The 1,005,569-nt window shown below is 46.2% G+C and overlaps 1 protein-coding gene and 1 long non-coding RNA gene across 3 annotated transcripts; one reads left to right on the forward strand and one right to left on the reverse strand.

The window, feature by feature from the left end:
• Positions 1-117,342: 117,342 nt before the first annotated feature.
• Positions 117,343-973,332, forward strand: ARHGAP39 (Rho GTPase activating protein 39). 2 transcript variants are annotated; one of them, XM_085604662.1, is made up of 10 exons: positions 117,343-117,776; positions 415,792-416,226; positions 592,554-593,946; positions 653,425-653,980; positions 681,621-681,713; positions 806,911-806,984; positions 883,540-883,739; positions 898,629-898,720; positions 948,618-948,787; positions 957,258-973,332. In XM_085604662.1, the coding sequence occupies exons 1-10, from the start codon at positions 117,766-117,768 to the stop codon at positions 957,450-957,452; spliced, it is 3,219 nt and encodes a 1,072-aa protein (XP_085460788.1). In that variant the 5' UTR covers positions 117,343-117,765; the 3' UTR covers positions 957,453-973,332. The 2 variants fall into 2 exon arrangements, with proteins under 2 accessions (XP_085460788.1, XP_085460789.1); XM_085604663.1 differs by lacking the exon at positions 681,621-681,713.
• LOC146830431 (uncharacterized) lies at positions 419,176-421,554 on the reverse strand. Its single transcript, XR_014961425.1, has 3 exons — positions 421,388-421,554; positions 419,902-419,996; positions 419,176-419,501 (listed from the first exon to the last, which is right to left on the reverse strand). It is a non-coding gene; the product is annotated as an uncharacterized LOC146830431 (long non-coding RNA).
• Positions 973,333-1,005,569: the final 32,237 nt, after the last annotated feature.

Here is a 1,005,569-nt window from a genome sequence, read left to right on the forward strand (position 1 = left end):
GTACTGACTTACTTATAAGTCCCTAGTATATGGTACCCAAGGTACCCAGGGCATGTAAGGCAAGGCGTTCACTCAGGTCTGCAGCACTGTTTGTGCCACCCTGAATATGACCAACGACTAAGTGGACCTCAGCATGCCACTGCAGACTGATAGGGCAGTGTTTACACTGGTAGTTCGACGTTTCCATTACAACTAATGGCAAAGTCCCCACTTCCCATAATGATATACGTAAGTCTCCCCTAAGAAAGACCTATGGAGCCCTATGGCAGGGAGCTATATATTATTAGGTAGAACATACAATTTTCATATGTCTTAACAGCAACACTTTCAGATTGTTGCTTTGCTGTGAATAGGTTGGTAGGCTCATTGGCTAACACAGGGTTACCAGCTGGCACCCTATGCCTGGCTAATCTCTGAATGGGACTACCTCACTGGGTCATGTAAGGTATCAAATTAATCATGGCATTAAACCCGACCTGATGCCAAGGTTAAATTTAATGTCTATATTAAAGTAAGCATGTTTTAGGAAGTTGCACTCCAGCTTGTCCAGCAACCCCACAAAGGCCTTGGCACACAGACAGCTTTGTGCCCACCTGGGAAGACTTGTGAATGACTCCCAGGTCCAGGAACAAAGGAAGCAGCCACAGAGAGCGGTGTAACCTGCTCTCCCAGGATGGCCACTTGGGGTGTTAGCCCAAAAGGTGAGCTTCAAGGGGGAAGTCGCCTTTGAAGAGCCATCTGCAACAATACCCCTGAGCAGAGTGCTTTTTGTTCCTGCAGGCAAATAAGAGAAAGATCCAGAGATGGAAAACCCATCCCCAAACCGTTTTTCTTTTGGCTGTGTGGCCCACTGGTAGCCACACCTCTAGGGTCAGTAGCCCATTAGCTGTTGACCTTGTGGTCCCTTCGCGGCTCCTTTCTGGGATAATGTGGCAGCCCTGCCACCCTGCCCTTCAGATTGTGCTTAAATCAGTGAGAGGGCCGAAAAAGTACTGCCCTGCTACCCTTGAAACTGCACGGAGGCTGCACCTTAGGAAGGACTGCATCTGCTGCACTATGGGCTAGCAAAGTTTGAACTGTGCCTGCGGCTCCTGGCTCAGGGAAAGTTGATTCCTACTCCCAACCTACTGCAGTGACTCCAAGGATTAGTTGGCGATCCCCTGGATTTAGTTCCAGGGACACAAGAGCTGAAGAAGCCCAAACCATCAAGTTGGTAGCCATTGCAGATTTTTTGCCGGTACCAGTAGCCGGGTGCACAAAAGGACAAATCCGAGATAGTACCACCCCATAGACACCCCTGTTGACCGCACCTCAACCACAGCATCCTTTGCCTTTATCCTCAGTACAAAGACCATTCTATTGATGTCTATGGCGGTCATCCTGTAAAGTTTGGAACTTTCCTTAAAAATGCTCTGGGGCCAGGTAACTATCCAAAGTATCCTCTCTGGTGCCCTAGACCTTTTCCCTGTCAGATTTGGTCACCCAACCTGGGCCACAGTACTTGCAATAACTCTTTCAAACTTGAGACAAGTTTACAAACTTTCTGTTGACCAATGCTGGTTTGCGGTTGCATTTAAATGTGATAAAAACGTCTAAAACCTGTATCTCCGGAACCCTCTGGTGGATTTTGATTATCAAGGTCTCTAAAAATACACTCTAATTTTATAAATTTGTGTCCTATTTCTTTCTTGTGGTGAGACTTTCTTATTTTGTTGTTTGGTGCTGTGAAATTCTTTATACTAGCTGGCACATGCATCAAGCTATTTTGCGATTGCAAACTTTGCGAATCGCAAAGAAATGCAGTTTGCGATTGCAAAATAGGCCATTGCAATGCACCAAGCCAGAATTGCGAAATCCCATGGAATTCGCAAAAATAAGCAATCGCAAAATTGTGAGACATGGAAATAGCAAATCCTTATTAGCGAATCGCAAATAAATATTTGCAAAGCTATGCATAAAAAATCGCAAATAGCGATTTCAATCAAAATCACAATTTAGCAATTGCAATTTACCGAATTTTACAGGCAAGTGGTAAACAGCTGAAAACAATCCCTACAGGTGCTGCACATCAGCAAAGTATTTAAACAGGCCCAGGGGGACTCGGAATGTTTCACTATGGCAGCGCTCTACGTCATGGCGAGGAGGATGAGGCTACAAGCAGCAGCACAGAGAAGAAGGAGAATACAGAAGCGCATTTTCAGAGTGCGCATCACATTGTTGGGGCAGACTGAAGAGGAGATCTATGACAAGTACAAGCTAAATGCTGCCATGATCCGTGATCTGATTGCAGAATTGGATCCCCTAATGCAGCGCCAGACTCACAGGACACATGCCATTCCCACCCATGTACAGGTCCTATGTTCCCTGCACCTACTAGCGTCAGGCAGCTTCCAGTGTGTTGTAGCTGTAGCTGGAGGGGTGTCACAAAGTTCCCTGTCACGTTTCTTTAATGCATTCCTGCAGGCCATGTTGACAAGGATATACCACCACATAAGCTTCCACACAACCCCACAAGATTTGCTTAGGAATAAACTTTACTTCTATAAGGTAGCCCGGTCTCCCCATGTAATAGGTTGCATAGATGGAACTCATGTTGCAATTTGTCCACCAGCAGTGAATGAGTACATCTTCAGGAACCGCAAATCATATAATTCACTCAATATCCAAGTATGTCTGAAATGCAAAAAATATCATCACTGACATTGTTTCACAATACCCTGGCAGCACACATGACTCCTACATATTTAGACACAGTGGCATACACACTCGTCTCCTTGGGGGGTGAATTTGGAGAAGGAAATCTGCTTGGTAAACATGTTACATTCTCTCTGAAACAATGGCTTAATGGAAATGCATATCTGTTACTAACCGTTTGTTACTATCCTGTAGGTGACAGCGCATACGCTGTGCGCAACTACACCCTGACACCATACCTCAACCCAACTACCCCAAGTGAGCAGCTTTACAATGCAGCGCACATTGCAACCCGAAACGTAGTAGAGCGCTCTTTGGGCAGCTGAAAAGTAGGTTTTGCTGCCTCCACAAGACTGGCGGGACATTGCAGTACCGACCAGAGACCTGCTGCCGAATTGTGGCCACATGTGCCATGTTGCACAACATCGCTACCAGAAGAGGCATACCCCTTGAACTGTCAGACAGCGAGCCTGAGGAGAACCACCAGCCAGGGCAACAACTACGGGCAGCATCTGGGGCAAGCTTAGCAGAAGGGAGAAGGAGACTTGCCGAAATTACACAACATTATTTCTGAGGTGGGTAATGATGAGACACAAAACAGCATGTTTGTACTGTACTGCATGTATTTTCATTTAACAATGTGGTTGTGTTAAAGCACACATACCAGGTGCTAATTTGCACAGTGAGTGTTCACAACATAAATCAAGAAGACATTATCATCAGACTTGTATGTCAGTCACTACGTCAGCATTGTTAATGGTTACATCGCCATCTGTGAGTCACTCTGCCAACGCAACACTAGTTCTTTCATCCACGCACTCCCAAACCCATTTTGGTGGCCTCATTCACCTCCCTTATTGATGCTTCTGAAGGTGTGGTACTCAGAGTGATGTGCCTCCTGCATCTTGTCACTGGCACCAAAAGACTACTGAGGCTGGACGCCTCCTCACTACCCCCTCACCCCGTTGCATTGCTGCCCCCAGCAGTAGCAGTCTGTATTTGCTCCACAGCATTTGTCACCTGGACCAGTGCCCTGTCCGCATCCCCACAACAATGGCTCATTTCGACCTGCATGGCCACAGCAGAGCTGTGTTGTTGCTTAGGCGGTTGTTGGACCTCGTATAGACATCTAGGCACACTAATAGTTAGTGATGTCTTTGCCTTTTTCTTTGGGACACCTGGTCCTCCTGCATCACCCTGCATAGCTCCTGAATGGCCTCATTGGACTGCCTATTGCCTTCCACCACTGCTGTTGTCAGCTCCTTCACACAGTCTCTCATTTCTGCCATATTGTTTGCCATTTTGCTGAGTTGTGCCTGCATTGATCTCATATGTTTTTCCTGCAGGCGCTGAACCCTCAGCACCTGGCTCTCCAGCCCATCCCAGACACTCGGACTTTTGTCCTCTTGTGATGACATCTGTGCCCATGACCTGCGCCTCTTGTTCTGGTTTGTGCTGCGCCGGACCTATGACTGGGGTCTCGTGGTGGCTGTAACTCCAGGCTGGTTGTCTGGGGATCTGGCTCGCTCTCTTCTTCAAGTTCCATGACCGGAAGTGGTGGGGCTGGAGACCTGCGTCTAGTGAGTGCAGGGTCTGTGGTTTGTGGGGCCACAATTATTTCCACATCTGCCTCAGCCGGAGTCTGCTGTGTGTCTCCGCATTCACTCTCCTCCGACTGTGATGTGAAACAGTGCAATTTGTATTTAATTCCAAATGTATGTAGTGTCACAGTCAGCATTATTTTTGTTACATTAAATGACTATCTGACACACAGTGTTCACGTGTTTTACTCTCTTGTTGTGATTGCCTACCAACTTGCCTTCCCTGCATGTTACTCCCATAATGCATTTGGGTGTTGCAAGTAAAATGTGGAATGGAGTTTGTTTCTGAACTCTAGGGCTGAACTGATGTGATGTTTCTAAATTACAATTCTGCTTTAAATGGACATTTGCATGCATCTTTCCTTGTGAACTACTGGCCCCTGCTGACCTGTCCAACTGCGTCACTCCCACAACAGCTTCAGACTGGAGTGTGGACTCGACTAGGTCCTCCAGGGGTGTATTCCCAGGCAGTGTTGCAGGTCCCCCTCCATTCATCTTTGACTCCTTGAGCCTGCCCGCAATCCTCTCCTTGGCACGACTGTGCAGGTCATACCACCTTTTTTTCAAGTCATCAATTTGGTGGTGGGTGACCCCCACTGCGTTAACTTTTGCCTGTATCCTGAGCCAGATTGTCGTGGCTCCTCACTACCTCCTCAATGAGGATTTCTATCTCCTTTTCACTAAATTTTTGTTTTCTTTTTCTGGTGGCTGCTTTCTTTCCTGCTGCTCCTGATTCCATCTTTTTTTTACAGGACAGTATTTCCAAGCCAAGATGTGCAAACTTCTGCTGTGCTCCTGCACTCACCTCCTCCTCTGACTCCATCAGTGCACTGGAATCAGCATGGCATGCATCACTGCCTGATGGTGATGTCATCAACCTGCTCCAAAAGCGACTTGCAATTTGTGATTTCGCTATTTTCGAAATCGCTATTAGCAAGGTCGCAGATTGCGATTTCTTTATTTGCGAGTCGGTAATATGTAATCGCTATTTGCGATTGCGAATATTACCGATTCGCACATTTTTTGCTATTTTCTTAGTGCATTGGATTTTGCGATTCTTTAATAGCGATTCCTTAAAAATCGCTATTAAGGAATCGCAAAAACTGACATTGATGAATGTGCACCTAGGTTCTTTCGCCAAGCCTTACTGGTCACAGCCACATCTACCAGGGGTTGTGCTAAGGTAAAGTAAAAGAACCTGACTGGACTCAAGATGGTATTTGCGAGGTTACTCCACGATAAGGCCCCACAGTCGTATCATATAGTACAACCAAAGACTCTCAGTGCTGTTTGTCATACACAATAAACCTACCCCAGGATATCTTTATTTATCTGGTGCAATGAAAAGCACCAGATTCTGATGATCTCGACATTAGGACCTTAGTAGGAAAGATGGTGGAGAAATCATTCCAGCAGACAGAGGCAGTTCCGACAAGTGCAAGAAGAACTGACCCTATTTGTTTTTAATAACTAAGTATAAATACGTATTGGCAAACTCAATAGGTCTGTTCTTGGCAAGCGGTTGTGATTGTTCCTTTTTAGGTCTCGCCTATGCAGCCATGCGCTGCATAGGAGATCTTTCGCAGTCGTTCAGCTCTTTTTCGAGGCACATACTCATGCTTGTGGCGGCATACACCTTGCGGGAGCGCGCAGGGGCGTGCCACAAGCACGAGTATGTGCTTTGAAAAAGAGCAGAGTGCGCACGCACGCACACACGCACCACTCGCGGCCTCACCTCCTGCTCCCCCTCTCTCTCACAATTAACTTTCGCGGCTGCGGGCCGCGCTTGTAGTTTAGCGCTTGTTTTCAATGCATTAACCTAGAACCTGTAGCTCCGCTGTCCAGTTTCTCAGGTAGAGAGGTGTCCAGGAACATCTAGACCGGTTTGGGTATGCTAGACCAGAGAGCGGTACAATAAGTAGTACATGCGTGAACCTGCTGCGCTGTTTAAGATTTTGAATGTGTGCATTCATGCGTGGGAATAAGGTGCACAATTCAAGTAGTAATGTACAATTTAGGGGTGGTTCTCTGAAACTTGGCGAATGTTGCTTTACAGTACTGAAAACTTAAGGCTCTTTAACTCATTAACCTCGACTGTAACTAGGAGGCGCAGTACATTGATATAATTTCAGTAGACTACTCTTTTACTTAAGCTATATTGCACGGATAGGAAGCGAGTCACCCAACAAAACAAAATGGCACCCTCCTGCAGAGCCCTGTGCCGGCTGACTCTGCTAGCTGATGAATAATCCGAAAACCTTAAAGACGTCCTTGCTGGGTCGTGCTGGAAGATCTGCGGATCAGAGGAGATATCTTCGGTAAATAGACCAATCGATGATGTGACCTGTGATGTGGACTGCAGAACCAAAAATAAATCTGTGGTAAGATTATTCTGGCGTAATACCTGGCTGATCCTCTCATAGTCATGCAACACCCAATAAAGAGCCCTCAACCGATACAAAGCCCTTTACTCTAATTAACGTGGGGTAAACCTAACAGAGACCCGGGGTAGTTCACTGCACTGCATACCGCGCACACAGACTGACTGCTGCTAAAATCACTGCCTGCTCTACCTTCATTGCCCACTGTTGCCGAACGTGCAGTGGGCCCTGGACAAGGCTGCTTTCTGCCCGTTGTGCATGCCAATATGAGCTCTGTTACGGCTATTGCAGCCCCTACCATTTCCAATGACAGGAACTTTGAGCCGACATACAGCACTCAGGGCCTCATGTAGGTAGCGAAATACCGGTCGGTAACGGCCCAATTTCGGTAAATATTCCGTTACCGACCGGTATTCAGACAAGTGAGATGTAGGAGACCAAAAACCACTTTTCGGTAAATATGAGGCGGTAAATACCGATTCATATTTACCGAATACATAATTAACGAATCGGTAAATATGAAGTGGTAAATATGAAGTGGTAAAAAGTTAAAATGACATGTAGGAGCACTCGGTAATTAAGAAATCCAAGAAAATCGGTAAATAAGAGTCGGTAATTAACACGGATTGAAAGCAGGTGGTAACCAACAACAGTGCAGCTAAGCAATCCCAAAATGCAACAGCGTGGACACCCTGGCAGCTATGTACGTCATTGCAATGCGCCTACGTCTAGAGGCAGCAGGACTGAGGGTTTGGCGACGGAAGGAACGCATCCACAGACAGCGCATCACACTATTCCAGCTGACTGATGCAGAGATACATGAGAGGTACAGGCTACACCCTGAAACCATCATGGACTCAATCAGGGACCCGCACCCACTCCTGGACCAGCCAATGAGAAGGGCGCACGCCATACCCCCACATGTGCAGGTGCTCTGCAGCCCACATCTGCTGGCATCCGGCATTTCTCAGGTGGTGACAGCTGCGGTGGGTGGTGTATCCCAGAGTTGCCTGTCCCGTTCCTTCAGGAATTACTTCCCCCATTATATTGGCTGCATTGATGGGACACACATCCCACTCTGTCCACCAGCTGACACAGAGCACATCTACAGGATCAGGAAGTCCACCCACTCCATCAATGTGCATACCGAATGGAATGATATTGTGAATGGTCCCGTGGGTGGCAGAACCAAAAGGTGCGCGTATGCTATTTACAACGAGGTCTGCAAGTTGCCGCACAGTGATGCGGCTTCCAGACTGAGAGCTATTGACCAAGCAAACATGGAGAAGGCCTAAGCCGTTATAGATATTAGCTCTAGCACTCTCACTTCTAGGATTCATACATGAGACAATAGGCACATGCAAGTACACGGCGCATGCAATGTACAAGCCCCGATTTTGGCGTGCGTCCTACGAGGTATCCCAGTGCCTGTGATTACACCTTCTTTCACTGTGCTTGCAAACGGTATTCATTTAATAATGATTAATGAAGTTTGCTGCGGGATGTGAGTGGTAATCCCGTACATGACTGTCTCGCATGAAGTTGTCTGCTGCAATACTGTTCTTTTTCCACCCCCGCATGGGCGGCGGGATGTTTCCATCTGGCCTTCGATTCCAACCTTGAAAGCAGAGTCCAACAAGTTGAGCAGAATAGAGCGCCATTGTCCCACAAAGAGGTGCCTTTGACTTCCTCTCGTTAAAATATTTGTCCTTCACGTTGCTACTACGCGCACTGAGGAACAGGCGCCTCTGAATACTGACCTCCCCCTGCATTTCGGCTCTTTGATCCAAAGTATTATCAATGCCTCGTCCACGACCGGCCTGGCTCAATTTTTTCTAACATGTGGGGCTCGGGTCTCGTGACCTCTTTCCAAACAATTTGTGGTGTAATTCCGGCATTTGTTCATTCACTGTTCTCGAGCATCTTTGGAGGTGTTCCGCTGCTTCTGGCGCTGGTGGCAGGTGTGCTGCTTTTACTTTTCATACTACGGAATGGCTGCTCCTTCTGTGCCACACGAGCACCTGTCCCGTCTGCATCTTCTTCGTGATAGGATGCTTGACTTCTATGGTACTTTGCCATTGGCGACTTTGAGCCTGGCTTATGGATTATCCTTCAGGTATTCCTACTTCACCTGCGTACAACCTGTATTACACTGCCTGGATTGTCCCTTTGAATGGCCTCTGGATTTGTGCTTGACCAACATGGTGTCTCCGGTGCCGGATTTCGATCGACTGATGAGGCCCTTAGTGTCTCACGAGTTGTCCTGTTCTGGTGTCCGGATCATGGCGTGTGGAGCGGCGCATGGGATCCTGGGTAATTGGGACATCTCAGCGGCAGCCTACGACTTCTTGTCCATGAGCTATTTGGAGGAACATTCCGGGTGCCCTCTGATTGTGCTAGAGGCTCCGTTGGTTGGAGAACACGTATGTTCCTTTTCTTTACTCAATTGGATGGCTGAGACTTTTAGTGGCCCTGAAAACGATTGCTTGTTGGAAGCCGTGGCCACATATGCTGCCTATACATTCATGGATTAACTGGATTGTCGTCCATTGCGCCTGTGCTACTGGACAGCACCCTGGCGCAACATTTATTTCTTTTAGTTCTCGTTTTTCTCTTCCTGATGGTCTGCTTGAGTTTTTTACTATACTTGCATTGTGTTTTTGGAATTGTATGCTGCAATTAATTGGACTGTAGGACTTTGGCGCTGCATTGGTTACGCCCTGTTCTGCTCTGACGAAACTGAACTCTGCGTTCTCTCTTTTCGTGCCTATTACATATTGCTTCGCTCAAGGGGGCGTGTAGTGAGTTCTCCCTGAATACGTACATGCATTGTTCAGTTGGCATTACCACGTTGAATGTTATGTAGCCATATTTGTGTCTTTGCACACGACACTGCGTTTACATGTTCTTTCTTGAATAAACTGCTGACTCGAGACTTCCTTCAGACGAGTGCATTCTGTTGTTCCCATCCCAAGCTCTGCGCAGCGACCTTGGTCTGTACATGCTGTGACACACAGTCTGGAATTTTACACAATGCTTGTTTTCCACTCTAGGTTGTTCGACCCACGATTTAGCCATGGCACACGCGCAGCTGCACATACCTGACAGTTGGTGCTTTTCATATCTCAGACGTCATGTTTATTATTCAGACCGAAGACGAGCCTTCCTGCGAGGAGACTCCTGATGCTCCTGTGATGTGATTTCACTAAGCTGATCTTTGAGGTATGGGGTCCCCTATTCAAGCCTGAGAGACCTTCTATAATGACATGATTGTGATATTGGCTACTTAGTTAAGGGAAGGTGGTAGTGTCCTCGGTATTTTCCGATTCGCTAAATACCACCTCGGTATTTACCGATTCGGTGGATACCACCTCGGTATTTACCGATTCGGTGGATACCACCTCGGTATTTACCGATTCGGTGACTTCCGATTCGTATTTACCGAATGTTACCGAATCGGTAACTGTTACCGAATTTTTACCTACATATAACTTACCGGTTCTAATTTACCGATTCGGTACGGCTCGGTATTTATGAACCGGTAAAATTTATTTACCTACATGAGGCCCTCAGTGCGGTATCTCTGACCCAGCGCTCTCACTACAGAGATCAGACCTTTTCAAGCTTGAGTGCCCAACCCTGCACCCAACTGCCTGCACAAAGCTTACTAAGCTAACAGATCACATCCCACAGCTAAATAAATCACGTAAAGCAAGCAGGCCATATCACTGCAAAGACCAACAAGCATTGGAAATGCAATAGGTCTCGCCTTTGATTAAGTTAAAGCCATTTGCTTTGCTAATGGTATTGTATAGCAAAGCAAATGGCTTTAACTTAATTAAAGACGAGACCTGTTGCATTTCAATGCTTGTTTAAAATTGTTTATGGTAACCATATCCTACTAAAATAAAAAGAAGAAAAAACGATATTGCCGCTTAGACATGGGGGCCATATGCTTTCAATAAAAAAATTACATTAAAAAAAGAACTATCCAATACCATTTTAATAGAATGTATTGCTTCCTTGCAAGCAGGTGTACTTAGAGAAGATATAGAAGCCTTTTTTAGTTGTAATGCACATTATAAGAAAATAAAATTCCTGTTGACAGGTTGAATTACTGTAACAAGAAAACATTGAAACACACAAGGAAGACTAAAACAAAATTAAAAAGGATGAAAAGGGAAAAGAAAGAAAGCATTAGCTTAGTAAATTATCGACCCACCAGCCCTGGCACAGACGTGCACTACTTTTTAGGTGGATGTGCACACGTGATCAAATGAAGTACCATCACTGGCACTGAGCGAAGCAAAGAAGAAGGAAATGAGCTAAACCTGTTGATCCATGGCGTACGATCTGACAGGTCGAAACAAAATGTACATGACAGTTGAATAGACCAATGGATGACGATGGCTAATCCATTAACCCATGTTTGTATAAATTCTGGTGTTTTTTATTTATTCAGTTATTTTACTACGTGAGGCTGGCCAGGCAGCTAAAGTTGTCCTTAGGCCAGATTTTGTGATGACTAGGGAGGTGCGAAGGATCATCTGGCCCAGATAGTTAAATCATGTGGCTTTGATGTCATCTCATATGCAGACGATACCCAGCTGGCTAATTTGTCTGGACAAGATTATGACGGAGCTAAGCTCAGTTTTCTGGACTGTATGAGAAAGATTGTGGCCTTGAGTACAGCAAATTGTCTGCAATTGAATAGTAATAAAACAGAAATATTGCTGTTTGGCAAAACCCAAGACTTTTGGTTCCCTGATTGGTGGCCTCCTGAACTTGGGACAGCCCCTGCTCCCAAGCTGACCTTGAAAAATTTAGGAGTCAAATTAGATCAAGCATTGTCCATGAAAGATCACGTCTCTGCAATTTGCGGCACCTGCTTGTCTATCATGTGGCTAATGTGAAAAGTTTTCCCCAGGCCACCATCAGTCGCAAGGAAAACCTTGGTTCAGGCTCTGGTTATAAGCTGACTTGACAATGGCTTATGACATCTTATTGGCCAAAATCCAGGTTGTGCAGAATACAGCCGCTTGCCTGGCCTGCAATTGCTGGCAGGCTCCCTATCGGCGCCTGGTTTGATATCTTTACACTGGCTTACGGGCAGGAAGTGCATTATCTTCAAGATCTGCTGCCTTACTCATAAGGTTCTGATGGGGGGGTGCCCCGTCCTATCTCAAGGACAAAGTGAGTTACTACCATTCTGCAAGAATGCTCAGATCAAGTGAGTGATGAGGTACTCTTGACTGTTCCCCGCTTCCGTGCCGCCAGACTGGGCGGTAGAACTTTCTCCTATCTTGCGCTTTCGGCCTGGAAACAACTTCCTTTCCATCTACGTTGTTGTTCGGACTTTACCAAGTTTAAAAAATCTTTGAAGACCTGGCTGTTCTAGCTGTTGTGGTGTTTCTGTGCTGGCTTGGCGTCGAGATATACCTTTGGGTATGATTTGTTGCGCTATACCAAGTTGAAATTACATAACATCTGTATCAAAAATGTGGTCAGATTCTGCAGATCCTAAAAATACTATACAGTGTTTTTTTTTAAAGTATTAACATTAATTTCTGGTATAAGCACAAATAATATATGAAGATAATAGTTGGGTATTTGGTGACATATCTAGAGCCCCTAATACTACTGCAGAGAACCTCAACACCCCTAGCATTAGCGGTGAGCACTGTATGCGGTGTATAGTCATTGATTGTGGATGAAGAGATTGGAGACTCAACCACCCTCATTCTTCTAATGAATGAAGAAAACAGTACCTAAGCATGCAGAGAAGTCCAACGGTTATGATGTATGGCCAGTTGGCACAGATTCGGAATTAAACACGCTGGGTAACTTGCACGCTTATCAAGGCCTTGCCTGTACATTCTTCTTTCAATTCACTTTAAGTGCTGTGCCAGTTTTTGGCAAGACTGCTCTCCCACAGCCTTCTGGATGGCCCTTCATGTTTGTTTCCTCGCATGCTTGTACACATATCCCATCCTTGCTAGATACTTGCTCCATTACCAGACAGCTCTTGACGACTACCAGCATTACTTGGTGCATTTACTGCCTTGAAGAAAGGACGCAATATTGTGAGGGAGTAGCTTGCTGTAATACAGTTCAGAACATTGGCACTTTGCATTCAATTCAGTCCTGAAAAAGTCTCTGTGACGAAACACGTGTCAGCTGCCTGTCTGTATTGGATATTACGTCTTTGACGCAAGGAATGGGAATAGCATAGGGAAGAATGAAAACGACCAACAAATCTTTGAACTTTGTATTACTTTATTACTGGCCATACTTCGTAGCCATTGGGCTTCTCTGTGTGCTTCGGTACTCTTTTCTATATTTGTTTGCTGATCTGGAGGCCTTTCCAGTTCTGACTATCTCACCCTAGGTGGCGGGGTGTTTGTCCAATGAGAGCACCAATCTCATTCATTTGTGGTGGTTCTATGTAACTATTTCCCTAATTGTCGTACGGCTTGGGATGTGCGAATATTGTGGCATAGCCACCACTGTTTTGTGTACTCCTTCTTATGTGCAGGAGACTCCCCCTCCAAAGACGAGTGGTTATGACTAGATCATAGAGCCGGGGATGAGCTGGCCCAATGACTACTGGATTAGAATCTCAATGGCGGGCCTCTTAAATACTTCTTCGTGTCAAATCACTTCTGTAGGAAAAGGTGTGATTCTAGTGCCCGCAGACAATGCACCCCTCTAACCACAGACTGCTGGCCATGTGTGCATGTCTGCAAAGAACGTAAGCGGGCCTCTCGTGGAGTGGTCCGGGGAAGGCAGCGTACCTCCAAAGACGCAAAAGAAGAGCGCCATGTAGGGATGTCTACTGTGCAGAATGCTGTGGGTCTAGTAAGGTGACCCATGCAGGCCATGAAACCAGATGGGATACCAACCACTGTATTGTGCTTTGAGAACCTCCGCATTGTACCTGACCAGGCTGATCATGCCAAGCTTCGAGAGATTGCGAATCGTTGGAGGCCTCCTGGTCGGCGAGTGAATCTTCCTAGAGAGTCGCGCAGAGATGGCGTGTCATGAGCCAGGTTTCCAGGTGAGACCAGTAGATCTGCAGCAAGTGTGGTGTCTGCCAGGGTACTCTGCCCCCCCTCACCCCGCTCCTTAACATCTGGATTAGTGACCTGGGACAGACTGTCATCAGAGCTGGACTATTCCCTCCCAAGATGGGGGGCGTCCTCGCATCAAGACTGCTCTTTGCAGATGATCTTACCTTCCTGAATGACACCCGAGTGGAAGTACAGAGGAGGACCAGTGTCCTCAACACGGGGGGCTTTGGCGAACAATCTTCAAGTGAACTAGAACAACACTTGGGTTATGACTTTCAGACATCCTGCTCTCAAGAGAGGTTGGTTTGTGGGCCCTGATAACGCCAAAGCGGTCTCTGTATATGGCTTTTAAAGTGTTCAGAGTATGAAGAAGGCAGAAAACACCTCAAATTGTGGGGCGTATAAGGCCCCTTTCGATTATTGGCTGCACAGTGAATTACTCTTTATGTTTTACATAAATTCTTTATCTTCAAGTGCACAGAGGTTGACGTTGAATGGGAGATACTGTCGCTGTCACTCTTTTTACCCCACGCTCCGCATTTCACCCTGGGCTTTCACTGAACTGGAGAAGATCATGGCTTTTCATTCATCCAGGACAAACATAGTGGGGTCACAGAAACCCCGACGTGACCTTTGATGACCCCATTGCTATAAATCATTAGTGTGAACTCACTTTAAACTGCAGAGCCTTGAGAAAGCCCCGTGCGTGCAATCAAGCTCCCAGCCCCTGGAAACCAAAGGCTTGTCATGTAGGCGCTTTGATCCTTATCCATATGCAAGCTTTACGGTTATGCACGCTGATGTCTTTCATAGTATTGTAGATTAACAGGCCTAGGTTTAATATGTAAATAGTGCCGCATGGACTAGCAATAATGCATAGTGTGTATAAATAGTGTCAAAGCCCCGTGTAGTTCTTCGGAGGCCACTTCGGGCGATGCCAGGCAGGGCCACACCGTACCCGATGCATAATAAAACTGAATTAAGATTACAAGTTGTTTCCGAAGCACAAACATACATCATCCAGCTCGCCGTCTAGGCAGCAGCTGCAAGGGCCAAGGGCAATTCTGAATAATTTCATTGAAAATTTCCACTATTTATTTTCCTGCTAACATTTAAGTGGCTTATTGACTTTCCTTCCTGCTTAGTAAACACTTACTGAAAAACATTACTGTGTAGGGGTGCGTGCAGAAAATGCAGATCTGAAGATTCTTTCTTGTTTTCAGAATCCACATGTATAGATGTGCTGCCCTCAGACAGTGTGTAGATGAGCTGCTACTGACGAAGAGCACACGTCAGATGGCATGACGTTATGAATATGTTAAAAACTCTGTGAAGTTCACAAAATGTGTATATTGACATAGGAACCACAAGATGGCTCATAGCTGAACTATTTCTACACTTTAGCGTCTAACAGGAGACATTGGGGCCGATTCACACAAGCATTATTGAGTTCCGGAAGTAGTGCTACACTACCCACTTTAGGGCCTGTTCACAAAGGCATTTCGGAGTAGTAAAGTCAGATGTTTTAAGGCATGGGAAAAGTGGGCCACTGCCCAGGGTCCCCAAGTTCCAATAGGCCCCCTGGTAAAGTGAGTGTGGAAAGTCTGTCCATGTACATTTCCACCCCTGCACGCTGTGTCGCCCTGTGCACGATTGAGAGCTCAAAGGCTTAATTTGGGCACTTATATTAAAAGGGCCACTTTTCAAAGTCAGGAAAATTCTGAATGCAGAAGAGTTCTGTTTTTAGAAAATTGCAACAGTGCTAGATCTAAAAATACTATCTGCAGTTGCAAAAGGAAATGGATTAATCTCTGACCATTCATGCTTTCTGCCCATTCATACTTTCTGCCCATTCATGCTTTCTTCTGGTTCTATCTGAAACGCTGGCAACAGGGAGTTGGAGTTTTCCGTCATTTCTGAATGTTTAATTTAATTTAATGAATGTGGTTTGGCATCACTGCAGCTTGAATTAGCAAAACATGAGCAATACATTTAAATGTGTTCCAATCGGGGCCCCCAAATACATGTTGCCTAGGGCCCCCCAAATTCTTAAGATGTCTCTGTGTAAAGCAGAACTGAAGTGGCACTTAGGGAAGGCTCCTTTGCCATGGTGGCGGAGCGTTGCCCCACTGCCCACAGAGGCAAACAAAAAATAAAATTATCTTAATGCAGATCATTTTATTTTTCATCCTGCGGCTGAGTCTTGAGGGGCGGGGCCAACGCACTGCAGCAGGGGAGGAGGAGGAGTGGTAAGCATTGCTGTCAGTGCACATGTGGGTTTGGCCGGCCATCTCAGGCCGACCAAACAGTCATGCGCACTGACATCTCTCCAACCCAGCTGTATTGCTGGCTGGAGAGATCAGCAAGCACGGGCTTGAAGCTCCTGATGCAGCACAAAACCAGTGCGCTCCGCCGAATCCCTATGCTGCTCTCATGGTGAGAGCAGCGTCGGGATTGGCTGCTGGGAGCTTCAGCCTCTGCCAAGAGTCGAAGCCCGGGGAGCAACGCGGTGAGCAGAAGACCAGCAGGTAAGTTTTCTTTAAAAAAAAAATATTTTAGCCCCCTTGCGCTGACCCTTAACCCCAACCCCAGTGCTGCCCACCCTGCCACACCACATTTATCTTGCATCACCTGCTACTGGTAGCACTCTTATGCATACTCTTACATGCCTTGGTGAATTAGCCCCCGAAACATCTAAAATGGAAATAAACTGAGGATTTTCATTGAACATTCATATACAAATTAGTACAAATGGAAAGGACTTGAATGTTTCGGCGTGGATTCACAAAGACATGTAAGAGTATGGAAGCGAGTACTCCTATAGAACTAGTTCCTGTACAAAGAAATGCTTTTCTGAATCAACTGCATTGTCTTTGTGATTACAAAAGAAGGGCCTGGTGATCCACTTGGTTACTGCAAATGTCTTCAATGTTACTTCATGACTCGGATATGGTCTGGCATCGTTCACCTGGTGGTGGTAACAGTGGTCTACCTCCTGAAGAAGAGCTGTGATCTCGGAGATACTTCTAGGGCATTCAAAGGCCCCAGGCTCACGCCACGTATCATGCTCTGGTCAATCCCACCAGCTCCATCAGCAGAGTTCCACCTTTGTTGGCTTATTTTTAAGTTCTAATGGAGCACCCATCTGTCAGGGCTCCAATCATCATGCGGATCGTCCTCACTGCCGCTTGCATCTGTTCTGCTATCCATGTAGTGCTTGTGTGTCATTCCTTCATGCATTCGTTCTTCAGCTAATAAGGCTTCATCAGGGTTTAAGGTTTTCCAGGCCCAAGTGCAAGTAGCTCATCCAGTCCAGGTTTTTACTTTGCATGCTGGGACTTGTATTCCTGATATTATACTTGAATTAATGTATGTGGGGTATGCAGTTCCTAAAGAAGAATGAGTGTCGCTGTGGGTCAGTGACTATTCTGTAGGGTATGCAGTTGGGGTGACCCTGCAATAATCAAATGCCCTCACACACCTGGATAGGTGTCCTGCTTCATCATAGGGCATTTGCTCCTCGTCGGGTCGGCGCTGCAATGCCCGACAGGCACCCTCAATGGGGGCTCTTTGCCGGAGCTCTTATTGTCCACTGTTTGGTGAAGTGCGGGATAGGGGCTTAAGGAGTAGATTGGTGTTGAGGTGTGAAAGTATGAGGTTAAAAATAAGGAAAGAGGTACTTCTCAGGAAAAACATTAATGAACAAGTTCTCTAAGCTACATTAAAAATGTGTGGTGCTATCTATTAGACTTTAGTTATCTTAGATAGCTATCGGTCAACATGTTTCTAGCTTCCGTGTAGTCATAACAATGATCTAGTAGCTATTCATCAGGACAAATATCACCTGAATCTATTTGGTGATTGGAGTTTTAATGTATGGGTTCATTGATTTTCTCTCAATCACACATACCTTGGTTTCGGTATTGATTTGTGATTTGTTTAGCGATGACCCAAATTGGGTAAAAATTTGTGCCTCCTCAATTACGTGCACAATAGCACGTAATTTGCGTGAGTTTGGTCAGGACCGGCTCTCTGGACGAACCCAAGACAGAAGAAGAGAAAATAACATCAAAAACAAAGGAACCGAGGGAGGAGCCTAGCGCGGGACCAAGATGGCCGCGTGAGCACGGAGCTCCCGTGACCCTCGTTCCCTCCGGCAATTATCCTGGAAAAATCCTGTGTCAAATATCCGGAATATTGGACATGAACTACTGCTGAGGCGAGCGTCGTTGTCCGGACTGAAATCATACACCGGAGACCGAATTTGTGACAGGCTGAAGTTTGCGGCCTATCCCCCGGGAGGTGTCCGGGTCTCGCATTGGCATGGGCCCGGACACTAACTGAACAACAGCGGCCGTGTGCGGCGCGGATCATCGGAGGGGGGCTGCTTCCACTTTCACTTTCGCTTTCTCTCACAATTACGTGCCTCGGCCCGCGAGTGTCTTGGACAACAGTTACCTGTAGCTCGGCCTGCACATGCATGGGATTGCATCGGAGTCCCAGATCCAGCGGACCTCGTGCCAATTGCGTGGCTGAGCGGCCTGTTTTTGACGCTGACTGTTTCGGGGTTGAGGATGTCGACCATATCGGAGGCCGACAAACAGAAGCCCAAGAATACCAGGCGGGGGGGCTACACCCAAACCAACAATATGGATCGCTATGCCCAGCAAAAGGGATCGCCAAACGGACCGGGGAAGCCGCAGGAAGCATCGGGAGACGGCTCGGTCCCCGCACCGGAATTGACACTGCAAGACATTATGGGCGCCATTGAAGAGATGAAGTCCTCTATTGGGCAACAGTTTGAGACCCTGGCACACAAAGTGGACACCATCTCAGTCGACGTTAACTTGCTCCGCGCTGACCTGGGGAAAACTAATGAGAGAGTAAAATCATTGGACCAAAAAACCACTAGCTTCACGGGGGACGTCTCTGATCTGCAAATAGAGGTCCGCACGCTGAGGACTATCAACGACCTCATTGCCCGCAAGATGGAGGATTTTGAAGGCCGGGCGAGGCGCAATAACGTGCGCATTGTTGGTGTTCCGGAGAAATCGGAGGAGCAATCGGCGGACTTGTTTGTCGAGGACTTGGTGCTTAACCATCTGGCACCTAAGGGCCTCAGCAAGTTCTTTGCGGTCGAGTGGGCCCACCGAGTCCCAGGCGGAAGGCCCAAGGTGGGAGCCCCCCCGAGACCGATCATCGCCAGGATCTTCAACTTCAGGGACCGCGATGCCATTCTGCAGGCGTCAAGGGGGTCCGGACCGGTCACTTTCCAGAACACTGCAGTGAGTTTTTATCCTGACTTCACCCAGGCGGTGCAGAAGCAACGGCAGAGTTTCCTGGGGGTTAAGAGGAGGCTACGTGAGAGGGGTCTGAAGTATGCCATGCTCTTCCCAGCCAAGTTGCACGTCGAGTACGAAGAACGAACCTTTTTCTTTGACTTGCCAGACGAGGTTGGGGAATGGCTGGACATATTGCCTCAGCGGCGGACTAGCGGGGATCATGCTGTCGGAGCGGAAGGAGGCCATGTCGCAAAAGAGTGAGGACTCTGGTGATCGACCATTCTGGCCAAGCTCGGGACAGTGGTTCACTGATTTGTTTTTATTGCTAGCTATTGTCCGGGGGTGGCGAGGGCACAATGGGATCTCTTTCCTCCTACGGGGTTTCTTCTTGTAGATTAGCTTTTGCTAGGGCGACAGGCCCACTGCAAGTTGGGGGGGCTTTTAGGCTTATGCAGGGGTGCAGGGTGGGGGGTGGTTTGGGTTTGTTGGAGTGTTTGTTGTTGTTTTTCATTTTGCAAGGTATCGCAATGCAAGTCTTGTGTGCTGCTCTCGGGGATGGGCGGGGGTCTCTTGCCATTTTGTGATGGGGGTAGGGGTTTGAATATACTTAGTTGGAATGTTGGGATCGTATTAAGCGGGGGATTGTTCTGCAATTTCTGAAGAGGTGCTCTCCTGACATAGTTTTGCTGCAGGAGACGCACCTGATAGGCAACACGTGTCATGCCCTTAATAGAAAGGGGTATAAATTTATTGCCCACTCTGGGTTTTCCTCGGGATCTCGGGGGGCTGGAATACTTGTTAGGACCTCGCTGCCGTTGGAGATTGACTCTACTACTGTTGATGAGAGGGGGCGCTTTGCGGCGGCTGCGGGGAGATGGGAGGGCAGAACACTGGTTTTGGTTTCTGTTTATGTCCCCCCTGGCCTGCAGGCCGTCACATTTGCCGACTTGGGGAGGGCCATGTTGGATCTCCCCGAGGGAGTGTTGGTAATGGGTGGTGACTTTAATGCAGTTGGTTCCGGATTACTAGACAGACATCCGCCAAGGGACCCCGGGGGGGCGCAGAGATGGCTCCCAGACTTTACTGATACACTAGGTTTGGTTGACTGCTGGAGGCTGCTGCACCCCGCTCAGCGGCAGTACACTTTTCACTCTGGGGCGCACGGCAGTCTCTCTAGAATAGATTATGTTCTCACCTTGGCTGCCCACGCTTCCTTGGTGTCCGAGGCTAGGCACATGGCCAGGGGCATCTCCGATCACTCGCCGGTGTGGATTAGTATGGATTTTGGCCGTGGTGCGGCAGGTAGGGTTGCCCCTATTAACCCCTGGTATTTCCGTGACCCTAAGACTCGTGGTGCGTTGTTGAAAGCGGTTGATCTTTACTTTTCGGAGAACCTTGGCTCGGTTACCTCCGCGGTGTCTTTGTGGGAAGCGTTTAAAACAGTACTGAGAGGGGAGGCCCTCTCCTTGATAGCAGATGTCAAACGTCGGAGAGATGCGGAGGTGGCGCAGATCGAGGCTGAGATAGTGGCATTAGAGTCGGTCCTGGAAGACGAGGTCACGGCGGAAACACTGCATAAGTTGAGATTAAAACAATCTGAATATAAAGCACAGGTAACAAACGCGGCTAAGGTTCTTAGCAGGGACCAACAAGGGCGACTGTATGATGTGGGCGACAAGGCTGGGAAATTAATAGCGTGGTTAGACAGGAAAGAACGAGTGAATAGAGTTGTGCCAGAAATACTGACGGATGACGGGGATATTGTCACAGAACCCGATGGGATAGTCCAGTGTTTCGCGGACCACTTCCGCAGGGTCTATACGTCTGTGTCGGACAAGCCGGAGGAAGACTCGCATGAACTGCTGCGAGACATTGCCCTGCCTTGTCTATCCGACGTCAACAGGGAGGACCTTGATGGTGACATCACCGCTGACGAGGTTGCAGTTGCTATCCGCTCGCTACGCCCGGGCAAGGCCTCGGGCCCGAATGGCTTGCCGGTCGAGTTGTATAAACTCAGACCGGACAAGATTGCTCCGTATTTGCGAGATATGTTTGTGGAGGCGCGGGAGCAAGGGTGTCTTCCATTCGACCAACGTCTGGCGACAATAGTGGTTATACATAAAGATGGCAAGCCCTGAAACAGATGCGGATCGTATAGGCCGATCTCCCTACTCAACGCTGAGCCCAAAATCCTCGCCAAACTGCTGGCTAACCGTCTGATCAGGGTCATTGGGGACTTGATCCACCCGGACCAATCCAGTTTTATCCCACACCGCAACACTGCGTTGAACCTCAGGCGACTTCATGGCGCGCTCGCGAGGGTTGAGACGCTGCGGGAGTCGGCCATTTTGGTGTCACTCGACGCCACGATGGCTTTCGATACTGTGGAATGGCCGTATCTGTGGGCAGCGCTCACAAAATTCGGCTTCGGACCCGGTTTTATAGGCTGGATTAGGCTACTTTATGAGGAACCTTTGGCTAAAATCGCGGTGAACGGTAGGGCGTCATCTCCGTTCGGGCTCGGGAGGGGCACTCGGCAGGGTTGTCCTTTGTCGCCACTACTGTTCGCTCTCGCCCTTGAGCCGCTGGCGGCATGGATTAGATGGCAGCCAGACATAAGAGGGATCCGATGATCGCCAGACCACGAGGACCGCATTTCATTGTATGCAGACGACATTTTGTTATACTTGACCTCGCCTCGGAAATCCCTCATAGTGGTCTGCGACGTTTTGAAGTCCTTTGGTAGTAACTCGAGTCTCGCCATTAATTGGGGAAAGTCGCACCTATATGTTCTCAGTGGGGACACCCCTGCCGTCCCGCGGGATTGCTCCATCCAGATCGCCCAGCGGGGCTTTCTGTACTTGGGGATATATATTTCCACAGACCCCTCTGTCCGATACGAGAAGAACCTCCTCCCTCCGCTGTCACGCTTGAGACGGCATGTCGCTGGTTGGAGGCGGCTACCGCTCTCCCTCCTAGGCCGCACCGCATTGTTTAAAATGATGTCTCTTCCCCGGTTTCTCTACGCCTTACAGAACACCCTAGAGTTAGTTCCTGCCTGTTATTTTCGTGAGGTGGAGAGCCTCCAGCGTTCGCTGTTATGGGACGGTCGACCGCGTATAGCTATAGCAAAGTTGACCTTTCCATGGTATGACGGGGGGATAGCACTCCCTGACATCAGAAGATATTATTGGGCTACCCAATTGGGAGCGATTAACCATGGGGTTTACGGTCCGGCGTTGAACCCTGGGTTTGCTATGGATCGGTGGCTGTTGCGCGGGGGCAATTACCTTAGGGCGCTGTATTCCAAATCATTGGACGGGTCCCTCACGGGACCGACCAAGACGGCAGTGCATGTGTGGAAGGCGGTTACAAACTCGTTGGGCTGGAAGGACAGACTTACCCGGGCTACTCCGCTTTTTGAATCCGATATACTAGGGAAATTATGGCACACGAAAGGGTTTGAGAAGTGGGACCTAATTGGGATTTCTAGAGTTGGGGATCTGCCGACTAAGGGTAAGGTGAAATCGTTTGAGATGCTGCAGACGGAGTACGAATTAGGGGGTACCGAATACTTTCGATATGCCCAGGTGCGTCACGCTCTGCTCTCCGTTCGTGCCGAGGGGGCGGCCGTGCCTGAGTCTTCTCCTTTGGAGGATCGGATTCTGGATGGTCATATGCCGGAGAGTACAATCTCCTTGATTTACAAGAAGCTTGTCAATGTCCGGACCGACCTCCTCCTTGATGTGCGAGAACAATGGACTAGGGATGGTCTCGAACTGGACGATGAGGACTGGCAATATGCCGTCTCCTCTCCGAAGGAGGTTGCGATCCCGGCTAGACTGCGGCTGGTGCAGCTTAAGATACTTCACAGGGTTTACGTCACGGAGCCCCGCCTAATCCGTATGGGTTTCTCTGACGATGGCTTATGCAAGAGAGGCTGTGGGATGTTGGGCACCTTTCTACACATTATTTGGGAGTGTGGGGAGATCGTAGAGTTCTGGAAACAAATTCATGACGTGATGGAAGAGGTCACGGGTATCGCACTCTTCCCGGAGGCAAGACGATGCCTGTTGAATGTCTGGGGCCCCACCGACTACGATGCTGCTCAGACCCAATGGGTGACTCTGGGGAATATGGTGGCGAAGCGAGATATTGCGCAGCTGTGGGGATCCCCGAGACCTCCCACCTTGGCAGCATGGATGGAAAATATGGACTGGGGCATGTTCCGGGAGAAAACGGTGTACAGTGCCCGGGGGCGCCCTAAGAAGTGGCATAAGATATGGGGGCAATGGAACCATTATAGGGGAGATATTTGTGTGCCCCCGGTTGCTGAGATGCTCGATCTGCAACTTTCCCCCTAGCTCTACTTCCAACTATATACGTAAACTGTTCATAACCTAGAGTCTGTACCCCTGCTTTCCCCTCGCTTCTTTGGCGTGGAGTACCGCTCCGCTGACGGGAGTGGGACCTCGCCCCAGCTGAGAACTAGCGCATGCTTATTATATGCTTGGCCTTGCTCGTGTGTTTTTATTTTTTGGTTTACATTAAAACTAAACCTTTGTTACTCCTGATGTACGGACATGGACCTTCCTACGTATTGTTCCTATCGTGCTGCCGAACCTCCGGGATGTCGGCTGAATAGCTGTGTACCATGTTGACGTAAATAAAGGTTTAAAAAAAAAAAAAAAAAAAAAGGAACCAGAGAACCCCTGTTCCCTTAAAGTAGAAAAATCTAAGCAGAGTCATGCAAAGGAAAACACGCCCTAGAGCATCCTATCATATTAGGTATCTGGAAATAATTTGAACAATAATAAATAGACAACAACAGCAGCAAGAACGTTTTCCCAGTGGTGATATATGACAGAACCGCTACATATACATTTAATAAACTGAAGTATATTTTTGGGTGGGATAATCCTCGCCTTCATGTCCTTAATAGAACTGAAAATTCTTGTTCATGTATGCTGATAATTATTTGATCCTATGACAAGATGCTTCAGATTATGTAGGCTTATAGCTGATCAATACTCACAGAAAAATAATTACTTAGTGGGTTGTAATAGAATTCCTGAAGCATAGTATACAATACCAATCTGCCATGCACTGCACTAACATTAAAGGATTTGGAGGCTACCGCACCTCTAGCTGAGTGAGCCCCACTAATAGAGGTATCAATACCTGCTTCTGATAGAATCTATCTGATCCATCGAGCCAAAGTGGGACAGGAGACCGGGTCGTAGAGGGGGACAAGGGAAATAAGTAATTGACCTCTAGGAGATGATCTGAGTTCTGCAGTGACATTCTTGTGGGTCCTTAACCTCTTCCATGCCCATGACGAGATAGTCTCGTCATGGAGCACGGTTGCGCTGTGCCCATGACGAGACTATCTCGTCATGGACCCCGCCCACTAATGAAAGGCCCGGCACAGGAGGGGAAAAGGGCGGGGCACTGAAGGGGCTATGCATTGGTACCACACAATTTTTTGTCTCCTGGGAAGACATGAAATAAAACCTATAAGAGAAGCAAATTTAGTCCCTCTAAAATATGAGAAAAGTAACTCCATCAGGAAAAAAGTACCTCCCTGCAAGATCTAGTGCTTAGACATCTGACAGTCTTTTACATAAGGTAACCCAAAGAAAGATGACTAGTTTAGCAGACAATAATTTTGTTGATAAATATTTATTAACAGGCTGAGGGAATGGTAGAACAGAAGAGACATTCCATAAGAATATTTAGGACAGCAAGGGAAGATAATCTAATGCTCTACAACAATTTTGAACCCAAAGGATGTTTGCCAGTGGCGTGATCTGCTTCTGGCATATGACTTGCAGAAATTGCTGGGTGATAGCAGTTTACCGTTCTATTGGAGGGACCTTCAACTGTCATAGATGCTAAAAACTTTACTTAAAAAATTAGATCTGTTGCCACAGAATACAAATTCTTTTCTACTCACCAACGAGACAATCAGTTCCAGGGTGATCGGTATGTTTTGTGAATAGATTCGGAGCAGATCTTGTTGATATGTTTGAGAGCTAGCTCCAAAAGTCCTGGGACTTGCCAGCACTTAAGGGAAGTCTCTACGCCACTAATCAAGGTTGATGTTGAGAAACTAATGGATGAGAATGACTTACTGAATCCAGGAGCAGAGTAGGGAAGAGTAGAAGAATCCAGGCTTGCTGCTAAGATAACTCCAGAAGAACTGGAAACCATCTCTGAGTCCTCGATGAAGGATTGTTTTAAATCACCTCTGCATTTTGTCTTCTGAAATGAAGTGCTACTCTCAAAAGCCTACAGAAATGAGTGAAGACATATATTAAACCCTTCCAGTCCCGTAGAAAGACATCTGTTACCAGAGGTAATAGTTTTGGAATGTCAGGCGAGTAGCAAAACCATCCATTTGGCATAGGTCCCACTTCTGCATTGTCCTGGCAAAGATGCATTCAATTTCAATTTGCTGGAACCACTGAGATGTCGGGGTTGAAGTCTGCTACCAGTCTGCTACCCTGTTATCCTTTCCTGGGAGATACACTTTTAGTATATTGTAGGTCGGGCAATAATGCCAAAACTCTTTAGCAATCTCTGCTAACAAGCAAGACCTTGTTCCTCCATGTGGTTGAAGTACTGTACTAATGAAACATTGTTCATATTCAAAGGGATACAACGGTGGAACTTCTAGGAGGAGAAGGAACGGATTGGAAATGGTCTGGCCAGAAGGTCTAAGCAGTTTATGTGGGTAGATAGTTCTACCTGAGACCATTTGCCTCCCGCCATCTAAAACTCCAGGCAAAACAGATGGCATCCTATTCGATCACTATATCTAGAACAAGATTGAAAATGAACCTCCAATTCGATGCCTCCATATGATTGATCCACCACTGCTATTGCTGCTGTACCTCTATAGATAACTGAATTTGATGTGAGACTGAGATACCTTTCCTGAAGTGAAGTATCTTTAATCTTTAGATGGCACAACCGCATAAGGGACCTGTGAAAATAGCTTGAATGGCAGAGGCTAGGAGGCCCACTAAAGTATGATAATGTTGCTTGTCAGAACCTTGTAAGTTTTCTTTTTGATTGGGCAAATCTTTCAAACTGGTAAAGATAGGGAAGTTGAAATGGAATCGAAGGTGATACAAGAAGAACATCTGATTTGAAAGATAAAGGGACGCATGCAATAAACCCTGAGTGATTCCTGTCACGAGGAAATCGGGGGCGTGTCATCAAGTGAGAGGACTCCGGGCGGCTGCTCGTTCTTAGGACACCGGATAGCGGCGCACGTGTACCGCAACTACATTGTCTGTTTCCTCGGAAGAGCTTTCGTGAGGTTCCTACTTCGGAGGCCATCTGGGTCGCTATTTTGGCCATATCCGCGCGTAGGAGCGCTATTCACTTTGTTCCCCCCACATTGGAGAGCCGGCGAGAGGTGAGAGGCTCAGTCACTGACGCTACTTGGGCGGTTGGTTACGTCTGCCGTAGCTACTTCTGGCCTCTGTTCTCTGGTGCCTTTGAATCCTCATTTCATTCTGTTTGAAGTTGCTCCGGACTTTGTACTACGTACCACGGGGGAGTGTTGGGACGGGACTGCGAGGACCAGCAGCCCTGTAATTTTGTAACTTTGTGCAGCTGTGTATCTCTTCCCGCCCTCTGCCCGTACGTACCCGATTGTGAAGGCCCACCGCTGTGCGGCCCGGGTCGCCCCGGGTCTCTTGTAGCCCATTTGAGCCCGGAGGAGATTGGACCGGGCCCCATCTCTTTCGCCATCTTGGAAAATTGATCCTTCTCCAAAAACGTCCTGTAAGTACTGTGTCGTTACCGATTCAGAACTCTTTTTAGAAATTCTTTTTTTTTGTGTGTGTTTGTTTTTCGAATCATGGCTGGGAAGGAGTGCAGGAACAAAGCTCCTAATGGTAATCTAACGGGCACCCTGGACAATTTCATACTGAGAGCTAACTCCGTGATTGACCAGGGCATTGTTTTGATGGAGCGTAGAGTTTCACAGGATCTTGCTATGGCCAAAAGGTCTTCAATGGGCCATTATGCAAATGCTTGCACACCAAAGGCCACTAAGGACTTGAACACTGATAACCCTGAAATGTCTGTGTATAACCAATCCTTAGCACAGCATTTGGATGAGTCTTCCCCTCATGGTCATTTGAGTCACTTGAGTCAGCAGGGGTCCCCCGTGACCTTGGGTGATTTTGCGCCGTCCAAGACTACGGAGAGACCTAATACTCACCAGCTCCGGGGAAAAGGCACGGGTGTGATATCGAAAAAGAAGTACCCCACTGCAGAAGCCAGAAAAGCTAAACCATCTAAACCACCTAAACCACCTAAACCATCTAAACCATCTAAATGCCGCAGTAACAGCGCACAGTTAACTGGCTCCAAGCATGATGAGGGATCCGGGGCATATGCCTTGCCAGGTGCCATGCCTGATTTACCCCTACAACGAGAAAGTCTTGGGGCAGGCATTGCGCAGGGTCCGGCTGCAACTACGGATGTATAATCACCAGGGGAGGATTCTTTATGTTTGAACATTTCTGCACTTCTGTGTGTTTCACTTCGTCCGCTGGAAGAGAGACTTGCTCGCATTGAGAGTCAACTCTCCAAGTTGGAGCATGGTACATTGGGTATCTTAAATATTATCGAGGTTTAATTAGTGTAACTGAAGGGGATGAGATGCATGACAGACCAGATATTTCTGCAACTTATCTAATAGATGGTAAATGTGTTGTATCACGGGGGGGTGCTGTCGCAGCCCCAAATCTACTGCAAATCAAACCGGGAGTGGGACCCAGGGCAGATCAGCATTTAGTCTCCAATAGTGCAGGAGTGGTCTATACTGGTATGGCTAAACACGATGGGCAGGTACCGATGGATGGGGGCATGATAGAGGAACTTAGAAATAGGCCTAGAATTGATCTACCACCAGAGGTGAGCCCATACTTGGCTATTCTAACTGGGGTCCCTGAATTAAGTGCTTCGAATGTAGAGACATACAGTTCCTTGAAAAATAAAACCACCCACTGGCTCAATATGTATAGGCCACTCCCCCCATACATTACAAGTGAAATATCAATGGTTCGAAGGGTGGGATGGGTGGGTCGTACCCCAAAAAATTAAACTGGCGATTGTATATTGGTCAATTTCAGGGACCCACAGACTGCAGATTACATCTGCAACTGGAGTGTATCCAGCCCAGGTACAAAAATCGTAGCTCGCCCCCTTTCGTTTTTTTACCCCAGCGAACACTTGAGAAATCTGGATGATGGCTGGTCTTTTGTATCATACCAGCGAGGGAAGGGGCGGGAAGGATAGGTATGGCCATAATCTGTCAGCCCAGAGCCTTATCCCTTGTTATAATAGGTTTAGCGGCCTGGATCAGGTTGATTGACTGAACTCAACCGGGCTGGAATCTTCAGGTAAAACCTTAAGCCAGGAGGATAATACTGAGGCCATTAAGGTTTCAACGGGAAGCCACTCAGCGTTAGCATTACTAAGAGCTCATCGTCCGCCACAGGGGAGCAGTATGAGTAGTGATATGCTCGATACAGGGTGGACACCCCAGGTTCAGAAATCATCATTATCACTAGAAATCACCGGTGCCGTAAACCCCTTGGGGAGTGATAACATTCCTGTAGTCACGGTACGTCATAATCCTGATAATATGAAGCATATGCTTATTATGTCATGGAACGTGGTGGGTCTCCCAAATAAATTAGCCTGTCCGGAGTGGGGCTCTTTTGTGGATAGGAATGATATATGCTTATTTCAGGAGACTTGGGCTAGGGAGGACCAATGCAGAGTAGGCTTTGCGGCCTTTAATATTGCAGCCCGCTGGGGAGGGAAGGGGCGTCCATCTGGGGGCCTTACAATCTGGGTTGGGCTACATTTAGGCTTTAATGGTGTGTCTATCCCGACCAACTCTGTTGACATCCAGTGTGTCCTCCTGACATGGCCAACCTCTTATAAATTTGCAATCGTGAATGTTTACTCCCGCCCGACAAGTGTGGCCAAAGAGTCTAGTACCATTGGGGAGCTGTTAATTTTTCTTGACTCCCTCAGTAATGATACACACTACATGGTAGCTGGTGACTTAAACTGTCACTTTGAGCCCTTGCGAGGGCTGAACGAGGGAGCGCTAACGGGGGGAGGATGAATATTGGGGAATCCCGCCATGCCAGTCTCCCTATGTAAGGACCTGGTCCCCACTGGCCATGCAGATCACGACCCTTACACTAAACAACTCAATTAGGGCCTGTAATGGTCGGATGCCCTCCGATATCCCCTCAAAGTGCACCTTTAATAAGAGAGATCAAGAATCACGATTGGATTATATTATGCTGGAGACACGCCTATGGTCGATGGTTGTTCACTTTGAGGACAGACAGCGACCATAACGCATTGAGTCTGAGGATGGACTTCCCATGCCCAGGGGCTAATGACTATGAAGCTGCCCCAGATATGGTAGATGGGTTGATAGCCACCAATAATAGACGTAGGGTCAAGTGGGGGAAATTGGTGGCTTCTCAAGTTGCACTACCTAAACTATATAGTGCAATTTTACCTTTCCTCACGGAGGCCAGTGACATAATGTTTCAGCCATTGGCACCAGATTTGCATGGAAACATGCTGACAGTGCATCAGGATTTGGTAGACTGTCTATTGGAATTTTTTAACCCGCCCAGCCCTTGCAGGAAGAGTAGGGTGCCTGTATCCTCCTGGTATAATATTTCTTGCAGGAAGGTAAAAACGGAGCTCATGGGGGCTGTAAAAGATGGGAGTGATAAACCAAAAATCCGCTCTTTAAGATTATTATATAAAGAAACAATGAATCATGCTAAGAAAGAATGGGACTTGAAAAGATGGCTTAATCTTTCCTCCTCCCTAGACATGAAAGATGCGCGTAGATTCTGGGCAATAGTCAGTACGGGGTCAGGCGAGCCCAGATCCGTGATTGAACCCAATATTGAGGCAGGGGTCTGGGAACTCCATTTTAAGACCTTATATGCAGCAGCTCCTGTCCTAGACAGCATACAGTTACACACGCTGCCAGTTGCTGAGAATGATGAACTGGAATTTACATCCGAGGAGGTTTACATTGCCATAGGGAAATTGGCTACGGGAAAAGCTCCCGACTTAGATAAACTCCCCGGCGACCGTTTTAGGGATCAGCCAAGGATATGGGCTCCTTACCTCTGTACCCTATACAATGCAATCTTGGGAGGCATGGAGGTGCCGGGTACCTGGCTGCGAGCAGAGATTATCCCAATTTTCAAGAAGGGCTCTCCGCTGCTCCCAGCCAACTACAGGCCCATCAGCCTCATCGACGTCCCCCAAAAAATCTTCTCACGACTAATTCTAGATCATTTGCAGGAGTGGATGGACAAGCACGATATTCTTAGCCCATTTCAGGCCGGATTTAGGAGGAACACATCCACCATGGACCAGATCGTCCGTTTAATTCTGCTATACTGGAGGACGGTCACAGTAGAGGGTGGCAGACTCTACATGGTGTTTGTGGACTTCCTGTCCGCGTTTGATATGGTTCCTAGGGGGAAACTGTGGGCAGTGCTTTTGGACATGCTTTTGGACATGGGAGTCCCACATGCAATATTGGGGGTATTGATGAGGTTTCATGCACAGAACTTTGCACAGGTTAGATGCGGGAGAAATCGGGCGTTGTCCTCCAGGTTTCCAGTTTGCAGGGGGGTCAGACAGGGCTGTGTTTTGGCACCAACCCTGTTCTGCCTCTATATGAACGATGTAATATCGCACCTGGACGCGGTTCCCAATAACGACGCACCCAGATTGGCAGGCAGGAGGGTGCCGGCGATAATGTTTGCCGATGACACCCTCCTGCTTTCCAAGTCCCCTATGGGGATACAACGCGTATTGAACAGGTTTATGGATTTTTGTCGCTCCCGTGGTCTAGAAATCAACGTAGAAAAAAACAAATTTATGATCTTTAATCCCCCGGCATCCACCCGCCTAACACCTATCCTGGGCTCGGTTAGACTGGAGAGGGTACAGACCTTTCAATACCTAGGGGTCACGATAAATGAAAATCTCTCGTGGGGCCCCCAACAGGTCAAGTCCCAACTCAAATTGTCTCAATTATCGGGGGCATCCTTAAGATGTCAAATGCATCAACATTTAAGCCAGTGAGTTCTGCACTTGAGATTTATAAAGTCAAAGTAAGGGCAGTGGCTCTCTATGGGGGGGAACTCTGGGGGCCCTCCTGCAGGCTTGAAATCCCAAATGTGGAGAATAATTTTATGCGACAGTTATTGGCGCTTCCCCAGAGTACACCCCTCCTACCACTAAGGCTAGATCTAGGATTAAGTCCCATTCAGGATGAGCTAGCCCTAAAACCTCTCAGGTTCTGGCGGAGGCTCTGGATAACTCCTGAACTCCTAAATTACAGGCTTGAATTGAAGGACGTATTGAGCCATAGTAAAGCAGCAAATATACCTTGGCTTGCATTTGTGAAACACGAACTGGAGAAAATGGGTTTACCTGCTCTGTGGTATGAACCAGAACAGGCGTGTAGGGAGGTTTCAGGTAAATCCCTTACTAAGTCTTTCAGGGTTTACAAATGCAACATATGGCTGCACGATTCACGAGTTGGCATTATGACAAAATTATTTTTAAATAATAAGACTGCTTATGTGTTTGAGGACTTCCTGAATGTTATCTATCCAGTAGCAGCAAAGAAGCTCTCTATTCAATGGAGGTATGTACACTACCACTAAGGGCCTTTACAAGTAAATGGCCCTCCTCCGTGAATAAAACTTGCCCAGGTTGTGGTGCCGTCCACGAGGATGAACTCCATATACTCTTTTTTTGTCCTGCTTATAGTAAAGCAAGGAAGTTCTGGTTAGTACCTTTATGCAAGAGCCTTGGCTTTGACAAATGCTCGGTTGCTTTGAGAATTCTCAAGACCGATACTTCAGGGCATATTGTCTTTGCACTAGCCATGTGATCCAAGAGATGTTTTATAATGGTGAATAGTAGCCAGGGGTGATTGCTTATTCTTGTTTTTATGGAATTTTATTGTATAATATGAATTGACAATTTTATACTATGTGCTGAAATGGCTGTTTTTACTTGTAATCTTTTATGGCTGAAATAATGTCGAAATAAAGATTAAATGAAATGAAAAAAGATAAAGACCTGATTTGACTTGGTTTATGACAAACCCAGGTTCTGAAGATGAAGGACTGTCATTTTCAGATGGCATTGAAGGATAAGGGGATCATGACACCTAATAAGAATATCCTCGAAATATATAATCAGATGAATTCCATAAGCACTCAAAAACTAAACAACCAGTCTCAGTAACTTGGTGAAGCACCTAGGAGCTGAAGAAAGTCTGAATGGGAGAGCCATAAACTTGTAGGTCTCGTCTTTCCATTGAAATTGAAGGAAACATCGATGAGGAGAGAAGACTGGAACCACTAAACAGGCACCTTTTAGATCCAAGCACACCATGAAGTCCCCTTTTCTTAAAAGGTCTCTCAGAAGATGTATTTCTTCCATTTTGAAGTGTCTATAAAGGATCCAAGAGATTCATTCTTTGAGATGTATTACCATGCAAAAATCTCCTCACTTTTGTCTACAACAAAATATTACTGAGGAAAACATTGGGATGAAGAGCACAAGTTTGAAGGTTTGCTTTTGAATCAGAGAAGAGATCTTTTGGTTTATAGAGATCAGTTTCTGTGTTGAGAAAAGGCTCTGTTTTGGAGGTTTAGATGGGAGTGGTGTAGAATTTGAGATTAAAATCCCAAAACCATTTGAAGAACCCATGCATGTTGTGTGATTTTGACCTAATCGTGAAAATGATGATGCATTTTTCTCCAGAAGGGAAAAAGATTATATAGTCAGCTTTAAAGGTAGAAATTGTTGAAGGAGAGGCACATTATATGGAGGATGCAAACTGGTGGGGGAGAGATGAGAGGAATGAGATGGGGGCACTCTGGAATAAAATGCAACCTGCGCCCACCGAAACAAAATGATGGCAAGGCATTGGAATGCAGAAAGAGAAGGCAAGGTGGATATAACAGGGTGGTGAGCTCGGGATGGGACTTGAGGTACAGAAGGGGACATCCTACTGAAAACAACATCCCGAGGCCACTGACTCAACATGATTTTCTTAGCATGCAGAAGTGGGTAGGTGAAAAACATATGGTTGGTATGGGGTGCAGGAGAAGAGTTGAAGTGAAGTGGGAGAATGTAGTCACTCTACCCCACACAAAAGATAAAACAAAGGATGGTCACACAACATAGTAGCCTTAGGAATGACTAAGGAGTAGTGCACAAAAAGGATGTAAGGTAAAATAGGTAAAAGCAAAAGAAAAGGATATGGTCCGTGGGCTGAATCTGCAGAGTCAGGATATGTTGGCTGCCAGACTGGTGGGAAAAACATAAGATGCAAAGCTGTCAGAGAGTTGCCAATGTATAATAAGTGGGTAAGCAGGGTATACTTAGAGCTGACACACTTCCATTTGAATGTTTTCATCTCTCAACTCGATACATTTTGGCTAAAACATCCAGAGCCTCCCCTTTAAAGAGCGAGAGCTGGCATTGACTGTATGCTGCACCTCAAAGCTAAATTGTAGGCAGATAGATTCGATTCCCTCCTAAAAAAGGGTTGGTACTATTCAAAAGTACCAAGAAAACACTGAAGACATCTATCAAACCAATAACCACTAAATCTTCCAATGCTGTTTTTTTCTAGAAGAAAAGGATTTTAGAAAAGTGGAAAGAATACAGAGAGCTGACAATACTCCACAACCCCATGCTTCCTTAAGGCTCCAAGGAAAGAATACCAAGTTGACCCCTTACCTCGAGAGCCCTCTTCATCAAAGGAGGAACCTACACCTCTATAAATGATCTGAAAGAGCAATTCTAATTTGTGAATCTCTACTTGACATCATTGGCAAACATTTTCTAAGCCAAATCAAGGCCAAAAATGAAGAATTCCAAGAATACTTCCTCAATAAAATTAACATATTCCTCAATAAAACCAAGTCTCCAAGAGCATAAATGCCATCTACATAGAACAATTGTTCAACCAATCTGAACCACTCTCCTGAGATAATTTGCTTGAAATCAGCAAAGGAATAAAGCAAACCTATCAACATGTTTACATAATTCCAGCAAAAATCATGACCAAGAATGTTAATCTCTGCAACTAGTGCTGTTGTCAGCTAATGAACCCCTATTTGATTACAGGCACCTTGACAGATATCCTAAAATAGAGAGTATCACCCGCTCCACAAAAACTAGAATGCAAACCCTAAGATACTGTTCACTTACAGACCTATTACCAAACTTTTGTGGCTTGGAAAGTCGTCGGAAAATGGCACACATCACCAACAACGATCTCCTAGCCCCCTATCAATTTAGTTTTTGCAAAAGCTGCAGCACAAAACCTCTCAGCCTGAAAATACTCAATTAGATCCACGCCTTTCTCGACAGAGGAAGCTCATGTCTCCAATCACCATAGGCTTATCAAGATCCTCGAGATCCCACGTGCATCATTGATAAAGTTCTCAACTGGATCAGCTCTTTCCTCACCAATTGAAAGCAGCTTCATCAATAATAATAGTTTTTTTAACCTAATCTAAAGGATTTTCGCATGTATCTTGCAATCAATATCAATTTTGGGTTGAGTGAGTTCTTTCCCCTCCTTTGGAATGACTGCTATTGCTGCTTCTGCTGGGATTCCACTTATCACACAAGTGTCTGCAAACTGGTGAACGAGTGAAAGTAAAGGAGCTTGTAAGCTGGGCCAGAAAGATCTATAGAATTTGGCTGCATTGCCATTTAGTCCCAGCTTAATTTTTTCAAGATAAAAGTCTAGTTCCCAAAAGGATGTGTTTTGGGCTTCAAAGGAGATTGATGGAAAGTGATATTATCAGCGCCTCTGGTGAAACAAAATCCAGATATTCTTTCCACTTCTGTACTAATACGTTTGAAAAATTCTACCAATTACATAAACTAACCTTACAGGCTAATGTAAATAAACAAATTTAAGAGATTGGCATAATCTTTGTCAACAATATTGGGAATTGGAGGGCCAGTCAGTAGGCAGTAAAAGAAGCAGTGGGAGGGTGTGATTTGTAAGACCTCCCCTATAAAATGAAAAAGCTCAGCCCATGAATCCTTGTAAATTAGGACAATGGAATAATATGTGAGCCAGATCACCCATTAAGGTATCACAATTCCAAGATAATGAGTTATTTCGTAGATTAAGTTTGTGCAGCCTTTGTGGGAACCAAAATGTCCTGTGATATTTTTAAATTTGTCATGAGCTGATTATGATTCTCATTTAGATTGAAACAGACTAGTCAACTTTGTAGACCTTTGGAGAAACATGGGGTATGTTCTGGAGACAACACGACCAAGTTTACTTAATTAGTAGCTAATTCAATATTAAATTGATCCGAATTAAATTTCTTTAGTTTGGCTAATGAGATGTTGATTGTTAAAGAATGATAAAATTCCATATTATTCAATTTGGAAATACCTTGCAAATGAGTAACTGATAATTATTTTTATTTAGTGCCCAACTTCTTAACTGTAAAATTACCTCTAGAGGACCACTCGTCCCAATTAACGCCCTTCCCATCAACTTTAAAACTATTTTAATGACAAAGGAACCACAAATTATAATTCTTAAGTTGGGTTTCCATCTTGGAATCGATACGTAAAATAGCCTTCTTAGTACCACTGAGAAAAGTGCTGGAAGGGAGACACTTAGCTTTAAGAGATGTCACATATAAGAGGAGTATAGAATTTAATAGTATTGAATTTTCCAAATCTAGCCACACTGGTTGATATGAGTCAGTTTCAATTAGCCCCCTCATGCCTTGTTTAAAGAGAAAATCTGCTTGATAGTGCTTATAATTTGCCCATTTTAGCCCAGCCTGTTTTTTGGAAAATATAAGCTTCTATGAGGATATCCTAGGATGATTACCATTCCTGAGAAAGCAGTTTAAAATATCTAGTTTGGCATACAAATCATCTGACAGAATTGCAGAGACCTTAGTTTACCTTTGGGGTGATCATCATTTTAATAATCTCACTCCTACCACATTGCCTTAAAAATATTGCAGACCAGCTCTCTACGAGATCTTGAAACCTTTTTAAAATAATATTTTCGTACTGTTTAATCGCCTCTGTGAGATCATCGTTAAATTCAGCATTTGGATTGCAAGCAAACACTGAGATGCCCAGGAGTTCTTTCCCTCCCAATTTATTTAAAACCATTGACCTTAGATTTGTCTCAATTCGTGAAATAGCTAGAATAGCAAGCATAAGTTTCTATAGTTTGAGATAAGGCTGTAATAGATTGAGCATTACTAGATTTTCGGTAAATACTAAGATGTTACCGCATAAGCTTCTGCTTTTACTATGATATTTTTTAAATGAATAAATGTGACACCCATATTTGTCCTAATCATGTGGAGCAGGGGTTCAATATTTAACAGAAACAATGCTGGTGATAATAGGCAATCCTGCCTTGTACCTTGCTTTAGATCAAAAGCACTTGAAAGAGTATAATTTAGTCTCACTCTTGATTTTGGTTTTGCATATAGAGCCACCAACAATTTTTTAAATCATCATTGAGTTGAAATTTATGCAAAACCACACTTAAGAAAGGCCAGGTAATTTTGTCAAAAGCCTTTTTGGCATCACGAGCTATTGCTACAGATAGTGTGCTTGCTAAATTATCTTTTTTGATAACGTGGAAGAATATCCCGGTATTGTCGCTAAAGACACTATTCTTGACTAAGCCCACTTGACATTGGCTAATAGTTTTTCTAGTCTAATCTCTAAGATTTTTGCAGCTATATAAAACTCTGTTAAAAAAAAGTATCATGCAATCAATATTAATCAGTGAGATTGGTGGGCTTTATTCAGTTTGAAATTATTAATACAGTTAGTAGCTTCGTCAACAGCTATAGGTGAATACAAGTTTATCCTTTACTACTTGGAAAGGAGGTCTAGCCCTTCCACAATTTGGAGCAAACGTGAGAGTCAACTTTAGAAGAGTTATCATACAGTCATTTGAAATTCACTAACAATTTTCACAATTTGATCAGATTTTAAATGTGTCTGTTCTTTCTCATTTTTGATTGAGGGGTACATTTTTATGCTGTTTAAATGTGCTGGCAGTATTAGCCTCACAGGGTCTGAGACTTTTCTGCCTGTTAATCCACGTACCTGCTCTTGTATTCAGAATTGCATTACATTTTTACTTTTTTTACTATTCAGATCGTTTTGAATATGTGAATCTTTTGATTGCCTGTGTTTGATTTCTAATAATGTTATTTATTTTTCTAACGTAAATAAGAAATTATTCACTTCCATATTCATTTTTGATCTTATATTGATTAGAGATCCTCAGAGTGTAGCTTTTACAGCTTTCCAACAAATGAGAGGGGAAGTATCCTCCTCAGAATTTTCTATAAGGAAGTTATCAATATCATAATGTATTTTGGTCAGGTAAACCAGGTTAGGCAATATCTCAATTGTTAAGGTTCAGTAGAGTCTATGCTTTATAAAAGGGAGCCCCATGAAAGTGATGGTGTAATACAAGTGGCCTGAAATGTGCCTCGGTTCTATGGAGGTTTCTTTCAATGGTTGTAGCGGATTACCATAAATCAAAATATAGTCCATTCTGGAGCATGTTGTACGTGGTGGGAGAAAAATTGTAGTCTAAAGTGTCCGGCTGTTGCAGTCTCCAAGTGCCCATTAGTTTATATCTCTGACACAGATTACTCATATTTTTATGGAATGCAGGTGGTCTATATTTACAAGCAGAGGATCTATTCAAAGTATACAATCCATAGGTAAATTGAAATCGCCACCATGTAAGATCAATGCATTATCCTGTAAGGAGCCCATATTTTGGGTGAGATTAAACCAAACTTCCAGTTTGTCCGCGTCTGGGGCATATATGTTGATCTCTTAAAAGTCTGTGCCCTCCTTATTCACCTTTAAAGTTATCCAAGTTCCTTCAGTATCGGTAGAAGTATAGAAATATTACCTTTTTTGGCTATCATCGTTACTACCCTGTTTTGCAGGGGAAGAGACTACATCACCAACGCATTCGGGATGCAAAGAGAGCGCCTCCTTTTGTCCAACTTTGCATTCTTCTAAAAGTATTATATCACCTTTTAGTTTACACGTATATTCTTCACCGGGTTATTTAAGCCCTTTGTGTTAAAAGATATCATTTTTAGACAATTTCAGGTGAGAACCATTTGAGACATAGAAAATCATCTAACATTATACATACGAAACAACTACATAATTTCTTTGGATTGTACATCATATAATTGCAGAAATAAAAGTTGGAAGCAATCATACCCATCTTAAAACCATATTAGCGTTCGTAAACTTTCGAATGATCCAAAAAACAGAGAAGCAGTGACAGATATGAAAATGAAAATAAAAATTGAAAGTGAAAAAAGGAAATGATAAGAGGAAGCGACATCATAAGAAAGCCCTGAATGGTCTAAATATGCAAAATAAAGAACAACAGCTAAGAAAGTAAAAAAAAAAACAGATCAACCCCATCACTCCCCCGCACCCACTTTTTCTATGCATTGGTGAGGTGGAGAAATGAATGACATGTGACACTGTTGTTTACTGATGAGCTCAATTACTGCCACAGAGAAGCATGTTTCAAAGGCATGTAGGTTCTATATGAGGAACACAAATATGTACGTCACGATGCATTGAATACTACCCTGAACAAGGAATACACACAGTATGGGGATATAAATTACTTCTGAATTATCTCAAATCAGAGAACAGCATAACAAATTCCACCATTATGAAATATGACAAGGTTTTTAAATGAATGATAACCTCCTGCCTATCTAGTAATGATGTTAGCTGAGCAATATTAAGTTAAGGTTGCAGAAAACCACAATAGGAGTTATGAGATTGGGGTTACCACAGGGCCTACTAAGTATATTTGAGGATTAATAAAATAATGTACGAGGGGTAGGACGACACTAATGTAGATATTAACTAAATAAACATAGATTGCAGCATTTAAGTACATTTGAGCATACAAGCATTACAACCACATCTTTAAGGCTTAGGTTCTGCACTGTATTGTTTGGGTGGGGAAAAAGTTACTTTGGAGATGGTATCCATTTCTACACCATCTATTTCATCTAGAAACCTTTTGCGTTCAGTCTCAAATTGAAAGATGCTAGCAGTTCCATTCAGTAGAACCCTGAATCATGATGGGCCTGCAAAGGAAAATTCAAGGTCTCTAGCTCTCAGTCTGGGTCTCATGGCCAAGACTCCTTTTTCAGATTGACAGTGGGTTTGGAGTAGTCCTGTGATAGAAATATCTTTTTACATTCCCATAAAATGTGATTGGTTTTTCTCATGGAGTGAAAAATAGATTCTGTGTGTTGGAATCTGAGTGTTTACACACTATTGCCGAGGAGACTTCCAATGAGACAGTGATTTGGACAGAACCCAATCTGCCCTTTGGTAGCCAGGTTTCCAAAAAACATATACAGGCATTATGATTTTTACCTTCCGAACATTCAGGGATTCCAAAGATCCTTAGATTTCCTCTTCTGTTGTGATCCTTTAAATTTGAAACTTCTTTATGAAGACATAGCATTTTAGTCATAACTGAAGAGAGTTATTTAACGTGGGAAGGTTCTCAGTCCTCAAGGTTACTGATTCTATCTTAGGTTTCAGAAACTTTCCTATTAATGTGTTGCACCTCATTCCTTATCTAACTTATTTCAGATTGCATAACAGAAGTGTTAAGCTTAGTTGATTTAGCAGGGTCGTGGACTTCCTCCAGGTTTTTAAGAATTGTTTCCATGGACACTGAAGAATGAGATTTATTTTTGATGGAGAGACTACGGCAACGATGATTCTACCCTTGGCGCATTTCTTCCCTTTTCCGACATAATCTTGCTGTGTGAAGAGCAGCTATCAAATGTTGAGTTTATGGGCAAGAGATTTCAGTAATGCGCAGCCGCAGAAATCAAGAATTATCTTAACTGTCATTGTACCTATTCAGATGTTCCAACAGTATTCCAACAACTTCGCTCGAAACAGGGTCTTTGGACAGTGGATTCACCACTAAGTGATATCTCCAGAACTCCAAGGAAATGTATAGGCCAAATGAAGGCACACCTTTCTTATTAACTCTTATCCATTTGGCAATTGAAATCACCCATGCTCCCAACTGTAAGATAATAATGAACCAAACCGCTCAGAAATCCAAATAATCTTCAGAAGGCCAAATAATACTCAGAAGAGTGTCTAGCAGGATTTGTACCAAAATCATGGCCCAATTAAAAAAAGCTCTTCTTCATCATTCTACAAACTCAATTAGATTATATTATTGCACAAATAAATTACCTCTTAGCATGCTAACAAAGCAGCTGAGCACATTGTGCAAGCCGCCATGTTGTTGATGAAGCTCATGCTCCCAATCCTCTTTGTCTGGAAACCACTGAGATAAGTGTGGCAGGAACAGCGCCAGACACTAAGGGCATCACATCTGGTCTCCATATGTACGAGGCCATCTGCTGAGCTGCATGCATCAGTGGTTTTGATTTCAGTGACATAGAGTTGCTGGCTTAAGCGGCCATCTTCCTTAGCGTCAAAACCACACCCTGCTTACATTAATTGTGAATTTCAAAAGAAAAAAGTATTTTAAATTGAATAATATTTACAATTTTTCTAAATATTTGTTAACATTAAATGATTAATTTTTTTTTTTTAACTATTTTAAAGCGTAACTCAATTTAATATTATTTCTAATGAGTTTTTATTTTAATTCCCTACCTTCCATATTTTCTATCGGAGAGTGTTGCAGTACCAATGATTGGCCATGTATGGTGCTGGACTTATTACTGTTATTATGTCTCGCCTAGTGATGCAGCGCATGCGCGCTGCCCGCCTTGGCGAGACCTATTGTTGTCGGTTTAGTGTGTGAAAAGAGACAAACCATGTGCGCGCACGGACAGGCGATGTGCACGTGCATGGCGTCCCCTCTCTAGCGATGTAAGCTTTCACCCGCTCCCACCTTGATTTAGGTTTCAGTTTCACTGCGCGATGAAACTATACATGGCAGACACATACATTTCAGCGCTTCAGCATATCAAGAACTTTGTGCCGCATGGTATTTACTTTGCTTTTTTCGCTTTTGTTGCCTCAACACACAACAGTATTATTCTTGCCTCACCGTGCTTTTTATCTGACCCGCACTCTATCCTGCCACTTATCCTCAGGTTTTTAACTTGCGTGCGAACCAGGTCAGCAGAGCTGCCCTAGAGGCAGAGAACCAGGTCAGCAGAGCTGCTGTAGAGCCAGAGAACCAGGTCAGCAAGGCTGCTTTAGAGCCATAGAACCAGGTCAGCAGAGCTGCTTTAGAGCCAGAGAACCAGGTCAGCAGAGCTGCTCTAGAACCTAAGAACCAGGTCAGCAGAGCTGCTCTAGAGCTAGAGAACTAGGTAAGCAGACCTGCTCTGGAGGCAGAGAACCAGGTCAGCAGAGCTGCTTTAGAGCCAGAGAACCAGGTCAGCAGAGCCGTTGTAGAGCCAGAGAACGAGGTCAGAAGAGCTGCTCTAAATCCAGAGAAACAGGTCAGCAGAGCTGCACTATAGCCTAATAACCAAGTCAGAAGAGCTGCTCTAGAGCCAGAGAACCAGGCCAGCAGAGCTGCTTTAGAGCCATAGAACCTGGTCAGCAGAGCTGCTTTAGAGGGAGAGAACCAGGTCAGCAGAGCCGCTATAGAGCCAGAGAACCATGTCAGCAGAGCTGCTTTAAAGCCAGAAAACCATGTCAGCAGAGCTGCTATAGAGCCAGAGAACCAGGTCAGCATAGCTGCTCTAGAGCCTAAGAAGCAGGTCAGCAGAGCAGCTCTAGAGCCAGAGAACCAGGTCAGCAGAGGTGTTTTAGAGCCAGAAAACCAGGTCAGCAGAGCTGCTCCAGAGCCTAAGAAGCAGGTCAGCAGATCTGCTCTAGCGTCAGAGAACCAGGTCAGCAGAGGTGTTTTAGAGCCAGAGAACCAGGTCAGCAGAACTGCTTTAGAGCCAGAGAACCAGGTCAGCAGACCTGCTGTAGAGCCAGAGAACCAGGTCAGCAGAGCTGCTCTAGAGCCAAAGAACCAGGTCAGCAGAACTGCTCTAGAGCCAGAGAACCAGGTCAGCAGAGCTGCATTAGAGCCAGAGAACCAAGTCAGCAGAGCTGCATTAGAGAGAGAAACCAGGTCAGCAGAGCTGCTTTGGAGAGAAAGAACCAGGTCAGCAGAGCCGCTTTAGGGCCAGAGAACCAGGTCATAGAGCAGCTTTACAGCCAGCGAACCAGGTCAGCAGAGCTGCTTTATAGCCAGAGAACCAGGTCAGCAGAGCTGCTTTAGAGCCAGAGAACCAGGTCAGCAGTGCTACTTTAGAACCAGAGAACCAGGTCAGCAGAGCTGCTCTAGAGGCAGAGAACCAGGTCAGCAAACCTGCTGTAGAGCCAGAGAACTAGGTCAGCAGAGCTGCTTTAGAACCAGAGAACCAGGTCAGCAGAGCTGTTGTAGAGCCAGAGAACCAGGTCAGCAGAGCTGCTCTAGAGTCAAAGAACCAGGTCAGCAGAACTGCTCTAGAGCCAGAGAACCAGGTCAGCAGAGCTCCTTTAGAGCCAGAGAATCAGGTCAGCAGAGCTGCTCTAGAGCCTAAGAACCAGGTCAGCAGAGCTGCTCCAGAGCCAGAGAACCAGATCAGTAGAGCTGTTTTAGAGCCAGAGAACCAGGTCAGCAGAGCTGCTCTAGAGCCAAAAAACAGGTCAGCAGAACTGCTCTAGAGCCAGAGAACCAGGTCAGAAAAGCTCCTTTAGAGCCAGAGAACCAGGTCAGCAGAGCTGTTGTAGAGCCAGAGAACCAGGTCAGCAGAGCTGCTTTAGAGCCAGAGAACCAGGTCAGCAGAGCTGCTTTAGAGCCAGAGAACCAGGTCAGCAGTGCTGCTTTAGAACCAGAGAAACAGGTCAGCAGAGCTGCTCTAGAGGCAGAGAACCAGGTCAGCAGACCTGCTGTAGAGCCAGAGAACTAGGTCAGCAGAGCTGCTTTAGAACCTGAGAACCAGGTCAGCAGAGTCGTTGTAGAGCCAGAGAACCAGGTCAGCAGAGCTGCTCTAGAGCCAAAGAACCAGGTCAGCAGAACTGCTCTAGAGCCAGAGAACCAAGTCAGCAGAGCCGCATTAGAGCCAGAGAACCAGGTCAGCAGAGCTGCATTAGAGAGAGAAACCAGGTCAGCAGAGCTGCTTTGGAGAGAAAGAACCAGGTCAGCAGAGCCGCTTTAGGGCCAGAGAACCAGGTCATAGAGCAGCTTTACAGCCAGCGAACCAGGTCAGCAGAGCTGCTTTAGAGCCAGAGAACCAGGTCAGCAGAGCTGCTTTAGAGCCAGAGAAACAGGTCAGCAGTGCTGCTTTAGAACCAGAGAACCAGGTCAGCAGAGCTGCTCTAGAGGCAGAGAACCAGGTCAGCAGACCTGCTGTAGAGCCAGAGAACTAGGTCAGCAGAGCTGCTTTGGAACCAGAGAACCAGGTCAGCAGAGCCGTTGTAGAGCCAGAGAACCAGGTCAGCAGAGCTGCTCTAGAGTCAAAGAACCAGGTCAGCAGGACTGCTCTAGAGCCAGAGAACCAGGTCAGCAGAGCTCCTTTAGAGCCAGAGAACCAGGTCAGCAGAGCTGCTCTAGAGCCTAAGAACCAGGCAGCAGAGCTGCTCCAGAGCCAGAGAACCAGATCAGCAGAGATGTTTTAGAGCCAGAGAACCAGGTCAGCAGAGCTGCTCTAGAGCCAAAAAACAGGTCAGCAGAACTGCTCTAGAGCCAGAGAACCAGGTCATAAGAGCTCCTTTAGAGCCAGAGAACCAGGTCAGCAGAGCTGTTGTAGAGCCAGAGAACCAGGTCAGCAGAGCTGCTTTAGAGGGAGAGAGCCAGGTCAGCAGAGCTGCTTTAGAGCCAGAAAACCAGGTCAGCAGAGCTGCTTTAGAGGGACAGAACCAGGTCAGCAGAGCTGCTCTAGAGCCAGAGAACCAGGTCAGCAGAGCTGCTTCAAAGCCAGAGAACCAGGTCAGCAGAGCTGCTTTAGAGCCATAGAACCAGGTCAGCAGAGCTGCTTTAGAGCCAGAGAATCAAGTCAGCAGAGCTGCTTCAAAGCCAGAGAACCAGGTCAGCAGAGCCGTTGTACAGCCAGAGAACCAGGTCAGCAGAGCTCCTTTAGAGCCAGAGAACCAGGTTAGCAGAGCTGCTCTACAGCCAGAGAACCAGGTCAGCCGAGCTGCTTTAGAGGGAGAGAACCAGGTCAGCAGAGCTGCTTTAGAGCCAGAGAACCAGGTCAGCAGAGCTGCTTTAGAGCCAGAGAACCAGGTCAGCAGAGCTGCTTTAGAGCCAGAGAATCAGGTCAGCAGAGCTGCTCTACAGTCAGAGAACCAGGTCAGCAGAGCTGCTCCAGAGCCAGAGAACCAGATCAGTAGAGCTGTTTTAGAGCCAGAGAACCAGGTCAGCAGAGCTGTTGTAGAGCCAGAGAACCAGGTCAGCAGAGCTGCTCTAGAGTCAAAGAACCAGGTCAGCAGAACTGCTCTAGAGCCAGAGAACCAGGTCAGCAGAGCTCCTTTAGAGCCAGAGAATCAGGTCAGCAGAGCTGCTCTAGAGCCTAAGAACCAGGTCAGCAGAGCTGCTCCAGAGCCAGAGAACCAGATCAGTAGAGCTGTTTTAGAGCCAGAGAACCAGGTCAGCAGAGCTGCTCTAGAGCCAAAAAACAGGTCAGCAGAACTGCTCTAGAGCCAGAGAACCAGGTCAGAAGAGCTCCTTTAGAGCCAGAGAACCAGGTCAGCAGAGCTGTTGTAGAGCCAGAGAACCAGGTCAGCAGAGCTGCTTTAGAGCCAGAGAACCAGGTCAGCAGAGCTGCTTTAGAGCCAGAGAACCAGGTCAGCAGTGCTGCTTTAGAACCAGAGAACCAGGTCAGCAGAGCTGCTCTAGAGGCAGAGAACCAGGTCAGCAGACCTGCTGTAGAGCCAGAGAACTAGGTCAGCAGAGCTGCTTTAGAACCTGAGAACCAGGTCAGCAGAGTCGTTGTAGAGCCAGAGAACCAGGTCAGCAGAGCTGCTCTAGAGCCAAAGAACCAGGTCAGCAGAACTGCTCTAGAGCCAGAGAACCAGGTCAGAAGAGCTCCTTTAGAGCCAGAGAACCAGGTCAGCAGAGCTGTTGTAGAGCCAGAGAACCAGGTCAGCAGAGCTGCTCTAGAGTCAAAGAACCAGGTCAGCAGAACTGCTCTAGAGCCAGAGAACCAGGTCAGCAGAGCTCCTTTAGAGCCAGAGAATCAGGTCAGCAGAGCTGCTCTAGAGCCTAAGAACCAGGTCAGCAGAGCTGCTCCAGAGCCAGAGAACCAGATCAGTAGAGCTGTTTTAGAGCCAGAGAACCAGGTCAGCAGAGCTGCTCTAGAGCCAAAAAACAGGTCAGCAGAACTGCTCTAGAGCCAGAGAACCAGGTCAGAAGAGCTCCTTTAGAGCCAGAGAACCAGGTCAGCAGAGCTGTTGTAGAGCCAGAGAACCAGGTCAGCAGAGCTGCTTTAGAGCCAGAGAACCAGGTCAGCAGAGCTGCTTTAGAGCCAGAGAACCAGGTCAGCAGTGCTGCTTTAGAACCAGAGAACCAGGTCAGCAGAGCTGCTCTAGAGGCAGAGAACAAGGTCAGCAGACCTGCTGTAGAGCCAGAGAACTAGTTCAGCAGAGCTGCTTTAGAACCTGAGAACCAGGTCAGCAGAGTCGTTGTAGAGCCAGAGAACCAGATCAGCAGAGCTGCTCTAGAGCCAAAGAACCAGGTCAGCAGAACTGCTCTAGAGCCAGAGAACCAGGTCAGCAGAGCTGCATTAGAGCCAGACAACCAGGTCAGCAGAGCTCATTAGAGAGAGAAACCAGGTCAGCAGAGCTGCTTTGGAGAGAAAGAACCAGGTCAGCAGAGCCGCTTTAGGGCCAGAGAACCAGGTCATAGAGCAGCTTTACAGCCAGCGAACCAGGTCAGCAGAGCTGCTTTAGAGCCAGAGAACCAGGTCAGCAGAGCTGCTTTAGAGCCAGAGAACCAGGTCAGCAGTGCTGCTTTAGAACCAGAGAACCAGGTCAGCAGAGCTGCTCTAGAGGCAGAGAACCAGGTCAGCAGACCTGCTGTAGAGCCAGAGAACTAGGTCAACAGAGCTGCTTTAGAACCAGAGAACCAGGTCAGCAGAGCCGTTGTAGAGCCAGAGAACCAGGTCAGCAGAGCTGCTCTAGAGTCAAAGAACCAGGTCAGCAGAACTGCTCTAGAGCCAGAGAACCAGGTCAGCAGAGCTCCTTTAGAGCCAGAGAACCAGGTCAGCAGAGCTGCTCTAGAGCCTAAGAACCAGGCAGCAGAGCTACTCCAAGCCAGAGAACCAGATCAGCAGAGATGTTTTAGAGCCAGAGAACCAGGTCAGCAGAGCTGCTCTAGAGCCAAAAAACAGGTCAGCAGAACTGCTCTAGAGCCAGAGAACCAGGTCATAAGAGCTCCTTTAGAGCCAGAGAACCAGGTCAGCAGAGCTGTTGTAGAGCCAGAGAACCAGGTCAGCAGAGCTGCTTTAGAGGGAGAGAGCCAGGTCAGCAGAGCTGCTTTAGAGCCAGAAAACCAGGTCAGCAGAGCTGCTTTAGAGGGACAGAACCAGGTCAGCAGAGCTGCTCTAGAGCCAGAGAGCCAGGTCATAAGAGCTCCTTTAGAGCCAGAGAACCAGGTCAGCAGAGCTGTTGTAGAGCCAGAGAACCAGGTCAGCAGAGCTGCTTTAGAGCCATAGAACCAGGTCAGCAGAGCTGCTTTAGAGCCAGAGAATCAAGTCAGCAGAGCTGCTTCAAAGCCAGAGAACCAGGTCAGCAGAGCCGTTGTACAGCTAGAGAACCAGGTCAGCAGAGCTCCTTTAGAGCCAGAGAACCAGGTTTGCAGAGCTGCTCTACAGCCAGAGAACCAGGTCAGCCGAGCTGCTTTAGAGGGAGAGAACCAGGTCAGCCGAGCTGCTTTAGAGCCAGAGAACCAGGTCAGCAGAGCTGCTTTAGAGCCAGAGAACCAGGTCAGCAGAGCTGCTTTAGAGCCAGAGAATCAGGTCAGCAGAGCTGCTCTACAGCCAGAGAACCAGGTCAGCCGAGCTGCTTAAGAGCCATAGAACCAGGTCAGTAGCTGCTTTAGAGCCAAAGAACCTGGTCAGCAGAGCTGCTTCAAAGCCAGAGAACCAGGTCAGCAGAGCTAATTTAGAGCCATAGAACCAGGTCAGCAGAGCTGCTCTAGAGCCTAAGAACCAGGTCAGCAGAGCTGCTGTACAGCTAGAGAAACCAGGTCAGCAGAGCTGCTTTAGAGGGAAAGAAACAGGTCAGCAGAACTGCTTTAGAGGCAGAGAACCAGGTCAGCAGAGCCGTTGTAGTGCCAGAGAACCAGGTCAGCAGAGCCGCTCTAGAGGCTAAGAACCGGGTCAGCAGAGCTGCTCTAGAACCAGATCAGCAGAGCTGCTTTAGAGCCAGAGAACCAGGTCAACAGAGCCGTTGTAGAGCCAGAGAACCAGGTCAGCAGAGCTGCTCTAGAGCCCAAGAATATGGTCAGCAGAGCTGTTCTAGAGCTAGAGAACCAGGTCAGCAGAGCTGCTTTAGAAGAGCCATAGAACCAGGTCAGCAGAGCTGCTTTAGAGCCAGAGAACCAGGTCAGCAGAGCCGTTGTAGAGCCAGAGAACCACGTCAACAGAGCTGCTTTACAGCCAGAGAACCAGGTCAGCAGAGCTGCTTTAGAGCCAGAGAACTACGTCAGCAGAGCTGCTCTAGAGCCTAAGAACCAGGTCAGCAGAGCTGCTCTAGAGCCAGAGAACCAGGTCAGCAGAGCTGCATTAGAGCCAGAGAACCAGGTCAGCAGAGCTGCATTAGAGAGAGAGAACCAGGTCAGCAGAGCTGCTTTAGAGAGAGAGAACCAGGTCAGCAGAGCCGCTTTAGGGCCAGAGAACCAGGTCGCAGAGCAGCTTTACAGCCAGCGAACCAGATCAGCAGAGCTGCTTTAGAGCCAGAGAACCAGGTCAGCAGAGCTGCTTTAGAGCCAGAGAACCAGGTCAGCAGAGCTGCTCTAGAGGCAGAGAACCAGGTCAGCAGACCTGCTGTAGAGCCAGAGAACTAGGTCAGCAGAGCTGCTTTAGAACCAGAGAACCAGGACAGCAGAGCCGTTGTAGAGCCAGAGAACCAGGTCAGCAGAGCTGCTCTAGAGCCAAAGAACCAGGTCAGCAGAACTGCTCTAGAGCCAGAGAACCAGGTCAGCAGAGCTCCTTTAGAGCCAGAGAACCAGGTCAGCAGAGCGGTTGTAGAGCCAGAGAACCAGGTCAGCAGAGCTGCTCTAGAGCAAGAGAACCAGGTCATCAAGAACCAGGTCAGCAGAGCTGCTTTAGATCCAGAGAACCATGTCAGCAGAGCTGCTTTAAAGCCAGAAAACCATGTCAGCAGAGCTGCTATAGAGCCAGAGAACCAGGTCAGCATAGCTGCTCTAGAGCCTAAGAAGCAGGTCAGCAGAGCAGCTCTAGAGCCAGAGAACCAGGTCAGCAGAGGTGTTTTAGAGCCAGAAAACCAGGTCAGCAGAGCTGCTCCAGAGCCTAAGAAGCAGGTCAGCAGATCTGCTCTAGCGTCAGAGAACCAGGTCAGCAGAGGTGTTTTAGAGCCAGAGAACCAGGTCAGCAGAACTGCTTTAGAGCCAGAGAACCAGGTCAGCAGACCTGCTGTAGAGCCAGAGAACCAGGTCAGCAGAGCTGCTCTAGAGCCAAAGAACCAGGTCAGCAGAACTGCTCTAGAGCCAGAGAACCAGGTCAGCAGAGCTGCATTAGAGCCAGAGAACCAAGTCAGCAGAGCTGCATTAGAGAGAGAAACCAGGTCAGCAGAGCTGCTTTGGAGAGAAAGAACCAGGTCAGCAGAGCCGCTTTAGGGCCAGAGAACCAGGTCATAGAGCAGCTTTACAGCCAGCGAACCAGGTCAGCAGAGCTGCTTTATAGCCAGAGAACCAGGTCAGCAGAGCTGCTTTAGAGCCAGAGAACCAGGTCAGCAGTGCTACTTTAGAACCAGAGAACCAGGTCAGCAGAGCTGCTCTAGAGGCAGAGAACCAGGTCAGCAAACCTGCTGTAGAGCCAGAGAACTAGGTCAGCAGAGCTGCTTTAGAACCAGAGAACCAGGTCAGCAGAGCTGTTGTAGAGCCAGAGAACCAGGTCAGCAGAGCTGCTCTAGAGTCAAAGAACCAGGTCAGCAGAACTGCTCTAGAGCCAGAGAACCAGGTCAGCAGAGCTCCTTTAGAGCCAGAGAATCAGGTCAGCAGAGCTGCTCTAGAGCCTAAGAACCAGGTCAGCAGAGCTGCTCCAGAGCCAGAGAACCAGATCAGTAGAGCTGTTTTAGAGCCAGAGAACCAGGTCAGCAGAGCTGCTCTAGAGCCAAAAAACAGGTCAGCAGAACTGCTCTAGAGCCAGAGAACCAGGTCAGAAAAGCTCCTTTAGAGCCAGAGAACCAGGTCAGCAGAGCTGTTGTAGAGCCAGAGAACCAGGTCAGCAGAGCTGCTTTAGAGCCAGAGAACCAGGTCAGCAGAGCTGCTTTAGAGCCAGAGAACCAGGTCAGCAGTGCTGCTTTAGAACCAGAGAAACAGGTCAGCAGAGCTGCTCTAGAGGCAGAGAACCAGGTCAGCAGACCTGCTGTAGAGCCAGAGAACTAGGTCAGCAGAGCTGCTTTAGAACCTGAGAACCAGGTCAGCAGAGTCGTTGTAGAGCCAGAGAACCAGGTCAGCAGAGCTGCTCTAGAGCCAAAGAACCAGGTCAGCAGAACTGCTCTAGAGCCAGAGAACCAAGTCAGCAGAGCCGCATTAGAGCCAGAGAACCAGGTCAGCAGAGCTGCATTAGAGAGAGAAACCAGGTCAGCAGAGCTGCTTTGGAGAGAAAGAACCAGGTCAGCAGAGCCGCTTTAGGGCCAGAGAACCAGGTCATAGAGCAGCTTTACAGCCAGCGAACCAGGTCAGCAGAGCTGCTTTAGAGCCAGAGAACCAGGTCAGCAGAGCTGCTTTAGAGCCAGAGAAACAGGTCAGCAGTGCTGCTTTAGAACCAGAGAACCAGGTCAGCAGAGCTGCTCTAGAGGCAGAGAACCAGGTCAGCAGACCTGCTGTAGAGCCAGAGAACTAGGTCAGCAGAGCTGCTTTGGAACCAGAGAACCAGGTCAGCAGAGCCGTTGTAGAGCCAGAGAACCAGGTCAGCAGAGCTGCTCTAGAGTCAAAGAACCAGGTCAGCAGGACTGCTCTAGAGCCAGAGAACCAGGTCAGCAGAGCTCTTTTAGAGCCAGAGAACCAGGTCAGCAGAGCTGCTCTAGAGCCTAAGAACCAGGCAGCAGAGCTGCTCCAGAGCCAGAGAACCAGATCAGCAGAGATGTTTTAGAGCCAGAGAACCAGGTCAGCAGAGCTGCTCTAGAGCCAAAAAACAGGTCAGCAGAACTGCTCTAGAGCCAGAGAACCAGGTCATAAGAGCTCCTTTAGAGCCAGAGAACCAGGTCAGCAGAGCTGTTGTAGAGCCAGAGAACCAGGTCAGCAGAGCTGCTTTAGAGGGAGAGAGCCAGGTCAGCAGAGCTGCTTTAGAGCCAGAAAACCAGGTCAGCAGAGCTGCTTTAGAGGGACAGAACCAGGTCAGCAGAGCTGCTCTAGAGCCAGAGAACCAGGTCAGCAGAGCTGCTTCAAAGCCAGAGAACCAGGTCAGCAGAGCTGCTTTAGAGCCATAGAACCAGGTCAGCAGAGCTGCTTTAGAGCCAGAGAATCAAGTCAGCAGAGCTGCTTCAAAGCCAGAGAACCAGGTCAGCAGAGCCGTTGTACAGCCAGAGAACCAGGTCAGCAGAGCTCCTTTAGAGCCAGAGAACCAGGTTAGCAGAGCTGCTCTACAGCCAGAGAACCAGGTCAGCCGAGCTGCTTTAGAGGGAGAGAACCAGGTCAGCAGAGCTGCTTTAGAGCCAGAGAACCAGGTCAGCAGAGCTGCTTTAGAGCCAGAGAACCAGGTCAGCAGAGCTGCTTTAGAGCCAGAGAATCAGGTCAGCAGAGCTGCTCTACAGTCAGAGAACCAGGTCAGCAGAGCTGCTCCAGAGCCAGAGAACCAGATCAGTAGAGCTGTTTTAGAGCCAGAGAACCAGGTCAGCAGAGCTGTTGTAGAGCCAGAGAACCAGGTCAGCAGAGCTGCTCTATAGTCAAAGAACCAGGTCAGCAGAACTGCTCTAGAGCCAGAGAACCAGGTCAGCAGAGCTCCTTTAGAGCCAGAGAATCAGGTCAGCAGAGCTGCTCTAGAGCCTAAGAACCAGGTCAGCAGAGCTGCTCCAGAGCTAGAGAACCAGATCAGTAGAGCTGTTTTAGAGCCAGAGAACCAGGTCAGCAGAGCTGCTCTAGAGCCAAAAAACAGGTCAGCAGAACTGCTCTAGAGCCAGAGAACCAGGTCAGAAGAGCTCCTTTAGAGCCAGAGAACCAGGTCAGCAGAGCTGTTGTAGAGCCAGAGAACCAGGTCAGCAGAGCTGCTTTAGAGCCAGAGAACCAGGTCAGCAGAGCTGCTTTAGAGCCAGAGAACCAGGTCAGCAGTGCTGCTTTAGAACCAGAGAACCAGGTCAGCAGAGCTGCTCTAGAGGCAGAGAACCAGGTCAGCAGACCTGCTGTAGAGCCAGAGAACTAGGTCAGCAGAGCTGCTTTAGAACCTGAGAACCAGGTCAGCAGAGTCGTTGTAGAGCCAGAGAACCAGGTCAGCAGAGCTGCTCTAGAGCCAAAGAACCAGGTCAGCAGAACTGCTCTAGAGCCAGAGAACCAGGTCAGAAGAGCTCCTTTAGAGCCAGAGAACCAGGTCAGCAGAGCTGTTGTAGAGCCAGAGAACCAGGTCAGCAGAGCTGCTCTAGAGTCAAAGAACCAGGTCAGCAGAACTGCTCTAGAGCCAGAGAACCAGGTCAGCAGAGCTCCTTTAGAGCCAGAGAATCAGGTCAGCAGAGCTGCTCTAGAGCCTAAGAACCAGGTCAGCAGAGCTGCTCCAGAGCCAGAGAACCAGATCAGTAGAGCTGTTTTAGAGCCAGAGAACCAGGTCAGCAGAGCTGCTCTAGAGCCAAAAAACAGGTCAGCAGAACTGCTCTAGAGCCAGAGAACCAGGTCAGAAGAGCTCCTTTAGAGCCAGAGAACCAGGTCAGCAGAGCTGTTGTAGAGCCAGAGAACCAGGTCAGCAGAGCTGCTTTAGAGCCAGAGAACCAGGTCAGCAGAGCTGCTTTAGAGCCAGAGAACCAGGTCAGCAGTGCTGCTTTAGAACCAGAGAACCAGGTCAGCAGAGCTGCTCTAGAGGCAGAGAACAAGGTCAGCAGACCTGCTGTAGAGCCAGAGAACTAGTTCAGCAGAGCTGCTTTAGAACCTGAGAACCAGGTCAGCAGAGTCGTTGTAGAGCCAGAGAACCAGGTCAGCAGAGCTGCTCTAGAGCCAAAGAACCAGGTCAGCAGAACTGCTCTAGAGCCAGAGAACCAGGTCAGCAGAGCTGCATTAGAGCCAGAGAACCAGGTCAGCAGAGCTCATTAGAGAGAGAAACCAGGTCAGCAGAGCTGCTTTGGAGAGAAAGAACCAGGTCAGCAGAGCCGCTTTAGGGCCAGAGAACCAGGTCATAGAGCAGCTTTACAGCCAGCGAACCAGGTCAGCAGAGCTGCTTCAGAGCCAGAGAACCAGGTCAGCAGAGCTGCTTTAGAGCCAGAGAACCAGGTCAGCAGTGCTGCTTTAGAACCAGAGAACCAGGTCAGCAGAGCTGCTCTAGAGGCAGAGAACCAGGTCAGCAGACCTGCTGTAGAGCCAGAGAACTAGGTCAACAGAGCTGCTTTAGAACCAGAGAACCAGGTCAGCAGAGCCGTTGTAGAGCCAGAGAACCAGGTCAGCAGAGCTGCTCTAGAGTCAAAGAACCAGGTCAGCAGAACTGCTCTAGAGCCAGAGAACCAGGTCAGCAGAGCTCCTTTAGAGCCAGAGAACCAGGTCAGCAGAGCTGCTCTAGAGCCTAAGAACCAGGCAGCAGAGCTACTCCAAGCCAGAGAACCAGATCAGCAGAGATGTTTTAGAGCCAGAGAACCAGGTCAGCAGAGCTGCTCTAGAGCCAAAAAACAGGTCAGCAGAACTGCTCTAGAGCCAGAGAACCAGGTCATAAGAGCTCCTTTAGAGCCAGAGAACCAGGTCAGCAGAGCTGTTGTAGAGCCAGAGAACCAGGTCAGCAGAGCTGCTTTAGAGGGAGAGAGCCAGGTCAGCAGAGCTGCTTTAGAGCCAGAAAACCAGGTCAGCAGAGCTGCTTTAGAGGGACAGAACCAGGTCAGCAGAGCTGCTCTAGAGCCAGAGAGCCAGGTCATAAGAGCTCCTTTAGAGCCAGAGAACCAGGTCAGCAGAGCTGTTGTAGAGCCAGAGAACCAGGTCAGCAGAGCTGCTTTAGAGCCATAGAACCAGGTCAGCAGAGCTGCTTTAGAGCCAGAGAATCAAGTCAGCAGAGCTGCTTCAAAGCCAGAGAACCAGGTCAGCAGAGCCGTTGTACAGCTAGAGAACCAGGTCAGCAGAGCTCCTTTAGAGCCAGAGAACCAGGTTAGCAGAGCTGCTCTACAGCCAGAGAACCAGGTCAGCCGAGCTGCTTTAGAGGGAGAGAACCAGGTCAGCCGAGCTGCTTTAGAGCCAGAGAACCAGGTCAGCAGAGCTGCTTTAGAGCCAGAGAACCAGGTCAGCAGAGCTGCTTTAGAGCCAGAGAATCAGGTCAGCAGAGCTGCTCTACAGCCAGAGAACCAGGTCAGCCGAGCTGCTTAAGAGCCATAGAACCAGGTCAGTAGCTGCTTTAGAGCCAAAGAACCTGGTCAGCAGAGCTGCTTCAAAGCCAGAGAACCAGGTCAGCAGAGCTAATTTAGAGCCATAGAACCAGGTCAGCAGAGCTGCTCTAGAGCCTAAGAACCAGGTCAGCAGAGCTGCTGTACAGCTAGAGAAACCAGGTCAGCAGAGCTGCTTTAGAGGGAAAGAAACAGGTCAGCAGAACTGCTTTAGAGGCAGAGAACCAGGTCAGCAGAGCCGTTGTAGTGCCAGACAACCAGGTCAGCAGAGCCGCTCTAGAGGCTAAGAACCGGGTCAGCAGAGCTGCTCTAGAACCAGATCAGCAGAGCTGCTTTAGAGCCAGAGAACCAGGTCAACAGAGCCGTTGTAGAGCCAGAGAACCAGGTCAGCAGAGCTGCTCTAGAGCCCAAGAATATGGTCAGCAGAGCTGTTCTAGAGCTAGAGAACCAGGTCAGCAGAGCTGCTTTAGAAGAGCCATAGAACCAGGTCAGCAGAGCTGCTTTAGAGCCAGAGAACCAGGTCAGCAGAGCCGTTGTAGAGCCAGAGAACCACGTCAACAGAGCTGCTTTACAGCCAGAGAACCAGGTCAGCAGAGCTGCTTTAGAGCCAGAGAACTACGTCAGCAGAGCTGCTCTAGAGCCTAAGAACCAGGTCAGCAGAGCTGCTCTAGAGCCAGAGAACCAGGTCAGCAGAGCTGCATTAGAGCCAGAGAACCAGGTCAGCAGAGCTGCATTAGAGAGAGAGAACCAGGTCAGCAGAGCTGCTTTAGAGAGAGAGAACCAGGTCAGCAGAGCCGCTTTAGGGCCAGAGAACCAGGTCGCAGAGCAGCTTTACAGCCAGCGAACCAGATCAGCAGAGCTGCTTTAGAGCCAGAGAACCAGGTCAGCAGAGCTGCTTTAGAGCCAGAGAACCAGGTCAGCAGAGCTGCTCTAGAGGCAGAGAACCAGGTCAGCAGACCTGCTGTAGAGCCAGAGAACTAGGTCAGCAGAGCTGCTTTAGAACCAGAGAACCAGGACAGCGAGCCGTTGTAGAGCCAGAGAACCAGGTCAGCAGAGCTGCTCTAGAGCCAAAGAACCAGGTCAGCAGAACTGCTCTAGAGCCAGAGAACCAGGTCAGCAGAGCTCCTTTAGAGCCAGAGAACCAGGTCAGCAGAGCGGTTGTAGAGCCAGAGAACCAGGTCAGCAGAGCTGCTCTAGAGCAAGAGAACCAGGTCATCAAGAACCTGGTCAGTAGAGCTGCTTTAGATCCAGAGAACCAGGTCAGCAGAGCTGCTGCTTTAGAGCCAGAAAACCAGGTCAGCAGAGCTGTTGTAGAGCCAGAGAACCAGGTCAGCAGAGCTGCTTTAGAGGGAGAGAACCAGGTCAGCAGAGCTGCTTTAGAGCCAGAGAACCAGGTCAGCAGAGCTGCTTTAGAGGGACAGAACCAGGTCAGCAGAGCTGCTCTAGAGCCAGAGAACCAGGTCAGCAGAGCTGCTTCAAAGCCAGAGAACCAGGTCAGCAGAGCTGCTTTAGAGCCATAGAACCAGGTCAGCAGAGCTGCTTTGGAGGCAGAGAATCAAGTCAGCAGAGCTGCTTCAAAGCCAGAGAACCAGGTCAGCAGAGCCGTTGTACAGCCAGAGAACCAGGTCAGCAGAGCTCCTTTAGAGCCAGAGAACCAGGTTAGCAGAGCTGCTCTACAGCCAGAGAACCAGGTCAGCCGAGCTGCTTTAGAGGGAGAGAACCAGGTCAGCAGAGCTGCTTTAGAGCCATAGAACCAGGTCAGCAGAGCTGCTTTAGAGCCAGAGAATCAGGTCAGCAGAGCTGCTCTACAGCCAGAGAACCAGGTCAGCCGAGCTGCTTAAGAGCCATAGAACCAGGTCAGTAGCTGCTTTAGAGCCAGAGAACCTGGTCAGCAGAGCTGCTTCAAAGCCAGAGAACCAGGTCAGCAGAGCTAATTTAGAGCCATAGAACCAGGTCAGCAGAGCTGCTCTAGAGCCTAAGAACCAGGTCAGCAGAGCTGCTCTTGAGCCAGAGAACCAGGTCAGCAGAGCTGCTGTACAGCTAGAGAAACCAGGTCAGCAGAGCTGCTTTAGCGGGAAAGAAACAGGTCAGCAGAACTGCTTTAGAGGCAGAGAACCATGTCAGCATTGCTGCTTTAGAGCCTGAGAACCAGGTCAGCAGAGCTGGTTTAGAGCCATAGAACCAGGCCAGCAGAGCTGCTTTAGAGCCAGAGAACCAGGTCAGCAGAGCCGTTGTAGAGCCAGAGAACCAGGTCAGCAGAGCCGCTCTAGAGCCTAAGAACCGGGTCAGCAGAGCTGCTCTAGAACCAGATCAGCAGAGCTGCTTTAGAGCCAGAGAACCAGGTCAACAGAGCCGTTGTAGTGCCAGAGAACCAGGTCAGCAGAGCTGCTCTAGAGCCCAAGAATCAGGTCAGCATAGCTGTTCTAGAGCTAGAGAACCAGGTCAGCAGAGCTGCTTTAGAAGAGCCATAGAACCAGGTCAGCAGAGCTGCTTTAGAGCCAGAGAACCAGGTCAGCAGAGCCGTTGTAGAGCCGGAGAACCACGTCAGCAGAGCTGCTTTACAGCCAGAGAACCAGGTCAGCAGAGCTGCTTTAGAGCCAGAGAACCACGTCAGCAGAGCTGCTCTAGAGCCTAAGAACCAGGTCAGCAGAGCTGCTCTAGAGCCAGAGAACCAGGTCAGCAGAGCTGCATTAGAGCCAGAGAACCATGTCAGCAGAGCTGCTTTAGAGAGAGAGAACCAGGTCAGCAGAGCCGCTTTAGGGCCAGAGAACCAGGTCGCAGAGCAGCTTTACAGCCAGCGAACCAGATCAGCAGAGCTGCTTTAGAGCCAGAGAACCAGGTCAGCAGAGCTGCTTTAGAGCCAGAGAACCAGGTCAGCAGAGCTGCTCTAGAGGCAGAGAACCAGGTCAGCAGACCTGCTGTAGAGCCAGAGAACTAGGTCAGCAGAGCTGCTTTAGAACCAGAGAACCAGGTCAGCAGAGCTCCTTTAGAGCCAGAGAACCAGGTCAGCAGAGCGGTTGTAGAGCCAGAGAACCAGGTCAGCAGAGCTGCTCTAGAGCCTAAGAAGCAGGTCAGCAGAGCTGCTCTAGAGCCAGAGAACCAGATCAGCAGAGCTGTTTTAGAGCCAGAGAACCAGGTCAGCAGAGGTGCTCTAGAGCAAGAGAACCAGGTCATCAAGGACCAGGTCAGCAGAGCTGCTTTAGAGCCAGAGAACCAGGTCAGCAGAGCTGCTGCTTTAGAGCCAGAAAACCAGGTCAGCAGAGCTGTTGTAGAGCCAGAGAACCAGGTCAGCAGAGCTGCTTCAGAGGGAGAGAACCAGGTCAGCAGAGCCGTTGTAGAGCCAGAGAACCAGGTCAGCAGAGCTGCTCTAGAGCCAAAGAACCAGGTCAGCAGAACTGCTCTAGAGCCAGAGAACCAGGTCAGCAGAGCTCCTTTAGAGCCAGAGAACCAGGTCAGCAGAGAGGTTGTAGAGCCAGAGAACCAGGTCAGCAGAGATGCTCTAGAGCCTAAGAAGCAGGTCAGCAGAGCTGCTCTAGAGCCAGAGAACCAGATCAGCAGAGCTGTTTTAGAGCCAGAGAACCAGGTCAGCAGAGCTGCTCTAGAGCAAGAGAACCAGGTCATCAAGAACCAGGTCAGCAGAGCTGCTTTAGAGCCAGAGAACCAGGTCAGCAGAGCTGCTGCTTTAGAGCCAGAAAACCAGGTCAGCAGAGCTGTTGTAGAGCCAGAGAACCAGGTCAGCAGAGCTGCTTTAGAGGGAGAGAACCAGGTCAGCAGAGCTGCTTTAGAGCCAGAGAACCAGGTCAGCAGAGCTGCTTTAGAGGGACAGAACCAGGTCAGCAGAGATGCTCTAGAGCCAGAGAACCAGGTCAGCAGAGCTGCTTCAAAGCCAGAGAACCAGGTCAGCAGAGCTGCTTTAGAGACATAGAACCAGGTCAGCAGAGCTGCTTTAGAGCCAGAGAATCAAGTCAGCAGAGCTGCTTCAAAGCCAGAGAACCAGGTCAGCAGAGCCGTTGTACAGCCAGAGAACCAGGTCAGCAGAGCTGCTTTAGAGCCTAAGAACCAGGTCAACAGAGCTGCTGTAGAGCCAGAGAAACCAGGCCAGCAGAGCTGCTGTAGAGCCAGAGAAACCAGGTCAGCAGAGCTGCTTTAGAGCCAGAGAACCAGGTCAGCAGAGCTGCTTTAGAGCCAGAGAACCAGGTCAGAGAGCTGCTTTAGAGCCAGAGAACCAGGTCAGCAGAGTTGCTTTAGAGCCAGAGAATCAGGTCAGCAGAGCTGCTCTACAGCCAGAGAACCAGGTCAGCAGAGCTGCTTTAGAGCCATAGAACCAGGTCAGCAGAGCTGCTTTAGAGCCATAGAACTAGGTCAGCAGAGCTGCTCTAGAGCCTAAGAACCAGGTCAGCAGAGCTGCTCTTGAGCCAGAAAACCAGGTCAGCAGAGCTGCTGTACAGCCAGAGAAACCAGGTCAGCAGAGCTGCTTTAGAGCCAGAGAACCAGGTCAGCATTGCTGCTTTGGAGCCAGAGAACCAGGTCAGCAGAGCTGCTTTAGAGCCATAGAACCAGGTCAGCAGAGCCGTTGTAGAGCCAGAGAACCAGGTCAGCAGAGCTGCTTTAGAGCCATAGAACCAGGTCAGCAGAGCTGCTTTAGAGCCAGAGAACCAGGTCAGCAGAGCCGTTGTAGAGCCAGAGAACCAGGTCAGCAGAGCCGCTCTAGAACCTAAGAACCGGGTCAGCAGAGCTGCTCTAGAACCAGGTCAGCAGAGCTGCTTTAGAGCCAGAGAACCAGGTCAGCAGAGCCGTTGTAGAGCCAGAGAACCAGGTCAGCAGACCTGCTCTAGAGCCTAAGAATCAGGTCAGCAGAGCTGTTCTAGAGCCAGAGAAACGGGTCAGCAGTGCTGCTTTAGAGCCAGAGAACCAGGCCAGCAGAGCTGCTTTAGAGCCATAGAACCAGGTCAGCAGAGCCGTTGTAGAGCCAGAGAACCAGGTCAGCAGAGCTGCTTTAGAGCCATAGAACCAGGTCAGCAGAGCTGCTTTAGAGCCAGAGAACCAGGTCAGCAGAGCCGTTGTAGAGCCAGAGAACCAGGTCAGCAGAGCCGCTCTAGAACCTAAGAACCGGGTCAGCAGAGCTGCTCTAGAACCAGGTCAGCAGAGCTGCTTTAGAGCCAGAGAACCTGTCAACAGAGCTGCTTTAGAAGAGCCATAGAACAAGGTCAGCAGAGCTGCAGTAGAGTCAGAGAACCAGGTCAGCAGAGCTGCTTTAGAGCCATAGAACCAGGTCAGCAGAGCTGCTTTAGAGCCAAAGAACCAGGACAGCAAAGCCGTTGTAGAGCCAGAGAACCAGGTCAGAAGAGCTGCTTTACAGCCAGAGAACCACGTTAGCAGAGCTGCTCTAGAGCCTAAGAACCAGGTCAGCAGAGCCGCTCTAGAGCCTAAGAACCGGGTCAGCAGAGCTGCGTTAGAACCAGGTCAGCAGGGCTGCTTTAGAGGCAGAGAACCAGGTCAGCGGAGCCGTTGTAGAGCCAGAGAACTAGGTCAGCAGAGCTGCTCTAGAGCCTAAGAACCAGGTCAGCAGAGCTGTTCTAGAGCTAGAAACCCAGGTCAGCAGAGATGCTTTAGAGCCAGAGAACCAGGTCAGCAGAGCTGCTTTAGAGCCAGAGAACCAGGTCAGCAGAGCTGCTTTAGAGCCAGAGAACCAGGTCAGCAGAGCTGCTGTAGAGTCAGAGAACCAGGTCAGCAGAGCTCCTTTAGAGCCACAGAACCAGGTCAGCAGAGCTGCTTTAGAGCCAGAGAATCAGGTCAACAGAGCCGCTGTAGAGCCAGAGAACCAGTTCAGCAGAGCTGCTTTAGAGCCTAAGAACCAGGCCAACAGAGCTGCTGTAGAGCCAGAGAACCAGGTCAGCCGAGCTGCTTTAGAGGGAGAGAACGAGGTCAGCAGAGCTGCTTTAGAGCCAGAGAACCAGGTCAGCAGAGTTGCGTTAGAGCCATAGAACCAGGTCAGCAGAGCTGCTTTAGAGCCAGAGAACCAGGTCAGCAGAGCTGCTCTACAGCCAGAGAACCAGGTTAGCCGAGCTGCTTTAGAGCCATAGAACCAGGTCAGCAGATCTGCTTTAGAGCCAGAGAACCTGGTCAGCAGAGCTGCTTCAAAGCCAGAGAACCAGGTCAGCAGAGCTAATTTAGAGCCATAGAACCAGATCAGCAGAGCTGCTCTAGAGCCTAAGAACCAGGTCAGCAGAGCTGCTCTTGAGCCAGAGAACCAGGTCAGCAGAGCTGCTGTACAGCCAGAGAAACCAGGTCAGCAGAGCTGCTTTAGAGGGAAAGAAACAGGTCAGCAGAGCTGCTTTAGAGGCAGAGAACCAGGTCAGCAGAGCTGCTTTAGAGCCATAGAACCAGGCCAGCAGAGCTGCTTTAGAGCCAGAGAACCAGGTCAGCAGAGCCGTTGGAGAGCCAGAGAACCAGGTCAGCAGAGCTGCATTAGAGAGAGAGAACCAGGTCAGCAGAGCTGCTTTAGAGAGAGAGAACCAGGTCAGCAGAGCCGCTTTAGGGCCAGAGAACCAGGTCGCAGAGCAGCTTTACAGCCAGCGAACCAGATCAGCAGAGCTGCTTTAGAGCCAGAGAACCAGGTCAGCAGAGCTGCTTTAGAGCCAGAGAACCAGGTCAGCAGAGCTGCTCTAGAGGCAGAGAACCAGGTCAGCAGACCTGCTGTAGAGCCAGAGAACTAGGTCAGCAGAGCTGCTTTAGAACCAGAGAACCAGGTCAGCAGAGCCGTTGTAGAGCCAGAGAACCAGGTCAGCAGAGCTGCTCTAGAGCCAAAGAACCAGGTCAGCAGAACTGCTCTAGAGCCAGAGAACCAGGTCAGCAGAGCTCCTTTAGAGCCAGAGAACCAGGTCAGCAGAGCGGTTGTAGAGCCAGAGAACCAGGTCAGCAGAGCTGCTCTAGAGCCTAAGAAGCAGGTCAGCAGAGCTGCTCTGGAGCCAGAGAACCAGATCAGCAGAGCTGTTTTAGAGCCAGAGAACCAGGTCAGCAGAGCTGCTCTAGAGCAAGAGAACCAGGTCATCAAGAACTAGGTCAGCAGAGCTGCTTTAGAGCCAGAGAACCAGGTCAGCAGAGCTGCTGCTTTAGAGCCAGAAAACTAGGTCAGCAGAGCTGTTGTAGAGCCAGAGAACCAGGTCAGCAGAGCTGCTTTAGAGGGAGAGAACCAGGTCAGCAGAGCTGCTTTAGAGCCAGAGAACCAGGTCAGCAGAGCTGCTTTAGAGGGACAGAACCAGGTCAGCAGAGCTGCTCTAGAGCCAGAGAACCAGGTCAGCAGAGCTGCTTCAAAGCCAGAGAACCAGGTCAGCAGAGCTGCTTTAGAGCCATAGAACCAGGTCAGCAGAGCTGCTTTAGAGCCAGAGAATCAAGTCAGCAGAGCTGCTTCAAAGCCAGAGAACCAGGTCAGCAGAGCCGTTGTACAGCCAGAGAACCAGGTCAGCAGAGCTGCTTTAGAGCCTAAGAACCAGGTCAACAGAGCTGCTGTAGAGCCAGAGAAACCAGGTCAGCAGAGCTGCTGTAGAGCCAGAGAAACCAGGTCAGCAGAGCTGCTTTAGAGCCAGAGAACCAGGTCAGCAGAGCTGCTTTAGAGCCAGAGAACCAGGTCAGAGAGCTGCTTTAGAGCCAGAGAACCAGGTCAGCTGAGTTGCTTTAGATCCAGAGAACCAGGTCAGCAGAGCTGCTCTACAGCCAGAGAACCAGGTCAGCAGAGCTGCTTTAGAGCCATAGAACCAGGTCAGCAGAGCTGCTTTAGAGCCATAGAACTAGGTCAGCAGAGCTGCTCTAGAGCCTAAGAACCAGGTCAGCAGAGCTGCTCTTGATCCAGAGAACCAGGTCAGCAGAGCTGCTGTACAGCCAGAGAAACCAGGTCAGCAGAGCTGCTTTAGAGCCAGAGAACCAGGTCAGCATTGCTGCTTTGGAGACAGAGAACCAGGTCAGCAGAGCTGCTTTAGAGCCATAGAACCAGGTCAGCAGAGCTGCTTTAGAGCCAGAGAACCAGGTCAGCAGAGCCGTTGTAGAGCCAGAGACCCAGGTCAGCAGAGCCGCTCTAGAACCTAAGAACCGGGTCAGAAGAGCTGCTCTAGAACCAGGTCAGCAGAGCTGCTTTAGAGCCAGAGAACCAGGTCATCAGAGCCGTTGTAGAGCCAGAGAACCAGGTCAGCAGACCTGCTCTAGAGCCTAAGAATCAGGTCAGCAGAGCTGTTCTAGAGCCAGAGAACCGGGTCAGCAGAGCTGCTTTAGAGCCAGAGAACCAGGACAGCAGAGCTGCTTTAGAGCCAGAGAACCTGTCAGCAGAGCTGCTTTAGAAGACCCATAGAACAAGGTCAGCAGAGCTGCAGTAGAGTCAGAGAACCAGGTCAGCAGAGCTGCTTTAGAGCCATAGAACCAGGTCAGCAGAGCTGCTTTAGAGCCAAAGAACCAGGACAGCAAAGCCGTTGTAGAGCCAGAGAACCAGGTCAGAAGAGCTGCTTTACAGCCAGAGAACCAGGTCAGCAGAGCTGCTTTAGAGCCAGAGAACCACGTTAGCAGAGCTGCTCTAGAGCCTAAGAACCAGGTCAGCAGAGCCGCTCTAGAGCCTAAGAACCGGGTCAGCAGAGCTGCGTTAGAACCAGGTCAGCAGGGCTGCTTTAGAGGCAGAGAACCAGGTCAGCGGAGCCGTTGTAGAGCCAGAGAACTAGGTCAGCAGAGCTGCTCTAGAGCCTAAGAACCAGGTCAGCAGAGCTGTTCTAGAGCTAGAGAACCAGGTCAGCAGAGATGCTTTAGAGCCAGAGAACCAGGTCAGCCGAGCTGCTTTAGAGCCAGAGAACCAGGTCAGCAGAGCTGCTTTAGAGCCAGAGAACCAGGTCAGCAGAGCTGCTGTAGAGTCAGAGAACCAGGTCAGCAGAGCTCCTTTAGAGCCACAGAACCAGGTCAGCAGAGCTGCTTTAGAGCCAGAGAATCAGGTGAACAGAGCCGCTGTAGAGCCAGAGAACCAGTTCAGCAGAGCTGCTTTAGAGCCTAAGAACCAGGTCAACAGAGCTGCTGTAGAGCCAGAGAACCAGGTCAGCCGAGCTGCTTTAGAGGGAGAGAACCAGGTTAGCAGAGCTGCTTTAGAGCCAGAGAACCAGGTCAGCAGAGTTGCGTTAGAGCCAGAGAACCAGGTCAGCAGAGCTGCTTTAGAGCCAGAGAACCAGGTCAGCAGAGCTGCTCTACAGCCAGAGAACCAGGTTAGCCGAGCTGCTTTAGAGCCATAGAACCAGGTCAGCAGATCTGCTTTAGAGCCAGAGAACCTGGTCAGCAGAGCTGCTTCAAAGCCAGAGAACCAGGTCAGCAGAGCCAATTTAGAGCCATAGAACCAGATCAGCAGAGCTGCTCTAGAGCCTAAGAACCAGGTCAGCAGAGCTGCTCTTGCGCCAGAGAACCAGGTCAGCAGAGCTGCTGTACAGCCAGAGAAACCAGGTCAGCAGAGCTGCTTTAGAGGGAAAGAAACAGGTCAGCAGAGCTGCTTTAGAGGCAGAGAACCAGGTCAGCAGAGCTGCTTTAGAGCCATAGAACCAGGCCAGCAGAGCTGCTTTAGAGCCAGAGAACCAGGTCAGCAGAGCCGTTGGAGAGCCAGAGAACCAGATCAGCAGAGCCGCTCAGAGCCTAAGAACCGGGTCAGCAGAGCTGCTCTAGAACCAGGTCAGCAGAGCTGCTTTAGAGCCAGAGAACCAGGACAGCAGAGCCGTTGTACAGCCAGAGAACCAGGTCAGCAGAGCTGCTTTAGAGCCAGAGAACCACGTTAGCAGAGCTGCTCTAGAGCCTAAGAACCAGGTCAGCAGAGCCGCTCTAGAGCCTAAGAACCGGGTCAGCAGAGCTGCGTTAGAACCAGGTCAGCAGGGCTGCTTTAGAGGCAGAGAACCAGGTCAGCGGAGCCGTTGTAGAGCCAGAGAACTAGGTCAGCAGAGCTGCTCTAGAGCCTAAGAACCAGGTCAGCAGAACTGCTCTAGAGCCAGAGAACCAGGTCAGCAGAGCTCCTTTAGAGCCAGAGAACCAGGTCAGCAGAGCGGTTGTAGAGCCAGAGAACCAGGTCAGCAGAGCTGCTCTAGAGCCTAAGAATCAGATCAGCAGAGCTGTTCTAGAGCTAGAGAACCAGGTCAGCAGAGCTGCTTTAGAGCCAGAGAACCAGGTCAGCAGAGCTGCTTTAGAGCCAGAGAACCAGGTCAGCAGAGCTGCTTTAGAGCCAGAGAACCAGGTCAACAGAGCCGCTGTAGAACCAGAGAACCAGGTGGTCAGCAGAGCTGCTTTAGAGCCAGAGAACTAGGACAGCAGAGCCGCTCTAGAGCCTAAGAACCAGGGCAGCAGAGCTGCTCTACAACATGGTCAGCAGAGCTGCTTTAGAGCCATAGAACCAGGTCAGCAGAGCTGCATTAGAGAGAGCGAACCAGGTCAGCAGAGCCGCTTTAGGGCCAGATAACCAGGTCGCAGAGCAGCTTTACAGCCAGCGAACCAGGTCAGCAGAGCTGCTCTAGAGCAAGAGAACCAGGTCAGCAAGAACCAGGTCAGCAGAGCTGCTTTAGAGCCAGAGAACCAGGTCAGCAGAGCTGTTGTAGAGCCAGAGAACCAGGTCAGCAGCGCTGCTTTAGAGGGAGAGAACCGGGTCAGCAGAGCTGCTTTAGAGCCATAGAACCAGGTCAGCAGAGCTGCTCTAGAGCCTAAGAACCAGGTCAGCAGAGCTAATTTAGAGCCATAGAACCAGGTCAGCAGAGCTAGTCTAGAGCCTAAGAACCAGGTCAGCAGAGCTGCTCTTGAGCCAGAGAACCAGGTCAGCAGAGCTGCTGTGCAGCCAGAGAAACCAGGTCAGCAGAGCTGCTTTAGAGGGAAAGAAACAGGTCAGCAGAGCTGCTTTAGAGGCAGAGAACCAGGTCAGCATTGCTGCTTTAGAGCCAGAGAACCAGGTCAGCAGAGCCGTTGTAGAGCCAGAGAACCACGTCAGCCGAGCTGCTTTACAGCCAGAGAACCAGGTCAGCAGAGCTGCTTTAGAGCCAGAGAACCACGTCAGCAGAGCCGCTCTAGAGCCTAAGAACCAGGTCAGCAGAGCTGCTCTAGAGCCAGAGAACCAGGTCAGCAGAGCTGCATTAGAGCCAGAGAACCAGGTCAGCAGAGCTGCATTAGAGAGAGAGAACCAGGTCAGCAGAGCTGCTTTAGAGAGAGAGAACCAGGTCAGCAAAGCCGCTTTAGGGCCAGAGAACCAGGTCGCAGAGCAGCTTTACAGCCAGCGAACCAGATCAGCAGAGCTGCTTTAGAGCCAGAGAACCAGGTCAGCAGAGCTGCTTTAGAGCCAGAGAACCAGGTCAGCAGAGCTGCTCTAGAGGCAGAGAACCAGGTCAGCAGACCTGCTGTAGAGCCAGAGAACTAGGTCAGCAGAGCTGCTTTAGAACCAGAGAACCAGGTCAGCAGAGCCGTTGTAGAGCCAGAGAACCAGGTCAGCAGAGCTGCTCTAGAGCCAACGAACCAGGTCAGCAGAACTGCTCTAGAGCCAGAGAACCAGGTCAGCAGAGCTCCTTTAGAGCCAGAGAACCAGGTCAGCAGAGCGGTTGTAGAGCCAGAGAACCAGGTCAGCAGAGCTGCTCTAGAGCCTAAGAAGCAGGTCAGCAGAGCTGCTCTAGAGCCAGAGAACCAGATCAGCAGAGCTGTTTTAGAGCCAGAGAACCAGGTCAGCAGAGCTGCTCTAGAGCAAGAGAACCAGGTCATCAAGAACCAGGTCAGCAGAGCTGCTTTAGAGACAGAGAACCAGGTCAGCATAGCTGCTGCTTTAGAGCCAGAAAACCAGGTCAGCAGAGCTGTTGTAGAGCCAGAGAACCAGGTCAGCAGAGCTGCTTTAGAGGGAGAGAACCAGGTCAGCAGAGCTGCTTTAGAGCCAGAGAACCAGGTCAGCAGAGCTGCTTTAGAGCCAGAGAACCAGGTCAGCAGAGCTGCTTCAAAGCCAGAGAACCAGGTCAGCAGAGCTGCTTTAGAGCCATAGAACCAGGTCAGCAGAGCTGCTTTAGAGCCAGAGAATCAAGTCAGCAGAGCTGCTTCAAAGCCAGAGAACCAGGTCAGCAGAGCCGTTGTACAGCCAGAGAACCAGGTCAGCAGAGCTGCTTTAGAGCCTAAGAACCAGGTCAACAGAGCTGCTGTAGAGCCAGAGAAACCAGGTCAGCAGAGCTGCTGTAGAGCCAGAGAAACCAGGTCAGCAGAGCTGCTTTAGAGCCAGAGAACCAGGTCAGCAGAGCTGCTTTAGAGCCAGAGAACCAGGTCAGAGAGCTGCTTTAGAGCCAGAGAACCAGGTCAGCAGAGTTGCTTTAGAGCCAGAGAACCAGGTCAGCAGAGCTGCTCTACAGCCAGAGAACCAGGTCAGCAGAGCTGCTTTAGAGCCATAGAACCAGGTCAGCAGAGCTGCTTTAGAGCCATAGAACTAGGTCAGCAGAGCTGCTCTAGAGCCTAAGAACCAGGTCAGCAGAGCTGCTCTTGAGCCAGAGAACCAGGTCAGCAGAGCTGCTGTACAGCCAGAGAAAGCAGGTCAGCAGAGCTGCTTTAGAGCCAGAGAACCAGGTCAGCATTGCTGCTTTGGAGCCAGAGAACCAGGTCAGCAGAGCTGCTTTAGAGCCATAGAACCAGGTCAGCAGAGCTGCTTTAGAGCCAGAGAACCAGGTCAGCAGAGCCGTTGTAGAGCCAGAGAACCAGGTCAGCAGAGCCGCTCTAGAACCTAAGAACCGGGTCAGCAGAGCTGCTCTAGAACCAGGTCAGCAGAGCTGCTTTAGAGCCAGAGAACCAGGTCAGCAGAGCCGTTGTAGAGCCAGAGAACCAGGTCAGCAGACCTGCTCTATAGCCTAAGAATCAGGTCAGCAGAGCTGTTCTAGAGCCAGAGAACCGGGTCAGCAGAGCTGCTTTAGAGCCAGAGAACCAGGCCAGCAGAGCTGCTTTAGAGCCAGAGAACCTGTCAGCAGAGCTGCTTTAGAAGAGCCATAGAACAAGGTCAGCAGAGCTGCAGTAGAGTCAGAGAACCAGGTCAGCAGAGCTGCTTTAGAGCCATAGAACCAGGTCAGCAGAGCTGCTTTAGAGCCAAAGAACCAGCACAGCAAAGCCGTTGTAGAGCCAGAGAACCAGGTCAGAAGAGCTGCTTTACAGCCAGAGAACCAGGTCAGCAGAGCTGCTTTAGAGCTATAGAACCGGGTCAGCAGAGCCGTTGTAGAGCCAGAGAACCAGGTCAGCAGAGCCGTTGTAGAGCCAGAGAACCAGGTCAGCAGACCTGCTCTAGAGCCTAAGAATCAGGTCAGCAGAGCTGCTTTAGAGCCAGAGAACCAGGCCAGCAGAGCTGCTTTAGAGCCAGAGAACCTGTCAGCAGAGCTGCTTTAGAAGAGCCATAGAACAAGATCAGCAGAGCTGCAGTAGAGTCAGAGAACCAGGTCAGCAGAGCTGCTTTAGAGCCATAGAACTAGGTCAGCAGAGCTGCTTTAGAGCCAAAGAACCAGGACAGCAAAGCCGTTGTAGAGCCAGAGAACCAGGTCAGAAGAGCTGCTTTACAGCCAGAGAACCAGGTCAGCAGAGCTGCTTTAGAGCCAGAGAACCACGTTAGCAGAGCTGCTCTAGAGCCTAAGAACCAGGTCAGCAGAGCCGCTCTAGAGCCTAAGAACCGGGTCAGCAGAGCTGCGTTAGAACCAGGTCAGCAGGGCTGCTTTAGAGGCAGAGAACCAGGTCAGGGGAGCCGTTGTAGAGCCAGAGAACTAGGTCAGCAGAGCTGCTCTAGAGCCTACGAACCAGGTCAGCAGAGCTGTTCTAGAGCTAGAGAACCAGGTCAGCAGAGATGCTTTAGAGCCAGAGAACCAGGTCAGCAGAGCTGCTTTAGAGCCAGAGAACCAGGTCAGCAGAGCTGCTTTAGAGCCAGAGAACCAGGTCAGTAGAGCTGCTGTAGAGTCAGAGAACCAGGTCAGCAGAGCTCCTTTAGAGCCACAGAACCAGGTCAGCAGAGCTGCTTTAGAGCCAGAGAATCAGGTGAACAGAGCCGCTGTAGAGCCAGAGAACCAGTTCAGCAGAGCTGCTTTAGAGCCTAAGAACCAGGTCAACAGAGCTGCTGTAGAGCCAGAGAACCAGGTCAGCCGAGCTGCTTTAGAGGGAGAGAACCAGGTCAGCAGAGCTGCTTTAGAGCCAGAGAACCAGGTCAGCAGAGTTGCGTTAGAGCCAGAGAACCAGGTCAGCAGAGCTGCTTTAGAGCCAGAGAACCAGGTCAGTAGAGCTGCTCTACAGCCAGAGAACCAGGTTAGCCGAGCTGCTTTAGAGCCATAGAACCAGGTCAGCAGATCTGCTTTAGAGCCAGAGAACCTGGTCAGCAGAGCTGCTTCAAAGCCAGAGAACCAGGTCAGCAGAGCTAATTTAGAGCCATAGAACCAGATCAGCAGAGCTGCTCTAGAGCCTAAGACCCAGGTCAGCAGAGCTGCTCTTGAGCCAGAGAACCAGGTCAGCAGAGCTGCTGTACAGCCAGAGAAACCAGGTCAGCAGAGCTGCTTTAGAGGGAAAGAAACAGGTCAGCAGAGCTGCTTTAGAGGCAGAGAACCAAGTCAGCAGAGCTGCTTTAGAGCCATAGAACCAGGCCAGCAGAGCTGCTTTAGAGCCAGAGAACCAGGTCAGCAGAGCCGTTGGAGAGCCAGAGAACCAGATCAGCAGAGCCGCTCAGAGCCTAAGAACCGGGTCAGCAGAGCTGCTCTAGAACCAGGTCAGCAGAGCTGCTTTAGAGCCAGAGAACCAGGACAGCAGAGCCGTTGTAGAGCCAGAGAACCAGGTCAGCAGAGCTGCTCTAGAGCCTAAGAATTAGATCAGCAGAGCTGTTCTAGAGCTAGAGAACCAGGTCAGCAGAGCTGCTTTAGAGCCAGAGAACCAGGTCAGCAGAGCTGCTTTAGAGCCAGAGAACCAGGTCAGCAGAGCTGCTTTAGAGCCAGAGAACCAGGTCAACAGAGCCGCTGTAGAACCAGAGAACCAGGTGGTCAGCAAAGCTGCTTTAGAGCCAGAGAACTAGGACAGCAGAGCCGCTCTAGAGCCTAAGAACCAGGGCAGCAGAGCTGCTCTACAACATGGTCAGCAGAGCTGCTTTAGAGCCATAGAACCAGGTCAGCAGAGCTGCATTAGAGAGAGCGAACCAGGTCAGCAGAGCCGCTTTAGGGCCAGATAACCAGGTCGCAGAGCAGCTTTACAGCCAGCGAACCAGGTCAGCAGAGCTGCTCTAGAGCAAGAGAACCAGGTCAGCAAGAACCAGGTCAGCAGAGCTGCTTTAGAGCCAGAGAACCAGGTCAGCAGAGCTGCTGCTTTAGAGCCAGAGAACCAGGTCAGCAGAGCTGTTGTAGAGCCAGAGAACCAGGTCAGCAGCGCTGCTTTAGAGGGAGAGAACCGGGTCAGCAGAGCTGCTTTAGAGCCATAGAACCAGGTCAGCAGAGCTGCTCTAGAGCCTAAGAACCAGGTCAGCAGAGCTAATTTAGAGCCATAGAACCAGGTCAGCAGAGCTAGTCTAGAGCCTAAGAACCAGGTCAGCAGAGCTGCTCTTGAGCCAGAGAACCAGGTCAGCAGAGCTGCTGTGCAGCCAGAGAAACCAGGTCAGCAGAGCTGCTTTAGAGGGAAAGAAACAGGTCAGCAGAACTGCTCTAGAGCCAGAGAACCAGGTCAGCAGAGCTCCTTTAGAGCCAGAGAACCAGGTCAGCAGAGCAGTTGTAGAGCCAGAGAACCAGGTCAGCAGAGCTGCTCTAGAGCCTAAGAACCAGGTCAGCAGAGCTGCTCTAGAGCCAGAGAACCAGATCAGCAGAGCTGTTTTAGAGCCAGAGAACCAGGTCAGCAGAGCTGCTCTAGAGCAAGAGAACCAGGTCAGCAAGAACCAGGTCAGCAGAGCTGCTTTAGAGCCAGAGACCCAGGTCAGCAGAGCTGCTGCTTTAGAGCCAGAGAACCAGGTCAGCAGAGCTGTTGTAGAGCCAGAGAACCAGGTCAGCAGAGCTGCTTTAGAGGGAGAGAACCGGGTCAGCAGAGCTGCTATAGAGCTAGAGAACCAGGTCAGCAGAGCTGCTTTAGAGGGACAGGTCCAGGTCAGCAGAGCTGCTCTAGAGCCAGAGAACCAGGTCAGCAGATCTGCTTCAAAGCCAGAGAGCCAGGTCAGCAGAGCTGCTTTAGAGCCATAGAACCAGGTCAGCAGAGCTGCTTTAGAGCCAGAGAATCAAGTCAGCAGAGCTGCTTCAAAGCCAGTGAACCAGGTCAGCAGAGCCGTTGTACAGCCAGAGAACCAGGTCAGCAGAGCTGCTTTAGAGCCTAAGAACCAGGTCAACAGAGCTGCTGTAGAGCCAGAGAAACCAGCTCAGCAGAGCTGCTTTAGAGGGAGAGAACCAGGTCAGCAGAGCTGCTTTAGAGCCAGAGAACCAGGTCAGCAGAGCTGCTTTAGAGCCAGAGAACCAGGTCAGCAGAGCTGCTTTAGAGCCAGAGAACCAGGTCAGCAGAGCTGCTCTACAGCCAGAAAACCAGGTCAGCCGAGCTGCTTTAGAGCCATAGAACCAGGTCAGCAGAGCTGCTTTAGAGCCAGAGAACCTGGTCAGCAGAGCTGCTTCAAAGCCAGAGAACCAGGTCAGCAGAGCTGCTTTAGAGCCATAGAACCAGGTCAGCAGAGCTGCTCTAGAGCCTAAGAACCAGGTCAGCAGAGCTGCTCTTGAGCCAGAGAACCAGGTCAGCAGAGCTGCTGTACAGCCAGAGAAACCGGGTCAGCAGAGCTGCTTTAGAGGCAGAGAACCAGGTCAGCATTGCTGCTTTAGAGCCAGAGAACCAGGTCAGCAGAGCTGCTTTAGAGCCATAGAACCAGGTCAGCAGAGCTGCTTTAGAGCCAGAGAACCAGGTCAGCAGAGCCGCTCTAGAGCCTAAGAACCGGGTCAGCAGAGCTGCTCTAGAACCCGGTCACCAGAACTGCTTTAGAGCCAGAGAACAGGTCAGCAGAGCCGTTGTAGAGCCAGAGAACCAGGTCAGCAGAGCTGCTCTAGAGCCTAAGAATCAGGTCAGCAGAGCTGTTCTAGAGCTAGAGAACCAGGTCAACAGAGCTGCTTTAGAGCCAGAGAACCAGGTCAGCAGAGCTGCTTTAGAGCCAGAGAACCAGGTCAGCAGAGCTGCTCTAGAGCCTAAGAACCAGGTCGCAGAGCCGCTCTAGAGCCTAAGAACCGGGTCAGCAGAGCTGCTCTAGAACCAGGTCAGCAGAGCTGCTTAAGAGCCAGAGAATCAGGTCAGCAGAGCCGTTGTAGAGCCAGAGAACTAGGTCAGCAGAGCTGCCCTAGAGCCTAAGAACCAGGTCAGCAGAGCTGCTCTAGAGCCAGAGAACCAGATCAGCAGAGCTGCTTTAGAGCCACAGAACCAGGTCAGCAGAGCTGCTTTAGAGCCGGAGAACCAGATCAGCAGAGCTGATTTAAAGCCAGAGAACCAGATCAGCAGAGCTGCTTTAGAGCCAGAGAACCAGGTCAGCAGAGCTGCTTTAGAGCCAGAGAAACCAGGTCAGCAGAGCTGCTTCTGGGGGAAAGAACCAGGTCAGCAGAGCTGCTGTAGAGCCATAGAACCTGGTCAGCAGAGCTGCTGTAGAGCCAGAGAACCAGGTCAGCAGTGTTGTTGTAGAGCCAGAGAACCAGGTCAGCAGAGCTGCTTTAGAGGGAGAGAACCATTTCAGCAGAGCCGCTTTAGAGCCAGTGAACCAGGTCAGCAGAGCTGCTTTAGAGCCAGAGAACCAGGACAGCAGAGCTGCTGTAGAGCCAGAGAAACCAGGTCAGCCGAGCTGCTCTACAGCCAGAGAACCAGGTCAGCCGAGCTGCTTCAAAGCCAGAGAACCAGGTCAGCAGAGCCGCTTTAGAGCCATAGAACCAGCTCAGCAGAGCTGCTTTAGGGCCAGAGAACCAGGTCAGCAGAGCGGCTTTGTAGCCATAGAACTAGGTCAGCTAAGCTGCTTTAGAGCCAGAGAACCAGGTCAGCAGAGCTGCTTTAGAGCCAGAGAAACAGGTCAGCAGCGCTGCTGTAGAGGGAGAGAACCAGGTCAGCAGAGCTGCTTTAGAGGGAGAGAACCAGGTCAGCAGAGCTGCTCTAGAGCCTAAGAACCAGGGGCCCGATTCACAGAACTAACTTAAGACAAAATCCTAAACTTACTACCATTTTGGTATTCACAGAAGGCACTTACTCATTTTGGCATTCACAGAAGGCACTTACTCATTTCGGTATTCACAGAAGTTAGGAGTCCTTACTTTAGGACTCCTAAATGCCTTCTGTGAATACCGAAAGTCTTAAAATTTGGATTTTTCTCAGTTTAGTAGTAGTATAGTTAGGACTCCTAACTTTAGGACTCCTAAATGCCTTCAGTGAATACCGAAAGTCTTAAAATTAGGATTTTTCTCAATTTAGTAGTAGTAAAGTTAGGACTCCTAACTTTAGGACTCCTAAATGCCTTCCGTGAATACCGAAAGCCTTAAAATTGGGATTTTTCTCAGTTTAGTAGTAGTAAAGTTAGGAGTCCTAACTTAAGGACTCCTAAACTGAGAAAAATCCTAATTTTAAGACTTTCGGTATTCACAGAAGGCATTTAGGAGTCCTAAAGTTAGGACTCCTAACTTCTGTGAATACCGAAGTGAGTAAGTGTCTTCTGTGAATACCAAAATGAGTAAACGCCTTCTGTGAATACGAAAATGGTAGTAAGTTTAGGATTTTGTCTTAAGTTAGTTCTGTGAATCGGGCCCCCTGTCAGCAGAGCTTGTGTGCTGATTTCACTATGATGTGTCCGTGTTCCTGCATATGCTAACCCTTCCTTGGTGTGATCCTGTTCTCCCATATGTCATTCGCAATAGGTCAGCTGTTCCTAAATGTCCATTTCTCCATCTACCAATCAGCCTGAACTGCCCTGCTCACCATAACTTCAATGCATTATGTGTGTTCTTCCTCCATATGCATGCAAATCTCGCCAGGCCAGGGGACCTGTTTTTTTGTTTCTTACCATCTTTCTTAGCATTTTTCATTTATATTATACAACTATTGCGCCAGCTCGTGCCAGCTGGATATATTTCTCAATATGAATACAATTTGTTAGTAGAGTCTCTGCTATCACAGTGCTTCATGTCTGCATCTACTGGAGTTACGGGCTCTTGCGATAATAAAGAATAAAGACCACTAAACTGAAAACAACAAGCCAAGCCCACAGTCGTCTTGCCCAAAGAGTCCCATGGTGGCGGAAGTAGCACAACCATCCTATGAGGTTTAAGCCCCGTACTCGCATTCCCGTGATGTGTTGACAGCTATCGCCTTCGTGGGATATCTCCTACAGCTCAGTTTTACGCCATGGTCCCCCCACCCCTCTATGTGCATTATTGACCTTAAGGTATTTGAATACTCCTCAGCCCTCCATGGCTGTCTGCAGGTCATCCAATAGCCCTTCCCACTCCGCTGCTATAGGTTTCTTTCGCAGGCCATACGCTTCCTCTCACGTCAATGCCATCACCTCCATTCTACCCCATTTAAGCTTCTACGCGCTCCAGCGCTCTACCCTGGCCTTCCAGCGCATAGTTATCAATCTGCAGGTTAGTAGCATAGACAGATTCCGCCTCATTCTGTATCATCCAAGCATGTAACCTGCCATAGTGGGATGGTCAGTCCGACCCGTGAGGTCAGTGAGTTTGGTCGGTAACCGCCAGTCACAGATCGTTAACCATGGGGAAGTTCCAAAACATGTTTGCTATATCTGCCCCGGGTTCCATACACCGTGGGCAATTCAGAGAAATAAGCTGTGGAGTCTTGCCGGAGTAAGATAAGCTCTGTGCAAAATATTATGTTGAATATATTGGAATCTGGCGTTACGACAGACCTTCGGTGGGGGGAGATGCATCCTACGCCATTCCTGCTGCGTCATGTCCCGGCCTATGACCTTAGCAAAGATTCTACGAAGTGGGAGCAGGGTAGGCCAGAGGACCTGTTAACACTCAGTCACATGCATGTACACATACAAGCACGCATACCGCCTACTGTCCATGACGTTTTCTGTTGGAACTATAATAATTTCTATGACACTGAATGGACGGATCTCTCATACCAACATACATATGTGCAAACATGCATACACACATGTGCATACAGTTACGTAAATACATTATCATACATACAAACACATACTTAATTAGTGCTGCCTATTTGCCCCCCTCCTTGCCTGCTCACACATGTCCTCTGGAAAAGCTCTCTTCTCCAAAGCAGGCCAGTGTCACAGGAATTACTTGTCAATGCATGTAAAATTCTTCATATGATGCCAACCTAGCAATGGAGCGCTGGAAGACAAGAGGAGAAGTCTGGAGAATATGGGAACTCAGAGGACAGCTCTCCTCCCATTTGAGGTTCTTTGTGAGTATTTAAAACAGCAAGAAGTGCCTATGCCAACACCAGGTTTGAAATAGGGGAGAAGCAGTTGCAGGTGAGTTTCATGCATGGGGGAAGACTCCAAGCCTTTTATTGGCTTAGGGTGATGTAAAACAGCTGCAGCCAAAAACGTAAGGAGGCAGAGACCTAGCCCCCACCGCCTTCCGTTATAGGCTGATGTCGCAATGAGTTTATCAACCAATCATGAAGTGAGACCAGCGGCGTAGCTAGGGGGGGCGGTGGGGGCGGTCCGCCCCAGGCGGCACTGTTTTTAGGGCGGCGGCGGCCGCGCGGCACTGGCCCGTTGCGGCTGCCGTTATAATTTATTTGGGGACACTGAAAGTCAGTGTACCCAAATAAATTATAAAGGCCGCCGCAACGGGCCAGTGTCGCGCGGCCGCCGTTTGAAGTACAAGCACAGCTCACGTGCTTGCAAAAAAGCAACAAATGGCCGCCAGCAGCACACGCACCACGTTGGGCGCGCGGTGGAACAAGCTCCAGCGCGTGCACCGTGACGTCGAGCAGCCCACTACTTCCGGTGCAGCCGTGCAGCCAGGGAGAGTGCGTGCAGGGGTTGGGATGGATTCCTGCACCCCACCACCATTCCCCGATGACGTGGATGAATCAGCTATGGTGCCTGACACCCCTGGATGGGACCCGTTTATGAATATAAAGTGTACGTTAAAGGTAGGAGAGCACAGTGGGTCTGAATGGGCAGTTTTTCAAACCGGAGTGTAGTGCAAGCCCGGTTCTAGGGGGTGGGCCGGGTGGGCCTTGGCAATGAATCTGCAACCGATGCACAACAATAATACAAAATGTTCAGATAACTGGTGATTTATGATCTTGCTGGAGAGCAATCATTTGTCTGTTGCTAGTTTTTAAATGCAGATAAACTTTATTTTATGGGGGTAGCTCGGTGGGTTACTGCCTTTGTCACAGAGATCCTTGTGTTACTTGCCGTTCAGAAGTTACAATCCTAAAATAGGACAGTGACCTCAGAACTGTCATCAAAGAGCTGCATACAAATTTCACCTTTTTTTGTGTTGTGATATAGTTAGAACTTCTCCAGTCTTTCATTATTCTGATGTCGCTAAAAAGAGTTTGTTTGGGAAGTCATACATTTTTATCAGTAAAGCCAACCTCTGGAGTACTCTTTAAATCCTGAGTTTGTGCTTCTCCAGACCAAAGCCTTGTAAAATATATTGCTCACCAGTATGAATGACATGTGACTCCTACACGTGTAATCCTCATTGGCCTATGTGACATTCCCCGTAGACTGATTTATTGTCTCTGTGTAATGTGTGCGTTATGTAAAGTACTGTGACACCCTACACTGATATGAGTAGCGCAATACAACAAATGGAATGCATATGAGAGAGGGGCAACAGAGATGAGGGGCCCTGGTTTAAGGTGGCAGTGAGGGAATACGAGGAGCTGGTCATGGGGTGGGGCAACTACCGAGAGATGAGGGGTACTAGTGGAGGGTGGCAGTGAGGGAAGCCAAGGAGGAGGTCATGTGGTGGGGGTGGGGGGGAACTACAGAGAGATGAGCGGCACTAGTGTAGGGTGGCAGTGAGGTAAGCGAGGAGGAGGTCATGGGGTAGGGGGGCTATGGAGCGATGAGGGGCACTGGTGGAGGGTGGCAGTGATGGAGTCTGAGGAGGAGGTCATGAGGGGGAGGGGCTGCAGAGAGATGAAGGAAAATGTTGGAGGGTGGTAGTAAAGGTATCTACAGAGAAAGAGGTCATTGTTAGGGCCCCAAAAAAAGACTTTTGCACCAGCACTAAATCCAACCCTGTCATGGCCTTTCTGTTTTCTTATATTTAATTAACAGTCGGGTGATTAGGAAAACTGTGAAGCATACTTTAAAGTGCATGCTAATTACATTTACTGCTATATTCAATGCTTCAAGTTTGAAGGTGATTTTACTAATGTTTTTTTACCAGGAATAATGAAAATGCAACTGGATGGTGGCTCATATGGGGCTGGGGCCCAAGGTCAGCTGTGAGATAAGATGCACTGAAGAGGGGTGGTAGAAAAGTGAATAATCAAGCCTGTAAGGGAGCACGCTGCATAGTCTGGGGTCAGGTGGAGGTAGTAATGAAGAGGGATTCTTCCTGAAGGCTCGCACGGAGGGAGCCTGAGTAGTGTCACTTGCCTGATACTCCCACCTTAGAAATCTCCTCTTCCCATCAAAGGGACATTACATGGAGAAAAAAACACTTTTTGAGAGTAATAACATTTAGAAAGAGATTTGGAAAAGAGTGGGTTTTACTGAACCTTGGTAGACTAAGAAGAGATAAAGGAGGGCTGGAAGCAGGCCTGGCTAGACATATAAGCGACAAATCGGGCCTGTAGTGGCCCACCCGAATGCACCCTTGGCCCACCCAAATAAAAGTTCCTGGAGCCGGGCCTGGTGTAGTGTGTGAGTTTTGGTGATATAATGTGAGGGTAGAAGGAGTAATTTAAAAGGTTGGATAGTTTAAATATAGGATGGGTTAATATAAGGCAGAGGTAGTAGGAGTATGAAGTAGTTTGGGTGTTGAAGGGGTAATTATGTTTGTGTGCATTTACTGATCTAGCACGTTCTAAATTCAGTACACTTGTGAGCAGATTTACCAAGATTCACACTATGCAACTATGTGCAATAGTCTCCCTTGCACAACCAAAATTAGCATTGCATTGTATTTACTGCGCATTGTGCCACAATGATGGCATCAGCCACACACATACAAATAACTCTGTTATTTGTGACAAATATGATTTTTAATGTATGCAAAGATAGAGAAACAATACTTTGTATGAGTTTTGTGTTTTGAATAAAACCCTCGAATGCTATTCTTTTGTGCAGACAGCCTCCTAAGGGTAAATTGGGCACTGTGTGTAACTTTAGCAAATATTACATCTAATATGCTTTGAAATATTTTGGCATTTCCCATTGTCTGTTGTTTGTACTGGACTACGCTAGTTTGTATGGCTTTAGTTTAGTTGATATGGATTTGCTTGGCGTTCTAGGCCTGTTGGTGTGGTTCCTACCCCATTACACCTACTTTGCAAGAATTCTAAGGGGTTTTGTGCTACGCGACTAGAATTAGATTACTCAACATTATGTTGTTACATATATATTATAATTTATGGAATAATAAAATGTAAGAGGAGAGAGGGTGAATTTCAGTATCAGTAAATAAGACCAGTTCTAGAAATCCTTGGTATAGTGAAAGTGAAGGGGCATGGGGTATTGAGGCTGACATTGTGACATCGAAGATTTGCTCAGGTAAAATAGGTCATGCTGAGTGCGCAGGGTAAGTTGATACTGAGAGACTGAGTATAGGAGTAGTAGGTAGGAAGTGGGGACAGTTTGAAAGTTGGAAGTATTTAGAGGTCAGGAGGGATGTGACAAAATATAGGGTATCTTAGGTGCTGGGGAGGAAGTTGGAAGGGAATAGTTTACAACTGGAGGTAGTTTCAGCATTGGAGGGGTAGTTTGAAGGTGGAGTTCGCATGAAAGTAGGGGTAGTTTGTTTGAAGGGGTGACTTTGTTCTAGAAGGTAGTAAGTGGAGATACTCTGACTGTAGACAGAGTTCTTTGACAATAGGAAGTAGTTTGAGTGGAGAGGTAGTCTAAAAGTATGGGGTAGCGAGAAGATGGGGTCGTTATGGTGTTGGAGAGGTTGTTTCGGTGCAGTTTGGGTGAAGGGGGTTAGGTTGAAAGGGGGGGATCATTTGAGCATAGAAGTGCTAGATTGAAGGTAGAAGGGGACAGTGTGAGGGAAGATTGGGATATCTGATGGTTGGGATAGTTTAAGGGGCAGTATCGGGTAAAAGTGCATTAGCCCTGGCTGTGTATTAGTGCCACTTAAAATTAGTTTTAGCCACACTGCAAAGCATCTGCACGGCTGTACAGCATGGCTACAAAGCATTGCCAAAGCAATAGCTCTCATAAGCAAGACCTTTTGGCTTTGCCAGTGCTTGTTTTTGATTACAGCGTCAGCTCAGCAAAGTAAGTCTGTGCTGAAGTGGACATTTACAGCTGAAGAGTGAATGTGGCAAGCAACACCTGTGTGTTCTTAGTAACACACACAAAAAGTGCGCGGGCGATATGAAAGTGCAGAGACCTTGGCATTACTCACGTGCTAACCAGAGATGTTTGTGAGGACAGGCACATACCATGATATCAGGACTCACATTCAATTACTTTGCTTTCTAAACTTTCAGGAATATTGAAACGAGGCACCTTGGGTGCAATTCATTTTAATATTACATTGGGGAACTAAACTGTTATTAGTATATATTGCCACGGTTCCTTCTGCAGATTCCGTGGGTTGTCCCCTCCTAGTATACCCTTTCCCCCCATGAAAATATTTCTATAGATTTTTACATCTTTTTGCGGGCATGGGGCTGTCTGTAGTGACAGGTGCAGGGTCAAGGCTGTCTCTACGCTGGGCCACGGGTCAGATCCCCCTTCTGGCCTGGTAAAAACTGAATTTTTCACATTCTACTGCATTCTCTGGCCTGACACTCCAGCTTATTGAAATGCTTTCGGAGCACTGACAGTCTTTAAAAACTCACATTACTATACTGTACTGACCGTAGGCGACACTGAGTTGGTGTTGAATGCTCTCTGTTTGGCGGGAGGGAGGAGTAGAATGGTTCTGCTCTCTCCTGGGATGGGTGGGGTCAGGGCATGTAGTTCTTCTGCGGCTGGGACAGTGGATGGCTCCACTGCTCTCTCCTGGGAGGGGCACGTGAGATGGCGTCTACTGAGCTCTCATGGGGGGCTTGGGTGGAGTGAGAAGGCTTCCACTGCAGAGCTGGTACTGCCCCAACTGCAGAACTCAAGTTAGTCTAGTGATCAGTTGCATTGGACTCACCTGTAGTATCTTGAAGGTCCTGCCAGGGGAATCGTGGTCAAACCCAGTTTGGTGGACTGGTCTGCAGACATTGCTGAGGTCACGGACGGGGTAGACAAGGACAAGGGTCCTGCACAAGCTGTGATGTTATGAGTGAGATGTCACAAGCAGAGTAGGTAGAACTGATGTAAGTTTTGGGTTTCCTTCCGCTTTTCCTTCAGCGGCGTAGCTAGGTGGGGGCCGTCCGTCTCAGGCGGCAATATTTTGGGGACAGGGGCTGTCTAGCCCTGGACCGTGTCATGTATGTGCATGTAACTTTCATGATCGAGGTAACTATTAGCGGCGATACTATGTGTGTCTCGGACCTCTTTCAGGTGCTCGCCGTCCTTTTTCTCCGGCACCCCCCCAGGGGGGGCGGCAATCTGAAGGATAGCCCCGGGCGCCACAAGCTCTAGCTACGCCTCTGAGTGAGACCGTACCAAGGCATGACTGCACGTGAAGTAAATCTGCTGCGACCTCCATTCTTATAAGCACAGTAGTTATGCAAGATGTGGTAATGAAAGAGGTGGCCTGGCCAAGGCCACGGCCAGCGATCTTCGACTGCTGCTTACTGAAAAGATGTGTTTCCGAGGCCCCCACAGCGTGAACACAAAGTAATTTTAAAAATGAATCTCAGTTTTAAAACATAATAGGAATATCTCATTTCTGGGGTGGGGTGAGGTGGAGCGGGAGATCTCTGTGTGCTGGACCGCCATTTTGATCTGGGTCAATGGATGGCCCTACTGGGCCACCTGGAGGAAGCTGGAGGACTGAGTCCAAAAGGGCTCTCATAGGTGTGGCCTCCTTCGTGGCCAAACATGACATTGCCCGTGCCTGGAAGCTGCCAGAACCCCCCTCATTGGCATTATGGATGAAGGGAGTAGACTAGTGTGCGCACCAGGAGAAGCCGATTAATGAAGTGAGGGCTGCCCCCAAAAACACTACAAGATATGGTATGGGTGGCGGACCTCACACTACAAAGTTACACCCTGTACATTCCTGAAGGTGGGCGCTCCCGAAGGTAATAAATAAAGGGGTGCATGACTGCTCGAGGTCTTAGCCCGCAACTGAGTGACGGAGTGTGTGTCTATTTATTGTGTTCACGTGCTAACGCTGGGCCCTGCAGCGTGTCGGTACGGAGCCCCCCACTCTTGTGACGGCCAGGCATTACACTGGCGACGAGGCGGTACCTACACGCGCCTCACCAGTGGTCTCCTGCTCATCCGCTTGTCGCCCCCGGCTTCGATTGGTAACGGCCACCGGTGCGCTCAAGCACAGCACTCCAGGGTGCTGAAGAGGACGTGCCTGCATGTCCGGTAGGCCGCCCGTATGCTCGTGGGAAGACGCCTGCTCTGCAAGACTGCTGCCACACCCGCAGATCACCTGCTCTCGGCAACAGAGCACCATCGTCCTGCACCATACTGGAGGCGTCGCCGCTCCACATCGGCAAGCGGTGAGTGTGCTCGGAAGGGCAACAGAGGGCACGCGCGCATGCCCGATCGCTCCAGCACAGGAGCAACCCCCAAACACCTGCTCCATGATGCGGGAAGGGAGGGTCTCCCCTAGGCCTCCTGCTGCCTCTACACAGCCCACGAGAGACCCGTCCTCCCCCCCCCCCCCCGAGGACTCTGAAAATAAAAAATAAAAAAGAGACAATAATCATGCACCTATGCTGGAAGAGGACAAAAGAATAAAAATAAAACAATAAATACGACTCAACCAAGCCTTCTAGCAAGGCAAGGCTGCCAGAAGTAAAAAAGACAAAAACAAAAAAAAAGCACAAGAAGAGCAACAAAGAATAAACAAGACAACCACAAACGTCATTCAAGGGAGGAAGACAGTGCACACAGACCAGTCACGCACTGCAGGAGGAACAGACCCAGCGCACCCAAGCAGAAGGACACTTGCGTCAGAGGTCACCGACATGAGCAACCCAGCCCAGGCGGACGCTGCCGGCCCACACGCTGGCGCTCCACCCCCACCACCTCAACACCACAGTCACTCGGCCACGTGGTCACTCCCACCGGTCAGCGATCTTGTTGACCCCGCAACGGCAGCCCCTTGCTGGAAGCCGTGGATTGGCCGTCTTGAGCACTACTTCAAAGGTACACAAGAGACCGACAGTACAGTCAAGAGGTTGCTGCTCATGTGCTACGGAGGGGAGGGGAGCCGTACCACCTATTCGAGACACTCCCCGACACAGGGGACAGCGATGATTATGACGCGGCGGTGGCTGCATTAAATCGACACTTCGACCTTCAAGACAACCCTGACTTCGAGAAATTCAAGATGCGGCAAGCAAAACAAGAAGACAGGGACTCAGTAGACGTCTTCTATGCCCGACTGAGGAAGCTTGCAAGCTTCTGTACGTTCCACAATCAACGTGAAGAAATCCGGGTACGGCTGATCCAAGGGTGCTGGTCGGTTCTGCTGATAGTCCGTCAGTCACGGATGTCACTTTACAACATACTCATCCTGGTGAGATCCCACAAACTGATGAACGCCAGGGCCGACGAGATGGAAGCAGCACTGAACAGACACCCAGCCACGCCTGGGGTGCTGGCGCATGGGACTGTCAAGGAAGAGGGGGTGGATGCCATCCAGAGATGCAGTAGCGCAACGCGTATGGGCCAGAAGGTGCCAACAAGTGGACCCTGTGAAAACTGCAGTGCGGAACACGCACCCGCCGCTCCCTGCTTCGCAAGAGGGAAGACCTGCTTGTGGTGTGGCAAGCAAAATCCTTTTGCGAAGGTCTGCAGAAGCAGGAAATCTCAAGCCTACACCACTAGGCCGCGAGGAGTATCCGCTGCGATTAAGCAACTGACCCTTGATGATCCGGCTGAACAAGCAGACGCCACCCATCCTGGCCCAGTTTTCACCATGGAAGAAGACGATGATGATGTCTTTTGTGGTTTCCTTCGTCAGTCGTGCTGATCGACACCGCCAACTGACCCCTATGTGCTCAATCCTGGTGGCAGGCTCCGAGGTAGAGGCACTCACCAACACCGGAGCGTCTGTCAATGTCATGGATCTAGAACAGTACGAGCGTCTCTTGCCTCTCCCCCACCAAAGCAAAATCTACAAAAGCGGTGGGACGGAGCCGCTGCCCCTGCTTGGGGTGATCAAAGTGGAAGTGGCCAGCAATAGGCACTGCATTCCAGTGAAGTTCCATGTGACGGAAGGGGAGAAATGTACGCTCCTCAGCTGCCACACGGCGGAAGACCTGGAATTGGTCTTTTTCGCCAACCAAGTCCATAACTCCCACGCAGATGCCATCTTGCGTGAATTCCTGATGCTGTTCAAGGGCCTCAACTGTCTCAAAGGCACGTAGTTCAAACTGCACATAGACTCATCGGTCAAGCCAACAGCATTACGACACTGCAGGGTACCGTACCACCTGCACCCGCAAGTTGAAGAAGAGGTTGGAAAAATGGAAAAACTGGGAGTCATTGAAGAGGACACCAGCCCAATCCCGTGGGTGTCACCCTTAGTCGTCGCCCCCAAACCCAAACAACTGGGGGCCATCAGGCTGTGCGTTGACATGCGCCTCCCCAACCGGGCCGTGAAGAAGGAGCGCCATCTGATACCCACAATGGACAACAGTGTGGGGACCTCAACGGAGCTAAATGGTTCTCCTAGCTCGACCTGAATGCAGGATATCATCATCTCGAGCTTTCCTCAGAGAGTAGGTATATCATCACCTTCTCCACCCACGTGGGGCTGAGGAGATACAAGTTGTTGAGATTCGGGGTGTCATTAGCAGCTGAGGTCTTCCAAAACGCCATTCATGAGACTCTCTCCGGCCTGCAAGGGGTCATCAATCTCAGCGATAACATCTTCATCTTTTCAGGGACCTTGGAAGAACACCACATGCACTTACGGAAGGCACTCCAATGCCTCGCCGACAATGGCCTCACCCTCAACAAGGCCAAGTGCTCCTTTTACCGGGAGTCCGTTGAATTCTTCGGTTACATCTTCTCGTGGGAAGGGCTGCAAGTCGACCTGAAGAAGGCGATCTCCATCCGCGCAGCACAAGTGCCCACTTCATTGACGGAGGTTCACAGCTTTCTGGGGATGGTCACTTACTGTGGCCACTTCATCCCGAATCTCGCTTCCTTGGTGGAACCACTAAGGGCCCTCATGAAGAATGGGACACCGTGGAACTGGACCGCGGAAGCCAATACATCTTTCCAGGCCATCAAAGAAGCACTGATGGACAAAACCATAATGGCGTACTTTCACCCAGGACGGTCCACCGAAGTGGTCGTTGATGCAAGCCCAGTCGGGCTAGGGGTGGTCCTCCTCCAAAAGAATGCCAAAGTACCCATAGCATATGCCAGCAGGGTGCTCTTGGGGACCGAGGCGTGCTACGTGCAGATCGAGAGAGAGAGGCCCACACCATCAAGTGCCGCCACTTCCATCTCTATCTCTATGGACACGACTTCCAAGTGGTGATTGACCACAAAACACTGGCCCCTCCCAGGATCGAGAGATGGGCAGTACAGCTCCAGGCGTATTGCTTCACTGTAGTATTTCGACCAGGGACCAACAACCCAGCCGACTTCCTGTTGTGTCAACCTATTGTGGCGGAATCACCAGTAGCAGCAGTGGACGAAGAGAGCACCGAGGAGCTAGTGCAGATGATCACTCCAAAGGCCTGCCCAAAGGCACTGACGCTGAAGAACATAGGTGCCGCGACTACCCAGGACCAGAATTTGGAGAAGGTGAAGGAGTAGCTGACTCACCAGAAGTGGCAGCATTTCCCTTTACGGGGCTTGTGCGTTGAACGAGGAAGACCACACCACAAGACAACAGCTTTTGAGAGCGCACAGTGAAATTAGCGATGGCCCCCAAGGGATAGTATGTAGAGGTCAGGCCATCATAATCCCAAGCAGACTGCAACAGCGAGTGGTTAACCTTGCACATGCAAGACACCAGGGGTTAGCCAAGACAAAAGCCTGACTCCGCAGTAAAGTGTGGTTTCCCAGAATGGACACAATGGTTGAGGAAAAGATCCGAGGATGTAACTTATGTACAATCATAGGAGGCGACCCAGCCCCAGCTCCCATCATCACGGAGGAAACATGCCACGAGCCGTGGTCGTAAGTCAGCATCGACTTTGGATGCTTCCCCGATGGCCATAGCACCGTCGTCCTGCTAGACCATCATTCTAAATTCCCAATTGTGGAGTTTGTCTCATCCACGTCATTTCCACAGGTCAAGGCTGTCCTGGATCGGACCTTCGCTATGATGGGTCTGCCTGATGAGATAAGATCTGACAACCAACGGGCCCCCGTTCCAAGGGCGAGAATTTCAGAAGTATTTTGTGGCTCATGCCATCTCACACCGCAAGATAACACTGCAGTGGCCGCAGGCCAATGGAGAGGTCGTGCGCTTTATGCGGACCCTAAACTGGGCTCTGCGAATCAGAGTGGAGAGAAGCAAGGATGCAGAGAAGTGCCTCCACCAATTCCTGAATGCGTACCACCAGACCCCACATAGCACCACCCGCTGTGCTCTGGCACACGTGCTGTTCCGGCGTGACCCACGAGACAGCATTCTGACGGACCCTGCCTGGTAGCCGAGTGGCATGGACGGCGAGGATGCCCAAACTAGGAGGCATGCCACTGATGGAGCAGGTAAAGCAAAATGTTGTATACCTCCTCTATTTTGCATGAAAATACTAATTATATAACCTACTTATATTATAATTTGACTAACGGTTTGATGTGTTATATTAATCAACCATTTGCATTTTTATTAGACACCAATTACACGCGGGACTTATTGCTATTTGCATGGCAAAATAACTCTAATAACTAAATTATGTACGCATATTAATAGTAGTACATGTGGTAATAGGATATCACATGATTTATGTTGCTTTTGTGATGTTTGCGTTCCCGTTTTGGACCGTAAGGGTGAGTTTTATTGCTTTAAATGTCGCTAAAAGCTAGGAAAATACTAAAACATAAAGGGATTAGTGAAGGTTTAACATTAGAATCTTCGTTTCTTTGTATTAATTATTCTTTTGTGTTTGTTTCGCTTAAGTTGGCATTTGGGCCTACCAAAATATGGCGTCCAAAATGGAGTTCAGAAGTGGCCACCGTCTTGTGAGCGCGATGTCTACTGCACAGACTCGGATGGCTCCGTAGACCTCCAGGCGACCCCAAGGCACAGTGTTCATGGTCAAGGATAGGAACTTGGTGGACTGCCAAACTTCCGTCAGTAAAATCTGGTCTAAATGAACAATTGGGACATACAAGCAAAACTTTTACTTTGTTGCACAAGGGCAACATGGACAGAGGAAGTGAACCAGCAAAATCCATGAGAACCTCACGCAATATAAAATCGGACGTTTCCAACTACCCAATCACCGGCCTTCTTAGCCTAAGAATGTTTCATGTTATCCCGAATTTTATTATAAAAAGGGTAGTAGAATAGGGAGGGGTTAGATGATGCTGATGCTGCCTTCTTACTCGATGACCGCAAAACCCTATTGACCCCACAGGCGATGACAGATGCTTGCACGATTTCTGGCCCTTTGGAGATCTGTGGGACTTGAACGTGCTGAGTAAAGAACTTTCAGACTTTGAGCTTTGGCCTGCTTTATTTGGACAATTTAACGGCTAAAATTTGGTTATGCAGAGCCAAATGATTTAGGAAAAATCCAGATAGCAAGAATAGGTAAATATAAATGTCATGCGATTTGTGCTGATTGAACAAAATTCTAAACTTTGATTGACCAAAATGCTAATATTAATTGCAAACAATATTTAGATAAACAAATATTTGATTAACAGAAATTACGAGTTTGTGGTTTTTCAATGAAGAGAGTAGAGGATTCAGAGTCTTAAATGTCTTAGCAGGTTCTAAATCATCATCAACCAGTCCAACTAATTGGTCCGTCGACCAAGTGGTGGAGTGCCTTGATGTTTAAGGTTAGGATCATATAGGGGGTGATGCTAATGTATATTCTGTAAATTGACCTTTCTTTCCTATAGGTAATAAGGTACTCCCCCACATGTCCAGCGCTTGATTTCATCATCCCTCCTGTGTGCAGACTTGTGAGAGAAAAACGTATGAGTGTTGGTCTTATGGGCCCCACCAATGACTGCGTGTGTGAATGAGCTAGTGTGACGTCGGGTCTGCGACACAGGAAGGATAGTTGTAAATTTGCCCTCTTTTCCCCGATTCTCGCGCTGGATCAGTTTTTTATGGTAGGAGAATGATGGTTTTATTGCATTGGTTTGGTGATTATTGCTTATTGATTTCCGATTTTTGAATATTGATTATTGATTGCGGATGTTTGGGATGAGTATTGATTTATGTACTAACATTCTATGATGAGTCGCGTTGCGTTCTATGTTGTTTTTGAAGACTTCTGGGATGAAGGAAGTCGGATGGCCTGTGGCAAGTGAAGTCACATGGTGAATTGTTTGTTGCCGTGTAGGTACACGGGGTGTTGCAGGGATTCTGCTGATACACAGAACTATGCGAAGAACCCCAGGACCTCAGTGAATTGTGGTGTACCAGAAACTCACCTCAGAACCCAGAACCCAGTATCCGGCTAGCATAAGTGTCCCATTCGTTATCCGAGATTTAGCTCGGCGGTCCCAATGTGTAGACAACCCAGAACAAGCGACTCAGTACATACTCAGGAATGGTGGGAATCGGAAATACCTGTTCGTATATTATTCTCACATCAGTCCACAACAATAATCAACAGAGACACGTTGTAAATAAAAAGGGGTTTATTTTTATAGACCACGTGTCCTAAGATGCAGTACTTTGGCTAATACAAGCAGACAAATGATTAATATCAAAACCAGCAACATAGTTACAATACCATAGAATATAAAAGGGGTGATCATATTATAATGACAGTGGATACTACCACCTTCCCTTTACTAAGAAGCTAATATTATTATTATGCTAATAGAAGGTCTCTTAGGCTTGAATAGGGGACCCCATACCTCAAAGATCAGCTTAGTGAAATCACATCACAGGAGCATCAGGAGTCTTCTCGCAGGAAGGCTCGTCTTCGGTCTGAATAATAAACATGATGTCTGTGATACTAAAAGCACTAATTTTCAGGCATTTGCAGCTGCGCGTGTGTTATGGCTAAATAGTGGGCCGATCAACCTAGAGTGAAAAACATGCATTGTGTAATAACCCAGACTGTTTGTCACACCATGTACAGACCAAGGTCGCTGCGCAGAGCTTGGGATAGTAACAACAGATCGCGCTTGTGTGAAGCAAGTCTCGAGTCAGCAGTTTGTTTTAAGAAATAACATGTAAACGCAGTGCCGTGTGCAAAAGCAAAAAGATGGCTTTCTAACATCTAACGTGGTTATGCTAACTTAACAATGCCTGTACGTATTCAGAGAGAACTCACTACACGCCCCCTTGATCGAAGCACTATTTAGTAGGCAAGAAAAGAGAGAACGCAGAGTTCAGTTTCGTCAGAGCAGAACAAGGCATAACCAATCCAAAGGTTCAGAATGAGTTAAAGTCCAAAACGAAAAAATTGAAAAGCAAAAAGGGGTAACTGAGGTGTCCGGAAAAAAAATATAATCAATAAAAAAAAAAAAAAAAAACTCAAAACAACCATCAGGGAGAGAGCAAAAAGAAAAATGTAAATGCCTCGGCCGGGCGCTGTCCAGGAGCGACAGGCGCCAAGGACGATAGTGCAGTCAATCCATGAATGTATAGGCAGCATATGTGGCAACCGCTTCCAACAAAAAATCATTCGCAGGGCCAGCGAAAGTCTCAGCCATCCAATCCATCAACGAGAAGGAACACACGTGTTCGTCAAACAGCGGAGCTTCCAGCACGACCAGAGGGCATCCGGAATGTTCCTCCAAATAGCTCATAGCCAAGAAGTTGTAGGCAGCTGTAGAGATGTCCCAATTACCCAGGATCCCATGTGCCGCTCCGCAAGCCATTATCCGGACACCAGAACAGGTCAACTCGTGAGACACTAAGGGCCTCATTAGTCGATCGAAATCCGGCACCGGAGACACCAGGCTGGTCAAGCACAAATCCAAAGGCCATTCAAAGGGACAATCCAGGCAGTGAAGCACAGGCTGCACGCAGGTGAAGTAGGAATACCTGAAGGATAATCCATATGCCAGGCTTAAAGTCGCCAACGGCAGAGTTCCATAAAAGTCAAGCATCCTATCCCGAAGAAGATGCAGGCGGGACAGGTGCACGTGTGGCACAGAAGGAGCAGCCATTCCGTAGTATGAAAAGGAAAAGCAGCACACCCGCCACTAGTGCCAGAAGCAGCGGAACACCTCCAAAGATGCTCGAGAAAAGTGAATGAAAAAAGCCCGGAACCACACCAAAAATAGTTTGGAAAGAGGTCACGAGACCCGAGCCCACAAGTTTAAAAAAATGAGCCAGGCCGGTCGTGGACGAGGCATTGAAAATAGTTTGGATCAAAGAGCCGAAATGCAGGGGGAGGTCAGTATTCAGAAGCGCCTGTACCTCAGTGCGCGTATTAGCAACGTGAAGGTCGAATGTTTCACGTGATGAAGTCAAAGACACCTCTTTTTGGGACAATAGGGCTCTTATTCTGCTCAACTTGTTGAACTCTGCTTTCAAGGTTGGAATCGAAGGCCAGATGGAAGCATCCAGCCGCCCATGCGGGGGTGGAAAGAGAACATTATTGCAGCAGACCACTTTCTGCGAGACAGTTACAATATACGGGATTCCCACTAACATCCCACAGCAAGCTTCACTATTCAAAATCAAATAACTACCGTTAGCAAGCAGTGTGAAAGAAGGCGTAATCACAGGCACTGGGACACCCCGTAAGATGCATGCTAAGTTCGGTGCTTGTACATTGCATGCGCCGTGTAATTGAATGTGCCTACATACCAAGGAATGGTCAGGTGACGTGGTACATTCCTCGCCCTTCAAATAAACCTCAGTCCCGTCCCTAGTACATCTATACGTAAAGGGGAGGGACCAAACCTCATGTATGAAAGCGGTGCCCAGCGGTTCATATCTACCCAAAGCATAATGTTTCATACAAGACGTAAACTTAAAAAGTGCAAACGGGAGAGTTATCAATCCGTGGATTAACCACGTAGCTGAATTGATCTCCGCTACAGAAAAAGGCAATGGTTCTAATTTTTCAATATGTAACAATGAAAATGTAGCATCCTTCATGGACATAAATCGCTGCTTGTCAGTAAGGTTAAAGGGAAGGAATAACGATGTAGTGTTAAGATAGTCCCAAGGGACTCTCCCTGCCTTTAAAGTCTGCAATGTCCATGCAAACTGCATAACAGAACGCAACTGGTTTTGACCATGATATAACACAGACATATCATCATGCACAATATCAACAACTGATGAAACAATATTATCTAATGTATAAATCCTAGAAGAGAGAGTGCTAATGCTATTATCTATAACGGCCAAAACCTTCTCCATGTTTGCTTGGTCAATAGCTCGCAATCTGGAAGCCGCTTCAATCTGTGACAACTTCCAGACTTCGTTGTAAATAGCATACGCCCACCTCTTGGTTCTGCCACCCACAGGACCCTTAACAAAATCATTCAAATCTATTTTGTCATGTAACTGTGATAAATGAACTTTGACAGACGCCAAAGTGGAATGTCGCAGCCAAGATTGACATAACTTGCCCACAGAGTATGTAGTGACTGTATGTGACGACTCAAACCGAGGGTCTACGCGTTCTTGAGTATACCCCGGTTTCAGTCCCAGAAAACGTCGTTGACAGATATCTGAACTGCTTTGCCAAATTAACCAACCCTCACTATTAACTTTCGAAATATTGAAAGATGTATTTGAAACTAAGGATTGCAAAGCAGCAAGGGACAGATCTGTGTGGTTATCCCAATTGGGATAAGCGCCCAGATCTGGCACAGAAGGTGACTTTAATTGTTTAGAAGCAGCCAATCCAAAACAGGTGGTTTGGAAGATGGATGAATTTAAAAATAAAATATGATTTGGTATAAGACAGGCACGATGTAAAGCCTCTGTACCCTGTACCTGCCACGGCTTGGAACCCCAAACCGACTTTAGATCAATAGTAGCCTTCCATACATCATAACCTTTGATTGACAACTCGTCCATAAAGGACTTAGAATAAAGTAGCTTCGTGTGTGTCAGTCTAACCTTTGCGGCAGACTCAGGCAGCACCTTAAAATAAAACGCTGCCGGGTTGGAAACACTGAAATCGGTAAAATATGAATACTTGTTAATTAGTGTTTGTGAACTTCCGAATTCGGGAGTAGGACAGTGTTCCCATTGGGTATAATTTACAAAATTTCTAAATGTATTAGCTTTATGCAGGAAATGATTGCCATAATGTTGAAAACAATACTGTTCCGCATAATTAGCCGCATTTTCGTATAAATCTTCAGCATCAAAAAGCGGCATAATATTTCAAATCAGAAAACAGTGATTCAATGGCGTGTACATCCCAATCATCAGAACGTATGTTCTGCCTAACCACATCACCCATAGAAACACGAAATACATTAGGTACATTAATGACCTCTGTAGGCCCATGAATTTGGAATTTAACAGCATCCCATGCGATTCCATCCAAGACGGGCCAGGCAGTAATATTCACAAAAGTCTGGTCTCTCTTCATGATGTGGGACGAGGAGTGGGGGGCCAAAGTTCCATTGATAAGTCTAATTGTCGATCTCTCACTCAGATAGTGGCCATCCACAAGACGGAAAAAAACTATCACAAATCCAATGGACATAAATAAAAAAACACTGAAAAGCAACAGCCAAATGTATGTCCAAGGGGCAATCAAAAAATGTCTCTTAAACCAGCTGAAAAAAACTGCAATGTTCGATGGGGGGCTTGAGGGCAATGAGTTAGTGTCAAAGGAGAAACGGGACTGGCCAAGTGCCGTAGATTGTAAAACAGGCGAGGGACCACGTGTAGGATAAGCATACTCAGTTTCTTCGGGCAAACCACCTGCCGATGGCATCAACAAGGGATCAGTAACCGTTTGCATCTCGATGGCAACATCAGGCAAGGTGTTAGAAGCAAGAGTCAACATTGAATTTCTTTGCATCGTCTGGCATGAAACTGCTGGAGTCATGCTAAGAAGAATCGGCCACTCGCTGAAGTTTGACATTGTCAATAGAGATGTACCTGTTTTCTTTGCGACCAGGAAGTGGAGGTAAAATGACTGTTCTTGTACCCTGCACTCCAAGCACTGGAACTGGTGCACGATAAGAGGGGCCGAACTCCTTCTTGTTCTCCACCTTCTCACGGACCAGATCTCCAACTCGGGGTAGCCAGCCGACTACCGGAACCTGAACTTCAACTTCAGATGTGGAGGACAAGTGTTCCTTCGATAGAGTGTCTCTGGCTTCTTGTAGAGTCTGTAAAACAGCACAGTGATCATCTACGTCAAAGGGTGCGGTCGACGCCGCCATGTCTAGACCATCAAGGTCTGGTACAAACATTCTGATTCCGAAGAGCATCATGTACGGGGTCCGCCCACCCAGAGACCTTCTAGGGAGATTATTAAGTGCACGTTGGACGTTATACAAATGGGCTAGCCAGTTTCGGCCTGTGCCTAAAACACGGGCTGTCAATGATTGCTTTAAGTCACGGTTCATTCGCTCCACCACACTATTACCCTCAGGTCGGTAGGGGGACGAAAATTTGACTAGGACCCCCAAATTTCTCATAGCCTCCTTGTAAGCCTTAGAGGCAAACGCAGGGCCCTGATCAGAATGGAAGGTACCACACGCAAAAGTTCCCACAAAGACACGCAAATCTCTGATGACAGTCCGCGAGTCGGCACTCCTTTGTGGCCATACCCACAGAAAACGTGTGCACGAATCCACTGCAACCAAGATGTACTTGTACGCAGTATCAGAAGAAAAAGGACCGCAGTGATCCAAATAAACACGCCCAAATGGTTTATTGGATATGTACAACTGTGTTTGTGATGGGCGCGCAACAGTAGAAGGTTTAATCTGTTGGCAAATGTCACAATCGAGAACATAAGCGCGCGCTTGTTTATATAAACCGAACCACCAGTAACGTTGTTGTAGCAGAGATATAGTGGCTGACACTCCGGCGTGGGCTGACGCCAACCCCTCATGAGCAGCCAGAATCAGTGCGGGTCTGCAGTCCGCGTTGGGAATAATTCTGTCACCAACGTCGTTAATCCTCACTAATGGGACATTATCAGGACTTAAATGGTAAATGTAACGAGAAGGAAAACCCTTCGGGTAATCGCCTCCCTTTTCTGTAGCAGCAATAGCTGCCAAGATGTCATCATCAATCTTACTCTTTGATCTGGTTACTGCTGCCACTAAGTATGTAGCCACTGCTGTTTTTGCTGCCTCGTCAGCCAAGCCGTTGCCGACAGCATGGACACCAAGTCGTTGGTGACCAAGAGTGTGAATTACATTCACGAGTGGGAGACGTTCTTTAAAGTCCGCCACTCGAACCCAAAGCGTTTTATGCTTAATTGTGCCACCTTTTGTGTCTCGATAATCATTCTGAGACCAGAAGTGTAAATTGTCATTATAAGATTGGACACAGTAAAAAGAATCACTCACTATTTGAGTAGTGACTCGGGGATCAGCAAACTCCAGTGCAAGCACTAGAGCCCGAAGCTCCGCCAATTGCGCGGTACAATCGCCCAATGACTGCGTATGCACCGCATCAGACTGGAATTCACCATTTACGAAAGTACCTACGACAATTGCGCAAGCCGCTGAGTAGGCGTGCTTTGATCCAATTGCGGGCTGCGCAGACCCGTCAGTGTATATGACACAATGGTATTCTTCGAGCGGGCGCAAAGACAGAGGAGCCGGATGAACGAATTCATACTGCAAGAACTCTTGAGTCTGTAATGAGGCATCAAAGATGTAGGTGACGTCTGGCGACGTCAGTGTTGTGGCCCATTGTATCCACCGGGGATGCAAAGCTTTAGAATTTGGTACACTTGCCTTTGTCACCGCTTCTAAGGCGGGATAGGGTGTTACAACCAGAATCTGTTTCCCATGTGACAGTGCGCGTTCTTTAAGGATCGCCATCTGTACAGCAGTCAGAACTTTTTCGACCGCGGAAAAACGTAATTCAGCAGAGGTGTACAAGTGGGATTTGTACGCAATGGGGACTGTATCGCCCTCATTAAACGTCAAATACGTGAAACCCACGGCGCCTGGCACTATTCTTATTACCAGGTTGGTGCGGTTATCATGTGTCAGCAAATATTGTGAAGCAAGAAGGTCAGCCTGTAAAGACTGTAAAATTTTAGAATGTTCCAGCTGCCAGCTAGACTTCGAAAATGTGGGTTGTACCAAGGCGTAAAGCGGCTTGATACGCTGGGCATAATCAGGAATGTAGGTACGGCCGAAATTCAGAAAGCCCAGCAGAGATTGTAATTTCTTTAGTGTCGTTGGCGCACTCAAGCATGCGCACTTCTCCAGAAAGTGGGGAGCTAACCCCTTTCCTTCATTATTGAGCTCGTAGCCCAAAAACAACACTGTATATTCCGCGATGTGAGACTTCGCAAAATTGAATTTGTAGCCATAGTCAGCAAAACTCACTACAATATTGTCGACTCGAGACAGATGCGGCAACAGCTCGTCATCCGTAAGGTAGATATCGTCAACATAGGAGTATGCCTCGGGGTCTATTCTTTCTAAGAGAGAAACCACGCGAGCGGAAAAGACGCCAGGGCTATTTTTGTAGCCCATGGCTAATCTCGTAAACTGTTTTTGTTTACCGCCCGAAGTAAACGCTGTCCACTGGCTACTCAGTGTGGACAGGTTATGGCTAAAAAAGCCATTGGAAATGTCAAGTGTCGTTTTAAACCGTTTACGCACGAGACTGTCGACTAGAGCCGAGCTATGTGTATTTTGTACCGCGCAGGTCCGGCAATGAGAGTTTAGGTGCCGGTAATCCAAAACTAAACGGTACGAGCCGTCAGGCTTCGTTACAGTGAATAAAGGGTTATTCATAGGGGACACACATGTTTCAATTACACCCTGATATTCCAATTGTTCAAGGATCGCCGCGACGTGAGGTCTAGCTTCACGACGCATGGGATATTGGGGCTGTGGCTGGGGCATAGACCGCAATGGAATCTCATGGCAGGGGGACAACCGGTCCCAACCCACCTGAGTACGATACACCGCTGGCGCAAGTGCCAGCGCCCACTCACCAGCGTACATTTCAGCTTGGTCCTTAGGCACCGTGTGCGCAAAGGACGGGAGGATTTTCTCCTCCCCTCTAGGAGCTTCCAAAATGAAGGCCGGGGGCCAATCTGCCTCCGCTAGGAGGATATCATAGGTGGTGGTCAGATTATCCCAAAAAATCCCTTTTATAGTACGTTGTATGTCACCCTCTATTAATAAGACTATTTCAAAAAGTCTATCAGGGGGAGCCACTCTGGTGTCAGCTGTTTCAACAGTAACCAATACATCAGTTGCTGTCGCCGCCAGAAATGGACGCAGAGCTTGACGGACTATGGTAATTTCCGCCGCGCTGTCTAGTAGCGTCAGCGCCCATGTCCGGTTCTGAAGCTGTGTCCGCACTATCTGAGGCATATTTTGCCGTCAGAGCCGCCACTTTTTTCTTCTGAAACGGGGGTCTTTGTCGAGCAAACTCGTCCTGCTTGCCTTTACCCTCAGTCTGTCGGGGTTGGTCACGCTGTTGTGGAGCACCCCGACCTTTGCCACCGCCTCCGCCACCAGACTGTGTAGCCGATGTTTCCTGTGAAGAACGAGGAGAACGCGGTTCAGAAACCTGAAATCTATCAGGAGACTTAATAGTAGCACGATCTCGCAGATCATAAGTGCGTTCACTACTTGACTGTGCGGGAGAGGCAGGCTGAGAGCCCTGTTTCTGCTGCTGCTTGCCCTGTTGTTTAAACGGCCACTTTTGTTTTGGAAAAATGGGTCGTTCATCCTTACCAGAAGTTCCTTCCTTACCCTGCTGCTTAGAATCGGGATTCTTGATCACAGGCTTAACTCCTAAAGAGCTACGACCCAAATCACGATATGCTTCTGCAATTATTTTAGCAAATTCCTGCGGCTTGTCCTCTTCAGCAACTTTCTTCAGTTCATTACGAACCTGAAAGTGCAACGCATCACCCTTAAGGTTTCCCATTATCATGGTAGCCACCAGGCCAAAATCTCCGAGGAGCCGCATCCCCAATTCTATCGCAGACTCTGCTCCATGGTCCTCTTGAACCTGTTTAATGATGGAGGGCAGCTGTAACATAGACGGAGTGCCGAAGCACTGCGCGTACGTCGCAGCAAAAATCTTACCCCAGGATACACAGTCATCTATATGGGGAACTAAGTCTTTAGGCAAACTAATGGTGAGGATCCTGTGTTTTTCCACAGGAGTTGTATGCGGATAAACCGCCTCTATTTGGTCAAATTTTTCAGCAAGCCAAAAAGGATAATCATCCCTTGTGAGGGGGCGCTTGCCCACAACAGAATTGACCATAACAGGACTAATGACCACCGCGTGACGATCACTAGGTTGTCCCGCACTAACAGGCGCCCCCGCCTGTACAGTGCGCGACACATACTGCACTAACGCCCTATATACCGTTATAAGGGCAGTGTGTAGTACACGCAATTCATCCACCGTCACCGTGAGGTAACGGGGATGAGGCGTAAATCCGGCTAGTACCGGCCAAGTGGCCCCCGCAATTGATAAAGGGCCCATTCTCGGCGGTATAACCACATGGGGGAGGGCGCCATTAAACCAAATCTGATGTTGCCAAGCAGATATTGGTATCTCCTGTGTCCTATAAGGCGCATAGGCGGCAGGCACGGCAGTGGCAGTGTAAGAATGAAATGTATTATCATTACCACTGACTGCCGGAATCGTCACCCAAGAGTAGAATAACTCAAAGGGGTGAGCCGCATCGGCTCCCACCACAAAGATGACGTCCATGCCCGCGTCCGGCACCCCATACTGCGTCAAGTGACGTTTCAGGGCCGCACGGCTATGCGCCGCAATATTAATTGCCATAAGGACAAGCTACACTTCAAGTATTCAGTAGCACAAGGGTTCAATAACCTTTTTAATAATCAAGCTTGAAGGAACCTATATCAATAGAACTAGGTAGGTTTAAAATCCGTCAGACTTGTTATCCGGAAACAAGAATGAGGGTGCTGTGGACTAAATGTAAGCACTACTAAGGCGTTTCAACTCATAGACCAAACGTTAGGTGCGCCATGTTGCAGGGATTCTGCTGATACACAGAACTATGCGAAGAACCCCAGGACCTCAGTGAATTGTGGTGTACCAGAAACTCACCTCAGAACCCAGAACCCAGTATCCGGCTAGCATAAGTGTCCCATTCGTTATCCGAGATTTAGCTCGGCGGTCCCAATGTGTAGACAACCCAGAACAAGCGACTCAGTACATACTCAGGAATGGTGGGAATCGGAAATACCTGTTCGTATATTATTCTCACATCAGTCCACAACAATAATCAACAGAGACACGTTGTAAATAAAAAGGGGTTTATTTTTATAGACCACGTGTCCTAAGATGCAGTACTTTGGCTAATACAAGCAGACAAATGATTAATATCAAAACCAGCAACATAGTTACAATACCATAGAATATAAAAGGGGTGATCATATTATAATGACAGTGGATACTACCACCTTCCCTTTACTAAGAAGCTAATATTATTATTATGCTAATAGAAGGTCTCTTAGGCTTGAATAGGGGACCCCATACCTCAAAGATCAGCTTAGTGAAATCACATCACAGGAGCATCAGGAGTCTTCTCGCAGGAAGGCTCGTCTTCGGTCTGAATAATAAACATGATGTCTGTGATACTAAAAGCACTAATTTTCAGGCATTTGCAGCTGCGCGTGTGTTATGGCTAAATAGTGGGCCGATCAACCTAGAGTGAAAAACATGCATTGTGTAATAACCCAGACTGTTTGTCACACCATGTACAGACCAAGGTCGCTGCGCAGAGCTTGGGATAGTAACAACAGATCGCGCTTGTGTGAAGCAAGTCTCGAGTCAGCAGTTTGTTTTAAGAAATAACATGTAAACGCAGTGCCGTGTGCAAAAGCAAAAAGATGGCTTTCTAACATCTAACGTGGTTATGCTAACTTAACAATGCCTGTACGTATTCAGAGAGAACTCACTACAGGGGAAAACGTGTGACGATTGAAGTTGCACAACGCATTGTCTGGGTTCAATTTGGTAACATCGCTGTGTGTTACCATTAAGGAAATCTCTGTATGAAAGTGGTGTATGGGTAGCGAAGGCCACCTGTGAAATTCTGGTCTTAAGTAACAGGAGTCCACATGAACTCTGATTACGCTTATCACTGGAAAGGGAATAGGTGTTCCCTAAGCTTGAAAGAAGGGTAAAGTAGATTATTAACAAATGTAATAATTCTGTAGTAGGGCAGATTGCCGCGCTGCTCTCGGGAAAGACAGGATTCTGTGTGAATGAACTACATTTTCCGTATGAATGTGTGCAAATGAAATAGCATTTGACTTAATTGTGAAACTCTGGTCTTATTTCTCAGGAGCAGTGCGTCTCCAACAGGTGTCTTAATTCCAGAGAAACGGTTAGTTAATGCTTGCTAGAAGGGTAAGGTAGAGGGAAGTGCTACTTTATCGGCGAGTGTAATGATTCTGTAGTAGGGCAGAGGTAAGCGCTGCTCTCGGGAAAGACGGAATTCTTGTGAAAAAGGTCAAAACTATCTCTTTTGTCAGCGAAACAGATAATGCTGGCGTTTTTTATGTCGTTACTAACAGATTTTCAGTAAAAGAGAACGTAAGAAAAGTTTGCCGATAAATTTTGTAAAGGAAGGGTCAGCAAAAGCAGGTGTAGCGAGAAAAGCTGACTTCAGAAAAGACCGCGCTGGGATTGGGCAGTTAGTAAGAGACGTAAATGCTCCTGATTGATGCGTTAGTGTACGCCGCGCTAGGAGTGGAGAATTACAGGGTGACGTAGACGCTCCGGATTGGTGCGTTGGTGTGAGTCGCGCTGGGACTGGAGAATTGCAAAAGTGACATAGACGCTCCGGATTGGTGTGTTAATGTAAGTCGTGCTACGATTGGATAAGACAACAGAATAGGCGTAGGAGAAATCTAGTGATATTAAGAAAAGAAAATGATGTACTACGATCCACCAGAGAAAGAGAAAAAGTCCTGGTTCGGAAAAATCAAGAACTTATTTAAAAAGGACAAACCAATTGTGACTAGAGAGGGACAGTTGCTTCCTCCACCGAAATCACCTGCATCCTTTATGGTTGCGAAATATGGATATCATACACGTATTTGGCTAGATAATTGGGCAAAGTATACAAAAGATGATGGAGTTTTAGCATTTCCAGAACATGGTTCATTCAATTTAGCGGTATTGAGGAATTTAAGAGAAAAAATTATGAGATTAGAACCGAGACCTAGACCTACTCAGTTTGAAGCATTGACAGAATGGGAAGATGAGATGTATGACAGAGAACGACAGAGGAGTGGTGGAAGGTACAAATACATGTTTGGTAGACCATGTGGACAAGAGAATCATGATGATAGAATGAGGAGATGGCGAAGTGCAAATATGGCAGATGGTATGTTCCCTATGAGAAGTGCTGAAGAGACTACTAGTAGAAAATGTACAGAGAAGAGAAATAATACAGGATCAGAAGGTTACAAGCATGGTGTGCATGAGTCGGAGGATGATGTACTTGAGGACATGTTTTAGAAAAATCCACCCCCATATCAACCAAATTCCACATTGTTGACACCAAGTGCCCCAGTAAAAGAATCACCACAGAATATAAAATTTGAATCAATACCACATGAGGTAGAAAGAAATAATCCGTTTAGAGAAATAGAAGATACACAACCTGGTAAAATGACAAATGCAAATTCAGTTGAATTAGCCAGAACTACTTTAGAGTTAACCAAAAAGATTAGGGAATTGACTAAAAACATGGAAGCTGTAACTGTTCCTGTAACAATAGGACCCGTAATGCCTATTTTTGAAAAGCAAAAGGTTAGTGAGCATTGTCTGACGATTCCTTATAACAGTAATAAACAAACCGAAATGCAAAGAAGAGGTTCAAGAGAGAACCCATGGGGACAGGTGATAGAAACTAGTGGACTAAGTACTCCTAAAAATTTGACTGTAAATCAGAGTAGCGAATAGAGCAATAATGACGACAGAATCAGTACCAGGGTCACCAAAAGGTTTAGAACAAACATGAAATGAAAAAATTCCTGTAGGTCCTACTTCTGATGAATTAACTGAATGGTTAAAGAGTTTACAGCAAAAAGATGCTGAACCTCGACCTTTAGATGTGTCTAAATTAAAAATAGTTTTAGAAGAATTAATAGTAGGAACTATTCCCACAGAAAAGTTAAAAGCCTATCAGGATGAAGAACTAATGTTTCTATGTAAAAGTATAACGTGGAGAGCAAGAAATTTACATGAAAGATTGGAAGAAGTAGCAAGTGAAATGGGTATCGACTTTGAAAAAGTAAAGTCATTACAGAAACCATGCAGAGTAGACTTTTCTGAAAAAGACATTGAAAATGTGAATACTGCAGGAAGAATAACTCAGAATAAAGATTTAATTATTTTACTGAGAAAATGGGGCGATGTAGACAAATGGAAAAGTAGGTGGTTTCGAAAACGAGACGATGCAACAGACAAAATGTTTGCAGCTTTCCCAGTAAGAGAAAAAGAAAAAGTGATAACTGAATGTCCCATGAGGGAGATTCTAGGTGGAGGCTATGTGCATGTACCCTGGACCAGACAAGACATTTTATCATTCACCAATGACTTTCCTCGTTTGCGCGAGAAGCCGGTTGAATGGTACAGGCAGGTAGACAGGTTTGTAAAATTATCAAAAGTACTATGGATTGATTTGAACAGTTTATTTGACATAATTGTGCCAGCAGACCTATGGGCAGAATGTAAAATTACAATAGGTTGGCCTACTCAAGAATATCCTAGAGATCCAAAAACAGGTGCTCCTGATCCAGAAGTAATGAGAAAATATGAACAAGTAGTTACCTTTCTGAAAAATAAAGTACCTCCTAAAGAAACTGATTGGGTAAAAATTGATAGAACTCATCAAGAAGTGAAAGAATCTGTACATGCCTACTATGAGAGATTGTTGTTAGCTTTTAAACAATTCAGTGGTGATGAAAATTTGAGTGAGAAGGATTTGAGTCATTTTGTATATTGATTTGTGTATGGGTTACGTCCTGAGGTAAGCGAAATGATTAAACAGCATACAGTGGATTGGCAAAATAAAAAGATAGATGAAGTATTGAGACATGCAAAATATTTTAGTGATGAGATTGAAGCAAAGCAGCGTAAATTAAAAGAAAAAGCCATGTGGGCTCAAGTAAAAGTGGCAGAAAGACAGGAAGCCCAATTTATTGAACAAGCAAATGGTACGAGCATGAGACAAAAACCGAACATTGGGAAAGGGAAAGGACAGGTTAGTCTAGAAGAAGCCAAAAAGAAGTGGCCATGTCATAATTGCGGAAGAATAGGGCATTGGAGAACCGAGTGTAAATTTCCCCTGAGTGCTAATGGCGATAATGCATCATTGAATCCAAGGGTGCAGAATGAGGTGAGTTGTCATCCACAGCGACAGCAGCAGGTTGTTGCCCAACAGTGTCAGGTGCCAAAACCGCCTTTTCCACGGAGCGTAAATCCTCAGAAATACAGTAATGAGACAGGATTCTACAACTAAGAACAGGTAACTAAGTTGCCGCGTGCTAGTGCTGTTTCGCAGTATTGGCTACAACGCGATGAGAGTGAGTCAGAAGAAAGTTATTGACGGTGCCGAGGGGAGGAAGAAGAGTGCGTACTTGGCACAACTCTAGAAGTAGACCAGACAGGCCCTTTTGTGGATGGAAAGGTAAATGATGAAAACATTACTTTCCTAGTAGATACTGGTGCTACTCGTTCAACTGTTAGGTCAGCTGATGTCAAAAATCTTCCTTTCTCGGATGAAACGATCCAAGTAGTTGGAGTATCCAACAGACAGATAAAAACGTATCTCACTGATCCAGTTAAAGTTAAAATAGGGAAATTTTCTGAAATGCACCGTTTTGTCGTGTGCGGTTCAAGCCCTGTAAATTTTTTAGGGAGAGACTTGTTGTGCAAAATGAACTGCACAATATTCTGTACTCCTGATGGAATAGCTTTTGAGACTCTTGATGAGGATGTACTGTACAAGATGACTATAGCTAATATGGAGCCTGAAATCACTGAGGCATTTGCTGTATTTGACCCCGAGGAATTGCCTCAAGAATTGAAGAAAACAGTAAAAACGGAGGTATGGGATTTCACAGGATAAGATGTGGGATTAATGAAAAATGTAGATCCCGTAAAAATTTCTGTAAAGGAAGGAGTAAGTTATCCAAATATTCCACAGTACAAATTGACACCCGAGATAATTGCAGGAGTTACTCCTATAATAGACAAAATGATCGAACAAGGTATTTTGAGGGAAATAATGAGCAATCCATGTAATTCACCAATTATGGGTCTGAAAAAGCCTAATGGAACTTTCAGAATAGTGCAAGACCTGGCAAAAATAAATAAAATTGTTGTATCATGTTGTCCCATTGTACCAAATCCATCTATGATTTTATTTCAGATTCCTTATGATGCAGAATGGTATACAGTGATTGATTTGTGTCATGCTTTGTTTTCCATTCCATTGCACCCTGACAGCCAACAGATGTTTGCGTTCCGGTTTGGTGAACGTACTTTGGCATGGTGCCGAATCCCACAGGGGTATACAGAGAGTCCCATGATATTCAATCAGATTCTGAAAAAGTCCCTGGAGATTTAAAAATGCCTGAAAGTTCGGTATTGGTCCAATATATCGATGACTTACTTGTGGCATCGAGAACTCGAGAAGCTTGTGAAGTAGATACCATTGCATTGTTAAATCATTTGGCAGATGGAGGACCTAAAGTATCCCCATCAAAATTGCAATTCTGTCAGAAAGAAGTACAATATTTGGGCCATAAAATTGAAAAAGGACTAAGAGAAGTAACTGCAGATAGAATCAGAATAATAAAAGGAATGAGAGCCCCAATGACTCAGAGAGAAGTGAGAATGTTTCTTGGAATGGTTGGATATTGCCGTCAATGGATTAGTAATTTTTCGTTGATTGCAAAACCTCTGGTACGCTTGACAAGAAGTGATGTAAAAGATCCCATTGAATCAAATAAAGAAGAGTTGAAGGCTTTTAAACAATTGAGAGATGGTTTGTGTGAAGCCCCAGCACTTGGTATACCTGACTATGAGAAAGAATTTGAACTCTATTGCAGCGAAAGAAATGGATGTGCACTTTCTGTATTAATACAGAAACATGGAAAGTTGAGGAGACCAATTGCATATTTTTCAGCTATGCTAGATCCTGTAGCTGTGCAATTGCCTGGTTGTTTGAAAGCTGTAGCAGCTACTTGTAAGAGTCTGGAACATAGTGAAGGAATTGTGATGGGATATCCTGTGAGAGTGTTTGTACCTCATGATGTGGCAATCCTTTTAACAAGGAGCCGCACTCAGTTCATGACGCATAGTCGTCTGACTAAATATGAGACGGTCATCTTAGGTGCAACGAATGTGAGCCTTGTGAGATGTCTGAATGTAAACCCTTCAACACTGTTACCTGATGCTGAGAATGTGGAAGCCAGAGATGATGTAGATCATGACTGTTTGGAAGTGCTTGATTTTTGTACCAAACCACTTCCTGATATAAAAGATGTACCTTTGACAGAAAGTGACTATGTGATGTTCGTGGATGGATCATGCTTGAGAACGGATGAGGGAATTTTGAGTGCAGCATATGCAGTATGTACGGTAGCAGCTGTATTGGAAGCATCTTGCCTGAAAGGAGTAAAATCAGCCCAGGTTGCTGAACTTTTTGCATTAACAAGAGCATGCAAGTTGGGGAAGAATGTGAGAGTGACTGTGATAACCGATAGTCAGTACGACTTTGGTGTGGTGCATGATTTTGGCCAGATCTGGTCCCAGAGAGGGTTTTTGACATTGAGTGGAACTCCTATAAGGAATGCTGAAGTGGTTGGAAAATTGCTTGAGGCGATACAGCTGCCTAAACAGTTAGCAGTGGTGAAGTGTGCTGCACATTCCAAGTCTGCTGATTATATTTCAGCTGGGAATCAGTTTGCCAACGACATGGCTCAGTATTGTGCACGAAATCAGAACTCTGTGAATCGGGGAAGAGAAAAAGAAATTAATTCATGTCCCTTGCTGTTTACTAACACTGTGAATACATGGGAAGAAGTGAGGCAGTTACAGGAAGAAGCAGGAGATGAGGAAAGGAGACAGTGGGTAAAAGCAGGATGTGCACCACGGGAGACAGATCATGTGTGGGTTTATCGGGATGGAAGACCAGTCATGCCTGATAGCATGGTTTCTACCATGGCAAGGATGTATCATGGACAAGCACATGTAGGAAGGGATGCTATGATCAGACTTTTCAAACAGACATGGTATAACGCAAAATTCAGACTTGTAGCTGAAAGCCTTTGTCAAAGATGCCTTATATGTCAGCAATACAATCCTGGATGAAAAACAGTGGTAAGTCTGGGAACAATAGGACGAGAAGGAGGGCCTTTCACAAGAATGCAGATTGACTTTATTGTAATGCCCCCCTGCAACAGGTTGAGGTATGTTCTAGTGATAGTTTGCTGTTCTCTCGATGGGTGGAAGCATACCCAACTAGAAGGAGGGATGGAATTACAGTGGCAAAGCTACTATTGAGAGAGTTCATTCCCAGATTTGGTTTTCCAGTCACGATCGAGTCAGACAAAGGAAAACGTTTCCATAATGAAATCATGAAATTAATTTGTGAAGCATTGAATGTACAACAGAAACTACATTGTGCCTATCGCCCAGAGGCTTCTGGTGTGGTGGAACAAGTAAATGGCACCATTAAAAATAGACTGGGAAAAATGTGTTTAGCCACAGGTTTGAAATGGCCTGATGTCTTGCCTCTGGTACTCATGACTATTAGATCTATTCCAGATAGGAATACCGGCTTGAGTCCTCATGAAATTGTGATGGGGAGAGCAATGAGACATGTTTTCATACCTGTCAACAAGCTATTGCCTATATATGATGACTTGGTGTTGGATTATTGCAAGGGGTTGGCTGATTCTGTTCATTCTGTGTTTCATCAGGTTGGATCGGATGCAACCACTCTTGAAAAGAAGCAGCTCATGTTCTGAGCCCAGGTGACTGGGTGAGAATAAAAGTGCATAGAAGAAGAAATTGTTTGGTCCCAAGGTGGGGTAAACCACGTCAGGTGATTCTGACCACGATGACAGCTGTAAAATGTGAAGGAGTGAAGAACTGGATTCATGCTAGTCATACCTTGCGAGTTCCAAATCCAGTGGATAACAGAGAAGAAGAATATTTTGAAGAATCTGAAACAAGTTCCGAATCAGATACAGAAGAAATAAGAGCAAGTCCAACTCCTGAAAGGGGGAGTCAGAACCAAATTCAGCTATGCCGCCAGAGAATCTACCATTAAGAAGAAAATTGCAAATTTCTGACACCAGCTCAGAATCAGACACTGAACCAGAACAAGTACACAAGAGTGTAAACAAAAACAGTGAAGAGACTGTCAAAGAAATTCTTGAAAAAGAAGTTCCATATGAAAAGTCAAGAGAAATTCCATCTGAAATAACAGAAATAGATGGTAAGGTACCAGATACAGAGAGAGAGGGAAAGATTGTTGCGGAAGACCCCCGAGGAGATGTGGGGAAACCATACATCCAGGTAGAAGAAGGGACAGTTAGTCAGCAGGAAGATTGTGTGGAAGAACCACGAGGAGGGACAGAAGTAGATAAGAAAAAGGAAGTGGTGGAAAGATGGACTACTGAAAGTAAGAGTCAAGTTGGAACTGAATCTGAGGACAGTGACGAAGAAGTACCAGAAGGTCGGGTCCTGAGAAAAAGAGCGTGGAGAACTGAGAGAAATGAAAAGGGAAGTAAGTTAAAAAAGCCAGCAAAGGATGAAATTTGGCCAAATAAGATAAAGAGATTGAGATACAGATTGACACGAGTAAAATCATCCAGAGCTGAACAAGTGAATGAGGTGTCTAGCCAAGAGAAATCAAAAGACGTTGAACAGACACCATCAGAAGAAAGCAAGCGAACGAGAAAACCTAACCAGAAGTATAAGTCACCAGAATGGGCGCATGTGGCACTTCCTGAAGTACAAGAAGAGGCAGACCGCCAAGGAGATCTAGAGGTGACTATACCAGAAGTGGTTGAGGACGACGAAGAATCGGAAATCCTGAGAGTTATCTTGTCCGACATCGGGGAAGAGACGGATGTTCAGGAAATTCTGAATCAAGGTTGTGAAAGAAAAGTGAAAGACGATCAAATGCCAAACTGAAGAGGCAAAAAGTGCTCTTAAAGGAGAATTTTGAAAATTACTAAATAAAAGACATAACAGAAAAGAACCAAGGAGGTGCTTAGAGCCTTGGGTTTAGACAAAACTAGTTGTGAAGTAGACGAGGCTAAGTCAAAAGACACTGATCATTTTCCGAAATGGCAAACACAGAAAGTAGAAAATCTACATGTGTGTTCCTACGAAGATGGTGCAAAATGTGTTGTTGTTGTTGTACAGGATTACTAATGCTTTTGTGGAGTGTGTTAGCTTTAATGGTCTCATTTAAGGTCACATTAGAAACTATAGAAGGTCAAATGAGAATTAAACTGATGTGGAAAAGATTCAGAAGATTTATCCGACTAAAATAGATAGAAATTATTTACATAAAGATAGGTCCATAACTGATTTTTCTAACAATGTTTTCTCAAAATTATTATATGAACACGTAAAAACAATGGATGTGAGAGACTGCTATGTATGCATGCAGTTGCCTGCATCAGTGTCTGAGGGAGTGACGTACCATCACCTTCCAGTGACATATGGAATAACATGTAGCGTATTAGCAAGTTTGTTTTACAAAATAGGGAAAATAGAATATTATTATTTTTCTGATGTAGATAACATATTTTCACAAGTACCTGTAGTCCATAAACTAAATAAAGGGGGTCTGACAATTACCTGTCCTGCTGGAGGAGACCTGTGTATGCTCCCTAGTTCGAGCGGACTCTGTTGTGGGCTTGCCTCCGTTGCGTCCCCCTCCCGCCGCCGCGTCTGACTCTCCTGCGGCCGCGGTTGGAAGGGGACTACATTTCCCGGCATCCTCGGCTTCCTGGGGAGGAAGTCCCGCCTACCACCCGCCAACAGCACCTGGAGGCGCCATAAATTCAAGCCTACCCTCGGTGGAGCGGGGGTCTGACAATTACCTGTCCTGCTGGAGGAGACCTGTGTATGCTCCCTAGTTCGAGCGGACTCTGTTGTGGGCTTGCCTCCGTTGCGTCCCCCTCCCGCCGCCGCGTCTGACTCTCCTGCGGCCGCGGTTGGAAGGGGACTACATTTCCCGGCATCCTCGGCTTCCTGGGGAGGAAGTCCCGCCTACCACCCGCCAACAGCACCTGGAGGCGCCATAAATTCAAGCCTACCCTCGGTGGAGCGGGGGTCTGACAATTACCTGTCCTGCTGGAGGAGACCTGTGTATGCTCCCTAGTTCGAGCGGACTCTGTTGTGGGCTTGCCTCCGTTGCGTCCCCCTCCCGCCGCCGCGTCTGACTCTCCTGCGGCCGCGGTTGGAAGGGGACTACATTTCCCGGCATCCTCGGCTTCCTGGGGAGGAAGTCCCGCCTACCACCCGCCAACAGCACCTGGAGGCGCCATAAATTCAAGCCTACCCTCGGTGGAGCGGGGGTCTGACAATTACCTGTCCTGCTGGAGGAGACCTGTGTATGCTCCCTAGTTCGAGCGGACTCTGTTGTGGGCTTGCCTCCGTTGCGTCCCCCTCCCGCCGCCGCGTCTGACTCTCCTGCGGCCGCGGTTGGAAGGGGACTACATTTCCCGGCATCCTCGGCTTCCTGGGGAGGAAGTCCCGCCTACCACCCGCCAACAGCACCTGGAGGCGCCATAAATTCAAGCCTACCCTCCGCGTCGCGGGATCGCGCGCGGGTCGGCGCCGGGCTAAGCCCGGGCAAAGGGCGGGCCGTTGTGAGGCCGTTAGGAGGTCGTAGGCGGTCGGGTTGGGCCACCCCCCTTGACAACGTTGTGGACACGCTTTTTGCAAGTATTTCTTTTAATAGACTCAGTCAGTCATGAGCATTTCCTGATCGTTAGTGTTGTGTATTTTTTTGGTCATATATTTAAGTGTATTATTATTTGTTGCTGTCCTGTTTTCTAAAAAGTCCTACCTTGCTGGTATAAAAGTTGGACTTCTTGTTATAGTGTACTAGTATTAATCCTGCTCTTGGGATTATTTACGATACCAACCACACTGTAATTGTTTATGATTTAATAAGTGCTTGAGATGGCAAAAGCTAAAGTAACGATGGACAATTACTTAGTTAAAAGGGTCAGCATGATAAATAATGAAAGACGGAAGTCCCTTGGGAAGGCGACTCTGGAAGATAATCCTGAGCTTTGTATAGATGATGGTGCTCATGGGTTAACTATAGGGAACTCTTTAACTGAAGCAATCCTAGTGGGGAACCAATCTGATTGCATTGTGGACAACGAGGTCATTACTGCAAGTCAAGAAATATTAGAGTCCCAGAGCGAGCTTGAAGCCCCTCCTTCTCCTCCGAAAAGAGCAGTTAGGAAATGTAGAAAGTCTCAATTTAAGAAGGGTAGTGTGTACCATAAATCATTGTTAGATCAACCTCGGAAGCCCGCTGTGGCTCATGTTAAAACACAGACCCGTAATGAAGCTGAGAGTTTTACTCTCGCCGAGACGATAGCTAAAATTGTGGAGGAAAAACTGGTGCTTATGATTAAACCTTTTGCAGACAAAATTGAAACCCTGGCATTAGAGGTATCAAGGTTGGGCTGTCTTGTGGAGGGATTGAAACAGCATATTACACCGCTTAGTATACCGCCTAAGGTACCACTACAACCTGTTCATACTGCCCAGGTTCCCGCCCTAGAGGAGGGAAATTTAATCTTAACTGGCTGCATGACAACATTACAACCAGCTGGTGGTGGTATTCGAACTAATACAGACCCATCTAGTAACAAGGGTCCTATAGCTATAGCCCAAAAACCAATTTGTGCCAACCTTCCACCAGCTTGTGAACCATATGTGGTTATTTTGTCTAATGTTCCCCCAGTCGTTCCTGGTTCCCTTAAAGCCTCGGATGAATCTCATGATTCACTCAAGAGAAAATCAGTGGCTTGGCTAAACAAAAACTGTGGTTTCCCCACGAACCTCTCAAACCAAATATTGTCCACTAGAAGAGTTGCCTGGCTAGGTAATTCGAGGAAAACATGCAAGGGGGATTGTGTTATAATAAACTTCAGACATCCCCAGCATGTGGCAACTACACTCCTAAGGGCAGCTTCCCTTGCATCAGAAGGAAATGGCATACGTGTACACCCCTTGGGTTACTTTTACAGACACCCAGATAGAGCATTCCAAAGAACAATCGAGGTTAGCCCTATTTGCATAGTTAATAAACCATTACAATTTGAAATCCCTATGGCAAATAGATATGCAGTATTGAGGGACCTAGATGAGAATGATTGACTCTCAGAGGCCGATATAAACAAGAGCCTAGCCTCATCGCTGGTTACTCACCCTATAGAGATTTTTAATGGTTGTGGAACCCCTGGTTTTAAAAGTACGGTGGCATTGGGGTTTCCTTCTAACCCATTAGATGAGCAGTCAAAGACAAATGGGTCCCTTGGAAGTAAGCAGGGAATACAAGTAGAAGCTGGGCTTGATGTTGCTCCAAAGATAACTATAGCACAGGAAAAGACATTAGGCAATGAATTAGTCATTGACAAATATACAATGGTATTAGATAACTCGCCAGCATCTAATAATACTAGTGACGATATTGGATTAAGGGGAACATCTCCAAAGATAGTTGAGGAACTTAAAACCAGCCTATTGTCTTGGAACATTGCTGGCCTCTCTAGGAACCTGGTGGATGTGGGAGTATGCTCTTTCTTTGAGAAACATGACATAATTGCCCTTCAGGAAACCTGGATGGTAGAACCCCCCCATAGAGTAGGATATAAAACCTTTTGCTCTAAAGCGATGCCATCCAATAGGGGAAGGGCATCCGGGGGGCTGGTTATCTGGGTCAAAGTCTCCCTAGAAATAGAGGTTAGTCAGCTGTCCACTCCCGGCCCGGACTTGCTAGGACTAAAAATTGTGACTAGTAACAAAAGTGTTATTTACTTATTAAATATATATAATAGACCTTATCCATCAAATAGAGAATCTAGGTTGATAGATACCCTGGACTCCACCCTAGAAGGATTGGGAGTTAATGCCCGTGTTTTAATCTGTGGAGATTTTAATTGTAAATACGAACCAATACAGGTTCTTGATAGTTTGTTTGTCGAACAAGATACTGCTAGTGGTATCATGCCCCTGGAGGCCATAAGTTATGCCAAAAGCACAATAGCCGCCACACAGATTCTACAGATGACTGTTTCGCACGATCTAAGATCATGTAATGGTCGGTTTTCATCAGACACTCCGTCAGCTCCCACTTATTTTAAGGGAAGTATCAGATCACATATTGACTTCGTAATGGCCTCTCGAAAATTATGGAGTTCATTAATTGATTTTAAGGTTGACTCCAGAATAGAGAGTGATCATTTTCCCCTCCAATTATGGTTAGACCCTGCCCTTTTCCTTCAAAGATTACCTGCAGAAGGGCCGTTGAATCTCCAAATTGGAGATATACAGATTTCTAATAATAGACGAGCCATAAAATGGTCGTATATTGCGGGTAACAAAGAAGCGCTGGCCAACATTTATAACAAATTCTGTGAAATTATAGGGTCTCCCCAAATGCCATCTTTAGGCACCCAGGGAGTTCTCGACTTACATTTGAAGTTGGTCGACGCATTATCACCCCTTCTGAGTAAGGTTTATAAAAAAGAAGGGAATAAAACTATGGATCAGGTCGAACCTGGAAAACAATGGTATAACCATGATTGTAGGGCTGCTAAATCACAACTGATTCACGTAGTAAAAAATGGGAGCCAATGTGATATAAAAAATGCTAGACTGATCTATAAAAAAACCCTGAGTCAAGCTAAAAACACATGGGATGCTAATTTTTGGGATGACTTACTGAGTGCAGCTAAACTACATGATCAAAGTACGTTCTGGAATCTAATCGCTAAGGGAAACAAAAAGGGTAGATCACCCAAGGATATTTTTCTGGATGAACAGACCTGGTGTGATCACTTTTCTAAACTTTACACGATTAGTAAGGATGATTTGTCCCTAGTGAATGTAGACGTTATTCCAGTTAGTAGTACTGTACCATTACATTTTACCTTAGAAGAAACAGTCCAGGCATTATCAGCTATAAAAACTGGCAAGGCCCCTGGCCCTGACAAAATTCCTGGTGATTTGTTGAAACACGATGTCAATGTGTGGGGGCCGTATATTAACTTTTTAAGTAACTCAATTGTGGCCGGTTTACCTATTCCAGAATCATGGAAAGGGGCAGAAATTATAACAATTTTTAAAAAAGGTGATCGCCATGATCCTAGCAATTACCGCCCTATTAGTTTAATTGATGTTTTACTAAAGATTTTTGCCAGACATATTTTAAATAGGATTTTAATTTGGATTGAGGAGACGAAACTACTGTCAAAATTCCAAGCTGGCTTTAGATCTAAAGTAAGTACTGTCGACCAGGTATTCAGATTTATGTGTATCTGTTGGAAATACATAAAGATCAGACAGGGTAGTCTTTATGTTGCATTTATAGATTTAAGGGCTGCTTTTGATCTTGTCCCCCGGAAGTTGCTGTGGTCTACACTAAAGAAGTTAGACATCCCTGGTGAGTTACTTAATGAACTCATCAAACTCCATACAGGGAACTATGCAAAAATTAGATGGGGAAAAGCAGGAGAACTATCTAAAGCGATTCCTGTAGATAGAGGGGTGCGTCAAGGATGCGTATTAGCACCCACATTGTTCTCACTGTACGTTAATGATATTCCAACATACCTGAGGAATTGTGCTCATGACTCCCCAAAATTAGTCGGTGAACCAATTACTTCCTTACTTTTTGCCGACGATACTATCCTTATTTCTCAGACCCCGAGAGGCTTGCAAAATCTGGTTAATACTTTTTATAATTATTGCGTGGGAAAGGGGCTAGAAATTAACCCAATGAAAACAAAGTACATGGCCATAAACCCAACTAAAACGTTTAGGAAAAACTTGCTCTTAGAGAACCGCACACTGGAAAAGGTAGAAAGTTTCAATTATTTGGGCTTGATATTAGATAATAAGCTGTCCTGGCAAGGCCAGCTAAACAAAAGCTCACTGTCTCTTAAGCAGAACTCTTTCCCTATCCTTAAGGTGCATGGAGCAAGTAGCTCTAAAGCCATTACTCCAGCACTGGAGGTCTTTAAAGCCAAGGCTCAATCAGCAGCTCTTTATGGTGCCGAGATATGGGGATATAGTAATTCCTCTAAATTTGGGGTGATAGAAAATACATTTGTGCGTAGTCTACTCAAAATACCGACTCGTACCCCAGTTGTGCCCCTGTTTTTAGACATCAATCTCAAAAGAACAGAGCACTTGGCTTTATTAAGACCATTATTGTACTGGGTCAGGATATGGTCAACCCCTGAGCTGATAGATTATAAGGATGGGTTGATCGAATTAATTAAATTGGACGTGTTTCTGAAAACCCCATGGCTGAAATATATTCGTACATCGTTTAAGAGATTGGGGCTTTTTACCTTTTGGGAGGAGCCCCATAATTTGACTCAGCTTTCCAAAAAACTCCTCAAGGTAACCTTTTGGTCCCACGTTAAAAGTGAACTAACGCTGGGTTCTTGTATTGGTACTTTAACCCAGAATTTTTTAAATGCAAAAGATTCACCAAACTTTGAGGAATTTATGGATGAGATTGCTCCCCCCTTAGCAAAATCTCTCTATCTGCAATTTAGGTATGGGGTTCTATTGTTAAACTCCTATACATGTAGGTGGGCTGGAGAAAATGGATTGGATTTGTGTACTATGTGTCCCCTTGGGGCTAGGGAAGACAACCCCCACATTCTCTTTGTTTGTCCGGCCTACAAGAAACCAAGGTCCTCTTGGATTAAACCCCTCTGTAGGAATATGGGGACTGAGTCATATAAAGTAGCTGAGCGCATACTAAAATTTAATTCCTCCCAAGCAATGGTATATGGTATAAGTCGATATTTATTTAATGTATACCTTATTAGGAAACGCCGTGGTCAAAAACTGTAATCATAGGAAGAGGAACCTTGGATTACTTTAGATATCAGATTATCCTCAAGTCTACCTCATTTAATATTTTTATTGTAAGATTTCTGGCTTTTAGCTAATTTAATGTGTTATTTATATTTTATCTGGTATTGCTTAATCATGGATAAATACTCACCATTATAAATTGTATGTATTCTGTTCATCGTGGACTTATGTATTGTGTATTTCTACCATGGATTTATGTATTGTGTTATATGTGTTGACTTTTATGGCTATTGTTAGCCGAAATAAAGTATTGACTGACAAATAAAGTAAAACCTGGTAAAGTGTTAGGTGAATTTTTCTTAGAAACTAGAGAATTAACATTAGAGTCAGTATTCAAAAATAATCTCACTTGTAGTCTGAAAAGAGAAGAGAAGACGTTTCTAGATATGGTAGAAGAAAGGAGAATAAAAATCAAAAGAAGGTACCTGAGGGAAAAGAAGAAAAGACTGTTTGGGATGTTGAAAGAGAAAAACATTTGAAAGGAGAAGCTAGTCCAGCAATGGCTTTAGATTGGCCTCAGAAAGGGAAATTGTGTATTAGAAGAAATCAAACTGCGTATGATAATTACTTCATAGGTGCAAGTGATTGCCATGATACTTACAGAATCATGGGTGGATGGGGATTTCAAGGAGGAAATGATCCGGTTTTTCCTGGATTATATTTTATCTGCTGGAACAAAGCTTATTATCGATTACCCGACCATTGGTATGGCCATGTTATCTAGGCCTGGTTTTCCCAAAGATATTTCATGTAGGAAGAGGAAAAGATGGTGCACACGAGATAGGTAGACAACTAACACGTATAAGAAGAGAATCTTGGTCAGAAATTGTAGGAGACATTTTTGGATCGTTGATACCAGCAGTTGGAATATCTCTGAATGCACATAAAATTATCAACAGTAGTGGATCGCTTGTCAACAAGCACTGCTGGAGGATTTTTATTGGTAAATACCGAAATGGTTGCCATGAGAGCCATGGTGATGCAAAATCGACTTGCCCTTGATATCATTTTGGCAAAAGAGGGTGGAGTCTGTGGAATGCTGAAGGTTCAACATTGTTGTACTTATATTCCTGACGAAAGACAAGATTTAAAGATGTACATAAAGAATATAACTGATTTGCATGAGGAGATTGTTCCACTGGAGGTTGAAGGAATTTGGGAAAAGATTGGGAAAAAGTTTTCTACTATTAAAGACTTTTTACTAAAATTAGGTAGTACCTTTATTGGTAAGATTGTATTTCCAGTAACGTGTGATTATTCTAGTATTAATTCTGAGATTAGGATGTTTATGTACCAAAAGAAGGAAAATACGAAATAACATAAAAAGAGAAACTGTAAAGAAAAGAGAGAAAGAAAGAAAAGAAAGAGAATTTGAAGAGGTAGAATTAGAAGAATGGAAAGAGAATATGTATAAAAAGACAAGAGAAGAAGAGACAGGGGAAACAACCATGTGATCTAACAAAATATTGAGAGAACTGAATTCATTTCTAGTCACAAATTTTATCAAAATTTAAGGGATTGTGGTGATATTAAAAATCACCAAAGGGGGGATTGATGGAACAGGTAAAGCAATATTTTGTATACCTCCTCTATTTTGCATGAAAATACTAATTATATAACCTACTTATATTATAATTTGACTAACGGTTTGATGTGTGATATTAATCAACCATTTGCATTTTTATTAGACACCAATTACATGTAGGACTTATTGCTATTTGCATGGCAAAATAACTCTAATAACTAAATTATGTACGCATATTAATATTAGTACATGTGGTAATAGGATATCGCATGATTTATGCTGCTTTTGTGATGTTTGCGCTCCCATTTTGGACCGTAAGGGTGAGTTTTATTGCTTTAAATGTCAATAAAAGCTAGGAAAATACTAAAACATAAAGGGATTAGTGAGGGTTTAACATTAGAACATTCATTTCTTTGTATTAATTATTCTTTTGTGTTTGTTTTGCTTAAGTTGGCATTTGGGCCTACCAAAATATGGCGTCCAAAATGGAGATCAGAAGTGGCCACCGTCTTGTGAGCGCGATGCCTACTGCTAAGACTCTGATGGCTCCATAGACCTCCAGGCGACCCCAAGGCACAGTGTTCCTGGTCAAGGATAGGAACATGGAGGACTGCCAAACTTATGTCAGTAAAATCTGGTCTAAATGAACAATTGGGACATACAAGCAAAACTTTTACTTTGTTGCATAAGGGCAACATGGACAGTGGAAGTGAACCAGCAAAATCCATGAGAACCTCACGCAATATAAAATCGGACGTTTCCAACTAGCCAATCATCGGCCTTCTTAGCCTAAGAATGTTTCATGTTATCCCGAATTTTATTATAAAAAAGGGTAGTAGAATAGGGAGGGGTTAGATGAAGCTGATGCTGCCTTCTTACTCGATGACCGCAAAACCCTATCGACCCCTCAGGCGATGACAGATGCTTGCACGATTTCTGGTCCTTTGGAGATCTTTGGGACTGTAACGTGCTGAGTAAAGAACTTTCAGACTTTGAGCTTTGGCCTGCTTTATTTGGACAATTTAACGGCTAAAATTTGGTTATGCAGAGCCAAATGATTTAGGAAAAATCCAGATAGCAAGAATAGGTAAATATAAATGTCATGCGATTTGTGCTGATTGAACAAAAGTCTAAACTTTGATTGACCAAAATGCTAATATTAATTGCAAACAATATTTAGATAAACAAATATTTGATTAACAGAGTTTGTAGTTTTTCAATGAAGAGAGTAGAGGATTCAGAGTCTTAAATGTGTTTTAGCTGGTTCTAAATCACCATCAACCAGTCCAACTAATTGGTCCGTCAACCAAGTGGTGGAGTGCCTTGATGTTTAAGGTTAGGATCCGATAGGAGGTGATGCTAATGTATATTCTGTAAATTGACCTTTCTTTCCTGTAGGTAATAAGGTACTCCCCCAAATGTCCAGCGCTTGATTTCATCATCCCTCCTGTGTGCAGACTCATGAGAGAAAAACGTAGGAGTGTTGGTGTAATGGGCCCCACCAATGACTGCGTGTGTGAATGAGCTAGTGTGACGTCGGGTCTTCGACACAGGAAGAATAGTTGTAAATTTGCCCTCTTTTCCCCGATTCTCACGCTGGATCACCTAAAACCAAAAGGCGAGTGTGTTGCGGAGGACCCGACCATCCTTGGTGTGTGTAGGTGACCACGTTGTCGTCAAAGACTGGCACCCGGGTGGAAGTTTCGGACACCCTACGAACCCGAGGTCTGGGAAGTCGTCGACATGTGGGAAAACCATGGTTTCCGCCCGAAGGGGCGCGCGCTCAATAACCAGGAATGTCTCTTGGTTCAAGAAGGTCGAGGGGCCGCTGCCAGACTGGAGAATAAATACCGGCCAATGCACGGAAGAAGAGGAGGCTGCAAGCCCCTCGCAAGGCCCCGAGGACGGTAGGTACCACCGCGTGACTGAGGACGGAGGAAGACGCCTCGGCAGAGGAGCTGCCTCATTTCACCTAAGGAGACACATCCCTCACATGTAGTCCCACCCGGGCAGGGCCAAGTACCAACTCCTGGAGCCAGACGAATGGACTTTGGCCAAACCCTGACCCCAGCCAAAGACTCAGTGACTTTGTGTGCTGCCTGCCAGGAGAGAGTCTTAGAGCAAAGAGACAGTAAGCGGCTATTGAAAAGGAGGGATGTAGTGAGGGAGCCACCCGACCCTCACAGTACAAAGTTGCACCCTGTACATGCCTGAGGGCGGGCGCGCGCAAAGGTAATAAAGGGGCGCGTGACTGCTCGAGGTCTTGGCCCGCACTGAGTGACGGAGTGTGTGTCTATTTACTGTGTTTGCGTGCTAACGCTGGGCTCTGCCGCATGTCGGTATGGAGCCCCCCACTCCTGTGATGGCCAGGCATTACAGACATATCATGACCTGCTGATGTGATGCAGTTGTTGCTTACAGCTGTTGATACTCTGTTCCATGACGCAACGCGAGATATGATGATGTGTCTTTATTATTGGTGGATGCTGATGTTAACTGTTCAAACTAATAAAATGTGGTTATTAAAAAACATAATGGGAATGTTCAAAATAAAAGTAGTGCACCGTTTAATACAAGCCACGTGTAAAACCGGGTCTGATATTGTTTTACCCTTTTATTCGCTATATAACCAAGTTATCCTATGCTGGTGAGTACATGTTGTATCTGAATTTGTTGTTATATTTTCATACATGTGGATACCTTTTCTATCAACGTGTTTTAAATATGAAAAGGTATTCAAAATGTAATTGCGAAATATGTTATATAATGGGCTAATTGCATACTATGCTAAATACATAATGTCTGTTTCTGCATGATTTGTCTTTAATTTGCTGCCTATTCTAGTCACGCCAGATGTAATCCTAGTTCCTTGCCGAAAAAAAATCAAGCAGCCTTGCCTGTATATGCCTTGATACGTACCCGTTTTATTCGTCTGTGATTTTTTTGTAATCATTGATTTATGTTGTTTAATCTATGTATAGTGTCTCGTGTTTATTATACAGCCACTGAAGTGCTGCCATTTCTCAGCGCCCCTTTGCTGAGAGCCTTGGCTCAGGTTTTGAATGACTTTTAAATACAGCCAGGGTCTAGGCCCCGGCGTGTTCTGGGTATTTGCGCGGTTATCCTGGAGGATAAACGCTGTTTAATGATCGGTGTCAGTCACACGGGCCCTCTCCTGGTCCAGGCAGGGCCTGGCGGTGCAGCAGGGGTTGCTATGGAGACCCGAAGGCCTCCTCCCCTCGGCGCCTCTCGCGCGCCCCCTCGCGGCCTGCACCTGGCCGGGCCCGTGACGTCAGGTTGTCGAGGGTGACTGGGACGCGGCGGCGGCAGCAGCATCAGCACCAGGAGGGACCTGCCTTGCCGCGCGGCTGCAGCCGGGGCGCGAGGGAGGCGGCGAGAGCGGGACGCGCGCGCGCCGCTGCCACTGCACCCTTCGGACAGGCAGGGGCTGCTCGCAGGGAGGCGGGCTCGCGCTGCCGCCCCCCACACCACAACCGCCGCCACGGCGTCCTCCGCAGCCTCCGGATCATGGCAGCGCTGCCCGGGATTAGCGGGAGTGTCGCCGCCGCCGCCGGTGCCTGCCGCGCAGGAGCACCAGGAGCAGGAGGACCGGGTGGCCGCTGCTGATACCGGCAGCCGGAGAGGGAAGATGGCGGAGAGGTGAGTGCGGTGCACCCGCCGATAGTTGACTGCTGCAAAGCATGCGGCATCCCCCGCTGTTGCTGCTGCTGCAGGTGCGCGCGCCGCCTCCCAGGACCCCCCCTACGCGGCCACCAATGAGCGCGCTCCGCCTGCCAGCGCGCGCCGCCCGGGGACCCGCGGCTGACCCCGGGCACCGCTGCCAATCTCATCTGCGGAGGGCAGTGCGCGTCCCGGAACCACAGCTGGTGCTGTGTGCAGCCCTCGAGAGGGGGACAGCACTCGAACCCCAACCCCAGTGGAGCTCAGTGGTGGCCGGTAGCAACCGAAATAGTAGAAATTATGTCTCAGCAGCGAGCACCCGAATGCCACCTGCTGAGATCTGGCAGCGATCAATAGCTGTCAACATTGCATACTCAGGGGACAGGAAAACGTCACTGTCAACATCAGGACATGGCACCACACGGCCCAATACCGGGCCGAGGAGGGGGCAGCATCCAGCCACTCAATATTACACTTCACTGTCAACATTACATACTCAGGTGGCGGAGGGTACGTACCTCACTTTCTACATTACTCACGGAAGGAGCGCCTCACGGCCGAAAACCACCTGCTAAACGGCGGAGAGGGAGAGGGGTGGGTGTTTAAACCACTGTCAATATAACATGGGGGTGGGTTGGGGGGACCGGGAGTGAGAATGCAAAAGCACCTTACAGCTGCATATAGCACCTGCGGGGATAGAGCACTGATCATTTACATGCTCGGGAGAACACCTCTTAGTCAACATCACTCACTCCGCCAAGACCATCTCACGGCTGTATACCACTTGCCAAGGGAGAGCAGCCTCATCCACCGCTAATACCACATGCTCTTGGGATGGGAGTGCACCTCACAGCTGAACAATACCTCATGAGGGGAGAACAGCTTAAAGAACTGCCAATACCGCATAGAAGAGCACTTCACAGCTGCATAACACCTGCTGAGAGCATCTTTCAGTCACTGTTAGTGTTACATGCAAAGGGTGTAGATGAGCACCTCACAGCTGAACAACCACATGCCGAGAGGAGAGCAGCTTTCAACCACTGCCAACACCACATGCTCCGGGGGTGGGAGAGAACGCCCCAGCTGTGTTCCACCTGCTGGGTGGGTAATGGCTACCACTACTGTCAATACTCCTGCTCGGGGGATGGGAGAGTACCACACCTCTTAACACCACGTGCTAAGGGGAGAGCAGGTTCAATCACTGTCAACGCACGTGCTCAGGTGGTTGGATGGCACGTCACAGCTGTACTCCACCTCCTGACAGCAGAGCAGCTCAACCACTGCCAATACCACCTGTGCGTGGGGTGGAAGGCCCCGCCGCAGAATAATACCACCGTCTGAAGGGGTAGCAGCTCAACCAATGCCATTCCACATGCTCTGGGGAGAGGGCACCTCGCAGCAAGGAGGGGTGGCAGTTGAGGCCCATTTTCAGCACTAAATGTTTAGTGACAGTCAAGAGAAAAGTCGAACAAACGTCACTAATAGAGGGTAGTGTGCCAGAGCCCCAAGCCAGCAATACCTTTGCAGGGCAGAGTAACTCCACCTTCCTGCCACAGAAGCCCATCTTTCAGAGGAGAGTCCAATATTAGTTACTGATGGGGGAGAGCACCTCACACCCATTCTCAACACCTCACAGTGGTAGAGGAATAATCCACTGCCGAGTGGAGGAAAACACCCTGGAAGCCAGCATCAGGTAAAGAGGGGATGCTAACGCACTGCCAAGATCAGCCCCCAAAGGGGAGACAGTCTCGCACCAATTCTCTGTGGGCCATCACATGTAGAGGTGGTCACGGTACAGCCCACATCATTGTATCAGGGAAGGGTAACCCACCAACATGTAACACCCACACAACCACCATCATCTGCGGAAAGAGAGCGAACCACCACACAGCATACATCACCCGGTGAAGAGGCCTCGTTTCCTGCTCCCTCACAATCACAGTCGCCGACTTGCTAAAGAGTGGTGGCTCCCCGACCCTCATTGCTACTGAAGTCGGGGTGTATATGAGATACAGTCCCCGGTTTCACATGTAGATCAGCACATTGGTTTTATATGCTCATACACGCTCGGGAGCTTCAGGCACACTCTGAGCCTTGGCTTTTGATGTCTGGCTCAACAGTGCAGCTACGATTACAATTTATTTAAAATGCATACAAAAGTGGGCTCAGGCTCCCCACAGAGCACTATAAACTCTCACCTAATCTTATTGGCTGTTTGGGAGTGCTTCCATCTAAATTAATCAAGGGACTATTTTACACCTGGAAAGTGCACACAATAATCGCACTGGTTATCACAGTCAGTTCTTTATTTTCAGTACCCACTCAACACAGAAGGCAATCCTTTTCAGATACCCCCTTCCCTCCCCCAGCATTGACAAAGCCACCAGGGTTGGCTGTATTTCAATGACAAGCTTTTTGTGCGCGAAACGCATGTAAACAGCATTTGTGCACGCCTGTGTTTACATGCATTTGCATATTAAAGCTAGACCTTTTGGTTTTGCCAATGCTTGCCACATTTGCAAATCAAGCATATTAAAGTCTTTAGCCAAGCGACACCCCACATCCACACACCACTGAGGATGTCACCGCCCCCTCTGTTACACCCCATCCACCACCTGTGTTTTGTTTCTTTTTCATGGTCTGCCTATATGACAAACCTGCGCAGGGGGTCACCAATTACTCCTCGCCACTGCGCTTCTGAGCAATTCAGCTCCACCTCATCTAGACGCCTCATTTGCTGTTACACATTTCTTTCGCTTTTGAAGGACTGAGTGCACCAGCAGACCGCGCAACCTCACGCTAATTCTGCTAGTAAGAGTGGGCGGCTCTCGTGAGAGGCAACTGGTAATCAACTCGTGAGCCCCATCACTGACAGGCCACGTTCAAAGGGGCTCGTGCTCCGTTTAGTTGCACACGTCACATTTAGTTATGAATGCAAACCTGTATTTTTAATATTTGTGTGGTTCTCGTGTGCAGAACTTTTGGTACTGTTACTTTAGTTAATATGTTTCCTGCACCAATAACCCCCCCCCGCCCCCACCTTGCATCTGAGTCTGACAGATGGGACGGAAGACCCAGGGGACAGACCAATGCACTTAAAGGATTGTCTGTCGATTTTGATGGCTATTGGAAACGGGATTAGGCGGCCTCCTTTCCGTGTCTGTGATGGACAGGCCTGCATATCTAAGGTACGAATGTGGGCATCCTGTCTGCACGGCTCTGGAAGGAAATGACTGGAGTACAGCAAATGTCAAGGGTGCTTCTGACACATCACTGCTCAGCCTCACCGGTTCCACAAGGTTTGCTTTTGAAAAGCGGTAATACTACAATCTCTCTCCTGCCTTCCTTCTCCGATCACAACATGCTCCTCTCACCTCCAGACATTATTTGACTTAATATGGATCCACCTTTTACTTTATCTGCCAGTGCTATCAACGCAGCTGGTGGTTTCTCATCCGATTGCGCCGATATGTGATGGTGGTGGACCACTGTCCAGGATATTTCAATACGTTAACATACCTTAAGCAAATGGAAGCACAGCGATGATGGCTGATATGTGTCATGGTTCACTCTGTCCCGGGCCTTGCATTCACATGGTACTAACTCTAATTCTTTTACATATTAATAACACAGGTGTTGAATTATGTTTGCATAGTTTGGTAATATGTGTTGACATGGAATCACCATGGTCTTGGATCGTGTTTACAATGAATTACCTGGGTTTTGCATTGTCTTACCCTCATAATTAACCTAGTCTTGGATTGTGTTTACATGGAATAACCATGGTCTTGGACCGTGTTTACATGGAATGACCTGGGTTTTGCATTGTCTTTACCTCATAATGAACCTAGTCTTGGATTGTGTTTACATGGAATAACCATGGTCTTGGACCGTGTTTACATGGAATGACCTGGGTTTTGCATTGTCTTTACCTCATAATGAACCTAGTCTTGGATTGTGTTTACATGGAATGACCATGGTCTTGGATCGTGTTTACATGGAATGACCTGGGTTTTGCATTGTCTTTACCTCATAATGAACCTAGTCTTGGATTGTGTTTACATGGAATGACCATGGTCTTGGACCGTGTTTACATGGAATGACCTGGGTTTTGCATTGTCTTACTCTTATAATGAACCTAGTCTTGGATTGTGTTGACATGGAATGACCAGGGTTTCGGACCGTGTACATGGAATGACCTGGGTTTTGCATTGTCTTTACCTCCTAATGAACCTAGTCTTGGATTGTGTTTACATGGAATGACCATGGTCTTGAACCGTGTTTACATGGAATGACCTGGGTTTTGCATTGTCTTTACCTCATAATGAACCTAGTCTTGGATTGTGTTTACATGGAATAACCATGGTCTTGGACCGTGTTTACATGGAATGACCCGGGTTTTGCATTGTCTTTACCTCATAATGAACCTAGTCTTGGATTGTGTTTACATGGAATGACCATGGTCTTGGACCGTGTTTACATGGAATGACCCGGGTTTTGCATTGTCTTTACCTCATAATGAACCTAGTCTTGGATTGTGTTTACATGGAATGACCATGGTCTTGGATCGTGTTTACATGGAATGACCCGGGTTTTGCATTGTCTTTACCTCATAATGAACCTAGTCTTGGATTGTGTTTACATGGAATGACCATGGTCTTGGATCGTGTTTACATGGAATGACCTGGGTTTTGCATTGTCTTTACCTCATAATGAACCTAGTCTTGGATTGTGTTTACATGGAATGACCATGGTCTTGGACCGTGTTTACATGGAATGACCTGGGTTTTGCATTGTCTTACTCTTATAATGAACCCAGTCTTGGATTGTGTTTACATGGAATGACCATGGTCTTGGACCGTGTTTACATGGAATGACCTGGGTTTTGCATTGTCTTACTCTTATAATGAACCTAGTCTTGGATTGTGTTGACATGGAATGACCATGGTTTCGGACCGTGTACATGGAATGACCTGGGTTTTGCATTGTCTTTACCTCCTAATGAACCTAGTCTTGGATTGTGTTTACTTGGAATGACCATGGTCTTGAACCGTGTTTACATGGAATGACCTGGGTTTTGCATTGTCTTTACCTCATAATGAACCTAGTCTTGGATTGTGTTTACATGGAATAACCATGGTCTTGGACCGTGTTTACATGGAATGACCCGGGTTTTGCATTGTCTTTACCTCATAATGAACCTAGTCTTGGATTGTGTTTACATGGAATGACCATGGTCTTGGACCGTGTTTACATGGAATGACCTGGGTTTTACATTGTCTTTACCTCATAATGAACCTAGTCTTGGATTGTGTTTACATGCAATGACCATGGTCTTGGACCATGTTTACATGGAATGACCCGGGTTTTGCATTGATTTACCCTCATAATGAACCTAGTCTTGGATTGTGTTTACATGGAATGACCATGGTCTTGGACCATGTTTACATGGAATGACCCGGGTTTTGCATTGTCTTTACCTCATAATGAAACTAGTCTTGGATTGTGTTTACAGGGAATTACCATGGTGTTGGACCGTGTTTACAAGGAATGACCTGGGGTTTGCATTGTCTTTACCTTGCAATGACCATGGCCCTGGATTGTGTTTACATGGAATGACCTGGGTTTTGCATTGTCTTACCCTCGTAATGAACCTAGTCTTGGATTGTGTTTACATGGAATGACCATGGTCTTGGACCGTGTTTACATGGAATGACCTGGATTTTGCATTGTCTTTACCTTGCAATGAGCATGGCCCTGAATTGTGTTTACATGGAATGACCTGGGTTTTACATTGTCTTACCCTCATAATGATCCTGGTCTTGGATTGTGTTTACATGGAATGACCATGGTCTTGGATCGTGTTTACATGGAATGACCTGGGTTTTGAATTGTCTTACCCTCATAATGAACCTAGTCTTGGATTGTGTTTACATGGAATGACCATGGTCTTGGACCGTGTTTACATGGAATGACCTGGGTTTTGCATTGTCTTTACCTTACAATGACCATGGCCCTGGATTGTGTTTACAAGGTGGTGATCCAGATCTTGAATCGTGTTCACATGGGAATGACCAATTACTCTGTCTTTTCAGAGTAATGACCCAGGTCTCGAGTCGTGCTTTTCATGGCATACAAGACCCAAGGACACAAGTCTTTTGTGGTTATTTTGGTGCAACTCATTTGCATTCCTATGGCAGCAATGAGGGCCTTCTTTTACCTTCCTGCGGTCATGGCCCAGTCTTTGCACAGTAATGACCCAAGACTCGCTCTCTGTTTACATACAAATATTGAGATTGTGACTTGTGGTTATGTAGTGATGACACACACGTTTTGAATGATGGTTTACATAGTAATGACACAGGTGTTTTTATTTGCACAGTAGAGATCCATGACTTCCGCGCATGGGCACGTGAAACCCCAAGGTCTTGTGGTTACATTCTAATGAGTCCAGTCCTGGGAAGTGTTATCCTGCGAGTTACATGGCTTGTGAACTATTCTTTTCATAGTTATGGCTCATGATTTGTCCTTGACCACAACATCCCACCCTGATGATGTGAAAGCGCCCTTTAATATGACAAGTCAGTGTGAAGACGAGCCTGGGGCAAGCCCTCAGAGATGAGTTCGATTTTGCTTGAACTCATGATATGCTAATAGTTCTCAGTCTGACAGAGGGTAAAAAAAGGGAGTTTAAGAGGATTTCAGACTCGATGGAAATAGGGCATCGACTGCAGGAATTAGCAATGAAAACTAGATTGTACTTCAAAAGATGCACACAGTGGTGTCATCATGAAACCAGTTGCATCGGGAGGGAGCTGCAAATTCTAGTATGCTTTATGAATGATGCAGAGGTCTCACAAGAGATGCTTTTATGCGTGGGAATCCAGCTGGTGCCTGCAGTGTCAAAGAGAAGTGGCCATGTGTGTCGGTGTAAGTGAGGAGGTTAGCAGCCATCTTTAGATCTGGCAAAGCAAGAAGGAGAGTGCGGTAAAGGCAGTTGCAGTAGTCTAGGCATTTGTAGTATGTGGCGCTGGCAATGTCTTAATTGTGGGGGGAAACTAAAAAGGGGTATTTTCCAGTGCAGTATAATTTGTTAGTAACAGTTGTGTGAATCAAAGTTGACCCTGGGAACAAAAGAGATTGTGGTTGAGCAGGAAAATGAAGCCTCATTCATACAAGGGGAACAACCCTGTAGGGTTGGTGTGCAGCTTTAGATTCCAGTGATGGGATTGGTTACTGATGGCAGTGTTTTCAGTCTTGGATGTGTTCTTTTCCTGCCTGGTTTGCTTGATCCAGACTTTTACTAACAAACAGAAAAGATACACGGAGGCAGCAAAGAGAGAGGGGCATGGCATGTTCCAGCCTTAGCATGTAGTCATCATACATGTAGACGGGTAAGCCAAACCATCTGATGACATCTGGTCCATAGATTAAGGTTGAAACTTGTCTTGGTAAAAGTAGTGAGACTGAGGGGCACCACATGGGCCAAGCCTGCAGCAGAGAGGGTAAAGGAGAAATATTTTAGTCGTAGTTGGTCTTGAAGAACATTTTGACCTGTTGGAGGTACTGTGGACCTGTTGCAAAGTCATCCTGTGCCCTGGGCATCCCCCAACTTTTTGCTGACTGGAACTGGTGGTAACTGACTCTGACTTACCCTGGGCTCTGCCTAACCAGGCCCAGGGCCAGTGCCAAGCTGAAAGGAACACATTAGAATACAGTTAAACACCCAACATACACTAGGGTACACTATGGTATGGTGGGGTACCCCTGTAATTGGCATGACCTATCCCATAAGCCTCTAGTATATATTATGGCAGGGGATTGAAACTACCTAGAAGTCCCCAGTACCCTGGGGTATGGCAGTTTAGAGGCCAGCAGCTTTTTCTGCACTAGCATGTGTGCAGTGCTGAAGCCTGAGGTCAGTTTAAAAGCAGCACTGGGTGCCAGGACTGCTTTGAAACAGTAAATTGCTGGTCAAATTCGACTTTGATGCTAGGAATACAGTAAAAGGAGAATCTGCAATATTTCTACAGATTCAGAACCCCTAAAGTCTCCCCTAGTTGCACAGGGGGTGGGAGGTCCTGTAGAAATTAGGGAAATACTTATAAAATATGTTTTTATAAGCCCTGGTGCTAGAAGACTGGCCCAAGTAATTTTCCCCATTGCAAACCCCATGGCACATAGGTTAACATGGTAGGAAGTTAATGATTAATAAATATTGACAGGAGAGGACTAGCTGGACCATTCAAAGACTTCCCAGAATGGTAGTAGTAAATCCAACAACATTATATTGTTGAATTTCTCCTAAAGTGTACATACAAGAAGTTATAATACTTTCTTGCTTGTAAGTCCAAATTCAGCCTTCCAGTGGTCTGCCCTGATTGGTCAGAGTTAAGTGGATTAGCCAGGCTGCTTTGAAGAGGTGATAAAGGACCACTCTGCTGGGAGGGCAGTGTGCTGGTCTATAGGTATGCCAGGCCAGGAGGTGGAGTCGTAAACTATGCTCTTCAAAGGCAGAGGGGAGGCCTGGGTTTCAGTTTCACTCTGACACTCTTGACCAGGAGTCAGGGCTAGGCTTAAGGAAGGTATGTGCAGATGGTAGGGGGAGAGTCCATGGACATAAGCCATCCCAGGGGGTATGTTTAGCCAGCTCTTACCTCCTTGCTGGAAAATCAGCCATTATGGATTTGGAAGAATGATGCACTCTGGGACAACAAAATGCCACACTCTGCAGGATGTGGTCATCACTATGTGGAGTTACCCTGCTTTCATTGGTCAGAGGTGACCTGTGGCTTGATCCAGAGAATTTTGAATAAGTATCTGAGAGGGGCAGAGCCCTCCAGATCTGCTGCTTGAAATTTACTGAAGCAAGACGTGCCCTGTTGCGAAGTTCTGCTGTGCAAAGACTTCTAAAGCCTGACCTCTGAAAACTGCACCATCTGAAAACTGCAGCCCTGTGGATTACCTTGCTACAAAAGGACTAAGAAATAAACTCCCTGCAAGCTACAGGTTAACAGAGCTCACCTGGACATCCCCACAAAGAATCCCCAGCCTGGAGTACCGGTGGATTTGAAAGGGTTTTGTTCAAGTGGATTGCGGAATTGAAGTTTCACACTTTCAAGGACCCTCTTGGAGATTCCAGACCCTTGGACTGTGTGTTGGATACGTTGGGACCCGCAAGCAGAACTTCAGGAAGGATTTCTAACTGGACCCAGCCTGCTGGAGAAGGCTACACAGTGGTGAGATATTCTCCAGAACAGCTTCTAAAGGTGTGTCCCTGTCAGAGAAAACGAAATGACTAAAAGGGGCACTGTTGGTTTCTAAGCGCTACAAAGTGACTAATCTTTAAAAATTCATATCTCTGGTTCCCTACAGTGGATTTTTTTCGTTTTGGTGTCATTTAAAAGATAGAAATATTACCTGTTTTTATAAATTGGTGTTGGATTTTTATTGTGTGTTGTGTCTTAATTATTTACTGAAATGGTGTTTTTGAATGCTTTACAAACCTGTCTTTGAAGTTAAGCCTGTCTGCTCACAAGGGTTGAGCATAGGAATAATTTTCTAAGACCTATGCTGGGTCCTATCATGTGTTAGTGGCCTTATTGCCAGTGGCAGACCTACATTTGCCCCTACCAATAACCCACTTTCCAACAGGACCTTATAGAGGCCGCACCCTATAGGAAGTATCCCTGAGCATCTGCGAATGGAGTCATCTAGATGTGAGTGGTTGGAAGCCGAGAGAATAAGGTGTGGAAGGCCATGATGGAAAACAGATGTGAATGATTTTGAGGAAGTTGAAGAACATCCCTACTTGCTGGGAAGAGGACCACTGCCATTTCCAATCGCCATGCCTTCAAAGGGCCAGTTAGACGCAGAGCGGCTGTGTGTGCAGAATGTCTGAATCGAATGAAGCAGCGAGGGAGAGTATTGAGGGCCTGTAAGGTGTATGTTTGGCTCTCGGTAGGCTTTGATAGTGCTGTTGTGAAGCCTCCGGGTTTGATTGGTCTGACGGTTCTCATCATTGCAACCTAAGGGCTGGTTTGTATAATTGAAAGTAATCAAAAACAAAAGTACTCCAGTCATAGAAGATTCATTGGTGTTAGGGCCCTACCTAATCTTCATTGGGGACAAAATTGTTTTACAGAGAGTGGTGTCCATGTTTCTTGATGCGATACGGTGGGGGTTGGGAAAAATGTCTGCACGTTAATGTCCTAAGTCTAGGAATGCTGGCATCCTAATAACAAGGGTCCCACACTCCCACTGTTTTAGAAGCAAATACTTATTAAAATAGTTTGCAACCGATTTATTTACTTTATTAATTAATCCCGGAACCATTGTTGAGCGCCCTCTGAGTTCCTCCCAAGAAACAGTTAAAAGGGCAGGGCAACTTCGGTTTATGAGCCTTTTCTTTGATCTATTTTGAGACTGCTAGGGAAGGCTGCACGGCACATAATTGCTAAGAAGTGTTTAAATAAACATTCCCTTCTAGAGCAATATGAACTGTCTGCCTGTTATATTTTCAGTGGATTTCAGGTAATCAGGAGAGGGCTTCTTGAAGGTCTCTTAGTAAGGAACATTTTAACAGTCTTAAAACATTAAGAAAATTATGTACTCTGTGCCACTGAAGTCTATTTTAAAATATAGCAAATTATGTTCATTGAGTGTGTCCGGCTTTCATGCAGTGATTTAATGATTGTGTCACTTGGGACTGGAGACTTTTTTTCCCAGCATCCTGAAGTTTTTGAGGCAGAGGTAAGGCGGGTGAGACTTGAGCAGGGTCAGGCGAGCATGTATCTCTGGCAGTGACATTAGGCTGTTGGGAATGTTTTGTGTTTACCTACTGGCTTCACCGAATATGTAAACGTGTGTTTACCCAATAAAATATATGTGAATGCAAAATTGTCTAATGCAAAGCTATCATTGTTCCCTGCATCGGTCAACAGGAGAGAGCAAAACACTGAATACATGTGATAACTCTTAGCAGGCCTGAAGACCAGAAAGAGAAGCAGTTTCTTGTTGCAGTGAATGACAAGTTAATAACTCCCATTTTTGTGCTTCGAGCTAAATTGGTTTGGGGCAGAGGGGAAAACATGTCAAATGCAGAAAAGTGCCAAGTTTGAGAAGGTAATGATCATTGATTGAAAATCGCAAATTCTAATTTGTTATGTTGCTTTGTAGAAACAGTGACAGTGCAGATGGGGTGTGAGGGCATGGTTAGATTGGAGTGAGGGTGTCAATGGGGTGTTTTGAGTGTGGGAGAGGGTTAATGAATTACATTGGTGAGATCTGCTCTGCTGTGTGAATGGTTGGAGCGGGTAAGAGCAGGCTGAAAAGGACAGCTGGTCAGCATTCGAAATATGGCTGATATCCTATCGAGTGATTAGCCGCACTTTATAAATCCTGGTTGATCAGATTGCAAGAGAATTCAACAAAACAAGTTGAAATAAATCGCTTGTTGTAAAGTGTAGAAATACTTTTGCTTTTATTTGTGTAGTTATTTTCTTACATCTACTCGCACGAAATCGTGTTTACCCAAGAAATTCAATTAAACTGTCCATTTTTTGGCTTGTGTGCGAGATTGCACTGAATTTAAAGGGAGGGCAGATCTGCGGATACCATTATGAAGGTCTGTGGAAAAGATGCATTATTTCTGCAGGAATAAAAGGTAAAGTCTGAGGAACAGAATGAGATGGGCTAAATTCATATTAGCGTTTGATAAACTAATGCTAAAAACAATCAGAGAAGTACACAAACTGCATTCACTGTTCTTATTTTCAGCATTCCTGATGTGTAGGCAAATGAGCTCATTGATTTATGAAGGGTTTTTGTCCCCCTTGCACAGCTGTCTCTTCCAATACAGTTTGAGTCCTGATGTCAGGGACTCTTCAGGGGCGGCTCCTTCTTAATGGCGTAGTCACCCCACTGGTCAGTCATTCACAGGAAAATAAAATGTCTGTGAGGGGCTCTGGCTACAGATGCGTGCGTGGAAATAAAGGTATATTATATGAACCCCTAATAACATATTTCAGTTCATGCCCACCCATATACTTTGATTTATGATTAACATTTAAAAAGAATATAAAGATAAAAGTGACTTTAAATATACGTTGTTGAGAAAATGAGTGTGGGATTAACTAAAAAATGTTTATTTAGATTACCGGCAAAAATCCTGATATCACTGTGCACGTGCACAAAGATCAATTCCAAGACATACACATGGCTTTACTGTCATCACCGGAGTGCTGTGTATTTACTAAAGTGAGGCACATATAACTCGGATTTTGCAATTAATACATTTAAAACTGTCTCTGGTTAAATCTTGTATTCCCCAATAACAGCCTTGAGAAAGCACCAGGCCTGCTTGCACGCCACGAAGAGACCAAACACGTGTTGGCTGCATCAGGTTAAAAAAATTGTAATATCTAGGACAAACCAGCAAAATTGTGGCCACAAGTGTACAAAATCAAGATATACCATAAGAGATGCAACTGACATTGTATTATGTATATCTGAGAATCACTGGATAATCCTATCAAGCCCCATTAAGGCATCTATAATATTGACAATGACCAACAAATGTTTGTTTAATACATTACCGTATGAATAATCTTCCTAACTTGTATCATACGTTAATACTGGTTCATGGAAATGCACGTTCTATACAATAACAGTTTGAATACAGAGAGGTGTCATTGACCTTGTCCACAACCAGTGTAAAATTCCCTCATAATTGATAATACGTTAAGACATATTAAGGGCGTTGATGCGGAGGCCTAGAGTGGGTATGGCCAGAAAAAGGCTTCCTCAATTTTGAGGATAACTAATGGCTGTGTCAAGGATTCCTATTAAAGTTGCTTATAAATCAAAAATTCATATTGTGGATATCCTGAAATTGGGCATAATGCTGGCCCTTGTGGCTTAATGTTGGACACCTCTAAAGGGAAGAATAAAACCTACCAATGAACATAATGACTGGTAACTGCGTTCAATTGCCTTCTGGCTGCCCTGTTGACAACCTGGGTTATCTTCTTGACTGTGAGCAAAATTCTGAAAGAAACGTTTTTGGGACTGTGACAGATGGTGGTGGTCTTGTTGTAAAAACAAGTGAGTGCCTGCTGCTGGTGTAGATGGATGAGGGTTTTACAATCCTCTCATTAGTTCAGTGGTGTTTGTTTAAAGCTCGGGACATAACTTCACATTTTATCTCCCCCATTGTCCGTCTTCGTTTTAGACAATTCACTGTTGTGCCTGCACCCAATGCAAATATTAACAAACATTGAAAAAGCCAATAGGTCTGGCTTGAATTTTGTGTGGTGTCTAAAACTTTAAAAATTACTACTGTATGAAATGCATGAAAAAGATTTTCTGTACAGAAAGCAACTCTGATAATCTAATGTATGATAATTCAGAGTATTCGTGAGATGTAAAATAACCCATCATGCATTGCATTGGAAGCACACCTTAGGAGGTGGAATGATACACCAAACAGCCAATATCATGAAACTAGAGAGAAATACTCTGGCTGGTGTCAAAGATTAAACAATTGATAATAATAGGTTCTGCATACAGAAGTATTGTTAAACCAGACTTAAAAAGAAAGTAACAGTATAACCGTATTTTTTAATCCTCATCTTTCATATAATGTTCTTGTTGCACTCTGTGTTCCTTCTCAGTTATGGTGGATAAAATAGTGTCTAAGGAATATGGGTCAGAGAGTAATTTTTGTTAGGACGGCAGGAAATTATTTCGAATAGTGTTCAATCTGCTCTTGAGGTCTGGTGTTGTATGTGGGATAATCATCTCCTCACTCTGGCACACAACGCGTCCTGTTCTCCCACCAGTTTGTACTTTGCAAAGATGATATTTCATCTTTCCATTTGTCATCTCAACTCTTGCCCTCTCTCCACCACAAAAGAGCGGCCTACTTTGAACCATAATAGCAAACCATAGTTGGACATCGCCTTGTAGTAGTGAGTCAATTTCCCTCTCTCTGTAGTAAGGAATATCCAGCCACTTGGTAAATCCAGAGTATTCTTTATTCGTGGCAAAAATGAACATGAACAGCCAACACGTGTTTCGCCCCTTTGGCACGATTTATGCATAGGCATTGTAACGATCGTAAGCCTGGGTCCCCTGCATGTTTCGTAACCCTCTCCATGGGCTTACGCCATGTCATCTAAACGAGTTTGTTTACTCTCCATAACTGGAGAATAAATACAAAAATCCTTATCTCCCAAATCGTTTGTTGTTAGGCTCTCTGGATTGAACTATTGGAATAACCTTAAGAGATGTGACTAATAACGCAATTACGATCATTACAATGCCTATGCATAGCCTAATATCTGACCACCAAACACCGGGCGGTTCTTGTACTGATTGGTTCTTTCATAAAAATGTTTTCCCCTTCCTCCTTTTCTACTATGTTCCCCTGTTCTTATCCTGCTACTACATATATATATATATTATTTTGTGCAGAGGCTGGTTTACCTGTATTGTACAGTAACCTTTGAAAAAGTGAAAAAATGAAAAAATGAGATGAAGCATACGGGAAACTGTTCTGAGCTAAATTCTAAGCCTTGAGAAAGCCCTGGCCAAAATCGTGCCAAAGGGGCGAAACACGTGTTGGCTGTTCATGTTCATTTTTGCCACGAATAAAGAATACTCTGGATTTACCAAGTGGCTAGATATTCCTTACTACAGAGAGAGGGAAATTGACTCACTACTACAAGGATTCATGTTTTTTTAAGGCCATAGAGGTCCAGTGCCTTGAGTCTCTTCCCCCGAGAACACAACAACGATTTCATCCAAATTCAGCAATACTCTCCAGGACCTGGGATCCCTGGGCCTCAGAACTCTAAATCATAGTTGGACATCGCATATCCTCCCATATGACCACCCTCTCTAGATCTTCGTACATGTCCAATAGAGCTGTCACAGGGGTGGGGGAAGATGAGGTGATTGCCCAGGCCACGCCCTTCCCAAGGCCGCGCACTCATTCAGTAACATTTATTGGTTGAGTTTTCTTTATTGTAAGCAAGCCTGCCACCCTCATTAATAAGGAGGGAGTTTATATCTCCATACCAGTTGATGACACCAGATGACTTGTTTTCTTTTTATGAATCCTTGGAAACGGGTACCGATGGCGCCTGCCAAAACTGCGGAAGTGTCTGAAGGGCCCGCATTGCTTTGGCCTCAGGCCTGCAAAAACATTTGACAAGGATAATGTCTCCTTGGACCTTTCTGTACTCGACAGAGGGACTTCTGCTGCCTCCTCCTCTGTCAGTGCAGCCTTCTCTGGGATGAAGCAGGCCCGGTTCTTGCGGGTGGGCCGGGTGGGCCAGGCCTACCCAAACATGAGCCTGGCCCACCCAAACATGACTTTGGCCCTCGCAGAGAAGTCAAGAAGGCCAACAGAATTTAAATCATTCCTCTGAACTTAATTTTTCTTCTTCTATGAGTTGCGTGATTGGGCCTGGGCTCTCTCTCACAGGTACCCCTGTCACACATCTCCTTTTAGAAAGGTGGGCTGTGATCCTGCCCACTCGTGCAGGTAGAATAGGGGCATGGAAAGGGACAAATGCTTTCTTTGGCACTAGGAGACCTTTGCATGCTTCGTGGATATTTCCTTCTTGTGAGGGCCCAGCAAGACACATACTTTGTGTATGCCATGTATATTTGATTTAAATCGTTTGTATCATTTTCATGACTGGCTGTGCCACAAATGCACGACAACAGTAAAAATGTCCAGATGACTCTGGCGATTAATGATCCTGCTGGAGAGCAATAATAATAATAATCTGGCATCTGTAAAGCGGGCAGCTACCTACCAACTGAGGTGTCCCGGCGCTGAACTTATACCGCAGAGGAACCCATCCTGGCTTTCCCTGTGAAGTGTCCACTCCTGGGCACCCCCAAGGTGCAGCCAGGCATCCCCTGCGCTGTTGGGGCAGTTGTGGAGATTAAGCAAGCTATTGCCCAGAGTTGCAGAGTGGGACCCATGATTAGAATAGGCACTGAGGCGATAAATATCAGGTCCGAGGAAATTAAGCCCAAGACCCGCCGAAGCGGGAATTGAACCCTGGTCTCGGGCCGGACCTCTGCATCAGGGTCTGCCGCTCTAACCATTGAGCCACACTTCTCCAGCAATCTTTTCTGTTTGTAGTTTTGACATGCAGATAAACTATAATTTATGTGGATAGCTCAGTGGGTTCTGCCTTTGTGACAGAGATCCTTGTGTTACTTGCAGTTCAGAAGTTACAGTCCTAACATAGGACAGTGACCTATGAACTGTCATCCAAGAGCTGCATACAAACCTGAATGGTATAATTAGAACTTTTTTGTATGTGTTGCGAAATAGTTAGAATTTCCCCAGTCTTTCATTATTCTAATGTTGCTATAAAGAGTTTGTTTGGGCAGAGATACATTTTAATCAGTAAAGCCAACCCCCCGACCACTGGGGTATGCTTTAAATTGTGTGTTTGTGCTTCTCCAGACCTAACCCTCATAAAACATACTGCCCACCAATATGGATGGCGTGATTCCTACACCTGGTAATCCTCATTGGCTAATGTGACATTCCCTATAGACTGATTTACATACTTGTATGATTCATTGTCTCTGAATAATGTGTGCGTGATATAAAGCACTGTGAAATCCTACACTACGAGTAGCGCTATACAACATATGAAATACATATGAGAGAGGGGCTACTTAGAGATGATGGACACTGTTTGAGAGTGGCAATGAGGGCATCCGAGGAGGTGAATCGGGGGTGCGTCTATAGAGAGATGAGGAGCACTGTTGGAGGGTGGCAGTGAGGTAATCTGAGGAGGAGGTCATGGGGGGGCTACGCAGAGATGAGGGGCACTGGTGGAGGGTGGTAGTGAGGGAGACTGAGGAGGAGGTCATGAGGGGGAGAGGCTATGGAGAGATGAAGGGCACTGTTGGAAGGTGGCAGTGAGGGCATCCAAGGAGGAGGTCAAGAGAGGGAGGGTCTATGGAGTGATGAGGGGCACTGGTGGAGGGTGGTAATGAGAGAATCCGAGAAGGACGTCATTGGGTGGAGAGGCTACGGAAAGATGAAGGGCACTGTTGGAGTGTGTTAGTAAAGCTATTGAGAAAGAGGTGAGTGATGGGCACCAATAAAGACTTTCACACCAGCGATAAAGCCAGCCCTGTCATGGCCTTTCTGTTTTTGTTTATTTAATTAGCAGTCTGGTCATTAGGGCCACTGTGTAATATAGTTTAGAGTGTGTGCTAATTATATTTGCTGTTATATTTAATGTTTTAAGTTTGAGGGGGATTTTACTAATGTTTTTACCTGGAATAATGAAAAAGGAGCTGGATGGGGCTGGGGCCTAAGGTCAGCCGTGACATAAGGTGCACAAGAGAGGGATGGTAGAAAATGGATAATCAGGCCTGGAAGGGAGTGTGTTGCAGAGACCGGGGTCAAGGGGGGGGGGGGGTAGTAATGAAGAGAGATTCCCTCTGAAGGCTGGCAATGAGGGAGGCTGAGTAGTGTTACTTGCCTGATACTCCCACCTCTGAAACCTCCTCTTCCCATCAAAGGGACCTTACATGGGGTGCATTTCAAAAAGAGAAATGAAACATCTGTTTCATTTTTAGGTCTCGCCTACGCAGTGCGCATGCACTGCATAGGAGACCTTTAGCTGTTGTGCAGCTCTTTTTCCAAGCACATACTCGTGGCGGCATACAGCTTGCGGGAGTGCGCAACAAGCACGAGTGTTGTGCTTTTAAAAAGAGCTCACTCCAAACCGCGCGCACCACTCGCGGGTGCACCCCTGCGCCTCTCTCTCCCTCTGCAGCGCGAGGCGTGCGCAATTGTTCTTCTACTTCTCGTTCCTATGCTTTCCTGGTAATGGTTTGAAGCATGAGAGCATCTTTGTCAGAAGCGTTTGTAGGGCTAAAGCCACAAACGCTAACGTCTTTCGAGGCCATTCTCTGGTTTATGGTGCCACCTAGTGGCAACTAAGATGCATTGTGTTGTATATACTATCATTTACATCCCTGTCAGTGTTTCCCCTATTATCTTGCGAAGAAGCATTGCTCTTGCCCAGTTACTTGTCTATTGAGGTCATTTATTAAGACCTCCCAGCGCCCACCTACCTTCTGTTGCAGCCGTCCAGATCCTGAGAAATCACGAGCATTTTTGCGCACAGCCACCAGCTTGTTCCTCAAGCGCTGCGAAGATTATGCTTTTAATTTTTCACACTATGTCTATAGCCTCACGTAATTCTGTAGTTGAATTGCCCAAAGTAGTCTGTTCTTGGTAGCCGCCGACATTTTTCTTTTTCTTTGACAGGACATGATGATGAGGCCCCGCTTCTCTTCTCACTCCTTTTATGAAGTTCGGCTGCTCCCTCCGCCCAGTGACCGCAATGGTAAAGTTTGGTGCCATCGACTATGCTCAATGCGAGCTGGAATTGGGAGTCGAAGCTTGAAACGTCATTCTTACTTTTCCGGTAGACCAGACTGGGCCAGTTTTGTACCCTCTTTTCATTGCTAAACTGAGACCCCTCCCCCCACCTTCGCTGTAACCAGTTTTGCAGCAGGCTCTGATGAAGCTAGCCGTGGTTTGCTGTAGAAAACAAGCATTGGCATACCCAATAGATCTCGACTTTGGGACCTTATAAGTGTTTAGCCATGCAACACTTAATGTTGTTGCACCAAGGATATTGTGCTGGATAACTAAACACTTATAAGGTCCCAAAGGCGAGACCTATTGGCTATGCCAATGCTTGTTTTTTAAGAGCAGGCAGTGGTCCTAAAAAATATTTTCACATCCTTTCACAAAGGGGAAGGGGTCCCCTGGTGACCCCGTCCTCTTTCCGAGTGGCTTTCCACCTACTTTAAGTAGGTGGTAAACTGAGAGTGTTTTGCGACTTTAATTGTGGTCGCAAAACAATGGTACATACAAATGTGGCTCGCTATTAGGAAGGGACGCCCCTTCCTAATACCGTCTTGCACAATAGTTTTTGTACATGCGAGCAGGGGAGGAGTGGTGTGCCTACTCCTGAGTGCGCAAAGACTGTTGGGCCACATAAGCCCTTGGCTGTGCGGCGTCCTGACCAATCACAGCGCTGCTTGCAGCATTGTGATTGTCTTAGGGGAGGGAGAATGGCTGCCTGCTTCCTGTTCCTTTTTTAAAAATGAATATCATTAAATTAAACCTCCCCGTTCAGCCCACCACTCCTCTCCCTCCCGCGAGTCACGACTGCGGCAGTGACCCACCCGAATGCACCCTTGCCCCCCCCATATAAAAATTCCTGGATCCGGGCCTGGGATGAAGGCTGTCCCTGCTCCTGCGGCAGGTCGGGATGTTGCACAAGGTGGAAGCCAGGTCTGAGCTCGTGCGCTGTGCTGCTCGCTGGTATGAGGATGCTGGTGTAATGCGAGGTGATAGCAATGGGACAGAGGCAGCAGTTCATTCATGCATTTAGTAACTAATGTTTTGATATCTGTTGCAGCTCCCCAGAACCAGAGGACTGTATGTGAGGGAGCAAAATCATACATGCGGGTATCTTTTCCCTCTGTTTCCAAGAGCGTGGCAAACGGGAGCAGGCGGAGGACAGGCAGCGACAGAAAAAAAATAACAGTTTGGTCTTTGTTTTTCGGTCTGGAAAAGGGATTTTTTTTTCCGTTGTGGTTGAAAATCCCATGCTGGTTAGTGCAGAAGGAATCCCAGAATAGCAAACAGCCGCCCTCCGTGATAATTCTGTTTCCCAGGCAGCCCCGCGGTCCTCGGTGGCAGCGAATCTCAGAGTGATTTTTTTAAAACTGTTTTTCTATCGCTGGGAAATTTCAGCTCAGACCAGCGGGGGAGGACGCGGCTCTCCTCTCCGTGGCTGTGGGTGAAAGGCAGAGCCGAGCGGCGGCTGATGGACAAGTCTGCACTGCAGAAAGAGCGTCAGCCGCGGGGCCTTCAATGGAATGTTCAGGGCTCGGGGGCTCCCAGGGTGTGTCAGGATGGGCCGTCAAGCACCAAACGAGAGTGCAGGCCCAAGTGCGCAAGGGTGCCCTCAGCAGACCTCCGTTTCCATTCCACTGAACTGAAGGTTCAGTTACCGGTATTTGCTTTGCTGCTGTCCCACCCGGATTCCATTACTGGTTTCTCCAACACCCTGACCTCCCACCCCAGCCAACCATTTGTCTGGAGTTATCAGAAGTGCACAGGGACCTTTTTTCACCAATATATTCTCTTTGGCAGGGTTCATTGCATTTTATTGGTCTTTTTGCACCGCGCCCTGCCCGTAGTGCAAATTATTTCCATCAAGACTACTAGGCTTTGTGGAATTCAGTGCTTGGAATGTAAAAAACATAATAATGATGAAAAAAATACAAATAACTTCAGGCTGCAATATGGTGCCTGTCGCCGGTGCTGTTGGATGTCCTGGTTTGGGTATTTCAAGCTTACCTGGTCTTGATCCCTCCTCGTGCCTCTTGCTTCATGCACCCAACACCCCCTGTCTCTTTATCTAACTCTCGCAGCATCTTTAACTTCTCTTCTTTCCTCCTGCTCATTCTTTTCCTGTATTTTTCTTCCTCATCCTCTCCTTTTCTTGCTTTTCTCTTTCTTGGTCTAAAAACTCTAAAACGAAGTCTGATGAAGAGAAACGAGTTTTGGTCTCAAAAATGAATGCCTGAGTCCGCTCCTGCCCAAATGAGTACCCTCTCCTTAAATATTAATAATATCTATCCTAATTGAACCTCCCCAAAAGAGAATTGCCCCCTCGGGTTGGAATATCCTCTTGTTCTTCTCACCCAGCAGTCTTTAGAGAGGTGGACTGTGGCAGTGCCACCCCTTGTGTTCTCCACGCTGCAAGGGGCGGATGGGAAAGGCCGTGTGGGTTATGGGAAGAGGGACATTAGAATAATTGTATTATCCATTGAGATGCTAGTCGGCAGAGCACAGCTGACAACCGTGCCTGCAATGGAAATATAGAAGTGCTGGTTCTCAGTATCGTAGAGCGCATCCGTGCTACTGAGAAGTGCCACTAAAAATATTGCATCCCTGCTGAGAAGTGCCGGTACTCTCCCATCTAAAGTGTTGGATCCCTGCTGAGAAGTGCCGGTACTCTCCCATCTAAAGTGTTGGATCCCTGCTGAGAAGTGCCGGTACTCTCCCATCTAAAGTGTTGGATCCCAGCTGAGAAGTGACGATACGCTCACCAAACTCATCAGTCTCCTGCTGAGAAGTGCAAGTACTCTCCCAATAAAAGTATTTTACCTCAGCGCTAGTTTTCCTTTCAAATTAAGGAAGGGCACTCAACACCTTACTGTATCTGCCCATGAAAGCATTGGCTATACAGGAAGAATTGTTCCCCAGGTTGCTATTTTAAACCTCCCCGAGAACCGTCTCTTCCACGAAATTCCTATACATTTAAGAAATGACTTGGACATAAAAAACCAAAATATATTGCGCACATCTTCGGAACAAACAAAGTATGTTTAAGTCCGAGTATGGTGCTACCAGAGAATTAACACCAGGAGAGTGTCTCGTACACAACAAGGATTGCACTGTGAATAAGAATGCATAATTGTTACTTCAGATAAATGGATTCTGCTAAGAAATAATAAAAAGAGTTGTTAAAAAGAATACACCGTCCTATGACTGCTTTGTTAATGGATAACATTTATGATGCATAGATGAGCTCACACTGAATGGTCCCTTGGCTGTCTGCAGTGAGGAGTGTGGGCTTCTTCCTATTTGCTTTAAAGGCGCTCTCCTTCAAATCAATCAATCAATAGATTTGTAGAGCACAGCTTGTCACCCGGGAGGGTATCCTTGCGCTGCCAGGTTCCAGTTGATTAGCCGAATAGTTAGGTCTTCAAGGATTTTCTGAACTCTGGAAGAGATGAGGTGGTCCAGAGATGAAAGGACGGCTCATTCCATGTCCTCGTTGGTAGGTAGGAGAAGGAGCAACCACTGCATCCGCTACGTCAGATGCTGGTGGTGAGGGTTCGAGAAAAGAACGCGGAGCAGAGGTGTCTGGTGAGCTGATGGAAGTTTAGGCGGTGGTTCAAGTAGGGTGGTCCGCAGTTGTGCAGGGCCTTGTATGCGTGGGTCAGGAGCTTGAACTGGCATCTTTTCTGTTTCGAGAGTCAGCTGAGTTTCTTGATGTGTGTGGGGGAGGGGGGTGACGTGCTTCCACGGGGTGATTCTTCCCAGCGGCAACACTTGCCCCTCCTTGCGAGTATCACTAAGCGAGAACAGCACCAATAATGAGGCAGCCTTGCGGCATGATTGGTCCATGACTCCATCATACCAGCATCCTTCTCTATAACTTAGGAGACTCCTAAGTTTGACCCCACAGGCGTAGTTAATGTGGAGACAATCTGTCCACTGTAACATCTGTAACATACTGTCATGTGAAATCAAAAACTAGAGTACCCATCACTATAAACATGTTTTGATCATGACCATCTTTGCTCCTTTTGCCTGTGCAGTTATAAAGCTATTGGTTAAGCACCTTATAGACACTCCTGTCCTGTCATCGATTAAAGACTTCAGCCTTTACACTTTAGGGTCTCCAACTGGCTCATTTGACGTGATGTACTCCTGAAAAGAATGTTATTCAATCAACTATTCAACTAATCTGTGTGCGCTATTTACACCTTCGTTTAAGCCTGCTTACTCTCCAACGCCTTAAAACCACTTGGGGCAAAATAATGTGTGGTGTTCGCACCTATGCTACACATCTTTGCCTCTGCTCTGTCTTGCGACTGGGAGGATTGGCAGCTGCAAGACTTGATTTTATAGGCAATATTTGCATAGTTCTGTAAAACTTTGAGCTGTTTTTCCCTTATGCTACAACCGTGTAAAAATGTAACTTTTGCAACAATTCTTTACACATCGCACTAATTACCCAAAACAAAATAGTTCTGCATATGTTATGCTGCAGAGAAAACAGTGCCCTTCACCAGTAGAATATCTGGTTGTGTAGAAAAGGTGCACAAAGTATAACATTGCAGAGAACTCTGTATACATTTGCCATCGCGCATAGAAAGCTCTGCAGGAGGTACCTTGGAGAGGAGAAACTGCCTTCTCTGTCTATCTCGGATGGGGTCTATTATAGTGAAAATATCTCTTTATGAAGTAAATATTGTCTTGCATTAGAAAGGACATCCTTGCTTGGGGAAGGGTTATTAGCAAGGAAACAACTTTGCAAAGGTTGAAAATAAGGAACATCTCACAGGCTATAAAGTATGTTTAAAGTGCATCCTTAGTTTGAGTTCACATTGGGAAAACAGCAGCAAAGTACGCACGAATCACCATTTACAATTTAAGGAGCACTACAGTTCAACAACCAAAGACTGCAGCGTAATCTTCGACCACTCCAGGTGTGTAAGAAGTACACTATTATTGGCTAAATGGGAGTTTCACAGTGAGCATGGTGCAGTAACACTGCACCCAGAATTACCATACCACGAGATACAGTAATGACTGCATTGTTATTGTTATGGGCTTTGGTCCATTGAATGAGACATTCCAAGTTTGTACACCAATTTCTGCAGATTTTCTTGTGTTTAGAGGCACTTTCCCCCAAATTAATTCCAAATGATTTTAGAAAAGTGTCTCAGTGGAAAATCCTAAAGTTGCTGTTTTTAACTCGTATGTGGAAATCCCGAATATAGAATATTCAAAATATAGGTAATGAAAATCTTAGTCAGACTCGTTAGCATTCTTCTTGAGAGATTAGATCCAGTGACAGTGGCCTCATACGGATTCCACGTAATAAAGGAATATTTGTTCTACTTTAATAAAAAAGTTAAGAAAAAATGGAAAGCTGTTATCCACAGGATATGTGTAAAGCTGTTAAAGCATACCTCTGCTATATATATGTTATCCTTAAACTTTCTTTAGAGGTTGAATGCACTTTTTTTAAGTGCATGATTAATAGCATATTGATAACAGAGAAAATATCAATGTGTGTGTATATGTGTTTGTGTGTATATATATATATGTGTATATGTATAGATGTAGGTGTGTGTATATATGTGTGTGTGTGTGTGTGTGTATGTATATGTATATATGTATAATCAAGGGCCCGGCTGAGCCCGAAACGCGTCACTAAGTGAAGGAGCAGAATAAAAATCTTCCTGCTAGTAATCGTGGTCCGTTTTCCTGTGTTCGCTGCTGCTGCTGCTGTTTTGCAGCGGAGGTTCGAGAAGTTCGAGTAGTTGCATATATATATATATGTATATATATGTATATATATATATATATATATATATATATATATACATACACGTGTGTGTGTATAGGCAGGGCCTTTTTTATGGTTTAGGTGAGTGTTTTGGATGGCAAGGGTATTTTTTTTTTTGGAATATTTTTATTGAGTTTTTGCAAACAAAAAGCAACACATCTTGGTATCAGGCTTAGCAGGGAATCAGCCCAGAGGTAGTGCAACAATTCAGTACGGGCACAGTTAATATACAAGGACGCTCCATATGCATCATACATTCGTATCCATCCCACACTATGGCAAACGATAGGTTGGCTATTCTTGGTCACTGAGTTCAGAGTCTGAGGCATCGTGCGGGGGTTCACATATATTTCCTCTATAAATATTCCACCCACCCCACCCCTGGGACCACTTTTTGGGGCAACCTCTATGCACATATACAGTTTTTTCAACCACCATTACAGAGTCCATGTCCTGGATCCATTGAGCCAGGGTAGGCGACTGCCCCGATCCCCATCGCTGGGCTATATTGCGTTTTGCCAGCATGAGCCCCAGCGTCACCCAGAGCTGTGTCACTCTCTTGTGGTCTGTCTGTTCCCAGATATTGAGGAGACACCTCCGAGGCTCCGGGAGCGTCAGGACTTTGGTCACCCGGGAGAGCGTGTGCAATACCCCCTTCCAGTAAAGCGCTATGACTGGGCACTCCCAGAGGGTGTGAAAGAAAGTTCCCTCCTGCCCACACTACCTAAGACATTGTGGGGAGTCCGCCCGCTGCAATTTGAATAAGAGTGTACGGGTGTAATATGTGCGGTGCAGAATTTTAAGTTGGACCAGCCTTAGTTTGGACGATATGCCCACCTCTTTAGGGGAGGAGAGCGCAGACTGCCACTCCGCTTCATCCAAGTCTCCCAGTTCTGCCTCCCATTTACTCTTAAGGGTCAAAAAAGGGTCAGGTCGATTGTTTATTATTTTCCGGTAGGTTAGGGACGTCACTCTTTGAGTTAGGTGTTCCATGAGGAGCCGGTCTTCTAGTGGCGATGACTCCGGGAGCCGGGTCCCGGGTGGAATCACCGCCTGAAGTGCGTGGCGGATTTGCAAGTACCGGAAACGTTCGGTGTCTGCCAAGTCGTAGTCTGCCTGTAGTTGGGTGAAAGTGACCACCTCTCCCTTCTTCCAGAGGTCACCGACCCTGGAGATGCCAATTAGATCCCACTGGTGGAACCCCTTGGTGGTGCGTAGCACCCCAAGCTGTTTGGTCTCCCACAGAGGCGTAGCCTGGGTAATCCTCCCCGCCCATCCCATAGTCCGCTGTGCCGCAAACCATATCCCGAGGGTATGCGCTGCGGGCCCTGCCGGAACGCGACCTCTCTTGGGGTTGTAAAGCGCTCCCACGACCCCCTCGGCCCCCAGCAGCTGCCTATCCATACGATACGCCGGGTCGTCTCCAGGCATATGAAGCCATTGATTTATAACCCTAAGTTGCGACGCCCAGTAATACGTTCTGATGTCTGGGAGGGCTATACCGCCATCGTACCACCCACTGGTGAGCTTGTGGAGTGCTATCCGAGGCGCCTTCTCCTCCCACAAGAGGCCGGTGACCTCCGCGTTGACGGCCGCGAAATACGTAGGCGCAACCGGGAAAGGGGTATTTTGTAGTACGTATAGGAATCTAGGGAGGGCCAACATTTTGAAAAGAGAGGCCCTCCCCAGCAGTGTCAGGGGCAAGGAGCGCCAGTGCTTGACGTCCGTACGAAGCCTTTGTAGGGGCTTCATTAGATTTTCAGCCACAAACTTGTCGTTATCCGCAGTTACATAGATGCCGAGGTATTTGAATCCTTCCTTGACCACTCGAATATCGCAGCCCCTCGGGAGCCGAGGCGGGGAGCCTCGGAGCATATAGACGATGGATTTCTCCCAGTTGATCTCATAGCCGGACCTCTTCCCGTATGACGAACAAATGTCCAGGAGGCAGGCGATGGAGCGCGCCGGCGAGGCCAGGTACAGCAGGACGTAGTCCGCATATAGGGAAATACGATCTTCCCATCCCATCGTCCATTTGAGGCCCCGGATCACCGGGTCCTGTCGCACCCACGCCGCCAAAGGCTCCAGAGCCAGAGCAAAAAGGAGCGGGGAAAGGGGGCAGCCCTGTCGCGTCCCTCGTCCCAACGGAAAGGTGTCTGAGACGTGCCCGTTTACTACCACTTGTGCAAGTGGCTGGGTGTACAGAAGCCGGATCCATGCGCAAATCTTGGGGCCAAGTCCCAAGTGGCGGAGAACGGCAAAGAGGAATGGCCATTCCACCCGATCGAACGCCATCCGTGCATCCAATGATAGGATGGCCGCATCCTCCTCTATCGAGGAGCGGCACGCGAGAATCCCGTAGAGACCCCGTATATTCAGAGCTGTGTTTTGGTGAGGCATAAATCCCGACTGGTCCGGGTGTACCAGGTTCGAGTGGTATGGCTGTAGTCTTGTCGCCAGCACCTTGGCTAGAATCTTCGCCTCTGCGTTCAACAACGAAATCGGGCGATAAGATGCGCACTCGTGCGCAGGTTTGTTAGGTTTCGGGATCGTCACTATCGTAGCCACCCTCTGATCGCGGGGCAGGATCCCGGTCGATAGACTGTCCCTATACATGGCAAGTAAGTGCGGGACTATGAGGGAGGCGCTCTGCTTATAGAATTCAACCGGAATTCTGTTTGGCCCCATCGCCTTCTCGGCGCGAAGGGCCAGAATCTCCAGTGTGAGCTCCTCAGCCGTCAGGTCTGCCTCCAGGGCCTCGGCCCCAGATGGGGTCAGCCGTGGCATTGCAATGTCCCGAAGGAAGGCCTCATTATCTGCATCGGTAGAGGAGGCCTCAGGCGTATATATATCGTTCTGTAATTGGCCGCCAAGGCCCCCGCTATTTGCCTTGGCTCTGACGTATATTTCCCGGAGTCTAGCCGAATCCGAGCCACCCACCGCGCCACGCGGTCCCCTTTCTCAAGCCAGGCCAGCAGTTTGCCTGCTTTGTCCCCCAGTTCATAAATCATATGCTGAGTCGCCACCTGTTTAGCTCGTGCTCCCTCCCAAAGATGGGACCTATATTCCTGCTGCGCCATGCGAACTTTATGTGCCGAATCGTCATCTGCTTGTGCTGCATGGATTGCCTCAGCCTCACTCACCCCCTGCTCGAGCTCCAGCACCGCCCGCCGCTGGGTTTTCTTGTGATCGGCAATTATGGAGATTGCCTGTCCGCGAAGGACTGTTTTAAAAGCCTTCCAGAGTGTCGTCGGGCTCCTCACAGAATCTTTATTTTCAGTGAAATATTGTTTGGTCGTCGCTTTAAGGGCCTTGCTGATTTTAGGGATTTTGAGATAGCCGGGGTACACTGGGAACACAGTGCGTTTACGCGGGTCAAAGGTCGCAAACGTAATGACCACCGGTGAGTGGTCCGAAATACCCCTGGGTAGGTGCGACACTTCAGTCATTCCCTTGAACCCCGCGGGTGATGTGAAAATGTAGTCTATGCGGGAAAGGGTGTTGTGGGCCCCAGAATGAAATGTGTACTGCCTCTCCTCCTGCCTATACGTTCTCCAGGTGTCTACGAGGCCCAGTGCCTCCGTGAATTCTCGCAGAATGGGGGTGGCGCTGCCATGTTCCCTGTATGAAGACCTATCCAGTGTCGGGTTCATGGTTGCATTAAAGTCCCCGCCCATGATAAGCTCCCCTTGTGGTAGCGCCAGCAGGAACTCACCCAATGCCCTAAAGGAGGCCTGGTGTAGTGTCGGGGGGGATGTATACGGTCACCAAATTGTACAACTTCCCTTCCCATTGGCAGGTCAGTGCCGCAAAGCGGCCATGCTCCTCCCTACGAGAGTCAACCAGAATCAGGGGAGAACATTTGTTGACTAATATGCCCACCCCTCTGGACCCCGTCGTGAACTCCGAATGTATCGCCATCTTGAACCCCCATCTGTCTAGTGCTTTTGTGGTTGTGCCCACTAAATGCGTTTCTTGCAGGAGTGCCACCGCCGGTCCTCTACGCTTGAGATACTGCAACACTAGCCCCCGTTTGATCTTGTCCCCAAATCCATTTACGTTCCAGGACAGAACACTGAAAGAAGGACAGTGCTGCTGTGTCTGTCCGTCTCATAATCTATCGGTGGTCCCCTGGGTTACGCTGTGTGGTGCCGTCGTCATGGATGGATGTGGAAAGTGTGTACTGTCGTGTACCCCTCTTGTGGTCCCATACATGCCTAGCCTGCCCAATACACCAATGAGTAGTTGCTGAACCTGAAACAAAACACAAACCAACGTTACCAAAATGCCCCTGTCCCCCTACCCCCCTCCCTGCCTCCCTGCCCAGCGGATTTAGAACTACCCGCCACCCCAACTTAGCAGAGTGCTTAGTTCCCATAACTTGCTACTTGCGTATGGGGGGGAAGCCGCTCACAGTCCCGCCGCCGATCCCCACACCATGTGTTTGTCCCTTCAAGTAACCGACTGTCTGGAGATAAAAGGTCCAGAGTCAACAATTCCCCTGCCGTTTCCGACCCCCACCGGGCCGCTCGGTGCACTCCGGCACTGGGCCCCTCACCGTCGTCAAATTCGGTTGTTCCTTCGCAGCCTCAGCTTCGCGGCGCGCCACCCTCCGCTCTTGACTCCTCGACATCCAGGTTCTCGGGGGAGGCGGAATGGCTGCGAGGGGGCCGCTCCGCTCGGCCCTTCGTTCTCGCCGGACGCCACCCCTCCAGCCACTCTGTGGCCTCTGCCGGCGATGCAAAGAACCAAGTGCGCCCCTCCGCCTCCACTCGTAGCTTCGCCGGATATAGCATCGCATATTTAAGTTCTTGAGTGCGGAGTTCCGCCATGAAGTCTCTTCGTTGCTGCATCACTGTCGCGGTGTAGTCCGGATAGAGGGTGACTGTGCTGTTGTCCACCCGCAGTGGGGGGGAGGTACGCGCCGCCTGAAGGATTGGGTCCCGGTCGCGGAAGTTGAAAATTCGGGCCAGGATCGGGCGCGGGGGGGGCCCCAGGCCGAGGCCTCCCACCAGGTACCCGGTGTGCCCTCTCTACTGAGAAAAATTTTGAGAGCCCACGTGGCTGCAACTGGTCAGTGATTAGTTTTTCCACAAAGAGGTCCAACGCCGGGCCGCGTTCACTCTCCAGCACCCCAACGACACGCACGTTGTTCATCCTTGACCTGCCTTCCTGGTCATCCAGCTTGACCAGCAGCTGTTTTTGCACCCGTTCCAGAGTTTGTAGCCGCTTATGATGCTCGGCCGTGTCGTGGGTGAGGGTTGCCGTGGTAGCCTCGACCTCAGTCAGTCTAGAATTAATTTTTGCGACGTCTGCTCTAAGAAGCGTAACGTCAGTGGAGATCGTGCCGATTGAGGCCTGCATCTGGGTCAACGTGGCCATGACATCCGCCAGGGTAAACTCTTAAGTCTTGTCGGGGGGGGAGGGAGGGGGGATGCAGTCCGATCCTTGAAGAATGCAAACTTTTCAAGCTTCGCCTGTGCTCCCCCGCGGTGGCCTTTTCCCCCCATGTTGTCTGGCGCACGCTGTGTCAGTACCCCGTCTGCTCAGGCCCAGGGCGATCTGAGGATTGTCCGATACGTGAGCGGGGGGGTCAGGAGATGTCGCCGTATGCCCCGGGGGCTCCGATTTGCCACCTATCCGCCGCTCCCCGGGTCTCTCCGCCACCACTCTTTAGTCCCCACACCACTCGGGCCTCAGGCCGTGTACCAGCTCCTTACCGGGTCACTCGTTGCTCCTGCCACGCTGGCTCCCACCGCGCCCTGTCTTCGGCCTTCTCACATCGCCGCCGCGAGGCCCCACGGGGCCATGGGGGAGGTCCAGACACCCAGGCCACCCGTTTTTGCCTTGAGAGAGGCTCCGTCGTGTCTCCGTCCTCACCGCCAGATGCTTCAAGCGTGGAGAGAGGCAGGGGGACGTCTCACCCCCGGGCCCGCTGCTTTGCTTGCTCCTTCGTTTCAGGGCCTCCAGCCTCGGTGCTCCGATGCTGACGCCTCGAGGCCCAGGCCACGCCCCCCCCCCCCCCCCCCCGACTGCTCCCGATCGGCGCAGCCACCACTCGAGGCCCCGGCTCCGCCGATGCTCCCAGGCCGCTCGTCCGCTGCAGGAAGCCCCAAATCGCACCTCGCAAGGGGCCCCCGCCGCCCCCACAGCGTCCCGGGTGTGCAGAGGGTGAGTCGCTAGCTTTTTTGCCGGTATGGGGCAGGATTAATACAGGATCGGTGCGGGTTCGGGCGCCGGGCTCCGGAGCCGCGCTAGAGTGCGGCCATCTTCATCGGCTGCAGGCCACGCCCCCGGCAAGGGTATTTTTAGGGTTTAGGATGGGAAAGGGTATTTTGGTGGCAAGGGTATTTTTAGGATCTAGGGTGGGCATGAGTATTTGGGTAGAAAGGGTGTTTTTAGGGTGTGGGGAAAGGGTATTTGGGTAGCAAGGGGATTTTTAGGATTTAGGTGTTGGTAGGCAGTCCCAGATTACCAAGTAGGCAAAGGAGAAACCGACCTATGGGCGCCACTCCTTTTAGGAGCCCCGTGACAACAGATCAAAATAATATTGTTTTGATCTTGAAAGAAAATTACAATCAAGCTTTAATAAATTATTCCCAATTAATTTTGGTTTAATAACATTAATATTTGTTACCGGCCTCCCAAGGGTTTCATCTGGTACTGTGGATGAGGGGTATCTGGGTGGCAAGGGAGTTGTTCGTGTTTAGGGTATTTGGGTCACAAGGGTGTTTTTAGGGTTCAAGGTGAGTAAGGTTATTCGGGTGGCAAGGGGATTTTTAGGGGTTGGGTTTGATAAGGGAAAAAAATACATATATGTATTTTTACAAATGTATATTTGTATGTACACACATATATATATATATATATATATATATATACACATACGTATGTATGCTTGTGGATAAAATATATATATAATCCACAACGATTTGCCAAATTAAAGAAAATACCAGGACTCCCTGGGATGCTTCGTTAATTTATTCGCACAAAATGCGTCTGCACCAACGCGTTTTGCCTTTCGCCGTTGGTGTAGAGGCATTTTGTGCGAATAAATTAACAAAGCATTCCTGTTGGTATTGCACTAACTTCGCAAATTCAATGATTTTCCAATACCATCTAACTCTAGCTCCCCCGCCTCCTTAAGGGTTCGGGTTCTGCCCCTTCTATTCTTCGCATGCAGAAGGCTGAACCAGTGGAAGCCCCTCTTGTACTGCAGTTGTGCATAACACTCTTGGCAACTCATAACATACTAAACCAACATACATCATCGCCCCACAGCTAGACTTGTTTGAAGGGATAACGTGTGCCCCTTAAATGAGCCTACACTCTCAATGATCTCAGAGGCTTAGTTCAAGCCAGCGAATCCTCGCATATGGCCCTTCCTCAATTGTCAGATATCTCCTCGTACACTATAGCGTTGCAACCGAATGCCGAGCACAATAACAACCTCTAAAGAGAGTGGGGGCCATTAACGACTGGTAGTGCCTGAGGCAGAAGGTCTATAATGTTATTGGAACATTCAATCCACTGAAGCTAGAAGGTACTAAACTAAAGAGGGAGAAACAGAAACACGAGCTCAGTATGTCGATGCAGATGGTTCTTTGGCCCTCTGCCACCCATTGTTTCCAGTGATGCTCCCAACATTTCACTGGTCGAATGCTCATTTTAACACGCGTACCGTGAAACATTTACACAGACGCATATTACCCACGCCCCCAGGCTGCATGATCCCACTCAAACAACCAGACCTCGAACTCTGCCCTAGGAGTGAATCCTTGATAATAATGAGTCAGGGTGCACAAACTGCGACACATCCCAGCCACATAACACGTATGTAAAATAGTTCTACTATGTGAAGTGCAAGTAGAACATTTTTCGCATGTTCCCTCAAGCCTTTTTGTCTCTAATTTCCTAAACAAAACAAAAAAAACCCACAAACCCGAAACTAATTTCTCTGCGTGCTGCACACCGTAAGGTGGTTTCAAAGTCTTGTCCATTGATTTTTCAATTTTCTCATTACTGTCTCACTTTATGTAAACTTAATTTACACGTCCATCCTTAAAAGCAATAGTGGAAACCTATTTTAATTACACGAGGGAAAAGGAAATCAATGCATACATTACATTTTTGTTGTTGTAATATCTGTGACAAAACTAAAGGGAAAGGAAGCATTTCAGCAAAAGTGAAGGATGTGGCATGAAATCAATTTTCGCCGGGGCTGCAGCAGTTCTGGGATCTGCAGCTGGCATTGGCTGTGCCCGGCCCCTGAAGCAGGGTTTATAATCTGTACCAGGGTCTCGGACACCTTGGCACTCTCAAAGGCCAACCTCGCCTTCTACTGTACAAATCTGTGCCTGGAAGGGTTGATTCCTCAGTGAGTTAATCTGGCTGCGATTTATGCACGGACATATTGAGTTTATGCAGCACTTCTGTTTGTCTCGTTGTAGCTGTTGCTACAAAAAGCTGGTATGGTAGGGTGGAAAAAATCAACAGAGGACCCTTATTGTTGTGAGGTTGGATGTTTGTGGTGTTGGTCTCTCGGGAGGTCAGGGGCATCTACTTCTACGACGGTCTCAGAAGAGAGTGGAATGTCCTAGTTGAATCTTCAGTCTTGCTTCTTCGCATCTTCTGAACTTTATTGTTGTAGAGGCAAGTTTAGACACCACGGTCGCAGTTCCTGTGAATCAAGCTTTTTATGCTCTGCAGGTCCTGGCCAATGAAAAGTCGGTGACCTCCAATTTCTGATGTGGAAGCGGGGTCCTTCCCTTACTGACTTGAAAAGGGGAGGCGAACAGGTGTTCCCTGGAGGCAGGCCTCAAAGGTGTGTTTTCGACCAGATGTCACTTACGTTGCCAAAAACCAATTGAAAATGAATCTATGATGGCAAAAAAGTAAGGCATGGTGTTGTATGGCTGTTTACTGCTAAGACTTCTTGGAGAGCATTTAGGGAACTAGTATGTCCTTTATCAAGGTGCCCAATGGCCATTCCTTTTCTTACAGACCATGGGAGGGTGCTTCAGTGAAGCCGAACATCTTTGAACATCTGTGAGCTTCATCTTCTGGTGTCTAGGATCTAGAGACCTGCTGTACTGGTCCTGACAGACTTCTGGGTGCTTTGACACATGTATAATGGAATAAGTTCTGTCTGCACTTCACAGGGAATTTAATCACCCTAGCTATGACTAAAGGCACTTTCTCCTTATATTTCCCATGTTCTTAAGTTGGGTTATTCTCTGAGCCACCTTGCGGAGCCTCAAGCTGTGTGCAGTCTTCTAAGCTTCTACAGTTCCTGATTTGTGGAGGGCGTAAAGAAGAAATTCCGTACAGTTCTGAAACTGTACGTTAATGTAGCCCTGGTGAGGTGAATGGTGGCTTCATTCAATCCCACGGCCCTAGTTGTTTTTCATAGTGATGATGTAAGTTTAAATCTGTGTTTCCGGCACTTGTTTTCCAGTCTAGGTACATTGTCTATGTTCAGACGCAGATCTGCCCATTTTCCTCTTTTCTGAATGACGTGCTTCATTCTTAATACTTGGGATTCGGACTTTGGGAAGCTAACAACAAAACTAGGGCCTAAGTCGAAGGCGTGGCTACTGGTGAAGTTCAGTGACTAAGGGACTGATCTAGATCTCAGCAGATGGGTTACTCCATCACATCAGTGACTGATATCCCGTCCGTCAAAATATAAATCCTACTATAGCCTATGGGATTTATATTTAGAAAACGTTTGCCACACTTTTCCCAATAGAGTGGTTTCAGCATGAGATTATTTCAAGAAATGGGATTTTGGAGTAAAACAAATGTTTTAGGCGTTTTGGGAAAGGACATTAATATTGCAGATATTGCCTCTTCTTAGTAGATGGACTAATATTGCAGCTTATCTTCAATTCTATAAATTAGGTGAGAAAACCATGGACCAGTGTAGACCACTTTCTGATGCTAAGTGACTTGTGCAGCTGTTGTCCACAGAGCCACACACAGTGACAAAGCATGTTTCATGTGTGTGTTTTGCATCTCACTGCACACGTAGAGTGCAGACAGGTGTGGATTTCTTGCAAAGCCAGGGAAGGATTCCTGTTAGCAAACTCTTGTACTGACTACCTGCAACCCGCTAAAGTATTCTTTTTACAGTATCGTAAGGGGTGCTCTCAAAGGGAATGTAACACGTAACATATATTAACACATTTATTTAAGCAAGCTAAAAGCAGAAAAAAGTGCAGCCTTAAAGAGCTGAAAAGTTGGCATTAATACCTCCGAAAGCCTTCTGGACCGTGACTGTATTTTCCCCAAAAGAAAATATGGCAAGTGGTGGTGATTAGTGTACACGTAGTCTTTCTGTGCCTCCCAATGTTAAAGGGTTTGGAGTGCCCCTGTGTCATATGCTTTACTTCTGTCTAGCTCATGCTCTGTGAAGACTCCATAACCCAAGTATTTGTAAAGCACACGTTCACCCAGAAGGGTATCTTGGCACTGAGTAACAGATGTTTATTGTTACCCAATTCAATGGTACTAATTTTATCGACCTCAGAAGGATGAAACCGGCTGGGATTTGAACCTGTCACCATGAGGTCCAATACAGTTACCTACATTGGACGCATTAATCCACTAAGCCACCAGACCTGGCATTCATCAATATGTTTATGAAACACCAGTGCTTTTCTGTGCCTTCTATTGCCTCGTCATTCAAAACATCTGATTTGTGCTTGAAAGTTTGCAACGCCAGGCACAGTTTACTACAATTTCATCTACTCTTTTCTCTGTTAATCGCACACACTACTTTTTATAACTTATTAACTATGTATACCCAGATCTCTTGGTCCATCAAGATTATTTTTAAAGTATTATAGACATTTCTGGGTACTAACCCTAACACAAGCTATAAAGGACAAGGTGGTGCTCTGAATGACATACAAAAAATACAAAATAATTCCCTTTAAGAGTTAGCATGAGTCCATGGAGAATTTTTAAAATACTTTCTAGAAGATAAGTGTCAGTATATAACAATAAGCTTATGTAATGTGCTGCTAGTTATCTCCATAAAACTATATAATCACTCATTCAGAGCAGGAGTAGTAGTTAGCAGTAGTTGGTATGTTTTCAATTGCGCAAAGAATTACACCTCCGAACTGCTAAATGACTATATTCTTGGCAGAATGAACATGTGGGTAGACTCTGATGCTTGGTGTGAGTAACATGCAGATGCGATGTGTGACTTTTGGAAGAACTGTAGAATTTTCTGTAAGTGTGATATTTTATGACTTGAAAGGAAAAAATAACGAGGTCAATTTAATGAAAGGACCTGGTGAGAAGGAGTTGGCATGCAGGGCGCGTCCTTCCGGCAAATTTTGTTAATAGTTCACTGAATATAAAGGAATTGGGTTGGGTTGATGCAAAAGGAACATGAGATGCTAAGACCAATTATACATCAAGAAAAATAAATTAGTGATTGGCAGTGTGAAAATGATATTTTATGGAAATGTTGTGTTAGGTTTTAACCGGATTTTGATGAAAGAATGGAATTGCATGGCTCGGTGTTAACTGGGTTCATAGGCTACCCTGACAACCAGTCAATAAATAAAGACGCACCACTTAAATCAACTATTTCCATTCCTGCCCATTTGGTATCCTTTTACTCATTTGACAGCACCTCTGTCAGTGCATGCTACACATGGTTTACTGGGCTTTCTCTGATTACCCCCCACCGTTTTGGTGTATGGGCACACAGCATCCTACTGCCCCTGTGGCTAAGATGGTTAGTTCTGATTGTACCTTGTGTGTGCATCTCGCCCATCACACCAGTGGGTGCTGCATAGTATACTAATCCGACTGTATACTGATCCGACTGCAGACTGCCAAATTTTCGCTGCGCTGCAAAACTTAACAGAATAAACTTCTTTAATTGAGAAGTTGCTAGGGACTGGAAATGTAATTACACTGTCCAAAAAGCACCAGAGTTCACTTACCTGTATCTTTTGACGATTATTCACCTTAAACAAAAGCTACAGAACGACGATCGATTTGACATACTCGTATCAATTCTATTCTATAATTCTTGAATCTTTGGAAACACCATTCAGGCGTCAACTGTTAAATTTATGATAGTCCTGAAGATGGTCTCATGAACAAATGCATAGAGACTGAAAGTCGACATTCACACACTCTTTTGGAAAATAATGTACAATGAGAAGAAGTGTTTACAATAGTGACATTGAAGGATTATACAATTGTATTTATTTTCCTCTTGTTACATTGTTTGTATAACTGTGTAGTACCCTTGATAAATTTCAAAAGATAAAACCTTTTTCTATATATACCCGTGTTTTTAATATTTATTGTTTTGTGATTGGTTCATTGGTTCTTATGTCCTCACAAGGAACAAAAATATTTCTTAGTTAAAATACATTTGAATAATATCTCTCTGGCGAGTTTATCAATAATTCTTGCAGTTAAAAATATATATCAAAAGCAATAGAACAGAGTATTCCAAATAAATCCCTTGAAGGCACCTTTTACCCGTTCATTTGATTTGCCCGAGCCCTCAAGGGTAGATTGGGTTTCCCATTATATTCAATTGGCAATGCTGAAGAAGCATTCAATGCGTAAAATCTAAATAACCTTTTTCTATTCTATCCTCTCCTAGACAAGGAGTATCACAAAGCTGAAAATGACACACGGCTCCATATGAAAATCTCCTGCCATGTGGTACTGCATCCTTGTCCCGGACCCTTGATAAAATAGAGGTTGCATGACACAATAAAACCACAAAATAAAATGTGCAAACTGAATTCCTGCTTCTATCCTGTCCCATGTGCTCCATCCTGATTGATTTGTGGCTAGGCACATTAAATTGAAAAAAAACAGCACCGGCGGTCAATGTAAAAGAGCCTGGCCATCATCAACTGTGCCAAGACACTGGGGTAGGTGTTAGGCAAGAACCTCAACCTTCAAGCCCACAAAGTCCTTAGCAAAGGGGTGCAGTTCCAAATGAGACTTTTATGAGGAATCAAACACTTCCTATCTATTGAAAACTTAAGGATGACAACCTCACGTTTTTCAAGTTTAGGCTAAGGCAATGCTTTGCTCAGAGGAGTCCCCAAAACAGCTCCTCTTAAGGCACCTCTGCACACAGGGCCAGATTGCACACTCGATTGAGGAAGTTCACCGTCATTTCCCCAATCGTGATCTCCTTGCAGTGACTCCCTATTGACGTCATTAGCGTATTATGGCTTACACATATCATTCGCAGAAAGCTCCACTTGGGAACACTGAACTACCTAGCGTAGAAACTGACCCTCTCTGGAGGACACAACTGCTGTGCAGCTTGCACACGCCACTGCTTGAAATACCAAAGTGTGGAAAGAAGAGAACGAAGTTCCCCTGAGTAGGCCTTGGACTGCTGTACCTTGTTTCCCTGAGAGAGTCAAGTGCTACAAAAGGGTACTTGGGCCCAATTGACGGAATGTTGCAATGCTTATTACTTCAGAAGGACCCCACACCCTTACCAACTAATAACTAACTTTCTTACAGTAGTGGGGGTTGGGTGTAGGGCCTGGTGACAGACCTGGAATTACACCCTCCTGCCTATTAAATAAGGTCTCGCATGCAGACCTTTCAAAAGAGAAATAGTCTTGTCTGCCCCAATGTAGCTTCACGTCACTTCACCAGAGACCGAGAATAAGTGATACACCTGAATACACTGGCAATTCTGACGACTGCGTTACTCCTCCCCAACCCTTAACCGTACTAACCAAAGAAAACTACAATGCAAAACCTACAAAAGTTCATTTCTATATTATGAGCTTTGTTAGTATTTTTAAGTCGGCTTGAACCACTCACATCTTTAGTAACCTTTGATCCTCCTATGATATATATTCATCAATTCCACTTTTCAATATCCCATGTAAATTGAAACTGTTGTGATGTGACCCCTAATATGTTCCTGTACTCTTTTGTTGGAGCAAATTTTCCTCTTTTACCCTCACGGGCCTAGTCCATGCTGTCTACAGCTATATATGCACTGGAACAGCCGTAGGTTAAAGTGACGGTAAAAAACTACAAAAAAGCAATAAAACACTGAAATTCACCAGTTACGGTTTACTGAGCTAACCATAACTTGTGCCCAGCCATACACTGATTATGACTTCGCGTAATGCATCACTCAAGACATGTTAAGTGACATCCGGCCAGGCCCGGTGCCCACAATGATGCTTTGAATGGCCAACTCCACTCTGTGCACCGTGTTTGGCATAAGGGCCTTATATTCATCATATCCTCCTGTCTGCAACTCAAAGAACAGGTACCAACACACTAGAGCCCATTACTGTCAATATTTAATTAGTCTGCAGTAACGTGTTTCAGCCGTGTTCTGCGGCCTTTTTCAGTGTGAACTTGAGTTGCGATAGTAGGATACATTATATTTACAGAGTGGGCTTAATCCGTTCAACCAACATCCCTCTTTGTTTTGCAGCATGGCAGCCAGGGGCATAGTTTGGTTAGTGAAATTCGGGGGGCGACGGGGGTGTGAATTACAAATTTCCTAACTCAAAAACAGTAATATTGTGACTTGATTTGTCACTATAAATCCTCTCCTTAGTTACCATTCCCCTGCTGCTCAGCCAGTGTGAGTGTGATACGACGGAATGCCTTGTGGTGTATTGGAATGCTGGAGGGCCTGGTGATGGAATTCTGGCGGGCCTGGTGATGGAATTCTGGAGGGCCTGGTGATGGAATTCTGGAGGGCCTGGTGATGGAATTCTGGAGGGCCTGGTGATGGAATTCTGGAGGGCCTGATGATGGAATGCTGGAGGGCCTGGTGATGTGATGGAATGCTGGAGGGCCGGGTGATGTGATGGAATGCTGGAGGGCCTGGTGATGTGATGAAGTGCCTGGTGATGTGATGGAGTGCTGGAGGGCCTGGTGATGTGATGGAGTGCTGGAGTGCCTGGTGATGTGTTGGAATACTGGAGGGCCTGGTGATGTGATGGAGTGCTGAAGTGCCTGGTGATGTGATGGAATGCTGGAGGGCCTGGTGATGTGATGGAATGCTGGAGGGCATGGTGATGTGTTGGAATGCTGAAGTGCCTGGTGATGGAATGCTGGTGATGGGATGAAGGGCCTGGTGTGGATAAGTGTCAGTTGGGGAGTATGTGGGCTGAGCAGCAAGGATGCTGCTTTGTTTCCGCTTACAATGGCAAAAAATAATATATGCACTCGCTGGATGCGGTACATGGAAGGGCGGAGGTATTTCAATTTCCTGAGTGCATACAGTGCTGTGAATCTGGGCCGCTGCCATCCAGAGATCCTGAATGCGCTGAAATCTCAAGCTGAGATGCTGACACGCTCGTCACGCCCATTTTACAATGACAAAGCAGCACAATGGGGGACTTCCAAGCTGAGGCTGGAGCCGTATTTAGTGATGTAGCACTTTATTGTGCTTAGCTGATCAACTGCAGTCGCTCCACTCCAGATCCTCTCAAGTCCTTGGGATGGGAGACGAGAAGAACGCCGCATCTGAGGAACAGTGAAGTTTTCCAATTACCAGAGGGTTGAGAAGAAACTCTGGCGAGGTGTCGCTCACCAGGGTTGAGGTTTTGGTGTTACCTGTCTGTAACATTTTTAACACTGTTTTTGCTTTGATGTTTAATGCTGATTTCTTTAGTGATGCTGTCAAAAGTGGTATTGAATATTAGGTATATTGTTAATTTTCCACACTGCCATGATGTTTGTTATTTACCGAAATCTTTGTGTGTGCATAATTTGCTGAGATTGTATGCTGTAGCTGTGACATGCAGTTGTGACATGTTAGTATTACCATCCTTCTTAAGGGGTATTACATATGCCCAATGTAGGGGCATTGTGTTAGAGACCTTTGGTCCTGTCAGGTGTGTTGATTGTGTGATGCGTTGTAAGGGTACGTTTTGTACCCTAGGGTTGTGTACCCCAGTGTTGTGTTGTAGGGTTGTGTACCTTAGTGTGGTGTTACCTGAGACCCTGGTCTTGTCAGATATGCTAAATGTGTGATGCATTGAAGGGTCGTCTACCCTAATGTAAAGGTGAAGTGCGTGGATGAGGGGGACTCCAGGGATGAGTGTTGAAGTATGGTGAGGAAACTCACCATAGATGAACTAGAATATGTTGCACAAGATTTTGTTTCTTAGAACTCTTTATTTTGAACATTAATGACGACATTGTCTGTGATGACAAAAAACCCTTGTGCTCCATGTGCATTGGAGGGGTTAAAATACAGATGTATGCGGACGCTGGCTCTCCGTACACTATTGTCAATGAGAATGTGTGATTGCCTAAATTTTTCAAGCATGTTGGCCGTAATGTGACAATTTTGAACATAACCTAATTTTAAAACCTGAATCATGCCCTAATACGCATAGGGTAGGAATGTCCCTATCCTAGTAAGAGAAGAAGTGGAAAAGGAGTTTAAAAAAACGTGTGGATGCTGACATTATTGAACCCATTGAGTCCGCTGTTGTAATAGTTGCACATGCCTAGAATTGTTATTGCTGAAGTTCTGCTCGCTCCAACATTCCAGTCTCCATAGAGATGCCTGTGTGTAGGCAGTTAGAGACTGAAGACTGGATGAGCTGGAAGCATCTGTTGGTGGTGCTATCTTGAAATAAACAAGTCTACAAACTTCAGTGTTTGTCTAATTTAACACTGGTGACGAGGAAAAGCTTGAAGGGGCAAGCCTACGCACCACCAATTCCCTGTGAACCCATGGAATTTATATTTTTGCCATTACCAGCGTTGAGTGTGGAGCAACATCTTAATTCACTGCTAATTGTATCGTTAAATTGAACAGTAGCTATGCGGTGATTTGCTCACACTGAGTGACAAGCGACTTTGCCTTAAAACAGTTAAGCAGACTTTGTCTCTTCGCAACAGTGAGTAATGTTGTGTAATGTGACTATGGCATGCTCTTTCAAAGAAACTGTAACCTGTTGACTGCGTGAAGAAGATGGCTTCGTTCATTTCTACGAATAATACTGCCGTTTAAAGTAAAACGCTGTGTGTGTGAGACTCAGAATTGCGCACGAGTCTTACTATTTGGCTACAGCGGTTAACTTTTTACTTTGTTTACCGTTAAATCTTGCCAGCTCGCGAGTGACCGGCGCCTGTTCTTCACTCGCTCTCACTCTGCTCGAGCCTCAGCCTTCTTGAACCAAGCGTCTTTCGTCATCACGTGTTTGACGTCATCTCACGCATCAACGTGCGGCCATTTTGTTTTATTGATGTTTCCATAACAACACCTTAAACTTGCATAGACGGAGATTTTCAGCTGTTTTCGACGGGGATTTTTCAGCTATTTACACGCAACCTTTCCCAATTAAGTTTTGCATACAACAGACTGCTTTTTAATATTAGACATACATAATTCAAACCAATCTTTATTTTTGTTCGGCTATTTTTTTTGTTTGTTTAATCATTTCACGATATGTGCTGCATTTCTTTAAGAATGTCTTCAACTTCAATGGGTCAACCTCCTGCGTTTCTCTGCGAAAAAGGTGAGCCTTTGCTTCCATGGAAGCGATGGAAAAATCTTTGTGATTCTTATTTAGTAGCAATTGGAGGAGAAAGGTTCTCAGCTATTAGGAAACAAGCAATACTTCTCCATAATTTAGGTGTTGAGGGTCGCAATATATATGATACCATTGTTGAAGTACCTATTGGTGAAGGATCTGGTGAACCTTCTGATGTCTTTGAGATGTCTATGAAAATGTTAGAAAATTAGTTTGGTCCACGCATAAATGTTGTTCCTGAACGACACAAATTTTTCATGAGGATTCAAGAACCAAATGAAAAAATTGGAAATTATGTGGCATCTTTAAAGACACTAGCTCGAACTTGTGAATTTGGCAAATTAACTGAATCATTAATTCGTGATTAATTAGTAAGATGTACAAATAGTCGTAGAGTACAAGAGAAGCTTTTGTCAAAAAATCCCTCCCTGAAGGAAGCGATTTCAATTGTAGAAGGTGTGGAGAACACGTCAGGATGGGTGAAGGAAATAAAAGAACATAAGACTTCCACAGACAGTGCTCCTACTCCTAGTAATATTCACGAAGTTTCTAATCTCGATGTCCAACAAATTTCTGGAGGAGACAATATCTGTAAAGTTATTCAAACGCCTAAGCCGAAAATCCACATTGAACGCGGAAAAATCAAGTGTTATCGAGGTGGAAGTGTTAATCGCTCTTCTAACTTTCCTAATTGTTATGCAAAATCTGCTACGTGTCTCAAATGTGGTATAAAAGGTCATTATGCTAGAGTCTGTAGGTCTTCTGGGAAAGTTCACTGTCTTGAAAGTGTTGAAACTATATCTGTCAATCCAAGAATGATCGTATCTAATGTAAGAAGTGATGGAGTAGTTGATGCTGATCCTATATTCATGCCCGAATGTGATATTGAAATTGGGGGAATTTTTTTTGTTGTATTGGCGGATTCAGATTCTCCCTTCACAATGATGGCAACGAAATGTGGAACAAAACTTTTCCAGATATTCAGTTGCTTGCGCCAGATATTAACCCTGTCAGTTATGGGGGAACACGTATTCATGTTTCTGGTTACACTGTTATGAGAATACATTTCAAAGGAAGAGAAACCATTGGTAAGACATATGTGGCACATCGGAGCGACAATCTTTTGGGATGGAGGCACCAAAGGGACTTGGGTATAATCCTTAATCCCAATGCTTTTAAGCCTTCTGACCAAGTCATGCTAATTGATCATAATTCTAGCTCCAACCTATTCTTTGATGAATTTCCTCAAGTTTTTACGGATAAGCTGGGGCTGTTGAAGGACTTTGAGCATCGCATTGTCCTTAAGCAAAATGCGGTGCCATGTGTACATAAGGTTAGGAAAGTTCCAAATATGATGATGACTCCCCTGAAAGCTGAGCTTGACAAATTGATGGTTTTAAATGTAATTGAAGAAATTGAGTCATCTGAATGGTTGGCCCCGGTGGTTTTTGCCCCTAATGATGGTAGAAAGAGTATTCGCATGTGTGTGGACCTCCGAGGTTTAAATAAATGGATATGGGTGGATCGTCAACCTCTCCCCAAGATTGCTGAATCAATCACCATGCTCAATGGAGCTAAGGTTTTCTCTGTACTCAACTTGTCTTCGGCGTATCATCAAGTGCCACTTCATCAAGACTCAAAACATCTGACGTCTTTTGTAATGCAGTTAGGGGCGTTCCGTTTTGTCAGAATGCCGTTCGGTTTGGCGTCAGCCGCAGCATGTTTTCAACGGATTATGAAGATGGTCATAGGTGATATGTCGAATATCATTTTTTTTCAAGATGATATTCTTGTTTATGGTATAGATAACAGTGAGCTTGACACCATATTGAGGATGGTTCTGGGGAGATTATCTGACAAGGGTCTCACTGTTAACAAACAGAAATGCAAAGTTGGGGTATCCTCTGTTACATACCTTGGCCATGTAATTTCAGGAGAGGGCATTCAACCAAAACGTGAACTGGTGAAAAGTATTGTTGATGCACCTACTCCCTGTGACAAGGAACAAGTTAGATCCTTCCTTGGATTAGCTGAATTTTACGCAAAATTCATCAAGGGCTTTGGATCTGTTGTAGAACCAATTAGGAGTCTATTAAAGAAGGGAAACCGATTTGAATGGAATAAGGATTGTAGTGATGCTTTTTCTTCTGTCAAAAAGGCAATCAGCCAATTACCAAGCCTTGGCCATTTTGATGCTAAAAAAAAACTCTGCTCACCACTGATGCTAGTCTATCTGGTCTGGGTGCTGTACTCACACAAGTTGATGCTGGTGAGGAGAAGGTAGTTGCATTTGCATCAAGAGCATTAAAAAAAGGCTGAGCAGCAGTATTCATGCATAGAATGAGAGGCACTTGCAATTGTGTGGGCTATTAGACACTTTAAATTTTACCTTTGGGGAATCCCTTTTATTGTAAGATCTGATCATCGCCCTCTTGCGCAGGTGTTCTCCTGTATGGAGAGTGAAAGATTAACCCCAAGATTAAAACGATGGAGTGAAGGTCTGGAGGAATTCAATTTTCAGGTACAATATCTTCCTGGTTCCTCTAACAAAACTGCTGATTGCCTTTCCAGATTACCCTTACAAGTTCAGGAGGATTATGCTGATGTTGAGTTCATCAGTGTCTGTTGGGTTAGAGAACCAGCCATCACTCAAGAAGAATGGGTAGAAGCCAAATCTCATGATTATCTGTTTCCGCTTGTTAAAGGATTTGTAATAAAAGGCTGGCCTACGCACAGTAAAGGTATTGATTCTGAACGTATGCCTTTTTGGTCAGTTAAAGAGGAGTTAACTCTATTACACAATGATCTGAGGCATGGGGAAAGGTTAATACCTCCTTTAAATCTGAGATATAAATTAATTAATCTTGCTCACGAGGGACACCTAGGAAGGAGTCTTACTAAGACACGGCTACGTGAGAGGTATTGGTGGCCATGTAAGGATCATCAGGTTGAGGAGGTAGTCCAGGATTGTCACCAATGTTCTTCCAATGACAAATCTAAAGTTGTTAGTACTGCTCCTTTATCACCTGTTGAGGTTCCTAGTCAACCATGGACAAAATTGTGTTTAGATCTCATGGGCCCTTTTGACTTGTTAACACCATCAGAAAGAGTTGTGATTCTCTTAGTAGATTACACCTCCAAATGGGTTTCTACTAAGTGTGTGAGTAGAGTTAACACAAAAGTTATCCTTGACTTTCTAAAAGATGAGTTTGCTTGTGAAGGCATTCCCAAATGTCTTATCACAGACAATGGAGTACAATTTGTTTCCAGTGATATGAGGAATTTTCTGGATGATTTTGGAATTATGCATCTCAAAACAGCTCTTTATTCTCCACAGTCTTGCTGAATGTATGAATCGTGTTGTTAAAAGTTGTGTACAAAGAGCTTTAGATACTAAGACTCCTCTCAAAGATGTATTGCGTGATACTTGGTGGGCTCATCGTACTACTGTCAACCATATCATGCAAAATTCTACTTCCCAAGTGTTGCTAGAGAAACGATCTCACTCTAAATTGAATCCGGGATGGTTACCTCCCCAAAATGTTATTACCTTGGATAAAAAGGAGGTGGATTCCAGAATTCAATCTTATCAAAGGAAATACAAGGAACGGTATGATTAAAAGAATTCTGCAAAAATCAAAATCTGGAATATTGGTGAGTGGGTCTTAGTCAAGAAACCTAGGTTGCACAAAAAAGGTGTTACTGAATTTATGGGTCCATTCATGATTACTTCCATTTATAAAAATGTTGTAACCATGCAGAATGGTTGTAAGTGGAATATGTCTAGGCTCGTAAAATTCAGTGGTGTTAGGTCTTCACCTTCTCCACGTTTTGATTGTTCTTCACCTGCTTCTGGTTTACCCAATTCTGGTGTGGTTCAATCTAGAAGATTTCCTCAAACATCACATAGTGTTCCTGCACGTTTGAAAGATTTTGATATGAACGTATCTTAATCGTTTTTATCCCTCTTATCTTATTAAGTCTTTCTTTTTCTTATTTGCTTTTGTTTCTTTTCATATTAGTATAGGGGATGTATTGTAATAGTTGCACATGCCTAGAATTGTTATTGCTGAAGTTCTGCTCGCTCCAACATTCCAGTCTCCATAGAGATGCCTGTGTGTAGGGAGTTAGAGACTGAAGACTGGATGAGCTGGAAGCATCTGTTGGTGGTGCTATCTTGAAATAAACAAGTCTACAAACTTCACAGTGTTAGTCTAATTTAACATCCGCACAATGGATTTCTCCAATTATTGTCACGAGACGGAGTAATGGAAAAATATGGCACTGTATAGATATGAGACAGCTTAATAATAATATAGTGGCGGGGAGGAGCCAAGATGGCCGACGGGACGGACGCTTGAGCTCCCGGCTCCGTGGACCGTCTGGCTTCCTTTGTTAATCCTGATCAATTCTCCTGACCTGCGCCGCTCTACCGCCGCGGATTACCGGCACTGAAGAGACTGGCGTTCTCCTGACACCTTTGTCGGCGGGTTTGGCAGCAGACTCGGTGTTTGCTTCGACCTCCGGCGCTCCCCCTGGTCCCCGCGTAGATGGCCGCCGCTGGACGCCGAGGGATGTGGACGGGGTGCTGAGCTGGAATACTGCGGGTGGTCGCGGGGGTGACAGCGCTGGCTGTGCGACTGGAGTCGGACCCTTACGTCCGGGTCGGACTCCCCCTCGCGCTGGCAGTGGTGTGGACGACGTTGGAGCCCCCTAATACTAGCTCTCCTCCGCCACCCCGAAGAAAAGCGAGCGGACTCCATTTTGAAGTGTCTTCCTGCGGCGAACGGCCGGTCCTCACGGCAACCGTGGGGCGCTCTCGCCCTGTGCAGTTCCCGAGTGGAGCACGAAGTTTTTCCGGTGTCTACATCCTCGGATCTCCGGTATACATAGTCACTTTTGTCCCGCCACTAAGTGCCTGCAGTGGAGATGACAATGGCGCCTGTTCTTCTTGCTGAGACGCTGGCTGACCCTGGACTCGCAGGGTCTGCGCGCCCATGTGCCCCGGAGCTGACTGCCGCATCGGAGGAGCAGCGGGATAGGGCGGACCGATGCTTGGTACAGAGAGACCCGACCTGTGGGGATGTATTGGCCGCCCTCGTGGCGTTAAAGGTGGCAATGCAGAGTACTTGCTGGGCGCTGACCCGGAGAATCGATGAGGCACTGTTTGCAACGGGACGTTCCCGGCTGGAGGATCCCCCGCCGCCCATGTTTTCTCCTGGAGGTGAAACAATGTTGCAGAGCGGAGGGGCGGTGGCGCGGAGTCCTCCTGGCTACAATGTAACGCGTCAACCCATCGACACGGATACAGTTGCAGGGACACCCTCCACTTTGAACGCTGTGACTCTGCCTACAAACTACCTGTTGAGACCTAGCCTTTCACTTCCCTTGCCAGATGTTACCCTGAAGGCACCTATCGCTGGAGCTTCTGTGGCACGTTACTGCTGCGTTTGGGACCCTGTGGTACGGTACGGCTTCATTGTCCCCTTTCCTCGAGAGCGGCCATCTTGTCTCTTTGTCCTGGCTGAAGGTGACTCGCAGCAATGGACGGGCCGGAACCACATCTGCCGGTCCGGACAGGGGTGATGGCATGCTCGTTGTCGCTTTGGTTGGATCGGCAGACGGGGACCTGGACTGATACACGTTTTGCTATATTGGCTGAGTAGTTTTTAATGACCTGTTTTTTGCTACATGTCGCTGTGATTTCGCCCCCTGTTTCCTTCTTCTGCCGGGGGGAAGACTTGTGAAGTACTGAAGTGCTGGGTGGTATTGATTCGGGACCACCGGGTTTACATGGGTCTTTTGATACTGTGCTGTACATGGCGCAGGAGGTATGGGCGGCGCGGGAGTCCGGGAGTTCGGCAGTGGGGTGGGCTCCTCCCCGCTTTTCCTTTCCCTGGGAGTAATAGGGTAGTGCACTCTTCTTTTTCTATGGTCCTTTTTCCTTTCTTCTTTTCATAATTCTACATTTCGGGTTCCTATGGGGCGACAGACACGTAGCTAGGGGGGGGGTAGGCCATAGCCTCGGCATGCGTGTAGGGTGGGGGGTCTTCTTCGGCACGTTTTTTATTTCTATGGGCCTTCTTTTTCTTTTTTCCGTCCTTTTCTTACGTCTTTTTCTAGGGTCGGTGGGGGGGACTGCTGTTAGGAGGGTAGCGGCTGGGAGGCACACTTCGCTGCGTATCTATATCCTGGTATTACAGTTTCGTGCCCCATTTTAGATGTGTTCACTGTTAGTTGACTCTCCTGTTGGCTGTTACCCATTTATCATATGATCGTCTGTTCTGTACACTGATCCGTTCTAGCTTCTGTATCCCCTTACACACAAAAAATTTTTAAAATTAACCTTGCTGTCTCCTGCCACTCGGTGCACGTGGATTTATTGTAACATAGGTCGTATGTTTTTTTGTGCTGCCGGGCCACCGAGTGGACGTATACTTTGCTATCAAGCTTCAGAAGTGTCGAGGCCGGCCGGATGGTTGTAGGCCCGTATTTGTCTTGTACACAATGCTCAATAAAGGTTTATTTAAAAAAAAAAAAATAAAAAATAATAATATAGTAATTGATACATTTCCTCTGCTGAATTTCAGAGATGCAAGCTTTAGTTAAAGATGCCAAAATATATCTCTACCCTTGACCTTTCAGCTGCATACCACCAGATCCCTCTGAGTGATGAAAGCAAGCCATTAATGGCATTCATCACTACGTTTGGATGTTTTCAATACTGTAGAAGACCTTTTGGGCTGGCATCAGCTGCAGCAGTCTTTCAGAGGCCTGTGCATCAACTAATATGGGATTTAGCAAATGTGAAATGTTTTCAAGATGACATTTGATCTATGGTAAAAGTAAGCAGGAACATGACGGTATCTTAGCAAATGTGTTAAATATTCTACAACAGAAGGGCTTTACTGTCGAGCACTCCAAGTGCAAATTTGCGGTACAATTAGTTACATTTTTGGGACATGTCTTGTGTGTTCAGGGAGTTTGCACTAAACCAACTATCTTGAAGCTATACAAAATGCTCCACCTACCACAAACAAAGATGATGTAAGATCATTTATTGAGTTACTTGAATTCTATTCCAAATTCGTTTAAGGGTTTTCTAACAGAGTATATAAGACAATTACTCAAGAATAAAATGAGATTCCTTTAGGACATTTTCGGACATCAAGAAAGCAATTGTTGAAGCTCTTGTACTTTGAGGTTTTGATCCGGATTGTGAAAACGTTCTCACAGTGGATGCTAGTAACAAAGGCATTGGTGGTTGAAATTAAATCCCGATGGTAAGTAGTCCATAGTTGTTTATGCTTCTCGAGTCCTACCCCTCACAGAGGAATTATTCTCAGTCATTTAGATAGAAACAGTAGCTTGTATTTGGGCCCTGGAGCATTGTAGACCTTTTATCTGGGGTAAACAATGTAAGGTACGTAGTAATCATAACCCTTTGGTAAAGCTGTTATTCACTGAAGGTATGTACAATGCTTGGGCAAGAATTGCCAGGATGCCAATGAGGTTGCAAGATTTTGGTTACAAAATTGAATATGTGCCAGGCAAAAAGAATGTTGTTGCTCATTACTTATCTAGAATGCCTAGTGACATTATGGAATGTTGTGAGAATGATTGGGATGACTTTCAAGTAGCATCTTTGCATGGCGATGAGGTGATAAATTTAAAGGAAGAAAAGTGAAAATCTCAATACTCTCAGGATACTTGTTTACAGCTGCTCATTGTGTTTGTGGAGCTTGGATGGCCAGGTAAAGGTTTGATTAATAAGATTTAAAACCATTTTGTGAAATCAGAAATGAACTAACTGTAGTTCAAGGATCTGTTCACCGGGGTGATAGGATTATTCCCCCAAATTCTATGAGGATACGCATTGTAAATTTGTGTCATGATTGTCATAGTGGCATTGTCAAAACTAAACAAAGGGTTAAAAATTGGTACTGGTGGCCAGGCATGGATATACTCATTGAAAGACTTGTTAGAAATTGTGTTTGGTGTACCAATTCAAATAATGCTTTAAAGACATTGGGATTTAACATGTGCGAGCCCATATACCTAATAAATCTTGGCACACTCTAGCAATATACATAGTGGGAGCTATTGGCACACATGCTAAGTACATTATTTCTCTTATTGATGTTTTCTCAAGATGGCCTGTGATCAAGGTTGTAGAGAAAGTGGATTCTAAGAACGTTTTGCGATTTATGGACATTGTTTTTGTAAATGAGGGATTATCTCCACAGATTATTAGTGACAACGGTGTTCAATATTTATCCAATTCGGCTATGGAATATTTTGGGAAATAGGTGTTGTGCATAGGACTACGTCTCTGTACAATCCCAGTGGGAACGGAATTATTGAGAGATTTAATAGTCTTAAAGGACACTATTCAGTCGGCTACTAAAAACGGGGCAGACTTGGAAAACCACGTTTTTAAAGCGGTGTGGATGTAAAAGACTACCCTGCATGAGGCCTTAGAAGTAACTCCTTTTGAGATTATGAGAGGCAGACGAGCAAGAACCATATCTAATCCAGAGTGGATGTTAGAAACCCCTCTCAACTACTGTTCCTTTTTTTTTAGGTTGTTAGGGACAGAATCATCCGGACGCATTTAAAGTATAAGGAAAAATGTGATTGTGACAGAGGTTCTGGCAGTCCTGAAATTAAAGTTGGCATGTGGGTGAAGGTCAAAAAACCTTAGAAGGTTAGGAAGGGTCAAAGCCAATTTACGGAACCTTTAAAAGTATATCCAAAGTTTTGTGCAATGCTGTGTAACTCGGTGATGGTAAGGTATGGAATCTTAGGAGAATTGCTGTGTTAAAGGCTAATAAGGATTCATATGAAAAGTTTCACAAAGAAGAGAAGTCATTGCAGGTTGGGAATAGCAATCTTGAAGTGAGAAACCAGTATGGTACAATTGTTTTTTTCTCTCAAGATTTTGATATTGTTGATGTAATTCTCAGGGATGGAGAAGGTGTGGAAAGAAGTTTTGAGAAATGAGGCTGTGGAAAAGGAGATAGATGGCAATAAGAGTGTATATTTTTCTGAAGCAGTGGAAGGAGGTGTTTAAGGATGTGAAGAACAAGCGATTGAAGAAAATGGATATGTAGAGGTTTCTAAAGCAGAGGCTCATGGTAGTGGGGCAAATGGGTTTTGAAGTGATTGTGAAGTTCAAGGTATGAGTGGGAAGGAAGAAAACAAAAGATTGCGCAATAGACCTAAATGGCTTTCTGATTTTGTGTGTGACAGTATAGAAGACAGTGGTTGAAATGGTTTTATTCTGTTACATTTTTTAGTATTTTTGATTTTATTAAGAGGGGAAGATGTGTTGTGTAGGGTACATTTCCTTTAAATGTGATGTAACATTCAGTATTTGCATATGCATCTGTTGTAATGTGTTCTTCAGCATGCTGTCTTGTGTTCCAGATCCCTTTTACTGGAATCTCAGGACAGTTGCGGAGAAGACAGGAGCAAGGAAGGTTTCTGCCTTCTCTCTTGTGTCGGTGCTTCAACTACAACAAATCCTATTTGAATATTTTGTCTGAACCTTGGATTTATCATTACAGTTGTGTACCCCAGTGTTGTGTTGTAGGGTCGTGTACCTAGTGTGATGTTACCCAAGACCCCGGTCTTGTCAGATATGCTGAATGTGTGATTAATTATAGGGTTGTCTACCCTAGTGTTGTGTTACCAGAAACATTTGGTCCTGTCAGGTGTGCGGAGTGTGTGATGCGTTGTAGAGTTGTGTACCCTAGTGTTGCATTGGAAGGTCGTGTACCCCAGTGTTGTGCTGTAGGGTCGTGAACCCTCGTCTGGTGTTACCTGAGACCCCTGTCCAGTAAGATGTGAAGAGTTTGTGATGCGTTGTAGGGTCGTGTACTCTAGTTAGTGCGTATGTTGCACTTTAATGTCCTTGTGTGTGCCGAAGGGGTGAGTGAGGATGTTACACCTCATTGGTTTTATTAGACCCCAGGTCCTGCACTGGCTTATATTGTTGTGATTTTTAATGTTTCTATTATCATAGGACTGTTTAATCTGTTTTTCTATCTTTATTCCATTTAACTAGTAATTTGTTTGTTTGAATATTTTCTTCTATCTGTTGTGCATATATTATTGGATGATGTGTTTTTCCATTGTACGTTGTTTAATGTTGTCTATTGTTTCCTTAAGGAGAGGAGATGTGTTGTGACTTGAATTGTTGCTATGCATCCTCTCCATAGTTACCATTCCCCTGCTGCTCAGCCTGTGTGAATGTGATGCGATGGTGTGGCTGGTGATGCGATGGAGTGCTGGAGCACCTGCTGATGCGATGGAATGCTGGAGCCCCTGATGATGCGATGGAATGCTGGAGCCCCTGATGATGCGATGGAATGCTGGAGCCCCTGCAGATGCGATGGAATGCTGGAGCACCTGCTGATGCAATGGAATACTGGAGCCCCTGGTGATGCGGTGGAATGCTGGAGCCCCTGCTGATGCGGTGGAATGCTGGAGCACCTGCTGATGCAATGGAATACTGGAGCCCCTGGTGATGCGATGGAATGCTGGAGCCCCTGCAGATGCGATGGAATGCTGGAGCACCTGCTGATGCAATGGAATACTGCAGCCCCTGGTGATGCGGTGGAATGCTGGAGCCCCTGCTGATGCGGTGGAATGCTGGAGCCCCTGCTGATGCGATGGAATACTGGAGCCCCTGGTGATGCGATTGAATGCTGGAGCCCCTGGTGATGCGGTGGAATGCTGGAGCCCCTGGTGATGCGGTGGAATGCTGGAGCCCCTGGTGATGCGGTGGAATGCTGGAGCGCCTGGTGATGCGATGGAGTGCCTGGCGTGGATGAGTGTCAGTTGGAGTGTGCGGGTTGCTGCCTGCTTCTGGTGGGGCTTCTTCTACTACTTACCATCTTACTTATTTTACATGTAACTAAGTCTTAATAAATCTTCCTCTTGTAACTTACACTACTGGCTGCTGGAGTACTTTTTTACAAGCCCCCAGATTCCATTACAACAAGTATGCGGACGAGGGGAGAGATGACCAAGGTCTGAGATATACTGTACCCATGAGGAGTAGGTTCAACACTTATTTGCATTAGGTGGGCCTCCGTCGAAGATGTGGTCAAATGAGGAAAAACCAACAAAAGCATAGAAGACCCTACACCGGGTCCCCAGACCCAAAGCTCAAGCCAAGAGTGCATTTATTTGGGAGTGGGGGGGGAGTTAACCCCAAACACTCCCCCTGGAAGCTACGCCTCTGGTGGCAGCGGTACAGCCCTAACATGGAGACGGGAATCTAGATATATAATTTCATATTTTACTTTTTAAGTAAGAGTTCGAAGTCACCAACGCAGTGGGCTTTGCACCAGTGTATTGAGAAGTAGATGTACCATCTCACAAAAATATAAGAAATAAACTATATAAAAAAAGAGTGAAAACAGTTGGTGTGTAAAGCGATTGAAATGTAATGTGGTCGCCTTTTTTCAAAACTACTATTTAATTAAAAAGAAAAAGAATCCACTTCTTTTTTTTTTTTTGGTCTTCTTCCAAATGGCATGCTGCCACCGTGTGTAACAACCCATAATGCCCAAATTAATGTTGTGAGCTCTATAATGTCTCTGCCTCGTGCCCAGCCTCTGAGAGATTCAACAGCTGTGAATGGCTGCGCCTCTGCTCGGCAGGCGGGGCGTCGTATAACTAGCGTCGGTGCTTCATTGTCTCTTTAATAGCTTGAAGCCAGACTGCATTATTGCTCTGCGGAAGAGCTGACATTTTACAAATGCGCGTACCAGCCAGGACAAATACTTTATAGTAAAATAAGATTTTGATTTACAATGTAATATTTATGACATTTCTGGAGATGGGCCCTCGTTGGAGCATTGAATTGTCCTTTATTTACTAAGTGTGCGTGTTGATTTATGTAACTCGCGTCTAACTTCAAAGCAATGGAGCGCTGTTACTTTTTTTTGACAGTTCATAGAGCACAGCCTCTGCCCACGGGCATTGCAGCGCTTTACACGAGCACCTATTACATTACACAAGGTGAGATAATTTTTTTTTTTCAGTCCGGGGAGATTAAGTGGAATCATAGGATGTTTGAGGGGGTCGTTTACATATAGGAAAGTACCACCCGTCTGGAGTGTGCAGACGGGTGGTAAAAAGGGCTCGTCCACATTGTGAAGCATTGTAGAGTTAGCATCGGCCTTCCCATGCCCGGAAGGTGCCCTGGGTGCACATGTAGTATTGGGAATGTATTGGAATGTTCGTTCAGTGTTGTGATTCAGTTGTATACCTGCGCATGGAGCGAACGCTGGAGGAAAGGTACGAATGGCAAGGGCAGTTGCGGTTCGACCTTCACTCCAGAGAGTCGTTCCATGTCGTGGGTGAAGCCTATTCGGAATAAAACACATTTGAAGCAGATTACGGTGTGAGCCTACACTTACTGCATTTGGTGATGATTTGGGAATTTACTTCACCCACCGGCGGATCTCACACTGATCGGACAGCGTGACAATTGGAGTTCCTGGTGAGTTGCGGCCTGGCACAGGAGGGCAAGGGTAAACGGCCCTTACAACGACTCCTTCACTCTCCATGCAATTACAACGCGGTCGTTACAAAGACCATGTTGTAACCACGCATACCATTACCCCGCAAGTAATAATATAATTGCATGCGGGGTGAAGGCATGAGTTATAAGTAGGCATATTCGAGGGCAAGTGCTGCTACGCATCAAGAATCAATGGGATACGGGAGAAATCCCCCTCAATCTTGCTTTTGGTGAGGGGCACAGCTTCCGTAGTTACCGCATTTACAGCCTGAATGCGCCGCTCGTGCTTCAGCTCGAGCACCGGCATGTGGAGAAGCCCAGCTGAGGGGTGACGTATCTGTGGCTCCGACGCTACTGTTGTCGAACGTCAGTTTGTTGGCAGGGAGGAAAACAGACACTTTTAACGAGTCAGAGATAGCAATAAAATATCTCGTTAGTCACTTCCAGGAAGGTCGTAAGAGGTGTCTGATGGGTCAATTACCTACGGAAGCAACACAGAAGGAAGGGTGGGTGCTTCAGTGGTGTGGAGGAATCGGCACAAGTGAGGCTTCTGGTTTAATTTTCGTGTGGCGCTGAGGAGCTATTTTATTACCATTATTTCGTTTTCCCATTGCTGGTTATACATAAGTGGTATAAGAGATGGCAACTCTGCATGAGATCACGCATCCTCCTCCATTTCTTAGTACACCCGGGAAACAAACTATGGTGTGGTCTGAATGGTTCAGATTATTCGAGAACCTTTTGGTGGCTATTGACGCTAAGGAATATGCTTGAGCGCCTACATTTTTGCCTTATTGTTCGAAAGCCTTGGCCAAGCATCACAACTCATTTTTGACAGTTTGCCTCCTATACCTCCTCCTCAGGGACAGTCTGGGGACAGGCAGTGGAATGTATATTTGGAAGCAATAGCCAGACTTAAGAAACAGTTTTCAGATACCCCTAATATTATGCTGCAACGGCATAACTTTTACAAGCGCAAGCAAATGGAAGACGTGAAGGTGGAGAAATAGATATCAGCATTGAGAGTTTGACGATCTCTTGTGGATTTAGCCCTTTGTCGGATGAGTACATTAGGGACCAATTTGTGTTTAACTGCGGTTCGCACAAGATCAAAGAGTTTACTGAGTTGTAACTGAAGTCATTGACTTGGCTTTGAGCATAGAAAGATCAGAAATTTCAACAAAGACAATGCAGTTGGAGACAGTTTTAGGGTTATTATGGTTTCTTCTCAGAATGAGACCAATGAGGATGAGCTATACACGGTGGCCACGAAGGATAAATCTCAAAACTTTACGCGGAAAAGAGGTTCAGGTTTTTGCTACAGAGCGGTTCGAAATCTCATTTAAGCAATTTTGCTAGATGCCCGGCCTTAGGCAAACGCTGTTTGAATTGTAAGATAGTATGCCATTTTCCGAAGGTTTGGTTCTCCTTGATTGATCTAAGGTCCGCAATCAGGTCAGGTGCCATTATCAAGGGACTCTCAGGAGATGACCACTTTCGTTCCCCCTCTTGGGGCGTATAAGTTCCTGAGGCTTCCGCATGGACTGGCTTCAGCAGCCAGTGTGTTCCAGAGGCTGATGGACACCCTGTTTCGAGACGCAAAGGGGCTGCAAGCATATTTGGATCATGATTTGATGTTTGCACAGAGTTTGGAAGAACAGAACAGGTTATTGAAGAAGGCGTTGCCTATTCTGTGCGTACAGGGTATGACGGTAAGAGCTGACAAATGCGAATTTGCAGTGAGAGAATTGGAGTATTTGGGACACACGGTGTCAGAAGTGGGCATTAGACACCAAAGTTCTCGGTGATTAGAGCGATAAAGGATGCAGAAGCACCCAGATATAGAGATACTCTCTGCTGATTTTTGGGATTGACAAAGTATTATGCGAGATTTGTAGTTAATTATGCTCAGACGGTAGAGCCATTACTCTCTTTCCTAAAGAAAGAACAACAATTTGAATGGTCTGAGGAGCTTGAGGTGGTGTTTGAGAAGGTGAAGGAGTTGATTATATCTGCTCAAGCCATACATGCTTTTCGGGGGAATGCACATCAGTTATAACAGTGGATGCAAGGTTTGGGGGCGGTTCTCAGCCAGAGGTTGGAAGGTATAGAGCAGACAGTAGCATTTGCATCGAGATCCCTAAAGCAATTTGAATGTCAGTACAGTACAATCGAGCGCGAAGCACTGGCTTGTGTATGGGCAGCACAAAAATTAAAAATGTATATTTGGGGTCGCAAGTTCTAAATTTATACAGATCATAAAACATTAACTTTTTTCTTTAGTAAGGTAAACAGCAATAACCTATCAGCCAGACTTAACAGACTGCTGTGAAAGCTTCAAGAGTTTAATTTTGAGATGAGGCACATTGCAGGCGAAAAAACTTTTGAGCTGATTGCTTACCCAGAATGCTGATGGAGAAGGGCGATGAGGAGGACCTCATTGAGGATGATGTGGAATGTGTGGCAGTGGTAGATGCAATAGCGGAATGTGGTTCTGTTCTGTTGGAACGCGACTGAGGAGATGCAAGCAGAAAAGATGCTACACTGACCAAGGTAATAGAGTATACTACACATAAGTGGCCCAAAGTAAGATGTTTGAATGGAAACTTGAGGAATTTTGCACAAATTGCGGATGATTTATTGGTAAAAGATGACATGGTAATGAGAGGTGATCGGTTCATTCCTCCTTCAGGTTTGCGTAAGTCTATTATAAGGGTAGCACACATGGGTACATGGGGGTACTAAGACAAGTATGAAAGTGAAACATCACTATTGGTGGCCTGTCGTGGATACTCTGGTTAGGAGGATGATTAATAATTGTGCGGAGTCGGATAAACACTGGAAGACAGTACGGACACGTTGCATCTGACTAAATTTCCAGAGGCAGACTGGGAAAAAATTGGGTTTGATTTCTCGGGGCCATATAATGTTTAACCAACTGAAATGAAGTATTTAATTTTGGCTATGGATTATTATTCACAGTGGCTGTGTTTCAAATTTGTGGAATCACTGGAGAGGGACAATACTATTGAATTCTTAAAGAGGATATTTTTGTGGGAGTGGGCACCTAAAGCTTTAGTCACTGACAACGGGACACACTTTGTCTCCGAACAAATGTGCAGGTTCATGAATGTGCGAAACATAAAACACCTCAAAGTAGCGTTCCATTTGCCCAGTTCAAATGGCTTGGTAGAGCAAGGTAATAAAGTGTTGAAGGAAGGGATACAAACAGCAATTGCATCTGGTCTGGATGTGAGGAAATTCCTGGAGTAGAAAGTGTGGAGTTATAACACTGTACCACAGGGACTATTCCATTCATGCTGTTAAGGGGCAGAAAGGCACACACAGCTTTGTTTCCGTTGTGATTGGGGGAAATGAAGACAGGGAAAGCAGGTGTAAGTTTAAGTGAAGGAGATGTGGCAGCTATGGTGAGGGCAAAGCAGTTATTGATGAAAGAAAATTTAGACAAAAAAAGTTATCCGACTGACCGGGACGTGTCAGCAGGAGATTGGGTGATAATTAAAAAACCTCTCAAGGTAAGGAAAGGGGACTGTATTTTTTAGTCCATCGCTGGTTAGCAAGGTCAGTAAAGGAGCAGCTTTCGTGGTAGGTAAAGGTTGGTGGAACAGGAGGCAGCTAGTGAAAGTGACACATGATCAGGACACGGAGGAAGCGATGAAGGATCACAAATTGACTTATTGGCTACAATCTAAGACGGGGAGCAGGACGGTGATTGATAGTGGCTTGTAAGTGGTTCCTCAGAGGACAGATCCAAACGTTAGTGGGTCTGATGTGGGGGCTACTGCCTAGAGGGAAGAGTATAGTCGCCGGATCAGAAGAGCGCCTATTAGATTTAATAATTTTGTAAGATATTAGCTTTTCTCTGTCAGATGTTGGGGGGAAGGCCATTCAAGGTAATTGTTATTGGTTTAGGAGTTAATTGCTTGATTATCTGTATTTGGAATTTTATTTATTTATTGGTGTTTTTTTTCTTTTATTTATTTATGGAAGGTGGAGGTGATGTAGTATTGGGAATGTATTGGAATGTTCATTCAGTGTTGTGATTCGCCTGCATACCCGCGCATGGAGTGAACGCTGGTAGGAAGGTTCGATTGGTAAGGGCAGTTGCGGTTCGACCTTCAGGCCAGAGAGTCGTTCCACGTCGCGGGTGAAGCCTATGAAGAATAAAGCTACACTTACAACAGCACACCTTGACGAGCTGTTACCTGAAAAGCAGGATTTGGAGGAAGAATCTGTGAGATAGAGAAATGTTGACCTGTCAAACTAATTTTTGGTTTAAAAAACACAGGTAATTTGATACAAATCTATATCTCAGGACAGGATTTGGTTATGTTCTAATTTCTGACTAAAATCCACTGTAATTTTAGGAAAATTGGGAGTACGGTATAGTTGGTTTACTGGTCAGAAACCCCAGCCTGTTTATTCATTCTCTCTGGTAGCTTGTGGTGGAAAAAAAACTGTGTACGTTAAGCTGCTTGTCTGCGTGGAGCAGCATTTTTGACAGAGTTTTTGACTCACTGTTTTTTGTCAGAATGGAGCAGCACGCTTGAGATACGCAGAGCAGCACTTTTGGCCTGTGTATTTTATTACTTATTTTGTTAGCACATAACAGCACTTTTGATGCACTTGATTCATGATGCTCTAATTTTATCAGTTGGAGCAGCACGTCTGACTTACTGATTTTATCACCATGGATCAGCACTTTTGAGGCACTGATTTTGTCAGCACAGAGCAGCACGTTTGAGGCACTGATTTTTGTCAGCATGGAGCAGTACTTTTGAGGCACTGATTTTTGTCAGCATGGAGCAGCACTTTTGACGGACTCATTTTCTCATCACGGAGCAGCACTTTTGATGCACTGATTTTTGTCAGCATATAGCAGCACTTTTGATGCACTGATTTTTGTCAGCATATAGCAGCACTTTGGCACAATAATTTCTTCGCGTATTTTGCACTTGAGAGCCAATTCAAAGACCTTGGCCCTAGTCCAGCAAATTCCATTTGACTAAGGCGGCAAGTGGTTTCCTTCCAGTGTGTGTTAAGCAGCACCACATGAGGATCACACAACCATCCTGTGCTATTTCATGGCGGCAGCTAAATGAGCCTCTGTGACCAGTGTTAGACATGGCTAAAAGTGTAGCTTGTAGTAGCCCCCACGGCGTGCTGAGGTCGTTCAGAACTCCCAGCGGCTCCTCGGTGTTTAAACAAAGCTAGTATGTAGGTGGGTTCTTCAGCTAAACAAAGCTAGTATGTAGGTGGGTTCTTCAGCGTGAGGATTAAGAACATCCTAGGAAGCTAGTAGCTAGTGTCTGTGCACTCCCAGAGGCTGTCTCCATTGATGGCACAGATCTGCATTCGGGGGCTCTTACCGCGACATGTGTGCCTCGAGGTATACTTGATACATCTTTTGATAATATGCATGTACACATACATTTATATGCCTATAAGTCAGTCATGGGGTTCATCCAAGCATGTTGCCAAGCGACAGTGGATTACAGGCCTTGCATCTGCATTGCAGAGTGAGAAATGCACAGTAGTGCACACTACAATGTAGTAGTTTCTTCCCATTACCGCCCATTCTACAATTGGGCGCTGGTATTTTGGTTTGACTGCCCTGAAGCTTATGTTTAATGTCTTCGTGTTTTACATTTTTACCACTCATGATGTGGCAGTAGTTGTATTTATTTCAGATAGCTGCCTGCGTTGCCTGCAGCTTATTCAATGCCTTACCTTCTCCACTGTTAGACCTTAGCTTGTGCCTGCTTTGTCTAGCTCCTCTGGTGCTCTTGCACAGTGGTTGTTCTCTTGTGCCTGTTAAAGATGTTTAAACATTAAGGTAAAAGTGCACCTTGTGTCTCTCCTGCAGTTCCAATGCAAATCATAAAATTTGCAAGAGAATCAGCAGAGATTGTGTGGAAGATACAGGGAAATGCAGTAGGCGTGGGTGGGGTGTCTACATACCTAGAAACGCTGGCACCCTTTGTTAATAACAAAAACAAGGCAATGGGAGGCACCCTTGAGCTAGTCACTTCTATATAGTTTAAATGATAGCTGCTTTTCTTTCGAAGATACAGATGAATTTTATTGAACAAATAATGCATCTCTTGTTATGATTGGTTTTCCGGTTTGATTCCCTTTATGAGTCCTCCTTTTGTACTCGGCGTGATCCCTTTCCACGGTACCTTGGGCTGCCCAAGGTGTAATTAAACCCTTTTCGTCATTCTGATGCCACCCGAAAGCTATTTGGGTTTTCGAGACTTCTATATAGAAGAATAGGCGTTGCTGAAATCCAAGGAGAACTTGGCCATCAACCATGGTTGCTCCAAAATGGATAGGAATGTGCCATATTTCAGCGCCCAAAAAATACAGACTGCTGAGGCCTGCTTTTTTCAGTCAGAAGAAAAACCAGGGTGCTTGTTGGAGGAATAACTCTTTCTACAACACTGATGCTCCACGCGCTCAATTGCAGCAATATTTCTCCCATTACTGGTGCCATTTTTCCAAAGGAAGGCTCTGCAGCCGGGTCCACGTGTGCCACACCCGCCATTTTATTCAAGACACCTCTTGGCTAAAATGTTTCCTTCTTGTGCCATCAAGCCTATATCACCACACTGTAGAGACAGAGTGTGGTCTCAAGAGGGCACACTTTCCTGTCTCACTCCTCTGCATCAAGTACCACCGCCCAGAGATCAGCAGATACAACACTGGTGGTGGACGTCTATTTGGTGATATGTTGTTTTTTTAATGGTTCCTTAATGTTTTCCCTTTCCCAATCCCTCTTGTCACCGGTGCCTCTTGAACCTACTGCATTTGATATCCACATTTCGCATAGACTAAGCACGTGCAGGATGGCAGCTGGGAGCATGTGGTAGTGTCCTGGGGCCATATATGAAACTTTGGTTTTGCGATTCTCAAATAGCGATTTTTAGAGAATCGCTATTTGAGAATCGCAAAATGCTATGTATGTAGGATTTGCAAATAATTTTGCGAATCCTACATATTCCTTAATTGCGAATTGCAAATTGCAATTCGCAATTAAGGAGTACCTCCCCATTCATTCCTATGGGCCTAGAGGCCCATAGGAATGAATGGGAAGACTTTCTTAATTTGTGATTCTCAATTAGAGAATCGCAAATTGAAAATGCAATTTCAAGGGTGCCAGGGTGTCAAAAGGACACCCTGTTGCACCCCTGAACTGAGCATGGGTGCACATGTGGCGCACATACATGCCCTAAGGGCATGTGTGTGCGCCACATGCCACTTTGTAAAATGCAAAAATATGCATTTTTCAAAGTAATCGCAAATTACCACCAACCTGTAGTTGATGGTAATTTGCGATTCCTTAAGGCCAAATTGCACTTTTTTGGTGCTTCTTACCTTGCATTTAAGGAATCTCAAAATTTGAGATTCCTTAAATGCAATTGCAAAATAAGGAATCACAAATTTTGCGATTCCTTATTTTGCACGCAGATTTGCCTTCATACATACCACTTAGCAAAATTGCGATCGCAAACGCCGAAATTCGGCGAATTTCGGCGTTTGCGATCGCAATTTTGCTTGATACATATGGCCCCTGGTCCTGTATTTGTGGAAAGATGCTGAGAAAACTCTTGTCAAAACTTCAGCTGGTGCTTTGGCCTCAGTTACTACTACCGGAGTGTTATTAAGGAATCCATGTTGCTGTAGATCAGGGGTGTCCAACATATGTCCATGAATTGTCTGTCTATCCTCTTAAGGTAACATTGCATGCAATGAATCTGAATGGCCCTTCTCAGTAGTTTTCCTGAAAACCTGGCATGGATCTGATCTTGCTGGATCTCCAGGAGACCTCTCTATTATTGACGCTGCGCTGAATTGTCCTTTGTTATGATGTGCACAAAACTTTTCTTGAGGCTTTCCGGGTGCTTTCGACAAAGTATAAGGAGCCGGGTTCCATGTTCTAGACTTACTTTCGAACCACTGCTTGATTGCTCTTTGTTTCCTGCTTAAAAGTGTAGAGGGGAGACAAATCATACGGCAATCCTATATCACAATTCCAAAGAACCATGACTCTGTAGAATCACTGTGGGAACGTGTAATATTTTACGTTAGCATAAGCGACATACGTTAGCATAAGCGACAGCCATTTTGGCTGTGGTGTCCACTTCGTTTTCTTCGTAATTTTTTCGTCCTCTGCTGTTTGCCTTTTCACCCTGCTTGGGTCATCAACTTTAGTTGAGCTATTTTGACATGGCTAAGCAATGTACGTGCTGGGGTATTTGTAGCTGCCAGTCCACCTGGTCCTAGAGGTTATCTATTGACCGTTTTCTGCTGTCATAAACATTCCTACTCCCCCTCCTTATTTGCTGACCAAGTGGTCATCCATCTGCCCTTGTTTCCCAATAGTTATTTCTGTGTCTAAACTTGTTCTTTCCATTGATGTCCATATGATTGCATTGCAACAAAATTGTATATAAGGACGATGGTTTGTGAATCCAATGTACCTCCTCCTACAATACTTGATAGTGTTGTGTGGACGTGGTCCCGTTCACGAGTGATTAATAAACTTGTTGTTTTACTTCAGCTCCAGTGCCGATCTCTTTTTGTTAGTCTTTGGACCCGTGGACATGAGGGTGACCCTGCACCAGTGTGCTCACTTTTGGGTACATTTCCACATCACAGACTCCTAATTCAAAGTTTAGTTAGTTTATTCCAAAGCCAAAAACAACTGGACATACAGGCACCTTAAAATGAGGGTGTAGAAATACATTGTAACTAATACAAAGCAAATCTACGGGTGTAGTTGAGTCAATGCAAAATACAAAGAATGACTAGTCCTAGAATCAGGACAGAGAATATAACTGCGCCAACATCGAGAGTCTTCTTCATTGGAGGTTCGTACGTAAAAAGGACTAGTCTGTCCCTACACTACCGCTAACGTGACATCCCTACGTAGCATTTCCCAGGCAAGTTCAAGAAGTGCACTCACGTTGAATGTGTCAAGTAGCATAAAGCTACAGGGCTTGTTCTAAGATGCTCCTTTCTCTCTGTAGATCTGGCTGAAGTCCCCCCATCCCGCCCCCCCCGTACTCTGTCCCTAACCCCAACACCGGAATCAAAGGACACACCCATCGTCACATCATGCGATCGTCCCATCCAGCTGGACACCTCCTTGTAGGTAACTTTCCATCAGGTTTTGATGCTCACGGGCTCTGGCTCGATGACCTTGATTCCCAGGCCTTCTCCAGTGAGAAACAACACCGTCCCACATTATCAGAACCGCTTGTTCAAATGTATCCTCTCCTCCCTAAGCCTAGCTCCTAAAACAAAAGCCTTATTCTAACTAAGAAAGATGAATCTCTCCACCTGCAACAGAAATGTGAGAAAGAACAGATTCTACATACACCTGAATCTTACGAGCAATCCATCTAGAGAGCCAGGGAAAATACACATGAGGCCTATAAATTCGGCTAACATAAGAATCGTTATAAAACTGCATTAATCATGCGTATATTTGAACATTATAACTGTGCACGTCTAAATCAAGGCGTTACATAACCAGTAATTAGTCTATCAATAGTCACTTGTGAAATCCAAAAGTTAAGGCTTCATCATGTAGAGCACGATTACAGTGTTAATCCAGTGTAGAGAATAAAATGCGTTCCCGTTGCGTAGCTCCACCTCTCTACCAATCACAATGTGTTCTAGAATGTTCGTTTGTTTTATGACTGCTGGTGTTTTTGAGTCCTCCTGTGACATCATTCCCCTACTTGTCCCGGTCAAGGGGTGAAAGGCGTAGTTGAACGATCGAAACTAAATGGTTCTGGTTGTCAGGGTGATATCACCATGTTCCTTGCTAGGCAGCTAGATATTGGTAGCTCTTGATGTCGTCTAACAGATTTAGGAGAACCTAAAAAGCTACAGACCTCGAGGATTCAGCTCTGCCGCAGCTTTCTTTTTTTTTTTTGCCGGAAAGAGCACACGATGTCTTGGACAGGAGCAGTTTGTCTAACACAATGGGTTTAATTAGCCAGTTTATCACTCAGCTGTATTTTTAGCATTCTGCGGTTGCTGCGGGCTGATTAAAGCTGGCACAAAAAATAGATTTTTCCAAAAAAGGGCTGTTTCCTTAGTGTGAAGTGTTTATTACACTTCGCAGCTCAGTTCCTTTCTGTGGGCAGTCCCCACCTGCCTGTGTTATTGCGTTGCTTTCTGTGACTAAGCGCATCCTTTTTGTAGGAAGCTTTCACTTTCAAATTCAGTGACGCAGTGGAATGGGTATTTAGTGCTATTTCCTTAGTGCAAAATGAACCTTCACGTCCAAAAATGGCAGTGGCAGCTGCTACTTAACGTTTGTGAGGGAGTAGGTCGCGGGGGGGGGGGGGGATTTTTTTTTTAAATCACTTACCTGCCTTCAAGTCGTCGCCTCTCAGTCCTCTTCTCCGGCGTCCATGACTCCAGGAGCATTGTTGTGTTCTTATTCCTTTAAATGCACGTGCATAGAATATGGAGTGTTGTAATGATAAGTTCCATGTGGAACATTGATGTTACGGAGCTGTTGGAGAAGGACGTCGCTTCCCTGGCTCTCACCTGTTATTACTTGTCTTAAATTTATTATATTATATTCCACATCATTATGCCTCTACCATCACTTCAATTGGCGACGAGGGAAACTGGCGTTTATCCTTACTGACTATCTCTTGGATGTGTATAAGAAGAACCTCCATCTTTTAAAAGAAGAAGAGAAGAAGGGAAGCGCACGAAAACAAAAACTTTGTGAGTTATAATTTTTTTTTTTGTCTTCTCTTCTTCTCCCTTCGCATGGGAATCGCTGCCTACGACTGCGCTTTACTTAGTTAACTTTTGGCAACATGCTCTATGCTTAGCGACATTAACGGAGCAACCGTTAATCGTTATCGCCTACCTGCATTCTTTCAAGTGCGCTCGCCATTCCACTGCGTGCGCTGGCTGCCAAGGGGACTGCGCGCGTCACTGTCAGCGCGTCTTCCACAATCCCCTCATTTATTGATGTCAGACGCAGGTCACGCAGCGTGACCCTAACGTGGCGGCCATCTTGTATTCCGTGTTTACATCGATCGGAAGGAGTTACATCGATCGAAAAAGAAAAAAATTACAAGATCGAGCCTTCTCTGGAATAAACGTCAAAGGCTGTGTGGCGCAAGGCGATATCTACATCTCTAAGGTACACATTCCGTACAGCACAGTAGGTGTAATGGAAATTTAAAAAGAAAAAATAATTGTTTTTTTGTGGTGTGTGGAACATTATAACAGGTGAGGAAGTCGGGAGAAGGTTGTTACTAATTGAATTGTACTTCACAGTGCATGGAAGAAGGAGATTCCAGTGTAAGTACTGTAGTTAGAGACAGAGACATGGCACAACAGAATTTTTCTATTAGTCCTCCTGAACCATTTTGGGTTAAAGGTATCCAACCCAATATAAAGTGGATAGAATGGAAGGAATACTTCATTAATTATTTGGAAGCTGTTGATGAAACCAAAAAAATGAAAGCTGAGCAAAAGAAGAGACTTTTGTTACATTCTCTTGGTCCCATAGGATTAAAGACATTTTCAAGGATGAGTAAGTCCGATAACTCCAATCTAGATGAATTCGAAAATGCGATAAAAAATATGGATAAATACTTTGCACCTAAGGTGTGCATTGGGGTCATAAGACACAAGTTCTTTCAGAGAAAACAAACCAAAGAGGAAACTGTAGATGAATGGATGGATGACCTCAAAAAACTAGCCATAGATTGTAAATTTGACAATTTACATGACGATCTCATACGCGATCAATTGGTAATGCACAATAACAACTCTGCCTTGCAAGATCGTCTTTGGGTCAACGGTGACGCACCTCTTGATGACGTTGTTGCCATCATGAGAAAGTCAGAAATGTCTGGGAGGTGTGCAACGGTGGTGAAAGAGACAGAGAAAGATGTTTCCAAAACCTCGGGAACTGTGTGTAAGATTCAAGCTTCAAATAGAAACTTTCGTCAACAGCAACAACAAGGGAGATGGACTGGTCAACCTGCAAGGGTCCAGAACAAGAATATGGAGGATAGGAGGTGTTACAGATGTGACAGTAAAGAACATCTGGCATTTAGTAGACTATGTCCTGCGTTAAAAAAGAAATGTGGTATTTGTGGACTGTTAGGTCACTTTAGCAAGATGTGTCGTAGACGCACAAACGTAAAATGTGTGTATGAAGATGAAAGTGAGAGTGTGGATGAGTTAGAAACTGAAGAAGAATGTTGCATAAAAAGTGTTAGAGGGAACTACGTGATCAACATTTCAGATGACTCACTTAAAGGGAAACCAATTTGTGATATATCCCTAGGTGGGGTAACCATAAGTGTGTATGCGGATTCTGGTTCCCCATACACGATCATAAATGAGGAGGTTTGGCAAAGGAAGTTTGTAAATAAGATTGGTGAGCAATTATACCCATCAGATGTGTGCCCAATCAGTTTTACAGGTAACAGGATAGGTATGATTGGTTTTAGATGGCTTACCTTTGTATTTAAAGGCAGGTCCACAAGAGCAAAGTTGTATGTGGCAAAGGTTGGGCCATCTGTATTAGGATGGTTCGATCAGAAGAAATTACACATCATCCTGGATCCTAATTCTAAGGACAAAGTTTTGATTTTGGATGACTGTAGTAGAATGGAGGAAACACTATCTGAAAGTTTTCCCAAGGTATTTAATAAAGAGTTGGGTGTTCTGAAGGGGTTTGAACATAAGATAATTTTAAAGGCTGATGCACAACCCAAGGTTCATAAGGTGAGGCCAATACCTATTCTTATAAGGGAGGAAGTGAAAAAGGAAGTCCAGGGTCTGCTTGCCAAAGGCATTATTGAAGAAGTGGAAACATCTGAGTGGATTTCTCCGATTGTGGTGGCCCGGAAACCCAACGGAAAAATCCGTCTATGCATCGATTTGCGCCACTTGAACAATAACATCGTGGTTGAAAAGTTTCCCCTTCCGAGAATAAATGAAATGGTATCTTCCTTGAAAGGTGCTACATGGTTTTCCACGGTGGATCTTTCTGCCGCCTACCACCAGGTGATGTTGGATCCGAACTCTAAGAACCTCACGGCGTTTATAACACCGTTTGGTTGTTATCAATTCAGGCGTATGCCCTTTGGGTTGGCCTCAGCCGCTGCTGTTTTTCAGCGGTTGATGCATAGATTGTTTGGAGATATGGAGTATGTTTCATTTTTTCAGGATGATATTCTTGTTGCAGCTAAAGATAAAGAAAGTCATGATTCCAAATTGAAACAAGTTTTGGGAACCTTGCAGTCAGCTGGTCTGACTGTAGAGTTATCCAAATGCAAATTCAGCCAAAGAAGTGTTTCATATTTGGGGCATGTCATAAGCGAAAAAGGTGTTGAACCCAAGCCTACCTTAGTGGAGAATATTGTTAAGTTCTCTGCACCTGTTTCAAAAGATGAGGTGAGAGCATTCCTCGGCATGGCTGAGTACTGTGCCAAGTTCATAAAAAATTTCGCAGCAAAAGTTTACAATATGCGTGCACTATTGAAGAAGAACTCTAAGTTCATTTGGAGTGAATTGTGCGAGGAAGAGTTTAATTTAATCAAGAAGGAGTTACAAAAAGTAAATGCTCTTGCCAGTTTTGACCCCAATGTGGACTGTTTGCTCACAACTGACGCAAGTGACAAGGGTTTGGGCGCTGTGTTGTCACAGTACGATGGGCACGGTAAGGAAAAGGTAATTTTATTTGCATCTAGGGCTCTTTCCCCTGCTGAAAGTAGGTACCCTATCATCGAGAGGGAAGCCTTAGCGTGTGCATGGGCGCTAGAGCATTTCCGAGCATTCGTTTGGGGCAAACCTGTGACCATTCGTACAGACCATAAACCATTGATCCGCATTTTATCATGTGATGGTATCTCAAGTGCATCCGCAAGGTTAGCTAGATTATCTATGCGGATGAAGGAATATATCTATAAAATGGTTTATCTGCCGGGTAGGGACAACCGCATTGCTGATTGTCTGTCGAGACTTCCACCTCCCTTGGAGGAGTGTGAAGATGATCCTTGGAGCGAATACTGTGTGGCTTTGGTACATGATTGTGGTGAGCCTGCGATAAGTAAAACGGAGTGGTTGACTGAACAGGGGAAAGATCCTGTTTTGAAAAATGTTTTAGAGCATATTTGTAAGGGCTGGCCCAAAGTGAAGAATATCCCTGGTTTGGATGCTTTTTGGCAAATCCGTATGGAGTTGTCCTCTGAAAACGATTTGTTGTTTAGAGGGGATAGAATCGTTCCACCTATGTCTTTAAGAAAGAAAATTCTGCAATTGTGCCATGAGGGGCATTTTGGGATTATGAGAACCAAGTCTATTGTCAAAGGTATGTTCTGGTGGCCTGGAGTTGACGGGGAGGTGGAGGAGTTTGTCAAAAAGTGTACAGTTTGCATGTCTGCTGACAAAACTTTTAGGACTTTAAAGCCCAAGATGAGTGATGGTTTAATTCCCAACTTTCCTTGGAACACCATCGCGGTGGATATTTTCGGACCTGTTGGAGACGCTAGAGAATATGGTTTGGTGGCAATTGACCTTTTTTCCAAATGGCCTATTGTCAAGTTTGTGGAAAGGGTTGACACTCAGACAGTACTTAAATTTTTAGATAAAATATTCATGTTGGAGGGTTTGCCGGCTTGTGTGCTATCGGACAATGGTGTCCAATTTACTTCTAGACTAGCTAAAGAGTATTTCGACAGATGTGGTGTCAAACACAAGACTACGGCGTTATATAACCCTAGTGGTAACGGCACTGTTGAAAGATTTAACAGGGTGATCAAGGGTATCATTCAGGCCTCTGTGCACAGTGGACTTGATTGGAAGGTACAGGTACAGAAGGCGGTTTGGTCATATAGAGTTACTGTGCAGAACAGCACTGGCATGTCCCCGTTCACCATGATGAGGGGCAGAACAGCTAGATGTAAGTTTAACCCTGGATGGCTGTTTGATGGAAAAATTGCATGTTGGTCTCCTGTAGATGTCAAGAATAGATTAACGTCCAGTCACGAGAAGAGCAGAGAATTCTATGACTCTTACCATAATACTAAAGATGTTTCTATCAAGGTTGGAGACTGGGTGAGGGTGAAGAAACCTTTTAAGGTTCCTAAGGGTATGAGCCGTTTTGAACCACCTTGTAAAGTTGCTGAAGTTTTAAGGAATTCTGTAAGACTGGAGGATGGTAGAGTATGGAATCTTAAAAATATTGCTTTTAACCCTGATCAAAATTGTGTAGAAGTTTTTCCTGATTCATGTATCAACAATTTTGATTGGGTAGAAGATCATTTTGAGAATAGCCAGATTCAGTCTCAACTTGGTAAGGAGTTGACGACTATTTCTGGTGAACCCAGGCAATCCTACCCTCCTTTGTGTATTGAGGGGGGAGTGGGTGAAGGTTGTAGTCATGAGTGTGAAGTTCAAACTAATCTCAATGCTTCTACAAGTTTGGACGCAAGTGTTACACAGAATAAGACTAATGTGTTACTTGATAAGAGAACAAGAGTTGTGCCCAGATGGCTGAAAGACTATGCTTTGTAATATTGTATTTCTTGTTTATATTCATCTTGTTTTTCCTTACCACCCTTCCTCTTTTATTTTACCTTTCCCTGTTTTTCCTTTTATGTATGGGGGGGGGATGTGTTGTGTTCTTATTCCTTTAAATGCACGTGCATAGAATATGGAGTGTTGTAATGATAAGTTCCATGTGGAACATTGATGTTACAGAGCTGTTGGAGAAGGACGTCGCTTCCCTGGCTCTCACCTGTTATTACTTGTCTTAAATAGATATATTATATTCCACATCATTATGCCTCTACCATCACTTCAAGCATGCACAGGAAACTCCCAGGCTTTCAGATTCCCTAGCCAATTACGACGCTGCTGATAGCAGCATTGTGATTGGTCTAAGCGCCGTGGGTCAGCGTTCAGAGAGGGACTGGGAGGTTGGGCATGTTCTCCCCCCAGGCTGTGCAATACAGCCTGGTGGAGTACATGCAAAGTGCACATGACTGTATGGCTGGCCCAAGACGGCTGGTGAAACTGTCACGCGCACTTGAGAGAGTGCTCACCACTCCTCCCCTGCTCCTCTGTGACAGCCAGCACCGCCCGCCCCTAACCTGCTGAGCAATAATGCAAAAATAAAATGATAATAACAATGCGTTATCATTTTCTTTTTCTCCTTTTTGACCTGCTTATAGAGCAATGGGGCGACGTTCCTCCACCTTAGCCTAGGTTCATAAAGGCCATGAGTGGCACAGTAGATTCCCCTGTAGAACAGACTAAAGTTTTCTCACTACCAGTCAATAAAGGCGATGACTCTTTTCCTGAAATATGTTATCAATACAAATTATATATTCATGATAATGTTATTTTTAGGGGTGGGAGGAACTCGCGGAATTTCGTTCTTTGGAATTCAAAGGAGTTGCATGAAAACTGAGATTCCGCAGAGTTCTGCAAACAGGCGCTGCATGCGCTGACTTTTAGCAGCAGGAGCTTGTTCCGCGTTGCAAAATCAGCGCGAACAGAACCATGCAGCGTGAAAGAGAGCGCTGCTTCTTTGCTGCTGCTTGAATAGACTTTCTCCTCGAGCAGCAGCTTTCTCACCGCAAACGCTCGTGACTGCCCGTGACCACCCGTGATGAGAATATCTCGCCGGGAACCCCTCTAGCACCTGAACATCACGATCGGGTACGCCAATTCCCGCTTGTGCTCACCAACTTACTGTTGGCGAGCTGTGTGTGAGAAAATAATTTCACCACATTGCAGTTGGCTGGAACGCCACATTACAAGCGTAACGCGGAGTGGCTGAAACTCCACTAGCGGAGCTGAATTTATTGCCCACCTCTAGTTATTTGAGCAAACCTCTTCGCTTTAGGACGGAAATGATAATATGATGAAAATTTGGAATGCAGTGTACGTCAGTGCGAAGGGGGGTGGGTGGGGGGAGTTGCAGTTTTTGAGTTAATACTTCATCTGTATTGCTTTTCATTCTCTCCTGAATATGCATGAAAATGGTCATATTCAATTGATGTACATTGATGCTGGAGGGGTTTCTGGGACACAGAGCTCTGCATCAAATGTGATACTTTGACGAATAAAATCTGTTATAAAAAAATGCAGGTGGAACTGACATATACTGTTTTATTAGACTGTGTTTGGGATATCTTCCTATATGAACATTTCTAATTAATTTTTGTTTAGTTTTTCTCTGATTTATTAATTGGTACCCACTTAAGCCACTGTTATGGGCTTTGGGGCAGGGGCATGGACATTTTTCTGTATTTGTTGAAATGTTCTAGTGGGTTCAGTGTTGTCACTGGTGAGGCTCTGGAAGTGTTCTAGATTGACAGTTGCTGCTGTGTGGTCCTGGATCAATCACAGGGAGACGCCGGGGCTGACTTCTTTGGCAGAGAATAAACATCACCAAATTCATCACAACTTAGCCTCCTATCATCTCTGAACCCGTCTTCACATATTTGGTGTTGAGATTTGGAATCAGCACCTTGTGAATCCATCGACATGCCTCATGCTTATTCGGACCCGTTGAGTCTCCTGCCTGCTCTGATTTCAGCCACAACATTGCCAGTCGTGTTATTAGGGGTAAGGTCTGCTCCCCTTTTAACCCCTTCGCTGCGGCACGAATTTTGCCGCGGCGCTGGGGGGGGTTTGGGGGCAGCGCGTTGCCCCCATGCTCGTGACGGAACCACTCCGTCACGAGCCACGGGTGAGCTGTGCTCATGACGGAGTGTTTCCGTCACGTCTCCGCCCACTGCGCTAATCGCCCGCACAGGCGGGGAATTAGTGCCGCGTGGGCGGAGCGGCCGCCAACGGCCGCAGCATGACGGAACCACTCCGTCATGAGCACACGGCGCCCGTGGCTCATGACGGAGTGGTTCCGTCATGAGCAGGGAAGGGGTTAAGGACGTGACCTAAGGAAATTTTTTATAGTCCAAGCAAGTACTTGATGTTTTGTATTCTGAGGATGGGCGCTGCCTCGCACAGTTCTTCGAGCGCTGCCTCAAGTGTTGCCTTGCACACTGCTTGCTTGCGCTGCTTTGCTCTCGGTTTATACTGGTTGACAAGCACAACTGTGGCGTTGCCCTTTATGATGCGTGCAGTAATGGGCATCGAATCTCATACTCGACAGGCAACTTTGCTACCACAAAGTAGCATCAGAAAAGCGAATGAAAGATCTGCACATGTCCTCTACCGCACGGTACGAGTTGTGCAACTCTTTCCTACGGCTCCCGGAAGTCATGCATTGGGTGATTTCTTCCCAGAGTGATTGGCTGATGAGCAAGCACCTCCTTGTTATTGGCTAGTGAGGAGTTTGCCACTGGTGATTCCTGGAAATCATTCTTATCTGCAGTCTCTGGTGGGACCGCATTGGGTGATTTCTTACCAGCATGATTGGCTGGCGAGTTCCTCCGTGTCATTGGCTAGAGGGGAGTTTGTCAACAGAGTTTTGACATAATTTCTTTGTAGCTGATTAGTTCCATTGAGTCTAACTTACGTGAATCTCAAGAAAATTTTTACATGTAAACGGTTCCAGCATGAGACAATTGACAATGTTTTTGCAGAATTAAGAGTACTTGCTTCTACGTGTGAGTTTATAGGTGCACTTGACCAATATTTAAGGAACCAACTTGAGGTCAATTGCTTTGACTGTAGGATGCAAGAAAGAATTTTATGTTGTAGGAATCAGACTTTGGACGAGACTATTGAAATTGCTTGGGGTATCAAAAGATCAGTTTTCGCTCTTAAGGAGCTAGGTATATCTGACTGAAATGCTGCATCTTGTAAATCCAAAATGCCATCAAATATTTTAAATGAGTGTAGGAAATCAAAAAAAGGGGTCACACAAGGGGCCTGCTTTAGGTGTGGCTCTAAAGCTCTCTGTCTATTCCACTATTTGTCCGGCAGTGGGTAAGACTTGTCTAAAGTGCAGAAAAACAGGTCCCTTTTCACATGTGTGCACAAATTTCCAAAAGGTTGTGTTTTTGGATGGACATATTGACTCGCTTTCAGTCAAAAGTCTGGATGACTCGCTTTCAGTCAAAAGTCTGGATGACTAGCTTTCAGTCAAAAGTCTGGATGCAATGGATTTAGAGAAAAGATTTGTTTTGTTGGTTAATATATTATCATCAGTTGACATATCCTCATCTTGTGATAAGAATAGGAAAAAAGAAAATCCTATTTGTGAAGTAAAAATTGGGGAGGTGGATATGTTTCATTTCACTGTGGACTCTGGCTTACCCAACACTGTGGTGTCTGACAAACTTTTACTAAAGAGTGGGCACTTGTCAGGTTGTTACCACTTGATATTCTTTGCTGCGTGGCAAGAGATTGAAATGTTAGGTTGAATACATTAAATACAAACACAGAGTGATCAATACCAAGGTATATGTTGCAGAAATGGATTACAATATTTTGGAATGGTGGGATCAGGGTACATTTGGTATGGCTCTTAGACCAAGAAGAGCGCATCCCATTTCTCTTGTTGAGAAAATAGAAGTGGAGGTGAATTCATTGTCTGATGTTTAGAAGATGCATAAGTCTATTTTTGGGGACAGATTGGGGGTTGTGAGAGGGTACGAGTGTAAAATCATTCTTAATCTGGATGCCATCTTGGTGGTTTATCTTGTTTTGCAATGTTTTCTTGAGGATGAGAAGTAGGTTGACAGAGCATTTACACAAATTTTATGAGGAAGGCGTTTTTGAGCCTGTGGATTCCTCACAATGGAGACTTTGAAGAAGACGGATGACCTCAGGTTTTGTGTTGACTTGAGGTCCTTGAATAATGCATCCAGGTAGATTGTTTCCCTTTATAGAGGACTCAGGATATGTTGGCACAGTTGGGGGAGCTAGGTGGGGGGATGAGAATTTGTTTCACTAAGGATCTTAGAGCTGCTTATCACCAGGTTGAACTGAGCAAGGATTCTCATTCACTAAAAGCCTTTAACCAGCCTTTTGGTGCTTTCCGTTTTCTCCAGCTACCCTTTTGCCTAACCTCAGCGGCTTCTGTGTTCCAGAAGCTCATGTATAAATTGCTGGGGAGAGACAGTGGAGTATCCGGATATGTTCTGACTCTACCCACTCACATTTATCCAAGATTGATAGTACTTTGAGCATTGACGAATGCCCCTGCCCAGCTGATAGGGACCAACTAACATCTTTTCTTGGTCTGTGTGAATACTTTTTGCGTTTTGTACTGAATTTTGCATTGCAGACGGAACCTTTGACAAGCGTCTGAGGAAGGGAGCAAAATTTGTTGGGGAACAGGAACAAGTTGAGGCAATGTACTGAAATCCTTTATCATCAGGGCACCTGCCTTGCAACCTTTTCGTGATGATGCACCTTCCATTGTGACTGTGAATGCCAGTGGGTTAGGCACTGGAGTGGTACTAAGTGAGATGGTTAATGGAGAGGAAAATACTATTGCCTTTGCGTCCTGATGGCTGTCCCCTACTGAAAAGAATTACAGTACCATTGAGAGGGAGGCTTTATCTTGTGTCTGGGGTGCTCCGAATTTTTCTAAGTTTCCATGTATTTGTGGGGTAGAAAATGTGTCCTTGTTAGAGATCACAAGCCTTTTGCGTATCACTAGAATGAGAAAGAGTTTGGCAGTGCCAGTTCAAGATTCATTTGATTGCTCTCTAAAATGTATGTGTTAAATTTTAAGGTGAAACACATTTCTGGTGGGAAAAATTGCAGAGCTGATATTTTTTATCCAGATGTCGTTCAGCATGTTCTTAGTATAGTGTGGTGTGTGAGGAAGAAGTGGTCATGGGCATTATAGATGGCCCGATGGCATCTGAGCAGGCCATTACGCATCAAAACTGGGTTGACTATGTAAATAAAAACTGGGTTGAATATGTAAATAAAGATAATTGTCAGAAGATGCTCAAGAGGTATGTAGGTCAGGGTTGGCCTATGTTATGTAGACCCTCTGCAGGATTTTAAGATGCATCAAGTGGAAACGCGCCCGAATGGTCACCTTCTGAGGGTGCATCAGCGCTACCTCCCAAACCACATCCTACATCTCCGCCATGTCTCTCCCCCAGCATCGCCGTAGGCCTCCAAGGCCATTGGAGCTACTGGTGATGATTACACTGTATGCAGACAATATTGGCCTTTTCCCTAAGGGGCCAGTCAAAAGGTGGGTCTCCAGATGGGACGGGTATGGCAAGGAAGCCATGTCCACCATCTTTGTAAGGAGAGCATGCCAGAGCTGGGTGTATTAGTAGTTCTGCATGTGTGACAGACCATACTCCTCTTGTAAACAGCCAAATGATTGGGGTCTGGAGTTTTCAGACTGCTCATGGCCCTCTGTGCCTCTGAAAGCTCCCCAAGTATGAGTTTCATTTCCAGTAATTCCACCTCGCACCTTTCCAGCTGCTGGAGTCCCAGCGTTCTGAGGAAATCCTTTATCTCTACCGCCTATGTGGCCGAGGTGCATAGAGAGCCTGATAATACTGGGCAAACTCCTGAAAAATCCCCTCTGTCTGGGTAATTATGTACCCCCTACTAGCAATTATTTCTCCCACCCATCTAGCTTCTTCCTCACTGCGGCTCAGCTGTACCAACTTTGTCCCCGACCTCATGGATCCTGTGCTGCCCAGAGAGGTATGGGCGGCAGGTCTTCTCCTCTGCTGTACTGCGGTACTCTGTCCTAGTTGCCTCCAGGAGTTTACACGTCCATTCCTCTGGGCACCGCGCCATTTGGCGCTCCAAGAGCTGCACTTGCTCAAATATTTTATCAAGTCTGTCCTGTTTCTTACGTGCGATCATCGTCTGCAAGAGGTCTCTCAAGACTGCTTTGTACGCTTCCCATACCACCCTGGTCGAGTCCACCGAGTCTTTATTTTCCTCAAAATGCACTGTTGTGTCTGCCCGAATCTGCGTCACCATGGCTGGGTCTTGCAGCTCCCAGGCATTAAGGAACCAGCTAGGGCTGGCCGGTTGCTTACTGCCCTCCAGCGGAATTAGTAGTGTTGAGTGGTCAGAGATTCCCCTCACCAGGTAATCTGCCCCCTCGATTAGTGACATCATCCCATCGGGGGGAACAGGGAGTCCAGCCTTGAGAATGTCCCATGAGCCCTGGAATGGAAAGAACAGGCCACATCTGTGGGGTGTGGCAACCTCCAAACGTCCGAGAGCCCTGGTTAATTTCACTAAGCGCTCGTGGGGGGCCATTCCTCCATGTACTGGTAGCGACCTGTCCGTGGGCAATCTGTTTCCTACCAGAGGGATGGTATTGCCAGCTTCTAATAGTATGGGGCCTACCATATGCGGGGCCTACCATATCCAGTGCCGCCTGCTGGAGCCAAGGTGGGGCATGGACGTTTATGAGCATATAACCTTCAGTGCCTCTGGTCCCCTGAATCCCAAGTACCATACTGTCTGGGTCCACTCATTATCTTGTAACCTGGAAGGGGGAGTCTTCTCTGCCAGAATTGCGACCCCTGTGAGCCCCTCACTAATCCTGCATGGCCCAACCATACACAGCAGCCTCATCGTCGTAATTTGCAGCCATTACCTAGGAGGTGCGTCTCTTGTAAAAAGACCACATCAGTGGCCACGCGTTTTATGTGCTGAGCTACCACCCCTCTCTTACCAATCCTGTCCCCTAGGCCATTCAAATACCAGGAAAGGATTTTAAGTCTGTTAGGGTTACCATCCATGAGGTCCTGGCTCATGTGTTTACGCCACTTCACCTCCCCTCCTATCATTGGCCGTCATCCGTATTAAATTAAATAATTTAATCTAGCAGTCCCCAAACTACTAAAAAGGGTGGTAATTCCCCAGTTGTGCTGGATCTGCATTGTTTTTTTAGTAGGGGTTTAATTAGGGCATGCTTCCACATAGCGGGGACTCTGCCAGTCTCCGGGGACTGGTTCATGCCCTTGGTTAGCGAGGGAAGGCTGACCGATTTAACTGTTTTAAGAACTTATGGTGGAGCTGTCTTCATCACCAGCTCTAAAAGCGCTGTATATGCTTGTAATTTTAGACAGGAAGAATTTGGCTAAATGATTACACCGCTCTTCTGACGCCTCTGTGGGGGGCGTTTCCTGGACTCCGGAGTTTAGATCCTTGACTACCGCAAATAGTTCTTTAGAGGAGTTCTGGGCCAGTTTAATTTTCTCCTCAAAGAACTTCGCCTGTGCTTCCTTGGTACTATTGTGGCAGCTTTTAATGGCTGATTTATAGTCTGCTTCCAGTTGTGGGTCATAATTTTTCCTCCAGTTCCTTTCCCTTTTTTTTACAGTTTTTCGTGAGTGCTAGCAATTGAGGATTAAACCATCCCTCCACCCTGGCTCTAGTTTTAGCTGTGTGGTGGGCTTTAGGGGCTACTTTGTCTGAGGATTGAGTGATCCAAGTTTCCCAGGTTGCATAAGTTTCCTCCACTGTTCCTGGCCAATTAGTGTTGAAGGCATTTGTTTCCTCTAGGGTATTCCCCCACTCCTCGGTGTTGAGCTTAGCCCAGCACCTTTTCCTTCCTTCTGCATCATCTGAACAAAGGCTGTGGCTGGACCAATCTGAGCTGAATATACAAAACTCAGGAACAGGCCCAACACACTTGCAAAGAGAGTATCCAGAAATAATAATCTGTGTCTTCAACAGACATTCAGAAGAGCCTCCTCAAATTTGGAAAAACACAATGATTCGCTGATCAGAGAATAAATACTGGGCCGATGCTCTACCCCGGGTGCCAGTTATTTTCTGGACCAGGGGCAGTAGATACACCTCAGTGACATACTGAGCTCCAGGGCTCGGATATTTGATAGCCAACTACCCTCTAAGGGGGGATTAGGAGTGGGGTCCTGAAACCTGCTGGAAGTGGTGGCTTTTAGGAAGAAGCCAACGTGCCGTGGAAGGAGATCATAGAAGTGCATCGCTGGGAAAGAAAACTATCCGCAAGAGGAAACCACAGCCGAACGGCCTGCGAACGACGAAGCTGAGCAGAAGGGACATCCGAATCAATTCTCATCAATGCTCTGTCTGTCCCAGAGGGAGAGTGAACCGAGCAAGGAACTCTCTGGTGATGCCCCTTCTGTGGCTGAACCCCCTGTTGTCCTTAGTGGCCCCTAAAAGGATCTCAGGGTTTCTTGGTCCTGTATCCTGGCCTGGATCCGAGGGAACGCCAGATGATATTGTAGACTTAACCGCAGGTGGCTCTCCATCGCACTCACTGTTATCTTCGGTCAGTTCTGTAGAATGGCCTGTGGGCTTTCACCTGATGTATTGTATTGTAATTGCATTTATATAGCGCTTACTACCCCTGACTAGGCGTCGAAGCTCTTTTTCGGCGTGTAGCACGCTACTCCGGGACCCATAAAGAATTAGTGTTGAGTTAGCATAGTGAAATATGAAAGTACTTTGAGTGGTGGATAGGTTAGTCAGTTGTTTGGATTCAGAAGGATAGCGGAGGGATAGAAGAGGGAAAATGGTTTGCATTTATATAGCGCTTGTTACCCCTGATTGGGTGTTAAAACGCTTTTTTTGGCGAGTAGCTCGCTACTCCAGAACCCATAAAGGATTAGTGGTGAATTAGTATAGTGAAATATTTTAAGTAGTTTGAGTGGTGGATATTAGTCAGTTATTTGTAGCAAGAACTCTGCTGCAGACCTCTCTCCCGCTCCTTTGCCCTGGGACTCTTTCCAGCTGCTCCTCCAGAGGGGCCTACAGTCTCACCTGAGTGACCTTGCGGCGCTCGACTCTGCTTGTTTGCCCTTGAACAGTCTCTGCCTGCTGCCAAGGCAGTGACCGCTCTTGTTGCTGAAGCCACAGAGGAGCCCTGTTTTTGGGACACTTTTTGCATTAATCTACCTAGGCATTGCTGTTAGTCCCGATGCGGTGGGACTCCGTGCCCCTTTCTCCAGATCTGACACCATGGCCAGGAGGCTCCCACCTTGACCAATGAGTTATGCTCTGAATCCATCGGGTGCTGGCACCTGCGGAATGAGTGTTTTTCTGGCAGGAGCCAAGGCTGTAATGTTTCACTGCACAGGGTGGGGGCCGTCACTCCACCTGAAGGCACATTCATCAAACGTCACAGTGCAAACATTAAAGAAAGCCTCCAGGCCCTGGTTCGTGCCAGGGCTGCAGTGACTCGCAGTGCAACATCCATCAGCTGTTCCTCTACGCGGACTGTGTGGGCACCTTTGATTCTGCCCTCGAGTGGGCACTGCGTCACCCTCTGGGAGGGCGGAAAGCGAGCACAGGCCAGCAGTAGGCATTGGCAAGTCGAGAATCTGCCTGCCCTGTTCCCTACCAGTCGATCAAAAATTCGCCCATCAATTAGGCGGCAGAAGATGTCACCTTGTAACGACCCCTGCCTCTTCTCAGAGGAGGGCCTCTCCTGCCCAGGCTGCTGTAATTCCGTGAGATGGGGTTACGCTTTGATATGAAGCAGCTGGAAGGATTTAGGCGTGAGTGCTGCTGCTGGTACGCTGTGTGCTGTCTTGCACCCCGAGGCAGGGATTAGTTGGTACTGTCACTCTCTGCAGCAGCGTTTACAAGCCCGCTTAATGCACCGCGTTGGCACTCTCTTGACCGTAACTTTCCCCATACCTTTGTTCTTTTGATTACGATATTTGTTGCAGGTACTTTGTGTGTGTGATGTCACGGTGCTCGTCTCTTGCGAACACAAACAGCAGCGTTCTCTTTTCACAGCGAGGTCAGAGCTCTCTAGCTCTCCTTGCATTTGAATGAAAATGTGTTTAGCAAATGTGATCATGTGACGTTCTATAGAGCCTTTGCTTTCTTTACCTTTTTTGCAGATGAAATTTTAACCACCCCTTCTGTATTCTGAATTGCTCGACAGCTGAGGCATGACTAGATTTAAAAATATATATATTTACATTGGTTAAAAAAACTTTACAAATGTAAATCTGAATGCCATCTCAATAACAGGATGTGAATTCTGCACTGAAAACGTCCCCTAAGTAACATGTTAAGACATAAGTCGTCTTAACTGTTATATAGTGTATGAAACCGAGAAGTAGAGATAGCCAGGAATGCTGAGTAGGCAGATGACATTGAAAAGGAAGTTTCATTTGCTCTACATCCACTGTAGCCCTGAGCTGCACCACCGATCGTCCAGGTTGTGATAACTGTCAGGCTGGTCTGTGTGCAGCGCTGCAGCTGACACCGCCATCTAAACTCCCTAGCATGTCCACCTAGAGCTAATTTGCCATCTTTGTCCATCTCACCTTCAGGAAGACTCGCCTTTAGACTGTTCCTTTTGCCATTTGGCAGCCAAAACCAGGACCTCGCTTCCACTTCTCGTGATTAATAATCTCATCTTTTGTTTAGGAAAGACCCCAAATGTACCTTTTTGCACATTCCGTCTAATCTATGATGATGTCCTAGTCGCGTATCACAAACCTCTAGCGCCAGGATATCCTGCTGGGTGACAGTTTGCGCACTACAAATACAATATTATCATCATAGTCGTCGTCATCATCCAAACGATATAACAGATTTTGTGGGTAGATCCTTTCATGTTCAATGCTCCCCCCCTCGCCCCCCCTGACATCTGAGGCGAGAAGGACTCTATCGAAATGTGAGCAGAAGGCCCATATCATGCCGCAGATGAGCCTTCTGTGTGCTTTGGCCTCTCTTATTCTCCATGTATCAAAGCATAGCAGGTCAGTGAGACGCCGAAGACTGAAACTTGACGTCCACCAACCATACTGCTATTGTACAAATGCTTTCACAAAACCTTTGGAAGTCCGTCTACCAACCCTACTGGGCCAAGTAGAGGAAAATACAGCTCTTGGTACCCAGACCTGCATCACCAACAATCACCAGCAGTAGGCGTTCCAGAGTGTTGCTTTGTTTGATGCATCGCCAGCAATCACCAGCAGTAGGCGTTCCAGAGTGTTGCTTTGTTTGATGCATCACCAACAATCACCAGCAGTAGGCGTTCTAGAGTGTTGCTTTGTTTGATGATGTCACCTGGGGTTTGAGATGTATTGTGACCTCATTCACCAATGCCTCTTTACACCCCTTTAGCTGCTGCTCGCAATCCCAATCATGATCGGAAGGATCAACATCTGTCAGGCCTGTGTGATCTATCTGTCAGGCCTGTGTGATCTATCTGCCCAAATTCATATGCACCCTCCTCAAGCAACTATCAGCACGCTGCATTTTTTCAAAAACCTAACACTACATTATTAGTCAACTTTATATACTTTTGTTTCACAAAACACTATATTTTTTTAATTTTAGCTGCAGGTCCTCTTTCACAGAGAGGTTGCTTTTTACATCAGTTGTAGCCTCCAAAATCAGCTTCACGTGCATCTGTACTGACCGCAAAATTCCACCAGATGTGGCTTTACACATTGACGCTGCTAATATTTGGATTTCTCTTCCCACTAGAGCGTTGCACCGGACCAGATGGGGGTGCTTGAAAGGGAGAGGCCTCCGCAGAGCACAGGGTTCAGGGATACACAGTGACCAGAGTGTAGTTTACTTTGTGTAAGGCAATCCTAGTGCTCACCAGGAGTGAGATGGAGGCCCCAGAATAAACCCCCCATAAGCACCTACCACCTGTGATGCACACAGTTGACCTACACTTTTAGCTGACGCCCTCCTCCTGTCTTCCACCAGTGACTGATATTGGTTGGACATATTGAGAAAAAAACGGATTGGGACATGAAGGTCACGGGAAATTATGCAGACTTCAATTCTATTAGGCGACAGACCTCCATCTTCATCGGTTCGACTTCATTTTCTGCTCCAGCGATCTGTGTCGGTGCTATAGGATCATAACAGCCGGCCCGGACACCAGCTCAGCTCCAAAATACATTTGCTTAGCACACTAAAGCGTACTCTTTCACTCTTCACCGTCCAAATACTGTTGTTTGTATGAATAATGCACCGATACCAGTGTGGTAGCAACGGGGCCGTGAGCCCAAATGGAAAGGAGGTGGGTGCCCTCCACAGGAGGAGGGGGCCCTCCCCCCACTGTTGTTTGATAGGGAAAAAATCCATAATTCGGGTGCAGTGGACCGCTCATGAACCTGGCGTTGCTGCGTCTGCTGCAGTTTTGAGAGCAGCTTTACTAAGGAATCAGGAAGGAAGCACTCCTGTTGATCTGATCATTAGAGCTGATGCATACATTTGTACTCAGTGTATTCCATCTAGCCGAGGAGTAACTGAAGGAATGAGGTGTTTTCAGCTCTGCATCATGCACTCCTGCCCAGGCACAATTTGGAAGGGCATGATGCTCTTCTGATTGGATGTGACATTGGTTAGAGGCCTGCTGTGGTAACAGATCGATGCATGCCAGTTCTGCTCCGTACACTCCATCACTCTGCTTGCGGCCAGGCGTGTCGGAAGTTGTTGGAGGGCTCAGGAAAAAAAAGGTCATGACGTGCCAATGGTACGGAGGCGCATCCGACTCTGACCGCCCACTATGTAGGCCCGGGCTTCTTTTCCAGATTAGCGAGAGAGGACTGTTGGTGAACCTATGAACACCATGACCTCATTGGAAAAGATCCGAGCTCTAGGAAGAGGTCAGGAGATTTTCCACCATTTTATATTACGCCAGTCGGGAGGAGGTCCCAGACTGATGACTTCAGATCTTGGGCGCCGGATGACCCCTACTCTACTATAGAGACAATTAATTCGCTGCTGCATGGCTCCGATCGTCAGCTACTTCAATGGACCGTTTTGCCTCCCTGAGTACTCTGAATTAAACATTCGGGTGGGTCAGGGTATATTCTGCTACCTGTTGTGGAGTGAGCTCACCAGTGTGACAGAGGTGCATTGCACAGGGGAGAAAAAAGCCCGTGTGGCCCAGCACTGGGTTTAAAAGAGGTGTCTCCAACCAGTCCATCGTGAGCCACCAGTAGCTCTCAGACCCCTTCACAGGAGCTTACAGCCTTGAGTTCATCTTTCAATCCCTACAGGGTCATATTTTCCTTTTAAAGTTAAGGGACAGCTGTGTTTATTTTACATTATCATCTTCGGGATGCAGATAGCAGTGATGGATAGTTAGCAGTGCTGGAGTCCGATTTATGACTCCGACTGGGGCTGGGGCACAAAGGGGAAGAACTGAATTACTGAGGTATTTAAATCTTAAATAAAGGTCCTTGTCAGCTCAATATTGGAGCATGAGAACAAAATGTTTCTGAAGGCTTTTAAATTGGAGAAAATTAAAATAAAGCGGTAACTTAATAATTAAGTAAACTTTTTATTTTAATTTTATCCCATTTCAAAGTGTTGAATTTACAAACAGCAGGCCTGTTTCTCCCAGTGTAAACAGCAGGCCTGTTTCTCCCAGTGTTCAGCAGACATTTTGCTATATTTATAACTGAAAAATACTGTAATTTTTGTCAAATGAGAGAAATTTAAAGTGGATAAAAATCTTTCTATGAAACATTGAGATGTTGGGGGGAGGTCAGCATTGAACATGAAAGGATCTACCCCCAAAATTATGTGTACAAATGATGTGTAGTAATGGAGGCTGGTGATGCAGAGCATATCTCAAACGTTATTCCTATTTCCTAATATAAAAGTCCACAATACTGTAGTTCTCAATTTATAGCCGTCCATTGTTTTTATTTGGAGTTTTTTAATGCGCTGCATTACACATGGCGGTAGCATAAGGGGGCTTTGGATAGGGATACATGAATAAATGCACTGTTGCCATGGAGACGGAAGAAGATGTCAGTCAGCCTGTTGAAGCGCTGCCATCAGTTGGCCAGAGCTCACATTAGCTGATGCTAAGGTGAAAATGTTAAAGCTTTGGAGGAGAAACAGGCGTCTGGTCATGCTGGCTGAAGATTGTGATTAGAATAGGTTAACCATGAACCTGCTTTCAGCATGAGAAGCATTGGCAAAGCCAAGAAGTCTGGCTTTGGCTGCCAGCCTTTTGGCTTTGTCAGTGCTTGTTTTGTCATCATTTTTTTTTTCAAAAAGCTTCCATGACTGGGAAGCTGCTGCGCCCTCATCAATCTAAAAACAGAGCTTTGGCTAAACTCTAAAATATTTTTGGGGTCGCAAAAAGACTTGGTGCCATAGTAGTGCTTGGCACTGAAGAGAACTATTTTGTGTGTTGATGCGCTGCTTGTGAAAGCAAGGGTGTAACACAGGCCCCCCGCGTCCCCCACAGTGCGGGGGGGGGGGGCCCAAGCTCCAGGGGGCCCCCTCAGCACTGCACTTCGGCCGGGGAGCTCCTGAAAGAGTCCGGAGGGGCCCCCTCCAGTACCTTGCAGGGGGGCCCCCTCAATTATCGTTACGCCACTGTGTGAAAGGGCAGAATGGGATCGCTCACGGTGAAGTTAGACAATGGTTTAAGTGAGCTGACGCAATGCCACATGCTGCGCAATCTGAAGAAAAATGTGACGAACACAAGAACAGACCAATGAATGAAGAGGGTTTGCTGAATGCCCTTGTTAGTAAGAATATTACACGTACACATTTTTTAAAAATGTAACGGTTTTGGCTAACACCAGTCCAGACCTAAAAAAGCAATCCTTGCCAGGATTCTAACCTTCCACCTGCAGTTTACACGCACTATTGATAGAAATGTAATCGCTGAAATAAACATCGAAAAAAACTCAAATGTAATTTAATTGCACAAAGGTTTGAGGCCTATGATTTTTCAAACAAAAATGAGCCACTTGGTATGTTAAGGGCATAAGAACATTTCTTTTTTTATAAAGAATTTTATTGATTATACATGATAATCTACACAGCGGACAATTCATCGCGTGCACGCATTTTGGAAATGGAAGAAAAAAATGAAAATAGAGACATATAGCGCTCTAAACCCGTAGGCATCAAGGCGCTGCTTTTAAACCATTTCTTTGCTAAGTTGATTTCCTTTGGACTTTGAGACCGCAAAGGCTCACCTAGATAAATATTCTTGCAACGAGAAGGCACGTAATATGTTTCATCGTTCTAACGACCTCTCCCTCACCAATTGTAGTGCCTCTCATCCACGACCCCCATTGAGTTGGAACTGTCATGTCATGTCAGATGTGTGCATGCCCTAGAAAGAGAATAAGGCTATTTTGTATTACTAGGCTTAAAAACGAAATCGCTGCTTGTACTCCCCCACCCAGTTATGTAAAGCGCTGCTTCAGTTTCTTTTACAAACACCCTGGTAGCTTTGATTTGCATAAACATAAATATCTTGCCTCTCAGCTGGGCCCAAAATAAAACATTTAAATGCATGAATCCAAAATGGCATTTGTCATGCTAAACTTAGGCAATTGTACAGGGCACTGGCAAATGGTACCAGAAGCGTTCAAACCTCTCCTGTACACCTACTAAATCTAAATAAAATAAAAAGAAGAGGTTAGAAAAGAATGCACAAAAAAAAAAAAAAGAGCAGACAGAGGATGCAAAAAAAATGCCATTAAACTATAAATCCTATTTTTTCGTAAACCATGTTTTATGTAAATAATTGCTCTGACAAAATGAACATTCTTTTGATATAGAGGCTCACACACGAACACGATGTTGTTAAGATTCAATTCGACATTCATTGACTTATAAAGTAGGAAGCAAGGCATGTTGCCTTTTCGTCGCTTCAGAGCGCTATGGCAGCACCACGTATAGCGCGATGTTTGCACGTGGGGACTAGAGTCCACTTGGTACAGGGAAGACCCTATTCACACATTCCTCAGCTCCACCACCCCCTGTGAACAGATATCGGCTCTAGCCAAGCCCGAACAATTCAGTTTGAGACTTTTCCTGAACTGGCCGCTGTTTGGTTCTATCTTCAGACGTGTACTATACATTAAAGTTACTTCTATGTTACGAATCGTATGGCCAGACCACCTTAAATCTTCTCATCAAACTGAGGAAATGTCATCAGTAGTGCAGATTGGTGACCATCCTCCACCATGATGCTTGTTGTAACACCAATTCTTCTAGTTATGGTAAAGTATGCACAGTGCCGTCCTTCGTGATGTCCTTCAAATCTGCTTGACAAAATTCAATCAAGCAGTATCTGTATAGCACTTGACACCCTGGGTGGTATCCAGGCGCGAGGCCCTGTGGGCCTTAGTCGAAGAGCCAGGTCTTGAGTCCCTTCCTGCAGTCTGCGAGTGAAGGTGAGGTTCGAAGTTGGAGTTGGAAGGTCATTCCAGGACTTGGCAGCAAGGTAGGAGAAAGAACGAACTCTTACTGTGGCTCTGCGGGATATGTGCGAGGGAGGCGGAGAGGAGTTGTCAGGAAGGTTGGTGAAAGGTCAGGTGTGGTTGATGTAAGAAGGTTCGGTGTTGTGGAGGACTTTGTAGGTGTGGGTCAGCAGCTTGAACTGGAATCTCTTCTGGACGGGGAGCCAGTGGAGGCTTCTGAGGTGGGGTGATGCTGGTCCATTTGGGGAGGTTGAGGATGTGTCTGTCTGCAGTGTTCTGTATGGTCTGGAGTCGTTTGAGGAGTTGGGTGGTGGTTCCGGCGTAAAGTGTGTTTCCGTATTATGATCATCTATCAGAAGGACACTGCCTGTATGAGGACTTTGGGTAGTGTTGTAATGTGAGGTGTGGTGTGGGCAGAAGGAAGATCAGTGATCTAGAATGACCACCTGTCTGTAGAAGCAGGGCTGGTTACTGTCCTAAGAGTAAAGGTAATTGGAAGTCAGAACAGGGCGCAGCGAATGCTGTACCTTTCCAACTCAAAACAAGCACTGTCAAAAGCAATAGTTCTGGCCTTGACAAGCATGCAGTGGTTAATTCTGTTTTTTGACATTTTATTGCAAGCATAAGCCACAACAAAAACAAATCTAAACTTGACTGACACATGCTTGCATGAAATATTTTCATTTAAAAATCTTTCACTCATGTGGCCATTTCACTAGTGAAGTTTTACAAATAAATCTTTCAGGTGTACCGTGCATTTTATTATAATTATTTGTACAGGAGACTAGATTTAATCACTACGTAAGAAACCACTGAAGTAACTGGTAGCTACAAAATTAATAACTTTGAAAAGGAGACCGAAAATAAATCACCGAGTACCCCAAAGTGCAGGCAGAATAAGTAGTTGGTATTTAAACTTAATAGACAATATGGATAAAACGAAATAGCACACTTCAAAGCAGCTTTGTCACTGAAGAGACAGGAACTCTTTTTCGGCGAATGCGAACTATGTGCAAAGGCTGTCGCTCAAAATGAAGGGAGCCAATGGGTAAAGCGATGACGACCCACTGCCCACGCAGTGTGCAATATTGGACCAAAGCAAAGTGTGAATGACAATTTAACAGATTTAATGGATGAAGCCCTCTTCCCAAAAGCGTGCCTAAGTATGTATAATATTTATGATTTTTTAGAACACTGAGTCCTGCACAACGCCGTACATGTGTGAACACATCATACGCAAGACATCTCACCACAGGGTGACTGAGTCTCTGGTATTTAATGTAGACCTCTGAGTATTGTCGGTCTCACCCCCGGACAGCCAACCGTGTTGCAAGGTCAAGCATGACCATTGTGTGTGAAAAACACCTTCACACCCTGTTACAAGGAAATGAAAGATACGAAGCCCAGAGATGTATATTAGGATCACAGCTTTATTCTTCAGATAGGATCCAAGTTATGTCTCATGCTAGGCCTTAAACAAATGCCCCACCAGGAGCAGCCTCCTCGCCGCCCAGCCCTTCCACACCGACTGATCTCCTCCTCCACTCAAACACTCTGAACATTCTGATGACATCACATAGACTGAGCTGCAAGGCAAAGGGCAGCAACAGAGAGGATGCATTAATCACTTATTAGATTATAACACAACCCACACATCATGGATGCTAAGGGGAAGTGAGTTATCCACCAGCAAAAAGCATATCGCACATTGGTGCATTTAGCTCCGGCGCAGAATTCACCAGTTTGAAGGTAAGAGTGGCCACAAAAAATTCACTTTTCATAGCTATACTTGCATTTGCACAATTAATTTCGAATCCTGCAAACGTAATGTAAATGTAATACCTTCGAAGGAACTACTTTATTGTTGAATTGTGAGAGCAAGGTTTGCGGGGGGGGGGGGGGATTGGGCAAAAGGGAGCTTGAGAGTAGATTTATCAGATAGTGTTAGAAGAAAGAACATTTATGCGTCGTCAGCAGAGATGGTAAAATACGCTGCAAAAAGGGATGATAGAAGTGAGAATGACGCCATTGACCGATGGGAGGGATTATTTGACAGGATCGGACTTTCGCTTCGTCAGGTTGGCAACAGGAGGCTGTTTATTTCCTGATCTTCTTACCACGGATAAGACTGTATGCTTTTTGAGAGTTATGCAAGGCCTAAAAGTCCGCGAACTCAGCCTGTCCTCCTTTCCTTTTGCCTGGCCTTACATATTGGACCCGGCCCTAAACCACAGAGTTCCGCAAAAAGTTTACCATCATTTCTGGCACCCTGTTATCTGGAATTGTGCACTGCTGTAATCCGATTTCAAGCATTTACATTGTTAGCCAATCCCATCACCGCATGCCTCAAAGCAGCAGCAAGACACCTCCTCATTGGAAGACAGGTGTGGTGCAGGCCGGATCACTGAAGCTCATGGTACCTCAGCCAATAACATCACCCCATGCCTCAAAGCCACAGCAAGACACCTCCTCATTGGAAGACTGGTGTGATGCAGGCTGGATCACTGAAGTTCATGGTACCTCAGCCAATAACATCACCCCATGCCTCAAAGCCACAGCAAGACACCTCCTCATTGGAAGACTGGTGTGATGCAGGCTGGATCACCGAAGTTCATGGTGCCCCCGTTTCAGCCGCCCCCTCATTCACCAGACCACAACAGATGCAACACTGCTCAGGCTACTTCTCAGGTCGAAAGGGTCACCTGGTGAATGACGTCCCACCAAGAAAACATGAAACCTTCTATTGTTTATGAATAGTCTGGAGCGCTCTTTGCTATTGTTAGGGAAGTGGGCCTGGGTAAAGGGCACTGGTCTTGTCACTTCATTGGATGGCGCCTTGACCGTGCAGTACGCTGGATGCCAGTAAAGGCAAGGATCCCATTCAGAGCCCACAGCCGTCCACGAGCTGCTTGACGTACGGAGCACGAACATCACCAAACCTTCAGCACAGTGTGAAATTCCATAAAATAAGATGACTCTATTGTATCTGTATCCAAGTTCCAGGTTTATTCTTGAGTAGATGTTACAGGAGTTGAAGTAGGATAAACAGCATATTAATCTAAATAAATATGTACAGGGTAGTAAGCCCCACCGGGAGCAGCAACCCTGCTGCTCAGCCTACATAGATAAACTGACAGATACACTTGAACATACACAGAGGCAACATTCCATGACATCACAGAGACTGGCTGAGCAGCAAAGTACAGGACAGCATGGAAAAGAGAGCAAGATTGTAAAGACCACAACACCAAGATGAGGTAAGCGAAGTAGTCTTTATTCAAAGTGATGTCTTGTCATAACAGCAGTAAACCTCCAACTGCCCCTTAACTGCCACCCTCGCCCGGGGTTCTATTATGGAACAGAAGAACGCCATAGTATAGTGGGCGAGGGCGCGCGACAAGGGGACGGCGCGAGACAAATCGCGAGGATAAGAACAGTGGTAAACACAACACATCTCCTCATTTCAGAAATGTTTAAAATATGCAGTAGGAAGAGGAAGGAAGGGGAAAAGGGGAAGAGAGGAGCGAGGAGAAAACAAGTTAATCACTTACATAATCTATAACTGTATTGAAAGAATAATTCGCTGCCAAGTATGCTAGTGGAGAAAACAAGTTAATCACATACAAAATCTTGTAACTTTTTTGGTAGAATTATTTCTCTGCCATGTCTACTAGTGGTAGGTTCCTTGATCATGGTTCCGCCAGCATGGGAACCATGAGGAGGTGAACAACCTTGTGTCACGTCAGAAGTTCCAGCCTGAGGAGTGTCATCAGCACTGCAAGTGATAGTCGCGTGGAGTGCTAACGATAGTTTCCCCAGCGGGAGTGTCAGAAGTGAGGTCATCCTTGGGAAACTGTCCCCTAACTGCCACCCTCACCCAGGGTTCTATTATGGAACAGAAGAACGTCATAGTACAGTGGGCGAGGGCGCGCGGTAAGGGGACGGCGTGAGACAGGTCGCGAGGATAAGAACACTGGTAAACACAACAAAGATACTACACGTCTCCCTCCTTAACGGAGACACTAAATAGTAAGGAAGCGGGTGGAAAGAAAGAGCACAGTAATTGGAGGTTGAAATGTAATGCCCCAACAATGGTTAAGGAAAGACAGTAACACATCCCAAAAACCATCAACTAATTACCAGAAAGGCTTGGACACAAATAGTATGGCAAAAAGCGAAGTAGGAGGAAGATGACTCTGGCTTCAGGACCGTAAACTTCTGAATGCCCTCTTAGGGGGTCTGACCAAAGAGCAAGTTTACCTTTTTGTCCAGATAGGTGGTAAGACCTCACGGTTTCTATGAAGCAATCCAGCAAAGTAAGCGATTTGTCAACCTCCCGCTTCATTGCGTGGTTGCCTAGCGCTGTGAGTCCCTCCAGTGCTGCAGGCAGTGCTATAAAAGCAGCGTACTCATGAGCACAATATAGATATTAATGATAGAAAAATATGCCATTAATATCTATGTTAACAGAAAGGTATGAAAAGTTATCCACATGTGCTCGTCACCTATGGCAAACGATCTCCTAGACGTGTATGCCAAAGAATTTGTAGCCCAATGTATAGCATCTCTCTGCATCTCAGAATTCTGTTAGGTCCTTCTCAATAGACTCGTAGTGCACGTCCAACCAGAGGCAAGGCCGCACCGCGTCCTAAAGAGCTACCTATACAAGCGGGGCACGCAGCACTCTGAAACCCTCGCCAGGAGTTACCTTCAGGATACAGACCAGGGATCCTTCCATTCCTCTTCATATTATACTACAACCCAACGGTGTCCAGGCTCGAGGAGAGGAGCGCAGCAACATACAAACCACTCGCTGGAGTTGCAACATATATACACGTTCAGTATTTTCTTGAAGCTGAATAAACGTGGTTTTGCTCCTCAGTCAATGAAGAGTGCAAAGTGTTCACCAGAAAACTCTCCATCTTAGAAAAATCTCCCTTTGCTCCAAACAGGCCATGAGGTGGAGCTCAGGACAGCCTTGGCCCAGGCGTGCCTCAATTATTGCATTGCTTTGTACCCAGCGGTTCCACAGCATCTCTTGGATACACTACACAGGCTGCAGAATCAGTCAGTGGGGTGGTCCTGGACCATAGCATAGCGGCATCATAAACCCAATCCAGACGGCTCCCTTGTTACCCAGTGGATGCAAGCATTAATGTCAAGGTCTTTTGCATAGTTAACACCACTTACAAGGGGAATGGCTCAATGTAACCATGCTCCCTTGCCCCCAAATATGGACCACCCAAAACTTTGTTGGCTACCGCACACCCCATTTTCCAAGGTGCCTTCAAATGGCTGAAGCACGGCAGACGAGCCTGAGAGTTCAACATCTTAAATTTTGGAAAGATTTGAAATCAAGCCTATGAGCCAATCACAAGCACATGCAATTCTGAAAACTAACAAAATTTACTTTTTTTTGTTGCTCAATAAATGTTATTGGTTTTTATAAGGAAAAGCAAAATTGAGGAAATGAGGTAGAATAAGAAGATTCACCCTCAACTACACAAGACTGGGGGTCGTGATTAAGAACATGAAACAAGGATCCTCCCCTCTCCGATCGGAATTTACTCTCTCTCAATCGGAGGCTGTAGACTCCTATAAGATGCTCAGCACTCTGAAGTAACCAGCATGACTCTTGTAGCAGCTTAAGAAACTTTGAAATAAATAAATGAGTGTCTCCATGTTGCTGAGGGCCCACATATCAAATTATTTGGCTGATGTGCAGGAATTGTCAGCTTCAATGACATCTGCATGTTTCTGTGTTGGGTAAATAGACCTTTGCTGAGCCTAGTCTAACGGTCATGCCCTGGCTCTCCATCAATATTGAATATATATATTAGTGACTACAAAGCAAGATTTCTTTGCCATCTCTGGCACGCCAGCCTCAGCCTTAGGCCTTTTCAAAAGAGTAAGGCCTTCCTTGGCTTTGAGAGTGGGTGATGCAACCAGCAAGGCTGCTGCGCTGCCTTGTTTCTGAGAGTGCAAGAGCTCCTTCACCCTCCTGGCCAAAATGGCAGTGGCTTTACTGTTCCCACTACTGTGAACAGACTGTCCTTTGAAACATGCTCACATGAAGTTTGACCCAGGCTTCCTTGCAAGATCTCATCTTAAGGGACCGAGTCATGTATTCCCATAAGTTGGAAGAGGATGTGGTGTTACCATGACTTCAGTGAAAACGCTGGTACTCTTAAACTCTCTCACAATACCATCAGCCATTCTTGGTCGCCTCTCCGCATACGGCAGATGAAGGGAGGCTATTCAGAGAACTGCGAAGAACTGTTCTCCTCACCAAGTCCTGCATCACTATCATTCTTATTCTAAGTTCTATTGTTTGTTGAAGTTGCTGCTGTGAGCTGGCAATAAAGAGGATCTACATAATATTGCCTTGCCACAAAATTCAGATTTTCCACAGCTAGGATGGGTATAAAATCCTGATTTTATTAAATAAGCAGGATCAAAAATTCGAACTTATCTCAGCTGTGAGCAGCAACAAAGAAGGAAGATGGTTACCACACACAGGATTAAAAAGACATTGTTAAAGTTGACTATTCTAAGTTCTTTTCATTGTTTTGTAGTTGCTGCTGTGAGTTGGCAATTAAAGAGATGTGCATAATATTGGCCTCCGTGCCTTGCCGTAAAATCATCAGCAGTAGACATTCTAGACTGCTGCAGTGTTTGTTGTCCGGTTGGGCTTTGAGACCTACTGTGACACCGTTCACTGGTTGGCCCCTTTAAGGTTTTCTTCTGCTGCCGATTATGCTGATAAAAATAGATGCACAGAGGATGCCCTGAGGATTTTTTTTAAACCACTCTTTTCGTTTTGATTCTGCACTCCCACATAAATTGTTTTCTCTCCCTCATGTGGCTAGTGAAATGTTCAACTTGTTGGTCACGAAACTGAGACTCACTGATTGCACGAAGGCTTGATAAATTGACACTATACTTGGTCTGAGATGAGTCCACAATCAATCCCGTTGAAGGTGTCCCTACAGCAGCCCGAGAAAAGTCCTACAGTAGCGGCAGTCTTTGGGCCAGCAACACCGCACTGAAGGTGTCAAAAGAATTGACCTCCGCAGGACAGAGCCTTATTCTAACACGTCTCATCCCAGGGAGGAGGTTTGTTGACGTCATCGCGTGTGAATATCTTAATCCAGCGTCAGTGTAGCAGATGAATACCGAATTCACCAAGGCTTCTTCCATAGTAGGTGAGACTTTCTCCAGGAGTCTGTTGTTAGCAGGTCAGGAGTAAGTAACAGTCGCAGAAAACTATTTAGCAATCGGGCCAACTGCCCCTTATTGAAGGGTCATGGCTTTGGACTCAGAATTTTAGCAAATCCTAAAAAACAGCGCTTTGTCCATCCAGTGACAAGCATGTTTCCATGTAGAGCATGGAAGCCTCTCTGAGGAGTAGCATTCTGAGCTCCGGTCTCATCCTCTTACCACTGGAGTACTGAGAAGTCTGTTCGGATCTCTTCTGGGTGCATACCCAAAGGCGAGGGACTCATTCACCCATTCATTCGAGTCACTAGGAATCAAGGCGCAGATGGTGGACCGCAGAGCCTGGCTGGTTGCGGAGAGCCTGGCTGGCTTTGCTGGGGTGGTTGGCTCGGTCATCTGAAATCCAGAGGCGTGCGCGGAATGCACCATCACGCTAATGGCCAATCGCAACATTCGCCATTACGCATCCCTCTAATGATGATGAACCAGAATCCATCATTGCTAGGAAGGGACGCTCTGCAAACTGCAGCCGTTTTACGAGATTCTTCAAATAGAGTTATGCTAATTTTTACTGCTACATGTTTCAGGCCAGAGACAGACTGCGCGCTTCATCTTTCAGATGCCTGATTGGTCGTCGAATCGTAACTCTCTTAATACCGCAAAATAGTTTTTTTTTTCAAAGGAAGGGGTTCGTCTGTTTCATGTGCCTAATTGGTAGTCAAGCCATAACTCGTTTTAATATTGTAGATTCATTATTTTTTATTTTCTGTGCAATCCCAGACATATGCGAGGAGGCAGTGATGGGGAGGTGTGCACAGCGCACTTAAAGAGAATAACCATCCCACCTCCTTCCCCTGCCCATCTTGGTAAGCCACTCTTGACATCCGAGCTGCAGGGTGGCTTTGGGGGAGATTCATAGCACAGGTGCCGGGAACAGAAATGTCACATCCATTCATTATGAGCGCGGGCTCTGCTTTTCAACTTCGGAACCCGTCATCAGCCAGGGATCATTTTTTAATCTTACAAATTTTACTTTGGCGGAGCTGTAAATCTGTCTTCAGGAGAAAAAAAACCCGACGCTTCCAATATTTTATCCCTGTATGTGAACCGCACAGAGGCTGGTAGATTTTGGACTTGCTACAACAATTTCCAGTTTTGCTAGTCCATCAGATGTGTGATGTCGGGTTTTTAGGTCTGGGAGGAGAGCTTTAGCGCTGTCATGATGAAGAACTTGTGATTATTAATGTAATATTAACTTGAAGTTTATATAGCGCTTCATATAGTAATTAAGTGCCATCAATTACTGGTAAATGTCAATGTATCAGTACTTCATTTTTCAAAGGCAAAGAGGAAAGTTGACTCGGCTGGGTTGAACTTGTGACCTATAGGTCGCACCAGATGTTAGCAGCCAGCACTTATTTTGTGAAGCCATCTTGACAGTCAGAAGAAGGTTCTGTTTCATGCGCCTTCTGTCTGCTTTGTCTGTCCCTACAACCTGTTACTCCTCGGTCTGTGGTCTGTTGCCCGTCTCTCTTTTGTCCATCCTGCAAGCCGAGACTGCGCCTACAAGAGTAGAGAAGCGCATGGTTTGAGTGATTCATTCATTAACAAATTGTACATTTTATTTACATTTTTTTAAAATATTTGAGTCATTACTATACACAGAAATTAAAACAAGATGGATACCTATTTGGTCTCAGAAATATTCTTACAACATAGTTGTTTGCCACAATTTTCGTACTGTACGCCTGGTCACTTTGGAGCAGGGGGCAGTAGCATCTCTCGACTATATCCCAACGCACAGGAACATGTGTGTGTGTGTGTGTATATATTATATATATATATATATGTATGTGTCTATATATATTCACTGAAAAACCATAGGTTTCAGGGGCGTTACAGTTAGCTGGACATTTCCCTCGTACAAAACCCTAGAAATCCCCCTGTTATAGTTAGTTCAGCTAACTATAACTCGCGCCCCCGCAATGCAATGCTGATGACGTTACATATTACATCACTCATGACGTGGTCAGTGACATCACTGATGACATCACTGATAACATCTGAAATGACATCACTGATGACATCACCGATGACGTCATCCATGTGATAAATTAGTGCATATTCTCACACCCTTTGATATACTCAATCAAAATTGCAGGTTGGTGTTTGACCATGGTCTGCAAGGGTCTTCCTGACTGGAAGGTGCAGAGACTTCAAAGCCATCTGCAGAAGAGCTGTGAGGCGGGCCTGGCTTGAGAGGCTTTTCAAAATGATCGCTGGATAATGACCCTCACCGCATTGGTCATCTGGACCAATGTGAACACTCCTTCCAAGAAACATAAATTTTTCACTTTATGAGAAAAATGAGCATTCTAGGTTAAAAGTATCGACCTGGGTGCCCATCACGCTGCTGGAAAGTAGGGCCCATAGCTCTAAGCAGCGGTGCACCCCCATGCAGAACACATGTCCTTATTCTCAAAATCTGTCCTGTTTACACCAAAGCCAGCCCATTCCATTCAGCTAGGTCAGAGCAATCACACATTGCTGTCCCTTCCGGAATACTGTGCTGTTGGGTGGATTACCCACACATTTTTTTCAATCAGGGCCGAGATTAAAACATTTAGAAATTGCCTTTCGACAAAGCATCTGTTTTGTTTCAGTAGTGTGCACTGGGGCGCAGAATGGTTCAATCACGACTCAGACTCGGACAGGAGCAATAGCCCAGAGTTTTTTTTTAAGCATGGACAAAGTGGCAAATGCCCACGGCCCTCCCCTTCCAGGGGGCCCCATGGGAAAGTAAACATTATCTCTCTAGCTTACCAGCGGCTGCTTCTTCATTAGGGAGGGAGTGGGGTGTTGGTGTTGCCCCCTATCCACTGTTCTATTTTTCACAATGGAGTACCGCAGACCCAGCCTGCCCGAGTCAGGAAAATGGGGGCGTGTCCTCTGCTGCCTGGGGCAGTGACAGATTGGGCGCTCCAAAGTGCGCATGTCAGTTCGGCCGACTGTCTTAGGCCGGCTGAACTAACATGCACACTTTTATTTCTCCAACCCAGCTGTGTTGCACAGCCTTGTTGGAGAAAAGCTACAGGCTCCCTGTGCCTAATCAAGCGTCGGGGCCAGCCCACTCAGGCCAATCCAGGCACTTTTCTCATGCTATCATGAGAGCAAAGTTTGGATTGGGTGGGGGGGTTGGGGGCGGAGTCTGTGCGGAAGTCCCTGCCGGTAGGTCGGAGGCGAGCTGGAGAGGAGGGACGAGGCAGCATTAGGGCAAGTAGGTGTGTTTTTTATATTGACTTGTATTCCTCTAACCCCCTCTTGACCATCGTCCAGTTCCCCCCCCTGCTGCCCATTCACTTTAGATTGGTAGCGGCCACACCTGTAGCTTACCTCTGTCTATATCTATATCTGACCCCTCTTCTCTCTGCCTCCCTCTGCCTCCGTCTTTGTCCTGTGTCATTTTAAGTATCTTTGGTGTCCAGAGAAAGACATATTTCAACTGTGTGAGAAACCTAATTCCGAAAATTTTGACATAACGCGGGCTACAAATAGCACAAAAGTGGGTAGTAACATTCAAAGTTGTTTCGAACAAGGGGCCCCAAAATACGTCTTATCCGGGGGCCCAAGTATCTAAGAGGCTCCTTTAGCTGTGCCCGCTGGTGAGATGTAAGAGTTCGTGTGATCTAATTTTATTTAAAAAAAAAAAAAACATACTTCCAGCAAAACACAAGAACAGTGTCGCAGTAGATCAATGAGCCAGGTGTGAATTTGAGACAATGAGATACAGTCATCATTGTCTTGTACGTTAATATAGGAGGATGCCATTATTGCACCATACTTGTCTGATTCACTCCCTCAGTTGCAAACACAATACAAGGTCTCTGTGTTCAAGGCGCCCATCCATCGAAGCTAATAGTTCCTTAGTATTTTTTCCTACGTGTGATCTGAGTTCTGATCCGGCCTCTCACTCTTCCAAGTTTTAAGATTCTCGGAAATAAATGTTTTTATTGTACCTTAGTTCTTATATTTTGAAATATTCGGTGCACCTAGAAAAGGTATTCCTGTCAATATGTTTACATTTCTTAGCTTCCAGTTGCAACAATGAAATGTTGGCTTTAGTTCATGCCGCAGTGAATGCCCAGCCGTCCCTCCTCTTAGTAAACACAATACACACCGGGGACGTGGCTGTTCTGCTACACCGCTTCGGTGCATCTGAAATAAATGATTGTCATAAACCATTAGGAACCATGTCCTGGTTTTGAGACGCTCTGCCTTGCTCTGGTATTTCAGCTGTGATAGAAGTGCAAGCGGGTGATGCATGCAGCGGGAAGTTTTTGAATGTTTATTTTTTTTTTACGGGGGAGTGAAACAGAGAGGGGATATTTATTTAAATTTTTCCATTGATGTCTTGGGCATTAATGCGGCACACCCGGGCAGCTTGAAAGTGGCAAAAGAAACTTCTGAGTGACAGTTTTTATAAAATGTATTATACACAACCTATGAAGGGACTGGTATTGTGATACTTCAAAAGTACATGTGATTCTGCTGGGAAATAGAATATCACATTACTGTTCCTCATTCATTTGACTCTCAGTTGTAGGTTATGAAAATAAACCCATCTAGTGTTATTTCGATTTTTTTTGATAACTTGTTTTAGATGAAGTGAATCATTAGTTTTAGCAAATTGTCAGAATTACTACATTTATAGCGTTTTATTTTCTGACATCATTGCTCCGATCATAAAAGTAGCGTAAAACTGCAGTCCGATGGGTGTCTAAATACAGATGTGAGTCTTCTAAGTTCTGTACTAAATGGAGCCTTCACAGTTTACATCCAAACTGTGTTCCATGAGAGTGGATGCCCCGGATCACACAACACAACTCACCAGATGTCCACCTTCAACCCAAAATGCCGGTTAGACCGTGTGCACCTAGCCATCTGAGCTGAAGATGCTTCGGCTGGCCCCTCATCTTTAATACTCCGTCACCCTGTGAACACATAACCATAATCCCATTGGTTAGGTCGGCCGGCTCGATGGATGCTTTGTGATGGTATTCGGGTTGCACAGTAGCACATCCGAGGTCCCCATGCTTAGAACTATATAACTAAGGCCCAGGTAGGTGATGAGATTGATGCGAAGGATGTCAGTGATGTGCTGAGCGTTGAAGTCCTGTTCCGCACCTCTTGCCCTGATGTGTGAATGTGTCCAGGGACAGTGGCTGAAGGACCCTTTTCTGTGTCCTGGAAGCTCATCAAGTGAGCGAAGTCTTTGTCCCCTTAGGTCACATCGCATCACTCGCACCTTTTATGGGCACAGTGAGTCAAGCATCTGTCTTTGCAGAACACATCAGACCTCTAAAAGCAGAGCCAGACAAGTCTCTGTCCCTACAGATCACATCTGGTTCCTCTATAGACAGAGGTAGACAACCCTTGGTCCCTACGGATCATATCACCATCTTCTACAGAGTAAGAAAAACCTCGGTGCCGGGAGATCACATCACCTCTTCCTTCTATAGACCGAGCGAGGCAAACTTCTGTCCCTGTGGATCACATCTCTGTCTTTTATACACAGAGATCACATCACCTACTTCTTTAGACAGAGTGAGAAAAATCTCAGTGTCGTAATATCACATCAGTCAATCAATCTGGATTTGTAGAGCAGGGATAATCACCTGTGAAGATATCGAGGCGGCTTTGTTCCACTTGCGGAGGAAGGAGCTTAGGGTCTTGTTGATGGTGCTCCTGCAATGGTAAAGTGGACAATGGCATGGTCGGTCCAGGCGCGCTTGAGGACATGGCTGTTTTTGACTGTCGCTGGCCGTGAAGATTGGGTCAAGCATGTGTCTGGCGTTGTGTATGGGGTCGGTGACCAGTTAGGTGAGTCCAATATTGCTTATGTTTTCCAGGAGGTTTATGGTGTTAGTGTCTTCAGGGTTGTCGATATAGCAGTTGAGGTCTCCAAAGAAATTGTAGCTGTTGGAGTCGATGGCGAGTGGGGTGATAAATTCGGGAAAAGTGTAGCAGAAACATGGGTGTGGGCCTGGATGTCTGTATGCGAGGGTGCCTTTGAATGTCGTTCTGCCGTCGGTGTGGAGTTGGAAGTTGAGTTGCTCCGGTTTCTGTATTGAAGACAACATTGGGGATGATGATGGCGTAGGAGGCAGTGGAGTGGATCCGTGGTGGTCGCACGGTGCAGGGTGTGATAAAGAGTGAGCGCGGCTGGTGCTGGGTTGCAGGTGAAGAGACAGCGGCGGCAGGTCAAAGGCCCTACTGTTGATCAAGGAGATGTGAGGCAACAGTTGTTGTAGCGGTGTCCAGGGTCCAAGGCTTGGAGTTCTGAGGGGTGTCTGCCGCTGTCTGGAAGGCCAGGGTTCCAGGCGTTGGGAGCGGTCCAGGCACAGACTGGTGCAGATGGGCTTGCCTTTGGCACGACCACGCTGCGGCCTCCATTAAATAGGTCCTGGGGTGCCAGATGGAGGAAGAAGGACCGGCGAAAAGGCGGGGAAAAACAGCATGGTGTACAGCAGTAAAAACAGCAAACAGTAAGTGAACAGCAAGGCTAAAATACAGTGAGGCTAAATGAACTTAATGCAAAACTGTTACAGGCAGCAACGAAGCTGAACCGGCAAGGTCTTGGGCCCTAGGCCCACATGCTGGCCAAATAACCACACTGACACACAGGAGTAGGGTACTGGAACTGGCCCAGGGCACGCGCGCCCGCTCCCTTTTATTTGCAGGGTCACCTGACTGGTGACGCCTGTGGTGGGTTGGTGCTCAGAGTGGGTACAGCAGAAAGCTGAACACTACAACGTGTCCAGTAGGACATCACAGGACTGAGCGCGAGGCATGCAAAACGGCGGCAGAGTCCAGGAGGCCTGCTGTGAGGGGAGCGGAGCGGCACCTCCTCCTTCTATAGACCGAGCGGGACAAACCTCTCTCCCTATAGATCGCATCAGCGTTCTCTTGTGTGGTCAAGAGTGAGAGAAACCTATTTGCAGTTCTCTCTGTGAAAATCATTTGTAATTCCTTCTTCCCCCAGGAAGTGCTGTAAATCATCTAGAAAGCAGGCGGAGGTGGTAAAAGCTTTCCTGACCTGCTGTCTCTAAGATGATGCAATATAGAGATGTCTAAGACCCCAGTGTACGTCACATGCTGGTGGTGCACGTGCCGTACTGTGCCGAGCCGTCACCAGTATTCTGCTCTTGTTTCTCGGAACGTCTGTTTATTCCCGATTTGATGGCTGTGGGTGGAAATAGCTCCTTTTCTCAAAGACTCGTTGCGTCTCATAGAGCGCTGGACCGCGGGAGATGTATTCCAGGGATGAATGTCCGCCCAGGGCAGTGAAAACCCGTTGCAGGAAGCTTCAGCAGTGACATAGATTACTGGCCCGGCTATCATGACATATCTGCAGATAGAGTGACAGCGCCTTTAAGACCGGAAATGAGCTACAATTTGAACTTCTTGCTCTGGTGAGCGGATCAAAGGAAATATCACTTCACAAAAAGCAGTTCTGTCTGCACTGGTACAGAGGTAGATTCTGCCACCCAGCCTTGGTGGTAGGGAAAGCACATTTCATTCTTTCAGATTTCTGTTACAGATTACACGAGCCTATGTGAACAAACTCAATTTAGTTTTGACACAAGATGCCGCTTTCAGAACAGAAAATACAATTTATTTTTTCTAAAAGGAAACCACAATATTTCACGGATTTTCTCAAGTAATGCACTGGGGACTACTGCCGCCTGATCCCACTGTGTCGGATTCCTACCTAAGCACGCTTGTACCCTACTCTCGGTGTTCCAATGTCTCCTGCTTGAGTGTTAACAAGAATTCCTTTTTACCTGTAACAAAATCCACCTGACACCTAAGGTTAACTTTTGTCGGGGTTTTGTCAAGTGTGATGGAATCTACAGAACATCCAAGATCATTTCATTATTGGGTATCTTGTTTTATGTTGTAGGGCCAGATGTACGACCCTAAATTGCGGTTGCAAACGGGCAAGCGCCTCATTTGCGACCGCAATTTAGGGCATGGCCATGTACAAACCTCATTTTTGAATCTGTAAATTTTACTGATTTGCAAAATGAGGTTTGCAATTTGCTATTAGGAAGGGGTGTGCCAAGGGCATCCTTTCATAATAGCGACTCGCATTTGTATGTATGAATGTTTTGCGACCGCAATTGCGGTTGCAAAGCACTCGCAATTTACCACCTACTTCAAGTAGGTGGTAAACCATTCCTTAACGGGAAGGGTTCCCTAGGGGACCCCTTCCTCTTTGTTAATGGGTCAAAAATATTTTTTAAGGGCAGGCAGTGGTCCCACGGACCACTGCCTGCCCGTAAAAAATGAAACTGAAATGTTTCTTTTTTTTTTTTAAATGCATCCCGTTTTCCTTTAAAAGCAGTCACAGACATGGTAGTCTGCTGACCCCAGCAGGCCACCATCCCTGGGAGTGCTAGCCATTCCTTATGGGGTCGCAAATTGCGCCTGCCTCATTATTATTAATGAGGCAGGCAATTTGCGACCCCATTAGGAATCGCAAACCGTGTCTGAGACACTGTTGTACGTTTCAATTCGATGCTATTTGCGAGTCACATATTGGTGGGTTGTACATCTGGCCCATAGTAACTAAAAATTGTTTTCTTAACTGTTCAGTTTTTTTTCTTAGTTATCACAGTTCACTCTACAGACTTCACTTCAAAATCCTTACTCATTACTGACGCGCCTAAATAGGTTTTTGCCTCAAAGGGTCACAAACTGAAGTTTCTTCTCTGTTGCTTTCCTTATCACGTCCCCTGCTCTTCTGCTTTTATACATATTCTTTTTTTTGCTTGCTTGCTGCTGTGACACGTTTGTTTGCATAAATCCTTTAATCCTTACCCTTTCTATCACATTGAGTGGCTGTCTTCGCTACCCTCTTACTTCAACTGCTTTGCAACCATGAACGTCTGAACCCTGGCCAGATGCTCCCTTTTGTTTTGAGGCTAGCCTTCTACCTCAATGAAAATCTCCCCTGCAAGGGCCTCAACACAAATACAACTTTCCCAAATGTACTGTCCAGAAGTCCTGGGCCTTTATTTTACTATGCACTAAACTGGGTTATTTTCTTACACCGAACACCGTTTGTGATGGCTATATCTCTAAAAGAGTTTCCAATCTTACAATATCGAGCGTTCTCTCAAACATGTGTCACTATTGGATTATTGGATATATTTGAAGTAGGTTCTGCTCCTAAGGGTCCGGCGAGTACCCCTGGTGGAAGTCACATATGTCCTTCTAATGTATGTGGGATCAGGTTTGGTGCTCTGTTCACTATCTGACATATTGACGTCCCCATGAGTGGTAGCGCTCTTTCTCCTGATGGTACAAATGGCTTCCACTAACTCTACACCAGGCTCCTGGAATTATTTGATTCTGCAGTAGCTCTATTTTTCCCACAGAATCATGGATCATTAGCTATATAATCCACTATCTACTGCATAAAGTGCAGATTTAAATCAAAAATATTTCTGGTTAAGACGGTTCGAAAGCTAGGAATGAAATCCTCACACGTGGTGCTGGGGAGACGCAGATTCCATGTCAAGTTTGACTGGTGATCTCTAAGCTTCTGGTTTCTTTTTCAAGGTATTAAACTGGTACGAATAATCTGGTCTTCTGTTTTCACAAAATTGCAGTCTCCCCGGTATATCTCAATTGGTTCCTTCTGTGAAGGTCGCCTTTGTACCACACCAAAGCCAACCATATACCTGTTATTGATCTTTCACCAATTTATACCACAAAGACCGTGCATCTTGGTTCAATCCTGTATCGAAATCCAGACCATTGGCGCCCGTGAAGCAATAACCACTCTGTTGCACAACTGTTGGTGACCTTGCTTCTGTTAGTTGGGTTGCATAGAAAATGTCCTCGCTGATAATTTGTAGATCCACATCTTCTGTTTGTGTCATACTTCTGGGGTGAAATCGAGCAAGAAGAAGCTCGTGCGGTGCTTATATGAACACAAAGAATCTATTTTTACTCCAGAGCCATGCATTAGAACAAAAGTATGGAGTGCAGTGTGTTAGATCTGGTGGGCAGTGTAATCCAGGGCTTTACATTCATGTTTTCATTTAAAATGTAATTGAACACTAGGTCATTGCAAGAATGTGCACTCAGAAACATTTCCTAGATTGTTTATTTATTAGATGCAATGCAGTTCTTAACTTTTTTACTTCCTGGGACCCCGACTGAATCACTACAGGGATCCCGGGACCCCCCACTGGGTCATTATCAGACGCTTAGGAACCCCTGGCCTCCCCAGTTTGAACTTTAGAAGAATACACAAAAATACAAAAACAAAACCAAACAAATGCCAAAGTATTGAACTATTTTGTTTCATTCCCAATTCAATATTGATAAAGTTTTCACTTTTTCAACGTTGCTTCTTTATTTGTTTATACTATTCATTTTAATGTATTTGTTTTAATATTATTTCATTTGGTAACACAGTCGCGAACCCCGTGAGTAGGACTCATGGACCCCAGGGGTCCTTGGACCACAGGTTAAGAATCACTGTCTAGCGTCATTCTTGGTGCCTTGAGCTCAGTTTGTGCTGGATCGAAAGAGCTATTTTTTGATAGTGCACAGCTTTCCAAACAAGTTACCTATCTTTGCAGTTAACAACAAAGGCTTTTTTCATTAAATTAGCTTCAGGAAGAGAATAGTGTAGATGAATTCTGTTGGGTCAGATGCGTGTAATGTGTCTTGGGAGGCTGTACCACAGCATGTTTTGAATACGCATGGCTCACCAGAATTTACGAAGAGGTTGACGATGACCCTGATATGTAAAGTTTACTTTCTAATAAGACGAGATCAATGCAAAATACGTTTTTTTTATATCATTTTTTTTAATGAATCGGACAGCGCCTGGGTAAAGAATCATTTTGACACAATCAAAATCTTCAAATGCCTCTAACTACTAAAGTCATGAAAGGGGTACACGCTCAATTCCTTCTACCAAAAAATGTAAAGGAATATTGACTTCTGTTCAGCCCCCCAGGCAGGGATTTGACCCAAGGACCTTAGCCAAACAAAGTCTCTTTAGTACTGACTTGCCCGGTGCGGATTATAGAGAGCCATCTCCATGCCAGATAATCGTGACAAGCACTGACCATGCAATTGACTCCCATTTAGCTCTTTTAGTAGAAATGTATCTTATATGGAAATCCTGCCAACCTGCTGGATTTCTCACAGTTGTAAGAGTTACCTCTTCTGCAGGTGCGGAGTCTGAAAATCAGGCGATGTTTCTGATGCGCCTGACGTTACCTCCAATTCGAAAAAGCGCTCTAGTCCGGGGCCATAGGATATGCTAGCCGTTTGATGACATCTAAAGAAAACACCCCTGTCCTTTGCACAAAGTTAAATTGCGTTTTATTTATGATCCAAATTCTGATCAAGAGACTCCAAGTAGCGTGTTGAATAACCTTTATTCGCTGATTCTAACGCGCCGACGCGTTTCGGCATGAGCCTTTCTCAGAGTGCAATGCTCTTTCTTTATATCAAAGATGTTTATTTCTCTTCATAAATATGATTGACCTGAAATACGTAAAACACGCAAATAATAAGGGATTCTCTACCCTCTACGCCGTATTGCATATAACAGAACTATAAGAACAAGGCAGAGACGGGACTTAGAATGGACAGCGGTGCTTCTTTGCGTCACACATGCGGATATAAAGTCGAATAACCGAGCAGCCTCCTGTCTGAAGACCATGAGGAGCTCTTTCTCATTTCGAAGAATGAAAACTAATCTCCCTGCACGTCCCTCTTGGTGCCTGGAAGGCCTCGGGGTGCGGCGCTATCTGTGTCAGCATCCGCCATTGTTGTCAGGGCCTCTAATTACACCCTTTTCACGCCTTTCTCCGCAGCCCAGGCTGCTTCTGCCTCTAGATGCGGCTCTCCCCGCGCCTCGCAGCCGGGGGGGACATGCTTTGGACATCTCCGTCACCAGAGCTGGAACCGCACTGCTCGCTTGGGTTTGGGAAAGGCAGCCTCCTGCCCCAGGGCGCTCTCAATATCTGTGGCGCTCAGACGGCACTCCCACGCACAGGTTCACGTTTTAATGACCTGGAAATGTGTGGGGGTCGGTAACCTGGGGCTGCTGATCACCGCCTGTCTCTCCCTAAGATGGGCTCTACAAATGTCTATTCATAAATGTGTTCACTGCATCTCCGCTAGATAATGTTCACCTCCCACGTGCATCCTCTTTCGTTGTAAGTCATGGTGAATCATTGCAAACCATCGTGAATCGTAACTCGGGGCTCCTCCATCCTGGGGCACCGCCCTGGTGCTCTCTAGATAGGCTCACACAGTACACATTTCTGTATGCACCGATCTGTATACATACTGTACTGACACAGGGAACACGATGGTGTATCTGGACCGTCTTGGGAACTGCGAATCTGTGGCTTAACGAAAGTTGAAGGGGCCCCCCTGCAAGGTACACAGAGGGGACCCCTCCGGATTTAATCCGGAGCTGTCAGGCCTGAGTACAGTGCTGAGGGGCCCCCTGTAGCTCGGGGGTCGCACCGCAGAGGCTGCGGGGGCCTGTGTTACGCCCCTGCTGCGAATAGTATGCCTATGTAGGTATTTTTAAATAGGAACAGTGGTTCCCTCACAGCATAAATTAGAAGAAGTAATAAACACAAAAATACAATGATTTTATGTTCTAGCCATCCCAATCGATAATTGTGATTTATTTACATAAAAAAATAAGGAAACTGTAAAAAGTGGGACAGTATCCAGGGAAAAGGTATTTTTTTTTTTAGAACTATGGCCGGGAAACAATCAACATTTAGGCCATAAACATATGAGTCGCACCATTGCACGTATTCACAATAAAGGTGTGAACAATTTAGTGTCAAGGTGCTAAAGTCAACGGCGTTTCGGTCTCTATCATAGTAATGGGATCATCATCAGGACCCAACTAATAATGCCCGAGATAAATGCCTGCTGGAGAAAGGAAGAGAAAAAAGAAATAAGGAAAGGTATTTGCAATTAGAATTGTTCTAGCTGCTAAAAGCACCATGCAGACGATCAAAAATGGAGCTGGCATGCTAGTACGTGCCAATGGTGGTTTAAAAATAATGACTGGGCTCCATGCCAGTGAGGCCAGCAAGAAAGGTTGGCCTGGTCGATAATTAAAGTCACAGTGAGTGAGAGGTTACAAAGTGAGGGCTAAATCGGGGGAACCAGCCTGGGCTGTTACATAGGTGGCGAGAAAGTGATAAGTGCAATGGTGCGACTCGTATGTTTATGGCCTAAATGTTGATTGTTTCCCGGCCATATGTTATTATGCCTGAGTTCCAACCCCCCCCCCCTTCCGTTTGTCTTAATACTGTCCCACTTTTTACGGTTTCCTTATTTTTTTATGTAAATAAATCACAATTCCCAATAAGGACGCCGAGAAAATAAAATTATTGTATTTTTGTGTTTATTACGGCTTCTAATTTATGCTGCTATGTTATGTTATGTTATGTTATGTTAGAATACTTGTAAAGCGCACAGCTGCCCCAGCAACAGGGGCGTCCTAGCGCTAAATCTAGCAGAGTGGGTGGCAGGAGACTTAGTGGCTGGAGAATAGCCACGGCTTGACCATTTTTCTAAAGATCCAGTGGTCGGGCGTACTGCGGGCAGCTGTGAGGGTCCACTGTTCCTATATAAAAATATTTGTACGCTAGATCCCTGCTAGACTATTTTGGTTCCCTTGTCCTTTCAAAATATGTATGCAGGTATGCAGAAGTTTAAGAAACCACGTCAGCTGGAAAGATCCCGGTCCTGATCAGAAAGACCTGTCCTTCTGAAACCTGACTGGAGACCTGCCGGACTGCCTTGACCGTGTTGCGAAAGGCCACGCTTTTGGTTCATGCCTTTTCCAAGTCGAGCAGACATCTTTGGCGCAATCGCCTGTTGCAACACTTCTAGATGCAATGTTTGACAGCAGACCCTAATTCCTGTGGTTTGTATTCTGACAAGGTTGTCCATATTCTAGCATATGGCCAGATGTATTTAATAGTGGTCTAAAAAATGGTCCGAATTTAGGGAAAGTTATGCATTTTACGTACTGACCTATGTATTAATTGGTCGGTTCATAAAAGTTGGAATCGTTGTGGGACGTAATACGACCATTGTCATAAGTATTATTGCGGTAGGTTGCTTATTGTGTCTCACTCCAATATGTACAAAAAAGGGGGGATTCCCTAAAGGGATACATTTAAACACATTTATTTCAGTCCTCGGTAATGCATACACCATTATTGAGCACTGCAATTATTATAAGTTTTGTAATTTAAAACCATTATCTGACCAAGGTGTGGTGAAATTATATGACAGTCATTTCATATTGAGGCCAAAGATGTAAACAATTACTGTGAATTTGTAGGTATTTTATACTAAAGTGAAATCAGTTTATTCTGAAAAGACATTCATGTGTTCAACAATGTGCACTGAAAAATCTTAGGGCATTGACACATGATTGTAGTCCTCATTTTAACACCCTGAGGTAGTTCATAAAGATGAGGCTTGGAAATGCTGCCCACGCTCACTTAGATTGTTGCTTTATGTATTTATGGCACCAAGCATCTTGTGACGTATCCAATATTATGCAAGCACATCTGATTGTATCGACGACAATATGCAGTAAGTTAATGACTAACAGTTTATGACCCTAGACAGCAGCATGCTGTTTATCATTGTCCAATCATTGTTTATCCAACAGTGTTTCTAATTCATTTGGATTTGAAAAACATGTATAATTATGAGTCCCACATCTGGATTACCTGCCCGCCTCTCCCCCAGTTCCTAATGACTCTAGGTTAGACGTCCTCCTTGCATTTACTGTGTGAGCTGAAATCTCTGCACATCTAACCAGATGTAGTTGAGAAGAGGCTGGCTTTTATTGCTGTACAAGTTCTAGATTTACTCACTCTGGGAATTCAGAGAGGTGTCCCAGGCCACGCCTGGAAATCTGCGATAGCTGTATGTGTTCAGACGCATTTCAAGAACGCTATTGTGAATTGGAATCCCAGCGGCGCAGTGGTTTTTATGCATCTCTCGTTGCTGTGCACAGTGCACAATTGCACAAAGGGAAACTCAGTTGTATTTTTACAATGGCATTTGTCTTTATAGGCAAAACAATTTTCCAGAGGGAGAAACGCCTTCCTTACAATATGACCCATTTTGGGGTTGTAAGTTTCCCTACCCTGGAAAAAGATTGACTCCTGTAATCAGCATTTCGAGTGTGGGTGGTTTGAGAAAAGTTTGAGAATACACAGAGATGTGAAAGTTTTTGGTGGCCTCAATATTCCAGCAGGGTATGTTTATTCCCCACACACTTCCTACCCCTGAGACCAGATTTGCTCTCAAGAAATATTGATGTTAGCGGATGCTTTTACAAGTGTTAAACGAATATTAGCAAAAATGATTTAATGCTCATAAAAATCTGTTTGCATGTGTAAACAAAATTTGCATCCACGCGTAGCTTTATGAATGAGTTCCAACGAGTTTGCATGCTAATCGCTGGTGCCCAGATACTATTACCACAGCCCTAAACTTGATAAGCATTAGTGCCACTAGGGGTAGAACTGGTGAACTGGAAAACCCATAAACTAGAGCGTGGATGGTTTGATCTCTGTTTTAAATTTATTAATTGAACTTTTTTTGTCAAAAGAGTACAGTCATAGTTTCAATGGCTGGTTTGATCTCCGCTTTAACCAGACACTGAAGAAGAGGAATAAGTGTGACCAGTGGCCGGCTCATGCTTAGCAATACACAGCCAGACCCAGCGTTCCGCCCGTGGAGTATGGGGGTGAAGTGAAGGACGGCAGGTCTGTGCAAAGGGGATGCATCTTCGAGGAGAAGGGACAGGGAGGGGCAGTGCTTGGAGAGGACAGTGGTGAAGTTGGTTGAATCTTGAGTCAGGCAGGTTTCTGCACTCTCCACTCAACGCAAACAGCGCGTTCACTCGTAACTGATGTCATCACCTCTGCCCATCGTAGTCCTCGCTCTCTACCGTTCTCATACTTCTGGCGCTCTTTGAAGTCCAGCTCTACGCCTACTCTCAACTCATTAGACACAAAAGGTCTGCCTCGCAGATGGCCAACATCCAAGGCATCAACACCCATCCCACTTCCTGTGAGGGTACCACTCGACTCTATCCTAGACTCTCCCTTGGGGATCTCATCTCTTTGTTGATGTTCTTGTATCACCTTTATTCTGACGGTACCCACATCTTTCTCTCTTTAACCTTTACATCCCATATTCTATCGCGCATCTAAGGCTATCTCCCTGCCATCCGGCTGCATGGCTCTACGCTCACTCGTTTATCTCCTTCCAAACTGAGATACTGTACTTTCCTGCCTCATCAGTGACCATTTTACTAGCTGTCCCAGTCAACCGTCTCATCCCCGCCCTCGGACACTGTTAATAACCCTCCAATTGCCAGAAAATGTTGGCAAACTTTTCAAGGCATCAATGAAAGCTGGATCCTATGCAACTAACGCAGTAACAGTATCCTAATACTAATTGTTAAAGATACACAAGTACCACTCCTTCATCCCACCTACACCGCAAACACCAGCATCACCAAGCTGGCTGTCTCACCCCCCTAATCTAGGTAATGTACAAGCTACCAACTCATGCATTGAAGACAGTAAAAGGCATCGGCCGAACTACCTCTCATACATACTATCTCGATAAACGCCCACCTGCCCGGAAGCTCCCACCGATGAACCACCACCACCTTCTTGACCGACCCATACCTCCCTCTGCTGACTCCAAGTTCCAGTCCTTCTACCTACTAGACTCCACTACTCTAGGCCTCAGCTCTGCGGTGAATATGACAACTACCTCTTTCCTGGACATGAAATGCTCTATTGCCATCTTCTGCAACCTGATGGAGACACGTTAGCACTGCCCTCCCCTCCCCGTAATAGTATGTACATTTCACACCTGTACTCTGAGGTGAATTCGAAATGTAACTATGGTAGATTGAGGTCTGTCGCCGCCAGTAACCACCCCATAACAGCAGCAGTCACTCACGGCGCTACCGCCGCTTTACAGAGCTGATGCAACCACCCACACTGCTCCCTTGAACGCCAGCGCTGCCCTCGTAAAACTTCTCTAATAAAATTGTTATTGATGCCACTAAATACAAATAAAAATAAATGTCATTCCAGGCAAAATAAAAGGGTGCTGTTTTGAATGCGCCATATCCCTTAATCCATATGGTCCAATATAGCCATCGGGGGCGGAGGGATGGGGGTTCTGGTGCCCTCATAAAGCATGATGAGTTCAAAGGCCAAACAGCTTGTAGATGTCACCAGAACCCAGAGATAGCAATTTAGAAGCATATTATACATGATAACCGTTATGTTTTGTAATGTCTTTTTTTTTTAAATATTGCCTGTTTATCTTGGAGCAGTATCCTGGTTCTTCAATGTGCAGGGATGGGCACTGATTACAATTCGACTCTTTCGCTTTCCTGAATAAATTGTTAATAAAATAACAGGCTATGATGAGGGTCAGTAGATTTAGGCAAGTCTGTGGCTGCAGCATTTACGGCATAGTATTGGATTTACCGATGGCACTAAAAATGAAGTTTCTTTATGAAATGGATACAAAAAATACTATCCGAGAATGTGCAGCATAATTTGCATTTTTACTGTATTATTTAGATAACCGTACCACCTAATTTGCTCCTGTGCCGTATAATCCTGACAATGTTAAATCTCTGCAGAGTGGTTTGGCATTTGTTATTATGATGGTGAAATCCGTACGCCACAGACAACCACTGAATATTGTATGTGCCTCTTAGGTTGTGTGGGTGTCTCCAGGTGGTTACCTCTGATTTTCCTTTCAGTTACTTTCTCTATTTGCTGTTGCATGTTTCCCTGGAAAGGGTTCAGGTGGAAGTTGTTTGCCCCTTTTAATTAGACAGTAGGTCAATGTTGTCCTGTATGTAGTAGCGTGGTGGTTTGTATATAGTCTGTAAGGAGCCGAGCATGCCCTTGTAATCTTCAGGACTGGTGTTCTTCGGATCTTAGATGGTTCTAAAGGGTTTTCTTCTGTGTGGAGGTGAAATGGGAGGGTGTAAGTGATCCGACCTCTTCTGGGAGAGGGTCTAGAGTTTGTGGGATCCTTGGCCTGTTGATGATTTTGTAAATAATGGAGCCTTTATTGTGTGTGTGAGAATCCAGAAAGGTTGTCAGTCGACAAGTGGTTTGGTTTCTGTCTTTGGGCCAGTGCATGTTTGTCATTGATGAATACGTTGTCTTGAGGAGGTAGGAGTGTGTCGGCCATCAATATGATGAGATCGTCAGGGAAAGCATTATGATCATTGGCGGGTGGTAGACGGTGCCTTTTCTGTTCCTTTTATCCTGGTTGATGGGAACCTTTGTATTATGGCTCTTATATGTGTTGGGTTGTTCTGATGCTGCGGGTTAGGTGCTCTTTATAAACGAGGCCCGCTTCCCCTCCTGCCTTTACAGCTCTGTTTTACAAAGATTTGCCGTGCCCTTTTGGTGGCTGTGTGTTGGTTACGACTTTAGATACTGGGTTGAACCAAGTCCCAGAGTTGGAGCAATAAGGGCAGGCAAGGCCCCCGCCCTGCGGCAGAGCACAGACCGCAGCAGTGTTGGGGACGACAGATCCTCGGGTTATTGGGACCCATTTAAATTTAGCATTTAAGGGCTAATTAAGCAGATCATTGGCCACTTTATTAACCATGAAATTACTGTACGCGGATGTGACTGGTGAGAGCGAGCGGGAGGGGGAAACGGGCTCGCACTCGTCTCTTGAAAAGACATAGGGATCGGGTTGGGTGGATGCCGTTGGTGCCCACCTCACTTAGCTGCAGGGGTGGAATTGGTTACGATAGACCCCCCTTGTTCTCCACGCGCGCCACTCTTCCAGGCGCTATGATATAAGAGTGAGGAGGGAAGTCTCAGGTTACGAAAATGTATGTCGGACCCCCTCTCCTGATAGGGACCCGCTTCCCGCAACCCACCTCTGGATAACATTGTACTCGTCAATATGTGAAAACGCTGCTAAGTTGTCTCTTGTGTTCTTCAAATGTAAAACGGAATAAACATATTTGGAGAAAAAAATACATGAGATTACTGTGCCAGATTCCTCTCAGAGTGACTTTGCGTCGCCTGTTTGTGAGTTTGGTGTGTTTGTCACTGATGCCAGTGGTGTAATCCAGGCCTTTATATTGTCTCCTAATGTATAGCTAGCTGGGGTATGCTCAGGGGGTTGTTCCCAGTGTTTACTGCAGCTCACAGTGGTTATGTTTGCTTATTAGAGAGTTGATATTGGATTTAAAGATCTGCCCGTCTGTAGGATCGTGTTGTTGACATTGCATGATTCCTGAAGCCATGAAGGTGGGTATTGGGCAGTTTGTAGTTATTTTTCTTGGGTTCCTTATTGTCTGTTTTTGGTGTCTGGGGACGAGTTCTTCAGACGGCCAGTGGTGGTAAAGCAGCTTGTGCTTCATCCTGGTGGTTGGTGGGGGAGCTCGGTGTATTCTGCATGTACCTACCTGTATGTCAGTTGTTTATTCCTAATGCCCAGGTTAATGGGGCAGATAATGCGCTGTTCTGCTCAGTTCGGCTCTGTTGTAGGTTATATTGAAACGTAAATCACACAAAGGCAAGCTACACTGGTACATATGCTGGCCCTTCTCTTGGCTGCACAGTCAGCAGCCCTTACAATGGCACCTTGGTGACCTAAGCGTCTTAGGCCCCTCGTAGATGGGATATTGTGATACATTGGTGTTCAAACTCACTGTTCTTCATCCCACTTACATCAGCCATTGCTAAAAAACCCTCGCACTCCTACCAGCCCCGAGCCCCACCTGGAAGACAACCTTTTGCCCACCTGGAAACATATTGGAATTGGCCATTTCATGATATGTACAGCACTTTGGTGCCTACCCCGCCGGGATAGCGCTTTGAATTTTTTAATACATACATACAGTGCTCAAAATGTGTTGTATTTATTATAGTTTATACCTTTGTGCAGCCCAGTATAAAAAAGGGGGGGGGGACACCAAACACAACTTCCAAGATGTGCGGAGTTGTGATTGGATGGGGGCAATGGGTGTTACTAAATGTGGGAAGGCGGGAGCCTGCCTGACAGAGCAATGGCGCCGAGGCATGAGGTGGGCAGGGAAATGATAAAACACACACCGAGAAGAAGGAAGGGACCGAGGAAGAACATAGAGCGAGACCAGTGCTTTAAATGGGCCGGTACTCACCGGTACTGAGTACCGGCACTTCCCAGCACTTCTCCGCTGCTAAGGAGAGTACCGGTACTCATTGAAGGTAAGCCAATCAGACATGCCAACCCTCCCGATTCAGGCGGGAGACTACCGATTTCAAGGCTAGTCTCCCGCCTCCCGATTCAAGCATCCAGAAACCCAATTCCTCGAGGTTTCAGCTGACAGGGCTTGGTAGTGTGTAACGTGCTAATTCTTCCAGCAATAGTCAGAGTGGCGATGCGGGGGCTCTAGAAGGGGTGAAAAACCAACAAAGCCTCGTTAACAAGCAAATGGTCTTTAAAAGACCTGTGAAGTACCCGGGGGTGCTGTGTGAGTGTCCTGGAAGCTGTTTCAGCCCGGGCTGCCACACAGGGGGGGGGGGGGGGGGGAGAGGGGGTTGGTGTATGCACTGCCAGCAACCTGCCATGCCAGTGCACAACACTTGCATCACCCTCTCTCTCTGCCTGCCATTGCACTCCATGAAGAAACAAACGTTCATTTGCGTTTCAAATGTCCGATCCTGCAGCAGCACCCTTCCAAAGCCCATACATAACAGTAACCCGATTCAAGGCCCCATTCTCCCGATTTTTTTCTAAAAAGTCTCCCACTTTGCTCTTCTGAAATGTTGGCATGTATGTAATTGGTGCCAGTGCTGCGGAGCTCGAGGCAGTCAGAGTGCAGCAGACCTGTACGGCACTCTGACAGCCAAAGCGCCTCTCTAGCTCATGTGCGTTATACAAGGGGTGTCCCTGTTTGGAATTTTCAGGCCGTGCTGTGTTTGATAAAGAAGGGCCCATTAAGGCCGTTCTCTGTCAAGCACATTCACACTGTGCTTGGTTTAACAATTCGAAGTGAACCTTTTTGGGAGAGGGAGGGAGAGGGAGAGAGAGAGGGAGTGTGAGCGCGCGCATTTGCCTGCTTCTGTGTATGTTTTAGTGTGAGAGAGAAAGCAAGCTCAGAAAGGAAGAGAATCTGGACACTCTCAGGAGGTAGTTTTAAAGAAATGCGTGAAATGCTTTTGTGTGTGCATTGTCTGCTTGTTTCTGTGTGTATTAGAAGTTTTGTGCCAAAAGCTACCAAGTAGATCTCATATGTGAGATAGTCATCGGGAAAGCTGGTTGTTTCAAAAGCATGCTGGAAGTACAGCATGACAGTCGTCTGTCTCACAGGTGTGATGGTTATTGGTAGTGTGCTGAATGTCTCACAAGGGTGCAGCAAGTCCTTGGGAGAAAGCCGGCTGTTTCATATCTGTAATAGTGTTTGGAAGAGAGCTGGCTGTCTCGTATGGGTGATAGTCTTTGGAAGAGAACTGACTAGCTCATAAGAGACAGCTGCTTCACAGGTGTGGTAGTCATTGGAAAACAGCTGGCTAACAGGTGTGATAGAATCTATAAAAGAGAGTGGACTGTCTCCTATGAATATTCCAGTCATGGTTACAAACAGCAGACCTATTCCGTGCTTCTCTGATGAATCCCTGGACAGGCTGCCTGTTTGCCCGATTATTACCCTGTCTGTTCGGTCTGCCTGCAAATATTACAAAACAAGGAAATCTTAACATATCCTATTAGGAATTTATTTTGTGTAATGAGTTAACACGTTTTGTTTATATTGATACTTTTCTCAAATGTTTTGGTATGTCCTAGAACTGGCGGAGTACTCATGATCAATGCTGCCATTCCAAACTCTCTCTTGACCTGAGGCGCGCTGATCATGAGCCGGAATAGTGCTGTTGGTGGCTTGACTGCATCCATTTAAAGCTCCTTCTATTGTGATTTAGGGCCTGCTCCCAGCAGGTATTCACACCACTCTTTATTATCATATGCAGCTGTTAATCCGCATATATGGGAAGCTTGAAACTACAACCAGAGGAAATGCACGGGCAAAATGAATACTCAATAGAAACTTCTTAGTATCATCATGTCTCGCTCCGCCTCTAACCCCGCCCACTAGCCACGCCCCTAGCTCAATTTAATGAGTACCTACACTTATTTTTTCCCATTTAAAGCACTGAGCGAGACCAATGAACATAAGGGGCCCCTGAGGGACTCTATTACACAGGCGGTGAGAAGAATACTGGTGAACCCGTCTGCTTTTTATAAGCGGTGTTTGTGCAGCAGGATTACTTTATTACACACCTGCCATAACTAGTACGCAATAAATGTATATATGTGTGTGACAATGGCTTCCCAATCCATTTCTCTTTTCCTTACGATGCCAGCGTGTTTGTTTCATCTGGGCTGAAAGAAGCCTCGTTCCGTGTTGCAGAGGAAGCGCGCGCCCCGTTACTGTGCCGCGGCGTGGAGTCTGTCATCCGGCCCCCGGCGGCCCCCCTTCTACCTGAGATGTGCTTTGAGGGTGGCTGTTGTCCTCCCTAGCGCTAATCTGAAGGGATGCTCCGCGTCGTGTCTCGCATCCGAGATGCTGGCCTGGGGAATGCTCATCCTAATGGAACGCTCTGTCAGCCATTACTGCAAAGGTCAGCAGCCACGCGGCTTCCTTTTGTTACATGCATGGATGCGGCCGGGACATTTATGCTAATCAAAGTCACCGTGTTATTAAAAGAATGACTCAGACCTTCCAGCTTGGAATCATTTTGCCTTCTGATACAAGGTGGGTTCTCCAAGGGGGCGGGACCTTAAGATGGGGAGGAGTGGGGGAGGGCGTAAGCCATCAAAGCCTGATGTACCTTAGAGGAACACTGGAGGGGCTGGCCCCTTCCCCCAGGGCCAAAGCATACAAAGGGCTTCTGAGGTCACTTTCCATGTGTGTCCTGTGGAGGTGGTGGAATCACATAAGGAGAGGATGTGGCCTAGAAGCTAGGGCGGGCGGGCTTCCTCAAAGCTGGGGAACCAGGTTCAAGATTCCACAGGGAATCTCAACATCCTCTGGTTCTGGGCAAATCACTTAATCTCCTCACACCTACCAACAAAATGAATGTGTCCTTGTGTAACGTAACTGGTGCTCTTGAAAAGCGCTTTGATACCTTTGGGTCTAGTTCTAAAACTCCCCCCCCCAAAAAAATCTGTAATGAGCATCCTTAGCGCAGAGGCTCTCCAGATGAGCGGGAAACCCACTCTGTGAGAGGTTTCCAGCTCCCCTGATGCGCCCTGTGTAATAGGGGCGCTTTGCATGTTGACCACATGTGCTGATATGGTGTGTCATTTCCGATATGAGACCTGCTTTCCTACAAAAATGCTCCGAGCCATGCGTTTGCTCAACTTAGTGTCTTTTGGGGCACTCTGGTTACCCTACACTGCAAAGGTTCCCTTTCCAGCCGCCTTCCTTCCCCTTTATTATGTACAGATCAGAACTGTGCAGTACAAACCTCAGTTCATTTGTACTCCACGTCCTTGGTGGGCGCAATCGAACCATGCCCTGGAAAAAGTCTAGTATTAACAAAATGCCCACAGTATTTGCCAGGATTCCCTTTACTGCATATTTGTCAAACGCACCTCGATGCGGGGTCGCTGCATTATGTGAAAATGGAAGATCAAAAATGCAGCCTGGTTGCCTGAATTAACGAGCTTATTATGTAATCAAAGACCAATTAGAACATTGGAATGTTGGGATCTCCATTGAAGACAATAAAGTGGCGCAGGGTCCATAATGGCCGGAATTAGCCTTCTCCACCAACATTCCATTGTTTGTCTTTCTGTTTCTCTTTTTAATTTAGAACATTCTACCCTCAGTGGGTGGAGTGCTTGAATAGCTCCATAGCCTTTCTGCGGAGGGCTATACCGGTTCTTAAAGGCCCTCTCCCTCGTTATGGGCCGTGGCTTGCCAGTCGGGTCTAAAGCTCAGGTCCGGGCCTTTACAAACTGGCTTAGCCCTCGGCAGTGGGCTAGAAGACTATATTGTGTGGCGCATTCATTGGAATTATCTCATTAGTTTGGCGCTTTAACAAATGTAACTGGTCCGGCGCTACAGCACAGTTTTTAAAGCAAAAAGAGCTATACGGAGCCAGGGCATCTTATCCAGAGTGTCATTCACCAACAATAATTGCTTTGAATAGAAACAAGAAACACTGTTTGATTAACAATTTACTTATTTACAGCGCAGAATAATATTAGGTTACATAAAGCGTATTACTTGTACTTGGAAAACAAACCTACAGAGGCACAATACATGGATCCAAGGGCGCGAGTCTTTTGTGCTGGCGGCTCCAGCTATGTTGTAAAACGTGTTCTCTGGACCTCAGTTTCAGGCTAACCCTTTGTTCCCACCATTGGCTGCGAGGAACACCCCTCTCCAGCAGGCAACACACCCAAGAAGCAATATTGTGTACTACAAAGTCATTTTAGAAGTGCCCAACTTGAAGCAGCTTCAGATTCAAAAGGGCCAACATTAAAAACAGATTGACAATCTGTATGATTCTCCTCGCCTGCTCTCTCTGGCAGTACCTTTGGCATTAGCCTGCGTATGCATGGATAACCGTGCGCGGTTTCATGGCGCATACGTCATTCTTTTCACCCAGTTTGAATAGTCATTCAGTATGACAAAGTCCTTTCCACCCATGGCGATCAGGTGTCCCGGATTTGTGGCTAAGTTCTACTTTTTCACCATCTATTCGGAGTTATTTTCAGACATGACATGGCCGACTGAACACAGAGGGAGCAAGATTTCATCTGGTCTAGAGCAGCATTAGTAGCAGAAAGCAGGTTTTATTTTTTGGTGCGTTCACCCAGTTAGTAATTATGCATCCCACGGTCCATTCAAAAATTGTAGTCCTCCTTCTGTATTTTTGGTGGGTTCCAGTTTTTGGAGTCCCCAAATTTGCTCACCCCACTTCTCAGTCAATACATTGCACATATTAATAACATCTGGGCAAAATTCACCCTTTCGTAAGGCATGAACTCACCAATCAAGAACCCAACTGTGACCAGTTAACTTGTGTGACGCATCTATAGATGCGCTGCACGCGCTAAGGGGCGTTAGAGGGACTTCTGATTCCTTTGACATAGAAACTATTTTATATGGTTGAAGTCTGCAAATGAATTATGGAATTATGCAGCAGAGAGCAGTGTGTGTGACAAGAGCGGCAAATTCAAATAGGAAAGCGCAGAGGCTGCAAAAAGCCATAATTCCATCAAACTTTCCTCCAGGTAACTCTGTAGCCGGTGGTGTACCTTGCGGAAGGACACCTGCTCTTTGTCCTAGTGTCACACTGTGTTGGACAGGCCTTTCTGGCACTGCCAGGTGGACCAGCGTGAAAGGACCAGCGTGTAGACTCTTTTTTTTGGTCCCATCACTGCCTCCTGGAGCAAAAAATACTGTCCCTTTTCAGCGGTGCCACCTGCAGGGCCAGACTGCCTGAAAGGCTAGTCCAGCATTGGTCACATGTCTTGTGTGTCACTTTCAGCCAGCCCTGACTTTTTTTTTAAAAGAGTGCCTTCCATTCTGTGACTTCCAGTCTTGCTGATCCCATGGTAAGTATGCGTCCACATGTCCCAGCATGCAAAGTGTCTGCAAAAATCAAGGCCGGCTCCAGGTGTCGCCTGGTCTTCTTCGTTACCAGGTCCACCCCTCCCTGCTCCGGCGTGAGTGCAGCTTTTATGTTCTATACATTTCTAGAGTCGTTTATTGCTGTTGTTATTTTAGTACCTCAAAAAGAGCTAATCTGTACCCGGGAGGGTCTTGGATACATTTGCTGGTGCGCCAAGAGGCTTTGTCTCTAGGAGCTACCAGTAAAGCCCAGAGTAGAAGGCTGGTGCCCATTTCCATGTCCTACTCTGCGCCCGGGGTTTGGATCAGGAGAGCTGGGGGCGGTTTCTAAAGGTTACATTCTAGGATTAGAGTCATTGACATGGGGTGAAAGCGAGGCGCCCCTCCTTGACATGGGTTGAAAGCGAGGCGCCCCTCCTTGACATGGGGTGAAAGCGAGGCGCCCCTCCGCGCACTGTGCGATTGTGAGCACTGCATTGGCGTTCTCTGGGCATCAGCTTATCACGGTTCAGATGGAAACACATTGGACCTTATTACTAGTAGTGCAGCACAGAGGGGCTGAAATAACCAAAATTATGGGGAATAACAAGGGAGAACTGGATTTGTCAGGGCTGTTGTTCCCGATTTTGTGTTCTTGCACATATATACCAGAGGAGGAATCTGTGTGCATTAGCAACAAGAACAGGTGCAGATTTGCAAGGGTCGCAACTCAAAATTGAGCAGAGCTGTGTCTCCCTGGGGATTCCATTCTACTAACTGAGAATTGGCTCCTTAGATGCAACAAGCAGCTCCACCCCAAAAGACCAGCCTTGCACCCCATCCACTTCAGTAGGAAGGCCAAATGGATCAGGCACCAGCTGCAAAGATCCGGGCCTAACATTTTGGTCGCAGGTTTGACGCGTAATAGCGGGTGTATCGAGGATTTCATCTTTTAACAATCATAAGTTTTGTGGACCTCACCTGACGGGGGCCTTAAACCAGGAACTGTGTCAGAGAGAAGCCACGAAGCAAATCCTCAAACTTTGGATCAAGGAAAGAGCTATTTTATGCGATTCTGTGGACTGTGGCGGCCACGCACATTTCTCTCACACCCTGGACTGTATGGGGAGCAGTGGGAACAGGTGAAGGGCAGCAATACCCAAAAGATACCAAGGCTATGGGTAGTAGACGTTGAGTGCTGTAGTAAAGACCGGGTCACGTGCCGCAATTCATTGACTTGAAAATGTCGAAAACTGGACTTATAAACTTATTAGAAAACTCTTAAAATGCCCATTCCGTACAATTGACCCGTGGGCACGAAGGCACCTTTTAGTTTTTTGCTCATTTTTATAGAAGAAATAAGAGTCCTTATATTACCAGTTTTTTAGAACTTTGGAAAACAGGACGATTGTGATTTTGCTGCGTGTTGTTATGAAATGCGAAAATATAACCCTGAGCTTTTGACTAGGTCGATGCTTCGACAGAATTACTTAAGACCAATGTAACTGGCTACAGAGGGAGGTCGTAAGCTGAGACTATATTATGCACCTTATGTGATCGATCTTGGAGTTCTGCAGATACGATCATGCTTGTATTTTAAATCATAATTTAGTTGCTTGTAAGGATTTTAGAATAATTGTGGAATGTGATAATGTGTTTGGCGCAGGTCAACCTTCCGATATAAATTAGTGTTGGATGGACATAAAGTCAGGGGCAGGCCTCAAGATAAGTCTCTCACATGTATGTTAGACAACATACGCACTTTGGTCCTGGCGCTACCCCCTACATGATTTTATGTATGCATTTACAAAAACTGTCTCTGGCTGCTGCATTCTAAACGCACTATAATTTTTTGCTGCGTCTGGTTTAGCTAGTCAATATGTAGTTGAGATATGCTGGTTAAATTTAGAAATTTTAGCCCGAGTGAAAAATATATATGTATTTAGGAGAGTGGCACGCTTGGGTTGGATGGAGTTATCAAAGTTTATTATTGTCGTTAGAGTATTGAAATCTTTTTTAGTCTTTATGATTTGTATACATTTCTCTTGTTCACTTGTGCTAAAATGTATATATTTATAAAAAAAGAACTGTATAGACACGATGATTTCATAAGTTTGTTTTAACACGTCGGCATGATATCATAAACTAAATTGAAACTAAAGATCAATGAAACGTGTTCCGTCCAGTTGGGTGATGTAACTGGTCAATATCCACACTTCTTGCATCAATTGCTGCCTAACGCCGGATGGAAGAGGTCTCCAACCATGCAAAATAATTCAAATATTCCATTAAATATAACTTCCCAACCTGTCCCTCCAGATCTAAGCAAACCCCATCCCATGAATACATTTTCCAAGGATCCTTTGTGGATGCTGAAAGAGTCTGGAATTTGACTCTGGCTTCTCCTGGTAACTCGTGGAGGGCGCTCTGGTAACTCATGGAGGGCGCTCTGGTAACTCATGGAGGGCGCTCTGGTAACTTGTGGAGGGCGCTCTGGTAACTCGTGGAGGGCGCTCTGGTAACTCGTGGAGGGCGCTCTGGTAACTCGTGGAGGGCGCTCTGGTAACTCGTGGAGGGCGCTCTGGTAACTCGTGGAGGGCGCTCTGGTAACTCGTGGAGGGCGCTCTGGTAACTCGTGGAGGGCGCTCTGGTAACTCGTGGAGGGCGCTCTGGTAACTCGTGGAGGGTGCTCAGGTAACTCGTGGAGGGTGCTCAGGTAACTCGTGGAGGGTGCTCAGGTAACTCGTGGAGGGCCCTCTGGTAACTCGTGGAGGGAGCTCTGGTAACTCGTGGAGGGCGCTCTGGTAACTCGTGGAGGGCGCTCTGGTAACTCGTGGAGGGCGCTCTGGTAACTCGTGGAGGGCGCGGAGGGCGCTCATAGCAGGCAGGATGTTGTCCAGTTGACGGGTTTAAGGCTTATTCTTGTGGCCTGGGTGTGTAACGTTTGTAGGCTGGCGGTGAGCGTGTTAGACATGCCAGTGTAGAGGACGTTGCAGTGTACCCATGTTCAGCGCGTTTGGGGTGGCTTGAGGAGGGCTCAAGATCTGGAGGGGGGCAGTCGAAAGCTAGCGTGGTGGTCTCACTTCTTCCCATTCTGATGGCCTCATTCTTCCTTCTTTTCATCTGAGGAAGCTCTCCTCCATTCAGTGGCAGACATGATCCAAGCACAGTCTGGTGGTGGTGGTGGGCTCTAGGTTGTTTTCTAGCTGGAAATGGTATTCCTTGTTATGCACTCTTAAAGAAGCTGTCCTGGGGCATACAGAGATGTTGACCATGGATGATCCTCCTAGGACAGCGGGCGTGTGGACAGTCCATCTGTTTTGTTCCTGATTCTTATGACGTAGGAAAGATTGGATGCAGGTTAGAGCAGGTGTGCTATTCCCCCAGTGTTTCCAGCCTGTCCATAGTAACGCGTGGTCAGCTGTGTCATAGGCGGCAGATTGACCGAGCGGCATGACTGCTCTTCCTTGATGTTCATATGACAGCTCTGGATGTTTATGCGCCTCCTGTGAGTCTAAATCAAGACTCGTGCTCACGGAGAAGATGGCTTCCTTCCACCTACTCTTGGTCAACTGAATACCATTTTGTCACCCCTTAGGAGGTCCAATGCATTGGAAGGTTAATAGTTAACACAGCATCGTAGCGCGGATAATCGTAATACTATTCAGGAGGAATTATACATGTATGTCACACTATGTGAAGATCAGAAAGTCATGGGCCAGTCATGTTTCCTAAAATCGCCGGAGTCCTAGGAGAGTGAGTGTGAGAGAGGCAAGTCACTGAGCGTGTGAGAGGAGTGTGTGAGAGTGGGGGAGTGAGCATATGAGAGCAACTAAGCCAGACTGGGAAAATCGTCATGGTCATGCAAAACATGGAAAGATTGTTATTAGGACCGTCTGTCAGCACAACAGAGAGAATCTTCTTTATCCTGTAATGTGGATGCTGTAAAAGAAATATTCTTGTTGCGATGGCGCTCCAGTGACGTCAGTATCCATCGTAAGCATTGAATGCATCTATGTGGGGAACAGACACTGAAACACCAATTTAGAAAATGTAGAAGCACTACTGATATCACGAACATAGGCAATAAGATCAGGCAGCCATTATACGCTGGTAAGCACCATGTGCAGGGCACCATGTGTATTCTCTGCTTCATAGCGAGCATACTCTTGCACCAAGTACACTTCCAGTTCACCCTCACCCAGCAGGCTGTAAGCGCAAGGCACGGTGTGAAATGGCGGTGGTGCAAGGATCACGCTACAGAAGGCTACTGACTTGAGAAATTGAATGAACGGATTGTGGGAAAAGATACCCAGGTGCCTGCCTTGAAGTTCTCCATTACACTCTACTCCTTCAAGCGGAAATTTAAGATGGCTCTTGCTTTGTGTGGGTGAAATGAAGCTTGTTCGGGGTTTTGCGGGCCTTCCTGGGCACACGTGATGCATGCCTTGGCCTCAGGTCTGCAATGAATCGATTGAGGACTGTGTGGTGATCCTCAGAGCCGTATTGTTTTGGTAGATTGGACTTGTTTGGCAGGAAGCTGCTGCGGAGTCGAGAGGAGTGCTTGGTTCTCCTCTGTGGCTGCTCTGACGGAGACTAAAGTTTCACTGGGACCGGTTCCCAGAATGGGGTCAGTGCAAAGGAAAAGGAAACTCGGTATGTTGTTCTACTTGGCAATCATCCTACTGAATTTACATTAGTAACTTAATTGTGATGTCACTTGTGGTCCACATGGTTAGCTATGTTATTTGGATTTGTAGAGTGCGCTTATCACCCGAGGGGGTATCCAGGCGCTGGAGTAAATGAGTAGGACGATCGTGCACATAGTTGAATCGCCAGGTCTTCAGTTTCTTGTGGAGGTCCTGATGTGGTGCGGAAGGTCGTTCAAGGATTTGGCTGCAATGTAGTAAAAGGAACATTCTCGTCACTTGTTTCTGCAGATGCGAGGTATTTGCACGAGGTAGAGTGGAGCTCAGCACAGTTGCCTGGCTGGTTGGTGAAAGTTGAGGCGGTGGTTGCAGCTGGCAGGTCCGATGTTGTGGAGGGCTTTGTAAGCATGGATGAGCAGTTTGAATTGACATCGCTTTTGGATTGGTAGTCAGTATAGCGCTCTGAGGTGGGGCGTGATATACACGTTGCGGAGGATGGTAAGGATGAATCTGGCAGCAACGTTTTGGGTGATTTGGAGTCTTTGTAAGAGTTGATTCATGATGCCGGTGTAGAGTGCGTTGCTGTTCTGCTGGTGATGTGGGCCTGGGTAACGGTGCATCTGATGTCGGTGGGGAGCCAGTGGAACATTTTGTGGAACATGCGTAGAATGAAGAAGTGGGAGGAGGGGACGGCGTTCAATTGTGTGGCGATTGTGAGTCTGTTGTCAATGATGATGCAGAGATTTTTGATGTAGTCGTGGGAGTTTTCGTGGGTCGTAAGTCTGTTGGCCACCAGGAGCAGTCCCATGGAGAGCTCTTGTTGCAGAAGTTTTCAGTTTTATCGGTTTCAACCATTAGGCAGTTCTGTTTCATCCAGTTTGCTGCGTTAGATAGGCAGATGTTGAAGTTGGTTTTGGTGGTGTGGTTGTATGTGAGGTAGAGGATGGGCTGAGTGTCCTCTGTGTAGGATACAATATTAATTCAGTGGGATCGTATGACGTGGGCGAGTGGCGTCATGTAGATGTTGAAGAGGGTAGGGCTAAGTGATGATAGTTAAGGGACTCCGCAGATGAGGCTCTTGGGCTTTGAGTTTTAGGCCTGGAGCCTCATTCGCTGGGTCTGGTCGGAGAGGAAGGAGGCAGCCAGCTCATGTCAGGACTACGTATTCTAGAGTTGTGGAGTCTTGTGATGAGGTTTCTGTAGGAGATGGTATCGAATGCTGCAGAGAGATCGAATAGTATGGCTGCGCCGGTTTCTCCTTTGTCCATCTTGGACCGGATGTTGTCAGTTGCTGCGATAAGACCAGTTTCGATGCTGTTGTTATTGCTAAATCCAGAGTACAAGATGTCTATTAGGAGGTGGTAGTGATCCAATTGTTGAAGGTTTTTATGTCTGCATGCAGGTCACCGATGGGGTTTGGTTGCTGGGCAGTGAGGGTGTTGGCTCAGAATGTGCCCTTTCTCTTGTTCCAGCTACGTCAGAGGTTTTAGGTCGTTTTGGCGGAGGGGAGTTGGGGTACATTGATAAAGAAGTGGACGATGGAGTGGTCTGTCTGGGTGAGTAGAGTAAGGTGGCTGAACTTGACTTTGTTGCTGGTTGTGACAGTGGGGTCAAGGGTGTGTCCTGCATTGTGGGTGAGGCCCTGGATGATCTGGGTGGGCCCTAGGATCTCAAGGCTCTCGAGTAGGTCTGGAAAGTTGGGGTCAAGTTGGGGGTCATTTCGGGCATCAAGATGTAAGTTGAGGTTGCCGAGTAAGATCAATTAGTTTGGTGACTGGTGCAATGAAATCTGTGCTGAAGGTGGCCCATGGTCTTGGTCCGGATTAGTAAGCTAAGGTGCCTTTGATGGAGGCGAGGTTGCCGGTCTGAAGTGCATTTGTTCCATTGAGGTTGTGTCCTCGTCGTTGGAGGTGGTGCAAGTGATAGTTGTCGTAGATGATGGCGAGTCCTCCTCCTAGTATGTTGTCTGTCATGGCGGGAGATCTTGTAGCTATGGCGATGGTGGGTGCCGATGTGGGGTTTAGCCAGGTCTCTGTCAGGAATATAATGTCCGAGGTGTGAATCTCGATGGTGTCCCAGATCTCAGTGGCGTGTTTGTTGAGAGATCTTGTGTTCAGTTGCATGCATGCGTGAAGCGTGTGTGGCAAGTGGGGAGTGTGTGTTGGTGCAGATGAAATGGCAGTGAGTGTATGAGAAAGGTCCTGCTATGGAGTGAGGTGAGGCACCGAAACAACTGTTGGGTTGGCATGTGGTGTTGAATGCATGCAGGCTGGACACTGTGTAGTGTCGGCCTTCTGTCGGACTAGGGTCCTTTGCGCGGTTCGGGCATGGATGGGCTTGTCTTCGGTATGCCAGCGGCATGCCCGTTGTGCAGTCACACAGAGGCCACCATTAAGTAGGTCCTGGGACAAAGGGAGCACGGGGTGGAGCAACAAAATTGCCAGAGCTGCTTTGGGTTCCCAGCCCGGCCTTGTTTGTAACTGTAGTTTAGAGCCCCGTGATATGTCCTAATCAATCAGGGGTTGGTAAAGGGTAACTACCCAGCCGTGAGGGTCTCAAGGCGCTGGGGGATGGGGGAAGGGAGGCGGCTCCGTTGAGTGCTGTGGTCATCCGAAAAGGCAGGTCTTGAGGTCCTTCCTGAACTGGGGCAAGTGATGAACTTGTATCCAAGAGGCATTCATTCCACTGCTTACTCAAGCCTTGGCAAATGCGCTTTGTTGGAGGAATGCGTGTGATGTTTAATTGAAGAGTTCGTATTTAGTTTCTCTGTGATTTGTACAATAATTTTAATGGGCTAGTATGCAAGTTCACGCAGAGGAAGTGGGCTGTTAATTTGAACGACATCGTTGCTTTTCACCTATTTACAACTTTGTGCACATAGATTCGCTGATTTGCCCAGAAGCAAACTTTTTTTAAATATATATATATATATATATATATATATATATATATATATATATATATATATATATATATATATATATATATATATATATATTCACCAAAAAACTCCATTTTGCTGGGGGCCCCCAATCCTGCAGGGCGGGCTCAGTATCGGGAATGGAGATCCCGGAGATTAAGTTTTTGCCACGAAAAGAAATGAGCCCAACACCGACTTCCAGAGCAGCTTGTTTTTATTCGTCTACATCGCAGGGCAAGGAAACACTCAATAAGTCAATTTATTGAGTGTTTCCTTGCCCTGCGATGTAGACGAATAAAAACAAGCTGCTCTGGAAGTCGGTGTTGGGCTCATTTCTTTTCGTGGCATATATATATATATATATATTCACTGAAAAAACCATAGGTTTCACACAAGTTATAGTTAGCTGTACATTTCACTCGTAAAAAACCAATGAAATTCCACGTTATAGTTAGTGCAGGCAACTATAACTCACGCGACCGCAATCCTCTGCTGATGCTAATACTGTATTAGCATCGGCCATGTTACGCTGGATGGGCCATGTACGCACGATGCGCTTCGCGCACCGTCCGCACACGGAGGACATATTATGCGCTTCGTTGTGAAAGGTTATCTATTAAATGTTCATCACAAATAATTTCCCATGCACAAAAGGTACACTGCGGGCACCTTTTGCACACGGGGGGGGAATATGTGGAGTTTGTTTTTTTTTTATTTATTTTTTGCCGTACGCGTACGGTAAGCGCATTCGGCGTTTTGTCAAAAAAAATAAAATTTAATTTTTGGCCTTGGGGGTCCTTCTGGGACACCCTGACCAAGGCTAGGGGGTCAGGAGCTGTTTAGCCTGCCCCTTTTCATGTTATCCAACTTTGTTTTTCCTCCCCCCCTCAGAGTGCGAGAGAGAAAATGGCGGCCGACACTTCCTGGTTTCGACCGATTCGAATGTTTACTAAGATCTAACAGCCAATCAGAATCACGCTCGCGCACGGCACCGTACGCGTACGGTAAGCTTACGGTGCGCGCTCGGAGCGCGCTTACAGATATATATATTGATTTAAATGCTATTTTCTTAGGAAATACTGAACAGATTTACACCAAACCTACAAAAGGCACATCCTTGACCTGTAGACTACCTCTCTGCCAAATTTCAAGTGACTCTGTTCAGCCGTTCGGGCTGTAGCTGTGTCTAAAGGTCCTATGGAAAAATGCATGGGGAAAACGCGTTTTGGGACCCCCCTTTTTTCTCAGCCCCCGCTTGACGAATCACCCCGAGACTTTCAGGGTAGGAGCGTAGCACCCCATTAGTTTTGAAAATTTTGCGAGGATTCGTCAACCGGTGCCAAAGTTATTCAAAATAGAATTTTGAGATTTCCTATGGAAACACGGTCCTAACTATAACTACCTACTGGCGACCGCCAGTAGGTAATAAATATATATATATATATATATATATATATACACACATACACTGTGCCACGTGCACCTGTATTAACAGAGCTGCGCCCTCTGATGTTGGAGTGTGCTTTTGAGGTAGTCCTTCCTCCCACCCCCATCCTTGAGATTCACAGCAGGGCTTTAAGAGTGCTAATCCTGTGACTCCTCTGATCCCAGTCCCTGGGTGGTGGTTAATGCAAAGCCGGAGGAAGCAGCTTTGAATATCAAATCACCGAGCCATTCAGACTGAGACCGTCTGCCTTCGGAGGCAAAACTTTTTCCGAGTTGTTCCTGCGGTTCCTCTGAAGGAGAGCTGCAGCTGCAACGCAGGTGAGGCAGGGACATCTGAAGGATTTGGGGGGCCCTGGGCCAAACCTATATTGGTGACCCGACGTTCGGAACAGCTTTGAATTTGATTACATTTCAGCCTTTTCATGCCCTCTTTGGCCAAGTCATCGACGCCGCACAGGCACAGTGGTCCAAATTCTAAATGTGTTTCTAACTAATGTCCAGGGATAGTAATGTGTGTGCTCTTTATTGTAGCAGCTGCTCACTAACATTAATTCACATAATCTCTGCGACCCACTCACATTTTTGAAGTGTGAGGTCCTGTTTTGATGTAAAAGGGATCCTTTTAAGGAAGTTGCATGGGGTTCTCTGTAAAATGTCTGCAATACACTCCCACACGTCACTCATATTAAAAATGTAAATTTAAATTAAGGAAAGGCCATTTAAAACTATGTTTAAGAATCATTCATGGTCATCAGCGTAGTACTGTGTGGCAAACAGAGATGAATCTATTAGGGGAGGGTTCTGAAATGGTGGGGCCCTGGGCCACAGCCCCCTTTGGCTCTGAGGTGAGGGTAAGTCAACGAATCATATGCCAGAGATTTGCATAATTCACATTTGCATTTGTCAGGGAATCGGTCCATCATCTTGCTGCAATCTCAGAATGACACCCACAAGATACTCTGTAAAGGTATGTGTGCCCTCCAGGGGCCCAGGAGTTGTCTTCATTCTGCGCTCACACATGTGATCGTGAATACAATATTTTATCCCCCAACATGGCTCCTTTGCTTTCTTTGCATTTGCACTCAAGTTGCACCTCTCTGGTGAGAGACCTCTTTGAAGGCGGCATGGCCTGGCAGCTTGGGCTGGACTGTTCCTATTGCAGCTGGACCAAAACGGGTTTGGCATATGCCTGGTTCAGGTCTGGAGTGGTATGGTAGGGATAAAAACGTGAATTGGCACGAGGCCCCAAGTAATTTCCTGTGGTGAGATTCATTCAAGCATTCCATCCATCATTTTTAGGTCTCATCTAGGCAGTGCTTGCGCCGTCTCTTTGAGACCTGCTGTATCTAGGATATGGACTTGAAAAATCACCCCTCTTTTTCATTGGTTCCTATTGCTGTAATTTAGAAATTCTGGCTTTCCATTGGCGAATACACTTAGTAGTCCCTCCTTTTGGAGTTTTGTATCATCTCATGAGGACTGCCCCTCTTACATGTGTTCCTACTGTCCAGGGTATTTATGCTTAGAGAGAACTCTTTTTTTTAGTTGGCCTGCCTCTTTGCTCGTTAATTGTTTTGTTTACTTGTGTAGTGAAACTTCTGTCGAATCATTTCCTTGTGTTGCTTTATCTCCCATGCCTCCACCTTACCCCTCCCACAACACTGTTTGGGTCGCTTCATATCCCTTACAATCGCATTTATTTATATAGCACACCTAGCCATGGGCTTGGGAAAATTAAACAATCAGCCCATTATCACAGAATGTTGAGCCTCGCAACAGACTCGAACCGGGATCCCCAGCTCACCAGTCAGCAGCTCTCACTGCTGCACCATATCCTTTGCCTAGTCATGTTGCAGGGTGCAGTACATTATGTGGCCAAACACTGCTTGTTTTAACCTGGTGTCGGAACTGCCATTTTAACTCCCAGCACTACGGCACCATTGCAGGTGTACTACTTTAAATAAAACACAACAGAGTTCTTTCTTTTATTAAGGTGGGGAGGGCATATCTATTGCATAGGTAAAAGCATTGGCATTTATAATGCCAATTGCTCCAAATCCAAGAAATGCGAGACCTATTGCATTTCCATTGTTTGTTTGCTTTTCTTGGTAGTTGTGTGCAAAGCAGGGCATACCGACTCCCGCTCCAGAGTTGCACTGACCCCTCTCTAGAGTCCTGCAAGTCTTGTGTTTAGTATCCCACCCCTCCAGCTTCGCAAGACATCTTTCCGCCTCTGGGTGCTGTCTATCAATAGCCACCCCTTCCCCCCGCTTCTTTCTGTTTTGCAGTACACTGTCCACAAGTACAAAGCTAAGACGTCACACCTGACCTGTAAGCTGGTACTTCAAGAGCCATATATGGTAAATGAGATAACGCACGTCTAGATGGATTGCATTGACTTGGCTCTATACGAATACACATACTTCATGCGGTACAGTATTTATTTTTTCCATTAGCCTACAGAAGCATGCCAGAATATTACATCCACAGACAGCCTGTTGTTATGGTCTGTGTGGCACGATGGTGTGTGGATACCATTGTGTACCACTGGTGTTCCAGGGTCATTTGTATTATATCAATCCATTTGGGCAACAAAGTTACTCTCTGGGTCAAGATATGGAGCAGTCAAAACCTACACCAGGAGGTGGTAAGCGACAGGAGCTCAGCCTGAGAGCAGATAACACTCCTTGATCTCAATGCTTTGCCATTAATGTAGCCTTGCACCACGTCGTACCGGGTTATCCTGACCATTTAAGGCCCGCATCAGCAGTCTAGGGTCCATTAGGGGGGCTATTAAACTATTAGAATATTCCAACGTATAAGGGCAATATATTCCAAATAAAAACTTAAGCTTCTCATTAGAAAATGGGGGTTTAACTTCCCATTCCCTGCCGTGAGTCTGACGTTTTTCAGCCTTTGTTTCCTATCTCCTGCTGTGCATGATTAACAAAAATAGCCACACACAGGGTCATGACACTAACGCTAAACCTGGACGGAGCGAGCTGAGGAAACGGCCAGCATTTAACCACTGCGTTTGCTTGGAGTTTGCCAAATCACTGGAGCTGAAGAGAATTCTACCCCGTCTCCTTCTCCATTGACCGTGAGATCCACTGGAGGAGGTCAGGGAAAGGCTCACTGGTTTTTTCCCTTCCTCAGCTTCTCTCATTCCACGGTGCAATCCACGTATACAGGAGAAGTGGTGGAAAAGTAGAGTCGGAGGGTGTGGATAAGGGCATTAGAAAGTTGACAGCAGACCCGCCCGTACCACTGATTATAGCCCACTGCTGTTCCATTGTCTTCAGAATAGCTGCCAACATTCCAATGTTCTAATCTATCTTAAAAATAGGACTTTTATTTAGAGATATATCAAAAGATGAATTACGCTGTAATAGTGAGGAGCTGTGGCCTAGTGGCTTAAGTGCCAGACCTTAGAATGTGCGGGACCTGGTTTTTAATATCGACTGGCACTTGAGTGAAAAAATGGTGGGAAAACGTCCCTCTGCCTAAAATTATAAATATATAAATTGTGAATTCAAATGTGTAAATCCCCGCCTGCTGTAAACTAGTTTTTATCTACTCTTAACAACCTCCATTAATTGACAGCAGTGTGCTTTACCCCAGCTGCGTGGCATAATATAAATACAAATACATTCAAACTATAGGTGTGAGGCTATTTTATGTTGAGTAAACTACAAAAATGAATGGTAATAAAAGGTACAATTTTGCCAATCTCCAAACTGGGCACTGCACTGTGGTCCATGGTATCTTGAACTGTGCCATAGGTGATCTTCCGCTCGGGCATCATTGCCGCCTGGTGATTGAAGCCTCCTTAACTGGTTCAGTGACTCGTAGATGAGGACCGTTGACTGATTTTTGTATCTCTGACTTCCCTTTGGTTTTAGATACCGCATCCGCTCCAGCAAGGAGTCCATTTTGTTTGTATTGCTAAGTACACATTAGTTGGAAGCATCCAGGGAAGTTGAGGTTCTGGAAGCAGTGGCTATGAGCTCTCTTGCTGCTGATCGTTGTTATTCTGCGTAAGTGATCTGGAAGATGGATTCAGACCTGTTAATTAAAGATGGCTTGGTTCTCCGCTGGGACTTGCACGCTTCGGTTACTTGTTTCATTAGATGAACTGAGACTCTGCATCTGCTTTTCCAAAGGAGAGAAATAAAACCTTTGGTTTTTATAGTTTATAAAAAGCATTTTTAGCTCTGGAGATGATTTCCCTAATGATTTCCCTAAAACTCACGACAACTGTGCGTGTGTCACCGGTATTGGCAAACTAATGGGTATCAAAATTGCGAGAACATTTTTGAAACTTAATTGTGCCATATTGTAACATTTATATATAGCTTGCTACCCCTATGCGGGGTGCTAAAGCTCTTGCCCGCAGGAGTGGCATGTTATTCCTGGTAGGGTGTGTGGTTGGAATGGCGGTGTCCTGTTTTTTTAATCCTATTTAGGAAGTGTTTCCATTGATTTTTGAGCAATATTCTTTGGTAGCTCAAAAGCTAAACGGTCACAATTTGCATTTGCCAGTGAATGTAAACTCTATGGTTTATTTCTTCCATTCCCATATTGGACAGTTGCAGAGATGACTGACGGCAAGCCAGGCCAGCTCTCACTGTAAAGTCGCGAAGCGCTCTTGAAATCTGGATGGCCCATACTATTCTGGGACACTTGTTGACTGGAGTCATTGTGGTCTGCTGCTTTTAAGTACAGTGCTTTTTATAGTTTATAGTTGAGTAATGTTGGGTAGTGGTTGGTGAGGTTAGAACAGAAGAGTGTATTGTTCGGTGACTAATTCTATATCCTGGTTGGCGGTTTATGTGCATGGATGCTTATCCTGAAAAAACATAGCTGTTTATTTCATTCTGCTGGGGGTTGTGGTTATCCATTGCTCGGCTTAAGTTGGTTGTTCTTTTTTTAGGCCTATTATGGATACCTCAGAGCACAACATCCCATCCTCGTCGCCAAATGTGGTAATATAAATAAATCCATTGAAGCTGAGGGGTAGATGAAGAAGATAGTACTTTATTGAAGATGGTAGTAATCAAGTTAGCGAGAGCCCCAACAGGAGCAGCCTCCTTGCTGCTCAGCCCATACTCTCAACTGACACTCCCCAGGCATCCCAACACTCTGTGACCTCACCACTCATACCAACATTCTATAGCACATCCACACTGGCTGAGCAGCATGGACCATGAATCAGGAAAGATGCATTGCATTGAAGATCAGATACAACACACAGCCTGCTCAAACGTCTGCAAAAATGCTAGTTAGGGTCCCATAGACCTCTGGTTTTCTTTGGGTACATGGGTGAGTAGGAGGTGGGGCAGCCAGCCCTAGCCGGAGCCTGTACAGATGTCATAATTGGAGCCTTTTGAGTTGCTGACATCTGGGTCAAGAAAGACGCTGAGTCTGAGATGACTAATTTACTCATACTCACCTGGAGAGTGGCAATAGTTTCACATGCGAAGGATGCTGTACTGTGTGACGTTCTGATTGGTTGAAACTAGGTAAAAAAACTAAAACAAGCACTGGCAAAACCAACTGGTTTGAGTTTAATGTGCTAATGCATGCAGTTGGCATATTTACAGCAAGACACATGGGAGAGAGCCAGCAGAGCGGACAGAACAAAGATGTTAAGTAATACACTCGGTGATGGCGGAAAGATACACCCTAACAGCCAATAGCATTAAGTGAGACATGAATACCCCACTGGACTGATCAAAGACACAATGGACAAAGTATTGAGACAGTGACAGAAAGAGGCTGGCGGAAGAAAGTCAGTAACTGAAAGGGTTAGACCCAAATCACGCTCTATCTGCATTGTTAGCAGTATGTCTGTTTCACAGCTGCTCTCTCAAAACCCATACCCGAAAAGTGAAAATCGAGAGGTGGCCTTGAGAGATTATTGGCAGGACCCGATGCAGTGGAGAGACCAAAAGCGTCATAATGAAATGAGTTAGCAAGTGCCTCTACTGGTGCCTGCCTTGCAGCGGTGGTGGCTGGCATCTTTAGAGCGGTGCGCATACTTTGTTATTCTTTCTAGGGCTGGCTTTGTCAGGGAACCCACTCCTGGAGTGGAACTGCAGCGCCCCATCTGCTTTTTTTTTTTTTGCAGAGTTTTTTATAGCGCGAACTTGACCCGAATCCAATTAGGTATCAGAGCGCTTTACATAGCACCAGTTACGTTACATGAGGACACACATTCATTCTTTGTTAGGCACGGGGAGATTAAGTGATTTGCCCAGAATCACAGGATGTTTAGCGTCATTACCGAGACTCGGACCCAGTTCCCCAGGTCCGAGGTCGAGCGCCCTAGCCGTTAGGCCCACTCCTATCAATGCATCAACTCTAAATTTCCACCCTGTTGGCCGGGGCTTTACGCAGCACAGGTCCTTCCGGATCCCGGATCCCAGACCCAGCACTAACTTAAAAATGGAAACAAGTCCCTATCGTGCACTATTATGATGCCCTTAACTTTACATGGAAATTCACTGATCAAATTCTGAGCAATGCCTGTAAAACATTGTAGCTTCTGTTTACATTTCACATGTTTTACTTACTTTTACACCACCTAAGAGTGTTTGCTTTTCTCAGGATGTTGTGTTTTTGTATTTTATTTTAATGCAACACATTACTCTTGGATAGTGCATACTGTGAAAAAGTTGGTTCTAGGTGTCTGTGTGAATTCAGGTTGTGGGCGGGTGTTTCTAGCAGGCCAGAAGCTCGGGCGAGCAGGCCGAAGGTAGTGCAAGTGTCTCACAGTGTACATGGGAGGGTCATAAATGGGTTCAGAACACATGCCCATCTAATGCGTGGCCTCCCTGCTGAGAACACAGAGCAGTGGTCACGTTTTCCAGATGTAATTGTGAGCCTGTGTGAAGGAGGTACACAGCTGTTGAAATAGTGAAAGTACGTAAGTTAAAGACAATGTGGTGCTTATGGTGGGTGCTTTGAGTGTGCGGGAAATGGTGAAACGATGGAGAGGCAAGGAAGTACATGCAGGAGAAATTGAAAAGCGTGCTGAAGGGGTAAGAGATAAGGTGTGAGATATGTGGATGGATATCAGGTGAAAGGGGTGTGTCTAACCAAGAGACTGCAGAAAAGAGTGGTGTGATGAGCTTAATGTAAGTGACTGAGGCACTCCGAAGATTACGGCTCCTTCCACAGACATAAGTAATGTTCCATCCAGTCTCATCATTTCAGAATTGAAACATTTTCTATTCTAATTATTCAAAACAAAATTGTTGTTACTCATTTATTTTATACTGTATACACAAACATTGACAAAGTTAATAGGGCTGGCGTGTTTACTCTGCACTCTAATACTGTGTTATGTGTCTAGAGGCAATAGTCGAATTCTTTCAGAGAGGCACTGAAATATTGACTAGATTGCACGCTAAGGGAAGCACAGGTTTTTCTTTACGTGTTTTAAGCCATGCACTTAATTGCAATAGTCTTTCTAGTTACACCTCTAAGGCCACTCCCCTTTGTTCATCCCTTAGGGAGCTCTGCCTTTGGCCATACGCATTGTCAGTGCTTTAAATGGGCCGGTACTCACTGGTACGGAGTACCGGCACAGAGTACCGGCACTTCTCAGTTTTCTCCCCCTGAGTACAGTGCTTAATTTGCAAACATATAAGTGCCGGGGCCCTCGTCAGGAGGCTACCGCAGTTTGCACCAAACATTGCCACATACACTACAGTAGTTTCACAACTACTAACCATCACACTGAAGTGTGACATTTCAGACAGTTAGAGGCCGCCAAAGCTTTAAGAATGGCTTGGGTGGAAGGTATTTGTGTTTTTTAATGTATATTGCATTAACAAGCGACTGATTTCCTGCTCATCTTTAACTTCCACAAACAGCGCCACCATGTGGCAGCTGAACTAAGTGCAGGTACGGGCAATTAAGTGCCGGTTCTGAGCACCATAAACCACCGGCTCAAATTAAACAATGCCTGAGTACCGGAACTTATTTTCGGGCACGGAGAGTACCGGTTCTCCCAGAAGCAGTAGGGCTCATGCCCTGAAGTACGGGTACGTGCAATGCAAAAACTGCTGAAAATGACCCTTTCAGATGGAGTGTGTTTATGTGCCGCTCTGGCAGGCAACGGGTAGTGTATTCCTGCGCTGGGGTGCTCCTGCACTCTTAGGTTCTAATTTGCATCGCAACAAGAATGAGGATGTGGTCAGAGCTGCCGACAGTGGAACTGGAGAGCCAGGTTTGAATCCCGGCGTCAGCTCATCATCCTGTGATTCTGGACAACTCCCTTAACCAGTGGTGCTTAAAAAAAGTACGCTTTAATGCAAATGTTCTGATTGTCATGTAAAGCGCTTAAATGCCAAACGCAAATTCGCACAGTATCAAACTGCCAAAAATTAGGCCCTGCACTTATGACATAGAAGCTGATCCTTGCCGCGTCTCCTATGTAAGGAGGCAGTTTGATATTGCGCGCATTTGCCCCCTCCCCTCCGACACGCCCCTAACTGCCCACCCAGTCTAATTAGTGAGTACAGGCACTTCTAATTTTCCATTTAAAGCACTGCGCATTGTGCACTTTAGGTGAGTCTCTAATGATCAGAGGAGACCCTGAAAGTGCGGACCGGACGCGAGGCCTGCAGGAGTTACTGTAGTGTGAGGTGTTTTGCCAAAGTCGAGTCCGGGTCAGTACAGTGAATAATGAAGAACGAGGAAGGACGCGGGATGGGTCACGTGACAGCACCGCGCGCCGGTGAGCTCCCTGTCAAGATGGAGAGCTCGCGAGCTGAGGAGTTTGGGGAGAGAAGACCAAATACAACGGAAGGCGAGGAGGCGGGTAGTCATGGCAACGTGCCTGATGTGTGCTTTGAAATATCACCGCTTATTTGCACACTAAGTGAAATTTCTACCGCAGTCCCTCGCGCAGCTCCACCAGTGCACCTCTGTGCTGATGACTTGCACACAAACACCCTCTAATTACTCCGTGTTTACGCCACCATTATAATGGAAGTCTCCTCTCTTTGCCGCCCTCTCTCTCTCAAACTAGACCTGTCTAGTGTCTCCACCCGTTTCTCCCCATCTGTCTCACCCTTTCATCTCTTTCTGTCGGTCACCCATGAGTCTTTGCACAACTCGGCCAATGCGCGACCGTGCTGTCTCCCTCTCTTTCTCACTCCTCTCTGAAATTCCCTCTTACTCCTTCCGACTCACTCCTCCCTCTCCGTCATCCCGGAGTCTTCCCACAGCTCGCCAAAGCTTTCTTTGCCATCTCTGCCTCTCCCACCAGCGTCTCACCATCGTCTCCCCCTTCTGTCCAAACAAGAGCTCACCCAGGACGGTATCTCGTGAAGCCTGCCACCCCGCCCCCCTACAAACGCACAGACCTCACCGATTGTACCCCAGATCTCCAGCAGGGATGCCCCTGATATTCTGTCCCGTACCCCGGCGAATTGTGCCCCTGTCCTGTCCTGTGCATCCAACGATACTACGGAGAGTTCCATAATGCGTGGACGCAGGGATAAGGGGATGGAGGGGATAGGGGGTGAGAGAAGAAAGATGTTGGATGGAGGTAGAGAGATATCAGCCTGGAGGCGCATTGATGATGCTTTGCCAAGGCATGGCACTCCAGCTGTCATTTCTGCTGTCATCTTTTTATGTCTGGGTTTCGATGGCGCACCTGTCAATATACCTACCGCTTACAGTGTACAAAGAGTGGGCTGCAGGCCTGCCCCTTTCAGTCACTGACTGAAACGGCCTAGCCTCTTTCAGGCATTGGCTTAAAACGTTGTCAATCATGTCTTGGTTCATCCCAGTGTAGTATTTACCTCTCACCTAATCATATTGGCTCTTCAGGTGTATCCTTCCACCTACAGTACTTGCATTGTACTGCACGAGGGTTTACTTTACAGCTATATTCCTCTCTACCCCCTCCATCTGGCTTCCTCCCGTATGTATTGCTCTAATGTGTTAATGATGCATACGTTAGCACATTAAACAACACCTGTTGGCTTTGCCATGCTTGTTGAGATATCCATCACATGTCATCCTGATGTGCATTTCCGGGTCTGCCACCGGAAGCAGAATCGCCTAGATCCCATTAAGCTTAGCCTTTCATACTTTTTGCCAAGAGCGTGTGGCAGATAATGCAGAGAAGAGGTACATACCTCGTGCATGGCCGTCCCCTCCTCCGCGATGCTTTTCGCAGCTGTCGGATGTGGTTGTGACAGCTTAGCTCTCCCCTGGGGCTTCACCCGTCACCGGAACTCACCGTCTCATCCATCATTGTCTCATTGTTTGAATAGGGTTTTAGAATATCTCTGTCCCTAGCAGAATTAGAATTTCAGAAGGCGATAGCGTACGCAGTATACATGCTGGCGCACACTCCTCCTGTCTTGCAAATAAAGGTTTTGGGTCTTTGATCCACTCTGTGTGAACAGGTGTGTTCTTCGGGAGAGACCAGAGTAGAGGGAGGGAGAAACGGAATCACCGAGAAAGCATCACATTCCATTATCCCAACGAAGGATTAGATGTGTTGGGCTACCGTATGGCAATTTGAGCCTCTCTAGGTTCTTCATGGCACTGAAAGCCATGAAGAACCTTGTGTGTTTCTCTAGTTATTATCCATTTTTGCCTTTGGATACTATTAACATCCTTCCCAGAGTATTCAAGAACCACGACAAAATGGAGGACAGCTGAGTTATCATCATCTTCTGATTGTGTATGTTGTACGAGTTACCTGTTCCGCTGCTATCCGTGCCATCAGTTGGGTAACCAGGCGAGTCCTTGTGCAGGCGACGCAAGCTCGAGGTACAACATTCGATATCTGGGTACACTTCTAGTTACACTACTGGCCACGGAGTTGAGGGGAGTCTGGAGAAGGGTCCAGTCTACCCGGCGGCAGAAGCATTGCAGGTCTTTGGAAAAAACCCAAAGGTGACTTCCGCTTAGACTCCCCCCAGGAATATTGCGCAACAAGTTGTAGTGGGCCATCTAGGGACCTGACAGGAAAGGGCGGTCAGGCCCATCTAGTTGCCCATCCCCTTCCTGCTACAACATAAAGGTCTCCAAGTCTTCTTCAGCTTAGCCTGTGGACACGAGTCCACTTATTACTGTCCTACCGTGAGTACTGCCTTCTGCAAACCTCATGAAGCATAAATGACCTCTAACCAAATGTTTTTAGGGGAATCTAATATTTTTGTCATGGAAACAGCTGGGGCTAGTTTACCTTGCATAAGAGCTACAACCCCGGCAGCTACATATATGGACACATCGTACAGATGCGTTCACAGCAAAAGACGTTGTGGAATCGATGAATGTAGTGTTGCCTAAATTGTGAAACCAGGAACTGGTTCACTTGGTGTCGCCTGGAGTCCCATGGAAGGCATCAAGATTCACTCTTCTCTGAAGGGGACGCATGCTCGATGTGTGGCAGAAGTATGGGTGGGCAACAATTTGGCCTCAGTAGATCTGAGTTGTGTAGCCGATGAGTGCCCCGACATTTGTGTCCTTCAAACAAGAGGGTTCAGAGGGCTCTAAAAGTTGTGACTGTGGGTGCGCGTGGCCGCCTGTGGCCTGTTCATGAATCTAAAAGGGAGGAACTCCTGATGTTGTCAAAAAAAAGTTGCTTTGGTATCCTCCACTTATGCCCATGCAGATGTTTACATCGGTCTTTAGAGAATGGAAGAGCTGTATTGTTCAACTGACCCTCTTGCATGATATGGTTACAGCACCGTGGCTGGACACCAGAATGGCTGACCCCTTGGCGGTCACTGTGGTCTTGCCGTCTACCCTGGATCACTATTTACAAGATGAGGCGAGGTGAGGACTCTGCCATGAGGATGGTGGACTTCCTACCCCTGGAGTCCTGGTCACTCCACTCCAACGTGCCTAGGGGCTGAGGTAGGATGGTGGTGAGGCCGTCCAGACCTGGCTGCTGGGACCCAACTGCACCCCCCTCTGAGGGGCTCAGGTAGTCACCAGGACTCCCCTCCTGGCCTGGCTGGGCTTGAAAGCCTGTGGGCTTCCTGAATCGTCAAGAAGGGAGGTGGGGTTCTGTCAACGCGCACTCTTGGCCAGTAATGCCTAAGATTACCTTTCCTGGGATGCACACAACTTTTATTTAGAGGTATCCAAAAATGCTTATAGCCTCAAAGTGTGCACTTTTTTTGAGGCGATGCGCTATGTGGTTCGGGATTGGTTAAAAATAAAAAACACCTTCGGGCTAAACTTATCCTGGCCCGAAAATAAATAGTTCACCATGAGGTAGACGTGAAGAATGTTTTGTGATATTGGCTATAAATATTAGGTCCGTCGCCGTCAATTGATTCATAAGCAAAGGCAATATAGGCGGATAAGCCTCTTCAGGGAGGCATCCGTGCACACAGTGCCTCAGACTCTTATTTTCGCATCTTTCCTCGCGAAAGTCATTGGGCGCACTGGCTCGCGCCTTTGACGGGCGGGAAAAGTGTGAAGACAATATTAGTAAAGCGAGGTATGTAAAACACTGACCAATAGAGGGCGCTGTTGTAGGATCGGAAAAAGGAACATGGCTGTCGTCAGGGGCGAATAATGCGCCAGTGCTTGATGCCTTCCGAATATTGTTTGCATGTGCAATTGGGGCCGAGGGATCCTGTTCGAAAGAGGCATTATGCGCGTTTTAAGCGGCCTCTGGTTGGAAGAGCAAAGCGGTTTATTCATATATTTCTACCGAGCGCGCACCTCGGCCGTAGAAGTGACCTGGGGCTGATCGTGTTTATAAAAAGCCCAAGGAGCTCCCGCAGCTTTGTGTTTGCAGTTCAAATTCTCCGCCTGGCCTGGTGGGGAGAGGTATGCTAGACATGCCATGCCTACGTCAGAGCCTGTTGGTGGAATGTTCACGGCGCCTGCCGACGCGCCACTATCCACTGAGCTGTGCGCGGGGAGCATGTAACACGAAAAGGCCTAGTTCAGAGGGCGACTTCCAAACGATAATGGTGACAAATTAAATTTCTCAAAATTCTAGGCCCATTTGCAGTAATAAGGCCTGCTCTCCCAGCAGATGGAAGGCAACAGACCTTGGCATTTGTGTTAGTCAGTTCCTGTTAGTTTCTCAGCCCCATTTCTGAATGTGAAGCTTTTTATGCCACAATTTTTAAATGCATTATGTTCCTTATTTGTACTGGTAATTACAAATTCGTTGATTAATTCATTGCCAAAGTAAGCTGGACATTGTTTCCATAGGTATCAGATACGAGTCCGTGACCCTTTTAGGCTGGCATTCTTCTGGGTAGGCTGGAGTTCACTCATGCAGGTTGGCATCTGGCAGGGTTTGGTCTCATTGCAGGCTTGGGTGGTGAGTGAGCAGAGGTGTCCTATTCATGCATTAGCTCTTTAGTTTTGGACTTTTTAGGCCACTCACTGTGTGTATTTATCACAATCTCATTGTCGTATGTCTGTACCGACTTGTACACTTGGGCTGACCTGGTTTGGGAGTGGAGCCACATAGCTGAGGGAGGGCAGCTTTCTCCCTGCTCCTGGCATGCTGTAGATGGGACTTGGTGGTCGTGTCAGTTATTTGATAATGACACTTGTCACATGCTGGTTGCCTGGATGGCATGAGGTGCAAGACAGTTTTCAACCAGGTGTGGTGTGTACTGTAGCATCCAGGCCCCCCTTCTAAAAACAACAATCATTGGCATAGCCAATAGGTCTCGCTTTTGGGACCTTATAAGTATTTAGTTATGCAGCACAATATCCTTGTTGCAACAACAGCAACTGTTGCATGGCTAAACACTTATATGGTCCCAAAGGCGAGACCTATTGACTATGCCAATGCTTGTTCTCTCTTGTACTCAGTAAATGTCTGATGAAACAAAAATGTGCTGGCCCCCAGAAATTAGTGCAGCGCACTCTTCAGGACTTTAGGGGAGCTGCGCTGCTTTTACTGTGAGAGAGAGAATGAGAGAGAATGAGAGAGAGAGAGAGAGAATGAGAGAGAGAGAGAGAGAGAATGAGAGAGAATGAGAGAGAATGCCCTTGGACAGCACTCTTTACTTCTCGGCTGGCAGCACAATCTCTTCGTGTGATGGAGGGAGTCACGAGAAACCACAACGTAGTGGTGAACTACTTTTAGAGTTGCAGCCATGATACTGGATTGGATGGAGGAATTTACAAAAAACAAGCATGAGCCAAGCCAATAGGTCTGGTCTGGATTTAAAGTGACAGCGCATGCACTGCTAACACAGGAATGCAGGAAGGCATTTTCATGCGATAAAACATTAAAGCCAGACCTATTGACATGGTTGTGGAGATATTGGTGGTGTGACAATGGGAGAATGGGCTGGTGGTGGGTTTTGTTTTAGGGGAGTGGTAGCGTTGATACTTATTGTGATGGAATTCACATAACGTGAGTTTGTAAAGTAAACATTCGCCCAAGTCTTGGGCCTTCTGGCTCTGAAATAACAGATGGTTATTGTTATCCAACTCCATGTTACTCATTGTATTGATGTCGGAAGGACGAAAGGCTGAGTGGACCTGCTGGGATTCGAACCTGTGACCATTAGGTCAAACACAAACCCCGGACCTGGATGTCTTAGTCCACTGATCCACCAACCTGGTATTAGTGGTAACACAGCTGTCAGAGTTAGTGGTATTTGTGGTGGTGGCATCTGTAATGGCAGGTGGTGGTGTGATATTGGTAGTGTTGCTGATGGTTGTGGGTGTTGTGATTTAACTGGTATGGTGTTATTGGTGCTTGTCTGGTATTCGTGGTGGCAGTATTATTATTGCTCATGGTGGAGCTGGTAACATATTGGTAGTGATACTGGTGGTAGGGTGTAAATATTGTTGATGGTGGTATTGGTGATGGTGTATAGGTGATGTGTGGTAAAAGTGATGGTGTAGTTCATCGAGGCGGTGGAGATATTGGTGGCGGTCATATTGGTGTATTTGTATTGGTTTTAGTACTGGTTGTAGTATTGATGGCATCTGTACTGGTGGAGGCAGTATTGCCAGTGATAGTGGTATTTCATGTTTACGGTAATAAAAAAAAATAATGTGACAAAAAGTCTGGTAGTTGAGTGGACAATTAGGATCTAAATAGTCCCTTGTGCACACATTCCATTGGTGGTGGGATGATATACCAAACAGCCAATAGCATGAAGTCAAAGAAAAATACTCCTCTCTGCATAGCCAACAGCCGCTCTCTGTATATCTTAAATAATTGACAGTAAAAGGTCTGCCACAAACTAAGGTCATTTGGAGCCAGGTTTAAAAATGTGTATTCTTTAAAGGAAAATAGTGCACTCTTTAGTTTAAAAGGCTACACGCTCCTTTGGCTTGTTCTAGGCAGTGACACTTAATTTAACACCCCACATTAAATGTGTGTTTGTATTGGAAATGATAAAACATAAACTAGCGAAGGAGGAAAGGAGTGCGGGACACCGCAGTACAACGAGTGCAGCAGCCCCCGAACTCTAAACTATGCCTTCGTCAATGATACTCATTTTATCAACCTCAGAAGGATGAAAGGCCCAGAAGGGATATAAACCTGTTACTTGCATGTCGAGCACAGGTGTTAACAGCAGGTACAATATTTGAGTATACGCATGAATCATAACCGCAACACTTCATTAAAATAAGTTAACCTCTTCTTAAAACTATAAATAGAAATATAATGCAGCTTAGTTCCTTTACTTGCAATGCCCAGCAGTGCCAGGAACCCCATGTTCAAGAACAATATACTATATTACATATAAAATAAAGAAGGGGAGAGGAAAGAAAATGGGGTTAGGTAGCGCCAGTTAACGAGAACTACATATAGCAATTTATGAAAATGCCGAAGAACAGTATTAAATGTAATATACTCATGAAAAATAAAAAATAAAGTGCTAAAGTATACAAAGTATTAAGATGTGATGAATATGTTAAGTTTATACATTCAGGGGAGCTCTTTAATGTAAAAAATATATTTTGCTGTTCAATAGAAGTAAAGGTTCAAGGAGGCCAAATTATTTCTTGTTTACAATAGGATACAAATAAAAAGTTTGGAGACGAAACCTTATAGCAGCAGGTACTTACCACACCAAGCCATCTTAGAGGTATGCACAGTGCTGCAGCAGCAGCGACTTGAGTCCTGTTTGGTCAAAGCACTCCTGAACGCACGAATCGATAAAAACATCGACTCACGCCTTGTTTTTCTAGCTCTCTTTCATTCCTCGCACACATTCCTGAGGGACTCTCCCAGTCAAGAGTTTACACCCTGGGAGGTGCTCACAAGCAGAGGTTGTGAGTGTGCAAAACAGGCAGAGGAGCGCCCTTTTCAGTTGCAATGACTGGAAGCATGACATCATCCAGTGTCACTAGCGTGTAAACGCATCACCAAGAGCCAGAGAAAGAACGCGCTCAAAGGCGTTCCACAATCACGGACACATTTCGCCCTGCTTGGTGAACGTCAGAGTGAAAAGGTTATTGTGCACTCACAGTAAGGGAGCTTAAAGGAGGCAATGAGGGAGGTTGAACGTTCCTAATATTGTGTGCTTGGGAAAGGTGCCATCCCTTACGACAAACATATAGCGCTGTGAGGCATAGCTAGTATTTGCCACCTAAGGTGTAGGGGCTTGAAAAATAAAGGAAATTCAGAAAAAGTATTCTGACCTTTAATGATAACGTTATTACAGAAAACAAAAGTACTACATTTACAAATTTCAGGGCTACAGAGATCAGTTTCCCAATTCGGATCAAGGGGGCGAATGACCCTACTTGGGCGCAGATGGCGACCATGGGCGCAAAATCTTGTTCGAAACGGACCTGTTCATCGCACATTTGCAACAGAAAGTTGCCAAAATCTGTCACTGTCACCAAATGACTCCACCCTTTTGGTCGAACTACAGGGAGCGCTTTGTTGAGCCCACAGTTGAGTTGGCACAATACAAATATTCTCAATAAAATACGCAGAAATGAACCGTGACATGCACTAGATGTAACATTTTGGGACAGGAAAAAATATAATCAATAGTCGTAGCTCAAAACTTGCCCACTGCTCATCCTGCTTGCTTTGTTCTTTATAGCACAAATCTCTCCATTACGTTTCTAGTCTCGGTAGGTTCGCAGCCCCTCTAACTGCTCAGAGAGAGCCGGAAAACAGAATGTAGGCACTACTCCGAATACCGAAGAAAAGAATAAAAAAATCAAACTAAGGCGGCATGCGCTATAGGTACTGGAGTGCAACTAATACTGTAGGGTTAAAACGATGCATGCAGTAGAGCAAAGTGAAGGCAGTGCCTAGCAGCAAAGCAAGAACAGTTAGCAGCAGAACGAACAGGAAAGAGCAAGAGGAAAACTCAAGTTTGAACCTATAAGTCTCTGCAACACGCAGTAGAGCGACGAATAAAAACAGTAAAAACAACTTAAAACAATTTAAAAACAAGTGATACTAAAGTGACTAAGTGCTTAAGACCAGGTGGATAGCGTAGAGAAGTTACGACCCACCAGCATCTACAGAAGTCCTCACTTCATGCTTACTAAGACATGTGCCTGCTAAGTAGCAGGTACAGATGGGACAGAACCAGTCACATGACTGACCCTATGCAGGCACAACTGTGATTTCCAAAATACTGGTTTGAGAGGAGATTTCTATGCTGCTCTATCCCTTTAACAGGCATATGAAGTTTTGAATCTCTGTAAAATTGATGAGATGGTAGTGAATCTGCAGCAGAGATCTGTATGCGAAAGGCACTACACAGGTTACTATACTAGGATGCTGGCTGGCTCTGAGGGTTAATGTGCCAACTGCAGAGAACTGGGTGCAAGCTTCAAAGTTAAAATTTCACTTGGGCGATCTCAGCACGCCACCTTTCAGAAGTTAGCAAAAATAAATGTAACAAATAACACTTACTGATAAAATATGTAGTGTGCAACTCTGGAAAATGTAGGACTACAGAAAGAATCACTTCATTATTTGTTACTTTGATCCCTGGAATCATGTGAAGGGATTACGTTGTAAATAGACTACATTGAAGGAGTATCTCGTGAAAGCTCCCATTAATCCAACGAAGCGTTCTATATTGCTTAACAGTTTTTCTGACTTGTGGTCTGAAAGGTGCAAGGCTTCTTTGTACTTAGTTAACTATGGAACACATATTTACAACAATTACAGAACAAGCATTGGCCACATGGCTGTGAAAGTGACACGGCCGCGCGGCCCGCGAAAGTGATCGCGATCAAGCGCGGCGGAGGAAAGACACATGGCGTCTGTGCACGCTCACGTGCATGCAAGCTTGAGGCCACAGGCAGCACTTTGAAAACCCGTACACTAAATGTGTTGGCCAGGCCAGCGCATGCGCTGGATCAGGCGAGACATAAAAAGTACGGTTGCTCCTTACAAGCTCCTGCTAAAATTAAGCATTATTGTTTATCCCTTTAATGATTGTATATATGTGGCACTAAAGGTTATATGGTTGACGGCCTGCCTGACCCTACCCTACCCCACCAAGCCCTGCGGTCCCACCTCACAAAGCCCTGGCATAGTATGAAATAAATTGTCTAAAAAGACTGCATTCACCCACTCCAGCTGCTTCAGACCCCTGCAGTGTTACTGAAGGGTCCCAAACTCAGTGGGAAGAGATTCGTAATTCACCAGTGTAGCAGGTCAGCAATTTCGCAGACCTGGGTGGCGGTGTGCTAGATATTAGGATCGGCAACATTTGAAGCCCAGGGCAGTGGCTGGCTCTGTAGCAAGGGCTGACCTGGCCACTGGTGGCTTGCAAAGCAGTTTTCCCTCAGACAGTAGCCGGCCAGACCTTCTAGACAACTGTTTTTAAGGCTGGCGTTACAGGGTAACAGGTGTACCGCTAGTGTCTTTTTCTGCTTATGGGCTCTGCGTGTTGAGGACAGAGAAGCCAGTTGATACTCTTACAACACGCTTTGTGAGCAGCTACCTTTTATAATTTCATATGATTTGTCTCTTCCTTGTTGCAGGGATTCTGCTCATGCACAGAACTATGCGCAGGAAACCAGGACCTCAGTGAATTGTGGTGTACCAAAAACTCACCTCAGTACCCTTTCCGAATAGCATCAGTGTCTCATTCGTTCTCCGTATCATCTCAAAGCTACCAATGATTAGACAACCCAGAACAAGCGACTTAGAGTACTCTCAGGAATGGTGGGAATCAGAAACACCTTTTCGTTATTATTCTCATATGAGTCCACATCAGAGACACGGTCAAGTTTAAAATGTTCTTTTTTTTTTTTTTAACTATGTGCCCAAAGGTGCAGTACTTTGGCTAACATAAGCAGACAAATGTTTAAAAACAAAACCATCAGCATTGTTACAATACCATAGAAAATGAAGGGAGAAATCATATTACAAATGACCGTGGAATACAACCACCCTCCCTTCGCTAGTAAGCTAGTTTTATTAAACTAATAGAAGGTCTCTAGGCTTAAATGGGGAACCCCATACCGTAAATATCAGCTTAGGTGAATCACATCACTGGATCAGCTCTGCTCTCTGTGTCTGGAAAAGGTTTTCTCCAAGTGTCTGAATCATGCATGCAAATGCAATATTAAAGGCACCCAAGTTTCAGATATTTGCAGCTGTGTGCGTGTTATGGCTAAAGCGTGGGCCGATCAACCTGAATTCAAAAGCATACATTGTTATTTGACCTTGACGGCTTCTGCACACAGTGTTCAGACTAAGGTCGCGGTGCACGTCTAGGGATGTGAACAACAGACCGTTCTCATGTGAAGAAAAAGCAAGCAAGCAGTTTTTCTTGTAATAACAGCTACCTGCAGCGTCGTGTGCAAAAGCAGCAAAGTGGCAAGATGGTGTTTTACATTTAAGGCGCTTATGCTAACATAGCAATGTGTGTACATAGAACCCCGTCTCCACTACATCCTAAGCTCCACCTTCTTAGTTGGATTGGTTGTTTTCTCCCCCTCTTTGGATGTGCTGCAGTTTTGGAACCTATCCGTAGGTCTTCCTTCCCCCCCCCACGTCAATTTCAGGTTGGCAGTTCCTGTCATTGGCCAATTATTGCAACTGCTTTCCAGACGAACCCGCAATAACAATTTGCGTCTTCCCCATGATGTGAGTGCCCGTCACATTTAAGCAAAATCACGTGTTAAGAAAACAAAGGCGTCCAGGGTAGAAAAAACTTGAAAATCGTACTGCAATATTTACATATGCTGCTTATTTTTCTCAAAGCATTTATACAAAATGCAATCTTTAAAAAGTAGCACTAGCAGGAGGTTAGTCAGTCAGTCAAATCCTGACTCGGGCTCTTTAAAGCGAAATCAAAATGGTGGCCCTACAAGGATGAGTTCTTTCCCGCTTCAGGCCACAGGGACAGAATGCAACAGTTGGGATATGGATGTTTTTGGAAGAGGCCTTCTCTGCTGAGCAGAGTTACTGGCACCTTGTATTCCTTAGATTCGCCAGTTGCTAAATTATATAAATGTATAATATATGCACTGAACACACCGCAGGTCTCTTTTGAAACATTTCTACAGGCTGCATTGTTTGTGGGGACAGCCATTTCCGAGAAAAACAAAAGCCGCTACGCTTGCAGCGACAGGCTGCCAGGTGCTAATTGGTTTCCCAGCACCAGTAGGAAATTTATTTCAGAAACAAATCAATTGGAGCTATTGATATTTGCAAAGATGAATAGTCTTTTCTTTAAATGCTTCCTGCTGCTGTACGAAACATAAACAGGGCTTTTGATGAAGTGAATGTAATCACGCCTACTGCTGACCTGCCTGGAAAGTATGTGCTGGAACGGCCTGATATACTCTATCTACATAACTATTTGCAAAGCGCAGGTTTGCCCAGAAGGGTATCTTGGCGCTGAATAGCAGATGTTTGTTACCCAACTCAATGGTACTAATTTTATCGATCTTAGAAGGATGAAAGGCTGAGTGGACCCGCCGGGATTTGAGCCTGTGAGCAGGAGGTCCGACACAGGCCACTATATATAAAGCCTTTGCCCACTAAACCCGGCTAGACAGACCTGGACAGAGAGGAGCATTTGGAGGCCGTGCTCTCAATCTGAGGGGCATCTGGAGGCCGTGCTCCCATTCTGAGGCACAAGACCATTGCACACTTCTGACTCTGGGTCATCTCCGCAAGAGTGCAGACCTCACCATCTCCAGCAGACACTGCACCTTGCGCAGTCTTTTAGCATGAGACCTACCGGGGGAGAGCAACCAGGCACCTAGGATGTGGGTCATACCAGTGGCGTAGGAAAGGGAGGCGGTGTCGGGGGCGGGCTCTTCAGTGAGGCCAATCCGAGAAATTCGGCAGCGCTCCCCCTAGGGCCACCTCGGGTGGAAAAAATACTGGGACCGCCCGGGCGGACTAAGGTCTAGCTATGCCACCGGGTCAGTCCCCATAGGAGAAAGTCCGTCGTCCCTTAGCAGGGAGCACATGACCATTAATGCTTCACAGATGGGCGAGGATCTTTGTTACACCATTTAGCGTTGAACATTGTCCATGAAACTCCTGATGCATCAACAGATGGCAGCTCAGATCTTCAATGTCCTTATGTTGACTTGGACAAGCGTTATTGAGGCATTTCTTATAAATATTAGGAAGCGCATTGAGAGAGCTCCAGGTGACCCCATGTGTCCACTCTGCTCTTCTCGGCTCACTTGTCAGACATGGTCACAGATGATGTTGGAAGCTAGTTCAGCTCAGAGGACTTTCTGTAGTCTCAGATTAGCTGCAGGCGATGCAGCTCGTCGGCACAAACTGTATGGACCAGAATTTCCCTTCTTAATTGATCGTTGTAACAGCACAGAACCCACAAGGCGGGAGGCGCTCTGCAATCTGCAGTCCACTCCGGAGTTCTCAGAGACTTTTAGGATAACACGAAAACCCCAGTTGTGTCTTAATAACATTTAAGGCGGGTTTTCTAGGCACAGCGTTAGCAAGAGCATTCTCTTCCATAGAACAGTTCCAGACTCGCTCCAGTCCAGTTAACTTCTAGCGCTGAGAAGTCACTGAAGTGCTGTAAACATTTCACAGCAGGTCAGGATCTGCCCCTCTAGACCGGAGACCCTGTATGAGATGGCTGAAGAAGGACATGTGCAGAGAGCGTGCTATAGACACCAACTCCCTGCAAGAACACGGTCGCCTTCTCATGCCGGAAATGATGTAGGTGCAACATGATGGGAAAAGTGTCTGTAAGTTACAGCTACAAGTTTAAAGGGCCCAAGGCTAGTTAGAGGGACACTGCTGGCAGGGGTTGTGGGAAGTTGGCAATGTATACAGACTGGAAAAAAAAAGTAGAAATTGTATATAATGCTGAATTAAAATAAGCAACATTCGGTGGATCTGTGGGAACTGGAAACAGGAGACTAGAATAAGTTGCAGACAATGAGTGATGGGAGTGTTAGAAGATAAAATGCCCCCGGGAGCGGTGTATGCAGACAGACCGGGAGAGATGGCAGGAGGAATTGGAGACGGCAAAACAAGGAAATGCCTTCAAGAAAGCAATTGCCTCTAAACAGTACCAAGCTAGCCTGTAGTCGGATGTAAGTAATCCGGATTCCAAGGATCTGTGGGGATGCAGTTAACAGTGACCGCTTGGCACCAGCTTACCTTTCTGCGAAAGATCTGACAAGAAGCAACTTGCACCTTTCTTTTTTTCCCCCACAAAGCTTTGAGTTTAACCAAAATGTTCGAACCATGTAATGGTCACCTGGAGATGACACTAATGACCCCAAATGGTGGACCAAATGTAGGCACACCTTAATTAGTCTTTTAGTGAAGACATAAAAAAGGCATTCCTCGCCTGTCGGAGTGGAATGGAGTGGGTTACATAGATCGAGGTGTCCAACTGTCAACAAGTTACTTACTAAGATTTTTAAAAGGTTTACTTCCCGGTGGGCGCTCTAGTGTCTGGATGATTGAGATGGTGAGAATCTTCTTCATCTATAGGGTGGAGGGGGATGCATTTATTTCCACCCGGGTCGAGGTATTGCTACATTTAGCCTGGAAACTATTCACATATTGAATGGCCATACAGTGTAGAGAAAAAAAGTGGTCACTTTACCCAGTCCTGCATCGCTAACGAAGGCCATTTCATGGTCATGGACATGTTGATGCTTCCTTGGGTTTTAAGACCTTCTGAGGCATCATCGACCAGATGGCGCCTTTAAAGCCTGATGAAGGATGCTTGCATTGTCAGTATGTCTCCGCTACCAAAGGGACAGACCAAGTGTTTTGACTTTTTACCAGGCCATGATGACGCAGATTTCCCTCTGTAAGCTTTATTTAACAAATATCTACAAAATGTCCGTGTGCAAATTCCAGTCTGATAAACCCCTCTGGCATTGCCTGCGCCTCTGCCCTGAGTAATGCCATCTTCGGTAGATTCCCCTCACCTTGAGGAGCTCTGTCCGGCGCAAACCCATCAGCCTATCGGATCCTATTGACTCTATGACGATTTCACATCCAAGAGTTACTTCTGATCCCTTCGCTCTTTTGATGTTCGCTGTCAAGGTGGCATTCTCTCAAATCCCCTCAATAGCACAGTCTTTTTTCATCCTTTGAAATGAATTAGACTGAAAAAAAGCAACGTAACATCAATGAAGTTGAAGGCAACACTGTTCTTTGCTCACACCAGAATTGACCGGTAAGGACACAAATCCGCCCTTGTGGCAGTAAAACATTTGTAAATCCAGTGTGGATTATATGCAATGGCAGCGAAAAGCTCAAGCCTCGTCGTGCTGCCGATAACAGAACCCGAGGAACCTCTCCAAGACGGATGAGGCTGAAAACGGAGAAAGATGCTCTGGAGATCGAAGGCGACCATGAGTCCGCTGGGTTGCACGGCTTGAATAAAGGGGTTTATTTGCATTTTACAGTGACACTTACCATGGTAGTCCGTTAAATATCACTGTGTGCAAAGTTTGTGTATCTCGCAATCAATGGGAAAGGGGGAGATGCTCCCACGACCAGCGGCGTCACTAGGGTTGGTGTCACCCAGTGTGGTAACTCGTGGTGTCACCCGTGCGGTCCGCACGCCTCGCACCCCCCCTAGTGACGCCACTGGGTCTGTGTGTCTAAGAGGGATCGCACCTCACACAGGGCTGTATCCCAAAGGGGTGTGTGTGGAGGCTGCATCTCAGAGAGGACTATGTGTGAGAGACGACACTCAGGACAGTGCCACACATGGCTGTATCCCAGAGGTGTGTGTGTGTGTGTTGGCTGTGTCTCAAAGAGGAGTATGTGTGAGTGAGGTCTGTGTGTCTAGGAGGGATCGCACCTCACACAGGGCTGTATCCCAAAGGTGTGTGTGTGGTGGCTGCATCTCAGAGAGGACTATGTGTGAGAGACGACACTCAGGACAGTGCCACACATGGCTGTATCCCAGAGGTGTGTGTGTGCGTGTGTTGGCTGTGTCTCAAAGAGGAGTATGTGTGAGAGAGGTCTGTGTGTCTAGGAGGGATCGCACCTCACACAGGGCTGTATCCCAAAGGTGTGTGTGTGTGGTGGCTGCATCTCAGAGAGGACTATGTGTGAGAGACGACACTCAGGACAGTGCCACACATGGCTGTATCCCAGAGGTGTGTGTGTGTGTGTGTTGGCTGTGTCTCAAAGAGGAGTATGTGTGAGAGAGGTCTGTGTGTCTAGGAGGGATCGCACCTCACATAGGCTCTCTCTCAGTGGCTTTACATCATCTTGGAGAGTGCAGTCTGCCGCTCCTGGCTGTAGTGAAAGGGTTGTTGGGCGGGGGGCGTCTATTTAATTTCTCTTTCCTTGAAGGACGTCGGTGGTGCTCCGTCCTGGAGAGGCTTAGAACAAAGCTTGAAGGGGAGCAGAAGGCGTCCTTGGCGGCACGGGCAGAGCCCCTCACACACGCGGGGAGGGCAGAGGGTGTGCAGATGGCAAACTCAAAAGACCCTTGGCAGTCGCCCCAGCCAAGTGTTCCGCTGATGAAGCGAAAAGATGGCATTTTTCAATGACCAAAACATTTTTCACTTGAAATTTTGTAAAATTGAATTTATTAGAACCTGAAACCTAAGTGCCGAGGGGGCGGGCGGTGAAATTAGAAGTGGTGTGCAGGCTTTTAGGTCCGGGTGGAAGAACTATTTCAATATTAGTCCCCCGATGGTGTCACCCCATGTGCTGGTGTCACCCGGTGCGGTCTGCACCCTCGCACCCCCCTAGTGACGCCACTGCCCGCAACATATGATTTGTAGTTTGAGAAGGGAAGGTTGGTCAGTGAGTACAAGGTGTACGGAGAATTCATTGCGTACAATAAATGCTTCCCTAGAGTTTTAGGACAACCCACTCGAATGTGGAAATTACAGATATCACCAGGAGCAAATAGGTTCTTTTCTGTTGAGTGCTGAACACAAAAGTATTTCCTGGACTCAACTGGAAATACCATACATAAAAAGCGAGTGGCGACCAGAGTTGAGGAGGCTTCCATCTGCCAGGGCAGAGCAGGTATACATTGATGAAATAAGAATAATGAACATTTTGCTTTGACCCCAAGCTTTTATATTTGGGATCCATGCCTACAGCCCATGTGCATTTATACTTGTGTACCATGTACGACCCTTGTCTGGGTGAAAAGTCTTAAAGGACTTGACAACATCCAGTATAATATGTGTAGACCGCACCGGGTTGAAATGCTGGACAGAGCTGTCGGCTGTCTGGCTGCCAATGTATACACTTGCATATGGAGGTGCATCATTTCTTCAGCTGGTACATCACATGGTAATGGCCCTTGGCATAGGCTTCAGAAACAATCTCCCGGGTACTGGGCATGGTCATTTCGTAGGACCTCTTTGTCGAGATCTTGGCCTCCTCCCTTGCCTTATCCAGTCTAAAACCAGAATACAGTGTAGCTGGTTTCTTGACTCTACTGGGGATGTACCATGTTTGGCATTCTTCCCCTCCGGTCCTTTCGCCCTCCGCCTCTACGTACCCCTTCAAGTTGGCGAAACACGTCGGCATTGATCCAAGAGATGCTCCTTTGCAAGAACCCGGTGCTAGTTTGCTGAGCTCTTGCACAAAGACAGAAGAGTGGACGTGCATTAGTCAATGAAAGGAAAACTGCTGAGCCAGCGTTGCATCATGCTCTGAACATTGCAGGATGCCACCCTCTCTGAAGCAACACTGTCGTCAGCTCTGAATTAGAAGCCTTTCTTCCAAACCAGATTTTTAACCCATGCAGTTTTGCTTGTTGGGAGGAAAGCACAGAGGGTAAAATCCTCTCTTCCGGGCCCTTCTCCAAGTCCTCCACAAGGAGTAATGTGTTCATGAGCGGCTGCCCTGTCTGTAATGATGTGGAATGAACACTTAGCCAGGGCAGGGCCATTCTGTTAATGCATCTCCTTTGCAGAGCTAGACAAGATGTCAATGGGCGAATACATCGGGAGTGCACGTAATACTCATTTTACCCATGGAAGCCAACTCTTTGTTTTCCTGGGTGGAGAAACTCTGTTCATGTTTGGGTCTGAACTATAGCCTCATTTTTTTTAATCAAATAATTCATAATTATAATGTCTACATAGATAGACGAGCTTCCAATCAGCCCTCTTCCCCCATTGGTTTGTTCAAGTATCAGTCCTGGTTTGCATCCACCCACAGCAGCATAGAAGATGGGCCAACAGGTCGGCGCACGTCATCTATTGGCTCCTTTTCACTGTGCGTAATGGCATTTTGTCTGATCAGGTGTACAATGTTGCTTGGAAAGGAATGCATTTTTAACGTATTTTTTTGCAAACTTTTGCCTGTCATCTCTCAGCAGTTGCAGCTTTTTAAATTTTTTTAAACTTTTGATTTCTATTGCACATGTTTGCAAAACATAAAATAAAACCAAGGTTGCTCTTTCAAAGACCAGAGCTAATTGCTTTGACTTGTTTGGTTTAATTTAAGTGCATTTCTGATTTAGGCTCAGAGTTTGTGGGCAGGGGAGTGGGAGTGGGAGTGGGAGTGGTTTGCTTAAGGATTTTTCGGGGCGTTGCCCCTGTGGTTCATGGAAGGGACCCTGTGGTTCACTTATTCTGATTGGCTTGGAAATAGAAGAACTACTGCATCGCCCACAGAGGAGTCCCAGATTAAACAATAAATGAATATATCCTTAGTTACAAAAGGACATGTTACACATCAGATTTCCACCTGGCTGGTTTTCTACCTACACTAGCGGTATTTTAATGACCTGGCCGGTACAAAAATATGCAAAATTACTTAAAGCTAGTATTTTTAGCCCGTATATGTACATATTTCAAGCTTCAAATATAAACATAAAATACGTTTAAATGTGGTCTAAAGCTGCATTAACGATCCCTGACTAATACATAAAGTAAACAAACGCAGACAAGTCGTGCTAGAAACGAATACGTGCAATTTTGTTTAAAGTCCCATTTTGGATGAAATCCGGGCCTTTGTAGACTCTTAAAACAACAACAAATGGCTGGTATTTTTCTCTTGGAAGGCTGGCAACTCTAGCTTCAAATTATGGAACCCCAACACCTTTGCCCGTGGGCTTCACAACTATAGAGGCTCAGACAGGGAGCATACCTGGAAATAAAGTAACACACTAGGCCCACACATGGAAAGGTGTGAGGGAAGGGCAGCAGGGAATCTAAACAAGAACCAAGGAACCAGGCAACCAGGAGGTGTAGGAATAAGAAGCAGACCAGAAGAGCGAAGGTGGCAGGGTGGTGGCCCGGCACTGCTGCAATCAGATGGTCCGATGTGCTGTGGGTGTTGTGGTAACGGCGCATGCGTGGGGCAACTTGCGCAGAAAGTCCAGGGATTAAAGCTGAGCCTCTGCACATGAGCAGTCCAGTCCTTCGGACACAGCCGGTCTATAGGCAAGCCCACTGGAACTATGGATTTGTGAGGCCGCTGCGCTTTCTGCATTGGCCGTACTAGCCATCTGTTGCAAAACATGTCGATTTTAACAAAAATAGGTTTAACATTTTCCAGACATGTGTAATGTGTAAAACTGAGAAAATAATGAAGTAATCATATAAAAAAAGGCTGCAATATTTTCCTCTTCTTACTGCATAATTTAGTTATGTCTGCTGCATAATTTGGGCTCTATTGTTTTGCAATTCCAGTGACCCTGCCTGTAAGGGAGATGCCACCATTAGGTTCAAGCATCCTCTGGCCTTCCAGTCCGGTGAAGAAGCTTTTACCCCCTGTGATGGGCATGCTGGGCAGGTAGACCGTGGTGACTATTCCTGGGAGGAGGCCATATATGGTAAAAATAAGAACATTATTAGCCGTATCTTCTTCTGATGACAAGATGGGATCCAATGCTAACCCTGGCCTTAAAGTCCAGGATTGGATATATTGTTGAAGTCCCTCGCCTTCTATAGCAGCATGTTCCCTGTTCATGGATTGCCGCGTACCTGTCCGCCAGTTCACGGATTGCCACATAGCTGTCTGCCAGTTCACTGATTGCCACATATGTGTTTGCCAGTTCGCTGATTGCCGCATATCTGTTTGCCAGTTCACTGATTGCCACATATCTGTTTGCCAGTTCACTGATTGCCACATAGCTGTCCGCTAGTTTACTGATTGCCACATAGGTGTTTGCCAGTTCACTGATTGCGCCACATCTGTTTGTCACTTCACTGATTGCCACATGTCTGTTTGCCAGTTCAATCAACCAATCAATCAATCAAGAAATTTGTAAAGCGCACTACTTACCCGTGAGGGTCTCACGGCGCTGGTGGGGGGAGGGGTGTTGCTACTGCTCGAACAGCCAGGTCTTGAGTAGCCTCCTGAAGGTCAGTAGGTCCTGGGTCTGCCGTAGGAGGATGGGGAGGGTGTACCATGTCTTGGCGGCGAGGTGGGAGAACGATCTGCCGCTGGTGGTCGCTCTTCGGATGCGGGGGACGAGGGCGAGGTCGGCGGAACAGAGCTGGCGGTTCGGGGTGTAGAAGGTGAGACGTCTGTTGAGGTATGCTGGTTCGGTGCTGTGGAGTGCCTTGTGTACGTGGGTGAGGTGCTTGATCACTGATTGCCACATACTTGATCACTGATTGCCACATATCTGTTTGCCAGTTCACTGATTGCCGCATGTCTGCCCGCTCTGCCTTCTTTTCTATTGATGCATCCCTTTCCGGTTGCCATGGACGCACTGTTGCCTCTTGCACAGGGCGCTTTGATAGGGTAGTTGTTGAATCCGAACAGAAGCCAGAGATGTCCGAGCCATCAGCAGAAGGTCGAGCGCTTTGGCTTGTGGCCCTGAGAAGACCCATGGGAGGTGAGGGGGCCTGGGAGACCCTGCCATCCCCCTGCTGGGGCTCTTGGAATAAGAAAGATCTGTTTTCACTCCTGTGCTGTAAAGAGCCTCTTAAGCAGAACCTGCATGATTCCTTGGAAAGAACGGCAGAAAAACAATCGCTTGAGTGATATGAAAATCTGAAATGACTTTTGAGGCAATAAAAAGAATGCGCTCATCCTGCTCTCTGTTGAAACAAGTGTACGTCCTCTGAATCAGCAAGTACTTCCAGCCCATTGCCTCTACTTGCTGCCGCCTCAAACTGTAAATACATCAAATGTAATGTTCATATGAATTATTAAATACGTAAAATGTAACGTGCACAGAGACATTACTAAACGCAAAATGTAATGCGCATATTTGTAAAACTGTAACCTGTAAGAGAGTGATGTACAAGCACTGCCTGGGGGGCGGTGTCATTTTACTCCCTTACGTGGTCTCACCCTCTCTCACATCCTGGTTGCGTCAGTCTGAATCCCACACACCGTCCGGTCCTTTGTTATGCACTCTCTGTTTGAGTTGCTTCAGTTCCAATATGTCTAACATTCTTTGACGTGTAACACTGCTTCAAGGAGCTAAGGGTGAGCTAGGAGCATCGCCTAAAATGAATAAATAAAAACAACTAAAATGATGCCGGAGATGCAATAAACCTGAGGTTTTAGAGTGAAGTCTCAGGGGGCTGCCTTTCAGAGATCCATCTTAACAAGGAAGTGCATGTCCAAAGACCCCTCTGTGTGGGCTCCCCTTTATCTGGATAACAAAGACACAGCTTGTGCAAGAATAAAGGACATGACTGGTCTTCCTACTAAAGAACTTGAGAAAGGTGGATTTCCCTCTGTAATCCCTAAAATCCACCCAAACTCCACTGAGAAGCCACCCATGGGTGAGTGTACAGACCTCTACGACTCTTTTTATTTTTTGTATTTTTTACGGAGTTTTATATAGCGCGAACTTGACCCGATCGGGTATCAGAGCGCTTTACATAGCACCAGTAGGCAGTAGGCGAGCTTGGCTGAATTGTGGCTTCAGAAGGCAGGTTGCCAAACTCCAGAAACTGAGAAAAGATGGGCAAATGTTGGAGAAGCAGAAGAGTCTGTGTAGTCTGTAGCACGCCGTGGTGGTGTTTACCCACTTGAGTCTACGTGAAGGCAGTTAAAAGGCTCTAACTACATATTATACAAGTACTTCCTTCTACGTGGGCAGCCCTCGTGCACAGGTCGCCTCATCCATAAGCATTCAGGGGTTGTTCAGTCTCACATTTACACAACTAACGGATGGTTTAAGTTGAAGAAGCTACAGGGCAAACAAAGGTTGTATTTACAGGGTCCTAAATTGACCCCATCAAGATAGATACCTTCATCAACAGACATGCACCCCTTGAAGTAGGATGCCAGGCACTACAATGGACCATAGGAAGAAACTAAGAAACAACAGCGGACACTCCAAACCGACCTCCCACACAGTTCCGTAAATAAGAAGTTGTAGCCCTCCTTCCTCCGTACCAGCCGTTGATTGGCACTGCTGCTTCAGCAGACAATATGTAGGGGTAGCACACTATCGAAAGGTGTACTCGGTCATTCCAGAACTCATAGTCCAAATGTCTTAACATTTTTATTGGATTCCTTAATTTGATTGTTCAAAACAGCCAAAAGTCATACTTTTTAAGTCTGGCGTGACAGCGCAGCTGTCTGCAGTGCCTATTGTTATCAATTCTTTAGACTATACATAGAGCATGCTTTGGTTCTACCCAGAGGAGTATTACTCTCACTCCATGCTTTACGACGTTTGGTGTATCACTCCACCTCGTATGGAATGCGTGCATAGAAATGCATGAGTGACATTTTTACATCTCAGAAGTACGCTGTATCATCACACATGAGATTATTCATCTCACAGATGCATTATATACAGATAATTTTTTCCCCCACTTAAGCACTTTTCTTTAGTGTTTTAGTCAGGACTCACAATGCAACCCAGGTCTATTGCCTTTGCCACTTCTTGTTAAAATGCCTTTGAAAACTGTGAATGCCACTTGCTGCTGAAACTGCTGTAGAGATGAAATGGTCCTGTCCTGTTTGAGTCAGATTTCAACTACAAATGCGCCATGAAGAGATATCTTACCTGCCTGGCCTTGAGCTGGCAGGCTCTGAAGCAACTCCCTGTTTACACAGCGGAAGAGCGCGGCATTGGCCTGTGATAAAATGTTCTAAAATCTTTGTTTACTTTTATAGGTGGGTCCTAGAAACCTATTGTAGTTCCATCTCTGGACTATGGAGTTGAAGTCATTACATTCCTCTGCTTATTTCGTTTATCAACCACTATGTGCCTTTGCCCAAAGACTTTCTTGGCACTTACCTTTGGGCACATCGTGCAGGCCCCTATATTATTTGGTTCCATGTTTAAATAAAGATCCTAGCTCCTAGAAGCATCAGCTTATTGGTGTTGGGTACCTTATAGCGCAATACTCTTATCTAAACAGTTGGGTGAGTTGGAAGGATTTAAAGGCCGCATTTTCACCTATTAAGCTAACCTACTTTAAAAGTTTGCTGTTATCCACGATAAGGTTGACGCCGGTGTGAAGTGGCTCGGACACAGCTTATTGTGGTCACTCTGTGGCTCGGCCACATCTGCATGATGGACTTACTGGCTTGACACTGCATCAGCGGTGATTTGATGAATGGGCTTCGTGTTCTTGATGGTGACAGGCATGAGCGACTGACGCCACCGTTTGCAGATCCATGCGTCTGCCAAGAGTCGACTTCCTTTTCAAGCCTCACGATCTCTCTTGGCTTTAAATTTACCAGAAGATGAGAAAGCTAAAGTCTTTGTCCTGCTGCATGTTGTTGTCACAAAATACATTTTGTTTTGATGCAAGAATTATTTGCAGATTATGAACAAAGTTGATAGCTAAATTTAGAATTCAGGAAGACCTCTGCTCTGCAGTGTTCGCTTGCCACTCAGCAAATCAGATTGTTTGGTGTCTGATCTGACATGATCACCTCCCAAGAGACGGGGCTCCTAAAGGCAACTTCCTACGTCCACCCAGACAAGGTGCCCAGAAGAGTGACATCATAGGATCTCGAAAACGAGGCTGCATCTGGCACAATTCAGTGCCTAAGAAGAGCTCTTGCAGTTACTAGAGAGAGGAGTAATGATAAACATGATTCAAGCATTTCCAGTGGTGAAACAAGAATACCTTGTGCCCTAATGCAAGCAAAACAATGATCCCTAAAGTTATAACTGGGGTCCAATAAGCTCCTCTGTATCTCCTGCTGCATAAACGATAGCGACACTCTGACCATGCCGCGAATCAAGCAGAACGATGATTCTGCCATGGCATGGCGTATATGTCAAACGTACCCATGGTGCAGGCTGTGACCGCAAACGGGCCGCATCCAGTGCAAGAAGGCGCCTACCGTTGACTTGTTATGAGGTTGTCGCATCAGAGCAAAACCTTCAACAGTGACTAGCAGCTCCGTTGTGGGGCTCCGTTGTGGGGCTGGTTTATGGTCCCAGTAGAAAGAATGACCTTAGCACCAAAATGTTGGGAGTGCAAACCCCGAACGCTTTGATTTGGTGGATTCCTGGGTTACTCCTCCCTGCGCCCTTGTTATCAATATAATACTTAATAGTGTAGGACGAGCATGCGAATGAATACGTAAACATTCACAAGCATCATTTCCAACATAAGTGTTGTATATAATGCAAAATAGAAATACGGTACACAGGACAATTGTGTTATATGGAGAGTATCACAGGAATTGTAAAGTAGGCTGTTGTTTGGAGTTTGACCAACCGAACAAATAGGCTGTGACATATAGGCAGTCATAACAGGAAAAACAATTAGTATATTTATAGTGCAAGCCCATGGCATGAAAAACGCCTCATCTCTATGCCCTTCTAGTTATAGTCAATGTATTCCAAAATAGCCATGCATGTGATTGACGCACATCTCCATGACGGATGACCTCGCAGGTCTGCACAGCCGTCCCTAGTGATGGAGTAATCCGTGCTCATGGCGGGTCCGGCTGGGGTAAACTCTGTAACGCTCCCTGCCGAATGCGGACACATACCTCCTGCATGCACTGCAGAGGCTGGTCCATACACCCATCGATGCTGGAACCCAAAGCTTTGAAGTGGGGCATAACACAAGCCCCTGCGGTGTTGGGGGTTTGTACTTTGGGGGCCCCAACCCTTCAGGTGGGGCCCATTTAGTCGAAGGCCATTGAATTTCAGTGAGATATACGCGACTCAGCGGCTCCTCGTCGCACTCCGCAGGGAGGCCCCTTGTTTTTGTGTTACGCCACCGTAGGGTACAATGAGCGCCAACTAACCAGGGGTTACCTGTAGTTAATGCAGATGCCACAGAGCAAAGTATCATCTGATGCAAAGTGCATGATATGGTGATGAGAGACTCCATGGATAAGGAAGGCCTGGGGTGTCTGCAGGGCTACTTTCCAAGACTCTGGCATGTATGCGCAGCGCCCTCCATGAAAGATCCTGAGGCTGGCTCAAAAAGCCATAACGCTGCATCCACAGAGTTACCTCCTCGCGTGAGAACATATTGTCAACTTCTGGGAGTTCACAAAAGCTTCCAGCAGGACACCTTGAAAGCTGACTCAATGGTGCATGTCCAAGCATAGTTATGGAAAACTTTTTCTAAATTAAATTTTTAGCCTATTTATAGCATTTTCCACCTGCGCAATTGTAATGTGTTGTACAGTTAGACATGCTGAAGTGTCACCTTTGTATAATGCCATTCTTTACTCCATGGAAAAGCCCTTTTGCCTACACCCACACCAGTTTAAGGGGGGATCTTTCTATTTGTTCCTATCCATAGGCAGGAACAAATATCTGACCATTACCAGGTGGAAAGCAATACGAAGGGGAAATTTACAATACAAGTTTTTGGGTACAAGAAAACTTTCCAGAACAAAACCCACCCTGAAATGCTCAATGCCACGAGTGGAATTTACTTGCGTATATTATTGTACGTTGGGGGTAGCGAGGGAAAATCCCGTGCGTTTAGAAAGGATTTACAAGCTCGAGATATCCTTTTTGTGGGTTCCTTGGGATTGTAACTCCCGACTCAAACACATACAAATGACTGTGTCTCGGGCAGAATGTGGTTTGATTGCAGCGGCCCCGTTCAACGCTGATTGATGGTCACTGGTAGCAATGCGGGGCCAGTGGAGGAATGTCTTCATGCATTACATTTGACTATACTGGGATTCCAATTATTATGATTTGTTCGCTTCATTCAAATTGAATTACTTAATGGTTTATTATTGTTCCAATGACATCCTTAATGCCAAAGTGATGGATCTGCGGCACATTGTAAAATAGAATTGAGATCTTGGGGAGGTGCCTGGGACACAGTGCGCTCTCGTCCCGCTTTTCCTTGGGGCTCTGCTATCTGCAAGCTTACAAAGATGTATTATCAAGTCTGCTCTGAAACCCTTTGAAAGCACACTTGAACTAGCTGGAGGGAGGAGAGGCCCAATGAGGCATATTTTATTCTTATGATTACATGTATTTTTATGTCAGTGTGGGATTGGAGTGAAATTAGAGCTTGATTATCTGCACTAGAGAATGAGGCTCTGTGTGTATGCCCCCAAGTGTCCAGTGCAAGGCACACACCACACGCGCAGCGCTCTGCATGCTGGGTCCATGAGAAGGACCCTCTCCAATAATAATTTGTTTATATAGCGCTTCATGGGGTATTTCTGCCATTTTGAGGTGGTGTAAATTAGAAATCTTACTGTTACTCAATTCAATGGTACTCAAGTTATCCATCTTGAAAGACTAGAAGTTCATGTTCTTGTCGGAATTCAACTTTTGGTCTGTCGATCACTGTATAACTCGCCTGCGTTGAGATCTCTCGGAGCCATCCTGCCAGCCGCCACTGGGGAGTATGCCCTAACTCCATCTATGGTTTAGCTTTGCACTAAATGAAAGGATGCAGTCTTTGTCGTTATTTTCACTATCTTTATTTCTAATGTTATTATTTGCCCCAAGTGCGATGCTAACACCACCATATGCTAAACTGAAAGCCCCGCCTATGTGAAGGACACGGCTCCTTCACACATTCATTTGAGAGGATCATTCTTACTTGAGGTCAATGCATTATTCGGTTTAGAAAACTATAACTTATTTGAAGAACTTCTCAAAGGAAAAGCCCACAGTGATCATAGGATGTATAACTTTGTGTTGGGCTAAGAGTGTACGTTGGAGGCACTAGTCACCCCACTGGGAGTGGCCTTCCCAGGCAGTCCAACAACTTGCCTGGACAGGAGTCTATAGTCTTGGCAGCTGTGTGTTTTATTATTTCTTTATTCAATTTGCTCTTACATATTTATATTATGTTACACATGGTCCTGTGCATTCTATTTTAATAAAATAAAGAAGTTTCAAAACATCTTTATTACAATACCAGATCTTAATTTGTTTTATTCTTGCGTTGTACCTTTTGCCAAAGTCTATTACAGAAATTCCTTTTGTAATTTTGAACTGGCTGATCACAATCTCATTACAGAAACACGTTTTGCACTACAATTAACTCCAATAATATGACAGAAATGTGTCACATGAGTTTTGTTGATAACATTTGAAAAGATTTACAAGAAAATCAAGAGCTGACATTGTACAAGGAGGTTCTGAAATTCCTACTTGAAGGTTTGATTCCTCTGAATATGGATCAATAGATACATTGGGCGGCCAAGATAAAGACCAGTCCTAAATCAGTCAGGGAGGCACTTTTTCCTTCTACTCTCTGGAGCTTATTGATTTAATGTAATTTTAGGTGCAGGCCAGAAAAGTGGAGACATTAAGAAACTATGCATATTTTACAATTTCAAATTTAGAAAGTTTCTTTTGTTTTGGCATCTTTGTAGTAAGAGTGGTCAAGTCCTACACATTTAAGCATTCCCTACATCATTCTCATAATAGGTTTAGAAATTGTACAGTATGGTTTTAGAGTTGGCATAGTAGAGGAGGGCATGGCTTACAAGTGCTTCCTGAAAAGATGAGTTACTTTTTATAATCAGTTGTTAATTAAGAGTTTTTCATGAGACTACACATAAAGTGATCTGGAGTATATCAGAAATTACATTTAAATAGTCAAATTCTTTCATTCATTGGTATAGAAGGTGCTATGTCCAGAAAACAGAGCTGTCCAGGCCAGATGTTGAAAGTGTCAGAAGGTGTAAGGGGTGAAAAGAAAGAAGGTGGCCGCTTGTTCGCTGGTACGGTCAGTGAGATGGCAGATGTGGCGTTGGAGTTTAATCAAACCCCCTTACTGAGGCTCTTGCTTGGTGGTGGTGCTGATGCAAGGACACTAAAGCGAGGACAGTGCCTGGACCCCCTACAAGTGATCGCCCAAATAATAGCAGCTTCACTAGATGAAGAGAGCTGAAATATTTTAGACCAGTTTTCCAACAGCAGCTTTCCAAGACAGGGGAGGCAGGTCATGACAGTAGGTTAACAGAGTTGTGAAGAGTATGGAGCCAAATTTGAGGTCGAGCTCTTGACCTCGTTAGCAAGTGAAGGCCCTGATTAGATGCACACACCCTTCCAGCATACAAAGAGGCAGCATGGCCTGACCGCACGAATGCTTGGTGCTTTAAGAGTGAGGGCCTTTGTCCTAATGTTAAGTGCCCTCCTTACTTAAAAGTAATCAGATATGTTTAGAAATGAGACCCCTGGTTATTATACAACTGGAATTATGATCTTTTCTTTTTCTCAGAGCGCCGATTCTTTACATGCTCTCTCGGAGATAGAGCACTTATCTCGAGAGAGCTCTCATTTATTCCATCTTGTGTGTGTCAGTGACGTCATCCCTCAGGATTTTCATAAAAAATCCTTCATTGTTTTTGCTTCTGAGGTATTTTAGTCTTCTGGTATAGTAGCATAATGAAAGTGTAAGATTTTTTTTTTTTAAAGTGTATTTTTGTTTCCAGCCTTGCTATTATGTTTCAACTTTTACTGCCAACCAGTTTACTACCGATGCAGGCTACTATCTTAGATGCGCACCTGTTTACTACATTTGTAGGATACTATTATACATGTGCATCGATTTACTGTAAATACACATCTGTTTACTACTGTTGTAGGATTCTTCTATAGATGCACATCTGTTTACTAGAGCGGTGAATCTGTTTGCTACTGTTGTAGGATACTATCTTAGGCGTGCAACTCTTTACTATAGGTTTGCATCTGTTTACTACTGTTGTCGGATACTATCTTAGGCGTGCAACTCTTTACTATAGGCATGCATCTGTTTACTACTGTTGTAGGATACTAGCTTAGGCGTGCATCTCTTTACTATAGGCATGCATCTGTTTGCTACTGTTGTAGTATACTATCATAGGCGTACATCTGTTTACTATAAACTTGCATCTGTTTACTACTGTTGTAGGATACTATCTTAGGGGTGCATCTCTTTACTATAGGCATGCATCTGTTTACTACTGTTGTAGGATACTATCTTGGACGTGCATCTCTTTACTATAGGTATGCATCTGTTTACTACTGTTGTAGTATACTATCTTAGGCGTGCATCTCTTTACTATAGGCATGCATCTGTTTACTACTGTTGTAGGATACTATCTTGGACGTGCATCTCTTTACTATAGGCATGCTTCTTTTACTACTGTTGTAGTATACTATCTTAGGCGTGTATCTCTTTACTATAGGCATGTATCTGTTTACTACTGTTGTAGGATACTATCTTAGGCGTGCAACTCTTTACTATAGGTTTGTATCTGTTTATTACTGATGTAGGATACTATCTTAGGCGTGCAACTCTTTACTATAGGCATGCATCTGTTTACTACTGTTGTAGGATACTATCTTAGGCGTGCATCTCTTTACTATAGGCATGCATCTGTTTGCTACTGTTGTAGTATACTATCTTAAGCGCACATCTGTTTACTATAAACTTGCATCTGTTTCCTACTGTTGTAGGATACTATCTTAAGCGTGCATCTCTTTACTATAGGCATGCATCTGTTTACTACTGTTGTAGGATACTATCTTGGACGTGCATCTCTTTACTATAGGCATGCTTCTTTTACTACTGTTGTAGGATACTATCTTAGGTGTGCATCTGTTTACTATAGGCATGCATCTGTTTACTACTGTTGTAGGATACTATCTTGGACGTGCATCTCTTTACTATAGGTATGCATCTGTTTACTACTGTTGTAGGATACTATCTTGGATGTGCATCTCTTTACTATAGGCATGCTTCTTTTACTACTGTTGTAGGATACTATCTTAGGTGTGCATCTCTTTACTATAGGTATGCATCTGTTTACTACTGTTGTAGGATACTATCTTAGGCGTGCATCTCTTTACTATAGGCATGCATCTGTTTACTACTGTTGTAGGATACTATCTTGGACGTGCAACTCTTTACTATAGGCATGCTTCTTTTACTACTGTTGTAGGATACTATCTTAGGTGTGCATCTCTTTACTATAGGCATGCATCTGTTTGCTACTGTTGTAGTATACTATCTTAGGCGTGCATCTCTTTACTATAGGCATGCATCTGTTTACTACTGTTGTAGGATACTATCTTAGGCGTGCATCTTTTTACTATAAACTTGCATCTGTTTTCTACTGTTGTAGGATACTATCTTAGGCGTGCATCTCTTTACTATAGGCATGCATCTGTTTACTACTGTTGTAGGATACTATCTTGGACGTGCATCTCTTTACTATAGGCATACTTCTTTTACTACTGTTGTAGGATACTATCTTAGGTGTGCATCTTTTTACTATAGGCATGCATCTGTTTACTACTGTTGTAGGATACTATCTTAGGCATGCATCTCTTTACTATAGGCATGCATCTGTTTACTACTGTTGTAGGATACTATCTTAGGCGTGCATCTCTTTACTATAGGCATGCATCAGTTTGCTACTGTTGTAGTATACTATCTTAGGCGTGCATCTGTTTACTATAAACTTGCATCTGTTTACTACTGTTGTAGGATACTATCTTAGGCGTGCATCTCTTTACTATAGGCATGCATCTGTTTGCTACTGTTGTAGTATGCTATCTTAGGCATGCATCTGTTTACTATAAACTTGCATCTGTTTACTACAGTTGTAGGATACTATCTTAGGCGTTCATCTCTTTACTATAGGCATGCATCTGTTTACTACTGTTGTAGGATACTATCTTGGACGTGCATCTCTTTACTATAGGCATGCTTCTTTTACTACTGTTGTAGGATACTATCTTAGGCGTGCATCTCTTTACTATAGGCATGCATCTGTTTACTACTGTTGTAGGATACTATCTTGGGCGTGTATCTCTTTTCTATAGGCATGCATCTATTTACTACTGTTGTAGGATACTATCTTAGGCGTGCATCTCTTTACTATAGGCATGCATCTGTTTACTACTGTTGTAGGATACTATCTTAGGCGTGCATCTCTTTACTATAGGCATGCATCTGTTTACTACTGTTGTAGGATACTATCTTAGGCGTGCATCTCTTTACTATAGGCATGCATCTGTTTACTACTGTTGTAGGATAATATTGTGGATGTGCATCTCTTTACTATAGGCATGCTTCTTTTACTACTGTTGTAGGATACTATCTTAGGCGTGCATCTCTTTACTGTAGGCATCCATCTGTTTACTACTGTTGTAGGATACTATCTTAGGCGTGTATCTCTTTACTATAGGCATGCATCTGTTTGCTACTGTTGTAGAATACTATCTTAGGCGTGCATCTCTTTACTATAGGCATGCATCTGTTTACTACTGTTGTAGGATACTATCTTAGGTGTGCATCTCTTTACTATAGGCATGCTTCTTTTACTACTGTTGTAGGATACTATCTTAGGCGTGCATCTCTTTACTATAGGCATGCATCTGTTTACTACTGTTGTAGGATACTATCTTAGGCGTGCATCTCTTTACTATAGGCATGCATCTGTTTGCTACTGTTGTAGTATACTATCTTAGGCGTGCATCTCTTTACTATAGGCATGCATCTGTTTACTACTGTTGTAGGATACTATCTTAGGCGTGCATCTCTTTACTATAGGCATGCATCTGTTTACTACTGTTGTAGGATACTATCTTGGGCGTGCATCTCTTTACTATAGGCATGCATCTGTTTGCTACTGTTGCAGTATACTATCTTAGGCGTGCATCTCTTTACTATAGGCATGCATCTGTTTACTACTGTTGTAGGATACTATCTTAGGCGTGCATCTCTTTACTATAGGCATGCTTCTTTTACTACTGTTGTAGGATACTATCTTAGGCGTGCATCTCTTTACTATAGGCATGCATCTGTTTACTACTGTTGTAGGATACTATCTTGGACGTGCATCTCTTTACTATAGGCATGCATCTGTTTACTACTGTTGTAGGATACTATCTTAGGCGTGCATCTCTTTACTATAGGCATGCATCTGTTTGCTACTGTTGTAGTATACTATCTTAGGCGTGCATCTCTTTACTATAGGCATGCTTCTTTTACTACTGTTGTAGGATACTATCTTGGGCGTGCATCTCTTTACTATAGGCATGCATCTGTTTACTACTGTTGTAGGATTACTATCTTGGGCGTGCATCTCTTTACTATAGGCATGCATCTGTTTGCTACTGTTGTAGTATACTATCTTGGACGTGCATCCGTTTACTACTGTTGGTTTGCTGCTGTGCAGGATACTGTCTTAGACATGCATTTATTTACTTCTGTTGTAGGACGCTATTTTATGTTGGCTCCAGCCACGCCCCCAACTGGGATAGAAATAGTAAATGTACTGCTATATGTAAAATTTTCCTTCATGTGCAAGCTTTGATTGGTATCAAATTGAGTACACGAGTTGATGACAAGATCACTGCTGTGTAAATATTATGTGTTGTCCATGCTTGGTATTAAATGTCAAAGATACATTTCTAAGTGAATCAGCAAATGGGAGCTACACCCAGAGTGAATACCAGAAACGGTATCTATCTATTCTTGGGGCAAAAACAAGGTTTAGATGGTTCTCCACCCAGGGAAGCCCCCCTCCCCCACAACGGGTCTTGCACTACAAGTATGAAAGTGTCTGAGTCGTCTTTTTTAGGTCGAGGACTATCCGGTCTGCCGAAGGCAGAACCGGAAGTCAGAGATTTAATGTTTCCTAGAGTGGCTATTTAGCCCGCCTCTCTTTTTGCTTCTCCTCCATTGGCTGGCTTCCTAAACGGAGGCCAGCCATTGGAGGAGAGAGCCGTCCCTCCAAATAGGCTCCGTCTTTTTCAGATTCGGGGGCGTGTTCCGTGCTGTTCTTTCCACTTTTTAGCCACGCCCTTTTTCGAACAGCAGGAACACGCCCCCGAATCCGAAAAAGTTTGGAAGCTCCCATCCGCCATTTTTTATCTATCGTCTGGCCGTGAGGATCTTCTTGCTGTTGCTCTCGCGCGCTGCCCGCCTGCGTCCTCCTCGCTGCCCTGCACACCGGGTTTTCACGCTGTGCTTGTTTTTCCTCCTTTGTGCGTTTTCCCTATTGTGCGAGCCATCCGATGGACCCTAACGGCTCGAATTACGAACTTCGTAAGGATCACGCACTTTCCCGGTTCGCAGCGCCTTAAAGGCTGCTCTCTTCTTTGCTTGTGACAGAGGAATGAAGCCATTGTCTTGGAGACGCTCCGAGGTTTTTGTGAACCTTCTGTAACTGATGTTATCAGCAGGGCCCTAGGACGTTAATACGCACTTAAAAAAAGCATGTTTTGGAAAGTGAGCCGGGAACCTGGCTGTGTGTCATGGAATCTCGCTGTCTTCGCCCACTGTCCCTGGTCTATCTTCCAGTGGCGGCTGGCAAACTTTGAAAGTGGTATGGCGTAGTAGGGGTAGATGTCTAAGGACAGTTTTTTTTAAATCAATCACCTGCAGTTTGCATCTAGGCGGAAAAGGCACTGGTTCGTGAAGTTGAACCTCATCTGCCATCGACCAATGAGCGTTCACTTCCCTGTTTCTGTTTGAGCTACACTGCCCTTGAATGTTTTATCCGATGGCATGTAGTTTAAACTGTAAAACCAGGAGAAATGCATTTCCTCTGCATAGGTCAGAGGCACTGGAATTATGCAACTTTAAAGCAGCTGTGTTTCTCGCATAATTATGGATCGGCCTGATAAAGCCATGTAATTCATCACCTATGGCAAAATCTGTAGATTTCCACAAAAACGAATTTGCAAAGGTTAACTGTCCACCTTTCTGATGCTTGTTGGTATATTTAGGGGTTATACTAGTGCTAAAGGGGTGAAACCAATGCTTAAACAGTGCTCACAAGTTTAAAAATGGCGAAATAATAGTCATTAATACTATCACAAAATGTGCCCTGTTGCGCCTAACGATTTTCCTTTTCTTGACACATAATCGTCACCACAGGGCCTATGAGTGCCGTACGCCATGACAAAGTTTTCCACCTGATGTCTAGCAGGGAAACAGAAACAGAAATTGATTTTAAAGCCAAAGACAAAAACATAACCCGTCACTTGGGGCGTGTTGGGCCTCAGATGAACAGAAAGGGAAACTCATCAATGTACAGCAACAATAAGCCCTAGTTAAAAAAAACACTATTTTTCACGGAATGATTCTAACCGATGTCTTGGAGCAGGTTATAGCTAGGGTGACCAACTAACATGGGTGCAAATTCAGGACGGTGAGTGTAAAAATTCAGGACAAAGGGTCAAAATTCAGGACAAAACTTCGGGACAAAAGGTACGTTTTACAGACACATCAAAGGAGGTCGCGCAATAGAATATAATTAAACCCATCCATATCCAAACATATTTAACCATTTGCAAACCTATCCATCATGTATCCTTTTATCCATCATTTCACTCATCCATCCCTCCACCCACCTTTTCACTCATCCATCCATTATCCATCCATCCATCCTTTCACCCTATCCATTAGTACACTCATCCATCCACTCTTCCACCCATCCATTCACTCATCCATCCAGCCTTTTATACTTTCACCCATCCAGCCATCCTTTCACTCACTCATCCATCCACCCAGTCACTCATCCTTCCACCCATTCACCCTTTCAGTCATCAATCCATCCTCCCTTTCTGTCTCCATCGACCCTTTCACTTAGCCATCCTTCCTTCCACCCATCCATCTACTCATTCACTCATGAATCCATCCATTGACCCTATCAGTCATCCATCCACCCTTTCACTCCTTCACTCATCTATCCATCCATTTGTCCATCTACCCTCCCTTTCACTCCCTCATCCATCCTTACATCCACCTGCTCACTCATCTGCCCAGCCATTCACCCTTTCACTTATCAATTTATCCATCCATCCATCATTTCACTCATCCATCCACCCATTAACTCACCCATCACCCACCCATTCACTCATCCATCCATCCATCCATCCTTTCACTCTTCCCTCCACCCTTTTACCCATCGATCTACCCTTCCACCCATACATACATCTTTTTACAGTTTTTCTCATCCATCCTTTCACTCACACATCCATACATCCTTTCTCTCATTATCCATCCATTCACCCTTTCATTCATCCATTCACCCTTTCACTAATCTATCCAGCCATCCACCATCCCTTCATTTACTCACTCGCCCACCTTTTCATATTAATTATGAGCTGAGCCTTCGTCTGCAGAATTGCAGACAGAAGAGACCCATCAAGAATTTCACCCTTGCTGTAGTTCCTAAGGCAAAGGGTGGGGGTCGGGTACCTTATGCCCCGGCACATAGGGAATCTGAAAACATGAAATTCATGGGTCATGCATGATGCAAAGTGCCAGGCCCTGAGGTGACTTTGACATGGTGTTGTTTCCAGGGCTTTCAGTGGGATGAAAATACCAGGGGGTCTCGCCAGAGGGAGTGTTCGATGTAATTAAGGGCGTGGCTTCAAACACGTAATCTAAAAATCTGTGCTTAGTATAGTGTGCTGCCTGACTGGTATTTTGCCCCTTCTGTCATTGTATCCAGATATATAACAACAAGTAATGTTACACCTGCAACAAGCCAGAACTATTGGCTTTGTCAATGGTTGCTTGTTGCATAAAATAAAAAATAGCAATCATGGCTTCCTTGAATCTAATATTGAAAATGCATCAGTTCTAAAATGACGAGACAGTGAACGAACTCTAGCCCCTTCTTTTTTTCTATTTCAAAATATCTTTATTGAAAATTTTATGCAAAAACAGAACAGGAGCTGGTGTCAGGGCCAAAAGCCCCAAGTACATATGACGGTGCTTCACCTGATCAGCAGACAAATGCCATCAATAGACGAACCCCTTGACAGTGAAGTCGCCCCTTAGTCCCCAACTCCCGAAGAAAGAGAGGAAGAAAGAATAAAAGGAAGAAAGTGAAAGGAGAGACAGAAAAGGGGAAGAGAAAAGAGAAGAGAGAGTTATCTAGCGCCTCAAACCTCTTAATAATATAACATATTACAACAACAAATATCCGGCCATGTCATGAATCACGAGGACTGGATGGTGTCGCTCGACTTGCAGGATGCGTACTTCCACATCCCCATTCTGAAGTCGCACAGGAAGTATCTCCGTTTCACGGTGGGGTCGCCCCTTCTTTTTTTATTAACTTCTTTCACCAGCTCCTTTTGTTGAGCTGGATTCTCATGTAGCAACATTGGGGTTTTTGCACATTTCATCTGTCTGACAGAAAGCCCTGCCCTAGACAGAGCCTGGGTGAGGCTCACCACATGCTTTACCAGCCTAGACTGGACCATTGTCATTCTGTATGTGGCAATCATCCAGCATACAGAATGACAATGGGCAGGCGGGGCTGCTCTTGTGCTCCGAGGAGGAGTGCAAGGCGGCCCCATCAGGGAGTTGAGGCTTCATGCAGGGAACAGTGCTGTTCCCTGCAATGCCCAAAATTACGGACAAAAGGCGTCCGTAAAAGGGATCCTAACGGACAACGGCCGTGAGGTCCAAATTACGGACGGTCTGTGAAATTTATGGATGGTTAGTCACCCTACATCATACATAATCACATAAAGATGCACCCTCACATACACACACAGACCATCACGCACACATGCCACATCATATGCACAGAGTAGGAACTCACATAAATCCAATGACATCACAAGTTGCTAAAATAACACAAACATGCATACCTCTCACTGTCGCAAACCATAAATTAAAATCATATATGCTTAAAACATGTGAAAATGGGAAATGTTTGGAAAACCTTTGTTATTGACTCCTATATTTGCTGCTGAGTCAGCATTTTACAGTGGCAGAAGAGCAGGCATCCCACCTAGTCTAAAAAAAATAAATAAGACACCTTCCCCACTCTGGGTGTGGTGTACACTTCGGCAAAAGTCCCTAATAAAATGAAGGCAAAAGACTTTGGAAAATGGAGCACTTTTGCAGCATCGAGAAATGCAGCGAATAATGAAAAACTGACCCCAGATTCTAAGTTTCTTAAATTTACTTGAGAACACTCATCCACAGGCTCAACTACCTCAGTGGTATTAGACCAGAGCCATTTCTATCAAAGCTGTGTTTTGAGTGAATCTATTGCAGGCTGCACAACTTGTTATGAATGGAGAGGAATCCTGTCCCTTGTGCGAAAGATGAGACACCAGCATCATGCAGACGCTCAGGAACACTTAAATCAGTTTGGGTGAACTGACCCTGGCATATGCATTTGTTGAATTTGCCACACTGTTCACAAATATAATGTATGTTATACCAATTTGGATTTCTTTTCATTTTTAGATCGAGGGACCATCCGGTCTGCCGAAGGCAGAACCGGAAGTCCGAAGATTTAATGTTTCTGAGAGTGGCTATTTAGCCCGCCTCTCTTTTTGCCTCTCCTCCATTGGCTGGCTTCCTAAACGGAGGCCAGCCATTGGAGGAGAGAGCCGTCCCTCCAAATAGGTTCCGTCTTTTTCAGATTCGGGGGCGTGTTCCGTGCTGTTCTTTCCACTTTTTAGCCACTCCCTTTTTCGAACAGCAGGAACACGCCCTTGAATCAGAAAAAGTTTTGAAGCTTCCATCCGCCATTTTTTAGCAATCACGCGAAGCTCCGAGGGCGTTGCAGGCAGCGCCTGGCTCGGGAATCCTGTGCACAGCTCCCAGGTGCAGCCTGCTCCATGCCCGGCTGCCCTGTGCGCATCACAGACCGACAGCCTCCTCCCGAGGATCCGGGTGGCTGCGCTCCACCCTCAGCCCGGCCGCTATCTTCCAGTGCCGTCCGCGCCACGGCACCAGCAGCAAACAGCTCTGGGATCGTGCACAACCGGGAGCCCCGTGTGCTCCCGGTTGTGTCCCATATAGTGGCTTTGAAAGTTGACAAATGTTACTGTAAATGACTATGACCCATACTTTACCCAAAAATGATTATTGGGGTTGTGCGTATCTTTTTGGGGTGAGAGGTCGGTCCGCAGCTTGCCAGTCTACAAACGATTACTATCATCGAACACAGCCACGTATTGAGTGTTTATTGGTGGGGGCTGTTAGAGTCATAGGTCTGGGTGGAAAGAACCCCCTTCCTCTACACTGGAGGTTCATGTACAGCTGTGCACTCACACCGCATGCAGTGCAGGGACACGGCCCGAAAGTGCCTTCGCACAAACAAGGAACCGGTCAGATCGAGGGATGGGGGCACACCACAGCCCCACGGAAGGCCACTACAGAACTGGCTCTTTGCTCCAGGAGCGCCCTCAGCTCTGCGCCCCCCCTGCAGACTCCCTTTTACAGCTGGGAGCGCCCTGGACTTCAGAGCCCGCGCCGTCAGCAGAGCGTCGCACTGGAGGCACGGGCGGGGCATTAACCCCTCTCTCCCAGGCGAGCCTGCGCCTCCCTTGTGTGAGGCCACCCTCCCATCCACTCCTGAAGCCTTGGTTGGAACTAGGCAAGGACCCTGCATCACGCCACTGCAGGTGTGTGCGTTTCTGGGGATGGGAAGCGGCACAGTAACACCATGCACAATGTGAACATGCCATTATGCAAATATAAATCACACCCCGACAACATGAATTCCAGCCTGCCACCCCATCAATGGTTAATATTCACAGCCGGGTGTATTTACTGCCTTCATAACAAATCTGAGTTAGTGAATATAGCCCCAATACTCACCCGCCCCAAAAAACAGCAGAAACAGTCCTTGGCACCCAAGCAGTCCCCAATATCCTAGCAATTTACTATTCGGAAGCCCACCGTCAGCGTAATCGAATTTAAAAAGTTTGTGGGCACACGTCAGATTATATTTCAGATTTCATAATGTTTTCGAAAATTCTAATTCGCCATCACACTGTTTCACTACCTCACTCTCTCTCACTACATAACTATCTCTACCTCTCTACTCCACTCTATCTCACTACCTCCCTATCTCACAACTTCTCTCTCTCAAAACATCACTACCTCACTCTCTAGCTCACAACCTCACTCTTTCTATCTCACTAACTCACTTTCACTGTCTCTTTCACTACCTCTCTCTATCTCACTACATCACAACATCACTCTATGCTTATATATCACTACCTCACAACATCCCTCTCCCTCACAACATCCCTCTCCCTCACTACCTCACTCTTTCACTACCTCACTCTCTCTATCTCACTACCTCACTCTCTATCTACCTCACTCTCTATCTCACTACCTCTCTATCTACCTCACTCTCTCTCACTACCTCACTCTATTTCAATACCTCACTATCTACCTCACTCTCTCTCACTACCTCACTCTCTCTTTCAATACCTCACTCTCTCTCTCTCTCTATCTCACTACCTCACTCTCTCTCTGCTAATGCAATAGGTATCACATATGCAAAAAAAAAGCTAATGCCAATAGATATGACAATGCCATTTATTTAGGGATACAAAAATGATAAAAAAATAATGAGCAATACCAATAGCTCTACCTATAATATTGCCGAGACCATTGCATTGTAAATGCTTGTTTTTTCTTTCTTACGGAGTTTTATATAGCGCGAACTTGACTCGGTATCCGAGCGCTTTACATAGCTACAGTTTCGTTACATGAGGACACATTAATCATTTTTGTTAGGCACGGGGAGATTAAGTGATTTGCCCAGAATCACAGGATGTTCAGGGTGATTGCCGAGACTCGAACCCGGTTCACCAGATTTGAGGTCGACGGCCCTAGCCGTTAGGCCAACTCCTTTTAGTGTTCCATTTAAAGTAAATGTAGGGAGTCTCCATGATGCTGAGTCCTTGGGCCTGCAAATGTTAATGAACATCTGGGATGAAAAGTCAGAAGATAACACTCTGATATTGTATTGATAAGTTTGGTAGCAGAGGAATTTGTGTCCGTTATCATCCTGTCACTTCATTAGTGACTCTATGGGTGAGTCCATCGCAGTCCTGGGGGGTGTGCCAATCACAAATGGTTCGAGACCTTTTTTTTGCAGCCTCAGAGCTGGGCCATCCAGATGCTATGTGAACAGCTGCTGGTAGTGCATGTGAGGATGGCTGTACTCGCGCCTATCGTTTACTAATTCTTGAGAGAAGGGAACACTTAACTTGGGTAGACTACTGGAGTTTTGATTATTTATGCAGCGCGCAGCCTCGAGGCGGCACGTGTTCATAATTCAGCGCGCTCCCTCGAGGGCGTCCATTTGCATCCCCATGCAGCAGGTGCACTCACTCTGAGGCCGCCATTGATGGCAGCGTGTGGGCCTCCGGCCTCTTCAGCATGCATGGCATGTGCGGGCACTTGAGCCGGACTTGGCAAGGACCAGGGCTGCTCGAGCCGCATGGAGTGCCCCGGGAAGGGTCAATGTGGCCTTTGTTGTAGCGCTTGTCGCGGCCTCTGCCGCTACAAAGCAGGCGCCCGCCCTTTAGCTGCGGCTCTTAGCGGGACACATGGCGGGGGCGTCGAGCCAGTCTTCTCCCGCTTTGGAGGAGCATGAGTCAGGGACCGGCGTTCCGCTGGGTCTGACTGACGGGAGCGCTACTCGAGGAAAGTCCAAGTGCAGCGTGCGGCGCTACAAATGGATTGCCTCGAAGCTACAGCTGAGGCGCCAGTGCGGCCCATCTTCATTCCTCGTCGCCAGCTGTAGTAGGGACGTTTCTAGTGAGGGTGTGGCAAGAGGTGTATCCGGTTCTTATTCCATCGAAGCCATCTCTGCTTTGTGTATAAAATGGATATTCACGAGCTAGAGGCCTTTGCGCAGATCTTACGACTCCTTCAAAAACGGTAAGTTTCACAGTTTTGGGGTGCGGGTTCGAAATTAGAAAGGCAATACGAGCGAGTTAGGCGGAAGAGGTAGAAACAGCAACTGCTAATAACTAACAGTGCAAGGTGGCTTAGCGAGTTAAACTTTCAGTGTTGACATTGGTTGTGACTTGTAGGTCTTGATATCAGGTTCCAGCAAGACGAACTGACCTGTTCATCCTCCCGAGGCTGGTAGTTCAGTACCATACATATTGTATTGGTTGATATTAAGTGCCCTTATGCAGGGTGCTAAAAGATAGCGAACGCTGAAACACTACATACGAAATACTGTTTAAGGGGAGGGGAGAAGAAAGGTTAAAAAAAGAAAAAGAAACAGGAAGTAGTAAGAGAATGTGGAAATCGACTGCACAGGGAAGAACAAAAGGAACAATTCTAGAGATATAAAAAAGCAAAACGGAAGAAAACGCAAATTACACAATGTTTTATCTTATTTTGATATATGACGTTAACAATGAGAAAAGAGTGTACTTTAATTTGGCATATTTGCCGTATGGGACGCAGTTTGTTTTTTTAAGTGTGGGGAAGGAAGCAATGCTTAATTTGGCCCTGGATGCTGATGGTGAGCACAGGCACACTGGCATTCATATCTGGGGACCAGAACTTATTTTTCATGATCAGACTTTCACCAGGGGCAAATGAGAGACAGGAAAGTGACAAAGAAGGAACAGGAAGTTGTTAAACCGTGATAAAGGGAGGGATGAAACATAACCTTCGAGGGTGGGCTGGGCTTTAATTGGGATGAAAAAACTGGGGGGGAATCTCTCAAAGGGGCGTGGCCAATGTAATTAAGGACGTGGCTTAAAAACACGTATGCTAAAAATCTGTGCTTAGCTTAGTGTGTCGCCCGACTTGTATTTTGCTGTTTCTGTCATTGCTTCCAGATATATAATACAACAAGTAACATTACACCTACAGCAAGGCAGGACTATTGGCTTTATCAGTGGTTGTTAGTTGCATAAGATCAATAAGCAGCAACTATGGCTTGTATATAAAATTGAAAAAGCTCCCACTCAAAGCCCTGATGACTCCACGACAATGTTGCTGCTCCTGAGTTTCAAAGAGAGAAGGGAAATCCAGAGAGAAAATTACTCTCTTTAAAGGATTTCCCTTCCCCTACAACGCTCATCTGGCATGACGTCATGCCTTAACTTCTCCACTAATGAGAAGTGAGCAGTGTGAGCACCGCACATGATGTGCCTGCTGTCACTGCAGTCCGGAAAAAAACGGACCGCCTGTGGCAGGGCACAAAACAGAGCCCGATAGAGACACTTTTCGAGGCCCCCTTTAAAAACACTGCAGGTGCACAGCACCGGTGAGATCCGGCCTACTTAAAGCCCTGAGGGTGGGTAGGAGGAGGTAGGAAGTGTAGGGTGTTGCAACATAGAGGTATGAGGTAAATCAGTGACCCTTCTATTCGGATGTGCCAGAGGAAGCTCCTAAGAAAAACTTTGGGTTCCTGTACTTATTCTTACATTCAATTTTGATTTGTTTTACAAATTAAACATTGAAAGGAAGAAGGGTTTTGTTCTTTCTAAATTGTTTTTAAAATGCAGATGCAAAGTAAAATGATCTGTAGGCATTGGCTAGTGGTCAATCCGGTATGAGTGACCGCTTTGTTGAAGATGAGTGTGGCCCTACCCATTTTGAGCTCCGACCTTTGTTGGCAAGAGTTCAGGTTTGTGGCTCCTGGTGCAGTCAGTTGGTGGCCACCTGCTAGAAAGTGTGAATGATGCATTTGGTCAGCGTCTGCGTTGTGGATGGCTCCATCATTCACTCTGCAATGCATGGCCTTGTTGGTGGAAGTAAGAAGCACGGACTGTGCTCACCTTATTAGGGGGGGTGGTGGAAGAAAGAGGGGCTGAGACTGGTAATTATCTAATTGGCAGGAGGGAGAGGGCTTGATACTTGGGAGAGAGTGGAGTGCGTGTAGAAGGAGAGCAGTATGTGCATTGATTGCTAATATCAATCAATCGGCTAGGTGGATCACGGCTAATCACCGGTCAGGGTATCCGGGCGCTGAGAACACTGCTGCCGGGGAGAGATCAGCTTAACATCCAGGTCTTGAGTCCTTTTCTGAGTTCCAGTAGAGAGGATGAGCCCGGAGGTGAAGTGGGCGGTCGATCCAGCACTTTGCTGCCCGATAGGAGAAAGAGCGCCCTCCACTGTTGCTGCAGAGGATGTGGTGGGTGTGGGCAGACAGAGGGAGGCAGGGCACTGGTGCCTGGAGGGAAGGTGGAAGTTCAGGTGGTGGTTGATGTATGCTGGTTCTTGGTTGTGTAGGCCGTTGAAGGTGTGGGTCAGCATCTTGAACTGGCATCTCTTCTGAATAAGTTATAGTTTATTGAGGTGGGGGGCAATGTGGGCCCACTTAAGGTGTTCTAGGGTGAGTCTGGTTGCTGCGTTGTCTATAGTCTGCAGACTCTTGACGATGAGAGGTGATTCCGATGTAGAGTCCATAGTGCAGTTGGCATGGACGACGATCTGTCTGGTGTCGATTGTGAGCACTTAAAGATCTTGCAGAGCATGCGAAGGGTGCGGAAACAGGCGGACGAGACTGCATTGATCTGTCTTTTCATGGTAAGTTTAATGCCCAGGCTGATGCCAAGGTTGCAGGCGTGGTCGTTCGGAGTGGGTGCAGGTCCTAGTTTGGGAGGCCACCATGCGTCGTTCCTTGAGGTGTTGTTTCCGAAGATCAGCACTTCTGTCTTGTCTGTGTTGAGTTGTAGGCAGTTGTCTTTCATCCTTTCAGCGATGTTCGCTATGCATCTTTGGAATTTGGTCAGCATGGTGGAGGAGTCTTCTGATAGCGAGAGGATGAGCTGGGTGTCGGCGACGTAGGATATGATGTATAGTCCATGCGCTCTGATGACGTTGGCCAAGGGAGTCATATAGGTGTTGAAGAAAGTAGGGCTGAGGGACGAACCTTGAGGGACGCCGCAGATGGTGTTCTTGAGTTGCGAGGTGAAGGGAGGTAGCTGGATTCTCTGGGTTCTTCCAGCCAGAAAGATTACATAAGTTTTTTTTACGTGTAGTCATTTTTGGAACATATTTTTAGGCTTTGGGTCTTGTGGATGATTTTCTCTTCTCAATTGCAAACGTCTCTGTACGTGGCTGTGATGCCCATCGCCAGAATGTGACGGTTTCACGGGCAAGAATATTTCCAATGTACCCGGAAAATAAGAGCATCCTTGAGTGTGGCAAGTTACCAGCCCAGCTTCAGATTACGCTGATATTTCATGGATGAAATGACTTGCAGAGGCAACCGTGGCATGACCCGCGCAGCCGGGCAGCTTACCCCTCTTTGTTTGCGCATATATCAGGCGACATCTGCTCTTGCCATGTCATTGGCTTTCCCAATGATTGCACATGTCTCAGTCACTAGTTATAGAGTCCAGTGAGCTGCTCTGTAACAGGACAGCTGGTATTCACCCGTAGGGGCTGCATCGGTAAAAACTGCTCAAGTAACTGATAGTACGTAAAAAAATAAATTAAAAAAAACACTGGTGAAATGACTACAAAGAGCTCATTATGATAACCAGACAATGGTGGAGGCGCGTTTTCCAAGAGTTAAGACGCTACCACCTTCTGATAGCTATTGTTAAAAGAATTCTACTCTTGATGTATTCTAGAATCAGGGTGTCTGTAAATGGGGCTCTTCAGGATCTTGTTACATTTTAGATCAACAGGCGTGTTTAAAAAAACAAAACAGCCATCGTTCTCTCATGGGGAGCTTGTGATATCCTTTCCACTTCGATTTTTTTAAAGAATTGCTTTGAGTTTTGAATATTTCCGGCTCGTTATGGACCCAAGCTGATCCAGAGCCAGCCGTCAGGCTCGAGCTCTTAGCGGCTCGCTCACCTCTAGCTGTAATGCTCCAGTTGGGGCCTTGCATATGGTCAAAACACCATCGATGCAGAATCAATGCTGTCTCTGTATGGAAGGGTCTCCGCAGAGGTGGATCCAGAGAACACGGTGAGCCTGGTTTTATCTGACCTCGCTGCAGCCTTTATACGCAGGGACATGCAGTCCTGGTTGAACGCTTGGGCTTCAGGGCCTTGCCATGGTGGCAGTCATTTGTAGTTAAAAGATTGCCAACCCGTTTACATTCCAAATCCCCAAACCTCTTCATAGCTTTTTGTTGTTCGTATTCGTGTCCACTTTTTCCTGTGATCCAATTTTTTTCTTGAAAGCCTCCGTTCCAGCCCTGGATAGAGGGAAGTCCTGCTCAGCTATGCTTTGAGGCCTTCTTGGCCTGAATGCAAAGAAGTCAACTGAAGTATAAGCCATCCACGATAGAGGCTTTGGTGGTTGGTCAGGTGACCCAACGTGTTTAATGCCAACCCCAATATAATGAGAAAAGAATAAATAAACAAAATGGTAGCTTTATTAATACACATGCTCCATGATGCTTGCGTTCATGCATCACGAAGCTCACATGCATATATGGAGCACGAATGTCAAAGCCTGCACATGTGACCCTTATGAACCATACTTAATGACGTATGGCGCCCATCTTGTTAATGGATTTCTTTTAATGGGAAAGAAACCTATTCAAATAATACTGTGCGTGTGTTTGCATGCATTGTGATGCACGTGCTTCCATGTTGGTTTAAACAAGCATCGGAAAACCAACAGCTTTGCTACTTTTTGCTGAGACCTGTTGGCTCTGCCAATGCTTGTCTTCTCTGCAGTCCCCTACAAATGGCCGACTTACCTGACCTTTACTGAAAAGTTCTGCGGTGTAACTACTTTAAGACTGCCGAGAATGGAGTATGGCAAATCCTAGAGTCCCACTGAACCGTGTCGGCAGCTTGCGTTTTGCTGTTGTCTTTGAGCTGTAGTGCGCGAACACCAATATTACAAGGTGGAACACTATTGTAAGGACTTACTGGCTTATAAATTGTCGGTATTTATGGTCGCCATTTTGCCACTTACAGCATCCTTGCCAGAGGCTTCCAGATTCAGTCTTCAGGATATTTCTTTTTTTGGGTGGTTGTATCCTTTTCTTTGTAGGGTGCACCTTACAAAAACTGTCTCTTATTAATGAATTAATGTGTTCTTTTACAGTTGGAACAAGCTACTTATTTTTGTATTTTTCGGACTATTGTGATGGGTGCATTACAAGGAGGCGATTGAAACAAACGTGAAAGTCCTCTGGCGGAAGCACTGGCGCAGTAGCAGCGGGGAAGGGTAAAGCCGCAGTCTGCATAGCATTGCACGCGGAGGAGTGATCTGGATATGTAGACTGGAAGAGCTTGGTGCTCCACATCCTTGGCTGTATTACATATTCCATGCTCACTGTTGTGCTAATGGCCTTCTTTTTTGACTTTTCTGCTTGACTACAATTTAGAGGAGGCCATTATATATGAAAGCAATACGCTTGGATAAAAGTACGCACAATGGCCCAAAAATTATGCAAAATTGCTGATTATTAAGTGAAATAACGGCCTGGCATTTTGTGCTAAAAATTGCATGAACGGTTTATCGTTTCGGTTCATTTGCGTTTCTCCGTGCTCTTGAAATAGAATTTCTACCAAAACAAAATCTCAATTATGCCATGTGACATAATGACATAATCTCAGGCAATGTACATAATAATCATAACCTGAGATCCCAGAAATTAGGTGACGTTACGCCAGCAAAAACTAAAATTCACCAGGGCTTAGAAAGAACTGTGTAAATGTTCTTTTCAATTCTCGTTCTAAAGTTATTCCCCACCTTGGTGTTACTGGACTTTTCATAACATGCTGCCAGTTAAAATACAAGGATGAGATTGAGAGGAGCCGGCTCTTCGAATCCCTTGCTAGATATGTCTGCAGCTTTTGACACAGTTGATCATGATTTTTCACTCACTTTGTGCAAGAAGACACTTGAGACCTGGCTCTTGGATCAATTTATTTCTGTTTTGGAGCTGGAACACCACGTGCAGCTTTGCCACTGTTTTTATGTGTCCTTGAGCAGCCCTAGTACCACAGGGGTCTTTCTTTATCCCACGCTAGGAGACCACATTTGCACCTGGGGATGTATTTTATTGTATGGCGACAACTCTGCTCTTATTTCGCGATGATGGTCTTATGGAATAAAGGTTCTAAAGCGCACTGCTACCCCATTTAGCAAGATCATCAGACCACCAATCCGTGGTGGAAAGGTTGCTGTTTCTACCAAAAAGGATTTTAGTTTTATCGGTTTTGCACATTAGATGGTTACGTTCCATCCTGCAGATGACTTGGGTTAAATATGCTTTATAATTAAATTCACAGCCTGAGGAGGTTTTATATAAGGATACAATTAGTTAGGCCTTATCTTTGTAAGAAGTAACTGTGATCCCAAAAGATTTAATGAGGGAGATAGCGGGGTCACGCAAATATTGAACAAAGTCTGGTTCAGAGATGAGCCCTGAGGGACACCGTCATTAAGCAGTTTGTAACCTGAGCAGAAACGAGGAGCAGTGACTCCCTGTTAGCAGGAAACCATCGAAACCTTCATTGAGTGTGGCACAAATTCCAAGCTCGTAATAGCAAAGCGTGTGACACCGTATCGAAAGCCGCTGACAGATCTAAAAGTATCAGACGGCATTCTGGCCGTTTTTGGCAAGTATATTGGCTGTCACATTATCGATATATTAAAACATTTCAAAATCAAAGTGGATAAATTGGAAGTCTTTACTCCTTAGGTAGAAAAAAATCGCCAAAGTAACAGAGTTTGGGCTTAAAACTCAAGCAAACGCGGATAATCAGTGCTTGTAGTTTAATATCTGAGATGTTTTATTAATGACGATGTCTCTCTGCCCTCTGATTGGCACAGTTGTTAAATCTTTTCCATTACCTTTTCTGGCTTTTGAGTAGACTTTTATTGTTACTCCTGAATGCCTGCCAACCCTTTCTTCCCTTCTTCATTATATATTCCACCTTGTGTTATTACACCGGCCTTTATTTGTGACTCTCAAAATACCAACAAGCCTAGCTGCAACAAGTTCAGAACGTGGTGACATGACTGGTGACAAGAACCCACCCTTGAGTACATTTCACCCTTACCAGGAAATCAACAGACAAAAAGCAGCTCACATCTATTCTTGTACCATTACTCGCGGCTTTCTTCTGGTCAAAACATGAAAGCCTTCCAGGCCTTCTAGAAGGTTTGACTCCAACATTAGGAAGTTGTGGGGCCGTTTCACCCCGTTGAAGGCCATCGCTACATTCAGCATGGAAAAGAATCCGAGTCTGGGGTAGCAGCTACCCTACGTGATCCGTAGACCACTAAACTTGGTTTCTTATCATTTTGGTCAAAATTCTAATTTTAGAATTCATACGCAATATTGATCAGTAACTTAGGTATTTCTTTGTGACCATATTAGGCTGTGAATGATTGTGATCGCTGCCTGGTTCGCAGAGCTGAGGACATCCATACCCCCACAAAACACAAGTCGTATTTGATGAGATACTACCAGAAGAAATATTATCCAACCTGATCTGTGTCCCTGAAGGTATCTGTAAGGTGGTTTGGGTAGTGCCGCCCTAAAGCAGCAGGTGGTGGCCGAGGTACAGCACAACATTACTCCGCAACATTCACTACAAATAGTTAAAGTTAGAAAGTCTTGAAGCTTTATGTTGAAGTACACGGCACATAGTACAAACCTATGGTGATGGCGTATTTAATGGAAGTTTGAATTCACACTTGAGTTTATTGCTTGGCACTACATATGGCTAATGTGTAAAATGGCCCTTTCCCCAACAAGAGTTCGTCACCAGGGGTGCACTGAGGGGCCTCCAGCTGCTCTGATCCAGGTTTGCTGAGAGGCCTTGCTCTCGTCTTCCAGGCGCTACCTCCAGGTGATATGAAGGTACCTCATGTGACTACACACGAAGAGGGTGCACGGCAAGACACAGCCATCCTTTCTCCAAGCTTTTGCATCTGGAAAGCAGAGGGTGCACCACCTCTCGTCATGCTTAGCATAACGCTTAGCACCTCTCGTCATGCTTAGCATAGAATAAAGGCAGTTCTAGGAGAACACCAAAGCATGTGACAGGTTGCATGTTGTCCCAAGCCATGCGTAAATAGTTTATGCATTCATGTCTGCTGTCTGTGAATGCACTCTGGTCCTCGCACTTTGCTTTTCCCATAATAAATAATGCAAAGGCCAGCACTGCCTGAATGAGCAGTTCGGCTGAGTGACAAGGTACAAATGATAGCCAACAACCAGGGTCGGATTAGGACAGAAAATAGACCCGGCCACCAAAATAATTGTGACCCCTATTATCGAATTATATAGCTAAAAAAGTGGACCACATTTGCAAATCGGGGCAGTTTTGAACCTGTAAAGACACGCTGTATTGGTTGTTGCAAGGTATGGGAGACTGCATGGATTTGTGCCTGGTGCGTGCAGTGTTTGTGATGACATCAGGGAAATTAACCGTAAAATCCAGCCTACCAGACCATAAAACAGGTTCAGAAAAAAGGCGGCCTATACCAGCCCTTACGACACTGTCGATAGGCCAGTCCGACCTTGCCTAGCATGGGTAAGGTTTTTTGCACTGATCTGTTCCTTGTAGGGCTGCCACTAGGCCATTTTTATACCAGATTGATTGGTATTTTAAAGTCCTGTCTGGTACAAAAATTAGAAAAATAACCTAAAGCCTGTAGGAATGGCCTGTTCAAAATGAATACAGACAATTTCACACAAAGTTCTGCTCAAGAATCATGTCCAGGCCTGTGCATAATGTTACAGCGTGAACAGATGGCCATATTTATCTGGGAAAGGTGGCATCCCTAGCTCCTGAGAAGAAACTGGGCACCGTCTTTAAAATGCTCCATTTTTGTTTGTAAGTTCACAAAGCACCTTTACCAGTTGGGGAGCAAACGATATTAGAAATCGGATGTTAAAATTGATTAGAATTTGATGATTCACGCATTCACAACTGGGGAAAGCAGCATCAGACATCCCGCTGCAACACGCCCACAGCCTGTAAAGCAAGCTCTTTACTGCTGCGTAAAATAACACTGCATGAAAAATGAATTTCATCTGGGCCCCCCAAAATGACATTCATAAATTCTCACAATTATACTATGCAATGATAAATACTGCAAGGAAATGAAATAATTTTATGAGGCTTGACACTGCTTTGCGGCAGTAGTTTTTAATTTCTTGCATACATGCATGGTAAGGTATAATAAACAAGCCAAACGTTTCTAATTAATTTGGGGTAGAGTGAGGTATTGAAGGATTTTTCTAGAAGCAATGTCTTATGTTAAGTTCTTCTTACAAAAAATGTATGAAATGTAAAACCTATTGGCTGCAAAAGAGCTAAAACAGGTAACCGATGTTAGTAGACATTAACAAATTTTGGGGAAAATTGATGTTCATTCTTGAATTTTAGTTTCACGTTATTTTACCCTGCTGGTAACTAGTCTCGTCTCATCTCCAGACTGGCTTTTTAGCCAAAAACGCTTTGCATGCAGGAATGGCTGAGCCCATACTTACAATCTTAAATAAAACACTACAAGTCCCAAAATGCAGTGCATTGTTGGCTAGAAAACTAGGACATGCAGAAGATAATTCATAAGAAATGGGGCCACTTGGCACCTCGAATCATACTTAGCTGTAGGTTAAGAATATCCAAAACCCTGTCTTTGCACGAGTTCCTGTTTGCCTTACTGCAAACATTCCCAAATCCAAGATGGCGAAAGTCTTCAACCACACTCAACTTGGGCTCTGGGGTGTGTGGGGATGGTACTGTAGTAATCCCGAGTGTCCTTCCATGGCTAACAATAAAATCCACTTTGAGGCAGGCTTTAATACCCACAACAAAGCCAGAGACAAAAGTCTGGTAAGACAAAAACAGAATCCTTCAGCAATCAGACAGGGGATCCCCAAGAATTGTCTTGGCATCCTGTACTCAAGTATGCCCCAGAACTTGATGCTGGCCTATTGTTAGTTGGCCAGGAGATCCCACAATCATTTTTTTGGAGGGGGAGGCATCAACCAGCGTACTATATCATGAGGAAACAACAAATCACATTAAAAGCATTTTCCACACAACACATACGAAGACCGCTTACTGCCAAATTCATGTGAGTAGACCTGAGTGACAGTTCCCACTAGCAAGGTGCACACTATTGCAGTGAAATCATTTATGAGCATTCTTACCCTCAATTCTGCTCACTCTCAAGCCAAATTAGGATGCGAAGCTGCGTAACACACTTAGTAAGAAACTGGGATTACAGTAGAGAGTAAGTGTCTACTTAAAAAATATAACAAAAGTATACAAACGGGGCAAGTGAGTGATCAGGGGATAACGCACATAACCCATTTGACTCATAGGTAGTGTCATCCCAGTGTCAGGAACGGTAATCGGCACCATCCGCCGGGTTATTCTTATAAAGAGCTTATACAGAAGGAAGGTATGATGCAGAGGATATTTTTCCATGTAGGCAGCGTGGTGATTGTGTGGGAGGTCCTGCAAAGATGCTTGAGGTGGGCTTTGTGATTTAGTAGATGCTTTGTCTAGTGGAGGTTTGATGTCAATATTTCTGTCATGTAGATGTGGTGTGGTGATTTTCAGGCAGACGGTGTGGTCAAACAGACTATTCTTCATGTGAGCGGTCTGGTGACTATGTAGGACGTACCACGATGGGATGCTAGAGGTAGGATTCACGGCTCAACAGATGCTTTGGTATGCGAGAGATAAGATGCAGGGGATACAGTATCGCCTAGAAGACATATGGTCATTATTGTGGAGATGCTCCATGGAGTGCTGAAGGTGGGATTTGTGGTGAGGTGGGTGATTCATCCTGGTGGCGGTACGATGTTGTGGAGTGGTCATGTAATACCTTTGGTGATTGTCCTGCAGGAAGTGTGATGTTGCAGTTATTTCTTTCAATTTCCAGCTCTAGTGTGGTGATTGTGTAGGAGGTTGTTGCTTGTAATAACAGAAGTGGGCTTTGTGGTGTAGAGCACATTTCTTCGTGCAGTGGCTGCTTCCTGTCACGGGCAGATGAAGTGAAGTGCTTGCTTCCTCTCAAAGTGCCGGTACCCTTGCTTCATGTGGTGTCCCCCTTCTTTTCTAGATCACCAAGTACACTTCATTTTGTTGCCACTGCTCTTGCTGTGTTTTACTGTTCGTGAACACTAGCGTCGTGAAGAATAGATATTACTGACTTGTAACAAACTAACTTCATTTTGCAGAGATGATTGTCATCCGCCGTTGTGCAATGTATTGATTGCGATCTGGTAGTAGTTGTGATCAATAATTGCAAACATTGCTTAGCCTTTCCGTACCTGCATTGTTGTGGTGTTGTCTGTTTATTTTGCAGGAGTGTGGTGATGTGCGCGTGCAGCATCTGGTTTGCATCCTCGTTTTTAGTACTCTCAAGTATTGCATGCGTAGTGTACTGTGCATTGTTTGTCTTCCATCTGCATTCCCATTTGTACTATCATTGTACGTGCATTTATTAAACTGTTGTGTGCTCACAGCTTTGGCTGGACACTGACATTTCGTTGCCACTCTCTGTACTCCTTGTCTTGTGCGGTACCAAGAGACTCAACCAGAGTTGTTGACTTGTCGCCCACGTCTCCCTGGAGAGTCAGTCACACTCCGTGTGGCAGCTTCCGGTTCAGACTCCGTGTCCGGTATCCTGTTTAGAGGGTCCTGGTGGCATTCTTACTTTAGAGTGCTTGGGGGCCCCTGCAGCCGAGGGCCCCGAGTAAACAGCCTGACAGCAGTCACGTGCACAGATCCAGATGGACACACGGCCCGCCCTGGGGACGCGTCAGCGCCGGATGACGACATCGAAACTACACCCAGATCCGGCGGATTTAATGCACATTCCAGCAGTTTTCGCGCTGTTCCCACTCCTCCCCCGGCGCGGCGATTCAAGACCTCTTTGAGCTGAAAACAATCCCTCTTGTGTTCTCTCCCGCCCCACCCAGTGCACGTGTGTCCCCGGCCTCGTGCTGATCGACAACATGTGCCTCCCATGTAAGGAACACACCGGATTCTGGCAAATCAGCAGCATTATCTCTAAGCAAGCGTGTATTCTCTGTTGTGCATTCAGTGCCTCGCTATCCACTGGGTCATTTCTAGGCGCTCTACTGGACCAATCTGCATTCGGAGAGGTGGTGGGGAAGCAAATGGAATAACAATACATTTTAAATATTCTCTGAACGTTTGAGGAAAATTATACATGAGACGATGAGGTGTTTGAATTTTACATTTACGGTGCCCAGGCCTCTACAGACCAGCAGGGCAGCATCGGCTAACGAGAGGGCGAAGGGGTTAACGGCTCCCCAAAGATATCACTGCAACCACATGGGCTTTGGAATCCACAGATTAGCCGGACAGATCCCTATCTGCATAGGGAGCCCGCCCTGGATCGATAACCTCATTATTGCGTTGTCTGCGTGACTTGGAGTTAAATCAATATCGTTGGCTTGTTAGCGGTTCAAGGAGTGAGGATTTCATTTCCAGCATCTGAAATGTAATTACCGCCTGAGCTGAGAGAGATTCATTTGAAGCCAAAAATGGCTCTTCGTTCATTGAGCAAACCGGAAACTCAGCAGACTACGCTTGGACGTACAGTTGCCATGTGCGTCACATCCTGACTACAACACAAATCAACCCAGACATTGTGTTTGACCAAACCGTAACATTGTCAACAACTGTCAGTCTGTAGCCGGCAAGTCAAGCCAGAGTTCGTCGTGAGGAAGGATTCGTAGTTATGCCAGTCTGTAGCCGGCAGGACAAGTCAAAGATCATGTTGGGAAGGATTCACGGTTTTGCCAGTCTGTAGCCGACAGGACAAGTCAAAGATCATGTTGGGAAGAATTCACGGTTTTGCCAGTCTGTAGCCGACAGGACAAGTCAAAGATCATGTTGGGATGGATTCACGGTTTTGCCAGTCTGTAGCCGGCAGGACAAGTCAAAGATCATGTTGGGAAGGATTCACGGTTTTGCCAGTCTGTAGCCGGCAGGACAAGTCAAAGATCATGTTGGGAAGGATTCACGGTTTTGCCAGTCTGTAGCCGGCAGGACAAGTCAAAGATCATGTTCGGAAGGATTCATGGTTTTGCCAGTCTGTAGTCGGCAGGACAAGTCAAAGATCATGTTGGGAAGGATTCACGGTTTTGCCAGTCTGTAGCCGGCAGGACAAGTCAAAGATCATGTTGGGAAGGATTCGTAGTTATGCCAGTCTGTAGCCGGCAGGACAAGTCAAAGATCATGTTGGGAAGGATTCACGGTTTTGCCAGTCTGTAGCCGGCAGGACAAGTCAAAGATCATGTTGGGAAGGATTCATGGTTTTTCCAGTCTGTAGCCGGCAGGACAAGTCAAAGATCATGTTGGGAAGGATTCACGGTTTTGCCAGTCTGTAGCCGGCAGGACAAGTCAAAGATCATGTTGGGAAGGATTCACGGTTTTGCCAGTCTGTAGCCGGCAGGACAAGTCAAAGATCATGTTGGGAAGGATTCATGGTTTTTCCAGTCTGTAGCCGGCAGGACAAGTCAAAGATCATATTGGGAAGGATTCACGGTTGTGCCAGTCTGTAGCCGACAGGACAAGTCAAAGATCATGTTGGAAAGAATTCACGGTTTTGCCAGTCTGTAGCCAACAGGACAAGTCAAAGATCATGTTGGGAAGGATTCACGGTTTTGCCAGTCTGTAGCCGACAGGACAAGTCAAAGATCATGTTGGGAAGGATTCATGGTTTTGCCAGTCTGTAGTCGGCAGGACAAGTCAAAGATCATGTTGGGAAGGATTCACGGTTTTGCCAGTCTGTAGCCGGCAGGACAAGTCAAAGATCATGTTGGGAAGGATTCACAGTTTTGCCAGTCTGTAGCCGGCAGGACAAGTCAAAGATCGACTTGAGGAAGGATTCTCGGTTTAGCAGATGCTTTGAGATGAAGTCCAGGGTGTTTTTCAGAAGCCGGGGCAACAGATCAGCAGGCATTCCTTCTCTTGCCTACTTTTTTGTCCAGCTTTCGCCCTCTCCAAAGGATCTTATTCCTAAACATTTTCATAAATGTGATCTTATCTTCTACTGTGGGCTCCTTCTTAGCAAGCGTTGTCAGACTCATTGTCGTTCCATAGCACGGCAGCCATTACAACCACAAACCAGTCCAAATGTTTAGGAATTTTTCAGCATGCCCTTCTGTACAGGCACTAAAGTCCTCCTCTAGAAGGGTTTAAGGTTTCCAAAGTAAGCAGAGACGCGAGATTGATTGAACTCTTTGGCACACCAGCCTCATCTCTCACTTCTGATACTGTCACTGCAGAACCAGCATTGAGAACCGACACAGTTCTGTATCTAGTTGAGAAATTAGGTGCCTCGGGCAGACAGCCCTGCACACCAAAAGCCAGGACATCAACATCTTTAAAAAAAAAAAAAAAACCTAGAAGAGAAAAACCGAAGACAAGCCATCTCCATATGGAACATCCCCAACATCAGAACTACCCCAACCCCTCTACACTTCAGAAAGTAGCTGAAGAACTGCCTTTCCTCTGAACACCAAATAGCCACACTGTAGGATTCACCGCCCACAGACACTAAGCTGCACTGTAAACCATCCTTAAATGTAACTGAGGGCTCCTACCCTTATCTAACGCCCTCTAGCACGGCTTGCTCTCTACAAGTGTCTGTAGATACCTACATACATTATGCATGCATACATCATACATACACGGAAATGAGATCATGCAAAACCTTTCTGGTGGGATTGTGCTTGACCGGTCCATCACAGGTTTATCCCACTCCTGCTGGACCATCAGAAATGCTTCACATCAAACCGCCCGACAGGGTGCTGACAAACGCCCTCAACGACACCGTTGCAAAGAACAGACACAATCTCTCAAGTAATTAGGGAGCTCCTCGTTTACATTTCAACTCGTATTAAGGAGAATTCGCAATTTTACAACAAGCATCCCCTTGTACCAAATCGTAGGCTTGATTTACATTCCTTAAAAACAATGCTTATCGACTACCAAATCCGATTGGCAGAGTGTTCTTATCAGGAAGAAAGTGCAGATTACAGGTAAAGATTTCACTTAAGAAAGAAATGACAACTGTGATGTAAGATGTCAAAATGCCTGAACCGTGGTGCGCCCATTTAGATATAAAAACCACGCTGGCGCGAGTGCGCAGCGTGTGTTATGCTGAGGCTTTGAGAGTTGTTGCAAGGCTGCTACTCTGGCTGCGAGTGTGCTCACTGTATTTTTAAAATTGTATGGAAATTGAATTTTTAAACAAACTGTCGTGTTTTAACTTTTGCTGCTTGCACATTCACCGGTAGAAATTCTCCCCGTGCTGACCCGCGGTGCCCGTCTACAAGAGCAGGCCCGCCTCCATCTGGGTCAGCGTTCTAGTTCTTCAACGCCCATTTAGATACAAAAACCACTCTGGCGCGAGTGTGCCAAAGGCAAGCCCGTCTGCACCCGGAGCGCGCCCAGCGCCAGGACCCCTGGTTGTTTTGGGGTCAAAGTCCATTCTAGAGAGGCGTTGCTGAAGCTTCGTGGGGAGAGCTGCGGGGACTGGGTTATTTTTAGTATGGAGGGTAAGTTGGGAACGTTTTTGTGCACACATTGCTTTTACCGGGCGGAGGGGGTATGGACAATAGCGTCATGCAGACTGGGGGGGAAGGTAGGCATGCGGAGGGGGGCAGTCGGGTGGAGGTTTTGGCCAAGGATCATACATCTCCCACTTTCAATGATCAAGGGCCGATGACAGGATCTGTGGCCACACGAAAAATAGCCTTCATTGTATACTTCTTAACACACACTCTGTTAAGCAGAAATATGAGCTAGAAATTCTGCTGAAGTCACATAATCCTAACGTGGTCTTTTTAACAGAAACGTGGACGGATGAACCTCTGTCCCAGACTGGAATGCTCCCCTGCCACCTCGTTATGCGCTATGTAATCAAGATAGACAAGGAAACAGAGGGGGGGGTATAGCTATTATCTATAAAGACTTCCTGAAGGTTCATGTGGAAGCAGTGGGAGACCTCCCGGCTGAAGCTATGCGGTTTTGCGCTAGGCTCCAGGACTCCTTTAAGTTTCAGGGCCTACTGGTGTATCGGTCACCGGGCCCCAGAGCTGCCTTTTCACAGGCTCTCTTGTCTTATATGGAATCTTGCATAGACTCCAAATTCTTTACAATACTCTGAGATTTCAATTACCATCTGGAATTGGGCACAAACTCCGAGACTGCCAGGCTCCTAGACCATCTGGAAGCGTATTGCCTTTGCCAGCTAGTGTCTGAGTCCACACATCAAGGAGGTCATACTTTGGATGGACTTTTTTCTAATAATTCCGATATCACACTGGCACGAGTGGAGTCACTTCCCTGGACCGACCACAAGGCAGTGTTCTTTGAGGCCTGGGTCAAGGCCCTAAAGAAGTGCCCCCTTCCTAAAGCATCTAGGGTCACATTCCGACGTTGGAACAAAGTAAAAAGTAAAGACTTAGAGGATGCTCTCAACCACTCTCCTCCAATATTAGATAGCAACAATGAGGTCGCTTCGTCCCAGTTTAATGAGTGCATTTTGAGTGTGGTCTACTGCGTTGGCCCTGAACATATCGGAACAGTGAAGAGGCGCCCTTGGTATGGCCCTGAACTTAAAGGGCTAAAGGTGGAATGCAGAAGGTTTGAGCGCCTCTGGAGAGCAGACTATAGTAGAAAGAGCAAAGACGCTTAAAATGGGGCCTTGAAAAAGTATAAGGAGGCTATTCTGGAAGCTAAAAGAGTGTATTTTACAGCAACAATTCAAGAAGCAGGAAATTCAGTTAAAGAGCTTTTTAAATCTGTTACTTGTTTAGCTAAACCACAGCAGATCAATTCGTTTAAACCTGATCAGGCTTTCTGTAATCAGCTAGCTGCCTTCTTCCAGAATAAGGTACAAACGATATATGGTGGCCTTGTTAACCCACTAAATGTTCAGGCAGCTAGTTATCAACCTTCTCTCTTGGGGGAGACAGTGCCATCCAAGTTAACATGTTTTAAACCCCTTTCTGGAGATGATGTAATGAACCTTTTAAAATCTATCAAATCCAGGTCATCCAATGACTCCTGCCATTATGCATCTGGCCGCTGAGAGGATTAGTGAAACTCTTACTCCTCTGATCGATCAAGTTCTAGCATCAGGGATTTACCCTGCGGCCTGGAAGACTGCGTGTATTAGGCCAATTTTGAAGGAAACTTCGCTAGAGCCTACCGAATTTAAAAACTATTGACCGATTTCGGGTTTACCATTTGTAGCGAAGGTCCTCGAAAAATCGGTCAATAAGACATTGACAGAATATTTAGAGAGCAATAGGCTTTTGGACCCCACCCAGCATGGCTTTCGGCCAAGACACTCCGCGGAATCCACCCTGATTGCAGCCTCAGAGGGGATTCGGAGAGCAGTGGATGGCAGAGGTAGGGCAATCCTTGTTCTCCTTGATTTGTCGACCGCATTCGACACTGTGAATCACACGGTGTTGGTGAGGCGACTACGAGAGGTAGGAATTGGTGACTCGGCTCTGGCTCTCCTCGCCTCTTTTTTAGAGAACAGGAAACAGTTTGAACTAGGACGGCTTACAATCGGACAGTTTCAACCTGCCCTGTGGTGTTCCGCAAGGATCAGCTCTGTCCCCGACGTTGTTTAATGTCTATGTTAAGCCACTAGCAATACTTGTCAGTAAACATGGCTTCACATTTGTGTTGTATGCCGACGATTCACAACTGGTGATATCCCTGTCGGACAGGCCTGAGTTAACAGCTGCCAGCTTGCACTCCTGTCTAAAGGACATCATGAATTGGATGAGTCTAAGTTTTCTGAAGATTAATACAGAAAAGACAGAAGTGATTGCGTTTGGCAATGGAACACCACTATGGAACAATCCTTGGTGGCTGTCGGAGGCTGGGGAATGTCCTCACCCTGTTAGGAAGGTGAGGAATCTTGGGGTCATTTTTGACGATAAACTTAATATGTCGGCACAGGTCAACAGTTTAACGTCTGCCAGTTTTATTCTGCTAAAGACCCTTCGTAAAATGTTCCCTTTTATTCCCCTCATATTACAGAAGACGGTAATGTTTGCACTTTTTCTGTCCAAATTGGATTATTGTAATGCGATGTTTCTGGGCATTGATAAACATCAGATCAGCAAACTTCAATCATTGCAGAATGCTGCGGTACGACTAATCCTAAAGCTCCCTAAGGGTCAAACTACGTCACAGGGAAGAAGGGCATTACACTGGCTCCCCGTCCAGCAGAGAATTGAATTTAAGGCGCTCTGCCTGGTGCACAAGGCACGATACAGTGGGGGCTCAGATGACTGTCAGGAAATGTTCAGGCTCTATACCCCCTCACGAAACGTATGGTCGGCCAGTTTTGGCCTGATCTGTACCCCAAAGTTTCGACGGGCCAGATGGGGTGGCAGGTCTTTGTCTAGCTGTTTAGCACAACTGTGGAATAAACTGCCGGTGGCACTGAGACTGCAGCCTGACCCTTCGATCCTCCAGGAAAGCCTTGAAATCCCGGCAGTTTACTCCTGAGTAGATCTAGCTCAGTCCCTGCCCTGCGTACACACACCAGCGCCAAGACGCCTCGGCATTCGAGCGCTTAATGAGCTTTATATCATCATCATCATAACAATATGTAATTATATTTGGCGGGTGGACAAGTTCTGGTTATATCATGGCTTTAAAAGTAGGAGTGTTTTTGCAATATTGAAAATTCCTCACGTACAGTAAATTGAATAAAAAAATTCGGTCCTCTCTAATGATTGGAAGAGGCTAAAAGCCATGACCAAAACCTATATTTTGTATATTAGTAATGCTTGCGACAGGTGAGAAGTATGCGCCCAACTTGCAAAGGTATTTCTGCATTTAAGGATAAATTAAGTGTGGAAATAGTCCCATACACGAAGGTCAAAATCCAATCTAGACTCAAGGACAGTGGGATTTTGACTACGTAGAAAAATGTACTTCCACTTAAAACTACACCACTATGGTAAATGTTTAAGTGAGACGCAATCTCATAGGAATGGGTTGTAGGAGTGAAAGTACGTGTCAGAGGTGGTGAAAAGCCACAACCTCACTGGTGTATGGATATTCACAAATCTTTTGTGATTAGCCTCCCACCATGATAATGATTGTAGATTTACATCTGTTTTCAGAGTAGGATATTGACGAGGAGGAATGGGAAAGATTTCCTCTGTGGGCAGAATGTTTTTCCGTGGGAGATGCAAAATAAGCAAAGGTTCAACAGTGCCCACAGATTAATGTAGACGTGCTACCTATCGGAATTCTTACATGTATGAGGAGCTTTGGGATCCCGTGAACGGGGGGTACTTCTGGACATCATTGAGAATTCAAAGAAAGTTTAAAATGTACTTTAATCATAGTAATACCTTTATGGGCGCTAATTTACAATTCTGTGGATCAGTCACTGACTGAGAGGAATCTTGTAACCTTTCAGCTTGTTTTTTATTACATTCAGTGCGAGCCAGATGTGAATTTGTGAAACAATCAGTTCATGGGCCCATAGTTTTTTTTAGGTGACTGCCTCCAGAGTTGTCACATACCAAGGCAGCCTGGTCTTGATCCCACCTCATGCCTCATTTTTCCACCTCCCTAAGTTCCCTTGCTCATTATCTAGTTTCTGTAGGGTCTTTTTTGTCCCTGCTTCCTCCCTTTGTTATTGCTTTACTGTCGTTGGCTCTCTCCTCCTTCTATGTTCTGGCCTTCTCTCCCTTGCTTCTCAGTTCACGTCTGATGATGAAAAGTAAGTCCCGGTGCCCACCATTTCCCACCACCAGCCCAAATTAAACACTGATACTGGGGGTTAGTTTGGATCTTGCACTGTGTTATTTGCAAACGCAGACCTAATGGACAGAGGTGGGAACTGGGTTGGTCAGGATCACACAAATTCATGTGGGTTATGTAGACATTGCTGTCTGTCCACAATATTGACAGTCGAGTGTTTAGATGGACATCCTTCGTCAAGAAGGCCTGTCACTCACTTATTGAGCTGCACCGGCTTCCACAGAGGCTCTGAAGCAGCTGGGAAAGGAAGCAGTTTGGCACCACGCCTGGGTGAGTGGAAAAGGCTGCTTTTATTTGCGGGCAAGGTTGGTTCACATACTACACACCTTTCAACTATGCGGTACACTCTAAAATTCGCCCAACAGCATGATCAGAAATAATTCCTAATCCTTTTCCTCACCTCTAGGCAATTTCCCTCCACTAATAATTTCCACCCCTCTTCTCTTCGACCATATAACTTTAAACCAACGTTTGACCAGCTTTCTATTTACTTGTTTCTCTGAACTCTTTACCTCTCCCTGTAGCTGTTTACTTTGTTGTTAAACCTCCCCACCCAGCAAATATTTTGGAACAGTCTCTGTGCCACCTCTGGATAGCCAAACTCAGACTACACCTTTCGCTGCTGTGGACTGGGGCTGAGAAAGTCACAAGAGTCAATAAGCCTAGACTGCTAACAGCGCAATACAGTAAATCACTCCACTAGAAGGAAGAGACATGACACTAGAGCCAGTTTACCACAAATAGCATGTATGATAGAAAGGGAATACATCAATCTATTCTGAGGCAGACAATCACTTCCGGAGCTGCTAAATGTGAAACCCTGAGCTGTGTGTGAAGCTTGACACAAACCCTGAGCTGTGTGTGAAGCTTGATACAAACACTGAGCTGTGTGTGATGCTTGACACAAACACTGAGCTGTGTGTGAGACGCTTGACACAAACACTGAGCTGTGTGTGAGACGCTTGACACAAACACTGAGCTGTGTGTGAAGCTTGGCACAAACCCTGAGCTGTGTGTGTGAAGCTTGGCACAAACCCTGAGCTGTGTGTGTGAAGCTTGACACAAACACTGAGCTGTGTGTGAAGCTTGACACAAACCCTGAGCTGTGTGTGAAGCTTGACACAAACCCTGAGCTGTGTGTGAAGCTTGACACAAACCCTGAGCTGTGTGTGAAGCTTGACACAAACCCTGAGCTGTGTGTGAAGCTTGACACAAACCCTGAGCTGTGTGTGAAGCTTGACACAAACCCTGAGCTGTGTGTGAAGCTTGACACAAACCCTGAGCAGTGTGTGAAGCTTGACACAAACATTGAGCTGTGTGTGAAGCTTGAGACAAACACTGAGCTGTGTGTGAAGCTTGACACAAACACTGAGCTGTGTGTGAAGCTTGACACAAACACTGAGCTGTGTGTGTAGCTTGACACAAACACTAAGCTGTGTGTGAAGCTTGACACAAACACTGAGCTGTGTGTGAAGCTTGACACAGAAGAGTGTCATCAGGGGTCCGTTCAGGATAGACCTCTCACAGGTCAGAAGGTTACAGGAGAAACACAGGCCAAATTCTCTAAGCTTTCTTGAAAGCAACTTGTGCACCTAAGATAGGTTTCCTGTGGGGGTTGAACATATTGTCACATACATTCTCCTCCCAGCAGGGATGCTGACTCTGGCATAGCTGAACTCGTATTCCAACTGTCTGTGGTCTTATCTTCATCTCAGTGCTTAATTTGTAAACAAATAAGTGCCAGGGCTCTCGTCGGGATACCACGTCAGCTCGGACCACCCATAGCCCCTGCCATGCTGCCAATGACAATACAAACACAGCTACTACCCATAACACTCCTACAAATATGACGGTTCAGACTATTTCAGGCCCCCAAAAGCTATAAGAATGGCGTGGACGGCGAGTATTAGTCATTTTTTAAAATGTATATTGAATTTATAAACAATTGTTGTTGTGCTAATCTCTAAATTAGAGTGGCAGACTGACATAGGTGCTGGTGTTGACAATTAAGTGCAGGTGCAGAGTACCGGAAACCACAAGCTCAAATTAAGCACAGTCATCAATCCACTCCTGGTGGTCCGAGGTGCGGCGAGGCTTGAATGCATTGAGCAAGTGATGGCCCCACCCTGTGTGGGCAATACATGAAATGACACAGTGATGCAGGCACCAGTCAGACAAGCGAGAGATGGCCTTATAGTTTTGAACACAGCCTTATTCCTAATAATGAAAACACAGTAGATTTCCTATCGCAATAAATACCATTCCTAACAGAGACCAGTCTTACTTTCCTTCGGATTTTACTTTTTCTCCTCCTCCTGCTTTTCTCCTCCTTTCCTTTACCAGCCCCCCAATTCCTGATCCATGAACAACCGCATATAACAGTAAAGTGTCTCCCGCCCAACTTGCCGACACAAGCCGTTAGCCGTCTAGCAGAGTGGCGGTGGCATTTTTGAGTGCATTGGAGAAAATGAAAGTCCCCGCTGGTACCAAGTAGCACAGTGACTTAATTCTACTGCATCATCACTCCACACTGACCTCCCAATCACCTTGGGCAGGAGTGACGGGCACCTTCTCTCTGCCCGGTGCCCACTTTGAGCTGTAAAGCTCTGCAGAGGCATGGACCTCATTACTAATGGCAGGGGCTATGGGTGGTCCGAGCTGACGTGGTATCCTGACGAGAGCCCTGGCACTTATTTGTTTACAAATTAAGCACTGAGATGAAGATAAGACCACAGACAGTTGGAATAGGAGTTCAGCTATGCCAGAGTCCGCATCCCTGCTGGGAGGAGAATGTATGTGACAATATGTTCAACCCCCACAGGAAACCTATCTTAGGTGCACAAGTTGCTTTCAAGAAAGCTTAGAGAGTTTGGCCTGTGTTTCTCCTGTAACCTTCTGACCTGTGAGAGGTCTATCCTGAACTGATTACTCGTTCTGTTGTTCCTCAAAGCGTGGTTCTCCCGTGAGCACAGACAGACTGTAAAGTAAGGACTGAGGAGAAGTTCAGCTCATTGACTTGTGGCAGTTGTGATAAACCATCCAGGGTGATCAGCACGCTCCCAGCTGTGGCCTCTCCAGCGGTTGTTGATGTTCTGATCCAATGTCTACTTCTCGCACAAGGCCTTTTGTCCCTCGGAGTAAGTAGAGAAGGAGAATATGGGATTCCAGGTTAGTGACTTCCAAAACCTGTAAATGATGTTGCATCATTGGGCATCTTGATAGCAACTGCCAATTGTTACTTACTTCTGTACTTTCTGTTATATCTGATGGGATTGTTTCTTGGCAGGGACAGAATATTTGCGACGTCGGAATAATCACATTTAATTCCTGAATTTCTAATCACCTGAAATGTGCAAAACTTTTGCATTTTGCATAATGTGAAATTGTAATTCTTTTTTGGCCATAGAAGATTGACTAGTGTAATTAAAACCATTGCTTATGGAAAGGCATTTTCTTTTTCAACAAAACATACGCATTAATTTTTCTTTTTTTTTGTTGCAAAGTATGCCTTGCGAAGGGAAATTACTCGAGGTACCAGTTAGATGTGTTATGTATAATAGCATGACAATCACATGTGATATGTAATAACATACAAATCTCATGTATTTCACAACAAAATGTGCAACCTGTCTCACACGTCTATATTTTTTTGTGGGATTTGATCAGCAGGGGTAATACTGGCTCTGATACCAGCATCACTCTACAGTGACACCAAACCAGAACGTGTATGAATTCTTAGTGGCCAAAATAATCAAATCGACTTCAGAAAAGTGCGACACTTAACAGAAAGCACACCATTGACACCTCGTCTTTTCTTCTAGATGGACATCTTTAGTGGCTAGCAGTATCATCACTAGGAAGGGCAGTTTACTAGGAGAATAAAGCACGCCTACCTGCTGGGCTGCCTGTATGTTCACGTGGTCAGTATTTTTTAGTGTTTTGAGAGTGAGGACGTTGTGTATGTGGGTTCCATTGTCTACAGAACACATTTCAGTGATATTTGCAGAATATTGTGCTGAAAAATAGGCTCTTCTTGAGCTGAATAATATCCTTTGATTTGGAGAGGATTCGTCCAGCTCTTCAAAAGAGTAAGCCCAACCACTCCATAAAACAGGTCCAAATGTTCCACAGAGTTTGCTTAATCATGCTAGAGACCAACATACCTGTGGCAGAGAAGCACATCTGTGTGCCAGGAAAGTCTCGCTGGTGGTAGAGTGATTGCCGTTTCTTGACTGTTTCTCCAACTCTGCGGGTACACAAAACACACCCAGGTTGGCTTGACGGGTATCCCAGCTGTGCCAGCGATGTTACCTGTGCTAGAGAGTATTGTCCGGTCCAAAACATTAGTACCATAATGTTAACAGTAATCAGTGTTATTTTTACAGAAACACCCCACATACATTCTTATGCATGTGTGGAGTTCTTTAGATGTACTTGTCCTTCGTCTTGGCTAGCTGCACTCCTCGGAAGAGCGAAACCTGTGTCAGCAACTGCTTTATTGCAACTCTACACAGATGCCGTTTTCTAGCCACATACACAGGGCTAAGATGTACACGCTATATTCACCCTCCAAACTTACATATTTGATAAACATACAATAAAATAGCGGACACAATATATTCCACCTGATGGAGTTATTTAAACTAATTAAATCAGTCTGTACGCCCCTTTGGGTGTTAGTTCATGAAATTTAATTTCTTTTATTTGATTTCAAAGGTAAATGTCATCTGTCTGACTGGATTGCTAATACAAGGAGCAAAAAACAGGCACAGGCGCCCCTCAGAGCCTCCAGAAAGGTGTTTTAGCATCTGAAAATGTGTCTTTGATTGCGATTTGCTTGCATCCCTCTCCCTTGTTGTGAGTAGTTTTTTTAATTAATCTGTATGCCTAAAGCTCTGAAAACAAACATTTTTGTCTGCCTTTTAGATTGCTGCTGGTGGATATTTGATTTTTTTGTGAACATTCTTGTCTTAAGTCGGAATATCCTGCACAGTGTCTCATTGTTTTTTTTAAAAAACATCTTTATTTGTCAAATTGCGCATACATCGCAGAGCTCTGCACTCCAGAGACATCTGCAGAATCAAGCCAGACATTACCACGGGAGCAATCGACTTTTGTGAGGGACATCAAAATGCATAACGAAAGCATACAAAACAATACAAACCCCCCTCCCCCGCCCCACCCCTTGACGTCGCACAGAGTCCGCATAGTCCTGTCCACTGCCTTTGTACAGAACAGAAGTCCTAGCATGATAGCACCCCCGCCCCACCCTGCACCTCCACAGACCCCCGTGCACCTGCAATCACCCCAGTGGATGAGCCTCTACAACAGCTGGCGGCTCCAGCCACAGACCCCGGTAATCCGCCCATCGTTTCCATATTTTGTAATGCTTGCGTGGGCATCCCCTGGCTACAAAAATAGGCTGTTCTAGCCCCATACAAAAGTCCAAACCTTTCTTCCATGCGGCCACCGAGGGGGCCCGCGGCGCCTTCCAAGCCTTGGTGATATCCCGCTTCGGTGTCTCATTGTTTTAAGCTATATTTATGCTTCCATTTGCCTCACAGGATTTAAGAAGCGTAAGTGCCTGATGGAGAGAATGGTTTCTAATGCAGATTACTACACCTCCCACAGTGTAAACATCGTGTTCAGTGTACCCCAGGCGGCGGACAGACCACTGGCGCAGACCCGACCCCCCCTAACCCCCCAGGTCTTCTCTCGGTTGAGTCAAGGTTGTGAGTTAAGCCTCCAGGCATGCTGGCTGATTAATCATCTAAAGTCTGGTGAAAGTGGTGGTGAACTTTCTTGCAATGGAAAGTACTGTGTCCCTACCTTGCGGGGGATTTTGCAACATGTTACGGAGACCTGATATGTGGGTACTGGCCATGTGACGCTACTTTTGGGGTAAATTTTCACTGCCTACATTTTGTGGTGGAAATTCCACCAGCAGTGACAGGTACCGGGAATTTTCCACCAACATCTCCTCCTACCCCTCTTAGCAACTCTTTCCAACACATATGGAGACAAGTTGGTTGAGGTGGCTTTGATGCCCCAGTAGAACACTGGTTATGGCAGAGTTTCCACTGCTGCCTTGGCAGACTGTAACTCTCCCAAACTTGCAGTGTTAAAAAGTTAGCCATCTAAACTCTAAACCAGGTCATGTGGTCTGGTCTCCAAGTAAGGCGAGGCTAATTCGTATAATTTTGGTCCAGGAAGCCCAGTAAGGGCTCAATATTTTCCAGATTAGGCCAGAAGATCTATTTTGCCTGCGGCTCTGAGAGGCCTTGCGCTGGACCTGCTCCCACTAGAGTAAGGTCCAGGCCATCGGACAGTGTCCGGCCCATCAGTGGTGGCCACCCTGCCTCGCCCACCGAGAAGCCTGCAGGAAGTAACAGCCCCGGTCACTGGCTGCCCAGTTCAAGCCCTACTGGCGGCTGCATGACGTGTTTGCTGCTTCCCTCGTGTGTATGCCTTTAAATAAATGATGTGTACCCGGTGCACGGTGCATAACGTGACCTCCTCCAACATGGATACTCAAAGTGCATGGGCCAGTCATCGTGGAAATGCTTATCTGTGGCCACTGGACATTATGGTATTTTGTTGATAATAGTTTTTTATTTCATCCGCATGTAAATATTTAGCTGTTTTGTGAAACAATACTGAAGGCAGTACATGTCCGCATGTATGTACCGATAAATGTACACTCGCACTTAGATCGTGATGGGTTTTGAGGTTACTTAAAATACAACTACTCGTCCCTGTGAAAACAGCATTGTAGTGCACGCCCGTAGCGTCACTGGCTATTTAAACTTCTTAAGGAAACATTGATTTTTTTGTACGCCCCATGTTTTAACAGAGTACAACTGTTGGCCTGACATTCACGACTGAAAGTCATCGCACAAAGGAAGCACAATTTTATTTCTTTTCTTTTACAAAAAGAGAGACAGAGAATAGATGGTTTGTCTGATTTGAGATCGAAAAATCAGTAGAAACGCCATCATGGAAACCTAGGTTACACGTCTCTGCTGCGGGTTAAGTGCATCGATGCTGAGTCTTGAAAGAGCAGGCCGCCACCCCCGGCCGAGACCCCGTGACGTTCCAAGACGTCATGTGCATTCTGGGAGCCTCTGTTTCAGCTGCTGTCTGCCGGGCACAGAATGTATTTTTTCATGTGCTGGGGCTATAAAGCTCTCGCTAGCTCTCCCTTAGTGTGATAAAGTTAAAATAAACAAAGACGTTGATCTCTATAAATTGTATGGTGGCAAGTCCTGCTGACGTACTTCTCTTCCCGCTAGGGTGACCAACCGTTCGTAAATTTCACGGACCGTCCGTAATTTGGACCTCGCGTCCGTTGTCCATGAGGATCCTTTTTAGGTCTCGCCTGACCCAGCGAATGCGCTGGTCTGGCGAGACTTATTGAGAGGGCTCCAAAAAGTGCTACCAGGCCAGCCTAGAGCTACAGTGCATGTGCGCGGGCGCACGCGCCGTGATTACTTTTACTTTCGCGGCCGCTTTGATGTTTGATCGCGATCACTTTCGCGGTCCCACGGCCGCTTGGCATAGCCAATAGGTCTCGCTTTTGGGACCTTATATGTATTTAGTTATGCAATTGTTGCATGGCTAAACACTTATAAGGTCCCAAAGGCGAGACCTATTGGCTATGCCAATGCTTGTTACGGATGCCTTTTGTCCGTAATTTCGGCCCTAGAAGGGAGCAGAGCTGTTCCCCTGCGAGAGGCCTCAGTTCCAAGGTGGGGCGGCCTGGCACTCATTCTCGAAGCACAGCAGCAGTCATTCTGTATGCGGCTGATTGCCACATACAGAATGACAATGGGCAGTTTGGGGTGTTACAGCATGTGATGCCCTCCTCCTGCGCAGTAGCATCCGGCTACATTAACAGTTAGTGAGGAGCGATTCCCAAAACATCTCACCAGAAGTATGTTGCTGGCCACAGGGTCGGAGGCCGTCTCTCTCTTCTTTTGGCATATGTTGAAAGCTAATGCATGTGCAACACTTGAAAATTAACAGAGGCTGTAACGTGTTTCGAATAAAAGTTCAATCATTTTAAGGCTGGTTTATCACACAGTTTTGTCTAAAATAAAAAAAGCTGAGCAGCGAAGGCTCCTTTGAGTCGAGTTCCTAAAGAGGCACGCTAGTGTTGAAGGGCTGCAGGCTGTCCCTCATCTCCAGCCTGCTTGCTCAAATCACAGAGGCAAACACTCCGCAACTGGCTGTGCATAAAAGGCAACAAGCATTGGCATAGCTAATAGTTCTCGCTTTTGGGACCTTATAAGTATTTAGTTATGCAGCACAATATCCTTGGTGCAACAACATCAAGTGTTGCATGGCTAAACACTTATAAGCTCCCAAAGGCAAGACCTATTGGCTATGCCAATACTTGTTTTTCCAAAATCTCCCACTCTGTGAACTGGAGATGGGGAGAGGGGTCTGAGTGAGCAGGGTCGTTTTGAACTGGGGGGGGGGGGGGGGAGGGGGTGAAGTGGATTCTTAAGGGGAGAGGTCTTGTGAGTTGAGGGTTCTGCATACTTGCCTGGTGCTACGTAGGGCATTCTGACCCGAAGAGGCACCCAGCTGCGCTTTCTTAGCGCTACATTGAGAGGTTTTGTGAACTGTGAATTCTTCAAGCAGGAGTCAGACAAAAAGAAACAGGGAGAAATAGAAAGAAAATTGAGAATGAAAAATATTGTGGGAGTGAAAGGAAGAGGCGAAAAGGAAAAAAGCGACCAGAAAGAGGAAACCGCAAACCACATAAAGTGAGTGAGGTGTGTGGGCGAACACACATTAAATATATTTTCCACAAAATTCGGGGTTATATGTGATTGCACCATTAAATTCACAGAATATAAGTTTGTGCGAACTTCAAACTTCACCATTGCTTGATGTGTGTATGTATAATGCTCACCATGGTGCCTAACCGAAACTAATAGAGTAAGTAACTATTTATTGATTAGCCAAGCAGACATCGTTATGAGGACGGCGGCGCCGAGGACCCACGTTCACAGTCCACACAGACTCATTGGAATGCGTGTGTGCGTGCTTGGATGCGTGTGAATGTGTGTTGGAGGTGCTCAGTCTGTATAAAGAATTCAGTGCCTAAAGCTAGACATTTGAAACCACCCTAGGGTCGGGCTACCAAAGGCGGGAAAATTCTCTTTACCACCAACGTACAAATGTCTCACCCGGTCAAGAAGGTGCCTCTGGGTCTTAGTGCGTTAATCTGAAATATCAGCTGTTTCGGGCACACTGTATCAATCTGCAAGATTCTGAAACCGTGCAGAGGGACACAGATAAGCAAAGCAGGAAATTTGGAGAGAGGTGCAGCAGAACTGAAGTGACTGAGCAGCGGGGTTCAGTGTCCCAGAAATGATAATCTGCATTTTTGCGTTGAGAGGAAGTCTCCGGAGCAGTAGTCTGTCCCTACACATGGATACAGGTTTTGTAAACAACTGTGCAGAGTTGATACCGTGCATCTAGAGTGGTATTACCTGCTTGTGCATTAATGCAGCCTCAATGTACATAGACAATAAGGGGCTAGCGACCGAGGAACTCTTCTCATCTCAGCCCCAGGCCAGCAGCGGAGAATCCCGGGCCGTTCAAATAAGATCAATGTGTAATGAGTGTTGAGAGGGAGATCAAACACACGAAATACTCACACACAGAATCAGCTCTCATGCACTGCAGCCACACAATTCCAAACCCATTCGACCATCTCACCGCTCTGCACACGGCCACACCAATTTCTAGCGGTTTTATACACATAAAATATGCCCAGTGCATTCTGGGAATCATTTACCGGGTGGTCATTACCGAAACATAGAAGAGGGACAACAATACTAGAGCCCAATTGCATGAGATTAGGCAAACTATATAGCATCGAACACCTATTATTTCTCGAAGAAATTCAATATTCTTTGGTGAGAAAATCTTTATTTCTGTCTTAAGAGTGATTATTAAGGAAAAACGGTGCAATTTTATGATTGCTTATTATTCAAATATACTAGACATATAAAGATACGTTTTCTTGATATAACGGTTGACGGCTCAGATGCGAGCAAAACGAGCATTCGGTATAGCGCTGTATTGATAGCTAAACAATTTTTCCTTTCAACCCAAGGGCTCGGTTTCATTTACAAAGATGGCGGCTGATCGTGCTAGGCCTCGGTCCGTTTTCACTGTTAGTCTCTTTGAAAGTATCCATCACCTCTGAGATAGGCTGAAGCTCAGCAACCATTCAAAGGAGTTTTCGTCGGGCAAGGCAGGCCAATCGAGGAAAAGCACTTCAACTTTTCCTGGAAAAGGGTGTAGTGGATTGTTTACCTGAATATTTTTAGCAGTTTGCATGGTTGATATCGGATACATACCTGATATGAAGATCACCTTAGCTTTCGAAGGGTATACATACAAGAAAAGGACAACCCTGTTATATATGGAAGTTGGAACGCTTGTCGTGTTCATCCTATCTTGGCAGAACGTTTAGAACACCGATGTGTGTCAGTGAAGCAGGGGACGGGGCAGTTTCTCTGTTTTATGAACGCACAAATAAAACAATGTCCGTTGGAAATAATAATGTACCACAAGTGTGTTAATTACAAAAAAGAAATTCTCTAATTTTAAAAATAATCGATTCTATCACCATTGGTTTCTAAACAACTCAACCTAATTTAGAAGAGAAAGAACGTATTATAGGTTTTTTATCGCTACATATATTATTTGTGGATTGTGGAATCAACCTGTGATTCTAAGCAAGTCACTTAATCTCCCCGTGCCAACCCCCCAAACAAGCAAGACGTGCGGCCGCGATCGGGAGTTGTGTGTGCACGCGAAAGTGATCTGCAGCAGAAGTTAAAGTGATCGTGCTCCAGATGGCGGCTCGGGCGCTGAAAGCTGGCAACTGCGCACGTGCACGCGTGCGTAACCGCGAGCGCTAGGCCAGCAAAAGCTGTGGTAGCACTTTGAAAACCCCACTACTAAATGTCTCGCAGAGCAGCACATGCGCTGGCTCAGGTGAGACCTAAAAACCACCCTCTTCATTCCTGGAAAGGTCTTTGCCCCACTCCACTGTAACCTTTGGGATTCATAGCTGTTGCACAAGAATCCACAAAAACCCTGGATGTTTCATTTGTGTCTGAAGTGTTACACATGTTTGTGCACTTCGGTTTATTCAACATAACAGGATGCAATAGTTTTTCAGGGAACGTGTGTAAAAGTGTTAGGTGACCTAATCTCATGCTGCTGTATCAGCCTTCTATCTTCACTAGATCGATACAATTATGATAATTAATTTGTGTAAGGAGACTAGCAAAACATAGAGGGTATACAGCGCCAACTAACCTTTCGGAATGAATGTGCGCTTTACAAGTGCACTTTATGTCGTTTGTTTTTTTCAGTGAAGGATGTACTGGGGTCATCCTAGTTCACACGTGCACCCATTATGCACATTTCACAGAGCTTGAAACCTGACAAATGTACATTCTTATTGTTTTGCAGGCTGGATGGGTGAAAGGGAAAATGGTTGGATGGATGAGTGAATGGATGGATGGGTGGAAGAGTGGATGGATGAGTGAAAGGATGATTGGGTGAAATGGTAGGATGGATGAGTGAGTGAATGGATGGATGAGTGAAATGATGGATGGAAGGATAGACAATGGATGTGGTTTGGATATAGATGGGCACACAGATGGATCGCCAGAATGAATGGTGAAAGACTGAATGATGGATGAAAGAATTAATAGATGACAGAATGTAAATTTGTAATAGTGGATGTCAGGGGTTGATGGAAGGATGAATGGCTAGATCCTTGGACAAGAGAGCACTTCTGGGGAGGGTTGTGATGACTTACTTTGCTTTCTTGGTGCCATAAGAGCTTTAGTGCAAAGTGGGAGGTGTTTACATTTTCTGGCTACTCCCTTGCCTATATGTTACTATTCTGTATTTGCTGTGTGCTTACGTGTGGGATCTATACATCATATAGATTGTCGGAGGGATCTGAAAATAAGGATCCTCCCCAGCTAAATTGTCAAAACAGGATAGGAAATGCTTCTCTTTCCTGCTTCCCCCCCGGTCCCTTTAGAATCTTCCTTAGTAATAATGAAGGGTCTGAAGTCTGGCTCCCCGTCAGACCCTTACCCTGCCAAATTTCTGGCCAATATGGCAGAGATATTGAGTCCAACAGTTAACAGCATCATGAATCGGTCTTTGAGCACTGGTCATGTGCCCGAAAACAGGAAAAGTGCAAAAGTGATTCCGTTGTTGAAGAAACCCTCTGCTGACCAAAATATACTCTCCAACTACAGACCTATCTCCCTTCTCCCATTCTTTGCTAAAACGTTAGAAAAATACGTACATTCAGTAGTTTCCAACTTTTCTGAAATTAATAACCTCCTTCACTCGAGTCAATCAGGTTTTCGTTCTAACTTTAGGACGGAGACGGCCTTACTTGAGGTCTCTGAGACCATCAAAGAAACCCTTGATAAGGGAGGAAAAGCTGTCCTGATTCTTTTAGATCTTTCGGCGGCTTTCGACACCGTGCCCCATGACCGCCTACTGCAAAGACTGCAGGAGTGTGGTTTTGGTGGCACGGTGTTGAAATGGTTTGCCTCCTTTCTGAAGGACAGAAGGCAGGAGGTATGGTCTCTCCCCTTCGCCGCTAGGATCCCACTCCTAAATGTGGGGGTCCCCCAGGGCTCTATTTTGAGCCCTATATTATTTAACCTGTACATGTCCCCCCTTGCCAAGTTGGCGGAGGCGGGAGAGGCGAAGATTATATCTTATGCAGACGACACTCAGCTGTTGTACACATGCAGGAAGGGTGATGATTTTAATGGTCAGAAGATTAGAGATTGCAAGGCTGAAGTGTTCCCCTGGTTTCAATCCCACCAACTTAAATGCAACCCTGAGAAGTCTGAAATAATTTTCTTCGTCTCCCCTCTGCTGGACATTTGGAAACAATGGTGGTCTGACGAAATGTCGGCACCCCAGACGGCAGTTAACACCGTCAAAAATCTGGGAGTGAAAATGGATGAAATGCTATCCATGAAAACCCAAGTTCAGACAGTGACTGGCACATGTTTTGGACTGTTAAAAATGATTAGGAAATGTGTCTATCTTTTACCAATGACTCATAGAAAGCTAGTTGTGCAGGCCCTCATTACTTCTAGATTGGACTATGTTAACGTCCTGTATCTTGGCCTCGCGGAGTGCTTACTGAACAGGCTCCAGATTGTGCAGAACTCAGCAGCCAGAGCGGTCCTTAAGTTAGGAGCGAGAGAACGGATCTCCCACCATCTGAAGAAATTACATTGGCTTCCGGTACGGTGTAGAATTCTCTTCAAAGCCCTAACCCTTGCCTTTTAAGCTTTGCATGGGCTAGGGGCACATTACATTTGAAAAAGAATTCTCTACTACATCCCACGCAGATCGCTAAGATCAGCCCATCAATATCTGATCTTGGCGCCGAGTTTCTGTAGAGCCCTCTGTGGAGGACGGTCTTTCCAGGTGCAAGTAGCCCGCGCCTGGAATACCCTGCCTCTATCTCTGAGACAGACCACCACCCTTTTGGAGTTTAGAAAGCAGTTAAAAACTTGGATGTGTCAACAATTACCATAACTTATCACCTCAGCTAATTCATAGTCTTTGCTTTTGTCTCTTCTGTCATAGCGCTGGGACACTCTGTCGAGTAGCTGTGCGCTCTATAAATCCTTGATTAACATTAACATATGGCATTTTGAGTGACACCCAACTGCTACTTGAATGTTACACTAGTAATTGTAAATGTTTGCATGTTTTGTTTTAGGTGTAAGCTTTTAGGAAGAGCCTCATAGTGCCATGAGCTGTGCTTGACATGTAAATAGTAATTGTAGCAATAGGCATGGCGTCAAAAATAAACTATGTAATAGTGTATTGACAGTAGACTCTTTAAGAAAGCTGCAGGGAAAAGCACCTTTGTGACTTCCGTCAGCTAGTGCAACTCTCTGCGAAGCCCCCATTGGCAAAGCAAGATTCCATATTTTAAGTTCCACTTGCTGAAACACCCATAATGCGTTCCCTTTAATGGGTTCCTCACAGCAATCCTCCATTTAGTTCACCTATGAGTGCCGCTTTACATCTCACAATGGCACTCAGATATGAGATGCTAGTAACAAAGTCTATCCGAGCAGATCTTCCTGACCACTTCTCTCACCAAACATGCCTGCCAGACCATGAGTTGTCAACAAAACATCAGTCTGGATAACCCAGTGCAGTAACCATATAAATAGATTATTACCTAATTATTATCAAATGAAATACCACAAAAAGACCTGCACAGTTGCTCAAAGCTGCACGCATACCGAAAAACGATTGTCTCAACCTAATCCAAAACTTATTTGACTTGTATGTAAGTGGTTGTCTATTTACTTGCATTTATACTATCACACCACTTCCTCTGATATGTCTGTAAAACTTACCTTTTGTCCTGAAGTTTTGTCCTGAATTTTGACCTTCTGTCCTGATTTTTTGTCCTGAATTTTGACCCTCTGTCCTGAATTTTTACACTCCCTGTCCTGAATTCGCACCCATGCCAGCTGGTCACCCTACTTCCCTCCCAAGGCAGCGTCTGAGGCTCCTAAGCCGTTCTGCTTTCTGTGGCTCAGCGTGCAAATGGGCCATTTTCCACAGGTTAGGGTATGTGTTGGCTGTAGCCAGTCTGGGGTTGGTAGTGTTGGGCAATGGTGAGGTGCATCGTTGCTCCCTCAGCCCCTGCTCTTTAGATCAGGTTGGTTTGGTCTCTGCAGTGATGTCACAAAGGGTATTTTATGGCCTTGCGCTGGGGGTAGTGGTAGTTGTTGTTTTAGACTCAATGAACCAAGTAACCACTTACAACATCGTGTGCTGGCTATTCATCTGCACAGCAGCCAAGCTTTGCTGCCAGACATAACATTCGGCGACGAGGACGTGAGGAACGGAAGGTGAGGGATGAGGATGTCCTAAAACGGACCTTTAAGTGTACCTTTTAGGATATCATTTGCCCATTTTACTCACCTCTCCTGAAATGAGTAGAAGGGCTGATGAGTGATTGTGATGAACTAGAAGACGTGGTTAAGTATGGAAAGCTAAGAATGAGGACTGATGGGCGAGGGATGAGAGGTGGAAGATGAGTAAGAATTGAGTAGTGAGGTCTGGGCCTGAGGGATGATGAGAGAGGAATAAGTAATGAGGAAGAACGGATGAAAACTGAACAATGAGGAATGAGGGCTGATTGGAGACCGAAGAATGAGAAATGAAGGAGGCTAACCTAAAATGGAGGCTGTACATGTGCTCAAACTGTCTGCAGTTGAGGCATGTGCAGAATGGGTCAGATCTGATGATCTGGGGATATTTGGTACAGCTTGTAGCATATGGTAATAAGCTGGAACATTTTGTGGGAGAGACGGAGGATGACTTTGTACATGGAATGAGCACCGAGTCTATTTTGACAGTATGTTGGGATGCAGTTAGCTAATCTGTAGGCTGTGGAGTACGCCAACACTACTCAATACTGGGGCGAGCAACTCCATCCATAAGCAACTGAAACATCCTAAGATAGTTATGGAAATGATTGTGTGGGCACGCAGCCGTGTAAGGAGCATTGTAGATGTTATTTGAGAAGCAGGAGTGGGGGGGTAGGCTGCTATTTGGGTCATTGTGCATCATAAACCTGGTAAGCCACAGTGCAGCATAAGATGCTATGTTTTGAATGTTTGTCACCCTTGCTTTGAGCCCAACTGCTTGCCCACAACCCTTGCCAATTCCAGGGTGGGCTGATCACAGATACTTTTCAAAAGTGCAATGCCACCAAAAGGAAGCAGTTTCAAGGCACCTAAGTTTTGTTATTCTATTTGGCTGAAATTGAATCTTAAGTAGGCGGCAGCCCACCAGATCTGAAGGGGGTCGAATGTTTGGCACGGGTTGGCGGTAATTTACCAGCAGGCCTGGCATCTGCTAGCTTAGGAAACCCTGGCACATCATGCACTTAGTACATTTTGTACTTGCTTGTAAATTGAACATCTCCCCATGAGGCAAAGGCTCCAAACAGCTCGTTTGTGCTCACAAGTTGGTTAAAAACTAGAGGGTAGCTATGAAATGCACATCAGTGGCACGTAGTTGGTAAATTTACTAAATACTTGCATTAAATGTACCTAATTTCTTTGAATTATGTACTTCTCAGTTGCTTCACTTATTTTATTTATCCATTATTTTGTCACTTTTTTGTCTTTGCTTTGTTTTCAAACAGTTTATCTCATTTCCTTGTTTGCCCCCATTTTCTTCACTCATTTCTGTTTTTCTTCCTCTATCGGTCTCTCAATAGATTGCTTTAACTGTTTAAAACATTTTATTTATTCAATTTGCAAAAATAACCACAATGGGAAATACAGGGGAAGAGTGTTCTTTGTGTGAGCCCCCTTCAGACACTGGCTTTAATGTGTTGTTCATGGCTTGTCATTGCCTGAATGGGCTGTCCGTCACTCCCATGGCATATCCTGGATGGTTATGTTGTCCCAGTTTTATTTCTATTAGGATTCAAAGATGGGGACTCCAGTAGTCTTTTTGCTTGATCGCTGATGCAACGACACGTAGCTCGTACTTACAGACAATCAGTGTTTTTGAATTAATTTACTCTGCTGTCACAACAACATAGAAATTGTTGCCCAATGGCTTATTTTTTTAAGGAAGTGTTTGGCATTTGTATGCCCAAGCCTGTCATAAAGGCAGTGGGCTATTCCTGAATCACTATATGTTTAGTTGTTTTACAAAGCTGTCGCAGTACCTTGCAATATTGAAGTGCAGGCCATGGGTTTAAGGTCTCCGTGCATAACGATGGACCCAACTGAACCCAATTTTGAGAAAAGACGGTGTTTCTTTAATTTGATGGAACCTATGTAGCTCTAGTGAAAAGGCAGCTTCAAAGTGGTCACGTCGCACTCTACCTGCAGTTCTTGTCCCAGTGTTCTCCCTGCTGTAGAGTATGCTTTACCCACTAAATGACGAGGTAGCGTGTTTATGTGCAGAGAAAAAGAACACCGGTTGTGTTGCGAAGTGTGATAACCATTGCCCAACGTGTGCTTCCCAGCTGGAGGTATGACTGTGGCTAGAAAATATCCGGGTTAGCTGAAGCCAAATATTGGTACATGGCTGTAGAACCTGCTGCTGACAAGTGGTCGCATTTTGCATGAAATAGCTTTGAATCCCAGCAGGGTTGATTTAGCCTTCATTCTTATGAGTTAAATAACAAGTAGGTGTGTAGCGAACTATTTTAAGCTCCTAAAACAGTTAGAAAAATAGGGAAAGAGGCCTTCCATTGGGAAGGAAAAAGGAGCTATTTTGCCCAGTGCTACTTTTATAACAATCACCAACAATAGGCATTCTAGAGTGTTGTATTGTTTGATGTCAGCGTGGGTTTTAGGACACATTGTGACGTTTCTAAAAGACTGACAACCCACTCCAGCCCTGTTTTTAGTATGTGCCTGTAAACAGTGCTTAGATTTTTTTAGGTCGAGCCTAGCGCAGCGTGCATGCGCTGCCCTATGGGAGGCTTCTTGTGTGCACTCCACGTTGTTCCTAAACGTCTCCATGGGAGTTAGTTAACTCCCACATATTCAATTGGCCTTTGCGTGTGGCTTTCAGTACTGAAAGCCCGCAAATGGCCAAAGACGGCATCATGTCCCGCCTTTTCTTTTAATGTTAACTCTCCGGCCTAAGGGCCTTCGGAGCGAGCAGCGGCGCGCATTGTGCCAGCTGCATACATACCTTCCTCATCGTGATCTTGCCTCATGTTCCTAACTTAAAAAACCTGCTTGCTTTTGCGGTTGCGTTTGTTTCAACTTTGTTATTCAGCTTATTTAATGTGCGCACACCACTCCCAGGCTTGTTAATTTTGTTTTCATGTTCCTGTGGCACCTTTCGAACTTGTCTCCTTTGATGATGCCAGTTGCATACTTGATTGTGTTGTGATTCTGTCTTTGCTGGCGCTCCCACGGCTGCGTATAAACTCTTCATTTCCCTTCACCAGTCATGTTTTCTCCCCATAGTGACTTGGCAGGCACACATTTAGAAATTCTCCTCCTGTTCCATAAACCAGGCTTCACCATGGTCTGAAACGTCTCTAATACAGCGGTTTCAGCAGGCAGCTTTTTGTAGTGGGATGGGGATGACCTTTTTGGAAATCTGACTTCACCTGCACTCCTAGCACTTTCTGGGCTTGGTTTGCCTGGCCAGAACCTTAGTTATTGATTCCATTTGCTCATTCTTCTAGCGAATCTACCCCGAGCCAAATGCTCTTGTTCTGTAATTACTAGTGATAAAACTGATACCGAGCAGGGAAATGACCGTTCTTCATATAACCCGGTTATGTCAGGGTAGACACTTTGTGGATGTGAGTGGTCACCTTCAGCTGTATGTTGCTGCAGCAAGATGTTTAAAGAGGTGATAATGCTGCCCAGAAAAAGCAAACATCCCTATTTGATGGGATGGACGTCTGTCTGTATCAGGAAATAAACCCCTTAAAACTTAATGTAATTCAAACAGGTTGGAAAGAATCTTTTTGTTTTTTGTCTTGATTTCTTTTTCTCCATACAAATTCGTGTATATATCACGGACAGTGTTCCGAAGCCAGTATCTTTCAACAAGGTTATTGAAAAATTAAAAATACCACTGACAAGTTGACTTCTTAAGATCTAATGTTTATATTTCAAAGTACCTCTTAGGCTGCACGGGCAGGTTAATATACAGTATGGTATACTCTGCCGCAGTGCCGATTTTTAATGGACGGGGTGCTCCATAGGCCCCTTTTGAGTGAACACATGGTAAGCCTGAATTGGAAATCAGTGTAAGAGATGTGCGAACATGTGACGCACACCTTTCATTACATACGTGTGTACTTTTAGACTTGCTTTCTGTTCAGCGCAATGCTTTAGATGGTGCATCCAACTAAGTGTGTTTTTCTCTGTGATTTAGAAAGGACAGCAGTACTAAAGTGGCCTTCCTGTACTTCAGTTCTAGACAAAATATAGAAGTGTTGTTGGACAACATTTCGAAGAGGAGCTGGCACATAAATAGCAGTTTTATCAACTATGTTAAAACGTCAAAATCACTAGACCGTTTCACATATTTAGCAACATTTTCCATTAATCTCATAATATAATTTCACTGTTTTGCCACAATCTGCCGACCCTGTCATTAAATTTTGACCTCCAGCTTCTACATAATTGCCGTGACCCTTATTTTGTGCTACTAAAGCTATGCATTCCAAGCTTCCACTGCATTTCCCTAAGTCCATGTATCTGATTCAAAGGAGACTATTTAAAATTTGGAAAAAGCCAGAAACTCTTAATTTCCAGAAGGATAATCCGTGTTGGACTGCAGCTGTCCACCATATCTAATTTTTTGCTGTAGGCTTGGTTATCCTATACAAAGCTCAGCCCTCCCTTCACAGAGCTCTTTGAATAAACAGGCAGGCAACTCATGCTAGAAAAACTGGAAATGCATTTTTTAATCGAGATTTATTCATTTTATTTATTTAAAAAACAATGCCTTTAATTTATCTTATAAGGTCCCAAAGGCGAGACCTATTGGCTATGCCAGTGCTTGTTCTGTTAAGGATCCCATCACTAGGTGTGCCCGAAGTTGTGGACCACTTTACAAGCCCATCGACCTCACCACCTTGACTACAGATGGCGCTGACCAGCCAGATTCCAGGTCTGGGAACCCCCTGGGCCTAGAACAGGATTCTGGGAGAGCCCCAGCGGATCTTCACAGATGTACCCGTGCAGCCTGGATCGTGACTGGAGATGGTGCTGTCGCTGAACGGGGACCAGCCAGATTCCAGGTCTAGGAGCCCCCTGGAACAGGATTCTGGGAAGATTCCCAGCGGATCTTCACAGATGTCCCCGTGCAGCCTCCAGGGTGACTGGAGATGGTGCTGTCACTGAACGGGGACCAGCCAGATTCCAGGTCTGGGAGCCCCCTGGGCCTCGAACAGGATTCTGGGAGAGCCTGGACGGATCTTCACAGATGTCCCCGTGCAGCCTGCAGGGACACTGCAGGCTTGTCTGCGCCTTTGCAATGCAACGTGGCTTCAACATGTCTCCGTTTGTGGAAAAAGTCAGCATTTCTTTGTGTCCTCATGGTTTCGTGGCTGGATGCAGGCACAGCCGGAGCCTTACACCCTGCTGTCATTCTCAGGAAGCCGCCAATCAATGAAAAGAAAGATTCCTTCTGTGCCTCACTTTACAAGCTGCAAAAGAGATAAATAGAGATGTAAAGGTGTGCGTAGCCTGTGCACGCCCTTTAGGAAGGTCAGAGGTCCAAGTCTAGTTACTCTAATAATAACCATTTATATAACACGCAATACAGTCTAAGTTTTCTGGCTCTTACATGTATATTCCGAGCCACCAGAATCAATTTTATCAACCTTAGCATAACAAAAAAATGGAGGTAAAACCTGCAGGAACTGAAACGTACGCTTTGCAGGTAGAATGCCGCTGTTTACATCTGCTTCATCTGCATTGTAACTTGAACGTTACAGAAGAATCTTTGCAACTAAAATGTTATCCATGGGCGACATCCTACACATCACAATGTTCTGATCTACATGCTACGCTCTGTGGAAAACAAGTTAACCCTCTGAGCTGTTAATAATGAGAGAAACCTGTGAGTCAGAATTACACGCTGCAAGTGCATTATCCCCCTGAGTTACCAGGCTCACCTGGGATATATACTGAAGCTTTTGGAAGCTGGTGCATTTACTCCCTAAAGTATCATGAAATAAAGTTTGTTTCTGACCAATTAAGGAAGTCAGAAAAAAGTTACTTCGTGGACAGGTTTTGCCTCGTGGCCAATTTTTTCTTATTAAAACAACAACCCAATAATGCAAGAATGTAAGGGACTCCACCCCGTGACACACCTGGTCATAACCCCACCCTCGTCCTGCTACTGATTGCCTTACTTCCAATTGTTGTCCCGTGGGTTAGTTTGTCCATTTCCAACACTGCCCATGCTTTAGGATGTGCCTAGCTTGAGGACACTTTACCTCGCATTTTTTACTCCGCGTTAACTTATACAACGCAGGGCTTTATAATGCAATCCCCATTCCAACGCAAATAATATTCTAACTCCAGGTGGATGTTACTTTGGGTAACTGCGTTGTAACAGTTTTGTGGTGTAAAGCCCTGCGTTGTAAAAGTTAATGCGGGGTAATGGAATGCGGAGTAAAGGATGTTTCCCTGGGCTTGTTGTCACTCGCTCTTTGTTACCCTGCCTGTTTCCTCGGTCCTCAGCTGCTCCCCGTTTGATGCTGCTCCCACACGTGTGTAAGTGAGCGGACACGCACACCTGCGTGTGCGAGCCTTGAGTTGTTTATCACTTCCTGCAGCTGGTTTAGAAGAGCTTCGAGCACCTTGAAGCCCTGCCCTTGGGAGCCCTACAGCTACTAGGGATGGGGCAGTGCAGCCGGTGAGGAACAACACGTGCTTGTAGCTTTACCTATGCCAGTGAGAGCGTGCTGCGGACCCTGCTGCAAAGATAATCGGCCCTCCGCCACCTGATTTTTTATTATTTAAATAAACAAAGAAAAAACCCCAGCTACAATAAGGATGCAGTAGGCCCTCCAACTCCTGGTCCTTGGTGCCACTACACCGTGTGCACTGTTGACATCTACGTCTCTGAACTATGTGACTTCTTACTCCCCTGACCGTCCCTTACGCCTGTCACACGTTCTTCATTTCTTTAACCAAGCCTCATGCACTCCTGTCCCCGTCATTGTGCACCCTACTGTTGTCGCCACACACCGAGTGAAGTTTCACCTACTCTATAGGTGGTGCAGAACCAGGGATGTGCAAAGTTTTGTTTCGTAGGCGAAGGTTTTCCAAGTTTCTGCTCACAGGCCTTTGTGAGGATGGAGCAGCGTGTACCTTCACGCGTGCAAGGATGTCCTTACACCCCGGCCACAGCCAGCACACCTGAGGGACAAGGAGGTGACAGCCTTTAAATGCCAAGAGCAGTCTCCTGGAGTGAGCAGGGGGGGAGCTACAGAGAGAGAGAACCGAGGATGGTGGCTCCGCCTCCATGCAAGAGACGCCTCTCCATTGTAGGTCTTTGTTTTGAATTTTCAACTCGGGAGATCAGCGTTCCGAAGCCGGGGTAGAAGGCCAACCCGAGGCTTGACACCTCACCTGGGCCAACGGAAGTCTTTGGAGTACAGCCCAGTCTTTGACGTAAAAAGTCACAGTATCTGGAGAGGGAGAGCCCATAGAGAGATTTCAGAGAAGACAACGGAGGTCCTTTCATTCAGTTTAGAATTATCCTTTCTTCAATTGAGGATAAACCAAGGAGCCCAGGGGAGCTTGCACCCGAGTGACCCAGAACTTTTCCCTGAATAGCAATCTGTTCTGGGACCCGGGATCAAGAGCACCAGTTACTTCATGGATAATTCATCTCTCGGAATGTCTGCGCTTCCTTTGGCCTCACTGGCGCATCTTGGGTGCTGCCGGATGTCCGTCGAGCCGCTGATGCATCGTTCATTCACTGCCGCCTTGGAATATGAGTAGATGGGTGGCTGACCGTGGCCTTATGGTTCAACACTACGATCTGTTGATGCCCATTGACCACTGCTCAAGTGATCATTGTTTTTTGTAGCTCCCATTGAACAGTTAGCCATCATAAGCGCCTTGGATAGACGAGTCAAACATTAGGAGCTTTAGGCACGCCGTCAAGGCTGCCAAATGGTGTTCAAGACACTTCAAATGAAACAATTCACTTGACTTTCAGGAGTTTTGTAATAGTCTTGTGTGTCAACCCATTGGCCATCAAGACCTGGCTGTTCGAATACGCCTCCGGGACCTGCAAGCGCCTGGATACCCTATCGGGTGATTAGCCGTCCTTTAATAAATCCTGATTGATTGAAACCTAGGAGTGAATTGAATTGAATTAGTAAACACACCCTTTTTGCATGTAGGCTACTCCCAGCAGGGTCTTGGTTTGCCGGACCATGTCCTGGTCTCATTTCCAGACGGGATAGTGGAAGGAAGGGACACAGGACCCTCTGGTCGCAGTTTGTGTACGGGGATATTTCAAGATTCTGTAGAACGTGGCGTGCGCTGGCCCAGACCAAGGTCTTCGGGTTACTCATGCACCCCCGGTGTACCAGGGTAGATACCTTTTCAGGCTGTACCTGTTCTAGATCCTTCCTAAGTGGCAAATCCTATTTCCCGGAATGATAAGTGAGCGACAAATGGCGAGCCATAACTCAGCGGTGACAGAATGTCCCATTTACACTTCGCAGTCGCCAGTGTGGCTTTCCATTTTCATCTGATCATTTTGATTTCAGCTTAATAATGGCCCTTTTACGTCTGAAAGGATTCATCCGGAAAGCAGGGACCTGAGCGATGTGCATTTTATTTTTTATAGTAGAGTGTGAAATATGAAAAATCATGCAAATTTGAAAAGATAATGCATCAATTTGAAATTGGCCTCGATTGTCGCTTTCCAGTACTCCCCCTTTCTAGCTGAGTTAAAAAAAGGCTTCAGTGTTCATCCAGGAAAGAAAACAGGAATCGTGTCTGTGCTGCCCATCCTAAAGTTCTCATGTTCACCTCATAACTACTCACCATAGCACCTTACCTTTTTTATCCTCCTATCCCCATGCCACTGTCCTACATTTTGGAGTTTTCGTGCTCCTCTGCGAATACAGTTTTACAGAAATGATGACAAGGAACAAGCCATGACAAAACTAGACTTATTGCCTTTTGCCAATGCTTCTTGAATTGTCTTGCTTTGGTGGGATAGTGATTTCCTATCAATCTGTCTCAAGTCACCCTGTTTGCTGCCTTCTGATTTTGAATGTATTTCTCTTCCTGTTATCCCCTATACAATGCACGCTTTTCTGTGTGTGGCATCTGCGTCTACGTCTTCCTCCCAGATGCCGGGGACCCGAAGATGTCCTGTCTGCCCTGGCTGTTGTGTACCAGGAATGTTCTTGAGAGCTCTTAAAAGGATGTCCATACACTTTCCTTCCCCAGCATTCTAGCTACAGGCCATGAGTCCCACAAGGCCCCCCTTATTCCTGACCTACCCTATAGATTCGAATCCCTAGAACAATATTCCCAAGTAGAATTCCCATTTTGGCCAGTAACTGGAATTCCCTGTCAAATCGGGCATTCTAATTTGTGCAATAATTTGACTTGCGACAGTACCTCGACCTCTGGATCCTGCAGGGACATTTCTACCAGGTAGAATAGAACCTGGTGGGATATTCTCGCTAGAAAATGGCCCGGTAATTATCCGAGGACCAGTAAGAATGGCTTCCCCAGTAATTCCCCATTCCGTAGGGGATAGCTCAGAATGGCACATTAGTTCTGTATCCTGAAATTACTGATCAACACGGTATTGGTAACGTCAGGTGGAAACGTTTTAAAACAAATGGTAAAGTTTCCATCTTCTCCATTTAGAATGTGCACTTTCCACTGTCACTAAGCCAATCAAAAATGTAGGGAACAAAGATAATGGTTCCTTCTTAAGATCAAAGGATGGCACACAAAACCATTACCTTTTAGAAAAGAAAAAAAAACATAAGAAGCACAATTTATTTACTCTGACAGCAGACTGAAGGCTGCTATTAAGACCCACACATGCATCTCCATGGCTCCCACTCTCATTTACATCTTTGACAAAAACAAACTCTGACAAGAAATCAGTTCGGCTGGAATAAAATGTTTTCCTTGGGTGAAAGGATATTGCCACCCCCTCATCTCCTGCCTCCTGAGACATCATGCAGGGGCCCTGTATGTGGGGGTTTCCCTTTTATCCTGAGAACCACATGAGGGCCTGGACTTGGTCCTATTCTAGTCTGTCAGGATCTGGCGTAGCCTGGACCAAGGAGAAGGCCATCCCTGATACTGGAAGGTGCAGTGAATCCTTCTGACGGTCCATGCCAGGGATGCTAGAGTTGCCTAGAGCCAATGAATTATTGGGGGGTGGGGAGGATAGCCCCCTCCCCCCCAAAAGATTCTTATGTAACACTTGTACTGGTCTACGGCAAAGCCTTAGGCGCTGCAGGGATGGTTCGACCCACTCCATGGCAAGACTTGTGTGCTGCTGTACACTGCCCCATGGCCCGGTCATCACAGTCGTCCTGCACGGGATGTACCCTCCTCCCCTGCTCTAGGTTGGATTTCTCGTTGCAGGTTGAAGGATGATCCCGGGAGGTCTAGAGAAGCTACTAGTGGTCCAGGATATTTCGCCAGGGTCAGTCTGGGAAAGATCTTCCTTCTTACTGCAGAGATGAAGCAAATTCATCTGGAAATTTTGAGTAGCCCTTAGAAGGTCTGGTTCAGCGCTTGGACAGAGCTGTGTACTCCCAAGAGAAAACCTCATGGTAGATTCCATTTTTCCAACTTTCTTCTTTTATTTTTTATAGAGGAAGTGGGTAGAAAGCGAATACATTATACAAACCAAAATGGCATTAATCAATCTAAAAGTGTAGCTCATTAATTTCCAAGTGTGTAATTGGGCAGAATATTCAAATGCTCTTGTAGGCATTACTGTGGTTTTACTTAATATCCCCAAAAATGGGAGTAAGAACAAACATTCCAATATTGTCACAGTTCTTTGGTCTTTGATGCTAGTCACGTCCTTGGGCTCTGATTCGCAAAACGGTTTGCGCTCATCAGTGTCAATTAAGGGGCGTACATCGCAAGTTGAGGCCAGAAATCTCAAATCCTGATTCTCAGAATCAGGCCACGTGGATTTTCGCATACCTATATTCACTGTTATGACTGCAGAACACCTGAGTTTTCTGAGTCGTAAATTTAGGCATCAGCATGGGAAGGTGAGAGCCAGCAGTGACGTTGTCCATCGAATGCTTGGAGCATCCACAAAGCCGAACCTTTATTGCGATTCAAAAACATCCCCACTGTGGGCTGAGACATCTTTTAGCTGTTTGCCACATTCACGTTTTTCCCAAAATCCACACACAAGATAAATACAAAGAGGGTTTTTTGGTAAGCGGACTTCATCCATTGGTCTGTTAAATCGTCAGTCACATTTTGCTTCCGCCCACTGCAGCATACAGATTGGGACATTGGGACAGCCCATTTTACTCATTGGTTCCCGTAACTTTGAGTGACAGCATAACGCCTGTCCACATTGTTCCCATCTACCTAAGACCGTTTCTTATTCTTAAGTGACAAAAGGGGGTTGCAAGTTTTCTTTTTTGCTGTATTTTTTATATTGACTTTAAAGTCCTGGCTATTTGTTTTGCCTGCACTCTCGAAGCCCAGTTAGGTGGTCATTTATTCCATGTCTACTTTGACATTGTAGGGTTGTAGCTGCCGGTGATTTGTGTTTGGACGGGGGGGGGGTGATTTCCTCCTTTCTCCTTCACAAATAATAATAAAAAGCGTGGCACAACTTAAATTCTTGTTATTAAAAATGCAACCAGTAAAAATGCCACAATCATGATTTTTTTTTATTAAAACGTTTTATTGAAAGTACAAGTAGCCATCTCTAGGTGGCAGGAGGTTCTATTTTCCCTTTTTAGTTTTTTGTGGCACATATTACAATAAAAATTAACACTCATTGCACCTACTTGCCAAGACCAAACCTATTGGCTTTGCATATGATTGTTTGGTAAGCAGGGTAGGAGTGTGTTTTGCCAGGGCGGACATTTTGAAAATAGTATGGCATACCCCTATATTTCATTAGGATACTGGGGAATGGGCTTCACCTTTTAGAAAGAGATTTTGAATATGGAAGGGGGAAAAAACGATCTCTGCTAATGTCCGTCTCTCCAGTACTTACTCCAAAAGATTGTCTGTCCAGCAAGCAGGCCCCTGGAGCAACTACAAGGTGTATGCCAGTCTCTGCAAATCGTAGGATGCGCTGGTGAGTTTTAATATATATTTGTAGCGGAGTCTGAGACAAGTTGCTGCTACCGGGCAAGAGTCAATGCCATTTCACAGAAACACAGCAATGTCTGAAATCTGTTCTGCACTGCCTCTAGCGCCTCAAGGCCCGTCTGATCGCGTGTCGGCGCCTCCCTTTGGGTTGGCAAAACACTGATGCAGCAACGGTTACAAATACCTGCAGAATCCGCCAGAAGGTTTTTGGTGCTATTGAAAAATAAATCTTCGAGTCGCCTAGGAGCAGGCTGGGGATATTGTTAACATCCTTTAAAGCGGGTGCATTGTTTACAGATTCATTTTACATGTGCCCCGAAGGAGTGTAGCATCGACGAAACACACCGTGCGGTTGAGATTATCATACAACTTGCCACAAGGCGCAGAGAGAGAGATAATGAAGGAGATGTAATGAGAGGAAGGGGTGTGAACGAAAGCTGGTGTTAAATGTCTACAAAGGGCAAGGTTATTGTGACTCTTACACCCGCTCCCGTCTGTCCCCTGCTCCTGGGAGCCTTGTCACCTCACCTGGGAGGGATTGTGGGGGTACAAGGCTCTCTTCACCATCAGAAGACATGGGTTCTTAGGACAGCTTCGCCCCTTGGCTGAATTTGTGTGATCTTGGGCGATTTCCTCCATCTCTATGGTTCAGTTCCCTTATGTACAAAAAAGGGAGGTGCTAAGAAGCAGACTAAACAGGAATAAATATTCTTTAAAGTGCTGGTCATTTAGATCTGTGCTGCTGTAAGGTAATTGTCTGAAGTTTCTTGATGTTTCATTGTGACACATTAGTGGAGCGCCCCTTCAGTGTTTCTAAGTGCTGTGTGTCTACCAGTGTGAATGTGAACTGTATTTGATCAGGTGACCTCTTGGTAGTATATAATGTTCATGGGTGGGTATGTTGAGGGACGCCCTTGTTTTCCCTCATTGAGTGCTCTGTTGTCCTCTGCGTTGCTGGAGTCGCTTTTCATCATCTGTGCATCACAGCACATTGGGGTAAAGGTTGTTCGCAGGAGGCGGAGTGGTTGTAGGTGCTTTATTATTGTGTTGCGGGAAAGTCCAGTCCTACGGCTGTGTCTTGCCAGCCATGCGGCTTTGCTGCTTGTTGTGCGCATGGGTGTGTTAGGTTTGTGTCTCACGTGTGCACTTTACGATTCCTGTGCCCAGATGAAGATGTGGGAGGAAATTCTTCTATTGAAAGTGCAGTTGTTAAATTCATGGCTTATATTCAGTGTGCGGTATGTACTGTTTATACAGTGGTGACTTTTAGCGTGCGTAGCTTGTCTTGTGCTATAGTGATGTCTGCACTTAACCCTGCTTGTGCTCCAAGTGACAGCCTGTGCAAGGCTAGTTTTATTTTTCCAAATGGCTTCCTTGATGGGCTTAAAAGTTTCGTCCTTTAACAGAGTGCAGCAGGCAGCAGCAGAATTATTTTTACATGGCTTGAGGTACTGAACAGTGCATTTAATTAAACTCAGCATAGCTTAAATGCATTTGATTCAACTCAGCACCGCATAATTCTATTTTATTCAACTCAGCATAGTTTCAGTGCTTTTAATTTAACTCCTCATAGTTTAAGTGCATTTACTTCAACTCAGCATAGGCTAAGTGCATTTAATTCAACTCAACATAAAGAAAGTGTATTTAATTAAACTCAGCACAGCTTACATACATTTAATTCAACTCAGCATAGGTTAAGTGCATTTAATTGATCTAAGCATACCACAAAAGTGCATTTAATTCAACTCAACATAGCTTAAGTTCATTTAATTGAACTCCGCATATACCAAGTATATTTAATTCAACTCAACATAACATTAGTGCTGGGACACCTATGCAGAAACCTTCAACTAAGCATCCTTGTGCTTTGCACCTCAACAGTGGAACTCCCAAGAATGAACATCAAGAAGGCCCTACAGTGAGCGCCTTGTGAAGACCTGAAGCCACCTATCCCTCTGGACTACTCTGAGATCTGACTCCCTCTCCCACTGAGACACTTTTCACATGTGGAAGTGCCTGTGTTCTTGGCCAACCCTCCTGTTGTATGTACAGTGCTGCGTGTCCCATTGGGAAGGCTTGCACATAAACATAGAAGATCTAGACAGGCCAGGCTCTCCCTCCTGGATCACCATGCACGGGTTATAGTGATTCGCTCCTCTTGGAACCGTGCGCTTACCACTCACGCAAGTGTGTAATATGTGGTTCAAGGTTCATATTTGTTATTTACATATTTCGTAAGTCTTTTTTCTTTTTCTCTGATTCTTTGCATTTTAAACTCTATTTTTACTTTTGTTAAGGTGTGCTATTGCCTTTTGACTAAGTTGAGCACAAGATACCTTTGCTTCCATAAATGAGCCTCTGTAGTTGCAACAAGCATTGGCAAAGTCAATAGGGCTGGGATTAATGTGTTACATACAACATTAGCATGTTATAGTGAGGCACGCTGGAGGAAGCTTGCGGGAGAGAGGGGCGGTGGCTGTAGTTGTAAAGTAGGTCCACGTGTAGTTCAATGTAAGCACCAGCACTGCATCCAAACAGCCATTAGATGATAGGTGGATACTCTACTGGGCTGAGCCAAGACATGATTGACAAACTTTCAAACCAATGACTGCAGAGTGCTAGTCAAAGAAAGCCAATGGGTGAAATGGGCGAACCCAACCCCCACTCTATTATAGTGTTAGCAGTAGATCCGTCTGACAACACTACTGACAAAAACCCTGAGCTAAAACTAGCCTTGTGATTGACATAACTGTGGGGGCTGCTGAATACAAGCCCTCCTAGTCCTCCTCAAACCTATCGAGTAAGGCAGGCCTCAGGATAGTGGACCCTCACAAATACTCAAGAAAAAGATGTTCATTTTAACCAAACCACTCTGGGTTTCGTAGACCGGATAGTAATAATTCAGGTTAACTCTGTAGGGGACGAGGCACATCTTACAATGACCCCATTATCAGAGAGGCGCTGTGGTGTAATTGCTAGCTTTGGAAACAGGAGGCGTGTGCTCTAATCTCAGCTTCCCCACTCCACCAAAATTGTGTGATCCCCACCAGATCACTCTGTCCTCTCTTCCTTAACCTTCCTAGGTGAAAAAAACAGGCAAACAACATTAATAAGCGCTACACATAAAGAGAAAGGTCCCATTGTGTTGATCCTGAAGTGTCCTCATTCACTCATTCATCTTATTTTTTTTTTTAATTGAATAAAAGTCCGGGGTTCACAACCTGGAGATTTTTTCTGCCCTGTGTCCTAGTGGTGGCATCTCTCCCTGGTCTATATTACCAATTCTCTTCTAAAGAGCAAAGGTAAAATACATTCTCCGGGTGGGGGCTCGGTGGCCTGATGCATTCACTGCAGAAATGACCTCCTGGTCGCTGGTTCAATCCTGGCGGGGCAATTTAGCCTTTAACCTGCCTGAAGCTGGTAAACTCAGTACCATTTACTTGATCAACAATAAACATCTATTACTCAGGATCGTGCTGCCAGGAAGAGAAGGGGTGCACTATTAAAAAAAATGTTTTAGAGTACATAGGTTTGCCTAATTTTCTTGCTACTGAGAATCGACTTAAACATGGGTAAAAGCTTAAAGAAACATAGCAAAAGGATAAATATTTACAAATCAAAACACCAAGTCCTTAGCAGTCACCTAAAATAGGAGAGATGTTGTTTAGCACTAGGGACTAAAGGCAGTCTGGAAAGCACAGTAGACAAAGACCGCAGCACACACTCGCGGGGTTTCTTGGCGGGACTGTTTGAAAGAGCTGAGAGTGCGAGCAGGCAGATGAAGGGAGACCTTTGTGGCCAGGGGAGCTGGTGATTTAGTGTAGATTGCCCTGTGGATTACTGCAATGGCCTTGAAAATAATCCTTGATCAAAATAGGCATGTTAAGAACATCACTTCCTGTTAAAGTGTCACTTCCTGTTAACATATTGTGAACTGACCAATCCCAGTGTCTGCTTTCAGTAATGAATCTAGCCCACGCAATGAGCCACCAGTCCAGTGCCTGATGTGAACTTACTGAGTGAGGGAGAAAGGGTGGTCCTGTAAGGGGCTTCTTAGTGTTACTGCTAACATGAACACATCTTGTTTATGCAGTAGGGGGCGCCCTTTGTGTGAGTGGCACCAGCCCTTATCGCTCTAGTCTCCTTCCTCTCTCAATGCTTTGTTAGTCGTGTTTGCATCTTTCTCAGATGTTATGTTCTTCTTGGAGTAAAGTGCTCTAGGTTGGACCCCTTCTTCTGAAGGTGCCCTGGCTGCTGCCCTGTTCATTGGCACAGAAGGCCTGGCCTGCATGTCCTTTCACTAAATGCTGGAACAACCTACCTGCTCAATTACGCCCGCTGCATTCTGAACAGAAAAGGCCTTGAAGACCTGGCTTTCTAGTCGCAATGACTAGATGTGTACATACCACTACTTTTGCTGCTGTCCGTTTAAGCGCCAGGACACCCCATTCGGGGTAGCTGCGCGCTCTACAAATATCTTTTCATTATTTTTTATTATTTAATCAAGGAGGCCCTGCTTGCACGGAGTGGCATTGGCATTGGTGGCTCACTTTCAGAAAAGTGTCTTTGGGTGGATCTCTTAGTGTGTAGTAAGTATGTGCGTGGCCTGTGTATTATGGTAGAATGAACGCAGGTTGTGTACCCACCCTATCAAGCCTTACCTCTCACTATTTAATACAAGAACCGGTCTCTCTTGTAGGCGGGAGGGAACGCCTCCCGTCGCAAGGGTGTTCAACTCCGGCCCAGGTAGAGGAATTCATGCCAGGTTTTAGGATAACCACAGGCTATGTGAGTGTGTTCTATTTGTAATTCATTGTTTGTAGATGTAGCTTCCAGAATAATTACAGAAGCATGCCTAGATCCAGTCCTCCTGGAGCCAAGCTGGACACCTCTGTTTTACAGCCTGAACACCTAACATTCAACTCCAGAGTTCGCAATCGTGCGCCATCATAACACACCTAAAACCTGAACTCACTCCGACATCTGGGGGCCTCTTACTTCAAAGTATACCCCATACAAGAGTCATATGTGGCATGAAAAAATCCTACCGAAACACATCTGAAAAAAGCATATATTCGAAGTGAATGCAAGAGTAAGAAAATCATGTGAAATGTAAACAGGGATTGCATCTCTAATGGACTACACAAGGTGTTTTTTTTCTCCAGTCACTGTTGAGAAATTGATCACTGTAAAGTTAAGAACATAAATATAGAGCCTGTTAGAGATCGTTTTTTTTTACTTACTACTGAGTCTGAGACGTGGCAGGACCCGGCTCACTTAAAGCACTAGTTATGGGTGTTGGAGACCCAGGCGAACAATAGTTTGCGTCTGTTCTAGATCCACAAATATAGTTGTGGTCCAGGTAAGGGGTAATGAAGGAAATAAAGGCTGTGTTAAGTGCCAGAGAAGACATTATGAATGGGAGGCTGAGAAGGGTGTTGGGATGCACCAATACAAAATGGCGGATGGAAACCAAGAGAGATAATCTAGAGCGGGTGGGTGGTGCTGCTCAAAAGAGGGAAGTGGCTCATCGAATACCTCTTACAGAGAACGAACACCAAGGGGAGGGTTAGCCCAGGTCGGCGCGAACTCGAGCCATAACTACCAAATGGCCCTTCAGTCCATGATGCAGATGGTGGTTGACACCTCCATCATTTCCTGAGAGTGGGAGCGGGGGAAGGTGGGGAGAACGTCACAACACAATGGCGTAGCGCTCTTTTGTGCAATGTGATTGATGGGGCCAAACAAAGACCTCTGCGTTCCTCAGACCTTTCTTACCTGGGTCTGTAGGCAGACTTGCAGAGCTGAAGTGGGCAAGTTCGGCGCTAGCCATGGACAGTGTGGGCTGCTGCCCTGGCGCCCGCGTCTGCTCGCAGCCCTGGGGCCGCGCACCTTGATAGACTCAAGAGTTTCGAGGCCCAGGGATGCCCCCCAAAGTTTTTTTTAATTTTTTTATTTAATCAATTTCTCCTGCTGGTCTCTCTCTGGCCCTACTCGCTGCATCTGCATGATGATGACAGCAGTTAGACTAGTACTTAAAATGCCCTTAAGTGTGAAGTGTGCCCTGCCCCTATATGACTGTAAAGCAGGATATCCTGCAGGGCTCACAACAAAATAAAGGTCATCGTATCACAATGGGCACCGCTCACCTAGGATGAGGGGAAATGAAGCGGAGAATGGTGGTGAGAGGTGAATAAACTGGGAAGGACACATGGAATAAATTAAGAGGGGAGCGAGCAGAAAGGTGTGAATACAGCAGTGAGGCAAGAGGCGCACGCAAAGCAGCAGAATCAGCCTTTAAAAGTGGCTGAAGTAGGGCTTTAAATGGGCTGGGTCCTTCCGAGTCTTAGACCCGGTAGTAATTTAACAGACATTGAAGCAGGTCCCTATATTAATCTCTTTAACTTTACCTGCAAAACACTGATCCAGTGTCTGAACAATGACGGTAACACATATTAGCAGGGTCAGACTGGCATATAGGGTAATCTGCCAGTGCCCTGTGGGCTTACTTGTCGGCTCAGTATGTGGGACGTTTTGTGGGCTTTTTGTGTACCTGCTTTATGGTCAGGTGAGCCAGTTTCTTCTGTCGATTTCCCTGATATTAAAACAAACATTGCCTGCAGCAAACTCAAATCCATGCAGTCTTCCATACCTTGCAAAAAACGTATACAGCATGTCTTTAAAAGTTAAAAACTGCCCTAATTTGCAAACATGGGTCACTTTTCTAGCCATCTAATTCACTAAAGGGGGCCATTTTTATTTTGGTGCCCGGGCCTATTTTCTGGCCCAGTCTGACAATGCATGTTAGAGTAATCCATGCCATCGATTTAGTTCTTGTTTATAAGTCATATGCTTTACTTAATCTTGCATTCCTTAAGATTGTTAGCTATTTTCAGGATGTGTGTTTAGTTTCATAAGATATTACTCTTGTATGGTACACACTTTGTACTCAGTCCCCTCCAGGTGTTTATAAGAGTCTACGGTTGAGCACTTTGGAGTTGAGGCTGAAGGCAGTACGACTTTCACTCTGTGCCTGTCTGTGGGTCAAAAAGCTGTTCAGAATATATAATCATTCAGTACTTGGCCTCTTTGCAGAGAGCACTCAGCAATGGTCATGCACACCAGTTGCAGTTTCTGTGCAAATGTGTATGAAGGAGGTGCTCATTGGTCAAAATATTGACAAGGTGAAAGTAAGAGTTTATTGTTGTTGCTCGGTTATCCTAAACAGCTAACAGTCATTGATTGGCACAGCGAATAGTCCTGGCTGGTTTTAGGTGTGTGTCATTTGTAGCATTGTATTCCTGGATTCTATCACAAGGAGCACAGAGGGGAACCAAAGTACCAGTCAGATGGAACATTATCGGAATCATAGAAATATAGATTATGTGTTTAAGCCACACCTTTAATTATATAGACCACGCCCCTTTTAGAGACCCCACCCACACACACTTTTTTTTATCCCACTTAAAGCCCTGGGCTGGAGGACAGGGAGACGGGGGAAGAATAAAGGTGAATGTAATGGGCAGAATCAATGGGAAGAGGCTGGTAGAGGGGTGAGGAGATGACATCAAGGGCACTGCATGCAAAAGACAACGGTGAAAGAGGGGCAGATTACACACAAAAGGTAAGAGGCAGGGAGGCTGGTGAACTTTGAAAGATACCAGGCTCAGATAGCTACCTCAGGGAGGATTGAGCAAAGGAGGCAGGCAAGCTCTGCTCCCTCTCTGAGCTAGGCTAAATGGTACAGCTTACAGCACAAATGTCACCCAAGATCCATGAAAATACAGAGGTTTCTAATGAAATGTACAATAATCTGTGGTGTGCCAGGCAAGCTTTACCAATCCCAGTGGTTTGGGGGTTTCACCCTCCCCAAGAATACTTTGAACAAGCATTTGCAATGCAATAGGTCTCGCATTTAAGAAACTCTCAAACGTGAGACCTTTTGTATTGCAAATGGTTGTTTGCAAAAGTGCCCCATGCCGCGCACTTTCAGTTTAATGGCGGTTACGCCCCTTTCCTTAGACGTGGCTCGTCTAAAGAGAGGGGTGCAGCTGCCATTAACGTGAAAGTGCGTCATGGGATGCTTTTACAAATAAAAGGTTTTTTTTTTTTTAATGGGGCAAAAAACATGCGGCAGTGTTCGGTACCGCAAAGCGGACACAAATTAACCAAAGGTGCAGCTGCCACTGTGACGTGCCGTGCTATAAGAAATAAGAAATAAAGCCTTACGAGAGAGCTTGGTAAAAAGCTTTTAACAAAAGAGTGCTTGAAGGCTGTAATTAGAGACTACAGAGCACCAACACACATAACAGGGAATGTCCTCATGGAAGGTTACAAATGAAGGCAAGGCAGTACTAGGGAGGGACTAACAAGCCGATTAACTCATTAGAAGCCAGCATTCACCAAGGACAATGACACAAGCCAATGAACAATATAGGCGGTGAGTGGGCGAAGCTTCGAGTCCATTCCTGAATACAGCATAGTTCGCAGAGCCACGCTGCGCTGCCCGGGCTCGACCTGAAAATGGTGGAAGATAAAGAAGCCATGTGTGATCCATTCTAACCAATCTGCACCCCTTTCCTGTGCCTCATTCTCCTGTAAGAACTACATTCCTATGTTTTACCTTCTACAATCATGTAATCCCCACTTTTCCATGTGCTCCATTTTCCCTATTCAATCACCACACTTTCCTGTCTGCAAGGTCCCCCCCCCCACCCCCCCCCCCCGTAATCACCTCTCTTTAGTGTGTACTGTTCTCTAGTGGGCAACCTTCTGCTCTCTAAGCGCCTTGCTCATAGGTACATCAGTATAACACCAGGTGTACCCCACCTGTGTTGGCTCCTCTCGGCACAGTCAGAAAAACAGGAGCAAGCTCCATTTGCATGTGGGTCCTAATACAGCCATTGCTGCTAAAACAGGTGAATATTCTATGTTTTACTATTCCTGCCGGACCTGGGTCTAAATGTCCCTGACCAAAGAGGCTGCAAACAGTTACCTCCGTCTGGACTCAAAGCATAGTGTCTATACGACACGGGGGAATCCCCAGGAATTCACCATTTCAACTTACGTCAGAATGCAGGTTTGTGTAGGGAATAAAAAATATTTACATTACATTTGCAATGGTCAGCAGATCACAAGTTTCAATTGTCTAATAATAAAATATACTTACAGAGCTTAGTACCGGCAAATGTGTGATATTAAGTGTTATAAAAAGTTATTGTTCCATTTACTTTTCTTTGCAATTGACGCATTCCTACCCCATGAAATGCTCCTAGTCAAGGGAAGATGCTGCCAGTTAAAACAGTTCTATCAAATTAATATATGTCTGATTTACACTGAGGGCTCTCACTGTCTTGCACATAATATATGTTTATGTTCAAACTCGGAACATACTGCAGCACAGGAGGTACATGGGAGAATACTGTCAACGCACCACATTCATCCATTGTCCTGGCTTTTAAAATAAATTCCGTGAACAATCATGGCTACTACTTGGAGAATAAATCTTTATTTAGACATGCATAGAGGCTATGTTATTGGACACTCAAAGTCAGTATGCTGTGACCGTCTCCTCGGGAATGTGACACTGTATGATCCTAGGGGTTTCTCGGCTCAGAAAGCACATGACCATTGGTGGCGAAACCACGAGGAGCGGAAACATTCTAACTTACCAACTAGTACTGGGACCGGCTTCTACCTACCACTTCTTCTGGGGCACCGGTCCTCATGTCTGCACGCGTTTGATCACGGACCCTATCAGAAGACAGGATAGGAACAGGAGCTGACCCTTCTTCAGTCCCACTCTGTCACGGCTTCTGATTGGGCTTGGAGCTACACTGCTAAAAATGCATTATCGTCCAATCATGCTCGTATATTTCACAGGTGTGCGGGTCGGGGGCAGGCACAGCTTTTCTGTGGCTTGTGAATGTGTGAAGGACTCGTGAAGCAAGCACCCAAACTGAGGGATCTGTTAATTTAGGTGTTTATACCTTTTGCTTTTCAAAGCTGTTCAAAGCAGCTTCTTCTTGTGCCTGCTGATACTGGGCAGAGGTGCTCTAGGGCCCTCCGGCACCAGCCGCCACTGATGAGGATCGGGAGAGTGGGAGGGTGAAAGGGTAGAGGTGGGTGTAAAGGAGGAGGACAGGTAAAACAAGATAAGAGACTGGAGAGAAGAGTGCGGAAGATCAGCGCATGGAGGAGAAAAGTGGATGTTATAGGGTTAGAACCAGCTGGAGCAGGGAAGACGCGGGGCAAGATGAAACGTGATGAGTAGAACATGGAGAGAAGAGGTGTCTCTAAAGGGTGAAGAACTACCAAGTAAAAATTGAGGCTGCAGGGAAAGATAAAAGCTGTAAGATGGCGCATGGGTGGGAGCGATACATATAAGCGAGGCAGAACCATCAGGAGAACTTGCGTTGCAGGAAGAGGGAAGGGTAAGAGGTGAGTGTAAGAGGGCAGGACCACCAACAGCAGGTAAGAGGGTGGATAGGGAGGCCGGAGAGAAGTAGCTGTTAGAGGCGCCAAACCAGTGAGAGAAAATTAGAGGCTGGGGAGAGGCGAGAGTTGAAGTATGGAGAAGAGAGGAGAGAGGGCACTGAAAGAGGAACCGAATGAGTGAAAGAAGTAAGAGGCAGGGGGAGGTGTAGAGCATACAAGAGGGAAGTGGATGTAAGAGATTCATAAATAGCGAGACAAGATAAGAGGCTGAGGTGAAAGGGGAGAGATGGATTTAAAGGGGACAGACCAACAAAAGAATGTATAAAGCTGGAGTGAGAGATGAGAGGTGAAGAGTAGAATTGGAGATGGAGAGGCAGAACCACCAGAGAACTTAAGTGAAGAGGGGAGAGAGAGAGAGAGGGACTAGTGAAAGATAAATTTAATATGGGCAGAATCAATGGGTACTCTAATAGTCCTGCAAAGAGATGACCTGAAGAATAAAACACAGAGGCGAGAGGTGGATATAAGGGAAACAGAACCAGTAACAAACAAGACGAACCTGGGGATGTGGAAGAGATGGATGTACGAAGGACAGCATGCACAAGGTAAGAGTCTGGGGGGAAAATGAGAAGAAGAGTAGAGTATGGAGGGATAGGTGGATTTGAGAGGCCAGAATCAACAAGAAAAGATAAGATGCTTCGGAGGATGGGAGGGGAGAGGTGGATGTAAATGGAGTAGATTCAGAATACACATTATGAGGCTGGGGGAGAGATGGAGAACTTACGGATAAAATGGTTGGATATAAGAGAGACAGAACCAGCTGGGGAGAATAAGCAGAGTGAAGATGTAAGCAATGGTGAGCGGTGAATGGAACAAAGCAGAACAACCCAAAGATGGTAAACGGTTGGGAGGAGAGAGACAGGGGGAGAGGTGGATGTTAGATGGGCAGACCCAGCAAGAGAAAGTTAAAGGTTTGCTGAGAGGTGAAGAGTAGATCAGAGAGATTAAGGTTGATGCAACAGGTTTGGAACCAGCAAGTGAGGATAAAAGAAAAGAGGGGGGGAAGAAAAGGTATAGGTGGATTTAGAAATGCAGAACCAGCAGAAAAGATCAAAAGTTGGGTGGAAAGTTAAGAGGTGAAGTATAGTGTACAGAATTGAGATGTGGATGAAAAAGGGTCAGGACTAGCAAGAGAATGTGAGCAAATAAGTGGAAAGATGAGATGTGAAGACTACAGCGAGGAGTGCAAACATGAATGTAAGAGCGGCAGAACCAGATAGAGAAGGGAAGAGGCTGGAGGAGAGTTAAGAAGTGAAGAGGAGAGCATGCGGGGGAAAGGTGAATGTAAGAGGGGCTGAACCATCAAGTGATAGTTAGAGGCAGGGCAAGAGATGAGGTGAAAAATAGAGCATGGAAGGGAGAGCTGGATGTAGGTGGGCAGATTCAGCAAAAAAGTAAGAGTCTGGAGCAGAGGTAAAAATACTCAAAAAAATCTCCAGCAAGCTCAAAGCTTCTCAGCGCCTTCGGACATCTTTATTGCCCATTTCTTGAAAATCCTTAAAAAAGAAGTCAACTTCCAAATCTCCTTCATCAAAAGGACATTTCTCATTGACGAGATGCCAGTGGGAGTCTGACGACTCCAGGATTTAGAAGTAGCATTTCTTGCTCTGTCATATGATTTGTGGCTGACTCTTGATCAAGGAGTTAGAGCAGCCTTGAATGAGTCAACCTTAGAGCCGCATTTGACACGGTTTCCCATCTGGTACTTATGAATCAACAAGTACAACCTGGAATTTAAAGTGTTTCCTTGGTGTGGCTCGCCTCTATACTTTTTGCGACATCTGACACAATCCACTCACAACCTATTTCTGTTGTGTACTAAACCTCTAACTTGTGGAATCTCTTGGGCCACGGCGTTTAATCTTTACCTTTCCCAGTTAGCCTTACCCATACAGTCCTTTGGATTCTTGCTTGGATCTTAGACATATTGATACCATGTGATCATTTCCCTCAGTAACCATCTAGTCTCTGCCCAAGAACACGTTTGGACTTGCATGCGAGCAGTTGATTTCTGGATGAACACAAATTCATTGAAGACTTACAGCGACAAATCCTCATCTCAAATCTCATACCACACGGTGTTCACTTGGGTGGTCAGTGGAGCGTGGTCAATCACCCACATTGGTGAAGTCAGCAAAAAAACTCTTAGATTCACTTTCCAGCACCTTCTCCTCTTTTCAGAACAAATGAACCAGTTTTCATAAGTGAGGCTGTTGTACAGACAATTATCTTCTTATTAGATTATGCATAGTCGCTCTGTCTTGGGCTTACCCTTTGTATCTTTCAGAGCAGTGCCAGCCTCCTCATCTGAGGCTGCTGCTTCGCTGTGCCATTTCTTCTCGCCTTTCTGCTGGGTTTTTGGTCCGAACCCCTCTATCTGCAAGGCACAGCCCCCTTGTCACTGTGCACGCCATAAAAATGTCCCTCTTTCTACAGCGCTCATTACGTGCATTCTGAAATCCTATACTCTGTGACAGCCAGGCTTCTGTCATCCTAAAATGTAGAGGGCTCTGATTGGAGGCCGGTCCTTCTCCTTTCTGTGTGTGCAGGACTGGAACTCTCTCCCTGGTGTAACTCCAGTCTTTAAAACTGTCCTTTCTCCACATTAGTAAAGCCTGGTCCGCTCCTGTGGAAACCCCTTGGTGCCAGGAGGCCCTGTTAGCGCATCACTTTCATTCATCCCATTCAATAAAAAAATAACTGGAGAGATGCGCATAAACTAAACCATTGGCTGCACTTGCACAAAAACTCCGAGGAAGCCCACATACACTTATTTTTAAGGCCTAGTACATTGTGGCCAATGCGTCTGTCCCAGTGTGTTTAAAAGTGCATTATTTGTCACTAACTGTCCTAGAAACTACTAGTTATGCTGTCCCAACTCATGCACTAATATGGAAACAGTTAGTGAACATCTGAGTAATTGTGTCAGTTTTGGAGAGCTGTAGGCCTAGCTTTTCCACCTAGTTTAATTCATTTAATGTATTTCCACGTAATGGAAATTGTAAATATATGTACCTATAGTATTAGGATTTTTAATTATGTTTTTACCATTTTACTGATATCCAAACTAGGTAAGTAGTTTCTTGCAAGTGGGTTCAACTAAGCCAGTTAATTAATGGTCAATTGATGTTACTTCCTGTGATGTCATTTCCTGTTCACGTTGCATTTTATGCAAATTATCGGTGACTTGCATGTTCCTATTCTGCCCGGGGCCCCACAGATCCTAGGACCAGCCCAGGATGCGGGCACCGAACTTGCACAAGTATGTCATGGCATCCCTTGAGTCCAACTGTCTCTTCAACCTACAGTGTGCACATTAGGTTAACCAGAATAAAATCCCCTCCTGCAAGCTAACTCCCAAATGCACACCGCTTTCCACCAGGTGCACGCCCACTCCCAAGTGCACGCCGCTCCCCACCAGGTGCACGCCCACTCCCAAGTGCACGCCGCTCCCCACCAGGTGCACGCCTACTCCCAAGTGCACGCCGCTCCCCACCAGGTGCACGCTCACCCCCAAGTGCACGCCGCTCCCCACCAGGTGCACGCCCACTCCCAAGTGCACGCCACTCCCCACCAGGTGCACGCCTACTCCCAAGTGCACGCCGCTCCCCACCAGGTGCACCGCTCACTCCCAAGTGCACGCCGCTCCCCACCAGGTGCACGCTCACTCCCAAGTGCACGCCGCTCCCCACCAGGTGCACGCTCACTCCCAAGTGCACGCCGCTCCCCACCAGGTGCACGCTCACTCCCAAGTGCACGCCGCTCCCCACCAGGTGCACGCTCACTCCTAAGTGCACACCTGTTCCTATCCTGTTCACGCTCTCTCTCAAATGCATGCACCCCATCAGATGCACGCTCATTCCTAAATGCACACCTGTTCCTATACTGTTCACGCTATCTCTCAAATGCATGCACCCCACCAGGTGCACGCTCACTCCCAAGTGCACTCTGGTCCCCAGCCTCCGTCCTCTCGCTCCAGTGCATGCTCCCCGCCAGGTGCACGCTAACTCCCAGGTGCACACTCACTCCCAAGTGCTCGCTCCCCACCAGGTGCATCTTCACTCCCACGTGTACCCTACCACACCAGGTGGTAAGCTTACTCCCCAGTACACGCTCCCCGCCAGGTGCACGCTAACCCACTAAGTGCACGCTCCCCCCTCAGTGCACGCTCCCCACTACGTGCACCCTCATCATCAGGTTCACTCCTCCCCCAGGTGCACGCTCCACCCCAGGTGCACGCTAACCCACTAGGTGCACACTCCCCACTAGGTGCACGATCTTCCCTCAGTGCACGCTCCCCACTACGTGCACCCTCCTCATCAGGTTCACTCTCCCCCCAGGTTCACTCTCCCCCCAGGCGAACGCTAACCCACTAGGTGCACGCTCCCCCCTCAGTGCACGCTCCACCCTCTGTGCACGCTCCACTGCACGCAGACCGCTCCGTTTTCCTTTTGCTTCTCCGAAGGTCGATGTGTTCGCTGCGGCGTTTAACCCCATGAAATGTGAACTATCTACATGATTTAAAACACATGAAACCGTCGGGCTCCTTCGTCGCTTTTCCATCTAATGGTTGGCCCTGGCACAGAGAAACCACCCCTTGGTGAGCCGAGCGCGTGGAGGGCAGCGGTGTCAAAGAATGCCTCCCGTGTAGAGAAGCAGCCCCTCATTACTAACCCTCCCATAGAAGGGGGAGGGGGCTGCAAAGGGTAATTACCACCATGCCTGCCGCTCCGCGGCGAGGTGAAGGCTGCCGCTCTTTGAGGGACGAGACGCTTTTATTCTTTTATTAATTCCGCTTTTTAAATGTATGTCGGGGAGATTTAATTAAAAACGTGCTACAGCGCACCCCCTGCCCAGCATGCAGAGCGAGGTTTAAATGAGGGCCAGTGGTAGGAGAGGCACGTGCTGCTGCAACCCGCTCCTCTGCTGAACAACGTGTGACCCTCAGCATTTAAGACAGAGCTCCCGCCCCAGTGCTCATTAGAGCCCAGGCCCTGCGAGGCTCGCGCTGAGCACCTGTGACGTGTCCCTGCAGCTCTGGTTTGGCATGTTATGCCTAGTTCTATACAGTGGCGAATGGCATGTAAGGAGGTTGGTGAATGGGGGGGCTGGGAGAGACACAAAAATAAAACTACCAAAATAGGTAAACAAAAAATAATTCCGCTTACGTTTCTGGCGCGATGTCCTCCTCGCTCGGGTCTTCTCCAGACAGACAGGCTCCAACTTGCGCCCAGGAAAATTCAGTAACCAATCCTGGTGCTGCTCTCATGCAGCATGAAAGAAGCGCCAGGATTGGAGGGAGCTTCGGCGAGGACAATGGAACCCTATGCTGTCCCTAACCCAGCTGGCAAAGACTTTAGAGAGGTTTAAAATGCATATTTCTGTCTGGCCGTCAAAAGATGGCCAGCCAAAAAGACATGCCCACTTTGAATTTAAAGTGCCCTGCCAATCACTAGTTTCTGCTGCTGCCTGACTGGCAGCAGAAATCAGAAAGCTCCACTACCACCCCCCCCCCCCCCCCCATCCTGACGCACAGGACGAGGATTTGAAAAATAAAATGCTAATAAATTAATTTTTTTTATTTTTCTATCTCCGAGGGCAATTTTTTAGTTGGACGACGCTCCTCCGCATTAACGGAGGAGCAGCCCCTGGTTATAGATCAATGACACCACAACCAACCCCTCCACTCATCTTGCGGACAAGCTCCCCATCTTTGTCGGCACTCGGCACACCCACAGGTATGACCCAATCAAACCGTGGACCACGAACCGTAAAAAAACATGGAGAACAAGGCCGCAGGGCTTCTGTATCTATGCAGCCAGGATCTGGAACAACATCCCGGTATCCACCAGGACTGCTCCCAACCTGCCCCAGTTTAGGAAAGAGTTGAAGTCACCTTTTTAAAGGACACTAAATCTCAGTGCAGCGACAATTGAGGGATCCGCTACTCCCCCTCTCACTCATGATTGACTCTGATTTGCCGTTGACCCTGAACAGCGCTCCACTGCCTTTTTGGCTAAATTTGCGCTACACAAATACCACATACAGTGTGTTAAGCAAAATGACGGGGCTCCCCTGCCGAATGAGGCAAGGGATCCCTGAAACCCCCATGTCTCAGGGATATCCAGACGGAATTGGGGGCCTCCTGAAGGGAAGGGCGGGGGTGGGGGAGTTGTACCGAGGGGCCTTTGTAACACCCTTGACCACATACATGTTTACCTGCTCTGTTTGGGGGTCAATGACTCTTTCAGTATCTAATCTTGTGTTTTTGTGTTGAAGCGCTCAAATGCTGCCACGAGGTTGTTTGTAGCGCTTTACATACCCTACAAATAAAATTAAAAAGAAATCATAGTAAGTTACTAAATTACTTTTTCTATGTTCTTGGTGGCAAAGTCCTAATGTGAGCACCAATTTATTTGCATCTTTTTAGCAGCTGTCTTTTGCTTCACTAATGCAGCTTAATTTCAAGTAGCAGGCCTAGGTCTGGTGAAAGTAATGCAGGTGAATGATTGGTCTTTAGGGTACATTCATCCTTATGAAAGATTCACTTAGGACAAACACCCTGTCCTGCCTCATGTTTCGCATTATGTGACCTACACACTTGTGGTTTCGGAAGGTATCGCAGAGGAGGGATGTGGCGGAAGCCCGTTCCTTAGCATCCCTCCTCGCCTTATCCTACGGGCTCCTAATCCTATTCGCGCTCGTGGACAGCGAGTGCGGCTGACTTGCCGATGCTGTTTTCTGCTGATCCTCAGCGCTTTCTACCGTGGGTTGAGTAATTGGTATTCAGCTGTTGGACCCTCAGGTACTCCGACACTGCCGCTTGAAAATAAACGAAGCCATTTTATTGGATATAACTCAAGGTTTTTTTTTTCTATTGAGCAGTTACTGTACAACTCCAATATCTGTGCACGCAAACATCACCTTCAAATCTAATTACAACCTGCTGCAACGCACGCCCGGGCTGGCTGGTCAATAACGTACTGCCGCGGGAGCTGAGCAGTGGCGGAATGACATTTGAGGAGGCCCCCCTGCAAAGTACATATAGGCCCCCCGACTCAAGACCCCACCAGGAGCTCTCAGGCCAGGGGCCCGCCACCCATGCACAGTGCAGGAGGGGGCTACTGTTATGCCACTGGAGCTAGGGCCCTTTGTGCATCTCAAATGTACTCCGCTTTGTCTTCCTCTTACAGGTAACATTCTAATTACTTACCAGTAATAATCATTACTCTTATCCATAGCCCTTCCCCTCACTGTCCCCCCTCTGTCTGTTTACCCCAGATAGTAGCAACAGAGTCTTACATGAGCGGAAAGTCAGGCATGCAGTTAGTAGATGAGTTTTATGAAAGGAGGAGTTAAGTGGGAATTCTGGTCAGTTCTCGAACCCATGAACTGGTTTCCAGTTCCTTTCCTTAATGTTTGGACAGTTGCTGCCGTCTGACTAAGGACGGTCCAGACAGCTATTCTGATGGTAGTCTCGCCACGACCTTCCTTCTGAGTTGGCTGGAAATGTCGACTCAGACACAAACAAGATCGTGTGCCTGTATAGTGCACATTTCACACTGACAAGTGGGCATTCCCCTGCACAGGTCTTGCCCGGAAATAAAACACAAGATTTTGAGTTTCGCAGCTCAGAAAACCAGCCTTGGAAATGCCATAGGTCTCACATTTGCTTGAGTTAGAGCTATTGGTGTTGTAAATGACAATGTTGTTTACCCATGTGTTATGGAGTGTATTTATGTGGTGTATTGGAATTCTTAGTTGTGGATTTGTGAGGCGTGGAATTGTGGATTTGTGTAGTGGAATTATGTGGCATGGTGTGCAGTGGAAATATGTGGACATTAATTATGTGGAATTGTATTTTGTGTATTGGAGTTTATGTGGTGTGCTGTAGAATTTTGTGGCATGATGTGGATTTCTGTGGAGTGGATTGGATGTATGTGCTGTGCAGTGTAATTGTATTGTTGAGTTGAATTATGTGGTTTAGTGTTGCATTTTGTGGTGTGGATTGGAAATGCCCACCACTGCAGACAAAATGGGTCAGCCCACTTCAGCGGCTGCTGTTTTGCCTGTGATAGCATTTCCTGGTAATATGTGCACATCCACCTAGACATGTGCCTTGGTGCTCTACGCACTTCAGTGCTAAGGCTGTTGGACCAATGTCTCCTTTCGTTTTTTTAATTTAAACTATTTTTTATTCTTTTAATTTCTATTGCAGAAGCATAAAAAAATACAAAAAAGCACAATTGTCATAGCCCGTCCTACGGGTTTTGTCAATGTTTGCTAAAAAGCAATGTTTAAACAAAAGCCTTGGAGGGAAATCCCCTCAGCCACAAACCCATAGGCGTCCATGGAAACAGATGCGTCTGCACACACACCGCAGTCAGCCACCCACACACACAGACCGCAGACAGGCACTGCACACAGACCGCAGACAGGCACTGCACACAGACCGCAGACAGGCACTGCACACACACAGGTGTGCAGAAAGCAAATGCTGCACACGTATTGCTTGTAAATCATTTAAGTCATAGGTATTTCAACAGTGAAATCCTATTTCACAAATAACTTTAAAAAATTGAGTTAACTTATTTTGCACTGTGTTCCACTTTATGTAATAAAAACATATTTCTCTTCAAAAGCCTATGTTTTGCATTTCAAACGTGGAGAAGGTATATTGCTTCTTCTTATACATATGTAAACGGCAAAAATAGTATGATGTAAATTTGCTCCACGGTGCAAATTCCTTATGACACGAGCAACATAAATCGTACCAATGATGTTTCCTGTGTTTGCAGCAGGGCAGTGCTGCTTCAATATGGCCCCAGGGATAAAACATGTGTCTTTATGTTCAACAAGCTTCTTCTAAGGCTGCTCACACCCAAAAACCTCATATTCTCTGAAATGAGGAACACAGTAATGGAATTTTAAAATTCTTCTGCCTCATGTTTGCTGAGCATTGGTACAAAGCCGGAGGCTTGTTTGTGTGTGTCTGCAGTGGCTGCAGCGGGTGGTCGCTTTCTGCCCTCAAGCTGTTTGTACCCATGTCATGGAGGTAGAAAGCTGATGTTCTGTCTCTTTAAAGCATCCATGATGTCTGTTTACCAAGCCCCGACAGCGATTGGCTGCAGTGCTCATATGCAAATAAACAAGTAAAATCAATGAAGTAAGTGTGAATTAGGCATGTTATGTAACTGGTGATACACCAGGATCAACTTCTACTCTTGCACTTTTCTGCAACGCCTCATGCTTATGCACAACTAAGAACTCCGCACACCACAACTGGAATGTTTATGATCTTGTCACACCAGACCCCACAGCTCTCACATAGACAAACGTATAACCCACATCCTATCAACTATGCACTCTTTAAAGCCGCCTAGTAATCCGACGTGAAGGGGAGCACTTTATAGACAAGCCATTGTTATGAAGCACTATGTAAACTCTGCAATATTAAGACCTCTAAAGGCAAGATTCATGCACTTTCGGCCGCTTGGTGAGGCGGTGGTCTCTGCCTACTGATCCACCTGTGTTTTGGGGGTAGGGGTTACACTGTTGACACATTCCTAATAGTTGGTTGTTCAGATGTCCGAGATCGTCTGGTTCGGTAAATTGTCTTCCTGGCTTTTGTATTGGAAGTTCTGGTTACTGGAGTCTGTGGCGTCCTCCTCTGCAAACATGGCCTGACGGTTCCTCTGGTTGCGGGACTGGTAGACTGTTCTGGTTGTTTCCTCTTCGTTTCTTATGTTGCCGATCGGAGTGCCTAGCTGTTCGGGGAATGGTTGGGTGGTCTGCTGGCTGCCCTTCAGGGATTGGTTGTATGCCTGGTTCTGCTGGTCTCTTCCAGCACTTTTTCTTTGCCTTGGGATCAATCAGCAGCCACGGTGCCCCCCGGGATTCCCAAGTGTGGACTCCTGTACCGTCTGTGTGGGTGGGCAGCCTCTGCCCAGGTAGGTTTGGTGGGAGAATGTCTCCCCGATGTGCCCCATGGGCAATGCTCCTGGCTTGGTAGTTGGATGGGCGCATGGCCTGTGAGTGGTTGTATACGGTGTTCCTCCCAGCACGGGTGCCTGCCTTTCCTTCTGGGGGATGTGGAGTTTCATTCAGCACTGCTCTCTCTTCAACATTATCTCTCATCTTCCAGTTACAGGGTGCCACCCTGCTTCCGCCTCATGGGGTGGCATCCCAGTGGTTCTGTCCGTCAGAGGTTGTAGGCTGTCCGTTCCTGGTACTGACTATCTCCGAGGTGTTTCGGCCAGGGTTGGGGTCTGTGGCATCTCGTCTGTTGGGTGGTGTCCTTCCATTCACCTGCTATCCTTACAGCAGCTACTTCCCCTGAGGTTTTCTGGGGTCTTTGTGGCTGCGATTATTCTTCAGGTTGCGTTCCTACACATTCTCTTTTGTGCATGTCTTCGAAGGTTTCTGGGGTTCGCTGTGTGTCGCGGCTTTGTCCTGTTTATGGTCCTGCTGTTTGGGCTGTGGGCTGCCTGTGGGCTGCTTCCCAGGTTTTTGCCATGGTCTGGGATCTACTGATGGCTGTTCTGGCGTCTCCCTGGCTTTTGTGTTTGCAAGGCAGTTGTTTCTATGGGCTCCATCAAATGTCAGTTCGTCAGGGCCGTTGTTGCTCGAGGAGGTCTGGATTGTCGGCCTTTCGCCTGTGCAAGGGTCACCCCTGGCTTTCCCAGTTTGCATGATCTGCATTGTATTTCTTCCCTGGTTATGTTTCCGAAGGGTGGGGAGAGTCAACTTCGAGGATGGGTGCCCTGTAGGTTCTGCGTGTGGGCCCGATGTTTGCTTTCCTCCAATTTCTTGCTCCAGAGGTGTATGGTTTGGGTTCAGAGATAGAGGGCTCAGGTGGTGGTGGCTCCAGTTTGGCCTGTTCTGTGTCCTTTCCTCTGTTGTTGAAGATGATGGTGGATCTGAAGCGGCTTGTTCCATTGGTTCCGCCTCCACCAGGGGTTTTGAGTCTCCTGGTCCCGGTCTGGCAATTCCCAAGTTGGCGATTTAGCAGGGTGGCTTCCTGTTGCAGTGTCTCTCAGCTTCTGTCTCCTCTTTTGTGCTGGGGTCTGGAGAGTGTCTGTCTGGTCTTCTTCTGCTCAACATTGACAGTCGTTTGGGGCTTGGTGTGATCGGACCCCTGGGGTTCCACTATCTGTTTCTTTGCCTCAGGTGCTGTTATGCCTCCGTGATGGGCTTTTGCCACTTTGTGCTCCTTGACAGGGGTCTGGTGGTTGGTCTAGGTCGGATCTCCAGGTTTTTTGAGTGGTTGCCCTTTCCCCGTCCATTTCCTCTGGTGGAATGTCCTGTGTGCATTTTGCATCTGGTTTTGTAGGCTCTTCAGTATCCTCCGTTTGTATCTCTATTGTCTGGGCAGGTTTATGCCTTCGGGCTTTGCAGATGTTTGTTCTGGTGGTGGTAATGTCTGCTAGCCAGTTGGGGGAGCTCCAGTCGTCTGGTCTGTCGCCTTTCTTTTGGTGTTTGTGGTCCAGTCTTGGCTCCAAAGTTCTGTCTGCTGTGTTGGAGCTGGGCTGTGTGCCCTGTTTGGTTGGTCGTTTACTGTATTTCTTTTTGGGGTCTTTATAAGCAGATGCTTGTACAGTTGTCCTGGTCTTTTTTGGCTTGGTATGTCTCGCTGTGTAATGGCGATAAGAGAGAGGGACGAGGTGGTAATGCTTCTATTACTTACCTATAATGAGTCCTCCTCTCGCTTATCTCCATTACGGCCCTCGCTCCCGGTTGTCAGGCCGACTGCGTCTAAGCGGCTTGGAACGTACAGGAGGTGTGTTGGGGGTGGGCCTTTTTATATTGATGGGGGGGGTGTCTATGAGGCACAGGGGCCTCGCTATGTAATGGAGATAAGCGAGAGTTATGCGATTACCAGTAAGTGATAGAAGCATAACCAGGGCGTCTGCGAATCCTGCGATGCTGAAGCATTTTTTTGCATAATTATGGATCTGCTGCATAATTCATCATCTACTGCATAATCTGCACATTTTTAAAAAAATGTGTTTCTAGCTCAAACAGATCAACGGTTACTAAAAGCGCTGCGCGCGTGCAGTGGGAGGTCCTTTTCCAAGGAGGTCGTCTTACAGAGGCTTCCGTTGGTATTTGGTTGTTAAAATGGTACCACTGAGGTGGAATCTTTGCCCAGACAGTATGACCATGTGCAAAAATGATACATTAAGTAATACCACCAACAATTGTTCCGCATAATTGTTTTTTTCCTGCAGAATTAGGTGCTCTCCTTCCGCATAGCTCTAGTGGCCCCGAGTATTATAACCATATTGCAGCTCGTGGTTCACATCTGAGACCGCATGCGCCGGGGCAGAGGTGAGAAGAGGGCGGGGCCCGCAGCAGCTGGCGTCAACGAGGAATGAAAAGATGTCAATTAACTCATCTGAACTCGACGCAAGGACGGCGGCGAATAATCTCCCGCCGGTCCCTCGGGTGAACGACACCATTACTGCGCCGCGCCGTTAAAGGGAATGACCCGGCGCACGCCATTGGCAGCAGCCCGCATCCTCCGGAAAATGGCATCCGGCATCCGTTCAGGAGGGAGCTTCCGAAATGGCGCCAATAAAGCCCTCTGACCCCGGGGTGATTCGGGAGAGGGAATGGTGCTTACTCCAGTGCCTCAGCCCCGCCTCCCCCGGCTTCTCGTAAATAGCTTGACCCGTTTAACGGCGAAATCCAATGAGACGGGCCCAGTCAACGGTGAATTTATCCTCGGCAGCACCTTGGGGAGGGGCGGTGGGGGAGACCTTAGTTTTCCAATTTTAGCCCGCCTGTCATGCCGTCCCCTGCGGATATTTATTTTCCTGAGATATCCAGCGAAGGAACAGCGTAGTGTTCAAGGACCGGATTCCAAGTTACGCAGAATTTGGCCCCATTATCAACCTCGGTTCTCGGCTCCAGGGTGAGATGTAACAGAAATGCAGATACAGGGGGAGTAATGCATTAAAGAGGCCTGAGGTGGGATCCAGATTATGCCGCCTTTGGCAGTGCCGGTCGCAGGCTTCTGAACAAAACTTTGGCCCATGGCACTTATTTTTGTACAAATTAAGCTCTGCAAGTTTTTGCTTGTTTTCGGACGATTTTTAACAGAGATTTGGAACACTTGTACACCACAATTTTAGTAGTCCCAACGCGTCTGGTAAATCCTGGTAATTTACAGAGCTCGTGTAATGAGGCCCTCGAAAGCGAATTATAAGGAGAGAGGGGTTGAAGGTCAAAGAAAGGCCATCTATGTTATTTGCAGCTCACAAGTAGATCTGTGCCTGGATGCAGCAAGCATTACACGAACAGGTGAATCCATGGTGGTTCTAAGTAGGTGACTCTAGGTAGATGAAAACCAAGGCCATACATTTATGTGGTGCTCATTGGTCGATACTAGTGTGATTGTCTTTTTTATGTAGAAGCCTTACCTGGTCAGTAATCTCTACACGTGAGACCAGTGGCGTAACGAAAGTTGAGGGGGCCCCCCTGCCACGCACACCGAGGGGCCCCCGCTCCGGATTTAACCCGAGCTATTGGGCCTGAGTACTGTGCTGAGGGGGCCCCCTGCAGCTCGGGCCCCCCTGCACCGCGGGGGATGCAGGGGTCTGTGTTACGCCCCTGCGTTGGACCAAAAGAACGCAGAAGTGGAAATTGTGAGCGGTTGGAAAGTTTCTACACTTTAGAGGCTCAATCCACAATATCTTCCTACATGAGTAGGTTTGAGTAAGTCAAGAGTAAGTCCCAGCTACTCACAGAAGGATCTTTGTGAATCGCGCTTCTCTCCAGTGCATTGTTTTCTACGGCGAGTGGTATGGAAGCCGCTGGTGATTGCTCCGCCTGCATCCCATTCCATATTTTTTTGCCCAGCGAGCCTCTGTAGACCAAAACAGTAAATCAGTGTGAATCAGCCCATGCTCAGTGAACTGCCAAGCCAGGTCCACTCCAGATGGGAACACAGGCAGTCCCAGATACGGTTTTAGCCGACTTAAGCCTTGTAAGTGAAGTATAGCGTGAGTACTGTAGCACAGTGAGCTCGACACACACATCAAGGCATGTTAGTCACATGTAGGGAATCCACTGCAACAAGCTACAAGAAGACCGAATGAATGCTTGAAATAATGTCAGCTACTCGTGATCACTTGGGGCTGCATCCTTACGTTCCCTGTGCCACTCTAGACCGACACCAGCCATATGCAAATCAGTACCAATAGGAAAAGCCAATCCTGAACATAAGATGTCTCTCACGATAATCATCCGGTAGCTTTGTGTTGCATTGTTCTCAAATTGGTAGTTACATTTCTATATGTGAGACCTCACTAATAATGTAAGGATGGATTTCCTAGCCCTATAGCCCAGCATATTGTGTCTAGTAGTTAAACCTCTCCATGAGCGCACACGCTCCCCTTCGCTCTAACCATTGCCTTGTTAATGTACATAATCACATAAAAGCCTGTTAATATTACGCTCTCAAAACCCCTCTGCTGCATAATGGCCTCTTGTACCGCATTCTGAATGTCCAGGCTTCTCATACATGTCTTCACATATAGTTGCATTGAGTCTCCATCGCTGCTCTGTCTGGTCTTCAGGTTTTCCTACACCCCTTCCAGTTTTTCGCAGATCTCAGGGTCAGTTATGAAGCGTCGGAGCTCTCCCTCCAGCCCCTCTGCATTGTTGCTTATAAGGGCCTTGGGAAGGATTGGTCCCGACTCAGCCACGAGTCACCACCGTCTTCATCATTTACCAGGATGCTTCAAGTTTACTTTTCTGGGAGACGCACTGAGGGCTCTCGGCTTAGCTATCAGCCTTCTTTGACAGCTGGGGTAAAAAAGAATCACTCTCTAATGCCCCGAACGGTGGTCAAAGAAATCCACCCAAGTTTTCTACTATGAGCTGTGCTGGTTGGACTATCCAGCCTTGGGCCCTTTAATCCCCTTTAAAGGGGCCATTGAGTGTGGAGAAAAGGGCAGTTCTCTTCGCCCTGTGGTACAGCTGTAACTCACCACAAAGGGACGCTCTAGAATCTAGAACATCTGTCTGTTTGATGATGTCAGGTGGGGTTTTGAGAGCCATTATGACATTATCGGCCGGAGGGCCCCTTTAAGAGGTTGGCTCAATCACGCATACACGATGGCGAGGCCTTCAGCACTATATTTTACAACTCATGCTTCCTCTTTTATAGGGCGGAAGGAAATCTGCTCTTCTCCTGTCCTCTGACTGCGCATCTGAGTGGTTAAAGAATGTGGTCAGTGATGGTGCCCCTGGGGATTCTGGGAGATATCCATCTGGGATGGATGCAACGAAGCTGGCCCTTCGTTGTAGCCACATTTACTCCTGATACTTTGTGTCTGCTCCGCTGGCGGTATGTAGGGGAGCCCCACATTTTAAAAGTCATAAAAGAATCCTGTAGACCACGTAGCTCTTTATGGTCAGCTAAGTGTAGGAAAGGCATAGATAGCAAGGTGGCCGGGCGTACTCGGTGCTGGCGGAGAGAGCTTGGGTTAGGCGTCGGGCAGAACTAAGGTAAGCTTTTTTTGACTCTCCAAGAACAGAGGAATTTTCAAAATTGTTGAGGTGGGGGGGACAGGTTAAGATTAATGCTCGTGTTGTTTAATTTCTTGTGCTTCTTAGAAGAATGGGGGGGGGGTTCCAACTCCCTAACACCAAAGAGTTGTAAGGGGTGTGTTCATTGATTTTGGTCCTATGTGGAATCCTTGTTTTTTCGGTCGATGATGTAACTGTGTGACTTGAAGAATGGAATCAGGGAAAGATGCCGAGGCCTCAGAGTTTTTCCAGCAATGCTTGAACAGAACGGAAAGAAGTGTGAGTGCATGGGAAGAAGTTCAGGTTTTGCTAGGTTTTAACTAGAAGGAGTACAGGTAAGCATTTGTATTTTTTAAGGAAGACTTTAAAGGTTATCTAAGGGATTTGGGATTCTCATGTAAAGAGCACGGCAATCATGTTTCCTTGCGTCATTGCCCTTGGATGCCCCCGATTAGAGGGGCTGGGTGAACGGTAGAGCTTTATGGTACGTCTCAGAGCATCGGTAAGGAGGGGATCCGAAGGAGCCCAGTTTTGTATAAATCAGGATCTAGATGAGAGGAAGAAGGAGAACCATTTCAACACTTCACGCCCAATCCTCATTGCGAAAGTACGGATATTGCGTAAGAATCGCGGTTAATGGCGTCAAATGCAGCGGAAAGATCCAGTGACATTAGAAGGCTTGTAACTCAATCATGAACAAGTTTTAGGTGGCACCATGTATTGGAATCACTCTGCACATACTGCTGGGAGGGGCCGGAAGGCAGGCACTCCGATCGGGGAGACCCTTAGCAAACCGGGGGAACATCTACAAAGTCCTAGCTGTGTGGCTGTTCACTGACATTTGCAATGCTTTCACACACTTTCTTTTTCAAGAGAAGTTTTTATGATAATTGTGTATAATGTCAACATGACACAAACAATAAGTGAAGTCACAGGATCTCATTTTGAAACGGGCGATAACTAATTTCTAACGCATGCAGTGTTTAATTAAATGAGTATTTTATATTAAGCTAATAATTAATTTTAAAAAAGGATTAACATTTCAAATGATACATAATCATATTACCATAACAGGAAATTAAAATAAATATTGATAGACCTATAGTTAAATTTTCACAGAATTTACTGGAATTGATGACCTCTTTAATCTTATTTTATTCACTTCCAATACGCTACCTGCTCTAACATTGTGGTTAATGCACCCAGCATTTTTTTTGTCTAAGATGCAGGCAGTGTAGTGAATATGTATTGCGGCTTCTAAAGGCCCTTTATCAGAAAACATGCAGGAGCTTTCAGGCAGAGAAACATCTGCCCAGGCTCCTACCCTTCTCTTCGCTCTAAAAAAAGACTCAAAATAGTCTCTTTAGAAAACAAAGCCTTAGCTCAGAACATAAATTGATTGTTAAATTGCCAGATGGGTCTTCTTCAATATTTATAAAGGTATTATTATGTTGGGCATAAGGTCCTATTCAGAGGCAGTTCTTGCAAGTGGGCCTTCTTAGAAAAGGCTATTCATTTTCTTGCCTTTTATCTCTTTTTAAAACTTGATGACACTCATTGGACCATCCGAGAATATTAGGATGACTGAATTTTTTTGACACACACAAACAAACACTTAGTATGTAGATTAAAAAATGGGAAGTAGTTCTTTGCATTTATAAATACATACCTGGCAAACCTACATGTACGTATTCAGAAAGCATGGAAAAGGGGCCATACCACCCCTATTTTGAAGCATTTGTAGGGAACTGCACGTCTTCAGATAGAAAGTTCTTCTCATTCCAAGAATAGGATAAAGAAATCTGAAAGTTCACATTTACATAACCCTTTACCGGTTGATTTTCCGCATTGTGAGGAGACCACAGATGTAGGGTTAGCGCACGTGGGCTAACCCTACATCTGTTGTAAATTGGGGAAATGACAAATCTCTGCAGTGCCCAGGCATAAACTTGTGCTACAGAAATATAACATTTCCCTGTGAATCAAGCACAGCATGAATGAAAGCCTCTGACCCAAGCCCTTCTTATAGGGAAACTGAATGGTTTCCATCTTTAATGTGGATTTAAAGGAGCTTCAAATTGTCCCCACCTGGCTGTCCGGCTTACGAAACAACTTTCGTGATTTGGGTTCTCAGTATAGATTTCCACCTAGATATCAACTGCTCTTTCTGATATAGATTCTTACTGGGTTATTAATTATTTAATGTTTTGTTAGTCTGTGTGTGAAAACTGTTTTGTGATCTTTTTTAATATAGTCTCATAACGCCACCTCTTGTGAGTGATATACTGATACACAAATAGCTGAACGTGATACATTGTTAAGATTTGAGACACAGGAAAGAGAGGAAGGGTTGTGTCTTGGTGGCTCAATTGTCTGGCCTGATTCCTAATCCCGGCTTCTCTATTTGTCCAAATTGTGTGACGTGCGCCATCTAAAGTGTCCTTTTGCGTTCGTTTTTTTAGCTGTCAAAAATGTGTGTGCTTAGACATATTTTAGCCCCACGTGTGCTAGGATCTTGCGACAGAATGTATGCTCACTTTTACAAAGAGTAAATCACCCCCAAGGTGAAAAGCAGTAAATAATGCAGGGAAATCAGTGCTCCAGGAGAGGTCTCGTGCAGGAGGGATTCAGCTGCTTCATACTGAAGGTTGGGAGTAAACTATCTTTCAAGGTGTTGAAAAAGTAAATGTAAACTCAGGAAGGATAATTTTGAAGTGAGTAAAGTGTATTTTGATGTTAAAATGTGGACATTGGTCGAATTACTTCTATTTGAAGTCGATGAAAATAACATGAAGCTATTGAGCTTGGCTGGTGGAAGTGGTGTCTGTAAACTGTGGATCTGACTGACACACTCTGCAATGGGGGGTTATTAGCCTGACTTTAAATAGTAAAACAGACCGGTATACTGCTTATAAGTAGGCATCTCGTGGGAACTAGCCCTAAGCAATAACTCCTTAATGTAGGCCCAATATTTATTGCATCACCCACCTCACAAGCAGGTTGAATGCAGGTGGGGAATCCCGCGACAGTATCACCTTTGTCTGTATAGTATGTCCCATCATGTGCAATTGACAGAATGAAATCACCAATTCAGTTCTTCAGACAGCAGCCTTATTGTGAATGGGGAGATGGTTTGTATTCATTGGAAAGACTGAAAAATGATTTGCTCTTGAAATGTCACCACAGATCTAGTTCCTTAAATCAAGAGCTAGCTCTTGTGCAAGATGGCTGACACTAAAGCTTTAAGAATGAAGGCTACTTTCCGGTCGCAGTAGGGCTATTGTGGGGTGGTCTGACAACTTCTCTGTGGTTCAGAGACTGATTCTGTGAGTTTGGCTGGTGTAGATGCAATATATAGCATGCAGCATATTGCATGATGATGTCGCAACCACTACATCGACCTAACCACTACATTGCAAGGTGAGTCTAGGCAAGTAGATGTGGAGTTAAGAACAGTAAACACTCTCCCGGCGATGTAATGGCAGCAGTGTTATTGTACAGTTAGATGTACTAATGACATGAAGGCACAGGAAGAACTACTCACCAGAAATCCGGATCTTTCTGATGCCATCAGTATAGCTAAGGGCTTAGAACACACAGCATTGTGCATTAAGGAGATGAAGACTTCTGCAGTGTTGAATAAAGAGAAAGGAGAAGTTAAAAACTCAGTCAGCGAGGGAGTTGTGTGTAAAGTAGGTGAGAAGAGTAAAGAGGGTTCCTGTAGTAAGTCAGATAACTTCCAGTGCTTTAGATGTGGTAGTCCCAACCACTTAGCTAACAATTGGAAATGTCCTGCTAGGAGTGTGGTTTGCAGGAAGTGTAATAAGAAGGGACATTTTTCAAAGATCTACAAAGCGTTCAGTGCGAGAGTACACTTGATAAAAAGTCCTGAACTAGAGACGGAGTAGAATAAAACGTATGTTTTTTAGATAGATCAAGGGGAGATGGAGGAAAGGATACAATATCCCACATGTGACATGTCTTGATGGTGAAAAGTTGCAGGTATATGCAGACTCATGTTCCCCTTTTACTCTCATTGAGAAAAAATTGTTTGAGGAAAAGTTTGCTAAACATAATGTCAAGTTAGAAAGTGCTGATATTTGTCCTTCTGGGTACAACAAAGAACCCATCCCTTTAGAGGGAATGGTGAGAATGAGAATTTCGTTCAAAGACAGGCACACAGTGGGGAAGGTATATGTTACTAAACAAGGTTCAAGCTTATTGGGGTGGAAACACCAGAAAGAATAGTGTATCACCCTGGACCCCAACAATGTGGACCAAGTGTTGTTAGTTGAACCTCCTGTGGTAGGAGGTAACCTCACCAAAGAGTTTCCTGAAGTATTTTCTGAAAAATTAGGAATGTTGAAACATTATATGCATAAAATTGTACTTAAAGAGGGAGCTTGCCCTGTAATACACAAAACCTGTTCCATTCCACTACTCAAGAGGGAACCTTCAAGGTATGAACTTCAGAAACTTGTTAACCAGGGTGTCATTCAAGAAATTGAGAGTTTGGAGTGGTTGGCACCCATTGTCCTCACCACCAAGGACAATGGGAAGAACATTCGGTTATGTGTGGACTTGAGGGATTTAAATGGTTGACAGACCTCCTTTACCAAGGATACACGAGATGCTGAGTACCAATCAAGGGACAAAGTTTTTTAGAGTGCTTGATTTATCCTTGGCCTACCATCAGGTCAATCTCCACCCTGAGTCTCAGCTGTTGACGGCCTTCACCACTCCATTTGGCAATTTGAAGTTCTTGAGGATGCCTTTTGGTCTGGCGTCAGCCTCCTCAGCTTTTCAGAGAATATTGCAACATATTCCAAGGGACTGCATTAAAACTATGTGTTTTCAAGATGATATACTAATATATGGTTCTGGTGAAGTTGAGCACAATTCAAATGTCTGTATGGTTTTGAACAATTTTAGAGAGGCTGGGTTCACTACAAAAGAAAGCAAGTGTAAATTAGGTGTGACATTTGTTGACTATCTTGGTCACACAATTTCAGAGGAGGGCGTTAAGCCTAAAATTGACTTGGTTGAAGCAATGAGAAGAGCTCCAACTCCTACATGCAAAGAGGAGATCCTGTCATTTTTTGGTTTGGCAGAGTATATGGCCAAATACATAAAGAATGTCTCAATATTGACTCATCCTCTAAGGGACCTGCTAAAGAAGAGTACTACATTTGTTTGGGGCAGGGATCAAGAAAACGCATTTGAAAGCATAAACAAAGCTATTATTTCTGCTCCATACACTGACAATTTTAATGTTGAAAGAGATACCATTATATCCACTGATGCTAGCAGCAGAGGAATTGGGGCTACACTTTCTCAGAGAATAGACAACAAAGTGAAGGTGGTGGCTTTTGCCTCCAGAGCCCTTACGGGAGCTAAATCCAATTATTCAACTGTGGAAAAGGAGGCGTTGGCTGTTTTTTGGGCAATCAAACATTTCAAATTCTATGTTTGGGGTTTACCATTTGAACATTTGCACAGATCACAAACCATTGTTGTCTTTGTTCACAAAAAAAGACACGGAGAACATGATCCCTTGCATTGCCAAATGGGTCTTAGGCCTTCAAGGTTTTAATTTCAAAATTGTCTATATACCGGGTGCAAAGAACAATGTTGCTGACTTTTTATCCAGGGCTCCGGTTGAGGGAGAAGGGTATAGCTCCTTCCCCAAAGAAGCGATTCTTGAGATTACCCTACCTGCCGTGGCACAAGATCAATGGGATCTCCGTATGGAGCAAGATGTAGTCCTTAAGAAAGTCAAAGATTGCCATCAAGGGGTGGCCCCGCAAATGCAAGGACTTACCTGAGGAAGTTCAGTCCTTTTGGAATGTAAGGGATGATTTGTCGGTGGAGGGGAATATTCTGCTCAAATCAGGCAAGATAGTTCCACCGGGAGGGTTAAGGAACCACATTATAGATCTTACTCATGAAGGACACTTGGGGAGAAGTCTCAGTAAGGCAAGATTAAGATCTGAATATTGGTTTCTCTATATGGATCATTTGATGGAGGAGAAGGTGTGAGACTGTCATGCCTGCAGCCTTAGTGACAAATCTAAAAGTCTGAGGCGAATTCCCCTTATTCCAGTTGAAGTTCCCACAAGTTTGTGGGACAAGGTGGGACTTGACATTGCTGGTCCTATCCATGCCGTGGGACCTCAGGACAAGTACCTGTTTGTTCTAATTGACTACTATTCCAACTAGATCACACACAAGTTTGTGAACAAGATCAACACAAAGTCCCTCACTAGCTTTTTAAGTGAAGTGTTTTCCAAGGAAGGTATTCGTCCACGATCATCACGGATACTGGTGTACAGTTTGTTTCGGATGAGATGAAGGAGTTTCTTACTGATATGTCTATTGCACATGTACGCACACCTTTTTACTGTCCTAAGGCAAATGGCAAAGTAGAAAGAACTAACCGAATGTTAAGAGACTATTCAATTAGCCGCTGTGTTGGGTAAACCTATTGAAGCGGCTGTTAGAGACATGCTATGGTTGTACCATACCACATCCAATCTCACCACTGGGCATTCCCCTTTTGAGCTCTTGAGAGGAAGGAAGGCAGGTTCCAAGTTGTCTCCTAATTGGCTGTGCCAGAACAAAGAGGTTATTGTTAACCCGGAAGGGTTTAGAATGAGGGTGGTGACTAAAAAAAAGGGTACAAAGAGAAGTATGACAAGAAATGGGGTACCAAAAAACACCCTATGTTGCAGGCAGCAAAGGTGACAAATTTTATGCTCCTGAGAAAATCAAGGAAGTGAAGAAGAATGTTGTGATTCTAGAAAATGGGAAAATGTGGAGTATGGATCGCATTACCACATGTCCAGACAATTTGATGCCCAATGATGATACAGGTCCTAGTACCAGCAGTACCCATTTTGAGGAAGTCCTGGGGAGAAGAGGGGAAAGACCCAAGCAATCTCCTTGTTGGCACAAAGATTCAAATATGGTGTAATAATTTTAGTTCATATGTTTGTTCAGATGTACTTAGGTCTTCTGCGCAAGACCACCTGCAAACGGATGTCATAATGCTGCTGTTACAATTTGTAGAGCAGTCCTCGGGTGCTTTACTCCTAGTCTTCCTTACAAGACCATCCCTCTCCCTTTCTCTCTCTTCCCATTCCCTATCGACTCCTGGTCCTTCCCGTTTCTCTTCGCTCTCTCTTGCCCATCTTTCTCTGTTCATCTTCTTCTCTCTAGCTCCTTCTCTCTCCGACCTTTCCTCACCCTTACCCTATCCCGCTCCTCTTTCCCTTCAGGATGGAGATGTGTTGTATCCTGCCTCTGTTGGTTTAGCCCTGTCCTCCCCTCCACACTTGTCATCTTGGTTCCCTCTTAGAACCCTCAGTTGGAGGCTGCCTTGGAATGTTGACACTGCAGCTCTTCTGTCAGAGTGTTGCCTAGGACTGGCAAGCTGAAGGGGCTCTGGTTCTTTCTCATTAATAAAGAAATTTCAACTTACCTTCTGCGTTTCTACTTACTTCAGTAGGTTTATATTTACAACCTTGATATAGTGACATACAACTCTTTGGGTCATCAGTGGCATTCACTCAGACCTGTAAGTGGCACCACATGCAAAGTGTTGATGGTGGGAAGCTAACCACCCGCATCGGTGCCCTGCTATGTTCTCAGTAATACGAAGACTGGTATTTTCAGCATTGTTGTGAAATTGTGTCTTTGGTCCTTTCCTCCAGCTCTAGAAGGAATGTCCTACAGATAATGCCCATTGCTCCAGTTAGGAGGTTGTCCTCTTGTCCAAGGGTAACGGAGCCCCTCGCAGCACCCGTGTTGTATGCGGGGCCCCCAGAGTTTCGTGTTTTGGAGGGGCCCCCTCACCAAAATAAGCCATGTAGTTGTATGCCCTGCAGAATGTGTACAATAGCATGGAATAAGAAATAGTTAAACACTCTGGAAAGCCACTCTGCTTTATCGAACATGGCCCTGCAGTGTAGATGGGCCCTATATTCTGGGGGCCCCCATCGAGCCCATTCTGCAGGAGGGCCCTATCATTTTGCGTTACGCCACTGTTCTTGCCCTGTTATATGGAAGGTCTGCTATGTTCTCACTTGCTGGATTCATATACACTGACCCATGGCTGCCTCACAGACCCCGATTCAAGGCCCCCCTGGGATGTGTTCTCCACCCCAGTGAGAGGCGGGATTAATCCGTATTTACACAATGATCCACTCAAAGGCTGAAGAAAGCGCCTTACTCAAACTAGCCGTTCCTAATGAGCAAATACACTTCTTCTGTTGCCTTTTACAGAGTCCTTCAAGAACATCGCAAAGTGGAAATCTCAGTCACTTCTTCAATTAAGCACAATTGACTTTCTGTCATGGTGGCGTGGTCTGCCAATTAGTGTTTCTTGCAACAAAAGCGGGCTTGTTTTCTTAAACTGCAACAAAAAACAAATAGAGGAAAGGTTCTGTAAGAGAGCTTCTCAAAGCAGCCTGGGTGTCTTCTGTAAAAAAGCTATTCACAGTGGCCCATCTGTCTACTGTAAGAGAGCTGTTTGCAGTGACGAGGCTGTCTCCTATAAGAGAGCTGTTCGCAGTAGCCCGGCTGTCTCCTATAAGAGAGCTGTTCGCAGTAGCCCGGTTGTCTTGTGTAAGGGGACTGTTCGCAGTGACCAGGTTGTCTCCTGTAAGAGAGTTGTTTGTAGTGGCCTGGCTGTCTCTTGTAAGAGAGATGTTCGCAGTGACCCGGCTGTCTCCTGTCAGAGAGCGGTTCACAGTGACCAGGCTGTCCCCTGTAAGAGAGCTGGTTGCAGTGGCCCGGCTGTCTCTTGTAAGAGAGCTGTTCGCAGTGACCCGGTTGTCTCCTGTAAGAGAGCTGTTTGCAGTGGCCCGGCTGTCTCTTGTAAGAGAGATGTTTGCAGTGACCCGACTGTCTCCTGTCAGAGAGCTGTTCACAGTGACCTGGCTCTCTCCTAAGAGAGCTGTTCACAGTGACCTAGCTGTCTCCTGTAAGAGAGCTGTTCACAGTGGCCCGGCTGTTTCCTGTAAGAGAGCAGTTCGCAGTGGCCCGGCTGTCTCCTGTAAGAGAGCTGTTTGCAGTGGCCTGGTTGTCTTGTGTAAGGGGACTGTTCGCAGTGGCCCGGCTGTCTCCTGTAAGAGAGCTGTTCGCAGTGGCCCGGCTGTATCCTGTAAGAGAGCTGTTCGCAGTGGCCCGGCTGTCTATATAGTGGCCCAGCTGTCTCCTGTAAGAGAGCTGTTCACAGTGGCCCGGCTGTCTCTTGTGAGAGAGCTGTTTGCAGTCGCCTGGTTGTCTTGTGTAAGGGGACTGTTCGCAGTGACCCGGCTGTCTCCTGTAAGAGAGCTGTTCACAGTGACCTGGTTGTCTCCTGTAAGAAAGCTGTTCGCAGTGACCCGGCTGTCTCCTGTAAGAGAGCTGATCACAGTGGCCCGGCTGTCTCCTGTAAGAGAGCTGTTCACAGTGGCCCGGCTGTCTCCTGTAAGAGAGCTGTTCACAGAGACCTGGCTGTCTCCTGTAAGAGAGACTTCTGCCGTCCCATCCTGAGCCAGGCGTCTTGAGAGAAATAGATTTAAAATGAGCAATTTAAATGCATTATACAATTCTTCTTTTCAGTCTGCTGCTGCTCGGAAAAAACACACTTTGAGTGCAGGTGAAACATCACACGCATTAGGCGACAAGTCGCAGGCGTGTTCCAGGAATAAGCGACAGACTCCAGGTAACCTCGAGTTACACATTTTCAGCTTCACGTGTATGATGCTGGGAAGGCGGTAGGACCAGGCTTTCTTTCACCTGTCCTCAAGAAGGTTTTATGCAGATACTTCACTATCACAGCTTCCAAGGGCTGTATCCACCTATTGTTGCCCTCCCAAGGGCTGGCGGATTTTCATTTTAACAGGCAGCATTACTCTATAATGTTTACTCTTGTCAGAAGTCTGCGAGCCTCCTTTACGAAGGCTTCGAACTGAGTCCGTGGCTGCAGATCCCTCTCAACTTGAGACCTGTAGAATAACCCCACAGTGGTGCTCTGACACTACAACACACCTGTTGCCACGATGAGTAAAACTGACCCCGAGAAACTTCTAAGTTAGTTATTCACAGAAAATACAGAATAGTGGAGCTCCCATAGGGCCAGCTGCATCAAAGGGTTTTGCCCATTCTGTGTCTATGGGAAAATGTGTTCATTCATATGGCCCATAATGTATGACTACATTAGGGACTGTTATAAGTCCCTATTGTGTGTTCATTGATACATCATAGTATATACAACATTCATATTACTTGGATAGTATAGAGACGATGCCTCATAAATCAACTTCAAACATTCAAGGAAGTGATGTTTTCTTTTTACTTCAAATCAGTGTCACAAAAGTATCACACATCATAGCTTCAGTCCACACTCCGTTGTATATCAGTCCCTTAGTTGCAGGTATAACTCTTTAGTGGCGATTTGTAGATATATTATGTCACTTCCTCATGAACGATGTCAACCATCACATGTTTAGTCCTTTATAGGACTTTTTCAAGGCTGATTGAAGTGATACATAAAGAAAGCATTACAACAAACTTTATTATGGATAAAGAAATAAGTACTTGAATAAAAACCCATCTGACACCACTTGTTACCTACATACTTATACACATTGTCCAGTTGGACATACAAATCAGCAAAACGAGTTTGTTCCCAAGAACTGAAGTGGTATTTTCCCGTTTGCAAAGGATTGGTCGTCACTCTTGGTGGGAAACAGTTTGAAGTCTCCTGTAATATAGGAGAAAACCATTCTAATTGAGATTTGTTTCAGTTAGAACAAATTTGAACGATAGAATAACTTTAGAGATTTTTAATCCGGATGGAATTACCTCACAGAAAATGTAGTGTTATCATTATCTGGTTGTTTTTCTGTCTTGTTTAAGGAATTAAGCGCCAAAATGCTGAAAATAAAAGTCCTTTGTATATTTAGTTCTTAGTTGTAAGATGCGCTGGGGGAGGGGATAGGTAGGAGTAAAATCTAAAAATATTACATTTGGCAAAATTGTCAATCTAGAGCTGCATAAAGCAATACCTTAAAGTGCAGTTTCGAACCCCTTCATTCCCATCGGGTCTGGCGGTGTCTTTTCTTGCTTGTTTAAAGGCTCGGCATTGTCTCCCACTTCAGACTTATTATTGAAGTAATAAAGAAAATATTCTTTGTTTTTTTCATTTAATTTCTAGGGCTTTTTATAACATAAAGTAATAAAAGACAACCCCCGCCACTCACGGGCTTTGCCCGTGCATGCTGTGGGGTTGGCTGCCTGCATGGAGTTGCCTGCAGGCCAGGCTCTGCGGCCTTTGGCCGTGCGCGGTGGGGGGGGTGCTTATGTATGGTAACAAAATATTACTTTATGTCAAAACAGCCCTAGAAATTCACTGAAAAAAACAAGGGTTATAATTAGGTGAAATTGTCAGTGATAGCGTAACATTTTAAACATACAAAACCACTAACATTCACTAGTTATCTCAAGTAACTATAACTCATGCCCTGAAGTAACTATAACTCGCGCCCTCGCCGTGCACTACTAATTTCCCCACATATTACACCACTGATGACATCTTCTATGACATCATTGATAATATCACTGCAACGTTTGCTGTAAAATTATTGATGAGATAAATGTTCATGGCGAGGGTGTGAGTTATAGCTACCTTGGGGCACGGGTTATAGTTACTTGAGATAACTATCACTGAAGAATTTCAGTGGTTTTGAACGTTTAAAACGTTCTGCTGTCACTGACATTCTCTATAATGTTATATATATATATATATATATATATATATATATATATATATATATATTACCTACTGGCGGTCGCCAGTAGGTAGTTATAGTTAGGACCACGTTTCCATAGGAAAACCTCAACATTCTATTTTGAATAACTTTGGCGCCGGTCGACGAATCCACGCGAATTTCTCAAAATAGGTGGGGCGCTACGCTCCGCTCCTACCCTGAAAGTCTCGGGGGGATCCGTCAAGCGGGGGCTGAGATAAAAGGGGGGTCCCAAAACGCGTTTTTCCCATGCATTTTTCCATAGGACCTTTAGAACGAGCTACAGCCCGAACGGCTGAACAGAATTACTCAAAATTTGGCAGAGAGTTAGTCCCTAGGTCAAGGAAGTGCCTTTTGTAGGTTTGGTGTAAATCTGTTCAGTAGATTCTGAGAAAATAGCCTTTAAATCAATATATATATCTGAGCCAGCTTACGGTACGCTTACCGTACGCTTACGGTAAGCGTACGGTGGCGTGCGCGAGCGCGATTCTGATTGGCTCTTAGATCTTAGTAAACATTCGAATCGGCCGAAACCAGGAAGCGGCGGCCGCCATTTTGTGTATTTCACTCTGAAAAAAAAGAGTGAAAACAAGGAAAGGGGGCAATGAGGAGAGTTACAGACCCCCTAACAATTGTAAGGGGGTCAAAGATGGACAGAAAAGTACAAAAAAAATATTTATTGATTTTAAAAAAAATCACGGGGTACGCGTACGGTAAGCTTACGGTAAGCGTACGGTAAAAAAAATAAAAATAAATAAATGAAAAGCAGATTTAAGAGTTTAGAAATTAGGGAGCTCTAAAAAGAGCTGTTTTGTTTATGGAGTCATTTTTTTAGTGGTACCTACAAGTAAGTACCGATGCAGAGTCTAAGGTTCAAGAGGAAGACTCTGTTCCCTTCATCATTGAAGTGCACACCATCTCCTCTATAAATGTCTTGCATGTCGTAACGCAAGTTGTTGTGGTAAATGGCACCCATACCATAGTCACGGAGGAAAGCAGAAACAGATTTGTTGACGTGCTTTCTTGCTTTGTCAATCTGTGGACAGAAATGATTGGACCAGTTCCATTTTTGCCTTTGGCATATGTTGGAAAACACAAAGGCAGTTTTAGGGAAAAGTGAAAACAGTTGTGCAAAGGTGTCCTTCATAAGCATTTCCAGACCTACCCCAGTCAAAGTGCCTAGGTCATTGCCACCACAGTGCACTATTATGAGGTCAGGGTGTTGGATTTGCATGAAGGATTTCACCAATGGCATCAATTGGTGCCACTTTAACCCTCTCTGACCAATCCATTTAATGTCTACATTTGGCAAAGCAAGGTCTCTCACCATATCTGTTTTCTCTGCAAACTTTTCACTCCAGAAGACATAGCTGTGCCCTACAATCCACACTGTGAACATCTTCAAAGGAGATCTGGATGCACTCAGGAGGTGTCTTTCAGTAGAATGGCAATATGAAAAGAAAGACAGTTTGGAAATGGAGGCATACATATTTTTTTCAAAACAAAAAGAACTGATTGGCTGTTTCATACCATTCCAGAATAAAAACTAGGCTGTATGTGTAAATTAATAGAAGCATGTTTTGTATTGGTACAAAAAAATGTGTAACCAAAGAACAGTACTATGGATTTGCTGTTAGGTTTGAAAAGTCAAGCACTCTTGCTCTGTGGAATTGAAACATTGTGTGTCGAACTTCTGACCTAACTGAACACAGCAGTGTTCCATGAGCTGTTGCTATGGTAGCAGGCAGAAGTCAAGTTGGGGGAAGGGTACTAGGCAGAAGTCAAGTTGGGGGAAGGGTACTTTTGGAAAAGGGTTGGTTTTCAACCAATAGAAATGTGTGATTACATTTGAAAAAAAGGGGGAAGCACTGAGATTTGAAACTTACATGTATATGTGTGGAAAAATAGAGGGAAAGTTTGCCATTATCTGGTTCTGCTGAGAGGAGAGAGGTGAACACAACAGAGATCCTGGCTCTGATAATCTGCTGTTTGAGTGTCACATTTCTTTCACAACTAACTAATTTTAAAGGTGAGTTTACAGTTTGAGAGGGTATGTATGTGGTAACTTAAGAAATGAATAATAGAAATGGGAATTGTTTTTGTTGTAGTTACACATGGTGGTTTCATAATGTGTCAGTGTGTAAAAGTGATTTACACTTGCCCCTGAAAAAAAAAAGAGCAGTAAGTGTGCTTTCAAATTGGCAAAGAAATTTCGTTTTGGGACTAATGTGAAAATATGACTCTGTGTGCATAGAAGAATTATAGGCAGAGATTTATTGCGTCTTGCTCTGGTGATTTCACAGTTGCATTAGATGGAAAGGGGGAGCGAATTTTTGGGGGAATAAGCAGAGGGTTAGCACACACCCATGTCCTTGCCGTGTATAGTCATGCACAGTATTTACAAGCCAGTGGGGTTTTCAGGTTTAAGTCTGTAATGCAAATACATTCAGCATCACTAAGGCTGGTTGCCCTTGGTGGAGTGTAGGCAGTCACAGAGAATGCACATGGTGGTGGTCTGAAAAAAAAACAGCTTGGACACGTGCAATTAAATAAATCAAAAATAGTGGTTTCATAATGTGTCAGTCTGTAAAAGTGATTTCCAATTGTTAAAAGAGGCAAAAATATTTTTTGGAAAAAAATGTAAATATGTGTACTGTATTATAAATTGTTATAAAAATATTAATACTTTTTTCTTTTTTTTCAGATCGATATAGAAAATTTTTGAAAACTACAACCATTTTAAAAACTATTTTTTAAAAAAACAAATGAATAAATATTTTTTTGAGTGAGTATGGTAAGTCAATGTAATGTGATAAATGATTTTTAGTGTTTTTTTTAAAAAAAATAAAGGTACGCTTACCGTACGCGTACGGTAAAAAAAAAATAAAAAAAAGTTTTTAAAAACATATGTAAAAAAAAGATGAAAGATAAGGTTGGCTCTTAAAAGAGCCGTTGTGTTCATGCAGGGACAGAGGAAAGAAAGATTGGGAATATTAGACGGTACGACAAGTGTGCTGATCTATTTTATTGTTCACTAGGGAAATACTGGTCTCCCTATAAGTAATTAGATCGTGACAAGTGGCGCACCGTACTTCAACCCTCGCAAACCGAGGGTTAATTTCCAGAGGGCCAGCAAAAGGAGATTCTCCCCCCACAGATGAAGGGCTCACCTGACCTGCAGAAGAAGGAGTCTGCCCTGCAGATGATGGTCCAGGCTGAGCTGCTGTGGATGTACTGGCTCGTCTTTCTGAAGAGTTACCTCCAAAAAGATGACCATGTGTCCTTTTGTGTACATCCTTGAGGTGTCTGATCATGGTATGATTCCCAAAGGAATACTTCCTGTCAGGATTACCTCTAGAAAGTACACGCTGACACAGCCTGCAAGTAACTAAGGGTGCATTCACCTTTTGCTGGCCTTCTGGAAAAGTAAAATAATCCCAAACATAAGAAGGCTTTACTTTCCTCGCTCTCTGCCTCAAGACAGTGCTGCTGGTGCTAGCCTCACTCTCAGAAGGGCTCTGCTGTTCTGCCATCGTATCCCAAAGACAAACCAGCTCCTTCTTCCAAGGGATCACAAGCAGAAATGAGGGGAATGGGTGTGGTGTAGGAGAGTTCTAGAACTGAAAGTAGTTTCCACCAATCAAAAGTTGTGTTTCATGATCACATGACCTACCGTACGCTTACGGTACGCTTACGGAGCGCTTACGGCAAAAAGTGCGCGTAAAAAAGACACGCGCTTGCGCGCATGCGCATAACAGTCATTTCCCGGCACTTCCGCGTAACGTGCGCGTGTTGCGTAAGCGCGCACGCGTCCCACGCGCAGTACGCGCGGCTACGCAAAGTACGTAACTATGCGCAAGCAGCGTAGATAGATTACGGACGTTGCGTAAACCGTACGCTTACCGTGAGCTTACGGTACGCGTACTATAAAAAAAAAAAAATAAAAAAAAAAAAAAAAAATCTGGAAATAAATTTTACATGTTTATTTTAAAAAATATATATAAAAAAAATATTTAAGGATTTTAAAAATTTAAGCATAGTCTTTATAAAAGATAAGAAAATTAAATTAAAAATATGTTTGAAAAAAATGAAGAATAAAAAAAAAAAATAGCATTTAAAAAACCTTGCAAATTCACTGAAAAAACCATGGGTTTCACACACGTTATAGTTAGGAATTAGCATTTAAAAAACCTTGCAAATTCACTGAAAAAACCATGGGTTTCACACACGTTATAGTTAGGAATTAGCATTTAAAAAACCTTAGAAATTCACTGAAAAAACCATAGGTTTCACACACGTTATAGTTAGGAATTAGCATTTAAAAAACCTTAGAAATTCAGTGAAAAAACCATAGGTTTCACACATGTTATAGTTAGCTGGACATTTTACTCGTAAAAAACCAATGAAATTGCCCCGTTATAGTTAGTTCAGCTAACTATAACTCGCGCGCCCGCAATGCACTGCTGATGACGTCACATATTACATCACTCATGACATGGTCAGTGACATCACTCATGACATCACTGATGACATCTCAAATGACATCACTGATGACATCACTGATGACATCATCCAGTGAATGTGTGTTTTTCTGAAAATTAAATATGTTTTATATATGTGTATCTCAAGGTCGATGGAAGAATAAATGGGTATATAAGTGTCTAAATGGATGATTTGTTTTTGAAAAATTGATTGTGTTACTGACTGATTAAGTGTATCTCTCACTTTGTGTATAAGTGGCTGCATGGGTTGGTGAGTAGCTACATGGGTGTCTATATAGGTTATTAGTTGTTTTTTTGAGTATCAGTCTGAGTGTCTGTATGGTACGGTGGGGGGTATTACGTAGTGCATAGATGCATGAATGAGTGACTCACTGTTTGTATGTGTTGAAGACAGCATGTGTGCAGGACTGTATGTGTGGATGAGTGTGTGTATGGGTGTGTTATTGAGTGAATGACTGTCTCAATAGTGTCTTCAGGAGTAACTACATATGTTTTTAACTAGTATATGTGACTATTAGTGTATATATGTGAGTATATGTGAGAGGGAGAGATTGAAAGAGTTCCTGTATGAATAAGTATGTGTTTCTATAAGTGATTGTTTAAAAGACTAAGTATGTGTAAGTTTCCGTAGAACTAAGTATGGTGGTGTGTGTATTACTGTATATGCAAGTAAATGTATGTTTTATTCTTTATTAGCATGAGTGACTATGTGTGTGAGTAACTCTATGGATGAGTGGCATTGTGTAACAGGATGTATAGATGTATGAGTACATATGATGAGTGAGTACATGTATGAGTGACTGTATAGGACTGTTGGTGAATGAGTGGATGTGTATGTGGATCTTAGAATTACTGAAGAGGTTGTTGTAACTGGTATTGGTATGTCCATTGTTTTGAAATTTTTAGTCTCTATTTTTGAATGTGTGTATCAAAGCTTATATTAAGGTGAGAGGAGGTCTGCCACTCTATCACAAGGATGATGTCATCAGTGATGTCATCAGTGATGTCATTTGAGATGTCATCAGTGATGTCATGAGTGATGTCACTGACCATGTCATGAGTGATGTAATATGTGACGTCATCAGCAGTGCATTGCGGGCGCGCGAGTTATAGTTAGCTGAACCAACTATAACGAGGCAATTTCATTGGTTTTTTACGAGTAAAATGTCCAGCTAACTATAACATGTGTGAAACCTATGGTTTTTTCACTGAATTTCTAAGGTTTTTTAAATGCTAATTCCTAACTATAACGTGTGTGAAACCTATGGTTTTTTCAGTGAATATATATATCTTTACGATGCATAGCACAAATTATATATATATTTTTTGGTTTGCTAATAACTTTGGTGCCATTTGACGAACCTTCACAAAACTTTCCTCCAACTCAGCTTCTTCTTTTAAAGTTCTGGGGGAGGGGCTGAGGAGGGTAAAATAACTTTATAATAGAGGAATATGTCAGTGACAACAATAGCATTTAGAGCTAAAAAAAAACCCACAGAATTTCACCAGTTATAGTTAGCAGTGTTAACTCTAACTTGCGCCCCCACCATGCACTGCTTATGATCTCACATATTGCATCACTCATCACAGGTTCCATGACATCATTTATGACATCACTGATGAAATCTCAAATGACATCACTGATGACCTCATCCAAGCTTCTTTTGCACATATTGCTCTATAAACTAGTATGGCATTAGAGGCCTGAAAGTTAACACACAACATATACAGCTCCCTTGGGTGTGGCAAGCATGGGCTATGTGCAGCACTGACCCTATACCGTACACTTCACAGGTAGCCCAGTTCACATTAACAGTCAACGACCGATATATGGGGAAACCCTCCTTGCATACGATGTTTGATCTGTATACAACTGTTAAGAGAAAGCCAAGTTCCTCATGATACTCAGAAATGTTCCAAAATGAATGCCTTACTACACACCTTTTATCTGTATCGAACCCCTCACAGTCACCAAACCTACACTAAAAAATAAAATTGATATGAGTAGAAAAGTGGGAACTTTAAACAGTGTTTACTCTATGGAGCGAGTTTACTCTGTGCTACACTGTTTGCAGACAGTGACTCTCTCATGAGAAATACACCACATAGCATTAAAAAGTACTAAGAACAGTGTACACTCTGTGCAACACTTGTAAAAAAAAGACATATATTAAAATAACCAAGGTCTGAAGGTGCTAAGGATTATACTACCAGGAGCCTTCGTACTGTGGTGAAAACTTAACAGATAGCCCATCTTCTGAAGCAAAAGAAGCACATTTGCATAGGATAGTACCTGGTGCACACAGTCTTTTTATGTTATGTAGAAATTGTCATGCGAAAACGTTTCTGTCTAATAGTCAAGGCTGCTTACAATATTTAGCATGTACTACGTAGAATCTTTGCCCTGTTGCAAACTTTTTATGCAGAACTAAAAAACTTGTGTGGAAAATACTGGACACAAGTCATCAGCTATCACCTGCACACAGAGTTACTCTTCAATACAAAGATTTCTAATGTGCTCAATACCTCAACATACCTATGATGCATTAGGATCACATGTGTTTTGTAAACATGTACACCGATTAGCTGGGAACAGGCAGTACAAAATTAGGTAGAGAAGTTATCCACCACTATATAAACTGTAAACAAATGAGCACACTCACTGGATGATGTAGTCAGTTAATTTTATCAGTGATGTCATTTAATATGTCATCAGTGATGTCATAAATGATGTCATAGAACATGTCATGAATGATTGAGTATGTGAGGTCATCTGCAGTGCATGGCTGGGACAAAAGTTATAGTTAACTCTGCTAACTATATCTGGTGAATATCTGTGTTTTTATTTAGTTCAAAATGTTAATGTCATCACTGACATTCGCCTAACTATAACGTTACTTTAACCTTTTGTTTTTTTCAGTGAATATATGTATATCACCTCAAGCTAATGGCTGTTTGGTGTTTCATTCCAGCACCTATTGGAATCTTGAATTGCAATGCATGAGGGGACTATTTTACATCTCAAAAGTACATTGAATCAAAACACATTAAATTGATTTCGTAGATGCATTGTAAACAGAAAGCAATAATTTTCTTTTTTTTCACTGAAATAAGCTTTTTAATATTTTAGTCAGGATTCAAAATCCAAGCCAGACCTGTTGACTTTGCTAGTGTTTGTCTTTTTTATTTTTTATTTTCACCACTTGTGCACTTTGTGAATCTTGCTGATCTTCTCAGCTTTGTACACTTGGCGTCATGGTCCCGTGCACGGCAGCAGAAATAGCATCATCCATCTCTGCTCGCTCGACCACAGCTGGGGCACACGACAAACTAACTGTATGAACCAATGACATTGACGTCATAAATGACATGCCTGATAATTTCACACTGCACTAGCCGTGCTATTCATCCATGTCAAGGACTGATTCTAAAACTCGGAAGGGCGACCAACTTTGGGTCTCCCACGGACTAACGAGGAAAGACAAATCCTCAACTCATTAGTGGCGGCATAGATGAGGTGAAGGGATGTCCACGTGAGTCCTTGGACTAAATCACTAAAAGCATTAGAATTCTGATGACCTGTTGGTCGAAGCTTCCCTTCAGAGACTGATTACTCAAAAGATGGCCCTGCATCCTGTTTTTTCTTGGTCTCTCTCTAAATGAGAGAGGTCAGTAGCCTTAACTGTAAAATTCCTCCCGGCTCGTGACGGGCAAGGCAAAGGCTTGTATGACCTCCCAGATTTGAAGCGAGTGGACATAAGAGGGCTGCTACCGGCAGGGTTGGTGTGAACACTCTCACTACAGGAACATGCGTCGGCTCACAGCACGACTGTGCCCACCCGTCTGTGCTAACTCTACGTCCCTTGTAAAGGCCTGCAAGGCAAATAGAGGTCAACTGAGAATTTGGAGACCATCCTGAGAGGGGCCTCTGGGTACACCAGCCTAGGGATTAGAGTTCTCTGCAGAGCTAGGAGTGAGGCTCAAAGATTAATGTTGGCAGGAGGGCTCCCCCTTTAACCACAGATATTTGGGTGTGGGGTGGAGCCTGTTTCTGGTCCTTTGGCAGCAGTCCTCTTGATTCTCTTACACATCACACACCCCCTACTACATCCCTTCGGCTCAGAATTGAAGCCTTGGCTGGGCTTGACAAGAGTCTTACGCCGTGGAGAGTCCACCTCTCGAAGGGTGCATTTGCTGTAATCCACGGTTACTGCCTATGCCCACTGCACGGACGTGTGCTTGAATCCTGTGGTGAAATCCCTTGATAAAAGTCTGTGTGATGGGCTTGGAGGTTATTTGGTGGACCAAAGACTCCTTGGAGTCCGGGCAATGTTTGTAGTGAGTGGGCCACACTGCTGACGATGGTCCCCTCTGTTTTGCTGAACATGAGGTTGTAATTGTTTGCTTTCATTAATGCCAAGAAATTGAAGATGGATGGATAGATAGATAGATAATTTTCTATATATATGCTATAGTAGCCACTGTGCGAAAAACATACTGGATAACAAGAAAATAATATATAACAATTTATATGTATAATCATCTTTGAAAAATATTATAAAGGAAAGGCCTCACATAAATTATCTTTATTCACTATTACTATTGAACCATTTTTGTTTGTCTTTTATGTATCTTCTCTGTTTGTGCGGGACTGTTGTACGCTGTGGAAGGATGAGAGGGTTTGAGTGATTGTATGATTGTAACTGTGATTAATTGAAATGTTATTGATGCCTTTTATATGATTTATAATAAAATATATTTTTGTATGCATATGCAACATTGAGTGTTTTGACAAATAAACGAATCAATTTTGATAATATATGTACCTCGGGTCATTGCACTTAGTGCCCCAAGTTTTGTGAAGATGGAATTTTTACCTCATGAAGAAATAGTTGCCTCGGATTTTTGTACATTTTAAAAGATAATTTTCACCGGGGTGAAAGGCCTTCAAAGGCCGGGTGGTAAGGCCACGATCTGCTTAAGCTGAGCTGTACGGGACATCACGCTGGCCTTATAGGTGGAAATCCATGAAAGCTGCTTGAAGTCACCACTGCCAGGACACCCGGGACAAAGAGGGGAGGTAATATGCAAATGTGACCTTTAAAATGACAGTGAACCAATCCAGACTAGGGGTGGGCGGAATTTGCGTAATCGCGTTACGCAAATCTCCGCGAAACGGTAAAAAATCTCCGCGAACACGCAGAAATTCCGCGAACACGCGGAATTGCTTGTTCGCGATACTTTTTTCCTGTTCGCGATCGCTGTTTGCGTGCTCTGGGTGAAATATCTCGCGAACACGCATATTGAGAACGCGAACAAGCAAAAAATTTCGCGAAGTCGCTGAACGCAGATTTTTGGGCAATTTCGCGTTCTCCGCGGAACGCAAAATTACCAAAATTCCGCAAATTCCGCGAACGGAACGGAATTTGCCGCCCAGGCCTAATCGAGACCAGTCTGATCACGTCATTGACAGCAGCCAATGAGGCTTGGAATTCCACGCGCCATTATCCCACGATTTATGAGAGTTGGATGCCACTTGGCCTTCCTAACTGTGAATTTCAGAAAGGATTACAAGTCCAGGCCTCCCACGCGCACTATGCTGCCGGACGCACGGTTTCATGCCACTCCACACAGCCCCCAATTGTAGATGCATTATCAGATGGTGATCTGGAAACCCTTGCACAGAAGAGGGCTCCAGCTCAGGTCTGACTGCTCTACACAACTGGACTCCAATGAACCCCTCCCCAGATGATATCCTTATTGTTGTGGGGGAGGGTAGCGGCAGCTGTTTAGGCAGAGCAGGGGGTTCAATGTTGCACTCACCATTGCCCCACCCCCTATTCCCCAAGGCCCTACCCCCTTCTCTGTTTACACTCACAAGGGTGAAAAATATTCTTAGGTTGGGAGGTCTGCAAATCACTCTCTTATAACAAGCGCGGTGAGCAGTGAGCGGTGCGCCAGCGGCATCCGTCAAGAGCCCTAATAGTGGTGGTATGCAGAGAGAATTACCATGCCATAATGGGATTTGGCTCCAGGTGCGCCGGCGGTTATTATGAGATGCTAATTCCATCACCTTTGGGACTTCCTGCTCAAGTGACCTTGCTGGTATGATAAATTGCGTCTTGAGCCGTCTGGCCATCGCAAAGCCTCTTCCTCCTCTGATGTCATGTAAAAGCTCGGTAAGCCCGCCGCCCCCCTGGAATAACAGACCTGACGCGATATGTCTGCGCCACCTTCTCCTTCTCTGTGCGGCTCACGCTCCTGCTTTGCTTCAATTTTCGTATCTTTGAATCCCCCTCCCCCTTCACCATTTACATTTTTCCAGTTTCTTTGATGCGAAAGGACAACATAGTTTATATATATATATATATATTTTTTTTTAAAGAAGCTTCCTAAATTGAAAATCAAATGCCCCTTGATGATTCAACGAAGCCAAGGTTGGGAAGTAGTGAACAAAATATGAAAGGAAAGGAAGACAAGCAAATCTTGGGTGATGAGTTTTTAACGGAGGCTGCCATTCGAATTTTCAAGTAACTTTCTACAAATTTTGTTTAACAATTTTTTACTATTCTCAATGAAGCTGAACGCAAATCTCATGTAAACCAATGTTTTAATCCTGATACCGTGCTTTCCAGGATTATTTCCACAAGCATTTAGGTCCAAACGGAAATAGTAAGAAACATGATTAACTAAAAAAACATACGCCTTGCAACGGAGGTGCCATGTTGGAGTGTAGACAAGATGAGAACAAGTTCTTCAATGTATCTAATCCCGCCTTGTCGCCCTGAAAAACCCGGAACCAGGGCCGCCAGTTTCAGCACATGCCCTGCTATGGTACTGAATGTTGACGACAAAGAAGGACCCATGGTCGTGGCACATCCCACCAGCCTGTGCAGATCTGGGCAGGTGATGCACCCAGACGATTATGGTGGTATGGTGGGCCCAGGAGGGAGGAGAATCCTGAATACAAGAGTGTCTTGAGCTTCCTGGATCATTAGGGATAAATTAAATCTATATACAGATAGAACTGTAGTCTGAGTAGCCTGTGCACAAATTCCCATTTTAGGGTTTGATTGGAAAATCTGTTGTCTACAAGGCCTAATGTTACCAATTCTTTCAATCATACAGTGGGCTCTTGCTGGGCCCAAAGGAATACTTTTTACTCACATCATGCTATTGGCTTTTGTTGCATCATTCCTCTCTCTAGGAAGGGCTTAGGTTGGAATGCTCAAGGGACTATTTTACTTCTGGAAAGTACACCTAATCATCACACTCTTTGTCACATTCAATTATTTATTTGCTATATGCATTCTTTTCAGAAAACAATCATTTTTGGCTACTTTGTTCCCCACCATTCCAAAGTCAAAAGGTCTAGCTTTAAAGAGTTAACCAACATGTTTGCATGCAACACATACAACTGTGTTAGCATGCATTAGCACATTAAATCCTGAGCTATTGACTTTGCCAATGCTTGTTAGCGATGGTCTCTTTGTCGTCCAGCTATTTTTTTGAGGAATGGGTGACCACGCTCCGATTTAGGAGCACCCACTGTCAAAAGACCCAGACTTTGACCTTGAGGAGCTCAATGTTTTCATACTCATGGGCACTTATACCTATATATGCATGCTTCTCTAAGAAGGAAGCCGCCTCTCTGCAGCCTCCTTTGGTATTCATGAAATGGCGGTTGGGTGTCTTTAGGAGGCCGCTCTGATGCCATGACGTGCTTTCTGATTCAAGCACATCACGTGCACTACAGATATCTGCAGCGGCTCTCTAGAAGGTTTCCTTCTCGATAAACGAGATTTCAGGGTGTCTCGAAGACCTTAACGTATAGTACCAGAGTACTGGTGGAGTGCACTTACTTCAGGCTCGTGATCAACACCACTGCCTGCATCTCCAGCTCCTGAGCATAAACTGTGCTTTCTCTTGTTACTTGCATTGGCGCAGGATCTGCAATATCGCTCTTGATGCTCAAAGCCTATAGTTCCCAGCGTTTTATTGCAATGCTTCAGTGTGAGGATCTACTCAGCATTATTGTTCCTATTCATTGGGGCATCTACTTATTTTTAAAAAAACTCATTAGCAGGATAATAGCTTTCCTGTTTTCAGCTTCTGTTTGTTGTGAATTCCAGTGTGTTTTTTCAGTGTTTTCTAGGTTTTTGAAAAATCTGTGGTTATTGTTGTATAGTCTTGTTTGCTACATATAAAAAACATGGAGATGATGTTTTCCAGTTCTTTTAAGGAATTTAGCTTTTATTTCCTTCCTTCCTTCCTTCCTATTATCATTTCTTCCTCCTTTCATGTTCCTAATTCCTTTCTGTGTACCTTTCCTTAAATGTACTCTTACACGTACCATTTCATTATTCCCCTCACATTCCTTCCTGTCTCACTTCCCAACACTCAAATTCGTTTTTCCAGCAGTCCAGTACCACCCCATGGCCAAGATGTGCCCGGATGGAGATATCCTGGCATCTCATTATGTTTTGATTGCAACGGATAGAATGTAAAGCACATGTTCCTGTGGATCTAGTCTTCAGACTGACAAAGAACCTCTGAATGGGGATTTTCTTGTTAATACAAGAGATGTTAGTTGTGGGGTGCTCTGTGCTCTGTTACTGCGAATGGTGCCACACTGCTCTGTTTTGTGTGTCAAGATACCAAGAAAGGACTCGGCTAATAAATGTGATTTTACTGTCTGATCTGACTTACCCCTGCTCTGCATGGTCATAGGAGGGAAGTCTGCTATGAAATGAATATGCATACTGTTAGCTATAGGGTCCTTGGTATCTGCCACCTGTGCAGCTTCTAAAGAAGCAGCTGAGCTAGTCAAGAAATATCGTGCCCTCCAAGATGCCTTGAGCTTTTTGCCCGAGCAGTTCACACTGTGAATGAATTTTGTTTTACATTATCGGCTTTGCCAATGTATTGTTGTGTTTATTTGAAAGGCAGCGTGAGTTCTTTCAAGCATGGATTTTGACCATGCATGTGGCCTTTTCTTAATTTGGAAGCAGCACGGGGACTGGGCGACAGTTGCACAAGGCACTTTACCTTTGTGTTCTCTGCAGCATTCGCCGTTCTAGTGCATTTTACTGCTTGAGGGGAAAAACAAGCACAGGTCATAAGGATGTGGCTCTTCTAGGCATGCTTTTCAATCACACCATAAAATTATGAACAGGAGTGATAAGTCCAGAGTTTTTCGGAGGACATTGACCCTTTTGCACAATTATTTCAGTCTAGAAGCGTGGAAAGGGTCAGCACATAAGGAGCTCTAGTCCCACCTCCTCCTCCCACTTCCTGTTTGTTCATGACGTAAGGCCCATACAAGGTCTCTGGTTTACATTTATTTGTCCCTACTATTGTTCCTACATGTCATTCTAGAGGGGCTGTTTTTAAACACTCTGTTTTAAGTACTCTAGCCCCATCTGATGTACCTATTTCCTGTGGGTCCGTGACAAACGAGCCTGGTCTGGTGGCGCCGTGGACTAATGCATCTACTGCAGGGATCTGTGTTTGGCCTCATGGTCACAGGTTTGAGGCCCTGGCTACTAAGGCTTTCATACTTTTGAGGTCGACAAAAAGAGTACCATTGAATTGGGGAATAAACATGTTATTTATGGGTGAGCATACACTTTACAAATAAACATATAGGATATAATGGGATTTATATTTCGGCGGACAGGATATCCCTCACCGTGTGACGGAGTGACCCGTCCGCCAAGATCTAGATTAGGCCCATAATATATGTTACATGGTCTCCGATCTAGGCTTGATTTTTCAGAACTATCGTTCTCTGTTTTATTAAAGAAGAACATTGATGTGATTGAATGAACTCATGTTTTCAACCATTCCTCTAGGGAGGCAATATACAGTGGACATCCTTTCCTTCAAATTAAGCTAGACTGCCCAGATGTGTACCCCGTCCTCAAGAAGTCCTCAGTGATTGCCCAGATATGCCATCACGATGGCATAAGAGGATGTGTCAAGTGCCACTGAGCAATTCTCGGGCCATGCTCAGAGTTGCTACAGTCATGTCATGTCAGAGTTTCCCTCCAGCTGGAAGAATCTATAGTGAGTATGGACAATCAAGTCAATAGGCGCAGTAATTGTGAGGTAGCTCTGAACCCCCCTATATTGTTACCAGTTCTTTAACATACATAGGCTCGGCTTTGACTCCTCCCCCAGAGCAGTAGTTTGCTCTCGTTGCATGCCATTGGCTGTCTAGTATATCCCAAGGTGTGCAACCTTTGTACTGCATGAGGGACTATTTTACATCTAAAAAGTAGAACAAATCATCACACATTCAATTCTTTATTTCATTAATGTATTTTATGCTGAAAACTACATTTTAAGTTTTGTTTTTCACAGCAGCAGGTTCTTTTTAGTTTGGATTTAAAATGCAAGCCAGACATATTGGCTCTGTCATTGCTTATGTTGCTGACAGTTTCTCTTCTTTTTTTCCCATCTCTGAACACCCAGTTGACATGGAGAGTGTTGCGATCACCCAGTGGAAGTGAAAAGTTTCTGTGTGTGGCTATGGGTACCCATATGTTGGTTGGTCTGTGTACATGGCTGCATGTCTGGTGTGCACTGGTGCCTATAGGTTTTGCTATCTGAATGCATTGGTGGTCTGTGTGGATGAACGCCAGCCTCTCCTGCCAGTCAAAGGGGGTGGTCACTGGCTGTACCGGGGGAGGAGGCATGGAAGAGTTCGGGTCTCTCCCTTGCATTTCTGTAAGTGGGCATCCCCTCACTTTGTGGAGCAAAGGCATGGGTTCACTCTCCCAGAGGGCGAAATGGGCAGGATCTGAGGGACACAACTTGCCCATGCTTTTTCTACTAAGTAAAAACGTTCACCTACTTTTTGTGAAAAGACAGGTGTACCAGGTTGGACAGTTAAAATGCTTCTGCTTAAGTTTAAGGCAGGGAGACTCATATGCTGTGAAATCAAAGGAGAAGCAGACAGCTAAAAAGAAACAAGCCTTCCTGCTAGGATGCCTGCAGCCTGAAAGAAATGTATTTGTGCGGAACTGTTTAATCTGAAAATATAAAAAAGTGTTAGCAAGCTGGTATTGACTTAAAATGATCGATCACTTGAAGCTTCCTGATGACACAGATTTATTCTTTTTGTGTGGTATTGCAAGGGAGTTACCAGCTGAGCTGTGGTGTGCATGCTTTTAAAGGACAGTTATATCAATCAATCATACAGTACTTGTATAGCGTGGCTTGTCACCCATGACGGTATCCAGGTGCAGGGCTGTGGGTTGCAGTCGAAGAGCCAGGTTTTGAGCTTTGAAGTCTGTCAGCGAGGGTGATGCTCGGAGGTGGAGGGCATTCCAGGACTTCGCGTTGAGATGAGAGAAGGAGCGTCTTCCGGTGCAGCAGCGGTGAATGTGCGGTGTCTGTGGGAGTGCGAGGTGGGCAGAATGGAGGTTTCTGGATAGTTGGTGGAGGTTCAGGCGGTGGTTCATGTATGCAGGCCCTTGATCATGGAGGACTTTTAAGGCGTGGGTCAGTAGTTTGAAAGGGCATCTTTTCTGGATGGGGAGCCAGTGGAGGTCTCTCAGGTGCTGGGTGATGTGGGTCCTTTTGGGCAGGTTGTGGATCAGTCTGGCTGCTGCCTTCTGCATCATCTGGAGTCTTCTCATGAGTTCGCTGGAGCTGCGTGTATAGAGTGTGTTGCCATAGTCCAGGTGGCTGGTGATGAGTGCCTGCGTCAGTGTTTTTCTGGTGCTGATGGGGAACAACTTGAAGATTCTGCTGAGTATGCGGAGAGTGTGGAAGCAGGCTGAGAAGAGGGCATTGACCTGTTGTTTCATTGAGAGTTTTCTGTCTAGGATTATGCTGAGGTTGTGGGCCTGGTCTTTCTGTATGGGGGTGGGTCAAAGTTCCGTTGGCCACCAGATGTCTTTCCAGAGGGAGGTTTGGCTGCCGAAAATCAGCAATTCGGTTTTGTCCGTGTTGAGTTACAGGCAGTTGTCCTTCATCTAGGCTGAGGCGTTCTTTGTGCAGTTGTGGAAGTTGGATTTCATAGTGGCAGAGACAGCTGAAAGCGAGAAGACGAGCTGGGTGTCGTCGGTGCAGGAAATTGTTAATGTTGTGGTTTCCGACGATGACCGATAGTGGTGTCTTGTAGATGTTGAAGAGGGTTGGACTGAGAGATGAATCTTAAGGGATGCCGCAGATGGTGCGCTTGGGTTGTGAGGTGAAGGGAGGGAGACGGATTCTCTGAGTTTGCCCTGTGAGGAATGAAACCATCTATCTAAGATTATCATCTTTGATTATGTTCTGGTACAGTCGTTTGATGAGTGTATAGTGGGAGATGGTGTCGAAAGTTGCGGAGAGGTCGAGCAGGATCAGGGTGGCTGATTCTCCTCTGTTGAGTAGGGTGTGGATGTTGTCTGTGGCAGCGATCAGGGCTATCTTGGTGCTGTGGTTTGCTCTGAATCCTGATTGGGAGGGGTCTAGCAGTTTGTTTCTCTCCAGATGTTCGGTGAGTTGGATATTGATGGTCTTCAACATGACTTTGGTGGGAAATGCGAGGAGCGAGATTGGGCGGTAGGTCCGGAGCTCTCTGGGGTCTACAGAGGGATTCTTGAGGAGGGTTCTGACCTCTGAGTGTTACCAGCTATCGGGAAAGGTGGCTGTGGCGACAGTGGTGTTGAGCATGGTCGTCAGGTGGTGGCTGATCTCATTGCTTTTGAGGTTGAAGAGTCAATGGAGGCATAGGTCAGAGGGTGCTCCAGAGTGGATGGAGTTAATTAAGGCAGTGGTGTTCAGTGTACTGAGCTGTTCCTGTGTGGTGAGCGGGTGGTTAGTGACAGTCTTCGTGGGTGTGGGGAGGCTGAGGAGGTTGGCGGGTCGAAGTTTCTGAATATGGTGGCTATCTTGTTGTGGAAGTGGTCTGCTAGAGTGTCACAGAGTTCCTGTGAGGGAGGGGGGTCGAGATTTTGGTGGCTGATGGGCAGGTGAACTCTCTGACGATAAGGAGTTCTTTGATTGGTTGGGGCTGGCCTGAATGCGGTTTGCCAGGGCCTCTTTTTTTTCACATCTTTGAATTGGTGGTGGTAGTAGTTGAGGGCAGACTTGACGGTGGCTCGGTCATTGTTGTTTCTCCTGGTGCGTCATCTTCTTTGTAGTTGTTTGCATCTGTGTTTCACTGTGCTGAGTTCTAGGGTGTATCAGCTGGCTCGTTTGGTGGATCTGTGTATTTTGGCTGGTTTTGTGGGGGTGACTTGGTCGATGATGTTAAAGTTCTCTACTGCCCGGTTCAGTTTGGTGGATACATTAGGCTGGGTGATGCTGAGGGCATCGGTCCATTGGTGCTGCATTACTTTGGTCCAGCTGCCAAAGGAGGTGATGTGGCAGTTGGGGGTGGTGCGAGTGGTCCAGCGATGGTGAAGTGGACAATAAAATGGTCGGACCAGGTGAGTTCTGTGGTGTGGCTAAATCTGACTCTGTTGCTGGACATGAAGATAAGGTACAGCGTGTGTCCTGCTCTGTGCATGGGGTCTGAGACTGTTGCAGGGATTCTGCGGAGTCACAGAACTATGTTTGGGAGTATAAGACCTTAGTAGGCAGGGACTGAGTCATCCTGCTACCTGAGTACCCGTAAGCCCGGGACCAACTAGCTATAGTGTCTCACTTGCCTTCCTACTCACTCACAGAGGAATAAGTGATTAGACACCCCAGAACACAACACTCCTGACTCTCTCAGGAATCACAGTTACAGGACACGCCCTTTTGCTCTCACACTTGTAATAGTCCACAATAAGCTCTGACAGAAACACGAGAAACGTTTAAAATGTTTATTTTAACTATTGTGCTCTAGTATGTAGTATGCGTGCCCCAACAAGTAAGAAAATGCCTTATACAAATACGATTAGCATAGCAAATAGTCCGTAGATCATAAATGGAGCTGTCATTTTATGCCACAGTGCAACCACACCTCCCTCCTCCTCATACGGAAGCAAAATGATTATATATCAGAAGATCTCTAGGTGTTAGCAGCAGACCCCATACCCAAGTATAGACCGATTAAAGTTCATCTCAAGCTCTGTCACGATCTTTTCCCTGTAAAGGTCCATCTCCAAGTGTGTGTTACCTGTCTGTGCATACCTATATGACAAGAAGTTCATGTTCTCAAACAGCTGCTGCATTTGTGTTTTTTGACTAGTTGCTAGGGCCTGACAAGAACAGAATAACAATGGGTATTGTTGTTCGACCTTGTCTACATGTTCAGACTAAATCCCAGGAAAGAACAGAATGCAAAAACAGCGTGTTCTGTCTGAAAGGACATTGTGGCACAAAGCAAAACATGTCTATAATGTGTGCAAAGTAAAGGACAGTCTGCAGCGTCTCTGTGGCTCTCTTTTTACACACACAGACCTCTCCAGTGCAGAGGTTTCATAATGTACAGTAGTGCATTTCCCATTGATTAACTTGTACTTTTTTTTATTTAAGCTGTACTTTATTTTTTACGTAGTTACCTGAAGGTGAAAGATCGATAAAGTTATAGAATACTTTGTTTTTTTTACTATCACCTTTGACCCCGACTCCATCCTCAATCACCCTCCCTCCCCTTTAAACCCACCCTATGCTCACACACTCTATGCCCCATCCCCGCCCCTATGCTCACAGAAGGGCCGGCACTAAATTGGATTGTCTGGGACAACACTCAGGGCAAAAATCAATTTTGTGTTTGTTGAGACACGGAGGGGTGGACAGGGGGGGCGTTACAGTGTGAATGCAGGCTGTGTGAGGAAGCTGGGAGGAGGGAAGGGAGTTGATGGGGTGTTAACAATTACTCTGAGGTACACTACGGGCTGATTACAAACTCTTTAACGGGGTTCAATTGAGACCAAGTGAGATGGATGAGATTCTGTTTGCATGACATTAAATCAGGCAGCTCCCTGCTGCGCCCCTTGGAATATTGGCGCCCCGGGCCAGGGCCCAGCTTGCCCGTGCCCGAGGCCGGCCTTGGCTCACAGTATTACAGTTCCCATACTTTTTCAAATCCACTACGCTTACCTTTTATAGGGAGTGATTGTCGTCATTTGGGCATGGGGTCTCTGACAGCTACTTGCGCTTCAATGGAACGCGCTATTTTCTGCCTACTGAGCGGGCCCTTAGTAGACGTTCCAGACGGATTACATTACACATTAGCAGCAAGCATGAATAACCTATGTCTGGTAAAGAGGCCGTTGCTTGCACAGGGTCACACAAACTATAGCTCTGAACTCATGATCAGTTGATATTTTGTTTCTAGGAAGCTTTAATTGTTCTACAAGTTGAAAATTCCCCTCCCCCCCCCCCTCCCCCCATCGACAAGGAAATTCTTTGTGCCCGCATGTTGTCCCTCCACGCACTGGTGCTAGTATTGGGGGATGGGTAGCCATGGGTGGGCATGCAGTCCACTGGCCGAGAGGTCGGACACGGCCACGTCTAATTATATTCCTCTCTGATGACTGATGTAGCACTGGTGACCTTTGGCCTGTAGAGGCACGTGATCAATGCCCTAGGACCAAGAAATAGCAGGCATTGGACGTAGTTTGCGCACATTGCACTGGCTTCCCATGGCAGAACGAGTCAAATTTAAATCTCTAGTCATTGCTCACCGCGCTCTCCATGGCCTAGGCCCTACCTACCTACATAAGCGGTTCTCCTTCTATGCCCCTATGAGATACCTGCGCTCTACGTCTCAACTTTTAGCCCAGGTTCCCCGCTTCAAACGACAAAGGTTGGGTGGCAGCTCTCTTTCCCTGAAAGCCGCCTTGGTCTGGAACGCACTGCTATTTGCCTTGCGCAACACCCAAGACCCTAAGGCTTTCAAGAAAAACCTGAAAACATTTCTCTTTGTCTAGTGCATCCCTTTCTACCCCTCTTGGTTCGCACCGGGACACTCCTCAGAGTATCTATGCATGCTATAAAAATAAAATAACATAACATAGTCTGTCTCCATACACACTGACAGCATGAAAACTCATTCAGCAAAGAGAGCACAAGAGAACACCACGGAAAGGCGCAGGCCATGTATTGGGGTGTTGGACATGGAGGGGGGCTGTATGAAGGCGTCCGGGCAAACCTGGCATATCCTGTGCCATAGAACATTCTAGGACAGTGGTTCTTAGCATTTTGACTTCTATGGGCCCCCACTTAATAATTAATGGAATCCGGGGACTCCACTGAATAATTACTGGAACCAAAGAGAACCCGGGTTTAAGCCGTTTCCATGATTTTAACCTCAAACCAGTACACAAAAAATATAGAAACAAGCATTCATCAAGCAAAAACACAAATTATAAAATATTTTATTTAATTCACAAACAAATATCAAAAAATTACATTTCTTTTTGATGGGAGGCCTCCCATTGTCCACACTATATTCTGTTTGATGCACATGCACTGCTCCCACAAATCAATCTGAGGGCGTCAACTTAATTTTTTGCCTCCAATTTCCATTTCCTTCACATTTATGTAAAGTTTAAAAAATTTTAATTTTGTTTCTTAGTTTACGTACACATTACATAATCTGTTAATATTATTTAATTTTCTAACCAGTTCCGGACCCCTGAATAGGCATCGCGCAGCCCCATTGTCTCAGCTCTAGGACATACTGTTAGCTTGTTAGAACATCCACTGTCGGTCCACAAAGGGAAAAATAGCCAGAAAGTCAACATGTGTAATGTAAATAAGAGAAGTGAGGTGTACACAGACACAACACTGTCTCGCCTATGTTTATTTCATTCTATTTACAGATTTATGAAAACCGAGTCGGACTGGGACAGATAATAGGCCCAGGCATCAAAATAAGTGACCACATTTGTAATTCACATAGTTTAAAAAAAAGAAGTGGCCCACATATGCAAATCAGGGCAGTTTGAACTTGTAAAGACTCTCTGTATAAATGCTGTGCAAGGCATTGGAGACTGCATGCATTTATGCTTGCTGCAGGCAATGTTTGTGGTAAATCAACAGTAAAAACCGGTCCACCAAACCATAAAATAATCCCACAAACTGCCCAAAAAAGTCCCACACATGGACCTGTTAGACCAGCCCTTCTGGCACTGCCAAATTGCCCAATGTTAGTTTAAAATAAAATTAAGGTTCTTGTGCCACGCTCCAAAGCCTTGAAATGTCAATGTTCAATCACCAGGGTGCTATTCTGGTGTGATTACTGTGATCGTTAGTGATTTAAACGTGGGATTTCCACGGTTTGCATGAGAGGACATTTCCCTCTCAGGATAACCAGTGACGCATAAAGGATTCTCGCTCAGTCACTGTACGGAAATGTAGGTCATGTGGATATCCTGAAACTCTGGCTTGGCCTTAGCAGTCCTCGCCAGCATCGGGCACTCCTGATGTAGTCCAGGGTGTCCTGTGTGCTGTGGGCAGCAACAGAATACTTTTCTCTCCTTGCTTTTGTGGTCCTTGCATGGTCGCTTAATGTTTCGTTGCAGAACCCAGAAAGTCCAAGTAAGAGAATAGTGTGTGCACATCTTCTGCTGAGTACTAGAGATTCTCATTGCATGATTTGTTTTTTTAAGTATGAAATCTTAGGAAACTTAACATAGTAATCAAGCATTAACAACGCCAATAGGTCTCATGCAGCAAAGCATCCTCAATGCTGTGTAGCATGGCTAAAGAATAAAATAAAAAAAGTTGAAGCAACCGTAAAAGAAAAACAAGCATTGGCTTAGCCAATAGGTCTCTGGGACCTTATAAGTATTTAGTTATGCAACACAATATCCTTGGTGCAACAACATCAACTGTTGCATGGCTAAACACTTATAAGGTCCCAAAGGCGAGACCTATTGGCTATGCCAATCCTTGTTTTCTAATAACAGTTGCAACTCTAGCCCCAGCTCTTCCCTCCTGTGCCACATCACCATGACTGGGTGGTAGCCAATGGGATACTATCACACAGATCTTTGAATTTGATTGGGGTGGGGCAGTTTAAACCACTGAATATGTTTTTATCTCTGAAAAAGCACAAGGCATGTGCACCCACCATTAACTCCCCTACTCCTAATACTTAGCTACTGGTTGCAAGGAGGATTCTCTGACATTGAAATGGAAGTTTAACTTGATTTTTCAACTGACATGATTTGTACTGCATGAATCAGTGGGTTCAGCGGAAGCAAAATGCCATTTTTATGGCTAAAGGGACGTCTCACAGGCAGGCGACAGAGGAGCACAAGAGACCCACTAGAACTAATGCTTTAGATGGAAATATAGACGTTCGGGTACCCTCTATCCACATTGCCTCTTTGCTACCGAGACGTGCTGGCACTCTCCTATTAAAAATATTGCATCATTGTTCAGAAGTGCTGGAGCTCTCCCTTTCAAATTCAAGAGGTGGATAATCCGTACCTGCTCATTAAAAGAACTGAAGAACAATATTAGGTTGGAGAGCAGTGATCTAAATAGGAATATGCAGATGAACACAGAAGGGTTTCTGACACTGAAAGACGAACGAGTTACTGCAACAGCAGTCAGTCCAATGACTACAGCCGCAAGAACTACTTATGTTCCAGAATAAAACAGAAACCATAGAGAACGTGTAAATCTATTTCGCGAACGCTCGTTCGACGTAGTATATGCCGGCGATAAATGAAAATAGACCATATGGGAAGGGTAGTTCAGATAGGAAGATACTTCATTTGCGTTTTTATTAGGCAAAGTCTTTAATTTTTAATAGAATGACGGGGATTAATTAGCAAGTATGTTTCGCTTTTAAAGATGATGCAATGGGTGGGTGGGAGGAATAGAATATACACATGCACCAAAAATGGCAATTACCACTTCCCAAATGAGGGACCGTGTGTCTAAGGAGGGGCCGTTGGGGAGGAGCCGTCGGCCCGTGCACGTTTCCAGCCAGTGGTGTAGACCCAACCCTGAGTGTTCAGTTAGCGAGAGGGCACTTTCGCAAGGGTGACGCCCCCATCCCATCTCCTCTTGCTCACTTCAAAGCGAGGGATGAGTGTTCAGTTAGCGAGAGGGCACTTTCGCAAGGGCGACGCCCCCATCCCATCTCCTCCTGCTCACTTCAAACCAAGGAATGCCCCCGGTGGTGGTGCCACCTCCCTCGCCCTGAGCGCAGAACCTGAAGCCGACAGCCGAGCAAGCGCACGAGCCTGGGAAAAAACAAGACGTGCGGCCGCGAAGGGGAGTTGTGTGTGTGCGCGCGCGAAAGTGAACAGTGACAGAACTGAAACTGATCGCGCTCCAGATGGTGCCTCGGATGGTGAAAGCTGGCGGCTGCGCACGTGGAACCGCAAGCGCTAGGCCACCAAAAGCATGGGGTAGCACTTTGAAAACCCCACTTACTAAATGTTTCGCAGACAACGCATGCGCTGGCTCAGGCGAGACCTAAAAAGGGCCTGTGTCATTTTGTAGGTGTGAACACCACGCAGGCATGTACCTACAAAATGACATAGCCACTTTAAAAAAACGTTTAAGCTATCAATCTGAGTTGAATCCGTTACTAAGAAGAAAAAAACAAAAACAAAATGTGAGTGTGTGTTATTCCTTTTAGCGAGTGGGAGGGATCAACACAGGGACGGAAACAGCATGGGGTAAAGGGAGGTTCAGAAGTAACACAGGGGATTGACTCAAGCCAGGAGGCATTTGTGGCAGGCGGAAGCAACTCAGGCACGGGTGGAGTAAGCAACTCAGGGCACCGGTGAAAGAAGCAACTCAGGGCACCGGTGAAGGAAGCAAAACAGTGGGTGCAAGTGAGGGGAAAAGACCGAGGGAGAGCACAGTAGAGCGCTGGGGTGAGCAAGAGCCCAAAAGAGCAACGTGGAGCTGGTCTGGAGAAGAAGCACACGGGTCAGAAAGCAACATGGGGAAGTTGGGGAGAAGGACATGTGAGTGAGAGAGGGGAGCATGTTGGAGTGAAAGCTAGATGTACACAAGAGACAGCTGAAAAGTGAGCAATGGAATAACTCAAGAAATGTGTCTACGCTCCAGGGGAGGGGCAAACAAGAGAAGAGAAAGGAAAAGCCGCACAGGCTAATGAGTAAGAAGCAAGCAAATGACTGACAATAAAGCCAACCAATGGTATGCAGTGGGCAGACTGTAAGCCCACTGTGAATTAAAAATACGTCTTGCAACAGACAGCACATGCGCTGTGTAGGAGGCGAGACCTAAAACAGACATAGTAAAATGAGCATCAACAAAGCCAATAGATCTGGTCCCTGTATGTATATATGTAGGCATTTTAATTAGGAACTATTACAATTTGTTTGGGAAAAGATAAGGTTCTTTAGACTAGACCTAAAAGAAGATTTGAAATAATTTGCAAAAGGTAGGTTTGTGCAGATGAAAAGCAATGAAAAAACTATTTTTTTGTAGGGAATTTTTTTTTATGCAGGAAATTGTGACCCAAGTGAAGATTTGCAGCATCCCAAATTCACAAAGATCTCAACTTTACAGAATGTGGACAGTGAACTAATAGTGTTGGGAAGAGATTCTCCATAGGTTTAACATAGAGCCCAGATGTGAGGTGCACAGGATGGAAGTATTTGTTTTTGTAGAACGTAAGCCCTGCTGGAGATCAGCTGATGGCGTCTGGTGTGCCTGACCGTGTCACCTGGGTAGTTGTCAGGGGTCCTGGATGGAAGGCTAGGAGTCAGAAGCGCAGGGCTTAGAGGCGTGAGATAAACACAACCAAACAAGGGTCGCACAAGGCAGTGGGAGTTACGGATGAGGATTGGGGATGTCACCATCTGGGACACTGTGATCTGGATTAGCATCCTCACCCAGTCCCAGTCTCGTTGGTTAATCTCGGTGGAATAGCGAGCAGGTGTGTCCTGGACTTAAAAACAAGACCTTTTTCCGCAAGATGTACGTCGTTAGAGACATACTAATTTTCTTTCAAGTTAAGTTTGTTGATGTGATCAGCTCTCAGACAATATTTTCGTATATTTATAATACGATTGGTGAATGTATTATTTTGTTTGAGATTTGTAGAGCGCCTGGTTACTCCATGGAGTGTCCCTGCGCTATGCAATAGCACCAATCAGACTCCGGAAAGTCAGAACACAGGTGAGGCCCACTAGGTCTACTGACTGTGCCATAAGAGCCAGGTCTTGAGGTCTTTCCGCAACCTTGCCTCTGCAGGTTCGAGTCTCGGGTACAGTGGCATGGAACTCCACAGCTTGGCTGTCCGTAGTCTGAAGGAGCTGCCCCCCAGATGCAGTCTGTGCACTCTAGGAATCGCTGCCAGAGCCGCTTCACTGGATCGAAGATGTCTGGAGGGCATATAGGATTGAATCAGGGGAAAAAGGTAACTAGGACCCCTCCGATTCACTATCTTGTGCGTGAGACAGAGGGCCTAAAAGGAGACTCTGTGCCTAATGGGGAGCCAGTGTAGTTCCGCTAGACCCGGACTGATGGTATGCCATTTCGTAATGCGTAGTAGCATCCGGGCTGCTACATTCCGTACTCTCTGAAGCATTCTCAGTCTGCCTTTAGAGACCCCCAAATAGAGCACATTGCAATAGTCCAGCCCGGGCACCAAAAGAGCTTGTATTACAGGTTTTTTTTAGCTGAAACTGGTATAATCCTTAGAATCTTCAGCAGCAGCCTCAGCACCCCAAAAGAGGAGACTATCAAAAGACAGCTGTTCATCAAAAAGGATGCCAAGGTTTTTCACTTTGGGTGTAGGGATCGGCGTAGGGCCCAGAACACAAGGCCACCATGCAGCAGACCAAACTGAGGGTTCCTCCCCACCACTATGACCGTGGTCTTGTCTGCATTTAGTTTCAGACAGCTCGCCTGCATCCAAGCCGCCAGGTCAACCAGACAGGATTTAAAGTTTGCTGCCACACTGCCATCGTCTTGCGCCAGTGTGATGATTAGCTGAGTGTCGTCAGCATACAACACCATTCTCATGCCTTGGCGTTCTCATGCCTTGGCGTTCTCATGCCGTGGAGTTCGATTACGTCCGCCAGAGGACGGAGATACAAATTGAAGAGAGTAGGACTCCGTGCAGAACCCTGTGTAGGGGAATAATGTCAGAGGTGTAGGGCTTCTGAATCACCTGGAAAGAGCGTTTGTAAAGGAAATCTGCGAACCAGTCGGGAGCTCTTCCGCCTATGCCCTGTGCCCACAGCCGCTCTAGCAGCCCAGCATGCGAGAACGTATCTAACGCTGCACTTCGGTCCTGCATTTACTAAGAAGATATATTTTGGGGTTGAAATGCAGTTACAAATTGTTGTCAGCTGTGGATAATAGGCTAGTTTCTCTGAAATGCAATGTAGTGATGTGTATAGTTTTTGCGTATATTTTTCTAATGGAATGCCCTTTAGTGATGTGACAGCTGGGATATTTCTGGAATGCACTTTAACTACTTAATCACCCAGAAGACAAAGAAACTGGGGATACATTTTGATTATATCCGCTTTGTGTGCCGTGGCGATTCGTTGATCTTTATAATGTTTGTCTCTGGTAATTTGTTGGGCCGCATTCCAGTCCATCATTTTTTTTTCTTACTGTCCCACTCTAGACAGAGAACAACCATAATAGGATCAGTGCAGCTCGAACTGCCAGTCGCGACACGCAGAACGGAAACACCAGCAGCGGCAGAACGGTTTGCGGCTTGCTGGCCTCGTCAGTGAGGCGCGGCTTGAATCCTATGGTCCTGTGAGCGCCAAGAGCCACGTCCCACCTTCAAAACATGTCACCCGAAGCCCCCGTCTACTCTGAGTTAAGACAGGTCTGTTGATTGGCCACTGAATCAGATGTTGGTCCTGGGCGCCACCTTCTGTGGCCAGTGGAGGCGGGAAGTCTAGGAAGGAGAGGAGGTATTTGTATATAGACCCGCAGAGGGAAAGATCTGCCAAGTTTCCCAGGTCCATGTCTGTTGTGCTGTTCCAGTCCAGGTTCTTTTCATTCTTGGACTTGTAGTCTTGTATATTCCAATATAAATTAGGACTACAAGTCACTGAATGTGAAGGAAACCCCTTGACTGCAGCAGTAAATCACGCATGGACCTGGGACCCTTGGCAGCTATGGAGGGCCAGCATGGTGGACGACAAGAGCCCCAGGAGTCAAAGAGCCACCATGTTTTAGGAAAGGTCCCTTACAGTACAGCGGGTTAGAAACGGGTATAGGCTGATACGCCTTCCGTTACCTACTCTGGAGGCATGACAATCACTCACAGCTCAGCAACAAAGCTAAACTAACCAAGTCCCAGCCACTTCTGCAATATTTTAGGTCTAGTGGGTCCTTCCCTCAGTACGGTGCGCTCCCTCATTGAAGGCAGGGTCAGACTGGGCTATAGGGCAATGTGGCTGTGCCCTGTGCTTAATTTGAGCCTGTGGTTGCCGGTGAGGCCCGTGGCACTCATTTTTGGGGACTGCCACTTAATTTTCTTCTTCAGACATTTCCTGAGAGCAAGAGAAGGAACACAGACAAGCGGACAGAAGAAGGAAGAGAAAGATGGAAACCCCGTCCTAAAGGTAGAATGCAGGGGTGAAATAAAGGGGCCGGGAGTGTCTGATGGTGGATTAAAGAGGCCTGGTGTGAATTCAAGACCACGCAGCTTGGTATTCAGTGTGCTGACACTTCATAGCACTGGTCACTGGCGTCTGAGAAGAGCTTTGGGCACGGGCACTTATTCATTTACGAATGAAGCACTGGCACTGCCAGAAGGGCTTGTCTGGCAGATGAGTGTATGAGCAGTTTGTTGTTGCTTGTTTGTGGGCCAGTTGTTTGGTCTGCAGGGCTGGTGTTTACTTTTGATTTCTCTATTGCTACAAACATTGCCTGCAACAAGCACACATGCAGGCACGCTCCCAAACCTTGCAAAACACCAATGCAGTTTGTCTTTACAAGTTAAAAAATACATTATTTGCAGAAGTGGGCCACCTTCTTAGCTATCGGATTCGATAATGTGGGCCTTTAATTTGATGCCTGGGCCTGTTTTCTGTCGCAGTCCGACCCTGAACGAAGGACGCAAACGAGGGACTGTACTGCGGCTCTGATGTGAACTGTAGACAGCAAATACTCCGTGGATCATGTCTAGATGAAGAATGACTCATTTTTAGGCAGGTGCCTTAATCTGGAAAAACAACATCTGCAGGCCTCAAGTCACTGAATTTCTTTTGTGTGATTTCGTTTCCTCTGTTTTTTCAGATTTTGAAACTTTGTACAAAAATAACACTAGTTCGACTGACTTTTGTTCCTCATTCTCTACCTTTGTGAAGCTGTAATTTGCTGCCTCATTTCATAGGGTGCATTCTGAATAGACGGTATATGAGACAAAAGGTAGAAAAAGCGCAGCAGTGCTAATTTACTTTTGTCATTAACATCTTCTCAGTTGTTTTTTTTTTTTTTTTCTTAAGCGTGTTGGGTGGGAGTATATCATAATATTCAGAATGGCGAGTTCTAGCGAGTGCTGTCTGGTTAGCTAGCTGAAATGAGTTTGTAATGAGATACACTACTCATGATAATTTGAAGGTGGTGGATAAATTGTAAATGAAAGTTGTAACTATAACTTTAAAAAATGTTACGTTTGTGTAGTTTAAGCTTGATTAGTATAGAGAAAAAAGTTTTTTTTAACTATAGTTAATCTTAACCTTTAGTTTTTTTCATTGAACATATTTTAATATTCCTTGACGACCTGGATTTGATTTTATGCAAACTCTTATGAAATAAGCAAATTACCAAGGGCACCAAGATCTATACTGACATTTCCACATTCCAATTATACAACCTAGAACAAACTTACAGAACTAAATCCACACGAGCTAATGTTTATTTTAAAATACCACTTCTGAGAACCTGATTTACTCACTTACGCAGCCGGTTTATGATGTGCAACAGATCCCAGAACCTGGCAATTCCACGTGTTATTTTAATATCTGTGTAGCGTTTTAATATTTTCCCACGTTGGTGCTCAGATAGATGTAATGCAGGGTCTAGGTTTTGCAGAATATTTGATGATGAATCGGATAAAATGGAAACACAGTTTTGATTATTAAAGTTTGCTCTTGTAACGTTCTAATTTATTTATAAAGTTTTGTATAGCGCGAATAAGACCCAGGAGGGTATCGGAGCGCTTCACAGTTGAGGTAGGTAGAATACCAAGGTGTGACCAGAGCAAAGCATTGCAAATAGGTTCAAGATAAACGTAACCACTTGGTTCAAGACGAGAGCACGACAACAAAATGATTCAGAACATTTGAGAACCAGATAGGACAGTTCCAACAATAGAGAGGCATAGGCAACGTCCATAGTAACAGTAGTAGCCTGCCAATCCTATTAAGCAGCAGATTACACAAAAGTAACAGATAGCCTCAAACAAAGGGAGAGCGACCTTCCATAGATAGCGTACGGAGGTGTGGAATGGCCTCTTCCCACTGTTAAACCCAGAAGTGAAACTGTGAACTGGAAAGTCATATCAGAGAAGAGGGCAGTATTGAGCCAGCTGAGCCAGGACTTTATGGCAGGAATTTCAGCATTAGAATTTTTTCCGCTTCACGTTTTTGAAGGAAGCGGTGGATGGGATTCGGGGAGTTCCAGATCTTCGGGGCCATGCCCGAGAATGCTCTGTTACTCGTTTTCTTTTTGTGAAAGATTTGAGGTTTCAGGAGAAGTGAGTTTGCACTTCTAATCTATATTCTATATACATTCATCAATGGATGATCTATTTGACATTCAGATCTATATCTATGCTCGTCAAGTCCTCATCATAAGACTGGTGAGTGGACATAAGGATTTTTTATTAGTTTAATAATCCTAAAACTGAAGATAGTTTTTGGATAGGTATATATTTCTGACACTGATATTACATCAAGGAGGAAAAGGGAATGCTCCCAGCGTGCATGATTTACCTGCGGATTTTTATCAATTGTGCACCAAGTCATTTTATCTTTTTGATTGGATCGTTCCCAAATAAATGGATTGTTTTTCATTCAAAGGCAAGAGGTGATGGCGAGGAAGAGGATTCTGATAAACAGGAAATGCACAAAGAAAGCCATAGTGGTAGAATGCTTAGAACAAGTGAGTTTCCAGGCCGTGAAAGCATCTAAGAACTAGGGCTGGCTACAGAGACACGAACACCTGGGCGCCCCTTCTGGAGCTGCACTACTGGTTGATGATCTAGTTATGATTAAATTGAAAGATCCCTCCGGCCCTTTCTCCCAGTGGTTAATTTGTAAAAAGAAAAAATAAATACGTGCCGGGGCTCACGTCAGGAAGCAGCTTGCGCCAGCCCATTTCGCCTGTTTTCACTGCCTAAAACAGATCCAACTACACACCATGAAACAGGGGTGAGGATGTGGCCTAATGGCCAGAACCACCAATTTCGCCGCTGAGGAACCAGATTCAAGTCTTGGCGTCCGCTCAACATTCTGTGGTTCTGAGCAAATCATTTAATCTCTGAATGTGTCCTCGGTTTGTGCTGATGAAGAGCGCCGGTGTTGATGATTAAGTGCCAGTGCTGATCAGCGGAACCCACCGGCTCAATTTAAGCACTGCTTTTCCCTCTCATTTACGTTTGTTTCATAATTCCAAAGCTATAACTCTGTCTGTGTCCGCCCTGATGACGTGTTTCTGCATATTCAATAAAACAAGAATTCTGTTGTTTAGAATAACGTGTACCTCACTTTATTGCAAAAATGAGTTACATGGCAGCCGACCCCAGACTCATGCTTTGCTTTCTAAAAATGTCCATCAGCCCTTCAAGAAGCAGTAATCTTTTTTAATGACTGTGTTTATCATATTGTATGCATTTAAAATGTAGCTCCCTCCGTTGGTTTCTGAAAAAGCGATGCTTCCTTGGCTCTTCTACAGAGTTTTCTAGAATAAAAGGAGCGCTTGACCCACACTAGGGCAAGGCCCTGCCTGAAATCATGGCCATTGTTACTTTTTGGTCTGTGGTGCAATATTTTACAATTAAAACGCTGCTGTAGTCTGTTTTCTCACATCACTTGGGCTGTGTTGCTGTAAGTCTGTACTATACTTTGTCAGTTAGTAAACACATCATGAAGTGTAAATCCGTTTTTTGACCTCAGAGGTTACATATGCATCGTCAAATTTATTTTGACTGAAAGTTGCCAGAAAACAGGACTGTGACAAGTTGGGTGCGCATGCCTATTGTGCGGTGCAGATGGATTCCCATAGGTCATTGTGACAAGTTGGGGTGCATGCCTATTGCACGGTGCGGTGGATCCCTTGAGTTCACTGTGACAAGTTGGGGTGCATACCCATTGCATGGTGCGGTGGATCCCTTGGGGTCACTGTGACAAGTTAGGGTGCATGCCCATTGCACGGTGTGGTTGGATCCCTTGAGGTCACTGTGACAAGTTGGGGTGCATACCCATTGCACGATGCGGTGGATCCCTTGAGGTCACTGTGACAAGTTGGGGTGCATGCCCATTGCACGGTGCGGTGGATCCCTTGAGGTCACTGTGACAAGTTGGGGTGCATGCCCATTGCACGGTGCGGTGGATCCCTTGAGGTCACTGTGACAAATTGGGGTGCATGCCCATTGCACGATGTGGGTGTGGTTGGATCCCTTGAGGTTGTTGGCATTGGGCCTTGGAGACAGATTTCAGTGGAAAAAGATGGCTTCCTTCCATCTCTTAAGAGGGAGGGTACCGATTGAGACATTTTGGTATTCTCTGCTCCTCACTCAAAGTTTACTTATATTGCAAGAAAGGACAAAAAAAATTGAGCCTTGAGCATGAGCAAAACAGAAGGGAAACCAAGAAGAACATGCACGAAATACCTTTTGATGCTGGATTTTTTGTGCCCCCAATCAGACAAATCCATTTGCTTTTCTAGTCCTTCTGCTAAAATTATGAAAACATACTTTTTTTAAGTAAACAAATCATTCTTTAGTTCAGTGACTTTCAGCTGAGTATTTTCATTTGACTTGCCAACACCTTTGTTGAGCTGACCTTATGTAATGACCCAGAGGTGCACCTAGAGCCAAATTTCGGGGGGAGGGGGAGTTCGCGTCTAAGAAAAAATGTGGGGGGGGGGGGCTAATTCTTCCAGCAATAGGCAGAGTGGAGATGCAGGGGCTCTAAGAAGGGGTGAAAAAACAACAAAGCGTCATAAACAAGCAAATGGTCTTTTAAAGACCTGTAAAGTACTCTGGTGCGGCTGTGTGTGTGCCCGGGAAGCTGTCTCATTCGGGCTGACGCACACGACGGGAGTGGCTGAAGCCCTTTAAGCCCAATGGGTGTTGCGCGCCTGTAATGACCACAAAAAGAGGTTTAAGAAGCTGCATAGGGAGGCGCTGAGGCTCCGCCCACATATTGCTCTTCCTCTTTAAAAGCTTTTGATTGAGTAGATGGTGTGTGCTTCTGTTCAAAAAGAGTGCTTATGTTGTATTCGTTGTCCTTAGTGGGAAGTGTATGTACAGTACAGTAGGCCTGAGTTTTAATTTTGGTGACAAGCTAATGATCAAAGCTATCGAGCTGCTTGGTTTATTAGGAAAAGTCATAGGTCTGATCTGTTATTATGAAATGTTATGACAACGGCAGTAGGCTTAACTTATTTATTGTTAAAAGCATATGTTAAATGCAAAAGATCTTAAAAGTGTATTGTTTTACATGGAGTTGAAGCCTGTAAACAGGCATTTTTTTTTACATGGAATCTCACCGCATACCATAGTAGGCAAGGGTTTTGGTGTTCTTTCTCCCCTTCTTACATAACCTGGGGGTGCCAGATTAGCACTGTGAGAACCCTTGCTATGTCCCTGTAGGATGGGTTGCATTTTGCCAGTTGTAATTTTGCACATATTTATATTTTCATGGGCAGCTTTTAGCTGTGAGTGTATTAAATGTTCGTATAGGTCTGGAGTGACTTCAGCCACTGGTCTTCTTGAGTGTCATTCAGATTATGTTTCTACCCATGGCACCACAAAGCTTAGAGCACTGGTTAGCTCACTAGAGCCCTCTGATTGACACAAATCACATGCACACAATCGCCTGAGATGAGTTTGCTTCAATGCCAGAGACACTCACCAGACCAGTACTTTAGTTTTACACTTCGTCCTTTGTATGTCCTCTTTAATATCTCTTATTCTGCTTAGTTTTGATTTATTTATTCTTTAGTGCTGTTGGATCACTCCCTTGCTAGTCAAGTGCTGCATCCAAATTCTTCTAATCAAGGCAGCCATCTTGGAATGGGGTTGTTCATAGTATATCGTTTGTTTTATCGTTTTAAAATGTTGCCACATTTAGATTGGTATCATTGTTTAACTGTTCCAAAAAGGCCGACTCATTGCTTCCAAATAGCAGCCATGTTAAACTTTAAAAATAATGATACACCGTGTAACATACCATTCAAGAATGACCTGCTATATGGAATATTTCCTTATTTTATATGCTTTTTTAAAACGCATGTGGGTCTCCTTCCACATGTATTATTTGTAGAAGATGCTCGGTATTGTGCATGTAATTTTCCTGCTTGATGTGGTTTATTTTCTATTTAGAGTTGTTTCATACCATGAATATATTGCATTTTGTTACGTATTATTTAAGTGGTTTCTGTTTTTGGATACGGTGGTCTTCCTGTTGTTTGGCTGTAACAATTAATTGTTAACAGTTTGAGTAACTATTGGCATAAAATATCTTGTTTCAGCTGGTACTAGTCAAAAACTTGGTACAGAAGACAGACTAAAGTTACAACTAGAGAGCACTGTCTCAGTGAGTATGAGAGCGCACAGCAAGCTGAGTAATAAACGCGAGACTTTGAGTGGAAGAACATGTATTTTTCCCTGCCTTCAGTAGGAAAAAAGTAAATTCTATCTGGTACTCATGTGTCATCCAATAAAATAGTTTTAGTAATCTGACCTTCAGGGCCTGGGCTGCAGGTGAGACAGTAACTAGAGAATGCTGCTGTTACGAGTATTAGTGGGTTATGTGTTCGTAGGGTGTGTCTAATAAACACTACTTCTGAGAACTGGGAATGAGATTTACTGTGACATAAAGAAACCTTCTCTTAACTCCACCCTTGCACTGTCCTCATAATCTCTGGTGCCACACTGTCTTAGAGTTCTCTGTCCTAAGCGGTGTTTTCTTATTTTGATTTCATATATTGGTGGGGAGGGAAGATCTTTGTGTGAGGGGGGAGGATCTTTGAGTTTGGGGGAGCTCTGATTTATGGGATCCTATAACATGCAGCATATTGAAATGTAGATTTTAATGTAGAGAGAGTCAAGCACATGTGTATAATAGGATCTATACATTGGAAGCTCACAATGCAGTCATATGTAATATATAATACCCAGATGAGGGCAAATGCAGATCACAATCCGGGAATAAACAAAGCACGCCCGAGTGGGGAGCAAGTGAAGTTGGGGATGCAAAGACGCTGCAGATAATGACCACAGATGATTCATGTGCGGATGGAATGTATGGCCTGTGCATTCCATGTAGGATGCAGTGATGATGGCACCAGTCTGCAACCCAGACAGACGCTTTGAAAAAAACAGCCATTTTAGGTTTGATTTGGACATCATAACTGTCAAACTGACCTATTGCTAAGAGTATACATAGGGTGGGCTTTGGGTCCGCCCCTTTCAACCGTTGGGTTTCTTCAACTAGCTTCTTTAAGCCATTGGCTGGAGACTTTTCTGTCATGTCTTGGCTCTACATAGTGGACTAGTTATCTCTCACCTAATGGTGTTGGCTGTTTGGGATTATCCGTCCACCTCCACTTCAGTTCTTGCAGGGAACTGCATAAGACACTACTTTACCAATGCCTGCTGACACCCTCTCAAGTGGCTCGCGCTACTGTTGCATGAATGAGCACATTAAACCCAGACCTATTGGCTCTGCTGGCTCTGCAGATATAATAGCCATAGTACTCAAATGGTGGAAGTATGTTATTTAGGCATTGGTGTCAGATTTAAGGAGGTCCAACAATTGTGTCAGACTAGAAAGCATGATTTGGAGTACTTTTGCATATTAAGACGACCATGTTTCTTTCAGACAATAAATCATAGCGCAGTTATCTTAACTTTAAGCTAAAACCTGCTGCCTGTTATATAAAACTGGTCTTCTTGAGTGAGAGATACATTGCTTTAAATGTTGTTTCTTCTTTCCATATCCTCAGGCTCGAATGGGTGGAAATCATCGAGCCTCGCACCCGGGAGTGCATGTACGCCAACCTCATCACGGGGGAGTGCGTGTGGGATCCGCCCCCCGGCGTCCGGATCAAACGCACCAATGAGAACCAGTGGTGGGAGCTCTTCGACCCAAACACTTCCCGCTTCTACTACTACAATGCCAGCACCCAACGGACAGTGTGGCACCGGCCGCAGAACTGCGACATCATCCCACTGGCCAAGCTACAGACCCTGAAGCAGAACACCGAGTCGCCTCGACTGTCGACGGAGAACAGCCCCAGTCGAAACAGCAACATCAGCCGAGATGGCAGCACCCACTCATCACTGGAGCAGGAGCTGGAGAGCAGTGACAAGGCCCCCGAGCCGGTCAAGACCAACCGGCTCTCCAGCCATTACTGCATCGTCAACAACGAAGCAGACAGGTAATACACTTGCTACTAACTTATGGACGGGATATGCCTGTGTCTTGGCTGCTCTTATTTTTTTGTTCTAGAGAAAAGGTTGAGTTGGTACAGGGAGTGTGTCTTTGCAATCCCACCATCAATTGTTGAGAAGATCATCTGACCTGGTCACACGTGTGGTCAGTCCAGAGCAGGTGAAGCAGGAGTAAAAAATGTACCCCATGATAATCAGCCCCCCATAGAGCCCCTCTTTTGTGGCCGGTGAAATGATGATTTAAATCCACAATCGAGGCTTGAGAATATACAGCATGTCCCAGATTTCGCTGGCTTGTATTAAGATCATCTAATTTGCCAACATGCTGGTCCCTCTGAAAGATCAAGCGCACTGCGGGACAGTGTCTCGTTATAGAGTTGCTTGACATGAGACAGATTATGACCCAGCCCTCACGACTTATCCAAGGGACTTTGCTACTAGGGAATTTCCTAATATCCCTATAAGCCAAGGCCCTTATGCCTATCATTGAGCTTGTGATGATGAAGATGTTGATTATTATGGTTACTGGTACTCTTGTTGTTCATCATGGTATTAATCTGAAGATAAGTCATTTAAGTGCAACTAACACACTCCAAGTTGGCTTAAACACATCTGTGGCTGTTGGAGATCTTTTAGAATGTCTGCCTCCAGCAGGTATCACAGTACCATCGCCTTTAAGTCATGACATTGTACTGAGCTTCTGCTTGGAATGTTGGAGCTTAAAAGCGGTGGTTGTATGCACATGCACACAGCTTCCACTTCAATTGTTTTGTTAGGTCTCTCTGTATGTATTGGAGATTATTGTGGGGAATTATTCTTGTGTGTAGTGTGTTAAAGCACATAGTGATAGACTTCCAAAGCTTAGGACAGACACTGAAGCTATAGTGCAAGTAAAAAAGGTCAAGCAGGCCAAGTGTGGTCTGTGGTATCCTATCACATACTGGCCGGATATATAAGGTCTGCTGTCCCCAGCTCTTTTCTATATTTGCATCTTTTCAAGCTCCTAAAAGTCTCGGAATGAACACCAAATGCCCAACTTCCCACGGGCAGAAAGTCCCTTGTGGCTTTTCCACCTTTAATGATATTTCTGTTGGCTGTCTTTTCTTTAGCTGCAAAACTTCCCCATCAAGAACTTGTGTTGTCAGTGTGTTTCTTGGCTGTGGTTGTCATTTTGTAGGTCGAAGCTTACCAGACAGTGCAGCTGTCTGGTTTGCTAATGACATATTGGGGACATTCTGAAAGCTTCCCTGGGAATGCATTCCACCTGTTGCTTACCATTGGCTTTGTGGTTTATAACTCGCACGTTCTTGCTTTCTATTTGCTTGCTTTATTTGGTATAGGCTGTCCAGCTTCCCTTCCCTTGTTCAAATTCTATTTACTGTATTCTTCCACCAGTACTGAATTTCTGTTAGCAAGCCTTTAAATCTTGTTCTTATCTTGTCATATTTTCTGTGTATTCAAAGACAGAAGTCAAATGTCAGGCTTTGTCTTCCAGGGAGCTTGGTGTTTACTTTTCTTTCTCTGACTTCAAAGTGAGAGAATTTATGTGACAATCATTCTGGCTACTCAGGGTATGCTGCACAATGTCATTTTTTTCTGGCACATTTAAAATGTCTGTAAATGAACTGTGTAGATATTTCAGAACATAACGAGCACAAATGAAGCTCATTTTTTGGTGAATCTGAAGTGTGGTGGAAACAAATATTTTAATATGACCAAAACAAATCAATACCGTATGTGATGACATTTACACACAATATTGTTTGTGCACTGTATAATTGTATCAGTTAAATTGTATGTCTGTGCGAATGAAATGGTCATTTCAATTGAAGATGTGTTGTCTGTAATGGCAGGCCGCTATGTCTCCATGCATACCCGACCCCACTCCACTCTACTTTGTACCACTTCACACTACGCAACTCCACGCTGCACTCTACTCTGCACCACCCCACTCAACACCTCTCTAATCTATGCGATACACTCTACCCCACACTACTCTACCATGCACCACTGCAGTCGCCACCACTGCACCCTACACAATACACTCTAATCTACTCTGCACCATTGCACTCTACGACACTGCACTTTATGACACTGCACTCTATGCCACTTCACTCCTCTCTGGAACAATTTACTCTACATCACTCAATGTACGCCTCTCTATTCCACTCCACACCATTGCAGTCTACCCTGCACCACTTTACTCTACGCCGCTGCACTCTACACCACTGCACTCTTCACAGCTTTACTCAAAATGAATACACTGTATGACACAGCACTCTACGCTAATCTACTTTGCACCACTGCATGCCACTAAATTCTACTCTGCAACACTCTACTCCATCTACTCTACACCACTGTACGTTAGTTTACTCTGCACCACTCTGACACTGCACTGTACATTCATGCTCTCTATGCCACTCTATTCTACACCACTGTGGTATGACACTCTACTCTGCAGCACTGCACTCTGTAAATGAACTCTTCATCACTCTACTCTGCATCACTGCACTCTACTCCATGAAACTCTACCTCGCTCTATGACAATGCACTCTATACCAAAGCACTCTAGACCACTACACTCTACACCACTCTAATATTCTATGCACCACTACACTCTTCGCCACTGCACCACTGTACTCTGCACCACTGTACTCTATGCCAATGCACTCTATCCAACTGCACTATACAACACTACACTCTATCCTGCAAGACTGCACTCTCTGACACTGCACTCTCTGACACTGCACCACTCAACTCTGCACCACTCAACTCTGCACCACTCAACTCTGCACCACTCAACTCTGCACCACTCAACTCTATAATGGGTTAAAGAAATATGCTAAATACAAGAACTGTGTTATATCATCATGTCACAAATAACAACAACAGGCCTAATTCTGTGCGGGGTTGCTTGTAAGATAAACATGAACATAGCACTCAATACAATTTGTTCTGATACAGAACTATATTTTATTTGTATTCTTTAAATTATTTCTTATTTTTCTTTTTTTGCTATTTGGATATTTTCGTCATTCATTTAGTTCATGATTTCAATTCACAACCTCATATGTACATGACATATACACAGAATATATACATCACAATCAATACATTACAGTGCTGTACAAAACTCAAATATAAAACTAGGAGAGGGAGTTCCTATATTAACAGATCTTTTCAATGGCTGGCGGTCGGATTACACACGATGCGCATTTCGGCGTTTTGAGCCTTCTTCAGGGGTACCGTCTCAACTTTTCTTCTACAATAAAGTGCACAATAAATACAATAAGAACACATGTAACAACACTAAAGGCCTGAAAATTCATTGTCGATACAGTTATGAACACTTAGTGCTTCATTATTTATAATATCTGGGCCTATGTTTATGAAGGATCATCTAATGTCGCTATTTATTAATCAATAACATATTTATTACCTAAAAAGGTGAGTGCACCGTTTATATATTGTGCAAGAAAAGGATAAAGGTACTTGTAGAAAGTAGATCCAAATGTACTAAAAAATCACCCAAAGCGTTAGATCAATTAGATTGTGTTGGCTCAGAAGAGTGAAAATAATGAAAAAGGAGCAGGTACATAATAACCCAAGTGTCAAAGGGATGGAATATACAAGAACATTAAGTTTACTATCCCAAAATGTACCTGTAATTTTGGGGCAAGGTTATGATATACAATATTGGACAGGTGAAGATAGTTTTCTTTAGACAAATGGGATTTCCATGAGGATCCGATCTCTTCTAAGATGGTATTGGTGGACAAAAAGAATAAGAAAATGGAACAAATTCATTAGTTCTATCCCTTGTGTACTATTCTAAGAGAACCAATATATTGGTGACATACAATAGTGTTAGTCCATTGTATACCTAGTAGTGTGCGACTTCAAAATTTCACTCGCCGATTCTAAATTTACGGTGTCTTTCCTAATTCATACTCTATCTGAAACAATGAATTTTAACAGGTCTTTTTATTTGTGTGCTACTAGCCAGTTAATATTCTATCTCTATATAGTTAACAAAAAAATGAATGTTTTTTTGGCTCTAATACTTACAATAGTTTAATGATTATGTTCCAACGTTTTAAGGAACGTTGAAATTTAATGCTGGCTATCTTCACATCTTTGGCTTATGAACTGTGCCCCTAGACAGATGGTACATTGCTAAATCAGAACCAATTTTCAGCAAGGTATGCAAAGTGGCAATACTGTGTGCCATTGTAATCAATATATTAAATATATGCCTACCATGAGAATTTATACTGACACTTAAACGGGATTCTAGAAGGAGTCCTGGGTCTTAGTATTTTGTGTCTCACCCACACACTTTATCTAGGACAAAAGATATTATCATATGTAAATTTTCCTATACTATACCTTTCTCTGTGGCTAAAAGATAGTAATGTGTGTCTATAATTACATATGTATGATAAGATTGTATTCACTATCTTTAATATTATGGCACCATCTCAAGAAGTCACTTCATTTTCTAAGGTATAAAGTTAGACTTAAGCCTCTGCAGCCATTGCTAAAACATCGCTAATTTTGTCATCTCTCGGGAACTTCCCGACATGCCATGGGTTGTACAGTTCCTATTTATAGTTCTCAGCAAAACCACTTGGTGATAGACGCCCAGACCTACTAGAGAGTTATGTTCCGCGAGTTATATTTCAAAAACCGCGGTCAAATTATTATCGCTACTTCTACTATTATAGGGCCACTACAAAGTGTCACTTTCCTTTGCCTTGTGTAAGGATCAGACTTCTACTAAGGAATCCCTCACTCTAATGTGGATATTTTTGTTGTCATAAAAGCTCCATGACATGCCAAAGGTTGTACATTTCCTGTCTATAAAACTGGGCAAACGCTTCCCTACTCAAGTATTATCTTTTAATCTAGAGAGCGGACATTTATTTAGCCTTGTATTATGTACCGCGTGTTACAATGAAAATGACGCGATCAACTTATTTGCGCCACCTCTGCAATTATGAGGGCATTATGTGGTATCACACTCCAGTGTGCTTATGTGACTGATACTCTTCAACATGCCCCATATAGTCCTATGCTTGTCTATAATCCTAAAAGCATGCCTACTTTGTGCTTCACTTTTAATCTAATGTTTGGGTATCTACTTACTTTTGTGTCTCAAGGTGCGAGCTTCCGACCCGGTACTCTGTTCTGTGAGGAATCAGCAGAAACTGATGTATGTGCAATACGCTGCTTTTTAAGATGTCCGTGTGCCTTAATTGGATGGCGTCTGACGTCATAAAACTGCTACAATGTAGCTAAAGCCTTTCTGGTGAGGGCATAGACGACAGACTGCAACCCATGAGAACGGTGGCGGCCATCTTGCAATAGGCATTCTTACTAGTAGTTCTGGTGAAAAGAGCCTGTCATTGTAGCTAAAACCTTTCTGGCAGGGACATAAACGAAGGACTAGATATCATGAGAACAGTAGCGGCCATCTTTCAATAGGCATTCTTACTAGTAGTTATATAGAAAAAAGCTTGTCATTATATGTGGTTTGAGGATCCTTGTTTTATGGGCATGGGTGATCCTTCTTGAGTTCACCTGGATCAAGAAGAAGAGGGACATATAATATAATAATAGATATATACTTCTGATGATAGAAGAAAAGATGTCACTAACATTTTCAGAGTAATTGTTAACCGTTCTAGATGGAACCTTTCCTAGGGTCCATGTTGGTAGATGAAAAGGGACATGCGTGATATGGATCCCTGGGCAATTTATTATAGAAAAGTGGCAATAGACTTGCTATGTTTTGCCAACAATATACAAAGTTATGGATTATATTCAATTACTTGTGCCCATGGAATTTCTTGGTTTAATCCCTGTTTAAAAGTGTCCAGGGTGAAAATCCAATAAACCTCACGTTTTTCGGATGGATTCACTGCTTTGATTATTTTTGGGGCTGATGGTTTCCAAAATGAACCATTTGATGTCATTCTCAGTATGTTTTAGAGTAACAAAATGCTTCACTATTGGTGCAGACATTTTTTTTGTACGGATAGCTGAACCATGCTCAGTGAGTCGTGTATTAAAATTGCGAGATGTCTCTCCAATGTATCCCAATCCACAGGGACGGAGTAAGAGGTAAATGACATTTTTTGTTTTACAGTTTGTCATATTTTTGACCTTGACTGTCTGTCCATTCAATTGTATTTTGTCATCTTCTATTGCCGAGGGACACATTTTACACGTGCCACATCTAAAATTGCCTATCACTGGTAAATTCCCAACAATACTTCTCTGTATTGGCTCTTTTGTTTGGGGTAATCTAGATCTTACGATTAGATCCTTTAAGTTCTTGTTTTTACGGTAGGCAAGAAGGGGCTTTGAGATTTTGTCTTTCGCATCTTTATCGGCATTCGAGATGTGCCAGCTAGACGAGATGATTTGTTTTATTTGAGTATTTAGCCTGGAGTGTCATGTTACAAATACTAATGTCTCATTTTTTTGTTGTTGTTTGTTGGTGTTGGTGAGTAGGTGCTGCCTGTCATAAAACCTTGCTCGTTTATAGGAATTCTTAACCAGTTTCCGCGGATATCCTCTCGCTAGAAATTTTTTCCTCATGTCTGAAGCTCTCATATCAAAGTCAGCAATACTTGTGCAGTTTCTGCGCAAGCGCAGGAACTGTCCAAATGGGATGCTGTCCTTTTGGGACCTGGGATGGAAGCTGTCGTAGTGCAACAATGTGTTGCGCGCTGTGGGTTTAATGAACAGGTCAACAGCTAACTCACCCTCCACATGTTTAATGACGATATCCAGAAATTCTATCTGGTCATTGTTGATGGCAGAAGTAAAATGTAGATTTTTATCGCATTAATTTAACTATGCCAGAAACTCAATCAACTTGTCTTCCGTATCAGACCAAATGAAAAATATATCGTCTATGAAACGGGACCACTTCCAGACGGACTCAAAAAATGGTGCCACCTCATTGAAGATATGGGTGAATTCGAACTTGGCCATATAGATATTTGCCACCGTAGGTGCACACGAAGCCCCCATACTTACTCCCTTTACTTTTTGGAATAGTTGGCCATTAAAATCGAAGATGTTGTCTTCGAGTACTACTTTAAGACATTTGATGATGAAATTTTCATTGCAGTCAATGCTCATGGTCTGAATGAACCATTCTACTGCTAGTAGAGTCCCTTCAATAGGAATATTACTATAGAGGCTTTCTACATCTAGAGTTACTAGCCATTGTGTTTCAGGATTGAAGGGGACATCCGCTACAAGATTTATAATATGTCGTGTATCTTTGACATATGCCGGTGTCTTGTTAACATGGGGGCATAGGATGGCATCCAGATATTTTGATAACGGCTCTGTGACAGAGCCCATCGTCGTGACTATGGGTCTGTCCGGCGGATCCTTGTCATTCCTGTGTATTTGGGGTACACCATACAGACCGGCCATCCTAGGGTTCTGTACATTCAGGTAGGTATGTTCCTTTTCGCAAATGTGACCATCTTTGAGGGCTTTATTTGTGATGCGCTGTATTTTAGATTTTATTTTTTCTATGGGATTTCTACTGATTTTAGTATAGAAATTGGCGTCCCTTAACATTGTCTCCATCTTTACTTTGTAGGCAGCGGTATTTATGATGGCAATTCCCCCACCTTTATCGCAGCTTTTGATTGTAATAGCTGCGTTCTTTTTTAGTTCAGACAAGGCCTGGTGTTCCTCCTTTTGAATGTTAAATGGGGTTCTTTGGACATATTTAGTAGCTACAGTCATTTTCTGGTGTACCACCTGTTCACATACAATGGCTTCTGGTGGTATATGCTCATTAGAGGGAGTGAAGTTAGATTTTGGCATTAAGTCAGATCTATTTGTTTGTGTCATGAGCATTGTTTGTGCTGTAAAGAACAATTTTAATCTTACTTTGGGAAAAAATGCTGTCAAGTCCCTGAATAATTCAAATTTGTTAAGTCCCGAATGTGGGGCAAATGTCAAGCCTTTACATAACAATGAGTAAGTAGCAGGAGTCAAATCAGAGGTGCTTAAATTAAACCTGGGATTTCTTCTACTCTCTCCAGTATTGCGCATTGCGCGTTACTAGAAATTGGTTCTGATTTATCTGTTGAGTTCCCCGGTAACGGGGTTGATATTGTGGTCGCCAGTTGCTCCTGCGTAGATTGAGCCTCCCTAAAAAAGGTTGTGGGGTTTGATAAGGTCTAGGTGTAAATCTACTATTTCTACTCTCAAACTGGTTAGGTGCACTTTCACTGTCCGAGTCAGATGTTTCAGAAAACGTTGTGACTTTTCTGTTATATCGTCTGTATTCTTGTTGGTCATACGGTGCACTTTCCTGTCGTTAAATACGGGTATGTGTTTTCTTTATTAGAAAAGCGGATGTCTTTTATTAATTTGTCAGCTTTTCTTTTGTGTAAATATTCTGTGTATGAATTTAATTCCTGATCTAATTCCTCCAGTGTTTTTTTTTTGCATCATCTACTGCTGTATTCGTTTTTATTTTATTCTCTAGTTATAGGATTTCAGAGATCAGGGTCTGTAACATTTCTTTTGCTGTTTCCACGATTAACATCATTGGGTCGCGAGAGCAAGGATTTGCAATCATCGACCATTTTTCTAGAAATGCTTTTATTTGGACAAATAGTCCTGGAATATTTTTAACTCTTAATCCTTGTGGAATTACTCCTGCTCTGAGGTATTCCAACATGTATTGACCATGTAGTTCTATTCTTTTGGTCTTTTTCTTGAGGGCTAAGAGTTTATGGAAGTCTTAATTTTTATCAGAATTGGCCATTGGTTGTTGGCCAAAAGACCCTGTACCTCCCACCATAGAGTCAAAATCGTCATCAGTAAACCCAAAAGTCATGAGGTTTGCCATAACTAAATGTTAGCCTATTTGTTGAAGAGGAGTGTGAAGTTTATAGGATCATGAAAAGATTTATATAGGTATAGTGTGAATTAAGCGTCAAATCAAGAAGTAAGCCGAGTGTTTCAAAAAGATTGTGCTAGAGTGAGTGGAGAAAGAAACAACAAATTTAACAGCAACAGAAATGGTAAATACTATTAGATATGGTTCCCAGAATCATAGGCTCAGAACTTTATATCAAAAGTTGGACACGCCTAAGGTGGCTATCCCCTCCGACCTGCTGCGAGAATTATGATTTTGGAAAAACTCTATGCCATTCTACGCCAATGCACTCTATACCACTACACTTTACGCTACTCTAATCCATTCTGCACTACTGCACTCCATGCCACTGCACTCTACACCACTCTACTCTATGCCACTGCACTCAACGTCACTGTACTCCACACCTCTGCACTCTACCTTGCATCACTCCATTTAACCTGCACCTCTCCACTCTATGCCACCTTACTCTACTCTGAAACACTCTACTCAATGCCACTGTACTCTACGCCATTCTACTCCACTCTTTGCCACTCCACGCAATGCCATTGCACTCTACACCACTTCAATCTAATCTGCAAGATTCTACTGTATGTCACTGCACACGAAGCCAATGGACTCTATACCACTTTACTCAAAACCAATGCACTATATGCCAATCTACTCTGCACCACTCTACTACACTCTACAACACTCCACTCCGATGCTCTACCCCAGTCTATGCCACTGCACTCTACAACACTCCACTCCACTCTACAACACTCCACTCCGATGCTCTACCCCATCTATGCCACTGCACTCTACAACACTCCACTCCACTCTACAACACTCCACTCCGATGCTCTACCCCAGTCTATGCCACTGCACTCTACAACACTCCACTCCACTCTACAACACTCCACTCCGATGCTCTACCCCATCTATGCCACTGCACTCTACAACACTCCACTCCACTCTACAACACTCCACTCCGATGCTCTACCCCAGTCTATGCCACTGCACTCTACAACACTCCACTCCACTCTACAACACTCCACTCAGATGCTCTACCCCAGTCTATGCCACTGCACTCTACAACACTCCACTCCGATGCTCTACCCCAGTCTATGCCACTGCACTCTACAACACTCCACTCCACTCTACAACACTCCACTCCGATGCTCTACCCCAGTCTATGCCACTGCACTCTACAACACTCCACTCTACAACACTCCACTCAGATGCTCTACCCCAGTCTATGCCACTGCACTCTACAACACTCCACTCCGATGCTCTACCCCAGTCTATGCCACTGCACTCTACAACACTCTACTCCACTCTACGTAGTCACTATGTATGTATATGCCTGAAATGTGGAAATCTGCTGATTTCCAACCTTTCTTCCCACGGAATTCTTTGTACATATTTTTGCTTTGTGTTTCATATGTGTGTAACTATTACATACATTGTCTCTCCATTTTGGAGGATTTTGACACGGGTCTCAATGCAGTTCTGAGTAACATTGGCTCACAACTTTTTAGAGGGACTGTTGTCTCTTATAACACTCTGCTTACCCTAGGGCCCTCTTGACTCACAGGGTTCCCTTGTCTCTTTACAAAATGCATGCAATCTCGAGCATGCATCTGGCTTCAATGGTGAGCCACTGTCGCGATACGAGTGACGGAGTGATGTGTATCATTTGCCACCTTGGTGAGGATATCCTAGCAGTGGGTGAAGATGGGATTTCAGGGAATTTTCATTGGACAATCCAACCAAGGGCCAGAGGCCAGGAACGAGACTTGAGGGAGCAGCTGCAAAACTGCTTATGCAAACAAAGATAGGTATGCTGTGGTTGAAAATAGAGATGAGCTGCCATCTTGCTAGCCTGGAAGTTGGAAATACTCTGAGGTGCAGGTGTGAATGCAGAGACTTAGTCTTTATAAGCATGAGGTGTACAGGGTACGTAAAATGGTGTAACTCCATTGACACTGAGGGCGTGATTCACAAAGAAATGCATACATCTCCCAATGCTTGTTGTGTGCAGGTATCTGCATACAGTAAGTAACAAGTGAATTTAAGTAATTGTGAATTAATTGTCTGGCGTCAGTACACACTTCAGTGATGTGCCTGTTTGCATCGTCTAGAGGATCAGAGCGATTCTGCATGCATAGGGTTAGGACACGAGAGACATTTTAAATTAAAAGTCCTTTGAAGTTCCCCTTCCCTAGACAGTGAATGACTTTTCCTGAGACGCTATTTCCTCATCTCTCCCCTATTCCATAGAAAATCTGGAATACTGGTTCATTTGCTGACATGTTCTGCATCACTTTAATCTGGATCATTCGAGTGGAGCTGCACAGGCGAGTGATGAGAGAGGGAGACACTTTCAAAAGTTATTAAATACCATGTAAGTCACTTTTTTGGGTCTTCCCATTTTTCTCCGTCACTCTTCAACAAATGGAGGTCAGTTACAACTAGGGCTCCCGGTTTTATAATATTTATCAGTAAAAATCAGTAAAAACTGAAAACAGGGAGTTTTTTTTTTTTTTTTTTTTGAAAACCTTTATTGACATTTCAAGCAATTACACATATGGGCCTACAACCCCCGGGGCCGGCCGCTAAACAATCAGAATAACAGAAAGCAGGTCTATCACAGTCAGTACCTCGGGGAGCAAAATCTCGACACTAGCATACTCCCAGTCTCTGAACAGCCCAGATAGGAGACCAGGATAATAAAGGTTTACATTTTATAATAGAAAAGGATGGAAGGATCAGGTGCCAAACAGTTTCCCAACCGCGAAAAATGGCAGGCAGAACGATGAACGTAAACAATACACAGCAGTCTATCTAAGCAATGGCGCTGAAACAGTAAGTTCAGGATGTGGAGGAATGACACGGTCATTTGCGCCTGCAACCCCCTGCCCCAAGACCCAGGAAACTCCACGGAAATTATGGCACTCCGGAAACAGCAGTGATTAACAACAAAGGAGTACTACCATACTGATCCCAGAAAAAGACAAAGAAGAGTAAGAGAAGAAAAGGAGGCCATAGAAAAAGGAGGTGAAAGACTAAAGGATCCCCCCCCCCCAACCCCCCACCCTGCACCTCTGCAGATGAGTACGGCCCCCCCCCCCAGCAGTGTGCCTGTCGCCCCGGAACCAGACCCGAAATATAGAAGAACAGAGAAAAGAAGTGGGAAAGGAGCCCCCACCAGACGGGGGGGTAGAGAGAGTATTAATAAACTGGAGGAGGGCCTGCAAAACACGCCCCCGGTTTCTCCCTCCCGCACCACACGGTTTCCCATAAAGCATACAATAAAGAACACAAAATCGACCCTGTCAAAGAGGAGTAAGGAGCATTACGCACTTGGTACACTAACAATTATGCCATGAGAGCACACAACTCCCGAGCCCGCCCGCCTAGTAGGTGACCACCTCGGAAGGGTCAGCATCATCCTTGGCCACTCTTTGCAAACCCACCCATGCATTCCCCTCGTCCCAGTGCCATGTCCAATGTTACCAGGAAGAGAAGTGTCCAATAAAACTCAGGAAGCGACACACACAGGTAGGGTAAAGGGCTCTGAAGATCGACACAGTCAGCTCTAGGGAGGATCATCTTTCCCGATGCCGAGCCAGGATTTACACTGCACACCAGGCCCAGGAAGGCGGAATCAGCCAGGGCGGGCGACCGTTGCTTGGACGTTGCCTGGGTCGTCGGAGACCGCGCACGGGACAAGGCCACCCCCCCCCCGCTCAGGTCCGAAACCTCCGGAACAGACCAAATCCACAGCCAGCTGATCGCACGTTAATATACTGTCCGGAGAGTCCAGGTGTGCACTATTCACAGGGGCGGCCACGACACTGTCCCCCCGTGCGCGGCGTGAGAAGTCCCAGTGTACCTGGGGATAGGCAGGCGGCAACTGTTCCGACGCTGATGTCACTCCATCGAGCTTGCTCCCCAACACCCAGGCTCCGTGAATCAGGGTGGAGTGAAGGGCACCGAGAGCCTCGAGAAGGTCACCGTACCCCAGTACAGCTCCCGGCGCTCGCTCCGCTACGCTCCTCAGAGTCACACCCTCCCAATCCTGCTGCAACCCAGTGTACAGGATGGTGGACTCTGGCATACCAAAATGGCCGCTGGGTAGGTCCATCCCAGATCGGGACCGGGGCTCAGACACAAGAGCCTCGGGTTCCATGGCACTGGTAACTGGGTTCCGAGGGCAGGCAAGCAATGTGTCCGGTGTGTGGGCACGGGCCACAGTCGACCCCACCACGGACCAGCGCCCGCGAAAATCCGGGAGCAGCCCGCAAGAATCGGGACAAGTTACGGGCGGCGTCCGGGCAGCTCACCGGCGAAGGCTGAAGCAATCACCGGAGAGTCCTGTAGTTGCCACCTCAGGCACGCACTCGTTCAGCTACGCTTAGTGGTAGGAGCGACCACGGCGAAGCGCAGTCCGACATTCGCACCACTCCGGCAGTCCGACCCCACCCAGTCACCAAAGGCCGATGTTGTTGCACTGCCGCCCGGCCACGGCGTTCACTCGAGATCCTGGCTCCGGGGCTGCACAGGCCGCAAACTTCAGACGGACATTTCTCCGGCGGTACCGCTGCCAGAAACTTCGGGGTCACACGGCCGGTTGCCGCTCGCGTTCACCAACACGGGTAGATAGCGCAGGCTAAGGATCTCGTGCAGGATATCTGTGCGGGGTGCGGAGGTTCACGGAGCCGGGAGCCTACGCTGCCGTCCCGGTCGCCATCTTGGCTCCTCCCGAAAACAGGGAGTTTTAATTACAATTCTGGAAGTTCTCTAACGTGGTGTAAATTCGGCACAGATCGCGAACACTACCCCTGCTTACAAAACGCAGGTTTTGCATCATCAGAGTTGACTAAACGTATTTTCATTCGAAAATTACGTTTATCAGCAATGCTTCATATGAGCGGTAGTTGCTTTTGGGGTCCCAGGGCACTCATTTTTGGGGACCAGAACTTAGTTTTCATCATCAGGCTTTGACTCAGAAGAAGGCAGAGAAAAGTGGAAAATGGGAAAAAGAAAGATAGGAAAACAGTGACAAAGTGAGAAAGCAGGGATGAAAAAGAAGCAGAAGAAAGTGAGATAAAGAGGCAGGGAGTGTCTGGTGGTGGATGAAAGAGGCATGAGGTGGAACCAAGACCGGACCTCCATCCTATCAGCAACATGTGGAATGCCGGTGGCGGGCTTCTGAGAACACTTTGGGGCCTAACATTTATTCTTTTACAAACTAAGCACAGCTTACGCTTTGAATAAGCTGTGCCTTCCGTGGGGTGGCCTCTAAGTACTGCATGTGCTACAGAGAGGGATGTGCGATGCTCCTCCAAGCGAGGATGCTTGTGATGCTGGGTGCCAGCGGCATCTGTGTTTGGTCCATGAGCCGAAGCATCAATGCCCGCCGCCTCTGGGACCGGTGCAGGCTGCTCCCCTCTGCTGCTAATCTTCAGACTCCTCGCCATGGCTACCAGTGGGATCCGAATGGCACTGCATCCTCACGCTTGGGTGGCCACCAGCTACAGCTGAGCAGGGCTTAACAAGAGACCACCACTTGTGAGGCCTGGTGGGAGGGGAGACCTCGTGTGCCAGTGCCCTCCTTGGATAGCAGGAGGCTGCTGGACTCTGCCACCCTCCCCATTGAAGGGCAGGGCATGCGCACTGCAAATTCTGCAGCTCGCCTCCCTTCAAAAACCGCATCCACGCAGCCGCTTCGACACCCAAGGCATGTCTCTGCCACGTATGCCAAATTCTGATTAGCAAAGAAATTAAATCCGCTTTGCTGTCCGTTCCAGATTCTGTTAATCACGTCCATCCCTCCGGAGGATTGCTTGGCGGAAATTGAATGGCTTACAGTGTTTACGCTCTTCTGTGGGGTCTACTGGTGAGAAGCACTTTAAAGCAGCCTTGTGGCACCGAGCTCGCATGTTCTGATTGGCTACCACAATCTGACTCAGGAAGTGCACAATTAAAGTTGGTTATCTTTTATGACTGCTCATGGCCGCTCTGTGGCCAGCTCTCAATGGCAACCATGTCTTTGGCACTATTTGAAAACATAAACCCCTCATGGACAGCCACGCAGGATGGTGCATTCTATGTTAGCCACATCTTTGACCTTCCACCACTCAAGAAGTTTTGAACGGGCAGTAGATCTTTTGCTGTCGGGACCAGTGCTTTAAATGGGCCGGTACTCACTGGTACTAAGTACCGGCACTTCTAAATTTTCTGCTCTTGAGTACCGGAACCTCTCTTTGTCTATAAAGAGTACCAGTACTCATGGGACAGCAAGCCAAGCTCAGGGAAATTGGCATGCCAAAAAGAAGCACAACGCGCTGACAACGAGTCGGTCCGTTTTCCTGAAGCTCTCTGATCGAGTGCTAATCTACCCCCCACAATGTGCTAATTGAGCGGCAGCCCGGAGGCATTCATTCATTCAGAGCTGGCAGGAAGTTTGGGAGGGGCCCGACTCACACTGTGATTGCTGACACAGTGTCCACTCAGGTTCTGTGGAGTCAGTAGCACTCTGGGTGTGTGATCAGGGCCTGCTAACTGGCATATCTCCTGACTCTAGGGAATTCAGAGAAGGCTTCCTGCTGGTATAGCAGAGTAGGGCAGCACTTGTTTGGAGCCAGACTGAGGAGGAAGGTAGTGATAGTGATGCTGTGCAGAGCCAATGGGAATCAAGGTTTAGTAATGTGGGCAGAGGCGAATGCAAGCGTTTCTAAAGCACATGCAGTCCTGCCAAGTTAGACTATTGCATTTCAGTGCGGTGATCCTCATCACCGCACTGAATGCAAAGTCACAAATTATAGCGCCTCCTCAACTGTTAAACGGGATCGCTGCTATAATGCACAATGCTAACTGAAAGCTGCAGTGGCAGTGCGCTGCTCCTGTTAGGCTTGGGGGGATGGCTGAGCTGCTCACAGCTCTAACTTCTACTCAGCTACAATATAATAGACACCTTACACCACGTAGCATTACATTCGCTGACATCGAATGTACCCTTTTGTACATATAAGGGAAATCGAATACTCAAAATATATGCCAGAAATGCTTTAGTATTATTATACACATCTGCACACCAATTCAATCTCAATCACATTAAATGTGTGCCCCTGGCTTGGGTCCCTTAGTAATGCAAATAGCTCCGCCCCATAGCCCCGCCCCAAGTCCACATCTCAATTTGGTGAGTACCTGCACTTCTTTTTTTCCATTTAAAGCACTGGTTGGGACAACTAACATCTGGAACTCATTTCCTGCAGGAATACGAAGAATTAATTGACGATCTAGAATTTCACAGATCGAGAAAAGCCTAGTGCATCTCAGCTGCGTAGCCGCAGGATGGAGACCATGCCCTCTGGCTGCTATTCTCACACTTTTCAGCAACAAACCATCCTTATGTGCTTCTACCTGGTCAGCGCAGCATGTCTCCAAACTTCATTTTCCTCACCCAATACCTTAATACGAGCCAACAAGCAACCTGCATGCACCCGGTCTATCATAGATTAATATTGATACTTTAGAAATCCGTAGGGCTTAGAGAGAATGGCATATCAAAAGTTTGTTGAGGCCAACACAGCATTTCACCTTTCTGAAGTTGATTAAGTGATGGGTTATAACACATTATTTACTGTGCTTAATCACAGCTCTACTGTAGCACCAAGAACCATGGTAAAAAAATATTTTGTTTCCACCTTTATGCCTTGCGTATGAAAATGGCAATAGTGGGACGCTTGAGCGCCCGGCTCCGTCGGTCCGTGGCCTCGGACTACTATCCTGATGCCCATCCTCGCCGATTTTCGAGGTGCACCGTGTGCGAAGATGCGCTGACCGCGCTGCCGCTTTCCCGGAGTCTCAGCCCGCCCGGATGCCCGAGTTCTGGGTGCTTTTGTCCTCTGCACCGAAATCCTGCGCCATTACGGCCTTTGCTGGCCCCCTGGAGGCTCCGCAGTTGCCGAACCAGCTAGCGCTAACCTGAGCCCCGCGGTCCTGATTTCACCTCGCACCACGGATCGTTGCCGGACGAGCCCGGAGAGGGACGGCCGGACACCTTCTGCACCCTGTGCCGGACGGGCTGGAGCTGTGGGGTGGGCCCCGATGCGGCGGGTCCCCTGCCCCGCTCTGAGGACCGCGCTGTGGGAGGCAGCTGCCCCCTTCACCTATTGCCTAGCCAGCGGCGGAGGGACCCTGCGCGAAGAGAAGCGATTGTCGGCCTTTCCCGTCGCGGCGTAGACCTGAGGGGAATTGACTATTTGCTACGACCCCCCCCCCGGCCATTGCACCGTATAGCGGCAAAACATGGCGTTTGGTGCCTGCTTGCGGTTGGGGGGCGATACTCCGGTCTCGCCCGCCGCCCACTTCGCCCCCTCTCTTCCGGACACCAGCTCCACTGTGCCGTCCCGGATTGCTGCCGCTGGGGGGGCCCAGCCTCCGCTTACATGCGGCTCCGTTCTGGCTGCCCTGCGGGACTTCCAACTACAGATGTGCGCTGGCCTGCAGGCGCTGAGTGAGCGGTTTGACCCCATACTGTCGGCCGCGGGTCGTGAGCGCACTGTGTGCCATCTACAGGGCGTGGGTCTCCCGGTGCTTTTGTCCGCTTGCGGGGACGCAACGGCGGTGTGTGACTGTGTTTCTCTGGTGCCTTCACCTGGCGCTCCCGGCGCCCAGGGTACACCGCCCTACACCTCAACTGCGGATGCTCTGTCCCCCTGGTCATGGCTGCCTGCTTCATTGTTGCCTGCCTCACCGCGTCCACTGGACTATCCTGTTGAGAGATGCCTAACGGCTTCGGGGAGCCGTCCGCGGTGGCCCACTGCTGACTTTTTGTGGAACTCCTGTACCTTACTTGCCAGGTTTGGATTTTATGTGGTGCAAAGAGGGACCTTAATCGATGGGCGGCGGCCATTTCGTGATCATACTTCACCATCCTTTCACAAGCGACCATCTTGTTTTTGTTTGTTCGGGACACGGGGCCTTCATGCAGGGGCTGGTTTAATCCCAAGCCCGCGATCGGGCCAGGGCTAGACTGACTACTAATGCCATGGTTTATGGACGGGCTGGCCTGGGACTGGAACTGTATGCATGTTATGCGCGCACTCGTTGCGACTTGTATCCCTTCGCTTACACTGTGGTGCCATGGTATCTTCGCATGCCGTTTTTTGGCGTAGTGGGCTCTTAGTGTGTGGGGGCCATGACTGGCTGATGGTTTGGGGCGCTCTGGTGTCCCGTGGGCTCCTCCCCGCCTTCTTTTCTGTTTTCTTATTTTCTTTCCTCTATTCCTACTTTCTTTCTCCTCTATATTTCGGGTTCATTGGGCGACAGGCACTATGCTGGGGGGGGGTAGGCCGTAGCCTCCGCATTGGTGTAGGGTGGGGGGGTAATACTCTGTTCTTAATTAGTTCTATGGGCCTTTTTTCCTTTATGTCTCTGCGTTCTACTTTCTTCGATTCTGGGTCCGGGTGCGGGGTGGATCGAGTGGGGGCGGCTCCGGAGGGGTGCGTACTTGCTCATGTGACTATCCTGTTATATTTCTGCACCGCCTCACTGTTTGAGATTTTGCTTCAATTGTTGTTCTTCCTGCTGTTGCTGCTCTCCCGTGTGGTGAGGCTATCTTGCGGACTCGAATCTCCTTTGTTCCTATCCTTCATTGATTTTTTCTTGATAAACTTATCTAAAAACTTAAAATTAACCTTCACTTCTCCTTCCCCGAGTGTCAAGATATCTCCAGTATGTGATCCATAACTTCTTGTTAATCCTTACTGTTGACGCACGGGGGATTTAATGTGGGTATCAGTGCTTCACTGTATCGTGGCCGGCCTGAAGGTTGTAGGCCCGTATTTGTTCTTTCAAGATGCACGAATAAAGGTTTTTAAAAAAAAAAAAAAAAAAAAAAAAAAAAAAAAGAAAATGGCAATAGTGTGTTTACACGTAGGTGGCTTTCAATTGCAGATTTAAAAAAGGATGGCCCTACTTAGATTTTACATGTGCTGCGTCACATGGGTTATTGCCACCATAAGAGCGGTACATACACTGCTAAAGATTGTGGCACTTTCTGGTTCAAGATGCTCGCCTTCTAAACAAAGTTTATGAGAGCAGTAGAAGTTTATTCCCACCATACTTAGTCAAACTGATAGTTTCATAGGACACTTTAAGTGGTCTTAGCTCTTAGACCACGCCCACATAGGAGACCACCCGCACTTTTTTCACCCCTCTGGTGACATGGAACAGATGTTTATTGCGACCCAACTCAATGGAGCGGTTTTTATTTTGGTACCTCAGAAGGACGGAAGGACGAGTGGACGCGCCGGGTTTCAAATCTATCAATATGTTGTCAAACCAATGATGCATCTGTGCACTGAGCATCAGACTCATTCGTGAGAAGTTGTGCCAGTAGCATAGTGCCAATATCGGCAACACTCCCCATCCCCCCCTCAGCAATATCCTGGAGAAATAAACAGACAAGACACCATCTTTGTGGAGAAAATTGCTGCAGGTTTATTTGCATAACAAATATGTCAACATGGTGGGTTATGTTATGGCCGATCCCAGGGAAGGCAGCCCCTCGCCGCCTGCCCACCTGATGAGTCAAATTACACTGTGGCCATAGCCAATCGGTGTTTGCCAAATTTGGGGGAGGGGATATCCCCTCCCACCGGTGGACCGCCAGTCCACCCCATTACTCACGCCCCCAGAAGGGGGCGGAGCGTTCCAGGCAACCCCCGGTTGCTCAAGTCCACAAGCGCCCGTAGGACTAACGGGGCGCCGTCGCTCCTCCAGGGTCCCAACGCGAGGACCTCCCTGGGGATATTTGCCCTTTGCACTCTTGTTGTGCTCGTGCAGAGGGTACCGCTCTGTACCTTACAGCCTCTGGATCGCCCTGTACCTCCGCCTGCAACACAAAATAAGTTAGACAAACTTCCCCCCTCCCCAGCACCCTGCCTGTACGCCAGGTAAGCGGTAGGGAGGGAAATGGCGTCAGGGCAGTGGAAAAAGAGGATGCCCATTAGGCAGGAGAGGTATTTGTACCTCACCCCCTCCCACTCATGCCCGGAAGTGACGCGGGCATGCGAAACCCTTAGGGGGTCGCAAACACTGGGCAGCTGCTCCATGTGGCACTAAGGGGGGCCACACTCTTAGGAGGGTCCCCTTCGTGGGCCCAGGGCAACCCGCATAGTGCCAATATTGGCAACACTCCCCATCCCCCCCCCCCCCCCCCCCCGCAATAGCCTGGAGAAATAAACAGACAAGACACCATCTTTGTGGAGAAAATTGCTGCAGGTTAATTTGCATAACAAATATGCCAACATGGTGGGTTATCTTACGGGCGATCCCAGGGCAGGCAGCCCCTCGCCACCTGCCCACCTGATGAGCCAAATTACACCATGGCCATAGCCAATCGGTGTTTGCCAGATTTGGGGGAGGGGATAACCCCTCACACCGGTGGACCGCCAGTCCACCCCATTACTCACGCCCCCAGAAGGGGGCGGAGCATTCCAGGCAACCCCCCGTTGCTCAGGTCCACAACCGCCCGTAAGACTAACTGGGCGCCGTCGCTCCTCCAGGGTCCAACGGGAGGACTTCCCTGGGGATATTTGGCCTTTGCACTCTTGTTGTGCTCGTGCAAAGGGTACCCCTCTGTACATTACAGCCTCTGGATCGCCCTGTAACTCCGCCACAGCTCTGGTTGTGGCCAATGTCACCACAGGGCCCCCAACCAAGATAGGCCTAGTTACCTACACCTTGCTGATTCCAAGGCCTCCCCCAGATCAAGCAAGAACAGGTCCATTCCCATTCTGGAAAGGTGTATCCCATCTTCATCAAAACACCCTAAGGACTTAGCGTGCAGTAACCCATGTCGGATGAAGCCAAACCCCCTTTGTTCGGTGAATTTGCGCATGGCGCTGTTAACCCTCCTGCGCGAGGTCTCCATGGCTTCCCCAGATTGCCTTCCTATCCAGGAAAGTCAATTCATTGCCTCCCAGGTGTATGGCCAAAATTGTTGGGAGGGGAGACACCCCCCACCCCTAGTCTGTGTCGCAGCCTCTACAGCAAGCTGTACCAGCACATGCCTAGGACCCCCAAGTCACAGGAAGAGACCGGAAGGCCCTCTCCCCAGACCGTTGGTCCTGGCAACTTGAAGAAATGCTAGGTTGCAAAAAACCCTTTGTTGAGCACTGCCCACCATTCTATACAACAAATCCAAAATTCTGGCCCGTACGGGGATCAAACCCCAACCTTGGCGTTATAAGCACCACGCTCTAACCAACTGAGCTAACTGGCCATGGTTTGCACATATTTGCCTAATAACACTGCACCCCAACCTCAGGTGCCTCACAGGGGTGCCTATAGTATATTCACCATTTGCCTGTACATAAAACACTTAACCTGTCATCTGGCCACTCCCCTGGGTGGCTGTTGATGGATGTACCTTTTAACATATTGGGATTCACCTCGTCCCACCTGCATGATGCGCTCCGCTGACGAGCCTGCCCAGAACGCTGAGCTTGCTGCCCCTTCAAAAGAGTGCTTGCAAAGTTGCCTGCCAGGACCCGCAAGCCTGTTTACACATGCCTTCCATACCCGTTCAATCTAAAAATGGTAAGGGGCGTGCTGTTAGCATGAATCAGAGTACCCCTCTCCCGAAGAGCCATGTAAGGGGTGACCAGACCCGCTGGGCCATAATCTATCTCCCAGCTGGGTGTAACAGCATACCCTTCAGCCGAGCCTGGTCGGCATATGCCCTTCTCCCTACCCCTTGTAAGGAAGCACCACACCCGCCCGTCTTCCTAGGCCAAAATTGGGACATTAGTCCCCTTGTTGGCTGACCGCTCCCAAGGAAACGGCATCAGGGCAGTGGAAAAAGAGGTCACCCAGTGGGCGGGAGAGGTATTTGAACCTCGCCCCCCGCCTACTCATGCCCGGAAGTGACGCGGGCATGCGAAATCCTTAGGGGGGTCGCAAACACTGGGCGGCTGCTCCGTGTGCCTTCATGTGGCACTAAGGGGGGGCTGCCCTCTTAGGAGGTTCCACTTCGTGGACCCGGGGCAGGCCGCAAAAGATGTTCTTGTGAGAGTATTTGAAAGTCAATGTCCGCACACCCTGCTTTGTATACAGTGTAACTCTCTGCAATGATTCTTAAAAAATATACAAACTAAATCTCAGGCAGGGATGACAATTGCGGTCCGGTCCTCCCTTGATGGTGCATTCTAAGGAAGATAAATACATGGTGAAATACGAGAGTGAAAATAACCTGTGCTTGTTCATACACCAGCAAATTTAGAATTGTAACTTTCGGGTTACAACCACGATGCATAGTTTAGAATATCTGGGTACAGTGGCGGCACAGTAGCACGTGCATTCCCTGCTAGGCTACATTTCAAAGGGAGTCGCTTCGTAGTGGATTAGAAATCACGTGTGTGCACTCGACTCCCACTCACCTCGCCGTATCAGGCGGCAGTGCCCCACTCCACTCATAACACAACCTGGTGTCTGTTTCGTTCTTGTCCGTGACTTAAAGTCTTTCTGGACCGCCTCTGTGATAACTTGTCCATAACAACTAGGAAATCCATTTCGGTCCTGTATCTGATCACAAATGGAAGTCGGGGTTTGCGTGACGGCCGGACTGGCCATATCCGGCACCGGGCGTTTCCCCGGTGAGCCGCCATGGTGGGGGCTGGTTTTGGGCCCCTTTTGTTAGCGGCAATTTTGCCCCCCTGTAACAAAATCGGCAAAAACCGGCCCTAACAAACAGCTCGGCCACACTCTCCCTCTCCCCTCCAGGGGGGCTGGACGAGCAGTTTGCCACACCGGTTTCGGAGTCGTGCCAGGTGTCGGCCCCACCCTCTCCTCCTGTCACACGTGTCGCCCACCCTGCCTCCCGTCCACGTGTCGCCCCCACCCTCCCCCCGTCCACGTGTCACCCCCACCCTCCCCCCGTCCACGTGTCACCCCCACCCTCCCCCCCCCGTCCACGTGTCACCCCCACCCTCCCCCCCCCGTCCACGTGTCACCCCCACCCTCCCCCCCCGTCCACGTGTCACCCCCACCCTGGCCCATGTGCCCCCCTGGCCCAAGTGTCTCTCCCCCCCCCCCCCGCCCCCTGGCCCACTTGTCTTCCCCCTCTCCCACCCCTCCCACCGCCGCACGTGCCTCCATGCCAGGGTGCCCCTCGCGCGCTCCGAGCCTGTTAACCAGCACTGTCTGACTAGCTGGGCCTTCGCAAGTCCACGTCACGCCACATTGAAGGCCCTTTTCCGTGCACCATTGCGAGACTAGCCCCACCTCCGGGCTCGAGTTCCCTCTGACCCACTTCCCCTCACCGTCCCTCTTCTGATTGGCTCCCGCCTACGGCTGATGCATTCGATATCTCCCTCCGCCGCGCTCACCCCCCTGTTACTGGACAGGCCCAGGTTGTGTTCATTAGCAGCTTCCTGGAACAGGTATTTACTTCAGTGTAGCGGAAGCGTTCAATGTCTACGGATCACCGGGAAAGCTTCATCCAGGATGATTTAAAAGAAGGCGTCCACCAACGTAGCAAACAGACAAGGAGGCACGAAGGGGAAGACATTATATACAACTTTAACACAGACCGTCGGAAGTTATAAATTGATTTCAGAAGTGAACCTAATCCTGCAGTGGAACACGCAAAAGCTTGTTGACCTGACTCCCTCTAAAATACGGGACAAGTGCTGAATTTGGTTAAATCTGTCGGGACTGTCCCGGCAAATCCGGGACGCCCAGTCACAGGGATCCATGTCGGCGACCCTAGCATTGTTTTCAAATTCGAGTCTGTCCTTGCATTAGCTTTGTCACAAATTTCTTCTCACAGTATTTTAATACTTTGATTATTTACTGGCAGTCTTAATTACTCCTAGTTCTAAAGTTCCCACTCAGTAGTTACCAGTTACGAAGACCTACCCTTTGAACCGGAAGACGTGCTGTTGTTTGGAGACATACCTTGGAAACTGCGCTTTCCGCCTCACATGGGTGGTATATTTCTACAACATTTCTAGGACTTTCTGGTCGTACTAGGCCTCAAGGAGAAAAAGTCGGTTTTAGGGACTGTGACAAGGAAAAGGTAGGGCTAGGAGTAATAAAGGTTACTGATGAGTAATCAAAATATTACAGCACCTGTTCCTGATCCCAGCTCTTGCTCCTTGAGATGGACCAAATGATGGAGGGATTCAGGCAGCATGTACATTACAATGCGAGTACTCCCTCAATGGTCACCCTAAATGGCAACCTGCCCTCAAGAACCCCCGGTCCGGCGTGGGAGGTCCCCCCTTCTGCAGCCATCTGCAGCAAATGTTCCATGGAAGCGTGGGTGCGGCCTTCATTGATACCTTGGAAATGTCTCCTAAAGAAGTGTTCTGAGCCTCAGTCCATCCAAGACTCTACCCAAGGCACGGTGGACCCACCTTGAATACATTGTGGGAGTGAGGGCCTCAGATTGTCACCAAAGTCTAGGCCTGAGAAATTACAGAAGTTACAGAAGTCTGTCTGTCTAGTCCAGAAGCCGCAAGCATGACAACCTGGTCTCCTGAAGCCCAGATATAAATCCAGTCTACCCCCCCCCCAGCTCATGGAACATGGAAGTGAACACTTACTAGCCACAGAGACACTACTAGGAAAACCTTGGCTTGACGCTGGTGTTCACTCGACGAGAAGAGACAATGCATGGAATGCTGACGTCTATCCCATTGGCCACACTGGAATCAAGGCACTCATCCCCCGTGGACTTGGAGAGTGGGAATGGAGAGCAGTAAAGAAAGAGCGGTGCATTCTCTGTAGGTGCACACGGCTCTGGTCTTCAAGCAGTCCTGGCTTGTCGGGAGGTGGGGGTCTGCTCAATCTTTTTGCAGCACATATCATGGCGCTGAGTGCAAGAACAGCCACATTCTGGAAACATTAAAGGCAGGGTTAGATTGGGATTAAAAATCCACAAAAAAAAAAAAAAAGTGGCCTACATTTGCATATTGCTTTTCCGCAAAGCACTGCTTCGGCGACGTTTATTACAAAGAAAAGGAGGGGGGGTGGGTCTCTGACAGAGGCCTGTTTTCTTAACTTTATTTAGATAAAAAAAAATGCATGGATTAGTTCACACTGGTGAAACACACCTGAAAAACAAGCGAGACCACTTATGCTCAGGCCCCTCCCCACCCCTTCCCCCCCCCCCCTCAATATGTGTACATAAATGGGCTGGCCCAGAGAGAGAAAGGAAGGGACACCTCTGCCCCTTGATAAAAGAGAGGTAATGGACGCCCGTCTGCCTCCAGAAAGGCCACTCAGACACCCACTGGGCCGCTGCTGGCATCGGAAGATCACAGACACCGCTCAAATCAGCCCCAGGCTGCCCAAATAAGCGGCCCACAGCTGGAACTGGGATACTGGCCCCTCCATCATTGCCCGAATGCCCACGTTACCAATCCGACCCTGCTTAAGGGGGCCATCACATGCATGAAGACAATTGTCTTTGCCTAGTCTTGCATCTCAAACAAGCACCGACAGTGGGCATTTAGGATTTAGATCTGTTGTGACATCATTTGCTGGATGACCTTTTAAATGCCTTAAAAAAGCACCATTCATGGGCAAAGCATGTGGCCAAAACATTCTTGCATTAATAATAAGAACGGAAATAAATAAAATAATGAATGTTTTAACCTACAGAATTCTCGTAGCGTATGCCTCCTGATATTTTTTTGTTATTTCACTAGCCGGTGGCGGGGAGTAGAGTGCAGCATTGTGTTTAACACTATTATTGATTACATAATCAACTGGGAGCACTACCTTCTCGAACTGACCACAGTGTGCTTTACTTTGTCTGCAGCCTGATTGTTGACCTCTTCGTCTGTTGGGGTCTGTTTTTGGCCACAGACCAGAGGGACCGAGACCCGACACCTTCATGGTGCCTGATACGGGTCATCACAGTAGTCCAGTCTGTTCCACCATCGTCGTTCTGTGCTGAAGGTCATAAGAGAAAGATTCAAGGCTGTCCTCTGTCTGCCGCAGACCACCGTGCTATAGTGCCCTTCTCTGTGGCGACCCAGCCTAGGCACACCTTTTCTGGAAATGCCGCCAAAACTGAAACATTCTTGTCACCAATTTAAGGACTGATATCTTTATTTTTATAATTACTTTCAAAGTTTTTTTTTTAATTTTGTTTTTTTAATCAGGGATAGCCTAAACAAATTATTATCAAACAATTCTGATCATACTGCATCCTCGCTCATTATGCTGACATCACAGTCTGTCTCTATTAACCGTCCTCAAGCAGTCCTGGCTCATAATTTTTGTTAAAAGACAACCTTCCCGGAATGGTTAATTCTGACGATTCAGATCCTCGGCTGAAAGGGAAAGTGAGGGACTCTTCTGTGCTGTGGAGAAAGGGAGAGAGGGCTAAAGAAGAAACCCGCCTGTTTGGCAGGGTGCCTGCTGCCTGGAACAAATGCAAATGTATGCACACGGTTAATTTGCAAATGTAAAAGCTGTTTGAAGCTGGTATTGGCTTTAATTGATGGAGCCACTTGAAGCTTCATGATGATAAATATATATTATTTGTAAGAGGTAATGCGAGGATGTTATCAGCTAAGCTCTGGAGTGAGTGCTTTGAATGGACAATTAAAAACATGTTTACACTCGGTACAGTTTGGTTGCCTATTACTAAAATCTATATCTTGAAAGAACTTTTCGATTTTCAACCTAAATCTTTTTGCTCATTTTGTGGCGGCCTAGCTGATACTTGTGTAGTGTTAATTTAAAATATTGGCGTGCATATTTACAGTGTTTCCTGTCACTGGTTGGGACCTTGTAATACTAAAAGAAAATACACAAGCCATTATTCCCCACTGCACCAACCAAAATTCAATTCTGTGGTGCTCTGGTCATACAGACATTGCAGTGATCACGTTACCAGATTACATAAATGGTGCATTTCCCACTGATTAGTTCAACATGCATTTATTTTTCACTTGGTGTGTGTGTTATTTTATGTGGAGTTACCTCAGAGCGAAAAATCAACAAAATTGCTACATTATTTTTTTTATAATTTTAGCCATGCCTTTGGCCCCACCCCCACTAACCCGCCCACGTTGCACTTAGGATCACAGTTCTCATGCTCTTTAATGCACTTCGGCCACTGGCTGTGCCAAGCATGACCTCGCACATCGTGAAGACCAGCAGACACCAGCGGAACGCGACACTTATCTGCATAAGACATGTTGTGGCTTTCCGGCCTTTGGACACTCCTGCTTTTAAGAGTTTATTGAATGGCTGCGGTCATTAGCAGCTTGAGTTGAGATAACTGCTGCAATTAGACACCGATCCCCGACTGATCATGGGTAGCTAATTGAGAAAGATAACGAGCCCTGAAGTGTATCGATCCACCGTCTTCCAGCCAGAAGGATGGTCTTGAACCGGAGCTTCTGATAGGTAGTTCATTGGGTCCGAGCAGACCGTGATTGGATCATTGCTCCCGGAAGTACCGCCCATGAAGGGAGGCGGGGCAGGACAGGTAGCAACTTGATAAAGACACACGAGTTAACCCTGAAAACTTGGGGTCAAAATGGGCTTTCGAAACCGAGCATGTGTCACGTAGAAAACCCTAAATATGCTCAGAAATCGTACAACTTCTTGACCCCTTTGCAGCCAATGGCTCATCTGCGTCTTGGTGTGACCTCCCTTCGCCTCGTGTTGTTTCTGTGTCCCATGTCACTTTACATCCTCCCTTCAGCTCCATGCCATGGTTTCCTCTCTCCGCTCCTGCCGTCCAGGCCACTGAAGCCCGAGTCTCCCATTCTCTAACCAACCTTGTTCTCCAGAACAGGCCAAAAGGCTCAATTATTGGGTTTCATTCTTGACAATAAACTTCATCTGGTTCACCACATGAAAACAAGCAAGCAGTGGTAAAGTAAATGGGTCTGGCTTGCATTTTGAGTCTTGGTACACAACAAAAGCCTACTGCAGTGAAGTACAAAACAAAAACAAGTGTATTATTTGTAGACACTGCATCAGTGGGTTAACTAAGTTAATCTGTGATGATTTAGTGTTCTTTGGAGGTGCAAAAATGCCCTTCATGGAATCCATTGGAAGCACTCCATAATAAGTGGAACGGTACAGCAAGCAGCCAATAGAATACATTTAGAAGTAAATGCTTCTCTGATTGGACCCAAGCCCACTTTATATATAGTTGAAAGAATTGGTAACAGTAGGTCATGTGGCTGTTGTGCTGTCAAGCCAGCTTAAATGCTGCACGAGGGGCCAACATCCACTTCAGATGCTGCATAGTGTGCACATTGAATCCCTCCACTTCCAAAAAGACATAAAAGCCGAGGTACAAGCCCTGCGTCTAAACAGAATCGATTGTGAAAATGCACGTGTGATCGTTTTCCCTAAATCTAGATGAGCGGCTTTGAATGCAGTCATCTATGCAAGAGCGCGCCATGGTGCAAGCACTACAGACCACAGGACCCCAGCGTTAAACTATCTCTGATGGCTCTTGTTTTACATACAAGGCACTTCACCTACACACTCCAGAATAACCATTGCAGGGGCTTATAATGTCCGTAGCGGGTTGTTCTTCCAGCCGCAGGGGTTTATGTTGGGGGGTCTCTAGGTTTAAGCAACAGAAGGACTTTTCTTGAGCTGCTGCTAAACTCACCGCCTCTCTCAAACAGAAAGGAGCCAATACTCACATTTTATTGATTTAAATTATTTTTTTTTGTATACAATGTTCACATTTTAAAATATTAACTCACAGACCTCCTAAATGAGAAATCTATGCAGATGAAAGATAAACCCACCTGTCCAAGTTACTCCCGACCTCTCAGCATACCCACCCTTCTGGCCTCTATTGCATTTCTCTTGAGCTTGTTCTTTAACTCGACCTTTAAGGTTTTAGTTTTATTTATTTTTAAGTTTATATACATTTGTATGGTGTTCACCACAAGCCAAGTTGGCTCTAGGTGCCTTAACCTGTCTTCAAATAAAAGGGAAAAAAACATTGATGCTTTAGAAGCAAAAGAGGGAACCAGTTGTAACCGATGTGTAACCAATGTGTAACAAAGTTTTCATAGCAGTGTAGGCTTACTTTTTTATCTCCCATGGTTAGCATTCCTGAGTCTAAATACCCAGAGAGGCCTCGTCCATCGCTGTATTGACTCACCCCTCTCTCCGAAGTCACCCATCTCGCTGTGGTCTGATCCACGCCCTATTGTATGCTGTTATGTAACTCTGTTTATAATTTCACTCCCTCTGCACAGCAACTGTGTCTTGTTTGTGTCACTTCGAGTTCCTTCTATTGTCATGTCTGTGCACTGCTCTGAAACCTTTGAGGCAAAATTTGTGAGTTCCCTGCCCATAAGCGAGCATTGCCGCGTTGTCTCATGTCTACTACGTGTCGCCGACACTAACTCCGCTCTCATTACAAGGTCGATGGTTCCAGCAAGACCCATGCCATGAATGTGCCAGGGTGAGGACACAGGCCTATTCAGAAGCAGAACAGCAAATAACAGCTCATTAGAGCCTGCCTCCCCCGGGCCCTTATTACATATTGAATCTACCTTAGGATATGATCCTGGAGGCACAACAAATCCTGGAGTTCCTTGGCAAACATATTGATCTCATTACTATCCCTAAACTACACTACATGCATAGTAGGCGGTAGGAGGTTTGATCCTCGGGTCCTGATGAATGCCCTATGATCCTGAGGCCAATTAAGACGGGACAGAAACATGTTATCTATTGGATTAGCTATGTAGGGATTTCTTAAAATAACAGATACACATTTTATACTTGCTTTTATCTTTGTATAAGTGAAGTTGTGACTAATGAAGTAAACCCTAATCCCACTTAAAACAATTTAATTGTTTAGAAACCCCATCGGGGCACATAGATGTACAATCGCTAAAGATAAGACCTCAAAATGAGTCTGTCTACCAACAAACCTGGTGGCATGCAAGGAGCACCCCAAATGATGAAGTATCTCAATTAATGTGGTCCAAGGGGTCCATGTCCTATTTTGTAAACAATCTGAAAGCTTTTCCATTGTGAAGCCCTCACAGTATGGGTGACAGTTTCATCGCACACAGGAGTAACGCAATCCCTAGTTGTTTTTGGGAACCAGGGCTTATTTTTATCATCAGACTATAACACTAGCAAGAGAGAGAGGCAGTGAAGGGTAAAGGAAGTGAGAAGTAGGAAAACAGTGACGAAGGGAGAAAGCAAGAACCTGCAAGAGTGAGTGAAAGAGGCAGGAGTTGCAGGGCGATGGAAGAAAGAGGGACGAGTTGCAAACAAGACAAGGCAGATTTGCTATTTGCAACTTCAGCATTCAGCAGCATCAGCAATAGTCATAAGAAAAACCTTGTTGCTTTTTAAAACTTTTAAAGAACAAATTAAGCACTGATTGCTGGTAGATGGATTTTTCACAGCCCACCTGTCTTTGTTGACTTGCACAGAGGTGCACACAGCTTGGTGAATGAGTAGGTGTGATTTTTGTAGATCTCCTGGCTTTCCCATGAATTTCAAGAGAAAGCCAGAGATGCTCCTGCCTTCCTTGTGGCTTATTCTTAGGATTCAGTAAGTGTAAGTGCTAGAAACATCTTTGTGAATCTTATCCAGTGTGCTCAGTTGTGGGAGACTAGATCAATCTATGTTTCCTAATTCCTCATTAAACACGTTAACAAGCAGAATACCTCGCAATCCTTAAAAACCCGCCTGCCCAACGGCTCGTCTCTGGATCCAAAATGTACTCTGAGTGCACAACGTGTCGGCGCACTTAAACAACTTCTCTGGCATTTATTATTTCGGTTTTACTCACCTTTTGGTTAAACGAGCTGTGAAGACAAACTTGCATGCCCTCTGCATACTCCGCATCTGAAAGCTTAATTTCACGGTGGGATACATTGCTGCTTTTTTGATATTTTATAACTTCTAGGGATACCTAGCAGGCTTTATGCCAAACTAGGGGGTGCTAGATGGATCCATCAGAGGCTCTTACATAAACGTATTGAACGCTATTGTTTGTAGAGTGCTTCATAGCCCTGGTGTGTCCCAAGGCGCCTTCTAGTTGATGGAGTAAGTGGTTGCTCAGTTTGTTGTGCGTGGTTGGTTGGTAAAGGGTCTACGGAGTAGCCCATGTTTAGACTATAGTGTGATGTGTATGAGGCTCCAATCTACTGCTGAAGGTGCAAGATTATCAGCCCTTAAAACGTAAGTCAGAGACAAATGGGAAGATCGGACTTGTATAGAGATCACCTGCAGGGTTTGCATCTGAGCAGATCTCACAGGAAGGTAAGAGATCTTCAGGACGGCGATGCTCAGCATTACAGGATAAAAATGCCGTTCTGCACCACCTCTGTGCACGGTAAACCGAGACCTTTGCAAAGGTTAAACGATCATTTCATCTGTGCGGCTGGTGATATGCTGGATGCGGCTTTAGTCGCATTACTGCAGGGAGGGAGCATGTTTGCTACAGCGCAGTCGGCAGGAGCGGCTGCTCATACTGTGAAGTGGTGAAGCGGGGGATGGGGAACACAAAAAAGACCATGAAAAATAAACAAAATTGCTTTAGAACTTTATTCGATTAAATATCATCATAAAAGTATACAATACATACTTAAAATAAAATCAAGAACCCACCAGCCTTAACATACATACATAATCAATAAACACAATATCCAATTAGTAAAATATATATAAAACAACTAACGAATACCATTGATGCTTCCTACCAGAGCCCACTAGCCACAAGATTGAATGGAAGACTTGATTCTCCCCGTGCGTGTCAACCAAGCACTACCAAGGAATTTTGCTACTCCACACACCATGGCTGAAGAGGTCGTGTCGGTACAAAGGACCCGCAGGGCCATTTTATGACATCTAAGGCCCATCCCCTTGCAAAGAGGTTTTAACCATATCCTCCTGGCCACCCTATAAGCAGTAAGCAGGGCAGGCAAAGAAGTGCGCCAAGGACTCACTAGGGGCTGCACAACCCGGGCAAGCCTTCGAAGTACCATTTTGCTTGTTCCACCCAGAGGTGAAATCATTCACTGGGAGGGTCCCAAACCTGACTTTTAAATATAGTAATCTATCCAAAGGTTTCTCTATGTAGTCAAGGAGCGGTTCAAATTTCCTGGACCATTTAAACTCCAAGAACCGCTCAGTGAGGGGGCCCCCAACGCCTCTACGTGTGGCCTCCATCTGAACCCAATCCCAGGACAGCTTCTTAATAACTGGCTTGGGTGGCGGGGTTTGGCTCATCCAAGATTCGCTCAAGCCCAATTGCACAACCAGCTGCCTCAAGTTGTTCAGCCACTTAATCTTATTGCCTATATTAAGCAAAACGAGTTCGTCCAAAGCAGCAGCATAATTTTTAAGCTCCCCAGTTCTTCTCAATCGAACCCAAAAAAGTAGTGGGCGAAGGCGCACTAGGTCTTTGATGGGGCGCCTACCCAAGTCAAGGCGTAATGGGATTAACGGAGTTGAAGCAGGTCTCTCAAAAACTTATTTTCTGATGTAATTAATTCCGGTATGCTCTTGAACCCCCAGAGTTCGGAACCATATAGGGCAGAAGGTAATACTTGACCCTCATATATTGCGAGGGTAGGTGCCACAGGTTTACTCATTGACTCCCGCTGTTCTCTCAGGACCATCCCTGAGACTCTTTTAAAGTTCAGTGACATTTTGGCCAGATGATCTTTCCAGCTCATCCGGCTATTTACCCTAACACCCAAATAATCGAAGGAATCTACCATCTCCAGTGACTCGCCGTTAAGCGAGAAATTATTCCTGAATCTCTTAGAGGGGGAAAGGGCCATGAGCTTAGTTTTAGAGGTGTTGATGGTAAGCCCTCTATCGATGCAAAACACACTAAAGCGGTGCAACAGCTTTTGGAGGCCTGCTGGGGATTTGGAGATCAATATGGTGTCATCTGCAAAGAGTAGGGTAGGTGATTTTTCCCCTGCCGGTTCCTCTCTCAGATGGTCCACCACACCATTCACGAAGAGAGAGAACAGGGTTGGTGCCATAACACATCCCTGGCGAACTCCCCTCCTCACGGGCACCCTCTCCGTCAGTTGTCCCTGGGTGCCCCATTTGATCCTTGCATAATTCCCCTCATGGAGCTTCACAATGAAGTCTAGGAGTGGTCCTGGGAAGCCCATCCTCTCTAAAACATCCCAAAGCCTAGCACGAGGGACCAAGTCGAACGCCATTCTGAGATCTATGAAAGCCAGATAGAGACTACAAAATTGCACTTACCTGCTCCATTGGCCGCCACCTTCCTCCTGATCCTCTCGTCCTTGTCAGGAACCTGGTGCGCACTGCGCAGGCTCCCAGCTCCCAGCCCCAGCACTGCTCGCATGCTGGGAATGCTATTGGGATTGGTCTGAGCGCCTCAGTTCGGCGCTCAGACATAGACTGGGAGCCTGTGTTGGTTTCTCCACCCAGCTGTACAACACAGCTTGGAGGAGACAGGCTAAGTGCGCATGACGGTTTGGCCGGCTCTCTGTGGCCGGCCAAACCATCATGCGCATTTAGTAGTCCCGACCACTCCCCCCTCTTCTCCCTTTTGCTGCAGCGTCACTGTGGCTGTCCCCGCCCCTCACTCGGCTCAGCTGACACGCAGCCGGCAGGACACAAAATAAAATGATAATAAAAATGTTTTATCATTTTTTTTATGTCCTTGCCGGTGCTGGCTTTCAGCAAGGGGGCGACACTTCTCCGCGTAACGGAGGAGCCGCCACGGCCAGTCAGTTACAGGGAGTGCTTAGCAGAGGGAGAGCCTGAAACCAGCTCCGTTCAGCTTCATCTTCATCACAGTATGGTCTGGGACTGCCTAAAATCCCTCTCCTCCTCACCAAGAAACCTTGGGGTGTGACCCTCCTGGCTCCCATGGGGCTCACCCCAACCCCTTTTCCCCCAAGGCAAGCAATTCAAACACCACACTGTTTGTGTTGGGGGTCGTAAACCCTGGCCGTATTTTATTACATAAGATAAGCAAACATTAAAATTAATATTATTTACATAATACGTAGAATGACAATACATTGATAGGTACAAGATGTCAATTGGCTAACCTTAACATGTTTCTAATACATATCCGTTCCTATCGTAAGCTAAGCAATGAAGATAATCTCTTTCTGCACATCCCTGCTAGGTCAATTTCTGACGGCCCCAGATCCAGATCAAGCTAGGTCCCAACCTCCTACCGGAGTGACCTTACGTAGGGGGTCCAGCTTACCAGATGGATACCTCCACCGGGTCCGCCCTACACCCTCAAAATTCAACTCCATAAAAGGGAGCCGCTTCAGTTAAGCACCCTTGCGCCCTTGAGCGCATGCGCGTGCGGTGATTGGCCAACCAGCCTATGGGAAGCGTGACTTCCCTTCCCCCGCACTCTTCCAGCCTAATGGCTGTAACTGCCCCAGGAGTTCCATGAGAGACCCTCTGTCTCCCCCTCGGGCGTCCCCATTTTGACCATGGTTATGCCCGCTAAGGACCGAAACCTATGCTCACCAATCATGACCTTACCAAGGGAAATGCAAAAACAACAGTTGATGGACAGAATGCAGAACAATGTCATACATTCACCCCAGTACAGAGATCTGGGCCTAAATCCATCGTTTTTTTGCTCACCATGCCATTCCAGTTTGAACCCAGCCATATGCCAATCAGTCTTGACCCTGTGCCTCATGGGAACAGTCCAGCCCGAACTGCCAAGCCAGGTCCTCCCTGGACTGGAACCAAGCATCCTAGGACCGGTTTTGGGGTTTCACCCCTCTTCAGCCAGGATAGCTTGATTCCAGTGGCATGGAGAGCACAGGACTCACGTCTCAGCATACCCGTCCCACTCGGGGTGACAAATGCAAAAACAACAGTTGATGGACAGAATGCAGAACAATGCCATACATTCACCCCAGTACAGAGATCTGGGCCTAAATCCATAATTCTTTTGCTCACCATGCCATTCCAGTTTGAACCCAGCCATATGCAAATCAGTCTTGACATTGTGCCTCATGGGAACAGTCCAGCCCGAACTGCCAAGCCAGGTCCTCCCTGGACTGTAACCAAGCATCCTAGGACCGGTTTCGGGGTTTCACCCCTCTTCAGCCAGGATAGCTTGATTCCAGTGGCATGGAGAGCACGGGACTCACGTCTGAGCATACCCGTCCCACTCGGGGTGACAAATGCAAAAACAACAGTTGATGGACAGAATGCAGAACAATGTCATACATTCACCCCAGTACAGAGATCTGGGCCTAAATTGTGTGTCTTTTGCTTTCTCACCCTAAGTGCGCCAGGTATGCTCAGATGTGAGTCCTGGGCTCACTGTGACACTGGAATCAAGCTATCCTGGCTGAAGAGGGGTGAAACCCCGAAACCGGTCCTAGGATGCTTGTTTCTGTTCCAGGGAGGACCGGGCTTGGCAGTTCGGGCTGGACTGTTCCCATGAGGCACAGGGTCAAGAATGATTTGCATATAGCCAGGTCTAAACTGGGGTGGGATGGTGAGCAAAAGAATGATGGATATAACCCAGATCTCTTGACTGGGGGTGAATGTTTTGATTTGTTCTGCATTCCGTCCATCAATTGTGTGTCTTTTGCTTACCAAGGGAAACACATACAAAATACCACAAAATATAACTCCTGAAAATTTGAAAAAGATTAGACAAGAAAACACTTTTATTTCAATACTATGACAATTCCTCCAAATAGCCAGTACTCCTCCTGAAATGGAAAACATACAAATTACCCAAAAATGTCTGCATTAGGGGATGGTGGGTGGGGAAAAAGAATCATTGGGGCCTCCGACTGAGGCCTTGACCCGTTGTTCGTAAATTGCAGGCTGGGGAGCGGCAAAAAAGAGAGACCGTCTGCCCACTCCCCAGCTTCTTGTACACTTGATGGTGGGCAAACCGGTTCCGACCGGCTTGCCCGACTTTACCCTATTGCGTGAACCGGAAGCACTATTAAGTGCTTCCGGTTCACACGGGGCACCAGCCTAACATCAGCAGGCTAGAGGAGGCCGGAGTGCTACGCTATGATTGTGTGCGGCGCTCCCCACCCTCCAACGGATGCGGGACACCGGCGCGACCGCCATACTGGCGGCGTGCCCAAGTCTGTGCCCGCCTTTCAATGTGCATCATTGCCTTTCCCACTGTTGGGAGTCACTGGAGGAGGCAGAGAAATCTCGACCACCATGGCCGGCCTTGGGCATGGTCGAGCTGGGCTCAGGCCCGGGTCACCAATATTCCAAGGGGCGCAGCAGGGAGGTGCCTGACTTAATGTCCATCCCACTTGGTCACAATAAGGCCCGATTAAAGACTTTTGTAATCGGGCTTTAATGTACCTCAGAGTAATTGTTAGCACCCCATCAACACCTTGCCATCTTCCTCACACCTCCTGCTGTCACAACACAACGACCCTCCGCTCCCACAACAAACACCAAATTTTCTTTCTACCCTGGTCAATTTGATTTTGGGCCGGCCATGACATATATATAGTTCCATTACATAGTTAACATTCAGCATCAAGCTAACACCTTTACTCCCATCTTAGTGTTACTCTTGGTGGGTGGAGGGTAAATATCCCAACACGGCAACTTAGCTGGCCACGACAAATCCAAACACTTTATAGAGCTTTTGGGCAAACCTCCTGAGTTTCCCAGTTGCATGCGTGAGTACCTCGTCCAGTTCAGGATTTTTTTTTTCAATGCTGGTCCTTGTAGTCCTGCTTTCATGATGGGTTAAATGGCACTTCAAATCCCAGCATTCAACAACAAAAACCAGAACTGGATGAGCTGCTCCTGTATGGAGCTGGGTAGCTTGAGAGTTCTGTCTCAGCTCTTCAAGAACCCCAGAGTGTTGCTACGTCATTGAGTAAATGACATCACTGACCTTAACACTGGCCCTGCCTGGTCACACAGGTGAAATCTTTACATAGAGGGTGTGCATTGTGTATGGAGTGTCTGACCTGTGTACTGAACAATAATGGGTGTGACGGGTCCATTGTGTACATGCATTAGGGTGTGTTGTGTATGGAGTAGTATGTGCTGTATGTTGCAGGAGAATGGCCCTATAATGAAGACCTGGGTCATGTGTGCAGCAGTTGTGATTCCTAAAAGATGGCTATGTGTTATTTGTGGTTCTGTACGTGGGCATTATTAGGGCTATCTGTGAGTAGATGGTCTTTTGGTTGTATGTGTGAGATGGATTGGATTGTGTGTAGGGTCAATCTGGGCTGTTTTGCAGGTGGGTTAGCTTTGTAGGTGAAGGGTGGGATAGGGTGCAGGATGGGTTTGTTTTCTGCTTGTGGTTGTGAGTGATTAGAGACCGGGATTGTGTGAAAGACCGCTTTGGATCGTTTGTGCAGCATGGTCTTGGGTTGTGTCTGTAGAACGTTTTAGGGTTGTGTGTAGGATAGATTTGGAGCTTATGTGTAGGAAGAATTTGGATCGTGTGTTTAGGGTCTGAGTGTTTGTGCGCAGGATAGATTTAGGTTGTGTGCGTTTGCGGGATCGGATCCATTTGTGTTGTGTGCTCAGGGTGGACTTGGATTGTGTGTGAAGCATGGATGTGAATTGTTCATGGATGGCAGAATAGCGTTTTGAGTGAGCAGGATGGATTAGGGTTGTGTGTGCTTGATTGAATCGGATTCTGGTTGGAGGATTGTATTGTGTTTGTTTTTGGGAATTTCTGTGTAGAGTAGTTTTGGAATGTCTGTAGGATGGCTTTGATTGCGCATGATGGATTTGAAGAGTGTGTGTACAGTGCCGATGATTTCGTGTGTGAGTGCAGGATAGATTTGGGTTGTGTGTGCAAGATGGAATTGGGTGGTCTGTGAAGGATGAACTTGCGTTGTCTGTGTGCAGGATGGACACGTTTTTTGTGAAGGATGAATGTGGATTTTGTGTCAAGGATGGATTAGGGCTTTATGTGAGGCATGGATTTGGATTGCGTGTATATGATGGTTTAGGGCTGTGCGTGAGTAAGATGGAATATGGCTGTGTGTGTGTACAATACACTTGCATCTAAATTTGAAGTCCTCGTCTCACATGAACACTAAGTAGACCTTACCTTTGCCACAAGGAGCAGCTTCATGATGCTTAAACGCCATGCCTTGCAGGGTGGGGTATACGCCCATGCCCGCCGCGTCTTGTGGCGATAACGGCAGAGTAGGTCATTGACCACAGTAGTGGTAGTGTATAGGGGTGTAGTGCATGAGGCCCAAAACAGCAATGGCATTGACTGGGATGTAGCACTTCCCCTCGGGCAGGGACTCTCATTTGTGGCCAGAGGCGGTGGTGGACACGGACAACCCCAGTGCTTCTGTGAGATATAGGGTTTCCATGGACCAATGGGCTGAAGGGAAAGTCACTCATCAAGCAACAGACATTGTGGAACTGTGGTGTTCCCAAGAGAGTCGCCGTGGTAGGGTCAAGTGTAAACAGAGAATGACGTCACAGCTACATTGATTTTCATCATGTGCGTCTAGCACTGTGATGTGTGTGCTCGACAAGAGCCAATGGATGGCTTCAGAGGAGCAACACGGAGAGGAACATCAGGGGGACTTGCATGGCAGGGGCTGCACGCAGCCGGGTGACGGGCACCGTTCTGAATTTGCAGCAGGAATGTTTGTTGGCGTGAAAGGGAATGTGTGAATCCATGTGAGAACAGAATTAGCAGGCTGTCATAGGCGACAGGCAGTGAAGCAAATTTGCGTTTTCCACATGATTACTTCATATTTTTCATATTTGCTGACCATATTTTCGCTGGTTTCTGACTGTGCACTGTGATAAATTGGACCCCCAAAAATTGTAATTGTAAAATTGTTTCACCCAATCTGTTCTTTATTTGCCTGTAAAGCCGTTGTAGGAAATGCACTTATGATGGCTGAATGGATAAAAACTATTTCACTGTGTATGTCCAACTCCATTGCCCAGAGGCCACGCCTACGAGGGATTAAAGTATTTAATTTTAAATCTCCACCTGGGAAAATGCTAGCTAAGTCCATAAAAGGTATTTTATACTTAGTCTTTCAAAGTCTGGTTTAATGGTGGGATTAGATTTTTTAATTTCTGACTGCCTGAGTCAGAACTGGCCCTGCTTGCCAGCTCAAGTAGGACTGGGCGGTGGCGTGTCCGGGATTAGCTATCTGGGAGTGGACAGAAACAGGTGGCAGTGCAAATGAGAGCATTAGCGATGCCTCTTTTGACTTGGTAATGCCAGCAAGGCCTTCAGCGATTTATTTCCTAAACTCTCCTAGATTGCCATGCTCCAGTCACAATGAGAGATGGATCCTGTCAGGTATCCGGTAGGAGGAGAGTGCATCTAAATAGGGGAGCAGCAAACAAGGGCTCCCAAAGGAGGTGGGGGTGGGGCTGGGGTAAGATGCAAGAAAATATTTATGATTGGGTGGCAACATTTCACCGTTCACTGGATAGGGCAGAGGGTAAATCTGACCCCTCAAACCTTCCTGAGATTCCATCTGAAGAAGGCGGCCATGGTGACTCCTGCCGTAAGAGGAGTGGTCCGAGACCCAAGGACTCCTGACTGCTGCTAGCTCCGATGGGACTGGCACTGCTCTCCAGAGACAAATGTTAGCCTTGGAGATGCCAGCATCAGGGACACTTAAAGCAGAAGGACTGCAGCCTCAAGCGGGCCCAGATGACAGAGGACTGCACTTTTTACAGGACCTGGCTGGAGAGGGACTTTGTGCCTAGAAGCTTGCCCTGAGGAGCCAGGGGGTGCAGGACTAATCAGAAGCAACTTTCTCCGCAGTTGAACTCAGTGATTTTCTTTAGAGCCCCGGAGGACCGGAGTATGGTGCTTAAACTTGTCCAGTATCCTCGCACCCTAGGCAGGCAAGCACACTAGGTTTGTCCCGCTCAGAGCTATTTGCCCGGCAGAAAACACGTTCAGTGCCACCTGGGGATTTTCATGTGGTTGTTGGACTGACTATTGGCGATATTTCAGTCCTGTGTCTGCAGACCATCCTGACTGCAAGCACCACCCCCTCCTCTTAGCATTTATCGCAGCATCTCGATCTGCTGATCAGAGGAGTGCTTTGGCCTCTGCAGATACCTGTGCGTTTCCCCACTCCAATGCATGCGGATAGGGGTTATTCCTTGTGGTGAGATGTTCAGGCATCCTGGAATAGATCACAGCCATGGAGCCATCTTGTGGCAGTAGCCCGGAGTCCTCTGAGGGTTCCTGCCGTTCCCTGTCTGTAAGCCACACCTGGTCGCCCTGACGTCCTTGGTAGCCTGACCTCACAGCATTAGTAGTCAAGATGGTTTTAATATGTCAGTTGTGTCTCCAGTGACTCTCTTTATGGATTTAACCGCTTAAAATAGTGAATATGGGAGCCTTGCTTCTGTTGTCATGGGGCGACTGTGGCTTTAGGAAGACGCTGAGTGTGATGGGTTGTAGGGGGTCATTCATGGTGGCATTGTGAGCTTGTATTTGTGTTTGCATCGCAGTCATTGGATCTTAGAGTGGCCTCTGTGGCCTGCACTGCTTGTTCTGCGTGTTCCTCCTCCACCTCCTGAGATGTAGCATGATCATGTGTACCAGGCGGAGCTGCATGTGATTGACATTAACTTCTGCTTCATCGTGGTCCAGGGTGCGCTACTTTGCCGTTGCATTGTCAGGGATATGGGAGGATGTGGATGCCAGTCTGTCTGTATGTTGATTGCCTATGCAGGTGGATGAGCCTAGGTGCCACCATCACTGCCTTGACCCTGGTGCTGTAGGCATCTCCTGGGGAGAGGTGTGCGTCCTGTTGATTTGTGCTCTACTTGCATGCATGGTCGTTGCTGCATCTCTACACCTTCTGCGTTTACTTGGCTCTAAATAAAAGCTGCATATACTGTTCATATATTAATGTGCATTATAATGTTTGTCTTTGTATAGTGGTACATGAAAGTAGTAATGCACTCGTAGTGTGATTTAGGTTTTGCAGTCATTTATCTAGTCGATGTGTTGATCACTTACTGTAGACTGTGTCGAATTTTCCATTTTCTTTTATTACCAAAATGTTTATTTCGTGTTTGCTATTTTTTGCTGATTTGGCCTAAGCTCAGTTGACCTCAGTATGTTTTGTTATAATGGCTCCATGCACTGCAGGTGTGGTTCACATGAACAAAGCTGGCACTGAGTGAGGCCTTTGGTAACCTGTGTGCTGTGGACATTCAGCACGTGACACACCAGGTTTCATCTTTGGCTTTGCACTGTAGCTCTTCAGTGCTGCATACGTCACTGCACTGTCTGTATGGGCACGTTACTGGTTGCCACGTTACTGGTTGCCCAAACCCCCAGAAATACTAGGGTCATTTGCCTGTCTCTGCAAGGATTTGCATGTCATGCAGTTTGATGTGCAACAGTATGCTGGCACAAGGTGCTTTTTTCATGCCACGAAATCTACTGCTCACATGCCACGACATGTCCTATTTAAATGCCACAAGGCGCTCTCTGCATGTCACTGGGTGCCCTGTGCATGTCTGACCCGGTGACAGAGTTTACTTTCTTAAAGCACCCACTCTTGAGTCATAGACGAGGCTTCCCACTCTGGGATTTGACAGGGGAGCCTGCTCCTACCTAGAAGCAGCATTTGATAAAAACACGAAGAACTCATTCTAAAACCTATTTCTCCAAATATATCCTGAGGCTACCGCCACTGGGTGCTACAGCCAGACCCATAACCGGACCTGGCTGGCAGCCATCTTTCTATGCTACAGCCTTGCTCTGCTTTTACCATATTTAATTGACCACAATAGCTCACAGGGCGAGAAAGATAAGAGGAAAATTAGCAGAACTGTGTTTTGCAGGCAACCAATTAGCTTTATTAATTTGGGACGTGTAAGTAGCCTGAAACTTGTATTAAAAAAAGAATAGATCCATGGCAGCGATTATGCAACCGAGTGCTGTAGGGCTTTGTTTACCAACTCTCAATTCTGAGACAATGAAATCTCATTAAATTCCGCTTTCGGAGATCTGTTTAATTATATCGCCGCTATCCTGCTGAACGTCCCTTCCAATTAAGATTAGCTTTTTACATCTACCTCGGGGTTCATCTAAGATCTGCTAATGCAGAAAGTCAAGATGTGTTTCCGAGACGCCTTGAAGAGTTCTGCTGGGCAGGAGGCCATTTTGTTTTGCGGTGCCTTCATTGCTTATAGTATGAACACTCGGGTATTTTTCAGACACATAAGAAGACAAGACCACTATATGGTGTTAGGTGGTCGTAGCTTATTTTGCTACACCAGACTTAAACCTCTGAAGTAATGGAGGCAACAATTGAAAACTTTAGCTTGATCACAGTACCTTGGGTACACACTTTGAAATGTGAGGAATAAAATATGGTGGATATTAGGACCACATGCGAGTGATAACACATCTTGCAGATGTTGACATCATGACCACATTGCCAGTCTTAACATCTTGGGCAGCTTGGCATAACTTCCTTTTTCTAGCATTATTGTTAAAAATATAATCATCATGTGTATTATATTATATCTTTACAATGTGGCATACCAGGAGTGTACCGAGGAGTTCCATAACCATATAGAGGGACCAGGCAAAAGGGAACTCTGAGGTGACTTGCAATATCCTTATCAGGTACGCCGGGGGAACTTTATCTCATATAATACATGGCCAATATATCAACTTTCCCACAGACCACTTAAAACCTTGGTGCTTAGCTCCTTCATATGAAAGAGTGAGCATGTTTGCAAACATGAAGAACATAAATAAAACATTTGGTGCAAAATTAAACACATCAAAATCCTGTTAGATATTTGTTGCAAACAGATATTAGAAACTATTGAATACAAGTCAGTGTTTTGAAAAATAAAAAAAGCTGCAGTTGCTCAGAATGTGTAGAAACATGCAGAAGGATTTCTCGATCTAAAGAGTGCAAAATAAGGAACATATTATCTCTGCTTGTCATTGTAAGCTACTAAAATAGAGCAGAAGAAAGAAAAGAAAAGTTCCATTTTTTTTTTTGCTTTTAACAGCGACTCCAATTATGCCAAGACCGGACCTGCCTTTCAGCTCGGCTGCTGGCTCTGGAAGCAGGCATTGTGATGTCAGAACAACATATAATAGTCAAATTCTCACGTCTTTTATTCATAACTGGCGACTGGGTCCTTCACAAATCAACGATTATAAAGAAATTAGAGACTGGCGTTTATACAGGAATGAATCAACAAAGAGAGGGACAGCTAGGGCTTAATAGAGGTCCGACGTACTTGCCCTGAGTTAAGCTAGAAGACAATGAAAGGTACGAAGTTCCTCGGTGGCAAGTTGGCCACCTGGTGTGTACTCAAGGTAGTGAAGAGGTGGGGGATACCTCCTGTCGGAACTAGGACCCTCACACACCCAGCAAGCTAGGTGTCATGCTTAATCATATGGGTCTGCTCCTCGTCGAGCCGGCGCTGCAATGCTCGACGGGCACCCATAAAGGGGCTCTTTTTCAGAGATCTTTAGTTCCTTGCCGTATAGGTGCCGTGGGTGTGAGGGGCCTAAAGGCATGTAGATGTGGTGTGTGGATTAAAACCGGTATGGGAATCCTTTGTGATTATTTTTATTCTGGAAATGTCCCAACCTGACTAAAAAGGGAAGACAGTGGGGCGTCTATTTTGTTTTAATGTGGCAAAAATTCGCTCTACCCCCAGATGCTCAACATGTTTCTCGCCTCAGAATGTCACGAAGTGATCAGTAGGTGATTCCTCAGGACCAGGTGACTAAAAAACTATCTACAGTGGGTGGTGTGGTGCAACATATACATAAGCTGTTGGAATTACTTTGTGACATTGCATAACATCTCCACCCCTCCCGCAGGGGGGGTGGGGTCTAGTACCACCACTCCCATGTATGCACATCAACTTGCCCCCAATGCAGTTAGTTGAACATAACCTGGAGCAAGGGCCCTGCGCACTGGCACCATCCAGTGGCGACCCACCCCATTACCTCAACAAGCATTAAAAAGGGGTAAACCTGCCTTGGTGACACATGACCCTGACTGAGCATCTCCTCCTGACCATACAGTATGCACCTCTATATCTTGAGGGCTAGCAGTCTGGGGTCTTCACCTAAGTGCAGCAGCAAGAATCCATGTTTACGCACACTTTAGAATGACAGCACTCATCACCTTGGTTGATCATTTGAATGCATTGCAATTACCGCCCCTAAAGGCATCACAGATGAAATCACAGGATTACGCATATACAGCCAGACACCCTAGCAGGACTGTCTGGCAACATAACCCCACTTGGCTTATGACATCACCTTACACCAGCAATTAATTCCTAGATTCCTATACGTGGGTCCCGGGCTCATTGTGCCTCTGGATTCAAGCTAGTCTGGCTGATGAGGGGTGATGCCCCGAAACTGGTCCCAGGATGCTTGTTTCCACTCCAGGGAGGACCGGGCTTGGAAGTTCGGGCTGGACTGTTCCCATGAGGCACAGGGTCAAGACTGATTTTCATATGGCTGGGTCTGAACTGGGGTCGCATGAGGATGGATTTAACCCAGATCTCTTGACTGGGGGTGAATGTTGGATCTGCTCTCCATTCTGTCCATCATCGGTGTGTCTTTTACATATTTAGATAAGACACAATGACTTCGTTCTCTAGGAGTTTGAGTTCTTGAATAGTGGAACAACCTTGATCTATGGCCCTTGAAGTCCCTCCTTTGCAGGGGGCCTCCAACTCTCCAAAAGGAAGCTGTTTTCTCCTGGCCGCTAGCTTCTGTAAAGGGGCCCTGCAGTGAAAATAAACACAGTACTTTTTCCACTGATCTGCTTCACTGACAGTCACCAGCACCATGGGCGTAGGAAGTGTGGGGGACGCAGGGGATATATCCCCCCCAGATTTTGGAGTGGGGGGGACACGGGGGACAAGGGTGGGGGGGGGACGAGGGGACAAAGGAATTTCCCCTCTCCCTTCTGTTATCGCAGGGCCATTAGCACGTGAAAGCGCTACCTAATGGCCCTGCACTTGACCTGCCTGGAGTCAGAGGCCACCCGCCCTCTGCCTTTTGTTATGCTGCAGGAAGGCTCAGCCGTTCTGGGAAGGGCAGAGAATGGAGAAAAAATAAACGCTGTCTCTTTTCCTTCATGGCAAGGACCGTGTCCACTCCTCCTGACCTGCCTCTGGCGGCTGCCCTCCTCTCTTTATTCCTCCATCTCTTTCTGTCTCTGTCTCGCTCCTGCTTACGTGCTGATTTCCAGAGGCAGCTCTTAAGGTACTCTCTCTTGTCTCTCCTTTTCTTTATTTGTTCCCCTGTGAAATTGATCCAAAAAAGGCTGAACACTTTGGCTGTAAATGTCCTCATTTTCTGACCGTTTTCTAGTGAAAAGAAAAACCTCGGAATGGAGAGAAAAAATAGTTAAATACCTAAATGAAGCAATACAGAGTGGACAGCAGACAGGCCAGACTGTTATTTACACCCACACACATTAGCGCCACTTTACAGAGTTTGCCAGTGAAAGCGCTACTTTCTTTTTATCTTCATTCTTTGAACAACATTGTTTTCCCAGGGTGGGTAAGTGCGCCATTCCTAAAGGGACTGCAATGCCTGGTTGATGGGTAGAGTGGAAACGTTTAATATGATCGTTTTCAACTTTTTAATTATTTTAGCTTATAAAATGCGGCTCTGTGTTTGGGGATGTGGTCTTTTTTAAACCAAACTGCATACATTTTGAAAGGATATAAGCAATGGACATTGAAAGGCGTCCCTTCCTGGTCCTGTAGCCATGTCTTGAACTTTTCAGGCAAAATCACTTACTGATTTCTGAATAATGAGTTTAAAACCGTTAAGGTAACCATGTTTTTTTCTGATTACAGTTCACATGCTTTGCTTATTCTTGCATTCCCTATGAGTGTTTGCTTTTTCCAGGGTGTTATTCATTTTTTTTCAGGCAGCATTTTACTGTTGTCTAGTGCATAATTTGAATTTAGTCGCAGCACAATTGAGTTGTGCTGAAGGCAGTGCGAGTTTCTCTCAGTGGGGCAGTATGGTGTTCAGTGTGGGAGAGAATGTGGCACTCTGGCCAGAGCTGCTGAATTTGGAACTGGAGAACCATGTTCAGACCTTCATGACCAGTTCACCATACCACACTCCTGACAGAGCTAATTCCGATGCTACACCTTAGAAGGCCCGATAGACCTTAGAAGCCCAGGTGTCTTAGCACCCGCAGGTGGACCTGTCCACCACAATCCATACTGCAGTTCACTTCCAGTCTTGCGGGCAGGCATATGAAGAAGCACATCCTAGAAGGACAGTGAATCTGTCACTGAGGTCACAAGACCCTTGAGGCCAGTCCACCTCACCCATTGGTACCTCCATTGGCCTTTTTCCAGCACTAGCAGTGCAACTTGCTAGGGGTTGGCAATGTACGATTTGCATGCACACCAAACTTAGGGGGTGATTATAATGGCAGTGGGACCGCCACGTCACCCCGTCGGTGGCGGTCCCACCGCCATTGGTGACTGCATCACAGCCCGCCCTATTACAATGGCGGGTGGTTACCTGGCGGTCGGAAAGACCAACCACCACGCACCCGACGGGCTTCTTGAACCCGCCGGTGTGGTGGAGGGGCTCGTGGTTCCTACAATGCTGGTGGTGCCTACCATGCACCGCAGCAGGGATTACGATGTCCCTTACCCGCCAGCTTATCAATGGCGGTTCACCTGCTATGGAAATGCTGGCGAAAGGGACATTGGGGGCCCGTAGCAGGCCCCTTTACCCCTGGCCCTCAGACATGGGTCCTGGGGGGCATCTATGATGCCCCACAACATATCACTGCACCATGTGGCAGGCACCGATATATTTAACATGTTCCTTTTTTTTTTACTTGGCGGCGGATGATGCAGCCAGCAGCACCTGCTGCAATGTAAAAGATAGGCACTGCGAACACCGTAGTGGCAGTCGCATTGTAATGCCTATCGTGGGGCCTCCACCTTGAAGGCCAGCGGTCCCATTCCCCGATTCGATGGCGGTGGTACTGAAGTCCGCCTGCCATCGTAGTCAGCCCCTAAGTTTGCATTTTATGAATATGATTCAGCAGGAAATAAATTGATGTTTGCAATTTAATTGACTTTGGTTGGCCTCTTATCTATGAGATTTCCCTGTTGAATGTGCCTTTACATTATACATTTTTGGTTGTATGAATTGATTGCATACTACACTCTCCTACAGGTATTAATTTGAGTGTCATTAGGAGTGTCTGGGACCAATTGTTTTCTTAGGAATTGTTTTCTTTACTAACCTTTGCAAAGGGCCCTAAACTTCACAGTAACACAAGTCACATTTCTTTTAGTAATTTGGGATCCGTTTGAGCGACAAAATTGTTTTGGAGGAAATCGTTAGATTATGCAGCAGATGATGTATTATGTGGCAAATATGATACAGCCATAGTTAAGTGGAAAACATTTTTCCACTTAATTTTGCCCCAACATTGTAGTTGATAAATTTGTAAGTTCCCCAAACCCAAAAGTCCAGTTTGGGCACAATTTGCATTTTAAAAGCAGCCCTATAACACAGGGCTACTTTTAAACTGACCTCAGGCTTCAGCAGTGCACACATGCAAGTGCAGAAAGGGCTGCTGGCCTCTAAACTGCCATGCCTTATTATATTCTAGGGACTTAAAAGTAGTTCTAATCCCCCTGCCCTATTATGTACTAGGGCCTTATAGGAGAGGTCATGCCAATCATAGGGGTACCCTAACTCATAGTGCACCCTAGTGTATGTAAGTGTTTTCACTGTATTTTTATGTGCCTCTTTCAGAATAGCACTGGCTGTTTAGGCAGAGGCCAGGGTCAGTCAGTCAGGTACCACCAGTACCAGTCAGCAAAAAGTTGGGGAGTCCCAAGGGCGGCTTTGCAACACTAGAGAAACACAAACTCAGAATGTAAAACATAACACCATGGTTGGGGGGTTCTCTTCAATAATCAGAATTGATTTCTATCCTAATGAACCCATTTTCCAACATTAGGATAGGGAAAGACTGGGGAAAAATCACAACGTTCTAATCTATACAGTGAAGTTTTTATGCAGCTCTTTGATGACGGTTAATAGCTCACTGTTCAATGTTAGGATTTTAACTTATAAACTTCAAATACCAAAAGAATATCTCAGACAAAAGCAGTAACTCACTGACCTATTGAATTAAAACGTTCAATAGACAAGCCTTCGATCTCTCTCAAAAAAAGAACATTAATCACCAAAGTTATCTTCACATTTTTATTGTTGCCTGAAAATTGCTGGAGACCAGGAATGCAGCAGCAAGTACTTTTCAAACCCTAATGCACTTGCAAACACTACGCCCCCACCCTAAGTCAGCGGCCTTTGTTTGCTTTGTGCATTAAGATGCAAGATTCATATATATGTTTTTTTAAAACATTTTTCTCATTACTATATGAATGTAAATAACAAGAAAGCATACATGCAAACTGTGACTACATGCCTGCTTTTCTCAATATTTCACTTCGAAAGTATGCGATTGTATTTGTTTAATGGGCGGTGATTTGTAGAGGGTCACTGGAAAGTGCACAAGGTTGTCCCTGTCCCCCCCAGAATTTTAGTGTCTCCTACGCCCCTGACCAGCACTGTTGAAAGTGGCATTGTTTACTTGATGACGTCTGCTGGGGGTTTGAGTTCTATTGTGACATCATTCCCCGGATTGCCCTTTAAAGGACAGGCAGCCTTGTGTCTCATGGTTTGGAAGAAGAGCCAGGCCCTTCCACCACCGGCTTCAGCCTTCAACCACTGCCCTGCACCGGAGCGGGACTCTTGTTTCCTGTATAATGAATGGGGCCATAGGAAGCCAGCCTCGGATAGCAGCAGCCCTCCGTTGCCATGGTAACACAGGCCGCGCCCGCGAGGAGGACGGAGCGTGTTACATGAAGTACCACTGGATACAGACACAGTATAGGATGAACCCTGGGCAGAGCTGTCCGTCAACCTCGCGCTCTGGGAGGCAGTGACGAGCCACTTGACCTACACGTCTTGTGGTGAACGATGTTACCAGAGCATCTCGGTCGGATGTAAACCCGGATGTAAACAGCTGTCCGCCGTCGTAGGGGCTGGAGAAAGGAGAAAAGGGTGTGAAAGGGACCGGGTGTTTACACAGCAGGGACAGACCCACGCACGGCGCCAGTGCCGCGGAGTGCAGAATTAAGGCGATTCATTGGCGCTATAGACGGATCAATGCCTTGTCGTGTGTAATGTGAGGTCTCAAAGCGCTTTCTGGCGGTAGAGTGAGGAAGGAGCTACTCCGTTTGTTATGCACTGTTCAAAGAGCCTTCGCGTGTGTCTTAGATGTAGTATGTTTGTTATACATGATGCTTGAGGTGTGCGCCAATCTCGTTGCAGCATGCATGTAGCAGCCATGTATGCATAACGAGAGGGTCTTCTGTAGGATTACGGTGCCACGGCTCGCATCTGTAGCCTTTTGTAGAAAGGATGGATTGTAGTCACGAGGTAAGTTCAAGTAGAAGTTTATTGGTAAGTTACAAGTTCATTTGAGATGGTAGCTACAAGTTAGTTCAAGATCTCAAGATCCCACCAGGAGCTGCATCTTTGCTGCTCAGCCTACTCCTCCAACTGTCATTCCTCCAGTCCACCAGGCACACCAACATTCTACACAGTCATCACGCATTCCAACATTCCATACACACATACTCATGCATACTGGCTGAGCAGCAGGAAGTGTAAGTACAACACCTTTGTTTACGTATCTCCTGCCAGCTGGTTCTTATGTTGTAAGGTTGTGTAGCAGGACTCTCCTCGTGTTGGCAGTGCGTGTCCAGGCCGCGGTCACGCTCACAGTGGAGGGGGCTTAAAGTGCCAACTCCCTTGGCTGCGAAAGGGGGAAATGAAAAAGAAATCAAAGTCTTAATTAGAACTTAATGATGGCTCTCAATAGTGGCGTTGTTGCTGGGCACAGGTGCATGCGCACGGCGGTCGATGGCCTGCAGGCGGGAGCAGCCGCTGTGGTCAGTCTTGGAACGGTGGAGTGCGGTAGGGACCGGGGCTTTCAATGAAAATATAGAAAAGTGCAGGGACTCACTCTTTAGAGTGCCTGTTTGCCCCTGAGGAGATGTGCCGGTAAAATGAGTTGTTGACCCAAGTTGGCTCAACCCGTGTCAGACTCTGCTTATCTGTGGCCTATCGCTGGCTGGGCTAATTGCCGGCCTTGTGTCAGGTGTGTTCACTAGGTGAATGCTGCTGGCCGAAGCGCCTGCTCCGATTACTCGGATCACTGTCTCTTCTACAATTCCGTCCAAGTAAAAAACATAACCGAGATGTAATGTAGGTTGGTTTATGTGCTTGTCGCATTCTTGTCAGTGCTGCAGCCCCTGAGTCTGTCCTGTTCACAGGGCACAAGTCCTAAAAAAAGAAGGGGGGGGGGACTCTCCAAGTTAGGTGGTGTCACAGGAAGTGACATCACGGCCAGAAGTGACATCACTTGGGCCGGAAGTGACATCACAACAGTAAGTTACATCACAATAGGAAGTTACATCACAATAGGAAGTTACATCACAATAGGAAGTTACATCACAATAGGAAGTGACATCACATGTGCAGCAGATCTATCATTTGCACGGATTGCAAGATTTAACAATTGAAGCTGCTCAGGACTCCATACAGTGACTTAAGGTCCCTGTATGGAGGAATTACCAGCCCAAATGTGGATGAAGTTTGGTGTACAACTACATTAGTCAAGCCATTAAGTGCTGTAAGCGAGGCATACTAAAACATGGCATGCCAAGTTTTCAGGATGCTTATGTGTAAGGCTCCCCGTTTTCACAGATTTTTTACAGATAAATACGGACACATTGTTTTCTGTCTGCATTTATTTTTTAAAGTGGATAAATACAGAAAATTGTCCTACTTTTATGTGACTCTCCGTGCTGTCTTTCATGCATTATAGGCCAGCAGCTGGACAGCATGAAAATGAAAAAAACAGGATGACATTTCTTTAAATAATGACATATGTCAACATACATTTATGGTATAATGATCGTATTTAAAGTGGATGTATTGTTATGTATTATTTGCCAGCGTAAATAGCTAAAACTCGACAGATAGCAAAGTATGAGTGCGCATCTATCAGTTAAATATGGAAATGTACAGTTTGACAACTTCATTTATATGGAAAGTACAAAATAAATATGGATAAATACACATAAAATGGGCAAAAGATAAATATGGATCAATACAGAGAGAAATGTTATAAAAATAAATACCATAAAACCTGGAGCCCTACTTATGTGTGACATTTCCATGGTTTCAGTGTGTATGAGTGACACTTTGAGTGACACTTTCCACTCAGTGAAAACCAAGCTACAAAGTAATCGACATCAGTCATCGCACCCTATTCAGCAATGAGAGGCTCCACAATATTTTTAAATTGCTGCAAAACACCTGAAATAAAAAACTGCGTTTCATGCCATGTTCACACATTCAAATGCAATCTATAGTTGTGAGAAATTGGAGGGCAAATACTGATTAGCCTACACATGCTTCAGGCAACGAAAATGTAACTTTCTAAAAGCCAGCCAATTAAAAGCGATGGTAAAGTACCTATGCTTTATGGGAGCGTTGAACAAGATTGGCCAGTCGAGACACAAGTACTGACGACACATCTTACTCTTCAGATTTGTGTTGCTTTCTCCATCATGTGCTTTCTTCACCTTCTGAACACCCCTGCACTGTGTGGTGCTCTCTCTCCTGTGTGCTTTCCCTTACAAATCCCTGTCTTGCTCATTCCTCCCCTGCCCTTTTCCTGCATTTTGCACCCTCTCGTGCACTTCTATTCCCTTCAAACCTCTCTTGCCCCATGATCTCTGTTCCTCCCCATCCGTTCTGTTCTTCTCCCCCAGGAAGATGCTCCGTCGGCTCTATGTTGCTCTCTTCCTCGTGTACTTCCCCTTGCAAACTCCCTCCATGCTTTGTGTTACTCTCTCCCCCCTCTGTGTGCTTCTCTATCCTGAAAACACCCCTGCCCCACACTCCTTGTCACTCGCTTCCTTTTGTGGTCCCCCAAAACCTGAAAAACACCTCCACTGCTCAGTGTTGGTCTCTCCCTCATGTGCCTCCCTCCTCAACCCACCCAAACCCCCGAAACAGCATTGGCAAAACCTGTAGCCCATCTTGTTGGGGGTTTCTTAGTTTTGCGCAAGGAAGCGTAGGGCGACTTACAAATACTGGAAACAACACATGACGAAGACGTGAGAAAGTTTAGAGAAGCTTGGCATGTGTATGAAGCCCTTTGAGCACTATGGGCGTTGCCCACCTGGCCTGCCAATAGTAAATTATCCCCGCTCTGGCCCAGCCTACCAGTCATGGACACTGCAGAGGGCAAAGCAGAACTTTGATAGGTAGCTCATTCGCGCGCTATACAAGATTGACAGCGATGGACGGGTAAATATCTTAGAAAGTTAGGGGCGGCCATGCGGGCAAGTAACTCGCCATCTTAGATAGTCCAGCTTTTGAGCAGGGGGGATGCCGTCCACCCTGTAAAATAAGTGGGGGGACGCCGTCCACCCGTGTGGTCCCCCGACTCGTGCCCTGCCTGTTCCTTGTATTTCTGTCTCACTCGCTTGTGCTGGGTGGTTGTTCGATGCGCTCACTACTCTTTCTCTACTCCCGTTTTACCTCCGTTGTAGTCTCTTCTGCTGCAAAGAAACAACTGAGTGTAGCGCCAAGAATGGATTCGCTCTTTTTCTATGCTGGAGATAACTATGGAACTTCTGTTGTGTCACAGCGCTAGATATCCGTGACACTAGGGATTCTGGACTGTGTCAGGGGTTCTGATTTTCCGGTGCTCTTGGGGTCTTGGACTTTAGAAGTAGTACAATACTGTATGCAATAATAATAATAATAGTGATTGTCAAGCCCCGTTTAGGGGGGCAACAGGGCAAGCAGGGGCTTGAGTGCTTGAATCATGGGGGCTTGGTTCGTTCGCCTCTAATGTCCCGGGGTCCATCCTACTGAGGCATCTGCATAACTGTGGCTGAGCAGAACACAGCCCCTTCAGCCCTTGACTCACAGTGGTAGCGCTGGCGAGCAGCCGCAGGCTTCTCAACAGTAGCGGCTGTTTCGGGGTAGTAGTGGTGAGGCAGAGTACAGCTCCTTATCTCCTTCAGCCCTTGACTCACAGTGGTAGCGCGGGCGAGGGCAGCAGGCTTCTCAGTGAGATAATGTGTGGGTGCTCGGCTCAGAAATCACACAACCAATCAATAACTAATTGCTCAATCCAGCACTTTACGCTCAAGAAGTAAAAGTACTTTCATGCACAATAGAAGTACATGCTACATACACCATGTGGGCAACATGCAATTTAGTGCAATGGATACGAGGGTTTGCTGAACTTGTACTCGCTACTTCCCCTTAGTCCCCCCCCCTTTTCTGGTCCAGGCAGTGCACCTCTAGGGGCAAAGTTATAGCCCAGTGCTGCAAAGCCACTCACAGGTTCCACTTCTCATGACAAGGTGACATGGGCCTGGCTTATTACTCCTGGGTACAGCTGCATACTTCAGCTGAGATCTCCTTCTGGTCTCAGAGGTGCAAGTCAAGCCACATTTTTTATGTTGCAACCAATGTTCCCTCTAATTTTTTTCCTCTGTGTGCGGCAGTGGAGGGTCTCTGTGCGCTGCAACCATGGTTGTGCGTGCCAGGGACCAGACCACGCGCGTGTGCAGCGCCAAATGTCACTCTAAACGTTTACTTAAAAATGTGAAAAGATGGTGCATTTTCACACATACAGCTCCACGTTAAGGGTCTTAGGGCCGGTTTGAAAATTGGATAAAGACGCCATGACATGAATTGGTTACACAGGCAAGTACAATTAAGGTTTAGAAAAGCACAAGACTCCAAAAGGTGGTACAATCATAAGATTTTACTAAATATTCTTAACTGGAGCACTGTTCATTGGGTGGGGAAATGTTGAGAGCCTATACAATATCACATATACACAATAAGTTACAAAATGACATAACATTTACAATTTGATGTGAAAGCTACTGAGTTAAGTTGGGCTATCTCGCCAGAGATAGTTTGTAAAACTGACATCCAGGTAAACGTGGACTGTGGGAGAGGGACGTTCTGACAAGTCAAGTGGCATCACTAGATGGGTGACAGGATTGCTTCTCACGGCGATCCTTGCCATTTTTCCAGTGCTGATAAACTTTATCAAGGTCAACTTTTCCATTCAGGAGGTAGGCCTTTGTCCTCATCAGCATATCCAAATGCTTCTGCTCTAGTCTATTCCTCAATTTACTCTTGATAGTATTCATGAGGCTGAATCCTCGTTCACAATCTGCACTAGATGCTTGAAATGTTGCGCGGACATCAACAAGCTGAGACACCACACTATACTGAGCAGCATTGTGTACTGTGAAATTCACCATGTCTGGAAATGTTGTAAATAAACCACTCTTTACATGTTCTGCCACCACATATTTATAGTCTCCGTATTGTCGAACAACATCTTCTGGTGTTTCACAATAACCCAGGACCAAGACATTTTTATACTTTTCAACAAGTCTTTGTATATTCTCAGTCCCAAAATCAAAATGTGATTGTGTTGATATTGCCTGGATTTCAAAACTTGCCCATTCTTTCAGTTCATCCTCAGGGAACCTTTTTTGCATGTGCTCACAAAGAAGGGAAACAAAAGACAAAATAGGCCCACTATTAAACTCTTGCCTTTCCTTGTACAACACCATCAGATCTCTTACATTGCTGCTCCAAAAGACAGTGTCCCCCAAATACTGTTCCTTAATTTGGCCAATCTTTGCTCTTGCATACTGTACAGCTTCAACAGTAGTGAGAACTTTTTTGGAACAGTTTGCACAAAGATGCAAATTCACTCAGAATGTCATTAAGTACTGCAAGGGAAATATGATAGTTTGAGTCAGATAGCTTTTTGTAACAATATTTAGCAACTGAATCATTCTCTTCAACTTTCTCATGCTCAAAGTACTTAAGAACAGCCTCATAATTCCAAATTAGTGCACCAACTGCAAAATGCCTTGAAAGCCACCAGACTTCATTCAATGGTCGAAAAGAGACCACTTCACAATCAGTGACCGATGCCATTTCATCCAGCTTGGACTTCCTTGCAGGAGATCTGGAGAACACAGTGTAGACAGTCCTCAATAATGTCTCCATCTCTTTAATCATTGGAACCCTCTTCCAGGCATCATCAACTCCCAAATCTTCTCGATGAGCGACACAATGCTGCTCAACTAGATGGGGAATAGATTATTTAAGGCGAGTAGCAACACCATTATTTTTACCCAACATCACAGACGCACCATCGGATGTGAACATGACCATTTTCATGAGGTCCAGTTCATTGGCAGTGTAGAATTCCTGCACAGCAGTAGTGATAGCCTCGGCATTACAACTTGTCAGCTTCACTATGCCCCCAAACAGTGTTTTGTGCTCTGTTGAGGTTACAGGTCGGAACTTGAAGTAGAGAATGAGCATTTTTGTAACAGAAATATCTGTGCTCTCATCAATTATCAATGTGTGATACAAAGCGAGCCGAAGTTCTGCCATAGCTTCACAGTGTATCACGCTATTGATGGCCTCAAGGAACTCAAAGGCATAGTTCTTGCTCCTCCAGCTGTCTGGTATCTTCACATACAAAGCTAGGTGGTCATGGATGTCTTATACAGGTAACATTGAAGTATTCATCTTGACTGCCAGCAACACATTGTTGATGAGAATCTTTATCTCCTCAACAGGGATCTTTGTCGTTCAACTACTTCCATTCTATTTGCTTTGTCAGTGGCAGTTTCTGTCAGCATTGCCCGCACTCCAAAAGCAAACCTGTCAGCAGCACTTCTGTTTCTCAATATCACCATGGCAGACTCGTGAACTTTGCTAATTAGATGGCGTTTCAGGTAATCCAGTTTCCAGCCATCACTCCATTTCTTCCCTGTGGAAAAGTCCCCAACAATCTTGGCTTCTGCACATGCTTTGCAAATCAAGCCCACGTCTGGACTGTATTGAAATAGTTCCCCAAGTTGCACGCGAACCTTGCTTCGTGATTTCTGTGTCTCAGCCTCCACAATTTCTTTCATCCACTCTTCCTTGAACACAAGGCAACATTTCTTCCTTTGTGGTGAAGCATCACACTCTGCAGATGGTACAGCTTTGCGCTTGAACATATTTGCGATAACTGGGTTTAGCCTGCTATGCCACAAAGCCTGCAAAATAAAGGAACATGGTTAAAGTTGATGCCTGTGCTAATGATTGCAATCCGTCACATAATACTGAGGCATCGCCGGCAAAACGTAGAGTGTAATTACCTGGATTTTTCTGTCCACTGCCCTGCCCTTTCACACTTAAATGTAGCACTGTCCGTAGAGCCTGCAAAAGAAGTAAAGATTGTCACAGCACATTGTGAATTTGTAAAAAAAGAAATATACCATGTGCACCATAAGGGAACTCTACCAAACAATTACCTGCTCTGCTTGTACTCGCGTATGCCCGTTCAAATGTGTGGGGTACTGTCTGTGAAACCTATAACAGAAGAAAACATGGGTAAGGTATGTTGTTATAGTACAATACACAAGATGCACCACAGTTTAACTCTACCAAACAATTACCTGCTCTGCCTGTACTCGCGTATGCACGTTCAAATGTGTGGGGTACTGTCTGTGAAACCTATAACAGAAGAAAACGTGGGTAAGGTATGTTGTTATACTACAATGCACAAGATGCACCATAGTTTAACTCTACCAAACAATTACCTGTTTGTCCTGCCTGTACTCACGTCTGCCAGTACAACTGTATTTGTAGCACAGCCTCACAAACCTGTAAAAGAAAAGGGGTGCAGATTGTGAATCTATTTACCCAGCACCCCCCCAAATCCAATGTGAAACATAAACAGAATTACCTTGTCTTTGTGGGTACTCACGCCTGACCATTCAAATACAAATACCTTACAGACTGCAAACCTGCAATTGAAGATAAGATGGTTGGCAAAGGCTCTAAGAGTTACAAACAATGAATGGGACTGGCCCAGATACTCCAATAGGAAAAACGACCAAATCGTTACCTGGGATTCCAGTTTAGGCAAATAGGCACGTGCCCTGTGCTTCATTATTAGCATCCATTAGGCTAAACTTATCTGCACCTCCCCACACAATCCAGCCACTCTCCTGCATTTTCTTTACCTTTTTGCCATTCACACATATTTGCATGTAATCACATTTACAATAGACCATGGGTACTCGCAAAAAAATTTCCAAGGGCCAAAAATATTTGGTTGTGGTGTGACAGAGGGCCGCACTGATGCATGCAGGGTAGTGGTCAGGGACTTGGGAGGTGTTAAGGTGGACTTGGAGACGTATTTACATTTAGTGACTGAACAACGTAGTACCAGAAAACATGGGCTCAATACTGGCTTCTACGCTTCACTTTGGCTGGATAACTCTGAAGATTGATGGACCAGCTGCAGAGAGATCAGATTTTTGTCTAGTGGAAGTTTTGACTCCTTATAAAGTAGCAGAGGACGTCAAAATGCCTGAGCAAAGCAGGTGAACCATGCAGATCACAAAGAAAAATGAGCTATTAACTATCAAAGAGCTGCATGCAAACTGCAAGGTATAGATTAGAGCATTATGAATTTCCCCTCCAGTCTTTCATTATCCTAATGCTGCAAAAAGGTTTAACTTGGGTACAAATCAATTCTTATTATTAAAGCCAACCCCCAACCATGGTATTACATTTTAAATTCTCAGTGTGTGCTTTTTTCAGACCAAGAACTTTTAAACTACACTGTCTATCAGTATGATGCCTTGAGACTCCTACAGCTTGTAGTCCTCTGTCTGATGTAACATTTTCTATACATTGATTTACACACCATGATTCAGTGTCTGTGTGATGTGCATGCAATGTAAAGTGGGGTTAGGTAGATTGGGGTGGAGTGGGGTAGATTGGGTGCATTGGAGTGTAATAGATTGGGGTGGGGTAGAGTAGTGTGGGGTAAGTGGTGTGGAGGGGAATGGAGTGTCACAGCATGTTGTGGAGTGCCTTGGCCTGGAGTAGCATGTTGTATGGTGGAGTGGCGTAGAATGGAGTGGCGTGTCAAAGTGGAAGGGCATAGAGCAAAGTGGAGTGGTGTATGCATGGTGTGGTAGCGCACTACCATTACAGACAACACATTTTCAATTGAAATGAGCATTACATTTATACCAAAATGGGGTAAAACTCCACACATACAATAATGTGTGCATAAGTCATCACCTAGTGTATTGGTGTGTTTGTATCATATTCAAATATTTGTTTCCATCACACTTTAGAATTAAAAAATACATTTTTTGCTTCATTTGTACGGATATTAATCTCTTTTGAAAAATCAACACAGTTCATTTTTTTATGTGCTAGGCATCATGTCAGCATACACGTGTTAACTTGAGTCTGGATTAAAATTCTGCACACTGTTAACAATGCTCAATTCTGATTGATAAACATAGGCTTCCCCACACACATAATTTCCCAATTAGTCTGTTACTGGAGTTACTGCCTAATTGTGAAATCCAAGGTGTAGAGAGGTAACAAAGTGTTCAGCAGCAACAGTTGTGGCTAATTCGGCTAATTTGTGGCTAATTCGTTCAACCATAGTCTCAATATCTTTCCAGTTGAACCTGAATATAAAACGTGGTACCATTGATATAATGGTACCTGCAAATGCTGTGATTGGTGACTAACTCGCAGGTGATTTGACTGACTTGAGGAAGACAAACGTGCATTTTTCACTGCTGTAATATACGTGCACATCTTCCTAAATGCCTAGTTTCGTTACTCTATTAGAACTATATATCAAACATTTGCCTATCGCTGATCTGTTGATTTTATAACCGCTTGGACACCTACATGCAAATCGAAGTTCGGGATTCCCTAGCAGATTTTACAGTAATTCCAAAATTGGCAGTATGTCTTTGAAAGAATACATATCTTGTCATTTGATATGAGAAATGTAAAATCTAACCAACCCTTCAGTATGCAGTGAATAATACCTATAAAACAAGTCTGTAGCTGTTGTATTTCTGTCATCAAAAGACAATATGTGTCTATTCACTTTGGGTTCAGGGTGATAATGAAACTCACTCGGAAGCTAAGACCAGAGGAATGCGCTTCTTGAAATTTGCTAAAACTCAAGGGAAGAACCGCAGTATGATAAAATCAGTGGCGGCTTGTGAAGTCTGAAAGTAGTGAGGCACAAAAAATGAAACCATTAATTTACTAGAGTGTGCGATATGACTATCATATAGAGGGTTTGGGAGGGTAAAGGAGGTACTACAACAAGTGGGGAAACCATAATTACAACTCTGGTCTCGTAATTCAGCAGGTGGCCATATTATGTAGCATTGAGGAAAATTGTCATGTAGTTTGAAATAAAGCTGCATACTTAATATATAGCAGGTCGCAGCTGTGCTGTGTTCTCGAAGCTCCTGTTTGTTGGAGACTTATAGCACACCATGCCTCTAGGTGCCTCTTGACTAATCATTCATGCCCAGTTGGGCTGGGACTCATTTTCTAAATCTTCATAATATTGGCAAGTGTGGACACTGAAAGGTGGCGAACAATCCGGAAGATAATATGTTCAGGTCCATAAATGCAAACTGAGGGTTCGTGCAGGAGTTGAGACTGTGCCCCTAAATGGAAAGATACTCTCATGCACATACCCTAGTCAACATAGGATGACATTCTTGGGATTCAGCCAGCAAGCAGTAAGAAGCGGTCATTTAAAAGAGTGTGAAAAAGTGTTCAGTTTCTATTCTACCAATAAAAATTGGATTTGTTACAACGGTACCACAATTACCACCATCATCCTCCCCCTAACATTCTCTCTGCTCATTACTCACTTCCCCAGTATGCATTTGATGGCAAAGTTCTAAAATGAGCAATCCATTTTCAATTGTCATTTTTTTTTATTTTTTATTTCAGAGTATTTAATGATTAGTTTAGGCTTTTTCAAGAGATAGCAAGTAGGTAATTTAGAATACGCCACTACAGAGCGACCAATCAAATTTCAATAAATTCAAACCTTTACGCCTTTATCATAAAGATTATTTGATCCAAAAGAGTTTATGTACGGGGACTAAGTGTGCATAGTCCACCCATTCACTCTCATAAAACATACTGAGCAAGCAAGTCTCTTATGCACGCATGTTTTCATGTTTTAACCCTGTACATTTCCAAAATTAGTCAGCTTAAACACAAAGTAGTACCAGGATGGACGACGGCGTTCCTTAATTTTTAGTCAAGAAATGCAGCGAAAGGAAACTCGGAAGAAGTGGAGAAAAAATCGCCTAGCTTCGACTTTACAATGTGTAGAATGACATCACTTATGCTGACCCTTAAGAAAAGCATAGAGCTAGTGTCTGTGTTGTACGTGGGTACACCATGCCATAAAATCTAAGGAAAAAGGTGTTTAGTGTGTTGTGTTTATCAATGGCATATTTTGGCAGGCAGGAGCAGGAGGACAGCATAAGGAGTGGAGAAATGTCAATCATAATTACACAGAAATTTGAACATGTCACACATAGCAATCCGAAACCTTGGCAGCTATGGCTTCCTCTACCCAGACCAGCTGCCTATACCAATAGTCCTTCTCTCGTCCTTTGCACCCCCCTCTCCTTAATTCCTGCTGGTCGTTCGTTGCCCCGAGGCAGTAGCACCACGAGTAGAGCCCTTCATGAAGCTCCCTCGGTGCTACCCATCCCTCATACTCTGCTCTCCTCGCTGGATTGTTCTTTTAGTAACGCGAGGCTGCGGGACAGATTGAGTGCTTTTATTTAAGTATCCATGTTAATTGCAGCCCCTTCACGAGCTGCGATTAACATGGATACTTAAAAAAAGCACTCAATCTGTCCCGCAGCCTCGCGTTACTACCAAAACATAGCAAGTTTAAAAATATTGCGTTTGTTTTTTAGACTAATCTGCCTTGTTTGCAGACTTGTTGTACGGTTCTTTTAGTAAGGCGTGGCTGCGGGACAGATTGAGTGATTTATTTAAGTATCCATGTTAATTGCAGCCCCTTCACGAGCTGCGATTAACAACGATACTTAAACAAAAGCACTCAGTCTGTCCCGCTGCCTCACATTACTACCAAAACAATACAGCAAGTTGAGAAACAAGGCAGATTAGCCTAAAAAACACACGCCGTGTTTCTAAACTTGCTGTATTGTTTTGTTAGTAAAGCGAGGCTGCGGGGGAGATTGTTTGCTTCTATTTAAGTATGCATGTTAATCGCAGCTCGTGAAGGGGCTGCAATTAACATGAATACTTAGACGCACACAGTCTCCCCCGCAGCCTCGCTTTACAAAATGAACAATACAGCAGGCTAACAAACAGTGCGTGCACCTGATGGGAATTCAAAGAAACATGCAGCATAAACAAAAGAAATACAAGTGGGCACGTTACCACACTTACCTCCGCTCCCGAGTGATCACTTTCGCCGCCGTCCTCCGCAATCTCGACATGCCTGTTTTTCGCACTGCACGCCTTTTAAAAGCGGCGGCGCGAATACTCTCGCGGGATGTGCGCGCTCCATGAATGGGAATGCGCGCTCAGGGTTTGAGAAGTGCGCGCGCGCGCCTTGTTGGGAACAGTGGTTGCAACCACAAACAGATAGTCTGATATCCACCAACACCTGTAGTACAGCGATCACTCTCCTCTGTCGTTCTCCTCTGGTAGACCCTACTAACAGCAGGGTAATGCTGTCCCTGGCTCCTCCTTAAAAGCCAATTCTCCTGCAGGATGAGTCGGCTGCTACCATCTCTCAGCAGGTAGGCTGGCGTCTATACACTTCGGGTCAGGTGAACAGCTACTTCCAGCAAGCGATAAACTCCGTTGATGTCCCCCTCACTCATGGGAAGCTGGGTTTCAGGCAGGCACTAGTGGTGGTTGCACAGAAGTCCTATGGGTACTCTCTGGAACAGTGGTTCCCAAACTGGGGTCCGCGGACCCCCAGGGGTCCGTGACACACATTATACGTGGTCCCCAGGCAGCAGTTTTAAAAGCACTGCAAAGTTCCTTGAATAGTCAGCAGTTTTTGGGTAGCAATAAAAGTGTCAAGATAACTTCGGTGATTAATGTACCTGCTGTAGAGAGATGGAGGTTTTGTCCGATGGCAGCTTTGACTCATCTTAGGAAGCGCTGGTGGTTAATATGCCTGCTACAAGGAATGTCTACCATGCATTTTTTTAAAAACAGTATTTTGTTTTGTGCATAGCTCAGTGGGTTCCTGCTTTTGCCACAGAGATTCTTTTGTTATTGTGCAGTTCACAAGTTCCAATAGTAGTCTAGCACAGTGAGCTATGAACTGCCATCAAAGAACTGCATGCAAACTCCACAGTACAAGTTAGTAAGTTATGCTTTTTCCCAGTCTTTCATAACCCCGATGCTGCTAAAAAGGTTTGTTTGGGTAGAAATAAATCCTTATTATTAAAGTCACTGTTAATCCCTGTGTTATATTCTGAATCCTGAGTTTCTGCTTCTCCAGACCAAGCACTCTTAAAAAATACCTACGAGTATGGATGACATGTGAATCCTACACCTTGTAGTCCCCTTTGCCTTATGTAACATTTTCTATTCACTGATTTATACACATATGATTCATGGTCTCTCTTTGTGTGTGATGTAAAGTGCTATTACACCCTACAGTGGTATGAGAGGTGCTATAAAATAAATTAAATACATGTGACAGTGGGGCTATGGTGAGATGAGAGGCACTGTTGGAGGGTAGTAGTGAGGGAATCATTGAAGATTGTAAATCATTGAAGATTGACAAAAAATGTTGTATCCTGGTGCATAGCAAGGTCATTGTTTACTATGCTTTAAAAGCTAATACAATTTAATATATAATGACAAATGTGTTGTAAAATGCAACATTTTCCCCCAAATTTTCTTGGGGGAGAGCTCCCCAAAGCCCCCTTTGTAGTGGTCAGGCTCACATGCTGCACTTGTGCACTGTACGGGGACTGGTCTGACAACATTTGCCAGAGCAGCTTTAGGTTTCCAGTCCAGCCTTGGCAGCAGCAGGAGCCTCGGGCGGCGAAATAAAACCAATCAATGAAAAGTTAGTCACAAGATACAGCACCAACCTTCCCATAAGGATTTTTCAATTTTTGCAAATATTTTTAATATAAAAATCTAAAATCTTTAGTAATTGAAGTCAGTCTTTGTTTTATGTGCACACATGTGTGTTTTTTTCTTCGAATTATAGTTTTGTTTGAGATTTAAATCATACAAATTGGTTGGGGGTCCCCGGATTCCAGTAGTGACTCAATGGGGGTCCTCAGGAATGAAAAGTTTGGGAACCACTGCTCTGGAACATTTCCTTCTTTAGTCTTAGAGAACTTGGAATAGGGTCAACACATGGTTCAGTGGATCCCTCCTCTTTTATGCAGTCAAAGCAGACAGGAGATGTGGCCACCATTTTCAGAACCTGCTCAGAGTGGTTGTCCTTTCAACTGTGGTTTCCAGGTTGCTGTCCGGCACCGTCTTTGTGTAGAGTGATGCACCCGACAGCAGGCCAGTCTCCAGCTTGGTGAACCCACAAAAACTGCACAAACATATCTGAGCCTTCTGCACCTGGCTATCAACAGCAACATAAGAGCTACCAGAGAAAGACCGAAGGCCGGCCTCACTAACTGGGCCCCTTTCACTCGAATAACAGAGACTGAAGTCCCACCCTTCACCCCAATTATCTACCAAAGGGCAGTGCAACAGGGAGACTGATCGTAGCTCCTTTCAGCAAAACGCCTAATTGACTTTCTAAAGGAGCTTTGTCTCCTGTTTCTCCACTCCAGAGTGACGGTCTCCTCCCTCCAGCTTCAGGAATGTCAGCAATACACTTCCTCTGTCTCCATCACATGCACAAGGCCTATCCTGAAATGGATCCACTAAACAGGGTGCTCTGCTGCCACTGCTCTGCATCCTAAACCCATGACGGGGATGGCAGTCCACTGCCAGCGCCAACAGGACATGCTTGGTGTACCAATCCAGGTCATATAATATCTATCTCTGACCAAAAACGACAAAAATCCAATAAGTATTTCTGAATCTTTTACTACCAACTGATAAGTGGGCAATCATCTATCAAGGCAGTAGGCGAGTGATTAGTTCATCTGTGTCTCAGCAAGCAGCACGGGCACATAGAAAGGTGTCCGAAAATAAAGCAATGTGCCCCAAAGGTTAGCAGTGCTCAAGAAACCAATTGTGGGCGTTCCCTTTAAGATAGTTACAGTAATTCCTACACAGACCCACCGGCTGCCTCCACTTCAGAAAGGAGGAGACTGGAATGCAGGTTGAGTACTTTTCCACCTCAAGTGTCCTCTACTCAGTGGGGATGAAGGTATGCCTCGTGGAACGGGACAGTACCTGTCCCTAGAGCAGCTGCTCCGGTCGCTGGTGACCATCGCACACATGGCCCACTGTGCTGGATGTGGGGCACAGCTGTAAAGACGCAGATGGGTCGGGGCAAGTTACAGCGATGTCAGTGGGCCTTGTATGTGGGGCCTGCGTTGGCAAGAGGCAACGAATAAGATACGCTGCTTGTGAGCCACACGGGTGCAGGGCAGGGCTGGGCTGGGGTAGAGCACAGTGGGATGAATCAGCCAGTCCTTTGACCCCGGGGAAAGTCTGACGACTGCAAACCCAGTGCATTAAGGTTGGCAGGCAACCAAGTGGAGTCTCCACGCCGCTCAGAATTCCCAGTGGAAGTTGCGTCGGAAAGCGACAGTCCACGGTGCAAGACCCCAGTACACCGTTCAAGACCCCAGATAGAGGCGCTCCTCCCTGGCCTAGTGAAATGGGACCATGGGGCTAAGCAGAAAATGCCAAAGGTAGGCTGTTGCAAGGGCTAAATTAAGCACCACGCCCGATCCCGTAGTGATGGACAGGCACGCCCTTGCAACTCAAAGCACACAGGATGCAGTGAACTGGGTCACAAGGTCTTTGTTGTCCCGTAGACCTAAGAGAACCGGGGGCAAGCCAACAAGCCCTTGGAGTTCGGTGGAATAGAGGATGTAGAGGGCAGGTTGGATCCTCCCTCACTGTAGAGGTGGCAGACAGCAGGCCACCACAGCAGAGCACAGTGCAGAGTGGCAATCCCTCCTGGCAGCACAGCTCCACTTAGTTGCAGAGTCTCCTTAGGACCCCAAAGTGAACACGTTTGGGGGTGTCAAAGGTCCAGTACTTATACCAAAATGTGTCTTTGAAGTGGGCCTTTTGATCCTCACAAGGTTCCTGCCCTTCCTTGTCTAGCTCCAGGTGTACTACAGGGGAGTATACAGCTCTTTGTGTGGGGACAGGCACAGCCCAATTCAGGTGCAAGTGTCAACCCCTCCCTCCTGATCTACCACAATAAGGCCCATCAGCCTGGTGATGGGCCATGAGGATGAAAATGTCTCACCCAAGCTCCTTATGTGTAACTGTCTAGAGGGAATGTGCAAAGCCCAGCTGTCACTGACCCAGATGTGTGTGTTCAGAGACAGTATAGGCATAAGATGGCTGAAGTAAGAAAATGCCAACGTTCTAAAAGGGGCAGTTTCAGACCTGCAATCTAAAAACCAACTTTACTATAAGATGTGTTTTTAAATTATGAGTCCAGATATTCCAAACTCCACTTTTCCATCTGTTCCCAATGGGGAAGATGCACTTAAAAGATGTTTTAAGGCAATCCCCATGTTAACCTAAGGGAGAGATGTGCCTTGCAGTAGTGAAAAACGAATTGAGCAGTTTTTCACTACCTAGACATGTAAAACTCAAAAGTAAATGTCTTACCTTTTAAATACACTGCACCCTGTCCTTGTGGCTGCTTAGGTTCTACCGTAGGGGTAACTTACATGTAATAAAAGGGTTTTGTGCCTGGCAAGTAGGTAAACTTGCTAGGTCGAGATTGAAGTTTAAAACTGCACACACAGACTCTGCAATGGCAGGCCTGGGACATGTTAAAAGGGCTACTCAGTGTGTGGCACATCCAGTGCTTCAGGCCCACTAGTAGCATTTAATTTACAGGCCCTGGGAAAACATAGTGCACTTGACTAGAAAATTGTAAGTACATTAAATATCCCAATTGTGGATAAGCCATTGTTACTATGTTTAGAGTACAGAGCATATGCAGTTTAGCACTGGTTAGCAGTGGTAAAGTGCCCAGAATCCTAAAGCCAGCAAAAAGAAGGTCAGAAAAATAGATGAAGGCAGGCAGAATGTTTGGTGATAACACTGCAGAAAGGGCCAGGTCCACCATTTGGAGATAGAGGGAGAGACCAAAGAATTGAGTGAAGCTAACCTAGATTTCTCACAGCTTTGCTGCCTGCACAAAATGGCGTCTCATTTTGAAGCCCTTCCCTAGCTGCATGTTGACGAGTAATAGCAAGAGTGCCAGGGGCCCTAAAGCAAACATGGAAATACCTGCTGTCCTCTGGCTCTAGTGCTTAATTTGAACCGGTGGGAGCCACCGACACTCATTTTTGGGGACTGGCACTTATGTTTCTGCATCAGACATTTACCAAGAGCAAGTGAGGGAAAAGCACACAAAGTGAAAAGTTGTAGGACGAGAAAGAATGAAATGCCATCATAAAGGGGGAAAGCAGGAATCTGCAAGACTGAGGTAAAGGGGAAGGGCGTGCCTGGTAGTAAATTGAAGAGACCTGAGGTGGATTCAAGACTACGCAGCTGTAGTATTTTTGTTATTTTTTTGTAGTGTTATATAGAGCAAAATCGACCGTCTTTGGAGCGCTTTACATGAGCACCAGTTACATTACACAGGGACACATTCATTTTCTTGTAGGCACGGGGAGATTGTTATTTTCTCTTTAACACAGGATGTTTAGTTCATGCCGAGACTCGAACCTGGTTCCCTAGTCCCAAAGTCTGCAGCTCTGGTTGTTACGCCACATCCTCGCCCCAATTGAGCGCGCCACATTTAATCGCACTGGCTGCGGGCTTCTGACCAGATCTTTGGGTTCCGCCACTCGTTCTTTTACAAATTAAGCACTGTACTGGTTTTCTAGTAAAAGACAAGTTAAACTGGGATGCAGTGGGCCCACCAGACTGCTGTGCCCTGGTGCAACTGCACTAGCTGTGCTTTTGACAGGTAAGCCACTTCTGTGGAGCTTGCACGCCTGAGGAGGACAGGAGACTGCCGCACTCTAAATACGGAATCCCCTTATCCATGTGCACGTTTCCTAAATAAATGAGTCTGCGCTGCCCTGTATCTCCCTCGCCATACACACGTGTACCAGTGTGAAAACAGGCCTCTGTTGCCTAAGGGGCTCTGTTCTCGTGCGGCTTCGCTGGCACCAGTCCTGAGACGGGAAGAGGCCGCAAATATACAGAGTTTATTTTCCCTCTGTTCCCAGCATGCCCCAGACCTCTAATGCAGGCGATGCCACCAGAGGTGTCCACCAGCAGAGCTAAGGGTGCCAAGAACCCTCACCAAAGCCCCTCCCCCACTGGGAGACACTTGCTTCAGCTGGGGTCGAGTCCTGCTCCCCCACCCTCCCCCCACCTACGGCACGATGAATCCGCATTAGTGCACAGTGGCGGGGCCCCATCAAGGGGATTAGCGAGCAGCGTGTACCGGGCAGATTAGTCCGTGCCCCTCGACACTCCGACTAATTGTGTTGTCTGGTGGTCCCCGGAATGCGTAATCCACAATCCCCGGAATGTTTAACAGGCTTAGTTTTAATTAAATTACATTTACTTTAGGTAAAAGTCTCCCGCTTGTAAATATGCCTGTTATTTGCTCCCAGGTTTTACTCAAACCTGTTTTCATGTTCTCAGCCCTGCCTGCCCTCTATCCGTATCCATTACTACCGAGTATTTTAAAAAGGGGGGCGGGGCTGACGGGGGCAGCTGGGGGGGGGGGGTGGGGGCTGGGTTTAGTTAGCTGGCAGTAGTGCAGCAGGAGCGGTGACGCCGGGGCCCGTGGCTGGAAGGGCATTTAGACTCCAGTTGTCTGTCTTCCATGGTATTTTTGTCACACTCCTGTGTCGGGATATGTCATATTCATACCAACCTTTGTAGCAAGGGGAAGGAGATAGTTTTTTAACCCGCCCGCTTGCGGAAATCAGAAAATACATAACAGTGAAAATGTCAAACGAGACCCTGCTAGAGATCGAAATGGAAATATTTTTTTTTATTGAGAAGCCATGTTTATAATCCCATTGGAGGACAGTCCTTCCTTTGTTTAAAAAAAAAAAAAAAAAAAAAAAGTGCCAGGGCCCTCCTTGGGAGGCCACCCATGGCTCCTGCCAGTGCTGCCAATGACTGTACCAACACAACTACTGACCATCACACTCCTACAAGTGTGACAATATAGACTATTTCAGGCCTCTAAAAGGTGGAAGAATGGCATGGGCAGCAGGTATTCGGTGATGGTCTTTTTTAAAGTATATTGAAATATTAAACAATTGTGCTCATCTCTAAATTAGACAAACAGCGCCACCATCTGGCAGACTGTCATAAGCACCAGTGCTGACAATGAAGTACTGGTGCTGAGCGCCAGAAACCACCGGTTCAAATTAAGCAAGGCCGGAGGGATAGATCATTAAAAAAAAAAAATGCCCAAACTGTTTAAAACATTGCAAAGAAGAGCGTTCAGATGCAAATAAATTGTTAAACAAGACATTTGCTCGTTCAGTGGCACCAGTGTAGAACTATGTAACCCATAAGTCACTGAATGGACTGAATATATGACTTAAGAGGCTGAAAAAAGACTAGCCCAGATGTGATCAACACCGCCTGCTTCCAAACGCATTAGTGAGATCTTCTGCCCTCATGTGCTCCGTATTGAGTAATAAGCAGAGTTTTACTGTTTCTTCTCAAACGATGAATATTGTGAAACCTAAAGTTCAGACCCTCCAGGATTTTGTGATTTGCAAAATAAATTACGTATTCTGCAGTTTTGTAAAAAAGGCTGCGATTTTTACAGAACTGCCTGCGAAATCTGGAGAATCGATCATTTTTTTTTGCAACCTTTTGCCATCGTTAGTTTATCCAGCACTGTTTATTTGTGTATTAAATCTGAGAGTGCATTCCTCCAGGGGTAAATTTCTTGTTTTATGCCTAACATTTCTGGACAGCCAACGATGTCCAAGATCAGAAGCTCTTATTACTTACTTCAGACGACTACGATTATCTGCGTCCATAACACGGGCATGTGCTCTAAGTAATAAGAGGATCTGATCTTGGACATCTCATTCGACTTACGTATTTGGAGACTTTGATGGTGAAACTAGAATTGGAAAGACGACATCACCCGGATGTATATTCTTATGGAAGAAGTTAATGTATTTCTGGAAACAACATACTGTATCTTTTTCTAGCCCTGAGGAAGCCCAAATGTTGGGCGAAACGCATTGGCTGTGCTGAAGTGTTGGGCATAAAACAAGAAGACATTGACTAAAAGAGTGACTACAAGCAAAAGAAAGACCTCTCGTATCATCTGTTTGCACTGATTACAGCAATACGCTGAAGCATGTGTTTATGTTGGAAGTTACCTCTCTATTTGTATATATTTGTTGAAGTATGAAAGGCTATCGTTGGTAGCTAGCTTTTTGAGGTGGGCAATTATCTGTAGGTTTTTGAACCTTTTTTCTTCATTGAAAATATTGAATACACGTAGTTGTGTGGTATCCTGATCCCTTGCTGCCAATACTTGTCTAGTCTTTTATGGTAAAGAGAAAAGAGGATAAACCCTGCTGTAGATTGTGTGTAATTTATTGCCAAGGATTTCCCGTGCCTTGGGCTGTCTGGGGGTGGGACCCTGACGGGGGTGATCAATGCCATTGCTGTATGTGCACTGTCCCATAGGGAAAGTGTGACTGCTTGTTGTTTGTCTGCTGTCCCTGCAGTCCTTCACCTATTTCTGACTTGAGATGTGTGGCAGAATGTATGCCATGTTTCCCAGGTCTTCTGCCACCTGGTGTCAAAGAACTTCCTGTATTGAAAGGTTTACATTAGAGCATGCTGTTTAAAGGTGCCTCAGGCAGTACTTTTGTAGGTTGAGAAGGTCTTGGCCAGAAAACACTAGAGATGGAAGTGATTATATAAATAAAAGAACTAAGAGAGAAGATGCAACAGAAAAAAGACAGGCAGAAGATAGCGAGAAGGGAAAAAGAAAGAATTAAAGACCGAAAGAAAGAACAAGCGTTTGCACAGCCTTTAGGTCTTGCCTTTGGGACATACTGACTTTGCAAATACCTTTTAGTCATGCTGTACAGCATCCCACGCTACTTATGAGAAAAGACTATCTCGTTATTTTTTCAGATAATAAAAAGTAAACACACAGAAAAGCTTTTTTTTCTAAAAATGGGTGAAGGGCAAAACACCGACGTGGGTGTGGAAGCAACAAGTGAAAAAGTGGGCTGGGAGAAGCAACACAGGCAGGGTTGCACCAAAGCAACATGGGAGGGGGGGGTCTGGCGGGAGCAGAAGCAACACGAGGTCCGGAAGCGGCACAAGGGTGCGTTTAAAGGGGAAGGAACATGGTGGATGGAGGACGTAGAGGGGAGGAAACGAGCAATAGAAGAGCAATGTGAAGCATGGAGGGTGGGAGAAAAGCAAATGAGTGAGGGAGAGAGAAAGCAACGTGGAGCTGGGTTAGAGGGGAAAATCCCACATGCAAGAAAACAAAACGGGTGGGTGAGCACACAAGGGGGAGCGCATCACAGAGGGGATGTGGGGGAGAAGCACAGGTGAGAGAGCAGAACAGAGAGGAAAAGAGAAACACCCTAGGGAAACAGGTGCAAACACATGCACTCTTTTGAAGTGTTTAAAGAAAAAGAAAAAAGTAGTGCATGAAAAAGTGAGCAGTGTTAGGACACAGTAAGAAGTCCATGCTCCAGGGAAGAGACAAACAAAAGATGAGGAATGACAGCCCACACACTATTGAATAAGAAGCGAGAAAATGAGAGTGCAATCAAGCCAACCAATGATAAGCAATGGTCTGGCTTTAAGCCCCCTGTAAGATCTAAAAACAAGGAAGTAAGGGAAAATAGTGAATGAGTAAAAAACACGTAAGTGGCATATCAAGAAACACTAGCTCAATGGTAAGAAGGAAGTTGGGGAGAATGTAAGAAAAAGAAAAGGAAGAAAAGAAGTTAAAGAAAGGTTAAAAAAGGAAAGAGGTACAGACAGGAAGGATGAGTCAATCCCAGGTAGATATCACAAACATTGTTTACACGACGAGGTTAAGATTACACTTACGTCTACTAGTTCTCGGGTATGTTGTTTAGCCAACAGGACACAACTGTGACACTGACCACTTTTCCTATAGTAGAACACAGCTTTTACGGTCTTACACTAGGCCACATCTCCTTCAACAGAGCACACTTCGGTAGAACGCATATTATTCTTGATGCCTCATTCGAAAGGGTGACTGCGCCCAGGGACAGATAAAACATTCCAGAGATTTCAGTTCCCGAACCCTGTCTTTCAAGAAGTTATTTAAAAATGTGCTTCTCCTGCACGCCCTTGTTTCTACCCCTTGGTAGACACAGGCCATCAGAATGAGAGTCTGTTAAGTACCAAATTGCTGATGAGACTAAATCGGGTCCAGTGGTAAGTAATACTGTGGCAATACCGAATGCGAACATAACAAACGCTCTCAGACACTTTAAACATGCCTATTTCAAAGTGAAATACTCCGCTAAAACAGTTTCCATTGATTTAAGGCTGAAAAAGGAAGATTGCGAGTAAAATAAAGTGCCGCAAGAATGCTGCAAAATTTCCATTTTTGTGCAGCTAAATTCCAGTTTTTGTGCCGCAAAATTTGCAAATCTATGCCGCAATATCCTGGGGGTCTGAAAGTTCCCTCTGTATACGCACCAGGAAGAATAGTGAGCATAGTGGTAAGCTGACCCACTGTTGGGAGGGTATCCTATATATAGTATATGCAGATGTGCAGAATGTAATATACTATTTATTACCACTAAAGTATGGAAAGGGACTATGACTCATAACGGGTTACTCTATCGTACGGTCCAATAATGCATCAATGGATCTTGGTATCTTGAGTTATCATAAACCAGAAGCCCCACCGGCGCCTGGGTGGTTCATACATGTCACCAGAACCTCAGCATATCAATATGGGCCACATTATGCATTCCCTGTTACGTATTTTTATATTACATGTTTATTTAGGAGTAGTTTGCTTGACACAGTTTTTCAATTTGAGAAATGTTTATTCAAAATAGCAAGTGCAAACTGGGCTAAATTGTTTTTCTGCATTAAAAAGAAGAGAACAATATTAATTAGGAATTAAAAATGAAAACGGTTAGAAAATAAAATATTTGTTGTGTTAAAAAACTCATTCTATTTGTAGTCTGGAGATGAGCAGAAGCTGCTCTCTTCGTGGTGCAACTAACAAAGAGCGCTGATTGTTTTAAAATGTTTTAATTCTGTTTACTTTTCATGAATGGACTGTTGCTAAAACAATGAACAACAGTCAGGGCCTCGAAATTATGTAAATCTGTGACTGCAGCATTTAAGCATGTAAAGGATTTACCGCACGTGTCTCGTAAAAGCTGCAGAATTTCCATATTTTAACAACAAATACTTTTTGTACCACAAATGCCTGCGAATGTACTGCAAAATGCCACATAAGTTGATGTTTCTTGTCACGTCATGTAGATAACTTGATTGAATGCAAGTTGGCCCTTCGTTGCCTTATAATTCTTGTGGCCTCGATCATGGTAAAGCAATGCAGAGTAATTTGGAGGCTGTCATTATCGCAACGAACCCTTGTTTCCAGTGCTTAATTTGTGATAGAATAGAAGCCGGTGCCCATGCTCCGCTCAGAAGCCCGCAGCCTGCGAATGCTGAGACTACTATCCTTGAACCCACCTCATGCTTCTTTAATGACCGCCAGACGCTCCCTGCCCCTTTATCTCACTCTTACAAATCCCTGTTTCTGGCTTTCTGAATGTTTTCTGTCTGTCTTCCTCTGTCTTTCCGCTTTGTTCGTTTTTTCAAGTGCGGGTACTCAAAACTGAGTTCCTGTGGCCCCCACTGGCAACCACCGGCTCAGTTAATTAAGCAGTGCTTATTTCACCAATACCCATACAGTATTTTCTAAATTTAACGATTTCATGTTTCACTGTGAAATATGGGTATTTATACCACTGCATTCTGTGCAGTGAAAGCGCCGAAATTTTACAAAAATGGCATGGTGGTAGTCTGGCTTGTGTATGGGGACTAAAGGGATGCTTATACCAGTAGATTATATAATTTGCAACACTTGGATTGCACGTGGAGAACAGTACATTGGTTGGTCAGATGTAAACATGTGGTACTATGTCCAATGCATTTGAACTTCTGAATGCCCAGGCTTATAGAGGATACATAATGAGAAAGAATGTAATATGGGCCGGCAGTGCGTCTAGGGGTTCTGGTGACACTGTCATCACTGTGAGAATTGATTGAATGAACTAATTCATAATAGGCAGAGAAGTAGCGGAAGAAAAGTGCTGTGGGACACTCCACAGGGATGCCCACCGTGGGCCACAACTCAGAGATGCCCCCGCGGGCCGCACCTGAACAGAGATGCCCCCCGCGGGCCGCACCACAGAGATGACCCCAGTGGGACATGGAAAATATGAAAATCAAATATGAAAATTAAGGATTGCAGTATGCTAAAGCAATAATTGGAAAGAACATCAAAAAACATAAGAATGATCCTGGGGCGAGCAGAGCGTCAGCCTTCAGTTTCAGGAGTGATGTTAGAGGTTGCCACAACATTGTCCGTGTCTGCCGTACGGCATGTGTCGGTGTACATTGGGGCAGTAGTAAGATGTACTCATGTGACTTTCACAGTCACTGGATTGCTGACTGGTTGTTTTGGGTCATGGAGCTGACGAAGAGTAGCCCATTGCTTTGTTTTCACTAGACAGGTTCCCTTTACGAAGCATGGATGAGGCTGGCTGCTCGCGAAGAAGCCCTAATATTCTGTGGTGTCTGAAAATAATGAAGAGGCCATTATAGCTCCTCTGTTAGTGGCTCTGCAGGAAGGGTGCCAGCCCCAGTAGGTCTTACAGTAAACCCAAGGAGATCTACCTAAGGATCGGTGGGTCTTAGGGTAAACCTAAGAAGACCTAAGGATCGGTGGGTCTTAGGATAAACCCAAAAAGACCTAAGGATTGGTGGTTCTTAGGGCAAACCCAAGAAGACCTGAGGATCGGTGGGTCTTAGGGTAAACCCAAGAAGACCTGAGGATCGGTGGGTCTTAGGGTAAACCCAAGAAGACCCAAGGATGGGTGGTTCTTAGGGCAAACCCAAGAAGACCTGAGGATCGATGGGTCTTAGGGCAAACCCAAGAAGATCTAAGGATCGGTGGGTCTTAGGGCAAACTCAAGAAGACCTAAGGATGGGTGGTTCTTAGGGCAAACCCAAGAAGACCTGAGGATCGATGGGTCTTAGGGCCAACCCAAGAAGACCTGAGGATCGGTGGGTCTTAGGGCAAACCCAAGAAGATCTAAGGATTACTCTGTCATTGTTTTGAGTTTTGCCCCTCCTTAGCGATACCTGATGTCCAGCAGCCAATGACCCTAGGATAGTCTCTCTGGTCAGTATTTCACAGAATGAGAGCCTGGTAGTCTGAGGGGAATGTCGACTAGTCATGAGTTTGTCTTTCTCACATCTGTTGTTACTGCAGTATTTGTGGTTGGAAGGATGTGTGTTGTGTGCTGGACCGCTGTCTACTCATGGTTGACTACTCGTCTAGTGTGGAAGTGATGCCTATGGGTTTTCTTTAAAGCGGCGCTAGCCTTACTGTAGGGAGAGAGTTGTCTGGGGAGGGTGGTGACATTTTATTTTTTAGATTGGTTGGCATTGACCTGTGGTTGTTTGGTTGTTATGGTTATTTGACAGTTATATAGTTTATAATCAGCCGTTGGTGTGGCATCCCCCTGTAGAACACTTCTACAGGAAATGAACTAAATGCACACTCCACAAATCATGGATTTATAGTGCACCGCGTGCACCCTTCCGCTATTCTTCAGAGTTCAGTAAGAGAGGAACCCTGTCCAATCTGTACAAAGGAGGCGGGGGCATCAAATGCCACACCCTGAAAGCTACTTTGTAGGACCAGGGACATCTTAAGGATGCTTGGGGCCCTGGGCCAAAATTATTTTAGGGGCCCCTGTTCAGAACAGGTTTGAATTTGATTCAATTTTAGCTCTTTCATGTCCTCTTAGGCCACGTCACTGACTGTATACAGGCGCAATTTCCAAAATGTATTTACATCTAATATTCAGGGATAGTGATGTGTGTTATTAATATTGTAACACGTCAGCAGTTCACTAACATTGCTGCAAATAATATCTGGGACACGCTCCCATTTCTCATATGTTTAGTCCTATTGTGATCTGACAGAAACCTTTTTATGGATCTTGCATGAAAAATAAACACAACATTTCTCTGCAAAATGTCTATAATAGACTCTCACACATCACCGACTTTAAAAATAAATTAAAGGGAAAACGGTATTCAAAACAAATCTGTTTAGTAATTATTCAAGGTCACCAGGGCAAGACCATCAGGGGCCCCCCTGAAAGGCTGGGGCCCTCAGAATTACAAAAACCCAACATGCCTCTTTTGTAATGTCTTTACTGCTGACATATTTTGAAAGAATTGTATAGTTCATTTACAACTATTTAAAACGTATTGTGTGTTGGAAAACATCTGACAACCTGCGGCCTTTTCTTTCACTCTCTGTTACCCCAGCAGGTGTCACCTGGTTCACATTTTACATTTCCCCTACCGGCAGTCCGAGAATGGACTTATAAACACCACAATCCCCATGGTAAAAGAAGAAGCAGCAGATTGTCAGAAGACTTTCCCTGACATTTCACTTCCGTCATTAAATGCACAACTGCAGCAAGACAAACACTAACATGCCTCTCTAATGCCAATACCTTCCTGCCTCCTAGAAGGTCATTTTGGGGGAGCTGCAGCACACCCTGCAACCTTCCCGCGAGCGCCCCTTTCTACAATGTGCATCTTCTCATTGCTTATTTAAACCTCAAGTTTAGGTTATGGCCACATAAACATAACACACTCTGCAGATCAAGGTGTCCTACACAGAGACATTTTAAGGCATGGCCAAAGTGGGCTCTGGCCGAGGTGAGCTAGAAACAAGGATTTTAATAGGATCAAAACAAACCAGGACGCTTGTATGATGTGCAAATAATAAACATGCGCTGAAACCCGATTTCCACAAGTTCTCGTTAGTGTGTCATATACGTGTAGTGGTAAAATGAATCGCATGTCGGATGCAAATTTAGTGGGTATTTCAAGAGGAAAATATGCTCTTTGCAGGTGGCAGTACCCTCGCACACCATGCTTTGGTCATACATGCGGGACAGTGCGCTCTGAAATGCACTCTCGCTCAATGGGCATGGCTGTTCTACACCACTTGCTCTGGGTAGCGCTTAGATGTTTCACTGTGCTCTCTCGTCAGTGATGCAACAGCTGTTGGCATGGGCGAGCTGGGCCCAAGCCCAGGGCGCGAGTCTTCAAAGAGGCGCAAGTCGCAGTCTGCACTAAGGTCTTGCAGACAGCAGAGTCCCTGGCTCCTGTGCTGCAGGCCCAGTGTGTAACACCCCTTCAGCCTGCTTTCTTGCCCTCCCATCTCCCTCTCACGCTATTAACCCCTCACAAACCACTTGGCCACAGCGTGAGGTGCTGATCTGTGAATGATGCAGGTGAGTTGGGGGAGGTGTTAAGATGTATGTATTCAGAGGTCAGTCACAGCTCTCATGTACTCAGTCAGGACTGACCTCGGAACATAAAAGTGTCACCCTGCTGCCTCATTTTGACCAGCAGCTAAAGTGAGACATCCGTTTCCGCCCAGGGCGCTGTCCTGGCGAAGGCGGACTCTACAGATAGCAGCATCCCACTTCTAAAACGGTCCAGCAGCAGTGAGTTTAGATGCCCGATACAACCTACCGCTCTTGGGTCCCTTGGACAGGGCAATTTCTTCTGGTCAATCACTGTCATGACATCAGCTGCCGCTAGGGGGCAGTGTGATTGCGGAATCCCGCAGCGTGGAACCTGTACTGACACCTGTTGAAAACGAAAGTAACGTTTATTTTGCATTGTGTTGGGGAAGCCAGACTGGGAATCACGGCCAGGCCCGCGCTCTGTGTCTGTGGGTGGCCTCCACTCTGGGCTCAGGTGCAATGCAGAGGTTCCCCCGGAAGTGTCAGCCTGTGCCGTGCTATCAAAGGTGGTCCCGCCGGAGGGCTCCCGGGAGCTGGGCGGGAATGTTCCTGCCTAGCAGCCCTCATGCAGGCTCCGGAAACCTCGTGCCTTTCTGGCACCGCGACGGAAGTGGGCTTAAACACGCGAGCTGCTTTTAAAAAGGATGGTGCTTGAGCAAGACATCAAAGAGGGATCGCCTGAGCATGTCTAGAGCAACAAGGCAGGCTCGCCCCATCCCCAAAGACTAGTGCATGGATTACATTGAAATCGAGATTGTGTTGAAGGCAGCGGACGACCAGATGGTTGTATTGAAAGTGCTGTTCTTGAACTCCACAGCACTTATACATACTGCCATCCTGCATTTTTTTTATTCTGGTAAAACCCCTCTGTTTTATAAATGTCAGGGGGCCGACCGCCCCCACCCAGGATGTTTCTCACGACATATTGAAGAAAGAACGTTCCAACATAGCAAATGTTCTAAGCTCCATTTAAGAAAGCGACGCCACCGGGCACTGTTGGGCTTCAGCCTGTAGGGCGGGGGACTTGGTCTGACGTGTTTATCGAATTATCACGAATGGTCATTAAACCTCTTTGAAGAGAGGTGCTGGGCAGGTTTAGGTGGCATGTACCCCAAAACTTCATCTTTTATCATGGGGGGTGATGTGCTCCAGATCGCACTTATTCTACAGGGGCCTGAGATCTCTGACATGCTATCATTTAATAAACCCTGATAACAGATGCGGCCAATTTCTTTCATTCCTTTCTTGTCCTGGGGGCCTGACACGGGCTCCTACGTGGCCCATTGGGCAGCACCATTCTCTTGTAGAAGCCGCGTGTGTATCTTTTGCCTCTTCCAGTTGTACACACCAGGGAGCACCCTGGGAGTTGGCAGAAAATGTCTGTGAAGCCCTCAACAGCGGGCTGTAATGATTACATTTTTCTCCAAATGTCACCTTGGTCGCTAGTGAGACTGCGTTAGTACAACTCTGCCCTGCAACATGCATCCTAGCCCATCGCTAACCCATCCACATCGTTATGCGCAACTTGAGGTTAGGGTGCGACTTGAATCCATTTTCCATTCTCCTTTAGGGGGAGTATTTTTAGTTTTGGTGGTCATTGCCCATTAATCAATCCTACAGTCGCCGATGAAAGTGATCTGATTGCCCAGAAAGCAGAAGCCCACGGCACCTCTCCTGTAGTGGTTTTCTAGCAGTAGGTATCAAGCCCAGAAGGAATGGGGGACCATTTCCGTCAATCGTCTCAGGCTACGGTGATGGCAGTGACGGTCCAGCATCCTCCATGCGAGAGGCCTATTCAAGCCTTACGACACGTGCTTCACGGTATATGGTCTGGTGCACGCTTACCCCAGAGATCCCACCAACATATGTGGTTACATCTGCAAAATCAATACCTTATCGCCGAGCAACATTGCGAGCAACAAAAGGGTGCTCGACAATAGAGCGGCGAGCGAAACATCAATCACGCCTACTAACAACACTGCGAAACTGTCGCCTAAAAGCCTCTGCAGCGTCTCACAAAGCTCTCAGTGCTTGTTTACTTTCAAACCCATTAACACATGCAAGTGTACATGCATAATGGCAGATTGGTGTGGTTGTTGTAAGATGTGGATCACCGCAGGGCCCCGGGGAAGGAGGACAAATCACTCCTGGGCAGAGAAAGCTCTCTCACGTTCAATCTTTGCTGTCAGATGGATCTCTGCAAACCACGTGCCGAAGCGGAGGTGCAGAAATGGCCCAACAATCAGTCAATCAGTCAATCAATCAATCAGCATTTGTAAAGCGCAACTCTATCACCCCTAAGGGTATCTGGACGCTGTCGAAGAGCCAGGTCTTGAGGCTTTCTCTGCCGGTCTGTGAATATTTTATTTTATATCCAAGATCCCATTGTCTATGTGAAATAATGGAGTTCTCCGACAGCCAAAACTTTCTCTTGTTTAATACGCGGATTCCTCACACAAAATGGGGTATTCACTGCTTAATTTGAGCTGGTCGTTCCCGGCGCTCGGCATCGGAACTTAATTGGCGACACCAGCACTTATGACAGTCTGCCATGGTGGTGGTGTTTGTTAGTTTACAGATGAGCACAACTATAGTTGTTTAGTTGTCTATTAACTCAATACATTTTTATAGCTTATGGGGCCTGCAACTGCCTGAATTGTCACACGTGCAGGAGTGTGATGGTTAGTAGTTGTGATGGTACTGTCACTGGCAGGGGCAGTGGGTGGTGCGAGCTGCAGTGGCCTCCAGACGCGGGCCCTGGCACGTATTATTTTACTTTGTGTACAGATTAAGCACTGGGGGCATTTTAGGACTTGCTAAAATCAACTCCTAGTATATTCAGTCCAATCCTTAGTCCTATCAATACATTTTAAGAATTTGACATCATGTGACTAAATAAATCATTAAGCCTGGAGAACATTTTTTGAATGGGACTATTCCTTTATGGGTCTAATCACCTTGAGTAACATGATAGAATCATACAGTTTACAGCCTTTGCATGACTGCAGGAAACACATGATAGAATCATACAGTTTACAACCTTTGCATGACTGCAGGAAACACATGATAGAATCATGCAGTGTTTACAGCCTTTGCATGACTGCAGGAACTATGGTTGAATCATCCAGTGCAGTCTTTACAGCCTTTATGTGACTGCAGGAAGCACATGATAGAATCGGACAGTGTTTCTAGCCTTTGCATGCCGGCATGATTTACATGATAGAATTGTGCAGTGCAGTGTTTACAGCCTTTATGTGACTGCAGCAAGCCCTTGATAGAATCATGCCGTGTTTACAACCTTTCCTTGGCTGCAGGAAGTATGATAGAATCATGCCGTGTTTACAACCTTTGCATGGCTGCAGAAAGCATGATTGAATCATGCAGTGCAGTCTTTACAGCCTTAATGTGACTGCAGGAAGCACATGATAGAATCGGGCAGTGCAGTGTTTACAGCCTTTATATGAATGCAGGAAGCACATGATAGAATCATGCAATGTTTACTACCCTTGCACGGCTACAGAAAGCATGATTGAATCATGCAGTGCACTGTTTACAGCCTTTATATAACTGCAGGAAGTGAATGATAGAATCGTGCAGTATTTACGACCTTTGTATTGCTGCAGGAAGTATGATAGAATCATGCAGTTCAGTGTTTACAGCCTTTATCCTCTTCTGTACCCATGACGAGATAGTCTCGTCATGGAGCACGATCGCGCTGTGCCCATGACGAGACTATCTCGTCATGAAACCCACCCGCATGGGAAACGCCCGGCACAGGAGGGGGAAAGGGCGTGGCACCGAAGGGGTTAAATGACTGCAGGAAGCACATGATAGAATCAGGCAGTGTTTACAGCTTTTATATGACTGCAGGAAGCACTTGATAGAATCATGCACTGTTTACTACCCGTGCATGGCTGCAGGACGCACAATAGAATCATGCAGTGCAATGTTTACTGCCTTTATATAAGTGCAGGAAGTAAAAGATAGAATCACGCAGTGTTTACAACCTTTGCATGAATGCAGGAAGTGAATGATAGAATCATGCAGTGTTTACAACCTTTGCATGGCTGCAGGAAGTGAATGATAGAATCATGCAGTGTTTACAACCTTTGCATGGCTGCAGGAAGTGAATGATAGAATCATGCAGTGGTTACAACCTTTGCATGGCTGCAGTAAGCACATGATAGAATCATCCAGTGCAGTGTTTACAACCTTTATATGAATGCAGAAAGCACATGATAAAATCATGCAGTGCTTACAACCTTTGCATGGCTGCAGGAAGCACATGATAGAATCATGCAGTGCTGTGTTTACAGTCTTTATATGACTGCAGAAAGTACGATAGAATCGTGCATTGCAGTGTTTACAGCCTTTATATGACTGCAGGAAGCACATGATAGAATCATGCCGTGTTTACAACCTTTGCATAACTGCAGGAAGCACGATAGAATCATGCAGTGTTTACAACTTTTGCATGGTTGCAGGAAGCACATGATGGAATCATGCAGTGCAGTGTTTACAGCATCTGCATGGCTGCAGGAACCACACAATGGAATCATGCAGTGTTTACAGCCTTTGCATGGCTGCAGGAAGCACGATAGAATCATGCAGTGTTTACAGCCTTTAAATGGCTGCACGAAGTACATGATAGAATCATGCAGTGTTTACAACGTTTGCATGGCTGCAGGAAGCAAATGATAGAATCATGCAGTGTTTACAACCTTTGCATGGCTGCAGAAAGCAAGTGATAGAATCATGCAGGGTTTAAAACCTTTGCATGCCTGCATGAGTTACATTATAGAATTGTGCAGTGTTTACAACCTTTGCCTGCCTGCAGGAATTACATGATGGAATAATGCAGCGTTTACAGACTTTGCATGTACGCGGGAAGTACACAATGGAATCCTGGAGTGTTTACAACGTTTGCATGGCAGGAGGAAGCACACGATGGAATCATGCAGTGTTTACAACCTTTTATGAATGCAAGAAGTACATGCCATGTTTACAGACTGTGGCTGCCTCCTGTCACTGGAACATGGAAGAAATATGCAGTGCTCAGAGAGTTATCTGTGAGTAGGTGAGTTAGAGACATGGTCGCCAATTGTTTACAAATATCATGTGTTTACTGTGTCTGACTGCAGTGAACCCTTAACAACAAGGTGGACTGTTTACTGCATGTGACTGAGGGCTGGAAACATATGATAGAAATATAAACGTACAGTTTACAGTTAGCGTGTCTGACTGCAGTAAGTGTCGTAGAGAAGTGCAGTTTACAATCGTTGTCTGACCGCATTGAGTCTGTGTCTGATTTTAGTCCCCCAGTATACAAATGTGCACTGTTTACTGCGCGTCTGACTGTAGTAAACATCACAGAGGAGTGCAGTGAGTCGAGTCCGTGTCTGCCTGCAGTGAACACGTCATCAATATGCAGAATTATCAGTATGCGCGCCTCACTGCAGTAAACACATTAGAAATGGGCAGTGTTCGCTGTTTTGATCTGAGTGCATAAAACATGATCAGCACACTATGGACATAGGGGGTCTCAGCAGTCGGTGTGTGAGGGCAGCAAGCAAGCAATCGAACCCTGCAGGGTTAGCATTCTATGTGCTTGCAGGAGACATGCATAGTGTTTACAGTCTGTCTGTCTGTCTTAAGCACTTGAAGTGTTAGTCTGTGGCCATAAACACAGGCTAACAATTCACAGTGTTTACAGAAAGAGACCGACTGCAGTTAATATATGAAAGAAATAAGCAGCGTCTGCAGTGTGAGGCTGGGTGCTGCGAGGCAACTGGATGCTAAGATCTGTGCTTGAGTGTGGGGTGCGGTAAGTACATGATGCACTTGCAATGTTTACAGGCTGTGTGTGTGGTGACGTAAGTACCTGAAACACTCACAATGTTTACAGGCTGTGACTCGCCGTAGGAAGCACATGATACACACTTACTGTGCTTAGAGGCATAACAGTGTGGCTGTGATAAGCACGTGATACTCACACACATTGTTTATAGCCTTACTCTGTGCCCGTAAATAGCGCAGTGTAAGGAAGGTGGGAGACTGTAATAAGCGAAGAGGATTGTAAAGATTCCCAGTGATGCGCATGTCACGGGAGCACCGAGTGGCGGCTGCGCTCTCCGCCTGTGGCTCCGGTGCCCACCGTCCCTCTCTTTTCAGGAAGGTGGGGTGGGTTCCTCGTTCTCACTCATGCAGAGAGTGACCACAGTGGACAATGTATCAAAACAGGGACTTCCTCATGGTCGCCCAAAGAAAACTGGGCAGAAGCTGGGGGGCTGGTAACAGGCCCACCGCCAGTGGAAATGTGATCATAAACCTGTGAGCGGCTGCAACACACTGCAACCTCTTGGTCAGCTGTGGAGATTGTTTATCAGCTCCAACCACGTTGCACATGGACATAATATGCACTATCATGCCATCTTCGAGTTTGAAGGGAAGGTAGTTAGAGGCCAAGGTAAATAAACCTGGCTGTCGCGTGACAAGTCAGAATCCACTTTGGTTTGATGCTGAAGGGAGGGTTTTCTTCAGAATCCGTCAGTCAAGGAGGCACCCACAAAGTATAGACACCCTGATAGCGCCCTGATCCATTTGGTGAAGCCAGAGTAGGCTTGAGCACAGGTGGCGCTCTGTGTGACATTGTTTGTTGCCCCCCCCCCCAATGACCACCTCTGCCATGGATTCCCTCACTACCACTATTTAACAGTGCTCCTCAAGTCTCTATAACCACTGTCTCTCAGACTGATTTAGTTTTATAGCGCCACTCATAACAATCTAGGGTGCCAGAGCACTTTAAATCACACACACATTGACACAGAGACAATCATACGTGTGTAAATCAGTGTATAAGAAATGTTACATAAGGTTACACGGTGTAGGAGTCACATGTCATCTATACTGGTAGGCAGTATAGTTTAAGAGTCCTTGGTCTGGAAAAGCACAAATTCAGAATTTAAAACAAAACATCATTGTTAGGGGTTCTCTTTAATGATGAGAATTGTTTTCCACTTAAACGAACCCTTTTTGCAAGTTTAGGATAATGAAAGACAGGGCAAAAAGACATATAGCTCTAATATATATCTTGCAATTTGCATGCAGCTCGTTGATGAACGTTAATAGCTCACTATGCTATTATTAGGATTTCAACTTATAAAAACTGCTAGTAACTAAGGATCCCTGGGACTCAAGCTGTAACCGACTGACCTATTTACATTATATGCACTTTGTGGTCTGCGTGGTACACATTCTTCGCAACCGGCATATTAACCCTCTGTGCTACCTTACCATGAGTTAAAACTTCCACTAGACAAACCTCCGATCTCTCTCCAGCAGGAACTTGGTGACTGAAATTTGCTGGAAGCAAGGAACGTGGCACCAGGTACTTTAGAATCAAAAATATACTTTTAAACAGGGAGCCGCCACCCCAAGTCAGCGCCCGGTGCGGTGGCACCGATCGCACTGCCCAGACCCGGCCCTGGGTGAAGCAGCAAAAGAAAAATGTAATTAAATTTAAGGAGCAAGTGCTCTGCAGTATACACTGGTCGAAGAAGCTAGATATAATTCCATAGGAGACAGGCTGGTTATGTAGGAACACGGGGCCATATGTATGAAGGCAATTTTGCAAACGCTTAAATACGCAGAATTTCGGCGTTTGTGATCGCAAAACAGCAGTGTCATATGTATGACACAAACCACCCCTCGCAAAATCAGGAAGCACAAATTTTGCAATTCCCTATTTTGCGATTGCATTTAAGGAATCGCAAATTGTGATTCCTTAAATGCAATGTAAAAAGCACAGAAAAAGTGTAATTTGGATTTAAGGAATCGCAAATTACCACAAACTTCAAGTTGGTGGTAATTTGTGATTTCTTTGAAAAATGCACTTTTATGCATTTTTCAAAGTGCCATGTGACTCACATACATGCCCTTAGGGCATGTATGTGTGCCACATCTGCACCCATGCTCATTTCAGGGGTGCAACAGGGTGTCCTTTTGACTCCCTAGCACCCTTGAAATTGCAGTCGCAATTTGCGATTCTCTAATTGGGAATCGCAAATTGAGAATGTCTTCCCATTCATCCCTTTGGCCCCTAGGCCCATAGGAATGAATGGGGAGGTATTCCTTAATTGCGAATCGCAATTTACGATTCGCAATTAAGGAATATGTAGGATTCTCAAAATTTGCTGGAAATCTTACATACATAGGGTTGTGCAATTCTCAAATAGCGATTCGCAAAAAAGTGTTCTGCTACTTTCTGGTCCCAACTGACACTGGGAAAGCAGCAGAGACTCCCTGTGCAATCCCCGCGCTGCTCTCATGCTATGAGAGCAGCGCGCGGATTGCCCTGATCGGGCTGGTGTGACGCTTCACTCAGGACAGGAAGTCTGTGCTGTTTCTCCAACCCAGCAGTTCAGTACAGCCGCTTGGAGAAAGCGAAGTGCACAAGTGTGTTTAGCTGGCCTAAGACGGCCGGCCAAACACACATGCGCACTTATAGTGCACCAGCCAGTCCTCCTCCTCCTCCTCCCATGGCCCCGCCCCTCCACAGGTGAAAAATAAAAGGATGATGGCATATAGTTTTATTTTTCAGCTGCTGGCTCTGAGCCAGTGGGGCACGCTCCTCCAACATTGCAGAGGAGCTCCCCTGCAAAGAACGGTGGGGCTGCAGGGTCACTCAAGGAGTGAGCAGGAGCGGCTAGGATGGAGCAAGAAAGGGAATAAGATGGAAACGAGGGGTGTGAGAGTGAGGAATCTGGACATGACAGGAAGGTAGCAGTCACAGCAGAGCCCCAGGAAGAATGATACTACCCCGTGAGTAGCGTAACAATAATTGAGGGGACCTCCCTGCAAGGTATGTGGAGGGGCTCCTTCCGGACTCTATCAGGAGCTCTCTGGCTGAAGTGCTGTGCTGAGGGGGCCCCCTGGAGCTTGGGGACCCCGCACTGCGGGGGCTGTGGGGGCCTGTGTTGCCCCCCTGTACCTCATGCCCCCCCTCCACCCTAGTGTGTGCGGTCAGACATCTCCTGCAGCCTGGCCCTAATCCATGAGTCTGCCAGCGTGCCCGGAGCTGAAGAGCATTGGGAGCCTGGGGCGACTAGGCGCGGCCCCCCCATAGCTCATCTGGCTCTGGGTGGACAGGGGCCTGGGGCTTCGGGGGTGACCCTCCCAGGGGGCATGGAAGCCAGGTCCCTGGTAGAGTGTTTCAGGCAGTTCCTACGTGTGCACCCTAGTATGGTGCCCCACCCTCCCAAAGTAGCAATCCTCCCTCAGAAATTTATTTTTAAAACGTTTCCTTGAAGAAGGAGAAGAGTGGATCCAAGCGTGAAGGTGAAGAGAGGCACCACGAGGGGAGAGAGGTAAGTGGGGCAGTGTATTTTTTAGGGCAGTGCAGAGGGTTGTGTTTAAGGTTTAAGGGTTGTGTTTGTGTAGTGTAATTTGGGTTTAGGATAGTGACGGGGTCGAGAAGGGTAGTGTTTGGGAGTAGGGTCAAGACTGTGGGTCGGGGGAGGGATGTGGAGGGGGTAGTGAATTAGGGTTTAGGGTAGTGGTGTGATGTTTTTGTAGTGTAGGGTAGTGTTGGGGAAGGGGGGGAAGGTCGTGCAGGTGGTAGTGTATTAGGGTTTAGGGTAGTGTCATGGTGTTTGAGTATTGTATGGTAGTGTAGTGTGTGAGGGTTTGGGTAGTGTTGAGACTTTATGGTGAATTAGGGTTTAGGGTAGTGGTGTGGTGTTGTAGTGTAGGGTAGTGTTTTAGGGTTTAGGGTAGTGTCGGGGGGTCGTGAAGTGTAGTGTTAGAGTGTAGGGTCCAGGCGGGGGAAGGGGGAAGGTCATGTAGGGGGGTAGTGTATTGGAGTTTAGGGTAGTGTAGTGGTGTTTGAGTAGCGTAGGGCAGTGTAGTGTGTGAGGGTGAGTTTTTAGTGCGATTTGTTTTTTTTTAAATTAGCATAAACCATTACCATTACAGGTCGTGCTATGCGTAGTAAGAGAATGCGGAATAAAAGCATTTAAAGTACATTTCTAATGATTTGCGTAATAAATGCATGCTCAGTTAAAACTTACGAAGTAATGGTTTATGCTAAGTAAAAACATTGCCCTAAAATCGTGTGAAGTAATGGTATGCGAAGTATCGACATACATCCCCCAGAAACCCCTAGAAGTGACAGTGTTGCACTTCACAGATTCAGATCGATTGATTGATCTGCTGAATGTTGTCACAGTGTGACCCAGAATCCCAGCTGACCTCATCCAACAAAGGAACATTCCAGAGCCCTTGTTGATGGTGATTGTTGGAGATGCAGGACCCGGCAAGAGGAACTGTTCTTGCTTCTTCACTGGCACTTCTGGGAATGGGGAGTGGACCTGGAATGTTTATTCCATTGTTGGTGAAATGTTTACTGCGGTTGACGGGGGAGGGCTGAGGTGTTTCACATCGATCGTACAACTGATGTGAGTACACGCTTGTGTTGTGCTTCATTGTGTGAAGCTCAACACCAAAGGTCACTCAACAGTTGAGTGAGTGCATGAGTCCCAGCTGGGCATGCGGTTATCAGGCTTTCATTATCCTCAGTGAGTTGTCAATATATGGGACTAGGGTTTGAAACACATGTTGTGGGGCTTCTGGTAAATCTTGCCTTTCTCTACCAATGCCATGACCCACCAGCGACAGATAAGAGACCATCTTTTGGGACTACAAGAAAAGTTGGCTGCAAATTGAAGCGTTTCTCGTCCGTCTTTTTATAAAAGTGAAAATCCAAGAGCTCTGACCTATTTCTTAAACTAGTTCAGCAGGAAACGAAGCAGGAACGAATTAGTTAGCTCACCGTAATTTACTTTATGAGGCATATATGAAAATGTGACTTGCCCAAGCTCACACCGAGTGCACGAGGTGTTTGTAAGATTCTAATGGCTGCTGTCTTTGGGGTCGAGCGTGAACGTCACGTCGACCCTCACTGATGAACGGCTACTTGAGTAGCACAGACCACGAAGGACCCTGCAGGAATACAGTGAAGGCTCAACCCGAGGAAAAGATATTGATGGCCCAGAACCATGCTGAGAACTTTGTAAGTGACAGAGAAAGAGTTTAAATGTCAATGTGATCAAGCCACTATGTGGACTGGAGGGTAAAGTTGACTTGATGGGTGAAACCAAGTCTCCAGATGTGGAGTGATGGGGGTTGTTGACTGCCGGGGGGGAGGGGGGTAGCCAAGCTTCAAGAACTCAGAAGAGCTAAACCGCTCAAAGAGCTGCACACGCTTCGGCTGTGGACTATGACAGAGCAACAGTTTTGGTGGCCAGGCAGCGCTTCCAGGTGTGGACTGAACAGGTGAGCCCTGAAAATCGACTTTGTTCTTTCGACCTGGAGTAACTTTGGGGCAAGTTTAGGAATCAGATTGACACTAAATGAGTCATCGGTAGTCACTGAATCCTCAGGATCCATAAAATAACGCTGATTACAGATATTTTTTCTTTGTTTCCAATGAGGACGACCAGTATCCTTCTGTAAGTGAATTACATTAAGCTTTACAGCACACTTTACTTTGACTTTTAGTCCCCGGTGACAGGCTGAGGATTGTTTGTTTGGCTCCCACGTCTAGTCTGAATAGTACAATAATGTTGAATGCTTTTTTAAATGATTACATCGAGAGCTTAAGTCTCAACTTCACAGAGTAAATCACTGCATCTGGATTTGCACAAAGTGATGCTTGTAGTCCTTTAGATCTAGAGATACGTCTAAACCGGTAAAAGTATGTATTGACCCTATAGAATAAAGTGATGGATGAAGGGGATGAGTGTCGACAGCCCGTTGCAGACATGCAGACCGGTCTGCATGTATAAATATGGCAAACCTCAGGATTTGAACAGAGGGGTCTAGACCTGGAAGCCTCCCTGGAGGAAGGATGGGTTGATGTGCTACGCTCCAGGCCAAGGGCATTATATAGAGTTGGCCTCATGGAACATCTTTATTCAGGATTTGGAAGTGCTACCCCAAAGGTGAATCCACCACCACGCTGTCCCTCCACGGAATCGATTCCACTAGCAAAGGATTGAGCGCTTTCTCCAGAAACTGGAGAATTTCCCACCGCCATCCTCCTCTAAATCGAATCCTGAACGTCTAGACGTTAGCGAAGACATGTTCTGGTCGCGTTCCCTGGCCCCCATTTCTCGCTGCCGCTTTGTGCTGCTTTCCAGTGTACATTTAAAAATGGTTGTGACATCATGACGGTCGTGACATCAAGTACACCGTGTCTGCGGAGCCATCTCACTCCCTACCTTTATATTCCCAAGGTGAACGCGTGTTTGTCCGTACTTGTTACATGCAATGCCTCTACCTGGATATAACTGCATATAACTTCCCTAATAACAAGAACTGGGCCAGTGATGTCATCCACTAGCTCTGTGGCTTGTCCATTTGACTTCAGCTAGCCGCGTCTCGGTGGGTTTGCAAGTCACGACTTATGGAGGTGCTGGCCTAAGGCGGTTGGAGATTATTAGCACGTTGAAGCGCTATGGAACACGCCTGGACCTGCAGCCCTGTATGTGATGAACACCAGCTCAGAGAAGCAAGAAGTCTATCTGAGCTGGCGATCACTGGGGTTCCACCTTTAATAGCTGAGTCTTTTTTAGGTCTCGGCTGCGAAGGCTGCGCTTGCGCAGTCTAGCTCCGAGATTTAATGACTTGGAGAAGAGGGGCTTGAACCCGCCCCTCTTCTCCCCTGTTCTCCATTGGCTGGCCTCTTGAATGCTGGCCAGCCATTGGAGAAGAGGTCAGTCATTCAGATTAGGCCCCGTCCTTTTCGGATCGGGGGCGTGTTTTTTGCAAGAAGTCTCAAGGAGGAGATAACAGCAAAACACGCCCCCGAATCCGAAAACGACGCTGCCTTTCTCCGAGGCATTTCTGCTCTGCCTCGGAGAAAGGCGGTGGTGTCAAGCATCAGGTTCGTGCAGCTCGCAGCTTCCTCCTTGTTATTTTCTTGTAATCCCTGTTGTTGGGAACATTTCCTTGAACGTGCAGTTTAACGTTTCAAGGAACAGTGTTTGTTTGCGGCTGGGCTGCGGGGAAACAATCTTTTTTCCCGTCCTGCCACCCGAACTGCAGATTGCATAACACTGTGAGTGTTTCTTCTGAGAAGCGTCGTGTAGGCAGTAGGCAAAGCTGTAAATCGTGAGGAAGCCGAAGTAACACATTTTAAGATCAGTATGTTCAACTTGAATAATTAATATGTACTGGGTATAAAGGGGAAAAGTAACTAGAGGAACAGAATTATTACTGCGTTCCTAGATGCGAGAAGTTTATGAGCGGATGACAGCGTGATGAACCAATTAAAAAAAAAACGCGAAGCTTTCTTCGAACTAGTATTCTTATAAACCTTGCTGCTAGGAACTTACTTTATATGACGCTGCTACTGAGAAAATTCAAACTAAGGTGGCTTGGAAGAGTCCATCAGATGTTCTTTCATACTGTGCTATTCTTACCGTACCTTGCCCGCTGGCGGTGCTGTGGGGGGATCATATGGGGTGGGGGGCGGGTATTTAGCAAAGTTCGTTTGTGACGCCTTGCGAGGGGGCGGGGCCGCGAGCTTCCATCAAGGGTCGGCCACCAGTTGCCTCACAACAGTAGGCTGAGTGACACAGCCTCCTAGCCCCTTCTGTTGCAGCGAAACAGTGGATGAATATTCATTTTCGCAATCATCAGGGTACCCTCCTTCATTGTTGAGAGAACTGAGGTAATTACATCAGTCATTGCGCGCATATTCCTTGTCATGATTTTATTTCTGGGGGGAGAGGCATGCCTGCCAATTTATAAACTAACCTCACCGTGTGAGGAGGGGCGGTGCCTTGGAGGAGGCGGTTCCTGGTGCCAAGTGCTTTCTAAGAGGCAGTCTGCCCCTCACCAAGCCCCCACTCCCACGCAAAACAAGCATTTACAATGCAATGGTCTCGGCATTGTTAAAGTTAGAGCTATTGGAATTGCTCATGACATTATTTTTGTTTATGTTTTTTAAACATGTAAAGAAACTGCATTGTTATTTACAATGTCAATAGCTTAATCTGTGTGTGGGTGCAAATGCAATAGGTCTCGCATTGGAGAGTGATTAAGCTATTGACATTGTAAATAACAATGCCGTTTCTTTAAATGTTTTAAAAACAAAAACATAAACAAAAATAATGTCATGAGCAATGCCAATAGCTCTAACTTTACCAATGTCGAGACCATTGCATTGTAAATGCTTGTTTTCATTTGACCCTAACTAACTATACTCCTAGCTTTCTGTTTGAGTTTTTAGTTTTACAGGGCGATGTAGACAGAAGCAGCCAAGGATATCCGTTTCAACTCCTGAGTGAACCTTAATCTCCCTATGAAACAACACCTATGAGTCTTGGATCATGCTAACCGTATACATTATAAGCAAGGCCACAGGAATGATGTGATTTTGCAGACGTCACATTTTCAGTTTATTTCAGCGTTTGCCCCAGAATCGTTCATCAGCTGCCTAATCTGCTGATTTTAACAAACAAAATTTGTTTCTAGCTCAAACGGATCAAAATGTGGTGACACTTGTTGCCGCACCTTGGAGGGCCGATTGTAAAGGTCGACTGGTCACTTGTCTGTTGCTTACTGCTGTATAGGTGTGTCAAACTGGTACTGATGAGGCGAAACCTTTGCCCATTAGTGTAACGTGTAAAACGGACCAAATAATGAGATGATACTATCACAAAATGGGCCGCATAATTTGTGTTTTCTTGCTGCATAATTTATTCAACCCTGCCTTATAATTTGTTCCCCCGCTGTATAATTCCAGTGGTTCTGATTGTAAGACTCTGCATACGTGCGGAAGCAGAAACACATAAAAAGCCCTGGAAAAGGAGATCAAACAGCTTTTGCCCACAGATAACCAGTCTTTATGACTTGTGATGGAAAGGTAGGGCAGCTCAGGCAGCATACAACCAGTTAGTTAATTGTTGAACGAATTCTGCATGACGTGGGCTGTATGGCCCTTACATACCCTATCAATCTGGGCATGCACACCAGCAATGCCCAGCTTGCTTCAAAACACCAGACTGCATAAAAAACAGTCTGCTTCTCTTCTGGAGAGGGCTGCACAATTTCAATACCCACTCACCATGGCATAGCGTGGGTTGCCAGCGCCAAGGGCGAAACTTTAAAAGAAAGTATTGCGCCCCCTAACCTGGACCGTTCGCTCAGGAAGGGCTAACCATCCTCGGGTTACAGAGTGCAATACTCCCCTGCGGACCCCTCCACCCAACGTTACGCCGCTGCCTACACATACATACATACCAGGAGGCATTGCACTACAAGATCCAGCTCTTCCCACATGGGACATACCATATACACATGCTTTCCAACCCAACACACAGTTATGATGCCTGTCACTGCTTCTGACAATATAGGTGTCATGGTTCCTTACTCGAGATAGATAACATAGTGGTGCATGTGCCTTCCAGGCCTTATAAGACCCTTCGACACACGTCATCGGGGCGGGCTTTGACGTGGGCGAGCTGGGCACAGGCCCGGGGCACTTACATGTGGAGAGGAGAACACGTAGATCACCTCCGAAGCTGCCATTAATAATGCTTTTATTCCAGTCCGCCGTTCTGTTCATTACCTTTGGAGTGTAAGTAAAACATTGATTTGTTCAATTCATTAAAATTGTTACAAAAAAAAGACATCACATAGCAAAAAAGACATCACATAGCAAAAAAGACATCACATAACTCGGGTTAAAATTCCTTAACATCTCATTGATCTTCTAAAGAGTGTAGGCATAGTAACATACATCGCAGTAAGATATCGCTTCACTTGAAAGTCAGGCAAGGAAAATACCTTGTATTTAAAAGAATTAAAAAAGCAATAAAAAACCCCAGCATATGAGTGCCCTCTTTTCATTCTTACGACAGTAGCTTATATTATACAGTAACTCGTTAGTGACTCGGTTGATGTTCCACCCAGCGAGCCGCGTGTCCCACCTTTGTGGTGTCCTTCCTGAAACTGGTACGACCGCAGTCCTAACGCTCTTCTCCCAGGGCCGTCTTAACACCATTATAGGCCCCCGGGCAAAGCAGTGCACTGGGCCCTGCCTACACAACCACTCACAGGATTAACAGTGTTTAACAGAAAATCAGTGTTAAATTCTGGTCTGCATGGGTCCCCTTTGCTCATGGGGCCCTCGGGCAACTGCCCAATGTGCTCATGCGTTAAGACGGCTCTGCCTTCCCCATTTTGCCAAGGTCCGCCCACTTTTTGCTCCCCGTGCTGAATGGAGGCACTGTTATGAGAGCGTCTAAAGTGCAAACTGCTTATTGCTGCCGGTGCCAGAGTAATTTGTGCGCGGAGATGTTCCCGGGCCCACCTATAAATGTCCAAATGCATATTAGCAGGGCAAAAGTTGTAATTGCTAAGGCTTTGCCGTAAAGGCTACTGCAGGTTGGCTTTTTAGCAAACTTTGGGTCAAAGCCATGTATTTATCAAATTTTGCCTGGTCTACAGGGGTCTCCAGGCGGTAAAGTATGCATCTCTTTGGCTTCCCTGCAAGTGCGAGCTTCCTGTGCTTGGAAAATTGGCTTTACCAAAGTACATCGTGCGTTAAGTAGAGCCGGGCAAATGCATTTTAGGAGGTCCAGAGTATTCTCACTCAGATGACATAGTCTGCAGTAGCCAGCTTCGGTGGATGGCTTCCAGCTCTCGTGTAGCTCTTTGATCGAAGAGCCATGAGTCTCGCGTAAAGAACATACTTTAGTGTGGTCTTCCTCAGTCGCTGTTAAAGTGAAGCTGGTGAGCTTTTCCCTGTAGGAGTTTGATTGCCTTGGTTGTGAATGTAGACTCTTCTCTGTTACTAATGTCTTTTTACCTGGAGAGGTGGCTGACTTGTTTCTTAATTATGTTTTTTAGTGCTGTTGGCAGGATTAAGCAGTTTTCCGAGTTCTCCGAGGCCACTTTTAATTTGGAGTGAGCTACTGACGGGTAGTGTGACCAGGGATTCCTCCCAGCTGTGAATAGCTCCTTCAGAACCTCTCATTGTGATAGCAGTCGAGGCACACACGTTGTGATGGTGCCGAACGAAGGCCGCCATGTTCTCAAAGGATTCATTGCACAGGCCGAACTCTAGGCGTAGTAAGGAGTTTGGGACATGTGAGTGTGTATGAAAAATGCACTTATAGGCTCAGCACTGCGCCCTCTCTTTTGTTACCGTTGAGGCCCAGGGAAAAGCACATTGGCCATAGCTGATGGTTGTAAGGAGTTTGGCTCTTAGTTATGTGGTCGGGCTGGGTAAATTAGAATAGAGTTTGCACAAAGCGTAGCTCGCTGCCTTTCCTTTCTCGTTCATATGAGTGATGTGTAGTTTTGACTTTCCCTTATTGGTGAACCATACAAGCACAGTTATATTTGTTGTCGCTTTTTTTCTTTAGGTTTCCTAATTTCCTTTGTAGTTTGCGCTTGTTGGTATACTATCCTAAAAATGACTACCTTTGTTTTAGTGCAGTTCACAGCCAGTTTGTTATGTATGTTATATACCTTAAGAGTGAACATTTGCGGTTTTGAGATCTACGGTATACAAGCTAAAGAGTGTGGGTGCCGGACACATCCTGGCTTTAGGCCTTTTTCAGTATAGACTTTGGAGGTTGCCGAATTTTATGTCAACGTAATTCTCTCCCATATTTTGGAGTTTTAGAGAGAGATTATTGCATCCAGCTATTATTTTGGAAATCCCCAGCTGTGTAGTCTGTTCCAGAGAATGTGCTGGTCCGCTCTGTCAAATACTGCAGTACAGTCAACAAAGCATGGCAAAAACGGGTGGTGTTGGGTTGGCTGGCCTGGTCCACCAAAACTCCTAGTGCCAAGATGTTATAGGTGGTGGTGGTGTGCAGGCGCTACACTTTTGTTATCCTCCCTACAATTACCTTTCCCCCACTCCCCCTTCATTCTCCCTCAACCCCTGCCATGGACTCTCACCTCTAGTTTAGCAACTGAATAGTTGATTAAGGTGAGGTGACAGGGGCGAGTGTGTGCCAACAGGCTCTTCACTGGTACGAGGTATTCAGCCAAGACTGACCACTGAGCCCAATAAGGACCACTACCAGGGCCACCTGGTTTTTAACATCTTTGACTCTGCTTCGCTTAGTGGATGCTCTGTTAATATGATTCATGTAGATGCCAAGATGTTTCTCTTCCCCCTTTTAAACCTGAATTTAAGGCATTGGGTCAAGGTGTTCTTCAGGGCTCCCCGCTCAGCCCACCCTTTGCAACCTGTGTATACACCCATCGCCAGACCTCCCCAGAGCCTATGGTGTGAATGTTATGAATTATGCAGATGGCGCACAAGTGATTATTTTGATTGATAATCCAGTGCCTTGCCTTTTCAATATGTTGCGCCCGTGCATGACAGCAGTCACGTCATGGCTGTCATATTTAATATGGACAATACTGAAGTGTTGCGCTGCACTACGCATATCCCATTGCAGGCCACACCTGTAAACGTTAGTCCGGCTCCCCCTCCAGTTTGCTCTCTGCCCAGCTGTCGCGGTCGCAATATGGGATCCCACTTGAAGGACCATCTGTTCCTCTCTAAGCAGGTGAATCACTTCTCTGCTACTTGGTTCTCTTCAGTGTGAGTTCTGCGGAATCCTGCCGCTTCTCCCTGGTCGTGCTCAGCTTTTAGTGGTCCAGTTGACTTTTTTGAGCCAATTGGACTCCTGTAACTCTGTTCTTGGCTTCTCCAGCTGGTCTTCTGACAGGCTACGGGGGAGTCAACATGCGGCTGCAAGACTTGGTTTGGATGGCCCCACCTCTGCCGCCCTAGATTCATAACATCAGCTGCCTCTGGGGGTCAGCTTCAAGCCTCTATGCTGTGCATAGGGCCTTCTATAGGATGTATCTTCTTATATCCAGCAGAACTAGGTTCATACTTACCTATCGGCAGGTTGCTCACCTGGTGGCTACCCCTGTGCAGCCTAACGCTTTTCTTTGTCTGTGTTTATGCATGTACTTCATTTAAATGTTCTCGCATTATGTGTAAAGCGCTCTGATACCTTCTGGTCTAGGTAGCGCTATATAAAACCTATAAGTCAATAAATATCCCAGAGTTAAAGCATGTGGCTGAGAGTTAGTTCCCTCTCAGTAAGAGGGGTCTTTCTTTGAAATTCTATTCCCCCTCAACTGAGTAAAATACAGGGTCTGTTATCTTTCAGGAAGGCTTCAAAAACTTGTCCCCACACTCAATAGTTGCTTCTGTCCCTGCCGCAGTCATTAATCCCCTATTTGGCGTTACTAAAATGCCAGGACACCTGCATAGGTAACAGCGCGCTCTATAAAATAGATAACATAGCTACAGTGTGCGCAGGTGCTTCTCTGACGCCTTACGTGTCTTAAAGAGAAGTCATTAGCCATGCTGGCTGTGTTTACAGAGTGCCGTGCGCTGCCTTAAGGAGACATTTGGCACCTGTCCTAGACCCCTTATGCAGTGCCTTAACACACAGTTCAGCGCATGTCCACCGAAGCCTCTTAGTGCTGGGAACAGCCAGAGAAGAAGATCAGAGAAAAACAAGTATTGATAAAGCCAATAGGTCTCGCCTCTTGTCACTGCCTTTTGGCGCTGCTGTACAGCATCGGCAGGATGATGTGCAGTGTGGCCAAAGGTTTAAATAAAAACGCAGAATGACGTGGCTGGCCACATGATTTTGTGGGTGCTCAAATGCATCACCCCAGAGGTACGCCTACTAAATGACATGGGCAGGATTTGCTTTCTTATTTACTTGTCCTATATGGATAGATACAGTAAAAAAAATCTGAAATTGAAGTAGAACCAAAACACTTATTTTCATGTGCATTTGCTGCCTGCCCTCCAAAAGACCCCACAAATAAAATAATTAAAAGAAGAAAAAAGTGGGTGGGGATAGCAACAGGGAGTGGGCAGGGATGGGAAGTAACATGGAGTGGGTGCAAGGGGAAAAGCAGCAAACGGAGAAGCTATGTGGAGTGCGAGCGGGAAGCGCACAAGGGAAAAATCAGCACAGTGAGTTTGGCGAGGCGAAGAACAGTGGCAGCTGCTGGGACATTAAAGTGGTGGGCAGCGCGGGGAAAACAGTTTAAAAAATGCTTTACTGCCATCTTCCACGTTGGTGCTCTTCTGGCCTCAGCTCCTCGACTCCCGGCATGCCACAGGTTCCCCTACGCCAATCCAGACGCTGGTCTTACCCAGCATGAGAGCAGTGCCGTGACTGGCATGAGCACCCTAGTTAGGCGCTCACTAAGGGACTATGACCCTGGGCTTGATCTCCAATCGCTGTGCGGCACAGGTTGGGTGGAGTGATTGAAGTGTGCATGATCGTTTGGCCGGTCTTAGGCGGCCGGCCAAACTGTCATGGGCACTAGAAGCAGCGCTGCCACTCCTCCTCCTCCTTGCAGCTGTGTCGTGTTAGAATGGGCGGGCGGCCCCTCCCTCGCCTGCAGGAACTGAGCGCTGTCTCGTGTCAGAATGGGTGGCCCCGCCCCTCCAGGAACTGAGCGCTGTCTCGTGTCAGAATGGGCGGCCCGCCCCTCCCTCGTCTGCAGAAACTGAGCGCTGTCTCGTGTGAGAATGGGCGGCCCCGCCCCTCCCTCGCCTGCAGGAACTGAGCGAGAAAAACCAAAATAACAGCCTTTGTTATTAGCATTTTATTTTTCCTTTTTCACTGCTGAAAAGCGATGAGGCGTCTCTCCTCTGCCTTAGCAGAGAAGCCGCCACTGGTGAAGAAGTGCATGAAACAGAGCTAGCAGCACACATGGGTTTCAGCATCTCGGGGTAGATATTTGGGGGAAGCAGAAGCACACGAGGGATAAAGGTGGAAAACACATGCACTGTCATTTATTACCTAGCCAGGAACAAAAGAAAAAGTAGTTCCATAAAAATAAGCAATGGAAGGATAGAAGCCATCCATCAAAGAGATGGTTAAGAGGCTATGCTCCAGGGCAGGGGAAAACACAAGATTGACAGGCTGGGACAAGGAAAGCTGTTGAATAGGAAGCAAGCAAATGAGAGTGACTATAAAGCCAGCCAATGATAAGCAATGGGCGGGGTTCCATATTTTATGGCAGCCTATCATATGCCGAGGGTGGTACGCAGCTCTCTTTCGCAGGCTAGGACCTCATAGCACTCTAAATACACGTCACTATTCCTCAATACACCGACCAGGATACAGTTCAGTGACCTACCCACACAGGCGTCTGCAGTAACATTAACCAATTGAGTAATCATACCGGCAAAGAGTAAACGGTTCCCATTTATTACATTAGCTTGCATTTATTTTTCATTGAAGCTTTGTGCATTATGTTTGATGTGTATTTACAGGAAGATAAAAAGCCAGGCAAATAGGCGGGGAATGTTTCGTTCTCTTTAGTGAGTTTTCATGCGGTTTTTATGCACTTCAACCGCTGATCATTTGCCAATGCTTTGCTAAGTGAGCGCGCTGTTGGGTGGGGGTGTTTAGAAGATTTTCTGCGTTCTGAGCGGTTTAAATAAAATCAAGAAAATACAAAGAGATGCAACTGGTGTTGCAAAGTCCTCTTTGAGTGATAAGTGCCAGATGCATGTCTGCTCTCGAAGCATCACCTGTCCCATGACCTTTCGAAGATCAAACACAGAAAAACTGTTCATATAACGGACATGCGTGAAGCTGCAGACACAGGGCCTTTGTCTCATGTGAAGAAGGGCACGTTCTCTATATGAGACACCCAGGGGCACCTCGGAGCTGTGGAGGGGAGGGGGGCAAGCGGTGGCGCTTTGCCAGCCACTGGAGACTGGCAGCATGATGCAAAATAAACACAGGCAGAGAGTTCCATGACTTTGAACCAGTCTGTGTCTGTAGCTGAGGGCGCCGCTAGAGAGTTCCATGACTTTGAACCGGTCTGTGTCTTCAGCTGAGGGCGCCGCTAGAGAGTTCCATGACTTTGAACCAGTCTGTGTCTTCAGCTGAGGGCGCCGCTAGAGAGTTCCATGACTTTGAACCGGTCTGTGTCTTCAGCTGAGGACGCCGCTAGAGAGTTCCATGACTTTGAACCGGTCTGCGTCTTCAGCTGAGGGCGCCGCTAGAGAGTTCCATGACTTTGAACCGGTCTGTGTCTTCAGCTGAGGGCGCCGCTAGAGAGTTCCATGACTTTGAACCGGTCTGCGTCTTCAGCTGAGGGCGCCGCTAGAGAGTTCCATGACTTTGAACCAGTCTGTGTCTGTAGCTGAGGGCGCCGCTAGAGAGTTCCATGACTTTGAACCGGTCTGTGTCTTCAGCTGAGGGCGCCGCTAGAGAGTTCCATGACTTTGAACCGGTCTGTGTCTTCAGCTGAGGGCGCCGCTAGAGAGTTCCATGACTTTGAACCGGTCTGTGTCTTCAGCTGTGGGCGCCGCTAGAGAGTTCCATGACTTTGAACCGGTCTGTGTCTTCAGCTGAGGGCGCCGCTAGAGAGTTCCATGACTTTGAACCGGTCTGTGTCTTCAGCTGAGGGCGCCGCGAGAGAGTTCCATGACTTTGAACCGGTCTGTGTCTTCAGCTGAGGGCGCCGCTTGAGAGTTCCATGACTTTGAACCGGTCTGTGTCTTCATGACATTGAACCGGTCTGTGTCTTCAGCTGAGGGCGCCGCTAGAGAGTTCCATGACTTTGAACCTGTCTGTGTCTTCAGCTGAGGGCGCCGCTAGAGAGTTCCATGACTTTGAACCGGTCTGTGTCTTCAGCTGAGGGGCGCCGCTAGAGAGTTCCATGACTTTGAACCGGTCTGTGTCTTCAGCTGAGGGCGCCGCTAGAGAGTTCCATGACTTTGAACCGGTCTGTGTCTTCAGCTGAGGGCGCCGCGAGAGAGTTCCATGACTTTGAACCGGTCTGTGTCTTCAGCTGAGGGCGCCGCTTGAGAGTTCCATGACTTTGAACCGGTCTGTGTCTTCAGCTGAGGGCGCCGCTAGAGAGTTCCATGACTTTGAACCGGTCTGTGTCTTCAGCTGAGGGCGCCACTTGAGAGTTCCATGACTTTGAACCGGTCTGTGTCTTCATGACTTTGAACCGGTCTGTGTTTTCAGCTGAGGGCGCCGCTAGAGAGTTCCATGACTTTGAACCGGTCTGTGTCTTCAGCTGAGGGGCGCCGCTAGAGAGTTCCATGACTTTGAACTGGTCTGTGTCTTCAGCTGAGGGCGCCGCGAGAGAGTTCCATGACTTTGAAACGGTCTGTGTCTTCATGACTTTGAACCGGTCTGTGTCTTCAGCTGAGGGCGCCGCTAGAGAGTTCCCATGACTTTGAACCGGTCTGTGTCTTCAGCTGAGGGCGCCGCTAGAGAGTTCCCATGACTTTGAACCGGTCTGTGTCTTCAGCTGAGGGCGCCGCTTGAGAGTTCCATGACTTTGAACCGGTCTGTGTCTTCATGACTTTGAACCGGTCTGTGTCTTCAGCTGAGGGCGCCGCTAGAGAGTTCCATGACTTTGAACCGGTCTGTGTCTTCAGCTGAGGGCGCCGCTAGAGAGTTCCCATGACTTTGAACTGGTCTGTGTCTTCAGCTGAGGGCGCCGCTTGAGAGTTCCATGACTTTGAACCGGTCTGTGTCTTCATGACTTTGAACCGGTCTGTGTCTTCAGCTGAGGGCGCCGCTAGAGAGTTCCATGACTTTGAACCGGTCTGTGTCTTCAGCTGAGGGCGCCGCTAGAGAGTTCCATGACTTTGAACCGGTCTGTGTCTTCAGCTGAGGGCGCCGCTAGAGAGTTCCCATGACTTTGAACCGGTCTGTGTCTTCAGCTGAGGGCGCCGCGAGAGAGTTCCATGACTTTGAACCGGTCTGTGTCTTCAGCTGAGGGCGCCGCTTGAGAGTTCCATGACTTTGAACCGGTCTGTGTCTTCATGACTTTGAACCAGTCTGTGTCTTCAGCTGAGGGCGCTGCTAGAGAGTTCCATGACTTTGAACCGGTCTGTGTCTTCAGCTGAGGGCGCCGCTAGAGAGTTCCATGACTTTGAACCGGTCTGTGTCTTCAGCTGAGGGGTGCCGCTAGAGAGTTCCATGACTTTGAACCGGTCTGTGTCTTCAGCTGAGGGCGCCGCTAGAGAGTTCCCATGACTTTGAACCGGTCTGTGTCTTCAGCTGAGGGCGCCGCTTGAGAGTTCCATGACTTTGAACCGGTCTGTGTCTTCATGACTTTGAACCGGTCTGTATCTTCAGCTGAGGGCGCCGCTAGAGAGTTCCATACTTTGAACCGGTCTGTGTCTTCAGCTGAGGGCGCCGCTAGAGAGTTCCCATGACTTTGAACCGGACTGTGTCTTCAGCTGAGGGCGCCGCTAGAGAGTTCCATGACTTTGAACCGGTCTGTGTCTTCAGCTGAGGGCGCCGCTAGAGCGTTCCATGACTTTGAACCGGTCTGTGTCTTCAGCTGAGGGCGCCGCTAGAGAGTCCCATGACTTTGAACCGGTCTGTGTCTTCAGCTGAGGGCGCCGCTAGAGAGTCCCATGACTTTGAACCGGTCTGTGTCTTCAGCTGAGGGCGCCGCTAGAGAGTCCCATGACTTTGAACCGGTCTGTGTCTTCAGCTGCGGGCGCCGCTAGAGAGTTCCATGACTTTGAACCGGTCTGTGTCTTCAGCTGAGGGCGCCGCTAGAGAGTTCCATGACTTTGAACCGGTCTGTGTCTTCAGCTGAGGGCGCCGCTAGAGAGTTCCATGACTTTGAACCGGTCTGTGTCTTCAGCTGAGGGCGCCGCTAGAGAGTTCCATGACTTTGAACTGGTCTGTGTCTTCAGCTGAGGGCGCCGCTAGAGAGTTCCATGACTTTGAACCGGTCTGTGTCTTCAGCTGAGGGCGCCACTACAGAGTTCCATGACTTTGAACCGGTCTGTGTCTTCAGCTGAGGGCGCCGCTAGAGAGTTCCATGACTTTGAACCGGTCTGTGTCTTCAGCTGAGGGCGCCGCTAGAGAGTTCCATGACTTTGAACCGGTCTGTGTCTTCAGCTGAGGGGCGCCGCTAGAGAGTTCCATGACTTTGAACCGGTCTGTGTCTTCAGCTGAGGGCGCCGCTAGAGAGTTCCATGACTGTGAACCGGTCTGTGTCTTCAGCTGAGGGCGCCGCGAGAGAGTTCCGTGACTTTGAACCGGTCTGTGTCTTCAGCTGAGGGCGCCGCTAGAGAGTTCCGTGACTTTGAACCGGTCTGTGTCTTCAGCTGAGGGCTCCGCTAGAGAGTTCCATGACTTTGAACCTGTCTGTGTCTTCAGCTGAGGGCGCCGCTAGAGAGTTCCATGACTTTGAACCAGTCTGTGTCTTCAGCTGAGGGCGCCGCTAGAGAGTTCCATGACTTTGAACCGGTCTGTGTCTTCAGCTGAGGGCGCCGCTAGAGAGTCCCATGACTTTGAACCGGTCTGTGTCTTCAGCTGAGGGCGCCGCTAGAGAGTTCCATGACTTAGAACCGGTCTGTGTCTTCTGCTGAGGGCGCCGCTAGAGACTTCCATGACTTTGAACCGGTCTGTGTCTTCAGCTGAGGGCACCGCTAGAGAGTTCCGTGACTTTGAACTGGTCTGTGTCTTCAGCTGAGGGCGCCGCTTGAGACTTCCATGACTTTGAACCGGTCTGTGTCTTCAGCTGAGGGCGCCCCTGGAACCGGTCTGTGTCTTCAGCTGAGGGTGCCGCTAGAACCGGTCTGTGTCTTCAGCTGAAGGCGCCGCTAGAACCGGTCTGTGTCTTCAGCTGAGGGTGCCGCTAGAGAGTTCCATGACTTTGAACCGGTCTGTGTCTTCAGCTGAGGGCGCCGCTAGAACCGGTCTGTGTCTTCAGCTGAGGGCGCTGCTAGAGAGTTCCATGACTTTGAACCGGTCGGTGTCTTAAGCTGAGGGCGCCGCTAGAGAGTTCCATGACTTTGAACCGGTCTGTGTCTTCAGCTGAGGGCGCCGCTTGAGAGTTCCATGACTTTGAACCGGTCTGTGTCTTCAGCTGAGGGCGCCGCTAGAGAGTTCCATGACTTTGAACCGGTCTGTGTCTTCAGCTGAGGGCGCCGCTAGAGAGTCCCATGACTTTGAACCGGTCTGTGTCTTCTGCTGAGGGTGCCGCGAGAGAGTTCCATGACTTTGAACCGGTCTGTGTCTTCTGCTGAGGGTGCCGCGAGAGAGTTCCATGACTTTGAACCGGTCTGTGTCTTCAGCTGAGAGTGCCGCTAGAGAGTTCCATGACTTTGAACCGGTCTGTGTCTTCAGCTGAGGGCGCCGCTAGAGAGTTCCATGACTTTGAACCGGTCTGTGTCTTCAGCTGAGGGCGCTGCTAAAGAGTTCCATGACTTTGAACCGGTCTGTGTCTTCAGCTGAGGGCGCCGCCAGAGAGTTCCATGACTTTGAACCGGTCTGTGTCTTCAGCTGAGGGCGCTGCTGGCAAGAGGCTTTTGTGACTGTGGAATATTCAGAGCAGGGCAGTAGGTAAACACTTCTTTTCGTTGTCTCTGTTCAGCAGTCGCAAACAAACTCCAATGAATTCGACCTGAAGCGCCGCTATGCACCCTGCTCAATAGTCCTTTCTTGTCTGTGCAGTTGGGAGCGGCAGCCCCGCCCCCACCCCGTCACTAATGTAAACACTGCGACTCTTTAATAAAGCCGAAGACGAGTAGTGAAACAAGCGCTGGAGCAACAGTTGAGCTGGCAGAGGGCTCAGTGCCAATGAGTGTGGGGGGAGGGAGAAGTACACAAGAGAGAGAAAGCAGCCAGGAGAGAAATGGAGAGTAAACACAAAGCGGGGCAATGGGGTTTTTTGGGAGTGAGGGCAGAGAAACACAAGAGGACGAGAGCTGGAAAACGCATGCACTCTAATGGAGTGCTTAACCATAAAAAGTATAAGTAGCTCCCTAAAATTGAGCAGTGGAAGGACACAAGTCAGCCAGTCAAGAGGATGGTTATGGGGCTATGTTCCAGGGGCGGGACAAGCACAAGATGGACAAGGAAAGCCATGAAATAAGAAGCAAGCAAATGAGAGTGACAAAGTCAACCAATGCTGAAAAATGGGCGGGCTGTAAGCCCCTGTAAATTCTTGATAAGCCCACAATAAATCTTTTGCAACCAGTCAGCTTGCGCTGTCCGTGGCCGTCTGGTAGACTCGATCTAACTAGAAAAGACATCACAACTTCTAACAATGTGGGTGTTTATGGTTGAGCTCAAAGATAAGAGCTTAGAGCTGCCTTAAACACAAAATTGTTGGATCGCCAGAATGTCCAACATCATATATTTTCCATTCAGTCGAAACAGAACACAAGTCCTACGAAAAGTATTGAAGGGACAAATTAGCATTTGCAATTCACAATGACTTCACAGGAAGTGGTGTCATAATTAGTAATGTCATGCCCTTATAATATTCCTCCTTCACAAAAAAGGAATGAGGCTATTTCACCAAAACAAGAAGCCAACATAATCGAGCAGACATTGAAAAGAAAATTTTTGGTTTGTTTCACTTTTCATAAATCACATACATGTTTTCCACATAAGAGTGTGCTCTTGGAATTCAGGAACATTTGAAACTCATACAAGTTTTTTAGACACGTCGAACATCGTATTAAGTTTATGTACTTCCTTCAGAGAGCAAATAAAATATTGTAGATGTATTTTAGAACAAATAAGGCGCACAGTTGCAGATCACTCGTGAATCGGAGAATTAACGGTGTGAACTTCTGTTACCTCTTAGATAAGTGATTGAAAGACAACTTCCCACTGAGCCCCCTTCACAAATAAAGGAGATGTGGCCAGAGGGAAGGGGATTTTAAAACACCCTGAGGCAAGGTTACACATACACAGTGTTTACCTATGCAAGCCGCTGCAGTATTGGGACTGACACCTCTCAGCCGCTTTCAGTCTTGTGTAAGGGGAACGCCGTCCCTCTCTGAAAAATATTGGGGGACTTGCGTACTCCTGTGTTCCTCTCAACTGGTGCATTGGTTCTAAGCTGCAATTTAAATGTTAGGAATTTTCTCTTCACAAATTCTGTCAGATTTTTCCAGGCAAAATTACTGAGGGGAAAAAATGAGAAGTTACCGCACAACTAATCAGGTTCAGTTGTAAACTTGTGTTTGTGCCCCTTTCGGGTTTACCAGAATGCAAGGTCTTGTAGTCCTTGGGTGGAGGACAAGCTCCCCCCCCCCCCCCACACTTCAGACCCTTCTGTTGTCTAATGAAAGGCCATGGAGCAGGGCTGGCAAAGCTCAGCCCCATCTGCATCCTTTAACCCGCAATTCTTTTTAATACTTGGTTTGCAGCCATCTCTTATGTTGCCGGGTGTTTGAACCACATAAAAAAAGACCTCTCCACAGTTCCTTTCTTCCCTTTCCAGAAATATCAACATGGCCGCCCAACATTCTGAACAACAACTGTTGCGTCAAGAGGTATCATCAGCCATAAGATTCTACATCACATGGGCTGAGTGCCTCGCTGTATGGTGTAACGCAGTGCAGTACGTTGTAATTATAGCTTAACTGCACCTTCTACAGTTATTAGTGTCTCCTTCAAAAGAAGATTTCTCTCACTTGTCCTTGTATCAGATCATCAGTGGTCTTTACATCTACACTTCCGTGATCTTTCAGCTGTAGGGACTGGACACCGCTCTGCCCATGAATGTGTTTGTATTGCTTAGTTTCTTTCTGCCCCCCCAAGGGTTCTCGCTCCTTCTTGTAGAATTTGCACCATCCATGGATTGTGTGACTTTGAAGTATGTATTGTGACTTCTTGTTGCAGCCACCTTGCAGTACACACGTGGATGATGTAGGACAGCATCCGCCCTCCAGTGTGGCTCACTGCTGCGTCCTTGCTTTCCCTCGCCTACAGCCTGGCTTCAGCTGTTGCAGGTTGTTGAACACTACACGCAAAGTGCCCTTACACAGCCCTTCACCTGTAGCGACATGTAGTTTGATGATGTCGGTTTTCTGAGCCATTGTGACCTAATTCACTGGATGGTGAATAGTACACTTTAACCCGCACACTTTTGCTCCACGTGCCATTACCCCGCAGTTTTTACACCGCAAAATATTTTACAACGCAGGGCTTTACACTGCAAACTATTACAACGCATTCCCCATTACAATGCAATTTACTATTCTAACTCCACCGTGGCATTGTAATAGTTTGCGGTGTAAAGCCCTGCGTTGTAAAAGATTCACAGCTCTGCAAGCCTTTCTAGGTTTGACCTGGTGCTTGGGGGCAGTCAATGGTAGGTGTCTAGCTTGGATTCTGGGATTGGCCCTGGCTGCTTGCTTATTTTCCAGAAGGTGAGAGATGAACTGCTTAAAGGTACCTTGGGGTGCACCAGCGCCGTCTCTGACAGGTCAAGCCCCAGAAGTGACTCTTGCAAAACTTCTTACATAACAGGTCCTTTTAATTCCTTCACAGGTTGCTTGGCGGCAGGCTTATGGAGGGCGAGGGGATATGTAGCCTTCATCAGGCGGGTCAGAGCTGGCTGTGCCTAGGACGTTACTGCTTTAGTCTAGCATCTGCCCCATGGCGGACGCAGGTTTCTTCCAACAGGTGGACTGGAGGTTTTGCTGCTTGGACTGGAGTCTTTAATGCTTCTTCTGCACTGGGAACTGTTTATCCTCTGTGGAAAGCAAGAAGCTTAGCAAAGTCCACTTCTTACATTAAGGACTGGTCAGCACGTATGGGGCAGAGGAGAGAGGCTCCTGGAGCTTTGCGAGCAGTGACTGGAGCGGTGAGTGCAACAAGAGTCCACTCGGCCCCTGGTCCTTTTGCGCTTCCTTGTCGCCTGTGTTCCACCTCATCTGGAAGGTCCCCCTGTACACAACGTGGGTGCGTACGCGGTTCACACTACACATAGGGGACACACTGCCTTTAGCCGCAGTGGAGGTTGTATGTGTCTTTGATGCTCAGGAATCTGTTCTTTATGTACTTGTTTCAAATTAGGACTTGGCAATTCTTGGTTGCTTTTGGTCACCAGGATCTGGGTTTCAAGATCTCTGTGAGCTGGGCATTGGTTAACCAGACTGGTTGTTGCGTCCTATCAGCTGGAAGTAAGTGCTTCTCAGAGGAGTCTTTACTCGCTTTACTCGTCCTACAGCGAGCGGGCGGCTCCAGTGCCGCTCCTGATGCAACATCTCCAGTTCTAGAACTCTATAGACCAGCGACATGCCCGCCACCCTCCGTTATTGCAAACACCTGCTAAGACAAAGCCCCTGTATGGACAGGCTGTGCAGTGCACTCGTTGTTCTGGAGTCAGTAATGTGAATGAGCTCAGTGTACAAAGGATGGTGGAAAACATAGCGTGAGTGATGTTTATGCATCAAGGACATATGTAGGTAGGATCTACACGCGTGTAAATTTGCGCCCTGGGTCTTTCCCATTCTCACCCGGTGGATAACCCTGTCACCGGGCCAGGGAGGGCAGACTCCTGTGGTAGGTGCATGACAGGTGACACTGCACACTGACTGGTCAACATGCGGACAAAGGGTGGGTTCTGTTAGTATGGCATGTGCAAGGCTTAGTAGTGAAATGAATGGGGTGGCTGTGGAGGTGGAAGTTGGCTGACAATCACAAGGATGGTAGCATCTTCCTTACCTAGGCTCCTTTCATGGGTCCTGCAGACGTGCAAGAGGGCCCCAGACAGGAAGCTCTCAGCAGCAGCACACGCCGCCTTTTGAATAATTAATTGAAATAAGCTACATAGGACACGCCACAAATGCAGATTTTGAGAGATCTTCTGGCCTCAGTTTGGGCCTTAGTGGTCGTAGTCAAAGTTGACTGTCAGCGACAACTGTGACAGAAAGTCACCTGGTGTCGTGAGCTCACAGGATCCACCATCAACCCCTCTTGTTCTTTTGGGCTGGCATTAGAGGTGTAAAACACTGTAGGCGGAAGTTTTTTTCCTATCAGCTTGAGCAACATACTTCTTAACGTGCCCTCCATTAGTTTTAAAATGTTTATATTGTGACTAGTGTAGCTGTATAATTGTGTATTGTATTTTTCGCCTGCCTCACTGACTAACCTCTGCTGGGAAACATAGGCAGCCACTGTAACTAAAGATATTTGTTTGGCTTAGCAGTCCATGAAAAGTACATATGATCAGGCCCTGACTGGGCATTATACTGAGAGCACCGCTTAGTCTGGTAAGCAGTCATTTCCATAAGGCATACTTGGATGTGAGTTATGTTCCTGGAAAGAAGAGCTGTGTATTACATTCTTATGAGGGGGACAGGGAGACCCTGATGAGAAACCCCCTGACTTACCTTACTTGCCGGCGCCTCCTCCAAGGCTGCGGTGCCAAATCTGGAACATACAGAACAAGCATTTGCAATGCAATAGGTCTTGCAATTTGGAGAATTTGAGCTATTGGCATTGTAAATGGCAATGCCTTATATTGATGTGTTTTAAAAACCTGTAATAATAAAAGGCATTATCATTTACAATACCAATTGGTTAAGTTTGTAAAATGCGAGACCTATTGCATTGCAAATGCTTTTTTTTTGTTTTTTTTTTTTAACAAGTTAAACAGCGATCAAGCGCACGTCTTGCTCTTTCTCGGACAATGAGTTCCTTCATGCCCCCTGTCACTGCAAGGGTGTAGTTTCTGCCTCTGAGAAAACACGCCAGGTCATGCTCTGCTCCACAGGTTACCTGGAGTGAACGTGTTCAGACCAAAGGTACGACGAGCGAGCCTTCCGGCTCCTTATGGGCCACTGCATGACGGACGCGCAAACACGCTCTCTCCACAAGGACATGCTGGTGCTTGGGCTGGTGTACGCAGTTGGGTGGGGGTTCCTGTCTTAGTTCTTGGTGGTGGTAGGGGGTGTACATTATCTCCACCCTCTACCTTATAAAAGCGCCTTAATGCCTCGTCAGGGTAGTAACCAATAAATATATGAACTTACGTTACAATAAGTGGAAGATGGAGTAGGGAAGAGGTGTGGTCAAAAAAGCAGCAGAATTCTACACAAGTAAACATTTAAGCCATTAAACAAGCCCGCCTCCGTTGTAAAAAGTGACAGCCCCGCCCACTTCTCGACAATAACTTTAATCAACAAGTCTAGTTCTGCATGAAAAGCTAGTATCAACTCAGTACATGTTATTGCTTTCTATGTCAGCGAAGTACCCAATCAAATGCTCGTTCATCTAAGAAAAAAAAAACAGTCCAGAAATCACCTCAGTTAAATACAAACTATGTACAAGATTACAGAAAAGATGTTACTTATACAGGTTGTCATACGAGCATTTGGATATTTCTCACAAGTGAGTCAGATATACTCATTGGCTGGGAAAGAGAAAGTATTTTGACGAAGCTCCAAAGAGTTCTTAAGATGTAGTTGCAAAGTGACACGTTAGAGCGCGAAGTATCTTTCGGATACATTAACAAGTGGCAAAAAAGGGTAAAAGGTTCTGAGGGTTGCATAAATGCGCCAGTGCCGAATACATGGTATACCGCCATTTGCACTGACCAGTGTGCGCACTAACGCATTGGCACGGGTTTGCCACTTTAAAAACGCCTGCATCCATGGTCGGAAGCAAACGCATGCTGGTCGATAAGAGTGTCGTTCTTGCACTGGTCAGTTGGTGTAAAAATCGGTGCAAACTTCTACGACAGTTGTGCAAATATTTGTATTCTGGCCCCTTCAGGGTCTGAAGTTGGCGGCATGTCCACTATATCGCATATACACATCATAAAACCAATACTCATATTTTCATAACGGTATATTAAGAGCAAGCCAATTATTATATCACTTGTGCACTTAGTGTGGTATAACGCAAATATGTCAATGTGCGCGCTCTCTCTCTAGGGAGGAAAACATAGGCACAGTAACTAGACATGCTCTGTCGCTCTCCAAATATCAGCCATGCAACGTGCAGTTTGAGTGTGGGGAGGTTTCATTGGCTTCCCCCGGGGCAAACAGCGCAGCTACAAAGATAAAAAATAAACAGAATAGTGGCAAACTTTACGCACAGCTTTCCTGACTAAATAAATCTATAATACAAAAAAATTCCACTTAACCCATCAAAATGTACCCATTTCAAAAAGTAGCAACACATAATTAAAAGTTAACAACTGCACACAAAGTATTAAAAAAAAGTTGCGAGAGAGATTGAAATCTGCACAAGGCACTATATATTCATTTGTTCCCTCATTCAAATAAGGTACCACCATTACTGCTTCTCACTTAGAGGTATCACAAAATGCACGCTGGGCAGAAACGAGACTTCCATCAACAGAGGCATCGAACAGTGTCTTCTGCCCGTGATTGACAATTGTGGCGCGTTTTCCATAAGAGTGCCACTAGCAGGATGGGGGAAGGGGTGGGGTGGGGGATTAATTCATGCAATTCCACACTGGCCTGTTGCTGAAAGCTTGGGGATGCTCTTTGCTGTTTTGGACCAATGGGGTGTAACCAACCTTGCGGGTGAACAGCAAGGGGACACCAGGCGCTGGGTGTGCTCAGAAGCTGCACTTAGGAACAGGTGTGCGCCAGAGAAGACATGCCGTGAGCGTGCACATCGGCTGTCCGGGCAACTGCACATCAGAACGCGCCGTGAGCGTGCACATCTGCTGTCCGGGCGCAAAATATCGGGTTTGCACTAATCCGAGGATATTCAGGCTTCACGACCCGTAGACTTCCCATTGCTCTGTTGTTGATACCTATACTTGTTTAATCTTGAAGAATTGTGGGTGTATGCTAATTACAACGGGCACCCTCCCTGCCTCAAGAACTATCATTAAAGTCTCCCCCCTACGTAGAACGCACACATTGTGACCTAAACACGGCTTAGATAGAGCGCGAAACTGAAAGGGCGGAGGAGCACGCAAAAGTGCTGAGATCACCAGAGAAATGAAGAGATGCCGCACGTGCACATCTCTTGTCCGACGCGTGCACGTCTCCGGTCCCCCTTCAGACGCAAAATCCACAACAATAGATCTCGCCAGGGCGAGCACCGCATGCGCTGCGTCGCTAGGCGAGACCTAAAAACACAAAGGACAAAAGTCAGAAAACTAAAAAAGGATTATGCTCGTCCCATACAGGCGGAAGGTGGAGCCGAAGCCGGAATGAGGGGGGAACCGTAGAAGGGTGGGTCAGGAGGGTTCTGTTGATGCAGGATGGTCGGGAGGAGGGACGGGGCAATTTTTTCCCTTTCTTTCTCTTCCCTTATTCCGGAGTTGCCTTTATTTTAGTTTCTTGAGTATATTAAGCAGTCCTAAGGTGACTTAGACTTTGGTTAGTCCAAAATGGGTATATAATTTTTTTTTGCGTTTCTCATAATTAATCATGCCTGAAAATGGGTGTCATGGAAAAAGCTTAAAAGATTTGGTCAATGAAACAAGAGCCCGATAAAAGTAGATAGAAGTCACCCACTGAAGGTGTTCCCCCATACAATTTAAAATACAGAAAGAAAGAAGAGACAGCTAGAAGAGCCATCAAACTGGGAGAGTTCTGTCATTTTATTTTATTTTATTTTAATATTATTCCTGTTTTCACTTTGTGACAAATAGGGCACATTGTCACACGGGTGTGGTGAAGGTATCTATCATGGCCAAATCTTGAAGAAACAGATATACTTACCGCCACTTTCTTCTTCCTTTGCTTTTGAGCCTCCGGGTGTCACCCTCCTGGACGAAGCAGACGACCTAGAAGGAGAGAGAAGGAGGAGAAAGTTGGACGAGATAATTTCTTACTGAAACAAACCAACATATTAACTAACCTGCCAATAAAATACACCAACATTAAGAAACTCATTCAGCCTCCTCGCTTCTTTTTCCACCCATCCCTCCCACAATGCCCTTCTCTATAAAACATTTACCGCCACCTAGGTAAGTGTGGTAAATGTCCCACCATATGGTAATTTCTGGGCCTTGAGAGATTACATATGCAAATCCTGCTAGTTTCCCACGAGGCGGAGAAAGAGGCAGAATTGCCCTTTTTGTAACCTTTCTGCTGCCATTTTCCGCTCTCCTCCCCTTAGCAAAAGCAAACTTCTTAGATGCCTCACCCCTAAAACCCAGTAACCTTCAGAAAGGACCAACCTTACAGCCGAGCAGCTCCACTCCGAATATTACCATGAAAATATGTCATTTTCTGGGCAGTGCTTCCCCCTTACGCTTTAAGCATTATAATATCACAAAATATCACCGCTCTGGTGGTGGAAGGGAGAACTTCATTTGCAGATTGGTAAATCCACAGCACATGAAGTTCTCCTGTGTGGACAGACCTCTGGTGGAGAGCTGGGTTCATGGAGGCCTCTAAGTTTTTCTGTGATGTAAGTAATGCGTTTCAGTCACTCTGTGTAGTTGTGGTTAGCGCCCAGTGCCACTCCACCTTTCATTACTTCAGTTTGGTGTATTCTGAGTGACAGATATTTGCCTGGCTTTGCATTCCTGTGGTTTCAAGAATATCCTCATTACAAAGTATTTAGTGCACTTTTAGGCGGGAGATGTAATCTAGAGGTTCAGTTGCTAACTGCAGATCCAAGAAACCAGAGCTGTAATCCTTACATTCTGACATAACTAGGCCCTGGTTTCGAGTTGCATGGTACTGGTTGGGAGTGGGGGTAAATAGGCATGCAATGTTTCCATTTTCCATTTTTGTGCATTTAAACTATGCTCGTAGCATGCAATTACACGTTAAACCCCATGAAATGGGGAAATACTGTCTGGGATCTGATTTACCAGTTCTGTGGGGTTTATTGCATACATTTACCGCCTCTGGGTAGGGAGGGTTAGAGAGGGAGGTGTGGAGAATAGAAGGGAAAGGGAAGTTCAGTGTAATCCATGCTCCCCCTGTCATGAAAAAAATGGGGAATGATGTCGGGTTACTGATGCAGCCAGAACCTCATTCGATTTCTCTGGGGCAAATAACTTCCTACATTGAAATAAATGTATGCGTCTATTGTCCTTCACGAAGTAGTGTGGTGTGTTTGCCTCCATGAACTCGTGTGGTCTGTTTGCATTCACGAAGTAGTGTGGTGTGTTTGCCTCCATGAAGTAGTGTGGTGTGTTTGCATTCACGAAGTAGTGTGGTGTGTTTGCCTCCATGATCTCGTGCGGTCTGTTTGCATTCACGAAGTAGTGTGGTGTGTTTGAATTCACGAAGTAGTGTGGTATGTTTGTCTTCAATGAACAAGTGTGGTGTGTTTGAATTCACAAAGTAGTGTGGTGGGTTTGCATTCACAAAGTAGTGTGGTGTGTTTGCCTTCATGAAGTAGTGTGGTCTGTTTATTTTCTCGAAGTAGTGTGTTGTGTTTGTATTCATGAAGTAGTGTGGTGCGTTTGCCTTCAAGAAGTAGTGTGGTGTGTTTGCCTCCATGAACTCGTGTGGTCTGTTTGCATTCACGAAGTAGTGTGGTGTGTTTGCCTCCATGAAGTAGTGTGGTGTGTTTGCATTCACGAAGTAGTGTGGTGTGTTTGCCTCCATGAAGTTGTATGGTCTGTTTGCCTTCATGAAGTAGTGTGCTGTTTGTCTTCATGAAGTAGTGTGCTGTTTGTCTTCGTGAAGTAGTGTACTTTTTGTCTGAATGAAGTAGTGTATTGGGTTTGTTTTCATTAAGTATTGTGGTCTGTTTGCCTTCATAAAGTAGTGTGTTGTGTTTGTCTTTACGAAGCAGTGTGGTCTTTGTGCCTTCATGAAGCAGTGTGTTGTGCTTACCTTTCTGAAGTGGTGTCAGTGTGTTTGCCATCACGCGGTTGTGAGTGTGTTTGCCATCACGCGGTTGTCAGTGAGTTTGCCATCACGAGGTTGTCAGTGTGTTTGCCATCACGAGGTTGTCAGTGTGTTTGCCATCACGAGGTTGTCAGTGTGTTTGCCATCACGAGGTTGTCCGTGAGTTTGCCATCACGAGGTTGTCAGTGAGTTTGCCATCACGAGGTTGTCAGTGAGTTTGCCATCACGAGGTTGTCAGTGAGTTTGCCATCACGAGGTTGTGAATGTGTTTGCCATCACGAGGTTGTCAGTGAGTTTGCCATCACGAGGTTGTGAATGTGTTTGCCATCACGAGGTTGTCAGTGTGTTTGCCATCACGAGGTTGTCAGTGTGTTTGCCATCACGAGGTTGTCAGTGAGTTTGCCATCACGAGGTTGTCAGTGAGTTTGCCATCACGAGGTTGTCAGTGAGTTTGCCATCACGAGGTTGTCAGTGTGTTTGCCATCACGAGGTTGTCAGTGAGTTTGCCATCACGAGGTTGTCAGTGAGTTTGCCATCACGAGGTTGTGAATGTGTTTGCCATCACGAGGTTGTCAGTGTGTTTGCCATCACGAGGTTGTCAGTGTGTTTGCCATCACGAGGTTGTCAGTGTGTTTGCCATCACGAGGTTGTCAGTGTGTTTGCCATCACGAGGTTGTGAGTGTGTTTGCCATGACAAGGTTGTGAGTGTGTTTGCCATGACAAGGTTGTGAGTGTGTTTGCCATGACGAGGTTGTGAGTGTGTTTGCCATGACAAGGTTGTGAGTGTGTTTGCCATCACGAGGTTGTCAGTGAGTTTGCAATCACGCGGTTGTCAGTGTGTTTGCCATCACGGGGTTGTCAGTGAGTTTGCAATCACGCGGTTGTCAGTGTGTTTGCCATCACGAGGTTGTGAGTGAGTTTGCCATCACGAGGTTGTGAGTGAGTTTGCCTTCAGAAAGTTTCAGGGTGACACCTCTCAGTAGTTCCTTTGATACAGCTCTAGAGCAGAGCCGCACTCCAGTGGTTACGTCGACAGCTCCAGACACACAAAGCCCGGGTTGTAATCCCAGCTTCTCCAGTGAAGTGATTTGTGTGACCCTGGGTAAAAAAACACACCGTCTTTCTGCGCTTCAATCTCCATATTTTCGAAAAAGACGAGGTCTTAGAAATGGAGTAAAAGGTAGAATAAAACACTATATTAATATCCGCACGGGGAAAACAAGGTGATTGTTAACCCACATGTACACTAGCGTGTAATGCGTATATCAAAGTTTCTGCATCCATGGGTGAGCATGGATTCATCAATGTGGCCTTAATAATTTGATAGAGTGCCTGTTAGGATTTCAAGGCACCTACAAAGAAACATTTTGACATTTGAGATGTCATCAGTGATGTCCCTGACCATGTCATGAGTGATGTAATATGTCAGATCATAAGCAGTGCATTACGTGGCGTAAGTTATAGTTAGCTCAGGTAACCTTTCACACTGAGTGTGTGGTGTGAGTGAGTGCATGAGTGTCTCAGTGGGTGTATGAATGTCTGAGTAGGTTTGTGAGTGGGTGTGACAGAGTATGAGTGGGACGGTAAGTGGATATATGAGTGTCTGAGTGGGTCTGTGAGCAGGTGTGTGAATCTCTGATAGAGGTGGGTGGTAAACCCTGGTCTGCTGGCAGAGTTTGCAGAGTTTTGCCACTTAGCTTGAAACACGGAGTTCGGCAAACTGGAGTGCTCAACCCAGGACGTTTTTTTTTTTTAGTTTAATATAGCGCAAACTCTACCAGAAGATATCCAGTATCAGAGCGCTTCACATGAGCACCAGTTCCGATACAGTTGGACACATTAATTTTTTTTTGTTAGGCGCGGGGAGATTAAGTGATTTGCCCAGAATCACAGTATGTTGAGCGTCCCTGCTGAGACTCGAACCCGGTTCCCCATCTTTGAGGTCGATCGCTCTAGCCGTAAGGCTACATCCTCTCCGCTACTTAATTCCCACTTCAGTAGTGTGCCAGGAGGCGCGATTGCAGAGTGGTTCAGAAAGGGGGCAGGGCCTCCGAGGTCTGAGCAAACCTGCTGTGGGAGAGTTGCTTGTTTCAACAATAGGGGTTCTTGCCCCCCCAAAAGACCCTCAGTAGCCAAGGGGATTTCATCCACCAACCAGTAGTGCGCCAGGAGGTGCGTTTGCAGAATAGTTGAGAAAGGGGGCAAGGCCTCCCACGAGGAATGAGCAGTCCCACTGTGGGGTCTTACTTGTCACAACAATAGGGTTTTTTGGCCCCCAACAACCCTCAGCAGGCCAGGAAACATCATCCCCCAACCTGTAGTACACCAGGACGTGTGTTTGCAGAATTGTTGAGATGAGGTCTGAGCAGTCCCGCATTGGGGGACTTCCTTCTGGGAGGTGGTGGTCCCCGGGGGGTCCGCGCAGCCACCATTAATCTTTCGTTAGCCCCGGGGAGGTGGTGGTCCCCAGGGCTTATACCCCCCCTTATTTATCAAATAAGCCTCCGGGAGGTGGTGGTCCCTGTTGCTCAATGAGCCTTAGGAGGGGAGGCCTGTGCGCCCCCTCCTTAAATAAATAAAAAAATGCCCCTGGGATCTGGCCCACTCAGGGGCTGTATTCAAAACAAGCGAGGGAGCCTGCACTTGTTTTTGATTTTGCTGCAGATTCGCTTCTCAGTCAGTTTTCTCTGCAACTTGTTTTTCTCCAAAAAGTGATTTTTTTTGTCCTTGTTAGTGTCACAGGGGACCCCACCGCCACACATAGGGGTCAGGATATTCCTACCCTGCCCCCTTTTATTTTATTTAAACGTTTTTTTGTCGGAAGCAGAGTCCCAAGATGGCTGCCAACACTTCCTGGTTGAAGTGTTGGAAGCCAATCAGATCTCACCATGAGATCAGCGCTTATGCTCTGCCCAGTAATCCTTCTTTGCGTTGTCCTAAATTTCTCAACAACCACTGAATTGATTTACATCAGATAACTTAAAGCGTGATCTGTGAACCAAAATCTACTTTCCTGCCAAATTTGGTGTAATTCCATCCAGTGGCTCGGGCTGTAGTGTTCACAGCTCCTATAGGAATTACCATGGGAAATCATAGTTTTTTTTATATTCAACTTTTTCTTGGCCCCCACTTGACGAATCACTGCAAAACTTTCCATGCACAACAAGACTCACTATGACACTCTTTTCTTTTTGAAACTTTCGCGAAAATTCGTCGAACGGCGCTAAAGATATAGGCTAGTCAAAAAACGCTTTTTCTGTAGAAACCTGGTCCTAACTAGAACTACCTACTGGTGACCGCCAGTAGGAGATATATATCCTGACTTATCTCTTGGGCTAGCAGTATACCATTCAAGATATTTGACAATCGAATTTCTCTATTATAATATAATATCGCCAGAAAACGAGCAAGGAATCAGTTATCCTAGCATACCTTCAACGCTTCGCTGGATCCAAATGTCTTTCTGCCAAGAACAATTCAACAAAATCACTCCAAGGTCAGGAACGCGCATGTCAACCACGTTAGAATGAAACAAAAAACAGACTCTGCAAAACCTGAAGGGCTGGCATTTCTTAGTATTCACTCGAGCCGATCTTAAAATAAACATGCCCCTCCAGGTCCTGAATTATTCATCCAATCATCTACAGACATTTTGAGGAGCAAAACGAGGCGAAGGCCGCTGAAGCGTGAACTGTGCGCATGCTGGCCCGCGCGATCCCTTTAATTTAATTCACTGCCATCAGCAATGCATGGTCTCCATGTCTCGTCTTCTGCCCTCTGAAGGTTAACAAGGCTCTCCCTTCTCTGATGCTCACAATGTGTTTTGTGTGATGACCTTCACCCAGAGATGTTCTGAGCATCCCTTACCTGGCCTCTCTTTAGGCATCTCATTCATCTGATGCTTTACTGGTACCTGTGAAGAATCACAGAGATATTAAGAGAATGATGGCATCCAGTTACCCTTGGACGATACACACTTTTTTTCTTGGCTTCTCCCCCAATGCATGCGATTGTTTCAAGTTAAATTATTTATTACGAAGGCGGCTGGTTAGATCTTATGAGAATTTATTACAGGTTCTACTGAAAAGGAGCGACGCCAATTCCCAGCCACCTCTCATCCCAATTCTTCCTCCAATCGCTGCTCATCGAATCCCTTTACCTATTCTAATTCCATCTCCTACATTGCTAGCACCCACCACCTATCTCCCTTCCAACAACACTGTAATAATGAATGATTAAACTTAAATTGTTAAATGACTAAGCTGACATTCTAAAGGTGATAATACATACAAGGACACAATTAACATAAATAACAATTAACATCTTTACATTATATCATGTACAACACTATTATCCTACAACATAACCAACAAAATGACCTCGTAATGTCTTCTCGCGTTCACTACGACATAACCCGAAATCTTGTACTTCAGGCACTTCAAAGAATTCAGGGACATCTTAAGAATTTTGGGGTCCCGGCCAAACATTATTTAGGCCAGTGCTCGGAACAGTTCTGAATTTGTTATCCATGTTAAGCTCATTTACGCCCTCTGCAACTATTGTCTGATCATTGACAACCCTTTTTATTGGCCCCCAAACCTTTAAGGGATCTTCAGTCCTTTAGGGGCCCCCATTCAGTGCAAAGCCTTTGAATATTTTTGAAATATTGGAAACCTGAGAGCCCCTTTACATATTGTGCAGGTGGCCCCATCATTTTTGCGTTATGCCACTGTTGGGGAATGTCCTGAAAGCTTAATGATGGGGCCCCTAGAAGATGGGGGCCTTGGGCCAGAGCCCATTTTGCCCATGCCTTAAAACGTCTCTGACAGCATTCTACATCCTTACTCACACTTGGTACAACAAATCTTCTCGCACCTACCCCAGAATCCATATCCATTCAACTTCCATTCCAAATCACCTCATTACCCATCATGTACCCGCTCATACCATCACCTTCTTCCTCAGCAGCATATTTGCTAAAACCAACTTTCCTGTATAGGCAAACACGCTGTAGGTTCCACACTTTCCCATCTTCTAGTTTAATAACATCCCTTAAAACCATATCAACTTTCAAAGGCTTCGACCAGTGAGACATACCTTTCTCCACAACCCCGTTTATTTAATTCTCATGTACTGTCCAATTCCTATGCATGGTACTTTAGCATTAATATTATGTCTTATTTTTGTTGAAATCTGATAAGCCTCCACCTTCTTCCTCCTCACAGAATCCACCTTGATTCCAAAGATTTCTTCATTTTTGGTCCTCAAACACAATGGAACCAATTTAGTAGTAATCTTCATTCCCCTTGAAAGTTCAAAAGGCATTCTTTACATTCTGTTACGGGTAGATCTCTTCCATGGTAATCGTGATTTAAGTGCACATTTTATAACTTCTTTTATGACTCTATTAAATCGTTGAACCTGGCCATTAGCTTCTGGATGGTATAAGGCCACTTTCGAATGCTTAATCCCGCAATTCCTTAAAAGCCTTTGCATCTTCTCTGACGTTAACTGCGCTCCATTTTCAGAAAACATTTCTGGAATAACTTCCCTAGAGAAAATATCTTCTATAAATTCTAATACTGCATTAGTAGTAATCTTACTAACCATGTGTACCTCATGCCATTTACCAAAATAATCTATCAAAGCAATGGCTGAAGCGTCTCTAGAAGGTAGTGTAGAAAAATGTCAAATGAAATCAATTGTCTTTTTGCACCAAAGTCTATCTGGCAATTCAACTTGTCCGATGGCAGTACACATGGTTTAGCAACCTTATCGCTAGCACTTCAAGCTACACAATTCCTAATCCAACAGTCTACCATGGTATCCATTCCCAGCCACCATAACTTCTCCTTTATTTTCCTTCTTGTACTAGACATCCCTCCATGACCTTCATGGCCCATTGTGAGAATTATTTCACGCATCCCACCGGTATTTACGATTCTGTCTCCCCTCAAGAAATATCATTACAAATAGTTAACTTATCCTTCACTTTCCAATATGCCGTATGATCTCGTCTCATCGGTCATTTGTCAGGCCAACCTCTGGGGATATGCACGTTAATTCTTTTTAATTCAACATCACTCTCCATTTCCTGTGACCATAACTTTTCAGACAAGTCATTCCTATGATCAACCTCCAAATTCTTGCCTAAAAGTATATCACCATAAGTAAAAGCTACATCACATTCAGAACCACCACATTCAAATTCAGTACTTTGGACATCCAACATTTGCCGTGATAATCCTTCAGCTACAGTATTATTCCTTCTTGGAATAACCTGTTTCATAATATTACATTTGCAATTTAAAAGTTAATTGCACCAATCGTGTTAAACTTCTTTCACCAAATTGTTTTAAAATGCTTACTAGTGGTTTGTGGTCTATGCAAATCTTGAATTTCCTACTCCATATGTGTTGGAAAACGAGGCAGCATCTGTGAGGCCTGCACAAATAACACAAATAACATGACTACATTTGTCCTTCACTGGGAACCAAACACCCAATTGTAGCGCCTGACTCTCAGAGGGTAGCGTTGCAGAGCAGTCTGAGGCTTACTCAAGGGAGGTGGTATGGGCTAGTAATCGCCATTTGCAGGTGCGCAAAAATAACACTCAATAATTGATTGTCCAGTCTGTACTTTGCTTTATAAAAGTAAGAGTACATTTATTAACACACACACTACTCAATACTATGCACCAATTTACAAATATACATAAGCTGTTGGAATTACTTTGTGACATTGCATAACATCTTCACCCCTCCCGCAAGGGGGGGGGGTCTAGTACCACTACTCCCATGTATGCACATTAACTTGCCCCCAATGCAGTTAGTTGAACATAACATGGAGCGAGGGCCCTGCGCACTGGCACCATCCCCGTGGCGACCCACCCCATTACCTCAACAAGAATTAAAAAGGGGTAAACCTGCCTTGATGACACATGACCCTGACTGAACATCTCCTACTGACCATAAAGTATGCACCTCTATATCTTAAGGGCTAGCAGTCTGGGGTCTTCACCTAAGCGCAGCAGCAAGAATCCATGTTTAAGCACACTTTAGAATGACTGTACTCATCACCTTGGTTGATCATTTGAATGCATTGCAATTACAGCCCCTAAAGGCATCACAGATTAAATCACAGGATTGCGCATATACAGCCAGACATCCTAGCAGGACTGTCTGGCAACATAACCCCCCTTGGCTTATGACATCTCCTTACACATGTGACTTACAGTCCCTTCAAAAGAAGTGCTCCTGGCAACTACACTTCTCCTGCAGTGTGCCTCTTCACTTTAAAAGGAATCACAGGTAAAAGCATGGGATTACATAAATACAGCCAGACTCCTAGCAGGAAGGTCCAGCAACATAACTCCATTTAGCTTAACATCGCCTTACACAGGTACTTCACTTTACACATGTGACTTTCAGTCCACCTAAAAAGAAATAACCACTAGTAAATGCATTTCGGTGCAATTACACCACTTCACCTCCAGGGGATGCACTTCTTCACACATCCCCAACTCAGCCCTTCACTTCATGATGCACTTCTCCCCACACCCTCAGTTAAGTTCCAGCCTAGAATGTGTTTAAATGCTAGCTGAGCCCTTGAGGGGTAGTTTCCTTTAGGTCCCCATGACACTGAGGGTGGGACTTTTCTTCGAGGTGGGGGGGGGGGGGGGAGACTGCACTTCTCCAGCAGCTCCCCCAGCACCTTTTCACAAGTGAGGGTGACACCCCTCCTCTGGGGGCCACAAAGCACCAAAATGGCAGATTTCCAAATGCCCGGCGAGGCATTATGGGGCGCTTCATGCTCCTCTTTACCAGCCCCAGCCACTGGGAACACTCTCCTCTGCCCTCAGGGTCTCTGAGAGAGTAGATTCAGCAGGGTGCTGTCTTCACTGGCTCCCTGCGCCAGCCTTAAAGAAGAACGAAAATTGCATTACATAGTAGGCAGGCAGTAAGGAAGCAACCAGGGATAAAAAATACAGCATGGAAGATAAGGAGGTAATACAGTCCGATAACCAACTGTCCTTGAATGTCTAGAGAGAGGAGTAAGCTCGAATATTGAAGTCTAGGTTAGTTGACGTTGGTCAGGAAAGTATTTGTTTAGGAGATGGATTTTCAGGTCCCTTTTGAAACAGGAGAAGGAGGGGTTGCATCTGAGGACTCTAGGGAGAGCGTTCCACAACCTGGGAGCGTTGCCAGAGAACGATCGGTATTGTGTGGTTTTCTTTCTCAGTTTCGGAGGAATAAGAAGGAGTGAGTTGGTGCTTCTCAGCGTTCTGGATTGACCTGCTCTTACCAGTTTGTTGTTCAGGTAGTTAGGGGCCGGAGAGTGAAGGGTTTTGTGTGTGATGCAGGCCAGTTTGTAGATACACCTCCCTTCCATGGGAAGCCAGTTGAGGGAGTTGAGAGCTGGAGTGATGTGTTCAAATCTTTCTACTCCAGATATGAGTCGAGCGGCCATGTTCAGCACTGCCCTGAGAGGGGCTAGGTGAGCTTTTGGAGTCCCTGTTTGGAAGGTGTTCCCGTAGTCTATTTTAGAGAGAACTAGGGATTGGACTACTGTCTTGAGGTCATCATGGGTAAGAAAAGGTTTCAATTTCTTGAGGTGTTTTAGAGAGAAAAGAGCACTTTTTGCAGAGTTTTTGATGTGGGCCTCCATAGATAAGTTCTTGTCAAGAGACTTAACTGAGTCGGATAGGACGATGGGGCAGTTTAGGGTGACCAGATTCTTGAGCCACTCTTGGATTGGACGATGGTTGCTTTTTGGAGAGAATAGGATTAGTTCTGTTTTCTCTGCGTTGAGTTTTGAGTGGTTAGCGTTGAACCAAGTTTGGATCTTGGTTAGAGTGGCATTGAGGTGTTGGATGTCGCTGGGAGACTTGATTTTGAAATAGATTTGGGTGTCGTCAGCGTGAAGGTGGTAATTCACTTCGGCTTTTTTCAAGAGGATTGTGAGGAGCTCCATGAAAAGATTGAAGAGGGCCGGGGAGAGGATCGAGCCTTGAGGGACCCAAAGTATGACTTTTGTTGGCTTCGAGAGACAGGAGTTGATTTTAATTTGTTGCGAGCGGTGTTGAAGGAAGGAGGTGAACCATTTTAGTACTGTGCCATTGATGCCGGAGCGCTTCGACAGGGTCTCCAGAAGCGCTGGATGATTTACTGTGTCGAATGCCGCAGATAGGTCAATAAGGATGAGTAGGCAGGCATCACCTTCATCTAAAGCCTTGTGAATATCGTCAGAGACGTTGAGCATAGCTGTTTCCGTGCTACAGCCTTTCCTGAATCCTGATTGAAAGGTGTCAAGGAGGTTGAACTCATCAATGTGTTTGTTGAGTTGGTGGAGAACGCATTTCTCCAATGTTTTTGCAAGGAATAGGAGGTTGGAGATATGTCTGAGGTTGTTGAGATCATTAGGGTCGGCCCCTGGTTTTTTGAGAATGGGTGTGATTTGTCCAAGTTGAAGGGAGTCTGGGACACAGCCTGAGGTGAGAGAGGCGTTGACGATTCTTGTCCAGAAAGGGGAAATGGTGTGGTTGAGTTATTTTATGAATGTGGATGGGATGGGGTCCATAGTGTGGGAGGAAGGTTTTAGGTTAGAAATTATACTGAAGACCTCATTTTCCGACATTAGCTCAAAGTCTGACTAATGCGCATTGTTTTTTAGCTGGGGGCAGGCCTGGCAGTCCTTGTTGAGAACTCTTTCTGAATGGTCAAGGGTGGTTAAAGGGGGGCAGGTTAAGAGGGAAGGAGGGTTAGAGGTTTGGATGAAGGATTGATCAATTTTTGAGACTTTATTAGTGAAGAAGGTGGCAATTTCTTCACAACGCTCATTGGTGGCTTTGATTTCTTGAGAGGGAGTGCAGTTTGTTTGGCTTTTGACAATGTTGAAGAGTTCTCTCAGTCTGTTTTTCGCCAGATCTAGTTGGCTGCGGAAGAAAGACGCCTTTTCACTGAAAATGTGTTTTTTGTATGCTTGCCGAGCAGATCTAAGTTGCGCGAGGTGTAAGGTCGAGGGGTTTAGTCTCCAAGACCTCTCCGTTTGTCTGAGTTGACGCCTTTCCTCATTCAGATTTACGTTAAACCAGGGTTTAGATTTGGTTTGCCTCAATTGTTTGAGTTTGAGAGGAGCTACTTGGTCTAGAACCTCTGTCATTTTTTAGTTAAAGTGTGTAGTGAGGTCATCGGCCGTCAATGATGAGGGTTGGAGTTGAAGATGGGCTTGAATCCTGGATTCAAGTTCAGATAAAGGGACTTCTTTGATATTCCTGGTCCAGTGTTTAGGTTTGTCATCACGAATAGGTTGGTGGAAGACAAGTGCATCAATCTTGAACAGAATGAGGTGGTGATCGGACCAGTCAATGGGAGAAATCGCTCTCGGAGAGACGAGATCATTGTTGGTAATGGTCGCATCCAGTGTTGCACCTTTGATGTGTGTTGGTTTATTGCAGAGTTGTTTGAGGTTATATATTTCAAGTAGGTTGGATAGGTTCTGGGCAGTGGAGTCTTCTGGGTCATTCCAGTGGATATTGAGGTCACCCAGGAACACGTCTTTAGTGTCTGTCATGGAGAACCGTGATATAAGGTCTGTTAGTTCTTCTGGGAAAAGGGCACGCTCTCCAGGAGGATGGTAGATGGTGTGGAATTTGATGGGTGAGGTGCCCTTGGCAGTGAGTTCGACACCCAGGTATTGAAACGATAGGTATTCTGCAGGTTTAAGTTTGGTAATCTGAATTCCTGCCTTGTGAATGATGGCTAGTCCTCCCCCAGTTTTGATCGGTCTGTCTTGTCTGATGATGTGTACCTTGGGGGGGTGAGAGTGTCAAGAATGGGGGTGGAGTGGACATTGAGCCAGTATTCAGTGAGGAAAGCGATGTCAATATCTTCAGCGAGTAGAGCTTCAGCAATGTCTGTGGCGTGTTGTACTGCTAATCGGCAGTTGAGGAGCATGCAAGAGAGAGGACAGGGAGCCTCAATGATGGGGGGAGTAAGGTGGATAGAGGAGTATTGAGCAGGAGGTCTAGGCGAGTGGACATTTTTAGGGATTCTGTTAGTGCCGATAATAACAGGGATGAGGAAAGGGGTTGGCTTCTGGCTTAAAGCGAGGTAAGAGTCGTTGATCTCATCATGTTTCGGTATCGAAAAGGGTTGGCGATCCCGGTTGGGTCGAAGTGCCTGACTTGCTGATGGGCTGGAGGGATGAGGGGTGCACTGTGGGGTCAAGGGAGCGGTATTGGGTGGGGGGAAATCTACCCGGTGCGAGGGAGCACGGCGGCTTGGTCCTGTTGAGGAGATCTTGTTGTAAGTACAGGAAATCAGCAGCAAGGGAGTTAAATTTCAGCTCCATTCTGTTCAGTTGCTGTGCTATTGAGCTGAAAAAGTTTAAGGTTTTAGGCAGGGGCCGAGAATGGTTTGGGTCTTTGGAGGGAGAGTGAACAGGGGTCGGGGATAGGACAAAATCTATGGGATTAGGAGAGGGGAGAGGTTGGACACGGGGAGCCGGATTAGTAATGCTCCCACTCAAGGAGTTCAAAGGAGGAGTAGAGGGTCTACTGTCCAAGTGAGGAGGGAGAGAAATTCTAGGTAAGAAGTCAGAGTGCTGGGGAATGTCAATGAGATTAGCGGTGGAGGCAGGTTGTGTAAGTGGGTGTGCGACGGCGCAGGGGGAGCGTGTAGTGATAATCGGGGGGAACGTGTTTGCTGGTTTGGTGACGACATTGGGCATGGGGATGTCACGGGGGTTGTCAGTGAGGTAAACGGTGGGGACCGGTTGTGTCTGTGGATGTGGGACGTCGGAGGGGGGGTGTGCAGTGGTAGTAGGGGGGAGAGTGACCACTGGATTGGAGATGACGTTGGACATGGGGGAAGTAAGGTTCGGGGGAAAAGGGTCTGTGTTGGAGGAAGAGGTAGTTTGTGAGGGAGGGTTCAGATTATCAGGGATCGAGCGGAAAAAAGCCTGTGGGGATTTCGGTCGCGTGAGGGCAGTGGTTAGAGTCTGAGGTGTCAAGATCTAGATCGGTCTTGTGGTGTTTGTTAATTGTGAGTTTGTTGTTCCTGGTGTCCACAGTTGATGTAATAATTGTAGGTGTTTGGCGGCGGAGAGTAATGATAGGGGTAGTGTGATTATAGTGAGTGATGGTGGATGTCCATGAGTTGAAGAGAGGATCTTCAGGGCAGGGAGATTGGATCAGTTCCACGTTATTAGTAAGGGTGATGGTGGGTTAGGGAGAAATGGTTTGACGGCTCAGTTGGGTTAACGAGGAAAGAAGTGTGGGGAAGTGGCGGTCAAAAGTGGTGAGGTGCGGGTCGGTGGCGTGTATGAGAATGGTTCCAGTTCTGTAGATTGAGATGGTGAGTTCTCCTTTGAAGGTCGGGGAGATGGTCGTGGAGATTTTTTCACCATAAGGAATGATTACTGACTTGGCGACTTGAAGGTGAAGAAAGAAGGCGGTTTTCCATTAAGCCGGGCGATTTGTGTAGAAGATGAAGTTTGTTTTCGTGTTGCCGTTGGTCGCTGTGTTGTAGTTATCTACAATGAGTGTTTCCGGGTGTTGTTTCAGAGTACTATGCTTGAAGTTCTTTTTTGCATTACTGGTCATTTTGTCTGGGTAGTTTATGGACCAGGAGTTGGGTCTGTAGCGCACAAGAATCGAGTTCCGGCAGATACAAGTGTAAAAACGAACAGTTAAACGAGTAGGCAGAGGCAAATACAGGTACAAAAACAAACCTATGGCCTACCACTGGCCACCAGGGATGAGGCGTAGGTGGTAGCCTGCGGCTGGAGGAGGGCCTCGAACTCGCGGCAAAGGCAGCAGCAGCGAGCTGGAACAAGGGTGTAACAGGTGGACCTGCCTGGAATAGGGTCAAGGGTCACTACCATTCTTCCTTTGCGACAATACACCCTCAACATTATATCCACTGTCATCCACTAAAATACACAATCAGCTCCCATCAGAACTGATATCAGGCAAGGAGCATAAAGAAATTGATTCTTAATCGATACAAAACAGTCAGCTTATTCTTCAGTGCAACAAAACCTTGCATTCTTTTATAGCAATTTCCGCAATGGCTTGACTTCAGTAGCGTAATTCTCAACAAACCTCGAGTAGAATTCTGTCAATCCCAAAAAGGACATTATTTGTTCTTTACACATTGGTTTGGGCGCATTTGTTATTGTTTCAATTTGATTGACCTTTGGATGAATGCCTTCACTCGATATCACCTGGCCTTAATATTCAACTTGAGTTTCCCCTAAATTGCACTTCACTTTTCACCAGTAATCCTTTGCCAATAAGCACAAATAAAACTTACCTCAAATTCGTATTTACTTTTCTCAAATATAAAAATGTCATCTTGGGAAATTCTTGCCCCTGTACGTTTTGCAAAATTCTTGACATTTCACTTTGAAATACAGCAGAAGCTCTAGCAAGGCCAAAAGGCATTCTTTTATACTGAAATCCCCTCTTCAGTGTTATAAATGTTGTAAAACACCTTAAATTAACATCCAGTTCAATTTGATGTTATGTGCTAGTGAGATTAATTGTAGAAACAAGAATTAATAATCCAATAGGTCTCGCCTTTCATTATGTTAAAGCCATTTGCTTTGCTATACAACACCATTAGCAAAGCAAATGGCTTTAACTTAATCAAAGGCGAGACCTATTGCATTTTAAATGCTTGTTAGAACACTGGCAAGACCCGGCCCACTTAAAGCCCTGACTGCAGGTACCTCAGGTGCAATTCCAGTGTGCCCCGCCCTGGGCTCAACCTGGGTGTCCATTGGCCTACAAAGATGCCATGGTCCCTAACACTAACTATGGGAGTCGAAACGCGCCCCCCCCCCCCCACCTCACCCGGTGGTGATTAAAACAGCCATCGTCGAGGTACAGTGGACCCATCAGAGCCGCGGGTGCTGGTGCAGTGCTCCTGCTGCACTAATGATGGCCGCGTGGGTATCTGTTGTTATCAGTGACATGCGCCTCTGGTGCTCAGACTGGAGCGAGTCTCCTTGAGGACCGCTGCCCTGTAGTTCTGATGTCGAAGACCCCCGTTACAAACTCCACCCGCCCTCTCCACTGCTCCAGATAGCAGCGTTTTATTGCTGAGCTGTGATTCACTTAAGGAAAGATTGCGCCCCTATAAGGTTTATGCCCATTTAATCGTGCCTACTGAATGTATTAGAGCATTAATTGCAGCGTTCAAGTGGGTGGTCACCAATTAACATTCATGTGAGGTCTCGTTTCATATGAGACATCCTTTGGCTTGAGGTCAGAAGTTCAAATCTACCTGTGCAGATGGTTAATTATGAAAAGGAGATGGCGGCTAGGTTAAACTTGTTAGGAGACGTGTCTGCATGCCTAGCAACATGGACTAGGTGTGTTCACACTAGGCGTGTTCACAGGCCTGTGCACTGTTAACACACACACACGCAGGCACACGCATGCACCGCCTGGCACGGACGCACATGGAGATTACTGTGAAATTATCCTTTCAAATGCACGAACATTGTATTGATTTTGCATTTTTATAAAGCGCTTGAACAACAACGTCTATGGCACTTTATACAAAAATATTATGGCAACACCAATAACTATAACATAAAGGTTATTTATAAATATATATTTCTGCACGCTGGTTTGACAAATGCCTCGCTGAAGCCCCTGTGCCAAGGCTGAGCAGCTATGTCTACAGACTTTGTCACAGCCATTTGTGAGAACTCAGCACACATTTCGAGTACGGCTTCATTGTACCAAATAAAAGTGCTTAGCAGCTAATTAAGAGACAGTCTCCCGCCGCAAATAAACAATCCAATCCCGGTTGGCAGGGCCAAAAGCAGACAGGGTGGCAACCAGGAGGTATTAAAATGCCTCGGGTGCAATCATGACACTGTGTTTTGCATAACCCATGATGCAAAACGACACTCACAAATGGAAATTGCAGGTGGAGCAAAGACACTACTTCTGGAACCGTATTGATTCCAAGAAGCCCTCGCATGGCGAGAGCAGGGCATGCGCGCTGCTAACGCCAGGCGAGACCTAAAAATGGTAGCATCACCAACAGAGGACATTAACTCTCGCAAATTAGGTAGAGGAAAAGTATCCAAACAAGTAGCCTCATTCAAACACCAAGGCTGCACATAATCTTAAAGCGCCATTGGACTTAAGCGAAATCACCACTGAAGTAATCCACTTTGAGCTTTCAATTGGTTCTATTATGTCTTTATCACATAGATCGCTAAGCATTTCTTTTAGTTTACACCTATAATACACAGCAACATTACTTATTTTTTGTGACACTGGAACCACATTCTAGCAAAAAATAATTTATAGTCTGAAATCTTTTAGCTTACACAACGTCTTCCTGGACACACTGAAAAATTCACTTTTAAATCCTTCATTCTCAAAATTAATTTCTTGTACAGCATAAAGTAATGGGTTAAACCTCGGATCGAATTTAATTTCCAATTTAGTGATATGAGGCCACCCCCAAAATCAGCTCACCTTTATCAGCTACATATACTTTGCCGAGACAATTTCTAGAATCAAACTCCAAATCTGCCCATACGAAACACTCACCATGTGTATTCTATGACCAGTATAACTGCCTGGACACAAATTCAATTTATGTAACTGTGTATACCACGTTCAAGAATAAGCCATAGCCTTCACTTGAATACCATCAGTAGCTAAATTGCAACCCGGCAATATCACTGGTACCTCCCGCTATCTATGACTACATCTTGCATGCTTAAACCGCTCCATGTATACTCAAGACTTCCTCAACCACCTTCTCTGCTATATAGCTAACCTTTCTACCTATACTCATGCAAATTCTGCTAAAATGCCCTCTTTTCATACATGTGCTACATATCTTACTCACAGCTGGATACTGTTTAGCATTGGATAATTGTTCACCAGATCCACATCAATACATGGCAAACCCTTAAAGCTGCTACTAGTTTTCTTTGCTTTAAAATTGTTCCCTTTGTTCTTCCCATCCTTGGTATCAGTTACTACTGCGTTAATCGTACCCGATACTTCATTCTCTTTCCTTACAGCTTGTATACTTTTTTCAGAAACTTTTATACTTCTTGAAACATCCAAAGCTGCTTTCATCATTATTTCATCACTCCATCATATCTTCACCTGTAATTTTTTAGATTTAGGATTAATTAAAAGTTGATCTCTCAAAACTAGATAATATGATACGTGCTCAAAATCACACGCAACTGCCAACCTTTTCAAAGCTGCCACAAATTGATCAATCTTTTCATCCTCTTTTTGTGGTCTAGAATAAAATTTGAATGTTTCTTAAACATTATTAATTTTCCGTTTATACCTTTCATGCAATTGTGTAATAGCAACTTGATGCACATTTATGTTTCCAGGTTTTTCTAATGGAGGTAAAATCTTGCATTCTCTTAACCCCATGGCTTCTAATCTGTATTTTAGTAAAGATAACTGCCTTTCTGGTGAGCATTCACCATCTTCAAAAACCTGTACGTAGGCTAAACTAATCAAGCCACAACTCCCATTGTATTGGAGGTACTGGTGCTGATTAAAAAAACACAGGGGTTGTTGAATGCCGCCATTATAAAAACACAAAATGACTGCTAGATCCTAAAAAATACAAGTAAACAGAGCTGCAGCAATAGTTCATACACACTTTTCAATAATGCTTTAAGTGTGCATGTAACTGACCCCCAAAAGGATACCCATGCTCTACCACAGTCTTCGGTAGTTATAGTAATGATATTCAACAAACTCACAATGGCGTGTGAATCACCAATGATTGATTCTTCACATACAATTGATAAGTTGTGCAAATCACTAATATCCAACTAGTGCTGGACGCTGCAAAAACATACTACAATGAAATTCAAGGTGTTTATAATCTAAGAATTTATGTGAATTTAGAGTTTTTCTGCTTGTATCTTTTCCTTGAGTGAATTTTCAACTTGTATATATGCAACTCTAACCACTAGTATCTGTAGTTGACTATGTACTTACTATCATTCTTTTGTGAATTTAGAGTTTTTCTGTTTGTATCTTTTCCTTGAGTGAATTTTCAACTTGTATATATGCAACTCTAACCACTAGTATCTGTAGTAGACTACGTACTTACTATCATTCTTTTGAAAGTTTAGAGTTGTTCTGTTTGTATCTTTTATGTAACTCATGTACACGAAGTCCTTATGTAATGTAACTAGTCCTTTAGTAAAGCGCTCTGACACTGTTGGGTAAAGTTTGCGCTATATAAAATCACATTAAATAAATAAATAAGATGTCCGTCAACAGAACTCCATCTATGGGGTGCGAATCACCGCTGATCCTCCACATAGAACTAATAAAGGTGTGGTGGTAATCACCAAATTCTAACTCTTTCTGAACGCTGGGGAGAGTATGTGGTCCGTCGGCTGCGCTGCCGCTTTGCCTGAATGTGTAATGTAAATACAGGCTATGTAAAGCGCTCCAATACCTTCGGGTCGAGTTCGCACTATATAAATATGCAAAAAAAAAAAGCTGCCAAAAAACAAACAATGAAATTCGAGGCATTTCCAATCCAAGATGGCCGCCATGGTAGTGCTATGACATCAGAGCTTGATGTGCGTGATGACGTGTCAGCCTGATGCCAGCACTCAGAATAACACGTGATCCCAACAATAAAATGTCTGCTAGTGTTGGGTGATGATGACACCGTATGATGCGTGATACTTAGTATACACGCAAACTCTCACAATTTGCAGCTTCCCTTGGCTCCCTCAGCAAGGCGCCAACAGCAAGACAGCAACTGGTAAACTCCCTGACCAGTGTCGAGTCGGAAACGAACAAAAAGGCAGGATTCAGCGTGGCCTAAATTCTACGCTTCCCTCAGCATGCGCTGGATGCAGCTCCATGTAAAGGCTGTCGCTCGCCCCCATTGTTACAAAAAGATGAATCTGCTGATGGTTAGATCTTATTAAAAATTGTTTCCGGTTCAATGGAAAAGCAGTGACGCCAACTCACAGCCACCTGTCAGCCCAATGCTTCCTCCAACGCCACCCATTGAATCCCTTAGTGCATTTTAATTCCCTCGTACATTCCTGGCACGCGCCACATTGCCCTTTTATAATTTTTATTAAATACTATTCTGTGTCCTTTATTCGTATATTTCTTTGGGAGAAACTCATCACCTTTACTGGGATATAGTTTGCACATCATCCCTCTGTGGCATCCTCGTCGCCACTCAGTCCTCTGATTTTAGAGCTCCCTTAACACTCTTTAGCTGATCTGCTACAATTGCTTTGTTGTGTTACTGGTGCTGTATTTGTTTGCTGTTTGTGTTAGATGGAGGAGAGTGGTGGTAAAGGTGGAGGCAGTGTATGTAATTATGTAATTGTATTTATATTTATATAGCGCTTACTACCCCTGACGAGGCGTCAGATCACTTTTCAAAGGATTGGTGGTGGGTTACTATGTAGGCATGCATTAGAGGTTTCTTAGTGCACTACATGAAGCCAGAGGGCTTTTGATTCAGAATGTGTGTTATCCAAGATGGCTAACTGGGTAAAAAGGAAACCAATCCGAGTGACGCGAGGCAGCAGGATCAGAGAATAGATGTGGTAGGAAGGGGGTGATTGGCTCGCTCACAAGAAGTGCTGTTCAAAGAAGAGGGTCTTCAGCCACTTCTTGAGTGTAGGGTGTTCATCACGGTCTTTCATGCATGCTGAGCAAAGCCTTTCCCCGAGGCCCAGAAATTAATTTAGAGCTGAATTGGATTACAGAAGAATGAGACTGGATCTGATGGTCCACTGTGAACATCAATTTTGGTAGTGCAGATTGAGATAAAAGGGCTCCTTCAAGAAAAGGCGGCACCTTAAATTAGATGCATGGTGATACAGTGAGTGGATTTTTTAAGTGCTGGCTGAGTGTGTTCCCAGAAGTGCTAAAATTGAAAATGTTCTTCGAACCTTTTGGACCAGCTAAGGATCTGTGATGGTTTCTGAGTCAGTCATCACCACTAATTTCATAGTCTGATGGCAGCCCGATGGCCCGAATGTGCAATATATGCTGTGTGAGTGAAGGAAAATGGACCATGACTTGAATTGGGTTGAAGTAAGAATTTCAACTTTTAGAAACTTGGATGATTTGGTGGATGAAATACTTGTAATGCAATGGGCACGCACAAAGCACACTGTTACCTATTAAGGTGCCTTGGCCATTTCAGATTGTTTGGTCAGAATGGACTCCCAAGATTTTCAAGACACTCCATTAAGGAGCAAGGGGACCCTCTAGAAGGTAAGGTGAGGAAGAAGATATTTGGCATTAACAGGTAAACCGAAGGACCCCAGTTCTGATACAATCTTTAGAACTAGTACCTTCATTGGGACTAGTAAAGCCTGGAGCGGGCATCGCAAAGAGTCGCCAGAAACACTGTCCCGCTTCATGACACCGTGTTTTCAGTATATGTGTGCAATTGAAGTTCCGGACGCTTGGCGAGAGGTGATGAGATGGACTTGAGGACAGTAGGATCTGGAGTCTTCTTTTCCACATAAGTCCGCTGCAGTGGAATAGAAAGATTCAATTGATACATATTGATAAGGTCAGGAGGAGAGATTCTCAGGGCTTCTGGGGTGATCCCGGTAGAGTCTGTGAGGCTCTGTTGTATTGAGGGCCACCAAGAAATTCAGAACAGAGAATGATAGACTGGCTTTATCTTATGCCTCCTGGATGCACTCCTCAGCACCCAGATGTGCAGTCTGTCCTGTGACCTATGCAGAAGCCAGGCCGATTGCTGTGCAGGACATTGTGGAGCTCAACGCGGCTTTGCATTTAGTTGACAATCATCTCCTGCATCGTTTTGCCAAGAACAGATCGACTGTGTATGGATTGAATTAAAGCTTTATGCCAGAGAGATTAATATTTTTATTTTTATTAGAAGTTGAGAAGAGTCTCTTGCTGAAAGGAATGACAGCAGCTGTAATGAATTTGCAGAACTTTCAGACCACCTAGGCTGATCTGGGTTTCTATGGGGAGAGAAGGTGCTACCTGTCAGGCGGTCTCCTCCGTGGCCGTGAAGTGAGCCGACCAGGCAGGTGCTGTGACCCTTATATTCTGTTGATGGCAAACAGTTTAGACACTGGCCCTGCTCGCGTTCCCTTCTCCGCTTCCATTTCCGAGAACTTTTAGATGTGTGCCGAGGGAGGACCGCTCCGGCCTGTCTGATGCCAGTGCACACGTCACTTCACATCACGACAAGTCCCCGCGCGGAGGTGGCTCTGTCCTTCCGCAGCGAGATGGTCTCGCCTCACCTTCGGCTGTTAGAATACTGAACAGGGAGCCTGGCTCCGAAAACTACTGCTGATGGGTTAATTTTTTAATTTGTGCAGAGCTCTGCCTCGTGAGATGCTTCCTTAATGTCACACTGTGTGAGGCACTGTTGTCACTGCCATTCATGAAGGAAATGACAGACAAAACGAATCCTCTTGGCTGCATTTACATTTTTAGTCTGTCTCAAACAGACAAGGCGTGCGTATGCTTTTAAAAGAAGAAAAACATACAGGTGCGGACACTCTTAGTACCTCAATCGCACGGTTTTTCACTTTTACTAAGGTTGAGTCGGTTCATTCACTTCACGTTAGTTTTACCACTTTTTGACCTCTGCTTGCCGTTTAGAGTGCACACGTTCTAATTATGAGCATGTCACATATCATTGTTTCTCACTATACAGGTTTATTTTTCTGCCCTTTTTCCTTTCTCACTCATTTAATAATGGGATACACAATATATACATATTCCCTCTATTTCTTTTCCCTCATTTCTTCTCCGCAGTGTGGGATCCTTTTTCCTTATTTTAGGTTTATTTCTCTTATACTCCGGTGACATCCTTATCTTTTTCATTTTTCTGATTATTCGTTTGTCTTTCACTCTTTTCAAGCTTATGGAGTATTAATGAAGAGGTTGTTACACCACCTTGCAGATGCATGGGATTAACAATGTATTAATCCATAACATGGAATCTCTGTACTTTACTTAGAAATATGTTTCCAACTTAGTTATTTCTTTTGTCTCTAGCCCTGATGAAGTCCATGACTCATAATTGTCAGGACGAAACACATGTTGGCTTGGCTTGATGACATACAGTGGGCTTGGCTTGATGGCATACAGTGAAGATTGTACTTCGGAATAAAAGACAAGATATGAACAGCTTGAATTAAAAGAGGCCTACTTTATTGAATTGAGATCTGGACTTTGATTTATGCTTTACTACTGAACCATTTTGCTCGGTTTTCATTTTTTTTACTGTATGAGGTGGACTTTGTTCACCAATTACGACGTGAAGTGGTCGTCGTACTCTCAACCTCGTAGCAATGGTTTAATTTTGATATCTGCCCTTACATTGTCACTTCCCTGCGCAATTTGTCCCTACCACTGTGTTCTTGTTGTTTACCTCATACCGAGTGACCTGGTAATGTAGCCGGTAATTACTCCCCAGGTATCGCTACCGAGTGACTGGTAACTCCTAGGGGTGGGTGCTCCGAGAAATGAGGAATCGCCAGGGGAATCAGTAATTCTGTGACCTTACCCCCTCATCCTCCTTCCCATTTCGTCCTGGAATTTTAGAATTTTGCCAGGAGACTCCACCTGAAAAGCGTGGCCTTCACGTTAATGACACAGGACATGTGGTTTTCCTGCGGGCAGCTGCTGTCACTGGTCCTTCAGAAATACAGAAGAACTTTTAATTAGGCCCTTGGAGAGACATTATGTGGGGGGGCAGAGCTGGCCGCCATGCAGCGAGTACGCGGGCAGCGTGAGCTCTTAGCTAACCGTGATCCCCTGGCCCTCTGCAGCCGCTGCTCCGGAGCCCATCGAGGAGTCCTTGGGGTGCGGCGCCCCCAGAGGTGCCATCAGATGTCAGAAGGGCTGCGCTGCTTTCACAGGAGTTACTGATTCTGGCGCGAGTGCGCCGTCCTAGCGCCCTAAAGATGGCGGCCCGCAGTGTTAGTGGGACCGTGCTGAAGAAGCAGCGTCTGCATTGTGCGCGGATCACACTACCGCAGGGCTCCAGAGATGCTCCGCCAGCCCTGAAGCACGAGGGGGCCTACTCTGGGCATTTCATCCGGCTTCTGCATAGAATGGCGACGGGGCCCACGAGGTGGAAGAGCCTAATTTACTTTTGCGGCTGTCCCTACCCTGTCTTGGTGGCCATTTTGGTTGAGGAGGCTGCCGGCTGGAGTGGCGCTGCAATGCATGGTGGGGGACTATACTTGAAGGGAGAAAATCCAGTCAGGGAGACAACACCTTCTGAATTGGCACCACTGTAGAGAACTGGGGACCCGCTGGCTTTGGTTGGTTGAGGAGCCAATAAAAGGGACGCCCCTGCTCTCCCGTTGACATTGCTGGACATTCTCCAGAATCGCTCTTTTCTGCTGATCCAACAGCCTTTTGCTTCAGAGATCTTCTCCTTACAGCAGGGGTTGCCACAGGGTTCGGAACTTAGTCCGACCCGGTTCGGAACTTAGTCCGACCCTGTTTAATCTATACATGTGCCCTCTTGCAAATGTGGTGGTGTTTATGGTGTTTCGGTGTCAGAATTGTTTCTTATGCCGATACATTCCAGTTAATCCTCTCCCTATCCCAGGATGAACGCTTCTCTGCAGACAATTTCAGGAACTGTTTGGTAAGCTTAGCTGACTGGATGGACCGCAGCTGCTTAAACTTAATGCTGGAAAAACAGAGGTGCTAATTGTGGGGAAACAGCCCTCCATCTGGTCCACCGCATGATGACCAGACGTGCTGGGACCTATTCCAACTCCGAAATCTAAGATCAAAAACTTAGGAATATGCTTTGACAATACGTTCGTTTTGATCACCAGGTTGTTAACCTTGCAGCAGTCTGTTTTGGCATCTTAAAGATGCTCAGCAAGATCCTGGGGTCATTCCCAGACATGGCCAAAAGGACAGTAGTCCAAGTTCTATTGCTGTCCAGGTTGGACTATTACAACGTGATCGACCTTGGGTTACCCATGGTAGAATGAGAACTCTTCAGCATGTTCAGAATGCTGTGGCTAGAATGCTGCTAAACATCCATAGATTCTCCTTTACGGGTTTTGCCCTTAGACACCTACACTGTCTCCCGATGAGGGAAAGAATCTCTTTTAAATCATTATACTTCTGCCACAGAATTATGAACTCGAGGGGTCTTTGCTATCTGTATCCTCTGATCAACCTTACTATCCTAATCGTTGTGTGAGGACTTCTGTTGCTGCACTGGCTATAGTCCCCAGGATAACTAGAACACGTATGGGTGGTTTCTCCTTCAGTTATCGAGCTGAGAAACTGGGGAACTCTCTCCCCGTTGATCTGAGGCAGGAACGGTCCAAAATAATCTTCCGGAAGAAACTAAAAACTTGTTATTTTAGACCTTTTGAATGCCTTCTTTTCTTTTGGTGAGCAGTTCAGGTCACTGTTGAAGTGTGGAATCTCAGCGCGGGGACGCTCTGTTTTCAGTGACAATTGCATATCTATAAATTAGATAACATAATATAACATAACATTGCTGGGGGGCCAGTGAAGAGGTAGCCCAGGTCTGGACCTGTGTCTGAACTGGCTTTACCCTCGGGTGAGGAGCCTGCCCGGTTACCGCCTGGTGCCCCTATGCCCTGAGGGCACACTCTCAATTGTGAGGAAGCAGAAGAGGGTTTTCACATAGCGAGGAGCATATTTTGACCGCTCCTGACTTACTGTGCGGTTCCTCCCCCGTGGATGCCTGGTGACTGGATAGTCCCTTCCGACTGCGGCTACCCTTTGACTCCTGTGCTAGGAGCTGCGGACGCCTGGGGTGGTAGTGGAGTTCACCTTGCTGCTCTTAGATACTGCAGTGATGACAATGCTGGACAGCTCCCTGGCAGCTTGAGGCCATCACTGGAGGTTACTGGGGGATGCCTGGCTTCCAATGCCCTCCTGGCATACCATTTGTTTGATTGTGGCATATTGAGTTGCCCCCTGAAATGCAACCTCACCCTGGCCAGCTTGTCACCCCCATGCCGGTTTGTGAGGGCCCCTTGGAAGCAGCCACATTACATCAGTTCCTTTCAGTAGACTTGCCAGCCGGGCTACTTGGGCTGTATGTCTTCCTGCTGTGCCCTGAGGCCCCCATTGGTGGTTGGTGGTACGGTCTCCTGAAACATTCTGGACAGCTATTGGTACAGTGTCTCCCACCAGCATCAGAACAGTAGCATCGCCAGCTGATTGTGGAGATCTGACCATCCTAGTGCTTGCAGTAGAGATTCTCCTTTCTATATATATATTTGTGTGGTTGAGTGCACAATAGGCCGCACACAGTTTGGGAAGGAGGATGCACCCACAGGCGCTTTCCAGGAGGGGATCAAGCAGGGAGCAAGTGATGGAGACGCGTCATTTGTTAATTGTAAGTTTGATAAACTTCTGGCTGAGCTAGATGGCTCCGGGGAATGCACTTAAAGGAAGATAGATTCTATAGCAGAGGAACTCTGCCTTCTCCAGGAGGAAACCCAGGAAGCTGTTGGAGAGGGTTCCCCCATTGGAGGTCACAGCACAGTTGCTGGCACCAGCTGGGCAGTCTATGGAACGTTGCCTCAATGAACTATAAGCCCAGATGAGGTGATTGGATGCTCGGCTGGACGATCAGGAGGGGAGGGCCAGCCAGAACAATATTCGAGTTGTGGGCCTCTCAAAGATCATTGAGGGTGACCCCTTGTTGCTCTTCCTCGAGGATTGGCTCAAGGAAGTTGTGACCCTGGAGGGCCTATTCAAACATTATGCCCTGGAATGGGCTCACCGTATGCCTGCACAGCCTTCTTGTCTGGGGGCACTGCTTCCTCCAGTGATTGCTCCCCTCCTCAAGTTTCATTATAGAGATCCTCTTTTGAAGCAGGCCTGCGCACATGGACTGTTTGTAGTGGAAAATGCCAGTCTCCTTATTTACAGACTTTACCCTCCAGCTCCAGACCCAGAGGGCATTGTTTATTGCAGTCAAAAAGAAGCTGCACGACCTGGGCTTGCTTTATTCCATGCTGAACCTGGCCCAGCTGAGAGTCCAGTCAGAGGATCGCATGCACTTTTTCATGGATCCAGTAGCAGCTTGGGATTGGTTGCAGTTGTATGATCAAGGAGCTGTTTCATGGATCCAGCAGCAGCTTGGGATTGGTTGCAGTTGTATGATCAAGTTTCTGTATGTCAGGAGGTGCCAGAGTGCCGGAAGTTCCGGAGACCCAGGCGGCAGAGTTCCTGCCCTAGAGGGCTGAACCGTCCCTCCAAACTGCAAGCAGCATTGGAACAGACAAGGGTGGTGGAGACTGCTGCCTCTCTCGGGTGAGCGAGGACTCCTCGACCCATGGCAGTTCCACTACCAACCGGAGAATATCTTATCGGGGGTTACCCCAGGCCCGGCATAGGAACTTGTCTCACGGACATCGGGTGGGTGTTCCTTGAGGAGTAGACCGTTGCCTTCCTTGGACTGCAGAGTAGTGGTAGCTGTATGAGTATTGCTGTTCTCGATTTTCTACTGTTTTTCTACTTGCATGGGCTGGGTGCATGTGGTTTATGTGCATACCATCCTACTATATTGGGCTGCTTATTTTCTTGGCTCTTTCTCCAGCTGGAATTGGTTATTTCTTCCGCCACTTATTATACTCTGTTACTCAATTATTTGGTCCCACTGTTTGGGTTTCGTTGGATACTAAGGGTGGGCGTAGTTCGCGAAGTAGCACTTCGCGAAGCTACGCAAAGTGAAGTTCGCACTACGCGAGCTACGCGTAGCACTTCGCGAACTGCGTAGTAACATGTTCGCACTGTGCAAGATGTTGTTTTCAATGATTGCACAGTGCGGACAAGCAACCGGCACTGTGCAATCATTGAAAATGGCATCTTGCACAGTGCGAGCTGTAGTTTTCTGCTGCTCGAGTAGATTTTTACTCGAGCTTCAGCTTTCTCAACGCGAACTGGTAGTTTCTCATCGCGAGCGGTCGCGAGCATACGCGACCACTCGCATTGAGAAACCTGACCTCCTCGCGTTGGGAATCTCGCCGGGAGGTTTATTTTCCATGCTCGCGATCGCCAACTTGCAGTTGCTGATCGCGAACAAGGAAAAAGTCTCGCCGGGATGTCATTTTGCTTGCTCGCGGTCGCCAACTTGACGTTGAGGACCGCGAGCAAGCAAAAAATGACCGCAGCACTACGCAAACACTACGCTACGCGTGTTCGCACTGTGCTACGTGCAGTTCGCGTAGTGCGAAGTAGCGCGAACTTCGCAAACTACGCGAGCGTAGCGTAGTGCTTCGCCCAGGCCTATTGGATACTAAGTGGGTCTTGTGTTATTCATTGTTTGGACTGGATGTTGTATGTCGCAGTCCTCGGGGGTGTTAGGAGTTTGTGATTTTGATTTGCTGGTTTGATTTTTTTATATTATTGTATTGTGTTTTCTTTTTTCTGTTTAATGTTGTACATTTGGCATTGAATGGCCTTTCGTGTTTTGTGTGAGCGGCCCAGAATGGCTGGTGGTGGTTAGGGGCGCTGGATGGGAATATACTTGGATCAGACCTCATGGCTGCCCAGATTAGACTGATCACATGGAATGTGCAGGCTCTATCCTCCCCCCGGTAAACGCAACGCAGGGGGTACCGATTGCGTTCCTGTGGGAGACTCACCATAGGGAGCCTGAGGGATTGTCCTTGGCAGGCGATGAAGGGGTCAGTTACATTCCACTTCCTACTCGGCCTTTGCATGGGGGGGGGCGCTTGTTTGGATGCTGCCTGGGGTGCCTTTTTAGTTACACCGAGCAATAGCAGATTCCCCCATCGGTACGTGTTAGTGCCAGGCCGATTAGATGGTAGGGATGTTGCCCTCTTGAATATTTACGCCCCATATGTGGACCAACCGACCTTTTTGACAAGCCTGGCCTATTTATTCCAGCTAATGACCTCTTATCTGAGGATAGTGGCGGGGCGATTTTATTTGTGTTACTAATCTGGCCCCGGACTAATCTCACCCCCTCCATGTACAGCGCCAGCGCATAAACTGGCAGATCTGCCCCCACCTGGGCTGCCCAGTGAGACCTCATTAATTGTTAGAGAGCAGGGAACCCAGATGCCCGTGAAAACTCCTATTTTTCCGGCCTTCATGCTTTGGAAGTATGGCTTGACAGTGTCTATTGTTGTGGGGCATCGTGTGGTAAGGTGGTTTCCACAGAATAGCTGACAGAGATGTGTTCCGACCGCTCCCCCTTGCTGTGTTCTTTCACGTGATCCCCACGCAGAGCCGGTGGTCCCTACTTGGTGCTTGGATCCTACTGTGCTCGAGGATCAGGCCTTCCGGGTCCTTCTGGGTGAGCGGGTGTCTAGTGATTGACTTGATAATGCAGGGTCATCTTCTTTGCCAGAGTTAGAAAGGAAGGCCATGAAGGTGGTGGTTTGGAGGTTTCGTATCTCTAGCAAAATCTCCCCATAGAATTTTGCGCTTTGTATGTCTGAGACCTCGTTCCTAGATTGGTAACCCTGTTTAATGATTCCTGGGCTCAGTGGGCGCTTCCGCCATCATTATGTGAGGCCAAAATCGTATCCTTACCTAAGAAAGACAAAGACCCACTTCTCTTCGACCCGTATCGCCCCCTCTCAATTCTTAACGCGGACTGCACGATCCTGAGCAAGATAATCACAAACCGATTACTACAGCATATGTGATTTCTGGTCCATCCTGATCAAACCGGCTTTATCCCTACCCGTAGCACCACGTCTAACATTCGTCAGCTGCTATTCGCCCTAGATCAGCGGGTGAGGCTCCCACTGGACTCCCTAGTCATATCCATAAAAATCAGGAAAGCATTTGACTCGCTCCGGTGCGAATTCCTATATGCCAGCTTACTTGGCATGGGTTGGGGATTGCCCTTCGCTAAGTGGCCAAGATTCCTTTACTCGGGCCCGCTGGCTTTCACACAGGTTCAGTGATCTCAAATGCATATGCAGTGGCACGGAGTACCAGACAAGGATGCCTGCTATCGCCATTATTGTTTGCCCTGGAGTCGTTTGCTCAGATGATACGACATAGGGGGCATTATCGAGGCTTATCCCTTTCTGCCAATTGCCTTTATCTTTCATTGTACGCAGATGACATGCTCCTATACATAAGAGGCGAAGATTCAGATCTGGGAGGAGCAGTAAATGCATTGACGGCGTTAGGTCGCTGCTCGGGGTTAGAGGTGAACTGGAGTATATCCTGGGTCTGCCCACTCCGAGAGGGTCATGGAGGGAACAGGCCAATACCGACTGCCCCGACCCTATGGTGGGAGCAGATGTCCATTTACTATTTGGGGATGGCCATATGTCGTACCTTGGATTTGCTCTATGAGGGCAATCTGCGCTGGGCTATAGCTGCCTTGAGACGCTCTGTGGCTTTTTGGACCTTCCTTCCTTTTTCAGTGGGAGTCAGAGTAGCGATCTCTAAGATGGTAGTAGTGCCCCGCCTTCTCTATATCGTTGCAGCCCTCCCAATCGAAGTACCACAGACGGTCTTCCATGAATTTGACAGTATTATGCTGACATTGTATTGGGGACTGTCGCGGCGCCGCGTGGCGCTGAATACACTGTGCTTGCCAGTGGAGGAAGGTGGACTGGCAGTGCTGGATTTTCAACTTTACTACTTAGCGTTGAAATTGCAGTGGGCTTGTCTCTAGAGGCCTACCATGTGGAATATATTGGGATGACATGAATGGTACCTGTCTTATAGGGATCTCTTAACCAGTATCTTGCTGAAATCTAGACCGATATCCCTGGTCTACAATGCGAACATATTTATTAGAACAGCACGCTTTGTTTGGGCTAGGGTGTTGCAAAGAACACGCGCTAAATTTCCCTACTCCTTCGAATTACTGTTACTGGTTACCTGATGTTTGGGACTGTTGGTGAGTTGTTCGGTTTCTCCACCGTTGGATGGAATTGAGGATTGCTATCTTAGGCAATTTATTAGTGGGTGGTGAGTTCTGTCCCTTTGCGGGATTGCGGGAGACATTCAACCTACTGGTGGAACATTTTTTTGCTCCACTGATCCCTGCTGCGTGGAGCATGTGAGTGGTTGGGGTCACAGCATTGCAGAACCACCGGGAGCATGAATGCCTGCATTATATCTTTCAGTCCGGACGAAGGTGGTCACCTTGCTATATAGAACACTGTTGAAGGGAGCACAAATGGATCTGATGCATTTGAGAAAGCAATGGGAAGGGGACTTGGGGATGCTACTGACTAACCAAGTTTGGAGGCAGGTGGTGAAAACTCACCCCCAAAATATCCAGGAATGTGCTCTTCAAGCCGATCCAGTGTTGTTACTTTCACAGGGCATACCTCACTCCCCGGTGCCTCCATGCTGTGTTCCCCATACAACTTTGGCGTGTCCTTGTTGTCTAGCAGAGTATGCAAACTTCTTTTACACGGTCTGGTCTTGGCCGTCATTGATGTCATATTGGTTCACCATCCTCCAGGTCACTTGCCTAGCAACCAAGCAGAACTTTGATTTCACTCCTCAGTTGTGTCTACTGGGTCTTCATACCCGTAGCGCGGCTCGTAAGGTGACAGATGGATTCATCGACTAGGCACTCATTTTTCCTCATTGACAACTGACCATGAGTTGGAAATCACCCCGAGATCCTGGCACTTATAGGTGGGGATTGGAGTTGGTGAAAGGGGCGGACTGTGAGAGGGGGGCAATACAGAAGGAAGAGAGTAGAGCGGTACGCAGGATGCTGATATTATCTCAGTGGGATGCTATACTAGTGGCTTGGCCCAGACTGGGCCTAGATGGACGGATTGTAGAGCAGGAACTGCTGTCTGGGACCACTTCTCCATCTTCTAACTTGCAATGAACGCCTCCAACTCTGCGGGCCAGCCCTTAACCAGTTTAGAGCATGATGGTCTGATAGTTTGTGGGTACCTGGCTGAGATTGAATGCACCGACGGATGCCTGTGGTGGTTACGGGCGGGCGTGGAACCGGGCAGTTGATTTACTCCTGTGGCCGAGCCCTGGTACTTTAGCTTCATTGCTGCCCCCTACTTGATGCATGATCGCTTGTCCAGTGTTAATATATGTGGCCTCCCACATCAATGCATATCAATGCTTCTGTTTTTTATGTTTGCCTTTTGTACCCCTTTTTGGCTGGTTATGGTTTGATTAAATGCAAATAAAGATAAGGAGAGACATCGTGTTAAGGGCACCGAAAGCGTGTTCCATGAACCTGGCCATTGGGAGTAAAACAGAAGGGGCCTTAGAGAAATCAAACCCAAGGACAGCCGCCCTCAATGTGGGGAGTCTCCAAGGTTCAATGTTTGTGGAGAGTCAACCCCTTGAAGCCAGTTGGTGTCACCCGTTATGGGTCCGGGGTGGCCCTTCTCCAGGAGTGGAGCCCATCCATGTCTGTGAAGCCCTCTGGCTTGTCTGGAGGTGAGTTCAGCGCTACGGATCATAATCTGTGTTCTTGCAGACTTCTTCTGTGGTTCAACTTTGGGACAAGACCTCAGCAGTGCTGTCCCTGTCGCAGAAGGTCCCTGTCGCTATGTCTGATGCGGCCACTGGACCTGGTGGCACACTCTAGGACGTACAGACACCGTGGTCACTGGAGGCTGAGTGCGCCTAGACTGCGGTACCCAGCACCCGTACACATCCATGCCCAGTGTCAGTAGCGTAGCAAAGATGCCAGGGGCCCTAACGCAGGTAAACAAAACGGGCACCGTTCCCTGAATGCGGATTAAAATACAGCTGTAAGTGGGGTCCAGCGGTCCCCTGAGACCCGTGGGCCTTGACGCCACTTAACCCTTGCTAGAAACACCCCTGCCCCGTCACAGAGTGTCTATGGCTCAGTGGACCTAGAGGACAGATGGGGAAGCGAACCACACCGGTTATTTCAGAGCAGAGACGATGCAATTCGTGTTCCAAGCCGTCCTTCATTCACCCCCCTGAATAGGTCCCTTTGGTGACGTCTGCGTCAGCTATCTCCATCCAGCCTTTTACGTTTCGCGCCTTCTTAATCTCTTCAAGTGGATGAATCTATGAGCATGTGCATTATGTACCCCCCCCCCCCCCCCCCCCTGCATTTTGGGAGCCAGGCAGGCGTATGCGGGATGCCGGGGCCCTCCACTTGAAGCAAAGGAATGAATAACTGAGGGGCTTTCAATTATTCCATGCACTCATGTGCAGTAAATCTCCTTTGTGACCGGAGGCTGCCTGGCACGAGCCGTCAGCATAATGGTGTGATTTTTGAGGGGTTCTCGCGGCGGGGAGGCGTGTAATCTCTCCATCACTCAGTGTGAGCGATGCGCCGCTGCGGGTCTGTGCCGGTGTTTCATCTTCCCAGGCCCCTGATATCAGAGTGTTGAGATGTGACTGATCCAGGCGCAGGCCAGGCACATAACTCGCGCCATTGTTACACTGGGCGAACACTGCGGGCATTATGTATGCATGTAATCCTGTGAAACCTATATAAAATGCTGTCTCTAATTTGCTCATTACAATCTACTTGCAGCATCACTTCTCATCTGTAAAAACAAAATAACACCTTACTCTACTGTAATAATGTATTACAGTTCAGTTGTGACACCCCAAAGCCTATTGCCAGAGCCGACAGACACTGTGAACGGCAGCTCACAGAGCAGAATCACAACTGCTGTTTAGACAGTGAAAGGTGCGACTAGCCTTCCAGCATTTTCTTCTGAGCTTTTTCAGTAATTCGCTGGTGAGCTGACATTTATAGCATTGTGTGTGTTTGTTGCGTTAAAGCGATTTAAATATATTTTGCAAATCAGCTATAATCTGCATGGAGTATTTCTTTTCATTGCATACATTTCACATGTATTCCTCATATCGACATTTTGAAAGGGGGCAGCAGAGAGGGAGCATGCATATGAGAGGGCTTGACATTCCCGGCCCTGCGTCTCAAGCAGGTATATAGTTACTGAACTCTTTTGTGACTTGTGGTATCTTTATAGCTTCCTTATACATTCTTGTTGGGTACAGTATCCCCTATATCTCACTTTATAAATCAGTAGGTCTTATGGACCAAAGTTTGCAAACTTATACTTGTGGCGGGTTGCGTGCCTGCAGAACCCCGAGTCTAACCCACAAGTCACCTATTGGAACCTCATTCACATTTCTTATGTGAAAGCCCAATGTAAAGTCCATCTTCATTGGCCAACATCATTCTTTATTTAATGGCCCTAAATTACCTTGGTGTGGAGAGGTTCGAGAATGTTCATCTCGCTCTCATGGCTCCCTTCAGGATTTGATTCTTGTGGTGCCGACAATATGGTCCCTAAGCCACTCTCCATCACTCTCAGACGGTAGGACTCAGACGATGACCGCTGCATTGGCTGGATGCTGGTGGAGGTATCTATGGTGGGAATGTGCTGGCCCGCCATATGGGCCGCATGTAACACTTATGGGCCGCATTATGAGTCAGGTGAAGCAACTTCCCAAGTCTCCCTTTGTGTTCTGATCTTGGTATATATATATATATATATATATATATATATATATTCAGTGAAAAAACCATAGGTTTCACACACGTTATAGTTAGGAATTAGCATTTAAAAAACCTTAGAAATTCAGTGAAAAAACCATAGGTTTCACACATGTTATAGTTAGCTGGACATTTTACTCGTAAAAAACCAATGAAATTGCCCCGTTATAGTTAGTTCAGCTAACTATAACTCGCGCGCCCGCAATGCACTGCTGATGACGTCACATATTACATCACTCATGACATGGTCAGTGACATCACTCATGACATCACTGATGACATCTCAAATGACATCACTGATGACATCACTGATGACATCATCCAGTGAATGTGTGTTATTCTGAAAATTACATATGTTTTATATATGTATATCTCAAGGTCGATGGAAGAATAAATGGGTATATAAGTGTCTAAATGGATGATTTGTTTTTGAAAAATTGATTGTGTAACTGACTGATTAAGTGTATCTCTCACTTTGTGTATAAGTGGCTGCATGGGTTGGTGAGTAGCTACATGGGTGTCTATATAGGTTATTAGTTGTTTTTTTGAGTATCAGTCTGAGTGTCTGTATGGTACGGTGGGGGGTATTACGTAGTGCATAGATGCATGAATGAGTGACTCACTGTTTGTATGTGTTGAAGACAGCATGTGTGCAGGACTGTATGGGTGGATGAGTGTGTGTATGGGTGTGTTAGTGAGTGAATGACTGTCTCAATAGTGTCTTCAGGAGTAACTACATATGTTTTAAAATAGTATATGTGAGTATTGGTGTATATATGTGAGTATATATGAGAGGGAGAGATTGAAAGAGTTCCTGTATGAATAAGTATGTGTTTCTATAAGTGATTGTTTAAAAGACTAAGTATGTGTTAGTTTCCGTAGAAGTAAGTATGGTGGTGTGTGTATTACTGTATATGCAAGTAAATGTATGTTTTATTCTTTATTAGCATGAGTGACTATGTGTGTGAGTAACTCTATGGATGAGTGGCATTGTGTAACAGGATGTATAGATGTATGAGTACATATGATGAGTGAGTACATGTATGAGTGACTGTATAGGACTGTTGGTGAATGAGTGGATGAGTATGTGGATCTTAGAATTACTGAAGAGGTTGTTGTAACTGGTATTGGTATGTCCATTGTTTTGAAATTTTTAGTCTCTATTTTTGAATGTGTGTATCAAAGCTTATATTAAGGTGAGAGGAGGTCTGCCACTCTATCACAAGGATGATGTCATCAGTGATGTCATCAGTGATGTCATTTGAGATGTCATCAGTGATGTCATGAGTGATGTCACTGACCATGTCATGAGTGATGTAATATGTGACGTCATCAGCAGTGCATTGCGGGCGCGCGAGTTATAGTTAGCTGAACTAACTATAACGGGGCAATTTCATTGGTTTTTTACGAGTAAAATGTCCAGCTAACTATAACATGTGTGAAACCTATGGTTTTTTCACTGAATTTCTAAGGTTTTTTAAATGCTAATTCCTAACTATAACGTGTGTGAAACCTATGGTTTTTTCACTGAATTTCTAAGGTTTTTTAAATGCTAATTCCTAACTATAACGTGTGTGAAACCTATGGTTTTTTCAGTGAATTTCTAAGGTTTTTTAAATGCTAATTCCTAACTATAACGTGTGTGAAACCCATGTTTTTTTCAGTGAATTTGCAAGGTTTTTTAAATGCTATTTTTTGTTTTTTTGCTTCATTTTTTTCAAACATATTTTTAATTTAATTTTTTACCTTTTATAAAGACTATGCTTAATTTTTTAAAATCATTAAATATTTATTTTATATAAATTTTTTAAAATAAACAAGTGACATTTATTTCCAGATTTTTTTTTTTTTTTTTTTTTTTTTTATAGTATGCTTATGAAGGACACCTTTGCACAACTGTTTACACTTTTCCCTAAAACTGCCTTTGTGTTTTCCAACATATGCCAAAGGCAAAAATGGAACTGGTCCAATCATTTCTGTCCACAGATTGACAAAGCAAGAAAGCACGTCAACAAATCTGTTTCTGCTTTCCTCCGTGACTATGGTATGGGTGCCATTTACCACAACAACTTGCGTTATCACATGCAAGACATTTATAGAGGAGATGGTGTGCACTTCAATGATGAAGGGAACAGAGTCTTCCTCTTGAACCTTAGACTCTGCATCGGTACTTACTTGTAGGTACCACTAAAAAAATGACTTCATAAACACAACAGCTCTTTTTAGAGCTCCCTAATTTCTAAACTCTTAAATCTGCTTTTCATTTATCTATTTTTATTTTTTTACCGTACGCTTACCGTAAGCTTACCGTACGCGTACCCCGTGATTTTTTTTAAAATCAATAAATGTTTTTTTTGTACTTTTCTGTCCTTCTTTGACCCCCTTACAATTGTTAGGGGGTCTGTAACTCTCCTCATTGCCCCCTTTCTTTGTTTTCACTCTTTTTTTTCAGAGTGAAATACACAAAATGGCGGCCGCCGCTTCCTGGTTTCGGCCGATTCGAATGTTTACTAAGATCTAACAGCCAATCAGAATCGCGCTCGCGCACGCCGCCGTACGCTTACCGTAAGCGTACGGTAAGCGTACCGTAAGCTGGCTCAGATATATATATTGATTTAAAGGCTATTTTCTCAGAATCTACTGAACAGATTTACACCAAACCTACAAAAGGCACTTCCTTGACCTAGGGACTACCTCTCTGCCAAATTTCTAGTAATTCTGTTCAGCCGTTCGGGCTGTAGCTCGTTCTAAAGGTCCTATGGAAAAATGCATGGGAAAAACGCGTTTTGGGACCCCCCTTTTATCTCAGCCCCCGCTTGACGGATCCCCCCGAGACTTTCAGGGTAGGAGCGGAGCGTAGCGCCCCACCTATTTTGAAAAATTCGCGAGGATTCGTCGACCGGCGCCAAAGTTATTCAAAATAGAATGTTGCGGATTTCCTATGGAAACGTGGTCCTAACTATAACTACCTACTGGCGACCGCCAGTAGGTAATATATATATATATATATATATATATATATATATATATATATATATATATATTCTACATAAGATAGTTATAGTTAGGAACGAGTTCCCATAGGAAATCTGAAAATTCTATTTTGAATAACTTTGGCGCCGGTTGACGAATCCTCGCGAAATTTTCAAAACTAATGGGCCGCTCCGCTCAGCTCCTACCTTGAAAGTCTCGGGGTGATTCGTCAAGCGGGGGCTGAGAAAAAAGGGGGGTCCAAAACGCGTTTTCCCCTAGCATTTTCCCATAGGACCTTTAGTCGAAGGTACAGCCCGAACGGCTGAACAGAATTACTTGAAATTTGGCAAAGAGGTAGTCCTCAGGTCAGGGAAGTGCCTTTTGCATATATGGTGTCAATCTGTTCAGTAGTTTGAGAAAATTGCAGTTAAAAGTACATAGATATCTATAGGCGCGCACCGTTGGCGCACCGTGCATGCACGGTGCCGTGCACAAGCGTAATTCTGATTGGTGGTTAGATGTCAGTCAACATTCGAATTGGTCGAAATCAGGAAGTGTCGGACGCCATTTTGTGTGTGGCAGTGAAAAACAAAGGTGGAGAACATGAAAAGGGGGCAGGGTAGAGTGTTCCTGACCCCCTAGCCTTTGTCAGGGGGTCCCTGAAGGACCCCGAAGGGTGAACATTTTTTAAATTTTTTTTTCAAAAAATCGCGGGGTGCGCGCACGGTGAAAAACCCTTAAAAAACATTTTAAACGAGCCATTCCATATTACAGGATACAGTCAATCTATAACTATATACATAGGTAGTTTATTGTAAAATAAATATATAAAACATATAATAATACATACATAAATTAGCATTTATAAAACCTTACAAATTCACTAAAAAAAAACATAGGTTTCACACACGTTATAGTTAGAAATTAGCAATTAAAAAACCTTGCAAATTCACTTAAACCATAGGTTTCACACACGTTATAGTTAGGAATTAGCATTTTAAAAACCTTGCAAATTCACTGAAAAAAACATAGATATCACACAAGTTATAGTTAGCTGGACATTTCACTCGTAAAAAACCATTGAAATTCCCCCGTTATAGTTAGTTCAACTAAATATAACTCGCGCGACCGCAATCCACTGCTGATGATGTCACATATTACATCACTGTATTCACTAAGATAATGTTAATAAGTCAGTTATACAATTAATTTTACAAAAAAAACCATCCATTTAGACACTTATTTACCCATTTATTCTTCCATTAACCTTTAGATATACATATATAAAAAATATTTATTTTTCAGAAAGACACATATTCACTGGATGATGTCATCAGTGATGTCATTTGAGATGTCATCAGTGATGTCATGAGTGATGCCACTGACCATGTCATGAGTGATGTAATATGTGACGTCATGAGCAGTGGATTGCGGGCGCGCGAGTTATAGTTATCTGAACTAACTATAACGGGGGAATTTCATTGGTTTTTTACGAGTGAAATATCCACCTAACTATAACATGTGTGAAACCTATGGTTTTTTAAGTGAATATATATATATATATATATAGATAGAGATATAGATATATATAGATAGATAGAGATATATATAGATAGATAGAGATATAGATAGATAGATAGATAGATAGATAGATAGATAGATATATTTTAAACAACACAGATTTACATGTATTGTAGAGCTTGTGCCCTGGATGTTCCCCGCCTAATGATTTTGTATGGCTGGATAGATTCTCACCTGCAGAAGACAATGATGAGGAGGTGGTAATATTGGTGCAATCACAAGAAATATGTTTTTTCATGATCATAATGCAGTTTGCAACATTTCCTGTACTCTTGGAGGTTGGAGCCTCCTATCCAAGCACTGCTCCAATACCTCCCTGCAGCCGCACCGGGCTAAATTAGCATGCCAAACTCCAGTTTGTGTACAGGACATAAATCAGATTTTTTTCCAATAACTGCTTGGAGAATAATGGATTTTTCTTGACAAAATAGCTGTGCGTCTTGTGTCTAAACCGCCCTGACCTGCGGTTCTACAGCCCACGGACCAGGCTTCTCCAATGGTCGTGAGCTGCCGGCAGCTATCCATCCGCCTGTAAGCAGTTCTCCTTTGTGCAGCCCGGCCTACTAAATTAAAGGCTTTTGCTTTTCTGAATTATTATATGCATAGCAACATTGAAAAGTGCACACTCAAAATTAAAATGTGTGTATCATTGGAACTTCTATGCTGGTGTTAGCAGAATTTTTTCTTGAATTTCAAAATCTATTTAAAGTTGGCATTAAAGTGATACATCAGTTGGGAGAGGTATTACTAATATTATTAGCTTGGTACCAGGGGCACTGCAGCTGTGACTGCTAGGCACTACCCATGTGAAGACATTCCAAATCGCCAAACCCTTTATGTTACAGCTGGCAACCCTGCCTGGTGCACCAAAGTCCTCACTGCTGCTAATCTTGCAAATGGCGGCCACCAATGTAATCTTGTCTGATGCGGTGACTATTACAACACAATAATGCTAATAATAGAAGTACACAAATAACTCTAAATCAGGTTCATCATCTAACTTGAATGCCTAAATAATGCCTAAACAGAATAGCTGCCAGCTGCTGGGAGGGAAGAGGGGTGGGGGTGGGCGGGAAATGTTCATGTTCGAATATGTTTACAGGGGATCATCCTGCAGCTCACTAAATGGAAAAGGCGTTGCAAATATCCTTTATATAGATAAGTCGAGAATAAGGATGCAGGTTGTTTTACAATATGATATTGTAAGGACATGTATGACTTATTTTGTGATGTGTTATGAAGTAGTGCTATCAATAAACGCAGTTGACAAAAAAATATATAATATAAGTAGCTTCATTAAACATAAGTAGCTCCTACTAAAGAAATGGTTGCAGACCCTGCCATGGACAGACCAGGCAGGCTGCCTCTGGACGTGCCTGAATCTGATGGTTAGCGATTGTAGCCCCACATGTTGTGCATGATCCCTTCCTTGGCCTCTTATCTTTGGATCCCAAGTGATTGTGTTTAAATTGCCCTGTCCTGCAGTCTACCTCTCTGTCCACCTCTCCTTTTTCCAGTAAAGATAATGCAGGGCTGCACGGTCCTTGCCTGTCACTTACAGGCAGCCAGTTCACCCGTTCATATTGTTCATTGTTTTGTAAAGCACTGCAATTGTCCGTTCCTCTGCCTCTTGTCCTGTTATGTCAAATAGAAATGTGTTCCTTGTGTCTGAATCTCCGTGACCAGTGGTTCTGCTGTCTATGGACTCGCCTCCTTCTAGTACAGTTCTGTAGGTTGCATCTGGCCCTGTCTGTCCCTTACAAGCAGGTCCTAGTTTGCATTTTTTTTTTTAAATTGGAGGAGCCCAACATTTTTTTTAGGAGCCCAACACCGGTACCCACTCTTGAATCTTCCTCTTTCTTCCTACATTTCCTGCCTCTTAAGCTCACCCTTCTGGTTCTCTTTGGAGGAGCCTGCTTTCTCTCTTTGGCTCTCTTTTCTATCTTTCTGTACTCCTTCTTCCTTTTCTGGCTTTTTCTCTTGCTCTGGGTCAAACTCTGATGATGAAAAGGTCTTCAAGAATTTTCTGAAGATGGGCTCTGAATCTATTTTGCGCAATTTGATCAGCAAAGAATTCCACAACTTAGGGGCCAGGTACTTAAAAGAACAGTCTCCCATCTTGTTCTGCAGATTTTTGGCACCGTTGTAAGAAGTGCGTTCTCCGATCTCAAGCCCCTTCAAGGGTTGTAAGGTTCAATGAGAGCACGTAGTAATTGGGGTCCTTTGTTATGGTAGGCCGTGTGAGTGATGCAGAAAACCTTTTACTAAACCCGCTGCTCAGTGGGGAGCCAGTGAAGGTCAGTCAGTGCCCTTCTTGCTGATGATGCCTCGGAATATTAAGAAGAAGGAGGCGGGCGGCCGCATTTTGGATAATCTGTAACCTTCTTTTTTACAAAGTATGGGGAGCAAAGGTATAGAGAGTTTCCATAATCCAACCGGGAGATAATCAGGGCCTGCACAATGAGTCTTCTGGAAAGGAAGGGCAAAAGGTCGTACACTTTTCTTAGCAGTCTTAGTATTCCATAGCAATTGGCGGCCAGTTTGTTGGCTTGCAAACCAACAGTGAGCGAGTCATCCAGCCAGATGCCCAGACTTTTAATTAACATTTTTGTGGCTAGGCATACTCCCTAGGCACTCCGGCCAGGGGAGTAACGCCTGATTGGACAGACTGTAACCCAGGAGCATAAGCTCAGTCTTGTCCCCGTGTAGCTTGAGGCAGCAGCTAGCCATCCAGTTAGTCACTTCCTTTAAGCAAAGGATGAGCTGTTGGCGTGTGGAGCCATGTTCTGCAGTGATAGAAACGACTAATTGGGCATCGTCTGCTTACCATACTATACTCAACCCAAAAGTTTGTACTATCTCTGCTAAAGGGCACATGCACAGGTTAAAAAGGTTAGGGCTCAAAGTAGAGCTCTGTGGAATACCACATTTCAAAGGGAAGATGTCCGAGTAGCACATTTGCTCTAACACTTGGAAAGTTCTGCTCTTGAGGAAAGATATCAATCATTTGTGGGGAGTACTTGTGTCCCCCCCCCCCGCCATTCCCTACAGTACAAATTTAGTACCACATTCAGGTCCTCAACATGGCCTTCTGTCAGCAGGTCTATGAACCAGAATAGTTGGGCCTTTTGTAACCCTAATGTGCATGAGTTGCACAGTCCGAAACCAGAGAACCAAAGCACCCGATGCTAGGATGGCGCTTGGAGGTCATACTAATGGCAGAATGTGAATTACCCATACGTGTGCAAGGTAGAAGAACATTTAGATGTGAGACTTCCATGACCCGGACATCATATCAGTTCTATGTTAGAAGAGCAATAATTACAGAGACAAAAGGAACAGGCGAAATGAAGATGTCACAAAAAAGGAGAAGAGGTTTTGGTGAGAGAAAGGTGTTCAGATGACTGGTTGCTGGAGACTTGTTATTGGGGTTAACGTCTTTGGAGTCTGTGGCTGAGTGGTAGTCCAGGGATAGACCCCCTTCTGCCAGGGAGTTTTTTGGAAAGTTTAAATTGAGATAGATTGTTGGTAAGCAGCCTAGGAGAATGCAGAAATTGTGACACTAGGGATGACCCCTGAGGTTATAGATATTACCAACGATCTCTAAAGACTGACATGCTAAATTTATAATAAAAAAAACCTCATAATTAGGGCTCCCATTTTGTGGTATTTTTTTATATTTCGTTCTGTATTTATCAGTATTTAATTTTTGTTAATTGTGTATTTATCCTTATTTCTGTTGTGTTATAGGAAATTAAGCTATAATTAGTATAATTCCACATTCATTTAACAAATAAATGTACACTTGGGTGTCTGATGGGTTTTTGCCCCTGAAGCCCTGAAATGCATCTAAAAATATGGACATTAGTGTACACACATGCACGTCCATAGTTATTTAAGCTCCATAGGGAAAGCTTCCTTTGTTTTTTTTAGGTCTCTCCTGCGACAGCGCTTGCGCTAGATGCGGTCTTGTTTGCAAGAACTAATGTATACAACAACGGGCTTGCATCCTGCCCATTGCTTACCAATTGTTGGCTTCATTGTAACTTTTATTTGCTGCTCACTTTGCAACTGGATTCAAGCTAGCCTGGCTGATGAGGGGTGATACTCCGAAACCGGTCCCAGGATGCTTGTTTCCAGTGCAGGGAGGACCTGACCTGGCAGTTCGGGCTGGACTGTTCCCATGGGGAGCAAGGTCAAGAACGATTTGCATGTGGCTGGGTTTAAACTAGAATGGCATGGTGGGAAACAAACAATGGATTTAGGCCCAGATCTCTGTATGGGGGTAATTGGCCAGCATGTGTCAGCTTCACTTCCTCTTCTTTGAGCTGGCGCATGAACTAAGTACTGATTGCTTAAGATTGATTGATGTTCTTCCGCAGATTCCGCCCTCCCCGTTTCCGTGCTGCTTCCTCCCTCCCTCCCCTTTTCCATGCTGCTTCCTCCGTCCCTCCCCTTTTCCATGCTGCTTCCTCCGTCCCTCCCTCCCCTTTTCAGTGCTGCTTTCTTCCTCCCCTTTTCCGTGCTGCCTCCTCCCTTTTCTTTTCCGTGCTGCCTCCTCCCTTTCTTCCGTGCATTTTCCTCCCTTTTCTTTTCCATGCTTCTTCCTCCTTTTTTCCATGCTTCTTCCTCCCTTTTCTTTTCCGTGCTACTTACTCCCTTTTCTTTTCCTTGCTGCTTCTGCTTTCCTACCCCTCCCCGTTTCCGTGCTGCTTCTTCCCTTACAGCCACTGTTTCTGTGTTGCTTTTTCCCTCCCAGCCCCCTTTTCCCTTTTGGTACGTCCATCCCATCCCCCTTTGGTGTGTTGCTTCTGACTGACAGCACTGATTTCTTTAGAAATTACTTATTTTCATTGTTTTTTCCTTATTTAAAATAAAAATAGGGACATAAATGATTTTCTGTTTATATTTATGCGCAGAAGTCAGTAAAGAAACGCAAGTGTCAGCCATAATTATAATAAATCAAAATTCAGCAAACTAAAGATATTGGCCAAGACAGAAAGTTTAAGTGGGGCTTCTAGAGTAAAAATGCGAGATCGAATGTAGGAAAGCTTGAAAAAATGTGTGGCATCGTCAAATACCAACACCCATGATGCAAATGCTATTATCAAGAAAAAACTCATAGTTAAAGAGGACTGGCATAAGCAAAGGCCGTCCAATGTGTGTTCTCTGAGCATTCAAACTGAAAGTGAACATGGGTCATTTCCAAAAGTCTGGATGCCTCTTCCTGGGCATCCTGGAGGAGTACAACAAATAAAAAGAAACCAGGCTCCCTATTTATGAAAAATAGTAAATCTGCACCGGCAGATTTATATATATGTACAGGTGCAGAATGACTGCTTGCGGGAATTAATCGGTGCGTCACAGAAAGTGAATGGACAGCAGAGCCTGATGTAGATTTCCATGAGAACTGGTTAGGAAAGAGCATGAATCCTGATTGACAATCCATTCCCCCTGTACGGAGAACTCCAAACAAGGGAAATGGATTCCTCTATGCAAATGTATCTTTTTAGGTCAAGCCTAGGCAGCACGCATGCGATATCTTCGATACATGCTATGTTCACTATGTGGGTTTCAATTCCACCCATCACAGCTGACTGGTTAAGGAGAGCGTCACTCGCAAACGCTTGCTTCCGTGTGGTTTCTATGCATTATACGTCCTGCCTCCTTGCGTCTTGCTCCTTCCTTGGAGTATTGGCCTATTACGGTATCCTTTAAATTTACTGTATTTCCCTTTCAGTTTGCGCACCCTTTTTATCGTTGCAGAGTTCTTGTGTTTTAGGAAGATTCCACCACCCCTCCCAGGTCGCTGCTTGACCACCCCAAACCCCTCCGTCGTTCCTTGTGGTAATTGTTGTGCTGTACTCGAAGTCGAGAAGTTGCAGTTTGAAAAGGCATTTATACGTTCATTCCTGGTCGCATTCTGTGTTGGTCTTTTTATGGAGGTCACGTTTAAACATTTTCTGTGTTTCAGAAAGCATTTATATACTCGTTCCCCTTTTGTTTTGTGGTTGCATTTGAAAAGGCATTTATATTTTTGTTCCTGGTCACGTTCTGTGTTTCTTTTGAGATAGCATTTAAATATTTTTGGTGCTTCAAAAACCCTTAAAAAAGCATTCCTATGCTCCGATCGAGCGCGCGCTCAGCAGTCCCCCCGGGGCACAAGCTGGGACCGACTTGAGTGCTCCCGATCATCGCGTACTCAGTAGTCTCTCAGGGCCAAAGCAGGCGTCCACTTCTGTGCTCCCCCGTTGTTTTTAGGTCGAGCATTCAAGACCTATTGTAATTTTTCATGTTGGCTTAAAGCCATCCCCCCGCTTTTGATTTGCTTGTTTCTTGCTGCTACTGTTATGAGGGTAAACAACGTTTACTGCGAAACTTGGATCCCGCAGGGAATCACAACGCAGTCGTTACAACGACTGCGTTGTGATTCCGCATACCATTACTCCGCAAGACGGAACAACGACTTGCGAAGAGGGGGGGGGGGGAGGTGATGGATTTAAAATCCAACACCTTCCCTAGTGTCCGCACAGACTGGAGTTGGAATAATAAATTATACTATTCCAACATCCAGCGCCCCCCTCCACAAGTCGTTGTTCCGACTTGCGGAGTAATGGTATGCGGAATGGTATGTTACAACGACCGCGTTGTGATTCCCTGCGGGGAAAAAGACTGCGGGATGACGAGATAGATTTGTTATGAGATGTACGTTTGAAGGAGGAGCTGTCGCAGTTCACTTGATTCTCCCTGCAGTCCTATTTTTCATCTTGTGATTTGCTTTCAGTGGACTGCTACCAGCCATTGCAATGTATTTTAGGTCTCACCTAGGCATCCACTGCGCTGTAACTTTAGGACATGCTGTATCTCCTCTGTGAGGTTTCACCACACCAACCTCTTATCATTTGCTGTTTCTTTTCTAAATTCCTTTCTTTTCATTGGTGAAATGTTGCTATTTGTCCCACCTTTGGGTGTGTTCCCTCCCATGGAGACTGCCCTTGTGATGTAGCCCCCTACTCCTTTGTATATTTATGGTTTTATCAAGGAACTCTTTTTTCTTTAGGCATGGCTCCTAATTGTTTGTACTTTGTTTATTGAATTGTTCCCACGCCATTTAATGTTTGCCCCCGGCCGCTCTCCTCCTTGTCCCGCCACCTGCACCGTTTATTGTGAGCCTCTGGTCAGAAATGAATTGCTCCCCTGCCGTTTATTGCTTGTTATCAGGGGCAGATGCCCTGACTTCACAAGGGTCGGACGAATAGCGCTCTATGACCCCGCCTCTTCATTGGTACGCCAGCAGACATGGTCAGATCAGACCGGGAAAAGACCTGTTTGTTCTTTCCATTTTTCTTTTTTTATAAATCACAAACTCGACCCATAGGTATTGGAGCGCTTTACTTGAGGTAGGCATGAGAAGTTTAAGTGATTCAGTATGACACCTGAGTGGGCGGAGTCAAGGCTGCTCTGTCCACCTGCCTTGACACTTGCGTGACCCCGGTGGCCTTGGAGCCTAGATGCCACGCGGTTACAGTGCAGGGCCCATTTCCGAGCAGGTTCTTGCCTGGGCCGGGGCTGGGCCCGCCCTGATGCAGGCTACCCTTGTGTAGCTGCTAGAGGCGTGGCCCTCGGAGCCATTGTGTTTCCTGGACAAGCTCTTTGGAGGCATAGCCCAGGGCGGGCCTTAGGCGCCGAGCACTGAGTGGTGCTGTGGTACCTGTGGCTGGCGCCTTTCACCCAGAGATGAGGTGGCTGAGGAGCGAGGGGAGCCCGGGTGTTGCATCCCCAGAGCATGCATTAGTTCCAGAAGCCTCTTAGGGGTGCCGTAAGACATGCAGCACCAACGCATAGACTGGAGTACATGTGCACGGAGGAAAGCTGGGCTGAGACAAGTCTGGTATCTTAGTGGACTAATGCCTCCACTGTAGGGGCTTGTGATCGACCTTATGGTCACAGGTTCAAATCCCGGTGGGTTCACTCAGCCTGTCATCCTTCTGAGGCCGGTAAAATGAGGACCATTGAGTTGGGTAACAATAAACATCTGTCATTCAGTGACAAGATACCCTTGAGTGAGCGTGTGCTTTAGAAATACACCTTATATATTATGATTGCGTTTCCTTCAACAATAAAAAAAATACATTTTAAGCACAGTCAATGCAATATTTCCAATGAGAAGTAAAGTTTTATGACGATTTTGTGACACGAGACACTATTTAATGAAATTTGCATATAAATGCTTAAATCTCAAAAGTGAACTACTTTTAATTTTCATATATTAAAGCACACAATGTCGCACATATTTAATAACATCTCCCTGGTATAACTAATTGAAGGTATGGTATTGGCCTCTGCTGGATTTCAAGCTTATTGTTTTTATACTGCAAGGCAGTAAGCATCGTAGCTGTGATGCCATATCGCGACACAGGATCCAAAAACGCCCTTTTCTGTGCCTTTTGTGAAGATATATTACACAAGAGAAGCTCTTTTGGCCTGTGAGCTTTACTTTGATGCCTTATTTTAGGTCGTGTTTCTCCTGAAGCCGCCCGTGTAACGAGCCCAGTGGTATATTGAATCATTCTCAGTAACCTGCCAGGACAGAGGGGTTGTTTGAAACTGGCTTTTATATTGATTGGACTGGAGTTACCCCAGAGGACAGAAGGGTTGCATGTAAATAGCGTTAAGTCTTATTCTGCCTCATATTTATTTTATTATGTTTTTGGCCGATAATTTGTGAGCTTTTGAAAACTACTTTATATTTATGTGCCAGCAGAGGAGAGGCGGTGGCGTAATTGCTACAGCTGCCGACATTGGACCTGGGGAACCAGTTTGAGTCTCCGCATGGGTTTAACATCCTATGATTCGGGGCAAATCAATTATTACTGTCTATCTGCCTCTTCTTTCTCCATCTTCATTTCTATACTTTCTTTCCCTCGTCTCTTGAACTCCCTCCTTTCATCCTTTCCTTCTTGCAGTCTTGTATTCCAATATGTTTCTTTATTTCTACCTTTCTTAATTTCCTCCTTACGTTATTTTTGATTCTCTCCTGCCGTCTCTCTTCTTCTTCTCCTTCTCCTCACTCACATAATTCCACAGCATATCATACTACGCCTCACCATGCCACATAATTCCACACAACACCACACAAATCAATGGAACACAACTGTGCACCGCACAACATAATTACACTCCACATAATATCACTAAGGACCACATAATTACACTACACTCAATTGCACTCTACTCAATAAAACATAAATACACCCCACATAAATGCACTCTATTGCACATACCAGCCATACGCATAAATACACTACATAGCATGACACATTATTCAAATTAGCATAATTTCACTAAACGCCACATAATTACACTCCACACAATTGAACTCCACACATTTCAAAATTTCACACCAAACTACATATTTCAAATGCACAACACAGTTCCACAACACACCACATACCTCCAATGCACACCATATATTTCCACAACATGCCACAAAATGTAACACACCACATAAATCAACTCCAGAACATGCCGCTACATAACACACAATACTATTCCATATAATTCTAAATAATTAACTCCATAACACACATTCTCACTGTTCAGAATTCCAATACATGTTTTAATTACTAACCACACAATTCCACGCCACACAATTCCACACTAAACAATTCCAATACAACACTTCTCTCCCTTGCACTTCTACCAAAACTGTCATCTCTACCCCACACACCCACTTCCCCCTCTCCTTATCACACTCACCACTCTTATCTCGTAATACTCCCTCTCTCTCCCTCCCTCTCCCTTCCTCCCTCTCCCTCCTTCCCTCACACTACCTGTCTGCTCTCTATACTGCCTACTCACTCATGCTCCCTTCCTGCACCTCCTCAGCTGTACACTGGTCCACCTCTTGCCTCCCCTCCTCTAGGTGCCCCTTCCACGTGTCCTCTATCTCTCTCTCTCTCGTAGTCTTTTTCCCTCTGTTTCTCTCTCTTACGCACCATTCCTGCCTCTCTCATGTGGTTAACATCAGGTCTTCAAGCCCAGTTTCTATCCTGTAACTTTTCAAAGTTTCTGTCCGTCAGACCCACTCTCTCCTCTTTTTAGGGTGTCGTCTGGGTACACAAAATCTCCCTCTTTGTGCTTCTATAGCCTGCTCTCCCCTTCATTCTATCTTTCTCACTCTTTCTGTTTCTCAGTCTCAAGTTCAAAAACCACTTCCTACACAGACTACCTAATTTTTCCTTTCTATCTATTCTCTGCAGCTGCCACCACTATCTATTCACCATGCCACATAATTCCACTACACAAATACACTACACAACACTCAATTCCACAACTAACAATTCCAATACAAACCAGATAGTTCCACTCCACACCACATACATCCACTACACTCCAAAACAAAACACATGGGTAAAAACATTATCATTTACAACGCCAATAGCTCGAACCCTCAAGAATGCGAGACCCATTGCATTGCCAATGCTGGTTTCTCTTTGCTGCTTGCTGTAAGACCATGATGTTCATGGTTCGTATTGTTTTATTTAGCAAATGGTATACAGACATTTTTATGTTTTATCTTTTATGTTTTTGGCCGATAATTTGTGAGTTTTTGAAAACGACTTTATATTTATGTGCCAGCAGAGGAGAGGTGGTGGCCTAATTGCTACAGCTGCCGGCATTGGACCTGGGGAACCAGTTTGAGTCTCCGCATGGTTTTAACATCCTATGATGCGGGGCAAATCAATTATTACTTTCTATCTGCCTCTTCTTTCTCCAGCTTCATTTCTATACTTTCTTTCCCTCGTCTCTTGAACTCCATCCTTTCATCCTTTCCTTCTTACAGTCTTGTATTCCAATATGTTTCTTTGTTTCTATCTTCCTTCCTTCTATACTTTCTTTCCCTCGTTTCTTGAACTCCATCCTTTCATCCTTTCCTTCTTACAGTCTTGTATTCCAATATGTTTCTGTGTTTCTATCTTTCTTCCTTTCTTCATTTCCTCCTTACTCACGTTATTTTTGATTCTCTCCTGCCATCTCTCTTCTTTTTCTCCTTCTCCTCACTCACATAATTCCACAGCGTATCATACTACGCCTCACCATGCCACATAATTCCACACAACACCTCACAAATCAATGGAACAAAATTGTGCACCACACAACATAATTACACTCCACATAATATCACTAAGGATCACATAATTACACTACACTCAATTGCACTCTACTCATTAAAACATAAATCCACCCCACATAAATGCACTCTATTTCACATACCAGCAATACACATAAATACACTACACAGCATGACACATTATTCAAATTAGCATAATTTCACTAAACACCACATGATTACACTCCACACATTTCAACTCCACACATTTCAAAATTTCACACCAAATCACATATTTCAAATACCCAACACAGTTCCACAACACATACCTCCAATGCACACCACATATTTCCACAACATGCCACAGAATGTAACACACCACATAAATCAACTCCAGAACATGCCTCTACATAACACCCAATACTATTCCACATAATTCCACATAATTAAATCCATAACACACATTCTCACTGTTCAGAATTCCAATACATGTTGTAATTACTATCCACACAATTCTACGCCACACAATTCCACACTAAACAAATCCAATACAACACATCTCTCCCTTGCACTTCTACCAACTCTGTCATCTCTACCCCCACACACCCACTTCCCCTTTCATCTCTCCTTATCACACTCCCACTACCCATTCTTATCTCGTAATACTCCCTCTCTCTCCCTCCCTCACACTACCTGTCTGCTCTCTATACTGCCTACTCACACATGCTACCTTCCTGTACCTCCCCAGCTGTACACTGGTCCACCTCTTGCCTCCCCTCCTCTAGGTGCCCCTTCCACGTGTCCTCTATCTCTCTCTCTCGTACTCTTTTTCCCTCTGTTTCTCTCTCATACGCACCATTCCTGCCTCTCTCATGTGGTTAACTTCAGGTCTTCAAGCCCAGTTTCTATCCTGTAACTTTTCAAAGTTTCTGTCCGTCAGACCCACTCTATCCTCTTTTTAGGGTGTCGTCTGGGTACACAAAATCTCCCTCTTTGTGCTTCTATAACCTGCTCTCCCCTTCATTTTATCTTTCTCACTCTTTCTGTTTCTCAGTCTCAAGTTCAAAAACCACTTCCTACACAGACTACCTCATTTTTCCTTTCTATCTATTCTCTGCAGCTGCCACCACTATCTATTCACCATGCCACATAATTCCACTACACAAATACACTACACAACACTCAATTCCACAACTAACAATTCCAATACAAACCAGATAGTTCCACTCCACACCACATACATCCACTACACTCCAAAAGAAAACACATGGGTAAAAACATTATCATTTACAACGCCAATAGCTCGAACCCTCAAGAATGCGAGACCCATTGCATTGCCAATGCTGGTTTCTCTTTGCTGCTTGCTGTAAGACCATGATGTTCATGGTTCGTATTGTTTTATTTAGCAAATGGTATACAGACAGCTTGGTTTTAAGTTCTGGTTTTCTACATTAGAGCTGGTGTAATCATTAACAATGGTTTTCATCACAAGATTCTGTTCATGTTTTATCTTGATTCCCCGGCAGCAGTGTGTACATAACCTCTCACACGTCTTGAACGGCGCCCAGGTTCTGTTCGCAAGTTAACAGGTAATCACTTAGACCCCGGTCTTCGGTAGGACTCGCACTGGTTTCTCCTTTTTTTAGTGTTCATATAATCCCCGAGAGTGATTTCCATCTCGAGGTGCCTTTCCCGCTGTATCAATTGTCTGTAAATGAACCCATTTAGCAGCGGCGCCCATGGCAACAACATGCACGTGATCTTTCACGCTGCTTTCGTACATTTACAACGCCAATAGCTCTAACACGATAAAATTTCTCCTTCCCTACAGCCCTCCAAATCTAGTGCTGATCAATTTCCTTTCCTAAGCAAAACCAAAGGGGATGATGGACGGAGTGTTGTACAATGCAAGCACTCACCCCCCGTCAACTGATCTGGGTTTAATCCATCATCATTCTTTAGTCCACTCCACCACCCCAGTTCAGTCATGGCCATATGCAAATCAGTCTGACCCTGTGCCTCATGGGAACAGTCCAGCCCCAACTGCCAAGCCATGTCTTCCCTGGACCGGAAACCAGCATCCTGGGACAGGTTTCTGGCTAATCAGCCGTCATCAGCCAGGCTAGCCTGAATCCAGTGGCAAAGTGAGCAAGGGACCCATGTCTGGGCTTGTTTCTGGTCCAGGGAAGACATGGCTTGGCAATTCAGGCTGGACTATTCCCATGAGGCACAGGGTCAAGACTGATTTGCATATGGCCAGGTATACACTGGGGTGGCATGGTGAGCAAAAGAATGATGGATTTAACCCAGATCTCTTGACTGGGGGTGAATGTTTTGATTTGTTCTGCCTTCCGTCCATCAATTGTGTGTCTTTTGCTTTCTTGCCCCAAGTGCGCCAGGTATGCTCAGACGTGGGTCCTGGGCTCACTGTGCCACTGGAATCAAGGTATCCTGGCTGAAGAGGGGTGAAACCCCGAAACCGGTCCTAGGATGCTTGTTTCTGGTCCAGGGAGTACCTGGCTTGGCAGTTCGGGCTGGACTTTTCCCATGAGGCACAGGGTCAAGACTGATTTGCATATGGCCAGGTCTAAACTGGGTGGTCTCTTGACTGGGGGTGAATGTTTGGATTTGTTCTGCATTCCGTCCATCAATTGTGTGTCTTTCAATTTCCTTTCCTACCCACAAAAAGATGTATGCCAGTCGTTGGCAGGAGCATAAATGTGTCCCTTTCCTGCCTGGAAAGACCAATGCGGGGAGTTTGTCTGTTTGACAACATTCATACATTTGCAAGGCTCACCGCACCAAGAGACGAACACCCTTGAGTAGATGCGATAAATGTTAACTCGAGGTCAATAGAGTGCCCCCCCCCCCCCCGTTCAATATATCGGCCACAGACAACCATTGTCTCACATAAGACAGGGTAGGGTGAGCGACAGCTCCTTGTAGAACCCACGGTTTCCAGGGACCTGTCTAAAGAGACTGGCATTACTGCGGACCCATGTTCACAAACCGAGGTTTACAAAGGGTGATCGTGACATGTCATTACCGTTTTGTGCACTCACTGTACCATTGTCGGAAATTAAAGCCGACTTACATTTGTGATGAAAGTCTCCTTAATTGTCGCACTTGTGACTCTTAAAGAAAACTGCAGCAGGGTGAGGTCCCCGTTGCAGCACATGCTCAGCGCCCCCCAGTGGCTGCTGCACATAAGCAGTTCAAGTCCTATTCAGATGGCAAAGTACCACACAGTCGTGGCTTCGAAACAAGCACATAATCTAAGCTTCGCAATCTGCCACCGAGTGCTGGCATTTCCCTATTTTTTCATGGTGCAGTTCTAGTTTTTCAGCGCCCCCAAATTAGTAATGGCTGTAGGCTCTGCTAGCTCCCCGCCTTTAATCATTGATATATATGTATTGTTATGTTGCAGTTTTTATATATAGTGTAAACTTGGACCAGAGGCATTAGAGGGCTTTACATGAGCACCAGATTATGACCCAAGATCTGGTTTATTTATTTTAGGCACGGGGAGATTAAGGTCTGCTGAAGCTGGGACCTGAACCTAGTTCCCCAGTTCCAAGTCAGCAGCTCTGGCCACTAGGCCACTTCTCCCTACATTGCATTGCAACTCTGCTTCAGAGATATGAGCAGCATTTGTAAAAACTTTACACCACAAGTTTCTTCTCAGGCTTTTACATTCAGAATAAAACTGCTCTAACACCAGTACAGAATGACCTGCATCTTGCAATTCCGCAGTTTTCAGGTCATTTTCCAAATTCAGGCAGAGCTGAACACGATGTGGGAATAATATGTAATTCTTCATTTATTGTGCCATGTATAGTCTTTTTAGCGCAGCAGATTAAATCCTGTGCCAACTCTGCCATCGGGTACAGGGCATGAGCACACACTGCTGGCACTTTCAACCTTCAACCCAAAAAATGTTGCCACATCTGGGTGAACAATGACCTTGTGAGCGATTCCCGCAAAAAATTATTCTCTGTAGAAATTGGATTACATGATATAGAATGGACCCCATCATTTATTCCTGGTAGAGGCAGCCGAAGATGCGTCCACCGTCCACCATAGCACACAAAAGGACAGCAGTAGCCCAGCCTCCTACGTGCATCGGCCGATGCACTTTAATAGTTCATTTAGGAAATTATGAGAGCCTGAAGGCAAAGATGTGATGACAAGCTGCACACTAAAGCTCTGTAATGCGATTCTGGAAGGGAAATGGCATGGTCTTGCACAGAGTGCGCAAATAAGGTAAAATCGGCTAGTAGGACATGAAGGGCTGAGCATAGGCAAGGCAGTGGGGTCCACTTCCAGCACATGTACAGAGCCGTATACTAGACTATCCTTAACAAAAATATTGTCTCCCATAAATATGGCTCTGTTGGGTGCTGCTTACTACTATTTTTGTAAACAATATTTAGGACACAATATTTTTGTTGGTTGATATTTATTCGACAATATTCTGGTGCCGCACAGAGCGGAGCAGGCGGGAGGGAGGGATGTGGGAGTTCAGTGGCTTAAGTTCTTGATGAGTGGTGGGTGAGTTGGACTTTGAAGAGGTCCCTTTCCAAGTTCTTCCTGAAGCGGAGGAGTGATGAAGCAAGCCTGCTCTGCAGTGTATTGTTGTTCCAGAATCTGTCTGCAATTGTCAATAATTAGAAGTGGACATTAACAGTTCTGAAAGGAGCAGGGCATCCAATATTACGATCATCTCATCGATACTAAGTATTTGGTCAAGTCCGCGGATCAAGAGGCGCTGCTGAAGAGAGGTGAATGAGGGAAGGAAATGTAGGCAAAGACATCTTGGGAATCCATGGAAGGAGGCTGAGCAACTACAGAAGATGTTGAAGCAAGAGTCTGGGGGGGAGGGGTGGGGGATGATTATTAGGAGAGCTGTAAAGACTGGTTGTCATGGGTGCAATACGTGTTCAAGGATATGGTTGATTTTGCAGAGATATTGTGATTGCGTCAATGTTAGGATCCACTCCTGATCTGCTCCATTGAGTGTGGGTGGCTGAGCACCAGGTACCTTCCTGACTTGAGCAGAGTGAAGAGGCTTTGAGGAGCACGGGTCTACACTGGTCTCGCCAAGAAGCAACGGAGGAGATGGGGAACCAGGTGGTTGTTTCGTTGAGAAGTGAAATTGTACGAGTGTTGTTATTGCTTCATTGTTAGAATTCAGTCCGTATGCGTATTGGAAGTAGATGTGTACGTGGCAGCAAAACAAAGGTCTTGTGAGAAGGATAAGTCTATACTGGTCTGGCCTAGAAGCAACGGAGGCGAAGGGGCACCATGCATTTTGTCATCAGCATGGTTATAGATTATAATAGATGGTCCTGGGCTTTATGGCCATTGAAGGAGGTTCCTAGGATTTAGGATGGGTGGCGGTTAAGAGCATGCACGGGGTCCCCCGTAGACCATGAAAGGGAGGCTCTGGTGTTTATCACTGGCAAAGGGTGACCCTGTTCATTATTGGCTTAGTAGGGTTCTGGAATGCATGAATTGCAAAGGGGGTCCCTTGGTTCATGTCATTCAGATCAGGGCCATGTGGTGTAAAACTGGCAAACGAGGACCCTTCAATGAACGTGAAGGCAGGCGCAGGGGTTTGTGACCAGCAGAGGTGGCTCCTGGGGTTTAAGATAGACAAAGAGGACCACTGGACCTTATGACCATCTAAGACCGTGATTGGAGACCAGATGGAAGTGGGAGTCAGGTAATATTCACACAAGGGGTTAATAAAGAAGAACATTTCATTTCCTGTGGGTGAAAATTGAGTTGTTGACGGAGGCGTAGGAGATACGTGACCCTACCACCAGATTTTTTTTAAATTAATGAATATGAACGTACAAAATTATTTCAGTTGAAAAAAATAAGGTTGACAGTACAAAGCCTACACGATACTTTTAAAAAAGTTAAAAAAAATGTTTTATATGAAATTATTACAGGAGGGTCATTTCAGGCTAAACATTAAAATGCCAAAAGCTGAAATTCTAGTATTACTTAAAATCACGAATGAAGGTGCCGAGAAGAATATACACAAGTGTCTGAGCTGAGTTGACAGAATGTTACTGAGTGAACATGGACGTTATATTATGCCAATGTATTTTTAGAGCAGTTTGTATGTTATGTTATGGGAGCTTGTAAAGCACACAAGGGCTTCTTGGCGCTGAAGTAAAGAACTCCAAGAATGGCACTAGAATTTGATAATTCGAAGGCTTGGGAGAATAGCCACGTTTTGATCACACATCCAAAGTTCCTGGGGCCTGTTGAAACCCCAGCTCTCTTCCCCCCTTTATATGATCAAGTAATTAATTCCACAATCCGCAGAAGAGACCGAGAAGCTTGGACCTCCCTATTTGTTTCTAGAAAATTTAGATATAGTGACCACGTTGGCAGCGTAGGAGCATGGTGTTCTAGAAGGTATAATGAATTGTCCTTCTATAGTCTTGAACCAGTAGTTGCTGATGCAGCCAGTCGTGTGGTGTTCTCATTAGGGAAATACATCTCTTTCCTCAGGTGTTTGAGATGATAGGTGATCGAGACCCCAAGGGAAGACTTGTTGAGCCACAGAAAGATTGTAGTCAATCCTGACTCCTAAAACTTTTAGTCACCGCAATGGGGACGGGGAGAGCCTATTTTAGAAGGCTGGTCAGAGTCGACCCAGAGAGCGGGTTTCCTATAAAAACTAATATACCTGTTTTTCCAGCATTAAGCTGAAGCCAGTTGCTGTCCCATCCACTCTCAGATTAATATGAAGGCACATCGAAAGTGGCAGCAAGTTGTGAAGTCGCCATCGAAGGTGGCAGCGTGATGTGAAGTTGCTATCAAAAGTGGCTGCGAGATGTGAAGTTGCCGTCAAAAGTGGCAGCGAGATGTGAAGTTGCCGTCATAAGTGGCTGCGAGATGTGAAGTCGCCATCATAAGTGGCAGCGAGATGTGAAGTCGCCATCGAAAGTGGCAGCGAGATTTGAAATCGCCATCATAAGTGGCAGCGAGATGTGAAGTCGCCATCATAAGTGGCAGCGAGATGTGAAGTCGCCATTGAAAGTGGCAGCGAGATGTGAAGTCGCCATCATAAGTGGCAGCGAGATGTGAAGTCGCCATCATAAGTGGCTGCGAGATGTGAAGTTGCCGTCATAAGTGGCAGCGAGATGTGAAGTCGCCATCATAAGTGGCAGCGAGATGTGAAGTTGCCGTCAAAAGTGGCAGCGAGATGTGAAGTTGCCGTCAAAAGTGGCAGCGAGATGTGAAGTCGCCATTGAAAGTGGCAGCGAGATGTGAAGTCGCCATTGAAAGTGGCAGCGAGATGTGAAGTCGCCATTGAAAGTGGCAGCGAGATGTGAAGTCGCCATTGAAAGTGGCAGCGAGATGTGAAGTCGCCATCATAAGTGGCAGCGAGATGTGAAGTCGCCGTCAAAAGTGGCAGCGAGATGTGAAGTCGCCATCATAAGTGGCAGCGAGATGTGAAGTCGCCATCAAAAGTGGCAGCGAGATGTGAAGTCGCCATTGAAAGTGGCTGCGAGATTTGAAGTCGCCATCATAAGTGGCAGCGAGATGTGAAGTTGCCGTCAAAAGTGGCAGTGAGATGTGAAGTTGCCGTCAAAAGTGGCAGCGAGATGTGAAGTCGCCATTGAAAGTGGCAGCGAGATGTGAAGTCGCCATCATAAGTGGCAGCGAGATGTTAAGTTGCCGTCAAAAGTGGCAGCGAGATGTGAAGTCGCCATCATAAGTGGCAGCGAGATGTGAAGTCGCCATCATAAGTGGCAGCGAGATGTTAAGTTGCCGTCAAAAGTGGCAGCGAGATGTGAAGTTGCCGTCAAAAGTGGCAGCGAGATGTGAAGTCGCCATCATAAGTGGCAGCGAGATGTGAAGTCGCCATTGAAAATAGCAGCGAGATGTGAAGTTGCCGTCAAAAGTGGCAGCGAGATGTGAAGTTGCCGTCAAAAGTGGCAGCGTGATGTGAAGTCGCCATTGAAAATAGCAGCGAGATGTGAAGTCTCCATCGAGACGGACCAGTGTCTTGGAGTCATCAGCATCCATAGATATGTGGACATCATTAGAGAGGAGTACCTTAGCCCAAGCGCTCATGTGTATGTTGAATCGATGTGGAGATAGAGCTGAGCCTTGTGGTACCTTATATTTCAAAGGGACTTTGTACTTGTTGTCATACAGTTGTTGATGGCTGCCAGCCTATTCTAGGTGGCTGCCTAAGGTATGCATTTTCTTATTAAACATCTCTGAGCAGGTTTGTACCAACCTCCGCATTGCGCCTTGTGCGTAACCTAGGCGCTATGGGTAAATCAAGTGCTGTCGTGTCCACCGGGATTCTGGCGACCTCCGTTGCCCTGGTGTTTTTCTAACATCACACGTTGTTATTCTTGATCTGACTTTCTGTTCCCGGGGGAAGAGGTACAGGGGGGCCTGTCAGTGGTAAATTGGCAGTCGTACAGAAAGGCTTGTTTTGAGCCTGGCACGTGCGCGGTGCTGCATCGGAAGACGAGGCTCTTATCTGCAGCCATTAGTTACCTTTTATGTAAATACCAGACATTCACTCTGCAGAAAAGATAAATTAAGCCACAAAGGCACATTTTGTTCCCAGCCTCTCTCTTCCTCCGGGGCAGTGGCCAGGGAAGTATTAATTGCATTAGCGGCTGATTTACGATGAAGCGCGCCTCGTGTCCCCGGTGTGCGGTCGCGCTGCCGGCAGCCAATTAGCAAGTCAGTTTATGATGCAGCTCCGCGGACCCGTCGCGGGCTGCATCTCTCGTGTGTGTGTGTGTGTGTCACAGCCAACCCTGCACGTCCGCAGAGGTGGCTGTGTACAGCTAACTCAGCCATACAGCAAAGGAGCGCTGAGCCCTGAGGATGAGAACGCAAGCAGAACCGGGGAACCAGCTCCGAGTCCCGGCGTTGGCTCGACGCCCTGTGATTCTGGGCAGATCGCGTAATTTCGCCATTCCTTTAAAAACATATCAATCTGCCCTTGTGTAACGTAAACTGGTGCTCATATAAATCATTAAAATGGCAATTTTCATAAAGGGCGGTGGTCTTTGAAGACACGAGTCTTCAATTTTTCGGAGTTGTAGGAGCCGACTTCGTTATTTTGGTGTCCTCGACTGTGGGAGCCCTCAGACACAGGAGCACAGAGGCTTATGCCAGTGTTTACCTTCTGTGAGGCCCCAGAGCTTTATGGGAGATGCAGTGCTTGCATTGTTCATTTCCCTGTTCAGTCTCCATTGAAGCGCTTAGAGGCTGACCCACCTTTAATCTCTGTCCGGTGCGGAGTACCTGCACTAACTTACTTTGAAAGGGAGAGCCCCTGCACTTTACAGCACTGCTGCCATACATTTAATGGGAGAGTACCTGCACTTCTCAGGAGCAAAAAGGTACTCTGAATAGGAAGTACCTGCACTTCTATATTTCCATTCCGGTGCGTGCTATGCTGTTGGTACACACCTTTACTGATGCATGCTGTGATACACACCTTTACCGATGCATGCTGTGATACACACATTTACCGATACATGCTGTGGTACGCACCTTTACCGATACATGCTGTGGTACACACCTTTACCGATGCATGCTGTGGTACACACCTTTACCGATGCATGCTGTGGTACACACCTTTGCCGATACATGCTGTGGTACACACCTTTACCGATGCATGCTGTGATACACACCTTTACCGATGCATACTGTGGTACACACCTTTACCGATGCATTCTGTGATGCACACCTTTACTGGTGCATGCTGCGGTGCACACCTTTACCAATGCATGCTGTGGTACACACCTTTACCGATCCATGCTGTGGTACACACCTTTACTGATGCATGCTGTGGTACACACCTTTACCAATGCATGCTGTGATACACACCTTTACTGATGCATGCTGTGGTACACACCTTTACCGATGCATGCTGTGGTACACACCTTTACCGATGCATTCTGTGATGCACACCTTTACTGGTGCATGCTGTGGTACACACCTTTACCGATGCATGCTGTGATACACACCTTTACTGATGCATGCTGTGGTACACACCTTTACCGATGCATGCTGTGATACACACCTTTACGGGGGCGTGCTTTAGGTACACACCGTTACCGATACATGCTGTGCTACACACCTTTACTGTGGCATGCTTTAGGTACACACCTTTACCAATACATGCTGTGGTGCACACCTTTACCAGTGCAGGCTGTGATGCACACCTTTACCGGGGCGTCCTTTATGTACACACCTTTACTGATGCGGGCTGTAATGCACACCTTTACCGGGGCGTGCTTTAGGTACACACCTTTACCGATACATGCTGTGCTACACACCTTTACTGGGCCGTGCTGTAGGTACACATCTTTACCAATACCTGCTGTGGTGCACACCTTTACCGGTGCAGGCTGTGATACACACCGTTACCGATGCATGCTGTGCTACACACCTTTACCGGGGCATGCTGTAGGTATGCACCTTAACCGATACATGCTGTGCCACACACCTTTACCGGGGCATGCTGTAGGTACACACCTTTACTGATACATACTGTGCTACACACCTTTACCGGGGCGGAGTGTGATACACACCTTTACCGGGGTGTGCTGTAGGTACACTCCCATACCGATGCATGCTGTGCTACACACCTTTACCGATACATGCTGTGATACACACCTTTCCCGATACATGCTGCGCTACACACCTTTACCGGGGCATGCTGTAGGTACACACCTTTACCGATACATGCTGTGCTGCACAACTTCACTGGTCGTGCACGCTGTTGTACACACCTTTACCGGAGCATGCTGTCGGTACACACCTTTACCGACGAATGCTGTGGTGCACACCTTTACCGGTGTGGACTGTGATACACACCTTTACGATACATGCTGTGGTACACACCTTTACCGGTGCGGGCTGTGATACACACCTTTACCGATACATGCTGTGCTACACACCTTTACCGGGGCATGCTGTAGGTACGCACCTTTACCGATACATGCTGTGCTACACACCTTTACCGGGGCAGACTGTGATACACACCTTGACCGGGGCATGTTGTGGTACACACCTTTACCTATACATGTTGTGGTACACACCTTAACTGGTGCGGGCTGTGCTACACACCTTTACCGGGGCATGCTGTAGGTATGCACCTTAACCGATACATGCTGTGCCACACACCTTTACCGGGGCATGCTGTAGGTACACACCTTTACTGATACATACTGTGCTACACACCTTTACCGGGGCGGAGTGTGATACACACCTTTACCGGGGTGTGCTGTAGGTACACTCCCATACCGATGCATGCTGTGCTACACACCTTTACCGATACATGCTGTGATACACACCTTTCCCGATACATGCTGCGCTACACACCTTTACCGGGGCATGCTGTAGGTACACACCTTTACCGATACATGCTGTGCTGCACAACTTCACTGGTCGTGCACGCTGTTGTACACACCTTTACCGGAGCATGCTGTCGGTACACACCTTTACCGACAAATGCTGTGGTGCACACCTTTACCGGTGTGGACTGTGATACACACCTTTACGATACATGCTGTGGTACACACCTTTACCGGTGCGGGCTGTGATACACACCTTTACCGATACATGCTGTGCTACACACCTTTACCGGGGCATGCTGTAGGTACGCCCCTTTACCGATACATGCTGTGCTACACACCTTTACCGGGGCAGACTGTGATACACACCTTGACCGGGGCATGTTGTGGTACACACCTTTACCTATACATGTTGTGGTACACACCTTAACTGGTGCGGGCTGTGATGCACACCTTTACCGGGGTGTGCTTTAGGTACACACCTTTACCGATACATGCTGTGCTACACACCTTTACTGGGGCGGCCTGTAGGTACGCACCTTTACCAATACATGCTGTGCTACACACTTTTACCGATACATGCTGTAGTACACACCTTTACAGATACATGCTGTGCTACACACCTTTACCGGTGGCGCACGCTGTGGTACACACCTTTACCGATACATGCTGTAGTACACACCTTTACCGATACATGCTGTAGTACACACCTTTACCGATACATGCTGTGCTACACACCTTTACCGGTGGTGCACGCTGTTGTACACACCTTTACTGATACGTGCTGTGGCACACACCTTTACCGATACATGCTGTGGTGCACACCTTTACCCATACATGCTGTGCTACACACCTTTACCGGTGGTGCACGCTGTTGTACACACCTTTACTGATACGTGCTGTGGCACACACCTTTACCGATACATGCTGTGGTGCACACCTTTACCGGTGGTGCACGCTGTTGTACACACCTTTACTGATACGTGCTGTGGCACACACCTTTACCGATCCATGCTGTGGTGCACACCTTAACCGGTGGTGCACACTGTTGTACACACCTTTACCGATACATGCTGTGGTGCACACCTTTACCGGTGGTGCACGCTGTTGTACACACCTTTACTGATACGTGCTGTGGCACACACCTTTACCGATACATGCTGTGGTGCACACCTTTACCGGAGGTGCACGCTGTTGTACACACCTTTACCGATGCATGCTGTGGTGCACACCTTTACCGGTGGTGCACGCTGTTGTACACACCTTTACCGATACATGCTGTGGTGCACACCTTTACCGGTGGTGCACGCTGTTGTACACACCTTTACCGTTGCGGGCCCTGATACACACCTTTACCGATACATACTGTGTTACACACCTTTACCTGGGTGTGCTGTAGGTACACACCAAAATGTATAGCTTGTCTCTTTGCGACTCATTTTTTTTATTTCTTTACATTGACTTTAATTTTTAGGGCTCAACAGAAGTTTTACTTCTCGCCGCGCTCTTCAGCAGATATTCACGTTGCAAGCAGTGCTTTAACATATGGTCCTTGGGTCCGCCTCTTGCTCTTTCTTGTCTGTTTGAGCTCCCTGCCTACTAGCTCGATGGTTTTCCGTTCTGTTCTTGTGCTTGTTCTGCCACTGGAGCATGTGAGTTCCAACCTGCTTTTTGCCTGATTTGCTGTACCCTTCTACTGCTGACACAAGGACACTATTTTTCTTTTGCTTTATATTTGCCATTTCAGGTTTACTACTCCTTCCCCTTCACCCTTCACAGTTCCCCTCTTTTCCTCTCTGCGCCTGTCTCTTCTCCCCACCTCTTCAGTCATCTTCTCTACCCTTGTGCTGCTTCCTTATACTTTATTCCCCTCACTCCATTTCTGACACCAAGCTTTAATACAGCTCAGTGCCTCTCTTCCTCCCCTCAGCTCTCTACCTTTATCTTCTGCCCACTCTCCGGCACCTGACCCTGCCGCCTTTGCCAATGTTTGTGCAAATGTGCTGCCTGTAGATGTGGCTAGACATCTTGAAATGGTATTTGCTATACTTGCTGTAGATGCAACATAGTGGCCGACTTGGGAGTGTAGAAAATGCCTTTCAAAGATAGCCACCCCCTGCAGTTGGCTTTACCAGTGCTTGCAATGCAGTTTTAAAAACACTGTGAAGGCCTCTAGTAGGAGTGGAGGCCATTTTGAATCAGTATTTTCTATCCTTCTAAGATGACTGCTACGTTGCAGCTACACACATTGTGGACGCCATCTTGGAAGTATAGAAAATATTATTCGGTTTTTAGGATCTTTATTTTCCATATTTTCGAGCTGACTGTTGACTGCTATTGGCTCTGTCAATGCGTGTACTGCATTGGCAAAGCCAATACGGGAAACCAACAAGCATTGGCAAATTGAGACCAAGTGACTCGTCCAGGGCGTGTATTAGATGGTTTGTGCAATGTTAGTAATTTATCTACATCACAACAGGAAGCTCGGAGCCTAGTTATGGCACATTGATGCTCAAAAACCGGCATGCTCATCAGATTACAACTTAGTTTTAGCACACATAATTATATTACTGGACTCCATACCAGGATTATTAATACAGTTCAGAGATCCCTGTGCGATTAATGAGCTGAATATGCTGTGATCCAGATGTGGTAAATGTAGTTAAAACACTGTGTTCCCTGAGTAATTAAAGATGACATTTACATAGATCCCTGTGTAGTTGAAATGTCACGATAGCTGTGTGGTTAATAAATGTGGAAAAACGCAAAGAACCATATTTGATTCACTGTGTAAATATGTAAAGATCTCAAAATAATGAAAATGCTAATATCGCTCGGTGGATACGGTGTTAAAAGACCTGTACATATTAAAAATGCAGAAGTGTTAAAAAGGCTCCGATTCTTATTTCTGTAAAGAGCGCTGAGATCCTGAACAGTAGTAAAACTGCTGAGATTTCTATGCTGTAGGAATGTTGCAATGCCTAATTGACAAATTTGGAAGGACATTTTCTGTGTTTGATGACATCATGTGGAGTGGTCTTCACACAGTAAGCCTGGTGGCAAAGAGATCTCATTTAACATTTGAAAATTTGCGTTCTAGTCTTTGTTCCTCACTTGATAACTTGGATGGTGGAGGACAAAACATTTGATCCATCGGTCTTTGTTCCTTCAGTTGTGATCCGGAGGTACCTGAATCAGTAGTAGACCCTTGTACGAATCCTGGCATCTTAAAGAACGTAGAGTATTTTCTTGTTGGGTGATACCCACCATCTTGAGAGATTGATACCAGAAAGATCTCCGTGTACAAGGAGATTTTGTGGTCACTTTACGTTATTTAACAATTCTTTAATCGGCTTTAACTTAATTTATAATTTGCTATCATGAATCATGTAATCATGACTGTTAAGCTAGACGAAACCTAACCATTGTATTCTGTATTTTTTCTTTTGTTTCTCACAGGACCTCATCTCTGCGATGGAATTCAGGTACGAAAGAGCGAATGCTGATCAAAGTAACGGACCGGGAGCCAAGCTTTCTCATGCACCAAGGAAATGGGTACACTCTCGACAGCCATCAAGGGACTCGTCCTCGGAGGTCTTCAGGGGGACAGCAGTCTCCTATCCTACAGACATTTTCTGTGGACACTGAGAACTCTGTCTTCTTCCCCGATCGTAAGCAATCTCCTTTCCTTAAGAGGTCAGAGCACGTCAGTGGTTGCTCCCCTCTGCTTGGCCGGGGCGATTCCTTCTGCTCCCTCCAGTCTCAGCACCGGAAACACTCCAGCGAGTCCCAGCCTTCCTCGCCACGCTACGCCTACGAGCCCCCTCTGTACGAGGAGCCCCCCATGGAGTACCAAGCCCCCATCTATGATGAACCCCCTGTGGACATGCACTATGATGGTAGTGGAAATTATAGGGCCGGGTCGCCGCAAAAGTCACCTATACGCAAACCACACAACTACCTGCCCTCCCCGAAACAAGGATCCAACTCGCCATACCAGCAACTGGTGCTGACCAAACAGAAATGTCCCGATAGGTTTATGAGCCTGGATTACAGTCCAGCAGGAAAGGAGTATGTGAGGCAGCTGGTTTATGTGGAACAGTCTGGATCTAGCCCAAAATTGAAAACCGGCATGCGGCACAAATACACACCCAACACCATTGGTGGTTCCTACTCACTGCAGCACTGCCCTTCTATTATGAGGGAAGTCAAATCGGGCGACTACAGCAGCATGGAAAACTCTGATATTCGACACAGCCAACCACTTAGTCATCTCTTCCACGGAGAAGACTCCATGTCATGGTCAAGTCAACAGGACACCATGTCGTCTACGGGCTACTCGCCTAACTCGCGGAAGAGGAAAAGCAGGAAGCCTTCCTCGTCTCTGGAACCCAACACCACCTCGTCTGAAGGCTCCGGAGAACGAGACCTGCTGGCTGAGCAGCTGATGAATGAAGAGAGGCCGCTGCCCGCGCCATGCCGTCCACAGATGAGTCGGACGGAGAGCAGATCGTCAGAGGCAGATATGCCGCGGGGGTTTCCTGAGCCATTCCTAGCCCAGGCGAGACTAGCATGGGAAGCCCAACAGGCTCATTTCCACATGAAGCAGCGGAGCAGCTGGGATTCGCAGAAGGACGGATCTGGGTATGAAAGTGACGGTGCTGTACCTTTGCCCATGCCTGGCCCTGTGGTCAGGGCGTTCAGCGAGGACGAGGCCCTGGCACAGCAGGAAAGTAAGCACTGGAAACGGAACACCTTTGAAAAACTTGGCTTTCCCCAGATCCTGTTGGAGAAGAGTGTCTCTGTCCAGACCAACCTTGCCTCTCCGGAGCCGTATTTGCATCCATCTCAGGTACTGCAGGCTGTAGTAACACTTTGAATCTCATTACACTGTAAAGATTGATTTAATAGAATTTTGCAAGGCTTTCATGTTAATTCTGTCTGCGTTTGAGACAGATGTGCAGTTGATTTTCAAGGGGTATCGAGGTGTGTAGTGTTTGAAAGGCCTGGGTAAGAGGCTCAATAAAGTCAATGTTCTCAAGGTCAGTCCGTCAGCAGGCGAAACGTCTTTCAAAGTGAATACCTGGCCCGTGGGTGGTCGATGTTTTTCAACAAAGAGAAACATCTACTGTTGGACTACGGGAGGGGGCACTGAGATCAAAGCACTCCACATGCGCAGCTGTACGGTAGGCTCATGAGAATGCCGTGCAAGAAACCCTTCACTCAATGAACGCAGCCCACCCCACTTGCACCCACCACAGAGACGTTGCTTTCAGTATGACTGAGGCGGCTCCAGCCTTGCCCTCCCACTGGGCTTCCCCATAGTGACAGCATGCCTTAGTTCTGTGGGCTTACCTGCCCACCTCCCTTGCACCCCAGATTTACACCTGTTCCAAATTCTCCCCTGTATGTATAGCTTAACAGCTAGAATCCACTTGGCTACTGCTCCACTCATCATTTCACATCCTTTTATAGGTCTCGCCTACAGCTTTAAGGTGTCTGTTTGTAAAAGACCGCTTGTGTACTGACTGTACCAAAAAGGTACAGTGGGCTGTAAGCCCACCAGAAGTTTAAGATTGGTCGGCTTCATTGTCACATTCATATGCTTGCTTCTTATTCAATGGTTTGCCTCCCTCTTCTTATATTTGTCCCGCCCCTGGAGCATAGCTTCTTTACCTTCCTTTAGATTGCCTGACTTGTATCCTTCCACTGCCCACTTTTAAGGCACTACTTTTTCTTGTTCCTCGAGAACACCATGACAGTTGTTGAATCAGGGTCCATAGATAATTTAGTAATGAAATTATCTTTATTTTCAAGAATACAGGCAGGTACAGCAGCACAACCGGTCAGCAGGCCGTCGGCTAATCTCTCCCAAGTGTAACTGCTCCCGGCTTCGCGTTCCATGTTCTATGGAACGCGAAGACACCGAGCGCGCAGTAGAACATGTTAATATACATAACATAACACATCCCCTCCTGAATATAACAAAGAAATAAAATGAAAAAAAAAAAAGAAAAATGACAGCATAACATGGCATCCCCTTCCTTTTGGAGAGAGAAACAATATTAGAAAGAATAAGTGAGTTGACACAAATTAAACTAATATGAGAACAATACATAGAGCCAAAAAAACAAAAATTACAAAGGGAAACTTTCTGAAATTTAATCCCCTAACCAGACAGGTGGTCTTTTTTCACGCTTGGAGAACCTTGAATTCAAATTAAGTTCATCTTGAATAGTAACATCTGAACTTCTTGATTCAGTTTCTAAAACAGGTGAATCTGGAACTGGAGAAACAGTTATAGTGTTGTCATTAATGACCACAGGAGAAATTGCACTTGAGTAAGTATCAGAATTATCATTACCTAGCAAATCATCAAACTCATACCAGTAAGAAGCTTTCTCAGTACAAACAGAAGGTGGCCAACATTTTGCTACCCTCCTGAGGTTCCACACTTTCCCATCAGTGAGACGTACAGCATTATTCATGATTTCAACAACTTGCATAGGTTCATAAAAACTACTGACTTCTTTAGAAGTCTTACCAGGTTTTTTTACTGTAACCCATTGTCCAATGTCAATGTTGGCATTTTTAGTACCATGTTTTGAATCAAACCACTCCTTACTCTTAACATGAGCAGCATCGCCTTTTTCTTTTACCAAGTCCTCAGCCCAATGTTCAACATTGGATTTAAATAACCAACCAGGAGTGAATTTGGTTCTAGGATTTCTTCCGCACGTAAGGACAAAAGGCGGATATCCAGTGGCATCACATATAGAAACTCTATAAGCCCAAACCATTTTTAAGACTTGATTTTCCCAATCATAACATTTATCCGACATTTGAATTGTATTTGTAATAACACGGTTGAAGCGCTCAACCACGCCATTACTGTTTGGGTTGTACAAATAAGTAGTTTTGTGTTTAATTCCTAGTTTATTGAAATATTCTTTGGCCTTGGTAGACGTAAATTGAACTCCATTATCACTTAATAAAACAGAGGGAATACCTTCCATTATAAATGATTGGTCAAGAAAATGAAGGACAGTATCAGTGTCGGCTTTGCCTACAATTTTGACAAAAGGCCATCTAGAATATAAATCCATTAATACCAAAATGTACCTGTGCTCTAAACCAATGGGACCCATGATATCAATTGCAGTATGTTCCTAAGGTGAACTGGGTCTAGTCATGGTACTTAAAGGAGGTTTGAAAGTGACCAATGATTTATCAGCAGCTTTACAGGGTTTGCACTCTCTTACAAATGCCTCGATTTCCGCATCCATACCAGGCCACCAAAACGAAGTTTTGACAATTCGTTTGGAACGGACAATACCAAAATGTCCTTCATGACACAGTGCTATTATTGATGTACGCAAGCTTTTAGGGGGAATGACTCTTTCATCACGCCAAATGCTTTCACCCTGAACACTAAGATCAAACCTAACTTCCCAGAAAGGTTTTAAAGGATGGTCGCTACCTACTTTCCTTGGCCAAGATTGTGCAAGGTGTAATTTTACCTGTGATAATTCATCATCATTGGAATATTCTTTCTCCCATTTGTCTTTCATAATGCCAGAGTTCCCCAAATCTTGTACATAGGCAATTTGAAAAGAATTCCAGATTTCATCTTCGCACATATCTAATTGTTTAGGCATTCTTGAAAGAAAGTCTGCAATGCAATTTTTTTTTCCATGAAGATATTAAATTTTGTAACAATAATCCTGTAATTTAATTGCTAGTCTAGCAACTCTAGCTGAAGTGTTTATAGTTCCTTCAGTGGTCAGAACTTTAAGTAAAGGTCTATGATCACTGCGCAAAGTGAACTGCTTACCCCATACAAAAGCACGAAAATGATCAACAGCCCAAACACACGCTAAGGTCTCTTTCTCAATAGTTGAGTATTTCTCTTCAGTGGGTGACAAGGATCTGGAGGCATAAACTACAATATGTTCTATACCATTGCAATCAATTTGAGCAAGAACAGCTCCTATGCCTTTAATGCTAGCATCAGTTGTGAGTATGGTTTGAGCATCAGGGTCAAAACTCTTCAAGGAAGCAATTTTAGTAATACAATCCTTAATATCTACAAAATCATGTTCACACTCGGGTGACCAATCAAATTTGATTTTGTTCTTTAAGAGTTGCCTGATGATGTAGGTTCTAGCAGCAAAATTGGGAATGTACTTTGAGCAAAATTCCGCAAGACCTATAAAAGATCTGACATCATCTTTGCAGTTAGGAGCAGGCGCACATTTTATTGCGTCAACTAGATTAGGCTTAGGTCTAATTCCTTCACTATCTATGACATGACCCAAATAGGTGACGTGATCACTGGCAAATGTACATTTAGAATACTCAATGGTCAAACCTTTTGATTCCAAAATTGATAGGACCGTCTCTAAAGTTTTATTGTGTTCTACTTTGTTTTTTCCAAAAACGAGAATATCATCTTGAAAAAACTTGGTATTTTTTATGTTGGCAAACAATTTATGCATAAGGCGTTGAAAAACGGCCGCAGCAGATGGTAAGCCGAAAGGCATCCTTTTGAACTGGAAACATCCCTGTGGGGTGATGAAGGCAGTGAGTTTCTTGCTACTTTTTGAAAGTGGAATCTGATGATATGCGGCTGATAAATCAATTGTGGTGAACCATTTGGCACCTTCTAATTAAGCTAACATTTCATTAATTTTCGGCAATGGAAATTGATCAACCACAATATTTTAATTTAATTGGCGCAAATCAACACACAACCTCAATTTTCCATTACTACGTTTGACTACGACCAAGGGAGAAACCCAAGATGAAGCTTCAACAGGTTCAATTATGTCTGAAGAGACTAATCTATCAAGTTCTGCAGCAACATCATTCCATTTTTGGTACTGCATTATCTTTGAGGATTATTTTGTGTTCAAAATCTCTTAACATACCAATATTTTTTTTGAAAACAGAAGGAAACTTTTTCAAAAGTTTTTCACTAACCTTTGTTCCCTCATCCATTACCAGTACCTTTTCTACCGAATTGGGGTCAAGAATTATATGTAAATTCCCCTAGTCTTCCCATCCCAAAACTGATGGGCCCTTTCTGGAAATATATAACGTACCATAGGATTGACGATTTTTAAATTCAAATTTGAACCACCGAAAACAGATTATATCAATTTTTTCACCTCCGTAACCTTCAGGATTGATATCCGAGGGAAAAAGTTTTGAACCAACCTTGTCAATGAAGTTCTTTTTCCATACCTCTTCATTAACTATAGAATAGGGTGAACCTGAGTCAGCGTAAATTTTTACACGCACTCCACTTATGTGGATCCAACATTCTGGTTTATTTTCAATCAACAAGCATCCATCCCTAATATTGAGAAGAAGTTTTTTCTTTATAGCTCCAGAACATTCAGAGACCTGTTCATCACTACTGCTCGCATCACCATCGGAATCTGTATCTACTTGGACACACTTAACAGCTTTATTTTTCCTCCTACATACTTTAGTGTAATGTCCATATATACCACACGCACCACATTTAGTCTTTCTCGCGGGACAAGATTTAGCAAAGGCTAAATGCTCAAAACTTCCACATCTATAACATTTGGGTGGTTCACTGTACGATCTGGATTTACTCCATCCATCAGATTTTGGTTTGTTGTTATAATTTTTTTTAGAATTGGAAATTACTTTAGCAACAAGATCTTTAGCAACACTTCCGTTTTTTAAAGCCTTTGCACATCTACTGGATGTTTCCGCTTTACGGACAACAGCAAGAATATCATCAAGACTGGCATCACCATTCATCTATAGGCGTTCCTGAATAGCGGGATTATTGGCATGCATGACCACTTGGTCACGTACTAAATCCTCTAATAATTCACCAAAAGCACAATCCGTTGCCAATTTTATTTAACTCACTTAATCATCAACAGATTCATTCTTTTGTTGTTTCCTTTGGAAGAATTTGTATCGGGTGATACCTATACACACTTTTGGAGCATAGTATTTATCTTAATTGGACAAGGCAACAGTGAAAACATTGCTATCCCCACTCCCAACTATGGGTTTATTCATTTGATTGTATGATTTCAGGCCTTGTGGGCCTAGTGAATGTAATAAAATAAGTTTCTTCTGATCAGCTGACATCTTGCCGTCCGAATCCACGGTCCCAATATAGTTCAGAAAATATTCTTTCCATTCTGTCCATTTTAAAGTTGGTTCTGAACCACAAGACCAAAAAGCTTCAGGATGACTTAATGAAAATGTTTGTTGACTCATGTTGCTACAACTACGAGAATAGATAAAGTTCCACAAAAAAAAGAAAAAAAAATGTAAATATCAGTCCAAATGCTGTGGAATTAATTGTTCAGTGAAAACTACGGCCAAACACTGTCCTTTCTTCACCACATAAACAGAAGTCAAAGAATACATTTATTTCCAGAGTCAAAGTTCCAAGCAGAAATAAAATAAAGATCAACTGTAGATTCGATGAATAAGGATTGAAAGTATTCACCTGAATATGACGATATAGTGAAGAAGGAAAATCGGTGAATAGAAATCCTTTGAAAATTTGAGGTGCAGAGAAAAATGCGTCTTGTAATAACAAACGCTCTTAATAAACTTTAAAAAGGCCTTCCCAATCCAAGATGGCCGCTACGTGTCATGTGACACACCACGTTCCCTAGGAAAACGTGTGACGCGCACAGGGTTCACTTGAATGACTCGCCGCTTGAGGAGGAGGTCGCGAGCGCTGAACAGTCAGCTGGTTGCCATGAACTGCCGTTGAATTTTAAAGATCTGAACGGTAAGGTGCAGCCCAGCGTATCTTCAAGAGTGAAAGCGAGTGAAGTAATAAATAGATAGCTCACCAATGCGAAAGGTTGCTCTCCTTCCTCGGCGGTATGAGTTCTTCACCTTGGAAGTTGCGGTGAACTCTTTACGATGCGTTGCGTCAAGTCTGCCTGTAATTCCCTGCTTTACTTTTTTTTTAAACTTCAATCAATGCGAAGTTCGTTCGAATCCCGATCGTCGCCAATTGTTGAATCAAGGTACATAGATAATTTAGTAATGAAATGATCTTTATTTTCAAGAATACAGGCAGGTACAGCAGCACAACCGGTCAGCAGGCCGTCGGCTAATCTCTCCCAAGTGTAACTGCTCCCGGCTTCGCGTTCCATGTTCTATGGAATGCGAAGACACCGAGCGCGCAGTAGAACATGTTAATATACATAACATAACAACAGTGCATATGCTTTCTAGCTCTTGTCTCAAGAGTCTTGTTTCCTGCTTACCCACCTAAAATACTGACCTCCCTGTTCTCGCCCCCTCGCCCACTCTCAAACTGCTACTCCATTGCTCCCTAACCCGCGCAGTCCTTGCAATAAATATTTCTATTTCAACTTTTTGCTGCCAGGCTGCTCGACATTCCCAAAAGCGTTTTCATGCCCTCCATTGCCGCCGCTCTTCCGTCCTCTCCTCGTTGCTTTCAAATGACCTGGCTCCTCTGATTTAAAATTTTATTTAGACGACTTGGTAGATTCCATTTCCGGCCGAGCTGATCCACTACCCAAAGTGCAGCTTCACACAAATGTTTTTTTTCTGTTTAGCGTCCATTTACTTGCATTAGTAAATTAAAAAAAGAAGAAAGTGCGAGAGAGGTAATGCATATGTGCACATTCATCATCACACATGCAGGCATCTACAGAATGACTTGTGATTCCTCCTTTTGTTCTTTTTGTCTGCCAATGCTGCACAGCATTGGTAAAAGCATTGGCAAAATCAAATATTGCACAAGCCAAGACTTCTAGGCTGTGCCAGTGCTTGTTACAATCTGTGCTCCCCTTTGCTTGCTTTCTTTGATTGTGCTCTCTGCTTTTCTCCAGACAGCCTGTGTTTCCTCCTGGTCTGTTCTTCCTCCCTCCTGTATTCCTGTTGTTTTCGCGGTTTGTTTTTTCTCATCGGCGCCACGGGGTCGTAAACAGCTGCAGTGCCTTCACCCCACACATAGTGTTTGAGGATTATTGCTAGGGTGACCGTTCCACCCTCACCCAAACCTATGCACTCTGTTATTAGCCTTTGGTAAGTGTCTTCTCACCTAAACACTACCCACAATACCTAAGCAATGTGGAGGGGGAACACATCCAACCCCCAAAACCCACTGTGGTACCCTCATTATCTCAAGTTGTATGTTCATTCCCTGTGGACACTCAATCCGTCCTTCATCGTACGACGGCTCTGCCGTGATGCACCTCTTTATGCTCCTTGTACATCCTTTTGATCGGGACCAGTGGGTGCATTGCTGGTCTTTCTTCCATCTTGTGTTCAGTGCCATGGCAGGATTGGCAATAGTGGCAGAGAGCCCCTGACCTGCCAGGGCCACACTGTTGGCCAACGCCTTTCATGTGTCCTCCATTGAGCAGAGCTTCTACAAACCAGTGAATGGCGCATCCTGTGTAGTCATGGGACATTGTAGCAGGGAATACTCCACTAGGAACTTGTTTCTTCAGTGTTGTCATCCCAACCTCTGCCTTTCATTTTGGCTTCCACTGTTACCATGGATGGATGGAGAGAAGTCTGTGATGAAAGCGGCTGCCGAGAAGGTACTAGCAGCCTTCTCAGCCACAAGAGCTATTTTGTCATATTAGCCATGGCTACCATCTCATATCATGGGGTTTTGTTTCATAGGAGGAAACATCTTCTTTTTTAGAGCGATGGTCCGCTCTTACTATGCATAAGTGACTTCCGGCTACCAGTGACAATGGCTTTTGTTCAAAAGGATGATTTTAGTCACTCATTCAACTCCTTTAATTTCTCATAGGTTCGCGGTTTGTCTTCAGCAGTGTACTAAGAGTAGTTGCAACAGGTGTTGCTGTGGACATGACACTGTCCATACACTTGGACATCTACCCTGGCTCCCTGTAACTCTTAGAAAACAATTCATGGTACAGTCTCTGGACCGCAGCATACTTTCCTGTGGTGACTAGGGCTATTCCTAGGTGTAAACGTGATTTACTTGCTTAAAAGGCTGCATTTGCAAAGGCAAGGTGTTCACACTCGTAAAGCCTTTAACTCATGCTTAACTCCGTGATGGTGTAATACTAAATCCCACTAAAGAAGGGATTGCACAGAAAAGTTTGAGTATACTCACAAACAAGTGTTTATTGCATTTCCCAAAGTCCTCTCTGACACATTCCTACCCTGGAAAAAATGGTTTGAGTTTTACTCCTGCCAAAAGAAGAAGCAAATACCTTAAGTGGTGGGGAGGACAAGGCAACACCCTCAAAATGGTTGGATCTGGGAGAAAAGCTTTTCCCCGTTGAGGAGAAAAAATATTTAACATTGCACAAAAGTGATGACCTTGTATTTTTTCTTTTTCTTTTTATTTATTTGAAAAGTTTTATATAGCGCTGGCTAGACACGGAGGTATCAGAGCGCTTTACATGAGTTTCAGACCAAAGTTGCAGGTTACATCGTTACAAATGTTACACACGTTAGGTTGAGATAAACAATAAGGACATAAGCGTAAGGGAAAAAGCAGGTAAGGGGAGGGATTAAGGGGAGAGGGGTTATGAGCAGGGGAATTAGACAGCGAATGAAGGAGGGAAGGGGGGAGGGTGAGAGACACAGCAAGAAAGAAGAGGGGGGAGGGTGATGGGGACACAAACCGGTTGACGAGTCAAAGCTGCGTCCAAAGTCCAGTAAGCTGTGATCCCAGGGAAAGTGGTATCATTCCACCAGCTCCGTTGCGCGAGGTTCCCTTTCCGCAGTGGACTGCCTACTGGATCCTTCCCCAACAAGGGGAGAGGGAGTGCTTTGGCAAGGGGTGCCATACCATACCTCAACTGTGAGTGGCTACCTTGGCGCTGTGGACTCTCTCAGCGGGATCACTGAGACTCCAGAGTAGAATCATTGGATCTTTCCCCAACAAGGGGAGAAGGAGTGCTTAGTTAAAGGGCACATGGGGCCAGGCGAGGGGAGAGATTCAGGGGAGAGGGGATAAGAGCAGGGGAAGTAGACAAAGAATGAAATAGGGAAAGCGGTGAGGGAGGGTGAGAGACAGAGCATGAAAGAGGGGGGGATCTTCCTTATCTCTGCTAGTTCTTCAGGTTTCGCTCCCTCCGTAGGGTTTGCCATTGATTCTTCTGTCTTGTGTCTACGCCAGACCCAACCACCTGATCGCAGCTGGATGCTGGGTCTGGCAGTGGTAGTCCCAGGATTTCCATCGCTTCCTTCAGGTCAGTGATGTGTCGAGCTTTGTTACTGAACTCAAACGTGAGGACGAAAAGAGTATGTCCATCTATACCTAATGTATTCCGCTTTTAGTTTTTCGGTCAGAGTCCTGAGTTGCTGGCATCGCTGGAGGGTAGCCTGTGCTGTGTCTTGACATGTCATGCCCACACACAGTGTCCAATGTCTCCTATTTTGGTGGTGTTGCGGCCGCCATTTTAGGGACAGCATCCTCGCTTGCCAGCCTTATTGCATTTCCCCCTGTCTCTACTTATGGTGCACTTCCAGTGTATGGCCTTCGTTTCTGCCGCTTCACCTCTGCTATCGAGCCACAGCCTTTCCCCCAGCACCAGTCTCTGTAGCCCGCTGTTCTGGATTAGCGCCTTGCAGCTGCGCCTCCGCATCCCTCTGCTCCCCACAGCCTGCTGTTGCACCGCTCACCTTAATTCCGCTAGGTTGCGATTCCGATGTTCTGTAGACAGAGTTGTTCGTTGGGGCCGAGGAGGAACGTCCTTTGCTCAAATCTCGCCTTTCCAGTCAGATCGATGCAGGCATATGTCATCTTGTCGCGGCGGTAGCTTTTCACTCATGTCCCGATCAGGTAGTATTCCGGGCGCCTCCAATGAGACCTTCTGAACCGCAGGAGAGTCCTAGCTCACTGATGCAACTTGTGAAAACAAACTTCAGCATCAGCTCCTAGTGCCTTTAACATGCAGCATACAGCGATGGTCTCATACGAGGGTCCGCCCATGATGCAGTAAACGCCTTGTAACATGTATAATTGTACTACGCATCAACACGTACATGTAAGAAGGCATTCACCAAAGTTTTCCTGAAGTATGCCGGCAAACCTGCATGGTGCAATTGTCAGGTGAACTTCTGTGAAGTTTTATGAATTTCAAAATGTCTTAAATCTGCACCTATGCGGTGCATTTTAACAACTTTTTTTTGCAAATCTGTTTTTATTGTTTTGTAGTTTTGGTAAAAGAATCCATGTTACGGCAGCATACTTTACACACAGAGATTCATAAGCATATGCAGAGTGGTAAGCCGTGCCTGCAGTCAAGAGAATATAACCTGCTGTCGGGTTATGCGCCAACCACCACCCGCTTAGGAGCCGGCTACATTGTCCTTATCAGTTCTGGTGTCGTCACTTGAGAAGGGGCCATCGCCACCGTATACCAGCCACTGAGCCGTACATGGAAACTTATATCGCCCACACAACTTAGGCGTCAAAAACAGAGGAGTTACGTACAATGCAAAAGAAAAACCCATAACAGAGGCAGCGTGAACAGTGATACACATAGTTTGCTCCTTCCCCCTTCCTACCCCGACTCCCCCCCCCCTCACCCCCCGGATCGCCCCCCCCCAACTCCCACGGATGCAACTATCCCCAAGTGTCCGCAGACGCCCCGTCCTTAGGCCAGAGATAATGGGGGCTATGCTATCCCGCCAGCGAGGCTGCCTGCACTGCGCCGCCGCATGCGCTGTCGTGTCTGGCCGCCCCTATGCAGCCCGTGGCACCCTCCCCGTCCAAGCGCCGGAGCTCAGCAAGTAACTGCTCCCAGCGGTCCACCATGGGCTCCCTCCGCAGGCATTTTAACAACTTTTCTTGATATCTGGATCCTTGAACACTGATTGAAGAGTGCCATGCGTGGCTTGACTTTTCCAGGTCCACATATCTTCCATGTCAGTTAATAAGCAAATGTGGTTCGTTTTTCCCACACAACAATCACTCAGTGACACTCTGAATGTCATTGCATTCTAAAGATGTAAAGCCCAGTGTTCTAAAAAAGTTCATTCCTTTCCTGGCAGTATTAGCATTTTTCTGGATGTATTACGCTATAGTTTGGCGTAGGCCTTGCTGGATTGCTGAGTAAAGCAGAATATTTCCAAGGTCATTGCTGACACCGGCTTCGTGGACATTGCGTCTAATGTGAAGGGAACGGCACTGTAAATTATTCACTTGTGCAAGACAGCCTGCCCATACTTAAGGTCTTCTACTGAAGCCCTCTATTGATCAACTTCTCTGAGGGGATTGGCGATGAAGCTTTCAATTTCTAAACTTTGCAAAGATGAATCTCTTTGAAAAGAGCAGAAAACATGATTCCTGGGTGAGTGAGGGTGGTGGTGACAAATTGCAGGGAGAGTTTGAGCTCGTTAGGGAGGAAAAGTAATTGGCATAAAGGGCCTATTGGATCGGTCTGAATTGTAGCCGATACCTTCATGCTCCACAGTGGTAGACACATTTTCACAATTATTCAGCTTTTTAGGTTAGTAGGATCTTTTCAAGGAACAAAAGAACTGCAAGTAACTGCAGGATGTTTTCCCTGAGGATACAAAGGTAGGTTTTAATTTTCTCCTGGAAAAGTTGTACCAATAGAGACTTCTTATGGGATTGCCTGCAGAAGGAGGGCCAGTGTGTATGAAAGGATGTTTGAAAATGAAGTTTCAATCACACGAGAAGTGGTCTTCAAGATCTGGATTTCTCAATCCCTGTTTACAGCTGGCTCTAACTTTATTCCTACTCAGCATAAGTTCTAAACTTTCGCAAACTATAGTCTTACAAAAACCGTTGGGTGGACTAGATTTCCACGAAAATGGTTTGTTTATTGCTAGTAAATAGGATTGGCAGAAGACCTGTGACGAGGCTTGAGAGAAACAGGGGATCTTTTCAGTACAGAACCTGGTTTTCCTAACAGGATCTTTTCAAGAGAGACATGATTTTTTCTTTCAGATACGGCAACAGTTTTACTTTTGACTAGGAAGTCAGCACTAGGTGACTATCTACTGGAGGATGTCTAAGTCGATTGAAAATATATTTTATAGTACATGGTGCGTGCACTATTATCATTGTACTCCTATTTGGATTCAAAAGCAACCGTTAAACCCATGAGAACCTGGGTACGTGACAATCTTAGGGCAACAATGGTCTACACTGGTATCATTTACAAAACAATGATGTCCAATAAACTCACTAAATAGTCTCATACACTCAATGACATATACAATATAAATGAATTGGGACACGTCAGACCACCTTTGATGAAAAAAGAGAGCAATTTTTCTATGTACTTCAGGCTAAAAACAACACAGCAACACGTTAATACACAATGCAATGATCATTCCATCAGATCCCTACTTTTACCTTGAGGAGACCAGGTCGGCCGTAGTGGCTGTTAAACAGGGCAAGGTCCCTGGGCCCGACAAAATTCCATGAGAGTTATTGCGCCGTGATCTAACAGTTTGGGTCCCGTATGTCAACCGACGGTGTAACTCCATAGCCTCAGGTGCTCTGATCCCTGACACCTGGAAAGGTGAGGAGATATTTCCCATCTAAAAAGGGGGACCACATGAATCCAGGCAACTATAGACCAATTAGCCTCCTGGACACCCCACAGAAGGTCTACGCAAAGCAGATTTTAAATAAACTTACTGATTGGATTGAGGCCATGGGGATCTTGACCCCTTACAGGCAGGATTTGGATCTAGAGCAGGCACCATAGACCAAGTCCTGAGGCTTCTCTTTATCATCTGGAAATATGCTAAGCCGAGGTATGGCCACCTATATATAGCCTTTGTGGCAACCTCCGACTTACTACAAGAGCAGTTTACAGCTAGAGAGCACGGTTTAAATTCTGTTGTTGATTCTCTAGTGCAGCACTCCAGGGGTATGAAAGCGCTTCTGGCAGCTAGATTGGCACACAGGAAGATGCTCCTAAGATCAGGGGTGACGTCACAGTGGATTGTTTAAAATAACCAGGTCTTGGCTTTTACTCAGTGTCAGCAGGTTGCAGTCTACAATGATTTCCTGGTAGAAGGACCGTCCAGGCCTCAGCACCTACAGAAACCGGTCATTAAATTACTGAAAGTTGAAATGGGCAAGGGCAATTTAGCAGAGAAATTACGGTGGAAATTTTGAGCGGAAACCGGTCAGTAGAACCTATTTTGTGGCTAGCGTAGAGCATCAATGTTATGTTATTTAGATTTATTACGCATGCAGATCACTCCCAGAGGGATATCTTGGCGTGGGACGAGGACGACGGACAGCGGGCAAAGAAGGCATTCTTCAAATTAGTTTGTCTTTAGTTCTTTCCTGAAATGGGAGTGATTTTCACAGGTGCGTAGTTGCAACGGCAGTTTGTTCCAAAGGCGAGGGGCAAGGAAGGAGAACGATCTGCAGCCTGACCTGGCCTTTCTGAACCTGGGGACTTTAAGCCGGGCCTTGTTACAAGATCTTTGAAGTCTGGAGGGGGTGTAAAGCAAACGTTTGGAGGCCAAGTATGTGGGCCCTGGTCCATGGAGGGCGTTTTGGGTTAGGCAGCAAATCTTGAAAATAATTCTGTTTCTCCCCGGTAACCGATGTAGGGACTGGAGAAGAGGGGCAGTTGCTGTGCCGGGGGGAGATTACAGACCAGATGAGCAGCGATGTTCTGAACTACCTGAAGTTTGGAGAGCAGCTTCTCATGAATTGAGGCCAAGACTCAGTTACCATAACCCAGACAGCTAATGACCAGCACCTGGACAAGTGTTTTTCTTGAGGAAAGGGGTAATAAGGGTAATACCCTCCTCAGCAACCGTAGCATATAAAAGCAAAAACCCGTAATAGCTGAGGTTTGTTCTGACATGGAGAGGGCTTGGACCAGATGGAATGCAAGGTTTTTTCACCACTGGTTTAGGAACCAGGGCTAAACCCAGGTCTGATGGCCATCAGCCCGGTGACCAAAGAAGCTGGGCCTGACCGAATAACATAATTTGTTTTAACGGGATTCAGTTGAAGTCTGTTTTCCGACATCCAGGTTACAATAGCTTCCATTCCCGCGGAAAATAATGCTTTTGATTTGGACAGATTATTTTCAAAAGTAAAAAAGCTATTGCGTATCGTCGGCACTTGAGACAATCCCAAACCAAAATCTTTGACAGTTTTGTCAAGGGGGGCATATAAAAGTTAAAAAGCACAGGGCTGAGGCAGGATCCCTGAGGGACCCCATAGTCTAATGACATTGTTCTGGACTTATGAGGGCCCAGAATGACCACGTGGGTGCTGTTTGACAGGAAGTCAGCTAACCGTTGCAGAGCTCTACCATGAATCCCGAACTCCTCTAGTCTGTCAAGAAGCGGCGAGTGAAGCACCGTATCAAATGCTGCGGACAGATCTAACAGAACCAGTATAGCGGGTACATTTGCGTCAAGGGAGCATTTGAAATGGTCAGACCGCTAACAGGGCTGTCTCTGTGCTGGGACGCGGTCTGAAGCCTGACTGGGAAGAGCCTAATAAGCTGTTTGATTCAAGGCATGTTATCAGTTGCTTATTAATGTGTTATTCCGCTAGCTTAGCCAGCAAAGGGAGGAGCAAGATTGGCTGGTAGTTGGTGAGGTCAGTAGAGGATAGATTGGCCTTTTTTGGATAGGCCTGATCAGTGCTGACGTCCAGGCTAAGGGAACGTTTACCATTGCTATTGATCGATTAAGTAGGGAGCAAATTCGGGGAGTCAGTTTATGAGCAAGGTTTGACAGTAATCTGGGCGGGCAGACATCTGTTGGAGAGCCCGATTTTGCAGAAATCAAAAGATTGTAAGTGATTTCTGGGGATATTTCTTCAAATTTGCATAGATTGATAATAGCATTAGGGAACGGAGTAGGGGCTTCCAGGCTCTCATGGGGCTCGGCAGCGACAGTGGGGAAATGAAGGTAAATCACTTTGATTGTGCCTTGAAAATGGTCGGCCAAGGCGTCACACAGTGATTGCGATGGGTTAGGTGATGTTATGGGCGATGTGTAATAGGGATACACGTTTTGAATTAATTGCGGCACCAACTAGTCCCAATGCAGCTGTCTTACAATGAGTGCAGGGTACAGCCATTTTACTTCTCTCCTCACCACACCTGTGATGGAGATCTGCAGCGATGCCAGTATCGTTTGGGGGTGTTGAATTGTAGAGTATCGCAGTAGCATAGCTTGGTGCCAGTTTTGTTTTCTGTCAATCATTGTTAGATGTGTTTGGAGCATAAATGTTCTCGGTTGGGACAAGTGTAGAGAAAATAGCAGTGCCTATGGATCGAAGCAGCAGTTAGTATAGGTGCAAGTGCATGCAGGTGTGGTGACAGTTTAGGTCTTATGTCCATTGCAGAAGTCTGAAGAGAGGATCTATGGTTGTGATAGAAGCTCTGAGTGTAAGGGTTAATATCAAACATGATGATAATGTACTCCCTGCCAAGTCCTACGCCTCATGGTTTACTATCACTCATTTTAGTGCTGGTGTCCAAATCACCATACTAAAAATCTATTGTCATACATTATCTTCAAACTAGATCCCACGTGGCCCGAAGCGCTGCAATAGAATCTTGTTTTAGCAACCAGAGTGCGAGGCGGGTTGCTATGGAGATCTCAGCCTGGGGTGAGGCTAAGTGGTTTACTTCACATTGTTACATAGTAACATTAAAAGTGGCTGTCTCCCGTCCTCTCTGCTCCTGGCATGATTGACACACACGCCACCACCGCTACCGCCACCACCACCGTATTATTGTATTCCTAAAACTTTTACAAAGGTTAGTTAATACAATTGGCAAGACATTTGATATTTTCTCTCCGAAGATGAGAAACTTTATTGAATCCATGGTAAATACCAACTCCCATCACTCTGTATAAGGAAAAGTTAAATCCATGCCATAGCTGCCAATGTGCCATGCCATGTCCAACTGGCACCTTCGGTCAGAGCCCTGTTGAAATAGACATTATAATTAGGGCTCCCGGTTTTATGGTATTTATTTTTTTGACATTTATCCATATTTATTTTTTGTTAATTTTATCTGTATTTATCCATATTTATTTAGGGTTTTGTGAGAAATGAAGCTGAAATTTGTATATTTCTACATTTATTTAACTGATAAATATGCAATTATGCTTGAATGCCGGCCAGGTGTCAGTGATCTGAACATCCGAAGAAGATAAATCAATGCAATTATATGAAAATATGCAAATTTCAGTATCAACCTTGTACAAACCTACTGCTGTTTAAGCCTCTTTACTAACATTCCTTTCATTTTTAAACACTTAACTATCAATCCACACAGCTATTTGCCTGGAAGAGAGTATTTAGATCACTCAAAAAGCAACCCAATATCCGTTTTCATCCAAATTTGAAAATAAACACAGACAGGAAAATAATTGATTTTCTGTCTGTATTTATTTGTAAAAATCTGTAAAAACGGAAAACAGGGAGCATTAATTATAATGCACAAAACGGTATATTTAAAAAAAAAAGTATCATTAAATGAATGTAACTGCTTTGCTTTTGTTTTTTTCTTAGATAAATTGTCACTCGAAGTGTCATACATAATGCCTAAAAATGTCACACATAAAAACACTGAAAATCTGGAAATGTCACGGATAAGCTAAATGAAAACTTAATTGAGAAGGCGTGGTTTCATGGTGCCTGCATATTGTCACCAGCTTCACATCACTGCTTCCTCCTACGTAAAACAAAACAAATGCTTCTGGGTGCGACCGAGATAAGGGGCACGTCATGATAAAACAAGCATTTGCAATGCAATAGGTCGCGCATTTTCAAAAATTTGACCTATTGTTATTGTAAATGACAATGCCTTTTATCATTGCAGGTTTTTTAAACACGTAAATAAAACGCTTTGTCATTTACAATGCCAATAGCTCAAAATCTCGCAAATGCGAGACATATTGCATTGCAAATGCTTGTTGTTCACAGCATTCACTAAACTATTACAGCTATTATTAAAAATAAAAAATGTAAAAATACGCCATCTGTAGTACGCACACTGCAGCTAAATACAGCTGTCACAATTGTGTCTAGTCACTAGTCAGATGGAGCTCCTGATCGGATTAGAGGCTGTCTGAGCTGCAGCCAATGGAAATCAGAAAAATGTGGCCAATCAGAGCCTGCGCTGTCGCAGAGGCATAAACTAAGGCAAAAGCAGGAATAAACTCACGTGTGTAAACCCCGCTCATCCAAACTGGGCCTACCCACCGACTGTAAGAGAAAGTCTCGGACAAAGACACTTGCGGAGTCGACAGCCAGTCAGCACTTTGAAATTCGGTATAGCGCGCTAGCATTGGTTGGGGTGCCTCCAATCCTAGATTACTTTATGGTTTAATAGTACCGCCCACTCCCAGTCGCCTCTCAGAATCTCTCCAGTCGTTGGATTGATTGTTATATGACCCGGAAGTGCTAAAAAAATTATGGCCAAATGACATAGGTGAAAAAGAGCAGTAAAAGGCCACTGACATGAGGCTGAATTCACGGATGTTCCGTGCAAGTAGCGGACAGATGGTATCCACAGATGACGCCCATGGAGGCCTTCCAGCTGCTCACCTCGGGGCTTCGCCCCCTCTTCCTGCCGCCTTCGAAGCCTTTGGTAGAGTATGGGGGGGTTAAGGTGCGGTTGGGCGCAGGATCTTTGGCCACGGTTTTCCGGGTCAGCACAGGCCATGGTGGGCCGACTACCGCCGTAAAGGAATTCCAGTCAGACCAGGAGAACGGGGAGTACGGGTATCGCAAAGAAACGTCGGCGCTGGAGAACTTGCAGGGCCACAAGAACATCGGTATGTGCCTACTCGTCTACCACTTATTGAGTGGTGTAATGCAGAAAAAATAGGAGTGCTCCAAGAGTACCAGTTAGTTGCTGAGAAGTGCCGGTGCTAACGCATTACACCTCCGCTGAGTTGAGCAGGTACTGAGTACCTAAAAGTTCCTGCCCATTTAAAGCACTGTTGGGGTGTAATAGTGGGCTCACTAGTGTCGTGGACGGCAAGAGACAAGTAGACAAACCACGTGTCAGTTTTCATAACTGGATGTAAAGCACACTATTTGATGTGGAGTAACGTGAGAAGAAACAGCAACAGTGTGGTATTGTTATGAATGCGTGTTGTGAGTCCATCGTCATGGGGTTAAGTCCGTGCAACTCAAACTGATGTATCTATTTAACTTTACTGCAGTCCAGTCAACTCCTTATCTCAGTCTTTATTCTTACAGCTCACTCCGAGCTACCACCGTAACACCCTGCTTCTCGCCACATGCTTACTTTCCAGTTTAATCAGTATTGTGTTGCCACACGTTTGACCACTACAACCAGCAGAGTTAAGAACAAGTGCTGAAAGACCAGCGCAGCCCCGCGTCCGCGAAAGTTAAAGCGATGCACAGCGTTTACATTACGGGAGCGAGCAGCGGCAGGCGCGATAATTGCAAAAAGATGGTGCCGCTGCTCGCTCCCACAAGGTAAACGCCGTACATGCACGAGGGTTCATTGGAAACAGTGCAGTACATGCAAGGGTTTCCCAAAAAGTACGGAGTGATTCCAAAAGGTCGCTCCAAAGCAGCTTTTGTGCGCTGCGTAGGCGAGACCTAAAAAAACAAAAGGTGGCAAGCAGCCAGGAAGTGATCCACATCTTGTAGGTGGTCCTCAAAATCATAGTGTTGTTTCTGGATTGTCACCCGCCCTGAGACTGCACGGCTCTCCCTCAGTCACCCTAAGACTGCATGGCTCTCCCTAAGTCATTCCATGTCTGCACGGTTCTTCCCCAGTCACCCTAAGACTACACGGTTCCCCTACAGTCACCCTAAGACTACACGGTTCCCCTACAGTCACCCTACGACTGCACGGTTCCCCCTTAGTCACCCTAAGACTGCACGGTTCCCGCCTCAGTCACCCTAAGACTGCACGGTTCCCCCTAGTCACCCTAAGACTGCACGGTTCCCCATCAGTCACCCTAAGACTGCAGGGCTCTCCCTCAGTCACCCTAAGACTGCACGGTTCCACCTCAGTCACCGTAAGACTGCTCAGTTCCCACCTCAGTCACCCTAAGACTGCACAACTCTCCCTCAGTCACCCTACCAGTATTACCGCTGTTACCTGAACTAGACTTACAGTGAATGGCGGCACAGAAAAAGAGGAGAGTGCGGGGGGGGGGGGGGGGGGAGTACGACGCATTTAAACAACAACAAAAAATTGCCATGATATCCCAGCAGAATAGTCGGGGCTGTACTGCATGCATCAGTGAACGTAAGCGATGGAAAGTGCCCTGAGGTTCTGCTGAGTGGAGGGAATGGTGAAAGCAGTGCTTAATTTGAGCCGGTGGTATCCAGTGCTCGGTACCGGCACTTAATTGTCAATACAGGCACTTGTGACAGCTGCAAGCTGTTTGTCTAATTTGGAGATGAGTAGGGCAACAGATGTTTAATAATTGAAAAGAACTAATGCATGTCGCCCATACCATTCTTTGAGGTTTTGGGGCCTCTCACAGTTTGAATTGCCTCAGTTGTAGCAGTATGATGGTTAGTAGCTGTGTAGGTATCGTCATTTTCAGCGTTGGCAGGTGCTATGGGTGGTGCAAGCTGCAGCGGCCTCCTGACAAGGGCCCGGGCACTTATTTTTTGCAAATTAAGCGCTGGGTGAAAGCACATTGAGGTAAGCCCCTAGGAGCAAGTGAGTGGTGATAGCTGGTAATTTCACTCGCCGGGATAGCTATCACTGACTCTCTTGGTCCATCAGAAGGAGCCACCATTGCAGGGTAAGAGGGAACTTTGATTCCAGCAGTGTGAGTAGCTTCTGCACGGGTATCATTACAGATAGTGGTGCTCACTGGAGCTGTAGGTGGGAATCATGCGGTCCCCAGTGGGAGGTTGAGGTAGAAAGAGGACTGCTGCATAGAGCTTGCTTTGGACAGCATTTCCTCTGCCGCCTTCTTTCTTAGAGTCCAGGTAATTGAAAGTCACATTTACAGAGCTCCACTAAAGGAGAAATAATTGGGAAATGATAGTGATATATGTGATGCAGCAAAGCATAGAGATCAGGAGACTCATGAATCGCCTTTGTTGTAGGAATGGGAGTATCATAGGGCACTTGACTCTGGACGAGTGAGCACCGCCATCTTTAAAGCAGTCATCTGACTTACTAGGCTCACTTTGCACAGATAACACAATCCAGGAGGCGGAGCCTGGCCGACTTGAAATAAGGGTCTTTTCTACGCTATTACAGCATTTAAATGATAACAGTCATAAGTCTTGTGTTCTTTAATTACTTCCATGTGCTACATTCAGAGGAGACCCCTGACTCAACTGACCGAGACTGAGATGCTTTGAAGGCCACCACATGGCTCTAGAACACACCTACATTCACAGTTGCCTGTTCCTCCAGATAGAGACACAGTGTTATTGATCCTTATAACTTTGGAAACACAACACACTGCAGCTAAAATGGATGCAAAGGCCACTGACGCAACACTGGGATTTCTACTTCCTGTGTGACATGTACTACCATGGCTGGACTGTTCCCAGGATGCTGTTCTGAGGCCTTGAGTTCTTCCGTGATACTCAAGTTAAACACACGTCTGAAATTGCTGCGGTCTCTATCCATGTTCCATAAGTTCCTGAAAAAAGGTCACCTATCACTAGGCTATAGAGACTGATAATCAGCTCCTCCTGTGTTTCTGTTGCTGACACAACACTGTTCCTCAATGCCAGGAAATAAGGCTTTTAGACAACTGCTGCTTTCAGAAGGGTTGTCCAACAAAAAAAAGAGGACCCTCAGCCTGCTGCGGAAGCAATGGCTGCATTTTAATGTCTCATGGCTGAATTGAATGGCATCAAAAGCCATGAGAAACCCACTCAAGAGGCCTGTGATACAGGCCTCCGAAAACCATCTACCTTCACTCCCTCCGCAGGGATGGTCTCTCCAGAAATCCTGGTTTTCGAACAAGCAGTACTTAGAGAAATCAATGCACTCTCTACGGACTCTCATTTCCATAACATGTCACGAATGGAGGAGCAAGCTATGTTTGCACTGACTAATGACAACACCATAACTATAAAACCAGCAGTCAAGGGCGGGGCAATTGTCATTATGGATACCACTGAGTATGACGCAGAGTGCCAGAGACAACTGTCTGACCAGCGTTACTACACTCCCATGATACAGGATCTGTTGGAAACGGGTAGCGTGGTGCAGAGCGGGTGGGCCAAACTCTGGAGGAAATGTGTAAAGCATCCACGCAGTACACACAGGCGACACACCCGGCACACTCCAAAAAGAGACACTACACAAGTTTGTGTAAGAATAACTTTTGTATTGTAGAAACACAAGATAGTAAACACAGTAATCTCTACACTGCACTCTCTGGCGCCAAGTCAATATTTACAGGGGGGAATTATACACATGGCAGGGCCAATCGGGCCCCTGCCGGAACCACTGCGACATACAGATAAAACAAATGTACGTGAGGAATAAAGGTACAGTCCATCGGCCTCAATCCTGCAATAAAATACATCAGGGCAGAACATTAGGCGTTAATCCGGAACACCTGCAATAAACCATCATGACATCACCATAAGTGTAAGTGACATGAATACCCCTGAGGCAGGAAAGCTGTAAGGGGAAAACATTAGGCAATCACCTGTGGCATAAACATGTAAACATTTGGCCTACTTCACATGAGGCACACGTCATGCAGAACACCAACGCTGTAGCCCTGGGGAATAAACGTTACCGTTAGCCTAGGGCATTACACAGCCTATGCAGTAGGTATAACAACATTTGTCCTGCCCCTCTCCTGGGGCTAAACACAGTAGGCATACACCTAGGCGCTAGGCACCAACATGGCCTATAAACGCAGTGACTTAGGGCATGAAAACCATATCCTTAGTGTCCCCACACCTGGTGCATAAACAGTAGATGCAGAACCACCACTCCTAAATACATTACAGCCAGGAGCTGCTGGTGATTAACGAACTTCGCATCAGCACATTAGCATAGATGCGATAGAGAACAGCGGCGCATATCAGAAGTGCCCCCAGCGCTGCAACTGCCCACTGTCCAGTGGGGCAGTTGTGTCCAACCAAGCCTCTGGGTCCTCACTCTGGGACTCCATGGCGCAAAATGCCTCCTACTTCGTTGCCGCTGCCCGCTGTCAGATGGGGCAGCGGGGAGGATCAATCCAGGCACCGGGGGCGGGCAAGGGCAATGTGCCCCGACACCCCCCCCCCCAACCACATGACATTAGAGCCCCACTCACCGGGCTCCTCTCGCGGTCTCTGCTCCTTAGGCACCCGTCAGGGCCCTCTGGCCGCAGCTCCGACGACCTGCACCGGGACACGGCGACCCCACGCAGTACTCTTCTCTCCCCTGCTGGGGAGGCTTCCACGGCCCTCCGGGGATGCGGCGGAAATCCCAGGCGGTGGGGGCAGGCGCCGACAATGCGCCTCGGGCCCCCCCCCCTTCCGCCTCACTCCTGGGCAGCTGCACGTCCAACAGGATCCATCTCAGAGACTCCCCACCACCATTATTTCGATGGTTGACTGTGCAACAGCACAAGGTTGGTTGACCAAGAATGAGGCAGATTTTCTGGTCAATGCCAACCCTAGGAACCCCTATTTCTACACTCTCCCTAAAATACACAAGGGTATTACTCCACCGCCAGGGAGACCGATTGTATTGGGAATCGGGTCCCTACTTGAGCCACTTTCCATCTTCTGTGACCACCTCCTACGACCCCTGTCCAAAAAACTCCCTCTTTTCTCAAAGACACAAGGGATGTTCTCAACCTGATCACGGAGATCAATGAATCAGGGGTTCAGATAGACCTTCTAGTTACTATAAAGATTGATGGAAGGAGCGTCAAGTTCAAAAAGTAATCATCAGTCCAATATTGCAGTCCGTATTTTTTATTTTTCAAGAGAATTTCACAAGATTCAAGTTCCAACATAAAAATATTTGATCCAATATGATATGTTCAATCCAATACAGAGATTTGTTTCATCCAGGTTAGATGCTTTCTCACAAACAGTCATAGCTCAAAAACAGCCTACGCGTTTCGTCCTCCTAGGACATCATCAGGGCTCATCAAAATAAACAGCTTTAATATGCTGGTTGCTAAATCCTACTTCATTTGAGCAAAAATATATTCTTCACCACAATCCCAATATAACAGAGCCATTAAAATCCTGTTAATTCGTGCTTCTGGCCCCGTAAAAATTATCTTTGAGTCTTAATCCAATTCAACATCTAGTTCTCCATGTGAGTATGCGGAGTCAAAAATTCCAACACCGGCGACAACAGGTCCTGATAAATCCGACCTGTTGTAGGAGGACGAAACGCGTAGGCTGTTTTTGAGCTATGACTATTCGTTTGTGAGAAAGCATCTAATCTGGATGAAACAAATCTCTGTATTGGATTGAACATATCATATTGGATCGAATATTTTTCTGTTGGAACTTGAATCTTGTGAAATTCTCTTGAAAAATAAAAAATACGGACTGCAATATTGGACTGATGATTACTTTTTGAACTTGACGCTCCTTCCATCAATCTTTACATTCTCTGAACAGTTTGGTCTTAACGGTAGGCCAAAGGAAGAGGAGCGCCCGAATCAATAAGGACCACTTTGAACTATTTTTTAACATCTCACCAGTGCATACCTAGCATACCCTTAGCGTTGTTTGAGATTAAAAACCTTCTAGTTACTCTCGATGTAGAAGCCCTCCACACCAATATCCCTCAAGACGCTACTCTAGAGGTAGTAGCGCAGATATTATCTGAAACATGGACATCCCCCACACCTGTAAGCTTCATTTTGGAATGTGCGACCATTGCGCTAAAACAGAACTTTTTTCAATTGAGAGGTCAATTCTACCATCAGACACAAGACTTCGCCCCAAGTCAGGCTTGTCTGTACATGGCTAACTTTGCGAAGATCTCCATCCAAGGTGACCAGAACCCATACTTGTCAAACATTATCATGTGGCGTCGCTACATTGACAACATCCTGATACTCTGGAAGGGAGATAGATCCACATGCGACCCCTTTTATGAATGGATTAATACTCTTGACCCTTTCCTCAGTTTCACCAAGACTGTGTCCCATGACAATCTACCCTTCCTAGACCTTCTGATTACCCTTCAGGATGGTCACCTTCCCTTCTCCACATATAAAAAAACCTACCGACTGCAACAGTCTTACAATATGATAGCCACCACCCGAAACATCTGAGGGATAACCTACCTTACGGCCAATTCTTACGCTTACGGCGTAACTGCAGTGCCCTGTCTGACTTCAATCAACAGGCTGCAAATCTGACAGCCAGTCTTGAAACACGCCAGTATCCAGCAAATATTGTTAAGATGGCATGCAAGAGGGCACTTAATAACAATAGACCCTCGCTTTTGGAAACATACCCTAAAGCACAAGATCAGATTCTTACATGTGTAACATCATTCACACCCCAATCCAATCTGATAACAAGAGCGATCAAAAAACATTAGGGTATTCTACAGACTGGGGGGCAACAGTTTCCCCCACCCACAAGGTTTTCCTTCAAACGCACATGGAATCTAAAGGACAACATAGTCCACACGAGACCTAAGACTGTACACTTTCCGTGTGGACCCTATGGGGTCTGTGCCCTGACAAAAGCCTCTAAAACCATACAACTAAGTGAGCACCAGATATGGACACAACGATCACACTCTAACTGTAATTCCACTCACTGCATTTATGTGATCATCTGCCCATGCAACATGCCTTACGTTGGAATGACCACACGCATGGTCAAAACCAGAATAATGGAATATCGCAGAAACATACGCGGCAAAAGATTGACGACTAAGCTAAGCACACATTTCATTGAGAAACCACACTCTCCAGACCATCTCTACTGGACAGTCTTAGAAATGCATCCACATGCGAACAAACACTATTTGTTCCAGAAGGAGCAACAATGGATTTTTCGCCTATCTGCCCAAATAACGGGATTAAATGATGATATTCCCTGGAGAGAGATCCACAGCTGTCGTCACTCCCACATCTGACCTCGATCTGATCTGCCCCGATACAGGACAGTTGGGGAATCCACCACATCTGATATTAGCCCCCCAACTATGTCACTTACTACATTGGTAGATAACCGACTGATCATGAGAACCAGCCACAACATGCGGGTTGTTACCAGCAATATAAGACGGAGCACCCGCCCATGTGCTCTAGGAGGCCTATATGCATGTACCCATATTGCCATATGAAATTATGCCACAATACCGGAGAGTTCACCACTCTATGGTCATAGTTACCTTTGCAAATTGGCACAATCCCACCTCCATCCCAATCCCCTTTTTTACATTCATCAGACATCTACACCACTCCAAGATGGCCCCCGTTTTTTGTATCTCCACAATTCCCAATATGGCGCCCGTTGTGCTCCGCACGCAGAGTCCTAGATCCGATCTAGTTGCGATGCTACTAAACCGATGGATCTCTCGAGAGCGCTCACATTCGAGCCGAGCAGAGCAACGGGTAGGTCACCCGTGGCGATCCTGGACCGTAAGTACTTCTACGAAGTTCCATTTCCTTCCTCTTTAACAGTTTGAAAGTACCTCGGGCACTGTGTAGTTATTTTTTGCCCTTGTTCCTCTAGGTGGTACAACGCTTTGTGAAATTCCGCTTTGGCTCACTGGAACCCTTCCCCTTGTCTCTAGCGGTAAGATACCATGGAGTTTACCTTTAAATTACCACGCATAGCGCATGAGAGCTTTAGCTAACTGTTGATTATTTCGAAACTCACCACACCAGTGTGAATGTATGTTTATCGTTACGGCTATTACCACACTTTGCCATAGCCGCCATCATCCCAGAGGCATATTTTCTGAGTATGAAAGAGCCTCCACGTGGCACCTATGTTTCATATCGTTGTGCCTCAAGTAGATTTGGGCTCCATCCTGTCCCACATAAGATTGACATTCTATATTACGTAGCCTTTCTTTCATGACCGCCCACCAACTGCGATCACTCACCCATACTGACCACCTTTTGAAAGTGATCCTGATGCACTGCTAGACCAGCAAGGCACTATATTTGAGCATGTAATCACCTGGCATGCTCACCCCGTCGGGCAAAGACACTGTAAATTGCATAATGTATGTACTATTGTTGTGCCTCTCATCCCTTTCCTTCCATTCCTTCTTTTTCCCTTCTAGGTCGGTACATTTGTTGACCGCAATAAGGTATACTTTATATCATTTTGCGTGTGGGACAGCACGGCACTAAGTAAGACATGTGCATCTGACTATCTCCCCCCAGGAGTAGTTTTAAAAAAAACCCATAGTTTTATTGATTTTGTTCATATATTCATTACAATCAAGCCTGACATTAATACATGTTATAAGAGTCGTGCACATAGTACGCAGATGGTCTTCCAATCTTACATTCAGTGGCATATAACATTACCGTCGCACTTACTGTAGTCAAACATTTTGTGTATGTTCAATTACGACCATTCGCTTACGTTTTATGCCTCTACTTCTGCTTGAGGACTCTGTAGTAGAAGAATCAAGTCTAATACATAATAAACTCCCTAACGCCCACTATTCCACCCCCTCCCTCCCCATTGCTCACTCCTGCAATTAACAACACAGGGTTCCGTTGTGTGTATTCGTTTGGGTCATCACGTCTAAACAAGTGTGTTTAGTGTTGGAGTCCTTCTTGGCGAATGTTGCAGAGGGGGACTGCACTGCACTGCATGGACTTAGTGATTCGTGGATGGTGGGACAGTACTCATTAGGGCCACCAAATGGTCTACCATATCATTAGCCTTCAGCGTTTCCGACATCTGGTCCCAGTCCATGGAGAAGGGAGTTTTCCGCACCCCACGTAGTGCTTCTCTTCTAAGGATGGCGCTTTCCGCCCCTCCCCATCTAACCATCTCCGTGTGCCATGTGTGTTATGGGGGGTGATGAGCCGACTTCCACCTCATTGTAATAGCCCATTTCTCTGAGGATAGCCATATCTGCAAATTTATACTGTGTTTTCGGACGAGGGCGTAGACCTAGTATACAGCTATCTGCAGTGCCCCAGACAGAGGTGCCTGTCTTGTCCTGGATTACATCCCCCACTATTGACCAGAATCCCCTCAGCCGTGGACAGTTCCATAACATGTGTTGAATATCAGTGTCCGCCAATTTATATCTAGGACAACTGCTTTGTGCATTTGGGTATATACAGTTGAGACGGTATGGGGTAAGGTATGCCCTATGAAGAATCATACATTGGATATATTTAAATTTGGCATTTCGGGACACCTTTTTGAGGAACTCCAGCACAGACACCCATTCTTTATCCGTCATTTCTTTAAAGAGGCCTCTCGCCCATTTTTCCCGTAAGGGCACCAAGGAGGCCCCAGCATGCATTCTAACGCCCCTATATAACCAGTGGGTTAGATGTCGTCCCTCTCCCATCAGGTAGATTGCGTGCACCAGGCCATGTGTGGGAGGTTCGTTCCCATTCGGGGACCAGTGTTTCTTTACAGAATGAACAATGGTAGCGTGTATCATGAATAATGTGTGGGAAACTCCCTCAGCATGTGTAAAGTTGTCGTGGTCGGCTAGTGTGCCATCCATGTACAAGGCTCCCACCGTTGTCACTACCACTTGGGTGCATTGTGCAATACTTTGTTTCGCAATTAGTCCCACTGTTGTGGGAACGTCAAGTAATGGAACGTTAGGCGAGTATGGGATAGTTTCTTTGGTGTATTTAAATGCATGTTTCCAATACTGGATGGCAGTTTTAAGCAATGAGGGAGTTTCAGGCGGTATTTTAGAATCGGGCAAAAGCCGTGTGTGCAGAGTTCCCAGTCCTAACTTTTGTGCTGTATAACCGGTTTTGTTTAAGTTGCGGCCTGATAGCCAGTATGATAGCCATTGCAGTTGGCTAGCCATACAGTATGCTCCAAAGTCGGGGGCTACCAGCCCCCCTTCTCCTTCAGTCTCAGTTATAATTTTACGAGGCTCACCCTCCGGCGCCCCTTACCCCACATCAGCTCCATAAGGAGAGTAACTAGTGTACGAAAGGCACTGGCCGGTATCAAAATCGGTATGTTAGTGAAATAATACAACAGTCTTGGGAGTAATACCATCTTGGAGATGGCTATTCTCCCCATAACCGCGAGGGGCAGTGAGCTCCAGAAATATATCTGGGCCCGTTGTGATCTAATTGCTTTCATGAGATTCCCTTCTAGGAGGTCCTGAGGTGTTCTATATATTTGAATACCCAAATATTTGAAGGTTTGTGGTGCAACCGACAAGTCAAGAGTACCGAAGTTGATGAGTCCTGGATCCTCCCTCTCTTGCATAAAGAATGCGTGTGATTTCGTAGCGTTAATGGCCAGACCCGAGACGCGGTTAAATTGCTGAAATATAGTAGGAATAGGCTCTAGGTCTTCGGTTAGGTCTTTTGTTCCCCTTGCCACCAGGTAGGTGCGATATATGAGGGATCCAGTACGGACCAGGGCATTGAGTACAGTGTATTGCAGTTTGACCCACTTCATTTAACCAGGGGGTATGCCGAATCTGTCCGGAAGTGCAAACATATATTCCCAATTTAGCGTATTGAACGCCTGTTGGAGGTCAAGAGAAATACAGCCGGTGTCACAGGAGATCTTGGCAGCGGCCTCCATACCATAGTGTAGGCGCCTTATATTTAGGGAGGTGTTGCGACCAGGGATTAAACCACATATGAGTTTGGGAAGGTGCGGGAGGAGCCGGCGGGCCAGAATCTTACTAAGTATCTTGTATTCAGTGGATAATAAGAAAAGGGGGCAATACCCTGACATGTCTCGCAGGTCTCTATTTGGCATAGGTAGGGATATAACTAGGGCCTGCATGGTAGTTAGTGGGAAGGACTGGGCCTCCTGGGCCGCATTGTATAGACAGGCAAAGTGGGGGGCGAGAGTGTCAGCAAAGGTAGAATAAAATTCCGCCAGTAAGCCATCTAGGCCAGGGGTCTTATTACGAGGGAGTTCCTTGATGGCCGCCTTAATTTCGGGCCTTGTAATTGGGGCGTCCAAGTCCTCCTGGGCAGTATCTGTCAGTTTAGAGTAAGTCAATCCTTCTAAGAATGTGTCTATCTGTACCAGCAGTGCTTGCACTGGGGCACTGTATAACTTGTCATAATAGTCGCTTAATGCAGTGTTGATTTCTGTCTGTGTATCCACTATGGTGCCATCCTGCAATGCCACTACCAGGATTGATACTGGGGGGGGGGGGGCGCGTCCCAAAGTAGTTGGGCCAATAGGGTGCCCGATTTATCTGCTTCAGCATGTGTGTGTTGGGTGTAAGCTCGGTAGTCAATGAGGCATAAATCCTCAAGGAGTTCGGCATGCCGAATTCTCCCTTCCTGTGGGTGGTTGTGAGTGGAGGGGTTGGTATTAGCTTTCCTCTCCAATTCTTGTAGGGAATCTTCGAGTGCCGTAAGACTCTTGTTAATTTCTTGTTGGGTGCCTACTGTCGCTCCTATGGATGCTCCTCGTAGCACAGTCTTAAATGCATCCCATTCTATTAAACGAGATGAAGCCGAGCTTGCGTTTTCATTAAAATAGTTAGTGATTGTTGTGACTAATTTATCTCAGAAGAACGCGTCTTCCAACATCTGTGGCCATAATCTTCAGGTCGGGACCGGGGATGGTAGTTTCCCCCATTCTAGTAGGATTTCAAGTGAATTGTGGACAGATAAGGTTTTACCCAAGTATGTAGTTTGGGATATTTGAGGTGTGATAGATGAAGAACAGAATATTCTATCCAGTCTAGTGTGCAGTTGGTGTGATGGAGAATAGAAAGAATATTCGTGGTTGGTAGGGTTGTGGAGATGCCACACATCTTTGATCGTCCATCCCTCTGACAAAGCCCTAAGGAGCTCTGCATTTTTAATGGAAATAGCTTCCCGAACTCGCGGATGAGAGCGGTCTAGGTTTATATCTAGAGTGGAATTATAGTCCCCTCCCAGAACCCACAGGATACCCGCCCAGATTAGCATTGTGTTCAGGTTAGTAAGGAATTTATCTTGTTCATAATTCGGAGCATATACACTTCCTATTACGATGTGTATCCCGTCTAGTGTATCTATTCGCTGCTCTATTTTCACGAATGGCACTCCGTGTCTGACCCACATGAGTGCACCTCTTGCGAATGCAGAGTATGATGTAGTGAATATCTGACCTCTCCATTTTTTATGTAGTATGACTACTTTGAAATCCGTTAGGTGGGTTTCCTGGAGGAAGGCTATCTGTATTTTAACGTCTGTTTAATTGGGCATGGATCCGGTGTCGTTTGTGCACTGAGCCCATCCCCCTAATGTTCCAAGTTAACGCTTTATATTTGCCCAACGTTGCCATGTACGCATCTGGTCATAAGTACTGTAGTAGCCCCGATATACACAACATACATTGTATCTTACAAAACTGGGATTGAGCAATGCCACCAAAAAATACAACATAACTAAAGATCCCAATACTAGGACTAGAATTAAAACTTTGCTGGTCCAAACATTAAGCAAAACAATCTGAAAGTCCAATCAGCTAGCTAATACAATCAATCATTCAGGTGTTTATTAAGCGCGACTACTCACCCGTAAGAGTCTCAAGGCACTGGAGGGTGGGGGAGGGGTTCGCAGGTTGATGTCCATCAAGGAGGGGGTCTGTCGAAGAGCCAGGTTTTGAGGTTTCTTGCAAAGATGGGGAGCGATGTTGTCTGTTTAAGGTGGAGCAGAAGGTCGTTCCAGGTTCTGGCCACGCGGAAGGAGAAGGAGCGGGGGACCACGGCGTAGGAGAGCTGGGCTGATCGTAGGATCCTTTGGCGTGCGTGGAATTTGAGTCGGCTGTTCAGGTATGCTGGTCTGGTGTCGTGGAGGGCCTTGTGAGCCTGGGTTAGCATCTTGAAGGTGACTCTAGCTTCAATGGGGAACCAGTGGAGTGTGAGCAGGTGCTGGGAGATGTGGCTGTATCTTGGCAGGTTGAGGACCAGTCTTGCGGCGGCGTTTTGGATGTTCTATAGCTTGCGGGTGAGGTTTTTGTTTATACCGGCATAGAGTGCATTGCTGTAGTCGAGCCTGCTGGTGACCAGGGCGTGAGTGATGGTCTTTCTATGTTCGAGGAGGATACATTTGAAGGTCTTACGTAGGAGGCGGAGGGTGTGGAAGCAGGAGGACGAGACGGAGTTGATCTGGCGGTCCATTTTGAGCTCTGAGTCCAGGATGATTCCCAGGTTGCGTGCGCGGTCCGTGGAGGTGGGTGGATTTCCGAGGGGCCACCAGGTGTCGTTCCAGGCGTCGGGGTTTGGGCCCATGATGAGTACTTTCGTTTTGTTGTTGTTTAGTTTTAGGCAGCTGTTTTTCATCCATTTGGCGACGGCTTTCATGCCTTCTCGAAAGTTGTGTCTGGCGGTGTTGGGTTGGTTGGATAGGGGGAGGATGAGTTGGGTATCGTCTGCGTATGACACAATTTTCAGTCCATAAGTTCTGACGATGTGGGCGAGCGGAGCCATATAGACGTTGAAGAGCGTAGGGCTGAGGGAGGAACCCTGGGGGACTCCGCAGGTGGTAAGTGTAGGGTCCGAGAGGAAAGGGAGGAGTCTGACCCATTGCGTTCTGCCGGAGAGGAAGGAGCAGATCCAGTCAAGGGCCTTGTCTTGGATCCCTGCGTCGTGGAGTCTGCGTATTAGGGTGCGGTGAGAGACTGTGTTGAACGCCGCTCAAAGGTCGAGGAGGATGAGGGCTGCTGTTTCTCCTTTGTCCAGTAAGGTGCAGATGTCGTCTGTTGCGGCGAGGAGGGCGGTTTCCGTGCTGTGTTTTTTTCTGAATCCGGATTGGGAGGAGTCGAGGATGTTGTGCTCTTCGATGAATGTGGCGAGTTGGCTATTAATGGCTCATCTCGGGGAGATGAGTCTGTAGTTTTTGAGGTCGGTGGGGTCCGCCGAGGGTTTCTTCAGGAGGGGGTTGATCTCAGTGTGTTTCCAGTCATCGGGGAACGAGGCGGTTGCCAGGGAGCGGTTGATGGTGTGGCAGAGCATAGGTGCGATGGTGTCGGCGGTTCTGTTGAAAATGTGGGGGGACAGGGGTCCATGGGGGCACCGGAGTGGATTGACTTCATCGTCTTCAGTGTGTCTTTGGTGGTGAGGGCTGTCCAGTTGTCGATCACTGGCTTCAGGGTGTCGGGGTGGTTGGTGAGGCTTCAGTGTGTTGGTTGTCTTCGTCAAAGTTGTCGTAGATGCTCTTGATTTTGTGGTGGAAAAAGGTGCTGAGTTTGTCGCAGAACAAAGCGGTACAAAAGGGGGTGGTGATGGACGGAGCATCAGAACCAATCAAACACTCACACCCAGTCAACAGATACGGGTTTGATCAATCACCGTTCTTTAGCCCACTCTGCCACCCCAGTTCAGACATGGCCATATGCAAATCAGTCTGACCCTGTGCCTCATGGGAACAGTCCAGCCCGAACTGCCAAGCCATGCCTTCCCTGGACCGGAAACAAGCTTCCTAGGACCGGTTTCTGGCATTTCAGCCGTCTTCAGCCAGGCTTGCTTGAATCCAGTGGCAAAGTGAGCAAGGGACTCACGTCTGAGCATACCCTGCCAACTTAAGGCGAACAAAGCGGTACAAAAGGGGGTGGTGATGGACGGAGCATCAGAACCAATCAAACACTCACACCCAGTCAACAGATCCGGGTTTTATCCATCACCGTTCTTTAGCCCACTCTGCCACCCCAGTTCAGACATGGCCATATGCAAATCAGTCTGACCCTGTGCCTCATGGGAACAGTCCAGCCCGAACTGCCAAGCCATGCCTTCCCTGGACCGGAAACAAGCTTCCTAGGACCGGTTTCTGGCATTTCAGCCGTCTTCAGCCAGGCTTGCTTGAATCCAGTGGCAAAGTGAGCAAGGGACTCACGTCTGAGCATACCCTGCCAACTTAAGGCGAACAAAGTGGTACAAAAGGGGAAGAAGTCATGTGAGGGAGGGATGTCGCTAGACTCGCTGGTGGGTAGGTGAACTCCTTGATGATGTTGAAGAGTTCTTTGCTGTTGTGGGCATGAGTGGGGATTCTGTCTTCAATCGCTTTTTTCCTCGTTTTTCTGATGAGTTGGTGGTGGGTGTTGGTGGCAGCTCTGAAGTTGGTGTGGGCTTCTGTGGATTTGGTGTTCCTCCAGGCCTTTTAGAGGCGGCGGCAAGTGCGTCTGGACTCTAGAAGTTCAGTGGTGAACCATCTAGCTTTCTTGGCATGGGTGTTGTTGATTTTCTTGAGGGGTGCTATCGGAGATCCATCTGTGCACGGTTCAGGCTGCCGTGTTGGGTCGTATTTTACCGCGATGTTTGGGGTGGAGTTGCTGAGTGATGAGGTTAGCTCGTCGTCAGTGATTCTGGTCCAGTTTCTTCGTGGGAGCAGGTGTTGGTGTCTGTGGATGGTGGGTGTTCTGAAGGTGAAGTACAGAAACTGCAGGGGGGGGTGGTTCCTGTACAGAGCATAGGTCCTTTGTTCTAGACCGAGTGCCACACTTACCAGGGCCCTTGTCACATGTAAGAAGATATGGGGCGCCTAGGGAAAGTAAAACATTACAAGGCACATTGGCAAGAACATACTTCGCTCCATCGCAGACTCTTGTCAAGATAATGTATATAATCATCCTCTTAGACCACATGTCTTCAGCCAAACAGTGTCTGCACTATTTGTGGGGTGATCGATGGACACAACGGGTCATTACTGTCAGAGTCCGAATGTATCATGTTATCATCCGAGTGTTCAGAAGAGGATGGCGGGTTGGTGTTACGCATGGCAGCCTCCGCGGCCAGCGCAGGCTACTGACCCAGCAGAGCCTGTTCCGGGGGACAGGTTCTTCACTGCTGACCCGATGGCCATTGTTGAGCCTGCCGTGTCCCCTGGTCTGTATTGGCCAGAACTTGGAGGGAGGGGAGGGTAATTTCCAGCCAGTCGTTTTCCGCCTCTGGGCTGTCAAAAAAATAGGACTTTTGTTCCTGCAGGATTTTCAGATGAGCAGGGAATAGTAGAGCGTATTTAAGATTTAGTGTTTCAAGCTTCTTTTTCAAAGGGAGATAGGAAGCACGCTGCTTTTGAACCAATACTGTGAAATCAGGATATAGGGAAATCCAGTGGTTTTCGTATTGGATGGGCGCTCGTTCCCTGGTCCTCTGGAGGAGAAGATCACGATCCTTGTAGTTCAGAATATGGGCAATCATTGTTCTCAGCTGTGCTTCAGCTGTCGGACGTCCCGGCAGGATCAGGTGTGCCCGTTCCACACAGAAGAGAGGTGACGGTCCTTCTGGCGCTATCTGTTCTCGTAGCCACTGCTCCATGAATTGTGTTGCATTTGGGCCCTCTGAGCGTTCCGGCAAACCCAGCACACGGATATTTTTGCGGAGAGCCCTGCCCTCAGCGTCCTCCGCCCTGTCCTGTAGGTCAGCCAGCTGTTTTTGTATTTGGGTAATATGCTCAGTGTTCTTTGTGCTTCAGTAAAAGTTCAGTCAGACTGTTTATTGCTTTTGACTATAGTAGATAGCTTCTCATGATCAGCCTTCAGAAGAGTAAACCCAGTGGACAGGGAGCCTATTTGTTGTTCAATAGATTTACGAGAGTCCCATATCTCCTGTAAAATTAAATCCAGTTTGTCCGGGAACACAACTGATCGAAGATGATTGCGAAGTCATGTCCGGTTCACCCTGTATCTGTTGGTCAACAGGTGGCATCTCTGATGTTTTGCCTTTTGTTCGCCCCATATTGAAATAGCTGGGAAACTGTAGGGATAATACTGTTTGTGGCATAGCGCTTATATATTGCGCTTTGGTTTGCCAAACAAAGTGGGGCGTAGGAATAGTAGTCTCAGTTGGAGTCAGACACCCAACAGCAGCCCAGGACTGTTGGTTATGTTGAGGATTTGGTCCACAGCAAGGACCCACCACATTCAGTTGTGGAGTGGAGACGAGCCTAGGGTCTTCGTTCCGCAGCTGGAGCCCAGGGGCAGCGTTGTATTTCGACAGCACAGTTATAACCAGATAGTTTTGTGCATGAACTACAGGACCCGGTTACCAAGGACCACAAGGCAACTTGTATGCCTTCTGTCTCGTTCTGCAAGCGGGGGAAGGGGTCTCAATCCAAGCTCAGCCACACCCCACGGCGTTATCTAGTGGGTCCCGCAGAGCAATGATGGTACTGCTTAAATCTGGGGCATTCTACGCCGCAGGGTTCTGGACTCATGGTGGAAGTTAGGTAAAGTCTCAAGTTCCATACGTTTCACTCTAATGCTTAGCCCAAGGGACTTGGTCTCTCCTCTTGGCACTCCACTCAAAGCACACAGGAGCAATGCCCATTTGTATATACTGTCCAGCAGGGTTGGTTTCAGGGGCACCAGTCACAGCTCCAGCCAAGTGTCCTGGGTGCAGCGGGGACGCAGGGAGCGGCACGCATGGGGCAACCGGGGTGCTACGCGGCAGATCCGTTGAACACAGCAGTAGGAGGGGGGCGCTCATCTATACTCACTGCGCACCGCCGGAATTAGGCCTTATTCGATGTAAGTGTGCACAGGATCCGCAGGGTTTGGACGGCTCCACCAGGGCAACAGCCCTCAGTCGACTTGTCGTCACTACAAACTGGAGAAGCTACCGCGCTGATCCACTGCAAAATCTTTCACGCCGAGGTGGGTGACGTTAAGGACTCCTCTCCGGTCCTCGCCTCAGGCCATTCAGGTCACAATCTTGCGGCAGTTGGGTCCACCCATCTCAAGGCGCCGGTCCCATGGGCACACTCCAGTGTTCAGGACCGTGGTCCACAGTATTTCGGCAGATCCTCGACTGGGCCTCAGCCACCCTGCAGGGCGCCACCGTGGCCACTAGCTGGCACGGCCAAGCCCCACACAGCACTTGTTGCTAGGCCAGCAGGGAGCAGTCGGTCCACAGCACAGGCCAACCCCACTGCACCAATAGCACCAGGCGTCTCCGCTCGGGTCCACATGGCGGTGAGTGTACTAGGGTGACCCGCCGCTTCGTGCCGCGGTCCGTGGTGCAGCATGCCGCGGGATCAGACACTTGCGGCAGCCTCAATCCGGTCTTACAGTGCAGGGCTCCACTTCAAGCGGTATTTCTCCACCCCAGAGACAGTCTCCGCACGCTGGCTGGCACAGTATGTCGCCACCACGTTTCTGCACCCATATCAGGGGAAATTGGGGTCAGATGGCCCCCGGCGCCGGTAATTATGGCAGGATAAGTGGGCCCTGCTTCGGAGCTCCGTTACTTTGGGGCCGCCATGCTTGGCGGTTTGCCACGCAACCCCTCCCCTCCTTCCAGGAGTAGTTTAGTTTCTTTTTCACGGTCTGGACACATTGCCTTGATCTCTCCCAACTTTATTGGCAAGAAACATGTTGACCACTATCTATACCTTGTGCTAACGTGAACCATTATATCTACCTAGGCCTACACTTGTTTTTAACATAAACTAGGGTTTAACACCTTAAAACCTATTATATAAATCCCTAAGAGTTATTTCTAACTGTTTAGCACTCTACATACACACTGCTCCCTCACCATCACCCTCACACTTCACAAACGGCAGCTCAAAAGAACTCCGGCAAAGAGCCCCCTCGCGGGGCACGTTGGGCATTGCAGCTCCGGCCCAACGAGGAGCTGCCCAGTGATAAAGCATGACACCCCTCCGGGTGTGTGAGGGCTCTTGCTCCTGAAGGATCAGATCCCTTGGACTTGATCATTCAGGACCGACCTTCAATAGGTACTGCACACCGTCATGTTTTCCAGTCTATTTTAGGGGCGTGTGTGCTGGACCTTTAATTAGCCCTTTGTCCTCCCCGTGTATTCCATCAAAAGCCAATAAGCACAGTAGAACTGTCTGTAGATGAAATCAATAGAGTACTGAAAATAATATATCCCGAGATTGTGCCATTCAGAGTACACTTAGAGCAGAGCAAAGTCTGGATGCTGTTGAAGCAAAGGGATTTAATACACCTGTTCGTCTTGGGACTCTAATAATGGGATCTACAAGAAAATTGACTGATCTAGAACATAGATATAACAGACACAATAGTCTAATTTTTTGGGGTTCTACAATGAGAATAATGGAATAATGGTGGTCCATCCATTCCAAAGATAATAGACTTTGAACCCTCACCACCCATAGAGTTCCAGGAGGTGCACAGAATCTGTTCAAAAAGACAAAACAACAACACACCCCAACCAATCACTGCCTGGCATATGAGGCATCATCAGTAGATGATAACCCGTATTCGCAAGAAACATGGTCCCCATTCGTACAATGGCCATAAGATCTTTTTTGTAGCTGATTTCTGACAGGAAACAAATCTAGGTAAAACTTTTCTGGCTCTTTATGCCATGCTTAAGGAAAAAATATGTTAGATATGGTCTACTGGAGCCTGCTGTGATGCTGATGACCATCAATACAACGTCTGGAGAATTCTATGATCCTGATACCTTGGAAGTCTTGAACACTTCAACACCAAGAACTGAAACAAATCCACCCAGGAGGACAGCCAGATCTCTACTTAAATAGGCTTAGCTAGGTTCCAATGTCTTTCAGACATCGCACCTGCTTCAAAGAGATATTCTAGGAAACCTAGACATGGATGGCTGACCACAAAGGATGAGTAGAGGTTGCTTCAGAAGCCAGAATTCTCTCTCTCTGCTATCAAACACCCACACTGATTAACTCATGACAAAAACACATTTTGCAGCATAGAAAATTGACATATGACTTTCTATACTCAGTGCGCACAGATGTCGTAAGAAAAGCCCACCTGCTTAAAGCAGCGATTTCACTCAGTAAGGGGCATTAGATCCTTCCATTCCATTCAACCACCCCATTTTAGGTCTCGCGACCTGCGTTGCACTGCGCAGCAGTGCTCGCGCAGGCGAGAGTGCTTTTGTCCGGGGTTCAGAAATGGACCCTGGAATCGCACACTCATGCGTGTGCGATTCCTTTTGCGCTACCTCATTGGCCTTTGCGTGCGTCTTTTTATAAAAGACTGCACGCAATTGGACAAAAGGCGGGCGCGTTGCTCCGCCCACGGCCTATTGGTGTCTATTACGCGCTTGGTGTGCGTAATAGACACCAATAGGCCATGTGGTTTCAATTATCGTGCCCAGACACGGGCGCGATAATTGAAAGCACGTCTCGCTGTGGCGCGCGTCCCACTCGCGGGATTGTTCATTTTTGGATCCATTTTTATTTCTTTATTTCGATTTCTATAGGTCAACCCAGGCCAATACAATAAAAGTGCTTTACACAAGCAATAAAGTTACAAGAGAAAACAAGTCAATCACTCTTTACCCCAGAAAGATGCGTATGACTTAATTGGTGATGTAATAATATACATAAATATAAGAACGTGGAGGGAAGGATCTGGTATTAAAAACATGTTGTGAGGAAAGGAACAAACGTCACCCTGTCCAGGTGTGCGTGAGAGGGTGAACACGGGTCCGAGTCTGTCCCGCATGGCACAGGGGTCGAGAAGGGTCCCATGGTGCGGGGTTCAAGGGCAGCACTTCTCTTCCAACCAGGTCTGAGTGCAGGGTTCAAGGGTCGGATACTCTTCCTGCCTCGTTCTGTGTGCAAAGCTTGAGTGAAAGTGTCCAGTGGCCGGTCCCAGCTCTGGACTGCTGGACCAGAGGGTAACACCGTAATGAAAGGGCCCAGTTCCCTTCTATTTAAACAAATATTAAAAATGACATGAACGTGGCACTTTAGGCTGCCCTCGCCTCTTCGGTTGAACAGTTTCCATTTATAACTAAATACAGCGCACTGCATGTTTCTGATGCCGCGCCCCGGGCCTGGGGTGTCTCTGAGGCCACATTTTGGGGTATCTCTGAGCCCTATCTCTGGGGGGTGTCTCTGAGCCCGCACCCTGTGGTGTCTCTGAGGCCGCACCCTGGGCCTGTGGTGTCTGAGCCCCACTCTGGGGGTGTCTCTGAGCCCCAGTCTGGGGGTGTTTCTGTGGCCGCGCCCTGGGCCTGGGGGTGTCACTGAGCCCGCACTTTGGGGTATCTCCGAGCCCGCACTCTGGGGGTGTCTGAGCCCGCACCCTGGGCCTGGAGTATTCACGTCTCTGGTGCCCCCTGAATGTCCACACCTGAGGGGTGTCCTCCTGTCGCACTCTCACAAGCAGACGGCTGGCCTGGGGTGCTCACATTTCTGGGGTGCCTTTCGGGGCCTCACACGCCTGAGGTGCCTTTTTGGGGTGCTCTTGTGAAGGAAAGCGGCTGGCTCGGGGGTTTTCAGACGTCTAGGGGGGCTCTGGGGTTTCTTACTCTCTCGTCGACGGGTCGCTGGCCTTGGGCTGTTGACACTTCTGGGGGGCCTCTGGTTCCTAGGGTGTCTCGGGCATCTCTGGGAGGTTCGCACCTGAGGGGTGTCTTTCTGTCTCGTCCTCAAGCAGACGGCTGGCCTGGGGTGTTCACACATTCGGGGGAGCCCCTTGAATCCTCTCACAAGTCGAGGGCGTCTGTGGGGTGTTTCTCGGGTGCTCAGAAGCAGAATTCTGGCCCGGGGTGTTCACACCTCGGGGGTGCCCCTTGGGTCCCGGGGTGCCTCTGGGACGCTCACACTTTGGGGGCCTCTTCCGTGCTCTCCGCGCGCCCTCTCCTCCTCAGCTCTTGCACGTGTCCCTCTCACACCTCGCACACGCGGACATCCTCTGCAGCCAATCCCGTGTCCTGCAAGGAGGCCAGGCGGGCGAACCTTCACCAATCAGCACCAAACGCAGTTTTAAAATCTGAGTCCTGCGTAGAGACAACCAATAAGAGCCCGCGCTCGCCGCTGAGCGCAAAGAAAGCCGCGGCAGATTCAGTCAATGGGAGCAGGGAGCGGCTCCGCGCCTTAACACACCGAGGCGCTGAGGTGAGGATAAACTTTGAGGCGTTGGACTGTGTGGGGGCGGTCGGGCACATTGTGATTTTATTTGTATGTTTGTGGATTGCGCGAGGGGAAGCGCTCAATGACATCTGAAACAATGTGATCATTAATATTAGGAAGGTGCCAGGATTGTGAAGGCAACGAGCACATACACACACCCCCGTGCAGGTAGGGGGCTCCCGGGTTCAAGGCCCCTCTCCCGCCTCCGCGTGCAGAACCCCGACAGGGACTGGACTTGTGTGACTCGGAGTATGGACGGCCAGAAACCTGCACAGCACGTGTCAAGGGCCAATGCACAACATGTGTGTCAAGGGCCGGTGCACAACATGTGTGTCAAGGGCCAGTGCACAACATGTGTGTCAAGGGCCGGTCCACAACAAGTGTGTCAAGGGCCGGTGCACAACATGTGTCGCAGGGCCGGCTCTAGGGCTGTGCGATCGGTGCCACCGCACCGGGCGCTGACTTGGGGTGGGAGCGCTTGTTTGCGAGTATATTTTCCTTTTAAAAGCTCCTGCTGCCCCGTTCCTTGCTTCCAGCAATTTTCAGGCATCAATAAAAACGTCAAGATCCCTCCAGTGATTAATGTTCCTGCTGGAGAGAGATCGTAGGTTGGTCTAGTGGAAGTTTTAACCCATCCTAAGATAGTGCACTGGGTTAATATACCTGTTGCATAGAATATATACCATGCAGATCACAAAGTACATATATTGTAAACAGGTCAGTGGGTTACTGCTTGTGTCCCAGGGATCCTTTGTTACTTGCAGTTTATAAGTTAAAATCCTATAGCATAGTGAGCGATTAACTGTTATCAAAGCGCTTTATGCAAACTACAAGATATGTATTGGCGCTACATGTCTTTTTCCCCAGTCTTTCATTATCCTAAACTGGAAACAAGCATTTGAAATGCAATAGGTCTGGCATTTGCAAAAGTTTGAGCTATTGGTATTGTAAATGACAAACCTTTTATCTATGTATTGGTTTTGAAAACAGATAAATACATGGCATTGTCATTTATAATGCCAATAGCTTAAAGTTTTGCATTGTAAATGACTATGCTTTTTATTTATGGTTTAAAAAGACATAATTAAAACGCATTGTCATTTATAATAGAAATAGTTCAAACTTTTGTAAATGCGAAACCTATTGCATTGTAAATGCTTGTTACCTTTTGTGTCTTGCTCTTCCTCAGTGCTTACAACTTGACCACAATTGGTAGGTTCCACCTAAAAAGACGCGACTTTCCCTTCCAGAGCTTTGTTAATCATCATCTAGTGTTCATCAAGAAACTTTCAGCTCAACAGATCTTTAAAGTCTCCTTGGAAGCATCCGCACAGTAACCCCCAGGGTATCCAAGTGCCGAGCCAATCCAAAGACATACCACTACCGCAACATGGAAAACCCCTGGAGAATGAAAACTAAAAGGAAAAAGCCAGGTTTTAAGATTTGTTACGAAAAACAGGCAGTGACTCTGTTTCGGAGATGTGCAGTGGTAAGGTATGTTTAAGTCTATCAAAAATGAGAACTGGTGGTGATTTCTAGTACAGATGCTTCAAGGCAGAGCTCTTGCAACAGGATCCTTGAATTCCAATGTCCTCTCTGCTATATTCACCTTAAAAAGACTCTAATTTCACTTGTGACAAAAACCAGATATTGTTCTGCTGCAGGAGACTCACCGGACTAAAACTGCATCTGACAAACCGAAGAGACTGAGTGGGGAAAGCCATCTCCTTCTCTGGTTATGACACCCTACATGACCATTCTATAGCCCTCCCCCTACACTACAAAGGGTGGTGTCACTATTGTTATTCATAAATAATTGGCGATCAGGCTATTGAAAGTGTGGTCTGGTCCATCTGGTGGATATGGGCTTGGGAAGCTTTCCTTACAAGACGCCACCTTCATTCGCATCTCTATGTAGGCCCCAATGGCAGTGCTTAATTTGTAAAATAATAAGTGCCAGGGCCCTCGTGAGGAGCCACTCCAGCTTGAACCACCCATTGCCACTGCCAACACTGTCAATGATACTACATACACAACTACTAGCCATCACACTGAGACAAGTGTGACAATTCAGACTATTCAAGGCCCCCCCAAATCTATTCGAATGTCTTGGGAAGAAGGTATTAGTTGTTTTATTGTCTAATTGATTAATACACAACTGTTGTTATGCTCATGTCTATATTACACAAACAGCCCCACCATGTTGCAGCTGTCATAAGTGCTGGTGTTGACAATTAAGTGCTGGTGCAGAGCACCGTAAACCACCGGCTTAAATTAAGCACTGCCCAATGTACCTAAACTCGACTTCCGCTCCAAACTGCAATACACTGTTTACTGAATTTGGTGCTTTCTAGATTGTAGGTGGAGTAGAATAGAACATCACCATATATACTGTGCTGGATCAGTCGGTGTGCCCAGACCTACGCAATGTATATGACCGAGGTCTTTTTCGTGACCTGAGTTCAGGCCATTTACTGCTAGACCCCTGTGGTCTTCCACATCCTACAGGCAGGAAATATGTGCTCCTTTCCTGCACATTTGGCACTGAAACCAGAACAGACTACTCCATGTTGAGGTTTGCATCATTTTTTAGACTGTGTGACTGCAAAATCACTGGACATATTTCACACATGCCCTTTCCCAATTACTCCTTGATGAACAAATGGCTGTACCCAAATCCAAGGCCTGCTGAATGAATGTGATGCAAAGTATTTTTCCAAAAGAAAAACAAAGATGCAAAATCATCTAAAAGCATACTTGGAACTTAGTGAACATTCAGTTGCCTCATTCCAATTTTTATGAGCAACAGGTAATTCCTGCATTACTCCGGCATCATTAAATCTTCGCCCAAGCCTAACAGAAAGCCAAGAGGGTTTTAACCCTATGGCTGATACAAAGGGAAAACAAATCAGGGACATCAGCCATATATGTTCCTACGGGTCGGTTGCTCTCGCACCTAATTAGACGTGGCAAAAGCCTTTGCCTCCTTTTTCTCTGAACTCTACTCCTCAGAGGTAAACAGTGCAGTCACTCACAAAGAAGACTTCACGGAAATCTGACTATACTGTGACTCACTGCAGACATTTGTGCTAATCTCCGATACGGAAATTGCGTATGGCTTCAGATCTATAATGACTGGAAAGGCTGTAGGAGAAGATGGCTTCTTTTTTTTATTTTTTTTCTTTTTTTTTTATTTTTATATATGAGATCACTGCTTTAAGGACGGTTCCACTATTGGGAAAAGTCTTCCTGAAAGGGGAAGCCTCCACTATGATTTCAACCAGGCCTACATTTCCTTGATTCTTTAACCGGGGAGCAATCCGCCTTTCTTTTCAAATCATAGCCCATTTCTTTATTTAATTGCAACATTAATATACAGGCCAAAATTCTAGCCCTGAGGCTGAGACAGGTCATCCGATTGCTTATCTATAGACAGCAAGTGGGCTTTGTACCTGGACAGTAATCCAATAATATATGCTTAATCTGCTTCCATTGTGATGGTAGGCCAGACATGAAGAAGGCAAAAAGTTGGCTGTCACCCTTGCTGCCCAACAGGCGTTTGATCAAGTAGAATAGGGTACGTAGTGTATGTATGATGGCTCAAATCTTTGCGCACTAAAATAAAATGTATTAAATGAAGTTCATTATTTGAAACTTACCTGCAGGTGACAATAGATTCCCTGAGGTACTAAAAGAATAGAGTTTTGAAGGTGTAAGAGGCAAATGTTCATTGTTTTGACAAATGTAAATGATGGCATATTTTTATCGATGTTTCTTAAGTGGTGGGCAAACTGACCAACCATATTAAAATGCTTAGTCGTAACAGCCCCATGGTGACGTCTGCACCTCAATGTTCTTAGGGAATTCGTAAATCTTCCACCTACCTACCAGGGACATAACAAAAGCCCCCCGCATCACCCGCGGTGTGGCCTCTGAGCTGCAGCGGGGCCCCCTCAGCACAGTACTTAGGCCCGAGCACTCCGTATCAAATCCAGAGCGGGGGCCCCATCCGTTTACATTGCAGGGGGGCCTCTTAAACTTTTGTTACGCCACTGCTACCTACCCCATTCCAGACAGTGTTAAAACGCCACTTATGAAATAGGTATTAAGGCATGATACGCTGATCTCCAGGAGTAAGGCAGGCTGCAAGTCCATGCATCGTAACCACTATACGGCCAGAACACCCAAACAAGTAAACTGATATATTAATGTCTCTTCTAAAGCCGATCATTAATCAATTACCTCCTTGTAGATGGATAATTTATATCAAATGTTCTAGTGGTGAACATGCCACACTACATGTATCTCCCGGTTCTCTTGAATTGAAAAATGAAGTTTGACAAATAAACTCTTCCATTGGGGGTCAAGTGAAAGAAAATAAATTGGCAACATAAATACACTTGAAAGAGACTATTAACAATTCATCTTAGAACTTTGAGTGAAACCATGAACTTGAAAACCACAAAGTGCACAGGACTCTTATAAAACCTTCCACCAGGGCTTATTAATTGAAATTCGTGGTGGAAATGCAATGCACTGAACACAGAACTGGATGGATTAAATGTAGAAATAGTTTCCCTGAAGTGAGGGTTCTCTGTCGGAGCAGGCACTGGACTGGAGCAAGATCGCAACTAGATTGAGATCTTGAGGTGGAAGTAACGTGGCTGTGTACCGCGATTACTGAACTCACACGGGATAAAAACACGCTTGGCGAGATGATCCGGCAGAGACCAGGCCAGCCAGGTAGACCAAGCAGAAGAAAGTGTAATACTTTGTCTATAAAATGATGCATCTTGCGCATGAGTAAAGATGCACAGGGTTCGTTGTGCTGTACTCTGGTTCAGTAATTTACAGTAGAGCTGTTGATACCTTTATTGGACCTTTTGAGCGTTCGGTGGCCGGCTCTTGCTTTATTTACAGGAATTTAAAGCAATATAGTTCCATATATTAGGCTTGAGACTTCCCTCCTGCTCCCCAGATTCAGCTAGAGATTCATCTCTTCATAGAGCCCCTCCCCTGCCATGGTTAGGAAGGCGCCAACTTCCGCACTCAGTGGACTATGATGACAATCGCAATTGTACACAAGCCTGAATTACCCCCTAAATGCTCTGCCCATAAGGGCTCCGTTGCGCTCAAGCTAGGCCTGAAACATCCCATGCCTGTGCAGCCACATTAATACCAAGCAGGCAGTCCATGAGTGACTCTCATACCCGTGGATAATCAGTCAGAGGCAGCCTTTGGAGAGCCAATCACCAACCAGGAGCTGGTGAGAGAGGTTTAATAACTCAAGGTTAGATGGCCTGAGAGCTTACTTACATCAACACAGACCTCAGTGCTAGCCGCCTTACCTGCACGGCCTCATGAAGCCCTTCACAGCCATCAGCCTCCCATCTTACCCCAGCTCTCCATTGTAGTGTGTGAGTAGAGGATGGGTTGCTGATGAAAGGAAGGGGCACTGCCTGGAAGGCTCCTGTGATTTATATACAGAGCAGCCCCCCCTTTCTCCAGCCCCACATTCTAAAGTATGAACAAACCAAGTGCATTCTATGCTAAGAGCAACCCTTCCTCCCTTCAGCACAGCAGCCTAACGTGTAAATAAAACACGCGTGCATTCCACGCAAACAGCAACTCCTAATTTCTTCAGCGCCACATCATAACTTGTAAATTGAATATATGTGCATTCCACGCTAACAGCAGACCTTCCTTTCTTCGGCACCGCAGCCTGACGTGTAAATAAAACACGTGTGCAATCTACGCAAACAGCAACCCTTCCTTTCTTCAGTGCCACGTGCTAACGCATAAATGTAATACGTGTTCAGTCTACTCAAACAGCAACCCTTCCTTTCTTCGGCACCGCAGTCTAATGAGTTAATATAACACGTGCATTCGACACAAGGAGCAACCCTTCCTTTCTCTTCACACTACATCCTAACGTGTAAATAAAGCACACGTGCATTCTACACAAACAGCAGCCCTTCCCTCCTTCAGTGCCACATGCTGACGCATACATTGAATGCGTGTGCATTCTAGGCTAACAGCAGCCCTTCCTTTCTTTGACACCGCTGTCTAATGTGTAAATAAAACACGTGCATACTATTGACTTGTACATTCTACGCAAGCAACAACGCCTCCTTTCTAAAGCTCCACTTCCTGAACACATCTTCGTTCAGTGCATTGACCCTTCCTTCCTTCAGTTCAGAACCGCGCCTTAATACATGAGCAGCGCGTGTGGGTATCCGTGCCAAATATCTGCACTTCCTTTCTTCAGCACCGTATCATAAAGTGTAAACAAACGACACTTCCGTTCTATGCAGACTGTGACGCGTCGTTTCTTCTGCGTCACACCCTACAGTTAAAAACAAGACTCATCTGCATTCTATGCAGTTATCTGCGAGAATGTATCTAAGAAACACAGCATGAGAAAGACCCTCCCCTCCCGAGGTGGGAAAGTGTCCTCACCTGCCCCCTCCTCTGTGTTGAGAATAATGGAACGCTTCAGTTATTTCACGTTGTGGTGACATTCGCTGTACGTTTAATCTTCACATCCAAGAATTGATTTTTGGGGCTTATACTTGGGCACAGCATGAAGGTTCCACCTAAAAATATTGATCCACCGATCAATGGTTGTTCCCTTGATTGCACGCTGGTCCGGTGGGAGAGCGTTGGCTTGTGCACCGCATGTTATAGAAGGGGATCGTGAACCAATCAAACTGCTATAAAATAGTTTTGGGAGGTGATAGTGCAAAACGGCTCTGCAGTTGAACTCCAAATTTAGCTTGCAAGAGTTCAATCCAACACCTGATTCTTTTATTTATATGATTGTTTATGGTAAATATGAGACCAGCTTTGTTAGAGAAATTCTTAAAATGACAGCAAACATTGTTTAGATATACTGTCTGGGAAATATTTAGTTGGAATATGATTGGTGAATGTGCCTTATAATTTGGAAACAGGCCGACTTGGTGCATCCTCCATACCTCTGGAGATTCGCCTTACGGAGCACCTCCTTGCGTTTCATAGACGCTTGAAGACCTGGCTTTTTCCCCCTTTAGTGACATTGAGGCTGCAGAGTTGGTGTTTAGTCCAGCGTCGGGATGTCCTCTTGGGGATGGTGGTTGCGCTTTATAAATACTTAAAAGAAATAAATAAATACATATTAAGACTTGAGTCTAGATCTGTGCAAAACGATGTAGAAAAAGGCAGATGGAGAGACATAAACCGGACAAAGTTGTCTATGCAGAGGTCAATTGCATAAAGCGCATACGCAGTGGTCATGTCCTGTGTGCCACACATATAGGGCATATACCCAAAGGCCACAGGTCTTACCCAGCACACAGGACATGAAGCTCCAATACATAGCACATGATTTCAGGCTTTGTCTGCCATGTATGGTAAACTGGCCATACTAGGCCTGGCTATAGTCTGTTTATAGTATGGAAATGAATATTCTCACTGATGATGTGATGATGTAGTTTGTGATGTGATGGCTTGTACAAAGTTGTGGAAGTTAATTTCGACACATTTTGCTAAATCTATGTAGTTACAAAACTTTCCAATGAACTCTTTTTTTGCGTTGTATGAAAATGAGCATGAAGGCAAACCACATGTTCAAAAGTTATTCAAGATACAAGCAAAGGGACTGGTTCCCTGATAAAAATGTCGCTCACAAGATATTTTATACTTAAATCAGTTTCTTGCTGAAAAAATGTGCAAGCATTGTGCAAACATTTGCAGCTGTGAGATTTGCCGAGCTTTGCAAATTTCACCCAATGCAAAATCAGCAAACTTTGAGAATTTCGCAGGGTAAAGCAAGGTTCTGTGTAGTCCAAGTGAGGCAATCAATGATGTAGTGTATGGGATCATTGATGGTGCATTTGGGGAGAGACAGCTGTGTTAGTAAGCATGACCAGGTAGCTTCATAAATAATAGATCATTTGCGTTCCCTAAGACGAGACACTTTCTCTGACTAAAGATTGGACCAGTCACCCCAGTATTAAAAACCCAACTTTGATCCTGATCTGCTCTCCGAGGTTTGCATAGTTTTCAATCTACCCTGACTAGGAAACTCTGTGAGGAAATGAAACTCTAATCAACTGAAGAACTTAATGGCTAAGGATCATTTTGAAACTGTCACTAAAGATTCTGGGTGATGTGAGTCACATTTTGGAGTTCAGGGGTCCTGTCCTGAGTTGGTTTTCCTCACCATCGGGCAGCAAGAGGTGTGAAGGTAGCGGGGTACATCTATGGAGCATCCAAAATTTTGTAGATGTCCCAGGTAGCACCTGTTGTATTTTACTTGATTCTAGAGCCCCTGAATCTGATCCTTGAGAATGCAGGTGTGTCCTTCCACCGATATCCCATCCCTATCGCTTCCACTGCTTGATAGATAAATGATGACACGTGTCTCCACTTTCTTCTTAACCCCTCGGCAGCCTCGCCGCCAGACTGATGTACATCAGGAGTCATAGTTGTGCTTTAGAGACAGGGTTGTAAATTGTTTTTCCTCTTACCTAAACATTATAAATCTCCTTGTTTGGATGGAGAATACCTCTGTGGACCCTCACTTTTATCACCTCTCGTGTCCTTCAAAGATCTACGCTCGCTCCAGCTCTGTTCAGCATGTATGTGGAGCCTCTGGGAAGCTTGCTGAAGGACTTCCATGTCAGTGGTGTCTAACACAAGGATGACGCACACGTGCATTTTTTAAATGTCCTCCATTGAAGGTATTAGACATTGAAAACCTCTTAGTTAAAACCCACAGGCTGCTTACCAACCATTATCTCTGCGAGAATTTATTTATATATCGGGGATTCACAAAAAGTGGGAAGAGCCTTACTTTGTTCTCAAATTTAAACCATTTCTAAAACCAAATGACTTTTGATGAGTTGTGCAAAGGTTACTAAGTGCTTATAGTGACTGTGGGAATGCAACACTAACCACCTCCCTGCAGCCCCTCCTCCCCCCGGCCCTCATACAGCAGCCTTGCACTATTCTGCCAGGTTTCTTTCACGAAAGAGTAGGTTTGATCATAACAATTATTTATAAAAATAACTCTACTGGTTTTCCCTTGAAGTAAGAGTCAAGTTTAAGATAGCTTGTGTCAACCTCTGCTCTTTCTTGCCTGCAAAAAAGGTGCAGAGGAATAAGAACTCTGAAAAGAACTTTCAGCTAGAAACAAAGTTCAGTTCCACATGGTCACTTCACAAACGTTCTAGTGTGCAGTCTAATCATTGTGCAACCGTTTACCTGAAGGTCCCAGGCTCCAAGAGGGCCTTGTACAATTCAGGAAAAAAACTGGAAACACCTCTTTAACCTATAGCTAACTGCTCCTTTTTTCTCTCTTCCCTCCTAAATCCACTAACTCTTCTTCATCTTCCCTGTTGCTCCCTTGTGAGGGTGCCACTCCTCGCTATCACCTGAGTAGAGCAACTTACTACCTCAGATCTGGGTTGCCAGAGCTCGATTTAAGTCACGGCTGAACCCCAATCCTGCCTGTCTCAGCTACTAACAGGACAGCACCCACAGTGGACTAAAGGTTGGTTCTATAGATGGATCCAATCCTTGCCCTACATTGGTGACAAAACATGATTTCCACTTGTTGTGTCTTTGCTGGTGTACATGGCACCATTTTGCCATATAGAGGAAGGTCGTTAACATTCTTAAGACGCTCCTCATTCGCACAGCCAATCACACACTGACCTAATTTATAACAAAAGCCATGCCCTGCCTTGGCAAGATGAGGGCAATCTCCTATTGTAAGTGGTAAATGCCAGTGATTCCTTGTTCAGTAGGCCATGTTTAGCACTGCCACCCAATGAATCCCATTGTGCATGCATCCATGGCACACTGGCCCAATTAAAAGAGAAGCACACTTTGATCTGGCCTCATCTGATGTCAGCCATTCACTTTGTACAGGAAACTTTGACACACACCCATTTACACGCTTCTTCATTAACCCTTTATTGATGCCAAGGAGATGATGGACGGAGCGCAGAAACTTTTCAGACCCCCCCCCTCCCCCCCCCCAGCCACAGATCCGGGATGAATCCATCATCGTTCTTTAGCTCACTTCTCCACCTCAGTTCAGACCCAGGTATATGCACATCAGTTTTGACCCTGTACCTCATGGGAACAGTCCAGCCCGAACTGCCAAGTCAGGTCTTCCCTGAACCGGAAACAAGCATCCTGGGACTGGTTTCGGGGTAACACCCCTCATCAGCCAGGCTAGCTTGAATCCAGTGGCAAAGTGAGCAAGGCACCCTCGTCTGGGCATACCCTGCCAACTTAGGGCGAACAAAGCAAACATAAGGATGTAAGACACTCTTGTTATGTTCTGTTACGTTAATTTAACTTATAATGCACACAGATCATCCTGCGAGGGGTATCTCGGCGCAACTGTGACCTCAGGCAACGAAGGCAGCACTAGAAACAGCTGAGTCTTAAGAAGCTTTTTAAATTTAAGGTGATCTGTGCAATTATGTAAATGAATGGGTAGTTTGTTCTAGTACCAGGGGGCGCAAGTAGGAGAAAGATGTACCACCTGAGTGTGATTTCCTGATTCAGGGAAGAGTAAGAAAGGATTTGTCCATGGATCAGAACAGTCTGCCAGGCTGGTATATGGTGTAAGCTTCTCGGCCAGGTCACTAGGTCCAATGCCATACAGTGATTTATGCGCTATGCAGAAGATCTTGAAAATTATTCCTTTACACACCTGGAGCCAATGGAACGAGCATAAATGGGGAGTAGAGGCTGCCCTGGAAGGGGGATTTTGGATGAGGCGGGCCGCTGTATTTTGGACCACTTGAAGTTTGGTAAGTAGAGACTCGTTTGTGGCAGCTAGTAGGCGTTGCAATAGTCCAGGCGGCTAATCACCAACACTTAGACCAAAGTTTTGCGCACCAAGAGTGGAAGTAAAGGAAAGACTCTGTGCAAGAGACCCAGCATCATATGAAAGCAGGTGCAAGTGGTAGCCACTACCTGATCTTCTATGGTAAGCGTCTGATCTATGTGAACGCCTAGGTTTTTTACTGTAGCCTTAGGGGTGAGTGCTGTGCCTAATTCCGCTGGGGGTCAGAACCGTTGGGCTCTGCCAAAGAGCATGATCTCCGTTTTGATTCCCTTGTGATCATAGCCGTCCGCACACTCTTCTGTTAAGTCTTTATTGAAGCCAGTTATTCGGTGTGTGATACTTACATTCACGGCCATTGCCACACACCTCTCTCAACTCTTTGACGGCCCTGCTCAGTTTCCCAGGTCCATGCGTGACTAGCTGCTCCAGTCTGGGGTTTCTTAGAATTCTGAGACTTGTAGTTTTGCTTATTCCATTATAAAACCAGAACTACAAGAACCTTGGAGGAGCTCAACTCTCAAGGACCTGGGAAACCTGGCAGCTATGTATTGGGGCAAATCTTTCTATAAGGGATCCTTACACTCAGTGCTGTCTGCACGCTCCTCTGCTACTACTCAAGCACGGCCGTAGAATTATGTGGTCAGGGGAGGACCAAATAGCAGCAGCGTTAAAAAAATTATGCAGCGAGAAAAGGCAAATTATGCAGAGTAATGCGGCATGTTTTGTGATGGTATTACCACCATTTTTTGTCATGTTTACACTAGTGACGGCTGGTGACCTTTTAAAGTGGTGAGCACAAATTCATACACCTAAGTGAATAGGGTTGGAGGTACCAAGAGACGCTTTTTTTCTGTATCCCGACCTCTGACAGGGCTTGAGGGCGCATGATTGACAAGCCCTGAATCTCACTTATCGGATATGCGGCACTGCTTGAGGCAAGTGCAGCATGTCCGATATGTATTGCATCTGCGTAAGTACGAGCTGTGAGAGCCCCCGCCGGACACATGCGCAGTTCAGCCCAGGGGAGCCCTCTTCTATTCAAGGTGATATTGCAGCTTTTATATGAAAACAAACGATCTGTGAGATTGTTCGTTTTCATGTCCAAGCTGTACATGCTAAACAATGAATGACAGAGGGAGGTGGTGGGTTGATGCCCTGTGGGCGAGCTGCTACTGGTTTACACATGTTAGCAGTATCTGGGCAAAGATTTCACCTCATTAGTACTAGTCTGAGACAAAAACAGCAATAACAGAAAGAGGAACAGTCAACCTTTGCAAATGGGTCTTTCACTGCTTATTGACACTTAGCACATTTTTAGTAACTTTTGATCCGCAGATTATGCAGCAAATGATGGGTTATGTGGCAACTGCAATAAATCCACAATTATGTGGAAACCTCCATGACTACAAAATCATATGATTCCAGTGACCCTGCCCTTAATTGATTCCTTTTACTCTGTAAAGGAGCCTCAAACCTCCTGCCATATAGACACTCCTAGGTTAAGCCTCTGTTGAGGCGTTTAACCCCCGTTTCGTGTAGGTACATATGCAGATGGTGGGGGGGGGGGGGTGTAGATTGTCAAAGGAGAGCACCAGCACTGTTATGGACCAAATGCTTCTATTTTAATCAGAGTGGCATTGATCGATTGTAGGTGTGTGACATCTCGTGGCCCGCCCCCTCTGAAGCCGCCTCATCGGCTCTCCTGTGATAATGGCAGTGCAGGAGATAATTACATTTTACTGGCTCTTTGGGTTTTCTCTTAATAATAATAATTGACAGGGCAGATTATGCACAATGTGCGCTTCAACATCCCAAACAGCGTAGCCCCATGTTTGTGTTTCCCTTTCCTGCGTTGGAATATATTAAACGATTAGGCCGCAAGTGTCGCGTGCCTGTGTTCGGTAGTATTTCTTATGCTCTGATCTCGTGGGCTTCTCTGCTAAAGCGGAGCTTTTGCCTTTCATAAAATGCAAACTGTAGTAAAAGGGCCACTCTCCTTTTTGGTCTCCCCTAGCGACGCAGCGCATGCGCTGCTCGCCTTGGCGAGAACTATTGTTGTAGACTTCGTTTCCGAAGGGGGACAGGATATGTGCATGCGTAGAAAGGACAGCAGTCGTGCACACGTATGGTGCGTCAGCAGAACATGGAGGACAGAACATGTGCACGCGTACGGCTCACGGCACGTTAACGCGCCTTCTTCTTGCTTGCTCCCACGCGTACTGCGGCGTTAGCATAATTTACAGGACAGCAGATGTGCATGCGTGTTGTAATACGTCTTCTAATATGTCCTGCTTGCTCACTTGCTATCTCAGTGCCGCTCCTTTTACTCGCTCCTTTCCTCCCTTTTTTTAAGGCACGTTCTGCTTTAATTACATTGCGCGCTCCTTCTTTTCCTTATACCATCAGGCCCCTACGTAGTTTTTTTTAAATATACACAGTCCCATTTCCACACAGTAATGCCTACTATCACCAAACTCGTACAGCGGCGTTACTATAACTCAGTGGACAGGAGATGTGCACGCGTCTTGTACTATGTCATGCTAGCACTCGCTATCTCCCTTCTGCTCCTTTTACTAGCTATACACTTGTCCTGTAATACTTACTTTACTATTTTGCAGTTAATTTAGCCCCTATTCACACACACACTAGCTGCCTGCCACCCCAATGCATTATATATAGCTATACACTTCACAGTAATATTATATTTACTATTTCGCATGCTGATACCCCATAACCACCATCTCCTACTGTTTTTATTTTACTGTTCACCATTCAAATTTTGCCAATATTCCCAAATCCCCTTGTATTTTCATACTATTGCACCTCCTGTTTTTATAATTTACCCCTGATGCATTTTTATATATCCATAAACATACCCTTTGAAACTTTTTTTTGTTCCCATATCATTTTATTGCAATGCCACACAAGAGCGCTTTCCCAAAACACACGTTCTGCTCACTTGCTCCCTCCCTCCCTTTTTTTAACACCCCTTCTACTTTAATTCCCATACTGCTACTAATTGCTTTTTGCCCGCGCACGCTCCTAACTCACTGTCTCCATCAAGCCCCTCTTCTTATTCTTTATTATACACCCTCACATTTGCATTATTACATACCCACACACATACCCTTTAATACATTTTTCCTCTTGCATACGCGCATTTTTCCCTTTTCAATATAACATCCTGACTTACTCTTACACACTCACACACATCCCCTTTCACACTTTTTTTTATTCTTGCTTATATAGTTATAACCCCATTAGCACATAATAGCGCTTTACTATACTACAACTAATCTTGCTCGCTCCCTTCCTCCCTGTCTCTAAGGCCCTGCCTGCTTTGTCTACATCACACTACTATTTGCTTTCCGTCTAGCGCGCTCCTTTCTCCCTGTGTCCTACAAGTGTCTTCTCTTTTTTTAAATTCAATACTGGATCATTTGCATTATAAAATACCCACCCAACTGCCCTTTCGTTTTTTCCCCTCTTCCATACACTTATTTTTACTTTTATAACATGCAATACCGTAATGTTGCATTGATATTTTCTACGCCCAAAACTCAAACTTTTACTAATGCAAGACCTATTGCATTGCAAATGCTTGTTTATTTTAGGGGTGGCATAGAGCCCACCTTAGCTGTCTAGCCGCCCTATTTCAATATTGACTATTGATACATCATACTCTAAGCAATACTACGTACAGAAAGGGGCTGTGGGTCAGCCTCCTTCAGCCATATCTGTCACTCATGTTGCAACAGGGATAAGCGGCACCCTAGTGGCGGGACCTTCTGTCTGAGGTTTAACGGCAATAAATCAGCAATACATCAATGACCGTGAAGCACATTAGGCCCCCTAAGGATGACAGAGTAGTAGATCTGCAAACCATGAAGGTTGATTGGCAGATTAGCAAGTTACAAAATCAACTCATTCAAGTTAGTCATAAATCAATAATTATCATATTAGAGCAATGATTCAAGGTGATTCAAAATAGCAAATGCAAAGACAAACTGTTTAAAGTTGCCCTAAGCAAATCAAGCAAATTCAGTTTCCCATGAAGTGAAGTTCCCTATGATGCTTGCTGACGAGCTGAGAGAATGGGGGGAAGCAGAGCAAAAGGGGCCAGCAAATAAAGCCTCTTATATACAGAATAAAATAGAGTCAGGCGGGCAAGTGAAAATGGATTTGCTCAGGAGTAAAGTAAGGCATGTGATCACAGGAGAGTAGATACATGAGCCACACAGTCCGCATGGAAGTGGTTTAATCATTCGTCGATTGCTGGTACAAATATATGCATGTTACTGCAAATACCTGTAGCACCTACTTACTTTTGGAAATTGTCGAGCTAATATCATATATTCGGTAACGTATAGTATATATTTGCCATCGACAAATGATTAAATCACTCCCATGGGGACTGTGTGGCTCATTTATTGGGCTCGCAGGGCCCTTCAGCCAGTTTGTCCCTGCTCAAGGTTGATAAAGCTTTTCAAATGATTCCTCGAGGAACCTTTTTTTTATATTTATGGCCTGTACACATAATGAACATAGACACAATTTAAATGTTTTTGGTTGCTTCTCACTTTTGCATGGAAGGTCCAAAACAGGAGGCTTTGCTCCTCATTGCAAAGTCAGTGATTTCTTGTAAAATCATTGTTTTGTATTGATTAAGATTTTTTTTAATAGTTTTAAACTGTAGTTAAACTATATGTTGGCTGACGATTTAGGGCATCCTATAGAAGATGGAGGCCAAGCCTTCCACTTGGGCGGCCGAGCCACAGACGCTGCCAGCCCACCACAGATAAGAAAAAACAGGCCGACATGGCTTCAGAGGGACTACTTTGACTAGGGTGCACCTCCAAAGGCAGAAGACCCCCAAGAGGTGTTTCCCAGCGGCAGAGCTGATGGTGGCTCCACCATGAGGAAAGCCACCGTCCCTGACCATTGATAGGGAAAGGGGTGCAGCAGGTGAGCAGTCATGATGTCCGATAGTGTTTCGATATCGTCTTAAAACTCTGGTTTCGGCTTACTAAACTGGTTACCATAGGCTTACATTGACCCGGTAACCTTTAGAAAGATGTGAACCCAAGTGACACCTAGTCAACCCTCCTTTGAATTTCTATTTGCTACCAATTAAAAACCTACCCAGGCTAAATAAGTAAGCTGAGAGTACATGAGCTTTATGAAGTTTTTTTATAATTATTACCTGGATACAATTACTCCAGGATGAGCCTGCCCCCTCAAACATTGTTTGGATTTAGTTTCTTGAGGCTGTATTGGCTTGATAGGTTTACCTTTAATAGCTAAATCTCCTGAAATTCCTATGATGAACTACAGAGATAAAGGTGGCAGTGTCCTGCCATACTTGTGTGAATTGTCCGTCGGGCCATGAAAATGAATGTCAACCCGTTGGTCATTGTGCCAAGAGATAAACCATACACTGGTATCTTGGCAGTAAGAGGAAATTAGAGGGGGAAAAAACCATCTGTGTGTTTCTGCATATCCCACACCCTCCATAACACTGAGTGCTCCGTTGCCTTTGAGCTATATGTAAGTACCAAAACATGCGTGCATTGGGTTCCTCTCCACTCTTCTCTGTCCTCGGACCCGGCACAGCCCAAGGCTCTGGCCCGGTACCTCTCCGGGACCCTCAGGAAGCCGGCCCCATGGACTGTGCTACTGTTGATCACTTGTGTATAGGAGGACGGAACTGCCAAGTTTTCAGATTGCTTATGTGTGACATTTCCATGGTTTCAGTGCACTAATGAGTGACATTCAACAGTCAAATGTGTGACACTTTCTCATGAATAAAACCAAGCGATTAGGTCCATGGAAAGAGATTAATATCAGAAATGACACACTTTTAAGTAATGAACAGCTCTAAATAGAATTTTAAAACACTGCAAACCCCCTGAAATGGAAGGTCACAAACCTCCCCCTCTCCTAAGATGACCATACTGCAGTGGAGCTGGACATTGCCGCACCGAGGCTCATTCATTGCAATTGAGACAGACCATAACCATCATTAAATGGGATCTGTGAGGTCTAGCAGGGTTGCATTTTAAGGGGAGAAGTGATCATATAGTTTTTCGTAAAAAGGTTTTTATTTTTGGCCTTAGGGAAACAGAATCTTTCTATTCCAAAAGAAAAACAGACTTCTGTTTTACATGAGGCTGTGCTCATCAGGTGCACACCTGCCTCTGAGGATGGGGCCTGTGGGGGTGCCTAGTCTGACAAGAGGAAGCATAAGGGTGCACCCTCCCTGCCGCTGGGGGCGGGGTTAAAAACACACCAGCAACGCGCAGAGAACACTCATCACTTCAGCATACATCATCAGAATACATCTCTGTAGAAGTATTCATAAAAATATATCTACATGTATTAGTTCTCAAAATACTGTATGTCACATAACATATGTAAATAAGTACTATAGTGAGACGGACTGCACACATACATTGCAAATAAACAGTGATCAAATAAAGCAAACAACATGAAAAAGTCACAGCTGGGCTAATTAACACATTCCCTATAGAAGTGTACGTGCATGATCACATCAAATTCATAGTACTATCTGGCACGTGAACATTAAGTGTTTTGGTTTATCTCATCTGCAGAACACTCTTACTTTGCTAATAAGGAAACGCCTGAACCAGATTTGTAAACAGTTCAAAAAAAGTTTTTGTAAAAAAAAAGCCTTATTTGATTTTGAAAGGACCCATATATTATAAATTGATGAGAAGCCAAAAGCTCTTGTTGGCAACTTAATTTTAAGTTTGGCTAGGAAGGTAATCATGCGCACTAAAAATCAAAACTCACCCCAAGTCGTTTTCATTAACATTTGTCTTTTGCAATGATTGCATCAGTTTGACTATAGATTGCATAATTTGTTTACATACCATTTCACTAGACCTTAAACCAAACAGATAAAAAAAGTATTTTTTCAAAATAGTTTTGGTAAAAGTATTACTGTTACATAATTTAGACCACAACATCTAAAAACTATCCAAGGCCCCTGCCATGGTATACGTGTCATATCGGCGATACTTATATCTCGCAGTTCATGCAGCGGAAACCTGTATTCAGTCAAATGTCCATCTACCGTCAGCTGTTTCTTCTTGAGCCAGTCACTTGCAGAACATAAGGGAATAGAAACTATTTAAAAAAACTCCCACTTAATCTATCGCGATGAAATCCACCACGACCACCTTTACTTTCTTCCACGTCATTGGACAGTATTACTTCTGTCCTGACAGTATTTTAAATCCAATCCTTCTGAAATAGTTTCTGTTCCCTTATTTTCTAAAGTAAACGTGTCAAAAAGCAATAGCCGATGGTAGATGGACAGGAGATCCTGCGGCTAAATATATTTATTGACTGGGGTGTTTCATTGCAGGTGCAGCCGGCATGGGCGCGGGGGGATCGCGCAGGAGGGGGATTGCACTTGGTGCAATAATAAAAATGAAAAAATAAACTTACCTTTCTGCCTGCCGGGTACAGCATCTCTGCTCCTGCTCTCCTCTTGCACATCGAGGAACAGGAAGCAGCGAACCCACTGACCAATCACAATGCTGCAATGCATCCAGGCTCCCCTGCGTTGATTGGTTTTGACCGTCCTGGTTCGACGCTCAACCAGGAAATAAGGGCCTGGGCATGTTGTCCATGCTGGCTGGAATTCAGCCTGCATGAAGAACGGGAAAAGTGCGCATGACTGGTTTGGGCGGCCCGAGAGGGCCGACCAAACAGTCATTGTGCACTTAGGATTGGGCAAACCACTCCTCCCCTGCCCTGCTCGCAGAGCAGAGCAGTGCCGCCCACCCTCCTGCCCGCAAAGCAGCAGGAAGCAGCATGAAATTATGATAACGCAAAGTTATCATTTTATGCTTCTGCTAAGCACTGCTTAAAAGCAGTGGGGCGACGCTCCTCCACCATAGCAGAGGAACCGCCACTGTTTAATTGCCTAGGGAAGACAGCGGCACAGCAAGCAGATGAGCAATGCACCGGTGCAGTGGCTTAACGAAACTTGAGGGGCCCCCTGCAAAGTACATGAGGCCCCACAACACTCCGGACCCAGTCAGGAGCTCTCAGGTCAGGGGCCTTCCGCCCATGCACAGTGCCGGAGGGGGTCCCCTGGAGCTCAAGGGCCCCCTTGCACTGCGTGGGCTGCGAAGGCTATTGTTACGTCACTGCGCCCAGGCAGCTTGTTGTTAATTCCTGCACTACTGTTTTATACCCGTACATTCACGGAGGAGCTGTAATGCGCGACTAATGTATTTTAGTGCGGTGATGCGAACACTAGCACTAAAATGCATTTGTCTAACCATTGAAATGTGGTACTTGGTAGGGGCCTGCTCTGAGAGTCCATGTGACACTGTTCCAGTTTTCTGTGTGCTGAGCTGTATTTAACATACACCCCTATGATAAACATTACACTAGAATACCTCTAGTCTATGCCGAAACAGTCAAATCCTGTAGTCCATACTGATTTTGTTTCAATGCTATATTTTATCCTAATTACTTGTTTTTCCTCCTCCTTTTCAGTCTGAAGACCTTGGGGCTTGTGCCCAGTTTGACGGCAGTCGTCACAACCGGATGCCTAGCTCCAGTTGCGTCTTCCCCACGTTCACGCTGCGGAAGCCCTCCTCGGAGACTGACATTGAGAACTGGGCTTCCAAGCACTTCAATAAACACACCCAGGGCCTCTTCCGCCGTAAGGTGTCCATCGCCAACATGTTGGCCTGGAGCAGCGAGTCCATCAAGAAACCCATGATCATGACTACCGACCGCAATGTGAAGAAGGAGGCCTGCGACATCTTCAAGCTGATCCAAATGTACATGGGTGATCGGCGAGCCAAGACCGACCAGCTCAACGTGGCACTGGAGATCGCGACTAAAGGATGGAGCATGCAAGGTCTGCGGGACGAGCTCTACATTCAACTCTGCCGGCAAACCACGGAGAACTTTCGCTACGACAGCCTGGCCCGAGGCTGGGAACTCATGGCCATTTGCCTAGCCTTCTTCCCACCTACTCCAAAATTCCACTCCTACCTGGAGGGGTATATCTACCGGCACATGGACCCCGTGAACGACACGAAAGGTAAGATCGAAGGCCGGCATCTCTGATAGATGGTGTACTGCTGTCAGTGAAGCCGCTCAGCCTTTTTATAACATGGCCAATGAGTACCACAGTAGTGAGATGGCTACTCCAGCGAGCAAATGGGTGCATCAATGAGAATTGAAGTTTAATTTGGAAAAATTGATAGTTTGGTTTCAGATAATCTGGACTAGTTCAAACAAAGCAACGATGTCTCCTCATGTCTTTAAAAAATGTATCCAGTCTGGTTCTGTTGTAAAGTGCTCTAATGTCCTGGGACTGGAAAAAAAATCTCTCATTAATGTATATGAAACCACCTGTGTTTCGGTGTCTTGACCTTAAACAAGGGGTGTAACATAGGGCCCTGCAGCCCCTGTGGTGCGGGGGGGGGGCAAGTCCTTCGGAGGGGGGGCAGTCCTTCAGTGGGCCCCCAAACAGCCCAAGGCTAATGAATATCTGTGAAATATGTGAGACTCGGTCTCCTCCTCATATTTTGCAAGGGAGGCCCATCATTTTGTGTTACGCCACTACTTTGAGGAGGGTTGCAACATTGGGTAATAGTCACCGATTCGGGGTTTATCTGTGGACTTTTGTCCTCCTTCTGTCTCTGTCCAGTAAGCACTGGCTTCTCCGTCTGGTGGACAAGATGCGATGAGTGGCTTTGAGCCCAGCGTAAGAAAAGTAAATTGTTAGCCGTATGTACGGTTTATGAAAAAAGACCTGGCAATCTTGTGAAGATAATGAAGTTATTAGTTTTATGTATAATTCTGTGGCTGGCTTTCAAGACATAAATGTGTTCCTCTTTTTAAAACCTGCACCCTCTTCTTAGATAAGGTTATTTTAATTGCATTTTACAGTGAGTGAAAAGTAAGAGCAGGTTTAGAAGAAATAGAAAGGAGATGAACTGACTTAATATTTGTTCTCAGATGTCAATCAAAACACTTCCCTGCATTAGATGGGGATAGATGTGCAGAATCCCCTGTTGTGCCCCTTGCATAATGACTGAAAGCATGGAAAATAATCATACCTAGTTCCTGGGAAGAGCCAGGGGGTAGACTGAAATTCTGTGTGTTCTTGTTTGTCTTGCAGATTGCATTAAGGCTGGGAGAGGTCTCAGAAATATTCAGATTCATATTTATTAATGGGGAATATATTGTCAACTGCTGTCTGTGGAGCAACAGCTATTGGTATAATTTCAAACTCATGTGGTTTCCTGTCCCTCAGTGGCTTGTAGTTTCCATTCAAAATAGCCAGGCTCCGCTCTCGGTTTTAGTTGCCTGTTTAGAATAGCCAGGCTCGTCTGCTTTTAGCTCCCATTCAAAATATCCAGACTCCTGTCTTGATATTTTTGCCCGTTCAGAATAGCCAGGCTCGTCTCTGGTTGGGTCTTGCCTGCGACAGCACATGTGCTGCATGCGCTCTCACTTTTGAGGGATATTATTTACACTTAAGGGCTTGGAGCCCGCTCATGCTTCACACTTGCTGACTTCATTGTTACTGTTCTTTGCTGCTTTCTAAAAGACCAGTGCATGCCAGATGTCACTTCCTTTTCTTTCTGTGGAGCATAGACCAAGCACAGATTGATTCATCTTCCTTTGTGTCCGTCTGCTGATCGCGCTGTGTTTCATGACACTTCCTCTGTTTCCAGTTCTGTGCTGCTTTCTGTTTTCAAACACATTTTTAGACCTTGCTCATCTACTCCTACATCTTTTGGCTTACTCGTACAACTAAAATAAAATAACATTTTAAGTGGGTTTGATTAACCTGTTATAATGTATAAATGACGCACTAACAACCATTTACATCTTCATGATGCTTGCTTCAACACACCTGTTGTTGTTGCTTTAAGCCATTCATCCCCTTTATGCCTCATAACTTTGCATTGATTTTAAGTTCAGTTCCTCGTTTGTTACTTACACCAACAACTGTACTACTCTACGCCTCTCTACCTAATGCTACCACACTGTACGCCACTCTACTGTATGACACTCTATGCCATTATGTTCTACTTCACTTCACTCTACATCACTCTATCCCACGCCACTCTGCCATGTCACTCTATTGCGTGCCACTCCATGCCACATCAGTCAATGCTACTCTGTCACTGTACACCAGTCTACTCGAGGCTACTCCACTCTTCACCAATCCACGCCACACAATGCCACTCCACTACACTCAACTCCACGCTACTCTACGCCATTCCACTTTATACCATTCCACTCTACATCACGCCACACCACACACTCCACTCTATAACACTCTACGCCACTCCACACTGTGCTACTCCACTCTTTGCCACTCCATGCCATTCTACTCTACTCCAAGCCACTCCACACCACTCTATACCACTCCGTGCCACTCTATACAACCCAACACAGTTCTCCTCTCCCCACCACTTCACTCCATTTTACGCCACTCTAATCTACATCACTCTATTCTATGCCACTCCATTCCGCTCTACACCACCCTAATTCACTCTACACCATTCTGCTGTACGCTACTTTACACCACTTTACTCGACTACATACCACATCACTCTCCACTCCATACCACTCCACTCTACACTCCATACCACTCCACTCTACACTCCATACCACTCCACTCTACACCATGCCACTCTACTCTAGGCCACTCCACTCCACTCTACTTCACTCTATGCCACTACACTGCACTCTGTGTCACTTTGCTCTACACCACTCAATTCTACTCCACTCTACGCCACTCTCCTCTACTTCACTCTCCTCTTCGCCATTCTACTCTGTGCCATGCCTCTAACTTGTAGTCATGCTGAACAGCAGCCACACTGCTGCACACATGGCTAAAAGACTTTGGCAAAGCCAATAGGTCTCGCATAGGCAGACCCTATTGGGCTTGTTTTCAATCCTTGTTCAAAATCGCCATTCTTGTATCTTTTGTGTTAACTGTAGGGCTGGAAGAGACTCCTGAAACTGGTGTATTTGTTTTGGTGGTTGCAGTTGGGACCTGCCAGGATCCTTTTTTTGGGGGACCGGCACTTATTTTTCCTCATCAGATTTTGCCGCAGAGCAAGAGAGGAAAAACAGAAAAGAGGAAATGGAGGAAGAGAAACAATTAAAATTAGTGTCGAAGAAAGCGAGGATGAAAAAGAACTTGAAAGTGTAAGATAAAGTGGCAGGAAGTGTCTGGTGTTGGATGAAAGAAGCTAGAGGTGGAACCAAGACTATGTAGCCTTGGTATTCAATACTTGTAACATTTGGTAGTGCCAACACTTGTGCTGGTAGCCAGGGCAGAAAGATGTGATCCCTCTTTGAGTCCAATATCCAGGTGGACAGACACATTTTGGGCAACTTGGAAGGATTTGGGAGGTCCAGCATATGTAAGGTTTTGGAATGATATACATTCAAGTTTACACCATCCCTGACTACCACTGCTCTCTGTTTCAGTAAAATAAATGGTCTCTAAGTTTTTTAAATAACTGGACGTGGGGTAAGTTGCAGTGGCGTAACGAAACTTGAGGGGGCCCCCCTGCAAGGTACGTGGAGGGGCCCCCTCCGGACACAATCAGGAGCTCTCCCAGGCCCGTAGCCAGAATGATATTTTTAGGGGGGCATGGCCCTCAGCTATGACGAAACATTAAGGCTGTGCACTATACGTATATTCTTTCCCAAGTATTTGTTGGGGAAATGTACAGTATGCAAGATTTGAAATTGCACACTGCTTTTGGGTGCTTTTTCAAACAACAGAAATTCTATCTTGGTTGGGTTGAGCTTCTGCTAGGTGCTGGGCATCCAGGTTTGCATGATATGCAGGCAGTGTTTGAGGCACTGTAAAACTGTGTATCATCGGTGTGTTGAAGGAAGCAGAGAGGTCCAGAAATATCAGGAGGCAGTGGTAACATCATCTGGGATTGGGAGGGTATTATTTACGACGTGTAAGGTAGTAGTCTCAAAGCTACAGCATGATCTGAAGCTAGACTAGTAGTCGTACATAGGTAAATGGCTTCATTTTCAAGTGCAAGGCATTCACAAAAGGTGACCATGCAATAGTAAATTAATTTAATTATGCACAGACCCTTGGCTGGTGTTAAAGTCTACTCCTCCTGTCCCTAAACTGCAAGAAGTGGGACTCAAACTTTCTGGCGGCTGTTTGCCTGGAGGACTGACAGACCGGGATCGCAGCCAGAGCTCTGTCATTGATGTAAAATCGCCAGTCGTGCTGGGATGTGAGGCAGTGTGCTCCCAACCCCCTTCTGTCGGTCTCGACTTTCTTGTTTGCCCCATTGAAGGAGATATGACTTCTAGAAACGTTTCTAAGTCTGAACGTAGAGGGCTACACCAGGTTCCATGCAAAACAGCATCCGATCAACCTTGAGGCCTTCCGAGGCATGGACTTCAAACTTCGCCCGCTCGCTTTCCCGCCTTCGTCGACAATCGCACCGTGATTCCGCTCATAAGCAACCCACCGTCATCAAACACCACTTCAGATCCAGCTTGCCCCGCCGATGACTCTTCAGAGACCACATTTTCCCCATAGGACTTTCTAAGTAAGAAGGTAAACCTTCCACTGGCAGGAACCTAGTCCCTGCATCTGACCCACTCTCCATCAAGGTCGTCGTTAACTTTTGATTTTGAACTGGTCTAACACGATCAGATGCCCACAATTGATGCTTATTCGTATCTCCGGTTCTACTCATTGGATTTGTATCGCTTTGGTATAGTCTTGTTTATTAAAATGTACTATATTTTCCTAAATTGGCTTGGGATTTTTGTTTTGTTGTGTTTTCACTTTATTACTGTTTGAGTACTGCATAAATACTATACACATTACCTTAAAGGTAAGACTGACTGTTGTGTAGCAAGCTACCAGAGAGTTAAGCATAGGTTTATTTAGTGACTCTAGTGCTTTATGCTGATAAGGCTTGTGATTATTATTTGAGGTGGGTTTTCACTCTCAAGCAATACTCCAAGTTCTTACAGCAAGCAAAACTGGGAAACCAAGGCTGCTGAGATTTTGCTAAATTCAATCATGGGTAGGTATTCAAGGCACTGTCTTAGCAATGTTGGTTTAGACTGCCTTGAATACCCACCTCTGTAAAATCCATTATGACAGATGTTAATTGCGAATGATGTCACCAGATCTAAAAGAATGTGGACACTGAGAGCCAGCATACACCTCTCCTCTCAGGTTACCCAGATTCAACAGCACTATCAGTCCCATTCTATAGTGTGGAAGAAAGTCTGCATATACATGATGGGGGAGGCCGTGCTGTGCTATGCGATACTGACTCGAGACCAAGATGCCCAATCTAAAGCTTATTTTGAAATGGGAAGGAGAGAAATAGTGTGGTAGCTGCAAAGGTGCATTGAATCAAGGGGTCACAATATTTTCCTTTCCTCTCCCACTTTGATTTATTTCCTCCCATCTTTGCCTGTTGTCCTGCCTCTTCCTTCACAGCATTGTGTTTGTTCTTCTCTCGCAACTTGTTCTCTGCAGTCCATCACTGTGGTCCTTCAGCCCAGTCAAGTCAGTTTCTCACCCAGATTACTTATGACACTGTGGTTGAGTGTATATTTCTCACCCAGATTGAGATTACTTATGACACTGTGGTTGAGTGTATATTTCTCACCCAGATTGAGATTACTTATGACACTGTGGTTGAGTGTATAGCTCAATGGTGTGAGGGCAAATAAATCACTGAAATATTTGCAACAGAATGAAAAGGAAGCAGCAAATAAGGTTTCTCTCATAGGGTGCAAGGGACAGAAGCAGCAGCATTTTAAACGTAACTCACATGCAGTGATTGTACTGCACAGATAGCAGCATTGCAGGCTTCTTGGCAACACAAACCAGAGAGAACACAGGCTAGAAGGTGAGATTTCATCACACAGAGAAGAGGTATACCTTAGGCAGCAGGACTAGAAGCTTCGCTCACACAAGCAGGAGAGGTAAAACACAAAAGTCCCTTTGCAAGTTTTCTTCAAACATAGAAACATTGGCAGATGCAGTGCAAGCTTTCATCAGATTAGGACAAAAAGGCACAGTATAGACAGCAACTATAACAAGCACTGGCAAAGCTAATAGGTCTTGCCTATCCAAAAGCTATTGGCTTTGGCAATGTGGTTTTGCCATGTTGTACGCCAGTGTGGCTGCTATCCAGCGTGGCTACAAGTAAGTGGCAGGGGTGTCCTAGAGTGAAGTGGGGGGAGTAGAGTCCCATACACTGGATTTGTTGGAGTAGAGTGGAGTAGGGGGAGTAGAGTGTCATAGAGTTGAGTAGAGGGGAGTAGAGTTCACTGGTTCAGTGGCAGAGAGTGTCGTAGAGTGCAGTGTCAGAGTGCACTACCGAAGAGTGGTGCAGAGTGGAGTGTGGTGTGGTGGAATAGGGTAGAGTGGACTGAGGTAGTGGGGTGGACTGGACTGGAGTAGATTTGGGTGGATTGAATTGGATTGGGATAGAGTGGGTTGGATTAAGTGGAGTGGGGTGGATTGGAGTGGGTGGACTGTTTTGACATGGGGTGGATTGGAGTGGATTAGATTGGATTACAGAGGGGTGGATTGGATTGAGGTGGATTGAATTGGGGAGAGGTGGAATAGATTGAAGTGGGGTAAATTGGATTTGGGTGGGATGGATTGGATTGGAGCGGGGTGGATTGGATTAGGGTATAGTGGTTGGGTTGGAGTGGGGTGGAATGTTTTGAATTTGGAGTGGGGTAGATTGTTTTGGATTGGAGTAGGGCACATTGGAGTGGGTCTGATTGGAGTGGGGCAGATTGTTTGGGTTGGAGTGGGGCTGATTGGGGTGGGGCAAATTGTTTTGTATTGGAGTGGGGCAGACTGTTTTGGATTTGAGAGGAGTGGATTGTTTTGGATTGGAGTGGGGCAGATTGTTTTGAATTGAAGAGGAGTGGATTGTTTTGTATTGGTTCGGGGGCAGATTGGAGTGGTGCAGATTGTTTTGGATTGGAGTGGGGCAGATTGGAGTGGGACAGAGTGTTTTGGATTGGAGTGGGACTGATTGTTTTGGATTAGAGTGGGACAGATTCTTTTGAATTGGAGTGGGGCAGATTGGAGTGGTGCAGATTGTTTTGGATTGGAGCGCCAGGATACCCGTCGGGTGACAGCTGCGCTATACAAGAATTTCATACAATACAATACAATTGGAGTGGGGCAGATTGTTTTGGATTGGAGTGAGCAGATTGTTTTGGATTTGAGTGGGGCACATTGGTGTGGGTCACATTGGAGTGGGGAAGATTGGAGTGGATTAGAGTGGACTAGATTGGATTGGGGTTGGCTGGATTGGGATGAGGTGGATTGGATTGGAGTTGGGTAGATTGGATTGGGCTGGATTGGATTGATGTGGGGTGGACTGGATTGTGGTACATTGGAGTGTCGGTGGATTGGGTGAGGTGGATTTGATTGGATTGGGGTGGGGGGATTGGAGTGGAGGGATCTGGAGTGGGACAGATTGGAGTAGGGTGAATAAGGTGGGGCTGTCTCTTTTGGATTGGAGTGAGGCAGACTGGAGTGGGTTAGACTGGAGTAAGGCAGATTATAGTGGGGAAAATTGTTTTGAATTGGAGTGGGGCAAATTGTTTTTGATTGAAGTAGGACAGATTGTCTTGGATTGAAGTGGGGCATATTATTGTGGATTGAGTGGGGCAGATTGTTTGAATCGGAGTGGGGCAGATTGTTTTGGATTGGAGTGGGGCAGACAGGTGGGGTAATCTTTTTGGGATTGGGGCAGATTGGAGTGGGGAAGATTGTTTTAGATTGGAGTGGGGCAGATTGGAGTAGGGTAAATTGTTTTGGACTGTATTGGGGAAGGTTGGAGTGGAATGGATTGGAGTGGGACAGATTGTTTTGGACTGGAGTGGATTGGAGTGGACTGGATTGGAGTGGGATTGAATGGATGGGGATGAGGTGGATTGGATTGGGGTAGATTGGGTTAGGCTGGATTGGGGTGGATTGGATTGGTGTGGGGTGGATTGAATTGGAGTGTGGGGATTGTGGTGGATTGGAGAGTGGTGAATTGGGATGGAGTAGGTGGATTGGGGTGAGTTAGATTGGAGTGGGGCAAATTATAGTAGGGCACAGTAGAGTGGGCGGACTGTAGTGGGCAAATTGTTTTATATTTGAGTTGGGTGGGTTAAAGTGGGGCTGTCTGTTTTGAATTGGAGAGGGGCAGACTGGAGTGGGGAAGATTGGAGTAGGCAGATTGTTTTGGATTGGTGTGGGTGGATTGGACTAGGCAGATTGTTTTGGATTGGAGTGGGGCAAATTGTTTGGATTGAAGTGGGGCAAATTGTTTGGATTGAAGTGGGGTAGATTGTTTTGGATTGGAGTGGGGCAAATTGTTTGGACTGACGTGGGGCAGTTTTTGTATGGATTGAAGTAGGGCAGATTGTTTTTGATTGGAGAGGGGCAGATTGTTTGGATTGAAGTGGGGCAGATTGTTTGGATTGAAGTGGCGCAGATTGTTTTGGATTGGAGTGGGGCAGATTGTTTGGACTGACGTGGGGCAAATTGTTTGGATGGAAGTGAGGCACATTATTTTGGATTGGAGTGGGGCAGATTGTTTTGGATTGGAGTGGGGCAAACTGTTTTGGATTGGGGCAGATTGTTTTAGATTGGAGTGGGGCAGATTGGAATAGGGTATATTGTTTGGGATTGGTGTGGGATGGATCGGAGTGGGGAAGATTGTTTTGGAGTAGGGCAGATTGTTTTGGATTGGAGTGGGGCAGATTGAAATGAAGGAGACTGTTTTGGATTGGAGTGGGGCAGTTTGGAGTGAGCAAATTGGAGAGGGGCAGATTGTTTTGAATTGGAGTGGGGCAGGTTAGAGTGGGACGGGTTGGGAGGATTGGAGTGTAGAGGTTTGGAGTGGATTTGATTGGGGTGAGGGGTTTGGATTGGGGAAAGTGATGACTCTGGGCAATAGCTCCCTTAATTTCCACGACAGCCCCCAGCGCCTTGAGACCCATAGGGTGGGTAGTTTGTGCTTTACAAATACTGGATTTACGATTTTACGAAGCAATCATCATTTCAAGACTCCCTCACAAAATATGTACATACTTCTAGCTACATACTTCTAGCAGGGACAGGTATGCAAATCTACCAGGGGGCATTAGGTCATGTAGCAGGCTTTGGCGCTGTCCTTGATTTCACATAACAGTACCTTACATGAACTGATGTTTACAGGCATGATTTTTGTGGTAAAAAAGAAATTGAAAGTGCGATTGGATTAAAAGTTTGAGTGGTTGTTTGTGTTACACATAATATGGCTCACTGGCACCATTTATAAGTGTGCAAGCAACAATTCTGAAGTGTGAAAGTAATACCTGATGTTCTGGAAATACATTAAAACACCAATTGCAGTTATCATCCTGACAGTGTAGTCGGTTGTTGTTGTTAAAATGTACATTAGCGCTCCAAACTGTAACACGCAAGGATTTCTGGCATCGCGCCTGCAGGACTAACTATGCATTTCAAACATTTCTTTTGTTGTATTTATTGCTCGTTGCAATATATCATGAAAGTTGTCCAGTGGTTCCCTTTCTGCTAGAGTGCATAAGTGAAAGAAATGCAAAACTTACCCACACCACAGTTTTGAACAGGGTGTCATGTGGGGAAAGATTCAGTTCCATTTCCTGTGTGTCGGAAGATTCAGACAGGCTAACGGCAAAGAGAGAGTCTTTCTGTCCCTTTTTGGAATTGCCCGCTCTTTTTCTCTAGTCAGGTCAGACTCCCAGCACGCATGCAGAGACAATGCTGAGAGGGGTTAACTTTTCGTGCACGTGGTCTGTCGTGCCTCCGCCTCAGAGGTCATGCCCTGGACAAACCGCCCTCCTGCTTCTGCAGGCTGCTGTCAGCAACAACAACTGCTGTGTTTTCGAAGGGGCCTCATTGCAGAGGTTATTCTTCTTTAGTAAGGCTGCATTTCAAGGTTGAATATTTTCATTTTACATTGTATCAAATATGAAGAGTTGTAATAATACTGCAAGCTGCCTTGTCCGGAGTACTGTGCTGAGGGGCCCCCTGGAGCTTGGGGGCCCCCCGCACCGCGGGGGGCTGCGGGGGCCTATGTTACGCCCCTGGTAAGTTGCTGCTCCCCACCACCGAGTCTGAGGAAAGAGAGGCATATCGGAGTCAAAGTGTAGAGATGTTTTATCCTAGTTGTGGGAGGAAAGAACAGACCTCAAAAGAGGAAAAAGAAATGGGTTTGAAAGAGGCTTTGCCTTTGAGCCAAATGTAATGGATTCCATCGTAGAGTTGTTATTCTTTAATCAATGCTGCAAGGACCATAGCCAAACCGAGCTCTCGAGACCTTAAAATACAGGTCATGGGCACAGGACTAGCCCCCCACATAAGAAATGGGAATCCTGGCCGGCGAGGAGAATCGCAGTTTTTGATTCATATCACCAAGAAGAAACCCAAGATGTGGTAGTAGGTGAGGTCTTTGACCATAATTCCATGGTCCATGGTGCCCGAGCAGAATCCAGCATGACTAACGGGACCTCCTGACTCATCCGCCGTTCAAGAGGTGTCCGTGATGTTCCTTTGTCTTGTCCATGTCTTGGTTAAAATCCCTACTGAATTGTAGATGAACATTTTTTAAGATCCAAAAAAGTTGAACTGACTCTGCTAACAATTTTCCGAGATTTTAGCTGGGACAGGCTTGTTTATGTTGGGATGATAGTTGGACAAAATGTTTGACTCGAGATTAGCTTTCTTTTTCTTTTTTTAGAAGAGGAATAACCTGACCCTCTTTTAAAGGGACCATCAAGCACCAATATTTTTTTTGACCAACCATGCTTCACTAACAATCAGGAACAATAGGCATGCTAGAATGTTTCATTGATGATGTCAGTTGAGGTTTTCAGATCTTTTGTGACATCATTCACCGGATGGTCCCTGTAATGTAGGCTCTGCCACCCCCTCATTGACTGAAATGTCGCTAAGATGGCTGGCAATGGCCAAAGGCCGCAGGTTGTTTGTTTAAGTGGCCATGCTGCTGCCGCATCATACGGTAAACCCGTAGGTGCCAGACTAAAGAGCGAGGAAACAATGGCGGTTCCTGTTGTACAAAGAAGCCTACAGACAGAAGAAAGAGCAGCTAAGCCAGAACAAGTGGTGCTATCAGGACTGTGGGTACAGCGGCCCCTCTGAAACCCTCTCCTACACCTGGTTACAAGGATCTTCTATTCTGCTGGCTTGAGGTATAAGGAGAAGGAATTTACCATAGAAGCAGACCGTTTCTGTAAAGCACAGGCCCGACTAAAGACAAATGTGAATCCGCACACCATTGCCAGCCAGGGCAGATATCCAACTGTGAAATGAGCCGATACTGCTCCCCTCCCCCGTCCCTGTCATCAGTGATGACACACATTTTATTAGCTTACTAACATCAAAGTGTTCAAAAGAGCATCTGCAGTGGCTGGCAAACAGAAGCGTGTGCTCCAAAGTACGTCAGATGAGATATCGCACATCAGGAGACTGAGATTGTTTCCAGGCTTTACTGTGGGAGGGGCACGTGGAAGGGCCCATCTCCCATGAGAAAGAGAAAGCACGTAGAAGGGCCCATCTCCCATGAGAAAGATGTAGATTTGGGTGTCATTGGTGCCTCTAAATTGGAGCAGCATCTCTGGGTCATCGGGGTTATCTGGGCCTGAGTCTGATACCCTAATAAAAGACTACGCTAAAGATATGTTCCAGTTAATTCATTTTAAAAGAGGTAATGAAGGCCTGAAATATCGAGTAGTCCACATTCTTACCACAGAGGCTTCAGCAAGAGAAGTCCATGAGGACATTTAAGGAGGATAGGCCTGCACTGGTAATTTCTGCATCTGAGGGTGGGAGTCCCTTAGGTGCCGCCTTTTGCAGGACACTCAGAGCTTCAGGCCGTCTGAAGCTCATTAGGCATCACCAGCTCTGATTACAGGTGACTTTGTGAGCATGCCAGGGTGTGTGCCAGCATACCTAGATGGCGTGCACTACTCCTGGCAGCCACCTTGGGGCAGTATTGCAGGCAGCCAAGGTCTCCAGATGACAGGTAAGACTGAATCTGTGTAGTCCTCAAATGATCATTGCTTCAAGAATGTGGTATCTCTGGGCCCTTGTAACAATAGGAATCCAGGAGATCAAAAGAAGTTTGAAGAAGGAGTTTATTAAAAGATTACTCCACCCAGCGTACGGAGCATCCCCTCAGTGGAAAGCACGAACGGTGACTGAGAAGCATTGTTCAAACCTCCACGAAACAGATCCACCATGCATGAGCCACATATTCAAAACACAACAAGGTACATTACAATACATCGCGTGTTGCGCGTGAACAATTGGAATACAATAAAGCATCACGCGCTACTCGCTCGATGCACGGTTACCACTACAGCCCTGCTGGTCATGGTCCCTGGCACCAGGTCCTCATCATCAAACTACAGCTTTGCTTCACGTTAGCAAGGTCCCTATACAGGTCTGGACCCAGTAACTGGGGGTGCACCTGGAAATAAAGTGAAGGTTGGACCCCTGACACGAGACAGAACGTTCATATTTGACCCGTTGTCACAGCCTTGCCCAGCAACCCCCAGTCTTTGGCCCCATCAGCCATTACTGAGATGTTTTACACACAGTCAGCCTGATAAGAATGAATACATAGAGACTTGTGTTACTGGTATACCCTTTAGGATACAATCCTTGCACCAGAAGACCAATCAAAAGTCAGGGGCTTCTTTGGATCTCTCTAGGAGTCCACACTCCCACATGGCTCCACGTCCAGCTCAACCACAACCAGCACCATCCCCTTCTGAGCAGGCCAGAGCCATTCTGTAGTAATGAAGTCCGTGGCCGAAATGTAGTTTCAAGTAGATTTATTAAGTTGTAGTTACATGTTGTAAAGATCATGTAGAACAGCCCCACCAGGAGCAGCCTCCCTGCTGCTCAGCCCATCTTCAGCTGTCAGCACTCACACCAGGCACCCAAGCATTCCACTCATGTCAATCACACCAACATTCCACACAGACCACCACTCACACTGGCTGAGCAGCTAGGAACCAGGTACATAGGAACAGTGTAAACACAACAACAGGATATCACATATCTTCTCCCCTTAAAATTGAAATTCAAATAAAGAATACCAAAAGGAAACAACTATACACAACAATGTACAAAAGAAGGAAATAGTGTGGAACCCAGGGATGCAAGGTAAAACACCACATCACGAGAGGGAATGAAGACTAAACAAAGGAGAAAAGAAGAATGAAATTATCCCCCATCTTCCCCCTTTATTATTAAAAACAAATCTAAATGATACAAGAACGTTAAGCTCACAAGAACAAAGTGAGATAACCACATGAAAACGTGGAACATAAACTCATGAAAGAACCATGCACCGCAAAGCAAGGCAAAGCACTGTGAAGAAAAAACACACATGGGATACACGTACGCCCCAGAACTCGATCACTATGGGTGATAGAGTTCCTATGCCCATGTATAGACTACTCATGTAAGGAACAACAACGAAAACTGTGAAGATGGGACTGAAACCCAACGTGCCTCCCCTCATGTAAGGGAAAAACTTGCAAAAATGGGAATGTGACCCATAATGCAAACAGAGTAGATGGGACTAACACCCATTAAGTCATCCCTCCTGTAAGGGTAAAATGACTTATAAACTCCCTAACGTAAGAGTCAAATTGTAAAGGTCACATGACTTACTGCGTAAAAATGGGACTATAACCCATCACCTGTTTAAAAGGGAGATACACCCCTTAAGCCACCCCTCCCGGAAGGGTTCAGTGACTTACTGTGTGCAGCACAGGGTGACTTGCACAAGGTACATCAAACCAAAGAAAAAAATGAAGCACAGTGTGACTAATACACAATAAAACCACGTGCAGCACAGGGTGACTTACACACAATAAAACAACGTGCAGCACAGGGTGATTTACACACAATAAAACCACGTGCAGCACAGGGTGACTTATTCACATTAAGACAACGTGCAGCACAGAGTGACTTATTCACATTAAGACAACGTGCAGCACAGAGTGACTTACACACAATAAAAACTTTAAGGCCACACCCACGTAAGAGTGAGTACAGCATAGCCAAGAAATGAGTGAAGAGCTCCACCCACTATGGCACTGGAAACTACCTCATTTAAGGTATAACAGAAGCTTCAACAACAAGCATAAAAGGGAACATGCACACTTAGATGCAATGGAGAAAAACAGAAATGCCAACAAGTAAGAATGAGACTTGACAAGGTAACCACCACCCCGGTGAGTGAGCGAGCACCCGAAAGATACAAGTCTTGGCACACACTGTTGTTAGTCCTTCTAAATCAACGCTGTAAAGCAAGACTATCCAAAGTATACCGAAGTGTGCCACACTGAACTGGAATAAACTTTGACACCAGGCTGTAACAGAATTGAGAGACCCTCCCAAGAATGTCTCTTGGAACTCCTCACCAGTAACCAGCTTCTCTCAACAAGAATATCCCTAGAAACTCGCTCCCACACATGTATTCCCAAAGTGGTGAACAAGGGTGGCAGCGCAATAATACTACAGCAGCCGCCCACACCCTTGACTTACTAGACGGTTGGAGCGTTTCACATTCACCAGACTGCCAGATACCAGTCCTCAACAAACCACGAATGTATGGAGACACTGTCTGCTTCCACCTCCATCCGTTGATAATTGCCGGGAGAGTGGAAAATTACTTCCTGATGAGAACCGGAAGCACGTGACGCTACCGACGACTCCACACCTCAGTCAGGTGCTGGAAACATAACAAGGCGTCCACGGCTTACAGTTCCTCCTCTACAACCAGAACCAAACACCCACAGTAGAAAAAAAAAACAATGGCGGCATGCATGTATGAAATGCAACGGATGGCTCAGGGTGCTACCAAGCATGTAGAGAGTTGCCTCCAACCCCAAGATGGTGGCACGCATTGGTGACGCTCACCGGGTGGCTCAAGGCACGTCCATGGAGAGAAGCATCCAACATCACCTAGGAACTTCACGTCGTCACAGAATATCCTCCAGCTGCCCTGCGCGACTCCAAGCTCGAGGTAAGCTGCATGCGCATTAACCGGCTCGTGCCACAATTTTGAAAGTGGGCAGTGACGGTTCAACTGCCCAAGATCCATGGTCCATGGAAGTCATGTAAATTAAAAAAAAAAAAAATGACCACAAAGTTTGTCCAGCAGCTAATGGGCACCTCCATACTCCGGCTCAGAGTCCACTTTGATTATGTTGTCGTACTCAAACAGTGGCGAAATGTAAAAAGCAATTTAAAAAAAACATGCCATGAAGGTTGCAGGTAGAATCCAAACCATCAGTGGCTGACAAACTCTAAGCTTGTAGAATTCCAGATACACAAGAATATCAGCACACTGCGTTAAGCTGCCAAACTTATTTTCAAAGCACACTGAAACGCAGTTTGAGAGGCACAGCTGAATGTGTAGAGGTTGATGCAGCAAACAATTCTTGTTACTTTAAAGTCCAAAAGATGTGATGATGGTGAGCACAGCACACCTAGGCTGGGGCTGTCCGGTGTGAAGGACAGTGGAGGGGCTGCAAGGCGTGATGCTCCATTTTAACTTGTTTCTTGAGGATCTGGTTTCTTTTGTGTCAACACTTCCTCCTGGAAATGTACTTGCGCTGTCTGTGTGGTCATTTGTGAACCACTTCCTCCTGGAACTGTACTGTGTGCTGCCTGCGCCTGTCGTTACTGTAGGTTCCTTCCGCATTGAAGACTTATTTGACATGTCACCATTAACTTCCTTAAGACCACATGTAGAGCATCAGTCTCCAGATCGTCGCCAAAAATGTGTAGTAATGAAGTCCGTGGCCTAGATTTAGTTTCAAGGAGATTTATTAAGTTGTAGTTACATGTTGTAAAGATTATGTAGAACAGCCCCACCAGGAGCAGCCGCCCTGCTGCTCAGCCCATCTTCAGCTGTCAGCACTCACACCAGGCACCCAAGCATTCCACACATGTCTGTCACAGCAACATTCCACACAGAACACTCACACTGGCTGAGCAGCTAGGAACCAGGTACATAGGAACAATGTAAACACAACAACATGATATCACACATTCCCTGCAGGGAGGGCTGTGCAGACTGCCCCAGTCTTGGCTATTCCTACTGTAACACAATATTTACTGAAACACTCCCCCCCCTTACAGTGCGAGTAACAAGCTCTTCGTAGAAAAGCTTATCGGCGTGCCCAAAGTAGAGTTTAATGTTGTTAGATACAGCCAACAGACTGACACAGAGGATCTTCAGCAGACAGACCGACACAGAAGATCCTTAGCAGACAGATCGACACAGAGGATCTTCAGCAGACAGATCGACACAGAGGATCTTCAGCAGACAGACCGACGCAGAGCATCTTTAGCAGACAGACCGACGCAGACGATCTTCAGCAGACAGACCGACGCAGAGGATCCTCAGCAGACAGACCGACGCAGAGGATCCTCAGCAGACAGACCGACACAGAAGATCTTCAGCAGACAGACCGACACAGAGGATCTTCAGCAGACAGATCGACACAGAGGATCTTCAGCAGACAGATCGACACAGAGGATCTTCGGCAGACTGACCGACGCAGAGCATCTTTAGCAGACAGACCGACGCAGACGATCTTCAGCAGACAGACCGACGCAGAGGATCCTCAGCAGACAGACCGACGCAGAAGATCTTCAGCAGACAGATCGACACAGAGGATCTTCGGCAGACTGACCGACACAGAGGATCTTCAGCAGACAGATCGACACAGAGGATCTTCGGCAGACTGACCGACGCAGAGCATCTTTAGCAGACAGACCGACGCAGACGATCTTCAGCAGACAGACCGACGCAGAGGATCCTCAGCAGACAGACCGACGCAGAGGATCCTCAGCAGACAGACCGACGCAGAGGATCCTCAGCAGACAGACCGACGCAGAAGATCTTCAGCAGACAGACCGACACAGAGGATCTTCAGCAGACAGATCAACACAGAGGATCTTCAGCAGACAGATCGACACAGAGGATCTTCAGCAGACAGATCGACACAGAGGATCTTCAGCAGACAGATCGACACAGAGGATCTTCAGCAGACAGACCGACACAGAGGATCCTCAGCAGACAGACCGACACAGAGGATCCTCAGCAGACCGATTGACACAGAGGATCTTCAGCAGACAGACTGACACAGAGGATCTTCAGCAGACAGACCGACACAGAGGATCTTCAGCAGACAGACCGACACAGAGGATCTCAGCAGACAGACTGACACAGAGGATCTTAGAAACTAATGCTCAACCCTTTCCAGAAGGGATCACGTTTTCAGACATTGAGGTTCCCATCCTGCAGGTCTTTGTGATTCATAACCATCCAGCTGTGATCCAGCAGTCCACAGGGACCCAGTGCAGATGGCAGGAAGCGTGGGAGGTCTGAGCAGAGCCCTCTTTATGAGCAGTTACCAGGAAGAGCTTCAGTCCTCAGCATCACCCAGTCCATTAGGGGCTATTTTGGAGAAAGTTCAAGAAGCTCAAAAATATAGAAAATGCTGCCTGGGGAGATAAAGTGTATTCTTGTTATCACCAGTTGCCTATATTTAAAGGTACAAGTCCAAAGTTTACGATTGATGGCTTAATGTTGGGCTGGTTCAATGTATATAGATTCACTTGCATAATATTGGTTGTAGCACATCCTCCTAACTTCCCATAGGCTCTGATTGTAGCCTCATAAAGTGGAGTGATTAGCGCTCAGGTCAATGAGGAGACCATCAGGTGATGATGTCACGCCCTCCCGGTTTTAAACCCGGTCCTCCCACGACCCAAGCTACCCTGGCGTCCTACCTGAAGGTGGCAGCACGGACCCAGGTGACCGCACAGCTGCAGGCCCGGCTCCTGGGTTATAACCATTCAACCGCTGATCTATTCCGTTTATTTGAGATAATTAAAATAGAGTTGGGGACTTGTGACTTCTCATGAGGCCTGTACCCTCTCTTCTTGCACAGTAAAAACCCTTCGCAACACCTGCACGTAGAACTGTAATCTAAGACTCCTTGTAGGTGGTAGAGGGCAGCAGGGAAAGCGGTAGAAGACCGGTTTTATGAATATGGAAGGAACGCGAATTGTACGATTCGCTGTGACTGAGCTGAATCTACCCCTTGGTTCCTTCTTGTGATTGTAGACAATCACGGAACCCTTTATGCATCTTCCTGGCAGCGGAGGATGACGGGGATTGCTACCGCGCTTCCCACGTATGGCCTCCCCCGCTCCCAGCTCCAGCCGAGAGTCACACATTGAGGGATTCTCCATATCTGAAGCAATAAAGGAGTAGCTACGAGGGTGGGGGGGGGGGGGGATTTAAGTGTCTGTACATTGCGGGGTTGTAGCTTTTCTTTTCAACAGGAGCTGTCATTCCCGCCTCTTCAGCGCGTTTTCTATAGAAAATTGTGACATCTTTTCCAGAGAGTTATTTGTTTATTTTATTTAGTATTTTTTTTTGTTTTTTACTTTTTCAGTTTTCTTTGCTTTTCCCTTTCTTGGGTGAACAGGCAGCGTAGCACCCACCTGATGCTCGTCCTGATGTTCTCATAGATCCGGGGTATTAACGACATACATGCACCCAGGAGTAGTCTTACGTTCTGAATTGTAGGTTCTATGGTTCTACCGCCATGAGGAAAAAAAACTCCTGCATAGACTTAAGTCCAGGCTCTGAGGGCTTCATCAAATGCAAGTACTTCTCCCTTTGAAACATTGAGAAGATCACTGGGGAACTCTGTAATATTCTTTACGTTGCTTCACCGGCTCTTGTCAGCATCTAGTAAATCCTGCACGAGTCACTCAAGAAGCTGGACCCTCAGTGAACCCCACATTGAAGGCGAGAGTCAGCAGGCAGGGAACAGGGGTTTCATGTAAAGTGCATGAGTGCGGTTTTTCAAGAGGTTTAAGCTTTACGTAGAGTGACCAGACTCGGTCCTGGCTGCTCTCAGATCTTGCTTCTGAGGCTGAATGTTCTCCACTGTGGTGCTCCCAAGATAAAACCAGGTGTCAACTACACAATGAGGGTTGGACAACTTTAATATATTGTCATGCATGGAATAGGTTCGGATTGTCTAAATTCTGATTCTGAGAGTTTGGTTTTGTCTGTGTCCTCAGCACTTGGACATCTTGCCTCTCATATGTAGGTAGATGATTTGTAGAAAAGTGAAATGCATGTGGACCTGAGGATTTGGGCATTAGGTGTTTGGGGTTTTATGCATCCTTTTTCTGTGTTGTCTTTTTTTCTTCTCTCTGTTTTTTTTCTTAGATTTGTGGCCCTCTTGCCTTACTTCACCCCTGGTGCTTATTTTTGTCTTCTTCTCTCTTCTAGGCAATTTGTAGACCAACTCTCAGAAGTGGTTTAAAGGGATAAAAAACAGTTTGGGTCATTATCAAAACCTACAGTCTTTCAAAACTGTAATGATTACCTCGTGGCCAGTTCTATTAAGTCCCACCAAACAACCCCAAAAAGACCCACAGACATCATTCATACCATAGAAGGCCCATCCAACAGCCATAGAGGGCCAGTTTCTGCTGGTAAAACTGTTAATGTAAAGTAAAAAATTAAGACACCCCACTTTTCTTGAATAATAATGGACCGTGATGATGAAAAACTGTTCCCCAACGCCAAAAATGACTGATAGGCGAGTTGAAACTCTTCTAGTACTTACTACGGTCTAATACAGTGAATTAGTCTGTGGGTGCCGACTGCACAGCCGCTGTTTGTTGACTTCTTCAAACAAAGGTCCATTAGAAATTCAACTCCCGATGATGGATGTTTCATAAGCTGAAGCTTTCCTCTAAGGTGAGAGATACCTGATTTATTGTGACATAATTTAATTGGACTCCGAAGAAACTCAGCCTGCAGATGGTACAGAACCAGGCAGCTGGAATGTTGTCCAACTCTAAGGAAACCAGCCATGGAAGCGATCCACTGGCTGCCGGTGGATTCAAGGGTCAAAATTAAAGTTCAATGCACCATACATAAGACCTGATGGAGCATAGAGCTAGGGTAGGAGCTGAAAATGTCAGCCTTGACATGCTGATCAACCACACCTGATTGACGAACATTGCTTCCAGCAGCTAAAACACCGAGACGGGTCTCTGGGAGCCAGAGCCCCTAATATGTGAAGTCAAACTGCACACCCATCAAAATATTCAGACACTTGATCTGTTCACACTGCTTTCAACTAACCCCTCCAAGGTCAGAGAGTGACCGAGGAAGGACTCATAAAGGCGCCCACGTCACATCCCGATGGATTCCGGCTCGCCGACTGTCAGGCCGGACACTCCAGAGTGCTTAGTTACTGGGGCCACCAGGTTCTCTCAATGAGACTAAGGTCGGGGTCTCAGAATTTGTTTCTTTTTTATATACATTTTTTGATTGATAATGCAGTTAAGAACAAAAAACAATACACTGCTGTACACTGGCAGTTTGTACATAGCAATTTCTCCTCAAAGTCAGTCATTCCCTGTGTCCCCTCCCGCCCTTCGCATCATGAATTTCAACCCCCAAGGCAGATTTATTAGGGATCGATACATCGGAGCCAATGTAGGTGGGAAGCGTGCAAGGATTGCCCCTGTATTCATTCCATTTCCCCTAGATTTGGGGTCACAGTGGTTGAGCTGCACCCCTCCCACTCTTTCTCTGGATCAATGTGGGAAAGTTGCTTAGTGCAGTAGCTGTGTGAGGTACAGCACCACACAATGATCAGAGTTGGAATAAAGTATGCATTTCCAGCCAAAGTTGTGTGGAACACGCCACTTTTAATAATGTCTTATGACGTATAAAATAAATTTACCGTATGAACAGCATTGGAAATGGTGTAAATTCACAAAACACACACAATACAAGCAGCTGGAGGGAACCTGGCTTTAAATCAAGGAATCTAAAAATCTTCAGTGAGAAAGGTAATCTTAGGAAGCAACTGGAAATGTAAAATGATAAATGGTAATCTCAAATGAAATATAATTCCAAACGAAAGACGGTAATCTCCATGGCAACGCGCTGTGTGCAGTTTGCAGAGTTCTCTTCTTCCCAAAGCACAGACAACACCTAGAGCGGGAAGAGACCGCACGAGCGCCAGGTTTGCAAAGATTAAAGTCAGCGAAAAGCAAACTGGCGCCGCAGCTAAATGGAATATTTCCAATTTTTCGTCAACACGGGTCATTCTGTACCTCTTTGATATTGACTCAAGTTCACGAGCTTAAAGGTTTGTGATCATGTAAATAACGCAGTGTGAAGCAGACACAACAGTAGCTGCTGTGCGGGGGCAAAGTTGCCTTTAAAGAAGTGGACAGTTTTCGTGATAACTTTATGGACGCCATGGAGACACAGCAGACTTGAGGATGGACACCTGGCAGCAGACCCAGGGACTCATGGGCTCAGAGCAGGCCACGGATGTCTGGATCCTACAGCCTGGCCCTGGGCCGAAGCGCTCAGCAGGACGCGGGTGCAGCAAACAGAACAAAAGCTGGTGCATGGAGGGATGTACTCATCACAGCCGCCACTATCTGACCTGATCTCCCAGGAAGCACACCCCTGCCTCAGGTGTGTTCCTGATGCGCTTAGAGGATGTGTTCAGACACTCGCCACTATTGGGGTCAGTTCTGCTGTAGGGCATCACCAGGTAATAGCCTCAAAACTGGGTAGTTGGGTAGATGCCCTCTGCCAAGCACTGGCCAGCACATCCACACAGCTCACACTTCCAGCCAGACTGCCTGGGTACCAGTTTCCTCCTCAGAGATGAGTCCGGGATACGCCAGCCCCTCGCTGTGCAAGGTAGAGCCTACGCACAGTGGGGCAGGGAGGAGGATGCGATGGGTTGGTCCTCTGTAAGCAGCATCCTTCCTCCCTCTTGCAAACACAGGTCTTGCTCTGAAGGAGGCGCCCCAAACAGTTATGGGTAACCCTAAGGGAAGGTGCAGTTTGAGTCTTTGTTTTAATGTTTAAAAATCTCAAGGACTCAAAGTATTCACACGAATGTTCGTAAAGGATTAAGCCTGGGGTGAGGTGCGTAATGTTTGTGAACACTACGTTTATTAAAAAAAAAATAAGCTAACATAGCGGGACCCCATGTGCCCCAATCTCTGGACCTTACATCGGGGTGTTGGTAGGCGGCTCCCCAGGGATCGCACAGAGGGATATAAGGGGGGCTGCCCGCTTGAGGCTCCATGCAGGGGGGTGGGGTTCCATTCTCTGGTAACCTCGAGGCCCCCAGAGCTGGGGAGTCACTAGTAACCAACATACTCTGCCAAAAGGCAAAAACACATTGGAACACCAGGGAGGCTAGAATAAATGTCGGCAATGGCACATCTACTGTCGGTCAAGGAATTTCATCCGCACACCTATGATCTCGTCGTTGCATCATTCGTGCTTCACTCTACAGTGTTTTTTTTTACTGTATTTTTTTTTTTTTATCATGTTCTAGACTTTCCTCATACAGGTCTTTCGTGCTCTTTGCTCTTTTCCCTACATCCGTGATTGTTTTTTTTTTCTATTTTCCCCTCATTTCATCTCCCAAGTTTTCTTTGTATCTGTCTGTGCTCATGACACGACAACTTAAAGGGTTTAGTACTGGCCAGGCACTTGATACACACGTTCACCTTAAAATCTAAAGGTTTACTTCATGCACACATATAATGGAGTTTTGGAAAAACTGATTTCGTCTTTATAAAAATGTATCCGCTAGTTACAAAAGTTTTTTTTTTTTCTAGTGTTGTGGTTGGCAGTCTTGGTGATGAAATAACAGCATACTCGTATTATATTATGTTTATATCGGGAAGAGTGGTCAGACAATAGACCATGTTCCTTGTAAAGTGAAAGACTCCTTTCTTGATTCACAAGGATCCCCACCCCCTCTCCAGGCCCCAGGCCCACCTTCCTGTGAGTTGCGTGGATGTTGCACAATGACTTGTGAGACCAACACACCAAGCCTTTTGTTCCTAAGAGGTTGAAGTCATTTGTAAAAGCAAAAAGAGGCAGCATTGAAGTTCCCTTGATGACATCACCCCCTGCCCCTCCTCTGTTCCCGTTTTCATATTTCCATCTGTTTTTAGGCCGCTACTGTGGGCCGCACAAGCACAATGCGCCTGTTCTTATTTGACCTTTGGCACAAAAGAGGTCCAGAGAGGCTAGCAGCGCTGCCTGGGCATCGCCAGGGTACAGTAGGGCCTCTGTGGGCTACTGCTGACCCCTGCTAGTTCGGTAGCAAAGCAATGGCTTCCAAGAACCGCTCGCATATGTGTAGACCGCTCTCTCTGCGAACACACAAGCGGGTGCATGCAGTAATCCAATTCATTAGACACATTGTCTCCATGTGAGGGGGAGGCAGGGCTTGTTGTTTTATACAATGACTCTGAATGTATGGGAATGAAAGGAGCCACATGAAGGAGGAACCACTGGCCAATTTTAGTAGGCTGTAAAGCAAACCTGGTGGGCAGGAGCAGGCAGGTCAGAAGTTAAATATTTTGCGGGGCCCTTTTAGGTGACCCATCCAAGTTGCATCACCCAATTTTAGATAAGTCCACTGAGGGAAGGGAAAACGCTATATTTGGTGCTAGCTAGTGGCTTTGCAGCGTTAGCTGTCTGTCAAGTGAATAGGACAAGCTTATTTCTTATTATGCAAATACATGCAATATTAGGAGCGCGGGTCCACCAATAACTACGGGGCTAGGAGCAAAGAGCCATGGCTCCCCTCTACTATTGACACATATGGACAGGAGGCATGGTAGTATATTACACAGTTTAATACCCTCATTATTTAACTCTGAAGTCCTTCTCTACTGCCCTTCCAATCGCTTGTGACCTCTTCTGCAAAAGAAGCGAGAGCGAGCACCATTTCTAAAAATACACTGTCCTTTAAAAGTTTTAAGTAAGGATAGCGGTCTTTGTAGGAGCAGCTGTTTTCTGCAGGTATTTTTCGGAGGCTGACCACTTGCTTGGGGAACAGCCATGTTGTTGATTACTGTCCAATCTGAGTTGAACTTCGCTTGGATCTATCATACACCATCTCACTCACGTATAACAGGAAATGACTGGACAAGGCTTGAAAGCAGTCACTTAGTATTGGCCAAGACTCCTCTGAAGGACTCATCTTGATGGCCCTTCAACCATCAGTGGTCCATAAATAAAGCAAATTGTTCTTCACCTTTGGTAGCGATGCCATCCTCACTGAACAAAGGAAGTTGTTCACGGTGGAATTGGTGAAGGATGAACACACGGTACAGAAGCCTGCATTTTTCCCACAGTGACCATGTTTTAACACTTTGTGTTGTGTTTTATTTCTAATACTTTAAATGAGCAACTCTAGAGGCTGATTATTGGTTTATGGATCAAATAATCAGATACTCTTGAATTATAATCATTGCCGAAAACAAAGCCAAACATTCCTTCAGATTTGTACCACTGAGCCCTTATTTTGTTTTGGGATGGCCGACGTTCTAAAAAATAAAAAATACCTGCATCACATGGTACACATTAATCCACTAGGGTTAGATTGGTGCGTTGTATGGCATTACTAAGCGAATTATGCAATAGAAGGTTCCTGACATATTACACACACTTAGTAATAACGCCCTGCAGGTGAGATTTATGCTTTATGTAACAGGACTATGAAATTGTGAATTTGGCAGAGCAAAAACTATGCACATTTTTATAACCAATATATTATATAGCATAGTTTATTAGCCAGATAACCAATATTTGCTCTGACAATGCCATGCTAGCCTTCTGGGGAGAGATGGATTTGGAAATTCCATTACAACGTGTGTGTTTAGGACTTCTGAGATGCCTGTCCATCAAGAAAGAATCGGATTGTAGTTTGAGTTTGAGTCTTCACACTCTATTTCACCTTTGCTTGAAATGCTTATGTTTTGCAAAACGGCGGCCACCACGATTAAGGCTTGCATCGGATCTCCTGCATGCTGTTTCGCAAATAAAAACACTGCACCAGACTTTGTGTATGTGTGTCCTACCACCAAGCATCCATCAACAAACACAACCAGAGAATAGTGAGAGGAATCCAGAGGTAAGAGCTAACATAAAAATGTCATTTTCTATTTTAATTAGCCTAAAACTTCCAGAGCACCATGTGCTTTCTTCATGTACGTTTAGCTGCTTTGGAGTAAGAGGCGCTTGTACTGATCTCCTAGCGTGTGTAATACTCCAGAGGGAAGGGTCCAACCTTGTCCGCCACTCCAATAGTACTCTGTAGCAGGGGCAGCTCATTAGTGGTGTAGTAACAACCCCTTTGGTGATGGACAAAGCACTTGTCGCTCTGCACCGACACATCACAGTCTCTCACTCTGATGCCTTAGACCCTCTCAAGTAGGGTGCTCTATGCTGGTCTATTTAGTCAGGGTGTTGGATTTCATCATTTAATGTCTAGTCTCTTGCTCTCCAAAGCTCCAATCCTTCATCCCTCTGTTTGGACCAGTATCCCAATGTGGGGAAGCCAGCGCGCCGCCACACTCTCAAATAGTAACTTGAGGACCGTGTCAACAGGACGCCATCTTACCATACTTTCAACCCTAATAACGGTTCACTGCCTCAAACAAAGCTGCCCTGAAACACCTAATTTCAGTGGTTGGTAAAATCCTAGGCCTGAAAGAATGATGACCTGTTGAAATGACATCCCATTGTTACCATGGTTACCATACTACTCCCTCCCCCTTTAGGAAGCATGCTATGAGCGGGTTACACCTTTCTGCCATTTTGTTGTTGTTGTATTACATTTCTGTTTGCATGCTTCTCATGTCATGTTGTGTTGTTTTTGGTGCCCTGTTTTCAAATCATGTGTTGTGATCTATGTACACCTCCCAAAATGTGCATTACTTTTTTGTCGAAATTTCGGTTGCATCCTGAACAGAGATACATTTTACTTTTTGTAATTCACGGTTGTACCCCCAGATTGCCATGCAAAAGCTAGGAAATGTAAGTATTTGTATCAACCTCCGTGATCTCCTTATTAAAGACGATGGGAGTAAGTGGGTGAAGGAGCTTGAGGGCTACGCCCCCCGTCCCAGCTTAATGACTCCCTGTGCGGAGCAATCAGCATTTTTCTTTCACCTATATATATTTTTTAAATCACTCCTGGTTTTATCTGCATTTTTAATAGCCTCCAAATCCAGTCTAAGCTTGACCATCCTTTCTGTTTGTTGTCAGACTGGGCTGTCTCTTTTCAGCATATCTCTGCATTGCCAGACTGCTACACCTCTTTTCTCCATCCTTTCTCTGTGTCCCAGCCTGTTGCTACCCCTTTCATCATCCTTTCTCTGTGTGGCAAGACTGCCTTGCCCTTTCCTGATCGTGTGTGTTGCCACCCTTTGGTGTTTTTTTTTTAACAACCCATTATTTATGCTACTAGACAACTTTGTCCACTTCAACCGCCCTTTCTTCATTGTTCAACCATCAGGCGAACTTGGACTACACACTGCCCACTTCTGCTCTTTTTACTTCTTTCTGCCAGGCTGTTCCGCTGCCACTCTCTTCATTGCCAGACTGTTCCGCTGCCACTCGCGTCATTGCCAGACTGTCCTGCTGCCACTCTCTTCATTGCCAGACTGTCCCGCTGCCACTCTCTTCATTGCCAGACTATCCCGCTGCCACTCTCTTCATTGCCAGACTGTCCTGCTGCCACTCTCTTCATTGCCAGACTATTCCGCTGCCACTCTCTTCATTGCCAGACTGTCCCGCTGCCACTCTCTTCATTGCCAGACTGTCCCGCTGCCACTCTCTTCATTGCCAGACTGTCCCGCTGCCACTCTCTTCATTGCCAGTCGGCTGTTTTCACTTGAACCATTCTTTAACTGGCAGATTACAATGCGCACTTTTGCCTTCCTTTTCCTGTGCTGTCTAAGAAGGCGGTGCACACTTTTTCTAATAGGTGGCCCCTATGTCCAGTTGTGCAGCTGAGCTCCTACTCTGCTCCCTTCAAATACTTAACCCCCATATTCCATGTTGCTGTCACTCATGTTGAAAGCTCTTTCCTGCATGCTTCTCCCTATCAAACTCCTTCCTTCCCTACGCTCAGTCTTTTCTTGCATCTGTGCTTATCACCCCACCACGAGTTTTGCTTTCCCTCGTGTGCTGCTTTCCCCGCCTCCACCTCACTCGCTATTGCCCTCCACCCACTCCTCCATTGCCCCCATGCCCACCAACTTTAAAAAAAATATTTATTTGTATTAGGGTAGTAGGACCAGGCAGCAATTTGTTGCCAGCCCCTCTGCCTTTAAAGAAATTCTTCCGAACTACTGTGTTATGTTTTTTGCGGGACCTATTTGCCTTTTTTCCGACTTGTTTTGATTTTGTCATGGTCCTTTGGCCTCTCTGTTCTTCCACCGGCCAGACTACTTTGCACTTTTCGGTCATTCCTTCTCTTGGTTGCCAGCTGGCTGTCCCCTCTTCGTCCATCTCATCTTTGTTTGGTGCAACTCTTCGCCTCCTTTAACCATTCTCTCTCTCTGTGTCCAACTTGCATTGCCCCTTGGACCGCCCTTCCCTGGGTTTGCATTTCCCCCTTTCACTCCAGCATGGTTTGAGAACAGGGCACTCATGCTTCAACCATTATGATTTCTGTTTTTGTTATGTTCATTTGTGTTCATCGTTTTGTTTGTTCCCCAGCGACTCAGCACATAAAGCAGCTCCTGGAGAAGGACAATAAGAAGAAATCCAAGCTGAGGAAGAAACCCAAGCCCTATATCGAAGAGAATGATGGTAGGGGTGCCATAACCGCTACTCCTTAGTCACTCTAGTACAACCGTCCTGTCTTCCGACTCTCGCTTCTCTCTTAACTGACTACTGACTACTGACCTCCTAAGTCCTAGTAAAACTCTCTGTCTTCAGCTCTTACTTCTCTCTTAGCTGCTAACGCCCTCGGCCGAATACGGAAACGTGTAAGCATAGTCAAAGCCGCGTTGACTCCATAGTCTCTGTAGTGCAATCTCTCCTCTTTAGGCTCCAACTTCTCTCTTACCTCACCTAACTTCTCACAGCGTTTACTAAAACACATTGCTTCTCTAAAAACAGAAAGAACTGAATCACTTCCTTGTGATCCCAACTAATGACCTTAACTTGCATGACTGAAGCAAACATTTCTAGACACCAAAGTATGAAAATTAAATTTTCTCAGAAGATTCACAGATTTGTAGATTTCCAAGTGATGGTTTTAACTTGTTTTTCCCCTTGTACTCTTAGCAGTTTAAGGTCGATTTTCTTGCTGTTCTGCTGAAAGTCAGTGTTTATTCTGCAATGTTTCTAGATCTAGACAATTGATACCTTGTTGAATTGTTGGGGTTCGGTCTGTGCTGGTTCTAGACGTATCAGGTTTAGTCCATGGAAGATGAGCTTTGGGGACAGTTTGAGGCATTGTTGAGATTGAAGTGAAATAGTCTTTGTTGGCACATAGGCCGCTCTGGGGTGTCGGCGCTATCTCTCAGATAGTCTACAACAGAGTCATCGCGCCTATGCGGGACTGTGACAGTGTTGTTCCCAAGCATAGACCAGGCAACGTGTCCCCAAAGATAGGATTCAAAACAGCATTTCAAAACACAATCCATAAACATGGACTGACTCAAAAAGGGAGTTCAAGATCAGTAAATTAAAAAGAACTATGAAGGTTTAATAAAATATTAAAATGGAATACAAAAGGCAAAGATACAGTCAGTTTAAATAAGGCGCGGCAATGAGCAGAATCTGAAAAACAGACTAAACCCTGAATGTGCAGCAAATCGATAAAGAATCGGCTACCTCCCTAGAAGAGACCCAGAGATTTGTCTCGCCTCCAAATTAAGGGCCTTTTGTAATAGTTTTCACCGTAGAAAGAAATTGAATTTGCACAGTGAGCATCGGGAGTGAGCAAATGTAACAATACACTGACAAATCGTAGCACAGTACAATAAAACTTTGTATGATACCTCCATCTTAGCGCTATCCGCCTAACTGCGTTATATATTCACAGTGACCTAATATCATCAAATGTGTTTAGCACAAACGTGGTTACAAAACAATGCGAAGGTTCATAGACAAGCTCCCTATAGTGAGTGAACAGGAAAGGCCTTGAAAAAGTAACTAAAGGCTTCCTTCGGAATTTCTTTGAGAACAGCATGTCTTTACCACACATCAATGCACATTGTTCTATGTGCAGTGTCGATGAAAAACTATGAACACATGATTCATACGGATGCGCCTAAAGACAAGATGGAGTTGAGGCCTAATTGAGGCCTTGTTTGGTACAGGCTAGAAAACATATTTCTGCATATCACAGCATTATTGTATCAATTGCAAATGACTCATATTAATAAGTACATATAATTGTAATAAAAAAATAAGTTAATTGTAGCTGGTGTTATAGTTTGCGACATTGGATGAGGTTGGTGACTGTCTACAGTATGATTCCGTTATCTAGCGTTTCTGTTTCAGGACTCTGAGGCTTTCATTGAACTAGTCTCCATGTCTGTACTGATAGTAAGAAGCATCTATTTGAGAATGTAGTATATCTTCTTTGGAAATGAGATCAGAGTTCTTTCTTTAGGGGGTTTATCCAGCTTAGGGGAACTTCTGATGTTGCTTGCTGTTGAGAAGGAGGTCATTGTGACGAGGATGTCCTTGGTGCTTTGTTTATGGAAGAGCTGTGTGGTCTAGAGGTTTGATCACCAACATCTGTTATAAAATCAGGTAGATGGTGTGTCTGGGTGTGAGTGGCATCTTTGAACATTTGTGGTGGCCTTGTGGCTTTGAGTTCTTTGGCGCAGGTTGAGGCTAGGGAATCCAGGATAACCTATCTGACTGTAAAGCATCTTTGGGAGATTCTGTCAACTTGATTATGTCAATTGAAAGTGTCACTACCTTTAAATTGTTACATTTGGTGAAGATTAGCTTGCAGACATAAAGGATAAAAAATCTGTAATTATAAAATAAAATATGCATAACCCAACCTTCAGCCTGTGCCTTGATTCGGGGGTGAACCCCGGCATAAAGGTCTATATGCAGGGACCACATACTGTGAAGATCATTCTAGGAAACATTCTTTTCTGCCTCAATGAAAGCCCTCACTGGTTGCAATTCTGCCAGAGTTGAGGCAGTAACAGTCTAACTGCAGAAAATATGTTGTTTTGAGGAAATCTGATTGGCACATAATTGGTGGTTCCATGCGCAAATCAAATTTTTCTTTGAGGCTTGTTGGAATATAAAATTTAAATGTGGAGGTTGGTAGTTCCATTTCAGGAAGGAAGGGTGTTCCCTAGCCCAGGATCATGAGGTGGTAGCCAACATACTCTGCGTGAGCAGAATCTGTAGCTGCAACCCATCATTGCTCAATTTTTCTGAACACCTACACCAAAAAAGGTGAAACAGCGCTGAAACCTAAATACAACTGGTAATATACTTGTGTCTTGGAGGTTTCTGTTAAAATACGATAAACCACACTATTTTTTAAAAAATGTTTGCTGTCTTGAATTCAACATATTAATGGCAGTGTGGCAGAGAATACCGTGGTTGGTGGGAACTGTGACATTAGCAATGGTTACATTTTGGGGTGAAGATGCATAAACCGAAAGTGGGACACAGTGTATAGGGTGACGCATGGTGTAAGTCTTTTCAACAATCCTACCAATACCAAGGCAATCTTGCTGAATTTTCACTACTTTCTTTGTTGGTTGCTATATCACATTTGCAAAACAGGTGTGCACTATGTTGTTCTTTGACAGCCAAGTACCAAACTCAGTTTGACCAATTCGGTAACTTTAGTAGTTATTAACAGCACTGGGTTACAGTCATTGGAGTGCCTAGACTGTCTTTAATACTTGCCACAAATTACTGCTTAGATAAAAAACGAAGAGAACTTTCTCAGAGAAGTCAATCTGACCTCAAAAACCTGAATGACCGCCACAAACTGCTAATGCTTCCTACATTATCATAGAATCTTACCCTGGTTGCATCATCTTTTTGTATTTATGGTTTTGCATCGTACATCTTAAGCCTGGAAGATGAACGGCCGCCATGAAAAGGTTACCGAGGGGAAGGTGGCTCCTCTCAAAGAGAAAAAAGAGAGAGAAAGAGGAGAAAAATGAAGCTAGAAAAAAAGAATGAAAAATGGAGACGAATGAAATAGGATTTAGAGCCACAGGTCCTGGAAAACTGTAAATTAAAAGATGACAGAAGCTTGGGCAAAACATTATAGTGTGGAGACACCGAACAAGTAGCATCTGACGGTGGGTGCCGCAGATACAGCAACGTGCTATCATGGACCTCTGGGATGCCCTTCCATCGCTGCAGAAACCAACGATTGGAGTCTTCTGCAAAAATACCTAACCTAGTCTGTGTATGAAACATCATGTACACTAAAAACGTTTTTTGCTTCTTACAGAGGTTCTCTGTATGCAAATGTATAACACTGTGTTTGATTCCATATGAAGTCTCAATCACATCTTTTTAGAGAGGAGGTGTTCTAATATGTAGGGCTAGGTCCATGCCATTCTCTCAGGTTAAGCTCTGAATATGAAAATGATTTCCATTTAGATTAATTTTATGCTAATCTCTTTTATTTTATGCAGATATCTGTAAAATGTGGCGTGTAACAGAGTGTAAAAATACTAGTTTGTGAAGAAATTATGCACACACTTGAATTATGAGATCGCGCGGTGTAGCTTCTTTAAGTACGACAATTGTGGCATTTGCAAACATGCTGAAAAATCATTTGAAAAATGCAATGTCTGTGTGTGGCTGCAATGATTTGTTTGGAAATGTTGGCAATCTTGCATTCTCTGAAGCCTTCTTCAGGATATGTTTTAATGATTTAACGTACAGCGTTTGTCTGTGTTGTCTGGACTTGTGCTTACTGTTTAGCAAAATGATTTGGTAAAAGGTAAACTCCTGTGTGGATGCATGAAAACCTATGGAAAGATCCTTACGTAATTTAGAGGTTCTGCGGCTAATTGCAGATGTGTTTACGGCACTTTCCTTTGTGTTGGAGTGTTCTTGATGGAGAATATTTATCAGTATAGAGGGATGCAAAGGAAAGCTGGTCTGGTTTGTTTAAATCATGGTTATTGTAATTGAGGTTCCTGGGATATTGATGTTCTGGTGGTAGGAGATCAGTCAGTAATCCCTGTCATACACACCAGGGCCTCTATCAATGTTATGGCCCAAAAAACGAATGAGAGTCTGGACTGTCGGCCTGTTCATCAAACCCACCAAAGAGAGAGCGCATGGTCACACATGGGCTGATGCAAGAGATCGGGATGGACAATATACACTCAGGCAAACTAACAGACGGAAAGTTTCATGTGAACCCTCTCTAAGTAATGAAAAAAGCCGAGGCCACCCATAATAACGTAGAATGGGCAATCCACTCATTGATCCGGGAGTGCCAAATGACACCCCGTGTGACCACCGGTCAGCACCCAGCCCGAAGGGGGCGTGTCGGGCATTCAAGGCGAGAAGCTCATACCGTGTCCCGCACTTTTATCCCCCTCTACAACAGGTACAGCCAGTTAGATCAGGTTGACTGACTGATATGGTCGCTAGACGGGACTCAGGCTTCCCCACAGGTTGAGTCAACTCATGAAGGCAATATGCTTCCCTGTAGTAGGGAGGTACCTTCTCCCCCTGAAGCGATCAGCTCTGGTCACTCTCTTGAGAGTATTGGTTGTAGTCTAATCGAGCAACACCCCACAGAAAATCTAGCCAATGACATCATTGCCCCCGAGGATCCCATTGAACTCAACCCATCGCAGAGTCTACCCCATTCAACTGTTTTTCCATCTCTACCCAATAGCCACGTCCAGCAAATGTCCATAATATCATGGAACGTGGCGGGAATAAGCACCAAACTTAAGTGCCCTGAATGGGGTTCCTTTGTAGACACCTACGATGTGATTTTATTCCAAGAGACTTGGGCTAGGGAGGGAGCCCTTAGATTGGGGTTTGTAGCCTTTAATACCATGGCACGTTGGGGTGGCATTGGGAGGCCGTCCGGCGGCCTGTCCACGTGGGTTGGTATCCATCTGGGTTGCAAAGCAGAACTAATAGAGACCAATTCAGCTGACATTTTATGTGTCTTACTGACATGGCAATCCTCTTTTAAACTAGCCCTAATCAATGTTTATTCCCGCCCCACAGCATTGGCTAGAGAATCTCAAACCATCAGAGAACTTTCAGCTTTTCTCGACTCTTTGAATCGGGAGATCCAGTTTATTATTGCAGGTGATTTTAACTGCCATTATGAGCCCCTACCAGGGATGGACGAGGGAGCCTTGTTGGAAGAGGATGAGTTCTGGGGAATTCCTCCATGCAACTCTGCTCCTGCTAAGGCCTGGTCCCCACTAGCTACACAGATTATGTCTCTTACCCTTCACAATTCAGTTAGGGCGGTTAACGGTAGGAAACCCTCGGACATTCCGTCTAGATGCACGTACAACAAAAAAGATCACGAATCTCATCTAGACTATGTTATGGTCGAGACAAGGCTTTGGCCAAAGATCGTGGATCTGGAGGTACTGCCCAGGATTGATAGCGATCATAACGCTCTGGTGCTAAAGATGTTATCCCCTCTTGCTTTAAAGCGACATCCCGAACTGCCATCTGACCCTGGCCTTGTTCTATCTAATAACAGGCGGCGTGTCAAATGGGCGAAACTGCAAGATAAGAGGGATGCCCTCCCTAGATTATACTCAACTATTCTCCCCTTTCTCACCAAGGCACGGGATATCCTGATCGCGGAAGAGCATTCTGCTCCCTCTGTGAACTTGCTCACTCTTCACCAGGACTTGGTGGTCTCATTAGCCGATATTTTTAACCCAGTTGTAACCTCCAATAAACCTATGGTGCCCCGCCCTTCCTCCTGGTATAACGCGGCGTGCAGGAAGTCAAAAACTCTTTTGGTAAATGCAATTAAGGATGGCACGGATAGTTCAACTATTCGTGCCCTCAGACGCTCCTACAAGGAAATAATGGAACAGGCAAAAATTGCCTGGGATTGGGAGCGCTGGCACGATCTTGCCTCTGCACTTACTAGTAAGGATTCGCGGAGATTCTGGGCAATTGTAAACAATGGGACTGCAGAACCCAGCAAGGCTATAGAAGTAAATTTAGATCCCGGGGTTTGGGAATCCCATTTTAAGTCTCTCTATGCAGGATCTTCTGACCTAGATGTTCTGCATTTTTATCCACTTGCACTTGGAGTTGACGAGGTTGAGACCTTGGCCTTTACATACGAGGATACTATCATTGCCCTGGGAAAAATGATGTGGGGCAAAGCCCCAGGTTTAGACAAACTTCCAGGTGACATGTTTAAGGACCAGCCCCTGATTTGGGCACCGTATCTGTGCGCTCTATTTAATAACATCTTGCGAGGCGCTGAAGTTCCCGGGTCGTGGCTGGGAGCAGAGATTATACCTATCTACAAAAAGGGGTCGCCTCTGCTCCCAGCAAATTACAGACCTATCAGTCTCATTGATGTCCCCCCAAAAATATTTGCGCGACTTATTTTAGATCGCCTGCAAGAGTGGATCAATGAGAATAATATTTTGTCACCCTACCAGGCTGGCTTTAGGAGTAAAACATCCACCACGGATCAGCTATTCCGCCTAGCTATGCTATACTGGAAGACCGTCACTATAGAGGGTGGCAGCCTCTATATGGTGTTCGTTGATCTCTGTTCAGCATTTGACACTGTGCCTAGGGGGAAATTGTGGGCTGTTCTCCGGGACATGGGAGTACCTAATGCTTTGTTGAACATATTAGTGAGATTGCACACTCAGAATTTTGCGCAAGTCAGGTGTGCGAGGGGAGGAGTTTTGTCCGCAAGGTTCCCGGTAGACAAGGGAGTTAGGCAAGGGTGTGTCCTTGCCCCCACTTTGTTCTGCCTGTACGTGAATGGGTTGATCTCTCGCCTGGATGCAGTCTTAAACAACGATGCACCCAGGCTGGCAGGTAAGAAAATCGCGGCAATAATGTTTGCCGACGATACTCTCTTATTAGCTAAGTCACCCATGGGGATACAGCGTACATTGGTTGGGTTCCACGAATTCTGTATTGATCATGGTCTACAAATCAATGTAGACAAAACTAAATTCATGATTTTTAATCCCCCACGACGCACCAGACCCCCTCCTATACTGGACACAGTTTCGCTTGAGAGAGTGCAGACCTTTCAATACCTAGGTGTCACGTTGAGCGAAAACTTTTCCTGGGTGCCCCATCTCTTAAAATCCCAGCTTAAACTGACTCAAACAGCGGGTGGAATATTGAAAATGAACAATGCCTCAACATATAGGCCCATAAGCCCAGGTTTAGAAATTTATAAAACCAGGGCTAGATCAGCGGCCCTGTATGGGGGTGAACTATGGGGGTATGTTGTGAGTCCCGAATTAACTAAAGCGGAGAACAGATTCTTGAGGCAGCTGCTAATGCTCCCGCAGAGTACCCCCCTTATTCCTCTTCGGCTTGACCTGGGCCTACTCCCAATCCAGGAGGAATTGTCTCTTAAACCCCTTAGATTCTGGAGGAAATTATGGCTAACTCCTGAACTCACACAATATAGAACCGAACTGCAGGAAGTATTAAACCTGAGCAAAGCTGCGCACATCCCCTGGCTCTCCTATGTCAAACAGGAACTAATGTTAATGGGTCTTGCGGATTTGTGGTACCAGCCAGCGATTGCCTGTAGTGTGATCTCAGGAAAACACCTTACCCAGTCATATAGAGCTAGATGCACTAGTGTTTGGCTGCATAACTCACACATTGGTCCTATGGTAAATTCATTTTTAGAGTACAAATCTGTATACTCCTTTGAGGATTATTTAAATGTAATCTACCCTGTGCTGGCCAGAAAGTTATACATCCAATGGAGGTTCGGCTGCCTCCCCCTTGCATGTTTCACAAACAAGTGGTCTAGCTCCGGGGTTTCCAAATGCCCTGGCTGTGGCTCGGATCTAGAGAATGAATGCCACATTCTTTTCTTCTGTCCCATGTATAGCAGAGCTCGGAAGCACTGGATTATACCTGTTTGTAGGAACCTGGGCTTTCGTAAATATGCAGATGCACTTAGAGTCTTTAAATCTAATACAGCAGCCCACATTGTGTTTGCACTTTCCAAGTATCTCCATGCATTCTGGATAAAAAGGAGTTTTTTAATTCGAAACAGTGCCTAGACTAATCTGGGGTGTTAGCTGAAAAATTTTTGTCTTTTATTAACTGATGATGTTTTTATTCTGTATTTTATTGTATTGTGTTTTTATTGTTACTTTTATGGCCGAAACAGGTCGAAATAAAGTATTATTGGATTGGATTGGAAAAATACTAGTTTGTGAAGAAATTATGCACACACTTGAATTATGAGATCGCGCGGTGTAGCTTCTTTAAGTACGACAATTGTGGCATTTGCAAACATGCTGAAAAATCATTTGAAAAATGCAATGTCTGTGTGTGGCTGCAATGATTTGTTTGGAAATGTTGGCAATCTTGCATTCTCTGAAGCCTTCTTCAGGATATGTTTTAATGATTTAACGTACAGCGTTTGTCTGTGTTGTCTGGACTTGTGCTTACTGTTTAGCAAAATGATTTGGTAAAAGGTAAACTCCTGTGTGGATGCATGAAAACCTATGGAAAGATCCTTACGTAATTTAGAGGTTCTGCGGCTAATTGCAGATGTGTTTACGGCACTTTCCTTTGTGTTGGAGTGTTCTTGATGGAGAATATTTATCAGTATAGAGGGATGCAAAGGAAAGCTGATCTGGTTTGTTTAAATCATGGTTATTGTAATTGAGGTTCCTGGTAGATTAGGGTTCTGGTGGAAGGAGATCAGTCAGTAATCCCTGTCATCCACACCAGGGCCTCTATCAATGTTATGGCCCAAAAAACGAATGAGAGTCTGGACTGTCGGCCTGTTCATCAAACCCACCAAAGAGAGAGCGCATGGTCACACATGGGCTGATGCAAGAGATCGGGATGGACAATATACACTCAGGCAAACTAACAGACGGAAAGTTTCATGTGAACCCTCTCTAAGTAATGCAAAAAGCCGAGGCCACCCATAATAACGTAGAATGGGCAATCCACTCATTGATCCGGGAGTGCCAAATGACACCCCGTGTGACCACCGGTCAGCACCCAAGCCAGCTGCGCATGGGCGGAGTATTAGCAGATGGCATTCTGCATCACCCCAGGTGGCTCCCACCAAATTAGTTGACAAGTCTACACTACAGCAAAGAAAAAAACGGAATGCCCCTTTCAGCTGCAATCGCCGGGTGAAAGCGAGTGATCTGCAGGCAGAAGACCCGCTGCTGTTGAAGGAGATCCATCTCGGCAGCACGTTGGGTCTCCCATTGAAACTTTTTCCCTGGTGAATTGTCGGGGTACGCGTCACTATGGTGAAAGCGTCACGGAGGACATCACTAGAAATGCATCCTTTTTCCATAGCTTTTGGGGCAGTGACTGCCCTGTCCTGGCAGGATGCTACGTCCCGATGGTGCTGTGGTGGCCCCAGCTAGATGAGTTCATCTGGAGCCTGTTGAGGGCCCAGGGTCTCGAGGGCGTCCCGTGGAGTCTAGTGAGAGGTCGGCCTCTCAGGACTCAAGCCCGCTGGCTGGTGGGATACTCCTGTTCCCCTATCTTTACCGGCTGGGCTGCGGGGCGTGAGGGGAACCAATCTCAATACACTGTCCTAGCAGCCTACTCCACCTAAGAGACATCGAGGCTTGGTGCATTAAACGAAGCAATAGGTTGTTTATTGTGTACTCTCCTATTGGCTATTGCTACGTTCTGTATTTTGGGAGGAGTGTAGTGTTGTGCACGTGCAGCAATGGGCGAATCCATGGGATGAAGCGCCCCTATCGTTTGATGGGTATGTTGGTGTCGTCCTAGTGGTGCTGGAAGTTATAATAAATAAGTGACCCCAGGCTTTGGGCATTCAGGAATACAAGCAGCGACTCAGGTCTGTTTTTTTCCTACTAACTGTACCAGCCAACAACACCGTGTTCCTGAGTCCTGTTCGTCTTTCGCATTCAGTTTAATCCAAGTGGATACTTGTTGTCAGTGATAAATGTTAATTCTAAACTAATTCAGGTTAATGTTAATGGCGGCCATGAAATAGTACTGTCTCACCATAAGCTTGGTCTTGTGGTATCGAGGTGGCTCCTCCGTAATGGCGGGGGAGCGTCGCCCCACTCGTCAGAGTCAGTCATAGAAAAGTAAAATGATAATAAAACATTATCCCTTTACTTTTCTGTAACATGGTTTGGCTTAGGCATACTTGTAGGGCGGGACGGGGCCATGACAGGGAGGAATGGGGGGCACTTAGAAGTGCACATATCAGTTTGGCTGGCCATCTTAGGCTGGCCAAACAGACATGCGCCCTTCTATTTCTCTGAATCCGCTGTGTTGCACTATAGGCGAAAAGCCGCAGGCTCCCAGGCACGGTCTGAGCGGCAGATCAGGCCGCTCTGACCAATCCTGGCGCTGCTCTCATAGCATGAGAGCAGCGTTTGGATTGGGTGAGGAGCCTGTGCTTTACCAGAGACTGCTGGGAGAGAAGCACTGAGGCGGCCGTCGGCGTCGGAGGCAGCGGCTGTGAAAGGTACGTTTTTAAAATTATTATATTTCCATAAGCCCTTTTGTTTTGTGGCAGCCGCCACTGTGTGATATCTAAAAACCGATGTTTTTGTCTGTTATTGGGACAGACCTATTTTGCATCTTCTTTTTATTGCCTTGCAATGTGGTACATGCACCGAACTGCCAGCAAGTCCTGTAGGCTTGTAATGTAGGTACAGGAGACCTGTCCTTAGCAGGTATTCTTGCATTACCCACCTTGGTGACAGCAGTGCGGGGTGCAGTTGCCATCACAGTAATGCTTCCCCCAGATTTGGTCCCATATATGCCATTTGGAGCCACTTCAGGGGAAGAAGCGAGAAGCAGCAGCAGCAGGACTCTCTAAATGCGGCCGTCGTTCCCTCCGTTTCCTCTGTCACACTGCAGATTGGTTGTCAGACGTCCATCCCCCAGCCTGACCCTATAACCACCATTGCTCATTGGCTCAAACCTGTCAAAACATCTGTGTGAATGCCTGGACTCTGTAGACCAAAGCCCTGCATGAGGTTCCCATCTCTAAATAACTCTCCACCGCTCTGTTGCTTTCTCCTCCGATCCCTGTGTCAGCTTCTCATTTTGTTCATCACTTTTCTTGTGTTCAAGCATTCTGCAGCCTTGTAGAGACTTTGCTTGCACCAGACCTTCCCACTCTTTGCTTTCATACATAGACGTATCCCCCCTCCCTGCCTTCGGTTGCCTCAGCTGGTGGTGTCTGTTTGCTCTGAAGTCACCGTGTCCAGATGCAGTCCGACTAATTACCAGTGGCGGAGATAAATCCAAGCCTCCCATCCATCCTCTTTTTGTATACTTCAGTCCAACGGCTATGCCCAGGCGTGGGTCCCTTTCTTACTGTGCCACCGTAGCTAGTTGAACCCCACTGGTGAGCCCCCAAATAGAGCGAAACTGTCCTTGGGTTGCTCGTGTTCCGGTTCAGAGAGGACTTCGGTTGTCAGTTCGGGCTGGACTGTTCCTATTGGAGCCGGATCAAGGCTGATTTGCATATGGCTGGGTCTAATCTAAGGGGCATTGTGGGCAAAAAACGATGAACTGAGATAAATTCACTCACCCTACCCATCACTTTTTTGTATGCTTCAGTTCAACAGGTCTGTGGCTCTCTTTACCTCCTGACCTTCAGTACCCGGGTCTTGGTATCTTTATGTCCTTTCCCTGTCCACAGCTTCAAAGATCTGATGAAGGTCTCCACGCTTTGCCGTGCCTAGCGCACAACTTCAATTTCTTTCAGTTGCTCAGGTCTTCGCCCCGTCCAGGCTTCTTCTGTCGCCCTTCCCTGCCTCCACCTGCACATGAAGCAGCAGGAGAATTGACTGGACTCTGCCCCTCCATTGCCAACTGGATCCCTTGTTCAATTAGGAAGGGAGTGCGCACTTTATCAGCCAAGTGACAGCTCTCTCCTCCTGCCACCGCTCCGCTTCAGTGCATGTATTCCTCATCCCCCACGTTACTGTAGAGAATTCTGATACCTGCAGGGGCTAATTCCGAACTAAACTAAAGTACATATTTCTCAAAACAGTAAATGTATGTAGAAAATACAAGGTGTTGCCGATCTGGATGTGCCAACAGAAGGCAGCCATCTTGCAGCGGTGTACCAATGCACCCTCACAGACTTTGAAGAATATATATTATTTCCATTTAGAAACCGTGGTCCTTTCCAAAGATAAACAGGAGAATACACAGTGGGTTCACCGAAGGAGACAGTGGAGAGCTGTTTTCTTCCAGCTAGTAGGAGTTTTAGGGCCGATCGTCCCAGGAAAGAAGGCCTCAACCTCTGCCCCACACACCCTTCTTCAACATCACCTGGAAATGCCTGGGTATTTACCTTTCAATGTCTGGGTATTCTAGAAATGGCTACCTTATATTTTACACATACATTTTTGCAAGTGAAGCTATTAGCACTGTGCCTCTGCTAATAACACTCTCTAACAAAGGAACTTCCCTCAGCAGCAGTTAAAATTCATGATATACACAGTCATTTTCCAAAATGTTCTTCCTTAATGCTGCTGGATGCTTGCATCATTAGCATTTATATTGCACTGTTTTACAGGAATTTAAAGCATTTTAAAAAGCGCGTTAGCTAAATACATGAGTGGTACCCAACATTGTTAAAAGGGTGCAGCATTTATTCTTGGGACTACTTTAAGGAGGTTTTTCACTTCAAGGGCCTGGAAATGATTTGAATTCTCTGCGTTAGATCAGTCACCTGCTTTACTTCTGAGATTAAACATGGCACCATGTGCCGCTTTCTCGCCACATTGGTATGTACTTGCTTTTCTTTGTTATTTAACAGTTTATGACGCTCTAGCACCATAAGATATTAGAGCACTTTACAGAAAACGAAGTACCATAGTAAAATTTGTAGAAAGCAGAGAACATATTAGCATACAGGAGAGATGAGTGAGATATAAACAGTTCTGCAATTAGAAAAAAAATTATCCTTTGGGTCAAGGTGTGGCAGCTGAAAGGGGCTGGAGTCACACCGGTGGATTCACAAAAGTGGAGTCTGGCTGTCAACATTGACATTTTTTTTTTAAAACTCTGCTTAAAAGAAACTGGCAACAAGGACAAACCTGGTAGTAAAATCTGTTCTGGTTTTCGAGGCTATATTCTAAAATGTCTCAAAGGGTTGAGGCACCTGCTGCAGAGATCCTTGTGTGCCCTGCAATTTTGTTGGGATAATAATGATGTTAAATTTAACTCTGGTGGTTGGTGCTCTTGCTGGAGAGATCTGTGCTTTGTCTGGTCACAGTTGTGCCTTGTAAATTAGCATAGACGGTAAAGATGCCTGTTGCAAAGCACACCGTGTAAGACACAGATCACAGATTTGTATTTTAGAACTAGGTAAGTGGGGCACAGCTTTTTCACACACAGATTCTATTGGTACTTACAGTTCATGAGTTGCAATCCTTTTAATATAGCAAAGTGAGCTATGAACTGGCATCAAGGAGCTGCATGAAAACTGCAAGGCATGAGTTTAGGACTCATTTTTTCGGTCGAGCCTAGCGCAGCGCACATGCGCTGTTTATGAGAGGGCCTCTTGGAAACACTCCAGACTTTCTTAAAGCTTGTGCGTGTGGTTGTCACATTCTATTGGCCTTTGCGTGTGGCTTTCAAAAATTAAAGCACGCAAATGGCCAAAGGCGGGTGTATGGCCTTTTCTCCAAACGTTCACTCCCATGGTCTTTTGGTCTCGGGAGCGAGCAGCATTGCGCCGGGTGCCAGCTGCATTTCTGGATCATGTTACTCATTAACCCAGCACGGTCGCTTTCACTTTTGTGACCGCGCTTGTTTGGCCTGCCTAACAGGCAGCACACAACTCGAGTAAATATGAAGGGAATGCGTTTAAAGGACAAAACATCTGGTTCCAGTCGCACTCCCAATGCTTAATTTGTAACCTTACAACTACTGGGGCTTTTACTAGGTGGCAGCTTCAGACAACATACTTTTTTTTTACCCTGCCTAGCAGGCAGCACACAACTTGGGTTAATGGGAAGTGAATGTGCTTTCAACGACAAATCTAACTGTAGGAGCTCGGAAACCAGGTTCCATTCTCACATGCTGCTCAATAGGGTGTGATTTTGGGCAAAGCATTTAATTTCCATGCACGCAGTAAAAATACAGGTGTCCTGGACTGCAGATAAAGTATTTCTGTTGATTATTAGGTGCTGCTGTTGAGCACCAGAAGCCACCAGCTCATATTTTGCAATGCACTTTCCCTGTGTTTAAAACACCACTACATAATGTAAAGCACGGTAAACCATTCAATATTGGTTTCACTATTGAAACACGGCGCACGACACCTGTAAATATGAACGGGATGTGCTTTAAAGGACAAAACTTCTGGCTCCAGTCGCGCTCCCAATGCTTAAATTGTAACCTTACAACTGCTGGGGCTTTAACTAGGCAGCAGCTTCAGACAACATACTTATTTTTTACCCAGCCTAACAGGCAGCGCACAACTTGTGTTAATGGGAAGGGAATGTGCTTTCAAGGACAAAACTTCTAACTGTACGAGCTCGGAAACCAGGTTCCATTCTTAAATGTTGGTCAATAGGGTGTGATTTTAGACAAAGCATTTAATTTCCCTACACGCAGTAAAAATACAGGTGTCCTGGAGTGCAGATAAAGTATTTCTGTTGAAATTCCCAAATGCGAGACCTATTGGGTATGCCAATGCTTGTTTCTGTCGTTCTTCTAAAGTTACTTAAAAGGGTGCCTTTGGGGTAGTAATAAAGTCTTATTAATACAGACAACCCCAACCACTACATTACATATTTAATCCTGACTTTGTGTTTCTCACAACCATGCACTCTTTCATTTCTTTTGGTTGTGTTTATAATTTCTCATCAACAAAACAATGCTGGAAAGGATATAATCACTAATACAGTAATCAATAAAGAGTATCCAGTCTGTGAATACTCTTGTAAAACCACCCAGAGTATATGATAGGCCAAGATATATTCACAATGCTGGGCGAAAAGAGTAAACATGATGCTCGCTCATTCAGCCATCAGTCTATAGCAGGTTTAACAGCCAAACGTGCACTCTTAATTTATAATGCCTACCAGTAAGAAGCACATGGCACTCCTACCTTGCAACCCTCATTCTCATATGTAACATTTTCTATACATTCATGTGCACGGTTTATTGCCTCTGTTTAATTTGAGTGTGTGAAGTAATGCACTTGGATGCCCTACATTGAGATGAGTAGTGCAGTAAAAGAAAGAAGAACAATAAATTAGTAAGTGCTATATACATTACTTGTGTAATTATGCATACAGACAGTTGCATCTGACATTTTTGCAGTGTGTGTATATCTCTTATAAGCAGGGATTGAACAAAGTGAAAAACCTGCCTCCAAATCATAGTTTCTCTTAAATTGTTTTGAAATAACAAGTTGTGCATCATTGCTATATCTTATAGGTCACTTGTAGAGCGTACGTTCACCATAAGGTCTCTTGGTGCTGGTAGCAGAGGGAAGCATCGATCACCAGTTTAGGCATAGGATTGTCGGAACATCCACGTTTTTAAGAGTCTCCGGAATTTTCCCTAGTTGGACACTGATCTAATATCCATGGGGAAGGTCTTCCACGTGAGAGGAGCCAGTACAGAAAACCTGCCCCCTCCTAGCCTGTTCCTTTTGCTTCTTGGCACCGTTAGTAAATTGAGATGAGCTGATCTCAGATGACGAGTGGGCATGTGGTGCTGAAGTCTGGTCAATATAAAACCAGGACTTTTTCCATGAAGAGCCTTAAAAATCGTACCGGCTGTTTTAAAGATGGTCCTCTGGGACACAGGGAGCCTGGGGAGCTTTTCCATCAATGGCTTAGTGTGACAGTGTCGTGGCTGGCAAAAGACCATCCGGGCCACCTGATTTTGCACCAATTGCAACCTGTGAATTAATCCAGTAGGGAGTCCCAGGTAGAGGGCATTTGCATAGTCAATCCACGATATCACTTGGGCATTGATCATTTGAATGGCAGCTTTCCCTGTAAAATATCTGCAGACTTTCCATATTCTTTGACTTTGGAGATGGCAAGAGGATGACACAGCTCCAATCTGTTGTTTGAGGGATAAACCTTCATCAATGAGAATCCCAAGGCTTTTCACTGCTCTTTTAGGCGTGGGGGAAGAGCCTAATTGTAAAGGCCAGAAGGAGAGGTTCCATTGGATGAAGTTATTTTTCATTACCATGACTTCAGTTTTATCGGAGTTTAACTTTAACTGGTGGAAATTCATCAAGTCCCAAATATAAAGTTTGGTGTTTTGAAAGAGTTTCTCAGACACTATAGAGTCTATCACAAAATATGTTGACCTATCTTGCTTCTGAAGAGAGTGTATTAAAGGACGTATGTAGAGGTAAAACAAGTGGGGGGACAGGGACAATCTCTGAGGCACACCAGAGTCCAAGTGGACCTTGGCAGAGCGATATGGAGGACGGGAGACTGACTGAATCCGATCTTTAAGAAAGGAGGTAAACCACACAAGTGCAGCACCACACGGTCCTGCATTACTGACATGGGCGATCAATAAAGTATAATCGACTGTGTCAAAGGCCATTGAAAGGTCCAGCAGGACCAGTGCCTGGGTGGATCCATTGTCTGCTCCCTTCCTCATTTTGGCCATAACAGCGAGAAGGACTGTCTCAGTGGAGTGTGCAGGACGGAAACTGGCCTGGTGGGAGTTCATGTAGTCATTGTGTCCCTCCCTTGAATTGGTGTTAGGCTCCAGACAGCTCCCAGCCAGGATAATACTCGAACAAAAGGAGGGTTGATGGCCCTTCAAATCAGGCCTTTGTTTTGGGTGGAGATTGCAGTAGAAATAAGAAAGCTGCCTCCTGTTTGCAGGTTGTTGCTTCGAACAAAAAGCAAACAACATGGGGGTGTTGAAAGTGTCCTGATGTCAGCAAATTACACCTGGTCACATTCAGCATATTTCACTGGGACCAGCCGGATTCTGCTGAGTAATAGCTGTCGGTATTTGCCTGGGCCCACCTCATTTGCTGCACTGGTGATTTAAACATTGGAACATTCAGTGCTTATTTCAGGCAGAGACGAGAAAAGTGCGTGTTAATTGTTTCCTGAATGAAAGAAGGCTGGGTGAGTTATGGAGTTCTCCAGCAGACTCTCAGACTGCTGCAGCAATGCCAGTGAAGGTTCCATTTTGTGCCTGTGCAGTTTTGAGCCTCAGCACCTCCAGATAGATGAGATTTGGGCCCTAGATTATGATCCCTCTTTATCCACCCGAGATGATGAGCAGGTTTGCTAGTCTGGGTGGCGTCTTTTTGTGAATAGCTTTCTACATCTGGAAAGAGATCTTCAGTTTGATCCTGTGGGTCCCATGCATGACAGTAGATCACCTGGGGTGGGTGGGGGCAGCAAACAGACCGAATGGCTGAGATCTCTGGACACTGAACTAAAAAGGTGATTATTACCTAAGACTGAAACGTATACAGACCTCCAGCCTCACAGAGATCGATTGTCTCAGATGCTAGGGTCACTGCTGTGCTTGATTGTTGTTATTGATTATGGCCACAAACCCAAGCCAAATGGATTAAATATGGGCAGGTTTCACATCTGGGGACCAGACTAAAGCAGGCCTCCTTTGCCCCCACTGATCTGCTCTGAGTCGTTCTTGAACTGAAGCGGGGTCTTAGGGTCCCGGCTGCACATCCCCTGGTGCTGATGCTGCAGGGAGCTGGGAAAAAGAGACCATCTTTACGCCTCCTTCCATCATTTGACTCTGTCACTGAAGAGCGTCGGTACCGTCACTCCGGATATGTAAATGTATTTGTAAATGTATTTGTACTTATATAGCGCACTTCTACCCAGGGGTCTCGTAGCGCTGTATTCATGAGGATTGGGGGCCCCTCCTTGGCTTCTGTGTCAACACCGGTGAAGTTCTTGACTATCTGCAGCAATCAGAAGGTGTCCTTGAGTCCCCTGAAGTGGCGCGCTCCATTCTAAGCCAAATGGGTATTTGTGTTGTCAAGGCTGAATGTTCATTTTACATTAATTAGGGTCTTGCTCGCGCTATAGAAAACTCTAAAAAATAAATAAATAAAATTAATTAATTAAGGTTAATGCCGGCCATTTAATAGCCCCGACTCACCATGAGCGGGGGCTCGAGGGATCTAGGAACTGAATTAAATGCTCCTTTTATGAAAGGCAATCATCTTACAATAGAGCAAATTGCTGCCTGCAGGTTCCCATGAATACCCATCTTTTAGGCATATTGGCATGATTTCCAGTAACAAGAAGGCATGATTCCTTCAAGATCAGCAGCAGGTCCTGGCCTACTACTTCAATGTGCTCCGACAAGGCGGTCGGCTGGGTTGGTGCTTTCGAATCAAGGGCTCTGGCTGTCAGTCCTAGAAGCATCTCAATGTCAGTCAGAACGGGTAGTCTGCTTTTTATTTATTCTTCCAAATTCACTGTGCTCGGCTTTGGGCTAGCTTTACTTCACTTACGATACTGTTTTAATTTGAAGTACTGTTGTGTAATTGGCAATCACTACCATCGCCCGAGGATTCACAAAAATACATTTACCCTATTCTCTATCTAGTTTCTTAATAGTTTATTCTTCCACACCGTTTGGCACCCATTATCGTTTCCAAAATCCAGTAAACAACCTCCCCGGGATTTCTAGACCGGATATGACGCCTGCAGGTTGGAAACGAAAGGAAACCGCCCTGACTGAGGCTTGCTCGAATGACAACTCACAAAAAGTATCATTGCTGCTTCCCCCAGATAGGTCTTTTTCTGACTATAAGGGTAGGCCTGGCGGGGGTGCACCTGTTCCTAGGAAACTTTGATGTTCACTGATGTGAGTCTCTGGGTGCTGCTGTTAAGTTGCTCAGCTCTTCTAGGGTTGACAATGAAATTATACAACATTCTGTAAACGTATCCAGATAAAACTCTTGGCTTATGATTTTACCATCCAAGTTATCTAATCATTCTCACTTTAGGGTGTTCATCCGGGTTTCTGGTACTCTCACCCTCCACCGATGTGATCTGAGGATGAGTCTGCCGCAGTATTACTACTGTTTTCCATCTTGTTCTGCATGTTTCTGCCCTACACCTGCTATGCTCTTAAATTCTATGGATTTCACACTGGTGGAATGTGTTCCTATTGGTTTTGTTTTAGTGCCCTTGTCTGCAGTTTTGTGGCTAACCCTGTGGAAGACTTCATGGAGTGGGTGAATCTTGAGACCTTCCACCCACCTGCCAGTGTTGAATTTGTGAGTCTTGTGGGTGGGAGGTGATGTGGTGATTGTTGCTGTTGAGTCCTTTGGAAGATGCCTGCTCTTGTTTGCTGATGTGTGTGGGAGGTGATGTGGTGATTGTTGCTGTTGAGTCCTTTGGAAGATGCATGCTCTTGTTTGCTGATGTGTGCGGGAGGTGATGTGGTGATTGTTGCTGTTGAGTCCTTTGGAAGATGCATGCTCCTGTTTGCTGATGTGTGCGGGAGGTGATGTGGTGATTGTTGCTGTTGAGTCCTTTGGAAGATGCATGCTCTTGTTTGCTGATGTGTGCGGGAGGTGATGTGGTGATTGTTGCTGTTGAGTCCTTTGGAAGATGCATGCTCCTGTTTGCTGATGTGTGCGGGAGGTGATGTGGTGATTGTTGCTGTTGAGTCCTTTGGAAGATGCCTGCTCTTGTTTGCTGATGTGTGTGGGAGGTGATGTGGTGATTGTTGCTGCTGAGTCCTTTGGAAGATGCATGCTCTTGTTTGCTGGTTTCTATGTTAGCAAAGCGCACCTGCTTTAGCTGCGGTGTAGTGTTGTTTTCATAGTGGTGTTCTGGGCTTGAAGAAATGTTTCTTCACACTTACATCTCACATCATGCACTGTGGCTTCAGTAGGGAGCAAAATGTTGAAGTTGGAGGTTGAGCTGCAGAAAGGGTTTGAAGCAAATCGCTGAGTGGATGGCTTAAAGAGCGATTGGGTAGTTAGTATTTACTGGGTTGAGGTAGAAGGTCCAAGAAGAGCAGGAAGGATGGGAGAGGAGTGGCAGCGAGTTGATGGGTAAGAGGAGAGACATAATCTCATGTAGTTATTTGACAGAAAGCCTTTGCAAGGCCTTTGTCTGGGTCCTTGTGCAGTATCTGTTGAGGGTACTAATGTTTCCCACTAGTATCCCATGGCTTCAGGTGGTGTTGCACTCTTTGAATAATGCAAGTTACTGCCTTTTTGTACTTGACTTCCCAAAGTTAGTTTGGGTGAGCAGTCAAGGTTTATTGACAGAGGTGTTAGGTTTGTAACTCTGATACGTAAAACACAGGTAAAATCATAAAATCAGTGTCAACTCAGAACCATATTTTTGATCCAGAAAACATATTTACCCATTGTAACTTTACTATTGCCTTATAGCCCACCGTAGCGGGCTATACCAGCTATTAAAGGCCCGCTCCAGCGTTAAAGGCCCGAGACGAAGACAAGGGACTTTAACAAGGGTGCGGGCCTTTAATAGCCGGTATAGCCGAGCTACGAAGGCTAAAGGCTAATAGAACATTCTGCCACTAGATGGCAGAATGTTCTAATAAATAAAACAAAGGCATCTCGGAGCCCGAGGGAGTTTAAATACACTCTGGCTCCGAGAGGCCTTTGTGAAAACAACATTGGAATTTTGCTTTGCGGGCCTTTACCGGCCCATCGCGGCACGGAGCACTCCATTGTCTTCAATGGAGGGCTCCACCTTCCAATGTTCTAATATAGGGAACATCAAAAAACAAAGTCATAGCACCTTCTGGGTTCATGATATGATCCCAAACACACTTATAGTGCTTGTGCAAAAAGGTGCCTTGGTATAAATAATAGGGGGTTGGTTGCCGAGAACCACCAGAGATGGTGAGCCCTTTTCCAGATAAGTAGGGGTGCTGGTTGTGATGGTTATAGAAATGGTGCAGCTAGTTTTGAAGATGGTGGGGGCAGGCAAAGGAAGCGAATGAAGTTCCATCTGGGTGGGGGTGATCATATTTCTTCAGACCCTAGATGGCATGTGTTGCAGTGTGTAGGATGCCCTTACGGGGTGCTAGTGTGGAGTGTGGAAAGACAGAGCAGGGCGTTGCCATCATGCAGATGTGAGAGTAGGCAGGCTTGAACACAAGTTCTGAAGTCGCTTTCTGAAGAGAATAGACAGCTGGAACCGGATCGTCTTTGTTCTTTGGCAGTGTGTTCCTTGAGTGTGAGGTTGATATCCAGGGTGAATCACAATGCCTCAGCATTCAGTGAAAGTTGGGGATCAAAGCTGCCAAGGTTCATGCCATTGAGACAGGTGTTTACTATTTTATGTTTGTTATCCCTTAATAAATAACAGGAATTGTATCTTGTTTGAGTTGGGCATCAGGTAGGCGCTAAACATCCAGGTCTGGAGGATAAGCAGGCAGTGTTTAAGGTGTTCGTTGTCTGAAGCTGTTGAGAGTTTGAAGTAGTGTTTTGTATCATCGACATTTGCATAAAACGTTATTCTATTATCTGTGAGTGAAACACCAATCGGCTTCATGTAGAGGTTGAGGACGACAGAGTTTGAGTTTAGTTTTGTAAGCGCTTGAATACTCGTGGGCGTCTTGGCTCTGCTTCTACAGCTAAAAGAAAGGCAAAGCTGATTGCAACAAAGCCATAATACGACTAAACTAATTACTGAAAAGCCATATTTTAAGAACTTTTCTAAAGAAAAAAGATTTGGACTTTGGACAGGAGACAGTATAGAAGCCTGGGGGGCTCTGCAGATGTCTTTTGGGACCGAAAGGTGTTCAGGTGAACAAACTGGTATCAGTTGGAAAGGTAGGAGAACCAGTGAATCCCATTGGAGACTCTAGGGTGCATATGAGGGTGGGATAGTCGACTGTGTCGAAGCAGCTGAGAGGTTCAGTAACAGCAGGAGGCAGGGATCACCTGCATCTCTGGTCAAGAGGGCATTGTCTATGATAAGTAAGGTGGTGGTCTTCGTGCTGCAGAGCGATCTGAAGCCACACTGGTAGTCATGCAGGAGATGCTTATCATTGATGGGATCTTGGAGTTCAACATAGACTGCTTTTTCAATGATCTTGCCGAAGAATGGTAGGTTAGTGATGGGACGGTACTTATCGAGATCGTAATGGCCTAGCGTATGTTTCTTTAGGAATGGGACAATCTGGCTTGTCTTGTGAGCTTCTGGGAATGAGCCTCGAGTGAGGGAGGCAATGGCAATGGTAAAAGTGCATCCCAGAGAGAGTACATACCAGCCCTTCAAGCAAGGAGGTTGCATTTTCTCAGTTTCATGACCACGGAGGGGCTGCTATCAGGAACAGGGCTTTGTGCATTATAGTGTCCCCTCAAGCTTAGGACCAAGTCAGGAAAATCTCTGTTGCTGTGACCTGTCCTAACAAAAAAGAGGAAGCTGCCCTTCCCTGGGTATGGTTAGTAGCGGGGCGCCACCAGAAGTACAAAGAGCATGGTCGGGCACACGGAAATCTGTGTGGACCTTGTCGTCAGAACAACAGCTATCAGGAGCCAACCAGGATAGAGCCGATCTGTCAAATCTCTGCAACATTATTAGGGCTGAGGACCCGTATACACCATTGCAGAATTGAAAACTTTGTTATCCTGTATCATTATAGCCGTGCACCGTACCCTCCCTGACTCTGTGGAAGCCTGCATCTGCATTTTTCAACCGAAGATGGGCACAGAGGTTTTTCGTTTCTGCTCTGATGCGCCCCAAACGGCGTCTAACATCAGGTGGACGGGGGATAGTGAGCTACAACTCTGATGGTTGGGATAATTTGCCTCGGGTGTCCTGATGTCCATCCTACTATGGTTCTGCAAACAGAGCCAAGTACACTCTATCCGCACCTCGCTCTCATAGTAGCGAGGCGAGCAGTCAAGGACTCTTAGGAGAGGTAGTGTTAGAGGCAAAGACTCAGAACTGAAACAGTCAAACAATAGACACAATAATCCACTTCCCAGTTCAGTGCGTATTTCAGTAAAAAGAAAAAACTTTAATGTCACAGCAAAATGCAATATTACACAGTTTTGATGGAGGGCAGCTACAAGGTGGTATGATCCCACCTATGGACTCTGGTTAATCATCATTCCACCCACACTGCCCTATTTCAGTTGTACAGTGCCCACCCAATATCTGCGGTAACGTTTTCAGAAATACTGCCATAAGCAAAGGTGTGAGTTCACAAAGCAATCACCCGGTAGGTCAGCTCAATCAGTTCTTGAGCCAAAGAATTCACAGTGGTAAAAGTTAGCTTCTGGGTGTTACATCTAAGCCAGGCTTTACATGAGTGAGGCCAGTAGGCCACGGTTCCCCTGCACTCATTTGCTATACGTTGCAACGAGGATGTATGGCTCACTTGTGAGATTGCGATTAAGCGAGGTTTACACAGAAATGCGAAATTACCTGGCGTGCTTCGTGTAAGGAGAATGGTTAGATTAGACTGTGTAAAAGTCTGGGGGACTTTCCTTTACATTAAGAATTTCTATCCGACAAATTAAAACGTTAATTTCTTGCTGTTGTGCCGCCATAGGGCATTTTTGGAAGTCATCGCTACAGCTGAACGAGCATGCGTCTTGCCCCTTGCCGTGACTTCAGGCGATCGGAAGTTCATTCAACCGGATGTGCTCGTTTCATTAGAAGATCGACTTCCGCTAGAAGGCTCATCCGCAGGGCTCGTCTCCCTTCTCTTTATCTGCTGCCCCTTGAAGGGGAAAAGTAAGATTACTGAACACCTCGGGGTCTCAGTGATCTAGTTATGAACAGTCTACGTGTCTGGAGACACAAACAAACCCAAGAGCAAAGGTTTTTAAATGGTTGCGTGTTTTCACTTTGCAAATCCTTGTTAAATTGTCTGCAACGGTAAGAGTGTAGTGAATACTGCATAACGCATAAAGATTTGTCATATTTACTAGTGGATTTTTGCACACCAAGACCCAAGCAGAAAGCTTGCCAGATGTGCTCTCAGGCAACAAGTCCTCCTCTGCCTTTGGAAGACAAACCAAACCCCAAAAGTCCTTCTGGACGAAACATGTGTCGGCTGTTTTGTGTCCACATTTGGTTTTTGAAAGGAGATACAATAAAGAAAAATGGAAAGAAAATCCTGAGGCAATTTGTGGACTTCAATCTGAAAAACACAAACAAATAGTGGAAGCCAGCTTCTCCGGTTTAATACTTTTTGTGTGCGCCTCGGCTAGTGTGTGAAAAAATATTTACTAGTGGTGTAAAGCCTTACTGATAGACCCTTAAATAAGATGAGCTCGGTTTCAAGTCACAATGACACAGGCTCTGCGATGTTAGACACAAACATCAGAGCCAGACGAAGCACACAACGCCCTTTGTGAACAAGTAACTTTAGCATAGGGGCAGCGATTGTGTTACAAATCACTCCTCTCCCTGCTGCAGAAACTCAATGCGACCAGCTGCGTTTGAGTTAAAGTCACTCATCGATCACTGAAGTGATGCAGTGGCCAAGATCGTTGACCATCTTGTGCCACTCTCAAGGAAGAGGCTAAAAGCTCAAAAATCAAAGAGATGGTACTTGTGATAGGCACACGTATGTTACACATGAGAGTAAAAGCTTTTCTGCCAAGCGTCGAACCCAGTACCCCACAGTATTCCTTGGGACGCACATACAAGAATGAGCAAAGGCAGGCACAGAGTTATATAGCTAACAGCACACATCTGCCCCAAGCCGCCAAGAGAGGTTGGCCGGGTCCCTAGGGCAGGCGAGTTTACACATTGTGCAGGCAGGGAGTGTAATAAGTGGGACAGAGAATTGTTGGCTCAAGACAAAAATCCGTGATCACGAGAAGAGCAGGTTTTTGGTACACCACAGTTGCTGGGAGAGCACCGACGCAAACAGCCATACTACTTGTTTCCTGACAGGAAAGGGAGGTGTGTGTTTTTTTTTTTTTTTTTAAATGAGATGGAGCCGGTGACATCATTTAAAGAACAAAACTCAATCAGACAAGATCAAGGAAAGGAAGTAGACAGGTCGGGAGAGCGAAACCCAAGAGAAGAGGCAGGCTTTCATAAAGAGCCGTTCCTAAGCAGCCCTTTAAACATCTGGAAGCAGAGGAAGAGGGTGAAGAACCTTCACAGCAGAAACTCTCCCCCAGCTAAGAAAACTGCTCCAAACAGGAAGAAAGAGGGACAATTAAAAAGTGATGGTTAGAGGAGGGAGAAGCTTTCCAGCAAAAACTGGGAATGACTCCTGCCTTTTTGTCTCTCACGCAGGAGCGGGGACCTTTTCATTCATAGGACTAGGGGGAAGGGAAAACACGCCCTAAGGACCCCTCAGTAGAGAAAGTCCATAAGTCCTGAGCTGTCTGTAACTAAATCCAGACCTGGAAGGATATGAAGTAATATTCCTCAGAAGGGAAAAACAGGGGGGGGGGTTTAGGATTAAAATACTATGGTCCTTTTAAAGAGAGAGAAATCCTAAAGAGAATGGACTGATGATTTCAAAGGTACCTTAAATATCAAGTAAATGTCACCATAACACTAAACTCATTCCCAGTGTTTTCCTTGCTTCTCAGCACTCACAAGAGACAAGCAAGGGGAAGAAAGCTCTCAGATCCACTGAAGGTGTCTGGCATGAGAGTCCCTCTCAGAAACATGTTGAAGCGCTTCACGGTGCATGCAAACAACGCAGGAAACTAAAGTATGAAGCGAAAACGAAATGGCCCAGCCTTGAAGGACTTTCAACCAAACATTACTCAAAAAGCTGTTTGAGATCTTGAAACAGAACATTGACACTCCTACCCCACCAGCCCACAGCAAGTGAATCAAAAGTTGTGATAACTTCTGCTGATTGTTTGCGAAACAAAAAAGGACATTGAACTATCCCTCATCCACCTGAAACAGAGCCTGAACAAAATACTCTAACCTGAAACTGATTGGCATATGGTCATCCTTCAGTAGTGTCACCGAATGTGGACTTATTGGCATTGTTGTGAAGACCATCTTTCTAACACCCTCTTCCACAACCCACTAACTTTCTGAAAGCTAATAACACCTTCCATGCTCCCGATGAATGAAGCAGGGCAGCTCTTATAGTCATGAACTGTGTAACAATTGGGCATGTCCCATCCCTGCTATAAACAAGTCCAGTGCAAACCCAAAAGAGCTGAACAACCTATCTGCCAAATAAGAAGCTACCCTTCCTTGCCAAAGCCTAACAATTTTGTGTTGAACCCAACATTCAGAATTGTATCACTGAAAAGTGACTCTGTGATTTCCATTCAGGCTTTAGAGCTGACTTCAGCCGCCTGAGGCCGGCTCTCTTTCCTGCTTGCCCCATCCCAAGGCAAACACGACTCCACTAACTCAGCGAGTGTGACAGCAAGGCTTCCAACTTTGATTTGCAGAGTCCCTGGCATTTATGCCGAACAAAGCTCTGAACCCCTGGCTCACTTAAGTTCCCTAGCCAAAGGAGTACTGCATCAGAACAGGTGTCACACAGCAATTAGACCTTTCATTCCTTGCATGTGGTTAAGTTGGTTGAACTGTCCCTGGTGCTATCCATTGCTGTCTAGGTTTGACTAAAGCAGTTCCATACTAACGGGTACCCCCAGACTCCACCTGGCAACCCTGAAGACTGGCTACTTTGTGAGTTACTCCAAGGTCTGATAACATATGGCATTTTATGATCACCTTCAAATGGCTACCTTTTGAACTCAGGAACTGTACAGTCTAGATTTTGGTATTACCTTATCCACAAACTCCCCATCTCAGGGGGATATGCTCCCTGTGAATCTCTGACAACTTCCGTCTTGAAACCTAGCCCTTCAGATGAAATGATTTCTTAAATACATAATCATAGGAAATGATTCTAAGTTTTGGACCTGAACCCCCAGCCCAATACTAACTGCATATTCAGAAAAGAGCAGACATGCCTCCTATTTCAATAGCACTGCAGCCTTAAACTCCTCATACAAGCCTGTCATTACTATTTCTTCCAATGGTCCAGATCTCTCCACCTAATCCAGTTTAGTTCCTTGATGCCTCTTTTGCACAATAAAGTACATATGGATACTCTCTTGTCTACTTTGCGCTATGTTTCCATTAGCATGGGCTTTAGGTTTTTTCAAATTTGAACTCCTTACGTAAATGTTTTGCAGGAAATCCACCTCTCTGCTTGGTCACTCCTGATTTTTCACCCTTTGGTGGACCCTATATTTTTGCTGGTTTTAGAACTCAGTGCACTTTACCCCTGCTTACCAGTAGTAAAGTGCCTGTGCTTCCAGTTCAAACAGGAACGATTTGTCTTACTCCTAATTGTTATATTTAACTCGCCTGTAAGTCCCTGGTATATGGTAAATAATGTACCCAGGGCTTGGAAGTTAAGACACCATGGACTACAAAACCATTTGTGCCTTCTGCTACAGTGTTTGTGCAAACATGGCTTCAGGCCTGCCATTGTTGCCTGGCTGTAGCAGTGTAACAACTGTGATTCATCCTGCCAAAATAAACCTTTTTGAGAGGTCAAAACCTTCCTTTTTAATAAGTCTCATCTATGTAGTCCTTTTAGTCCACAAGGTAGGCTGCATGGTATTTAAAAGTAGAGCATGTAAAAATGCAATGTTAACATGTCCTTACAATGACTAGCACCCAAAAGCCATTTTTCACTGTGGCAGGCTTAACTGTCCTGCGTAGAAAATCAGACTACATATTAAAATCCTAATACTATAACTTGCGAATGGGCTACCTAAAAAAATTATGAATCAACTATTTTAATAGTAATTAGAAATCCAATTCAATTGTGAAGTCAGATTTTTTATAATTATTAAGGAAAAGTATCTTTTAGAGAGTTACCATTTGCCTGCCTTAAGTTCCTGGAGGCCAATTTGCATTTTGCTCCTCTGCTTCTCCCAGCCATTGCTAACATTTGAATAGGTTTGAAAAATCTCTCTCTCAAAAAAAAAAATATATACATCAGTCGCCAGTAGGTAGTTATACTTAGGACCTAGTTTCCATTGGAAAATAGTTTTTGACTTGCCTATTTCTTTGGCACTGTTTGATGAATCTTCACAAACTAATCCCAAAAATGTGCCCTACTCTAGTTGTGCATGGAAAGGTGTGGGGTGATCCGTCAAGCGGGAACCGGGGGAAGGGGAGGGCATTGCCCATGTTAATTCCCGTAGAGATTTTAGACAGCGCTACGGTCCGAACCGCTGAACGGAATTACAAAAAACTCTGGAGAAAGGTAGGTCTTTGTTCAGAAAGCGCCCTTTTTGTTATTTGGTGTAAATCCGTTCAGTAGTTTTAGAGGTAGGACTAAAAAGCGTTTTTGAAAAATCTTTTTGCAGCACAAGTTGAGACAGATTCGCAAATTCACTGCAAAATTTTTTAAAATAAATAAGCATGGGCTCATGTGGTTGTTTTTTTTAAAAAAAGGACCCGGGTGGGCACGCAAATATATTTTTAAAAACAATAAAGAATGGGGCGCATGGGCACCCCTCCTGAAGCTCTTATGAGCCCAGGGGACCACCACCTCTTTGGGACTTTACTGAAATTAAGGCGGGGCCACAGGGACTGCTCTCCATTGGGCTCTAAGAGTCCCAGGTACCACCACCTCCGCAGGGCTTCAATTAAAACAAAGGAGGGTGTCCGCACAGACCCCCCACCTGGGGTTTACTTATGCCCCGGGGATAACCACCGCTCCGGGGCAAAATAAATACTAATGGGGGGGCCCGTAGAACCCCCAGGTCCTGGGGACCACCACCAACCTGGGATCAAATGCATATTAGAGAATGGGAAGGGGGTTGCATCGCCCCCATACCGGGCAATATACGACCCAGGGGACCACCACCTCCCCGGGGCTTGCCCATGCTATTTAAAGGAAGGGGGGATTACATGGCTCCCATCCTGGAGCCATTAGTAGCCCTGGGGACCTTCTCCCCCCTCCCCCCCCGGACCTGCTCCTGCTATCTCCCGAGGTTCCCACCCACAGGAGATAGCAGTTTGCTTTTGCTTGGTAGGAGCTGTAACAGCTCCCGCCAAGCGAGAGCAAACACTAACTCAGCTGACAGCAAGCGGGATCTGTGAAACTGATTCCGCTTGCTAGAAGCAGAGTTTTCATCTGTTTTTCTGTCCGCTGTCATGCGGGCAAGGAAACAGATGAAAGAATTGCTTCCACAGGTAGACGTGGCCAGATCGGAGGGACAGTCCTCTACCCCCATTGAATTTTGGCAGGGCCCCGGGAAATGGTGTCCCCAGGGCAAAATCGGTCTGGGGAGGGTGGCCACGTGCCCACCTCCCACATGTCACAAAAGGGAAAACAGAAGGCAGAAAAACTAGCAAAAAAGTCAAAATTGCAGAAGAAGGCAAAACAGGGCAGGAAGGCAAAACGGAGGGCACAAAAATGAGCAGAAATGGCAAAACTGAGGGCAAAAACGATCAGAAAAAGCAAAACAGAGCAGAATAGGGAAAAACAGAAGCGATAAAAACAAGCAGAAAAGACAAAACCGAGGGCAGAGAAACGAGCAGAAAGGCAAAACATAGGACAGAAAAACAAGCAGAAAAGGCAAAACAGAGGGCAGAAAAATTATCAGGAAAGAAAAAAAAGAGCAAAAGAGGGCAAAAGACTAGCAGAAAAAGCAAAACCGAGCAGAAGGCAAATCCAAGGGCAGAAAAACAAGCAGTGAAGGCAAAACAGGGCAGAAAAACAGGCAGGAAAGGAAAAAGAGGGCAGAAAAATAAGCAGAAAAGGCAAAACAGAGCAGAAGAGGGCAGAAAACGAGCAAAAAAAAGCAAAACAGAGGCCAGAAAAACGAGCAGTGAAGGCAAAACAGAGGGCAGAAAAATTAGCAGAAGAAGCAAAACAGAGGGCAGAAAAACACGCAGAAAGTCAAAGCAGAGCAAGAAACCAGCTGAGGAGGCACAAACGGAGGGCAGCAGGTAGCAGGCAGCAGAGGGTAGCAGACTGCGCAAGCTGGAAATAACTATCGCAGGGGAGCTGGTATGAGGACCTGCTTAATTTTTACAGAAATTAAACCTCAACAGGAAACACTTACATATATAAACATAGCAGGTGCCCCTATTGAAGCGCCACTTCTCTGTAGGAGAAATGATCCTGACCTCCTGTGCTTGGCAAAGGCAAAGCAAATGTGTTTTCAGGGCAATTCCATATTGAAAGAGGGTATGAAATGCTTCCTGGAGGTGACTGCATCGTTGATCTATTGGAGTGCAATGTGTAGTGACTGTGACAAGTGGGTTCTTTCTTGTCCTTACCTAGTGAGAGCAGAGTCCATGGTTCTCCCTTTGAATTGACTACGAGTACACAAAGCTCCCCTCGTTTGTCCCTGCCGTGTCACCCTTAGTAGTATGCAAAGGTCTGCCCACCTTTTGCCAGGATGATGGGCAGCCTACCGAAAGGCCCTCGGCTCACTGACCATGCCATGCACAATTTTCCCATCAATAATTTCACTGCAAATGTTGCAGTGATATTAGCAAAGATGTCATGAGTGATGTAAAATGTGGGGTAATGAGCAGTGCATGGCGAGTGCACGAGTTATAGTAACCTTAGGGTGCAAGTTTGTCCTGTTTTTCCTGATTGTAAAATTTAATAAATAAATACAAAAAAAAAACCTTAGGGCGCAAGTTATAATTACTTGAAATATTTATAACTGGTGACTTTCATTGGTTTTTAAAGTTTAACACGTTACGTTGTTGCTGAACTTTTCAATAATGTTACTTTAATTTTTGTTTTTTTCTGTGATTTTTTTTATTTCTCTTTCTAATGTAAGGTTATATTTAATTACCATACATAGGGGGTTGAACGCAGGGCCTGGCCTGTTGCCACGCCCTGCGGCTAACCCACTGCATGTAGCCAACACCATGCTGCACATACCTTTTGGCCGTGTGCTTTGGGTAGTTGGCCACAGGCCTGCGGCCAGGTCCTGTGGCCATCCCCCATAAATGCAGCCAACCCCCACACTGTGTAGGTCATACACGGCAGGGAGTTGGCTAACCCCCCACATGCAGCCATCCCCACGCTGCTCATGGCCTTCCGTCGTGCATGGCAGGGAAGTTGGCCATGATGTCTGGTCCTGGGGACCTCATCCCACAGGGCCTTTTCATTTAAAAGGGAGAAGGGCTGTAGGGCCCTCCTCCCCGAACCTATTTTGGCTCTTCGCCCCCCGAGCCTTGTTAGGCCCTGGGGACCCCATCCGCAGGGTGGTTCATATCACCAGGGCCGTTAATTTTAATTAAAAGGGAGTGGGCCACGTGGACCTCCTTCCCAAGCCTTGTTAGGCCCTTGGGACCCCATCCTGGGTGGGAGCAATTTTCTTTTCTGTTCGTATCCGTGTGGGCAGGTAAACAGATCAAAAGTCTCCTCCCAGCCTGCAGAAGCATTTTCAAAGCTCCCGCTGACTGGGAGAAGACTTTGTGTTTGCTCCTGCATGGCAGGAGATTAAAAAATGCTCCCACCAAGCGAGAGCAATCACAGGTTTTACTGCCTGCGCTGGTGTGGGCAGGGAAGCTGCTATGTCTCGAGGGTGGGCTCCCCGAGACATAGCTTGTGAGACGCCCCTGGGGGTGGGGTCTCAGAGGCCATTAATGGCTCAGGGATTGGAGTGTCACACGGCCCCCCTCCCTTTTCAAAATTTTAGCTCCCATGAGAATAGGGTCCCTGGAGCTTTTAGAGGCCCGAGGGAGGGGGCCACGTGCCCCCCCTTTAAAAATGTAGTAGGCCCTGGGTAATGGGTTTCTTCGGGCCAATATGGCCAAGGGAGGGGGGGGGCGTGCACCCCTCCTCTAAAACAGACTTTGAGAGCCATGGGATAGGCTCCCCGGGTCTGTGAGTGGCTCTGGGAGGGGAGCTGCATGCGTCCCTCCCCTAAAAAATTATTTGGTCCCTGGGGATGGGGTCCCTGAGGGCTAAAAACGGCCTGGGGAGGGGGACTGCATGACTCCTCCCTCTAAAATAGACATCAGGCCCTGGGGGAAGCGGTTGCCGGGGACAAAATCAGTCTGGGGAAGGGGGCAACGCACGCCTTCCTCCCCTAAAAAAAACAAACTCCTTGTTCCCCCCTGGCCCTGTCCCATCCCGGGGGGTTTTGTATAAACAAGCACGGGAGACATTGCCTTTCATTTATTTTTTTTTGCTGCGGATAGGGGGATCCTCCATGAATTTGTGGCATAATTTGTTTTAAAAAACATTTTTGGTCCCAGGCCTAAGGGGTCAGGGTATCCCTACCCTGACCACTTAAGCCTTTTTTAAAAAATTTTTATTTTGTCTAGGATTCGTGACTGAGTCCTAAGAGGGCTGCCACCGCTTCCTAGGTGAGGTCGTGGCAGCCAATCCAAACCCCAGCTTGAGATCTGCCGGTTTCCGCGGAGGCTCCACGTCCCTAAATATACGTTTTTGAGCATTACTTGCTCATAAACTACTGAAGGGACTTACACTAAATCACAAAAAAATACTCTTTCTGGACCTAGATCTAGGTTTCAGCCAAATCCATTTAGCGGTGTAGGTTGTAGCAGTGTTTAAAGTTCCTATGGAAAAATGAATGGGGAAAACGCATTTTGGGACTCCCCCTTTTTTCTCAGCCCCTGCTTGGCAGAACACCGGGAAGCTTTCCATATGTAAATTAGTCAAAAAAGAAGCACTTTTTTGGAAAGCTTCATGGAGATTCGTCAAACGGCACCAAAGTTATTAGCAGCACAAAAAATTAGTTTCCTTTACAATTACGATCCTAACTATAACTACCCAGTGGCGACTGCCTCTGGGTAATAAATATATATATATTTTTAAATTTGACTGGAACCTCATATGCTTAGAATTAGCCTAATAGGATCAGATGAGTTGCTCAGGTGTACAAGGGGACCTCCTGTAGACCCCAACTGAAACCTGTGCATAAACTTGTTAACAACGTCTTCATGAGGTATCACTGTATACGATAAGTTCAGTATACTTGATGTGATCTATTCCGTACGTTACATTTTCAGTTAAAGAATGAGACAAATGACCTTGTACATATAGAAAACAATTACTTCACTATACATAATTTGAACAGAATTCCTAGACAAAAAGAATCACAATAGAATCAAAACAGTGCTCAGCGCTAATGATGCACACACCTTGCAAACCCATGGATACCTCTTCTGGGCATTGTGGTTGTGCACATATGCTGAGGTATACCTAGCGCACAAGTCCTAAAAAGAGAAGTGGGGGGGCTAACCTAGTTAGGCAGTGTGCAAGTGACATCACGGCGCGAGACATCGCGGCGCATGACATCAAGCATGGCATCACAGGAATTGACATCATAGAAAGTGGCATCACAAGCCACGACTTTACAGGAAGTGGCATCACAAGCCACGACTTTACAGGAAGTGGCATCACAAGAAGTGACATCAGATCTAAAGCCCTCACATGATCTAAAGCCCTCACATTAGCAGGTCTATCATGTGTACGTTTGAGCGCATTCCGAGGATAATAGCGCAGTGAGCTATGGAAGATGATATGTGACTTCTACACCTTGCAATCGCCCAGTTTTATGGAACACATCCTATATATTCATTTACAAACTTATATAATTTATTTTACATGTAATATGCACGTGTTGATGTAAAGCGCTCTGACAACCTGCATTGGGATGAGTGGGGCTATACAAGAAAGAATAGTGGTACTTAAATTATTTCAATAGCTCCTCAGGTGTAATAAGCTCTATATAAATGCAATTTGCTTTGTATAAATACTGGGAAAGGCCAACACGTTTGATATTCTTACAGTGCATGCATATCTCCTAAACAGGGACTGAACAAAGTGATAAGCTGCCTCCCTTAAGTATGTGTGACATGCTAACAAGGTGTGAGCCTTTGTTTCCCCTCTGCTTCATTTGCATCAGGTGTGAGGCTCCCGACTGCTCCCAGACAAGAGACTCGAACAAAAGGAGGCCTGACGACCCCTCAAATTCGGCCTTTGATATGGGCTCAGCACACTGGTGTAACAAACCTTGAGGAGGCCCCCCGCGGACGACACGTGGCGGGGCCCCTCCGGGCACAATCCGGAGCTCTGCAGCCAGAGTGCTGTGCTGAGGGGACCCCTGGAGTTTGGGGCTCCCCCGCACCGCGGGGCCTGTATTACACCCCTGGCTCAGCACGAGTCTTAAATAAGAACGCGCCGCCCCTGCCTGCACGCTGTTGCTTGTTGCAGATGGAAAGCAACAGACGGTGCTGAAAGTGGCCTGGTGTTTGGAAATTACACCGGGACGACTTAAGTCCATTATTCTGTGGGGCCCACATTCTTGGGAGGCTGGACGGCGTTCACCCTGTGAAAATAGTGGGTTGACACCATTTACCCACGTGTACCCCTGACTCGTGCCCTGGGTATACCCGAGTATGCTCAGGTATGGTTTGCTATGCCCAGTGCTGAGGTATTTGCTCAGGTTAAGTCTTGTGTGCGCAGATGTGTCCCTCATAGACCCTGACAGAGGAGAGGGGTTGAGCTGGGCTGTGATGGGCCTCGGGTGAGCCTGGTACAGACAGGGACGAGAACAGGCACCTCCTCTTCCCGCCTCCTGTCCAGGGTATGAGGAGTGCCACTCAGCACGCGGTCTGGGGCAGAGACGCCCTCGACCCCAGCGCTGCCCTTCCTGGCACCACACGAGGCACTATGGCAGAGGTCTTCAAACTTTTGGATGCCGAGACCCCCCTGTCAACATTTTGAGGCGTAAGGACCCCCTCTTGACAAAAATGTCTAAACCTGTTGACTAAATTGCGTGGGATGAAAATGTAAATAAGGTTATGTGATGCCGCGTATTTTGGGATAGCATTGCTTCATTATTTTGATATTTGTTACACACAGTAACGCTGAGGAAAGATTTCACCCAATCAGTACCCATTTATAACCAAAATACAGCAATTATCATCAGAAAGATTTCAAGTCAACCTTTGTGAAGGGCCTTCCACTCTGCAGCAATACGTGCTGCCACATTAGAAGCTCACCTGGCCCTGACCGTAAGAAGCAGGGGTCCCTTAAAACCCTGGCGGTTTTGTGTAGAGTTAAGCCTTTTACCCATGCAGCTTTCCTCTCACCCCCTCCCTTCCATCCCTCTCTCCTCTCCTAACCCTGGATCCCTCTCTCACTTTGCAGGTCATTTTCTTTCACCCCTTTTTACAACTTCTGAACTCTCCCCATTCAACCTCTCACTTCACCTTTAATCACCTCTTGCCATTCTGTCCTTTCACTGCCCTCATCTCTAACAGTCTCTCACATGTATCTCATGGCCTCTCTGGCCCTGTCACCTCCCGTGCCCCTCAGCACTTCTCATTCACCTCGTCTCTTCATTCAAATTTTTGTCTATTTGTATCTTACACCTCTCCAGTCCCCCCATTCCTCTTTCACATCTCCCCTTTGTTCTAACAGAAGCCCTCACCTTTGGATCACACTCACTTCTTGCGTGTCCACTCTTCTCTTCGGCAATTCACATTTCTCCTCATCCCTGACCTCTTCAATCAAATTCTCTCACTCCCTTGCTGTCCTCTCTCATTTTGGGTGCGGATGCAAGTTCAGAATGGGATGAATGAATGTATGATTACTGATGGGCTTGTTTGAGTGAGTTGCATATTGAGTAGTGAGGGGGACAGGTGAGTGAAGTGTCACATGAGTGCAGGATGAGTAGTGTACTCGTGTGACTGCAGGTTGAGGTATAGTGTGAGCAGGACAAGTGCATTTTGAGAGCAGAGTGATCACTGTGAGTGCAAGGTGAGCGGGTGAATGGTGCAAGTGCATGGTGATCAGTGTGAGTGCATTGTGATCACTGTGAGTGCAGGGTGAGCGGGTGAATGGTGCAAGTGCATGGTGATCAGTGTGAGTGCATTGTGATCACTGTGAGTGCAAGGTGAGCGGGTGAATGGTGCAAGTGCATGGTGATCAGTATGAGTGCATTGTGATCACTGTGAGTGCAAGGTGAGCAGGTGAATGGTGCAAGTGCATGGTGATCAGTGTGAGTGCATTGTGATCGCTGTGAGTGCAAGGTGAGCGTGACAATGAAGGGCGAGAATGAGGAATGAGTTGTCTGAATTCAGGGTGCATTCCCAGACCCATGAAGTAACTCAGCATGTTATTGACGGGGGCGTAGACTTTAATATCTAAGTTAAACTATTGCAGCATTAATCGGGGATCGAGGGTGAAGGAAATAAATAATGTGCTGATCCTGCAACAAACTTCCAGTCCTATGGTTAGGGTTGCCAGCAGATTATTTTGGTGGCCCAGTCGGTACAAAAAAAAGCAGTCACCTAAAGCGGTATCTTCAGCGCTTATCTGTGCATACTTCCCAGGGCCGGCTTTAGTGCTGGTGGTGCCCTGTGCGACAATGTTTGTTGGTGCCCCCCACAATGACCACCCCCACCACGGATTCTCTCACTAGCACCCTTTAACAGTGACCAAGTCTCCATAACCCCACACTCTCAGATGCATTGAATTAGTTATATAGTGCCACTCATACCAGTGTAGGGTGTCCGAGCACTTTGCATCACACACACATTACACAGAGACAATCAATCATAAGTGTGTAAATCAGTGTATAGGAAATGTTACATAAGCCAAAGGACTAAAAGTATAGGAGTCACATGTCATCCATACTGGTAGGCAGTATCGTTCAAGAGTGCTTGGTGTGGAGAAGCACAAACTCAGAGTCGAAAAAGAAACAGCATAGTTGGGAGTTTCCTTTAATAATAAGAATTGATTTCTAGCCAAATTAACCCTTTTTGCAACATTAATCAATGGTCTAATAATGTATACTTTGCAGTGTGTATGCAGTTCTAGGATGAAAGTTAATCGCTCACTATTCTCTATTAGGACTTTAAGTTATAAATTTCAAGTAATAAAAGGATGCCTCTTTTAAAGCAGTAACCTGCTGATCTCTTCACATCACACGCACTCTGTAATCTACTTGGTACACGTTCTTTGCAGCAGGCATATTAACCCTCTGCACTAACATCACCTAAGTCAAAACCTCAACTATACAACATTCTGATCTCTCTCCAGGAAGATAATTAATAACACAAGTTATCTTGACATTTATGTGAGGCCTGGTAATTGCCGGGGAAAGAAACGCTGCAGCAGGTGCTTCAAAAGCACAATAAACTTTCACTCACGGCGCCCCCAGGAAACAAACTTTGTATTCCTTTCCATGAAATGCATTTTCACACTACGGCAGTGAATGTAAAATTCAAATGTAAGGAATAGGCACAGTGGGGACCCAGGGGGTACTGGAACCAGCAAAAAAACCTAAGCCTCTGTAAGCAGTTTACAAAGGCATGTTAAATGGTCTTTAAAGACCTGTGAAAAAACACGGGGGTGCCGGAGATAGGAATCCAGACACTGCCCAGCTGAGCCCCCAGCAGCTCAAGTTTCACTGCAGCAGCACGGGCTGAGACACAGGACGGGGGAAGTGTGGGGGGGGGGGGCTGAAGCCCTTGGGCCTGGGCAGAAGTGTGACTGGGAAGGCGCGACCCCCTTTGCATCACTCCACGGCCCCCCTGGGGGTCGCGCCCCACAGTTTGAAGACCCCTGCACTATGGGAACAGATCAGGAGCAAGGGCAGCCTGCCGCCACCGCGCACTGCACTGGCATCTGGGTTTCCGTCACGGTTCAGTCGCACTTGACAAGCCTTCGGATGCTCCTCTCCTCATCCTCTCGTGCTCTTCGACACCTCAAGCTGATCTGTAGTCCGCAGCATCCCTCGCCTGCCGAGGCCCATCTGCGCAGAGCGCGCCCGCGCCCGCATTTCTATCCAGGCCTCCGGATGAGACGGAGAGGAGACAGGCAGACACCGAGAGCTGGGGGACGCGATGGCCGGTGCCAGCGGAGGAGGCTTTGCTTCTTGCTTGTCTGGCTGTCTAGGAATTTGCATCACCGGGGCCTGAGGGATGTGGCCGTTCATCCATGTCCAGCTGTCTGAAGCGTCATGTAGCAGTGTGTCCGCCCTGGACCTGACAAGGGGAGGGAGGGCGAGAGACATCTAGATCCATCCTGACGTCCCTTGGGCAGACCGGACTCTCTGACATTGGTCCTGGGAAGCACCTGCTGCACAATGAGCTTTTTTTTGTTGTTGCGGTTTTACGTAGCACAAACTCGACCCGAAGGTATTGGAACGCTTTACATGAGCTTCAGTTACGTGACACATTTTTGGTTGGCACGGGGAAGATTAAGTGATTTGACCAGAATCACAAGATGTTATGCTGACGCTGAGACTCGAACCGGTTTCCCAACTCTAAATTCGGTAGTTCTGACCGTTACGCCACATCCTCTCCCCTTTACATTACATACCGTGTGTGCATATAGGACCCAGGGTAGGAGGGGCATGTACGGTCACTCTGGTGCCCTGCTGAGAGCTGGTCCTCTCACTCCTCATGGACAGGCTCCGCTGAGAGGGTGGCCTGACGCAATGATGTGGCTTCATCCTGTCATCTGCATGTGAGGAAGCACTCCTGTACCCCACTTAGTGGTAATAAGCGCCATATAAATACTGTAATACAATATATAAAAAAGAAAACTACCAAGAATCCCAATAGGCCAAAAGCAAATACATAGTCAGCCTAGTGATGGAACACTGCACAAGTGCACAGATAAACACACGAAGAGCATAGAACTCTGGGGAATTACACCTTGAATTCCCTACAGGGCATTCCAGTGCTTCCAAGCAGATTATACCCTCATCACTTAGGAATGATTCAGGGTTAAAGAATGCCTGCAATGTGCGCCATGTATTAGCATCCATTTAAAAAAACACAGGGTGGGTATCTCACTATTACAGGAAACCCACCTCCCAGACAGTAGACGTAGAGGCGTGTGGGCGGTCCTTTATTTTGCATCCTCTTACTCAACATAAGCCAGTGGGGTGATCGCTTTGATTAAAAGGGGCGTGCACTTCCCACTCCCACACAGTGAGGCGGATATCAAGGGCCGCTAAACGATTGAGCAGGGGGTACGTGATGGCCAATTCCTCCTTTTACATAGCTGCATGGAACGGTATTATGTCATTAACCCTGAAAACTATTATTTTTGATTTGGGTTGCGGGGGGAGTTTTAATGTAGCGCCGGGTCCACTCCAAGATAGATCACATGCACCAAGCAGAGATGCACCCCCCCCCCGCTGTAAAGACTCTACAGGAAATCCTAACCGATCATAGTTAACTCAATATCTGGAGGGTGCGATTCCCCCCTTGCATAATAAATACCCACACGCCCACGGTTCACAATATGTGGCCCAGATTAGATTTTTGGTTTCTACACAAGATGTCGGTCCTTGGACTAAACAGATCACAAACCTGGCCAAGAACCTGTCTGATCCTGCTCCTGGGCTACTGCCACTGAATATTCCCTCAGGAGTCGGGTGTCCGTCACCTTGGAGGCTCTCCCCATAGGCATTGATAGACTGGGTATCCAGAGAAGAAATTAAGATATAGATTCAAAGCTATTATGATACTAATGTGCGATCAGTGCTATAAGTAGCTTCTCTATGGGAGGCTTTTAAAGTCTAAATATGAGGGCACTGTATTGCTAAACGTTTGGGGTACTGAAATCGAGCAGAGAACATCTAGCCAGGCCTGAGCAGGACATTGGTCATGAAACAGAAAGTCAACCAGCACAATTGCGAAGTAGCACTTCTCGTTTCCTGAATCCCCACAATATTTTGACTAAGATTCCTTTTTACCTCATTCTTGACGTATTTAAAAAAAAATCTGAGGTTGGCACTTAAGAAGACTCCACATTAATGAACATCATGCACTGAACACCAGCGACACTTAACGAGTGTATTCCGAGCCGCTTGCAAATTCAATTCTCGTAAAATGCAGTAATCTGTTCTTTCTATAAATTATCAACGGGTACGAATTTCCAAACACCCCATAATATTAGCATGTTGGGTTACCTCTGGTCCTAAACCTGGCAGATCCTTCAGTATAATCCTAGAGTCCTCATGTGACCAGCGATGGGGAAAGCCAGGAGGACGCTGGGAATATCAGCCTATTTGTGGCACCCAGCTTGGGATGGGTGGTGCTTACGTCCACAGCGTTTTCTTGGAGACAGGTTTCCTTCTTGAGGTGAGCGCCAACCCATTGAGTATTGGCTGGGACGAGGACGGAGGACATATCTAATCTGACGCATGTGTTGCTACAGGAGCAGGTGAGCAGCACTTCTTCTGAAGCGGGCCGTACCTCCTCCACTCACGCGCTAGGGCCCTGCTGCAGATGAAGCCATTTATTTAAGAAAGCATCTCCGGCAGAGGTGACTCCTCTGATAAACATATCCGCGTCCCTTCATCCGTGAATGACTAAAGAAGAGGCAACAGCGGAGCACAAATGGCGCCATGTTTGCCTCATGCAGGCTCTTTCATGAAAATTCTGCATCGATTTGAGATGGCGCACAAACCCTCTTCCCGCGTGCAAAAATTATCTTTAATGCACTATTACCAATGGAAGCAAATTAATGGTGGCTGCTGCTACCCCTGACTTGCCCTTCACTATCTCCGTTCCTTCCTTTGCTGCTCTTGATCTCAGGGGGTCATGAAGGCGGAGGCAGGAAGAAAAGGTAAACACGGCTCAAATAAACCTAGTTTACTTTTTATAGTTTCCATGCCTCGTCCTTCCCCCCCATCCTCTCATCAGCAGAATATCATGGGTTGGTGAGGGATGCCCAGCCACTCTAGTGCACTCTAGTGCATGAGTTACACTGCATGGTGGGAGCACTGCGTCTTCTACATCCACATAAACACTATATCACGAGATAAATATAATAGATAAATACAATGGTTAATAGTCAGGTAGACAATAGATAGGTAAAAAGTAATAATGATCTACTTCCCATGACTGTTGTGGGAGGAGAACTGCTAGATGTAATGAAGTTGAGGGTCAGGGTTATTGTGCTGCGGTATATTGTCTTATGACGCCTTGAAGCACTAAGGATGGAGCAGAGGAGCCACTGTGTGATGTTATTGGAGGTTACAAGTTGTGTAATGTCGCTTGTACTGCTTCGGACATATTGGTGAATTGGCGACCATGCCAGGCCGCCTCCACTGTAAAACCATGCTAGATAACGCTTGTGCAGAAGCATAGAGTCTGGCACGGGAGGCATAGACTATGATACCAATGCGCTCGGACTGGTTGCACAATGAATCGGTTGCAGAAAATACGTAGACGCAGCTCCAGATCAGTTGAAGAGCCAGGTCTTGAGGTCCTTCCTGAACGTGTGAAGGGTCGGGCAGCGTCTGATGTTCACAGGGAGCTCGTTCCAGGTCTTGGCTGCGATGTGGGAGAAGGCTCTCCCGCCTGTTCCGTTTCGGTGGATGCGGGGGACCTCTGCCAGGGCGAGGTCTGCGGACCGGAGGTTCCTCTTGGGTACGTGGAAGGATAATCTCTTGTTGAGGTATTTGGGTCCGATGTTGTTGAGTGATTTGTAGGCGTGGGTGAGGAGTTTGAAGGTGACCCTCTTCTCGACGGGGAGCCAGTGGAGGTCTCAAATGTGTTGGGTCATGTGCTCGTGACACGGAGTCCGAGGGCGAGTCTGGCTGCGGCGTTCTGGATGGTTTGGAGTTTGTGTAGAAGGGTTCTGTTGATACCGGCATATAGGGCATGGCTGTAGTCCAGTCTGCTGGTTATGAGTGTGTGGGAGACTGTTCTTCTGCAGTCGGGGGGGGGGGGGGTCCATTTGAAAATCGTGCAGAGGATGCGTAGGCAGTTGAAACTGATGGAGGCGACGGCGTTGATCTGGCGGTTCATGGAGAGGTAGGAGTCGAGGATGATGCCGAGGTTTTGTGCGTAGTCTGTGAGGCCCTCGGTATTCTCAGAGTTGAGCTTCAAACAACTGTGTTCGAGGCATGTGGGCTGCTGAATTCATATCTGTGCATAGATCGCCGCCTAGTGTTTGGTCCGGATGATTGCACATTGTTGTCCTGGAAGAGTCTTCGAAGTATCACGAGATAGGTGGCTCCTCCCCTGGACTATAGTGTGCATGGGCATCCTCTCCATCCTCAGATTGTTTTTTTCCGGCATTGGGTTCGGATGTGCTTATCTTAGCTCAAGTTAGGAAAACTTTATTTAAGGCCAAAAGCCTTTAGATATCGTCGGTATTGTTTGCGTTCGGTATCGATAAATTATTATACTTGTTCTCGAACTTATTCACCCTTCTCGGACCGAGTTTCGGTCCGAACATCGACCAACGTTCGAAGATGGAATCGAGGACTCCCTTCAAGAGATGTCCTCTATGTGACGCAAAATATCCACACGTTGATGTCCATCCGGTGTGTAACAAATGTTTATCACCGGATCATGATGCGACCAGGTGTATGGCCTGCGCCCGGTTCTGGTCGAAGAAGACCCTTCGGAATAGACGAGCGGCTAGATTGGAGGCCAAAAAATCGGCGCCTAACCCAGTTAACATATTCAGCACCGAAGATGAAGAAGTCGAAAGCGTCGAAGAGGTAGAATCGGGCCATGCTTCGGAGCATGAATCCCAATATGACGACGATGATGAGGAGATCTTCGAGGACGAAGACGTCGTCGACGAGGTAGGAGACGACGATGAGGCCCTTGGGGCCGAGGAAGATAGCTCAGGCGAGGAGCTAGGCCAATCCGTCGATGCGGAGGCCGAGGGAGATAGTCTTGATAAGGCTCAGGTCGAGGGATCGCCTGCGGGCCTTACCCAAGATCGGTCGGTTCGTTCTACAGCCCCGCCTGAAGGCTCGGCTTCGAACATTTCAAAAGAGCCAGAAATATCGAAAAAGACTGGAGTTGATTCCGTGAAATCGAAACCAAAACCTGCACCGAAACCGAAAGTGCAACTGGTTCAGGTCGGATCGAAGGCCTCGAAACCTTCCAATCCGTCGATACAAAAGAAGGACATCGGAGCCGAACACACAAAGAAGGACTTCGGTACCGAGAAACCAAAAAAGGACTTGGGCACCGAGAAACAGAAGAAGGCCCTCGGTCCCGAGAAGACGCAGAGGCCTATAGCACCGAAGGTTGGGGCACCAACGACCAAGGTCGAAATTGTCGATCCGACTACATCAACACCGAGGAGTGCTGAGACTGCCAAAATACCGGATCAACACGGCGTCGATACCAAACTTCGGATCGAAGCCCCGAAGACTGGAAAGAAACCGGAGACCGCGTCGAAGCCTGTCTCCAAAGAGCCTGTCGGTTCAAAAGCACCGTCAGCATTCACGTTGCAACAGGTGTCAGAGTCCCTAAAGCGCATCAGGGAATGGGACTCTCTCGGACCGAAAACATGTCCCGAAACGAACAAGGTCGCCAAGGCTCACTCGGCGCCGGCACCGATCAAGTTTGGATTGCCACCACCGGGGCACCGAAGATGTTCGAACTTAGGAAGAGTATCGAACAACCAAGAACAGTGTCCACGGAAAGAACCGATGTCGAAGACTCACAGGACCAGTTTATCAACGTCGACACTGGTAGGCTGTTGTTCCGCAAGAGGAGAATTGTTCCAGAAAAGGCTTTGGACTCATACAAAATTCCACTAAAAAGGAAAATGGCGTCCGGTTCGACACCAGTGCTTGTAGAACCTTACCACACATATGATCAGGAACCACCATCCTTTTCTCCCACACATTCGGAGGCGGATGCAGGAGAGGGCTATACTGAGGATACCACTTATCCTGTGGATAATGACCCTGATGAACACCAGCAAGACCAGGATCAAGCATGGGGAGACCCTAATGACCCAGGAGACCCACAAAATGTTCCTGACACTCATCTTTATAATATAAAACCATCTTCCACTGAAGATACTGCTGCTTTTAACGCCCTCATTGAAAGAGCGGCTGCCAATCACGGAGTGGAACTTCATTCTGACTCTGTGGAGGAGGATTTCTTGGTGGACACGTTCTCCACATCAGAAAGAACGGTCAAGACTCTACCAATGTTAAAAGGGGTTATTAAACATGCTAAGGACATCTTTAAGGAGACAACCAGAGCACGGGTATTGAACCCGAGAATAGAGAAAAAATACAAACCAGCCCCAGGAGACCCAATGTACATTAAGGGTCAATTGCTGTTGGACTCCATGGTAGTTTCTAATGCTCGCAAGAGAGCTAACTCGCAAACTACCGGTGATGCTCCTCCTCCGGACAAGGAGTCCAAAGTGCTAGAAACATCAGGAAAAAGGATAGCAGCACAAGCGGCAAACACTGCTAGAACACCTACCAGATGACTACAAAGATGGAGCGGAGCTCCTCATCAGAGAGGGACAACTCATTACAAATGCGTCCATCAAATGCGCACTAGATGCAGCTGACACTGCAGCAAGGGCAATCAACACTAGTGTGATGTTGAGGAGGCACGCATGGCTGAGAATATCAGGTTTCAAACCTGAGATTCAAAATAATATCTTGAATCAACCAGTCAACCCAGACTTTTTATTTGGCCCGAGGTTGACACTACACTAGAAAAGATTAAAAAGGACATTGAAACTGCGAAATCTATGGGGGCTCTACAGTCGCAGCAGTTTCGGAGTGGCTCCTTTCGTCGCCCCGGGAATAGAGGAGCAGCTAGAGGTCAGGGGTCCCAGCAGCAGTACAATAAAGGAGGTACCCAGAGTACCTATAATAAGAACAATAGGGGTGGATATCGTGGATCCAGCACCAAAGGCAGAGGACGAGGACACAACAACACCAGGTCCTCCGCCAATAACAAACAGTGACGTCTTGTCACTGCCCCCCGACCACATAACACCGGTCGGGGGGAGACTCCAACAGTTCCTGCCAGTCTGGAGATCCATCACCACAGACAGGTGGGTCAGAGAAATTGTCCAGTACGGTTATGGTCTGGAATTAACATCCAATCCACCCAACATACCACCAAGACACCGTCCTATGTCCGCAGAGCACTTGGCATTATTGCAGCAGGAAGTACTAAGTATGCTGCTGAAAGGAGCCATAGAGCTCGTGCCTGTAGAACAGCGAGGGTCAGGGGTGTACTCTCTGTACTTCTTGATCCCAAAAAAGGACGGGTCTCTCAGACCTATACTGGACCTGAGACCTCTCAACCAATACATTCTGTCAGAGCATTTTCATATGCTCACCCTCCAGCAGGTTCTGCTGTTACTCAGTCAGGGAGACTTCCTAGCAACACTGGATTTGAAGGATGCGTATTTCCACATACCCATACACCCATCACACAGAAAATATCTCAGGTTCACTCTTCAGGATCAGCATTATCAGTTCAAAGTCCTCCCTTTCGGAGTAACAACGGCACCCAGAGTCTTTACCAAGTGCCTAGCGACAGTGGCTGCACACTTAAGGAGACAGCACATTCACGTCTTCCCTTACCTGGACGACTGGCTTGTTCAGGCAAAGTCAGCCCGGCAGTGTGCCAGCCACATATCCCACACCATTCACCTTCACAGTCTGGGATTCTCACTGAATTATCCGAAGTCACATCTTCAACCCGCCCACGTACGGCAATACCTGGGCGCGACCATAGACACTCTGACAGCCAAAGCTCAGCCAAATTTAGTGAGGATCAACAGCATGCAACTGCTGATAAAAAAGTTCAGACCTCAACACTCCCTTCCAGCACGAGTGTTCATGCAGTTGATAGACATGATGGCCTCCTGCATCTTCATAGTCCCGCACGCGCGACTACATATGCGCCCGCTTCAGGAGTGCTTGGCACGTCAATGGAATCAGACTCAAGGACAGTTGAAAGACCTAGTGTTGGTGAGTGATCGGGCATACAACTCTCTGCATTGGTGGAATCCACAAAACTTTTGCAAGGGCCGACCGTTCCAAGAGCCTGTTCCACAAATAATACTGACGGCGGACGCGTCTCTCCAGGGATGGGGAGCTCATGTACTCCATTACACAGTGCAGGGACTATGGTCGACACAGCAACAGAAGATGCACATCAACCTTCTGGAACTGATGGCAATCTTCCTGACAATGAAGGCATTCAAAGTACACTTGTGCAACAAAGTCGTGTTGATCCGGACGGACAACATGACTGCCATGTACTACATACAGAAGCAGGGAGGAACACACTCTCCACAGTTGTCTCATCTGGCTCAGAGCATGTGGAGGTGGGCCATTCAGAGGAACATGTTCCTCATGGCAGAACACCTCCCGGGCAAGGACAACCAAATGACGGATCTGCTCAGCAGACACAGCCACCAAATGCACGAGTGGGAGCTACATCCATCAGTACTCCAACCGTACTTCCAGCAGTGGGGTCATCCAGAGATAGACCTATTCGCCACAAGGGAAAACGCAAAATGCCAAAGCTTTGCCGCCAGGTTCCCGCATCCACAGTCGCAGGGCAATGCGATATGGATGAACTGGTCAGGCAGATTTGCGTACGCTTTTCCCCCAGCGCCATTAATACCGCTAGTGGCACGCAAACTAAGGCAACACTCAATGACGCTGATCCTGGTTGCTCCAATGTGGGCACGCCAGCCATGGTACACCACGTTACTAAAACTTTCCGTGGTGCCGCCTCAAAGACTGCGGCTCACACCCAAACTTTTAACACAGAACCATGGCGAAATTCAGCACCCAGATCCGCAACAGCTGAACCTGGCGATCTGGCTCCTAAAGTCTTAGAGTTTGGCTACCTGAACCTGCCTCCAGAATGTATGAATATCATCAAGGAAGCCAGGAGACCCACGACCAGAGCTTGCTATGCGGCTAAATGGAAAAGATTTGTCATTTACTGTAAAAACAATGACATTAATCCGCTGGATGCATCCATTCAGAACATCATCTGTTACCTGTTACACTTATACCGATGCAATCTGGCATACAGCTCCATCCGTATACATCTAACCGCCATAGCAGCCTATCTTCAGAACAGGCAGCACCTCTCTTTATTCAGAGTGCCTGCCATCAAAGCCTTCTTAGAGGGACTCAAAAGAGTGATTCCTCCAACACACCCACCGGCACCGGTGTGGAACCTGAATGTGGTCCTCACCAGATTGATGGGTCCACCTTTTGAACCTCTACATTCATGTGAGATTCAATTCCTCACCTGGAAAGTAGCTTTCTTAGTGGCAATCACTTCGTTGAGAAGAGTTAGTGAACTCCAGGCACTAACCATTCAAGAGCCATTCATACAGGTTCACGCAAACAGAGTTGAACTACGTACCAACCCCACATTCATGCCTAAAGTGATATCGCAGTTCCACATGAATCAGTCTATTGAACTGCCTGTTTTCTTTCCAAATCCAGAAAATGTCGCAGAGAGAATGCTCCATACACTAGATGTAAAGAGGGCCCTCATGTACTATATAGACATAACAAAGGATTTTAGGAAAACAAAACAACTGTTCGTGGCCTTTTCTCCACAACACAAGGGCAACGCCATTTCCAAAGCAGGGATAGCCAGATGGATCGTTAAATGTATTCAAATCTGCTATGAAAAAGCTAAACGCACATTAACGATTCCTCCAAGAGCCCACTCAACACGAAAGTTAGGGGCGTCCATGGCTTTCCTAGGGAACATTCCTTTAGAGGAAATATGTAGAGCAGCCACATGGTCCACTATACATACATTTACTAAACACTACTGTGTAGATGTACATTCAAAACAGCAGGCAGCTGTAGGACAGGCTGTTCTCAAGACCCTTTTTCAGACTGCTGCAGCTGACACGGGCAGCCGCCGCTAATGGAGGGACTGCTATATAATCTATGCACAGATATGAATTCAGCAGCCCACATGCCTCGAACCGAATATGCTACTTACCAGTATGCATCTGTTCTTGGCATGTAGGGCTGCTGACATTCATATCGCCCACCCTCCTCCCCGGCGCCTGTAGCGGCTGCAGCACTCAGAATTACTGTATAGCATGGTCATCACTTACTGTATCTACTCCATCACTGCCACAATGGTGAAAATCAATCTGAGGATGGAGAGGATGCCCATGCGCACTATAGTCCAGGGGAGGAGCCACCTATCTCGTGATACTTCGAAGACTCTTCCAGGACAACAATGTGCAATCATCCGGACCCAACACTAGGCGGCGATCTATGCACAGATATGAATGTCAGCAGCCCTACACGCCAAGAACAGATGCATACTGGTAAGTAGCATATTCGCTTTTTTCCAGGCTGCCATATCCTTCATTCCTTCCTGGAAACAGAGTCTGGTGTCAACAAACCGTAATGTGTATAAATTACATGAGTAGGCAGCAGGTATTAACTGATATTGAGCAATAAGGCAACACATAGCAAATGGAATGCAAATGTAGGCTTATTATAATGAGGCAGCGTGGTAATTCTTTACGAATGAAAAAATAAAATGCACATGAGGAATTAAAAACATGTATAGAACTGTTTATCAAACAAAAAATAATGCAGCTAGAATTAATTAAAGACAAGAGCTAGGAAGTCATACAGAATTACATCCAGTGTGTCCTGCGGTGCTTAATTTTAGCTGGTGGTTCCCGGTGGGGGCCAGTAGCAATCATTTTTGGGGACCGGCACTTATCTTTCCTCATCCGAGATTTCCCTAAAGCAAGAGATTGAAAAACAGAAAGAGAAAGAAGGATGAAGAGAAACACAGAAAAACCATTACCAAGAAAGAAAGCAGAGACCTGCAAACGTCAGATAGAGGGGAAGGGGTTGTCTGGCAGTGGATTGAAGAGACAGGGGGTGGATTCAGTCGTAGAGACTCTTGGTGTTCTGCACGCCGACATGTATAGCGCAGACTGGGCTTCTGAGCAGAGTTGTGGGCACCAGCACTCACTATTATCCAAATTAAGCATTGGAGTCTTGGTACAAAAGATGGCTTCTACTCAGGCGTGAGAAGAAAGATATGGTCCAGGGTGCCATAGATAACGGCAAGGGAGGGGTCAGACTGAGGAAATAAGATGCCAATGTTTCATAAGCACCAGGGGCTCAGGTATGGCAGAGGAGCGTTGCCCACTGAAAAATAAAATGATGATAAAACTATTTTGTTATCATTTTATATTTCTCTCCTAATCCTACCACTGCCAACAGAGGTTAGGGTGGTGGCGGGGCCATTGTGATGGAACATCACAGTAAGGAGGAATGATGGGCACTTAAAAGTGCGCATGTCAGTTTGGCCGGCCGACTATGTTGTGCAGCCTGGTTGGAGAAAAGCTACAGGCTTCCTGTGCCTGAGTGAGCGTGAAGTCAGCCTGCGCAGGCCAATCACAGCGCTGCTTTCATGCTGTTACATAACACTACCAGCATGAGAGCAATGCTGTGATTGCCCCCTGGGAGCCTGTGTAGCGTGACCAGTGTCAGGAGAGGAGCACCGAGGTGGTGGCCGCAGGTGACCGTAAGTTGTTGAATTTATTTTTTCTTCCTCACTCCCCACCCCCTGTTCCTGTTGTCCCACCGCTACCACTTTAGAGCAGCCACTGGTAAGCACATGGAATATACCAGGCAAAAAAGATGGCTGACAGGACTGTTGTTCTGAAGTCAGTTTCAAGCAGGAAGGTTTCACTTTCACTTTTCGCATCAAGCTGCAGTGGATCTGAGAAATGCCACCAGGAGAGACATGGCGGCTGCAGCAGCACACGAGCCTTGCTGCTCACAGACCCAATCCGCTCATCCCAGTGCCTCGCCAGATGGCTGCGGCCTAAGAAGGATGTCTTCATCATGAAAGCAGGTGTGTTGGCAGATTACAAGGCTATTGTCTGGGTGATGCATATTGTTACAGGCGATGATTGTTCGACTATCCAGCAGGTTCCATTATTGCCTGATGCTGCTGCAGCAACACTACAACACCAAGCCACTAACATATGCTGCGACTAGTCATGTTGTCAATGTACATAGATCATGCCTGGCAGCATCGGTCGCTCTGTGTTTGGAGCAAAATAACTTCCAGCAGGTGGCCAAAACCAAGCTTCTTCCCGACGCCAGGGATTTGGGCTGAGTGTATAAATAGTTGAGGCTCTGACGAGCGAAATTTGGAAATCTTTCAGGTCCAACCATCTGGCTGCAAACGACAAGTGAACGAAGGGTACTGCATCAAGCTGTCTGCTTTGGACCGCTCTCCATTTCCATCTGTGAATGGAAGATCGGCTTGTAGAGGAAGTCCACTGTGTTCCCCAATTAGTCAGGCATTTGGCGATATCCCATCAACTTTATCTGAAATTCACTTATTTATTTGTTTTTTGCAAAGCGTGTGACTTTACAGTGACTTCTTGTTTTTCTTTGTCAGGAATTCATGTTTGGTTCAAATACATACAATCATCACCATTCATGAAAATCTCTTACTTGTAAGTCGTCTGTAACAAACTTGACATCATGTGTACAAGCTATCCCTTTTACATTTTACCTGTGAATGGAAAAGGTCACTTTAGTAAAAAATTACACTTACTTTACCTATCTTCATCTGTCTTCTCCTCTCCCTGGTCACTACTTGGTTCCTGGAGGCAAGAGAAAATGAGAAAACACCTAAGACAGACATTGATTCCTGTAGGCCTCCTTACCCTTAAATGGGGCCCTTGCTGAAGTCCCACACAGTGTGTGCAGGACCTTTCTTTCTATTAATTTATGGGAATTGATGAGGCAGTAAGTTTTTTTACAGCCTCTTACAATAATTCATAAAGACATTTTGATTTTAATTTCTATATCTAAGCTTTAGACCCATCTGAACCTTACGATTAGATCATTAACTTTCTAAACCACGTTGGTTTGAAGAGTTTCTTCAACTCAACCTCCTCAAAATAACAGTATTCGACCTAAACTAGCCTGTAACTTTGGTAATTGCATCCCTCAATAATTTGTCGACTCCGAGTGATACATTAGTCTAGATACTGTGAACCAACCTCATTGTTGCCTCGACCCAAGATCATCAGCTTTGAGGGGTTGGTTAGGAAATCGTTATGTGATGGAAATGTGTTGATCAGACCTCCACCGAGATGGAAGTATACCGAAACATATAGTATTCTACCGGTGGTCTGCACTCTTTCTACTGACGTTTCTCATTGTTGGAGCTTATTGCATTGCTACCCACTATCTAAAGAGCTAGAGTGTGCATGCTCTTGCTTTTCGTTATTTTCTCTGCAGTTATACTTTTATTGAGTATGTTGGCCAAGATTATTTAATGGAGGGAACTTCTGCTGGTAAGAAGACAGAGTTTGAAGCCCTGAAAACACTACAAATGAGAGATTGCTGAGAACTGTCTGAATATCTGGACAGCACAGAGCGTATCTGGACATCGATTCACAGGAGCCAATCACGACTCTAAAATCAAGTATTCAAACTCTGATGTCACAAAGGCATCTGAAATGGAATGCTAATAAAAAATGAAGTTCTGTTTCTCATACCCAACGATAAAAATAAGTGTATCTTCGCTGAAATAATGAGTATTCATTACAAAAAATTCCACCAGGCCACATTCCTTGGCTTCTTCCTTGAGGAACATTTCCAGCTGATTAGCCACATCCAAATCCACCTACAGAAACAAAAAAATCTTACTCACTCTCTATCTAAATACGACCTCAAGATATAAGTTCAAGCTTTAGTAGTATCTCGACTGGCCCTCGCTCGGAGGCTACAGCCTCGGCCTGCTGTAAATTTCGAGTACCAAAAAAGTGACTGTGTCCGAAGGTAAAACCCTGGGTGGTAAAGTTATTGAATGCAAAGTGTCTTTGGTGTCTACATTTTCCGCATTTGTTGCCAAAACCAAAGGCTTCGGTGGGAACACAAACTTGATGCATCTGACTTAGAGGGATGTGCACCATCTACAATATGCAGCCTTGCCCCGTTGGAGCTTTTTAGCTTCTACACAAATGGCTAATACCCAAGATCAAACTTGTGACCAGTGCAACCTGCTAAGTTTACCTGCCCGTAGCTCCATAAAGGTTGGCCTTTAATTCCACCTAGGCCCTCATCAACATCATCCATTTTATTAAATTGGTGCTTTGCATTGTCTTTGATGATTGTGACCCAAAGTAATCCGAAATATTTTGACCTTTGTTATTTTTTTTAAATCAATGTATTAATTTAGCCTTCTTTTCCACTAAATTTCTTTGGAAACTTTATTTTGTTGTATCAGAACTTTAATGTTGTTTTGGTGCTGCTTATGTACCTAACATGAATTTCTTTGTGGCCAAATCTGCTGCTTTGTGCATTAGCTATCAACGTGCAAGCCGAGGGTTTTCCTAATGAAATGTTTTTCTCCTAGCAAGGTATTGTATTATTTAGCTAGTGAGATACCACCTCCCCAATTACTAACTCACAATCTTGTAGTCGCCCATCCAACCTATTGTGTTCATGCAACCCTTGAGCACGGCTATTGGAAGCTGATATCATGAACTTACCATTTCCCTGCACTGGTTATACCCTTGCATTTTATATAACCTATAGCATGTGAAGTCATGGCAGTCATAATAAGATTCATGACATCTGAAATTACATAATTTCTCAGAACACAATGTATGGTAGAATGGTAAGCTATAGGTAATATAGTGTGGTGATTGATGTGGCAAGAATGTGTACGTAGGTGCATGACATATAGTAAATTGAAGGTGGTGCATAAACTATAGATGCAAGTTCTAATTAGTGGTGCATGAATTTGAAATTTAAGTTGTAGCTATACTTATAAGTGTCCAGTTTGTATAGCTTAAGTTGGGTTTATATATAAATAACATTTTCCTAATTATAACTTACCTTTAACATTGTTCGTTTTATATATATATATATATATATGTGTTTATATATTGTGGGAACAACAAGACAGCCTTCAAACATAAAAGAGCTTTATAAACAACTTGAGAAGCTCATGAAAACAGAGCAAGCAAAAAGGTGGGAGCATAAGTCACTGTCAAAACATTTAGAAGTGGGTAGGATCCCACGAGGACTTCGAATCATGCTCGCTCCGAGTTATGAAAACCCCAACATGCTACGTGAGTGGGCAGAGACCAAGTTAGAAGCATCCAGGGACCTCGTGATAATCCTAATTAAATATACAGACAGTGACAGAGCGGATTTGCAAAATAAAATCGACAAGATCAATGAGCAAATTGCACTGGCAGAAAATAGTACCACAACATCTAAAATGAGAGCGGAAATGATGGCACGTCTCAAAAAAGAGGAGGACATAATTAAAAAGCGCAAAACGTTTAAATTCCAACGAGACAAAAATGACTATGAGAGGGGCCAAATTTTTACATTTGCACGCAAATATGGTGCAGTAAAAGCCACCCTAAAAGCAGTAAGATTCGCCACAGATTGCGGCAACCGAGCGGGTCCAAGCAATGAGGTACCGACAGCATCATCAATGTCAGACCTAAGCTCGGCTGTTGAAAGTGAGTCGGAAGCCGAGCAAAGTACAGATGCAGGAGATGGCTTCAACACACAAAAACCTAAACATACTCTCGCTGAAGAAATAGGTTTTTTACAGGAGAAAAGGCGCTCGACGTTGCGCCCCAGGACTACAAATTTCAGAGTAGGCAAAGGAGGAATGCAAAACGCCATGAGAGACGCCGAACAAGGCGCCAACGAGACAATGCGTCCCAACAACAACAAAAAACCGGCAAAGAGGAACTGGAGGCACAAATAAATCAAACAATGCAAACACTATAATCAACCTCTCAAAAGTCATTTTAAGTGAGGCAGAACAACAGCTCCTCTCGTTGGGTCTTTCATATTGTCCTGAATCAAATTTTAAGTATACACAGACCAGGGTCGACATTTATAAATACATCAGAAAATTGAAACTCAAGAAGTACCATAATTTAAGACAAACCAAACAACCACAGCAAACACCAGATTTCATGGCTCAAGACACAATACACCCATTGACAGCTTCTGATGTAGATCTTCTGTGTGACATACAAGCCTTACAAAGTGATGATTCCTCAGTGGGGGAAATAACAACTACAGAACAAATCCTTGCAAACCAGTCCATACAAGTCAACGCCACTGTGAATACAGGCTTCAAACCCAAGTCTACATTCATCCCGATTTTACCGAGGGATTCAATTGATTCATTCAATGAGGCAATCTAGACAGAAATAAAAAAACTCAATTATAAAACTCAGGCAACGACCAAATACCAAAAAGCGCGCCAACACCAATACCATCAATTGATTAAAAAAACTGCAAACAAATGACTCCTTGATAATAAGGAATTCTGACAAAGGGAGCAACGTGGTGCTCTGGCCCAATACACTCTATCTGGAGGAAGCGCCTGTGCAATTAAATGATCGGACTTGTTATAAATTCAGCAACAAGTTAACAAATCTGACAGCACAAGAATTATTCAAGAGACTCTTGGCATGGAAAAGTGCTGGTTTGCAGAACCAAGATGAGTATACATTTTTAAAAAATGATTATCCTATCATGCCTGTGATTTACTTTATCCCGAAGATACACAAAGATATCAACAAACTCCGGGAAGACCAATCATTTCTGCCAAACAAAGCCTTATGGAAAATGTATCCATATACATTGATTCTTTTTTACAGGAACATATGAGAGCCCTACCTTCCTTTTTACAGGACACTACTGACTTTCTAAAACCGATAAATGAGTGTCAATGATGTAATGACTATTTGTTAATAACTATAGATGTATCAAATGTGTACACTAGCATACATCACAAGGATGGTATGAGGGCGCTCAAACATTTCTTAGACAAGCGAGCACTTCAGTTTTATAATCACAACAAAATGATAATTAATCTAACTGAATTTTGTCTGAATAACAACTATTTCCTCTTCCAAACCCAAATTTACCAGCAAATAAGAGGGGTGGCTTTGGGGGCTAGCTTTTCTCCCAGTTATGCGTGCCTCCATATGGGGTGGTGGGAGGAAATGATTGTGAATGTCTTATATAGGGACACACTTTCCAACCACATGATTAAGTGGGTCAGATACATTGATGACTTGTTTTTAATCTGGCGAGGAAACAGAGAAAGCGCAGTAGACTTCATCACTAACCTGAACAACAATGACATCAATTTGCATCTTACGTATTACATCAGTGAGCACTCAGTGCACTTTCTTGATGTGGAAGTATTTGTGGCCAACAACAGTCTTGAAACAAGATTGTATCGCAAACCAACTTCAGGCAACACGCAACACTCAACAGGCAACACAGGCATGCATCTAGCTTTCACCCCAAACGTACAATACATGGCATCCGCTACGGGGAAATGCTTCGGGTGCGCAGAATTTGCAATAGAGAAACAGACCTCATTAAAGCTCAGGAGGAATGCAAAATGCGTTTCCTAGCTAGGGGTTATTCCAACCAAACAGTTGATGCAGCAATAAGAAAGACAAGAGAATTGTGCAGAGAGGATTTATTATTCAAACCCCCCGTAAATTAAACACAAATGCCAACAGTCCAACAAATGTATCGAGCAACCTGAGACTAATTTTAACATATAACAAGCAGATAGATGACATATGTCGGGTTGTAAGGAAGAACTGGCATATTCTGCGTCGCGATCCTGTAATTGGTTATATGTTCCCCAATAAACCAACTATAACTTACAGAAGGGCTCCATCAACTAGTGATTTTTTGGTGAACAGTAGCCCTGAAATCATTCCCAACAAAAATTGGCTATCGGGGCAAAAAGGGTTTATGAGATGCTCCACATGCAAGGCCTGCAAGCTGGGTTTTAATAAAACATCATATGTTACACCTTTTAAATCTGCTCCCACCAAGATTTCTCAATTTTTGACTTGCAAAACTGAATGTGCCATCTACGTGTTGGAGTGCTCTTGTGGACTTAGGTATATAGGCAGCACGAAACTTCAGGTCCACAAGAGAATTCTTCAACACGTCAGAGCCATCACTAACTCGGATCCGAGTTATCCAGTGGCATGCCATTTTAAAGAGGTCCACAACAATCAAGTACAAGAACTCAAGTATTTTGTTGGGGACTCCGTACCCCCACTAAGGCGTGGTGGCAATAGGGAGGCTAACCTCAGGAAACTTGGAACCAAATACATCTTGGAGTGCGATAGCAAGAATCCAATAGGCTTCTACACAACTGAAGACTTGTACACATGGCTATAAATACACAAAATACTAAGTATAGCCGTGTAATGCGATCAGATAAAACTGAACATACTAAATGCAAAGTTAACAACATCCAAAAATGAGATGGCATTTTTTATCGAAACCTTGTAATATCCCTGCTCTTATTCTTCCACTCTTATAAAAAAAAAAGAAATAAGCACATTTTTTACTGTTTTTTAAACAGCTTTAGCACTTGGGCACTTTTAAGCACTTTTTAGCACTGTTCTTATCTAGTTATTTATTCGACCAGGACGACTAAACATATGCCAATATCGTGCAGTATTAGTCATGGCCCACTTGGGCAATATCAAATGTAAATGTAAATTGCTAAATGTACACGAAATTTACATTACATATATACATGGTGTTTTTTTTTTGTCCCTTTTTTAAATTACTGATGTGTTCAATTTTAAAATAATAGATATTGAATTTGAAATTGTTGTTATTATGTATTTATACAGACATTATTAACTATCGTATTTTTCTGGACAATGCTACATTATGTTTCAATTTTTGTCCATCTCCAAAAATACCATTATTTATGCTGCATGGCGGGAGAGTTTAAGACAGTACGATGTGGCGTCATGGTCGTTTGTTGCACTAGCAATTTAAAGGGGAGAGTATCTTGTAGTCATGTCATGTGATCAAGGGCTGCATAGCCCGAAACGTGTCATGGCGACATTTGCACTGAAATAAACCAGCATTGAACTGAGAAATTGGAGTCTGTTTCCTTCTTGCAAGTTCCATATCAAGGATCTTTTACAGATGGGAAAACTGTGTGTGTGTGTGTGTGTGTGTGTGTGCGTGTGTGTGTGTGTGTGTGTGTGTGTGTGTGTGTGTGTGTGTATATATATATATATTCACTGAAAAAACCATAGGTTTCACACACGTTATAGTTAGGAATTAGCATTTAAAAAACCTTGCAAATTCACTGAAAAAACCATAGGTTTCACACATGTTATAGTTAGCAGGACATTTCACTCGTGAAAAACCAATGAAATTCCCCCGTTATAGTTAGTGCAGGCAACTATAACTCACGCGACCGCAATCCTCTGCTGATGACGTCAGATATTACATCACTGTATTTAGACACTTATTTACCCATGTCTTCTTCCATTAATTTTTAGCTATACATATATTACAAATATTTTTTTTTTCAGAAAAACACATATGTCATCAGTGATGTAATATCTGACGTCATCAGCAGAGGATTGCGGTCGCGTGAGTTATAGTTGCCTGCACTAACTATAACGGGGGAATTTCATTGGTTTTTCATGAGTGAAATGTCCTGCTAACTATAACATGTGTGAAACCTATGTTTTTTTCAGTGAATTTGCAAGGTTTTTTAAATGCTAATTCCTAACTATAACGTGTGTGAAACCTATGGTTTTTTCAGTGAATTTCAAAGGTTTTTTAAATGTAAATTTTTTTTTGAGATTAAAAAAAATAATAATATCCAACCTATGTATAAAATAATATATTTTTTTTTAATGAATTTTTTGCCGTGTGCGTACGGTAAGCTGACGCTACGTGCTCCGTACGTCATAAGTACGGTGCGCTTACGTGATACGTATGTGACGTACGTACGCACGCGTACTTCTTCGGCAACGCGTACACGCATGCGCGTTGCGCGGAAACAACGTCGCGGTTACGCGGGTGCGTGTAATGCGCATGCGCGAGTGCGTCATACGTACGCGCTCCGTAAGCGCTCCGTAAGCGCATGTGTACGTCACGTTTGCGCATGCGTACTTGTTTACGAGCGCGTAGCGTAAGCTTACGGAGCGCGTAGCGTAAGCTTACGGAGCACGCACGGTAGGTCATGTGATCCACAAAGAACACTTTTCATTGGTTTAAACTACTTTCAGTTCCAGAAACTTGCAACACCACGCCCATTCCCCTCATTACTGCTTGAGATCCCCTAGGAGAAGGAGCTGAATTGACATTGAAATACAATGGCAGAACAGCAGTCCTCTTCTGATAGTGAGCCTAGCAGCACCATCATCATCCAGAGAAGGAGGAAACAAAAGGATTCTTTTGTGTGGGAGTATTTTACTTTTCCAGAGGGGCAGAAAAAGGTCAATGCTCCATTGGTCACTTGCACACTTTGTGACCGTGTTTTATCTAGAGGAAATCCAAGGAAGAAGTATTCCTTTGGAAATCACTCTATGATGAGACACCTTAGGGATAAACATCCCAGGACCTTTGCTCGACATACTGGAGAAAACTCTTCAGTAAGTCAACAGAGCCCAACCTCAGAAGCTCAGCCGAGTACATCATCGGCAGCTCAGCTGAGCCCTTCCTCTGAGGTGGGAGCATCACCTTCTTCAGCTCCTCTGGACATTAACCCTCGATTTCGGAGGGTTTCAATGAGGTGTACAACGTGTTGTGGTCTTATTGTTTTTGGGGAGACCAGTGTTTCCCTTATTAACAATAAGATAGACCAGCACGTTTTTAGACGTTCATAATATTCCCATTCTTTCTTTCCTCTATCCCTGTATTAACACAACGGCTCTTTTAAGAGCCAACCTTACCTCACAATTTTTTTATTTTTTTTTTAACCTCTCCTTTTTGAAAAAGGAGAGGAAAAATCGCGGAATCGTTACGCGAAGTTCGCGGAATTTTTCCGTTTACGCCGTGCGCGTATGCTACGCGCATTCGGCGATTTTTCGAAAAAAATTACAATTAATTTTTGCCCTTGGGGGTCCTTCTGGGACCCCCTGACAAAGGCTAGGGGGTCAGGAACTGTCCACCCTGCCCCCTTTTCACGTTATCCACCTTTATTTTTCACCCCCTCAGAGTGCGAGAGACAAAATGGCGGCCGACACTTCCTGGTTTCGACCGATTCGAATGTTTACTAAGATCTAACAACTAATCAGAATCGCGCTCGCGCACGGCGGCGTGCGCGTACGGTAAGCTTACGGTAAGCTTACGGTACGCGCTCGGAGCGCGCCTATAGATATATATATTGATTTAAATGCTATTTTCTCAGGAAATACTGAACAGATTTACACAAGACCTTCAAAAGGCACATCCCTGACCTGAGGGCTACCTCTCTGCCAAATTTCAAGTAATTCTGTTCAGCCGTTCGGGCTGTAGCTCGGACTAAAGGTCCTATGGAAAAATGCATGGGGAAAACGCGTTTTGGGACCCCCCCCTTTTTCTCAGCCCCCGCTTGACGAATCCCCCCGAGACTTTCAGGGAAGGAGCGGAGCGGAGCGCCCCACCTATTTTGAGAATTTCGCGAGGATTCATCAATCGGCGCCAAAGTTATTCCAAATAGAATGTTGCGGATTTCCTATGGAAACACGGTCCTAACTATAACTATCTACTGGCGACCGCCGGTAGATAATATATATATATATATATATATATATATATATATATGTATATATATACACACATACATACACATATTTTTCTTTTTTTCACTGAAAATGACAAAAGTTATAGGGATGTTATAGTTAGGCTCAAATTTCCCTTGTACAAAGCCAGTGAAATTCAGCAGTTCTAGTTAGCTGAGCTGACTGTAACTTACTCCCCCCGCAATGCACTGCTTATGACCTCACATATTACATCACTCATGACATGACATGGTCGGGCTCATAGTGAACCATGGATACAAGGATTGCAATCTATCAGCAGTAGGGATGTAAAGAGACTCGCCCCTGGAGGGGGAGATTGTGGTAGATACTAGGCATAACAGGTCACGTGAGAGGCCAATGATCATCCGCCATCGACCATACCACCCCTCCCCCGTCAGTCTCTGAAAAACAAAGCATATTGTTAGTGGTCTCATATTAGTGTGATGAACAGCATGGTATCAGAGTCATGATTGTGTATAGCGGCTTCTAATGGAGGCCGTGTACGCCTAGTATATTGTGATATGCACCATCTTGTTATTTAACATGACAGGAAACTGCCGCATCATGCACTGAGTGTGAGTGAAGGCTAGGATGTCACTGAATTGCATTGTACCTATGCGCAGCATAGACAAAGGGGCGTTTTTTTCCAAATCGTGATACATTCTGGAAGTAGGGAACCTTTACATGAGCGAGAAACCTGTGAATCAGTAAGTTTGGACGCCGAGTGGTACAGGTTACACACAGGGGCATAGCTATCCTGGGTGCAGCCGGTGCAGTGCACCGGGTCCCATAGGTCAGAGGGGGCAGCCTCTGCCCTGCACCAGCTGATGTTATTTCAGAGGCTGTCTGTTCTGATTTTATTTTTTGACTGTGCACCCCTGGGGCCTTTTCTGTGTTTGCATTTGGGGGTCTGGGGGTGCAGGGGGAGTAGAGGATCAACTAACAATTAAAAAGAAAGGGATGAAAGAAAGGAGAGGGTGAAAGGACAGGGGGAGGGCAGGAAAAGGTTACAGAAAGAGAGAAGGAAATAAGGTTGAGCGAGAAAGAGAAAAGAGATATGGATGAGCAAAGTGGGCAAAAGAAAAGGAAGAGAAAGCAACCTGGAACAAGGAGAGACGGGAGGAAGGAGATGAGGATGAGTGAGAGGCCAAAGAGGGGGGAGACTGAGGACAGGGATAGAAAGTAGAGCACTAAATGAATGAAAGAGATGAGAGAAAGAAGGGTAAAGATGGGGAGGCAAGAAGGAAAGAGTGAGGAACTCGGAGACTCGTAAATTACATTAGTGTAGCAGGAGCAGTGACACCGGGGTCCAGGGGTGTGATGGTCGTACTGCACCTCGTTTATAGCAGTGTTTGAATACCGGCTGGGGGTCCTAGTTTCATCGCTTGCACTAGGGCCCTTGACCCCCAGGCTATGCTGCTGGTTCCACAGACCTGTGCAGTCCCGAACCACCAGCATCGGCAATAATTTACAACCATGGCCCCCCCTTGGCAACACATGGCAGAGCTCAGGCTCGTGGGCAGCCAAAAACACGCTCTCCCCCCAAATAGAGCCACGGGAAATGAGCGGGCTCGTGATATGTAAACTAGGCGGCCAAAGAAGGCCTGACTCATTGGTCTAATTAATGGCTATGATTAAGCACCACAGTGAAGGCCCGCGTGGACTGGCCTCTGTGCTAATGAGTGCATAACTTACAAAAACGCCACGGGCTGTGTGAAGTCAACAGTGTTTCTTTCGCTGCCTTCTTTTCACAGCAGCAATCTTTTGTAATGTTCTGTTGAAGGCAATGCTAAATAAATTCTCATCTGTCACTTGTATTCACTTTCCGTTGCATTGTAGCATTTGTATAGCTCTTACTACCCCTTCGTGGAGCGCTGAAGCGCTAGACGTGAATGGCAAGTCGCACTGTGTAGGGTGTGTAGTTGCCAGGGCGGTGCTTTTGTTTTGGTTCTATATAGGAAGTGCTTTCATGTCGTGTGTGATGACTGCCGAGGTGCTTATGGGACGCAGAGCTTTGAGGTGTGATGGGTGAGGGCGAGTGAGAGATAGACGCGCTAATTATCATTATAATGAGGACTAACCAGCTCAGCCCCAGGGTCAGCGCGCGCCCTTACGCCAAAAAGGCGGATAATCACTGAAGGCCCAGGCGTCCATACCAACAAGCGCCAGGCAGAGATGCTGTTGAAGGAGTGAAATGACACCATTGGGCAAGAGCGGGAATTGGTGATGTAAGCCGTAGCCATACGCCATTTTATTTATTTTAGGGCAGGTATAGTCCTATTGCTATGTAAATAAGCCTCATAAAAAAGGAATGAAGTGGAATAACAATCAAGGCGGGCAACCTGAGCAGAAACTATTCACACTTTAAAAGGCCCACAATCCACCTACTCCTGCCAGGCTGAAGGCAGCCATACATGTGACCAGGGTTTACACCCCATGCTCCTCTCGGGCTGTCAAAGGCAGACAAGCTCTAGCTGGGTCGTGGCTTGGACAGCAGCCAGACTGGCACCTGCACATGCAAGGGGCAGAGATGGTGCGGCCCTGACAGCGCAATTGTCTGGCTTTCCCTTACTCTGCTGTCCTCACCCCTCCATGCGAAGCCAATACTTTTCTTTCAAGTTTACATAAGAGGCACCCTTCTGCCCTTACAGAATTTCCTTCTAGAAGAACTTCCATTTTCATTATTGGTAGTGATTGACATTTCAGGGTATAAAAAAAGCTAATGTGGTAAATGAAGACTGACTCTGCTTCCATTATTTTGGCTACAAGAGCCGCCTCGCACAGATTTAGTGGTTCTTTATTTGATAAATCTTAGCTCTGCTGGGAACTGCGAGCTTTGTGTAAAACACGTTTTATGTCTGCCCCAACAAGTCAATGACCCTTCTGAGCGCCTTTGTCTGGTCCCTTCCCACTCTACCCCCCCCCCTCCTTTAAAATACTGCTCTCTATCGGTTTCTGCATCTGCATTGTGTTTCAGATACTTAGGTCTTGTATCTCTAAAGAGACACTGTGGACCTTTTTCAGGAACCCTTTAGTTCCTTGGTAAAATTATTATTTGATCAAAGGGTGTTTAAAAGAATGACATGTCATTTGCTATAATGTTTGTTTCCCAATTGCCGTAAATGTCCCTCTGTGCATTGAACCTCTCTGCATTTTCAGAGCTGATATATGAGGTGTAGGGGGAAGAATATATTTGTCCCAGGTGCTACTAAAACTTAACGTGTCCTAGCTGTGTCCCATTTTGGATCTTAAGGGTACTCTGCCACTTGATAGTGACAGGGGCATCTTCTCCAGCTGTTAAAATGGAGCTGCGTGTGTATGTGTCTCACAGGTATGGCTGTGGGGTGCTCCAGCCCGTCGCCTACACAAGCTCTTGCCAGCAACTAACTTTGTGCCAAACAATATGGAATGGAACCTGCTTCTCTTGTGCTCAACTTATTCCTATCTCTGGGCTTCGCCTGGATGCCATTGATATTTTTAGATCTTTTTTCCAGCTGTTTTTTGTATTATTTTCTCTTCTTTGAATCTCAATTTGCAGTCTATGGCCAAACTGTCTTGTGGTGAAGTAAATGAAATAAATTCTAAACGAGCTCAGCTGAAGTTTACTTAAAAACGTGCATTTTTGTGTCAGTGATCTCACATCATTCACACCTCAGATGACCTCTACCTCTCATCTGCTTCTTTAAAAGGCTGGAGTCCGTCTCCGGCGAAGGAACGCCCCTGAGGGCTGCTAGGATGGACGCCTGTCTTTTAATTGATTCCCATCACATCTTTGTGTCTAGGGAAAGAACCCAGGGGGCTGGCTGGACTTAGCCTGAAGTCGGGACCTAGTGTAGGTTCAGTGGTGCAAATTTGTTTATGAAGTTCAGGGTTCAGGGTTTGTAGTTGGGGGTTAAGGAGGGCTTCATGCCGCTGAGGCAGGGAAACTCTATTCAGGAGTTTTGGGTGCAGAGAGCTCCTACATAATATTGTTGCTGAAAAGCATGTATTCTTAACTGCCCTGGAATATCTTTACACTTCACTGAGAGAACCTGCCTAGAACTGGAGAGAAAAGAGGACCCCCCCCCCCCCACCTGCTTCTTTGAGGAATTCCTAATGTCCTCAGGAGAGGCACATAATCTACACATATAAACATCAGGGAGGAATTTTTCAAATCACTAGCCCAAGATAATGCCCTGTGCCTTCATCCGTCTGGACCTCTCCATGGCACTTGATACCATTGACCATCAAGTAGACCTTGATGGCTTGAGACTCTCGGTCACTTGGCACGCTACATCCCTGTTTGCAAACCAGTCGGTGTGGAATCTGCACATCAGTAGTAAGCGAACAGAGATGGTAAATCAGGCTGGTAATTCCTCTCCTTTGCCTGTTTATGGCCTCCATGCATTTTAACTATAACTTTCCAAACATGTCACTTTGGCCCCTCAGGTGAATGACCCTGTTGGATCCTGGGTAAGTAGTAAAGTGCAGCTCCGCCTGCCCCTTTCTACCTTGAGTGTGTTGTGGGTGCATCAGTGGTCACCTCTAGATTAGACCTCAGGAACTCCTCTACCTGGGTCTTCACGAGCCTTTGGTTAATCTCCTCTGGGTCCTTCAGAATGTGTCCATGGTTTGGTACCACAATATCACTGTGAGAATATCGTCTGACATAAATATCGTGTCCTAGATGACATTTACCAAAACATCTCACTAAGGGTATTAATAATAGAAAATCTATACAATAGTGTAGTAAATAATATCTTGACACGTATTGTAAATACTCAAATGCGTGAAGAATAGCTAAACAGTTTAATGTTTAGTACTGGAGGCATGGACCCTTTAACTGAAACAAATAATGCAATATGGGTCAATGGACCAGTGGAGGGGAGGCGGGGGGGGCGGAGTCAGAATGGAACAGAAAGGAATGCACCAAGGGACTTTAGAGGAGAAGACAAATGGAAATTGAAGCAAAAATGTGAACTTCATCAAATATAAAGGATAATATTTGTCATACGATATTATTGCATAATATTTTCTGACGTACACATGTGGCCACACAGCTGCTCTTTCACCTGCCAGCAAGAGCTCACATATCACATCCTTTTGCAAAGCTCCCTGGGCTCCACATTTGGAACAGTTTGGTCCTTAAAGCCTTCCTTGCTGCCTACAGCACCCAAAATCATCAGGAAGATGTAAGGCCTGCACGCCCCCGCGGACAACGCGATCTTGGGCATTAAAAACGCTTCAGGTGCCACAAGTCAACATCACTAGATCAAGGGAAAGAACCTTCACCTAACTGCTTCCTAGGTTGTGAAACGCAGAATAGAAAAAAACTCTATGAACATTTAGGTTTTAAGATTAAGCTGAGTACATGGCTATTGGGTAACAGTGTAATCATGCCAGACGTGCTGGCTCGGCTGGGCGGTTTTCGTGTTGTGTGTAGCTGTGTCTGTCTTTGGTTTAGTTCTACTCAGGGCATCTGTCCTCTCTCTCTTTCTAAGGGCAGCCATCCACGTCTAAATAAATCAGATCCACTTTAGAGCCCACAGTTCACACTTATTTCCTAAACACAGTGAAGTGGGAGCCCCTGGGCTGGCAGCTGGAGCCGTTACTCTGCAATGGGCTCCTTGGAAGGTGCCCTGATGAAGGCTAATGTCAAGTGTCCGTGTGTGTGCCGCATGGACAGGCTGCTCAATATTCAATCTAGTTCATTATATGTGGGTATGTAGTGGTCAGCTGAGCCCTGGTCTCTTTTCCATGTAGGTTTTGGATTCAGGGCAGTGTAAACACAGCAACAGCAAGTCTACGAGCCCCTCTTTGTGTCCAACAGAATAAGTATTGGCAAAGCCAACAGGTCTCGCCTTTGTGACCTGTTGGCTTTGCCAATGGTGTTTATGTGCGCTGCACAGCATCCACAATGTGGTGCAGCATACCTAAAGTGAAAAAAAAACACGGTTGCGCTGCTTCATCTCAACGTGTGATGCATTCTAGTGGCAAGTGCCACTCACATTGTTGCTTCGACCTTGCGATGCACGGTGCAGCTCTTTGTCTTTCTTTGCAGGGGGCATCTGATTGGTGGTTATCGTATGTTGATCGCTCTCATAGGAGTTCAGAAAACCTCTCCTGTGGTCACTTATTTGAAGTTCTTCCCGAGTTCACTCTTGCTTTCTCAGATCTTTCTGTGCACGTCCAAAGTTTTTGCTGTGACTTTACGGTTGGTAGTTATTGTTCGATGGATCTATGCTTGACTTTAATACGTCATACATAAGATGATTGATGTCCTGCGGGCTAAACACCATCGAGCTTTTGATGGACTTACACCATCGATACCACGCAAGACACCCATGGACATGGTAGTGCGTGAAGGTGTAAAGTCAATCTCAGATCTCCCCTGGACCAAGGTATGTACCGTCACTTTCCCAGGGAGAGAATATCAGTTCCAAACTTATGGAATATAACATATACACAGCACTTCCTAAGGTGGGCAAACTTTCAACACTCCCCCAAAGGCAAGGCAAGAAAACAATATAACATATGAGTCTCCTCTAGACCAAGGTAACACACACAACACTTCTCTAGAGCGAGATATACTTTACAAATCACTTGCCAGGAGTAGAACAGCTTCCTATAACACAATTACCTGCTAGAAGGGAATTCACCCATCCTTCTACAACAGAATACTTGGCCAAGAAGAGTCCACACCTCCTGCTGCAAGGAAAAGACGAATTCAAACATATGGAATATATAAATTTATTAAAACAATACTTCAATCACGGGCAGGCCGAATATATATTGATAATGGCAGACTCTCACATATCAAATAACCGATTGAAATACACAATGAAAGCAAATATATATGTAGAAATATATATATGTATGGATATAAGAATCAGAAAATAAGAAGGAAAGGAAAGAATTCAGTAAAGAATCAAGAGACAGTTAGTAGCAGAGACACCTCACCTACTGCTCCATCATTTCACCCCACTTCGCTCAAGGGGAGTCCATTGCTTGAACCGGGTGAACGCTCAGAGGTGACAACAGCCCCCACTCTTCCGTGACAACACGTCTGCTCCACGGCGTGAACTTCCACCAGGCCAGTGTAGGCTCCCCTTTTTAATACAAATTCAAACACAACAAAGCTTCTAGCAAGCCTCGCCCCCTCTTTCTCATGAGAGCCCGTACCAGCCTGCTCCAAGGCCACTGCATCGGTTGATCAGGCCTTTGCTATGGCTCCGAGACAGACCGTGTACATTCCTCTGATAAGAACCAGTTCTCTCTAGTCAGTAAAGTGCGAAAAACAGGAGAAGAGCAAACATGCCCTCCCCACTTTGCAGCTTCGTGCAGGCACAGAAAATAGCTTCAGTCATGAAAATGGAGTTAGTTAAGCCATGCACACAAAGGCCCAAAAAGATGGAATCAGAAAAGCAAAGATGACATGAAACCATGTCAGCACCTAGAATTCTCATCCACACAACTTAAAAGCACCACTGTGCACACACAAAAGTTTGAAGCAAGGTAAAGTCAGAAGGCAGAATGACATTAGACCACGTCAAAGCCAATAGGTCAAAGTCATAATTCACCTAACGCAAATAACATTATACACTTAATCCCTCAGTATCCAACATTGAGCACATGTGTGCACCATCACCCACAACACTGCACCTCGACATCCCACACCTCCTATTCTTGGCAAGACTATTCTACTAAAAGACAGCAAGATTACAGGACAGAAGAGAAGCAGGCCTATGCAAACCCATCCTACATTAAGCTAGGGTAACATAACACACTTAAGTCAGTACAAAATGGTGGTGGTTGAGGGTCATCATAGGGTGTCAGACCACAAAAGTGGCTCATTCACTACAGAAGGGATGAAATAGTCGGGCCGTCTGTAGAATTTGTGGGGCTGGCACAGATCAGGAGTATGTGAGCATCCTCTATTTAACATATGATGCAACATTACAGGAAGTGACATGAATTGACCATTAATTCTCTGGCATCACTGAAGCATCATTGAAGCTTTGCAAAAAGTTACGTACCGTGTGTGGGTATCATCAAAAGGGCTAAAAATATAAATAATAGATCTAATAAAATAAATGCTTATAATTTTTAAAGCTCTGTTACGTGGAAATGCATTAAAGAAGTCAAACTGCGTAGAAAATCTTGCCCTAGGTTTCTCCAAAACTGATATCGTTACTCAGATGTTAACAAAGTCTTTATGCTAGGGAGGTGCAAACGTAAGGCATTTATTCAGCAGCAAAGAACATAAAACACACATTACAAGACATAAGAGGAGGCAATGGCATGGATGCCCTGCACTGGTGGGATGAATGATCTGTTGGCAGGTAGAAGCATCAGATCCTGGGCCACACCCACAAACACTGAGCACCCGAACGCAGCAAGTAATTTCAATCTCTATGTGTAAGAGCTAAACAAATTAAAAGAGTACTAAATACGAGATGGATAAAAAGGACCACAAATCTACACTGAGCCAGTCACTGAACAAACAAGTGTAAATTAAAGCAACCAAACAAAAAGGACTTCTTATAATAGTCTGTGTCCAGCTTACAGCTGCAGGGTGAAACTGAGACCCACCGACATAGGATGAGTGGGACGAGAGGAGGTGGTGCTCGACTTGTAAATTTAAGTTACTAAAATTCCAGAGATTTGAAGTTTAAAAAAATTCCAGTTCCGTGTCCCTAATATCTGAAGCGATCCTTGCCAAATTGCCAAGGGTCATGTTGCTCGACATTATATTTAGACCGAGATGTGATAACTAAACTGCACATTCCCTTTGGTAAATCCTTTGACTCCCTGTTAAAGAGATAATTGAACACAAGGCCCTTACTACCGACCACAGGTCACTCCAATCTTCTTGCTCTACTGAATCTACTGGTCATCTACTTGCATAGGCTCAATGATGGCAGACCAGTCCATGTGCCGTGATGTACCCCATGAAAATCATTGTGGTGTGAGGAGGCACACAGCATGAGCTGCCTGCCCAGGCCGGCCCACTGTCATTCTGCACATGACTCTGTGCACGCCAACCCGAAGGCTGAAGCAGCCGCGGCCGCTGCAGGTGAGAGCGGAGGGGTGGTGGGGCCAGGTGAGGGGGGATTTCGAGAGACGACCACGTGGGAAAATCAAATAAATAATTCGTTTTCCCTCGTGGTCGTCTCTCGAAATCCCCCCTCACCTGGCCCCACCGATCTTACCTGCAGCGGCCGTGGCTGATGATGTGTGCCGCAAGCCAAGTCAGCCTAGACAGAGGAGCTAGTTTATACACAGTGGAAATTAAATTGTCCCACCAGCTAGTTTTGCAGGGTGGCCTATTTTCTGCTATCACTTTGCAGGAAACTTTGTGTACATGGAGACATAAGACGTATGTAGGGGGACTGTTAGTCAGGGAGCACCTTTATGGTGTTTTATCCCATACCCACCTCCTCTAAATCAGACCCTTTTAAAAGCTGGCTGGATAGTGCACTTATTGGGTCTGGTTAATGGGACATATTGTATCTGAGTTCTGATACCGTTCTCACCTCCTGGATTAAGCCGTGGCTGCTCGCTGTTGCCACCTTTGGAGAGACCTGTTTCCAAAATTAAGAAGTCTTATCCAAATGAAAAAAAATATGCTTAATCTCTGAAACATCAATCCTAAATAACACTATCCCCCGCAGATTCTGCCAATTAACTACCTGCTGCCCCGGACCCAAAGTGAAGGTCTCCCGGTATATGTCAGTTCAGTTCAAATCACTTTATTTCGGCCTCCAGGGCCATAATAGTACACATAATTGGAAATAAATATAATAAGTAAAACACTTAAAAAAAAAAAACACTTTATTCGATTAATTAAAATCATAAAAGTATGCTACACAGTTAAATATATAAAATCTTGCAATTCACAGATATACAGTTAAAAACAATTCCTATTAAAACACTTAAAAATGCAGCCATAAAACACATCACAGATGAAAGTGTATACGTTGTTACAGGTATGACACATGATAAAAGAATACATTAATAAATAATTATGTTTATTAATTATCTAAAAGCATATAAAAATGTGCACATTTGCTTGTGGTATGGGGAGGTGCCATTATATTGGGATATTAAAAAGACAACACTAAACACGTACAAAGTACAATACACTTAAACCATGTAACAGGGGGACAAAGGGCTTTGCTACGGAGCACTCACATAGCACCTAATATATGCCTTTTCCCATTCCATAAAATGTTGGTTGAGCTTAAAACATGCTGATTGCAAGTAGCGAATGATGTAAAAACCACACTGACAACACCCCTAAAAAGACCCGCAATTCACTGGAGGGGGCAAACCCCACCGCCAGATGTGGTCCAGAAATGCGTATTGTCAAACAACTGGGAGACATTACCTTTAGTCCTGGTTTTATCACCTTACCAAAACACCCTAGAAATAAAGACTGCATAAGAAATCGGAGCAAGGCCGACAACCGGGTGACATTTCCATGGAAATGCTAGTCTCTTATCCTGGCCATCAGAATCGCTGGACCGCCCCAGTTGTGGCCCAGGAGACATGGTTTGTAACCATGGTCACCTTTAATAGTCATCTAAAAGCTTTTAGTAAGCGTATGGAAAAAATATAAAACTTGACTGAAGAAGCACCAAGGCATATATTCAGAATGTTCCCCCATCGAGGTTTGTATTCATACAATCGGGGCCTTTAACTGCAGGTGCCCGCATTCAGGGTCACATCTCTGAAGGCGCCCACATGCCTGAGGGCGCATTGCGCTGAACCCCTCCTGTGCTGCGTCTCCTCCCTCCCAGCCTTGCAGTAAACACAAGCTAGAGGGTATCAACAGCCCATAGTGTATTGGAAAACTGAGCAGGTCACCCCGCCAGGACTCTTGAAGGCTCAGAATTACCCTTTCATATGATGGTTCCAGAAAACATCAAAGTGTAGGGCATTTGGTGTCCTTCACCAGGTCAGTGTGGGCAGCTAGACAACTTACCAGATGGTGGGATGGATACACAAAACACAGGATGGCGTACCCTCTGCAGTTTGAACCGGTGCAGCATTGAGACTGTTCTGCATGCATTCAAAGCCTTTTCGAAGCTGGTGCACACGGTGCACCTGTCTAGTTCATACTTATTTTAGACTGTGTCTGGACTCCTCCAAAAACAATTACCCTACCGGGTATTGGCTACCTCAGGACTCAACAGAAAGTCCGAGTGACCGCAGCAGGACTTTCAGGATGCTGATGTAGAACATCACCAACACCACCCGAAGGTGTGAGGGCTGCCAGGGTTGACCACCCTCAAATTGGTAGTGAGGGTCAGGGCACGGGTCCCCTCCCTTGGGTTTCACAGATCTGGATGATGGCTTTGAGGCCTAGGAGGGGAGAATTCCCTCTCTTGGGTATTGCAGCGCTGCCGCAAGCCTGTGAGGCCCAAGGGAGAGGTGCCTCCCTCACCTGGGCCTGGTAACACTGGCCTCACCTGGGCCTGGTAACACTGGCCTCACCTGGGCCTGGTAACACTGGCCTCTGTCAAAAAAGGTGGCACACTGACACAGGTGGTGAGAGAGCACTGGGAACTGGGCAGCAGCACACACTGCCCATACCTTGGACAAGAAAAAACATTCATGATTTAGACGTAGAATGATTGGGCAGACGTGGGACAGGTTGAGAACTTGGGATTCATGGGTACAGCCTGTACACATACATGCTGCCGTTTTTAGGTCACAGCCTACCAGACAGTCCTGCTGACTGGTTTGCTAAAGACATCTTGGGGACTTTCAGAAAGTTGACTTAGGAATGGATTCCACCTGTTGCTTGCCATTGACTTTGTAAATCCCATTTTCTGGCTTTCCATTTGCTGGCTTTATTTGCTTTAGGCTGCGCAGGTTTAGTTTATCCCTCCTGTTGCCTCAACCATCTTTATGGTATTATGCTACAAACTCGTTTTCTGTAAAGAGGGCTTTAAATCTTGTTCTTATCTCATCACGTTTGCTGGGCATTCAAAGACCGGGTCAAATGTCAGGCGCTGTCTTCCGAGGTACTGGCGTTAGAAAATAATGTTCTCTAGCACAGAACATTTAAATGAACTGTGAAGCTATTTCAGAATATTTCTGAATTAAGAACACAAATGAACCACATTTTTTCTTATTTCTGGTGTGTTGGTAACAAATACTTTATTATGAACAAAACAAATAACTGATGTGATGCAATGTCCACATATTTTTGTCTGTGCACTGTATAGTTTTATTAGTAAAACTAAATCTGTGCAAATGTAATGGTATTTCAATTGAAAATGTGTTGTTTGTAATGGCAGCGTGGTACCACACCATGCGTACTCCACGCTACGCCACTCCACTATACTCTGCACCACTTTACATCATGCCACTGCACTCTGCGCCACTGCACTCTACTGCACTATGCACCACTGCACTCAATGCCACTGCACTCTACTCTGCACCACTGCACTCTACTCTGCACCACTGCACTCTGCTCCACTGCACTCTACCCTGAACCACTCCACTTTACACCACTTCACGCCACTGCACTCTGCACCACTCCACTCTATGCCACTTCACGCTACGCCTCTCTACTCTACCTTGTACCACTCTACTGAATGCCAATGAACTCTTCACCACTCTACTCCACTCTTCGCCACCGCACTCTACACCACTCAATCAATCAATCAATCAGTGACATTTATAGAGCGCACTACATACCCGTAGGGTCTCAAGGCGCTGGGGGTGGGGGGGTGCCGCTACTGCTCGAACAGCCATGTCTTCAGCTTCTTCCTGAAGGAGAGGTGGTCTTGGGTCAGGCGCAGGTCGGTCGGGAGGGAGTTCCAGGTCTTGGCGGCCAGGTAGGAGAAGGACCTTCCTCCTGTGGTCGCTCTTCGGATGCGGGGGACGGCGGCGAGGGCGAGGTTGGCTGATCGGAGGTGGCGTTTGGGAGCGTAGAAGTTGACTCGGCTGTTGAGGTAGCTCGGGCCTTGGTCGTGTAGCGCTTTGTGTGCGTGGGTGAGGAGGCGGAAGGTGATTCTTTTGTTGACGGGGAGCCAGTGAAGGTCTCTCAGATGTCCGGAGATGTGGCTGGTTCGTGGGATGTCGAGGATGAGTCTGGCTGAGGCGTTCTGGATCCGCTGGAGTCTCTTCTGGAGCTTGGCGGTGGTACCGGCGTAGAGGGCGTTGCCGTAGTCCAGTCGGCTGGTGACGAGGGCCTGGGTGACGGTCCTCCTGGTCTCGGTGGGGATCCACCAGAAGATCTTCCGTAGCATGCGTAGGATGTTGAAGCACGCCGAGGAGACGGCGTTGACTTGCCTGGTCATGGAGAGGGAGGAGTCCAGGATGAAGCCCAGGTTGCGTGCATGGTCTGTCGGTTTGAGTGCGGTGCCCAGGGCGGGAGGCCACCAGGAGTCGTCCCAGGCGGAGGGTGAGGAGCCCAGGATGAGGACCTCCGTCTTGTCCGAGTTCAGCTTCAGGCGGCTGGTCGTCATCCACTCGGCTACGTCCTTCATCCCTTCGTGTAGGTTGGCTCTGGCGGCGGCGGGGTCGTTGGTCAGGGAGAGGATCAGCTGGGTGTCGTCGGCGTAGGAGATTATGTTGAGGTGGTGTTGCCGTGCGATGGCCGCGAGGGGGCTCATGTAGACGTTGAAGAGGGTGGGGCTCAGCGAGGATCCTTGAGGGACGCCGCAGATGACATCGGTGGCCTCTGACTTGTACGGTGGTAGACGGACTTTCTGTGTTCTTCCGTCGAGGAAGGAGATGATCCATTCCAGCGCCTTGTCCTGGATTCCGACGTTGCTGAGGCGCTGTACTAGGGTGCGGTGGCAGACAGTGTCGAATGCTGCGGAGAGGTCTAGGAGGATGAGGGCCGCTGTTTCTCCGTTGTCCATCAGGGCTCGAATGTCATCGTGGCGGCGATGAGGGCGGTCTCGGTGCTGTGATTGGCTCGGAAGCCGGACTGTGAGGGGTCGAGGGATCCATTCGTTTCGAGGAAGGCGGCCATCTGCTTGTTGACGGTCTTCTCGATGACTTTGGCTGGAACCGGGAGGAGCGAGATGGGGCGGTAGTTCTTGAGTTCGGTGGGGTCCGCTGTGGGTTTCTTGAGTAGCGCGCTGAGTTCGGCGTGCTTCCAGCTCTCAGGGAAGGTGGCGGTGTCGAAGGATGTGTTGATGATGTCTCGCAGGTGGGGTGCGATGACAGCGTCAGCCTTGTTGAAGACGTGATGAGGGCAGGGGTCGGTCGGTGATCCGGAGTGGATGGAGTTCATCGTGCGGATGGTGTCTTCGGTGCTGATCGGAGTCCAGGCTTGGAGGGTGGTGGTGAGGGGTGGTTGTTCGGTCTTGGTGTGCGTTGGTTGGTTGCTGAAGCTGTTGTGTATGTCCGCGATCTTGTTGTGGAAGTATGAGGCGAGGGAGTTGCAGAGGTCTTGCGATGGGGTGATGTCGTTGTTTTCTGCGCTGGGGTTGGAGAGCTCTTTCACGATGTTGAAGAGTTCCTTGCAGTTGTGTGCGTTGTTGTCCAGCCGGTCCTTGAAAGCAGTTTTCTTGGCGGCGCGGATCAGCTGGTGGTGTTTCCGGGTGGCCAGCTTGAAGGTGGTCCTGTTGTCCGGTGTGGGATCCCTTCTCCAGACTTTCTCGAGGGCTCGGCAGTTCTTCTTGGAGCTCTTGAGTTCGTCGGTGAACCACGGGGCTTTCTTGCTGCCGGGTCTGCTGGGCGGGGTCCTCAGCGGGGCGAGTTCGTCCGCGCAGTTGCTGATCCACTGTGTGAGGTTGTTGGCGGCCTGGCTGGGGTTCGCTGAGCTGGCAGGGGGGTGCTGGCTCAGGGAGGTGGCGAGCTGGTCTGCTGTGATCTTGTTCCAGCTTCTGCGGGCGGCCTGTTGCTGGTGGTGGTGGGTCGTCGTTCTCTTGAAGGTGAAGTGGACGCAGCTGTGGTCCGTCCATTGGAGCTCTGTGGCGTGGCTGAAGACGATGTCTTTGCAGGATGAGAAGACGGCGTCGAGTGTGTGTCCGGCGAGGTGGGTGGGGGTGGATACCAGCTGCTTGAGTCCAAGATTGGCGAGGTTGTCGAGCAGGGTGCTGGTGTTGCAGTCGTTGTTGTTCTCCAGGTGGAAGTTAAGGTCCCCCAGGAGGATGTAGTCGGCGGAGGGGAGGGCATGCGGGCTGACGAAGTCGGCGATGTCCTCGCTGAATTGTGTGCGTGGTCCCGGGGGTCGGTAGATCAGGGTGCCTCTGAGGGTGGTGTTTGGGTCGGTGTGGATCTGGAAGTGCAGGTGTTCGGCGGTGGTCAGGGAGTTGTCGGTGCTGATCGTGAGACGGATGGTGTTCCTGTGGATGATGGCGATGCCTCCTCCCGTCTGGTTGGCGTTGCGGTCCCTCCGGACGATCTTGTAGCCCTCCGGGATGGCGATGGCGATGTCGGGAGCTGAAGAGGCGTTCATCCAGGTCTCCGTGAGGAAGGCAACGTCAGGGGCTGTGGCGTCTAGGAGGTTCCAGAGTTCCACGGCGTGTCTGTGGACGGAGCGGGTGTTGAGCAGGATGCACTTGAGGTGGGTGCTGCTGGTGTTTGGCTTGGCGGCTGCTGGTGCGGGGCAGGTCCGGATGCAGGAGAACTTGCAGGCGTGGCAGCTGAAAGGTCCGTGGGTGAGTCGTGGTGTGGCTTGGTGGCAGTCTGGGAGTCGGCCGGTGTTGAGTGCGATGAGGGTGGCGGCGGAGTACGTCAGGCGGGTAGGTCGGGGTCTTCGTGGGCCAGGGGTCCTGGCGCTGGTCGCGATCCGGTCGCGGACGGGCGCAGACGGGCTTACCTTTGGCGCGCCTTCGGCGCACAATCGGCGCGCCCGCTGCGCGTGACCGCTGCGCGTGACCGCTGCGCGTTCGCACGGTCGCCATATAAGGCGAAGTGCGCGGGTGGGCGGGGCAGCTGGGAGGCGGGAGCGGGGAGGGATACAGAAGGAAAAAGGGGCGGGGCTAAGCGGCGGTGGCGGGAAGCGGGGAGGGATACAGAAGGAAAAAGGGGCGGGGCTAAGCGGCGGTGGCGGGAAGCGGGGAGGGTGAGCGAGGATCGGCGAGGTAGGCGGGCAGACAGGGAGGAGACAGCGAGACACGGGCACAGTTACCAGAAAAATAAACAAAAACACGGGCACGGTTACACTGAAAGGAGAAGCACAAGGTCACACAGTCAAGGGAATACAAATAGCACCAAAAACGATCAGCCGGCAGGCAGGCACGGACCGCGCCTCTCGGAGGAGGGGGCGTGGTCAGCGGCAGAGCGACAGGCAGCGAGGCAGCTAGGCAGGGCAGAGGAGCACACGCAGCAGCTGGTGGCCGTGCGGCGCGGGGGTGTCCCACAAGTCTATTCCAAACCAATCACAGTGGTGTCATATGCCGACAAGACCCAAAGTGTGGCATCACTGGCCAGTAGTCCCGATCACACAGCTTCCAGATTCCATGACTGTACGCATGAAATTGGATAGTGGATGTCCAGCAACTGCCTCAAGTTGAACTTGGGAAATATATAGGTCCTACTGTTTGGGACGGACACCTCTTTCTGGACACCCAACTGGTGGCTGCAGGAAATGGGAGCTCTCCCCACCCCAGTCACCAAGGCAAAAGATTTAGGAGCTTATTTTGATGACAAACTCCCCTTTGAAGGCCAAGTAAACTCCATAACCTCCTCCTGCTTTCTCATGATAAAAACTCTAAGGAGTTGTTCCTTGTGACCTGCAGAAAACGGTAATTTCTGCACTTATACTATCAAAGATTGACTACTGTAGTGAGCTCTTTTTCAATTTGCAGTCAAGATTTTTAAACAAATTGCAGGTTCTCCAAAATGCAGCGGCTTGCCTTGTGCTTTCCGTTCCAAAATATCAATGGGTATCTCACGCCGTGCCATTAATGCACTGGCTTCCAGTCAAAAGAGAGACTGAAATGAAGTCCCTCTGCATTGCCTTCAGAGCACTGCATTGGCTCGGTCTGGACTATTTTAAACAAAGATTCCTCTGGTATGTTCCTGACATGCAGCTCCGATTCTCATCAGTGCTTAGTTTGGTAATTCCCAGGGCTAAAACAGCCTCTTGGGGGGTAGACGTTTTGTAGCGGGCACAACCAGGCTGTGGAATTTCTTGCCAGGTTCTGATCTCCTCTCCTTCCATAAACTGATAAAAACCTCGTTGTTTAAAAAGCAAGGCTCATCTATTATCGTTCTTCCCACCATCCTTTCTCTTTCCTCTCTCCCAATCGGAGCACTAGCGCCTAGACACCTTCAGGTATTCATGCGTGCTATAAATTAAAATTTCATTTCAATCTACTATGTACAACTCCCCTCTACACCACTTTATTCTACGCCACTCGGCAACACTGCACTCTACGCCAATACACTGTACGCCAATGCACTTTAATCTGTATCGCTCAACTCTTTGCCCCTAAAGTCCACGCTAATCCACTGTATGCCACTTTAATCTACTCTGTACCAGTGCACTCGACACCACTTTACTCTGTCATTGCACTCTATGCCACTCTACACAACTGCACTCTACCCTGCACCACTCCACTCAATGGCACTTCACTACTCTGAAACAATCTACTCTACACCGCTACACTCTACGCCACTACACCATTCCACGCCACTGCACTCTACACCACTCTACTCATAACCATTGCACTCTTCGCCACTGCCCTCTACTCCACTGCACTGTGCACATTTTATACTCATGTAGTATGGTTTATGATTGCAGACCCTTGATGTGTGTTGTATGGTTGTTAGTTGAATGTTTGAAGGATTTTATTTGCCTTCTCAAGGGGAGAATTAATTTTACTACTCTACTCTGCATCACTCTACGCCACTGCACTTTATGCCACTCAACTCTACTCTGTGTCACTGCCCTCTGCATCACTCAACTCTACGCCACTCCACTCTGCAGCACTCTACGACACTGCACTCTATGCAACTGCACTCTGCACCACTCAACTCTGCACCACTCTAGTCTGCGCCGCTTTAGTCTACGCTGCTCCACTCTGCACCATTCCACGCTGCACTCCACTATGCACCACTCTAATCTACGCCATTTAATTCTATGATGCTGCGTTTTACGCCGCTGAATTCAATGTCACTGCACTCCATGCCATTGCACTCTACGCCACTATACTCTGTCACACTCTGTCAATGCACTCTACACCAGTCCACTCTACTCTGTGCCACTCCACTGTACACCACTCTACTCGACTCCACGCTATGCCACTCCAGAACACAACACTCTCTGCCCTTCCACTCTACAACACTCCACTCTTCGTCATTCTACTCCACGACACTCCAGACCACTCTCTTCTATGCCACTAACCTTTTTTGTCGTTTTTGGAATATTTATTTTTTATTTTTTTGCTCAATAGCACCTATTCAGGGTGTTACAAACAAGAACAACAAATGCAAGGAATACACAGGCACGTTTCACAGGTATCCAAATAGTAACTTATTCGAGAAAGACAGGTTGACTGGAACAAACTATGACATCATATATTACGTTATCAGCATGTACAATCTTGATGCGCTTAGTAATGCCGCTTTGCACCCTGGTTCTCACTAACTTTTTGCCATGCTGAACAGCAGCCACGCTGGTGTACAACATGGCAGAAACACATTGACAAAGCCAATAGCTCTTGCAAATCTGAGAACTATTGGCTTTGCCAATGCTTGTTAGATCTGGTCTATCAGACAGTGCAAGCTGTCTGAATGTGGAAGGCCTATTGTGAACTTACAGAGAGGTTACAGCCCACCAATTGCTTACCATTTTCTGGCTTTGTCTTCTTGTGTTTGCCCCTCCTCAGGGGCGTAACTTCTTAGCCATCATTTTGTTTGGCTGACTAGTATCCTTTCACTGCTCACCTTTAGGGAACTTTTTTCTTTTTCATTCTGCACTCCATGAGAATGAATGTGTTTTCTAGCTCTCTGCCTCATGTGCTGCATCTGCCCTCAACTCCTCCTGCCCTTCCCCGAGGGATGTGTTCCCCCCCGCCCCGTCTCCTCCAAGCTTGTCTGTAAAAGCGCAGCAACAGGAATATTTTTGCTTGTGTATGCCTGAAGAGCAGTCTTTAAGGTGTGTTTTTGTTATAGCTCTTGCATTCCACATATTTCATGAAAGCACACGCTCTGACACAAAAAAGGCTTTTATGGCGCTAGGGGAAGTAGGTGTACTTAGCATGACACTTTTGCTGGAGGCCCAGAAATCTGCTTTGTGGGCTACTGCAGTCTGCAGAGGACCCAAATGGCAGAATCCTGTGGAAAGTAAATTAACCATTGGCACATTGTTCTGCTATACTTCCTGACACTTTCCAGTGCTTTAAATGGGCCGGTACTGTCCAGTACAGAGTACCATACTTTTTTTATTTTGAGAGGGAGAGTACCTGTACTTCTCAAGAGAGACGCAATATTTTTAATTGGAGAGTACCGGCACTTCTCAGAAACGAGCAGGTACTCTAGTACAGAGTACCTGCACTTACATTTTTCCATTTCAAGCACTGACACTTACTTGTGCTTTTTAAATTTGGGCTGAATTTTTGGGAGTGAAAATAATTTGATAAATAAACTACAGCATTTATAAATTTTGAATACAATGTACAGTTTTGAGATACCGTAAGATATTTGTTGGCCTTTCCTTTAGTGTTGTGGAATGTGTTTTCCCTTACTTTGTTTAAGCAAAACAATACAAACACTGGCAATCCCAACAGCTTGGCACTCGCAGTATGAAGGCGCTTTGCCAATGCTTGTTTTATTATTATTTTGGAGCCTTGGATACTGTTTATCGTGTACGTCCATGTTTAGCCAGCGTTGCTGTGACTTGAAGCCCCTCTGAGGCGTCAGCTGGAGCAGTAACATGGCGTCTAGAGATGGCTTCTGGGAGCCAGATGCGAGGCCGGAGCAAAGGCCCCGGTGCCTCATAATATGATGGATGGCGCAGCTACACCGAGGAAGATTCCTGCGTGCGCCGAGACAGGATAAAAATATCAGGTTAATGAGGGTGAGGCAGCGGAACGTCAGCTTAGAAACGAGCAGAGCACGTCAGGCAAAGGGCGCGAAAAGCAAAAGCACCGGCGAGGGAACTTTCAGAGCGACTTCCGCTCTTGAGAGGGGGCTCTTTACAGCCTGCCCCGTGAGGCCCGAGACTGCAGCTGTCACATGAATGGCTGCAGCTGTCTGACAGCCCGCAATGTCTGTTTATTATGTGTCGAGTAGCACCGGGACGAGCCGCTGCGAAGCACATGCAAACAGCGCGCCAAGAAGAAAAGGAAGCTCCAGGCCGGAGCTGCACAGCAGGTGTGCACATAGTACCACCAGGGGCACCCCTCTGTCCCCCCTCCCCCAAAATGCATACCCAAATAACACACACACAGACTGTTGAGTTGGGTAAAATTGCTGCAGGTTTATTACATAATCCACATATGTAATGGGTGGGTTATTTTACTGGCGATCCCAGGGCAGGCAACCAACTGGGCCGCCTGCCCGCCTGATGAGCCGGGCAGCGCGGGAGCGAACCCCGTCTTTGCTGCCATCCAGGTGATTCTTTCTACGATCACGTGCCGTTGGTAACTTCTACTCACGCCCCCCCTCTCGGGGCGGAGCATCGCATAGCAAACCCCCCGGTTGTTCAGGCCCACAACCGCCCGCAGGACTAGTGGGGCGCCGACACGGCTTCCGGGACCTCCCTTGAGGCTCCTCGGTTTTGGCTCAGGCACCCCTTATGGTGCCGTGCAGAGGTATCCTTTGTACCGGCCTGCTTCCAGATCGCCCTGTAACTCCGCCACAGCTCTGGAGGCGGCCACCGCCGCAGCCAGAGCCCCCCACCAGAACAGCTATAGTCTTACCTGCAGCCTCTCCTGTCTAAAGGTTCCTGCCATTCTAGATGACAGAGAACCATCCCTACTGGTTATAGATGGCCCCATCTATATCCCAAAGCCCTTGACGCTAGCCTGGGTCAGATAGTGTCTGATGAAACCAAAGGCCCGTTAAGCCTGAGAAGTTGTGCCAGGAACTATTCACACTCAAGCGGGAATGTTCCCTGCATCACATGCCTCTGCCCCGTGCCAGCTGTGGGCGGGGCGAATGCATTTGCCAAGGCTCACATTGCCCCATCTATTTGCTGATCTCACCTAGCTGCCGTCTTTTTAGCACCGTGTGTGCCTGCACACCTGCGTGCCCCATCTATGGGACAGCAGCCCACTTGCTAGGTGACCACTCCCCCACCCGCCTGCCTACTTTGGCTATTAAGGCGAGAGGATTATACATAACCTTTGAACAGTCCCTTAGTTTGCTAAATCCTGGCGCACAGGAGTGCTCATGACTAGACGTGCGTGACAATGGGCGAGGGGCCCTCCTGCCCTTGCCATGTATCCCTTCTCCCTATGGGAAGTATGCTCGTTCAGTTCCCTCTGTGGTGAAAACCCCCAAGGCATGCCAGCTTAGAGAATCTGTCTGATTTGAACAGTGCGCACTGTCTACAGTATGTTCCAAACACCAAGGATTGACTACCTCCCACTTCCCCCATCCTAGAATACTCCCCGATATGGGGGCGGCAGGGGGGGGGGTACCTCCTGCCAACACGGGGCATCCCTAGCGGTGACAAATAGCCTGCTCCAATGAAGTTTGGCATAGGTGACACACTGGACCTGCCAAATGTTCTATTGCCATGGTGTCCCATTGAGTTTGGAACACCTTGCTAACCCCAGTTATTGGGACGGCAGCACCCTAAGTTGGCTGACCGCATCCCCCCTAAGCGTGGCACAAGTGTCGGTGTCCCAGGTTCCCCGTTTACTGCTGGCTGCAGTACACTCCCAGTGGATCCGCTGGGAGATACCACAAACCGCAATGGTCTTCCGAACATTAAGAAGCGCCTCATTCTCACCTGTGCGTGCCTCTAAATGATGGTGGTTTCAAACCGCTGTGAGGCCAGAGACGCAAACCCTTGAGCCTGTTTCCTGGTTTTTGCTACTTGGCACCCTTCAGGTCGGAGCTCTGTGTTTGCACAGCGCGCGTGCTCCCAGGGTACGATGTCGCTGAAGGGGCGGGGACTGTTACCTACTTGCTGTTACTTATCTATCAGCGTTTCCCAGCGCCTCTCTTTGGGTTGTAACTACTAGGGTGAGAATGCAATTATACTTCCCACTGGAGGGCTATTGACCAGTGGCAATGCAGGCAGGCCCTGGGCATGAAAACTGATCTTGAGTGCGTCCCTTACCCAGCCTGTGTGTCCCATAATCCTTTTGCTACAGTCTCCCGACATGCCAAGGGGTGAGCCCATACTTGGATGAGAGGACAGGGAGTAACATACTCGGCCCTTGTTCTGAAATGGAGAAGCTAACCTCCTAGCCTGGCGAATGGCACCACCCCTGCATAAAAGCTCCTGTGCCAATGGGAACCACACCGTCACCTTTTCCACTTCTGACTGATTGAATACATTTCCCCGGTGGATCTGGAACTGACTAACATAGGGTGCTTTCTTTACCTGCCTCCGCCTAATCCGCGGTCATGTGACAGAAAACCCTGCAATGGAGTGGCAGATATTAATTAGGATGCATCGTGCTGTGCTTGCCTGGAGATGAGGCAGCTCTATCGTCCGCATGCACCGCGTGGCCTCAGGGAAGGTAGTGCACGAAGCAAACCCCCCAGGGGCCCTGCCAGCCGCATGATAACGTGCCCACAAACCAGCTCCTGTTTGCAGTCTCCAAGCGCAAATGGCTCGGTGGCTGCAGGAAGGCACTCCGGTGGAGATCAATTGGCCGCCTTTGCTCGCGCAGGTGTATGCCGCCCAGGGAGGAGTTGGCTAACTTCGCACTATGATACTTGTGTGCCTTGGGACGGCGGGCTGCGGTCCCGCTCCAACCGGGTCACTTGTTAATTTGTACACAGCCAAACCTTAGCCTCTGCCCTGCAGCCTGAACTAACGCCCTAACTAGCCCGCGGTTCGTGACGCCGTCAAAGGGAAGCGGACCATTGCTGTGACTGGCCTGGGGAAGACCACCTCTAACCATACGTGCGCTCCGCTGTTCTGCTCCTAAAGGCACCCGGAGCTTGCACAATTTGCCCGGCTTCCCCCGGGAATGGGACATAGCGTGCACCACTTATTCCCGTCCCTTTCTCATTTGGCCCGCAGGTTGTTTTGCGGAACCGCCAGCCCTGACTTGCCAACAGCAATCAACCCCCCGGGGGTGCTATCGCGCGACTCGCAAACAGCAAGACTTATTATTCATTTATTTATTTATTTATTTTCGGCATATTTATATCGCACAAACTGGAACCGAAGCTATTGGAGCCCTGCATATTTATATATCGCAATCTCGACCCGAAGGTATTGGCGCGTATAACATGCGCACCGTGTTAGCAGTCCCCTCAAAAGGGGAGCTCGGGTAAACACGGAGTGATGAAATGGCCCACGTGACGGAACAGCAAGATTTCCCTCTTGTCGTAATATTTATGTAGCGCGAACTCGAACCAAAGGTACTGGCGAGCTTGACGTGAGCACCGTGTTTACATTCACGATTGGGTGAACACGGAGGATTAAATGCTTTGCCCGAAATCGAGGACGTGGACGCGCCCGCTACGCTCGCACCCTGGTTGCAAGCCCTGCAAATGTATATGGCGCGGTCTCGACCTGCAGTTATTGGAGCGCTGTGCATGAGCACTGTGTTTACACACACCTTCGTCTAAACACGGAAGGATTAAACAGATTGCCCAGGATCGAGAACGTGGACGCAACCTCGATGTTCGTACCCTGGTTACAAGCCTAGCATATGTATATGGCGCGATTTCGCCTGAAGGTGTTGGAGCGCTTGTATGAGCCCCGTGTTTACCTTCCCCTTAAGGTAGCCCTGGAGGGATTAAATGGTTTGCCCAAAATTGAGGCCGTGGACGTGACCTCGAAGCTCGCACCCCGGTTACAAGCCCTGCATATTTGGATGGCGCGATCTCGCCCTAAGGAGTTGGAGTCCTTGCCAGAGCACCGTGGTTACCTTCACATTCAGGTAAACATGGAGAGGTTAAATGATTTGCTCAGGATTAAGGCCGTGGATGCGACCCCAGAACTTGCACTCCGGTTACCAGCCCTGCATATTTGTGTGGCGCGATCTCGACGGAAGGTGTTGAAGGGCTTGCCTGAGCGCCGTTTTCACCTTCCCCTTCAGGTGAACCTGCAGAGATGAGATGAGTTGCCCAGGGTTGAGGACGTAGTCACGACCTCAGGGCTCGTATCCTGTGTACAAGCCCTGCATATCTGTATGGCGCGATCTCGCCTGCAGGTGTTGGAGCGCTTGCATGAGCACCGCGCCTGCTATGGGGGGACTTCTTTCACTTTGCGGGTTCGGCACATTTTATGAAGCCCACTGTTGGCTCTTCACATATTTGGTGGTACTATTTCCTTTGGGACACCAGTGCTGTCCGCGTCGCCATCTCCTATCCATTTGAGCTTGGGAAACACCAGGCATAATTGATTCCAATTTCCAGGTCATAAATTGTGCCACAAAGACGCTGACACCCCGGGGCTCTGGCACAGGGACACGTAAGTGCCCAGCAGGGCCTGTGGTGAAGTAGCCTGCCATCCTTAGTGGGCAGCGGGTCCCAGTATAGGACGAAGGATGCAACGCGCAGTGAGTCATAGTGGGCCAGGGGCCATTACCCAGCCCTGTTGTGGGGGGGACCACAGTGCGCCGCACAGTGAAATGGAAAGTGCACAAGGCAACGCAAGGAGCTCCAAGGAGCGCTGTGATGTCAGCGTTTCCGCCCCATAACGGCATTTCCCCTCTTTGTCGGCCAGAGGAGCGGAGGCCTGTCTGTGCACCTAACTGCCCGTCGCAAGGGCCGCAGACAATATATTTTTTTCTTTTTTTAAATTAAGACCTTTTAATCATCGTGATACCATGCAGACAAATTGTGGACAGATTCCCAATCTTCCCAAACTAGGATAATTAATGCGCGGCTTACAGGTGCCCTGTGCCAAAAGCCGCAAGGGCAACAGCCTAGCTGGGCCACATCCTCTGCATGACTGTGGTGAGGGGGGGGGGTGGGCAATGCCTGGGCGCTCACCGCGACAAACTAGCGCCAGTCAGGGGGCATGCCAGCGATCCCGCAGACTGTGGCACCCACCCGGAGGGGGATGGGGGGGTACTCCCCACCGCAGGCAACCCCTGGCCCGACGCGTGAGCGGTACTAGCAAGCGTGAGTAGACGGCGCAGGACCACAGTGCCCACTCCACGCGCTGCCAGACCGAGGAGCCACCGGCCCTTAACATCACCTCAAACCCATCCACTCTGCCTCCCCAAACTAGCGCGTGACAACCGCCATAACCAACACCCGAGTTGCGCTGCCGCAACCACGTATCCAGCGGGGGGCAAAGTAGTAACACCTTCTGGCACAGGGAGGTTAGGAGTTTTACCCAGAATCACCGTACGGGGACACGGTCCAAGGCTGGAAACCTGGTTCCAGCACCAAAGTCAGCGGCACCAACTCGGCAAAGAAGAGTGTGCAATTATGCCCCCTTATGACACTTTGACAGCGTTTGCGGGACTCGAACCCTTGTCCTGTGAGATCCTTTACAACCACAGGTACAAGACCTACTATTGAGCATATAGCTCCTGGTCAGAAGTGTGGAGCGCTTCCCGGACCAGTTCTTTCCTTACTTATCCAGGCGCATGCGAGTTACTCGACTTGAGAAACGCCGTAATAGAAAGCGACCCTGAGGCTCGCACCCAGGTTCTAGCACCAAAGTCGGCGGCACGAGCTCGCCCAAAAGTGTGGGGGCTTGCAAAGAAGAGTTTGAAATTTTGCCAAGGGACTCGAACCCTTTTCCTGTGAGGCCCTTTACAACCACAGGTGCAAGGCTTACCATTGAGCTATAGCTCCTGGTGTGAGCACAGTTTCTACATTACACATTCAGGCGCGGGGAGCTAAAGTGATTTGCCCGGAATCGCCGGATGAGAGCGCAACCCCGAGGCGGGAACCCCGGTTCCCGCACCAAAGTCGGCAGTGCGAGGTCAACCCCAACAGCTTTGAGCGCTCACATGAACAGTTTTACATTACCCTTTCAAGTCACCCCGAGTTCAGTTATTCGCCCCGAGTCACCATATGAGAGCGCGACCCTTGGGCACGAACCCTGGTTCCAGCACCAAAGTTAGTTAACTAACCCACGGACCACGTCCTCTCTGGCCATGACTGAAGGACCAACCCTCAAAGGGGGGGGTGGGGCGGGGGGCGAACGTGCAGTTGAACGTTGCTCCAAAAGCTCTCCCCCCGGTGAGCCTCCGAGGAGATGCCACAAAAGGGGGGGGTGCGATCGGACCTAGCTATATCCCAGGCGAGGCGGGGACTACGCTAGATACCATAACCATGCTCGCAACAAAGAAGGTCTCATTGCACAGACTCCGCGACTTGTCCAGACTCACAGGATATTGAGCGGACACCGGACTCGAACCTAGGATCCTATGCCCAACCATATCCGGCAGCTCTGGTCCTATAGCCCTTGTCGCTGCAGGAACACTTGCAGTGACCGCCCCCATAGGCAAAGCATCGCCGCTTTTATATAGTGCGAAATCGAAACAGGGTATACGGAGCGCCCTACAAGCACTCCGATGTCTCAAGCCTTAGGCACCGGGCACACGGGACCAGCCAAAAGGAGTCGAGGGCATAGCACGGCAATTAGCGACATGCCGGTAACGCACTGTGCTGTCTGTGGTCACTTATTTGAATGCCTCGATCTTTACTTCGCATTGGGCAAGCGCGGGGTAAAAGGTAGTCTACCGCTCACTACGGAATCGAGCGCACACCCTGAACAAGGGATCCCAATACTCGCATGGCCTCTTCCCACCAACATCGCTGCCCTAACCCGCCTACATGAATCCGGCACGGCAACCTGCACGAAGCCGTCTCGCACTGACTTGGAGTTGCAGGAGGGGTCTTGGGTGCAACAGGTGTTGGAGCTGAAGCCGGCGGAGGGGTATAAAGTCCTCCCGGATGGAGCATATTCAGTTCCTGCAGCCTGCGGGTTTGACACGCTGTAATTTAACAGGTATCTACATGGCCTGCATTCCCCCACAGGGGCATCTGTGTCGCCATCGCTACTGAATGCTCGCCTTTGAACTCTATCACGGGAACGCGCAGCTTTGCTTGAGCATACCGGCCACCACTGGCACTGGACGGGACCCAGCGGAGGCACTGGACCTGTCCCGCCACTTCAGCGCTGGCCCGCACTTACCGCAGGTAGCCCGACGCCCCCAGCATCTCAGTACCATGATTGGATTCAAAGACAATAGCACGAAATGGGTCGCTTACAATTGAGTGATCACTGTCAAAGTACTTCATTCGGTCCAATAGGAGCCTTACGTAAGCCCAATTAAAGTGCCCTAAAAAAAGCACACACCTGTCGAGTACGGGCAGTATCACAATGGCCGCGCCCGGCACTTTCACCAGTAGCCCTTTCTAATCAGGGACTTGTGGTTTCACTCTTCCCATTCTCATTCCCCGCATGCAATGCGACGGTACAACAATATAGAGGAAGAAAACCCCTAACGCGTTAACCCACTGAGCTAGACTACAACGCGCTCAAGTGCTCCACTGCAGAGAAGACGGCCCTCGGGGAAGCGGATGAACTACTGCAAATACCGCGGTACAAAAGGCTCCAGACCCGAGTGACCCGCCCGGTGCCCGAGGCCTCCCACCGGGGAGAAATTCTTATTTCTATGTGGACATCGTGGGGCGCCGTGCAGGGGCTTTAGCGCCCCAAACACTCTTGCCCTACGCTCACCTCACAACACGCGGCCCGCCGGCTCCCTTCGATGTCCACCGCTTTCCCGACGCGCGACGATCGATGTGGCGTGGCGGGCGACAAAGAGGTCGCCAGGAGGGTGGGGGAAGGCTAAATAGCCTCTCCTTCCCCACAGGGGCCAGGAAGTGACGCGCTTCTGCGTCCCATCCGGCCAACACGAGGAGAGGGGGGACACCGGTCGGCGTCCCCGCCCCCTCCCCTTGGGAGGGGGTGGGGAGGGGTGACCGGTGCCCCGGTGGCACTAGGGTGCCGACCGCTGTAGTGGCCCCCTGCGGGGGCCGCGGTCGGCGGCAGTGTAGTGGGTGCCTCCCGCTGCCATGGACCTGCTGGGGTGTGCACAGGGCCTATATGGGGAAGCTACATGAATAATAGAGACGCACACACTGTTGTACTCGGGCCCGGCACTGGCTCATACGGCCACGCCCCCATATTTATTGGCGCACCCAGACCACGCCAGGTCCGGGCGTGTGGGTGCGACACATCCGGCCCACGCAGGGGCGTAACACTGGACTGCATCAAACATTACCCACGGGTGACGTGGAGTGCTTGAAACGGAAATATATCCATAGATACCATGGTTTAGGGGAACCTGCTTGGTACTGAGACGTGCTATTACTCTAACTTTAAAACTATATTTATCCCCTGCTGAGAAGTACTGGTATTCGGCACCTGACAGTAGCGGCAGTGTCGGCTGCCCCCGACCAGTTGTAGTGGGCAGGGTCCGCTTTAGGGCAGTGCAACTGGTGCGGCTGCACTGGGCGCTGACGTGTGGAGAGGACGCCGACCTCATGTGAGAGGGGTGCTTGTTTAGCAATAACTTATGATTCGAGAGATGAGGGGCACTAATGCCTGGTGGTAATGAGAGAATTGAGGGGGCGGTCATGGGGTGTCGGGGCACCAAAAATGATTCTCGCACAGGGCGCCACAAGCGCTAAAGCCGGCCCTGGTAGTGGGGTGGGAAGGGAGGGTTAAAAAAAGAAGAAAAATAAATCACTTACCTGCCGGCCCGACGGTTTCCCGCCTCATCTCCGTCCTCTGCTTCGGTGCAGACCGGAAGCACACAGGCTCCCAGACTCCCCGAAGCCAATCACAATACTGCTGCTAGCACCACTGTGATTGGTCTGAGCGCCGTAGTCCGGGGCTCAGATGGTGACTAGGCAGGCTGTGCATGTTTTCCACCTAAGCTGTGTATAACAGCCTGGTGGAGAATATGCTAAGTGCGCATGACTGTTTGGCTGGCCCAAAGCAGCCAGCCAAACCATCATTCGCACTTAGAAAGTGCCCAGACGACTCCTCCCCCTGCTCTGTGAGCAGCCCAGCCCCGCTGAACTGCCTCAGCATGATATAATAAAATAACAACAGCGTGATATTATCATTTCATCTTTCCTTTTTTCAGTGATGAAAACCAGTGGGACGACGCTCCTCCGCCTGAGGGAGGAGCCACCCATGAGGAGCAGAGAGGCTTACACGAAGGTTCGTACAACTGCAGAGAGCTCAGGCTAGCTCTGCGGGACACGAACCATGATGTGCTGCTCCAGTCCAGGTGTGTTTTGTGACAAGACTGAAATAAACAAGACTGCAAGCCCCAGAATAAAAAATAAAAAAAACCTGGACTGGAGAAGCGGATCTCACATGAGCCTGGGAAACTTGGCAACTATGCACTGACATGGCGGCTGCTGGCCCACCACATAGGCCCACTTGGCGGACCTCATGGCCGGACAGGTCTTTCATTCCACCGGGCATTCCCCTGTGGGCTGGAGCCCTTGGAAGCCATTTTTGAAAGTCCAGGACCACTCCTGGTACCACTACCACTTCCCACACTCCCTGAGGCAAATCGCAGCAGACAGGGGAGCCTTTCCGGGGCTGGGGAGGGCTTTTGTGAAAGCGATCAGAATGAAAGGATAGAGGGAGTGGATAGCGTAAGAAGCCGAATGCAGCCGGGCTGATTTGGGCATTTTTTTCCAGTGCTGCTTTTGCTTCCTCATTCTAGCCCCGTTTGGGGTGGTGGCCCTCTTCTGGTTCTCTCGCTCCAGGGCCTGTCAGAAGGGTTGGAGAGCAGATGATTAATTCTTCACCAGGTCTCATGCTTTCAAAGGGGCTCACCGCTTTCTGCAGGTAATGTGTATAGATTTTAAAAACAAAGCTACCAGGGAGGGCAGCTACTTTCACTAGATGGCGCCAAATGCTGCTCTGACGTGTTTTCTCTTTCCCTGCAGTACATATTTGAAAACTTTGGAACATGCTTTCCTCCTGTGACGAGCCCTGCTTCAATATGATGGCTGCGCACCTTAAGCGTAATGTAGATATTGCGGTTGGAGGCTTTGAAGGACCGTCTGCCAATTTCCCAGACTGCTGGGGAAAAGATTGGGTCCAAAATCAATCTTGGCATCCATTTTGGCTGCGAGGGGGTATTTTTTGCACTACGAAAATAGTGATAAATACAGAATTGCTCTTTTTGCGTAATTCCGCGTAATCTGGCATCATTTTAAGGTAATTCTGCGAGATTATGCTGCACTGAATTATGCTCTTTACACCCACCCGTAATTAAGATTACCCCTAAACATGCGGGTGCCCGAGGCCCCCACTAAAGAGGGCGGCCCTCTAGTGCCATCGGGGCACCATCCCACCGCCTTACTGGTGTGGGGACTCAGGGAGGAGTCACCCCCAGCCTTGTCTACGGCGCGCATCACTTCCGGTGCGCGAGGATCGGGGGAGGGGTATATAGGCCTCCACCACCATCTGGACTTCTTCTTTTGCGCGCCGGACATGCCAGGTGTGTCATGTGATCCGGGAAGAGGATCACCAGAAGGGGCAGCACAGGTGGGGGTCGCCACAGTGCTGCTTGACTCATCAGGCGGGCAGGCGGCTCAGATGGCTGCCTGCCCTTGGATCGCCCATAAGATAACCCACCATATTGCATACCATTGTATGTAATAAACCTGCAACAGTATTTACCCAAACAAAAAACGGTCTGGTGTAGTTATGTATTTCGCATGCATGCTCTGTGTGGTGGGGTGGGGAGTGTTGCCAATGGTGGTGCTATACCAAGACGCTGTGAAAGTTAGAGAAGGTCCACCAAGGAGTGCTGGCATGCCATCTCAGCACTTTGGGAAACCTGCCCTGATTTCTGCACGATCACTCTTCTTCTCTAGGAATCCAGTCACTCATTCCTGGGGTCCTCCATATCCGTTGAAGGGAGCTTCATTTAAGCGCCCCAGTGTGTTCCGAGATGTGGTCTGGCGGCAGAGGGACGGGTGAAGAGGCAGAACAGCGTCTATATCCTGCACTCGGCGCCCAGAACCTGCGGGATGGTTTGAATCGGTGAACAAAGACACCGGATTGACCACTTTTTAGTTTATTGTAATTGTTCGCATTTGTACTGAGATGTGGTGGCCTTCTTGAAATCCCGCCCTTTCTGTAAAGCCTCCGCCTCACCCCAGTTCTGTTCCCTCCCGAAGACGCGGGTATCTGGATTCGCTTAGTTTGTGTGCTGGGCCGCAGGGATACCTGTTACTGGGGGCTTAGACACAGAATACAGCGCAGCTGCTGTCAGGATATTGCGCGGGTCTCTGCTTGGCCCCCAGAGTGTCCCACGCCGACCACATAATGGAAATGAAACCTCATAGAGGAAGGTGGTCGTCTTGCCTTCACAGATGTAAACATCTGCAGGGCTTTTAAAACTCTGTGGAGTGAAATATAAAACTCGACGGTCTGTCCCGTGAGCCCCACTAATACAAAGTGCGTGTGTATTTGGAAAGTGCTGCACATCATGGTTGTGCCTGGCCAACAGGGCAAAGTGCTTTGTATGCTGCTTCAAGGATTGTTAAAGTGCTGGTTGATCCGAGGAGGCTTCCACCCTGCACCCTCCAGCTGGTAGGCAGGTTGAGCCCTTTGGTACCTCGAGGGTTGGATTCGAGCCTCAGACTTTCCTACATGACCAACTTGTGTAATCCTGGGCAGATGACTATAAATCCAAGGTTCATTGGTGCAGAACCTGTCCTGGACTATACTATACTATATTGGCGACCCGTATTTCCAGGCACTTCAAGAATGTCGATGTCTTGAATAGTGATGGATTTAAGCATAAGCATTTTAATTCTTAAATGCTCGTTCACAATATTGGCATAAGTGTTTTTTATATAATTAGAGATCTCTCATTTCTTCCCCTTGTGTGTATTGCTCTTTGCCTCAGTTCCCTTATCCACCAACACTCTGAAGCACCTAGAGACGATTCTGTTATGTTCACTTTCAGCGCTATGCATTTTTGTCTTGGCCAGCCTTTGGGTAGGTTGCGCTGTTCACTTACCACATGCATACGTACATACATGTGTAGGACATTATGCCGTGAGAAGCAAACTGGATGAGCGGATCTCCATGCACAGTAGGGGTTCTCATTATACACAAGTCACTCTACACACGTGGGCTGTGGATGCAATATAAAGGGACCCGCTGCTCTCCAGGGGATTTTGTAAGTAAAGTGCACTACAAACTAGAAGTAAGAATATGCTGATGTGTACTTCTTTTGCCTTTTAAACCTAACAACAAGGTGCAGACACTTCTCAGTGGACTCAAGGAAGCAGCCAGGTATATTGCTGACTAGACAATAACAATACTCCACCTGTATTCATTAACTATTTTATTGGAACACATGATAACATTGTCTTCTGTGACTTCTTTATATGACACAAGCACATAATTGAGCAACAAATATTTTATGCACTTAATTATGAAGGAATCTGAGTCATAGGTCTTCCATTTAATTCAGTACATCTATCATATGAAATAATAGAATTCATATGGTATTCCGTTAATATTCATGACATACATATTCTCCCATGTTTTCCTAATTCTTAAAACAGATTGTTATCCTGTCAGAGATGTCCCCTGAGGGATATGATACCTGATTTGAAGAAGCACATGGGGCATGCATGTAAAGAGGATGTTACCAGCATATAATTCGGAGAATGTTTGACATTTGTTACGGACATTGAATGATGTATTTATCTTTAGGAGCTGTGAGGATAACGTTGCAAATCCGAAAGGGATCAACCTAATCTTTTAAGGGTTCCAATGTGAAGGCTATTGGATCTATGTAGGATCAGATGGGACACCCCGAAAGAAACGTATTGAGTATTTTGTAAGTACCTACCCCTGTTGTCTCCTAGCCCTGAAGAAGCAGCTTATCACTCCGAAACATGTGTTGGCGCCAGCTGTATTGGTCGTGGTGCATTTTGAGTATTGGGAAAACATGGGAGTATATCTATCACATGAACGAACGTTAGATTTGATGCCATGACAATTCTCTTAGGGTATATGATGATTGTACTGTACTACATGGAAGCCCTGTAACGCTGACGACTCCTTAAGCAAATGTCTCAAATACTTTTATTAAATTAGGTGATTGTGTAGTATAAAGGAGTCAAAAAAAGATATATATATATATTTTAACAAAATAGTTAATCAATACTTTGAAATGCTATTACTGTGGGCTTGAGTGTTCCATAATATTTCATCTATTGCTCCCCACGACTGCATATAGTTGATTTAATATTAGTTCGTAGGATTACAGACTAAGTGGGTGGCAGCAAGCGCAAGGCCTTTGTCATCTGCGAGCCCGTATTGAGAATCATACCGCGGACTAGGACACGGTGACTATCCAGGTGGGAAAAGACCAGGGCTTGGGCGCTGCTTCTCAGGTTCACGATTCAGGAAACTTCATTCAGCAAAACTGTTCAGTGAATTATTCAACTGCTGAGCGGGACGCCCCTCCTTACCAACCTGCACACCGTTGCATCAGACTTAGCCACGAAACAAGCTGTACATTTTTGGTGTGCCTGAAACTCCGAGAGGTGGAAAGACAGCACACCGCTGCTGCTGTGGAAGGGACTGCAACAGGCAACTGAGACCGGTCCAGGAAGGTGTACACAGGAACAGTTGGCATCTGACTGCTCGAGTTCTTCTCTAGGTGCTGGTTCGGAGCTAAACGTCATCATTGACTATAAATCCAAGGTTCATTGGTGCAGAACCTGCCCCGGATCTGTTTTTAATGCTTCGTGCATTAGATGTAACAATACTATATTGGCGACCCGTACTTCCAGGCAGTTCAAGAATGTTGATGTCTTGAATAGTGATGGGTTTAAGCATAAGCATTTTAATTCTTAAATGCTCGTTCACAATATTGGTATAAGTGTCTTTTATATAATTAGAGATCTCTCATTTCTTTCCCTTGTGTGTATTTCTCTTTGCTTTTTCTTTCGTGCTATTTGCTCTATTTTTAACCTGTGGGTGGCAAAACAGATGGTTGAAAAGAGTGCTTGGGAGGAATGCAGTTGCACTGATGAAAAGATGATTTGATTTCAGACCTAAAGCTCACTCCATGTATATTGTTAGTAAAAGGTTTATTAATTGCAGCGCTATCAAAAGCCAGACCTAAAAAAGGAACAGTCTCCACTGATCATCTCTATGCAAAACTGAAGACCCCAAGACATCTGCGCTGCCGGAGGATCCAGTGAAGAGCAAATTGTTTTGACACAGGATAGGTTGGAAGTCACTGGCGATGGGCACATGTGTGAACTTCCAGGACGCCAGGACCCTTTCACAAGCACTAATGACTTAGGGCCTGATTTAGATCTTGGCGGATAGGTTACTCCGTCTCATTGGTGATGGATATCCCATCCACTGAAATATAAATCTCATAGTATATACTGGGATTTACATTTCGGCGGACGGGATATCCATCACCACTGTAACGGAGTGAACCGTCCGCCAAGATCTAAATCAGGCCCTAAGTGTGCGTCAAAAAACCTGTGACATAATTCAGAGCACCCCCACACCCAGCGGTCTTTGCGTATCCTGCATATGCCGCATAAATGTATGAGTGCAATGCACTGGACCCCTCAACATGTCTAGTGTCTGGATCCCAGCGGTGCCATCCTCTCTCCTGCATCTCAAGTGTGCTCATCTGCTACCAGAGCCACATAGTCAGGTTCTACTAAAAAATCTCACACCATTAGGTGTATGAACGATTTGTAAAACTACAGTGTCCAACGAGTGGTAGTACCTGGGAATTCTTTTCAAGCCTTGGCAGCGGCACAGATATATATGGGTCATTCCATGCCAACAGTTAATTCTGGTATAGAGCGCTCTGGTTTGGTGTTTATGGCAACTTAAATTTGGCAATATCTTTCTACCTTCATGCAGTATCCAGGACTTGCTTCAATCCCCAGTCCCTCCAGTTCATGCTTTCATCCATTGTTCATAAGCATTGTCCATAGCAACGAGATCAGTGTGCTATTGATGCTCACCATTGACTGGACGCACTGGTGTTGAGATGTCTCTTTACAAAACACATTTAGCACAAAGTTCTTCTGAAATTTCTGTTTCATTGCAGCAGAAGATGAAAGATTGAGCAGAAACATTGAAGGAAGGGCAGTTTTACCTACTTCACAGTATGAGTCTTGGTAGGCGATCTGCATGTTCCATTAAAAGCCTAAATTGTGGTATACTTATGTGGGTAACACGGTTTATTTTTTATGCATTCTTATATGGCACACTCAACCCTCGGGTATCAGCATTCTATACATGGAACACGAGAAGACGTGCTATGTGGACATGACATTACAGAAGGGATTGAAACCTGTTTGAATACTGATCTTATACTGGCATGTTTCCTACATGACATTTCCACATTTGGATGGTGGGGATCATGATTCCTTTCATGGGTGCTGCATGTTGTCGTCAAGGGACATTATTTGGTGCAATAAAGCTCCAGATGAGGTTCAGACTGGGCTTCAGGGGAAGGTGTGTTGGGGGGGGCGCAGCGTGAGATCAACACGTGCACTCGGGCATTTAGGGAGGAGCTGTGGCATCCATGATTCCAGGTGCAGGTAGAGACCCCACATACCTTTGTCAGGTCCATGAAGCTTCCCCCTCAAAAGGTCCACACCAGCACCGTGTGTGGAATGCGGGTTCAAGTGCTGTTCTATAAGTTGGCATGTTTACTACATGTGCATGAAGGCTGCGCCATTTTGTACCCACGTGCTTGTGACTAGTGTACACTAAGTACAAATGTTTCTCCTACTCTGGTTGATCTCCAATCATGGCTCCCCATTACACAACCCTGATCTTCACAAACCTGCTAACTCAGAAGATGCCACCGTGTGCCACACTGAATCAGCTCCAGATAACCTGGAGGGGGCGATATCCTACTGTCAGAGACAAAGTTAAATGGAAACCGCTGCAGAGTGGGTTTCCAGTTCATGTGTGGTGGCGCAGCGCAGCTAATGTTCAGCAGGGTTTTGTCACCTCCGCAGTCTCATAAATTCCTCTTTGTCTATTAAAGGAGGCAGGGTTTAATTTGTACTGGTGTTTGCTGGTGCTTAGATCCTGCACCTCACAGTCCACTACATAGTGGTGCCGTCTGTCTATTTTTGATGGTGGTATGATGGAACCATGCATGCATTTACAACGCATACCTTTACCAGGCGTTCTTTACCATGCAATACCTTTACCATGCATTGCCTTTGCATGCAAGTCTTTACCACCCTTAAGTTTAAATACCCTTACATCCCAATACCTTTTCTGACCCCTAAACCCTTAAATCACCCTTACCCACCCCATAACCCTTAAAACACCCCTACCCTAAATATATAAAGGGGTTTCACTTACTTACATTTTCGTTGTAAAGGCATGCGTGGTAAAAGCAATGTGTGGTAAAGGGATTGCATGGTAAATGTATTGCATGGTAAATGATGCATTTTAAACTCTGTTTCCCATCTTTGAGCATTGCTCATCAGCAGAGTGTTACAAAATCAATATATATTTAAATTGAAGTCATAGTAACAGCTGACCCGAGCCATTCTTAAAGGTTTGTGTGAGATAGAATAGTCCAAACTTAACATCTGTTGGAATGTGATGGTTACTAGGTCAACACTGGCATTTCTGAGGAGGCAGAGGGTGGGGAATGCTGCAATGGCCGCCCGTGAACTAGCTTGAACCCTGGCACTTATTATCACCTTTTTTAAAAATTTTATTTTAACAAATAGCGCACTGGGGATGGTACGAGTGGGTCTCGGTGTGACAACGGCCCTGCCTCTTCCCTTCTGTCACACTGTTGGACATGGCCTCCTTAGGGGGAAATACCCCAAAAACATTTTGCTTTTTCTTTCTAGTCTTTGCCGACTCTCCCTACATAACTTTAGGAAACTGGGCACCTTCCCCTGTACAGCAGAGGAAAGGTACGCATTCGCCAACTATGGGCTGGGGGTGCAGATATGATGGGGTTTTGGTGCTATACATCCGTGTTCCCTGTAAACAGCTACACCACATACCCGGGATGGTTATGGCATCTCACGGGCTAAGTAGTGGGACGTAGCACTGAGTGTGCCACCAACCAGATAGCTGTACACCCTATATCAGGGCTGCCATGTCAGGCCCGCGGGGCACCATTGCGCCCTTGCCTAAGTTGGAATCACTTACACCTTGGCCAACCCGGAGTGGGTCATCCCATATCATCAGGGCACCCCACAGGGAAGCCCTGACTGGCACCGGGGTGAGGGGAGGAGGGAATGCTGAAGCTTGGGCAGGCTCATATGGATGTTCCTTTCGTGGGTAGTGAGGAAACCCCACAGTGGTGCTTCCCCTTCCTTAGACTTCGGCTCTCCCCATGGATACTCCTGGGGAGTTATCGAATCTCTGGAGTGGCCTCAAGGCCTTCCGCACATCCTGCACCTTCCGACACAGTTTAGGAAGAGGCGCTGCTGTGCTGTTCTGGAACAAGGGCTGGTCTGCCATTGCAGACCGAGGTGTGCGCACCGGCCCTGCTGTGTTTTGGATACTTGTCCTGCCTTTCCTGACTGGCTTCGGCCCGCGGTGCTGCTAAAAAGTGTTCTATTTTTTTGTGTATGTACATTATTTTGATATTGTTCTCCGCATAAGAGTTCTCATTCTCAATTGGGGGAAGGGTTAGATTAGGAATTTTTCCACAGTGTGCATACTAGTAAAATCATAACAATACAAGTAGGCCTAGTACTGCTTGTAACAGTTTCGATTATGTTTTATACCCAAAACTATACGATAGTCATGATATAATGATTGAATATGTGTGTTGAATATGAACGTTTTTAAATACATCCTGTGTGAAGTCTTTTGTGAAGCTCTATGTATTTATCGCATGTGGCTGCTGTGTACACATTGCTCTGTAGCGCACCTGACTGCTCAGTGTCAAGCTTCCCAAGGGTGAGCACGGGTTATACAGCGAGTGTAATCACCTTCCCTTGACGGGAGAGGTAGTTCTGCCTGGCTGGGGGCATCCTTTCAACCAGATACTGCCGGTTCCAACACGCACAGTAAACAATAATTTGGAGGTGGCAGGTCCTTTATACTCTTAAGACCGTGAGAACGCACAAAGAAAGAGAACACGACAAGTACCGACAGCCTTCACACACGGACAGGAGCGCCAGAGAGGCCAGAGAGTCGCAGGTGCAGAATGTGTCCTCCATTATCACTGCTTGTACTGCCCATTACCACCACATGACAACTTCCGGCAGAGACTGCACGCTCTGCGGTGATAACAAGCTCATTTTCCTTACTGTCGGGTCATGTACTCCGCACGCTGTTTTACAGCTCCGAAGTGTTTTTATCTGCTGAGCCTTTGTTACGGCTTACAATATCCATGAAGGAAGAGGTTCAACATATGTCCTTTGTGCTTTCACTACAACTTTAGGAGCCTTCATGCGCGTCAGCACATGATTATGAGGGCCCAGGCCCGCTCTGCAGCAGTAATCCCATGTTTGTCTTCCAGCTCCCTGCATGCTTTGCAACAAGCTTTGGCCTCCCAGTGGTATCTCAGTGTATTGGGTCTGGTGAAGGTGCCAGTCATGCACAGTCGTGGTTAAGCAGCCCTGTGTAGGGCCGGACTGGAGAACCAAAAGCAGAGGAGAGAAGATGTGGCGTAACAGGCATAACTGCCGACCTTGTAGCTAGGGAGCAAGGCTCGAGTCTCGGCGTCTGGTCAACATCCTGTGATATTGGGCAAATGACTTAATCTCCCCATGCCTACCAAAAAAGAATGTGTCCTTGTTTAATGTACCGGGTGCTCATGTAAAGTGCTCCAATACCTTCGGGTCAAGTTTGCGCTATATAAAACTGCAATAACAAAAGAAAAGGGCAGCCCTGGCAAAAATCCTCAAACAGGCCAGCTCCCTTAGTCCCCTCCATCCAACCATTCTCTCTCTCTGATCATTTTCTATCTTCCCGCTTCCTCCCCCCCCTTTCCTTCTTTCTTGAAGCCTCCCTCTGCCTGTTGCAATTATCCTCAGGGAGCTGGGAGAAGTGACCGAGGCACCAGGGGTGGCCCTATCTGGGCATTCAGAACCAGCCTCCAAGGGCGCCAGCCGATTGGGGAAATGCCGGTGGAATAAAAGCCCCTGCTGTGCAGTAAGCGTGCGTTAGTATGTCTGGCAGGGGCATAGGTTTCATCAGTGCAACAGGTACAGTGGCACTGGGTCACAGTGGTGTGAGGGGCCAACTGCTCATTAATTAATCACTGCCTTTTCAGTGCATAATTTGTAACAAATAAGTGTCAGTGCCCAAAGTTTGCCTTAGGAGCCCGCTTCTGGGGCTTCTGATTATTGTGGTTGCTGAGCCCTCAGGCCACCCAGTCCTAGTTCTAAGCCAGGCCGCTTCCTTCCAGCATTCCACTCCTTCATTCTCTTTATATCATTATTGCAGGTTCATTTCCATCCCTGCTTTCTTCCTTCTTTTTATTGTTTTGCTAATCTGTTCTTCCTCTTTCTCTCTCCTGCTATGGATCAAAGTCTGATGATGAAAATAAGTCCCTGCCCCCAAAGTTGAGAGCCAGTGCCCAAGGCCTGAGACCTGCTGACATTCAGCACTGTGTCTTTTATTACTAAAGTGAGGGTTAGAGGGAGGGGTTCATTTCTTCCATTAGTGCCTGGGGTATTGCTGTACCACTAATCTCTATAGTCTGAGTTGCTTTTACCACTGGCTGCCATTACTACATGTCGGTCATTCTGTGTTTTCTCAATGTGCTTTGAACTGGTTTGTCTAAACCTTCCCACGTGGACTGGGTTTATGTTGGGGATTTATTTATGTATCGTTGGGTAAGTGGTCTGTTAAGATTCAGGTTAGAGGTACAGTTGGTCCTGCCCAGCATGATACCAGTGCAAGGATTGTGTTTTATAAAGTAACACTCTATCCCACCTACATGGTCTTTAGTACTTTGGTGGTCGCAGAAATGTGTGCTGGTGTGTTTTTGCCTTGTAGGGTGATTTGTTGCCTTCTGTGTCATAGCAGTCATGGCTGTGCAGTGGCACATTCAGGCATTCAGTATCACATTAAAGATGAGGGTCTGCTGAATGGGAGTGGTTGGACTCAGGCGTGCTGGACATAAAGAAGGAATGGTCCAGGGCTGATGAGTTCAATCAACCCCCAGAGACAGGGAGTCGCAGAACAACCACTGCAGGTCTTGCTGCTTCCACCATGGAAGGCACAGAATGAGTGCCCAAGCGAGGCCATTCGAACCATGGGGGGAAGGTGCCCAGGTACAGACTGCAGGACTGTGGTAATATTATGTACGAGATATGTATACAGTGCCACAGAACATACAGCTTAGAAGGACGAACTAATGACCCTATATGCGGCCATCTTTGACAAACTCCTACTTGATCCGGGTGCTCTTCGAACAAGAATGTGCACTTTGTAGCAGTTTAAATGTATTAAACTTGACAGTGCCAGGGATAAAACATCAACTGGGTTTTATCCCAAAATCTGGAAAAATATTGGCAGTGAGATCCATTCAAAAGGACTTTTCAGCACCACCTATTCTCATTGTCAACCTGATTAGGTGCAAGCAGCTAGCTACATACATACAGGTGAGTGGGGTGTGCGGCTGCAAAGGCGCAGAAAGAAGGCCCCAACAGGTGACTGTTTTTGGGATATGTCAGAAAAGGTGTTGGTACGTTGGATCCTGCGGGAGAGGCCACCTGGAAACTTATGAATAGAAGTGTGATTGAAAGTGGTTGTGTTGGGAGGTCTGTATGGATTTGTTTTAGAACATGGGCAGAAAGAGGGCTTTGGCCACTTAGTATGAGGCACAGCAGTGTCCTAGTACTGCTGTGCGCATCTTATTTACTCCTTCCACAAGGTTACCTGTTCTGCATCTCTGACTGAAAGAGTGACCAGTTCAACAAGGACCTGAAGAAGTGGCAGAGCACTCTGATGTTTCTCAAGTCACGGGGGAGCACATGTCTACCAGGCAGGCTCTACTCACTTGCCCCTTGTCTCCGGAACAAGAACATGCACATTCACATTCACATTCTGCCCTTGGCACCAGGAGGTTTTCTTCAGATGAGAACCTATAAAAGTTAGATTTGAAGGTGTTTAGATCTCACAAAAAAATTGTAAATAATGTAGGCGGGAAGTTGTGCTTCTGATATATGGGACTCCATAAAAGCCATAGGTACATTTGATAAAGGCCTTCAGCAACAATTTCTCTTTTATGACTCTCAGATAAGAATTATAAGACAAAAAAAGTCACAAACAAGTTCCGAAAGAAGATAAAAATAACCTAAGACAGCTTGCCTTCTCCATTTTCAGGGCTTAGTTTGAGCAGGTGAGGGCCACTGGCACCTCTTGTACCACACCAAGAGCTAGAGAGGGAAAAACAAACAAACGGGAAAGACAAAGGAAGACCGGAAGAACCGGCACAAAGGGAGAAAGCAGGAACCTACACGAGTGAGATAAAGGGGCAAGGGTGTCTGGTAGTGGATTAAAGAGGCATGAGTTGGATTCCAGACTGTGCAGCCTTGGTATTCGGTCCACTGGCATTTAATTGCACAAGCCGCAGGCTTCTGAGCATAGCTTTGGGGACTGGCACTCCTTCATTTACAAATTAATCACTGGCATATCTGCACTCAGGCTCTGAAACAATATCCCTTTATCCATTAGGACTGCCCTGTGGTGATTTGATAATAAGAGCCAGTATATATTCATTCACTATTTAGACCTCTCGGCCTCCCACAAGCAAATCGAATTTGTATCTGTGCCTTCGACAGTTCACCTTACACTAAATATTGGAACGATCAAGTAATCTGAAGCTACACCTGTGTGTGCTATATGTTGCATTATTGCTTGGCACTACACCACCTGACCTCACTTTGGCCCCCTTCTTTTTTAATGTATTTAATAGATTTCTACTTACCGTATTTTTACTACTGGTGGGTGTAACTTGTGTAATTCTGTGTAGCGCAATCACGTGTAATTACCTAAAGTTTCACAAGATTATGTGAGAAGAGTAATTCTGCATTTAGCTCTATTTTCTTATCGCATAAATATTCCCTTGCATCGAAAAAGGAGGCGAAGATGCAGTTTGCGCTAAGAAATGGCGCTAAATGCAACAGAACACAAATAGCAGCGCGAGCAGTCGCTCGTACTCGCTAAATGTGCTCCTGGGTTAGGATTTTCCCCCAATATACTCCTGGCAGTTAGCACTAGTTTCTTATCACAAATGCACCCTCGCTTCCAAAATGGGCACAAGGATGCATTTTGCGCTAAGAAAATAGCGCTAAATCCTAAACAACATGAACAGAAGCTCAAACAGGTGCCCGCATTCGCTAAATTTGTTGTTTCTGTGCTACTTTCCTCCCTCAGATTACTCTTAATTATGTGAGTGGGCATAATTACATAATTATTGGCATTTCTGCATCAAAGAGTAACGCGGAATTACGAAAATTACTCTAATTACGCCGTTGTAATTAAAATTACTCCCAGGTCTAATCTTTACATGAAATCATATCCTTAATTCACTTTGCTGAAATGATGTAGTGATCTGGCCATGTAGCCCCTTTAGTATCGGACTGTCTGCATTTATTCTTTAAGTCTGATCATTAGTCCTCAACTTACTTCTGGAGCAAAGTGCTTTCATATCTGAATGTCATAGAGAAATGCACAGTTGGATTTCATACGATGGTTCTCCACCAAGTATGAAAGTCACCTTCTCTCCCTGCAGTAAGAAAGAATTACAAAGAACCTGGATTTTTTATTTTTTTACTTTATTTTTCCTTTTATACGCATATAAAGGGTACAGTAGCTGTGTTTGTATCATCCTGTCACTCATTAATGGGAGAGAACATCATGGGGAGAGAAAATATATTCCAAGCAACATTAAACAAGATAATTAAGACATATGTCAGCGGGGTACATCCAACAATCTCAATGCGCCGTACATATTAACACAGGATGTCTAACAATGATCATAATAGCATCTGCACAATACCCTTGGGCGTTGCTCATCTGAGCACACCCACTTCCATCAGGAGAGCCTGTATGCCACACCCCGGATCTAGTCTTCCCCCGTCTCATCCCGCTCTTCCCTTCCCCTTCATCCGCTGCCTTGCGGCTAAGATAGGTCTGATATGGTACCCAAATATTCTGTGATCTACTGCATATCGGCATGAGGGCTTTGTAATTCTCCAACAGTGTATTGCAATCAGACCGGTCAGTGCACCACTCCGATAATGCAGGCAATGGCCCTTCCATCCATCGCAGTGCAAGGCCCCTCTTTGCCAGTATCATGCCAAGCGCTATCAGTCTGCGGGATGCTCTAAGCGCGTCTTAGTCGTATCCCAGGAAAGCTACTAATGGTATCTCAGGCATGGGTGTTTCCGACATGTCTTGTAATGCCTCCAATACTTCAGCCCAGAACATACGGATCCCAGGACAATCCCAAGCCAGATGAGTGAAAGTTGTCTGATTAACCAATCACAAGTTGTCTGTAGAAGGTCTTGCTTGCTTCGGGTGAAGATTTTTTTCATTTCATTTCCTTTCTTTATTTAAGGTTTGGGAGATTTATAGAAGATTAATCAACTGACCCAGTGAGAGAAAGAAGCATTAATTCTGAGAGGAAAGTGAAGAAAGGGTGTAAAAAGAGGCCCACTCTGACTTAGGGTCAAATAAGAGGGGCCGGGTTTTATTACCCTCGAAAGAAGCGATTGCTTTGCGAGTGTGTTCTTGTTTTTCATATTTAAAGAGAACCTTTTTGTGCAATCCCCTGCTCTGGACAAGATAATGGCACTGTCCCCAGTCTTGTCCCCACTCCACCGCCTACTCATTCATATCTTATTTTAACTCCACATTGCTTGTTTTATACGTAGTGGTTCATGCCCCACTGATGAGTTTTCTAAGCGTTATAGAAAACAGTTGTCCTTATTATCCATTTTAATGGCTTTCATTTTACCGACCTTGGAAGGATGGAAGCCGGTCTTGCTCAGAAGGAGACATGTGACGTGTGGATCACATCAGGTGGGAGTAGGGAGAGTTAGCTCACTGAGCCATCTTGTTGGCATATCTGAAGGCTGCCTTTGCTCACCATGGAGCTCGTGTTAATGAAGAGGATGGGAGGCTGAAAACAGGAGGCCATGGAGAGACAAACTAAAGGGCATGAAAGAGGGAGGGGACACAAGGATATTGTGATGAAAAGCCGCAAAGGGCGGGGGAAAATACCAAGGGGTAGACAGGCCCTTGGGTTAGACAGGCCCTTGGAGTAGACAGGCCCTTGGGTTAGACAGGCCCTTGGCTTAGACAGGCCCTTGGGTTAGACTGGCCCTAGGAGTAGACTGGCCCTAGGAGTAGACTGGCCCTAGGAGTAGGCTGGCCCTAGGAGTAGGCTGGCCCTAGGAGTAGACTGGCCCTAGGAGTAGACTGGCCCTAGGAGTAGACTGGCCCTAGGAGTAGACTGGCCCTAGGAGTAGACTGGCCCTAGGAGTAGACAGGCCCTAGTAATAGATAGGCCCTAGGGGTAGACAGGCCCTAGTAACCCTACAGGTCGTATGAGTAGAGACCCTAGGGGTTGACAGGTCCTAGGGGTAGACCGGCCCAAGGGGTAGCCAGCTGGTAGGGGAAGACAGTCCCTAAAGGTAGAAATCCTAGGGGAGATAAGTGAACCCAGAGAAAGTGGCAATAAGACTTGTGAGTGATGGAGAGAGTGAAAAAGGGAAGAAAATAGGGAAAAAAATGCAGAAGAAGGAAGGAGAGAAGCGTGGAGCCATGGCGAGGCTTTGAGAGGCAGGTAGGGATGAAAGTGTTCCATTCCGCTTATTTTCTGCACTTCTTATAAGTTAAGCTTTGAAGTGAGATAAAAGACACTGTCTCTGTGTTATCTGTGAATAGCTCAGTAGGTGTTGTTGACTCTGTGGGGTGATGCCTGAGGGCATGTTCCAAGAAGATAGTCTAATGATCCTCAAGGGGCTCCCCCCTTCCCCTGGTCTCTCCTGTGCTGAGTCCGGATATATGTGTAAGTAGGTCTGTAACACTAACATTAAAGTAATCGGATGGGACTTTTATACTAATACGTGTGTGACTATCTCATACGTTTAGTGTGTGCGCATACCACAAGCAGGGAGCTGGTTCTCTGTGAGCAGAAGGCACGTCTGCTATTAGTAAGTATGTCATTAGAAGTTTTTCTGCATCTTCCGATGGTGCACATCCTGCTATTTCTGGGTGTTACTATCATTCCATTTAAAGTCAGCACAATGAGTATATGGTCAGGTACTGCCGAGTCCCCCTCCCTTACTCAATTAAGTCACCTTTTACTTCAACCCTTGGCGGCCCCTCATAGGCCAGTCCGATCCACCCCCATCTTCCCACAAGGCAATAACACAAACATCACACCAGCTTAGATTAAGGGTCGTAAACCCGGGCCGTATTCTATTTCATAACAATAAACAAAAACATTGAAATCAATATTTACACCATTTTTACAATACGCAGAAATTCCGGACCATTACATTGATATGTACAGTGTGTTATTTGGCTATCCTTAAAATGGTTTTTTTTTTTTTTTTTTTTTTTTTTTGAAAACCTTTATTTCAAAATTCAGGACACAGCTATTCAGCCGACAGCCCGAAGGTTCGGCAGCATTGCAAGTTAGATACAGTGATGTGTCCCCAATACAGTTCAAAGAGTAATGCAAAGGTCCGATTTTAAATAAACACAGAAAAAACACACAACAAACCCCAGCAAGGTAGAACATTGAAAGCCCATGGCGAAAGCCCCCAGGGGAGGCCGGACCCCACTCATCTACTAAGTATAAGACTGTGTGCGGAGGAAGAAGGGGAACAGCAGAGGCCCAGAACGGTTACTAAAACCAAACTGTGCTGGAAAGTAGATCAGGGGGAAAGCTGTTCCTCGGGAGGTTCCAGTTCCGGGGCAAGACATATTCCCCCATGTATTGGTTCCACCGCCCCCAGATGGCATGCCACTTCCGGGGGCGACCTCTAGAGCAGTAGACCGTCTTCTCCCTAAACATGCTCCAATCCATGTTCTCCTTCCACGCGGTCAGTGTAGGGGGTCCCGAGGAGCCCCATAATCGCGCGATATCCCTTTTAGCTACCATGTTACCCAGAGTCACCCATTGGGTCTGCGCCTCATCGAGGTCAGAGGGTCCCCAGACGTTCAGGAGGCAGCACCGCGCCTCCGGCTGTACTACAATGCCCGTCACCTCCCCCATAACTGCATGGACTCTCCTCCAGAATTCCACAATGACACCACATTCCCAAATGATGTGCAGGAAAGTACCCACCATACCACATCCCCTTCTGCACAGGCCGTCCTCCGAGAATCCCATGTGGACCAGCCTTGGCCCCGTCACATACACCCGGTGCAGTATTTTAAGCTGTACCAGCCTCAGACGCGACGGGATCGCAACCTCCTTAGGCGAAGAAACCGCTGACTGCCAGTCCTCATTATCCAACTCAAGGCCATCCCTGGTCCACTGTTCTCTCAGCCCCAATAGCAAGTCTGCCCGGACGTTTATCAACTTCTTATATATAAGCGAAATCGTGCTCTCGGGCATATGACCATCAAGGACTCGGTCCTCAAGGGGAGAGGACTCCGGCACCTTCTCACCCTCCACGAGGACTGATCGGAGGGCGTGACGCAACTGGATATACCTAAAATACTCTGAGGGCCCTAGCTCAAACTCAGTCTGCAACTCCTCGAAGGACTTCACCCTCCCCTTATGCAGCACATCTCCCACCTTGGATATACCTATCAGATCCCACTTGTCAAAGCCCTTCGTATGCCAGAGTCTTCCCAATCTTTCCGATTCAAACAATGGGGTAGCGAGGGTTAGCCTATCATTCCAGCCCAGCGAGTCGGTCGCCATCTTCCATACGCGCACCGCCACACCTGTGGGCCCCGTGAGGGACGAGTCTAAGGACCGCGAATACAACGCCCTGTAGTAGTTGCCGCCGCGCAGCAGCCACCTATCCATGGCATACCCAGGGCTGAGGGCAGGGCCATAAAACCCGTGGTTGATCGCGCTCAGCTGCGTGGCCCAATAGTACCGTCGGATGTCCGGGAGCGCAATGCCCCCATCGTACCATGGGAGCGTCAACTTTGAAATAGCTATTCGCGGCCGCCCATCCCACAGCAACGTCCGTTGGAGGCCTTCGACCTCCCGAAAGTATTTGGCCGGTACCCAGTCCAAGGTGTTCTGGAGGGCGTAGAGGAAACGGGGAAGAGACATCATTTTGAACAGGGCCGCACGCCCAACAAGGGAGAGCGGCAGCCTCCGCCAACCTTCAACATCTCGCCTCAAGCGTGCCAAGGGGGGGAGCAGATTCCTCTCATAGCGCACAGCAGGATCCATGGATATAAAAATCCCCAAATACACGAAGCCCTGCTGGGCAACCTGTATCGAACATGTTCTAGGGATCGGTGGGACCTCGCCACTAAGAACGTACAAGTACGATTTGCCCCAATTAATCACAAGCCCCGAGTTCCTGCCGAACGATGCGAGTACGTCACAGACCACTATAAGTGACTTCTTAGGTGAGGCAAGATACAGCAGGATATCATCGGCATAAAGCGAAATACGGTCCTCGTGATCAGGCGACCACCGAAGGCCCCGTATATCCGGGTGCCAACGTATCCACGCAGCCAACGGTTCGAGGGCGAGGGCGAACAACAGAGGCGACAGGGGGCAGCCCTGCCGAGTACCCCTACCAAGCTGAAACGGAGTAGATGCCCGACCATTCACCACAACATTCGCTAGAGGCCCCTCGTACAGCAATCGAACCCAACTCACAAACCCGCGACCGAAACCAAACTTGGCCAGCACGGCCCATAAATATGCCCACTCCACCGTGTCAAAGGCCATCGTGGCATCAAGAGATGCCACAACAGCCGGTTCACGCAGCGTGTCCGCCCTGGCGATGACGCCATGTAGCCGCCTAAGGTTCAATGCTGTGTTTCGGTGCAGGATAAATCCAGATTGGTCCGGATGGACCAAATCGCCAAGTACCCTAATCAAACGGGTAGCCAGGAGTTTGGCCAGAATTTTCGGCTCAGCGTTGAGGAGTGAAATGGGCCGATAGGAGGCGCATCTATCTCGGGGTTTACCCTCTTTATGTATGACCACGATCGACGCCAGCCGCTGATCCAACGGAAGGATCCCATCCCCCCGCGCCTCCAAAAACATGGCGCGCAGGTGAGGGGCGACCCTATCCGGGAACAATTTGTACAGGTCGATCGGCAGTCCGTTCGGTCCAGAGGCCTTACCCGAGTTCAACGCGCGAATCGCCCCCGCCACCTCGTCAATCGTGATGTCACCATCCAAATCGTCCCTATCTATGTCAGAGAGGCAGGGCAACTCGATATCACGGAGGAGATCAGACGAGTCCTCGGGCGGCCTGTCCGACACAGAGGAATAAACCCTATGAAAATACTCCGCGAAACACTCCACAATCCCCTCAGGTTCCACAATCGCCTCTCCCCCCTCTCCAATCAACTCTGGCACCACTCTATTGACCCGTTCTTTCCTGTCCAACCACGCCAGGAGTTTCCCTGCCTTATCCCCAACGTCATAAAGGCGGCCCTGTTGTTCCCTGCTGAGGGTCTTGGCGGCGTTCGTCACCAGGTCCCTATACTCCGCCTGCTTCAGGCAAAGCTCATGCAATGAGGACTCTGTAACATCATCCTCCATATCCCCCTCAAGGGCCGCAATCTCCTCCTCCACTTGCCGCACCTCGCAATCCCTCCGGTTTTTGGCAGCCACCACCAGGGAGAGGGCCTCCCCCCGAAGCACGGTCTTAAAAGCTTCCCACAGCGACACCGCCGAGTCCACGGTTCCCAGATTGTCCTTAAAGTAATTATCTACCTTCTTTACCAGGGCGCTGCGCATCTTGGGGTCTCGGAAATACCATGGGTTGATGGGGGCCACCCTCCCTCCTCCCTCCCGACCTAGATCCAGCCGGATCCACACTGGCGAGTGATCAGAGATACCACGTGCCATGTGCCTCGCCTCGGATATCAACGAGGCATGTGCGGCCAGAGTGAGCAGGTAGTCAATCCGGGAGAGGCTACCATGCGCCCCGGAGTGAAACGTGTATTGACTCTGTGTGGGGTGCCGGAGCCTCCAGCAGTCTATCAGACCAAACGTATCCAGGAAGTCTGGAAGCCATTTCTGAGCCCCCCCTGTGTCCCCGGGCGGGTATCTATCCAACAGTCCGGAGCCCACAGCGTTGAAATCCCCTCCCACTACCAGCATTCCCCCCGGGAGAGTCAGCAAAGCCCTGCCCAGTTCAGCAAATGTGGAGGCCTGCAGGGCCGGCGGGACATAAACCGAAACCAAAACCAAAGTCCTTCCTTCCCACCTCCCCGCCACCGCCACAAACCTCCCCCTATCGTCAACAATGGTGGAGTCCACCTCAAAAGGCAACGATGCTCTAACGAGGATGCCCACACCCCTGGACCCAGAAGTGAATCCCGAGTGTGCAATGAATTTATACCCCTTCCTATTCAGGGCATAGCACGTATTGCCTATGAGATGCGTCTCCTGCAGCAGGACAACGTCTGGCATTGAACGTTTCAGAAATTGCAAAACAATCCCCCTCTTGATGCGATCCCCTAAACCATTAACATTCCAGCTTATAACACTTAAGCCTCTACCCCCCATCCTCAAACGGAAAGAGGCCCACCCCACACTCGAGGCGCCACCATGGAACAGTCCTGAGGATAATCATCATGCCTTGCAGAAATAAACCCCCCAACAACAAACTCAAAATCCCCATACCTCCCCCCACCCTGCACCCCTGCTGCAGCTTAAAAAGCCCCCCCAACTTGCAGTGTGCCTGTCGCCCCACAAAAACAAAAATCTACAAAAAGTACCCTAAGGGAGGAAAAGAGCACCCCTCGTCCTCCCGCAACCCTCCACAGTTACTGCACTCTGTTCAAATCTTCAAGTATGGTCAAATCAAGTCAGGCCGGCTTTGAGATTTCAGCCCTGTCCATCCCGGCCACTGTCTCCATGCTCGGCTGTGTCGTCCCCGGTCCGTCGCCGGGGCAAAGCGTCCAGCCATTCGTCGGCCATAACAGGAGAGTCAAAAAAGAATGTCCGATCTTCATGCACCACCCGTAGTCTGGCGGGGAAAAGCATGGCATACTTCAGGTCCAGTTCCCGAAGTCTCCGCTTCACCCCCAGGAAGCTCTGTCTCTGTCTCTGCACCTGCTGGGTGAAGTCCGGATAAAAATTCACCGACGCATTCTGGAAGGGGACTGGGCCCGTCACCCTCGAAGCTTGCAGGATAGCATCCCGATCTCGAAAATGAAAGAGCCGGGCGACAATCGGCCGCGGCGGGGCACCCGCCTTGGGCCGTCCGCCCGGCACCCTATGGGCCCTTTCCACCGCAAAAAACTTCCCAAGGCCCTTAGGCTTCAGATGATTGAGGACCAAATCTTCCACAAGCAGGTCCGTCGAAGCCTCATCCGAGGACTCCGGGACCCCGATGACGCGCACGTTGTTGCGCCTGGACCGGCTCTCGAAGTCCTCCAGCCGGCGGGCGGCGAGGTCACTCTCGGCCCTCAGCTTCCGGACCTCGTTCTGCAAATCCGCAACATCATCAGTGAGGCCCGTGGTCTTGTGGTCCAGGTCCTTAACGCGTTCGTTTGTCTTGCCCAGGTCCGAGCGGATCAAGTTGACATCCACCAGGATGGCATCCACCTTATGCGCCAGGGCCTCGAATTGCCTCCCCATCGAGGTCTGCATCCCATCAAGCGCGCCCATGACATCCTGCAGGGAGAGCGCCGGTGTCCCAGGCGAGTCCTCCTTCTGGGCATCCGGCGCCTGGCTCGATCCACTCGGCGATGTCTTCAGGAGGGCGTAGCGGTCCATACTGTTGACTTGGGAATACGTTCCCCGCCTGGTGGACTTAGTCTTCAGCCGATCCCCTTCTGCTTTGCCCGACATAATGGACTCCAGGCAGTCCAATGCAGTGAAGACCGTTCCCTCTCAGAGAGAGGAATAAGGAGTGAGCAGGTCCGCCTCGTGCTGCCAGAGTAGCCCGCCGAGCGTCCTTGGGGTTATAAAGCCACCCAGAGCTCTACAGTGTCCGGGCAGACAAAGGGAACGAAATCGAAAGTGAAAGAGCGAGGGCCTCCGTCCGACAGTTCACACCTCACCAGGCCGTTGTTGATCAACTAGGAGTCGGGCATCCTGCCAACTCTAGCCCCTGGCATCTCCGGGAGTTAGGCCGCAATCTTTCGCCAGTCATAAGTCCGGTACCCGATGGGCGATCCGACCGCGGGTAGCATCAATCGCCTCCCTGACAACTCAGCAACACAGTGCCATGCATACCAGCAGGATTAGAGACAGGATAGTCGACGGAGGGCGCGAGGGTCTCGGGAGCTCTAAGCTCACGCGGCCATCTTGGTCAAGCGCTAGGCTCCTCCCCCCTTAAAATGTTTTTAATACATAGCCATTCCTCTCATAAGCTAAGTGATCAGCCACATTATCTTTCTGCGTATCCCTGTTTGAGCCTACGGCAAGGTCAATGACTGGTCCAAGATCAAGCTAGGTCCCACCCTCCTACCGGAGTAACCTTGCGCAGGAGGCCCAATTTGCCGGAAGGTTACCCCACTCCCGCACCCCCTACACCCTCAACATTATCTCCATAAGGGGCTGTTCAGTTATGACCAGCTTACTTGCGCCTTTGCACATGTGCGGGGGGTTGGCCAAAAAGCCTACCGGATGTGGAACTTCCCCTCCCCCCGCACCCTTCCAGCCTCCCAGCTGTAACTACCTCTGAAGTTCCATGAGAGACCCTCTGTCCCCCCCTCGGGCATCCCCATTTGAGAATGGTGATGCCTGCTAAGGACCGTAAACTACGCCCACCAATCATGACCTTACCGCCTGACCAAGGAATAATACATAATTTCTTACATAAAATTCGACAAGATGCCCCCCTAAAAGGAAAATTCGGTTAACACAATAGACGATTGCTTTGTTACATTACCTGCTACGACAAAAAAGAGAAGCAAAACTACACATTCACAAAACTTGTGCCTCAGGGGATGGTGTGTGGGGAAAAAGCTTCCAGTTAAGGCCTTGTCTCGAGACCCTTGTGTCCCTTCAAGCTGTGGAGCGGCGAAGAAAGAGACCAATCCGCCACTCCACAGCCTTTTATTCTCAATCCGGCCAGGGAGCCGGTTGGAACCAGCTTCCCAGCCGTTATGCCCCATGTATGACCCGGAAGCGCTTCTTGCGCTTCCGGGTCAAAAGCCCGAATGGCCAATCAGGCGCAAGCGAGGACGGAGGCTGCCCATGTCACTACTGTGCGCGGTGACCCTGCCTGAACTCTGGGGGACCGGCGCGACCGCCATACTCGGCGGCGTGCCCGAGTCCTGGTCCTGCCTCTGTATGAGGATGCTGTTAGTATAGTTGAAAATAGGGTTGCTTCACTTGGTGCAGTAACTCAGGAAGGGCATAGTGGACAGGATGGGTGGCAAACCAACGCAGCCTGGGCCTAGTGATAAAAGGGGCTTGACACACAGGGGGTTTGGCTGCAGGGGCAGGGTGGCACATGCAGAAGGCCTGCCAATGGAGAGTCAACAGATAGGGAGAGGTGGTCAGCAGGACCCTGTGGCTCTTGAGTCCTTCAGCTGGCATGGAGTAATGCTCGGACTGGTCTTTAGAAGACATTTAATGGGTCCTGAAGCACTGACATTTGCTTTGATTTCTGATTTGGTCGGGCTCATCCAGTTCTGTGACGTGGACCGACAACCTGTTATGGCGCTGTTAATCACGGAGATTTGCATGTCATAGGTAAAGTCCGTGAGCTATAAGATGAATGTCCAACTGAGCCCGGCAAGGGGCATGCGTGCAGATGTTAGACTGTGGGAGTGATGGGAGCAAAACAAACTCCCCCACCGCCTCCTCCGTCCATCCAGTGACAAGGGGGGGCACATAGATGGCCAGACGTCGCATGCCTAGTCTGATGACCTAGTGTTAAGGATCCAAGACCTGGCTGTTCAACTGACCCCCCGCCCCCCACTTCAGGGCTCACAGCGCCTGGAGACCCTCACGGGTAATTAGCCGTGCTCCACAAATCCTGCTTGATTGATTGACTGATAAGGAGGGGGTATAACTGGCCAAGTGTCTCATGCCTGGTCTGAAGTTATTGTTGGTCCACTGTGGAGTGGTGCCTATCGATGGCCATATACCTCATGCCTCATCTGAGGGTGGTCTGTTGCCCCTTTTACTGAGCGTTGCCTACGGGTTGCTGTAAGCGTCCTGCCTAGTTCGAGGGGTGTCTACCAATGGCCATGTGTCTCATTTCTGGTAGAAAGGGTGCGCACACATAGCCTCACGCCTCCTGAGTGGACCCAGGAGGTCTGTTGGCCGTGCTGCTGAGGGGTGTTCATTGATGGCCACGGGCCTCTTGTCGGATTTCAAGGGTGGTGCTTCTGTGAGGGCTTTGTGGTGTTGGTCCACTCATATTTCGGGCTTCGTGGGCCGCAAATGTAATCTGCTATTAGGCAGTCATTATAAATATTTTAAGTGCTTTAGCCGTGGGGGACAGTTGCAACAAACAGAGTGAGATCGAGCACGCTGCATCCTGAGACGAGTCCACTCGAAGAAAAGCCAAGCCAGTGTGGTCCTAAGGGGCTGGGGCTTAAAACTGAAACAATGTTGAAATCAGACATGCACCCGCACTACAATAGAAGCCAGCGCATCTAACTGTGCATGTCTGGTTGGATGGCTGCCTTTCTCCGACCAGCCCAACATGCGCACTATGCTTCTCTCACAGCCTTGCCAATGGTGTCCATTACTGAGCCGGGGAGACTGAGCTGCAACCCCGGTCTCCGTAATGAGCGGTGAGGTTCCCTGCCCCAACCAATCCTGGCGCTGCAACAACAAAAGGAGCAGGGTCAGGATTGGCTTACAGAGAGACGCGGAGGTGTTAGGCGCCTCCGAACTCTGCAATGTGCACGTGGCCAGAGGCAGCGTGAGGGGCAAGGGTAGGCTGTCTCTCCGCCTGACCTTTTCATGTGGCACAAAAGACGTTGGTTGCTAATCCTAAATCCTCCTGAGTCCTGCAAAACCTGAGAATTTAGGCTGAGTTCAGTTCAGTTTCCACTTTCCACAGGTACATTTTATTTACACAAGTTTAAATTACATTAGTTGGTGACCCGCAAGGAAGATACACGTTCCATTGAGTTGGGAAACAGAAACGCCTTACGTCTTTATTTATTTGCTTAATTTTTTTTGTATAGCTCCTTCCTGCGCTTTGAGTTACTTCGAGCGGTGAGGTACATAGTGGAATGCTTGAGCGAAAAGAGTGATCAAAACCTTCTGGTATGATAAGTGATCTGGTATGATCATTCAGTGAATGGACGGCTGCGCTCATCTGGGTGTGAGTTCAAAGAAGTCGCACATAAGCAGCCCGGCAGTGCTCAATCTGGCTTTTATTTGATTGAGGTTGACATAACGAGCTCTATTGAGTTCGGCAATAAAAACGGCTCACATCGTTATTTGTTTAATGAGTTTTCGTGCCGCTGTCCTTTGCTTTATGACTGCCTCACAGCACTAGCATACGTAAAAGAGCGCGGAGTGAAATGTTTGAAAAGTTCCAGGGTAGTTACAATACAATTACGCATTACTCCGGGTCAAACTAGAGGGTGGTGTCAGGGCGCTTGCAGCAACACTAGAGGCCATGTTCTCGCGAGGCCTTTTGATTCGTGCACTTGTGCGCTCGGCATGCACTGGGACGGGCTTTGGGCCACGCAAGTGCCACGGCGGGGCTTAGCTCTGCCTCAGCCTGCCTGAGCTCTGTTGTAACAGAAGGTCTGGGCCTGGCGTACCACAGTGTGGTGTGCCAGCAGTAATCCCTGGATTGAAGGCGCTCCAGGGTCAGGGCTTTAAGTGGGCCGGGTCCTGTCGGTGCTCAGCACCGGCAGTTCTAAAAAGCAGGTGCTGAGATGGGTCCCTATCGGGCTCTCCATTTTTGCCCTCACCCTCAGGGTGAATAAAAATCTTAACTCAGCAGCAGTACCACCCTTCACTGTCTTTGATGTAACTTCAAAGAGACTCGTTATAGTTCTTTCAGTCTCATCATTTCAGAACTGAACATTTGTAATATTATATACAACTAAGCCATAGTTGTTGGTTATTTATTTGTGTAACTAACAGCTATTGAGAAAGCAAATAGTCAAGGCTTGTTCTAGGTATAATGTTACCTGTCATATATCTGGATGCGATGACCGAAACAGCAAAATACCAGTCGGACGGCACACAATGCTAAGCACAGATTTTTAGCTTATGTGATTTAAGCCACGCCCTTAATTACATCGGCCACGCCCCTTTGAGAGACCCCTCAAGTTTTGTCAGCCCACTTATAGCCCTGCCCAGTGTAATGATTAGTCAGGGAATTTGGAACACAAACGTTTTGTGCTTACATGCTAATTGGCGCAATGTATATAATGTAATATGATACCCCAAGTGTACTATATGGCGGGGACTTGTTCCACTGATTCTTATTCTCTGCTTTGTGTGTATTATAGTTCGGGCTCCCTGTCTTCAGTTGTTAATGATTTTTACAGGTAAATACAACAAGCCTCCTCAGAGGAACTGGACATATGAAAGGCAAGACCAGCCTAATTAAGAGCGGGACTATTGATTACAAATGACTCATTTGATTCATGCTAATGTTAATGGAGATTTGAAGAATGTGTCCATCGTGAATCTGTACTGTTGTCTGTCTGTGCTCAATAAAAAGAAATTAAAAAAAAAACAGACTGAACCCATTGTGTTTCCTGTCTGTATTTATTAGCAAAAGTGGAAAAATGCGGATGATTTGGCTTCTTTTGCGTGACTCTCCCTGCCGAGATGAAGGAATTTCAGGCCAATAGCTGCACATATTGGCAGCATGGCCAGTTAGAAAGCTGAAGGAGATTTGCTTAATTTGCTGAATATTCCAACATATATGTGTGCTATTATGCTAATTTTGTTCATGTGGGTGTATTATTTTATTATATTTTGGCTATGTAATGTGATAAAACTAGACAGGCATCGAAGTTTGAGTGCACGTTTATAGGTTAAATAAATGTGGAAATATACGTGTTATCACCTCTTCTGCTCTCCCAAAACAAATTAAATATGGATAAGTACCAATAAGATGGCCAAAAAATAACAATGGATAAATACAGATGGAAATATTTAAAAAATAGATACCATAGAAACGGAGGCCTAATTGTAGTGTCGCGTTCAAGTAGCTATCTTTGGGTTTACTTCCTGGATTTCCACATTTAGTGCTGTTTTCCTGTGCTTGTCAAACTCTGCTTTGCACGTTTTACCAATTTGTCCCCAGGCTATTGTTCTCAGGATTGCACACATTATGGTGTTGTGTCCCACATTTCTTTTTTCTTTTGCAGTTTTAGATAGCGCCAACTGGACTTGAAGATATTGGAGCGCTTTACATGAGCACCTGTTACATTACACAAGGACACATTCCTTTTTGGTAGGCACGGGGAGATTTAGTGATTTGCCCCGAATCACAGGAAGTTGAGCGAAGGCTGACAATCGAACCTGGTTCCCCAGCCAGGGCCGGCTTTAGGGCAGTGCGACTGGTGCAGCCGCACTGGGCGCTGACCTGTGTAGTGGGCGCTGTGTTTAGAGCTTATGATAAGAGAGATGAGGGGCACCTATGCAGGTGGTAGGGAGAGAATTCGAGGACGGGTTGTGGGGGCGCCAAAAGTGATTGTTGCACTGGGTGCCACCAGCGCTAAAGCTGGGCCTGTCCCCAGCTCCAATGTCGGCAGCTCTGGCCGTTAGGCCAAATCCTATTGTGGACACGTGGTTGGTAGTGTGTATTCCAGTGCTGAGGTCCTCTGGTTAATGATCGGCAGTCTGTCAGCACCCTTCAATAAGTGACACATGGATGTTAAATCTTGCACACTTGTTACACTTTTGGTGTGGCAGTTTACGCACCGGATTATGTCCCATTACTTTACAAGTCCACCAACCGCCGCTTTCCGGTTCAAGAGGTCTGCACGGGTGGGCGTACACCTCATGCCCGATCCGAGGGGTGCATGTAAATGCTCGCTCCCACGGGGCACAAATGCCCCCCTCCCCTCTTCGGTGGTGCTGCGGGGGCCAGCGCCTCGACGCCCACGGGCTGCAGTACTTAGCTCTTTGTTGCAGTCATCAGGCCGAGATTGTCGCTCGCCGCGCTCCTCGCAGGATACCCGCTCGGTGGAAAACCCTCAGCTCAGCGCATTAGTAATGGACAGGCCCTTTCCACGCAGCGCCGGTTGATAAATGTGTCGCGTTGGATGTACGGGGGCGTTTTAACGTGACAGCTCATTTGTGCTCTCTCCTGCAGCACGCCGCCGCCTGTCACTTCGCAGGAGCACCCAGCGCGTTCTTTCTCGGCCTTGTGGCATTTTGGGCCCAGGCTTTCCCGCTTTCATAGTTTTGGTCCATCGCCAACCTGGGCGCCTGCAGGCAGCTCTCTAGCGCCGGGTGGGACTAGAGAAGGTTCTGGAACATCCCGGCCTCGAGCTTTCTGCCTTCTCTGACAGCGCACTGCCCCGCTAGGACCCTCTCTGTCTGGACCCCGGCCAAGACCCTCTCCGGCCCCGGCCAAGACCCTCACCGGCCCCGGCCAAGACCCTCACCGGCCCCGGCCAAGACCCTCACCGGCCCCGGCCAAGACCCTCACCGGCCCCGTCAAAGACCCTCTCCGGGCCCGACAAAGACCCTCTCCGGGCCCGGCAAAGACCCTCTCCGGCCCCGTCAAAGACCCTCTCCGCCCTGTCAAAGACCCTCTCCGGCCGCGGCAAAGACCATCTGGCCCCGGCAAAGACCCTCTCCGGTCCCTGCCAAGACCCTCTCTGGACACATGTACAGCTCTTACATTCTCACAGCCTTTTTGCTACTTACTATGGTGACCAGACCTTTTCCAGCTGCAATCCATACATTAGTGACCAAGAACCCCAAAATGTCAAAGAAATTAACAGGAAAATCAGAGCCACCGCTTTCATTTTTTTAAAATTAGTTTTTTATTGATTTTACCGAACAGTGAGCCAAACATCATCAGGTGAGCAAAGGACATATAAGCTCGCAGTATAGTATTACATGTTTACAACCATCATAGGCTAACATACATCAACAGTGTCGGGCATCCATAAATGTCCTCGAATGGCAACACATAGTGGACTAACATCATTAAAATAAGTGTCTAACAGTATGCCAATACAGATCGTTCTCAGCATTCTTGTTTACAACATAAGTTTAGTGAAACGGTTGATAATTTGTTAAAGCTATCAAGATTCAATGCAGTTAAAACATCTTAATAGAAAACAGTTACCTAACCTCCCTCCCCTCCCCGCATGCTCGGCCCTTAATATCCAATAGCCGCATTTGTATATCAATCATCTCCATAGGTGTGTGTTTCTCAGTTCCAAAGTCTGTCGTATGTGAACTGCACAGTGCTGTTAACTTACCCAGCATGGCAAACAGATAATGTGAGGTGCTCAAGTGTCCTGTATCCTCGGCTCAGACCCTCGTGTGACAAACCCAACATACCCTAGTAGGACAAAATATCTATCGCAGCGTATTCTTCCAGCATTGCATACCAGCTCAGTGAGATCGGTGTTTTCCTTAAGCCTCTATATTCCTCCCTTTTCAATTCCGTCCCCTCCGCTTTACCCCATCTTAGCCATTTCTGTGTGCCATTCCTGTAAGGACGGGGCTCTGGTGGCCTTCCATCGTGTGGTTATGGCTCTCTTGGCTAGAAGGAGCGCAAGGTTAGCAAATCGTGAGGTAGAGCTGCCCTTCTTTTCACGGGGTCCCAGACCTAGTATACAGTATTCCAAGGTGTCATTCTGGCGTACCGGAGCCACAGCCGTCAATATTTTGCATACTGTCACTCCGTAATGTCCCAATCTAGGGCAAGCCCATATCATGTGTACCAACCCCGCGTTAGGTGTGTGGCAGCGCGGGCATTCATCATTTGCCCCTGAAAATATAGCGCTTAGCCTGTGTGGAGTTAAGAACGCCCTGTGTAGCAACATCAATTGGATACATTTAAATTTGGGATTATGAGAGACCTTTTTGGGGAACCCCAATATAGTGTCCCATTCCTTGTCTGTGAGTGCACGCCCCACGTCTCCTTCCCACTTGTCACGGAGCTGCTGTAATGAGATCACTCTCTCCGCTCGAATCCCATGAGTTAACCATTTTGTTAGTCGAGCCCCATTACCTATTAGGTATTGCATGGTAAGCCGTGCATTCGTGGGTGGTTCTGTATCTTCGGGCGACCATGTGATGCGTATATATCTGGAAATATGTGCATGTAATAGGAACAACGTATCAGGGGCATCATGTACACTTACAAACGTCTCATGTGACATTAGTACTACCACTGTAAAAAAGTCTCCTAATGTAGTAATGCCTGCCTTAGTCCAAGCCTGAAGGGCACGTTTAGAGGTTAGTCCCGGACGTGTGGGGATACCCAGCAGAGGAATGGTGGGGCATACGGTGAGAGCCACCGCTTTCTTCTGGGAGACGTGCCGTGGTATGCCCAGACGCGGGTCTCTGCCACTGAAGCCAAGCGATACTGCAATGACGAAGCCTCATCAGGGTGAAACCGCCATGAGTTCCATCCTATTCAGAGAGGGCCTGGCTTTGAAGTTTGGGTTGAACTGTTCCTATTGGAGCAGGGCCAAGACTGATTGATTTGCATATGGCTGGTGTAATCTGATGTGAGCAAAATAATGATGAGTTAGAATGATACCCTGAGTGATTACCAGTGGTTAGATTTATTTCATGCATCCTCCCATCACCTTGTATGAGCTTGAGTTCTTGCGTTTCCCTTTCCCTTCCTATGTATCGTTGAGGTCTCCTTGAGCGGGCCGTCTTTTGATTCCACCATTTGTGGATTCCGTCAGGGCTTCACTTTCAGCTCTCTGTTGGTGGACTGATTTGGATCACATCTTGAGCCTCTGTAAGGTTTCTCATTTCACTGTACCTCTGCCTAGTTTATAAGGCTCTTCCATTCCCGCTTGATGTTTTCACTACTTTTATGACCCAGGCCGCAGGGGTCTTCAAACTGGGGGGCCTCAAGTGATCCCAGGGTGGGCACCAGGCTCTGGCCAAGCAAAGCTTTTATACTGATAGCAGTGCATTGTTTTAAGTGGTGGGGGAAAATGAGCGGCAGTAAGCCACTTTGTAATGGCCCATCACTAGCTTTTTAGGTCTCGCCTAGCGACGCAGCACATGCGCTACTCGTCTTGGCGAGATCTATTGTCGTCGGTTTCTTGGCCGAAGGGGGACAGGAGATGTGCACGCATACGGGTCATGTGTACACGTGCACATCTCCTGTCCCGTACGGGTCATGTGTATGCTTGCACATCTCCTGTCCCGTACGGGTCATGTGTATGCTTGCACATCTCCTGTCCCGTACGGGTCATGTGTATGCGTGCACATCTCCTGTTCCTCCCAGTCTCCTGCTCGCTGTGCCTGCGCGAGCGTGAGATGTGCACGCGGAGACAGCTTGTTATGAATCTCTTAAGGGTGGAAGTCTGAATTCCTGAGATTCGAACCTGTGACCTGCGTTGTAGATCTCTGGCGCTAGCTCTTTAACCCACGGAGCTGGGTAACTGGTTACGAATAGTCTCGCTCGAGAGATGCAGTGTCCTCAACGAACGGTTTGACAATGAGAAGTTTTGTCCTTGACATTTCAGGCAAAGGCGCTGCATCCTCGTAATGTTTCAAACTTGGAAGACGGAAGGCAGAAGCAAGGCAAATCTGCTGTTTCAGGAAAGAGGAGAAAACAAAAGTAGCGTTTTAACTGGCCCCCTCTGTAAAGTGGTGCTAATGTGTTTAATGAGTGAAACCATTCTGGTCAATTTGCAGCCACTATTTTGCTTTATTTAGTTATTTTCCCATAATTAGAGCCCTTTTTGTTTTTATTTATTTACCCCTTCCGTCCTGAGGCTGCAGTTTGGAACAAAAATGGCAGAGAAAGACATTTTAACAAAAGTGTTTTTCTTTTCTGAATCCAGTTCACAGCGGGACGAATGAAGGGGAGGAAAGAAAAGGTAAGAACCGCTTGCTGAAGTCACGGTTTTCCTTCAGCAAGCTGGAACGAGGGAGGACATGGGCTCCAAGGACCACCTCACCCCCCCAACCCCCCCCCCCTTTCACCTGAGCTGGCAGGACAGGACGTGGTGACAAGCGCTGTGCGGGCACAACTCCCCCCTCCCCCCCCCCCAGCTCTCCGCCCACCTGCCAACCAGCATCTGCAATGCAATAGATCTTGCATTTGCGAGAGTCTATGCTATTTGCATTGTAAATGACAATGCCTTTTACTTATGCTTTAAAAACCACCACATAAATAAAAAGCATTGTCATTTACAATGCCAATAGCTCAAACTCTCGCAAATGCGAGACCTATTGCATTGCAAATGCTTGTTTGTCAATTACGTCCTAGCTGGGGGAAATGTTAACACCATTTAACTGCAATGTTGAAATATGTCTTGTGTTTAAATAAGTCGAGACATATTTAAACATTGCCAGTTAAATAGAATAATTGTGAAAATTCTGAGGGGGGGCCACAGCATTTTATTTCTTTACAGGGGGGGCCCAGCATTAAAAGGTTTGAAGACCACTGACCCGGGGTTATTTGGCACAGCTGCGCTGCTGGTAGATAATGCTTTTGGTTTATTGTGCCAGTCTCCTCTTACCTTGTTTGGTAATGTCCTTTGTAGCATGAAGACATCACTGATGGGGACCACTGGACCTTTGCGTCACGTGGAGTAGCTTTCTTGTTCTTTGTTTGTGGGCATACATCTCACTTAATTAGCTCTTCATGTCGGGGTCCCAGTGGATTGGGCACGTCTTTTCTCTCTGTCGCTCTTGTGGGATGATTCCATAAGTATGGCCCGGCAGTGGGAACTTCAAACTTTTTTTTCTGACTGATTCTGTGTAACGAATCAATTGACGAACGGCTACGTTCGAAGTGGGAAAACTACAACCTGACAACATGGCATCCATTGATATCGCTTTTTTATGCATTGCATTCTTTTGCATCAAATATAAATTTCAAATTTAGGATTGGCCAACATATGAGGATCATTGCACATCCATGACTTTTAAGCTTTTATATGGAAGACAATTCTTTCTCCTGTCTGTCACTTGAAGTGTTCTCTTTCTTGCTGTTCCTTTGTGTATCTGGCCTCAGGTGCTGTGTTTGCACTTGCGACAAACCACAGTGATGCTCAGTCCTCATTGTGTAGCTGGGCATGGGCACTGCACTGTAAAGAATCCCCGGCCTAAGTGTGCAATGGGGTACGTGGGTTATAGCGCAAATATTGAGGCAAACAGCTTTGTGTATGCCTTGTTGGTGTGGGTGTGCATCTGCCTGTCTCCAGCAGTCCAGGGCAGGCTGATACGCCCAGTGCCTGATTACAGGTATCCTGTTAAATTGCAATCCCTGAGCAAACAGATGGTGAGATATTTATTGCACCTCATAATTACCAAGTGTGGTGAAGATCGAACCCTGTGTTAAATTTCATCGGGGGAGAAAGGCTCGGTTTTTATCAGGATATGCAGATAATATGGTCTGGCAAGCACCAAAATCCACATGTAATTCCAAAAAATAAAAACAAGCTGGAATAAACAATTAATTATCTAATCCCTTATATTCCAAACACCTCGGTGTCGGAATTTATCAGGTGTGATAATGCCTGCATTTGACTGGCGCCATGAGCAATCAGAGCCATAGATTTTGGTTGGAAGGAAAAAATTACTTGGAGTTGGGTTGGGCTACCCAAGATTGATTGGTTCCATGGCAGCGGGTGTATGGAGAGTGGGAGCTATTCTATAGCGAGGTGGTATGCATATACTGAAACAAACTTGAGTTTCATATATTCTACAAGTACTGTGCTGACCCAAAATTAGACAAACTAATCCAGTACAGCACAGCAGGTGGGGCAATTGGTGGTAAAGGGAACAGTAGTCGGGAAGACAACTTGGGGAGAGGAGTTGGCCTAACGGCTAGGGCGCTCGACCTGGGGAACTGGGTTAGAGTCTCGTTAATGACGCTGAACATCCTGTGATTCTGGGCAAAATCACGTAATCTCCCCGTGCCTAACAAAAAATTAATGTGTGTCCTCATGTAACGTAACTGGTGCTATGTAAAGCGCTCTGATACCTGATTGGATTCGGGTCAAGTTTGCGCTATATAAAACTCTGCAAAAAAAATAAAAACTGTCTGTGCAGTTTTTAAACCCTAAAATTGAATGATGAGTACATTGTCGATCACTTAATGCTTCTTTCTTCAGGAAGCCTGTTAAGTGAAAATTTCTAACAAACAAAAGGCAGAAAAGGAGGAATGAACCACGAAAGGGGATGCCTAATTGTGCTGTTGTTGCATCAGCTTCTTGGGGTGGGTGGGGGGGGCGACAAACCACTCCGACACGTCCCCATAGGGCAGAAGGCTCATGCTCCTGGTAAAGCGAGGTCAGGTGATTTGTTTATGGTTTGCAATTGCACAGGAGACCAATACATTGTTGGGTGCTGCTACCCATGAACCGAAATAGTCCCCCTAGTAGGTGTCTTGTCGTAGCCCAGATCATGGGTACTGCGCACCATGGGCTGTGCCTGTAGATGTCCCCTCCCAGTGGTCCTTCATACACAATGACTGACATGGGAAGCGGGCAGAGATCCAGAGGTGTATGCCACACACTCGTCACGTGGGAGCCAAGTGCCACCTTCTGAGTCCTGCTTCCCACGATGGACAAGATCCAGACAAGAGTGATCCCAGAGAGGGCCCCGCAGACCCGGTGACTAGTATTGTTGACAGATCCAGCATGTCAAGCACGTTAAACCAGGGTTGTATCCTGTAAAACCAACCCCATCATCACAAGTAAGACTGGTTGATCCAGCCCCCCACTGGTTCCAGTGCTCTCCTGTGCGTCTCTGGATTGTTCGGCCTGTGGCGATTACGTTTTGAGTGCTGAGGGATACAAAAGCATCACATCAAATCAACATCACAGCACTCTTAATGAAGCAACCTCAAATTATCTGGTGCTCGCTCACCCCACGGAACAGCGGGTCTGGCTTCTCCCCGCGTTTGAGTGCGGATTAATTCAACCTGAAATATTGTGCTATGTAGTCTCACAGTATCTTGGCACGTTTTCCCTTCCTTAACCAATCCTCTTGCATAATCCGGTGTGAGACCCAAATCAAATCTCTCCGATTATGATGGACCTGTGACGGGAATAAAAGGTGTTAATATCTGTTGCGCACTGAAGTTGTTTAACTCTTTATGTGAAATACTGATTCACATTGACGAAGATCTTCTCACAGTCGTGAATGTATACCACACGGAATCATTCATAGGACACCGTGCGGTCCACACAGCCGCCCAAGTCTGATTTCTTACTGGTAATCTACATCACTCTAAAGTCTAGCCTTTCTGGTCATAGTCCTTCCTTCGGTCCCTCCTCGGCTGTTGCCTCCAGAGCTCTCTTGCTTGACCACTTCAGAATGTGGTTGTAGAGTGACAGGAAGCTAGACCTGTCCAAAGGGGGCGTGGTCTAAAAAGATTGACAATATAGGAGGGAGGTGAATTATCTCTTTCAATGTTGAGCACCCACCTCACATGTGAAGACTAAAACTTGGAAGGCAGGATGTTGGACACGTACACCACTCATTCTCCTTCCAAGAGTCTTGAGTTCCTTATGGCCGGCACTCAGAGTCAATCACCAGTTCACAGAATGGATTAGAAAGTGGGACATTTGGCGCTGACAGACCTGGAGATCCAAGTTGCACATCTGAAGTTGTTATATTGAGCTGAGAAATTGGGTAATAGTAACATTTGGTATTTACAAGTGCTTAAAGTAAGACGTGCTATATGTAAAGAACTTGGCAACAGCATAATAAACTGTAAACTAACAGAGACCAATGCACGCAGCGAGATTCATTTACAGGAACCTAGGTTGAAAGAAAGATCTGTTGATGGTTGCTCCAGGAAAGTTTCATTGGTACTGCTGCAATTTACAGACCATGAGCTTTGAGCTCTTGGGAAACTTGTGGTTTTCTTGTTCTTAAAAGTGGTGCATCTGGAAACGAGGCTTTATTGATTGATTGTCTACAGCTGATTAGGGTGTGTTTGAAGAAGTGTGTGGTGATTGTCTGCTCGTAAAATCGGACAGTGTTAGATATAAAATAGTGCATGGAAACTCATCCCATATTAAGAAAGAGAATAGATTTACTCCCACGCTACATTGAAAGCCACTCTTACATACATTGATTTGATGGACTGGTTTGAGAACACTCTTGACTACTAGAAAGCGCCCTCCTCTTGGAGATGTGTCTAAATATACCTTTGCCTCTCTCAACATGTTTCTCCTGTTTCTGTTCCCTTGCAGGAGTGGCCATAAGTACCTACGCCAAGTACTGCTACAGCAAGCTACAGAAAGCAGCCTTGATGGGAGCGAAGAAGGTACTGTGGCTCTCTACGACCTCTCCTTTGCATTCTCTGAAGATGTGTTGTGTGGGATGATACAGGTTGTGTGTTTGTTCCCTTTGAGTTGTTCTCCTCCAGAAATGAGAATATTCGGCTCTTTAGTTGCCTCTTGGTGCCAGCCTGCAAAGGGCAATGCCAAGCATTCAGATTTGGATGTGTATACTCAAGTGAGTGGGGGAGAAAGCTAGGCTTCCTTTAGGAGGTGGTGCGGGCTTGGGGCTTCGATACTATAGGACACAACGTAATAACACTCCATAAAGGTTGCTGTTCAGCCAGAGTTAAATGTTTGACCATAAGTCATTCTTTACAATAAAAGGTAGAAAAGTGACAAGTAGAATGCATAGGCAGATAGCTGTAGCGCCATTGGGAGCTGGGGTATAACCCCAATACTTCTGTTTTAATCACACTGTAAGATGCTGCTCTTGCGATAGGGTTTATGTCCATGGGGGGTGGTATCCTACAGCCTGGATGTCTCATGTCCTCAACAATCTCTGGATGTCATTGTGTTTCTGTTCCCCAACAAATTCGTGTGGCTGGAAAATGTTACCACAGTGAGTTGTGATATATAGCTACCTTTGTCTTAGTTAAGGGTGTTCCTCGGTCCAAGGGGACTTAGTTTAGGGGTTTGATCACCAACTACTGAGATCTTGACTAGATCCCAAAAACCCACTACTCAGACGTTCTCTGTGGTTTCCAACCCACACAGGGAGATTTCTGGTTAGGAAAGTTTCCAGTTGATTGGGGTGAGGTGGTTGATGAGAGAGGCCACTACACACAGAATTTGGTATAAATCTACGCCTTCACCTGGTCCCACAATCAATTGTCCGGGCACCTGGTTGTACCTAGAAATTGAATAACAGCCACAGCGCACTCTCATGCACGCCTGTACATTTTGAGCCTGTACCTCCCAGAAATGGCCCGTTGTGATCGAAATTCTCAGTGGTGTGAGCAAGCACACGCGATCTGTGCAGGGCACATCTTCCACGGCATTGTGAAACTTGACGTGTAGGAAGGAGCACTCGCTCGTCGGCTGGTGTTGTATTCAAGACACACAGTACAATCGTCCTAATGGGGGACCCACCTGATTATAGACGCAAACGCAGCACAAAGTGAATGGCCAGTTGCTAGGAGGGGTGGAAAAGAGCAAGCACAGATACGCCATTTTGCAGGGGGATCTGTCACTGGGCGCATCTTCTGGACATGGCTGCCCAGGAGTCCACACTGCATTTGTTTAGTCCTTTATCTTCAGGGAAGGTCTCTTGGCTGACTGTAGGCAGCAGCTAGGATTCAGATTCAAAATGACCGCCGGGCGTCTGAGGCACTGGTCCCAGATGCTGCTACATGGGACATGGAATCAAAAGTGACCTAGACCCTGTCATTGCGCTCCAAAATCTTCTGAACCACAAACGGTATCCATTTACATAAGAAAAAAATCACACACTCGCAGTTGGGTGGCAGTGACAGATCCCAGTTATAGGAGACTGGGAATTTCTCTGTTTTTTAATGATGCATTTTATTTACCTGCAATGCACCCATCTAGTGCTGCACACAACCTTCGACCAGGATCAGTGACCAATCCACCATGGACAGCCAACACCAACTACAGCAAGGCCCTGTAGCTAACCCAATAATCGTAGCTACACTAGATTCATTTGGTATTAGCATCTCGACTCGGGCCGTGATGAGGCGCGCCTCCTAAGGTGTCTCGTCTTGGAGTTACGACATATCAGACTCATGTTCTTCCATGAGCTGCACATGTCCGTCCTATGTCATGTGTTTGTCATTGAAGACACTTTTTGGGGTCACCTTGGCAGGCACACTTGGGACTTCTCCTTGAGCACGTATGGACCTAATGCAGTTGGCTCGGTCTTGCTTCCTGGTGACTCTGTTCCAACATCTTCAAGTGGTATTTTCTTCTCTCTTGAGGCATATGTACAAAATGACTTTGCGGTTGCAGGCCCAGCGATTTGGAAAATTACAGTGATTATGACCGTAAAATGACATTTCTCAAAGTACCAAAAACCATTTAGCGATTTGGAAAAGCCTATCCAAATAGCAAAAGGGGTTTGCGACTCATTTTTAATCAAAAAGGAGGGGGCGTAAATAAACATTCTTTCCTGATTGTGGATTGCAATGAGCTGCATCAGTAGTTGAGGACCACCCAGGTGGTCTTAAGCCACTGAAGAGTTACCTACACCTTGAAGGAGGTAGTAACCCATTCGCAAAGGGGAAGCTGTCACCCTTGGAGAGCGTCCTCTTTGAGAATCACGTTAGGCGACCTTGGGGAGCAAGCAATGGCCCACTGAACCCCTGCCTGCTGCCCGCCATGCATTTCCAAACGGGAAACATATGTTTTTGGGAGCAACACAGGTTCCTTTGGGGACCACGAACTGGTTGGAGAAAAAAAACCAAGATTCCTGTTTGAGAATGCAGTGGGATGATGGTCTGCTGTTCCTTTCAGGCCACTGTCCCTGTCCTTGTAGCCAATCACACAGGGTTGTAAATAGCGACTTGCCTAAATATAATTCAGTTGGCATGCCACTCTGCGGTCCCCTGCACTTGGACATTGTATGATGTAACCTAATGTTACATAAACTGGGTGTCAAACGGAAAGCAGGTTGCAGAAAACCATTGTGCAAGTTGCACCTGTTATTTGGGACCTCTTTCAGACTTCCTTGCAGAGGATGCGCATTGGCTTGGTTATGACCCAAGACTGGGCTGGCCGTACTGGGCATTGGGCATTTTGCTGGGAGGCTGGAGTTTTGTTTTGTTACTGGGGCCAGTTTATCGCTGAGCTGGGGTGCAATGTGTTTTGCAAATTGTTATGGGTTTACAAGCACCCACTGCAGAGTTAATTTTATTTTCAGCAGTTTTAAGGCAACAATAAAAATGTCAAGATAACTTTCGTAATTAATGTTTCTACTGGAGAGGAATATGAGTTTTGTCTCGTGGCAGTTTTGACTCTTCTGAAGTAGTGTAGAGGGTTAACATGCCTACCGCAAAGAATGTGTACCATGAAGATCATAGAACTGTATTTTATGTGGATAGCTCAGTGGGTTACTGCTTTTGTCACATTTATCATTTTATAACTGTGCAGTCCATAAGTTATGATCCTAATGTAGCACAGTGAGCTATGAACTGCCATCAAAGAGCTGCGTGCAAACTGCATGATAGAGGTTAGAAAGTTATGCTTTTTTCCCAGTCTTTCATTATACTAATGTTGCTAAAATGGGTTTGTTTGGGTAGTAATTAATTATTAGTAAAGCCATCCCTAACCATTGGGTTACATTTTGAATCCTGAATTTGTGCTTCTCCAGACCAAGCACTCTTACAAAAGGCCTACCAGTATGGCTGACATGTGAATCCTACACCTTGTAGTCCCCTTTGTCTTATGCAACATTTTCTATTCACTGATTTACACACACATGATTCATTGTCTCTTTATGTGTGTGATGTAAAGTGCTCTGACACCCTACACTGGTAGGATATGCGCTATAAAACAAATGAAATTCATGTATGAGAGGAGCTATAAAGCGGTGAGGGGCACTGTTGGAGAGTGATAGTGAGGGATTCTGTGGAGGTGGCAGTCATGGGGTGAGGGGAGGGCCCCCAAAAATATTGTTGCACTGAGCGCCCCCAGCACTGAAGCTGACCCTGAGGTAGAGGATGCTAACATCCCTCGAAATGTTTTTTTATTGTGTTCTCAGCTTCTTGACTGTGCTTAACAGTGAATGTTTGCACTTATGTTATTTTGAGATTCATATTTCATGCTGACATCTTAGTTTTTGTGTTGGCGGTAAGAATGTCTGTGGACATGACTGGGTATCGGGATACACTGTAAGATCATCATTTACTATACTTTGAGAGCTAATACAATTGAATATAGAATTAATAATCTGTTGTAGAATGCATCATTTTTTTTTTCGTTCATAGTGGTGAGGTACGCTCGCTGCGGTTGCTCGCTACGAACCGTATAGGGGCTGGTCTGACAAAATTAGCCTTGGCTACTTTGGGTTCCCAGTTAGGCCCTAATACGACCCGGGAGTCTCAGTGCATGGACTGCATACATCTCCGGCGGTCTGTAGATCTGCACGTCCGGAGAGCTCCTTTCAGCCACCGGCTTGTTGCCCAGCAGAGCATGTGATGGTCTTTTACTTGGATTATTTTCACAAGTGTGGAGCAGAAACAAAGCCACATTGTGCATTCGTGCTGAAGCACCGCCATCGACTGACCCATTACTTCAGCACCGAGAATCTATCTGCTGAGCTGTTAAAGTCCCAGTATCCAGTGTGACAGCAAATTTGTTATTGCTTGGTGGTCTCGCGGGGTAGCGGGCTTTGTCGCGAGTATGGATTTATAACATAGTGGAAAACTGTCAGTAACGAAACAGAGTGGATTTTATTTTTTCCCCCGCTCTCCTGTTTATTTATTTTTCTTTATTGCTTGCTTTACTGATCAAATGATTTTATATGTAACTTTTTTCATGCACGAAAAGCATGAATATAAAAAAAAAAATTATATAAAATTAAGATGATTCAAGATTGTGTACTGACTGACTAATGGCATCTATTTTCGCATCAGTTCATGATAGATGTGGAACTGGTGAGCGGAAGCAAAGTGTGAGTGATCCGTGAACAGACCAATGGATGAAGAGGGCTGACTAAAAGGCAATCTAATTATAAATCTGCATGTTTATTTATTATGATTAAGGCTCCCTGTTTTCCATTTTTACTGATTTGTACAGATAAAATCAAACAGAAAACAATGTGTTTCCTATCTGTATTTATTTTTAAAAGCGGAAAAATACTGAAAATGGTGCTCCTTGTGAGTGACTTACCATGCTATCCTTCTTGAATTCCAGGCCCTAAGCTGAGCAGATAGACAGCAGGGGGAGTTAAAAAACATGATGAGATTTCCTTAAATACAGTCATATGTTAAAGTATAAATGAAGTATAACAATAATATTTACCTGTGGGTGTAAAGTTTTGTTATATTTGACTGCTCAATTTGCTGAAAATCGACAGACATCAAAGTACATGAGTGCATGTTCATCAGTTAAGCAAAAAATGTGGAAATGTACCATTTTACACCTTATTTTATTGAGTTTTATATTGCACTAGCTAGACCTGAAGGTATCAGAGCGCTTTACAAGTTGTGGGCATAGAAAATTAGAGCTGCAAGCAAGGATACGTGTAGGTCAAACACAGTCTAAAGAAGTATAAACAGTATAACAATAATATAGTGAGGGCAATCAACAAGTACATAACAAAACAACATTAGGTAATGATATAGAAAAATAGTGACTGAATGGATCAGGTGACTGTAACAGAAGAGTCAATACAGGGTGGTTGAGTTTATGGGAAACATGGATCCACTTGTGATCGAGTTGAAGTAGGTGTTTAGAAGTAGAGATTTGAGGTCACGTTTGAAGCAAGAAAAGGAGGGGTTGCAGCGGAGATCTACGGGGAGTGAGTTTCATATCTTGGGACAATTTCCTGAGATAGAGCACGCCTGGGTAACTTTCTTTTTCCACTTAGGGGGGTACGGGAATAAGTGAATTGAAGCTTTTCAGAATCCGGCCACAACCTGCTCTCAAAAGGTTGGTTTCAAGGTATTTGGGGTTATTCATATAGAGAGCTTTGTGGATATCACAGGCTGTCTTGAAAATGCATCTTCCTTCAATGGTAAGCCATTTGACTCTTGAGAGCAGGTGAGATGTGATCAGACCGCTTCAATTCTGTGAGGAGTCTGGCTGCCGCGTTTAGAGTGGCTGTCAGGGTACGAGGTGACTTTTTGGAGTTCCAGTGAGGATGGCGTTGCCATAGATAAGTTTCGAGAGGACAAGTGATTGTACACCAGTCAAGATTGCTAAGGGCTCTGGGGGGAGGGGGGGCGAAGGTTTGATTTTTTGGGGGTGATTTAGTGTGATGAGGGCTCCTTTGGCTGAATTTTTGATGTGTTCCTTCATAAACATAGTTTTGTCAAGGGTGATACATAAGGACTTTACAGAGTTAGAAAGTGAGAGAGAGCAATCTAGTGTATTCAAGTTTTTGAGCCATTCTTGGATTGGAAGAGGATTGTTATTTGGGGAGAGGAGTAGCAGTTTGGTCTTAGTGGGGTTCAATTTTAGGTAGTTGTAGTTAAACCAGGTTTGTATCTTGTTCAGTGTGGCAATCAGATGAAGGGTATCTCTGGTTGACGTTATTTTGTAGTTGAGTTGCGAGTCTTCAGCATGTAGGTGATATTTGACCTCTGCTTGCTTAAGAATAATGGTGAGGAGTTCCATAAAGAGATTAAATAGGGCTGGAGAAAGGATACTTGTGTCCTATGAAACCCATCCCAAACTACCAATATTACAAGTATTGTAATTGTGACCACATCAGACAAGATTACATTTGTGCCCACCATGTGCAGGATTACCGACAGTGATCACCCAGGGCATCAGACAAGGCTGCGAGCAGTAATGTAAAAGAACTTTGTCAACTTGGAACGCTTATACACAGGTAATAAACAACAGCCACAGCTGCAATGCCCCTGCCACAAATTGAATAGTATTAGTACAAAGTCTCCCCGCGTCATTTATCACTCAAAATCACCTTTAAATATTATTTTGGAAATTCAGCCAAAATCTGCTTATGAGTTCTGAAACACGCATTTTTGTCATGAATACACAACTTTGGCATACATACATTAATTCAACCCAAAAAAATGTTCTAACTTAGTAGGCTAAGATGCACACAGGACAGCTGCAAAGTAGCTCATGAGCTACTCATTGGAGAAGCCTTGTCTAGAACACACAGAAGCACGCACTCACAATAACCCAGGTGCACACACCATTTTATAACACGCAGAGTGCATGCAAGTCACACACCCAACACATACACAATAACCCAGGCCTGTGATGGAGGGAGGGAAAGAGGGTGGGACTACATTTTCCAGGCCTTTCGTATATTATTGACTTTTCTTCAAGCAGCACTTTTCAGAGAATGTTATGGTAGCATCTGTTTCAGATGAGGTGATGTTACAAGTAGTACTGCATCTCTGTTGGTACCTGGTGTATTTGGTACACTCCGCAGTGAACATCTTAGCTGCTTGTTCTATTCTGCTGTGAGATGTGAATTGCCCCACATGTATTCCAAAGACCTAGATTCACCCTGTTCTGCAGAAAAAAAAGATGATCCATTTGGGCACCCTCCTCCTCTCCCAGTACTTGGCAGTGGATGCTTAGGCTGCCTTTCTATGTCTACATCATTCAATAAAGAGCCGGTGTAGAAAATAAATATTAGGTCTGCAATTTCTTACAGGCTTCATTGCTTCTGCTGAGAACTCCCAGTTGTCCTGGGTGCACTCGTAGGGCCCTCATGTATCCGGGCAAATCAATGTTCTTTTTCACCATCCCTTCAAGGGACAGATCCTGCGATCCATACCTCCGTTGAGTCGGCCGCAGCTCATATCCTGTTTCTCATACGGACTCTTGAGAGTTCTGGACAGTCTGGAACCGGTCAAGATCCCGAAAGATCTCAGCTCCCAGATCACTGGTATTGGGTGGAAGAAGAGTAAGAGGCGGTGGTGGGCTACCATCTTGCTGAGCACCACCCAAGGAGAGCGGGAGATTGAGCCAGAATGCCATTTGGCTCGTCGGGCCCGTATAGCTCTCAACACGTTCATTCACAGTATCTTGTATCTCCAAAGACTGTATTACCTGAAATACTCAGGCCTTTTACAATGGATGGCATTACTCTGACCATTCTAGAAGGGGGCAAAATGAGGGAGCGGTGCTCCTCACCTTGGCATTTACAGGTAGTGGCTGCCAAACTGCAGTGCTAAATCTGCATTTGTAAATTCTACTGAAAGCAGATTTTCTAGAATGAAAGGATAGCAATAAAAGAGGCAGTGTTCTCGCAGTGTGAATGTTTTGAGGGATGGTGTGTTGGTTCTGCTGCCATAGAAGCTTCCCCCTCCCCCCCACTGCTGCTGTGAGAGAGTAGAAGCAGGAGTTATGCAAGCAATGTCAGCTCCAGGCTTGACAAAAATCTGAATGTGGCCCTCACGGGATCACTCACCCAGACAGGAGCCTGAGGGTGGCGCAGCCACACCCCTGCCCGGATATGCGAATGTTGTTTCCACCTTTCCAATTTGTAACCACCTTTCCAATTTGTAATAGTATTTTCGCCCTTAGGGAGTGCAAGTCTGGCTTCCACTATTATATAGCCTTTAGAGTTGGGGTGCAATGTGTGCATGATGCTGTAGTCAGTAGGCGAAGCAAGGAGAGTACAGCAAGAACCAACCGCGTCATAGGAAGCAACCGATACGCCCCATCGCTGGCTAGAGCAAAGTACAATCTTTGAATCCCAGAAGGCGCCTGTAGTGCAATCTCTTTTCGGATGAAAGGGGCCATCTAATGAATGATGTCACAATGCGCCTCAAAGCCCAAGCGGGCTCCGTCACGCAAAGGAACATTCTGGAACGCCTCTTGTCAGGGATTGCTCGCATGCAGGACTGGAGCAAGGAGGATGTGGCGTAACGGTTAGAGCTGCCGACCTTGGAGCTGGAGAACCAGGTTCGAATCTCGGTGTCGGCGCAAAATACTGTGTTCCTGGGCAAATCACTTAATTAATGTCCCCGTGCCTAAATTCACCTAATTGATGTCCCCGTGCCTACGAAAAAATGAATGTCCTTGTGTAACATAACGGGTGCTTATGTAAAGCGCTCCAATACCTTCAGGCCGAGTTCGCGCTATATATATATAAAAAATAAAAAAAAGATGCTCGTGAGGTCTGCAGTGGGTGGCCCGTTTAGCATACCCCCTTGTCGAGTTCAGACTCGGGGAAGCGCGCGCATCCTCCATGGCCTGCCTGCTGAGGTGTAGCGGTAATTGAATTTTTCGTCGTGTTTCTTCAGCCGCCATTCTGCTCCTGCAGCTCCCTCACGGACACTTCTCCCGCGCTTTCTCTGACACACATGAGCGGTCACTAACACTCGTGCACGTCGCCCCCTCCCCGCGTCGGCGTCTCGTTACAACAGAGCAAACGCTCCTCAGCAGCAAGGACGTGTGCACACGCATGGCTGGGTTTGTATCGAGCGCTACAGCTGAAGCCATCCGGTGCCAGACAAACATTTCACGTAAACACAGGTGGCGCGTGGATAAACCCTCACTCTGTCCCCTCCACCTTCACAGCACGGGAGCTGAGAGAGCCTCCCCCTCTCCCCCCCCCCCCCACCACCACCAAGGTGTTATTTATTTCTGGTTAAGAAAGCGCCTCACGCTTCACACTGACAAGAGATACTGCAAACAAGAAAACGGAGACGGGTTCTGACTTCTTCTCGAGATAGTGAAATGGAAGTGTGGGGGACTTCAAGGGACGGGGGTGAGTGATGGGAGTCCTGGGTCACCACCTTTGTTGGAGGGCGGGGGATGGTAGTTAGGGGCGGACACACCGCAGAGTTTGGTTTGCACAGGGTTCCAGGCACTTGTGTTGGAAGAGGCACTAAAATGGAGTATGGACCACGTAGGGCACGTATCAATCAATCAAGCATTTTGTATAGCGCACTACTCACCCGGAGGGTCTCAAGGAGCTTGGGGAGGGGGGGGTCCACTACTGCTCGAACAGCCAGGTCTTGAGCTGCTTCCTGAAGGCGAGGTGGTCTTGGGTCAGACGGAGGTGGGTTGGGAGAGAGTTCCAGGTCTTGGCGGCCAGGTAGGAGAAGGACCTTCCTCCTGTAGTGGCTCTTCGAATGCGGGGGACGGCGGCGAGGGCGTGGTTGGTCGATCGGAGCTGGCGTGTCAGAGTGTAGAAGTTGAGGTGGCTGTTGAGGTATCTTGGGCCTTGGTTGTGGAGAGCTTTGTGTGCGTGGGTGAGGAGACGGAAGGTGATTCTTTTGTTGACCGGGAGCCAGTGCAGGTCCCTCAGGTGACCGGAGATGTGGCTCTGTCGGGGGATATCGAGGATGAGTCTTGCTGAGGCGTTCTGGATCCGCTGGAGTCTCCTCTGGAGTTTGGCGGTGGTTCCGGCGTAGAGGGAGTTGCCGTAGTCCAGTCGGCTGGTGACGAGGGCCTGGGTGACCGTCTTCCTGGTCTCGGTGGAGTTCCACCGGAAGATCTTACGTAGCATGCGCAGGATGTTGAAGCACGACGAGGAGACGGCGTTGACTTATCTGGTCATGGAGAGGGAAGAGTCCAGGATGAAGCCCAGGTTGCGTGCGTGGTCTGTGGGTTTGGGTGCGCTGCCCAAGACGGTGGGCCACCAGGAGTCGTCCCAGGCGGAGGGTGAAGAGCCCAGGATGAGGACTTCCGTCTTGTCTGAGTTCATCATCCACTCGGCTATGTCTGTCATCCCTTCGTGTAGGTTGGCTCTGGCGGTGGCGGGGTCGTTGGTGAGGGAGAGGATCAGCTGGGTGTCGTCGGCGTAGGAGATGATGTTGAGGTTGTGTTGGCGTGCGATGGCCGCGAGGGGGCTCATGTAGACGTTGAAGAGGGTGGGGCTGAGCGAGGAGCCTTGAGGAACGCCGCAGATGACTTCGGTGGCTTCTGATCTGAACGTGGGGAGGCGGACTCTCTGTGTCCTTCCGGCGAGGAAGGAGATGATCCATTCTAGTGCCTTCTCTTGGATTCCGACGTTGCTGAGGCGCTGCACTAGGGTGCGGTGGCAGACAGTGTCGAATGCCGCGGAGAGGTCCAGGAGGATGAGGGCCGCAGTTTCTCAGTTGTCGAGCAGGGCTCGGATGTCATCGGTGGCTGCGATGAGGGCGGTCTCGGTGCTGTGGTTGGCCCGGAAGCCGGACTGCGAGAGGTCGAGGGATCCGTTCGTCTCGAGGAAGGCGGCAAGCTGCTTGTTGACGGTCTTCTCGATGACTTTGGCCGGAAACGGGAGGAGCGAGATGGGGCGGTAGTTTTTGAGTTCGGTGGGATCCGCTGATGGTTTCTTCAGTAGAGCGCTGAGTTCGGCGTGCTTCCAGCTCTCTGGGAAGGTAGCGGTGTTGAAGGAGGTGTTGATGATGTCCCGCAGGTGGGGTGCGATGATGGCGTCGGCCTTGTTGTAGACGTGGTGAGGGCAGGGGTCGGTTGGGGATCCGGAGTGGATGGAGTTCATCGTGCGGATGGTGTCTTCGGTGGTGATCGGGGTCCAGGCGCGGAGGGTGGTGGTGGGGGTCGTTGGTGTGGTCATAGGGTGCGTCGGTTGTGTGCTGAAGCTGTTGTGTATGTCTGCGATCTTGCTGTGGAAGTAGGAGGCGAGGGAGTTGCAGAGGTCTTGTGATGGGGTGATGTCGTTGTTTCCGGCGTTGGGATTGGAGAGCTCTTTGACGATGTTGAAGAGTTCCTTGCTGTTGTGTGCGTTGTTGTCCAGTCGATCCTTGAATGCGGTTTTCTTGGTGGTGTGGATCAGTTGGTGGTGTTTTCGGGTTGCGAGCTTGAGGGCGGTTATGTTGTCTGGTGTAGGGTCTCTGCGCCAGGTTCGCTCGAGGGCCCGGCAGTTCTACTTGGAGCTCTTGAGTTCGTCGGTGAACCAGGGCGCTTTCTTACTGCCGGGTCTGCTGGGCGGGGTCCTCAGTGGGGCGAGGTCGTCTGCGCAGTTGCTGATCCACTTCATGAGGATGTTGGCGGCCTGGCTGGGGTTCGCGGAGCCGGCGGGGGGATCTTGGCTCAGGGCTACGGCGAGTTGGTCGGCTGTGATCTTGTTCCAGTTTCTGCGTGCGACCTGTTGCTGGTGGTGGTGGGTCGTGTTCTTTTTGAAGCTGAAGTGGACGCAGCTGTGGTCCGTCCGGTGGAGTCCGGTGGCGTGGCTGAAGGCGATGTGCTGGCTGGATGAGAAGACGGGGTCGAGTGTGTGTCCGGCGTAGTGGGTGGGGGAGGTCACCAGCTGCTTGAGACCGAGGTTGGCGAGGTTGTCCAGCAGGGTGGTGGTGTTGCGGTCGTTGGTGTTCTCCAGGTGAAAGTTGAGGTCCCCAAGGAGGATGTAGTCAGCGGAGGGGAGGGCGTGCGGGTTTACCTTTGGCGCACCTTCGGCGCTCATTCGGTGCTCCCGCTGTGCGCGTCCTCTGCGCGGTCGCTCAGGGGGCGTCATAAGTGAGGAGCCGGGAGGGCGGGTCAGCTGGGTGGCGGGAGCGGGGCGGCCAATGGGCAGGAGGGGGGCGGGGACGCCGGAGGGCAAAGGCGGGAAGGAGGACCGAGGGCGGCTCAGCGGCGGCTGGGTCGTCCGGCGGCTGGAGGGAGCTCACAGGTGGGGGAGGGCAGCAGAAGGGGGGAAGAGGGGTACAGAAGGCAAGAGGGGAAAGGGGAACAAATGCAAAATACACAAGCGGAGGACAAGGGGAAACAAAAGGTACACAGCAGATTACAGAAGGCAAAAAGGGGAAACAAATGCAAAATACACCAGGCGAAAGACAAAGGGGAAACAAAAGGCATGCAGCAGATGGCAAACCACGGCAAAAAAACGATGGCAGTAGCAGGAAGTGCACAGCAGCCAGCAGGGCAGAGTACTGGCAGCAGCGGGCAGGAGCAGCGGTGTGTGGGGGCGACCTCGCCTGGAGCAGGCTCAGCGGTCGCTCCCTACCCCTGCGTTCGGTCCCCTTAAGTGAGGAGCCGGGAGGGCGGGTCAGCTGGGTGGCGGGAGCGGGGCAGCCAAAGGGCAGGAGGGGGGCGGGGACGCCGGAGGGCAGTGGCGGGAAGGAGGACCGAGGGCGGCTCAGCGGCGGCTGGGTCGTCCGGCGGCTGAAGGGAGCTCACAGGTGGGGGAGGGCAGCAGAAGGGGGGAAGAGGGGTACAGAAGGCAAGAGGGGAAAGGGGAACAAATGCAAAATACACAAGCGGGGGACAAGGGGAAACAAAAGGCACACAGCAGATTACAGAAGGCAAAAAGGGGAAACAAATGCAAAATACACCAGGCGAAAGACAAAGGGGAAACAAAAGGCACGCAGCAGATGGCAAACAGCGGCAAAAAAACGATGGCAGTAGCAGGAAGTGCACAGCAGTCAGCAGGGCAGAGTACTGGCAGCAGCGGGCAGGAGCAGCGGTGTGTGAGGGCGACCTCGCCTGGAGCAGGCTCAGCGGTCGCTCCGCAGATACACGCACACATTCACGTCTGTGGTCTGTGTACCTTCCAATATGCAATGTTCTCTATGTAAATAAACATCTTCAGCTTACCAAACAGAAAGAGTCCATGGTGGCAGATCTCTGTATGGCATTGGCCGCCAGTCCCTGAGGAAGGCGGGTATCTCCACTGAATGGAGTGGACTGTTCTAGATTGCTCTCAAGATGTCAGGTTAGCACTTGAGTTTAGGAGACATTAAGGGCCAGCTAAACTTGACATGTTTCTGGGCATCTCCCAGACCAGGGCGTTGTAGTCATTCGACACATCCATGGAGTGATGCAGGTAAGTGACTGAGTCTCACTCTGTGAAAAGCGACCAGAGTTGCAGTGGATGGGCCCCAAGCTGTCCTTCTCCTGGAGAACCCACACCAGTGCTGAATTTGAGCCGGTGGGTTCCAGTGCTCGGCACCAGCAATTAATTGTCAACACCGGCGCTTGTGACTGCCTGCCACAAGGTGGCGCTGCCTGGCTAATTTAGTGATGACTGCAACAACAGTGAATTCTTAATTCCATATACATTAAAAATTACTAGTACCTGTGCCATTCTTATAACTTTGGGTGGCCTGAAACTGTCCGAATTGTCACACTTGTACGAGTGTGATGGTTAGTAGTTGTGTTATCATCGACAGCATGGCAGGGGCAATGCAGGATGCAAGCTGCTGTGTCCTCCTGACGAGAGCTCTGGCTTTATTATTATTTTTTTTTAATTAAGCACCGACTCACACTCTAAGCATTTCATGTTATGAGGAGACCGCTCTGCTAGGGGATCAGCCTTGGATGCCTGTATACTGCCCTGGCAAAAGGGGAATAATGGTGGTCCTCTCTGAACAGCTGTCACAGCTCTGCTTCCTAGGTGAGAACTTAGTTTGCAGCAGGGATTGATGCTGGTAGAAGCACACGCCCCGTGGACCCCCCCCCCCCCCCGAGTCATTCATGAGGGTCGCCCTCTTACATTATCCAGCAAGATGAGAATTCATTTTGAAGATTTGTGGTTTTAGTGCTTTTTAAAAAGCCATCAGGAGAACAAAAACATGTCTTCTTAAGTACGTAAGTAAAAGCTCATAAAGCGCATGAATGCCAAGGCGTCTTGGCGCTATAGCAGGAATACGGGTTAGCTTGGGAGGTGTGCTTTATTTCTGCCGGGTGAAGAGCCATGTCTTCAGCAGTTTTCTGAACTGAGGTCTAGAGGATTGTAGTCTGTCGTCCGGTAATTCATTCCATAACTTGGACGTACGATAGATCAGGCTTCTACCTCCCCATCTAGCCCTTTGTATTTTCGGTATCTGAACTAGACCTTTGTTGGTAGATCTACGATTGCGCTGTGGCGTGTATTCACGGAATAATTTCTGTAGATCCGCTGCTCCACCACCAAACATGGCTTCATGTACCAGGCAAAGAGCCTTGAATTCAATTCGCTGTTGCACTGGCAGCCAATGAAGTGCTCTAATGCTGCTGGAAATGTGATGGTATTTTGGTGTGTTTAGCAGCAGTCCAGCTGCAGCATTTTGCAGAGATTGCATGTTTGGACAGTTGGCGCTTGTTTATGCCCAGGAATAGGGCGTTACAGTAATGAATTCGTGAGAGGATCAAAGCAACTGCAACAGCTTTCCTGAGGTCCTGGGGAAAATAAGGCAATATTTTATGGAGGATTTTTAGTTGGAAAAAGCAGGACAATGTTAGCTGATTAATCCCACCTCCGAAACTAAGTTGGTCATCCAACAAAACTCCCATGTTCCTGACCTTTCCAGCAGGCACTACGCATTGACCTGCCTCTGCCGGCCACCACTCTTGGTTCCAGATCGGTGACCCAGTCCCAAACTCCATCACCTCCGTTTTTCCTGTGTTTAGTTCGAGATAGTCCTGTCCCATCTAATTCATAGAATGTTCCACGTATGATGGTGACTCCATGAATTAGGAGCATGCTCGGAGGTTTATGATGAGGGGATTCCAATACGGCATGCAGAATCTTAACGAAGAGGTACGGTTTGCATTTTGCTGATAGTTTTGCTTGTGGTTTGATGTCTGACCCTGTTTAATTTCCTTCAAGGCATTACAGGACTCTTATAAGTGAGCCTTGCTTCAAATGGAATACAATGATTTTCATTATGTGTCCAGGAGTGCTGGTGAGGAAAGGAATATGTTGATCGGAGCGAAGGTCTTCATAGGTTATTAGCATTTTTTATTTTTGCTGCAGTTCGAGTCAAGTGTTTGTTTGCTGTGTTTTTTTCTTTTGTTGATTTTAGAACTGTTTGCCAATGAGGAAGCTTCAAGTTTTGGTCATTGTCAGTTGGAAATATTATAAGCAACAGCGAATTTGCTGAACATTGGTTTCTTCACTTCAATTGAGCTGCTTTTTCCTTAAATAAAGCACAGATTCCTATTAAATTAAAAGAAGCGGCAAAGGCCTTTTGGTCTCTCCTTTATATTATGAGTGCCAAGTTATTGGCTTTGGAAATGCTTGTTTGTAAAGCACTGTTTTAAATAAAGAAAACAAAAAAACTTTTCAAAAGACTGGAGGAGAAACACGCATATGCTTTAAGGTATCTCAAAACTGTACATTGAATTCAATATTTTCAGTTTATTTAAACCTCAAGGTTTATTTTTCAAATACTCTTCATGCGGGAAACTCTGAACAGAATTTCAGAATTAAAAAAAGCGTATTGCAGGTGATTCAGCTTAAAAATAATAGAAAGAGCTTGTTGCAGGTGCTTAAAAGAACATAATATCTGTCTTAGGCCTTAAATAAAAAGTGTTAGAATTTCAAGGAAAATGCTTGTGAAGGCCTAATTTAAATCCCCAGAACCCAAAACTGAAACAAATGCTCCAACCATTTGGAGCTCTGCAGCAGCTCAGGAATTAGCTTTATCTGCTTCCAGGAAAATCTACTTTCAGTCATGCTAAATACACTGTATGCCTCAAACACAAGCTGGTTCGGTGCAGCAGGCCTTACCTCCCTCAGTGCCATAAATGCAGGAGATAAACTACAAATACGACTAAGTCTGCTGTTCAGTCAAACCCTGGCAAAAATATACCTGTTGCAGTGCTTTTTCAAGTGAGTTGGTAGTAGATGGGAGCAACACAGAGAGTGCTGGAGGTGGGATGTGGATGAGAGGAGGGAAGCAGCATAGGAGAGAGTAAGACAACACATGCACTTCATGGCATGTTCAGCGAAACAGAAAGTAGTTGTTTTTTGATACGGCCGTTCAAGATGACAAGTGATTGAATTAAACGGATAGTAATGAAGTTATTCTCCAAGGGATGGACAAACATGAGAGGAATGAAAGCCATCAAATAAGAGGCAAGCAAAGGAGATTGACAATAAAGGCAACCAAAGCCCACTCTAAGTTTTAGTATTGTACACAATAGGTCCTAGCAGTGTTTAATTTGAGCCGGTGGTTTCCGGTGCTCAGCACCGACACTCAAACATCAATACACACTTTTTTTTTTTATTATTGAGCACCAGTTAAGGACACATTCATTTAAGGGGAGATTAATTGATTTGCCCAGAATCCCAGGATGTTGAGCCGACGCTGAGACTCAAACGTGGTTCCACAGTCCCAAAGACAGCAGCTCTGGCCATTAGGCAACGCCCTCTTCCCACTTTCATGGTTAGTGGTTGGTTCTGTTTAATACAGCGATAACAGGAGAAATGGGCTGGTGCAAGATGCCTCCTGATGAGAGGCCCAGCACTTATTTCTTTACAAATTAATCACTGGGTCTTAGAAAGCAGACCGCTAAATGCTGTCCTTAGATGAGACCTATAAAGACCGAAGTGCAAAAAAAACCTACCAAACTAGGCTGCCCAGAATTTTTTTTATTTTTTATTTTATTTGTGGTAAACAAATCCAGAACCTGGAATGCAGACCCAGCTGTAAAATGCAGGGTAGAGTTATGTGACAGGTCCATGAGTTATTCAAAGTTATTGAACACAATGAAGAGCAGTTCTAGTGGCCTGTGGGATACCATGTAAAGTGTTAATCTTTAATGAGCTGTCTCACAAGGTGTTGAGGTGCATAGAGAACACCCCTCATGCGCAGACTCAAGTAAAAAACATGGTGTACAGAATGTACAATGCTGTATGATGTACGTTCACTGGTGGAGAATGTACATCAATTACTTTCTTTTGCAGACATGTCCTAGAACGTAGTCTGCTCAAGATACTGTTGGAGGTAATCCTATGATTGTGTCATCAATGTTCACAACAAACTTCAAAATATAGTAGCCATTGACATTAATTTACTTTGTGGAGAGTTACAGCGATCACCATTATATACTCATGGTACCACAAGTGATGTAGCACTGTGCACATTTGTGGTGCAAATTCAGGTACCGGCTGCCCTCTGATGGATCATTAGTTCTGGACCGAGTCTGTCACAGCAAGCAGTACAATTAAATATTGTCAAGCCCATTTCGCCCCACAAAGAGGAAAGAGAGTATTGAATTTACAACCAGAAAGGTTTTATTAAAAGATTAGCAAAGTTACAAATTCAAATCATCAAATTAGTTGTAAGTCAATAGCCTGTACGCAAATGTATTAGTCGATATCATTCAAAACAATTCAAATTCATAAATACAAGACAAACTGTTATAAACGCGTCTCAAAATAATTCACAGCAAGGCTCAGTTTTCCATTTAGGGAAATCCCTACTCAGCTAAGTTAGGAAAAGCCCTGCAAAATTTGGGAGAAGTCAGGCAGAAGGTGTCAGATCAGAAAGTCTCTGAAAGACAGGATACATACATCAAATAAAGGTTTGCCTAGCAAGTGGGGAAGGCATCTGCCCTATGAGTCAGTTAAACCCCTTCTGGCAAGGGAAAAAGGAATCTGCTGTAAAGGAAACTAAAAGGGAATGTGCATCTAAAGGGCTGCAAACACATTCCTAAAAGGACAGAATTCTAACAATGTCAGTAACATGAAATGTCTCAGAACAGTCAGCCAATCAAGTGATGACAGAAAATATACAATTCCAATCTCATTAAAGTATACAAAACTTTCTCAAAAGCAGGCTTCGACTGTGACTGTCAAACTAGCAGATAATACGGCCGCTTGCACTCTCAGGTGCAGCTAAAAGGACTCTATTAAATTAACAAATTCCACAACAATCTCAAAGAGCAAAACATTCTTCTCTGCACGAGAGACAAGAAAAGTAACAATTATAAGTTTTCAATGCTGCTACCGCTTTTCATCAAATAAAAATAAATGTTCCCAATTTTGCAAGCAAAGTAACAATCAACATGAACCTTTTTGTAAACTACAGGGTTACATGAACTAAAATCAGTTTAAACGTGGAAAATGTGCAGAATTTTTTTTTTTGCATATGCCATGTAACTGTTAATATTTGTGCACAAAACATTTAATAATAAACTTTATTTCACAGGCTATGGACTGGCTATTTGAGGAATCCCGTGGTTGAAAGTGATCCTGTCCAGAATGACTCCTATGCTTAGATTTGGTGGAAAGTCGATGCCCTTTCATGAGCAGTTAACCCATCCAATCATATTACTCACTTCGACCCTCACCACGTCTTACTGTAGATTCTACGTACCTCATCCAGCTGTGCTTGATTCTCAGTTTTTAGTTACCTCGCCCGTTACTCAAGATTTCACAGATCCGTACTTTGGTATTGAGGTAGCCATATATGAGAAACATTGAAATCTAGAGCGCCTGTTTTGCAGTTTAGGTCCTTTGATGGAAGTCCCTTGAGCTGCGTTCCAGTAATAAAATGGTTTGTTCCATTTATGGTTCGTTGATCATTTTAGTTAAAGGGGAAACTTGCAAAATCTGTCATATTTTTGTAGCTTTGCCATGGAGCGAAATTTGGTTGGAAAATGCCTAAATCTGCTCCACTCCTCTTGAGGAGTATAGTGTGGGTCGTCAATCAGATTTCTGTTGTTTGTGCAATCTGATTGGCCATCCTTTCAACCAATCAGACTGGGACCATATGTTAGACTTATTCTAATTGGCTGTTGGTAGCCCTTTTACAGACTGCCCATAATCTGCTTGTTGGATGTCATCTCTCATCTGTCCAAATGTCACTGCAAGATTCTACGTAGTCCTCTCTGTTTTTCCCAGTCCAAAGTAGACAAAGTGGATTTCAGAAAAAGGCAGATTAGCACCGGGATTCACTTACACTTAACGATGCAGAAAAAGAAAGCCCGCGAGCGAGCTCCTTTGACTAAACTGATTAGTAAGCAAAAATGGTTTCTTTTAAACCAACTATGGAGCACTGCTTTAAAATGTACATAAAAAATATAGATTTGTTGAGTGAACACCAAGATATATAGCTCCCCAATGGAAAAATGGACGCAAAGCCCTTTCTGGTCATTGTTTATCTCACTTGTCAATATATCTGGATTTCATTGAAGCATAAATTGCATCTCCTTCAGCATGAAAGCTAATAAAAGCTGTGACCATAAAGCAAAAGTAAAATGATTTTAATTTGTGTAGTGAAGCCTTAAAGGCCGCCTGAGACCTGAATTTGGCTGCTCCTGGTCGCATTCTGTATTTTAACAGGGGCGTAAATTGAATTCAGATCGCCCAGGAAAGTAATCTTTTGAGGGCATAAATCTTCTGGAGTTGCAAAGTGACCATGGGAAAGGGGACAAGACTGAGGGATATTAACGTGTAGATTTAGAGAGACTGCGTGGCCAACTATCGGACACACTTTCCGCATTCACCTCTTCAGTGCTCTCACCAGCACCGCCTGAGCTGGAGACCATTGACCGTAGTTTGTAGTTCAAAGGACTACGCAAGAGGGTGCCAAAGCCCGCTCATAGTTGGAGGTAAAATCTGAACAAGTCTAAAGTTGAAAAATATGTAAAAGTGGAAGGCAGCAAAAAAAATAGAATTTCAATCGATTTACAAATAATTTGGTGCATGTAAGCCCAACTTGGATTTGCAAAACTTAAAGATTCAGACAACAGATTTGATTCTCTGAATCCGGATTGGCAGAATTTTACGTGCAAAATATGGAAGTATTGGGACATGGAGAGAACTACCTTCCATGTGGGGAATTTCAGAACTAGCAAGTGTAGTGGTCGGGGTGGGATTGTGGACACTCCTGGATGGATCCACCGGTAAAAGCGGGTGAACACACACCTGTGTTTATGCACTAAAAGTTTCTCACTCGGGTTCAGGAGCAGATGCATGTCGAGGGCACACACTCCTATTTAAAGGGTGTCTCCCGTTCTAAAGGGAAATATTTTCCAAGGAACCAAAGAAAAAAAAAAGAGAAGCTAATGCAAGTTTGTGTGAAATTAAATTTACTAGGTGTATTTCTTATGTATGTCAGTACGCCCTGATAGTTACTACTGTCAGAAATTCAGAACACACTTAATAATAAAATCTTCAGAAGAAAGATGGGAACAGTCTCTCTCAAATATTTTGTGTTAAGCAAACTTGCAGTGCTTGGAGTCTGATATTCATTTTCAGTGCCTAGGGACCGCCCCCGTGCTGTCCATCATTCGGACAGATCTTTTTCCTGTTCTGTATGAGCAGGAGGAGGGGCAGTGAGAAGCGAATGGAAGTTAGGATGGAGGGCTGAGGGTGGATAGAGTGGATTGGAAGTGTGACATAAGGGGTAGAATTTGGGACTTCGAAGACAAGATCCTTACTCTAATCTATGACTTTGCATCTCTCAGATAGACTGCTTTAGGCAGTTTTATTCCAAGGAAAGTAAATAAAAATCAGCCAGTTAAGGAAAGCCTGCTTAAAAACAAAACCACACATAAGCTGGGGACGTCAAGACCCTGAGAATTACCAATAGGGTGTACTAATTTCTATTTGTACTGCCTCCTACTCACAGCTTAAATCTACTCAGTGGTTAATTCGTAAAAAATAAAAATAAGTGCTGGTGCTCTCGTCAGGAGGTAGCTTGCCCCAGCCCATTTCTCGTGTTAACATTACCTAAAACAGAACCAACTACTAACCGCGAAAGTGGAGAGGGGATGTGGAGTAACGGCCAGAGATGCTGACTTTGAAGCTGGGGACTCGGGTATGAGTCTCAGCGTCTTCTCAACATCCCCAGCAAATCAAGCAAATCATTTAATCTCCCCATGCCTGCTATAAATGCATTTGTCTTTAACTGGTGCTCATGAAAAGCGCCGGTGTTGATGATTAAGTGCCGATATTGAGCACTGGAAACCACCAGCCCAAATTAAGTATTGAAATTCCTCCCTACTTCTCGGTTCAGTTAAGTTGCCTACAAGCAGCACGTGGAGCTGAAGAAATTGCCAATATGTAAATACTTCTCAAAGCACTGAATCGTATCCAATGGGCAGTGGTCCAACCCACTGCATAAGCCAGGCTTTCTACTGTCTCTCCCTCAGACAACCCACATCAAAAACATCACTGTTGAGGTGAACGACTGGACTGCCCATCACACTAGTGCAAAAAATTTAAAATAATCCCCACAACTGCTTTAAAAATAGTGGGTATGTGTCCTCCCCAAGACCTGATCAGAAGGTACAAATGTATGGAAAAGGACAGCCGCACCTCACTGTTGACAGCTGTGATACCCCATTCAGAGGGAATCACAATACACAGAAGTCACATGACTTCCTAACAGCGCTCATTTTTTTGTAAGGAGGCCCTCACATCTTCATCAGATTTTTAGATGAGTCCTGCAAACCACACTGATGAAAATAACAAAAACTCAAGCCCCTCGACCATAAAACCTATACCATTGTTGTAACAAACTCATCATCTCATTATCCAATTCTACTCCACCCACTGCAACAGTGAAGAAACCACACCAATCACAAGCCACATGACCGTCACTCTTCACCCTAGTAGCCCATGCTGATCAAGGGCGGTCAAGTGTTACGCCTGTCGGAGTATAGTTGGATGGTGCAGTTACCAAAACAAGGATAGATCGAATCTCTACAGAAAACCAATCAATGGAAGCAAATAACCCTGCAAATCACTGGCAAGCTGTGTTGGGAAAAATCTGGAGCGATTCATCATAATCATACAACATGCCAAGCACATGGAGGACCGCAACCTTCTAGGTGATTTACGACTGGCAGCTGGGATTACATTACATAACCTGTATTTTTAAAGCATGCCTTTGTCCTTGGGCGTGTTGAGGCCAAAGAACAGCTGTTTGGTTTTTCTTCTTTTTTTTCTTAACCAAACTCAGTAGTACTCACCAGCTTATGAGGCCCAATTGGCACTTTTTTAAAAAAAAAACTCTTTTTATTAGAAAAACATCAACATCAAGGCATAGTTTCACAGCAACACAGCATAGGCAAGTGCAAGCACAAGGATTCACCAATACAGAGGATAATGAGACAGTTGGAATCACGGCGAGGGGGAGACATCTACACCGTGCAGTCTGGGGGGGGGGGGTACATATTTCACCTCTATATAAGTTCCAGGGGGTCCAAATCTTGGACCATTTCCGGGGGCAGCCCCTCGCAATGTATACAGATTTTTCTCGCTGCATGCACCAATCAAGGTCCTTTTTCCAGTCCGTTATTGTGGGTGCCTTTGACGCCCCCCAGTGCTGAGCGATGTTCCTCTTTGCAATCATGCAAGCAAGTGTAACCCATTGTATGGCGCAGGCGTTGAGATCTGTGGGTTCCCCGATATTAAGGAGGCATCTGGGAGCCTCCGGTCGGATTTCAATCTCTAGGCCAATTGGCACTTTTGACGCTGCCGACCATCAGATGTACCCGACAAGAATCCAAGAAATGATAAAAGAGAAAACGATTCCAACAATGCTTTACTTCATGTCTACCCAAAAAACACATACAACTGATTGTGCGAGGAGGCAGCATAGCTTGAAAACTGGAGTTCCCCAGGGCACGCTATTATACCTTGCGCTTCAGCATCTACGTGAATCCTTCTTAATTATCTTACCCGGTTCAACTCTTCCTACAGACATATGTAGAGCACAAAAAAAACTCTCATAATTAAATGGTGGTGTAAACAAAGAACTTGGCGCTCTCAGTGACCACCTCCCATCATCAAACGATGGAGGGAGGCTGGCCAGACAAGCTACGAGTGAGAAAACCCAAACCCTTCTAGTAGGGTCAAAGCTTCTGCAAGGATCACTCCTGCTGGCTCTCTCGTGAAGTCCAAATCGAAGGGCAAACCTCGCTGTCCTTCAACTCCAAACTGAAATTGGATAAATTAATACACGAGGACACCCAAAGCCACCACAATCACATTTCAGCCTCCAATAAAATATTAGGTTTTCTTGAGAGAAGCCATGATCGAGTACGTAAATCCTCAGCCTTCCTAAAACGCGTTTTCTTTGGCCACAGAAGCCCTTTTATCAGGCAGAAAACCACAAAAATGTATCTCCTTCGAAAACAACAGTGACCCACCATTTGAGTCTTTCCACTACCTTGATCTCCTGCAGCCTTTATCTGCCTTTACCTGAATTATCACCGCCCTACCCAATTGTCATTGATGCGGCTATAAACCCCTTTCCAACACATTTACTCTGTAAGCCTTGGGTGTGTTTTGCAGAAATGACAGCCCCCTGCATCTGGCTAATTTCTGCCTGAACAACCTGAACGATGAGATGCTTGGATGCCCTCAATCATGCTTACATCGTAAGGAAATGACCTTGAAGTTATCCAATCCAGTGACCTTCCACCCAGCCGTACTAACATAACATAACGTGTATTTATAAAGCATAAGTATCGCCCAGGGGAAGGTCTCAAGACGCTGATGGTCGCCCACAGCAAATGTGGTGTCCATATGGAGATGTTTAATCCGAAGGAAAGGGATTTGTTTTCCACTGGCCATCATTGGTCAAGCCTCACACAGGTCGCATGTCCAGCTTGGACCCTACCTCGCCACATGAATTCATACAGATCACTGTACTCTGTTCACACGGACAGGTGTGTTGTGTTTGTAACTTGCTTCTCTTAGGACCCTTCAGTTTATTTTGCATCAGTGCCTCTCATTCATGCAGAGCCTTGTTATTTGACATCGTGGGTACTTTTACAAAATGGCGACAACCTCAGATTTCATGAATGTGCCTTGTATAAAACATTGTTGCAGATCACTTTGTTTTGTAATCTTTTTATTTTCGTGCCTAGGAAACAGATAGGTTCATGGACAGCCTGGGGTAGAGTGTGTGAAGCTGCCAAGAAATCTCTTTACGACATCTGGATTTGTCACCTGTTTCAGAAAACATTGCAGCACCGCTTTCTTGCGTGAAGGATTCTAGACCTAAAAACGTGTTTTGACTCATTCAACAACATCACTTTATTAAATGCCACGTCCCTGTTAGTTATACCCTGAAACGATTCCAGCTTTTGCTTCAAAGTCCTTTTTTAGGTCTCGGGACCATCCGGTCGGCAGACCGGAAGTCCGGAGATTTAATGACTTGGGAGAAGAGGGGCTTGAACCCGCCCCTCTTCTGCCCTGTTCTCCATTGGCTGGCCTCGTAAATGCTGGCCAGCCATTGGAGAAGAGGTCCCGTCACTCCAATCCTGCCCCATCCTTTTCGGATCGGGGGGCGTGTTTTTTGCGAAAAGTCTCAGGGAGGAGACAACAGCAAAACACGCCCCCCGATCCGAAAAGGACGCTGCGTTTCCTCGCCTTCAGCACCAGACAGCCGGCCAGTGTGGAGACTGTTCTGGGAGAAGGACACCATACTTTCTGTATCGCGCTATTCGGGCGCGTGTTCGGTAAAACAGCGCTTCTCGCGGCGCTCGAGAGCCAGCAGCTGCTGTTTTGTTTAGCTGGTGGAGCCCGGGCTGTGCCTCGAGGAGGAGGAAGGGTCTCTGGGCGCGCCGTGGGCAGGAGCAGAAGCAGCCGCGAGTCATCCATCCCGCCCCCCGCTCGCTCTCTGAGAAGTGTGAAACACTCCTTCAGCGTGAGCTGTGCCCCCGCTGCAGTGTGTCGAATCGCCCCCCCCCCCCCCAGCATTGGGCAAACAAGCGTCCGAAAACACCGCCAACAGGAAGCATGACTGGACAACTAACACACCGAGAGCAGCAACACCGAAACACGACTCCTCAATACAAACGGAAAGAGGACACGTACATTATAGCAGCTCTGTGGTGGACTAAATGAAAAATCAAACATAATTGTTCAAAGATAAATGCACGAACACTAGCATAACATAAGCCCCGGCAGCCCCCACATTGCGGGGGCGTCCTGAGCTCCAGGGGCCTCATAACTCAGTCCACTCACTGACTCACTCTTGGAACAGTTAGTTGTATAGGTACGCTCGAGCACACGTTCACGATATTACATATGATGCATGCACGCCGCTGCGTGGTCTTCAGGGTGGGAGTGTGTGCATTGTCATTCACACTTGCACAGTGTAAGCTGCATGTGCGGCAGCCGGTGGGACCATCATTTTCCAGCAGTCTGCGCAGTGCGCGTGCAACTGAAGCTGCAGGTCACAGGTGAGCGTGAAACGAGATGAGACGTACTCGCTATATCACAATCACGTCTGGTTCTCTCTTCTCTGCAGCGGGGACAGAGGGCTGCTGTATTTAGAATCCCGGGGCTGCCACAGCCAGACATGTGGCTTCAAAATGCACACTTCAGTTACCATTCACACCAAGCATCGGGAATGCACACTTCAGTTACCATTCACACCGAGCATCGGGAGGGGCGTAGAAAGAAAAGGCACGCTTTAATCCCAAACTTTGCACCGCGACAGGCAGAGATTGTTGTGTCCATTAAGGACCGATGCGGTTTTCTGATAAAGACCGATGCGCCATCTGCGAATATGACCATCCCAATTACCCCATGTGCTGGCCCGTCTAGGCTCGTGCAAAAGTCATTTCGTGTAAAAAGTTCAGCAAAACAGTTGTAGCAAAGGCACAGAATGCACACCACCTGGCTGAAACACAGGACCTCTGACAGATTTATGGCATTTGCTGGCTCTGATGCAGTGTCCTGGCACTTCAGGACCTCAATCCAGGCCTGGCTAGATGATGCAAAAGCTCTAAAAACTAATGGCTGCCGCCATGCGACACTTCTGTAGTGCATGGAGACCTTCTTGGTGTCATTAAATTGCCCAATCGTGTAAGTGAGCTGCAAACCTGGTTCAGAACAGAGCCTTTCACAATGTTTCATAGGAAGGGGGTGGTCTCAAGGCTCACCTGGAATTCCACATCATCAAAGGCACTGTTCTCCTGGCAATTTTTTTCCCACGTCGCTGCGTCTCCTCAGCTGAGGACATATTTCACAACTCGGACATCGAGCACACCACCTCCTTTTATCTGGACCACACCTGCGTCTTTCACCCACATTTCATGTGCCTATATCTGTTGATAAGATCCTGAGCTACAATTAAATAAATAAGGACATAGTCTTTGTAGTTTGATGGGCCCAGTTGGTTCAAAATTGGAATATTAAGGGCTCAAAGCTCTACTCTAAAACCTGCGGCCGCTGCAACTAAATGTCAGGCTGCGTGGTCGTGAATCAACCTCAGGTCTCTTTATTCCACTGCCGGACAATCGCTGTACCTTTATCTCAATCTCCCGCATTCTCCCTTTATGGCAGGTTTACAATCTTTGATCAACTTTGTCAAACATTCACCCCAGTACAGAAATCTGGGCCTAAATCGTAATTATTTTTGCTCATCATGCAATTCCAGTTTGGACTCAGCCATATCCAATCAGTCTTGAGCCTGCTCCCCATGGCAACTGCCAGGTCAGATCCTCGATGGTCCGGAAACAAGCATCCTGGGACCGGTTGAGTTCGTATGATCTGTTCCCTCTGTGTCAGGGACCACCGAGGAACAATATCAACTGACTTTCTTGCGAAGTTTGGGCTTAGATGTTGCTTTTTCATCACTTGATTTATTGCGGGCTGAGCAGACCGCAGTACCTTCTGTATCGCGCTATTCGGGCGCGTGTTCGGTAAAACAGCGCTTCTCGCGGCGCTCGAGAGCCAGCAGCTGCTGTTTTGTTTAGCTGGAGGAGCCCGGGCTGTGCCTCGAGGAGGAGGAAGGGTCTCTGGGCGCGCCGTGGGCAGGAGCAGAAGCAGCCGCGAGTCATCCATCCCGCCCCCCGCTCGCTCTCTGAGAAGTGTGAAACACTCCTTCAGCGTGAGCTGTGCCCCCGCTGCAGTGTGTCGAAGCCCCCCCCCCCCCCAGCATTGGGCAAACAAGCGTCCGAAAACACCGCCAACAGGAAGCATGACTGGACAACTAACACACCGAGAGCAGGAACACCGAAACACGACTCCTCAATACAAACGGAAAGAGGACACGTACATTATAGCAGCTCTGTGGTGGACTAAATGAAAAATCAAACACACACGCACACACTGAAACACAGAATAGCAATACTGAAAACACGATGATTCAATACAAACTGCACGAGGACACGCATTATAGCAGATCAGTGGACTAAATTACAAAACAACCACACGCAAGAAAATCACACAAATAACAAACACAACTCAATACAAACTGAAAAGGGCACGCACAGTATACCTGATCTGTGGACTAAATGACAAAACAACCACACACACACATACTCAAAACATAGAGAGAACAGCAATAGCTCCCCCCAACAAGCATTTACAATGCAACGGTCTCGGCATTAGTAAAGTTAGAGCTATTGGCATTGCTCATGACAATGCCGTTTCTTTAAATGTTTTAAAAACAAAAACATAAACAAAAATAATATCATGAGCAATGCCAATAGCTCTAATTTTACCAATGCCGAGACCATTGCATTGTAAATGCTTGTTTATTTAATCGAAGGAGCTGCCTCCAAGTAATTGGCCATGGACAGTCCATCATATTGAACATTAGTTTTCACTGCATTTCTAGCCTTGTGGTTTCGCCGTTCCAAATGTTACCCCTAGATTATCGCACAAATGGACCTTTTCCATGGTAGACCCATCCACGTCCATGCCAAATGTAACTTTCTTCTGGAGAAGGCTGTGATTTATTTTAGTTAATAACTAGCATGTTCCTTTCTTGCATAGATGCCTGAAGTGTTTAATAATAGCTTCAGGGTCGTTTGGGGCTCCGCCCAAGGCGCCTGTACCGTGCACGTATTGCAAAAGATGAACAATCTTGGTCCCTGGTCTCTGAGGAGAGGAGCCAGGCATCCTGAGTGATGCTGGAATGCCCAAGACAAACATTAAACAAGGTAGGTGCCAATGGGCATCATTGTTTTAGTCCTCCATGCGCTGTGATCCAGATGACCACCTCTCTCTAGGAGTTAGTAATTCCACCTATGTTTCTGTAGAGGGTCTTTACAACACAGAGTAAACCCTTGTCTGCTCCCCTTGCCCCTAGCGTCATCCTAAGCAAGTTCCTATCACTAGTGTTGAAAGAGAACTTTAAGTCAATGTAGGCCCCACAGAGACATGTATTCACCTGCTACACCTACTGCATTACCATTTAACTGGCAGGGAATCAGTGGCGCATTGGAGATCGCATTTGCCTAATGATTTGCAGCGCGTCATTGCTGTCTCCGCCCAGGCCTCTATTAGTCGCGCCAGTAGCTTTGCGTTTATTTTGGAAGCGGAAACCAATAGTGGTGTATAGCAGAGGTTCAAGAGTTTGTCAGTGATCCCTTTTTAGGTCTTGCCTGCAAAGAGCTTTAGCTGTCTGGCAGTAACCATATTGTAATTACATAACACACAACATACACGTACACACACATACATATAGAGGAACAGGTTTATGAAAAGCCCCTTCTTGGGTAGCCCTCGGCCACTGTGGTTTAGCTGGCTTTAGACATTGGCTAAAAGGATTGTCCATCAGCCCACAGCATTTCCCAGAGCTTAAAAAGTAGTTCTAAACACAAACGCTGTCATTTACCTGTTTTGTACCCTCGAGCGCTTACTTTGTTTTGTATTACTTAACTTTTTTAAAAGACCCTGCAGCCATGTTGGAAAAATATTTGCCGCTACATCATGATACGTGTGTATTCTTCACGATTCATGTGCGAACAGGGCATCTGTTTTGGAATACACAATACAAATTCCACAATGGCCACCCTATGCACACATGCATCATGATGCACTAGTGACTGGTTTACTGTTTCAACAGTACTGATGTCCGTTTAAAAATTGTAAAGTAAACATAAATAAGCATTGGCAAAGCCAATAGTTAGGCTCTCGCTTTTTTAAGCAGAGACCTATTGATTGTCAGTTCTTGTATTTTGGATAGCAACCCTCTCTCAACAGGATCAATACAGATACATCTAGTTCCCGGGCTTTCTGTTTTTTTAGGACTTCAAGACCAGGACTATTTACTCCCTACTACTGGTGTATTCCACTCGTTCCCCATGTGCAATGCACAATTTCCATATTGTAAACTCAGATTTCACTACTGGTGCACTCCCCTTGGCCCCCATGTGCAATGTCCCATTTTTGTATATACGCAGCATAGATTATTACTCCTGGTGTGTTCCCCTCACTCCTCGTGTACAGCACCCCATGTACTAAGACCGGTTCTTTTTGATGTCTCAGTTCCTTCTCTCCCAGCCGGTTCTCTGAAGTTTGCCGCCTGCACTATGACTCTCATTAAAGTGCTAACAATGATACAAATTGTCTCCATAACATCATTTACGAGTTGATATATTTTCACAGTGCCCTGGAAGGAAATCTGCATGTCTGTTCCCACAACTGTCTTGGCATAATCTTTTAAATTAACATAACACCCTAGTTATTAAGAACGTTTGTGTTTCTCTGTGGAACAGCGAATCATATTAGCAGCATCAAAGAGGAGCACATTTTTCAATTTGCCTGAATGAACATTTGCTAATAAATAAGGGATGAATGACACTTTAGCTTAGTGTTGTGGCTTGCATACAAGAGAGCAGGAGGGCTCCCTAGGCAGGGTGTCATGGGGATCTAAATTGTTTTTCTCTGTTACAGTTTTTTGTCAGTTTCATAGCTTGTGTGTCAGGTTTGTCTTCAGCAGGAGAGGCTGTCTTTCCCCTTTAGACTTCTCTAAGCCCAGTGTTGCAGACTCAAACAGCAGACAGGGTGTGGACTGTTCTTCCAGTGAACGTTCATTCATTTTTAGGTCGAGCCTGGGTAGCGCATGTGCTGCTCTGCGAGGTATGCTGTATTCAAGTTTGGGCTTCAAGCGCCGCCCACATTTTTAATTGGCTAGTGTCATTGTCCTTTGGAAACTGCAGCTTTTCATTCAATAGGCTTCATAGTTCCTCCTTACTACCACCTTCTCTTATTTTGTAACCTTCCATCATGACACCACCTGTTACATGTGTTGTTAATCTGTAGGCTTTAATTACAGCCTCCGAGCACTATTTGCTTAAATGGTTTAGTCCTGCAGGACATGCTGTCCCTTTATGATTACATTTTTTTTTCTTCATTGCACGGCACATCATGCTCATACAGGGGTGGCCGTGCCTTTGGTTTGTTTGCGGCACCGAACAAGGCCGCATGTTTTATTTTTCACTATTGATTAACTTTTTTTTTTTTTTACACTGCCCCATCCCGCAGTTTCACTTAAATGGTGGCTGCGCCCCCTTCCTTGGACAAGCCGCGTCTAAGAAAATGGGCGCAGCCGCCATTAAACTGAAACTGCGGCATGGGGCGCTTTTGCAAAAAAAAATTGTGAACTTAACAAACAAATGCTTTTTTTTGTAACAGCGCCTAATGCTTTCTTTTTAAAGGCAGCCGCGCCCCTTTCTTTAGATGCTGCTCGTCTAAGGAAAGGGCCGCAGCCAACATTAAAGTGAAACGCCGCATTTACAAACAAGCATTTGCAAAGCAGTAGGTCTTGCATCTACGAGAGTTTCGTAAATGCGAATCCTATTGCATTTCAAATGCTTGTTAGACTAACTTATCGGCACTGATAAGTTTGACGTTCCTGTCCTTCCCGTAGATCCTCAGCAGCAAACAATAGGTAGGCTGTTAAAGGTCTAAAAGTGGAGTAAGGAGCTGACCCTTTGATGTCATTGTGAGCCAAAGTGCGTGTGATATAATTTCTACTGACCCTTGCATTTTGATGAATCGTCATCCATGGAATACACATGGATCTTATAGGGCTCTAGAGCTGCTTCTACTGGTGTCGGATCCTGCAGCCGAGGGAAAAGGCAGGTCTTGGAGAATAAATGCAGCTGCAATTTTTAAATAATGAAAACCAAATGGCTTTTTTTTCTTTGGTCCTGCATTTCTAAAACTAAGGGTAATCAGCAGAAAGGAGAGTTGTATAGCAACATGTTCAACTTCTGCACTCTACAGGTCCTTACAGGGACGAAAGAATCTGTATCTATGTTTCAAACATTCTGAGGTGCATCATTTTAAATCTGACTTGCATTAAACTGATTCTAATAACTGTAACAAATTAGGCAACGCTTTTTGGTGTGTGTAACTTCTGACTGCAAAATATGACTTTATTATTCATGTCTGCAGCGCACTGTCTCTTTCGTATAAAAGATCAAGACACCAAGGAGTTAAGTGGTTTGTGGGACAGCTAATGACGTCACCATATATTTTAAGGAATAAATAAAATACCCTCTGCCTTACCTTAAAAGGAAATTGCAAGTCATTTCGGGGTTTCGTGACCTTTCAAGGGAGGTTTGCTTTAGATCTAACTCCTATATATAGTAATGGAACTCCTTGATGGCCTGCAGTATCCTTTATGAACGAGGGTGGTACTTTAGCCCACATATCATTGACATTTTTTTTTTTTTTTTTACAACAATCTATGTCACAGCCTCCAATGGGATTCAGGAGCAAACTAGCTAAAAACAACATTTATTTAAAGCGGTTCAGTAAAAGAGTTGCAGAAGTGATGTGTATTCGTGTGTTGGTGTCGCCATATTAGAAATGCTGTGCTCTGTTTCAGCTGCCTAAATATGATACAAACTTGTCTAAATGTAAGAAAGATCTGCGAGCAGAGGGCGGCATCTAAAGAAGGTCAAGTGTTTAACCCTCAAGCAAAGAGGCAAGGTCTAATTGAACTGTGTAAGGGAATAAGCAAGAATGGGGTGGCTTTCGTTTATTTGTGTTGCTCAGGTATACCTTCCAATCACTAGAGTACCTCCATAAGGAAGAGTTATCCTATGTTTGGCAGTGAAAGTTAGGCTTAATGCAATAACTCAGTTTGTTAGTACATGAATGATTCCTATATCACACTAGGGGGTGCAGGCACCGTCCACTGGGTTTACTTCCAGCTTCTTTCTGTTGTTTGATCGTCGTTGTGCAATCGTGTGGAGTGCCTTGCATAGTTAATCGAATCTATGGACTTCTTTTAGATTTAAGGGCACACCAAGGTGTGTTCGGTGCCTAATTTGTGGGGAAATGTGTGCAAGGGCCCCAGGTATGTCTCAAGAGGCCACTGCAGCTTCCACCACCCACTCTTCCTTTCGCCGCTGCCAAATGCCAGTACCAGTACCAGTGCTACCTCCTTACTCCTGCAAATGTGACAACGTGGACCATAACTGGCCAATCACATCTGTAAGAATGGCCTGGAGTTGCTGGTTTTTATTATTTTTAATGCATTTTCTAATGTTAAATCGTCTGGTGAGATATAAAAATAGACAGCGCCACCATATGGTGGACTGCCATGAATATGTGCCAGTGTCGAGAAATAAGTGCTGAGGCTGAGCACCTGCAAACACTGCCACAAATTATGCACTGGGGATGCTAACTCCCACCTCTGGGCTGCCCTTGCTATCCCTGGCCCTCATGGTAATGGCATCAGTGGCAGGAACACAGAGATGAGCGGTGTTTTAAGAGCTATGTATGAAGCAAATAGGAGACTGCTTTAAAGTTAGAGCAAAGTCTAGACAAAGAGTCGATGCAGTGATGTCATCTAGGGCAGAGCGAGCGTGATGTCACTTCCGCTTCCACTGGGATCTTGGTGAATCGACGTCCATGCTTATATCTGGTAACATGTTTGTCTTGTCCCACGACCCAGGTCCCCAAATGACAACACTGCGAGGCCGGCAGGTGAGTGAAGGGGGTTGCTTTATTTGGAGCTCTTGCCGTCCCTGCCCCAGGTCCAACCCTTAGGGTGTCCAGGTCCTGCCCTTCTTTTCCCTGACCGGAAGTGTGTCCCGTGCCCATTCCCCTGCCCTCTGTTGGGAGCAGGGCCTAGTGTCCTGCCCCATAGGATGAATCCGACTATGTTCATGTCAATTTTCAAGGAGGGAAGTTTAATATTGTTTTAGTGCTCAAAACGCTGGTGGGTTCAGAGTGCAGGAGACATCAGTGGCCATGTATACTCCGTTCGCTAGCGCTCCGTTCGCTAGCGCTGGGACGCCTCAGTGTAGCCATCGCGCTTTATAAAAACTCCTTTCATTCATTCATTCATTCATTCATGCAAGTCTCCTCACACTCTCAGCACATGTCCTCAAAGTCTGACATTCTCTCCATCTGCCCTGGAGTAGGTGAAGTTTGCTGTCGTGGTACTTAAGCAGGTAGAAAGCTTTGAAACTTTTACCATTCTCTTGCTCGCTTTCAATATTTATTTGTCTCAGCCGAGGGCCACAGAAAATTGCATATAAGACATTAAAACTGAGAATTAAAACACTGCATTTACAATAAAAGAAACAAGATGTCCCAGAGCCATTTAGACGTCGAGGGTGACAGCCGGCATATCCCAGACCTCGGTTAACCCACCAAGTCCATATCTGGACTTTGTTCCGGCACAATGGAGATACAAAGCCACCTTTGAAATAAACCTTCAGAGCCTCTTCGAAGGCAGAGTAGCCTAACCGCTGAACATGTTCTTATGTTGTACTCTGAAAATAAGGGGCAAAGTATATTTTCCACCTTTCTGGAGGGTGTTAGAGCAGGGGGGCATAAAATGGCGCACGGTCTCGCTGCCTCCAATCTTGCACGTCCAGCCATGTAAGTTCTCTAAATTTGTTGACCATGGAAAGGTGTGAGCCAGCACTGGTGAAGTCCCAAGCCAGAGCCGGATACAGAGAGACTGGTTTTCCTTAGGATTTAGACAGGACAAATGCAACTCAAGGACAAAAAAAGTTTTGATGGCAAAGTAGTTTTTTGTTAGTCGGCCTCCATTCCGACCCACTCATTGCGTAGATGATCTAAATAACACTTCTTTATAAACTCCTTGCTGTCGGCAGATATTGATTCAGGATGATCCCAGATATCAGCTCAATCAATTTTTTTATGTAGCTGCTATGTAATCACAACAGCACAGTTATCTATTACTTTTGATTACTAGGATGTCCAAAAGAGCTTTACGGCAGCTTAATGAATTCCTGTTTGACCATATCCTGACCCAGTACACAATTGGTTTAAGAGAGATGTGGGTTCCTATCCCAGGAGGCGCAGTTCAGCCCTTAGGGCCCCCATTGGTGCACCAAGACCTAGGAGGAGGATTTGGCACCAGAACTTATTTTCGTTCACTTGTAGTGTCTGGGACATCCATTGCTCCATAATTCCGCACCAAAAGATCCGGCATGGCTTCCGTGTTATAGGTGGTTATAACCATCTCCAAGAAACACCAACCAAAACATTATTTAAAACTAATAATGCCTCCAGTGCTTTCAGTCACTGAAACCTTGCTATTGGCCTTTTGATCATCCCAGCTGAGTTTGTAATCAAAGCATATGCCAAGATAGTCAAAGGACGTGACGTTTATCTTGAAGGACAATATTATGATTACAATTGTATTAAGTATCATATATTTTGTCTTAGAGGCATTCACAATTATTTTTTTATGTAGGGAGTATTTTTCAACTCCACGGAACAAGCGGTCATGGACAATTCCGTTTGGGAGAGTGGTACACCGTCAACTGCAAACCGTAGTATCTAAAGTTTAAAAAATCCAATTTTTGGAACATCAAGTTCAACTCTATGACTCATTCATCAATATCATTATTGAATAAATTAAAAAGTATGGGCGCTAAGAAACATCCTTGAAGTACCCCTTGCTCAATTTTGAATTCTGCAGCACAGTCGCCTTTTGGCCCAAAATGAGCCCTGGACTTATTCGCCTGATATAGATGCCTGAGGGGTGGGGGGCGGTTACGAGTAGTCTTTCCAGATCACCAACAGCTTTTAAAGTGGACCATATCAGTGACCTGTCCATAGAGTCAAGTGCCATCTTTAAATCAGTCAAAACCAGGTATGATGCTATACAGGTTAAATAGTGCCTTGTGGCCTGATCTAGTGTGCCCACGCCCTCTCTGAACCTTGCTTGGAGGTTTGATTGTATTTTGTTTTCCTCAGTCCAGTCTTGCAGTCGATTCAAAAGCAACTTCCTGCATCAAGTAGGAAGATTGGTCTGTGTAGTGTCCTGCTGGACAGGTTGTAGTGTCTCAACAGGCACTTGTATTCCCAACCACTGCCTTGAGGGCTGGACACACATGCACCCCATACCCATCCATCACAGGCGTCACAAGTGACATGACCCTGCTACTAAAAGGGCCTGGGTGCACATGCTCGGGCCAGTTCTAGTACCACAGTAACGGTGTCTGTGTCCATCATTGTAAGCATGTGGGCCTAGGGCCTACGACACCACCGGCTGTATTTTCTGTGTTTCTGCAGGAGCCCTTTCTACAAATTGGTATTTCCCATGGGCCCAGATGTGATTGTAGGCTGATATCAGCATAGGAACCCATCCTGATAATTTGGCTGCAATAATAACGTCCAGAGAGGCTTGGTCTGCCCAGGGGTTTATGAGGTTGTTGACTCATGATAGCAAGATACACTTATTTTCTGCAAACTCCTGAGGCTCATCGTGAGGTCCGGCATGGCTATTGGTAAAGGAATCTTATTTCGATGAGAACACGAGCTGTTTAATTGTGATCCATAGCGTCTTGGGCATTCCCTGCTTCCTCCACCATCCTCAAATCAAAAGTGATGTTTGGCATTCGACTACAAAGGATCAAAAAGTGATTTATCCACACCGAACAGTGGATCCCATTTTCCAAGTTATTCTTTCGGACTTCCCAGCCCCATTTTATTAGGCCCAACATGTTTTGGGATTGATTCTTGAGCTCGCTGTTTGTAACATACATGAGCCAAGCCCTCTTCTTTAGCTGAGATATTTTTTGGTCATGATTAACTTATTGTAGCTTGCACTGAATTTTTTTTTACATTCTTCCCCACTAAGAGGGATACGCCTTCATCTTAAAGCCAACATTCCTCGTCAAACCACTGCAGAGTTTTTTCGGTGTTTTTAGATGCACCCCCCTCCTTATACTCTATTGACCTGTTTTTTGTGTGTTGTAGACATTAGGGCTTTGAAGCCCTGAACAAATTTTGGACCCTGTATCTTGCACATTTCCAGAAAGTCTGGGTGTGTTAGCCCCCCAGTCCCTGTTAGTTAGCCCAGCTGCATTCCAAGATAGTTTTTTTCCTGTTCGGTCTCAGGATCAATGGACCAAATGGAGGAGCCCGGATGCGTAGCTGATGTTCCAGTCTTCGAGAAACAATGCGCAGGTCTACTATGAGGGCATCCTGGTCACTTTCACTGTGTGAAATATCGAACATATCTTTGACGAAGTGTCAGGCTTCTACATTGGTTATACAGTAATCGATAATAGTTGACCTGTTTCCGGTGGTAGAAACAGTTCTGGCCGGAGTGTCCAAGATTGTTCGGTCATTCAAATTCCATTGCGCATTTGGGGACTTTAGATTAGTTAACTTTTCTACCAATTTTTTTTTTTTTAAGTCATAGAGGAGGAAAGAACAAACCGAGTGACGTTCCAAGAGGCCTCCTCTATTATTGTCTCTTGAGTGAACAGATTTGCAGGTAAATTGGGGTTCAGGTCACGGTTAACCAATATAATGAATTCTCCTTTAGCTTTAAATGTACCCTTCTCTTATTACACCCGTCCCCTGAAACCAGATAGTTCCCGTAGTGACATTAATTATTTTATCGACCTCAGAAGGATAAACAGTTAAGTGGGTCCTGCCTGGAGTAGGAACTGTTCTGCCGATCTGTAGACAGTAGATGATCTCTTTGACCTTCTTGCTCAGCTGTGGACACTTTAGCTGTGGAGCCACGAGGATGTGTAGGAACGAGGGTTGCGGTTTTGGGTAGTTCCCATCCCAGCCTAAGAATGAAACCACTACTCGCACCCCTCCTCCAGTACAGCTTTCCACAAGATGACAAAATTCAAATTCCATCCTATGGGCATCTTTTATACTGGATACATCGGCCACTTCGCCTTCCGAGGCCACACAGTAGAAACGCCTGGCCGCCACGTCAGTGGGAACAGACGTGACTCACAGAAACCCTGTAGTGAGGACAGCAATCTGTTGCTCGGCAGGCTACGTCCTCCTGAATCGTGAAATTCATTGAATTATGTTCAGCCCACATGGAGTCGGATCGTGACACTTTACGCTGCTTAAAGTGCACAGAACCCTGCCGTGTCTGAAGACGGCCATGATTGAAATGTGCGAGACGGCCACATGGGCATCTGTCTGTCTCTATCAGCCCTGCCATGTAGATGCCAGGGAGGAGTGGTGTGTGTCAGCAGCTGGAGTGTTCATCTTATCAAGGACCTGTGCAGCTTCCATCTTGGGTGGGGCTGATGTAGATGCCAGGGAGGAGTGGTGTGTGTCAGCAGCTGGAGTGTTCATCTCATCAAGGACCTGTGCAGCTTCCATCTTGGGTGGGGCTGGAGGTGTGTTTCCTCCCTGCAGTGTTACTGAAGGCTGCAGGGCCAGGCTCTGTGTGTGAGTGGCCACTCAGCCCTCTCCACCTCCCCTACTAGCTTTAAGATACTGTGCTTGGCCTTAGGCTGCAGTGATGCAGTGTAGGCACGTGGCCAGTATGGAGAATAGATGCAAGATGCCTACCTTTTATACTTTGTGGCTGCTCTCTGCTTACCTCTACTTTATTAGTATTCTTTTTTACTTATGCAAAGTTTTGGACACCTCACGTGCTGCACTTTAGGGCGTTAGGAATTAAGAAAATAAACAGAGAGAGCACAAGGACTGTACTGAAAGGAGCAGGCTGCAGCGCAGTGCTTAATTTGAGCCAGTGGTTTTCGGTGCTCGGCACCAGCACTTAATCATCTACACCGTCGCTTATGACGGTGTACCGCATGATGGCGGATTGTCTAATATAGAGACAAGCACAACAACACTGTGTTCTGTCTGGTAAAAATGGCACAAATTACTTCCTGTGTTCTGCCCCCAGACAGAACACAGTGCTCTTGGAACCTTCCGTAAATGCGCCTTCTGGTGAGTCTTCTTTAAATTCCCTACTCTGGTTTCACCATGGCCATAATCATTTCCCTACGGATTCACTACGTTATTCTTTCCATTAAAGAATCCACCGCCATGTGATGGTTGTCCGGAGTTGAAATTCCTTTTCTTTGGGGACACACCCTCCACGTATGGAGGAGTAGTTTTGCTTTTTTCCGTTTGGATTCCTGGGGTGAGTAGCCTTCCTGGGATTTTTTACTTCTTGTATCTTTTTATATATTCACCCCATTAATAGTAGTTCCATTTTTACCCTCTTTTGAAGATGTCACTTGGACTTTTTTGTCCTGAGGAAGACCCTACTGGATGTATCTATGCACACATACCGTACAGAGTCAAAACGTCGACGTGTAGTAGTCTCATGTTTAGGTCCACTATAACTATACACTGAACAGACATTGCAAATTAAAGTTGGAACCCAAAGAAGGACAGAGAAATCTGTTGTTGTCCCCCTTTTGTTTGAATTTGGCATGTTGTTTTCTGTTTCCCTACTTGTCATTGTAATTACTTATTAATTTCTCTTTTGTGATGTCAGTGTTCCCTTTCTGTTTGCTTGACAGCCTAATCGAATTTGTTTTTGTGAAAAACTACATGTGAGATTGATTAAATTGAATATCCATTCATTTTTATTCTTTTGGGAATTGTTACTTCTATTTAGAGCGACAACTGATAATAATTGGCTCTATTAATCATTGTGTTCACAAAAGTGTTGCTTGTGTCAAAAAAGTAATTTCCATTTGCTCCACCCAATGGAACCCCTTGTGGTTTCTTATGGTTATTGCATCATGGGCAGATGAATAGTATAGTATGAGATTTGTTTGATCTCTGTAATCTTGCAGCCGTGCTTTAGAGGTAGCCCATCTTTTTCACGATTTGGACGGCTTAAACTAAGCCAGAGGACCCTAGCCAGGCACAGCGGTGAAAGCTTGCTAGAGATTACCAAACGCTTGTTCAGTTTCTCTACCCCAATGCTGAGATTCTGGGGTGTCTTTCATGACATCGGGCCTTATTTAGTAGTCGGCGCAGGGGAACACTCCATCACAACCATGACAGATATCACGGCTGCCGTATTATGATCAAATTCTATCCTATGGGGATAGTAATACAGTGGACAGGATATCCGTCATGTTCATGATGAAGTATTCCCTCTGCCGACTTCTAAATCAGGCCCGTAATCTTGGAGAGATTTAACAAAGGAAGCAAATCCCATCAGAGTATTCGTACAAGCGCCTTGAGACCCTTGCGGGTGAGTAGTGCGCTATACAAGTATCAATTTACAATCAGAGTGCATACCTGAGAGTTGGTGGCGGGTCTTGGTAAGTTAGAGATAGCTTCAATCCTGTCCATGGATAAGTGTCTCTCCCCAGTTGAGATGGTGTCACATAAATAATGAAGACCTGGAAGACAGAATTATAATTTCTCCCTGTTGGACCTGTCAGCCCTAGGGTGGTCTCCCCTTCTATTTTTGTTCGTGCCTCATTTTTTCCACCCTCATTTTTATGTTGGACGAGGTCTCCGGGCGCCTTTTCATTGCCAATCAGTGTTAAGGTGCAGGTGCTCCCTTCTCCCAAGATGGCTGCCACAGACCCCTGCTACTGCAGAGTGGTCTTTCATAGTAGCACCCTAGCTGCCAGGAGCTGGCTGGAACCCCACAACAATGTTCCGACACCAGCCCGCCTTTTTGTCCCATAGGTAGAGTGGGGAAGCTCCTGGAATGTGCTGGAACCTTCTAGAAGGGAGGTGGGGTTTTATTTTTGCCGCCTTGGCTAGAGGTCACCTGACCTAGGGCTACTTAAGTGAGGGAGGGAACTTTTTGAGTTGAGTTGGCCAGTGGGGTGAAGCAGAGCTGGAAGAATCCACGCAGGAGTGTAGGCGGTAGGGCCTAGCCAGGGACTAATGCCTCTGAGAGTGACAGGATTTAGGTGCTGCCTCTTAAGTGAGTGAGGGACCCTGTGAAACCCACTGATCTTGCCCAGCAGTAGGAGGACCCAGAGAACCTCTGCCCAGCCTGACTAGGAAGGACCTAGTCGCCCTCTCCATCCCTACCCCTGTAACAGAACCCCTTAAGGGCGCCAGATACATCTGCGCCAACAAGACTTCATCTAACAGCTGAGAACAGAAACTGAAGGCTGAGACTGCGTATCCAGACCAAACTCTGAACTTATATGCCAAGCGCTGAGACTGCGTGTCCAGACTGAACTCTAAACTTATATGCTAAGCGCTGAGACTGCGTGTCCAGACTGACCCCTGAAGCCGTATGCAAAGCAGATTGAAGAACTACCGGGGATCGACCAGGTATTAGCGCTGTGACCCCTGCGCTCCCAGACCTGGCCTGGGATCCCTGGCAGCGTGCTCCGCTGAGCACTGAACACCCATCCTTAACTTGAGCACCCCCCAGTGACGTGGAAGCCAGCGCGCTCACCGTCGCGGCCCGGAGGCTGGAAGAAGTGCCCTGCAGAGTGGTGAGGCCCGCAGAGAAGCCCGGGGCCCCGCCGCTGCCGTCGCAGCTGCGTGAGAAGGTAGCGTGGCCGGGGCCGAGTTGCCCCATCATCGCTGGAGCGGCCCTCCCGACGTCGAGATCGAGGTAAGCCCGGAGGCTGGGATTGACCCCGGTGTGCCCCCTACTGGTTGGGAGCCACACCGCACCCTGAGCCTGGGTCCCCCCTCCGTGGGAGTCCCCCCTGTCCTCGCGACGGAGAGACCCCGCCGAGGGATTCTTTCCTGGTGCCCCCCTTGACTGTACTGAAGTGTGGTACCCTACGAACTGCACCGGAGCCCGAGAGACTCGCTCCGCCAGTCCCGTGCGCTCCCTGCTAACAGCCCGTGTGAAGCATTGACTGTCCTTGAGTACGAGTAGCGCTATGTCATTCATGCCCCGTAGTGAAATGCTCAATGTCACTGCTTACGAGTAGCCCTCTGTTATTCAGGTTCCATATTGAGGTGCTACGTGCTATTGATTACGAGTAGCGCTCTGTTATTCAGGTTCCATATTGAAGTGCTACGTGCTATTGATTACGAGTAGCGCTCTGTTATTCATGTTCCATATTGAAGTGCTACGTGCTATTGATTACGAGTAGCGCTCTGTTATTCAGGTTATATATTGAAGTGCTACGTGCTATTGATTACGAGTAGCACTCTGTTATTCATGTTCCATATTGAAGTGCTACGTGCTATTGATTACGAGTAGCGCTCTGTTATTCATGTTCCATATTGAAGTGCTACGTGCTATTGATTACGAGTAGCGCTCTGTTATTCAGGTTATATATTGAAGTGCTACGTGCTATTGATTACGAGTAGCACTCTGTTATTCATGTTCCATATTGAAGTGCTACGTGCTATTGATTACGAGTAGCGCTCTGTTATTCATGTTCCATATTGAAGTGCTAAATGTCCTTGATTACGAGTAGCTCTCTGTGCTAGATGCCACGTTCTGAGGTAGTCACCGGTTAGCGCGCCTAGCGCTATAATCACCCCCACTAAGGCGCTACAGGAAAGTGAAGCGCGCGGGTACATCTACGTGAATGGTAATTGTATCTCAGGCAGTACTGATATTTCATGAATTGCATTTATGGTATGACCAACATTTATAGCTCCTGACTGACATGTACATCGCTAGGAATTGTATTATCAGCTTATGAAATGTACTGCTACCTCATGAACTGCATCTAACGTGATCTACTTGGATAAACTTGAGTATTTACATAACTTCTACAGTGTAGCGTCCCTTATTGTGTGTGTTCCTCGTTTCATGAGAGGTGCGTGTTGTATGGTTGCTTTACAAACAGACCTTTGGTGGCCCGACCGCTCGTGTCACGTTACCGCCCCATAGGGCCTGGAGACCCCAGGTCCTACATTGTTGGCGAGCGGTGGGATCCTTAGGACCTGTGACCATACAGCACCCTTCCGTGAGGCGAAGGGCGCCACAATTAAACGCCTAGTTGTTCCAGAACTCTAACACCGTTGATTGCTGCATTGTTATTTCCACTGTCCAGGTTGAGAGTGCAAGAGTCCTGGTTAGCTGATAACTGTTACCTATACCCTGGGAAATTTTCTCCTTAGTGTCTAGGTCCCCACCTGCCAGAATGGAATTCCGGTTAGCTGACCTCGAGGGGTACTCGGTGAAGCAGCTGAGGGAGTTCGGGCAGGGGATGGGGGTGCCTGGGATGCGGAAGGCCAAAGGACCGGAACTCCACACCGCCATTAGGGCATGGGTAGAGGCCCACCTAGAAGGGAGAGGGGATGAGAGACAGGAGGCGCCAGATGCACCTCAGGAGGAGAGCGCCCAGGAAGTGATCAACATATTAAATGAAGATGTGTCTGAAAATGTGCCCCCAGGGAGACGTTCTGGGGCCAGTAGTAGGACAGGATTGAGGAGGAGCGCGTCTCCCGAGGAGTACGAGGACAGGAGGGAGGAGAGGCAGTTAAGGTGGGAGTTGACCAAGTTAAAACAAGAGAAAGAAAGGGAATTGGCCAAATTGGAACAAGAAAGGGAAAACAAGAGATGGGCAATGGAGGAAAAGAAGCTGGCGCACGAGCTTCAGCTAAAAGAGCTGGAGTTACGCGCCCTCCAATTGAACGTGTCCAATAAGGACAATGGTGGCAGCATACCTAAGGAACCTCACGAGTCAAAATTCTATCTACCTAAAGAAGTAATTGCCAATTACACCGTGGGGGACGACATCATGAAATGGTTGGAAGCATATGAGGTAGCCTTGACGGCCCATGGGGTACCCGAGAGTAATTGGGGAGGTGGTTTATACCGGTATATACCTCCCAATGTTAGGGACACCCTGCTATATTTGGCCAAGGCGGATCAGGTCAGGTATGCCCTCATGAAAGAGGCCTTGTTAAAAAAGTTTGGTCTTAACCCCGAGAGGTACAGGCAGATGTTTCGTGGCAGCCATAAGCTGTCCACACAGACATGGGTGGATTTTTTTGATTATGCGAGAAAGGCGCTAGATGGTTGGGTGCGTGGCAGCGAGGTGCAGGACTACCAAGGGTTTTACGATCTTTTTTTAAGGGAGCACCTCTTGGATAAGAGCTTTCCGGAGCTGCGCCAACATCTGGTGGACCGCAAGTTGATGGATCCCCGTGAGCTTGCGGAGGAGGCAGATATTTGGGTGAGCACCCGGGTGTCTCACAAGGGCCCCGGGGGAGATGGCTCGAAAGGCGGACAGGGTTTCCCCCAGAAGAAAGAGGGGGGAGATAAAAAGGTGGAGTTCTCGAAAGGTCCCCAAAATAAGTTTGGGAAGGGAGTAGGAACCCCACCCCCGTCCAATTCCACAAGACCCACTTACCCTGACAGGAGTCAGCAGCCAAGGATTGTGTGGTGCTACGAATGTGGGGAGATTGGACACTATAGGGGAGATCCCAAGTGTCGCAAGCGACCCCCAGCCCCAACGGGCGGGAAAAGTCCCGGGGTGAGTAGTATAGCGCTTGGGGTGGAGCTGCCCTTAGATAGGGAAGGGGAGTGGACAGGCCTGACACTGGTTTCACTCGGGGATAGAGAGGTGGTCCCCGTAGTGTCCCTGCCCCAAAACACTGCTAAATATCAGCAGAGGGTGAGAATTAATGGGGAGGAGGTGGAGGCTCTGAGGGACACAGAGGCCAGCATGACCACTGTCGTGCGGCGGCTGGTGTCCCCAGTCCAAGTAGTCCCCGAGGAGTTCCATCCGGCCGTATTGGCTGACGGCAGTTTGAGTCACTATCCAGTGGCTCGGGTTCCATTTGAGTCGGGAGGAGTCAAAGGCCTACTGAGAGTTGCAGTGAGCCCTGCCTTGCCTGTGGGGTGCTTGCTAGGAAACGACCTGGAGCACACCAAGTGGAAAGATGTCGAGTTTCATGCTCACACCGAGATGCTGGGATTACCAGGGTGGACTTGCGTAAGCACGCGCTCCATGGCTGCCCGGCATGGAACTCACCCTGGGGTGGAGCCTGGAATCATGGCCCAACCCAAAGCCAAACATGGAAAGAAGAAGGTGGTAGAGGACATGCCCCGTGAGATGGATGGGGAGGCCGCAGAGGTGCCCCCGGAGTCCGCGGAGGTGGATGTCGTTCCTGTGGAGGACTTGCCAACCCTTGCTGACTGGCATGTGGAAGGAGGGCCTACCCGGGAGGAATTTTGTCAGGCACAAAGGACGTGCCCCACGCTTGAAGGCATGCGGCGGCAGGCCGAAGCCCAAGTGGCCAGTTAGGAGCTGGGAGGTTATCATGTGTATTGGGAGGATGGTCTCCTATACAGTGAGCCCAGGGTGCCGGTACATGGATCTTCGAGGGCCATAGTGGTCCCCCAATGTTACCGGGCCTTCCTGCTGGAGTTAGCGCACGAGATACCCTTAGCCGGACATCTGGGTCAGGACAAAACCTTTGCACGGTTGGTCCCCCATTTCTATTGGCCCAGGATGAGGATTGCCTCAGACACCTTTTGTAAGACCTGCAAGTCTTGTCAGGCCAGTGGCAAGACTGGGACTAAGTTGAGGGTTCCCTTGGAACCGCTCCCCGTGGTCGGGACCCCTTTTGAGAGGGTCGGTATCGATATTGTTGGGCCATTGGACCCTCCGACCGCAGCGGGACACCGGTTCATCTTGGTTTTGGTGGACCACGCCACAAGGTACCCAGAGGCTATTCCTCTGAGGACCATCACTGCACCGGTGGTGGCGCGGGCACTGTTGGGAATTTTTACCCGAGTGGGATTCCCCAAGGTCGTGGTGTCGGACAGGGGCACGAATTTCATGTCGGCCTACATGCAGGCCATGTGGAAGGAGTGTGGGGTGACCTACCGGTTCTTCACTCCTTACCACCCCCAGACTAACGGACTTGTAGAGCGCTTCAATAAGACATTGAAGGGGATGATCCGAAGCCTGCCAGAGGGCTTGAGGCGTAAATGGAACATCCTCCTCCCCTGCTTGTTATTCTCCTATCGGGAGGTACCGCAGAAGGGAGTCGGGTTCAGCCCGTTTGAATTGCTCTATGGCCATCCCGTTAGGGGTCCCCTCAGTTTAGTGAAAGAGGGGTGGGAGAAGACTTCACAGAAGCTTCCCCGTGACATTGTCAGCTACATGCTGGCGTTCCGCAGCTAGATGGCCAAGCTGTGGAAGGCAGCCACAGAGAACCTGGAGGCTAGCCAGACCGTGATGAAGGAGCGGTATGACCGCAACGCTCGGACGGTCGAGTTGGAAGTTGGACAGAAGGTGTGGGTTATGGAACCTGGGGAGCTTTGTGCCCTCCAGGACCGGTGGACTGGCCCGTACGACATTGTAGAGCGACGAGGCCAGACCACGTACGTAGTAGATGTGAAAACCCCCCGTCAGCCCCTCAGGGTGCTCCACGTCAACCGCCTGAAGCCGCACCATGAGCGATCAGAGCTTGCTCTCCTTATGGTGACGGACGGGAGCGAGGAGGAAGAGAGTGAAGCTCTTCCTGACCTTCTAGCGGTACAAGAGAAGGATGGTTCGGTCGAAGGTGTAGTCCTCTCCCCATCCTTGACCCCAGAGCAACAGAGGGACTGTCGCCATGTCCTGGGACAGTTCGCCTCGTTGTTCTCCCTCACGCCTGGAATCACTCATTTGTGTACCCATGATGTGGACACAGGGGACAGCCCCCCGGTGAAGAACAAGTCTTACCGGCTCTCTGACCGAGTGAAGGATAGCATCCAGCGTGAGGTGGCAAAAATGCTGGAGCTGGGGGTGATAGATCCTTCCAGCAGCCCGTGGGCTAGTCCAGTGGTGTTGGTGCCGAAAGCGGCCCCACTGGGTACGACGCCAGAGCTTCGGTTCTGTGTGGACTACCGGGGGTTGAACTCTGTCACGAAGACAGATGCTCACCCCATCCCACGTGCAGATGAGCTGGTGGACCGTCTGGGAGCAGCCCGGTACCTCAGCACCATTGACCTGACATCCGGATATTGGCAGATTGCCATGGCCGATGGAGCAAGGGAGAAGACGGCATTCTCCACCCCCGAGGGCCCCTACCAGTTTCGAGTGATGCCCTTTGGGCTCAAAAATGCTCCGGCCACATTCCAGCGGTTAGTGAATCAGGTACTATCTGGCCTGTAGTCCTTCTCAGCAGCCTACCTGGATGACATAGCTGTCTTCAGTAGCACCTGGGAGGACCATCTGCAACACCTCCAGGAGGTATTGCAGGCGCTGCAACACGCTGGCTTAACCATTAAAGCCAGCAAGTGCCAGATTGGACAGGGATCTGTCGTGTACCTGGGACACCTGGTGGGCGGAGGTAAGGTGCAACCCCTCCAGGCCAAAATCGAAACCATCTTGGCTTGGGAGCCCCCCAAGACCCAAACCGAGGTCCGAGCTTTCCTTGGCCTCACTGGGTATTACTGCCGGTTCGTCAAGGGATATGGTACCATCGTAACCCCCTTGACGGAGTTGACCTCAAAGAAGCAACCTCGCAAGGTCATATGGACAGCTGCATGCCAGGAAGCCTTTGACACGCTGAAACATGCGATGTGTACCGCTCCAGTACTAGCAACACCCGATTTCAGCAAGGAATTTATTGTGCAGACCGACGCCTCAGAGCATGGCATAGGTGCGGTGCTCTCGCAACTCAATACCGAGGGCCAAGATCAACCAGTGGCCTTCATATCCAGAAGACTCCTCCCTCGGGAACGGCGATGGAGCACCATTGAGAGAGAAGCCTTCGCGGTGGTCTGGGCCCTGAAGAAGTTGAGACCATATCTCTTTGGAACTCACTTCCTTATTCAGACCGACCACCGCCCCCTTCGCTGGCTCATGCAGATGAGAGGCGAAAACCCCAAGTTGTTGAGGTGGTCCATTTCCCTACAGGGGATGGATTTTCGGGTGGAACATCGGCCCGGAGTTGACCACGCCAATGCTGACGGTCTCTCCAGGTTTTTCCGCCTTAGTGATGAGAACTCCCTAGAGGTTGGGTAGCTCTCCCCTCTTTCGGCTGGGGGGGGACGCATGTTGGACCTGTCAGCCGTAGGGTGGTCTCCCTTTCTATTTTTGTTCGTGCCTCGTTTTTTCCACCCTCATTTTTATGTTGGACTAGGTCTCCGGACGCCTTTTCATTGCCAATCAGTGTTAAGGTGCAGATGCTCCCTTCTCCCAAGATGGCTGCCACAGACCCCTGCTACTGCAGAGTGGTCTTTCATAGTAGCACCCTAGCTGCCAGGAGCTGGCTGGAACCCCACAACAATGTTGCGACACCAGCCTGCCTTTTTGTCCCATAGGTAGAGTGGGGAAGCTCCTGGAATGTGCTGGAACCTTCTAGAAGGGAGGTGGGGTTTTATTTTTGCCGCCTTGGCTAGAGGTCACCTGACCTAGGGCTACTTAAGTGAGGGAGGGAACTTTTTGAGTTGAGTTGGCCAGTGGGGTGAAGCAGAGCTGGAAGAATCCACGCAGGAGTGTAGGCGGTAGGGCCTAGCCAGGGACTTATGCCTCTGAGAGTGACAGGATTTAGGTTCTGCCTCTTAAGTGAGTGAGGGACCCTGTGAAACCCACTGATCTTGCCCAGCAGTAGGAGGACCCAGAGAACCTCTGCCCAGCCTGACTAGGAAGGACCTAGTCGCCCTCTCCATCCCTACCCCCCTGTAACAGAACCCCTTAAGGGCGCCAGATACATCTGTGCCAACAAGACTTCATCTAACAGCTGAGAACAGAAACTGAAGGCTGAGACTGCGAGTCCAGACCAAACTCTGAACTTATATGCCAAGCGCTGAGACTGCGTGTCCAGACTGAACTCTAAACTTATATGCTAAGCGCTGAGACTGCGTGTCCAGACTGACCCCTGAAGCTGTATGCAAAGCACATTGAAGAACTACCGGGGATCAACCAGGTATTAGCGCTGTGACCCCTGCGCTCCCAGACCTGGCCTGGGACCCCCGGCAGCGTGCTCCGCTGAGCACGGAACACCCATCCTTAACTTGAGCACCCCCCAGTGACGTGGAAGCCAGCGCACTCACCGTCGCGGCCCGGAGGCCGGAAGAAGTGCCCTGCAGAGTCGTGAGGCCCGCGGAGAAGCCCGGGGCCCCGCCGCTGCCGTCGCAGCTGCGTGAGAAGGTAGCGTGGCCAGGGCCGAGTTCCCCCATCATCGCTGGAGCGGCCCTCCCGACGTCGAGATCGAGGTAAGCCCGGAGGCTGGGATTGACCCCGGTGCGCCCCCTACTGGTTGGGAGCCACACCGCACCCTGAGCCTGGGTCCCCCCTCCGTGGGAGTCCCCCCTGGCCTCGCGACGGAGAGACCCCGCCGAGGGATCCTTTCCTGGTGCCCCCCTTGACTGTACTGAAGTGTGGTGCCCTACGAACTGCACTGGAGCCCGAGAGACTCGCTCCGCCAGTCCCGTGCGCTCCCTGCTAACAGCCCGTGTGAAGCATTGACTGTCCTTGAGTACGAGTAGCGCTATGTCATTCATGCCCCGTAGTGAAATGCTCAATGTCACTGCTTACGAGTAGCCCTCTGTTATTCAGGTTCCATATTGAGGTGCTACGTGCTATTGATTACGAGTAGCACTCTGTTATTCATGTTCCATAGTGAAGTGCTACGTGCTATTGATTACGAGTAGCGCTCTGTTATTCAGGTTCCATATTGAAGTGCTACGTGCTATTGATTACGAGTAGCGCTCTGTTATTCATGTTCCATATTGAAGTGCTACGTGCTATTGATTACGAGTAGCGCTCTGTTAATTATGTTCCATATTGAAGTGCTAAATGTCCTTGATTACGAGTAGCTCTCTGCTAGATGCCCCGTTCTGAGGTCGTCACCGGTTAGCGCGCCTAGCGCTATAATCACCCCCACTAAGGCGCTACAGGAAAGTGAAGCGTGCGGGTACATCTACGTGAATGGTAATTGTATCTCAGGCAGTACTGATATTTCATGAATTGCATTTATGGTATGACCAACATTTATAGCTCCTGACTGACATGTACATCGCTAGGAATTGTAGTATCAGCTTATGAAATGTACTGCTACCTCATGAACTGCATCTAACGTGATCTACTTGGATAAACTTGAGTATTTACATAACTTCTACAGTGTGGCGTCCCTTATTGTGTGTGTTCCTCGTTTCATGAGAGGTGCGTGTTGTATGATTGCTTTACACACAGACCTTTGGTGGCCCGACCGCTCGTGTCACGTTACCGCCCCATAGGGCCTGGAGACCCCAGGTCCTACACTCCCCTTACACCTATTGTCTTTTCTTAGCCAATTCAGAAGGGTATACAGAGTCATCCTTGCATTGGTCTGCTGATTCAGAGGTATTCAACCGGGCATCTGTGTATTAAAGCAGAGTAAGTCTTCTGGAAACACAAGGGTGTCAAAAGTTCTTTAGATCTTTGAGGAAGCTGGATAGTGAATCGGTAAACTATTTCTGGAGCCAGCACCACGCCAGCCGGCCCCTAGAAAATGAGGATGCAAGTTGGTACTGACTTTGACCATGTACAGGGATGGAGGAAATAAAGGCGGAGCAAAGATCTACCACAATAAATCACTTGTAAGTGGCTGAAATACAAGACAGTATGGTTTCAGGTTTACGCACAGCAAGGAAACTGGGTATCACCACAGCATTGATGGCTCGGAGATCTTGCACAAAGCTGTACATATCCTTACCAATCTTCTTTATTGGCAGGAATCATAAACACTTACACTTACGGGGGAACTAAAACCTCTTGCTTTATTAAGGCAGAAATAACTTGACGAATTCCTGCTTCTACTCAGGGCGTATCAAGCACTGAGGAATACAGGACAATCTCTTCATGGGGTTTCAGTTGATCTTTACTAGCTCAGCTGAGAGTGCACAATGACGATGATTTGCATGTCCAGACCATAAAGTAGAAGGTACTTGTTCTCATATGTCAGAAATTGATTTAAGTACATCAGCTTTACATTTAAAATCATCTGTACACTCAGTGCGTCAGATAAAAAGCTAAGACTTCCTTTTCATTTACCTCGAGTACATTCAAATAAACGACCTCTTAAGTACAATAAACAGTCCAGTTCAATGTTCATAGGTGATCCTTTTCCAATAGATATAGCTCAACAAGTGTGTGGTGATCAGTGATTGGACACAGGGTAATGGAGAAGGGAACAGGAATTTGCAGGTGAATTGTTATTCCAAATGTCTACTGCATTGATAGACAAGTTTGAGAGGGATAATGATGGGAACTAGTGGCATTTTAGGGCTAATCGGCTAGCGCCTGCATCAATAAGGCAAGAAGAGCATTTCCCATTTATTACACATTTTGCATAGCGGCCATGTTGTTTAACTGGGATCAGAGTATTTACAAAGCATTCAACACCTCTCAAGCTGTCATAAAGAGTAGAATATAGGTTCTGGGAAATGTGGGTAAAATCAGGCCGATCCGCTTGGGTAGGGGCGTTAGAATTTAGGTTGGCACGTTCCCGTATCCAGATGCCCAGTGGTGCACACCTAACGCATGAGCCTCCCAGGTGAGCTACATCTCCCCAAACCCATCCTGGGTTTCACCCCACTCTTCGTCCCCTTTGCTCGCCCCTTTCATTCAATCTGCCCATTCAACCACCCTCCTCCTTTTACAGTTTGTTGAAATGATTTACTTTGCAAAGGTATCCACCTAGATTCATTTGATTTCTTTTCCTTTCTTGCACTGCCAGGGAGTAGTTGGCAACAGAAACCAATGGAGCTAATGCCTTTGTCTGCCACCCAATGCAAAGGGCACAAAGTTGTTCCTGCGCCTTGGACAACAGACCCTGGACAAGAGCAGCACCTTCAGCTTTCTGAGCATTTTCAGCATGTTGGGAAATACCACAGTATCTCGCAAACGCGTCCTTGAATGGATCTAAATACCTCGTTGGGATTCTCCTTTGCTTTGCTTGCAATTTGACGCTTTGGTCCCATTTTCTTTGCCTGGACATACCTCCATCTCAACATTTAACAAACCCTCCTGCGCTGCTGCAGGACCACAGCATCATCTGGGGCGTGTCACGGCCAATTAGTCTTTTCTGTTAATCGTTCTCTTTCTTGTCTTAGTACCACAACTCACATCAGCCCAATTAGGTTTGTAGCGTTCAAACACAGTTGGAAGCCCTTAATGGGATTTTCGCACATGTAGGGGAATTGTTTCTAAATATTGACAAGATCTGTTAAGGAACAAGGGACTTAAATGGTAGCCCTTCCTCCCACCGATGGCCTCGGGTATTCCATCAGAGGTAAGAAGCCATCCTGGAGACTTTCACCATCAACATCACCAGATGAGATAGTCTATCCGTCACTTCGAGGGTTTCGGCCAAGCTTTTTTGTTCGTCAGCTAACAGTGTGTCTCAGACTGTCCTAGGTTATTGTCAAACTGCGTACCTCACTGGGCCGATGTCTAGCATTGGTACAGAAGAGCGCCAAGAGTCCTAGAAAAATGATGTATCATCGTGGTGTGTGGTTGAATTTGTATAGCACAGCTAAGCACCCGCGAGGGTCTCTAGGGGCTGTCCATAGGCATGGGAGATAAGTGATTTGCCCAGAATCTCAGGATGTCACACCCTCCCCCTGGTATCAGCTTCTCGGTTTGTTGGTTCTGTGTCATCCTCTAACACATTGCTATCAGTTGTGCCGCCAGTTCTCACCTAGTTGTGCTCCCAGCGTTTGCAGCATCCTCTGTACTGCTACGCGTGCTGTTTGTCTGCACCCCGCCCGCTGACTGATCAACTGACCCTGCCCCGTCTACAAGCTCTCCTGCTGTGTGCCTCTTGTGTCTCCACTGATATGGGAAATCTCAAAGCGTCAAGTAAATCCTCCTTTTCTTCGATCTGCTCTCTCTACTCAGATGCGATTTGGGCGAATAAATATGGAGGGATCAGGGCAGTGCTGCCCATGTTTGTTTGGTAGCTTCCTCATACGAATTTAGGAAGGCTTGCCACTGCTCTACGTCAACCTTACTTTCCCGTTCTTTCTGTCTTTTTCTTAGATTATTCGAATGCTCTAAATCAAAGGTGCCTTCTTCAAAAAGGATTTATTTCTACTCTTTTTAGTGAGTCCATCCCAATGTTTTTTGACCTTGCGCTTGCTTTTTCCATACTAGTGGCTCATGGCATGGGCCGGAGTGCCTTTAGCTGGGGGTTGCTCTTGTTTTGACTTCTTCGCCTCAACCTGTCACTGTTTCCTTATTCACAACCAGGAAAGCGCTGAGGGATCTGCCAGCCTTGTGCTGAAGCTCACCCCATGGAGGGATGGCTAGAAACAAGGTGCCGATGGGACTAATCGTTTATTTTCTAAGCGCCAGCTCATCAGCCTGCTTCTGGGCTCCCTCGAGTGGCCGTTCACTCTTGGTCGAGTGGCCGTTCACTCTTGGTTCGGACCCTGCCAGGCTCTCCATGGCCACGTGGGGTTGTGATTTCCATTAGTCGGTGGCTTGTGTTGTGTTCGTTATGTGCCTCTCCTGTGAACGCTTGTCGCTCTGCCTGGTGTCCTCCGCTTCTCATTATTGAACACTCACCTCTCGGACTTTCCACTCGAAGTGCACATAAGTGTTCAAAGACCTGAGAACAGAAGTGCACAGGAGACCAGGTGGGAATGAACTTCTTCAATCAGGACTGCTACAAATGTCAGTGGTTTTGCAGAAGTAATTGTATTTGAAGGAGCAGGGGTTATTACAGAAATCCAGATGGTTAAGTAAGCACCAACTCTCTGAGTATCCTCAGGGTGACAGTGACGCTCCACAGGCTGGCTTCTTGTTGACAGGCGTCTGGGCAAAGATCAACCAGCAGTGGCAAAGCCAACAGGTCTGGCCTAGGGCAGCTGATGGGAAGGGTACATTTATTTTTATTTTTTTATTGTAAACATAAACCACAAAACGAAGAAAGAGAACATACACTGCCAAATCGTGGCCACCATATACGTAAAATGAAACAAACACATTTAATTAACTGTGGCATCTAAATTTAATAGAACCATTTGGGTGCTTGCTAGTAGGGAGATGCACTGAGAACATATGTAGAAACCCTGTTTAGTGTCAGTACACTTCACAGGAACATATGATTATTAATGACACAAATAAAAGGTACTATTGGCTTCAAATTCTTGGAACACGAAGACAGCGTTTAAACCCACAACAAATAAAAAGGGATAATTATTAGCAAAGTAAAGTATTGGCCCATGAGCTTAGGCACAGAAGGGCACTGGGGTGGTGGTGGGGGAGGGGGGTTGCTCTTGAGGTCTGTGAGTATGCTGTCAATCACAGTGCAAGAGAGCCAATGGCTGAAATGGGCTGTCTCATTGCCCCGTGACGCATGCTCTGTTGAGAGGTGCAGCACTCTGCTGCCTTTGGCTGAGTTCTCACTATCGACTTCCCTATACAGACATATACGTACAATCAGAAACCACAATTTGAATGACACATCTACATACATTATGGATGATGGGAGCCGTCTAAAAGCCCTTGTAAGTATATTCTATATATAATTTTATCAAAATCAAAAAAAACTTGACTAACATAAAACCATAAAAAAGTAAAAAGTTCATATAATTTGAGCAGTGCTTATATGTAAATACATCAACCTCTTAGACAAACAGTGTGAGTATTAAGGTCGCTGTTTACAACATGGCTTCTGTTCTTGTTTGAGAAACATTGGGGGAACTCGCGGACCCCTAGCTAGCTCCATTGCCCGCGTCCGCCATGGCAGACAGTGCACAGCCGCGTTACATGCAAAAGGTCTGCAACACTGATTGTGCCCATATACAGTAGAAGAGGGCATTCTGCCTCCACCTTAAACGGCATATGTTACAGCTGAAAATGTCATTTCTGCTTCACTCTCTTCCCAGATTGTAATTGGCCATCTCTTTGCGACCTACTAATGTGGTTTATCCGGTATTTAACCTGTCACGTGCAGATCAGTCCGCTCCTGGTTAGCAGTAATAGCTGCTGCACGGGAGAATAAGTGACTTCATCGTGGAATAATTAGAGCTTGCCTCCTGATCATACATGCAAAGGCTAATCGTCGCCAGAACGCAAGGACAGCGACAGCCGCGTGAGCACATATTGGGCTAGCCTGTAGCGCACCTTGCCCAAAGGCAGAGCTCTGGAATTGGCTAGCCTTTATCCTGATTCTCCTCCTTTTGAAACAGTCAGTACTTAATTTGAGCCGATGGTTTCTGGTGCTTGGCACCGGCACATAATTGTCAACACAAGCACTTGTGACAGTCTGCCACAAGGTGACACCGTCTGGCTAATTTAGAGATGGAGACAACATCAGTCTCATAATAACTTAATATACATTAAAAATGACTATTACCTGCTGCCCAAACCATTTCTATAGCTATGGGGACCTGGAATAGTCCGAATCCTCTCACTTTTTAGCAGTGTGATGGTTAGTAGTTGTGTTGTTACTATCATTGGCTGCATGGCAGGGGCAATGTGCGCTGCAAGCTGCTGTGACCTCCTGACGAGAGCCCTGGCACTTATGTTTGTTTTACAAATTAAGAACTGGAAACAATTGCTTGCTTGTTGGGTCAATGTGCACAAAAAAGCCACTAAAGTACTGCCCAGGAAAGGAGCATGGGTCGTTCACACCTGCTGGTGAAGTGTCTGCTGTAGGTATCATTATGAGCTCCGTAACTGCTGCCATGCACAGCATTTTTTCTCTAAATGCCCCTGCTGCTATTTCAAAAAATAATATCAACCAGAGCACGAATACAGTTCCTAGGCTACTCTTGTTTGTCTCTATAGCACTGCATTCCCATTTCACATGGCCTCTTGGCACATGTCTCAATTTGCAGACTGTTAGCTGCTGTTTGTGAGTTTTCCTGATGATTAGGTTAGGCCGTGTCTTGCATACGTCCCTGAACCAATTGTGATCAATGCATCTAACTTAAACACATCAGTAGATTCCCTCTCCAATTGTGTGAATTAAAATTGCCTTCCAGTGTGCATGTCATAGTGTGTGCATCCCTAGTTCTCTTAGTGTGCATATCAAAGTTTCTCTCACTGTGCATAGTCATGTTTCTCTGTACAAGTGTTAGTTTTCCCTATCCAACTGTCTGTGTCTCTCTGTCTCTGGTCTCCATCAATGTCTCCCATCTCAGTGAAAGTATCAGCGTCTTCCTGTGTCACCGAGTCTGTCCCTGCTCGTGTCCATGCCGCTGTGTCCATGAAATAATGCGTTTCCTGTTCCTGTGATACTATAATCCCTTTCCTAGTGTCTGTGCATTTCCTGACTGCTTCCTGCCCCAATCTCCTACTTGCCATTCCCAGTGTTGATACCTCCTTCTCCTGTAATCATTGTATTCCCTGTCCCACTGTCAGTCTGATCTCTCTACTGGGTGAAGATTACATATTTACATTGCCTCCAAGTGTGTAAAGAAAGGGACCTTGTAAACCCCTGCCTCAGGGTGCATTCTGGCTAATCATATGCTGATGGATGGGTGAATACGAGTATGTATTTTTGCTTATTTTTAAGGCAGCTGTTTTCCTAAAGGTAGGTATCCAGTGAATGGTTGCTCCAGAGTTGGGGTAATTCTGTCTTGGTCGAGTTGAGTTGAGATTGGACATCCAATTCTGAACTAGAGTAAAGCAAGTGGTGTATTTGATGAGAAGTACAATCTACCCTATGTCGAGAGGTGTATGGGAAATGGTACATTATGATCTCTCTATGTACATAAGAGAATAGGGACTAGGGTTACAGGTAGAGGTGGGTGAGCCACTGAAAGCTCGAGCCTGAAGTCTGGCTCTGGGTCATATCGAGGTCCCTTTGGAACCACGAGCCCATAACGAGACGATCTTTCGTGTGGCATCTACCTGCCTCCCCCCTGTTCCCTGGATGCGGTGTTCAGGTAAATGTTGTTGACTTTGATGTTGGGGAACCAGATTCGAGGCTCGGCGTCAGCTCAACATCCTGTGATTCTGGGCAAATCACTTCATCTTCCCATCCATATAAACTATTAACGGTGGCGTTCTGTAATATAATGGGTGCTTATGTAAAGCACTCCAACACCTTCGGGTCGAGTTAGAGCTATATGAAAACCGCTGAAAGGTGTACAAAGACGTAAAAAACAAAACATTAACACAAGGAATGCTGCTCTATAACAATCTGGGCCAGTACAGGGTTTACATGACAATCGCCTTGCATCTTAGTTCACTAATGGTTCTTGTATAAAACTGATCACTTTTAATAAAGTACTTCTCAGTGCATCACTATATTGTGACTTATTAATGTCAAAGGTTCCACAGGCTAAAGAAATAAACCTTTTCGAATTTTGAAGAAACTTTTATCATATTTTACGTGCTGTTTGGTCTATGATTTACATAGCAAACATTTTCAGGGCTCGGCTCGTGCATGGGCTCCAAGATCTTAGCCAGACCCTTGGCTCGGCTCTCCCCATTAGCTTGTTGGGTCGCCCACCTTCCTACTCCTTCGTGAGATACTCTATGGTATTTATAATCTGTAGAAGAAAGACAGGAAGCTTAACTCACACATCAGCGGGAAAGAGGATTGTAGAGAAGAAAGATTATCCTTAAGTAGAGGTTCTGCACCGAAGCTTGCCCCACCAGACCATCCACCAGGGAGTCTCAATGAATGCATTACTGTGTAAATGAGCAATACTGGTAAGTAAATCTCAGTGCAGACAGGTGATCCAAGCCTTGTCAGGCCCTCGGCATGTCCTCCTGCTTTCCCCTCACCCGAGGGCTCCAATCAAGAATGAATATTTCAAACCGACCGATTCAGTGAACTATTAACCTTTGAGGCCCCAGCTCCACTGCTGGGCAAGCTGCATGGGCAGGCAGCAGGTGTCAAGCCAAATCAATGCCACTATGCCTCACATTCCCCTCGCAAATGTTTGTCTCTGTCTGCTGAGTTTCTCTAGCAGGCTCCTCATCCAAAGCATCATTTTTGGGTTCCTTTTGTGATGAGTCTGAGGAAGGTTTCTATGCTGAAGTCCCCAAGTATAACCTGGCTTCTCCAGGCCTTTGTATCCTGGTTATGACCTGCCATATAATAAATACATGTAAATTGTATTGTTTAATGGACAACTGCATGGGTCAGGCTGGAAGTATTGGTAGAACTGGATCTCCAATAATCCTGCCACCATGCATGCTGAAGAACAAAAAGTTACTGAGTGACCCTCTATGTTCCTCTCCACTCACCTCCTATCCATTGGATCACTCCCAGAATTCAGAGAAGGACGGGCAAGTCTGTCTGTCCCACCCTATGCCCAGCAAGGATCCTCTGTGAGTCTGAATCTGAAGGTCCTGAGTGTTAGTGATATCAACACAGAGCTATCCTAGTTTGGCTAAAGATTTCAACACGACAGGGCTCACCTGCACTAAAAGATGACCTTCTCATGGTCATAGAGGGAAAGATCTGAGGAGCTTATTAAATATGCAGATATGGCAGCCAAAGTGATGGATTGTGGGTAGCTCAAGATTAATAGACGGCAAGTAGAAAAAGCATAACTCTGTCCAGCAGAAGACAGTTACATATTTAAATGCCAATCCTTTCAACCTACAATTAAACGTTTAGAATGCATATTGTTATTGCAACAGCAATGGGTAAGCAGAACGGTATTTTTCGCTCTAGTAGAGGACTTCTATATCATGTCAGTGGTTGTTAGAGTTGGGTGGCCATGGAAAATCCTCAGAATTCTGGACAAAGTGTCAAATCTCGACAAGAATTCACAAGTGCAATTTCCAGAACCATAAGAGCTAAATATCCACCACCATAGAGCTAGGGTAATAGAGTAAATTCCACCGGTGGATTCTCCTACCAGTGTCATATTTTGTCCAGAAATTGGAGGGTTTCCATTCTCACCAAACATTGACTCGGGGCTCAAGCAATATATTTATATTAGCAGTTTTCTATACAAACTTCACCTGCAGACCAAGGATTGGATATCATTTTTGCACAGGTTAAAAATAGCCTAGTTCTTGCCCAGCACCACCTCCATGAAGGTCTGCTCCCCTTCCTAGCATCATCACTGGCTTCCAAAGCCCCAGTCCCCACCATTTCTCAGTTCCCACAAAGACCTTCTCGCTAAGTTCTTGCACTCCCGTTCTCGTCTCCATATTGTTTTTCCACCCTCGTTTTATTGAAGAGTTCTGCATGGTGACATCCTGATCTCCTTCAAAGGTTTCTTCTCTGTAGCTGGTAAGTGTTGCAGCTCCTCATGGCTTCGTTATCACTGTGCCACGAGATCTGAGGTGCCAGTGGGTCGTACCAAGGGGTTCCACTGACAGATTTGCCCTTCTACTAGGGCCATTCGGCAGTTAAAGGCGAGATGGTTAGGTTCCTGGTACCGAAGGGAGTTAAGGGTATTTACTCAAGGAGTCGCATGATACTAGAAGCATCCGGGCCGTCAGCTTGCAGAGCTTCTTAGGTCATAGTGGACAATATAAGTTGGATATGTAGCCATACTAGAGGTGTCAGTGTAGGAGGCATTCTGTACTAAACCAAGGAAGAGCTGCCCGTATGCGCCGTTCCAGTAGACCGAACATGTTGAGAGAAAACTGTGGAACAGCAATTGCAGGACTGCAGCTGACAGTGCGCAGCCTCCTCAGGTGTTAGTGACTTATGTGGACCACAGCTCTGAGCTCATGTTCTGATACTAGGAATAAGTACAAAGTTACTTGCCATGGATAGGAGAAGGAGGTGGCGAACAAGAGCGGTCGAAGGCTATTCACATCTTTCAATTCCACAACCTTTGCTTCCTCGTGGTCACCGTATGGCCTTGCCTGGTTTTGTTCCATCTGCGGGTCTGCCGCGTCGACACAGGCTGATCCGCTGAATACGACAGATGTAAGCTTAAGGGTAGATCAGATGAGAATCCTCAAAGTTGGGTCTTACATACTTCCTTTGACCCAAAGTGAGGATCGATGATCCATCACTCCTCCTGTTTCATGAAGGTTCTGCTTCCCGACCTGGCACTTTGAGCGCAAAGCCAGGCTTACAGTGGTATATCCTCAAACAAGTCGTAAATGAGTGACATCATTATTGATTCTCTGACATATTAGTTGCTGTTGGTTAACTTGGTGCTGCTTGTGGTGTATGACGTATTTGGCCCAGCAAATTTGGGTTTGAGGCACGCTGGTCCCATCGGCACCTTAGGCTCCCGTTAATCGATAAAAGGGTGTGACGTCAACACTCCTGAATCACTTAACGAGGTGAGAGTAACCATTACAAGGGACGGGGCGGGAGTGCTAGATCCCGTTTCCAGACATAGCAGTGGGCAAAGATTCGTGCAGTAGTGTGAGCTCTACCATGAGTACACCAGGTACACAGTCCCCTAGGAGAGGGTCTGAACTGCCCTGCACCACCACACAGCAGTCTCAAACCACAGTCCTATGAGGATGGGCGTCTGCACCATGCAAATTGCCTCCTTCGCTTCATGAGTGACGACATCTGCCTCACGGAAGGGCGTACACATGGGTGAGGTGCAGAACAAGACTAGAATACATTACATGTTGTAAAGGTGCACACTCGACTGGAACTTCATGTAGCATTAGCTACATCATAGTCACGTACACGTGTGCTGAGACATACATGTGCACACTCACACACATTCTATTCTGTCACATTCATATGCTCACACATTTTTATAGTCACACACTTTCAATTTCTATAACACACCCACTCACACCTCAAACCATTCTAACACACCTGTTATGTATAAACGTTCACAAACACATATGCCCTAAGATGGATACACGCACACACACTGACACTGTCAAGCAGACGTTCACAAGCCGCAATCGGAAACTGGTTTCCATGGGGTATAAAGAACCAGGAAGTAAGCGCACAAGGAGGCATTTTAAGGGAGGGTTGTGGGAAGGGAGCAATGCCAAAGAGAAGCACTCCCCTTCCAAACAGTGCTTAATTTGTAAAAAAAAAAAAAAAAAAAAAAATTGTATGCACAAAATGTGTGCAGCGATGCAGAGTTTTTTTAGGCGCTAGCCAATGCAGAAGGATGCTGGGGTTTCCAAATACCAAGGCTGTCTATTCTTGATTGCACTTCCTGTCTCTCTCGCCCACCACCCTGCACCGCCTGTGTCTATCGCTCGCTCTGGCAGCCTCTTTTTCTACTTTTTATTTGCGGATGAAAGATAAGTGCTGATGTTAACAATGAGTGTCGGTGCCCTCACCTGCCTCCGCCAGCACAAACTGACAACTGTTCACAAGACCGGTTTTCTGTAACCGCACAACGGGATGCATGCATTACCACAACAGGGTTTTGTGCAAACCTTTCTGAAAAAGAATTTGCACCACATGCCCACTTTCTGTGCCAGTAACATAATGCCCCCCTCCATACCCCCGGCCCGTGGCAGAAACAGAATTCCCACTCCATGTCCCATTTCTGTGCCAGAAACAGAATCCTCATTCTATGTCTGTGTCAGGTGGCTTCCACTGTATGGGGCCTGTGTTTGACCTCATGGTCACGGGTTCAAATTCCGGCGGGTCCAGTGAGCCTTTCATCCGCTAGAGGTCGATAAAATGAGGACCACTGAGTTAGTTAACAATAAACATCTGTTATGCTCCATGCCCCTTTCTGTTCCATATACAGAATTCCCACTACCTGCCCGTCTTTCTGGAGTAGAAATAGAAATCCCGCTGCCTGCCACTCTTTCTTTGGCAGATGGGAGATCGCTGCAAGAGTTCTTTGAACGAACCTTCGATAAGAGACATTTCCACGTCCACACTGGTATCTCTTCTACTGCTGGAAATTAGCAACAACAACAAAAAAACACCACTGCGCAGCGCGGTTCCGCCGGCGCCGCATTAGAATAAACTTTCATGTGCTCACTGCAGCATTTTAACGAAGGCCTGGACTCGAGAGCATTAGCCGGCTGCCTCTCTTCCCTTTAATGTGCGTGCCGCGGAGGAGGCTGCCTGCCGAGCCGGGCTCAGCCCATAATCTCCTGTTCTAGGGTTTAGCATCTGCAGGAAGGCGCTTCCCCCCGGAGACCCTCAAAGCCTCCCCTCGCCGGTACCCCGGATCAACACAAGCCTCCTTGTACCACTGATGCCTCCTTTCAATGGGCATTGATCCGCGAGATGGACTAATGCTATCAAAGGCGGCGCGAGATGTCACGTCACAGAGATTACTGGCGCGAATCCACTCTAGACCAATCCGGGGGGACGCTGAGATCCAGGAAGGAATCCGACGCAAAGTGATGATGTCATCAGAGGTAGCACTTTAGAGGATAGGGAGAGTATCATATTAGACTAGAACCACATTTTCCATTTTATTTAAAGTGCCGCTTAAATCGCACAGTGCGCTTCGCAAGAAAACGAATTAAAATGCAATAAACACCAATATTCAGCATTCACATAAATTGTAAGCATGAATACAGAAGAAAGTCAGGGTCAGTCCCAAAACTGTGATCAGGCGGGAACTCCAAATACTCCAGGAAACTCGTACTTTAAACTTAATCCTGCAGGGACAGGAGTCGTAATCTCAAAACACAAACCCACCTACCTCTGAAATGGTAATTTTGGGTGAGAAGTAATAAGGTTATTCTAAATACACGCACAGTTAAATAAAAAATAATAAATCCGATATTCGTATAGCGCAAACTACTCACCCTTGCGGATCTCAAGGCGCTGGTGGCCGTCGTGGAAATTAAGTGAGCTATTGCCCAGAGTCACATGGTGCTGAGCTGAGCTGAGCTGACCTGCCGCCGGAGCCGCCGATCGAACCGTGAGCCCTGTACTCCGAAGTCAGCTGCACTGGCCGCTGAACCACACCTCTCGCACGGCCGCTGCACCACACCTCTCCCACCGTTGTGTGCGTGTATATTGCAAAGGTTTCTTTTTTAGTTTTAAATAATTTTAATTAGTTTCATTAAATAGACCTTAGTTCAATAGTGAGAGGCATATGATACAGATAGTAAATGATGTGCACTACATATGCAATCATTTATTTTAAAAAGGAGATGTACACTGATAATTATAATAAATAGATTATTAGATTGAAAGGGAGAAATACCCAGATAACTGTCATTGATAGATCAAAACTGATCTCATATGACATGCATTCACAAGCATTCGTACATATTTCGATCTAAATTACAAAGTTAGTGACAGCTACTCTGTAGTTATGGTTCAGCCGCACTTTCGACTGAAAGTTCATTGTTAGGATTGCTAATATCTTTGGTACTGTTGGAGGAATCTGCACAACATTTTGCACGCCACTAGAGAACCCAGATAACCTTTACGTTTGGTTTGACATGCCAAGTATTTGTAGACTGATGAGGGGAGTGGGGATAAATTAATAAAGGTGGGAGAGAAGGGGTTAAAGAAATGCATTTTTCTTTTTTTACCCCCATAGGAAATTTGGACTCCTCTACAGCAAAAACCTCTGAACGGGTTTATATAAAAATATCCACTTCTTTCAGAAAGGGTATTTTATTTTGAATCTATGTACATCCGTTCAGTAGTTTGAGAAATTTGTGTTTGAAAAAGGTGTTTGTTGGGCTTGAAAGGGTTAATTCATTAGCATATCTTGGCTGTCAAACTCATGAGCTGGAAAGTAGAAAATTCTTTTAATCACATTTTCATGTTTAATGAAATGTGATTGGCTGATGAAGGAATGAATCGTTTTCTGCCAGCTCGAAATTTGCAAAAACATGCAAGTTTTGCACAACGGGAAAAACATTCACGAAGAAATGGTAAAATGCCAGTCAAGGACTCAACAGTGGGTAAGTAGGTGCCCAGAGGCATGGAAAAATATAGACATAAATGAGGAAAACCAGGTTTAGTGGATTGTAAGCTTCTGAATTCTCAAAAAGTGAAAGCATGCAGCTGCCATTGTGTAATAAGAAACTGGCACCAATAAGTGAGAATTAATAAAGAAAAGAACAGGCACTCATTAAGGCACAAAACACATCACTTGCAAACAGCACAAGTTCTCAAGCTGCAAGAACTGAGTTGCAAGAAATTTGTGAATTTCAAGGAAATAAAAAATGAAGTTACGTGATCTACGTTTGGCTGGTGACCGCTTGGGATGCACTGGTGGGTCTTTTCAAGGCCAGGGCCTGCGTCTAGTCCCTTCTGTGCACAGCTATTGCGTGCTGTATAGTGGCCATGCCCTGCATTCAGGCACCTGAGTGTTGCCATCCCACTGCTCAATGTTGGTATATAACTTGTAATCTGTACTGTATCCATAGTGATGTAGCTAGTAAGGTGATCTATAATGTCACTGGTGTTGTCATCAGTAGCCTGATGGCATCTGTCATATAGTTTGGGATGTCATGAGCTGTCCATTTGAGTATGAGTTTTGTTTTTCCTGGCAATGTGTGAGTGATGGTATGTGTAGCAGACCATAACTAGCAAATGTAAAGGACTTTTGTATTGGTACCATAATGTTACCTTACCTGTGATTTTTTTCTGTGACTTTCTTAGTTTTTTTGTTTTTTCACATGTTAATGTTACATTGTTTGCACTAGGTGAAACATGATGTTTTTTTAAATGTTTTTTTTTTCGGTGAATATAAATGTAAATGGTTAGGTGGAGACCACTGTAGTTGATACAAGTACAAAGTTAGAAGGTGTATCTTAAACACTCCTCATGTCAGTGACTATGCACGCTCTCCCAAGACTCCACCAGTCTTGGGACTTCGCCAGCCAGGTGCAGCACTCATCTAAAACTGCACCAGTCTTGGGTCTTGGTCAGCTAGGTGGAGCGCTCTCCCAAGACTCCGCCAGACTTGGAACTTCACCAGTCGGATGCAGCGCTCTTCCAAAATGCCACCAGTCTTGGGACTTCGCCAGCCAGGTTCAGCGCTCTTCCAAACGCCACCAGTCTTGGGACTTCGCCAGCCAGGTGGAGCACTCTCCCAAGACTCCTCCAGTCTTGGAACTTCGGCAGCTGGGTGGAGTGCTCTCGCAAGATTCCTCCAGCCTTGGGACTACACCTGCCAGGTTGAGCGCTCTCCCAAGACTCAGCCAGTCTTGGGACTTCGCCTGCCAGGGTGAGCGCTCTCCCAAGACTCCGCCAGTCTTGGGACTTCGCCTGCCAGGTTGAGCGCTCTCCCAAGACTCCGCCAGTCTTGGAACTTCACCAGTCAGGTGCAGCGCTCTTCCAAAACGCCGCCAGTCTTGGGACTTTGGCAGCTGGGTGGAGCACTCTCGCGAGATTCCTCCAGCCTTGGGACTTCGCCTGCCAGGTTGAGCGCTCTCCCAAGACTCCTCCAGTCTTGGGACTTCACCAGTCAGGTGCAGCGCTCTTCCAGAACGCCACCAGTCTTGGGACTTGGCCAGCCATGCTCTTCAGCTCTTGGTGTAGAGTGATGCATTGCAAGCATCTCATCTTAAGCTCGTGATGTAGAGTGGTGCACTGCAAGCATCTCTTCAACAGCTCTTGATGTAGAACGGTGCACTGCATGCATCTCATTTTTAGCTCTGGTTGCAGAGCTGTGCACTGAAGTAGAGCGGTGCACTACATACATCTCATCTACAGCTCTTGATGTATAGTGGTGCACTGCATGCATCTCTTTTACAGCTCTTGATGTAGAGTGGTGCACTGCACATCATCTACAGCTCTTGATGTATAGTGATGCATTGCATACATCTCATCTACAGCTCTTGATGTAGAGCAGTGCACTGCATGCATCTCATTTTTAGCTCTTGGTGTAGAGCTGTGCACTGAATGTAATTCATCTACTGCTCTTGATGCAAAGTGGTGCACTGTATGCATCTCATCTACAGCTCTTGATGTAGAGCGGTGAACTTAAATGTAGGTCATCTACAGCTCTTGATGTAGAGTGGTGCACTGCATGCATTTGATCTACAGCTCTAGATGTAGAATGGTGCACTGCATGCATCTCATCTACAGCTCTTAACGTATAGTGATGCATTGCATACATCTCATCTACAGCTCTTGATGGAGAGCGGTGCACTGCATGCATCTCATTTTTATCTCTTGGTGTAGAGCTGTGCACTGAAGTAGAGGTGTGCACTGCATACATTTCATCTACAGCTCTTGATGTATAGTGGTGCTCTGCATGTATCTCTTCTACAGCTCTTGATGTAGAGTGGTGCTCTGCATGCATCTCTTCTACAGCTCTTGATTTAGAGTGGTGCACTGCAAGCATCTCTTCAACAGCTCTTGATGTAGAGTGGTGCACTGCAAGCATCTCTTCTACAGCTCTTGATGTAGAGTGGTGCACTGCAAGCATCTCTTCTACAGCTCTTGATGTAGAGTGGTGCACTCCAAGCCTATACAGCTTTTGATGTAGAGTGGGTCACTGCATGCGTCTCATTTTTAGCTCTTGATGTAGAGCCGTGCACTCAATATATGTCATCTACAACTCTTTCTTTTAATTGTTGCACTGCATGAATCTAATCTAGACCTTGATGAAGAGGGGTGCACTGCATGAATGTCATGTTTAACTCTTGATGTAGTGTGATGCATTGCAAGCATCTCATCTTCAGCTTTTGATGTAGAGTGGTGCACTGCAAGCATCTCTTATACAGTTCTTGATGTACAGTGGTGCACTGCACATCATCTACTGCTCTTGACATATAGTGATGCATTGCATACATCTCGTCTACAGCTCTAGATGTAGAATTGTGCACTGCATGCATCTCATCTATAGCTCTTGATGTAGAGTGGTGTACTGCATGCATTTCATTTTTAGCTCTTGATGTAGAGCTCTGTGGACGGAATGTAAGTCATCTACTGCTGTTGATGTAGAGTGGTGCACTGCAAGCATCTGATCTACAGCTCTAGATGTAGAATGGTGCACTGCATGGATCTCATCTACAGCTCTTGATGTAGAGTGGTGTACTGCATGTATCTTATGTTTAGCTCTTGATGTAGAGTGGTGCACTTCATGCACCTCAGCTACAGCTCTTGCTGTAGAGCAGTACACTGCATGATTCTTAACTGCAGCTCTTTATATACAGTGGCACACTGCATGCTTGTCTTCAAAGCTCGATGTAGAGTGATGCATTGGATGTCTTGAGCTTCACCTTCTTGATGTGGAGCAGTGCACCGCATGCATGATATCTTCACCTCTCGATGTGGAGCAGTGCACCACTGCATGCATGATGTCTTCTCCTTTTGAGGTGGAGCGGTACACTGTGTGCATGATATCTTCACCTCATGAGGTGGAGCAGTGCACCGCGTGCATATCTTCACCTCCCGATGTGGAGCAGTGCACCCCATGCATATCTTCACCTCTCGATGTGGAGCAGTGCACCCCATGCATATCTTCACCTCTTGATGTGGAGCAGTGCACCCCATGCATATCTTCACCTCTTAATGTGGAGCAGTGCACCCCATGCATATCTTCACCTCTTAATGTGGAGCAGTGCACCGCATGCATGATATCTTCACCTCTTGATATGGAACAGTGCACCACTGCATGCATGATGTCTTCACCTTTTGAGGTGGAGCGGTACACTGTGTGCATGATATCTTCACCTCGTGATGTGGAGCAGTGCACCGCGTGCATGATATCTTCACCTCTTGATGTGGAGCAGTGCACCCCATGCATATCGTCACCTCTCGATGTGGAGCAGTGCACCCCATGCATATCGTCACCTCTCGATGTGGAGCAGTGCACCCCATGCATATTGTCACCTCTCGATGTGGAGCAGTGCACCCCTTGCATATCTTCACCTCCCGATGTGGAGCAGTGCACCCCATGCATATCTTCACCTCTCGATGTGGAGCAGTGCACCACATGCATGATATCTTCACCTCTTGATATGGAACAGTGCACTGCATTCATGATATCTGCACCTCTTCATGCAGGGCTGTGCACAGAATGCACCATTTGCCTACTGTTTGGGTCGGTGCCTGCAGGTTTTGATGAGAGGTTCACAGGATAGTAAGAGAACTAGCAGAGCTCCACCGCCTCTGAGGTAATCCCCTGCCTACAAACCCTTCAAGTGACACATGAAGTATCAGATAAGACTTCAGCTCTGCCTGTCACTGCCACAAACTTGCTTTTGATAGTCTGCCTCAAGTAGAATCTCTTGTATTTCAAAGTCAGACTAGACCAGAAGAACAGTCTTCCTTTGAGCTGCAGATGGTAGAAAATCTTCAACACCGCGAGACGAATTCAACTCTGGCATCTTGACTCAAGTGTTGAAAGCCTTTCGTTGCTGCATGCTAACATGACACATGTAATTAAAATCACTACGAACCATTCCTAAGCCCTAACAAACGCTTATCTCACTTTACATACCCAGAACCCTAAAACCCCTCTCCTCCCTTTACCTCTACCTGAACTCTAAAAAAAACCCTTAGCTTACCTCTTTCTGCCTGAGAACCATCAAAACCCCTTACCTCCCTTTACCTCTACCTACTGCTACCCCCTAACAACACCTTACCTCCCTTTAACACTATCAGCATTTGAACTGTAGATACCCTTACCTCACTTTACCTCAACCACCCCAGAACCCTCAAAACCCTTACCTCTTTTTACCTTTATTCACTCCTAAACCCCCCTTGTCACCATTTACCTCTTCCCTTCCCTGAATCTTAAAAACCTTTTACCTGTACCAGACCCTCAATCTTAAAAACCCTTTAGCTCTACCTACTTCTGAACCCTAGAAAGTCCTTACTTCTGTTTGGCTTTACCCGCTCATGAACTCTAAAATCCCCTTAATGCCCTTTACCTCAACCTGACACAGAACCCTAAAAGTCCCTTAACTCCCTTTACCTCTACCCACCACTGAACCCTACAATTGCTTTGGCACCCTTTACCTCTTCCGAACCTTAAACCCCCCTTACTTCCCTTTCATTCAGCTTGCCTCGGAACCCTAACATCCTCTTACCTCTCTTTACCTTGACCTGCCTTTGGACCTTAAAAACTCCGTATCCACTTTTTACCTCCATCCACCCCTAAACCTTAAACGGTCCGTATCTTTCTTTACCCATTCCTGAACCCTAGAAATCCCTTACCTCTGTTTACCTCTACCCACCCCTGAACCCTAAAAAACCCTTAACTTCATTTACTCTACCAACCCAAGAAGCCTAAAAGTTCCTTACCTCCCTTTACCTCTTCCCACCCATAAACCTTTAAAAAAACCCTACTTCCCTTTACTTCTACTCACACCTGAACCCTATAACTCTCTTGGCAATCTTTATCTCTACCCAACTCTGAACCCTAAAAGGCCTTTACCTTCACCTGCCTCTGAACCCTCAATCTCCCTTCCTCCATTTTTCTCTACTTGCCCCAGAAGCCTAAAAACCCTCTACGTACCCATACCTCTACTCGTCGAAGCCTAAAAGCCCTTGCCACCCTTTACCTCTTCCCTCCGCTGAACCCTAACAACCCATTGCCTTCCTTTGCCTCTACTCACCTGTGAACCCTAAATGTCTCCTACCACCCTTTACCTCCACACGCCCCTGACCCCTAGAATCCCCTTACCTCCCTTTCCCTGCCCCTAAGTCCTAAAAACCCTTACTTCCCTTTACTTACCATACAACCCTAAAACTACTTCCCCTCTCCCCCCTCTACCTCTACGCACCCCTGAACCCTACAAACCCCTTAGATTACCTCTAACTTTCCCAGAACCATAAAAACCCATAACCTCCCTTTACATCTGCATGCCCCTGTACCCTAAGAACCTCCTATCTCACTTTGCCTCTACCCACCACTGCCCCCTAAAACCCTTTACCTCCTTTTGACACTACCAGCATATGAACCATAGAAACATCTTACCTCCCTTAAGCTCTACAAGTCCAGAAACCTAAAACCCCCTTACCTCGACCAGCCCCTGAACCCTAAAAACCTCTTATTCCTATTCACCTGTGAAGCCTAAAATCTCCTTACCTCCATTTACTTCTATCTGCCCCTGAACTCTAAAACCCCATACCCATCTTTACCTGTACCTACCCCCTTTACCACTACCCACCTCTAAACACTAAAAACCCTGTGTAAGAAAATAGGTTTTTAGTTGAGGGGTGCAAATACCCACTTCAGGTTATATGCACAATTCTTGTCCGGATGAACCACAAAAGTCACTGTTTGAACCTGAACTCAACCTCCTGGTAGCCGTGCCACAGAGCAGATGGGCTTCATATAGGGGCAATGTGTTAAGTATGTATACAGTATTAAAACAGTAATAAAGTCAAAATGCAGAACAATGAAACACCACAAAAAGATTTATAAAAGTAGAGTAGAGTTTAATTAACAAAATGACAACAATTCAATATGTGGAACCAGAGATTTGAATTTTATAAATTTTAAGTAGAAATACCACCAAGGAACACAAAGTGCAAATGATGATCAATGGTCACGGAAGCCCAGGACTTAGGTGCAATTTGACACTGACCCTGATAGAGCACGGGTCACATACACCAACCAGATTCATCCTAGTCAAATATATTACCTTCTGACTTTAGTCGTTCAAGTTCCAATCCACCACTAGAGTACACTTCAAAAGCCCCTGAGGACCTCAGGGGAGGCACTTAGAAGCTCCCTGTTTGGCATGCAGATTCCAGACCAGGTCCTGTTGCCACAGATCAGCTGGGCAGTTGCAAGAAAGGCCTCTTGGATCTTGGTGTATACCTGTAGCTTTTTTTTTTTTTTAAATCTGTTTTTTATTGATTTTACACAACCATTCAAATAAACAACAAAACCTGATACGATATCATAATCATACGTGGCATAATGACATACAGTCTCAGACAGCATAGTAGAATACACAGTTACAGTGTCGAAGCATCATGTGAGTAATTTAACCTTTGCAATTGAATCTCCTATTGCAAACCAGTCCGAATGTATACCTGTAGCTTAAACAGGAGATTAGCCTTATGAATTCCCACTTCTTTGTCATGGGTACAAGAGGGAGAGTAGGTCCAGTCCTTTTATGCTATTCTCGGGTCTCAGATAGAAGGTTCAGTCCTCTTCTGATCTTCCACATCTGCAGGAGTGTTCTGAAGTGGGTGCCTGAGATACCACATTTATGCCTAGCCTCATCTTCTGGGTAGCAATGTCCCCAGGGTACACCATAACCAATAGGGTAAGGTTCCTGGGGCTAACCCTACCCACTTTGGGCATTTTCAAGATGGCTGAAGTCTTCTGCCACAGTGAGCTTAGACTCTGAGGGTAGGGGTGTGCATGAGGAGTGTACTGTGATGATGCCAGTATGCTCCCACATATGCCAACATCCAGTTTTAGCCAGTCCCTGAACCCCCTATGGAGAGAAAAGTTTGGTAAAATCAACACTGAACTTTCAGTATCCAAACAATGGGCACACATAGAGTTTTGGCATTCTGTTCCCCTCCTTTGAAGTGACCCCCTAAGAGTTATATGTAAAACCCTAGTAAACCTGCCAAACAGGATGTAACTTTCAAGCAGGATTTGACACCCCAACGTCAAAGAGGGCGCTCACTCTCTACCCCACCCAGTGATCACTCTAAACCAGTTCTCGGGCAGCTCTCCCTCCCACTGGAGTTGGTGCCTGGCTGACTAGTAGGACAAATGGGGAGCGAGACCCAGGTGTGAGCTGCATCTGCCTGTGACAGTGGAGGCCCCTTTGAAGTACAACAAGGGCCTGGGCACAGCCCCCAAGACATTCTGTGAAGGGGACGAAGACACATCCCCGCTCCCAAGGCCCATTGTCCCTGTCCTGGGTGCAGTTCACACCTCAACACAAGAGAGTCATCAAGTTGCCAGGTGGCAGTTGAATACTTACAGAAAGGTCTCCAGAGACTTTAGGTAGGGAAAGGTAACTTTCCTAAATATACCTTTTCTATAATTGTGAGACAACATTTTACTTTACCATTACATTGGATTTTCTTTTAACCATTAAAGTGAGTCCTTGAAATTTTTATCTAGCTGTTAGCCAATCTGAAAGTAGTATTTTAGGTGTTATAATGTAACCCAGTAATTCCCTGTGGAAGCAGCCAGCCTTGTTACAGTGAAAATAGCTTTTATGCTTTTTCACTATATGGACATGTGCAGTATTATGTTTCTACATGCCCTACTTTTAAATATCATGCACCAGGCTTTCCTTAAGGAGCTTATTAATATTTAAAAGGAAGGTTTAGGCCTATTAAAAGGGTTTATTTTGGCAAGTCGAATTGGCAGTTTAAAACTACACAGCCAGGCTACGTGCTTTCCTCGGTCATTGTAGTGGTTGACACAATGAGTGCTGCAGCCCACTGGTGACATTTAACTTACAGGCCCTGTGTACACTTGGTACAATATATTAGGTTCGTATTGGTAAGTTAAATGATCCCATTAGGAGCATACCAATTTTACTTGTTGAAATGAGTGAGCAGGGCTAGCAGGGGTAAAGTGCACAGAGTTCTATACCCAGCAAAAATAGGGCTCAGCAAAAAGGCCTAAAGATTTTAGGTTGGCCCTGAAGAATGTACCAATTTTCACCCCCTCTACCACCTGCCCATAGCAGTAAAAAAAAGTCTTACAACCATTTACCTCTGCCCACCTCTGAGTCCTAGTAAACCCCTTAAAAGCCCCCACTACTCTGTATTCAACCTCACCCCTCAGCTCTAGAACACCTTTACTGCCCTCTTCCTTAGCCCGCACCAGAACACTAAATCCCTCAACACCCAGAACCCTTATAAACATAAACATGTTTTTCACATTTTACTCTAATTATTGCGTGGAGTGTAAATAACTTGCAAATAACCATAAAACATAATTGCACTCTGTGACTACATGCTTGTCTTTCTATTTCACTTAAAAACTATGCAATTGTCTCCCGAAACTCCAGGCCTTACGCCTCTTTGAAGATGCTGTATACCCTCCGGACTCCGACACACTTCCCGTACTTCAACATCAATAATCTGTACTTAACCGTCTCTCGTGCTCTACCCTCCCTATCTTTTCTCCTCTCAATCTCTTACTTGCCCTTTTCTACTGCTTATCTCATTTCTTCACTTTCCTCCTTTTAGGAGTATTGGGGGACTCTTCCCCTCATATTTATTTTCCTTTCTCCTCTCTTGTTTATCTTTCTACGTTTAAGTTCACTTGTTCTATACAGACCCTGCCATTTCAAGGAGCTCTAAAACTTGCAACTACCACATATGACTGCCACACTACGCGGCCGGCCCTGCGTGTGTTGTAGGCAACTTGCTGTGTAACCTAATATACATGCATAGATTCACAATATTTCACTCTTGCCTACTGGTCAATAGTTTAAACACGCGGCCAGCCCGCCAAAGAGTTGTAGGTGAAACGCTGTGTACATGATGACTCTCCTTCTCTTCTTTAATAAAAATGTTTTCTTGAAAAACTATGCAATTGCATACATTTATTGGAATCTGCGGCTCGCAGATCATGGGCAGTTTGTTTAGTGTCAATAGAAAGTTCCAAAGGCTATCCCTGACTCAACCCCCTCCCCCCCGCAATGTTGTGTCTTCAACACCTCTGTCTTAGTCTCCCATATATCTCACAGATATTCATTGGTCTAGCACTAAATGGGGGCCCTTGAAGGTTTGAGGGGCCCATGAAGGGTGGTGGGTCCTCCTATGCTGCAGGGGTCTGTGTTACACCCCCCGCCCCACACCTAGAGTTGTGTGGAAGCTTGTGTAACACCTCTGACTGTAGCATTATTTTAATCTGGTTTGCCATTTTGTTCAGATCTTAGAATCCTACAGTTGGTTTGTGCATGTTAGTATCTGATTGTGTGAGGGTAGCGGAGAGTTTGGTCAATACGTAGAAGTGTTTTTGGACGTTAGTTTGAAAGTAATAGTATTTTGATCCAGGGAAAGACTTTTTGAAGTGTTTTGTTTGTCTGGGTGAATGTGCTGAAAGACTTTTCCATCTTTTCTTTGGCTTGGATGGTAGGTTGTTCCTAGCTGAACCTGTACAGACTGCTTCCTATGCATGCATGTCTCCCTTTTGAAATTTTGAAATAACTAGCAGAGATGACATGAACATCCACCACCGTCTCCACCTTACCCTAGTATAGGCTGAGACTAACAAGGATGTAGATGGGATCGGGGGAAGATGCCAGGAAGACAAAGGATGTGTCGTGGAAAACCGGGATGATGACCTCTATGTTCCTTATGACCCTTTGAGAAACGCCACCTGGAATGGGAGAGCAGGGAAGGACTTTTACACATGAATCATGCACACCCCCACTCTCTTCATGAACATATCATTACAGGTACATCAGCATAATCACCTTATGTAAGGCACCAGGGGAAATCATTAGCCAGGGCAGCTGGTCATCAATGAAGACTGCAAAGCAAACTAGCGCTCCTGCGCGTAGCCAACCCTGAAACCAGGCAAGCGCTCCTGCGCGTGAACAATCAAGGAACCAAGCAAGCGCTCCTGCGCGTGGAAAACCAAAACGCAACAAGCGTTCCTGCGCGTTGAAAACCCCGAAAGTAAATTAGCACTCCTGCACGTAGAAAACCCTGAAAGTAAATTAGCGCTCCTGAGCGTAGAAAACCCTGAAACCTAGCAAGCGCTCCTGCGCGTAGACAACCCTGAACCCAGACAAGCGCTCCTGCGTGTGGACAACCAGAAAACAAACAAGCGCTCCTGCGTGTGGAAAACCAGAAAACAAACCAGCGTTCCTGCACGGGATGCTCAATGTCAATAGTCCCAACCACAGTGTGTGGAGCGATTCGGCAAGAAACAGAGGCGTACCTTAGTCCATAGAGAAAGCGCGATTCTCTCTCGTTGTGATAAAGTCATGGAAGCAGAGTTTAACGGGACGTCTGTCGGGCGAAGGCGTTAATCCAAAGCATGGACGCGGCGGGAACCACGATGGTTATGCAGATCCCCCCCCCAACCCCCCCCCCCCGGATGCGCCATGACTGGAGTGTCGTCAGCTTCTGGTCTCTGGAAGCTAGACTGCTGACCCAACTCCGTGTACCAAGGGCAGATACATAGTTCCGCATTCGTTCGGGGAGCAGGAATCAGGACACAAATTCTGACATTTCAGCAGGCACTACACCCCTACACAAGACCCATGTCTGGACATACCTGTCACACTTAAGTTGTTGCAGTGAGGATTATAAAAACTGATGGGTGGAATGGTTGAATTAATCTCAGCTACTGTTCATTTCTGGTGCCACAACTAAGTCCATCGCCCTGCAGGATTTGTCTGTTCCCATGAGGTGCGGCAGGGTCAGTTCTGATTTGCGTAAGGCGGGCCTCCTTCTAGAGTGGCATGGTGATGGGTGAAAAACGATGGATGGGAATGCTGCCCTTACGATCGCCAGTGGCTGAGATCAATACAAGTTTTCTAGCCATGCTCTTTTTGTTTCATCCTAGCACTGTACAACAGGTGCAGCTGGGAAGCTTTTCAGCACCACTAAAAACAGTGTTAAATGTTGCGAGAACCTTGCATAGCATTATGTCACAATACTGCTTGTTACCAAGATTAATTGTCTATTTTACATGGGTGATAATCCATAGATAACAGATTTGGATTTGTTTTTGTGAATTCTAGGTTTAGAAATAAAATAGTCTTATGAGCGAAACCACTATGACCAACCATATGAAATTATATTTTCTTTTGAGACGAGTTATTTTAGAAAATTGAGCAAAAGTTAAGCTTATTTAGTACAGACTTTGAGATTAAAATCGAGAGAGTCTTTGCTGTTTTTTCATTGCATTTTGTCTCCTTGCTCATAACAAGCATTTGCAATGCAATAGGTCTTGCATTTACGCGAGTTTAAGCTATTGGCATTGTAAATAACAATGCCTTTTATTTATGTTTTGAAAACGAAAAAAAATAAAAGGCATTGTCATTTGCAATGTCAATAGCTCAAACTCGCGTTAATGCGAGACCTATTGCATTGCACATGCTTGTTCTAATTGTTGTGGTGTAAATAACATGACATGACACGAAATACCATCACATAACATGTCATGACATAGCATCACATAACATGACATGAAATACCATCACATAACATATCATCACATAACATTCAGTGGTGTAACACAGGCCCCTGCAGTCCCCACGTGGGGGGGGGGGGGCGTGCTGAAGGGGTCCCCTCAGCACAATACTAAGGCCTGAGAGGTGCAGATTAAATCTGCAGCAGGGGGGCCCCCTCAACTTTCCTTACGCCACTGATAACATCACATGACATGAGATAACATATCATCACATAACATATCATCACTTAAGATTACATGACATACCATAGCATCACATGACATGGCACCGACGGGATGAAAGCAAAGCCACAGGACGTCTGTGATTTAGTCCGGGGCTGAGGAGGGCAGTGGAAGACCCAGTAAATAATCTTCCATAGTGTATGACAACTATTCACCTAAAGTGCATTTTACAGCCTTGCAGGTGACGTCCTGGAACATGTGCCATGGGAAGCATCTCTCTGAGCGGTCCATGTTCTTTGAGGAGGTGCTGTCCCAGATGTTGAGGGGGGGAGCCCACCCCGTCCCAAACAGGGCTTTAGTGCTGGCCGAGGGCTGGCCTCAAACAGACTTCCCTACAACATCCTTCAAACACGCCTGTGTAGTGACACGGGCACCCCTTGTCGGAGGCGTGGAACAGATACCGGGGTAGCAGCTTCAGGGGGGGTTGGGTGGACACCGTGGCTCTGAGGTAGTAACAGACAATAAGGCAGGGTGTGGGAGGGGCGAGAGAACAAACCATGATGTGGATAACGTGAAGTGAGGGCAGAAAAGTAACGTTGAGGCAGCATCACTGAAGAGAAGCCGCAGGGGATTTTAAAAACAAGCATTTGCAATGTAATCGGTCCGATTGCATTGCAAATGCTTAAGTTTAAAACTGAGCGCGGTGCCGCTTCACGGACACCGCACTCAGTTTCTTTATATATTTCTTAACTTCAACACTGAGCGCGGTGTCCTTGAAGTAGGCGCTGCGCTCAGTGCTAAAGTTAAGAAATATATCAATAAACCGAGCGCGGTGTCCATGAAGCGGTGCCACGCTCAGTTTCAAAGTTTAAAAACAAAAAAAGAGTTAAAACAAGCGCGTGCTCGTGCTGACGAGGAGGGAGTGGGAGAAGGGAGGGGGTAGAGGAGGGGATTCACGCGTTGTAAGGCTTAATGAGCCATTACAGAAAGCCAGATGGCGGCTGCGCGCGTGCACGCTCACGTGAACGCAAGCGCTAGGCCACCAAAAGCCTGTGGCAGCACTTTAAAAACTCCACTCCTAAATGTCTCGCCAGATCAGCGCATGCGATGGCTCAGGCGAGACCTAAAAATGAAGTCCAGGGTTATATATTTTAGTGTATTGTCCTGAGAATCTGTAAAGTATTTATTGGATCTCATTGGTCTCCTGCTGGTTGCATTAAACAATTCATTGTTTTACCCTGGGGTGACTTGGTGTGCTCTGTGTTCTCGATTACAATATGTTTCGGCCATTTATTCACAGAGCGACAAAGAAGCTGAATCACAATTGGAATAATGTATGGGCAGTGTTTGATAGGTCTATCACTGACATGATCTTTTTTGGTTTCTCCCAATAAAGGGCCTGAAGAAGCCAGTTCTTGAAGAGATCAAGCATGCGAGGAACGCTGTTTTTAGCCCATCGATGTTCAGCAGCTCGTTGCAGGAAGTGATGACCATGCAGAAGGAGCGGTACCCGGACCGACAGCTGCCTTGGGTACAGACCAGGCTTTCGGAAGAGGTGCTAGCCCTCAACGGAGACCAGACCGAGGGCATCTTCAGGTACAACAGATATTCATATGGTCAAGGTCTATGGATCACACTCCTGTATCATTGTGAGACGCGGCTGCTGGCACGTTCATGTCTACGACAGCTTCTGGCACTTTCTTGTCTGTCTTCTAAACATATCAGCTGGCTTCTCACATTCAGCATCTACCTGCATGATCCATGGTACAGCACACCACAAAGGAAACTTTGTGAGTGAAAACAAATGGGCTGTGTACATTGATTTGCCCATCATTAAACCTTATAAATATAAGTATTTCTGTAGCATAGACTGCACCTCAAACTGCGAGCAAGAGGGCTTTGCAAATGATGATGAATCCGAATGAGGATGTCAGCAAATGAGAAGCAATACAAGACGGCAAAGCATTACGTTATTGTTTAGTTTAAAAAAACAAAATGGTTACATTTTTTGTATGACTGTGTTATGATCTTGGGAGAGAATATAGGTGTTTTCAACTGTTTGTCAAATTGTGGTCACTCCAGTTGAATGCACAGCTCTACAGGCAGAGATTATAATATTTTCAGTGGGATTCCAGAAAATGACCATAGGAAGGGCTGTGTGGAGAACGGGGGCCTTTGATGCTCTAAGCAAAGTATTGTTTACTGTTAAACTAGTGTATTTTGGGGTGGATCATTCGATTTTCATGCTGAACACTAATTAAGCATTATTATCCCCTGCTTTAGGATGTAAACAGAGGTTTAAACTCTATGCAAACGGCATTAACTCTTGTTAATTGCCCGTCACTCAACTATTGGCTGGAGCCCAAGGCAAAGGCGCTTAATGGCCGGATGAAAAATAAAACATTCTTTTTTATAGTAACGTTTTTACTGGGTTTCTTAGGTGTATAATACAACTTGCAGTGCACACTACAGTGAAATTAAAGGCTGTTAACTGTTTGCGGGATGGGGTAATAAGGGTATTGTTACCGACCCCCCCTAAATACACATATAAAAACACATACATTGTTCTGATTCTTGTCCCTACTAATGAACAGTCAAACAGAAATGGTTTTAATTAGCACAGCGAATCTAAGCATTTCATACAGTATGATAAGAAGAACTTTTTTTTTTTACATAGCGCTCAATAGTTTTTCTAATTTTTGTATGTGACAGGCTGTTCCCTAATTTGAGGGCTCTAAATCTATCGTCCTTAAAAGAATAACAGTCTCGGTTGCCAGAATTCAAAGATGGGTAACTAGGGAAGACATGGATTTTTTGGACTATCTCTTGAAAGCAGGAAGTCTTCTAGGCATTGCCTTCTTCCTGTGGAAGCCAGTGGTCAAATCTTAGATGGCGTGATGGCCTGGATCCCTGATTTACTCATTTGTGAATAGGACTGATGTGCGGAACCATCACGAAAAAAAGAAGAGCACAAAAATCTACATCTGTAAAGCAGATGCAACTAGAACTGGACTGATCCAACGCAAACAATACAGAGGGGTCCAGGTGAAGTCTAATAAAAGTATATTTTTTTTACATCGAGTCCTACTTTTATGTCTGTGGTCATCCCATTTGTTGCTTCTGAAAATCTAGTCACCCTAACTACGATCAAAGGCAAGATTTGAGATCTCAGTAGATCCTCGAGCATGTGCCCACTGTACGCTTGTACATCCGCATGATGCCGGCCTGTGGTACCCAGGCTACCCATAGCGCCCCCTGCCGCTCCAGGGACAGAGTGGGTTACTTGAGAGATAGCAATGACCCTTTAAAGCGCCTGGTATGGAGTGAGGGGTGAAGCAACAGCATCAGTCTGGCACAGCACAGGACGCTGAGTGAAAAAATAAGAGCAGCGGGTGAACGGCCGGCCCCCCTCACCCTCACAAAGTGTACTTGAGGACTCCTGGTCCGCATAATGCAGGTGCTGCATGGATACCGCAGCCTAGACAGAAGCATGAATACCATATAAGCCCTGCTCCTTATATGGTGCTCTACGCCGAGAACCTAATTGTCGTCCTCTTTCTCGCTACTTTACGTTGGATTCCTCGGCGAAGTGTCGCGCCTTGTTTGCTCACCATGTAGAATGACCAAATTGAAATTTCAAATGATCAAGTAAGCTCACCACTACTGTACCATTGCTAGGGAATTTCTATGCCCTATTTACACCGCACCTATTTCCCCCTTAAACTAAGTATCAAGAAATGTTACAAGGATACTTTATTAAGCTTCCAGTTGTCTTCAACCCTACCTTTATGCAATTTCATGATCACTTATCCATTATGCATGCAAAGCTTCTTCCACATGATTGTGAAATGTACCGCTCTGTACTGTCCTTTTGGCTTCTATCAACTTTTCATAATAATTCAATAGAACATTTTTAAACAAAAACTGTATCACAGGTAGCATATTTACTGATTGATACCTCATTTTCTGACTGGTATGGTATCAATCATTGCTATTAAGTATGTGCTGATGACCTCTTCCTATCAGCCTTACCCCCTTTTCTCTTTGATATATCTCTAGCCGATCACCTTGGCAATGTGCAAAGATCTTGATATCTGAATTGTTTCGTAAATAGAGTAGTCATATTTGACTCGAGCATTGGGCTGTTATTGGCAGTGCCCCGCCAAGCAATGGGTCTGAATCAGGCAATGAATGCGTGTATCCATCTACCGCTCCCATATTTTACATTGACGTTAGAATACATTAGTTCCAATTCCTGTTTTGCAGCACTGATGTCTCTGAAATATTGATGAGTAGAAAACATGATAATGCAGGTTTGCCATTGTGAAGCTTATACTCATTGTAATAATTAACTTTGTCCTATTAGCGCTTGTACTTTCAAGATGGCTGCAGCTCTAGTCCTTGCCCAGTCATCCGTGCTTGGCATGTGTGGCAGCCATCTTGCAGAGGCCATCTTTCAGTAATGCCAGATCATGGCTACGATTTTAGCAAGCGTGACCACGTGTTTCGCAGCACCCATCATTTTCAGGAAAATGGGTTACATTGCAGAGACTAGGGTTTGCACGTAATAAGGCCATAACCGCTATTATACTGGAGTGGACAGAACACGATACTCTTTTTAGTCAACCTCCTTGGGATTGGAAGTGTGCACATCTATGGGTCATTCCTAATCACAGTGTGACTGAATGTGGGCGGAATGGACCCTGAAGCTACCATGAAACCAGTCTTCTGTCCTAGAGGTATTGATGGTGTGCATCCACACTGCACACAACATATGTAAAGGACACCATTAACTGGTGGCTGAAAGGGTGTGTTGGAAATGATAACCTGTATGTTTTCGATTAGAGAGAACATAAAGGAAAGATGAGTGGCAGGCAGTTTAAATAAATGATGTCAAGCAGCTTGCATTATCTGGACCCAGCTGCCGCTTGCATCAGCTGCTCACGGGAGCGAGTACGGTAGTTATGCAGTCTACTTAATGTGATTCATCCTATTTCTCATTCATGCAACATACATTTGCAAGCGCATACTACATATGATATACAGTGCCTATGAAATATGTAATACCTGTTAATGCATTAGCTGTTGAAACATCTACGAACGCCTCAGTTTTACATATTATATTAATAATAATGAGGCTAGATAGTGTGTTGAATTATGAATGACTGAATTAGGTTTTAAGTATTGCAGCCTATAAAGGTTTCACTCTATGCCACTCTTCACCATTTAGCTCTACGCTACTGCACTTGATGACACTGCACTCTACTCTGCACCATTCCTCTCTACGCCACTCCACTGCACTCTACGTCACTACACTTGGCATCACTCCACGCCACTCTAATCTATTCTGCACCACTGCACTCTGCACCACTCTACGCCACTGCACTCTATGCCACTCTACCCCTTTGCTCTCTAACATGCACCACTCCATCCTTCACAACTGCACGCTATGCCGCTTTATTCTACTCTGAAACAATCTACTCTGTGCCCCTACACCCTACATCACTGCACTCTACTCAGCACCACTCTACCTTATGCCTCTGCACTGTACTCCACTCTGTCACTCTACTCCACTTTATGCCACTCTACTCTTTATGCCACTCTACAACACTACTCCACTCTGACGCTCTCCGTAACTCCTTCTATGCCACTCCATGCCACTTTGTTCCACTCTATTCTGCAACATAATTCACTCTATGCTACTCCACTGTGTGACACTCCACTCTATGCCACTTAACTCTGCCACATTCTACTCCACTTTATGCCATTCCACTCTCCTACACTATTCTATTCCACTTTACAACAAACTATTCCGTTCTACGCCACTCTACTCTACAACACTGTACTCAGCACCCTCTATGCCACTCCACTCTGCTCTACATCACTCCACTCCACTCTGTCACTCCACTCTACACCACTCAACTCTGCACCCTTCTCCCTCCACGACACTCCACAATACTCCACACTACCAGGCCCGGACCCTGCCGTAGCGGGCACCGGGCAATCCCCCGGTGCGCCGCACGGGTGGGGGCCGGTTTTGGGCCCCTGGGGGCCGTTTTTGTTACAGGGCCGTTTTTGCAGCATAGCTGCAAAATCGGCCCTGTAACAAAAACGGCTGAAAACCGTCCCTGGAAAAGAGCTCGGCGGCACCCCTAAGCCCCAGGGGGCCGGCCGAGCACTTTGCCAGGGCCGGTTTTGGTCCCCAGTCCGGCCCTGCACACTACTCCGTACTACTCCGTGACCACTCAACTCTACAAAGTTCTTTGCTCAGCACGCTACAGTCCCAAAGATCGGCAAAGGACCAGAGACGTGCAAGCATCTATCATTGCCCGTAGATCTAAGGAAAATTTGCAGTCAACGAATAATCGGGCAGCATCCGGATCCTCTAGGATTCAGGAAAACGCAGCAGTCGCCTAAGTAGCGTCATAAGTAGCGTTGTCGTAGCGTCATCGAAGATGTCGTTGTAGTAGAGAGATAGCCCTCTCTATTCTACCATGCACTTTTATAATAAAATCGAAACGAATATGATACATTTTATATTTTAGCACAGTCATGATTGGCTGGTTGAGATCGTCCGATGCTTGAGTTTGGCATCTTAGTACAGTTCGAGGGGTGAGGTCATCAAGTTCATTTAAAAGTCAGTCTGTTCCGATTTACTGTAAAGTCAATTGTTTTCAGTCTTGGCCTTCTTCCCACTGTGTCCTTGCTTGGGTACATGGAGAACACAGGTCATGACGAGTTTTAGAAGACTTCTCGTGCAAGCACAGTTCACTCCGCGCCTCGTGGGACAGTGGCCACTTCGTTGTGTAGCGTCAGCAGCCATCTTGTTTTTAGGCCCAAACGCCAACTTAAGCGAAACAAACACAAAAGAGTAATTAATGCATAGAAATAATAAATCTAATGTTAACCCCTTACTAATCCCTCTATGTGCTTGTATTTATCTAGCGTATAGCAACATTTAAAGCAATTATATTCACCCTAAGTCATAAAGGTTATTTAGCCATGCAATATGCAAATCCCACGTGTAATTCGAATATTAATAATGTTGATTAATAAACATGCAAACTCATTTAATAATATTATAGTTAATAGATTATTTAATTAATATTTTCATGCAGAATGGGGAAGGTATACAAATGTTTGTACTACCCGCTCCATCACTAGCATCATTAATCAAATCAAACAGAGGGCGGTAGCCACTCTCTGCTCTGATCTTAATGTGACCTTAGATAGATGTCCGACATGCACTAGCAATAATCCACCGTTGATAACCTCCTCCAACCAGGGTCCACACCCCGATGGACCAACTACCTGCAGCCTTCGCATCATGTAAGGATGCTTATGGGTGAATCTGTAATATGTCCATACTTTACTTTTTGTGGAAGTTCCTACTTTGTTTTGCCATACAGATTTCAAAGATTCTCCTTCCAGATCAAGGGCCTGATTTAGAACTCTGCGGACAAGATACTCCATCACAACATTGACATAAATCCCATAAGATATAATGGGATTTCTATTTCAGTGGACGGGATATCCATCACCATTGTGACAGAGTAACCCATCTGGTGAGAGCTAAATCATGCCCCAAGGCCTGATTTATCCTCCGACGGGCTGCACTCGTTCTGCCAGGGTAGCGGAGGGATGTTCGCCGCTACCATGGCAGGATGTAGTCCACAATATGTAGACATTTCCACCAGCCTTACTCAGTCTTCAGAAGAGCTGCCATCATGGTGACCTGGTTGGAAGCACTGAAGTTTTGTAGTGCAAGCACCATGTAGAATCATGTAAAGAATTGTAGGTAAGATGCAAGAGCATAGTAGGGGAGAGCAACAAACCTCTTAACATGAGGGATATTTGTTGTCTTAGTGAAGGACTCATTTTTCTCTGTTCGGCCTAGTGGGGGACAATGTATTTGGATTTGTAGGTGAGACATAGGAGAGGAATGTTTTGTTTCCCATTGTGTGGAGCAGTAATATACAAGCTGTGGGTAGTTTGAGGTAGAAGACACAGGTGTTGCCATGACGCCAGGGGGAGCGAGTCTGACACTTATATCCTCCATTGCACAGTGCCAGATAGAGGGGCCTCCACAAAAGGTGGGGGCTACTGGGCTACAATTGTAGTGGTTGGGGTCATTTGCCTCTGATGTCTCGGGGCCTGTCCTGCTGTGACTCTGCAGACTGGGCCAAATGCACCTTTTCAGCACTTTTTTTCTAACAAGGGCGAGCAGTCAAAGGCTGCTAACAAGGGCGAGCAGTCAAAGGCTTCCAAGGGAGGCAGTGTGAGGGCAGGGACTCAGAACTCAACAATAATGTACTGTCTAGCCCAATGCATGTCCAGAAAAAGGTATGTACTTTCATAGCACAGCAAAACGAAAAACGAACTACAACTTCTCCAAAACAAGGCTTAAAGGCCCCGCTACCACAACAGTGTCCTGGTTCAGTATTGGCAGATCTTGTCGTGCTATAGCGGTCTATCACGATAGCTGCAGCTCCCAACTACTGCAAGGGCCCACTAACGGAAGCATAGAGTGGAAATCAGCTCAGGTGCAAGTCACTACTTGTTTTTTTTGTGTGAGCAATCTTTCCATATAAGGGCCCTTGGATCAGTTCAATTTGTATCTTGCAATTGCGTTGTGTTCCGCACTTCTAATGCAAGACACAGTCGATCAGTCTCTAAACACAGCATCATGAGTTACCTGTCCTTGTGAGGGTAGTTCCGTGTTTCTCTGCTTTCGGTGCACCCTTTGTGGTCACATGGGCAGCTTCTCTGTTACCGGGAGCAGGGTCTTGGCAGTCGCCCTACAACTCGCTCCACATTGCTGAAGGAAACGCCATGGCAGGCCTGCATCTGCAGTCGTCCACCTTAAGCAGATGCGGCCTCCAGGCCATCAGTGGTCCTGCTTCTAGGGTGATGACGATATCTTGACCCACAGCTCAGCAGCAGAGCAGGTCCCACAGAACAACGCAAAGTTGCAGGGTGCTAGGCTGGTTAATTTGGAACCATGCACGGGAGGCTGGTGCTCCTTCTCAGCGTGTATCGGCACTGGGCACACTCCTGTACACAAGTTGAGTTCTTCTGGGTGTTCCACACACTGGAAGCATAGCGCTTCTCCTCCTCCTCCGCAGTCTCTCCTTCTGCTGGGCCATGCACTTTCCTTCCCTTTGGGACCAGCCAGGCAGGCTCTTAGGTGCTCGGCAGCCCCACAACTTCTCCAGCAAGTTGTGCAGCAAGTTGCGCTGTACCCTCACCTTTGGGAGACTAGCTGTCTTGCAGTCACAAGCGTTAGATCACAGCAGCTCTTTGAATACTCTGCGGAGCATTCTCTTCTGTGGTCAAGAAGAACTTGAAACTAGAACCCAGTGGGTTCGTTTAGAACTCCCCTTTATATTCATTTTTCGGACAGGACATGTTGATCCTCTGTATAAAGTCCTAGAAAGAACTGGTTTGAGGTGATTCCTTTTCAAATGACATTTTCTGGCTGAAGTGCAGACAGCACCTTTGTGCACGATGAAGGCTGTCCAATGTGGAGTATCCCAAGACATGGGCACAAGGAAGGGTGATGATTCTGCAGCTGTCATGAGCCTTCCTGAAGTAGCAATGAGGGGAAATCAAAAGTGCAGCCTCTGCCTGGAACTCCCTCGCCCAAGACAGCAGAATATGCTGACTCGCCCAGTCTCGCCTCCCCTCTACCACATGGCAGGGATCAGGAAGGACTAGTCAACAGACCCTTGCCAAAAAGATCCTCGTAGAGTTTCTAAGGGCGGCCCTGTCCCCATCCTCTCCCACTGCAGTGTCTGGTTCTCCTCAGCTCCAGGAATCCAGGAAATACTCTTCAAATATATGTGCAAGTTGTATCCTTCCTCCATTTTGTGCTTTCCAAAGTGGATTCTACTGCTCGCAGCAGTCGGGCTCTCACAACAAAACAGAGGCCACACTATACACGCACTCAACTTGCACATAGGATGTCAGCGTAAGGTTCCTGGTATTACCTCTAAGCGGAACTAAACACGGGAGGGGCCGTTGGGCCACACTCTTCCTCAATAAAGGGTCTGAGTTTTATCAACTCATAAAAATATTAGTGCACTGCCAGCACTGCTTCATGTCAACAACCAAGGGCATGGCCAATAGTCCCAGGTCAAAAAGAGGGCACACGTAAAGATCCTAGAAGGGTAAAGAACAGGTTGCGGATCATGGAACACATGGACAGACTTCGGTCTCAGTGCACACGCTAGATTAGTGAGCTCAGGATACCAAGTCCGCACGCTGTTGGGTCACTGCGGGCGAGGGTACACCCCTGCTTCACCATGCAGGGGGTGCTCCTATCCCAACACCAGTCAAGTATAACCTGCAGTATGTCAAACAGTGATACGGTGTCTACACCTTGCGGCTTCCTCTGATTAGAAGCATATGTTGAAGAATGGCCATTGGAAAAAGGGTGACTGGAGTTTCGTGGTCTTTCGTGTGGAGTGGTGTTTAGCTTTCCTTACTCTCGGCCAGAAATTGTCTCTGCGGAGTTACGAAAGAAAGAAAAGAAGAACAATAAACCAGAAAGGATAGTCTCCTCCTTCTTGACAAACAAGAGTGCCACATTGATGGTGTTGCCCCACGGTGTTGTCATGTCCTTCCAAAAATAATAGGAAGGATCATCTCGTCTACATTTATTTGTACTCCTCTACATTAATTTGTAGTCAACAACTGGACTAGGACCTGAACCAGCGTAAACCATCTGGTTACGAAAAGAATCATTTCTTTTGCATTAAGTATAAACATTCAAGGGTCTTCCTTTTTAATGCAATGCCTACTGTCCTGAAGATGGTCTAATGGATTGATGCCATTAAAGACCGAAACGTCGACTCCATCATCTACTTCCATATCATTAATTTTGTACAGTTGATTACTATTCTCTGACAGTGAGATAGATCTGTTTTCTCTTTTTGGAATAGATGTCTTGTCATGAAATGTGGATAATATTTATTTTCTCCTTTTTCATGATTCATTGCGCATTCAATTGTTTATTTGTACTCCTTTTAAATTGAATTGATATATAAAAAGATTTGTGATTATTTCACGAAAAGATTTCCCGTGTGTGTATTTCATATTTTTTTGAGGATTGGTTCAGTCAATTGACATATGGGTTGGTATTTGTTAAGAACTTACCCACTTAATTAATTTCTAAAAATCAATAACGATAAGAATTTTTTCAAACGAAATCCTTTGTTGGCACATTACTTTTTCATGGAGTTGAAATGGGCAGCATTACGTTTACAGAAGTAAATTAGAAGACCTCTTTATGTTTTTTATTACCTGGGATTGAATTCTGTATAGTGTGGCAGAGACATTGCTGCTTGTGGAAAACCCTCCTTCTGGGTACCGTGGGCCCATTAGAATGGAGGCACTCCTGGTGATGTGGAGAAGGATGCACAGCAGGATGGCCCCGTAAACGTGCATTGCATATGGTGGGCAGCCGCCAGTACACTCCTAATATTATTGGATTTAAAATATAATCATGAACCTTTGGGCCCTTGCTCCCATGATACGATTTTTATTCTAATGAAGCCTCGATTGCGTAATCCTTCGTAATGGCGTAATCTTAGGCATTTCGCGGAACAATCGTAACGCAATAAAAATGACATTTTATTTGGCCTAGTTGTTATTGGGTCTAATCTTTTTCTTTGCAAAGGCTCCACTGAGCATCATAGCATTGTTGGATATGTTAAGATACGGAATTGTACAGAGAAATACAAAATGCCGCAAAGAGGGGTATTTAAAGGACGAACCCTGAATCTCCTGTAGAACATTCTGCTGAGTAGCTCCGTTCGCTTGCAGTGTTTAGTATTTCACCTATTAATTTCGAAAAAATTATAGGTCCCTTGGAATCTTATTTCTTGTCAGCATTTCGCAAAATCCTACAGACCCCCCTCCCCCAGCATCCCCCAGAGATGTTCGCCTATTTCGCTTCCTGTGCTTGCATTTTCTGTTCTTCGTACATGTATGTTTGTTGCTGTGAATGCAGGGTTATTAGTGCACACTCAGTGTTTCTGAAGGGGACATGCAGGCCCTTCATTCATTCGGTCACTGCGGGCTCTCAGGGGATCTTTGGAGCATTCCTTGAATGAATCTATATCCAGGGGCGGCTCTAGGCTCATGGTGGCCCTGTGCAGGGAGCGCAGGTAGGCGGCCCCGGAAGAGGGGGTCCGGGCGGGGCGGAGCTCAGGAAGGTGTTTTAATAAAACATCCAGAAAAGGCGTTAGATGACCAGTAACATGGTAACAGAAAAACAACGTTTACTTTTTGAGTGCTCATCACTTGGATACTTTGTTTTAGAATCTGGGTCTCTGGAGGGACCCCTTTCAACAAGAAAAACACGTTGCGCGTCCGTAAGAGAGTTCGGCCACAAAGTAGGATCCCTCCAATCACATAAATCATATTCAGAACACGGGTCTGTAACATGGTCTTGCTCTTTGGCTTCCTTTTCAATACCAGCATCATCCGTCTGTAAACTCTGAACCTCCTTCAGAATGCCAGATGTTGATGGACCGATGAATGATGTTTGAGTTTCTCTGTCTGAGGGTCTTTTGTAATAATCCTCATCCTGAGCTGCATGTTTGTATCAATTTCAGAGTCACCTTGTTCATTTTCATTGGTCTGCTCATGAGTATCATTCTGCTCATGGATATCATCATTTTTTTGTTCTTCTTTATGGTCGTCAGCGCCTGTTTTACCGAGTGCATCAGCAGTACTCTGGCCAGAGGATTCTCCATCTTTAGGTTTCCCTTGGGTGATAAAGTTCAGGATTGCTCCTTCCTGTGACACTACGAAAGCCTGCTGAGCCACCTTTCTCTTTCGTTTCGAATAACCAGAATTGTGTACTCGAATTCTCTTCATTTTGCTTGCAATGCAGCGGGCGAGGCTAGCAGTGGGTAGGGAAAAAAAGAAGACAATCAGCAGTGGCGGCTGCTGAAAGATTTTGATGTGTCATTTTTATTTTCTTGCAAAAACAACAGTTGATGGACAGAATGCAGAACAATGTCATACATTCACCCCAGTACAGAGATCTGGGCCTAAATCCATCATTTCTTTGCTCACCACACCACCCCAGTTCAGACATGGCCATATGCAAATCAGCCTTGACCCTGTGCCTCATGGGAACAGTCCAACCCGAACTGCCAAGCCATGTCTTCCCTGGACTACACAGTGAAGGACCAGCATACCTTAATGAACGAGTGAAGTTCCACCAACCTACCAGGAAAATATGTTCCAGAACCATCTCCCTAGCAGCCACCCAATGCAGCCGCTGATAAAACAGTGGAGGCCGCTACTTCTCCCACCTGGCAGTGAAGACCTGAAAACCCTCCCCCTGCACCTCAGAGCCTCACCATCGCTCCAGCAGTTCAGGAAGGACCACAAGACCTCGCTGTTCAACCAACAAGCAGCATGATCCAGCAGCATGAATCCCACACCGCCTCGAGACCCTTATGTGTGAAGCAGCTGAGCTTTACAAAACCTGACTGATTGATAGTAATTACCCTTCCCACTACATGTATGACACATTATGAGGACTAGCCACATATGGAAGGTTTATGTGAAGAGTGTTATAAAACTATAGAGTAGATCATGTGACTTGGCATACAAGGTCTGTTTTCTCAGTCCACTGAGAACAGTAGAGCCTGGAGAATAGTTCATGATCTATTTGGGAAGTGACCTTAGCAGGAAGAGAGTAAGCTACCTTGAAATCATGGCACACAGAGACCTGTCTCAGTACGTCACTAACTGAACCTGAAGACAGCCTACAGGTAACCAAAGACTCGTCCACTTTACCACATTGTCAAAAGACAAAATACAATATATTTAATTAAGGTTTCTTGTATAGTGCCATATTCCAGCAACCAGTTCTGCTCGCTTTCAGAGCACCTATTAAACAAGGATTAATTACAGTGAGTCCTAAGGCTATGAAAAGGTACTAGAGGTTCACTGAAGCAAAATTAATGTGCAAGGAACATCCAGTCGGGAGACAACTTTCAAGCAGACGTACAAATCACTAGCACAGTGTACCAACGACCCCATGGGCCGTGGCATAAGCAAGGAAAATGGCCCCTTTGGCTGCTGCTCAGGAAGTAAAATATAGCAATTATCAGGATTCAATGGGCCCCTGAGGGTTTTGGGTCTCAGTACCACTGTACTTGCTGAACCAATGGTAACTATGCCCCTAGTATGGACAGAGAAGGCTGCTTCACCAATTGCAAACTGAGGACTAGTTAAACTAGTTTTCTCTGCTAGTCACATGACAAGCACTGGAATGTAATTAAAGAAATGATCAAGAAGCCAGTCTCCTACCAAGGTCTCTGCAAAAGGGCATTAGATTGAGTTAACATGGGTAGGCACTGCCATCCTATTCCAGGCGTCCATCCATAGGTGCTTGCATTTCATGTCTGCCTCAACACCATATAAACAGACAGAACCAAATGCCAAGTACATTCGAACACTCGATGTTTTAAAAGATTTGTGCAGGCAGATCCACTCATTAGATCACAAGTATCAGCTTCATACTCTGTTTTCATGATTGTTGATAAGTAATCATTTTAATGAATTCTTAACATTACGTCTAACACCTCGTACCCTGCTCTCCTCTTCCCCCCAATACGACCGTGCCTCCCAAGTTACACATTGGATTTAGCACGCCTCAGTCGTTCATGCGCCAAATCCCTGCCAGTGGCCGCCACGAATATGTATTGTATCCGTGGTGGCCCCTGGGGGGTTTGGTGGCCCTGTGCAGGTGCACAGCTTGCACATGCCTAAGGCCGCCCCTGCTATATCTCACAGCCTCTGGGTGAATATTCGATATATGCCTATGGTCAGTGTTTCACATCGGGCCGGGGTAGTGTGTACTTTCTCACTGCTTCCAGTCTGGTATGTGAAGGAACCACGGGAGAGGGAGAATCGATTCACACCGGACTGCCGACTCTGTTGAATTAAGACCCAGTGACCGGCATCCATGCGTCCCTGCTTGCATCTGCTCTCTATCCCCGCTTTACCGTTGCCACCACATGCCCCGTGTAGGACACAATGTACAGTTTATTTTTGATACATAATGAAAAGGGGGACACGGTGAAGGGTTTTGGCACCAGGGACACAAAGCATCCGGTCCAGCGCCTGGATACCCTATCGGGTGATTAGCCGCGCTTATTAAATCGTGATTGGTTAATTTAAAAAAATGCTAGTGTCTGAGCCTCCAAGGATTGTCCAAACACCGTTGCCTTTCAGCTGGGTATTGGTGATTATTTCCAGGTACCTGAGCCATGTCACGCTGACATTATATAATCGAACTGTAAAAAACAGATAGATGGATAGATAGTTAGATTACACATCTTCATATGTATTCCTTCCCTAGCCTAACGTTTGTGTCTGTCTAGGAATTAAATGTATGTTTATCTTCAATGTTAGAATCTTTGTTAACCTTATGATGCCAGGCGCGCAGTTTGATTTATTCTTGAATGATTGGTATCTCACGCTCGAGCTCAGTTCTGGGAGGCAAGAATCCCCGGGCAAATCACCCCCCAGCAACAATTGCCCAGTTATTGCAGAAATTCACAAACACTATGGGCAGTCCTGACTTGAATGTAAACTATTAGACGAGCCCCGAGGAAAATCTGGCTGAGCTGTGTGCCCCCCCTCCTCCCCAGAGATCTTAAAGTGTAGGGTTGGCAGAGAAGTGTCTGTCCACGCGCCACCGTTATCATGGAGTTTTTACTTCTAGCTCAATTAAAACCAGCTAATAACTGGACACCTTGAAAGGTCCATCGCATGGGAAAACGTGATTGAACTCTTTTTTTTTTTTACACACATGTATAACGCCAAATGATGCATAGTCAGCAACCTTTGTATAGGAGTCCGGTACTAAGAAGTTCTCTACTGTGTAAAATGTCTGTGTGTAGTGTCTGTTCTACTCTAAAACGATTGTATATATGACTTGTGTGTTTATTGATTTGTTTTCAGATTTCCTTTCTGTTGTTGTTGTATTGCTGTCTCTAGTTGAGAATCTGTCAAGGTTTAAATGAAAGTATTCCAATGTGACCCAGTGTGTGCACCGGCTGCGTGATGAGTGCCGTCTGTATGTTGCACAGAGTGAACGATGGTTTATGGTGAGTGAGGGGGCTACTTCACAGACAGGCATTTGCTTCATGAAACGGTGGCAGCATGGCTGCGACACTAGTTGTAAGTCCAGTTGTACCACACCCAGATCAGGACAGGCACATATTGAAGAACATAAGCTGATGCAAAGAACTGCGGCTCTCAGTTCTCCAAATCCCGCACCATTCATGAGCGCTACATTATAGCACGGAGATCTGTACGCATCTTTCAAGGCACTTTATTTGAAGGGCCGTTCCTCCCACTGGCAGGCGTGTATGGAACTGGCAGATGCTCATCACGGCTGCACTGACAACGCAGGGCACATCTGATGTTCATTCTTGTATTTTGTCCTTTCAGAGTTCCTGGTGACATTGATGAAGTCAACGCCCTGAAGCTTCAGGTGGATCAATGGAAAATCCCCACTGGCCTGGAGGACCCCCATGTGCCAGGTAAGAGTCGTCTCTCACGACAAGGCTGACCACAACATGTGAGATCACTTAGGTAGTGAAGTCCATATGAGCTGAAATGGAGGCAAAAGTATCCAGCTTGGAAGAAAACAGACATTGTGAGGTCTCCAGATCATTCGGCTAAAACATCTGCTTCAAGAGTCATTGGGAAGATGACGTCTTTACGGGGATCCAAAGGATTAGGGAGAACACCCATGATGCTGGTTACCCCCTGGAAAGGAAAATATATCACCTAGGAGCTTCCAATATTCCCACTCCAAAGTTTTTTTTTGTGCCAGTGAGAAATGCAGTAATGTAGGTGAGACATGACAATATACTCAGAGGCCCTCAGTTTGCATCATATGTAATGGAGTTCTCTGGGTCCACTGTGTAATAATATGATTCCATTTTCAAATAATGAAAGAAAGCAGGACCTGAAAACGAATTATGGAGGTTTCTCCCATACATGACGCAGACCTCCGATCCCCAGTATAACCACAGAAGGCCACCTTTCCTCTCAAACATAAACAACTTCCAAGGTTTTGATAAGTGGCGCGATGTTCGTACCATGACAGACAAAGGCCCCTTTTTCTTGTCACACTTCAAGTAGGTTCCAGATCCCAGCATACATTTATTTATTTATTTATTTATATAGCGCGAACCAGATCCCGAAAGATATCCGAGCGCTTTACAGAAGGGTGGAAGGAAGATAAAAAAAAACAATAACGACATCAAGTAAGAATACACAGGGGAGGGGAGCGCACAATGCGGTAAAGAAGAGCAGAATCCCATGATGGAACAGTGGTTGTAGGATCAATGGTTTCGAGCCAGTGGAAAGGGATCCCATGTTCCTGTCATACACACAGGTTTCCAAGTTCCTGTCATTCATGTGGATCCAATGTGTTCATCACACTGACGAGTTCCTTGTTACTCCTTCCAGAAGGAGGCCCAAATTTACTGTCATGACAGAAAAGATGCTGAAATTTCCCACCATGCCGTACGAAGGTCATAGGTTCACACCGTTCATGAGGGTCATCTTAGGTTTCTGTCACATCAGAAGCAGGTTGTGGGGCGCGATTATACACAAAGATATCTTCATGTTCTGATCCTAAAAAAAGGAGATCCAAAGTTTCCATCAAACGTGGAGGTCCCAGATTTCCATCAAAGGTAACATAATGTGTGTGTGTTTTGTTGGATCTATAGGAGATGTTAGGTCTAGTGCATAGGTACTCACAAACTTTCTCTCGGGGGCCAAATTTACAGTGTGGTTTGTGGCTGAGGGCCGCACCGGTGGGGGCGGGGGCAGTGGGGGAGGAGGCGGGGCTAGAGCAAAAAAAAAACTAAGACCATGAGGTTGAACACAGGCCCCTGCAGCGGACGCCTTCGTCCACTGAGCCACCAGACCCGGCATTCACACATCTTTATCTATCTATCTATCTATCTATCTATCTATCTATCTATCTATCTATCTATCTATCTATCTATCTATCTATCTATCTATCTATCTATCTATCTATCTATCTCTCGCTCCGTCTCCCTCCCTCTCTCTCTCTCCCTCTGTCTCCCTCACTGTGTCTCCCTCTCTCTGTCTCCCTCCCTCTCTCTCCGTCTCCCTCCCTGTCACCCTCCCTCTCTCTGTCTCCCTCCCTCTCCCTCTCTCTGTCTCCCTCCCTCTCCCTCCCTCTGTCTGTCTCCCTCCCTCTGTCTCCCTCTTGTCTGTCTCAGTCTGTCTCCCTACCTCTCCCTCCCTCCCTCTCTCCCTCTCTCCCTCCCTCCCTCTCTCCCTCCCTCTATCTCTCTCTCTCTCTCCCTCTGTCTCCCTCTCTGTGTTTGTCTCCCTTTCTCTGTCTCCCTCCCTCCCTCCCTCTCTCTCTCTCTCTCTCTCTCTCTCTCTCTCTCTCTCTCTCTCTCTCTCTCTCTCTCTCTCCCTCCCTCCCTCCCTATCCCTCCCTCCCTATCCCTCCCTGTCTCCGTCTCCCTATGTCTCCCTCCCTATGTGTCCCTGTCTCCTTCTCTATCTCTCTCACCGTCTGTCTCCCTCCCTCTCTCCATCTCCCTCCCTCTGTCTCCCTCTCTCCGTCTCCCTCCATCTGTCTCACTCACTCTGTCTCCCTTTCTCTCTGTCTCCCTCTCTCTCTCCGTCTCCCTCCCTCTCTATCTCTGTCTCCCTCCCACTCTCTCTCTGTCTCCCTCCCTCCCTCTCTCTATCACTCTCTCTCTCCCCCTCTGTCTCACTCACTCTGTTTGTCTCCCTTTTTCTGTCTCCCTCTCTGTCTCCTTCTCTCTCTCTCTCTCTCTCTCTCTCTCTCTCTCCGTCTGTCTCCCTCCCTCTCTCCATCTTTCTCCCTCCGTCTGTCTCCCTCCCTCTGTCTCCCTCCCTCTGTCTCCCTCCCTCCCTCTCCCTCTCTGTCTCCCTCCCTCTCTCTGTCTCCCTCCCTCTCTCTGTCTCCCTCCCTCTGTCTCCCTCTCTCTCTCCGTCTCCCTCCCTCTCTCTCTCTCTCTCTGAATCAGTTTGTCTCCCTTTCGCTCTCCCTCCCTCCCCTCTGTCTCCCTCCCTCTCCCTCTGTCTCCCTGTCTGTCTCCCTATCTGTCTCCCTCTGTCTTCCCCCTCTCCCTCTCCCTCTGTCTTCCTCCCTCTGCGCACTCTGTCTTCCTCCCCCTGTCACCTCACCTGCTGCTCTCATTCCCTGCTGTCCTCCTCACCCTTTGACACCTCACCCGCGCTGAGACAGCTTCCGAGAACACACACAGCCGCCGCCGCACCCAAGTACTTAACAGGTGTTTTAAAAACCATTCACTTGTTAATGAGGCTTTATTGTATTTCACCTCTTCTTAGCGCCCCTGCATCAGGGGCGCTAAGAAGAGGTGAAATTCAACAAAGCCTCATTTACAAGTTAATGGTCTTTAAAAGAAATCGCCCGGGCCCCAGAAGCTCCACGCTGCTGCAACCGGCGACGTAAAAAACACACAGGTATGATGTCTGTAAGGTCCGCGGGCCGCCACGGAAGGCTTGCCGGGCTGCCGGCGGCCCGCGGGCCGTACTATGAGTACCCGTGGTCTAGTGTGTTCTGTGGAAAGGCGATGGGAGTTTGTTAGTGATTAGAACATTAGAATGTGGAGGGCTCCATTGAAAACAATGGAGTGCTCTGGGCTGCTAATGGCCGGTAGAAGCCCGGAGCTCCAACATTCCAATGTTTGTTCACAGCTGTTGCTGAACAAACGCCTCACGGAGTTCGCAGGAATTTAAACCCCCTCGGGCTCCAAGAGACCTTTGTTTTACAAATTAGAAAATTCTGCCCTCTAAGGCTTATTGTTACTCTTTCTTTTACTCTTTAAGTTGTTATAGCCCCTCCGCTATCAGACCGTAGGAGTGTCTCCTGCCCTGTCGCTGCCTGTTTTATTTTGAGTATCAACAGGGCTTGGGGTGGACCCTTACCCTATGATGGCATTAATTTTTTTCAACAAAATTGACATTTTAATTACGGATCTTTAGAGAGTTGGCACCTCTTCCAGTGGAAAATACAAATGATGTATAATAATCTGTGCTTCTCCTTCTGCGCTTGGTCACACCTCTGTTCCCAGAAGGGAAGAGGTGTGGCGCAGCGGCCAGGGCGATTCACGCTGGACGCTGGGGATCACGGTTCGATCCCCGGCTCCGGCGGCAGGGGTCTGCCCAGCACCATGTGACTCTGGGCAATAGCTCGCTTAATCTTCCCGACGGCCCCCAGCGCCTTGACACCTTCAGGTAATTGTTCGCGCTTTACAAATAATGGACATTTACATTTACAATGAATATATTGATGCTTTAGATTCCTGACCCTTGACGCTGAATAAATCCCAGCCTTGCGGAAGTGAAGGACTCACCAGGGATTGCTGAGCTGAGTATGCAAATACTGCCCCCTGCGTTATTTATCAACATGAACTCTGTGCTGCTTGGGACACGCCTCTAAGTTCCTCCATGCAGAGGGCTCCCTCTCTGGAACAGCTCTTTCTGTGCAGCCCTATCTTTACAACTCCCATGCCATTAGGCAAAGAAATCTGGCAGGGAAAAGATTACAGCGCAGAGGGAGACTGATTGTACTGGTTGCCTTTATTGAGTAGTCACTGCAAGTCTGTTTGACAAGGTGATCCATGGCCTTCTGGGACACTGTGGGGTCATGAATACTGCAATCTCCGTATGAATCGCCCAATGGAACCCTTCGGCTCAAATGGCATCTCAACCAGTAGAAGGACTACACATCCTCTCGCAGGTTATTGGGATACAGACCCCGCATCCAAAAACTGTGAGACCCCAGCATCCCCCCTGAAGTCAAACATGTCCAGGGGATGCATTGAATCTCCTCCTGGAAAACCCAAGGATGTAAATGGTCTGAGATGCATGAAGGAAAGGCCCAACTGTGTTGATATGCTAATAATTTAGTTTGACCCTGATGTGTATGATGCTGTTAGTGATGCTAGGTGTACCACCACTCATGTGCTCATTACATATGCAACCTCTTCCAGTTTTGGACACTGTGTTCACCCTCTAATTATCAGTCTAAACCAGGACTACATTCCCCTACAAAAATGCCATTAGCGGTCAGAAATTGCGATACATTTTCATGAGCTCACTCCATCTGAAGCATTTCTGGCCCGCTAGTGAGCACCATTCACCCATCAGTAGCCTAACTGCTGTGGCACGGCCGGACTCCAAAAGGCTGATGTACATTACTAAGTTGACCAGAAGTGGGGTGCCTCAACACTTGTAGGTTAGATACTTTCACCCACTAGCCGTTGATGGTGTGCTCTTTGGAGAACAGCCCCACATGGATAGCTGATGCTGTATGACAGGCAAGACGTGGAGGTGAGCCTAGGGTGCCACGGCTGCGGGTGCTGCCATCAGACTCTGCGCCTAAAGCCATGTTATTGCTGAAGACCGTTCATTCTTTCGACTAGAATGAGTACAGCCTGTTTGGAACCGGACACTGATGAATAAACAAACTACTTATGGTCACAGCGTGTCCGGGTGGAGATTGAAAAACAGGTAGTGAGAGCATATGGCAACCCTTTTTATGAGATTTGGGAATTATTTGGCGGGTGTGAATAGAATAGTTATAGAAACAGAAGAAAGACTGGGGGATTGAATTCAAGGCAGAGCCTCATTCTAGTGCGAGGTTTGTCTATCCTTCCTGAAGTACCAACTGTGATGAGGAAGCCAGAGGAAGTGTTAATGGTTGCAGCTTTTGTGCTGCTTTACACAAGGCTATGAACTTGCATCCCCGGAAGGATAAATTGTCTTACACCGAATAACTCATGTGATCATGAATACACAGACACGAGGTGTGAAAGCCAGTTGTAAGAACCAGTCTGGATCACTTTCCGTCCACCCTAGCTGGCCGGACCTTTCTCTGGTCTGGCTTAACAGCGCAGCTGTTGCCAGGCAAATATGTGAGCATCACTAGAGGGAGGCTTTGGCTCCGTCCACATGTTGGGCATCAGGAATACATGTTTTGATTGGGCAGAACTTGTGTGTTTCCTCAAAAACAGTGTGTGCCCACCAGCAGATGTGATAATTTTCTTTATCCAGCTGCCTAAACCTGAACTTTCTGGGGCACACACATGACATTGTATAGCTATTAAAGTGTCTCAGATAACTAGATAATGTTAGGTCGAGCCTGGGCAGCGCATGCGCTGCGAGGCATGCTGTATTCAGGTAGTGACTTGAAGCTCCGTCCACTCTCCATCCATATTTTTTCATTGGTTTATGTCATTGTCCACTGTACACTGTGGCTGTTCATTGGTCAATAGGCTTAGTAGTCCCTCCTTAGTACCACCTTGTCTCATTTTGTAACCTCCCATGGCAACACCCCCTTTTACATGTGTTGTGTTACTCGGTAGGCTTTAATTACAGTCTCTGAGCATTATTTTCTCCAACAGCTTTGTCCTGCCTGCTATTGCAGGCAGGACACGCTCTCTCCTGATGCTTTTAAAGAAAAAAAAGTTAGAGCACGAGCGCTGGCATTTGCAATGGCACAGATCTCGTATTTGCAATAGTTTATGCTATTGGCATTGTAAATGACAGTTCCTTTTATTTATCTGTTTTAAAAACAACACATAAATAAAAGGCATTGTCATTTACAATGCCAATAACTCAAACTCTCGTAAATGCGAGACCTCTATTGCATTGCAAATGCTTGTTTTTTTTTGGCAGCAGCATAGATGGGAGGAGGGTATTCTTTAACCTACATGAATTTTTAGATCTAGCTTGACAGTGCAGCTGGCCTTTTAACCTACACCAATATAATTGTACAGTTCTTTCTTCCACACAAATACATATCTATTCATTTGATATTTACTTGTAATGCCTCATATTACCTCACAACATTCTTTTAAACCCAGAGCTATTGGCATTGCCAATGCTTGTTACACCTTTCTATCAATACGGCAGCTGATTTGGCATTTGCAATCTGCTTTTCCTGCCATGATTTCCCTGGTGGCGCACACAGAGAGCCCCCGTTTGACCTCTTGTTCCCGGTGAAAGCTGAGAGGAGAACGGTTCAGCATCACTCATTTCAGTAAACTCACCCCGGGAGTTGGCGATCGGCACTCTGCGAACTCCTTCTGGAAGCAACCTGGCGTTAAGTAGGTAAAAACATTTTGTATTATTGTAATTTCAGGTCATTACACACGACTGCCTTTCAAAGGCAGCCCAGGGAATGTGCTTCCCTCCTTCTCGCCTTTGCTTTTCAAACACACGCTGCTGATTTTTCATCAAAAATTCCCTTTGTTCCGCCTGCACCAGCTGGCAGCGGCTCTCATTAAAGGCCCATCATGAAGCCTGGAAAATGGAAGTATCTATATATATATATAACTGTGGCGCATTCAACATCTCTGGCACACAGTGGCGTAGCAAGAGGGGGGTGGGGCGGACTGCCCAGAGCAGCACGAACTTTCGGGGCGGCGGCCTCGCCGCAGCTCTTACCTGCGGCTGTCGCCAGCAACCCCGGCCAAAGGTCTAGCTATGCCACTGCTAGCACACACATTTAAAGCACAAAATTCTGAGTTTGTGTTTTCCTTCCATCGGATTTATGGGAAAATTAAACCATATTTATTTTTTAACTATTTATGCGCGGGTATCTAAACACTGAAAAGACAAGGCTAACGGTATCCCTCTAGGACAGCACTGGATTTCTTAATGACCCATCATATCAATTGGTGATATTTCAAATTCACCCCAAGTGTGCACTCTTGATTAGCACCCGCCAGCACAATGCTGTTCCAAACTTTGGAACTTTATATGAACAAACAGCAAAAGGTGCACCACTTTCAGAAAATACAATGTATTTTGAGTTAGTCCATATCCATGGTGTCTTTTCTTTTCAAAATTCTTCTTTATTTTTCATTTGTTATATAAACATTAAAAACAGCCGACGCGTTTCGTCCAACTTGGGACTTCTTCAGGGCGTAAACTTTGGTACACCAATGTATGCTTATAATGGTGGCGATTCCAAGTACACCAAACACTGTCAATTCGCAAAGTAAGTATATCAATTATAGATAAAGTGATCCTTTCGAGAGCATCAGTAAAATCCCAACCCTCCAGTGTGGTTCGTATTAGGACTTCGTCCAATGATACGGACGGTACAAAGAATCCTTAGGATGCCCGATTCCGCATCTTCCTCGTACAAAAAAGGGGGGTGACCGCTACTGTCGGATGTCTACAAGACACCATGGATATGAACTAATTCAAAATACTTTGTATTTTCTGAAAGTGGTGCACCTTTTGCTGTTTGCTCATATTTATGCGCGGGTGATGGTCAGTGGCGGCTGGTGGATTTTGGAAGTGGTAGGGCGTAATGTTTTATACCCTAGTAGAAGTTGAAAAGGAGGGTGCGGGTGGGTTCTGCCCCTGCAAGACGTTTTAGAAAAAAATGTATTCAAATTGTGGCTTTTACGCCACATTTTTACTGCAAATTGTTTAAAAAAGGAATCCAAATATAGCATTTTAAAGCACAAGTGTGAAGAAAATATTAGAAACAAATAAAAAATGCTCAGACTGGTCTGCTTGCAAAATGACCCCCAAGCCAAGCACACCCAACCAACGGAAACAGGCCAGCATGAAAAGCGGAGGCTCTCTTATACTGCTTGATGCCATGTGTGCAGTGTGGCTACTGTAGGACGTTGGGGAAGGCAGGGCGAACAGACCAAAAGTCAGTGGCCAGATCAGTGCCTCTGATAGGCTGGTAGGGATGGGATGGGATGGTGTCAGTCATATGTCAGACCTGTGCCGCTGGCAGGGTTGGTATGGTGTCAGTCATATGTCAGATCAGTGCCTCTGACAATCCGACAGCCCGGGCAGGTTCAGCTTCTTTGTTTACTTCATAATCTGTCAGATTTACTGAGGTTGCTGTCCTGACTTTCTCTCCCAATTCTTGTGTTGGAGGCAGTAGTTATTTTGAATAACCTGCCTGGCCCAAACATTGCTCTTCCCTATACTGACCCTTTAGAGGTTTTTAACCTGACACTACCCTCATGAGCTCAGGTGGGTAGCCGCCCTAGTGACCCGTGGATGCATCAGGTAAACATGGGGGCGATGCGGTCTTTTCTCTGTACTGTTTTTCTGAATTCCTGGTACTGTAGTCAATGCTTTCTGGGTTATGTCACAATAGTGCAGGATAGGGTAAGCTGCGATGGGTCCGACAGGCCCAGCAGATTAGGGTACTGCAAAGATGGAGCCTAAGATCGTCTTCAGACTGCACGTGATTGCAATGCATTTGTGCACATGGTGTGCACAGCAGTGTGCAAGCAAAGCTGTGTACCAGCCAAGCTCAAACTGTGAGCTTACTTGGCACATTCTTAAAATGTTTGAGGGATGGTGTCTTTTCATTTGCCTCGAGTTTTACCTCAAAATGAAATTACTTATATATTAAAAGAGAATAACTGAAAACTCAATCTAGGGTTTGAAAGGAAATACTTTTAACACACAACATAATTCAAATGTCTGGAAATTAACTCTGCAAATATATCCGAATTGGCAAAGCACAAATGAACCACATTTTTTTTGTAATCCTGAAGTTTGCTGTAAACAAATATTTTAATACGATTAATACAAATATATACCATAGGTGATGCCATTTCCACACGTTTGTTTTGCCAATGCTTGTTTTTAATAGACCATTGCCCTCCCTCCAAATCAGAAACCTTCAATGGCTTTTGTTGCAGGCCAAAATTACCTTAAAGATTCTCTAAGTCACCAACAAAAGGACCAGGACCCAGCAACCGCCTGAAAAAACTTAAAACAGTACCAATCACATCCACTCTGAATAAGCCACTATTCTACAAATCCACAGGAACACAAGGAAAAGCAAAGGAGATAAGTGTTTTATGGAGGGTGGTCCACATCTCTGGCTCAACTTTCCTCATTAGATGAAGGGCTACAATGAAATCCACATATCCCCATTACATCACCAGTGTTCTGGATATAGCATGTAAATCTGATCCCAGGTAAGAAGTCTATAATATGTTGTGAGTGAATAAAAGCAAGCATACCCTTTTTGTGGGGGGGTTTTAAATAGCACAAACTAGACCCGAAGGTATCAGAGTACTTTACCTGAACACCAGTTGCGTCACAGATGGACACATTCCTTTTTTTTTTTTTGTTAGGCAGGGAGAGAATAAGTGACTTGCCCAGAATCACAGGATGTTGAAGCGTCCCTGTCGAGTCTCAAACCTGGTTCCCCAGCTTCAAGGTCGATTGCTCTAGCTGTTAGGCCACACCCTTTCCCTGTCCTTCTAGCTTCTACCACACAACTTCTAATGATAAGGTCAACAAAACCAATTCCACATGCTCCCTTGGCCTCCCTCCTGTGGTCTATGCATGGCCCACAACATCTCCCCAAATCTCTCCCTGTTCTCACTCTGTCTTTTTGCATTCCACAGCTCTCTCGTGATCTCTTACCATGTTCACTCCCTCATGCAGCCTGTCCCCCTCTTGCTCTCCTCAGTGGCTGTTCTGCCGTATCTCTCACTTTCTCCTCCTTTTCTTTCCTCTCTTTCACCAATCTCGCGTCCTTTCTCCTCTTGTTATTATCCTGTTATCCCACCTCTCCCTTGCTCGCTCTGTTGCTCTCGTGTCTTATCTTCTTTCGCCCCTGCTCCCTCTCCTGCGCTCTTGCTGTGCTGTTTCTGTTTCCCTCTTTCTATCATGCACTCTCCGGCTCTTTAATCTCTCTCCTGCTTTACCCGCCTTCCGTCTTCTCTCTCCATATATTCCTTCCTCTCTATATTGTTTTCCGGTTTTCTTCTTTACTTGCCCGTTCTCCCCCTCGTGCACTCCCTCAATTGTTCTCTTTTTTCTCCTTCTATAGCCGTCCCCTCACTTCTCACCCCAATTGTACCTGTCTCTCTCCTGCGCTCTTTCTCTATTTCCTCCTCTCTTTTCCGATCTGTCAGGTGCTCTTTTTTCCTCTCCCTCATGCTCTCTTGTGGGTTTAAACTCCCTGCCCTACAACTCTCCTTCTCTCTCCGTTGCTTCCGCTGCCTCTCTGTTTCGCCTGCTCTCTGCAAACCTCTCGTGTTCTTTCACTACCACATTCATGTCTCTCCTGCTGGTCTCCCGTCTGTATGCTCTTGCTCTCCCCCGCCTCCTCCCTCTCTCCTGCAGTGCTGGGACCCTGGCAGCCCCTGCTTCCTCCCCGACCCCTCTGCCTTGCCGCACAATGCTGGTCTGAGCGCGCCATTTCTCCTGGCCAAAAGAAGTCAAGGCCCAAGATGTTTAGGATTAAAGAGACTACAGCAAATATTCTCAATTAATTGAATATATGTCTATTTCACGCCATGTAGTGTTTTCTGCGCTCAGACTTACATAATGTAAACAAGCTCAATACGTAAATGTGAGGGGGGCTATGCGGCACAGACACACCACAAAAAAGAACCCAAGGACACATGGTAGGAAAGGCCTCACAATTTAAACATTTCAGATTTCCTGACAGGAAAGGCCTCACACACGTTTTAGCTAAATTACCTTTATCTCGGGATTTGACAGCAGAGCTAGCACTCAAGAGCAGTTGGTGAATAAAAGCCTTGGAGAGGGCTCAGTCATTTTAAAACAGTCTCTCTCTCTTCATCAAAATAACGTACTGTAACTAAATAAATAACTCACCAATGGAACGTTCTGCTGCCAGGCTCCTCCGCTAGACTGGACGACAGACAGCATGGCGTAAGCCTGGAAGGAACTGGAAAATACTGGATTTGAACTCCTCCCCCAGACACCAACCCACCAATCATTTTACAAATGAACAACTATTGCTGGGTCTCCTGGAAGAAGCGGAGGCCACTGACCCCCCCCCCCCCACTCCTACATTGTTTAAGCTGACTGCCCTGCCCCCAGCCATTGGAATTAATGTAATCTTCTGACTCCTCCCTGGGCTACGTGAATAACGCCCAAACTAAAACATAATTCTGGCAGTGATACACTGACCAGGCCCACCAGTGTGACATCACTGCCCTGCTTTCTGGCTGCAGGTCGAAGAAATCTTCGCCCAGCCAAGATATGCACAGAGCCAAGGGCCATCCTCCCCCACCCCCTCAAACAAAAACCCAGATTTACATGTTAGTTCACCGAGCAGCCAGCACAATTAATTGCTAGCTGCTCGGTGTTCCAGCTCGCATTTTTTTCTCTCCCCGAGGGTGGCAGGGCAACGCCCATCTCGCCCCTATACACCAGCGGCCCCTGGTGATGGTGGTCTGTTTGCACAGTGGTGTTCTCGGGGCCTACAATGGTTTTTATTGCAACACATGCAAATAATGTTATTTCTTTCTACTGGTTTGAATGCGGTCTCAAAACGCCTCTGTGGTATTCCCAAACACCCTGCATGAAAACTGCTTTGTCTCAAAACTTGCAACTTTCAGATCTCCTTTTTCTTTCAAAGGACTCTCTCCTTCCTTTCCATCCTCTGCACACCTCCGCTCTCTGAGCACACACGCATGTCTGCCTTAATCCTAACTCTTGTGTCTCTGCAGATTGCCCAGACCTCATTTCAAAGCTCACAACCTCTCCTTTAAAAGTCGTACCCTGCGCCCTAACAATACCCAATCTTCTGTAGCTCATCTATTAATAGGGCCAACCATTGCATGGATTTACTTATCCCGCTGTCCCACTAGAGGTCACACCTAACTCCTACTAATGTAATTTACCACATCGAACCGGGAGTAAAGGGCATGGAATGGTACGCGTAGAGCAGAAGACTAATCCCAATAACCAGCAATAACTACCAAAATAACCCCAGACCCTGGGGCCTGGAGCAGCACCCTGGCCAGCGTAAAGCACAGCAATGCCTCATCAGGGGTAGTAAGGCTATATAATGCAATTGTGATACAATATGTAACCCACACTAAAACTAATTCCATCATACTCAGCGGTCACAGTTAAAAAAACAAAAAAGGTTTTATATAGCGCACACTCGACCTGAAATTATTGGAGCGCTTTACATGAGTACCAGTTGCGTTGCGCATTCATTTTGTTAGGCATGGGGAGATTAAGTGATTTGCCTAGAATCACAGGATGCTGAGTGTTCTTGCCGGGACTCGAACGCGGTTCCTCAGCTTCAAGTTCGACTGCTCTAGCCATTGGACCATGTCCTCTTTTCAGTTGATTGTAGTTCATACAAGCTGCCTAATAATTTCTGTGTACTGCTTGTCATTCTAACACTCACATAAGACAAAACTGCTAAGGGTCATGTCCATCACCCAGAAGTGTACCAGTCCACAGCAATAAATCGCCCATCACCAATTGCGCAGGCACAGAATAACGGAGAGATGTGCCGCATACTGCTGGCTAACTGAGGACACTCATATAGTCCAACACTGCAGGTCACAGGCGCGCAACACCCATTGGGCTCACCGGGCTTCAGCCCCCCCGTCATGTGTGTCAGCCCGGCTGAGACAGCCTCGCGGGCTGGCATCCGTCTAATTGCAGCCACACCCGAGTACTTCACAGGTCTTTAAAAGACCATTTACTCGTTAATGAGGCTTTTGTTGCGTTTTCGCCCCTTCTTATAGCCACTCTGCCTATGGCTGGAAGACTTAGCCCCCCCCCCCCCCCCCCCCCGAAATCTTTTTCAGCCCCCCCCGAAATTTGGCTCTAGTTGCCCACCTGGCAGGTCACGACTAGCATCTTGGCGTCACATAATGACAATGAAAATCACAATGACAATCTGATTTGGGATGATATTAGCAAAGTCCATCCCAGCAGATATGTCCACCACTGTCCACCACTCTTCCCTTTAACTTTGCTTTCAGAGTTTAGAGATGCAGAACTGGAACGTATGTCTGCAGGATGGGCCTAGATGTATGTGATGATGACTCGACCTTTTTAACCACGTTCAGGTCACATCTTTGACGATTTCCTCAAACACTCCCAAGCAGAGAGTATAAGCTTTCTCCTTAGCTTAGCAAGCGGCATCATTTCTTTCACAATGTCTGTCACACTGCCACTCTGGCATGTTTTTGCAGCTCCAATATATATTCAAACATTAGCAAAACTGATATTTCTGACATTGGCTCCCAGCCTTTTGGCTTTGTTAATGCTTGTTACATTTGTCATGGGTTTCCCAAAACTTTGTTGGGAAATCTGCTGGGCCTTCTTCAATCTAGTAAAAAAAAATCAGCTAAAAGCATAAATATGTTTTGTCACAAAAAATACTCGTTGCCATTGTAATGCTTTACACTGAAGGAAACTACTTTATATGGTCCTTGTGAATGGGGAGAATGCTGTCACTCAAAGTGAAGTTATCCAGCTAATGCCCCATGGTGTGTCATTTATATTTTTCTTCAGTCCACTACATCACACAACAGAACAATGGATGAAAGGAGCTGTCCAAAAGCCCACTGAATACGTTTATTATTCACATACTTTTATAAAGATCAAAAGGTCTTTCATAACCCCCAACAAGCATTGCTAAAGCCAATATGTCTCACCATTGGGATCTGTTGGCTTTGTCAATGATTTTCACCTTTGCCTACACAACATCCTCGAGTCTGTGCAGCATGGCTAAAGAATGAAAAATAATCCTTTGACACCGCTGCCAGCCTACAAAATGTTTGGGGTTGCTCCTTTTCTGACTTGCGGTGCGCTGCTAACTCCCGTTGTTGGACTCACCTGGTGTGCCCTGGGCCCTGTGCGCCTTGCCCCGCTGACTTCTTCGTCCTCCGCCGCCGCTTACACCTATAGCGGCCGCTGAGTGGGGACCACCCAACTACAACTCCCAGCAGCCCGAGCGGGCGGAGACCCGCCGACAGCGTTTCCCGCGCCAGGAGGCGCTTAAAGACCCGGCACTTCCTTCGCGTCGCGGGACGCGCGCGGGCGGCGCCGGGCTAAGCCCGGGCAAAGGGCGGGCCGTCTGTGGCCGTCCGGGGCTGGACAGGGCTGGGCTACCCCCTTAACCAGCTCCAACTGCATTCGGGGACTAGCTGTCGCTGTATAAAGCCTGTTGTAAGGTTTGGTTAGCAAATGTTTGATATGTTGTGCTAGCGGTGGTCATAATTGCCCCAAGTGATTTGATTTAGTACAAGCTATGGCAAAAAATTACAATAAGGGCTCAACAGTGGCGGGTTCAGGGACTTTAGACGCCTTCTTAAAAAAAGCTGAACATGCTGTCTCAAAAGAAATTGAGATTGTTGAGAAAAGGTTGTCACTAGAGCCTCTTACCCAGCTCCTGATATCTGCGCCCACGCAGGCACCTAATTCTATTTCATCTGGGCCTGTTTTAGAGTCTGGTCATTCTAGCGATCAACTTTTGTTGAATGTATCCAGTCCTTCTCTGTCCCCTCCAGCCTTACGCTCTAGGCAATTAAAGCCCCCCTCTGTTGTCCCTGTTAAAGTACCCAAGGGCAAGAGAAAAGCAACTCATGCCCCTACTGGAAACTGCCAACACGCTAAGCAATCTAGAAATAAAGATTCTGGTGAGGGGTTGGGTCATCCAGTAGGCAGTTTAGTGGTTGAGGCTACCACTCATTTGGGAAATGGGTTGACTGAGTCTATTGCTCAAGGGAGCACTGCCACTTTGAAAGATATGTCAGCTGATTTGATTAAGCGGTTGGACGAAAGATTGAGTAAGTTTATTTTGCCAGTCTTGGATAGACTCAGTGAGATTGACAAGAGACTTAATCTTATCGAACGCCACATCGCTGGTCAATGTGCTCCGGTGTTAAGGCCTAATCCTTCTGATCTACTTCCCTTAGGTGAAGTCACTTCCAGAGTGTCTGATATGGTTAATTCTATGGCAACTTCTGTTGTAGGCTCAATAATCCCCTTACCATCTGCCCGGAGCATTAGCGGTGTTAGCCCAGGGCGGAGGGACATTACTGAAAGTCGACTAGCACAGGGACAGTTGACACATAAGGAACGCCCATTAAACTTACCACCAGAGGCATGCCCATACACGGTCATTTTGGCTAATGTCCCGAAGACTTGTGATGGCAAGGAAGAGCACTGGTCTTCCCTGAAAAATAAAACCCTTCACTTTTTGGCTGGGAAGACAGTTCTGGGGAGTCATCTCTTTGATTGTTTTAAAATGGTGAGAAGGGTTCCGTGGGTGGGGAAAACCAACAAGACTTTGAGGGGTGACTGCGTTGTTGTGAATTTCAGTTCTCCCGATATAGTTGATCATATTTTAAGACAAGCAGGGTCCTTTAGAATTCAACAGGACCACATTAACGTTCTTCCATTGGGCTTTTTCTACCCTCCACCCTTTTTAGGTCCGGTTAGACTGAGGGAGCGCCCCTTTCAGCAAGCCCCTGTAAGTAACCCACTGGTATTAAAAAACAGATTTGAAGCCCTTAGTACCTTAGATATAAATGATTGACTCAGGGTTAATGGAGTTTATACACACAATGAGATTTTCAGCACAGTTCCGTCTAACCCTTTCGGGATTTTATCTGCTAGGTCACCTGTTGTGGAATACAACGTTAATTTCACTGCCCCGACAGTTAATAACTTACCTTCACAGACAGAGGATTCTATTAGTGTCACACAGAGATGTTCTGAGGTAGTCTCTGTAGTAAAGAGAGGAATAACTCCTATTTTTAATTTTGATAATTTGGGGGTTGAATTGCCTCCTAATGGAGTAGAGGTTGATCCATTACCCCCTTTACTTGAATTGGACAACTGTTTAATTAGAGAACAAGTGTGTGTAATGGGCACTCCAGCAATAGATTCTATTTCTGCTTTATCATGGAATATTGCTGGTCTTCGCTCTAAACGAGGTGATCAAAATTGGAGGGCTTTTCTCTCCACTTATCATATAATTGCTTTACAAGAAACATGGGAGGCCACAGATCCTTATTACCTGGATGGGTACCAATCTTTTATTAAATACGCTATGCCCTCTGTTATGGGGAGACCACGAGGGGGTCTTTTGTTATTATTCAGTTTAAAACTACTATATAGTATTGAGCTGATAGTAACTAATTCTCCTCATATTTTAGCGGTGAAAATGGAATGTGTTAATTTACCATCATTCTTGGTGGTTAATTTTTATAACTCATTCACAAGGTCGGACGAGTTAGAGCATCTCAAAGCACTGTCCAGTTTTCTGGACGAGTATGATGCAATTAATGTTAAACCTTATTTCCTTTTACTTTTTGGCGATTTTAATATCCATGTATGTCATCTTAACTGTTTTGTAAATAATCATCATGACTCTTGTTTACAAGAGGCTATCCATTTCGAACACTCTAAGGGTGGGATTTTCTTAGAGAGTATGGTATCGTCCTATTACCTTCACATGCCTGTTCAAGATTCGCTGGTACCGGTTCACACGTTTACAGGTCAAGGCCATTGTAGCACAATTGACTATATTTTTGTACCACGCATAATGTTGAACCTATTGGGTACTTTTCGTGTCATGCAAAATGTTCTTAGCGACCACAACCCACTTACACTGGAAATTAAAGTTAAGGCACTGAGGAAAGACGTTCTCTTGCCTCTGATTTCTAACATAAATCTTGTGTCTACTAATCAGGGAAGACGACTGAGATGGGATGTTATTAACCCGGCCGACTTCCTTGTTAACTTATATGAATGTAAAAAAGAGGATTTTAGCTTGTGTTTTTCGTTATCGGCTCAACCGAGGGTCATTCTGGGCGCTTTTGACAGAATTACTAAACATGTAACGGGGAACCTCACCACTCATGGGAAACCAAAGCCCAAGAAATTTAAAAACTGGTTTGACCATGCCTGTTCTAGTGCTCACTCTGCCCTTTTATCGGCTCTTAAAGAACCTGGCAATAATCCTAGTAAGTTAACTGAGGCTAGAAGAAACTATAAAAAAGCTACAAAGGCCAGGAAAAGCGAGTTAAAAAACAAGGCATGGGATGATTTGTCAGATGCAAGCACCCAGAAAAATAGTAGCCAGTTTTGGAAGGTGATTAATAGTCCCCTTTTTAATGAGCTGGAGAACACTAATAAAGAATGTTTTATCCCGCCAGATAAATGGGTGGCACATTTTAGTGGTCTATATTCGGAGATACAGGATGCTAACCCAGTAAATTACGCAGACTATACATTAGCCTCAAGAATCCTTTTTAAGGAGGAGGAAGTCCGGGAGGCCATTGAGACAATGGCAATAGGTAAAGCCCCAGGACCGGACGGAGTTCCTGCGGACCTTTATAGGGCTGACTCAGGGTTTTGGGCGAAAGTTTTAACTCGTGTTTTTAATGCTGCTTCTGAGGCCGGAGCTCCAAAATCATGGGGCAAAGCTGTTATTGTCCCTCTTTTTAAAAAAGGCTCAAGAGAAGACCCGGCTTGTTACCGGCCTATTTCTCTCCTGGATTCCGCCATGAAAGTTATGGGTAAAGTTGTCCTTGCTCGTTTAACAATGTGGTTGGAGGAGCAATCTATAATCTCTGACCTTCAATATGGGTTCAGACAAGGAAGGGGAACTGTTGGCCAATGCCTTAATTTGCATCTGATTATAGGAAAATACACGGTCGCTAAGCAGGGGGACCTCCATTTAGCTTTTATGGATTTGTCCACCGCTTTCGACCTTGTTAATCGGCAAAAACTATGGGCCTTACTAGCCGCCCTGGGGCTTGATTCAGTCCTGATTTCTTTCCTGGCTGTTATCCATGAGGATACCACCGCAGTTGTTCGTTATAGTGAAGACGGAAGTCAGACAGATGCCTGGCAGGTAAAGCGTGGAGTAAGACAGGGGTGTATTCTTGCACCCCTACTTTTCTCGCTTTACATTAACAATTTGGGACCAGTTTTAACTACGGTTAGTAAAGACATTCCGAAAGCCGGCTCCAAAATGATTCCTGCATTACTATATGCGGATGATACAGTTTTGTTGGCTAGAACCGCGAGAGGATTACAAGCTCTCTTAAATGGATTTTATGATTTTATGGTCTCTTTAGACTTATTAATAAATTTTAAAAAATCGCATTCTATGTCGATTGGCTCGGGGAGAGCCAAAAGGGTGAAATTCTTTTGTAATGGGCAGGAATTAACCAAAGTTCAGACGTTCCCATATTTGGGGATTGCGTTTGACGACAGATCATCTTGGGTTATACAACGTGCTCAGAAAAAGAATAATTTAGCCAGAGCTACTGGCGCTTTGCTGGGCTTTGCAAAGCGCATAGGGTGTAAACCGCTTCCTGCTCTATTAAAAATTTATAGTGCAAAGTGTTTGCCTATGGCACTTTATGGAAGTGAGGTCTGGGGTTACAAGGCGTCTCCTAATATTCAAGTAGTCGAAAATAATTTCTTTCGGAAATTGTTGTCTCTCCCCCCCTCTGCTCCTATTTTTAACATTCATGAGGATTTGGGGATGGGTTATGTTACTGACCAAATAGCTGTGGCTCCGCTATTAGGTTGGTTGAGGGTTTGGGCACAACAGTCACCAAACCTAAACCAACAAATTATCGAAGATTGCTTGTCCTTGGAAAAAGCCTTGTCTATCCTATGGTTATGCTACATTAAAAACAACTTGAAATCACTTGGCTGTCTGGAATTGTTTACCAGTCCTTGTGTACTGAGTAAAGAGAAAATCAAGGCCATTAAGACCCAATTTTTGTCCAGAGCAATGTCGTCAAGGGAAGGAGATGAGCTGGGGAAACCGACAGTTAGGAGGTTTGTTATGTTGAGTTCTGGTATGTTCAGGTACTGAGATTCAGCCCTATTTAACCTATATTAACAAACCTTTCCACATGTTTTTGCTAATAAGGTTTAAGCATGGTTTTCTCCCTTGGCTCTTGGCATACCCAAAAGGATTTTTTAAAGAGGGAACTTTGGGGCCCTGTCCGTGTGATAACATCTCTGAACAAAATTTGTTGCACATGTTATTCTTTTGTAAATTTTACTCTTCTCAGCGTAAAAAATATATCTTGCCGATCTTGAAGAATTGTCAATTTAAGCAAGCAAGGCCTGCATTGGCATATTTACAAATGTTGGACTCTCCTTTGACTTGTTTTGGGGTTGCGTGCTTTATCGTGGGTGCCTTAAGAGCTAGAAACAGGGCTCAGCTTATATAGTCAATCGCTAATGAGCTCCGCTCTTAATATGTTGTCGTAGATAGTCTTTTAACGAGAAATGATTTTTAGAATGTTTTATTATGAATGAATGTATTTATTGAAAGACATACTTTTATCGTATATCGCGCCAAACTGTATTGTATTTATTTTTTGTGTTAATAATTTTTCTGTAATTGCACTTGCCTGTATCATGAATTTCTGTCCTGTGCTTTGATGGTTTTAATATTTTAACCGAATAAAGCAAACTTTGACTTTGACTTTGTTTGGGCGACTTTTTAAGTCGCAGCCTACCAGACAGTGCAGCTGCCTGGTTTGATGAAGACATCTTCAGGCAGGTTTACTTAGGAATGCATTACGCCCATTGCTTACCATTAGATTTGTGTTTTGTAACTCACATTTTCTGGCTTTCTATTTGCTGGCTTGTTTTGCTTTAGGCTGTCCAGCTTGAGTTTATTCCCCCCATTGCCCAAACCTTGTTCTGTATTCTTCCACTAACTCGCTTTCTGTAAACAGGCCCTTACATCTTGTTCTTATCTTGTCATGTTTGCTGTGCATTCAGAGACCAAGGACAAATGTGAGGCTGTGTCTTCCAGGGAGCTTGGATTTATGTGACAATAATGCTGGCTACATGGGGACTGCTTGGGAAAGGCTGTATGATGTTATTTATGTATTTATTTTTCTAGCACACAACAAAATTTCAATGTCTGTAAAGGAACTGGGCGGACAATCAACTTAATACATTGGGTGAAGACACTTCCACACATTATCGTTTGTGCGCTGTATACTTTTATCAGTAAAACTGTATGTGAGTGCACATGTAATTGGTCATTTTAATTTAAGATGTGTTGTCTGTAATGGCAGTATGCTACCATACCATGCACACTCCCTGTTACTCCACACTACTCTGTATTACTCCATACTACTCTGTACTACTCCACACTACATCACTCCATTCTGTGTCAAAGCACTCTTCTCTGCACTACTCCACTTTATGCCTCTACTCTACACCACTCCACTCTACTGTATAAGAATGCACACTACCCCACTCTACTCTACTATGGACCACTGCACTCTACACCACTCCACCACATGCCACCCTACTCTGCAACACTGCACACTATGCTACGGCAGTCTACTCCATGCACTCTACTCTGTACGACTCCACTGTACGCCGGTGCACTCTGCCTATACCCTCTAAGCCACTCTAATCTACTCTGAACCCAGCCCCGCCCCAGAAAACTGCCTCAGTATGGAAAAAATAAAATAATAATACTGAGTTATTATAATTTTATTTTTCCATTTTTCACTGCTCAAAGAGCAGTGGGGCGGCACTCCTTCGCCTTAGCGGATGATCTGCCACTGCACAGAACCCTTCAAAGATCCTTCCTACGTGGAACTGTCCATTTCTCTGGACTAATTTCCAAACCAAGAAAAATAATTCCTCTCCCTACCACACCTTCACCCCCTCACCCCCCAAGGTGTGAAGGTGCAAAGTGCAAGGTCATCCATCTTGATTTGCTTCGCTTTTATAGAGACAACAGCTTTTGCCATTAGTTGACAGACAAACATTACATTCTTTCGTAGGGGCTCCATAGGGTTCCCTTGAAAATACACAACTGATAAAACCACTTTCTTTTGAGATCATTAGGTCGCGCAGAGCCAAGTTGACATCAGTATGCATGCACAGAAATATTACATTTAATGAACACTTAGGTAAAGGGAACTCAATTGAACTAAAGCTACTTAGACGTTGAAGCTGCATGAAGATTGACTTTTGATCTGTAATGTCAGATTGATTCCTCAGTGGCATTGAGCCCACACCCTTGCACAGACAAAGGGTAGCCATCATGCCTGTTTTGAGGATGGAGAATACTACATATCTTTTTTGCCTCAAGTCAAAAATCAAGCATCCTATGGGACAACATAGACACTTCCCTAGACTTGATGTATGTGCCTCCTATTTGGGTCACTTTGGGGGGAAAGGATCTCTTCCTTGAGTTGCTATGTGTTGAGTTCTTTCTCTGCATCGCTGATGTTTCAAGTTACCTGTCCATGCTGTGCCTTTCGTCGCACCTACGTTTAGGCAGAGTTGGCCTCTTTTAGGAGGCACGGTGGGAGCTACTGGATCCGGCCGAGATCTCTGTATGGACGCTTCAGTGTTAGGTAAAATTACAGAAAGTCCAATCGATAAAGGGATTGTCTGGTCTCAGTGAGGAGTTTAGTCCACTCCTTTGATCATTAATTTCACCAGAGTGTTGAAAGAGAGAGCAGCGTTGAAGATGCTAGAGGGCTGACCCTGTCGGTGCTGCTGAGAACACCTTCCATGCTGAAGATTCTACCAACCCAATGCAGACTTGTTGGCTGGGGGTTGGAGAGAACGGGCGGCATCCAATCCTAGGCAGATCTATCTAGTGGGTTTCAGCCACAATCTCTCCAAACATCTGCAGGGACAGAAGTGCTTTTTGGTTGCAATCTCTACTCTGCTGGGATGGTAGTTTTTAGGTCTTGCTTAAAACCAGCTTTGGCTGTTTGTTGCCAACAGACCATTTGTATCCAATAATTCGGAGTGGACTTTAGGTCCGCCCTTTGCGTATGATTTTAATGCTTTCTTGTCTATCGCATTTTCCTGCTCCTGATTCGGTGACTATTCTTCCGTTTATCACACAAAGCGGAACTATTTTCCCTTTTTTCTCACTCCTTGCTCTCGCTACTTTCCCCTCTTACACTCTGTTCTTTTCCCTGCACTTGCTCCGTTTATTTGACTTTCTCTCCCATCACCCATTCTTGTTTTCTACACTATTCCAGGATAGCTGCCTGTGCTCACACATGCCTTTGCATGTGCACTCATTTGTCAACCGCCTTGGAATACTTTCTGTTGCGGTTTAGGAAAAACTGTTTCAAGATGGCCGCAGTGTGTTCAAAGATACAAGTGACTATATTGGAGTCATTTTTCATAACCCATAAGAAAATGCATTCCAAGACAGCCACATTGTGTGCGTGTACATGTATTTACATGCATGGCAGCCATCTTAAATTGAGTTTTATGTTTTATGAAAAAGGATTTCTAGATGACTATTGATGAGTGCACATGTGCAACGGCCATCTCATAATGGTGTTATAGAATGGATGCAGCAAAAGATCTCTTGTTTTCTTCTTGATTGCCCGAAGAAAAGGTGACTCCTCCCAGTAGTCACAGTGAAATTGCTATGTGTGAGAAAGTTGTCTACTTGAGAGGTTCCTAGGAAGGAGGAAAAAGTCACAAAGCACAGAAAAAACCATTGGCAATATTGGTGGTTCTTTTTTTATAACACTTTTTGTTTTGCAACAAAAGGTATCATAAGGCATCAACTTACTCTAAATCAGAAAATGTAATAACCAGTATTTGTAGAACATTTGCGCGATTTAGTTACGTACTCTCCAATGTTCAAGTATACTTTAAACAAATGTCCAACCCTTTAAATGCTTTTGTGGACAGAATCTGGATTTAGAGACATTCTCTTCAGCCCTAGCACACCAGTCCATACCATGGTTCTATTGTACTGGAAGGCTTTTTCCAGTCGCCAGTGGTGGGCAATGTCTCCTTTTGCAATTAATAAACCCTTTGCCACCAGCTGTCGGGTGGTCTGTGGGCCTCCCCACTCATACATTAAACCTAAAATGGCCATTTTAGGATCAGGAGTCACCTGTCTGCCTACAGCCCTGTGTATGTATTTCCATTGGATGAGGCTTCGTCTCATTGATATCGCCAAGACATGGGGCCATCTTTGCTTCAGCTCAGTCTGCCTCTTCCAAAGGACCCACATGTTGCGCCCATCTATCATGGAGTGTCATTAGGGGGTCGGGCGGGGCGATTAGGGGGAGGGCTTTGGTCAACAGTATACAGTAAAGTCTAGATATACTGCTTCCTTCCAAACCTGATAGAATGACCTGAGCTTCCCAGAGATTATAATCTGAAAGGTTGGTTAATTTGTCACTGTGTGTTTCGAAGGCGTGTCCGAGTTGAAGATGCCGATAAAGCTGGGCGTTTTGCATATTATACGATTCTACCAGATACGAAAGTGGTCGGATATGATCTTCCTTCCATATGTTTCCAATCCTAGAAATCCCTAGGGCATCCCAGATTAGAATGTTCTTTAATTTTACCTTGTGTTTGATCTAGTTACAGTATAGCAGGGGGGTTTCAGCAGATAAAACTTTCCCCCTTTTGATGCACCTGAGTGCACAGCACCAGCAGGCCAATGTCGTCCTTCTGGTAGATGGAAAGTCCGAAGGTACATGTGGCCCGTATAACAGATCAAGTATTCCATGCCGCAGTATACTGTTGAGTTCAGAAGTGACCGTGGGTCTTCGTCGTCTGCAAACTGCCATCATTAATGTGACTTGCCCAGTAATATAAGTTGACATCAGCCAGACCCAAGCAACCATCACACATTTCCGAAACACCTATTTCCCTGACCAGTAAAATGTTAGCAACACCAACTGTAGTGTCTGAAAAAAGAAAAAAATTATTTCAAGTGGAAAGTTAAAAAAAAAAATATATATATATATATACACCCGACATCGGAGCGAGATCATCTTAAAAAGTGTCCCCCACCCACCACACATTAAGGGGCCGGGAGTTCCCTAATCTCCATATCCAATTTAAGAGGGGTCATGAAAGGTGTTCTATTGAGATCCCATGCCCTCTGTTTGTTAATCGCAACTTGCACACCCAAGTTTTTCAAATGGTCTGATGCCCAGTGCAATTGAACGGACTCCCTAATCTCTGTGTGGTTGCCTGACACCGGTAGATATATACCAATTACCAGTTAAGTGTAAGGCCTTCCCACAAGCCTGCAGCATCTGTATTAATGTGGGTATGTATCTCCCGGGATCACTGATATACATTAAGATATCATCTGCGTACAGTGACATTCGATCCGCTCTGAAAGTATCCCAAAGAAAACCACTTATTTTGCTTCTTGCTGGATCCACCCCACCAGTGGTTCCACAGTCAGTGCAAAAAAGGAGGGGCGAAAGCGGGCATCCTTGTATTGTGCCCCACTACATCCTGTTAACCTTAACGCGAGCCCTGTATAATAGTATTACATATCTACAAAATACAGGGTCAAAATACATCCGCTCAAGCAGGCAGATTATGAAAGCCAGTGTAGAGAGACAAAAGCCTTCTCAAAGTCCATGGAAATCACGGCGCACCTCTCCCCCGAATCCACTGAGTGCAGCAAGACATTATTTAACCTTCTGAGGTCATGTATTGTACTTCAGTCCAGTAAAAGAAGCATTTGGTCATAGTGTATTTAATTACGAATTGTCATCAAGAGCCTTTTGGCTATTACCGTGGCCATTATCTTGGACTCTAGGTTCATGATGTTGGTCGATGTGAGCTGCAATCCTCCGATGGCTTTCTTAGCTTGAGTCTTACGGATATTATCGCTCTTCTCAAATCTTGAGAATGCCTCCTAAATCTCTCATACATACCAAGTAGTGAAGGAGTGAGGTGGGATGTGTATCTTTTGAAAACCTCTAACGGGATTTCGTTGGGACCCGCGTTTTCCCATGGAGGAGATAAGCAAGGCCTCCGCTATCTCCTTCTCTGTCAAGAGTCAGTGGCTGTCAGCAGCCGAGAGCTGTGGCATTAGTATCTCCTGTATAATGGGGTTAGCACATTCCGCTGGAGGGGGGAATCCCTGACTGCGCATAAGAAGTCACAATATTGTGCAGACTCCTGGGCAATCTGTTGAGGGTCTGTCAGGTTGGTAGCTCCTGATTGAAGGTGATGAATGACGCAAGTGTTGAAAAGCAAAGCCCCAAAATTACTCTGCGACAGCCCGGCATAAATCTTTCAAGAGAGATGCCCAGCTGTGAAATACTGCTGTGGATAAAGGAAGCAAAGATCTGAACAGAATCCAGTTGGCGATGAATACAATGAAGAACAGGGATTTCCTCCCTAAGATGGTGGTACTTCTGTTTTGCATCCTCCTTAGCCTCCCTGCTCCCAGGCGCCACCCACTGAGCTGCCAACCCAGCACTCAGTCATGCTCTCGGACAATTCTGCCATTAGTGGGGATTCCGCCTAACTGGTGCGACCCGGAACCCCTAAGTCTTATGGGTGGTGTGGCAACAACATCCTTATAATGTGCCGGCGAGAGACAAGGTCATGCCGCCTTCTCTTCAGCAAACATTCCGCTGCCTCTGGGGAGTTCCATTCAGGGATGTAAGAGCTGTTTTTTACTCTAAGCAACATCGAAGCCAAAACATTCATTGCAAGACTAATGGAACTGTGGCCTGGTGTCATAGGTGAAGCCTGCTGACTTTGCCGATGATTTTTTTTTTCTTGTGTGCCCAACAAGGAGGAATATGGGAGTCTACTGTCTTAGTTGGGATGATGTTCAGTCCTGCCTGAAGGTCTAGCACTGCTGCAGGCACCTTATTTAATCCCAATGGCCAAGTCTGGCTCTCGGCACTGTTTGTTGCTGAGTGTGTTCGGCAAGTGCCTTGACCTTGCAGAGGTTGTGACGGATCTTGTGTAAGAGCTTAGGCGCCTTCCAGTGCTCCCTCAGACTGCCTCCTTAGCCTCTCTCCAAGCCATGTTGCTGAGTCGGTAACAGGAAGTGACGCTAAGGTCCCGCCCCAATGGTTACGAGTGCCTCCAAACACCGCACGGATAAGCCCGTGGAGCATAGAGATGATGAACCCTCCTGGCTGCAACTTCGTAGGCAAAAGGTTGGAATACACGGTTCTTTGACGTATTTTCCGGAAGGAATCCTGAGGAAGTGTGCCACGAGAGAGGACAGACCCGAGCCTTCACTGACGTACAGCAAACGCTGCCTGTCCAGGGCGGTTTGTAATATTGATCGTCTGAGGTTTCACCATTACACTAACGGCAGAGCCAGGGAACGCTGTTATTTCGTAGGATTCTCCGACTTCCGGTTATAGATTAGCTGCAACAATATGTAGTGTGATGCGCCCAAGATCGCACAAAGCGCCAGTAGTTTATGCAGGATTTTATGCTGTATGTTCTGACTTTAAACGAAATACCGGTATCATGTATGCATCAGAGTGGGAGTAGGGAATATGTAATTGGTTAACAATAGTTATGTATAAAGCATATTAAATCTATATACCAAACAAAATAGTCAGTTAACTGAAGCAAATGCTTTTTTGCTTTTTACACGCATCTGGCCTGCTGCTCTTCGTTGTCGTAAAGGAACCACACACATACTTACTTTCCTTCACCAAGTTCTTATGGAATATCAAGCAGCCATTTTAATTTAAACCTTTGCATTCCTAGTGCATTTAAAAAATAATGCCTGCGTCCAGGACTGTTGTAGACATCCTACTTTGGAAAGTGACTGTGCGCCTGGCCCCTGCAAGGTTCCTGTGGCCGAGGGTGATTGCTGCCTCGCTGAGGCTACATGTGGTTAATTAGCCTCTGATATCATATTAACATGGGGTTTTCAATTGTGCCAGAGGCCCTAGGGTAAAAAAGGTAAATGTAACTCTTGTTCGCTGCTTGGCTAGTAAAATACACAATCAGAGCTCAGTGGGCCTTGGTGCCACTGCACCTGCTGCACCATTGATAGCTACGCCCGTGAGGGTGCCTTTTGGCTGTAGATTCTGTACATGCTCTATTTACAAGGTTCAATATTACCACACCATTAAGCTTTCCACACCATACTCAACGAGGGTTTCCAGCTATGTTTACAAAAAATACCGGCCAGGGTCACGTGGAAATCGCCTCATTTGAGGTACGAATGGTGCTGCACGAGCTGCCTACGGAACCTGCAGAAATATTTCATGCACTTTAACTTATTCTTCCTTCCCATTGGCAGCCAGCACGGATTGGGGGTGGTGGGGCGGGTGAAAAAAAAAAGAAAGGACAAAAAAATGTATTTCCTCACCGCGTGTCTCCTCTGTCGTCCCTCCTCCGGCTGGAACAGGAAGCACACCCAGGCTCCCCTGAGCCAACCACAATGCTGCAGTGCAGCGTTGTGATTGGTCTAAGCACCGTGGTTCGGTGCTCTGACAGGCCGTGAGTGGGAGCCTGGGCATGTTTTACAACCAGGCTGCAATGCAGCCAGGGTGGAGAACATGTAAAGTGCGCATGAATGTTTGGCCGGCCCGAGACAGCTGGACAAACATTCATGCGCACTAACAGAGTATGCTCACCACTCCCCCTGCTCCTCTATCATCGGAGCAGCCCCGCAAAGCTGCCGCAGCAGGACAACATACAATGATAATAACATCAAGTTATCATTTTATTTTTCCTTTATTTCACTGCTGCAAAGCAATGGGGCAACGCTCCTTCCCCTTAGCAGAGGAACCGCCACTGTTCCTCCCCTTTAGAAAAAACTATTTCTAGTTTGCATGCTGTCTCCTCCTATACCTGGCACCAAGTGGCACTGTAACATAGCAGCTTCCTTCCAGTACTCGATGTTTCATCATCATTCATTGGGTCTTTCACTGCACCCCTGAGTCTGCTCTCTTCTCAGTTCTCTGTGCTCTTCTCAGCCTGCTCTCCTCTCTGTGCTCTTCTCAGTCTCCTCTCAGTTAGTTCTCTTTGCTCTTACCGGTTTGATGCTGCCCTGGGAGGAGGAAGCTGAGCAGAGCTCGGTGCCGGATTCCTTCAGCTGCTGTTTCCCGCTGTTAACAAATATATCTCTCTGAGCTGCTGTAAATACAGGCGCAGCGTTAGCCGGGTGCGTTAGGTTTATCTCATCTTCTGGTCAAACTCTTCTTTTGGGTCCAAATGAGCAGTCAGGTGGCCCTGACAGTGAGGGTCCTGTTGGCTGAACTCTGGATCGCCTTCCGGTTCCTCACACAGAGCGTTGGATTGCGGCAAAGGCCAGCTGATGGGCCGTTTTTTCAGCTGTAGATAAAATTACGTTTTCCTGGGCCGGCTTGGCTGCTGGGTCTTAACCTTAGAAACTGCTGCAGCCTTAGAGTGAAGTTCAGAGCTCATTATAACTAAGTACAGATAATGGCTGACTCGTCTTTTGCTGTAGGACAATGGGCCAAACTGAGCTGGCACAGCATGTGTTGGGTCAACGTGACGGTGAGGCCACCGGAAGTGTTTGTGCTCTTTATGAGCCTCACAGCTAGCAGTAATGTTACCTGGGGAAGGAGTAAAAGGGGGCTGTACCCAGAGACAGATTACATGTGTGGCCATCAAAGAGGCTCTACTTTTGTATCCTGCAGCAGACAGACAAGCCCGCCCGCTGCCACCTTGTCATCTTAAAAACTGGGAGGTGACTCCGGTTCACCACTGAATGGAAATAAAAAAAATAATGCAAGCAACCAAAATGTGCACAATGAAAATGTTTTTGTCAACACAAAACAAGACAAGACAGAAGAAAAAGGGAAGGTTTGCAAGACAGAGAAATGAAATAAAACTTCAAGGAGAGATACAAAATGACAGAAGGAATAAGGGCATGAGAAATGAGCAAATAACTGAAGAAAGCCCACAGGGGAGACAGGAGTGGGAGAGAGCGGGGATAGGTAGACAGAGAGAAAGATAGGAAAAGAAAGAGGGGACATGTGAGAACTGAGTGAAGCAAATTGATAGAATGAGAGACACCAAGGAGAGGAAAATAAGTCGAGTATGAGAGAAAAAGAAAGAACTAGAGAGAGGGGCTAAAAGTGATTGGGAAAGCAAGAGAGGTGTACACAGTAAGTAAGAAAGGGGTATAGAGACAGACTGAAAGAAAGGCATTTAGAGTGACTTCCTGCGGATTATCCAGATTCAAATCATGTCTCTACCCAAAATGCAAAACACATCCAGTAGGACGTTGTATGCGATCCCCAAAGATACCCCTTGCAGAGAGGCTTCTGAGTGACCATCAAAAGAGGAAGACCCCTGGTTCCATGAGGGTGAAGAGAAGCCTCTAGACACGAAGGATGCATTTGATTCTCTGACTCATGGCCTGATATAATACAGAATATTCAGGGATCTATTGAGGGGGGGGGGGGCACAGACTAAGAGACCAATGAGTGACTAAATTCAGGCACCCAAAGTAGAGAAATGTATAGGCCTGAAGATCAGGTGAGGAGACCTGGGGGTGAGTTGCGGTGGAATAATGGTGTGTCTAGTCTTTGCCAATTCTTCTGACCCCACGAGTTTAGAAAGTTTAATTTATCAGAGATTTCTCCCACAAATTACACCAGATACTAAGCAACATTTCATAAAAGGTCATTATCTGCAAATGTTGGCCACTTTTTCATTCGGTGCTCGGGCCTAATTTTTATCCTATTGCAACTCTGCTCACACACATTACATACCTGGTTGTTCTGTTCTGCACTGTAGTCCAAAATAGTTTAATTTCTACAATTTGATTTATGCCTCAGTTCATTCATCGATTCATCTCACTCTTGCTGCAGTGCATTACATTCCTCGGTACACTGGATGTGCAGTGGGAGGGACTAGGGGCAGGGGGCCGAGGATTGGTCTTGTAACAGGGGCTGCCCGACACCCATCCCCACCATAGCCAGGCGCACGCACCCAAGGGTGGCTCGTGTCCTTGGTACGCCCTTCCTGTGACTCTGACACCTCGTCGGCCCCAGGTGTTCCAACGCTATTATTCATCTCTTTATGCTCTGAAGATTCTTCCAATTTCCACGTGTAATATTGCGAGGCCTGTAATTGCTTCATATCATGTGTAGCCTTGAAGGGAGAAGGACCTCCAAAAACATTATACGCAATCTTTAGATCAAACCAAATCGTTAGAGTCAGCACTTTTACCATTATACTCCTTACCACGTGTCTCCCTCCTAGTCCTTGACCTGTTGAGAATGCCAAGTACGGGGTGAGGGCCAGAAACCTTACTCGTAGTAGCTAGAACACTTTGACATTGCAGGGTGGGATGTGGAGGCATTAAGGAAGGGAATCACACATACATCAACCTCAAACACAGCACTACAACTTAGCTTCTTTGTCAACGCCCATTTCTGTAATTCTTTCAGAAACGGGGCTAGCTGGACGTACCTGTCCATCCCCTGTTTCTCAAAGGACCACACGTCCTGCAGATTTAGATGATCACCTTAGTTTTCTTCATTTTGTGCCCTTTGTTGGTGATTTCTGAGGCCACACTCACAGAAGGTGCTTCATTGATTCTGAGCATGGTCTTGGAGATGCCCTTGCAGCTGCGCTGGGAAGAGGTGGGACCTCTGTTTGGCAAACGCCTGATGGAGGGATCTTCTTTCAGAAGCCGCTCCCTGGAGGAACCAGCAGCTCATACAAGAGTTCTGGCTGGGAAGGTCTACCGGTAGAAGAAATGATTTAAAGAAATATCTGCATCTCTGCCCATACAAGGGAAGACTAAACACAAAAATGTTCAGTGGTATCTTTTTTGCGGCTTTACCAGAAACACAGAGCAAAATGTAAAAATGATCATGACCATATTTGTCTTCACACCCACTTCCATTCTGCAACTTCCATCGCGCCTCCCTTCCTGCCGTTCATGGTTATCCCCCAAGTCCAGAAATATGCCTAGGAATCTAGAGGAAGCCTTGCAGCCCTGGAAGATGAGGAATCTGTACTGCCCAGAGCAGGGGTAGGAGCAAGCTCATCACCAAGAGAATAACGATCGAAGCCCATACTGCAGCCTGCGTGGAGGGCATCTCGAGAGTGAAGCACTCCAAAAAATGAAGAGCTCCAGGGTGGGATAAAACTAAAAGGGTCTCCTTTGTAAGCAGCTGAAAAACCTACAGTAAACATTTCATGACTGAGTCTGCGGAGCCCGCATTACTCTAACCCTCAGATTATAATCAGAAGTGACCCTTTCCGGCCTCTGAGCGAATACCGGAAATTTTTCCTTTCAATCATTCAGTCAATCATCTCGGATTTATAGAGCCCGGCTAATGACCGAGAGGGTATCCAGGCTTTTGCTGGGATCAGTCAGGTCTTAAGTCCCTATCTGAATTCTGGACGAGAGGATGCTGTTTGGAGGTGAAGGGGGCGGTCGTTCCAGGACATGGTGGCGAGGCATAAGGATTGTCCTCCACTATAGCTACAGCAGATGCAGGGAATGTGTGCGAGAGAGGCAGAGCGCAGGTGTCTAGAGGGTTGGTGGAAGTTCAGGCGGTGGTGGATGTATCGTGGAGGGTTTTGTAGGCGTGACTCAGAATCTTGACCTGGCATCTTTTCTGGTTGGGGAGCTAGTAGAGGTTCCTGAGGTGGGCCCGTTTGAGGAGGTCCAGGATAAGTTTGGCTGCTGCGTGCTGCATCACCTGGAGTCTCTTCAGGAGTTGGGTGGTCATTCCTGCGTAGAGCATGTTGCTGTACTCCAGCCCGCTGGTAACTAGGGCTTGAGTGACGGTTTTCCTGGTACTGACAGGCAGCCATCTGAAGATGTTCTGTAGCATGCGAAGGGTGTGGAAGCCGGCAGAGGAAACTGCATTAATCTGATGCTGAGGTTGCGTGTGCAGTCTGTCAGTGTGGGTCTGAGTTCAGAGGGCCACCAGGTGTTGCTCCATGGAGAGGTATTGTTGCCAAAAATCAGCACTTCCGTCTTGTCCGTGTTGAGCTTCAAGTAGCTGGTCTTCATCCAGTCGGCGACACTCGTGATGGAGTTGTGGAAGTTGGTCCTAGTGATGGACGGGTCTTGTGAGAGTGAGAGGATGAGCTGGGTGTCGCCTTTTCACCTTGGTACATTTGCTGAAGCTGGTTGTCTGGATCCGTTTGAAGTGCCTCTCTTGCTCAGATGTTTCTGGACATATTTTCGCATAGATATGAGACTGGGCCCTAACCCTGCAGCCCCGTTTCCCATTGGGTGCTTCTTGACACCTGGGTGTTTGTGCTTCATGAAACATGAAACAGATATGGCTTCTAGATTTTGGTACCACAATGGGGCTAGGATGTTAGTTCATAACCAGCCAAACTCTGATTTTGGAGTCCACATGGAACAGCAACAGGCCTCACAGTGAATTATGCCAAGTGCTGCCTCTGAAGACCCCCCATAGCATAGTTAGCCACTGTGGAAGGAGGGCAAAGGGCAGACATAACATAGCACACAGGAGACATTGCATCTTTCTGTTCAGCATCTTTGTTTCATTGCCTGGGAACTGAAGTCAAAGCCACAGTATGAGGATTAGGAAAGGTTTCCCATTCTCCCTCTATCGGACACAATGTCCACAGATCATGCTTTTTGAATTACACCATAATTAGTATAAATCTCTTAGGGTCATACCCTTGCACCAGGACCTTCTGTTTCGGGGGCTTTTAATTATTTTTGCTGCCCTACAATTTGCACTAGGGAATATTGCACTGATGGCGTGTTATCCTGAATCCCATTGTGCTGAAGCGGTGCATGGGCAGCATTGCACTTGTTACGTTTCACCTGCCACAAACAACAGGCGCAAACACCCCCTGTGTGCAGAGCCATCAAAAACATTTGGGAACAAATGAGATGTTTCCCCCGAAACGGGAGTGCTTGCCCGATAGTGTACCAGACGTCCCAATATACTACCACCTATTGGAATAAGTCACCCCTCTTTACAGAGTCAATCAAGTGTCGAAAAGAAGTGACTTGCTTTTCCACTTGGAGTGCAGTAATACCTGGCCCTGCGTCAGCAATGTTAAAAGGCAGTACCCACTAGGGATACTGTCCAGTGCCCGCTTACTGCCCCACTGCCCGGCGGCCTCTGACAAAGGATGATTGTCTGTAGAGACCACTAACTTTCACTGTGACGAGGAAAATTAGGACTCGTAATGAGGGTTACTGATACACAGGGTCACTGGATTATGCGTTGGGGCGCGTCACATAATTATAGATTTGCCGCATTTGCCACATAATCCATCTGCTGCTACATAATCTGCAGATTTTACCATAAAATGTTTTGCTCCTAGCTCAAACGGTCCAAGCGTTACTAAAAATTTTGCAACACGCGTTGCCGTGCTGTAGAAGGCCCTTTGCAAAGGTCAACTTTCTGTAGCTTATTGTTGTGTTTGGGTGTTAAACTGTTACTAAAGAGTTGCAACCAATGCCCAGACACTGAAAACAAGTTTAAAGATGACAACATTATGAAGTAATACTATCCCAAAAAGCCCTGCATAATGCCGCATAATTTGCTTTTTCTTGCCCCTTAATTTACCCAACCCTGCCACATACCACATAATTTGGACCTCCTCCTGCCGCATAATTCCGGTGAGACCTGCTGATACATAACCGTGGCATCGCCCACAACGCCATGGCGGATTGGCACCTCTGGTTGATGTTCTAGTGGTTGCACACTATGCCGTTGTACACATCTCTCCATTTAGTGCATTGAAACCATGAAATGGGGCCCGCTGGCAGCTTAGCAGCATCCTAACTGCACACATTTGCTCATGTGAGGGCGCTGCCCACAGTAATATGTCCTCTGCACGGCGCAGCGCACGTGCGAAGGCCTGAGTCAGCAAAAGGTCAGACGCTGCTGGAAGTCATGTCAGCAGAAGAGGCGCATCACTGCGTGGCCTTTAGGTCTGGGGACAGAGGTGATAAATCATCACGCGTAACACCTCCTGGAAGACACAGACGCACTGCCGTGAGCACGGGAGGTCGTCTCCTTTTATAGTCCTTCCGCCTCGGAGGCGGGGACGTCCAAATCCAGGGATAGGGGAGCTGTGGCTCCCATGGGCCCTTGCGGCAGTGCCCGCTATGACAGAAGGGGACGCCCAGGGGCGCGACTTGGTCAGCAGGATTCGGGGGCACGGGGCGGGGGGGAGGGGTGGGGGGTGTACAAGCAGGGCCCATGAGAGGGGCATAAGCCATAAGAGGCAGTGGAAAACGAGAGGAATGCGGATAAATAGGAGTACGAATTGAGAAAAAAACAATATTTTGAAAAATACATTTTTTATGGCTTTCAAAACAGATGTGTGTTTGTTTTTGTCGCTGTGTGTATGCAAAAATCACGGGTGAAATCCGACAGACGTCTCATCATATTGAGAGCACCTTTACGCAACTATTCATCTGAAAATACATGTATTAGGGGGGTGAATCACCCCAAACACCCTGCCTGAAGCTATGCCCCTTGGGAAGCGGGATTGTGTGCGTCTGTGGGATACAGTAGGGAGTCTGTGTTCTCTCCTCTGCTCCTGGGGATGGTCCTGTATGCTAGTACACTTAAGAACTGTTTTCATCCGAAGTCAATAATATATTTTATCCCTCACATACCCTTGGACCATCTCGTGATGGGTTCAGGTGGGTGCCATACTGGTTGCTCTATGGCATGTCACCAGAGTAGCGCCACGAAGACCGTCTGTTGGCTATGTGTCATGTCTTGGGTCAGGAGCCTCACTAACCACACCCCCGTTCTGTGACGCGTTGGGTGAAGGTGAGGGTAAAAAGCAAGAAGTTAAAGGCTGGAGCAAGCACAGTGCACAAGCTGCAGCTTTCAGTTTTCTGCTTCAGTGCTCCAGGCGTGAGGGATCTGTGCGCTTGCCCTGAGCGACTGTTGAACTGAGTTGCTGAAGAGGCAGCTGAAGGTAAGCTGGGAAAAAACTAGTGAATGTTGTGTGCATGCCCAAAGAGGGGTGTGTCTGAGACAAGGTCTATCACGAGTATGTGAGTGAGAGTCAGTGTGAGTGAGAAAAGTGACAGAGTGTAACTGGAAGTAAGAATAAGTGAGGCAGAGTAAGATTGACTGTTAGTGAGAATGAGTGAGTGCATGTGAGTGTGTGCACATGTGAAAGTGTGTATGTGTGAGTGTTTGTATGCAAGTGAAAGTGAGTGAGTGAGTGACAGTAGGAGTGAGGGAAAGCAAGTGAGAATGAGATAGTGCTACAGAATAAATATGTATAGCAATATGACAGACTAAGTCAGAATGAATTGAAGTGAGTGAATTTGCTCAAACATAAGTAACTGAAAATGTGTGTGTGAGACAGCATGTGAATGTGTGACCGTGTGAGTGAAAGTGAATGAGTGAGTGGTAGATAATGTGAGTGAGAATAAGTGAGAGTCAGGGACGCTGAGATTAACTGTGAGCGTGACTGAGTGAAAATGAGTTAGTGACAGTGACAGCGAGTGGTAAAGATGGAGACAGTGCGTGCAAATGAGTTAGTAAATGAAGTGAGCCTGAGCTAGTGAGTGTGTGTGTATGTGTATGAGTGCTATGATTGCAAGTCTGTGGATGGCCCTGTCATACTGGAGGTAATTCGTGGCTTATGGCATTACCGATTACAAAATGCTGATGCCGGCATACTGGAGCCCATGTTTGACATCACTGGTACCTGGTAAGTAATTCTTAGAGTAGGGGGTACCCATGGCAAATTACTGGTGCTGTCATTCTGGAAGTAATTCTTCTAATAAGGGGCACCTAAGCCAAAATGTTGGTGCCGGGACCCTAGAGGTAATTCCTGGCTTAACGGAGGGGAGCCATGGTATATAGAGGTGTGGGCAAGGAGCCATAACACAGGGCAGGATCTTCCCTCCGAACCCTCTAGAAGACATTGGCCTCTCTTGCTTGCTCACATGATGGGATTTCGGGGCAAGTATTACGTCCTGCCACTTTAAAAGATGACCAGCCGCCACTGCTGTCCACAGTGACCTGATGATGTATGGCTGAGAATCCACTGTAAAGGGCCACAAACATGGGTGCCATGTCTCACAAAATGCAGACCCAGAAATGCCACAGGATGCAAACAAGGAGACTAGGGTGTGTCTCAGTCGAAGAAATACAAGCACATACCCTCTGCCATGAAAACACACCTCTTCCTCTAGTTGATGCAGTAAATGAGGTGCAGAGCTCTGCATGTTTTACATAATGCATTCTGGGACATATATCTTTAAACACCACCACCAGCCTCGGCTTCTGTGCTCCAGACAATCCTCAGCAAACTGCCCCAAGAGTTTGAAGAGATCAAACCATCGAGGATGGACCCCCAGTGTGCTGCGTCCTGCACTGTGGAACAGCTTGTGCCAGCCCCTGAGTCAAGCCTTCGTGTGTTCAGAAAAGGACTGACAGTGGTGCAGTGAGGGTGCAGTGAGCCCTAGGGCAAGCAATGGAAATGCTCACTGGCTTTTCTTTTGTTTGTAAAATAGTAGAATAACTAGAGCTCAGAGCCCCTTTAGGGCAGTGGACCCTTGTGCCACTGCACCTGTTGCACCATTGATAGCTACGCCCCTGCAGACTGAAGCTGTTTTGTTCAGCTACCAATTCATAGCATTTTGCAAAAGGCCTTGCTATCCTCCCCGCCCCTTTCCCTGAAGAAATGAGGCCCGATCCCTGCCTTACAAGCCTGCCATGTCCCACCATCAGTTACAGAGACCCTCAGTGAAGAGTCCGCATTGCGCCTCAGTCCCTTGTCATATGGCCATTAGGGTCATTGTCGACATCGCTAAGTTAGCATAAGCTCTGCTGCCATGATGCTGCTTTTGCGCACGTTACTGCATGACTTTATTTTGCAAGACTCTGTCTGTGCCTTTCACATGAGAACTGTCTGCTTTCTGCGTTCTCTGCTTGTTCCTGGAGTTTAGTCTGAACAAGGAGTACAAGGTCGATAAACATGCCCCTTGTCATTCTGTTCTGGTCAGTCCCTAGCACGTAGACAAAACATGCTACACAGCTGCAGCTGCTGGAAACCCGTGCTTTGATATTATGAGGATGCATGTGCGTTTAACACAGGCTTGGAGAGGGACCTTTCCAAAGAGAAGAGCTATGCAGTTCCTATGATGTAACGCCACTATTTAGGCACTAAGGTATGGGGTCTGCTGACAAAGCCCAGAGATCTTCTTTTATTTAATAAAACTTTACCTTTCCTAGGGAAGGGTGGTTAGGCCTTATAGTCCTTTATCCACTGTCTGTTTACCATGATATCCCCTTTTGTAATCTATGGACTTGCTACAATGCTAACTGTTTTAGGTTTATGCGTTTTGATGCTGGTAGTGGCTTGTATACTGCATTCTAGAGCACTATAGTTAAAATAAACATATCTTAACCTATTGTTTGCTCCCCTCTTAGCCCGCTATGTACCAGTTATTGTATTATTCTCTTTCGATCCCTTTGTCCTGTAATTGTTCAGTCTGTTAATCTTATCTGATGCCGTTATTGCATTTGTTACCTTCCTTCCATCCTTTTGTAAAGCACTCTGGTATCCTTTTGGATCTTGTTCGCGCTATATAAAACTTTATAAATAAATAAATATTAACCTATAATAGTGACTCTGACTATTCTTATTGTGGACTAGTACGTGCGAGAGTACGAAAAGGTATGTCTTGCGCCCGCGATTCCTGAGAGAGTCGGGAGTGTTGTGTTCTGGGTTGTCTAATCATTTGTAGCTTCGTGATTATATAGGAGAACGAATTAGACACTGTAGCTAGTCGGTTTTGGGATTGTGGGTACTGAGGCGGTAGGAAGGCTTAGCCCCTACACACCGAGGTCCTGTTTTCCTTCGCATAGTTCTGTTTATGTGCAGAATCCCTGCAACACCTTTGCTTGGAGACCAAGGGCAAAATGCAAGATTGTAACGTTGTACCCCTGCAGTCAGCGGTTCTGGGCTTTAAAAACTCAGGAATGTATAAATAGAATACTTTATAGCCAGAAGGGATCTACTGTGACATTTTATGAGTCACTGTGATAAGTCCCTGTTGTGACGCAAGGGAGGTCTGTGCCTTCTGGGTGTACAAGAGACAGAATGGGTCAGTGGCCATCTAGTTACATGTTGTGGAGGGCATGCTGTTGATCGGTGAGCCATGTACCTTCGGAGCCCAGAGCATGCAATACAGTTAAACGTCTTCTTCACATATTGTGATAGCTACATGTTGTAAAGTGATGGAAGTCTGTGACGTATACGTCCAGAGCATACACTACAGTCAGGGGTCATCCTGTAGGGAAGCGGTACAGTGAATGCCTTCTACGTACTGAGCATACAGTACAGTCGGAGGTCACCTTGTGGTGGAGCGGTACCGTGAGCGCCTTCTACGCACAGAGAATACAGTACAGTCAGAGGTCACCCTGTGGTGGAGCAGTACAGTGAGCGCCTTTTACGTACAGAGCATACAGTACAGTTGGAGGTCACCCTACGGTGGAGCTGTACAATGAGCGCCTTCTAGGCACAGAGAATACAGTACAGTCAGAGGTCACCCTGTGGGGGAGCGGTACAGTGAGCGCCTTCTACGTACAGAGCATACAGTACAGTTGGAGGTCCCCCTGCGAGGGAGCGGTACAGTGAGCGCCTTCTACGTACAGAGCATACAGTACAGTCGGAGGTCCCCCTGCGGTGGAGCAGTACAGTGAGCGCCTTCTACGTACAGACAATACAGAACAATCAGAAGTCCTCCTGTGGAGAGCACGACTGTGTGCGCCTTCTACATACAGAGCATACAGTACAGTTGGAGGCCCCCTGCAGTGGAGCGGTACAGTGAACGCCTTCTACGTACAGAGCATACAGTACAGTCGGAGGTCCCCCTGAGGTGGAGCGGTACAGTGAGCGCCTTCTACGTACAGAGCATACAGTACAGTTGGAGGCCCCCCTGCGAGGGAGCGGTACAGTGAGCGCCTTCTACGTACAGAGCATACAGTACAGTCGGAGGTCCCCCTGCGGTGGAGTGGTACAGTGAGCGCCTTCTACGTACAGAGCATACAGTACAGTTGGAGGTCCCCCTGTGAGGGAGCGGTACAGTGAGCGCCTCCTACGTACAGAGCAGACAGTACCGTCAGAGGTCCCCCTGTGGTGGAGCGGTACAGTGAGCGCCTTCTACGTACTGATACAGTACAGTCGGAGGTCCCCTGTGGTGGAGCCGTACAGTGAGCGCCTACTACGTACGGAGCATACAGTACAGTCAAAGGTCCCCTGTGGTGGAGCGGCACAGTGAGCGCCTTCTACGTACAGAGCATACAGTACAGTCAAAGGTCCCCCTGTGGTGGAGCGGTACAGTGCACGCCTTCTACGTACAGAGCATACAGTACAGTCAAAGGTCCCCTGTGGTGGAGCGGTACAGTGAGCGCCTTCTACGTCCAGAGCATACAGTACAGTCAAAGGTCCCCCTGTGGTGGAGCGGTACAGCATGCATCTTTCTTGTCCAGTATACAGTCGGAGGTGCTTTCGGTTGCTAGATTTTATACCAGCTTGCTGTGGGTGAATATAGGCGTGTGCCTTCTATATGTACAGTAGGGGTCTCCAGTGGGTACCTCAGGAACTACTGCAGCTCGCCGGTACCCTGGAAGCAGCTCCCTGAAGTGTAAGCCATCAAAGTACTTAAATAAGATGGTCTACCATAGCTATGTTTAAGAAGAACTAGATATTGTTTGAGTTGGCTAACCCAAAATGGAAAGTGCATAGATCTCAGAAAACCATGTATTTTGAAAAACGAACTTTCTGAATTTTGAAAACAAACTGATTGAAAATCCAAATATATTTCCTCTGCTATTTAAATGATAGAACTGTGGAGATGTATTACCTTTAGTTTTTTCTTTGTGCCAGAGGGCACTTACTGCTGTTATTTCATTAGGCTTGTGCAGGCATTTATTTATGTTATAACATTTCCTGACAGTGCTGTTAGTGACACCGTCTTATGCATTGAGTGTATAATATTACATTTAAAAGTTTGTGAATCCAATATGTTGTATCCAGAATATATACTACCACAATATCATAAAGTATGTATGTATATGGAGGTAAGTGTGTTTTATTTACTTTCTTAACCCCACATCTATTTATCTTGAAGATATACATATCTTCAAGGTACATAGATGCGGAGTTTAGAAAGGTAAATCTGTACTTATCTATATATGTATACACTGCGAAAGGAGCGTAACAGTCATCAATAACATTAATCAATCAATTATTGATCATTGTATTGAGTCATCCAGTCAACAGGCCAATGATTTCCAAATTTCGATTTTGAAAAGTCTTTTATTCTCAAAAGTTCATTCAATAATATCCATATTCTTCATTAAGTCACAGATCAATCCATCAATTCTTTATGATCATTAATGTTTAACAGACACAGCCTACGCGTTTCGTCCTGACACAGGACTTCATCAGGGCTGTAAAAAAACAAAATATATACACTCATCAGTGTCCTCATACATAAAGTCGAGCCAATATTCATATGCTATTATTCATGTAATTCACCCCATTCACGCCTGCCTATCTCCATTCTAAACCATATATAAACAATATATCTGGATGGAAAAACAAGTTGAAAACACAAATTTTTACCCCTACACAAATATATTTTAACCTTTCTTAACTGCGCAGATGTACACAATTTGGCTCATGATTTTAATGCATAATCAACCTCATCCTGATGATGAGTGCACATCCTCGTCCCATAAACTTCCAATCTTTCTTATTTACATCTTGAAACTCTATTAAATGCATTCCATTCGCCATTTCATTGCAATGCTACCCCATTACTCTATTTATGGATTATACCTTATATTTAGTGATGGTCAGTGGTAGTGCTTTTCATTCTCGCAATCACTTATTATCATTAGATCCAACTTCTTTTTGTATTTTATATTCAATCCTCTTTCTTCCTAGTTATTAAAAACAGATTATGGTTGAAATAACAATTGCCCAATTCATTATACTATGTTATCCAATAGAGAACTACGTACCAATATTTATCGTTTCACATCTAGTTTCTTATGACAGAGATTTTAAGACGGCAGGAATAATTCTTTTTTCATTCTATAAAGTATAATGTATGATTATTGACAAGCTCTAGGTGTCTATATCCCCAAAATTATCAGCCATTGCCCTCTCATTCATTGATGATTAGGAATATATTATATTGTGCTTGAAACCTGTGACTAAATATTCAATACCCAGTGTCTGGTTAGAATCAGCAATCTTAATTAATGCACCACTGATGCTATCTCATCATTGTACGATTTTCATCCTTATTCCTAATTAATAAACTCGACAATTATTGAAATTATACCTAAGTAAATGTAGTTAATTTAGACTTCAAGTGAACACCCACATACCGTTATAAGTCTCCTTTGGGTTGTCCACCTCGATTTATATTCTATTCACCCTCGATCATGATTCATAAATAGCTGTTGCGTTTCATTCCGATATTGTTGATAGATAAAAAATTACTATAAAAAACAGAATAACATACACCTAAATCCAACTCAAATTTTGCTTCCCTTTCTGAACATCCCCGTTCTAACCATATAGTCTCACCTTTATCTAAGTCCAAGCGTTCATCGTCCTACGCAGTCAGTCAAAAAAGTCCTGCCGTAGACCTAATCCACTGACTCCCCCATATTTAAACAATCTATCCACCAATCCGGTTCCATGTTCAATTAATTCATTGTCCAATCCGTTCGGCACAATTGAACAACGCCTTTCCTTCCATGTTCAGTTCTCTGTCTGGTCCGCTGACTCAATTGACCAATCAGGAGTCACTATTTTCAAACGAACGTTCAGACTAGCTTATTCCAAGAACAACCAATTAGAGCGCTATTTCAACTGTTCCCTCTCTCGTCCGCTCCTTCCGTACTTCCCCCGTCGCCTTTACTGTTAACTTACATGCCATTCGCCTATTGCTTCATGTATCCTGGACATGTAGACCAATCCTGATCCACCTTCCAACCTGAACCAAACCGCTTACGGGTGAAAATTTTATCAATCTGATTCTTTCCCCATTTTAATTAATCCTATGATGTTGTTATCGCGTATCATTTAATAATCATTATGTCGCCCACTTTGTACCAACCGGACCATTGACGTACACCTATCTCATTGTGATTCTCATTATGTCCCCCCCAGTTAATCTTCACCTCTTAGGAATATCGAAATTCTTGACTGAAAAATCAGTTTACTCGCGCATTACTTAATTAAATGGCCAATGTTATTCCTGATCTCCGCATTGCCATACACGTTGCTACTCATAGTGTCATTCTTTGAAAATAGAGTATACATCTTTTCTGGCCTCTCATTAAATTCTCAAGTGACCTCCTTCCGTAATTATTTTATGCTTATCACAATAATGTTTCTATTATTGGCTTGACTTTATGTACGAGGACACTGATGAGTGTATATATATTTTTTTTTTACAGCCCTGATGAAGTCCTGTGTCAGGACGAAACGCGTAGGCTACGTCAGTTAAAAATCAATGATTATAAAGAATTGATGGATTGATCTGCGACTAATGAAGAATATGGATATTATTGAATGAACTTTTGAGAATAAAAGACTTTTCAACATCGAAATTTGGAAATCATTGGCCTGTTCACTGGATGACTCAATACAATGTACAATAATTGATTGATTATTGTTATTGATGACTGTTACGCTCCTTTCGCAGTGTATATTTTGAATTTAGGGTGGCCTTATAACGGTAGACCACTGAGAATTGAGCGTAATAAATAGGGGTGACTGGATCAAAACTATTGAGCTAGTGCGCACAGTTGCTAAAGCCTTGACCGCTGTAGGTTTTATATGTACCTTCGTAGTATTGTATTAGTCATCATTCTGGATAGATTTTGGTATCACTCAGATGTTGTGACCTATATCTGGGAGGCCGCTCCTGTTGGCAATCCTGCAAGCTGTGGTCATTACTCGGATTGTCACTGATACGGTCACTGCTGCAACAATTGTCAAAGTCAGGAGCTCAGTTGGATTTTCAGCGCTCAGATGTAGCTCTCATTCTAGACAAGGTTGGAGACCCCTGGGGCCGTATTATGCATTGTGATTGTTTGCATCTGGCGCACCTTTTAACTGCACCCGCCTGCAAGGTGATGTCTAGGGGGTCCATGGGATCCCCTTTTTCCTCTGCAGAGGGCTGCTGTCAGGAGGTGCACTAACAGTGCGCCACCTTTTAAATGGCGCACTGTCAGTGCACCATCTGAGGGCTCCTTTAACTCTGCGCCTGTGTCTGTAATATGGTGTGGGCGCCGAGTCAAAGGAATTCCCTCATTTGCATAGGGCATGCCCCTATGCAAATGAGGGGACGCCCTCTGTTGATAGCATGGGCGCTTTAAGTGCCCCTGCGCTACGGTATTATAGAAGGGGACGCACAAGCGTCTGCACCCCCTTCGATAATACCAAAGTGCCCAGGGGGCGCGCAAAGCCGGCGCAAACGCCTGTTGTGCTCCCGGGGCACTTACTGTAATACGGCCCCTGGTGTACAACATACAGGACAGTCAGATGCCACCTTGGGCCGTATTACAGATGACTGCGCCAGCGCTAATTGTCGCTGTGCGCCAGAGTATGTTTGTGTGAGTTTGCGTGCTAATACAATATGCGCACAGAAGCAAATGCACATAAGCACAGAGTTCAAAGTCTGCGCCAATATCACGACGCATTACAGACCGATCCTCTGTAATGCCGTCTGGCGCATACTCTGGCGCACAGCGACAATTACCACCGGCGCAGTCATCTGTAATACGGCCCCTGGTCGGATAGGTTTTGACAACAACCTGTTGTGGAGCTGTACAATATGACCCTTGTGAGTACGGTCAAAGGTCACCTAGTTAGGTAGATGTTGACAGGGGCTTGTTATCGGAATGCCCAGGTCTGTGCCTTATATGTCTAGAACTAACAGTGCGGTGAAAGGTCAGCTGGTCAGGTAGTGTTTGATACGAGGTACGTGTTGTGGAGCTGCGCAGGTCTATTCCCTTATATGATTATCGGTGTGTCCGGCTAAAGATGGCGGATGCCCCTCTCTGGACCATCCAAGTCCTGTGTGGAAGCCCGGCTGAGGCTGGTGAGCAGGAAGCAGGGGCTGGTCTGCGTTGCTGTGATTTAAGATGTGTTGTGTGAGTGACAAGAGCCTTGGAAAAACGTCCTCGTGGCCTCTTATGGTAACATAACATGCACATTAAATTAAATGCCCCCGCCGGCCTCCAGATTGTGCAAAGCGCACAGTGGTCCTGCTTACGAGGCAGAAAGTGAAGTGGCGCGCGGGCGGACAGCTGGTGGGCCGCAGGCGTTCTCGGCAGAGTTATGGCCCTTTCTTGTTCCGTACATTCCCGTCTCCGCGACTTTAATTGAAGCGGGACTCTGTGGTGTTCGGCTCATCTGCATAATGAATGATGCGGCTGACTCAGTGACATAGACGAGGGAACAAATGATGCTTAGTGTTGTACTGCGGTGTTTACCATCGTGGCCGCCCACGACACGTCCAAATATCAATAAACGGAAGCATGACGTAGGCTTCCCAGGCACAGCAAAGCCTCCCACCCAGAGCAAGGCTCCGGAGTGCTGAATGGATTGGCTTTATGTATGGCGGGCACATGGAGTGAAAACAATTCATCAGCATAGATTATAGGCTGGTGTAAAATTGTCATTACGTTTGCAAAATATTCAGGATGCGCACGATTTCGCATTGGGCTCCGCAAGCGAAACGAGCGGTGCTACGCCCTGCATTTCGCGTAAATACAGCTTTTCGTGGCATTTCGATGTAGGCATTTTTTCCTTTTTTTACAGACGTGCACTGCTGCAAGCAGAAAGCCGAATTTCTCGAGTGAGACAGATTTAAAAAATAAATGTTACGCACGAGGCATTTGCCGTTATCTCGTCTGACTTTTGATCACGAGCCCTTGCTTTCAATGTTCACCCGAAATTGAAAGTGCTTTTCGTGTAATTTATGGTACAATGGGCTATAATGTTGCCCTATGTATACCATTATTGATTACTTTTATAATGCACACCACATACTTGATTGTTTCTTTGTTTACTCCCTCGTAGGTGAAGTGCTTCAGATCAGCTTTGAGTCTTTATTACATTTCGTGATTTTATCAGTAGCATGAAATAAGCATATATAAGTTACCAAACTTACCTCTGCATCTACTTGTGATAGGGAACAGGAGCACATTCTTTGTAAGTATGGAAACATTGGAACCAGGGTGCCAAAAATGTACCTCCCCTTGCGTCAACAAAGGGATGAATGTGTCATACATGAAGCGGAACTACTTGGCAGATATATATTTGAGAGGGATAAGCATCGGATACCTCAGAGGTACTCATTTTAGGCGGCATCATGCATACTTGACATGTAACTACCCTGCAGCTGGCCTACAGAAATGTAGTTCTTGTGAAATTTCACTGTTTCCTACTTTTCTTGTACTTATTTTATTCCATACGCACCATCCCGTTGTCTGTGTTGCCTTCCACCCCACCTGATGAAAAGCAAACAAAACATATGACGCAGTCAATGTTGGCCGCATCATAGCGCTTTGTTCTATGACCATCTGTTCCCTCCCACGGGGTAAACACTTGTATCCCAGGCACCGAGGACAGGAAGGAGTCCTTTCAAGAAGGCTGAGTGACCGGCAGTGATGAAGATGAAGGGTCCCAGAGCTACTATCATGGACGATGTTCATGTCATCTGTATACTTACAGTGTAGGGACTCGGGAGACCCCCGTGGTAAGGGGTAGCACAGGTCATCTATATGATTACAGCCTAGGGATTTGGGTGGCACTGTATTGTAGGGGTAGCACATGTCATCTCAATGTCTACAGAAAGGGCCTTGGGCAACACCACATGGTAGGGATAGCACGTCATCTGTATGTCTAGAGCCTAGGGACTCAGGCTACACCGCATGATACATGTCCTCTTTCTGGACAGACAATGCGTTTCGCCCAAACATGGGCCTCTTCAGGGCAATAAGTAATTTTTGCCAAAGTCTTGACACTTCTCGTTCTGTAACAGACGCGTTACTGATCTCAGGATCACTGATCCTCTTCACCTTGGCAAGACTTTGGCAAAAATTACTTATTGCCCTGAAGAAGCCCATGTTTGGGTGAAACGCGTTGGCTGTCTATATGATGCAAACCAAGCACAACTGAAATAAAGGAACAGAAAGACTGCAATGAATACGTCTGAATATTGCTTCTTCAAACTGTACACTAAGATTGTATTTACCAGCCAATCGCTTGTGTTGCCGCTCATCTCCCGTTCTTGCAGGTCTTGAGTCCTTTCCTGAATTGTTGGAGTGATGAGGTGGTCCTGAGGTGCGGGGAGCATTCCAAGCTTTAGCCCCCAGGTTGTGATGAATGCCCCGTGCTGTTGCTTTGGTAGATCCGGGGGGGTCGGTGAGGAAGAGGCAGGTGTCTGGTCGGTTGGTGGAAGGTCATGCGTTTGTTGATGTATGCTGGTCCTTCAATGTGCAGTGCTTTGTATGTGTGGGGCCACATCTTGAACTGGCATCTCTTCTGGATCAGGAGCCTGTGTAGCTCCTTGAGGTTGGGTGTGATGTGGGTTTGTCTGAGGAGGTTGAGGAAGAGTCTGGCTGCTGAGTTTTGTATTATCTGTAGTCTCTTCAGGAGGAGTGTGATGATTCCAATGTAGAGCGTGTTCCAGTAGTCCAGCATGCTGGTGACAAGGGCCTGCGTGATGGTCCTCCTGGTGTTGACTGGGAGCCTCATGAAAATCTTGCGGTGAATGCGTAAGGTGTGGAAGAAGGTGGATGAGACAGCGTTTACCTGTTCCTTCATAGATAACTTGCTGTACAAGATGATGCAGAGGTTGCGGGCATGGTCTGTCAGTGCGGGGATGGGTCGAGTTCTGCACGCCACCATGAGTTGTTCCATGGGGAGGTGTTGGTCCCAAAGATGATGACTTATGTCTTGCCTGTGTTGAGCGTGAGACAGTTGTCCTTCAACCAGTCGGCGACGTTCATCATACATCTATGGAAGTTGGCTCTGTTGGTGGAGTGGTCTTCTGACAGTGAGAAGATAAGCTGGGTGTAGTTGGCAAAGGAGATGATGTTGAGTCCATGTGATCTAACGATGCTGGCCGGGGGGGGGGGTCATGTACATGTTGAAGAGGGTGGGGCTGAGGAACGATTCTTGGGGGATGCCACAGATCTTCTTGGGTTCCGAGGTGAACGGTGGGAAACTGATTCTCTGGGTTTGTCTGGTGAGGTATGAGCCGATCAATTTGAGGGCGTCTCCCTAGATTCCGATGTGGTGGAGTCTGGTGATCAAGATGTGATGGAAGACGGTGTCGAGGGCGGCTGACAGGTCCAGGAGGATGAGGGCTTTAATTTAGCCGTGGTCCAGGAGGGCCTGATGTCGTCGGTGGCTGCGATCAGGGCTGTCTCGGTACTGTGGTTGGCTCAGAATTCGGATTGAGAGGGGTCCAGGAGGTTGTTGTGTTCCAGCGGTTCGGTGAGTTGCTGGTTGATTGCCTTCGAGAACCTTTGCTGGAAAGGGGAGCAAGGAGATGGGCCCGTAGTTTTTCGGTCCTGCTGGGTCGGCAGATGGTTTCTTAAGGAGGGGCCTCATTTGAGCATTTTTCCAGTGCTCAGGAAAGGTGGCTGAGGTGATGCAGGTTTTCAGGACTTTCTTGAGATTGTCGCCAATTGTCTTGCGCCAGAGGATGAAGACATGGTGGAGACAGGGGTCATTAGGTGCTCTTGAGTGCACAAAGTTCATGGAGATTGTGGCTTAAGTTGCGAGAGGCTGAGCAAGGGTTTGGGGTTTGTCTTCGTGGGTGTGAGACGGCTGATGCTGTGAGAGGTGGTGAGTCGGAGTTTGAAGTTTTCGTAAATGGCTGAGATCTTGTTGTGGAATAAGTCCACCAGGGTGTCACACAGTTCCTTGGAGGGGGTGATGTCTTTCCCGGCGGCTGCACGGTTGGAGAACTCATTCACCATGGCGAAGAGCTCCTTGCTGCTGTTTATGCTACCTTCTATGCGGTCTGCTAGGGCATTCTTATTTGTTTCTTTCAGGAAACGGTGGTACTGGTTGAGTGCTGTCTTGAAGGTGGTATGGTCTCCTGTCTCTTTGCATCAGGTGCGTCACTTCCTTTATAGTTCCCAGCAGTTGCATTTGGTGGATTTCAGATCCGTCAGGTCTTTTGAATTTGCCTGGCTTGGCAAGAGGGATTGTGTCAGTACATTGAGTGATCCACTGGCAGAAGTTCTTCGCAGCCTGTTCTGGGTTACATATTGTGTCTGGGAAGTGGGAGTTGAGAGCCTTGTTCCACTGGTCTTCTGATATATTCTTCCAGTTTCTGCGCGTGGAGCTGGGGGCATGGTGCCAGTAGGTTCTGAGATGGTGAAGTGGACGTTGTATTGGTCAGTCCAGGTAAGCAGTGAGACGTGGCTGCACTCGTTTTAGTTGCTGGACGTGAAAATGTGGTCGAGCGTGTGTCCTGCAATGTGGATAGGTTGGTGACAAGTTGCTTGAGGCCGATGTTGCTCATATATTCCAGGAGGTCAGTTGTTTTGATGTAGCTGGGGTCGTTGAGGTGGATTTTAAGATCCTCAAAGAAGATGTAGTGCTTGGAGTCGATGGCGATCGGGGCAATGAGGTCAGGCATAGCTTTGCAGAAGCTGGGGCGTGATCCTGGTGGTCTGTAGTAGAGGGTGCCTCTAATGGCATTTTTCCCATCTGTATGGAGTTGGAAGGTGAGATGCTCCATTATATCAGGGTTGAGATGGCTGTGGAGGTCGTGCAGCGGATGGTGTTCTTGTAGATGATGGCGTGCAAGGTACTCATTCTCCAACAGAGCTTATTTTTATATAGCACTTTCTCTGCATAGTGTGCTTTTTCAGAGTGCTGTAAAGAACAGGTGTTATTACTGTGAAACTCAGCCCTGCTACAAGTTACACATTGGGTTCATAGCACACACCTAAAGAGGTCATTCAGTGAAAATAAAAGAACCCAGTTTTTCTTACTGAGACTCTTCTCACCAACATTCACCAAACTTAAGGGTTCTGAATGTCTCTCTTTTGATGCGTGGTGGCGTTTTACGACCTGTTGTGTCATATTACTAGGCCCACTGGAATTATGAAATTCTATTACTTCGTTTTCTGCATAATTGTGGCTTTGCTGCTTTTACAACATAATCCTTCACCTGCTACTTAATATGCAGATCTGAACAAAAAGGAATATTTAGTGTCTTGCTCAAGTGGATCAAAAGTTACTCAAACTCAGCAACATGTGTTGCTGCACTGTGGAAGGCCCTTCACAAAGTTTGACTGGTCACGTTTCAGTCTCTTATTTATTTGTTTGTGTGTTAAAGTGATACTAATGAGATGAAACTGTTGTCCATCGACAGTTAACTTGAATAACATAACAAAATAATAAGTAATGCAATCATAAAATGTTCACATTGAGCTGCATAACTTGTCTTTTCTTGCTGCACCATATAGTTAATTCTGCCGCATAATTCCAGTGGCGCTGCATTTCACCCCCTGGAGGGCCCCTTTCACATACTCTTGTTCCCTCACCAGCTCTGCGAATAGTAAGAAAATGGTGGACATAAACGAAAGATATTCGGCTAAAGACAAGTAAAATGTATTCATGCTTGACCTAGTATTTTAGTGATTGAATTGATGTTAGCCCTGTTGTTTCTCTGTCTCTTTTATGTCTGTCTGAATTCTTCAAGCTGTGTATTTTGAGTAGAGAACAATGTATCCTCATAGCTAGAGCGCTGTAAAGACTAATGTCCCATCACCTCTGTACTCAGGTTTGACATCAGTCCATTTCTCTTCTGCCTCCCTTTAGCCTCGCTGCTCAAGCTGTGGTACCGAGAGCTGGAGGAGCCGCTGATACCCCACGAGTTCTACGAAGAGTGCATCACCCACTACGAGGACCCAGAGGCGGCCATCGCCGTCGTCCACTCACTGCCCAAGATCAACAAAATGGTGCTCTGTTACCTCATCCGCTTCCTTCAGGTGAGTCCGACTGCAGCTTGCGACTCAGTACGTGGCAGATGATGTGGCCTTAAATTCCATGATTCTCATCTAACCAGACTTTTGTAGGAGGATTCCAAATGTGGTCTTTAACTGTATAGCCCATTGGTATATTCCACCTCCACAACATTCTAGATGGCATACCTTGTGCAGGAATAAGCCAGAATATTACTGAGCCCTTTGCAGGAGACAAAGAAAAGAAGCCACTTTCACTGCACTGCTGCATGAGTTGGCCAGGGCAGTGTGTAGGGTTGTGTGTGTGTCTGTCTGTGTGAGTAAGTGATTTAATGACAGAGGTTCCTAGCAGTTATGAAGCTTTCCTTTGTCCTGGGAGACATTTGTGCTATTGCTACACATGCCTTTTGTTCACAAATCCCCTTTGAGCTGGTCAAGGCACCAACTGTGTTGAGTTGAGAAGAGTTCATTGTGTCCTTCCTAGAATTCTTACTGGAGAATTTCCTTCTGCTCTCCCTGTCCGGATTCCCTGTTCCAGCGATAGAAGCATACCTGGTGGCGCCTTCAAGAGTGTGGTTCTGCCCTCAATGGCTTTTTGCCAAAACCCCATTCAATGACCTGGATTTGGCAAAAATTAATGTATTCTGTCATTTCCTAAACTTCAAAACTGTTAGTCAGTGGATTTGTAAAGCTCATCGCACGATCAGCTGAGTAGATATGCACGTTCACCTACCTCTGAAACGCTGCGCTGTTAGAAGGCAGTGGACCAAACAAATCCTAACACTCATGGAACTAAGGAATCATCCCTTTGAGGGCGGACTTTGGGTTGTATGACAGTGGCCCTCATGGCTAAACCACGCATACCTCTACAACGCAGCTCGAACAGCGAATGCGTCTGAAAAACACATTCTTTTGCCACGCATGCCTTTACCATGCAATTTCGTGGTAAAGGCATGATTGGTAAAGGGATGTTTGGTAAAGATCGCAACCCCAGCCCCTCTGCCCTCTGCCCTGTGCCCTATAACCCTGTCCCTGCCCTATAAACGACCCAAGCCCTAAAAACTACCCCATCCCTAAAACCACCCTGACCAGCCCCGTCCTGACTTCTAAAAACCGGCCCCCTGCCGTTTAAAGAACCCCGCCCCCCACGAGCCTTAGAAACTAACCCTACACATAAAACTGCACCCCCAAACCCGGCCCCAGCCCCTCTTACCTGTCGGCATCAAGCTTTCTGTCCCAACGCTTCCTGTTCCTGCCCATATGGACATCTAGATTGTGCACTGCCTTAACCATGCCTATGTGTGGTTAAAGCATATGCCTTGTGAAGGCAAGCATGGTTGCACTTGCGGGAAATAACACGCGTGGTTGTGCCCGCAATGTAGAGGCCATTTCCCTGGAAATTGGAGTCACCGTGCTCCGAGGTAGTGCAAGGCCTATCTTAGCACGGTCAAACCATGGGATCAGACCTGGGGATGCAAAACCCATTTTGTGTTGCAGGATCCGTTTATCTAGTGAAAGAAATGTAATTTTGTTTTCGTCGGAGAGGAAATCGTAGAGTAGGAAATCGTAGAGTAGGAAATCGTAGAGTAGGAAATCTACTCGGTGTTTAAAAGTCAGCAGATGGTTGTTCTCCGAGATGATCTCTTCTAGCACTAACACATCAAACTATCACATGTGAAACTCCTTAGAGAAAGTGATCTTAGTGTAGTGCAGGTGTTCACTATAGAAGATTGGACTGGTAGGGTCATGTCTGAGAGACATGGGAGTAGCCACCCTTCCTCCCAGACAGGAGACTCCCCTCTAGCCTTCCATCTGCACCTTACTGCCAAATCTCAGGTGCGAGCGGAATTTGGTGAGATTCTGCCTAAAAAGTGTTGGCGCCGACAGCTCAGAGCTCCTGACCCAGAATTACCCCCCCATTCCAGAGAGAGCAGGCAGGGCCTGTTGAGACAGCATAACAGTCCAGTGCTGCAAAGTGGCTTTCCTGTAATGTGGCCTTAGCAGCAAGGCTGTCCTCTTGGGCAAAAACGACACAATTACTTTACACAGTTTACATCAGCAGGGCTGTCAAAAGATACAGAAAGTCAGATTGTCAAGACCCAAATCCAGTTTATATAAATGAGAGAACATTTTTATTTAGATTATAAAATACATTGGAATAAAGGTTCGAGGGTCCTTGCTCATAAATTCCAGAAATCTAGATTGAAGTTAGCAAAGTGTTTAACAAAATAGCTGTGGCTATTGGGGCCCTCTCATTTTCTTCTAAAATAGGGTGCGATTTAGCCAACATGCTGATTAAGTAGCGCAGGGGCTCATCGGATGCTTAAGTTGACCTTCCAGAGTTAGCTGTTTGTCAAGCAGTAGGCCCAAACATTATACAGTATGGGAAAGCTGGACTGTCGACTCACAAATCTGAGTAAATTTATAATCTTCCCCCCCAATTTTAGGCATTGATGCACTGGAGAACACCCAACACCAGCTCGCCCTTCAGGGACAGTCACTCTCATTCATTAAAAGCAGAACTTCTCTGAATAATGATGGATTATCTATCATGGATGATATTCAGATACTATTTGTTGTCCTCACCTGTTCCACTAAAGGGGAACACCGTCAGAGTGCCATCAGCATAGATCTGAAAGCCCATGCCTCTGGCCACCAACAGATCATGGAGCTGTTTCACGTCTATGTTACGGAGTTTAAAAGACAATTCCACAGGAGGTGGCATGACCACCTCGCGTTGGAGCACTGTGGATATCTGGGTCTAAAGCAACATGAAGCAACCAAGTGTTGCTTCAGATTTCTTAGCTACCTATTTCAACCAGTCACTCAGGATCTCCGGTTCTACCCAGTCAGGGAGAATGAAGAGGTGCAGCTGCACCAGGGTGACGGCATGTCCCTGTTTCTCCATTTCCAGCTGCCTTAAACTTACACCCGCTAGGGACACGTCATCACCACAACCGAATTGTACATTTCCCAATTAGTCTGCGGCCCTGTAGTTGATATAACTGCAGAGTGACTACTCTTTCAAGGACCTTTGTCAACACCGGGGCCTGTAATTGGGCTAAAATATTTTTGAGCCTGCCAGATGCATTTATGTGTTTTTAGCTGGAGCTTTATCCAGGTATGTTTCGTCCAAACAGGAACTCAATGCCCTTCAGCAGGAGTATTTACAATCTTAATAAAAATTCCTGATAATGTCTGAGCACATTCCTTTACCAGGAGAGAAGGAGTAGGTTACCAGGGATCATCTCTTTTACCCACCCTCTTCAACCTATTCATGGAGCCCCTAACAGAAATTCTGAGCTCATCCAACATCCACTACCGCATGTACGCTGACAAAACCCAGCTATACCTCAGAGTCTCCTCCCCAGAAGACATCAAGTCGCTGAACACAACACTAATGGAAACTCAAAATTGGCTAGCAACTAATCACTTCAAACTAAATACTCAAAAACTGAGCTCCTTCTTATCACCCCACTCAACCAGGCACTGGTAGTCGAAGAATGGTTGAAACAACTTACAGCCCTCAACTGCACCCCACAAATCATAGACTATGCAAAACCACTGTGCATTAATCTTGATAAAAATCTCAACCTGCAGAAACACATCAGCGCCTCCACCAAAGTAGCAAATCATCAAACGAGTATTTTAAGAAAATTAAAACCTTTCCTCCCCTGCCCCTACCCCAACAATTTTAAACATGCTGTACAAGCCTTAGTGATTCCCAAGTTGGAGTCTGGTAGCACAACCCTTTCTGGACTACCCAGATTCAAACTTGCTCCTCTAGACTGTCGCTAGACTCACCACTGGCTCAAAAAGATACAACCACATCACCCCGGATCTCAAATCCCTCAACTGGCTCCCATACAAAGCAAGAAACCAGCTAAATACTGCCTGCATGACTCATAAAGCCCTCCACCATAATACCCCTAACTATCTCATCCAGAAGCTCAAACTCTCTGGAGGTTCCAGAGCTTCCAGAAGCTCAAACACCTTTCTTCTGAAACCTCAGAGATTACACAAGAAGAAAACCTACAACTGTGCCTTCTCTCGTATTGCCCCAAGAATCTGGACTCTCTACCTCCAGAAATCAGAACAAATCCCTCCATCATTTCATTCAATAAAGAAGTCAAAGAATTCCTCATGAGCAAATTTCTTCTCTAGATCACGACTCTATTCTCCCCTGTCGCTCACATGACTTACTGTCTGTGGCTACCTAATGCACTCTTCCCATGTAATACCGACGTTACCCCCCCTGCTTCTCAACTCTGCCTGGTATTTGCAGTGGATGAACTGACAATATGTTGTTAATGATGGAACCTTGCTAATTGACTGTTAGTGAATTTTGTAGTGGATGTGTTATTACTGCTTTTACTGCTCAGCACGCTGTAATTCAGTAAAGCGCTCGATACCCGCAAGGGTCATGTTCGCGATATAAAAAAACTATTTAAATAAATTGAGTAAATAAATAATGGTGGAGATCACCTGGGAGGGACGGGGTTCCCTTGAGTGCCAGATGAATTTATTTCCCTTATATTGTCCTTAATCACTAACAAAGGGATGGAAATTACCAGTTATCTTCTTAGCCTCTGCCTAAACTTTGACAGGAAGCCTTTGGCTTGCACCCTCCATTTTTCATTTGATTGTTTCTCATTACAATCGCTGATCCCGTGTAATGTACAAAAAACCCCATCCCCGCTCCCACACTGCTGCCCTGGATCTTTTTCTTGTCTACCTTGTTCTGTATCTTGAACAAGCACTGGCCGCTTCCACCAGATCTGAGGAACAGCGCTTGGTGACCTGCTCAATCTCCTGCCAGTACTCGAGTCTTACTGCGTTTTATATGGTTATGACCTGTTACCTTCAACTGTTGACATTTTGAGGTAGCCGCTCACAGCTTGGCTTTCATCTCCCTCAAAGCTTCTAAGGACCATTTCTGTTATTTGTGCCATTTCCACTACATGGGATTCTTTGTGTCGCTATTTCAATGCGAATTACCATGAGGGAGGAAGACCACATCTCCGTTGACTGACCCAGGCAGAGCCAGGGACCACACCAAGTTTCCCAGATGTAGTCCCCAAGCCTTGTGAACAGATGTAAGGGTTTTCGGCTTAGATGCTAAAAGCTTTTTGATGTAGAATACAACATTCATCTACTGCATGATCTGACCAGGGGACAAATTATACCACTACCCCCGTCACTGCAGTTTCCAAGATGATGGACTCCAGTTACGTCTGTGGGGCTTCACCTGAGCAGGCTGCATGTTGATGGTCTCAGACCCTTGGCTGCCAGATGTCTGTGGAGAAGCCATTGTTGCAGATCCTCCGGTCAATTCTTTGCCTCAAGGCTCTCCTCCGTTCCTCTTCATTTTGTGTAACCTCTTCTTGATGTGCTGCCCTTCACGTCCTCTTTCTCTTTGGGAAAAGCCGCACAGGACTGGGCGGTGGGCGGTCTGTGAACTGAACGTTGTCTTTGTGGTTCCTGCTGGACAGCTTCCTTTGGGGCATGATTTTATGCTTTTTGTTTTTCAGTAACCCATGCCTTCTTTTTTCATAAAAAATACAGCGGTCCCCCTGTGTCCCCAATTCTGTGGATTTTTATTTTGTTTTTTAAATGTATTCATCTCTCTCTACCTTGGGTTTTAACACCTTGATGAGGTGCAGACAGGGTAGTGATCGACGTTGAAGTATGCCCAGCATTAAGACCCCATACCACAGATATTTCTACTCAAGAGGACCCTCAGGTCTTTGTATTGTGTCCTTCAAATGTATGAACGCATTGATGTGGTTACAGTCGGCAGGCTTGACATCAACCGCAATCCCAGTGCAAAATGTGCGTGCCACCTTTGCATTCGCGCTTGTGTTAATGTTAACAATTACTGAGTTTTGTGTAATATCTTAAAGACCATAGCCTCACTTTTTTAATGTTTTTGCAATCAGGTCTGCAAACCTATGTAGATATGTGTAGGCAGCTGGGTATTACAGCAGGAAAAGAGCTTCTCACCACAGTAGTAATCTAGGGGCACATGCATGAAGCATTTTTGTATTCGCAAACAGGCTGATTCGCAGAATCGGCATGTTTGCAAATACAGAAAAGGTTTTTCACATGCATTAAACCTAAATTGCGATTCGGTAAACTGTTACCGAATCACAAATTGGGTTTTGAGATTCGGTATTTGGAAGGGGCGTGTTCAGGGGTCCACTGGCGTAACGGAAATTGAGGGGGCCTCCCTGCACGGTACATAGAGGGGCCCCCTCCGGGCTCAATCAGGAGCTCTCCGGCAAGAGTGCAGTGGCGAGGGGGCCCCCGCGCTGCGGGGGCTGTGGGGGCCTGTGTTACGCCCCTGAGGGCATCCCTTCCAAATTCCGATTCCTAACACAGTATGCATGAATGTTTTGTGACCGTTAATGCGGTATCAAAACATTTGCATATTACCACCTACTTCAAGTAGCTGGTAACCCATTCGCAAATGGGAAGAGGTCCCCGATGGACCCCTTCCCATTTGTGAATGGTTGTAAAAGCATTTTTAAGAGCAGCCAGTGGTCCCACGGACCACTGTCTGCTATTAAAACATTAAAAGAAAACGTTTCCTTTTACTTTTTGTAAAGCATCTTGTATTCCTTTAAGGAAAAGGGGCTGCATTACAAAAAAAAAAGATTGCTTTATTTAAAAGCAATCGTGGACATGGTGGTGTGCTGACCTCAGCAGGCCACCATCCCTCTGATTTTTGCGATTCCTAGGGGTTCGCAAAGTGCGATCTACCTCATTAATATTACTGAGGTAGAGCGATTTGCGACCCCCTAGGAATCGCAATCTGAAACTCTTTGGGTTTCATGCATTGTAAATTGCGATTACCTAATTGCAATTCTCAGGAATTCGCAATTGGGTATTTTAAATTTACAATGTTGATGCATGTGCCCCCTAGTTCCTAATCAGGATGAGATGATAGGTATGCTTCAGGACAGGCATCCTAAGAATGCATCACAAGACCTAGTTAATAAAACACTCAGTAAAAGCCCCACACCAAATTAGTAAAGTAGAAAGGCACTTTATAATTAAAATAAGCGCAAAATAATAAAAGTTGCTTCGAAGAAATAGAATTTCAATATAATGGTTCCACTGTGCACTTTAAACTCAGCTCAGCAGGGGCCGTCCATTAACGTCTCCGCACTTTACCCACAAGTACCCACCAGTGGCTTACCCTCCCTGGAGAACACAGCCTCCTTCAGAGTACAAGTTCACAAGGAGTAGAAGTTGTCTTCGTCATTTGCTTCCAAGAAGGATCAATACTCTTAAATCCCACTCCAGTGTCACCCCAGTTCCAACTGATTGCTGGTCCGTCCCATTTGAAGAATTTATTTTCTGCTGTCTTCGTCCTTGCGGCCCCCAGAGATCAGCTTTCCAGATCCTTCTGAGAGTCGCATAAAGCTCTCCGGGCTGTGGTTGGTGATGCCCTTTCTCGTGCACCAAGTCCAGCAGGTTCCTCATTAACATTCTACCCGCCCCCCCCCCCCCCCATCTTGGCCACACGCTATGTGGGTTTGCAGTCTTTACACCATGTGAAGTCTATTCTGCTGCTCAATCAATCAGTCAGTAGATTGGTAGAGCGCTACTTGTCACCCGTGAGGGTATCCCGGTGCTGGATGCCAGGCCAGATCATCTGAGTAGGAGTCGGGAAATGACCCTACACTGACACTCCACCCTTACTCCTGCCCGGCGATCACCACAGGGTCCTCACTCATGGTCAGAGCTATCTAAGGTGGCTAAACAGACATAAGCTTTTCAAAACCGCAAAACATTTCCCAACCCTAATAGCTAAGAAGAGATTCCCAGCAAAGGCTATTTTGCATTCAGAATCTCTTCTAGTTATAAAAAAAAAAAAGCCCAAATCTCACCGAAAGTGGTTTGTTGACCTATAATCCCCGCCCCTCTTGAAAAACATCCCTGAACTGCACTTCTCATGGTACTCTGCAATCATATCCCTGAACATACTCTGCAGAGATGTCTCCCATCCCCAGTTCCATCCTACACACCCCTGAGGTCATTCCGAGGGAAGACCCGGCGCCAGTGCTCAGACCTTGGTACAAAACACACGATCAGGTTGTACACCTGCGGCTGAGAAGTAAAACGCATGCAAGCAGTATGAAACAACTCACCTGGCGGGCTTTTCAAGTTCTCCACATGTTTTAAGGGAAACACATGCACCAGCTGGTGATTTCTCAACACGCATTCAAAATACCAGTAGTGCTGTCGAAAGAAACCGGCGTGGGAAAAGGTACAGTGTGTCGCATTATGTAGTTATAGGGCTGTTTTTCCAACACATGTTCTATTGAAGAACAATCAAGGGAAGTGCTTTTGACATTTATGAGCAATGTGTGTGTCATGATAATTTATAATGTGAATAGGAAAGAGGAGGGTTGTGAAAATGCCGCTACAACTTTCCGATTGATTGATTCCCTTATAACATCTAATTCTTTGTCATCTCCCTTGAACCCAGGTGTTTGTGCAACCCTCCAATGTGACAGTCACGAAGATGGACGTGAATAACCTGGCCATGGTCATGGCTCCGAACTGCCTTCGCTGCCAGTCGGACGACCCGCGCATCATCTTCGAGAACACCAGGAAAGAGATGTCTTTCATTCGGGTCCTGATCCAGAACTTGGACACCAGCTTCCTGGAAGCGGCTCTATAGCCTAGCGGATGGTACAAAGAAAGAACAAACAAGAATAAGAAGGAAGATTGAGCAATGAATGCCAATCACTAGCAAGACTCAAAGGGAACGCGACCAAGGGAAGTGACCTTACTGCTGTTTGTAGAGCATCTCGTCCTCTGTCTTCGCCGCGTCACTGCCCTGCCACTTTTGTCTCTGATGCCACCACAGTCGCCACCTGCCTTTTCCTTTTGTAAAGTAAACGGTGGATCCAACGGTGATGTGAAATGTACAGAGTTCTTTGCTTGCGGCATGAAGGACAGTAGCCATCTCAGAAACTTCACTGCCATCTCTTCCACCTCCAGAAAGACAGGAGGGCCATATGTCCAGAAGTACTACCAAGCCATGGCAAGATGAAAATAAGCAAGGCTTCTTCAGGGCATGGCTGGTTTAGGAAAAAGTTATCCTGTAAAAAATGTGAAGACCACTTAAGAAAAAAAGATGGACGTCTCAGAGACCCTGACAATTTTATGTATTTGTAAAAACAAGAAAGAACAATGAGATTTATTATTAATAGTACCAAATGTCACGCTACTGAGCAACTGTATTGGACTACAGGGAAGATTGCGTTTGTCTCAAAATTGAAATTAATATAATCTCCGAAAGCGAGTCCTAGGCAGCTCGGTATAAATATGGTACGGTAGCAGTACGGGAGCTGTTACCTGCTCCCCGTATTCCTTTAATCACGGTCTAGAATGCTGCTGGAAGTCAGTAGTCCACCAGGCAGCCGGTATTTTCTCAAAGCAAAAGCGAAAGGGGTGCATAAATACCTGTCAAAAGGTGTCCAGTAGGGGGTGTTTCTTTAGGTACAGGATGATTTTGCTTGCTCTGCTTGGCCATGGATAGCTGGGTATGTTCGGGTCTACCACTCTTACTTACCAACAATACCCACATCACCTGAAAACAAAGGTAAATTCTTGTAATGCATGATGGTCATTAGCGCATGGTTACCAGTATACGACTAGGAACTGTTGCCGGGAGCAGGTCTCCCATCTTACATGCCGCTGTGTGGAGCTTAGAAGAGCTGTCCATCAGGGCTATTATCACTTGTTAGTTAACGTTTGTGTCCCACTCCAACCCCATAAGGAGTTCTTCTCCAGCATTGTTCCTTCCTTTGCCATCATTCTCCTTAACTGTGTCAGGCGATATTCGTCCCTACATGGAATGATACCAAGTAACTCCCATTGACCTTAAGAAGCGACCTCTGCCCAACACACCAATGGCCTGATTTAATATTTTGTGCTATCTGAAAATCCGAAGGAAATTCTGAATGTGGATTAGAATTCACCAGCTTAAATTTGTTCACAATGCAAACCCAAGCATTAGCTTTTCCCACAGAAATTGGAGAGTTTTAAATGACCACCGAATGCTAAATCAGGCCAGAGTCTTAGTTCATGAGACTGAGCATTCCCATCTCCCGCCCCGATAGTCTGAGGGTGGTGGAACAATATGAACGGTACAAAGATGGGCTCGTCGGCTGTTAGACACATGTTCTCATCCTGTGTTGTTTAGAATCGGGCATAAACCACTCACTGGGAAGGCACCTGAGGAAGGCCAGCTGGACCTTAAAGACAGCAGGCTAAGGGTCTGCTATCCAACATGCTGAAGACAACTACTGACCTAGCCTCTTAAATACTGAGGCGTTCTTGTTTCCAGAAGTCGATGTACTTTGGAAACCACTATCTTTGCCTTTCCTATAGCCGGTGATTTTTTTCCCTCTTGTTAAAGTTTGGCTGCCCCTCTTAAGTTTGCAACAACTCCAAGTTCACATTCTGTTGTGGAGCACTGGAAAACCTAAATGAAATTGGTGTCGGCATATTTTATATCATTTAAGAGAACTAGGCACTACCTACCAACTAAGGTTAACATTTTGGGACAACAGGCTACATTTTGAACTGCAGCCCCCATAATTCAGTGCCATTTAAACCTGTTATATGTGAACGAGCAAGGCCACAGAATCATATCTGGTATCCTTTTCAACTCCGGCACATCTGACCGAACACTCCAGGTCTGAGTCTCAAAGATCTTTGTAAAACTATGTGAGTAGCAATACATCTGGGATTTCACAGGTTGTTTCTGAAGCTCTGTGCCATTTGTAGATTTCAAGGAGTATGCCTGTAATCGCTAACCCTACTCCAATCAGTTCTGTCACCATGAGAACTCTTCTTGGTTAGGACCAGCACTGCATTTACGTTATATTGTTTTCATTATTTCTTATGGGTAAGGTAATTTTTCCACTGGAAAATTGTTTTGCTACACCCCTGTACAATTTGTGGAGCGGGCATTCCATTTTACCACCATGCAAACAGGCTTTCGCTAGGATGTTGTATATGTATCTCTATTTCCAGCCTCAGAAGCAAACTACAAAAGTTTTGTCAAAGTTGGAAAGTTCTAATTTTGGAGAGGATTCCTGAACCTTTCATGACCACCCACAGCCCCTACAGTCCTCTGTCTTCTCTTTTTCACTCACCTTTATAAACTCACTCATTCTTTTTCATCATCAGACCAGAAAGAGCAAGGCGGAAAAGGAAGAAAGAAGGATGGAGAGAATGATAGAAAAATATTTCTAAAGAGAAGGCATGGATGAAAATAAACCTATGCCAGTGAGCTAGAGAGAGAAAGTGTAGTGTGGTAGAAGAGAGAGGAATGAGGTGGAATCAAGACTAGGCAGCATTGGTGTTCACCAACCCTGGCCTTTGGCAGTACCGGTGGCAGGGCCCTGAGATAAACTTAGAGCCCCTGCAGTAACTTTTTTTTCAAGTTAAACACAGAGCATATGGACATGACCAACATGTACCCTGAAAAACGTTGAAAGCCTCAGTATAGATCTTCCTGCCCTCTGCACGAGCACCTGTGCATTTCCTGAGAGCACTACACTCCCGCTTCAATGCGCTTGCTTCTTTGGCCGCACCTCTTCCACGGGCTAAACTTCCTTCACAGTCCACATCTCTTCCTTAGATTGCACCTCTACCTCAGACCACCTATTCCCGACTACTGTGAGCCCCTTGCAAATGTACTTTATTTAAAATTGCATTATGTACTATTTCATTTCCTGCAGGCAAGGGTCTAGGATATCTGTGAGCCCCTTGCAAATGTACTTTTTTTTAAATTGCATTATGTACTATTTCATTTCCTGCAGGCAAGGGTCTAGGATATCCGCGTCGGCATCCCTATCAAGGATGCTGCTGCCACACTTACATTTTTTATATTTTACCTTTGCCTTTTCTTCAATGATGATTGATATCTGTATTCTTCTTAATATTCTTATGTAAAGTGCTCTAATGCCATTGGACCAAGTTCCTGCTCTGAAAAACCACAAAAATGAACCGTCCAATGGCATTAGAGCACTTTACATAAGAATAAGAGCACTACTAAGATCAATCATCATTGGGAAAAAAGTAGCAAAAACCATACATTTGTACGTGTTCTGTAGAAAAGATGCCCATGGGTCCATTTCTCTGTCTTTCAGCTCATTCACTCCCCAAAATTCCGTGTTCCTTGTCAGCTAACGTGTGATCAGGAAATGCCGTTCAGAGAAGAATTCCCTCAGAGCACCCTCTTCGTCTTCCACTTTAAATCTCGCCAGGCTTCGTTAAATGTGCCTGTTAAAACCCGACTCACTCTCATCAGCCATTAAGCTGCATAATTCATTGGTGCATCTGGCACTGTGGAGGCACGCGGGACGCACACGGCAGGGAGGGGGAAAGTGATATTGACTTGTTGCCGCGAGACCCAGGAAGGAAGGCCTGAGGTTCATCTCGGGGCACGTGGCTCCACGTATCCCTTCTCAGAGTAGAGCCCGTCGTGCCTGGACCGCGTTCCCAACCCTCGCCCCTCCTTGTCCATTCCCCAGAGCGGCCATAAGGAGCCATGCTGTCAGTGTGGGAAAGATGGCGGCACGCCCCTGTCCTCTCCTTCTTTGCTTCCTGCTAATGGAGTGGAAAGCTTTTCTAACATGATTAGCTCATCGACTCCATCAATCTGTCGTTCGCCGCTGCAGCGGAGCCTGAGATCCCGCTCGGTCCAGACATGCCATTGATTGCTGAATTTTCATTACAGCTGCTGTGCTCTTCGTAGGCCACCTCCTCCTTTACTGCGCCACTCAAGCCATGGTAAAATGGACATCTATTGGGTTTGCGTTAAATGCTGTCAGCTTCCAACCCTGAGTGGATAATCAAAGGATCCGCCTGGACGTCTCATCCATGGCCTGTGCTCCTGACATATGCATCATTTGCAGATAATTCAGCTGACTGGAAGGCTTGAGGTCAGCAAGCTATCTGCAAAGGGATACCGATCTGGAGCTTACTTTTGTTCTCGTGATAAAGAGGTAGGTTCTCGCAGCGCGCTGTCAATCAACACGCCGCACCGCTCAGTCATTGTCACATCTTTCCATTAGAAGAAATTAAATGCTCTCGCTCGACTGCCACAGTCTTTCCATCATCATTGTCGCGCCTTCTCCGATAACGCATGTGATTGCCTGTTATCATGGTTGGTAAATTGATCAAGTACGGCTGTATCCATGCACTTCGCAAGTCACTTCCCCGCCTCTCTCGGACTCCTTTGCATGGTTCTAATGTTGCCCCACATTTTGAAGGGCCTTCAAATCATATGGAAAATCTGAGCACTCATTGTGTTTCCATTGAACACCGGTGTGATACACCAAGTGACCTACGTATGGAGTGGTGACTTAGGGCCAGTTGTACGAAAATGCAATTTTGCATTTCCTAAATAGCAAGTCCATAGGAAGCTCTATTTAGGAAATGCAAAATAATATTTGTGGAATTACCGTTTTCTTAATAGCGATTCCAGCAGAGTTGAAATTGCTATTATAAAATCGCAATTAGGAAATCCCATGACCTTCATAACAATGGGCCGGGTTTGCATTTCCAAAATAGCAATTTCCTATTAGGAAACCGCTATTTTGGAAATGCTAAACCAAGGATGGCTATGTGCATAAGGCCTCCTGTAATGCACCCCAAAAATAGTGGTGTACATGTAGAGCACACACATGCCATCTGGGCATGTGTGCACTCTATTGCACTTTAAAAAAAATGCAGCACGGAGTACTTTTTTTAAAAATTGCACATGGTAACCATCGACTTTGTTGATGGTAATTGCATTTCCTAAATGCTCATTTTGCATTTAGGAAATTGTCACGCTACCAGCGACGGGCAGCCTCAAATGACAGAAAGACACTCTGTGGGTTTGCGAAAAAAAGGGGTTTTATTTGCCTACAACTTAGGAAGTCCCCCTGCTCAAACGAAAGGAAAAGAAATGTCCAATGTCTGGGCCTGCACGGGAAGGTCTTCGTTACTGCCCGTTGTTCCAGTTTCTTTAGGTGGATACTCTTGCGCCAGAGCTCTCCTCGAGGATCGGGACGGATGCTTCAATTGCAGGGGGAGGAAGCCGGAAAAAGAAGAAAAAAAGAAAACAAAGAAACCAAGGGTCAGGATTGTGGTTCTCCTTATGGAGATGTGGGTAGGGGAGGATAGATCGTGAGGGATGTTGCACCGCGGCTATAAAAGGTGATTCCCAAGTAGAGCCTCGAGCCGTGACCGCCCTCGTTTAGCTTTGCCCTCCCGGTGTGTTCAAAAGTCGCCGGAGGCGTCCTCGTACCTGTTGGAGCCACCCTCCTCCTGGAGGTTGGCGGGCGATGGCGCGGTGTCGGTCGGGGCCGACGCATCTTCAACAAGTAGGATGGCCGCTTCTTTTCCCGGTCTCTCTCGTGCTGCAGGGTTCTCGGGGCCGCCCTCCATTAGCGTTCTCCCTCCTCGCGCCACTTCCTAGAACTTCTCTGCGTATTCTTCCTCCTTGCTGCTTTCTCTCCACCCCTCTTCCACTCCTGATAGGTCCCGAAGGCGCGGCGTTACCGGTGTCAGTCCCGCCTCCCCCTGACGTCTTACCGGGTTAAAGGGGCCATCGTCGTCACCCATACCTGCATGGCCATGACATGGGGGTCAGAGGGGAAGTTTATAGTCGGTATCCCCAGCTCCTCCCGACACACCCTTCCCCCAGGTTTTCCCCGATCGGGGGAAATAGGGAAACGGGAAAAAAAATCTGCATTGGATTGTTCAGCCCCCTTCCGATGCCGTACCTCAAACTGAAAGGGTTGCAGGGACAGGAACTAGCAGAGGACTCGGTCGTTACAACCTTTGTTCCTTTGTAACCAGGTGAGGGGGGCATGGTCCGTGTATAAGAGGAAGGGTCTGCCCTCCAGGTAATATCTTAATTTCTTGATACCCCATTTCACCGCCAGGCATTCCTTTTCTATGGTAGGATAGGACTTTTCACGGGGGAAGAGCTTGCTGCTTATGTATATATTGGTCTCTCTCTACCCTCGCTATCATGTTGGGAGAGGACAGCACCCAAGCCCACCCCCGAGGCGTCAGTCTGGAGAACAAAAGGCTTCCGGAAATCAGGGGTCTGTAACACCGGAGAAGATGTTAGGGCGGTTTTAAGGTTCTCAAAGGCAGATTGTTCCAGGGGGGTAGGGGAGGCCAGTCTCGCAGAGGTGACCGTCTTCTTTAAGAGGTCAGTGAGAGGAGCCGCCTTCTCTGCAAATTGGGGAATAAAACATCTATAATATCCCACCAACCCCAAAAAGGCTCGTAAGTCCCTCCTAGATGAAGGAAACACTGTCTCCTGGATGGCCCTCACCTTTTCTGTTTGTGGTTCAATCATACCCTTCCCCCAGTAGGTACCCCAAATACTTGACTTTTTGGAAGGCAAATCGGGACTTTATGGCATTTATGTGTAAACGTGCAGAACGAATCTCTTGGAATATGGCCGCTAGATGTGTCAGGTGGTCCTCCCATGTTCTGCTAAATACTACTATATCGTCTAGGTATGCCGACGAATACATTGTATGCTTTTGTAGGAGGGTGTCCATCAGCCTTTGAAATGTGGTTGGGGCGCCGTGTAGACCAAACGGTAGCACGGTGAATTGAAAAAGCCCGTCTGGGGTGGAGAAGGCCATTTTTTCCTGGTCTTTGGGGTTCGGAGGGATTTGCCAATAGCCCTTGGTGAGGTAGATGGTGGAGATGTATTGGGCCCCACCAAGGTGTTCTATCAGCTCGTCCACTCTGGAGAGAGGCTATCCGTCTTGCTTGGAAATACGGTTCACCGCCCTAAAGTCAATGCAAAACCGGATGCTGCCATCCCGTTTAGGCACTAATACGACTGGTGAACACCACTTGCTGCGGGAGGGAACGATTATCCCCGTCTCCAACATCTGTCTTATTTCCTCTCGGAGGGCCAGGCGTTGGGACTCGGGGACCCGGTAGGGTCGTTGTTTAACAGTGACACCTTCCTGTGTGGGAATGGAATGTAGGGCAAGATGGGTTCTACCAGGCTGGTCTGAAAAGATGTCTTGGAAGGACTCTAAGACGGTGTGAATGTTCTTGGCGTACTCACGTGTTAGTTCATTATTAAGGATGGTGGATTTGACAGTGGAAGAGCCGGAGACCACCAAGGAAATTGTTTGGGCTGGCTTGGAAGGGGGCCCTAACCATTTTTTTAGAAGGTTTATGTGGTACATCTAAGTTTTGTTGGTACTAAGTTGTAACAGATAGGTGGTTTTGCCTATTTTACGTACCACAGGGAAAGGGCCCTGCCATTCTTTCCGTAGTTTATGAAAAGAGGACGGGAGCAAAACTAAAGCCAGATCTCCAATCTTCAATTCTCGCAATTTCTTTCTTTATCATAGGTTTGTCTCTGTTTTTCTTGGGCCTTTTCCAGAGAGGCATGGGCGAGTTCCCTTAATTTGTGGAGGCGACTTTTGACTTGAGTAGCGTACTCCAGGAGGGCCTGGGCTTCTTGAGTGCCCTCGGCCTCCCAGCTGTCTTTTGTTATCTAAAGAAGGGTCCGCGGTTTCCTGCCAAACAGTAATTCAAAGGGAGAGGTGCCCAGGCTGCTCTGTACCTGACTACGAAGCACAAACAAGGCTAAGGGGAGAAGCTGATCCCAGCGTTTCCCGTCACTGGTGAGGAGTTTCTTCAGAGTCAATTTGAGGTTTCCGGTATAACGTTCCACCAGACCATTGGTCTGGGGTTGATATACGGAAGGCTTTGTGTTTAATGCTTAGTTGCTGGCAGACCTGCTTCATCAAGCGGGAAACGAAGGGGGTTCCCTGGTCTGTTACGATTTCTCTTAGAAACCCCATCCTAGAGAACACTTCTATCAGCCTCTGTGCTATCGTAGTGGTATTTGCGGTATGCAAGGGTAACGCTTCGGGGTACCTGGTGGAATAATCAACTATCACCAGTACATACTGATGGCCTTTATTAGATTTGGGGAGGAGGCCTATGAGGTCCATGCCTATATGGTCAAATGGCTTGGCGATTTATAGGCAAGGGGCTTTTGGTGGGATGTATGGGTTTTTCTTCTGACAAATGGTGCATTCTTGGCAGTAGTTCTTTATTTGTGCATGTACATCTGGCCCAAAACAAATTCGGAGTATGGAGTGAGATGTTTTTTCTACCCCGCAGTGTCCTGCCAGAAGGTGTGTATGGGCAATAAAAAGGACCTGGTCCCTAAAGGCCGCAGGGACTAATAGCTGTGGTTCCTCCCCCTCCTTGCCTATTCTATATAATAGCCCTTACAGTTCAACAAAACAGGGGTACACTCTATGGGGATGTTGAAGGGAAGCCCTAGCACTCTTCCAGGCGTTACTAAGGCTGCCGTCGTTCAGTTGGGCAGTCCTAAAGTGCGTATCCATGGCGCAAGGTTCAGAGGCCATAAGAGCCGTCTGAGACCCAGGTTTTAACGCCCCCCATAACATATCAAAGAACCAGGGATTGTCAATACCAATAATGAGAGGCTCAGGAAGTTGGGGCAAGACCCCTACATCAACCACTATATTTAGGCCTTTGGGATTTTGGCGGGGGATTCTGGCTATGGGATATTCTTTTATATCACCATGCACGCATCTTATACAGACGTGCCTTCCAGGTAACAAGGAAGCAGGCGGTACAAATTCCTCCCGTATGACTGAGTGCTTACACCCGGAATCTAGGAGGGCGGTTATGGACTGATTGTTTAGGATCAGACTCGCATAGTATACCGGACGGGTTTCTTGTGCGAAAAGGATGGAATGTGGTGGGTAGTTGACGTCCATCGGTTCGTCTTCTGATCTTTCTTTTCTTTTCCTACAGAATTTGGCAATGTGGCCCCACTCCCCACATTCATAGCATTGTGGACCTGTCACTGGAGAGCTTTCGGGCGCCCTACCCAGGATTTTGGCTGCTCATAGAAGGGCTTCGTTGTTTTCATTTCTGTCCTCCCCAGGGGAAGCGATTTCTGAATTTTCTCTGGTTCCTTGGATAGACCTCGACTCTGGGCCCTTACATAGGAGGTGGCCATTTCGACTGCATGTTCCAAGGTGAGGCCGGCATGCTGACGTAACCACCGTTGGGTCCCATAGGGGAGGGCTTCTAAATATTGTTCAAGAAATATTTTTTCCATAATGGCTTCACGGGTAGACTCCAAGGGCTTAAGCCATCTATCCGCGGCATCCTTGATTTTATAGAAGAGGGTTTTGGGGGTATCACCAGTAACTCCTCTTTCCTACCGGAAGCGAAGACGATGAGCTTCGTCATCTATGCCGAGTCGGTCGAGGATATACTGCTTGACATGTCCATACGCTGCTGTACCATCGCGATTGGCAATTTGATATGCTGCTTGGGCTTCACCTGTAAGAAGGGGGGCTAAATAGAAAGGCCAGCGATCCGCTGGCCAGCCACTCGCCCTGGCAGCCCTTTCAAAATTCAAAAAGAACGAAATGGGATCGTCCCCATGGACGTATTTCTGAAGGGGAACAACAGTCCCTGGTAAGGCAGGGGCTCTGCCCAGCCCCAATGTCTGTAGGAGCTGGGTTTGTCCTTCCGCCAGCTTAGTCAAGTTGTCCGCCTGTAACTGAATGGCGGCGGTAAACGCGGTACGGTCCAGTTCTGCTTGATTTGAGCTTTTCTCCATGGCCCATTCCAGCTTGCTTTGGGCCTCCCGCATTTGGATTATTTGTTCCATCTTTTATCAGAGGAACTATGCCTGCATTCTCCACCACTTCTGTCACGCTACCAGCGACGGGCAGCCTCAAATGACAGAAAGACACTCTGTGGATTTGCGGGAAAAAAGGGGTTTTATTTGTCTACAAGTTAGAAAGTCCCCCTGCTCAAACGAAAGGAAAAGAAATGTCCAATGTCGGGTTAAAAGGGCCGTCGTCGTCGTCGCCCCATACCTGCATGGCCATGACATGGGGGTCAGAGGGGAAGTTTATAGTCGGTATCCCCAGCTCCTCCCGACAGAAATGCTTTGTACGCATACTAAGAAACTGCAAATAGGAAATCCCTATTTGCAGTTTTCTATTTAGGGAGTTGAAAAATGCAATTTCAACTAGGTAGAAATCCCATTTGCGATTCCCTAAAGGCCTTTGTACATAGGAAAAGGCTGTTTTGCACTTCTTAACACGCCAACATTGTGGTTTGGCCGGTTAGGAACTGCAAAAGGCCTTTGTACATCTGGCCCCAAATACCCTGTGCAGGAAGATGGCTGCCACATGCTTCATAGACAATGGACAGTGCCAGTGTTTTATTTCTGCTCGTGGTTGCAGGTGGGGGGCACCAGCACTCCTTTTTATTGATGAGCAGGACTTAATTGGCATCATTAGTGTGACCCAGAGTAAGGCAGAAAAGGAAGAAATGAGAAAGATATGAAAACAGCAGGAGTGGCCAGTGCAGGTGTGGGGGAGGGGGGCAGGGGCAGGGTGGGGGGGAGTTGACAGACGACGTGGAGGGGAAATTGAAAAAAAAAAGAAAACTACTTGGCTAGCGCTCGCCGCTTCGGCGATGCGGTGAGTGCAAGGTAGATGGTTTTCTTTCTATTATTCCTTGTCGTAGTCTATCGACTCCCCTCTATCCCCCCCACCCCGCCAACCACTCTTATCTGCATAGGCAGCTCCTGGAATACACTGACACCTACTGAAAGCAGGGGTGAAAAAGAAGCCAGGAGAGTGAAGTAAAGAGGCAGGAAGTGTAGAGGGGAAGAAGAAAGAGGCATTCGATGAAATCAAGACTACGCAGCCTTGGTAACGCAACCCTGTCAATTGGCAGGAGACTTGCTCCTGTCATAATTTTGGGCCCCGGCACTTACAAATTGCGTACTGGGCTGCACATGATGAAGGTAGGATGACAGATGCTAGATGACCAGTGTAGAGAGAGACCGCCAAAACACTTCTGAGAAGAAAGTGGATGACAAGTGCTTGATATTGGACTGTTTGAAGAGAGAAGTTAGCTGCCAAACGATTTTTGTCCTAAGGATAGCTACTATTGCTTGAAAGAAGGTAAGATACCTCTCGGATGATTGATGTAGGGTGATGGCTACCAAGATTTTCTTATATAAGGTAGGTGCCAATTACCCTGATCCAGGTAGATGGCTTCTAGATAATCAGTTTAAAGTGAGTGCAAAATGGCCGATGATAGTGGTTTCCACAGCAGCGTAACGAAACTTGAGGGGGCCCCCCTGCAAGGTACATGGAGGGGCCCCCCTCCGACTTTATCAGGATTTCTCGGGCCAGAATACTGTGCTAAGAGGACCCACTTGCACTGCCGGTGCCTGTGTTGCACCACTGGACTTCCATAAGATCCGAGTTGGAGTGCACCCTGTAGAGAATCGTAGTACTGTTCTTGGGCTACCGCAGTGGCAGGAACATGAAGCAAGCAGAGACAGTCAGCGTGTTTGGCTGTGTCGAGTGGGATGAGGGAGACTGCATGCTTAGGGCATTAGCCACTATTAAAACCCTTCTGGAGAGTGCAATAACACTTAATAATCGATCAATGAGAATAGCTTCCATATGATCTAGGCAAACAGCTGCCAGACGATTGATGAACGAACCTGATTGCCAAGTGACTGATAGTAGGTGGCTTCCGAATGATCGATGTAAGAAGGTGGCTCCTACATGATCGATGTAGCAATGGCTTCCTAATGGTAATCTTGAATATTTCGAGGACTGACTTCACGGCTTCACAAAAGTCAGGACTGTTTGCCTATCCACATTAAACTGATGGAACCTAGGTGTCTGATACAGGGGACAAACCATTTCCCCCTCAGAATTAAAGCTGTGCATCTTTATTCACAGGTTCGAGAGGATGACCCATCCCACGCTACCCCTTCTTATAAAGTGTCATGACCACCACCGCCTTTACACGTATATCAGTGCCCGTCCCGTCTAGCCGCTCGTGTCGGAATATGACCCTAAGGACCCGAATGAAGTAAAGTTAGTAGTTGTTTAGCTGCACTCATCTATTAAACATTTAGGCAGGCGGTAGCTCTTACTTTCAAGCGTGTAATTTGTGAAAATTTACATAAATCTTTTCACATTTCTGCAAGAAGGGAAAATCTGTGAAGGTGGCTTTTGGTATTCATATTAATGCTCCTCCTATCAATGCCAACATTTGAGAAAGGTACACCAGGCTACACTCAGAGTATTTATTTTAAACTTTTCTGAATCTTCTTGTCCATCTAAGTGCAAATCTTCTTCAACCGAGTCTGGATGTTATACCAATGGAAGAAACAGATAATGAAAGCAGGCTTTTTGCCACCACCCCTTTGCAGATCCTTATGGCCCATCAAACCCCCCTCAAACACTGGCAATGCCAATAGGTCTGGCTTTAAGCAAATGTTGTATGGTAATGAGATGCATTACAAATAAATAGCATGGGAATAGATATATATTTGTGTGGAAGCAATGACCTGTAGAACAATATGGGAGTAGGTTAAAAAACAATCAGGTAACACTGTCAAGCTAGAGCTGAAAATCCATGTAGGTTAGTGACCGCCCTCCTCCCATCTGTGCCTCTGCCAGAGGGAAACAACATAAATTATCTAGTTATCTGAGACACTTTAAGAACATTCCAATGTCGTGTGTGCCCCTGAAATTCTAAGCTTAGGCAGCTGGATACATAAGCAAAATGATCACAGCAGGTGGGGGGCAAGAACTTGTTTGAGGAAGCACACAGCTTCTGCCCAATCAAAACATGTACTCCTGGTTTCCAACAAGTGGGCGGAGCCAAAACCCCTCTCTGGTAATGCTCACATAAATGGGTGGTGAGAGCTGGGCTGTCAAGCCAGACCACAGAAAGCATTGGTCAGTGGTTTGGTTAAGTCCATGGCATATCTTGGCTAACAGGGTGATTGCCACATGTCTGATTCTTGTTCAGGGCTTATTCCAATGTTTCATCCAATTCTCTTCTATTTCCATTTGAATTCCTGGCCTGGTCAGAATATAACGACGGAAGTGACCTACTTTCAGTAGGCAGGAAACACAAAAATGAAATCATTCCCTGCAGCTCTTCTCATCTTTCTTGAAAGACGGCTTCAGCACTCCAGTGTGTGAAGCCAATGACGCACTTAAAAATTACTTGCCGAGCTCCCCCGCTGTACTGTAAGATGATGTGTGCGTCAAGGACAACATAATGGCTGCCTTGGGACTGTGGACGACTCCATGAGCTAGTCAGTCGCTAGGCACATACTGACAGTGAAAGACATTAACCACATACGGATGACAAATTGTTACCAGTATATTAGAGTTACTTATGTACTCCTGCTCTACGTACGCAACCTTTCCTTGGGTTTTTTGTAGGCTTCGTGGATGTTTTCTGCAGATTCAGCGCAATTCATTCCAATAATCCAGGGGAAACTTCAGGGAGAAATGGGGAGTTACAGTAGGAATCTAGTGTGGTATTCCCCATTCCCCAGTAATGCTTCATTACCACTTGTGTTACAGCGTTGTTCTCGATTGTCAAAGAAGAAATCCTTTTCGACTTTCCAGCTCCTACGATTGCTGTATTTGTACCACCAGCAAGGGTACATTTGTATCCTAGATGTAAATGATTACTACTGTTCAAAAATACAAGTGGGCAATGAAGGGGCAGTGCTATAGTATACTACTATACTAGGCGCATTTGTATAGCGTGTGGCAACCCGTAGGCATCCCAGCTCCGAATGAACGATAGCTCAGTCCGGGGTTAGTTCTCAAATGACAATAAACCTGTGGAAAAGCAAAGCCCTCTCATTTTAGGAGTGCATTTCAACCAAAGCTAGACTACGCTTCAGATTGTGGCATTTAAGATCATTTTAGTGATAAATACCGCCATTTTTATATTGTTTCCTGCAATGAGAAAAGCCAATTGTAATGCCCTCAGAGTTTCCTAAAATGTTAGTATCAACATTAAATGGACTGACTGTGGCATTTTTTCCTTCAGCAATGGGAGACTTGCTACTACCAGTGGTTATTCATGTTTACCACTGGTGGTAAAAGCACCACCATTCCTTGAACAAGGCACAATGTGTTTTTGTCACTTAATGAACTGCAGTGATTAAGCCAAGAGCAGGAGCAATACATCCCTAATGTGCAGTAAGGTAGTCACTGCCTTTTTGTACCTCCAGGAATGGTGAGCAATGTGCACAGATTTGAAATCGGAGTTGCAACCTTAACCCAGTTGCTGAGAGGGTTGGGACCCGCACAGTCATAAATTCAGTATTGCCTATAGAGTAGGGAATCCGTCCGCCCGTTCCTGGTCTGGAAAACATAAACTGCCCCAGTGGAGACGACCGGCCAATAGTTCATATAGCGCTGTTCCACAGGAGGCAACTTGACCACTAGACCTCAGTTCCTCTCTGAAACGGGAAGAGGGCGTGGCAGTCCCACCTTACTCCCTTGCTTGAGAAAATTCCCCTTCAGTCAGCTGCTTGGATGGAAACATTTTAAATCAACCCAAAGGGCCACAAGAATAAGCCAAAGTTTTTTTTGTTGTTTTTTTTGTGTTTGAGTTTTATATAGCGCTGGCTAGACCCGGAGGTATCGGAGCGCTACATAAGGATCCACAAAATTACATCAGTTACAAGTTACGTCAGTTACAAGAAAACATTTCAAGAGCGTCAGAAGATGAAATAAATGGAGCTTAGAAGGGTAAAGGGGTGGGGGAAAGGTTTAGGAGGGAGAAAGGATGGAGATAGGATGGATGGAGAGACGAAGGAGAGTCTGCCCAAAGTCCGGCTGGGTAGGTGACGGCCGAGGGGGGAAGTCCACAGCCCATCTCCTCTATAGCTATCAGGTAGCTCCACCGGGCGCCAGTCAAGCAGCAAAGTCACTGTGAAACTTTACAGAAATGGTGCCTTTATTACAAACTTTTTAAAACTAATGCCAATCTGACAGGAATGCCTTTTTCCTTGAGGTTTAAGAAATGCACATATAAAAATGGAAATTAGTAATGATGCCCATGAGGACATTACTACTGGAAATCCGGTTTCTTTTGTTCTAAAGCATTGGAGGGTGTGGGACATTGCATTGCACAGTGCAGATCTCCTTCAAAATGTAGTCTTCTGCTCTACCATGAGTAGCACTGCATCTAAATGACATCTCTAATATGAAACATCTAGTATGTTTTCGCTCTCAATGAATCACTTGTAGATGACCGTCTACCACTGCCTCTCTTGGTCTTTCTATGATCTTCTCTCTCATTACCATACTCTCTTTATCTTTCCTCTTTCCTTTTCCTACCCTCCTTCACGGTTCCTCTTGTGCTTTGATGTGTTATTGTATGTATAAATGTCCTCTTACTAAACCACTGGGCATTTACTTTCTTGGAAATTAATTTCCCGACCTGCTACACAAACAATTTTGGTTGATTCCAGCTGGATCTTGAAATTGATCATTGGTGTCCACTAGTGTGAATTGGTTTTGGGGTCAGGTGTATTTTTATTTAGCCAGTACATTTTCAGATGGTCATATTTGACTCCATGGTAGTGAACATATACTGTGGCAAATAACATGTTATTTCCAGCAAATAAACACATTTTCCAGTTTCAATTCTCTAGTGCAAAGGCCATAACTTGTTATTAGTATAGTGTAACTGACTTGAGAAAACAATGCTAGTTATCTCACAGATTCTACCTACAATCTATTAAGACAACAAAACAATCAGGCTTTACACACACAGCTTGGTTACTATTATACTATTTAATTACATAGTTTTAACTGCTGGTGCTTTGAATATGATTATTGATTTTTTTTAAATAAATACTGCACATGAAAAAACAGCATGGCATAAACAATCCATGCATATCTGCTGAGTGTCATATGCTATTATACCCATTGTTGAGAGAATAGCCCACTCAAGGTTTTTCCTCTCTTGCGTCCTCACCTTTCCCAATACTAAACAATTGTACTAAAAACATATTGCATTCTGCACATATGTATATATGTCCAATAGAATAGACAAACCACACAACTGAATACAGTACAAAGCATTTGTAAGCGTTGAGCTGGAATTTCCACCAGGGTTACTAACCACATGAAGGCTTCCACTCCCTATGGTGCCGTGTACTGAAAACAATAGCCTATTTTTGTATTTTATTTTAGTTGCCACATTGGAGACTCATAGGAGGTTGCTCACTATTTATTTCATAGGGATTGATGGATTTGGGGTATTTTGTTCAATAATGGGTTTTGTACCCCTTTCAATACATTTTCTCAGCATGCATGTCAGTTTTAAAAATGTCTACAAAGCCACACAGTGCTTGTGTTTACCAATGCTTTTTGGAATTGTGTTGGTACTCTGTGCTGCCTACTAAGAAACCATGACTTCTCATGTGCCATTAGTGCAACACAACGTGAAAATCCATCGGACAGGCTGGGACAGTGGCCATCCTGAGCCCTAAATAGAGCTGTTCTCCTATTTTCTAGTCACTCTCAAGAAACATCATGGCTTCCCCTGTTGGATGCCGAACTCTGAAACGGCTTTTCCCTTCCCTGGACTGGAACGAGCTCTGCTCTCTCTGTATATACTGGAAACCTTGTACAGTGCAGGCGACTGTAAATAGTTTTTAATTGTCATAACAGGGTAACCACTTGCAAATAATCAAAAATGTCCCATGTACTGTAAGCTGTGTTATGTTGCTATTTATTTCGATTGAGAATTTGTGTCTTATGAACTTGACTGCAGCCAGGAGCTCCTGCCCTTGGACTTGTGGTGTTTTTTTTCAAAGCCTGCTGCCTTTTCTTTGTTCAGTTTCTCACAACTGTGACCTGGACCATGTGTCCTGTTACTGGACCATACAATGATGGAAATAGACACAAAACTGATGCCTAACCGAACCCAGTAGCTTCCGTAGGGTGGTGGATTGAGTGATCGGTCAACCGCCACCCTTGCATAGAACCCATGCTGCTCGTATTAACTGTAATCACTAATTCGCTTCCAGGTGAAGCCACAAATGGCTCAAAGTGTAAACCTTACCTAGGTCTCACATTTACTGCCCTGGTGTCATTTTTGTTCCATTGGATTTTTGAGGAAGTCTTTGTTTCTGGTGCATTTTGCGACTTCAGTGGGTATGCTGGGTATTAATGATGAGATCAAGTCTAACAATTACCCAGGTAAATATCAATCAACATTTTCAAAATAAACCAATATGCTTCCTACCTAATTAGAAAATGGTTGTTGTCTGGTGTAGGCAGGAGAAGTACAACAGTGCTGAAACCCGTCACAGAGCCTTATAATGATCAATTGTGAAATGTCCTTTTTATGTAGGATTATCATGTCACTTTCTGTCATCAGGCACCATGTTTTTAGTCCTGGGCTTTTATAGGAAAGCCTAAAGTGTTCTGGGAGTTGGCATCTTGGTTTGCTTCCATTGAAACAATTGTACACCCGGTAGTAAAGCCAGTTGTACACCTCACAGTAAAGCCAGTTGTGCACATCTGATTATAAAGCCAGTTTTACACCTGATAGTAATGCCAAGTGTCCACCTTATAGTAAGGCAAGTTGTGCACCTCATAGTAAAGCCAGTTGTGTACATCTGATTGTAAAGCCAGTTTTACACCTGGTAGTAATGCCAAGTGTACACCTTATAGTAAAGCCAGTTGTGTACATCTGATTGTAAAGCCAGTTGTACACCTTATAGTAAAGCCCAGGACTGAAAGCGGACAGCTAGGTGGCAACCTTGATTTTATGTTTGACCATTAGCTGCTCCCATAGCGAGTTATTCAAGATCTTCTTGGGGAATTTGATGAGCCAGCATTCGGAAACTGCATTCAGCATTGTGTGCGATGATGACTGTAATTAGTACCCTACAACTAGCTGTACAGATAGACAAGATTTGCCAAATCGCTCTCGTACGATCAGCCTCTCGGAGAACAGGTGCATATGTTGAGATCCACATTAAAATGTTGTTGAAAACTACTGAAAGGAGCAAACAGTCTATTTTGTGTCAAAGAACATTGTAAATGAGTTGTCAAAAAAATAAATTCATTAATGAGAGTAAAATCCCTGGCTCAGTAAATAAAGTTTGAGGCTGTACTTTATCGTTGCCATATGCTGTCTCGGATTGTTGTGCTCTTGGGATGTCCTGGAGGGTGATATCTATATATGTGTAAGTTTGCATTTTCAGAGGAAGATGAGAAGTGGAGTTGTTAGAAGAAAGCCAGATAGCTGTGAATTGAAGACTGGAGCATGCAGGCGGGGTCTTGTGTCTTCAGATAAATGTTTGCCGTGAATGTGAAGCTTCATGGTGGGTGTTGGAGATTCTGGGTAAGTTCTTGCAGTGTGTCCTCCCAGGATCCAGGGACTCCTTACTGCAGATCTACACCTACAATCCTCTACCTCAACTTTAGGAGTCCAGCCAAGCCCAGCAACAGCTTAACGCTTGCCCTCTGAGTGGCCACCTGTAGCTAGGTTTGGATAAAACCTTTGTAGAGCGATAAGTCACTCATGCGGGTATAAGTGCAAAGCTTCATCTGCAGCTCAAGAGGTGCCACTGGGACTTTGATGAATTTCAAAAGGTTTTTCGGAAAATTAGGGAAAATTTCAATTCTTAGGGGTCATAAAAAGTCCATGCAGTATTTCTTGAAATCTAGGTCATTCATAAATTTTCAGGAGTACTACTTTTCACTTACACTTAGTCTAGTGGATTGTTCTCTAGGCACACAGCCCACCTAATTAAGTATGGCATTTTCACATTTATCCTTGATGCTAAATGTTTGTGAATACCAATACACCTGTATGTTTGTGGGTGTTCTGTGCTCTATGCTTGGCCACCAGACAAACACACATGCCCGAAACGTTGAGTAGTAAAGAGTCAAATACAAAAATCCTGATGGGAGTTTGGGACCAAAAAATGCTCCCTTTTGCACAGTTGAGTTACAATGTAGGTGTCTAAACGTCTTTATTAATCAGGACGCATGTTACAAAAACATCAAAGTATCTACTATCATAAGATCTATGATGTACTGTCAGATTAAAAAGCTCACAAGAATGAATTAAAAAACGAGACCCCTAATCGCGTCAGATCTGTAGTAAATGTGTAATGTACCAAAAGTGTGTTGTGATGCAGGCAATATTTTTTTGATTTGGTATTGACAAATTTACTTGCTTTCATATTGTATGGTAGTTGCCCATCACTAGTACAAATTCTTATAATAAGTGCCTTTTAATGCCCCTTCCACCCCCAGAAAGGGGGGGGGGGATCAGGTGTGACAATAGACATCGATTGCCCTATTAAGCCCCCACCTGTCCAATTTAATATGGCTTCAATCAGTTTTTTTTGTTGAAATCTTTTTCACAAATGTTAAGTGGTTGCGCTGAACTAGTGCAAATATGGATATATGTAGGCCATATAGAGCTGCTGCAAGTAATTTCACTTATGACTGGGAGCCTACTCAAAGTCTGCCTGGCCTCTGCACACCCGGGACCACCGCCCTACAAAGCACACTGACGTCATCATAGGCAGAGAAAACCGCAACAACTCCAAATAAAGCCAAGTTGTCTAAGTGACAAAAGTGGAAATATATACCCTTGTTGCAGTGCGCGCAGTTCTTTGCCACCCAGAGCTGTGCTTTGTAAGTAGAGCGTGTATTACAATTAATCTTTTCTCCTGAGGGCAGGCGGTGCCTGGCTTGACGCACAGATCTCCTTAGGCTCATCCGCCATCTTGCTAACTCGATCCCCTGCAGGAAGCCGAGGGTAATGAGGAGTCACGCGTGGGTACTGCCCCCGCCCCCGGAACACGTCAGTGAGCTGTCACTCATCGCCGGGAGAGACAGAGGAACTCTGGCTGGCACCGGGATGAGAGCGCTCTGGGAGTGGAGCGGCAGCTGACGCGCGATGGCTGCAGGGCGGACCGCACGTGCTATCCCATTACAGCGCCAGTCAACTCTGGCTACTGCGTGCGCGGTGTAATTACACTCAGAAGTGGCTTCTCAAGGCAGACAGGAACACTGGAGTTAAAACTCAGGTTATTGCTGAAAACGTCCTCATTAAAAAAAAATAAAAAAAATATCTATTTGGTATCTCTTGGTCTAAGGCAACAGTCACCAGCTTTTTCTGTAATAAGAGCTACTTACGTTCAATACAATTCACCCCGAGCTACTAATGAGTGTTGTAATAGTGATTACATCAAACAAGTTTACATCAGTGGCCCACCGAATGCAAGATTATCAGCAAGTGATCGCCTTGGAGAGTTGCCAGCAGCAATGTAAAACAAGCATTTTCAATGCAATAGGTCTCGCTTTTGCGAGCGTTTAAGCGATTAGCATTGTAAATGACAATGCCTTTTATTTATGTGTTTTAAAGCCCAACACATATATAAAAGGCATTGTTATTTTTAATGCTAATAGCTCAAACACGCAAATGCGAGAGCACTTTAATGTTGGCCGCGCCCCTTTCTTTAGACGCTGCTTGCCGTATTCATGTTACAGTAAGCAGTGTCTAAACAAAGGGGTGTGGCCAACATTAAAGTGGAAGCGCACCTCACACAAAGCAAATCAAAATAATTAATTAGAAACGTTCTGCAGCTCAGCCGCTGAAGTGAAAGCGGCCTGCGCTATAAATTAAGAAAATCAGCGTGGCCACTAATGTGAAAGCGTCCGCCTGTAAAATAAATACTTAAATAAGCGTGGCCGCTAAACTGAAAGCGGACCGTTTCGTCAATTAAATAATTGAATAAGCGCGGCTGCTATAGTTAAAGCGGGCCATATATTAATTTAAATAAATACAGTAGTCAAACCGTGCGGCATGGGTGGAATAGGGGAAGAGCATTAAAGAAAATAGTGCTCACCTGCTTATATAGCAGACCATGTAACAACACCGGTAAAAGGTACAGTCGTTATGGGAGGTAACAAATGCAGACAAGGTGGTTCCAAGGAGAGACTAACAAGCCCACGAACGACTCGGAAGCCAGCATTTACGAAGGACAATGACACAAGCCAATTAAAAATATGGACGGAGAGTGGGCGGGGCTACAAAGCCTTACTCCACTACTGCATGCCTCACAGAGGGAGCATGCGCTGCCCAGGCTCGATCTAAAAAAAAAAAAAAAAAAAAAAAAAGGATTTGTCAATGTTAAATGCCTCTACACCGGTAATACATAACAGCCATAGCTGCAATGCCCCTGGCACCAAAATAATAATATTACTAATACATCTCCACAGCACCACATGATTTTGCACTCCGATATCAGTGTTAAATATATTATGGAATTGTAGCCATTATTCGCCAAATATCACGTTAGGATTTCTGAATACATACATTTTCGTCTTGAATACATGCTCTCAATTTCGGTGTACATATGGTAATTCAACCAAGCAGACGCTTGTAATTTAGCAGACTGGGTTGTACACAAGAGAGCTACTCATGGTAGCTGTGGAGCTAGAGGGCGCCTGGTGTAAGGGGTGCCCAGCACCATTCCGAACATAAACACTCTTCCAGGGTGCCCTGCCATGTCCCTAACTGCAATTGGCGATCACTGTCCTCTAGTAGCAAAACTGAAAATAAGAGGCATAAATGGCCAGCAATGGTATGCATGGCCAGCTTTGCAAGGACATGCCAGCACAGAGGTACCATATATCCCTTCGCACAGGCTGCAGACAATACGTTGGTGACACCACACCTCTCTGGCGCACCACTTTCTCTCAGAGGCGTAGCTATCATTAGAGCAGCAGGTTCAGTGATACTGGGGCCTAGGGGCATGAGACACCCCAGATATGGCTGTTATTTTTACTACAAAAAAAGATTTGGGGCCCATTACTCTTGCCTGCATTAGGTCCAATGACTCATTTGCTGCATCACTTTTCCCTAAGGCCCATGTTATTGCTGGTTAGCACACAGTGTGGGAAAGTGGCTCTGTATATACTGTTCCCTAATAGGTACAGGGTGCACAGAGTCCACAGTCCCCCAGGGGCTGATAGAGGTTAAAGTTAGGTATGACCTTACTCTCTAAAGTGGTAGCTTGGTCGAGCAGTAAGGCAGTACCAGAGGACAGTGTAAAGCATTTATTGTACACACTCAGTCAGCAAATGGTCTCACACACTCAATAACTGAACTCTAGGCCAATGGTTTATATATATAAAATATATGCTTGTTTTATTTTTAGAACCACAAAGGGGATACAAATATACTTTCTCAGAATGAGAGGTTGAATATAAATACTTTTGCATTAAGCAATGAATTTTTGTAAACAGTCACAGTTGGTTGCAATAAACAATCCTATTTCCTAAACATAACAATGCATTGAGCTCAATGGTAAATTCAGGTTATTTGTAATAAATTACTTTTCAGATTACTTTTGGAATTCCAGGTCTGGTTCCTAGATCCAGCCCTGGGTCAGTATTCAGAATCAAGTGATGAAATTCGACTTAATAACTGTAATGATTTTTAAATAATATTTAGCTATTTCAAAAGTTAGCACTTAGAAAATATTTCAAAGAAAACATTCAATGGATCTCTATGGCAAGAAATTCAAATTGCAGGTAGAGTACTTTATCGTTACTTTAGTAATCCAGGACTGGGTACCTAGACCCAGGACTGGGGTCCTTATCAAAAACAGGTAAGCAATTACGTTTGCAGAAATTGTACGATTTTAAAAGAATATTTCAAGATTGCAGAAATCGACACTTAGAAGAAATTTCACAGAAAAGCAGACAATGGTTTCCTACGGAAGAAAAATGAGTTAGAGGTAAGTATAGTTGTGGACACTTTTCAGAGTCAGGGCTGGGCACCAAGATCCAGCACTGGGAGCTCACCTAGGAGCAGGTGAGTAAATTCGGTTTTGTCACTCGGCTGATTTTTGGTGAATATTTGCAGTTTTGAAAAGTTCACACTTCGAAGATTTTTCAAGAAAAAGCCAGTCAATGTTACCCTATGAGGAAAATGAAGTTAGCGGTTTAAGGGTAAGTACTCGACTGGCAGAGTTGAAATTCTGGGCATAGACTCAGGGGTCCCCCAGTGTCAGTGAGGTTCACCCTCAGCGGTTTCAGGACGGCCGGGTGCAGAGAGAGTTGGGCCCAATGTTATCCTATGAGGGATAGGGGGGACTTGGTTGGTGGCTGCTGTCTGGCAAGCCACGCGGCTGTGGGAGCTGTGCTCCTGGTCACTTACTCAGGGCAAGTGGGGAAGTAGATTAGTGTAGAGATTGCACTGCCAGGGCCACTCGGGCGGCTGGGTGCAGGGTGCTTTTGAACTGTCGGGCGCTCAATGGAAATCAATGGGAATGCTCCGGTTAGGAAAAGGCTGCAGGCTCGGGGACGAGGATACTTCAGGTGCCACCACCACTTCGAGGTCAGTTGGGTAGTTGTAGGTTAGGTGGGTACCACGGGATTGGGCACAGGGGGCCGCAGGGCGCCGCGTGCAGGTGTGCCTTTTGGTGTCGGGAAATCTTACCCTCTGTTGATCGCGGTTGGGGGGGCACCTGGTTCTGAGGCTGCAGGCTTCTTCAGGAGTGTCGAGGGGGGTCCTTGGGTGCCGGACTCGGGGTCACAGTCGCCGTGGGGTCGTCCTCAGGGTCTTTGTTCACTCCGGCACTGGCCAGGCTTGCCTGGTGCAGAGTGTGCTGGGTTCGCGGTTCCGGGCTGCTGCCAGGGGTTAGAGATAGTTTCTTGAGTAGAGCCTCTACTCATGGGAGTCCCAGGGAATCAGAGTTCAAAGGTAGCCAGGTCCTCCGGGGTTTCTGAGGTTGCTGGCCACAAGAGATGCCGCGCTAGAGCAGGAGCAGGTTTGAGGGTCGACAGGCCGGTAGGGCTGGGGCCAAAGCAGTTGGTGTCTTCCTCTTTTTAGCAGCTGCAGGGCAGGTCTTTGTTCTTCTTGCTCTTCTTGTAGTTTCGAATCCGGGATCTAGGGAAGGAAGGTTCAGGGTGCCCCTAAATACTAGATTTAGGGGCGTTACAGGTAGGTGAAGGGCAGGGGCCAATGGGTCCCTGTCCTGGGGTGGGTACACCCCCTATCCTGCCTCTCTCCTGTGGGAGGGGGGCAGGAGCCTAGTCCTGATTGGGCAGGGCTTCCCATCTTCAAGATGGCGAGAGCCCGGAGATGTGCTTCACCTCGCCTCCCCCACCTGAGGGGTGGGGTTGGCAGGCTGGCACATCCCCTGTCCTTACTTGGGGTTTCCGGCCAAGCTTCCCACCAGAGTGGGGGGTTGCAGTGGCCTAGGGAAGCTCACAGAGGCAGAATGCCTTTGAAGCTTTCCCCTGCCCATCCTGGGGGAGGAGATTTAGCACCTCGCCCAGGATGTGCATTGTTGCAGGCCCAGGAGAGCAGGGGCTCTCCTACCCAGGGGTCCAGCAACATGTCTGCTGTGTGGCAGCCGAGGCAGCCTCAGAACAGACGTGGATTGTAGGTTTAGGATTCAGGGGGCCTCTCTAAGATGCCCTCTGTGGTGCTTTGTACATTAAATCACACACTGGCATCAGTGTGGATTTAATGTGCTGAGCAGTTTGATACCAAACTTCTCAGTCTTCATTATGGTGCTGTGGAGTTCGTGTTTGACAAGCTCCCAGCCCCATATTCTCTTAGCTGGCAGCACTACACTTACAGGCCCCAGGAATGGACCGGGGTACTGTAGGGGCACAGGGCTCCTGCCTCTGTGTCCACACCACTGGCATAGGGCACCCAGCTAGAGGGGTGGCTGATATATGCCAGGGCAGTGTAGGTTGTGGGCATGGTACACAGGGATGTGTGCCATGTCGACTCTCTGTTTTGTCTTGTATCCAGACACTCAGCCTGCAAGAGCAGTGTGTGTGTGTTAGGGTACAGGGCCTCTAAGGGTGGCACAATGAGTGCTGCAGCCCTTAGAGGCCTTCCCTGGTCACAAGGCCCTGGGTACCTAGGGTACCATTTACCAGGGGCTGACATGTGGCCAGGGTTTGCCAATTTGGGTTTTGACTGTTAGGCAGTTTTTAGGGAAGGAACACAGGCCCTGGGCACCTGATTGGCAGGGGCCCAGGGCACAACAAGGAAAAGTCCATCAGCTATTTAGGCAAAAAAAAAGGGGGGGGTACTGCAACAGAAACCCACTTTCTTACACACAGCCATAATCAGCTCCCTTCCTTGGCAACCATTACAGGCCCCAGTGAATGTTGCATTTTACCACAACTGTGTAAGTCCACCAATTGGTTACAGACGATGGAGTTAAGATAGTCAATTATTTGTAAGCTAGGGACATTGGCATGACTCCCAGGCATGACTCAGCATTTCATTGGTGTTTACATTTATTTATACATTTGGCACCACAATTACCTGAAGAGTATCTAGTTTAATGGCGTCTCAACAAACACCAAGGAAAATACAATGGTATACGAATGTGGCTGAGGCTTCCTAGAAAAGGGGTTCGGGGAATGTGCCGATGAGGAGAAGCGTAACCACTTTACTGACGGTCGAATGGTTTAAAATGAAGATGCGTCTTATAGGTAGTTTGGTTTTTAAGCTGTAATTGAAACGATACGCACTTTGAGTTGTCTAATATCAAGATCTATTACTAAAGCATAAATTTGCATTTCATGTTCATGGATGTCATTTAACAGGGCAATAACACTGTTTTCCTTAAAAAATTTAAAATTGAGTTTACTTCTCCCTTGACTTGAGCAACAGTCCTCAAAAATTCAAAGCCCTTATCAAGGTTTCCGGTTTCAGTTGTGCCGCAAAGCTTGATACGCCTCTTGGATTCTCTGCTCCCATTCGCTGTAAAGTTCTTTGACGCTTCTTTGCACCTCAATGTGTGTAGCGCCTCTCATGTCTAAAGCTAGCAGATAGAAAGATCAAAGAACTCCATCGACAAACATGAGATTGGCTAACTTATGTAAAATCAGGGTCAAGTTGCTCCTAAGTATAGAGAAAGACAAACATAGACACAGGAAGAGCATTGAGAAGATGATCTGCTAACCCATTATCGAACTCCAAAAATGTATTGAAGTTCAGCATTACTCAATAATGACCTGACTATGCCATTATTTTTATAGCTGGAGCAACATTGTAGTACATTAAAATATACACAAGAGAAGTTTCTTTGCAGCATGCATACTGAACTGATGCATTTGAACTCAATGTGCTCTCACATGCCATGAAGTCAAAGTAGGCACAATGAAATAGGGTAATTGCATAGTATCAAACAGTTTGGTCAAATAGAGAAGCTGTGATTGGTCCCAGGTTTCTTGGTTGTGCAAATCAGCCCCTAAAGGGTATCTGTTTCTCCTGTTTTACATCAAAGGTTAGTGCTTTAAATGTAATTCTCTGAAGAGCTACACCAGATACTATGGGAAGCAAATTCACTTATCACAAGTTAAAATTAATTTGAAACAAGAAGACTTTCTAGAAAATGGTGATTGAGGTTAAAGGGTGAATTGCAGAAACCACATGAAGGCGTGATGCTCGTTTTTGGCTTGAAGTTCCAAGAAGACCTCGAGCTGAGCCAAGCATCTGGCTCAAGCCTGGCTCGACATTGCAGTGGCGCCTTCACCTCTAATAGCAAAGATGCAGCACTAAAAATCTGGGTAAGAATGGCTCACTGGACTTAGGAGCCCACTTCAATGACTCAGAATATCACCTGGTGAAGTTCTAGTCTTGGTGGGGCACGAGTGGTTCCGTGCCCGCTAAGGGTTATTTTTTAGGCTGAGGTCAATTCGACTAAGGTTTTCAGTTGTCAATGGTCTGCTTGGCAGACATTTTGAGGGTTTTTTTTTAGATTTTGGAGAAGCCACGATCAGTGGCACACTAACCCAGCTGGATGGAATGTTTTTTAAATTTTTGAGAGACACATTTTGTTGACCCCTTCCTTTTCTCACTAAGATACTTCAGATTGAATTAACTCACTGGACCAGTGAAGTTGGGTGGCCTGGAAGCCTGCTGTGTTAGTGAAGACTTCAAATTCCAATGTAAGGTAACTAGTTCGACAAGAGGACGTTCACTACCAGCTTCCTCCAGTGCAGTCCTGCACTGCACCAGCTGCAAGGAGGGGCCATAACACCCTGTTGAGTGCTTCATATAATCTGAATGTTTGAGCTGCCGTGTGTGCTAGACAATTATACGAAATAAGGGACACCAAATATGCCACAAAAGAACCCTGGTAGATCATAAACCATATTAGCCCAGTGGGAGATAGTTACTAGAAAGACGATTCATCCACTTGTGCACTTAATGCATTCAGTGTACTAAAAGGTGCACCAGGGTCTGAGGGGTTGATATTATGGCTAGGGCACTGTGTTTTGTGGGTGTTGTCTGGTGCTTAGGGCACTGTATTCTAAGGGGCCTTTTGTGGAGCACTGCTCCAAGGGGGTGTGGATTAGGGCACTGTGTTCTGAGGGATGGTGTTATGGTTAGGGTACTGTTTTTCAAGTGTTTAGGGTGAACGTTGGGGCACACTATTCTAAGGGTGTTGTCTTATAGTTATGCATTGTGTCCTTAGGTGGTGTAGTTGGTTGGTTGGAACATTCTGTACTGAGGAGATGAGTTGTGGTCTGGTGGTAGGAGTCTGAATTCTGTGGATTTGGTGTTCCCTGGTTAGGACATTCTGTCTGAGATGGTGTGGTATAATGGTTAGGGCACTTCATGCTGAGAGGAGGGCATGACATGGTTTGGACACTGGTCTGAATTGGTTGTTTTCCGATGGTCGGACACCATGTGTTGAAGATGTTGGTAGGACACAGGGTTCTGCAGTGATGTAGTCTAGTGGTAGGATACAGAGTCTTGAAGAGGTGTGGTCGGTAGGCCGGACAGAATGCATTGATGATGGTTTGTGTGTTTGTAGGAAACAGTCACCTAATGATGTGTGGTCTTAACTGATCTTCAGCAGAGACGCCTCCCTCTGGAAGGACTCCTGGTGGCCATCGGAACTCAGACCCACTGGCAACCTCAGCATCGCCCTGGACAGCGAACTCTCCATAAAACGTCAGGTCAGAGCTGCCTCCTCAGCCTGCTTCCACACTCTCCGCTTGCTCTGCAAAATCTACAAGTGACTCCCCATCAGCACCAGGAAAACTGTGATGAAGGCACTCATCAACAGCTGATTCGACTACGGCACTGCACTCTATGAAGGCACCACAACCAAACTCATGCAAAAACTCCAGACGATCCAGAACACAGCAGCCAGACTGATAATCTGCCTGCCAAAGAGCACCCACATCACCCTGCACCTGAAAGACCTCCACTGGCTCCCTCTCCAGAAAAGATGCCTAATCAAGCTCCTGACCCACGCTTACAAACCCCTTCATGACCAAGGACCTACCTACACGAACCACCGCCTGAATTTCCACCTACCTCCCATGAAACTTCGCTCCGCGCACCTCGCTGTCGCACAGATACCATGCATCCGCCACTGCCGCACCAGAGGACGCTCCTTCTCCCACCTTGCGGCCAAGTCCTGGAACACCATTCCCCTCCACCTCCCTACTTCACCCTCACTAACCCACTTCAGAAAGTAGCTCTTCGACTGACAATGGAGCATAGCACCTGGATACCCTTTCGGGGGATAAGCAGCGCTATATAAGTACCACCTTATTGATTGATCTGAAGGTACAACAAAAGGTCCTGAGCAGGTCTCGTCTGATGGTTGTGTTGCCTATTGGTAAGACATAGTGTCCTGATGATATGTGGTATGATGTTAGTACAATGGGTCCTGAAGATGTGTACTCTGATGGTAGGACACTGTGTCATGATGAGGTCCGGTCTGATACTAGGACACTGTGTGTTGATAAAGTCTGAACTGATGGTAGGACACCGTGTCATAATGAAGTCTACTCTGATGCTAGTAAACTGTCCCGAGGAGGTCTGGTCTGATGGTAGGACACTGTGTCTTGATGAAGTCTAGTCTGATGGTAGGACACAGAATCCTGAGGATGTCCGGTCTGATGATAGGACACCTTGTCTTGATGAAGTCTGGGCTGATGGTAGTAAACAGTCCTGAGGTGGTCTGGTGTGACGGCAAGAGTGCGTCCTGAGTTGAAGCAGCGTGGCATGATAGTTTGGGCATTTTGTTCTGGGCTGAGGCAGTACAGTCTAGTGGCTTGGGCCCTGTATTTTGAGAAGGTGCCTTTGGTAGAAATGGGCAGTATCCTGAGCTAGGTAATGTTCTCTAGTTATCAGGGCTTTATGCTTTCTGGGCTGTGATCTGTCGCTTTGGGCACTGTTAAAATCAATCAATATGGTGGGTTTCCAGCCTTGCCAAGCCCACTAGTAGTTTCACAATCTACCCTGTGCTCTGCTCCCAAATTCTAAAGTGTAATAACAATCACATGAGTTTAATGTGTTTTCAGTGCCACCCTCATCAGGACAGGTTGGTATGAATCCTTGCAGACATTAGAATGACGAGGAGATGAGCCAGAGTGCGCCTCGCAGTGACGCCCTGGATATACGTGTTTGAATCTGTGAACCTTCACCGACATCAGCAATCTTTCGAACCTATGGACTTCAGAGGCAAACTGAACACAGACACATCACCTGTGGCCCTTAAAAAATATAAACTTGGCTCGAACCAAATGTATACATTTTGAATGCTTTATTTCCATGTAACATTTTATCTTTTTTATCTTATTTTTCTAATTGTGATTTTCAAGCATTGCGTTTTTATTTATTGTCAAAGCTATTTTATTTTTACTGCTGCCAGACGAAAGGAATTGTACATCGCAGGTGGGCGATAAGACGACATGAGGTCAGACTGGCTCGCAGAAAAAAAGGCCAACTCTGGTTTTTGTTGTGGTCCAGCTCTTGCACTGTGAGCCATGAGGCGGAGCCTCGCCTTGTGTTTTGGTATCGGAAAGAGAGAAGGGGAGGAGCAACGCTGTGACGTCGGCAGAGCTGAATGATATACCATATGTGTTGTTTCACAGTTAAACACACAATGTAAATAAGGGTCCTAGGGGAATTAGTTTAGGGACTATAACACCTCCACTCCCAAAATTTGTACAGGAAAAGAACTAACAGAAGGTGTTCAGTCCATTAATGGAGAACAAATAGCTACTGAATGCTATAAGCAAATGAAAACCTCTTCAGATAGTGAGTGCACCACCTGGCTGGAGTTAAGAGTCCATCAGCCCACCCTCATTGGCGGAGCTTCGTCATTTGAGACTCTATGGGGTCATAGTCTGGGCCCACAGTGTCGAGCCAGCAGGCCCTGTCGGATGCCCGACTTAATGATCCCAGGGTAGAATACCTCCTGCCAAAGTGTGTGCTCAAACTTGTGAAGACTCTAAAGATGTGCAGTGCTCAGTGTGAAAGTGCGTTAAAAATGACTCCGTGGGCAAAAAATATGTTTATTAAGGATTGACCAGGTGTCATATTAAAAAGCCAATAGTCTTGAAAAAATTGACTATTTCCTGACTTGATTAGATAAGGTCGACATGTTTCAGCCGGTGTGGTCCACTGACCCGGCTTTCTTCAGGACCTAGAATACTAGAAATCAAGGCTACTGCAGGACTAACTTATTAGTCTATGCTATGTGAAAAACAAAATTTATTTAAAACAGTGGAAGTATCATCATCAGGTAAGTTTGTGGCGATAGCCACCCTACCGGACAAGCAACCTTTTGCTCGGATTTAAGTACTTTGTCTTCTTTCCTAGAAAAGATTAGGAAAATCAACCATCAAAAAGGCATCTCATATATGGATACAGCATCAATGACTACTATTCAACAGTGCCCTTTACGCACTGCACTGACTATAAACAAGCCCCAAAAAGTGGTTACAAGTAAAGCATATTTTCAAAAACACTGAAGTCAACTCACCCAGCTTTCTGTGGGAGGAAAGCCTCACCTCACCCGGCTGACTGCTCGGAGAAGGAGGCACCGCTCTGTTCAAAATGCAAGGACAAAAGGACAAGTTGCACACTGATACTTGTTCCTCCACATTCCTTACAATATGTTTAAACATTAAAACCAACAAGTCAAAAGACCTTGAAAAAGCCGCTCCGCAGGCATGATAACCCAGGTGTATGGGGAGATTGCGCTCTTGAGCAATGACTCTGTTTAAAAAGAGGCCCCATCGCTGACATAGTCAGTGCAGTGCGTAAAGGGCACTGTTGAATAGTAGTCATTGATGCTGTATCCATATATGAGATGCCTTTTTGATGGTTGATTTTCCTAATCTTTTCTAGGAAAGAAGACAAAGTACTTAAATCCGAGCAAAAGGTTGCTTGTCCGGTAGGGTGGCTATCGCCACAAACTTACCTGATGATGATACTTCCACTGTTTTAAAGAAATTTTGTTTTTCACATAGCATAGACTAATAAGTTAGTCCTGCAGTAGCCTTGATTTCTAGTATTCTAGGTCCTGAAGAAAGCCGGGTCAGTGGACCACACCGGCTGAAACATGTCGACCTTATCTAATCAAGTCAGGAAATAGTCAATTTTTTCAAGACTATTGGCTTTTTAATATGACACCTGGTCAATCCTTAATAAACATATTTTTTGCCCACGGAGTCATTTTTAACGCACTTTCACACTGAGCACTGCACATCTTTAGAGTCTTCACAAGTTTGAGCACACACTTTGGCAGGAGGTATTCTACCCTGGGATCATTAAGTCGGGCACCCGACAGGGCCTGCTGGCTCGACACTGTGGGCCCAGACTATGACCCCATAGAGTCTCAAATGACGAAGCTCCGCCAATGAGGGTGGGCTGATGGACTCTTAACTCCAGCCAGGTGGTGCACTCACTATCTGAAGAGGTTTTCATTTGCTTATAGCATTCAGTAGCTATTTGTTCTCCATTAATGGACTGAACACCTTCTGTTAGTTCTTTTCCTTGTTTCACAGTTAGTCGAACGAAACCAGCTGTTTGTACAAATGTTAAATAGAAATATATGAAGAAAAGATTAAAAGATCTAAAAAAAATTGCGACATGGAGAAATTAAGTTGACAATTTTTTGAACCTGTTAGATTTGTTCCCATGAGGGGACAGGGTGTTTCCTGTTTTGCATAACATCCATTGTACTTGATAGTGACTGTTTAAAGCTAAAACTGGAGTAGCCACTGAATATTCAATAATCCCTTTCTAAGACGTGTTAGTTATAGATATGTCATTACGAGTGCATGTTCGAAAGGGAGTTTCTAAATAGTTATGAAATTCGATTAAATGCATCTACTTTGTGACATACACGGGAGGGAGAGGCCTTTTCTTGGAGGTGTTGCTTTTAATTCATATACATACCTGTTTAATGCATCATTAATGATCAAAGAAAGTTTAGAGACATCATCATTTATTTGTATTGTATTTGTAATTTTTATTAGTGTTATTTTCAATTCCAAATGATTTCCTTGAATATATTGAATGTTTTTTTCCCCCTTTTTCCAATATCATGATAGGTCTCTATAACAGAATTAAGTCGAAGTTCAGAGGAAAGTTGGAGCCCCCTCCCCAACACTCCCCACCCACTAAACACGAATTTGGAGAATCTAGATCCAGGGTTGGATTGGAATGCAAAATTGGACCGGACACCCAAAAAAAAAGTTTGGATTGCGCCTTTTCATAAAAAACTGCTTTAGGTTTTTAAGTATTATGAAAAGAAGGGGCAGAGTTGTCTAAAAGAGGCATGTTCTCTTAACTTCACTGAGATAAAAAGCCCAAACCGGCCTTTATGCAGGCCAGAAAAGCAGCCCACAGCTGCAACTCTGATATTCGCCCATTGCCGGAGTGCCCGCCTTAACAATCCGAACCTGTCTGGATCCAGTAATTCTAGATCCAGAAGCTTCAGCCCCATCCCTTGCCCTGGATGCCGCTCTGCCATACCTGTAATGAGGGCCTTTCGTTCCTTATGGGAGGGAGGTAGCCACCAACATCCTGCCTGGCCTGTGTAGTCACAAGTCCTGTTTGCACACCCTGGGACTGACTCCTCCCTACTGTGCTTCCATGAAGTGTAGACCCCACCAGAAGACCCCGTTCTCTGAGCTATGGTGCTCCAACGCCACAACCAGTCCTTCTTTCAGAAGAGGCATCACTCACAACCAATGAACTGCCCTCTCAGAAGTCCTGTAGACCAGTCTGGAGGATGCCCTTCAACGTTGTCCCTCATTGGCTGGTCCTGCAGTTGAGTCTCTTTGAGTCGCCTTATTGGTTTAACCGGGCTGTTACTTTAGCTTTCATATGATCGAGAATGTTTTTGTAATTTGGTAAAAGGTGTGTTAGTCAGGTTTCTCTTTTGGGGTCACTTCTCAGACCTGCTCCGTCTACGTCAGAGAGACCACCGCTGTCTCCTGAGCGGAGAGTGGTGCACTCCTCCCTATCAATGACCAATTGGAGCACAAGATTCATGAGGACTTTGTATACCTTGAAACCTGCGAAGAGAAACTGGATGTCACCGTGGCTGCGAGACCGCCCTACACCGGAAGTCAGTGCAGAAGCAAATGGCTAACATTCTGCCATTGGGATCCTTCAAAAGAAATGCATCTTCTCACTTGAAACATGTTCTGTTTTTTCACACCATCTAAATGAAGAAGGGTTGCAGTCGGTGATACTCTGCAAAACTCACCTAGTCCCTGAGGCATATCAGAACAGGTGATCTCTTTCCTCAGCCAATGAAGCCTCAAAAGGCATCTGATAGGTCTGAAGCATCTGCTCCTTCCGACTGGGGCTCTGTGGGCTCTTGGGGCCCTTTGGCCATTGGTATTGTTTGACCCAAAGCCACTCATGCAAGACTTCTTTCTTCTATGGCTATACAACATGGGCCAAGCACACAATCTGAGCTGCACGCCCTATGATGCCCAAAGATATTCAATGAACTTCACCGGTCTAAAGTGCTCCTAAGGCCTTATACCATTACCACCTTTACTTCAAAAGTTCTGTCAGGAGGACTGTAGAAGAAGTAGATCATTCTGCCAACATTCTTTCCACATCTGTATGCTTCTTCTGTGTAGAGAATGGGAAATAGTTTGGGCATAAGAATAGGATAAATTAACCTTTATGGTGACTCCAGTGTTATTATGGCCTCCTTTAGAGATAGAGGATATTGAAAATCCACCATTTTGTGTGAGAACCTCTGAATCCACAGGTGGATTTTCCTTCACCATAAGGAAATTGTGGCCAGATTTACATACAACTGGTCATATTTTTGCTACCAATGTGGTAATTTGCAAAGTGACCTATGCACTAATAGGTTGTTCTGCAAATTACCAATTCATAGTGGGTCACAATTTGACCTACCTCATGAAAGTTAATGAGGTAAGTTGCAAATTGTGACCTGCTAGGAATCGCAGCCATCACGGGGATGGCAGCCTCCTCAGGGCAGCAGACCACCATGTCTGTGATTGCTTTTAAATAAAGCAATTTTTATTCTTCTTTAAATGTAACCCACTTTCCCTAAAGGAAGCTAGGATAATTTTAAACAAGAAAAAATGAAAAGTGTAATTGCCTACTCTTAAGTATTTTTTTCAACATTCACAAAGGAATTTGTTTGTGAATGGCTTACCACCTCCTTTGAGTGGATGGTAAAATATTAATGTTTTGCAACTGAAAAACAATAATACATACCATTCCATTTCAGTATTTAGAAGGGACACCCTAAACACACCTCTTTCAAGTGCTTCCACCCACCCTAAGGGAGGCTGTCATAATTGTACTTCCAAACCCGGGTAAGGACCCCTTGCGATGTGGGTGATACAGACCCCTGTCGCTCCTAAACTTCGATAACAAGGTGCTGGCCAAAATGTTGGCCACACGGCTTGCTCTCATCATTAAGAAACTGATTTCCCCTGCACAGTCCGGATTTATCCCCAATAAGTCTACAGCACTAAATCTTCGCACCTTGTTTGTGACCTTGCATAGAATAGACCCGTCCGTCCCGGCACCTGCAGTACTACTTGATGCCGAAAAGGCATTCGACTCGCTCGAATGGCCTTTCCTTTATGCTACCATGAGCAGGTTAGGAGTGCCAGACCGGTTTTTGGCAATTGTGCGCCTGCTGTACACGCAACCTACAGCGCGTATTCGACTCAACGGGATGTTATCGCCTGAATTTTTATTTTAACCCGGCAGGGGTGTCCTCTGTCTCCCCTGTTGTTCGTCCTGGATCCATTGGTGCAACACCTGTTGGAGTGGCATTACCATAGGGGTTTACAATTTAATACAGGCCTGTTGTTACTCACACTATATGCGGATGACATTATATTATATGTCCAGCGCCCAGATGATAATCTGACGCCGATACTGGCTGAGGTCACCAGGTATGGTGGTCTCTCCCTGTTGTGTATTAATTGGGAGAAATCAGAGGTGTTCCAGCTCACTGTATCACCGTGCCGCAAAATTTGTGAATACCCCTTGACCTGGTATGATGACTCTGTTAAATACCTCGGAATCCAGATTCATAGGGACAAAGATCGTATTCTGCAATTAAACTATGGTCCGGTGCTTGAGTAGCTAGGACAGAATATAGAGAGATGGCTGGCCCTGCCCTTATCCATGGCGGGGAGAGTAGCAATTATTAACATGGTGGTCCTCCCACAGTTTCTGTATTTATTTAATAACATCCTAATCCCACGATATAATAGCTTCTTTTCCAAGCTTTGCACTCTACTGATACGGTTGGTGTGTGGGGATAAACAACCTCGTATTAGCTGGGATGTCCTCATGTTGCCTTATGAGAGGGGTGGGGTTTGGGGTGCCAAATTTACAGGTGTATTACCTGGTGGTGCAGGCAAGTTTTGCTCGCCTCTGGTATCATGTGAACACTCGTATACCCTCTCATCGTCTGGAAGCTGTTTTAGCACTTCCTGCATCTCTCGGATCCCTGTTGCCTGTGGGATACACATAGGACCCTAATGATATTTAAACTTTGTCTACCACTAGTTGGGCATGGCTAGGCTTTCCTGTTTTCAGTTTCTATTTTTGGTAAATTCTGGTGGTGTTTTTTCAGTGTTTTCCAGTGATTTCCATACCTCAAAAAAACAGTGCTTTTCAGTGTTTACTCATTTTCGCGCCATAAGAAACAACTGAAACAGTGTTTTGCCGGTGTTTATGGAATGCGGGCTTGATTTGTCGCATATATGTCTAGGCAGGCCTGCTTCAGGGCCCTCCTTTATCTATTCTTAGTCTTACAAGACCCAGTAAAACGCACTCTTTTCAAAATCTCTTTATAAATATTATCACTCTCAAAAAGTGTTTTTTCCATGTAATGTTCCTTTGATGGGAAGAGGAGGTTTCTGAGGTGGGAGTATCAGGCAAGTGACACTACTAAGGCTCCCTCTGTGCGAGCCTTCAGGGAGAATCCCTCTTCATTACTACCTCCACCTGACCACTGACTCTGCAACGCACTCCCTTACAGGCTCCCTCTGTGCGAGTCTTCATGGAGGATCCCTCTTCATTACTACCTCCACCTGACCCCAGACTCTGCAATGCACTCCCTTACAGGCTTGATTATCCACTACTCCTCTCCAGTGCACCTTATCTCACAGCTGACCTTGGGCCCCAGCCCCATATCAGGCACCGTCGAGCTCCACTTTCATTTTTCTTGGTAAAAACATTAGTAAAATCATCTTCAAACTTAAAACATTGAATATAGCAGTACATAAAATTAACACGCACTTTAAAGTATGTTCCACAGTAGCCCTTATGAACCGACAGCTAATTAAATAAACAAAAACTGAAAGGCCATGACAGGGCCGGCTTCAGCGCTGATGTGAAAGTCTTTTTTGGCACCGCACCAATAACCTCTTTCTCCGTAAATATCCTTTACTACCACCTTCCTACAGTGCCCCTCATCCCTCCATGGCCCCCTATTGACCTCCTTCTCAGATTCCCTCACTGCCACCCTCCACTAGTGCCCCTCATTTCTCTGTAGCCCATCCCCCTCATAACCTCCTCCTCAGACTCCCTCACTGCCACCCTCCAGAAGTGCCCCCCATCTCTCCCTAGCTCCCCCCTCCACCCCATGACCTCTTCCTCGGATTCCCTCGCTGCCACTCTCCAACAGTGCCCCTCGTCGCTCCATAGCCCCTCCCCCTATTGACCTCCTCCTCAGATTTCCTCACTGCCATCCTCCAACAGTGCCCCTCATCTTTATGTAGCCCCTCTCTCATATGCATTTCATTTGCTACAGCGCTACTCATATCAGTGTAGTGTGTGTCAGTACTTTACACCACGCACACATTATACAGAGACAATGAATCATACAAGTATGTAAATCAGTCTACAGGGAATGTCACATAAACCAATGAGGATTACAAGGTGTATGAATCACATGTCATCCATACTGGTGGGCATTTTAAGAGGGTTTGGTCTGGAGAAGCACAAACTCAGGATTTAAAGAGTATTCCATGTGGGTCAGCTTTACTGATAAAAATGTATATCTGCCCACACATACTCATTTTAGCAACCTTAGAATAGTGAAAGACTGAGGAACTATATCACAAAAAAAGAAAGCAAAGTTCTAACTATACCATTCATGTTTGCATGCAGCTCTTTGATGACAGTTCATTGGTCACTGTCCTATGTTAGGATTGTAACTTCTGAACTGCAAGTGGCACAAGGATCTCTGTGACAAAGGCAGTAACCCACTGAGCTATCCACATAAAATACAGTTCATCTGCATTTAAAAACTACTAACAGACAAATGATTGCTCTCCAGCAGGATCATTTATCACCAGCGTTATCTGGGTATTTTGTATTGTCTTATTTTTGTCCTGCATTGGCCAGGATAATGATAAAAACTGTTTAAATGAATCACACACGAAGTATGTGTCCTGCTGGGCCTGTGCAGATTTTAAAAAGAGAAACAAATAGTAACACATTCTCTTACCTACTCCATTAGTCAAACGTTGTGTCACAGCCTGATGTGATAAGCAGCTGCAGGGGTCAGGAAAGGTGAATGGGAATAAACAAACTTCTTTTCTCCTGTGCTGCATAGAAAAAGAAATATCCACGCAGCAGAACATTGGCGCCTTTGCCATGTGGAGATGAAGGGGTGAAAAAATAAACAAAGCCTCGTTAACATGTAAATGGTCTTTTAAAGACCTGTGAAGTACTCGGGTGCGGCTGCGATAATCTCTGAAACTGTCTGTGAAGCTGTCTCGGCCAGGGCTGACACACACGACGTGTGCTTTGCGCGCCTGTCTTCAATCCCTCAGTGCGAGTGCCAAGGCTCCTGTTTGGGTGGGCCTGGCCCACCCGGCCCACCCGCTAGAACCGGGCCTGGTTGTAGGTGTACTTTACTTGTTGCATTATATATCTGAACGCAATGACCAAAGCAGCAAAACACTATCCGGCGTCACACGCGCAGATTTTTAGCTCGTGTTTTTAACCACGCCCTTAATTCAATAGGCCACGTCCCTTTGAGGGACCCTTCCGTTTTTCCATCCCACCGGGGGTAGAGGGCGGCAAACCTTGAATTACACTGGATGAAAGGAGGAGCGTCGCAGAGTTCCGGGGCTTTGACCTCGGTGAGCAGACACGGCCCGAGATTCGTCTGCGTTAGAGGCTCAGAGCCGCAAGGGGGGGCTGGAGTGGGGTGTCACCCCCCAAACACAGAATCTGTGAGCGCCCTTCACTCGGACCCTTGGCGAGGCCCGCCGCCTGGACACTCTGAACATCCCCTGAAAGAGGTATTTGATTAGAACTGAAGGGGAGCGCACATCATTTAAAAAGACAATATTTCTTTATTTAATCAACCCCCCCCTCTCCCCCCCCGCCCTCCAGCTGCTGGCACGAATTCACATTTCGGCCCGTCCGTAGGAGGTTTTCCATAAGTGGGGTAGTTTGAAAAATTTTAAATGTCATGTTTTACATATGCTGATTTTTTTTACACATGATTTAGTGGATCATACTAAAAACTGCAGGTTAGAGAAGACTGCAGAGAGTAACCCGGCCTGGAACAGCTAGTCGTGAATGAGCCCAGAAACCCTGCCGGGCTGGAAGCCAAACTTTAAGTCACCCATCTGCCCCTCCTCGTCTCTTTCATATGGCGATGCGGGGTCGTTATTCCTCACACTCCAATTGGCAACAGGCTTTTTCCTCACGGACATTTACTTTCGTTAATATCAACAGTTTACGCCAAATCACGGAGACACTAATGCTTTGGCGGCATCAAGTGGCCAAGTAGCCAACAACTATGAAAATCAGTGACACTCGGTTTAAACCATGTCAGCTGATTTTCATCCGGTTGTGTATTGTCGGGGAGAGTCGGTTTTAACCGATTTCCGGACAGCCTAGGCATGGCATAAGTTAGTGAAACTCAATGGCTTCCGGATGTTGTATTCTTCCGCACTGCCAATGGCCGGTAATGGGTGGATTCCTATCCTGTGGGAGGCGCTTGTGAAGCGCACACTGGCCAAGTTTCATCTTGTGACCTTCGGTGACCTTTTCCCAAAAGGGCATGTATTCTCCCGTACAGAGGACCCTCGCTTTCGTGATGCAACGGTTATGGATCACTTCATACTCCAGAGGTTACAGGGTGCCTTGAGGGCCACCATACACAGCTACCCGTTGGAACCACCAGAATTCCCACTATTGACTAGTATTATCAAAGATGGGGATGACACGCACCTGGTGACTAGATTATATAAGGCCACAGTGGCATTGTTGCCCATCCGGGATGCGGGAGTGCGTGGCGCATGGGAGAACGATCTTGGGCATCCCATTACTGATACACAGTGGGGTAGGTGCTGTGCGCAAATTCGTCAAGTTTCATTGAATCATAAGCATAAATTGTTGCATTTTAAGTTCTTGTGGAGGGCGTACAAATCGCCCAGTGCGACACACCATATTGACCCATCTAGATCACATTTATGTCCGAAATGTCAGTCCCCAGATGCAGACTTCACACATCTCACCTGGACCTGCGTGAAGGTTGGAGGGTTCTGGGTGGCTGTGTTTGTGGAACTCTCCAAAATGTTAGATTTTGCAGTTGCACCCTCGCCCCTAATGGCGCTCCTTGGGTACGTCCACGACCTTCCCAGAGCCAAGTGGTGGTACGCCTTCATTGCACTGCTTATGCAATGGCCCCTCGCGGCGGGATGCCTGGCTTTCACCTTGTGGATGCCCTGCTGGGTTATCTCACAGGGGAATACCAGGACGGGTTCCCTAAGCAAGCGCTTAGAGACCGGTTGGTGATTTGCGCTATATAAATATCTGTACATTTACATTTATAGCTATGCGTGAGGTGGCCCTAAACTGGGGTAGTAAGCGTATGCCTACGATCAAGTCATGGCTGCGTAGTATGACATACTGTAGTACAAACAGTGACACTTATTCACAATTACAACCACCCGTGGCTAGACCCTTAGATATATGGCAACCGTTACACCTGTATCTCCAGGACATATCAGATGCCACAACTACACCAGTAAATACACAACCCACGAATGCACCTCTTGTGGACGGGGAAGTTGACCCGGTGGGGGGTATGGTATGATGTCCATTGTAAAGTCTGTACAGTGTTGTATTTTGTCTGCTCATTGTGGTGGCATTGATCTCACTTTAAAATGGCCTGTACGTACCTGCTTGATGTATCGTATTCAATATGTGACTTAATGGATGTTGCACTGTAATTGCTACTTTTATGGTATAAAAAATTTATAAACCAAGTTAAAAAAATTAAAAAATCACCAAACACACCTCTTTCAACTACTGAATCGGTATTTGGTTGCAAACCTAAACTGCAATTCAGTAATATGTTACTGAATCACAATTTGGGTTTGATACATCAAAAAAAACAGTTTTGCAGTTGCAAATGGCCTGATTCTATGAATCTGGCCATTTGCAACTGCAAAAAGGCTTTATACATCTGGCACTTAGGGCCTTATTTAGAATTTGGTAGCCGCTTTCTCACCTCACTTGAGTGCTGGCCTGGACGCTGGGCAGTTCCTGAGCATTTCCACTCCTGTTGCTGCCAGGGGGGAAGCCACAATCACGCCGCTGGGGAACTACAACTCCCATCCTCCCTAGCGCTTGGTAATGTGCTGAAAACACGGAAGTCGGCCCAAGGCTAGTGTAGCTGCTTTCTCACCTCACATGTGTGCTGGCCTGAACGCTGGGCAGTTTCTTAGCGCTCCACTCCTGTTGCTGCAGGGGAGAAGCCGGGGAGAAGCTGCAATTATGCCGCTGGCGAACTACAACTCCCATTCTCCCTAGCGCTTGGTAACACGCTGAAAACACCGCCGCTGGCCCGGGGCATGGTACGCACGCGGTGATGCGCCCGGGCCAAGGGCGGGCCCATCGCAGCTCGGAGGAGGCTGGGCTGGGCCTCCCCTCTAACTTCCGGTGCTTGACCCAAGGTGCTGTTTATACATTTTGTCCGTAAAAATGGTGAAGCGGAAAGGGCCTACTGAGAAAGTGGGTAGAGGGACTGTAGCAACGCTCAACGCATTCTTGTCCAGAGCGGCAAATGTTCTTTCTCATGAGATTAAGTTAACCGAAAGGCGCTTATCAATGGAACCCCTCCTTTATCCGCTGAGGACACTCTCAGGGAATCCTCTAGAGGATATCTCTCTTGCTCAGCCCTCACAATTGTTATTAACTTTGTCCACTATACTACACCCTCACCTGCTACAACTAGCAGGGAACCTGAGCATTCACCCCACATCGACTTTAATTGACCCATCAGCTAAGCAATGCAGGGGTGGCGGGATTCCAAAGTCAAAGCCAAGTAAACTTACCCGAGTCCCAAAATTAAAGGGAGCAAACCACAAGGAGGTCACGGGCACCATCACAGTGTCCCCACCACTACCATCCATCTCAAGTATCCCACCCCCATCTATAGATCTTGACGATGTGCTATGGGCAGCACTAAGCAAAATGATGGCCAACCTACTGGACCCCATCTTAGTCAAGTTAACTCAGATTGAAGGGCGATTGGCCGGTGTATAGAGACCCAGAATGCCACTGCTCAGCGCCCTTTAGATTCTCTGTGTGCTGAGCCTGCACGTTCAGCTAGGGAAATAACTCAACTACAAGTGCGCGGCAAGCAGGGCTTGACTGCTCCACCCATTCCTAGTACCCCACTAAGCTATACCACATGGGCTAGCAACTCGTAGATACCGCCCACCCAACACGTTACCTGAGGTCCCAACTTTATTACCAATGGGGGCAAAGGGTTTGTCTCACCAGGCACCATCAGCGTGGGGGAAATACAAGATCTGACACTCGGCCAATAGGAAGATTAGAGGCAGTCCAATGCTCCCAGCAAGTCCTCCATCTCCCACCAGCAGCCTCTCCCTAAGTATCGGTCCTGGCAAACGTCCCTCCTCTGCTGGAAAACCAGATCGAATCTACAACGCGGCTAATGGACAAATGCATGCACTGGCTTTCACACCATTTATTGGTCTCAGGAAAGAGGAGTTATCCTCTGTCTAACCAAATCATCATGGCCAGCAGAGTTGGTTGGTTGGCTGGGTATCTCTACGAAATCTATTACAGGAGACTGTGTGGTGATAAACTTTAACAATGCACATGTGGGTAATTTACTCCTAAGTAATCTCCATAGAATCTCCCTCAGGAACACTCAGATTATCCCTTTATTGCTGGAGCACTTTTATAATCAGGGCACAATGTTTGACACTGAACAGAGTGGCAGGATAAGGACAGCCCAGCCACTGAGACATGTGGAGGGGCCTAGCCGTACCCAGGGGGTAAGGCTGTAACATCTATTTGCTGCACTTTCAGACCTTGAAACCTGTGATTGACTAATACCAGTTGTTCTTCCCACTGTCAGGGGAGCAATCTCACCAGATAATCTAGTGTCTGTAATACAGGGGAGTCCCGCGACTTCTCCAGCACCGAGCGTAGTTGATAAAAACAAGATTAGCTTAGCATCTTGGATTGTGGCAGGTATTGCTTCAAAGATGGGCAATAACCAGTGACATCTGCCAGTCGATAGTTCGATTCTACATGCTCAATAGCGAGAAGAGCTCTTGTCAATGCACTAAAATCCCACCCCAGAAATTCAGCATTGATAAGATCGCTACGCAGTGACTATAAGTCCGTCAGAAGGAAAAGAGAGAAGGACATCAGGGAGAAGACTTGGGACGATCTCGAGCAAGCGGCTAGCTCAGGTAACAGCAGTGAGTTCTGGAAAGTAATAAATGCTCCTTAATTTAAAGACCCCAAGGATCCGTCCTTGGATGTACATGTAGGGGAAGAATCATGGGTGGGACATTTAGAAAGTATTTTTGGTTCTAACACCTCCCCTGTTATCCCGCCTCTGGAGCTAGATCCCTTACTATCATGTAGCTTAAACTTTTCACTTTGTGAAGTTAGAAGAGGGCTGGCGGCCTGTGTCCCAAGGAAGGCCCGGGACCTGATAGGGTGCCGATTGACCTCTTTCAGGATAACCATGATCTGTGGGCCCTCCTAACTAACGTCTTTAACAGCATAGCAATAGAGGAGCCTCCACCATCCTGGAAGCATAGTGTAATAGTCCCAATTTACAAGAAATGGGATAGGAGAAGCCAGAAGAACTATAGACCCATCTTCTTACTGGATGCCACTGCCAAACTCATGGGTCGGTTCTTACTATCCAGGCTGGACGAATGGGCCCATGAACATAACATTCTGAAACAGGAACAATATGGTTTCCAGAGGGGGAAGAGCACAGTAGATCAATGCCTTAATCTCTCACTCCGTATAAACAAATATACTAAAGTAAAAGGCGGGAAGATCTATATGGCATTTATGGATCTGGCAGCGGCCTTCGACTGCATGTCCCATCAGAAGCTGTGGCTCATGATGGAGGGGATGGGGATTGACCCCCCTATAATTGGCTTCATTCGTCAGCTATATGCTAATGCCACCACTTGTGTTCGGTATGGCTTAAATGGGGTATGTACACGTTCAGTTAAGATCGAGAGAGGTGTCGGCAGGGATGCGCCCTCGCCCGGTTCCTTTTTTCCATCTATATAAACGGGGTGGAGGCTGCCCTCACTGGCTCTCCTCTGGACGTGCCCATATTTGACAACACCCCCCTTCCAACATTAGCATATGCTGATGATGCAGCCCTAATTGCCAGGACAGGGGTCACCCTCCAATGTCTCATAACCTCTTATGCTTCTTTCATGGCCTCACTACACCTTACAGTGAATGAAACTAAATATTTTATCATTTTATAGCAAGAGCCGGTAAAGATGCAAAATCGTCTTACTTCCATCTGGACTCAAAGAAAATAGAATTGGTAGAGTCCTTCTCAAATCTGGGAGCCTTATTTGACAAAAAATACTCTCAGGCAAATTTGGTGGCAGCAAGAGTGGAAAGAAGTCAACAAGCCATTAAGGGCCTTGCCAAGAAGCTAGGCGCCAGCCCCCTGGACCCAATAAAAAAGATCTACCACGTAAAGACAAAAGTAGCGGTAACCTACGGGGCGGGAGTCTGGGGCATGGCCCATATTAACCAACTCCAAATACTGGAAGACAGCTTTTTTAAATCTAGGGTGTCGTTACACCTTTTATTCTCTAATTATATTTTACACCTTGAACTAGGGCTACCTTATCTGGTAGACTCTATTAGAATGGCGCCAATTCTTTTATGGCTTTCCATATGGCACAGGGCCACTGTCAATCTAACACAGTGTATAATTAGAGACTGCCTGAAGCTGAATCATTATAACAAGATTGGATGGCTTAGATATGCAGAGGCTGAACTAAGTGCAATTGGGCTGGGAGAATTATTTCGGGATCATTTAGCCTGCAGAAGGATCTCTAAAGAGAAAGAAATTGAGGCATATATACCAGGGGCGGTGCGTCCATTGGGGCGTTGGGGTGTAGCCCCCCCGCCCGCAGCTCCCTCGGCGTCTGAATTTAAGTAAACTCTCAGTTTACTTAAATCAGAGACGGCGAGGGAGAACAACTGACAATTATGTCAGTCAGCATGACGTCAGACCACCCACCCCCTTCAGAGTCTGAAGGGGGTGGGCGGTCCGGCGTCCTGTTGACTGACATGCAGTCAGACCGTCACCAGGGGCATGGAGCAGCACAATGCACAAGTGCGCATGAGTGGGGACGGAGGGCGAATTTTCGCACCGTGCCCTTGTGTTTGCAGTTCTGGCGCATGCCCATTAGGAGAGCGAGGGTTGAGCAAAGGCTCAAACCTCGGTCTCCTAATGGGCAGGCGGGCGGACTGTAAAACGTGCCTCCAGCCAATCCTGGCGCTGCCAGCAGCGCCAGGATTGGCTGAGAGGGCTTTGCACACCCACTTGCAAGCAGTCAGTGATGTGTGCGTGGCTGTTCCCGAGTGTAGGCGCCATTGCGCCAACGGACCCGAGGCAGCGGACCTGCTAAGGTAGGATTTTTTAATTTTATTTCAAAACTCCCCCCCCACCTCCGCGATACACCCCCCCCCGCGCGACACCTCGCGAGACACCTCACACCCCGCGAGCCGCAACTGGGCAGCAGTTTCCTTCAGGAGTGCTGTGCTGTCTAACTAGAGCCCTTCTGAATGTGTATACTGCACTGGCAGACATCTCTGATCTATTCGGATCTCATCAAGCTATAAATTACAGAGGCACAGCACTGGGAGATGTGGCAAGCTTTTTTTTCTTCATTTGAGTTATTAGCTCTTGCTTTGCAGCCGTACTGGGAGGTATTGTTGACACACTCCTTCACTCCGCAGGGAGCTCTTGTTGGCACTCTCACACACTGCAGAGGGGGGTGGAGTTGACAGGCACATGCTTTATATTGCAAAGGCAGATGTTTCTGGCACTTTCATGAACAGCACTGGGAGTTATTGTTGCCACACTCAAACACCACCCGGAGCTATTTTCCAACATTCATAAGGTGGACTGAGAGCTACTTTTTGACATATTTGTCAATTAAATGGTGTGAAATTAAAATATTTTTCATAGTGTAACTGTCACAGCTGCAGCTGTTTTACCGATCACTACTACCACCCACCTGTGCTCATCTCTGATGTGTAAGGCCTTTTCTTATGCCTGGCATCGTAGGCAAGAAAGTTTTCAATAGCTTGCTCAGTGCTGACAGTTTGAAGGTTGTTTGTACACCAGCTCAATGACCCCCACACAACGGGAGCAACCGTCCATGGTATATGCGTAAATAGTCTTACTTTTTTTTAAAACGAACTCCCGCTTTGGTAGTTTGATTCTGAAAAAAAGTTAATCTCTGTAAAAGGTTGACGGGCGGCTGTCCTGTTCGATGAGCTTCCCATCAAACTTTTACAACACTGACAGGAACTACTGTGACGGTGGTTGCTGTCATCAATGTAATGAGATATCGGTGAGGCCAGAGGATGTCTTTATACTTTGGGGACGGGATGTCCTTTAGGACGACAGAGTGACTTACTCCGACAATCTGACGGACATTACTCCATCCACCAAACACTAAATCAGGCCCATGAGCTCCATTGGAGAATAATGCACTGGCGTGGATTGTGAAGATGATGAAATATTCCATAATGAAGGCCTAAGTTCACCCATGTTGGCATGTGTCAAGGATAATATTTCTGGTTTATATACCACCCTTTCAGTTCAGAGGCCTTTGACATTAGTCTATATTTACATGCTGCAGACCGCTTCTCGGAACACGAGCGCGCAGACATGGTATTGCTGAGGTATACCAAGCCTCCAGCATTTGTGGTCAGAGTCATAGTGGAGTAGAAGTATTGAGGGCTGGCTTCAAACGCGATCCTTTTCTGGGCGAAAGTTAATGTGATGTGTGTCATTGTGAGTGATTCTTGTGGTAAAGTGTGGTTTTTTTCTCAACAGAAGAATATTGACTTTCCCCGGCCTTAATTCTTCATTAAATGTCAGAGGCCGGTTCACTCTATTGCTTCAAAAATCCCCTCTTTTTAGTGATCTAGCGGCGCCTTCGGGAGAGCTTTGACGTGAACAGTTGTAACGTTACGTGCCTTATTATCTTAAGCAGAATTACATTGTTATTCACTTGTGAAAAGAGGTTCGTCCGATTGCGCACTTTGTATTAGGATATGATGTGGCATTATGCGCATATTGTTCAAAGAATTGATTTTTTTTGTTGTTTTTACAATGTGCTTAATGCATGTGTGGATGGTCTATGAATGTTCCTAATTTTGTCTGAAAATGTAATGAAGAAACAGGATGGGGAACCCATTTTCTGGGGGTGACTCTCTTTGTTAAGTGGGGAAACAGATTATAATGTTAATGCATTTTAGTTTTAGCAAGACTTCACCTAAGAACATACCCTCTGCAGCGGGCTCTATGTGTGTTTGCAGCTCTAGTCTCTGTGCTTCTCAAATTTGCTTGAAAATGCACCCTTTACCCACTTTTTTTTTCAAAATTTTCTCGGGGGGAACCCCCTCTAAGGTGGTCAAGCTCGCTCGCTGCGCTCGCTCGCCACGATGCACTCCGACAGAAAGTTTACGGCTTACCACTTTAAAATGTCACCAGCCGCCACTGATATATACAAAGGGCCAACTTGGTCCGCAGGGAAAAGAATCCGTGTAAAAAAGCATCCCTTTTTTACGATCTTATCCCCTCTAGACTTGAGGAAGGATATTCATACCTAGCCCGCACCACAATAGCGCAGCATAGATACATCCTATTGCGCTTTCGCCTGAAGCTCATTCCCTTGATGTTACGATACCAAGAGAGGCAATTTAAACACTCAGATCTGATCCCATGTCCATGCAATAACCGTTCGCCCCAATCAGACTTGCATCTAGAACTGTTCTGCAAGCTTTATCAAGCTGAAAGAGAGGCCTTCATTCTTCCCATCTTAAGGCGCTATAATTGTAACCAATGTGGGGTGGCACTGTACTTTCTAACAACACTTTCTTACCCCTCTGTCTGTTTTTCAGTTGCCACCTTTCTGTGCACTTGCATGAGAAAGAGAAAGGTGCGGGATGTTTGATGATTTAATTACTGTAAACAAGAACTGAATGTATATCTTAATTGACA

Source organism: Triturus cristatus, chromosome 5_1 (genome assembly GCF_964204655.1).
Source record: "Triturus cristatus chromosome 5_1, aTriCri1.1, whole genome shotgun sequence".
In the NCBI taxonomy this organism is placed as follows: Eukaryota; Metazoa; Chordata; class Amphibia; order Caudata; family Salamandridae; genus Triturus; species Triturus cristatus.

Coding starts and splice junctions, on each gene's coding strand:
- ARHGAP39 (XM_085604662.1), top strand. Junction 593,947..653,424: donor CGTATTTGCATCCATCTCAG/GTACTGCAGGCT, acceptor CCTCCTTTTCAG/TCTGAAGACCTTGGGGCTTG. Junction 681,714..806,910: donor CTATATCGAAGAGAATGATG/GTAGGGGTGCCA, acceptor GTTCCCTTGCAG/GAGTGGCCATAAGTACCTAC.